General features: G+C 42.2%; 5 protein-coding genes and 1 long non-coding RNA gene across 11 annotated transcripts; 3 read left to right on the top strand and 3 right to left on the bottom strand.

Annotated features, from left to right (window-relative positions):
• The first annotated feature begins 113,125 nt into the window (after positions 1 to 113,125).
• On the top strand, positions 113,126 to 625,312 carry NKAIN3 (sodium/potassium transporting ATPase interacting 3). 3 transcript variants are annotated; one of them, XM_054021123.1, is made up of 7 exons: positions 113,126 to 113,417; positions 350,862 to 350,999; positions 363,162 to 363,242; positions 504,533 to 504,730; positions 585,576 to 585,636; positions 615,855 to 615,934; positions 621,255 to 625,312. In XM_054021123.1, exons 1-7 carry the CDS (start codon positions 113,364 to 113,366, stop codon positions 621,276 to 621,278), a joined length of 636 nt encoding a protein of 211 aa, XP_053877098.1. In that variant the 5' UTR covers positions 113,126 to 113,363; the 3' UTR covers positions 621,279 to 625,312. The 3 variants fall into 3 exon arrangements, with proteins under 3 accessions (XP_053877098.1, XP_053877099.1, XP_053877097.1); XM_054021124.1 differs by lacking the exon at positions 615,855 to 615,934; XM_054021122.1 differs by lacking the exon at positions 621,255 to 625,312 and having other exon boundaries at positions 615,855 to 616,009.
• A 21,233-nt stretch (positions 625,313 to 646,545) lies between these two features.
• On the bottom strand, positions 646,546 to 665,453 carry LOC128831453 (gamma-glutamyl hydrolase-like). Its single transcript, XM_054017858.1, has 9 exons — positions 665,266 to 665,453; positions 663,016 to 663,130; positions 660,115 to 660,165; positions 655,472 to 655,556; positions 653,451 to 653,589; positions 652,480 to 652,586; positions 652,299 to 652,389; positions 651,060 to 651,197; positions 646,546 to 649,404 (listed from the first exon to the last, which is right to left on the bottom strand). The coding sequence occupies exons 1-9, from the start codon at positions 665,393 to 665,395 to the stop codon at positions 649,283 to 649,285; spliced, it is 978 nt and encodes a 325-aa protein (XP_053873833.1). The 5' UTR covers positions 665,396 to 665,453; the 3' UTR covers positions 646,546 to 649,282.
• Positions 665,454 to 684,229: 18,776 nt separating this feature from the next.
• Positions 684,230 to 717,216, bottom strand: LOC128832755 (gamma-glutamyl hydrolase-like). Of its 4 annotated transcripts, none has more exons than XM_054020343.1 (10): positions 717,065 to 717,216; positions 707,110 to 707,293; positions 704,831 to 704,945; positions 700,609 to 700,659; positions 699,399 to 699,483; positions 694,984 to 695,122; positions 693,242 to 693,348; positions 693,059 to 693,149; positions 689,680 to 689,817; positions 684,230 to 684,481 (listed from the first exon to the last, which is right to left on the bottom strand). In XM_054020343.1, the coding sequence occupies exons 2-10, from the start codon at positions 707,234 to 707,236 to the stop codon at positions 684,363 to 684,365; spliced, it is 972 nt and encodes a 323-aa protein (XP_053876318.1). In that variant the 5' UTR covers positions 707,237 to 707,293; positions 717,065 to 717,216; the 3' UTR covers positions 684,230 to 684,362. The 4 variants fall into 4 exon arrangements, with proteins under 4 accessions (XP_053876318.1, XP_053876319.1, XP_053876320.1 ...); XM_054020344.1 differs by lacking the exon at positions 717,065 to 717,216 and adding an exon at positions 716,636 to 716,716; XM_054020345.1 differs by lacking the exon at positions 717,065 to 717,216 and adding an exon at positions 716,481 to 716,550.
• Positions 717,217 to 724,506: 7,290 nt separating this feature from the next.
• Positions 724,507 to 747,587, bottom strand: TTPA (alpha tocopherol transfer protein). Its single transcript, XM_054018893.1, has 5 exons — positions 747,305 to 747,587; positions 733,499 to 733,652; positions 731,730 to 731,923; positions 728,136 to 728,246; positions 724,507 to 726,275 (listed from the first exon to the last, which is right to left on the bottom strand). Exons 1-5 carry the CDS (start codon positions 747,503 to 747,505, stop codon positions 726,099 to 726,101), a joined length of 837 nt encoding a protein of 278 aa, XP_053874868.1. The 5' UTR covers positions 747,506 to 747,587; the 3' UTR covers positions 724,507 to 726,098.
• Positions 747,588 to 789,374: 41,787 nt separating this feature from the next.
• On the top strand, positions 789,375 to 790,445 carry LOC128831138 (uncharacterized). Its single transcript, XR_008443766.1, has 2 exons — positions 789,375 to 789,404; positions 790,025 to 790,445. It is a non-coding gene; the product is annotated as an uncharacterized LOC128831138 (long non-coding RNA).
• Positions 790,446 to 795,051: 4,606 nt separating this feature from the next.
• Positions 795,052 to 843,595, top strand: YTHDF3 (YTH N6-methyladenosine RNA binding protein F3). Its single transcript, XM_054018086.1, has 5 exons — positions 795,052 to 795,651; positions 797,723 to 797,747; positions 813,030 to 813,115; positions 816,149 to 817,744; positions 842,624 to 843,595. Exons 1-5 carry the CDS (start codon positions 795,628 to 795,630, stop codon positions 842,645 to 842,647), a joined length of 1,755 nt encoding a protein of 584 aa, XP_053874061.1. The 5' UTR covers positions 795,052 to 795,627; the 3' UTR covers positions 842,648 to 843,595.
• The last annotated feature ends 170,771 nt before the right edge of the window (positions 843,596 to 1,014,366 follow it).

Here is a 1,014,366-nt window from a genome sequence, read left to right as displayed (position 1 = left end):
AGAAGCGCGCGCTGTTAGCGAGGGGCACGTGGGCAAGGCTGCTTGGAGGGGCGGTGGGCTGCAGACCTGGCGTGGCCGCTTGTGGCTGTGCTCAGTGTAGGGTTGTTTAGCCAGGGCTTGCGGCGTTACCCTGATCTCAGCTGCATGCTCCCCTACTTGGGTTGCTGAGTGACCCCTGTGCCTCCGTTTCTCTACTTATAGGAAAGGGACAGTGCTTAGTTATCTGTGCAAAAAGTAGCTTGCAATCATGACATAAGAAGTATTAGAACTGGCTAATGCTGTCTGCTACTGTACACCCAGGTGTGGTGTACACTACAGAGTTAGGTCCATACAAAGTAGCTTACATTGAACTAACTAAGGAAGTAGCTACGCTTAAATTTTGCTCTTGCTGACGTAATTGCCCCATTACCCTGTCTTAATAACTCTACCTCCACGAGTGGCATGGAGTCAAGGTCGATGTAGTTAGATTGACACAGTGTCAGTGTAGACATTGTGTTGCTTAAGTCCAGGGCTGTAACCAGGGTGGGGTAAGTGGGGCAGTTACTCAAGGCGCAAAGCTGTGGGGGAGGAAAAGTGGGGCAGGAAAATGACAAAAAAAATGGTAGGGGGTGCAAATATGCTTGCTTACCCTGGGTGCTAAAATGCCTACTTGCTGTTACTGACTTTCACAAGCTGCCTCATGCTGATAGTGCAACTGACACAAATGCTCCTGGTGAGGATACTCACTGCTGACACAAGAAGCGAAGTGTAGATATGCACAAGCAGTGTAATTGCTGCTGCAGCTATATACCGACATAAGTTGACTTAAGTTTTTAGTGTCTCATAACCCCCTTCCCGCTGAGGATGTGCAAGTAGTAGGAGTTTGTGCTACTGGAGCAGGAGACTAAAATGCCATTCCTTGTGCCACTGGCTAGGCTATGCAGCATAGTGAAGATCTGGGCAACGGCCATAGATGTGTGACAATATTAGTTCTTACTTCACAGTGGGGACCTGGAGTATAGTGGGGAAAGAGGCTCCTTTTTCACAGATATACTCGGAAAGTAATTAGCTTTCCTTTGATCTGTCACTTTTTCAGTCAGTGAGGTACATTCAGAGAAGCTCACCAAAAAGTTGTCCCCCAGCCCACAGAATTATGCACCAAATCATTAATTTTCAGCTCTTCGGTGCAGGGATTTATGTTGTTTATCTGTACTGTGAGGCACCAAGCACATTTTTGGATTCCGTGAAATAAATATTAATAGAACATGTCGCACCGTTATCCAACATTATGTGCATAGAAAATAATGATTTTTTTTCTTTTTAAATTACAAGATTGTGCAGCATTATAAATGTCCTATGTAAGTATATAATAATAATAAATTATACAGACATTTTCTTCAGTAGATTCAAAGCCCTTTACAAAGGATATCAGTATCAATACCCCCATTTTACAGATAGGGATACTGAGGCATGGTGGTAACATGATGTGCCCAAGGTTACCCAGTAAGCCAGTAGCCGAGCTGTGAATAGAACTTCTGAGTTTCAGTTCAGTGCTCTCTCCCTTGGGGCCTCATTACTCTGGATATGAACCTAAACCCACCAAGTCAATGGAAATTTTATCATAGACTTCAGTGAGAACAAAAATAGACCTTTTATGCAAAAAAAGACAGCTAAATGCAGGCTATAAACACACATTCTTCAAGTGCTTAGGATTTTGTTTGAAGTGTTTTGTTATGTTTCTTAAACTGGTTTGTCCAATTTGCTATTAATTTACTCTCTTAGCTGGGGATATTGGAGTCCCCAAACTATGGGAGACAAGTAGTCCACAAGCAGTCCATCAAATAACACCCTTTGTGGCAATGTGAAGGAGCATTTTAAAGTATTGACCTATCCCCAAATTAACTCTGAAATAGTTTGTAAAAGTAATTCAAACAGCGGAGAAAACAATCCCTCCAGTAGCCAGTAATAAAATAAATCTGTATTTTTTTAATGGAAATTCCTTTATCTTAATGTGAGATTTTCTTTTTGGTCAGTTACTGATCTGGAGAAAAACATACTTGAATAACAGACTCATAGGCGCCAACTCCAGGGTTGGAGCACCCATGAAGAAAAATTAGCGGGTGCTCAGCACCCACCAGCAGCCAAGCTCCCCCTCTCTCCCCCACCCCCCAGCGCCTCTCCCCTGCCGGCGTCCCCGTTGATCACTCCTCCCCCTCCCTCCCACCGCCTCCCACCTGCCGCGAAACAGCTGTTTCATGGCGTGTCGGTCAGCTCCGGGAGGGAGGGGGAAGAGCACATGGAGAACGCAGCATGCTCAGGGGAGGGGACGGAAAGAGGCGGGGCATGGGCAGGGAGAAGCAGGGCAGGGTTTGAGGGAAGGGGTGGAGTGGGGGCAGGGTATAAACGGAGCAGGGGCAGGAAGAGGTGGGGTGGGGGCTTGAGGGAAGGAGTGGAGTGGGGGCGCGGACTGGGCGGAGGTGGGGGGGTCGAGTACCCACCAGGTAGAGGGGAAGTCGGCGCCTATGAACAGACTGGCATAAAAACAAATGAACTCACCCATCCAAAAAAAAAAAAAAAAAATCATATTTGGGCTAAGACCATGTGTGACCCGGTGTGCCTAGGGCAGCTCTCACTGGAAATGCCAAGGTCAGAGCAGGCTGCAAAAGGGAGAGCAGATACTCCCAAGACTGCTAGGTAACACTGTAGTTAAACTCCCCAACCAATCACAAACTGTGTTTCTGATCCCCCACGCTGGTTATCAAGAAGCAAAAAAAGAAATCAAACAGGCCCCTTTACTGCATTCGAGTTCTCTGGCTCCCAGTCAACACATAGGTCCAGTAAAGTGAGAAGTTATTCAAAAAACTCTGCTCACATATACAAAATGTTCTTCTGACCCCAAAGGGTCAGCCATGTTACCAGGTCAGTATAGGTTTGAATCTTACCCAAAATACCACGCTGCCACCCAATCCTTTAGTGACTAAAACTAAAGGTTTATTATAAAGAAAAAAGAAAGAACAAGTAGAGAGTTGTTAAATGGTAAAGCAATCACATACACCTCTACCCCGATATAACGCGACACGATATAACACGAATTTGGATATAACGCGGTAAAGCAGTGGGGAGCCACAGGCCTTTTAAAGCGCTGCCCAAGCTCCGCTGCTTTACCGCGTTATATCCAAATTTGGTTGGAACCACGGGCCGGAGCCTCTGGCCCTTTAAATCACTGCCCGAGCCCGGCTGCCGGAAATTTAAAGGGCCCGGGGCTCCAGCCGCTGCGGGGAGCCCCGGGCCCTTTAAATCACCGCCGGAGCTCCGGCAGTGGGGCTCGAGTGGGGATTTAAAGGGCCCGGGCTCCCTGCAGCACCTAGAGCCTCTGGCCCTTTAAATCACCGCCCGAGCCCGGCTGCCGGAAATTTAAAGGGCCCGGTGCTCCAGCCGCTGCGGGGAGCCCCAGGCCCATTAAATCACCGCCGGAGGTCCAGCAGTGGGGCTCAGGTGGGGATTTAAAGGGCCCGGTGCTCCCCGCAGCCCTTTAAATCACCGCCGGAGCTTAGGCAACGGGGCTTCGGCAGGGATTTAAAGGGCCTAGGCTCCCCGCAGTGGCTGGAGCACCAGGCCCTTTAAATCACCACCAGGGAAGCTGGTCCAGTCCGGCATATGCCATACCGGACCATACCCGGTATAATGCGGTCTCATCTATAAGGCGATGAGATTTTTTGGCTCCCGAGGACCGTGTTATATCGGGGTAGAGGTGTACATACAAAGACTTCAAAGTCCATATATCAGGTTCTTAGCAGTATTGGTGAGTTTGCTGGCTTGAAGAAAGTCCCTCTGGAACACATCCACAGCTTGGATGGGTCATTCAGTCTTTTGTTCAAAGCTTTGTTTGTAAAAAGGTTACTACAGAGATAAGAAGCAGGAATGAAGACAAGCAAGACTAAAGAGAAAATGGAGATGATACAGCTGCCCTTTATAGTCCTTTTGCCATGTGTCTGGTACTTCCTTTGTTTCAAACACAAACTTGTAGCACAGGCATTGAAAGACCTTAGAATTCTCTCCATAGGTATGAGCCAGGCACACCAGCCGCTGCAGAAGTCATAAAGGTTAAAAAAAATTACGGAATCTGTGACTTCCATGACAAACTCGCAGCCTTAGTCATAAGGTGTAGTCCCTGGCCCTTTCAACTTCATTGTAGAGTTGATGTCCCTTGATGGGCCCTCAAGCAGGCTTAGTGCTGAAGCCAATCTGTCTGGGGGTGTCACCCAGAAACACAGCACAAGTTTGGAAATACAGATATACCCTATGTATCTATAACTCATAATACAAAGGTGATACAAACATATGAACAAGATCATCATACTTGGCCAATTATAACATTTTCGCAGATACCTCACACAGCATATCTGTTGCAATTTATTAATTTTGGTATCAGCAATATCATAAAGTGTGTCCCATATTCCATACAGCATCACACCATGAATATGAAGTTTCAGTTCAAAAGAAATATTTGTAAATATTATGAACTATTGAAAAAGAAATCTAGAAAGGAGGAAACTCTTTTCAACGTTACCATACTACTTGCTACTGACCTAAATAACAGACTAAGGCCTGGTCAGAAAGAATTGTTTACTGATGAGCACTAAGAAGCAATTCTATAATGAGGTCCAGACTTTGAAACATAGTCAAGTAACAGACAGAAAGGCAGCATTGTTTTGTACTTTAACTGGCAAAAATTCTAAACGTGTAATTAATGTTTTGCAAAATGCTTAGTTTCCAGTCTTGTTAAAGAGATTTGTGAATGGTGAAATATGTTTCATAAACCTTAGCTCTAGCTGCAAATTTTTGCAGATAGTTTTTGAAGTGCCTCTGTAGCTAATTTCCATATGAAAAGTTGTTACAGCGTGAGAAAACGTCTTTTTGGGGCTGAGTGTGGTTTGCTGGAGTTACTATGTGAGAAGTAAGGGGAGGAGAGAAGAGATCTCTTCTAAAAGAGATAAGAGTTGATAAGAGAAGTAAGGGGAGGAGAGAAGAGATCTCTTCTAAAAGAGATAAGAGTTGATAAGTTACTGGGTAAAGCGTGACATTCAAAAGATAATGTTTAATGTTAATCAGGGCCGGTGTAACCACTAGGTGAACTAGGCGGCCGCCTAGGGCACCAAGATTTGGGGGCGCCAAAAAGCAGTGTCCGGCATCACAGGAGTCAGGTGAGTGGGACAGGGCAGGGAGTGAGGCCTCCATAACAAATCTGCCCCCACAGCGAGGGGCGCTGCGCAGGATGGTCAGTGGGAGTCTGCGGCAGAGCAAGGAGGAGACAGCCGGCTGGGCGTGGCAACCAGCGCGGCTGAGGGACGAAGCCGTTGGGGGAGGCAGGACGCGGTCCTGAGCTCAGGTGACGCACCTGGGGCCGGGCACAGCCGCCTCCTGGGGCAAGGGAAAGTGAAACTAAACCCTGCAGCGCAACGGAGGGGAAAGGGCTGGCGCAGGTGCAGCTTCCAAACACTGCCCCTCCCCCCGTGGCACTGTGCCAATGCGGGGAGCCAGCCCTGATCCCCAGGGAGATCCTCACCTGCTCCCTGGGAGAGCCCGGCTCTGCCCTCCTTGCCCCTGGGTCCCCCCAGAGGGCGAAGTACTCAGAGCCTGGGAACGTTTAGAGACCATGTGAGCTGGGGACATTCTCAGCCTCCTCCTTGCTCATAGGTTCCCCAGGGCCAGAAGGGACCATTGTGATCATCTCCTCTGACCCCCTTGTATTAATTCTAATGAACAATGCCACATTATGCAGTATTCATTGTTGAAAGTTTATAATAAGCGATGCTCCAGAGGAGAGGGAGGGGAGGAAGGGTACAAGGTGGAAGTTTCACCTAGGGTGCAAAATATCCTTGCACCGGCCCTGATGTTAATAATTTACTTTGAACTTGGGTGAGCACTAGGCTTGCACACAAACTGTGTGATGCTCTTAGGCCCTGTCTGCATTTACACATGCCTTCCAACTGTCTTATTTGGTCAAGCCTGGTTCTAGTTCTGTCCTATGAAAGGACAGTTCTGGTCACCAGCCAGATTCTTTGTCACAGCAATACTGAAATTTGTTTATAAATAATTATACTATCCCATGATTATTTCATTTGCAAAGAGTGACGCTTGAATGCAGATTAAGTTGAACAAGTGGAACTTTATTAAACCCAGTGAACTGCTCTGTCCATGTGACTGAGCTGCCTCCAACCTAACCCACATTCCCTGTTTTCGTACTGTCCCATCATTAGCAGTCCCTCCAGGGAACATGGGCCCTCCGATTCCAATCCCACTGATCATTAGTTATCTTCCCTTTTTTACAAACATTCTAATATAAACATTAAAAACAAATAATTAATGCCCAGAGTCCCACCTGTGTCCCTTCAACCTAAGGTTGCTAGTTGTGGCAGGTGGGGCTGCTCTGTAGCACCACCCTATAAGGCCAAGGATGATACTGCAGGCACTCCCTGCCTTTATCCACTGGTTGTGACCCTAAGACTAGCATTGGTCTATTACCAGCTCAATAACGAGAATGATAACAAACTCAAACTTTGGCACTCTATGTCATGACTAGGGCTTGGGTGATCATGCCTAGTGGTCAGGGCAGTGGCGATCAGAAGGTGAGGAACTGCTCCAAAGGTCAAAGCCAGATCCAGGAACCAGGAGTTAAAGCCAAGGTCAGGAGTCCAAGAGCAAGCCAAAAGGCAGATGCATCACTATAACTGGCAGGGGCTTTATAACCTTGTTGCATGGATACTTCCTGGAACTCCTTCTCAGTTTAAGATGGTACTTCCTGTGGTGTTTATCTCCACAGGGTTTATATGATAATACACACAGCCTTATCAGCTTCATTGTTGAAACTGGGAGAGAGTGCAGTGTATTAATGGATTCAGTGTCCTGATCCTCTTCCCCCAGCTCTCTGATGCTGGGGAAATATGCCTTGCTCAGGGTGTCAACTCACATCACTAGTCATTCTGGAAAATATCTGATCTCTACCTGGTAGCACTGCTTTGCTGTCAACATGCATTGCTGTCTCTTTGGAGCATTAAGAAGAGGTTTTGTCATGATCGTCTCTGAGGATTAGTGATCTGATTGCACTATTGCTGGGTGGCCATGGGCATACTCCACTCCAAATATCACAGCCAAAAAAATTCTTTTTCTGTTTGGGTGTACCCCTGTTCAGTCTCTGACAGGGCTCTGTTGTCAACTGGCTATTCCTGCAAAAGAGCTATACCCAGTCCTCTCTAGTGCATCATACTGGAGTGTCAGTGGCTCTCCTGGCTGTAATATTTCAGGACCGGGGTTTCAGTTATCATTTGATTCAGAATGTCAAATGCTTGCTGTTGGGAACCTACCCAGTCCCACTCAATATCCTGCCTGTGAGCCTATGTATGGGTTCCAGTACTGCAGTCAGGTATGGACCGAACTTGGACTGAGAATTATCATTCCTATGCAGCACTGTACTCCTTTCACATCCACTGGAGCTGGCATGTCTCTGACTGCCTTGATCTTGTTGGGATCTGCTTTCAGTCCCTCTGCTGTGAGCATATGTCTAATGTATGTCTCCTCCTGCTGTCTGAGTCACATTTTTTCTGGCTTGAGTTTTATGTTCTTGTCCCTGCATCACTGTAGAAAAGCTTGTAGTTTTCTGTCATGGTCTCATTCAGCTTCTGTATCATCACTCTCTTCACCTACAATACAATTATTTTCACCCCAGGCAGTCCTTCCAATGCTTGGGTGAATCTTCTTTGGTGCTGGCCTTATGCCCATCAGCATTCACAGCCATCTGTAGCAAACAAACGGTGTTGCAAAGGTTGTCAACGTGTTTGATTTTTATCCAGGGTTTGTGCCAAAACCTGTTCCTCACAGACTGTAAAGATTCTAGCGCTGAAAATTTCTGACAAGATTGTGGGCAGTGGATGGTGGCATCTTTTCAGTGCCCAGTTCAGTGGCTTTGAGCATAGGCAGATATGTAATTTGCCTGATAGATTTTTTTTTTAACCACAATTCTGCTTACACAGGTTGTACTGGCTTCTACAGGTGCTATGATACCTTTGTTCTTCAGACTTTTGAGCTCCTTGCATACTGGATTATGTGTTGCCACTGGAATTTTCCTTCATGTAAGCACACAGGTTCCTCTTTGAGTTCTTCCAGTCACAGGTTTTCATCGAGTCGTCCATTGCCTTTGAAAACATCCCATATCTTTTTAAATTGTCTCCATTGGCCATGGGACTCCCTCTTATTTCTTTCACTGTAGCTATGAAATTCTGATGCTGCACCCTGACCAGATCCATAGTTTGTACGGATGTAATCCACAAGTGGTGCTTACCACCCCCACTCCACACACACACACACACACACACACACACACACTTTGGTTTGTACCCTCTGTTATTTTTGGAGTTAATTACCGTGAGGTCACATTTTCTTATGGTCTGCTTTATACCCTCATTGTACATTGTGCCTGCTGCTTGTAATGGTTGTCTTCAAGTCCAATTCATCTCAATGTATGACATTGTAGGCCTCACTATCCAGCTGAACTGACAAAGGGCATTTCCCCGTTAACACTATTGCATGCACGAATTTGCTATTGTCCCTTGTTGCTTTCCTGTTCGGACAGCCCGAACCTGATATGCTCTCAGACTCAAGGAAAGAGTCATGATGTCATCACTACTGTTTGATGTGCCATCCCTGTCTTGTACAAGTCTGACTGAATCTTTTTGAGTGCTTTCTCTATTCTTGAACACACTATTAAAATATTTTAATTTGCTACATTCCTGGCAATGCTGTCCAAGTGTGGGGGCACTTCTCCTTTACCTGCTCACTCTGTCTCCTACAGTAAATGTATCCTGTCATGCTGACTGGAGTGGCTCACAAATGAGAATATCAACCTCAAAGCAGACTGTTAAGAAGCAGGGCACAAACCTCAAATTGGTTGTGAGTTCTATAACTAAATTTCACCAACCAAGTAACAAGTGTATAATTCTCAGGCACAAAGAAGCAGGGCACAAACCTCAAATTGGTTGTGAGTTCTATAACTAGATTTCACCAACCAAGTAACAAGTGTATAATTCTCAGGCACTATTCAGCCTTAACATGGAGCTGCAAACAGTCCCATTGACCATTCTGGTCTATCTTGACACCCAGGTAAGCTTGACTCTATGATAGAAGGTCACATTACACCAAAGATCACAAAATATTCAGGTTACTTCTGGTCCCATAAGACTAGTCACTTACCCCAGGTCAATTTGCACCTCAGATCTCACACCAAAGACAATGCTTGTAGCAAATAGACTAACTAAAGGTTTATTAACTAGGAAAAAGAAATAAGAGTTATTTACAAGGTTAAAACAAACACACACAAATAGCATGCAGTCTTAGGTTTCAGATGGTGATAGAGCTGCTAGGGACCTCTTGCTTATGTTCAGGAATCTTTGCCCCTTAGAGACCAAGCAGCATAAAAAGACCTTAATTCCTTTTAATCGGAGATTTTTATCCCCCCATCCCTAGAGTCCAAGATGATGGGATGAGTGCTTCTGCATATAACCACTTCATAGGTGAGTAGAGCAACTGGCAAAGTCTTTGTTCCACAATGGCCCATTTGGATTCAGTAGTCCTTCCTGATTGGCAGGATATTACACCTTCTGTAGGAATCCAGCATTTTCCATTAGATGATTTTTTTTCCTGTTTGATGAGTTACAGATTTTCAGAACTAACATTTTACAGTTATAGAGCAAACACTTAAATGTTCCTTATTGCGTGGGATACAGATATTATAAGCAGGATTAATACATGCAACATCCTACAAGCATTCCACAAAGTCTAAACATTAAACACATTCTTATAACACTAATATCTATTTTAACTATACTAACCCACAGGCAAGCCAGACTGGTTTCCAGCTATGCATTTGTCAGTGCTCAGTGAGGCTGGGAATTTGCATGAGCTGGTGTAAGGCTGACAGACCCCGGTTGTCAGGATCAAACCAGGGACTTCAGGAGCTTAGTGCATGAGCCTCTACCACATGAGCTAAAAACCAACTGGCTGTTAGCTAAGGCTGTAGAGCAGACTCATTTTATCTCTCTCTCTAAGTGGTCTCTGTGCCACTAGATGGGACAGAACACCATACCCAGAAGGTGTGTTCTACTCCATGGTGGAGTGTTACCATAGCTCCTCAGGAACTAAAACAGTGTTTGGTCATTATGGTAACTCATTCTCCTTGTAAACACCTCCAGAGAGGGACCAGGTTCACATATACTGGTTCAAACTGGATTTCCAGAGACTAGGAAAACAAAGAAAGCACTTTTGGCTTAAAAAGACTGTATTTAAACTGACTCAGAGCCTACTTTCTGATCCAGCAAATGGACAGGACATTTTTCCAAGGGCCCAGCCCTTGCAGAAGGGTTGGAAAGACTTAGGCCTGCAAGGACCCCATAAATCTGTTGGGTGACCTCTAGTAAGCTTTTAGCATGCATATGGGAACGTTTATATTTTTGTATATATTTTCTCTGTAATGGTTTTGCCCTAAGAATAAATGCAGTTTGCTGAGTGAAAGCTGGTTGGCAACTGGTATTCATTGTTATAGCCTGGAGAAAGAGTTAGCCACAGGTGCTACCTGGATCCTGGTCAGACGTGCTGAAAATTGTAGTGAGGTGCAGAGGGACTACAGGCCTAAACACCCAGTGTAACTGGGATCCCAAGAGAGCCACACTGAGGTTACTCAGTTAGGGTGAACTGCAAAGAATGGGGCAGACAATCGCCAAAGCTGGTGGATATTCCAATACTTAGATTTATCAAACAAGCACAAAACAGCTTTTATTATATCTTACTGGTCATCCAGAAGCCAATAACCCAGTTCCCTTAAAACAACCCAGCCCTAGGCCTCCACCCAGACACCCAAGTCAAATATGATGAGGATTACTGAAAATCTTATTCATCATATAAAAAAGTTCTACCAATCCCAAAGGATCGGACACATTACCTCCCAGGTTAATGAATGTTCCAGATCTTACCCAAATACATGCTTACAGCCAATGCTTATTAACTAAACTAAAATTTATTAAAAAACAAAAGAGAGAGAATTGGGTAAAAGAGCAGTATACATACAGACATGAATACAATTCTGAGATCAGATTCATAGTAGAGATGGTGAGCTTTATAGTTGCAAAGAATTATTTCAGAATTAGTCCATAGGTTATAGTCCAATATTCATTATCAGTGTGATCCAGATTGGAGTTGGAGACCTCAGTTTTGCGATTCAAACTTCCCTTGCTGACGCTTAAGCAGATCTGAGATAAAAAGGATCAGGAGCCCAGGGGTTTTTATTCAGTTCCAAGCCTTCTCTTGACAGCTCGGAGTCCTTAGGTGAACAATAGGCAATCATGGGGACTTTGAAGTAGACCTATTTCTTAAGCATCACTGGTAATTAGCTACGCAGATTAACATAAGGCAATTGCCTATTTTCTACCACTAGTAGATGATTGCTATGCATTTCAAAGAGAGATGAATTCAGTGATATCACTATGTTTACAGTTCATTTAAATGTTAATATTTCCTATTGATCTTTGAATTAACAGAATACAGCATAGACAGGGACTGTTTGATTACATTGTTAACCTCTAACAATATATATGTAAACACAAAAAACCACAACCATTATCTACCAAAATGTCTCTAAGGGTTGAATTTGGGTCATTTATCCTGCAGATGCTTAACCCTTTCTGACCATGCGTCACACCCAGTCTGCAGGGAGAGAGACATGAGTCTCCACCCCAAGAGTGGTGATATCTGGAAAGCCTGAAATCTTAAGTAGCTGCAATCAAGGAAGAGGAATCAAAGGTGCAGTTAAGCCTAAAACTGTGTCAACTGGCTAGGAACTCTCCAAGTCAGAAACACCTGTTTCTAGTGTGTAATTTGTCATATATTATATAAAATATGATATAATTATTGTTAATATTACATAAGGTTGGCTACTTATTGGGACAAGATTTAAGAAGAATGTGACTATCTGGAGTTTAAAGGAAATTAAGCAGTCTTAGCTTGGCAAAACTCCAACTAAAGCCAAGTTAGACTTAAAATTGGCAGTTAAAAAACAGGCTACATGTAAACAAGGCAAAGGCAAAATCCTGCTCCTCTTGCTTCATTGACTTACATTGACTTACACCAGCAGTTTTCAAACTTCATTGCACTGCGACACCCTTCTGACAACAAAAATTACTACACGACCCCAGCAGGAGGGGACTGAAGCCTGAGCCCACTCGAGCCCTGCCATCCCAAGTGGGAGGACCAAAGCCAAAGCCCCACCATCCCAGGCAGGGCAGGGGGCAAAGTCTAAGCCGAAGGACTTCAGCCCCTGGCAGGGGGCCTGTAACCTGAGCCCTGCCAACCAAGATTGAAGCCCTTGGGCTTCAGCGTAGCTAGTGGAGTGCATTTTGGAGCACATAATGGAGCACATTTTCCAAAAGTGGAGCCCACACTCCGCTCTGAAGCTTGGTCTGCCCGGTGGCGCTGGGCTCCTGCAGGCAAGGGAGGGCAGCACGCCTGGAGGAGCCATGGGGAGGGGGCGGTACGGCCAGATGAGTGAGGGGGGCACAGCATGGCAGCCTGCAACTCCCGCCCCCCCCCCCCCCCCCGCAGACAACTTTGATGCACTGACCGGGTCCCGGGGTGCCCCCAGGGTAGGGAGGGTCTCCCTCGCCTCCTCGCGGCAGCCACACCAGGCGGACCCGCGGCCGGTCACTCCCAGAAGGAGCCTCGGCGCCGCCCTCGGCTCACCAGAATAAAGCTCCCCCGAGGAGAGGAGAGCGCTTCCCCCCTCCCGCCACGGACTATCAGCGCGACCCACCCACAGCCAGGCTCCGCCAGCAGCCCCAGGCAGGGCAGCGCCCCTGGGCCGAGCGGGCGAGCCGGGCTGCAGCTTGCTCGGACCACGCCTGGCGGGGCTCGCTGCCTTCTGCCCTCACCCCCAAAGGGGTAGCACCAGCGCTGAGCCTGGGCTGGTGCTGCTCGCGGTGAGCCCCTCTGAGGCAGTGACAGCGGGGTTTGCTGCTCTCTGCTGCTGGCTGGGCCGGGCCTAGTGGCCGGGCCCCAGAAAGAAGCAGTGGAAGGGCAGGCAGCGGACTCCCAGGCTCTCCCGGTCCCAGGGGCAGCTCCAGCCTCCTCTGCACAGAGAGCCCTGGGGACCCCAGCCCATGGCACTCCCATCCCCGGTAACCCCTCCCCAAGCTCCATACCCGTGTACCCCTCCCATGTAGCCCGTGCCCCTGCCTTTCCCTCCCCTTCACCTCCTCTCGTACCCTCGTCCTCTGCCACCCTCCCTACATCCTCCCCTCTACTTCCCCTCAAGTTGAACCCCCTGTCCCCCTCCCTCCACATCCTCCCCTTACCTCCCCTCAAACCCTCTGTCCCCTGCCACGCTCCCTCTACATCCCTCCCCTCCACCTCCCCTCAACCCCTCTTTCCTCTGCCAGCCTTCCTCTACAGCCATGGGGGGGGGGGGGGGCAGCGTGGCCAGAGGAGCGAGCGGGGGGGCGCAGCATGGCCGCAGTGTGGCCGGAGTAGGGTTACCATTCGTCCGGATTTACCCGGACACGTTCTCCTTTTTGTGCTAAAAATAGCGTCCGGGGGGAATTGGTAAATCACTCAAAATGTCCGGGATTTCCCCCCTCCCCGGCAGAGCAGAGCGAGCGGCTGGGAGGGCTGCAGGAAAGTCACGGGCTGGACTCCGGAGCAGCTGTAGAGGAGCTCCTCCTCCCCCGCCCCCTCCCTGCATTCTGAGCCGGCAGCTCCTCCTCCCCTGCAGCCCAGCGTCCCGGTCCGGCAACACTGTGCAGGGCCAGGGACCGGGTTGTGTGTTGCGCTGGGGAGCGCAGCCACGTGTCCGGATCGCACAGAGCCCAACACCCTATTCTGAGCAGCAGGGTAAGGGGGCCAGGGGGCAGGAGAAGGGGCAGGGAGGTTCTGGAGGGGGCAGTCAAGAAACGGGGGGGTCGGGAGTTCAGGGGGGGGCTTTTTGGGGGGAGTGGAAAGTTTTGGGCAGTCAGGTACAGGTAGGGGGTAGGGTCCTGGGGGGCAGTTGGGGGGGGCTCTTAGGAGGGGGCAGTTAGGGGACAAGGAACAGGGAGTCTTAGGTAGGGGGTGGGGTTCTGGAGGGCAGTTAGGAGCAGGGGTCCCAGGAGGGGGCAGTCAGGGGACAAGGAGCGGGGGGGTGGGGGGCTGGGAGTTCTGGGGGGGAGCTGTCAGGGGGCAGGAGTGGGGAGAGGGATCGGAGCAGTCAGGGGGCAGGGAGCAGAGGGGTTTAGATGGGTTGGGAGTTCTGGAGCGGGGCTGTCAGGGGGTGGGGAGTGGTTGGATGGGGCATGGGAGTCCCAGGGGTCTGTCTGGGGGTGGGGGTGTGGATAAGGGTTGGGGCAGTCAGGGGACAAGAGGCAGGGAGGCTTAGATAGGGGGTGGAGTCCTGGGGGGCAGTTAGGGGCAGGGGTCCCAGGAGGGGGCAGTCAGGGGACAAGGAACGGGGGGAGGGTTGGGGGTTCTGGGGGGGCGGGAAGTGGGAGGGGCAGGGGCGGGGCTAGGGCGGGACTCCTCCCGTCCTCTTTTTTGCTTGCTGAAATATGGTAACCCTAGGCCGGAGGAGCCAGCCAAGGGGGGAGGGGGGCCACGGCGTGGCCGGAGGAGCCGGGGGCATGGCCAGAGGAGGAGCCGGGGAGGCGCCTTTTTTATGTTTGCTCCCCCTGCTCTTAGAACCTGGCTGCGCCACTGCCTGGCAGTGGGGCTTGGGCTTCAGCCCCAGATGGTGGGGTGTGGGGTTTGGGCTTTGGCTTCAGCCCCAGCTCCAAGCCCCAGCAAGTCTAATACCAGCCCTTGCAACCCCATTAAAACAGGGTGGCGACGCACTTTGGAGTCCCGACCCACAGTTTGAGAACTGCTGACTTCCACTGACTTCTCAGATGAGTAAGGCAACCAGAATTTGACTTTTGGATTAGTAGGATGGCTAAATACTTTGGAAGTTTATGCAGCATTTCTTGGCTTCTGGATATTTTGTACTGATTTTTTCTGGACATGATTCAGCTAGATCCCTGTGAATGCAATTACAGCTGGCAATATAACAATAATAGTAAGGGTCACTTCTTGCATTATACACTTCTTGGGACAAGATTTTGCAGCTGGTGAGGAAATCATATTGTTTTTTGATTGATTGGATTTAGCATAAAATTTGAAGATTAACTGAACTGGGCAATATCAAGCCCCTTATAGCTGCCCTAATCCTGGGTAAAAGGTATCTTTCCATACCTGTCTCATTTTTTTCTCCATACTTTGTAATGAGATGAGTATGTTGTCATTACAATTAACACATGGAACATAAGCACAAATGAAGGGTTTGATTGTGCCATATAGGCACAGCTATGCAGAATTGCATCACCCGTGTGGAAGCAGCATACCAATACTTTCCAGAGCTTCTTGGAGAACAGAGGTGCACATGTGCTGTGCCTCCCATTGGGGTACATATACACAGCCCCTTATATTATATAATTCTCAGTGCACCTAAAAATAGCAGTGTGGCAGCTTGAGCTAGCCATGTGAGTATCTACCCCAGGGGGCAGGTGGAACTGGACTTGGGCAGCTAGCCGGAGCTTCCGCCCATACCCCGTGGCCACACTGCTATTTTTAGGTGCTAGCTTGAGCAGAGCTAGTGTGTGTATATCTACCCATGCTGGGAATTACACCTCCCAGCGGCCATGTAGACATGGTCTATGTGAATTCCCTTCCACAACCAGACAGTTCTGTTGCTAGCATGGAGGCTAGGTGCCTTGGAATGGTGCCATGACTCCACCTCATCCCAGCCTCCTTTGCTGCAGTTTGTGCCCCAAAAAGCACAATAAAGAAGACAACTCTGTCCTCGGGAGAGCACAGGGATTTGTGGCAGGCTTTGCACAGCACAGGGGACAAAAAAGTAACAGGGAGAAGGCTTCTTCTGCAGTTATACTCTCCCCAGCTCTGCACACCCATGCAGGGTCAGCCCGGATCTAGCCATAAATTTATTTTCTTCAAGGCCCTGTTTACACCAGATGTAATACCCTTTATGGACAACGGGAGTCAGCAATAGGGACAACGATGAACCAGTGATGAGCACAGGTGAGCTACCAATGTAGATGAGGACAAACTGGGTTCAGCGCCATTTCAGCTAAGGCCAAACTCTGGCCAGGAGGGCAGTTGGGGAATGAGGTTCTGGCAGCAATACCCAGCCCTCACTTGACACCAGTTCTGAGCGTCAGATCCAGTAATGAAATCTGTAAGAAGAACAAGTGGGAGAGGATACTGTATTGACCCATACCCTGAGCTGAAGTTTTAAATTGTTCGGAATGGGTGAAAAGTGGCAGAGCTGCCCTTTTAACCTATAAATATGTTATGTCAAATTGTTGTTGTAAGAAAGCCTAGGAAAGAGATAAATACATTATTTAAAATGAGTTTCTTGAAAGTAAAAGAATGGTTGATCAGGGGTTTTAGTCTCCTAAGTGAGGTTAAAAATGTTTTAGTAATAGATCAAAATGCTCTCAAGATTAGAGGGTAGGTGTTCAAGTATAAACCAGTGGAAATTTGTGTAGATTGTTCTAGTCTCATGGGTCAAGGGTGCCAGAATATTTCTGTTCCAGGAAGGACTTAGTGGCTTATTCAAAATGTGACAGAGAGAGATCAGGGCATCATTATCATCATCACATCAGTCAGCATCATCTCAACCACCACCACAACAGGCTAGGATTAAGAGCTTTCCCATCACATTGTTGATCCTTTTCTTCCTGATCCTGAAATATGTTCCAAACAAACCAGATAAGGGGAGAGAATCAGACAATTCTCCATCTCTGTAGCTGTGTCAGTTTCAGAGGTCCTTCCTTGTGTGTCAGTCTTTACCCCTACTTTATTCCTCCTATCTCCTTTCCAACTGTTTTTGTCTTCTGTCTAGTAAGAATCCAATTGAGGAAACTAAGACAAACCAACCCTTGCAACACTTTGTTGCGGTCAGATTGGAAGCGATAGATGATTCTCCAGCAGCCCAGTTTCTGTAAAAGTATGCAGGGATTCAAAATGATTAAGGTAATGAAATGAATAATCAAGGTGTGCAAGATAAATTTATATCCTGTTATGTTTCACAACAGAGAAATTAGAATACAAACATGAAATATTCCTGCTGGAAGATTGCACCATAACACTACTTTATTTCTTAGAATTTAGAACACACAAGAGCCACAACATAGAAACAAAGCAGTCTTCTCCCTAAAACACAGAAGCACCACTCACTGCGCCTTACTCTAGGCTGGCTGTATACAAGCTGACTCTGATAGCATGCTTTCCTACAGAGCCTTTTAGTCTGCAAGCAGGACCAGGAACCCCCTTCCATAGGTGCCAACCTTTCCCGGCACCGGTGGGTGTTCACCCCCCCTGCCCCCGACCCCACCCTGACTCCACCCCTGCCCCGCCCCCATTCCAAAGTCCCCGCCACACCTGACTTCACCCCTGCCACACCCCTTCCCCAAAGTCTCCGCCACAACTCCACCCCCCCACCTTGCCCCATTGGACCCCTTCCCCAAATCCCGGCCCCAGCCCCGCCTCTTCCCCGAGAGTGCCATGTTCTCCCTCCTCCCCCGTCCCTCTCAGTGCTTGTCGCCATGAAACAACTGTTTCGCGGCGACAAGCGCTGAGACTAGGGGGAGAAGCGGAGCCACGGCATGCTCAGGGGAGGAGGCGAAGGTGAGCTGGGGTGGGGGGGCAGGGCAGGGAGCTGCCGGTGGGTGCAGAGCACCCACCAATTTTTCCCCATGGGTGCTCCAGCCCCAGAGCACCCACGGAGTTGGCCCCTATGCCCCCTTCCACTTAAAGTGATAGCTTGCAGTTCCAAACACAGTCCTCAATACACCACATATGCTATGTTCAGTTCTAGGAATCTCAGAACCAGAAAGATACCAACAAGATGGAGGGTGTGGTGGGGCAGATCCCCAACTGAGCCATGAAGGGCTTAAAGAGCTCCTCTGGGCACAGTCAGTCCCAAGCTGGTGAACCTATGAGGAAGTATTTCTTCACATAACGCACAGCCAACCTGTGGAACTCCTTGCCAGATGATGTTGTGAAGGTCATGACAGTAACAGGGTTCAAAAAAGAACTAGATACATTCATGGAAGCTAAGTCCATCAATGGCTATTAGCTAGGATGGGCAGGGATGGTGTCCCTAGCCTCTGTTTGCCAGAAGCTGGGAATGGGTGACAGGGGATGGATCACTTAATGATTACCTGTTCTATTCATTCCCTCTGGGGCACCTGGCATTGGCCACTGTCAGAAGACAGAATACTGGGCTAGATGGACCTCTGATCTGACCCAGTAGGGCCGTTCTTATGTTCTTGTCAAGCCTGGAGAAAGGCAGGTCCCTGCTCAGTTTGGGGTGGCACTCTGCAGGATCAGGGCTGTAACTCGGAGCTCCTTAGCCCCAGGAAGCAGGGGTTTGGTGACTGGCATAACCACTTGAGAGGCTTAGCCACCCAGGGCCTGTCAGAAAGGAGAGGTACCAGTTCTTTTCTCTTTTTTCCCTTTGCTTTCCAAAGGCCCTAGAATCTGCCTTTTGTGGACTGCAGAAGCAACCTGACTTTTTCATTTGGACTACTTTACCTACCCCGCTGTACGCTATACAACTTGAAGGTTGTGCTCTGGACTCTGGGATAACCCTATAGCAATGCTATGGTCCAGCGAGGGATCTCTGAGACAGAAATGGTTCCAATCATTTCCCCAATGGGGTGCCAGAGAAGTATAACTTACTACAGAGGGAATTCAGGGAAGAACAGCACAAATCGTGAAGTAGTTTGAGGGAGTGGCTCTGAGGAAAGAGTAAAAGAACTCTGTATGTTTTGCTTGTCCAGATAAAGACTCCTGTTGGAAAATAGGTTGATGTGGGTGTGTCAGTCTATACCCTATGTTCACCCCTTTTACAAGACTATGATAAATTTCATACAAAATATGTTTTGTGAGGTATCATTTGAAAACTCATAATTTGCTGACCATTATTGTCCCGGTAAAATATGTGTGGCAACATTGTATATAAAGCTATAAGATTTTACTGTACGATATTACTAAGAAATGTTCCAAGTGTGGGGAGCATTCACAAACCAGTGTCCGAGAGACAAAAGGCTAGCCAACACCTCAGCCAAATGTGAACAAAATCAAATGGACCATCACCTATGCCCATTCTTTGGCGGGAAAGAGGGTGTGGGTGGAACATCTACATCTTGACAAAGAAACAACTTGGTGTTCCCATCCACACAGACTTTCTTTCTCCTGAACCTCACCTGGAGATGATTCTCAAAGAGGAGAAAAAACTATAAGACGGGCGAGCAGATGCCCCAAATTCTCTCTTTCCTTCTCTCTACCCATGGCATCGACAACACTTGAAGAACAAAGGAAGCAGCATTGGCTTGGGGGAGGGATCCTGACTGAAAGAAATTCAGCCGGTAAAACTGCTGAAACATGTGGTGAGAGAGACATTTGCTTTGAATTCACTTAGCATTTTAAGTTGGGCATTAGTTGTGTTTTATTTTTATTTTCTTTAACCAGTTCTGACTTTTATGACTCATTACGTGTGATCACTTAAAATCTATCCTTCTGTAATTATTAAACTTGTTTTATTGTTTTATTTAAACCAGTGTGTTTGGATTAAAGTGTTTGGGAAACTCCATTTGGGATAACAGGATTTCTGCATATAATTTCTTATTAATAAAAGGAGAGACTTTATATGACCTTGTATTGTCCAGGAAATAACTGGGCAGTATAAGAAGTACATTTCTGGGGACTGAGAATTTGTTGGCATTACTCCGCAGTGTAATTCAAGAGTGGCTGGCTATAGTACTCACATTCTATAACTGGAAGTAACTTACATGCTGGAGGCTGTGTGTGAGCAGATCAGGAATGGTAGCTGTCACAGCAAAGCAGTGTAAAAGATACCCCAGGTTGGAGAACTGAGGGGACACATTCATCAGTCCACATTGTAACCTGGGTAATGTCACAGTGGGGTATTGAGTACTGCTCTAGGGTACCACAAAAAGCCTTTGGGTTTACTTCTACACCATTATTCCATTTCTCTAGCTCAATCAGAATTTATGGGCTTAATGCAGGAATTCTGGGTGAAATACTATAACCTGTGTTCTGCAGCAGGTCAGTCTAAATCATAATAGTCTTTTTGGCCTTAAAATCTATGAATCACCATTTACATCAAATAATAGAATATACTAGATAAACACGTAAACTCAGTGGCTTTCTCCAGTTCTGGTACTGTAGTGGGTGTGAAAGTTCAGTGATTGTGATCTTTTGTTAGTATCCTGAGTCTTGGTCCTGAAAAGTGCTCAGCTCTCGCCGACTTCAGTGGGAGTTGAGGGTGCTCATCATCCCGCAGGATAAAGAGATTGGTAAACATTGGCCTTCTGGTGAACAAACCATTCTGAAGAAGTTTACATTTTAATTTTATCAATGGCAACAAATATAATAGGGAGGAAAGAGTTTATTTTATGGCATGATTCATGCTTATTTGCAAAGCAACTGTACACTGCACATCTGGACTTTAAAAGTATTTCAGTACATGTATACTATCTTTTAAAATTCATGAAGGCTTTTCTCCTTCTGCTGTGTTTAATTGCAAATCAGATGTTGGTGTCAAAATATGGTTGGTTCCACATTGTACCAATTTTCATAATATTTTAAATATATTAGAGAAACAATGTGGGTAATATAATATCTGTTATTGGACCAACTTCTGTTGGTAAAAGAGACATGTTTTCGAGCTTACACAGCACTCTTCTTCAGGTCTGGGAAATACGCAGTGTCACAGCTAAATACCAGATGAAAGAGAAGAACAGGAGTACTTGTGGCACCTTAGAGACTAACAAATTTAGATGAAAGAGATAATTTAGCATAAGCGTTAACACATATTTCAAGGGAGCATTTAAGGTGAAGTGGCCAGGTTTTTTTTCCCTTTCCCCCTATGACTGGAAAGGTGTTAACTGGTGTTACATTTCCCAGACCTTAAGAAGAGCTTGGTGTAACTCGAAAGCTTGTCTCTCTCTCATCAAGAGAAGTGATCCAATAACAGATATTATCTCATCCACCTTGTCTTTCTAATATCCTGGGACCAACACAGCTACAACAGCACTGCATCTTTCCGATATATGGCACTATAAGTTACAGCCCTTTTTAAAATTAAAATTAATGAGCTATAAGCTTTGCAGCTTGTCCCCTAAGAGTTGGTGGAGTCATTTATCTACATTTCCGAGATGCACTGGAGGTTGGTTGCCTCCTCTGAGACCAGATTGTGGATAGTGATGATTTTATATAGCTTTGTGCCATCTTCAGTCTGGCTGGTGCTTTAAAATGTGCACCACATTGTACCAAATAATACAACATTTGCATTCCCTTTATTTAACTCAGAGGGTTTAAAATGTTCTGAAAAGTGCACTTTCCACAAGCTGTATATTTTAATTAGCTATTCTTCAGTCACTGACAGGTAACAGTATGTCTTCCCCTCTGACTAGAGCAGAATTATTTCTAAGACTTGTTGATTTTAGTGCTTGATTAAATGACCATACACTCTTTTTTATTTTTGTTTTACTCTCTTCCATTTTATTTCCCCAGAAATTTCAGTGAAAAAGAAAATAATGAAACTAAGCTAAAGAAAAGAAACAGACAACCCCACAAGATCCACACCTGGCTGCATTTATTTACACCAAATTAGTCAAGAAGTTCAACTTGATTTCTGACCAACCTTAATATTTTCAGCATGAAGACAGCAATTATAGATGAAGTAGGCAGGCAGGCTAGTACACTCTTGTCCAAAAGGAGCCAAAAGTGACTTTCGTAAACATTTGATTGCATTACTCTTTCACTGCAGTATGTATTGTGCATCATTACATTGCCTCCTCAGAAACTGCAATTATTTGATAATCAAAAGATCTAAGTCCATGAAATACAAGGGTGTTATTTCTCTTCCTGATTTTATTTTTCATGCACATTATATGGTTTTGCTTGTTTATTGCCATCAAAAGGAAATTACTTTAGACACCATACTTCCTGACTCAAAATAGTTGTTCATGGTGACACCATCATTGCCAGTATAAAGGTCTCCATTGTATCAGTTGTGAAGGCGGTCATAGAAGATGTGTTGTACTGAAGGTTCCTTATTCATTATTAACCATGCATGTGATTATCAGTACTGCTTCTTTTTCTTTCGTCATAATGGAATCACAGGGTTAGAAGGGACTGCAAGGGTCATCTAGTATAAGTCAGATGTGTCAATCTTAAGCTTGGACCCAGCAAGACTGATAGATTTGAAGTGGCTGTTTTTATAACACTGTGAGTCAAAGTCTGCCAACCTTACTCATGTTGAGTAATGAGTAATTTCTTTTTTGAGTGGAGTAGGGTCCAACTCAACATGAGTAAGGGTGGCTGATTCTGGCCTGTTTTATTAATTAGTTTTTCTCTTTATAACATTTAGCGATGTCAGTCTTATAAAAAAGAAGAACAGGAGTACTTGTGGCACCTTAGAGACTAACAAATTTATTAGAGCATAAGCTTTCGTGGACTACAGCCCACTTTTCGGAAGATGATGTCTGTCTGTATCTGTATGAGTTTTTTCATGAGGTTGATGGATTTCCATTCCATACAGCTAAATGCAGTGCCTTGCATAATGACAGGTTTCAGAGTAGCAGCCGTGTTAGTCTGTATCCGCAAAAAGAAGAACAGGAGTACTTGTGGCACCTTAGAGACTAACAAATTTATTAGAGCATAAGCTTTCGTGGCTGTAGTCCACGAAAGCTTATGCTCTAATAAATTTGTTAGTCTCTAAGGTGCCACAAGTACTCCTGTTCTTCTTTTTTGCGGATACAGACTAACACGGCTGCTACTCTGAAATCAGTCTTATAGTGACTCTGAGACATGGGCACTCTTTTGTTGAGTCCAAGAGAGCTATTACTTCTATTTTAAAGCTACACTTGAGGCAATTGTTTTCAGTATTTTAGTCACAGACATTATATAGTTTGTGTGTTTAATTAATTTATAAGGACACAATAAATTGAGCTGCTAAACAAAAATGTGTCCTATTGTGTGCTGGGGCAGGGAATCTCCCATTGAAAAATGAAATATTGCTACTAAATTTTAAAATCTAAATGCAAATTTTTTTAAAGTTATTTTTCTGCCCTTGCTGATAAAAAATGATTATAATACTGTTAAAAATAAGGGCCCAATCCTGGTTTAATTGAAGTAAATGGAAGCAAAACTTCCATTGACTTCAGTTTGCATAGTCAGGCCCTACACTTGGGCATTCATGGGCTATGACCTTCTTGTGATAAGACATTCTGCTGAATCCATCATAGTGGTTTATTGATAAATGGAAAGTGATGTTCCAAGCCCCAGTTATATTACACTATAAGTGAGATAGTTAAATACAAATGTATAAGAAGATGGTAATCTAAAACTACAACACTTGTCAGCATGCATTAACCAAATTAGTCATGTGTTAAGTATGATGTTGAAAAGAAGTGTCTTATTTCAAGAATGTATTCGCTTTATTCCTGATTAGATAAAACATGACATGAATGATTAAAAAAACAACACACTCTGTGAACCAGGAATACACGATGGCAAAATCTGAAATTATTTTGTTAATAAAATAGTATTTGTGGTGGAACAAGGAGCGGGGAGAGTAAAACCAAGAGCAGAATTTACGAACATTAGGCAAAATAGGTTTTTTTATTTTATGTACTTATTTGGGTGAATATGCCCCAACAAAAAAAATGAACAAAAACAAAACAAGCTCAAACTAATTTTACTATTTATTATTAGTAATATTAATCATGTTTGTTCGAGTACGTAGGGGCCAAGAAGAACATGGTCCCATTGTGCTAGGCACTGTATAAATGTACAAATCTAAACAGATAGCATGGACAAAGGATAGTAGAAAGAACTGTTACACACAAGCAGAGTGAACAATGTGATGGTGGCAAATATGCCACTAGTTCCACAATTTTGGGGGAGAAGGTTAGTTGGGAGGGGATATGCTGAATGGAAATACAAGAGCGGGGATCGGTGATATTGACGGGATGGGGCAGTAAAGGAAGGAGGAAGCTATGAAAGGCAGGTGTCACGTGGGGCTGAGGTGAAGAGGCTGAGAGAAGGTGCAGGAGGCAATAGGTTTGATAGCAATTTCTCTAGTTAGGTTCAAACAGTATTAACAAGTAGTAATGTCCCACTAAACAAGTAGCTTCCATTCCTCCCCTCTCCCAGAGATCAGTGTAATCAGTGTTGCTGGGGCAATGATTTCATGACTGGGGTGTCCCTGTGTCCATAACTGATCCTTGGGACTGATGACATTCGTCACAAATTAAAGCAGCATGAAGGTGCCGGGCGACTCAATGGAGAGTGGCCCAGCCATCTTTGAAGACCTCTACGTATATAGCTCCTATCAGTGTAGTATCTAAGTACTGAATAGCATTAGTGTCACTGTCATTGCTGCTCTTCTCCTTCACAATGAATTGCCATTTAAATTCTGATAATTCCATCTCTAGCTAAGAATAGAACAAGACCAGAAAATAGCATGACACTAATACGGGCCCGGAATGAGTTAGCATTATTTCCGGTGCTATTACAGCTTTAAGATTATAATCTTATACTATTCCTCACCTGGCCTACTGCTTTTATACTTACATAGGTTACAAGAGCCTGCTCTGCTGATTGTCACAGCCAAACAGTGTTAGCTAATGAATTATTCCAAGTGAATTAACAGACTGAAGGGGTCCTCTACCTGTCTAATGCTTACAGAGCAATATGTGAAAACAAATACATTAATTGAAGTAGACTGTATTTGAAGTGCCCCCATCTCTGAGTGCCACTGCGGGCCTCTCAGTGTGTTTGTTAATTGGGTGACTGGTCAAGTGATCACAGTTATTCGTAACCAGGTGCTTCAGCATGAAGCGCCTGACCCAGATCACTTGAAGCCAATGGGAATCTTTCCATTGGCTTCACTGGGCTTTAGGTCTAGTGCCAATTGTCTCAGAGACAGAGGCTCCTTTGAAATGTAACGAGCAGTATGAAGACTCTTCTGTGAGGTGAAAATGTTTGTTTTTTGGTTAGCCAGAAAATTCCCAAACTACTGAACTCTGGGGTCATGTGTGAACTTTACCACCAACACCAGCCCTCCACTTCAGAGTATATCTACATGGGAAAACTTGTGTTTTTCTGCACTAGTGCAGCTTCCCCATGCTACCAATCATAAAGCTGTATGGCAGAAAGGGTGCAGGCAATTTTATTACTGTGTCGCTTAACTCTGCAATACAGCTGTATAAATGCCTGCGACATCTATGCTATAGCTGTCATTGGTAGCACTGCTGGAATTCCACTGCTGCAATGTAAGCAATACCAGTCAGACTCTGAAATCACTCCCAGTTAAGTGAGGCAACAGAGATGTGCCACCCAAATAGTTCAATTCTCAACACATTGGAGACCCCGACATATAACTGTAGCATGCAGCTGTAATTTGCTCCTGTATTTTATGGAAGGATTCCACTATATCCCTTCTAGTTGCAGAATATGTTGAGCTCTTTTAATGTGGTTTTATTTTTCACATCAAACACTATGTTAGTTTGTCCAGCACTCAGGAGCAAGCTTACAACAAACCATCATGCATGGAAAAAGAGGTGGAAATTTTTATTTGGATATAGAGTTCAGCTATGAGCTTCCAACGTGTTGCTAAGATATTCACTTCCAAGTTATGCATCTCCCTTACAATCATATAACACATGAACATTTGGTGTGAGAATACTACCAACCTCACATACTTTGAGAGCTTCATGACACTCTGAAGCTGATCCTGGGGTGGTTTAAAAAAAATAATTTACTGGGATGCTGCTGCCCTCATTGACTCTGGGAGAGCAGGGTGCATGGTTTCACCTTGCATTATTGAAGGTAGCTAAGCCTTGGAGGTATTTACCACTAGGAAGCGCAAATGGTGTTTGCGCCACTTCACCCTTTGTGGTAAAGTAGACTATGCTGATATCTTCTGACACTACAAACCCATTGTGACAGGGGCAGTCTTCTCCTTTAATACTCCAGAGGCCCAGGGAGCAGCCAGCTCTGTTCAGGAGAGGCAGGTATTGGGAATCATCCATCCTACCTGGACAGCATTCAGTGATAGGGTCTGATGATTCTCATGTAGGGGATATAAATGAGGACCCCAGACCCATGAGATGGTGACACTGTGCCTCAGTGGGTCACAGCTGAGGATGCCAAATTCCGGACAAACTGCTGAGAAATATGGCAGACTCACCCCAGACTGGTGGTTATTCTGCCTTTAGATATACCAAGCCAGCAACAAAATAAACTTCTGTCTCACCACACTGGTTAACAAGAAGTTAAGAATGCAGTCTCCTTAAGCATTCCTGCACTCATTTCACCACCCAGACACTAGACTTTATGATGAGTGGTTATTGAAAACCAATTTAATCAAACAAAGGGTCCTTCTAACCCAAGAGATCAGCCACACAGCAAGGTCAATATATAACTCAGATCTTACCCAATAATCATGCTGTTGCCAGTCCTTTAGTATCTAATATCTAAAGGTTTATTTATAGAGAAAAGGAAGAGGAGAGAGTTAAAATGGTCAAAGGAATCAAATACATACAACCATTGCAAAGTTCTTGAATCAGGTTTGTAGCAGTGATGTTATAAACCGCTGGCTTGTCAAGTCTCTGGTAACTTCCAAAAAATTGGAAGGTCCTCAGTCCATTGATTGAAATGCTCCTTTTAGTGTAAGTGCATAGGTCAGAGATCAGAGCAGGGAAGAGGCAAAATGGAGATGGACCTTTGTATCTTCTCCCATGTAAAGGGACTGCTCTCAGACTAATTTGTGGAAAATTATAGGCACAAGATGGAGTCCAGGTCACATGAGAAAGTCACATGCCCTTGCATGCTTTGATGACTCATAGGAGCAGCCAGTACCTATATTATGGCTAAAGCATCCACAGGAAAGCTCACTGGACAGGGACAAGCTTGGCCCACTGTATTCTTTAATAGGCCATCAACTTGAATGGTCCATTCACAATGTGCTGGCTAGACCAGATGTAAACTACCTTGTGGATGTTGCCCCAGAAGCAAACACATTTGAAATACTGGTACATAGTCAATATTCATAACTTTAGATACAAAGATGATACCGTGACACCCTGACACTCCCTTATTCATCACTGTCATGTAGTTAGGATATGTTTTGCACAAAGTATGCCTTGTGAGGTATCATTCTAAAAGTCTTGATCTGCTAGACATTAATATCTCATTGGATTGTATGTGCTATCATCGTATGTTAAGTTATGAAGTTTGGCTATGTATGTGTTACTGAAACATGTTGTGAAGGTTGAAAACACCCACATACAGCCTTTCAGCTACAACAGTAAAAAGGCCAAACAATGTTAACGGCTTATTGAGGCGATGCACAAAAGCACAAAGATTACCCCAGGAACTGTATACAATAGAAACCTCTCAGAGACCGCACTACCCAATGGGAACTGTTTGACCCAGATCACAGCAAAAGAGCTTTCCAGCAAGTGGGAAGAAGATATAAAAGGGGGACAATGACATCATGATGGTACAACACACCTGGAAATACCTGAGGAACAAAGACTGAACTGGAAGAAATGAGGGTCCCAGCCTAAAGGGATTTTGAGCCTATGTATGAAAACTTGGGAAACCCAAGCTGCAAAGCAAAGGCAGCTTGTACCTTAAGAATCTGCCAGGCTGTTTATCACTCAGGGTGAGAATTTGCTAGTTTATATCCTACCTATCTAGAATGTTAAACTCAATTTGCAGTTTTGTTTATTTACTAGGTAATCTGCTTTCATCTCTTTGTTATCCTTAATCACTTAAAATCTATCCTTTTGCAATTAACAAACTTATTTTATGTTTTAATCCGAACCAGTGTGCATTTGACTAAGGTGTCTGGGGAAAAATCTCATCTTGGTTATGACAAGTGTACCTGGCCCTCTTCACATTGAGAGAGAGGCAGACTGGGTATTAAACCCATATACTGGCCAGATTTGACCAGGGCAGGACAATACTGCTCTGGGGTCCTAGGCTGGGAGACTGGTGGTTAGAGAGCCTGCATGTAACTGCAGCTGGGTGTGTCCCTACCTGTGTAAATGCTGGTGAAAGTGCAGGTTTGGAGGGCTTTGCAATTTGTCACAGCAGCACAGTGTGAGAGGGAGTCCAGGCCGGTGGTTCCAGGTGGCATCCCTGGGGGAACTTGTCAGAGATACATGCATACAAACAGGATAATCATATTTGTTAGATTGTAACTTTTCCATTGATACCTTACATGACATACTTTGTACAATATTTGTTGCAATTGTCTAACAGTGGCAATATTAATGATATAAATGGTCATAGTTCTACCATACTGCATCACAGAGGGTTAGAAAGATATTCCCGTAACTGCAGCAGAAGAAGATTACAAGAGGGCTAGAAGGCCTTGGAGCCTCCCTGGGCTGGGAAAGGCCCTGACCATTAAGCTGTCGGAGGCCAGAGCCCCCATGAACTAGGCTGGGAACAAGACTGTTATTTTATATTATTGTTCTATGTTTCCTTTCCCCTCCACCCCCTGCATTGTACAATAAACAGGGCCCTGAGGTAAAGGCAACAAACTCAACTGGGCGTGGCCAGTTGTTGTTCCCAGGCTGGTGGATGGAGGAGGATCCTGTGTATGTGGCGATAAACTGCTTTTGCAGGTGATTAATATTTTGTTACAAAAGGACTCAACAATCTCTGATGCCAAGAACATTATTCCTGCTTTCATGAAAAGAAGATTCAACAAATTGCAATATTAAAAAAGAAAGCAGTGATTTTTGTAACTTGGTCTACGACTTGCTGCTCTTTATTGTGATGCAACTATATGTGGCTTTTCAGTAATTGCATTTGCAAATGTCCAGTTGCACATACAACTTCTCATTTGCATAAGCAATGATTATGATTATGCATGCAGTCAAGATAACTGTGTGGAAGGTCATGTTCATTTTTACACAAATACTTAGAAAAATGACTGCTAATATAATTAAAGACTTCACTATCATTTCTGAGTTAACATTTGTTTTATCTAAGCTATATTCTTCCTAAGTCACGAAAAGAGATGCTTTTTAAAAGTAATAATTATGAACTTACATTCATTGTTAAATTAAACTTCATATACTTCATATAACACAAGTATGTCAAATATCCTAAAGAATATAAGGACCATAAAAATGTAGAAACTGTCATGATAGATGAGAATAATAATACATCTAGTCTGGTATTCTGCCTCTCACAGTGATCTATACCAGATGCTTTAGGGGAAAAACAAAACAAAACAAAAATCACATAGACCAGGTGAGTGCACTTGAATAACTGGTCAATAGCCAGGGTAAATTTCTTCCTAACTTGAGTTTATATCCTGAAGCATGAAGATTAATAGAGCCTGTAAATGTTATCCTAACTAATGTAATAGTAGAAGGTATTTATTTTCATGTGAGTCTAGCCTTATTTTATACCTTACTCATATGTTTGCCTCAATAATATCCTACTAGAACTCTTTATTGAGTTTAATCTGAATGAGGAATAAAAGGTCACAGCACACAGTAGTGGTTTATTACATCTAATAAGTTGTGATGATAGTTAACAATTCTTCAGCATGGAGAATCATCCAACCAGGTGGACCTTTTCCTAAGTATGGACAGCTGTGAGATTGGACCCATTTATTTCAGATGTGGAGCTTATCATGCATGCCTTTGCACTTTAAGATTAGACTACTGGAGCGTGCTCTATAGGGCACTGCTTGACTCTATTGAGAAACTGCAACTGGTGCAGAAATTGACGGCCTGCTTTTTAAGTAGTGTTCCTTTTGTGGAGCATATTAAACCTGTACTGGCTATCTATTGATTTCCAGATTGTTTTTAGGATCTTAGTTTGACTTACTGAACCTTAAATGGCCTGAGGCCTATATAAGAAACTGCATCTGTCCCTGTGACATACTGCTAGAGATGCAGCTAACTGAGGAGTTTGAGCTGATGCCTCATTGGAATAAGAGTGGGTAGCTGGTAGAGCATTCTCCATTAGAACCTTTGGAACTTGCTTCCTCCCCAGGTCTGTAAAAAAAACCAACAACACACACACACACAAATCCCACTCCCCCCGCAAAAAAACCAGCTCTCCAGGTGCCCTGCAAGGCTCATATTTTCTCCCATGCTCATGAGGGGATGGGAGTTGGGTAGGGCTGGGTAGTGGTGGTGTTGGACTTGGGTTGTGGACATGGGTGGATTTGATTGATTTCTGTTTAATTTATCCTGTCCTTGGCTCTTTGATCTGATCTGGGGGGACTGACAGGTTTGTTTATCTTGTCAAAAATTGTCTGTGCCTCCCAGAGCACTGGACAGTGGCTCTGTCAAATCCAATGAAATTACATAAACAAATGTGTACACAAATTATAATTGAAATGGTTCACCATGCTTTTATTAGGATAATTTTCTGATGCTAAGGGGGTTTTAGATTTCTTGCATGAGTGTAATGCTATACATTTCTCTCTTACTTGTGTAACGTATTCATTTACCGGCTGTGTGTTGGACCATGCAAATAATGTAATGTAAATGTAATGACTTTGGAGTGTGTGTGTGTGTGTGTGTGTGTGTGTGTGTAAATTGAGAAGGAAAGCATGAATAGTAGCAGGTTCAGTTTGCATGATTACAAGGGAAGCGCATGGCAGTCAAAATGTGGGGGCATAGGATTTGGTATACAGAATCAGATCATTAAACTACTTAGTCCAGCATCCTGCTTCAGGCAAGTGCTAACACCCTGTACTTCAGAGGAAGGATTAAAAAACAAAACAAAACCCCAGACTCACAATGCACCAAGCCAAATCTGCTAAGATACATGTTTGAACAAAATTCCTTCCCGATGTCTGTGGGTGATCAATTCATGCCTTGAAGCATGAAATTTGATAGCTCTTATTATCTTAACTTGCTTAGCTACAAATGGTCTTTAATGCTCATAAAATCATCCAATCCTTTAAAAAATTCAGAAATTATATCTGATTTAATGACTTCCTGTTATAATGAATGTAATTTTACTTCTATACCGTTTGGGCCGGCTCTAGGCACCAGCAAAGCAAGCAGTTGCTTGGGGCGGCAGATTTGCAAAGGGCGCAATAATCCAGCATGGGAGCTGTAGTTCCTTGGTTAGCTCCCTGGCTATAGAGCCAGCCCTGGAGCAGGGAAAGAACTACATTTCCCAGCAGTCCCTTGGCCACTAGCAACAGGAAGGGGTGTGGGAAAGGAGTATGGAACTGAAATCTGCAGCTTGCTGTGAATGGTAGGAACAGAGCCAGCTCTAGGTTTTTTTGCCACCACCCCCCGCCCTGGGTTCCCCTTCCCCCCGCCCACACCCCCTGCTGCCCCAGCTCTGACCCCCACCTGCACTCCCCTGCTGCCCCAGCCCTGGGCTCTCCTCCCACCCGCAACTCCTGCCCCGCCCAGCCCTGGGCTCTCCCCCCCCCCGCACACCTTGCCACCCCAGCTCTGGCCCCCACCTGCACCCTCCTGCTGCCCCAGCCCTGGGCTCTTCCACGCCCACACCCCCACCTGCACTCCCCTGCTGCCCCAGCCCTGGGCTCTCCCCCCATCCGCACCTCCAGCTGCCCCAGTCCTGGGCTCTTCCCCCACCCCCTCACCCCCTGCTGCCCCAGCTCTGGCCCACACCTGCACCCCCTGCCGCCCCAGCCCTGGGCTCTTCCCCCCCCCACCCACACCTCCTGCCGTCCCAGCCCTAGGCTCTCCCCCAAAGAAGGAATTGGGGGGACTAAATGGACGGTGCACCTCTCTATCTGAAGCCTAGCAAGGGAAGTATGTGGATCCCACTAGAATTTAAAATGAAAAGTAAGGGAGGGGAGGCTCTGGACCTGGGCAGCTTTAGATACAGTACCAGGCACTTAGGAGGATTTCCATTTCTGAGCCATGGAAGCAGAAATTGACTTTTCCTTTCCAAAAATAGCTAATATTCAGAAAGGGAATCTAGCACCTGCCTTCCAGATTTGAACACCCTCAAAATTCAGGAGTGCTCAAGCTCAATTTGGGCAGCTGTTACTTCATTTCCCCCAAATCAAATATACTGATCCACTGTAACTTGCTGTAGAAAAAGTAGAATAAATTGAGCAAGAAATGCTTCCCAGTGGTTATTAGGACTGGAATTGCTATTTTCAACAGCCATTGTTTTTTTTTTTTTTCCCTAAGTTTTAGTTTTATTTGTTTAAAAGGAAGACCGTGATAGTGCATTTCCCCATAGAAACAAAGAATGGAACAAAAGAATAATAAAGGCACCTCAACTTTTCCTCATTTATGTAGGACAGTCTTATAATATGCATCCAGATATCCTCCAGTCACACAAGCTGAAAATTGTTCCACTTTACTGCAGTTCTGTAACCATATGGGAACCGATCCTGTCTGTGTTCTGTGCACATCCAAAATTCCTGCTGAATGACCCGCCCTGGGAGCGAGTTATCGGTGACCCAGGGCTGGGGTGGCAGGAGGGTGCAGTTGGGGGCAAGAGGCGGGGGAGAGCCCAGAGCTGGGGTGGGGGGCAGCCAAAAATTTTTTTGCTTGGGGCAGCAAAAAACCTAGAGCCGGCCCTGTATACTGTAAAAAGCAATACTCTTACTTTGTACTAAATATACTAATTTTAATTTCAAAGGTGGCCCCTTGTGTTTGTATTACACTGCTCTACAGCCAAAATGCTTCTGAAATAAATGTAGTCAAACTTTACTAATTCTGGGTCACTGAGAACAAAAATGATGCTTAAAATTGTTGATTGGCTCTAGTTTTCAAGATATGCTATTGGGTCAGTATATACGACCCTTGACTTGGGAATGGCGGAGGATAAGTTAGTTATAAAAGGAAGGGATCTTAATTTAAACCAGAAATGACTAAAATACATCTTTGACTGGATCTATGAATAAATCTCTGACTGAGTTTGGACAGTACTTGCTTTTTAGGCAAAACAATGAATGATGCAATCTGAAGCTGGCATTGCGTCATACATGATATGAATTGCATCATGTTATTCCTAGAAGTCATGGATGATGCAATCATAACGAAGCTTACATCACTCTGCTGAACAAATTGCCCTATATCAGCTCTAGAAATCATACAGTGTCATGCTCTCTTATTTGTCAGTGTTTGATTTTGCAAAGGGACACATTTCTGTTTAGCCAAAGTGAGCAGAGATGCCTCGTACTTGTGTGAACAGTGCAGATAACTTCTGCTGTGTTTGTGGTGAAGTGAATATTGCATCACAAAAGCGCAGTATAACCACTATGGTTAAGAAAGCCTATCACCTTTATTTTGGCTGCAAAATTGGAAATCAGGACAAGAGGTGGGCCCCACACATATGCTACAACACTTGTGTAACAAATCTTCGCCAGTGGTTGACCAGGAAAAGGAAATCTATGCCTTTTGCAGTGCCAATGATTTGGAGAGAGCCAACAGATCATACCAGCAATTGTTACTTCTGCATGGTGCCTCCAGTTGGGAAAGGTGTGTCAAAGAAGAAAAAGTGGACTGTGCATTATCCAAACATTTCATCAGCTATACGCCCAGTACCCCACGGAGAAGGACTGCCGGTTCCTGATGCACCAGAATCATTCTCACTTGAGTCAGACGAGGAAGAGGAAGAGGATGAAACTTCTGGTCCTGAACCATCAATGTCACAGGATCCACATTTTCTCCCATCCTCCTCCTCTGAACCATACCTCATAACACAAGGTGAACTGAATGACCTTGTCAGGGATTTGGAACTACCCAAGAGTAAGGCAGAGCTGTTGGGCTCCAGACTACAGCAGTGGAATCTCCTGGCAGGTGATGTTAGGGTTTCCATGTTCCGTGACTGTCAAAAGGATCTTGTCCCATTCTTCTTCATGGAAGGTGATCTTGTAGCCTGCAACAACATCGATGGTGTGATGGCAGCCCTCAACATCGTTCACGATCCAGATGAGTGGAGACTGTTCATTGATTCATCGAAGACGAGTCTTAAAGCTGTTTTGCATGATGGCAATGTTTTGCCATCAATTCCAGTTGGTCATGCAGTCCATATGAAGGAAACCTATGACAACATGAAACAAATTTTGAGGTGCATAAACTATGACCAACATCAGTGGCAGCTTTGTGGCGATTTGAAGGTTGTTGCTCTCTTGCTTGGTCTGCTGACTGCATACACAAAGTATTGCTGTTTTCTCTGCGAATGGGATAGTTGTGCAAGAGATTCCCACTACATCAAGAAAGATTGGCCACTCCAACAGTCATTGGAGCCTGGGAGGAAAAGTGTTCAGCATCCACCACTTGTTGAATCAAGGAAGATTTTGTTACCACTCTTACACATCAAGCTGGGTCTGATGAAGAACTTTGTCAAGGCCATTGACAAAACACAAGCAGCTTTCAAATACCTCTGTGGAAAATTTCCAAGGTTAAGTGAAGCTAAGATAAAGGAAGGTGTCTTTGTTGGTCCTCAGATTCGTGAACTTCTTCGAGATGATGCATTTGACCATGCACTGCGTGGCAAGGAAAAGACGGCATGGAAAGCCTTCCAGTTAGTGGCAATAAATTTTCTCGGAAACAACAAGGCAGACAACTACAGGTTGTTGGTGGAAAACCTCCTCAAGGCATACAAAAGCCTTGGTTGCAATATGTCACTAAAGATACATTTTTTGCACTCTCATCTAGATTTTTTTCCACTGAACTGCGGAGCAGTGAGCGACGAGCACGGCGAGCGATTTCACCAGGACATTGCAACAATGGAGAAACGCTATCAGGGCAAATGGAGCCCATCAATGCTTGCAGACTATTGCTGGACAGTGACAAAAGATGCTCCATTTAACGAATACAAGAGACAAGCCAAGAAGTGCCGAGTAGACACTGAATAGGACTAAACTATGTACATAATAGTTTTTTGCCTTTTGTTTCATAATAAATTTTATTTATATAACCCTTTTGCTGATTTTTAAAGTGTTACATAAACAGGACAGGTGAAATATTATCATGTAATTTGTTAGTCTCTAAGGTGCCACAAGTACTCCTGTTCTTCTTATTATCATGTAAAGCAACCATAAACACATGAAAAGACCTAGGTTTACAATTTATGATTAAAACTCTACTATCTACACAATATATATAGACATAAAATGTAAAAACTTAAATATCTTAGAAACAGTAGCCAATCAGTTGTTTTAATTGTCATATTTGAATTCAGCACATCAAAATACATAATAAATAGCACATTTTATGTCTGAAGCAGACGACTTCTCAAAAATTGTAGACCAGTGTAACTAGTAGTTTCAGGATTGTTTTGTTAAGGAAACAGTATAAAAGAGTTACCAATCAGTTTTTATCATAAATTTCATAATTTTGAATACTTAAAAGATATTACCTCACCCATCTCATTCCTAAATTTATTAGACCAACAAAAAGATAATATCTTTTATTGAAAATATCATTTTGTTGGTCTAATAAAAGATATTACCTCACCCATCTTGTTTCTTTAATATTCTGGGACTGACTTGGGAACATATAGTTTATTTCCCAACTAAACAATTATAGTGTATTTAATCTCTTATTATAGGGAAGTCTTGCTATACCTCAAGCCATCTTTGCTTCCCTTCTTTGTCCCTTTCCAATATCTGCTTTTATTTTAAAGTGAGGCAACCAAAATAAAAAACTATTTTAACTGAGCTCATACTGTTATATAATAAAGTGATTTGATTGCTTCCTTCCCGAAAGTTAGGAGGCTTAGAGGGATGAAATTCTGCTTCTTCTTCAAGGGAAAAGCCAGCTCTGTCCAGCCTTATTTATGTCCATTATAATGTTGCTTACCCATAGTTCCACATACTGTGTTTTGTTGAATTAGTTGGAATTTGTCTGTGTTCTGAGTGTGTAAATGATAATAGATTGTTCCTGGGGCTGAACTAATGAAAAAGTAAAGGAATAGTGCTCAATATGCCCTGGAGTAAGTAGATCACCCTGAGTGTACAGGCAGAGGACTTTGATTTGGGAATCAGATTCAAGTTCAAAAAGAAAGGGGAACGAATTTTATCCTAGAAACTAGGAGCTCTGCCTGAAAAGGAATGAACTTCCAAGGGTCCTATTTTGTTCTAGGCTCTCTGTTTGGAGATTTTGAATCCTGGGGGGAGGGATTCCGTGGCAGGGGATGTAACTAGACTGGACTAGGCTGAATTAGTGTGCAGTGACTTAACAGGATCCTGACAGGTAGCAGCAGCTCAGAGCTGAACTTCATAGGCCCAAAAAGACCACCTGAGGCAGAGCTGATGTTCGGTAGTGTGGACCTCTCTGGACTGAAGCAAACAGTCTGAGGAGAGCAAACCCCTCACACCTTCAGATGATCAATGAGTCTAATTCAACCTGTGAGTAGGCATTCGGGTGGGTGGTATTTGGTAACTACATTCTGGACCTCAATAAGCCAGATAATACATACTTTGAACTGTGCTGTGGCCATGCTCCTGATACACTGACTGGGGTTTCAACTTTTTGTGTGTATGTGTGTGTATATTATATAGAGGGTTATTGTTTCTCTTCTTTCCCCCCACTCCTTTTTGGTTCCATGTTCCCTGGGAATCCTGAGTGCTTATGATTAGGGAAGAACCACCTGCAGAGATGAGCAGAGAGGTTATATTTAAATTTCTAAGAGCTAAGGCAGGAATACAGCTCTGGATGGGGGCTCAAGCCATCATTCTATTTACGCTAGAAAAGGATCCCACACAGATTGCACCCAGCCTTTATTGCTGCCATTGGCATCTGGCAGGAGGGTTATGCTATTTATTTTGTATCTCTCTTTTAACCCACCCATGTATCCTGATTGCTTCTATAACTGCTGCTGTGTTACTGGACTTGATGAAGTAATTACCGTGGGAAGTTCTATAGCCAGTGTTATGTAGAGATTAGATTATTATAATTGTCTATAAAATCTATGGCCAGACATCTTAATTGAGCTATATATGGTTACTCTTCTATTTCTTCCTCATGCAAATGCAGAGCATATCAGCATATGATAGACAATGGTGCACCAGTGTATGGGGTCACAAAAGCCCCGCAACGAATCGGGAGAATTCACCCATTTTAGGCACTGTGTAGGGCTACCGCCTCCTTACAAGCCCAGAGCTGGGGCCAGGAAGTGAGTTGGTGTAGCAAATGGCACTACAGGAATTCTGGAATGCTCAGAGCTATGGAGCAGCCCTTGGGTAACCCTCAGGAAGCTGCCATAAATTGGAACAGTTCCAGACTGACTCACAAGAGCCCTCTGCTGTCTGTGGAAACTAGGTATTGAATAAAGACCTACAGCATTGTGCCATTATAAAATGGGTTATGAGTGAGATCTGAATCAGGCTGTCTACAATATCAATCATATACATTACTTTAAAAAGCAACAGAGGGTCCTGTGGCACCTTTAAGACTACAGATGTATTGGAGCATAAGCTTTTGTGGGTGAATGCCCACTTCGTCAGACGCGTCTGACGAAGTGGGCATTCACCCACAAAAGCTTATGCTCCAATACATATGTTAGTCTTAAAAGTGCCTCAGAAGCCTCTGTTGCTTTTTACAAATCCAGACTAACATGGCTACCCTTCTGATACATTACTTTAAAAGTCTACCTAGGAGAACTATGAAAGCAGGCAGAACACAATGAAAATATACTTCGCACAAAGTTATAGATATATGCATAAAGTGGTCACACTCAAGATGTTTGTTCGTTTGTGCAAGATGTTGCCAGCTCTAGGTATATTCCCCATTGCATTTATAAGAAATATATCTCAAACTGGTAAACTTCAATATTTGTAGAACCATTTTAAATGTGGGATGTGTGTGAGAGAGAATAAGAGGTCAAATTCTGTTCTCAGTGTATGTATGTGGCTCCAAATAGCATATAGTCCTAAGAGCCTGCTTGAAGCCCTACTGAAGTCAATGGGAATCTCTCTATTGACTTCAGTGGGCTTTGGATCAGGCCCTAAATTAGATGCCATTGTTCTTTGTCTTTAGAACTCTTAAATGTCACTGGCAGACAATTACAGTGGTCTTCAGGTTTGTGACCTTTGTGACCTTACCTGCATTAGGGTTTAGTAATGCATATCGCTTTGTTCTTTTGCACTGAAGAGTTTTAGGATCCTGAAACAATACTGATAAAGTTAGCTTTAAAAACAAAAGTCTTACCATTGTATCATCAGATTTATGAGTCTGGCATTTCAGCAAGATATTATTTTACACATGCTCCACTTCACTGCTTTGGAGGGCTATGTGACTAATGTGCATTTGCAATCCAACCTGTTTTTTATGGGTACCTTCTTTTTCAGGCAGGCATATCATTAGAAGTAAAATTTAATGAGGATAATCAAATTCTTAAAATCAATGTTTATGTAATTTATCTGTCAAAATTATCCTTAGCTATACTACCACACACTATTTGGGGGAGAAAGTAAAATAATTGGGTGAATAAATTATTCTATTTATTTAAGCTGTGCCTCCATATTAAATATAATACACTACAGCTTAAATCAAAGAGCTGGGCTCTCCAGCTGAGCGTTGTTATAGATCCATTGAACATAGAGTGGGACATAAAACATGCTCTCCCCTGGCTGACATGCTTTCCCTCTAGAGAGGGAGCTCGTCTCAAGCATCTGAGGATCATAGCAGTTTGAATCCCAGAGAAGCCCCTGCTTATGTGATGGCTGCCATCTTGGTTGTCACCAGACACTACACCAGCAACTTCCAAAGCTAAAGGCATGAGTTGCTACAGTTTGAGCTAAAGATCTAGCCTCTATAACTAAGCTACAACAGACTCACACTTTCTCTGTGGAACAGGCATAGTGGGGAGACATGTAAATCATACACTAATACGTGGGTTCCACTTGCATTTTTTAAAAATATGCTCCCTGTTGTGTTTTGAAGAGTCACAAAGCACCCACATGGATTTCGTTAACAAAATGGTTAACTTTGATTTAACACAGAAAGAAAAACTCAAGAATTAGAGAGCAATGTAGCAGAGTAACCAGTGTAAAAGACAGCATACTACTTTAGTATTTCTCAGGGAGGTCACACACAGTTCTGGATCCAGAATAATTAAATGTAGGTACAGACTAGAACATTAGTTTCAACAAGATCCAAGATTTCTAGCAGCTCACTTGGCCTCTAGCATTTCAGCTGCATCTTATCAGGGTTGGCCCTTGACAAATGACACCCCAGGCAGACGAGGAATGTCTTCCACGCCCCCCCCTTTATTTGTTAAATTTTTGAATATTTTATTTCTTATTGCACTTTTAGCCCATTTCATGACTTTGGTGCACGATTTGCATGCATGATTTATCCCTGTCATATAAGAAGATAAATTTGCATGCTAGACTCTGGCACCCCCCAAGCCTGGCACCTCAGGTAGTCGCCTGGGTTGCCTGCCTCTAAATCCAGCCCGGGTCTTATCCAATGCCCATTGAAGTTAGCCTATTAACTTTAATGGCCATTGGATCAGTATAATTGATCCTAGCTTACTCTATGTATGCTTACATTTCAGAACCTGTTAAAAGGACATGGTCCATTAAGGGTAGGTCCCAATCTTTAAAAATTTTTTTTTTTTATAAAAACAAAGAATCATAGAAGTGCTTCCCCTATTAACTTAAATTCCAGTGGAATCATTTAACATAAACATTCACCTTTACTGCTGACAAACATGCCACTTTGTGCTAATATCCCAAAAAAGTCGCTGAATAGAAAGTTTCTAGAAACAAAAGTGAAACCGAGTAATCTGTTTTCATTGTCTAAACGGAGAGAGAAATAAATAATGTCACCATTCATATTCCAAGGTGTTATTTATAGTATAGGTAAAGACTTTGTTGTTTTAAAAAATATTTTAAACCTGACAATATCCCTTTATCAGTCTAGTTAGTAGATTACATTATTGGTTCAGCACATATCTAAAGCTTCTGGTTAGTTACTGTACAATCTGAGCCAATTACTTGGTCTTGGATGGACAGTATGTTTTAAACTAATTATATCAAAAATCTCCAATAAATGTGCCCCTTGTCTTTACAGAGGAAAAAAAATGAATGTAAAGAACCCTAAACATTTAAATCATACAGTTTTATAGAACCATATCATTCTCTTCCCAAGCTTTTCCCACGAGGGTGACAGGAAACTTCATGAGTTTCTCCTTGCAGACATTTCTGTGTAATATTCCAGCTGGGGTAGAGGAGGAAGAGGGATCTGCCGCTTGGAGCCATAACAACAGAAGCTGGCTGCAAGTTCAGGAGCCACAAAAGGAGGGTTTTAGAATGCAGAAATGTGCCCAAGTTAATGCCAAACTTCTATGAGAATGTTTGTAAACTGGTGGGCTCTGTCACCAGCCCAGAAAGGGAAGCAAACACTAATCCCAAATTGTATTTTGCCTCAGAGCAGAATTTAGTGTTTTAATACAGAAGACATAAGTAATGCAAACTAAAGCGACTCCAATGACCATCACTAGCTGAAGTCTCTGAGGGATTCTCCTTGCCTCTAGACAGGGAAAAATAGGACACACCTTTCCCCTCTGCCCTATGGCCTCAGCTTTCTCCTTTTGATGTATCCCACCCAGCCATGATAGGTAGGGACCCTTTGCCCTTTTCCAGGCTGCTGTTTCTTGTTGACATAGTGTTGTGGGGCAAGTTGTCTCCTCCTCCACAGGTGCCTTTCCTCCCTCAATCCATGGACAGACCTTCAAATCCTTTTACGACTTGTCTACACAGGAAAGTTATTCCAGAATAAGATAAGGTTTAAATTGCAAGTGCAATAGCTATTCTGGAATAATTACCCACGTTGACACTATTATTCCAGAGCAGAAGTGTCTTTTTCTGGTTTAGCTTACTTCTGTTCTAAAATGGATTTAGGTAAATCAGAAAAAGGCTCTCTATTCTAGAATAAGTTTGTACACAATGGAAGCTATTCTGGTCAATTTCCCCATGTAAACAAGCCACAAGAGAATTGTGGCAGAGGCAGTGCTCCTACTCTCAGTCCTTCCAGACAGGTAGCTCTTTGCCTTGCATTGTTACCTGTTATTTTCCTCTGAAGAAAATAAAACTGAAGCTTTATTAGAGATTGTCATTTACTCTTGTTGATTTAACCCCCCCCCCCAACTTCCATTTTTAATATCCTTTGAGGCCCTAAAGAATAGATTTCTCTTCCCACTGATTTTGTCCCTTTTCCATTTGGCAAATATTTGTTTTGTTCCTTGCATTTTGGACTGCTGCTGAAACTAATAAGGCTTTTTACTTTGTGTTATGTGCACCATAATAATCAGGCATGAAGAGAGCAGTCTGGAAATATTATTTAATTGGTAGATTTTGTGTACTGTAAAGCACTGTAATAATTTTAAGGTATATTATATTCCACAGAGCTCAGTGATGGATAATGGAATGATGAGTCTTTTGCTTTAAATAACTGATTGAATCCAGCCCAGGTCTGAATGTAGTCAGTGGAGTTCTTCTGACTGGTAAAAAGCCCTATGTGAAATGAGCTTGAATTCTGTAGAGATGCCCCCACGATGACCCATAGTGTCAGTCCTAGTAGAGAGTCCAAGGATCAAATGGGCATGGAGAATGCTCTACCTTTTCTCACCTTGAAGAGGCGTGATGATGGTAGCACTGTTGTTGCCCATGCTGTACTGTTTGTGTGGAAAAACATAAAAATCTAATTAGGCTGACAAAAGTCCTCCCTCATTAATATCTAGATTGGTCAGTCTGGAACTTTTCACAAGGATTACCATATATTTTAAAAATCATATCTAATTCTGGGTCTAAAGTGCTTAAGTAGAATTAGGATTAGAGGGATAAAATATGAACACAATCCACATTCAGATTTAATGTAAACCAGAACATTAAAAAGCTACAAAATGATGATTTAAAGTGCTCAGCCTCAGACAATTTCTTAAATATTGTTTGTTAATGGAAGACATGCTCTTGCTACAGAATATGATATGCCTCATGCTCCTCATTAGTTAAATGCCTAACCAGTTATACACATACCAAGAGATCTCTGCTGTACTATTTTAATAATGTTCTATTTTTACAATACAAACTAGGGCCCTACTTCTAAGAGAGACTTACACAAGTCTTTAATTTTAGTGACAGGAGGTCTAAGAGGTGAAAGCACTCTGCATGCAGAACTCTCATTGACTCTAATGGCAGTGCCCCATGCCCAGTGTTTGCACGACTGGGCCATCAGATACTAATGTTTAGAATTTTAACTCAGTTTCACAACTACATTCCTTATCATTCTCTGATAGTCATGCCATACATTCTAATGAAAACCAGCTCCTTCAGAAGGTTATAGAACCCAGCTCTTGATTAAAAGCAATCCAAGGACATGATTCTACAGCTCTTACTCATGCAAGCATTCCCACTGACAGTCAAGAGGATAACTCATAGGAGGAAGAATTGCAGTATCAGCCCATTTCTCCCCCTGCTATAAATGGGCAATGAGGCAAAGGAATTTATTCAGTCAATATTCTTATTGCTCAGCAGAGGTCAGTAGAGAAGCATAGCAGAGAAAAACTGAACATTCTTTTAAGAACTCATAGTTCCATACATCAATGGAAAAGTCTGGAAAATTGTGATTTCCGGAAGTGGAATTTAAATAACCTTCTTTTAAGCAAAACTTTAAAGGAAAAATGCAGTGGAATATAAAATCATTTCTAATAATTTGATCTGATATAAAATGTGGTTATCTCACCAGTAATCATTTAATACTAGAGATATAACTATACATGTATTTGGATGTAAGACAACTCATTCCTAAACTGTAGGTGCTGTAAAAAAATTAAAACAAAGCCCACAACAATTAGATTACAAATAAAAAGGTTTATTAATAATCTTAATATGCCCATGAATAGAAAATTATTAAGCAGGAAGCCATATTGTCAGTCTGATGATATGTACCTATTAAGGAAGATCAGTTCTACAGCAAGAGGGATGGGGAGTAGCAGATTTTTCTTTTAGAGTTTTATGTTTTCTGGTTTTTGTTTTATGTGGATATTCAAATGTACAAAGTAGAGGGAAAGGGGGAAAGAGATGTAGAAATCTCTTGCTGTCATCAGTAGCTCGGGCTGCACCTCTGATCACCCTGTCTTAATACATGTCATCAAGCTGTATTTGCTTTTGGAAATATAATGGCCCTGATCCAAGGCTCATTGGAGTCAGTGGGACTCCATTGTCTTTTGTAGACTTTGGATCAGTACTGTAGTATATAGGAGCCCAAAGGATGAACATTCATGTCAGTGCAGATTTTGAAACAGTTTAACATACATTTTAAAATACTACTTTTTAATGTTCTTACCTAACCTAATTAAATTATTTTGTCTATAGTTATCTAAGGCCATAGAGAAGAATCACTGCACTTTTCCTTTCCATATTATTTCCTTTTCTTTAGGGACAGAATTATTAAAGTAGTAAATCAAGTAAATTATCATGCAAAACTGGGTTACTGATCAACATATATAGATTTTTTTTAGGTTTTAATAATGTAAAATCAATAGGAACATTTAACACATTTTGGTACTTTCTGAATCTGATTTGAAACGTAGCTTCTCAGAACACTGTCTGTGTTGTAAACCATAATGTATTGCCAAAAGGTTGCTTTCTGAACAGGAAATGTATTTCCAGTGCTTGCACAGTTTAGCAGGCCTCCTTACCTTTGTGCTGTTACTGAGGTTCTAATTGAATGGATTTAAGGATTCTCTCTCCTCTCTGAAACAACAATTCAATGACACATTAATTTAGCACAATCATCTGTCTTTCTCTTGAGGAGGCTCAGAACTCAACTTTAGGTTAAAAAGATTTTAATTTAGAGTGAAACAAAGAAACTGTGCAGCCCATAACAATCCAAAAATCCACCCCATACCTGTTCCATCCCATTCCCTCTGCTGTGCTAGGGTCTGATCCAACTCCCATTAAAATCAATGAGTGTTTTTCTGCTGACTTCATTGGAAGGTGGAATGGGTCTTAGATATGGAGCACTTTGAATTCTGACACATATTATGGGCCTGATTCAAAGTCCATTGAAGTCAGTTAAAAGAGTCCCAATAATTAATTCAGTTGGCTTTCGATCACACACCAAATGAACAGGTATGGATTATATATAGGCATGGGGAAGTGCTATAAAGCTGCTTCTAGTAAGGCTGTGTGTTCACTGTGGAAAAAGACGTGTTCTTAATTCAAAAACAACAAGGAGTCTGGTGGCACCAGATGCATCCGAAGAAGTGAGGTTTTTACTCACGAAAGCTTATGCCCAAATAAATCTGTTAGTCTTTAAGGTGCCACCAGACTCCTTGTTGTTTTTGTAGATACAGACTAACACGGCTACCCCCTGATTCTTAATTCAAGTTAGCTGTCTTTTTCCAATATAGCTTATACCAGGTCCCTGTCCCAGCCAACCCTTTCCCCCTCCCCTTCCAAAACCCCCATACCTATATCAGCATAACTGCATCTACGCTGGGACTTTCTTTGGTTAGGAATATGATTTTTATTGCACACTCCTAACTGACACAGCTATGCTGGCAAAACTTTTAAGTGTAGGCCAGTGTTTAGTGACAATGAGTAATCTCTTTCTGTCCTTCCTTAATTAACATTTCAAAAACTACAACTTTTCCCTCCACAAAAAAAAAAAAAAGACTAAGTATGCCCAAGAATTCCTGTGTTATGCTTTTGCAGTCAGCACTTGGACAAATGACACATCCATATTCTGCACTGAGCCACAGGCTCCTCTCACATCAACATTATACCCTCATAAGTCCATTGAATTCAGACGAGTTACTCCTGGTTTACACCAGAACCAATCCCACTGTCTCTAGCAGTGCACCGATACTAAGCATGGGCAGCTTTGATTTGCTGTGTGCAGTTACATCAATGCAACAAATAAATAAAATGGCTTATCTGGAAAAGTAATTGCTAATAAATGCCCCAATCAGGAGATAAATACGACCCTTTTATCCTTTATCATCAAAGTACCTAGTCTTCAAGCATTAAAATGTTTGGCTAGTAGAAAGAATTAAAGATCTAGAAACCTTCCTGGTGATGCTAAACTGCAGTTACTAAATATTGGTCCAAAAGTTTTGAACTTTAAAGATGGTGTATGGCAGATCCTAAGTTAAAAGAAGTGCTTGGAGCATGATCTACATGCTGGAGAATTGCAAATAGAGTGCGGAAGGAAGAATACATAATGAGGTTAGTGTTGAGGGTCTATTCTGCGAGCGGTCCGAGATCAATGGGGTTGTGCATGCAGAATGGATTGGAACTTTGGGACAGTGAAAATATGAGCTTGGCTTGATCTACACTAAATGTTTTATAGCCACATCAGTCAACATAGCTATACCAAGAGTAGACATATTTAGATTTAGACATATACAGTGGGATGATGTGGTAGCAGCAGCAGTTCCTCCAGCTGATTCAGCGGCAGCAGCAGAAGTAGAATGACGACCGGGAAGAAGAGAAGGGCACTGAACAACTGATACTAGAGGAGTCATTTCTGGAGCAGCTTCACATCATGCTGGGCCATTTCTGGACTTGGGACTTGGGAAATCAGCATGGATTGGTGGGAAAGGATTGCTCTGCAGACCTGGGATGAGTAGCAGTGGCAAGAAAATTTCAGGATGGCATAAGCAATCTTTTTTGTGATATGTGTTGAACTAATCCCAGAGCTACAGTGGTAGCATACTAATAGGTGGTATCTCGTACCTGTGGAGAAGTGGGTTGGGAACCACTGCCAACTGGAAGCTGAGGGGAGGGCGGGTTGGGAATTATGTTCCCTGTTTGGATTTGCATTTTTGCTTATAAAGTGTCGGAGGGACTAATGGGGGGCGGGATTCTGAGAGTGACCTGCATAGTAATCCCCTCTACATCCCCATTAGGTTGTCCTGACTTTTGATGACATTACTCCAAATTAAGCGAATAGGAGGCAGAGAACGACCTTATTCAAAAAGGCCAAGGATAGACCAGTGAGATATGTTGTGAAGTTATTCACCAAGATAGTACCCCCAGAAGTGCTGCAAGAGTGGAAGGGAGTTGCGAGCTATATGGATGGGGGGGTGGGGGAGGGCAGGGAAGACATGCAGTTATCCTCCATAATGTCTGGATCAAACTAGTGTTTCTTAGTGTTAGATTCTGCTTTATCACCCCTGCAGACATGGTGAAAGTGCAAAGAAAAATAGAGTTCTGCAATGATTGTCTGAAGCATTGTGTTCTCAGAGTTTCTCCATGTGAGCCTGTGAGAAGCCATTAAGAGCTTTGCTAGCCATAAAGTAAAGCTCTTTTCCTGTAAGAAAGTGTGTTACAAAGCATTTATACCTCTGAAGGGAGCTGTAATATTTGTACCTTTAGGAGCATGCAGTGTCATGTCTACCTCATGTAAACAGAGAATAGCGACCAAACTTCTTTTCCTGTAACCACTCTCTCCATAAACTGTTGAATTTTTGCACAAATGAATGTTTTCACCATTCAAATTTGCTGAGGGAGGGTGGGGTGCAGCTTCCACTTGCCCCATGATGCCAGCTGCCATTTTGAGGCTGCCATGTTGAACCAGGTTTGAGGCACGAGAGATTGACCTGGCAGGACAGGTGTGGGGCAAGGAGGCAGGAAAGAAGTAGATAGACATGTACCCTCTATAGTGTGGTCTCAAAAATGGTCAATAGTTGGGGCCTTAGCATGAGATGGAGACCAATTGCCCAGCTGGAGCAGCTGCTATTTTGAAAATGTGTACAGGGGGTCCATTAAGTTTGCTTTGCCGCACTACACTAGTGCAAAGCAGACTTAAATTGATCTTAATTGGCCATTGGAAGATGCCCATTGTCTAGGGCTACTATAGGAGTGTGGCCAGGAAAAAGGTGGTATGGCGAAGGTGCTTCCACACCCTGATCATCCATGCCTGTCAGAATAGCTAGGCTGGCCTGGTGACACATGGAATAAGACAGAGCTGCCTTTAAACTGCTCAGTTTTGTGCAGGTCACTGCATTGGCACCAATTGGCCCCAGGAAGATGCCAAACAGGTCTAATGCCATTTTACTCTCCAAACTATTATTAGCACTATTTGCAGCTCAGCCAATTCAGAGGCTCTGGGCCTTAATTTGGAAATCATAGACAATAAACGTGGAATCCCACAGTCCCATTCAGAGTGTAACACATTCTAAGTGACTAGAGAGGTCATTCCTAACAACAGCAATGAGGCAGCCTCTCCTTTCCGAGGCTGAGTGTACTGACTTGAGTTGTGCCCAGATGAAAACACCTGGAACAACACCAAGGTTTGGAAAGCTCAAAGCAGGATCTAAACTTTGTGTTTGAGCCTATTTCTAATCCTTGGCAGTAAAAACCCCGTGCTGGGATATGAATATATTCCACACATGCCCTCATTTTCCCACAGGTTCTGAGGGAACATTGTGGATCTAAAGCACAGAATCACTAATTTCTTGCACTGTCTTGATTTTAGGCATATTCATTACATTGCTTTAAGACAGTGCTGGCAAGACCCCATTTTCACATGTATTGCTTCCCATGACCCCAGGCAGCATTGATGATGTCATTTAAAAATGGCATTTTCCATGTAGCATGACCTTGCATGCACTGTATTTTTTTTTTTTTTTTACAAAATGGCATCCTCTGCATAGCATGACCTCACACACGAACGATGCATGTGTGGTCAAGCTGCATGGAGAGTGCCATTTTGCAGAGCATGTTGTGTGACCTTGTACATATGGTGTGTGTGAGGTCATGTGTGTGGGGTGCCATTTTTCAAAATGGTGTCATCTGCACACTTGAGATTGCTACAACCCCATCTGCTGATGGAGAGACCCCACTTAAGATCACGATCCACAGTTTGGGAACTGCTGCTTTAGGGGCATTATACTATTAGTCTTACACTGCTTGTTCTCTTACTCTGTAAATAAAAGGGAACCGTATCTTTTTCTATAAAGCTGTCTTGCCTGGAGGTTTGTGAGAGCATTTTTCTGTAAGAATTTTCACTCATCAGTATCAACATTGTGTCATTTGGACTTTCTTGCTCTTATTTCCTCATTCAGCAAAACTGTGGTGAAAAGATGCCAGGGTGACAGGGGACTTCACTGCATACCAGTTACTTTAGGTTACACTAGAAATCACTCTGGATTTCACATCTGGTCTGTGACAAGCTCAGTGTACATATGCTGTTGTTCTCTTAAGAAATGCTCCTGAGTGATGGTATTAGGGAGTAGGAGTGTAACGGGCTTAATTCTCCCCTGCCTTGTGCCTCATGTAGTTATTTACACATCTGCAAAGTGGGTTTAAAACATGTCAGTGAGTTGAGAATTCTGATTTTACACCCACACCGGGTTCACTTTTCATGGATGACTATGCAAGCTGCAAGCCAGTGGAGAATCAAGCCCAATGCACAACATGAATGGAAGGAGCCCAGAAAGTCCACTTAGGTACATCCTTGTTTGTAAAACTGTTAAATCCCCTTTTAGTACCATCATTTCATACACAGCATGAATAAAAAACCATAACACTCTAGCTTGGTTTCTTTTACTTCTCTAAGTTCTTGCATGAGTATTTTTCGAAGAGGCAGGGCCAAGTCCTCACAGGAGTGTTGTGAGCCTGAAAAGTTTCATTTTTGTTAGGTGCCTTGGGATCCATGGATGGAAGATGCTATTGAATTGTGAAGTACTGATAATTACTAGAAATAACAATAATAATTGTTTTCCAAATTTCAGGGTGTTTAGATTCTACCCATTATAGAGATTAGTTTAGAGCTATGAATTCTGATCTGGAGTTTTGATTTAGGCTCATCTCTAATATCAGAAATCAACCAAGAGGCAAGATTCAGCTGCAGAGTTAGACAACAGGATTCCAGTACTGACTCTGCAATTCTTCCAATGGGCAGTACTTACTTATATGGAGAGAGTCATTGACCCACAGAGTGACTGGCCCCTTTATAGGGAAATGACACCAGCTCCACCTGTGCCATAATTAGCTGCCTCTTATCCTGAGCAAATGAGCTCAATGGGGCCTGGTGATAACCTGATGAACACCTGGGCCTCATAAAAAGGGCTAAGAGAACTCAGGTATGGAGTTAAGGACCTATAGAAAGTAGATTAGGCTCCTATGGGAGGCTCTGAGGTAGGATCTGCATCAAGGTCCCAGGAGAAGCTGCTAGAGTCCCCAGAGAGGTGAGGAGCAGGAACCTGATAGAAAAAAGGAATCCCCAGAAAGAAAGCCCTGGGAGGCTGTGCTGAGTTAAAAGAGCAAGGGGAAGCTCTACAGGATGTAGGAGGAAGAGCTGAAGAGCTGGGATATACAGGGAATAGGAGAGAGACTGCATGGAAAGCAGCCTGGGATTCCCCATTCTATAACAAAGCTGCGAAAGACTTAAAGGTAGCCCAGAATGGGGCTGAGAATTGAGCAGCCCAAGGGCTGAAATTCAAGAGTAACCCAAGGGGGGCAGAAGAACAATTTGTTTGACTTTTAGTTGCCCTTTTGTTAGCACAGAAGGGGCCGGAACTTGAAAAGTGACCAGGCCAGACAGGTCGGCCATGGAAGCTGCCCCACTGCAGAACAAGAATAGCAGATACCACTGGATATTAAAGAACTCCTGCAACACTCACAGCCGGGGGTACTCTGGCAGTGAGTTCCCCCTATTACAGACTCACTCATATTGAGTAGCACTTATTCATGGAACAAATTTCACTAAAGTCAATGGAACTCTTCTGTGATTAAGGATTGCAGAATTGAGTCCTTATTAAGGATGAAGTACCATGAATCTAGTATGAGGCATAAGGAATCTGAAATTAATACCACCTATCAAACTGATAGCTGGTGTGAAGATGACGTATATCTATGAGTGTCCTGCTAGGGACACGATACTGATCACTTCCCCATAGTTTCAGCATATTTACAATTACTGATACGTGTCCATGTCCATGTCATTCATTTATTGTGTAATGCAACAACAATTAACTACAAAAACATTAAGAAAGTGAATCTCCTACATCTGACTGACTTGTGTAGTGCTGAAGCAGCTGGAGCCCCTTCACCAAACAATTCATCAAAAGGTCCCATTACCATTAGTCACACTAATGTTCAATCACACCATTAGCTTAGGTGAGCTCTTGAGCAGCATCCGTTTCATTTTTCTTTCATGAGTGACTGTTTCAGCACGCCCCTACCCCACCATAAGTCGCAGGGGATGTCCCCCTCTCTTCCCCCAATTCATATTTGCATTATATTGTTAAGACGCACATTCTGTATATTCAAGTTACACAATATCAGGGGAAATCAATATCCACAAGAAAAAGGTGAAGATTCTAAATATTCAATAAAAAGAGAGGGGTCAGATTGTGATCAGTCCTTGTGCAGTCAAGTACAGTTACAAGGGATAGTTAACATAGCCTTGTGTCATTGAGAGGGTATGAAGCATTGGTAAATTCTTCCTCTTGCCCCCTCCAACGTATGGCATATCCTCTCCTTAGCCATACTGTTCTTCAGAGTATCTTTGGAGAAACTTTGGCTGGCTTGGGGAAGGGAGGGGGAAGGAAAGTCATTTCACAATGGCAAAATTGCCTTCTGCATGGAGACAAGTTCTGCTGGATCCTTCATTCCTGGATGGGATGATATGACCCATTACCATTAATAAGATTTAATATAACCTATCAATATATCATCTCATTATGTATTGTATCCATACTCCTCTATCTTACCAATATGTTTTACAGAAATGTATGACCATGAATATATAAAAAAATATTTGCAAACTTCAGCTAGCAAAGAATGTGGCAACCACTAATCTGAGTAAAAAGCACGTTGTACCTTTGATCTGGGATCTGTGTTGGTTATTGATTGAGTTCTGTGAGAATTTTAAGGTGTCAGTTCTGACCTTTAAAGTCCTAAATGATGGCTTCAGTCTGGCTAGCTTAGACCTTTCCTCCCTCCTTGTGTGCTATAACAGCTGAGGAATTTATCTGGCACACTTGAACAAGCAGTCCTCTGTGTTCTTATAAGTGGGAGGAGTTGGTGGCAGAGCATTCTTAGTAAGATATCCTCAGTTTTGGAACTCACCTTGCTAGTTGGTCTGCCAGAGCCCGGATTTGGTTAAACTGTCCATTACAGGTATTGTGTTCACAGCATACACACAGGAAAGTTAGATAAAAATATTAAATACTTTTTTCTGGAAGATTGCTGTGTAACACAACTTTGTTTCTTAGAATTCAAAACCCTAAGACATGAGAACCTAAAACGCAGAAAGAGAAAGCAGGCTTCTCCTTGAGGCAGAGAGGTACAACTCACCCCACCTTACTCTAGGCTGGTTCTTTGCAGATTGACTACACAAATCCCAGATCGCATGCTTCCTTACAGAGCACCCCAGTCTGAAAGCAGGACTAGGAAATATTTAAATCACTATATTTAAAGTGATAGCTTGTAATTTTAACAATACATCACAACAAATAATATCCATTACAAGTGTAGTTCCCTTTTTGGTTATCAAATCAACCAGGATATGCTACAAAATCCATTTTTTCCCAAACTCTTTTTAGAGTAGAGGGACTTGATTGCATGGCTAAGCAGAATCATTCTGAAAAACAGTTAAATCAGACTTATGTAATGTAGACTATTTTGGCACGTACACCCATCTTCTGACAAATTTACTCAGGCTCCAATTCAGAACAATATTTAAGCATGAGCTGTAGTCCTGTTGAAGGCAATGGGCTTCTACTATATGCTTAAACTTCATATGTACTTTAAAGCTCTGATCCTGCACCACTAAAGTCATTGGAGCTTTGCCATAATATCAATTGGTGTAAGGACTTTGTCCTGCTTCACTTGATGGGTTGGGAGGGAAGGGGGAAATGCTGGGCTTTCAGTTAAAACAAGTATAGTCACTCTTTAAAACAAATCACTAGACAGGTAAGATAGATGGAAAACGTGCAAGTTAGAATTAATTTACCTTTCATAACCTTCACAACAAAGTTACAGAAAAAATATACCAACCCTTTTACAGTCTTGTTTTTCTGCTGTATGATTTCATTGCTAGCAATAAAACCCTTTCAAATTCAAGAAGGCAACAGCTGACTGATTGCTCAATGATGCAGCAGAATAAATCTGTCTCAACCATAATTAAAGAGCGAATAAGTTCCACACTGCCCAGGCAATGAACATCAAATGTGTTACATACAGGAAGCAGACATCTTATTGATTACTTACAGTACCCTAATAAATTGAGGTAATTAATTTCTGCTGAGAAGCTCTCAGATGAACATAGCTTAAACTTTGTAAAAGTGCTTTTTGTATTCAGGAGAAATGGTTTTGTATTTAGCTTTCCCAGTGTTTTAAGTATTTAGATATGGAGGTCTGATTAAGCCCATATCTTAGTTAGAGTACCTTCCATTTAAAACAAGGTTGCAAATTCTACTCACCCATTCATCTGAGCAAGTTGTTTTTTGAGACCCGAATAAAATGTTTTGGGCCAGATCCCATTCTCCTGAAGTAAGACCTATTAGAGGTTGACAGACCCCACACTAAACTAGGGCAAGGCATAGAGCAGTACTGGGGTAGGGAGACCATGCCCATGGGCCAAGGACCCTGGTAGGTCAAGGAAAGGAGTTACAGGCTACACCAGGAAATGAGGCAGTGGCTGCAGCATTCTTAAGGCTATTCTGGAAGCAGTGATCTAGATTCCCCACCCCATTTTAGGAGCTGGAAACTGACAAGAGACAGTGAAGAATGGGCCATTGTCCCACTGACAGATAAGTGGCTATCCATGAGTCTGTGATCACACCCCAGACAGAGGAGCCATACAGTAGGAAGTGACCTGGGGGGAGGATAATTTGGGGTGGATCTATGAGTGGCCCGACTCTTTAATGCCCTTCTAGGGCCCTGGGTTGAACCTGCTGGAGTGGGTGGGCCTAGGTCCCCCTACCTTGCTTCCCCATGCCTCTGCTGTGACAGAACCCTAAGGGGAGTAGGAGAGACACTCAGGAGGGACTGATCTCTGCCGCATATGGCCTGTCCGGGACCCCCTCTGGAATGATCAAGCCAGAAAGAATAGTGGAGCCACTGCCTGACTGCTAGGATAGCTGCTACAGTGCCCACATGGAAGAAAACTCGATGTAATTATCCTTTACAGAGGTTCCTGGTATTTTATTATTCAGGGGCTGACATTTCACAGGAGGAACAAAGGTTCCAGCATTCAAGCCTCCAGGTCCTCTGACAGCTAGGAATCTTGGGGAATCCACCAGAGGCCATGATGATCTGTGCAACAGTTTCAGAGCATCCTGTGGCTCTCCACACCTTGGAAACATGATGGTCAGAGCCATGCTGCCAGAGCTGTCTCTGCTGCTGGAGCTTCTAGGAAGGGAAAGTTCAACTGCACATTGAGGAATAACGAAAAGGTGGTGCATCCTGAGGCTGTATTATCCTTTTGGTGGGGTTCATGCTGGCCACCACTAGTGGCTGGTGTGAGTATTGTTGGCCCTGCCCCAGTCTCGTTCCTCCCAACACCTGATCACAGGCAGCCCCATAGAGGGTCAGGGGTAAGTGGCTGATCCCTGCTGGCCCTCAATGCGGGCGGGATGAGTTCAACACACAGTTCTGGGGAAATGACTTCATGCCGCCTTTTTCGTTGACATATCATGGTGTAGGGGTAAGCTGGCAGTTAGATTTTATGCCCTCCTAAGCCTTTTGGGTTTGTTCATTTTAATGTCAGATTTGCCCCCTGTACATGTAATGCCCTCAAACTGATCTGTAAGGTCACACTCCTCCTCCTCCTTTAGCTCTCTTCTGAAGACCCATTTATGCCATAATGCCTATAAGAAACTAGCTAGCTAATAATAGCCTGGCCAAGGACAGTTTGGGATAATATATATTTTTAGAAGCCTATAATGAATACACTATACATATTTTGATAGCATGTTTTATCCCTCTCCTCCTCTCCTCATATACTTGTAGCCTCGTCTTGGGACTTGTTTACACACAGTTTGTACTAATTTAACTATCTCAGGTTAGAAACGGAGATAGTTAAAGCAGTACAGCTCCCTACTACGAATGCATTTATACCAGTGTAAATGTGTTTATAGTTGTAGAGTTTATTCCCATAAATGAGTTGGAGTGAGCTGTATGTGTATAGCAGGGGTTCTCAAACTTCATTGTGCCCCGACCCCCTTCTGGCAACAAAAATTACTACACAACTCCAGGAAGGGGGGGCCGAAGCCTGAGCCCGCCCAAGCCCCACAACCCTAGGCGGGGTGAGGGGCAAAACCAAAGCCTGAGCCCCACCGCTCCAGACGGGGGGACCAAAGCTGAAGCCTAACAGCTTCAGCGGGGGGCCTATAACCTGAGCCCCGCCACCCAGAGCTGAAGCCCTCGGGCTTTGGTTTCAGCCCCGGGCGGGGGGGCTTAGGCTTCGATTTCAGACCCTAGTGGTGGCCCCGGGTAGTGGGGCTTGGGCTGGGGCTTCGTCCCCAGGCCCCAGCAAGTCTAACACCAGCCCTGGTGACCCCATTAAAACAGGGTTATGACCCAGTTTGAGAACCGCTGGTGTATAGAAACTTTCCATAATGTTACATAGCTGTACAGCTGATATACTCAAAGTTGTATACAGCCCTTACATTGAAACTCTTGGGGCAGAGCTATGTCTTCCTATGTGTTTGGACTGCCCTGGCACATCCAGGGCACTGCAAGACTACAAACACTAACAATAATGAAGACTGCTTTAAGCCAGTTTTTGATCTTCAAGTATGAATATCAGTTAAGTAGGAGAACTGAAAGCCCAAGCAGAGTGAGTGAGTGAGATAAAGCTGAGAGCTGTCAGCTTAATGATGGTAACAAATCATATATACAGAAAATGTGACACCACAAGTACCAAACTTTCATTAGGCATCAATTGAAATTACTGTTTAGAATGAATTGCTTTTTAAAATGGCTGACCAGAAAAAATGGTTCAGAGGTATTTTTTTCCCTTGGGATACTAATATTAGTTGTGCACAGAATCTGAGAACACTACATTCTGATGTATTCTCTCTTCTTCTACTATCTACCTCAATATCCTTATTTGAGTAAGTTACATGAAGGAGATCTAAACTTAAAGACAGTAAGGAACTAGAACTGGATACATAATAATCACAAGTAACACTTATTACATTAATTATTTCAACTGTACAGTTCAATTTTTGATGCCACAATGTGTTATTTATGAAGGTATTTGTTTAACATTAATATTGCAGCCTCAACCAATTTTGGACCCTTTTATTAATTATATTATTATTAATTTATTTATTTATATTTTGGTAGCACCTAAGAACCCTACTCATGGACCAGGACCCCATTGTGCTAGGCACTGTACAGACACAGAACAAAAAGATGATCTCTGGCCCAAAGAGCTTACAGTCTATGCATAAGACAACAGATAGATACTGGCAGATGGGGGAATACAAAGAAACAGTGAGAATATTGGTCAGTACGATAGGCCGCATTCTCAGCACACCAGTGGCCTAGCTGTTCTGCTAGATGCTGCCCAGACATAAATAAATTAGTCCTTGCCCCTAACAGCTTACAGCCGAAAAGATAAGGTGTAATAGATGGATGAGACAAACAATGAGGCCTAGATATGGTGGGGGAAAAGATGGTGACAAATAAATGCCTGAAAAGTTGTATTTTTGTAGAACTATTTCACTTTTCCCCATTTCTGTATTTTTGATTGTATTTGATATCTAGTATGCTTTGTTGCCCTACAGTTTGGCTATTAAATGGCTTTACCATGTACTGTGTATAACAATTAAATAGCTGCTATTGTGTTTGACGTGTTTCAAGTATTTGTAGCCTACACTAGATGTCACACTAAGCATGTTTCTATTTCCTTCCTATCTGAAGAGACTGCAATTTACAGACAGAGGGAGGAGTGGATACTACATTAGACTTTTTAAAATCTAATTTTAACCATTAATTATTTGAATGAGTAATTTAGTCTTTCATCACATACCAAACCATATTGATGAAAATAGGAACTTTATTCAAAAGAGTTCTGGAAGATTTTTTAAAGCATTTTTTACAGCATTTGCTCTTTCAGCCTGCTATGCTGAGAAAAAGATTTAAATCCGAACTACTTGTAATTCTCCAGCAACACACGATAGACTCAAGAAAGCACTATAAAACTTGTTTACGAGAGCTCAGAGTGAAAAATTGTTGAGTTTTAAATGGCGCAGGAGAAGTGGGAGCTTAGGGCCTGATTCTCCTCTGCCTTGCAGCTTGTGTAGTTATTGACATGTGTAAATCACTGCCAAGTCAGAATGGTTTATGCTCACTGGGCACATGTGTCAGTGACAACACAAGCTGCCGGGCAATGGAAAATGCTTTGTCCTGAGCGCTCACACACTTCTTCCTAGATTTTGCAATCTTTATATATCATAATGAAGATAAATGGGTGTGTGTCTACACTAGCTCTTTTCCCATTGCTGGTTTAGCACCAATGAAGCTCAGAGGTGGTACCAGCAGAGGGAATAGGTTAGATCAGGCAAAGGCATTTTTACCATCATGTCATCTACCCCTGCTCTTCGCGGGGGGGGGGGGGGGGGGGGAGCGGGTGAATGCAGACTCCATGACTCCCCGAAGAGCCTTGATGGTGATTTGTTCACTTCTAGACATCTTTGATAGGGAGGGAATCTCTATAATTATCTTGCACAAACTCTCCATTGTTAACAAGCTCAACAGGAGACATGAACAGCGGGGTGGATGACCTCTGGGAGCCATTTGTAGTTGCTGATTTGTGTAAGAAATGAAAAAGTTGTTGGTGAAAGGAGCTTAACTACATGTTGAACTTTGTGTGTGAGGGAAGTTAATGCAGGTTTACCACATACAGCAGATGGAGCCAAAATGTTTTTGAACAGCTTTCTAAAACTATTCTCCAGCCTACAAACGAACCAGTTGGCCCTGTTTGAAAACTGTTTAGGTGGGACTTTGTTTAAACTGAGCTCACAGTTTAGATTTACAAGCTTGAGATATAAAGGACCAAATTAATCCCTGGTATAACTGGACAATAGGGTTGGCCTAACTCAGGGGTCGGCAACGTTCGGCATGTGGCTCACCAAGGTAAGCACCCTGGCAGGCCGGGCCAGCTTTATTTACCTGCTGACGTGGCAGGTTCGGCCAATCGTGGCCCCCACTGGCCGCGGTTCGCCGTCCCGGGCCAATGGGGTTGGCGAGAAGCCGCGACCAGCACATCGCTCGCCCGCACCGCTTCTCGCCGCCCCCATTGGCCCTGGACGGCGAACCGCGGCCAGTGAAGGCCGCAACCGGCCGAACCTGCCGCGTCAGCAGGTAAATAAAACTGGCCTGGCCTGCCAGGGTGCTTATCCTGGCGAGCTGCGTGCCAAACGTTGCCGACCCCTGGCCTAACTCTTCTCCCATTGACGTCAATGGTAAAACTCCCATTGACGTCAATGGAAGAAGAGTTAGGCCATTGACTGCTTCTGAAAATCCCACCCTAAATTCCTTGAAGTCTCTTAAGCCCTAGTATATATGGGCATAAATATGGCCTATGAATCATGTTGATGCTGGCACAGAGAGTGAGAGAGCACAAAGGTAGTAGCAAACAAAGCACAGATAGGCCACCCAGCCCCTTGGAGTGATCTAAGATTATAGTATGTGGTCAGGCAGTTTAAGCCAATTTTTACACAGACACAATCTACAAAAACAGATACAAAATGTTAATTCAAAGGTGTTCATGCTATTCAAAACAAAATGTCTGTAAAATGTTTTACTTAGCTATAAACACTGTTTTTCAGTGTTTACACCTCCTCCATTGCAGCATGGTTCTAGAGCATGAGAACCAGAATCACTGTAAGCAAAACAAAAACAAAAACCTAACCAAAACCAAAAAAGAAACAGCAAAACCAATAGGTACCAAGTTTTGTGCTGCTTTATGTGTGATATTTAATGAAAATTATTTAGTGAGGGAATTTGTAAATGTACATAGATCCATAAACTGCATTTGATGGTTAATACACCCTGCCTCAAGCAATGGAGGGAGTAGGGCATGGAGCTGCACAAAACTTGGCAGTTGTGAATGGAAGGGAGGGGGACTACTGGAGGATGTGGGGTGGGTGTTAAGAGTGAGCAAGGCCAGAACTGGGGCCCACACTTCGGTTTCTGCTGCCACTTGCTGCTGCTGGTGTCACCATCTGCTCCTCCTGGCTATTCCTTTCCAGCCTAGATCTAGCAGCGGCAAGATGAGAGGCAGAGAAGACACCTGGCAACAGATGACCCAGAGGCACTGGGCACAGATCAACAGTTGACCAGAGGCACCTAGGCGCAGATCTTCAAAGGTTTCAATGGAGAGTTAGATGCCTAAATACCTTTGAGAATCTAGGCCTGGCTAACCAGGAGCAGCAATTGCAAGCCATTCCTATAGCCCACTTGGATGTGTGGGATCTCAGCTGTGCTGCGGGAAGGTGTGATAGTGCTGTCAAATGCAGGAGTGTCACCTCAGAGGTGTGACTCTTGGAAGCCATGGAAACTTACTACTCTATGTTCATGACCCTTTCTGAATGAGACAGAAGAAGAAAGGACACGGAATACATGAAATTAGATTTTTAAAATTGCGTCCATTTAAATACTCAGTCTTTACAGTAATTCATTTATAGTGATACAGAGAATGGGACATTTTAAATCCGTGGTTGATCTGATTCTCCACTCCGTTATATCACCTGCACGCAGGTGTGATTCCACTAACTTCATTGGAGTTACCCTTTATTTCCCTTCATGTACATCAGAGGAGACTCCCACCCCAGTCTCTAGGCCTGTTGACTCCAGTGGAGTCACCCCCATGCACAGCTGGTGTAATGGAGTGGAGAATCTGCTCTATTATTTATAACATTACAGTTCCCTTTAATGAAGGAAAAGCTGTTGTGCTTTATGTGTATTCAGGGTCTTTTTTCCTTGTCCAGACTGTGCTTGCACACATGAAAGGGAATGTGTAGCTGAGTGGGAAGCTTTACAAGACACAGAGCAGACTGCTTCCTTCTAAGCAGTTGTCTGGAGGCAAATGCTTCTTAAACCACTGGGCCTGAACCAAACCTTGGAACAGTTTGGATCCAAAATGTTTAGCTTGGATCCATCTTTATGTTTCACTCTAGTGTCTTACCTCTTCAATAGTAGAGAATTATTTGTAATCCTTTCTTTATGCTGCTTTTACTGACTCATATCACTTAATTGAACTGTCACATCAGTGCATAATTACCACAACTATTTAGTATTTAGGAGTGAGAGCCACAAGCAGGGCTGGTAAATGCAGTCAGCCTCTACATGCCTGATCTACCTCTACTGCTTCTAAACTGCATTCTGAAGTGTTACATTTTCCTTATCCCTCAAAGTGTAATCTGAAGAGTGCTGCCCAAGAACAGTTCTGAGAACAATGTTTACCAATAGCTTAGAGCAGAGGGTGATAAAAAGCTAAACACAGCAAGCTTGCTTGGGGTCTCGTTCTGACCCAGAGCTGGGTTTATCTGTTTATTTTTTAATTTACTCACACAAGTCCAGCACCAATTATTTTGCTGGGGGCTGCTGCTGCAGAAGTTTATTGCTAGCTCCTCTTTGCACTTTTCAGAACTCTAAATATTGTAAAGCCATTAAGACGCATGAATGAGACCATCTCCATGGACTCCTTAGGAGGAATGCAGACAGTTCATGACATCTTGTGTAATAGAATTCTGTCTACCAGACTTCTTATCTTCCATCAGGTTTCTAGGTTATTTCCTTATATTTTAAGGAAAGGATGTAATCTGATAGTAAGTTCAGTTCTTTTATGTTTGTTTCCTTGGGTGGGTGAACAGGACAAGTCTATAAATCTTACCTTACATGGTTTCTGACCCTTCCATTCAAACTGTGTTGCATTGCCAACTTCAGGAGTTTTTGGCAAATGTTAACAGATCAACATTATTCAGTCTGCTTCAAGTTCTCTAGGTCTTTTGGCAAGCCTTATACAACTTGTGGTGGTTTGCATAGTCACACAGATACTATGATGACAAATCTGATGGAAGGACCTATAAGGAAGTGGGATACTGGATAGTAGTTTAGGCCCACTATTTATTAGAAAAAATTAGGGGAGGGTGAGAAAGGAGGAGGATTTACAAAACATATTAAATACTCAATTCAATCTTAGTTCTGGAGCCATATCTAGTGCCTTTTGTATAAAATTCACATTAGTACAGAGCATAGTTGCCAATGTGAAAAATTTACCAGAAACAGTTTTTCATATAAGTAAGGGTTCGATGGCCATCAGGTTCCCAGCCACTCAACTGATATATGAGTATATGTTTGTTAGTTAATTTGGGGTTATTTTCTGGTTAGAGTGCAAGGGGGAAAAAGCAGAGGAAATTGATTAATCATTTTTTTAGACGGCACCTAATTCCATCTCCTGGCTCCTCCCAATTTCCCAGACTATTTCAAAGTCTTCCCTTGAAACAATTTTGTCTTCCCCTGCCTTTCTCTGTTCCCATGGTTCTTTTTCCTACCCATGACTCTTCTCTCTCTCCCCATGATTCTACTTCTGCCTCTCATGCCCACCATGATTTCCCCACATGATACCATGTCCTCAGAAGGTTCTGCTCCATGCTCTGTAGAGATTCCCCTTTCTGCCCCACATCTAGCTGTTAAGCGCTATGTAGCCCGTTATTTACCAATATAGTTTGGTAAATCTATTTGTGGGCCCTGACTTGATTCTTAGCAGTTTCTAGACAGTACCTTGGAAATGTGGTTACCCTGAATCTTTAACTTCACCTGTGATATAAAATTCAATGTTGATAAATGCAAAGTAATGCATATTGGAAAACATAATCCCAACTATACATATAAAATGATGGGGTCTAAATTAGCTGTTATCACTCAAGAAAAAGATCTTGGGGTCATTGTAGATAGTTCTCTGAAAACATCCACTCAATGTGCAGCAGCAGTCAAAAAAGCTCTATTGGGAATCATTAAGAAAGAGATAGATAAGAAGACAGAAAATATCATATTGCCTCTATACAAATCCAGGGTGAACCCACGTTTTTAATATTGTGTGCAGATCTGGTTGTCCCATCTCAAAAAAGATATGTTGGAATTGGAAAAGGTACAGAAAAGGGCAACAAAAATGATTAGGGATATATGGAACAGCTTCCATATGAAGAGAGATTTATAAGGCTGGGACTAAGGGGGGATATGATAGAGGTCTATACAATCATGATGGGTGTGGAGAAAGTAAATAACACTTTCGTATTTACTCCTTCTCATAACACAATAACTAAAGGTCGTCAAATGAAATAAATAGGCTGCAGGTTTAAAACAAACAAAAGGAAGTATTTCTTCACACAACACATAGTCAACCGGTGGAACTCTTTGCCAGAGAATGTTGTGAAGGCCAAGACTATAACAGCGTTCAAAAAAGAACTAGATAAGTTCATATAGGATAGGCCAATCAATGGCTATTAGCCAGGATGGCCAGGGATGCAAAACTATGATCTGAAGTGTCCTTAGCCTCTGATTGCCAGAAACTGGGAATGGGCGACAAGGGATGGATCACTTGATGATTTCTTGTTCTCTTCATTCCCGTTGAAACACCTGGCATTGGCCGCTGTCAGGAGACAGGATACTGGGCTAGATGGACCTTTGATCTGACCCAGTATGGCCATTCTTATGACGTGTATTAATATTCTCTCTTGACTTGGAGATTGGATTTATATGTGTAAATCTATTAATTATTATAGAAGCCAACATACCAATTGGAGGCTACAGAGATCTATTTTGCCATCAGCTTTCTTCTGTGAATTGTCAGGGTTGTCATTGCTGAATCAGGAGTGTGGGAACAAGATGGCCTATTGTATCTCACTTTAGAATCCCATGTTTATGGCCTACAGAAAACACTTGCAGTCTTTTTTTATTTATCCTCCTCCTAGACATTCCTAATAAGAATGTTCCCAGTGTGGTCTTCTCCACAATCCTTTTAAAATTAAAAAGCTAAGTGCCCATAAAACTAAAACTCCAAATCACAGAGCATATGTACCCTGACTTCTGAATAACAAGCTGCCACCTCCCAGCCCCACTCCCCGCCCCCCCACTGACTGATCTTGGCACTTCCTTGGCTTGACTTAATTCTTACTCACCCCACAGGCAACAGCTGTATTTTATTTATGTTTTTGCAGGGTAAGTTTTCTCTGAGTACTATAATTCTTCAACAGGAGCTTCATTAGACTCTGTTTACTATCTGTGTCATATCAGCGTTTGGTGCCTTTTATTTATTGGTTGGCATAATGCAGTTCTGTTTCTTCACTGGTGATGCATACAATCTGTAGCTGTTCCATATCTTTGACCTTGAAGCTTGGCATTTCGGATCCTCACTTACGCTGCTGTGTGATAAATAGAAAACTATGAATGTCTCAACTGTTTCCAGTTCAATTCTACTAACACAAAATTTATGGAACCTGATTCCATTGCACAGGTTCAGCGACACAGGGATTTAAAAGAAAAAATATTATTCTGGATTAGGTGAGGTTCCAGTCCCTTTCTAAGCTATTGCTAAAAGTTTGAGGTGAGGGGTGGTGAAAGTTGCATCAATCCAGAGCTCTTCTGTCAAAACCCACACTTGTAATATCACCACTGTGCCTTAAAAGGGAGATTCACACTGGGAAAAAGCATGTAACAGACTTATTTCAGTTTTATTAGCTTCTGGAAATAGGCCATTGAGCCACAAAGTTCAGAAATAGATTCAAGCTTCCCCAAAGTTTAGGGATTGTCAGAGCCAGGGTGTTGGTTCGGTCTGATTTCTTGTTTCCTTATATTCCTGCCACACTTGCTACCTATTGAAGATATTTTGTACCTGATTCTCCACTACCTTGTACCTTGCATAGACATTTACATCCATGAAATGATAGAATTTGACACCCATGTTGCACAGGAGTAATATGACTAGACAAAGTGCAAGGCAGTAAAGAATCAGGTCTTTAAGCAGTCATGTGTTCTTTCCTAGCCTATCTTCTCCTGCTATTTGACCCTGCAGTGAAATCATAAAGCTGAGTTTGTGACATCATAAACTTTTAGGGTGAAATTCTGGCCCCAATAAAGAGAACGAGAGTTTTGCCATTGACTTAATAGGACCAGGATTTCATCACCTTGTTTAAATCAATTGTGATATTGCAAACATAGAATTATGACTTCATGGCAGGTTATAATAGGAAGACAGAGGGAGAAGGCTCTTATTCAAACCAGCCCCCTCAGATAACTAAAAACTGAATGGAAAAAATACCGAATACATTATTTTCTATGGCTTTTTCCCCCCACTGCTAGTCTGGCCCTCTGTTGAAGACCTTCTTTAAATCCTTTGTACTATGTTGATTGTGAGTACTTTGTACACTTGCATTTTCAAAGACCAACTGACACACTTTGTTTATTATTGTTTTCTGGATTCTTGTTTTGTAGCAGAGTGAGCATTTGGCATACATTTTTGCTTACTAAAAATAGCAATGTATTGAAACTAGTTTTGCACCTTTGCACTTATAATGGGTTGCCCCCCCTTCCGGGGTGCCACCTGATGTACTGGGGTACCATTAAGCCCACCTGTTCCACCAGCCTGGGCTCCCTCACCCTATCCTGCTAAGCCAGGCCCTCAAGGCTCCTCTAACACACAGGCAAGCAGGGACACACCCAGCTGCAGAAAGACACAAACACTGAAATCAGCTCTGCATGGGAAGGCTTTCAGCTAAGGAATTGCCCAGCACTCAAGTGCACTCCCCCTCTGGAGAGTAAACCCAAAATTGTATTGTCTTGCGCTGCACCAAGAACTGTACAGCATAAGCTAATTGAAATTCGCCCTCTCCCTCAGTGTGGACAGAGATATGCACAGGTTTTCCCCCCACCCCTCCCAGTTATGAATTACACAAACTGGTTTTAAAACAAAACAAGTTTATTAAGTACAAGAGGTAGATTAAATAAACAAAAACCACAAACTGAGTTTTACACACTAAATAGGTAGGACATAAATTAGCAAATTCTCACCCTGAGGGATAAACAGGCTGGTAGACTCTTAAGGAACAAGTTGCTTTGGCTTTATCAGGTTTTCATACACAGGCTAAAGATCCTTCTAGCCTGAGACCATCACTTCTCACAGTTCAGTCATTGCTCCTCAGGTGTTTCGAGGTGTGTTGTTGCAGGGAGAGTGAGGTCCTCCCATGATATCATTGTCCCCCTTTTATATCTTCTTCTCACTTGCTGGAATGCTATTTTGCTGTGACCTGGGTCAAATAGTTCCCATTGGGTAGTGCTGTCTCTGAGAGTTTTCTATTGTACACAGTTCTTGGGTAATCCTTGTGCTTGTGTGCATCTCCTCAATAAGCCATTAACATTGTTTGGCCTTTTTACTGTTGTACCTGAAAGGCTGTTTGTGGGCACTTTCAGCCTCACAACATGTTTCAATAACACATACATAGCCACACTTCATAACTTCCCATACAACAATAGCACATACAATCCAACTAGATATTACTGTCTAGCAGATGAAGACTTTTAGAATGATACCTCACAAGGCATGCTTTGTGCAAAGCATATCCTAATTATATGACAGTGGTGAATATTGGGGTGTCGGTGTCACAGCACTGGCATACAGTTTTAAGAGACTCTTCAGTTTATACTGATTTTGATTATAGATAATGTATATTCTTTTGGGGAGTTTAGTTCTTGACAGATACAGCCTTGGAGTCTGAAGTCCTGTATTTATCCAGAGAAGAGATATAGCATGAGCAGAAGTGTATGTTTACTAATGCCTGAAATGTTCCACGGCTGTAGGAGCCATTTCTTAACTTGAAAGGCTGGCATCTCTGCATAGTCTATTAACAGAGCACAATAAAACCAGCAATAGTGACCACACCCAGTAGTCACCCCTCTGTCTTCCTCAGGGGGAGGGGTAGCTCAGTGGTTTGAGCATTGGCCTGCTAAACCCAGGGTTGTGAGTTCAATCCTTGAGGGGGCCACTTGGGGATCTGGGGCAAAATCAGTACTTGGTCCTGCTAGTGAAGGCAGGGGGCTGGACTTGATGACCTTCAAGGTCCCTTCCAGTTCTAGGAGATGGGATATCTCCATTAATTTAAAGTTTTCCCAAGGTTTCCAGTACAATTTTGCTTGACCTTTTCTAGGCAAGTACTCTGGGCTGTTCCTTTAGGTGGTCACTAATGATAGTGTGTGTGTGTGTGTGTGTGTGTGCACATGCACATATATAACATACATGCAGTATACAGTCTCTCTATCAGGTTTTTCTCATGGGAGGATATAACTTTTTTAACAGTTTAAGCCTTGAATGAAAGCATTTCCTGTCACTAGGCATCTAAACTGTGGCACTCTTTCAAATGCTATTAGCGCACCCTTCGTTAAATATGTTCCAAATCTCCAGAGATTTTAGCTTCAGTTAATCGTGTTGATTCTTGCTTTCAAGGCTGACAATATTTACACGGATGCAAAACCCCATAGGATGTGATTTGAAAATTAAGCAACAGTATAATCTTAATAAACCAACCTTAATGAGGATTTTAACAAGCAGATTCATGTACTGTATTTCTACATGCATGAATGAGCATAGAGTTCAGCTTATTTAAATATGGCTTGGACAAACTGCAAATCTGTGTTTTTCTTTTGCAGCATATATCGGCTTATAAATCTGTAGTAAATTATATTCAGATCATTGAATGTCCAGGATTTCAGGACCATTTTGATCCAGGGTTTTAGCTAAGGTCCATCTCTAACCAAACATATTGAGTTTTGTATTTTTACAACTATAATTTATACTTCTGAACATTTAGTAGGTATGTTGCCTTGTAGTTCTGTAGAATGTTGATTCATTCTTGTCTGATTCAGCAAGACCCTTAAACGGGTGCCTAATTTTAATCACACGGGTAGTCTTTTTCATTTCAATAGGGCTGCTCATGTTGTTAAAGTTAGGCACCTGCTTAAGTGCCTTCCTGAACTGGAGCCTCTATAGTAACAGTACTTGTATCCCATATTAACTTTGGGATGTCTGTCTTAGAATATTAAAGAAAACTATGGAAACCGTCTTTGACATTTGCTCTTCTCCCAATCTAATGGAGGCTGAGACAAATAACAAAGATACTAGCATATTTGGCAATGATTCTAGATGAAGCTGCTAGATGGAGGCTCCATTTTGTCTCTTTGTACAAGTCACGGTTTTAAGAATACAGCAGTTTGGCACTCACCTTTAGGCAGAATCGTTCTTGATCAATCTGGGGCCTTGTCAAAGAGGAAATAATCTGGATTTATAATTATTAATTTATTATTTCAACACCCTTACAGTCTACAAATCTTATAAACTGTTGTCCTGCTCCTTATGCATAAATCTTACTCATATGAGTTTTCCACTGGAATCGGTGAGTAATTTTGCACGTTGTGGACCATTTGGCTAATACCTAATCCTCTGTAAAACATGCTTGACATTCAGAATCTCGACAGGATTTAAGGGAAAGGGGAAAAAACACCCACCCACCCCCCAAAAAACGGACAATTTAGCCTCAGTAGATTAATATTATTGCCCATCTGCCAAGCAGTAGCAGATGTCCAGGGCCTTGCAGGTTGGCTTCCCAGTGGAGGAGGAATCAGTGGTGCAGAGTCTGGATATATCTTATCTTATTCACACAGGTTGCGCAGTCCTGGAACAGAGGTGGTCAAACAACATGTAAGACAATCCCTTCTTTCAGGAATCTCAGCTTAGCCCTTATACTTGGTTCCCAGGGAGCAGCTCTGCCTCAGAAATTTGGAATTGTATTTATTATGTATTTAACACAATAGAGTCCTTGTCTCTGACTAAGGTCTCTAGGCACTATTTCTATACAAATTATAAAGAAATTGATTCCAATCAGAAACCAAGGCAGAGAGCAAACTCCCTGCTGTTTTCATAGCTTCCTCCACCCAGAATCTTGCATAACTAAAACTAACACCAGTTTTTTAAAAAAATTGGGCATGTTTAGTCTTGAGAAAATAAGCCCAATGGCGGGAGGGGGACCTGAGAAACATGTTAAGGGCTATTATAAAAGAGGATGGTGAGCAATTGTTCTCCATGTCCATTGAAGGAGGGACAAGAAATAATCAGCTTAATCTGCAGCAAGGGAGATTTAAGTTAAATATTAGGAAAAACATTTTAACTATATGGGTAGTTAAGCACTGGAATAGACTTTCAAGGGAGACTTGTGGAATCCTCACCCCTGGAGGTTTTTAAGAATAGGCTGGACAATCACTTGTCAGGGATGGTCTACATTTACTTGGTCCTGCCTCAGCACAGAGGACTGGACTTGATTTCTTGAGGTTCCTTCCAGCCTTACAATCACAGAATCATAAAAATGAATCTTCCCATGACTGATCATTTGCTCAAATGCAAAGGAAAAAGCTTGGAAGACTGTGACAGTGCCACTTGGTGACAACTGCTGAAACAATATGATCACAGTGCCACTGGTCATGCCCCCTCTCTTCCTGATCATCTGTGCTCTACTCTTGCAGTTCATCTTGAAAGGTAACCCGATAATGTATTGAAAATTCTCCTAGCCCTCCAAAATGAGAGTGGCAACATTGTTAAAATCCTAGTTCCTCAGCTGCATGATACCAACAACAAACCCAGAGGCTGACTTTATTGCAGTCACTGACATTCGTGTAATATAAATGCATGCCAACATAAATCCTCTCTTTCTATTTTTGCACTTGTTTTTTTATTTTTTTGTCAGGCAGCAGGGGACAGTAGCAGACAATCCTCTTTGGTGTGAGAATAAACTTCTTGTCAATGGTAGGCGCCATTATTTAAGTACTAGCCCTTCTATACCTGACCCATTTTTCTAAATGGGAAGATTTTTTTTCCCTCGTACATTTTCAAAGTCATCACATACTAGGATTCGGCCATCAAACATGGAACAGTAACTATCAGATAGCTACTCTAGTTTGTCATGATTATCATTGCTCCCATAATCTTCAAGCGTTTGCTTCCTGCTCAAGAGAAAATGTCTAGGCATTATTCAAGAGCAACACGAATAGGAATAGAACAAATAAATAGCAGGTGTTTAGGGAAGATGTTGCAAAAACAAAGGGGGGGTAGAATGTACTAAAATTTTTATTTGAGAATAGTGTAGACATTAAGGCTCAGGCTGGAGCCCAGGCTCTGAGACACAACCTCTGTTGCTAATCATAAGACTCTAGCTTCAAACAATTAAGCGGCTGCTTGGTCTCCAGATTAGTGGTCTGGGGACAAACAATTATAACCAATACTTTCATAGGGAGGTTTGTCAGGGGAAAGCTCTGTAGACAGTGGCAGTCCTAGGATTGCCATGGGATGCTAATGAAAATTAATATTTGCTAATAGAAGCAAATTAATTGAAGCATGTCAAAAAGAGATTGTCTCGAGCACAGATCAAAGGAAGAACTGTTGGACAAACGTGTCAGGGATGGTCTAGATCAGAGGTTCTCAAACTGTGGTCCGTGGACCACCTGTGGTCCAGGAGCTCCATTCAGGTGGTCTGCGGACAGGTCCCTCTAAGGTGCACGCCTGGATGGCTGCACACAAGAGAATGAAGGGCTAACCACCTAATTAGTGGAGCCGTGCAGGTGTGGCTCCACTAATTAGGTGCCTGGACCCTGGAGAAGATGCACATGTAAGGTGAGGTGGTGGCCTTGGGGGGAATAGGGAGTAGGTGGGAGGGGACAGTGGGGTGAGAAGAGGGGGTGGGAGGAATTTGGAATGGACAGGGCTGCGGCGGCTAGAGAAAGAGGCGACTTTCCCCAGCTCCAGGGCTGTGGCTGCCGGGGAGAGATGGCCCTCCTTCCCAGCCTCAGCTCTGTGGCGGAGGAGAGACCCCCTCCCTCCTTCCCAGCCCCAGCTCGGGGGCTGCTGCGGTGGGAGAGAGAGGGAGAGAGAGGGAGAGACCCCCCACCCCCTTCCCAGCTCCAGCTCGGGGGCTGCCGCAGCAGGGGACAGAGGGCAAATCCATCACATTTGAAAGGTAAGACTACTGATATTAAAATGAGTTGTGTGCTTTTATTTGTAGAAAAAAAAAGTTAATTATTATTAAGGGTTTTTTTATATAGCACTTTTATCCACAGTACTTTACAATAGTTAGCTAATAGTACAAACAACATTTGGAAAGTTCATTAAGTGGTCCGCCAAGACTCTCAGCAATTTTCAAGTGGTCCGTGAAAAAAAAAGTTTGAGAACCACTGGTCTAGATGCCTCAGCGCAGGGGCCTGGACTAGATGACCTATTGAGGTCCCTTCCAGTCCTATATTTCTATGATTCTATTTTAAAATCCTTGTTTCCGACTCCAATACTTCATTTTCATTTTTTATAAATTGTAAATTTCAGCATGTTAGCAATGTGTTATTGAAGTATAATTAAAAAATACACCAAATCTAAAAGGAGAAAATTTACAAAAACTTTAAAGATTTGAAAGTGTAAAAAGATTTAGGGGCTGGGAAACAGTAGATTTTTGTGAATTTGCTGAAAATCTTTTTTTTTTTTTTAAGTAAGCAAGGGAGTTCAAATGCAAGATAAAAATATACCTAGCTCTGAAACTTTTTTCCTTTACAGCTGTGAAAATCAAAGGAAAGGGGAGAGAGAGTAGTGAAATAATTGGACACTTGTATTCTTTAAGCTAGAAAGCGAACACCGAGGTTATCATCTCAATATAGGCATTCAGCAGAACTAGGTTGGGTGCATGAAATCCATTGTTTCCTTCTGTGGCTTGGATGTTCTGCCTTACCATTCAGTATAGTGTGATGCTAGCGATGTGATAGTTATGGTTAAGAATTTGCTTCCATTATCCAGGTATGTGGGCAGAGGAGAAAAAGTAGATGGGCAGCTTCAGAGCTGTTTTAATTTGTGGAGATCTGTAAAAAGCCCAGACATCCTGGTTTCACTGGAAACTCCCAGTTTTTCATATAATATTAGTCTTCTGAGAACTTCTTTTGGGGCACATGAAAGATGATGGTTTTTCAATTCTTCAGTATGCACTGGAACTGAAAGAGTTAAGGAGCAACTCTGGGCCCAGGCAACCCACCCAGTCACACCTGCAGAGCATGCTCCAGCTGGAGGTAGAGCTTAAAAGGGAGCCAAACAGCTCAGGAAATGTCTGACAAGGCAGGGGAAAAGACCTACCCTGAGAGCCCCTGGAGAAGGGCGCTAAAGAAACTACCTTCCACAGAGAAAGAGCCTGCCTGCTGAGCCCAGAGGGGCTGAGGTTGAATTATAATATTTTATTTTACTACTTTGAGAGGCAAACTGTAAGACTTTGGCAAGAGAGAGGTGGTAGGAAGTGGCCCAGGGAGGCAGCCATAAGGTACTCCTGGGTGCTAGACACTGATACCTTTTACAGGGCCCTTGGGCAGAGCCTGGTGGAGTGGGAGGGCCTGGGCTTCCCTACTAATGCCACTTGTTAAGGAGGACACAAAAATCCTAATTTCTAGACTCTCTCTGAGGGCAGGAAGGAAAAGATAAAGACCTTTGGAAATCCCCAGGTGGGACTGGACATCCAAAGGGGTCAATAGATGGACCCCATATTTTCCTTGGAATCCCGTCACACTGGTGAGAGAGATGAGTGATTGCTGACCTGACCAGAGGGTTGGGTCAACTCCCATAAAAAACAGACTGCCACGGGACATGACAGTGGCCCAGGGGGAAAGATTAGAGTCATGGAAAGCAGAAGCCTAAACCCCTAACTACTTGGTGATGCTACTAGCAAACACTGCCCATTACAATCATTTAAAAGGTTTAGGTTTTTAATAATGCCAAAATATATGGTAAGATCTGTTTCACTGATCAACTAGCAACTGTATGTTTTGCATCAGCCATTGTTCAAGCCTGAAGTAAACACATTGTTATTTATATCTGAATACAAGTGTCATAGCAGAACTTTCTAAAGCCGTCATGATCCATCACTGACTTTGAGCACTCAGCAGCTGGCCTTCCAGTGATCTGCTGCACACCATCCATCTCCTCACTGGTCATGCCCTACTACAATGACCCTCCACCATTTCTTCCATAGTAACTGTGACACTGACACACCAGCCAACCTGTGTATGACCCATCATAACTTAAGAGGAGGCATTACAACTGCAATCAAGGCAATACACTTGTATGTGAATTTCAAAGAGATGTACTAGACTAGCAATCAAACTCATTCGTTTGTAGTAACAGAAATCAAGGGTAGATGCAAAGTGTGTTTATTTGTGTTTACCTGTATCTTATTAGAAGTGTAACAATGTAACCAGATTAGTTTATAGATGCTAGCTCCCTTTCATGTCTTAATTGCGTTAATTATGTATGTGACTATGTCCGGTTAACCTTAAGATCAAAGATGTAAGATACTTCAGGAAACTAATAATATTATCTACATTGTCTTCAGCTTAACTATCTCTATTATAATGAAGGACCAGATAATTGCATAGGCGCTGACTCTGTGAGTTCTCCACTTAGCACTCACTGGCAGCCAGCTCCCCCCCTTCCACCCCAGTGCCTCCCATCCGCTGGCAGCCCCGCTGATCATCTCTTCCCCCTCCTTCCCAGTACCTACCACCCGCTGCAATCAGCTGTTTCATGGTGTGCAGGAGGCCTTGGGAGGAAGGGGAGGAGCAGGAACGGTGCACGCTCAGGGAGGGGGCAGAACTGGACCGGAAGAGATGGGGAAGATGGGGGGTGGGGACTTGGAGGAAAGAGTGGGGGCAGGGCCTGGGGCAGAGTGGGGGTGGGAAGAGGTAGGATGGAGGTAGAGGCTTAGGGGAAGGGGTCGGGTGGGAGCAGGCCCTCGGGCAGAGTGGGGGATTGAGCACCCTCCAAGCCTAGAGGAAGCTGACGCCTATGGTTAATCACCTTACACGAATGAGTGTAACTAGTTTATCTGTGTCTGCATAGGAAATTGAAGATTAATTTACAAGCAAAGGTCCAAATTACCTATTCTTTTTCCAGGGCAGGCCCTGCTGTGACGATTGCTGTGTGGAGGCTTGTCAGCCTGCTAAAGAGCTATAAAAGTGAAACCTTAGACCTGATCCTGCCATCTCTAATCTACTTAAACTTTGAACAGGGAAAGTATAAGCAGTGGAGAATTAGCCACTGGGCCAACGGGGCCTGTGCCCAGGGGCCCTGGCTAATTGGGGGCCCTTGGAAAAATGGGCACCCCCACACCCTGACCTGCTCTGCCTGTGGGCTATAGCCAGGGAGCTCTAGTCAGGGAATGAGGTTGGGGCGCAGGAGCTTGCCCCGCTCCGCCTGCCCAGCGCGGGGGGCCCCCCGGCAGGCAGATGGAGTGGGAAGGTGCCCCCACTTTCTCAGGCCCAGATTCCCCACAAAACCCTAATGCACCCCTGAGTATAAGTCATAAGATGGAGATCTTTCAAATTATTATTTGGAATAACCTGGAAAATGCACAAAAGACTATAACAAACTTTACATCTAAGCTGCCTTTGTATTGTGACCTGTTGAGATGACTCCAGAGAGACTTTTGCATGCTAGCAGTTGATTCCATCACTGCTGTGATCCTGAACTATGACACTGGATCCAGAGTGACACTGGAAGTCACTCATACGTATGTTGATCTTTAACTATAACTCTCTTCTTTCTTTTTCCTTTTATTATGAAGCTTTTAGTTTTAGTTGCTAAAGGATTGACATCAATGTGATTATAGGGTAAGATCTGAGACTCATACTGACCTAGGGATAAGTGATTGGTCCTTTGGAATTGGTAAACCTCACATATGGTGAATCAGGTTTTCAGTACCCCCTCACTGTATTAGACTTGGCTGTCTAGTGGGAGTTGTGACGTTATTGACACATTGTTACAGGAGTGAAGGGCTGGAATGCTTTAAGAGGACTGCGTTTGGCTTCTTGTTAATGAGTGTGGTTTTACAGAAGCTGTTTTGTTACTGGCTTGGTGAATCTAATTATAGAATAAACCATCAGTTTGGGGCAATTTGTCTGCCCTATTTCTTGCTGTCTTCCCTGAGTGTGGCATTCTCAGCGTGGCCCATCCAGGCACGCCTGTCATAGTAACTTTCTCACTGTTATTTCCATATCTATGCAGAATGTGAACAAAGTACATAAGATTGCATCTGTTGATTTCTGACACCAAGGTCTGCTTTTTTTTCTAATAATATTTCTAATACAGGCGTTTGTCTTTTTTTCTGTCCAGCAGATACACAAGAGTCTTCACCAGCACCATATTTCAAAAGCTTCAATTTTCTTCTTGTCAGCAGCATTAACTTTCCCCACTTCATATCCATAAATTGCTAAGGAGAAAGTTAGGCTTTTCACCAGTCACATCTCTACATTTTCAGATGTTTTTCTACACTTTAAGGGAGGCCACAGCTGAGCAAGCAATCCCTACTCATCTTCCAATTTCATTTGGAACAGCTCCTTGATTGGATTTATATGAGCCCAGATAATTAAATTCATCTGCCTGATGGTATGACAAAGAACCATATTGACTTTGTAATGATACAGCAACATTGGAGATCAAGTGTCCAATGGACAAAGACTTTCCTGAGTGTCTGACCCACAATCTGCAATCAGCTGTTCACCTCAAACATCAAATTAAAATGTAAAAAGATATGAAGTTCGACAGATCCACTACATTTGGACTTCAGAATCAACAAAAGTTATATAATTTTTGTCCAGAATGGGGTTGAGCATTGACACAGGTGAAAGAAGAGAATAACCCCAACAAACTTTAGAGTAAAATGAAAACTATAATGCTTGACGCTGCCAAAGCACACATTCCAAAAAGTCAGTGTCAGATTGCATCATGGTTTACTGAGAAGGTGTTTGAGCTGACAGAAAAATGAGGTGGAGTGATGGAGAATGACTTGGAGACAGAAGAATATAGGAGAGAATATATGGAACTGAGCAGACAGATTCAAGGGCAGATGAGACAAGATGAGCAAATATGTAAGGGCAAAATGCATGGAACTTGAGAACTATAAAGAGTAATAATACAAAAGGTTTGTTCACAGTTGTGAGACTTCTCAACAAAAGGCTTGCCCTATAATCAAACGTGAGCATAAGGGCAGAGCCCTCATTGAGGGTCATGATATTAAACACAAGTGGAAAGATTACTGTGCCAGTCTGCCAGCCCCAGAGCCACGCATAATACAAGAAAATGGAAAAGAGATCTGGAGCCAAAGCCATCAATCATGTAAAAAGATGTGGCTCTTGCTATCATGACAATGAGGCCTGGGCAAGCACCAAGGATAGATAACTTGCCTACAGATCAGTTAAAGGCGACTGGTGAATGTGGTCCTTATATTATGTGGGAAATTTGTAATGATATATGAATGACTAGAAATTGGCCAGCTGACTGGCCAAAGGGAATTTTTCTGTCCTTCCCAAAAAAGGGAGACATAACACAGTGAAGTAACTATCAAACCATCTCCCTGATATCACTCAGGAGCAAAGCTCTGATCAACGTATTTAGGATTGCATGAAACTAAAGACAGAAGCAGAACTAGCACCACAACAAGCCAGTTTCAGAGGGGACTGAGGCACACATTACCAAATCATGAATATCCGTCACATCATTAAAAAATGCAGAGAGTCCAGTCACCCACTGATCATGTGCTTCATTAACTATTAAAAAAGCATTTGATTCTGTCCAGCACAATCATCTTTGGAGGATACTGGCTGATGTGGGGATTCCAGAGCATCTCATTAAACTCGTCACAAGTCTTTACCATACCAACAGACCACAATATCAACAGCAGTAGGTAACAGTGAATGGTTTTCCACTGGGAAGGGTGTGAAACAAGGGTGTATTTTGCCCCAAGGTTTTTAAAATGTATACACAGAATTTATTATGGGACAAGCCTTGGAAGGTTCTGACAAACTGGAAAGCACTGGGATTTCCTTTGGTAGACACTTCTTAACTGACCTCCAATAGACTGATGACACACTACTCTTTGCTACAATTACCAGTGCAATGCAACAAATGTTGGAGTTTCTAAGAACGGTTAGAAAGGAATATGGACTTTTCCTGAATGCAACACAAACAAAATGCTTGTACATTGACACAACTAACAAAAACAGGAAGCAAGTGGACATCGAGATGAACAGACAAACTGTAAAGGCAGTAGCTGACTTTACATATTAAGCCTACAACTTGTCATAATCTGTCAAATCACAGCATTCCAATGAGTTAACGCAGTCTAGTCACTACAGCACTCTGCTCTGACCCCTTTCCCAGATCCTTGTTGTTGTCATCGTCATCTTCTTCCAGTCGGAGCTTCATACAGTTTATAGTACAGCTCACTACTTTTAAATTAATCTCCCATTTCTTGTCTGCATAGTGACCATTTTCCTCCTTCAAACCTACTTCTTCCAGGAATTTTTCTTTTCTTGTTCTCAATTGTAATCTCTTTTCTCCCACCCACACACACTCTGTTTTATATCTCATCTTTGACTGTAAAATTCATGGCAGAAAGGTGTCACTCTGTTTTATGTAGCTCCTCAAACACTTTCACCACTATATAAATGAATGTCATTATTGACCACTTACTGCACCTAAGATATACAATAAACTGGTGAAGGAGATGACCCCTATCTCCCTTCCATCTACAATTTATATTAATAAGCCCTAAAAATACACTGCTTTAGTCTTATTGCTTAATTTCACATTTTAGTGACTAGTATATGTGGTATGTTCCATCTGGGTTATTTTAGAATGCAAGGGAATGGCTAAACAACTTTCTACGTTTAATTCACTTTTTTTCTTTTTCTGGCTGGAACACAATAAAGCAAATTAAAATCAGTGATTGATTGTCTTTGGGAGCATTATCATCAAGGCTGAATACATAAACAGTGTACCAGATGAAGAACTATTTAATCACATTCTTTCCTTTGTGTCTCTCAGTTTTCAGTCAGTATATCATGAGCCAAGTAAATGACATTTACTTTTATTCAAAATAGGAAAAGTTCATTTATTCAGTTTGAACGTTCCTCCCATGTCAAAGACATGTTTTTCTTTTACTTGAAATCTCTATGTTTAGGAGAACATAACAGTATTTGAATTGAAGTCATTTGGCATTATATATACGTGTATATACCTTTTTAGAAATGTCTCACAGAGGGGTTCTGTCATCATACTACAACATAGCATTCCACGTTCACTAGGGCTTTGTCTATTTCCATCAATATACACCTGTGTACAATTAATAGATGTTCAATACTATTTCACATTCTTCTTAGCTGGTGTTTCTTTGAATCATTCTCATGTATTGAACTACATTGTCTTTCTTTTCTTTTTTTTTTTCTTTTTTTTTTTTAGTGTTATGTTTCAGTTCTATTCTATTAGTTGTCTCATGGCCTCTGGTGATGGGTGTCCTATAGATAATATTGAATGCTACTCTTCTGCACCCTGCCCTCATTGTGCATGACTACAGATGGTGCAAGGCAGTGGAGAATCAGGATCACTTGTCTTTTTTTATTAATGTAAAACACCACTACTCTATGCATTTCTGACTTCTTTTATGAAATATTGGCAGACTTTTTTGTGCATTTCTTATAAATCAAACAATACATGGCTACATTACTGAAATGTACAGAAGATACATTTGTAATATAGTGATCTGAAAACAAAGAAATAATTTTAATAAATGTAATCATGTTGATCTTTAACTGTTTATTGAGGAAAAAAGTATTTTTCTCCAAATTGGCACCTATCAATTTATGGACCAATATTTTGTGCATTTCTCTTCTGCAGGATCTGTTGCTGAATCCTTTAGTAACTATGACTACGCCCCAAGATCCTTTTTATTTCTCCTCATCACTAGGCACAGAGGGGCACTTTTATGCCAATCCTGTTTGGCATGGCAAGGAGGCCCTCAAAGAGCCTAACTGGGGTTCATGTATAAGCCTGGCAGAATCTGGCCCTTAATTTTCATGTTTTCTCAGAGCGCATACAAGTGGGATTTGAATCTCATAATTTTATTTCCCCAAAATTCTTAGGGAAAGGAGGGAGGATTTTTTTTTGTAGCTTCCCCAGCAGGAAGTCAATGACATTTACATGCTGAATTTCAAAAAATACTGACAAATTAAGCCTTTTTATTCCAGCTGCAATCACATTACCTTTTGTGTGTGAGGGGTGGAGGGAAAGCTGGTTAAAATCTGTAAACACTACTTTTATCCCTTTCAGATCTGCTTTAAGGGTCACCTCCCCCATGATGCCAACAGAACACTGCCATCTGATAACAGCTAAGCAGGTGATGAGCAGAGATGACTGATATTGATCCGCTTATTACACTGATGTATTGTGCACACAGTTGGTCTAAGCAAAACATACATGATTTACTCTTGCCCTGTCCTATCCTCCCATTCAACCCTCCACCCATTTGTCTTGTGTTTTGCCTTTAAGGTTCTGTGTTCTTTGAGGTAGGGATTATCTTTTGCTATATATCTGTGCAGCACCTAGCACAATGTGCCACCAACCTGGCTGGGGGCACTGCTTAAATACGGACAAACAATGACAACAGTAATTAATAATAAACTGACCCACTGACCTCTCTTAAACAGTACAAGGATTGTCTGGACAGTCCAGTTAAGGTGTCTGTCCATTTTAAACTGACAATCTATACAGAAACCTGTTTTATATAAAGAGACCTTAATTCATTTTAATCCCACTATCCACCATTTTCACCAGTATTCATCTTACCATGACCCACCCTAGTGGTTCTTCTCCATCCCCACATCCTCGCGGAATATCACCCTCCATGAAATCCACAGATCTGTGTAGGGAGACCATATGCCGGGACAGTCCCTTTTTTAAACTCTGTCCCAGACATCCTGACTCCCCCCCTCCCCACCCCACTCCAAAGGAGGCATTTGTTCTGCTTGCTCTTGCTGACTTGATCAGTTGGCAAGAGCAAACAAGACAAATGCCAATTTTGTCCAAAAAGTGGGGTGCAGTGTGGAGGAACGTGTGTGGGGGTGAGCAGAGGTACCAGCCCGCCCACAGTGAGGAGGCAGAGCTGGGGAGAGGAGGCAATGTTCCAGCATGGCGGGGGTGGGGGCGGCAGGGTTCCAGAGACTGAAAAGTCAGTACATAGGAGAGATCAGCTATAAACAAATCTCTGGCCTAAAAAAGCAGGAAGTGTCTGTGACTTTGATCAAAGCATTTGGGTTTTTGCATAGTTAACTGTCTTTTGTTTTTTTACAAATAAATACTGCTGCTCTTTTGGTACTAAAATGAACATGCTCTACACTGGTTTCTGTTGAAGGCTCTGGCACTGCACTTGCTGTACCTTTTAAGAATTTTCTCTACTGAAGCTGGGAGACTTTGATTTCTTTCTTTTGGGACATAGAGCAGCAAGTGTGTGTTCACTAGAGTGCACAAGACTTCACAGTTGGAGGGTGAAGCATAACCATTTAAGGGACAAAAGGAGGTTGGTTTCAATGAGAGAACTTGTACGTAAAGGAGATGAGGCTGAAGTAGAGGGGAAGTAGGCATAATGGAGGCGTGCAGGTATTTCATCTCTCAGTGCCTCCTGTAAAGTGAGGCTTAGTGACATGTCACACATCTCAAAGGAAGTCAGCATAACAGTGGGACCAGAAATTAGAGGCCAGATCCTTGCTAAAGTCTCTTTGTGCCACTTGAGACATTACAACCCAATGTAAATTACAGCAGCTCTAGACTGCTTTAACTTGTGGTATGGAAAGATTTAGGGAGTGAGTGAGTCAGGAAAGTGGTTTAGAGGCACTTTTCTTTTGTCTTAGCTATGCTGGGCTCTGCTCCATCACAGCTGAAGATTCAGTCCTAAATGTATAGTGGATAAAAGGGATTTCAAAACATCCGTAATTATGCACTTTAGAAAATATTGTTTCCAGAGGGTAATATGGTCAGTTATTTCAAGTAATGGAACACCCAACAGTCTAGTTCTTTGTTTTTGAAAGCAAGAGCAGGAATGTTGAAGGAACAAATATATGTATGAAGAACCTATACACCTATCAGTATGGATTAAACACTGAATGTTTTGGCAGAAGTGCAGATCTGGAGGCTTCCAGTAGTCTCACCTGTAAATAGAGATCTGTGGAAATTAAGAGGTAAGGCTTTTGAAAACATTCCAAACCTCTGTGATGCAGTAAGATTTGACTAAACTTGTCTTGGGCACATTTTTCTTCCTGAGAGCAGAATTTGGTTTTAAGGCTGGTACAATAGATGAACAGCAGTTTTCCAGACCCTTGCAACCCTGCAGCAATGCTGATTGCAGTGACATAGACACAAACCACCTTTACTTTTCATGTTTTAGCATCAGTAGGCTTAACTGGGGGGAGGGATAGCTCAGCAGTTTGAGCATTGGCCTGCTAAACCCAGGGTTGTGAGTTCACTCCTTGAGAGGGCCACTTAGGAACCTGGAGCAAAATCCAAAATCAGTACTTAGCCCTGCTAGTGAAGGCAGGGGGTTGGACTCAATGACCTTTCAAGGTCCCTTCCAGTTCTAGGAGAGAGGATATCTCCATATATATTTAAAAAAAAATGTGTAGCACATCCCTTCCTTATCAGTTACTTTTTAAAATGAACAAATTGACAAGAACATTAGAAAATATAAAGGCTATTAACAAAACTAAAACAAAAAATATTCTTCTCAGGTGTATGGACCATTGATACATTCCATCCTTATGATCTACAAATTAGAGAGCTTGTATGCTTCCAGGTATAAGAAGGAGTCTTCTCTTAACACTTGGAATCTAGTAAATATAAGTAATTACAACAAATCAGAGGCCATTGTGTAGCTGGTATTTTTTATTGCATTTTATTTATAAAGCATAAGCAAGGTACTTTACAAATCACTACCAAACACAATCCAAAAATACAATACTAACAATCACAGAATTGAATGTATTACTTTTTGGTTAGAGAAATAAATGCTCCAGGAAATGAAGAATGGGACCTGATGAAGTCACAGTAGACCTGGTGAAAGACTTGGACAAGAAAGGCATAAAATGGATGATCAGAGTGGTTAAAGCCATATGGCTAGACAGACTTGCATCTGTCCTTCAGGATTCTCCTAGCTTGGTTCCAATACATAAGAAAGGAAGCATCCATGAATGTGGAAACTATCAAGGGATAAAGCTATTGTTGCATAGGATGATGATACTGGAATGAATCCTGGATGCTAGGATAAGGAGAATGATGGAACCCCCTCCTCAAACAAGACCAGTTCAGCTTTAGGAAAGGATGAGGAACCATAGATACCATGTTTATAATTTGGCAAGGAATAGAGAAGCAGCTGGAACACCAGCAGGATCGGTTAGAGGCTTTTAGAGACCTGGAAAAGGGATACAATAAAGTGGACCAAAGGATGTTCACACCAATGCTGAGGAAGTATGAAAGATTTAATAATTATGGGAATGCCCTATTTAGATCACCTACAACAGTGCTCTATCTGAATGTGGTTTTTGGAACAACAAGTCTCTTTGAAGTAAAAGCTGGATCACACCAGGGGACAGCCCTAATTCTGCTGCTGTTTATCATATCAACAGACTGTATCAGCAGGAGGATCCCACTGGGAAATGGTGAGAAGCTGTTATCTGCAGCTGACATAGCAATAAAAGGGCATTCTCAAAAGGACACCTAGAAATAGTAAACCAGTGGTATGACCAGCTAAACTGGCATGGGATGAAAATGAGCATGACTACGATTGAGGTCATGTGGGTCAGAAGAGGTGCCACAGGGAAACTGGACATAGAGATTAATGAAGTGAAACTAAACCAGCCTGACCAGTTCAAGTACGTTGGCAGATGGGTTTTGGAAGACTGCAAGATTGAAGATGAGATACAGTTCAGATTGGGGAATGCTGGAAGAGTGTGGAATTACATCTCAGGGGTTGTGTAAATCAAGCCAATGCCACTGAGTCTTAAAAGCCCATCTGTATAAAACAGTGGTGTGCAGTACAATGCTAGTTGTTGCAGAAGCATGGGAGCTAAGGAGACAACAGGTTCAATGCCTACAGGTGCTTGAGATGAGATATCTTTGTGCCATTAGAGGGGTTCTTTCATTTCAAAATCTGTCTTTGTATTAGGATGGAGGTCAAAGTTCATGGTGTGGCTGACAAAATCCCTGGCTCAAACTACCTTTACTTTTCCTTGGGGCTAACAAAAATCTCTATCTGTATAAAGAATGAACCACAAGTGGGTCAAATTCATATCCAGAAGTTCACTGTAGTTTCACTGATATTGCAAAGCACTTGTTCCTTACTGAAAAGATGACATTTGCTATTGAATGCTGACATTTAAAAATACAAAACTAGCATATTACATTTTTTTCTGAAATATTTGATATTTTAGCAAACAAATGACAGGCAAGGCTTTTTTAGTTTCATTAACTTTTGAGGAAACATTACACAAGTTATTTGTTCTGGAGTCTCAATCCTTCTCCACTGCAGTGGCAAATGGATGAAAAGCTAACCTTGAGTTGTTTAAGGCAAATTGCAATGTTATTTTATTTATCATGGTAGCATCCACAGACTTCAGTCCAGATTGGGATCCCTTTGGGGTAAGGTAGCAAATGCAACATAAAAGATGGTCTCTGCTTTAAAGTTTTTGATAACTATATCAAGACAAATTAGAAAACATCTTAAAAGGGAAGAGTTTACTCCTTTTATATCAGAAATGCAAGAGCTAACGTGGTTCTTATTGTGGATTATGGAAAGTGTTAAATCAGCCCAATATTAAAATTAAAAAGTATAGGACCTAGATAGGTGCCACACAAAACAAAGTTGTGCCCTAGCATCAGTATCATGCACTATTGGAAGCTTTACTTACTGCAACCAATGGCGCTGCACCACTGTAAAACCAATAGAGAATCTAGCTCAGTAAGCGTCATGGTTGTTTGATTCATTTAATGTTAGCAGGACGGCTTTTTTTCTTAACTATACACAGATGTGCAAACTGTTGGAATAATGATTATTAAGGGGCTGATCCAAAGCCCATTGAAGTCAATAGAATGGACTTTGGATTAGTTCCTATTTACATCTCCTATGATACTGTGCAATATTGAAGGACTGTCCAAATATTCTTTTCATTTTGCAATGGACATAATTCAGATTTTGAATTCCTTTGTAACTTATAAGATCAAAAATCATCCATAATCACAGCCTCATTCTGTCCAGTCGGAGAAAGCTCTCACCATTAGAGCTGGGAAAACTATTTGCAGCAGACAATTTATTTGTAGCCTTTTCGTTTGAGAATGATCTGCAAAGAGATTGAATAATAAACCAATAAAATTCAAGTTATTCAATTAGTTGTTTAGGCAACTGTCTTTGAGCCTATGGACTACTTTTGAACTATTCACTCTGGCTATCTTTTGTGCTGGGTAATCAGTCAAATAAGTCAGGTAGTATTGTTTCTGCTCCCTGAATGGATGACTCCCGAAGCCCTGGAGGGCTGTCTACATTATGGCAGCCTGTCACTGATTACTGATGGGTGGCAGTGCTGCCTAGACTTTTTGTAGCTCTATGCACCATAGTTCCACCTGTTCCTATCCCTGACAGGTCCCTCTTACTCTAGCCAGGGTCCCCTGTGATAAGGTGTGTACCCCACACAAGCCCTAAATAGGTTAATGTGGACCTGCACAGCCAGGTATGCTATCTGGCTGCATCTTGAGAATGGGCCAGACTTAAATGAACACTAGTCCCAGCTGCCAAAGGATCTGGTTGGTTACTATAAACAGGAAATTCAGAGCAGAAAGGGGTTGGGTGCTGGGCTCGAGGGAGGTGGGGAATTTTCTTACCCCATATGAAGTCACCCTGGAAACTGAAAAAGAGTCTGTTAGAGAGGGACAATGGGGAAAAAAAGCACAGCTGAGGATGCTCTATGCTGACAGGAGAGAGCTCTGCCATTGGCATAGTTAATCCACCTCCGTTACAGGTAGTAGCTATGTTAGTGGGAGAAGCTTTCCTGCTGACAGTGCTGTCTACACAGAAGTTTAGGTCAGTATAACTATGTTGTTTGGAGGTGTGTGTGGATTTTTCACACTCCTGAGCGATGTTGTTATACCAAAGTAATTCTGTAGGATAGACCTGCTGTAAGGGTTCAGCTATTCAGAATCAAGCCATATAGCCCCCCTTCCTTAAGGGGTTATTAGTGCCAATGATATGGGCACGTGGCAACTGTTTGTAAAGGGAAAATGAAATGCAGTAAATGTGAGGGAGAGCATTCATATGAAAATTATATAGAAGGGACAGAGGTCAAATGTGGTAACTGTGGTGGTAATCACAGTCCAGCATATAGAAGGTGTATTGGAGCAAGACAAGCTAAAGAGACACAAAAGACAAAAAAATTGTTAATAACATATCTTTTGCACAAGCTGAAAGGAGCCTCTCAAAGCATCAAGTGGAAATGGAAGAGAAAATCAGCAAAAGAAAAGGGGAACAGCAGACACAGCCTTATTCTGTAAAGAATATGATAAACACAGCAAAAGGAATAGGGAATGATATACTATTAGTGACAAAATAAGGGTTTATTGCTTTTATGATAGAAGTGATAAATTGTACATCACAAACGGGAAAAATCAGAAAAAATGAAAATTATAGCAAGAGCAACAGAAAAATACTTGTATATTAGCAATTTGTCAATGGAAGGTATTCATGCAATTTTGAATGAGATGAATGGAGAAATATGACCAGTGGGGATCACAATCTTTTGTTGGACTGTGCACAGTTTGATAGCATATGGTCAAGAATGAAGAAACAAAATATACTGGAAATGAAAACTAAACCAGATATATGTATACAGGAAACATGGCTGGCTAAAAAGCTTGCTTTTAAAATTCCAGGGTATATTGACTTTAGGTAAAACCAAAAACCAGGACTGGAGCACCCATGGGAAAAAAATAGTGGGTGCTCAGCACCCACTGGAAGCTCCACTAATCAGCTCCCCGCCCCCCAGCACCTCCTGTCCGCCGGCAGCCCTGCTGATCAGCGCCTCCCCCTCCCTCCCAGCACCTCCCACTTGCCACAGATCAGCTGTTCAGCAGCATGCAGGAGGCACTGTGGGGGAGGGGGAGGGAGGGCAGGATGCACTCGGGGAGGTAAGAGGTGGGGTGAGGGCAGGGTGGGAAAGGGCAGGGTAGGGATGGAGTGGAGGCAGGGTCTGGGGCGGAGCTGGGGTCGAGCACCCTCCAGTAATGCAGGAACTCGATGCCTGTGGAGGGAAATTAGAAAACTCAGAGCTACAAGAAGTAGTGGAGAATGCTAAATCATATATTATATAGGGTGACCTAAATACTCATAACAAATTGTGGGGGAAGTAAAATAACTGATAAAAATGGTGCATGTTTAGAAAAGTTCATTGATTAAAACAATTCAGTAGTTTTAAATGATGGCCCCACCACTAGAATTAATGCAGCAACTGGTAACGTTTTCTGTTTAGAACTGTTAAATATAACCGCAAATATGGCAAGTAAATGCAACTGGGAAATATATAAAGAAGAACGAATGGGGTGTGATCATTTCCATATACTTATTACTTTTCAAGGGCAAGATGAGTTTGAAGGTAATGGAAAATTATCCACTTGGAATTTTAAGAAAGCTAACTAGGAAATATTTACATGTAAATATACTGAATTTGGGAATAATCTTTGTGTGAGTGATGACATAGGCAACTGCAATGATAATGTAATAAAGGAATTAATAGCAGAGGTGTGGCAAGGCACCTCTGCATGCTGCTTCTGCCTGCAGGTACCGTCCGTGGCCAATGGGAGCTGCGGAGCCAGCACTTGGGGTGGAGGCAGCATGCAGAGTTGCCTGGCCAAGCGTCCACCTAGGAACTGAGGGAGGGGGATGTCGCCGCTTCCAGGGAGGTGTGGAACCAGGTAGGGAGCCTGCCAGCCCTGCCAACTGCCCCACCCCAGCACCTGGGGCCCTCCCGGGCCACCCTCGCCCCAAATTATAGTCAGGGGTATATAGTACAAGTCATGGACAGGTCATGGGATGTGAATTTTTGTTTACTGCCCGTGAACTGTCCATGACTTTTACTAAAAATACCCATGAGTAAAATGTAGCCTTAGTTATTGACTATGGCTGACCCAAAAGCTGGGCAGCCATAATCAAAATTAGAACTTAAAAAATTAGATTTAATACAAGCCCAGGCACTGCATATTGCATGCGGTGCATTTTATTACAACACTTATATGTGTGCTACACAGTTTCTAGTGAAATGCCAGTTACTCTACACCTTAAACTACTGAACATAACTTTCTGGGCCAAGTTAATGGGAACTGCAGTGATGAAAATACCAAACAAATATAAAGATTGTTTGACATTTTATAGGCGAACCATAGCACACAATGTTAGAACTCCAAATACCATCTGAGTTCAAGTGTAGATGCAGAAGCTGAAAGACAAGGTAAAGCTGAACAAAGTCAGAACTTTTAGTCCTGGGAAGATCACTTATAGGTGGAACGCTGCATGTTTAAACATGGATTTATAATCTTTTTATAAACTTAAGGGGAAAAAAAGAGATAAGTAGGTATTAAAAATGAAGTGTACCATTGTGTAGATGAAAAGTGGAATTAGTTTTGTCAGATATATACAGATGGGTCCACAAAAGAAAAAACAGAGTGGAGACAGCATATTGTATACCAAAACTGGGAATTAGTACATCTAAAAGAATATCCAATTATATAGCTGTCATGACAGCTGAACTAGTACCAATAATGCTAGCATTAAATTGGATCTGGGATGTATGCCCAGCAGCGGTGGTCATTTTTTTGGATTCAGTTTCAGGCCTTATGGTGAATAAAAAGGGTGTCAATTATATTTCTAATAACAGATAAGGATACATGTAGCATTAGCTTGAATCCAAGTGCATATTGGGATAACGGAATGAAGCAGCTAAAAACACTGTAAAAGAATGGAAGGATTGAGACATAAATAGCCTTGAGTAAACAGGAATTAAAAAGCCTAGTACAGAAAATTTTAAAAGAGGAATGGCAAACAAATTGGATTAATGGAAAAAGAAGTGGAAGATTATTTTTTTGAATTGTGCCCTAGAGTTGAGGGTAACAATATACTTCAAGGCCTTGATAGGACTAAGGAAGTGCTTTTGTTTAGGGTACTAACTGGCCATTGTGGCTTAAACAAAAACCTATTTTTTTAATAAGTAGACACAAAGATGGACTATGCATGCTCTGTAAGGTGGAAGAAACAATTGATCGTCTCGTATAGGTATGTAAAGATTTTGATAAAAGGGAAAAGCTCTCTAAGGAATTCAAATGACTTGAGGTAACAAATTAAAAACATTGGGGAACTGGGTTATTATTAAAAAGGCATTGTTATATTATCTGAAAAAGACAAGGCAGAGTGAGAGAATCTAAACTGTTAAATATTGAGGAATTATAGTTAGTGGTAGCCATAGATTATTCAATCAAGTCTGCTTTGGTATGAAAAAAAGAAAGGGGCTGCAGATAGGAAGAAACTCTGCTGTCATGCTCTGAGAAGAGCCCCTGGATTGTGGGGTGGGTTGAAGCACAGGGCAGCGTAAAGCAGTGGAGGCATGGTGGTGACAAAATGGCAGCCAGGTGAGCCCAGCCAGGCAGAAGGTTTGGTTTTTGTATTGCTACTCTAGGACTTTGGTAAAGGTCTCTAGCTCGGGAAGAGGCTGGATTGTAAACTGGAGTAGGCCAAAGGACAGTGCAGGAACCTGAGACAAAGTTGCTGCAGCACTGTATCCAGACAGGAGGGGTCATGTTGGGCTAGTAACTTTGCCACATACCCACTTTATACTAAGTCTTGTGAGGGTGTCCTCAGAGGACAGCCTGGAGTGGTCTTCCTCCATTCCTATGCCAGGAGAGTTCTCAGTTTTAAAGTCCCCTTACACTATTCCAGACCCTTTATCTAATGTCCACAGGCCAGACTGGGGACGAGAATTTCTCCCAACGTATCTAAATCTAAGGGTATGTCTACACTGCAAACCTAAGTTGACTTACAGCCACCACAGTAATTACTGCAGTGGTGCATGCCTACACTACCCTCCTCGGGTTGGTGGTGTGCGTCCTTACCAGGAACACTTCCAGTGACCTAAAAAGGGCAGTGTGGGGAGCTGAGAGCCAGTCTCAGCTCCTCTAGCAGCTCCCTGCAGGGTGCCCAGCTGCCACGCAGGCTCCTGGGCTCCTGATAGCTGCCCCCCCCACAACTCCCTGTTCCCCGCCGGGAGCTGGAGCAAGCTGCTTGGGGCTTCTCACGCCAGATCCCAGCCATCAGTGGGGTCCAGGCCACCTAGCTCTCCAGGGGTTTGGGGGCAGGGGAACAGCCAAAAGCCGATGTAAGGAACACAGTGTCTACACAAACACTGCGTTGCTGTAACTACACCAACACAAGCCTTATGCCTCTCATGGAGGTGGAGTTATTATGTCAGTGTAGTAGGGCTCTTACATCAATGCGAGGAAGGCTGTAGTGTAGACACTGAGGATACGTCTACACTTCAAAATTTGGTCAATTTTATTTAAGTCAACATTGAGCATCTAAGATTAAACAAGTCGATTTTGCATGTCCCCACTATGCTTATTGTGTTGGCGGAGCGCATTCTAACTAGCAGGGCTTGCATCGACTCACAGAGCGCTAAAACATTTGCACGGGTGGTTATGGGAATATGGCATTGGTCTCCCATGATGCACTTACTTCACTCCCTCCCTGAAATCAATGGCAAACAAACCAAGCCTTTTTTGCGCCTTTTTTCCTAAGTCTGGGTTACCCGTGCAGACGCCATAGCACGGACCCCACTCAGCTGTACACTGTTAATGTGAGTATTACAAACCCCTTCTCCTGCAGTATTTGCTCAGCCGAAGCAGGAATTGCTGTGCAGAACAATGTGATGCCACGCAAGCAGCCCTGCTTGAAGCTATGGAGCAGAGCAATTTGCAGATGCTGGCGACAGTTGTGCATCACCTTGACAGGGTGGAGCGCTGCTTCTGGGCCCAGGAAACACACACTGACTGGTGGGACTGCATAGTTATTCGGCTATGGGATGATGAGCAGTGGTAGCAGAACTTTCAAATGTGTAAGGCCATTTTCATGGACCTGTGTGAAGAGCTTTCCCCAGCACTGAAGCGCAGCAATACTAAAATGAGAACTGCTCTGACAGTTGAGAAGAGAGTGGCGATAGCTCTTTGGAAGCTTGCAATGCCAGACTGCTACCAGTCAGTGGAGAATCAATTCAGACTAGGTAAATCTTCCATGGGGTCTGTTGTGATCCAAGTTGCCAGGGCAATCAATAGACTTCTGGTAAGAAGGGTAGTGACTCTGGGAAACATGCAGGACATAGTGGATGGTTTTGCTGTGATAGGGTTCCCTAACTGCGGTGGGACGATAGACAGAAGGCATATCCCTATCTTGGCACCAGACCACCAGACCAAAGAGTACATAAACTAAAAGGGACACTTCTCAATGGTGTTGCAAGTGCTGGTGGATCACAGGGGCTGTTTCAAAGATATCAACATGGGATGGTCGGGAAAGGTGCATGATCCGTGCATCTTTAGGAACTCTGGTCTGTTCAGAAAGCGGCAATCAGGAACTTTCTTTCCAGACTGCAAAATAACTGTTGGTGATGTTGAAATGCTAATCGTGAGCCTGGGAGACGCAGCATACCCCTTGCTCCCGTGGCTCATGAAACGGTACACAGGCAGCCTGGACAGCAGCAAGGAGTGGTTCAACCATAGGCTGAGCAAGTGCAGAATGGTGGTGGAATGTGCCTTTAGATGTTTAAAAGCCCACTGGCGTAGTTTACTAGGTTAGATCTCAGTGAAACCAATATCCCCATTGTTGTTGCTGTGTGCTCCATAATATCTGTGAAACAAAGGGAGAAAAGTTTCCGGCAGGGTAAGGGGTTGAGTCAGATCGCCTGGCAGCCAGTTTTGAGCAGCCAGACACCAGGGCAATAAGAAGAGCACATCGAGGGGCTCTGTGTCTCCAGAAGGCTTTGAAAACTAGTTTAATCAATGACCCACAGTAACGTGACACTTATGAGTGTTGTTCCTTACCTCTTCCTTGCATATACTCCCCTGTAAACTAAACTCCCTGTAACCACAGTGTGCTGAATGAATAAAGAGCCTTTTCTCCTCAATCCATTAAGTTTTATTATGCTCACAAACACTGAGAGACAGCAAAGAAAAGTAAGATAACCGGGGCTGATAACACTGGGGGGAGAGGAGGAGAAACCAGGACAGCTTGCTTACAATTGCAATGAAATAACAAACAAAGGTGTGGGAATGGGAGCCCCTTATCCTTGTACCCTCCCCTGGAGTTGAGTGTAAGGGATACTGGACCCTCTCCCCACATCCTAGGACGTTTGGGGGAGTACTGGGCAATGATGGCAGCAGGTTCAGCATAGGCTGCAGTGAGACTCTAGCATCCAGCTGCCTTTCTTGAACCTCAACCAGATGCCTCAACATGTCTGTTTGCTCCTTCATAATCCGCAGCATCTCATCCTGCATGTCACACTTATGTTCCCTGCATGTTCTCCTGTCCTTGTGGTCCTCGTGCATGCTGTTGCAGTGTAATCCTCCATGCGCTGAGCTCCATCTTGTCACTCTTGGAGGCACGTATTATCTCATTGAACAGGTCCTCCCGAGTCTTCTTTTTCCACCTTTTAATCTGGGAAAGTCTCTGTCCCAGTGTGGAGGATGTGCTGACAGATAAGGTTTCCGCTGCAAAGAATACAAAGCACAAGGGTAGCATTGACAGTGCATACATTGTTTCTGGTGCAAGATTAAATCTTTTTATAAAAGAAACACCCTCAATGCAGTTCCCCACAAGCCACAATGTAATCAGAACCACTGGCTACTGCAAGAGTCGGTTTGCTGCTCCAGCCATGGTGAGTAAGGCCACGAGGCAGAGGCAAGAGGTCTTGTGCTGCAGCTTTTGTTAAGACATCCTTGGGATCACAGGTTGGAACTTGAGAAAAGCCGCCTTTCTCCTAGCAACCTGGATGGTGCTTGAGGACAGGCACCGGCGTAAAGCACCGCAAATAGTTTGTTTGTTACAAAAGCGGCACTGAGTTGGGGTGGAAAGGAGACAAACAGGAAGCGTCACCTCCCCCGTCCCCTTTTCAAACGCTGGTTGCAATACATGGTGATCCCTTCCAACCACAACCAGGGCACGCTCGGGAAAGTGTGGTTGTGTGACCCAGAATTCACCAAATAGGGGCGGATTATTTGTTGAATTGTTTGCGGTTTAAGGGCTAGCATTGAAAACTTCCCCCGTTTCCTCTAGTTGACCCTATGCAATATCACTCTGAGGGTAACAGGCGGCCAGGGAGCAGATCTGGGTACAGACCTGGTCCTTATGCTGCAATGCTGTGTGCTGCAATGATGCCAGCAGAGTTAATACTGGAGCGGTGCGGGAAAGTGTCCTACCGTGGTGGACACAGTAAGGTAGCCCTTCCCTGAACCCTTCTGCAAAGGATTGCAGAGTACCTCCTTGAAAACTTCTGAGAGATCTCAAGGGAGGACTCCAGGGCCATCCCTGTGTACATAAACAGTCTTTTTTGGAGAGCACCTTCTGAGTAGCTGGAGTGGTCACCGATAATTATCTCAATTTTTAAATTCAGATTCAACATTAAAAATAATAGCATGTAACCCCTCCAGTTTCATTGAAAATGTGTACTCACCAGAGATGCCTTCCCTGGCATCACGCTCTGCCGACAATTTATCCTGTGAGGGGATGGGCTCCAGAGTTAAAAAAAAGTTCTTGGCTGTCGGGGAGAATGGATGCTCCACTTGCCTGCCTTGCATTCTCTTCCTCCTCTTCCTCCTCTTCCTCCTCCTCCTCCTCCTCAACAATGTCCTTCTCGTTGTTTCCCAAGGTCACCCGGGGCTCCTGGGAGGTATCCAAGAAACGTTTTGGGGTAGCAGTGGGGTCACTGTGAAGAATCGCATGCAGCTCCTCATAGAAGCAGCACATCTGTGTCTCAGAACCAGAGCGACTGTTCGCCTCCTTTGTCTTCTGGTATGCTTACCAAAGTTCCTTTATTTTCATGAGGCACTGCTGTGTGTCCCTGGTGTAGCCCTTCTCCCCCATGTCCTGCATGATTTTGGCATAGATGTTAGCATTTCTTCTGCTGCATCGGAGCTCTGCCTGCACAGACTCTTCTCCCCACACAGCAATAATACCCACTATCTCCTGTGTGTAAAGCTGGAGTACATTTGTGGCTTTGAGCACCCATGATCAGACGAGCTCTCCACGCCAATCAAACAGGAAATGAAAATTCAGAAGTTCCTGGGGCTTTAAGAAGGGGGCGGCTGTTTCCTGTGTACCTGGCTGAAGTGCAGTGGAGTTGAAAGTGCTCTCCAGAGAGGTCATAGCAGAGCACTGTGGGACACCTCCTGGAGGCCAATTCATTCGAATTACACAATGCAGTGTCTATGCTATCCCCATGTCGATGCATGGATGTCAACTCAAACGCTACACCTCTCACGGTGGTAGAGTTCAGAAGTCGACTTTACAAGCCCTTTGGGTCAATGGAAGGGACTTGGTAGTGTAGACACATACATTATTAACTCGACCTAACACAGCATATGTCGACCTAACTTTGTAGTGTAGATCAGGCCTAACATAATTAGGCTGAAGTAAACTGCCTTATGGTGACCTCACTGTGTAGTATAGACCAGCCCTCAGCTTCCAGAGAGCAATCCTTTTTGATGCTATCAGGGTTTGCCCTCCATGTAGGTATTCTACTAAGTAAGTCTAACAAAAGTGCCTCTCTGTAAAAGTCAGATATAACTGTGTATAGTAGAAAAAGTAGAATAGTGCTTTTTTAGTAATTCAGATACACAGGCTAAATTAGGTTTCAGTGAACTCAGTTATGGAAATTGAAAACTGAAAAATGTATTTATTTCAGAGTGACACATAATTATGTGGTTCTAGTTTGCCCTGTCTGTTTTAAATTATTTTATGCAAATCTCATTTTCAAGGATTATGTATAGAGTATAAAATTAGGTAAACCCTTAAACAGCTAATATAATTGTGGAATTACTGTGTGCATGAGGGAGAGGGGTGTGTATACACACACTCATACATAAATGCCACTCTGTATAAGATCCAAATAATAATTTGTAAATCTGGTTGGTTTAACTAGCAGAAATTGGTTTTGTTTTAGGAAAATTGGGAAGTCTAACTTTTCCCAGCAACTTAATGTTTGTATTGTGAGCTCATTGAGGAGAAAGAAAAAATGATACGGAGCAAAAGAATTGTGTGTGTGAAGATACATGTAACAGGGTGGCTTGCTTGTGGGCTACATAGCCTGGGAGTAAGCCAGCCTTGATTACAAGATGAGCCCTACCTGAGGGGAATCAGGTAATTCAAATGTAAAAGGTAGCACGAAGCTGTAGGGGGCAGCCAGACAGATCAAGGAATCCTGAGATAGAAGGCTAGGTTTCTGCTGTGCAGCATAAGAGCTTTGTGGATGACAGGAGCATTGGTGATGGGTATGAACTACAGTATAGGGTTACTATTCCTTGATCTTGTGTTTGGGACACTGAGGATTATTTTGAATTACTTTGGGCAACTAACAGTTTCAATGATAATCTCTCTTAGAGCTAGACATAGCTTCCAACAGCCGCTGAAGAGAGTAGGCGGAGGGAAGGCTCTATGGTAACACCTTTGGTACCCAGGAGGCACTTGGCAAATAGTGAACCTCCTACAATACACAAATGGGAAACAGATACTGCCCACCTAATCTGCCTGGCCTGGCAGGTTCTAATGGAAGAAGCTTCCTGCTCCTGCATGGTTGGTTAAGTGCCAGGCAGTTTTGCAGGGCCAGATCCTCAACTTGTGTAAATTGTCATAGCTCAGTTGAAGCTGATGGAGCTATGTCACTTTACGCTAGCCAAGGATCTGGCCCATAGCTTTTGCTCTCAGGGGAGCTAACTGGCTTTATGTGGAGGAAGCCACACTCCACAAAGAAATGAAGTAGTAAGCACATTCCCTCTGCATCTGGGAGGCAGTGTCCTGGACAATGAGGGAAGACAGAAAAAAAAAATGCAAAAAATGGTTTAATAAGGCTGCAACTTTATTAACTTAATTCAGCTGGGAACTATCCAGCAATAAGTTGTATAGTGCAGGTCATCCTTCCTTAATCATTTCCAGCTGGCAGAGGGCTGCCATCAGCTCCCCAACCCATTGCTGGGACTCCACTGTCCTCCCCTTCAATGAGGGTTAAGGGCTGGGGAAAGGGGGTTGTCTCCTTGCTGTACCAAATACTGGGGGGGGGCCCAACCCCATTCCTAAGCTTTTCTAGGAGATATCTTCCTCTAAGTCCACTTCCAATTCTGGTTTACCTGGGAACTGCAATCCTTATAGAATGAGTACCTGCATGGGACATCAGTCAAAGGAGGTGCCAGCAATTAGCTTAGCTGCTTATCCCGCCCACCACCCTGCTGCCCTAAGCTGACTCTACAAGAGTTAATAATTCCTTCCCTAGCTGCAAAAAAAACCCAACCCCTATATGTTCTCTAGTCAAAGAGGGGTACCCCATAGTCCCTGAATTACTCTGTAGCTCATATGATATATTTGATGGGCAATTACCCATCCTTCCCATTACCAATTCACACATCTTTGGGCCTTGTCAACCCATGGAGACCTGCTGCAGAATTTTAGGCCAGTTTACAGTCACCCCAGGAAAAATTCCTGGATCTGCCCTAAATCTCTCTTCAAACCCCTTATGAAATTATTATTGGGGTTGGAAAAGTGACTTAGGATTGTGTGTGTCTACTTTCTGTCTGCCAAAGAGTTTAAGAGGCGCATCAGCTAGTCCCGGTGCATGCCCCTCTTGCCTAGGCCCAGCTGTGAGCCCCCTGGGATGCCTGCCTGTGTGTGCAATATGCAACAGTGTGTGCATAGATACAAACACCAGCTCTGATAGCCCATTCCCTAGTTCCTGAAAATAGGATAAACAGCACTGGACTTTGATTCTCACCTGGGGACCTCACATACATCCTGTGAATATCTGCCACAGACTGATCATCTGTATCCTATGAGCCTTATGAAATGTTATGATGGGCAATCACAAATCTTTCCCACTCACACAGTTTAGCCACTAACTGATTTATCTATCTAAAGGCCTTGTCCACTTACAAAGGCCTTCAGCTTCTTTGGAGTCCTGACTCCACCTCAGTTGCTTTGGGTATTTTTTTTTACTGAATTCCCCAAATTATTTCCCTCAGGCTGCATACTGATCTACTCATATAGCCACTCCCTGGCCATGAATGGAAGAGGGGCATCCACTGACTCCACAGCGTGCTGCTCTGTCCATTCCAAATCAAAGCAGCCTCAAGACAGAGGCCCAATGGTTAACTTTCTGGATCAAATACACAATACTGTACCTGCACATCCACTCACCAATCCCTGTGACCTATTTACTAGATGCTGGAGGAACGGCTAAAGAATGAATTATACTTCCCAGTAGGGGCCTCCATACCTTTGTATGTATTTGGATGACATCACTGACAGGCATAGCCCACTGGGCTCCGATACCAAGCTGTGCTATGGATGTGATCCAGTAGTGTGCAAATGGGATCCCACTTCAGCAGCATCTTCTGGTGGAATGGTTGGAAGTTGAAGCTCAACAAATTTAGATGGGACATAAGAAGCAAAGTTTTAATAGTGAGGGTAATTAACCCTAGGAACAACTTACCCAGGATTGTGAAGGATTCTCTGTCACTGGTGATTTTAAAATTGATTGGATATTTTAGAAAAACATCTGCTCTAGTTTAAACAAGAATTAATTGAGAGAAGTCCAGTGGCCTGTGTTATTGTGGAGGCCAGATTAGATTATCACAATGGTCCCATCTAATCCTATCTACAGGTATGCCTGTGCTGCAGCAGGAGGTGTAATAGGCAGATTGAGTAGACATACTCTCGCTAGCTCTGATCAAACTAGCATGCTAAATATAGAAGTGTAGCCATAGCAGTGGGAGTGGCAGGACTGGCTGGCTTCCCCAGATATGATGCTGCAGGGGATCCTAGGCATGTACTCAGGGAGGCTAGCCCACACTGATGTTCATGCTGCTGTAGCTGCACTTTTATTTTTAGCATGCTAGCTTGATCACACGTCCAGTTGTAGTGTAGACAGACCCTAGGAGTTAGGGTAGCATCAATGACACATGATCTTTGATATTGCCATGAACTGAAAGTCTCTTTGCAAGGTTAACTCCCTTCCCGGTGAAGAGAGCATGGACTGGCCTCAGCAGCCTCAACACTAGGCAAGTCTGTATTGCTCTGACTGGGGAAATCCAAGCCTCCAGACCATGATGGCGGATGAACATGGCCTTGGGGGGAAGCTAGTCCCTGGCCCCTCCCCCTCTGCCTGAGGCCCCAACTCTTCTGCCCCTCTCCCCGCTAAAGTACAGAGCACCCCCCCACACACGCATGGTCACTGCACCTCCCCATGCTCCTCCAGCCTCAGGCAGGTGGTGTGGCTGGAGCGCCCCAAGCCCCAGGGGTCTTGTTCACCCCACGGCCCCCAGCCTGCCTGCCCCAGCCTCAGGGACACAGAAGGGAACAGCAGACAGGAGGGGGTCTGGGGTTGGAGCATAGGCGGCACCACCCCAGGCTGTGTGGGGAAGCACAACTTTCCCCTCTGTATGATACCTGCCACCCATGCTCCCCACACTCTTATAATATTATGGCTAACCTTGCCATATGTTAACTGTAGGGTGGGAGGGTGTTGTCACACTCTCTGGAGTGGCTCACAAGTGTGAGTGCCTACCTCAGGGCAGATTACCAGAAAACAAGGGCAGATATCCCAAACTGGTGGTATGTTCTATAATTAAATTTCACCAAGCCAGTAACAAATGTGAACTCCTGGATCACTATCCCAGTCTTACCACGGAGTCACAGACAATTCCCTTAGACTGGAGAGGCTAACTTTGGCATAAAAAGTTATATAAAGCACAAGTCACACCACCTCAGATTTCTCCCAGTCCCAAAGGATCAGTCACTTACCCTCAGATCAATTGGTACTCTGGATCTCACACCAAAGACAATGCTGGCAGCCAATTCTATAGTAAACTAAGTATAGGTTTATTAGTTAAGAAAAAACAACAACATTACTGAGAAGTTAAAGCAGGTAAAATGTAATAACAGATGAGTCAAAATTTGTAAATCCAAAATGGTAGAGATGTAGTAATCTGCCAGTTTCCCAAGAGTCTTTTCAGGGCTACCCAGAGTAACTCTTGGGATCTGTCTTTTTGTTCATTTATTCTATCCTGTTAGAATCCAAACAGTCCAGAGATAAAGGATCTTCCTTTGAATCAGTACTTATACCTTCTTCAGACATCAGTAAGTGTTTTTACTCACAGAATGGTCTCTTGCTCTGAAATTAGCATTTCACAAGATTTCTTGGAATAAATTAGTTATGGGCTACACATAAATGCAAATGTTTGTAATAGCAAACAATCAGGGATTTCATTAGTTTTCATGAACACCTGAATACATTTTCATACTAACACACACTTTACTTCAGGGTTACCTAGTTACAGGGCTATTGTAACGGGGTGGCATTCACTTCTCACCAGCACTTCCGGTACGAGTGCATGTGCCTGAACTTTCTCTCTGGCTTGCAGTGGAGTCTTCAGTGACTCAGTCCTCTGCAGAGCCAAGTCATACGCAGTCTGTATGTGAAATAAAAATCAAACCCTTCCCCAGGTACAAGTACAAAAGGGAGCCTATACCAATGCCCTCTGTAACATCTCTTTATCTGGCCCTATCTCTGGACTCGATCCTCAGTCCAACAGGGCCTATCACAGGACCCTGGTATGAACTGTGTCTCAGCCCCTTCTAGGCTTTCTCAAATTGTCCCTGCTCTGATATGGAGCAATACCCCAGGACTCCCTCCCTGGAGGCATGTTTTCACCCCCTCTGGGTCTTTCTGGCCACAGGTCTCCTGCTGGGCCACTAAAAGAGTTAAATTCCCCTTCTGGGGTACATCCAAGATAGCAGCCATCCACCATGTCCCTTAAAACCACATCACTGCTGCGATTCCCTAGGCCACTTCCTCATGACCCCAGCTCATTCTTTGCCCTTATCTCAGGGCTTTGTCCTGGTTGAGTCATCCCAGAGCTCCTTCATGTTTCCCCCAGTCTTTGCCAGCACTGCTCTGTCTGAGGTCCTGTAGTTCCCTCAGCCAGACAGGCACACCACCAAGCAAGGAACTGATGTCTGCAGTGCATGACAGCAACTTTTATATGGACCTGCTGGGCCCAGATTGGCTGCTCCCTGCCACCCCTTTCTGATTGGCTGTGTCCCATGACGCCGCTTTGGGCTACTTGGAGGACTCTCTCTGTGATGGGTTGGATCACATAAACCCCCTTGGGACTGCCACCTGATGTGCTTTGACTACCTCTGAGTCTCTTTTCCCTGTCAGTTTAGGACTTCAGTGCCCTGCCTGGTTTGAGCCAGACACGTTTGCCTGCTGCAAACACAGCCCCAGGTCTGAACCATGTCCCCCAACAGCTGCAGGCTTAACTCAAAACAGCTTAAGAAGTGTTCCTGTCTAACACTCAGATGCCCAGCTCCCAATAGGGTCTAAACCCAAATAAATCCGTTTACCCTGTATAAAGCTTATACAGGATAAACTCATAAATTGTTCACCCTCTATAACACTGATAGAGAGATATGCACAGCTGTTTGTCCCCCCTCCCCCCAGGTATTAATACATACTTTCGGTTAATTAATAAGTAAAAAGTTATTTTATTAAATACAAAAGTAGGATTTAAGTGGTTCCAAGTAATAACCGACAGAACAAAGTGAATTACAAGCTAAATAAAATAAAACACGCAATTCTACGCCTAATATAGTAAGAAGCTGAAAACAGATAAAATCTCACCCTCAGAGATGTTCAAATAAGCCTCTATCACAGACTGGACACCTTCCTAGTCTGGGCACAATCCTTTCCCCTGGTACAGCCCTTGTTCAGCTCAGTTGGTAGCTAGGGGATTTCTCATGATTGCAGCCCCCTTTGTTCTAATCCACCCCCTTATATAGCTTTGGCACAAGGCGGGAATCTTTTGTTCCTCTCTGGGTTCCCGCCACTCCTTCTAAATGGAAAAGCACCAGGTTAAAGATGGATTCCAGTACCAGGTGACATGGCCACATGTCACTGTAAGACTCCAAGCCCTTATTCCTCCCAGCCTGACTCACAGGAAGGCCTGCAAGCAAATAGCAATCCAAAGTCAATTGTCCTGGTTGATGGGAGCCATCAAGATTCCAAACCACCATTAATGGCCCACACTTTGCATAATTACAATAGGACCTCAGAGTTATATTTCATATTTCTAGTTTCAGATACCAGAGTGATACATTTATGCAAATAGGATGACCACACTTAGTAGATTATTATTTGTAATGATACCTTACATGAGACCTTTTGCATGAAGCATATCCTAGTTACATTATATTCACACTCATTGGCATATTTTCATAAAATCATATAGAGTGCAATGTCACACTCTCCACTGCCCTTTTCTTGGGTGGGGTGTGGCAGGACCATAAGGCCCCCAGCAGGGGCCCCAGGGCCTACTCCACTGCGTAACAGGTATACATAATGTAAATGTCATTACAGGGCTATATGTAATGTAATAGTAGATAACTGGTTATAGATAAGTGAATACAATAACATTAGCATCTTTTTCTGATCTCTATTAGCATACAAGTGAATTAGTTTGAATACATATTAATATACTTAACATTTCTGTGATATTCACCCTCAAGTAAATTGGCCTATGGCTCTGGCCTGAGTTAGTGTGTCAGCGTCACGGGTCTGTTTTTTTTTTTTTGGTACTTTGAGCATCAGCATGTCAATCTCCTCCCCTGCCCCTTGCAGATCCCTACATTCCAGAGTCCTATCTAAATCCATTCTTGACTAGCCCCTTATTAGCCCTGATAGACATGACCCGTCCAATAGCCTTAATACACAGGTTTTAATGTCAAATTCTGAGACAGTTTACCCTGCCCTCAAGTGGAGTTGAGTAAATTCCTCCACATCCCCCATAAATACTTTGAACATTCTGGCATTAAGTGTTTTGCACAAAGACAAAATTTGTCAAAACCAAAGTTGCAGAGGTTTAGCTGTACCTGAATGGGCTCCTTGCTGGCCCCCTGCACCAATTCTCAAATTCTACACACTTCTTATTCTGAGTGACTTGCAAGAAAGGGGGTTCAGCTTGGAGGGAAAGGGTTTATATACCCTCCCCGGGTACACAGGACTGATGATTTACCAGTTTAGCTGCCACCTACCAGTTTAGCTGATGCATCCCCTCCCTCCCTCTCAGATCCCTTCCCAGTCCCCTAAGGTTGGGGGGGAGCCACTCTCCTTTTTTCCACAAACCCAGTTAAAACATCCCCACATCTTGAGATTTCAGGGGTTGCATTCTGCTTTGTGAGCCAGAATGCTTCCCCTTGTATTGGTGTAGCTCCTCACAACCTCATACTATGGGCTGTGCCTAGATAGCACAATCTAGCCTTGTATGTTGCAGAAAACAGATACCTTAGATAAAGTGTTTAATACTACAGACATGTTTTTAAAAACAAATATAATAGCTATAATTTAGGTGGATTATGTTGTTTGGCATTAAGTAGACAAGTCATCTTTGCCTTTCTTGCCATTACATATTGGTACACAATTACAGGAAAGGAAGCGTGAATCGCCCTGAAAAAACACTAAGTCTTCTTGATTAACAGTAAGCCCCATGGCCATTTATAGAATGGTTTTGACACCCGCTGTGTCCTGTATTAGTATTTGTTATTAAAAATTAATTAATATTAGAGTAGAACCAAGCAGAAGAGAAATTATAAAGAACACCTCAGAAATTTCCTACATTTTGGATAATCTAAATTCACCTTCATGTATGCAGGGATTTCCCTCCAAAATATTGTCAGAAGTTTCCAGTGTTCCAAATGCTTTTAAAGAATGAGTAGAACAGACTATTTGTTATCACCCTTCTGCAACTAGAAGATATTTTAAATTTTGTCATTTATTCACTACTGGAAAACATGCATTTTTAAAATGCATGCTTTTTTCTAAACTAGAATATTTCTGTATCTCATAATCCAGGAAATACAAAGGTACCGGTATACTGATTTCTAAAAATGTTCATGCAATTTCCTAATGATGCTAGGTAACACTTTCAAAAACAGCTACATTTAGGCTCCTGAGTCACTAAGGCCTTGGCTACACTGGCAATTCACAGCGCTGCACTTGCTGCGCTCAGGGGTGTGAAAAAACACCCCCCCTGAGCACAGCGAGTGCAGCGTTGTAAAGCGCCAGTGTAATCAGCGCCTGCAGTGCTGCACGCTCGCTCGCAGCGCTGCAAGCTATTCCCCTCCGAGAGGTGGAGTACTTGCAGCGCTGCGAGAGAGCTCTCGCAGCGCTGGTGGCGCGACTACACTTGCGCTTCATCCGCGAGTGTAGCCAAGGCCTTAGGCACATTTGACAATGTTACCCATTTTCACAAGTCTTTGCTAAAATCAGGATACTGTTCATTACTATTGTTTTAGTGAATACAATAGGGTGGAACAAACACACCCTAGTGTATTGTGTCAATGATTTTTGCTTTGTGTACGTGGTAGTGTTTCCATTAATTTTTGTTGGTTTGCAGTCAGGCTTTAGTACTGCACTTGTATTCAATTGTTTATTCTTGAAAGAAAGATAAATAAATAAGGACAGCAGCACTGTATTTGTTCACAGTGAAGGTTTTCAAATGAAACATTTATTGCCTAGCAAACAAAAAAAAGTGTCTGAGTACTTGTCATCTTAAGTGTTTCTATGGTTAACATAAACAAGAGAGTTACAAAGTGAAGATCTCTAGTGGTGTCCTAGTTTGACTAGGGGTGATTGTGCCATTGTAGCAAGCACTATGTATAAACAGGAGTGGTAAAGAAAAAGATAGAAAACAGAGGGAATATAGCTTGGCTGTACAAAATATTTTGTCAACGTGCCAAGAAATGTTATATTTATACTCCAAAGACAGGCTGAGGTTTGCAACCTGGGTTTCATATGTCATCTTGGGTTATAAGTACAAATTAGCTTCTGGTCTCATTTTACTCTGTCACCATCCCTAGTCAATCTCTGAACAAGGGAACCAAGGACTGGAAAGCCAGGGCGTTACAAATCAAAGTTAAGGTATATGGGCAGATCTTCAAGAGGAAAGTAGTACAAAGCTGCTCATGCTATTCCTTGCTCAGATATGTGTCATTGATTCACCCACAATATTATTTAAAACAGTATCTTTTAAATAAAAACTTCTTTCACTGATCACACAGGACTTAGTAAACTTTTCCATTCCATAAAGTCTTTACATTTTAAAGAGGAATACCATTTCCTAGCAGGAGGTGTTAAAATTGGAATGAAAAATTAGTTCATTATACTGCAGTTCTGCCTTCTGAAGGATAAATTGAAATTGGGATTTACTAACACCAATACTATCTTGAAATACTCATTTTTCTTTAAAAGTATATTAAATTCTATCTAGTTTCTAGGTTGTTTGCATTGCAGTACTTTAAGATGCTTGTGGAAAATATAGTAGAATATGTTTTCCTAAGCTATTACAATTCTGTATCTGACTAAAACTCAGCCTATTGTTAACTATAAGGAGAAGCAGTATGAATTCTGTAACTATAGAACACAAATATTTAAAAAATATAACACAGACTTTGACCGTCTTCCATTATTTCTCCACCATAAGCAGAAGAATCAAAAACCTAAGAACCATGGGAAATTATTTTAAGAAATTATTTTAAGATCCAATCCTGAAACTCTTAGATGAGTAGGCTATACTACATTTAGGACCACTCAGAGTAAATAAAGGTAGGCAGGGGTGTAAGTCTTTGCAGAATCAGGGCCTAAACTGTAAGAGCCAGAGAATTAAATAAACATGTTACTAGCTTCTGTGAGTAACATGATCAATTAAAAAAGTTACAAGGAAATTTGGGGAGGGCAAGATCAGTTGAATATCATGAATTCTACTTACTTTTTGTTTGTTGACTTGAGCCTTTTAACCTGGTTGAAGTGATTCATAGAGTCCAAAGTATAGTATTTGCATATCTGTGATCGCCAAGGATGTAACCTATTAATTCCTGTACATATAGGATATAAACAGTCTCTCCTGCCTGATGCCAGAAGTACATATTGACCCAAATTGGAACTGCAAATTTGAATCACTCAAATTTTGGGAAAGTTTGGTGCAGACAGATCAAAACTTCATAGCTTGTACCTAATTCTATAATTGATTTAGCATATTAAACAATAATGTATTTAATATAATATATATAATCGTGCTGACCAATAGTCTCTACACACATTTTCAAGTTTAGTTTGAAAAACACTTCAGAACTGGATTAAAGTATAGGGCATTATAGGCCCGTATCTACAGCCCCAGCTCTTCAAATCATGCCATTATATCGGAATATCAGCTTTAAAAAAAAAAAAACTTTCTAGCCCTATGTATTTCCAAAGAAAAGCTTGAAAATGTGAACTGACAGTAAGCAAAGCAGCACTATCTACCTCAGGCTGCAGCCAGCTTGAAACAATAGCTACGAGAGGTGTGGACTGCCCCATGCATCTCAACTGAGTATTTATTCCAAGAATCCAGCCAATGCCACCCAAGCAGAAGATTATGTGCGTAGCACATTGAGAAGAGTGCAGTGGGCCCAGCCCATCTACCCAGTTTTGCCAGGTACCCAGAAACTGGGATAAGAACTGGATGGGTCCTTGCTGCCATCCCTGCCTCTCTCGTGGTGGGGAGGGGAAGAGGTAGCTCTTACTGCTCCCAAGATGAGTACTACTAGTATGGGTGGGGGACATATTAAGGGAGCCTCAGGCTACAGACCCTGCCTCTTGACGTGCAGGTAGGGTTATGGTGCAAGGGTGAGGCCACAAGGGTGGAACCCCATGGGCAATGGAAGACCTGTGTCATGGTGGGCCTTGGGCACCAGATTGTCATAACTCCCCCTGAAAACAAAAGTTAAACTACAAGCATTTACAAAATGACATTGTTGTCAGAGCCTTTTCTTGGTACTGTGATGTTGCACTCCATATGATTGTATGAAAATATGCTAATGAGTGTGAATATAATGTAACTGGAATATGCTTCATGCAAAAGGTCTCTTGTAAAGTATCATTACAAAGCTTACAATCTACTGAGTGTGGTCATCCTAATGGTATAAATTTATCATTCTTGTATCTGAAACTAGAAATATGAAATATAACTCTGAGGTCCTATTGTAATTATGCAAAGTGTGGGCCCTTAATGGTGGTTTGGAATCTTGATGGTTCCCATCAACTAGGATAATTGGTTGTAAATGGTTCTGTTTACTTGCAAGCCTTCCTGTGAGTCAGGCCTGGAAGAATGAAGGCTTGGGTCTTACCGGACATGTGGCCATGTCACCTGGTACTGGAATCCATCTTAAACCTGGTGCTTTTCCATTTAGAAGGAGGGTTGGGAACCCAAAGACACAAAAGATTCCCGCCTTGTGCCAAAGCTATATAAGGGGGTGGAACAGAACAAAGGAGGTTCCAGTCATGAGAAATTCCCTAGTTACCACCAGCTGGAGCTAACAAGAACTGTACCAGGGAAAGGATTGGGCCCAGACTAGGAAGGAGTCCAGTCTGGGGAAGAAGCTTATTGGAACATCTCTGAGAGTAAGATTTTTATCTGTAATCAGTTTCTTAATGAATTAGGCTTAGACTTGTGTGTTTTGTTTTATTTTGCTTGGTAACTTACTTTGTGTGGTTGCTTAGGGGGGAGGGATAGCTCAGTGGTTTGAGCATTGGCTTGCTAAACCCAGGGTTGTGAGCTCAGTCCTTGAGGGGGCCTTCTAAGGATATGGGGCAAAATCAGTACTTGGTCCTGCTAGTGAAGGTAGGAGGCTGGACTCAATGACCTTTTGAGGTCCCTTCCAGTTCTATGAGATAGATATATCTCCATTTATTACTTGGAACCACTTAAATCCTACTTTTTATACTTAATAAAATCACTTTTGCTTATTAATCGACCCAGAGTAAGTAATTAATACCTGGGGGAGCAAACAGCTGTGCATATCTCTCTATCAGTGTTATAGAGGGCAGGGTAAAACAGATTTATTTGGGGGTATGGATCCCATTGGGAGCTGGGTGTCTGGGTTCTAGAGACAGGAACACTTGCTAAGCTGTTTTCAGTTAAGTCTGCAGTTCTGGGGCACGTAGTTCAGACCCTGGGTCTGTGTTGGAGCAGACTGGCGTGTCTGGCTTGACAAGGCAGGGTTCTGGAGGCCCAAACTGGCAGAGAAAACAGGCTCAGAGGTAGTCTCAGCACATCAGGTGACAGTCCCAAGGGGGTTTCTGTGACCCAACCCGTCACAGGTACTATCAGTGTCATAGACCCACTCTCTCCAAGAAAAGCCCAGGAGAGTAGATGGGCCTTGCCCACATACCCTGAGGACTCTGCTGGATTGAGTGTAAAAGTAAAATCCAAAATTGTTGACCCTTCACTGAGAATGCCCTGCCAGCTGCTTGCTCTTGTCTTAAATAGAAGGTTCCTAGCTTGAATGCCTCAGTTGATTTTTTACTGTAATGGAATCACACTAGGAGACAGGTGGTATCTGAGGTACCAAAGTCATTCAAAGATTTATGGTTGAAATACCAAGCAATACCTTAAACTTCATCTGGAAATCAGTCAGTATGTAGGCTAGTCCAGATCATGGAAGGCAGGTGTAATATACTCACAATATGACACACTGCTTAAAATGTGAACACCACATGTGAGCACTGCAATTTCTAAATCGTTTTAAGATTACAGTGATTCAATCTGGATGTGATGAAGATATGAATGACTGTAACAGAATCTGCATCTGAAAAAAGGACTGCAACTTTCTTCTTATGTTGCAAATAAGAACACTCTTGGTAACTGCTGCTACCTGAGCATCCAACAGCAATTGGGAATCCAGAAAGACCGCGAACTCAGGCATATCTCCTCAGAGAAGGAAATACTGATATCTCTTATTCCTTACAACTGCTTCTACTAACCTATGTGTATCACCTCACTCTTATCTGGGTTGAAACCTCAGCCAACTAGCCCCTTTATCCATACCTCAGTCTCTGTTAGACATTGAGTTAGTTGCTCAACTCCAAAGGGTTGGAAAAGAAGTAAATATAAAGACTTGGCCCTGGTCTACACTATGAGTTTAGGTCGAATTTAGCAGCATTAGGTCGATTTAACTCTGCACCCGTCCACACGAACAAGCCTGTTTTGTTGACTTAAAGGGCTCTTAATTGATTTCTGTACTCCTCCCCAGTGAGGGGTTTAGCGCTAAAATTGACCTCGCTGGGTCGACTTTGGGGAGTGTGGATGCAATTCGACAGTATTGGCCTCCGGGAGCTATCCCAGAGTGCTCCATTGTGACCACTCTGGACAGCACTCTCAACTCAGATGCACTGGCCAGGTAGACAGGAAAAGCCCCAAGAACTTTTGAATTTCATTTCCTGTTTGGCCAGCATGGCGAGCTGATCAGCACAGGTGACCATGGAGTCCCAGAATTGTAAAAGAGCTCCAGCATGGATCGAACGGGAGGTACTGGATCTGATCACTGTATGGGGAGAAGAATCCATGCAGGCAGAATTCCATTCCAAAAGACGAAATGCCAATATATTTGCCAAAATCTCCAAGGGCATGATGGACAGAGGCTACAACAGGGACACACACCAGTGCCACATGAAAGGTAAGGAACTGAGGCAAGCCTACCAAAAAACAAAGGATGCAAACGGTCACTCCAGGTCAGAGCCCCAGTCATGCCGGTTCTATGATGAGCTGCATGCAATTCTAGGGGTGGCCCTTACCACTACCCCACCACTGTCTGTGGACACCTGCAATGGGGGAGTCTCACTCAACAGGGATGAGGAGTTTGAAGATGAGGAAGATGAGGAGGAGGAGGAGGTTGAGGATAGCGCACAGCAGGCAAGCGGAGAATCCCTTCTCCCAGGCAGCCAAGAACTATTCATCACCCTGGAGCCAATACCCTTCCAATCCTCCCAAAGCGGGCTCCTGGACCATGAAGCCGGAGAAAGCACCTCTGCTGAGTGTACCTTTATAAATATAATACAGGGTTTAAAAGCAAGCATGTTTAATGATTAATTTGCCAAGCCAGTAATAAGTAGTCTGGAATCATTGCAGAACAAAACCTTGCAGCGAATGGCCTGGGCTTTGGTGGCATTCAAGCAACATCCGTTCTTTATCTCTCTGTGTTAGCCTTAGAAGAGTGATATCATTCATAATCACCTGGTTGAAATACGGGAAATTTGTTTAAGGGGACATTCAGCCCGTTCCTGCTGGGCTGTTTGCCTTTGGCTGAAAATAAATCATCCCCACTGTTAGCCATGTGGTGGGGGGAGGCCCGTTCATGCTGAGCTGTTCGTGTATGGCTAACAGGGATCTTCCCTGATACTAGCCACGCAGTGGGTGGGTGGGAGGGTGGGTGAAGCGATCATCCCAGAAAATTGGGTGGTGGGGGGGGTTTGGATTGTGCTACACATTCACCCTAAAACGGCAGCCCCTTCTTTTAAATGGCCAACCCAACAGGCTTTGCTTGGTATGGGAAATGAGAGCGCTGCTGTTTGAAACTGTTCCCACATGTTATGAAGGTTGAAGAAGCCGAAACCTTTTGCCTTACCATGGCTGCCTGGAAGCCGAATTCTGTTGCCCAGCCGAGCATGTGTGATGTCTCACACCAAACCGGCAGGCACTCAATATAAGAGGCAAAATGCAACTTTGTACCAAAAGCACATGTGCTATGTAATGTGAATCGCTTGATTCAGTGTGAAATAGTCTTCCCTTTGTTCTCTAACATGGATCTTTTTAAATACTACTCTCCCTTTTTTTCCTCCCGCAGCTGCAAATGTTTCTACGCTCCCCCTATCATCTCCGTCCCAGAGGCTAGCGCAAATTAGAAGGCAAAAAAACGCACTCATGACGAGATGTTCTCAGAACTCATGCAGTCCTCCCGCACTGAAAGAGCTCAGCAGAATGCATGGAGGCAAACAATGGCAGAGTCCAGGAAAGCGTTAAATGAACGCGATGAGAAGAGGGAGGAGCACGCTGAGAGGAGGCAGGATTCAATGCTGAGGCTAATGGGGAAGCAAACTGACATGCTCAGGTGTCTGGTGGAGCTGCAGGAAAGGCATCAGGAGCACAGATTGCCACTGCAGCCCCTGTATAACCACCTGCCCTCCTCCCCAAGTTCCATATCCTCCTCACCTAGACGCCCAAGAATGCGGGGGGAGGGGGAAGGCTACGGGCACCAAGCCACTCCACCCCAGAGGATTGTCCAAGCAACAGAAGGCTGGCATTCAATAAGTTTTGAACTGTAGTGTGGCCTTGTCTTTCCCTCCTCCCCTCAACCACCACCCCATCTGGTGCTTCCCTCCTCACCCACCCCTCCCGGCTACCTTGTGAGTTTTCACCCTATTTGTGTGATGAATTAATAAAGAATGTGTGATTTGGAAACAATAATGACTTTATAGCCCCTGAAACTGGTGATCAAAGGGGGGAGGTCGGTTGACTTATACGGAAGTAGAGTCAACCAAGGGGGTGGGTTTTCATCAAGGAGAAACAAAGAGAACTGTCACACCGTAGCATGGCCAGTCATGAAACTGGTTTTCAAAGCTTCTCTGATGTGCAGAGCACCCAGCTGTGCTCTTCTAATTGCCCTGGTGTCTAGCTGCGTGTAATCGGCCACCAGGCGATTTGCCTTAACCTCCCATCCCACCATAAATGTCTCCCCCTTACTCTCACAGCTATTGTGGAGCATACAGCAAGCAGCAATAACAATGGGAGTATTGGTTTCGCTGAGGTCTAACCTAGTCATGAAACTGTGCGAGCGAGCTTTTAAACGTCCAAATGCACATTTTACCACCATTCTGCACTTGCTCAGCTTACAGTTGAACTGCTCCTTACTACTGTCCAGAGTGCCTGTGTACGGCTTCATGAGCCATGGCATTAAGGGGTAGGCTGGGTCCCCAAGGATAACTATAGGCATTTCAACATCTCCAACGGTAATTTTCTGGTCTGGGAAGTAAGTTCCTTCCTGCAGCTGTTCAAACAGACCAGAGTTCCTGAAGATGCGAGCATTATGCACCTTTCCCAGCCATTCACATTGATGTTGGTGAAATGTCCCTTGTGATCCACCAGTGCTTGCAGCACCATTGAAAAGTATCCCTTGCGGTTTACATACTGGCTGCAAAGGTGGTCCGATCCCAGATAGGGATATACATTCCTTCTATCACCCCACCACAGGGAACCCCATTGCAGCAAAGCCATCCATTATGACCTGCACATTTTCCAGAGTCACTACCCTTGATAGCAGCAGCTCAGTGATTGCGTTGGCTACTTGGATCACAGCAGCCCCCACAGTAGATTTACCCACTCCAAACTGATTCCCGACTGACCTGGTAGCTGTCTGGCGTTGCAAGCTTCCAGAGGGCTTTCACCACTCGCTTCTCAACTGTGAGGGCTGCTCTCATCTTGGTATTCTGGCGTGTCAGGGCAGGGGAAAGCAAGACACAAAGTTCCATGAAAGTGCCCTTACGCATGTGAAAGTTTCGCAGCCACTAGGAATCATCCCAGACCTGCAACACTATGTGGTCCCACCAGTCTATGCTTTTTTCCCAGGCCCAGAATCGGCATTCCACGGCATGAACCTGCCCCATTACCACCATGAGGTCCAAATTGCCAGGGTCCGTGCTTTGAGAGAATTCTGTATTCATGTCCTCATCACTGTTGTGATTGCGCTGTCGTTGCCTCCTCGCCTACTTTTGCAGGTTCTGCACATACTGCAGGATACTGTACGAGGTGTTTACAATGCTCACAACAGCAGCGGTGAGCTCCATGCTTGCCGTGGTATGGCGTCTGAAGGAGAGCAGGAAAGCAGAGTTGCAGTGGAAGTGGTGGATGACAACTGATGCCACGAGAATAGATATTTATACAGAATGACGAGAGGACCTGTGAGGTGGATTCATGACACCAGGAGAGCAGAGCTGCAGCGAAAGAGGTGGAGGACAACGGGTAGCACCGCGCACATTTCCTGAGGAGGAACATACATACCTGGGAGCCCATGACAGACAACATGGAGAAATTCACTATTGAGGCAAGAGCAGGATAGCAGAATTGCAGCGGAAGCAGTGGAGGATGATGGGTAGCACCGCACACATTTCCCGAGGAAGAACACATGTACCTGGGAGCCCATGACAGACAATATGGAGAAATTCGCTATCGAGGCAATAGCAGCAGAGTAGGGTTGCAGCAGAAGCGATGTATGATGATGGTTAGCAGTCCTACTGCACCGTCTGCTGACAGCAGCACCCAGGACACAACAGCGGCAGTGTCGGTGAGCTGAGCTGAGAGTGCTGTGCGCTTGCCGTGGTATGGCGTCTGCATGGAAAAAAGGCGCAAAACCATGTCTGCCGCTTTCACGGAAGGAGGGGATACTGACGACATGTACCCAAAACCATCCGCAACAATGTTTTTGCCCCATCAGGCATTGGGAGCTTAACCCAGAATTCCAATGGGTGGTGGAGACTGCGGGAACTGTGGGATAGCTACCCACAGTGCACTGCTCCATAAGTCGATGCTAGCCACAGTAGTGAGGACGCACTCTGCCAACTCAATGTGCTTAGTGTGAACATATGCAATTGACTGTATAAAATCAATTTCTAAAAATCGACTTCTATAAAATCGACCTAATTTTGTAGTGTAGACATACCCTTGGTGTCACCCCTACATTGAAAGGAGAACCAGGTGCTTATACTCCACCTATCACTATGGTATTTGAGCACTTTTCCTAAATACCGGGATCAAGATGGAACCTTTATTCTACGTACCCCTAAACTTTGGGAAAGTTCAGAGCCTGGTTTTAGTTTGTGTCTAAGACACTTGTGTAGTCAATATAAACCACTGACACTTTTATTCAGTATGTGCCTTGAGGATGTTGCACAATGGGGTTAAATTTTGCTTTCCTTAATCAAATGACCAATTGATTACTTATTTGAGTAACGTGAGCATTACATGGCTCTCACTTTTTTCTTTATTTTGTTCCTTCATTAATATAAAACTATCCTTAGCACTTTATTTAAAAAAACACACACACAATTTTAATAAATTTAAAGCAGCATTTCAAACCATGGTAAACATGTCGCAGTCCCATAATTAATTTTCTGGTAATCTTAATTATTTTATGATTATTATAAACATTTAATCCATCAATAAAGTAATAATTCAGATGTTGGTAACAAATCTTAAATAAGTCACTATTATCTCTTTGAGGAATTAAAAGCCTGTCTGTAAAATGTATTTTAATTCTTGGGTATACAAAAGGACTATATATTTCAACAGGGAGTATTAATCAGGTATTTTTCCAACCTCACAGAAATGTAGGTTTCTCCCGAAGCAAGGCTCAACAATCATTGGTAATAGTTAGTAGACAACAATGGCAACAGTAGACCAAAGGATGTTGGTGATTAGTGACTGGAACATGCCACATCTGCTATAACGATCAGGGAAGAGATCTTGGAGTCATCATGGATAGTTCTCTGAAGACGTCCACGCAGTCTGCAGCAGCAGTCAAAAAAGCAAACAGGATGTTAGGAATCATTCAAAAAGGGATGGAGAATAAGATGGAGAATATCTTATTGCCCTTATATAAATCCATGGTATGCCCACATCTTGAATACTGCATACAGATGTGGTCTCCTCATCTCAAAAAAGACATACTGGCATTAGAAAATGTTCAGAGAAGGGCAACTAAAATGATTAGGGTTTGGAACGGGTCCCATATGAGGAGTGATTAAAGAAGCTAGGACTTTTCAGCTTGGAAAAGAGGAGACTAAGGGGGGATATGATAGAGGTATATAAAATCAGGAGTGGTGTGGGGAAAGTGAATAAGGAAAAGTTATTTACTTGTTCCCATAATATAAGAACTAGGGTCACCAAATGAAATTAATGGGCATCAGGCTTAAAACAAATAAAAGGAAGTTCTTCACACAGCGTACAGTCAAGCTGTTGAACTCCTTGCCTGAGGAGGCTGTGAAGGCTAGGACTATAACAGGATTTAAAAGAGAACTAGACAAATTCATGGAGATTAAGTCCATTAATAGCTATTAGCCAGGACGGGTAAGGAATGGTGTCCCTAGCCTCTGTTTGTCAGAGGGTGGAGATGGATGGCAGGAGAGAGATCACTTGATCATTACCTGTAAAAAGCAAGAGAGAGTCCTGTGGCACCTTTAAGACTAACAGATGTATTGGAGCATAAGTTTTCTTGGGTGACGCATGCGTCTGACGAAGTGGGTATTCACCCACAAAAGCTTATGCTCCAATACGTCTGTTAGTCTTAAAGGTGCCACAGGACTCTCTCTTGCTTTTTACAGATCCAGACTAACACGGCTACCCCTCTGATACTTGATCATTACCTGTTAGGTTCACTCCCTCTGGGGCACCTGGCATTGGCCTCTGTCGGTAGACAGGATACTGGGCTGGATGGACCTTTGGTCTGACCAGTATGGCTGTTCTTATGTTCTTATGTAGATCTTTCAGCGTGGTGCAGAAGTATGGACTTTTACTCCTGTAGGGAACCCATTCATCCTGCAACCCTTACATCCCCATAGCAAGACTTTCCCAGAGGAATGGTTATTCATCCTTGTCGTTTCATGGAGGCATCTCCTTCTTTGCAGCACTCTGATTCCCTTTACCAAGTGAAACTATTCATGTGGCCAAGCCTTTTTCCTAGGGGTCTTTCCCAGCTCCTACAGGGGAACCTGTGACTGTATAATCCGCCTGGCTGGAGCGGCACCTCCGCTATCCCTGGCTGCACTTTAGTGCTGGGGGGGGAGGTGAGGAGAGTTGGAATCGCTGATGTTCCTGCAATCCCCAGCATAACTCCATAGGGATATGACCACCTTCAACTAACCCTGTTCACCCAACCTTTGAGGGAGTCCTGCAGGAACAAGACTCTGGACCAAATTCTGCCCTCAATTACACCCAGGCAGCAACCCAGGGTGTTCGTTGGAAAGGAGGTTATTTAGACCAATATCCGAGCTCAGTTACACCTCTGCAGGTTTCCCCCCCAATCCGACGAGGTATGAGGCTCAAGTTAAACTTCCCTTCCTTAGTGAGAATGGCGGTGGGATGCATTTCAGAGCAGGGTTTTACTAACCCGGGCTGCTGAGATGCTTGCACGCTCCTTCTTTTCCGAGGGATAGAAACAGCTGCGAGATGATTGTGCTCTTTAAAATCCGAAGCAGCCAGAGGCACCCGCCGAACCGTGTGATCGATGCCTGAGTGCCAGCCCACGGCAGCCCGATCAAGTCCTGCTAGCCCCTTCTGGTATCCACGCATTCTGCCCACGCGTCTCCCTTTGCCCTCCACAGCCACACCAATGCACTCCCAGCACACGTGCTTTCGGGCAGCATTGGCGCCCTTCCCCACTGCCCCCGGGGTCTCCCAGTGCTAGTACGGACCAGTGAACAATGGAGCCAGGCTCCCCCCAGCCTATCCTTTCTCTCCCCGGCCCCAGCTGTGAAAACTGGGGAAGAGGTGTGGGTGTGGTCGAGTGCAAGCCCCACCCAGCAGCAAAGCGTCATCGCCTCCCCCCCCCCACACTTCTCTCCAGCCAGCCCCCCTCGCCGAGCCACCCGAGTCCCTTGAACTTTCCCTGGGAGACTCGCACCAAGCACTAGCGCCCGGAAAGCGGCACCCCGGAGCCTGCTCAGCAGCAGCCTCCCGCCCACGCTCCCTCAGCCATTCACCCCCCACGGCCTCTCTCCAGTCACACAGCCCACGGCGTCCCGCCATCTCACTACAGCCCCCCCACCCCGGAGCCGCCCCCTCAGCCCTCCTCTCCCCGCCCGCCTCCCCCCCCACCATTATCCCAGCCCCCAAACACCCCCCCGCCCGCTTCCCCCAGCGCAAACTCCCTCTGCCCGCCCCCAGCCACACCGCTCCCCTCCGCACACGCCGTCCCCGACCCGCGACCACCGAGAGCCGCAGCAGCTTGGGGCTGGCCAGAGCCCGCCCGCCGCCGGATGCTCCGCTTGCCCGGCTGGCGCTGAGCTCTGCCGGCTCCTGCCCGCCACAAAGGAGGGAAGAATCCCGAGGAAGCGACGCGACTCCCGCGGGGAAGGAGCCGGGCAGCGGGTCTGTCCGGATGCGGTGAGCGCCGCGTCGCCTCCTGTGCTGCCTTAGCGGAAGGAAGGAGAGAGAGAGAAGCAGGGATCGGGCACCATGGGCTGCTGCACCGGGCGCTGCACGCTGATCTTCCTCTGCGCGCTGCAGCTGGTGAGTGACTGACCCGCGCTCCGCACCCTGGGGCACTGCCAGCGTGGGGCTGACGGTCCCGTGCACGCTGCAACTGGCGGGATTCCCCTCCCCAGCACTCCCAGGGCACTGCCAGCTCCTCCGCTGGGGCTGATGGTCCCGTGCACGCTGCAGCTGGCGGGATGACCAAGCCGTTCCTCTCTCGGGCTCCCTGCATGCAGGTCTCACCCATCCGGCACGGCCAGCTGCTCTAGGCTGTTGCGGTGCAGGGGCTCATTGCGCTCGTCTCTGCACGGCTCTGGTGAGTGCTGACTAACCGGGCACCTCTCAGTGAGTGACCCATCCCCACCTGATCACCCGCTCTCACCCGGGGAGCACAGCTAACTCTTGCGCCCTGGGGTTAAGTTTTGTATTTTTCTGTTAAAACAAATTCGTTTGGTTCGAAATCTGTTCGTTTTGGAGGGATTTGCTCCCATCCCAGGACCAGGCTCTGTTTAACGTTGCCCAGTTTCTCTTTCGGGTCTCTAGGGGGTTGCTACAGCTTTTCTATGCCTGCCAAGTCTCATGTGTTTGAAGGGATTCTCAATCCATTTCCAGTCTCTCTCTTCCTCAACACCCCGTTTCCCAACCTCCCCAACCAATCTGTTTGAACTAGATTTTAAAATTCTCACTCAGATTTCTTTGGAAATCACACCCATGCACATTGTCTCAGATTGACAGCCTTGTGTTAAAATCACTTCATGATCAGTATAAGATCAGGGTGTTCAGGTGGCATTGGGGTTCGCTGATGCCAATATGTGTGTGCGATATGAGGTCAAAGCGACTGAGAGACTAAGTTGTATATGATAGCCTAGCACAAGAATGACACTTTTAGGACATGTTTGTTGGGACCTGTCATTCGGCTCTGCTATTTATTTTCTAAGTCACTTCCTTGAGGTCAGGAGCCACCAATCTTCTTTTGTGTCAGATCTATTGTGGAATGTGCAAAAATCTCTTTCTGCTTAAAAAGGCAAAATCTGCACATCCTTCTGGGTATTTGCTCTGAAGTGTTTTATTTCAATTACATACACCTGGATATATAATTGATACAATTGAAAATGTATCTTGTTTTCTTTGTGTATTAAAGTTGGCATATTTGTTTCAAAGAAGTGTTGTCAGAACAGAACTATACTGAGCAATAACAATTTCTTGTATGGCTCATTAGCTGAGTGATAAAATAATGCTCTTCCTTTAACAGTCAGTCTCTAATCCCATGAGAATTTAAAAAGATTTTTTTTCTTTTCTACTGATTCAGAGTAATCTTTTTTGCCACATGAGCTTTCTTTTGATGAGCGTGGGTTCTTCAGTCAGTGGATGTGCAAGTGTATGTGTAAAGTAAAACTATCCGGTGATTACAGAATATGATCATTTGGCAGTCTTCCTCGCTTCCTGCTAAAACCTCTAGAAAAGGCTTCTGTTTCATGAGAAATATTAATGTACTGTTAAACACAACATATTCAATACTTCACTTTAAGAACATCATTCATTTTCAAAGTATTAGTCAAATCCTCAGCTGGTGCAAATTGGTTCATTAGTACTGTCTCCTATTCAGATATTCTTAAATACCATGGGGAGGGTGCAGTGTTAAAACCTGAATAAAATAGACTAACAAAAGAGGAAAGGATTTAATGTATTCATAATCTGTACTTTTAATATTAACAAATCTTTGTTTATAAAGCTGTGGTCTTGATCCCCTGCACTTGTTTTACACTGCTGTAACCTATTGACTACGATGGAGTTATTTTTGATTTACACTGATGTATGTGAGAGGAGAATCGGGTGCTTCATCTTTAAAAATATAACACTAACACAGTTATGAAGGTTATAGTAACAGTATTTACTATTCTGTAAGATTACTTGGAGGCTATAAAAACTGAAGAAGTAAAGTATGAATAGCCATCATAATATGTAGAGTACTGCAGATAAAATCTTTCAGAAAAGGTATCATGTTTTATAACACACCCATCAAATGATCTAACAACTTTCAAACTGTAGACTTTTAATATGTAGATTTTTCTACTGTACTTGCCTGTTTTATAAAAATGCATACATTAGATACAGTCTAGTATAACATCCATAGGTTTTAGTGACTGATCAATCCATGTCTAGCCAAATGCTTTTAGTGTAATTTATTTTCATTAAAAACAAAAAAATAAAAACTGCAGTATAAATATGTGTTAGACCTAAGATTTAATCTAGTAGACATAAACTCGAGCCAAGGTACTCACAATGATCTCAGTGGTGGTGGTGTTGAATTTATGCTTGTAGGAATTGTCACCACAGGGGATTTTAGATCTGTTTCTAACATCACAGAGGTCATGAGTATAAAGCATGCCCAACAAAACTGCATCCCCAGACATTACTATCATTAAGAGAGATTTATTTTACCTTGAATCCATTTATGGAGAGGTGAAAGACATATTACTGACTGTGGACTATGTTTAGATTAAGTGCTACAGAAGCCAAAGTACTTGTTTTGCTAATTTGTAGCAATCCAAAAACAAATGATTTCTACCAGTTGAGAAAACTTTAGAAAAATAGAAAGATGGCAATGCTTTAAAAAATAAAGTGGTGAATTTCCACACAAGAAACAGTTCACCCTCTCAATAACAGTCTTGTCAGACCACACCAAAGGAAACAAAAATAGATCAATAGAAAGGGATTATGTGAACAATTCAAGCCTTTATTTGATTAAGAACTGTATAGACACCACCTGAAAAGTCAGTCAAAAATCTTCATGAAAATACTTAACTTGCAATTCTCTTTGTTTGTTTGTGATGTGGATTGTGCCACTCACATCTCCTTGGTGATTGCCAATAAAACTCATATTTCAGAAATATTACCCAACACAGCAGTGGTTCTCAACCAGGGGTCCAGGACTCCCTGGGGGCCCACAAGCAGGTTTCAGGGTGTCCGTCAAACAGGGCTAGAATTAGACTTATTTGGGTCTAAGCTGAAGCCCCACCACATGGGGCTGAAGCCTGGTGACCCAAGCCCCGCCCCCCCGGGGCTGAAGTCAAAGCCTGAGCAACTTAGCTTCACAGGGCCCATTGTGGCATGGGGCCCTGGGCAACTCCTGCTTGCTATCCCCTAATGCTGGCCCTGGCTCTTATATGCAGAAAAACAGTAGTTGTGGGCCAGGGAGTTTTTATTGCATGTTGGGGTTGCCTCAGAAAGAAAAAGGTTGAGAAACCTTGCAACACAGGACATTTCTATTATTGTGTAGATGTACTGATGTTTGGAATTGGAAGTCTTTCTATACAAATGATATTATCATTATCCCTAAGTGGAATGTCCATCACACTCTCACAATCCTTGGCCATGGAGGGTCTCATATTTGATTTTAGTTAGTTGCTCAAAATTAGACCTTTGGACTAGAGCCTGATTTTCCACTCTGTTACACAAATTTGATACCAGGGGGATTTCATTAAAGTAAATGGAGTCACGCCAGTGTAAAACTGGTGTAAGATAGTGGAGGATCAGGCCCACAATCTCTTTTAGGATTCCATTCTAACTGCCTCTAAAAGTGCTGGCCACATTTGTGATGTGTGCTGGCTTCTCAGCAGTTTTACTGGTTCCCTCACAACTTTTCCCCTTCATATCTATTTGACCCTTTTACTTTTGCTCATTATGCTTGTCTATAGAAAAATGCTCTTGGGAAGAGAACCACAGTCATTGAATGACTGTGGTGGTGGTGAAGGGTCTATATGCCATCCTTTCTCTAATGGTAAAATACTATAATTGAATCACAGAATATCAGGGTTAGAAGGGACCCCCTGCTCAAAGCAGGACCAATCCCCAACTAAATCATCCCAGCCAGGGCTTTGTCAAGTTTGAGCTTAAAAACCTCTAAGGAAGGAAATTCCGCCACCTCCCTAGGTAACCCATTCCACTGCTTCACCACCCTCCTAGTAAAAAAGATTTTCCTAATATCCAACCTAAATCTCCCCCACTGCAACTTGAGACCATTACTCCTTGTTCTGTCACCTTGTGCCACTGAGAACAGTCTCTAGATCCATCCTCTTTGGAACCCCCTTTCAGGTGGTTGAAAGCAGCTATCAAATCCTCCCTCATTCTTCTCTTCTGCAGACTAAATAATCCCAGTTCCCTCAGCCTCTTCTCATAAGTCATGTGCTCCAGCCCCCTAATCATTTTTATTGCCCTCTGCTGGACTTTTTCCAATTTTTCCACATCCTTCTTGTAGTGTGGGGCCCAAAACTGGACACAGTACTCTAGATCAGGCCTCACCAATGCCGAATAGAGGCAATGCTCCTACTTATACAGTCCAAAATGCCATTAGGCTTCTTGGCAACAACGGCACACTGTTGACTCATATCCAGCTTCTCGTCCACTGTAACCCCCAGGTCCTTTTCTGCAGAACTGCTGCCTAGCCACTTGGTCCCTAGTCTGTAACAGTGTATAGGATTCTTCCATCCTAAGTGCAGGACTCTGCACTTGTCCTTGTTGAACCTCATCAGATTTATTTTGGCCCAATCCTATCATTTGTCTAGGTCCCTCTGTATCCTGTCCCTACCCTCCAGCATATCTACCACTCCTCCCAGTTTAGTGTCATCTGCAAACTTGCTGAGGGTGCAATCCACACCATCCTCCAGATCATTAATGAAGATATTGATCAAAACCGGCCCCAGGACCGACCCTTGGTTCACTCTGCTTGATACTGGCTGCCAACTAGACATGAAGCCATTGATCACTACCCATTGAGCCCGATGATCTAGCCAGCTTTCTATTCACTTTATAGTCCATTCATCCAGCCCATACTTCTTTAACTTGCTGGCAAGAATACTGCGGGAGACTGTATCAAAAGCATTGCTAAAGTCAATGAATAACATGTCCACTGCTTTCCCCTCATCCACAGAGCCAGTTATCTCGGCATAGAAGGAAATTAGGTTAGTCAGGCATGACTTACCCTTGGTGAATCCATGCTGACTGTTCCTGATCACTTTCCTCTCCTCTAAGTGTATCAGAATTGATTCCTTGAGGACCTGCTCCATGATTTTTCCAGGGACTTAGGTGAGGCTGACTGGCCTGTAGTTCCCCAGATCCTCCTCCTTCAGTTTTTTAAAGATGGGCACTACATTAGCCTTTTTCCAGTCATCTGGAACCTCCCCCGATTGCCATGAGTTTTCAAAGATAATGGCCAATGGCTCTGCAATCACATCCACCAACTCCTTTAGCTTGTCCAGCTTTTCTAAATAGTCCTGAATCACTTTTTTCTCCTCAAAGGACTAGTCACCAACTCCCCATGCTGTGCTGCCCAGTGCAGTAGTCAGGGAACTGACCTTGTTCGTGAAGACAGAGGCAAAAAAAGCATTGAGTACATTAGCTTTTTCCACATCCTCTGTCACTAGGTTGCCTCCCTCATTCAGTAAGGGGCCCACACTTTCCTTGACCACCTTCTTGTTGCTAACCTACCCGAAGAAACCCTTCTTGTTACTCTTAACATCCCTTGCTAGCTGCAACTCCAAGTCTCATTTGGCCTTCCTGATTTCACTTCTGCATGCCTGAGCAATATTTTTATACTCCTTCCTGGTCATGTGTCAATCTTCCACTTCTTGTAAGTTTCTTTTTTGTGTTTAAGATCAGCAAGGATTTCACTGTTAAGTCAAGCTGGTCACCTGCCATATTTACTATTCTTTCTACACATCAGGATGGTTTGTTCCTGCAACCTCAATAATGATTCTTTAAAATACAGCCAGCTCTCCTGGACTCCTTTCCCCTTCACGTTATTTTCTCAGGGGATCCTGCCCATCGGTTCCTTGAGGGAGTCCAAGTCTGCTTTTCTAAAGTCCAGGGTCCGTATTCTGCTGCTCTCCTTTCTTCCTTGTGTCAGGATCCTGAACTTGACCATCTCATGGTCACTGCCTCCCAGGTTCCCATCCACTTTTGCTTCCCCTACTAATTCTTCCCGGTTTTTGAGCAGCAGGTCAAGAAGAGCTCTGCCCCTAGTTGGTTCCTCCAGCACTTGCATCAGGAAATTGTCCCCTGCACTTTCCAAAAACTTCCTTGATTGTCTGTGCATTGCTGTATTGCTCTCCCAGCAGATATCGGGGTGATTGAAGTCCTCCATGAGAGCCAAGGCCTGTGATCTAGTAACTTCTATTAGTTGCCAGAAGAAAGCCTCGTCTACCTCATCCCCCTGGTCTGGTGGTCTATAGCAGACTCCCACCATGACATCACCCTTGTTGCTCACACTTCTAAACTTAATCCAGAGACTATGGCTTACTATCTTCAAGAAGAATTGTTTGAAACATGGAGTGGTGTGTGTATGTGAGATTTCAGTAGAAAATATTTTTAAAATGTCATATTATTTTCATTTCTACATTTTGATCTACAAAAATGTATATGCCAAACTGCCCACATAACCTTACAGATTTGGTACTGAATATAGTTTAGTCTTAAGTACAATAGACTCTCAATACAATGCACACTAGTGAACACTCCAAAGGCATTTCATGTCTTATGGTTTCATATAAATGTACATTTCTTAAAATGTAAATCTGCATAAATATGTATAATACAAGGTGTCACAGGGCAAGTGCACCCCGTCTCTTCTTGAGACAAAGTGCGGGTAATGATGGCCCCGCGGCTGAGTCTGTACAACCATCCCTTGTCTTGGGATAGCTTGGTCTGGGGTTAAAAGTCAATATGGCTGCCCTCTCTCAGGGCTGTGTGACCTAGCGGTCAGTCAATAGGGCTGCCTGGTTCAGCAGGGCTGCATGGCCCAATGGCCAGAGTCAGTCCAACTGCCCTCTCTCAGGGCTGCAAGGCCCAAGGCCAGAGTCAACATAATGCCCCTCTTCAGTAGGGTTGTTTGGTCTGGTGGCCAGTCAGGGGAGTGGGCTGCCACCTTGGGTGGGGGTGTGTGGCAACTGGGTAGGGAGACCCGGGTCCTCCAGGTCCCAGCTCAGGGCCCTGACAGTGGCAAGTATGTTCGCCACTGGGTCAGCAGGGAATCCTCCTGAAACACGCTGACACCAATGCCTAGTCCTCCTGAGCTACTTCCTACCCTTTCTCTTGTGTAGTGGTCCTGGTGTCTCAGAAGTCCATAGTCTCCTTGGCCTCTGCAACTCTGACACTCCTTGGGCATCTGCAGGAGCTGGGGCATTCGCCTGGGTCTCAGCATCTCTGGCTACGCTACCGCCATCTGTTGCTTCAGCAGCTCCCGGGCTGGAGCTTGCAGCGTGCGTCCTCCCTCTTCAGTGGTCAGCCCTGAATGAGCTGAGCTGCACCCTTCTATACCCCAGCTGGAGCATGCCCATCAGGGCCAAGGGGACATGGACAATGTGGAGCAAGTGTCCCCCATCGCACAAGGGTTCTGGAAATAACCTCAAATTAAATAGGGCATTATTAGGCCCTGATTCAGGAAGGCACTTAAGCACAAGCTTTCCTGAATTGGGTCATCTTACAGTCTTGGAGGCTGCCCCAGTATTTGCTCAAGCAAAACTCTCTTTGAAGAACCCGGAGTAAGGAGAGCAATTTTGAGGACTTGACTTTACACTGTGATCTTAATAAGTCTAGCATTGTAATATGTCATTTCAGAAGATGTCATACCGGGAGCTCTAAGATGTATATATCCTCCTAATGTGTGCATAGCAGGAGTTATGTACATGTATCAAGAGAATATATCATAATGATATATATTAATCTTTGAGTATGTGCTGTAACTCTCATTAGCATCATCAGGAATCACATATGTTGACCTTTTCTATACAAGATAAGTCAATAGCCTTATTATAGAAACTGCCAGCAATGTTGTAAATGCTAGTGTAGCCACCAGGTTATGAAACACTGCAAAATAAAAATGTTCAGAAAATAAAGCAAATAAAAAAATACTAATAAATTCTGGAAGGGGTAAATTGGCAAAGAATTAGATAGAGTTAGCTGTGTGAATCCAATTGTAGTTAATGTGTCACAGCTAAAGCCCTATGCGGCCTTGAAAATGTATCTCTAAGAAATTTACATTTAATTTTGTTTTAAACATTACATTAGGTGTGTGTGCCGGTCGGGCAAGGATGTTGGTAGGCAAGAATTATATAGCTATGTAAACACAACAAAAGTGTTAATAATAAGTCATGGCTCAGATTTTCAAACAATGCAGAGAAGATTAATGGAAGGTGTATGGCTGACACCCCATCACAGTTTTGAAAATCTCAGCCTATGATTTAATCTATAGGTGTTGGTGCTCTGTGTTCATTTAAAGCCCTTGATTTAAAAGTACAACATTATATGGTGCAGCTGGTATAAAATAGTTATTTTCTACTTGCCATATTACTCTCAAATCAATTTCAGTGTTAGTTTAGCACAAGTTTAGATAATTGTAATGAAAATGTGACTATGTATTAATATTTGCCAACTAAGTGATTATTTGGTAAGTGCATTTGGTCATCTTAAAATAATTCTTCTCTTGATATGCAGGAGATTTATGCTTGTAAGTCCCATTAATGCTAATTGGAGTAACGTGTGTAAATCCTTGCACTTTGAGATGAGACTGTATCCATTAGACTAAAAGATAATACTTCACCATTGATTAGTATGCATAATACCATTTCGATAGCGGTGCTGGCAAATGAAACATAACACATGGTGTAATAATTTACATTTTTTCATCTCATTTGAGTATACTTTACAAAGCAGGAAATTATAACTACTGTTAAAACACACTTTTTGTAACCTTCTGATTTTGGCTCTATGCACTCTTATGTTAGAACAGATGTATAACATTTATATACCAGCATAAGGACTTGAGTGATGTGATGAATTAAAGAAAGTAAACCCTTTGAACTGTTAAATTGCTGCACCATTTGATGCTGGTAAAAGAATCACCAGTCCATTGATCTGGAGATGAAGCATCTGTCCATGGGTAAAGCAGGAGGTTGAGAATGTATATTTTATATTAGTGGGGCAGGGAAGGGCGTGGTTCCTAGCACTGACAAATGTACTGACTGCAAGAACCAGAAAGTATGTTGTTTTTAGTAATGGAAGAAGGTGTAAGGTAACATTGGTAAATTTGCTCTCGCATCTCATATGGGTTCTACAAAATGAAGTCCTACTCTTTTGGCTGTTCCTGACAGACTGACTCCTTTTTAAGGCCCTGATCCTGTAAAGATTTATATACATGCTTAAAAGAGCTGGGTGGGAACTGGTTTTTTGTTTAGCAGGAAAAGCTGTGATTTCAATTTATTTTTAAATTCCAAAACAGAATAAAACCAACATTTTTTGAAATTTCCTGTGAAATTAAATTCTGAAAAAAAAAAAATATTGTTTCAGGTTGATTGAAATGTTTCGTTTAGATAAAATCAAAATGTTTTTCTCTGAGTTTGACTTATTAAAAATGTATATTATGTAACATTAAAACAAATTAAAATTAAAAGTAATTTCAAAATGGAAAATCAAAGCTTTAAGTTCTGAAGAGTTGTTTTGACCTTATCAAAGTGCTTTTTTCCCAATTTTTCCTTTAAATGAAATTTTGTCAATCAACACGTTTCTACAAAACATTTAGCTTTCAAGAAATTAAAATCTTCCAATGGAAAAATATTCTGTCAAATTTCTGACTAGATCTTATGCTTAACTTCAAGCATGTGAGCAATCCTATTTAGTTCAGAGAGGTACTCATGCTCAAAGTTATGTGTACATATAAATCTTTAGAGGTGGGGGCCCAAATCATCAGTTAGAATCATGCTTCTGTAACTTGCCAGTCATCAGGGACATAAATATTCCTCCCTCCTAAAAATAATGCGTAAAATTTGCATTTTGAGTGTATTGTACATACATTCAATAATCACAACATCCCTGTGAGATATTAATATACATATTTCCAAATGTCCTACTATGTTAGTTTCTGAGCACACTGCAAAATAATAATAATAAATTAACCTCCAGAATGAAAAGTACTTTTATTTAAATCTAATTTATTTTAGATACTAGTGGTTGGTGGTTGATTTTCAGGAGATTTGTGTTGAGTATCATATAATGTAGTTGTTTGGGGAAACATGAGCCGAAAGAGCTGTAACATCCTCTGGAGCAGGATGGTTTTAGTGTCAGGCTGACATTGGGTGAAAGTGAGTTCCATAAACAAATGCCTTTTTACAGATGACAAAAATGAGGCAGCATACCAGGAACTAAGCCTTAGAGTAGCTACAGCTAGCAAGGTGGTAAGAACTGTGGGATATGGCCCCAGAAACCACAGCACCAGACGCATATCAACACAAAGCCAAGATGGATGCACCTGCCTGTATATGGGATAGAAATGAAGTGTGCACACCAAAGTTGTGTGTATGCTTACAGTTGAGCTTGAAAAGAGCAAGCTCACATGTAAGTACATGGACCCAGATACAAATTCAGCATACACATACCCTTAGAGTGGGTAGGGACTAAATTTTCAAATATGCTCATGTTTGGGGGGATGCCTTCTCAAACTGAGAGAGAGCTCTCTTACAAAACTGCCTCTATGTGACTTTCCAAAAGTCACACAGCAAGTCAGGGTACATAGTGACAAAGCAGGAAAGGCCAAGCTCCCAGTCTCAGGTTCAGTCCACCATAGCACGCTACTCCTTTCCTTTTCATTATAGGTTCATGATGCACAGAGGCTGCTGTGTAGAATCATGATTATTTTTACATCTATGAGATGAAAGAGTTAAGATTTAAACATCTAGTCTAGATTGTGGGTGGAAGCAGAAGTTAATTAATTGAAAGTGAGTTATGTAGGTATCTCTAATGGCCATATGATCTAGCATTTTCTGGGAATATAACAATAGGATACCAGTACCTGCTGCACATCTGCTGCTGTCCCAAACAACAGATTCTTGAGATTGAGATACTGTGGTTTACAGAGGTTCCCCCTCATAAAAATCATTGAAATTCAAAACAGGAATTATGTTGTTACATCTAAATTAGAGTCTGGCTCAGGATGCAGAACTTGGATGTGGATATGTATATTAGGATCAGGACAGGCTTTGTGTTCTCCACTCTGATCAGGGCCGGGATTGACTAGATGATGTCCAGTTGCTGATTTTGTGAGGTAATGGTACAAAATAGAAAAAACCCCAACCTTTGAGATTAGGTGTCAGAAATCTTTAAATATCATCCTGCAAAGAGATTTCAGCCACATCTGCACCAGAACCAGCTCATAGGTTCCTTTTTACTTTTGGGTCTGACCTGGTACCAAACTGTAATGGCAGGTTCAGATATGAGATTTGAAATCAGAAGTCTACTACCTTTATATTTTTAATCTGCACTTTGGGTTTTGGCTCATCTCTAATCTACATATTACTTCCTTACATAAATAAGTTAAACTTTAATTGATTACATATGTAAATAAGGAATAGAACAGGTCACAAAGTTCTTATAACCTGATCTCGCACTGTAGAAGACCATATCACTTTTGCAACTGACTTTAATAGGAGCAGGATCAAGCATTGGTGCAGATATTGATAGGCATCTTGCTCAGGTGCAATATAAACAGCCATGGATTCTTCATTAAGAGGTGTGACTGGGTCTGCCAGATCTTCTCTGCTTGCTGAGGAGGCATCAGCACACTGACATTCCCTGCCTAAGGAAAATCCACTCAGGCTAGGTGAGCATCAAGAAAGTCTGCCAGAGGCCTAGAAGGGTCAGGAGGAAATACTGAACCAGCAGGCCAGTTAGGAAGGCTTGCCTGCTTTTGCTTAGGGGCAGGGCCAGGTGAGACTGGGACAGGGGAGGTGTTTCTCAGTGCTAAGCACTTGCATTTGAAGGGTTTTTCCTCTTTGTTTAAAGTAGTGGCTCTCAAACTTTTGTATTGGTGACCCTTTTCACACAGCAAGCTTCTGCGTGTGCCCCCCCTTATAAACTAAAAACATACTTTTTATATTTAACACGATTATAAATGCTGGAGGCGAAGTGGGGTTTAGGGGTGGACGCTGACAGCTTGCGACCTCCACGTAATAATCTCGTGACCCCCTGAGGGGGCACAATCCCCAGTTTGAAAACCCCTGCTTTAAAAGCACAGACAGCTGAATACTGAATTGCTATTTTATTACGTGATTGTTTAGAGCAGTGGTCTCCAAACTTTTTATGTTGCACACCCCCCTTACCTGTAACATAATCTATCTGTGCCTCCCCTGGGAGCGGGGCTGGGAGCCAGGAGCAGAGCAAGGGCTGGGGCCAGGAGTGGAGTCATGGCCGGGAGCAGGGCTGCAAGCCAGGTCACATTTGGGGACTGAGGCTGAGGCTGGGCTGCGGTCGGGGCTGGGAGCCAAAGCCGGGGCCTAGGCTGAGGGCTGGGGCCGGAGCCAGAGCAGAGTTGGGGGCAGAGTGGAACTCGATGGCGTTCCTTCCCTGCCCCTTGTGAGGGCTGGCCTGGGCCCTACTGCAGTCCCTACACCCGAACATTCCTCCCCACAGTTTGGGGACCACTGGTTTAGAGACTGATGCCAATATTATGGCACAGACTGCCCTCCCCCAAGCAGATATCCAAACCTTACAAACTAAGGTGGGGAGGACCATGTGTGGCCCTAAAGAGGGTGATATTGGGCAGCCCCGCCTCCCACAGGAGGACATTTAAAGAATTCAGTAATTTAGATTACATTGAGGGTGTAAGAAGTCCTTAGAATCTTTTAAAAACTGCTAGTTTCATGCTGTGGAAATGAATCTGAAATGGGAATGGTAATTTTCGGCCTTCAGACATCTCTCTCTCTATCAAATTTCACTGCTAAATTTACAAAAGAATAGCAATTATCTGGGGGTAATTTTGCCTTCTTGTTTTTATTCCGCGAACACTATGTTAAATCTTGTATAGGTGCATTTGTATTAAAACCAGCTAAAGTTAATTCACTCAATTTTACACTGATTTACTAAACTAGACTGCAACCACTTTGGGGCAGGGAATCTTTCTTTATCTGTACTGCAAAATGTGATGCACATCTATGGCTATAGATAAGTAATATATAGTAATAACAATAAGGGACTTCATGGTTCAGGAGACTAGTAATAGGATGAAGAGTCTTTCATCTTTAGGTCACTAATTGAAATTCAGTGCAGGTTATTTGCTGCTGAAAGTCATTTTGGCCTCTCTGTAATGAGTGTTTCAATACAATGTCCATATTAAAAAAAAAAACAGTTTCATATTAGCACTAATTGGCAGCCTGGCTGATGTGGTAGTACTAGTCTCAGCAAAAGGCTATGGTGTCATGAAGACCAAAGCACTCTTTTATCCTAGTGGTTCCCACAGGCCATTGTTCAGGAATATCAACAGGGTGCTGTGATGAAGTTTGCATTACTTTTGCCTGTGTTGTACCTGGTTTGTAATACAGAACTTTATTTTCTAGGGCTCTCAATCTGGCACCTTTCATAAGCAATGCATTAAGTTTAACACCCACCTACCCCAAAACAAACAAGCAAGCAAACAAACCAAACACACACACAAAATAAACGGCATGGATTATTACCTAGATTTCAGTTTTGTTAAGCAAGAGCCCCTTCCCTTCCTTACCCTTGTCCCCCACTTTTTATTTGAAAGACTTTGACTTGGAAACCAAATTCAGGCAACAGGAAATATTCAGCACTTGGGAAATACTTACTTTAGAATCTTGAAAGTTTTTCTGAATCACATCACATAAAACTGTCTCCCTTCATCTATCAAGTGAGACTAACGCATACCTTTCCAAAGGTTTAGGTTTATGTGATGTTACTTTCAGTGTGGACTGCACTTCCCTGACAAATCAGTACCAGTGGCACTATCACAATCTTTAGTGTGATTATGGTCTTTTTTTCCTTTGTGTGATCAATGAAATCTTTGTGATTGCACTATAAATCTGTGCCTTTTGGCAGGTTTGTAGGCAGTAGTAAGCTGCGATAAATCTTTGATCTCTGGAACGTACAGAGTGCTTAAGACCATGGTAACAAAAAGGTAGTAAAAGATTTTATTTTGATTTTTCATTTTTTATTATATTCCCCTATTGTCTTCTTCCTGCACATGGATCCATGCCTTGTGCATTACCTTTCCTTGGCTCAATGGGCTGGTAGACTGGTATTTTCAATGGTGTATCTGGTGATTTTGGACCAGATTTTATGAGTTGCTGAATGCTCTACACTCCCACTGAAGTCCCAGAAAATCATTCTTATGGGTCTAGCGCTTTTACAATGATAGGCCCAAGGAAAAAGAACAATAAAACCTTTCTAAACAGTAAAGGCACACAAACATAATATTCAGAAAAGTTGGTTTTCTGCTTGGATTTGAAACAAACAGTGACTACCAGACAAATGTCCCTGATAGAAAGTTCCAATAAAAAAAAAGTTAAATGTGAAAAATTGTGAAATGCAAAAGAATGAGGAAAGGAGACCAACTAGTTGTGCTTAAGGGTAATATTCTTTTTAAAAAGATCATACTAGAGGATTCACATGAAGGAAGTTGAGACAAAGGCACAACTTTATTTGATCAAGAGAATCAGAAATTGTGAACATAGAGGAGTTCTTATAGGCATGGAAATATATGTACAATTAAGTGTCATCATTGTAGAAGGTAGCTGATAGTAATCAGGAAGGAAGACTAGATAGAAAAGAACATATACCTGAGAACTGGAACTTATGAAACTTTTCAGTGGAGAGTTTTGACACACAGAGGAGAAGCCACCACTACAGATGCCAGCCACAACCAGGCCCATATTTTTAAATGGATTTTTATTCAGAATGAAGCCGTGGAATATATCGGCTTTTATATTATGCCTCATTTTCTAAAAATGGGATTCTGTTAACATTTAGTGTAAATATCACACTTTTGCACCTTCCCAGGAAGGCATGCATAGAAAATTAAAGTTAAAAAATGCAATTTTTGCTGCTCCAAGAAAACCCCTAAAGCCGAGCAATAACATAAATTATACTACAGAAATAATATCACAGAAATGTACAGACTTTATCAAGGCTTGGTAGAATTAAATGTGTATTTTTTAAAAATAAGTTGAATGGATAGTATCAACATTTATTTTTAAACACAGATATTTTTATGTATTTACATTTTTATAGTAGTGGAAAACTGTGTGTGTGGGGAGTTCAGACAATTATTTAATAGCAATGGATACTCAGATTCAAAAAGTTAGTTTTATAAATGTTAAAGCACAAATTGTCAACATCGCATGTCAAAATATACAGAATAGATATCCTTCAGGCAATAAATCACACCTGTTTTTATTATTCATTTGTTAGTCCATTTGTAACAAGCTTACTACAAAAGTCTAAATCACTGGATTTTGATTCTAATAAGTTCTCAGGCATCATTTTTTCTTATTTTGCCTATCTCCAAATTTCAATTATCATCAATGGAAATATTTTGTCATGGGTTTGTGTGTATGCAGTGACATTGACATTTACTGATATTTATTGATGACAATGTAATCCATCCAAGCCTAGCTTTATCCTACCCACCCTCTCAATGCAACCTAAATAGCCTTTTTTTGTGGGGGAGGAGGGCTATTTATTCTTACTGCTAAAAGCTTCCTGTACCTTTTTCCTGCACAGTGAACTGAAAAGTTTTATTATTTAATATTTATTATTTTTCCTGAATTAGGTAGACACTGTCAAGGTAGGAGTGTTTAGAGGATTTTAACTGTGTCAGAAGCCTTGCTACTCCCACAGACTATCTGAATTATTTACATCATGGAAATCTCCAAAGTGTTCTAACCCAGACTAACCCACTTTACTCTCAGAACACTGAGGAGCAGAGTCCTCATTCAAGTCCACTGAACTACTGAAGACTAATTGACTTCTCTGTGACCATCTATTCATTTTTAGGGTGCCCTTCACTATAATATGCACATCCAATAACAAGTGCATAGATTCTTCCCCATTCCCCATAAATGGCCCAAATCTCACAGTCTAGCCTAGAACCCTTCTGCTTCTCTTTTCCCTGAGACTAGTGCTTGGCTCTGAATGCTCCTCCCACCTACCCCTTGTCAAGTTCCAGGCCCTGTTCTCTTTCCCTCCCTTTGGCTTCAGACCCTTTCCACAGCTCTCAAGACAAGATTATTGGTTGCTATTAACAGCTGCTAATCACCCAGCTGATCGGCGGCTCTCTGCATTCCCCCTGCTATTCCTGCTCACAGTTCCCTTATTCCAGCTGAAGAGCTGTCCCATCATCACACTGTTTTCTTCTGCAAGTGTCTCCTACTTGAAAATTATGTAGCATACTAAGAGTTAATGTAGGGCTTGGTGATAATGATAAAGGAATTGGTAGGTACATGCAATAGAACAATGAATACCGTGTATAGCTTTAACATACCTTTTAAATTTTAATCACAAATGAAGATTAAAATTCCTGTGGCTTTAAAAAAAACCCCAAAATCCAACAATCCAAAAACTGAGAATGGAGCACTACATCCTGGTTGAGAACCAGGATAGGTTTTCAGAATGTCAGGCCTAGGATTCCACTTGTGAATTTCCCTATCTTCTCTTCTATAAAGTAAAGCACAGGTACATAGGAAACCCCTTTAATAATGCTGCAATACACATCAAATAATGTTTCTTGGTCTCTGGGTAAAAAAAGAGGGTGTGTAGCGCTGGGTTGCAATTTGCTATGGTTTACATCTGCTATAATCCCACGGAAGTTAGTGGTATTGTGCGCAGTCTAATTTAAGGACAATATATGAATTTGGCTCCTCATATATTGTAGGCACCAGCACACTGAAAAGGGGGAGTGATTTTGTTTCAGAAAAACTAGAACATAAATATGATAGATAATGACTAATGCTGGATGAACGAACTAATAATGTAACTTTCTATAATGCCATTCTCACAGTGGCTCTTTCAACAGAGTAGTGAAATGGAATTGAAAGAGTTTCTCCGTCAAAAACTGCATTTGTGATGAGACTTTGTAAATAAAAATGAAAGTATTCTAAATTTAAATGTCATCATCACAAATGACTTGAAGTGTATTGAAGTATTTTAAATTTAGTCATGGATGTCTTGAATGGCTTTAAGTTGTATTATTAATGTATAATTTAATCATAGTGATTTGATGAAAGCTGGAGCTGATTCTGTTGTGTTAGAAGTAACCACAAAGTGCCAAACTCAGTTTAAATTGGATTAATATGATCAAACCCTTAGACATCAAGGCATCCAACAACTCCAGTTATTTCATAACATAGCTCTGCACATCTCTGGATCAAAGTCTGATTCTGTGTTTCCCTAGCCTACTGAGCTTGGATGACCTGCATCATGGACATGAGAGTTCCATGGCACAAGAGTTCTAGTGACCGTAACTTTTCTTGGTTGCTTAAGTGAATTAAAGATCAAATGGAAGAATCAGGGGAAAGCTGAGGTGAAATAATTTCATCTCATTTTTGTATCACTGAAAGTTTCTACGAACAGGATACAGTTTTTTTTATGCACAGGCTGTATATGATGTTCACTTACATTAAAAGTTGAAGACCGGTTTTCTGCAGGCTTTGGGAACTCTAAAACTGTCAAGGTTAATCTCAGATTTGATTTAAAACCAAAGTTTCTAGGCCTTTTCTCTGTGTAGATAACCATGCAAATGAAAATTGATCCGTATGGTTGAAAGCTTGTCACTGATCTTATCTATAGATTCACAGTTCCTCTAAGTTTCATAAAGTTCCTGTGTGACCAGTGAAACCCAGTGCCACCAGTCCCTCAGTTTTTGAGAGAATTAAAGACCAAGTTGAAAAAGCTGAAGGACGTGCCACACATACACTGTGAGGGCCACCACAGGTTTCCTCCAAGATGATTCATTTGCTGCGCAGCCAGTGTAACTTCTGATCACAAGAGAGTGTTGTTTACTTTTTAAAAATCATTTGCATTATAGTACAACTAAGAGAGCTTTTGTGCTAGGCTCTGTACATACACATGGTAAGAGACAGACTCTGCCCCAAAGAGCTTACAGTCTAACACAGGACACACAAGGTGGGTCAGAGGAAGCACAGAGACATTAAGTAACTTGCTTGAGTTCACATGCAAAGTCTGGGAGCTGAACTCAAGTCTCTCTAGTACAAGCAAAAAGAAGAATAGGAGTACTTGTGGCACCTTAGAGACTAACAAATTTATTAGAGAATAAGCTTTCGTGGACTACAGCCCACTTCTTCGGATGCATATAGAAGAAGTGGGCTGTAGTCCACGAAAGCTTATGCTCTAATAAATTTGTTAGTCTCTAAGGTGCCACAAGTACTCCTGTTCTTCTTTTTGCGGATACAGACTAACACGGCTGTTACTCTGAATCTAGTACAAGCAGTTAGCCTCAGAGCCATTTTATTTCTCTGTGTGCTTATATTTGTGTGTTCAACTACCGTAAATTGGGGGTCTGACCCACATGTGAGTATAGGGCAAACAGTTAATTTTTGTGTGTGTACTCATGGTACTTGGGAGTGCAAATGTGCATATGCAAAAATATGCATGGGTTTTTAATTACTTAATGTTTGTAAGGTGATATATACATACACACACAGACACACGCGTCTGTTAATATTTCACTGCAATATGTAACAAAGCCCTAGCATGAGGTCAATTTTAGTGGCCTCCACACACCCAATGTATTTGGAAAATTACCCTCTTATAAACTTTTCCACATGTTGACAGATCTGAGTAGATCCCAGCACAAGTTGCTGTACTCCACTTCTCCTGCAGCAGGAGGCTGGTGCTGACCAAAACATCCTCCTCACCCCCTTGCTAAAGAATGATTTTGTCTGAGGATGCCCATGCCACAAAGAATCTTCATGCCAGACGTGTTCATGGGGGAGAGTCCTCACAGAAGACAGGAGTCGGTTATTTTTTGTGGGTCATGATGTGTGGATGAATGAAAAGTTTTCACTGCAAAAATGCTAAAGTTAACTCTCCACAATGTAGAGTGGGGACCATTTAAAGAGAATGAAGAATTGCTCCTCCTCCCCCACAAAGGATGGATTTGTATAATCCATCTTTGACTGTATAAAAAGAACTTGGATCTTCATGGTACAGTTTGGTATATTACCTCCTTCAGCCTATCTGATTGCTTTAGTTTTTGATAACTGGAATTAAGATGTTACAGAACTCTTATTGCAATAACCGAAAGAAATTCTACCCTCTTAGCAGATGGGCCTTTGATTTTTGCACATGCTCTTTTTCCAAGTGACAAAAGCACATCTGAAAGTGAATCCGAGACTGGTAATATCCAAGGCAGACCATTCATAAGCAATAGTTTTCCCTCTCAGAGACAAAGCCATACATTATTTTTATTGTCTAAGGGGATAGTCTCCCTTGGCCTTAGAGTGTATGAAATATCAGTGGCCTAAATGCCTGATTCTGTAAGGTGCTAAGCACCTCCTTAAAAGTACTGAGTAGCCTCAGTTCCCATTGAGAACAGCGGGAATTAAGGGTACATATTACCTACCAGGAGGCCCTCAATACCTTGTTAGATCGCGCTGTAACTGCTGTAGCTGTGCCTTTGAATGGGCTTTGTAAGTGCTAGCACTATTAGAGGGGATCATTAGATGAAGTCATTGAACCATTAGGAAGCCTTCAAAAAATTAGTACTCTTTTTCTGATCTAAAAAAGTGTTGTGGTTGAGAATATGCACATAGAGCCATCCTCAAGGGAAGATTTCTTTTACACATACTGACTCCATCAATGCTACCATCTAGCAGTTCACGAATATGAGACTTACGCTTTGTAACGTTTCACAGATTCCTACATCATGCTGAGTAGAGCTGGTCATCTATTATTAACATGCTGGCATTTTTGTTAGACTAAAAGTGTCTTCATATTATCCATATTCTTATTAACCCTTCCTTGATAAAAGACATTTGCAAGCCCTATTCTGTGGTTACTTTATCACTTTGGAACAAAGGCATTTCAAATCTCAAAAAGTATACATGCTCCCTTTAGAGCATACAGAAAAAGATACATATTGATTTTCTTAGAAATACCTCAGATGTTTAAACACTATGTCTGTAAAATACTTTTTCTTTTTTTAAACTGTATTTCAGTGCATGTCTCTGAACATTATTATAGTGTTGCATTAGAAATACTAGGATGATGGTTGAGACAGCATGTTTTGCACTTATACAGAGACTTACATCTACAGCAAATGTTAAGGAATTACTGCCCTTAAGAGGTAAGGAAGTATTTTAATTCCAGTTTTGCAGATGAGGATACTGAAGAGGCCTTGCCCAAAGTCACAAAGGAAGTCTGTGCCTGAGCCAGGAATAGATCCTCACTCTTGTGACTCTGAATCTCACATCTAAACCACAAGACCATCACTCCTCTTTTATGAGCCTTTCCTGTTTAGTGCTTTCAAGTTTTCAGAAAAATTAGCCTTTGTGCTAGGAAAAAGCATGAAAACTGCATCACAAAGATGGATTTTCTTGTGGAAGGTTTGGTAATGTTGCACTTGGTGGTTTGAGCTGACTGAGCATGCAATAACTGGACAGTTAAGAGCTTTATCAAATGCTTTTTCTGTGCCTGGATAACTCAGACCTCATTTTGGGCTCACTCCCCAGCTGATGCAAATAGATTGACTTCAATGGAGCTGACTTACACCAGCCGAGGATTTGGCCTGTTATTTTAAAAACTTCAGATTTGGATCTGTCCCTCAGTGATCAGCGTCATTCACATTTTTTGAAGAAACTTGGTTTAGAAATGAATGTAGGTGTCCAAAAATCACATCTTGTAAGCTTGCCACCGAATTTTTAATCGAATACTAGATGGTGTGGCAGGAGTATAGTGGGGCCACTGTGGATTGAAACAAATAAAGTTGCATTGATTTCAATGATTACTCATTCAAACACATTCATGTAGGGACTAATCTCTCTTCCCTTTCTACCTCCTCTCATCTGTTTGCACTCCTGGGAATGCAGAGGCCCAAGATGCAACAGAATTGCCATGGTTCTGTTTCTGTAGTCATGGCTTTCTGCAAAAAGGCCACGTAGAGTAACCAAGCAATGCCTGCATCCCGTAAAGCAGTTCTCCATGGCAGCTCTCTATACAGCACAGAGGGATGATGGTAAAGGAATGGGAGGCATTGCCAGTGGAATCACAGATACATTCATCAAATCCGTGTGTGTGGGTGTATTTTTTGAGCAATAGCCAAGGCCACTGTTTCAGCCCACAGGCAATCGTATCGGCAGCAGATCAGGTGAGCATTCATTTCCCACATCTCTTGTAGAGATGTCCAGTGTGAGGCCGATTTACTCAGGTGTTACATAGAGGTCCACAATTTAACCTGGTGTGCAAAGTGTATTTATTGGATTGTGTGATCATTCATTTTCAAATTTGTAGTTTTTACACAGATTTTATTCTTGAAATAAAAGAGGAATTACGGGCAATGTTACCGTTACTATTTAAAACATGCCTGACACATTTCCTGGGTCCCAGTCCAAAGCTTTAACTACAGGAACCATCCTTTCTCTTCCCATCTTATTCTCTATACATCTTCCAACTTCCACAGTGAATAAAGCAGGGGTCCTTAAGACAACAGCCTCATTCATTTCACAACTTTATTCATTCCCAGAGCATGGCATCCTGTGCACTCAGGATACTTAGCAAAAATAACGAGGAGTACTTGTGGCACCTTAGAGACAAATTTATTTGGCCATAAGCTTTTGTGGGGTAAAACCCACTTCATCAGATGCAGGGAGTGGAAAATACAGTAGGAAGATATATATACATGAAAAGATGGGAGTTGCCTTACCAAGTGGGGGGTCAGTTCTAATGAGACAATTCTGTATTTTCCACTCCATGCATCTGATGAAGTGGCTTTTACCCCACGAAAGCTTATGCCCAAATAAATTTGTTAGTCTCTAAGGTGCCACAAGTACTCGTTTTTGCTGATACAGACTAACACGGCTACTACCCTGAAACCTGTTAGCAAAAATAGTATATGATCATGTGATTAAAGATTGCATCATAATACTATACACAATGGTGGGCAAATTCTAGGATTACCAAATGTGTCAGTGCTTCACTTTGAAACAATACCAGTGTTCTTTCAGGGTCCCATCCAAAACCCATTGAAGTGAAAAGACTCCCATTAACTTCAGTAGGTTTTAGATCTTAATGTAGGGTTTTGGTTTTTTAATGTATAAATGGACTGTGTTAAAGTTGCTGCGAGAGACATATTTTGCATTCCCTAATGCTAGCCTGTTTAAAATCTCAACTATAACTCTGTATTAACATAATTCTTTGCATTTAACACTCTTATACAGAAGGCTAGAAACCTGCAGGCATATGGAATCATTATCTGAAGACCTTTCCAGAAGTGTCAGGAGAAATATTATATATGCATTCTTAACCTTTCAGCAGGAAGCAAGAGCACTGGAAGCCAAATCTGCAATTCAGAGTTGGAAACAATAAATCCTACAGCGATAGGATAAAACAGAAGAAATTGCAAAGAGGCACTGTAGCGGGTTTTGTACCTCGTCAACCCCTTGAGTCGGGAGGGCAAGTGGTAATCCCGCCTCTCTATGCCTACATCTGCTCTTACCACCCCTTTCTCCCCTCAGTAGTCAGCACAGTGTGGCCCAGTGGCCAGGGTTCGTATACTGCCTCTCCCCAAGTGGGATAGCGCGGCCTAGCATCCTGAGTCCATGCAATATGCCCAATGGCCGGAGTCCGCCTAATTCTCCCTCCCTTAGTGGGATAGCATGACCTAACGGCCAAAGTCCATGCAATATGCCTCTAGAGCAATGCAGCCCAATGGCCAGAGTCTGTCTAATTTCCCCTCCCCTAGTGGGATAGCACAGCCTAGCAGCTGGAGTCCATATTGCTCCCTTTGGTGGCAAAAGAGGGATCAGGTAACTGGGGCCATTGCAAGGGGCAGTGACCCGTTGTAGGGGGGCTGGGCCCACCTGACTCCACCAGGCCACAACCCAGGGCCCTGCCAGTGGCGGAGCGGTCCGCTACGGGGTCAGCAGGGAATCCTACCGAAACATGCTGACCTCATAATGGTGGGACCCTTCCCTGGGTCACTTCCTACCAGTACTCTGGCAGCCATAGTCCATATGTTATTGGAGTCTCCAGGTTCCCCAGCACCAGACACTCCCTGGTGTTCCTATAGCTGCAAGCCTCTGGTCCAGGTTTCTGGCTTTTCAGCTCCGGGATCTCCAGGCTCCTCGGCACCCGATACCCCCTTGGCTTCTGATAGCGTCAGGCCCCTGGTCCAAGTTTCTGGGCTCTTCAGCTCTCGTAGGTAAGGGCTGTAGCGGCTCCTAGGCTGGAGCCTCTGCCGATCATCCTTCCTCCTCGGCAGCCAGCCCTGACTGAGCAGCTCTGTTGGCTTTTATACCTGACTTCCAGTTAGAGCATGCCCAGCAGAGCCTCAGGGGCTTCCTTTGCGAGGCGGGAAGGGTTAACCCTCTCGGTACCAGTGCGGGGCCGATCTGCCCCATCACAGACACCTTAATTCCCTGCCTCCCACATTCTTGTTGACTGCGGGAGTATCAGCAAATAAAATAAAACTCACTCATTTTATTGGTGTTTTCAAATGCAAATGACATAAATGCAAATTTTTTATATAAATGAGGAAAAATGCATTTTTACTTTGGGTCTTAGTGAAGTCAATCGGAAAACTCCCATCAACTTCAGTGGAAGCAGGATTAAGCAATCAATGTGGACAGTATGCATTACAGAGATGCCAGACTTGTGTAGCCTTGTTGAGGAATTCATGGTTTCTTGAGTCTTTTTCTACGTGCAAGTTATAAACTATGTGGGCCAAATTGGGAGAAGAATTTCGTCTGCTGGGTGTTTTTGCGGCTTTCACAAAAATAATTCTCTGCTTGAATAGCATGAAAGATTCTTTACAGAAGTGCTTTGATCAGCAGTGTGTACATATATATACACACCTAGTAAAAATTTTCAGACACAAGATGTGCATAGCTTGAAAAACTAATCACACTCTGTGTGGTTTCTTTGTAGGTGTCTCTTCCTGTTCTTTACCCTGTGAAAGGTGGACTTGATTATTGAATCGTTCACTTACTTGTATTTGTAGATGGCTCTACATTATTTCCCATGCTCCATCAGATATTGATCAATGTGTAAATTAGTCTGATGGAACATGGAGAAAAATAAATCATCCATCTGGGAATCCAGTTGTGAATTTCCACAAAGATATTAAGGATCAAATGCTTCCTTCAGACACATATGGACAAATCCCATGGACTCTAAGAGTTGCTTACACAAAACTGCTGATGGCAGAATTTGGCTCCAAGTACATCACTAAAGAGTCTTGTACCAGTACATCATGAAAAACAGACCAGAAATAAAAGGCTCTGTTAGTGGGAAAGGAAGTGTTGTCCAGTGACTAGAGCACTACTCTGGGACTTAAAAGACCTGGATTAAGCTTTCTGCTCTACCATAGACTTACATGTGACCTTGGACAAGTCACCCTCACACTGTGCCCCATCTGTTAAAATGTTAATAATAAAATACTTCTTTACGTCATTGCGGTGTTGGGAAGATAGATACATTAACAATTGTGAGATGCTCAGATATTAAATACCTTAGATTCCTAGATAGGCTGTGTTCCATATTCATTGCTACTTCTCCCAGCATATGAATGAGCAAAAGCTACCCTTTAAAACAGATCTGTAATACTCCCTTTTAATCATGAGGGGCATGCTTTTCTACTGTTTTCCACCAGTTATACAGCAAACCCTATTTTATTTTAAATGAAATTGTATTATGTTTTGAAGAATGTAAGCCTAATGAAATGCAGGCAGGAAGTAAGTGCAAACCGTGCAAACATTAACTATTGGATAGGTCTAAAATTAATTATTGCTTTGGGAAGTAATTATGAAATGCTTGAATGAAAACAGAAAATTAACACATTAAAGACAGGAAAGAAAGAAGAAAGGGCAGAATATAGAAAGATAAGAGGAAAGATGAGATGATGTGTTTAGACGTGTAAGGCTCTCTTACTTAAATATTTTGTGCCAGATTCTGTTAGTCTTACTCAATTTGAGTAATACCTTACTTCTCAGGGAGTCCCAATGATTCCAGTGTGACTCCTTGCACCACAGGGTAATAGTTACTGTGAATAAGGGTAGCAGGATCAGAACCTTTAAAACTTTTTGGTTATTTTAGTTAGGATAAATTCAGTATTTTCTCTCCAGCATGATAAAAAGCTTATTTTTGCTGGATGTCTGACAATGACTTGAGCCCTTCATCCCCATCATCTTCTATCTCTCTCCGACTCACTCTGCTCTGTTCTTCCTCATCACACTCCTTAGTCCATCCTTCTCGATACTCTTCTGTGCTCCAACATCTCAGTTTGGTCTGTTAAGGCAAAAAATATAATTAGGAGCCTAATCTAGCTTCCTACAGTCAGGGTCCATTTCACTGTACCACCATGAATTCCAAATACAGTCCACAGTGGACTGCTGAGTGATGAGTGCAGGGGAAAGCAGCAGTTTTTGTTTTAAGTACTACTGCAGCAGGAGAAATTGTCACCCACTGGAGACATGCAGTAAGAAACTAATAATGTACACCTTTATTGCTTTATGGGCAGCTGCTGCAAGCTAACTGAACTTGCAGTACCTCTACATGCAAAACTATATGCAGTACCTGCACTGATTTCACAGAAGGATTCCAGAGTCCAGCCCAGGGATTATAGATAAGCACTCTAATGAGTGATCCCATGTGCAAGTGGCACATCTGGAGCTGTTAAAGACGACAGGGGTAGGTGAAACAATTCAGATTAATGGAGGAAATAGCAGAATTTCATGGTCCTGAGCCTTTAAACACTTCCTCATGTGAGTAGTGCCACCAAGGTGCCACTGGATAATTCACATGAGTAAAAACTATTTTCACAAATAAGAATAGCAAGGTTTTGAGCCAATATTTTTGCTTGCTTTTACAAAAAGAGAAAAATATGTCGTTTTCACCCATATTTTTGGTTATGGTGAAGGGCAGTTTATTACAAATAAATATTTAAGAATGTTTAAATATTTAATGTTTTAATATTTAAGGGGGCAGTTCTGAACAGCTGTGCCACACCCACCCACATTCCACAGAAAATCCAGCACATGAGGAGGCTAAAGGGTATTTCCACTCAGCAGGAAAGGAGTTAATACACACATTGCCAGCGGAAGAATCACTATATGTGTTAGAAAATTATTAATGTCAGAATTTAGACTTTAATATCTCCAGTGTCATTCATTTCTTTCCTTTGTATTCAATAATAGGCTGGTTAACTAAACATTTTTGAAACCACAGGATTAATAATGAATGTTTTTATATTGGTGGTAATTGGAAAGTCTGTTAAGGAAACCCTCAAAGAGCTATTTTCTAAAATAATTTTGAGATGATAGTTTCCCTTGAATGGCACTTAGCCAGAATCAGTGGCTGTGATACAACTTCTTAGTAAGGGGAACATTTGATAAAACTTGTCTACACTATTCTGGGCATGTAGGGTGAAACCTTGGCCTCACTGAAGTCAATAAGACTTTTTACATTGATTTCCCTCCCACTTTCTTTCCTCCTTTCTCATTTATGAGAATTTGGCCATTACTGTACATTCATTTGAAAGATATGGCCTGCTTGACCAGAAAAGAAAAGCTCATCGCATGTGGCAAACGATATATCACATCAGCAGAAGAAAAAGTCATACAAGCAACTGAAGGCTGAAGCCCAAAGGAAAACCTGTGATATCAAAAATAAGTGGTGGCAAGAAAAGGCCAAGGAGATTGAACTTTATGTTGATAAAGATGACATGAAGAGTTTCTTTCAGGCAATAAGGGCCATTTACGGCCCATGCTCCCATGGACCCACACCACTCTGAGCCCAAGACGGGTCAACATATTTTAAGGAGAGTGAAGCTATCAAAGCCAGATGGAAGGAACATTTTGAGATACTCTTGAACTGTGAGTTAATTGTCTCTGATGCCACTATTGAGTCTATACCTCAATGACATGAAAGAGAATCTCTTGCTCACCCCCACACCCTTGAAGAAGTAACACAAGCCATTATGCAAACTAAGAACAACAAGGCAGCAGGGCCAGATGCCATACCAGCTGAAGTCTACAAGTTTGGAGGTGAAGCACTGGTAGGGAAGCTCCACAAACTTTTTCTTCATATCTGGTATAATGAGAAGCTTCCAGAAGACTTGAGAAATGCTAACATTGTTACAATCTTTAAGAAAGGAGATAAGTCAGAGTGTGGAAATTATCGAAGCATTGCCTTGCTATCTACAGCAGGGAAAATTCTGGCCAGTATCCTCTTAAACAGATTATTTCTCCTTGCTGAGGAAATATTGCCGAAATCTCAGTGTGGTTTTAGACCATCCCACGGGACAACCAACATGATCTTCGTTGCCTGCCAAATCCAGGAAATCAGGGAGCAAAATCAGGACCTGTACATGGCTTTCATCGATTTGACAAAGGCCTTTGACTCTGTCAACCGCAAAGCCCTGTGGAAGGTGCTGGCCAGATATGGCTGCCCTCCAAAATTTATTAAGGTCCTAGGGCTTCTCCATGATCAGATGACTGCCACGGTTCTCTGTAATGGCCTTGAGACGGAATCTTTCATCATCAAAACTGGGGTTAAGCAAGGATGCGTTGTTGCCCCAACCCTGTTTTCCATCTATTTAGCAGTCATTTTGGTCCTTGTTAAAGATAATCTCCCCCAATGGAGTTGACATTCAATATAGAATGGATGGGTGGCTATTTAATCTTCGACGTCTCCGCTCAAAATCTAAAGTCTTCAGGTCATCCATTACTAATCTTCAGTATGCTGATGATTGTGTCATCCTTGCCCACACTGAGAACGACCTTCAGTCCATACTGGATTTTCTTGCACAAGCTTACCAAAGCCTAGGACTCTCACTCAATATTGAGAAAACTAAAGTGCTCTATCAACCTGCTTAAGGCCTTGCACATGACCCACCACAAATCACCATTGAGGGTCAGATTTTGGAGACAGTTGAGCACTTTTGCTACCTCGGTAGCCAACTTTCTCAAAAAATCGACAGTGAGATCCAGCACAGGATCCAGTGCACAAGTGCTTTCTTTGGGAAATTGCTCCGACGCGGACCGTGACCTACAGCAGGACACCAAGATCCAGGCATATAAGACAACTGTGGTTCCAACACTCCTCTATGAATGTGAAACCTGGGTGACCTATCAACAGCACCTCGAGTTTGGAGAGGTATAACCAACGATGCCTCCAGAAGACCTTTTGCATCAAGTGGCAAGATCGCCACACTAACACCAGCATCCTCGCCAAAGCCAATGTCACCAGCATTGAAGCAATGTCTGTACCTACTGCGGGTGGATTTGCGATTCTAGGATCGGACTCCTGAGTCATCTCAGGACCCATATGTAAATCCATGGTAGAGATCATCCTTGAATCGAGGGATCGCCCATCAATCAATTATGGCACAGCTATGGCATAGCAATCTTCAGGGGATTTGTAGGGTCCATCTTTTGTATGTTGTGCATGCTGTTTTGGATTCCCTCCTATTGCCCCAGTCGTTATAAAGCTTTAAAACGCTCAGTTTAGATTCTATATGCCAATTTTAGCTTCAGCACAAGTGGTAACAGCTTATTATTACTTGCCATCATTATTATTTTGTTTCCAGAATGTTCTGGGCACTTTACAAACAGGTATAAAGACTAGGGGTGAAATCCTGGCCCCATAGCAGTAAATGGGCGTCTTGACAAAGATGTCAACAGGGCCAGGATTTCATCCAATTTCCTTACCCTCAGGAGTTTACAATCCAGATGGTATTGTTATCTAAAAACACAAAGCTAAACAAACTCAGGATTCTGGTTCACTGGGATCAGAGGTGCTTAAATGATCCTGGGCCTGCACTGGCTCACAAGAACAGAACCAACAAGGGAGAGGACTGGAGGGACGGAGTAATATGCAGGTTGCTGTTGATGATCCCAACAAAATAATTATTTGGATTACTCAGCTCAGTCACTGGAATTCTGAGAGCAAAAGCCCCTGTTTTGGAAGACTGACAGTTTATTACTTAGATTTTAAGCTCCTTGGAGCAAGGATCATCTTTCTGTTATATATTTGTACAGTACCTAGCACAATGGGACTGGAGCCTCTAAATGCAATCCAACTAAATAATAATTCCAGTGTTAACAAATGTAAAGCATAATGATCAAACTTGGGGCCTGTTAACTTGGACAGTGTCTCCATTAACATATTTGTTTGAGTGACAATAAAACCAGTAGTACACCATGGGAGATGTAGTCCAGATAAGGAGCTCTCCCAAATTATAGGGGAGAAGGGTGCAGGAGGCAGCTGAGCTAAAACTCCCACGAGGCACCATAGCAGCATTTTCCAAATCTTTTTGTTGTTGTTTTTGACCAGAATTTTATATTTTCAGGCAAAAATTTCTGCCGAAAGCAGACATTTTTTGTGGAAAAAATATTGAGTCAAAAACCGAATTTTCCACCAAGAAATAATTTTGATGGGAAATTTTTGACCAGCCCTATAAAACATGTAAGTGTTATATACATAGTATAGGAATATAGCCATTAGAACTGTCAGGAAAGTGGAATTTCTTTCCTGCAGAAAATTTCAACAGTTTGGAAAATCCCAAAAAAGGACTAAAAAAGGAAGCAAAAATGCAGGAGGGAAAATTATGAAAATTTCATTTTGGGAGAACCAAACAGTATTTTTTTGGTTTGCTTGTGGACGTCTGACTGCCCTGGCAGCTTCCTCTATGTTGCCTTACTCCCCATCAAGTGGTCAGCCTAGGAAGATCGCTCTCCTTGGAGCTGGGGGGACCTAGGATGGCAGGAAACCAGGCAGACAGGCTGTTTTTGAAGGAATAGATATATTCCCACGGAGCGTTTCAATCCCACTGAATCAGTATTTTGCAATGGAAAAGTGTTCCGTTGGAAAATTTTCAACCAGCTCTAATAACCATATGCAAAGATTAATGTAAATTGCTTTACACAGGCCCCAATCCATGGAACCCTTATGTACATACTTAACTTTAAGCTTTAAGTAGTCCTGTCGACTTCAATGGATACAAAATTCCAATTTGAGCATCAGCTGCTGTTGCATAGGCTTATCAATGCCAAAATGTGCTAGGCACTTGAGCAGCAAGTATAAGGACAAGATTCCTGTCCTGAGGAGTTTACAATCCAGATAGTTTTCTTTCCAATAATGTCACAAACATCAAACTGAATAAACTCATTGAAATCAATGGGATTACTCATATGCTTAAAGTTAAATGCATGCATAAGTATTTCCAAGATTGGGTCTTCAATTGTGAGTGAATTGTGCCTTAACAGTTCTATCTAGTTTGTTCTTAGCATAATAATCTTTTCTGTCAAATGCAGTGATAAGCCAATTGCAGATGTAAAATAAGGAATAGTGAAACCACTTCATATTTAATGTATCAGTCTGATCATAAATTGTCTGGAGGCTCCAGTGTCTGGAGAAAAGTTACAGCAGGCACCAAAAAAGAAAGCAGGCTATTACATTTTCAGATTTATAGCCGGAAATACAAAAAAGAGCTAATTTTTAGAAAATGTTGTGTAACTAGTCTTCCTTCTCTTTGTACAGATGTATTAATTTATTCATATATGAAAAAGACCATTTTTGTCTGTTTGAGCCCACTAAATAATATTTCATACACTATTATTTCTCAGAATTCCCTATAGAAGTTCCAAATACATATTTTAAAGAAGTTCCCTAGATTTTTCGTTGTCCTTTGCAGCTCTTATATATAATATACACTCTGTCGTTTCGGTTAGAAGTAATGCAAAAGGTCAAAGTCTCAGGTTATAGAAATCTAAGTGGACCAGTTTCATTTATTGCATATAGTTTCTATTCGATGTGAATGTAATTTACTTTGTTTCTGATATTCCATAAAATAGCTCATGACAGCTAAATGCCAAAACAAATAGCTTTTTTCTTTCTGTAAACCTTTGACTTGTCTGTTCTTTCTACAGACTTTAAATACAAAGTTTGTGCCAGCTCTAGCAGAATGGACATTTTGAAAGAAAGTTTTAAACAGATCAGAGGCTAATGAAATGTGTTCAGGAATGGGTTGGCTCTATTTAGACTTCTTGTAGAGAAAGATGTAGTAGATAAATCTGAGGCTTTGTTCCCTCTGGAAGCATAACCATGTTAGCAACAACTACATTTCAAATATCATTGTAGCTATCTGAAATCTAGCATGATTCCCCTGATCTTATGGTCAGTGACTTTCTCCCCCTTGAAAATCATGGTGTAGCAACAACTGACTTTAAATATAACTGTACCTAGCTCCGAAGCTGTAGCTTCAAGTGTAGGCAGAGGCTGAGAAATGTGATTTTTTTATGAGGACACTGTCCAAGGACAGAGAGAAAAGTAATAACAAAGGACAGAGATGAGCTGAGTATAATTCTGGAACTGGAAATACTCAGAGGACCATGGGTAGGCTGGACTTCTTTATCTATCCAGTTCGCTCCTGACACAATATACTGCCAACTTGAATTGTCATGTCAGGAAGTAAGGCCTGTAAAATCAGTAGTTTGGGGAATACAGTTACGATAACTGCTTTTTAGTGGGAGAGAATTTCAGTGAATAGTACGCAGCCCAGTCAAGTATAAGGTTAAGTTGCAGAATATGAATTTTCACTTCAAATTCCCCAAACTTCCATGTAGGTGCTCTAGTCTATAATAATGCCACAAAGGAAACCCATTAGCTGCATAGATATGTCAAGACTGATTTTCCTGATATGTGGGAAGGACACCAAAAAGTAGCATTTGAGACTTTTGCAGGTGACATTTATGGCAGAGATACAAACACAAAGATTTCCTGAGAAAACTACAATGCATTGGTGACCTCCCAGAAAACACCATCCTAGCCACCATGGATGTAGAGGCTCTCTACACAAACATCCCACACACAGATGGAATACAAGCTATCAGGAACACTATCCCTGATGATGACACAGCACAACTTGTTGCTGACCTCTGTGACTTTATCCTCACGCACAATTATTTCAAATTTTGGTGACAATATATACCTCCAGACCAGTGGCACCGCTATGGGCACCCGCATGGCCCCACAATATGCCAACATTTTTTGGCTGACCTGGAACAACGCTTCCTCAGCTCTCGTCCACTCACGCCCCTTCTCTACCTACGCTACATTGATGACATCATCATCTGGACCCATGGGAAGGAGACCCTGGAAGAATTCCACCATGATTTCAACAGCTTCCACCCCACCATCAACCTCAGCCTGGACCAATCTACACGGGAGGTCCACTTCCTTGACACCACAGTACAAATAAGCGATGGCCACATTAACACCACCCTATACCGAAAACCCACCGACCGCTATGCCTACCTTCATGCCTCCAGCTTCCACCCCGGACACACCACACGATCCATCGTCTACAGCCAAGCGCTGAGGTACAACCGCATCTGCTCCAACCCCTCAGACAGAGACCAACACTTACAAGATCTTCACCAAGCATTCTCAAAACTACGATACCCACACAAGGAATTAAAGAAACAAATCAACAGAGCCAGATGTATACCCAGAAACCTCCTGCTACAAGACAGGCCCAAAAAAGAAACCAACAGAACTCCACTGGCCATCACCTACAGTCCTCAGCTTAAACCTCTCCAACGCATCATCAGTGATCTACAACCCATCCTGGACAATGATCCCTCACTTTCACAGACTTTGGGAGGCAGTCCAGTCCTCGCCCACAGACAACCTGCCAACCTTAAGCATATTCTCACTAGCAACCACACACTGCACCATAACAACTCTAACTCAGGAACCAACCCATGCAACAAACCTCGATGCCGACTCTGCCCACATATCTACACCAGCAACACCATCACAGGACCTAACTAGATCAGCTACAACATCACCGGCTCATTCACCTGCATGTCCACCAATGTTATATATGCCATCATGTGCCAGCAATGCCCCTCTGCTATGTACATTGGCCAAACTGGACAGTCACTACCCAAGAGGATAAATAGACACAAGTCAGATATCAGGAATGGCAATATACAAAAAGCTGTAGGAGAACACTTCAACCATACAATAGCAGATGTAAAGGTAGCCATCTTACAGCAAAAAAACTTCAGGACCAGACTCCAAAGAGAAACTGCTGAGCTCCAGTTCATTTGCAAATTTGACACCATCAGATCAGGATTAAACAAAGACTGTGAATGGCTATCCAACTACAGAAGCAGTTTCTCCTCCCTTGGTGTTCACACCTCAACTGCTAGCAGAGCACCTCACCCTCCTTGATTGAACTAACCTCGTTATCTCCATACTGATTTATACCTGCCTCTGGAAATTTCCATTACTTGCATCTGAAGAAGTGAGGTTCTTACCCACGAAAGCTTATGCTCCCAATACTTCTGTTAATCTTAAAGGTGCCACAGGACCCTCTGTTGCTTTTTACAGATTCAGACTAACATCTCTACCCCTCTGATAAAGGCATTCCAGTCACTGTGTTTTCACAGATAGATAGGGCAGAGTATCCATGAATAGATAGGAATTTTGGATATTCCAGTTCTTTCTTCTGTAGTGAAGATAGATGAGAGCTATTTTTGCAATAACACAGTGAAAAGCAAGTCTTACGTTGTAGTTTGCTAAGCAACTTCACTTTGTAGTGATGCCAGAGGAATCCAGAAATACAGTAAGACCTAATAGCTGTAGCTTTATTGTAATGACTGAAGAGCTTATAAAAGTTGAAGGAGTTAGGGCTGGATTCTAATCATATAAAGGTTTTACTTTGTGTAACTCCACTGACTTCAGTAGAGTTACACTTCATTTACATAGTAAGAATGGCGAGATAGAATCAGTTCTATGTGCATTAAGCTGTGACTGTGAAATATAATGGGGCAAATTTTGCTCACACCTGCACACTTGCATTTAAACAAATGGTCTTGCATGGTGAAAAGTGAGAGCAGAAATTGGCACTTATTTTTGCCCCACTACTTTCCAGTTTAGTTGCATATACATTTTTGCACAGTAATCAGCAAATCAATCCATTTGTTCAGTGCAGCTTCTACAGAATAACATCTTAAAACTTAGGCATGTAGTGCAAAAAGTGATATAGAAAAGGTTAAATGATTTTTTCCCCCCTCATGAAAAATTTTACAACTTTTTTTGTCTTCGATGAAACTTTTCTTAGACATTTTTGGGGGTTTTGTTGGAAAACTGAAAATAGTTTTCCCCCCAGTTTTTGACAATCTCTGATTTAAAATGGAACCACTTATGGTTTACTATCACTGTGATGTTGCACTGGAGTTTTATTCTGCAAGTAGAAGTACAACATTTTGGTGAAAATGGGAATGTAGAATGTGAATAGTTCTGTAGTCTTCTCCAAACTAAGTACAATTTTATGCATATTTCTTACCAAAGGTACTCGAATTTTACTCAAATGAAGAAAACAATATTAGATGTATTTTTGCTTTTTAAATTGCTGGGCATTTAGTTTATTCCGTTTTTTCCCAAATCATTTTCTTCTGCCAGAAAAAGAAATAATTAACTTGTTTCCCTTTCAATAACATCACCATTCAATTTTGTTGGCACCTACAGAATCTCTATCACTTTGTTCTAAAAGGATGACTACATTCAATATCCTGTTCACGTCATCACTGTGTTCCCAGGGTTCAGAACTTCTCATCAAATATCTTCTCTGGCTTTCAGAACTAAAAGACCTGTCCATAAGGGATCTATAAATGGACACTAATGGATGTAGTCAAGTTTTGGAAGGCCTTTGGAAGGACGGTGCTTTCCTTTCATAAATAAGGATTATTGTCTTCTTCCAGGGTGAAATGTACATGCATTGCCTCCTGGACGCAGGAAATGCATCCTGTCTTTCACAAAGCCCGTATGGGCTTTGTGAAAGACAGGATTTGGGCATGGACAGTGCAGCTTTTTAACAGCCTCTATTCCAAATTACTTGCTGAAGTAGTGGCTATTGTCCCTCAATGTCCATTGTGTTTGGAGTTTGTACTATTTTATCCAAGTAAATGTGGATCCAGAGGTTCCTTCCTGATCCACCTCCAAATTCTCCTTCTGTCTATTTGGGATTAACACGGAGCTTATTTTCCAGTGCTCACAAGTGATACAGATGCTCCATTGCATGGCTACTTTGTTTGTGCTCCTCCAAAACTTTTCTCTGGGGTTTCCATGGCACAGAAGGCCTTGTGTAGGCGCTCCACTAGGGAGTGAATTTCACCCTCAATGCACTTACTAAACTCCCTCCTATTTTAGTGGGTCAGGATTTCATCCAAGGTGTCTTAGCGTGGTTATAATAGTGGGAGTGGAATGTACACTTTAAGGACCATATCTTTCACAGGTGTAAATTGATGTAGCTCCTTTTGAAGTAAATGGACATACATCAATGTATGCCAACTGAGGACCTACCCCTCAGGGTGAAATCCATCCCAGGCAGAGAGGCAGCACAAGGCATATATCTACTTAGTTTAAATGAAATGTATCAAAGTTCAGCTTAAATGGGATTTAAGAGGTATCTAGGCCTTGTACTTGCCCTTTGCACAGGGACAAAATTCACCCTGGGTAAAGGATAGATCTCAACCTCTTTTTCAGGCCTTTCTATGGTCTTGTTTCCTGATCTCAAGGTGTACTTAGATTAGATATCTTATTTTATAAAACCAGGACACACATGATGAAAATAGCCTTTGCTGTTGGCTTGGAAGCATTTATATAGGAGTTTCTTTAGTACCCATCACCTGAGTATCTAGGCACTTTAGACAATTGAAATTAGATGAATTCTTATATTTATGAGCTGCTTACCTGCACAAAACAATGAGCCATTACCACCACAATGAATTGGCTGCCTTTCTGTGCTTAAAAGTAACCCTTCTTACAGCTTCTTGATTGCCTGTTAAATATTTAGCTACAACTTTATTAACATGATGTTAAAAAAAAAAAAGTAAACGGTACAGAGTTTAAGCATAGAAGTTTCTGGTTATCAGGGAATAACATACAGATTATTGAGGGTGCAAAGTTTGGTTTAAGATCGGGTGGCATAAGGAATACATAATCTGCAATATCCCTGATTGGGGGTAAAAGGTTGATGGGTCAAAGTACAGGCATTGAGATATGAGGGTATGAAGTTCATAAAGTGGCTATGTTCAGGTGTGGAGTATAATGAGTGGATATGATGATGAGGATGGATTGACCCTCATTTGGTGAGATTTAATGTTTAGGGAGTTTATGGTTCCAGTTCATATGATCCAATGGAGAAAGTCTCTTTGTCCCTTTCTCGTAGTCGAATAATGATGTCACTCTGGCTCACGCCTCCTGGTACTGTTGGTGGCCAGTGATGTGCTCGATGTAGATGTCCCTGGACCATCAGATGGTGTCTGAGACCATGAGGCGCCGCATGAGCCATGCATAGCGTTGACCGATCCCGCAGGTCCGCAGCACACGCTCGTTGCAGGGGTCCCAGGCGCCCAGGGCTCTGACGATCAGGGCGTCCATCTGCAACTCGTAGCCCTTCGCTCTCAGGGTGTCGGCCAGAGGGCCATACTTTTCCAGCTTACGAGTTCGGGCTTCGCGAAATGCCGGGGTCCTGTTCTCAAAGGAGACCGTGATCTTTTTCTGGGCCTTGTCGGTGACGACGACATCAGGTCGTAGCTGGCTGTCGGATGTGCTCTTCTCCTTGAGGACATCAGCAATTTATGGGAGAATACCTATGATCAGAGTAAGGTAGATTTCATAGCCAGTTTCTGTGTTCTCTGCCAAAAGTTGACCTACCTGGGATCTACACCTTTCTGATGAATTTATATGGTTTGGAATGCCACTAATATTTGTAGTTTGATCAAGTTCCTCGTGTCAAATCCTGCATTTTATAGCCAAGCACAGTGCTTACTGCCATGAGTGGTACTGCTAATGGGACTATTGACAATAGTAAGTGCCACAATAAGTATTTCCATTATCAGGTGGATTGTGAACTTCTTGAGTCTGGAGGTGCACACCTTTGAACCTCCAGTTCTGAGATTCCATACTGTAACTATATAGCCTCAAAGAGCCACGATTGCTAATGGAAAAGAAATGCAAATCAAGCAGTTTTATTCATTTTCATGGCTGTCAGTGCCAGGTGACATTGCTCTCAGTCTTTAGACATGGCACATTTTTCCATATTGCAATAATGGATCTGGAAGATTTTAGATGATTATACAGCTAGACAGATATTCTAAAATAATTATAATCACAGGCTTTTTACACTCTTTAATTTTCATGCATTATCATCCCTAATGTTTTTTTTTTTACACATGCCAAGTATTGACAGGTTATACTTAGTCAAGAATTTTGACGCCAAAGCTCCCTTCCATTACACTGATGAGCACTCATTTCTGTGTTCTGGATGTAAATAGTAACAAAAGCCGAATCCTTCCACCCAGATTTGTACATGGATGGGACTCAAAGCAATCTCCTTTTGCTTTTGTAAATGGGAGAATTAGCTACTTCTGTTGTATTGATCCCTTTCCTAAGACCCCATGGAAGGCTCTTGGTGAAATACAAGATCTGCATATGGGGAGGTGACAAAGTGTGTGGGGCACATGTCATCTCCACACCAACCCCCTAGGACATACTTAGGAATACGAGAGCAGTCTGGGAATCTGTAGAACCCTCTCTTGCTGGTTGACCGTCAATTTTTTTTTGCCAAATGGACTCCTGCCACCACAAGATCATATCTATGAATGTCCTTTAGTTTGATGCAGGAGTTGCTGATATACAATACAAAGACGCATAGACACTAAAAAAAAAAAACAGTTCGACACAATGGACTAGACCTCCAGCTGATGTAAATCTGCATAGCTCTATTTACATCAATGGAGCTACCCTCAGACATGCCATCTACAGATCTGGCCTTGCTTGTCTTGTCACACTTTTACTTTCCCCCAATGAAAATCCAAGTTCACAATAAAAGCTTTAGTTTGTAAAAGTTCAAGTGAAAAAGGAAACTATTGTATTTGTAAACTTTGGAGAGCCACAAAACATCCAGTATTTACTTTTAACTTTTGTACAATTGTATACTATAAAAAAATCAAAATCATGCTAAATAATAACAGATCCTCCATTTTCTTGTATTTCCCATGCTGTCTTGGAGAGAATATATGTTGCTGTGTTATAATGACTTGTAAACATAGTTTTAAATAGAAATTGTGATATTAACTAAACCAGTTCTCACAGGTGCCTTTATAATCTATTGTCTATTGTTTAAAATTCTCCATTGATATTAACAGAGGTTAAGATCCCTTATCAAAGCCTACAGTAGAAAGTCTTCTACTGAAATAACCGAGAAAGCACAAAGGAAGAGGGCATTAACCAATGTGTCATTTTTGGGGATAGATGAAGAGCTCTATTTTTTAGCACTGACTGTCTTTTGATCTCAGGAATTGAAACGCATGCAAAGTAAATCTGAATACCACAGCAAGAACAAACCTAGTTGCAAAATGTGCTTATTCCCACTCTCCTGGGATATAGCAATTATTTTAGCAAAAGTCAGATTGATTTTCATAGTTTACCAGTAGTTTATTTCTTCCCGTTACAAACATGGATTGATTGTTTGGAATCCAACATGTGACAAGTCTGTGAAGAACAAGGATTTAACTTTTCCCACTTTCTTGTCTCACTGCTTCTTTGCAAATATTAATGAGCTCTGTTTTTTTGGTTTGTGTTTTTAAAGAAAGTTTAACAAGCATTTAATGAACATTATCTTTTAATAGAATCTTTGTCTTAAATTTATATTAAATGGTTCATGTCAGGTTTCAAACTATCTGAAGAGAATTAGCACTTCATACTGAAAGAATATTTTCTCTGAATAAAGTGTCTGTGTGATCTCTGGGAAAGAGTCCACTTCAATTACCTAAAGTACAAAGAAGCTATATTTTTGTTCACTGTTGCAAGTACTAGAGGTGTAAATCAGAATTTAAAGGTAAAAGATATGCAGAGAGGTATTTGTTTAAGTATTACTTTTTCATATATGCATCACCACTGCAGTCAAGAGAGCATGAGTTTTTATGGAGGGAAAGCTGACATAACTGAATGCACAAGATTTATACAATACATAGAATGCTTGTTTCAGGGTTATGAGGAGGTCCTTTGCATTTCATAATATTCAGTAAAGGAAAAGAGAAGAAAAAACACCAAAAGTAATACATTCCTGTTATCTTTTTATCTCACAGGTTTTAATTAAAGTAGTATAGAACATTGTAATGTGGCTGCCCTCCATTGTACATTTTAAGTATAATTGCAAATGATCTTCTGGAAGTGTGATTGTCAGAGCTGGTCAGCAAAATTCTAATGAAACATTTTTTCTTTGGAATTGGCTCACATTTTGCCAAATCAGCTGTCAAGGCTGTTTCCCCACTTTGAACTTTAGGGTACAAATGTGGGGGCCTGCATGAAGACTTCTAAGCTTAACTACCAGCTTAGATCTGGTCCGCTGCCACCATTCCCAAATGGATTCCCTTCCCTGGGAAGCCTTGAGAAACTCTTCACCAATTCCCTGGTGAATACAGATCCAAACCCCTTGGATCTTAAAGCAGGGAGAAATGAACCATTCTCCCTCCTTCTCCCACCAACTCCTGGTGAATACAGTTCCAACCCCCCTGGGATCTTAAAACAAGGAGAAATTAACCATCCCCGCTCCTTCCTTTCACCAATTCCTGGTGAATACAGATCCAACCCCCCTGGGATCTTAAAACAATGAGAAATTAACCACCCCCCCTCCTTCCTTTCACCAACTCCTGGTGAATACAGATCCAACCCCCTTGGATCTAAAAACAAGGAAAAATCAATCAGGTTTTTAAAAAGAAGGCTTTTAATTAAAGGAAAAGGTAAAAATCATCTCTGTAAAATCAGTATGGAAAATAACTTTACAGGGTAATCAAACTTAAAGAGCTCAGAGGACCTCCCTCTAGCCTCAGGTTCAAAGTATAGCAAACAAAGATAAACACTCTAGTAAAAGGTACATTTACAAGTTGAGAAAACAAAGGAAAACTAACACGCCTTGCCTGGCTATTTACTTACAAGTTTGAAATAGGAGAGACTTGTTTAGAAAGATGTGGAGAACCTGGATTGATTTCTGATCCCTCTCAGTCCCAAGAGCGAACGACTCTCAAACAAAGAGCACAAACAAAAGCCCCCCCTCCCCCAAGATTTGAAAGTATCTTGTCCCCTTATTGGTCCTTTGGGTCAGATGCCAGCCAGGTTACCTGAGCTTCTTAACCCTTTACAGGGAAAAGGATTTTGAAGTCTCTGGCCAGGAGGGATTTTATAGTACTGTACACAGGACAGCTGTTACCCTTCACTTTATAGTTATGACATCAGCAGTTTCATAGAGATGGTTAGATTTCTCCAAAGTTCTGATGGAACCCAAGCAGGGTTCTGATGGAATCCTGTCTTCTAGGTAGATTTCAAAATCTGCTTGGTTTCCTGCCAACTTGTCCCCTGGCGTCTCACTATCTGTTGTCTCTTGTTGTATACTTAGTCTCCACCCCAAAGAGTTCACAATCTATCATTTGTTTTCTGTTTTAGAGCACTTAGCACAATGGGGTCCTGGTTCATGACGAGGGTTTATAAATTGTATGGAATACAAATAATAAATCATAAGCAAGAGAAAGGATCCACACCAGTTTGTGTTGGAGAGTCAAGGCCTACATGTTTTCCTATTTAAACCACTAGATATAGCCATATATTGCTTTTGCACAGTGTACAGTAGAAGCTATTTAATCTCTAATCATAATTATACACATACTTTATTAGAGTTAGGACTTGCTTTTCAAGCAATGTAATTGTGAGTGTTTTCGTTTTGCAAACAAAAGTGTTTGAAATAGCTGTGGGTAAACTGTTGGTGGGAAGTCCCTGTGCAAGTTGCCTATATTTTCACCTTCTCTGAAGCACTTTAAAATTCTTTATTTAGAATAAACAAGAGTACTCTTTGTTAGAGAAAAACATTTCCATTTTCTCCAAGCCATCACTTTAATTGCCTCAATATTTCTGTCAAGGAGAGATTTTTAGTGTGATGAGGTGCTCAAGTTGACGAGCTGTCAAACATTTTCTTTTACAGTAAATGGATTCATGATGGATTAGTTCATTGTTCTGTACTGGAGTAAGACAGACCCAGATGACATGAATAGAGGTGATCCACCACTAGTCAAACAGTTCTGGGTCCTAATGAGACTGAGTGTAATATCATCCCCATACAATGCTCTTCAAGGCTTGAATTCAGAATTGAAAGCCTAATTCCTTGGAGAATATTTTCTTCTATAGTACCTGTCATCACAAATGAACTTTATTTTATCATCACTGCTTACGGATAAAGATGAGTTGGCCTCAAGACTTTCTTCTCCCTTTACATACAAAGATTAGTGCTTAGGTGAACTTGCTTACTGCTGGAAAATCAAAGAAGCAAACCTTTGCTGTCATTTTGCTGTCTGTCTTCTTATGTGTCTGCATCTTTATTCAAAGTAACTGTTTGATATGGCTAATTTGTGGTACATTAACTGTGGGCTCTTTTATTGTAATGATACTCAGAAGAACAATAGCCTGACAACATTTTACAGGAAGCCAGTGCTGTGTGTTGAAGTGGTTTAATTGTAAGGTTTATGTTTTTTGCATGTAATTTTGGCTTCAACTTTATTTCAATATGTATAAATGGTACTGTAGTTTGCAAGTGATAACATCTAGTAATCCAGCAACAAAGCCAAATTATTTTTCTGATGTATGGGGGGGAAGGGGATGTTCATACAGTAACTCCTCTCTTAAAGTCGTCCCGGTTATCGTTGTTTCGTTGTTACGTTGCTGATCAATTAGGGAACATGCTCGTTTAAAGTTGTGTAATACTCCCTTCTAACGTTGGCAGCCGCCTCCTTTGTCTACTGAGCAGCTAGCTGGTGCAGCCTGTTGCAGCTAGCTGGTGGAGGCTTGGAACCAGGGTGGACCGGCAGCCCCCTATCAGCTCCCCTCTCCCCTAAGTTCCCTGTGCAGCAGCTGCCCAGCAGGCTATCAATTGCAGCTCTCCCTCCCTCCACTGCCATGTGCTGCTCCTGCCCTCTGCCTTGGACCTTGGAGCTGCTCCCCGAGACTCCTACTTGCTGTGCGGGGGGGGGAGGGAAGGAAAAGGGGGGCTAATGTCAGGGTGTCCCCCTCCCCCCTGCTCCTGCACCCCGCTTACCCCATCTTCCATAGAGCAGGGGGGACAGACCAGGACTCAGGACGGACAAAGCTTGCAGCAGCTGCATCTCAGCAAGCTGATCCAATTAACAAGGGAGTGCACTTAAGGGAAATGCACATATCTCCCTCCATTCCTGCTGCCTTGTGTAGAGAGAGCGTTAACCCCTGAGGGCTCAGCCAATTGCTAGTTCATCATTTAGCAGTAAGGGAAATATCCCACCTTCTGACTCCTGCACCTCAACCAAGCTTCACAATCATCATCACTGTGTACCAGTATTAGATTGTTTGTTTAAAACTTATACTGTGTGTGTGTGTGTGTGTGTGTGTGTGTGTGTGTGTATATATATATATATATATGTATATATATATATATATATATATATATATATATATATATATATATACATAAAAATAGTCTTTTGTCTGGTGAAAATTTTTTCCCTGGAACCTAACCCCCTCATTTACATTAATTATTATGGGGAAATTGGATTCGCTTAACATCGTTTCGCTTAAAGTCGCATTTTTCAGGAACATAACTACAATGTTAAGTGAGGAGTTACTGTATTACCCTGACATTAAGCAAGGGTGAGCAAATGTTAATGACTGAGAGCTTGATATCAGAGCACCGTTAGCCTTACCTTCACTCTTCTCTGATTCCCCCACTCTGTGATAATCACACTGAATCAGCTATGTTGCCAAACATATTGGCAACATATTGGATAATGGTCTGGAAAAAGATGTGACAAGTGAGGTGTCACTCACTTTGCCAACAAAGATGTTTGCAGACATCAAATTATTTAGGTTGTCAAGACTAGAGAAGACTTCTGGGAACTTCAGAGGTACCTGAAAAAGGTAGGTGACGTGGTAGCATGAAGACAAAAGAAATTTGGTGTCAACAAATGCAAGGTAATGCACATTGAAAAGAACAATTTAAACTATTCATAGACCTTACTAGGTTCTTAATTAGCTGTAGCCACACCATTAGATACTTCTAACAGTCTTTTTTTTCTTTCTGTTTCTTAATTCAAGAATACTAGGGAAATGTGGTCTAGATGAAATTACTATAAGGTGGGTGGAAGACTGAGTGAAAGACCATACTTAGAGTAGTTGTCAATGGTTTGCTGTCAAACTGGAAGGACTTATCTAATAGGGCCTGCAGAGGCCTGTCCTGGGTCCTGTATTGTTCAATATTTTCATTAATGACTTGGATAATGGAGTGGAGAGTATGCTTATAAAATCTGTGGATGATATCATGCTCAGAAGGATTGCAAGCCCTTTGGAGGACAAAGTTAGAATTCAAAATGGCCTTGACAAACTGGAGAATTGGTCTGAAATGAACAAGATGAAATTCAATAAAGACAAGTGCAAAGTACTACACGTAGCAAGGAAAAATCAAATGCACATTTACAAAATGGGGAATAACTAGCTAGCTGGTAGTACTGCTGAAAAGGTTCTGGGGGTTATAGTGGATCACAAATTGAATATGGAACAACAGTGTGATGCAGTTGTGAAAAAGACTAATATCATTCTGGGGTAGATGTGCCATATGGTAAGACACGAGAGGTAACTGTCCCTCTCTGCTTAGCACTTGTGAGGCCTCAACTGGAGTGCTGTGTCCAGTTTTGGGTGCCACTCTTTAAAAAAGATGTAGAAAAATTGAAGAGATTCCAGAGGAGTGTAACAAATGCGATAAAACATTTAGAAAACCTGACCTACGAGGAAAGGTTAGAAAAAGGGAATGTTTAGTCTTGAGAAAAAACGGTTGGAGGGGGGATCTGATTAGTCTTCAAATACATTAAAGGCTGTTACAAAGAGTATGATGATCAATTGTTCACCATGTCCTCTGAAGGTAGAACTCGAAATAATTGGCTTAAGCTGCAGCAAGGGGGATTTAGGTTAGATATTAGGAAAATCTTTCTAACTTTTAGAATAGTTAAGCTCTGGAATAGGCTTCCAAGGGAGGTTATGGAATCCCAAGCCTTGAAGATTTTAAAGAACAGGTTGGATAAACACCTGTCAAGGATGGTCTAGCTATACTCGATCCTGCCTCAGTGCAGTGGTCTAGACTTGTTGACCTCTCAAGGTCCCTGCATTTCTATGATTCTATAATATACTTTATCACATTTTACAACCAATGTTGCATGCGTGCTCGCTCTCGCTCACTGTTGCTTACACTGTTTTTCAAACTTGGGCCTGATAACCAGGATGCTCCCCATAGAGCAAGGGTCGGCAACCCTTGGCATGCGGCTTGCCAGGGTAAGCACCTTGGCGGGCTGGGCCAGTTTGTTTACCTGCTGCGTCTGCAGGTTCGGCAGATAGCGGCTCCCCACTGGTTTACCGCTCCGGGCCAATGGGGGCGGCGGGGAGCGGCGCGGGCCGAGGGATGTGCTGGCCGCCACTTCCCGCCGCCCCTATTGGCCTGGGATGACGAACCGCAGCCAGGGGAGACGCAATCAACCGAACCTGCGGTCGTGGCAGGTAAACAAACTGGCCCGGTCCGCCAGGGTGCTTATCCTGGTGAGCCGCGTGCCAAAGGTTGCCGATCTCTGCCATAGAGGTTAGCAGTAGACCACTTGTTCTATCTGTTTCTCTCAAAGAAGACCTACATACTTTAAGGGACAGCTAGGGATATTTCAGGGACTCTTGTGGAAGGGGCAATGCCCTCTAAGCATTTGTAATCCATACATCCTACGTACATACAAAATACCATTAGTCACCTACCCCCACTCCTTCTCCTTAACAATTATCTCCAGTTAAATTGTAATCTTAACCCAAATCCTGAGAGGTGCTGATCTCTTGCTGAACATGCCTAACTCCCAGTGACTTGGCTCATTATCTTTTAAGTTAGACCTTCACTGCCATTTTGCATTGTATAAATGAAGGAATTACATCAGTCAAACAGGCCAGGGGGTGGCAATTCCTCACCTTTCATCGGAATTAAAAAGAAGAATTTAATGGTGAGATATTATTCTAGCAAGCAGAGGACTCCAGAGAAAGAATAAATGGACAAAGGCTGAAAGCAATATGTGCCAAGGAGCAGGGCCGGCTCCAGGGTTTTGGCCGCCCCAAGCAGCCCAAAAAAAAAAAAAAAAAGCCGCGATCGCGATCTGTGGCTGCAATTCGGCGGGAGGTCCTTCGCTCCGAGCCAGAGTGAGGGACCATCCGCTGAATTGCCGCCGAATAGCTGGACGTGCCGCTCCTCTCCGGAGTGGCCGCCCCAAGCACCTGCTTGACAAGCTGGTGCCTGGAGCCGGCCCTGCCAAGGAGTTATACTTGGTATTCAGGTGGTCAGGAGGTGGTCTGACTTTTTTAATTAGTCCTCTGAGACAGGAGAAACATGTGGCCAGCCACTCATTGCTAATTTTGGACAAACAGATAATACTGTCTGCCCAGTGGTGCATTTGAGGCTGTAATTATGGGTTACTATTTTTCATGCTGCTGTTTACTTTGTCACTAATCAGCAGGGCTTTGTGTTTTTGATCTAGGCATTTCCCTTTTATCTGGCTGTTATTAAGGTTTCTGGTTTTTAGTTTAAACAATAATAAATACCTATTAAAACCAGGAAAAACAGTCCACAGAGGTCTTGTATTCTTTACATCCATCCATCAGCTTTGTGCTGCCCCTTGGCAATTTAAAACTGGAGAGTAGTGCAGGACTGACAGCCCAGGGCATGCACTTAGGATCAGTAGAAAACCTGCAGATGGACTAGGGGTTTTATAGCCCCAAATGCATTTGACAACCAAAACACCCTTACCCCTTTTAAAATAATCAAACGAATCTCAAGAACGATAAATTTAGACATAATTGAGTTTACAAGCTTTGTTTTCAGAGTTCTCTTCCACAACTAAACAGATTTATCACTCATTCCTGCACCTCCTACCCAAAGGCATCATATTTTAAATTGGAATGAATTCTCCCAAGCTATCTTCATGACCAACAGGAGATGAAATGTTACATGGTATCTTAAGCTATGAAGTATTAAGGGGAAATCATTGTTTCACTTAATATTATGCCAGCCGGACATAGTTTTTCTCACAATAACTTCATGGATGGTGGAGGAACAAATAACATTTATCATTGATATAACAGTTTATACGATGAAGAAATGATAAACAGTGAAACCTGGAGGAACCTGTTACTGGTCCCTTATAGATTTTGTTTCATGAGCTCATGCATTTCTTTTGAAGCCCAGAACTGCCACTCTATCTTGGTATTTGTAATGGATGTAATATGTAGGGGAGTGCTTCCATCTTTATTGGCCTACCTCTGAAGTCAATGGGACAGAGTTAGGCAAAGATTGAGTGCTTTTGAAAATCCTGTCCCTAATTAATAATAAAATGGGCACTTCCTAATGTGTCATGTTTGAGATGTAATATTGTCTAGTTCAAGGCCAGATTGTGACTGACCCTTATGCAGGTGCACTGGGAGCTGAGTACTTTGGGCCTCCCTTGTGTGTGCACTGCACACAAGGGCTACCCTGAATGGCAAGAGGCATGGCCATGACCCCGACACTCTTCCGCACTGTCAGAAACTGGGGTGGAGATGGTCAGGCCTAGAAGTCAGAGCTGGAGCAGTCAGGACTAGGGGTCAGAATCAGGAGCTGGAATCAGGAGTCGAGGGCAGGATTGGAGAGAGGACTGGGGGCAGGGCAGTGGCAAGAGCAGGGCTGGAGTAGGATTAGGAGCAGGGCTGGAGCAAGGCTGGAGCTGGCTATGGTCTGGGGAATTTGTTGCCACTGTCAGGCAGGAGAGAGTTCCAAGCCCTGGAGTGATAATGAGCAGTCTGAGCTATTGGTCCTCTTGTCACTCCCAGACCACATATATAAATAAGCCTCACATTACCAGTTCCTGGCATGTGGATTGGCTGGAGCCTAGCACAGGAATGACTTATCACCTTACAAACACAAATGTTAATGTGGTTTTACTTGGGTGAATCAGAACTTCTGAGTGCAAGGGTGGCAGACCTGGGCCCCTAATTTGTGAGGTGACGTAAAGTAGTTATGTGCTTTGGGTCGGGACCAAGAGAGAAGACTGTCCTGGGGAAGAGAACGTTGACTTCCTACAGATCCCTTTTGTTTCTATTGTTTGCTATGCACACCATGCCTCTGACATGTATTTTAATTTAAAAAAATACGACCACCTTAGCAGTGAAAGGCAATTTCATACACAAACTAACAATGATATTTCTCTGAATTTTTTTTTGTGTTTAGGTATTATATGACAGTTCAATTGAATTTTTTCCTTCCAGACTGTGACAGAAGCAGCTGGACTTTCCTAACTGACAAGGGATAAATGTCTTTTCCTCCATATTGAGACCATCAAATGTGTTCAAAGCAGCCGAGAAGTTTCCTGTTAGGAACTTCATATGCTCTTGAAAGGGAACGAATATGCTTTTCTCTACCTTTCTGCAGCAGAATAGATAAATGCTACTGCTGAATGTGCTTCTCTCTGGGACTCTTTTCACAAGTGCTTTGTCAGAAACAAGGGAGAAAGGAATGATAATGCTTCCTTTAAAAATTATCAAGGAAAGCAGGGTCAATTGACAAACTTTAACTGGAGCCTCTTCCATCTGAAATGCATGCATGTCCCATTATATATTTATTTCCTCTCTTTGCTTAAGCCCAATTTGTTTGATTTTCACTACTTTGTTCCTACCTATACACACTAATAGTGGAGAGGTTGCAATTATGCCACAAGCTTCTCTACCACAGAACTAGTTCCAGCCGTTGATCTCACAGTGTCTGCCAATGTAACTGCACAAGGTCACTTAACACTGTGCAGCAATGACATTTCTGTCATCTCCCCTTCCCTGTTCCACTGGGAAACACTCAAGTACAATAGTTAGGGCCCTACCAAATTCACCGGCCATTTTGGTCAATTTAAAACGGTCAGAGGATTTTAAAAATCATAAATTTCATTATTTCAGCTATTTAAATTTGAAGTGTCACAGTTTTGTAATTGTAGGGGTTGTGGGAGGGAGGTGTCTCAAGGTTATTGCAGGGGGGGTTGCAGTACTGCTACCCTTACTTCTGATCTGCTGCTGGCAGTGGTGTTGGCTCTAGAGCTGGGCAGCTGGAAAGCAGCAGCTGCTGGCCAGGAGCCCAGCTCTGAAGGCAGAGCCACCACCAGCAGCAGTACAGAAGTAAGGATGGCATGGTGTGGTATTGCCATTCTTACTTCTGCACTGCTGCCTGCAGAGCTGGGCCCTCAGTCAGCAGCTGCCACTCTCTGGCTGCCCAGTTCTGAAGGCAGCAGCGCAGAAGCAAAGGTGTCATGATATGGTGTTGCCACCCTTACTTCTGTGCTGCTGCTGGTGGGGCGCTGCCTTCAGAGCTGGCTGCCTGGCCAACAGCTGCTACTCTCTGGCCACCCAGACCTGAAGGCAGCATAGAAGAAATGGTGGCAATACCGCAATCCCTCTAAAATAGCCTTCCTACCCCCCTGCAACTCCCTTTTTGGTCAGGACTCCCCAAGTTTGAGAAATGCTGATTTCCCCCATGAAATCTGTGTAGTATAGGGCAAAAGCAAACAAAAGACCAGATTTCACAGGCGGGAGACCAGATTTCATGATCTGTGATATTTTTTCATGGCCGTGAATTTGGTAGGGCCCTAACAGTAGTGGATATTCTCAAGCTGGCAGTATTAGCATGTGTATGTGCATGTGTGTGCATGCCTCTGTGTGTACAGGAACAAATCGTGATGCAGATTTAGTGGATATTTCATATGTTTTGCTCTTCCTACTTTTGTGTCATTCGGTGAAGAAGGAAACAAGAATTGATCTTACAGACTGAGTTAACATGTATACATGACCAGGGTCATGAATTCTGTGTCCTTGATGCTGAGAGGAGATGTACTCTGTGCCTGACAGGATTGAGACCTATATAACCATAAAGTAAAACTATGATGCGTTCATATCTCTAGTCCATTTTCTTGCCAAACTCTTGGTTCTTCATTTGTATTCATAATGCATAGCACACTTCATTATTATTGTGGTTTCCACTGTGGTACCATATAATTCTTCTCTTTTAAGAACACATCACATTCTGTCAAGCTCATGTTGTATCTGGCTCTCAGAGAGAGCTCTAAGAACAATAAACTATGAAGTCAGAGTGTAGTTGGAAATTTATTGTAAAACTTCTGTTCTTGTTACAGCCCTAGCTGAGTTCCCCATTGTGAATGCTCACCAGGCTGCTGTGCTGAACCCAAACCTTAGGATACCACAGGATTTTAAGCTTACAGAATCTAAGCAGCATTCAGATGCTGGTTTTGTGTCTGACTTTTCAAGGCCTACTCTTGGGGAATAGACTCTAAGTCTGGTACCCTTCTCAGAATGTGGGACCCAAGGCCCAGCTGCCTTAGGGCCCAGGATCAGTGCTGGCTCCAAGTCTCCCCAGTAGCTTTTGAATGCTCTCTCCAGATCTCCATCCTCATGGGTTCCGTGGATTAGTGTTTCATCATTTGGGAAGAAGGGACAGTTATAGCAAGTATCACATAGATTAATGACACAGAGGCTTTCAAAGGCACTTCTACCTGCTGCTTGCCTCCCTCCACCCCACACTTTACTCATAGACAAAGCACCAGAGATATACAAATCTATGGAAAGATAAGAAATACCTATATACAAGACCCTGACTCAGTTTCCTCACCACTCCTGAGAGCCTTTTGGGCCTCAGTCAATATCTTCCAGAGCATCCAGAATTCTTTTATACCCCCTCTCCTTTTGCCAAGTCTTGTCTCCTGGCTCTGGTCTGCTGCCCCTTGCTAGAGAAAATCTTTTTTTCAACAGCAGATTTAAACACCTTGATTCATCTTGTCCTTCCCCTGGGTTTTTCCATTCTTCAGTGACTGCCACCTCTGACTCTCTATTTTCACAAAAGCAGATAAGAGTCAGTAGCAAATCAGTAGCCCTTGGCTGGTAGTCTCCATTGACCTGTTGGGGCAAGATTATTCCATTGTTGATGGTCCTAGCACTGGCCCATTCAGGGAGGATCCTCCAGGTGCTAGCCCCCCTCCCCTTAAAACAACAAGAATGATGTCAGGAGGCAGTGTAAGACATCAGTAAGGATATAAGCATTCAGAGAAGTCATGAAATCCAATTGGAATTCATGAGCTATCATACGCAGATTCCCAAACTGTCACATGTATGATAAAATTTAGGATAACAAGCTTCCTTTGTTGAAAACCAAAACATTAGAATAAAAGTGAATTGGTATATGTTGGGCAAATGTATTTAAATATATGTTATCCAGAGGCTGATTTAATGTTTCTTTGAAAGTCAGTAATCTTTGGTGACTAATTCTAAGACAATTTAAAATGAAATGTGTGAAATTGCTGAATCATCTCTGTATCAGCACGATAAAACTGGACACCCTTGCAAATGTGAGTGGATCTTTTCATTTTGATTTGCTAAGGTTATCACAAGACTCTTGACATATAGCCTATTTGTGGAGGTTTAATTTCTAACCTGATTGACCCCTACTTCATGTATTTTTAATGTGGTTCAAATAAAAAATAAATTGTGTTTGGAAGGACCAAACTATATTTCAAAATGCTCAAGTGAGCAGGCATCATGTTATTTTATTGCAGATGAGGTTGCCTTGAAATTGTGGCTGTTTTCAGAATTTGTAGGTTAATGTGGTGAGAGGGTTTGAGTTTACAATTTAATAAAATGAAACAAGAATGTTGGCTAGAGATAACTAGTCTTGTACTTTGCATGTGCTACTGGTTCTCTCCAAGTTTGGATGGAACCTCGGTAAGTGCAACAACAGCTTGCTTTTTTTGTGTATTTTAAATAGAAAAAAGAAATGATTTTAAATTTACAAAAAATGTATAGGATTGCACTACCTTGTGACCGATGCTGACCAGTATTATCCATTATTCCCTTATGTATCCAACCTCTTCAATCTGTTTGCTATATCCCCCTGTTACCTATTGTTTCATATTTAGAAAGTAAGACCTTAGGGGTGGGGACTGCCTCATTATTATGTTGTGTAGGCGATCCCTGGTCTCTAGGTCCTACCACATTACAAATTAATAATATGGTAATAATAATAATAACCTCTCGTTTTAAGAAGGATCAAGCCAAAGAACACAGTTGCTTTCATTTATGGCTTCTGATTTTAAGATTATGGTTTTTAAAAAATCATAAAATATAAGATGAAAAACTGATGTGCAGGTTTCCAATCAGAGGTCAGGTTGATTATTTTATCAAGGCTCAGATAATGGAATAGTAGAAGAAGGATATAATAAAACCACAAACCAAAGGTTGCTGTTTACTTTGATGCCGCTAGGGCTATTCGTGTAAGGAACTAGGAGATTTCCGTATAAATAAAATGCAAAGAGGAAAGAAAAACAATATGATATAGACTTTTCCTCTTCAGTATCAGAGAGCCAGGACTGTTTTCTAAGCCTGATACTATCACGTATCCTTGGCAACTGCATCATTTCATGTGGTACTCGATAGGTTCAATATTGGTAAAAGCAACAAGACTTCATATTGATGTTTCAAAGTGATATTTGAAAACTGTGGGGCTGACCAGATGAAAACAATCATATCTGGTGAAGGAAAGAAATTGTTTATGGCCAAACTATCCCCTACAAAATCAACTAAGTTAATGCAGTTGCATGAGTGTCATTGACCATGGCCTGTCACCAGTGCTGTCTCATTATTTCCTTGTACTTCCTCATCTGTCTGTATCCTTCTGCTGTCTCTTGTCTTACGCTTATATCGGAAGCTCCTGGGGACTGGGACAGTCTTTTTCTTCTGTGCTTGTACAGTGCCTAGCACCATGGGGTCCTGGTCCATGACTAGGGCGTCTAGGTGCTACTGTAATACAATATGGTAATAACAAATAGTAATAATAAATAATAATAATATAATTTGGCCCGGGCGAAGCCTCCTGTATTGCCCAGGGCCTACTGTGAATTAAGGGAAGTTATCAAGACATTTTTATTGTTAGCTTTGCTTTATAATGATGCAGGGTTAGTACTGGAAATAGTTTTAGGATTCACACACTAACTAAAATCTGAGGCCCTATCCTGCAATGAGCTCTGAACGGATAGAGTCTCACTGATTTCAGTGGGGCTGGGTATGAGCCCCGGGAGTCACCTGAACAGTGCTCGCTGCAAATTTGTGGCCTAAGAGTTCAATATCCCACATCATGCCAAATATTTGCCATTGTCAGTCCAGTGAAACCCTTGCTCATTAGAGAATAGTGCCAATATTATTTTTTTAAAGATACTTTATTAAAAGAAATGTTTTCAATTTTTAATAAATAAAATGCTGATCTATTTTAACAACGCTTATTCAAGCAATGTTCTGAATAACTGAGGAAGCCTTCCTTTTGGCAAACAAAGGCTTATCTGCAGGAGCTATGTCGTAATCCACAACAGGAGATGAGATTATCGTATGCTTGGGGTAGTGTAGATCCCAGGAATAATATCTGCATTACTTTACAAAGACAAATTGCAAATTCAACAAAGAACTACTTGTACTGTTTGAAAACTAAAGTGAATACAGCAAAATTTGATGAATATCCTGATCTCCTTGATATAACGCATATGCTGTAGTGAACATGGCCATTGAGTCTGCTGTACTGACATATAATGCATCGTGAAATATTGTCCCTTATCATTTATTTTGTGCCTATTTTAACTTAATGTTAAGCAGTTTAATACTCTGAGCATTATTTATATCAAATTGGAGGATAGATTAGATTTCTCTGCCTTCATATATGTATGAAGCAGGAAAATACCAGCACAGCTTTAAAGTCACTTTGGAGAAGACTTTACAGTTCACAGTTGAGAGACATCAAGCACTGTGAAAAGAAACATTAAAAAATATTCAACATTAGATAACAAATGGAATGGGACAAGGCCACAGTCTTACGTGTAGCTTGTCGTTTATGCTTCTGTATTAATTGAAGTACCTTAAGTTTATATTCTGCCTTAGTTACACATTTGTATTATAAAATCCAGTACAGCAGTTTTGTGGGAGATGATTTTGATTAAATGAATTTTTGGTCAGTAAGCAAAGTGGTTTAATGATACACGTCTGCTTAATAACTTGGGACTGTAACTTGCTTTGCAGCTCCTGCAAATAGAACAGAATATAATTTATTTAATGTAGGATCTTTCGTACCAAGTATCACACAATGATTTACAGTGCAAGTGAATTATAAGCAACAGAGGAAAGCAAACTTTTAAGATGAGATTTAAGGAGAAAAATTGACTCAGTGCCTCATAAGGGAGGAGAGGATTGAATTCCAGATAAATGAGGCAACAAAAGTGAAAGAGTGACCTTCCCAGTTTGGGAAGATTGCAAGACTGCCAAGACTGGAGGAGTGGAATGAGCAGAGGACAGGGGAGTAGGTGAATATAAGATTACAGAGGTAGGGTGGAAAAGGTCAGTGGGAGGTTTTATGAGGTAGGAACATAATTCTGAAAATAAGGAACACGTTATTTACATTTATTTCAGAGATGGACTGGAGATGATGGAGAATGATAGCGATGTCTTCTCACTTTTTGGAGCAAGACATTAGTTTGCTTGAAGCATTCTTGGCCTCTTGAAGTTGTGTATAGGGATTTAGGAGGGAATAAAAGAAAAAATTACAGTAGAACCTTAGAGCTATGAACATCTTGGGAGTGGAGGTTGTTTGTAAGTCTGAAATGTTTGTAACTCTGAACAAAACTTTATGGTTGTTCTTTCAAAAGTTTACAACTGAACATTGACTAAATACAGCTTTGAAACTTTACTATGCAGAAGAAATATGCTGCTTTCCCTTTTTTTAATAGTTTATGTTTAACACAGTACTGTACTGTGGTTTTTTGTTTTGTTTTGTTCTTTAGCTCTGCTGCTGCCTGATTGTGTACTTCCGGTTCCAAATGAGGTCAGTTTGTAACTCTGGTGTTTGTAACTCTGAAGGTCTACTGTACATTGGTGAAGCTGGAATGTGGTTAAGGGCTAATCCTATAAAAATTGCAACTTTACCATACTGAGTGGTGTTTTTCATCTTTGACAAGTCTGAATAAATAGTTTCCCTTTAAATCTGAGTGAAGCAAAAGATATAATACATGTCTGCTTTTTGGCCACATGTCACAAAATATCACTGTTTCTACTTCATTTCTTTTGGAAAAAAAGTGCATCCTTTTGGTGAGAGCAAACATAACTTGAAGAATAATTCTCCAAAGAATGTACATGACCAATGCCATGGTGCTTGTGAGAAATATTTTCTATGATAATTCATTGTAGAACAATCTTTGAGATAATCTGTTGTCACCCTGATCTTCCACCAAAACCAAATGTGTCTCGAATTTTTGTAAAAGATTTATGGAGCCAGCTCGACCCTGGCAGCCAGAATAAGGTGGATTTATAGACCATGCACGTCACTGGAAGCTAGTTCTAGATATGGGAGAGCTATTAGATAAACATTTTCCATAGCTGAAATGTGTGGATCTGGAAACTTCTCCCATAGGTAGATCTGCAAGATTTAGATACATTTTCATGGCAACTACCCTGCTCATGAACAAAAGTCCACATCTCCTTGGGAGATCTATCAGTGCATCTGTGCATATAATAATGCAGAATTTGTACTGTATATTTTGCTTGTTCTTTATCCATCAATATCATTTTTCAGTGTATAGTAGGTTTGATTGCATACTGTAGGAACTGAGATTTTAACAGGTTGCAGCCTCGCTTAGGAGGAACAGTAGTTTTATCATTATCAGGCTGATTTTGAAATAACATGTTTAAAGGTGGGAAATGTTGTGTCTGTCCATCTTGAATTGTCTTTAAAGATGTTTATGCTGATAAATCCATTACCTCTGAAAAACTATCTAGGTCATTGTCATCTTGAGTTATCTGCTCTAAGCAAGTTACAGCTGGTTTTTAATGAATGAATATGCTGTGCTTCTTTGTGCCCTCTTATATAACACTCTTTCATATCAGACTCCAGTAATGAAGACTCGAGCACATTAGTATGTCCTTCTCCACTTGACGGATGTCTTGATGAGTGATGAGAAATATATGTTGATGAATCCCTGTTATTATGTTAATTACACATAATTGAAAAGTGCTGACTTAGGAGCTAGTTATTAAAGTGCTTTATAAAGGAGTACATTGTCACTATCCCCATTTTTATAGATGGGAGAAGTGAGGCACAGAAAGGTGTAATGTCTTGCCCAAGGTCTCCCAACAGGTCAGTGGCAGATAAAGGAACTGCACCCAGGTCTCCTGAGTCCCAGTGCTCTGTCCACTATGCCACTCTGCCTCCCCAGTTCTTTTACACAAGAAAAGAACATAAAATATCCCCAAAGGCTGGAGCTGGGACACTAGATGGGGAGGGTTCTGAGTTACTACAGAGAATTCTTTTCCAGATGTCTGGCAGGTGAGTCTTGCTGACATACTCAGGGTTCAACTGAACATTGTATTTGGAGTCAAGAAGGAATTTCTCCCTAGGTCAGATAGCCAGAGACCATTGGGGTTTTTTGCCTTCTTCTGTAGCATGGAGCATGGGTCACTTGCAGGTTTAAAATAGACTAAATGGTGGACTCTCTGTAACTTGAAGTCTTTAAATTATGATTTGAGGACTTCAGACAGGTTATGGGTCTATTACAGGAGTGGGTGGGTGAGGTTCTGTGACCTGCCATATGCAGGAGGTCAGTCTAGATGATCACGATGGTCCCTTCTCGCCTTAAAGTCTATGAGAACATCCTGCCATTTTCAGATGGCAATCACGCTTTCACAGAGAATAAGCTATTTCTGTGTCCCCCCGACCATCTTCCGCTCTGTGTATTAGGCCTCAGATTCATCTTTAGGAGGTATTTATGTGACTATCTATTGCACGAGGGTTTCTGAGTTGGTTTCTTTACATTGTCTAACATTATTGATCCAGCAAAAATTGATAATATTAACTGGTGTTGTGTGACCAAATATTGCAACGAGTTGTAAATACCAACTGGATTAGTTTACTATAAAATCTATGATCTGCTAGACCTTTACTACAAGGATAAAGAGATATCAGCAGGGCCCATCCATATCTGTACTGGCTGCAAATGTGGTTTGTTCTTATTAGAATAAGTCATTAGTGAATTGTAGGTTCGGTGATTTCTCTTTCAGAACTCAGAGCTGAAGTTTGGGTGAACAATAAAGTAAATCCAGTTTCTTTACGTCACTTTATTGAAATAAAATGGAAGATTTTGAAACACAAAATCACTACAAAGTTTTATTTAATATTGAGTTTTACATGCCTTCTGTTGAAATATAATTTGTAGTTCAGTCCTGCAGGTGTTGAAACTCAATTGGTACTTAAGCACTTTTGTAATGGAGATAAGAGTTTCTACTTAGAAAAGTGTGTGCCCAAGATTCTGGATGTCAGCAATTTCATAAGAACTAATAATTATTAGCAGCTGAAGGGTAAAATAGTAGAAATTACTAATGGGAATTATATTCAGAAAAAGCTGTATTATTAAAAAAAGCTGTATGCATTTTTATTTACATATTTGCCTATAAAAATCACCAACTGCTGACAGTTACTATACAATGGTATCTAAAATGCAAGTTTTCCCCTATTACGTATAGTAACTTCTCACTTAACGTTGTAGTTATGTTCCTGAAAAATGCGATGTTAAGCGAATCCAATTTCCCCATAAGAATTAATGTAAATAGTGGGAGGGAAATTTTTTTCACCAGACAAAAAACTAGGTATTATATAGATATTGTGACAGACCCAGACTAGTGGGGTACAGGAGTCTGGTAGAGGGCAAATATACTGGTCACTGGATGAGTAGTTTTCTGTTCCCTGAGTGACCAGAGCAGCATCTGCACTAGAGTAATCAGGAACCTGCTAGAACCAGTTAAGGCAGGCAGGCTAATTAGGACACCTGGAGCTAATTAAGAAGAAGCTGCTAGAATCAATTAAGGCAGGCTAATCAGGGCACCTGGGTTTTAAAAGGCGCTCACTTCAGTTTGTGGTGCGAGTGTGTGGAGCTGGGAGCAAAAGGCGCAAGGAGCTGAGAGGGTGTGCTGCTGGAGGACTGAGGAGCACAAGCATTATCAGACACCAGGAGGAAGGTCGTGTGGTGAGAATAAGGAAGGAGTTTGGAGGAGGCCATGGGGAAGTAACCCAGGGAGTTGTAGCTGTCATGCAGCTGTTACAGGAGGCACTATAGACAGCTGCAGTCCACAGGGCCCTGGGCTGGAACCTGGAGTAGAGGGCAGGCCCGGGTTCCCCCCAAACCTCCCAACTTGACCTGGACTGTGGGTTCTTCCAGAGGGGAAGGTCTCTGAGCTGTTCCCCAACCCTAGGGTTACCATATTTAGTGCCTCCGAAAGGAGGACACTTTAAAGGGGCCCCAGCCCCGCCCCCAGCCCCGCCCCCGCGCCCGCCCTAACCCCGCCCCCTCCCCAAAGTCTCCGCCCCCTCCCCAGCTTCCCGCGAACATTTGAGTCGCGGGAAGCCTGAAGCAGGTAAGGGGGGGGGGGTGGGGGGGGAGGAGGCGCGGCCCACCCCCGGCACCGCAGGTCCCCAGCCCATCCCCCGAGCCGGCACTCGAGTCCCCGGCCGGGCCCGGCACCCGGCCACCCCGAGCACCGCCGGCACCCGGCCCGGCACCCGAGCCCCCGGCCCGGCACTGCCGGCCAGGCCCCCCGAGCCCCCGGCCCGGCCCCGGGCCCCCCCGAGCACCGCCGGCCGAGCCCCCGGCCCGGCACTGCCGGCCAGGCCCCCCGGGCTCCCCCGAGCACCGCCGGCCGAGCCCTCGGCCCGGCACCCGGCCCCCCCGAGCACCGCCGGCCGAGCCCCCGGCCCGGCACCCGAGCCCCCGGCCCGGCATCCGGCCCCCCCGAGCACCCCCGGCCGAGCCCCCGGCCCAGCACCCGGCCCGGCACCCGAGCCGCCGGCCGAGCCCCCCGGCCCGGCCCCGGGCCCCCCCCGAACACCGCCGGCCGAGCCCCCGGCCCGGCACTGCCGGCCAGGCCCCCCGAGCCCCCGGCCCGGCACCGGGCCCCCCCGAGCACCGCCGGCTGAGCCCCCGAGCCCCCGGCCTGGCACCCGAGCCGCCGACCGCATGTCCGATTTTCCCGGACATGTCCGGCTTTTTGGGATTTCCCCCCGGACGGGGATTTGGAGCCCAAAAAGCCGGACATGTCCGGGAAAATCCGGACGTATGGTAACCCTACCCAACCCACATGGTGAATCTCTGAGGCAAGAAAATCTGCCAATAAGCGCAGGACCCACCAAGATAGAGGAGGAACTTTGTCACACTGGTGTCAAAGGTGGGATCTTGGGGTGCACAGCACGGCGGAAGAAGGAGGGTGATTTAAAAAAAAACACAAGCAAACAAAAAAAGGGAGAGGGTTTATTTTTTTTCACCAAAATGGATGACGTAGTGCGGGCACTGATACAAACTATGGCGGCCCAGCAGGAGGCTACCCGTGTCCAGGCAGCCGCCCAACAGGAGGCAGTGCAGCTGCAGCAAGAGACTAATCGCCTGCTGATGGACCAGGCTGCTCAAGACCGAGCTATGTTGCGGAAACTGGTAAACCAGGTAAAGTCCCTTACAGAGCTGAATCGCGGCCATGATGGGATGCGGCTCATACGGGCCAGCCATTGGCTGCAGAAAATGACACGGGAGGATGATGTAGAGGCATACCTTCTGGCCTTTGAGAGGACAGCCCTACGGGAGGCCTGGCCTCGAGATCAGTGGTCTGGCATCCTTGCCCCATTCCTGTGTGGGGAGGCCCAGAAGGCCTACCATGATCTGCCTGAAAAGGCTGCAGCAGACTACCCCCAGCTGAAAGCAGAGATCCTGGCCAGATCTGGGGTAACGACAGCAGTGTGGGCCCAGCAGTATCACGGTTGGAGGTACCAGGAAGACAAAATCCCACGGTCCCAATTGTATGACCTCATCCATCTCGCAGAAAGTGGTTGCAAACAGAGTCTCGGAGTCCGGCAGAGATACTAGCGGTTCTGGTCATTGACCGATACATGAGGGGACTACCACCAAACCTTCGTGCCTGGGTAAGCCAGAATGAACCCTCCACCAATGATGAGGTTGTCGCCCTGGTAGAGAGGCGAAGGACAGCGAGGGAACTGACACGACCAATTAAGGAAGAGGCACCCCAGGTTAAACTAGCAGCACCAAGCCCTAAAGTTCGGGTGACTGGGCCACCAGGAGGGCCCAGGTGGAAAAAGAGAGAGGCTGAAGGCCCATCAGAGGCCACAAAGAGTTGGAGTACTGAGGGAGAAGAGGATCGTGATGTTAGGCTGCCCAAACCAAGAGACCGGGGAACGCCTAGGGCTCCATACAGAAGTTATGCCTGCGGGGAGTGGGGACACATAGCTGCACAGTGTCCCAATGCTGAGGAGCCTATGCATTGTAACCTGGGGAACTGGGCAGATCCATGGTCCGTAATCCACCTTGTGGGGGTCTCACTAACCCCACATATGTATACCAGACCAGTGAAACTAAATGGGGTAGGGACCATAGCACTGGTTGATTCGGGGAGTGCTATCACGCTTATCTCAGGGAAGCTTGTGAAGCATAGTCAGCTGCTGCAGGCTAAACATACAGGGATAACATGTGTCCATGGGACAGTTAGTTACTACCCCACCATCCCAGTAAAAATCGAGATCCAAGGGAACACTACTGAGGTAGCAGCAGGTGTAGTTCCTAAACTCCCATACCCGGTGCTCATAGGGAGGGACTTCCCAGGGTTTGGAAACTTACTCCCAGTAAGGGGATTGGAGAAAGATGGGGACCCTAAAATTGGTGAGGCATCCACAGCAGACTGTCAACCTCCAATCTTCTCTGAAATATCCCCAGATTTGTTCTCCACTCCCAGACAGGGTAGAAAGACAAAAAGGGAAAGAAGGGCAGCTAAGGCCTTGGGAACCCGAATACTGACCCCAAACCAGAGGGTCGCTCTTGTAGGTAGGTGGACCTGCGCAGCTGAAAAGGAGGCCACGCAGGAGGGAGAAGCACCTGAGTCTGACCCCCACCCTAATGCTTCTGAACCAGTAGAGGCAACAGAGACTGGGCCCCTAGATCTTGGCCAGATTAGCCCCGGGAGAGGAAATTTTGGACGTGACCAGGCAGAAGACCTAAGGTATGACATTAGGAAGGAGGTGACTGAAATAGATGGGGTCCCCGTGGAAGGGAAAACCCAGGGACCAGGACCCTACTTCATAATGAAGAAGGATCTCTTATACCGGATTGCACCAGTACAGGGGCAGAAGGTACAGCAGATCCGAGTACCTCAAAAACACCAGAATGCTGTATTAAGTCTTGCTCATAGTCATCTTTTTGGGGGGCATTTGGGGGTAGAGAAGACCCTGGCATGAATCCTACGATGGTTCTTCTGGCCCGGAGTACATGAAGAAGTGCGGAGGTACTGTGCCTCCTGCCCGGAGTGTCAGCTGCACGGTCCCCGTCCCCACTTGAGGGCACCTTTAGTATCCCTTCCCATCATAGAAGTCCCCTTCGAGCGAATAGCCATGGACCTAGTGGGACCCCTGGAGAAGATGGCTCGGGGCCACCAATATATACTTGTTGTTTTGGACTATGCTACTCGCTACCCAGAAGCTGTCCCCCTGCGGAACACGGCCTCTAAAACTATAGCCAAAGAGCTGGTGGGGATCTTTGCCCAAATGGGGCTACCGAAGGAGATATTAACTGACCAAGGAACCCCATTTATGTCAAAGCTAATGAAGGACCTCTGGACGCTGCTCCATATACATACCCTGAGAACTTTGGTCTACCATCCGCAGACTGATGGGTTGGTAGAAAGGTTTAACCGAACCCTCATGGCTATGATAAGGAAGGTGGTAAGTCGGGACGGGAAGGATTGGGACACCCTACTACCCTACCTTATGTTCGCTATCCGGGAGGTATTCAGGCCTGAACTGGGTTTTCCCCCTTCGAGTTATTATACGGGCGTCACCCCCGTGGCATACTAGATATCGCCAAAGAGATCTGGGAAGAGGAACCCAATGAGGGGAGAAATATAATAGAGCATGTAATGCAGATGTGAAACCGGATAGCCCGGGTTACCCCTATTGTACGGGAACATTTGGAGAAGGCACAGGAGGCCCAGCGAACCCATTACAATTGCCAGGCAAAAGTGCGACAGTTCCAACCAGGGATCGGGTTATGGTGTTGGGACCCACGGCAGAAAGCAAGCTTCTGGCCCAATGGCAGGGGCCCTATGAGGTGGTTGAACCCTTGGGGGAAGTAACCTACAAGGTGCGGCAGCCAGGACACAGAAAACAAGAACAGATTTATCACGTTAACCTTCTGAAATCCTGGCATGCACAAGAGGCATGCACAACGGTCCAAAAAGACCTAACCCAGGAAAACAAGCCTTCCAAACAGGTGAGAGTGTCTCCCGATTTAACACCAGACCAGAAGAATGAGGGGTCTGAGATGATCTTCCGGAACCAAGATGTGTTCTCGACAAAATTGGGTCGAGCAACCAAGACATATCACCACATCGTCACGAACCCTGAGGCCAGAGTAACAATGAGGCCCCATCGGGTGCCAGCGGCAAAAAGGGAGGAAATAAAAGCAGAAGTAAAAAAAATGCTGGAGTTGGGGATCATTGAAGAATCCCACAGTCAGTGGTCCAGCCCAATCGTGCTGGTGCCCAAACCTGATGGCACCACAATATTTTGCAACGACGGTGGAGGCAGTCCTCGATACCTTCAGGCGAGCTGGCCTTACAGCAAACCCTGCCAAGTGCACTGTAGGGTTTACAGAGGCCAAATATCTTGGCTACATTGTGGGAAAAGGTCTGGTGAAACCCCAAGTGAACAAGTTAGAGGCCATCCAAAATTGGCCCCGACCAAGTCGCAAGAAACAAGTCCAGGTGTTCCTAGGTGTGGTGACAAGTTTCAGAGTAACAGCCGTGTGATACCAATGTGATATATGCCATCATGTGCCAGCAATGCCCCTCTGCCATGTACATTGGCCAAACTGGACAGTCTCTACGCAAAAGAATTAATGGACACAAATCTGACATCAGGAATCAAAATACTCAAAAACCAGTGGGAGAACACTTTAACCTGTCTGGTCATTCAGTGACAGACCTGCGGGTGGCTATATTACAACAGAAAAACTTCAAAAACAGACTCCAAAGAGAGACTGCAGAGCTAGAATTGATATGCAAACTAGACACAATCAACTCCGGTTTGAATAAGGACTGGGAATGGCTGAGCCATTACAAACGTTGACTATCTCCCCTTGTAAGTACTCTCACACTTCTTATCACACTGTCTGTACTCGGCTAGCTTGATTATCACTTCAAAAGGTTTTTTTTTTTTTTTTTCTTAATTAATTGGCCTCTCAGAGTTGGTAAGACAACTCCCACCTGTTTATGCTCTCTGTATGTGTGTATATATATCTCCTCATTATATGTTCCATTCTATATGCATCCGAAGAAGTGGGCTGTAGTCCACGAAAGCTTATGCTCTAATAAATTTGTTAGTCTCTAAGGTGCCACAAGTACTCCTGTTCTTCTTTTTGTAGGTGTGGTGAGGTATTACTGACGATTTATCCCCCACCTTGCCACAAGGGCAAGCCCTCTGACAAACCTAGTGAAAGCCCATGGACCTGATCTGGTGAGATGGTCTGACGCAGCAGAGGAAGCATTCACAGACCTACGGACTGCCCTCTGCAGTATCCCCATACTGATAGCCCCTAATTTCACCAAGGAGTTTATCCTGCAGACGGATGCATCGGAAGTAGGGTTGGGGGCCGTTCTATCACAGATGGTCGGGGAGGAGGAACACCCAATTCTATACCTCAGTCGGAAACTCCTTCCAAGGAAACAAAAATATGCAGTGGTGGAGAGAGAATGCCTCGCTGTAAAATGGGCCATGGAAACATTGCGCTATTACCTGCTCGGGCACAGATTTGTCCTCATGACCGACCATGCCCCTCTTCAATGGATGCAGCAGAACAAGGAGGAGAACACAAGGGTGACCAGATGGTTCTTATCCCTCCAACCTTTCCAGTTCCGTGTGCAACACAGAGCAGGGAGCCGTCATGGCAATGCCGATGGCTTGTCACGTGTGCACTGTGTGGCATCCCAAGCTGCCCAACCCCTTGGTGTTTAGCAGGGGGGAGGGATATGTGACAGACCCAGACCAGTGGGGTACAGGAGTCTGGTAGAGGGCAAATATACTGGTCACTGGATGAGTAGTTTTCTGTTCCCTGAGTGACCAGAGCAGCGCCTGCACTAGAGTAATCAGGAACCTGCTAGAACCAGTTAAGGCAGGCAGGCTAATTAGGACACCTGGAGCCAATTAAGAAGAAGCTGCTAGAATCAATTAAGGCAGGCTAATCAGGGCACCTGGGTTTTAAAAGGAGCTCACTTCAGTTTGTGGTGTGAGTGTGAGGAGTTGGGAGCAAGGGGCGCCAGGAGCTGAGAGTGAGAGGATGTGCTGCTGGAGGACTGAGGAGCACAAGCATTATCAGACACCAGGAGGAAGGTCCAATGGTGAGAATAAGGAAGGTGTTTGGAGGAGGCCATGGGGAAGTAACCCAGGGTGTTGTAGCTGTCATGCAGCTGTTACAGGAGGCACTATAGACAGCTGCAGTCCACAGGGCCCTGGGCTGGAACCTGGAGTAGAGGGCGGGCCCGGGTTTCCCCCAAACCTTCCAACTTGACCTGGACAGTGGGTTCTTCCAGAGGGGAAGGTCTCTGGGCTATTCCCCAACCCACATGGTGAATCTCTGAGGCAAGAAAATCCACCAATACGCGCAGGACCCACCAAGATAGAGGAACTTTGTCACAATATACACACAGTATATGTTTTAAACAAACAATTTAATACTGTTCACAGCTATGATGATTGTGAAGCTTGGTTCAGGTGGTGAAGTTAGAGGGTGGAAGAGGGTGGGATATTTCCCAGGGAATACCTTGCTGATAAACGATGAACTAGCACTCGGCTGAGCCCTCAAGAGTTAACACATTGTTGTTAATGTAGCCTCTCACACAAGGCAGCACCAGCACGAACACGAGGGGAGGGAGACAGCATAGCAGATAGAGACAGACACACACGTTGTGTGTGGGAGAGAGAGAGAGGCGCACTGCCTCTTTAAGTAAGCTGATCCACTCTTAAGTGCATTGTCTTTTTAAGTGGATCAGGAAGTTGAGACAGCAGCTGCTGCCCCAAGCTCTCCGTCTCTCTCCGTCAGTGTTTCCTCCAGGGCCGGCACAACCCATTAGGCAACCTAGGCAGTTGCCTAGGGTGCTACAATTTTGGGGGCGGCAACCGTGGCGGTATTTCGGTGGCAGGACCTTGCGCCTCCTCTGTGGGGGACGGCATTTCGTGACGAGATCTTTTGCCGCCTAGGGTGGCAGAAAAGCTGGTGGTGCTCCTGGTCCCCTCCATGCTCTATATGGAGAAGGGGTAAGGGGGGGCAGGGGGAAGGGGTCACCCTGACATTAGCCCCCCCCCTTCCCCTCCTGCACAGCAAGCAGGAGTCTCTGGGAGCAGCTCCAAGGCAGAGGGCAGGAGCAGCACACGGCAGTGGGGGGAGGGACAGCTGAACTGCTGATTGATAGCTTGCTGGGCGGCTGCAGCACAGGGAACTTAAGGGAGCGGGGAGCTGATAGTAGGGTTACCATTTGTCCGGATTCTCCCAGACATACCCGGCTTTTTAGGTTGAAAATAGCGTTCAGGAGGGAATTTGTAAATATCTTAAAATGTCCAGCATTCCCCCCCCCTGTATAGCACAGTGCGGGTGATAGGGTGGCTGGCTGGATTGAGCCACTCATTGCTTCATACACAAGTCTTGTGGAAAAGCCACATTTAAGCCGTTTATATAGTGCTTATACAGTGTAATTTGTTATTGTCCTCTTATGGGTCTGATCTCACTTTCTGCTGTACTACTGTCCTGCCTCTGAAAAGTAAGGCTTCAATAATGGACTGTGTTCTCTGCATGTCCATATGTATTTCTCTTCTGCCGTGCACCTTTATACAGTGTTTTTTTGTGTGAAGAAAACATTTTTAAAAGTAAAGCCACTCTAGTGAATAGTCATTTTTCTTGTTCTGAAGAGGGCAGCTGAATAGTTTACCAGTATTTCTGTCAACCTTTCTTTCTAAGGTTTAATTGAGAACATAGCCAACATGCAAAAGATCATAGGCAGTGCTCTTGTTGACAGGGAAGGCTGTAAGGAAGTACTAAATCCCAGACTAGACACCAGTGTAGCAAAGCAGATTTAAAACCCACCTGAAGTGCTGTTCACTGATCAGCAGCAGGAGTTTTGAAGATTATCAGTGTGATAAGTGGCAGTACACCACTGGTAAGAATATAGTGTAGCACCATTATCTTGCTGACCATGCAGAGTGGCAAGCGAACTCTGTTGGTTACACTTTTGGTCCTATTTGTTCTGCATTTGTGCATATAACTTATCTAGGAACAAGAAAACTGAAATAAACTTTTCTTTCAACTGCTTTAGTTATTTTTAAAAGCAAATTAGACTGTGGCTTTGTTTCATGAAAACCAATTCACTTGGAAATATGTAGTTGATGTAACTGAGTTGTGAAAACATCAATCTCTTGAAAAACCTTCCTACCATAACCAAAAATTATGATACATAAAATTATTAATGTGCTCGGGTCTTTCACATGAACTAGTGACGACAAGGAGAACAATGAATTTATCTTTAAAATACAGCAGTAACAATCTTGTTACAAGTTTATATCTGTCACAGGCACACCTTCATTTGTGTTTGCAATTTTTTCCCCATTTGCATTTGCAATTTTTTTTTCCATTTGCAAAGTAAACCCCAGTAGTTATTCTTTTGAAATTTAACAGGGGACGTATGTAGCAGCACACAGTAAATTAACTATTAATCCGAAGAATCATTTTCTAAACGTTATAATTTCAAAACAATTAAGTTAATAATGATTTTTCATATTGGTTCTATCCTCAGCACATTAACTGCTCATGATATCCTTGCATTGTGTATTGATCCATCTATTATGCCAGTTCATTCCATTCTTGTGCAGAGAGAGCTTATCAATTGCACCCATGAGTCTGAATTTATTGGAACAGTTAAATGACATTTAATGCACTGTAGCTGGGAAACAGTGCCAGCAGACAAACCTATTATTATACTAATGGAGTTTTTGAATTACATCTCACTAAGCTCAGCATTATCTTCTATGGTATTCTCAAACCCAGTGACAGGTAGGATAGTTTAATATCTTCTGAATTGTGTACAGTTCTGATTTGTTTGCTTAATGGACCCACAGTTTCAGACATTGTTTTCCTTTATTTCTAACTGAGCTTAAATGTTTTAAAATAATTGTAAACAAACCAATCATGTAGTAAATGTAAACTAGAATTTTTGAGGTGGCATTCATCTTTCACCAGTTGTCTTTTTCTTTCAGAGGTCTGAGACAACAGTACAGTTGCAACATTTCACACTCAGAATGAAATTAGTTGGTAAAATAATTCCAGAAAAATGAAAGAAAGATGGGAAACTAGATCCTCAGCTGATCCAAATCGTGACTTCAATGGAACTATGCTGATTTACACCAGCTGAGTATCTGACTCAAATGTTTTACTAGTCCTGAAATATTAACTTGGAGCCTGATATTTTCAGAAAGGCTAACCACCCACAAGTCCAATATAACTGGGTGGCACTGCCCCCTTATGGGCTAGAGGCCAGGAGCTGGCCAGCCCTGTCCAATTAGGCCTGCTTGCCACACCTGGATGGAGCATGGGGGTTAATTAGTAGAACCAGGTGAATACAAAGGAACTAATTCCCCTCTAAAGAGCATCAAGAAGTGAGTGAGGGAGAGAGTCAGATAACCAGAGGGAAGCTGGAGTGAGATTTCAGCAGAGGCTTGCCAAGGTCGGGAATGGCTGCTAGGAGTGAGTAGGCTCTAGCGTGGAATGCTTGGTCTTCAGGGAAAAAGCTCAAGACAGGGAAGGCCTGGGAAACTCCTAGCAAGAAAGATGGGGAGTACAGACTTGATAGAGATTTGAGAACTTGATTTTGGGATTGATGATGTTGCTTTAATAAAGCCAGCCGTGAGGTGATATTTACCTGTACCAGTGAAGGGCTTGTTTTGGTAGTTTGAGAGACCTTGGAAAATTAGGAAAGTGAGCTGCTCCAGGGTCACCACAGACCATGAGGGGGTGCTTGGGAGGCAGCTAGCCTGTGCATAAGCAGTAATAATCCACTGAAGATTCTCATATGAATCCTTCATTGTATGAAAAGTTCAAGAAACCTATAGTATGCATACCAAAAATATATAAAATAGCATGTTCTGGTTGATTTTAAACTTAGCAGGCCAGACCTACAACGGGTGTAAATCAGTGGCACTCTGCTGAGTTACACTAGTTGAGGAGCTGGGGTAGGGTCATTAGTCTTACAATTTGTCTCTCAAATGACACAGGCAAAATGTCAAAGAAAATAAGAACTACACTATGGCATAGTGGTATCATAGTTAAGGTTGGCGATAGTTTCTTTTTATAGGGAAAGTGGTAGCAACCCCCATATAGAGTTTGCCTATATAATCTCCTGTTTTTAATTGTTCATGACTTTAACACACTTCAGCCATTCATGTTGTGTGCTGTGGTGTAAACAAATGAAATCCTGATAGGGTGTGGGAAACACGGGCTTCCTCACATGGAGGTTTGGAACCACAAGCCTCCCAAATGCTCCACAGGTGTGCGTGAGTGGGATTGTGGTGGTTTTAGTGTGGTTTTTATTTGTTGAAGGCCAGATCCCCGGCCCTCAATATGTCTCCTTTGTACCACAGAGCAACAAAAAGGAATCATAAAGATGTCCTAAAGTGGGAGCTGGAGATTTCCCTTGCATAGAGGAATCCTCACTGACATAGGGCCAATATTAGGGTTACCATACGTCCGGATTTTCCCGGACATGTCCGGCTTTTTGGGCTCCAAATCCCCGTCCGGGGGGAAATCCCAAAAAGCCGGACATGTCCGGGAAAATCGGACATGCGGTCGGCGGCTCGGGTGCAGGGCCGGGGGCTCGGGGACTCGGCCGGCGGTGCTCGGGGGGGCCCGGTGCCGGGCCGGGGGCTCGGGGGGCCTGGCCGGCAGTGCCGGGCCGGGGGCTCGGCCAGCGGTGCTCGGGGGGGCCCGGGGCGGGGGTTCGGGGGGCCTGGCCGGCAGTGCCGGGCCGGGGGCTCGGCCGGCGGTGCTCGGGGGGGCCCGGGGCCGGGCCGGGCCGCTCGGCCGGCGGCTCGGGTGCCGGGCCGGGTGCTGGGCCGGGGGCTCGGCCGGCGGTGCTCGGGGGGGCCGGGTGCTGGACCGGGGGCTCGGGTGCCGGGCCGGGCCGGGGGCTCGGGTGCCGGGCCGGGCCGGGGGCTCGGCCGGCGGTGCTCAGGGGGGCCCGGTGCGGGGGTTCGGGGGGCCTGGCCGGCAGTGCCGGGCCGGGGGCTCGGCCGGCGGTGCTCGGGGGGGCCCGGGGCCGGGCCGGGCCGCTCGGCCGGCGGCTCGGGTGCCGGGCCGGGTGCTGGGCCGGGGGCTCGGCCGGCGGTGCTCGGGGGGGCCGGGTGCCGGGCCGGGGGCTCGGGTGCCGGTGCCGGGCCGGGCCGGGGGCTTGGCCGGCGGTGCTCAGGGGGGCCCGGTGCGGGGCCGGGGGCTCGGGGGGCCTGGCTGGCAGTGCCGGGCTGGGGGCTCGGCCGGCGGTGCTCGGGGGGGCCCGGGGCCGGGCCGGGGGCTCGGGGGGGCCCGGGGCCGGGCCGGGGGCTCGGGGGGCCTGGCCGGCAGTGCCGGGCCGGGGGCTCGGCCGGCGGTGCTCGGGGGGGCCCGGGGCCGGGCCGGGGGGCTCGGCCAGCGGCTCGGGTGCCGGGCCGGGTGCTGGGCCGGGGGCTCGGCCGGCGGTGCTCGGGGGGGGCCGGGTGCCGGGCCGGGGGCTCGGGTGCCGGGCCGGACCGGGGGGCTCGGCCGGCGGGTCGGGTGCCGGGTCGGGTGCCGGCGGTGCTCGGGGTGGCCGGGTGCCGGGCCGGGTGCCGGGCCGGGGGCTCGGGTGCCGGGCCGGACCGGGGGGCTCGGCCGGCGGGTCGGGTGCCGGGTCGGGTGCCGGCGGTGCTTGGGGGGGCCCGGTGCCGGGCCCGGCCGGGGACTGGGTGCCGGGTCGGGGGCTCGGCCGGCGGTGCCGGGCCGGGGGCTCGGGGGACGGGCTGGGGACCTGCGGTGCCGGGGGTGGGCCGCGCCTCCTCCCCCCCCCCCACACCCCCCCTTACCTGCTTCAGGCTTCCCGCGACTCAAATGTTCGCGGGAAGCAGGGGAGGGGGCGGAGACTTTGGGGAGGGGGCGGGGTTGGGGCGGGCGCGGGTGCGGGGCTGGGGCCCCTTTAAAGTGTCCTCCTTTCGGAGGCACTAAATATGGTAACCCTAGCCAATATAGCCTTGTGTGAAGAGGGTGTGTTGGGTCAGCTGCAGGCTATCATAAATTAAATGATCTCTGAGGCCAAATTAGCCGCTGACAGCCCTGTGGATCAGGACAACACAAAGATGCTAGGGTTCTCTGCTGCGTATAGATTGGCTGGACCTGAGAATGTTTACAGCATGAAAGAATCAGAACTGAAGTTTGGGAGAAACCCTCTACTTTAGGGTATATTCATGTACAGACGTGAATATAAACAACAGCTCTCTTAATTATGTAAATGTACGTTTTCATGTACCAAAGCTGATTTTGGGCTACTTTATACTCTCATAGATGTAACGGGAATTTTAGAAGGAACACGTGAAATCATAAATTTCTCAGAAATGAGAGCGAGCCCACTAGTCAATGAAATATTAACCTATTTCCAGCTATAGTGTAGGTTGTCAGACCACAGTAAGGTGGACAGTTAAAAAGATCTGTGTTTGACCTATGTAATTGTGTGGTACACAATACACTACAAGGGATTTAATAAACCTTTGGCTTCATGGCTGCAGTTCACAACATTAACATTTTATTTATTTTATCTTCAAAGGATATAAAATACGATTAAGGAAAGTTAAACTGACATTTATTATTTATATTTATTACTCTGTTAAGAGGATGATGGGGGAGGTTAAGAGGAAAATGACTCCTGAATTTTTTATGACTTCTGAATTCCTAGAAATTTCATTATTTTCTTTGACTATATACTAAAGCAGGGGCAAAATGGAGATAGCCTGCTTCCCTGAGGATAACTTGTCAAGCAGGCTTACTATCCAGGGACACTAGTAATTGGCATGCATTGCTACCTTTCTGCTTTATTTGTTACAGTGTGGTTTGCAGAGTGGCTTAAATACCTCTGGGATTGACTGCATATCATAATCCATTCATTCCTGCCTGATGAGGTGATAACATTCCTGGAAGTATCAGTTCCAGAGTGGGGATGGATGCAGGAAGTGAGGTTGAAAGGAGAGGAAAATCCATTATGGCCATACCGATTGGAGGCTAATGGGTTAGGCAAATACTTCATAGAATCGTAGGACTGGAAGGGACCTCAAAAGGTCATCTAGTCCAGTCCCCTGTACTCATGGCAGGACTTGATCAACTGTGTGTACATGAGCTCTCTGAACTGTTGTAAAAATAGCAGGTTCTGCTTTATTTATCCCTTTGGCATATATTAATGAGGGAACTAGGAGTTCTTTAGCACTTCAGGGCCAATTTTTAGGTCAGGCAAAAGGAAATTCAAAGCAAATGTTAATAAATTCCATGTTGCTGATAATATGCCCCAAGTGTGACACCCACAGAATATACCTTTTGCCTGTCTGTTTCCAAGAGCACTGCATTTTCATAATTCAGCAGTCATTAAATCCTAACTGACCATGGAATTTATATAATCTTTTAGTGCACTTGCATGTATAGTGTGAGTGTATAGGTAAATGGGCCATCTGCCGTGTGTCATGAGTCATAAAACAGCACGAAGCTACATTTTTAAAAATGATAGTTTAGCTCAGAATGCTCTATGCTTGCTAATTCTTCCAATTGCTTCCCACAGATGTATAAAAAACCTTAAAAAATATCTGTCAATACAGTTTCACAAAATAAAATTGATATTTTATATGAAGGCATTTGAGTCTCTATCCATTGTCAATGGGACTAATCAATACATCAATCTAGGAAGTATAGGTAATGCATTCACTTTCACAAACATTCATATCCCAATTCTTTCAGATAATTTTAAAATGGATTAATATATAGAAAATCCAGTTCTTGGATACCATTTTCATGTAAAAGTGTATCCCTGTATACTTTGGTGATAGGAGAGCTTTAAAACAGCATGTTATTGATAGCATTTTAAACTTCAAGGGCTATGTTTTCAAACAGGCGTCAAGGTGGCCACAAATTTTTGTGTGTACTGTTTTGCATTCACAATGGTATAAATAAACAAATTCTAGCATTTGAGTACACAAATTACAGTGCACATAGAACTATGTATGAAAAATTCCAGCTTATATTTTAAAAAATTTGTCTTTAAGCATCAGTGATTTAATAGGTTTCAGAGCAGCAGCCGTGTTAGTCTGTATCCGCAAAAAGAACAGGAGTACTTGTGGCACCTTAGAGACTAACAAATTTATTTGAGCATAAGCTTTTGTGGGCTACATCCCACTTCTTCGGAGTGATTTAATAGTATTGCCAATTCTAAAAAGCATTAAAAAATCATGAATCAGGCCCAAAAATCATGAGAATGAATTAAAAAGCATATTGGTTATTTTTAATCGTAAGTTCTGGATTTTTTTTTTTTTTTTTGGCCCTTTGGTTTCTGAGTCTCAGGGTGCACTCAGGTCACATTTTCAAGTTTTTTCCACAAGAATGAAGGCTAGAAACATTTTTTTTTTATAGAAGCTGAGATTCTTTCCTAATCATAGGATTCCAGGAGCTAGGGCTTGAAAGAAAATACCTAATATCACAAGACTCGCAATAAAAACTGAGCACTGGCAGCACTGTGATATAACAGCCCCAATATTCCTTTATTAAGTTTGATGTAAGAGAGGTGTTCATTGAAAAGCAAATTTGCAGTTCCATAGCCATTTATATGCCTAAGCAATGATAGGATACTATATATTATGATGTCAATCAAATTGTGAAACTTTGGTCCTGGTTTAAAAATACAAAACTCTTCAGGGACAAAGCATTCTACTTACTTCTAAATTAACATGGAGGATATTCTTTAAACTGACAAATATCACTCATGTCCTTTCTTTAAAGCCTATATTTGGACTATTTCATATTCCAGTAAAATTGGAATTCATTTCTGGTGATATGTAAAAGAACAACTACTAGTACTTTGCAAGTTTGTCTCCCCTATGTATCATATGACAAATGCCTCTGCATTTTTCTTCCAGTATAGGGTATATTGTAACAAAAGGGATATATTGGGGGAAAAATGATTTCATCCTAGCACACAGCAGAGCAATACCGTATAGGGCAGATACAATAACTGAATATCTTTGCTGTGCTGTTGCAAAATTTTCCACCTGCCATGACACTTTAATTTATAATTATGTGTGTTAAAATTATTAGGTCCTAATCTGCTCTGATTTATACCCATGTATATTAGGAATAACTCTGTTGACGTCAGTGGAGTGACTGTGAAAGAAGAATCAGGGTGCTTTGCATTTATATCTACTCAAATTGCCAGTGTCTGTACCAGAGCCAGCAAAATAATCTTCACATTCTTGTCAGATGCAGCACAGTTTGTTTCTTATGTTCAGACTCCCAGTGTATACAGGCAGCTTACATTTCTTGTTAACCATTAATCTAAGTCTTTTGCTTATAAAGTACAACAAAAGGAATGTCAATTCCTATACTGGGCAGGCCCTTTTATTTTAATCCAATAAGGATTAGAGTAGAGTTCTTATTTTGCTGTCAAATTCTGATGAAACAAATAGGATCTAAATAGAGTATGTAGCCATTCTCTTAAATTAATCAGGCTTTATATGCTGCAGGTAGAAGCATAGTGTGTCATGTCCCACCCAGTCATGTATTAGAGTTACTGTATGTAGAGTGAAAGTTTCATGTCCTTAGGATAGGAAAAAGATAATCATTCTGGAAAGCTTCATAGCAGCTTTGCTGGTGAACACTGAAGAATAACTTAATTAACATAAGACCGGCCATACTGGGTCAGATCAAAGGTCCATCTAGCCCAGTATCCTGTTTTCCGACAGTGGATAGTGCCAGGTGCCCCAGAGGGAATGAACAGAACAGGTAATCACCAAGTGATCCTTTCCCTGTCTCTCATTCCCAGCTTCTGGCAAACAGAGGCTAGGGACACCATGCCTGGCCATCCTGGCTAATAGCCATTGATGGACCTATCCTCCATGAATTTATCTAGTTCTTTATTGAACCCTGTTATAGTCTTGGCCTTCACAACATCCTCTGGCAAACAGTTCCAGAGGCTGACTGTGCATTGGGTGAAGAAATACTTCCTTTTGTTTGTTTAGAATTAGAGATACTGATTAGAGATGTACTTACTGTGTGGATGCAATGATTCAAAAGAGAAGTGGCTTCAAAAGAGAATCTAGTATAACAGAACAGTGTGAAGTATCAGAGGGGTAGCCGTGTTAGTCTGAATCTGTAAAAAGCAACAGAGGGTCCTGTGGCACCTTTAAGATTAACAGAAGTATTGGGAGCATAAGCTTTCGTGGGTAAGAACCTCACTTCTGTTAGTCTTAAAGGTAGAACAGTGTGGACACTCTACTTTAGGAATAGAGAAATGTAATCCAAAGTAACTTTCAAGTGTAGATGAGCCCTACCATATATTGCAGTACTAGTTTCACTCTGACCCCAAAAGTTCATAAAGCATATAGTTGAAACTAATTAATAATGTGTTCCTATTTTTTTAATACTTAAAGACCTGAAGTTAGTAGTTTGATAATTAGACTGTTCTTCATATTTAGACTGAAAATGGGGATGATTAGGAATGAGGAAACTCTGTGCAGGTCAAATGTGCATCATTATTAGAATCATTTAATGCATTTTAATGGTAGTTGATAAGGTTCAAAGTGCTGTGTAAGTTCAGGCCCATATCCAGTTAGGATCTCCTAGCGCCTTGGAGAACAGTTTAGGTTTAAACAAACTTCCATCCACTGAATCTTCTTTTTCTGCCTGGGGTAAATGGTAGTTTTTAATTAATCTCTCCCCCTGCCCCTTTTTATGGGGTTGGGTTGGTGTTCGTTTCCAAAAACTCCTTGCCACATGAACTTCCTGCTTGATACCTTAAGGGTGCAATGCACAAGTCATTCCACAAACATACAGATGCAGAATGGCCAGCAGTGCTTTCTCCTGTAAACAGACAAGAAAGAGCAGCCCTGCTAAGTAAGCAGCTAATCCCTGGAAGGTGGGAAGCATGATCCCGTTGTGTGACATGCTCCTTTTCTTAAATGAGTACATGGTCCCTAGACACTATGGTGATGGGTGCATTAGAAATGTGGAACCATAGTAGTGTTTGTATTTTAGTTACAGGTATAGGAGATGGACTTTTACTTTCATGCCCTTATTATTCTAGGTAGTATTAGTAAGGAAACAAATCAAAGTGCTTCTAGGAGATTCTTTAGGTATTTTCCTGTAAGTGTAGCATGTGCTTGCTCCTGGTGGTGATTGGTTAAAGTTAGTGAGTCAGTGTGTTTCTCAGTCCAGTAGTAACAGTGCTTCTCTCAGGGAAGTCCAGTGCAGAAGTGACAAACCCTCTCTTGAATGAGGTATCCGGACAATTCCCATAAAGCTCTTCCATTGTAACAAAACTGTTTATTCTCTTGCTCGCTGCATTCATTAAAGCTAGTTGAATCTCTCTGTCACATATGGCTAGGCAAACTGCTGTCTCAGCAATGTTAGAATAGAGAGACTTCTGGACAAAAGAGCTCCCAGATCTTTTGATTTTTCATGATCTAGTGGCACAGAGTTACTAGGCTCCTCTTTTATTGATGAGCTGAATGAAAGAAGGGTTATCACAATAGCCATAGCTAACGTGGCGTCGCCTGCCCATTTTCTTTGTGATATTTCCTGAAAAGAATATATTATAGGAGTCAACAGTTGTCTTAGGTTGTCAATCGGTCATATAACAGTTTGTTTTGAGAGAACAAAGTCTTGGGACAGAATCACTTTTTTCCAGATTGTATTCATGAGGAATATTCTACATACTGTGTCAGGAGGAGCGTCAAGAAATGTTAGAGAGATTAAAAGAGACTTTCCATTAAGATTCAGTTAACAATGAGCTTTGATTAGGGCTCTTTAAAGAAATGAGTAAAAATTCACTCCATAGAAAGAGTATCTCTGGAAGGCTGGAGTTGGGTATGTTGACTTTCCAAAAATTGTTTTTACTATTCTACATTGTTACTTACGTCTAATTGTTTTCTTTCATATCATCTACATTATAATGAATAATTAAAGTCAGTGCTGAATTTCATAATAAATTCAAGAAATCCTTAATATTTTATCTTTGAGCAGATTTTTATGAATTTCATCTTACAAAGTTTAGAAATGTCCATTCAAAAGAGAGGCTTTACAATATCTTTGTTACAGATATGCAGAAAGCCACTCTTTCCATAGACCCACCATGGAGTAGAATTATTGACAGCCTAGGAGGTATTAGTAATATGTTTCCTTTTCCAAATTCCAATATGCTAATTCTTTTAGAAAATGTCAAGCTACTTTAAAATAATGGAGGTCAAGAAAATTGCAAAGAGCTATAGATCATCTGATAAGTTTTGGTTTGGGCTTTTCAGACTCATTCCCTGCTTGTCATTAGTTCACATCACATCACATCACATCAAATGAGAATGTAATAACAAGCGTCTCTTCCAGAGCCTTTCAAGCAGCACATACTTGAACATTATCAATTGATTTAGATAGAATCATCTGGGGATGGCCATAATTTTTAGGTGAATAACAAAGCCCCAGCTCAGATTTCTAGATGTCTATGATTGGAACTCTTCTCACTAGAATGACAGTCCGTTTACTGGAATTACAATGTAGTCCAGTATTTGAAGATGTCCACTATCAGAAGATTTATCAAGTGAGAACATTAAATTGCTCTCTCAGCCTAGTAAATTGTTCACTGAACTGTCATAGCATATAAGTGACAGGGTAAACTTAGTAGGGTTGAAAACCCTCCCGCCTCCCCCGTCAAGATGTTTCACTTTCTACCTGAAATTTTGTTGCTGTTCATTCTTTGTTGGCAGGAGTAAGGAATTGGATGGTAGTCTCTAATTTTTTTCAAACTTTAATTTCTATAAGATGAATGTCACTGGAAACTGTAGTGGGTAAAAAACAAAAGCAGGATTACTTATTTGTCACATTCAAGGTGATATTTTTAAAGAAAGATCTCACAACTTAATTTTTAGTATTCTTTAAAAAACAGTTTTCCACAGCAAGGTTTTTCAGAAGGTTGGCCTAAGTTACTCTGGTGCAACTCCCCTGACAGAAGTACAAAAAGCTGTGATACACTGAGAGCTGGCTGTTCACAGCAAATAATTCAGTGTATCAGTTGAATTTGTCCTCCACATGAATTGTCTACCAACACATCAGAATACAGATATATCTATTGTTCAAACCTATCTGATGAATACTCTGTGCCATCCTGCTTCGGTATATGGACTTTGTGAAAACTATTTTCTAATGATGATATATTTTTGTATTTGTTATTTGTAATTTGCTGTGGCATTGGTCATCTAAAGCACATGATATTGTTTCATTCCCTGGGTTTGGATGACTCTAACTTTTATAAACAGGAGAAGTTCCTGAGAAATCATTGTGGCTTGGATTCTCTCAGGCAGCAGGTGGCATGACTTGAGAGAGAACTAAATTGCAGGAGATAAGCAGATTGAAGGGATTTAAGGACATCCACTGTAACAGATGTGCATGCACCCCCATTTTGAATTAACTATTCTGCTTCTGGTGGTCCTTCAATTGCAGTTCCACACTGCACAACAGATTCAACTGTCTGATTTCCTGTGTGCCCTGTACTCTGGGCTTATTGAGATATACCTATCTCATAGAGCTGGAAGGGACCTCGAAAGGTCATCGAGTCCAGCCTCCTGTTTTCACTAGCAGGCCCAAGTACTGATTTTTGCCCCAGATCCCTAAGTGGTCCCCTCAAGGATTGAGCTCTCAACCCTGGGTTTAGCAGGCCAATGCTCAAACCATTGAGCTATCCTTCCCCCCTTATCTTGATGGGATGTCACATTCCTATTTAAATACCGGTGTGCAGCCATGTGCACTTCTTTGTGATTCTAGTTAGTGGCAAGTTCACACACCTAGAGTCACATCCTGTTTATACAGCAGACATGCCACATATTTCCACGTGGTCCCATGCTGAGGTCCATCCAGAATTTGCTTGGCCTGTGGGTAGAGGAGCAGATCATGGGCAGCGCGTGGCTCCAGCATTTGGGGAGGCTGGCCCGAGCACCAGATTCTCCCCTGGTGCCCAGACTGTGGCCCCACCCCCTGCTCCTCCCAAGACTCCTGCTCTGCCCCAGGCTCCACTCATGCTAGGCCCCCTCCCCCAAGGCCCCCCGCCCACTGTTCTCCAAGTTGCTCCTCTCCTCTCCTCCCCCACCAAGACGCTTGCCGGGTCCTTTGCCCCCCCTTCCGATACTGACACCCCAAAACACTGAAAACAATGTCCCACCTGCACACAAGTTTTGACTTCATTGCCACAAATATGTTCACTCGGCAATTTTGGCTTTTAGTTTGCATTGGTTTTAATTTGCACTGCTATGTTCAATAAAGGTGTTATTATTTACAACTCAGTTTTATTATTTATGTACAACTTGGTTGGAAACTTTTATAAAATCCTTGCACAAAGAAAAATACATACTTCACCACTACAATCTAGCCTCAGAGTTATATCTCTGACCTTGTGCCCTTGACAAGTTGCAACCTTTAGCAGAGGCTGCCTTTCTGGCTGTTCATAACGTTCAGAAAAATCTTTCCATCTCATCTTTTTGAGCCTCTCTTCCTTGCTCTGAGATGTTGTGCAAAATGTAGCAAGTAGTTATCTTATGAGGCAGATATTACCCAACAGCCTCCAGTCTTGTCATGGTTCACCTCCGCCTTCCCTTCGGTCTTGCAAATACACACTCTGTCATTATGCAACTACTCAGGGTATAGTTGAACAGCTCCACTTCCCTGTTCAAGTGTCCAATAAAAAGCTTCCAGAAGCCTGGTAAGCAGAGAGTAAGCTCGGTCTCCCAGAAGGATTGGAGGACTCTCAAAACCATTTATGTCAATGGTAGTCCAGTTCGTATTAATGATAGCCAGAATTGCAGTGCACAGCCATGTTTCCTCCATGCTGCCTGATAGTAGTTGGAAAATAGTGCTGTCTCGTAAAAGCATGATAGGACGGAAGGAGAGGAATCATATGCATTTGTTAGTTTGACTCCAAGTCCCAGAATTCCAGTGTCTTCTAGCAGATATCCTAGAATGTGTCATGAGAAAAATCCCAGAATGCACAGAACCTAGTGATGGAACATTGCATCCTGGGATGTCTGCCCTGACTTCTGTGTGCTTACTTCCAAAAAGCACAACACTGTGTGGATGCAATGATTCAAAAGGGAAGTGGATTCAAAAGGGAATCCAGCATAACAGAACTATCTGGACAGATTGCTTTAGGAATAGATATTCCTGGTTAACTGGAGTGGAAAATGTAATCCAAAATAACTTTCAAGTGTAGACAATCCCTAACATATTCTGCAGTAATGTGTTTCTATTTTTTAGTGCCCAAATACCTGAAGATAGTAGTTTGATCATTAGACTGTTCTTCATATTTAGACAGAAAATGGAGATGATTAGGAATGAGGAAACACTGTGCAGGTCAATTGTGCATGGTTATTAGAGCCATTTAATGCATTTTAATGGTAGTTGATAAGGTCCAAAGTGCTATGTAAGCTACAAAGTGGATGCTTTATTCCATTATACATTAAATATACAGGCATAAATAGACTCACATTTGCATTTTTCTACTTTATGTTCAGAAAACTGAAACTCGTTCTCACATGATGCTAGAATATGTAATTGTGTGACATGCCTGTTGGTGATGCCAGTGAGTTAATGTTTAGGTATCCTAGGCTTTTCAGGGGTAAATTGACATACAGTATTGCGCTCATATATAATGAAGTCAACAGGAAAGGTGATTTTAATGCCTCATTTATCTACAGAGCTTATGTTAAAGTTAGAGCCTCTGGGCCCAATTCTGTAAGCCTTATTCTCCTTGAATAGTACTGACTTGAATTATCCCAATAAGTTAATGATTGCTCTGGATTCTGCTGAGGGTTATGCTCAGGCCACATTGTGTCACTCCACAAAATAGCTTTTAACCCAACAGATACAGCTGCTAGAAGGTCTTCCTTTCAAAGTTGCCAAGAGCCACCATGCTGGCTGTTATATCACTCCATCCCAGCACCTGCTATGGTGGGAATGGCTGGGTAAAATAGTGTGGTTAGGGCTTCAACATACCCAAGCTATCCCTGGTCCTTTATTGGTGTAATATAGCCTCTGCCAAGAGTAGGAAACACATTTTTGACCAATATGGCTTGCCTTGATTCCCTCCAGCTCTGGCTAAGGAGAATTTGTTGGAAGTAAATCTTGTAGTTGGCCTACTGTTAGGTGTGAGTCTCTGAAATAACCTAGCTTCATTGACAGATACTGTGCTGGCTATGGAAATAGTTCTGACCATTCCTAGTATGTCACTCCATCACATCCCCAGCTAGTAGTACACACAAGCTAATGATGATTCCCCTGCCTAAACAGAAAGAAACAGATTAATTGCTCATCTTTCATGCCCAGTATACTCAGTCAGGTGTTTAATCAGGTTCTCTCTGTCTTGCTTTTTTCAGCATGACTGAAGAAGCAAAATATACACACTGATGTACATAACAATGCAGAATTGATGCCTATTGCATTGGTATCATCTCTCCCTTTATTTTTTTCATTGTGACAGTTTATTTGTATGTTACTTCTCTTTCTCCATCTCTGTCTCTCTCTGTCCCTCCCTCCGTGTCTCTCTCTCTCACACATACCCACATGCCCTACCTAAATCCATCAGAATGTAAGTTTGTATATTTATTGCATATGTAAATGAGCAAACACATTCCTATATGTTCTGCATTTTATTCCCATTAAGTGAGAGCATTAGAACAAATTAGAGCATTACTTAATGTGGTGTAAAACAATTAGCATATGAGAAGTCAATTAACAAGATAAAATTTGCAGTAATGCCTTAAAGGTGAAGTGCAAAAGCTTTTACTTAAAAAATGGAAAAAGAAAAAACCTCTCAAGATTCAAAACCCTTAGCAGAATATATTGGCAAGTGTAAAAATGACACAAATATTTTATTACAGAATATTTAAAGATAATTTCCTTCTTCACTTTCCTGTTTTAATTTGGGGGCTTTGAATCATCCCTGTTAGAGCAGATGACATATAATCACAAGAGAGTACAAGGAATGCAATTCTTGGTGCTTTCCATTCTATCAACCCTAAACTCAGACCCTGTCCCCAAACATGGGTGGTGACCACCTCCTCCTCCATCTTGTGCTGAGATGAGAAACAACTCAGTTTTCAAAGTGAATAGCAAGGGCGCAATGCAGAGTGTAATAAACTGTAACCCCTCTTTTGGGAGCTGTGAAAATCCCCTGCAATGCTTTGAGCTACCACTTGGCTGAGACTGAAGTGTAAAGTTTGCTACCACTGGAGTACTAATGGGCTAATATTTCCAGTATTATATTCATAGTCATGAGAGCAATACTGCTATCCTTATCTTTAAAACTTCGTAGTGAACACAAATCATAATTCGGTAAACAGGATACTTTTAAAGGATGGCTAGCTGCAAAATACTTGATTTCAATGAAATCAAAACATAATACAATCATATGATCTAGTTCTGTTTTCTGGAATATCAGAATTTATTTAATGTTTTCTAAATTATGATCTTCATAGCTTTCACTTTTATTCTCCTAACTGTATGCTTCCTAAAGTGTGTGCATGAGGAGAAGGTTGTTGCTTTTGGAAGAGTTAGGGTGGGATGGTCACAAGGGCCTAGCATTGCCCGGCCCTACAGAGATCAGTGTTTATTATGTGGATAATTGTCTGAATGCATTTGCAAAGCTGGACTTAGGCACAAGGTAGGCTCCCAGCTAAAATAAGGCTAGACTCCCACAGCTGGCACTCTGAGGAGCTCTTACATGAGATATGATAGATAGAATTTACCAGAAGACTAGTTCAGAAGGCAGCATGCATAGGAGTGGTGAGGGAGCCCTTATGCACCCGTATTTGTCTTATCACAACTGTCCTACAGCTACAGGTCTTAATCAGGTGCAGATGTTGCTTACAGAAGGATGTTCACTGAACATTTGGTTAGGGTTGTGGAGGCACTTATCTGCACAGCTTTCTGACTCCTGAAAGTAATGTGAGCTCAGTAGAATTTGATCTTTACTAAAATGATATTTTGCAGTATGTTTTCGATACACTTGACTTCCCCCTCACCCCAAAGATTCATAGATTATAAGTCCAGAAAGGAGCACAGTGATCCTCTAGTCTGACCTCCTGCCAGGGCCGGCTCCAGGCACCAGCTTAACAAGCAGGAGCTTGAGGCGGCCAAGGGAGAGGGGTGGCACCTGCGGCAATTCGGGGGCGGCAGGTCCCTCACTCCCTCTAGGAACGAAGGACCTGCCGCTGAACTGCCGCCGTCGATCGCGGCTTTTTTTTTTTTTTTGCTTGGGGTGGCAGAAACGCTGGAGCCGACCCTGCCTCCTGCATAACAAAGGCCATAGGACTTCCCTAAAATATTTCTTGCTTCAAATCCAATAGTTGTGGTTGAAATGAAATAAAACATATATTAGAAGAACAGTTGAGGTGCCTCAGCAAAGATGCTCAGGTACCCTGGGCATGGGTGTACAATAGATCCTTACTTCAGTATTCTTGTCCTTCTAATGCAGAGCTTTAAACTTCTGTGAAGATTGTTCCTTAGGAATGATCTTTTTGTTTTAAATTCCAATACATTATAATGGGGACATTTTGTCCAATTACAGTAACTTCTTTAACTGCAATAAATCATATTTTTACCAAGTATTGGGTAATATTTTATTGGGTAATGGAAGAACAGAGAAACATACCAACTGCTGACTTTCCTAAATATTCTGTGTCTCAAGCATTATTAACATTACTCCCAAAATGTCCTAGGAGCTGTACAAATTTATAAAGAGAGCAGGTAAACTCTTTCAGGCATAGACTTTAACAGACAAACAAAAGATGAGAGGATGCAACCAAAAACAAAGTGATTGAGCAACAAAGTTTAGCTTGTTAGTTAGATTTGAAAACAAACAAAGACTTTCTAATATTGATTTTTGTCAACACTTCATTTCAGGGAAGGAGCCAGGGTTTAATGTCTTTTTGCAAGAAGTGTGTTTTAAAGAATGACTTTGTCCAGAGAATATGCTATAATGCTAGGGTAGATTATTTTTTTTACATTGACAAGAACTCTTTTTTAATGGCTGGCATGTTGCCTTCACTTAGCAAATAATGCCTGCAAATTAAAAATGTATTATCTGAATTGCCAACCAAAGTGCTTCCTGGTCGTAAGAGCCTCAAGCTTCAATGTCTGGCTGCTGTGCTGTTTCAACCTGTGCTGGAAATCAGCATAATCTACCCTACTAGTAAAAGGGTACTCCCTACAAGGGCATAGGTATGTGTACATTTATTTAATACTGAATTTTTAATATCTTCCCCATTGTGGCTGCATCAGGCTCCAGCATTGCGTGCTTGTAAACGTATTAATGGAAATAATCACTGCAGAGTATACGTGGAGTGCACAACGTGATATATTGTACTTTGTGGTATCACATCTTTTCCCAGACGTCTTTGTTTGAAAGGTTTGATTGAATGAATTGTCATATCAGGAAACTCAGTAAGTCAATTTGTTATACTGATATTCCTGTAAAACACATGAGGAGTAAGCCAAGGAGCTGCTGTGTTCCACGAGTCATTTCAACAGTCCTGACTGATAAATCAGATTGAATCACATTCAGTAAATGCTGTGGCTTAAATTTCCTTCCACCTTGACTTCAGCTAAACTACAGAGGCTGAGATACAAAATCCAATCACCAACAGCTAGGCCTGAACTGTAAGGAAGAGACAATATGAGAAAATGGAAAGAAAAAGAGATAGAGGAAGAAGTGGATTTATCTGACAGTTCTTCATGCATGAAGCCTTCAGCCCAGAATAATCCACACAGAATGTATATGATCAGAATCTTAAGAAAACAGGTCAGTGAATTCTGGAGAGGTTCAGATAGGTTGATGTATTATATTACAAATGTTACAAAATACAAAATTAAAGGGGCTGCGTTAAGCTCTGCAGGATAACCTACAGACCCGTTTCGTGGTTCTGCTTCTTTCCACCACAATGAATTTAGTATCTGATTTGACCACAAACATCTGATTAAAACAAAGTGGTTTGCTATATTATGTCAGGTTAAATCCCAAAGATCACATCACATCAGGTTGTACTGCATCACATAACAAAACTGATTTTTATACATTGTGACATTATTGACATGTCGCCATGGAATGGAATGCAAAACACTGCAATAAAAATCCAGGAAGTCCACATACCTATTCTCTCCTTCCGATTTTTGGACAAGATACCCACTATTTAGTCAGGATCTTAGGGCTTGAATTTGTCCATAGGCATAGCTCTCAGTAATGGGCAGTTTGCAAAGTTCACTCCCTAGGAGGAGCCCAAAGAGGTGCCATACTCTTGGTCCAGCGGTGGGCAGAGAAAGGTGCAGCTTGTTTCTGTGCATCTGGCCAGCTAAGATGGTCAGTGCGTAAGGAGCTGAAGCCAGGGCTCCAACCACTCTCTGCTGCTCTCTTCTCCATCTCTCTCACCTGCATCCTGACAAATGTATCTGGGCTGCAGCCATGGGCAGCGGGTATCAAAGGCAGGCGAAGGCTCAGCCTACCCAAACTGCCTGTATGGCCCTGCCGACACTCCACCCTCAGGCCCCCTCCTGCTTCCCGTCCGCTCTGCTGCTGGGGCCCTGGGCCAGTGGCACCAGAATCAAGGGTGTCAGGGGGCCATAGCCCTCCCACTTTTTGAAAGTGGATGAGCCTGACCCATCCACTTTTTCCTGGGGCGCACCCCACCCCCTTCCCCTCCCCTTCCTCCTGAAAGGCACCACCCCCCGGCCAGGCCAGCATGGAGTCTGGCCAGGGAACCCAGGCAGCTGTGGGGTAGGGTTACCATCCGTCCGGGTTTCCCATTTTCAGCCTTAAATGGCCGTCCGGGGGGGGATTTCTAATGAAGTAGAAATGTCCAGGATTTCCCCTCCTGCGGAGTGCGGCGCAGCTGATTGGACGCCTGGCCTGATTGAAAGCCGCTCGCAGCCACTAGGGCCTCTAGCAGCCAGAGTCCCTCCCCCGCTCCCTCCTCCCCACAGAGCAGTGTGGAAGTGTTTGAGTCCACGTGGAGCCTGCATTTCTCCCTCTGCCGGGTGAGTGGGGAGAGCAGGGCAGGCGGCGGCGGTGTGTGTAGAGGCTGCAGGGCGGGGGGGTGCAGAGGCTGCAGGGCAAGTGGGGAGCAGGGGGCACAGAGGCTGCAGGGGCAGGGGGTGCAGAGCCTGCAGGGCGAGTGGGGAGCAGGGGGCACTGAGGCTGCAGGGGCGGGGGGGGGGTGCAGAGGCTGCAGGGCGAGTGGGGAGCAGGGGGCACCGAGGCTGCAGGGGCGGGGGGGGGGTGCAGAGGCTGCAGGGCGAGTGGGGAGCAGGGGGCACAGAGGCTGCAGGGGCGGGGGGGTGCAGAGGCTGCAGGGTGAGGAGGAGCAGGGCAGGCAAGGGCATAGAGGCTGCAGGGCGAGTGGGGAGCAGGGAAGCACTTAGCAACCCCCAACCAAGCTCAGAGCGGGAGGGAGGAGGGGGAATGCGGGGTGCTCAGAGGTGGGGGCAGAGTTGGGGCAGGGACTTTGGGGAAGGGGTTGGAATGGGGGCGGAGAAGGGGTGGGGTTGGGGCGGGACCGGGGGCGGGGAAGGGCGGAGTTGGGGCAGGGCTGGGGGCGTGACCGGGGCCCCATGGAGTGTCCTCTTTTTTAAATGTTTGAATATGGTAACCCTACTGTGGGGAGCCACGGCAGACCCTCCACTTGCCTGGGGTATGGAGTATGAGGGGGCTGAGAGTAGCCCCCCGCCTGTGTCCCCACCCCTCAGGGGGCAGGAGGTGGGTCCGCAACTCCATGCTGGCTCCCCACAGCTGCCCGTGTGGCTCTCCCCAACCCGGTCTCCGTTGGGGGGGGGGGACACAGGCTGGGGGCTGCTGGAGCCCCCTGCACGGCTGGCAGGTGGAGGGTCCACTGCGGCTCCCACAGCTGCCCACCCGGCTCTTATCATGGCTAGGCTGCAGCTCAGAGGCCCCTCCCCCACTCCCCGGCCAGAGACAGGCAGGGGAGAGCTGTGTGGGCAGCTATGAGGAGCCTGGGTCCCTCCACCTGCCCTAGGTGAGGGCTGGGACACGGACAGGGGCCTGCTTTTGCCTCCACCTCAGGCGGGGGTAGCCTCCATGTGGCCTTTGTGCATGTTACGTCTGTTACTGTTCTGTTAGAGCTAGTCACAGCTCATCCTGTGTTACATATATTGTAGGTAATTTGAATAATGAGTTTCTTAAAATCTCTGGATGGTTCACTAGCAGCACATTTTCTAACAGTATTAACCATTTTAGTCCTTGGGTCTAAAATCTCATTAGTCCTGAGGTAGAGTTCTCACTATAGATAAAATCTTAGTAATTAATCAGGCCAAATTCTCATTCAGTGATTTAAGTTTGCCCTGATTTGAGGCTTCAGGATTTGGCCATGGTTTCTTAACATGGGGATCTAATGTGGGAGCCTGGTAGGATGATATATACACGTTGTACTAAACTTCTCACTCTGTTTTTTGCTATCTCTTTTCACTGAGCTCCCAATCCTATTTGCCTTACTCAAGGGAGTAATCCCATGGACATCACATGAGTAATACGAGCAGGTCTTGGCCCATTGAATTGGCCTCTCCTCCTGCATTATTTCTGAATTTCTTCAATGAGTAATGATTTTTATTTTTGAAATATTCATAAGTACATAGAACAGATGGTATAAAATGGAATGCATCTTACGATGGGGGCTATGTAAACAAACGTTTAAAAATATGATGCTGATGATATGTAGAAAACATGCTTGGCCAAATCTTTAGATCGTCTAAACTGGCAAAGCTCTATTTATTTCAGTGGACCTAAAGCCAATTTACAGTAGCTGAGCTCCTGGCCTGCTGAGTGTCCGAAAAATGATCACCAGGTTTTATGTGTAAATATTTTTTCTTTATTGTATTTAATGCTCATGGAAGATGCTAGATGTACAGTAATGAAGCCTGATGTCCTCTTCTGTAATCTCAAAACATCTCCTATATGGGCAGTGGGAGCCCAAGCTTCCTTACACTGTGCACGAGCCTTCTCAAGAGTGACTGCAGAGGGATCATCTTTACAAGGGAGAGTGAGTTTGATCTTCAGCATCCATTTACTCCTTGTACTCTCTGCTGAGATTTCTAAGAGGGGTATGTCAATTGTGATAGGGTTTTTTTTTCATTAGGAAAAACAAAGCTAAGATCACCAAATGATGTCAGGCCATCAAACAGCTAATAGATGGTAACACCTTTTGGCCATTACCATCTGGACCAGTTTCAAGCCCATGACCTAGAGGTGAAATGCTTTGTGTCCTGTTACCAAGTCATCCAGTTTTTCCTGTTTGCTTTCCAATTATAATGAATAAAATGCATGAACTGCATCTCAAGCTAATCTCATAGGCTCCACATAAATCCCCTTTGTGCTGCTATGGTGTTGCAAATGCAAATGGCACTTCAAGCTGCTTTCAGGCAGCATCCAAGGAGTCTCCTGTCATAAGGGAATTCTCTGAGCATGTCAGCAGAGTATTGTGTTTGAGATCCTGGCTAGTCTCTCTTTCATTGGGAGCTGCAGACATAGGTTAGAGCATTCCTGAGGATGCCACCTATAAAGCCATCTATGCCTGCCCTTTCCCCGAGAATGCTGAATTACATTTTTAGAAACTATGGGGTTGTAGTTTTTAATGGAGAAAAAGGATGTGTGAAGAAATTCACACTTTGGAGTGGTTGTCAGCAGAGCAGACATGGGGAGGGGAGAGAGGAGGAGTCATAAATATGTCTTTGTCACCTGTCCTTGATGCGGTCATTCAGGGGGTTTCTACTGCCTCTTGACTAGCTCTCTTTGGCTAGCCCCTGGTCAGGATAGTTCTTGGCCCCTGGCTGCTAATTAGGCCTAGCAGTCTGTTTCAGTCCCTTTAGGCTGTTTCTAGAGGCAGGCACCCTCAGCTGCAACCAATAGGGGAAACAAGGCTTGGTATAAAAAAAGAGAGCTTAGAGAAGGAAGGGAGGCAGAAAGTCCTTCCTTCTCTAAGCTCTCTTTTTTTATACCAAGCCTTGTTTCCCCTCTTGGTTGCAGCTGAGGGTGCCTGCCTCCAGAAACACAAAGGATTGGCAGTTGTGGCAGCTGCATAGGGGTGTGGTCAGGCTACTTGCCTAGAGAGGCTTCCCTCCCCTTTCTGTCTCTGCTCAGTATGGGATTTGTTGACCCCATTACAGCCTCCTGTAGAGAGGAAGGGACAATGGAATTCTTTATTAAAACTCCTTTGTGGAATGGCTAATGCAAAATCACTTTAGAATGCAGTTTAAGGAAGGGAAGCAGGCCCAGCTGGAACCCTACCTCCAATTTCTGCAGACAGTTTAGCATCTGGAGGAGATCAGAGAGAAATGTGACTTCGTATGCTATTGGTCTTCCATGGCAGCTCTCACCATCCAAGAGTGAATATATTGCTGTCCTACAACAGTTGATCCTTTGTATAAACCTTTACTGTTTCCCTTCTCTTTCATACTGTACCTTTCTTCATTTTCTGTCTAGATCAGTGTTTTCCAAATTTGGGACGCCGCTTGTGTAGGGAAAGCCGATGGCGGGCCGGGCCGGTTTGTTTACCTGCCCTGTCCGCAGCTCCGGCTGATCGCGGCTCCCACTGGCTGCGGTTCACTGCTCTAGGCCAATGGGAGCTGCTGGAAGCGGCGCGGGCCAAGGGTAGTACTGGCCGCCGCTTCCAGCAGCTCCCATTGGCCTGGAGCAGCAAACCGCGGCCAGTGGGAGCTGCGATTGGCCAGACCTGCGGAGGGGGCAGGTAAACAAACCGGCTCGGCCCGCCATGGGCTTTCCCTACACAAGTGGCGTCCCAAGTTTGGGAAACACTGGTCTAGATAAATAGACAGTGCTTCTAAGGACAGTCAGATACCCACTGAAATAGTATCAGAGGAGTAGCCGTGTTTGTTTGGATCTGTAAAAAGCGACAAAGAGTCCTGTGGCACCTTAAAAACTAACAGACATATTGGAACATAAGCTTTCATGGGTGAATATCCACTTCGTCAGACACAAGACTGTTAGTCTTTAAGGTGTCACAGGACTCTTTGTCGCTTTTCACTGAAATAGTGTGAATGAAAATGTTTTATTATTGGTCATTCCATTATTTACTATAGGTTTTGGAAGGAAGATTTGTCTCACTAGATCAATAAGATCTCTTACAATCCTGTCCCTCCCTCCAATATCCACCCCCATCCTTTCCCTACATCACCCCTGCCTCTCTGGACTCGCCCTCTCAAATAATCTCCAGTCCATCTCAAATATCACCACCATGACCTCTAGTGACAGGGGAGGTCTGCCTATTTATGAAACAGTCTGGGGCTTTGTTTGGTTGTTTTCCCTTTGTATTCAGTTAACTTTCCTGTTCTATGTTTTCTTGGTTGCGTGATATGAGTGAATGTGCTAGGAGCAAAGGATGAAGAAAGGATGTAAATTCTTTTTTTTCCCTTTCCTTTTTGTTAATCACAGCAGTTTTTTCTTTCTGACTTTCATTGAAAACAAGGAAAATAAATAAAAGCTAATAGTGATTTGCTGGGGTACTAATGGCTGGAGGAGCAAGATTAGCTAAGCCCTAGTTGTGGTAAGTTAGCAAAAGAGAAATCTCAGGAGAAAGGGAACTGTCTGGGGAAGCTCTGATCAGAGCCCATTATTAGTGGTAGTCTTTGTGGTGTGTGCATTTTTTTTTGTCCCTTTCCCCATGATGCTGAGGACTAATCATTTTTTTTAAACCTTGATTGGGCTGTAGTACCCTCCGCCTCCCCCCTGACAATCCAGCCTAGCCATTTGGTCTCAGTCATCTTTTCATTTCACAATTCCTCCATCTCCATGCTCCCCCATCATTCTGAGGCTTCCTCTGCAGCCATTCTCTCTTACAGTGGTTTCTTCCTTTCCACCCTTTTGACATCCCCAAAGGAACGTCATGGTGATATTGGGTTTCTCCTCTATGTTCTTGCTGCATCCGGCACTTTTCCTTCCCACTCCTGTGTCCCTATACCAGGGAACTTAGCTGATCAATGATATGGCACAAACAGTGAATCGTTAAAGCAACCACTTTGTGCACAAACAATAAGATAGAATGTCTTCATATGGGCTGCTCATCAAACAACCGAGTTTAATGAATAAATCTCTTAATAATCACAACCTGTTCACAGATAATCCAGAGAGAGAAAAGAAAACGCTACATTTGTCAAATAAATTATTCCTAACAAAAAATTCAGTCAGCTCCATGTGTCATATAACAGGAAACGAAACATCTGCCTTTATTTAAGCCATGATATGATGACTTTTATTACAAAGTGGTAACAACACTTTCTAAATGGCAGTGACCGCAGTCTTGCAAAATATACAGATGCATCCATGACGCAAAGGGCCAAATGCTGGCTTAAATGAAGTCAATGTAAGTTTTGGCATTGACTTCAGTGGGGCCAGGAGTTCACCCACTTAGCACATTTTCAGTGCAATTTTCAGGCATGCATTGCCAATAGGAATTGCACAGCTGGGTCCCTGCATATCATTTTGAAAATGTACCCTTAATTTGACAATATTTAAAAAGTGCCATCATTAGATGGAGAATCCTTTTAGTTAAGTGTTATCTATGAAAATCACCCATAATACATTTTCAGATATGAGGTGATATCCTTCCAGAAAGAACAAAATCAATTAGCTCCATGACTGCTGAAGTGAAAGGGATGCCCATCCTCCATGGTGTTAATGCATATTCTACACTTTAGGAGGTGCCCCCAAAGCAAAGAATTATGGCTTAGCAGGCAAAAGAAACATTGGGGAGAGAGGTTGCTTTCTGAGGGCCCTGATTTCAGTTTGACCCATGAAATGAGGGATACTGTTAAGCTGTAGAGATGAAGACCTATACGTTCTGTCACAGTTTTATATTATTGCTACACATATGCAGCTAATAAGCAAAGTTGTGGAGAATAGGACACTGCTGAGACCAATACCCTAGTCACTGGCTTCTGAAGAAAGTGCCGTGCTTATCAGCTGAAATGAGCTGCTCCTTTCTACCCACTGTCAACTTCATTGCAGTACACTGTCTACTGAGGAATTTCAGTGTAGCCTGCATGGGGGACCTTTCACCTGCTATGTGCCAGGGTTGAGACTTGGAACTTCTGCTAACAGCAAATTGCAGTAGAAAATTCTTGCTGAGCCAGGCTGAAAAATTACCCTCTATGTGAGAAATGAAGCAGAAGGCATAGTGTTTCAAATCTAGAGTAGGAGAACAGTGTCAAAATGCACTGCATGAAGTTACATGGAAAATGTTTTTCATATGATTTAGGAGAGGATCTCTTTAGACTGTCTGGGAACTTTCCTTAAGCTTCTTAAAGCATTTGCATGAGGAAGGATGTGACCTTCCCTGAAAATCCAAGAGAAATGGCTAAAAGTGAACTTCTCTTAGCCCGTACTTTGAAAATTACTTCACTGAGCAGTTAGATAAGTTAGGGTTAAGACAGGAATTTCATCTGAATTCATCAGACTTAACCTGTTTTAAAACCCAATATAAAAGATGCACAGAGACTATAATAGATGTTCCTCTGTAGTTTCATAATCAGGTTGATGTTTCAATGTAAGGAAAATTTGATTAAAAGAGGCTCTTGAGGACTTTGCATAGCTCTTCTTTTGATAAGGCTATGTATGCCTGATATGACAGAATGGTGTCATGTGTTAACTACTAATGACGTCCAAACAACATGCTACAACATTCACCGGTGCTAGTTACTGTGGCAGACTGTGCAACAGAACCATGTCAATTTCAAAGGCTCTTGCTCTTCACACAGAATTAAGTGAGCGCAGAAAAAGAAAAGCGCTTTGAAGAGAAAATGGGACATAGACAATAGCTCAAGCTAGGTGCAAATGGTCCCTCAAAGTGCTAGGGAGTAGCAGATGGAGAATAGCTGAGGCTAAAGCAGTCTGAAGAATTAATTATAATGAATATTTAAAGACTCTCTGCCCACACCCCCCCTTCACTACCAGTAGAAGCACGTGCATGCGCACACACACTCACTCCAAAGAAGCAAAGGATAGACACACACATTTTCACAGCGTATATAGTATCAGTGGTCTTATCCATCTCTGCAAGTCCTGGGGAACTGGAGAAGACAAAGTTCCAGTTTTAGACCAGCTTTGGTTATCAAAACCTCTTACTTCATTTTAAAGGACCCTCCTCTGTACTTCTTGAATGGTTACGAATAGGAAGCAGGAAAAGACAGGAGGAAAAATTAACTGAAAAATTCTTGGGTGGTGTAGTGATCTGATTAGGGAAGAAGCTGTCTAATTCTAAGGTGAGCATCTGCTGGGAGATAAGTATATGACTCTAGTGTCCTCTTTATCATTTAGATTAGAACCCTCCAGATATCATCACATAAGTGTTTATAATTAGGGATAAAAGAACTCTTAAAGAATCTCAGCCCTCAAGCACTCTAGACCTTTTAATAAAGGTTTCAGGTCCAGTCATACTGTCCTTTGCTTGGCGTGGTATGACGGTGATCAGTATAGGATAAACCATGAACAGCGAAAAGGTTGTAGATATACAGGAAATATCATGCTGTCATTTCCCCTGAGCACAGGCAGTCATTTACCCTGATTTGTGCAAGGCAGAATGTCAGCGCTGGGCTCAGTCAGGGAACTTCAAAGGAAAAGAGGGATTGGTCTAGTGAAAAGTGAGCACGGTCAGGTCTAAATCCAGTGTACTAAACGACTCCCACGCAGAACACACAGCACCACGAGGGAAGGGAAGTCTAACTCGATGCACTAAGCTATGCCTCAAGACCCAAAACTGGTGTTCTTAATAAGATTTTACTCTCTTTATTCAGGCAAAGTTTTTTGGAATCAGTGGGTCACTGTTCTAGGAACTGAGCACTTGACTTCCATTGACTTCAGTGATAGTTTAGAGGTCTGAATGAGATCACAGCCCCAGTGTACGAGGTGCTTGCTGTACAAACACATAGCAAGAGAGAATACCTGCCCTGAAGAGTTTATAATGTGAATTAAACCCTTGTCTACCTGCAGCAGCTTTACCAGTTTAATTTAAATTCATTTTTTAAATGATTTAAATGTGTGCAAAAGCAGCATAGATACCTTCATTTTGATAAAGTGACTTGTGTCACTTTAGTGTAAATCTGTTCCTAAACTAAATTATAGTAAGTCTGATTTTTATCCATGTACGAGTGTCCACACACGGCCTTTTACACTGATTTAAGTAAACATTTTAAATTGTACCTTTAGTGAAAGCAGTGCAACTTCATGTATAAACAAGCCCTAAGACCCCATACAACAAGTGAGGGTGACCAACAAAAGGGGTTACGGGGGGAGAGGGGAGGAGGAGAAGGAGGGAAACAGTGCCAGGAACATGTAGTTGGTATGTACACTAACTATCTACCCAAATTACTGCTTCCAAATAAATTGGCTGTTTAGATATAAATAAATAAGTGATATTAACAATGGCAGTAATCTGTGCTGGCTGCCTGCTTAGACAATCTGCCCCTGTCTCCTTGAGCGCTTTTGGATGGTATGGTTATGTGTAACTTGCATTCAATGATTTGTGGGTAATTTGGGGCACAGCTCATCTCCTTCACTATTCTTTGCACCACAGGGGTTGATGTGGTTCCTTTTGTTTAGCAAAACAAAACTAAGTTATAATGAGAAAATTAATGTATTGGAAAATTACTCTGAATGGGATAATATCACATTTTGCCAACAAATTACATTATTTTTCATCCTCTAATGTAAGAAAATGCTGATCCCAAAGTCATGCATCTCTCTTTCTCTGCTTCTGCGAACTTTAAAGGTTCCATTATTGTTCATTCTCTCTCTATCAGGTCCTCAGTCCCAAAGGCCCCTCTTTCGACTACAGATATACTTTCTCTGCTTCAAAAAGTCCTGTGTTCCTTTTTTTCTGTTTCCTGGTTTCCTTGTTTGTTCCAACAATCCTTGTTATCCTTTGGTGCATCCTTTGCTTGGTCTCTTATGATATTTCCTTCCTCCACTAGATTATTAGACAATCTTTCTCTTTCTGCCTTTCTCTTTAGTTCATACACTCTGTTTCCTTCGAACATGTGGGTTTCTGATTGGGTCCTGAGAATTCTTCCATTTTTCTCTGCTTTATAATAATCCCTACCTTGCTCTTCAAGCTGTGGTGGTCAGTGATCGCTCAGACCCAAGGAGCCTGACAGAAGTCTGCTTCATTCAGTGTCTGAGTTCCAGGTGATCCGCACTGCATAGCATGAGCCTCTGCATCACATAACAATTTGTTCCAAATGGCTCTTGCCAGAGCTTCTTAAAGGTGCAGTTCCCCACATGACTACCAATCTTTTGGATCAGGAATATGGGACAGGACTCCATTAAACGATTCTCAGCCTTGCTGCATCGTTTGTCAGGAGGGTTACTCTTGATCTGTGTGAGGTACTCCTTGCTCAGGAGATGAACAGCACTACTTTGGCAGTGCTCCTACCCTTGCCTAGAAAGCAAGTGACTAAGATAGAGATGGAAACCTAGACTTTCCTCATTGCACTGCAGAATAGTTATGAACAAAGCTAAAAAGATTCAGCACTTTGCTTCAGATTAACATCCCAAAGTTCAGATCCCTTTCTGAAGCTTATCTTGACTATTAAGCTAGAAATTTATTTGGGAATCTTGCAAGCCTGTAGGCTTTTCTATAAGATTTTCAGAGCTCCAGCCTTGTTAGAAGTACCTCTAAGAGATTTTTCTCATGGTATTTCATCTTCTGTTGCCATGCAAATTCAGGCAGTTCAGAGATGGATTTGTTTAAAAAAAAAAATCCCATTCAACACCAGTTTACCATACCTTTACCTTAAAGGAGATTCAGTTCAGTTGGAGTTCGGGCATGGATTCAGGCTACTTGCAATTTTACCATAGACTGTTAGTTAATACAGATACGAGTGCCGTTCACCACTTCCTTCTGCAGAGAATTATCGCTAGACCCAATATTTTCATAAAGGGGTGCCTAAAGTTAGGCTCTTAAACACACATTTAGGCACTTAAATAAATAGCCTGATTTTTCAAAAATGCTGATCCCTGAATAGCAACAGTTGCCATAGTGGGAGCTGTCGGGAGCTCTGCACCTTTGAAAACAAGGTCATTTATTTGGGTGCCTAATATGGATTTAAAACCTAAATTTAGACACCCTCTTATAAAATATTGGCCTCAACAACTCAGCACACCGGAGCATAACTCACTTTACAGTAACTGAAGCTTGAAAAGATGTGGAACACACAATAGAGCAGTTTTACTTCTTATATATTTTTTTTATCATTAGAGTACTTTAATGCTGTTTTTTGTATTTGTTTTATTTTACTAGCCAAGAAATTAGTCCAAATCCTTAAAATACTTATAAGACTGAAATGTGCACAATGGAAACTTTTGGCAAAAAACCCAATAGGCCTGCCGTGTGGCCAATGTCTCTGGCATTTTGCATTTTCCCAGATTTCCCACTTTGCAAGCTTTGGGCGTAATAACATCTTAAATTTTTAGATTGCCGCCAGGATCTATTTTATAATTTATAAAGTGGGATATGATAGAGGTCTATAAAATCATGAGTGGTATGGAGAAAGTAAATAAGGAAGTGTTATTTACTCCTTCTAATAATACAAGAACAAGGGGCCACCAAATGACATTAATAGGTAGCAGGTTTAAAACAAACACAAGAAAGTATTTTTTCCTGCAACGTACTGTCAACCTCTGGAATTCCTTGTCAGAGGGTGTTGTGAAGGCCAATACTATAATGGGGTTCAAAAGGGAGCTAGATAGATTCATGGAAGATAGGGTCATCAATGGTTATTAGCCAGGATGGGCAGGAATGGTGTCCCTAGCCTCTGTTTGCCAGAAGCTGGGATTGCGTGACAGGGCTGGATCACTTGATGATAACCTGGCTGTTCATTCCCTTTGGGGCACCTGCCATTGGCCACTGTCAGAGGACAGGATACTGGGCTTGATGGACCTTTGGTCTGACCAAGTGTGGGTTCTTATAATTCCAGCTCCAGTAAGTATCTAACAGTTTCCAAAACTCAGTTGTACAAAGAATAAAATTACAGTTATAGAAAAGAATAGAGTACTCTCTTAAAAAAAGGTAGGAAAAAAAGAGAAACAAATATAATCTTCAATTTTAACAACTTCCAGTCATTATAAAAAATGCAAGGACTTAAAGAAAATCTCAACACATATTTTTGGTCACAACTCACCATGTAAAATAGGAACTCTGTTGTACTCAATACTAAAGACACACTACACCAATAAAGTGCAAAGTGTGAACTGATATTTTTGTGTGTCGAGCAGTGTTCCAGCAGAAACTGAAACGTATAATTTACTTCTTAAACTGCAGGTTGAGAGTGCTCATTGTGCTAGGGTTTTGAGAGCATTTTATCATTTTTAAAACATTATCAACCACTATTGCTTGGAACTGGAGCCATATTGCTTGTTTTTAACAAGAGATTAAGTAATCTCCCTGTTTCAGTTCTAATAATGTTTCCTGCACTATAAAAAGGTGTGGAACTCAGTCTTGAATGATTTTATTCTTCAAGGAGTTGAGTGCCCTTATGAATTTCACACTATATGTAGTTCTATTTTTGTAATGACTCAGCTTGCTTTTATACCTCTATGTTGACTGCTGTATATATTTTACTTTTGGAGTGGAGGTTGCCTGAATTCCCTTATAGTCCTGCTGATTTTCTTCTTTACCATTTTTGGCCTCTATTGCTGCTATGTATAAAAGCCGCACATCGGTACTGCCTATTGAGGAGGACTGGGCATGGTTCATTCTATGGCTTGTCCCCATTGCTCCTGAGCAGGCCAGAAGAGGTGCTTCAGAGCAATGTGCAGCATTCTTTCACCTCTCCCTGAGTTTTAAGCCACCTTCATGACCCAGCCATGCTCCTGAACTATCCAGGGCTGTTTGACCTCCCCCCCCACCCCCATTCCCAATCTAAGTTTCCAGGTGATCACCTCCTGTTAATATTATTGTTACAGTTGTCTGCGATATGATATAAATGACTGTTTACCTGACCCCGGTGCTATTCAATTCCTGAGGTGGTCAGATTTTGAGACCATTTTAATGAGAAAGAAGTGAAGACTTGATCTGAAAGGAGCAGTGCTTAATTTGTGCCAGCGCTGAGCCCCGGCACCTTTGGACCTGCGGTGCTAGTTATGAAAGTAAAAAAATTGCTTGAGCCCAAGTGCCTCTCTCATTACAAATTAAGCACTGAAAAGGAGGGAGGTAAAATCAACTGTATAAAATTATAGCTATGCCTGGGTTGTGAGATGTTGCTTTACTTACTGGTCTTGCTATACAGGGGCGGCTCCAGGCACCAGCGCAGCAAGTGCGTGCCTGGGGCGGTAAGCCGCGGGGGGCGGCGTGCCGGTCGTTGTGAGGGTAGCAGTCAAGCAGCCTTCGGCAGCGTGCCTGCGGGAGGTCTGCCGGTCCTGTGGTTTCGGCGGCAATTCGGCAGCGGGTACGCCGAAGCCGCTGGACCGGCAGACCACCCGCAGAAACGCCGCCGAATCCACGTGACCGCAGACCGCCCACAGGCATGCCATCAAAGGTCGCCTGACTGCCATGCTTGGGGTGACAAAAAAAATAGAGCCGCCCCTGTTGGTATATATATAATATATATAATAATATATAATATTCTCTGTTTGGAAAGAATCATAACTCACTGTTAGAATTTGCATTGGGTTGAACAAGTGGCTGAAATCAATTTAACATTTAAACCATTTTTAATTTTAAAATATGAAAAAAAAAAAAAAATCCCCCTCCACTCCCTTATATGTCTATTGCCATTCTAGGTATTTGCTTTAGTCATGCTTCTAGGTTTTAGAAATGAATTTCCACACTTCTTTCACTAGTTTTTATTTTATTATGTGACTGAGACCAGTAAAAAATTCAAGTTCTTTGAGACTAAAGTGTAATCTAAAAGAAGAAACCAAAAGACATATTTTGGCCTTAAGCACCTCCCAGACCCTACATGCCATACATTCAGAGGACTATATAACTTCAAGTAAACTCATGTTAACATGGCTGATAGTTGCTGTTGTTTCTATGTGTAATGTCACTGGGGATCTATTCAACAAAAGAATACCTCCCAATGAACAGCTCTGCGATTGCTGACCTATTAACACCATTCTGACCAAGGTTTTCTTTCCTGCTAGGTAGAGGAGGTGGTTTTTTCTTTCAAAGAGTTAAAGCAGTGGATCTGTCATAACAACAGTGATATCAAGTTTGGTTTCCCCCCCCCACATTCATTATTGGTACCTACCTTTTCTTCAGGGCTGGAAAATTTGAGAGGAAGATATATTTGTCATTTTAAAACAGATTTCAACATTTCTAGACACTTGCTTAAATTTTATTATCATTTATTATTTGGTTTTCTGCAGCATTTTGCTAGGCAATGAAGGAGCAGACCCAAAGAGTTTGCACTCTAAGGCCCTTATCCTGGAGTGAACTCTGTGCATGTGGATCCCTACACCTGCACAGAGCCCTATGGAAGTCAGAGTATGCTCATATGAAGCTCAGGGTTAGACTGAGGTGCAAAGAAGACACAAGGCAGTGGAAGGGTGTACTACAGGCAGTTGGAGCTGGGAAAATAATGGATTTTTCAATTTGCTGGCAATTTTGAAACAATAAAAGTCATTTTGGGTCAAACAGAAAATGGCATTTTCCAAAACTTTTCAGTGAATCAAAATTTGCAATAGGAGCCAATCAAGACATTCTGAAACAAAAAAAATTGTCTTGAAATTTATTGGTAATGTCAAAATCTCTCTCACCAACAGAAGCTAGTTCATTAAAAGATATTACCTCCCCCACCTTGCCTCTCTAATTTTGAATGTAAGGCATTTTGACAACAGCAAGCAAACAAATGGAGGTGATTCTTCTGTCACACGTTCCTCCCTTATAAGCTTCAGCCCAGTGGTTATGATACTCAGCTGGGATAAGGGAGCTCTAAGGTCAATTCCCCCTTTTCCTGATGTGGAAAAAGAATTTGAACTTGGGTCTCCCCCAATTCAGAAGAGTGCCCTTGGCTATGGGATAGTCTGGCATGAAGCTGATCCTTTTTTATCAATAATTTAAATAATCATTGGAGCAAGGTCAAACTTGCGTTCCCCACATCCAAAAACATTTTGACTTTTTCAGTTTGGTCAAAAGTATCTGGTGAACTCGATATGAATTTGTGAATAGTTTTGGTCAACCTGAAACTAGGGTTACCATATCTCATAAATAAAAAAAGAGGACCCTCCACGGCCCCTGGCCCCGCCCATTTCCCCACCCTTAGCCCCGCCCCAACTCCGCCCCTTCCCCACCCTAACTCCGCCCCTCCTCCCTCCCACTCCCAGCCAGGGGGAAAGGGCTGCCCCAGTTATACCGGCTTCAGGGTTTCCCGGGGAGCCCCCAGACCCTGTGCCCCCAGCCGGCGCTTCCCCAGCGCAGCTGGAGCCCGGGAGGGGAAGCGCCAGCCGGGGGCGTAGGGTCTGGAGGCTGTCCAGCAAACCGTGAAGCCGGTAGCGCTCGGGCTTTGGGCAGCCCCTATGCCTCCGGACCCTGCACCCCCAGCCGGGCACTTCCCCTCCTGGGCTCCGGCAGCTCTGCGTAACTTACACGGTATAAGTTACACAGAGCCGAAGAGGAGCAGAGCCCCCGCAGCTGGAGGCTCTGCTCCTCTTAGGCTCTGTTTAAGAGCTGGGCTGCCCCAGCGCTACCGGCTTCGGGCAGCCCCCGTGCCTCCGGACCCTGCACCGCCGGAGCCTGGGAGGGGAAGTGCCCGGCTGGGGGCGTAGGGTCCGGAGGCAAGGGGGCTGCCCGAAGCCAGTAGCTCTCGGACAGCCCGGCTCTTAAACAGAGCCTCCAGCGGCTGTGGCTCTGTGTAACTGACACTGTGTCAGTTACACAGAGCCCCGGGGGCTGGAGGCTTTGCTCCTCTTTGGCTCTGTGTAACTGACACTGTGTCAGTTACACAGAGCCCCGGCGGCTGGAGGCTCCAGCCGCCGCGGCTCTGCTCCTCCCCGACTCTTTGGCTTTGTTTAAGAGCCGGGCTGCCTGAGCGCTACCGGCTTCGGGCAGCCCCCATGCCTCCAGACCCTGCGCCCCCACCCGGGCACTTCCCCTCCCGGGCTCCGGCGGCGCAGGGTCTGGAGGCAAGGGGCTGCCCGAAGCCGGTAGCGTTCGGGCAGCCCGGCTCTTAAACAGAGCCAAAGAGTCGGGGAGGAGCAGAGCCGCCATTTTCCCGGACATGTTCGGCTTTTTGGCAATTCCCCCCGGACGGGGGTTTGACTGCCGAAAAGCCGTACATGTCCGGGAAAAAGAGGACGTATGGTAACCCTACTGAAACTGCATTTTGCAGTGAATAAACTACTAATCTGAAAAATGTCACCCAGCTCTATATACAAATAAAGTAGTCCAAGCAATGGCTGTTCATATCTTAATAAAACAATTTTCATTAGATACATAGACTGTAGTCAGTCTTGCTATTATTAGTTGGCTAATTACTAGCTGGCATCAGTGTGGGAGGGCAGTGGCCTACAAGTCCCACTCAGGAAGGGTAATCCATGTGTCTGGACTAGTTGATGCCAAAGACCTTTTGCATTTAAAGAGTGAACCATGAGTTGCTTCAAATCAATCTTAATACACAAGCACTAAGTGGCATTTAGTAACAGTGCAGTAGTATCAATCTTTTTTATGAGTTTGGCATTTACTATTGGTACTTTACCATTCCCCAGGAAACACTGGATAGCTTCCTAGTCACACTGGTTTTCTTGATGTTTCTGAAGCTTCACAGCCTCTGTGAGGAACACATAGAGATTAAATAAAAATGGGCCAGTCCTTTTCCAGTCAAACTCCAACTGAAGCCAATAATATCTAGCATTTTGTGATGGGATGTGTACCCCACACAGGCCCTGAAAGAATTAATGTGGGACTGAGGCCAATTAACACATGTCTCAGCACTAGGGAGAGACAGCATGCATGAAAGCCAGGCTTAATTGATGATGAAGCCCATCTGGGAAGGGACTGGGTGGTGATCATAAAGTTAGAAAGTCTGTAGCAGAAAGAAGCTACAAGGAAAGAATCCACAGTCACTTTCTGGGGGATAGAAGAGGTAGAAAGCAGTCCAGGCAGGCAGCAAGGAGTCTGAGGGAGTAGACCTTGGCTGTCAGCTACCAGGTCCCTGCATTGGAACCCAGAGTAGAGGGTGGGCCTAGGTTCCCTTACCAGTGCCAAGGAAGGTGGGCTGAAACCCGCCTGAGGTAAATGGTGTAAGGACTGTGGAGCCCAGAGACGGTTGGAAGACCTGTTTGTAAGGTCATAGACTATAACTGGGTTGGACACTGTTACTCTGTAAGGGATGGACTAAGGTGTAACCTGGCTGGAGGGCCGAGTTGTGGGAAGAGAGGCCACCACAGTGACAGAGTGATTGTTGGTAGGAGGTGCCATTTGGGGAGACAGCTGCTACATCACACCTGGCCACAAGGTGGTGCACCCCATTTTACAGCTCAAGAAGTGAGGCATGCTTGTTCAAAGCAATGAAAGAACATTAACAAATCAATCCTCAAAACGTTCTTGTGAAGGAGATATTATCTCTTCTTTATATATGGGGAAACTGGGGCTGCTGTAAACTGTTTTAGGGTCTGGGATGGGGGTACCCTTGGCACAGTTCAGAATGAGGGAGGTACAAAAGTGGTTTAAAGATCGTCCAGTCGTGTCCCATTGTTCTTTCTCTTTCCAGCCACAGCAGGCTCCTCTTAGTTGTGATTATTTGCTCAGCAACTATTCTTCTCAGTCAGTCATCTAAAGGCCAGTGCTTGGTCTTTCTGGCAGGGTTTTGATGTTAAATTTTATTTCTTTTCATTTTACCCCTTCCCATATGTTAAAGAGAAAACAAAAATTATTACTGCACTTTTAAGTTTTTGAACTTTTTTATTGCTTCCATCTGAGGGACAATGCAGATGAACAGTAATTTTTTTAGGAGAAAATTAATATAATCTACCTGAAAACAGAGTAGTCCATAAAATGTAATTTTTTTTAAAAAAAGAGATGCATTATGAATTACAAGGCAACAAAATTGATTGGCTGGGGAAAATGACTTGTTTTCTCTTCAGTGGAAATTTTCAGGGCACAGGGAATGTGGGGTTGAACCCGCAAAGTGTTGCAGCATTAACGATAGTCTAAAATTATCAGACTTCAACACTCATAACCTGATCCCACAAGAGGCTAAGCACCTCTGGAAAAGAGACAGTGTGAGGTGAGGATGTAAATAGGAGTACAGACCATTCTCACCATCTCCCAGGAAATGCTTGGCGTCTCACAGCATTAGGCCCCTTAGTCTTATTAAGAATATGCATCTTTAATAGTGAATGTGACTTCAGATAAGACATAATAGGGAAAAAGGAATGTATTCATAGGTCTGCTGGAAAGCATATAACTGCTTTAAAGAGGAATTTAGATAAGACTTTAATAGTAATAAAGAAAAAGTTGAAATGCTCATAACATGTTCAGAAGCCTTTTAGTATATTAAGTTTAAAAAGTTATTTTGCTTACTGAACCACTTGATTATGCAAAGAAAAGCACCAACGTATTCTATTCATTGAACCCTTAAATGGGAGTCCAGCAAGCCATTAAAATTAGTAGATCAGCCTGGAACTTGTGTGGATGTAGAAGAAAAAACCCAAGGTGATTAAATGTCAAAACGTTGCATCTATTTGTCAAGATGAATGGTGTAGTCCAAATTTTGTATAATAGTCTTTCTATTTTAGCATTATAATTCACGTGCATGTCACCTTTAAAAGTTGCAGATTAGAATTAAATGGAAATGATATACCCATCCTGCATCAAAACTAGAAAAAATTATATGATCTAAGCTTGTGGAAATTGATTTCATATTCAGTGCTACTGGTCTCTTGAACTACAGCGTAGTAGGTAAGATCAGTTACATACATAACTGCTTTAAAAACTTGTGCAGATATCTTTTGTAAGGTTGCTGACATGAAACTATGAAATATCTTTACAAGGTAGAACAAAATGAAATGTGCAATATATGAAACAGATAGCTGAATGCATGCTAGACTCAGCGGAAATGAGCAAAATGGAAATAGCATGTTGATCCAAATTTCTAGTACTATTTAAATAGAATTGGTGCCATGGCAATTAAGAATAATGTAACAGGCAGCAGGATGCAGCTGACCAGGTTATTTCTTTGGCTGGAAAGAGTAGTGGGAGTCTATGAATAGAATGTTGTTTTGACTCCTTGACTGCTGCTGGACATGCTGGTATGCCTGGCAGAATGCACCTTGCTGTGCTTAGGAATCCAAGTGATCCATTGACTTCGGTGGAACATAAATGCAGCATCTGCAACACAGCAGGTACAATGGAGAGCCTGCAGTGAAAGGACTAATAAGGATTATGACCTACAGCAATGACTATTTAGTTAGTAATTCTGAAGTGCAGGACACTTCCCTTTCCCATTTACTACTGCAGGCAGCTTTCCATTGCCCATTAATGCCTTCACTGTGGTTGCATGTGTGTTGTCAATAATTCTCTTATATAATACTATGCATCTGAAAGCAACTGTAGGATGTTTCAAGTGGATTGGGTCACATTACAGGGGGATATTTTCTGTGTCTTGTATGGTGAAAGATGTATAGATTTAAAATGTGAATTCAAACTGAAGAATGCTAGATACATATTGAATGTTTTTAGACTGTCCTAGTCCAGCAAACCAGAACTCTGAAGTCAGCATTAAACAATAAAGGTTGAATTTACTTTTAATCCTCTAGAAATCATAAAATGAAACATTTTTAAGAATTTCAGTCACAGCATTGAATGAATAATACAGACCTGGGTGTAGATGCTGTCAGTTACGCAGGTGTAAATCTGAAGTAACATCAGATGAGTTAATCTGGATTTACACCAGCAAAACTAAGGGCAGAATATTAGCCCTTAATTTTAAGATTAATTCTATTCAAGTCCCTCTCTAAATTAGACATTATATGGTATATCTGATCCTATTGAAACATGATGTGCACTTTCTGTAGTTTTGACAGCTCACGTTGAATCCATGCTCATATAATGTGATTCCACTAGTTTAAGGTGATAGAACTGCTTTAATCCTCCATCAGGAACAGTATTGCACAAATGCAGTCACCACAAATGCAGTAGTGCCCACTCATCAGAGCTTGCAGTGCATCTCACAGGGATGTTGGTTCCTTGAAACTGAATAAATTCCATAAATTATACTTTGAATCACCATGAACCACTACAGAATTTCCTTCTAATAGTGCAGACACTTGCTTCCATTTAAATTATGCAAATTGTCTTCCATAGCAAACCACAAGACATTAGTGTTAGTGCTGATTCATTGATTATTGGTTTGCCCTAATTATCTCACGGATTTTAAAGAACGATCCATGGTAGGAAATAGCTCACAAGTTGGTCTTTATTAAGGAAACTCATCCGATCCAGATCATATAAATATGTAACTTCTTCCAGCTTTATATTCTGTTCTGGGATTAAATTCCTCACTAAAAAAATGCCAGGTATAGAAATACATCCACATAAAATTACATGTGTGTATATACATGCAATTACATACTGTACAAAGAAGGAGGTGTGCATGCTAACAAGAAAATTCAAATGTTTTCTCTGTGGCTTTAAAGATTTCCCCTCTACACACAATTAAGTGAAGGGGCTGGTTGCAGTATATCTGGAACAATTAGTTTCTGCCACTCCACAATATTGGTCATGATCTTCATATACAACCAACATTCCTTGCATGTCGTTGCTTTTTAGTCAGGACACGTGCGTTCATTTTTGACATACCTGACTACCCATTGAACTGCAGGTAGGAGATAGGTGACCAGCTGCTTAGGGAAATAATCCTGCACACTCCTCTTTGGCCTTGAAGGACTGCCTGACAGCAGAAATGGCTGAGTTCCACTGTGCACTGGGCCATCGACACTGAATGGCACAGTGCACCGGTCAATGGAGGCTCTTTGCACAACAACATGCAGAGGCAGGAAGGATAGGACAGGCATAGGCCCAGAGGATCCAGCACACTGTTGATCCTCTAGTGCTCATTCCTGCACAGGAGGAGGGGCTGTATGGGACTGTGGACCTATTTTAGATGAAGTAGTCCTGGCAAAGTCCTGGCTCAACAAATGTTTTCCAGCTGGGGCTGACGATTTGTTGCCCTAGGCATCTGCTCAGCACCTAGTCCAAACACTTGGGTTGGGCTGCATTGTGTAAGGATTTGGCCCTTAATGTAGACCTAAACTATGGGCTGAATGTTGACAAAAAGCAGCTTAATATTCTAAAAATTAAGGTCAGATGTGTGAAAGATGATAGTCATTCTAACCCACAAACATATAATGTAGAGATCTTTGCGAACCCAGGCACAAAGGCAATCAGGGAAATTGTGTCAATTGGCCTTGTTTGGGCTGATTCCACTGCATTACCATTTTAATACAACTAACATCAGAAGTTCAATATATGGGGCACCAAATTGAGCCTTTCCTGTACGTATCTCACCTAAGTAGGCTTAATGAAGCAGAGGAAAGATGTGTAAGAGAGAAACTTTCTGACTAACAAGGGAAGTTTCATAGCTTTCATGCTCTCATTTTACATATTCAAAGGAGCTAAGGGAAAAACTGGCTTTTGAAATGCAATAATGCATCATGGGGGACATTATATTTCTCACACACAATAATAAATACATGGATTTCACTCATGAATAAGCTGGGCTATATTAAGACTAAAAAAAAGAATAGTGTTCTGGATAGTGCTTTTCTGGTCTGGATTGGAAAACATTTTCATTGCCTATTTTACAGAATGTGAAACAGAGGGACAAAGAGGTTAAAGACCTGAATTTGAGAGATGCAGGGAACCCACAATGCCATTTGAAGTCAACACCAGGGTGACTGGTCTGAAGTGTCACAATGAGCCAGAAGTAGAGCTGGAATTAGAATTCAGATCTTCCTAACTCTGAGCCATGTGCTTAATCCACCAAATCATATGTAATAATAAATTTTAAAAATCCTATACAGTTCTTAGATATAGTTCTCTTTTTATATGAATTATATAGAATTATGGGAAGGTGCCAAGTTTCTTGGGAGGGCCTGGGTTCTCTTGGGGGTGTCTCCATGACAACACTGACAGATGCAGACTTTCCAAGCAATGGAATTGTGAAGGAAAGGAAAAGAAGGCTCTCATGAATTATGCAGGTTGTCAATATCTAATCAAATGTGGACAATACAACTGGAATCCTTCTTAATAAAGTTGTTGTTACTATGTTGCATCAGCATAGTAACGATGCACTAAAATCTGTATTGATTAGTAATTGAAAGCTAAAAGTAAGCCTAAAAGAAGTAATATATAATCATCTCCCCATCTTCTAATTTTCTTTATAATTGCCATTCTCTGTCCTGTCTTGTACTGTCACTAGACTCTGCTTGCAATTAGAGAAGAGACATGGAAACTAGATAACTGTTCTACTATCGTCATTTGCATTTTAAACATATCATATGTTGCCAAGCCTGGAGTGGGATGGCTCTGCTTTCCTTCGGTGAGAGTTAGATTGTAATCCTACAGTCTATCCAGGGCTATGGGCAGCAGGTAACTATGCTGCCCCAGGAGCAAGGCAACTCTGAGTCACATTCAATCCCTCTTTCCCGCATGGTGACATAAGCTGGGCCAGCTCTTTTATTCCTTTCTTTATTGCAGCTTACTTCCCTCTCTGCCCTATGCCATGGGGTATCAGATCCTGAGGGGCACAGGTGCCCTTACCAATATGATTAGGGAGATGTGTCTGGCTAGCAAAACCAGAGGGCAATTGTGATATATGGGAAGTAGGAGGTATTTGATCTGCCTTATTTTCACTCCAGGAGTAGCAGTTAGTCACCTTTATTAGTATTTTTTCTAAGATGTACCTATGAGCAGTCTTTGGGGTCACAAGAAATAAAAATAAAGCTTTCATGTACATTAGTGTTCAAAAAGGGGGGCAATATAAGTCTTCAAAGTGGGTCTGATATCACAATGAAGAACAGCTATGAGAAGAGGAGAGAAACCAGAAAAGCTGAAGTAGGAAAAGAGAGGGATGGAGCATTTTTTGGGATCTTCCCACTCTGTAGCCAAGTGCACTGCCAGCAAGCAAGGTGGTGCACCAAGTGAACAGTTTGCATTGTGTTTGCAAAGTATGTGTTGAGCATTCTGTTTGCATGATGTATTCATCCAAGGCCACACTTGTTCATCTGTAATATGGGTGCTTAGTTTTGTTACTTTAGATCTCAGGGCTGGACTGACTGAAAGATTCAAGTCCCTAAAGTTTGCTTAAAGGATGCATCCCACTGTGAAACAAACTGTTCTTAAATTATTCCACTGTTTTCAACCTACTCAGAGAAAAAAAAGTGTTTTTAATGCTATGTTACATTTTTAATTTGTTGCTTTGTTTTTTTTGCCTTATATTTCAGCGCTTTTATAATATATTTATACTGGGCCCTGAGGATACCTCTCTCTTTATTGGTGGCTGTCTTTTTTTCACAGTTTATCTAAGACACAACCACTCAGCTTTTCTTTATATTTCTATAGCCCAGTCAAGAATTGTTTGAGAATACCCCCGATTATAAATATAAGAACCCTTACTCCACCATGTAAAGGTGAATTATTTTTATAAATAAGGGAGATTAAAGGGGTTGATATGCCCTGAAGGAGGTATACAAATGGATCCTTAGATCCTTTAAAAATAATCTCTCTCTCCTCCATATTCATATATTGGAGCTTTGAAAGTTTTAGCTGCCAAAGCACTCCCTGATAGTCATTGACCAAGCTGACCCTCCTTTCAGTCCCATTATGCTGATAGATAAGAGTGCCTTATAGGAAACACTTGCCAAGGCTAAGGGTTTTCTCCTTTCTTTATTGTTTCTCATCTTTTTCTGTTTCTCTTTACTCCCATGTACAAAGCTACCACCCATTTATCTACCTTTCTTCCTGCTGTATGTTCTCTAAAAGCCAACTGACAGAGTGCCAATGGCTACAGGCTTTCTCTCAATAAAGCCTTGCAATAATCACACATAATTGATTGTGCTAATCCATGACATAATGTATAGCATCCTGCATTCAAAACCCAGAAGCTCACTGGTCAGTGATGCTGCTGCTGTTAGTCTAACATGCTTTGTTGGAAAGTGAACCACTGACCTTAGAAATAGCAGCTGTAGATATTAGGATTATGAAAAGAACCTCAGATTACTTTAGTGTGAAATATATTGGTCGCAGCAAAAGGTAAAGATTTTTTTCAGGGGCTAAATCCCATTCACATTACTCAAGTGAGTAGTCCCTCTGAAGGCATTGGGACTAATTCAAAGAGGATTTGGCTTCCAATATGTGCTATCATTTTATGTCATTTTATGTTAAAAATATGTGAGGGAGTTTTAATATATTTTTCTATCTGATTTTAATTTAATATGATGTCACATCTACGTAGAGATAAGTATGCTGCTTACTTCAAAGATTACAAATTTGCTAAGTCAGTATTTTGTGAGCAAGGTTTACAGTAGTCATAGTAACACCAAAAAAATCTAGCAAAGTAGAATATGCTACTATAATCCTTAGAGAACCCTATTAACATTTCTGCATTGCTAATTTTGACAATAGAAACATACTTCAGCTTGATAAGGATTTCATTAATGCTATACAGACTTCTGTCCTAGTTTTACTTTTCTTTAATATTAATGTCAGTATGCCAGAGACTAGACTACATTTAAATGTCAGTAAAATTGGTAGGTGGACCACGAAGTAAATAAATTATTCACATACAAACAAGTGCATTAATGATTTTTGTAAGACTTTTAACTTTTGGAAGTGGCATTTGTATAGGAGACAAGAAGCACTAAATTCTGTCTGCAATGAGGAAACTGCAGTACAGCTGAATTTGTAAGGACTGGCATCATTAACAGATGTCAATTTAGCTTTCTTGTGTAAAGGAGTAATCTGGATCTAACCTCAGAGTGAAAATATTGAAGACATTTGAAACAAAACAGGTATCTTTATATAATTCTAATAAGGGTCGATGATAAATATTACATTAGTCAATTAATTTAAATTATACAAACTAAATATAATCCTGTTGCTTTTTTCTTTCACATAGTTAAGGTATAAAATTGAATGACCCTATTGTGCTTTAACAATAAAGTAGTATTTGCATTAATTTTTACCAAAATTCAGTGCTGTTTATATAAAGTACATTGAAATTAATAAAGAGGGGGTTATTTCATTCTTGGATCTACTCTGTCTTGAAAACTAAGGATGAATTTGGCCCTGAGATAAATTTGGCCCATTTTGGAATCTGTTCAAAGTGCACATTGGTCAAATGATGAATGATATGCAAAGAGAAAAGAGAGCGGATGTCACAAAGATTTTCCACACTTGGTAATCTAACAAATAAAAAATGAGATGCTGAAGACATGTGAATAAAAGACATGGCATGCTCTTCTCTCTTTCAGTATGAGTGGGTAAGTTATTAGGTGTTCCCTGAGGTTCCTTCATGGGACTGACATGCCATATACATCAGACTCCAGGAACGTGAAACAAACCTTTACCGATTAGCCTCTGCAAAGACTGTAGTAGGGTCCACTTTTCATTCTTTGTTTTTTCTATTTTGGAGAGGATGTTAAGAATCTGTATCTGAGTGTCTCACATGGTTCATAGATTCATAGATTCTAGGGCTGGAAGGGACCTCGAGAGGTCATTGAGTTCTTTTTAATTAACCTTCTTTTTCCATGAAAGGGACGAATTTGAATATTGGGGATTTGAGAGTGACCAGAACTAGAATTTAGGTACTTCCTAACACTGCCCAAGTGAGGCTGCAATGGGATGATGCTAGGAGACATCAAAGCCATATTAAAAAGAAGCAGATTGCAGTCATCTTCTTTTGTAAGACATTAAATATCATACATATTTTCCCATGTATTGTACAGCTGGTGTTGTGATGTTAAGACCTGATCCAAAACCAAATAAAATTAGTGGAAATCTTTCCATTGACTTTAGATCTGGTCCTTAGTGAGTGCTCTCCCCGTCATGTAGGAAATTTGGGGCTCACTCCATGGATTAGCAGGGCTGGAGTTACAGTGGGTGCATTGCGCTTATTCTTCTGAAAGAGGAACAGCTTTCCATTACTCAGTAATGAGTACTCTGGCCAGTTTAGGAGTCGAGTTGATGGCTCTGAAGAAAATTCCATTCAGTCCTGCCAAAAGGATAACTGTGTGCTTTTAGGGACTTTGTCAAGCCCCATAGCTCCATGGGAAACAACAAAGTTTGCACAAAAGAGAAAAATTATTTCATGGGCACTGGGTTTGACATGGGTCCTATCTTTACAGTATTTCATTATAATTGAATTTTGTATTGTATGTGCATGTACAGCCTAGGGCTAGATTCATCCCAGAGTTCATACTGGCTAATTCCACCACACATCCTGATGCAGCGGAGGAGGTTGTTGGGCTCCGGATAAATCGCCGGCCCCAGGACAGCTGCTCCATTTTCCCCCCCCGCCCATTGGCAGCTGAGGGGGAGCAAAAGGGGCAGGGATGTTAAAGCGCTGCAGAGCCACTGACGGGGGGTGGGGGAGCGGGCGCAGCAATGTTAAAGCGCTGTCACGGCAAAGGACCCTCCTTAAAGCGTTGCCACAGCAGTGCTTTAATATCACTTCCCCTTTTACCTCCCCTGTTGGTGGCCCTGCCGGTACGGACCCTACCAGCAGGGCCGCCGACGGGGGTAAGGGGCAGCAATGTTAAAGCGCTACCACAGCAGTGCTTTAGGGACGGTCCTTTGCCGCGGCAGTGCTTTGAGGATCCTTAAAGCGCTGCTGCAGCAAAGGACAGTCCTTAAAGCGCTGCCACAGCAGTGCTTTAACGTTGCTGTGCCTTCCCCGCCCCCATCAGCGGCCCTGTTGGTAGAGACCCTACCAGCAGGGCCGCCAATGGGGGAGGCAAAAGGGGCAAGGACATTAAAGCGCTGCCGCGGCAGCACCTTAATGTGGGCTGGGTACTGGCCGGTGCGGGTTCTTACCAGTACCCGTACCGGCTCACTTTCACCCCTGAGTAGAGCGGAAGAATTACTTCTCATGTCTTGCTTACAACATTCATGCTAATACATCCCAGAATGATGTTTGCTTTTTTTGCAACAGTGTTACACTGTTGACTCATATTTAGCTTGTGATCCACTATGACCCCTAGATCCCTTTCTGCAGTACTCTTCCCTAGGTAGTCATTTCCCATTTTGTATGTGTGCAACTGATTGTTCCTTTCTAAATGGGGTGCTTTGCATTTGTTCTTATTGAATTTCATCCTATTTACTTCAGACCATTTCTCCAGCTCATTTTGAATTTTAATCCTATCCTCCAAAGCACTTGCAACCCTCCCAGTTTGGTATCTAAATCATTGATGAAGATATTGAACAGAATCGGACCCAGAACTGATTCCTGGGGGACCTCACTCGTTATGCCCTTCCAGCATGACTGTGAACCACTGATAACTACTCTCTGGGAATGGTTTTCCAACCAGTTTTGTACCCACCTTATAGTAGCTCCATCTAGGTTGCATTTCCCTAGTTTGTTAATGAGAAGATGATGCGAGACAGTATCAAAAGCTTTACTAAAGTCAAGATATACCACCTCTACCGCTTCCCCCCCACTCCCCAACCACAAGGCTTGTTACCCTATCAAAGAAAGCTATACGGTTATTTATTTTAACAGATATACACTCTGGGCCAGATTTATAAAGGCACCTAAACAATCAGATAGGTATCTAATAGGGGCATAATCTGCTTAATCCAGCTAAATCATAACTTTTTTATAAATCTGTCCCCAAGGTCCCAGTTTAGACAATTGAAGTCTGTGGAAAGTTTCCCCTTGGCTTTAGTCATTCTAATCCTCTGACTCTACCACACACACACTCTACTCTGCTCACACACACACTGACTTTCAGTTAGAAGTTGCTAAATTTTGTAGTAAGATGCAGCTGTAGAAAAGTGGATAGCAGATTCAATAAGGAGACCTATTTTTGTTTCTGAACTCTGGACTGCAAATATGTTTTTTCCCCAATGGCTTTTCTTGATGGCTTCAAAAAGGTTCTTAAAGAATGCAACCAATTGTTGTGTTCTCTTCTCCCTCAATATGAGCATGTATTTCTGATTAGTTTTGTGCACATCAGGGGTGCAGTGGAGTTCTTACGTGTGGCCGTGTATGATGTTTGTGACACTAAAGTAAAAGAATTCAATTTGTGAGGACAGCCACAATTTCTGTAGTAACTTGCCAGGAGTATGTTGATTATACCATCTTTCCTAACCAGAAAAAGGTGGGAATTTTTTCCCCAGGAGAAACAAGTGAATACTGCAAACAAAAGACAAAAAAACCCACCCCTCAATGTGAATTTTTTAAATCACTTTGCTTTAGCCATGTACAGACCCAAATACTGGCAAACAGCATTATGCTTTTATTCCATAACTAGAAAGTGAAAATGACTTGCTCCAGCTCATGAAGTGCAAAAAGTGAAAGAATAGTTTGTGGTGAAAAGTAAATTAGACTTTGAGTTACTAAAGCGGAATAATTTTAAAATGATATTAACATGGGGAAGAAGTCGTAAATATGATTGTTATCTAGACAGTGTAGATTATTTAATTATGAATTGACTTGCTTTGGGATTCTGAGCTAGGGTCAAATAATGAATTAGTTGTAACTCTACCAGCTTCGTTCAAGAACAAAACAGAAGGGCTTTGATTATATACATGGGAGCTGGAAATGTGCTCAGCTGTGATCCCCAGAATTATTTTTATGAAATGTTGAGTACAGTTGTTTTTAAAGGAAACAATTGAAAAGGTCTCAAGTGTTAGCCTACTGCCCCAGTGATTTTGAACTATACATAACTCAGTTATTTTCTGGAGATTGAGCTAGATGACCTATCAAGGTCCCTTCCAGCCCTATATTTCTATGATTCTATATGTGGATGTTCTCAATAGGGTCCGCTCTTATAGCCGGTTTTATTTACATGGTTATTGATACAGTGACAGGTGCGCTAAGAACTCAGTTGCATATCTTAAGCCTAACAGTGAACTGGCATGTACACAAGGATTTTTGTTTTTAAATGTATGTTTAAATGTATTGTTTGTCCTTCATCCAGAAAAATCAGAGAAAATTGAAACTGTTAATTTATTTGGCTAGGAGTCTATGTATAAGACTAATTACTCTAGACTGAAAGCTTGCCCTGTGGGTAATCATGATATACAAATTATGTTCCTCTTTCCCTTTACATTGTTTTACTGGCTTTATTTAAATAGGGTTAAAAGTCTCAGCTTCCAGGAAAGATATATATTTTTAAGTTAAATGTTCTATCATTGCAGTACTTGTGGCACCTTAGAGACTAACAAATTTATTAGAGCATAAGCTTTCGTGGACTACAGCCCACTTCTTCGGATGCATATAGAATGGAACATATATTGAGGAGATATATATACACACATACAGAGAGCATAAACAGGTGGGAGTTGTCTTACCAACTCTGAGAGGCCAATTAATTAAGAGAAAAAAAACTTTTGAAGTGATAATCAAACTAGCCCAGTACAGACAGTTTGATAATAAGTGTGAGAATACTTACAAGGGGAGATAGAGTCAATGTTTGTAATGGCTCAGCCATTCCCAGTCCTTATTCAAATCGGAGTTGATTGTGTCTAGTTTGCATATCAATTCTAGCTCAGCAGTCTCTCTTTGGACTCTGTTTTTGAAGTTTTTCTGTTGTAATATAGCCACCCGCAGGTCTGTCACTTGAATAGATATGTGGACAAACCCCGATGCCAACTCTGTCCACATATCTATTCAAGTGACATCATCATAGGACCTAATCACATCAGCCATACCATCAGGGGCTCGTTCACCTGCACATCTACCAATGTGATATATGCCATCATGTGCCAGCAATGCCCCTCTGCCATGTACATTGGCCAAACCGGACAGTCTCTACGCAAAAGAATTAATGGACACAAATCTGACATCAGGAATCAAAATACTCAAAAACCAGTGGGAGAACACTTTAACCTGTCTGGTCATTCAGTGACAGACCTGCGGGTGGCTATATTACAACAGAAAAACTTCAAAAACAGACTCCAAAGAGAGACTGATGAGCTAGAATTGATATGCAAACTAGACACAATCAACTCCGATTTGAATAAGGACTGGGAATGGCTGAGCCATTACAAACATTGACTCTATCTCCCCTTGTAAGTATTCTCACACTTATTATCAAACTGTCTGTACTGGGCTAGTTTGATTATCACTTCAAAAGTTTTTTTCTCTTAATTAATTGGCCTCTCAGAGTTGGTAAGACAACTCCCACCTGCTTATGCTCTCTGTATGTGTGTATATATATCTCCTCAATATATGTTCCATTCTATATGCATCCGAAGAAGTGGGCTGTAGTCCATGAAAGCTTATGCTCTAATAAATTTGTTAGTCTCTAAGGTGCCACAAGTACTCCTGTTCTTCTTTTTGCGGATACAGACTAACACGGCTGTTACTCTGAAACCTATCATTGCAGTGGAAAACTTAAGCAGGTAATTATTGATAACTTGACTCTGATACATGAACCAATTGAATGTAACTTCAAAGACAGGCTTCTTTGAAGAAGGAATACTGATAATTTAGGGTCTGGAAATTATGATCAGGGCTTGGCTCTCTCATAACAGAGCAACAATAGTGTCAGGAGCCGCCACAGAATTATCATGAGATTCCCCCCCCCCCACACTCCTTCTGAATATGACTCTATACTTCAGGGTGGGAAACTGGCTTCATGGGTCATTCACATACCCTGGATTCTTACTCTTAGAAGCCTGTGATTTAAAGCTGCAGATAAATAGGAAGTTCCTACACTTGGGCCAAATTCTGTATTGACTTATATCCCATGCAATTTGACTTCAAAGTTTGAGTCATTGTCAAAGCTGGTATCTTTCAATCAAGGATAAATCTTGGGGTTGAAAACAAAAGGATTTGAGAACTCTTGGATGATCCTTCCCTTAAAAACAATGGTAAATCTAAATAACATCACCCCAGCACTCTTTGATTAGACCAGAGGTTTCAGCCAAATGCCTCAGTGTTCATTAAAGAAGGTGTTGAACCATTGGGAGGGATCAAAGTTGGAAGATACAACTCATAACAAACGTAGATTGCTTTAAGATAATGAAATGTACCACTTATATTTTTTGATATACCTAAGAGTTTTACAAGGATTCACTATTTTAAAATGTCACCTTGAAATAGAAAAATAAGGAATGTTTGAGATTTTCCATATAATGGAAATAACAAGTAGCAGAACAGACTATCAATTTTGAAACTGTAGTTTAACTCAGCCAATAAATGTAAAATTAAATTAAAGCTCAAACTCTTACAGTTTCATTCCCTTAAAATATCTCAAACAGTCCATGAGACAAGAAGGGTGAGGTAATATTTTTTATGGGACCAAAGACTCAGAAAGTAATAGCAAAAAAAAATTTTAAGTACACCAGAAGCAGGAAGCCTGCTAAACAACCAGTGAGGCCACTGAATTAACAAGATACTGAAGAAGCACTCACGGATGATAAGGCCATTGTGGAGAAACTAAATGAATTTTTTGCATCAGTCTTTATGGCTGAGGATGTGAGGGAGATTCCCAAATCTGAGCTATTCTTTTTAAGTCACAAATCTGAAGAACTGTCCCAGATTGAAGTGTCATTAGAGGAGGTTTGGGAATAAATTGATAAACTAAACAGTAATAAGTCACCAGGACCAGATGGTATTCACCCAAGAGTCCTGAAGGAACTCAAATGTGAAATTGCAGAACTACTAACTGTAGTCTGTAACCTATCATTTAAATCAGCTTCTGTACCAAATGACTGGTGGATAGCTAATGTAACGCCAATTTTTAAAAAGGGCTCCAGAGGTGATCCCGGCAATTACAGGCCTGTAATCCTGACTTCAGTACTGGGCAAACTGGTTGAAACTATAATAAAGAACAATATTGTCAGACATATAGATAAACATACTTTGTTGAGGAAGAGTCCACATAGGTTTAGTAAAGGGAAATCATGCCTCACCAATCTGCGAGAATTCTTTGAGGGGGGGTCAACAAGCATGTGCATAAGGGGAATCCAGTGGATATAGTGTATTTGGTTTTCAGAAAGCCTTTGACCAGGTCCCTCACTAAAGGCTCTGAAGCAAAGTAAGTTGTCATAGGATAAGATGAAAGGTCTTCTCATGGATTGGTAACTGGTTAAAAGATAGGAAACAAAGGGTAGGAATAAATGGTTGGTTTTCAGAATGGAGAGACGTAAATAGTGGTGGTCCACTGGTGTGGAGAAAGCAAATAAGGAAGTGTTATTTACTCCTTCTCATAAAACAGGAACTAGGGGTCACCAAAAGAAATTAATAGGCAACAGGTTTAAGCCAAACAAAAGGAAGTATTTCTTCATACAACGCACAGTCAACCTGTGGAACTCCTTGCCAGAGGATGTTGTGAAGCAGGGCCAGCTCTAGGATTTTTGCCGCCCAAAGCAAAAACAATTTTGGCCGCCCCCCCCCCTTATTTAATTACCCCATCCCCGGCCCTGCCTCAACTCCGCCCCTTCCCCAAATCCCCAGCCCTGCCTCCTCCCCTCAGGCTCTCAAGCCTAGGCGGGAGGGAGGGAGGAAGGGGGAGAAGTGGCGCGGCGCTGCGGCCACTCGGAGTCTCCCCCTCCCTCCCAGGTTTGAGAGCCTGGGAGGGAGGGGGAGACTCCGAGTGGCCGCAGCGCGGGCGCCGCTTCTCCCCCTCCCTCCCAGGCGCCCAAGCCAGGAGGGAGGGGGAGCAGCAGCGCACGAAACGGCCGCTCGGGATCTCCCCCTCCCTCCCAGGTTTGAGAGCCTGGGAGGGAGGGGGAGACCCCGAGCCGCCGCGGCGCGCAAAACAGCTGATTCGCGCGCCGCTGCTCCCCCTCCCTCCCAGGTTTGAGAGCCTGGGAGGGAGGGCGAGTAGGGGCGCGTGAATCAGCTGTTTCGCGCGCCATGGCAGCAGCAGCGGAGGTGAGCTAGGGCGGCCGGGGCACATTTTTAGGGGCGGCATTCTGGCGCTGGCCATGCCGCCCCTAAAAATGTGCCGCCCCAAGCACCAGCTTGTTTTGTTGGTGCCTAGAGCCGGCCCTGTTGTGAAGGCCAAGACTATAACAGGATTCAAAAAAGAACTAGATAAATTCATGGAGGATTGGTCCATCAATGGCTATTAGCCAGGATGGGCAGGGATGGTGTCCGTAGCCTCTGTTTGCCAGAAGCTGGGAATGAATGACAGTGAATGGATCACTTGATGATTATCTGTTCATTCCCTCTGGGCCACTGTTGGAAGACATGATACTGGTCTAGATGAACCTTTGCTCTGACCCAGTATGGCCATTCTTATGACCAACTTCTGTTGGTGAGAGAGACAATCTTTTGAGGTTACACAGCTCTTCGAGTCTCGGAAGAGTTCTCTGTAAGCTTTCCAGACTTGAAGAAGAGCTCTGTGTAGCTTGAAAGCTTGTCTGTCTTCTCACCAACAGAATTCGGTCCCGTAAAAGGTAGTTTCTCACCTACCTTGAGTCTCTCATACCCTGAGACTAATATGGCTAGAATCAGTGGCAGAGACTAAGGAACTCCTTGTCTACCTGAGAAAGCTGCACCAATTTAACTGAAGGTGTGATATTTTTTTAAAAAACCGATTTAGATAAACTAGTGCAAACTTCCATGTGGACACTTATTTTGCGGTAAGAGTGGCTTGTTTTAGTTTCTATGTCAATTAGAAATCTGTCCAAGCTAAGCTGCTAGAAGCCAATCTTAAACAGAAATAAGTGTCCACACTAGGGTGGGCACTGACTTAACTAAATCATTTTAAACACAATTCAACTTAAACTTGTTTGACTTTCTCATGTCTTGTGAAAGTCTCTTTTATGGACTCTTGTGAAAATAAAATGATCAGATTGCTTGAAAGGTAGGAAAGCAGATGATTGTTAGATAGGGTTGCCAACTTTCTACTCACACAAAACCTGAACGCCCTTGCCCCACCCCCTGCCCCATCCCTCCTTTGAGGCTCCTCCCCTTCCCCTTCTAGAAGCCCCGCACCCAGCTCACTCCATCCTCCCTCTCTCTGTCGCTCGCTTTCCCCACCCTGACTCACTCGCTCATTTTCACCGGGCTGGCTCAGGGGGTTGAGGTGCGGGAGGGGGTGAGGGCTCCAGCTCGAGGTTTGGGCTCCGGGCTGGGGCCAGAAATGAAGAGCTCAGAGTGCAGGAGGGGGCTCTGGGCTGAGGTAGTCGGTTGGGTTGTGGGAGGAGGTGAGGGCTCCGTCTGGGGGTGCAGGCTCTGGGGTGGGGCCAGGGATGAGGAGTTTGAGGTACAAGAGGGGGCTCTGGGCTGGGGGGGGTGGAGCTGAGGGGTTCGGAGTATGGGAGGGGGCTCTGGCCTGAGGCAGGGGGTTGGGAAGGGGTATGGCCCATGGGAGCAGCGGAACCGGCACTTGGGGCAGGGGCAGCGCGTGGAGCACCCTGGTTGCCTCTATGCCTAGGATCCAGAGGGGGGACATGCCGCTGCTTTCGGGAGCCGTGCGGAGCCACGACAGGCAGGAAGCCTGTCTTAGCCCTGCTGCACCACCAACTGGATTTTTAATAGTCCGGTGAGCAGTGCTGACCAGAGCTGCCAGGGTTCCTTTTCGACCGGGGGTTCCAGTTGTAAACCGGACACCTGACCACCCTATTGTTAGAAATCCTTTTGAGTAAAATGAACTCTGTAGTTTGAGTTCACTGGGCAGAATCCTCCTCACAGAACCATCTTTCATTGGCGTGACTTAATGTCATAGACAGAAGATTAGCAGGTACAGAAGCTCTAAACACCACTGGTTTAAGTACAAAAATGATCATCAATATCATGTCCCTAATCTAGTACTTCAGACCCAAGGTCTTATTTCTCAGCAATTTCCATGTATTAGAACATTATAGGAGTTGATGAAATAGTTGTTAATAAGTGACCATCTTTTTGGTCAAATTTTAACTCCATAAACTTGACTCCAGTGTGGATATGTATAACTGAGTGAAGAATTTGACAGTGTGTGATGTGGTTTGGTCATTTCTCTTTGCCAAGTAGAAATCAGTGATTCTACCTGTTTACTTCCCACAGCAGGATTCTCCGCAATGAAGAAGAAAACAGAAGCAAAAATAAACATGGGAAATTAAGGGAATATTTAAAAAATATATCAAAATTTATATTTTATATGGGGAAGAAAATACCTGAAAAATGTGACCAAGACAATGCCTTAAAGACAGTGTGTGAAAACTAAAAGGCCTTAAACTTTGATCAGCTGAACCATACTCTATTATCATCATCATTGGTATTGTGATAGTGCCTTCTCTGGGCACTAAGAATCTGGCTTGGTAATTCAAAGACAGTATCATTTGATAGCAAATGGAGTTTTGTTTGAATAAGGTTTATCTCACAGCTTGTGTCTTATCTTCCACTAGACTTGTTATTGTCAATCTCTTATTAGGGGCCAGCATTCCTTAGAAGCATATTTGCTATGGTGGGCTGTGGAAAGGTGAAGCAAACTCTGAGATCGAGTGCAAGCCATTTAGGGCTTTGTAGGTCATGACTAGGGTTAGTCCCTGTTGATGATGAGATCTGGTCCCCTCTGTCCTTGGTTTGAGAACTGAGTTCTTACCTCATGCTATGAAGAAAGTTGAAGAGCAATAACCAGACAGTGATTTACACAGCAATTCTTGTTTTACACTTCCTATCATTCTGCCCTTCCAAAGGCTGTGGGAAGGGGTCTGCTGCCTCTCTTATGGGAGGGACCTTTGAAAGCCTTCTTGCCTAGAGACTATTTAACAATGCAGACATCAGAAAACAGATAGAATGGCTAAATTAAAAATGAGGGCCTACAAATCCTTAATCACATGAGTAGAATTCAGTTAAGACTTCAGTTGGGCTGCTAGTGTGAGTAAGAATTTGAGGGCCAGGCCCTTGTTTACAAAAGTAGCAGTTGGTATTTTTATTTGTTTTAATTACAATGTTTTATATAAGGCAAGGTTAAGGCACACTTAAAAAAAAAAAAAGAAAAGGCCTGGCTAAACAGAAGATATATTTAGCTTGCACCATGAATAAACTAATTAACTTCCCCATCCTCCCCTGCATTGTTTCTACTGATGGAAGACTAGGCATTTTCTTTGTAGAATTTGGTCAAAATTGCCATGCTAGTTTTTAAATTCTGTCCATGATTGTATCCCCTAGGGTTGCAATATTTAGAACTTTGCTATGATTGCATGTCACTGTTTTGAAATCCATTTAGCTCATGTTTTGACCTTCAAGAAGTTTGTACTTTTTCCTTTTATGAAGAAAACCATCCTAAAATGAACTGAGATGATGTTTGAGTTACATGTCTTTTCTGCACAGAATGTAACTATTAGACATCTTGGTATGTGGCATCTAAACATTGTGTATCACCTGAACAATGCAATCTTCCCAAGCTATACTTCCCTTATCTTCCTATTTTGAACTCTGCTGTGCCAGAATTCCAGAAACCATCATGATGATGGTATCAGAGGCCAATCAAGTACCTTCATTATATGAAACAATAATAAGCAAGTTTAGAATTTAGCTAAACCATTAACAAATATATTTCTTGTGGGCTTTTATGACTGTTTTCCTGATGTTGCACTCCATACACTGACAAAATTCCCATTGACTTCAATAGGAGCTTTGCTTGAGAGAGGACCATGCCCTATGTTTATTTGAAAACCTCTTACATTCTTCTAAGTTTACTGTAAGAAGAAGGAATTGGGTACAGATGAGACGAGATTAAATTAAATATGTTTTAGTCAGCACTAAGGCTATTTTGGGAAGAGATTCAGAACTTTGACATTTAACTTCTCATTTGATTGTTTTAATTCATTGCCATTCTCCCTTTCCAAATTAACATGCAAGGGATAAAGACAAGAGCAGGTGAAACCACCTGCAGTGAGAGCAATAGTGACTAAATTCTCTTTTATACCAGCCTTTGCTTTTGTGAGAGGAGGAAGAATAATAATAAGAAATCAAGTCATGGGAATTTGTAAAGAAGGACCCACGGTCTGTGACACAAAATGAAATGACAACACAAAAATCAATACAAAGAGGATAAAATGGGGTTGTTTTATTTGGCTGATATTAATTTGGTCTAAATATAAACTTCCCTGCTGGTGGCAGGAATTGATGTGGGGCGATGCGATAAGAGCATGCAGACCAGTTATGGGAAATGAGCAGCAGCAGCGCTAGTATCCATGGTGACTGAATGGCTGACAGACCAGTCATCTGCAAGTGAGAACAATACTTATTGTTGCTTTTAAAAAAGAAATGGCTCTGTGACAGTCCAGCACTTTTGAATGTCCATTTACCTTTGGAAATCAGGGGTTGTGGAATAGCAGTGCTACTAATTCTTTTCTTTTCTTTTTTCTTTTAAATTGGTGCCTCAACAACTGGCAGCAGCCTGCTAGATGCCCTAGTCAAGAGCAGTGAAGGGCCTCAGTAAAGAGGCTTGAAATGATTTTTAATTTGTGGAGGGAATTCTCTGGGAAAATATGTAGGTTGTAATACCTTGAAAGAAACCTTTGTCAAATTTTCAAACTTGGCAGCCTAAAATTAAACACTTAAATCCATATTTAGGCATTTTAAACATCAATGATTGAAAATATTTGTTCTAGAACCTGGGATAGGCCTCTCTCTCCATCTGCTGAGGAAACTGTCCCAGAGATTAAGTGTGAAGTGAACAGTCTGGGTGCATATCTGTTTATAGACATTGTAGGACAATGGTGCCCCATGCTTTCTAGTTTAGGGCCAAACATACTATTTAAAAAAATCAAGGAGCCACAGATAATTCCTTATGGCAGATTCTTTGTCCTATTCTGCTTTCTTAGCACCAGTTAGCATTGGGGATCCCCCAATGGCCTTAGTCATCTTGTACACATCCTTCCCTGCAGCCCCTCGTGCAGAGAGTGGGATGAGGGAGTGGCTGGAACATGCTGGTCACCAGAGCCGGCTCCAGCTTTTTTGCCATCCCAAGCGGTGAAGGGTGTGGGGGGGGGGGAGATAAAGCCGATCTGCGGCACTTCGGTGGCAGCTCAATCGCACCGCTTCATTCTTCGGTGGCAATTTAGCGGCGAGTCATTCGCTCCCTCTCTTCCTCTTCGGTGGCACTTCGGCGGCAGCTCAAAGAGGAAGAGAGGGACTGAGGGATCCGCCTCCGAATTGCCGCCGAAGACTCGGACGTGCTGCCCCTTTCCGTTGGCCGTCACAAGCACCTGCTTCCTTTGCTGGTGCCTGGAGCTGGCCCTGCTGGTCACTATGGGGACTACTTAAATTGTAAGCTCTTTGGGTCACAGACCATCTTTCTTATGTTTGTACAGCACCTAGTCTATGAGTGGAGCCTCCTACATGCTACTGCATACAAATAATAATAGGGGACCATAGTTAGGTTGCTTCCCCCCCCCCCCCGACTTTTAGTGCTTCTCTTCTCTTTTTTCCTCTCTTGTGTTGCTCAGAGGTGGATATGTTGAGGACAGGAACATTCTTTCACTAGGCACTCTCCTAATCTCACTCAGGGCTAGTGAAGCTCCTGTCCTAATCTTCCTGAGGATGCCATAGCACATAGACAGACAATGAAGCAGTCAAAAGGATTTACTTTCTTCCCTCCTGCATGATGCACTAAGTGGCCTGTGAAGTAATAGTTGCAGTAGAGAAGTGCTAGCAGGTATATGGAGCATTCCTGGCCTATGCAAAGTGAAGAGGTGGGAAGTGGGACCTTCTAAGTTTCCTCCCTTTACTGATTCAAACACTTCCATTTAACAGCTGCAAGGTGCAATTATTTCAATTAATAGTAAGGTACAAACTTCTCAATGCAGTCACCTTCAAAGGCCACTGGTTGGACACCGCTGCTGTAGAATACCTCATTAGTAATGTACAACATACATTAGTATAGAATAATATCCCTACTTGCAATGTAGCCTCAAGCCCATGGATACTGACCCTTGCTATGTGACAAGGCATTTCTGTTTGTAACCTGGACCTATGTCATATGACTAGGGACAGAAAGGAAGATATCAACACTTTGGTGTATCACACTCCTATTGCACTACTGTGATACTATCACTATTATTATATTATAATAAATGGCACTGCCAAATAGTTCATCCTTCACAACCCATTTTACCTTTAAATTGTTAAAATCCGGTGGGAAATATCTGGTTTATTAAGGCCATATTTTCAGACAGTGACCTAATTTTGCAAGCAGAAATCACCGTGAGTACACTATTTACACCTGCAATTATTTATGCAGTCACTTAGACCCTCAAATCAGAGGCTGGGTTGTCTAATTAGGGCTTAGAGGTGCACAATGGCCTAATTAGCTGGCACAATTAATTATCAGCATAAAATTATGCTCACGTATTTGCATCTGTGATTGTGTTCCGGCAGAAATAGAGGTCTAGTCAAGGTCTCAAATTTGGACCTAAATGTCCATTTTTGTTCAACTACACTACATGGCAAATAATTTAAAAAAATAAAAAGTCAGTGTTTAGGTGAGACCCTACAATATACTGCAGTTGCTTTGCTGCTTTACAGCCAGCTGGCAGAGAAGGCTAAGATTAATGAATGAGCCCTAACCTTCAGAGCTGTGCAGACACCACTGGTGATAGTGGTGCCAAAACAAGGAAGCAAATGAAACAGAATGATGATAGCCTGTGCTGTTTAAAAACATAAGAATAAAACAATCAATATCTGGCAAATGGAAAAAGGACAGAGACCCTTATGTGTGATCTGTGATTAGCTCCTTTGTATTCAATAGGCTTTCTCACATATGTAAAATTGTTCATATGAGTAAGTGTTTGCAGGATCAGGTCTCTGGTTAGGAAGAGAGATGGCAAAGACAACATTACAAAAAATGGGGGGTAAAAGTGTTTTACAGTGTGAATGTCTTTTTTTTTTTTTTTACCACAATGTTTATCTATGAGTTTGAAGCTACTTGTGGTACACCTCATATAATCTGCCAGACAAGTTTATTTACAAGTGACCGTCTGTGAAATGACTGTCTCTTCTTCAAACCCAGTGATGACCCTTGACTCAAATGAAATGCTGATCTGTTAGGACAGTTTATTTTCCTTATTTTAAACAGACTCAGTCTCCTTGAGCTTCAACAGCATTTTTGAGATACCTAGGAAAAAAACTTAATGTAGCCTGTGCCAAGATCCGATGTATGCCTCTACTGCCTTGTATACTTACCTTTTTATTTAAAGGTCTAGTCATGTCAGGGGCTAACCACAGAGTAGAAAAGAATGGCAGAATTCCCATTGGCTTCAATAGCAGCTGAATCAAGCTTCCTGTTTAGCATGATAGTCAAATATATTTTAATAACATCATTTCTTCTCTGCCCATTGCATCCTATTAATGTCTGGCATTCATGTAGAGCAGATTTCTGTACAATTGACTGAGAGATCTGACCAGTGATAAATCAGTATTGCATTCATGATCATGAGTTTTGGTTAGAGAGGGAAGGGCTGTAAATCCAGCAGTCTCATTTCAAGTACATAGTCCTCTGTCAGATATTTTCTAGAACTATAAAAGAAACATGATGACATCCTCTGTTTGTCCTCACCCTAGGTTTGTCTCCAAATATATTTGTTTACACTGTGGCAATCGATTTTTCTTGTACTCTCCAACAACAACAACAATTTTTAATGTATTCAGGTAACCTGAAAAAAAAATGATTTATTTTCTGTTAAGTGTTGTTGGTAATCCGTGAGAAGAATGACAGTAACAGTGCATTAAAGGTTTAATTATCTTTTTTTTTTGAGATCCTTAAGAACAACTGAATTAGTTCAATTACTAGTGAAAATAAGTTAATTAGCTTGTCCTGCAAAATGTCCTTTCCAATTAAACGATAACCAAAATATATGTTTGGAAATTCGAACATTTTGTGAGATTGTTTCAGCTGGAGAGACAGGAAACAGATGAATTTAATATCACAGAAGTACAGGTAGATTCAAACACAACAAACAACACATGATGATAGGTTTATAGCAGCTCTTTAACTGCATCGCCATATGACAGGCCATTCATCAAAATTGTCACCTGGAATACAGTACTGTTCAGAAGGAAGGCTTAATCATCCAAAATAGGCCACAGATATTGTTCAGATGATAAATCTGTGCTGTGGTAGCTTTATATCCTTCAGAAACCCACAGAAGAATTGAAACACCATTGTCAGCAGATGGTATCATCAATAACTTGTGCTCACACCCGCAGAATCAAGTTCAATTGAGAATTTTCATTTAGTTTAATTTCCCAGCCTGATGATTCTTCTTACTAGCAGAGTTGGTCTCAGTATGAGTCTCCACCTAAGTCAGCAGAACTTGAACAAGAAATAGTCAAAGCATCTGTTCTGACCAAGATTACTTTCCAATAGCTGTAAAAATAATTTTAATGAACTTCTTCTGTGTCAAAAGAGAACACTGCCATGCCTTTTAATTTAGTGACCCAGAAAACTATCTCTGATGTTGATGTGACCCAAGGGCATGTGCATTAAAATTAATCAGTGACAGACACTGCATATTAACATGATATTTAATGCCCTGTCATATTAGGTTTACATATTTTTTTTCTTGCTGTCTTTAATCCTTCCTGGAGGGCAGAGTTCAGTGCTGGGAATGGCCACCCTGGAAGAAAAGCAAATGTGTGCAGCATGCATGCTACAAACAGACAAAATGCTATTCTGTGCCTTTTATTTCTGTAAAAGTGCACGCTTTCCATTGCAGCAGTAAGAACATGACTGAGGCTTGCCTATACAGCCCCGCAGTTCAGACTATGGGGGTGTGAATTGTAGTTCTAGCATGCTGCCCTGTAGCTGCCCCATTTAGACCTGTGGGCATGAACTAAAAGTTCAGGGTCTACACAAGGCAGTTACAGCACAGCACGCTAGTGCATGCTGCAGTTTACATCCCTTAGGCTAGGTCTACACTACCCGCCTAAATCGGCGGGTAGAAATTGACCTCTCGGGGATCGATTTATCGCATCCCATCGGGACACGACACTCGATCCCCGAATCGACGCTCTTACTCCACCAGTGGAGGTGGGAGTAAGCGCCGTCGACAGGAAGCTGCAGAGGTCGATTTTGCCACCGTCCCTACAGCGGGGTAAGTCGGCTGCGATACGTCGAATTCAGCTACGCTATTCACGTAGCTGAATTTGCGTATCTTAAATCGACCCCCCCCCCCCCGTAGTGTAGATGTAGCCTTAGTCTGAACTGTGGTCTGTGAAGACATACCCTGAGTTCTAATGATGGCTTGAGTAGCTCCGCAAAAAATACAATGGCTCAGGGGAGTGTGCAGTAGAAAACACAATAGCATCTTAACTGCGTGTTTGTGTGCAGAAAAGGGTGATTGTACAATATACTAGAAACAGCATTGCTGTATTTATTACTAATGTTGCACAGTCATTCTGATGTGAACTGTAATCTATGTGTAGGAATGGAACACATGGAACATGAGGTCTGAGTGTCTGCTTTGTGTATGAAGCTCCAGTATGGATTGGAACTAAGAGCCCAGGTCATAAACAAACTTTTATACTTATTTCCATAAAGAAAATTATAAGGAGAATTATCATATAGATTGTTACCAGGGTTTCAATTTTACAGGGGCCAGATTGTGCCTATCTCTTCCATGCTCACTATGTGCTCCCATCCCACAAGGATCCTTCACCTTTGTGCATCCTGCACAAAAACATAGGACAGTCAGAGTCCCTCTGCTTGGCAGAGAACACGGATTGTTCTTTCTGTGCACCCCTTGGTGACCAAATCCCTCAAAAGGGGACAAAGGAAGAAACTCTTTATGCTGGCCTGCTGCGTCAGCTGGATATAGAGAAGGGCCAGGCTATACCATCTAAAAGGATATTGCAAATGCTGTGCCCACCCTGTGCACTGTGGATGTGTGGGATGGATTGCACAAACCTTCCTGGAGCTTCCTCTGGAACAGTGCAATGCCTTTAACAATGGGGTGTACCTTATGCACACACTGTGCTAAAGGTAGTACAATGAAAGGAGCAGCCTGTTTTATAGCCCATTGTGTCTAGCCAAGGATTCCAAATTCTTTTGATTATTTCTCAACATGCTTGTGTATCCTTTAGAGCTTTTCGGATGTCCATTGCTGCCTGATCCATACAATTGTACAAGGAAAAAGAATATGCAGAAAATTATTTGGGGTGACAAGTAGAATAATCTTCAGGAGGGGGGCACAAGAAACCCCCCAAATTTGGAATCATGTGCATTTGAACAAAAGGACAGATGTCTCAATTCAAATTGAGTCTCCACACTGCATCCATAACCCACTGTCAACATGGTCTCAAGACAGAGGGGAGCATGTCACCATGACTTGGGGGAATCACTACAAGGTACAGTCAACATTCAAAGTGTTAACTTTTGCTGGGAACCTATGCAGAGTGCAGAGAGTGGGATGAGTCAGTGGAAAGTTGTTGTTCCTCCAATGCTAAACCTTCCCCAATATAGAGTGTACCCATGGAAATAGGCTTAGGGGAGAATGGTGCAGAGCTAGCACTCCCCATTCTAAAGGTTTCTGAAGGTTTTGTTTCTAGAGGGGAGAATCTGGCTCTCCACTCCTTGGCCTTGTCTGCATTATCATTCCAATGCAGTGGAGATCACACATTGCCCAATATTTCATGTTCACTTGTTTCCTTTTTATTAAGGTGAGATACATCTTAATAATTTATCTTTACTGAAGTTTTCATAATCTATAACTATTGTGAACTGTAAATTCTTAATACAGAAATCTGGCATTGGTTTCTGAATGAGAGGAGCAGCTTCCTTTTGGAACTGAGCAACTAATAATTTAGAGAAGTATGTGAACAGATCAAGCTGGGACTACAGGAAAGCTAGGATGACAACATCAAACCACATAATGAACAGAGCAATCATTCTAAAACAACAGAAAAACAGATAAGACTGGAGCTTATCATTGTCCTCAGGGAAACATTATGAAATACAGTATAGCTTCTCCTGTGTTATTTCCTGATCTTTTTTAAAGAGCTTTAACCTGAATAGTTAAGGAAAAGCAAACTAATTTTGGGTTTTGGATTGTATTTCCCCAAGCCAAGAAAATATGTAACAGATACTGGAGTAATAAGCTGTTTCATTTATACACAGTCTTAATTTTCTCTTGTTAAAATGCTGAGACTGGAATACTGAATCTTGATCAGCTGATGCGGTTCCTGTTCATGTCACCTCCAGAAATAAAGCTGGTACTCTGGAGATGAAAGACAGAAGAGTGACACTAGGAATGTGTGAAGTGTGCTCAGTGGAAACCAAATATGCCTGTTTTTTGTGTTCCATTCCAAACCCCTGCAAGACAAACCATCTGCTTTCAGACAGCTGTGCATGATGGTACCGTCTGTCTGGGTACAACCAGCCTAAGGTCAAGTAGCACAGTGGCACCTGTGGGAAGTTGGATAAGTCAGGTATCTCAATAGGCAGCCCTGTCTAAACATCCTAATTAAATCAGTATTAATTAGCCTCTATAGGTTCCTGAAAGTGCTCCTCTGGTTATGTTCCAATATTCATAATTCCAGAGAGTAGTTTTCTTTAAGTTGTATTTGATCTAATTCCATTTTATTATGAATGATTATCAATACAGAGTCAGTTTATAAAGGAAGACATTGTCCCTGCCTCAAGAGTCTTATGGGACGGATGCAGCTTCCATATGAGGAAGTGCAAAGGCTCCTGTTCACCCTAATGGAAGTTGGATAAGGCTTTAAATGGGAAACAGTGCAAGATGCACTGAGAAACCAAGAAGTTCTGATAGAGAAGGGGTGTTATCTATCTTCCTTTCAACCCCCACTCCTCACTGACATGGGCTTAGAAGAAGACATAAGTCATCAGGAAATATTAGAATTGTATTGTGTTAGGATTGTAAAGGATGTAAAGGATTGTAGGATTGTAATGGTTACACAGTGATCCTCAGGGACAGGTGGAGGGCATGCCAGGCATATGAGATTGTATGTAAGAGACAACAGGATGGGAGTGGCTGAAAGGAGCAAAGGAGTAGTGAGGTGCGATTCATGAAGGGGATGAGGGAGAAACATGTTCAATTATACTTTTTCTTCCTCAAGTTCCTAAACTTGTCCAGTCTAATACTTTACACTGTGTCAAAACAATGAGAGACCTCCATGTTATGCTTGTGAATTGTTCACATGGTTAGCCTACGAGAAAGTCATGCTTATACTGTGGTGACTACATCCTCCTTCCTGGATTCCCATTTCTTCATTTCACCTACCTGTTGCCTCTTGTCTTTAGCTAGGATTGTAAACTCTTTAATGCAGGGATGGTCTTTTAGTGTACATTTGCACAGTGCTTTCTAGAATGGGGCTGTAAGTTGGCTGTGGCCTAAAGATGCTATTGTATTGCAAAATAATAAAAATATTGGTTCGCTTCACATCATGCCTTTTCCTAGTGACAACTGTCAATGCTGCCAAAAGAGCTCCACCCCCATAAACTCCTGCAGATACAACTGATGAAATTAATTCAGTGGAGTTCATAACCCCTTCTTATTTGATGTTTGTGAATGTTTGGATGGATGATGTTTTGTTAACTCACAAATTATGAGGTACCTGTTATAAATGCAGATGAACTTGTTCACATGTGAATATTAGTTTGCATAACTATTGCATAATAGTTGGGTCTTCATGCTGGAAACTATAAAAGTTAGTCATCCAATCAGGTAACCAAACAATATCGTGATACTTTTTTTACCAATCAGAAAGCGTGAATAACAAACGGTGCAAAAAAATCACAATGAACAGTTCATAAGCTAGTAAAAAGGTGGACATATGTTCTCATAAAGCATTCATTGAACAATTTCACCTAACGAACTGATTTGTAAAAACCATATGGACAATTTGCAAACCAAATAAAAGAGCTAAATTCATTTAATAAGTTGTTAGCTGCTATTAGTTTGATTTGTTCTAATAAGTTTTATTCAGTATCAAGTAATGAATGCAAAATATATTAACATTAACTTCAGCCAAATGGATCCACATCCAGAACAAATTTAGACCTTCAAAAAGACACTTTCCTTTCCCAATTTTCTCACTATGTTTGCTTTAAAAATCATGGCCATTGAAATTCATGTGTAATCACAAAACAATTAATGTGATGCCTAGTAGGATTCACCACATGTAGTATGTGTTTGGAATAAATGTTTTTAATTATTATTATTCCTGTTTGAACTGCAAGGCTAAAATATAGTTATTTCCTACACATCTTAGGCTCCATTTGCTATAGTCTTTATTGTAGGAAGAAAAGGTTTTCATTTTCACAGCCCTTTGTGTTCCTATGTCCATGTAAATACAAGGATTTTTTGCTAGCTTTATCCAGTTCTCAGCTGGAAGCTTTTTATTTTGATCTTTTATATTGTGTGCGGCTCATTATACCTTGAATTAGGTCTCTGAGGGGACCTGATGCCCTTTCCTGAAAGGTGCGTTACATCTTTAAGCACTTCCAAGGTCAGGTTCTTCTTGAACTGGGAAAACATAATTATCTTTTTATTGATCTATTGGAGTACTTTTATTTACCTTCTTACTGAACGCCAAAAGGGATCAGGAAATACACCAGAACAATCATAAAGTTTCTTTTTTTAGTTATGATTTGCACTATGTGGTTAACAAATAATCAGTTCATCATTTTCAAAAACTGAGTTTTATACTGACAGCCTCTGAACAAAAAATAATGACCTGATTTACAGAAGTAATGAGCGGACTTAGCTCCTGTTGTTGTGGATGGGAGTTGAGGTTCCTCAGCATGTCTAAAAGTTGGGCTGCAGATACACTTTAGGTTAATGACGTGAGCGAGTGCCTCCTTGGGGAGCCAAAGGCCATGTCATCATCCTGTCATGAATATGTTTAACAATTAACCTCAAAATATGCAGTTTCTTATAGCTAGAAAGTATACGTTAATATCTGGAAAGCAAAAAAACCATGTGAGAGAGAGAGAGAGAGGGGAGAGGCAGGCATGTGGCAGTGGGTGCCAATGTAATTGGCATCAGCTCTGGAGAATGTAATATACCTGCAAAACAGACAGAGTGGAGGGGTGGATGTCTCCCCAGGCAAACGGGGGGACAGTTACACTCCTGCACAGCTAGCCACTAGCTTGGATAACACCCTTCAGCTACAACATATACTATTTCTACCATTTTCGTAGGGTTCCTGAAACTGTTATCCTTAATTTCCTGCTTCAAATCTTTCTTTAAAATCTGCCTCCGCTGTGCTGCCTACTAAGTGCTTGATAGTGGTTTGGCAGCTGATGGGAAGTGTCTACTGCTTATTATTCTAATTGTAATAATCTCACTTTTACCTTGTGGTCCTTACCTGTATGTATGTTGTATATACCTGTTGTCTCTTTGGGGCAGTAACTACCTTTTCACAATGTTTGTACAGTGCCTAGCATGATGGGGCTTAGTCCTTGACTGGGGTCTTTAGCTGCTACTGCAATACAAATAATAAATTATAATAAAATAGTTAGTTTCTCTAGCATCCACTGTGGTATTGGGAGAGAGTCCTTGTTACATTGCTGCTTTTGTGATTGTGGGTGGTTGTACTGAGTTTCCGGCCATGCCCTTCCACTCCGACAGGTTCATTTTGGAATGTAGAACATGGCTAGCTGAACTTCAAGTTATTCTTCTGCTCCTCCTTCCTTCCTCCCTGAAGCCACTTTTTCTTCCCTGTCCCCTCAGTCCTGATCTTTCATCTCCTGTCTTCTTGTTGTTGTAGTAGTAGTAGTAGTAGCACCTAAATGCCCAAATGAGATGGGGGCCATGTTGTACTAGGCACCTTACTGTGTATTTGTAAGAGACAGATCTTCAAGGCAGAGACTAACATTCTGGCTAGATCAGACAAAGGTTGAGAGGGGAGACAAAGGCACAGAGGAGATGTGACTTGCACAAGTTCACACAGCAGGCCAGTGACAGGGCCAGGAACAGAAACCAAGGCTAACTCCCAGTCCAGTGTCCTCTAGATATTTCTCCTCTCCACTTCTTTACCTTATCCACCTGTTCCTGATGGATCATTCTCTCCCTCCCTCCCTGCCCACCTAATATTTCTATACCCCCAGCTCATCTTAGCCGATCTTTCTTCTTTCCTCTCTCACTTGTATCCCTCTATCAGTTTTATCACACCCGAAACCCTTGTATCACAGTTCCCTCCAATTTGACAATATATTTCTGGTTATGAGATTCCCAGAACCGAAAGGCTATATTCTAGTGACATACAGTGTCTATGATGTCCCAAATTGCATTGTTCTATTTTGCTGCTATAACATATTTCAAACTCAGACTAGTTTGCTGTTCACTATCATCCCTGACTCTTTATCAGTATTACTGTTCCCAGGCTCATTCCTTCTATTTTGCTTCCTACCCTGCCAGTCTATAACTCTGAGCATTCTTGTTTGGTTGTCTATTCCATTGTTCACTGCCATATTATGATATATATCCCTCTGCTAAGAAGTAGCTGATGTCAGAGCCTTTCAGGTTGGTTTGAAGGAGAAATCAGTGATATAGTATCTGGGTATTTTCTTAGTATAATTTTTTTTTAAATAAACCAAACCCTGAACAAAAGCAGTCACAAAAGGCATGCAGATACTTCAGCCTCAACACCAGTGTCCTGTTGGAAGGAAGCAACTCAGTCCCAAGAATTTAGTCTAATTAGATTAGGGCAGAGAGCAAACTCTCTTGCTATTTGCTACTGCTTCCCCAAAAGAACCTATCTAAAAAAAATTATAATATAGTGTTTCTTCAACTACTATGCAATGCTCAGACACTAAGAAAAATAACTTGTAAGACTGTAAAAAGAACAGGAGTATTTGTGGCACCTTAGAGACTAACAAATTTATTTGAGCATAAGCTTTTGTGGGCTACAGCCCACTTCATAGGATGCATATTATTAATTAGCCTCTTAGAGTTGGTAGGACAACTCCCACGTTTTCATGTTCTCTGTATGTGTTTATATATCTCCTTACTATATGTTCCATTATATGCATCTGATGAAGTGGGCTGTAGCCCATGAAAGCTTATGCTCAAATAATTTTGTTAGTCTCTAAGGTGCCACAAGTACTCCTGTTCTTTTTGTGGATACAGACTAACACGGCTGCCCTCTGAAACTTGTAAGACTGTATACACCATCCACACCATAACAATAATGACCTTAAACCTCTGAGTAAAAAAACTTACTAATTTCTTATGTCTTCCATTCTTCTTTTTCAGAGAAGCTAAATATGCAATTGTGTTATGTCCATCTATCAGTGTTTCATGAAATAGTCACTTGTAACTATAGCTGACTAAACATCAGAATTTCTCTCCTGTGGGAATTTCAATATAACACTTGGCTTTCCTCCCAAGTTGACACTAAAAGTCACTATCTAAATTTTTCATGGAACAAAAAGTTCTGAAAATTTCAGTTCAGAAATGTCAGTGAAACACTTCAACATTCTCAAATTGAAACATTTTGATTTGGTTGGGTGAATCATATCACAACATCTCATTTCAGCTTGGTTTGATGCTGATCGGTTTCCTCTGAACTGCTGGAGTGCTTCTTGATCGGTTTTGTTCAAGTGCCTCATGACCTCATTCTTCTCTATAGGCTGGGCTCCCCAGCAGGACTGCATTTCTATGGTGCATTGCGATCACATGACTCCCATGATGCATCACATCTGTTCAACAAGGGGGAGATCATGCTGCTTTACGGGAGATGTAGTTAGGCCAGGGAACTGGGCCCAGTTCTAATTGTAGTGCTCTGTGAAGGGCCTTTCAGCTTCTCTCTCAAAATGTATTGTTTTGGGATCCCCAGAGAATTTGCTCTCAAATATAGATTCCTAAGTGGTTTTCCAGAAATCACTTTAATAATAAAATTAACAATTTGTGCACAAAGTCATATCCATCTATATACGTGGTCCAGTGGAATGTCCAGTGAAAGTAGGGTGGCATGTTGTCATATTGTCCCATGTTAGTTGTAATGTATGTGTATTATATGTGAGCTGAGGGATGAAAACATTATCTACTATATGTGAAAATAGGAGGGAGGAAGAAAGGACTGTTAAGAAACTGGGATGCAAACTGTTGCCTAGAAAAGTATGCTTTGCTATGTTGCTGAACACTATTGTGAATTCATAACATTATGTAATCTAGAATTTGTTAGGACAATAGGGTCAGATCTTCAACTGGCATCAATCAGCATAATTCAGTGGAGCTACACTGACATGAGCTGTGGATATGGTGCAATAAAGAGTTTGATTGTTTTACTTGTAATGTACAAAATCCTGCAGCATGTTTTTGTAGTCTGTGGTGAGAGTTTAATCCCTTTTTTTGACCCCTTCATCTCTGCTGTTTTTTGGTAATGGCTTTCTATAGAACATTAATTTAAATGATGGGAATATCACATGGTAGCAAGCACCTTTTATTGAACTGGGAGAATGCATTTACCGTTTGCACCAGACGCATGCTGTAACTCATTCAGCAAGAGCTGACACACACTACTCATAATCACGACTGTGGAGCCAAGCTCATTTGTTATGTGCATCACAGGTCAGGGCAACTGCACCTGTATTCCCCCCTCATGGGCCACCCAGGGTACCCACTGCAGGCTCCCAGCTCTGCATTCTTCTCCCACTAGACAATTCCCAGGTAAACCATTTGACACTGTTTGTCCCTAAAGTTCATTCCTGTCTGGCACATTCAGTATAGTCCCATCTTCTCCCTAGAAAGGTTACATACAATCCCGGACCACAATAATACATAACCTTTGCATTTAAGACAATGGATTCCAAAGATTCTTAAACTTAATTCAATAGGGTTTTTCAAGGATATTACAGGAAATTGTCATATCTGGCACAATGTGGTTTATTTCATTTGTTATTATAAATAATACATGGAAACTTGGTGCAGTTTGATGTTTTGAATTTTCTTTGTACATGATAAAGGAGAACTAGTTTTTAATATAATTTGCACCATAATATGAAGTCACACAAAAAGCATAGACCAAATAACTGCCCTATGAAACTAAATTTTATTTTGTCAAATTATGATCTAATTTCACATATTAATAAAAATTTCAGAGGAGGCAAAAAGCTAGTGTGACCATAACAAATCTCTTATACACAAGGGTTGCTCCTAACAGTCAGACAATTGGAAAAATGCCCAGACCTTCTTTTTTTAGAAACATATTTGTATAAAGAAATGCAGCCTGAGCAGAAAGGTACAACCTACTTATTCAAAATCAATACAAATTAATTTTTGCCTCGTAGAGAACATATCTTGGGCTAAGCAAATAAACATACATGACCCAGACCACAGCTACTAGAACCAATGCTGCATTTGGGTGTAGGCATCATGCCTACATTGACTGGAGACATTCTGCCTGGGGAGAACACATGCACGCAGTGTCTCTAGAGGTAATAAGGGAACACTCTTTTACTCTCACATGCACACATACATACAGAGTAGTGGCAATCAAATGCTCTCTCTGACTTCCACACCAAACTACTGGCCAGTTCGCAATGGGGTGAAGAGTCACAGTTCTGCCCCTTTAGGGCATCCGAGTCTGATGTGCCAAGACCTGCCCCTTTTCTGTCCCCCTCCCTTTGCAGTCTGGGAGAATAAATGGGAATTCTGAGTACAACGTGTGCATATGTTGCTTATGAGAAAAGCAATCCTGTGGCCTGTCTCCATCCACACTGAGGCAGTCCATTGACATTCTTCATGGATCATAAGGTAGTGACAACTGATCAGTCTCCCCATTAGCCATATTCACCTCCTCTAAGTTCAACAAAGGTGTCCTATCAGGGTTGGAGCCCACTGGCCTTCCCAGGATATGCCTCAACTCTACAACATCTTAGGGCATTTCTGGCTGTAGTCAGAGAAATTATACCAACTTGAGAACAGGACTTTGGGTTTCCACTGTTGCAAAGTGGAGTAGGGGTGGGGAGAGACTCTAGACCTTGCAGATGACCCATATTCTGTTTGGAGTAACATAGGCCACAGATGTTGTGAACCAGATGATTAGTTGAGCCAACTAGGCTAATGCACATAGCTGATGTGTTAGTGGTTATTTGGTTATCCTTATAAACGTGTGGAGGAGAAGAGACAAGTGTATCTCAGGTGGGAGCATAGGAGGGTATGTAGGCCACTGGTCAGCCCCTCCGCAGATGATGTCAATATTAAGGGAGATCTCAATGCATGTAATTGGTAAGAAGGAGCTTGTTGCATTTTTGTGGGTTCATTAATTGTACCCTTCTTTGAAATTTTGGTTCCAAATATCAACAGAAAAAATTATACATAATCTTTCACATCCCCATGAAACAGTGATTAGAACTTGCTTAGCTCCAGTATTATCCAGATAAGGAAATATGTTTAAGAGCCTGCAGTACTAACCATTGTGAGTGAAATGGGCAGTGTAGAAATTCTCCAAGCAGGAATGTATCATTGCTCTGACAAATTCAGATGGAGCATATTAACGGAAATCTTAACTGGGATTCATGAGGACTATGTGCAAACTGAGAAATTTAAAACATTGAAATTGAAACAACAAAGACATAAAGGAATAACTTGTACAAGCTGTCCATCAACAAAGCTACCCATTTTACACATTTCTCCTTTTGTCACAACTCAAAGGAAAGAGGAAACATTAAAGCACATTTGGGGAACAAGGTTTATTTTAAAGGCAAGAAAAATATGTTCTGAATCAGGAGCTGGAAGTGGGAAACAGCCTTTCATCTCAAGCTTTAAGCCCAGGTTATTATAGTCACTATCATCTAAGGGCCGCCAGTTCATAGTAAACAGGGGTCCTGATATCTAAAACCACCATCAGAATTGGGATCTTATATGGCAGTTAAAGCATGGAGACTAAACTGTCTTCTTCTGTTCTAAGTGTACTGAGACTCTTCTGTACTGTAGTGGTGTTCTCTCAGACATTTATTCTCTTTTCTCCATCTAAATATCTATCTAGGTTCCTTTTGCACCACACTCATCACCCTGAAATATGAGCATCTATTCAAGGGCCTTATATGGTCCCATAAATGTACATGTATGACACTGCATGTATAACTGCACTCAATCTGTACTGTATAATCTGTACATGCTACAGATCATTTAATGCTGGATACCTTCCTTATGGCACAAGGTTGTCTGCTTTTGGCAGGTGTGATTTTTTTTTTTTTTTAAAAAAAGGTCATGATGAGCAGACATAATGTTTCATTTTCCCCTCACTGACACATGGATGCATGTGCTTTACACTTCCGGGAAGCCCAAGTTAATGGAAGTAACAAAGCATCCAGAAGTTCTACTAACTTTATCCACACTAAAATTTGCAATCTGCTAAGGACATGCCTGGCAACATAAGCCACCGTTCCAGTCAGCTTGTTGTATTCCAAGTTCTTTCCATGTTTGACTGGAAGCAATAACAAATGGTGAAGGTATAAAATATTTAATGCCTGTGAGACACTGCAAACTGTCAAAATGATCTATTCCACATGTGTGGCATTATATTGAGCCTTTTAGAGCAGCTTTTGCAGTTTGTTAGCTCTAGCTAGAATTGCTATTTTCTTATACTTCACTGAACTACATCATAAAACAAACAATAAACTTTGGAATATACGTTTAAATCGCCAAGCCCCTTTTTTTTTGTTCATTTGCCTTCAGCTAGTGCACATCAGACTTAGAGAGAGTGGTGTGGCGAGGCGAGGCGGGGGGGGGGCGTGGATTTTACTTTGTTCTAATGAATGATTTAACAGTTTTGGAATCGGAAGTAAATTTTGGAAAAACTTTTTCATTTGGATCTTGCTGCTTCCACATCTTGCTGAGTTGCTACAATGAACAGATTTCCCCCCCCCCAAATTTAGAAGGGAATAAGTCATGTTAAGATTACCAAGCTTCCATTTGGTCCTGAAGGAAACTCAATAATGTCCACTGCATATGATCCTTTAATGCTAGGGTCGCCACCTGTCATCCAGTGAGCCTAACAGCTTTGCTTGGAAATAATGTGTGGGAGAGGATATATATGACTTGCTAAATAAAAGAACATCATTATCACTGAGGGAGAAGCAAAGAACATTTGAATCAAATGACAATACCCTGCATTTAAGTTTTTTTTTCAATTAAAGTACACTTTTACTTTTTTCGCCAGTTGCTTGCAGTTCAGAAAGCAGAAAGTAGTGACTAAAAGTGTACAGAAACCTAATGATGAAAAATGAAGATGGGTTAAAAAGGATTTCCAAAACCCCACTAAATCCAGGAAATTCCTCCTTAATAAATCAGAAGAGCAAGGTAATAAATGAATCAACTTAGGTGTCCTGTGACATTACTAATATCACTCTGCTCGAAGAAAGGCTCCTTGTAATGGAAAGGTTTGTTAATAAAGAAGGCTCTTCACAGCAGTTGGGATTTTTTTGTTAATAAACATGGTGTCAGTTGGCAATGGCATTTCTAGGTAATGTTCTACATTTGTAATGAAGTAATATATTGAAGCGGCTGCAAGGGCATACACACTTAGTTTTTTTGGTTTTTTTCAATTATCCTCCTTGATATAGAGGTCAAAAGATAAATATTTGACTTGATAAGAATTTCCAGTGAGGCTACAATTTGTTTCTGAGCAGAAATTGGTCAAGGAAGATTCTTAGCACAAATGTAGTCACCACCAGATTGCAAAATCTGGGCCCATAGAATCATAGAAATGTAGGGCTGGAAGGGACCTCAAGAGGTCATGTAATCCACCCTCCTGCCCTGAAGCAAGACCAGTTATTCCTAGACCATCGCTGATTGGGAGGTGTTTGTTTGTCTAACTTAAAAACCTCCAGTCAAAGAAGGGAAAAAACCTTCAATGATGGGAATTCCACAACTTCCCTTGGAAGCCTATTCCAGTACTTACCTAGCCTTATATTTGGAAAGTTTTTCCTAACATCTAACCTAAATCTCCCTTGCTGCAGATTAAGCTGATTACATCTTGTCCTACATTCAGTGGACATGGAGAACAATTGATCACTATCCTCTTTATCATAGCCCCTAACCATATATGAAGATTCTTATCAGACCCCACCCTCTCAGTCCTCTTTTCCCAAGACTAAGCATACCTAGTTTTTTTAACCTTTCCTCATAGGTCAGGTTTGCTAAACCTTTTATCATTTTTATTGCTCTCTTCCGGACACTCTCCAATTTGTCCACATCATTTTTTTTAAAAAGTGGTGCCCAAAACTGGACATACTACTCCAGGTGAGGCCTCACTTCAACGAGTTATACACCCATCTCATAGGAATTTAATCTAGATCATATTTCCTTCGTTATCTTATGAAAATGTCACAAGGGACTGTGTCAAAAGCCTTACTAAAATCAAGATAGATCTTGTTTACTGTTTTCCCCCATCCACTAAGCCAGTAATGCTATCAAAGAAGGAAGTGAGGTTGGTTTTGGCATGATTTGTTCTTGGCACATTCATGCTGACTATTCCTTATAACCCTATTATTCTCCTGCAAACTGATTTATTTAATAATTTGTTCCTGTATCTTTCTGGGTATCAAAGTTAGGCTGACTGTAATTCCATGACCCCTCATTGTTCCCCTTTTTAAAGATAAGTGTTATATTTGCCCTTCTCCAGTCATCTGGCGTCTCACTCATCCTCCATAAGTTCTCAAAGATAGTTGCTAATGGTTCAGAGATTGCTTCAGTTAGTTCTTTAGGGACCTATGGTGAATTTCGTCAGGGTCTGCTGACTTGAATACATCTAACTTACCTAAATATTCTTTATCTTGTTTTTCCCTATTATGGCTTGCATTCCTTCCTCCTTTTTGTTACTATTAATTGTGTTAACAATCTAGTCACAATTAACCTTTTTTAGTGAACACTGAAGCAAAATAAGTATCAAAACCTCAACCTTCTTGAGTATTTGTTATTAAATCTCCATCCCCCTAAGGACTGGACCTATACTTTAATTCGTCTTTCTCTTGCTCCTAATGTACTTATAGAGCCTTTTCTTGTTGCCTTTGATGTCCCCTAACTCATTTTGTGCCTTTCTCTTGCTGTCCCTACATACTTTGTGCTCTACAGCCATGTTGTATTCATCCTTAGCAGATGGTCCATGTTTCCACTTTTTGTAGGATTCATTTTTGATTTTCAAGTCATTGAAGAGCTCCTTATGCAGCCATGTTGCCCTATGTCTATTCTTCCTATTTTCCCTTCACACTGGGATCGTATACTGTTGTGCCTTTAACATTGTCTTTGAGAAACTGCCAAATCTCCTGAATTCCTTTTTCCCTTAGATTTTCTTCCCATGGAACCTTACCTACCAGTTCTTTGAGTTTGCTGGTTGTTTTTTTAAAAGTCCATTGACCTTATTCTGTTGCTTCTCACTCCTTTCCTTTCCTTAGAATCATAAAGTCTATCATTTCATGATCACTTTCACACATATTGCCTTCTGCCTTCAGATTCAAAACCAATACCTCTGTTAGTCAGAATCAAGTATAAAATGACTGCCCCTCCCTCCCTTACCCCCTGCTTACTTTTCCACATTCTGAAATGAGAAGTTATCCCCAGTACAATCCAATAATTTACTGGAGATTTTGTGTTTTACACAGTACACTAAAAGTCATGTCAAGGCTACTTCTAATCAGGAGAACTGAAGAGAGAAGTCTGAGAGAGCATTTCCCCAATCTGCACTTCTCTAGGAGGGGGATCCTGTTTGCTTCCACAGAGTTCCCTGGGCTTAATCCTTATCTGATGTAAATCAGCATGGCTCTATTGATATTATTGGAGTGAAAATGATTTACACTAGCTCAGGATCCGCCCCCCCCCCACTGCAAATGTGAGGGCCGAAGCATAGTGCTGGGGTTGATTCACCCCATTAGCACCAGCTGGAAGTTATGAGACCTATTGGGGGCTACTCATACTGCAGCTTGTTACAGAGTGAAGAGGTTGCTGCCACTTTTTCTCCCCCATCCATCTGGAAGTATTCTGCTTTCATCTCTCCTCCACCAACACAATGCTTCCATCACTGTAATGCTAGAGTAACGCTGTGCATCTTCACTTACAGTTAGAGTTGCTATTAATTAAAACTGGTTGTCAATTTATCAAACTTGAAACATTTCTCAGAGACGGTTCTAATTTGACAAAATTCCAATTGAACCCAAGTCCAGTTCTGATGGAAACCTGCCAGGTTTCCTGCCAGCTTACCTGTCTGTCTCCAAGGCCATGAATAGTGCCTCTGAGTTAGGGACCCCAAGTCTTCCAGAATCCATGGCTCTAGGACAGCACACCAGGCCAGTTGCCCCAGAGCTGGGGCTCCATTCCCTTTTGTGGAGGATTTTTTTTTTTAAAATGGATTTTGTTCCAAATATCAAATTCCTCCATGAAACAGAATTACCTTTCTCCTCCCAGCTCTACTACTAGTGCCACAAACTAGCCCTAAAGATTAATTCCTCATCTTGGAGACCAACAATGTTATTGATACAATGAATGCCGTGGCTGGATTGGGCTGCACAGGAACTGACAATGCTATTTCCTGCCAACTACAGTACATATTGCAATCAAGGACAGAATTGAAAAGCATTTACTTATTGCAGAGGACTATTGTGCACTTTGTAAATTTTCTCCAAATAGGAGGTTGTTTTCCCTCCACTACTAAACGCTGGCCGAGGAAGTGAGGACTCATCAGATAGAGGATTCTGAAGGAGCAAGAGCTAGGGGCTGGCTGGCTAGCTGAGCGGCAGCACCAGGTGGGAGAAGAGGGGTCCCAGTCTCCTGCCAGCCTTTTCCACAGGAATGAGTCTCCCCACTAGCATCTCCTCTCCTCTAGGCAGAGAGGGGAAGAAGAGAAACCCCTGCAATGGAGAGGTAAGGGGATAGAAGAAAAGACACAGATGACCCAACATCAGCACATCTCCAACCTCTAGCAGTGTCAACACAGGATGTTACTACTGTACAGTAAGATATTGCACTGTAAATTCACGCACTGGCTTCCTGTACAATAATGTCCCATGTAAACCCGCCTACAGTCATATCCCAGTGGTTACAATCTGGCCTTGTCAGGCCCATCTCTTTTCCTGGCACCCCATAGGAAGGAGAGGGAAGGAGTGAATTTAGGAGAAGTAAGAGAGAAAATGGAGGGCAGATGGGATTGAGTAGGGAGAATGAAATGAGAAGAATACATGGGACAAAGGAAAAGAATGACAACATTCCTTCTCTGCTGTTCTCCTGAGTCAATGCAGTGACACACTAAACCACTATCTAATCTTGAACTAGAAGAGGATCCCTCCATTTTGTTCAGTTGATATTGTGTATTTGTTGTATGTAACCAAGTAAAATTCTACACTGACTCTCACCGTGTATGATCCCACTGACTGCATCATGGTTGCAGAGGGTGCATGTCAACACAGAATGTGTTCACCTTAAAACTGGTATTAACATCTATTGTACATCTGTCTGGATGAAAGCACTATTTCTTTGCTAATCCGCATTTTACCTTGTGAAGCATTACCTTCCCAATGTGTCCATGTAGTATGCAGTGGTGTTGTAGCCATGTAGATCCCAGGATATTAAAGAAACGAAGTGGGGGAGGTAATATCTTATATTGGACCACCTTCTGTTGATGAAAGAGACAAGCTTTTGCGACCAGGGGCTGCGAACAGGGAGTTTCGCAAGGGAGTTCTCCAGGTGAAGGAGGAGCAAATACAGGACCCTTGGGGTAAGTGACTGTCTGTAGTGTGTGTTTGTTTGTGTTTGGGGGTTACTTGCTGTGTGCTGAGCTTGTGTTTGTCAGTCTGTTTGTTTGTTTGGTTGTTTGAAGGACCATGTGCTGTGGCTGGCAGTTGGAAGCTGTGAGCTTCAAAGGAAGGTCTGAAGGCTAGAAGCCTCTGGTAATTGGCTAAGCCTTAATCAGTGGGCGGGGCATTCACCCAGGCCAGGGCTTTATAAAGCAGCGCACAAGTGACCAGGGAGCTTTTGTGACCAGGGGTTTCGCAAGGGAGTTTGGAAGGGGAGCAGGAAGGGAGCGCGGATCCCTTGCCAGTTCTATCTTATACCCTTTATTCCCCTTAAAACCTATAGCCCAAACTACATTCAAAACTTCTTGCTTTAAACAACCCCTTCATTAACTAGGAGAAAATGCAGGCAGAAGCCCAGCTGCAGAGTGGGGGCTATCCAGTTTATTGCACTGAATGTAGCATGTATGATTACCTGCCCCGTGGGCGGGTGGTGTATGTATGCATTCGGTGCAAGGAGCTCCTGGCCCTCAGAGACCACGTACGGACTCTGGAGGCAAGGATGGCGGAACTGGAGAAACTAAGGGAGGCAGAGAGGTATGTTGATGAGGCTTTCCGGGACACTGTAGAAATTGTCCCACCTCCGGTCAGACAGCCCCTGCGCTGTTGAGGAGGATGAAAGGCCCAGGGAAGCAGAGCAGTCAGTGGGAGCAGAGGGAAACGTTCCCATAGTTGGGACCCTCCTTCCAGATGGTTCTGGGGTTGCCTCTCGCACTGAGGTTACCTCTCCAGGGGAGGGAACTCCAGTTGCTAGGAAAAGGCAGGTATTAGCATTGGGAAATTCGATCATTAGAAACGTAGATAGCTGGGTTTGTGATGACCGGGAGAACCGTATGATGACTTGCCTGCCTGGTGCGAAGGTTGCGGATCTCTCGAGGCATCTAGACAGACTTATGTGTAGTGCTGGGGAGGAGTCGGTGGTCTTGGTGCATGTAGGTACCAATCACATAGGGAAGGGTAGGAGAGATGTCCTGGAGGCCAAATTTAGGCTGCTAGGGAAGAGACTGAAATCCAGGACCTCTATGGTGGCATTCTCAGAAATGCTCCCAGTTCCACGTGCAAGGCCAGGTAGGCAGGCAGAGCTTCAGAGTCTCAATGCGTGGATGAGAGGATGGTGTAGAAATGAGGGGTTTACATTCATTAGGAACTGGGGAAACTTCTGGAATGGGGGGAGCCTATACAGAAAGGATGGGCTCCACCTAAACCAAAGTGGAACCAGACTGCTGACACTAAACATTAAAAAGGTTGTAGAGTAGTTTTTAAACTAGGAGATGGGGGAAAGCCGACTGCGGCAGAGAAGCATGTGGCTCAGACAGAGACTTCTCTTAGGGGAGAGTCTAATGATAGAGAATCTCCAGGTTATAGTCAGGAGCAGAGGATGGAAGAGGATAAAGTAGAGGCCAGATCAGATGATAAACATTCACATAAAAAAGAATCTGATACATCAGAAAAGGGCAGACAAATAAACAGTGACAAGTTTTTAAAGTGCTTGTACACAAATGCTAGAAGTCTAAATAATATGGGTGAACTAGAGTGCCTTGTGATAAAGGAGGATATTGATATAATAGGCATCACAGAAACCTGGTGGACTGAGAGCAATCAATGGGACACAGTCATTCCGGGGTACAAAATATATCGGAAGGACAGAACGGGTTGTGCTGGGTGGGGGGGGAGTGGCACTATATGTAAAAGAAAATGTACAATCAAATGAAGTAAAAATCTTAAGCAAATCTGCATGTTCCATAGAATCTCTATGGATAGAAATTTCATGCTCTAATAAGAATATAACATTAGGGATCTGTTATCGACCACCTGACCAGGACGGTGATAGTGATGATGAAATGCTAAGGGAAATTAGAGAGGCTATCAAATTTAAGAATTCAATAATAGTGGGGGATTTCAATTATCCCCATATTGACTGGGAACATTTCACTTCAGGACAAAATGCAGAGATAAAATTTCTCAATATTTTAAATGACTGCTTTGTGGAGCAGCTGGTACGAGAACCCACAAGGGGAGAGGCAACTCTAGATTTAGTCCTGAGTGGAGCGCAGGAGCTGGTCCAAGAGGTAACTATAGCAGGACCGCTTGGAAATAGTGACCATAATACAATAGCATTCAACATCCCTGTGGTGGGAATACCATCTCAACAGCCCAACACTGTGGCATTTAATTTCAAGAGGGGGAACTATGCAAAAATGAGGGGGTTAGTTAAACAGAAGTTAAAAGGTACAGTGACTAAAGTGAAATCCCTGCAAGCTGCATGGGCGCTTTTTAAAGACACCATAATAGAGGCCCAACTTCAATGTATACCCCAAATTAAGAAACACAGTAAAAGAACTAAAAAAGAGCCCCCGTGGCTTAACAACCATGTAAAAGAAGCAGTGAGAGATAAAAAGACTTTCTTTAAAAAGTGGAAGTCAAATCCTAGTGAGGCAAATAGAAGCATAAATTCTGCCAAATTAAGTGCAAGAATGTAATAAGAAAAGCCAAAGAGGAGTTTGAAGAACGGCTAGCCAAAAACTCCAAAGGTAATAACACAATGTTTTTTAAGTACATCAGAAGCAGGAAGTCTGCTAAACAACCTGTGGGGCCCCTTGATGATCGAGATACAAAAGGAGCGCTTAAAAACGATAGTCATTGCGGAGAAACTAAATGGATTCTTTGCTTCAGTCTTCACGGCTGAGGATGTTAGGGAGATTCCCAAACCTGAGCTGGCTTTTGTAGGTGACAAATCTGAGGAATTGTCACGGATTGAAGTGTCACGAGAGGAGGTTTTGGAATTAATTGATAAACTTAACATTAACAAGTCACCAGGACCAGATGGCATTCACCCAAGAGTTCTGAAAGAACTCAAATGTGAAGTTGCAGAACTGTTAACTAAGGTTTGTAACCTGTCCTTTAAATTGGCTTTTGTACCCAATGACTGGAAGTTAGCTAATGTAACGCCAATATTTAAAAAGGGCTCTAGAGGTGATCCCGGCAATTACAGACCGGTAAGTCTAATGTCTGTACCGGGCAAATTAGTCGAAACAATAGTTAAGAATAAAATTGTCCGACACATAGAAAAACATAAACTGTTGAGCAATAGTCAACAATAGTTTCTGTAAAGGGAAATCGTGTCTTACTAATCTATTAGAATTCTTTGAAGGGGTCAACAAACATGTGGACAAAGGGGATCCAGTGGACATAGTGTACTTAGATTTCCAGAAAGCCTTTGACAAGGTCCCTCACCAAAGGCAAAGTTTGCAGATGATACTAAACTGCTAAAGATAGTTAAGTCCAAAGCAGACTGTGAAGAACTGCAAAAAGATCTCACAAAACTAAGTGATTGGGCAACAAAATGGCAAATGAAATTTAATGTGGATAAATGTAAAGTAATGCACATTGGAAAAAATAACCCCAACTATACATACAATATGATGGGGGCTAATTTAGCTACAACAAGTCAGGAAAAAGATCTTGGAGTCATCGTGGATAGTTCTCTGAAAATGTCCACGCAGTGTGCAGAGGCTGTCAAAAAAGCAAACAGGATGTTAGGAATCATTAAAAAGGGGATAGAAAATAAGACTGAGAATATATTATTGCCCTTATATAAATTGATGGTACGCCCTCATCTCGAATACTGCGTACATATGTGGTCTCCTCATCTCAAAAAAGATATACTGGCACTAGAAAAGGTTCAGAAAAGGGCAACTAAAATGATTAAGCGTTTGGAATGGGTCCCATATGAGGAGAGATTAAAGAGGCTAGGACTCTTCAGCTTGGAAAAGAGGAGACTAAGGGGGGATATGATAGAAGTATATAAAATCATGAGTGATGTGGAGAAAGTGGATAAGGAAAAGTTATTTACTTATTCCCATAATACAAGAACTGGGGTCATCAAATGAAATTAATAGGCAGCAGGTTTAAAACAAATAAAAGGAAGTTCTTCTTCACACAGCACACAGTCAACTTGTGGAACTCCTTACCTGAGAAGGTTTTGAAGGCTAGGACTATAACAGAGTTTAAAAGAGAACTGGATAAATTCATGGTGGTTAAGTCTATTAATGGCTGTTAGCCAGGACAGGTAAGGAATGGTGTCCCTAGCCTCTGTCTGTCAGAGGATGGAGATGGATGGCAGGAGAGAGATCACTTGATCATTGCCTGTTAGGTTCACTCCCTCTGGGGCACCTGGCATTGGCCACTGTCGGTAGACAGGATACGGGGCTAGATGGACCTTTGGTCTGACCCGGTACGGCCTTTCTTATGTTCTTATGTTCTTAATGTGGGTGCCTTCCATGTGAGAACTGTATGTTGAAATCTCTCACAGAAACATCTTACAACCCACACACCTCTGAATATATATTACACAGCCAAACAGGGTTGTCTAAAATCTCTTCTAATAAAGGATTCTGATTTTATTTTTATTTTCTGAGTAATTGTGTCTCCCACTCACAAAGGGATTTTCTGTTGAGCACCTTTCATATGGTGAAGTAAAGGAATGAACATGACAATTCTTGGCCAGATTTTTAGTCTTAAAAAAGAATGACTCTGTGGTTTTATAATATAATTGTTATTATCTTTCTATTTCTCAGAATATAGAGTACATATATACCCAGATCTTTGCCTGTCCTATTTTGATCAGGAGTTTACACTTACTTGCTTTTTGAGTGTACACTCAAGAATTCCTTCCATGGTAATTACTCATGACCATATTCTGCAACCTTTGTTCAACTTGAGTAGTATCTATCAGCAGCCTTATTCATTTCTTACAGAATGAGGAACTACTAATTGTGAGAAAGGGTGGTATGATGTAATCCAAACTAATTGTAGAGCAAATCAGTGTTTCAATTTTTAGGATGAGATCACATATATGAATATGCCAGACCCTTTGTCTGGTAGACATATTACTCACCACATTATGGCTTGCAATTTGTCCCTCTTGAAACATGCAAAAAGGCAAATGTGCTAATTTTAGGAAGTGTTTGGATCCTGTAGCATTTTTTGTAATCCAGGTTACATAATTTACCTGAATTTATTTACAGGATACTACTATAGTCATATTGCATCTATCTGGTTTAGAATTAACAATCATTTCCAAATATGGAGAACAAAACTTGTTTCATCTATGGCTTAGCAATTAGAATTGGGTGAATAACTGATTTTTTTTCAGTTGGGTGGCATTTCCAATAGTTCAGGCACTGAGAAGTGGGAGATTTATGTAATAGTCCTTGTTTCAGAGCGTGGATTCAAATGGGGGTAGGTGATAAAACCCCACAAGTAAATCAAAAATGTGGAGACCTGAGATAAGTGTCAGAATCTGGGGGGAACATTGGCCATTATAGAAGGAACAAGGGAGAGACAAGAGAGAACATTTGGGGGAAATCAAATCAGTATTGTAAATGTCTGTATACTAATGCGAAAGATATGGGGAATAAGCAGGAAGAACTTGAAATGCTAGTTAATAACCACAACTATGACATAGTTGGCATCACAAAGGCTTGGTGGGATAATAAGCATGACTGAAATATTGGTATAGAAGGGTGCAACTTGCTCAGGAAGGACAGGCAGGGAAAAAAAGGGGGAGGAGGTATTGCCTTTTATATTAAAAATGTATACACTTAGACTGAGATTGAGATGGAAAGAGGAGACAGGCTTGTTGAAAGTCTCTGGTTAAGGATAAAAGGGGTAATAAACAAGGGTGATGTCATGGTAGGGGTCTACTACAGACCACCTAATCAGGAAGAAGAGGTGGATGAGGCTTTTTTTAAACAACTAACAAAATCTACCAAAGCACAGGACTTGGTGGTGATGGGGGACTTCAACTACCCAGACATCTGTTGGGAAAATAATACAGTAGGTCACAGATTATCCAACGAGTCCTTGGAATGTATTGGAGACATTTTTTATTTTATTTTAGAAGGTGGAGATGACTACTTGCGGAGAGGCTGTTCTAGATTTGATTTTGACAAATAGAGAGGAACTGGTTGAGAATTTGAAGGTAGAAGGCAGTTTAGGTGAAAGTGATTATGAAATGATAGAGTTCATGATTCTAAGGAATAGTAGGAGGGAAAAACAGCATAATGGATTTCAAGAAGGTAGACTTTAGGAAACTCAGGGAGTTGGTAGGTAAGATCCCATGGGAAGCAAGTCTAAGGGGAAAAACAGTTCAAGAGAGTTGGCAGTTTTTCAAAGAGACATTATTAAGGGCACAAGAGCAAACTATCCCACTGTAGCGGAAAGATAGAAAGTATGGCAAGAGATCACCCTGGCTTAACCAGGTGATCTTCAATGATCTGAAACTCAAGAGAGTCCTACAAAAAAGTGGAAACTAGGTCAAATTACAAAGGACAAATATAAACAAATAACACAAGTATGTAGGGACAAAATTAGAAAGTCCAAGGCACAAAAGAATAAACTAGCTAGAGACATAAAGGGTAACAAAAAAAAATTCTACAAATACATTAGAAGCTAGAGGAAGAACAGGCCCATTGCTCAATGGGAACAATAACAGAAAACGTGGAAATGGCAGAAGTGCTAAATGATGTTTTTGTTTCAGTTTTCACCAAAAAGCTTAGTAGCGATTGGACATCTAGCATAGTGAATACTAATGAAAATGAGGTAGGATCATAAGAACATAAGAACGGCCGTATCAGGTCAGACCAAAGGTCCATCTAGCCCAATATCCTGTCTACCGCCAGTGGCCAATGCCAGGTGCCCCAGAGGGAGTGGACCAACAGGCAATGATCAAGTGATCTCTCTCCTGCCATCCATCTCTATCCTCTGACAAACAGAGGCTAGGGACACCATTCCTTACCCATCCTGGCTAATAGCCATTAATGGACTAACCACAATGAATTTATCCAGTTCTCTTTTAAACACTGTTATAGTCCTAGCCTTCACAACCTTCTCAGGTAAAGAATTCCACATGTTGACTGTGCGCTGCGTGAAGAAGAACTTCCTTGTATTTGTTTTAAACCTGCTGCTTATTAAAAAAGGATCAGAGGCCAAAATAGGGAAAGAACAAGTTAAAAATTACTTAGACAAGTTAGAAGTTTTCAAGTCACCAGAGACTGATGAAATACAACCTAGAATACTCAAGGAGCTGACTGAGGAGATATCTGAGCTATTAGCAATTATCTTCGAAAAGTCATGGAAAATGGGAGAGAATCCAGAGGACTGGAAAAGGGCAAATATAATGCCAATCTATAAAAAGGGAAATAAGGACAACCTGGGGAATTACAGACCAGTCAGCTTAACTTCAGCACCCTGAAAGATAATGGAGCAAATAATTAAGCAATCAGTTTGGGAACACCTCGAAATAATAAGGTGTTATATAAAAACAAGTAAAAGTCAACATGGATTTGTCAAGAACACATCATGTCAAACCAACCTAATAGCTTTCTTTGACAGGATAGGGGGGAATCGGTAGATGTGTTTAGTAAGGTTTTTGATACTGTCTTGCATGACCTTCTCATGAACAAACTAGGGAAATACAACCTAGATGGAGCTACTATAAGGTGGGTGCAGAACTGGTTGCAAAACCATTCCCAGAGAGTAATTCACAGTTGAGCTTGAAGGGCATAACGAGTGGGGTCTCACAGAGATCAGTTCTGGATCTGGTTCTGTTCAATATCTCATCAATGATTTATAAAGTTTGTGGATGACACCAAGCTGGGAGGGGTTGCAAGTGCTTTGGAGGATAGGATTAAAATTCAAAATGATCTGGACAAACTGGAGAAATGACTGTCTAGGAAGGAGTACTTCAGAAAGAGACCTGGGGTCATAGTGGATCACAAGCTAAATATGAGTCAACAGTGTAACACTGTTGCAAAAAAAGCAAACATCATTCTGGGATGTATTAGCACGAATGTTGTAAGCAAGACATGAGAAGTAATTTTGCTGCTCTACTTTGATTAGGCCTCAACTGCAGTATTGTGTCCAGTTCTGGGTGTCACATTGCAGGAAAGATGTGAGAAAGTCCCGAGAAGAGCAACAAGAATGATTAAAGGTCTAGAAAACATGACCTGTGAGTGAAAATTGAAAAAAAATGCATTTGTTTAGTCTGGAGAAGAGAAGACAGAGAGGGGACATGATAGCAGTTTTCAAGTACATAGAAGGTTGTTACAAGGAGGAGGGAGAACAATTATTTTCCTTACCCTCTGAGGATATGATAAGAAGCAATGTGTTTAAATTGCAGCCAGGGAGGTATAGGTTGGACATTAGGAAAAACTTCCTAACTGTCAGGATGGTTAAGCACTGGAATAAATTGCCTAGGGAGGCTGTGGAATCTCCATCAATGGAGATTTTTAAGAGCAGATTAGACTAACACCTGTCAGGAGTGGTCTAGATATACTTAATCCTGCCATGAGTGCAGGGAACTGGACTAGATGACCTCTCAAGGTCCTTTCCAGTCCTACGATTTGATAATTCTATGAAACCTGGGTCTCCCACATCCCAGGGGAGGACCCTAACCACTGGGTCACCTGCTCTTCCAGCCACTTTTTTTCTAGCTTAAAATAATTGGAGAATAATGTCAAATTCATGAATCATTTCAGGGCAACTGAACCTGCATTTTTCTGTGAATAAACTATTCATCCAAAAAAAATTGCCTAGCTCTGTTAGCCATATACTTAGAGAAGATACTTTATTGTTGCATATGAATCTCTTTCCCTGTATCTTAAGTGATTCACTGTTTTCCTTGCAGAGTGTAATTAATGAAGTAATGAAAAATTTATCACTAATTTTTATTTAAACCAAGGAATTGTGATATATTAATTTAGACAGATATAGATATATTAAAAAATATAGCAGCCTATCTTACACTGCTCTTCTTCACTATAATTGCTTTTTGCTCAATTAATTCTTATGTAGGTTGCATTTACTAATGTCTGTTGTTGTTGTATATTAGGCTTGTGTCCAAAATGACCTGAACAACTATAATAGTTTCACTATTGATCATGCAGTGATTTTCTGTCTCCTTTGTTTGGGCTGTATCTATAGAGGAGATTCAGAGATGAACAGCAACCTTATTAATCCACTTACATCCAATTGCCAAGGGCTCCAGGTTTAGACGAAACAAAAATATTGACAGTACAATAGGTAACAAGGGTCAGATAATTGTCTGCCTGTCTATCTGTTTGTCTGACTTTGTGATTAATCTCTACCCTTTTTTCTTGGAGGAGGGGTCCCCTCCCCCCCAGCAGTGGAATCTCATATTTCAGCCCTTTTTGCTTGGGTCCATATTTTGGTGCTGTTTCTATGTATCTGCATCTGAAGAAGTGAGGTTCTTACCCACGAAAGCTTATGCTCCCAATACTTCTGTTAGTCTTAAAGGTGCCACAGGACCCTCTGTTGCTTTCTATGTATGTCACTCACCATACCTACGGTCCAGAAATAAATATAAAAGGTTTCAAACACTTAGGAAAAAATAGATAAATAGGGTATTTAAGTAAATAAAGAATTGATCAATATCATCATTTATTAAATGTGACTGTGTGTGAAGATGTGGCTGATGACAGCTGCTGTACAGAAAGAGCTCTGTGTCTTCAGCTTTCCTGTAAGACAATAGTTGTTGATGTCTCATCACAGAACTTTTCATCAGCTATCACCTTGCAGGGTTGGACAAATAATCTTGATCTGTTGAAACAGCTGATGTAATAGGGGTTTGAGTGCATGTCTCTGAAACAATATAATAATTACATATTTCTTAAATAATGATGTGTTGTCATTTAAACAAGCTTCCTATAAAGGATGCTTATGCCTTTTAAAAAAAGCAACCACTGAAAATAATTCAGTATGCCTAAGACATGAATGAGTAATGCATTTTTCATGTTATTTTGTTGCCTTATCTAACCTTTCATCATAGCTTTGATTATAGACTCAAACATTATTCTGTGGATAGTTCAACACCAAGCAAACAGTGGGGCTCTTGGAAAATTATCTATGTCCTAATTACTGAGTGGACTAAACTCATAGTTTGTATGTATGACTATTGACAGAATGAGTGCAACATTCATTGCAAGAATGTTATCTCGTCAGATGTCTTTTGTATCATGACTTTTATTAACTTGCATAGTAATAGCCTAAACATGTTAGTGAATTGTTGCATTTTTATTAGTTAACAGAGATTTCTGAACAAGGCTTGAAAGTGTTCAAAATGTAGTTAATAGACATCAGTTGAATCTTTTTTGCATGTGTTGAAACAAGTGTTTTGGGAGTTTTCCACTTTAACCATGACTTACTGTAGCAGAAGTGATCTAGAGTGATTAAAATAGCTATTTATTTATTTTCTTCTCGAATGTTAGGTCATCCAAAAATGTTCCTATGTCTTCCAGATTGGGACACCTGAGGAATTAGTTTTGACACATACTAGTTTTAGATTTTGTGTTTACTTTTTAAGAATGTTTTTGTTTCAAACTTTGTTCACCAAGTTTGCTACCCTTCCTCATGTTAGACAGTACTTCTATCCTGCAAATAGTCCTATTAACGATTTGTGGTAGAAGGTACTCTACTTGATGTAAGGAAGAATGTCAGAAATGGGTCCTCCAAAAATTGAAGGTACTGGATGATTTAAGGAGATTTGTTGCCAGATTGAATTCATATGTTGCTGGTGACTGAAATTTGTTTCCATCAACTGAATGGTGAGTGGCCTATGAAAAATGACTTGACAGTCTTAATGCTGTTCCTAGTAGAGGTGTCCACATCACAATTGTCACTAATTAGCTTCCTTATTGTCACTCTCAGCAGGGCAATCAAGGCCTGGATGGACACTGGAAATTAACTATACTAAAATGGTGATGGGACAGTAGAGGGGAAACTTAACAGCTGCTGCCTGTACTGTACCTGTTCTGTTGATAAAGATTTGTAGCCTTCCATTTCAATCACACATCTTTCTTGACCATAATTTTTTTTTTAATATTTACACTTAAGAAATAAATCCAAGTATTATCATAGGAAGAAAAAATCTAGAAATACAGTGGGTCAGTACCATTTACTATTATTTAATATGGGACAGATGCCATAGGTTCTGGAGCTAAAGGTACTGGGGGTGCTGCTGCATTCCTTGGCTTGAAGTGGTTTCCATCATATACAGGGTTTACCATTTGGTTCAATGGCTCTTAGCACCTCCATTATGCAAATTGTTCCAGCACCACTGCAGATTTTGCCACTTTTGCTTACATCAAGTAGTGCATGGCTCTGAAAGAGACCTTCTTGATTTCACTGGGATTGTTTGTGGAGTCGGGTGCCACTCACAGTAAGTAAGTGTAGCGTAATATGGCCCTGTGTATTTAGCCCTCACGTATCTTCGCCCTGCACAAACATAGAACTAGTCCCCACCCCCAGGTGCATATAATTAAATTCAAACACAAACAAAACAACTCAGACGTTTATTGAAGGCACAAGCAAAAACAGTGTTTTAAGGAGGGATTAGAATTTGGTGTTTGGTCTGGGGCTTTATTAGTGTACAAGGACGGGGACAAGGACAAGCACGAGGAAAGAAGGTGTGAAAATGAGAAGGAAAGAAGAATACAAACGGGGCATTGAGAAGGGATGACTAGGAGAAGTGTAGATCGCGGAGAGGGAGTAGGAGGAAATGAGAGCAGAGACATCAGCAGGGACATTGTTGTACAGTACCTTAAAGGTGAGAACAAGTAGTTTAAACATGATGCGAAAGGAAGCCAGAGTGGAATGTCCTGAGGAGTGAAACCGAAATAAAATCAAACACTATAGAGAGTGGACCAATGCATGAATTGTAGAAGTGCCATTATTTATTATTATCATGATTTATAATTGTGGTAGCATCTAGAGGCCTCTGTTCACTGTACAAAAATAGAACAAAGAGACAGTCCCTGTCCCAAAGAGCTTGCAAGCTAAGTAAATAGTAATAATTAGTACATAATAGTGTTTTTTCTTTGTTCTTTGTTTTTGTGTTTCAGATATCACTCATATATCTCATATGAATATTTGTAACTCATATTTGAATGGAAAGTGAGCGATGAAGGGGTATATTTTTCATCAGGGTTGAGGCTGTCTCTTCTTGCAGAACCTAGGTCATTATTGCAGACAAATCTGAGTGTTGGCACCTGCCACTATTGGTGTACCTTCAGTTCAAATGTGGGCATAGAAACATGACCACACATTGGGCCCACAGAAAGGACACTACCCGTATGAAAATGTAGTTTTAAATATCTTTATTGGAAGTTCTACTTCTTCTTAGAAGTTATATCATAAATTGGAAAAAAATTCATGAGGCTTTTTCCAGATTATAAAATGTAGTTTGAGGTTTCTTTATCTTTTGCTATATGCTTCGTTGATCCTTTTCAGAATAGCCAATTGATATCTTGATATTTTCTTGTTGAACAATTAACTGTATGAATGACATAGGGAGCCAAATTCATTGTTGGTGTAACTCCATTGAAACCACTTGACTACTATGAAGTTATACCAGGGATGAATTTGGCCAATGGAATTTACATATTGTATCACAAGGACTTAATGTTTTTCAACCCATATAATTTAAAACCAAACAATTACTACTAGGTCAATAACTGTCTATTCCATGCAGTGCACACCATATTGTTAAAGAAATTATATGTGGCTTTTCATGTCATTGTACTGTGTTTTGTGAGATCTAAGCAAGACAATAGAATAGAAAAAAAACTCTTGATATATTCCTTATCTCTACAAATGCATTTTTGCCACATAGCAATTTAATATTAATATAATAAAAAAATTTTTTTTTGCTAGTTCAGAGACCTTATAAAAGTATTTCTTGCAAGGTTGGTTGCCACTGAGCCAATATTGTGGATCTCCTAGGGAAAAAAAGAATCTTGTAAGATGATATTCTTCAAATTTCCTGAATGTACACTTTCAATATTTCAAATCTTTGCACATCAGTAATCTCATCCCACTCCAGTCTGAGTGAAAAGCACAGGCAGGGGGACCAAATTTTCATGAGCCTTGAGAATTTTCCTGCTTTTCAATCTGTTCTTTCCAATATGGGCTAAAGTCACCCCGATTGCATAAATGGAATGCCTTAATTCTAAGGGAACTTCCCAAAGATCAATTAGTGTTTCCCTTCTGGAGATATATTAATGAAAAGCGAAGAACCAAGAAGGATGATGTTATAAACTAAAAGAGAAAGAATGAGGAAACAAACGTAAGGAAAAGCAGGCAGTGCTAGATCTGCATGTAATGCATATGATAGGTTTCTAGAGAAAGGTGAATAAAACTTTTAATATTAACAAAGAGGAGGGAAAGGTCTAATTAATTCCCATGTTCCCTTTTGTGTATTTTTTTTCAGGCACAGATTTCTAACTAGGGATGCAAAGCAGCAGATTGCACACAAGATTTGAAAACAGAAGCTGAAAGATCCCTGTGGAGTGCGATTTGTTTTCTGTTAGAGAAAAATCTCCATGTGAAAATTAACAAAACCAGCTCTTTACTTATTGTAATCTTTTTTCCCCATTACATTTTTTAACCCTGGCTCCACCTCTGACATTGAATTTTGTTCTACAGAGATTCACTAGTTCCCATTGACAAACATACCACAAGTTGGGAGTGATGGATAAAGCTTTGGTTGCAGAAGTCTCATGCTAAAATTGGATGGATTGTGAAGTAAAGAATCTTTGAAATCTTTTGCTGTGGTCATGCAGGAAAAGAGGAAACATTTTCCCACTTCACTATAACATAAAGTTAATATTTTTCTCAGGTGTTAAGGCCAGGGCTAAAGGATATGGTCTGGAGAAAAAAGGGTGCTTCATACATTGCAATTGTTGTTGTTGTTGTTTACTATTAAGTTTGCCCACAAATTCCTATTTATTCAGTTGCTTATAACTTTGCCAAACTTTAACTGTTTGGATTGAAATTTTACATGTTGGGTGTCTGCCTTGAATATTTTTGGAAAATTTCAGCCAAAAAGGGGGGTTCAGCTGTTTTTAACAATGAGGCTAGGGAAAATATGTTGTTTTGCCCATGTGAAAAATTTTGATGACCTTGTCTTTGAACAGTTCTTTCCCTCCATGCTTTGGAGCAGGCACTTGAAATTAGGTAAGTGGATGGCCTTTGTGTCAGGGATGTGCCTATTGCAATCTTCATGAAAATCCATCCAAATTTGGCCAAGTTCTAAGCCTTTTAAAAATGGCAGTTCTCAGAGGCTTCTTTGATTTTTAGCAAATAGACTCTCCAAAGTTTCCATCCTTACAGAGCCTGCTCAGTCCTCTCACAACTCCTAGTACAGACTAGAGTGCACACACCATCCCCACAGAGTGTTTGAGCATGCTCCTCCAACCTACGGCTACAGGGGAAAAGCTGGACTTTCCCTGTAATGGCTGCTTCCAGATACTCCAGGCTGGGGTGGGGGTGTGCACTGGAATCATTGGGGGTGAGGAGGGGAAGGAGTTTGGGACATTGAGTCTGATCAGACTAGAACTAGAGGAGGGAAAGAAAGTGGGACTGGGGCTGGCTGGTCAAGGAAAGTGGGACTGGTGGGAATTAGGGGGAAGGGGAAGCTTGGACTGGAAGATGCGGGGAGGGGAGGCTGGGACTGGCTGGGTGGGGAGGCTGGGATTTGGAGTTTGGTGGACTTGTAGCCAGCTGTCTGATGGTGCAAGAGAAACAATAGATTGGATGAGGAACTGGGGGAGACAGGGACTGTCTGGACAAGGAGACTGGGACTAAGTTGGGGGGAATGTATTGAGTGAGCGGGAAGACAGATCTGAGAAGGAGCTTTACTATGGGGGTAGAACTGGGACAATGAACCAAGTAGTGGGAAGCCTTGGGAAGGAACTGGAGTGAGAATGGAGGAGGAGCCTGGGGAGGGAGACTAGGATTGGGAGTGAGTTGAGGGGGATAGGAAAGATAGATTGGACAAGGAGCCAGGAAGGGAGAACTGGAACTGGCCAGGCAAGAAGAATAGGGACAAGGATTCAGGTGGGAGGGTGAATTGGGACTGGCTGGCAAAGGAGACAGATGTATGAGGGGAGAGACTGGGAATGTTGGTGGGTGGGTGAGTGCGGGGAAGGGGGGTGAGATTGCGACTCAGACAGTGAGCCCAGCAGAGTAGACTAGGACTGGTGGGGCAAGGATGCTAGGCCTGGCATGTGCTATCTTAAATCACTCCCTCACTGTGTGTGCAGTATTATGATGCAGTCTTTAATTATGTGATCACATACTACTTTTTCCACAAGAACTTAATTCTAGCTTTTTGTAACTTTTGAATGCTTGACTTTGCAACCTTAGTAATGTAATTTTTTGTGTGACACACAACTCTTTCAATAGTGTACTTACACTGGCTTCCTTTCATGCCATGTTTAAATTTCTCTCTCTCGAACTATAAGATGGTCTAGCTGTATTACTTTTGTGAAAGCCGCAAGTGAAATGGATAGGTGCTTTTCTGTAAATAAAATAAACATGTTACCTAGATCATACATGGTTTATATAGCTCCAAATGCCAGATATGTCAGAATTCATTCCTGAAGAGGTAAATTTTTCACTTGAAGCATGGAAGCCTAGAACCTTGAGATTGTCAGCATCCAAAAAGCAGGTTTTCCTACACCCTGCAACTACATAGGACACTGATTAGGAAATCACAGACTTCACAGGTGTCTCTCAACAAAGATGAGGAATTGCTTCTCAGAGTGTTCATGCCATGCAGGGTTCTGATTGAGAATATAGCAAAAGAGCTGTAAAATTAATTTGACTCCATTTACTCATCACAGATCCTGTTTGATAATCAAAGATAAGATTCTGTTGGAACAGCAGCTACTGTAACAGCTGCTGTTTGGTCCCTAAGTGTAGAATTTAAACAATATTTATTAGAATGTTTGAATATATAGGAACTGGAGTGAAAAGGTTTTGTCCTACAAGATCATACCATTGACCAGTCAAGTCTGGTACTATTCTGGTTCCAGCAGTAGCTAATACATGGTAATTCAAGGGAACACAAGTTCATCCCATCCCACTCACACAAGCACATACAACAATGCACTTAGCCAGTAGAGGAGTATTATATGTGTGTGGGAGGGGGAGGCGGTGTGGAGGAATCCTTTCTGCCCTCTGCAGTAAACAGCATATGTCCTGAAGCATGACACTTGATTACCTTTACTTTAGACTGATTCAGCAGGAGTGCAAGATGTATAAGATTGGTGGTGCCACTCTTGTTCAGGTTGTGTCAGTATTTCATTATGGATGCCTCTGTGTAGAGAGTTATAATTCAGCTGTACAAACCAGATTCTATCTGAAAAAGAGAGATTATGGCTCTCAGAGGAGGATTGTATTTTTTTTAAAGCAAAATTCCCCAAAAGTTGGTTCACCCTTATTATTAAATATTATTATAATAAAAAAGTAGCTGAATGTTATTTCCCATGGGTGCATTGAACCATATGCTTTTGGTATTTTCAAAGAAAAATATTTTGAAACACCTGGACTAATTGGTGAACTTTATAAACTCAGCAATTTTCTCCAAGTGCTCTTTTCCATGTTTCATTCGCATGATATTTACATCATTCCATGTAATAATTTTGTCACAATATAATATATGTAAGGTCACAACAGCATAGCATAACTATGCAAACATGTAACTATATGATTACAAATATTTAACTTCTATGTGGTAATTTAATGTAATTAAACTAGCTACATAGATGCATGATAATCAGTGAAAACTTAAACTGAACAAGGAAATTCTCCCATAGAAATCTATACAAAATTACCATTGGGCATGTATATGTAAAAAACACTCTTAGCTGAAAGGTATTACCTCAGTACCCAGCTTCAGCAGAGCAGTAATTTTACTCTTCTGTATTTTGTGGTTCCTAGATACTGGAACTTTAATTTTTGACTGTGATTTTTCTTATTTTTAAAGCTGGTCAGAAAAACATTGGCAGTATTCCAAAGGAAAATGATTTACCTAGTCTATTGAAACTGAAATGGTTCCCAAAAGCATGTCAATTTTGCAGAAATTTTGATTTGGAGAGAAAAATGACTGTTTCATTTTTAATGATATAATAGTATTTTAAAAAATCAAAATTGAAATTAAACATTTTGATTTTGTCAAAACGAAATATTTGGATTGCTCCCAAATAAACAAAAATTCATAGTTTTTCTTCTCAGAGGATTTCAAAAATTTTGGGTTTCGTTACGATTGAAGTGTCAAATTTTGAAATCTCTAAATCCTTTGCAAAATGGAATTTGTCTTCCACACAGATCTGCTTATTTTAAATATCCTTTCAATAGAAAAAAAATCTCTGTTAACATAGATCTTTTCCTGTTTCCGATAAAGTCAATGGCAAGGCTGTTACTGACTTCAATGGGAAAGAGGTCTGTGTCCTTATGGCAAACAGATGATATGTTGATGGTTGCGGAATAAAAACCAAAACAGATCAATTAGCACATCTGCCAAACTTATGCTGAACAACAAAAGTACTGATTTTTTCCACTATCATATCTGGTATATACCAAGAATGACAAAAATTGTTGTAACTGCATTGCGGTACCTAACACCTCAGCTAGTATACTCAGACATGTGAAAGGTTTTTCCATACAATATTCTACTGCAAAAGATGCTCCTTCTGCTAAATCATTCAATGTTTTACATATAAATGTCCTTATATTTTACTTAATCTGCGAGTAAATTCAAAACTTTTTCTTTATATGTGGCTGATAGCTGCCATAGATTGCAAGCTATTAGAATGTGTAAAACAGCCTTAAAAACAGCTCCAGCCAATTAATCCTAATTTTAAAACTCCAAACTGGAGTTTTTGAGGTACTGACATGCATTTTTATAAAAGCCTTTCAGATATATGCACTCTACCTGCCGATACCATTTGTTATGACTGCTACTTAATTCTTCTTTTATTCAAATTAAATACCTTCTAGTCATTCAGAAACTGTGAATTATGTTGCCACTTCTTGCAATTGTCACACTAGTTAATTAGCTCTTGGCATGCCTGATGTGTCTGGAGAGATTGGAAAAATGATTTGTAATTGTTCACTGAAGTATGAAGAGGCACTTGAAATAAATAAAGCTACACAAATGCGGAAGAATAGATGTGTATTTCTATCTAATTTAGGTGTAAGTTTTTATTTCATCAGCAGAAAATAGAAAGGCTCATTTGTTTTACGTACAAAATATAGGCTCACTATTGCTACCTTTACTGGAGTTTAGCAAGGTCATAAAACACTAGGAAAACTGTAAAAAGAAAAATGGGATTTTATAGAAACAAACTGACAAAATTTGTAAAGAGTTCCTCCTGTAAGACCTTTGGCATAAAATTGATTCTTATTACTAATGTTATATTGTGTTAGAATGGAGAAATTTAAACCACAGACCGGAGTGCATACTGACCAGAGTGGGAACTTGCACGCTTAAACTCATAGGGCTGGGTTGTGGGTCCTTTTCAGGCTGCTTTTTATGTCTCTTACAGCACAAAGTAGCCTTAAAGATGGCCTAAGTGGCCAGCAGAAGATTCACCTGTAGCTGGTTTGACATCACCATCGCTCCCGGTCCCTGGTAGAAGAGGTAGGTTTGTGAAGGAATGGCTGTCAGGAATCTCAAGAGGTCACTTAGTTCAGCCCCCTGTGCGGAGGCAGGACCAAGTATACCTACACCATAAGGTGGAAAGTACTGTGCTTCAATGATGTATGGTAGCCTCAACACCCTTTTGGGAGCTGTTGCAAGTGGTAATAAATTAGAGATGCCCTGAAGCTGCTTTTACTTTCACCAGAGGCTGAACTGGCCTCTGGCAGCCCTGGGCTTTGGGGGAGGACAGAGGTAGCAGGCAGTCACCTTCCCTCCCTGACTCCTGCATTGAGTGCAATTTATTTAGACCCAAGGATTGTAAGCCATGGAGTTTCAATGAGTTGTTTAGTCTCTCCTGCAGGAGAGGAGATGGTAGGGCCTACGTTAATACTTTAAGTGTTGCATTTTTGGTGGTTGTGGCTTCCTTTAGTGAAGGTGGCACTAAACCTTCCTGGCAGCAGCATTGTGGGTTTTCACTGATTCCCATCCTGTGGTTTTATGACCTCTGTGTTTAGAACAAATGTACTGTACATAAAGATGAGGAAAATAATTCACAATTACTATGTGGTGCTTTTTCATATTCAAGGCACCTTACAAACGTTGTTGTTTTAAAATTTGTATTGTAATTGTATCCAGAGACTCCTGCTCAGAGAGTGATGTTAAATCAACGGTATGTTTTAATCTGAGGAAGGGGCACAAGATTTTCTTACTTGTTTCTGACGGATTAGGAAAAAAATGATCCAGGATATCAGTGGGCTCAGTTTGGTGTTTTTTCATTTAAAGGGAACTCTCAAAACACTTCATTTTTAGAACTGTGGTTACCCCCGTTGCACCATCATATCAACAGGGAAAGCAGGCCATATACAATATGCACCTAAATCCCCTGAGCATGAATAGGAGATACCTGCATGCATTGATGCAGAGAACTTATTAGTTTAATAACTTCATAAACCCTGTTGTTCAGTGTTTTGTTTACCAAAAGCTTAATCTCCTAAAGAGTCATGTATCCATGAGCGAGGATGCCAAGTGCCTTGTTAATGCAGAATTTAACGTACTGTAACAGTGGTGTCCGATAATTAACTTGACAGCACAATAGATTTTCCAATAAAACTGATGGTATAAACCATTTATTTTTTTATTATTTATAGAAGACATTGTTGACTTTTGTTGAAATTAAAATCAATCTGAAAATAAAACCTCAAAATCTATAGCATGTTTGTAACTTTGGTCACCTTGGCTCAGAATTGTTTCTGGCTCACTTTCCTTCAGTGCTCCTCCTTCACCTTAATTCTGATGTGCTTTGAGAAAAGTAAGCTGCCAGGGGTTCATTAATACCCATAATTTGATCAAGAAAAGCAGTGTGGTATGGAGAGAGAATTTTCACAAATAGCCATTTCAAACAACTTTTAGAGTGTTTTATTGTTTGACTTCTCCAGTTGATTAACCTTCCTGGCAGCAGCATTGTGGGTTTTCACTGATTCCCATCCTGTGGTCTTATGACCTCTGTGTTTAGAACAAAGGTACTATACATAAAGATGAGGAAAATAATTCACAATTACTATGTAGTGCTTTTTCATATTCAAGGCACCTTACAAACGTTATTGTTTTAAAATTTGTATTGTAATTGTATCCAGAGACTCCAGTGAAGATTGAGGCTCCATTTTGCTAGTTGTTGTACAAACACACGTGAAGAAATGGTCCCTGAAAAGTTTACAGTCTAAGGCCTGGATCCTGCAATGAGATCTATATGTGGTCTGCCCACACTAAGCTCATTGCAGGATCAAACCATTAGAAGACAAGTGACATACAAAGGGTTGGGGGAGAAGGATACAATCAAATATATAAAACTTTTATTTACACAGACACACTTTGTCTTATATATAATTATATAGAGATAAAGTAGGTGCCAACAACCCCCATTTGCCCCTCAATATCTCTTTTGTTGTCTGATTTCTTAAGGGTGTCATTGCAGAAATGGATGATCACAGGAGATTTAAAGGAAAGTGCTGTGAGTTGCCTTCTCTAAATGAATTTTCATAACCAACCTGTAAAATCCTTTAAGGGTTATGTATTATCTTCATTACATAAGGGAAAACTGAAGCAGAGGGATTAATGAACAGTTCAAGATTACTGAGAAAGCTGGTGTCGGAGGCAGAAATAGAATTTAAGGCTTTCTTATTCTGAATCATGGGCTTGATCCTGTCAACAGGAGTTTTTCCGTTGACTTGACTAGAATCAGGATTAAGTCCTATGTGCCTTAAAACACAAGCCTGTGCCTCTTTCAAGTACTGGTGTAATGACTTAAGTAATTGATATGATAATGATCTGATAATTATCCCAAAGCGCTTAATGTTGTAATTTTTGTATAAAATTGTTGTGACGTGCCCAGAGTTTAGGATGTGCACTTAAATAATCAAAATAAATCACATAGCGTCTTTCACTCAGATCAATCTAAAATACAAACCGGTTTAACATTGTGTAGCAAACAGCTCTGGGCAACAATTTTGGACAGGGAGTACAGAATGTCATGTTCCGGTGAAAATGTAGTGCCTTCTGTAGAATCTCTATCAAACCATTGCAAAGAGGGAGACTGGGGGAGAGTGTGGGGCAATCCTTTTTTGCAAACCTGGCTTAAAAACAATAGCCTGCAGATATTTATAGGTTGGATTCTGTCTCCCGACACAGCTAAACCCGGCATTGCTTCTGTAGTTAAGGTGTTTTTGAAAGTGTGTCTATGCCCTGCAATAAGGGAATGATTCTCAATATCCTATCATCCTTGCACAGGGAAAGATTTTATTCAAGCCACAGCAGGAACTCTGCCTGAGTAAAAATTCCTTTCCCTCCCCCAACCATCTCTTCTCCTCCAAATCTCTTAATTTCTAGTTTTCCTATTCATTCCTTTTTCTTACCTTGCAATAATGTGCCTCTTCCCTGTTGCATTATAAAGAGGTCAAAGGCATTTTAAAATGGATTACCACACCAATACAGGAGGATATGAGAGACTAGGGAGTACACTATGACTAAAGGATAAAATGACACACAGTTTGGCTATCACTGCAGAGACAGCTTGGATTGAAGTGAAATATAGGAAATGCACAAGAGCAATCACAGGAAATTATTATAGTTCTCCAAGGGCAGAATGAAAAGGCAGACCAGGAAACATTTATGCAGATAGAGGAAGCGGCTTGTAAAAAGGTTAGAATGCTAATCATGGGGGATATATTCAGGACTCATCAGAGACTAAATTGTAGCAACCCTTATGAGATTTGCGGTGGGAGAGACTTTGGCAGGAATTTTCACATGCAATGTGAAAACTTTAAGATGTTACTTGAAAGAAATAAGTCAGCAGATGCACATTATTGTTCCATTAATAGGCAGAAATGTTATTAACATAACTGACATGCAAGGATAGGAAGCCAGAGGCTAAAAGCAAGGCAGTTGAAGGGGACACAAGTAAATAGTGAATTTGCTGTCAAATACAAATGAGCCCATGCCATGCTTGTACCATGAATGTCCCTTCTGCTTTGGTGTTCCATGTGGCTGATTCTTGGATGTCTCCCTAAGGCTAGGTCTGTGTATGTTAGTAACATAGGGCTTCATCCAACTCTAATTAAAGTCAGTGGGAAGCCTCCGATTGACTTGTATGGGAGTTAGGTTGGCCCCTTAGGAGCAGAAGCTCAGCTAGTATAAATTGTTCTAGCTCTTGACTCTAGAAGAATTAGTGAACAATTTCTTAAATCAGTATGAACACTGTAAGAGACAGCAGTTAAGGATTTTTGGAAGTACGTGAAGGAAGAAATTGCAATATATTACAGAATGTCTAAGGCTCCACCATGTTCAGAAAGAATATTTGCAATAGAAATAAAGAGGGATAAGAAATCAGCTCAATGAAACTTCTGCATATGTTTCCACTAATCCTAAACAAACTGTTATATTTGGCAGGGCACCATGAAAATCAGAGGGTATAATCTAATAGCTAGATATTAGGAACTATAAATTGCTTTAAATATGCAGGCAGGAATAAACATATGGGATAGATTACTTTGCAGGGCTGTTCAAAGGAATACTGTCAGGACAGCTTCCAGGCACGGGGTGAGAATAAGGAGGAAAATGGAAACCATCTTAATTCCCCACCTCCTGTAACATTTCCTGTAATCAAGCCATGTTAGATATTCCAAAGACATATCTTTAAGACGCTTCAAAAGCAAAGCTCCATAAAACAATGCCAGTCCAAACAGTTCTCAGTTTACATATCTAGCTACTTACATGCCTTCCAGCAACATAATATCCACCAAGCCAATACAATTGGAGAACTTTAAGTATCAGGACAGAGTCCTTGAGGTGGACTCTGTATTCATTGGGAGCCAGTGCAGGGAGCAGAGCACCAAAGTGATATGTTCACAGCAACCTGTATGGCTAAGCAGAAGGGCTTTGTATTTTGTACCAGCTGGAGCACTTCAGAGTGTGTAGAAGTTTGCAATAGGTATGTATAGGTCTGACTTGCAGTTGGACTGTAGGTCACGGAAAGTATGGATCACTGTGACCAATTCTGTGTCTGAAAGGGTGGGGTGCAATCTTCTGTCCAGCCACCGATAGAAGTGGACACTTTTTGCTACAGTGGCTATTTAGCAGTCAGAAGGAGTCCAAATTGACCCCAAAGCTTCAAACTGACAATATGAGACTAAAAGCTTGTGATAATGGGGGATGAGGCAAGTTTTTCAAAGTGATTCCTTCCTTCTGAGAGCTGTTCTTCATCCTGGTGCTGATTTCAGTAGCTAGGAGATGGTGTTGTTTAAGTTTTATGTAAAGAAGATGGAGAACTTGGGGATCTCTGAATACTGCTGGCACTTCAGCCTGTGTTGTCTCACCAGCTCCCACAATAGCTTCATACAGATGTTAAATAACATGGAGGAGATAAGGGAGCCCTGAGGGGATTTATAGGCAGGGATTTGGAGGTGGAGGAACAGTTACCCATAAAAAGAAGACCTCTGGGTTTAGTCTGAGAGGAAGGAGCTGAGCCATATCAAGAAAGGAACAAATTGCATTTATACTGTATTGAAAAGTCATTCCTCCAGGTTTATAAAAGATTTCCATTCACCTCCATGCTGCTCTTTGGAGATTAGAAAGAAGTATTTGGTAATCAGTAGCATCAAATGCTATAGGGAAGTGCGGCAAGGGATGGGTGTGGATTTACTCCTCTTACCTATGGACAGAAGGAGGGCATCCATCACAAGTCCTTTCTTAGTACCATGCCCTGGCCTGAAGCCTTGATGGAGCGGGATCCATGATCTTGGCAACTAACAGGTGCCATTGGAAAGTGTGGTTTGCTAGCTTCTTAATTAGCTAATTAGGAAAAGGAATTTAGATGCTGACTAAGTGATCGTATATAAAGTCTCCTAGCATTGAGAGACTGGTTAGACTACTCCATGTTTTGAGGTGGCTGATAGAGTTCCCTCATTGAAGTAGGTGCTGACAATCTTTGTAAGGAGAGGTCTCCACTTTCTCATCATTCAGGAAGGGTAAGGGTTATTGCCACTGTTAATGCTTCCATGGAAATCTTGTGCTGATCACTTTCGTATTTTAAATACACCAGACCAAATTCTGTCCTCATTACACCTATAAATCCCATTGAAGTCAAAGGCAGAATTTGTTCAGTTGTCATCATGGACCAAATCTTCAAAAACAGAGCTTAGATTTCATCCAGTAAATGTGCATTCAAACAAGTTCACTAACCAAGTTTGCACAGAGGGGAAATCCTAGCCTTATCTCTGTCTCCTATATATGAGCTTTAAACTCAAGTTTTGCTCTTTATAGCTTGATCCTATAAGAGCCCTCTGACCTCTGTCTAGCAAAGCACTTAAGCATAGCCCATTATGGGCTCAAAGTTAAGCATGTGTTTAAGTGTTTGGCTGGATCCAGGTTAGAATGCTCAGCAGCTTGCAGGATGAAGTCCTTACATCCATACAACACTTGTCATTTCACTGAAGTTACATTGGGTGAGGACTAGCCAGAATTACCATCTTCAGCTTATGTAACCTCAGTGTAGATGACAGGGTTCCATGGATATATTTGATAGCAGAAGATACAATATTTGTGCCAGGTTCATATTCCCTAGATTTCACATATTTTAACTTCCATTTCTTCCACAAAGATTATTAGTAAGCAAAATATACCAGATGAATGGGACTAAAATATGTATTTTAGTCTGATGAGTAAAAAAGACTAAGTGCATTTTGTTTAAGTTAGAGCAGCCACTTTTATTTGAATGTTGCAAGCCCCTCTATCCAAATCTCTTTATGGGAGAACCCTACCAGATCAAGAAGAAAAGTTGAGTTCTGGTACATCAAATCCAAATATGTCACAAAATTAACTCCACCGAAGGTATTGTTTATTTGTAAGGGACAGCATAAAAAAAGTATCAAATGGAAATCAGAAGTCTGATAGAGATTGTTAATGCACATACGGGACTAGATAGCAGTGGAGTCACTGCTTTCCGTCCTTATTTCAGATTTTTCAGATAAGCTATTTCTATTTGTATCACAGAAGCCAAGCAGATGAGATTTGTCCATTATTGGGAACAGCTCACTGGAGTAATATTAATCATTGCCTGACCTAGGCTTGCAGAGCTGGTTCTAGCTGTTCTGAATTGCTGGAACCAAAGACAGTATAAAAAAGCTTCATCATTACTAGGAGAATGAATGTGGTGTGATGGGCTAAAATAGTTAATTAAATTTTCCTAATTTTCTTGTATCTTTGTAATAGAAAAAAACCTATTAATTTGTACATTTTAATAAGTTGCCAGTTAGAGTGGGAATAGAAGAGTTAGACACACTGGTTGCAAAGTTTCCTAAAGCATGGGTCTAGCAATTTTGACAATTAACAGAGGAATAGTCTTAAAATCATTTTTACATTTCACAGGATTATTTGAAATACCTCAGATTTTCCCCTAGTGAGAGTTTACTGTTTTTAGACAAATAGATTGTTTTCTCATCTGTGTGGTTCAAAGAGTAACTGATCCTGCCTTTCCTTTCCCCTTGAGTATCATTCACAGGAGTTGAGCTAATGTTTAAAACAAAAAATCCTTTATACATTAAATGAATTGATTGGGACATAGATGGGGGGGAGGGGTGAATTCCTTGAGGGATTTGAACTGCATTTTTAAAAAATGTGCACCTGAAGGTTCCTTGCTTTATTTCTTGAACTATTCCTGTGATATATTGTCTTTGAGTGTGTGATTACTACTCAGATAGGATATCAGGTCAGATGATATGATTTTGTGTGCATGTATCTCTACCCTACTAACCTTACACATACACAGCCCAATCTTGCGAAGTGCTGAGCACTCTGACTCAATCTGGCAAAGCACATAAACGCATGAAGAGTCCTACGGAGTTCACTTGGACGCCTCACATTTTTAGAGTTAAGTACGTGGTTAAGTGCTAGATTTGCTAGATTAGGGCCCGAATCTTCAAGCACCTTTCAGCATTGAACACCCTCGCCCTGCCCCCACAATGTAGTTATACAATAGATACGATACACATATTTTTCAAAAGTAGAGGCCCAGATGCCCAGTTACGTGCATAGAAATAGGGTACATCAATATTATCACCACTGCAGGTGCAAATAGCCATTTAGATGCTGATCAAGACATATGCATTTGTAGTAATTGCTTATGAAGTGGGTTTCTACCATTTTAAATATTGCCCCTTTGTGTGAGTTTGAGAAGGAATGTATATATAATTATGAAATTACTATTGCTACCACTCTTGGACCATTTTTACTCAATCTTGTCACCCACTCCATTGTCTTTACATTCATCCTAACAGCTATGCCCAACAGGTGCCTCTAAGCACTGGATAGTGCTTGTTTACCAATTCCAGATTACATCTGGGGTAATAGGTAGGAAGGAAAACAATAAAATAGTAAATCAGTTGGGGCTTCAATGGTGTCAGAAATGTGAGAACTTCACAGTTGTGGTTGGATTACAAGGACAGATTCACAGAATGATTTGTTGTCCGGCTGTGCTGGAAGAAGGACCGGAGACACTGGATGTGTTTTAATTAGGCTTCAATGTTGTTATTCACTGTCTGGGAGTATCCAGAAGATAAAAATGCTTGGTGCAGGTAATTTCATGACCATTTCTATATATATACATATCCAGGGGGACTTCTGTCAGCCCTCCCCCTTTCCCATCCTGGTCCCCAGCTTACCTGCTGCTGGGACCTTACCAGCCCCACCTCAAATGATGGTTAAGGTGGGTATAAAGAGGGGGGTGGGGAGGCTGGCTTCCTGCCATGCCAGTCATAGGACCCCTAACCCCAATTCCCCCCTGCCATTTCTGCTCCTTTAACACATACATCCTTTATATCCTTTACCAATCTATTTTATCTAATCACTGTATCCCTTTCCTATGGCGTACCTGAACTGAACATCTGCCACAAGGAGGTGCCACTAATTAGCTTGGCTGCCTCCCCTCACTCCCTCCCCTCCCATATCTAGCCAAGTTCCCAGACATCTCCTAATACCCCTTTTAATATCGGCCAAAAATGTGTCAGTCACCAAGTCTGCAGGTGGGCTCCATCCTCCCTGAATAGTTCTGGTGCCTTCATATGCTATGTCCGGATGTGAAATTACTGACTCCCCTGTGACCCCCTCCCCATGAACTTGGCCATCTCCCTATTCATATACCTCCTAGCCTTGTCAACCTGGCCTTCACATCTCCCTGCCACACCCTTCCTGCATTGCAGCATGTCCGACCATACAATTTTTTCTCCTGGGAAAAGTTCCTCTTAGCTCTGAGCATTAACTCTGCTCCTTCACACCTTCCCAAATCATTGTCCCCAAGGTGAACCACAGTTATATCTGGTGTCCACTCACAGACCCCCACATTGTACAGCTGGGCATCAGCTGGTCCCATAACATGCCCCTCCTCCCGTGCCAGCTCAGGACTGCTTCCCTACTGAAGCCCAGCTGCGAACCTCTGGACAACCTGGACACCTGCCTATGCACCCAGTAAACAAATATTGTGCCTGCAGATCCACACCACCATCTGCCTGGCCCATTTACCCCCATCTGGAATGAAAACATAATGGAAAATTAACATTGATTCCTCACATAGGGTCTCATGTACGTACTGTATGCTTCAGAATGACAATGCCCAATTGCCTGAATTGCCCTCACCCCATACCTTGCTGGGCCGCTGTTGTTGCCATACCAATCCTGAATGAGTGTGAACCAAATTCATATGCTGGGAACATTGTTGGTTCCCTTCTCAGCACTGGAAGAGACTGGTATGTTCTGATAGGACCCCTGTCACCATGAATAAAGAAGGGCTAATCTCTCCCTAGTCTTATCACCATGTATGCCCTCACAGCCTCCACAGGGCAGATCTTCCCATAGAATAATGGATTCATTCTGACCCTCTTGATCCATCTTTGACTTCCTCAGGTTTAAGATATCTGTTCACTCCTCCCGGTGTATATCTCTCAGTTTCAAGGCCCTTCCACAAGAATCTCTACGTGACCCAGGTAATAGTTCGCTGATCCTAAAAGCTTAAAAAAAAAATGCTACCAGAAATGCAACCCTGACCAAGGCCGCCTCCTGTCGACAATGACATATGGGCTCCAGGATCCTCACCAGAGCTTGAAGTGTATTAACAGTGATGGGATGATGTGTATTCTCCCTGGGGACAGTGCTTTGCGACTACCCTGCTAGGAACATTCGAACTAACAAACTGCTGCAAGAATCTGGGTAACCATTCAATCTACTGACAAATATAAGGGCTGATAGGCAATTGGAGATAGCCGAGGATGCCAGCCATTGGCTTGCTAACAACACTATGTACTGCAGCACATGTTCCTATTGTGACAGACCCAGACCAGTGGAGTACAGGAGTCTGGTAGAGGGCAAATATACTGGTCACTGGATGAGTAGTTTTCTGTTCCCTGAGTGACCGGAGCAGAGGCTGCACTAGAGTAATCAGGAACCTGCTAGAACCAGGAAAGGCAGGTAGGCTAATTAGGACACCTGGAGCCAATTAAGAAGAAGCTTCTAGAATCAATTAAGGCAGGCTAATCAGGGCACCTGGGTTTTAAAAAGGAGCTCACTTCAGTTTGTGGGGGGAGTGTGTGGAGCTGGGAGCAAGAGGTGTGCAAGAAGCTGAGAGTGAGTAGGTGTACTGCTGGAGGACTGAGGAGCACCAGCGATATCAGACACCAGGAGGAAGGTCCTGTGTTGAGAATAAGGAAGGTGTTTGGAGGAGGCCATGGGGAAGTAGCCCAGGGAGTTGTAGCTGTCATGCAGCTGTTACAGGAGGCACTATAGACAGCTGCAGTCCACAGGGCCCTGGGCTGGAACCCGGAGTAGAGGGTGGGCCCGGGTTCCCCCCAAACCTCCCAATTGACCTGGACTGTGGGTTCTCCCAGAGGGGAACGTCTCTGGGCTGTTCCCCAACCCACATGGTGAATCTCTGAGGCAAGAAAATCCGCCAATAAGCGCAGGACCCACCAAGATAGAGGAGGAACTTTGTTACACTATGTAATAGGAACATATCAGTGACTGGTGTTCCGTATCCTGAAATTGCACAAAATCATTAAAACGTCTCTCATAGCTCCGCCATGTTTGTGGAGCCTCCAACCTCTGTGCTATCCTGACAACCATTATACGCGAAGGTTCCATAGTGCATCTGTTCAGGTTCCTTGCAGACTTCCAGTGCCAGCTCCTGAAATCTGTCCATCTGAAAAGAAGAGAATGCATCTTCTGTGCCATTATCAACCCTGGGCATATGCCTGGCAGAGAAATAGATGTCAAAATTTAAACATTGTAGTACAAATACCCTTACCAACCTCATAACCCTGCATGATCTGGAGGTGTGGCAACTGATAACATGTACTTCCGCCATGTTGTTGCACCAGAAACACACCCTTTTGTTAGCAAATTCCCTTTCCCCAAATGACCACTGCAACCAAAATGGGAAAAAACTCCAGAAATGTTATATAATGAAATATCCCTTTTTGCGTCCAGGTGGAGGGCTGTTTCTGGGTGCACCATCTGTCTTGGTAAAATGCGCCCAAACTCACAACTCCCAAAGTGTCCAACTAGATTTTTTAATCAGTCTCCAGTATCCATTCCTCCCTGCATAATGATGCTCCATTAAACTGGCTCAGAAACTGTTCCCATGCCCCCAAACCCTCATCTCTTGAGTAACTCTTATGAAATAGTGAGTTCTTGCTGTGCCACATTGGAGCTACCACCCAAAAGGCACAGTTAACGTGTCCAATAATAGACCTGCAGCTTATGGAGTGTAACTTTCTTGGCTCCTCTGCCTCTCCTAATCAAGCCCAATAGCTCCCGAAGCTTATCCTGATGGAGTTGCAATATACCAGCCTGTGTATCTAGCTCAATCCCCAAGTACGTCAGTGTAGTGGAAGGTCCCTCTGTTTTTCCTCCACTAGGAGTACCACCAATTTTTTAGCAAGAGCCTGAAAGGTGTCCAACAACTTAACGTGCTCATCTGAATTTGTTCTACCTGTGAACAAAAAATCATCCAGTAATGCACTATGTGCTGTAAACCAGCTTCCTGCATCACTGCCCAGTGTAGCATTGTACTAAATTTTTCAAATGCCGAACAGAGTATTGACAGTAAAATTGTCCCTGAACCCTCCCAAAAGGTTGAAGACCTGCTCCGCTTGGTCCAGGTAAAAGAGGCTTCTCCTACCCAGCATGTACTTATATAACCTCGTCTCTCTTCCGGACACCTGAGGGGACAGGTCAGCATCACCACATTGACCTGCTCTGCAGCTGCTGCAAAATCAGTCTGTTTCTCTCTACCCCTTAAAGTGGTACACACCTTCCTGCAGCAAGACAGACAATGCCCCCTCCCCCCACACCTTAATGTGCAGTGCAGTCATTGTCTATGTTAGACAATATTTTGTTATGATAAAAATTATTTTTATTTTATAAATGTAAGAAGTACATTTTTAAACTGAAAACAACTTTAAAAAGGTGTCCAAAATTAGTAGTGCTAGAATATGATTGTAGAACTTAAATAGTGACTGATAACAAACAGAATATAGTTTCTTTATTATGATATATGAGCATATTATAGAAGGGGATTTCTTCCCCCCACACACACAGTTTGCATAAAAACAAAATTATTCTTATTTGTTCCTAAATTAAACGTAACTATAAATTGGTATGGGGAGTGTCAAATATTGTCTGACTACATTTTTTTTTTTTTTAGAGAGACAAGGTAGGTAAGGTAATATCTTTTATTGGGCCAACTTCTGTTGGTGAGAGAGAGAAGCTTTCGAGCTACACAGACCTCTGTTATGAAGAGCTTTATTGGCTCGAAAGCTTGTATCTCTCACCAACAGAAGTTGGTCCAATAAAAGATATTCCCTCACTCACCTTGTCTCTTTAATATCCTGGGAACAACGTGGCTACAACTATACTGCATGCAATGTTTTGGTTTTTTTTTTAATTGCAATGATTTTAACAATACTACTAAATTTTAAAGCAGGAAAATATGCAAAAAAGTGTCTAGCCCAGAATTGTCAAAATGTTTAGATGGAAATGCTTTTGCTATGTTTATGACAGTTTTGCATTTGCCTTTTATGGAGATTCAACTGATCAAGTTTCACTAGCATAATAATCATAGAAAACAAATGTTAGTCATAAATGCCAATATAACAGCAAATAGATTTTACATTTGAACATACAAGTATTCACACCAGAAATGCTTGTGTGCTTATCCAATCAGATCATAGACATTATATCATGTGACCTGTCTGACCAACCCAACACAACTTGTGTAGCAAATAGTAAATATTAAGTAGTGATGGAGAACTGTTTCAATCTACATTTAAAAAAAAAATAAACACAAATTCATTGACTCTCATACGTTTGAGGAAATCATGATCTGCTTGTGTTTATATATAGTTCTAAAAAAAAAGTTAACTTTGTCTAAAACTAATCACTTTAAATTGTTTGCTCATTTTACTCATTTTACAGCTTCTGAATGAATTTTCTACTGCACAATATGTGTTCCATCTTTCTTTATGTACCATGGCAGTTAGATGGCTATCTTGGGAGAACTAAAAATTGGTATTTATATTCTGACTTCTAAACAGGCTGAAAGACACTATCTGAGACAAACCGGCTTTCCTGAAATGTAAACACAACTCTAGAAAACAGTGAATCAAGCTTTTATCATCAGAGCCTTAACAAACAGTTTTGTGTACAAAAGTTGCAATAAAAAGTGACACATTCGTAGAAAATTCCATGGAAGAGGAGGCAAAGAGAAACTGGGGGGAGGGATAGCTCAGTGGTTTGAGCATTGGCCTGCTAAACCCAGGGTTGTGAGCTCAATCCTTGAGGCGGCCACTTAGGGATCTTGGGCAAAATCAATACTTGGTCCTGCTAGTGAAGGCAGGGGGCTGGACTCCATGACCTTTCAAAGTCCCTTCCAGTTCTAGGAGGTGGGATATCTCCATTAATTTAAAAATTCTAGAGATCTAACTGTAGCAAAAAGTCAGTGGGAGTTTTACCATTGACTTGAATCGTGCTAGGATTTCACCCTTATTTCATAAACTGCAGAAGATGGGGATTGGCTCAATCCAGCTAGAAAAAGATGGTAGTAGATGATCTATATTGAGTCAGAGTATTTCAGCAGAAATTTAGACTTCCGTGCATGGCCAGAGAGCAATCACTATCTTACGTCAGAGTTTTTGTGGTACAAAAGCAGGCTAGCTAGGGAGTCTGAGAATCGAAAATGTACAGTAAGCATGTTATATAGCAGCAGGAAAGAAAGCAAAAAGTGGATAATTGCAGCAACAAGCCATGAGCATTCTCTTGAACCTTTCTGTGAGGAGTTCTGTGTTGTTCATCTCAGTTTGGTTTCAGAAGCCAAACAAATCTGTCTATTTCAAATGAATTTATTAATGATACGGGAGAAGAGAATGAGAAAGCAAATGCAACTTTTTAGAGTATTTGATGAGAGCAAGATCTGATCTTCACTGAAGTTTTAAACCAATGTACAGTTAAAGAAATAACCCACAGCTACTGTACACTGATAAAATTAAGCAGCAGCCCAAGCAGAAAATAAGCAGAAACTTGTCTTGATAGCAGAAAGCATACACAGAGGGCTGGGACAGCCAGATAAGCACCTACAGCGTGTAAAACATTTTCTCCCATCAAATTTTTAACCCATTACTGTTAACACATCACTGAAGTGGGAGCAACTTGGAGCTCAAAGGACTGTAGCAATCGACTGAGCTGCAGACCTTTATGTTCACAACTGACTGTCTTCTGTAGTACCATGGCAGCTGTTCCCCTGTTCCTCGTCTCCTTCCTTCCTAAAGCCCACCTCTTTATTTGTCTCCATCCCTGTGAGCGGGCACGCATCACTCCTCTGCTGTGTACAGCTGGCACATAGCAACAATACCTCCCCTAAGGTGGCTGGCACAGCTGCAGCTACTAAGTGTGAGCTGGCCAGCCAGCTGCTCCGAATGATTCCCCTGATAGCTCTCTTCCACTTACTGCTGCTGCTTTCCCATCTACCACCTGCTTGACTCTCCTTCCCCAAACACATCATCTGCTCCCATGCACACTATTCTGTACCCTCCTACTGCTGTCTACCCAGCTCCCTCTTCTACCTCAAGTCCAACAGCTACGACTGATTCTATCAATCATCATATATAAGAAATGACCATGCACTGCCCCACCCCTGGCTTCCTGCATCACTGTGTCCTCATCTCAGGTCTCATAGGCTGATAGGCCAATATTAGAAATGGGCCCAAACCAATATTTCAAATCGGAAATGCTGACATTTGGGATAGGTTGGAGGCTGATCCAAACGTTGGCCTCGTGCACCCATGTGGAGCCCTGATGATGTCATCACATCTGTGTGGCTCTCCTTGTGGGATCATTATCTTATGGATCCTATATGTTTCAGAGACTGAACCGAAACCCTGGAACCAAATTCCTCCAGGCTTTGGGAAAACTTGGAACCACAACCAAACTTTGCATCTGAAATCCATCCCTAATTACTATATCCCCGCAGACACTCTGTGTGTGTGTGTGTGTGTGTGTGTGTGTGTAATATAAATCTTGTATTTACTGATCCATCTAGATTGAATTTGACCAGAATTTATGTTAATCTAAGATGCATACAGTATCTTCTTTCCAAGACTGTAGCAGTCTAACATTGTATGCTTTTAAGGCCATTCTATGGCTGTAAAGTTAGAGCTCCCTGACTGCTGGTAGGATTGGTCAGTAGCTCATGAGCTGGTTCAGAGAATGAAGCAGGGCTATTGAAGGTTGGCAGAAAAACAGAATCCTGCCTCTTCCTGAGTGTGTGTCCCTGGATTAATTTTCCAGAACACAGTACATTAAGCCTCCCTTGATTGTATTGTTGTACAAAGAACTCTGCTAAAAGGCAGGACTTGGAACTCAGTGGCATATATGCAATTGACACACATGTAAGCTTACATGGTACCTGGTTCTGTGCTGTTATGAAGAATATCATGCTCTAGGCATGTGTTAAGATGCTATTTACAGTAGGTAAACATAGAAGTAAGGGGTAAAAAATTCATATTCCTTTATGGAATCAAGAAGTTGATTAAGCCAATCCATTAAAGAGTCTCCATTTTCCACTGGTATTACAGCCAATATAGTATAATCCCATTTATCTGAAACAGTATTATATGAACCTTCACATTATCCGAACCCTTCTTTGTCTCTGCCCCCAAAACAATTACCTGCATGCAACCCCCTGTCACCTGTGCCCAGCTGCCTGCATGCACATCTTTTCCCCCTGCCTCCCTCACCACCTCCCGGCACCTCCGCCATGGAGCTGCTCGTCACCTGGTCGGTGTAATAGCTGTGGTTCTGACTGATGCAGCACTGAGGGGCCCAGTTCCCACTTCAGCGTGGCCTCCACGCTGGTCCTCCCACAGCCTGTACTGGGGTATGCATGTGCCAAGCAGCTGCAGAAAGACCCCAGGTGGTAGGAAGTCTGCTGCCTGGTTGTTACTGCGCATGTTTAGGGAGAGCAGTGAAGTCTGTACCCTCTCGATTATCCAAATGCCCGATTATCCAAATGAAATCCATGCCCTTCCCCCCCCCACCGCTATTTGGATAAATGGGAGGATGCAGACACATAAAAAATGTTTTAATAGCTCTGACATGATCTCTTTTAATGCCACTAAATGTATCCAAGTTCAGTTTGAATGCATGTGGCAGGATGGGACATTGCCACAGAGCCCCATGTTCCCTAGCTCTGATCACAAGCCCACTGCTGTTAATGGAACGACTCTTCAAATGGGCTTGGGATCAGGCCCTAGCTAGGCAGGAATTGGGAGCATCGCAGAATGGCCCTACTGGGTCAGATCAAAGGTCCATCTAGCCCAGTATTCTGTATTCTGACAGAGGGAATGAACAGAACAAATAATTAGCAAGTGATCCATCCCCTGTCGCTCATTCCCAGCTTCTGGCAAACAGGCTAGAGACACCATTCCTGCCCATCCTGGCTAATAGCCATTGATGGACCTATCCTCCATGAATTTAGCTAGCTCTTTTTTGAACCCTTTTATGGTCTTGCCCTTCACAACATCTTCTGGCAAGGAGTTTCACAGTTTGACTGTGCATTGTGTGAAGAAATACTTCCTTTTATTTGTTTTAAACCTGTTGCCTGTTTAATTTCATTTGGTGACCCCCTAGTTCTTGTGTTATGAGAAGTACTAAAAAACACTTCCTTATCTACTTTCTCTACACCAGTCATGATTTTATAGACCTCAATCATATCTCCCCTTAGCTATCTCTTTTCCAAGCTGAAAAGTCTCAGTCTTATTAATCTCTCCACATACAGAAGCCGTTCCATATCCCTAATAATTTTTGTTGCTGTTTTCTGAACCTTTTCCAATTCCAATATATCTTTTTTGAGATTGCGTGACCACATCTGCACACAGTATTCAAGATGTGGGCATACCATGGATTTATATAGAGGCAACATGATATTTTCTGTCCTATTATCTATCCATTTTTTCATTATTCCCAGCGTTCTGTTCGCTTTTTTTGACTGTGGCAGCACATTGAGTGGATATTTTCAGAGAACTATCCACAATGACTCCGAGATCTGTTTCTTGAGTGGTAACAGCTAATTTAGATCCCATCATTTTATATGTATAGTTGGGATTATGCTTTCCAATGTGCATTGCTTTCCATTTATCAACATTAAATTCCATCTGCCATTTTGTTGCCCAGTCACCCAGTTTTGAGAGATCCGTTTGTAGCTCTTCACAGTCTTCTTGGGTCTTAACTATTTTTAGTAATTTTGTATCATCTGCAAATTTTGCCACCTCACTGTTTACCCCTTTTTCCAGATCATTTATGAATATGTTGAATAGGACTGGTCTCAGAACAGACCCCTGGGGGACACCACTATTTACCTCTCTCCATTCTGAAAACTGACCATTTATACCTACCCTTTGTTTCCTATCTTTTAACCAGTTACCAATCTATGAGAGCACCTTCCCTCTTATCCCATGGCAGCTTACTTTGCATAAGAGCCTTTGGTGAGGGACCTTGTCAAAGGCTTTCTGAAAATCTAAGTACACTATATCCACCGGATCCCCTTGGTCCACATGCTTGTTGACCCCCTCAAAGAATTCTAGTAGATTGGTGAGGCATGATTTCCCTTTACTAAACCCATGTTGACTCTTCCTCAACAAATTATCTTCATCTGTATGTCTGACAATATTGTTCTTTATCATAGTTTCAAGCAGTTTGCCTGGTACTGAAGTCCGGCTTATGGGCCTGTAATTTCCGGGATCACCTCTGGAGCTCCCTCACATCCTCAGCCGTGAAGACCGATGCAAAGAATTCATTTAGTTCCTCTGCAATAGCCTGATCGTCCTTGAGTGCTCCTTGAATACCTCGATCATCCACTGGCCCCACTGGTTGTTTAGCAGGCTTCCTGCTTCTGATGTACTTAAAAAAAACAATTTGCTCACATATCAAATTTGCTCAAATATCAAATATCTCTTGGATTACCCAGTCCTCTAATGCATCCAGCCACTCTTACAGCAACACTGATGAGCTCAAAGACTGCTTGCCTAGTCCTCTTTGGGCAGAAGGAAGATGCTGTGACAATAATACAGGTCCTGTGAAGATAGTGGTGGAAAGTACTGAGTGTATTGTGCACTGAAATAGCAGAGGCCCCTGTATGAGGTCCCCCCAGATAACCATAGCAGAAGACTCTGATGTGATGAAATGTGACTAAAATTAGAACAACTATTTCCTTCTTTTTGGCAATGAGTTTCATTGGCATTCCATCACTTTAGTGTCATTAGTTTCTTAGCAGGGAATGTTTCAGTTCTCTTTCCCTCATCCTCACCAATGTAATAATTCTTTACCATCTTAATAAGTACAATGAATATGCTCCATTAATGGACAAGGGCATTAAAGAGTGTCATTTCTGAAAAGACTTAACATATTTCACAATTAAGAAGGCATTAATTCAAGGTCTTTTTCAAAGAGTAAACAACCAAGATATTTTCCCGAATGATATTTTCTGCCCTGGAGACAGAGGTGTTTGTTGTTTTTTTCTGTTTGTGTTTGTGTGGTTTTTTTAAGTTTTCTTGCTGGAGTGTGCACTGATTTGGATAAACCAGCATTACCTAGTCACATAACCTGCCTGAAATATGCACCATTTACAAATAGTGACATTGCTTAAAATATATAATTTCACAAACATAACCATCTCTTTAAAATTGTGAGGTATTGCCCAAAAGATACAAAGCAAATAATGTAAATGTGTTTTTTTTTAAATATATGAAAATCAGAAAGGACAATTAATGGTTCCAAGAACCAATAGCACTGCACTTATGTTAAAAACATTGTGAAGAGCCCTCCTTTTAAGAGTTTTCTTCTGTTTTACCCAATGACCTGGCCTTGATGCCTGTGATTGCTCAACATTGCTCAGAATTCAGCTCTATGGTGCTGATTCAGCAAAAAGCATTTAAGCATAAATACCATTGACAGCAAAGAGCTTTGCTGAACTCGGGCTGTGAGTAGTTCCATTGAACTCAGTGCGGCTGTTTATGTGAATAAAGTTAAACAAAAAGAACAGGAGTACTTGTGGCACCTTAGAGACTAACAAATTTATTAGAGCATAAGCTTTCGTGGACTACAGCCCACTTCTTCGGATGCATATAGAGTGGAATAAATATTGAGGAGATATATATACACACATACAGAGAGCATAAACAATTGGCCTCTCAGAGTTGGTAAGACAACTCCCACCTGTTTATGCTCTCTGTATGTGTGTATATATATCTCCTCAATATTTATTCCACTTTATATGCATCCGAAGAAGTGGGCTGTAGTCCACGAAAGCTTATGCTCTAATAAATTTGTTAGTCTCTATGGTGCCACAAGTACTCCTGTTCTTTTTGCGGATACAGACTAACACGGCTGCTACTCTGAAAGTTAAACAAATATGACTTTTTTAAGGATTGGGACCTAAAAGTTTCAAATTTAAAATTTCAGGTTCCGTGCAGTTCAATATTTCACCATCCCCTTTTTCTGTTAGTGAAAATTACCTTTATATTTTGGTGACTGAGTTGGAAATGCATATGAGAGTGAATAAACTTTGTTCATTCCTTTTTCTAAAGGAACAGAAATGCTGTGATCCCTTTCTGGTCCCAAAGGATGCTGCATGCATGTGTCTCATCTTTGGACCAATCAATATGACCAGTTAGCCACCATTCCTGGCACTAATTTACATTCCTGCCTGCTACAGATTGTGGCTTTACATGCAGCCAACTGTGAGCCACTCTGGCAAATTGCCAGGAATCCAAGGTGGCTCCCAACTTGTATAAAATTGTAACAATCCTTCCCTTTCCTGTGGATGTGCAACATGCTGTGATCTGTAATCTCGGCAGGCCTTACTGCTACAAACTGCATTGTAGAAACTGATGGGTATCATTTTGGCAATAAAATATGGTTTATTGACAGCAGTCCCTGTAAATGAGAGCCTTCCCCTCTGTTTCACTGTCCTGTACAACATAAGATTTTTAAAGAGGTTACCATTTTAATTAATTTCTCATTATTTCTTGTCACGGTTGAGGCATCTTCAAAGGACTGATAATGTCAGGAAGATAGATAATTGCTGATTTATTTTGACGAGAGAGACCAGCATTTAATAACGTGGGGCATCACTGACAACACTGAACTGCTTTGCCTTGTGAATAGTAAGACAAAGACTAACCATCTGGAAGGTTCTTTAGCCAATTTCCCTCAAGCTCATTAGTAAGCCTGGGTCAGACCTGATGGTTTGCTCGACTCCCATCTGATTCTTTTTTCATGTTAGCAACATTTGAAGGATTAGGTATGTCATATCTGTCTGTTCTGGACTTGTTTTATTGTTGTGCAAAACGAGGGATGTCGATAAGGCAACAAGACAGTCCTTCCATTTAGCTTTCTTCTGCTTTTTTCCATGGTTGTTATGAATTAAATTATGTATCTAGCAAGAATCTGAGTGTGTTAAATTCATTACTCATTACACATGAAAAGTTGGGGTTTTCTGTGCTAGACTCTAATGAGAATAATTGTTTCAATTAGGCACGAGAGACCCACAGAAGATTTCAAGTTCTCAAGCGCTGTCCTGTCAAACAAGAGGGGGAAAAAAATTCTCTAAATGAAGGAATAAAATTTGCAAGACCAAGTAAACATTGAGTCTCAGATTCATATTTCTTTCCGGTCTGAATTAATCAGTGGTGCTATTTAGTTATGTACCTTTTTTGATTCCTTGGGCAACCCTAAACCAGGGTCCCAGTTCTCTGCCCACAGATCTATCTATGTAGGTTCTCAGATGGGCCCCATTCCCAGATTGTCTGCGAACCTCATAGATTTTAATATATTTATCCTTACAACACCCTTGTGAGGTACAGAAGTGCAGTTATATCCATTTTATTGATGCGGAATGGACGTACAGAGAGGCTAAGTGACTTGTCCAAGGTCACATGGGAAGTCTGTGGTGTAGCTGGAAACTGAACCAGGTTTTTAAAATAATAATACCCAGGCCTTATATAGCACTTTTCATCAGTAGGTCTCAAAGAACTTTACAAAGGAGGTTAGTATCATTATCTCCACAGTACATATGGGGAAACTGAGGCACAGAGCAGTGAAGTGACTTGCCCAAGGTCACCCAGCAGGTTAGTAACAGAGCCAGGAATAGAAACCAGGTCTCCTGAGTCCCAGTCCAGTCCTCTATCCAGTAGGCAATGCTGCCTTCTTCTTTCTCTCTTTACCTGTGTCTCCTCCAGCCCTTTTGGTTTCCTTCTCTCCTAGTTCCTATATATTATTTCAGTCCTTGTCACTCTTCTTTTAAATTCTGCTCATCATGTTTCTCCCTGGTACTTCCCATGTTCTCATGCCAATGTGGTTTGCTGTGAGGAGGGAAAAGAAGGACTTCCCAGCTCTTTCTGATGGCAAATAAGTTCTGGGGGGCAGGGACCATCTTTTTGTTCAGTGTTTATAGAGGGCTCAATTTACACAGTGTGCAAATTATTTCATTGTTTGCTGGAGAGTTAGGCAGGAATATTAATACAGCCAAAAATATTTGACTCAACTCCCACTTAGATTTAGCCCTGTGATCAAGCTTTGAGTTTCCCAGCCTTAGCCCATGCTTGTGAAAATTGTAAACAAAGAATGAAGTTGTACACTGCAAAATCTATGAACTCTTCCTCCCCCATTACTTCCCTTCCTTCCAGTCAAGTATCCTGACAGCCCTCCATTCCTTAGATATCTTTGGTGCGTGATAACAAATGCAGTGACCTCCTTCCCTTACTTAATTCTTCCTATATCATGGTTGTCTGCATTGCTTGGGTCTTTGTGTGCTACCGACACTGTCAGGACATCATCCCCCCACAATTTGCATACCAAGCCACCCACAGTTATCTACCCCAAGATCAGGAAGTAGTCACTTGTGCCTTCCCTCGCATCCCCAAGGGGCTAGTAAAATATTTATTTTTCTCAGTCAACCAATCCAAGGCACGCCTACCACCTGCCTTCATTTCCCACTTCTTCTGCAACCACAACCACTTTCACTGTCCTCCCATCGTCTCCCTGTGCCCTCCACACATATATCATTCTCTGCCTCAGGCTCCTCCTCACCTGATATAACAAAAATTTTGTATAGACCAGCTGTTGACTACTTTTCTGTGTTCACAGTAAAACTTCCGTAAAATAAAATTACTTGACATTATAATAGAGACAACATGTAGCAAGCAGTATGGATTATTAAATCTTAATTGCACAGGTGTACAAAGCTTTGGATTAGAAACATCAGTGATGGGACAATGGTGTCAGCATATTCCCTCAACCACTCCAGGCAAGCACAAGTGGCTGCAGAGAAACCCTCTCATGGTTGTTTCTCTGTTGGTGCATGTGCATTATAATCCTTCCAGACTACATATCTACACAAGTGAAGAAATGAACATGTTCTTAAATAGTATTCTCTGTTTGGGTTTCCCAAAGATTTAGTGGTGCCATACACTATCTTGGGCAAAACTCGACAGATTGAGACCATTTTTGATCCTCATCACATCAATTATTTTGTCTCTAGCTTTGTGGGGGAAAGAAAAGCCCACCAGAAGCTTTTTGAAAGATGGCTATTTTTTCAGAGCGTATATCTCCACAATTCCTAACTCAAATGAGTTTTGGCCACTCATCCTACCCTGCACTCTTCTGAGGTATATCAAATTTCAAAGGAATCTGACAAAGCATGTCTATTTTAGAGGATTTAGAAATGTTAACCTCTAACCAGAAGTCATGCAATCTTAACTATTGTGGTGCTGCAGCACCTCTATAATGTGTGGTATATCTCTCAGTCAGTCCTGTTTTTAATTGGTATTGCAGTTATGCAAAGGAGCATCTTCAAATGAGATAATATAATATCCTACGGTGAAATCCTGGGCACGTTGAAGTCAATTGGAACTTCCTGCTTTTTAAACTTTATCACCACAATACATATATTGACACAGTCAACCTGTGGACAAGGATAGGCCTGTTTGGCTGTGTTGATGACTGTTATTTGACCTCATGATCTGTGACCAATTAGACATAGAGTTGTTCAAAGTGGTCTCCTATTAATAGAGAATTATGTAATGTCCTAGTTCCTGTTTGTATTCTTTGCTGAAGTTGATGTTGGCTGTTGAAAGTCTTTGTTTTGTTACATTGAATCCATGGAATCAGTCCTTGTATTTGTGCTGTGTCTGAATGAACTGTCTTACATGGATATTTGCAGTGTTGTTGTAGCCATGTTGGTCCCAGGATATTAGAGAGATGAGGTGGATGAGGTATTGGACCAACTTCTGTTGGTGGAAGAGACAAGATTGGTGGTACAGAGAGCGGAAATAGAGCTCTGTGTAGCTCAAAAGCTTGTCTCTTTCATCAACAAAAGTTGGTCCAATAAAAGAGAGTACTTCACCCACCTTGCCTCTCTTAGGTCTGGTCTATACTACCCGCCTGAATCGGCGGGTAGAAATCGACCTCTCGGGGATCGATTTATCGCGTCCCGTCGGGACGCAACAATCGATCCCCAAATCGGCGCTCTAACTCCACCAGCGGAGGTGGTAGTAAGCGCCGCCGACAAAAAGCGGCAGAAGTCGATTTTGCCGCCGTCCTCACAACGGGGTAAGTCGGCTGCAATACGTCGAATTCAGCTACGCTATTCACGTAGCTGAATTTGCGTATCTTAAATCGACTCCCCGCTGTAGTGTAGATGTACCCTTACATAGATGTCTCACTATATTCATTGATTATAGTAAGTAAAAGTTACTTTACCCAACCGGGACCCACAAAGCTGAAATTGTTTTTATTCTTTAGTTCTGAGAGTGGGAGCTTGCAAAACAGATCAAGGAGACAGCACTGTGACTTCTTTGTCCTTTCTGGTGCTAAAGTGCTGCTGCTTTTCCCATACATTGTGCACATTTGTCAGCAGATTAAAAGCTTTTCCTTGGTGAGGTTTGTGAGAGCTATGACACCTTCCTTCAGACAACCCATTGCAAACGCCAACAAGGGAGCAACATGCTTGTAGAAAAGACACATAAAAAGGAGATGGATGATGAGATCGTATCAAATGACCTTTGGAGAGATTCTGGCTGTTCAAAAGTTGGTGACTGAAATTGCCAATATTTTAAATCCATGGCATAAATATTGCTGAAAAGATTGGTGTTTAATGTGTAAAACAAATGCTCTTAGATGACAGGCTTATCAGTCACAATGTTGGAGAATTGGTCTTACTAAAAGTGATGAATTGTCATGGCAAGAAAGCAATTCCTCATTCTCTTTCCTCCCTGGATGGTTGTTTAAAGATAGTTTTTGACTGATGATAAAACTGCTTGTATGAAAACTTTAGGAAACTTCAAGTGATATTCTGATGTAGAATCTCACTGCAAAGTGATATTTTCCCTGTCTCCATGATTGTTCTCCTCTGCCATTAGTTGCAGAATAAATGCCTTCTCTGCTCTCACCTTTCTGCCCCTGCTATTGTTGAGAACTTTACAAAAGATGTTCCTACGTTAGGCAAATTGCACATCTTCCTCCTTTTCCCAAATGGTGCTCCTCACTCTGATACTGAATCGGGTTTGGAGTCTTCTACTTGTCTTTAATTAAACATATTTCCTCATGTCTTCACTCCTGCCTGTCAGGAGGGTCCTGCTCTTCCTCTGGGCTCCTCTGAGCAGCATATTTAAGCTCTGTCTCCACAAGCACTTTGGCCTATCACCTGCTAGTTGGAACCTTGAGGCGGGGAGCAATTATACAGTTGTCACCTGCTCCCAGACAACCTGCTCTAGGCCTGATTGTCTGAGGAGCTGAGCAGGGATGGGAACGGAGGTTCTTCTTAGAATATGTGTCAGTGTCAATCCCATTGTTGGTGTGCTTGTGTCTCATGCACATGAAATTGGAGTTTTTTGAATCTCAGTGAACTTTGGGACCATGCATGTGCTCTCTGCTACCTTATGTTCCCATACAAGGGCAGAGTGACCAGGACCCTCCCACCATTCCTTCTTACAGCCCATGGCAGTGAGACAGAACCTGGGAAGTGTCCACCCTTCTACTGGTTTTCTAGCTTCAAACTTACCTGTTCAATAAAGAATCTCTTATCCATACTTCTGTTCTCAAATTGGTCATTCTCAAAATAAATGAATGAAGAAGAAAGGGGAAAGACAGAGACCTTGGTATAGTGGGCAAGGCATCTTGAACTGACTAACATAGTGAACTCCGAATCCTCTGTGTTTAAATCCTGCCCAGCTCGTGAAGGACTCAGCCCCATGCTCAATGAGCCTAGTCAATGCCTATTCTGTCTGGGGAAAGCCATATCCTAGATAGGTGTTGTGTGTGCAAATTCTTCACTTCTCAAAAACTTTTAAGTCTAGGGATGCATGGCTGATGCTTCATTGGCTCAAGCAGTCAGTGAGCATCAGTTCAGACCCAGAGGAGGTGAACACCTCCAAGGAATGACCAAAAGGTTCATCATCAGCTAGCATTCTTCTGAGCAGACACTGTATCCCAGGATTCAGCTGCAGAAGAAATGCAGGAAAAAAGACTCCATCAAAATTAGCACTAGTTATTTCTGATGCCATCTGCTTCATCTCCAGAGCCTTCAGCACCAGTCAGCTCTACACCAACACTAACACTCACAGACCTGCAAAAAGAACAGGAGTACTTGTGGCACCTTAGAGACTAACAAATTTATTAGAGCATAAGCTTTCGTGGACTACAGCCCATTTCTTCGGATGCATATAGAGTGGAATAAATATTGAGGAGATATATATACACACATACAGAGAGCATAAACATGTGGGAGTTGTCTTACCAACTCTGAGAGGCCAATTAAGTAAGAGAAAAAAAACTTTTGAAGTGATAATCAAGATAGCCCAGTACAGACAGTTTGATAAGAAGTGTGAGAATACTTACAAGGGGAGATAGATTTAATGTTTGTAATGGCTCAGCCATTCCCAGTCCTTATTCAATCCTGAGTTGATTGTGTCTAGTTTGCATATCAATTCCAGCTCAGCAGTCTCTCGTTGGAGTCTGTTTTTGAAGTTTTTCTGTTGTAATATAGCCACCCGCAGGTTTGTCATTGAATGACCAGACAGGTTAAAGTGTTCTCCCACTGGTTTTTGAGTATTATGATTCCTGATGTCAGATTTGTGTCCATTAATTCTTTTGCATAGAGACTGTCCGGTTTGGCCAATGTACATGGCAGAGGGGCATTGCTGGCACATGCGGCATATACTCACAGACCTGGTAGTGACACCAACAAAGTTGGTATCAGCCTTGGCATTGGTGCTCCTGACACCAATAGTGTCATCCTCAGAACCAACACAAGCGTGAAGCTGACAGGTGAGCAGAACCCAAGCATAGCCCCAAACACTGAGAGATGCCTTCCTGTAAAGAAGCATCACTCCTCCAAGGACAAGGCATCAAAGTGCTCCATTAATGCAGGAACAACACACAATATATCAGCATTGGCACCGGCACCGATAAGGACACTGGCAACTGTACAGATTATGAACTTGAGATGTGTCCACACAGAACCATTGAGATCATCATTACTGGAGCCATGCCCAGGACCAGGACCAAGGTATTATCCACAGCCATCATTTGAAGAGTATTTCTCTTCTTCACCATCACGAGGTTACGCCTTCTCCCTAGCATGGAGCAGGGTTGCCAAGGTTTCTCAAAGGGCTATTAGACATTTACTTTGCACCACCTCACTGTGAAGATGGTCAGGTTGGCCAGAAGAGTGAGTGAGCTGGCGTTGATTCCCCTATACAACATTCCGTAAGGAAAAAGTGATGCTGTGAAGTTCATTCCTAAGTGGTCTCAGAATTTCAGCTAAACCCATCAACTTGCCTGTCTTCTTCCTGAAGCCACAGTCAACACCAGGAGAAAAGAAGTTGCCCACAGTAAATGTACTCAGAACTTTGCTTTATTACATTGATAAGACCGAGCCATTCACTATTGCCCAGTACGTTCTAAGCCAGGGTTCTCAAACTTCATTGCACCTTGACCGCCTTCTGACAACAAAAATTACTACATGACCCCAGAGGGGGGACCAAAGCCTGAGCCCACACAAGCCCTGATACCCTGGGGGGGGGGTAGAGGGAAGAGGGAAAGCCAAAGCCTCACCTTCCCAAGCCAGGGTGCCAAATTGCAAGGGAACTGAGGGAGGGTCACATCTGCTCTGCCTTTATGCCCTTTCAAAGGAATGCAAGGAGGCACAGGGCATGTGCACAGCTCTGACAAACATGGCTATTTAAAAAAAAATCCAGTCTCATTCATGTGAGACACATGCATCCTTACAGAGGGATCCACACTGACTACAACATCTTGAAGAACCACAGTTATAGTGGAGTAAGAAACTGTTCTATTCTGCTGAGCTTACTTGGTTCCCTCCCTCTCCTTGAACCTGGAACTGCTTTGAGTAGGGAGCAGGGATAGGCTGTTGAGAACCTGTCTCCCCCACCATTCCTTTGAAAGTAAGACTACTCCAGTGCTCAACATGAACCTGCAAGGGTGGGGTTTGAGGCCTATGGAAAATATTTTTTTTGGGGGGGGGGGGGGCAACAAGAGGATGGATGGAAGCTGGGGACACAGGAGGAGAGGGTCAAGCAAATGGTATTGTTTTCACATTTTCGAAATGGAGACCAAAGGTTTGTGTGCAAAAATTAATGCTCAGTGTGCACCTGTATTTGGTTGTGCACCTACTGTGATCGTACAAGCACATATGGCAGCTATACACACAAATGGGTAATTAGATCCCTAGTTAAGCATTGTGCTTGCAATTGCACATTTTGCATACACAATAGCTGTTAAATATTTCACTGCTGACCATTTTGGCAGACACATCTCAATACTTAGGGATAGTGGTTAGAGCTTGAGTTGTGGACTCCATACATTAGTTAACTGGATTGATACATCCATCCAAAGAAATCAATGGCTCTCTCTGTGTGGGAGATTACTCTTCTTCAGATACTTCCTCTTAACAGTACTTTTAAGGGTTTTTTTGTTTTGTTTTTTACCACTTCCATTCCAACCTCAGAATGATAAACTCTGAAGTGGACTGTCTGTTTGGTGGTTAATTTACCTCTAAATAGAACATTTAACATGCTCCTGTATACTACAGCTCCCACTTGAGCTACCTTACTTATTATTTGTATCAAGTAGCACCCTTGAGGCATCAACAAAAATTGGGGATTGCTGGTGTTAGGTTCTTTACATACCAGATCAATGGTCCATCTAGTCCAGTATCCTGTCTCTGACAGTGGCCAGTGCCAAGTGCTTCAGAGGAAAAGATCAGAACAGGGTAGTTCTGCATTCCGTGAAGGGGTAAATAACATTTCCTTATCCACTTTTCCATACTATTCATGACTTTATAGACCTCTATCATATCATCATGTAATCATTTCTTTTTTCCTAAGATGAACAGTCAGAGTCTTTTTAATTTATTCTTGTATGGAAGGTGTTTCAACCCCTAATCAGTTTTGTTTCCCTTCTCTGATCTTTTTCCAATTCTAATATATCTTTTTTGAAATAAGGTGACCAGAACTTCATGCAGTGTTCAGGGTGTGGGCGTACCATGGATTTATATAGTGACATTATGATAATTTCTGTTTTATTATCTATCCCTTTCCTAATGGTTCCTAACATTCTGTTTGCTTTTTTGACTGCAGCTGCACAGAGTAGATGTTTTTAGAGAACTATCCATGATGACTCCCGGATCCCTTTCTTTTGTGGCAACAGTTAATTTAGACCCCATAACTTTGTATATACAGTTGGGATTATGTTTTCCAATGTGCATTATTTTGTAGTTATCAACACTGAATTTCAGTTGCCTCACCCAGTCACCCAGTTTAGTGAAATCCCTTTGTAACAGTTAAATCCAAAAGCTGTGTTAACTCTTCCCCAGCATATCGTGTTTATCTATCTGATTTAAGCAATAAGTTGCATCCCACAGTTTATAGTTTTGCAATTTCATATTTGAGTTCCTTCAGAACTCTTGGGTGAATACCATCTGGTCTTGGTGACTTATTTCTATTCAGTTTTATCTTTTTGTTCCAAAACACCCACTACTGACACTTCAATCTGAGACAATTCCTTAGATTTGTCACCTAAAAAGAATGGCTCAGGCATGAGGATCTCTTTTGTATCCTCTGCAGTGAAGACTAAGGCCTGGTCTACACTAGAGAGGGGAGATCGATCTAAGATACGCAACTTCAGCTACGAGAATAGGTAGCTGAAGCCGACCTATCTTAGATCGACTTAGAATTACTTACTTCGTGTCCTCACGGCACGGGATCGACGGCCGCGGCTCCTGCGTCGACTTTGCTTCCACCTCTCGGCGAACTGGAGTTCAGCAGTCGACGGGAGAGTGATCAGGGATCGATTTATCGCATCTACACTACACGCCGTAAATCGATCCCGAATAGATCGCTTGCTACCCTCCGATCCGGCAGGTAGTGTAGATGTACCCTGATGCAAAGAATTCATTTACCTTCTCCACAATGGCCTTGTCTTCCTTGAGTGCTTGTTTAGCAGCACCTCAATCATCCAAAGGCCCCACTGAGTGTTTGGCAGATTTCCTGCTTCTGATGTACTTTTAAAAAAGTACTTTATTTTTTATATCTTTAGCTAGTTGCTCTTCAAATTCTTTATTGGCCTACCTTAATATACATTTATAGTTGACTTGCCAGAGTTTGTACTCCTTTCTATTTTCCTCACTAGGATTTGACTTCCAATTTTGAAAGGATGCCTTTTTTGCCTCTAACTGCCTCTGTTACTCTGTTTAGCCATGGTGGAATTTGTTTGGTTTTCTTACTGTTTTTGTTTTTGATTTTTTTTTATTTGGGATGTATAATATGAGCCTCTATTAGAGTGTGAAATGCCTGCAAACAATCATGACTGTTCCTTTTAATTTCCATTTAACTACCTTTCTCGTTTTTGTGTAGCTCCCCTTTTTGAAGAGGTGGATTTCTTTGATATTTTCCCCCTTACAAGGATATTAAATTTAATTACATTATGGTCGCTATTACTGAGTGGTTCAGCTATATTCACCTCTTCGACCAGATCCTGTGCTCCACTTAGGACTAAATCAGGAATTGCGTCTCCTCTTGTGGGTTGCAGGACAAGCTGCTCCAGGAAGCAGTCATTTATGGTGTCTAGAAATTGTATGTGACATATACCCAGTTAACATGAGGATAGTTTAAATCAGGGGTCGGCAACGTTTGGCACGCGGCTCGCCAGGGTAAGCACCCTGGCGGCTCGCCAGGGTAAGCACCCTGGCGGGCCGGGCCAGTTTTATTTACCTGCTGACGCGGCAGGTTCGGCCGATCGCGGCCCCCACTGGCCGCGGTTCGCCGTCCCAGGCCAATGGGGGGGCGGGAAGCGGCGCGGGCAAGCGATGTGCTGGCTGTGACTTCTCGCCACCCCCATTGGCCCAGGACGGTGAACCACGGCCAGTGGGGGCCACGATCGGCCAAACCTGCCGCATCAGCAGGTAAATAAAACTGGCTCGGCCCGCCCGGGTGCTTACCCTGGCGAGCCGCATGCCAAACATTGCCGACTCCTGGTTTAAATCCTCCATTATTATTGTGTTTTCTGCCTTTGCCTCTCTAATCTCCCTGATCATTTCACAATCACCATCACCATCATGGACTAGCGATTGGCACTACTCTATTTTTACTGTTCAAGCATGGAATTTCGACCCATAGAGATTCTGTGTTACAGCTTGATTATTTAAGATCTTTACTTTATTTGACTCTATGCTTATTGTCATATATAGTGCCACTCCCCCATCAGCACAACCTGTTCTGTTATTCCTATATATTTTGTACCCTGGGTCCTGTGGTTCACCGCTCTCTGCTGATGGGGCACCTCCTCCTGGTCGCTTTGGGGATTAGCTCTTGAGGTTGATGCCCTCTTCCATGGTTTGCACACCATTGCTCTGTCTTTCCCTCTGGTCTGCAGCTTCTCTCTTGCTCCAGGAACCATAGTGTCCTCTTCATGACTCAGCCCCCTGGCCACGTCACTGTTTTCCCCCTTTCCAGGGTAGCAAAGTCCCTTCTCCCTAGCAGTCCCGGGCAGTGTTCCCTCTCACTGCCCCATGGTGCTACTCCCTCAGTGGCTGGTAGGGGAACCTGGGCCCACCCTCTATTCTGGGTTCCAGATTAGGGACCCTCAGCTCAGCTGTTCTGGGCTTTCCTTTCTCAGCCCTCACTATTCCTTCTCTGGACGGCTTCCTACCACACACCTGGTTCCCCTTTTCTCTCTCTCTCTCTGGGTATACCAGCTCCACAACCTTCCTCCCTCTTCCCAGGAAGTGACTGCTGTCTGCCTTCCTGCAGCCTTTCCTAGCAACCCCCATCTGTTCACACACACACACACACACACACACATCATTCCTGCTTCCAATTAGTTCCCTGCTCTCTGGCTCCTCCAGGTGCAGCCTGTGGAGTAATTGGCCTGCCTTCCACCTGTGTGGGGTGGTCAGCCCATCACACCCTTGTATTACTGCATCTCATTAATTATCCTCATTCCACCAAGTTTCTGTGATATCTATTATTATCAATATCCTCATTTACTGCCAGGCACTCTTGTTCACTCATCTTAGTATTTAGACTTCTAGCATTTGTAGATAAGAACTTGTATAGTTTGTCAATATTCAGTTGCTTGCCTTTAAGTGTTATATTTAAATGTTTGAGTGTTCCTCACAAGCTCCTGCCTACACTTTACCAACTTTTTTCCTATCCTCTTTACTAAGATATAGATTTTCCTCTTTAATAAACTTATCCCTAAGGGATGTCTCCACCCACACTGTGTGCTCCTCTGCACCTGCTTGTTTTCCCCCAACCCTTAGTTAAAAAAAAAATCCTCTACAACCTTTTTAAATTTACATGCCAGAAGCCTGGTTCCGTTTTGGTTTAGGTGGCCCTATCCTTCCTGTATAGGGTCTTCCTTTCCCAAAAGGTTCCCCAGCACCTAATAAACCCAAAACCCTCCTCCCTACATTATTGTCTCATCCACACATTGAGACACTGCAGTTCCATGTGTCTTTCTGGTCCTGCTCATGGAACTGGAAGAATCTGAGAAAATGCTACCATGGTAGTCCTGGACTTTAATCTCTTATGTAGCAGTCTAAATCTGACCTCCTGGTTGCTTGGGAGCTGGCTTTTTAAACCTCTGTTTAAAAACAATATACAGACGCTCCCCGAGTTATGTAAATCTGACTTATGCAAATCTGAGTTTACGGAAAAAGTTCCGTAAGCTAGAAATAGGAGGTTTCTTTTTTGTTTGTTTTTGTTTTGCATAATGGTTGGAGCTACATTTCCGACTTATGCAAAATTCGAGTTATGCAAGGTGTTCCGGAACGGAATGCTTGCGTAAGTCGAGGAACGTCTGTAGACAGACAAGAGGTGGGAAAAAGAGAGTGCTGTTTATCTCTATTTATCAGGTAGGGAACTGAGACACAGAGAGATTAAAATAGGTCTACAGTACATCGTAGGGGTATAAACAGCAGCGTAGTCATGTTAGCATGGGTAGCTGTACCCGAAGCATGGCTGACTGTGCCAAGTACATATCCACCAGTTTCAGGTGAGATTGTACTCGGTATGGCTCAGTCATGCTTCTGCTGCTGCTATCTGTGCTACCACAGCTTCACTGTTATTTATACTCAAGCTAGTTCAACGAGAACTAGCATGAGTATGTGTACCTGAGCAGGGGAATCACACCTCTAGCTTGTAATGTAGCCTAAGTGATTTTCCCAAGCTCACACAGGAAGCCTGTGGAAGAGACAGAAATTGAAACAAGATCTTCAAGTCACATTCCGGTGTCTGAGTAACCAGACCACTCATCCTCTATTTCATAAACTAGAAGCCTGTGTTTTTTAGAGCTGAAATTTTCTGTGTTTTTTCTTTATTGATCCCACATGCATCAGTTGATTGGGACTTTGATGCCTGTATTGTACGTGTACTTGGCTACAGTTTATAGTCAAGTAAACTGATATCAGACTTCCTACAATAGTTCTTTTGGTAGGAGAACCCTTATTCTACTGGTTTTTCTTTCCTTTCAAACAGACAATGTATTATCACCTAGATACATCCAGCATTTAAAAAGTTTCTGAAATATTTTGGCAGCAGGATGTGTTAAAAATATTTTTTGTTGAGTTTCTATCACAATCTTTGCTGTTCATCTTATAAAATATTAAATGACAAATGAAACTCGCTCTGACAGATGTGTTAACATTATTTCCATTTCTGTTTCAAGTCAATTTAGATGAAAAATAAGCAGTCTATTCTTATCAAAACTTCTATATCCCTTGAAGACAGTGATTCCACTTAGGATTTTGCAAGTAAATAAATATATGCTTCAAAACTACTATAAAGAAACACAAGAACATTGTATTTCCAATAAATGATATGCAAGGCAAAACTGTGAGAACTGTTGTTTTCATTTGGTGTCCTTCTGTATCTCACCTGGTACAAAAGGCATCATTGGAACAATGGGCTGAACATGGGAATAGCTTCTAAGAATAGGAAGTCTGGCTTTGTGGTTAAGGCCTTGGCCTAGGACTCTGGAAATCTGTGTTAAATTCCCAGACTACCTATGTGATGTAGGTCAAGTCACCTAGTTTCTCTGTTCCTGTTCTGTAAAATGGGGATTTTACTTCACAAGGATTTTGTGACAATAACTTCATTGATGACTATGAAGTGTGCAGATACTACAGTGATGGGGGCTTTATAAGGACCTAGATATAGAGAGAGACATAAGTTCTAATCCCAGCCACTCCACTGGCTCACATTTGTGATCTAACACAAGTCACTTCACTTCTTCTCCATTTCCCATCTGTAAATGCCACCTTACAGGGGCTTTGCAAATGTTAATAACAAATGGACTTTGTATAGTGGTTAGCAGTTACCATATTGGAAACACAGGGAAATACTATATCTCAGATGCCAATAGGTGATAACAGTTGAATATTTAATGCTGATTTCTGTGTATATGTAACAAATACTACAGGTAAATTATGCACAACTTTAATATACACCCCTTTCTCTCACCTTATAGGCCAAAATTCTGTCTTTTTAAGGCTTTTTGGAAAGTGTTATACAGTGTTAAACCTCAGAGCTACTGTATGTAAAACCCTGAATGCAGTTATTCATAACAGCTCCCAGTCAGCTTTAAGGAGCGAGTACTACACAATTCCTAGTAATAGACAAAAAAACAATATAAACAGTATTTGGAATATAGGTGGTATATCTACTGGTGTTCCTGATACACCACTTTGTTACTGTTACTCATATTTCAATGCAAGGTTTCATTATAACATGTATGCTTCTATACGTTAGTGCACATACATAAACATATTCCCCTCTGATCTTTTTCTCAGAGATGATTTCTTAGTCTTTACAGTGTAGCTGTAATATTTTTTGTGTTTCACCTGAATTCTTCAAAGTTTAAGAAGTCTGGCAGCAGCTCGGTTCTTTTACAAACCACTTCAAAGCCTTGTCAGCAAACAAAAGTCTGAGTATCCATGTAGCTAGCAGCAGTTCAGTCCATGGGTTAGTCTCATCAGTTTTGGATGAGCTGGGAAATCGGTAGCCTGGTGAAGGTATTGGAGTGAGCAGATAAAATACCCATCTGCTGTATTTCTATGAGGTTCTCACTCTATAGGGTGCTGTGTCCCCATTACTTTTTCCCCATAAGTCCAACTAAGTCAGCTAAGGTTCCACAAACCATCACCTCACTGAGATATACCCCTGTTCTCTCTAACTGAGACAGTCCCAATTTAAAGCAACCAGCTAGTAGTTCAATGGAATTTCCCAAAGGCTTTGTAGCTTCTAGAAGTGACAAATGCTCACAGCTCTCCCTCTGTAAAACATACAACAGTAGACCACACATTATGCTAATGGACAGCTTCCCTAGTAAATATAGATGGAATAACACTAACCTATGTCCAAAATGGTACAGGTACTGGGACCCAACCCTGACAGCAGACACATCTCTTGGTCCTGCTTCAATCAGTCACAGGACTGTCTTTTAACTCTTGTGCTTATTTTCTTTCCCAGCATCCAAACTCTGATTGGCTCAGCTCTAAGATGATCATTTGTGTGTGGCCCGCCAGATTGCTTACCCTTAATTGGAGTGCTTATATATAGCTTCAGATACAGCTACTGAGCATGCCTAGTAACCACATCATTCAGATATTTTTGGGCCCTTCTTGCCTTGTCCTTCCTCCCTGGACAGGTGCAGAGACACAGTGTGCAAACAAAAATCCATGTCCTCTCCACTGCTTCTCTCCCTTTCTTTGGACTTTAATATCAAATGCTGCAGTATAATCTTGAAGCATGTGAATTACAAATGCAAATATAAGTGCTAGCTATTATTAATTATACTTTACACATATTATGCCTTTTATCCAAGAATCACAATTCATTTTTATTAATAAAGTGCCTTCAACATGCTCTTAACTTATGGAAAATGATCCTTGATTGACCAAGACATCAATACACTTACATATATATTGTTATATCTTTGTATTTTTTCCAATGTATACTTTATTATATACTTCTGAGATACAGACTAAAATATATAATCTATGCATGAGACAGGTCTTGTGGGTAGCAAGGATGGAAAGGCAGATCTGCCCCATTAGAATGATTACTAGTCATGTTCTACTTTCTTAGTATGTTTGTATATTAGGTATGTTTGTGCAATTAGAATAGCAATAAGGTGCTTTTTTTTACAGCAGAGTACCCTATTCAAGTGTTAAGGCCAGTTTAAAAAATCACTTTACAATCAAACTCATAACTGTAAACCTATCTGCTGGATTTCTACTGGCATTTGTTTATTTTTGGGGGAGTATTACTTATTCAGGGTGAAAATAATTCAAACAGAGAAGACCTATAGCACTAAGTCTCACTTAAGCTATTAAAACAGAACTTAAGTATTACTTAGACCATTGCACAGATCTTCTGTATTGGGATTGATTTCAAACTCAGTTGAAACAGTAATGGATGTCTGCAATGCAGACTTTTAGACAGGTGTCTGGGAAGTTATCCTACTTCACATTTGGATCTATCTGATTATACTGGCAATTTTGACATCTGCAATTTTTTCAGCATGTAACTTGGAAAAGTATAATAATTTTTTTTTAGACTGCGCTATCATGGCTGTGAAAAATGCTTATTTCATAGGACACGTACAATATATGGTAACAATTTTGACATCAGGATAACATTTCTTTCTAATAATGACATAAAGGAATATGTGTCAATGTCAGAAAAATGGAAGGACTGGAGAAAACAAGCAAGCACGCTGCTATAGTCAGTTGGAATTATGGATTTTACAATACACTTTGATATTTTGTCTTGTGCTGTTAATGATTCAGTCTCTTTTTTCACTTGCTATTAAAAACCTGAATATAAGGAAAAATTGATCTAGAGTAGCGAAGTCTATTTCCTTCAGACTTTACTGATGGAAAAAAGTCTATTAGTTTTCTGTTTTGAATGGAAGCATTTCTTACAAGCTATCTCATAGTTTGTTAGCAGAATTGGTTATGTTGCAGGAGCATTGTACTAAAATATTATAAAATGCCAGAGTTTAGTGGGCATCATTATGGTTATGCTCTATCATGCATAAATATTGTAGGAAGATTTATTAAATTTAATAGGAAAGTGTATAGTCAAGTTCATTAAAGTTGTAAGGGCCTTAAAATTATTTCCTTAAACAGCATAACTTTCTCTTAATATCATATGTGAAAAATCAAATTCAAACCTTGACAGTCTTCTTCAGTTTTTGTCTGCCTGTCGATTGGTATCTACCTGAGTTTGTACTTTGACTGTGCTCTGTAGTGTAGACAGCAGGGTTTACAAAGATGTTTCAACTTAACTATCAAGCAAAGGTTGAAGATTCAGAGGGAGGCAAATGAATGTAAAATGTTTTAAGGTCACAGAGTAGCAATGACCTTTAGATTCCTTCAACAAATAACTATTATCCATTGTCCTTTACAGGTGCACCTGCCGATGTACAAAGCATGGCTAGTGTTTCTCAACAGATAGTTAGAGCAACAATACAGAGACAACTCAATCAGTGGCATAACAGTATATTAATGGCATGTTTTGCAGATAGATAATGTTTGTTCTTAAGTTGAGACAAACACATTAAGACTTTCCCTATCTTGGAACAATTATATAGTATTTACAGTTTATCCTTCTTAGGACCCAATCCAGACAGAATCTCTTCAACCCTGGGGTTTAGCATTCAGAAAGGTCTACAAGATAACAATGTTGAGAAACTGAAATGAGATTGAGTTCAGTTTGAATCTTAATTAACTCAGAAAACCAATTTCCATGTAATGCCATTGGAAGTTAAAGCAAATCAGACATGCTGATAATAAAATAAACAAAGGGGACAAAAAAAAACCTCCATAAAAATGTGGTTTAACACAGCTGTGGTTCATTCAACTTTCATTGCCAACATTAGAGGAGGGAAAGGATAATATTCTGAATGCCATAGTGCCTATGCTAGGCAATCTAATTTGACTTGTTAGGTTAAACTTTTGGGAGTAGCATTAATAATGATGGTTTATCTGTTTCCAAAGATTGAGGCTATGAGGTCACTTCTCAAATTGTCTTCTTGCAGAGGGAAGTAATTTTTAAAATACTCATGGACTCTGAACAGATGAAGAGTAGAGACTGAGCAGTGGGGAATAGGAAAAAGGACATTTAAGAAAATAAGATTTCTGATCACAGATACCTATAGGTTTTCCTTTTGAGCCTCTAATGCCCTAAATAAAACTGCACTATAATATCCCATGGTGGGAGAGGTTTTAGTAGGAGTTTGCCATAATAAAATGAATTGTATATGATATACTGTAATTTGAGAGAAAAGCCAGTATGAACGCGTGGGGGCGATCCTTAGCCATGTGAACTTCAATGGAGTGATAACAATTTACGCCAGCTGTCCCACAGGACCTAATTCTTCTCTCATTTACACTGGTTTTACACATGCATAACTACTTTTGGATTCAAAGGCATTATTCTTGATTTACCCCTGGGTATGTCAGAGCAAAATCAGGTCACCTTCTCCTTGCCATGTTGGAACCAAATTTATTCTTAACATCACTGTCCTATAAGCACAAGAAGTCTGAGGCTTAGAATTCTGCTTCCACAAGGTTAAAAAATATAGGCTCTGCTTAAGGTAAGAAGTGAGTAGTGAGTGACATTTTAGTGAGAGACAAATGAGCCAACAACAGCATACCTATACTTCTGGGCTCCATTCAGTTGTTCATTTTGAATGTCACTAAGGCTTGTTCTATGCAAATCCCAAATCATCTGCTCTGGTTTAGTTGCGGTTGTTTTTCTGTGACTCAGATTTTTGCTTTTAGATCTTTGTTTCTAAGGCTGTACCTCATGCTAGGTTATAAACTTAAGTAATTCACAGTACAAATTCTTAAATAATTTATACACAATCTTTTGGCACTCTTGTCTGTTTAAATTCAAGCTCATTCACATTTTATTATGTTTGCTTAAGGTCTGGACGTTATACCTTTCAGACTTTGGGGTACAAAGATTGTGTTATTTCTCAGGCATGAGGAAAGAATGTCATAGTTAGAAAAATCTAAGCACTTAAAAATATGAAAATGACCAGTTCTTCTTTGAGTGCTGTCCCTATGGGCACTCCACTTTAGCTGTTCATGCACCTCTGCACTCGTAATCAGAGATTTGTGCTAGCAGTGCCCGGTTGGGTTGCACATGCGTGGTCCCTGTCTCACACTATTTCAGGCGGTTAGCTGACACTGTGCAACCAACTCCCCCCAGTTCCTTCTCTACCACCTTTGGCTTCAAGTCGGAGCACTTAGCAGCATCTCGCTACTTAGTTCTTTCTAGCCTATTTACTACCATTATTTAGTTAGAATAGTTGGTTAGTTTTTCTTTGTTCCCGGCATCTTGTTTAAAAAAATATATTATTTTTATTAAAACAACAAGGAGTCTGGTGGCACCTTAAAGACTAACAGATTTATTTGGGCATAAGCTTTTGTGGGTAAAAACCTCACTTCTTCGGATGCATAGAGTGAAAGTTACAGATGCAGGCATTATATACTGACACATGGAGAACAGGGAGTTACTTCGCAAGTGGAGAACCAGTGTTGACAGGGCCAGTTCAATCAAGGTGGATGTAGTCCAGTCCCAATAATAGATGAGGAGATGTCAATTCCAGGAGAGGAAAAACTGCTTCTGTAATGAGCCAGCCACTCCCAGTCCCTATTCAAGCCCAGATTAATGGTGTTAGATTTGCAAATGAATTTTAGTTCTGCTGTTTCTCTTTGAAGTCTGTTTCTGAAGTTTTTTTGTTCAATGATAGTGACTTTTAAATCTGTAATAGAATGACCAGGGAGACTCTGGCGACACCATCAGAAGACCCAGCCACACCATCAAGGGCTCATTCACCTGCACATCCACTAATGTTATATATGCCATCATTTGCCAGCAATGCCCCTCTGCCATGTACATTGACCAATCCGGACAGTCCCTCCGCAAAAGAATAAATGGACACAAATCGGACATCAGGAATGGTAACATACATAAGCCAGTAAGTGAACACTTCAATTTCCCTGGTCATTCTGTCAGTATATAATGCCTGCATCTGTAACTTTCACTCTATGCATCCGAAGAAGTGAGGTTTTTACCCATGAAAGCTTATGCCCAAATAAATCTGTTAGTCTTTTAAGGTGCCACCAGACTCCTTGTTGTTTTTGTAGATACAGACTAACATGGCTACCCCCTGATACTTGACATTATTTTTATTGTTATTATTCTCCTCCTTAGAAGCTAGGTTTCAGTTCACCCTTTAGAATAGTCAGCCTCTCTAGGGGGCAAAAGCTTTTCCTGACGGGAATGCCCAGTTCCCTGGGCTTTAAACATTGACTCACCTGCAGGATCTCCATACCAGTTTTGGATGGACAAACTCAGTGTGTTCGCTGTCTAAGTGAAACACATATAACACAGAAGTGTCCTCATTGCCACAAGTTAACCGCCTGAACAAGAAAGGCTAGAGACTTACAACTAAAACTCCTTCTCATGGAGAAGTCTCTCAGACCGGCATCTAAGCCTGAAGCCCAGACCCCACCTGGACAAATCTCACCAACCATGGCTTCTGACAAGGGTTCCTCCTCCATGACCCAAACTTCTGATCACCCCGCTAAAATAAGTGTCCAAAAAGTGGGTAATCATGTCCCCAATGCAGGACTCTGCCCAAAAATGCCGTTCCATGAACGGGCAAACAAGCTCGGCACTAGTCGTTCCAGGTGCTGAGACAGCAGGACCATCCGGCACTGCCGGTACTGTGAGAGCTAAGGACTCTAAAAGAGCCAGCTCGGACCCAGGAACCAAGGGGAAATTGAAACCCCATTCCTCAGCACAGACGCAGCCGAAGCCGCGATCAGTGCACAGCAGCGTGGCATCCCTACAGAGTATGTCTCACTCTTCGACCTCCACTGCACGCTTAGTGCACACATCAGCACAGCCTACAGTGCCGACATATACGCCGCAGCCTCTGGTGCAGATCATGCAGACGCTGCAGCTGTTCCTACAGCACAAAGATCTCTGAGTTTGATCTACGCCTGACTCTCCCATTCTCTGCAGCGATGCGATGCTGGCGAATTCGGCACCAAGTCTCCTGTGACTCCATCGCACTCTGCTCTACCCTTTTTGAGCAATGAGGAGGAGGAGGAGGAAGGGCAAATAGATTTTTCTGCCCACCATGAGCTGCCCAAACCAGCATCCCCTCAGGGCACATATTATACTGATCCCAGACATCCACAGTGGCATGGCCAACCCTGGGGCCCAGCAGGGCCCTTTCCACCCCAGTGGGCATACTGGAATTCGTGGGCGACATACCCCACACAACAGGGACTGCCTACCACATCCAGACTAAGCACACACAGCAATTGCCTACACCTTCGGTACCTGGAACTTCAGAACCTACTGGGGAAGATGGTGAAGAGGAGGAAGAACCCTCAGACCAGGAAGGGGTACCACCTACCCTCCTTTCATCATCCTCCCCAGATGACAATGTCATGCCTCCTCCCCCTAAAATGGGGATGATTTCAAATAATTCCAAGTCCTATTTAAAAGGGTGGCGAGTTCTCTGGACATCTCTCTGGAAGAGGTCCAGGTGACACAGCACAAACTAGTGGACATTTTGAATACATGCTATTCTTCCAAAATCACTTTACCTATGAACAGTGCAATAATGGAACCTGTCAAGACCATTTGGCAGACCCCTGCAACTGCTCCTCCAACCTGCAAGACATCTGACAAAAAAAATATGATGTGCCAGCGAAGGGCACAGAGTTCCTCTTCTCCCATTCGGCACCCAATTCACTGGTAGTCGATGCAGTCCATGAACATGGCAGACAACAGCAACCCAAGAACACACCTTATGATAAGGACTGGGAAAGGCTCAACCTTTTCACCGCAAGGCTTACTCTTTGGCTACACTACATCTCCAGATAGCCAATTAGGAGGCCTTGTGGGCAAAGTATGATTACAACAACTACACAAAGTTTTCTGAATTCATTGACTTTATTTCTTAAGATAAAGAAACAAGTGCTGTAAATTGTTCTATCAGATGGACAACTCATATCTAGAACAGCCCTCCAAGCTCCACTGGACTTTACGGACTCAGCTGCAAGATCAGTGGCGACTGCAGTGGGGTAATGAGAAAGGCCTCATGGCTCCATCTCTCCGGCTTCCTTAGGGAAGTGCAATCCATGGTCGAAGACTTACCATTCAAGGGGCCCAAACTCTTTGCCGCAAAGCCGGATGACTGTCTCCCTATCCTCAAGGTTCACGAGCGACATTCCGATCTCTGGGGATTTATACACATAGATCCAAGAAAAGACAGAGGAGTTACTATGCCCCTCAACGCTACCACCATACTCTGTACTCACAACAACAGTGGCAGCACGAGTCACAGGATTGCAAACAGAGACCATCGAGGAGATGATGGCCTACTCTTACAGCAGCTGTGTCGCAACAAATTTGAAGCCTTGGTCGAGGGTCTGAGAACCCCATATCTTTCTGTGCTGAAGACATCTACTCTCTCCTGACCATTCGGAGATCACCTAGTTCCATTTTATCCAATCTGGAAAACCATCACATCCGACAGATGGATTCTAGAAATCGTACAAACAGGGACACACATCTTGAAGAACTTATGTTACTGACAAGATGAGTAACTTTCTCTTATAGGAAGATACCTATAGGTATTCTATCCTTTCTTATAGGAAGATAACTAATCAAATATTCTTACAGTCCATATAATCTCTTAAATGTTCTGTACAAGAATAAAATTTCACATTGCACTTTTCGAAAATCAGCCTCATTTTCGCCCCTATCCCATTTTATACTCAATCCTCATCTATCAGCATATACACCAGAAAAGCCTCTTATGCCAGACACCATTTTATATTGTACACATTTCAAATATAGGCTACAAACAGAAACAAGACTGAACACATATAGCCCACAGACCAAACCACAGACTATCTTCCAGTTCGCCTCCTGTTATTGACTTACCAGTATTTTGACTCTAACCAGAGCTGGTCAGAAATTTTCTAGTGGATCACTTTTTAGTGAGAGGATGACAATTCATCAAAACAAATATGTTCCATGGGAACATTGAATCTTAAAGTTCACCCACCTTTCAAAAGGACTCAAGTTCTACTGCTGCCAAGTGATATATACGTATATAGATATATATGTATACATACCTACACACATATAAAAATGTTTACATCCACTTTACATTATGCTGCTAGAATGGAATAGAGGAGTCTTAGGCCAGGTCTACACTAACCCCCTAATTCGAACTAAGGTACACAACTTCAGCTACGTGAATAACGTAGCTGAAGTTCGAAGTACATTAGTTCGAACTTACCTCGGTCCACACGCGGCAGGCAGGCTCCCCCGTTGACTCCGCGGTACTCCTCTCATCTAGCTGGAGTACCGCAGTCGACAGCGAGCACTTCTGGGTTCGACTTATCGCGTCCAGACAAGATGCGATAAGTCGAACCCAGAAGTTCGATCGCTCGCCACCGAACTACCGGGTAAGTGTAGACCTACTCTTAGTGTAAGTGAGAATCAGGCCAAATAGGTACAATGAAAATGTAGTAAAACTTTTCTATGTGAAAGGCACATATATGAAAGGGACTGAGCTCCATTATTTGTTATGTACTGATTTGGGAAGAGAGAACCTTATAAAGCTAAACCCATCATAGATAATGGCTTGTGTTGACTGTGAGCCCTAAAATTAGACCCTAGTCTATTTTATTATTGAATTATTTCAGACAGATCAAGAAATCACTTGATTTTAAATAAAAACAAATACATTGGATCAGTGATATTTTCCAAAATTTCCAGTGTCACTTGACAGGCAGTTCCTCTATGGAGCTATATGACCCCATTTGGTTCAATTTTGAGTTCTTATGGATTGATTTAAGGAATAACTCAGCCAAATGGCAGTGAATTGAAAAATGAACGTTCCCTGAAAGGGGTACGGTAACTCTGATTACTGATTCCTTCCCAGTATGGGGCCTAATGTGGGTCACTTAGGAAATGAGGCCAAAGTGAACAAATTATTAACCTTCAGGTTGAGCAGCTCTGTTGGTTTTATTTCCAAAGACATTAATTAACCCCTGTAGTGTTAGGCGATTGTAACAGTGTAAAACCACTCAAACTTATGACATTTCTGCAGCATGCCAAAATAGGTCTCCAGGACTTTCAGGTTGTTTTGCTTTCCTTTTTAAAGGCTTTCAGCACAACAACTGTGATATTTAAACTCTTTTATTCTAAAGAGCATTTCCTCCATTCTGTCTAAAACTTACCCTGCTCCATGCTTACTACCAAGCACATCTTGACATTTTGAAAATGAACACCGGTCCCTAGAGGACATGCGATGTACTCAGGTTTAACAGCTGCTCGAGTTAGTGATGTATACAGTCATATTAAAAATGTATTAATTGCACATCAGGATTAACACTGACTGAAGGTTTGCTGAAAACAAAGCCCACACAATAGCAATCCATTACTTTGCACCTCTGCCTTCACGGAGAACTACTGCAGGAAAAAGGTGAATGAACCCATATAAATTTCTTCAATCAGCACGGGCTTCATAATTCCACCTGCGAGCTGTCAAGGAGTCAGACCGAGCTTTAATGGAGAGCTGTGTACTGAGAATTCTGCCACAAAGCCTCCTAATGAGTGTTGATTACATTAAAAATTGCTTGCTAGGGATGGTATACTTAAGTGTGAATTATAGCCATTGTAAAGTTAAATTTCTGAAAGGAACAAATATTTAGTTAAAATGAACAAGGACTTGGATAGTGAGGATAGTCACAAAACGTGCATTTAAATCTGCCAAGAGATTATTTGCGGTGACTGCAGTTTTCCTGGTTTTTAGGTCCCCAAAAGCTCATTTCTCAATACCAGAAATACTGCCAAATAACACAAGGCCAGATTCTGCTTTCACTGACATCAATAACTCCACTCCTAGTTCATTTGGTCCAGTATCTCTGAAACAGAATGGTTTAGCTGTAGGGTTCAAACAAGTTGGACAACTCTTCTAAGCTCTCTGATTGGCTAAGCATATGAAAAAGAACTTGAATTAAAAAAAAAAATTCTGATTCGCCACTAGTAAAGGTAATGGGCCCAATCAAAACTTGCCTCAATTTATTTAATACATGTGGCAGTGTGTGAATAGACTTTTTCTTTTACTGGGTAAGCCTACAGACATATTACTTCCAAATGAGGTGTCCCTTCTTGTATAAGGATGAATTTGCCCCAGGGTTACTCACCTTATTCTTTGATTTAAAGGACTCTTTATATGGCAGTCTGAAGGGGTTGGACTGAAACAGAATCCTTTCAGTACATATGCTGTCTTGTTCCTAAATTACCAGATTTATTTGGGCATACGCTTCTTGGGTAAAAAACCCACTTCTTCAGATGCATCTGATTGCATTTGAAGAATTTGGTTTTTTGTCCATGAAAGCTTATGCCCAAATAAATCTGTTAGTCTTTAAGGTGCCACCGGACTCCTCATTGTTTTTGTGGATACAGATTAATATAGCTACCCCTCTGATACTTAACATAAGAACATAAGAAACACTAGAAAAGCTGGACGAGCACAAGTCCATAGGGCCGGATGCTCTGCAGCCGAGGGTGCTAAAGGAGCTGGTGGATGTGATTGCAGAGCCATTGGCCATTATCTTTGAAAACTCATGTCAATCAGGGAGGTCCCAGATGACTGGAAAAAGGCTAACGTAGTGCCCATCTTTAAAAAAGGGAAGAACGAGGATCCGGGAAACTACAGGCCACCTCAGTCCTTGGGAAAATCATGGAGCAGGTCCTCAAGGAATCAATTCTGAAGCACTTAGAGGAGAGGAATGTGATCAGGAACAGTCAGCATGGATTCACCAAGGGCAAGTCATGCCTGACTAATCTAATTGCCTTCTATGATGAGATAACTGGCTCTGTGGATGAGGGGAAAGCAGTGGATGTGTTATTCCTTGACTTTAGCAAAGCTTTTGATACGGTCTCCCACAGTATTCTTGCCAGCAAGTTAAAGAAGTATGGGCTGGATGAATGGACTATAAAGTGGATAGAAAGCTGGCTAGATCGTCGGGCTCAATGGGTAGTGAGCAATGGCTCCATGTCTAGTTGGCAGCCGGTATCAAGCGGAGTGCCCCAAGGGTCGGTCCTGGGGCCGGTTTTGTTCAATATCTTCATTAATGATCTGGAGGATGGTGTGGACTGCACTCTCAGCAAGTTTGCAGATGACACTAAACTGGGAGGAGTGGTAGATACGGTGGAGGGGAGGAAAAGGATACAGAGGGACCTAGACAAATGAGAGGATTGGGCCAAAAGAAATCTGATGAGGTTCAACAAGGACAAGTGCGTAGTCCTGCACTTAGGACGGAAGAATCTCATGCACTGCTACAGACTAGGGACCGAATGGCTAGGTAGCAGTGCTGCAGAAAAGGACCTGGGGGTTACAGTGGACGAGAAGCTGGATATGAGTCAACTGTGTGCCCTTGTTGCCAAGAAGGCTAACGGCATTTTGGGCTGTATAAGTAGGGGCATTGCCAGCAGATTGAGGGATGTGATCATTCCCCTCTATTCGACCTTGGTGAAGCCTCATCTGGAGTACTCTGTCCAGTTTTGGGCCCCACACTACAAGAAGGATGTGGAAAAATTGGGAAGAGTCCAGCGGAGGGCAACAAAAATGATTAGGGGGCTGGAGCACATGACTTATGAGGGGAGGCTGAGGGAACTGGGATTGTTTAATTTGCAGAAGAGAAGAATGAGGGGGGATTTGATAGCTGCTTTCAACTACCCGAAAGGGGGTTCCAAAGAGGATAGATCTGGACTGTTCTGAGTGGTAGCAGATGACAAAACAAGGAGCAATGGTCTCAAGTTGCAGTGGGGGAGATTTAGGTTGGATATTAGGAAAACCTTTTTCACTAGGAGGGTGGTGAAGCACTGGAATGTATTACTTAAGGAGGTAGTGGAATCTCCTTCCTTAGAGGTTTTTAAGGTCAGGCTTGAAAAAGTCCTGGCTGGGATGATTTAGTTGGGGATTAGTCCTGCTTTGATATTCTATGATTCTATCATAAGAATGGCCCTACTTTTTTGTCACCTAAAAAGAATGGCTTTGGTTTAGGAATCTCCCTCACATCCTTTGCTGTGAAGATCGATGCAAAGAATTCATTTAGTTTCTCTGCAATGCTTGAGTGCTCCTTTAGCACCTCGATCGTCCAGTGGCCCCTACTGGGTCACACCAAAGGTCCATCTAGCCCAGTATCCTGTCTTCCAACAGTGGCCAGTGCCAGGTGCCCCAGAGGGAATGAACAGAACAGGTAATTATCAAGTGATCCATCCCCTGTCGCTCATTCCCAGAATCTGGCAAACAAAGGTTAGGGAAACCATTGCTGCCCATCCTGGCTAATAGCCATTGATGGATCTATACTCCATGAATTTATCTAGTTCTTTTTTGAACCCTGTTATGGTCTTGCCCTTCACAACATCCTCTGGTAAGAAGTTCCACAGTTTGACTGTGCATTGTGTGAAGAAATACTTCCTTTTATTTATTTTAAACCTGCTGCCTATTAATTTCATTTGGTGACCCCTAGTTCTTGTGTTAAGGAAGTGTTTTTTAGTACTTCTCATATCTACTTTCTCTACACCAGTCATGATTTTATAGACTTCAATCATATCTCCCCTTATCCATCTCTTTTCCAAGCTGAAAAGTTCCAGTCTTATTAATCTCTCCTCATACAGAAGCCGTTCCATACCCCTAATAATTTTTGTTGCCCTTTTCTGAACCTTTTCCAATTCCAATATATCTTTTTTGAGATTGTGTGACCACATCTACACACAGTATTCAAGATGTGGGCGTACCATGGATTTATATAGAGGCAACATGATATTTTCTGTCCTAGATCTATCCCTTTCTTAATTATTCCCAGCATTCTGTTCGCTTTTTTGACTGCCACTGCACAGTGGATGATTTCAGAGAACTATCCACAATGACTCCAAGATCTGTTTCTTGAGTGGTAACAGTTAATTTAGACCCCATCATTGTATATGTATAGTTGGGATTATGCTTTCCAATGTGCATTACTTTGCATTTATCAACATTAAATTTCATCTGCCATTTTGTTGCCCGGTCACCCAGTTTTGAGAGTTCCTTTTGTAGCTCTTCGCAGTCTGCCTGAGTCTTAACTATTTTTAGTAATTTTGTATCATCTGCAAATTTTGCCACCTCACTCTTTACCCCTTTTTCAGATCATTTATGAATATGTTGAATAGGACTGGTCCCAGAACAGACCCCTGGGGGACACCACTATTTACCTCTCTCCGTTCTGAAAACTAACAATTTATATGTACCCTTTGTTTCCTATCTTTTAACCAGTTACCAATCCATGAGAGCACCTTCCTTTTATCCCATGGCAGCTTACTTTGCGTAAGAGCCTTTTGTCAAAGGCTTTCTGAAAATCTACGTACGCTATATCCACTGGATCCTCTTGGTCCATGTGCTTGTTGATCCCTTCAAAGAATTCTAGTAGATTGGTGAGGCATGATTTTCCTTTACTAAAACCATGTGGACTCTTCCTCAACAAATTATGTTTATCTATATGTCTGACAATATTGTTTTTTATTATAGTTTCAACCAGTTTGCCCAGTACTGAAGTCAGGATTACAGGCCTGTAATTGCCGGGATCACTTCTGGAGCCCTTTTTAAATATTGGCATCATATTAGCTATCCTCCAGTCATCTGGTACAGAAGCTGATTTAAATGATATGTTACAGACTACAGTTAGTTGTTCTGCAATTTCACATTTGAGTTCCTTCAGAACTCTTGGGTGAATAACATCTAGTCCTGGTGACTTATTGCTGTTTAATTTATCAATATGTTCCAAACCCTCCACTAATGATACCTCAATCTGGGACAGTTCCTCAGATCTGTCACCTAAAAAGAATGGCTTTGGTTTAGGAATCTCCCTCACATCCTTTGCTGTGAAGACCGATGCAAAGAATTCATTTAGTTTCTCTGCAATGCTTGAGTGCTCCTTTAGCACCTTGATCGTCCAGTGGCCCCACTGGTTGTTTAGCAGGCTCCTGCTTCTGTTGTACTTAAAAAAAAATTACTATTACTTTTGTCAATGATTATGCTTTGGTCTATTTTCCTCACTAGGATTTAACTTCCACTTTTTAAAAGATGCCTTTTGCCTCTCACTGCTTCTTTTACTTTGTTGTTTAGCCATGGTGGCTCTTTTTTGTGTCTCTTACTATGTTTTTTAATTTGGAGTATACATTTAAGTTGAGTCTCTATTGTGGTGTCTTTAAAAAATTTCCATGCAGCTTGCAGAGATTTCACTTTTGGCACTGTACCCTTTAATTTCTGTTTAATCTTCTCATTTTTGTGTAGTTCCCCTTTCGGAAATTAAATGCTACCGTGTTGGGCCACTGTGGTGTTTTTCCTGCCACATGGATATTAAATTTAATTATATTATGGTCACTATTACCAAGTCTTCCAGCTATATTCACCTCTTGGGCCAGATCCCTTGCTCCGCTTAGGACTAAATCAAGAATTGCCTCTCCTCTGGTGGGTTCCAGGACCATTTGCTCCAACAAGCAGTCATTTAAGGTGTCAAGAAACTTTATCTCTGCATCCCGTCCTGAGTTGACATGTACTCAGTCAATATGGGGATAATTGAAATCCCCCATTATTATTATTATTATTGAGTTTTTTATTTTAATAGCCTCTCTAATCTCCCTGAGCTTTTCACAGTCACCATCACCATCCTGGTCAGGTGGTCGGTAATATATCCCTACCGCCATATTCTTATTATTAGAGCATGGAATTTCTATCCATAGAGATTCTATGGTACAGTTTGATTCATTTACGATTTTTACTTCATTTTATTCTACGCTTTCTTTCACATAGATTGTGAGTCTTTGGATTTAGATACTTCCTTAGTAAATGCTTTTTGACATTTTACTGCATTTCAATGGAAATAACAGAGAAAAAGTAGTAGCAGTAGTAGTATAATTCAAAAATATGACTCTAAAGTCCACACAGTTGTACATCTCATACTGTTAAATATATTTATTTTAACAGCAGTTGTCTGGAAGTAGTTGTTTCTCTTGGACTGTGTCACGTGGATTAATAGAAATACAGGACAAGATTGTTGGGCAGATTCATCCACAAGTTCAATTAATATGGAAATAAAAAAAGCAACTAGGAAGGAAAATGGAAACAATAGCCATCTATAGTGAGAACTTTTTCACAATACATTTTTTCCTTTCTTGCTTAGCTCAAGTGATCTAATTGGCTAATAAGTGAAAAAAGATCAGAACATTGTATCTTTGTAAATGCTCTGCTTTATTGCTTCTGGGTCAAGTTTGTTAAATTCCATACTATGACACTTTCAAAAATCATCTCTGGGAGTATTTGTTATTTCCATAAAGATGTTAAAGAGCTAAGCTCATAGAGTAAATACACTGGACAAAACCAAGTGCCTAGGAATAATTTTTTTTTAAACTTAATATAACAACTTTTGTTTCCATGCATAGTATGATGAAAGGGAGTCTTATAAAGAGGGACCCATGTGACATCATTATAACACTTACTGTGATTTAGACTACATCCCAGTATATGTCCTATATTCAAATATGTCAGCTCTTGAAAGCAGGTGTGATTTGCTTAGGGATGAGGGGACAACAGAAAAAAGAACAGAGAAAAATGCAATGTGGTTATTTTTAAATTAACATCAAAAATTGAACATAAATATTTAACATGCAATGCTAGAATTTTTTTAAACACATTTAGAATTATGTAACTGAGAAAAGATAGATTAACCGTCAAATATTCTTACAGCTGCCATTGTCTTATATAAAGAAATGTAAGTAAAATATTATATTATCCATTTCAGAAACCACTTAAAAGTTTATTCCAGATGTCAGCCTTAACATATAGACCGGAAGCTCTCTTTTCCTCACCCAGCATTCATCATAAATATATATTTTAAATATGGATTACAAATAGAGCTGGGTGAATAAGTGATTGTTTTCAGTTTGCTGATAGTTCCAAAAGTTAAAAATAAAAAATTCAGTTCAGTTCAAACTGAATTGAAAAATTACAAACATTTGCATGAACTGAAAAAAAAATCAATTTTGGGCCAAATGAAACAGGTTTTCTTCAACTCGAAATGGATTTTTGTGCCATTTTGAAAGGGGCTAGATTCACAAACTAGCCGGACAGGGGAAGTTCCCTCCTTATAATACTTAGCCCCACGGTTAGGTTCAATTCTCTCCTCTGCCTGATGTGGAGAAGGGATTTGAGCAGGGGTCACCAATATTGTAGGAGAGTGTCCTAGCTATAGGATAGTTTTGTGTGGAACATTGTCAAGATCTCCTGTTGAAGTTATTCCACTTATTATAAATTGTCATCATTTAAGCAGGGATCTGAATCTGAGTCTTTTGCATCTTAAGTGAGTGCTCTATCTACCAGGCTATATGGTTCTTTTTGTTCTTGTTCTCTTTCTGGCCCAATGAATATTAACTGTCATTCATCTTAGCACTACATAGTCATTCACCATCATCACCTTCTTTACTTCTGGCTAATTCATGAATGGCACCTAAATCATGCAGGGTTGAGACCTCCTGAGGTCTCTTCCAACCCTAATCTTCTATGATTCTGTGATCTAAAAATACTTGGCCAAAAATATTTGTCAAATGTGTGTCAGAATCGTGAATAGTTTTGGTTTGGCAAAACTGCATTTTTCAACCAATAAACTATTTTCTGGAAAATTTTTGCCACCCAGCTCTAGTGACAAAGCCTGACAAATCCCCACTCACCATATATGGCCCACAGACCATATTCCCCTTCCCATTATAGCTAGAACAAAGACTACAATTCTATCTGAGTTATTGTGAAAAGCCATCCATAATGCACTATATTATCCTCATTCTTATCCTTTTATTAATCCTGGGGTATCTTGCTAGTAGCATTCTACGACAAAGTACCTTTGACTTTCTTAAAAATCACAGCACTTTGTGCAAGAAATTGGCACCAAGTGAGCTTTTATCTTTTACACTGAACCCACTGATGAGATGATTCAGAGAGAAACAGTAACAAGGCATCACAAAAGCAAAGCCTCTGATCAGTTTATTTTCACTAGATCACTGTGATGGGCTGCCAAAGAGAATCATTTACCTTCCGAGTCCAGAGAAAATGGTAACTGGCAGTGCTAGACTCTGTCACCAGTGAGTGACATATGATTAAAATTAATTTGAAGACAGGATCATTGAGATTCAATGCTTCTTTTAAAAAAAATAAAATCTTAAATAGTTATTTATAATTCTATAGTAATTACATCAGATATTTTTGTAATTTGAATCCGAGCCAGGACTTTGACATATCTAGTAAGAAAACAAGAAACTGTACTGCAGTAAATTTTAAAAGGGTAAATTGTGTGGGGGGAGAAAAAAGGACTTTAACGTTTTATGTCTGGCCTAGCATCCTTTTGGCCAAGATGAACTTTACTTTGTAACATGAGGTTAATTTTAGTGGCTTAGTCATTCAATAAAACATCTTTGGGGACAAGTTACAGGGCAGCTTATAACAATTGCCCTTTGTTCTCAGAATATTGTAGGGTCTGAAAAGTCAGAAGAACTTCACAGATAGGTCAATATTTCCTTAACAAAGTAAATAAATGGACCACATCTCATAGTCTTCTGTAATATTACCTGGCTTCTCTTTTGTACCCAGAGCAGTTAGTGCTGAATCCTACATTAATTACGCAAAACACAACCTTCTCCTTCTCAAGAGGGATACACATTATCATTATAGACTTCTACAAAATTCTTAAATTACATATATTGCTAATTCCAGGTTCTGGATTCACTGCTCCTTCAGTGGGAGTAAACCATCATACCAACCCAAAGGTGAGCCAGTGACTATCTTGTACAATCTGGTAATAATGAATTTGCATATGGAAGTTAAATAAAGTTAGCAGGTACCTAGGGAATTGTGTTTTTTAAAAAAGATGATTTCTAGGCATTAATGTAGACCCATTTATTATTGACTACTCTAATTTATAACTAGCAATTTTACACCCCCAGAAGTGTAAGATACGTAGACTGGGTTCAGTGATGCAACATTGATCTACAGGGATAGTGGACATCTAAGGGTGGATTTTCTGTTCCATAGACAATTTCTTGTGCCTGACTTCTCAAAAAGTTTTTTGCTGTTTGCTAACACTGGGAATTGGTGCTAGGGTACAGAAATTTTAATTCCTAAGTCAGTGGTTCAAATCCAGGTCAAGTGTTTAGTGCATTAAAATGTTGGCAATATGACATCTGTATGGTGACATTTATGAAATGAGACAGCCATTTTAATTCATTTCCCTGTGGCTAGATAGCCCTATCACAAAATCCATCATAATAATTAGTGCCTTTATTGGCAATTCTGGGACAAAGTCAAGTTAATGAATGATTTCAGCTAAGAAGTGTCTTCCTACTTCCTGACAGGTGTGCACTGCAGTTGGTTGTGCTGCTACCAGTTCTATTGGTAAACAGAGGACTTTTAACGTGTTAAGTCCCAACATTCAATGTATAATTAATTTCCAATGGAAAAAGGGGGAAAATGTTTGTACTACTATTTTCATTTGAGTAGATCTAATCTAATCTACCTAGATTTCATTAAAGCATTTGATCCAGTTCCACATGGGAAATTATTAGTTAAATTGGAGAAGATGGGGATTAATGCAAGAATTGAAAGGTGGGTATGGAACTGGTTAAAGGGGAGATTACAACAGGTCATGCTAAAAGGTGAACTGTCAGGCTGGAGGGTGGTTACTAGTGGAGTTCCTCAAGGATCAGTCTTAGGACCAATCTTATTTAACATTTTCATGAATTACCTTGGTACAAAAAGTGAGAGTGTGTTAATAAAATTTGCTGAGGACACAACATTAGGAGGTATTGCCAATATGGAGGAGGACCAGAATATCATACAAAAAGATTTTGATATCCTTGACTCCTGGAGTAATAGAAATGGAATGAAATAGTGAAAAGTGCAAGGTCATGCACTTAGGGACTAACAAGAACAGCTTTTTCCTATAAGCTGGGGACATATCAGTTGGAAGTGACAGAAGAATAGAAGACATAGATGCATTGGTCAATCTCAGGATGACTATAAGTTGCAATATCATGAAAAAAGGTGAGGTATTTCCAGAAAAGATAGGAGAATGTTATTACCATTGTACAAGGCACTGGTGAGACCTCATCTTGAATATTGTGTGCAGTTCTTGTCTCCCATGTTTAAGAAAAATCAATTCAACCTGGAACAGGTGCAGAGAAGGGTTAATAGGATGATCAAAGGAATGAAGAGCCAACCTTGTGAGAGAAGACTTAAGGAGCTTGGCTTGTTCAGCCCAACAGAACAAAGGATGAGGGGAGATATGATTGCTTTCTATAAATACATCAGAGGGATAAACACCAGGGAGGAAGAGATGTCATTTAAGGGACAAATGGATGTAAACTGCCCATCAATATGTTTAGGTTTGAAATTAGATGAAGGTTTCTATCATAGGAGTGAAGTTTGAATCAGCCTTCCAAGCAGAGTAGTGAGGGCAAAAGTTGTTACTTGTTGTAAAACTGATAAGTTTATGGAGGGGAGGATATGATGAGATTGTCTACAATGGCATATTGCCCATCTGTGTCTGCTATTAGCAAATATCTGCAATGGTTGGATGTGGTACACTGGAGGGGGGAGGACTCTGAGTTAGTACAGAGAATTCTTTCCCAGGTGTCTGGCTGGTGGGTCTCGCCCACATGCTCAGGATCTAATTAATTGCCATATTTGGTGTCGGGAAGGAATTTTCCCCCAGGTCGGACTTGCAGAGATCCTGGGTTTGTTTGTTTTTTGCCTTGCTCTGCAGCTTGGGGCACTTGAACTAGAGTAAATTGTGGATTCTCTGTAACTTGAAGTCTTCTCCTATTGTAGGTGTGGGTGGAAGAGATTCTGTGGCCTGCAATGTGCAGGAGGTCAGACTAGATGATCATGATGGTCATTTCTAGCCCTAAAGTATGTGAGCCTATGAGTAGGACTTAGAGGATAATCTGGAGTCAAGGCCCTCGTATGCTATGCACTTAAGACAAATGTAATAAAAAAAACAATCCCTGGCCCAAAGAACATGCAATAGTAATACAGTCGGTAATGTATAATTGAAGAAATTAAAGGCACAGAGTGAAAGCTGACAGAGCAGATGGCTGTTCTGTCCACTACTTTATGGACATTGAGATTGACATTGTTTCAAGATCACAGGTATCAATGAACATGATGATTTCCAATACCTAGTTTCTATATGAACTTTTACAATGTTTATTTTTGCAAGATTATTCTGTTGTTTTCAAGATAGACTAGAGCTAGAATTGCAAGGTTTATTTAGGCCAAGATAAATGTGAATCTGTCCTATATGATACAACAAATGTGGTCTCAGCCCAAGTTTCAAATTAAATATTTTAGGCTCCATTTTTATTCCAGTTATATTGATCTAAACCCAAAGGGATTCCAAGGTTCGCAGAAGTGTAACTAATTTCACAATTAAATACTTTATAATATGATCAGTGTTATTAATATTATTAAAGTCCTAATCAAGTGTGTAAAACTTTAGCAAAACAATCTATTCACTGGGAGAAGATAAGCAGAAATATTACATTTTTTCAAAAAAGGGGAAAACAAATGGCATAATAATTTTATGCATTTAACACTGAAGCAATTATTGATTTTACAGTGAGAATAAGCTCAATAGTGTTTCCTGGTCAGAATACAATTATATGAGAATTCAACTTTAAAATCATCAAAGAGTTATGTGTGGTGTTTGTATAACTTTTTTTGTTACCATCAAGATTTATACAGCTCTTCCCTGGATAATGTTGAATGAGAAATTGATGCTGTCTGCATTTTACCTGAACAATAAGAAACCAATGCAACAATACAAATCTCTGGCTTGAGATCCTTGATGACATACATTTCAAAGGGGCATTTATAAAGGCTATAGTTATTACCAATGATTTTCATGTTACCAATGAGTTTATTTACTTTTCTTGCTAACGGCAGTTATTAGGTTGCGTCAACCGCTAAGGAGCAGGAAGGTTCCTCTGAAACACCAGAAAGGGGGTTGTTTGAGAAAAAGTCTTTGGACTGGGTGTGGGGAGAGAATACTAAACACTGCAGCATGAGAGATGAAAGCCATGAGCATGAAGATGGGCCCACTGAAGCCAATGGAAGCTTTGCTATTGATTCCGATGGGCAGAGGATCACTCTCCATAGGAATAAGGCTTTCATCGCCGGTGACTCAGTTCTGTGCTGTGGATATGGAGTAGGACAGCCATGGTTTAAGAGTTGAGTGGTTTGGAATATTGCTTGTGCTGCTATTGCATGTAACACATCAGGCCAAATCCTCAGACGTCACTCATGCAAAACTTTCTGGTAGCCAGCAGTTTCCGCTGAGTAAGGACTTTCGGATTTTTCACTTTTTAACTTGCACTGCTTTCATTATAATGCTTTCATTATTAGGATTCCATTGTATTGATACCATTACAGAAATAGTATTACTAGGATTTCCATTGTTCAATAATTGGCCTCTTATGATTTATAATGGTTCAGTTAATACCTGCTTGAACAGAAAATATTCAAACCATTCCAATAATCTTGTATTTGAACACTGTCAGACTGAAAATTAGCTGAAGACTTAGGGTACGTCTATACTTACCTCTGGGTCCGGCGGTAAGCAATCGATCTTCTGGGTTCCATTTATCGTGTCTTGTCTAGACGCGATAAATCAATCCTGGATCGATCCCGGAAGTGCTCGCCGTCAACGCCGGTACTCCTGCTCCGCGAGAGGAGTACGCGGAGTCGACGGGGGAGCCTGCCTGCCGCGTCTGGACCCGCGGTAAGTTCGAACTAAGGTACTTCAACTTCAGCTACGTTATTCACATAGCTGAAGTTGTGTATCTTAGTTCGAAGTGGGGGGTTAGTGTGGACCAGGCCTTACTAACAAAAGGTAATGTTAAACAGCGGAGTATTGAGTTACAAGGAGCTGTCTAGTTTTGCTGCAGACTCTGCTATGTCTCCATTTAGTTAATATTTTCACTAATGGTCTAGGGAAAAAAGAGACCCAGCATACTAATGAAATTGACAGATAATTAGTTAAATTGGGAGGAACTGTAAACAACAATTAAGATAGAAAATTAACACAGAGGGAGCTAGAAATGTTATGAATATTGGTAATTGACAAAGTAAGATTCAGCTTAGAAAAATACAAAGCTATACACACTAGGATAGGGAAATTAATAGTTTTGATTCCAAATTGTCTGGGACAACATGTAATTCTATGAGCAAGTTAGTGATAGAAAGGTAAGGGAAGTGTCATTTGATTAGTAGTTATCTACAGACTCATAATTTCAATGATGCTACCCTCTGTATTGTGGCAGGAGGGGACTCACTGCCTTCCACCTCCATCTCCAAATCCTCCAGTCACTGGGAATATTGATAATGGGTTGCGTTGAGTATCATTCAAAAGCCCTTTCTCCCATGAACACAATGGTACCAAAACGTAACAAACCTAGAACAATTATGCAGATATGAATTCAAGGAAATATTCAAAAATCAACTTTTTAAATTATACTTTAAGAAAGGCATGTCAAACATATAACCCTCACAAAGTAGAATTGTGGCCCTTGACTGACAATACTGTATGATCAGTTAATGATCAGAACAAGATACCTGATTAATTTTTTTAATGTTACAGACTACTATAAATCAAGTTGATTTGCCATCATTGGCAAAAGAAAGAAGCAGTTCAATGGTATTGATAATCTGCTTTGTTTACTGTGCCAAAAGAGTTATGAGGCACTGGTTAAGATGCCAGCATCCAGCCAGAAATTGCTGGAATCCATCCACAAATGGTATGCATATAGTTACATAACATAATTAATTACAATCTCAAAGTAATTTATTACAAAAGCCTTGTTTTTACTTTGGTCTTGATCATTTTTAGGCATCAATGGGGAGACGAAAGCGTACCGACTAGTAGCTGAATCTTTGGAGGATACTCTGGAGGACTTGGTTAAACACAACGCTCTGAGTTATCTTACGTGCTATAAGAAGTGCACCCATAAACTGAATTTGGCAAGGTTGGAAATGAAGTACATTGAGCATTAGGAAGAAGTTGAATGGGCCAGGAAAAGTGCCAGCTGTGGGAGACTTGACTTGTACTGGGTGACTGGGTCCCATCGCATGCATTTTGAGAAGAACACCTGCTTCTTCTGTGGTAAGCTGGAAACCTGAAGGTATCCATTAAGCACAGTTTCAATACATGAAACTGGTGAGAAACTATGAAGCAGTCACTCTTATTAAGAACATTGCATGGAAAGTAAAGTGGGTACATTGACCCAAAAGACCCACAGGTATAGGCCATTGCATACCACATCGAGCCCCACTCCAAGAATGTGATGCATCAAAAGGTAAAAGCAACAGAAACAATTACTGATTTTACTATGCAAACTGTGCGACTCATTTGGAGTTCATAAATTGCCTCACAGAGGCTCTAATGGTTGGGAAAGTGGTAGTGATGGCTGATGCAGAGGATAAGTACAGGAAAATATGTGCTTTGAAAGGGATTGAAGAGGAACAAATGCTTAGCAGAAAGGCTCTTAAAACATTTATTGAAGATTAACTGTGGGATAGGGACATAATTTGTATCAGTCCTATCCACAGAAAGGAATCTCAGCACATATCCTTAAAAGATGCAAAAGACATGGTGCTATAAAAACCAGAAGAAAGTGCTGATATCAACAATAAATTGTAGACACTGTGTGCAGCTACTAAATTTTTATGGAAAAGGATTTTGTCCCAGAACACATGGGAGTTTCAGGCATACATAGCTAATGCCAAACCTGAAAAAATGACTCCATGTGATCTGTTCTACTTCTTTAAGAGGTGTATCTGTGGTCGCAGTGACTTCAGCAGCAGCAAATCTGACAGTAAACAAGTGGAACACCAGGCTGCCATTTTATCGCAAAGCCTCATGTACAAGTGCTTGAGTGAAAGGTAGGTTTTCATCACCTACACGACAACTGTGTGACATACGTGTGATCTATCACTACTATTGGCTGTTGGTTTAGCAATTCATTCCAAAATCCATAGCAAATTCCTCATGTAGCTTATGCACATCAGCCACTCCTCCACTGACTACAACAAAGTACTCCACTTGGAAACTGCAATTGCTAATGAGGTTCTTCATTGCATGGAACTGAAAGAAGAGTTTTATCTTCCCCAGACCTAATCAAAGGTAGGTTTATATTTTGTGCTCCCAATAACTTAAATTTCCTTGAAGACACAGCATGCTACGGTTATGGTCTACTATCAGAAGCATATTAATGAGGACCAGTCCCAGTCCCAGTCTCAAGTGCAAAGAACCAATCCTTGAAGGAGCTTTCTGACTCCCTTACTTTCCTACCAATGGCCAGAAATTCTGAAGCCAAGAAGTCCAGTTTTCCATGAAGTTCCAGTTAAAGTGACTATAGTAGAGCTTTCTACATTCACTAATCTTGACCTCACTTGGTTATGGTGGGATGCACTCCGGAGGCAAAAATCCATGAGTATGGCTTCAGATGAAGAACGAGAAGACATATCCTCAAGTGATCTGGACCCCCAGGACATACCATGTTTTCAGGGTAAATGTACATTCCAACATGGTCAGCCTTTAACTTGGCACTAAATGAAGTACCAGACTGAATGACCCGTGTATGCATACTGCCAGTCATACCTGCTAGCCCCACTGATAACTCAGTTCTCTCAGAAAAATTAATATCAATAACGGGTGTGTTTATCAAGACGGCAAATCATCGAGCAGTGGGATGGCTCTGTGAGTGCATCCAAAACTACCCTCCTCTACCAAGAATCAATGGATCTGGGAGGAAGGACTGCTCACACCAGTTATGTGTGAAATAGCATGCACTTCTGAATCAGTCCTTCAGATAAATGCTCGTGTGCAAATACCAGGAGCTCACCACCCTACAAATGTTTGGCCAGCAGCCTGCCTTGTTTGGAAATATGCAAGTGCAGAGCAAATGAGGATTAGTGTGACAATGTGTCTAGCAGTAGAACCCTAGATGGAGTTGACACTGATGATGACTTTGATGAATAAATGTTTTCAGTCCTACATGTCAAGGATAACTTTTCTAGGATTACCAAAGATAAATGTCTTTTATGTGAGCAATGCATCCCCAGGTTAACGTATAATTTTTAAAAATGTTGATTTTTATACATTTTCTCAAATATATATCAACATAATTGATTTAGGTGTGTCACATTTGGTACCATTGTGTTCATGGGAGAAAGAGCTTTCAAATGATACCCAACTTGGCCCATTTCCAACAGCACTATACTATCAAAATTTCCACCAATAGGAGGTCCTGGAGCTTGGAGTTGCAATGGTGGGGGCCATCGAGTTCCCCCTGCCATCCTGCAGAGGGTGACACCATTGAAATTATGATTCTGTAGATTTTTACAACTCAAATGACATCTCCCTTACTTTTCTGTCACTAACTTGCCCACAGAATGTGCTTTTAGTATATTGTGCTCCCAGACTATATATAATGTTTAGCACTAAACCCCGACAGCTTACCTGGTCTTAACATGGAGTTGTGGGTGCTCAGCATTTTTGAAAATCAAGCCTTAAATGTAGTCACAAAAATAATTCTGGGAGGCGTCAAATGCAGTTTGTGGTAAAAAGATACATGGACTCAAAAGTGGATGCATTCAAGAACTCTTTACTTGGGCACATACCTGATTTGCATTCACATCTGGTTATATATGTAGTTAAATTGAGCATGTGCAATTTTATGGGTGCAACTGAGTGGACCTATTTTAAATAGGCTCATTACTGTACAGCCCAAAGTAGCAGAGCCATAGTTTTATGGTTAAGGAATGGTCTTGTGGCTAAACTAGACAAGTAGGTGTCAGGAGAATTATATTCTATTCCTGGCCCTGACACAGACTTTTGGTATGGTCTAAGATAAAATGCTTATTCTGGTGAATGCTACTTGCCTACCTCCTAGAGATGTTGTAAGAATAAATTCATTAATGTTTGTTAAGTGCTCTGAGACCCTTGGATGGAAAGTGCATTTAAGAGCAAAGTATCAAATTCTAACCCACAGAAAACCAGAGGTTTATATTGAACATAGGCTGGAAAATGTGTTGAACTGAAATTTTTATTTTGTTTCTTGAAAAATGACATTTCAAAATTTTGAATTTTTGAGATCATAAATTTAATTCCACCCCCTTTTCCTTTTTTTCCACTGGAAGCAAAAAAATAATCATTGTCAAGATTTCCCTCTCAACACACACTTTCTTCTCTCTTTTTTCATTCTGTAACTTTTCAAAACCAAAAACCAAAATTCAACCAAAACAAAAATTCAATTCAAATTCAAATGAAATAAAATTTTCATTATATTTTGTTTTGAAATTTTCTGTTGAAAACTTAAAAATTCTAACAAAAAAAATTGTGAGTGAATATTTCTTATGGGGATAAAAGAGCTTTTTTGACCAGCTCTAAGTCGTAGCACAATGGGGCCATGATCCTGATTTGTGCCTATCAACACTGCCACAACACAAATCTTCTTCATATAGCTGATGTAAAGGTAGAGCAACAACTATAAGTTTACTTTTAGATGGTTAAGCCAGATAATTATGTCTGGAGTAGCAGAGTGTATTGCTGTGATGCCTCTTTGTTTTTGTGAATCGGGCATTGAATTGTTATATGTTCCCTGGTCTGTTCTGGGTTGCACACCAGAGAGTCTTTAATTTTCCATTTGTGCAGCAAGTATCTGCATCTGCCATGGTTTGTGTGGATGTGGTTTGGATTGCCCATGAGCTTCGTGGGAGATAAAAGCCAGGGATCTTCTGTGCCAGGTCTTTCATGGGGTGTCTATCTGTGGCTTCTTGTGAACTCCATTTGGCTTTCCAAGTTTCATCAGGGTTGAAGTTGCATTGTTGAAAGTTAAATACCTGGGTCCAAAAGGGCTTACACGACTTCAAGCAGTGGTGAGGGATGTTGTTAAGGTCCTGGTGGATGGGAAAATGTTCATGTTCCATCCATTCACCATGATGGTGCAACCCTTTGGGAATTCCGGAGGATCGTGGAAAATAAACATCTCCATATCCACCAAGACCTTAACAACACAAATAATAAATAATAAGTTGAGGTGAAAGCAGAATACTTCTTGGCCTGGTGCATTGGTACAAAGTAGCTGGGCAGCTATCCCTCTGCCATGGCTACTACCACAACCCATGTTCAGCACCTAACAGGATGGAACCCTATATGATCAAATCTTTGAAGCTACCAAATCAGTTCTGCAAGGATGCAAAAAAATGAGTGTGTGTGAGAAAATCAACTTGCCCACACACATCACAGGACTTGCTTATGCATTTTTTCACATGCCCATTTGAAACTGTAGGCCAGTTCTCAAGTGATAACTGTGTTTTGATCTTAGTTTTTTGCAAGCCTGTCTAATCTCTGGGAGTTTACTCTGTGTGGCAGCTTTTACAATCTTGGATGATATCTGAGGGGTATCTGTGTGGCACCTGTCACAAGCTGCAAACTGACTGTGTGGAACCTTTTTTACAGTGTGTCAGTTCTAGTACCATGTGATATCTGCAAATGGGCTGTGCCATATAGTATCTCAACTCTGACCTAGAGAAGATGCTGCACAGAACTCAGTTATTTTATAGCTATTTGAATATATAGTGGTGTACTTTGCAGTTCTATTTCACTTTTAGGTAGGCAACTCCATGCTCTAGCTGTCCCTGAGCCTCTGACTCTGAGATGTTGACACTGGAGAACAGGGGCTGGATCTCTCAATATTTACCATTCTGTTCATTTCCTCTAAAGCACCTGGAATTGGCCACAGTTGGAAGACAGGATACTGGGCTAAATGGACCATAGGGCTGACCCAGTAGGGCTGTTCTTATGTTCTTATCAGCTTGGCAGAACTTGATTTTTATTTTATAATTTTGACTGATAATGTTGATGTTTGGTCTTAAGCATTTTTTAAATGTTTATCAATTTAATTTTTCACAGTTGTGGAAAGTAATGGTGGTGGTGGGCTCAGACAATTATTTAATGAAAGTTGACACTGAGGTATAAAAAGGTAAAGCTTTATAAGCCATTAAAACACTAACTGTTAACATCACTAACAGGATCATCACTTGCCTCTTGCGAACCATCTGACCCCCACCCCCGGTCGAGTGTGATCCTGCTGTTTCTTAGTTTTTGGAACAAGGTGGTACCCACCTCTCATGAGCACCCTCCTACCCCAGCCAATGGTTTCTTAAGCAGGTCTTCAGTGACTCAGCCCTCCGGTTGAGTCACACATGCTGTCTCTAGATGGAACAGAATGAACGAACGCCTTCTGAGGTATACAGTCTTTACCTTGTGCCAAGGCTTCCTTCTTGGAGACACTGTCCTCTATAACAGTCCAACAGGGCCCATCGCAGTACCCTCCATTGGTGTATCCTTTTTGGCAACCTCCCCCCCAGGCTCAGTCTTTAACCAGACCGACAGGGCCCATCGCAGTACTCTCCCTTGTTCTGGCTAGGTTCTGGGTTCAGTCCCTGCTCGATCCCTGAAGATCTCCTAAGAGCTCCTTCTTTGTTCTCCCTCCTATCTTTAGTCTTCAGCAGCCCACCAGGGGCTCAGCCCTGCCTGCACTGAACTGTCCATGGTCCTGCTGCTCTTCCTCCCAGCAAGAAACCTGGTCCTCTCTCTTCCAGCTTCAGGTAGCAACTGACTACTCTGTCTCTGCTGCTTCTTTTTATATGGCCCTCCTCGCCCCTGATTCACCACTCCAGCAGTCTCTCTGATTGGCTGCTTCCCCTACAGCCACTCTAGGCCACCTGGAGGACTTCTCTGCTCTTTTCTGGAGCGGAGTCAGGTAGGGCCAGCAGGGAGCCTCCGATCCCAGTCCACCCTGTCACAATCACACATCAAAGTATGCAAAAGCCTGGCCTGGAGTGTCAGCTGCTGGATCTGGAGCCCAAACTGCACTTTGTTCAGCATTACGAACATTTCAGAGTTACGGACAACCTCCATTCCCGAGGTATCCGTAACTCTGAGGTTCTACTGTATGTGTACTTTGAGTTGGCAGCTGAACTTAGAAATTAACAAAAGAACTTCCGGAGAAGATCTGAGATGAATGGGGAGAACATTGCTGGATAAATGGAGAGTTCTACTGCATAACACCACCTATCTTTATATACTGCACGCTAAAAGGCAGCAACACAGCTAATTGGAGTGTGGCTGGAAATGTGAAGGTAAAGGCAGATAACAGCTAGATCCATGGATGGTAAGGAGAGGAATAGATAAAGTTTGTAGTAACACCGCAAGCACACTGCTAAATCGATAGAGGTTGCCACAGAGGTCACTATAGGGAGAGAAGCCAGATGGTGGATGGTTGTGCAGGGGGAGAAGTAGCAAAATAATTCATCATAACATAAATTATGTAAAAATTAAAATATGTGGGATAATGTTAACTCTTTATATACATTTGTGATTAAAATGTATAAAAGTGGCAGATATGTAGAGTATGATAATCGTATGTACTTCTTGATTTATCAAAGTGTCTTTATAAAGTGGCATTTCCTTATTCCTAAATATTTGGTTTTATGGGGCTGATTATGCATTAATTCATCATCTCTGATCAGATTTAGACTGCTAGCAAAAATACCCTGAGGCTTGACAGACACTATTTCATATCTCAAGCAATATCACACCATTTTCCAAATTAGGTCAACAGTGAAACAACAAAGGGATTGACTTCACTGTCCATCTTCCTCTCAAATCACAGCACCAGTTTTGTTAAAGAATGCTAATATACTTATCATTAGCTCAGTTCTGCAGGATGCTGAGCATAGAATGCCATTTGCTTCTATTGACAACTTTCTAGGAAGCACTCAGTACCTTGCAGAGCTGAATCCTCCATATACAGCTCAATAAATTCTTTATCATGCACTTTGGAAGTCAATGAGAGTTTTGTCATTGGTTTCAACAAGTGCAGGATCAGACCTTAATAACAGATGCAAAAGAGAAGGACTTAAGCTGGGGCATTGTTTTTCTACCTTGCTGAACCTCTTTCTCAAGCTATGTGCTTCTGTATTTGTCCAAGGATACCCTCTGCCTCAGAATTCCCATTATCTTTAACAGGTTACCAGGATGTTCGTATACATTCATATGAGATATACATGCCCTTTTAGCTTCTCTCTCTCTCCCTAAATCCCTCCCTCCCTCCCTCACATTCCCTATTTGGGAGAATGAGGAGCTGTTCATAGGTGATTAAGTTTACTTCTTTGCCCTATGAGTATACTGTGCTAGAATACAGAGTAGCACCTTTATAGCCAGATTTTGTAAAATCCTTCTTATTACAGTCAGTACAAGAATGCTCTTTACAACCCTTATATCTAAAGTTCCAAAGTAATAGGATTAAAATGTCAACACATTGACACTAATCTGTGTATTAACATGTTACCTTGCTCTTGCCAGTTATGTAATAAGCCTATAACACATATTTCTTGGAATTTAGTTCTCATTCCACCCTCCCCATGTTTTCCACAGAAAGTCTTCTGCAGAAAGCATTATAAAGTGTAGTTCTCAAGAGTAAATTATTCGTAAGATAAATACCGTTGGTGAATTACTTCTGATAACACTGAGTCAAAATAATTTGTTGAGCTGTTGTTCAATCTCATCCTTTTGTACTTGGCAAAAGAAAGAGGTTTAAAAAAGACCAGCTGCCCTACTTTTTGTTGATGGTGGCTGGCAGGACAGCTCATGGGTTGCTGTGTGTGTGTCAAAGCTGCAGGATTAGATATCTGATACAAAATTTTGGTACTTGAAAACAACAAATGAAAAAGATGTAGTGCAAAGAACATGCCACAGATAATCATTTGCAGCCTCCAAAGAGCTTGCCTATGTCCATAAAAATTAGGGGATACCTGCTGGTGGCAGTCGATCCAGATCCTCAGTTATGCTTATCAGAATTTATGGGGTAACAGCAGACAGCAGGCTAATGTGTTGGAAGCATTAGGCATTCTTTATTATGCTGAAGTGTGAACAAAGGAAGTTTTAAATTTTTTCCCCAATGATGATGCACTAAATTATGCTGCCTTAGGTTGCGTAGGTTCAGCTTATGTTCTTAACAATGGAAATTGATCAGTTCAATTATAACATAATGGACAACCTCACTTGTCTTGCTGCAGCAGATTGCTCTAGAGGGGATTCTCTCTTTCTTCCTGCTGGGAGGTGGGAGTGCCAACTGTTTCTCCCCTGCCCTCCTGAATTGCCTCAGAAGGGACAAGCCTGGCTGCCTATGGAGAGGGAGGAAGAGCTGCAGGGAGGCAGAGAGGGAGAACGGGAGATGAGGAAGGTTGAAGTTAGAAATGTACTACTCCCTAGCTGGTTTGTCCTTAAATCAAAGAGCTGCAGCAGTGCTGCCAGAGTGTTGTAGCAATGCTTTCATTTACACAGGGGAAGGAGGCCCAGAGGGCATCCGCTGACCTTTCTGCCCCTCATATCCTAAGCTAAATAAACCATGAGACTGAAAGCTGAGGGATGGTGTTACTTTACTGTAAACAGGAAGCACTTGGAAGTTGTTGGTTTTATGGAGAAATAGCTAGTGATTAAATGTCAGACAGGTTTCTCCTTTCAGCCAAATGGAATGAGAAGCTAGGTGGTCAGGTTTATTGTTGGGCTATGTCTGAGTTCTGATGGCAGCAGCACATGGGGGTGAACTGCAGTGCAGTTGGTGGGATCCCATTCTGCCCTACACAGGAAGAGAGGACGCTAGCTCTGTTACAGGCATGGGGAAGGTGAGGGGGTGCTCACATGCTTTCAGGGCCTTTCCCATCACATTTGTTTCCAGAAATATCCCTCCCCCCCCCCCCGGGTCCCTGCTCTGCTTTCCCCCCTGGGTTTGGGGAAACCAAGTGGCTCCCCTCCCTACTTTCCCCTGTTCCATGAAGCAGGATCTCTGCAGAATCCAGGTAGAGAGGTTTCTGTGGAATGTAAAAGAAGAGGAGAGGCAGATTCCCTACTGCTGTGGATGCTAATATGGAGGGTGACACAGTGTGCATCATTTTTATTATAAATGTTCAATGTTTCACTTTATACCTAGGAGAGAGCTTGTTGATCTAAGATTCAGGTTTAGCAAACCTCGACCCGCTGGAACCACAAGCTTACATCTCAGCTGGGTTGGTCTCCACCCTGCATCCTCCTCAGGCACTATGCCATTTACTTTAAGCCTTTCAGTGGATACATTAAAACCAAGCTTTTGAATAGACATTAAAAATTCCTTGGCATAGTTCATAAGGCTAGAAGTTTGGCCCATGTTCTTGGCCAAAACTGACCTGTTTCTATTCTCCACCCCCTATACTATGGTCTGATTCAGAGCGCGGTGAAATCAATAGATTCTCATTGTCTTCAGTAGGATTTTGATTAGGCCCCTATTGTGCAAAGAACTGTGCACTAGCTAGATGCCCTCCCTGCACTCAGTATGGGTGTTCGTTTTGGTGGCAAGTTATGTGTATACTCTAAAGCACAATTTCTTAGTGTTTTTAAAGCTCAATGACTTTATTGGGTCCTTATAACGTGCAAAATATGCTAATTAAAGAACAAAAATCATCTACTACTTAGGAGACTTTAGAATATAACTAAATGAATGGATACAATATAATGAACAGATATATACTGGATTTTGGATTAAGGCCATATAATCTGTAAATTATTATTACACAGCAAACATATTTTAACAGGTTTTCTCCTTTATCTTCATCTTTTTACATGAACACTATTGTACATAAAAATATAGGGAACTTTTAAGATCCTTTAACCCATAACCTATCTCTTATGTCTTCCTTTGCTGTGCATGTGCTGGCATTTAAATAAAACAACCAAGGGAGTCTTAAATGCCGTTATATGCACATTCATTCCAGTTATTTGTGGGACTGTATAGGTCAACCATCCAAGAGGCTCAATCTTAGTGTTTTGGGATCAGTTACGGCTTCATTGGAGGGTTGAAATTCAATCTTAAATCACTGCTCTGTGACGAATTGGCAATTTGGGTTTTTATTACAATAGTTGGCTTGTTCCTTGTCCGGGCTACTCATGGACTGTAACTGCATTTTTATAGTGTCTATTTGGTACAGCTGTAGTAGTCAGGCTTTGGTATATTATACTGGCACATGCAGTGTTCTAGGGTGCAAGATCGTTTGATGCAGCTCTCATGTCATTGAGATCAAGGGGCATTAGGAAACAAATAGTAACAGATTCTCTCTTCTGCACTGGTTGGTGTGATTCTAAAATAATTTACTATCAACTTTCTGGTCCTGGTCCTGAAGTCCTGATTTCAGTGGGAGTTTTGCCTGAGCTAAGAGTGAAAGATCAGGCCCAATATGTTGAATGTGCAGAATTTTTTCTTTATAAAAGTCATCATTATAAGGCTGCACTGACATCACCAAGGTAGCTGCAAACTTTTTGAAGTCCACGTAATTCAGAAAATGTCATGCTTCTAAGAACAGCCTTATAGAAAGATCAATATTTTAGAATATATGGCACTTTATTTTGTGTTTGCTTAATAGTATGTAAAGCAGTGCTATAAAAACAGTGAGTATTTATCAAAATATAATGAAAAATACATGTTAAGAATTAGGTCCCTTTCAGTCTCATATAATTATTCTTGCAAAGCCAAACTTTCAAAAGAGCTCAATTCCTGTTTAGACAGCCCAATAAGGCCAGATTGGCATCCAGAAGCTCCCATTATGACATATATGCTGGCTCCAATCGTGGGTGTTGAGGCCTTTGAAAATATGTCTCTTAAGGGTCTGTCATTGGTTTATATTTGCAGCAGGTTATGAATTAAGAGTGTTAAGAGTACACAAAAGCATGAAATGACTAGTCTCATAAGAGAAATGATTCACAAAGCATCCTGGTAGCCATAGAGAAAGAAAACGTAATGTATTTGCTGAAACTTGCACGGCTATAATATATGCAGAAATATCTCTCCTTTATAATATCTGTTTATTAAAAGAACATGGGTAATACCGTAAATAAGTGTCTGGTTAGATGTTGGCATGAATGTAATTTTCTCTAGACAAAGCTTGATACAGTGTTGTGGGGTATTTTTAATAACTGAATATTTAAGCTCTAAGTGCATATTACTTTCTAGCTTTGTACCTCTTTCTTAGGTTATTATGTTCTCAAATAATTGTTTCTGTGAATGAAATAACCTAAATAACAAACATTGTGCGGTAATGATGAGATGCGGTATGCTAATTTTCCAGGTCTTCCTAATGAGGTCCATATTTATTTCACCATAAGTACAATATTTGTAACATCTTTAGCACACATATAGTATATACTGTAACATTATGGCTGTACCTACTTCCTTCAACAATTATTTCAGAGAAGAGGTTGGAAGATGGACCATTGCCCAATTCCTGAGATTTCCCCTAAGAGAGCTTTGCTAGTTGAGCTCTGAGCAAAAAGCATTACATTAGAATCACAGAATCTCTTTTAAAAAAACTAATACATTTATTGTATTATATCTGCTTTTCTCTTTCACTGTTTCTGTGTTCTGGCCTCCACTAACCTTTGTCATTGCTCTTTGTACCAAGTTCTTTCAGCAAGAATGTCATGTATTTCTTTTGTATTCTATGTTACCCACAGTCCCTTACACCCACTCAAGTGACAGCCAATTACCCATTTGACCGGCAGTGCAAAGTCACTTTTGATATGATACTACCAGTTTCCTTTTCTTTAACAATAACTTGTCCGAAGACGAGTGATTTTTCTTGTGTCCAGTGCAGCTGAACTTACTGCAAACAATAGCGATTTAGTTAGAACCACATAATGCTCTCTGAATCTCAATAACCTTCATGCCACATTATTTAATGATTTTGTTTAGTTGGTTATTATAAGGGACAGACCTTTTCAAAATCACCCAGAAGTTAATACTTCACTTGGACAAGCTAGTTTAGCAGTCAGACCATTCAACTACCACTGAATATCCTATTGGAGTTTCTCATACTTTGGATCCAAATGTTCTTTGCTCCATCTATACTTCACATTGTCCTGTATACTGTGCGTCTCATCAAAGTCAAGCACACTAGTAACATTCTAAAGGTGAAGTAGGAGAATAGAATATGTACTCAAAACGTGTTTTGCACTTCCTTTGACGTTGCTCAGTCTCTGACTCAACTAATTTTTGTTGTATCTCTGGCTTTGGTTGTTTGCGCTGCATTTTAAGGATTCTGAATTTTAAATATTGGATAAGCCAAACATTTTTTACTCGGTTACAGCGGCTTTAAACAAGAAAAAGGTGGCTCTGGCACTGTAACCTAAACATTTAGCTTCACTAGTGCACTAGCACAGAGGGGGAAGCAGCAGAGCAAACACTGTTGTGAATGCTCTGTGGTTCTGAGAGGCAAAAGGCTAACATAGAAAGTAGATGGGATCTTCCATCAATGTCTGCAACCCAGCAATCACAGGAAATGAATAACATGGAGTACATATCATACATTTCCCCTTTGTTGATGGCCTTATTACCAGATTGGTCTGCCATGGTGGAACTCAGGTTTGAATTACAAGGAGGCCAGGTGAACTGCATGGGATTTTATTTTAGCTCTGATGGCTGCAGAATACAGTACTGCCTAAAAGCGGGTTGAGCATGAATCTTGTAAGACTCCCCTTTTCTAGTGAGCCATGTGTGATAACAAGTTGTGAGCATCCGCCCTTGTGGCAGGATCTGGTAGTTCTTAAATGACAGAGTAAATCTAGAGGGAGAAAGGGAAGCAGATAGTTTTGTTGCTGTTTCTGGAAAAACCTATTTTTTTACAACCACTGGCATTCAAGTACTACAAGGAGTAGTGCCTTAGAAAAACCCCTGTTACTAATAATTATTATTAATAATAATCATCATCATCATCCAATACTGATTCTCATTCTCTCCATTCTATTGTTTTAGACAAGTTCCAGAATTGTACCTGAAATTTAAACTCTCTGGCCTGTACTTTCATGGGGGAGGGCTGTTCATTTGTTTTTTATTTTGTTTTGTTATGTTTTGTTTTGTTTTAAGACTGGGGAACCATAAAACATAGTTGCGAAAGGTCATAGATTTTGAATATTTTAATGGAGTCTTACAACTATTTTTATTTCAAAAAAGCTTTTGACACCACATGTCGATGTAGTTGTAATTAATTAACTTTACTCTTTCTTGGTAGATTTTGAGTATGGTGCATAGATTGCTGCTGAAAGCAAGCATCCTAGAAATAAAATGTATACATTTTTAAATATTATGCATTGTTTCTACATAAACAGCTAAGTGGTTTTGTAATTTCAAATATAGAAAAGATAATACATTTCCAGTATTATAAACCCAATAATGTGCAATACATCAGGGCCACAGATGTTTTTAAATAGTGCCATTTTAGTTTGGTATTATGAAAGTAAACATTTTATTGTAAGGCTTTATGAAGTATCCTTCTTTAAATGCAAAATCTTTCAATTTGGCACTTTCCATTCTGAAGGGTGTAGAACTTGTAATAACTGGTCTCAAACTAGTGTGCCCTTTATAATAAGGGTCTTCTCTTTATAATGTAAAATTGAGTGTTATCCCTGAGATTGAGGACAGAAAAGGAAATTGAATTTTCACACTCATTTTGAAAAGTTGACTTCCTAAGTCTGCTGTGGTGGCTCATCACCCAGACAAGCTCCGATTTGTATTTGGAAAGTATAATAGGACTGAACAATTATTGGAGGACTGTGCTCCATAGGGGGTTAGCTGTTGGTGCTTACAGTCAGGCATGTGGTCTGATTACATTTTGTAGTTCTCATATATCCTTCCTTACTGCTGTCTGACCCCTTATTTTGCATCATCATAAGCAAGATATGTGGTTACTGAAAATTCCTCCCCACTAACATTGCAAGTGAAGTAAGGTTTCTCTGAGGTGGTTCATCTCATCAAACCAAGCAAGACTCTGAATTAATATAAACCCAATCTCTTTCTGGTTTTCAACACAGAAAATGGAATGGGTTTGGCAGAGGCCAGAGGAAAATGACTGAGCACTATTGAGCAATATTATTGCAGCACAGGTTTGCAGCCAATCAGTACCCTTTCAGTGCACTTTGTAGGAAGAAGGATACAGGAAAAGGTAAGACAGACTTAATGAAACATAGAAGAAAAAATCCAGTCAAAAATAGGACTCATTTTTATTAATAGATTTTGTATAATCCCACTATGGTGTTCTGCTGCTAGTCCCTCTGATATCTCCATTCACTGCAGTAGTGCCCTTTTCATCATAGGAGTGGACCTTCCATCCTTATAACTACTATAATGGAACACTGGTAACTAAAGAACACAAAGATTTGCATAAAGCAACAGAGGGTCCTGTGGCATCTTTAAGACTAACAGAAGTATTGGGAGCATAATCTTTCGTGGGTAAGAACCTCACTTCTTCAGATGCAAGATTTGCATAGTCATTCACAAACAGAGCAGGTGGGAAATGTAGTTTATCATCTGTGAATTTTTGAAGAAAGTAATTTTTAAGTTTTCATCAATATTTTTCACTAACTTTTTTTCTGGTTTTCATTACCTGAGAACTGAAAAATTTTGGTTTTCAAAAACTGAACACCACAAAGTTTTTCTTTTTGATTCCCAAAAACTGGGGAAAAAAATCAGGGTTTTGTAATTTCAGATTTTTGATGAAAGCAGAAATTTTCTTGTGAAAATTTCTATTTAGCAGAAGGGCATTTATCAGCAAAAATATTTTGGTGACTTGTCAACTAGCTTATAAGCATATGGCTCCAAATTCCTCCTTATAACTTTTCTTTACCTACCAGTCCTTACTACCCGGCATGGATTAGGTTGATGGTCACCTGTGACCACTAAAACTACTACTTATGCAAACCCACTTGTTCCTACTGTTACCATATCCTCGTACTTACTTCCCCCCCATTTGTCTGCTTATTCACATGTACCTTATTGTTTAAATTCAAGCTGTGAGCTTTCTGGAGCAGGGATTGTCTGGATGAGTTGCTTGTACTGTATTTAAAGGTTTAATCTCTGTTTGGGAATTACTTTAGGTGCTACCACAATAGAAATTATAATAGTAGCTACTGTATCTTTTTTAGTGCACTTGGTGCATTTGAACTAGAAATGCTGTCCTTCTGTTACCATTAGTGTTGTTATTGTTATTAGTTATTTGTTTTAGGTAATGCCCACAGTGTGCTATGGAGTTTCCAAATGCACAAAGAAGGTTTTATAACCTAGAAGAGGGTAGATTTTTGAAACAGCACAATAGTACTACCCATCCCTTTCCTCTCAAGCTTTCTGTAGATCTTCACCAGTAATGCATTCTATGGTTTTCAGGGATAGTAACAAATAATTTAATGAATAGGAGAAAACAGCCCAACAAATGATGGTCAGGTGAGTTGCTATGTTCAGGAATTTGGCCTTTACACGTCTATGGCTAATAGGAGGCAACTAAGTGTGGAAAATAGATACAGAGTTTAAAGCAGATAGAACCAGGAGGCATTCACACCCCAACAGCCAAGCAGAATAGGGAGTTATAGGAGTCAGTTGCTCCCCACATGCCAAGCTAAAGAGATGGGTGGGAGTTCTCCATCTGGCTTACTAGAGAAGGGAATTCTACATGCCCTTCCTGCTCCCTCTTCTTACCAATCTATTGTGAGTGTAATTGTCACCTATCCATATTGAGCCAGGTGCTCAGTGGATGTAAGTCCCATGTGGCTCTATTGACTTTAAAGGCACACAACAATCACACCAGCTGAGGATCCAACCTTTAATCATTTAATTATTTTAGATGTAACATATTAACCAAGCTGTATATAGAGGCCCAGATCCACAAAGGTGCGTAGGTAACTAAGTCCACGTTTTAGGCATCATTGCAATCCACAAACCTCTGCTCAGTTGCTGCCTAACCTGTAGGAGCCTAAAGTTACTTGGCACCTAAATTTTCACTGAAAAAGTTTTCTAGGCACCTAACTTTTCTGCCTATGAGCAAGTGCACTGCTGCCACACTTTAGGCATCTGGATGCCTATCTCCTGCCTAACTCCCAGTGCTTCCATGAACCAGGGAAAGATAGGGGGAGGAGCACCTATCTCATCCACAGGGCTCAATCCAATAGGTGTGTTCAGAGGCTGCCTGCTGGTTCAGGTCCTATTCAAAATCTGGCCAGAGAAGGAGTGGTGTTGCCACCCGTCTTATAGTGAATAACCCATGGGGTTGGAGCACTCATGTGGGATGTAGGAGACCAGCTTTCAATTCCCCCTTCTGCTTCCTGGTGAGAGAGGATTTGAATAGGGATCTCCTATACCTCTAAGGAGCATACTTTAACCAACGAACTATGAAATGTTCTGATGTTCGGGCTCCCTCAATCTCTTATAGGGTGACCAGACAGCAAATGTGAAAAATTGGGATGGGGGTGGGGTGTAATAGGAGGCTATATAAGAAAAAGACCCAAAAATCAGGAACTGTCCCTATAAAATTGGGGACATCTGTTCACCCTAATCTCTTACTGAAACTGTTCCACTTTGGAGAAATACTTAGTCATTGGAGCAGAGTGATTGGACTCTGGGTCTTCTAATCATCAGACTATAGAGTCATTATTTCTCCATTATTTCTCTGAAGTGAAACAGCTTCTACAGGTAAGAATGAGGAAGCCCCCACATCAGATTGTCCCATAGCTCAGTGGCTAGAGCACTCTCCTGAGAGCTGTGGGCGATGCCTATTCAGATTTTTCTCCCTCTGAGCCAGGGAGGTGGGGGGGAATTGAACCTGGATGTCTCATATCCTGGCTGAGTGCTCTGACCGGAGGGCTAAAAGTTAAAGTGGTCACCTCCTCTTCCAGCCATTTTGTGCAAAGTGAGACAGGCACCTAACTTTCTCACAAGAAATGGCTTATGCACCTAAGCTGCCTGACTCCAGGAGAAGAATTCCTGGTTGGGGATCTCTAGCAGAAATAGGGGCCTCTCTGCAACCTCCTGGACTTAGGAGCCTATCTCTATGATCTTCCAGTGGCTAGTTTAGACAGTTCCCAAACTAGTATGCTAGCTTTTGTGGATTGCATTCTTAGGCCCCTCTCTTTCCCCATTCATTACATAGGAAACTTAGGCACCTAACTGAGGCATTATGGATTACAGTATTGTTCCTGAGTATAACCTAAAAGTTATGCTCAGTGTGGCAGCACCTAAGTTCCTTTGTGGATCCAGGCCAGAAAGATGAGATCTTCCTAACAGGTACAACTGGCTGAATTTTAAAGAGAACGGGCCAGATTCACTCTCAGCTAAACATGTTCCAAGCCTATAAATGAATACGGTCCATTATGTGTAAAATAAAATGTTTTAACTAAATGATATACCCACATGTGATACTGATTTGGTTGGTATTCATAGGGCTGTACACCCTCCATCTGCCTAAGTATCAATATTTTAAGTGCATATTTTGGTAAATTTTAGGGTATGTAACAATATAAATAAAATCAAGTGTAACAAATTCTGGCATGCATAGAAATTCCGTCATGGGATTTTGTTTAAATGCTCAAAAATGTTTTGCTACATCTGGAAAAATATTGAACCAGATTTAACCCTCAACAAGTGCATTGCCAGAAAAGCTGATTTTAGTATCTTTACAGCAATTTTTGGACTGTCAAGAGTGAGTGCTGGAAAGTCAAAATACTAACATTGCTGCAAAGGTGTTTAAAAACTGTATTCGCAAAGGAGGGGGCGAGGGGGAGGTTTCTAGTCCAGACTTTTTGCTAGCAAAGATCATGGTTTTAAATGTATAGTAGCATCTGGATGGCCCAGTCTTGATATGGATGCCATTGGGTTCTACAAAAATATAGGGTGAAATTCTATACTGCTCCTGTAAGAGGCACAGCACAGAACTTGCAGCCTGTGAGGAGGGGAGGAGAGGAGGGGAGATAAGGTAGTATGCCGAAGTGATCTCTGGCATAACTTAGATAGCCCTGAAGGGCTAACAGTGTTACATCAATTTGTTCCCAGCTGCCTCTGGGCAACAGTGCTGCCCACAGCCTCCACAGCACTACATGCTGTGGCCCTGCCACTACCACAGCCTTCCTGTCCCGTATGCTAGGGCTTGAGACGAGGTCCTTGGAGCACAGCCAGCTTCCTCAGTTCCTATACCAGGGAAATTCTCCCCTAGCTGGATTTGGGGCTTTTAGAGCCAATCTGCGCTGCTCTGACCTTTTTACACAGTGTAAATAGGCCAAAGAGTGGGTAAGAATCTCACCCATAGCGAGAGACCAAGCATCTTACAATATAATTAAGACTAGATGCAACAAAATGAAGGAAATAGGGGAGGGAGGATGATGATAACCGTGAGGGAAACGCGATGACATTATCTATACTGATAGCTGTTTGAAACAATTTTTGTATTTAAATAAATAAATATCATCAAACGTTCTCCCAGCAGACCAGGACAAATTAATTCTGGATGAGAATTTACCAGTCTTTGTTTATCTGCTAAGCTGTGAGACAATACTGAAACCAGCCGGGGGGCAATGTAACTAGAAATATTTTTATGTGCCCCATCATTAAAATAATTGGTATATGAGTTAAGCAAAAATATTCAGTTATCAGTTCAGCACCCAGAATTGCAACCTCCACAGAACTCCAATCAAAGTCAATCTGGTAGAGTCTGATGCAATGACATAAAAATAACAAATATTCTGACTAACCCCAAATTAAACTGTTAATATCTTGTTATGTGTTTCCTTACAGCTGGCTGCATTAGAGAGGCAGATCTTTGACTTTCTTGGCTTCCAGTGGGCTCCTATTCTTGGCAATTTTCTACAAATAATAATTGTCATATTGGGTTTGTTTGGAACCATCCAATTTAGGCCTCGATACATAGTTGTGGTAAGTCTCTCTTATTGACTTTGTGTTCATAGTAGGCTTTAAAACAGGAGTCGGCAACGTTTCAGAAGTGGTGTGCCGAGTCTTCATTTATTCACTCTAATTTAAGGTTTCGTGTGCCCATAATACATTGCAACATTTTTAGAAGGTCTCTTTCTGTAAGTCTATAATATATAACTAAACTATTTTTATATGTAAAATAAACAAACATTTAAAAAAAAACTTAAGAAGCTTCATTTAAAATTAAATTAAAATGCAGAGGCCCCTGGACTGGTGGCCAGGACCCAGGCAGTGTGAGTGCCACTGAAAATCAGCTCGTGTGCTGCCTTTGGCACGCGTGCCATAGGTTGCCTACCCCTGCTTTAAAACCTCTTAAATTACAAAACATATATTTTATGCTTGAAAACATATGAATGATCCTTTCTGCATTATCTTTTAAGGTCTCCAGTTATCCATCATTTTGAAACTTATGGCCCAGTAAATGAGATCTTTTTGAGGTATAGAAAATTATCCAGGGCAGTAGGTTTCAGAGGGGTAGCCATGTTAGTCTGTATCAGCAAAAACAACGAAGAGTCCTTGTGGTACCTTAGAGACTAACAAATTTATGTGGGCATAAGCTTTCGTGGGCTAAAACCCATTTCACCTGATGAATGAATGAATGAATGAATGAAAAAAATGTCTACTGGGGAAAATCATTAGACAAATGCTTTAAAAGCTTCCGTTTTTTCTAATCAACTGTTGATTCCTGTAATTTTGTGGGGGTTTTTTGTTTTGTTGTTGTTGTTTTTTTTAAGAAGTAAGTGGTCTCCCCTGAGAAAAAACTGGTCTGAATGTAATATCTGATGAACTGGGTTTTAGCTCACTAATGCTTATGACAGTGGTTCCCAAACTTTAACAACCTGTGAACCCCTTTCACTAAAATGTCAAGTCTCGTGAACCCCCTCCTAAAAAATGAATATTTCCAGAGATTTTCTCCTTTACCTGAGTATAAATTATAAAAGCAGTGAACTTGGAAATATAAAATTTGTTTTTAGACAATCTTATTATACACTATTTATTATTAATTATTATTTATCATTACAGTATTTTTATTACATTATGAAAACGGCAACACTCTTCCAAGATCTCACTTTCGTAGCTTGTATCACTTTGAATAAGCCTGTTATAAGACAAGGCTCCTATGTTTCATCAAGGAGTATCAGATGTGAAACAACATGAAGGTATTTAAGAAGTCAACTCAAAGAGTTCCTCCTACACAAGCATTCAGTCCAGGCAAACAACGCATGTTACAACAAAGCTTAAACTTGTTCTTCATAATAATTTTAAAAACAATACTAGCTGCCTATTTAATTTTAAAAACAGCAAAAAATATCCACCACTCTTTCCATTTCTTATAAAGAGTCTTGAAGTTTAAATCTCCTTAGTGTGATAGATATGCTTGCTTTGATTTTCTTAGCTCTTGGAAGTCCAGAGGCTCCGTGCTGCTGGCCCCTTGTTGCCCGGGGTCCCTAGGGACAGCTCTCTCTGCCATTAGGGAATTTTTTCCCGAGAACCCCCTGTAACATTTCGTGAACCCCCAGGAGTTAAAAAAACCCAGTTTGGGAACGACTGGCTTATGTTAGTCTCTAAGGTGCCACAAGGATTCCTCATTGCTTTATCCAGGATAGTTAACCTGTAGAACTTACTGCCAAAAATATAATTAGGCTTGGCAGAATTCAATTCTTTTTTTTTTTATAATTTCAAAGGATAATATCTGTGTTTATTTTTAAGCATTTTGTTTTTTATTGATTAAAATGTTCACCGTTATGCAAAATATGGGGTTTAAGCATTTATTTAATTTTTTGCAATTACAGGAAATTATGCATGGGCAGACTATGGGGGAGTGAGACAACAATTATTTAATGACAGTAGACATTGAGATTAAAAAAGGTAAAGCATTATAGCCATTAAAACACAAATTGTCAACATCACATGTCAAAATATCCAAAGTAAATATCCTTAAATCAAACTCTAATAAGTTCTCAGGCAGCACTTTTCTTTCTTTGCCTACCTGTACATTTTGATTATTATTGATAGACGTATTTTTTCATCGGTCTGTGCGTTTATGGTGGAATTGACGTTTACCAACATTTACTAATCAATATCTAGTCCTTCCATGCCTAAACACAATTAAGGCCAACATCTTCATAGGATTCAAAAAAGGGATTAAACATTTATATGGATAATGAGAATATCCACAGTTAGACTAGACAGAAAAAAAAAACTGAGGGATATAAATTGTCATACTTTTAACCATAAGCCAACCTGTAACTGACAGGAATTGGGGGAAAAAATTATTTATGGGCTAGTTATTCCACAACTGTCCAATATATAGTTTCACCTTTCTGTTAAACAACTAGTACTGATGACTCTTGGATCCAAGATATTAGACTAGATGCACCTCTGGTCTGATGCAGTAGGCCAATTCCTGCATTCCTGTGATCATAGAGAACACTGACTCCTGCATCCGAAGAAGTGGGCTGTAGTCCATGAAAGCTTATGCTCTAATAAATTTGTTAGTCTCTAAGGTGCCACAAGTACTCCTGTTCTTCTTTTTACTGACTCCTGAGATGACTTTCTTCCAGTTGTCTCTAACTTTGCCAATAGCTGTTATATATTATGGGTCTGATCCTAAACTGGTATAAATTGTCACCAAGGACCTGCCTCTGATGTATGTAACTTGAAGTCAGATATATTACCTCTGAGAAACATACATTCTCAATCCAGCCAAGAATCAAAAATTCCAATGCCACTTAAAAAACTACTTCCCCTCAAATACTACTGCCCTCACCCCATTGGAAAGGTTGAATATTATCTTTTTTTTTACCTGGCAGCACTTGGAATCTCTCAGTACTGTTGTTAGCAAGGGATTTTGAGATGTAAAAATAGCTTTTCTCACAAAAGAATGAAAAAAATGTCTACTGGGAAAAACCATTAGTCAAATGCTTTAAAAGCTTCCATTTTTTCTAATCAATTGTTGATTCCTGTAATTTTGTGTTATTTCTTAAAAAAAAAAAAAAAAAAAGTGGCCTCCCCTGAGAAAAAAGTGGTCTGACTGTAACATTGAGGTTCTTTGTACTCACTTTCGTTAAACTTCATGAACATTTATAAAGAATTTAGAAGGGAGTGATAAAAGTATTAGTCTGCACTTTTATCTAACACCTTCTGTTGGAGGATGGAGCTTTACAGACGTGAATGCATTACTCTCCCATTATTTTGCCCATTTCAGATGTGAGAAAACTGAGGCACACAGAGAAGAAGGGTATGTCTACACTTGGAGCTGGTCGGGGGAGGGTGAGTCCCAGCTCGAGGAGACACTTACATTGGCTCAGTGAGAGCTAGAGCACTAAGAATAGTAGCATAGCCACAGTAGCACGGTCGGTGGCTCAGGCTAGCCATGCAAATTCATACCCATCGGCTCCAGACAGGTCTGTACTCAAGGCAGCTGAGCTAGCTCCTCTTGCCACTCGCCACTGCCGGTGCTACTGAGACTCACTATTTTTAGCGTGCTGGCTTGATGAAAGCTAGAGCGAGTATGTCTCCTCGAGCTGGGAATCACACCCCCAGCCCTAAGTGTAGACATACCTGTAGTGTCTTGCTCAAAGTTACACAACAAGTCTGGGGCAGAGGTAGAAATAATCTCAGATCTCCTGATCCTCCAGTCCCAGCACTAACCATGCATCTTCCCCTGTTAAAACTCTTTCATTTTGTTCAGCATAAAAGATGAAACACAGCGCATTAACCAACTGTTTCTTTATATTATTTTTAGTGTAAACATACATTTTAAAGGTAACATTTCTAAAAAAAGTTGTTTTATAATTAGAGATGCAAAACTCCATAAATAAAAAGGTTTGTGTCCTTGCTCTGTCTGATTCATATAAAGGACTGGAACCTGGGTCTCCAACAATCCAGGAGAGTGCTGGGCTACTGGCTAGTGGGGCTCTCTTACTCTCCCCTGTTGGAGCTGGTCCACTTGGTGCAATAATTAAATATTCAGTAGGCCAGCAAGAAACTGATTCTATAGCCTGATGGTAGGACATTTATCTGGGATGTGGATGATACAGGGTCAAGTCCCTGGCACACAGCAAGGTCTTGGATCAGTGTCTCCCATATGCTAGAGTGATTGGCTGTGCTGGGATGAGCTGTTCTCTGTCTCTTTGGATATGACCGGAAATTCCATTCTAAACCTGAAAAACATACCCAACAAAAGTGTAGTCAAAATGGATACATTTCAGTGAATATTTCCCGTTTTGATGAATCAGCATTTTTGACAAAAAGCTGTTTTGACAAAAAAATCCTGCCCTGCTCTACCCATAAAGCAGTTTGTTTGGACTGTCATTGTCTGTGTGCACTCTGGTATTACTTAATTTATTTACTCAGTCTTTTCTAAGACAAAACTCCCAATGAAGTAACAGGCTCAGATCCTCAAGTCCTACCTAGCCTCCCCCCTGTGCTTCCTGGGGCTTTGCCATTTGCAGCTGTCCCCAGATTCCTCAAAGGGATCCACAGTATGGAAGCATGCAGTCAGTTACTGCATGCTTCAGGCTTGTTCATATAGCTCCGGGCTGTATTAACTTGTGATATGTTCCATTGTGAGCTAGGCAAGGAGTCCAGCCCAAGGGATGATGAGGTTTGCCTGCCAGATTCTGAGATCTGATTATATCACAGTCCAAAGCCATAGGGGTAAAAATGAAGTTTGCTGACAAGCAGACTGATTATTGGCAACTCAAAATCTGTTTACTGCAAATATATAATAAGGGTCTGATTTTCGAAGATATCTAGGTGCTTAAAGATGTAGCTAAAGACCTAGTGGGATTTTCTAAAGGGAGTTAACCACCTAACTCACTTAGGCACTTCTGAAAATCCCACTAGGAATTCAACTGCATCTTTAGGCACTTTAATGCCTTTGAAAATCTGTCCCTAAGTCCCTTAGTGATAGGTATTACACATTAGAACAAGGACTCAACTCAACTGACTTAACAGAGGAAATATATTGAATCAGGCTTTCAGAGTCATCTTCTCTAATTGACTCAAATTCAGGAGCTGACTTAATCAGATCCAGTCTAACTGGAAAAGCAACCAACTATTTCAGGAAAAAAATGTGGTAATGTATATTGTGTTCCCTGGTGACTTTCATTGCCCTCTATGTCTACCTGATCCTACCTAAAGAAAGAATGTAAAATATTTAGCATTTCATATCAATTCCTAATAGATACCGATCCATAGTATGTATATATATATATGTGTGTGTGTGTGTGTAGATTTTCTTTATAATATTATGTCATACTATTTTCCAGACGCTTTGAAGGACCTGCTTTGGCCTCAGCATGAGACCTTTAATAGATCAGACCTTTGTGTGTAAGGGAGGTTTTGACAGTGTTTTTTCTGTGCCTAGAGCATTTACAGTGCAGTTCCCACCCTGCTCCCTCTGTAATGCTTTTCACACACAAATTTTATATTTACCGTATTGCGGAATTGTGAAAGAAATGAATACATGTGTTAAATGTTTGACTTAACAAAAGCAAGGTAAATCAGAGTTAAGGCTGACACTGCATCCTTTAAAACTCTCAAGTCTGAGTATGACTGCGCATAAATTGTTGTTGTTGTTATTACATGAGTAATTCTTCTCCTTCTCTCCTATCTCAGAAATGCCTCCCAAATAAGTTTATCATCAGAGAGTGCCAGATTAGCACTTAACTTAGTCAAGGAAAGGACCAAGCAGGGAAATGTGGCTTGCCTCATACTCTGAAGGTTGTAAAACTTGGGCTAAGACTGATCTCCAGCAAGAGCAAATTCCTGCTGAGAGCCTTCCTCTGAGAAAACCCTGGCCCTGTCTCTCAGACCTCCACCCTGCTGACTGACACTTGAAGCATCTCTGCTGATTGCAATTGTTCTACCAGGTCAGGGAGACAGCTATTATCTCAGGTGCTGTGGTATTTAATTTAGATGGAATAAATGGGCCCAAAATATCAGAGTTGTTAACATAACCCAGTCATGGTTCAAACTTAAACCGTTTCAAACAAGGTTCGGGGTTTGGTATACAGAGGCCTCAGCCTGCTTAGTACCATGGCAAACACAACATTAAAAATCCTTTTCAAATTTTTATTAAAGATACGGAAAAGAGGGGAAAACATCTAAAGTGTTTGAAATGTAAAGTATTAAATCAGGCTTTATTTTCACAGCCCTCTTTGTTCCCTTTCCCGTTAATTGGCGCACGTTTTTAGAAGGAGAAAAACCCTTGTTTGACAATCTTTTAGAGGGCATCAAAGATAACTGTCCTTTTTGAGAAAAAGAGAATAAGTCATTTGAGATGGGCTGGTGCTGTCCTTGTTTCTGCTGCTGTTAAAGTTTCCTAAAAGATGAACACACACAAAATGGGGGAGAGAAGAACAGCAAAGATAGAAAATGCAGCTCTGGTCCATGCTGCTGACTTTCACTGCAACCTCCCAGCTGGAAAAACACAGTCGCAACACATGGTCTCATCAGCCACTCTGAGATCTGGTAAACTTGTACCAGCATCAGGATGTTCAGGACTTGGGTTTTAGTTGGAACTTTCTGGTCACAAGCTTACAGTAATGCTGCAGAATATACAATCTTGGCCATCTAAGCCAGACTTTTATTAGACAGAAGGCAAAAGGAGAGGGATAGAAAGAGAAGAAATAAGGGGAGGGGGTGCGGAAAGGACACATGGATGTGGAGGGGAGAGACAAAGTATCAACATCCCAATTGGTATTCAGGATTTAGGTGGCGCTAGTAGAGGTGGTGATGTCATCTGGGTGCTTGGACTGTCTCAGTCTGATCAGGACATCTCTCAGGATCAAGATGACGAAGGCCTGGGGTCCCAGGAGATGTTAAGGTGGCAGCCAGGATGGTGAAATTCGCTCCAGTAGCCATTTTTTCTCTGCGAAGTTTCTGTCTTTAGAGACTGAAAAATGGGAGTGGTTGGCAAAATAGCCCATCCCCTCATTATTTGTCCACCAAGTTTACCCAGTTTCTGAAACACCAGTTTTGGTTATTGATTTTTCAGTTTCACACTTTTCTTGTTTACCAAGCTCGATCTTAACATAACCTTTGAGTTATTTTAGCAGGCCTTTTTGTTTTGATTAATTCAGTCTTTCTGTTTCACTTTTGCATCTTTTTCCATTAACACTTGTTGTTATAGGTTATTGTGTCGTCTTATGAACTTACACTCACTTTTCACAGCTGAGCTCACAATTATAGTAAATTTGTAGGCCCAGTTATTACAGCAGTATCCAGGCCACAGGTCTTTCAGGTTTTTGACCATGAGGATCAGTATACTGAAATCGACCTTGAATTCAACTGGCCCCCAATGTAGTGTTAAGTTTATTAATAATTGTGGCATGTTCTTGTTTCTTTGCCCCATTTGGCAAACAGGTTGCTACATGCTGCTTCTGGGTGCCCTTCACAATTGGGCCAGCTAACACATGTTATAGTAGATGCACTATTGTCTTTAAGGCAGCAGTTTTTGCAAAAGGGTACTAGGAGGGTCACGAGATGAGGGGAAGAAAGAAAATGCGAGAAAGCTTCTAAGCAAACAGTGCTAGGGGCACTAAGCAGCACTAACTGCACCTGAAACAACAGAGCACTCTCACAGCATCCATGGCAGCATGCCTTCTTGGGCCAGCACCAGGTCACTGGCTCCATGTGGAGGATGCAGGAGCCAACATGGTGAGATCGGAAAGTGGGGTGGCAGGCACATGAGGTGGCAGGCCAAATAAAATGATCTGGTGGGCTGGATGTGGTCCCCAGGCCACTAGTTCCCCGTTCCTTTTTTTCTTTGGTTTGGAGCCTCTCAAATGGGAGCCCTGTGCAAGTGCACTGAATGCACATTAGTTAATCTGGGCCTGGCTACCCACCCATAGTTTTCAAAGTAGACTATTAAAATAGAGTGTTTATTTGTGCAAAGCCAACCTGAATGCTAAGTATCGGGGGTTGCATTAACAGAGGTGAGTGTAAAGGGGGTCACTCCATGAGAAAGTTTGGGAAACACTGCCTTAACATGATGAAAGCAAGGATCACTGTGGCCAGGGCTGCACCTGCAAGAAAAGGCACAATCCCATGGGCTTCCAGGATGGAAGAAGTCATGTCCAGCCATCACTTCTGTGTAATGTCCTCCAAAAGTCTGAGACCTTTAGTGCAACCTAGCCAACCGATGGTGAAAGAAAGATGGAATGAAATGACAGCCTCAACTCTGAATATACTGCTTATCTTAAGTCAAACAGTTCCATTATTTTAACTCTTTTTTTCTCTTAACTTCTAATTTAAATACAGCTCAGAAAACAATCCACCATGTCATTTAGCAGATATAACATTTATGACACTTGAAAACTTTGTGGATGAGATTAATCTGACCAAAGTTCCCGGCCGGCATCAAAATGAAAAACTGGTTCATAATTTTCTTATATTAGCTCATCTGAAATGTATACAAATATTAATTTGCAAAGAACAAAGAAGAATTCAATTTGAATTCTAACCCACAATGTAATATACTAATCACACAGCTGTGAAGTTATACCATGGTCCATTTCTCTATACATTCTTTTCCTTTCTTGACAGAACTCCTATAGCTAGCAATATTTCTAATCTGTTTGGATCAATTAATAATGCTAACAGAATACTTGTTAAAGTTTTTTTTTCCTAGCACTGTGATGAAATTGAAAAACACTCAGAATGATGAGTCAAATGGTTAAGATGGTGCAAACCTGGCCTAGCTCAGCATAAATGTATTATTGTACAATGAGATGTGAAAATAAGACACTTTAACCTAAACTGAGTGTGGATCTAATTAGCTTAATTTACTCAATTAAATAATATGATATATGAGGTGCTGTTATAGCCTGGTGATGTGTGCAGTATAAACACCTAGAGTGAGTTCGATTTAAAACAGAAAGAAATTAGGACATATAGAAATGCCATATACATTGATCAAGGAAAAGTCATTCCACACAGAACCTTACAGCTTCAAAAACGTGTATAATATTTAGGTATTCAAAGCTGCTTTGTGATACTGTCTATAATACTTTGGTAAATCCTGCCCTGACAGTATTCATGTTCTATCATATTGCCTTGTTCTATGATTCCCGCTCATCTCTCATAAATTAAGTTGAGTTGGGCTCTGTCAATACTTGTGATACCTCCAGGGCACACCTAGATGTATGACTCAGTAGTTGCCTTTCTTCCCTTGAATTAGCACTGAGCCAATATACTGTTATAGAGTCAGGGACACTGTGTTACTGGAGGTACTGCATTTCAGATGAGAGATAAAACTGAATGGCTACTTATGACCATTTTTCATAAAAACTAAAGTATCAATCTCAGTATCCTAGTCAAATACAAACTCCGGAACGTCCTACCTTTCGGTTGCACACTTTTTGTCCTAAACTGCTTAGTGGCACTGGGCATTGTTAAACAGTTGCTGTGTTTTACTCCAAAAATGGCTGCAATGCACTGAGGGATTAAATGTAATTTCTGTATCAGTTTAAATATGCAAAATGCTTTAGACCCCTCAGAATGACAGGAGCTATATAAATGTTCCATTATTATTATATTAATTTGTACATATTTATAGATATAGCTTTATAGATATATTTATAAATATATATCAATTCTGACTCAGACCTATATATAAAAAAGCAGAATTTCAAAAGAGAAAAAGAAACAAATTTAAACAAGCAAGTCTCCCTCATGAAATATTTTACACAGAGCTAGTGGCCTATTATTAAGGTTGCCCGATGTTTCCCATTATATGATCCTATTTTCAGTTGCTTATAACTTTGCCAAATGTTAACTATTTGGGCTGAAATTGTTCATGATCAGTGTCCACCTTAGGCTGAATTTATTTTGGAAATTTCAATCTACACATTTCTGGAAATGAAGCTAGGAGGACCAGGATCAGGTCTTGCAGGATTTGTCCTGGTATGAAGGATGAAGCAGCTGTCCCATTACTACTAAATATCAGTTGACATGTTAATGTAGACCTATGCAGTTTGCTAATATGGTTTTAAAAAATGGATTTCCCCTGTCTATTTTGAAATCTGCTTTTATGAACCATTATGGCTAAACCTGAGTAAAATTCTGGCACATTGGTATTAGCTGCTCTGTGCACCGAAGATACACATCACATCATAACACAACTTGGTTACTGCATACATATAAATCAGTTATTGCCTTTGATATAGAGTCTGTAGTGAGTTAATGCAAAGTCTGTATGTGATGAAAATGACACTATGCCATTTAAGTAAATAATAATGATAAAAAGCCAAAACCTTTACTGCAGATAGACCACAGTAATTTTAACAATTTTATTGCTGTTTAAATAAAAGGTTAAAAGCAGGCTCAGGTAGTACACTGATCTTCTCTGTAACATACAGGAGATTGGCCAGGTCTGTTGCTCTTACTTTGTACAGTAATTCTTTACCATTGACGTAATACTTATCCTCAAGCCACATGGGTACTATACATTATAACAAATTAAATTTAACTAACTAACCTGTTTTGTGTATAGAAGCCACGGAAGTACAGGGGTCTATGAAAAAGATCAACCCCCTTCATATGAATCTTTCATTATAGACCTCAGGGAGGAGGAGGAAGAAGGAAACAATGAAAATTGTACAACAAAGTCAAACTAACAGTATCATTGGATTAGAAAAGGGATCGGGCATATTGGAGATTAGGGTACTTGGTTTTAGAGAGTATATTGAGGCAAAACAATAGCATGTTATCCTGAGCAGGTCACACCAAATTAGACCCTCAAAGCTGCTAAGCGCAATTCTCCATTGTAAAGCTGTAAATGTAAAGTGGCAATGCCATTGCAGCGTCTCATTACACAGTTTAGTTGGGTGTAGCTCCAGCATTGCTTCTTGTGCAATTAGCTCTTCATACATAAATGGTTCTGAACTAGAACATTTGGATAGCTAATTTTGCAAAGTTTCACAATACCATATAGGGAAATTGTGCATTCCCATTGTAAACAGCATCTGGATAGTAATAAAAATTGATTTTCCAGTCATGCAGTGTGCTCTGTGTGAACAGATCCCTGCACCAGCATGGAGTGCCAGGGTCCCCAGAAGAGATCCATGTTGCCTCAGGAGTCCATCTCCCTGGAGCTCATTGTATGGTCATGGCCTAAGTTTCTTGCTACTTTTAAATTCACAGGACAAAACTGAACTGTGGTATAAGTTGGTGCAGTGTCACTGATTTCAGAATTATACCCATTCATGCCAGTTCTGAATTTGTTCTGCTGTCTACTTCTTGGCAAATATGAGGAAAAAAACCAAAACCAACCAACAGAGTCAGTTGGAAAGATACCGTAACTTCTTGTTAAAATACCTTTTACTGGAAGAAAGTTCATGGAAACTAAGCTTAGCTTTAATTTCACCTGCCTGATGATTTCAAATGACATCCAAATATCAGAGAAACACAATAGATAAGGTCATATCTTTCATTGGAGCAACTTCTGTTGGTCGAAGGGACAAGCTTAGGAGTTTTACAGAACTCTTCTTCAGGTCTGGGGACTGGTAAGCTTGTCCCTTTCTCCAATATAAGTTGCTCCAATAAAAGATACTAACTCACCTGCCTTGTCTCTCTAATATCTTGGGACCAACATGGCTTCAAAAACACTGCAAATCCATGCACCAGACTAATGGGACTTCTTGTTTGTTTGTGGGTTTTTTCCTACTTGTTTCCTCTAAACATTTAGCAGGGTATAGCACACCTAAATTACTGTACTGTTCTGGGATTTCCAGCAACAGAGCAGAATAATGATATATACATGAGTCACAAATGCATAAAAAAAAGTGATCAAGTCAGCTTTTTGGAATTAACTGGTATCAAGAGGCTAGTCTAACATCATAAAAATAAATCTAATTTTTATTGGTATGTATTTAGAGCAGGAGAGAATATTGGATTTGTAATTTGCTATGGTTCTTAAGGGACTTGAGCCAGGAGAACTCTGTTTCTGGACTCTTCCTGTTTTTTGGTTCCTAGAAGAACTATATTTATTGATATATTTTCTAAAAAAAAGTATTGATCTGCTCAGTATAAAGCCTTTCCATCTTCACATTTTATTTTTCTTTCTTTTTTGCTGTCATCTGGCTTTTTGTCTAGTACACGGTGTGGACTGCTCTCTGGGTCACCTGGAATGTTTTCATTATCTGCTTCTATTTGGAAGTAGGCGGGCTTTCGAAGGTAGGTCCCTTATAATTCTTGAGGGTTGTGTGGAGCAAATGATTGTACTTCGATAGCAGCAATGCTAGAGTGTTCTAAATGACTAGATCCAGGAGAAAAGTTAGTGTGCTCTTTTTACATGTAATCAGAGCTTCAAAGGTTGTTTTTTTTCTAGCTAGAACTCCAGTATATCAACTTGTCTGTAATAGTAAATATTCATAGATTGGAAATAAGTAAATGTAATTAAACTGAACATCTGTGTCTCTCTAAAGTAAAGCTTGCTGCTGAATCCATTTTATCAGGTTGACGATTATTCTGTTGGTTAAAAAACATACAATATCTCTTTAGCAGATGCTTTGAATGAGTACATGAAATATGGTCCTGAATGTTCTGGGGCTGTTTTGAAAGCAACTAAAGAGATTGATTAATAAGGTTAATGCGACAACTTGTTGAACATATTGGTCTCAGTGTAAAAATGCTAATTCGGTAAAACAAAATTGCACAGGAAAAGATGACATTTTTGCACTTATGAGTCAAGCTTTCCTTTACTCAGTACTCAATACTTTCGTTTGCTGATTCCTTTTTCAAAGTCCTGATTAGAGCAGAAGTGTTTGCTGGAAGCATCAATGTACACTTATGTAGCACTTACGTTGATATAGTTTATAGTTAACCACATTGTATCCACAGTGACTTTTGTACAACATCCTCTGATTTTCATCCTAGCATAACAAACTCAACTAAATTAATTTATTTGCCATATTCATATGGACATGATATAGAACACTTTTTCATGCTGTACCCCATTAACACAAAGGAAAAACATTCTTAGAATTAGTATGGCTACTAACCTCAGACTTGGCAATATTAAGTACATGGCTGTGAATTCATACTATTATCTTATAAAAGTACAAATTTCAACTGTCTAACATGAGATCATTTGTGGTTTAGATCCTTTATTGTTAATCAGGAAAAGTCATCACAGTATTTGTTGAACAAAAGATCTGGTGAAGTCCATTTTATAACAAAGAAAATGTGATTTAGCCACGCAGTAAGAAATCCACTGAAAATTTGCTTCAGTATATGCAGAGATGGACTTCTCTTTGTTTGTTGATAAAACTTTTAAATTAGAAGCTGGAGCTATTTTTCTCCCATCTGGAAATATGCTTTCTTTCTAAAAGAAATGCTGCAGCTCAACCAGGGGTTTCCTGATTAATGCAGGAATTACTGGGCTGGTGCTATGCAAAAGGGCAGACTAGATGTTGATACTGATCCTTTAAAATCCATGAATCTATGAGATGAATATAGACATCACACATAATATCCCACAAGAATGACAGTCTGGTAATAAATCACCAATATAATTTTTCTTTACTACTTATACTTTAGCATTAAAGTGACCGCAAGTTAAGAAAAGTTTATTTTTATACCAGTTGTGTGATGACCTTTGCTGATACTTTTCACCAATTGCCTAGAAAACAAAAGAGTATTATGAAGAATTTTAATACTCTAAAGTCTGATCCTTAGCTTATCCAAATCAATATTAGTCTTTCCATTGACTTCAGTGACCTTTTGAAGGTCACAGTGATGGCTGTGTTAAAAACAGCATACATGAATTAAAAATGTTCACCATTCAGTTTCACTATTGTACTCCAATTTTGGGTGGTCTTACCAACAGTGTATGATAAATCACAATGTGGTGGAATAATATCACAATTTTACTACTCAAAGGATTTAAAATAATATTATTTTCATTCTTGCTACTTAGGCTAACTTTTTTATGTCTGTTAGAATTCTTACCTCATGGTCTAGAACAGGGATCAGCAACCTTTGGCACGCGGCCCATCAGGGAAATCTGCTGACGGGCCAGGACGGTTTGTTTACCTGCAGGGTCTGCAGGTTCGGCTGATCGTAGCTCCCACTGGCCAATGAGGGTTGTGGGAAGCGGCATGGGCTGAGGGATTTGCTGGCCGCCGCTTCCCGCAGTCCCCATTGGCCTGGAATGGCGAACTGCAGCCAGTGAGAGCTGCAGTCGGCCGTACCTGTGGATGCTGCAAGTAAACAGACTGTCTCGGCCCGCCAGGGGATTTCCCTGAAGGGCCGTGTGCCAAAGGTTGCTGATCCCTCGTCTAGAACTATTAGAATTTCAGAAGTTGTTTTAGAACAAAGAGATGTGGAAAATATTGTCCCCATTACAGTCAGTTGCGGTTTCACAGTGGACTTCAATGAGAGCAATATCTGGCCCCAAGTTTGCAATACAGTAAATTAATATAGCGAGGGAATTCATATTGTCCAGTGAGCTCAGCATTCATGTCACACTCCTCATCAGTACCTGCCCCGGGCTGGGGAAGCTACTGATCCAACCAGCAGACCAAATTTGGTGATGAATCCTGGTCACGTGCCACCTGATGTATGTTGCACATATGCTAAAAAGAATGAGCTCTAGAATTTGGAGTCCTTTTTAGACATCTCTAAAAATTATGCAGGTGACTACATGGACATCAGACATACCAACTAAGTAAGGCCTTTTGTATAGCAGAAGTGAAAGCCTAACCTTATAGAAATCAATGAAGTTTTGTCATTGACTTCAGTGGAGACAGAATATTACCATAGAGCATTTTAACTAAACATTTTCACCTTTACTATCAATGATTCAGCTTATGGTGGAAACACTAGTATAGGCAAGGCAGTAGCAATAGTAGTAGAGCAAGTAAAAAAATATCTGTCAAAGATTTTTGGACAGACAATGGCTATCTTATGGAAATGGACATTTCTGCAGGAAATATCCATTGTTGACAATATTTTTCAGGTTTCATCAAGCAAAAATTGTCAAAACAATTTAATTTTTGACTGCTAACCCCTCTCCCCCCCACCACCACCCAATAATGGTGGAACAATTTTGATGAAAATGAAAATGTTTTGTTTCTGTTGCTTTTTTGGGGGTGGGAGCAGCACAAATTTCCCACCCAGCAACTGCCTGTGTTTTAAGTGTCATATCACAAATACTTGATCTGAGCACAGTTTGAGCCAACAGCCACCTGGAACTCTGTGAATACTCAGGCACTTTCATCATCATTACTGTCACCAGAGGAAATGAATTTGTGGTAGCAAAAAATGGCAATTTTAGTAAAAATTTCTTAGGGCAGGTTTACACTAGAAGCACTGCACTGATGCAGCTGCGCTGCTGTAGCTTGTCTGGCGAAGATGCTCTATGCCAATGGGAGATTGCTGTCCCATCGGCATAATTACTCCACCTCCACAAGAAGCAGAAACCACCATTTTGAAGATCTACTAGAAATTCCTTAAAGGGCATAACCAGGGGAACTGGTACATATTATACACAGGCCCTTCAATACCACCAATTTATTATTTTGCAAACATTTTACTTTGTAAAAAGATTTCATTCAGTTAATATGCACAGTCAATATTCCCAGCTCTGTAGCTCATTCCAGAATTATGTGCCCATTTTGAAAATACATTTGTTGGTTGGTTAGCAGTGTACTGCTAGTGGATTTGTCTTTATTAAGGATGTTTTTACTTATGACAGCAGTTCACAATAATGGAAATATTTATTCTTTCCTATTATTGAGCTTTTCTACTTCAATATATAGTGGCAAACTTTCCCTGAGGGTTGATAATATCTCTGAGTCATATGCTATCCATACACATACTTTGATGGAGACTTTCCTTCCGCTGCAGTTAAGCTGAAAATGACTATTCATGGTGCCCACCTTCTCCCTGTAGAGTGCTTCAGCTTAGCACATTTTGATTTTCATATCTATTTTCTATATCTCAGCTAAGTGGCTATCCAAGGTTGATATATTCTTCTTTCTGTTCATGGATGTTTCTATCTAGTTTAATCAGTTTTTCTTCATCATGTCTAATTTAGTGTGATCTTTGTCTTGCTCAGGGTTCATTTTTAGGTTGGCTTTCAAGGTTAAGCTTTGTCAACTATGTCTGTCATATATGTCAGCTTTGAGCAAGTATTTGCATGGCAAATAATTGCTATTCTTCTAGGAATCTGTTTCTCTGATTACCTTAAATGACAATTTAGCCTCTGGTCCTCAATTGGATAAAGAACTCTAAGCTGTAGCTTTGATACTTTATATTTAGACTCTTCCCTCCTATTGAAGCCAGTATGAATTTTGCATAAATTACATAACCATAATTAATAAAACACTTTTTCACATATCTATCTTTTATGGTATTTGTTAAATAGATACAACAATCAAAGCTTTCCAAGTTTGCAGATAGTTCTGTGGCTAGGTGGAAGGTTAGAGACAAAGCTATAGATGCATTCATGGGCTAGATCCTCAGCTGGTGTATAAAGACATAGCTACATTGATTTCAATAGAACTATATTGTTTACACCAGCTGAGGATCTGACCTTTATAATAAATAGTACTCTGTGCCACCAGGGCTACAGACGCTATAGAAATTAAATTCCCAAAGGAGAACTAATTTAATACCTACTTCAAAAGCTATAAGGATGGGGCTTTAAAGTTATTTCCTAAGCAAAACAGTGTGAATTGGAATATGGACCGATCACAGCTAAACTACATCTGGAGCCCAGTTATTCCATCTGGAGCCTGACACACATTTTATAATGGTGCAAATTATATCTAATAATCTTCAAAAGGGAGCCGGTTTTACAAAAAGGTGCTATTTTACAATGAGAAATTATAATAAAGGCCTATTGTAGTACTAATGTCTTCTGTGCTTTGATAAAAAAAAAATCTGTGGTCAGAGTGAAATCCCAAGACATCATCCAAGAATAGTGAATTAAAATAAAACTTACCCACCCCCTAAAAAGGCAGCAGTTAGAGAGGTGGAATCCTGACCCTGTTGAGGTCAATAGCAAGACTCCCATTAACTTCAGTGGGGCCAGGATTTCACCTAAGGAGCTCACAGCAGCTTTAGCTTGCACCTTTGCTATGCACATGGGTCCATAGCAGACATTGGTGCCAATATGGGCTCCATGGTCGACATCTGTGGGATACGCTATTGATTAATGCAATATAAGACTCATTTGTAATATGGATTTCATATTGTTATAATTCAGGCAACAAACAGTGGATCAGGTATGCATGAAGATGAATGCCATTTGGTGTTCAGATGTATGCACCTAGGTGTGGGGCACTGTTGCTGTTACAGTTCAGTCCTGAATGGGTAATACATCGGGTCTGGATATGATTTGTTCTTTTTACTCTGATGCATTTTTAATTGAATATAATCATTCCAATTTACAACACGTCTACCAGTGAGAACATCATTTCAGAGATGATAGTGATAACAGGGTATGTGTTTGCTATTAGACATGGTACATACATTCATGACCAAGTCTGCTGAGTATTTCTTTCCATACACCTCTGATTCACATCAGTTGCTTTTGGTTAGGATCTCTCCTGGGATTTGGAACTGCATACCCATTATCTACTCATCTTCTACGTTTCCACTGTCTATCTGCTTCTGTTGATGCCATCACTTGTCAATATCTCCTGTGTTATACGCAACACGGATCTCACTCGTCTAAGCTGATTGGTTTGGTTTCTGTGAGTCATAAATTAATGTATGTTGCAGCATTAGGTAACATATTGGCTCTTCCTAATCTACCCCCATGAAACCACAATTTGCTTGAATTAGATGGGATAAAAGGAGTATTTTTCACTTTCTTGTTCTTCAGAACTTTAGAACCTTTTCCACCTTGCACTCTTTATTACTCCAGAAGTGATAAACGTGCTTCTGAATTGTTTGTTTTATTGCAAGTAATGGGCCTGAGTCTTCCCTTACTTGTATATCAGTAAAAAGAAGAACAGGAGTACTTGTGGCACCTTAGAGACTAACAAATTTATTAGAGCATAAGCTTTCGTGGACTACAGCCCACTTCTTCGGATGCAGTCCACGAAAGCTTATGCTCTAATAAATTTGTTAGTCTCTAAGGTGCCACAAGTACTCCTGTTCTTCTTTTTGCGGATACAGACTAACACGGCTGTTACTCTGAAACTTGTATATCAGTGTAAATAAATCAGGAGTAGCACCACTGAACTCAATGAAAATGAACTTAAATGAAGCTATACTAGCATAAATGAAATTAGAATCAAGCCCAGTCTTACTTTCATCTGTTGTCTGATGCAGTTCTTTCTCTCATTTCAGACATCTTTAGTAAGAAAAACAGTGAATGAAATTTAAAGGCAGTTTTCTATTTTTATTCCATATATTTAATAATAGTTGTACCGTTTCCTACAGCAGAGGTCTAACAGACAGTATTTTCCCCAGAAAATAAAGTTCTGGCATGCCCTTCTTTATGAATATTGTCCCCTTCTTCCCCTGCTGCTCCTACACAATAAAGGGAAATAATATGTTACGTGAATTGTATGTAGTATTTTTCCCTAATGTTCTGTTCAAACACCAACCTTTTGAATTTTTTAACTACTTTGGCAATAAACCTGGAACCCAATTTACTGCTAAGTTATGTTAGGAACGTCATGCAGAAATATTTTAGAGCTTCAAAATAATGACTCTGGCCTTGGGTGGCAGTAGGGACTGTTAATCAAAAATTCTGTGCAATGATGGTATGCCCTTCAATGGTAGTTAAACAGTAATTTCTAATGTTCAGTTAACATCATTAGTATATGCATCAACAGAAGCTGCATGCATTGCTTTATGATTACACTACAGTAACTGTTACTGCAAAAAATTAGACGTATGTTAGCAAAGGATCGTGGGTTTGTAATTGTGTAGCTGTGCAGAAGTATATTGTCTTTTTAATATGTAGTTTACATTATTCAATACAAAAAAGAGAATAAATACAATTCATGCTACTAACTTTAAAATGCACTGAAATCATTGTTACCTGTACAATACATTGGCAGGAAATACTTAACTCATGCTCTCTTAAAAATAACACTGCTCTACAGCCAAAATGCTTCTGAAATAAATGTAGTCAAACTTTACTAATTCTGGGTCACTGAGAACGAAAATGATGCTTAAAATTGTTGATTGGCTCTAGTTTTCAAGATATGCTATTGGGTCAGTATATACGACCCTTGACTTGGGAATGGCGGAGGATAAGTGAGTTAAAGGGAAGGGATCTCAATTTAAACCAGAAATGACTAAAATACATCTTTGACTGGATCTATGAATAAATCTCTGACTGGGTTTGGACAGTACTTGCTTTTTAGGCAAAACAATGAATGATGCAATCTGAAGCTGGTATTGCATCATACATTATAAGAATTGCATCATGTTATTCCTAGAAGTCATGGATGATGCAATCATAACGAAGCTTACATCACTTTGCTGAATAAATTGCCCTATATCAGCTTTAGAAATCATACAGTGTTGTGCTCTCTTATTTGTCAGTGTTTGATTTTGCAAAGGGACACATTTCTGTTTAGCCAAAGTGAGCAGAGATGCCTTGTACTTGTGTGAACAGTGCAGATAACTTCTGCTATGCTTGTGGTGAAGTCACTTTTGCATCACAAAAGCGCAGTATAACCACTATGGTTAAGAAAGCCTATCACCTTTATTTTGGCTGCAAAATTGGAGATCAAGACAAGAGGTGGGCCCCACACATATGCTGCAACACTTGTGCAACAAATCTTCGCCAGTGGTTGAACAGGAAAAGGAAATCTATGCCTTTTGCAGTGCCAATGATTTGGAGAGAGCCAACAGATCATACCAGAAATTGTTACTTCTGCATGGTGCCTCCAGTTGGGAAAGGTGTGTCAAAGAAGTTTGTGCATTATCCAAACAATCCATCAGCTATACGCCCAGTACCCCACGGAGAAGGACTGCCGGTTCCTGATGCACCAGAATCATTCTCACTTGAGTCAGACGAGGAAGAGGAAGAGGATGAAACTTCTGGTCCTGAACCATCAATGTCACAGGACCCACATTTTCTCCCATCCTCCTCCTCTGAACCACACCTCATAACACAAGGTGAACTGAATGACCTTGTCAGAGATTTGGAACTACCCAGGACTAAGGCAGAGCTGTTGGGCTCCAGACTACAGCAGTGGAATCTCCTGACAGGTGATGTTAGGGTTTCCATGTTCCGTGACCGTCAAAAGGATCTTGTCCCATTCTTCTTCATGGAAGGTGATCTTGTAGCCTGCAACAACATCGATGGTGTGATGGCAGCCCTCAACATCGTTCACGATCCAGATGAGTGGAGACTGTTCATTGATTCATCAAAGATGAGTCTTAAAGCTGTTTTACTGCATAATGGCAATGTTTTGCCGTCAATTCCAGTTGGTCATGCAGTCCATATGAAGGAAACCTATGACAACGTGAAACAACTTTTGAGGTGCATAAACTATGACCAACATCAGTGCCAGCTTTGTGGCGATTTGAAGGTTGTTGCTCTCTTGCTTGATCTGCAGACTGGATACACAAAGTACTGCTGTTTTCTCTGCGAATGGGATAGTCGTGCAGGAGATTCCCACTACATCAAGAAAGAGTGGCCACTCCGACAGTCATTGGAGCCTGGGAGGAAAAGTGTTCAGCATCCACCAAGGAAGATTTTGTTGCCGCCCTTACACATCAAGCTGGGTCTGATGAAGAACTTTGTCAAGGCCATTGACAAAACAGAAGCAGCTTTCAAGTACCTCTGTGGAAAATTTCCAAGGTTAAGTGAAGCTATGATAAAGGAAGGTGTCTTTGTTGGTCCTCAGATTCGTGAACTTCTTCGAGATGATGCATTTGACCATGCACTGCGTGGCAAGGAAAAGACGGCATGGAAAGCCTTCCAGTTAGTGGCAATAAATTTTCTCGGAAACAACAAAGCAGACAACTACAGGTTGTTGGTAGAAAACCTCCTCAAGGCATACAAAAGCCTTGGTTGCAACATGTCACTAAAGATACATTTTTTGCACTCTCTAGATTTTTTCCACCAAACTGCGGAGCAGTGAGCGACGAGCACGGCGAGCGATTTCACCAGGACATTGCAACAATGGAGAAACGCTATCAGAGCAAATGGTCAAACAATGCTTGCAGACTATTGCTGGACAGTGACAAGAGATGCTCCATTTAATGAATACAAGAGACAAGCCGAGAAGCGCCGAGTAGACACTGAATAGGACTAAACTATGTACATAATAGTTTTTTGCCCTTTGTTTCATAATACATTTTATTTATATAACCCTTTTGCTGATTTTTTAAAGTGTTACATAAACAGGACAGGTGAAATATTATCATATAAAGCAACCATAAACACATGGAAAGACCTAGGTTTACAATTTATGATTAAAACTGTACTATCTACACAATATACATAGACATAAAATGTAAAAACTTAAATATCTTAGAAACAGTAGCCAATCAGTTGTTTTAATTGTCATATTTGATTTCAGCACATCAAAATACATAATAAATAGCACATTTTATCTCTGAAGAAGATGACTTCTCAAAAATTGTAGACCAGTGTAACAGGTAATTAAATAATAGAAGAATTCTAACTTACTAGGAATATGGCTCTAGCTTTACACCAGTGTAACTGCATTGATGTTTATGGAATTACATCATTGTAAAATTCAAGTAGTACAATGCCCATACACTTTTATTCCAGAAAAAGCATCTGTCTTTTGGTTTTATTTTGGCATTTTAGATGTTAAGTAGCATAATCAGACAACTACTCAAATATACTTGCTGTCTGATCTGTGATGATCCACTTTGGAGAACGTCAGTAAAACTACAGTGCCATTTAAGTTATAATGAAATATTTGTTCAATCTTGGAAAGAGAGTTAATCATGCAACTAGCTGAACCTTTGGTGGTACAAGTTGAACATAAGGTCGTTCTGGAAAAACATCATAGGAAGAAACAGGACACCAGTAAATGCCACTCAGACTGCAGAAGATGTCATTCTGATGTTAATTAGTGTGTTTAGCGGATACAATTACATTGCTGAGGATCTTAATTAGGAATACATTCCAGATGGTGCAAAAAACAGAATTTCATATTTTTCAGCTGACATTTACAGTGATCATAGGATTACATGCAGTTAGAGACATTTGTGCAATATTGCTTTAAATAGAATTCATTTTCTTTTATAACACCTTGATTTTTAATTTTAAAACTGGTTTCAGAGTAGCAGCCGTGTTAGTCTGTATCCGCAAAAAGAACAGGAGTACTTGTGGCACCTTAGAGACTAACAAATTTATTAGAGCATAAGCTTTCATGTACTACAGCCCACTTCTTCTGTAGCTGTATGCATCCGAAGAAGTGGGCTGTAGTCCACGAAAGCTTATGCTCTAATAAATTTGTTAGTCTCTAAGGTGCCACAAGTACTCCTGTTAATTTTAAAACTGACATCCCATATGACCCATCTTCATTTGGCTAGCCAGATTCTCAGCTACCACTGTGACAGGTACAGTATAAAAAGCTGGCTAAATATTCGTTGGTATACATGACCATTACGGTCAGCTTTTGGCAGAAATTTTCAAGAATTTTATAGTAGCTGAATAATTTAAATTGTCCCAAAGAAAAAAAATCCCAAATTGTGTAGCAATTCAAAGGAAGGAGGTAGGACAGCCTCATCTTGTAGGACTCTGGAGACTCTTACTGAAACCACCCTCAGAATTCACTGTCACAAGGTATCATTGAGAGCAAGAGCTTAGCAGGATTCCGAAAGGGAGTGGACATTTATATGGACAAGAAGAACATCCAGAGTTATAGATTCATAGAATTTAGGGCTACTACAGGACCATTAGATCATCATGTCAGACCACTTGTGTATCACAGCCATTAAATTTCACCCATTTACCACTGTATTTAGCCCAATAACTTGTGTTTGGCTAAAGCATATCTGCAGAAAGGCATCCAATCTTGATCTGAAGAAATCAAGAGATGGAGAATTCACCACTTCCCTTTGTAATTTGTTCCAATGGCCCTCACTGTTAAAATTTGTGCCTTCTAATTTAAATTTCTCTGGCTTTAGCTTCTCAACATTGGTTTTTGTTACGACTTTTTCTGCTAGATTAAGGAGCCCTTTAGTATCTGATAGTATTTTCTCCCTGTGGAGGTACTTAAACTGTAATCAAGTCTCCTCAATCTTCTATTTGATAAATTAAACAGACTGAGCTTTTTAAGTGTCTCACTGTAAGGCATTTTCTCCAGACCGCAAATCATTTTTTGTGGATGCTTTCTGTACACTAATCTAGTTTTTCAACATCCTTTTAAAATGTGGTCACTACAACTGCACACAGTATTTCAGTATCAGTCTCACAAATGCTGTATGTACTGATGAAATCACCTCACTACTCCCTTGTTTGTAACTCCAAGGATTGCCATAGTATTGGATTGAGATCTCATGTTGAGTTGCTTGTCTGCTATGATACCTAAATCCTTTTCAAAGTCAGCTTTTAAGGATACAGTTCCTCCATCCCCTTTTTAGGTGTGGCCTGCATTCCGTGATTCCATATGTATAACTATGCATTTGGTTGTATTAAAACACATTTTGTTTAATTGGCCCCATTTTACTCTATGATCCGGATTGCTCTGCATGACCCCCTTGTCCTCACTATTATTTACCTCTTAGCCAATCTTTGAGTCATCCACAAAGTTTATCAGCAGTGATTCTATACATACTCTAGGTCCTTGATGAAAATATTGGACAGCATCGCGTTTAATATTGATCCTTGCAGAACTACACTAGAAACACTCATTTGATGATGATTCTTGATTGATTATTACTTTTTTAGATCTGTCAATTCACAATTCATTTAATGTATGATTTATTGATATTGTATAGTGCTAATTTTTTTAATCAAAATTCTGTGTGGGAATAAGCCTTACAAAAGTCTATTATATATACCCAGTTACCCTTATCAATCAAATTTTATAATCCCATCAAAAATGAAATCATTTTTTTAATCAGACCTATTTTCCATAAAACCATGTTGACTATCATTAATTATATTCCCGTCCTTTAGTTCTTTATCGGTTGAATCCTGAATCAGTTTTCCCATTATTTTGCGTTGGCTTGATGTCAGACTGGCCATCCCACTTGCCGTTTATGAATAGTTGCACCACATAGCACTCTTCCAATCCACTGGAATTTCCCCACTAGTCCAAAATGTATTAAAAATTAGTATCAGCAGATCAGGAATCTCCTCAGCCAACTCTTTTAGGACTCTTGGGTGCAAGTTATTCAGGCCCGAGGATTTAAAAATGTTAATCCCTAGCAAATGCTGTTTAACATTCTCCTTAGTTACTAAGGGACTGGAAAGTACAAGTACATCATCCTGTTTCTTTCCAAATACAGAACAGAAATATTTATTGAACACTTCTGTCTTTTCTGCATCATCATAAACAATTTCATCATCTCCATCTAGTAATTGGCCTTTACCATAGCTAAAATTTCTTTTGTGACAAATATAGTTTTAAAACGTCTTTGCTTTACCACTGAACCAGGAGGGGTTTTAGCCAAAATCATTCTCTTTCTTTATTGTTGAATCATGGCTTTTTGGCCTCTTCATAAAGAACTCCTAATTTCATTTACATTTTTCTTTCTAAATTTTCCCCCCAATTCAATTTTTCCTCATAATTTCCCACAATTTTGGGAAATTGGCCATTTTAAAGAACCAACTATATATATTATTGGTTAGGACTGTACTCTCTCTTTCTCATATTGAAAATAATCAGGTCATGATCACTGGTCTGTAGCTAACCACTAACTTCCAGTCCAGTGACTAATTCATCTTTATCTATCACAATGAGGTCCAAATAGAATTACCTCTTGTTGGGTGGAATACCTTTTGTGTTAGAAAATTATCTATAATTTTTAGAAATTCTAATGATATTTTACTATGGGCTGCAGGAGTCCTCCAACATATGTCTCCCAAACTAAGTCCCTCATAACACCACAATTTTTTGTTCCAGATATTATGGACAGGTGCTTAAAGAGTAACTTATCCTGTTTTCTGGTTTGATTCATTGATCTGTAACAGATTTATATTCCTAAGGATTACTAAACACACACACACACATATATATACACACATGAGTGAAATCCTGACCCTATTGAATACGCCACGGAAGATTTCACCCCAAGAGTTTTGGAAGAGATACAAACCCACATTCTTCAGGGCATAAACCAACCTCCAACTGGTGAGATTAGGAAGAGTCTTTCTCTGTGGGAAAGTTATTCCATTATTGCTGACACTGGCCATAGTCAAGGGCAGGATATTAGACTCAAAGGATCACTGATCTGATCCAACATGGCATTTTCTCTGTTCTTAATTTGCACCACCATTTTTCTAATGACTATTGTAGAAAAACATTGAGTGTTAGTTACATGCACCAAAGGGATGATAATTCTAACAACTCTTGAGAAGGGTCTAGCCACCAGGGTCAAAATCAAAATATATATACTAGACATACATTAACAGAATATGCCACAACAAGAGTGCAATATGAAAACATTGTTATACACTATTGTTAAATATGTTAAACAATCAGTGCCATAGTGATGAGATGTTTTAAGTTAATGAAAAAAACAATAAACCCTCTCCCCTCTTAAAAAGAAAGAAAGCCTTTGGAGAACTTTGTGGGCAATGTGTTTTCTGAGGCCTTTTATAATTTTCAGTGTAATGTTTTTGGATTGAAACTAAATGAAAATATATCTAACATTATCTGTTTTACTTAACTGTGTCTGTCCTACTACAGACTTCTTCTACATTTCTCTATAGCTGCACATCAGCAAGATACATGGCTAACTTTAAATGTGAGTAGTCCCATTAATCTAACTAGAACTACTCATGTGTTTACGGGGCTATTAACATGTTTAAAGTTAGATATGTTGTAAAAGGGGTTGACTCATGCAGCAGCACCTTTTCATTGCCAGGAGCGGTGTAGAGGCTCTCTTCCCATATGATACCCCCAGCTGATGGTCACTTAGTCACTGTGGTAGTCTCCATCCCTTCTGGGGAAACAGAATCTAGTCAAACTATACTCCAATGACCTTACAACATGTCTTCTGTCTCTCTTTGGGCTCTATGGTCCTTACACCGCTTTTTTTTTTCCCATAGATTCTAGGACTGGAAGGGACCTCGAGAGATCATCGAGTCCAGTCCCCTGCTCTCATGGCAGGACCAAATACTGTCTAGACCATCCCTGATAGACATTTATCTAACCTACTCTTAAATATCTCCAGAGATGGAGATTCCACAACCTCCCTAGGCAATTTATTCCAGTGTTTAACCACCCTGACTGTTAGGAACTTTTTCCTAATGTCCAACCTAAACCTCCCTTGCTGCAGTTTAAGCCCATTGCTTCTTGTTCTATCCTTAGAAACTAAGGTGAACAAGTTTTCTCCCTCCTCCTTATGACACCCTTTTAGATACCTGAAAACTGCTATCATGTCCCCTCCCAGTCTTCTCTTTTTCAAACTAAACAGTTCTTTCAGCCTTCCTTCATAGGTCATGTTCTCAAGACCTTTAATCATTCTTGTTGCTCTTCTCTGGACCCTCTCCAATTTCTCCACATCTTTCTTGAAATGCAGTGCCCAGAACTGGACACAATACTCCAGTTGAGGCCTAACCAGCGCAGAGTAGAGCGGAAGAATGACTTCTCGTGTCTTGCTCACAACACGCCTGTTAATATATCCCAGAATCACGTTTGCTTTTTTTGCAACAGCATCACACTGTTGACTCATATTTAGCTTGTGGCCACTATAACCCCTAGATCCCTTTCTGCTGTACTCCTTCCTAGACAGTCTCTTCCCATTCTGTATGTGTGAAACTGATTTTTCCTTCCTAAGTGGAGCACTTTTCATTTGTCTTTATTAAACTTCATCCTGTTTACCTCAGACCGTTTCTCCAATTTGTCCAGATCATTTTGAATTATGAGTCTGTCCTCCAAAGCAGTTGCAATCCCTCCCAGTTTGGTATCATCTGCAAACTTAATAAGCATACTTTCTATGCCAATATCTAAGTCATTAATGAAGATATTGAACAGAGCTGGTCCCAAAACAGATCCCTGTGGAACCCCACTTGTTATGCCTTTCCAGAAGGATTGGGAACCATTAATAACAACTCTCTGAGTATGGTTATTCAGCCAGTTATGCACCCACCTTATAGTAGCTTAATCTAAATTGTATTTGCTAGTTTATCGATAAGAATATCATGCGAGACTGTATCAAATGCCTTACTAAAGTCTAGGTATACCACATCCACAGCTTGTCCCTTATCCACAAGACTCGTTATCCTATCAAAGAAAGCTATCAGATTGGTTTGACATGGTTTGTTCTTTACAAATCCATGCTGGCTATTCCCTATCACCTTACCACCTTCCAAGTGTTTGCAGATGATTTCCTTAATTACTTGCGCCATTATCTTCCCTGGCACGGAAGTTAAACTAACTGGTCTGTAGATTCCTGGGTTGTTTTTATTTCCCTTTTTATAGATGGGCACTATATTTGCCCTTTTCCAGTCTTCTTGAATCTCTCCCGTCTCCCATGATTTTCCAAAGATAATAGCTAGAGACTCAGATACCTCCTCTATTAGCTCCTTGAGTATTCTAGGATGCATTTCATCAGGCCCTGGTGACTTGCAGGCATCTAACTTTTCTAAGTGATTTTTAACTTGTTCTTTTTAATTTTTATCTGCTAAACCTTCCCATTAGCATTCACTATGTTAGGCATTCCTTCAGACTTCTCAGTGAAGACCAAAACAAAGTAGTCATTAAGCATCTCTGCCATTTCCAAGTTTCCTGTTACTGTTTCTCCCTCTTCTCTGAGCAGTGGGCCTACCCTGTCTTTGGTCTTCCTCTTGCTTCTAATGTATTGATAAAAAGTCTTCTTGTTTCCCTTTATTCCCGTAGCTAGTTTGAGCTCATTTTGTGCCTTTACCTTTCTAATCTTGCTCCTGCATTCCTGTGTTGTTTGCCTATATTCATCATTTGTAATCTGTCCTACTTTCCATTTTTTATGAGTCCTTTTTATTGTTTAGATCATGCAAGATCTCGTGTTTAACCCAAGGTGGTCTTTTGCCACATTTTCTATCTTTCCTAACCAGCGGAATAGCTTGCTTTTGGGCCCTTAATAGTGTCCCTTTGAAAATCTGCCAACTCTCCTCAGTTGTTTTTCCCCTCAGTCTTGATTCCCATGGGACCTTACCTATCAGCTCTCTGAGTTTACCAAAATCCGCCTTCCTGAAATCCATTGTCTCTAATTTGCTGTACTCCCTTCTACCCTTCCTTAGAATTGCAAACTCTATGATTTCATGATCAATTTCACCCAAGCTGCCTTCTACTTTCAAATTCTCAATGAGTTCCTCCCTATTTGTTAAAATCAAGTCTAGAACAGCTTCCCCCCAGTAGCTTTTTCAACCTTCTGAAATAAAAAGTTGTCTGCAATGCAGTCCAAGAACTTACTGGATAGTCTGTGCCCCACTGTGTTATCTTATCTCAGGGGGTTTCACCCCACTTTCCTTGGTGGCTGGTAGGGGAACACAGATCCACCCTCTACTCTGGGTTCCAGCAGAGGTTCCCTGTAGTTGGCAGCCAAGACCTGCTGCCTCCCTGGACTGCTTCTTACTCCTTCTATTCCCTAGAGAGTAACTGCAGATTCTTTCCTTGTAACTTCTTTCTGCTACAAACTTTATGATCACCACACAGCCCATCTCCAGCTGGGCTTCATCATAATCATTTAAGCCTGTCTCTCTCTCTCTCTCTCTCTGCTTCACTCACTGCTAGATATGTTAATTAACCCCTTCAGGGCCTGTGTGGGGTACAAACCCTGTGATGGGTTCCCCCCCTTCAGGTTGCCACCTGGAACTGGGGTACCACTTGGGCTCCTTTTACACTGTACTGCTGTGACAGGCTCTCAAGCCCCCTCAAGTACACATACAGATAGGGACATACCCAGCTGCAGCTTCACACGGATGCTGAGATCAGCTCTACATGGGAAGGCTCATCTAAGGAACTGCACAGTTACTGTACTGCACACCTCCAAAATTATACGGTCTTGCGGTGCACAGGGAACTGTACAGTGTAAACTCATGAAATTTGTCCCCTCCCTCAATGTGGAGGAAGATATGCAACAGCTTTCTGCCCCCAGTTAGGATTTACACACACTGGTGTTTAGACAAAACAAAAACTAGTTTATTAACTACAAAAAATAGATTTTAAGTGATTATAAGGGATAGCAAACAGATCAAAGCAGATTAACTAGCAAATAAACAAAAACACAGTCTAAGCTTAATACTAGAGAAACTGAATATAAGTAGCAAATTCTCACTGTAATTGTTGGTTTAGGCAGTTAGCAGAGATTCTTGAGGGCAATCTGCACTTGCTTGCAACTTAAAACTCGAGGTATTCCTTTCACAGACTAGAAATCCCTCTAGCCTTGTTTCAACCTTTCTCCCCAAGTTCAGTCCTTGTTTCTCAGGTGTTTCCAAGTGGGCGGGGAGTCAGTGAAGAAGAACCACAATGTCGTCACTCCCCAGCCTTAAATAGCTTTTGCATATGGCGGGAACCCTTTGTTCCCACGCCTTTCAGTGGAAAAACACTAGTGTTCTGTAATGGAGTCCAGTACCAGGTGACTTGGTCATATGCCTCTGTAGTACCCTAGCAGCCATGAGTCAGAGGCTGTTTGTAACGTCCTCAGGAAGGCTCCCCAGCAAGGCTCCCCAGTGGGAGATTAGCATCTTCTAAGACCTATTGTTCTCCCCACTGGCCTTTCCCAGCCAGCCATCTAGACTGATTGCATTCTGCCTGCTGGGTGTTCCCCAGGTGTAAACACATTTGTAATAGATGCATAGACAATATTCTTAACTTCAGATACAAAAATGACATACAAATAGGATAATCATATCCAGTAAATCATAACCCTTTCAATGATACCTTATATGACCTATCTTGCGTAAAATACATCATAGTTATGACATAATGATACCATAATAATATTATATATGCTTATGTGCCCTGTTGCATTTGGATCAATGTTGGTGGAACCTTTGCAATGACAGAGAATCCTTAGTCCTCTCCTTTGCTCAGATGTTAAAGTTAAAAACCCCTGCAGTAAACTTTCATCATGTCTTGCAGTATCAAAAACTGAACTCCCAAGATCTGAATGCATTAGAAATTAATACTCTAAATTTGTCTATTTTTTTCCTACACTCAGTACAATGGTATCTAAGGACCTTTTGATCGAGCTTAAAGTAAGCTATATTGCTATTTACTTGTATTGATTCTGCATAGGTTATATGCAGCACATATATGTGATGGTGATTAGTGGCCTATAAATCCCACTGATAGCTAAAGTTATATTAGGTAAATTGAATTAGAATATGAAACTTGTTTTAATACTCATCTTTATTAATCAATCACCTGTTTTAACTTGCCATTCCCAGTTATCTCCTAAACATTCCATAGGATTAAATGTATTAGATAGCCATCAGTCCAATGCAAACAGAGGCCACTCAAAATTGATTCCAAATAGAGCCACTCCTAGGAGACCAATTCATAATGAATCTCTCTCTCTTTCATATGTATTATGCCACCAATCATAATGCCACTATATAAATCCATGGTATTTTCACACCTTCAATACAGCTTGCGATTCTGGTCACCTCATCTCAAAAAAGATGTATTGGAATTTGAAAAAGTACAGAGAAAGGCAACAAAAATTATTAGGGGTATGAAACAGCTTCCATATAAGGAGAGATTATAAAGACTGGGACTATTCATCTTGGAAAAGATATGCTTTGGGGGAGGGGACTACGTAGTGGAGAAAGTGAATAAGGAGGTATTATTTACCCCTTCACATAACACGAGAATCAGGTCACCCAATGAAATTAATAGTCAGGAGGTTTAAAACGAACATAAGGAAGTACTTTACACAATGCACAGTCAACCTGTGAAACTAATTGCAAGGGGAGGTTAGGAAGGCCAAATGTATAACTGTGTTAAAAAAAGAATTAGATAATTCATAGAAGATAAGTCCATCAATAGCGGTTAGCCATAGGGATACAGCCCCATGCTCTGGGTGTCCCTAAACCTCGGACTGCCACAAGCTGGGAGTGAACAAGAGAGGATGGATCACTCAATAATTTCCCTGTTCTGTTCATTCCTTCTGAAGCATCTGGCCCGGGCCACTGTCAGAAGACAGGATACTGGGATAGATGAATCCTTGGTCTGACCCAGGATGGCCATTCTTTTGTTCTTACCAGCTGAACCCTTTTGAATTTCACTACCTAAAAGGGCATTAAATTTGTGCTTTGACTATTTCTGTGTATTGTTTATTAAGTTTATATACTGGAAAGCCAAACAGTTAAATATAATAACTTTTGCACTTTTATTTCACCTGTGGCTAGTGAACAGATCAATATTTCAACTATAAATAATCTTTCTTACAAGTCTGTTTTTATCAGTTTTGCATTTTAAGTCTTTTATAAAAATGGAAGTAAGTGTTTTTGTATTTCAAGTGTTTTGCAAAGAGTAAAATGCCTTCTGATATCAAATAAGTAGTATTTAATATTTTATAGGATTCTCTTCAGCTTTTCAAGCAAAATTATCGGTCACTTTTATTGTAATAACGCCTTCCTTAACAGATCACTTTGTCAGTCCATTGAGTGGTTACTTAATTCAGGTTTCATGGTAGATAAAAAGATGAAACACAGAAGCCTCTGAGTTACTTCTATAATCAAGAGGAATGTCATACATGAGAACTATAAATAATACTCAAAACAAAATATAGTATTTAAGTAGCCACAGATCTTACTGCTGTTCAGATACGGGCAGTTGGTAAATGCCACTTTCATGAAGGGAAGATAGGCATTTATTTTGTGGAATTTAAACAGTCTCGATCCTCAGAAGTTGTAATTTGATATAGCTCCAGTGAAGTTAATGAAGCTCTGCTCATTCACATTTGCTGAGAATCTGGCCATGTAAGTTCAACATGTAGTTAGAAGCTTGAGTTCCAAATAAATGAACCTTCATTGGTTGAAAATTACGGGGTTCCATTCTGAGAAGTTTGAATGACAATTCACTCATCATCTGCTCACAGCCAGTCAGCCAGCTACATGTGTGGTGGTAGACAGAAGTTGGTCGGTGTCTTTAGTTATCTAAGAGAGTAAACAGAGACCCACTAATTTATAAAGATTTCCCTGTTCTGCCAGCTAGGGCATGGTGGATCCTACAAAGGCCAAAATGGCCTTCACAGCTGAAACACCTACAGAGAAGATTCACTGCCTGCCTAGGTCCACAGTCACAAAAATTGTTCCTTCTTCTGAGGGAGCAGAAGCCCTCAGTTGCAGTGATGTAAAGCCAATTTGAGACTTATGTTGCTGCCTAAGCCATTCTCAGGGATGACTAAAAGACTTCATCCAGAATTATCTTAAAGTGCCCTCATAGGCTGAAATGGAACTCTCCCATTAATGTCTCTAAAGGGGAGCTCAGCATGGCATAGGAACCAAAGGAAGAGGCAATTTTTCTGTAGAGTCTCACCCCACTCCTTGTCCCTCCCCCACCACTCCCAAAGGAAGCAGAAGATGGAGAAGGAAGAGAGAATCCTCTCATCATTCAGGAGACCTCTCCCACTCTATTCTTCCCCATACAGAACAATGAAATGGATGGGATCTCCAACCATTAGTGAAGGACGGACCCCACCATACAATCCCAATCAGTGAACAGGATGTGAGATGCTCCACCCTGTTGTCCTCAACATCTGGATATTTTGTCTTTTATGCACAAATCAATGCCCTTCAGCTGAACCAGGGCCTGTCCTCTTTCTACCTAAGCTTACTGTGTCTATATTTGTCTTATCTGCTCCTATTTTTGGCCTCTTGGGTCCTGATCCTTATTGAAGTCAATCAACGTTTTTCCATCAATTTCACTGTGTTTTAAATTCGGTCACTGGTGCTAAAGTGCCCTTGAAGACCAAGTATCCACTCTGTTGGATAGGGCGCTGAGTTATTATACCTGATGCCTAAAGTTTTCTGAAACTTCAAAATACCTTTCTTTTAAACAAAAGCCAACCTATGCTGTTGCTTGTAATTGCTAGTTCTGTAGTAAAATTGGCATCTTAAGAATGATGAGTGAATCCTTCAGTGTGTTATGGATCTTTGCTTACTGGATACAGTATCGTTCCTACATTTGAGAAGAAGAGAAAGTCAAGGAAAAGAGCTATTTTAGTCTAATATAAAAGTCAGACTACAGTTCCCTGAAACCAATGACTCCCAGAATTGCCTAAACATTGAGCAATATGCATGAATAATTTAAGACTGTTTCAGTAAATGTGCAAAATTCAACTTATCCTTGCAGTGAGACACATTGTCAATTGCAAGCAATTTATTGTGTTTTTGAAAACCACAGGCAGCAATTTACAGAAAAGATTAGACCTGTTACTAAACACTTGTGACATTTTCTTGATTTAAATTGTCATTCTGAAAAGCTGTTAACTGACAACTAGAGTTTGGAATGAGGTTATAAAGTTTAGTGAAGGACTCCTTTTAACTGAGTTAGAGCTAAATTTCTGCTCTGGGAGAGCACAGAATGTAGACCTCTTACTGGAACTAAAGTATGTATGCATTCAAATTAGCATTTTCAAGGGAAATTATACATGATCTTTGTAGACATTCATGTACTGCAGAGATATTGTGGTGATATTTTACATCTCATAAACATAGTAATATATTTCTGAAATATCTCAGAAGAATGAAGGTATGTCAGAAATTCTGATTATAAATGCTTCAGATGGCTGTTTCAATATGCATCAACTGCATCATTTCATCCAGTCCCTGTAGCTGATGCTTAGAACATAAAAACGGTCATACTAGGTCAAACCAATGGTCCATCTAGCCCAGTATGCTTCAAAGGGAATTATATATATAATTCTGCCTGCCTATATATGTGTGTATATGTGTATATATATATATGTTATATATATATATATACACATTTTTCCTTTCTCTGCTGGGGCATTGGGCTCAGTGGTCCTTTGGGGGTTTTTGCTCAACTTGATTTTTATTTTTTTTTAAAAAAAGGCTCAACCCGAGCTGATCTCTGCAAGCCTAACTCAGTTCTGATTAAAGCCCCAGTTCCAACAAAGAACTTAAGCACACACTTAGGTATTGTGTTGGACCAGGGCATTAGACCTCCTGAGGTCTCTTCCAACCCTAATCTTCTATGATTCTATGATTACATCAGTGCAACCCGCTGAGTTCAGTTCTGTTAGATACTTTTCATTTGATATCAGTGGAGTAGCTACAATATAAATGACAGCAGAATTCACTCCCTATGTATGTACTCTCTCTCTAGTGACCTTCATAAATGAAGATGGATTCAGGCCCGAAATTACTTGGATAGCCCATATCCTAATGCTCTCCAGAGCATATTTTCAGTATCTAATCGATTCAGATTCCCAGTTTAAAAAAAAAACAGCTGCATAATACTTTTAGATAATAGTTTAATTTGTTCAAGTGTCCAAAATATTCTCCTTCCTCTTGTGGATTAGGTGTCAGGCTAGATTTTCTTCTCAATGGTACAAACCAAATATTATTGGGTTTGAGCCTGAGTTCACTGAAGTAAAAAAAAAAAAAAAAAAGACAACTTAAGACAACTTTAAACTCCTCTTTATCAAATATCTGTCTCGTAGGGTCCACTGTTCTGCTTTTACTACAGATATCTCACTATTTTGCACTGACTGCTGCTGTCTGAACTCTCCCTGTTCAAAGGGGGGTACTGCAGTATGATTACGTACAGGAACTTAGAGAACTCTACTTTCAAGAAGTGCTTGATGAGAGAGAGTAAAGCCTGAATGTTGCACTGTCTTCTTGGCTCTCTCTCTTCGTATGCTTGAACGTTAAATACAGTTCCTTTAAGGTGGAGCAGACAAACAGAAACAGGGTGAGGAGCCTAGAAGCCAGTGGAATGTTTCATCACATTTAGGTTTTTTAAAAGTAGTCAAAATATAGAAAATATTCCACTTTAGATCAAATAGAATGGGAGGAGCTAAAGAGTCCCCCAGGAAATAAAGGCCCACTTTCAGCAAGGTACTTAAAACATGTGCCTAACTAGACTACTCACATGGTTCAATTTAGGCATGTACTTAAGTACCTTGGGACCTAAATTACTATTACTTAAGGGAGCCTTTCTTCCAAATCTTTCCTCATTTAACTGACAAGTTAGCCCTAAAATCCCTAACCCCTGATCTACGCAAGATAGAAATCTTTAGAAAGAAAAACTTGCCCTCACATTCTTTATTTTAATGTGCATCTTTGGTTTGTGAATGTCATCAAGATATCAGATCCAAATATCATATCCATCACAAAGATCTTTCAGACAGCTACACACAAAAGGCTACCATTTTGTCATGCTTTACTAGATGCTGTCACTTAAGTTTCTTTACACATGGATTTATTGTCAAACCAGTATTCTCTGACTACTGTACATTAGTGAAACAGCCTCCAGAAGATCACACAACAACTTGATGTGCCACACGCCATTATTTTAATTACAATGCACAAAATTCCTGTCATGAGATCTCGTGACTTGAATGAAACTAAATGGAGCCACCCGGCTGTGTGCTAATTTGAGTTATGCAATCTCCCAAGAATCCCAACGTGGCTGCAATATGTCTACATACATGTTGTTTTGTGGTTAAGCACTGAAATAAGCAAAGCAAGAGTAAACTTTGACCCAAAGCTGCTCCAGGATTGATTTTTCTTTCTTATGTTTAAACTCAGTCTGTTCCAGGCCAGTCTCTGCTTTCATTTTTTGATGGTTTGTTTTGATCTCCTTCGACCCCCATTTTTTCTCAAAAGGGAGAGGAATGGTGGCTTTTTCATAAATTACTATTTTTATCTTCCCTCTTAAGTTTCAGGGACTCAAATTGAAAATACTATAACTTCATCCCAGAAGTCAAAAACTGAAGAGGTCAGTGAATAGAGATTAATATTAGTCCATTAGTCTGGTATTACCTGGGTTATTTCATAAATAAGAAAGATCAATAATACACCAGCTAGTTCCAAATAGTCTGTGAAATCTTTTCTCTGCTTTTGATTTTTCAGAAGTGCCAAAGTCAGCTCTAAATTGAGCCAGCAATAATAATTATTTTACCAGGCAGACCAAAAGCATGAAAGATATTGGGCTGTACATTATTGACAAGCCCATATGCTTCTGACCTGATAACAAGAGCACTGCTATGAAATTTGAGGAGGCAATACAATGCCTTTCCTCTCGCTCGTATTCTCTTATTTATAAGGTTTCCTCTCATCGCTGATAAAAGGCTGCTAAATACAAGCCCCAAGCTCTTTTGATGAACTCTGTTAAAAACTTCGTGTGTCAAATCAAACAGACTTCAATGGCATTCACAGCGTGTAAATCAGCACAGCATTTGTCGCCTTAGATATAATTCTTTCTTTGCTATGATATGTACAACATCCTTGATCTATGAGAATATTCTGTGTAATGTCATGTTTCATTATCTATATGGCATTCCATAATCAAGAATTTTTGATGGCCATACTCTAAAGTGAAGGCATTTTCCAAGCCTCACATATGGGAGGTTTCATGTACTAATGTTTCCAAAGAGTCAGAAATCCTTGGATGAAAGGCACTATGTATATGCAAAGTAGTAGTAGCAGTAATAGCATAACAGCTCTATTTTCGAGGTTGAATCTGGAAAAGACAATTTATACCTCCGAATTCAAGTTTCAGATTTAGCATTAAACTCTTTATCCTCCCAACATATACAAACACTTAACAATTCTTCCATGTGGCCAACTGCAGTCATTAATGGTTTGTTTGCTGACATGCCATTGACCAAACACAAGGTGAATACCTCAGAGTTCTCATCTTGGCTGCCTGACATCTTACAAACAAAAGGCCTTGAAAGGGACACTGAGCACCCACATTGACAGGTTTCAGAGTAGCAGCTGTATTAGTTTGTATCCACAAAAAGAACAGGAGTACTTGTGGCACCTTAAATTTATTTGAGCATAAGCTTTCGTGAGCTACAGCCCACTTCTTCAGATGAATAGAATGGAACATATAGTAAGGAGATATATATACGTACAGAACATGAAAAGGTGGAAGTAACCATATCAACTCTAGAGGCTAATTAATTAAGATGAGCAATTATCAGCAATTATCAAAGCCACCACAACAAAAACAAAGAAACCACGTAAGCTCTGCTGCTGCCCACGCTCCCCCCTCCACACTGCCCACTCCCCACACTTTAGTTGTAAATATATTGTTTAAAACTTAGTGTGGACATTGATGGAAGCATCATGACAAAACATGCCTCAGTGATGCAACTGATGATTCATTTCAATTCATTCAGGTTATAAATATATGTTTTGTATTGTATTAGCTCTTGGGGAGAAATTATCACCTTCTGAATACATTTATCATCTTTCTCTAAAAACTTAACCCTCTCACCTCCACAAGTTAATCCATTAAAAAAAATAGTTTCCTGAAAAACAAGGTTATTTTGCTATTCAACTATTTCATCCAATTTTTAATTCAAATATTATAATAACCTGGAAATGAGAATCCAATAATAATTCATAATAACTAGTAGAGGACCATAATATGGTGCAGGGTAATCAATAAATCAGGTGTTACTTGTGGATGTTCTCTGTGTCAAGGCATATTTGTCATATTTAAAGTATTCAACTACAGATTATTTGTGTATTTTTGCCATTATACCTTTCTGTTTCCTTGGGGTCAATATATTTTTTTGGCTCCTAGTAAATGTGAGGAGAATAACATTTTGTGTGTTCCCATGAAAAGAGGTAATGGGACAAGAGATTCAACAGAAAACCCTGCTTTATAAACATCACTTTCTGCTATGTATGGATTTGTGTTTAGGTGTGTTGTCCAAAGCAAACAATCACCAGTTAACTGATTTGCAAAGCTAAAGTCACTTTTTACATCTACTGATTATGAGTTTTTGACAGGCATGGGTCATTGGGATTGGTTCAAAATGAAAACAAGTTTTTGATGAACGATAAAGATTTGATTATATAAATAAAGGCATATTCCTAATATCACAGGTTTGGAATTGACAATCTTTTATGGAAAATTGCTGAAGTCGAATCATAAATTGTCATGGGCTGGACAGGGCTGGGCTGGTGGTTTCATGTTAAGATGAGGATATTGTCTTTGAGAGTGGTAGGAGGACCTGTAGATTTTATTCAAAGTATGGGATAGAAGGTGGAGATTGTATGCTCTCAAGGGCTGGATAGCAGGTAGGGGTTGTATGTACTTGAAGATTGGATATGGTGGCTGTGTGCACTTCATTTGAGGATTGGGGAGGATGTAATGATTGGTTGTTTGCACTTGAGGATTGGATGTGATGCTGTGATTTTGACTTACTGTGTTAATCACCTTGATCAAAACTTTCCTGTGCCTTCAATATCCTTTGTACACTATGATATGAGAGAGTCCACAGAAAGAGGTAAATATTGTAATGCAGTACCATTACAAATACATCATATTCAAATATTCCAAAGACACAGTAGCAGAGTTCATGATGAATGCTTCTCTCGGTGGGGAAAGGCCTGTGGAGTCATAAAAGGGCTAAGACCAATGATTGCTGCACCCCATGGATCCCAGCAAAACAGCCAACCCCGTAAGGAGGCTGCCTCTTTGCACTGCTCTCTGGATCCCCCTTCCACCTCATAGCATGGCTTTTTACCATTAGTTACTCCAGCCATTCCTGCACTTTATTTTCCCTCCACAAGGAAAATAATATCACACTGTGAAAGAAATTAATCATTGCATTGTGCAAGAAAGCTAATTCAGTGTTTGGGGAGTTTACTAGAAAATACTGTGGAAGTTTTGTATTAAGGAATTTAATGCTCATAAAATAGTAAATTACTGTATGTCAAAATATTCAAATTTGGGTGCTGAAAGTTAGACATCTAATCCCATATTTAAGAAACTTTAAAAAAAATTGTGGCTTGATTTTGTAGGGTGTCCCCAGTCCCTACAGACATTGTGAGGAATTGCTGGTGCTCCAAACCTCGGAAAATTAGGCCTCTTTTATTTCAGTGCCAAACTTTAAACACCCGGGTTTAAAAATTTGCCCATAATCCACACCTGAAAACTATTTACCAAATAGAATGTGTTAAGTGTTATGTGGTCATAGATCTATCTATCTATCTATCTATCTATATATAAGATCTTGTTTTAAAGTTTGATCCAAAGCACATTGAAGTCAATGGGAATCTTTCCATAATTTCAGAGGAGCTTGCATAGAGCCCATAATGAATGTCACAACAGCAAAGAATGACAATGAGAATTTCCTGGCATTTGGCATACGAAAATAGACTATATGGATATAACTAGGTTTGTGTAAGCATCCAACAGTTGTTTTACTTATTTGAAGGTTACCTCCAAAGTATCTGAACCATTTTAGTCTAGAAATTTGGTTGGAAGTCTAAAAAAAAACAACTTCAGTTATTTTGATTCTTATTTCTTCTAATACTAGAAATGCAGCAAGGCATGAAAGGAAAACACTGAAAGCAAAAAGGTTTGAAATAGAGGTTTTCAAGCCTAAAAACATTTTGTTTAGTTTTAGTTCCAGTTTTGGGAGAATGCTTGAGTCAGTTCTTATTTTATTCTAATCCAAAGCTAAACTTCAATGTTATATTAATATAGTAACTGTTGCATTGGTCTCTTGCTTTTTATACCCTGATCCTACAATGATTTCTGCATGGAGGACCTCTGTGCCTGCATGCAGCTCATTGCAGGACTGGGCTTAAACTGGTGCTGTGATTTGCAGAGGCTTTCTTGCAAACCTTTCATTTTTGCGTCATTCAAAGATGTCTGGAAGTTTCTCATATAATGAAATGCATAGAATTCTCAGAGTACTTAAAATCACCCCTGTTGGTGAGGGAATATTTTCAATTGTAACATTCTAATTTCTGATTCTGATTCAAATTGGTGATTCTATTTTTTAAATAATAAAGCTTTAAATATTACTTTCATTATCCATGCATCTAAATTTAATCTATGGTTTTATTGCTGGCTGCATTCTTCAGACCTGTTATACCTGGTCTAATGGTCTATAGAACACCTAAAGTCCTTCCTAGGAACATATTGGGCATCAGCCATATTACTACTCAAGCAGGAAGAGATTGAAAAATATCATTTTAATTGTCTCCATTTGTATCTGAGAACTCATAAAGCTTGTTAATTTCCCAGCGTTCAAACCACTGACACCATTCAGTAATAAGGGAGGATGTTAATTGTCCTGTAATATATCAAACAATAGTCTTGGAAATTCTGAATTTTTTATACATTTTTGGTCAATGATTAAAGTAATGAAAGGTGCCAGTTAGTCATTCCAGAACCACAAAATACATTAAAACGTGAAAGGTCAGGTAAATTAAAGGAGAATGTAGGACTGGCACAGTGTACCACAAGGTTTGGCATTAATTCCAATTAGTTTCCTGGTATTGATTAAGAAGAGATTGCAAGTACTCATTTGTGGGCCAGAAAGCAGATAAGTCTCTTTGCAGGCCATTTACCTCTTCCTTCATATTCTTAATTAATAGTGCTGATTTGACGACTTGTGATAGCGGAACTAGCCTGTCAATTAAACTATTCAGTGGTAAGGTTCGAGATCAGATCTTTTTTTCTCCAATTCTGTTATCACAAGTACAGTTAAGACAATATCTGTTTTTCCTTTGCAAAGTCAATTAGCATTTAAATTGTTACACTTAAGTTAGAAATAAACATGTCCTCAACTCAGGAACCATTTATCATTTGACTTAAGGGAAAAACATCAATTTAAAATCACAATTTTGTCTGGATTTTTTTTTTAAACTACGATTGTTACAAATTACACTTACGATACTATAACTAGGGCCCTACCAAATTCACTGCCATGAAAAATACATCATGGGCTGTGAAATCTGGTCTTTTGTGTGCTTTTACCCTATACTATACCAATTTCACGGGGGAGACCAGAGTTTCACAAATTGGGGATCCTGACCCAAAAAAGGAGTTGAGTGTGTGTGTGTGTGGGGGGGTCACAAGGTTATTGTAGGGGGGATCATGGTATTGCCACCCTTATTTCTGCATTGCCTTCAGAGGTGGGTGGCCAGAGAGCAGCGACTGGTGGCCAGGTGCCCAGCTCTGAAGACGGCGCCCCGCCAGTAGCAGTACAGAAGTAAGGGTGGCAATACCATACCATGCCACCTGTACTTCTGCACTGCTGCCTTCAGAGCTGGGCGGCTGGAGAGTGGCGGCTGCTGACTGAGGGCCCAGCTCTGCAGGCAAGCAGCACAGAAATACAGGTGACAATACCATACCATGCCATCCTTCCTTCTGCGCTGCTGCTGGCAGCAGCTCTGGCTTCAGAGCTGAGCTCATGGCCAGCAGCTGTTGAACTCTGGCCACCCAGTTCTGAAGGCAGTGCAGAGAAGTAAGGGTAGCAGTACCGCAACCCCCCCTACAATAACCTTGTGACCCCTCCACACACAACTCCTTTTTTGGGTCAGGACCCCTACAATTATAATACTGTGAAATTTCAGATTTAAATAGCTGAAATCATGACATTTACTATTTTTAAAATCCTCTGACTGAATTGACCAAAATGGACCTTGAATTTGGTAGGGCACTAACTATAACTGAAGGAAATTAGGGAGGAATGTTTCCTTTAATATGAACATTAGACAGCAATGTGTGTGTAGTGAGGTTCAGCTTTCCTTTGTATAGTCACTTTCCTCTTTTGATTGTGTGGGTCTTCCCACAGCAGTGGTAGAGATTATTAATTATTATTATTATTCTACAAAATAAGAAAATGTGGAAAACCACAAAAATCAAAAGAAGGTCTCAGGGAAATGTGTTGCATATAAAACTACTTTTAACTTATTATTAATACTGATTAAGGGAACACAATCAACATGATATATAAATTTAGTCTAAATTATTTTTCCCCTTTTATTTTTGACTTTTGTTTCATTTTCTAATTGCTTGTGATTGCCTCATTCTGTTAATTAAACATGATGCACCAAAATCTGCATTATTGTCCACTCTGCATTTTCATGAGCTCGCTATGTTATCTTGCAAACTTTTTATCCTTTGATTGCCCAACTTAGCATTTTTTTACTTTATCAACATCTTTATCGTAGGAAGGTATTCTGAGGTCGATGAGGCAGTGGTGTGGTAATTTAAGTGTAGTTAGAGCATGTACATATACACAAAGCACCTTTAAAAATGAACATTTACCATGTAATGTAATAACTGCAGAGGGTAAATGTTAATGGATTCTAACCTCAGTTTACTCTACCTTTATATCTCCACCTGCCTAAACCAGACAGAACAAACACATCTAATAGAAAATCTTTCTTTCTATACCCATAAATTCAGAACTACCGAACCATTTACGCTCAAATGTGGCTTGTTCTTCCAATATCAAGCCAAGCTAAAATAAAACCAGTTCAGACATTATTGTATGTGAATGTAAATTCGGATTAGAACATTTACGATTTTTTTTATTTTATTTTAACACACACAACTCAAAAACAACTGATTTTGCTGGAACTTTCCCAAAAATTGCCTCATGGCGGAGACCAAGTATGGAAAATTTCATCCCCAAAGATTGATTTCTGGGTGGTATGGATAATTGAAAAATATGTATTATAATAGAAATTGAACATCATCTTTGAATATAGTGATCACTGTTGTTGTGTATGTGCTTTACAACTTTTTTATAGCTTGGAATCAAATAGTAGAACTAGAAGAATTTTACCTTCTTGTACTTGGCTGCCATAACAGCTTTGTTAATTGAAAGTTTCATCTCTGTGGCATTTCTCTTGGGATTTTTAATAAACCTTGACAACTTTCACAGTTACTTTCCTTGATTCACTGTTTTTCCCCATCGTGTTTTCCCAATTTCTTTTTCAAATTCACTGTATATTGATGAACAGGAGTACTTGTGGCACCTTAGAGACTAACAAATTTATTAGAGCATAAGCTTTCGTGCATCCGAAGAAGTGGGCTGTAGTCCACGAAAGCTTATGCTCTAATAAATTTGTTAGTCTCTAAGGTGCCACAAGTACTCCTGTTCTTCTTTTTGCGGATACAGACTAACACGGCTGCTACTGTGAAACCTGTATATTGATGGAGTTATTGCATAAACAAAACAGGTCAATCAACTGTGTCCACCCCCACACAAAGTAAAACTCACAAAACAAAAGAAATCCAGGAGCAACTAGTTTTCTAAGGCTACATTCCATTTCAAGGTAACTTCATTTTTTGGATTTACATGGCGAAATGTGGGTGAAAATTTCAACTTGGAATTGCTGCCGTGATGCTTCATGGAAATTGTAATTCAGACACATCATGTCCTCATTCTCCCTACGTCTCCCCTGATGAACCACAATCTCTATTCTTACTGAGCCACTGTGAAGAACACATTTGTGGAACAGTTTCAGTGCTGCCCTCAACCCTGGCTAGATTCACAAGGGGATTTAGGTGCCATTCACAAGATGCCCAGAGGCTATTTACCCAATAGCCCATTGATGAGAGCACTCATTAAGGATTTTGGAGACCCAGGTTCATGTCCTCATTCTGCCTGATTTGGATCAGGGACTTGAGCTTGAGTTACACACTTCCCAGGAGAGTGCCCTAACCATTGCACTGTAGGGTATTCTGGCATGGGTAGTACTTAATCTGTCCTGCTGAAGCTTTTCCACTTCATATAAATAATTAGATATTCATTGGAGCGGGGCTTTCTGCCAAGGTGCGTGTCCTACTCACCAGGCTATAGAGTCATTCTCTCTCTGTGTGAATATTTACATATTTATACAAAATGGAACAGCTTCAACCAGTCAGGCTGAGGGCGCCCTGCATCAGAATATCCCATAGCCCAGTGGTTAGAGCACTCACCTGAGAGGTGGGAGACTCAAGCTCCTCAGCTGAATCATACACATGGATGACTTACCTGGGTCTCTCACATGCTGAATGAGTGCTCTGATCCCTGGGATTCGGGGCAAAAGGGGGCCACCACTACTACTACTTTTGTGAATGTCATTTTCAAATTTCCTTTGCTTTTAATAAAAAAGTGGTTTAAAATGCCCCCAAAATGAAATGTTTTGTTTCTGGTCAAATGAAACATTTAATTTTACTTAAACATTTTGGTTCATTTTGAGTTAATTTGAAACCATTTCGTTTTTCAGTTTTTCATTTCGGCCAGATAACCAAGAATATTAATTATTCACCAAGTTCTAGTAGCATCATGGAACCTATGGGAGATTTAGTTTATCTGAAAAACCTGGTCCATGGAGCTTAGGAGGAGGCTGAACTACAAGTCTCATAAGGCAATGTGGTGCCATTTCCAAATCAAGATTGTTTGGTGAAAACTTTTCATTTTTGGCTGAAAAGTGGCATTTCAAGTATTTGGGTTTTTTGACAAAAACTCCAATTTTCCATAGAAAGCCGACACTTACAGAATATCATATAACAAAGCTAATTTTCCACCAAAAACAGCTTAATCAGAAATTTTTTTGACAAGTCCAACAGCTGGGTCTAGGCTATCCAACCTTGACATTTTGTTTATACTGTTACATAAACAGTTGAAATGGTTAACAGTCTGCCTAAGCTATATCAGTCAGCACCCTTTTCCTTATTAGCGGGCCTATTGAGGTAAAACTAAGTATAGAGCATCATCAACACTGGATGATGATAATAGCCCAGCCATTAAGAAGTCATTTTCACCTGTGGCCAAGAAGAATTGCATTTTAAAATTTCTTTCTTATAATGCAGTAGCTGGCTCTATTCCCATTGCTGACAGAAGAAAGATTTATTTAAACACACACACACACACACGGAGAGGGGAGGGAAGAGAGAGAGAGAGAGAGCCCAATACAACAAAAGTAGAAGCATTTTGCTTTATTATTATTATTATTATGAGGGGTAGAAGGAGGGTTAAGGGTTAATTAGTACTTAGTCCTGTGTAGATGCAAAATGCAGTGAGGAGTACAAAGACTCCTTCCCACCACCTGGTGCCACTGCACAGGGAACAAAAACCCTTTCCTGCCCTTCTGTTCCCATCATGCAAATCCTGAAGTGTGCTAAGTGGTATGAGATAGGCATTGCCCCCACCTTTACACTAGCTAGCTGAGCTGGGCCTGGCACAGAGAGGAGCCCATTTAATGGATCAAGGATTAGTCAGGCTCCTATTTAGTGGCTATTTTGAAAGTTTGATAATTATACCTTGACTTGGCAGGATAAGATTTTTATCAGAAAATGTCAGTAAACTTCGATTTCGCTGTACACACAAACCAACAAAAATATTTCCAGCAATAATCAAAATGTACAGCTAGGCAAAGTAAGAAAAATGATCCTTGAGGATTTATTGGATTCACCATCTTAATGTGTATCAAATGTATTGTAATGCTGGTGGTGTAATGCTGGAGTGAGGGTGTCATTGAGGTAGCTTTAACTTTTTAAATCTCAATATCTACGGTAACTAAGTAATTATTCTCTGTCCATATTTTCCCACAACTGTGAAAATTGATAAGAATTGAAAAAAAGGCTTTATATATATATATATATATATATATATGTATATATATATGTTGCCAAATGATTAAAAAAAATAATTGTGATTTATCGTGCTGTTAAACAATAATATAATACCATTTATAAAAAAATTTTTGGATGTTTTCCACATTTTCAAATGTATTGTTTTCAATTACAGCACAGAATATAAAGTGTACAGATGCTCCCTGGGTTACACAAACCTGACTTACACAAACCCGCACTTACAGAAAAAGTTCCGTAAGTTCGGTAAGCTTTTTTTTTTTTTTTTTGTATGTGTGTGTGTGTAATTGTGGGTATACGTCCCCAACTTAAGCAAAATTCGACTTATGCAAAGCGTTCCGGAATGGAACGCTTGCGTAAGTCGAGGAGCATCTGTACAGTGCTCACTTTATATTTATTTTTATTATACATATTTGCCATGTAAAAATAAAAGAATATTTTTCAATTCACCTAATACAAGTACTGTAATGCAATCTCTTTATCATGAAAATTGAATTTACAAATGTAGAATTATGTACAAAAAATTGCATTCAAAAATAAAACAATGTAAAACTTTAGAGCCTACAAGTCCACTCAGTCCTATTTCTTATTCCGCAAATCGCTCAGACAAACAAGTTTGTTTGCATTTGCAGGAGATAATGTTGCTCGCTTCTTGTTTACAATGTCACAGGCAAGTGAGAAAAGGCATTTGCATGGTATTGTTGTAGCTGGTGTTGCAAGAATTTACATGCCAGATGTGCTAAAGATTCATATGTCCCTTCATGCTTCAACCACCATTCCAGAGGGCATGTGTCCATGCTAATGATGGGTTCTTCTCGATAACAATCCAAAGCAGTGGAGACCAACGCATGTTCATTTTCATCATCTGAGTCAGATGTCACTAGCAGAAGGTTGATTTTCTTTTTTGGTGGTTCAGGTTCTGTAGTTTCTGCATCGGAGTGTTGCTCTTTTAAGACTTCTGAAAGTATGTTCTATATCCAGTCCCTCTCAGATTTTGGAAAGCACTTCAGATTCTTAAACCTTGGGCCGAGTGCTGTAGCTATCTTTAGAAATCTCACCTTGGTACCTTCTTTGCAGTTTGTGAAATCTGCAGTGAAAGTGCTCTTAAAATGAACAACATGTGCTGGGTCATCATCCAAGACTGCTATAACATGAAATATATGGCAGAATGCAGGTAAAACACAGAGCAGGAGACATACAATTCTTCCCCAAGGAGTTCATTCACAAATTCAATTAACGCATTATTTTTTTAATGAGTGTCATCAGCATGGAAGCATGCCCTCTGAAATGGTGGCCAAAGCATGAATGGTCTTACAAATGTTTAGAATATCTGGCATGTAAATACCTTGCAATGCTGGCTACAAAAAGTGCTATGCGAACATCTGTCCTCACTTTCAGATGACATTGTAAATAAGAAGCAGGAAGCTTTATCTCCCGTAAATGTAAACAAACTTGTTTTTCTTAGGAATTGGCTGCACAAGAAGTAGGACTTAGTAGACTTTTAGGCTCTAAAGTTTTACGTTGTTTTATTTTTGAATTCAGTAATGCAACAAAAGAAAATGTACATTTATAAGTTGCGTGTTCACAATAAAGAGATTGCACTATGGTACGTATATGAGGCGAATTGAAAAATACTATTTCCTTTATCGTTTTAACAGTGCAAATATGTGTAATAAAAATAATATAAAGTGAGCACTGTACACTTTGTATTCTGTGTTGTAATTGAAATCAATATATTTGAAAATGTAGGAAAATATCCAAACTATTTAATACATTTCAATTGGTATTCGATTGTTTAACAGTGCGATTAAAACGGCTATTAATCACTATTAATTTTTTTGAGTTAATTGCGTCAGTTAACTATGATTAATTGACATCCCTAACATACATATATATAAATATGTAAAAATAGATAAGAATTGAAAAAAGGCTTTATATATATATAATTGAATTCTGCTAAACCTAACTATATCTCTTTGGTTGTCTACACCATATTTCAGGAGGGAACACTCTTGAACCCCATGCTTCCGTGCCCACTACCTCTGGGAACATCCTCCAATCTGGGGAGTGATTTAAAGCCACAACATTTTGTTTATTATTAATTATTTGTCTAATGGCAGCATCTAGGAGTCTTGGTCATGGAACAGGTCCCATGGTGCTAGCTGCTGTACAAACATCGAACAAAAAGACAGTCCCTGTGCCGAACAGCTTACAATCTAAGTTTAGCCCTTTACATAGGACTTCAGTAGGATGTTATCCTGTCTCATCCTTTAGTCTGAGCTCTTCTGAAGATTAATTTTGTTGCATGAAATGAAAAGAAAATTGTTTTTGTATTTTTAATTTTATTTTATCTTAATGGAAGATTGTCAATCAAGACCCCATTTAAATACATAGCTTCTCATTTTCAAGAAAATGCTAATAAAACTCATCAGTATTTCCATATTTTAGCTGTTTATAGACATTTAATGGATATTGCAATTACACAGCTGTTATTAATGGAAACCTAATGGTATCTAGTAATCAGCCTTAAATCTACTCCAAACAGCTTCCCAGTATGTTTGGACACAAACATAGCTCTAAATTTTTATGTGATTTTTCTAGTAGATAGATGCTATACACAAGAACAGGTATTAGAATCAGAAAGTTGTTTGTGTTTGCTTGTTTTTAAATTAAGTAAATGTTGCCAGTATCATTTGTAGTCATACCATCTTTGGTTGTGATCCAGTCACTTTACTCAAACTAAACAGGCTTGAGGTTGATCAGTATTTGGGAGGGAAGCTACTGGCAGACACCCAAGTGAGGTGCATAAATCAATAAGGGCGTGTCTACACAGTGGGATAATGCACACTGTGACAGTATGCTTTCTAAAGCGCACTAACGTGTTGCATATTAATTGGTCTGTGTACACCCTGTGGTGCACACTAAGAGTTCAATAGTGTGATTTTAATTTAGCACTGTTTCAAACATCACTACATTAATATGCACTAGGGAACTTTTAGTTTGTGCCAGCAGCATCTATCTGGACCAGTTAGAGTGCAACACAGTTAGAGTGCTTTAGAAATCAACTCCCCATAGCACACATTATCCCATCATGTAGATAAGCCCCAACCTGCCCTTTTGCCTGGAAGTCAGGATTGATGCAATACTTCAGCATGATGTCAGGAGGCACTGTGTTGCTAAAGAAACCATCTTTCAGATAGGACCTAAATTTAGACCTCTGACCATTTATATTCATAAAAAATATCCTGGCATATTTTCTTTAAGTAGAAGTGATGCCCACAGTGCACTAGCTAAATTTCCAAATCCTCTACCCCAATGGTTCTCAAACTTTTGTATTGATGACCCCTTTCACACAGCAAGCCTCTGATTGCGACCCCCCCCCTTATAAATTAAAAATACTTTTTTTATATTTAGCAATATTATAAATGCTGGAGGCAAAGTGGGGTTTGGGGTGGAGGCTGGCAGCTCATGGCCCCCCATGTAGTAACTTCACGATCCCCTGAGGGTCACGATCCCCAGTTTGAGAACCCCTGCTCTAACCCATCCCCATAGTTTAAGTTAGATATTCTTAATTTGCTCTCCTAGACTTGCATAGACCTGCTGTATTCCACCCCACAGGTGGATGAAATGATATCTATAAATCAGTGGTTCCCTGACTTTATTGGTTCATGTACAACCTTCTTAAAAATTGCTGTTTGATGTACCACATACATATTTCCTCTTTTTGTGCCTATATATTGTAGGCTTTACTAGGCTTAACTTAAGAATTTACGGACTCCTAATAAAATATGTTTCAAATCTGGCTGGTAGGGATCTGCATGGGGAAAATTAGAAGAGAAAGGAGTTTAGCTTGAGAAGTCTCGGTGGGAGGGTTAGAGGACATGAGCTTTAGAGCTGTTGGGGAATTTTTCAATTAAAATTTTTGTTGGAAAATGCCAATTTGCCAAAATTTAAATTTTGTGGGAACCTACCAGTTTTCTTGAAACGTTCATTGGGAAAGGTTTCTCAGGTCTTGAATCTTGCCTATAATTCTCCTCTTCAGGCTATCTTCCAGCCTGGGAGTCCCCTAACACTTGGGTTTTATCATGATAAGGAGGTAGTTGATTAACAACTGGCCCCAATTCCCAGCTAATATGCTGTCCCCATGTTTCCTTAAAGGGTCCATTTCCTGAAACTGGTAACTGGCCCCAGGTGCACCTAGGCCCTTAAAAGGGACAGATCGCCCTGTTTATAGCAGACTGGTTCCAGCCAGCTTTGAGATCACAGATGTACAAGGCAGCAAAGAAATCCAAACTATTGTTATTACATTGGTTTATTACTTTTGAGAATTTACACCCACTCACAAAAAGAAAACTTTAACACTTTGATGTATGCAAATATTATGTAATAACCTTAAAATGAAGATCCCATCTTCCCAGAAGCAGGTAGAAATATGTATACAGCATCTCTGAACAAAAGAATCTATGCCTCACTAAATTATACACTTTACTATACTTTGAAATGGATATATTAAATGTCAGTCAGTTTGGACAATTGTGTGGTGTTGTATTTACAAGGAATACATGGGCCCAAACAGTCAAAGGTATTAACATGACCCTGTCACTGTCCAACATTAAACAGTTTGAAACGATGTTTGGGACTTGGTATACAGAGACCTGAGCCTGCTTAGTACCATGGCAAATATATTATTAAAAATCTTGTTAAGCTTTTATTAAATATACAGAAAAGAACGGGGTGCAAAACATTTAAAATGTAAAGTATTACGTACAGCTTTCATTTTAGCAACATCCCTTGTTCTCTTTTCCTTTAGCTGTAGAGACTTTTTAGAAGGTACATCTTCTCTTCTCCCATCTGACAATCTTTTAGATGGTATTAAATATGATAACAACTGTCCTTTTTGGGGAAAAGAGAGGAAGTTAGTTGAAATGAGCTGGAGCTCTTATTGCTGTTGTAGTTGAAGTCTGATCCTGTTTTCTGGAAGACAAAACAAGATGAACACACAAAAGAGGAGAGGAAAGAATAGCAAAGATAAAAAATACTTCTTCTGACTCTGGTGTTGACTCTCAGAGCCTCACTGTTGGAAAGCACCAGCACTAGGGTTATCATAAGTCCGGCTTTTTGGTCCTCAAATCCCTGTCCGTGAGGAAATTCCAAAAAGTCGGACATGTCTGGGAAAATAGGGAGGGGTCGTGGGGCTTGCGTCCAGGCTGGAGCCACTGGAGCCAGAGCCGCTGGGGCCGGTGCTGCTCGGCTGGGGCCGGGGCCGGGCCGGAGCCGCTCGGCTGGAACCGGAGCCCAAGCCGAGCTGGGCCGGAGCCACTGGGACCGGGGCTGGGGGTGCTCAGCCACCGGCTGGCACCGCTTGGCCACGGCTGGGGCCGGAGCCGCTCGGCCGGGGCTGGTGCCGGTGCCCCAGGGCCCGAGCTGAGCTGGAGTCGCTGAGCCATTTGCCCTCACACCCCCTGTATATTCGAACACCCCCCCCTAATTTCAATTCCTGGGAAAACACTGTTGTCACTCTTCCTGGGCAGATGCTTCCCTCCTGAGCTTAGTCCAGCAACTGCTTCCATATTTACCTGTTGTATTGCAATCTTTTATAGCAGCAAACCATATTCACTACATTTACTGCCTAATTTCTAAGGGAAGCAAATCAAAGAGAGAGGCAGAATGATTCTCCGCTTTATTCCTTATTTCCAGATAATGGGATGAATGAATAATAAAAGCAGAAAGCAATCAGTGTGTCAGCAGACAGAAGGAAGATTGCTGAACTTGGTACAATGCAGCTTTGTCTGTGGAAGCTCCATTTAGTTTGTCTGTAGAAGATGCACTGTTGACTAGAAAGACCCAGTCACAAAATAACCTTTTATCCTTTGACAGCTCCTCTGATTAGCAGCTTTCCCTTCCAGTAAATCAGAGTTCTACCAAATAATCAAACTAATAGCTCAGAATGTTTGAGAAAGGAGGGGAAAGTCAATCCAAGAAGGCCATGAACTTAAACACATCATCAACTTAAACCATGTCACTTGGTTTACACAGTTGTTAGTCAGGAGCTAAATTTTCATTCCAGTAAAGAAGGCTGAAATGCCCAGTTTGTGGGTTAAAGAAAAGCTAATGCTGGATGGCGATTTCACCAGTATTTAATTAAACAGATATGTCCTGAGAAGTTTCAACAACCTTGGGGAAAATGCTTAATCTCCACTTTGGCCCGAAGAGGGTGGCCTGGGTTGAAGAAACTGTGCTCACCACTTCTCCACCTCAGGGAAAATTAATTTTAGGTGTTCTCCTATTAGAAATCTGGGGGAGGGGTTAGTGGCTTGCAGTTTATTTTAAGTTATCCATCTAAGGTTCCAAGATTGAAAAACTTATTTGAACTCTCCCTCTTCTATTTTCTAATTAAACTAGGATGTTTCCGAAGAAGTGGGCTGTAGTCCACGAAAGCTTATGCTCTAATAAATTTGTTAGTCTCTAAGGTGCCACAAGTACTCCTGTTCTTCTTTTTGCGGATACAGACTAACACGGCTGTTACTCTGAAACTTGTAGGATGTTTTATGTGTCTAGTGTGCACATATATATATATACACAACACATAATATACACAAATGACCATACATATAAGCACTTTTCAGCCCTGTAATAGGGACTCACTTGTTAGTGCTACATTCTACCATATAGCATAGTTTGGAGCAGATCCTCAGCTGGTGTGAATTGTCATAACTCTGTGGATGGAGGTGTGGCAGTTTGCACCAGCTGAGGGTCTGGCTCCTTCACTTGAGAGTGACCCTGGTGCCCTCTACCTCAAGATAGAGGAAGATGGGATATTGTATAAGTGCTTGTAATATTAATGAAGGCTTGGCATCTTGCTACCACCCCCGCTTGTAGGGAACCACTTGTAGCTGCTGAATATGGTGTCTGCCATTGCTGGTTGTGTATCAAGACTCAGCAGCATCCAAGCTATTATTTGGCAGCCAAATAACAGTGTCTGGGATGTAGGAAGAGACAAAAAATATATTCTACAGGGAGAAAAGGGCAACCCTGATGGAGAGCAACGAGGTCCATAGTTTCTACCTAAACTACCATCTGTCTTGATTTGAGGACTCATGAAAGGGGCACAGGGCACTTGGAACACGTAACCCCCATCACAGGGCTAGATGAAATGTTGAGATGCCACAGTAATCAGTTATAAATTAAGATGCTATCAGCACAGTACAGCTTTGTTTTCTAAATCATCTTTCATACAAACTTTATCCCCAAATGCTTTGCAGTGTTAAATAATACACTTATGAAGTTAATCATGAATACTATCAGAGGGAGAAAAGAATTAAGAGGCTTAGGCAAGGGAGAATAGGTATGTTCTCAGATGAGATTTGAAGAGAAGCATAGCAAGATTTTTTTTTATTGTATATGCTTAAACATTTTCATAATAATAATAAACCCTGCATTGTTCAGCCAACTGGCCACTGGATGTGGGTGTGTAATGTAATCACTCAGGCAACTGGCCTCTGGGCTAGCATCTAAGGCCTACTCCACAGTGGAAAAAAATTGTCAAGCTATACAAAGATAGCTACGCCAGCAAACCCTCCTGATGTGGATGCAGCTTATACTGGCCAGGGAGTTATTTTGCTGGCATAGTTTATACCAGTTCCCCAATGGAATCAGATACACCAGTGAAGGCACCTTTTTGCCCCAACATAGCTGTGTCTACACTAAGGCTTTTCCCAGTTTAAAAATGGAAGACTCATACACCTTAATTAATGTATACTAGTCACTAAACTGGCACAAATTTTAAGTGTAGACCTGGCCTAAACTTCTCAGTGAAGTCCTCTAAACTTTTGCTAAACAGTTGCATTAGCTCTCAAGAAACGTTTCTCTGTGTTTAAGGACTCAGTCTCCTGACTGGACTATTAAATAACATGAAGCTTGAATATCAGTTACCCATTGAACCATTTACTACAATTCAACAAAGAAGCAAATGTGTTACTAGGCATTAGTGGATTTCTGATGGCTTTTTTGTTATTGTGATAGGTGGTTTACACCTAATCTCTTAGCTGCAAAGATATACTAAAGAGGATGAGTGTAATCTATATTCTCCAATACTGGGCTTACCAATCAGTTGTCATTAAAGAATCCTCTCTTCCTCAGTCCTTTCTTAGAATTTAGCTTTGCACTGTAGAAATCAAGCTTGTACAGAAAATAGAACAATAATAACCATTAAGGTCTTCAGAGAAAAAGAGGTGCTGCTTGAATTCCTGCTTCTGAAGTCTCTGGATGTGTCTACACTAGAGCTGAAGGTGTGGTTTCCAACCAAGGTGAATATACATGCCTGGCTTTGATTGAGCTAGTGCACTAAAAATGGCATTGTGGCCATGGCATGTGGGTGGCAGGATGGTCTAGCTGACCCAAGTAAGTATGTATTGTCCCTGGCAGGATAATACTCGGAGGGGCTAATCCATTCCAGCAGTTGCATCACCATGACTACACTTCTCCTTTTAGTGCACTAGCTCCATCAAAGCTAGCATGCATATATCTACCCTAAGCTGGAAACACCTCCAGCTTGAGTGTTAGAGGTATCATTTCTCTCAGTGGCTCTTCTAACACTAGTTGACAATTAAGGGGTTGTGAATGTCTTTGGAGAAAGGGGGGCTGGCAGACTTGCTCAGAGAATTCCTCCTCCTCCTCCTCCTCTTCAGATCCCTGCTGCCCAATTGCAATACTAGATCTTGTGAGAACAAGTCTTGGCCCTCCTGGATTCAGTCTGGAGTGTTCAAAAAATGGTGTAAACCCAAAAGATGTTAGTGGCCACAGTGGACTGAATCTGCCTCATGAGAAGAAAATTCATTTATATGAGCTCTTCTTGACTTTCTAGTCTGCTGTGAATTTCTCCATAGCTTGGCACTGTAATCACCTGTCTGGGTGTACTGGTGTATATTTTTATTAATTAGAGCTAGTCAATTTGCAATTTTAAAAAACCTGTTTTTATTTTAAAAATGTTAATTTCAAGATTTTGACTCACTTTTTCATCATTGAAAAAATTTGATCTTAAAAAAATCAAAATTTCAATTAAAAATTCATCAAAAACTCAACACAGAACATTTTGACCAGCTCTGTGATTTAATGAGCACCAGCAATATCTTTGCTGCTGTGCAACATGAAAGCCTCTGAATCACAGACAAAGGGGGGGAGGGGAGTAATGTAATAAAGAAGCAACTTGTGGGGACATAAAAAAATCTACATTTCTAGTGCTGACCCTCCATTATTTTGACATTTTGGTTTTCAGTTTAGATTCAAACGTTGGGCCCAATTTTGCTCAGTGTTGAGAACTTACTGGTAGGTGTTAAACATCTTCAGCTGCTCATAATGTTGCAAAATGAAAACCATTGCACATAGAAGTTAAGTAAAATGTCACACTAGCATCACTTATAATTAAGATTACCTGACACTTTTCATTATAAAACCCTGTTTTCAGTTGCTTATAACTTTGCAAAACTATAAGCATTAGGGCTGAAATTTTCCATGCTGGGTGTCTGCCAGGTGTCCGCCTCAGGCAGTATGTATGTATTTATTTAAAATGTTCACCAAGAATGGCTATTTCTCAAAATGAGGTTAGGGAAAAGTACATAATTGTACCATATTACCAAATTGCATAACCATTTCATTAAGAATCTCTATCATCTTGAAATTTGGTAGAGGGTAAGAGCCACCCTGCTGTTATGGATATATCTTTTTGAAATTCCTGTGAAAATTTGACCAATTTTGGCCAGGTTATGATCCTCCAAAAAAAATGTGACCTTCACTCAATATTTTGATTCTCCAACAAAGTCACTTAAACAAAATGTTCACAGTTGACCACTAATTGTGGGTTCCTGGTTTTCTGGGTACTGTGAGCAAACTGGAGCTAGATTTGCAGAAGTGTTCAATGCTTATAATTACATCTGAAGGCAATGGGAGCTGTGCTTTCAGCATATAAAATGTTATAATAATGCCAAATGCTCTGAAAAATCAGGCCCTAAGAGTCACAAATTTGGCACTAGATTAATGGACAATTTAAATAATTTTGGCCTTAATCTTTCTGCCACAGTTCCCTGTCTGTAAAATTAGGATGATAATCCCACTTAATCTCAGAGGAGTGTTGTGAAAATTAATTCATTAGTGTTTGTGAAGCACTTAGCAGAAACACCCATGAAGAAATAAATAATTCTGTATCCAGTGCAGAATTTGTAAGGTATGTATTAAATAAGGCCTGAGACCACATGTTGAATGAGGAAGACAGAAATATCAAATAATTAACTACCCATTCATGAATGAGGCAGGGGCCCTGTGGAAAAAATAATATGTGATCGCGTACTTAAGGACTGTATCATAATGCATACGCACATTAAGATTAATGGTAATGTAAATGTTCCAATTAATTTTAAGATTAATTGAAACATTTAAAATTTATTGGAATGTCTATACTCAGTAATAAGGTCCCATGTAGTTTAGACAATTTTCCCTTATCTGAAAAAATAGCATGGAAAATTTGTAAAGAGAGTAGTAGAACATGGGCATCATGTTTTGAAAGTTCCATTTGGTACACTAGCTAAGGGCTTGATTTGGACTGGAAGCATCTGTCACTGCCAAAGCAGTTATTAAAGAGAATCTACTGAAATTCTGTCAGGTAGGTATGATTTGCATATACACAAATACATGATTAATCTTCAAGCAGGAAGATTTAGCATGCAGGAAGAGATCTGTTTTCTTGGTATGGTATAGGGCTATGAATGATCAACTGCAACATTGCACAGTGATTTGTTTTTATACACTTTTTTGCCACAGTAAATTTAGTCTTCTAAGGGGAAAAGGAGGGGGAATTGCTCTCATCTCCCTCTTGAAAGTTTGTGAATAAACAGCAGAGGTGTTGCAGAAGGGGAGGACAGTGTTGTAATTTGCTGTATGAGTCTCACTGCAACTGTGTTTGCATGTTTGTGCATATGCGTGTCTCTTTGCCAGCTGGCCTGTTTCTGTAGCCTGCTGAAATTTTGAAAAATGGGACCCTTGCATCATTCTTTCTTGGATGCAGGGAACATTTGTCATGTGGTGATGATAAAGAATGACATTTTACAGACTGCCTTGTCACAGAGTGGGAAATGGCTGCTAGTGATAACATTAATTATTAATGGTATTGGAAACTCAGCCTTTCCAGCCACAGGCACCATCTTCAATCTATTTCTGGCACTGAAGAGAAAAACAGAAGTCATAACCATGCTCACTGTTGCATCACAAAACTGCATAGCTTTGGCTAGAATCCTGAAACCAAGTCATTTCTCTAGGCTCCTGATCTTACTATGGAATTGGTAAAGCAATGACGAGATCCTGTATGCAGGAGATGTGTAGATAGAGACTTCCAATAGGAACAGGAAAATTCATACAGCAATTGTTTGTTTTGGACATTTTCCCAAGCATTACACAGCTTACAGGATTTTAGTAAAAAGTGTCTGTGATGAGTTTACTTCTATTTAGGCTCTTGAGAAGCATTAGAATAAAGACACGTTGTTAGGTGCTGTCATTTGCATAACTTTGTTGAAATTAATTATTATCATACCAGTCAACAGCAGTGCCAGCAGGTATAGCACCAGCCATGCACCATTGTAGCACTGTGTATGCTATCTAGTCATAATTTTTGGTACTTGAATTTATTTGGAACTGCTTTTTAAAGCAGGAAAGCAGAAATATGGTACATTGGTATTTAGTGGCATTAAAATGGCCACAAAATATCATTATTTTCTGTGTGTTCTTTTGAGGGGATCAGGGCAGGGGAGTGCTTCATTGAGCAACTAAGGGTATGTCTACACTGGCAGTTACAGCGCCTCTCAGAGAGTAGTGAAGGGAAACCACTGTTGTATGTTCACAGTGTCAGCTGCCTGCACAATAGCGTGTTCACACTTGTGGCACTTGCAGCGGTATTCAGAGCGGTGCACTGTGGGCAGCTATCCCACAAAGCACCTCTTTCTCTTCTGCCGCTAAGACTTGTGGGAAGGTGGAGGGGGTCGCGGGGCATCCTGGGTTGTGTCCCAATGCCCCGTGATGCATTGCTTTGCATCCCAGCAATCCCTGTGCTTCCATCCGCATTTGGCACCATCTTTCAATGGTTTGTGTACTGTGCCTCTGCCTCTTCAGTCTGCAGGAATGGATCCCGCACTGTTGACCAATATGCTGCTTGTTCTGACCAACACGTCATGAGTGGCAGTGGAGTTATTCCTTAAACTACAAAGACAAGAGGAGTTCAACATTGATCTCACCACGCATAGTAGCTATGACATGAGATTGTTTGTGGCATTCATGGAGGTGCTGAGCACAGTGGAACGCCACTTTTGGGCTTGGGAAACAAGCACTGAGTGGTGGGATCACATTGTCATGCACGTCTGGAATGTTGAGCAGTGGCTGCAGAATTTTTGGATGAGGAAAGCCACATTCATGGGACTGTGTGATGAGCTCGCCCCAGCCCTGTAGCACAAGGACACAAGAGTGAGAGCTGCCCTGTTGTTGGAGAAGTGTGTGGTGATTGCGTTGTGGAAGCTGGCTACTCCAGACTGCTACCGATCGGTTGCTAACCAGTTCGCAGTGGGAAAGTTGACTGTTGGTCTTGTGTTGACAGAAGTGTGCAAGGCCATTAATTGCATCCTGTTCTGAAAGACTGCAACTCTGGGCAACGTGACTCTGTGCGTGACATTGTGGATGGCTTTGCACAAATGGTCTTCCCTAACTGCAGAGGGGTGATAGATGGCACGCATATTCCAATTCTGGCACCAGACCCCCTAGCCACCAAGTACATTAATCGCAGGGGGTATTTCTCTATGGTTCTCCAGGTGCTTTTGGATCACCATGGGCATTTCATGAACATTAACGCAGGCTGGTCTGGAAAGGTGCATGACTCACACATCTTTTGGAACACTGGCCTGTTCAGAAATCTGCAAGCAGGGACTTTCTTCCTGGACCCGGAAGATCACCGTAGGGGAAGTCAAAATGCCCATTGTGATCCTGGGTGACCCTGCCTACCCCTCAGCAAGGAGCGGTTCAACAACAGGCTGAGCAAGTGCAGAATGACTGTTGAGGGTGCTTTTAGCCATTTAGAGGCCCACTGGTGCTGCCTATGTGGGAGGCTGGACCTGGCCGATGACAATATTCCTATGTTTATAGCCGCGTGCTGTACACTCCATAATATTTGTGACAGGAAGGGTGACAGCTTCACTCAGGGCTGGACTGCTGAGGCTCAGTGCCTGAAGGCTGAATTTGAACAGCCAGAGACCAGGGCTATTAGAGGGGCACAGGGCAGGGCCATAAAGATCAGGGATACCTTGAGGCAGTAATTTGAAACTGAAAGCCATTAATATTTGTTGCTATGCTCGGGAGTGCAGTGCTTGTAATGCTAGGAGGTGATTGTGATTGGTGCAGACGATGCACTATGAATGTTTAAGAAAATTGCCTATTGCTTTGCAGTGCTCTGTTTGTTTTCAAGTAATAGAATAAAGATTGCTTTCAAACCAACACAACTCTTTTATTAAAAAACAACAACTGGAGGAGAGAGACAAACAAACAAAAAAATCAGCACTTTGGTGGATAGGGGAAAGGGGGGTCCCAGGAAGAGGTGGGGTCCCGGGATGGTTAAAGATTTGTGTATGTCCAGATATCATATGCAGCCTTGTCCTTTGGAGTACAGTGCAGCGGGTACAGTACTTTGGCAGGATTAAACTGCAGAAGGATGGGTATTGAGTGCAGTGGGTACTGGGAGTCCTCCTTGCTGGACTGTGAGGGGGGAGAAGTAGAATGCCGCAGGTACAGACTGGAGCCAGGAGGTTAATAAGAGTGTGTTGGCGGTGTCTGGGGGGCTGTAGCGGGGCGGTCACCCCGCTCTGACCCTGAAAGGGTTAAAGGCCAGCCCTTGGAGAGGGCTGGGGCTGAGAGCCAATAGGAAAAGGCTGGGAGGCAGCCAATCAGGGCCAGGCTGGGCCCTATAAAAGAGCTGCAGGACCAGAAGGCAGGGAGTCACATTCCAACCTTGGAGTGGGAAGGACCTAGGTGCCTGAAGGAGCACAGGGTACCTGAAGTAGAGCAGTGCTGGGGAGCTCTGACCTGGCAAGTCCTCAGGCTGAGGCCTTGCTGAAGGCCAAAGGAGGTACTGGGGCTGCAGGGAGACAGCTGGGCCAACAAAGGCAGCAAGTCCAACCCCCTTGCCAATGATGAGTGGCCATCACAAACTGCAGTTTGCCCCAGGGAAAGGGGGATAGATGACAACTGGCATTAGCCACTGAGGCAAGGTGGGCTTAGAGGGTTGGAGGTTTTCCTGGGAGGGGAGACCCAGAGTGTTGGGGTACAGCAATGGGTAGAAGCCCAAGGGAAAGAGGCACTGGGGTCCGGGAGGGACATGGGGCCTGAGGCAGGTGAGGCACTGGCCAACAGGGGGCGTTCTGAGGCTGGAATCGAGCTAATTCCCAGACAACCAGCAGGAGGCGCTGCGGTGATGAGTGATCAATCTGCTACAGGGGCACATGGGAAAGAGTTTTGTGACAGCGGCTGCACGGGAGGGTGGGCACAAAGCTGCTTGGTTTGCAGTGCTGGTAGTGCCTGGAGCATGTCCGCTTGGTGCTCCATAATGTTTAAGAGCCGCTCCATGGCTTCGTTCTGATGCACCACATTCTCCTTTTGGTCCCTCTTCTTGCTGTCACACACTCCTTCAATTCTTGTTTTTTTGGCCATGGAGTGCATCATCACGTCCCGCAGAAAATCCTCTTTAGTTCTTCGTGGTCACTTTCTAATTCTGTGCAGCCATTCAGCCAGCGATAACAAAGAGAGAGACTGGGCTCCGAAGGTCATCTCTGTGAAGCCAAAATGCAAAATTTTACAGAAGCCATATTGTTTGCAACACAGAGAACACTGATTCAGTGATTTACAACACAGCCACTATTCACATACTGGTCACTAACTGGCTGACCCCAGGCAAGCACACATCCAGGCAAGCACACATGAGCCACAAGACCCCAGAATGGTGAGTAACCGCAGGGGCAGGGGAAATCAATGTTCCAGGACCCTACTGTACACTGTGCACATGGCTCTTGGGGAGTGCCAGCACTGTAAAGGGGAGGGGGGCTTATAAACATTACTGTCCCTACATTTTCCACAGGCTGTGTTCATTATGGAAGATATCTTACTGCTGAGAACACTTCAATCTCTCTGGTCACTCAATAACAGACCTAAAAGTGGCAATTCTTCAACAACAAAACTTCAAAAACAGACTCCAATGTGAAGCTGCAGAATTGGAATTAATTTGCAAACTGGATACCATTGGATTCGGCCTGAATAAAGACTGGGAGTGGTTGGGTCATTACAAAACCTAAACTTAATTTCCCCAATACTAATTTCGCCTTACTGTTACTCACACCTTCTTGTCAACTGTCTGTAATGGGCCACTCTCTTACCACTTCAAACGTTATTTTTCCTCCCTTGGTATCCTGTTGTTAATTGATTTATCTTATTAGACTGACCTCACACTTGGTAAAGCAACCTCCATCCTTTCATGTATTTATACCTGCTCCTGTATTTTTCACTCCATGCATTTGATGAAGCGGGTTCTAGCCCACGAAAGCTTATGCCCAAATAAATTTGTTAGTCTGTAAGGTTCCACAAGGACTCCTCGTTGTTTTTGCTGATACAGACTAACATGGCTACCACTCTGAAACCCGTCACTGCTGAGGGAGAGCAGGGAATCAAGGGAGGGTCTTCTCCAAGACTGAGATTTCTGCCCTGGCCCTTATGCAGCTCACCTGTGTGCAGCAATGGTCCCTGTTGAGATGGTTCCAAATTGGTGTGGTAATACTAAATAAATGGTAAAAGAATAACTTGGCATGACTTAAATATGGCTAAATGGCTGCAGAGAATCCTGAAAGTAGGTTCTCTTTAACCAGAAGCAGAACTGGCAAAGTCTACGTGTATGATCAATATTAAACCCATTGGTCATCAAAGATGTGTAAAGTTCCAGCATGGAGCACAGGTCAACCTGGTTATAATGACCGTACAGCAGGAGTGTCATGCAAAAAGCCAGAGTAAATAATTAATGTAATGTAAGTAAATGTGGGGTAATCTTTGTTCAGTACCACCACCACCCAGCCCCTTCTAAAATACTAACCAGGTAAAAATTAGTAACCACATGCCCACTGGGCATGCTTTTAAAACATGTAATTCCTTTGAGGAAAAAGAGTATAAAAATCAAGCAAATTAAATTACTGTTAAAATTCCTTAATTAACACTTAAAAAAGCAACGCTGCTAGACAAAGTAGCCAAAACTCTGCTCTGTGGGCTTTAGTAGAACTGTGAACCAGAGGGGTCTCAAGGCAACCAAGGCCTTGCTTCAGGGAAATCCAGGACAGACTGAAGAGATTAAAAAAACAGACAAGAAAAAAAAAGCCATCTATAAAATTGATAACTGCCTTCTCTGTTTGCCAAGCAGAAACTGCATGAGGCTAGCGCAGGGCCTGTTTGTGTATGTTTATAAAAAAAAACTTGTTCAAAATGTATAGCTCTTAATGTCTAGCATAAAAGTTATGTGCTTAATATAACCCTTTACCACTTGTGTAATTCCTTCTCAATAAACTGCTGTGTATTAAAAATAATTACTGTAAACCTTTTTCACTGGTATAACAGTAATCTGCTCCACCGAAAGCCAGTAAAAAATCTATTTATGGGGTAGTAGCGCCCCCTGTTGTCAACAGTCCCTCCACCCCCAGTGACGGCAGAGTGCCGCGGGAAAGTTACCCTTAATTGGGCAAGAAACAAAGCCGCTCTGCCAAAGAACCTGCTGCAGCAGATTGCCCAGTATCTTCATGAGAGTTTCATGGAGATCTCTGAAGCAGATTCCCGTGAAGTGAGGGAGTCAGTCAACATCCTATTCTGCCGCTCAGATTAGACATGTGGCGGTACGCGCATCATACAAACACAAGCCTGCTTTCTGCTAAACCCTCCTGCCCCCAACAACTCACTTCAGCGATTCCCAAAATCAAAGCCACTTACCAGGGGCCTCCTCTCCTGTCTGCGCTTTGCCAAGCTCTGACGGCTGTGACTGGCTAGCCTCCTCTGGGGTAGAGAAGAACTCCTGGCTGCATGCATCTCTGACGCCGAATCGTCCTCTGCCTCTGGGTCCCCCTCTCCCTCCACATCCTCATCCAAGATTTCCTCCTCCTGGCTCAGTGCACTCTCGACTGGCACGCAAGCCACTGAAGTATCCAGTGGCCTTTGCAGTGGAGGTGGGGTAGCCACTGAGTATCGCGTCCAACTCTTTGTAGAACCAGCAGCTCGTGGGCGCAGCACCAGAGCGGTGGTTTGCCTCCTGCGCCTTGTGGTAGGTGTTCCGCAGCTCCTTCACTTTGACCCTGCACTGCAGTGTGTCCCAGTCATCACCCCTTTCTGTCATGCATCGTGAAATCTGTCCGTAGGTATAATTTCTACAGCTGGAGCGCAGCTGAGCCTGGACAGCCTCCTCTCCTCAAATGCGGATAAGTTCCAGAAGCTTGGCATTGCTCCAAGTGGGGGATTGCTTGGAGCGTGGAGCAGGCATGGTCACCTAGAAAGATGTGCTGAGACCACTGCATGCATCACCAAGCAAACAGGAAGAGGACGTTCAAAATTCCTAAGGAATTTAAGGGGTGGGGCTCACGGTTGGTCACCTGAGGGCAGGGCAATAGAGTTCAAACCGATGACTAGAGAGGTGAGAACAGGCATTGAGGGACACCTCCCAGAGGCCAATCGCAGCACTGTAATCGACCAGGATGTCTACATTGGCACCACGGTGCTGTAGCCCCAGCACAGAAAGCTGCATGTCTCTCATCGGGGTGTTTTTTTTACAGCGTTGCAACTTTGCAGTTTCTGCGCACTAAGCAGCTTGGCAGTGCTTATGCCTCGGGACTTACCACGCAGAAAGTTGCTTTACTGCACATAAACTTGCCAGTTTAGACAAGGCCTAAGATTGTTCTGGAGAGTTAATTTCACAGTTTAACAACGCACTGCAAGTTAAACTGTGCTTAGGGCCAGATTGTATGGATCTGCAATTCCTCTGGGGAATTTGTGGAGGGATTGTGCCCTTAGGATGTGGCAATGTTCTCCCTCCTCTATAGCCAGCCAGCTACTCGGGTCAATATGGAGGATGGGGAGTAACTGAGGTCATGGTCCACACTTCCACAATCCTTTTGGGGAAATTTACTGATGGTGCACAGAGGGAAGATTCTTTGGGCTCTCCCAAAGCCTGGCCTTTACACAAAGGGTGCAGGGTGGGCAAGTCTCTTTGTACCCTCTCTCATAGCCCTGTTCTTCTCGCCAAGAGCCAGAGAAAGTCTGTCTTTATTAGCAGCACCGCTTATTACATTTAAAATGTTTCTTTTTTCCTTGGCACTGAGAGACTAACCTTGTTTAAATGGTTCTGAAATAATGTGTTCATGCTTCAAGGAAACACTCACCAGAGGGGGTTGGTGGCTTTGTGCACAGTGACTAGACATGGTCATGTGCTGCTCCTCTATGGCAGTTCCCGTTGCTGGCAGCCAGTGGAGTCTGTGAGAGGAACAGCTGCCAAGTAGGTCAGTCTTCTCACTGATCTTGTCATTGTGTAATCTGGAAAGTTGGATCATAGCCACAGTAGCTGTAGACAATGGAGACTTTTTAGTCCTGCTTCAATCTCACATCTTGATTTTAAGAAACAATGAACAATAGAGCAAACTTGGATAACAAATATATGACAGTGATTGTTAGCTGTACTCTAACTCAGAGCATAGTATCCAGTGGTGGATCTAGGTCAAAATTTTTATTGTGGCACCGTGTCCTTCCTTAGCTGCACATGCACTGATCAATGAAAGACGCTTTCAGTCTTTTGCTGTGGTTGCTTGGTTGTTTACTGGAATGTGGGTGCAGTCCATGGGAAGCTGGTTGGAGGTGGAGGGTATGCTACACACTCTGGAACAATTGCCTTGATGTGGATCTTTCATTTGGACAATGGAAATGTCACTCCATGGGAGTGTGTAGGGCACATAGAACGGTGATGAAATTAATTTATTTTTACTTTATTTTCTCATTGTTCTGAATGCAAAAAATCATTTAAAAATCATTTTTCATTATTTACCTTTCACTTTCTGAGCCTTTAAGGTGCACTTGAGTCATATTTTCAAGATTTTCTCCACAACAACGAAGGCTAGAGTTTTTATAAATGAAAGCTGAGGTTCTCACATAACCATTTCCTGCAGGAGCTGGGGTGTTGAGTAAAAACATCAAACATCATAAAACTCGCAATAAAATCACAGGAGGTGGTAACATTCAGTTACAACCTAGGGAAATCAATGGAAGCTGGAACAAAAAAAAAACAGATACAGGTCATAGAGTTTAAAGAATTTAAGGTCAGAAGGGACCACCAGGTCATCTAGTCTGACAGGCTACCAACACGCAGTGGCAGCTCCAGGCACCAGTGCTTCAAGCGCGTGCCTGGGGCGGCAAGCCATGGCTGGTGGCCTGCCGGTCCCTGCGAGGGCAGCAGTCAGGCAGCCTTCGGCGGCTTGCCTGCGGGAGGTCCGCTGGTCCCGCGGATTTGGCGGCAATTCGGCGGCGGGTACGCTGAAGCTGTGGGACTGGTGAACCTTCCGCAGGCATGCTGCCGAATCCGTGGGATTGGGGACCTCCTGCAGGCATGCCGCCGAAGGCAGCCTGCCTGCTGTGCTTGGGGCAGCAAAAAAGCTAGAGCCGCCCCTGCCAACACCACCCAACACCTGCACACCAAACCCAACAACTGAAATTAGACCAAGGTATTACAACTTTCAGGAAACTAAACTGTTATGGCCACAAGCAATGACTAGGAGGGACTGAGGTGCACCAGTACCCCAGAACCCAGCAATGGCAGGAAATTGATTCAATGAGATATACCAGATGATCCTGGCAAGTTACCCACAACCCACTCTGCACAGGAAGTAAAAAACAAACAAACCCCAAGGTCTCTGTCAATTTGACCTGGGGAGAAATTTGCTCCTGACCCTACATATTGCAATCAGTTAGACCCTGAGCATGTGAGCAAGAACCAGCCATCTAAGCACCTGAGCAAGAAAATGATCATTGCTGCACAGAGCACTGGCCTACCCTGTCCAATGTCCCATCTTCAGCTGTGGCCATCTCTGATGCTTCAGAGGAAGGAGGGGGAAAAGAAGCTGAGGCTAATTATATTATGACCATGTTCAGTCCCAGGGTGGCTGAGACCATTTTTCATTTTTTTGGCTTGTCAGTGAAGATCTATCTACATCAGAGTCTTGACAGAGACAGATTGTCAGGAAATGTTACAGATCAAATATCATACATATTTAGCTCCACAGATAGCTCAAAGAAAATTACGAAGGCTTCAGTGATCTGTAGCACATCACTACATTTAACAATATGCAAACATTCATGTTATCCATGAATTCTGCATGGAACCATCCAACTGTAAAGAGCCTTCTTTGTCAGTGCCAAAATCTATTACAAAAACTGGCTGCCCAGCTATTGCAATTGAAAAGGTCTTCCCATGTTAACAGATGAGAAATGTCATCAGGTTGTCATAGCAATATTTATAAAGTTTGTCGTTTGTGGTAATGAGAAGAAAGGATCATTAACTTGTGCCATATGTACATTCAAATACTGGATTTTAGAAGTCACATTTTTTAATCCTTGTTAGTGTTAAATCTTGAGACTCCTGGTAAAGAATTGGGGGGTGGTTTGAGTTTTATCTGCTAGCAATTAAATAAAAGTCTAGTTTTTGACTCTGTTAGATCTTGGGTATCAACACAGTCAAAGATAACATAGTGAAGTCTTCAAAGATGAATTAATAGCAGGAGGAAATGACCCCCTTTCTTGGTCCTTTGTGAGGTTTGAAGATGGCCTCACAGAAATTTTGGGAGGATGGAGTTCCCCCCCAAAAAGCATTTTCCTACTTGTTTTCACATTAGAAATGTCTAGTTCTCACTTCCAAATCTTGCTAATTCACCTTTAAGTGGATTGAAATTGTAATAACTGCCCTCTTAAAACTTTCTTCTCTATTATTTTTTCCTTTTAGTTTTTGACCTTCTGTCACTCTCTCACTCTCTTCCCAGCCTTTAGGAGTAATAGTTTGATTACTTTATCAGTTTTTATTTGGGTATGTGTGTGAGTGGGGATGTTGTGTATCTCTGTGTTAAGAAATTATGTAAGTCAAAGAAATGAGTTTTGCACTGAGTTCTGAAAAGCCGTGAGATCCGTGATCACTTTTCCCTCTTGGACTCACAAACTCTATAGTCTCTTATCAGCTCCTGAGAAAGTTCTTCCTTCTGCTGTAAATAGCTTCCTGCTGTTGCCTGACAGCTTCATCACTACTGGCCACCCCAAGCAATCCAGAAGCATGAGCTAGGCCACAAAAACCAACCAATATCTTAAAATTCATGAGATTTTTAAACAATACAGTAATAAATGTTCGGTTCTTTTTATTTGCCGTTTGATTTTTGAGCCTTCTGGGATCTTGTTTTCAAGTTATTCTGGGCAGCTAGAAACATTTTTAAAAGGAAAGATTCTCCCATGATAACATGACTGTGTGAGCTGAAGCTTTAAGATAAACCCATATATCACAAGACTTGCAATAACATCATGGTTGTTGACGACACCAGTAAAACTGAGGCCAGGTCTGTGTTTGAAAGGATGGGGCACAATCTTCGGACCAGACAGCAGCAGACATTTTTGCTAGCATAGTTATTTGATAACTAATGAGAGCACTGATAGGGCCATACCTGCAGAACAACTTGACAATCTTTGAATAGATGCCCGTAGAAATGGAAAGGATTATAGAGGAGGCAAGCTTATCAAAGTGCTTCCCTTTTCCTACCAACATCACCGTAGTCCTACCTGGGTTCAGCTTTAGCCAGCTGCTCATTATACAAATGCAGATCTCAGATGAGTATTGTGGAAGCTGGAAGACGATGCTGTTCATGTTCTATGTAAAAGAGATGCAGAGCTGGGCATTGTATGTAACTGCTGGCACTTCATCCTGTGTTGTCTCACTAGTTCTCCCAATGGCTTATGTAGATGTTGAATAACATGTGGAGGTGAAGGCATTGAGGGTGTTGCCTGTAACCAACCCTGAGTTTTGTCTGAGACAAAGGACCTGAGCTATTTCGGAGCACTTCTGTCCACACTCCTAAAATCTGGGTGGTCGCCAAAGGAAGTGTAATCTTAAGGTCTCAGATACAGTCATGTTACCATTAAGGACTTTAAAATGAACAACAGAACAATCTTTTAGTCAGTTTGCCATTTTGTAGGCAGTAAGGGTCAATAAAGCAATGCTGGTGTAATATGATCACAGCTTCTCAGTTGCTTATTTGTCAGTGTGTGTTCCTTGTGTCCTTTTTAGCCATCTACCAGTATCTTGAGGCAAACCCAAATGGGAATGAGGATAGTGTTATTTACTATAAATGTGCTTCTCCCTTATCTCTAGTTTGTGCTCTGTAGGCCCCTAGAAAAACAGCAACCTACACACCCAAGGCCATGGAAATTTAAGGGCATAGTTATTTGTATAATGCTTCTTGTCCAAGGGTATCGATGCTTTACCTGTTATTCATGAGAGCTTTTAAAAATGAGAAATACTTCTTGCTGTATTTTGATTAAAAATCCTTTATTAAACAAATTAAGGACTCATTGCCTGCTTTGTCTCATTCAGCATTTGAAATAAAACAAGAACACAGACTGGTAGCAAGTCTGTTTTTTTTTATAGTCCTAAAACAGATTTCAAGTCATTTGTAAGTTTGGGCTAATACTTATATTAATGGCACCACATTCCTCACATTTTCTCTGACCATTTTGCTTTTTAGCAAGGCTTATAGGTGTACAATATATCACTTTGTCTGATCCTGGGTAGGTGATTTTTTGGGGAGGCATCTAGTTGAATAAATGCAGTTTATGAGTGTCTACACAGTTTGTTTCAGAGTAACAGCCGTGTTAGTCTGTATCCGCAAAAAGAAGAACAGGAGTACTTGTGGCACCTTAGAGACTAACAAATTTATTAGAGCATAAGCTTTCGTGGACTACAGCCCACTTCTTCGAAGAAGTGGGCTGTAGTCCACGAAAGCTTATGCTCTAATAAATTTGTTAGTCTCTAAGGTGCCACAAGTACTCCTGTTCTTCTTTTTACACAGTTTGTGTTCAATCATCCTGCTCTTTGGCATTCACTTGGGGATATGTATTCCACTGTTATGCATTTCCCTTCTACATTCTCTATGGTATTTGCACCTCCATCCTCTGAAATCAAATAAGATGTCTGTGATGTGAGACATTGTTAATGCTTTTGCGGTCTCTTGTTTCAAAAAACATTTATCTTTTCCTTCTTTTGTTTAACAGACTAGTTGTGAACCAAGTTGAAAAGGCTGTTGAGGAAATAGTTCAGAGACCATTTATCTCTATATTTACTACTAAGATGAACAATAGCTTGTGCTAACTAAGATAACAATAATCATGCTTCAGGGCCTAAACTGTAGGGGACAGGAGGGAATTTCCCACCCCCATCCCTCTTGTACAATACTGCACAATATTATTGGTGCATTTTGGGATTTCCCTCTCCCCCCTCCACCCCCTAAGGCAGCAAATATTGACCACCACTGAAGGCAAGATACTGGAACTGATCAACCAATACTCTGATCTACTCTGTCAAATCCTTTGTTCCTACTAGCCTTGAAGGGACTAAAGTGTTATTGCAGTAGAAGGGTAAAACATCCATGTTTGTTTCCTTTGGAGATGGTGTGAACTAATAAATGGGCTTTCCTTGAATTTTGCTGTCTGCTAACTTGCTTTACTAATTATCTAGTTCTTTTTTAAGCTCCCTTTTGAGGTTTGGGCAGAAACGAAATGTAATATCAATATGACAGACTGCAGCTGTAGTAGGTGTGAAGGTGCAGAAAATGCTCTGTGTGAGTTACTATAACCCTGGGTCAAGTGGTACTATATGGAATCATTAACGTTGAACACCTGCTAAGAGCAACTGGGATGCCCATAGTGGGCGTAGAGCCAAAGCTCTTGAAGCTAAAACTGAGTTGTGTTATTTATTTACTTATTTATTTTTGTAACTGGTTGATTTGTGGATGAGGGTAGGAGCTTATGCAACACACACCATGCATTCACCAGTGGATTACACTTCTGTTGTATCGCCATTGCTGTAGCACCTGCTTGTGCTATTGAATTGAGGATTTATCATCCTTTCCACTCTAACCACCTATTTTCAGGTATTTGCATTAATTTATTCATGCAAATTTGATTTTAATTCTTTTACTCTTTTTCATTTTTCAAACTAAATTTCTAAGCCATTTATTCACAAATTATGTAAAATACCTGACTTAGAGCATCATAAGAGAAATGCATCCCCTTTGGCTTGGGTAACATAGCTTATTTATTTATCTAGGTAAAGTCCTATTGTGTTTGCATTCCAAATATGGGGCTCCCATAGAAATCAGTAAGAGTCCCACAAAGAAGAGCTGTAATAGCTGGACTGTTGGTGATATTACATGCCATGTAGGCTGCATTGTGGTGGGTAAAGGACAAAGTTTGGCCATGTTTGTGTGGAAAGCCTTGTCTGGAATCGTGGTAATTATGCAAAACCAGGTGCACAAGTGAGCCTCTGTTTTAAAAACCAGATCATTAATGTCTTGTCTAATGTGAGCTGAAACTAAATCTTTATTACTATTGGTTTAAAATATTGAACTGTCACCGCAGTGTTAATAGTACATGTGTCACAGACTCACTGAACCTGGGCTCTCTCTCGGCTCCATACGGTCCCTGGGAGGAACCCCCTTCAGTGCGACAGCCCTTCTCGGGAGTCCGCTCTCTCTTGGGTGGTTAAGCCGTAGGCCCCTCCACTCCTGGAACTGCACCTCTCTTGAGCCTTCAGTACGCCTGTCTCTCACTGTGGGCCCCTCAGGGAGTCCACTTACTCTGGACCCATGAGGCCTCCCCTCCCAGAGGGAATAATGCAACCCTGTTCTCTAGACCAGAGTGACTCTCAGCCAGCATAAAACAGAAGGGTTTATTGAGCGTCTGAACCCAGCACAGGAAACTCTCCGGCCCTCAGACCCTAGCAACAGTACATCTAGGTCTCTCCTGCATCTGGGGGACTCTGGCTGCTCTCTCTCTCCAGTCCAGAAGCCCCCTCCTCCCAGCCGATCATCCTAGATCATCTCCCTGAACAGCTCCTCCCCTGTCCTTTGTCTTCGGTCCCAGGTAAACAGGTAGCCTGGGCCTCCTCAATTCTGTCCTTTGTTTCCATTGGCTGGAACCGGCTGGTCAGGTCCCCGTGGTCATCTCTCCCCAGCCCTTTGCCTTCCCATTGGCCAGAACTGGCTGACTGCCAGGCGGGAGTGGGCCTCCTGGTCACCAGGTCACTGGTCGCTAGGGTCCCCCATCTCCAGGCAGTTGTCCGGGATCCCGGCTGCTAGGTGAGGTCACACCTGGTCCTCTGTAACAACAAACCCTCTCCCCACCACCTTGTTACCCACACATCACACAGGAAAACCGAGACCCGCACAGTATTCATGCAGAACACTAAGAAAATCCCCCACTTCGTCACAACATGTACTGTACATTGTATGTTGAGTGTCAGAAAATAGATGTGCAAGAGAGTGCAAATATATGATTGTTATTTGTATAGATCCTGATTCAGCAAGGCACTTAAGTATATACTTGACTTTTAGTTGTCCCCTTTAAGTCAGGCAATTTCTTAAGTACCTTGCTGAACTGCAGCCTCAGCACCAAAGTGTGCTAGACATTTTACAAACAAATAATAATAAGATAAGGTACTTGACCTAAGGAATTTATATTCTAAAGACTTATCTACACTACAAAAATTACAGCTGCAACTAAGCCAATGCTGAATATGATTTTACTGAAAGAGTAAACAAGGACAAACAGTGTTACTAGGTTCTAAAAAAATCATAGAATATCAGGGTTGGAAGAGACCTCAGGAGATCATCTAGTCCAACCCCCTGCTCAAAGGAGGACCAATCCCCAGACAGATTTTTGCCCCAGATCCCTAAATGGCCCCCTCTTTCAAGGATTGAAATCACAACCCTGGGTTTAGTAGGCCAATGATCAAACCACTGAGCTATCCCTCCCTCAAGATGCTGAATCCACTTCATCCATGTCTACACTTGTAGGTAAATTGTGTTCATCATCAGGCCACCTATACCTGTTGCTGACACCTGTTGTCAGCTGTAGGCAATTTTTGTATTCTACATAAGGCTTTAGGGCTTAGTAATAAAAACATTCTTTCCTTCTAGCATACACAGGCTTATATATGAGAGTGCAGTCCGCGTGGTGTCAAGGTCACTGAATCTCATCAAGTAGATTGTTTCTCTTCCTCTGTTCTAATAGAAATGTTAATTATTACCTCCCATTGTTCCACCATTTTAAGAGGCTTCAGAGCCATGAAGGATACAGCTGAGCCCAGACAGTTTACATTAAAGCTAGACTTGAGCAATTAAGACCAATATAATTCTTCCTCCCTGGTTAAAAACCATTGTAGGGTGCTGCTGAAACACATTAAAAACAGATTGCCTCATAGCTACCCTGGGGAAAAGGCTATGTAGAGCTGTATCTTATCATTCACAGAGTCCAAACAATTCAAGTCTATTTAATTTACATATTAAAAAAATACAGGGCAATGATATGTCATACGTGTTTTAAATTTGGACCTACATACTACAATGATGGATGTTCTACACATGCTCTAGACATGTTCAGTAACTAGCCCACAATAATATATACTGCAGGGTTAGGGCTCAAGAGGTTAAGTGTAAGATATGTGCCTTTTTTGTGTTTGACAAGCACCTAGCACACTGTGAGTGCTAACAGGAACAAATAGTAAAAATAATAGTTAATCAGTTGCGGGTACCCTAGTTAAAGCATTTAACTCGAATGATTTGGAATCCATGAATCATATAACAAGGGAGGTAACCATAGACTTATAAAAAGCAACAAAGAGTCCTGTGGCACCTTGTAGACTAACAGATGTATTGGAGCATAAGCTTTCGTGGGTGAATACCCACTTCGTCAGACGCATACCTCAAAGGTAGCAAGGAAAAAAAGTGTGTATCCAATCTCACTCCAATCTTCCAGTATCATGCTAATCCATTTTCCAACAAATTCCAAGCAAGGCAGTTACTATGTGTTTGTTTCTCACAAATACTTGTGCTTATTTGCAACACACTTGCTCTACTTTGCAGCTTATTTATGCCATCATCATAGCATTTGGGTGATATACATGATAGCACCAAATTCCGATTGCTCTGTTTGCATTAGCATTAGCATGTGCCATAAAATGTATGGGCAGAATGAAAGCAAGAAGAGGAAAATGTCTGCTCCAGTTCCAGCTACCTTTAAAACCAAAGAATAGGCCAATCCTGAAGGCTATCCTTAAGAGAAGATTAGATACTACAGCGATGGGTACTGTAGAAAACTCATTAGATAGGAGTATGGTGACCAGACAGCAAGTGTGAAAAATCGGGACGGCGGTTGGGAGTAATAGGAGCCTATATAAGAAAAAGACCCAAAAATCGGGACTGTCCCTATAAAATCGGGACATCTGGTCACCCTCGAGAGGAGCTCTCGAGGGGCATTCTAGGGTTGGGAGTAGTATTTAAGAGGCATGGTCCACATATTTGTGGGTATATGTTAGTCATTCAGGTACTGCTCAGTATACACGTCCTTCAACGATTATTTCTACTGCTCTCAGAAATAATCAGTCAGGGGCTGTATTGTGGAGAGAAGGATAGTATTGTTATTGTGTCCCTTCAATTCTTCCTATTCCAAATCAGCCACAGCAAATTCAAGATCAGAGAATTTAAATCAGTTAAAAAATCATAAGCAGCTTTTAATAAACGATAAAACTGCAGACAGAATAACAAATGTGGCTGAATGGAAAGAAATCATAGTGTTCCCCAATTAATATCTTGTAGTGCCCACAAAAACAGCACATCAAGCAGATCTTAGAATGGCATAAACAAACAGTGACACTAATATAAAAACAATCTGCGGTAGGAAAAAACAGTCATAAAAACAAATGGTTTAAGTACAGCAACAGGCAGAACACAACAGTGTAATGAATGTAAATGAAACACAAGTAAAAATATAAATACATCATTCTTATAATTCATTCCCCAGGATAAATCACTTTAAGCATCCTATAACATGTGTGCTAGTCATATATTCAGTATTAAAGAAAAAGCGTACAGCACCTACTGAGCCCAATTCCCATTTACACTGTAAGTATGTCCGTACTGCATCTGGGAGCGAACCACCCAGTCCAGGCAGACAGGCTTGAGCTAGCATGCTAAAAATAAGAGTGTGGCTATTGTGACTCGTACTAAACTCCTGAGCTTAAGCCAAGGGAGTGGGGTGGGCTTGAGCGCGGCTGGCTAGCACAGGTCTCTGCCGGAGCCACAACGTTCACACTGCTATTTTTAGCACTAGCTTGAGCCCCACTGGTGTGCACCTGTCTCCCTGGGCTGGGAGATTCACTCTCAGCTGTAGTGTAGACTTACTCTCTTGGCCCTCTACACTGTTTTAGCAGTTTAAAAGGACTGTAAAGTCTATACATTGAGAGAAATTTATCTCAAGACCTCAACTGCAGTGGGTTTATGCTTCCAGAGTGATATAAAGTGGCCTTAGTGTAAATGAGAACCAGACCTGAGCTTTTAAACCTGCACTTGTTTAAATACAGTGGAGCAGATCCTCCTGCATACTAATCTGGCATAATCTAGCTATAAAGATAGAATAACTGACTCACCATGGATCATAAGCATGGCCACATTGGGTCAGACCAAAGGTCCATCTAGCTCAATATCTTGTCTTCCAACCATGGCCAATGCCAGATGCTTCAGAGGGAATGAACAGAACAGGTAATCCTCAAGTGATCCACCCCCTGTCACCTATTCCCAGCTTCTGGCAAACAGTATCACACCAGTGCAGAGTGATCTTTCAGAGAATTATAGCTAATGTAGGGCTCTTACACCACTCACTGTTCCTTCTGCTTGTGTTGGAGGAAAAAGTGTGCATAGCTGTTGAATAAGAGATGTGGTCAGGAAGTCCCTGTGCCACACTGATCGTAAATTGCATTTTTGACCCCATGTGGCAATTGCAGTGGCTTTGTATTAGAGTAACTTAATGGCTGTTCTAATAAGACCCAGGGAGCCTAGCGCTAGATAGCATAGGAGGAGGCTCAGAGGAGTGCAACAGTAAACATTAGGACAGGGATCGGCAACTTTTGGCACGCAGCCCATCAGGGAAATCTGGCAGGCCAGGATGGTTTGTTTACCTGCAGCGTCTGCAGGTTTGGCCAATCACAGCTCCTACTGGCCGCGGTTCACTGTTCCAGGCCAATGGGGGCTGCGGGAAGCGGCGTGGGCCGAGGGATGTGCTGGCCGCCGCTTCCCACAGCCCCCATTGGCCTGGAACGGCGAATCGTGGCCAGTGGGAGCTGCGATCGGCCGAACCTGCAGATGCTGCAGGTAAACAAACCATCCCATTAGATTTCCCTGACGGGCCGTGTGCCAAAGGTTGCCAATCCATTAGGCATTAGGACATGTTGACATACCACTCCCTTGAACTCTGGCCTTTTGGTCATACTGAAAGATCAGGTCCCTATGTACAGTGCAATAAAAGAAAAAACAAGGAAAACCTACAAATATACTAAAGCCCTCAGTGTCACCACCTGTGGTTCGGGTGTTACTTTCCTTAACCAACAACAACTGATATATTTTGTTAACATTCACTTTCTGTAAAGGTTTTAAAACACAATCACATAGGGTGTTTACAGAGTAGCTATTAAACAACTGTTTGCAGAGACAGAGGCAGAGACCAGGCACTTTTCTGAATTTCCTCATCCATGAGCTATCTCTGAACTGCTAGAATTCAGTGTGCTTCAGCAAAAACCAAAACCAACCAGTTACATCCCAGTCTCGTGCTAATGAGATTAATTCTTGTCCTTTGCATGTAGCAGCAGGTAATGAATACCATTCCTCTTTGCAATTTACCTTAACATTTATACTGATTCTGTCTTGGCTATTTAAACCAATCGATTCAGTAGCACTTATAAAATATAATTGGCATTTTCATAAGGCTTTATATTTCTGGGTGAGAATTATAGAATCATAGACTTTAAGGTCAGAAGGGACCATTATGATTGTCTAGTCTGACCTCCTGCACAACTCAGGACACAGAATCTCACCCACCCACTCCTGTATCAAACCCCTAACCTATGTCTGAGCAATTGAAGTCCTCAAATCATGGTTTAAAGACTTCAGGGTGCAGAGAATCCTCCAGCAAGTGACCCGTGCCCCACACTGCAGAGGAAGGTGAAAACCCCCCAGGGCCTCTGCCAATCTGCCCTGGAGGAAAATTCCTTCCTGACCCCAAATATGGCGATCAACTAAACCCTGAGCATGTGGGCAAGACTCACCAGCCACACACCAAGGAAAGAATTCTCTGTAGTAACTCAGATCCCACCCCGTCTAACATCTCATCACAAGCCATTGGGCATATTTACCGCTAATAGTGAAAAATCAATAAATTGCCAAAATTAGGCTATCCCATCATACCATCCCCTCTATAAACTTATCAAGCTTAGTCTTGAAGCCAGATATGTCTTTTGCCCCCACTGCTCTCCTTGAAAGGGTGTTACAGAACTTCACTCCTCTAATGGTTAGAAACCTTCGTCTAAGGGTATGTCTACACTACGAAATTAGGTCGATTTTATAGAAGTTGATTTTTAGGAATCGATTTTATACAGTCGACTGTGTATGTCCCCACTAAGCACATTAAGTCGGCGGAGTGCGTCCTCACCACTGTGGCTAGCATCGACTCACGGGGCAGTGCACTGTGGGAAGCTATCCCACAGTTCCCCCAGTCTCCACTACCCATTGGAATTCTAGGTTAAGCTCCCAATGCCTGATGAGGCAAAAACATTGTTGCGGGTGGTTTTAGGTACATCGTCACTCTCCCCTCCCTCTCTCCATGAAAGCAACTGCAGACAATCATTTCATGCCTTTTTGCCTGGGTTACCCGTGCAGACGCCATAGCACAGCAAGCATGGTGCCCACTCAGCTCACCGCCGCTGTTGCGAGCATTGTAAACACCTCGCGCATTATACTGCAGTATGTGCAGAACCTGGCTAAGAGATGGCAGCACGAGGATGATTGTGATGAGGACATGGACACAGACATTCCTGAAAGCATGGACTGTGACAATTGGGACATCATGGTGGCAGTGGAGCTGGATGATACAGTGGAATGCCAATTCTAGGCCTGGCAAACAAGCACAGACTGATGGGACCACATAGTGTTGCAGGTATGGGATGATTCCCAGTGGCTGCGAAACTTTTGCATGTGTAAGGCCACTTTCCTGGAACTCTGTGAGTTGCTTTCCCCCACACTCAAGTGCAGGAATACCAAGATGAGAGTTGCCCTGACTGTTGAGAAGTGAGTGGCGATAGCCCTATGGAAGCTTGCAACGCCTGACTGCTACCAGTGAGTCGGGAATCAATTTGGAGTGGGCAAATATACTGTGGGGACTGCTGTGATTCAAGTAGCCAATGCAATCACTGACATTCTACTATCAAGGGTAATGACTCTGGGAAATGTGCAGGTCATAGTGGATGACTTTCCTGCAATGGGGTTCCCTAACTGTGGTGGGGTGATAGATGGAATGCATATCCCTATCTTGGGACCGGACCACCTTGGCAGCCAGTATGTAAAGTGCAAGGGGTACTTCTCAATGATGCTGCAAGCACTGGTGGAACACAAGGGGCATTTCACCGACATCATCATAAGATGGCATCTTTAGGAACTCTGGGCTGTTTGAGCAGCTGCAAGAAGGGACTTACTTCCCAGACCAGAAAATTACTGTTGGGGTTGTTGAAATGCCAGTTGTTATCCTTGGAGACCCAGCCTGCCCCTGGCTCCCATGGCTCATGAAGCCATACACAGGCAGCCTGGACAGTAATAAGGAGCAGTTCAACTATAGGCTGAGCAAGTGCAGAATGGTGGTAGAATGTGCCTTTGGATGTTTAAAAGCTTGCTGGTGCTGTTTGCTGACAAGGTTAGACCTCAGCGCAACCAATATTCCCATCAGGGCCGCCCAGAGGATTCAGGGGGCCTGGGGTCTTCGGCGGCGGGGGGCCCCCACTGCCGAATTGCCGCCAAAGACCCGGCGCTTCGGCAGTGGGTCCTGGGGCGGAAGGACCCCCCGCCGCGGATCTTCAGGGCACTTCAGCGGCGGGTCCTGGGGTGGAAGGACCCTCTGCTGCCGAATTGCCGCCGAAGACCCGGAGCGGAAGAAGATCCGGGGGCCTGGGCCCCACAAGAGTTTTCCGGGGCCCCCAGAACGAGTGAAGGACCCCGCTCCAGGGGCCCCGAAAAGCTCTTGTGGGGCCCCTGTGGGGCCCGGGGCCTGGGGCAAATTGCCCCACTTCCCTCCCCCCACCCCCGGGCAGCCCTGATTCCCATTGTTATTACTGCTTGCTGTGTGCTCCATAATATCTGTGAGAGTAAGGGGGAGATGTTTATGGCAGGGTGGGAAGTTGAGGCATATTGTCTGGCAGCTAATTTTGAACAGCCAGACACCAGGGTGATTAGAAGAACACAGGTTGCCGCGCTGCACATCAGAGAGGCTTTGAAAACCAGTTTCATGACTGGCCAGGCTGCGGTGTGACAGTTGTGTGTGTTTCTCCTTGATGCAAACCCGCCCCCTTTTTTTATTTTAACTCCCTGTAAGCCAACCACCCTCCTGCCTTCAATCACAGCTGGCAAAGGAAATAAAGTCACTGTTGTTCTGAAACCATGCATTCTTTCTTTATTAATTAAAAAAAAAGGGAGATAACTGATAAGGTATCCCGGGTGGGGTAGGGTGGGATAGGGGAGGAGGGAAGAACAAGGCCACATTGCTTATTGTAGCCACACTACAAATCAAAACTGTTTGAATGACAGCCTTCTGTTGCTTGGGCCATCCTCTGGAGTGCAGTGACTGGGTGCCTGGAGCCTCCCCCCCGCATTCTTGGGTGTCTGGGTGAGGAGGATATAGAACTTGGGGAGGAGGGCAGATGGTTGTACAGTGAATGCAGGGGCAGTCTGTGCTCTTGTTGGCTTTCCTGCAGCTCCACCAGATGCCTGAGCAAGTCCGTTTGCTCACCCATTAGCCTCAGCATTGCATACTGCCTCTGCTCATTGCGCTCACTTAATGCTTTCCTGGACTCTGCCACTGAATGCCTCCATGCATTCAGCTGTGCCCTATCAGTGCAGGAGGACTGCATGAGCTCGGAAAACATATCATTGCGAGTGTGTTTTTTTCGCCTTCTAATCTGCGATAACCTCAGGGATGGAGATGATGGGGGAGCATAGAAACATTTGCACCTGCGGGGGGATAAAAAGGGAGAGTAAAATTTAAGATGATACATTTCTGAGAACAAAAGGGAAACTCTTTCACAGTGAATCAAGCAATTCACAGCAGACAGCACATGTGCTTTATGTACAAGGTCGCATTTTGCCTTTTATATTGAGCGCCTGCCGGTATGGTGACACATCACACACGGCTGGGCAACAGAATTCGGTTTCCAGGCAGCCATGGTAAGCCAAAGGGTACACAGGGTTGGCTTCTAATGCCTTGATAACATGTGGGAATGTTTTCAAACTACAGCACCCTCCTTTCTCATAGCAAGCAATGCCTGCTGGGTTTGCCATTTAAAAGGAGGGGCTGTGGTTTTCAGGTGGATATGCAGCACACACTTCCCCCCACCCCTCCACATGACTATTTGGGATGATCCCTTCACCCCTCCCCCCACCTCATGGCTATTCTCAGGGATGATCCGTTTTAGCCAAGTGCAAACAGCCCAGCATGAATGGGGTCCTTTCACTGTTCCATTACAAAAATTCCCCTATTCAACCAGGTGACCATGAATGATATCACTCTTCTGAGGCTAACACAGAAAGATATAGACCAAATGTTGCTTGAATGCGACCAAAACCCAGGACCATTCGCTGCCATGCTTTGTGCTGCAATGATTCCAGACTACTTGCTACTGGCGTCGCGTTGTAAAATGTCCGACTGTGGAGGACGAAATAAGGCAGCCCTTCTGCAAAGGCTTTCAGAGTATCCCCAGGAGACCTTCATGGAGATGTCCCTGGAGGATTCCCGTTCCATCCCCAGACATGTAAACAGACTTTTCCAGCAGCTGTACTGGCCGCGAATGCATCCCAAGTCTTCAGGGCAAATCAAACATTAAACATTATTGCTTTTAAACCCTGTACTGTAGTTACAAATGTGCACTCACGAGAGGGGCCTTCTCCGTCTTCAGGGTTGGGGATCCCACCTTGGGAGGGTATTGGATCCAGGGTGATGAAAAGTTCCTGGCTGCCGGGAAGAACGGATTCAACACTTGCCTGCTGCGCATTCTCCTCCTCCTCGTCCTCATCCACAAAATCCTCCTTCATGTTGCGTGAGACTCCCCCCTTGCAGGTGTCCACGGACAGTGGTGGGGTAGTGGTAGGGTCCTCCCCTTGAATGCCATGCAGCTGATCATAAAAGCGGCATGTATGGGGCTCTGACCCTGAGCGACCGTTTGCCTCCTTTGTCTTTTGATAGGCTTGCCTGAGTTCCTTGACTTTCACACAGCACTGCTGTGTGTCCCTGTTGTAGCCTCTGTCCATCATGCCCTATGCGATTTTGGCATATATATTAGCATTTCTTCTTTTTGATCAGAGTTCTGCCTGCACAGATTCTACTCCCCATACAGCAATCAGATCCACTGTCTCCCGGTCACTCCATGCTGGAGCTCGTTTGCGATTCTGGGGGGACTGCATGGCCACCTGTGCTGATGAGCTCGCCACGCTGACCAAACAGGAAGTGAAATTCAAAAGTTCCTGGGGCTTTTCCTGTGTACCTGGCTAGTGCATCGGAGTTGAAAGTGCTGTCCAGAGCGGTGACATTGGAGCAATCTGGGATAGCTCCCAGAGGCCAATAACATTGATTTGCGTCTGCACTATCCCAAATTCGACCCAGCAAGGTCAATTTTAGCGCTACTCCCCTTGCCAGGGAGGAGTCCAGAAGTCGATTTTAAGAGCCCTTTAGGTTGACGGAACAGGGTTGCTTGTGTAGATGCATTCATTATAAAATCGACCTAACCCTGTAGTGTAGATCAGGGCTAATTTCAAGTCTAAACTTCCTGATGGCCAGTTTATATCCATTTGTTCTTGTGTCCACATTGGTACTGAGCTTAAATAATTCCTCTCCTCCCCTGGTATTTATTCCTCTGATATATTTATAGAGAGTAATCATATCTCCCCTCAGCCTTCTTTTGGTTAGGCTAAACAAGCCACGCTCTTTGAATCTCCTTTCATAAGACAGGTTTTCCATTCCTCAGATCATCCTAGTAGCCCTTTTCTGTACCTGTTCCAGTTTGAATTCATCTTTCTTAAACATGGGAGACTCTGCACACAATATTCCAGATGAGGTCTCACCAGTGCCTTGTATAATGGTACTAACTCCTACTTATCTCTACTGGAAATACCTCTCCTGATGTATCCCAAGACTGCATTAGCTTTTTTCATGGCCATATCACATTGGCAGCTCATAGTCATCCTGTGATCAACCAAGGACTCTTAGGTCCTTCTCCTCCTCTGTTACTTCCAACTGATGCGTCCCCAGCTTATAACCACAATTCTTGGTATTAATCCCTAAATGCATGACCTTTCACTTTTCACTATTAAATTTCATTCTGTTACTATTACTCCAGTTTACAAGGTTATCCAGATCTTCCTGTATGATATCCCAGTCCTTCTCTGTATTGGCAATACCTCCCAGCTTTGTGTCATTCACAAACTTTATTAGCACATTCCCCTTTTTTGTGCCAAGGTCAGTAATAAAAAGATTAAATAAGATTAGTCCCGAAACCGATCCCTGAGGAACTCCACTAGTAACCTCCCTCCAGCCCAGGGCCACTCAGAGGATTCAGGAGGCCTGGGGCGAAGCAATTTCGGGGGCCCCTTCCATAAAAAAAAAGTTGCAATACTATAGTAACATGTATTTGGAAATGTAAAAAATAACCAGTGAAATACATTCAAAAATTATTTTTTAATAATTTGAAAATACACAAAATACATTATTTAAAAACATTAAATGCTTTAATGGTATGTATACATTTGCAATTACATAATGGGTGATGGTGATGGTTGGTGCCAATGGGCTGTCACTGGGGGTGGCGCTGCTGTTGCCCAGGGCTGGGTGGGGAGCTGGGCTCTGGGTCGGGGGGTGCCCGGCTCACAGGGGCTGGGGTCAGGGCTGTGGGGGGATGGGGTCAGGGGGTGTGTGACGGGTTGGATCACAGAAACCCCCTTGGGAGCTGCCACCCAATGTGCAAAGACTACCCCTGCTTCTGTTTTCCCTGCCAGCTCAGGACTCCAGCACCCTGTCTTGCTGAGCCAGACACTCCCGTCTGGCTCCAGACACAGACCCAGGGTCTGAATCACTTGTCCCAAAGCTGCAAGTTTACCTGAAAACAGCTCGCAGTAGCGTGCTTGTCTTTAGCACTCAGATGCCCAACTCCCAATGGGGTCTAAACCCAAATAAATCCGTTTTACCCTGCATAAAGCTTATGCAGGGCAAACTCATAAATTGTTCGCCCTCTATAACACTGATAGAGAGATATGTACAGTTGTTTGCTCCCCCAGGTATTAATACATACTCTGAGTGAATTACTAAATAGAAAGTGATTTTATTAAATACAAACAGTAGGATTTAAGTGGTTCAAAGTAGTAACAGACAGAACAAAGTAAGTCACAAGCAAAATAAAATAAAATGCGCAAATCTATGCCTAATCAAACTGAATACAGATAATCTCACCCTCAGAGATGCTTCAGTAAGTTTTTCTCAGACTGGACACCTTCCAGGCCTGGGCACAATTCTTTCCCCTGGTGCAGCTCTTGTTGCAGCTCAGGTGATAGCTAGGGGATTCTTCATGATGGCTCCTCTCCCTCTCTGTTCTCTTCCCCCCTTTATATATCTTTTGCATAAGGCGGGAACTCTTTGTCTCTCTGGGTTTCCACCCCCCCTCACTGGAAAAGCACCAGGTTAAAGATGGATTCCAGTTCAGGTGACATGATCACATGTCACTGCAAGACTTCATTACTCACTTGCCAGCACACACATATACAGGAAGACTCACAGGTAAATACAGCCATCTGCAGACAATGGGAGTCATCAAGATTCCAAACCATCATTAATGGTCCACACTTTACACAATTACAATAGGCCCTCAGAGTTACATTTTATATTTCTAGTTTTAGATACAAGAGTGGTACATTTGTACAAATCAGATGATCACACTCAGTAGATTATAAGCTTTGTAATGATACCTTACAAGAGACCTTTTGCATGAGGCATATCCCAGTTACTTACATTCACTTATTACCGTATTTTCTCTAAAACTATCTCAGTTACATTATATTGACTTATTATCAAGTTTTTATAAAACCATATAGACTGCACAACGTCACAGGGTGCTCGGCTCAGAGGGGCTGTGCTCAGAGGTGGGGGTCAGGGCTGTGGGCGGATGGGGTTGGGGGGTGCCCGGCTCAGAGGGGCTGGGCTCGGAGCTAGGGGTCAGGGCTGTGGGGGGATGGGGTCGGGGGGTGCTCGGCTCAGAGGGGCTGGGCTCGGAGGTGGGGGTCAGGGCTGTGGGGGGATGGGGTCGGGGGGTGTTCGGCTCAGAGGGGCTGGGCTTGGAGCGGGTCAGGGCTGTCGAGGGGGTGGGGTCGGGGGGGTGTCTGGCTCAGAGGGGCTTACCATGCTGCTTACTCCCACCTCCCCCCTCTCCCAGAGCCTCAGCACGCCGCGTCCAGGAGCGGCCCTGGATAGCGCTGCAGCGGCCTGGCTCCACGGGACCTGAGTTCCCGCCACTTGGCCCGGAGCTCAGAGGCCCGCCTCCTTACCACGCGGCTCTGAGCGGGAGGAGCTCAGGCCACGCAGCTGCAGTGCTGTCCAGGGCTGCTCCTGGATGTGGCGCGCTGAGGCGCCAGGGGATGGGGGAAGGCGGAGGCAGGGGGGAGCCTCTGACATTCTCGTGGTGGCCCCTGCGGGGCCCAGGGCCTGGGGCAAATTGCCCCACTTGCCCCCCCACCCCCCGTGGCCCTGCTCCAGCCTGACAGTTCACCTTTCAGTACGACCCATTGTAGTCTCCCCTCTAACCAGTTCCTTATCCACCTTTCAATTTTCATATTGATCCCCATCTTTTCCAATTTAGCTAATAATTCCCCATGTGGAACCATATCAAATGCCTTACTGAAATCGAGGTAAATTAGATCCACTGTGTTTCCTTTGTCTAAAAAATCTGTTACCTTCTCAAAGAAGGAGATCAGGTTGGTTTGGCACGATCTACCTTTTGTAAAACCATGTTGTATTTTATCCCAATTACCATTGCCCTCAATGTCTTTAACTACTTTCAGATTTAAGATTTTGCTGGTGGCTGTATGTTACAACACATAGGGTAATGAGCAAATACTCTTTGGCTAACAGTTCAAATTAAGGGTCTATATGGTATATTGAGCTAGAAATCTGTCATGCCTTTTTTTTTCCCTATATATTGCCTCTTTAATTCTCTAGGGATGCTCTTCCCTGGAGAGACAAGCAGCCTTTTTGTATTCAGCTGCAGCCTGATACAGAGGAAGGGGGGTATATTGAGCCTTATTTTCCTTTCATTTACTCCAGTGTAATTCAGCAATGACTATGTTTAAGTCAGGGAAGTTACATCTGTGTAAATAAGGAGCAATTCCACTGAAGCCAATGGCCCCAATTCTCATCTCATTTAGAACCCTTAATTGTTTCAGTTTTTATTCTTTATTTATGCAAGAGTAAATGACATCAGAATCAAGAGCAGTGGGCTTACACCAAAGTAAAAGTAGTGTGAAAGGAGAATCAAGCCTACTTTGTGCTCTCTAGCAGAGACTTTATTTTTATTCTTTCATATTTAGTGTTCTCTTGCTATAAAATTATGTTTTTATACCATGCTCACCACCTTGGTATCTGAGCAACAAACATTCTGAATGAAAGCATCTGTTTGTCATTGTGTATGGAGAAAAACAATCTAGTATCCGAAAGACTGATTTGTTCCAATAGTCACGAATGCCCGAAGTTGCTTTGTTCCGTGATTGCATTGATTTCACTTGTCCAGTGGCAGTGAATGAATGGGTTTGGGGTCCATTTTAAAAATATTTGGTGGCAGACTGAAACCTGGTTAGCAATTCTTTCTGGTGTCCATGTCATTAATGCAAGGGCGTTTGAAAATGAAGACTTTTGTGGCTCTGTTACAGGGATGGAATAGACTGTATTAGACCTTCCTTTGAAATTACATCCTCTGTGGGAGGAAAAGGCTTCTACTAAGAGAGCTGCCCCTTTGTCTTCTCTTGCTGTCTTAATTGAGCTTTTGAACTGCATTAAAAGCTCACAACACATATAGTATCCAATAAGATGTATATTTTAAAAATGAATCTACATTTGAATACCTTTTCTGATTTCCCAACAGCACCTGCAAAAAAAAAAAACCTATTTGAAAAGAAAAAAGAATATATTTGCAAGTTTAATTTCCCTGGGGAGAAGCAGCCTTTTCAGAGCAACTTTGATATGTTTTTCCTTTCTTCTTTGTGTAACCTGTGGTTTAATTTTTATTCAGATTTTTGCGTTCATATTTGCATGATAAAAGAGATGCCACATCTTTTAAAAAAGGGCCCCTCTTGAAAGTCTAAATTGTTCATAAAAAGCCCAAAGAGCAAAACAGGAATAAAATAAAATTTTAAAAACTCTCTCTTCTAAGCAATTTACATAATCCTCTAACATTCACCATCCTTTAGCTGATGGTGGCAACCTACTGATTTCCTTGGGAAAAGCGCACGGGGAATATTGCCTTGCTACTTTCATGGCAATGTTCTAATTTGATTCTATATTTTTTTAATGGAATCATCTCAGTGATGGAATTTTTGACCTTCAAAGCTAAAGATATCCTCAATTAATTTTCTCCAAACCCAAGCAAGCATTTAGACTGTGTAGCATCCTATTTGAAAACTTCTTTCACACTCTCCATCCTGCGGCTGAGATGATTGTGAAACTCTGAAGAAAAAAGCTCTGAAAGGAAATAGAAAGTCTCAAATAGTGGAGGACAACTCCTCATATCTACATTATTTTATTAAGGGGCTTATTTCCTTTCCAGTGGTTCTTTAATGAACAACATTATTATTTTTATTTATTATTGTAACATTTGTATTGAATATAATTACTAGCATGAAAGATAAATTTGAGGATGATAGTTTAATTTGTATCCTATCTATCGGTTTTGCTACTTATAGTATATAAGTCATTATGGTACCTGAGTGTCTCACAAAAATGACAATTTCCCTTTTTTCCTTCCCAGCCTGGAGGACAAATAGCTTGATTAGTTCACAAGTATTTTATTTGCTTCTGGTTAGTAGTTTTGGGTGAGTAGGTTTGTGTGAGGAAATTACTCAGGGAAAGTTTGAAAGAGGTTAGTTCCTTGATCGTGTTTACCACCCATGAGACTGAATTTCACAGTCTTGGTCCAGCTCCTGTTAAAGTTCTGTCTGCTGTGTAGGTAAGTCTTGCCCTGTGAAAATTTTCATTATTCCAAATTAACACAGTTGTCATGAGAAGTAGCAATCTGGTAGCTAAAGGCAAATCCCATGGAGGGCTTTAAAGATCAGAACAGAGACATTAATTTGGGGAGTGGGCGACATGGCAGAGAGCAAAGCACTGGAGCAGTGGGTTCATGATCACCTGAGTTGTTCAGGACATAAACTGTTGTATTTTCTATCAAAAGGAGCTTTTGCAGTTCATGTGGCTTCAGTTCTAAATATGATGAGCTGTAATAATAAAAAATGGAAGGATCTTGGTAGTCAGCTCTGTGTCTGATAGCCTGGGGTGCAATCTCTTCTCCAGTTTCAGAAGGAAGTGGTGTTTTTGTTTGTTTGTTTGTTTGTTTGCCATCATGGCTATTTGGATATGCAAAAGCACTGAGGAATCCAAAAGGACTGCAGTGCAGCACACCAACTGTGGATTTATACCCACTGTAGTGGGGGATGTTATAGAGGAGGCAAGTTCTTCAAATTCCAATGGCTTGATAGAGGTGTTGAATAATGTGAGGGAGAGGATGAGCCTTGTGGGACTCTGCAGATAAGCAACGAGGAGTCCGGTGGCACCTTAAAGACTAACAAATTTATTTGGGCATAAGCTTTCATGGGTAAAAAATCCCACTTCTTCTCTCCATGCATCTGAAGAAGTGGGTTTTTAACTCACAAAAGCTTATGCCCAAATAAATTTGTTAGTCTTAAAGGTGCCACCGGACTCCTCGTTGTTTTTGTGAATACAGACTAAAAACAGCTACCCCTCTGATACTCTGCAGATGAGGGCTTTTGAGGTGGAGAAACAGTTGTCCATTATGGGTTTGATCTGAAAGAAAGGACCTGAACATGCCAATGTGTTTCCATTTGCCTCAGCAGCTTTTTCAAGGTGGGACAGTCATATTTGGTGACCATCACTATCAGGTGTCACAGAGGAATTCCCTGAGGAAAGAATATGACTGTAGTTCCCTTGGCCACGAACTGGAGGACATCATCCAACAGAGCAGGGTTTGGCCTGAAACATGACTGAGAGGGATTAGGAATATGAGAATGTAACAGATGGTGATGTAAGCTACTTTTCCTAATGTCTTGATTAGCTTGTTTAGGAAAGGGAGAATGAACACTGTGTGGTAGTATATGACATCTCTAGCATCAACAACTGTTGTCAGTCTTTGTTAATGGTGTCCCAGGTTTTCTTTCCTCTTTATCACCATTCAAGAAGGCCAGGCATCGGAGTCACAAGTGGTGGTCCTGATTGCCATCAAATGCTACTACTTTTGTGAGTGGGCTGAATTTTTAGGAGAGTGTTGTGCTTCTACTCATGTCCTTTGCTTGTTTGTTCTTGATGGCCATCAGGCCATCCCAGCTGCTGTCTCTGTGTCACTGGGAGATTCCTCAATCCCTCCATTTGTGCCACTGAAACTGGTGCTAAAGGGGCTTAGCTTAGCCTCAGGATCTTGCCCTCTCTTTTCAATATGTTTCATATTTAAATAGCATGAAAATTGATCACTTTTGTAAGATTATAAAAATAGATTTTGCCATACAATAGACTGCACATCCATTATACAGAGAGCTTATTCTCTCACTTAAACCTCATACTTTGCAAATATATGTCATGTGTTTTTAAATTTAGATAATTACTTACCACCTACATTTTCTTCTCTGTGGCATGATTTACCTCTGGTAGAACTGGGTTTTTGCATTCGTTATTTTTCATAGAATATACTACTTTTTTTTTCTGAATGATTTTTATCCTGTCTGCATGTTAGATTCCTATTTTCCTGTTTGTTTTTCAATTTGAGCAGTGAAGTATTCTGTTCCTTCTGGCTGGTGGCTTATTATAATTCTTCTAACTTGTCTTCATTAGGTATATATTTTAAAGTGTTTGGATATTCTGCATATGTATATTGCTGTGTGTGTGTGTGTGTGTGTGTGTGTGTGTGTGTGTGTGTGTGTGTGTGTGTGTGTGTGTGTGTGTGTGTGTGTGTGTGTGTGTTTTTCAAATTCAGGGGCTGCCGAAGGAGACTACTAAATGATGGAAAGTTTGATCAGAGTGAGGAAAAAAGCTGATATGGGATAGAAACCCCAGCACATAACATTTTCCATCATGAATCTACCAATATCTTCTTTTTTGTTATTGTTAAATATTTGTTTGTTTGTTTTTAATCTTTATTTATTCAGGTACATTTAAAAATAGAACCAAAACTGTCCACAGATTGGATAAAAGAAGCACCAGGAACAAATCTTCTGATTAGAAACAATTAGTGTGTTGTAATTAATTAGGACTAAAATGCATCCCTGATATGTACCTACTTCCAGGTTATTGTTCTGTTTATTGTTTTTCTCCTCCTTCAGTAGAGCTATAAATCCAATCAAAAATATTTATTTTTTATTTTTGCCATTTTAAAACATACACTGTTTCACTGCCAGGAACACTGAAAGCTATATCAACTGAAACTGTTTTGTTTTCCTGGTGTCTGTCTGCAGCTTAGAAGTACTCTCCATGGCACCTTAAACAACAATGGAGAACTTTAAAAGGATAAAATATTTGATTAGGTTCAGATGAGCTCTACAGCCTCGATACATAGATGATTTAGTTCAAACTAACTGTAGGAAAGGAGTTCTTAACCTTATCCATATCTGGATCCCCCACCAGGACCTTCCTTCCATCTAGCTGAAATCTAGCCACGGCCTCCTTCCCATTAAATAGGAAATACTTTTTCCCATAATGCATAATTAGACTGTGTAACGCATTGCTACCAGATGTTTCTGAAACCTATAATTAGCCAGATTCAAAGAGAGATTGGACATCTATATGAATAACAGGAATAGCCAGAGTTAGAGTAGTGACTGCTAACAAGAAGTTTAGAAAGGAGATAAAAGCTTATTATTCAGGTATAACTATTAGGGATTAGGATGAGATCCTCATGGGGGCAGATTATCCCATATCTGCCTGCTGTGGGGTTTCTTGCATCTTCTTTTGAAGCATCTGGTGTAGGTCACTGTCAGAGACAGGATACTGGACTAGATGGACCTCATGTCTGATCCAGTATGGCAATTCCTATGTTGCTATGTTTGACATATGGGAACAGCAGGTTGGTCTCAGCCCCTGATATCCATTAGGATTGTGACTTGCAGGTTGAAAACCCATGGTCCAGGGCCTAAATAATACAGCTGGTCATGAGGGAAGTCAGTGCATCACGGGAACCACTGGTGGTGGTGCTTCAGAGGCAGTCTGGCTAGGGAGCCCCACCCATAGAGGAGAACGAGGACATAAGGCAACCATGCTACAATACCCATCACTTTTTGGGGTGGTTGGGTGTTCAACAAAAAATCAGAAATGTCCACAAAAAACAGACATTTTTTGCACACACGCACAAATCGTTCAGTTGAAAGCCCAATTTTCTGCTTAGAAACAGAACATTTTCAACCGTCCTTATTAAATATGTTGGAGCTTTAGAGACTCAGTACACTGCAGGGAGCAAAAGGAAATGAATGTTAATTGATGATATTAAGAAACTGCCAGCATCATGTAACCATCCCCTCTGATGTTAGGCATAGGCACTTGCTGAGGGCCAAGTTTTCCCTCATTTTGTTCACTTAACAGGTGACTGATTGGGTTAATTTGACTAAATGATGCTCTGTGGCACAGATTTCTTTAGTATCAGTCATATAAGCCTTCATGATATGAAAGCCATGTTTGAGCATGGTCCATCAGACAGAATGAAGAACAGTGCCCTTTGAATGTCACTATACATTATTTACTCAGTGGTTAGTATTTTCTGATCAAGATTTAACAATACATTTTATCATGTAGCAAGTAGAATTCTGTCTGGTTGAATAAGCTGTTGAAGTGAAGTTTTTTATGCTTAGGTCAATTTGAGCAAGAGTCTTTTGAACTTTCATAGAGTGATAAAAGTGAGCGCAAAAAGTCCTCCTTATCCGCATGCAACGTGATCTGGGAGATGTCTGTTTCATAAGTGAGGGCCTAACACAGAAGCTAGCATGGAGGTTTTTTAAAAGATCAAAAGTAGCAGTTGTATGGCAGCCTCAACATGTGTAATTGGTTCACAGATTTATAGCTTGATCCAGCAAGATACTGAGCATTCTGGCCAAAGACTTAAGCATGTGCTTAGCTTTAAGCACATGAGTAGTCCTGCTAAATGGAATCCAGCAGGCTTGTGTCCTTAATCTATTGTAAACAAAATGGGGGTGAGCACCAAGGTGGATATATATGTATAAAAAGAATGTGAGATCTGTGGATGTTCAAGTCTTCCTCAGGCTCCTGGTGGAGAGTTACATGTTTCATATTAAGGCTGCAGAAGGTTCCATTAATTCAGTATCATTCTGAAGATTCTGTTTTCATGGAAATTCAAGGTATGAATATGTTTTTACATATTGGCTTGTAGGAACTACATCTTGGTGCTGAAGTACCACAGTGCTGGGAAATCATAGAACACATACACAGCTGGAAGTGGTTTGGTCCATTCAGAATTACTCATCCAAATACTATGGCAGCCATCCTGGCAATTTTGTCTTGTAGAGACAAGTCAGGGAGGGATAGACCAAACAACCATTTATTATAGGCAAAGATGGTAGTACTTATAATTAAGGATACCATATCCTTCCTGTTATAAGACCTGGTTTTCAACAGCTTCAAACTTTGACAAAGTTTAACTGTTTGGGTTGCATTTTCCATGCCAGGAGTCTGCCTCAGGTTGAATTTATCTTTCTGTCTTTCTTTTTGTCTTTGTTTCTTTCTTTTGTAGAAAGTTTCAGCTAAAATGGTTCAGATGTTTCCGAGAATGAGGTTAGGAAAAATACATTGTTTTGTCCAAAAAATACATTGTTAAAAAAATCCACCTTACAACCAGTTAGTTGAGAAGTTCTAGCATCTCCATGCTTTGGAACAAGTGCTTGAAATTTGCCAGAGGGGTGGCCTTTGTGTCTTTTGCTGTCTCTGTGAAAATTTGTCCAAAATTTGTCCAAGTTATAAGCCTTTGAAAAATTGTAATGTGTACATGCTCAGCAGACACTTGTTAGAGTTTGGTAGCTAATTTTGCCAAAGATTTGGTCTGTATTGGACATGCTCCGTCCCAGGGCTGCATGGACTGAGCAGGATTTTATCTACTGTTGCTCCTCTCTTCTGGTACCAGGCAAAAAAACTGAGAGAGGGAGACTGTCTCTCCCTGTGCTTTCAATGCCTCCCTTGCTGGTGCTCAGGCAGCATGGAGGAGGAGGCTGTCTGAGGGGCTAAGGGATGGAGTGGTGAGGAGTGGAAAGGGTACATTGGAGCAAAGAGCCATGAGGGAAGACTGGAACTGAGGTGGAGTCCATGGGTAATACTGGGAATGGTTGGGCAAGGACACTAGGAGGAAGCCAGAGGAGGAAACTGGGATGGGATCCAGTGTTGGGTGTGTGTAAAAATAGATTGGACAAGGAACCTGGGAAAAGATAGAATGAGATTGGCTGGGCAAGGAAACCTCAGGGGAGTAGAAGAGACTGGGACTGGCTGGGAAAGGAGTCTGGTGGCAAGACTGGGAGTGGGAGCTGCCATGAGAGGAAGACTGGGATGTACAGTACAGAATCCCAGAGGGGGAGACTGGAACCTGCTAGGCAAGGAGATGAGGAATGGGATGAAGAGCTAAGGGGGTGAGGGAAGATTGAACTGAGAGCTCAAGGGAAAGAGACATTATTGGCACAGGGACAGGCTAGAGGGGATGTGGGCAGAAGGGATCAGGCTTAAGGGAAGCAAGTGCCAAAGGGTCTGTGCCCACTGGAGAACGCTCGCCTCCAAACCCTGCAATGGAACCCAAGATAAACTTTCTCTTCTTGCAATTCCCTTCCTCATTCATGGAGCTTGCAACCTTAATCTTCTTTTAACATAGTTTTTTTATGTATAATAATATGTTACACCCAGCATAGAGCACCAAGCTGTGGCACCATAGGTCAGTAGCTACAAGGAGGCAACAGCTGTCAAATCTTTCTGTTGAGATTTTCTGTGGGACATTTTAACCCACAAGAGATTGTTGCTTTAGGCCTGCTCTACTGAGTTTGACCAAGCACTTGACTGTAACTGATTGGAATTATTGTAAATTATTGGAATTTGGCCAGAATAACACTTCTACTTTTATTCAAAGGTCTATGAGATCACAAATGGTCAGAGACTCTGCATTAGGGCTTGTCTACACAGGGAAGTTGTTCTGGAATAAGATAGAATGTGAATTCAAAACACAATAGCTTACTCCACAATAAGGATTCTGGTCAATTTCCTTGTGTAAACAAATCCTTCCTATCACTTCATCATTGCTGCTCAAATTCGTTTTCTGGGAGAAATTTTCTATGGAATGTTAAGCTATTGTGTCTCGTCTCTGCATTTTTCAGCACCAAAATTGTTCAGACCATAAAAGTTATCTCGGATAAATGAGCTAAAACTTGGCCTTATTGAATTTTTCATAGTCTGCTTCTGTTATGAACTTTTCCTTCTTTAACAACATTTCAAAGAGTCAGAGCAATTCATCAGTTCTTCTAATAATTCCCATCGCATCTCTTTCTCTTCCAAAGAAACCTTTAAATAAACATGAGTTCATATTTCATTCAGGTTTACAAATCACCTATTTCCACCTTGGTTTGAAGTATAAGTTCCTGCTTTTCTTTTTTTTAGCAATGTTTAACTTAAGGGTGTAGGAAATGAGCAGACCCATAAGAATCTCTTGGGCTCAATCCCTCAATGAACCTCGCTTCTGCTTCTGCTGAGGATAGGGGAGTGAGGGAAAAGTGGCTCTAACCATCTTTACACTCTCTTGATCTAAATCTAGAGCCAGTTGGTGGCCATTTTCCCCTGGTATGGCTTACAGCAATCTAACTTATGTCAGCTCCAATGGTTCCTAAGGGGATCAGGTAAAACACTGCACTCTGCTCTGTTTCCAGCATACCCCACCCTGCCTCTCTCAACCCCAACATGCCATTTCTGCAGCACAAAGGTGTTGGACTAGAGACCACATCAAGGACCACATTTGCCCCTTTATATTGATCTTGTTTGCTATCACTCCTGTTTTACCCTATCAATCTTATTTTAATTTTAGTTTGCATGACAGAAAACCATAATTTGCCCAGAGACTTCTGCTTTACTATCTCTGCTTAAGAGAAAAATAAAGCTAAAAATAATAAGAATAAAGAATTGTTTGAGGAGAAGCAGAGAGAAAAAAAATGTAAGAAAGTCTGGAGATTTTACATTATGTTCTCACTGTCTCCTTCCATTTGCCTAGTTAGAACAACTGTCATTTTGTATCCATCCATCTGGTACAGTAGCATGGAGCGAGCTGTACTGTGATGGATGGAACTCTCTTGAATCCTACTGAGTATTTAGATATTGCACCAATGTATTACATTTACAAGCAGCTGCACTACAGGATGTCACGGTTGTTCTCCCCTCCTCTCCTCTGACATTTTTAAGCTTAGTGAGTATAGTAAAAAGGTCTGTACAAACCTATAAAGTATGTGATGGTCTATTATTTGCTGTTGTAGAGTCTAAATGGCAACAGACCCAAGATTTCTCAAAGGTCCTGTTCTCAGAGATTTCCACTACAAATGTGCAGTGCCCTTCTAACTTAGACACAGATCAAAGCTGTGTCCTAGACTGCAACACTTATTTAAAGGATAGAATCTTGAGATCTAGCCTCAAGATTATCCATACTTTAATAGAGTGGAAACATAATGTGTCATAAAAGTACAAACAAATAATATATTTTTTATTTTACAGGTTCTATTAATTCTTTCCCCTAAATCATTTCACCTTGACAATTCAAATTAAAATACTAGTGTTTTACCTTTACAGAACTTCTTTCTCTCATATCTTTTCTTGTTTCTGTATTCCGTGCAGACTTCACTTGCATATTCTCTATAGTCGTTGAATGAAACATTTGTATCTTCATTTGAAATGCCTTGAGATTTTTCTTTCATAGAGGAGCAGTGGGATTTTCTGTGGATGAATTTTTAGGAACCAGTTTCCTTGGAGAGGTTCACATCGGTTGCCTACTTGCTTCTGGGAGGCATCTGAACTTATATGACTGAAAAAGTGGATTAGCAGATACATTTTAACTAATTAGTAAACAATAGAAAATAATAACAATACCTTGCATTTCCTTAACACCTTCCTTCTGATAATCTTTGCAGACAGGAACACATTTAGCTTCACAAATCCCCAGTGAGGGTGGCAAGTATTATTATCTCTATTTTATTGATGGGGAAAATGTACACAGAGAGACTAAGATCAACATCTTAAACTTGGGTGTCCAAAGTGAGACACCTTAAATCAATATTTAGGTGCCTAAATAAGTAGTCTGATTTTCAGAGGTGCTGAGAACCCACTGTTTGCACTGATTTCAGTGAGCTTTATGTTGTTGATCAATTGTATAGTCAACTGCTTGACCACACATTGGTTTGCTATGAAATACATTCGAGAGACCAATTAACCAATATCAGTCAGGTTTACTACTAAAAGCCAAGAATAATATAGTGCAGGAAAAAGATTCAGTACAATACCAGTCTCTGGGAAGCTGTCTCATGCAGCATTGTTACCTACACCTTACACAGAAGGTGTGTTCCCAAAGATACACCCTAAAGCTATTTTTATAGTCAATGTGTTTACAAATAAAAAAGTATTGAAACTACATTTACCCAAGCTTTCTACCTTGATTTTCTGATACATGGTGTACCCCTTCTCTCTTTGTTCTGAACACATACATTCTAGGTACCAAAGGATGTGAAGGCACCTCTTAGGTTTGTACCAATGTACAACAATCATATATCTTGTCCTTTTCCTTTGGGACATCCCAGTACTGGTCTTTGAGACTAACTCCCTGCTTGTTGCTATCGTAAAACACCCATATATTCTTCGCCTGGCAGTTTTCCTATCTACTTATGTCAAAGCTTACTACAACTAATGCAAGGAGTTATGGGATACTTGACATGGGTGAACAGAATTGTGGGGAGAGTATAATACATTCAGTTAGCATAACTTCCCAAAACTTATAATAATATTACGCCTAACATATATGTATTGGCTAACACTATGCCTACTTTCATACCCCCAGTTTTGGTGTAAGTTACTTGTGCAAGGTCACACAGTAGTTTGTATCAAAACTGTGAATGGAACAGATTCCCAGATGTCTTAACCACAAGACTAATGTATATTTGATGTGCACCATTTTTTTTTTCAAATTTCTTTGAAATCACTGGAGTGCAATGGAACCATGTGGCCCCTACAGATATACTATATAAAATGCTCAAGAAAACAATGTGGTGACCTCATCTTATTGTAACTTTGGTTTCCACAGAATGTTACATCCTCTCAGCCTCTGTGTGGTGTCAGTTTGTAGCAACAAGCTAAAGACTGAACAATAATAAAGGCTTTATTTAGAACCCATCAAAATGAATGGAAGGAGTCCCATTGACTTTACTGGGCTTTGAATTAGACCCTAATTAGGCTAGGGAAACTCTCTATCTTGACCTGTCTTTCTTCTGTGGGGTCCATTGCAGTGAAGAGGAGAGGGCCAGATGAAGAAGATGATGTCACTTCCTGGCATGCACTTTGAATACTGTATGCTGTAAGACTGGCCTACGTGGATTTCGCTGAGGGCTATTGGTGGCAGAAATAATTGAGACTAAGAGTTCTCCAGCACTACCAGCACTCTCTTCTGCTCATTCATTGATGCTATCACACTCCATTGAAGTATTTCCTGTATCAACTGCCCCACAAGATTGTCTTAAACTACACTGCCTGGACAATGGAAACACCATTTCAGAAAGGATGAGCAGAAAACTCAAGAAACACCAAAAGCAAGTTAAATCTTCAGGGATTCTTTCTTTAAGCTTTTCCAGAGAAGAAAACTCTTATTTGTAGCTGAGAAGATTTATGTTAAATTCACTGTCTTCTTGTTTGGATTATAACTACCACGTGAATCAATCACCATAATCATTGAAAACATTGCCAACTACCTTGCACCTAATCAGCATCTACTTTACTCATCAAAGACGGATAGGATTTTGCTAAATGGAATCTGGCTGGAAACCAGTTTCCTGGATTCCCAGGGTAAAGATGATTTCATGAAGCCCTACCTCTCCTCTGAATAAATCTTGAAGGATGGGTATAATTAGACTTGGCAGAATCTGATTTTTTAAATAATTTTGACATAATATCAATGTTTATTTTTAAGCATTTTTAAATATTTTTATCTATTTACATTTTCACAAAAGCAAAATTATGTATTTCAATATTTGTTCCAACTTTTATCAATTAAAATTTTCACATTTATGAGAAACTATGGGCAGATCAAACAATAATTATTTAATCACAGTAAACACTGAAATTCAAAAAGCTAAGGCTTTATAATTGTTGAAACACAGATTGTTAACATCACATGTCAAAATATACAAAGTAAATATCCTTAAATCAAACTCTCACAAGTTCTCAAATGGCATTTTTCTTTCTTTCCCTATTTGTAAGTTTTGATTATTATTGATGGAAATATTTTTTGTCAGTTTGTGTATATACATTGACATTTATTGACATTTACCGATAAAAATCAATCCTTCCAAGCCTAGGTATATGTCATTCCAGATGTGAAGCATAGTTGTCTAAGTTTCAGCTATAAAATGTGCCCATATAAGTTCATACCTGTTCACACAAGTATGTTTTGCATACACAAGTAACTATTTGCTCACACAAGTATCAATGTTTGTGTGCAAATATGCAATTTGCATGTGGAAAATACCTATATGCAAGTGTAACGCTGACTGACCCTGGTTGTCGGGCGCAGGGCCGGCTCTGGCTTTTTTGCCGCCCCAGGCAAAAAAGCCTCTGGCCGCCCTCCCCCCACCCCCAGCGCGGCAGGGGAGGGCGGCCGGAGCCCCGGGGGGAGGGCGGCGAGTCCTGGTCGGGGCTCCGCTCTCCCCGGCGGCGAGTCCCGGTCGGGGCTCCGCTCTCCCCGGCGGCGAGTCCCGGTGGGGGCTCCACTCTCCCCGGTGGCCAGAGCGCCGGGGGGAGGGCGGAGAGCCCGCCGCGGCTCCACTGTCCCCGGCGGCCAGAGCGCCAAGGGGAGGGTGGCGAGCCCGCCACGGCGCCGCTGTCCCCGGCGGCCAGAGCACCGGGGGGAGGGCAGCGAGCCCGCCCGGGGCTCCGCTCTCCCCGGCGGCCGGAGCCGGAGCACCGCGTTGCCCCCCTCCAGGTGCCGCCCGAAGCACAAGCTTGGTGGCTGGTGCCTGGAGCTGGCCCTGGTCGGGCGGGATTGAATCGGGGACCTATGGAGCTTAGTTCATGAGCCTCTACCACATGAGCTAAAAGCCAACTGCCTCTTAGCTAAGGCTGCAGAGCAGATTCACTTATTCTCTCTCTCTCTCTCTAAGTGGTCTCGGGCCACTAGATGGGACAGAACACCACACCCACGAGGTGTGTGGGTTACACGAGTGCATATGAATATTTTATTTTAAAATGTGCCTATTTAAAAACACAACCATAAACGCTTAAGCTATTAATCACCTCCCTATGAAATAATGTATTATGTATATCCCTCAAAATCAAGAATGATACAAATTAAGCAGTGATAATAGTTTGTCTGAAGTTGTACTTGCAGAGTACTTGCTGGTACTCTGAAACTTAGTTTTAAAAGGGGATCTTATTTCCCTTGAAATCAACTCATCCTTGTACGCAAGTGTTGACTAATATTCATTGGCTAAACTGCCCTATATACACTCTCTCTCTATATATGGGTATGTATTAAGCACCAGTAACATTAAGTATAAATATTGTAACAGCTAAACTGGCCTATCATGTTCACTTATGCTAAGTATCTCATAACACCTTGCCTTTGCTGCAGTAAGCATTTGTCAGAAGCAGATAGGAAACTTGTCAAAATCAAGATACATTTGTTTTATATCTTAGTACAAGCTAGGGAAGTACCTTCACGGATCGGTACCTGGAATGCTAGTGTCTAAAACAAAGATAAGGAAGGAACAGAATAGCAAGTAAGGAAACTGGAAAAGACTGATGGGTTGTACTTTAGTGACCTATAAAGAAATATGTAACTTGTAAAATCATATAAATAATACCAGCTGAAATGTGTAACTTGGAGAGCACACCTTCTGCATAAGGTGAATGTAACATCACTGCACAGGACTGGTCTTCAAAGATATATCGTATAGAACCTTTGTCCTGTACCATATTAATAATCCTAACTGACATTGATTATTTGATCTCTTGAGTATATTTCATAACGAAATAACGAACCAAAGTGTGGTTGAGCAATTGACTATACAATTTATCAACACAGTGTGGGAAGCAAAAGTTGGGACTCTGAAACAATTGCAAGTGTGGCAGCAGCAAATTACACCATGGTGCTGCTAATTCCATGCAGAACACAGCTCCAGCTGTAGCCTTCTGTTCTTTTTACATTCTCTCATTTAGTCAGAACTGAGCCCTAAGAATAGAGCCACAATATTTTCCAATATGATTTCCAGCAGAATTATTATTAGTATTATTATTTCAATGGAGTTTATTTGGAGGCACAATGTTCCCAGAAGAAACTGAGAAAAAATTTCAAGCTATCAGGAGAGATCTGTTTTCTTTCATTCAGTTTTGATTTCTGTGGAATTTAAAGCAGCAATCTGTTGCTAACCAATCAATCTCCCCTATTCTCTCAGCTTTTATTCATCTGATTTAAACTCTTTGCTCCTTTGTCCATGACTGATGTGCCCTTCTGGTGTTTCTGTTCCATATGGAAGTAATACGGGATTCCTGTTCATGGAATTATGAAAAGTAAAAACTACTGAAATTTCACAGCTAACAGAGATTTCAAAAAGTCAGAGCCTCATTTGCAAAGGAGATTCAACCTCTCCATTTGGGCCCACAGATATTCATGCACCATTATTTACACATACACAAGCTCATTTTTGCAGGCAGATATAGTAGTTACATTTCTTCCTTCCAAATTTTAACATGCAAATGCAATTGCCAACTGCTTTTTCTTTACAGATTGTGCACCCAAAACAGCAGGAGCATGGAATCATGGAAATCATAGATGGAGGGGTGGAATTTATTAGCAGAGCTACTTTGATTCCCTTCCCATTGCAGTATTGTTCTCTATATTTACTAGTGCTTTGTACAACTTTGTATTAACTATTATAAGAGGTAGGGTTTCCAACACGTCTCTTGAGAATCTGTTCTGAAGTCTTATATGTCTCGCTAATGAGATTTTTTACTACTCAACCTGATTTTCCTTTATTTCATTCCATTACTTCTATTTATACTCCTCTGACTCACCCAAAATACTTTTCCTATATCCTCAGTGTTTAAGATCTTCAGCTATTTATAAATGATTACCATAAACCTCTTGTTTAGTATTTAACCAAGCTGTACACAGTGGTTCAGGCAGGTGAATGGAGGAGGAGGGACACATAGCTTGGCAAGACTGGGTTTTTGCTTCAAAGTTTATATAAAATAATAAATCTTATTCTGTCTCTCTCTTCTTTGTTCCTCCTTCTCTTTTTTCATTCCACACCCCCATCTTTACTCCCATTATATCCTGGCTTATCTTTTCCTCATTGTTTTCCAGGGTTTTTCTTACGGCAGTATTTTTTTCCCATGCTTAAAAATCCAGTATATTTTTCTCTAAGAACATTCTTCTTTTGTCTCCTTTCTCTTCAAGGAGCAATTCTTTTTTCTCATCTTGCCTCTCTCAACTTCTTAGATATTTCCCTATTGATTCTTCCCTTGAAGATTTTCTCTTTCCTATTTGGCACTATGTTTAGCTCTGTATTTCTTTTCTTTACTCTTTGTCAAATGTCTCCCTTTGATGTTAAGTCTTTGCCCACCTCTTTCCCATTCCTGTTTGTTTCCCTGGGCTTAGTCTCATATGCCTTCCTTCATATTTTCTCCATGCGTTCTCCTTCTCATTATTTCCCTCCCGACTCACACTTTCATTCCCTTTAATCTCTTTCCATCAATGCCTTCAGGGATGTTTGCACCAAAACTCTTCTCTCCCCTTGCACAAGGTTTTGCACAGCTGGAGAGATGCCAGAATATGTTCTCCATTCCTGCTCACACATGCAGAGCCTGGGGGAAAGATCCTACCATTAGGCTTCCATCAGAGTACAGTAAGACCATGGTGGCAATGGGGTGGGGGCGGGGGGAGAATGGTGCTTGCATTCCTGCTTGGTGATATGGGCTCCTCATATCACTCAGTGAAGGGGCTGCTGTCTGAAGTATGGAATCAATGGGAAATGGGAGACTTAGGGGTGCAGAGGCCTCAGTCGACAGGGAGGAAGAGCATAGGTGTACCCTGTCAGGCTGAACAGATAGGATGTGTGTGTGTGTGTGTGTGTGTGTACACCCACCCCCACACACTCACTGCTAAATTATGCCTGGCTCTGTGTGAAGCCAGTGTGAAGGATAAAAACAAGTACATTTCTTTTTAAAGTTATGAATAGATGTCTGTGTGGGGTTGGGGTGGTGGAAAAGATGGATGATTTGGTAGTGAGTCTATTAATTATTATTGCTATTTATTCATTATATTACATGATGGTGTGATATGGTATAATAGTTTTAACAGCCTGAGATTGGATTCTTGGCACTATTCATGAATGGCAAAGCAGCCCTGTATTTGAAAGACACTCTGCTGCAACCAGCATGTGTTAGGAAGAGCAAAGAGGCAGTGCTTCTAGGAAGTGTAGCTGGGTACCTGGTTCTCTCCTTGCCCCAGCTCTGGGCACAAGTCAGAACAGCCTGGGGGCTATTCTAAACTGTGCCAGCTGGCTCTGGTCCCTTGAGAACTATACGAGCTGATGTGCTCCAGCTACTCACCTTGCCCACTTCTACTCACTCCCTCTCCTCATGCCGGCTGCTGAAGGGAGGGAGGTACAGAATCCATTTCTGTCAGCACTATGCCACCTGGGGACATCCTCATTCCATAGATACTCCCAGCAAGGGACTTGAGGTAGTGAAATGTGGCCATAAATCTGACACTGTGTATGTGTGTGAGTGTGTGTAAAACAAGCATCCAAAAGTTACGAAATGCAGGTTGCAGATACACCCTTAATTTGCCCTCTTGTGTATATGCATTATCTTACAATCTTTAATTACATGATTACATACTGGATTTTTCCACTGCCTCATTCAATGTACACTGAATGAGCAACTATTCAATATTTTGTTTTCTTTTCATTGTTCAGTGCATGGCCTCAGACTTTATTTACTGCACACTATTTAAAGTCTGCTCTGCAGATAGAATTATTAAATTCCACATAGGCTTTTCTATGGAGCTCATCACTATAGTACCTGTGTGCTTCACAAACATTAATGAATTTATTTTCACAACACCTCTGTGAGATGGAGTATTATTATTCCCATTTTGCAGATGAGGAACTGATGCAAATATCCACTAATTTTTTGCTGGCTAATTTGAGATACCTAGTGTGTGATTATTCAGAGTACAGGTACTTAGCATTTTATATGTTTAAAGAACAGCTCCCGTTGATTTTAGTTGCCACTGAGAGTGCTTAGCACTTCTGCAACTCAGACCCCAGGATCTCAAGTTGGGTCTAAGAAAATGAAGAACACTCCAAGTCTGAAAAGTTTAGTTTAAGTGACTTGACTAGCATCACATACAAACTCTATGGCAGAGACAAGGATTGAATCCATTTCTCCAGAACAGCATTCAACTGCATTAACCGTGAGACCATCTTTTCTCTTCCTGAAACCGCCTTCCTCATACATTACACACCTTCTAGCTTCTACAACAAACGAGGCAGGGGTCCTACAGTCAACAGTCTCCTTCACTACACAACTCTGATTCATTTGCAGAGCAGGTCTATCCAGTACACGGAATGAGGCAGATATCCTGTGGAAAAATGGTATGTAATCACATCATTAAAGTGTATATCATAATGCATGTGAACAAGGGAGCTGAATTAAGATCACACCTCTATTTCCTAACTTTTTAAGCAGAGCTGTTTGAAAATTTTCTGACAACAGTTTTCCATCAGAAAATGTTGATTTGACAAAATCAAGATGTTTTGTGGAAATGTATCTATTTCTTTAAAGTTTTCAATGGGAAATTATCAAAATATTTCATTTCAATTTTATTATTTCAACTTTTAGGTTATATAATGTAACATAACATAAAAGTCAGAATGATAATGTCAGAAAGAAACTCTCAACTTAAAATCAAAATGAAGCATTTAAATAATGGTGCTTTGATTTTTTTGAAGTTTCATATTTCTGAAATTTTGTTTTTCTGTAAATTTCAGAATTTCAACTTTTTGTTCTGATTTGGGATGAAAGAAAATTTCAAAATGTTGGCATTTCCTGCAGGCAGAAATTTTGTTTTGTTTCCTGACCAACTCTACTTTTGAGTGCTTGACTTTGAATCTTAGTGTTCTTTAACATAGTTGTGTGTGTGTAATTTCCTAGTTTTTAGAAAAGCAAACTGAAAAAAAGAAATTGTCACATGTGGCATCATATTGACACTCGCATGATTTATTAGCAGGATTGGAACCTTTAGATCCACCACACGGACCTCTGCTCTTCTAGCTAACAGAATAACTGCCAGCAGTATCGGGGGTAGCCGTGTTAGTCTGTATCTACAAAAACAACAAGGAGTCTGGTGGCACCTTAAAGACTAACAGATTTATTTGAGCATAAGCTTTCGTGGGTAAAAAGCTCAGTTTTTACCCACGAAAGCTTATGCCCAAATAAATCTGTTAGTCTTTAAGCTGCCACCAGACTCCTTGTTGTTTTTGCCAGCATTAATAGGTTGTTGTCCACTAGGTGGATCAGCACTAGACTAGGAATGACATACTTTGCCTGTGAGTTTCACAGATATTTGGTGACCTCAGAGGAATGGTGAGACTCAGGAATCTTGATTTCCATTCAAGGCTCAGGAGGGGAGTGTGCTCTGGTGGGCACAGACCCTTCTGTCTATTCCCTCCAAATTTGATCCTTTCTGTCCTGTCCCCTCCTCTGCCCTCCCCTCCAACCTGCACCTGTCAGAGTCCTGTCTCTTCCCCATGCCTGGTTCTATGTCCCAAACCCATTCTCCTAGTCATACCCTTCCTTAAGAAGAAGGATGGCTCCTTGAGGCCCTGTGTTGATTGTCGGGCATTCCACAAGATGACTATTCAGAACCACTCTCTGCTCCCTCCCATCCATGAACTCTTTGATTGGCTGCACTTTGCTCAAATTTTCATGAAACTAGACTTAGAACATAGTATGTGTACGAGAGGCAGATGAGAGGAAGACTGCTTTCTACACCCCTTATGGTCACTTCGATTATCTGGTCTTGCCATTTGGTCTATGCAATGTCACAGCAACCTTCCAGTACCTTATTAATGACATCTTCCAGGACATGCTGGACCAATACATTATTGGTTCCCTGGATGACATTCTTATTTTTTCAGAGGAACAAGCACTTCACAGCCAGCAAGTATGTAGTGTCCTTGAAAGACTTCACCAGAACCACCTCTATGCCAAGCCGAAAAAATGTGAATTTGACCAAGATACAATGGAATTTCTTGGTTCTATCATCTCCCCTAAGGGACTGGCCATCACAGACTGAGTGCACAGAAGGCTGTCTGCAAGGTAGACAGCTTCTTGGGCTTCACCAATTTCTATAGGTAGTTTACTGAGGGATTCTCCAGTTTGGTCACTCCTATCACTGCCCTTCTGAGGAAGGGAGCCCCTTTTGTCTGGTCCCTGGAAATGCAGGCTGCCTTTGGTCATTGAAGACAGATTTGCTGTGGCCCCACAATTTGATCCATTCAGACCATTTACATTAGAAGCAGATGCCTCAAATTTTGCACTGGGAGCAGTCTCTCCCAGCCATCAGACTCTGATAGTCAGCTTCACTATCATGCTTTCTATTCATGCAAACTGACCCCACTGGAGCAGAATTATGACATCTTGGATAAAGAGCTGTTGCCCATCAAAGTGACCTTTGAAGAATAGCAGTGTCTCTTGGAGGAGGCTAGTCCCCAATCCAAGTTCTCACTGGCCATAAGAACCTGCAGAACATAAAGAAAGCCAGGAACCTGAACCAGCAACAAGCACATTGGTCCTTCCTTTTTACACAATTTGGTTTTGTGATCTGCCACCCAGGGACAACGAACAGGAGGGCGGATGCCTTTTCTAGAAAGGATGAGTACTGTGAACCTGGCAATGAGGCTCCAGCTACAATCCTCAAACTTTATTTTTGGCACTGCAGTACATAACCTGAACCCCTCCATCCATTCCCTGCTGCCCAATGATCCCTTTGCCATTCAAACCCATTGGACCTTAGTCAATACAAATGGTATGCTGACTGGCACCATTAGCTGAGCCCCAGCTTCACAGTAGGGGATAAGGTCTGGTTGCCTGCCCAAAACTTTAAATCATCTATCTGTGAAACTGGGCCACCAGTACTTGGGGCCCTTCCAAATGACAGAACAGATTAACCCTGCATACAGGTTGAAGTTACCAGAATCTCTTAAGGTCCACCCCATGTTTCATATCTTCTTTTTAAAACTGTATGTTGAAAATACTTTACCACATTGCACCATTCCTCCCCCATGCCCAATCCCTCCTTCCCCCACATTCCCGGCCAATAACCATTTGGGAGCAAGAGAAATACATGGTCTGGCAAATTCTGGACTCCTGTCATGTCTGGGGAAAACTACAATATTTCATAGATTGAGAAGGATACAGCTCAGACAAATGATCAAGGGAATCCTTGTAACCTGTCCATACACTGGACCTTTTGCACGCCTTTCTCTACATGTACCCTGAAAAACCCAGCCCTAGAGCTCCTGGAAGGTGCCCCTGAAAAGGGGGGTAGGTATTGCTAGGGGTCAGGCCAGCTAGGATCAGCTACTTGCCTGCTTCCCTGCTAACTTTGCTGCTAGGCAACTAATTGGTCCAGCTGCTGCACTGCCCTGGAACTGCCTGATTAATTACGGCATCTGATTGACTGCAGGGCCAGCAGCCTGGTTGATAAGCACAACAGCAACAGCAGAGCAACAGCTGCTCAGGGTGCTCCTTGCTTGCAGCTGCACTTTGTCCTGTTCCTGTTCCTGTTCCTGCTTCTCCTGCTCCCGACTGCACCTGTTCCTGTCCCAGCTGTGTCCTGGTTTTGGTCTCCTGGCTCTGACCCTTCGCTAAACCTCCTGACTGTGACTTCAGTTAACCCATCGGCTTTGGCTTTGGCTTTGACTTCTGACTCAGGCTCGCCCCTTCTGAATTGAGCTTTAACTGGTAGGCCAGACTCTTGTTCCAAACAATAGGCTAGCCCACTGATGATTTGGCTGTTACCATCTGTCCCAGTTCTCTCTCCGCGCCTTGGCTCATCAGATCTGTCTTTCTTTCCTCTCTCCCCACTCCAGTTCCCTTCCCACTCCTTCTCAGATAGTCCCAATGTCTCCCGCCCGCAGCCCTACAGGTCTGTCTCCTGTCCCCTCTGCATTCATATTGGATGGCTTCTTCCTCCTCCATGCTGCCTGGTGGGCCCAGCAGATCTGGGAGGGAAGGGTGGCACTGAAAGCACAGAAGAGACAGTGTCTCAATTCAGGTGCCTGGATCCAGACCCAGGCTGGCCTGCAGCAGTTGAGATCCACAATTGCAAGAGAAGACCTGCTCAGCTCCAGGCTGGAACCTGTCCAGTAAAGGTGACCAGACAGCAAGTGTGAAAAATCGGGACGGGGGTGGCGGGGTAATAGGAGCCTATATAAGAAAAAGACCCAAAAATCGGGACTGTCCCTATAAAATCGGGACATCTGGTCACCCTATAGTATAGACAGAATCTTCTGAGATTTTAGCTGTTACAGTCTAAGAAATCTCTACTAAGCATGTGCAAACTGCAATTTTTCACAGGTTTATAACTTGGTTAAATTTGGGGAGATTTTCATGGGAATGGCAAATGGCACATATACCTGAGATAAAGGCCACTCCTCATGCCAAATTTCAAATCTCTGATTCAAAGCCCAGGAACACTAGAGCTTTCAAAGTAAAAGTTGCCACCATTTTTTTTTTAACCTGGATAAAACAACGTATTTTTTTCCAAACATCATTTTTGGAAATGGCTACATTTTTGGGGCTGAAATTTTCCACAATTCAGCCTGAGACAGACTATTGAAATGGAAAATTTCGGCCCAAATGGTTAAAGTTTCGCAAAATAATAAGCAACAGAAAACAGGGTTATATAATGGGAACTGTAGGGCATACACATGCGCTCATGCACCCAGTATCTTTCAAGTAATTCATTCAGGAAGATTATGGAAAGCTGCTCAAAATACTTTGCCTGGGCTGCCTGAGTTTGCCACTCCAACCTTGCTCATTTTGTTAGTTCATGCTCCTGTCTTCAGGGTGCTGATCTGAGGAAGCACTTAAGCGCATGCTCAATTTTAACCATGTGCTTAATTTCCATTGACTTACAGTGAAACAGGTGCTTAAATTCTGTCCTGAAAAGGGACACTTTCTTGAATCAGAGGGCAACTCCCTTTATATGTTATCTAGTTCCTTCACTACTATTTGCGATCCTTTGAATTTAGTCTAATCTATTAAATGTATTGCGGTTAACTCCGTTTCCCACCTAATTTATGAATATAGTATAATAATAATAGACGGGTAGATTATATCAGACATGTATGACAGGAGAGATATTTTATGTGTTTTCTGGACTTTACTGCATGCTTTAGACCTTCAGAAAATAGAGAAAAATAAAGAAAAAAATTCAATAGAATTAATCATTAAATCATACATAAGGCTAAAACAAATAAGCTAATTTTGGAAGCCAAAGGTTGTATATGTCTGACAGTAACAAATACATCTCTATACCATTTCATAAAATAGTCTGCAGTGCAGCAACTTGAGGGAAAAGGACAGCGATATTCAGGCTCTTGCTTTAAAGAACAGAGGTGATAAAAAGTAATGTGCTGGACAATGAATTTTTAGTACCTTTTTGCTCATCCCTGAATTAAGTAATGAAATTTTGTAAAAAGCTGACCGTGTTACAAAGAATGCAGAGAAGGCTTCTTTGGCAAGATGTATAGATGCCAAGGTCTTCATAGCTTCATGTGTGACAGAAATGAGCATGGGAAGTGAGCAAACTTTTTGTGATTTGGCCTCTTTCCCTGTATCTATTTTTATCTTCAGTGTTCTCTATCCTCTTTTCACCTCTTTCTGTCCTAATCTGCCTCCCATCTCCTCTTTCTCCACTATTGTTTCTTTTTTATCCCCCTTTTTCTTCTCTTGCTCACACTATATTGGCTCTTTTTCCCTCCTCCCCCTCATTGTTCTCTTTCAGTCCTTTTCTCCCCCACTTGTGACGATTCTCCAGTCCTGTCTTCCTGTAGTATATGCTTTTCTCCTTGTTGCTTCCTCCCCACTGGGTTGTCAGCACAGAGCCAGAGAATGTGCAGGCAAAAGAGGGAGGTAGACATCACTGGTCTTCTACTCCCAGCTTTCTCCATCTCTTCTTTTCCACATTGTCATCCATTTAGTTGCACTGTTAGAACAGCTTTCTGTTCATTATCAATATTATAGCCCTGCTAATAATGCCAATATCCCTTTTCCTTATTGTTATTTATAAACTCCATTTCATAATAGCGATAAAATGCTGCAGGAGTGCAATCCTAAGGGATTAATGCTTTTCCTGGGTGATGAGATGATTCACTCTTTGGTCTTGTTCTTTACTTCACCACCTGAGGAGTGCTCTAATTGCATAGAGACTAACTGTATGTCAAGTCTGATTTCTTCAGTGTAATAATGTAACATCTTAGTAATTATATTGTAAAAACTGATGTCACAGTACCCTAGTAGTGGATAATTATCTCTTTTTTTACCTGTCTTCTAAAAGTTAGCATTGTGATGAGATCTAAAAACTGTAGGTTACATGGTAATTAATCATTGAAAAACTGGGTAACCTCAAGCGTAATTAACAAGTGTCTGTGGAAACAGTTAATGACCATGTATGTATATGGTATTTTGTCATATAATTACTAGAGACTTAGTTTTATGACTGAATTCCCAGAAAAATAAAAATGGTCAGAAGGTGCCTGCAAGTATATAAATTATTAGCCATAATCAGTCTGAGAATTCAGCCTGTTACTTTTTCTAACTGCTCATTTAAAAAACTCATATGATGTGAGTGACATTTTCACTTGGTTGTATCACACACATAATTGTTAACCAACAGATAAAGCTGTCTTCATGCTTGAACGTGGCATCCCCTGTCATGTCACATTTATGGATCTAGAAACATCAGATGTGCTGCCAAAATATTACGCATTATCTTGCAGACTTGCAAAGCTGTAAAATTTAAAAGACTACAGACCATTACTCCTAGATGGGTCAAGAAAATGACAGTAGAGATTTGATGTCTGACATTTTTCCCTTACATGGAGACTTCTGCTGCTGGGGCAGATGTACAAAAAGCGCTTGTTACAAGAGACATTCTCATTTTCTGATTAACAAGCCTCTTTCTGTTTCATTGATGAGGTAAAGAGATCTTGTTCATTCTGAATTATTCAAAAAGAATGAAATGCTGGGAAATGTCAGATATTTGTGGACAGTCTCCAGAACTTTTTGATGGAGTGGACCACATACAGAGACTGCCTCAAGGACCACCTCTCTTCCCAGTTACAATCATGCAGACTGACTCCCTTCCCATTCAGCATTCCATAACATCCCTGAAATAACTACATAATTGTGGATATGGAAAAAAAATATTAGGAACTTATAAATGTAAGATGGTTCTTTAATGCAATTTAGCAGCTGGAAAAAAAGGAAGAGGAGCCAGCACCGTGTGACCAACCAACTCTCTACTGGCCACTAGCAAATGTTCCAATGACCACTTCTGATCCTACCAAATCTTGTTAAAACTCTATCAGGTTCTCCCTCTCCTGTTTTTTTTTTTTTTTTTTTTATAGCCTGCTGCCAGTCAAGAAAGAGACAATGCATAAATAAACTTAAATCACAAAGGATTTAATTCTGTTTTCTTGGTTTAAAAATTTGTGAGAATTTTGTGATATGAAGGACTAATTAGCTGGATCTCTTCCCAAGCCTAATTTGAGGAGAACACCATGCATTCCTCCTCAAAGATCTGTCAATGTGCCATAATCCTGACCTGTTACATTTCTGCTACTGTAGTTCAGGGAATCTTTTTTGTGTGAAAAATATCTATTGTTCTAAACTGAGTGATGTTTTGATGTGTATAAATGAATGTTAGAAGGAGGCCATGAAACACAATTCCTTATGTGTCCTCAGGCAGGCCTGAAACTCCCACATTCAGTGTGGAAATCAAATGCAGTATTTGCCCCCACTACCAGTAAATTAACTTTGACAAGTTCATATCTGTTGTGTTGCTGTTTTCACTTTTTCCCTGCAAGTGTGTGTATGTGGGAGAGGTTGTGGAGCTGGAAGAGCAGCATTTCCACAGTATTCATGAGTAGGGCCCCACCAAATTCAGGGTCCATTTGGGTCAATTTCATGGTCATAGGATTTTAAAAAATTGTAAAGTTCATGATTTCAGCTATTTGAATCTGAAATTTCATATTGTTGTAACTGTAGGGGTTCTGACCTGAAAAGGCGTTGGGGAGGGTCGCAAGATTATTGTAGGGGGGTTGCGGTACTACTACCCTTACTTCTGCGCTGCTGCTGGTGGCGGCACTGCCTTCAGAGCTGGGCAGCTAGAGAGAGGTGGCTGCTAGCCAGGAGCTCAGCTCTGAAGGCAGCGCCATTGCCAGCAGCAGCGCAGAAGTAAGGATAGCACAAGGTCAACAGCTGCTGCTCTCCGGCCGCCCAGCTCTGAAGGCAGTGCAGAAGGTGAGGGTGGCAATATTGCAACGCTCCTAAAATAACCTTGTGACTCCCCTGCAACTCTCTTTTGGGACAGGACCCCAATTTGAGAAACGCTGGTCTGCCCAGTGAAATCTGCATAGTGTAGGTTAAAAGCACACAAAAGACCAGATTTCACGGGGGAAGACCAGATTTCATGGTTCGTGACATATTTTTCATCGCTGTGAATTTGGTAGGGTGCTATTCATGAGTATTCAATTTAGTTTGAGTGTAACATCTCCTCTCTCTCAAGGGACTGGAAACGGTTTTTGCTGGTACACACCTTAACTCAGTAATTTGGACTCCATTTGGATTAGAAGAAAGCTCTCTGCTGTGGCACTAAGAAGCTCCTTTTCTTCTCTACCTTCCCGTCCTCACTATTTGAGAAGGGCTCCCCCTACTACCATCTCTTTTTCCGCCTAGGCTGGAATCTTCCTCATCTATCTGCTATTCTTTTCTTCCCCCACGAGAGAATAAGGTCAGAAGGGAAAACTTATGCCAAGTCAGACTTACCCAGTATGATTGGGATAAAGTCCAAAATTGCTGTGCTTGATGTTTGAACTTTTAAATAAAGGTTCTAGAGAGCTGAACAGTTGAGTAAGCTCAAAAATTTGTCTCCGTCACCAACAGAAGTTGGTCCAATAGAAGATATTGCCTCACCCACCTTGTCTCTCTAGATTTGATGCTTCGCTGGTATAAATTGGTGTAGCTCTGTTATCTTCAATGGAGCTTCATGGATTTATACTGGCTGAGGATCTAGCCCTAAACACTTTGATATCCCTATATGTACAACTTTGAAATCCTTCAATGGAAAACTGTTTCTGTTGCTTGTCTAGCTTCATGCTTAGCTTGTGAAATATCATTTGGGGGCAAGGGATCTAGGTGGTTGTTTGCTTGCTCTTGGGTTTTTTTAAAAAAATCTGTTTTTTCATGTAATTTTAGTCACTTTCCAGAATCTGTCGGGCATGAACACATTGAAATGTGTTATTTAAAAACTGTATTTAAAACCATGTAAAAATGCTGTGATGTGGTCAGAGCTTGTCACTTTAATGTCCCCATTTCTGTAAAATCAGTATGCATTGAGTCCCATTCTGCTGAAGGCATTTTTGCTGGAGTATTGTCTAACCCTACTCCAAAAAGAGTTAGACGAGAGTGGTGAAAATGTTTAATCATCACGCTGCATCTTCCACTTTTGCCATCACTGGTGGACAATTATGGGTCTGAATTTTCCCAGGTTTTAAGCACTAGAAAAGTAGACTAGACAAAGCCATTTTCAATGCTGATTCAGAGAGTAGACTGACCTTGTCATTATGAGACTTTCCCCAAAAATGTTCCCATAACTGTTATGATTAATATATCACCCCTGGTAACAATGGCAGGGTCACTAAGGAAGAGAAGATTGCAATGTCTGCTGGTGTTTTAACCACAATGCCATATAGACAGGTTCTGAGGTTAGATAGTGCCATGATTCAAACACCAAGCAGCCAGTGAGCACTAGCACTCCCTCATTTGCTTCAGTTAGTGATGACAAACTACTGGAGTAACAGTGGGAAGTTTTAAGGAGTAAAGCCTAATGTAGATATCCCCATTGAGACTTTTTCCAAGGAAAATCCCAAAATGCACCCTTCAGGAACAGGTTTTGTCCAGTCAGTGCTTCCATATCAGTTTGGAGGACCCATTGCTGAGCAGTTGTCAGCAACAGTTCAGTTTTTTAACATTGACAGGAATAAACGGTCACAATGGTTTGTCCCTAATTAAGCCCACTAGGCAGCTTACCCATTGTGTAACACTGACAGACCCCAGTCGTTGGTGGGTGGGATTGAACCTGGGACCTCTAGAGCTAAATGCATGATCTAAAAGCCACTTGGCCCTTAGCTAAGGCTGTAGCAGACTCATTAATCTTTAAGTGGTCTCGGTGCCACTCGATGGGACAGAGCACCACACCCAGGAGGTGTGGGGGTTATACACTTTCCCTAGTGGAGGAAGTAAGTCTGAGCTTCAAAGACTTCCCAGTTGATATCCTGGATGAGCCCCCACTTGTAACACCAACAGACCCTGGTCCTCAGTGGGCAGGATCAAACCTGGGACCTCTGGAGCTAAATGCATGAGTCTCTACTGCAGGGGTCGGCAACGTTCGGCACGCGGCTCACCAAGGTAAGCACCCTAGCGGGCCGGGCCAGTTTATTTAGCTGCTGACGCAGCAGGTTCAGCCGATCGCGGCCCCCACTGGCCGCGGTTCGCCATCCCGGGCCAATGGGGGCGGCGGGAAGCGGCGCGGGCCGAGGGATGTGCTGGCCGTGGCTTCCCACCGCCCCCATTGGCCCGGGATGGCGAACTGCGGCCAGTGTGGGCAGCGATCGGCCGAACCTGCTGCGTCAGCAGGTAAATAAACTGGCCCGGCCCGCTAGGGTGCTTACCCTGGCAAGCCACGTGCCGAACGTTGCCGACCCCTGCTCTACTGCATGAGCTAAAAACCACATGGCCGTTAGCTAAGGCTGTAGAGCAGAGTCATTAACCTCTAAGTGGTCTCAGTGCCACTAGAGGGGACAGAGCACCACACCCAGGAGGTGTGTGGGTTACAATTGCTGACAACTTTGTCAGCAACAAGTGCAGCTGAACTGGTGCTGAAAGGGGTTTGAGTGTGGAAATATCAAAATAGAACTGAGGTGAATCATTAGTGAGCAAATTAATTGAATCATTGATTCAATTATGTTCATGATATTTTTAAAATGGAATATTCAAGAAATATTTTTTATTAGTTATCCAGCTGTTGCAGTGAATATTGTCACATTGAATTTCACTTTTGAGTTGGAGTGAATATTTGTGAATAATTTTTTTGTACTGGTCACCCAGCTCTACTCTGAAGTGTCAATTTTTTGTTTGTTCAGCTTATGGACCTCTAATTCAGTAGGACATATCTAGCATGTGGCATTTTTTCATTGGTCTTTTACCTAACCTGTCTCCTACGATGATTACATCTGAGATATAAAGTTTACTGTAGGATGCCCTTTGTTTTCTGTGCATTGCACCTTTCCACATGTTTCTAAGAGCTCTCACTGTGTTCAGCAGTCATTCTCAGGGAATCTGAACTATGACAAAGGAGAGACATACACAGTGTTCTGTGATGGAGACTTTAGCTTCGTTTATTCCTGTTGCTTTCCTTAGTCTAAAAAGAAACTGAAAATTAATGGTTGCTTTTTGTTAAGGGAAACATAACAAGAAGGAAGTGTGGGAAATAACTTTTAAAAGTTGGAAAGTAGCTTTTCAGCAGAAAACCTGAAAGCGATATGTTTGCAGATTTGGCTTGACCCTACATGGAACAGATCTGAATAATTTTACACAGAAGTGAAGGACAGGGTTAGACCTATTTCATTATAATTCGAGCAGCAGCAAGAGTTATAGACCCCAAAGGATCTTTTCAGTCTGATAAATGGAGTGTGAATTAATAGTTATAAGATGTTAAATCATTCCAAAACTATCTCCTTAAGCTCTTGACGGGTTTATGTGTGCAAATTATTTTTAATGCACCAATTGTACTGTTTTGAGCTACAGGATGGGCTTATTAACCAATTATCAAATAGCTATTGATAAATTAGGACAACACACAAGTAGTGATCAGTGTTTCTAAGCTTACATGTATACCAGTTTTGAAACCTTCATTCTTAAAAATGTTCATCCCCCAGCAGGTTTGTACAACCTTTTTGACATCTAAAGGATCCAACTAATTACATCACAAAACAGATTACTGGTATATATATTCATTCAAATTTATGGTCAAATCTACACTACATCTTCCACCACTGCTGCCCTGGTGGGAATTACAGGACCTATTTTTCCTAATGTAGCCAAGACTTTTCATCACTTAAACTAGTTTCTGTACTGGGATGACCCATGCTGAGGATCATTTCTTAGCAACTAATCAATTTCCTAGTACAGATAAGACATTTCATTGTGAGTTTTCATCTAATCAAGAGTCACACCTATATTGGAATTAGTTGGAAATGCTGCTATGAGTTCCCCATTCCACTTTGTTAAGCAAAAGGATATTAGAACTGGATATTAAATCATCTAGTCTGTCAATGCAGCATTGAAGAATATTTTTCCAGTGTTTTGTCCAGTCTAGGTGAAGTAATGAACTTGCTGGTTTATTATTGGGTACCATCCCCAGAATGAGCTGGAGGGAAAGTACTGGGCCAGGGACTTAGGTTCAGCATAGCCAATAGAGGGTTCTATGATGCCTGTTAGTGTTTTCCAAGAAAAGGAACAGGTAAGGGAGAGAACCACCTGTGTCTGAGGGTGGAAGAGCAGTGCGAGGCATTGTTTTGGGAGCAAAGGCAGCCTTTGGGACAAAGGATGTGGCTGGTAGAGGGCCGGCACCAGCAAGATAAGGTGGGAGCAACCTGCAAGCAGAAGTTGTGACGCTCATGTGCATCTCTACAGCAGGAGAACTATTCAACAATGCCACGTTCTATAGGACGGAGTTTTGCACAGTACTGCAGACAGGTACTTAATTGCCCTTTTTAGAGAAGGGTGGACTAAAAAGAGTGCCTCACAACTCCAGTACTCTCCTCTACTGGAGCTGAATTAAGAACATGGTTATCTGTATTGTAAGTGTTCAGGTCATTGTCTCTAGAGTATCTGCAGCCTTTATTTGCTGCCCGGTCCTAGTAAATAATCCTTCAGTTAGAGACATGATGTGTGAGTGCTTCCTGGAAACTCATAATACTCTAGAGTCCAGAGGCTATAGGACTTAGCAGCTGAAGTGTCTTCAGTGCTTGCCTTTGATTTGCACGATATAACACTGAGAAAGTTTGATATACCACAACACCCTAGTAATCCCATTAGGGGGAGAAAACTGCAGTATGTTTCCAGCACTTTGTCCAGTCTACTTCTAATTAACTTAAGCAAAGGGGTTTGTATTATTTCCTTGAGAAACTATTCCACAATTTTAACACGCCTCATTGTTCAGAAGTTGTTTCTTTCTCTCTTACCTTTTCCTTTCCTCAGTTTAATCTGCTACTCCTAGTTATTCTCCAGACAGTTTATTCTCTCACTGATGTTAACATCTTTCAACACACTTATAGATGGCTATAATATCTTCCCTTTAGTCATCGTCTGGCTGATGTAAAAATAATTAATTCTCTTAACCTTGCCTCATAAATCAGCCTTTCCAGTTCCTTAATCACTTTTGTTTCTCTCTTCTGTGTTACCTCCTATTTGTCAACATCTTTCAGTTACTGAAGTGCCCAGAATTTTCATGGTGAAAACTAAAGGACGGAGTCCTAAAATTGAGAATTTTGTTTCAGACAAAAGAGTTAGTACTATGTGTAGAATCTTACACTTAATAAGCACTGATAACTAGAGCTGGCTGAAACTCAGAATTTTTGTTTCATGAGAAATTTCAAGATTTTAAATTTTGATTTCATTCCCAATCAGACCAAAACTAAATTTTCAAAATTTCTTGCAAACTGGAAATCTCTTAAAAAACTCAGTTCAGAAATACTGACACATGGTGTTTCCAAAACAAAATATGCTCCTCATGACTGGCAGCTGCTGACTGAAATTTTCATCAGTTTTACTGTTGCAGCCACCACGTGTACCAGGATTTAAGCTCCAGAACAGCCCTGCCATGTGGACTGCCTTTGGGTGAGGACCTTAGGGCTTCAAGCATCCCTGGCCAGCTGTCTCCTTGGGCTGCCCAACTTTCAGGGCAGCTGGCTTATCAGGCTGGCTGCAGCAGTCAGGGAGCCAGCTGGCCTGGGAGTGTAGAAGCTTTCAGTCCCCATCCCAAGGTACTCTACATCACGGTGTTGGCCCAGAGCCACGGACCCTGAAAATCTGTCCCAGGATCTCCTGGCTTGCAACTCCCTGGCAGGGAACCTAGAAGACCTGTAGCCCTGGTTCAAGTTGGGATTCTCACAGCTTCCAGGTTCCCAGCTTCTGAGAACCTCCAGGGCTTCCAAACTCCTGCTTACATGGCAGGGAGCTGCATGTTAGGGCTGCCCTGGGAGATGCAGACCCTGGAAATCAAGGGTTCTGGGCAATCTGCATGGCAGGAGGCTGCTCCAGAGCCGTGGACCCTGGAAGCTCTGGGGTCCCCAAGTGAACTGGCAGGAACTGAGGCAGGTTTCCGATGGGCTCTCGTGCCTCTTTTTCAATGAAAGTTTGTGAAACCTGACTCACTTTTGTGAGACATTTTAGGTTTGATGAACCAGCATTTTTTGACAAAATAATAATTCACTGGGCAGTGATAATAAGAATATTGCTTACTTAATTTGCCATGCTTAGGTAAAAAAAAAGTCTGTGTTTGTTTTCTATTAGATTACCTTATTTTAATCTACCCGTGTGATATTTATAATCTTTTATATTTATTTATCATCTTCCATCCAAGGATTTCAGCCTTATAATCATGAGTGAATTTATCCTCACACAATCCCTATAACTTAGATCAGCACTTCTCTACCAGGGGTCCGGGGACCCCTCGGAGGCCGCAAGCAGGTTTCAGGGGGTCCACTAAGATAAACCAGAGAGCAGGGCCAGCGTTAGACTCACTGGGGCCCAGAGCAGAAAGCCGAATCCCGAGCCCTGCTGCTCCGGGCTGAAGCTGAAACCCGAGCAACTTAGCTTCATGGTCCCCCTATGGCATGATGCCCTGGGCAATTGCTCTGCTTGCTACCCTCTAATACTGGCCCCGGCTATTAATTTACTGGGGGGAAAAACTGTTGTTGTGGCAGAAGTGGGCCATGAAATTTTTATGGCATGTTGGGAGGGTTCAGACGGAAAAAAGGTTGAGAATCCCTGACTGAGATCATCAGTATTATTATTACCATTTCACAGATAAAGAAAATAATGCAATTCATTAAAAAATGTAACCGCACCGGGCTGTTGTTTGTGAAGCACGTTAAGTTTCCCAAACACTTTGAGAACCTCAAATAAGAGGTGCCTTATTTCTGCTGTGTAGTTGCATTAACTTTGCCCATGTTGTCTTGAAAGGAGTGTTTACATTCATAATCCGTGGGTTGCTGATCTTTCCTCTGTTGCCCAGAGACATTCCAACCTCAGTCCCACAGCAACAATGAACCTAGTTTTCTTTAGTTCTTGCTGGCTTTTAGCGTATTAGTCATTAGTATCACATGAGAGTATTAATAATTAATATCATCTTAAACCCCACAAGAGAATCACTGTTGTATGCCACTATACTTCATTTACATATTCAGCAGTTGACCACATGGTTCTATACATTAGATTCATTTAATGAGATGTATGAATCAGTAAAATTGAACATAAATCTTAAATAATTAACTGATAAACTGTGATAACTCTCCATTTTGTTACTGATACCAGAGATTCTCACTTTGTCTCTCTCTTAACTAATTGGCTCAGAGAGAAATTATCATGATCTGGATAAGCCCCCTTTCATGTTCCTTACTCTGAAAACAATTATCTGTTACTTTCAAAAGACCGTATTGAAAAACTCTATCTGTTCACCTTTTCCCACTTAAATATTAATTAGGCTCAGTGAAAAGTGGCTATTTGTTTGACATATGGTAATTGGAGAATCAGAGTTTCTATTGGATTGTTAAAAAGTAAAACCAGAAATCACTTGCCTGCTGTCAGTAAGTGTGATACTCTGGAGGGACCTTCCAGTTAAAGTAGGCTAACTTATTATACCAGCTGATTATTTTTGTGACAGGCTGCATTAGAAATAGCACAGTCCTTATTCCCAGGTCACTGACTTGAATAGCACCTTCTGTTTTATTCAGTTTCATTATCTTTCCAATCCTCACAACTAAGTGAAACAGATTTAATAAGCTGTAATTCTTTTCTACAGACCCACCACTATAATCCGATTTCTTTTGGCAGTTAATAAATAACAGTGATTCTTTCCCAACATAGATCACCAGGTCTTACATTTTCCTTTTAACACAGTGAGTTCAGGTACTTTTTTATTTCATAGCCTTTGAATTAATGGAAGCTTTTTTTCCCCCTAGCTGAAATGGATTTTATTTATATTTATGGTCACAGTGATGTTCAAATACCTTCTGAGGGGTTTTAATTAAAATGATAGTGGAATTTATGCAAAATATCAGAGCTGAGCCAACTTCTGGGGCCTACAAAATCCACAGCGGAAAAGGGTCCCAAACTTAATGAGGGAATGCGAACACTGCAGCACATTGTTTGGGCTCCATTAGTTGTACTTTATCTTTGGTACAAAAGGTGACTGGAAGAAGAGACTGAATGTATAGGGATGCTCCTTCATAACCTTGCTGAGAGCATCCAGATTCCTAAAGATGGCCCAGAGTTGTCAATTTGATACCAAAGTGCTTCAATAACAATGTAATAGGTGCCTTACACATACACTGCTGCACATCTGATCTTCCTTAAATGCAGGAACATGATTCCCGTTAGTGTGAATAGGACTAATGGTCAGGAGGTGAGAGAAGGGCCCTCACATTTTAATTTAAAAGCATCTTTAGCGGCTTATGGTTCTGAACCAATGATTCTGGGGCTTCTTCCTTTAGATTAGGACATTATTTATATAAGTGCAGAATGTGAGGTTGTCATAGTTGTGATGCGCATGGTAAAATTACTGAACTGCAAGCACTTGGAATGAGCTCTAATAGGATAGAATATGTAACAGAATGACTTGGGTGTGTTTTTATTGCCCTCCATTGCTCAGCCCACAGAGGATAACAGTCCTACTGGCTTCTAGATGTTACAGGGATGGACACCTAGAATTGCCTTACATTTTTGTATTATTTTTGGCTGAGTTTTACTGTAGTGAATGTTGGTAGATAATTGAATTGCCCTCGAAACCTAACTTCCCAAGCAATTTAAGAGTGTCTTAAATCTATATGTAGATAGTTCTTCCCATTTCAAACATGCCACCTGCAGGCCTGATACAAAGCCCATTGAAGTCAAGGGGACCCTTTCCAAACAAAAAATAGCATTACCAAGGAACATTAGTACATCAGACCTGGATCCTGCAAACAGATATGCATGTGAGTAATCCCTTTGAATTCAATGGGACTGCTTATGTGCATGAAGATACTCATATTGTAAGTGTTTGCTGGAACAGAACCTTGGACCTGACTACTAGCTTGTTGGATTTCCCTTCATAGAAAAACTTGTCATTGCCTATTTTACACTTATTCATTTCACCATTATTTTTAATATATCCAAAATCTGGTTATTAAAGTGCTCCAAACAGTCTAACAAGAGTGTAAATAAGTGTAGTACTCAAATGCATTTATCAAAATAGTCAAGCGCTGTGATTAATTTTTGACTAGATATAATAGAATATATTCCCATAGTACTTTACAGGTCATATTAAAAGTTGAGAAAAAGACAACAAAATTTGTGTCCTTTAGATTAAAATTACACAGTTTGGTGTTAATTATGATGCCTGGACATGTTTATTCATAGTTCCAAAATCTCCACACCCATTTTTACTATAATTTTCTTGCCCAATTAAGGTAAGCTAGTTTATGCATCACATGATATTCTGCATAATCATCTTCAAATCATAGAACTTTCTAATAAAATAGACTCATCACTTAACTCCTTAAACTTACTCTTTATTTTAATAGCAAATACAAGTTTCTCTTGAGCAAATATTCCACTTCCCCTCCCCCACCCCCTACCCCGAACTGGTTTTATTTTCTTGGAAACAGAAGTGAAGAATTGTGTTTGGAGAAGAACAGACTGGTGTATAGATGGGGCAATCTGGAAAGTATCTGATCTAGCAATGCTTTCCATTTCATCCCTATGCAATTTACTTTTAGAATGTGGCCAAATTACAGTTACTCATTCAATAGAATAGACATCACAAGTTTGTTGAGCTGCTGGGACAACATAGTAGATGAATCCCCGTTTTCTAGTTTCATCAACCTCTTCCAAACATGATGTGGTGTCCCTTTGTGATTGCTGGAAAGTCATATGTCCTGAGAATAAACACAATGGTTACAGAACATCTCATGAAGCTGTGTGACAAGATAATTCATGTAGCTACCATTTTTTACTTTCAACAAATATTTTTAAAATACTTTGCAACATCCATATACCATAGTAAAGATAGTGGTTATCCAAAAGTGAAATGGCTGAGTATACATAGAAGCTGTAGAAATACCCATGGGAAACTGACTCTAATGTCTGGTTTACAAAGAAAGAATCCAGATATATATTTGCTAGCACTAACCAGCCAGATTTTCCAAATGAAGAGTAACATGCAGTTCTATCTCAGAGAATGAGAGGGAAAGTCATCCACCTACTGTGAGTAATGTAGTTGTTTTCACTGTATCCCTGGCAAGACTTCTTTTCTGAAGTGTCAGCTACTATACTAGGGCAGATGTATAATCTGGGAAGTTTTCCAGAGCAATCATTAAAAAACATGAGGTTCTCAGCATCAGCCACTCTATGTACATTTTCTTTCCATTTCAAACTGCCACCAGCAACACTAAAGATGTATGCACTGGATGGTGGGGGAAGTCAGACAGAAAGCACAGCCAAAACACTGGTTTGCAATACACTAGTGGTCTTCCTTAACAGCTATAAGTAATTTTATTCTAGTAAAACTCTTCTGCTGATACAACAGCAGCTTGGGTTTGTGTGAACAGCCTCACTCTGGGATGGCAGATAAAGGGCCAAACATTGCCCTTTCGACCTAAAAAATGATGCAGAAGCAAGAATAGATTTTATAGCTGATGGTTGTAGTAGTGCCACTCTGCTTGTCTGTAACTGTCTCACCAATTTCTCTTCCACTGATGCCCCAAGGAAAAGTCATGACTAAACTGAGAAAGAGAAGATGTTCATGATGACATAGCCTCCAGCATTCACAACATCCTAGAAAAGATTCTTGTCAATACAAATAGCATCTGTTCTGTGCCTGGAACAACTGGCAAGCAATAGTTCCAACACACAGCCTTCCCTTTAAAGTAATTAGCTGATTCTGGAATATTAAGAAAATGTTTTTAATTTAAAATCATGTCTTCAGCTACTACAGATGAATAGGAAGAGCCAGTTCCTCAGCTCTCACTAAGTGCCCTTTGTGCCACTCCGGGAGCAGTCCGCAAAAGACCACTCCAGCAGCACAAAGTGCATTTAAAACCACCTTAATTAGGCAGCTGCAGATTTGCTCAGTGTAAGAGAACCCTGTATCCTGTAGTTAGATCACCAGCTCCCCCACTTCAGTGAGAGGGGGGAGAGTAGCAATGCTGAAGCACTTAGCACTGTGACTGATTCTCTGCTGATGGAGTGGTCTTTTGGGGACTGTTCTAGATGGTGCAATTTAGAGCGGTCCTTAGTCTGCTCTAAATTAGCATGAAGCCAGGGATTAGCCAAGGGATAAGGCCATTTTTGTCTTCCCACTAAAAGGCTCAGTGCAAGTAAGGATCTAGCCAAAGGGGCTTAAAGTAAACAAACCTAATATAATAACAGCTTAAATAGCCAAATGTACTGAATGGAACATAGTGCCAGTTTTTGGCATTTTGAGCTGTTTGTGAAGACGATTCTTTATGCAGCAAAATGTTTGTGGGGTTTTTTTGTTTTTGTTTTTTGATGTATTTGAAATTTTAAAAAAACAACAAGGAGTCTGGTGGCACCTTAAAGACTAACAGATTTATTTGGGCATAAGCTTTCGTGGGTAAAAACCTCACTTCTTCGGATGCAAGAAGTGAGGTTTTTACCCACGAAAGCTTACGCCCAAATAAATCTGTTAGTCTTTAAGGTGCCACCAGACTCCTTGTTGTTTTTGTAGATACAGACTAACACGGTTACCCCCTGAAACTTGAAATTTTAAAAACCTCAACCAATTTTATATGCAAATATTTAGTGAAAATGCTTTTTTTAAATTTGCTTCAAAATTTAAATCAAGAAAAAGTAGGCTCAGCTTAACAGACAAGATTCACTACTCTAAATGAGAGGTAAGAAATGTTAATAAGGTATTCCTTGCTCCAGTCCGTATGTTCTCAAGCAGATTAGTGCAGTGAATGGTGCTGTAAAACACAATACTATTTATTTCATTATGGTCCTAATGAGCAACAATAAACCTCAGTCACAGCAGGTTTTAAAACTTTTAATCATTACGCTACAGTTATAAATAATGATACTAATGCTTTCAAATACACATTTAGATTGCTGATGTTGCAGAAAGTCTAATTAGATAAATACAGCCTTAGTTATTCAGAAAAGCTGGTGGGGTCCATTGTTCTTTTCAAAACCTGCTTCTCCCACTGCTAGCTTTTGATGGTCCAGAGTTTTTTCTCCTGAAATGATGTACAGTACGACCATCTTAGGGCCAAATTTTCTGGTAGTGTAAATGGGCTCAGCTGCATTGACTTGCCCATTTACACCATCAGGGAATATGACTCTTGATTGGGAGGAAGCATTCTATAAAGAGGGCACTTCATTTTCCACCACCATTATGGCACTGGCTGCTGTCTGGCATCTGAATAATCTTGAAAAAAAAATTGTTTGTCCAATGTTATAAGCCACCTTCACTGGTCCCCAACACCTGCTTGTTCGTGGCATAGTACAACCTAAGTGTCACAGCCAAAAAGTATGGGTGTCATACTGCTTATTTCACCAGCATGTATGAAACATGCCACTGACACACAATGCTGCAACCTTGTTTTGAAGGCTGAGGTGGAGTTGCACAGAGCCTTGTAAGTTTGCTTGTCTTTGCCTTCTACAGTGGGAAAAGGGAAGCCAGTAGAGAAACTCAAAGAAGGAAGTGATATACTTGGATTACTATGGGTGAAAGTCTGGCTCCATTGAAAGCAATAGAAAAATTCCCATGACTTCACCCTATAGGTGACTAAGGTCCTTTCAGCAGCTCCATTATGGACTGGAACTGTCTACGTGGACTGACTTATGAAAAAAGAATAAATTATTTAAATTTGTCTGAGCACTAACTCTGATGGGACATAGGTCTACAAATATTTAGTGGTCTACAAGGCCTGAAGGATATATTTTGGATGGTACATGTTGGTTTAAGCAGAAGTAATGGTTAGAAATTAAGAGAGGGGAAACTGAAGCTGAATTCTGTACCACAAAATGTTCATGACAGCAAGACTGGGACCTATCTCGGTAGTGCAGTCTTGCATCTCTCATTGTCTTGCTTGCGGTCATCTCAAGATCAACATAGTCAGACTCAAGCTTTTTTTTTTTTTTCCTTTCTTCCAGACCAGCTCTTGTGGCCCATTTCTCTGTTCTGGATAACAATAACACCCTCCTTGTCATTAAGGCTTTTAGTCTGGGGAGGATGATCTGAGATTCAGCCCCATCCTTCTCCAACACCCGGGCTGTGACCAAATCCTGTTTTTTCTTCCTTACTTCATTTAAAAAATCCTTGCCTTCTTACATGCTACTACTGTAATGCTGACAGACCCTGGTTGTTGGCAGGCGGGATTGAACCTGAGACCTCTGGAACTTAGTGCATGAGCCTCTATTGCATGAGTCAAAAGCCAGCTTGCTATAGAACAAACTCATTAATCTCTCTAAGTGGTCTCAGTGTCACTAGATGGGACAGAACACCACACCCAGAAGGTGTGTGGTTTATATACTTCCCCTAGCTGAGGAAGCGCATTCTGAGCTTCAGAGACTTCCCAGTTGAAATCCTGGACAAGCCCCTACTTGTAATGCTGACAGACCCCGGTTGTCAGCAGGTGGGATTGAACCTGGGACCTCTGGAACTTAGTGCATGAGTGAGTCGGTCTCTTTCTCTCTCTCTCACATGCACTCTCTCTCTCTCTCTCTCTCTCTCTTTTCCGCCACTGCCACTGCATAGGACATAACACCACACCCAGAAGGTGTGTAGGTTACACTACCACTGTATATAAAATGCCATCTCCAAGTTCTGTATGCCAGGATATTTCCTTTACCTTGTTAAAATCTTCTCTGAAAACTCAGTTCTATTGTATTTCAAACAAGAAGTTGGGGGTAGAGAAAGAGAAGAGGAGATCTGTAAGATCTGATAAAAGTTACTCTTGTCCTGCCTCTCCCCAGTCTCCACTTTTTTGTCTCCTTATGAACCTCTCATTTTGTCATGTCAGGATCAGGTTATACACTCTTTGGGTTTGGGACCTTGTTTTTACTTGTTTTTGTAAAGGTAGGGTTACCATACGTCCGGATTTTCCCGGACATGTCCGGCTTTTGGGGGCTCAAATCCCCGTCCGGGGGGAAATCCCCAAAAGCCGGGCATGTCCGGGAAAATCGGGAGGCTCGGCCGGGGCCTCTTTGTGCGGGGCCGGGGGCATGGTGCCGGGCCGGGCCAGGAGCCGGGCCCGCGGGTCGGGGAGCCGGGCCGGGGTCGGGGAGCCGGGCCGGGCCCGCGGGTCGGGGAGCCGGGCCGGGGTCGGGGGCCTGGGGGCCGGGCCCGTGGGGCTGGGAGCCGGGCCGGGCCCGCGGGTTGGGGAGCCGGGCCGGGATCGGGGGGCCGGGCCCGCGGGTCGGGGAGCCGGGCTGGGGTCGGGGAGCCGGGCCGGGCCCGTGGGTCGGGGAGTCGGGCCGGGATCGGGGAGCCGGGCCGGGGTCGGGGGGCCGGGCCCGCGGGGCTGGGAGCCGGGCCGGGATCGGGGAGCCGGGGGCCGGGCCCGCGGGGCTGGGAGCCGGGGGGTGCGCCGGGCCACCGGGGGTGGTCGGCCGGGGCCGGCACCCCAAGGCCCGAGCCGACCCAGGCTGGAGCCGCCGGGGGAGCCAGCCTGGGCTGAGCTGGGCTGGGCCGCGCCTCCTCCCACCCCCCCCATCCCCCCTTACCTGCTTCAGGCTTCCCGCGAATTAAATGTTCGCGGGAAGCAGGGGAGGGGGCGGAGACTTTGGGAGGGGGCGGAGTTGGGGCGGGGGCGTGGGCGGGGCCCCCGGGAGTGTCCTCCATTAGGAGGGACAAAATATGGTAACCCTATGTAAAGGGCCTACCATATTTTGAAGAACTCAAAATAATTCATAGTGATGATGGTAGTTTATTAAGAGAAGCTGTTGAAGCCTTATTGCTGGGAACATTCAGAAACAGTGTTAACAAAACACTAGTAAATGTGCAATAGGGACTAAGCAGGCACTGGCAGCAGAATAAACTATATGACCTAACAGGTATTTTCTGTTTCTACAAGAATGTATATAAGAGCTGTACACAAGAATTGTCTTCAATGGGCTTTGGATCAGACCCATAACCTGGTGGGTAGAGTAGTCTAGAAGGGGTAAAAGGAGCTGTGGGTGGGTCCTTAATTTTGCATGTTTGTTACAAGGAGTGTGTGGTGGCAATCACCAAAAATGTGTTATGTGATTTATAGACAGCCCCTAACTAATTACAAAAGGGAAGGTAAAAAGTAGGAGGAGATGAGCATTCAGCACAAAATCAAGATGCTGAGAACAAAATTAATCAAGAAACTAAAGGACATGAAGAGAAGAGATTCCTGAATTGCCTATATATCAATGCTAAGAGCCTGGGTGACAAACAAGAAGAACTGGAATTGCTCATTTATGAGCATAAATTCAATCTAGTTGATATTACTGAAACCTAGTGGAATGATTTGCACGATTGGAATGTTAAAATCAATGGTTATAACCTATTTGGGAAGGATTGAGTGGGCAAAATAAGGGCATGGGACTCTGTCAAAAATGGCATTACCTGTTTATGAGTCACTGATACCTCAAAAAAAAAAAAAAAAGATCTTAATGCTTATGTCTCGTTGTTGTTGGAATCTCCCATCATAGTCAACATACAAAAGTCAGTTTGTTTCAGTGCATAATCTTGCGCAAATGTAAACTGATAAAGGATCAACAAATGTGTCTGCACGTCAGGCAGATGTGGCCACATATTTTTGCCACAGGCTGCTTTCTTTGATCATGCTTCTCTTTGGCTTTTTCTGTTCTGCTATTCTCGGCGGCTTTAGCCACAGACCAAGAGGTCTACCGCCATCCTGATCTGTTGGCAGCAGCAGCTTCCCATGTGTTTAGGTTAACTTGGCCCACTTTTAGGTGAGCTTTGAGAGTATCCTTTTATCGCTTTTGTTGGCTTCTGAGCATACATGCTCCCATTTTCAACTGTCCATGAAATAAGACTTTGGGAGTCATGTCATCTACATGTACGCGGTGACCAGCCCTGCGAAGTTGCGCCTGGATGATTAGGGATTCAATGCTAGTCATGCAGCACCCGTCCAGGACATCAATGTTTGGTATCCTGTCTGACCACTTGGTGTTACAGATGAGATACAGATAGTGCATGTGAAAATGCTCTAATTGCTTCAAGTGCTTGCTATAGAGTGTCCATGTTTCACAGACATAGAAAAGAGTGTTGACACAATTGCAGGATAAACAGTAAACTTGATGTGAAGTTAAATGCCTCTCACGTTCCACAGGCAGTATCAAAATTGACCATAGGCAGAACAGACTTAAGAAAAGTGCTGCATGATTTCTTTCTCGATCATGGCATTATTAGATGAAGTGCTGCCAAGATAATAAAATGTTTCTACTGCATTAAGCAGTTTGTCATCAACTGCAATTTCAAGTGCAGAATACATTTTTCATGGAGCAGGCTGGTACAGAACTTTGGTTAGCGCATTTTCCTAACAGATAAAGCACAAGACAGGGTATTAGGTAAACAGACCAAGAAATCACACTAAGGAACAGGATGACATCTTCTTATGCACCTATCTATAATGTGTAGGAAAAAACTGCAGGTTCATGTGGTACTTCAATTTCAGTGACATACTTTGGAGGTCTCATGCAGCCAGTACTAAAGTATCCTTGGAATTTCTAAACATAATAGATGACAATTTCCTACCTCAAAAGGTGTTTCAACCAATGCAGGGGAATTCTTTATTAGACCTCGTCCGAACAAATAAAGAGGAAATGATCACAGAACTAAAATGTAATGGTAACTTAGGTAAAAGTGATCATGTCTTGATCACGTTTATAATATGTAAACAGAATAAAGTCCAGACTAGTGATAGATAGATGGTCCAATTTCACAAAGCTGAAAACAATTATGAGCTAAATCAGCTTCGAGGAAGAATTTAATCAGAGAAATATGAATGATATTTGGAAATCATTTAAGAACACCTTAGTAGCGCCCCAAAAGCCACAATCCCACAATTAAGGAAGAAGGCTATGCTGGTTAAAAAATCCAACCTGGTTTAGCAAGGAAGTTAAGGCAGCTATACAAAATTAAAAATAAAACTATAACAAATGGAAGAAAGGGGAGTTGAGAGTAATGAATATAAATCAGAAGTTAGGAATTGTAGAAAATTGGTAAGGAAAGTCAAGAAACACAAGAAGAAATCTATGGCCCAAAGTTAAATGCAATAAGAAGGAGATTTCTTAAAATATATTAGGAACCAAAAGAATCCTGACAATGTTTTTGGCCCATTATTGGATGGAAATGGTAGAATTATTGGTAATAATGCAGAAAAAGCCAGAAGTGTTCAATAAATATATCTGTTCTGTATTTGAGGGGAAAAAATAGATGATATAATCTCATCATATGGTGATGATAATACTCTTTCCATTCCACTAGTGTCTCTTAAACAGTCAGACATTTTCAAGTTAGCAGATCTGGATAACTTGCATCCAGGAGTTTTACAAGAGGCGGTTGAGAAGCTCGCTGGACAATTAATGTTGATTTTCAATAAGTCTTGGAGCACTGGAGAAGTTCCAGAAGACTGGAACAAAGCTAATGTTGTGCCAATATTTAAAAAGGGTAAAGGGAATGATTCAGGTAATTATAGGCCTGACAGCCTGACATCGATCCCAGGCAAGATAATGGAGCAGCTGATATGGAACTTGATTAATAAAGAATTAAAGAAGGGTAATGTAATTAATGCAAATCAAAATGGTTTTATAGAAAATAGTTCCTGTCAAACTAATTTGATATTCTTTTTTTGGTGAGATTACAAATTTGGTTGATAATGTAATAGTGTTGATGTAATATATTTAGAGTGTTATTTGGTTCTGCGCAACATTTTTATTAAAAAACTAGAATGATATAAAATTAACATGGCACACCCTAAATGGATTAAGTGCTGACTGATAGGTCTCAACATGTAATTTTAAATGGGGAATCATCTTCAAGCAGGTGTGTTTCCAGTGGGGACCCACAGGGATCAATTCTTGGCCCTACACTATTTAACATTTTTATCAATGACCTGGAAGTAAACATAAAATCATCACTGATAAAGGTTGCAAATGACACATAAATAAGGAGAGTGGAAAAACATGAAGAAGACAGGCCACTGATTCATTGTGTTCCAGATCACTTGGTAAACTGGGCACAAGCAAAAAGTATGCATTTTTAATATGGCTAAATGTAAATGTATACATCTAGGAACAAAGAATGTAGACGATACTTAAAGAGTGGGGGCTCTATCCTGGGAAGGAGAGACACTGAAAACTATTTGGGCATTGTGGTGAATAATCAGCTGAATATGAGCTCCCAATGTGATACTGTGGTCAAAAGAGCTAATGAGATTTTGGGGTGCATAAACGGGAATCTCAAGAAGGAATAGAGAAGTTATTTAATTTTCTATTTGGCACTGATGTGACCACTGCTAGGATATGGTATCCAGTGCTACTGTCCACAATTCAAGAAGGATTGTGATAAATTGGAGAGAGTTCAGAGAAGAGCCACAGGAATGATGAAAGCAATAGAAAATATGGCTTACAGCGATAGACTCAAAGAGCACAGTATATTTAATTTAACAAAGAGAAGGTTAGGGGGTGACTTGATTACAATCTATGCGTACCTACAAGGGGAACAAATGTTTCATAATGGGCTGTTCAATCTAGCAGAGAAAGGCATAACACGACCCAATGGCTGGATGTTGAAGCTAGACAAACTCAGACTGGAAATAAAGCATACATTTCTGACAGTGAGGTTAATTAACCATTGAAACAATTTACTAAGGGTCATGGTAGATTCTCCATCACTGTCAATTTTTAAATCAAGATTAGCTGTTTTTTTTCTAAAAGATATGCATTAGAAATTTTGGGGGGAAATTCTATGGCCTATGTTATACAGGAGGTCAGACTAGATGATCACAATGGGTCCCTTCTGGCCTTGGAATTTATGAATTACCAGGGTCTGACTGACATTTTCACTAAGGCCTCTTTACAATACTCTAGCAGTGTAATTATTCTCACAATGGGTATGTCTACACAGCCCTCGGAAGTGATCCTCCTAGTCCGTGGTGACAGACTTGGGTTAGCAGGGCTCCTGCTAGCGCTCTAGAAATAGCTGTAGACAGTGCTTTGAAGTTGCAGCTCGGGCTCTTATGCTCTCCGACCTCTCTAGGCTTCATAGCCTGAGCTGCAACTTCAAAGCACTGTCTACGCTGCTATTTCTAGAGCACTATCACAAGCCCCACTAACCCAAGGCTCTGGGACCTTCGCTTCTGCAGGCTTGTAGACATACCATTTAAGGCTATTTGACCCAAATCTGCCAGAGTTGGGTAAAGGGGCTTAAGGCCTGGTCTACACACTGGTTTTGTTCTGACAGAACTATTTCAGTTAGGGGGTTGATTTTTTTTTTTAATAGAAATAGTTAAAGCAGTACTGTCCTTAATGTGGGCAGTTATACGTGTACTGGAATAAGCTATATTGCTATAAGCACCATGGGATACATATTGCTTTAACGATATCGGTGTAGTTAAAGTGATACAAATTGCATGTAGACAGGGCCTTAGTGAACATGACAATCTGTCCCATACTGATTTTCTTTAATTCACCAGAACCTCAAACAAGCAAATTATTCTCATTATGGTGATCAGTACTCTATAGTGTACTATGTTAAAGTGCACTAGGGAACCTTTAGTCTGCATGAGCAGGGTCTACATGGACCAATTAATGCTAAGCATTTTAGTACACCGGAAATCACATCCCAGTAGTCCACAATACACCACCATGTAGATAAGTCCTAAGCCTGTTTTATTGTTTTGAACTGTCTTACTCTTTATCTAGTAATATGAGCCATAAGAAGTCATGCTGTAAATGTGACTCAGGTGTGATTTTTTTTCAATAGGGGTGATTATTTATTTTTCTAAAATGAGAGACTTTTTTGGAGGCTGTTTTCTTTTTCTTCTCTTACTTTCTTTCCAGGTCTTTTCTGATATTCATAATTTTGAATTAAAGGCTTTGTGGGAGATGTGTGTATAAGGACTGATTAATATTTTTGATGTGCTGACTTTTTTGTAGATTTTAAATTCCAGAACTTCAGATGATGTAAAGCTGAAGTCAGTTTAGTGACACTGGTTTGCACTAGCTGATGGTCTGAGCCTTCATCATCATTTTCTGTTGATCATGACAAAAAATAAGAGCCTGACTTTGTAGTGCTAATGAACACATAAGGACCTGCTTTCCCCCTCTCTGACCCCTTTAACTGCATTGACTCCAGTGGAATTACTACTGGATTTATACCCATATCAATGAGAGCAGAATCAGGCCCATAACCAGGGCCGGCTCCAGGCACCAGCTTACCAAGCAAGTGCTTGGGGCGGCCACTGCGGAGAGGGGCGGCACATCCAGCTGTTCGGCGGCAATTCGTGGGACGGTCCCTCACTCCTGCTCAGAGCGAAGGACCTTCCGCCGAATTGCGGCCGCAGATCGTGATTGCGATCGCAGCTTTTTTTGTTTTGTTTTGTTTTTTGTTTTTTTTTTTCTGTTTGGCTGCTTGGGGCGGCCAAAACCCTGGAGCCAGCCCTGCCCATAACCACTGATGACATTAAAATAAGGTGGTTTCACTATGATCCCTTAAGGGTACACATGCATTTCTGCAAAGTACCATAGGCATCTCTAGATCTAGCTGCTAAAGTATCCAGTGACACAGACTGTGCTAATGACTTCATTTATGGAACGAGGTCAACTTTGTGATGATTTCCTTATTCTTTCGCCACAGTATCATTGATTCAGACCCACAGCTCAGGCTTATCAAAACTTCTGACACATACACACACTCGTATATATTCCACAAAACATACAAAAAGTGAACCTTAATGAAGCCATGCACTAACACAAGAATAAAAGCAGAGAGCTATATTGCCATTAATCATAATGTCAGAATTAATGATTGCCTCCATTTGCACCAATATTTCATGCCTTTCATTGCATAGGAGCATCAGAATGTGTTTCAATTTGGTAATATATTCCAGGAGAGCTCATTATGGGCTGGAAGGGGGGTATTGTTCCATGACAGCACTATTCAGTTTAATTGCCTCCTCTCTGCAAGCAATACATGTAGTCATTACTTAAAATTATTTAAAATATATCAGGGAAAAATCCATGTTAACAACATAACCTAATTATAACATCTAGACAGCATTTCCTATTTCTGTCTCCTCTCACTAGGTGTTCTTTGAAGCTGAATACAATTGTAGCCCTCCATCATTTTCTATATTTGCATTTTTAAAATAAACAAATCATTCATTCCAATAGTCACTAAGTTTCAATCTTTGCTGGGAATGTGATGTTTATAACTCAACTGTGCCTATGTCCCAAGCCCTCACTGAAAAGCAAGTACCAGTGCCACCCCAGGAGGAGCCTTTGGAAGGAAATTTTGATTTACATTTCCTTCCCTGGTTCCTCCTTGCTCTAGGGAGGAAGAAAGTTTCTGCAGCCCTTCACAGGGTATTACTTACTATATTACCCCTTGTGGCAGCCTTGTCCTTTCCATACCCTCTTTATCTCTATTCTGCCCACTTGCTTGCTTTGTGGATCCTCCTCTCTCCCCTTGTGCCCAGACTTACAATCTGGACAAGTCCTATGTGGCAGTGCAGAAAGATGAAGGGGCTCTTTCATTTCTGTTTATTTTTATTTGCTCCCCTTCACACTTCCCAGGGAAGGACATCATAAGGCCTTTCATGGTTTGGGAGTTCTAAAACCATGATAAACAACTTGACAGTCAAACTCAAGTGCTTCTTGGTTTGACTGTTGATGTTTGTACCAGTCTGTTAAATTGTAGTATGCAGATTCTCATGGTCTTCTTGATCATAACCCAATGGAAATACACCAACTGGCACATTCCAGGTATACTGAGGTCAAACAAATTCAAATGTTAAAATGCCGGCTTCACATTCTGGGCTGATTTTTGACCAATACATGAAACCAACAGAGTCTGCTACTGTCTCTTCCTCTTCCATTGGAATCTTCATCAAGGTGGTAACACTGGGCGAAATTTAACCCTGTGCAGAGAGCCAGAGCATGCCCTATATGTACCACTGAAATCCTACCAAAATCCTCAAAACAAGTCTTAAATGGGAATTAAATGAGGCATAGTTCTTGTGATTTCCCCCTCACATACACCCCCACTTCCTTCTTCCCCAAATACAGGAATGAATTTCATCCATTGTGAATGAAGTCTGTACTAGGGTTACCATACGTCCGGATTTTCCCGGACATGTCCGGCTTTTGGGGGCTCAAATCCCCGTCCGGGGGGAAATCCCCCAAAGCTGGGCATGTCTGGGAAAATCGGGAGGCTCGGCCGGGGCCTCTTTGTGCGGGGCCGGGGGCATGGTGCCCGGCCGGGAGCCGGGCCGGGGGCTAGGCCGGGCCAGGGTCGCAGTGCCGGGCCGGTCTGGGCCCGCGGGGCCGGGGAGCCGGGCTGGGCCCGCGGGGCTGGGAGCCGGGAGCCGGGCCCGCGGGGCTGGGAGCCGGGCCGGGGTCGGGGAGCCGGGCCGGGGTCGGGGAGCCGGGAGCCGGGCCCGCGGGGCCGGGAGCCGAGAGCCGGGCCCGGGGAGCTGGGAGCCGAGAGCCGGGCCCGGGGAGCCGGGAGCCGGGGCCGGGAGCCGGGCCTGCGGGGCCGGGAGCCGGGAGCTGGCCCGCGGGGCCGGGAGCCGGGAGCTGGCCCGCGGGGCCGGGAGCCGGGCCGGGCCCGCGGGGCCGGGAGCCGGGAGCCGGGCCCGCGGAGCCGGGAGCCGGGAGCCGGCCCGCGGGGCCGGGAGCCGGGAGCCGGCCCGCGGGGCCGGGAGCCGGGGGGTGCGCCGGGGGGTGCGCCGGGGGTGGTTGGCCAGGGCCCGAGCCGACCCAGGCTGGTGCCGCCGGGGGCCAGCCTGGGCCGCGCCTCCCCCCCCCCTTACCTGCTTCAGGCTTCAAGCAGGGGAGGGGGCGGAGACTTTGGGAGGGGGCGGAGTTGGGGCGGGGGCGGGGGCGGGGCTGGGGCGGGGCCGGGGCCCCCGGGAGTGTCCTCCATTAGGAGGCACAAAATATGGTAACCCTAGTCTGTAGGAATACTGGACCAGATACTCCATTTGAGTAAATGGTCATAGCTCCATGGAAATCAATGGAGCTATGACAGTTTACCCCAGTTGAGGAGCTGGCCTACTATGTCACTGTGGGAAGAGGAAAGCTGGACACCATGGCCCAGGGGTCAGAACAGTTTAGAGTTAAGGTTCCTTTTTCACACATCTCCCAAGTTTGGCAGCTTCTGTCTCCTCACTGGGACACACAACCTCTCCTCTAAGGGAGCATTCATTGGAAAGTGCGGGAGGAGAAGCTCATGATGTTTCTTAGACCTCTGTCCTTCTTCCACGGATTTTATTTAGTAGGGCACAATGTGGCTGAAGTGTGGCTGTGGTATTACAAGGTCCCACCCACCCCTCTGTGAATCATGTCAATAAAAGTAATTACAGCTGCTCTTTACTTCTGCTGCAAAGAGTTTCAGTGAGATTAATAAAGAGATGAGAGGTTGATTTTAAAGAGTTGGGAATCTACTGAAAACCAGGTTGCTTTTATTGATATTATTTTTTTTAAGGACTATAACTAAATCACCAATTTTCTGTAGGTTAGAGGGTTCAGTAAATTCTTATGGTGTTACATTTTTTGAAGGTTGCTGTCTTGGACATCTAATTTTGTGTTTGGAATGTGGATTTATGTGGGTTTATGATCCTGCAAACCAGATAAAGAAGTTGCCATAGTTCTATTTGTTCCCTTAAGAAACAGACTAGTGGCTGTGTGTTGGTTAAAAATTGAGATTGTATTGGATTTTCCATTAGAAATCCACATTTTTATGGGTTTACAACATGACCAACCTCTATGAATCTTTTATTACTACTTCTTTTTTCTTTTTTTCTTTCTTTTTTTTTTTTTTTTTGTGTGCTTTTAAAACTTGGGTATATTTTCAGTTGAAAATCTCCTCCTTTCTCTGTGCGTTTTAAAAAAGATATGACTTTTCTGAGTTAAAATGATGAAAAAATGAAGCAGAATATTAATATTGAGATCTTTTGGCCATTAATATACTTTAAAAATTAATTCATTTTAAATGAAAATGTTCAGGTCATGAGTCTTTAATGTGGACTATTCATTTTTCCTGTCTGAAAGAGAAAAATTCAAGAGAAGGGTTTTCCTTTTTTTTAAAGTTTCATGTGCTGCATGTGGATGGCATATTCTGATCATTCCAATGGTTTAGAACATTTTCTAACTTGCAGATTTAAGTGCTGCAGCCACATGATATTCTGCATGCTATGCAAAAGATACACCCAGCTTTTACTTACACACACACAATTTAATTACTCACACAACAAAAAATAGGATTCAATTATTCATATCTATCTATCTATCTATCTGAATGTCCTATTTGTTGTTAGCAACAAAGAGTCCTGTGGCACCTTATAGACTAACAAACGTATTGAAGCATAAGCTTTCATGGGTGAATAATCATAGTTTAAAGGAATAGCACTCAGATGTGCAAAACCTATTGCATACCAAAACAAGAGAGCAAAGTTCAGTGGACAATCCTGAAGGTGTAGTTATCTTTTTAAGTATGTAGATTAATATATCTATCTAAGTATCCAGGTCTTTATCCTATTATATTTTCAGTATGCCTGTCACTGTGGTATCTCAATTCAAAACAATGTGATTCAGATTCACATTGAGTCTGTTTTTCTGTCTGATGTTTAGTTTTAATAACAGAGGGGTAGCCGTGTTAGTCTGATTCTGTAAAAAGCAACAGAGGTCCTGTGGCACCTTTAAGATTAACAGAAGTATTGGGAGCATAAGCTTTCGTGGGTAAGAACCTCACTTCTTCAGATGCAAGTAATGGAAATCTCCAGAGGCAGGTATAAATCAGTATGGAGATAATGAGGTTAGTTCAATCAGGGAGGGTGAGGTGCTCTGCTAGCAGTTGAGGTGTGAACACCAAGGGAGGAGAAACTGCTTCTGTAGTTGGAAAGCCATTCACAGTCTTTGTTTAATCCTGATCTGATGATGTCAAATTTGCAAATGAACTGGAGCTCAGCAGTTTCTCTTTGGAGTCTGGTCCTGAAGTTTTTTTGCTGTAAAATGGCTACCTTTACATCTGCTATTGTGTGGCCAGGGAGGTTGAAGTGTTCTCCTACAGGTTTTTGTATATTGCCTTTCCTGATATCTGACTTGTGTCCATTTATCCTCTTGCGTAGTGACTGTCCAGTTTGGCCAATGTACATAGCAGAGGGGCATTGCTGGCATATGATGGCATATATAAAATTGGTGGACGTGCAGGTGAATGAGCCGGTGATGTTGTAGCTGATCTGGTTAGGTCCTGTGATGGTGACCAGCAACCACGCACCGCACCATAACAACTCTAACTCAGGACCCAACCCATGCAACAAACCTTGATGCCAACTCTGCCCACATATCTACACCAGCAACACCATCACAGGACCTAACCTGGGAGGGAGGGGGAGCAGCGGCACGCGAATCAGCTGTTTCGCGCGCCGTGGCCGCTCGGGATCTCCCCCTCCCTCCCAGGCTCTCAAACCTGCGGCCACTCGGAGTCTCCCCCTCCCTCCCTCCCTCCCTCCCTTCCTCCTAGGCTTGAGAGCCTGGGGGGAGGAGGCAGGGCTGGGGATTTGGGGAAGGGGCGGAGTTGAGGCGGGGCCGGGGGCGGGGTAATTAAAAAATGGGGAGGGGGGGCCAAAATTGTTTTTGCTTGGGGCGGCAAAAATCCTAGAGCCGGACCTGGCTACCGCCACTTGGGGAGGTGGATAAACTATGCCGATGGGAGATGCTCTCCTGTTGGCATAGTAGCGTCTTCACTAAAACGCTACAGTGGTGCAGCTATAGTGAAGACAAGCCCTTAGAAGGAGGAAAAGTTAAATAGGATGATTAAAAGAAAAAGAAGAGCCTGGCTGGATGAGCAGAAGATATATGGAAAATTTGTACAGATAGCCCAATACTCTATCTCTGTGAGGCTAGCCCTACAGAATCCAGTATTTCCTACTCTTTGCCATCTCTCTCTGCTACCAGTGGCCTACACATGCTCAGAAATACTCCAGTGGCTAGGTGTACTGCTGCCTTCAGGTGCTGGAGCAGTTCCAGCCAAGACAGCAGTCGGTACTGCACCCTTAAATACAATCAATTTACACTAAACAGCCATGATATTATTGATGGGGCATAGGTCCATGAATCCCTAATTACCAGCAGCCTAAGGTGAGAACAAACATACAAAAAGGCAGAAAGGAGAGAACTAGTGGGGTAAAAATGAAATGGGAAACAGGAGAGAGAATGAAATAAAGGAATGAAAAAGAAAACAGAGAGAAATTAAAAAAACACATTCCGGTAGTAAATGTTCTTTTTTTAATTAATTGTAGTCTATTCTAGAGGCAGCTGTTAGGATGTTTTATTATAATTAAAATTATATATAGCTATTGTAGACCTTTTTCGGTCTTGTAGGGGGGAGGCTTGACAAAAAGCATTCTTTGCATAGGATGCCCCATCCTTAGGGGTATCCCTTGACCCCTATTGTTTATTTAATGTATGTTGAGATTCTAGCCTTAAACTTAAATGCCAACATTAGAATGTAATATGTTTGTTTTATTTTGGTGTTTGAGCTGAGTGTTTAGTCTACTCTGATGTGTTTCATACTGCAAACCTTTATTTTGTCGTGTGTATAATATTGTAGTCAGTGGACTAATAATAATCCATATCTACTCTCTGCTCCCCCGCAAAAATGGTAAGGATATTCACCAACAACAGCTAAATGGACAGATTTTGAAAACAATAACAGACAACAATAGTAATCCCAGTTTAGGGCAATTAGAATATTTCCATAGACTTCATTGGGCTCTTAGAGCAAAATATGCTAACAACGGGATACAAAAGGATACCCTCTTTGCTATATGTCATTGTGCTAATGGATTGTGTACAGGACACACTGAAAAGAAATTCTTTCTTACCTTCAAGAAGGGTACATTATATTGTCCTCTTCCTCATCCTTCTATTCTTATACCCTTCTCAAGTTGTCATTGCTTCCTATTTCTTCTCATCTTAATGTAGGCCTCAATGAGCAAATTCTTATTCACATGCCTTACTTCAACAGGACTACACACAAATGTGTAATTAAGTGTATGGATAGCAGTTTGCAAATTTAGGGTGTTTAGGCTGTAAATTCTCCTACTCAGGGAGACCGTCTGTATTTCTGTATTTTAAAACCTCCAGCATGTTTTCTGTTACATGAGTATTAAATTTATTATTATTATTATTTTATTTATTATCTGTAATGTATAGCCTGATTAATATCCCCTAAGGGACCATGGGAGTTAAAGATACTCAGCACCCTGCAGGATCAGGCCCTACATCGTGAATTTCTTTCTTCTGAGACACAATCTTAATATTCTTTTTATATCTATTATGTTTCAACAGGAGGTTTATATATTGGGTTTTGTTTTCTGTTTTTAACAAATAGGAACAAAAGTAATTTTAATCCCACCTGTACTTTTTTTTTTAATTGTGCCATGCCTGTGCTTATAAAAAACAGATGATGCTGAACTACTGTTCTTTCCTTTTTTCTAGACACTGTCAGTATTATTTCAAGTTGGCAGCAAAACGATACCATAATTTAAAACATTCATATGTTTTTATTCCTCTGAAGTATTCCAGGTCCATTTCTATTTATTAGAGTGGGATAGATTACTACTTGGATGATAATGGATTAACGACAGGTATAAGAAGTTAGAAGCTACATGGATCATTAGGCTTCAGACGTTTATTCCTCTGTAAAAGTGACCAGCTGTATATAACTCATATTAGCAGGAATATTAAAAAAATGATCTAGACTTTAATGTTTCTTAATGGGCCATTATATCATTTTTATATTGGAATTTATTAAAAAAGACATTCCTTGGTAATGTGCAGAACACAATTGGTTAGAAGAGCTTTTAAAACCAGGGTTTAGGTCAGCTTAACTATGGCACTCAGGAGTCTGAATTTTTTCGCACCTTTGACTTAGCTAGGTTGGCCTAAATTTGAAGTGTAGAGCAGGCCTAAGTGTGCAGAAAGAAGAGACAGCAGACTGCCAGTCCTGCTTGGTGGCTTCCTAAAGACACTACATTTTTTAAGTCCTTAAAAAACTAGGTTCACTGGGGGGAAGGAGACCAAAGCCCCGAGGTAAGTAGGGGAGTGGGATACTGGGAGGAAGCACGAGCAGGAGAGCGCAAGGGGGAGGACTCCTGCCTCATACTGAGAAAACAAGACGATTGGCGAGTTATCTTAAGTGCCTATACACAAATGCAAGAAGCCTGGGAAACAGGCAGGGAGAACTGGAAGTCCTGGCACAGTCAAGGAACTATGATGTGATTGGAATAACAGAGACTTGGTGGGATAACTCACATGACTGGAGTACTATCATGGAGGGATATAAACTGTTCAGGAAGGACAGGCAGGGCAGAAAAGGTGGGGGACTTGCATTGTATGTAAGAGAGCAGTATGACTGCTCAGAGCTCCAGTATGAACCTGCAGAAAAATCTGAGAGTCACTGGATTAAGTTTAGAAGTGTGAGCAACAAGGGTGATGTCATGGTGGGAGTCTGCTATAGACCACCAGACCAGGGGGATGAGGTGGACGAGGTTTTCTTCCAGCAACTAACAGAAGTTACTACATCACAGGCCCTGGTTCTCATGGGGGACTTCAATCACGCTGATCTCTGCTAGTAGAGCAATACAGCAGTGCACAGACAATCCAGGAAGTTTTTGGAACATGTAGGGGACAATTTCCTGGTGCAAGTGCTGGAGGAAACAACTAGGAGCAGAGCTCTTCTTGACCTGATGCTCACAAACCAGGAAGAATTTGTAGGGAAAGCAAAAGTGGATGGGAACCTGGGAGGCAGTGACCATGAGATGGTTGAGTTCAGGATGCTGACACAAGGAAGAAAGGAGAGAAGCAGAATACGGACCCTGGACTTCAGAAAAGCAGACTTTGACTCCCTCAGGGAACAGATGGGCAGGATCCCCTGGGAGAATAACATGAAGGGGAAAGGAGTCCAAGAGAGCTGGCTGTATTTTAAAGAATCCTTATTGAGGTTGCAGGAACAAACCATCCCGACGTGTAGAAAGAATAGTAAATATGGCAGGCGACCAGCTTGGTTTAACAGTGAAATCCTTGCTGATCTTAAACACAAAAAAGAAGCTTACAAAAAATGGAAGATTGGACAAATGACCAGGGAGGAGGAGTACAAAAATATTGCTCAGGCATGCAGCAGTGAAATCAGGAAGGCCAAATCACACTTGGAGTTAGGCTAGCAAGAGATGTTAAGAGTAACAAGAAGGGTTTCTTCAGGTATGTAAGCAACAAGAAGAAAGTCAAGGAAAGTGTGGGCCCATTACTGAATGAGAGAGGCAACCTAGTGACAGAGGATGTGGAAAAAGCTAATGTACTCAATGTTTTTTTTTTTTTTTTTGCCTCTGTCTTCACGAACAAGGTCAGCTCCCAGACTACTGCACTGGGCAGCACAGCATGGAGAGGAGGTGACCAGTCCCCTATGGACAAAGAAGTGGTTCAGGACTATTTAGAAAAGCTAGACGAGCACAAGTCCATGGGACCAGATGCACTGCATCCGAGGCAGCTAAAGGAGTTGGCGGATGTGATTGCAGAGCCACTGGCTATTATCTTTGAAAACTCATGGCGATCGGGTGAGGTCCCAGATGACTGGAAAAAGGCTAATGTAGTGCCCATCTTTAAAAAAGGAAAGAAGGAGGATCTGGGGAACTACAGGCCAGTCAGCCTTACCTCAGTCCCTGAAAAAATCATGGAGCAGGTCCTCAAGGAATCAATTCTGAAGCACTTAGAGGAGAGGAAAGTGATCAGGAACAGTCAGCATGGATTCACCAAGGGCAAGTCATGCCTGACTAACCTAATTGCCTTCTATGACGAGAAAACTGGCTCTGTGGATGAGGGGAAAGCAGTGGACATGTTATTCCTTGACTTTAGCAAAATTTTTGATACGGTCTCCCACAGTATTCTTGCCAGCAAGTTAAAGAAGTATGGGCTGGATGAATGGACTATAAGGTGGATAGAAAGCTGGCTAGATCATCGGGCTCAATGGGTAGTGATCAATGGCTCCATGTCTAGTTGGCAGCCGGTATCAAGCAGAGTGCCCCAAGGGTTGGTCCGGGGGCCAGTTTTGTTCAGTATCTTCATTAATGATCTGGAGGATGGCGTGGACTGCACTCTCAGCAAGTTTGCAGATGACACTAAACTGGGAGGAGTGTAGATACAGTGGAGGGTAGGAAAAGGATACAGAGGGACCTAGACAAATTAGAGGACTGGGCCAAAAGAAATCTGATGAGGTTCGACAAGAACAAGTGCAGAGTCCAGCTACAGACTAGGGACTGAATGACTAGGCAGCAGTTCTGCAGAAAAGGACCTGGGGGTTACAGTGGATGAGAAGCTGGATATGAGTCAACAGTGTGCCCTTGTTGCCAAGAAGGCTAACGGCATTTTGGGCTGTATAAGTAGGGGCATTGCCAGCAGATCGAGGGACGTGATCATTCCCCTCTATTCGACATTGGTGAGGCCTCATCTGGAGTACTGTGTCCAGTTTTGGTCCCCACACTACAAGAAGGATGTGGAAAAATTGGAAAGAGTCCAGTGGAGGATAACAAAAATGATTAGGGGGCTGGAGCACATGACTTATGAGAAGAGGCTGAGGGAACTTGGATTGTTTAGTCTGCAGAAGAGAAGAATGAGGGGGGATTTGATAGCTGCTTTCAACTACCTGAAAGGGGGTTCCAAAAAGGATGTATCTAGACTGTTCTCAGTGGTAGCAGATGACAGAACAAGGAGTAATGGTCTCAAGTTGCAGTGAGGGAGGTTTAGGTTGGATATTAGGAAAAACTTTTTCACTAGGAGGGTGGTGAAGCACTAGAATGGGTTACCTAGGGAGGTGGTGGAATCTCCTTCCTTACAGGTTTTTAAGGTCAGGCTTGACAAAGTCCTGGCTGGGACGATTTAGTTGGGGATTGGTCCTGCTTTGAGCAGGGGGTTGGACCAGATGACCTCTTGAGGTCCCTTCCAACCCTGATATTCTATGATTCTATGAAATCTGAACATAAGCTTGCCTATTTTGCAAAACAGGAAACAGATTCCTGAGCAGGTGGCAAATTAAACAAAGCGAAACAGCTGTTTTTCCATTTAGGCAGCTAATTTGCCTGTTTTTCAAATAGACCCACAAATTTCATATGCTCACTTTAAAAAAAAAATCTGTCATACTATGTTGGTCAATAAACAAAATGAGCAGAATACAGTACTTGCCTTATTCGTCCACTTTCCTGGGCTTTTCATCAGTTTGACTGCATAGTTTAATTTTTTAACAACAAAGAATTAAAAAATAGCCAGTTTTATTGCCTACTGCAGTAAACAACCAGTACTTTCTACCAAGTCTGTGAATGGGTCCAAACACCTGTTCAATTTATGAAACTAGGAATAATTGGGCTGACTGCTGAAAAGCTATTTAGTATTTTACTTTAAATGTGTCTGCTCTTTTTGGAGAGATTCTTCAATATCCCCCATGTAAAATACAAGGCATACCTGCTAAGCATGTAGAATCTTTCAAAACAAAAGAAATTTTCTAAGTAGATATGTCTTTATTCCTGTCTGTATAGCTATGTATGAACTATAGATTAATAGACAGAAGTTCTGTAAATGAGGTACATTCAGACCAGCAGTTATGCTTCCAGGGGAGTCCTGACCTCACTTCCATAGTTGTGGAGCTGACTAGTGTCATGACTACAAAGCCAGCTATGCATCTGTCCCCTCATCGGGTCTCACTGAGTGCACCCACTCAGATGTCAGGCCTTGTGCCTTCACTTCTCCTAGGGTGGAATCTCACAATTCTTCTGTGTTAGACTGGGTCCTGGGCTACAGCACCCTGTGGATCAACTGTGCTTACCCAGCTGGTCCAACTGGACTCAGTAACTGTGGTTCTTGCCTGGGGGAGTCTGGGACCAACAGTAAATAGTGACACCAAACTGCCTTCTTAAAACAAAGTATTGTTTAAACTCATCAGTGGAACAAAGCAAAGTTGAAACCTGTCACATATCTGTCTTACCATCCCCCTCAAAAGCCTAGATCTCCAAGCAGGTGTCTGTGTTAGTCTGTTCCCCAGGGAACAGCTCATTGACAGTTGTATTTCTTCCCTCCAGAATCCCTCATTTTAACTATTTAAGTGCTCCCAACACTGGCAAAACAAGTCTTGTAACTTTGGCTGGCAACTAGAAGTAACATCTTCACAGCTTAATGTGAAGCTCCCTGATGTGTTTACTGAGAGGTTGCTCATTTGGAGCCATTGTGTTTCCCGCTTACTTGTTTCCTAACATCCTTGCTACTAAACTAAACCAATATGTGTACAATAAATATGCCAATACCCCAATATACCATTCTGTAGCTATCCCAATAATCAGGTCACATATAGCATTCTTAAATTATGATCAGCCCCACATTTTTCACAACTAGACATAGTGGATATGATAGATTTCCACTGCATGTAAGCAGGGGACCAGATGCTGGAGATATACATGCCACACAGCCCTTCTGAATGACAGTGTTGCCTCTTTTTGATCAAAGCAGCTAGCAAAAGTTTGGGACCTTGCAGGTTGTTCCAATTGGGAGTTGAAAGTGATGACTGAAAAGAAAATACTAGTCTCCATCTTGTTTAATTACAAGGAATGTACAAAGTCCAGCTTCTCTGAATTCAGAAGGAATGAAAACCAGGGAAAAGCTTCTTTGCTTACAGCCCGAGTCTCTTTAGCCAGCACCCCCAGCCTAGATGCTTTCTCTTGGCTTCTCCCAGGGTCACACATGCTTACAGGCTGCTGCTTGACTTTCTTGGCATCTGAGTCTCCCTCAGTTTCTTGGTTCCCCCCAACACACACACACACACACACACACACACACACACACACACACACATCACTAGACTTTTTTTTTACACCCACAGACACACCCGCCCACCTGGTCACAAAAAAACACCCAGTGAAACCCTCTGCCTGCCAGGGCTGGCTCTAGGTTTTTTGCCGCCTCAAGCAAAAAAAAATTTGGCTGCCCCCCTGTCCCAGCCCTGGGCTCCTCGCCGCACCCCCCTGCTGCCCCAGCCCTGGGCTCTCCCCCCACACACACACACACCCTGCCGCCCCAGCTCTGGGCTCTCCCCTTCCACCCCCACCATTGCCCCCCACACACACCTCCTGCCGCCCCAGCCCTGGGCTCTCCCCCCCCGCCACCTACACCCTCCTTCCGCCGCAGCCCTGGGTCACTGGTAACTCGCTCCCAGGGCAGGTCACTCAGCAGGAATTTTAGATGTGCACAGAACACAGATTGGTTCCCATATGGTTACAGAACTGCAATAAAGTGGAACAATTGTGTGATTAGAGGATATCTGGATGCATATTATAAGACTGTCCTACATAAATGAGGAAAAGTTGAGGTGCCTTTATTATTCTTTTGTTCCACTCTTTCTTTCTATGGGGAATTTGCCAATGCACTATCACTGTCTTCCTTTTAAACAAACAAACAAACAAAAAAGGCAATGGCTATTGAAAATAGCAATTCCAGTCCTAATAATCACTGCGAAGCATTTCTTGCTCAATTTTATCCTAATTTTTTTACAGCAAGTTACGATGGATCAGTATATTTGATTTGGGAGAAATGAAGTAACAGCTGCCCGAATTGAGCTTGAGCACTCCTGAATTTTGAGGTGTTCAAATCTGGAAGGCAGGTGCTGCGGGGGAGAGGGGGGGAGGCGCTGTGGCTCTGCAGGGGAGCACGGCAGCATGTATGCAGCAGCGTGTCTGGTGCTGCGCGGAGCCAGACATGCTGGTCTGAGTGGCACAGTAAGGGGGTTGGGGAGTTGGAGAAGGAGTAGGGAGTTCCAGGGGGGCAGTCAAGGGACAGGGAGCAGGGGGAGTTGGATGGGTCAGGGTTCGGGGGGGCAGTCAGGGGACAGGCAGCAGTTGGATAGGCATGGGAGTCCCAGGGGTTTGTCAGGGGACAGGTAGGGGGTGGGGTGCTAGGGGGGAAGTTGAGGGGGGTCTCAGGAGGGGGCAGTTGGGGACAAGGAGAAGGGAGACTTAGATAGGGAGTGGGGTCCCAAGGGGCAGTTAGGGGCAGGGGTCCTGGGAGGGGGCAATCATGGGACAAGGAGCAGCAACTCTTAGATGGGGGGTGGGCAGTTGGGGGGGGTCTCAAGAGGGGGCAATCAGGGGACAAGGACCAGTGGGGCTTAGATAGGGAGTGGGATCCTGGGGGGCAGTTAGGGGCAGGGGTCCCGGGAGGGGATGAATAGGGGACCGGGAGCAGGGGGGTTGGATGGGTTGGGGTTTCTGTGGGGGGCAGTTGGAGGGAGTGGATGGTGGCAGGGTGGGGCTACCTTCCCTCCCCGTGGAGTCTCCTATTTTTTGAATGTTAAAATATGGTATCCCTGCCCTTCCCAGTGCAGCTCTCCATTCACAGCAGGCTGCAGCATGAGGTCTCAGCTTCCTCACTCCCTCCCCCTCTTTCCTGTTGGTAGTGGCCAAGGGAATGCTGGGAAATGTAGTTCTTTCCCTGCTCCAGGGCTGGTTCTATAAGCAGGGAGCTAACCAAGGAACTACAGCTCCCAGGGCCCCCTCTTGGTTCTCAGCTCCCAGGCTGGATCCCTGCCGCCCCTGCAAATGGGCTGCCCCAAGCACCTGCTTGCTTTGCTGCTGCCTAGAGCCGCCCCTGCTGCCTGCACACTTCAATAAACTACTTATTAACAAACATTCCTAACACTCTGTCATAATACACTTCTTATCAAAAGGTACCCAAATTCCGAGTTCTCTTTCAGTGTCAGTTTGTTGACTCTTTTCTTCCCTCCTCCCATTCTGATTAGCAAAAACTGCAAGCATGCAACTAACATACGACCTTGCCTCCAGAAGCCCTGCTTATTCAGATTAACCCTTAACTCTGTGGTGTTCATTTTGACTCATGGTGGCTGAATGCACACAATATGGTTGCAATTAGATTGATCAATATCTGGGGTATACATACCCCTCAAATCTGGGGCAACATTGTACCCATTTAAAGAATGCCTCTGCAGTCAGGACAGAGCCTCCATTACAAGCTTGTGGACCCTCACTCCATGGTTGTATGATTTACTGCTTGCTGTGTTGCTATGAGGATGTATCCGAAACCACTCTCTTCATACTTTTTTTCCCAATTAAGCCAGAAATGTCTGTGCTATGTGGAAACCACCCATACTTGAGACTATTTTCTGAAATTCCTCCAGGTACGTCCACTGAATCTCTTTTGAACTTACAATATACAGCGTCATCAAATGTCAACACGTAATCTTGCCCAAGTATCCAAGACATCTTGCTGACATTCTTCTCTACAGTGAAAACTCTATTCCATTCAGTAGGTTATGCTGGCAGCATTGGACAGTATCCAACAGATGTTACTGTTGGTATGATGATGAAATCGTCACATTAAAAAGCTGTCCATCCTGGTACTTGCTGAGAATTCCCCTTTTCAAACTCAACGTCAAATAGCTTGTTTGGGCAGCATCTTAGAACTATCCATTGCAGATCAAGCTTGATGGCTTGTCAGCAAGCTTCCACATCAACATACTGATTACTTTTTACTTTTCTCACAAAATTAGATGTAAGGGTCTACCATGACAATTGTACTTCAGTATGTATTGGCACGTTGCAGAAGTTTCAAGTCATTGTGTTTGCAGTGCTGTTTCCTGTGTTTGAACCCGAGCACTATGCAAAAGCAGCCTTCCAGAACTGAGGGATTCTGACAGTGATAGACTACCATATCTAGCCGAAATGAAAACATCTTTTGTACATGTTTTATAGCTGTAATACATGAAATACACTTTTTTTTTCAGAAATCACACTGGGTAAGCGGATCATAAATTACACATATAGACAAAACAACAAGCAGAGAATATATTTAAAGTAAATTTTCCATAACAAAATCAATATAAAATGAAATCAATATATAATTGTACACGTGTTAAAAGAGAGACGTCACTTTGACTTTTTCAAGAAATATGGGACAGCAATATGACATGATTTACAAAAGCATCCATAATTCTAAAAGAATATGCATAATATCACATCCCATCCCCCAAAATCACTCTTTGGGGCTTAAGAGGTTTCAGAGTAGCAGCCGTGTTAGTCTGTATCCGCAAAAAGAACAGGAGTACTTGTGGCACCTTAGAGACTAACAAATTTATTAGAGCATAAGCTTTCGTGGACTACAGCCCACTTGCATCCGAAGAAGTGGGCTGTAGTCCACGAAAGCTTATGCTCTAATAAATTTGTTAGTCTCTAAGGTGCCACAAGTACTCCTTTTCTTTGGGGGTTAAGCGTTCCATAAAAATGTGTCAACCCTATTCTGTGGAGGCTGGGGGGATGCTACAAATTTAAACAGTTTTCCATTTGGGCCACCAGACTGCTACAGCAGTTCTGAGATTGCAGTTGTTGGCACAATTTGATTATTTAAAGTGCAACAAGTTAAGTCTCATCTTCAGTTTTACAGATGGCTTTTTCCTGAGTTGAGCTGAAGTCAAATATTTAGATTTAAGGCAAAAAAGGAGTAATTAATATTCAAACTATCAGAAGCCTGAACCATCATCATTGCTAATGCATATGACAGCTAGTGACAGAAGTGCCTGTTATCCACAATGCCACTTTCTTAGTGGAGTCTGCCCAGTGCTTCAAAATCAGTCGGTTCAGCTGTAATGAGGAGGGACAGAGAGTGAGTGGTCAGATGCAGCATTAACTGGGATCAGAACCTGTGGATTGAGGATGTAATGGAGTGGAAAACTAAGATTATTCTGCAAATTGTAGACCTTGGCTTGCAGCTGATGCTCCCTCTCCAGGGTAGCTATACAGTTAAAGCAGGCTTCATTAACACTGGAACACATCATTTGCATCTAATGGGGATTAATGACTCTTTGAAATTAAATATTATGGAATGTGCAGGCTTTTTGTTCAAGCCAACATCATCGCATCAAAACTGCAAACTTAATTGAGTGCATGGAATTAGGACAAAATATTCTTTGTTACAGTCCCTTTTTTCCTGGAATTATGTACATTATAATTATTTGCCAATAAATTCTTTGAATTAATGTCTTTCCTCTCCACTTGTGAAAATGGAAGACTTAGCTGGGGAAACTGATCATTCTTGTTCTTTTCAGAAAGTGGTATGGGACTATTTATTGCACTGGTGTTATTTGCTAATAAAGCATCAGATATCTGCTATGGGTGCACAAATAAGAGTGAAGATAAGATCCCTGCTGTTTATGCCAAATCTGCCAACTATAGGCTCTTTCACCTTCCTGGGAAGCTTCCAGTACTGGCCACTTTCTGAGACAAGATACTGGATGGACTCTGCATCTGATCCAGTATGGCAATTCCTATATTCCAGAAGAAATCACATTCTAAGCAGACACGATGAAGAAATGTGAATGAGTCAGACAAAAAACAGTGTGTCTGACCCACAATTCTTGTTGGTCTCCTCTGGGTATTCTTCCCCCATTAAGGTTGCACAAAGTCACCCAAAATGAGAGCCTTGATAGTTAAGGTTCCAACAGTTGCATTAACTTAGCCACATTGCACAAACCCCGGTGCCAACTCTGTCCACATATCTATTCTGTCCATGTACCATCATAGGACCTAACCACATGAGCCACACCATCTGGGGCTTGTTCACCTGCACATCTACTAATGTGATATATGCCAGCAATGCCCCTCTGCCAAACCGGACAGTCTCTACGCAAAAGAATAAATGGACACAAATCTGACATCAGGAATCATAACATTCAAAAACCAGTAGGAGAACACTTCAATCTCTCTGGTCACTCAATAACAGACCTCAAAGTGACAATTCTTCAACAAAAAAACTTCAAAAACAGACTCCAATGTGAAGCTGCAGAAATGGAATTAATTTGCAAACTAGATCCCATCGGATTAGGCCTGAATAAAGACTGGGAGTGGTTGGGTCATTACAAAACCTAAACTTAATTTCCCCAATACTAATTTCTCCCTACTGTTACTCACACCTTCTTGTCAACTGTCTGTAATGGGCCACTCTCTTACCACTTCAAAAGTTATTTTTCCTCCCTTGGTATCCTGCTGTTAATTGATTTATCTCATTAGACTGACCTCACACTTGGTAAATCACTCCCTCCTTCTGGATATTTATACCTGCTCCTGTATTTTTTACTTCATACATCTGATGAAGTGGGTTCTAGCCCACAAAAGCTTATTCCCAAATAAATTTGTTAGTCTCTAAGGTGGCACAAGGACTCCTCGTTTTTTGGCTTTTTTTTTCTGATACAGACTAACACGGCTACCACTGAAACCAATCCTAAAGCACTGTGCCTTTGCACTCTCTCTTTGGATTCAAGGTGTGCTGTTATATAGATGCATGGAGTCTGGTACACAATCAGTAGTAGTAAGCTTGAAAAACTGCATACTTTTGTAAAAAAAACAGCAATTTACATTACATTACCTTCTGGAAGACTGGAGTGTCTTGAAGCAGTTGCTTAATGGCTGTTTTTAACATGAGAAAACTGTGTGTTGTATATTGAAAAATTGCAAGCATCCTCTTGGACTTCCCTAACAAACATTTAACTTTCATATAATACGGAAAGGAGAAAGCAATCAGTGCTACAATCTAAGCACTTTCCAAAGTGGTAGTTTTGTGAGCAGTTCTGCAGAAACACCGAGACTAAATTACAACGGTATTTATAAGCTGTACATTGGGAGAAACAGTTTTTGGATTTTCCGGTTCCAAATTTAAGCAAAGCACTTTAAGCACGTTCTTTATTTTAAACATGAGTAATCCCATCCCTATTCAGCAAAGCACTTCAGCGTGTGCTTAAATCCCACTGACTTCAGTGGGATTTAGACACCTGCTGAATGTTTAGCTCACTAGGGATGGGATTATTGATGTGTTTAAGGTTAAACACATCTTTGCTGAAACGGGGATTTATCCCATGTGCATACACTTTATAGATCTGGATTAAAATGTAACACTGTGCGGTGCACTTATCTAAGGCAATGCAAGTGCTGAAACATTTGAACTGGTATTTAGATGCTTTATTGTTTAACAAATTTTCCACAATCTTGATGTGTGGCATCTGAAATGAGTTGTGTTGTTTCAGTATTGTATATGTTATGACATACACATGTGAATTATTTGTTCAAAATGATGTTCATATTGCCTCCTCGAAAACCACAACACTTTAATTGTACCTAAAATGCAGAGGTCATTACGGCTCTGTACATGAACACATTTTGCTTATTGTTAAAATCACCTAGTTTGGAAGCTTTTTCGAACAGGGATTATCATATTATAAGCAGGGCCGGCTCTGGCTTTTTGGCCGCCCCAAGCCAAAAAAAAAAAAAAAAAACCTGAGGTGTGGCCAGAGCGCGGGTGCAGGGGGACCGGCTGCGGGGGGGGAGGGAAGGGAGCGGGCAGGAGAGAGAGAGAAGGGGGCAGCCAGGGCTACAGCAGGGGTGCTGCCACACGGCCCCTCCCACTGCGCCGCCTCCTGCCGCCTGCCGCGAGGGCTCCGCTCCGGTCAGCGGGGAGGGAAGGAAGAGGACTGCCCTGCAGGGCTCTCTGGTTCTCCGCACTGCCGCCCCCAGCAGGGCGGCCGGAGTGGAACAACAGCAAAAAAAAAAAAAGCAGTAGTGCCGCCCTAGGATTGGGCAGAATGCCTCCTTGAACAATCTGCCGCCCCAAGCACCAGCTTGCTCAGCTGGTGCCTGGAGCCGGCCCTGATTATAAGTAGGCTTAGTAGAATTAAATTTTTTATACTTTTGAGGAATAATACCAATGTTTATTTTTAAGCATTTTTTCCTATTTTTATCTATTTACATTTTCACAGTTGTGGAAAATCATTGGGGAGCTCAGACAATATTTTAAGGATAGTAGAAGTTGAGATTCAAATCGTTAAAGCATTATAATTGTTAAAACACAATCTGCCAACATCAGATTTCAAAATAAACAAAGGTCCTTAAATCATACTCTAAGTTCTCAAGCAGCATTTTTCTCACTTTGACTTTCTTTATGGAAGATATTGTTGGAAATATTTTTGTCTGTGTGTGTGTGTGGTGAAACTGATGTTTAGTGACATTTACCAATAAAAATCAAATCCTTCTAAGTCTAATTATAAGTGTTTGTATAGTGTCTAGCTGCGCACAATGGGGTGGGTAGGCAGTGCTATCAAACAAATAATTATTAGTATTTTTTTTATAATTTATTAGCCATAAACAACATTTTGTATGGAAAAGTAAGAGACACAGAGTGGATCAATGTTCTTTATCTCATTTCATTTTTGTTTTTATTTGACTTTCTTTATTTCAGTATAAATAGTAAAACCACTAGTTGATTTTTTTAAAGGATGGCATATCTGACTCATTATATAGCTTAGGTGTTTCCTAGAGAGAAGATACACTTTGGCTACTGCAAATTATTCATTCTTTTTTCAGGCTTTCATTTATTGATCAGTAGCTTAACATTTATCAGCTGTAACATTGCCACTTTGTGGAGTGACATATTAGAGGTCAAACTAAAGCACCATGTGATTTTTTTGTTAGTTTACACTTATAAGACACTGATCTCTACTGGATAATTATTTACGTTTTGCATCTGCTTTGCATCTGCTTTGAAGAAGATGCTTTTGCATCTGCTTTGAAGAACCAGGGTACAGCACTCTGGCATTCACCCTTACCCACAGCTGCTGAACAAAAGTAATGATACAAAAAGTGCCATGATCACATCTTTTGTATATCAGAGCAGAGAATTTGATGGTGATATGGGAGTTTCCTTCTCTCATTGTACCATCAGTGGCTTGAAAGTCAGATAGATTTCACAAATGTCTCCTCTTCCATTACTGAATGAAGGATGATAATGGCTAATGACATCAATGGGCCTTCTTAAGCACATGCTAAAAATTAAGCATATTTGTAGGTGCTTTGCTGAATAAGAATAAGAGTAGAGCTGGATGACAAATTTTAAATTTAAAAACATAGTCAAAATTTGCAAAACAAATCTGGGAGAACTTTTCCAAATTTTCATCCATCTCTAGATGAGATTAAGGACGTATGTGTGTTTCCTTTATACGGTTTATTTTTAATGAAGTACTGTACATAAATGTATTGGCTCCCTCTTGTAAAAAAAAAAAACAATTGTCTCTAGTGGTAAAGTTCTTTTGCAGATCATATTTCTGGCTTGCAATGATACATAGCTTCAGAGTTAGTTTACAGGGTAATCCCTACTTAATGTTGTTCTTCCTGCACTATGCAGAAAAATAGGCTAACAACTATTATGAAACAATTAGGGTGAAATTCACCCCTTGCATGGAGGCCAGCTAGAAGGCCCATGCACCACTTAAGTTCCACTTAAGCCCTCAGGGACTCAAGGCAGAAAAATCCTTAATAAAGTTCCCACAACCAAATATGGAAGGGGAGACTTTTCCATGGCTTAGTAGCATAAAGAGAAAAGCCCATCAGTAATGTGTAATAAAATAACAGGGATTGTTGCACTGAGCAAAACATAAGAAACTGCCAGTTATTGGCTCTTGCTTTTATTTATAATTATATTTTACCTAAGCAGCATTGTCTGTCAAGTTTTATTTCAATTGAGTAAGATATCACCCTACCATGAGTGCAAAATTTTCTAAAATGGAATCAAAGAATGATGTTCAAAGGCAAAAGACAGATATCTCACCAAGTCTAAATAATGACTTGGCAACTATATAAGATGTTATATAATTGCAAAAATCCTGCTATCTTTGTTTGGTATGGACCTCTTCTTCCACAGAAAGCTACACTTGTAGGGCAGATTAATAAGGTTCAGTAAGTGAGCCTGTAAAAGTATACGTGCAGCAGCCCACATTTGTACCCACAACTAAGCATAGATATGCCTAGAAACTGTGATGCTTTTTTAGTACAGCCAGAAGACAAGCATTTTTGCAGGCACAACTGGAGCTGTCTTCAAAAATTTGTTAGAATTTTGCCACTTTTACTGCTGTGCTGAGCAATGAAGGTGAAAGTGAGTGGGTGAAAATGTGCATGTTATACTACACTAAACATGTTATACTGATTGATTTATACAAAATAACAGATATTTCCACTAGACCTGTTGCCTCAAATGCATTCTGTAGAGGTTTATTTTAGATCTTATCCTGTAGAAATAACATTGGGTCTAGGCTATGGTTTCTCAGCCCATGCATTGGGATCCAAAATTGGGTCACTTGAATGTTTCAAAGAGTCACATGGCAGCTTCTCTGGCTTCTGTCCCACAGGGTTGGCTGGGCTCGCCTCCCTGCTCCAGGCACAGCAACCTTAGAGGTCCCAGCACCATTCAGATTTGGCCAAGCCATCATGATGACAGGAGCCTGGATAGGCCAAATTTGAGTGAATGGCCCTGCAACTCCCTGAGCCAGGTCACAACTCATACAAATTTAATCTAGTCATGGGGGCAGGGCCAATCTGAGGGGCATGGCAACCCTGGAGGTTGCAACACCCAAAACAGAGAGCCAAGGCCAGGCAGCCCCACAGCACAGGAGTTGACACTGTAGGGTGAGTGTCGGGCAGGACTCAACCGAAACCACCCCAGAGCTTCCACCCTCAGGCTATTTACTGGGTCATAACAGGCCATAAACATTTATAAAGAGGTCCTGAGCCCAAAAAGGTTAAGAACCACTGTTGTAAGTGACTGTCACCTTTACCTACCAGAGGAATAAATGCATTCTGGAGACACTTTCTAGTAAAGTAATAATTAGGTTGTACTTTTAGACTCCAACTTTCTTTTGGACAGGGACTATTATTTGCTCTATGTTTCGTAGAGTGTCTAGCCGATCATGGCCCCAATAAGATTTTCCTCTCTCCTTTTCAATGGTCTGCCTTCATCTTAGACATTATTTATTTATTTATTTTGCTTAGTTTTGATTTTATAAGTGAAATTACATTATTTCCTGTTTTCATCTTTAATGCTGTGACAGACGAGGATTTCATTCCTTTTTCTCTCTTTGTCTCCTAGGAAACTGATCTCATGACCTTTAACATTTCAATGCACCGTTCCTGGTGGCGAGAGCATGGGCCAGGCTGCATACGGAGAGTGGTGCGCCCTTCAGCCCCTGGGATCCTAGACGATTACTCTTATGTCTCTGTGACGGGCTGCATCATTGACTTCCAGTATCTCGAGGTCATTCACAGCGCCATCCAAATATTACTGTCTGTAAGTTTCTATTTTCAGTTACCATCAGATTTTACCACTCCTATATTCTTCTTTATTATGCAGGTCACATGCTATTATTTCTGTTTACTGAGTGGATGACCAATAACAGTACAGATTTTAAATTGCATAGTTGAGTATAAAACTTGCCATTTGAAATGTACACTGATCTCATACGCTCATATTTCATAACAGCCCTACATTGGGAACATGAATGGTTCATAGCCCTAATGCTGGCCCTTTGTATGGAAGTGAATTTCATCCATAGCAATTAATGCTCACTCATTAGAACATGTGCAGAAAGGCAATACTTCATCCAGGTCTGAATATAAATCTATTTTAGATAGTAAATAACTTCCTAATGCAAACAAACAACCACTGAAAAAGGTTAGGGAAATTGTAGTAATTAGAGTATTATTATATCTTTTTTTTTATGACAGTCTGTATCCTTCTGTGAGAATGGAGGTATCCAAAAATTTTACCTTGGTGGGCCACATACTGCAGTTACTATATAATTACCGTACCAGCCTGAAACTGCACACCATTTAATATAATATTATTGTGCCATCAAGAGAAGCCTATTGTCTATTAGATACTGCAGATTGTTCTGCTACTGGACTCTGAACATTTGCACTACTGAAACTAAAAGGGCCATTGGGGGAACAGAGAGAACGGGACCTAATTTCTCAGGCGCAGTAGAATAGATTTTGTTTATTTAGTTGAAAATTGCCCGCAAAATATAATAATCATAGTTTTGTACAAGATCTTGGTATATGTGTGTGTAGGAGGGTGTTGAAGTGGACAGCAATAGGTTACAGCTACTGAGCAAAAAAGAGAGATGATCCTGTGAAATTGTTTATGGCAAAGTAGAATTAAAATGCCATATTAAAGAAAGAAAGAAAGAAAGAAAGAATTTTTTTTCTGGCAGCTAGTTCTACAAGTGCAATGTGCCTTTCTGGAGCTTGCAATATGGTTAAATTTCATAACAATTTTATGTAGCAATAGTAGTGCAACAAACCTTTTTATAATGTAACAAAAATTTTATTGGCATAACAAATCATTTCATCATGCTAACTCTGGTACAAATAAACGGGAAGGTAAACACTTTTATTTGATAGGGAGTTAGATTATCTGTAACATGAAATCCCTCAAGGGGTAAATACTGCATATCAGTCCAGGTAGATATTTCTGCTTTTCAAAGGTTCCTTTTACTTAAATATTTTAACTTGTATATAAAAAGGAACAGTTTTATATGCACAAGATAGTGCATCTATGACCATATTAGACCCTGCTTACCTCATTCCTTTACCTCTAGTGCAGTGCAATCACCTGTGATGCTTGCTGTATGCATTAGAGTAGTCATCATTGAAGAGTCATCTTCTGCAAACAGTTACTAGGCCAGAGTAATTTAAGGTCTGAACCTGATGCTGAACATTCATTGATATCAATGGGAATTGCAAGTACTCAGGATTAGGCTCTTTTTCCTATACTAACTAGAGAAATCCAATCATATTTTAGAGTAGTGTGGTAACTGCTGTAAAGGATGACTTTTAAAAGGGAACCTTGGTAGCATTACACAACAATACATTATTCTATGTACAGTGCATGGTAAATTTCCTATTGATGAACACATCCTTATACACAGTGCCTTTAATTTTTAAAAAGTGAGGCATGTTCTCTGTGCTGAGTGCTGGATTTTGCAGGGAACAAATGCTGGTTGCATAAGTGGCAGCAGCTTTAAGCATGTCTGTAGCCCATAAACTCTTTTTGGGGGGCTATTTGGAGATAGATGTTCTTACACAAAACTGGAAATGCTAAATGGGGAGTGGGAACTGGCTTTCATAAGACAATCTCTGAAGTCCATAGAGAGTCTTCCATTGACCTCAGTGGGCTCTGGATTAGACTCAGAATGAGCCATTTTATATGGACATTAGGAAAAACTTTAGGTCTAAGTTGGACATTAGGAAAAACTTCCTAACTGTCAGAGTGGTTAAGCACTGCAATAAATTGCCAAGGGAGGTTGTGGAATCTCCATCATTGGGGATTTTTAAGAACAGGTTGGACAAACACCTGTCAGGGATGGTCTAGATAATACTTAGCCCTGCCATTAGTTCAGGGGATGGACTAGATGACCTCTCAAGGTCCCTTCCAGTTCTATGATTCTATGATATATGTGTATACACCAATCTAATGTTTAAAAATGTTTCCTTATGGTTCTAATCTCCTCTCTTCTTGACATGAAGGAGAAGGCAATATTTTTACATGACACCCAGTGGTACCAGTGAAATTTTCTGACCACACAATGTCAAGTAATCAATGTTGGACTGACCTCATGGATTGTTATTCTTGTTAATATCACTTCTGGACGAGAGCTACCAGTAAAAAATGAAATTTGAGATAACAGTGCATATTAATTCACAAGTTTTCTATGTAGGTTCTTATATCGTGCTCATCACTATAGTATCTGAGCTTCTTCCAGCAATGCATTAAGTGATGTGACAAATACCTGATGCATAGTTTGTTCTCTCATTCTCCCCTCCCTGACGGGGAGGGTATTGTATATGCAGTAGAATGTTTTCCTTTTGCTACTGGTTCTTGTTGTCTTTTTGTTTTTGTTTTGTTTTTTTAATGTACACACTGCTTTGTCTTAATAATAGAGAAGACAAGGGCAAAGACATGTGCCTTACGTGTGGAGTGGAAGTTGATGACGTTTGTGAATGTCCTTAGATCCTGGGGAAGATCATTCCACAGTATCTAACCAATGCTCCAAGTTCTGTGGTCACCATACAGACAAGCTTTACCTTTATCGTAGTGGCATAGAGTTGTTGTGATGCTCAATGTGACGACGCCTAAGTTCCTTTATGAATCTAGGCCATAGCACTCATTCATATGAAAACTGCAGCGCCTGTGAATCATGTAGAATCTATACTCAAGGATGTTTCCAGCCCATATATTATTTTGTAAAAATATACATTTCAATAAACTTCTTGTTGCCCTCCTGATTATTAAAGTCACTTAATTTTTTAGTCCGATTTACACATTTAAACAAAGACAGACAATCTTAAAATAGAATTAAATCCTGAAACGTTAATTGTCTTGCTTTTAATCTCTTGCTGTAACTTGACAATCATGTTTGTTTTGATTAATTATTTACATGAATCTCGGATCCTCCATTATAATGGCTGTTGTGCAGAATATGGTTTCTAATTAAATTCCATTTCTCTGATGAAATAGTATTTAAATCCACCAAATGTCATAATTCACTGTAATATTAAATAATCAATGTTTGACAGATTCTCTGAAAGCAGCGAGACAGAAATAATTAATAAAGTAAGGCAATTGCACTGGGTTACCATGATGTACTGATGAGGGAGAAAAGCAACAGATTTCCAGAACTAATGTAATCAGATCATGTTGTTTATCATTTTCTTGTGGAAGTGACATTTTGTACATTCAGAAGAAAAATGGCCATGAGAGCAGATAGTTGTGTGATAAAACAAGAGGAAATGATTATCTTTCTGAGAGAGATGATTGCATGTTCATGGATGAACCAACAAAACATTGAAATATTCAGTTAAGTAGTTAATGAAAATTATTAGACTCTGCAGGTGCTTGGATGATATGTCTATGAACGGTAAAGGCAGGATTTTCCAAAGCATTCTGCACTGGGCTAACCCTGCTCCCATTGAAGTCAGTGGTATAACTCTCATTGATTTTAGGAGAGCAGAACTGTTTAATTCAGGGTGTGTCTACGCCGCAGTTGGGAGGTGTGATTGCAGCATATACCCAAGCTAGCATGGATCTAGCCAAGTCCAAGCTGACTTGAGTAATAGTAGCAGCGAAGCTGCAGCACGGGTGGCTACATGGGCTAGCCCCACCCACCCAGGACCTTGAGTTCATACTGCCCAGGCTGCTGAGGCTTCACTGCTATTGTTACTCGATCTAGCTTTGATCTAGTTTGGGTATGTCTACCTATACTGCAACCACACCTCCCCCAGTGCAGTGCAGACATACCTTGAGAGTTACACAGCAGCTGGGAGGTGTGATTCTCAGGCCAGGTAGACAGACACACATACAGTGCTCAAATTATGGGGAAAAAGTGTGGGGGGATGTCTGAATATCAAGTGCCTTACTTTAATTTAAGCAGTATTGAGAAGTAAGGGGGCCATAAAACAGATATGAGGTAGCCTCTAAAAGTGTAGTAAAGGGGCTTGGTCCCACCAACCCCACCTGGTAATTCAAGCACTGGACACTTGCTACCTCTAATCAAGCTAACACTTAAAAATAGCCGAGTGGCTGTGGCTGGGGCCGCACAGACAGCTGCTGAGGCTAGCCAGCTGAGTTCGTACCCAGGGGTTCAGATGGGACTGTATTCAGGTGACTGGTCAGAGCTGCTCCCTGTGCTGCTGCAGCGCCAACACAGGTACGTCCACTGTGCTGAGAATCACACCATCAGCTACTCTGTCGACATATTCTAAGAGTGCTTTTGAAGAACCCTGTGTTTAGATATAAGAGTGCCAAGAATAAATGATACTGGAAAAATAGTTGCTTAATGAAGTTCAGATTGTTGACATGGTCATCATCCTGAGCCATAGATTCAAATACATTTTAGGTTAATTTGAGTGGCTTTTCATGAGTGCCATGCATCAAGAATTCTCTTCTACACTCCATGTTAAAAGCTCCAGAATTTTTTTGTCAACAGGTTTATAAAGAAATCTTTTCTCCTTCTCTTTAGACAAGCTAGAGCTGCTGGAATGATTATTGCAACCCAGTTATCATTTAGATATAACAAAAGGGCTAATGAGATCAGTATATAGTGTGATTCCTCTGAGGAACTGCAGCAGTCCCTCTTATTCCCATTAGTTATAGCCCTGGTATTTTTATACTTGGTTTAGGAAAAGATGCTAGGCAGCACATCATTTATACTGTTCTCAAAAGAAAATCCCTTTAGGGAATGGCACCATTGTTCAACCTGGAGCTAAGGTCTCTTTCCATTTCCCAGAATGACTCATGGCTGATTAGGAAAGCCAATCAACATCAGTATGTGAGAGTAAAACATGAGCTAACTGGATGTGAAGACCTATGGAAAATGTACATGAATAAAATGTACTTCCCCTTTTGATATTACATCACTTTGTGAATTTCAGCTCATTACTTTTGTCATCTTTATTGTCTAGGTTGGAAACAGTTACTGTGTCACTTTTCCATAATGAACAATTGTACCGGGGCACAGAAAAGCAAGTTAACAATGCTGAATGCAGAGCCGACCTTCAACATTATACCAAAAGAGAGTATCAAAGAAAAGCATATGTGTAATAATAATAATGAAAAAGACATGACTAATAGCCATGTGAATAGCAGTTGGCCTATGGGCTTCTCAAAGATTCATTAACAGCTTTAGAGTGTTCAACAGCTGATAATTTTTTTTCCAGCCTGAGCAATTTTGCAGTAGAACTACAGAGCTCCACTAAGGAACTATGACTGCAAACAGAAGATTTTGTGAAAACTGTGACAGATACATCAATTTCCTGAAATATCTTTGGGGGATCTTACTGTAGTAAGTTTATGTATCATTGTGGGCCAGGGATTGCATATAATTCCATGTGGGAGGGTGACCCCAGCTCCTAGAAGTACTAAAAACAGTGTGTGATGATTAAGGCAAATCAGCCAAGTTGTAATCCCCCAGAGAGGCTCACACCTCCTGGAGAGGCTCACATATATAGAGAGATTCTCCAATGACCAACAGACAAAGAAAGGACTTTTGGATAAATAGCCTCACTTGGGGCCTTCTTTCTGATCCAGCTAACGGACAGGACCTTCTGTCCAATGGGGGCCCCAATCCTTCCTGTGAAAGGTTGAAAGGACTTTGGCTTACCAAGGCCCCATAAGACCGTTGACCCTAGGCTATGGCTCTTTGGCTTCTGACTCAGTGCTCAACCTTGGCTTCAGCTCCTGTTCCCTATCTGAATCAGGCTCTGACTTTCAGCTCTAACACTTGCCTCCTGACTTTGTACTTGCCCATTGGCCTCGAACACTATGCCGATGACCAAGCCAGACCACCCACGTCCCCATCGCTGGCCCCAGTCTTTCACAGACCCTGATGTAGTGGTGGTGCACACCGTCTTGTGCAAAATGACAGTTTGAGCAGCCTGGAGTGGTCCTTGACCCAGGTAACAGTGGCTTATAGCCAATCAACTTTAAAAAAAGGCAAAGTCCATAAACATAACATAAAAAAGCCCTTGGCCCTCAGAGTTTGTTTCCTTTTCTGTCCACCTCCCTTGTACTTCCAGGGGGTTCTAAGAGGCAGCCTTGGGCTAGCTCCTTTGATAGAGATTTGTTGCTCCCTTGAAGTCCCAAGCTTTCCTTTCCCTTCTGATCCAGTTCCTCCCTCTTTATACTTGGGCTTGCCCTCATTAGCTACAGCTGCTGGGAGCATGTCTCTCCATAATTGACATTTCTCACAGCTGAGCCAGGGCAAGGCTGGTTTTGCTGTCTGAAGACAGGGAGGGTTTTTGGTGGGGGGTATGTATACCCCCATCACAGAGACAAAAATCCACTCATCTCATCTGAATCAAACTAGTAAAATGGATTGTAGCTGTGAGAGAAAAGAAGTGAGAGTAGCTGAAGTCTTGGGAGCAGAGTAACATAGCATAGTTATGTGGTACAGGTAGGATCTGTCCAGATTGGCCATAGATTGAAATAATGTGAATGTTGGAGGGGGTGGTGGCAGAGGTTGAGAGAGAAAGAAAGAGGCTATGGGATGTAACTAGGTGAGGTCAACCCTATACCTGTATCCATTACTGAGCTTGCCTAGGTACATCACAGTAAAAATTACAGTGCCTGTCTCCACTAGGATTTTACAGTAAGATGGCTAATGCATGTTACTTTTAAAAACACACCCTATTCTGGCAATGAAGACAAGGCCAAAGAGCAGGAGTAAGTGCTGGCACTAAAGAGAGGTCAGCAGTAATTCAGCTGGCAGGAGACAATCAACTATAGCTCAAAATGTATCACTTTAGGGCTTGTCTACATGGGAAAATTATTCCAGAACAAGGTAGAGTGAGAATTGAAAGCACTATAACTATTTTAGAATGGGTTTCAGAGTGGTAGCTGTGTTAGTCTGTATCAGCAAAAACAACGAGGAGTCCTTGTGCCACCTTAGAGACTAACAAATTTGTTTAGGCATAAACTTTCATGGGCTAAAACCCACTTCATCAGATGCATGGAGTGAAAAATACAGTAAGCAGAATATATATTATAGCACATGAAAAGATGGGAGTTGCCTTACCAAGTGGGGGAATAGCTCCCCCTATGGATATTCTTAACCCAGAATAGGAGTGCCTTTTTCTGGTTTAGTTTAATCCACTTACAAAATGGATTAAACGGAATTGAAAAAAATTACTCCTATTCAGGAACAAGTGCCCACCCGGAGAGTTATTCTGGGATAGCTATAGCGGAAGAGTTATTCCAGAAGAGCTCTTCCAAACAATTACCTCATGTAAACAAACCTTTCAACAATGCAACGGTATTTCATTGAGCTGGAGTGAGAGAATTGAAATTATTCCTGAACCCAAGTCTCCACACTTAAATGTGAGTGAGCTCTATGGAGGCTAACCTAATACCATAGTTTGTTTGTTTGTTTTTAGCAATGGATTTGTGCTGCCCTAGTACTCATCAAAATTATCTCCTCTGTATATTATAGTTGTCAACCATGTAACCAGACTTTCATATACCGGGGAAAATATCCACTGATTAAAACCTGTCTCTGTGGGAGCCTGCACAGACAGGACATTTTTCTTTTAATCATGCACTGCATTGACAGCCTAACTCTTCCATTACAATTTGTAGACTGAATGTGACCTGAGTGCAGAAAGGATTTTTTCCTAGACTATGGTCCCAGGTGATTTGCAACATTCTATATGTTATCCTATTCGAACAGGAGACCATCGAGTTGGGATTGCACTGTGTGTGCATTTGCTGCATCTCCGACTTCTCAAACTTTGTTGTAGCTCTTTGGTTTTGGCTGAGAAAAAAGGTGAATGTCCATGTGACCCCTTTTCAGAGCAGCTCAGTAAAAGGCATATGCAAGATTGTCTAGGAGCCTTGATTGATGAAATTTACAATCCATAAAAAGGGTCATATTCTTTATCTGCCAGAAATAGCTTAAGAGGTTTTAGTGGCTTAACTCCTTCCCAAACCTATTCGTATGAAATACCTCGGCCTGTCCTGGCTGCAGTTTTTCCACTGCCATGTGCCCCAGAAAGTCTAAATTAAAAAAATAAAACTTGTTCTATGCCAGTTATAGAAGGTGTCTCACATACCTGATATATGAGTGAACTTGCAAGGAGGGGCTAATCTGGGATATGCAGTTCCACCAACAAAGCAGAAGATCTGTGTGTCGCCGAGAACAGCTCAGTGGGGATACCTAATGCGCTGGCACACAGAATCGGTTTGGAGTCAGGGCAGGGATGGGCTACAGGTGCAGCTACTGGATCCACTGCTACATATATTTACTGACCATTGCCTCATATGGGGGTTGATCCTGTAAGGCGCTGAGCACTCTTGCCCTGATCCTGCACCTACATTCATGCTTGGTTTTAAGCAAATGAGTACTCTTGTTGGGTGAAATCTCGGTCCTGTTGAAATCATTGACAAAACTTCCATTGACTTCCATGGAGCCAGCTTTCACCCATTACTTTCAATTAGCTTGATCACATGTTTAAAGTTAAACACACCCTACAGTGCTTTTCTGAGTTGGGGGCCAGAATACTTAGCTCTTTGCAGGTCTGGGCCCATGAAGCCCGTGTCAAGGAACCAAGGGAGATATTGTACAGAACTCAAAGCTGCTCTCCTGCTACACCATGGCCTAGTAGAGGAGATGGCTTTCCCCTGCTCCCCAAAAGTCCCCTTTTATTCCTCTTCCGCGCCTCGCTCACAGAACAGATATTTGGGTTGCATGGTGGGGAAAGAATTTGCCCCTCACAAAACACATGTACACAGGGAAAGCCCGTCAGAGATTGACTGACAGTGTAAGTACTTATTGGAGACTACACATGAACAGGCTGTATGTTAGTTCATGTCAGTCACAAATTAACCATTGCCCAAATGGTGATATTTTTCAATTGTATATTTGCAGGTTCCTGTTGAATTTGTCTTTGTTTTGATCTGGCTTTTTTTCTCAGTGTGCTTAGAATCTGGGAGAGACACCTTTTCTAACTTGCCTTTACAAATCTAAAGAAACCAAATAAATATATAAAATAAACCACATATTGTAAAAAAGAAATTTCCTAGGTCTGGATAAGCACAAACATGGAGGGCAGTGGCTGAGAATATGGCCATGTGTTCGGAATGGCTTGAGATTGAGTGATTGATGCCTGTGTCATTTCTTTGACATGATTTGACCACGATTGGAAAAAGGAAGATTATTATGCACACCAAAGATTTTTTGGCAGAGACTATCAGGTGGGAATTATTTTCACTTTGCAGATTTGTCATGTCTAAGGCTACGGTTATGTCTCGGAAGTCACGTGAATCCTTCACTTCCATTGACATTCATGACATTTTCTGCCCTGGGGCTGGAGCTCCCAGCCAGCCCTACCCTTGCAGCTCCCAGCCCCCAACCTGGTGGGGGGACCCTGCAGCTGCCCAACTGCAGCAGGCAGCTGGCGGACCCTGCAGCTGCCCGGCTGTGGCGGGGAGGCTGGCGGAACTGCAGCTGCCCAGCCATAGTGGGTGGGTGGGAGGACCCCGCACAGCTGCCCAGCCACGGGGCCATCGGACCCCTGCAGCTGCCCAGCTGCGGCGGGCGGCCGTCAGACCCCAAAAGCTACCTGTGGTCTGTGGTTGGGGGACCCTCCAGCTGCCCTGGGTTGAGGGGACCCCACAGCAGCCCAGCCCCAGGGGCAGAGGGACCCCAGAGCTCCCACACACCACATCAGTAGGGGACCAGGGAGCTTTAGCAGCAGTGGGTGCTGAACCCACCTACCCCTTTTGTCAGGGATATTTGTAGTGAAGGTCAGGGACAGGTCCCAGGGTGGCATGAATTTTTGTTTATTTTCCCGTGACCTGCCCATGATTTTTACTAAAAATACCCATGACAAAAACTTAGCCTTAGTCATGTGTCAATACCAATTTTAACTAAGAGTACAACAAAAAGAAGTCCGGATCCCGTTGCTACACAGGCCTGTAGAACAAATTTGTTTCCTCTAACATCTGAGGGGAGTGAAAAAGACCATAGGTGGAGCAAAACCTGACTTGAAAAGGAAGAAAGTTACAGAGAATGGTATTGCTCCTGAAAACTGCTCAAGCAATCGGACATGAGTCCAAACCAAAGAGAGAGCCTAATAAGTCAAGTGTTCTGAACAACAGTCCCAGCAGCTAGAACTCTGCCCAAGTCTACACAACATAAGAGTTTTAGAGAAATTATTCGGACTGATGTGGAACACCTTAGGGAAGAACTAGCTATTGATGTTCTTTGTATTTATACTTCTCATAAACTCCCAGATGCTGCTATGTAAATTCAGTGATAATCATTGTGAATGACAGCAGAAAGACTGATAATTAATCATCCATTTCAAGGAACATTACCATTTTCCATTTTTATCTGTGTTTATTGTCATTTGTTTTTATCATTCTTTGTATTCGTTTATAATGCACGTAGCATATTCTCATATACTGTAACACGTACATCCCAAACACACAGATGCTATCAAAGACATTTTTACAAATAGAGATAAATATACAAAAATATATATATATCCTGAAGACCTTACCCTTGAGTATTTACTCAAGCAAAACACATTCATTGTTGAATTTTTGTCAGACAGAGGACTTCTGAATATGGGGCCTCATCCAAAGCCCAGTGAAGTCAAAGTGAAGACTCCCATTGACCTCAGTAGCCTATGGATCAAGTAATTCTCCCACAGATTTTAATTTACACCAAGAAGTTGCTGATGAATGCAAATGTAGCAGAAAGTTTGCCTGATCAATGTTACATGAATTCAATTAGGAACATATGTGTGACAAGGTATGTAGGAGAAAGATGGTCCAGTGGTTAGAGTATTAGTCTGGACCTTGGGATTATGTGTACATGAGCAGGGGAATCACACCCTAGTGTAAATATATGTAGTGTAAATATAGCCTTAGTCTTTCTCTGCCTCAGTTCGCCATCTGTAAAATGGGCTAATAGTACTTCCCCACCCTTTCCAGGAATATTGTGAGGTTAAATGTATTTCAAGACTGTGAAGCACTCAGACACAACGGTAATGGGGCCATAGAAGCATCATTGATAGATGTTATTTATTTGTATCTCTACTTCAAAATTAACAGGACTAACAATGAGGTATTGCCATTGTCACAGTTCTGCTTTTGTATAATACTTTCTCAGTGGCAGTTTAAATGGATAACTAGTGGTATGAAATATCTAGGGTTTCTTCTTAATAGAGCTTAAACATCATGAAGGATATTAGATTGCACCCTTGTACAATTGCTGTTCAATGACAAAATAAATTGGAACAAGATGCAATTTACTGTGTGGGACTGAATACAATCATTAGAATGATTACTATCCTTAGGTTTAATTATGTTTTCAGTATGCCATCCCTACAGATGCCTAATGGGCTCGATAAACAAATGCATGCTATAATTAAAAAAATTTATATAGGAAAATCTAAAAAAAAATAAAAACCTAGATGAAAATTGGAACTTGTACAGCTGAAAAAAAAAATCTACAGGGAGTTTAAATTGCCCTAATTTGAATCTATATTATCTGACAAATGGCCTTGTATACTGTGCAAAGGTCTATACTCTTAAATTGTGCAAGGTAACAAAAGTCCAGTGCAGCGTGTTACGTAAGATTGTTTATAAAAGTCAGCAGATGTTGGAGACAGTCCCATTTTACCAGTCTATTTAAGTTAAAAGAATTTAGATAAGGTATCAACGAGACTCCTAGTAAAGTCTGATATGAGATGAAAGATTAAAGAAATCATAGGAAATGTTTATAGATGAAATCATCAAAATGTGTTTTGACCGATTGGTGGTAATGGGATGAGGCTGCCATCTCTTCTTGGACTTTGTTTATCTGAGGATCATAAAGGGTATGTCTGCACCGCAATTAAACACCTGTGAGAGGGAAGCGTCCTAGAGCCCAGACTCCAGCCTGAACCCAAACATCTACCAAACTATTTTTTAGCCCCACATCCTGAGCCCTGCATGCCCGACTCAGTCAATCTGGGCCAGTTGCGGCTGTGCTGCAGATCTTTTATTCCAGTGTAGAGGTACCCTAAGTGGGAATGAGTGGGACATCTGGACTGGAAGGAGCCAGGTTTACCATCATGGCTGCTTACCATCTCCTGGGGCCAGGATTCATCATGACACCATTGAGCCTTTATCGTCCTGATTCTGAAAGATGTTCTGACCAGACTGCACCAGAGAGAGGGAACTGATGACATCAGCACATCCACTGGCTTTGGCTAAACCCTGAAGAGCACCTGGAATGTGAAACTTGGGTTCCTGCTGTTCCTGCTTCCTCATGTGTCGGTTTCCTTCCCTTGCTTATTTCTTCTTTCCCACCTTTCTCCTTTGCCTCCTGTGTAATAAGAGTCTGGCTTAGCTGGCTAAGATTGCATCTTTTGCAACTCTGCTGTGAGCTTGTGACCAGTTAGTCAGCAAAAAGAAACACTCTGAAGAACCCGATGCTGGTACCAGTTTGTCAGAGCTGCTCTGAGACTGATCAGGCCATGTGCTCTGCCTGCATTTCTCCAGCAGTGAGATTGCAAGTAAGAGTCAGCACCAGAAACAGAAGCTGTATTTTTCATCTTTATTGTTCTTTTCTGTCCCCTTTGTGTGTATTTGTCTTCCGGGGAACAGGTCTGGATTTCAACAATGAACAGGTCTACACTGCAGGCTCGCTGCAAGTTGTATCACATGCCCAACCCCGCCTAATGTCCACACTCAAAGCCCTTAAACACGTATATAAGGGTGTGTTGGACCCAAGCTAGTGCGCTTGGCTGAGGGAATGGGGCAGAGTGCTTGTTGAGCTGTGACCCCCACACCTATCCACAATGCAGTGTGAAGACAGCAAAATTGTGTGTGCCCGGACTCATATTTAGTTATCCTCCAATGCCATTCCCACAATTCCATGCCAGTATCTTCCAACCTTTTTATCTACTCACTTACTACCAGAAGCTCCCTGCCAGTTTATAAATCTTTGCTCAGCATTTAATCTTTTATTTCGATCTGGGCAGTTCCAGTTTTTGCACAGCTCAGTCCAGCTCTGCCAAACAGCCTAGAAAATGCCCATCAGCCAAATCCCATCACCTAGCTGGCTAGATGACGAGCACACCAGGAGTACACCAATCCCCTAACATACCAGTGGCGTGCCAGGTGTATCACGACTTGTATGCAAGCACTGTAGGTCCTTCAGCAGCTAGGCCTTGTAGGCACCAGCCCTGGTGGGTCCCAATAATGGCACAGACACATGGTTAAGAGAAAGGCTATTTTACTAGGGCTGAAAGGAAAGGAGAAAGGTTGCACATACCCTAGATACAGAGGCTTAAACAGTTACAGTTCAAAGTGAGCAATAGCCGTAAATGTTTGGAACCCTGGGACCTAGTGCCTGGAGTGCCCTCTCCAGTCCAGTTTCTATTCAAGCAAATAGGAGCTTGCAGTTTGCCAGGGCAGGTTCAGTTAATGTCTTTCATTGGAGTCCCTCTGCACTGGCTTCCTGCCCAACTGCTGCTGCTCCCCCACAAGTCTCATATAGACTTGCACCCAGTTGTAATGACCAGCAGTCACTGCCTGTTCTACACGCCGCTCCCCGTGCAGCTCCTGGGGGTTCCTCTCTGCATTCAACTTCTCTGTAGTTCATGCCATGCCATGCAGCTGCTGCTTTCCAACAGAGCTCAGCCGCTTCCTGGTTCAGGACCTTTCCTCTTACATGGTCTGGGGAAAAGAAGTGCAGAGGGAAAGAGGCTGATGGGAGTTGTAGCCCCCAGTTTAGCAGCTACATACCATTTCTATAGGAGCACCAGAAATTGGTTTTGTTAATAACTTGGTTTGGTTGTACAGTACGTTGCTGTGTGAGAGCTTGCGAAAGGAGGAAGAGTCAGGAAGCTATGTCTGAAGCTTTTAATAAAATATCAAAATCTCATAGTCACATAAAATCTATACCAAACTGACAATCAGGCTGTATTGCTGATATGTACAACAGTACAAAACCTTACTACATTACAATCCCTCGTCACAGACCGCCATCATAGCATCACATCTCATCTGCACCAACCTGCATGACCAGGAAGTGGGCACACAAGACGTCCCTTATTTCCCTTGGCTCCCAGTCCCAGAGCCAGTAATAAATGCACTTTCTGATTGTCTGTACCAGGCCTGCAAACCACTGGTGTCTTGAGAGCACTCCATGCAGAAATGTTCTTTGTTAGCCTCTCAGATGTTGTGTAGATCACAGCATGCCAGAATAACATGGTGGCACACTGGCATCCAAACAATTATGTTGGCATCTTGCCCCCTTTGGCATGCCAAATGCGCACTCTCCCACCATCCTGCAACTGCTAAGCGTGCAATTAAACCTTCTTCTGCCAGGTCCTCTGAGATCGGGGTATGGTTTCATTAGCCATGGCTGGAGAGGGGATGTAGTAGTCCCCAAAATAACAATGGCACTCATACCCTGTTGATAACCATGTCATTTTGAGGGAATAAGATCCCTGCTTCTCCAGACAGGAAAACACCAGATCTCTTCAGCATCCTGGCATCAAGCTCCTTTTCCATACATCTCACTGGTGTTCATGAACCTGATTCTGTGATCAACCAAGAATTGGAGAACAATGGATTAGTACCTTTGTGGTTGACATATTCACATGCTCTTTTTCCTCTCATCTGCCATAGATGGCACCAGAGCAGTCTGGGAACTCCATTCTCTGGAAGCCAGCTACGATTGCATGCACATTTTTATGCCCACCACGAATGTTAATCATCTCACAAATCTCCACCACCACATCAATGACAGTTGACTTGTGTGACAAAGTTCCTCCTCTATCTTGGTGGGTCCTGTGCTTATTGGCGGATTTTCTTGCCTCAGAGATACACCATGTGGGTTGGGGAACAGCCCAGAGACCTTCCCCTCTGGAAGAACCCACAGTCCAGGTCAATTGGGAGGTTTGGGGGGAATCCAGGCCCACCCTCTACTCCAGGTTCCAGCCCAGGGCCCTGTGGACTGCAGCTGTCTATAGTGCCTCCTGTAATAGCTGCATGACAGCTACAACTCCCTGGGCTACTTTTCCATGGCCTCCTCCAAACACCTTCCTTATTCTCACCACAGGACCTTCCTCCTGGTGTCTGGTAACACTTGTGCTCCTCAGTCCTCCAGCAGCATATCCTCTCACTCTCAGCTCCTTGCGCCTCTTGCTCCCAGCTCCTCACACACTCCCCCCCACAAACTGAAGTGAGATCCTTTTTAAAACCCAGGTGCCCTGATTAGCCTGCCTTAATTGATTCTAGAAGCTTCCTCTTAATTGGCTCCAGGTGTCCTAATTAGCCTGCCTGTCTTATCTGGTTCTAGCAGGTTCCTGATTACTCTAGTGCAGCCCCTGCTCTGGTCACTCAGGGAACAGAAAACTGCTCATCCAGTGACCGGTATATTTGCCCTCTACCAGACTCCTGTACTCCATTGGTCTGGGTCTGTCACACTTGCCAACACCAAACTGGGTCATAGAAATATAGAATCATACAAATGTGGGGCTGGAAGGAATCTTGAGAATTCATTTAGTCTATCCCCCATGGTGTGGCAGCATCACGTTTACCTAGACCATTCCTCACAAGGTATTTGTCCAGCCTTTTCTTAAAAAACCTCCAATGACTGGGATTCCCCAACCTCCCTTGGTAACCTATTCCAGTACTTAACTATCCTTATAATTAGAAAGTTTTTCATAATATCTAACCTAAATATCCTTTGCTCCAGATTAAGCAAATTATTTCTTGTCCTATCTTCAGCGGACACAGAAAACAGTTGATCACCATGCTCTTTATAACAGCCCTTATGATATTTGACAACTGTGATCAACCCCACCTCCATCTTCTTCACATACCCAGTTATTTAAACATACCCAGTTATTTTCAACCTTTCCTCATAGGTCAGGTTTTCTGATATTTTTATCATTTTTGTTGCTGTCCTCTGGGATCTCTCCAATTTTTCCATCTGTTTCATAAAGTGTGGTACCCAGAATTGGACAAAATACTCCAGATGAGGCCTCACCAGTGCCAAGTAAAGCAGGACAGTTACCTCCATGCCTTGCATATGAAAATCCTGTTAATACACCCAAGAATGATATTCGTCTTGTTTGCAACTGCATCATATTGTTTGCCCATATTCAGTTTGTGATCCACTAACCTCCAGATCTTTGGCTGCAATACTACTTCCTGGCCAGTTATTCCCCATTTTGTATTTGTGCATCTGAGTTTTTGTTCCTAAATGTAGTACTTTGCACTTGTCTTTATTAATTTTCATCTTGTTGTTTTCAGACCAATTCTTCATTTTATCAAGGTTGTTTTGAATTTTAATCCTGTCCTCCAAAGTGCTTGTAGCCCCTCCCAGTTTTCTGTCATCTGCAGATTTTATAAGCATACTTTCCACTCCATTGTCCATGTCATTAATGAAAATGTTGATTAGTACCAGATCAGGACACAACCCTATCGGACCATTGTAGATATAGCCTCCCAGTTTGACAGTGAACCATTGATAACTACTCTTTGAGTATGTTTTTTTCAACCAATTGTGTGCCTACCTTATAGTAATTTCATCTAGACCACATTTCCCTAGTTTGCTTATGAGAATATCATGAGGGACTATGTCAGAAACCTTACTAAAATCAAGATATAGTACATCTACTGCTTCCTCCCATCCAGTAGGCCAGGAACACTATCAAAGAAGGAAAGTATTCCCGATAACCCCATTATCCTCTAGGTGGTTACAAATTGATTGTTTAATAGTTTTTCCATTATCTTTCCAGGTATCAAAGTTAGGCTGACTGGTCTATAATTCCCTGGATCCTCTTTGTTCTCCTTTTAAAAGATGTATTTGCCCTTCTCCAGTCCTCTGTGTCCTCACCCATCCTCCATGAGTTCTTGAAGATTGTTACTAATGGTTCTGAGATTGCTTCAGCTGTTCCTTAGGCCTGGTCTACAATATAAGGTTAAGTTGACCCTACTACATCTCTCAGGGATGTGAAAAATCATACGCCTGAGTGATGTAGTTAAGCCGACCTAACCCCTGCTATAGAAAGCACTAGGTCAATGGGAGAGTTCTTCTGTTGACCTAGCTACCATATTGTTGTACGGATTAACTATGCCGACAGGAGAATCCTTCCCATTGGTGTAGGCAGCGTTTACGCTGAAGTGCCCCAGCAGCACAAGTGCAGCACTGTAGCTGTGCCTCAGAGCATTTCAAGTATAGATGAGCCCTTGCGTACCCTATGGTGAATTTCATCAGGCCTTGCCAACTTGACTATATCTAACTTATCTAAATATTCTTTAACCTGTTCTCTCACTATTCCAGCTTGTGTTTCTTCCCCTTTGTTGATAACATTAATTGCTTCAAGCATCGGTCACAATTAACCTTTTAATTTAAGACTGAAGCAAAATGGGCATCAAACACCTCAGCCTTCTTGTTTTTGTTCATATTAGCTCCTTTTCCCCATTAAGTAGTTACCCTACAATTTCCTATGTCTTTCTATTAAGAACATAAGAATTGGGTCAGACCAATGATCCATTTAGCCAAGTATTCTGTCTTCCAATAGTATCCAGTGCTAGATGCTTCAGAGGGAATGAACAGAACAGGACGATGTATAGAGTGATCCATCCCCTGTTGTCTAGTCCCAGCTTCTGGCAGTCAAAGGTCCTGAAGCATGTGCTAATAGCTATTGATGATCCTATCCTCCATGAACTTATCTAATTCTTTTTTGAACACAGCTGTAATTTTGGCCTTCACAACATCACCTGACACCAAGTTCCACGGTTGACTGTGTGTTGTGTGAAGTACTTCCTTATGTTTGTTTTAAACCTGCTGCCTATTAATTTCATTGGGTGACCCCTAGTTGGTGTGTTATGTGAAGGGGTAAATAACACTTCCCTATTCACTTTCTCCACAACATTCATGATTTTATAGCCCTCTATCATATCTCCCCTTAGTCATCTCATTTCTAAACTGAACAGTTCCAGTATTTTTAATCTCTCTTCGTATGGAAGTTGTTCCATAACCCTAATAATTCTTGTTGCCCTTCTCTGTACCTTTCCCAATTCTAATATATCTTTTTTGAGATGGGGTTACAGATCTACATGCAGTATTCAAGATGTGGGTGTACCATGAATTTATATATTGGCATTATAATATTTTCTGTCTTATCTATCCCTTTCCTAATGGCTTTTAACATTCTGTTAACTTATTTGACTGCCACTGCACATTGAGCAGATGTTTTCGAAGAACTATTCCTGATGACTCCAAGTTCTCTTTCTTGAGTGGTAACAGCTAATTTGTATAGATAGTTGGGATTATGTTTTCCAATGTGCATTACTATTGCATTTTTCAACATTATCTGCATATGAATTTTATCTGCCATTTTGTAACCTAGTCACCCAGTTTTGTGCTATCCCTTTGTAATTCATAGTTATCAGCTTTGCACTTAACTATCTTAAGTAATTCCGTATCATCTATAAACTTTGCCACCTCACTGTTCACCGCCTTTTCCAGATCATTTATGAATATGTTGAACAGCACTGGCCTAAGTATAGATCCTTGGGGAACCCTACTATTTACCTTTCTCCACTGTGTAAACTTACCATTTATTCCTACCCTTTGTTTCCTATCTTTTAACCAGTTACTGATCCATGAGAGGACCTTCCCTCTTAACCCATGGCTGCTTACTTTGTTTAATGTCCTTTGGTGTGGGGCCTTGTCAAAGGCTTTCTGAAAGTCTTGTTCCTAATGTAGTTACAGAAGCTCTTCTTAATGCTATTTATGTCTCTTGTTAGGTGTAACTCATTTTGTTCCTTAGCCTTTCTGATTTTGTCCCTACATGTTTGTGCTGTTCTTTTGTACTCCTCCTTAGCAATTTGTCCATGTTTCTACTTTTTGTAGGATTCCTTTTTGATTCTCAGGTGATTAAAGAGCTCCTGATGGAGCCATATTGGCTTCTTTAGTATTTTTCCTATCTGCCCTTCCCAGGAGTATATTTTGCTGTTGTGTCTTTAATATTGACTGTTTGAGAAACTGCCAGCTCTCCTGAACTCCTTTTTCTGTTAGTTTTTTTTTCCCCCATGGGACCTTACCTGCCATTTCTCTGAGTCTGTTAAAAATCTGCTTTTCTGAAATCAATTGTCTTTATTCTGCTGTTCTCTTTGAGCAGCTGTCTACCCAGAGGACTCCCACAAAAGTTACACAAGAAGCACAGAGGGCATCAGTGAACATTTCAGCTTCTGTTTGATACACAGGTGGATGGGAGCTGTTTATTCTGTTGTAATATCTGGTTGAATAATCATACATTTGCATTTATTTACGAGCCTTTCAAAATTCCTTTCTGCTTTTCTGACTGGTGGAGTTGTTTAACAGATGTTGGGGAAGGGGTTCTTAAGGACTCAAGATTTACCTTCCTCAAGCTTTTGTAAACAGAAAGTACAAATAATACAGAGATTTCCCATGTGCTCCAGTGTTTTTTCATTATATTGTGTTGACAAAGTCTCACATTTATAACCTCACCTGCAGGTTAAATATGTTTTACATGCATTGGCCCTTGCTGCTAGTGTTTGCTTGCCTCGGTTCATAGGAGCCACCTGAAAATGTTAAATTAGCGAGCTCTCTTTATTAGTGGAGTTTCATCCATTCACTTTTGCAAAGACATTCCCCACTCACACCAATGTAAATCAGGATTAATTCAATTGAAGTAAATGGTGTGAGTGGCGAATTAGGCCCTGGCTGCTCATTAGTAAAGATGGAGAATGTATATAGAGAGTGAGGAATAATAGAGAGGGTTGCACAGATACTCTGGCTCCTAGGACTTTCATTAATTCCGTGCCAGTAATGTTTATTAAATGAGGGATTGTAATAATAACAAGTGGCACATTTCTCATCCCTTTGTAAGCTTGTTATTGAGTAGGAAAGCTGACCTATTGTGGGAAAAAGCATGATCACAGATTGCGGCCCTGCCCCGCTACTGAATACTGGGTAGCACTGTGAACTTTGGACGCAGAAAGGATGGAACCACAAGAGTGTACCACTCGAGTATAACTTCTCCAATTAACAGCCATTGTCTGAGAATGAGGAGATCTATAAAGAGACAATCATTTTAATGCTCTGTTTATTTGCTTTTGCATTTGATATACTTTGGCTGTGAGTTACATGAGTTACCTTAAGAGCAAGAGCTCTCAACCTTTTGGGGTTGTAGGCTTCCTTTGAGATAGCTCTGCGCCAGGGGTCCTCACGTCTGTGTCCATTGGTGCTTCTGTGCTTCCTCTGAACTCCTGTGGGAACCCTGTCGATAGAGAGCTGCTCACAGAGAACAAGAAATGAAGACATATATACTGCATAAAAGGAGACACCAGCCATTCTCTGCTCCTTGGCTTCACCCCACAAAAAGGGCATTTTTGCAGTGGAAGCAGAAATTTCACCATTGCTACCTCTCTTTTCTTTCATTTCTGCTGGTCTATCCAGTTGTTACACCCACTTCCATCCTCCAGTTTCATGGGGACATTCAGAGACCAGAGCAGAGAAAAGGCCTATTTAAGAGTCTCCCCTTGCTTTTTTTCACCACCCCCATGCTGCAGGCTAAGTGGTACTGGCTAGGGTTACCATATTTTGTGCCTCCAAATGGAGGACACTCCCCGGGGCCCCGCCCCCGCCCCCAGCCCCGCCCATGCCCCCGCCCCAACTCCGCCCCCTCCCAAAGTCTCCACCCCCTCCCCTGCTTCCCGCGAACATTTAATTCGCGGGAAGCCTGAAGCAGGTAAGGGGCGGGGTCGGTGGGGGGAGGAGGAGGCGCGGCCCAGGCTGGCCCCCGGTGGCTCCAGCCTGGGTTGGCTCGGGCCCTGGGGTGCCGGCCCCGGCCGACCACCCCCGGCGGCCCGGCGCACCCCCCGGCTCTCGGCCCCGCAACCCCGGCCCGGCTCCCCGACCCCGGCTCCGTGGGCCCGGCCCGGCCCGGCTCCCCGACCCCGGCTCCGCGGGCCCGGCCCGGCCCGGCTCCCCGACCCCGGCTCCGCGGGCCCGGCCCGGCGGGCCCGGCTCCGCGGGCCCGGCTCTCGGCCCGGCTCCCCGACTCCACGGGCCCGGCTCCGCGGGCCCGGCTCTCGGTCCGGCTCCCCGACCCCGGCCCGGCTCCCGGCCCCGCAACCCTGGCCCCGCTCCCGGCCCCGGCCCCAGACAAAGAGGCCCCGGCCGAGCCTCCCGATTTTCCCGGACATGCCCGGCTTTTGGGGATTTCCCCCCGGACGGGGATTTGAGCTCCCAAAAGCCGGACATGTCCGGGAAAATCCAGACGTATGGTAACCCTAGTAGTACTGGCACATGCATTCAAAACAACTGCACCCCCTAGTGAGGCCTCATACCCCAGTGTAGGGATCTGTCTCACAGATTAGAAACACTGATCAACAGAGAAAGAATTTCTGTAGACTGTAGATTGGTGATTTTCCTCCAATGAGCTACTGAAGCACTTAAGCATATAGAAGAAGCAATAAAGCATCTGCAAGCCCCAGAAAATGAGTGAGGAGGTTGGGCTGGTGGATACACGCTGGGCCTTTACATCAGGCTGTACTGCAGTTGGGGTTTTCAAAGAATAAATTGTGAGCTTTGATTCTGATTTTAGTCTAATAAAATTAAAAATCCAAACAAAGCAAGTGGATGGAGAATTCCACTTCAATTTGCTCTGCAGCTTTGAAGCAGCAGTTGCAGTGTCTCCATTCCTATGAGCAAACATTTTTTTTTTAAAAAGTGAATAAAAGTAGTGCTTTAAATGGAACATCATCTGCGTCGTTAGCATATGCAAAGAATCTCCCTTGCAAATTTGTGCATATTTCCATGCCAAATTAAATCTTTTTAGTGGGAATTCCTTTCATATGAGGAAGCAGAGACTCTTGAGAATGAAAGTACATCTGCACAGGCTGCCTTTCTCCCTCCCTTTCATCTCCTATTTTTCAGCTTCCCATTTGTAGCTGAAATCAGCATTTCGATCTATTGCTGAGATGATGATTTTCTGATAAAAGGGGAGTCTTCCTATAGCAATTGCATAGTGGGGGGAAGGGGGAACTGACTATAATACATTGAGATGGGATCCATTTAAAGCACAGCCAGAATGTTTACACCCTCCGAAATAATGGACCTTGCCAATTGGTGCAATCATAGCTCTGTTAAATCAAGCTCCAAAAATCTCACCTGTCCTGTATCTGGCCCCTCTATTTTCCTTTACTCTTAATAATATAATGAAAGTCTCTAAAAAGCAAATGCAGAATTTCTTTTTTGAATCCCAGTAAAATTGTCTTTGCAGTGGTTTTACGTTGTGGTGGTATTTCTTACTAGGGGAAAAAATTATATCAACATATGTGAATATAACTAGCCAGATATCAATTTTGTCCTTATATAACAAATGTATGTGACTATAAAAAAAGTTTTGTATTAGAGAGTACATGTATTTCTAATCTATAAGTTGCCAAGTCCCTGGATACTTGCAGCACAATACTCCGGAGTCAAAGTCGTAGGTGCTCCAAAGAGCAATAGCCGAAAGTTTAAAAAGAAAACCTGACTTGTAATTGCATTCTGTCAAATAGGTTACATAAATATGGTAGTTGGGCTGTTTTACATCCAAATGCACTTGATTATTCAATATACAATGGGCTGAGTAATCCTATAAATATTTATGAGTGAACTACAAAGCCTGGCATAGGCTTTTCTCTGTCTTCCAGCACACGGAGGTTTTACAATGTGCCCCATGTTAGTACAATATAAAACTTAATGCTTTGGTTACTACTTAATAAATTTAACTGCATGGCTCTGCACCATATACGCATATCCTCTAGACAGTTTGTCATAGACAATTTTCTTTAGGGCAATTAATGAGAAACCAACCTATGATCACCTAATTCCCAAAGCTGCTATTGGCAGCATATGTCTGGGGTGGGGTGAGATATAAAACAAGCTGCTCTGCACCTTGACCTGAGGCAGGATGATTTGGAATTCACAGATTGGTAGATTTTAAGTGAATGGCTCAGAATGCGCAGCAATCCTCGGTGGAAGAGAAAGGAGCTGAAGAACAAAAACAGACCAGAGAATTACATAAAAGATCATCAGTGTGACTTGTACAGGTGCAGTGGCTTTAAGGATGCTGCTGCCACTTACTCAGTGAGTGTTAAATTCTGTAGTAACTGGTATTTTCACCCTAATTAGTACCGTAACACCTCTGCCCCATGACCTAATTCAGACATAAATCTAAACACTATATATGTTTAATGTGTATCTTACTGGCATCGCTTGGCTAACCTTTGACCACTAATTGCCATTCTCACCCTATCTGCCACTGCTCTGATTCATCATACTATAAAAGCAGATATGAAATGCATGAAGAAATAGCATTCTGGTTTCTTTGTAAAGCAGCTATCTTCCAAAAGCTATACTCCCTTCCCATGGCCTACTGTTGTCTATTCTCCCCTTTCATATTCTTCCCCCTGCCTCCCACAAGCCAGGGCTCTCTTTAGTTGTCAAGTTATCTGTTTAATCTAGGGCCCAATACTGTGAGATACTGAGTGCCTTCATGGGAGTGGGAGGCTACTTGCTCTTAACTGCAACTGATTTCAGCAGCTGAGGGAACTCAGCATCCCAGGAGATACCCAGCATTTGGACTCTTAGACTGAGAGCTCCTTTTCGTTTTGCAGTATTGTAGGCGGCACAGGTAGTTATACTTATAGTTAAGGTTGCCTGACACTTCCCATTATATAAGACCCTGTTTTTAGTTGCTTATAACTTTGCCAAATTTAAACTGTCTGAAATTTCCCATACTGGATGTCTGCCTCAGGCTGAATTTCATTTATTTATTTATTTATTTATTTATTTGGAAAATTTTAGCTTAACTGGTTCAGACTTTTCCAATAATGGAGTTAGGGAAAATATATTGTTTTGCTCCTGTTAAAAAAAAATCTTACATTTATATCATTGAGAAGTTCTAGCACCTTCATGCTTTGGATCGAGGACTTGAAATTTGTCAAGGGCATTGCTGTAGTGTCAAGGATGTGCGTTCTGTCATCCTTGTGAAAATCTGCCTAAATCTGGCAGGTTATAAGCCTCCAAAAAATATCTAAGTTTGCACCTATCCAGTAGAGACTTGTTAATGTTTGGCAGCTAACTTCTCTGTAGATTCTGTCTACACTGAGCATGTGTTATCCCCTCACAGTTCACTTGTGTGACCAGACTCTGCATGCACCATCCCCACATACAGATTGACCATGTTTCCCCCAGAGCTGCAGGGACCAGGGCTGGCTCCAGGCACCAGCCCAGCAAGCAGGTGCTTGGGGCCAGGGCCGGCTCTGGCTTCTTTGCCACCCCAGGCAAAAAAGCCTCCCGCCACCCCCCACCCCCCCAGCAGGGAGTGCGGCAGGGGAGGGCGCCGAGCCCGGCTGTGGCCCCGCTCTTCCCGGCCGACCGGAGCGCCGGGGGAGGGCTGCGAGCCTGCCGCGGCTCCGCTCTCCCCGGTGGCCAGAGCAGTGGGGGAAGGGCGGCGAGCCCGGCCGGGGCCCCGCTCTCCCCAACCAGCCGGAGCGCCGGGAGGAGGGCAGAGAGCCCGGCCGCGGCCCCGCTCTCCCCGGCCAGCCAGAGCGCCGGAAGGAGGGCGGAGAGCCCGGCCGCGGCCCCGCTCTCCCCGGCCGGCCGGAGTGCCAGGAGGAGGGCAGAGAGCCCGGCCGCGTCCCGCTCTCCCCGGCCAGCCGGAGCGCCGGGAGGAGGGCGGAGAGCCCGGCCACAGCCCCACTCTCTCCAGCTGGCCGGAGTGCCGGGAGGAGGGCGGCGAGCCCGCCGCGGCTCCGCTCTCCCTGGCGGCAAGCCCGGCTGTGGCCCCGCTCTCCCCGGCCGGCCGGAGCACCGGGGGGAGGGCGGCGAGCCCGCCGCAGCTCCGCTCTCCCCGGGTGAGCGCTGCCCCCCTCCAGGTGCCGCCCCAAGCACATGCTTGGAGGGCTGGTGCCTGGAGCCGGCCCTGCTTGGGGCGGCCAAGGGGAAGGGGCGGCACGTCGGGCTCTTCCGTGGTAATTCGGTGGCAGGTCCCTCCGTCCCTCTCAGAGGGAAGGACCTGCTGCCAAATTGCCACCAAAGAAGAAAGTTGCGCAGTGGAACTGCCGCCGATCGCAATCACGGCTTTTTTTTTTCTTTTCTTTTCTTCGCCGCTTGGGGGGGCAAAAACCCTGTAGCCGGCCCTGGCAGGGACGGAGGAGAACTTTCCCTACAATTGCTCCTCTTGGCTCTCTCTTCTACAATTTCAGTGCTCACCTAATGTTGCCCATGCATCTTGCAGGGAAAGGAGTAAACAGCTTGACTAGGAATAAAGAATGTGTGGGGACGAGATAGAGATGCAGGGGAGACAGGGGCAGGCACTCAGGAGAGGGAGAATAACAACTTGGGAGGCTAGGGCGGTGGATGGAGGCAGGAGGTGGGAAGAGATGCAGAAGGGCAAGAACCAGGGATGGGAGAAGAATAGGACCTGAGGAGGGGACTGGACAGGAGACTGGGTGTGGAAGTATGAGAGAGAGGAGCAGTGGGTGGTATGGACAAGAAGTGGGGGAGATAGCAACAGAGTGGAGGGGCAGGGTCAGAGTCAGGAGCTATGGATGGGGACAGAAGTGGACAGAGAGAGGCCTGGGGACAGGGGCAGAAATGTTTATAACTTCTAGAATATTTATAAGCACTATTTCCCTACTGAGCATGGAATAAAATCCTGAATGAGACAGGAGGCCTGTGGGGAAAAATATTGTATGTGATCATATAATTAAAGACTATCATAATGCATATGCACAAAGGGGCCAGATTAAAGTTGCACAGGAAACCTTCATTCTGGCATTTCCTAACTTCTGAGTGCTTGACTTCACAATCTTAAAGCTCTTTTGATTTAGTCTTGGGGATGAATTAATGTATATAATTACCATCTACACCAAAGCTGCTAAACAGATAATATTCTGATCTATTTCTTTCTTTCATTGTATGTAAAAATGCTTCCTGCCCCTAAGTGCAGGAACAATTTCTATAACAAACACAAGTTTTTAAATGCTGACAAACTTCACCATATTGAATTAATTCAGACACATTGTGGTTGCTTAGAAAGGCAGCAAGCTCTTTGCCAGAGATTTCAGGTCTTAAAAACAAGCTCTTCTAGGTTATCTGTGAAAATCCATGCTAAGGTCAGTTGTCCTTGTATCTGGCCTATCAAGATTTAGGCTCAAAAGGAAAATACATAATGTTATGGCTTCCCTGTAAGGCTCCTTTATGATAATGGTTTCCACATAATGGTTTGTGTATGAGAACAGCTGCCTCACTGGACTTAGCGCTCCTTCCTCTGGAAGGGACGGGGCCTGGGGTAAATCAGCCCCACTCTGGAATGTGTCTGTCTTCCCTCTTCGGGGTTTGTTTCTCAGAGCCTTCCGGATAAGCCTTAGGGCAGGCTTGAGGAGTGGTCCTCGGCCAAACAAAGAGGAAAAGTCTATAACGCACCATAACAAAAGGGGAATCCTTTTCCCTGGCCCCCTCACTGAGGCAGGTGTTGTCCTATCACTGGCCCCGGAGTGTCAGTCCTTCCCCTAAACAGGCACTGTGTTTGGCTGTCTCCCCTATAGGGAGAAGCTCGGTCTGTCACACTGGAGAAGCCTATTTTCCTGCTACTCACAGCCTTGCAGCAGTTTGTCTCCTCCCTCACCAGGAGAGAGATTTTAACAGGTTTCAGGCAGCCGTTAATTGGACTCAAGTGTCCCTAATTGACCTGAAGTAACCCCTTCACAGGTTGTAGGAAAAAGGGCCTTTAGCATTCTAGGGCTAACATACCTGTTTTCCCAGACCCTCCTGCAGATGTCTGGCCTGACTTTGTCACATCACATTCAAACAAAATTTTTGTCTCCTTTTTAGGGAAAAAAAAGGGTGAAAAGCTTCTGTAGAATCGTCAGCTGCTAGTGGGATGATGTGTGCTACAGAGGCGACTTGAATTTCACTTCTGTCTTGATTGTTCTTTTTTTCCCTTTCTTATTTTTTCTATATTCAATAGCTCCGCTGTGTCTGAAGGCCTGATTCTGAGAGGTACTGGAGGTGCTCAGCATGTCACAGCATCAGGCCCTTGCTTTGCATGTCTTAGAGCAATGACTGGTTTTGTATTTGTGTTCTGTGCAGGGCTGCGCACATTTTCAGTGCTTATCAAATAGAACATAACCATCTGCAAACAGGTAAAGATATTCCCAGCCAGAAAGCAGAGTGTACTGCATTGCAGTAATTGGTCTCCTAATGAGGCAATCTGTGTGATGCTGCCAGGTTGCCATTCTAAACACCCTCTCTTTCATACTTCTTCGTGGCATGTAACTTGCTAGAAATATGCATTCAGATTTTATCTAGGGACATGCATCTGAGACAAGTAGATTGTTTAAGAGATTTGAGACGTCGCATACATACAGTATGCTCGTCTGACCCGAGGCTACTGTCATGAAGGTGCAAGAAGTTTGCCTCAGTCACATTCAAAGAATTTTCAGTGCTGTTTTAAGATGAATCTGTAATGATACAAAAGATCTTTAAACCCCAATTTCATGGAGAAGCTGAATCAGCTGGGATACAAAACGATCTATAACTGTGCCCAGATGTCATTTGCATTAAACTGTCATTTACTAATGGTGTTCTGAGAGTCTCAACAAATATCCCTTCACTCCAGCATTAATTGTGACTTGTCTGCAATATATGACTTACAGACAAGCACTGGAAGACACATGGGACTAGGCAGACAAAACACTGCACACCTGTCACACTGCTGAAAGCAGCATTTAGGCATGTACTACTTTTCAGCTCCCGGGCAAAGATTTAAATGAGGCATCTGAGCAGTCAGTAGAAAGCAACTACTTTAGTACCTCATAAAAATAGTTTCAGATTGAGCAGCACTCAATGAATGAAATATGCAAATTTTGAGTGTATAAGAATAGAACGCTGTGCCAAGGGACAGTTACTTTAGCGCGCGCACACATACACACACACACACACACACAGCCTCTTGTTAGCAAGTACATCCTGGGGACAGAGAGTAACAATACTCTTAAGAACTTATTGAGCATATGGTTCTGTGCTCCCTGAAGCTGGTTCTGGAACTGTGTGTGTGTTTTCTGAGATCATAGCTCATTCTCCAGTCACTTGAGAGTTCACTGTAGGACACAATACAATAATGTCAGTGAGACAGAGAAGAAAATCTTATGGATCTTTTCTGTCTTTTAACAGTTTTGATTCTCCAACCTGAGATAGTAAATCTGGGTGGAATCTGGAGCTGGGCAAACTATTCACAGCAAACTATTTAATCAATTTCTTCCCTCATTTTTTCATAATTTGTTTCAGAATAGATGTTAAGTTTTGTAAATTTGTTACTCAAAATTATTCAATCAAACAAATTTTAGTCTTATCATTGCTTGTAAATTGTGTTTGCTGAGTGTATTAATTACAAGCAACTCTCACTATGTGAGGATCACATGAGTTATGTGCTTTAGGTTCTATTTCCTAACTGCATGAGTGTGATTGCATTAAAGAGGGAGATAGTGTCATCAAAGTGTAGGTCCATTGATTCTTTCAGGGAGAGGATGCGAGCCGTTTTTTATGGGGTGAAGGAGTGTTCAGCTGCCTGGAGTAGGGAAAACTTAGGAAGTTTTAAAGGTTTCTCTTCCTAGGCCACTTGAGGCCACACTGAGGCATCATTGCTAGAAAAAGTAGCCTACTGGAACATTTTTGCATCTCATTTAGTTTAATTATTTTTGTGCCAGGGCTCTGGCCCTGGGTTCCGTCAATAAATTTTTTGCAGGTCTTTGCTGGTATTAAGCACTTTGTCCCAGTTTGTTAAGCAGTAGCAAGTTCATGCTTTGACTTTACTGATCTCTAATTTTACAGTCATCTATTACTATTTACCACAGACATTGTTACAAATAAATTAGTAATTGGGGTAGAAGTATACATGTCCAATCTTGGTTTGGTCAAATCCATGTAATAACCTACTTGAGGGCTCTGTCCTGGGGTCAGGGCAACATTCCATTCCAATAAGTCTGTCCCTTCTTTATGTTATTAAAGCAGAATATCCATCAACTTCTACACACTGGCTGAGAAAAGGAGTCAATCTTCTGTGGGACCCTTGTGAGTATAGTATTTGTCACAGACTGTTGTTGTCCAATCACAGGAGGATGCAGATGAGGTGTGTGTATCTGAGGAGGAATGCTCATCTGTTGATGATGCAAGTACTAATGCTTTTCCTTCTGAGAGAAAAGATGGAGCTAGCGCAGGCCCAAGATGTTTTCAGGCAGAATTCCTTGGAGTATAGGGAGGTGTCAAAAGAAGAGGAGGAAAATACATGATGGGAGATGATGGCTTTCATTTCATTTTATTTCATTTCTCTCATCCAAGTAAGAAAGGTCATCCCCCTTCTTGAGGGCTGTGGGCAAAGGAGCAGTCTTGGAGGCCTTTAGTGAAGGACTACAGAGCAAATCTATATAGATATGAGGTGGCAGGGTATCTCCATAATAGCTGGCTTATCCTCTCAATTGTTAGCATCTCAGAATGTGGTAAATGAACCTTTACATAAATATGAAATGCAGACATTTTTTTCAAACTTATTGTACCAGCAAGAATTCTAATTTTGTCATTTATGTTAAATGCACCAGCTAAAAAGAGGTTAATTTTAAGGCTATACCCTTAGAAAATGCCATTTTTATGTACTTTATATATTTGCATGTGGCAGAATTGTTTTGCAGCTAACAAAGTATGCAAAAGCAGCCGATCCTCTTAAAGAGAGAACCATGCAAATAATAATAATGCAAAGCCATTAGCAGACATCTCACTTTATTACACTATTTATTTCATAGAAAATATTTGTGCACCATTTATTTTACTAAAAGTCTAATCTAGCCTGAAATCATGTTTATTAGTAGAAGCAGGGATGTTTCTACTGAATGCTGATTGCAGTTTTCATGGCACCACCTTCAAAATACAAACCACTAATATTTCATGGAAGGACAGATTATGTCACCTTTACTCATACTGTATAGCACCTTACTCCACCATTAAGCCCATTAAAACCAATGGAGTTACACTACAGGCAAGGTGTTATAAATGTAAGGTGTAGTAGGAAGAGGGCCTGAAACATAAGCCCTTGTATTAGAGGCCTGGTATGAGGCCTGAGGCCTAAACTAAAGTAGTGGTCAAAACTTGCTAATATAAAGCAAAGATAGGTTGTGAGCAAGAGGCAGGCCCTGCTCACAGAATCTGGCAAGAATGGGACTAATAATGCAGAAACACACATTCCTAAGTAGTGCTAGGCATAAGAATATATACACAAACATATTACAGAAAGGTATTAGAACACCTCAATACCAAACGCATTCCCCAAAGATAACAGGAACACGCTGACCCATCCTAAAGATAAGATCAGGATCACAGCATGCTGGATAGAGATGTTTTAATCAAACCAACATGTACAAGGTAATGGGTGGCACACAAATACTTCAGAGAGTGGCACCTGGATACATCAGAGGGGCAATACATAACTTGTTTGTATCAGTGTATAAAGAGGTATCTTAGAAGAAGTGTCTTTGGCTGGCCTAGGGGATAATGGAAAGTTCTGCCATTAATTGAACTAGTCCACTGCAATGGGCACACATGTGTTAGTGTACCTGTAACTGTTAAGCCAGGACATTAGGGCTGTGCTTCGTTGACAATAAACCTGACCAACTGCCTTCGCTACAAACCGAGTCTGTGGATTTATTGGGCAGTTTGATTGGAGCCTGCTCTATGGGCTATCTGGCCAGAGTCAGTAGAGCATGGAGAAAGAACACACACACGAACCAAACACCTGGACCACCTGACAAAAGGTGCTCAATCTGGACCAGAGTCACACTTTAAAATGATTCTCTACTTTTTGCAAGATGTTAAAAAGTTATTGCCCTAATTTGTTTTGTGGGCTAGATTGTGCAGCCTTTACTCCTACTGGTGAGCAATGATTTCTATGATTTCCTGATATTTCGTTCCATTACATGTTGGAGTATGTTTGTCAGAGAACAGGTCGGGCTACCCCATACCAATATAGCTCCTACCAACATCCAGAGGTCAGTCTATCCTCGTGTTCTATAATTAATTAATTTAGGTAGAAATGGGGAGAAAAGAACAAAAATAACCATTGGATCAATTAACATACCTAATACATGAGGGAAAGTGCATCTCATGGGCTTCCTCACATACTAGCTATCAGAACATCACTTGAAAGGCTGATGTTCCATTTGCACAGTGGTGGATTAGCCATAGGGCCAATGGGGCCCTTGCTCAGGGGCCCCGTGGAAAAATGGGTGTCCCCATGCCCCGACCTGCTCCGCCTGCCCAGTCCTCCTGCTGTGGAGCAAGTTCGGGGTGTGGGGGCTTCCCCCTCTCCTTTTCAGGAGTGCCGGGCGGGCAGGGCAGGGAAAGGCAAGCACCTGCACCCCAATCCTGCTCCCCAGCAGGAGCACCAGGCAGATGGGGGAAGCCCCTGCCCTCCGACTCAGCTTCCCCGGCAGGAGCGCCAGGTGGGGAGAGGCGGAAGTGACAGCAGTGGAAGGGGTAAGGAGGGGCCCTCACTTGCTCTGGCCCAGGGCCCCACAAACTCCTAATCCGCCTCTGCATTTGCACATCAGTGCTTAAGAGAAACATGTATCAATAAAGGAGTTCAGGACAATTATGAAACATTTAGAGGAGAGGAAAGTGATCAGGAACAGTCAGCATGGATTCACGAAGGGGAAGTCGTGCCTGACTAACCTAATTGCCTTCTATGATGAGATAACTGGCTCTGTGGATGAGGGGAAAGCAGTGGATGTGTTGTTCCTTGACTTTAGCAAAGCTTTTGATACGGTCTCCCACAGTATTCTTGCCGCCAAGTTAAAGAAATATGGGCTGGATGAATGGACTGTAAGGTGGATAGAAAGCTGGCTAGATCGTCGAGCTCAACGGGTAGTGATCAATGGCTCCATGTCTAGTTGGCAGCCGGTTTCAAGCGGAGTGCCCCAAGGGTCGGTCCTGGGGCCGGTTTTGTTTAATATCTTTATTAATGATCTGGAGGATGGTGTGGACTGCACTCTCAGCAAGTTTGCAGATGACACTAAACTAGGAGGCGTGGTAGATACACTATAGGGTAGGGATCGGATACAGAGGGACCTAGACAAATTAGAGGTTTGGGCCGAAAAAAACCTGATGAGGTTCAACAAGGACAAGTGCAGAGTCCTGCACTTAGGACGGAAGAATCCCATGCACTGCTACAGACTAGGGACCAAATGGCTAGGTAGCAGTTCTGCAGAAAAGGACCTAGGGGTCACAGTGGACGAGAAGCTGGATATGAGTCAACAGTGTGCTCTTGTTGCCAAGAAGGCTAACGGCATTTTGGGCTGTATAAGTAGGGGCATTGCCAGCAGATCAAGGAACGTGATCGTTCCCCTTTATTCGACATTGGTGAGGCCTCATCTGGAATACTGTGTCCAGTTTTGGGCCCCACACTACAAGAAGGATATGGAAAAATTGGAAAGAGTCCAGCGGAGGGCAACAAAAATGATTAGGGGTCTGGAGCACATGACTTATGAGGAGAGGCTGAGGGAACTGGGATTGTTTAGTCTCCAGAAGAGAAGAATGAGGGGGGATTTGATAGCAGCCTTCAACTACCTGAAGGGGGGTTCCAAAGAGGATGGAGCTTGGCTGTTCTCAGTGGTGGCAGATGACAGAACAAGGAGCAATGGTCTCAAGTTGCAGTGGGGGAGGTCCAGGTTGGATATCAGGAAAAACTATTTCACTAGGAGGGTGGTGAAACACTGGAATGCGTTACCTAGTGAAGTGGTGGAGTCTCCTTCCTTGGAGGTTTTTAAGGCCCGGCTTGACAAAGCCCTGGCTGGGATGATTTAGCTGGGAATTGGTCCTGCTTTGAGCAGGGGGTTGGACTAGATGACCTCTTCCCCTTGAGGTCCCTTCCAACTCTGATATTCTATGATTCTATGATTCTATGACATTAAGACTTCTCACAAGCTTGCAATCTGATAAAGCAACTTCTTGTATGCTGTGTTGCTGTAGCCAGGATAATAGAGCAGGGATCAGCAACCTTTGGCACGCAACCCATCAGGGAAATCCACTGGCGGGCCGGGACAGTTTGTTTACCTGCAGCGTCTGCAGGTTTGGCAGATCACAGCTCCCACTGGCCGCGGTTTGCCATTCCAGGCCAATGGGAGCTGCGGGAAGCGGCGGCCAGCACATCCCTCAGCCCATGCCACTTCCTGCAGCCCCATTGGCCTGGAACGGTGAATCGCAGCCTGTGGGAGCTGCGATCGGCCAAACCTGTGGATGTTGCAGGTAAACAAACCGTCCCAGCCCGCCAGCGGATTTCCCTGATAGGCCGTGTGTCAAAGGTTGCCGATCCCTATAATAGAGAGACAAGGTGAGTGAGGTAATATCTTTTATTGGACCAACTTTTGTTGTATTTAGCAGTGACACTCTGAGTTAATTTCCAAGACCTGAAGAAGAGCTCTGTGTGAGCTCAAAAGCTCCTCTCTCTCACCAGCAAAAGTTGGTCCAATAAAAGATATTACCTCACCCACCTTGTCTCTCTAAAGCAACTTCTTGTCTATAGTTAATGACAAGTTAAGAAATTAAACCTGGGCTAACCAACAGGGACTGTCTTTTTGTTCTGTGTTTATATAGCACCAGCAATGGGGTCCTGATCAATGAGTGGGGCTGTACAAATAATAATAAATAATATTTCTGTTATCCAACCTAAATGTAGTATGAAGATGTACAAGGATTACTGGTCAATCAGGAGTGCTGCTTCTATGCTGATCTTAGCTCTAGACTTTGGATTTAAACAGGGTTCTGCCACATCTCAGATGAGTTTTCTGATTACTGGAATAAAGAGAATACTGGAAACTAGGAATGGGTGACAGGGGATGGATCACTTGAGGATTACCTGTTCTGTTCATTCCCTCTGAAGCACCTGGCATTGGCCACTGTCAGAAGACAGGATACTGGGCTGATGGACCTTTTGTCTGACCCAGTAGGGTTGTTCTTATGACTATCAAATAGTCTGATGTGGATCTTCCTCAGACTCTCCTATTGAAGTTGTTCCACTTTAATTCAGTATTAACTGAGCTAGGAAAAGGGTGAGAATGACTTTATAGCCTATTGGTTTAAGGCACTCAACTGAGAGGGGGCAGATCCCTGTTCAAATCCCTTCTCCTCATCAAGCAGAGGAGGGATTTGAACCAGTGGTCCCAGGTGTGTGATCTAACCATTGGCTTAGAAGGGAGTGCCTCCTTGCTATTTTGTGTAAATTTAGATGACCTCTAAATATACCTATCAGATCAAGACTCCAGCACAAGAGCTAGGTGGAGGAGTACCTATCTTCTCCCATTTGTGGATCACTCTGGGTCTTAGGCAAGAAATAGGCTCCCAAATACATAGAATGAAGCAGCAGTACAGATGCCCAAAGATAGTAACATAGGTGGCAGCTGAGTGAGCATTTTGTGGATCACCATGGTGCCTAAGATAAGGACTTAGGCTCCTAAATCTTGGTGTTAGGCACATAGGGGCAAGATTTTTTTAAAGGTATTTAGACACCAACCAGGATTTTCAAAAGCACCTAGGCATTTAATTTCCATTGATTTCAATGGATTTTAGGCACCTAGATGCTTTTGAAAATCCCACTAAGTGCCTAACCACCTTTAAATATCTGGCCCGAAGTACCTTCATGGATCTGAGCCTTTGATATTATCTGCTGTAACAAGAGCAACCAGGCGATGGGCAAGGTGCTAGGCAATTAAAATCAGTCCCATTCAGAAAACACTGAAGAGCTGCTCTGCTTTGGCAATCAAGCTTACTCATCATTATAACACTGCACTAATGAATGCCTTGAAGGCTTAAGCGTAGATTACCTTGTGCCATTTAATAGGCATCATAAACAATGTCTAATTGAACACCTATATTCCTCAAATGAATCCACGGGGGCTAGCGTCCAAGGAAGACCTTCACATTGGAAAGAGAATGGGAAATGATCCCAGTTTGAACTAACCTAATTATAGTGCTGTAATCTTATAGCTTTGTTCACATGCATAGCAGAGACACTTATCTCACATATGTATATTCTGTGCCTTGTTATCTAACTTTAAGGTGCTTGCTCAGGCAGAAGGAATCGGATGGATATTGCACCTTACTGACCTGTATCATTTTAGTTTCATTATGGTCAGAAAACACATCAGGATTGTATAGTCTGCATGTGAATATACTGTAATAGGAACATGCAAGTTGGTGTTTATCATCAGTAATGAGGAAAAGAATATAAATAAATGAGGCTGAAATATGAAGGAATTCATTACATTGGAGTTTCATTTTCACAAAAGTAAAATTTCATTAGAGAAGCAGGCTCTTGCAGGAAAGTTGCTGGTTGTACTATGCAACACTTGCTATCATTTTTGGTCCCATTGTTTAATCTGAATGTGCATCATGGGCCAACTTCTGCTCCAATTAAAGTCAATGGCAAAACTCACATTGACCTCAATGGGACCAAAGTTTGAACCTCCATCAAATCACTGGAAACATTTTCCAATAATATATGCATGCTTTCAGTAACTAAACGGTTATTCCATTATTCCCTGATGTCTGCTGCACTGGCTTCTTTTGAATGGAACAGATATACAGGGATGAGCTTTTAGAAACACAGATCAGAATGTGTTTATGGGAAATAAAATGTATTATTTTCCAGCAATTGCAAGGCTGTAATGAAATATTAGAGAAAGGGACCATCACCTTCCTAAAATCTGCTCTTAACTGTGTTTTGCAGCAGCAGCGAATAATCACTTTTTAATTTGTTTTACTACAAAGCCTAGTCTGGTTTTATTGACACATTAAACTATGGTTTACCTTTCTCAGTAAATTAACTGCTTTTGAACAGTCTGATTATGACCCTGTAGCTTGTGCATTGAGAGAGTTGGTTGCAAAATGAAAAAAAAAATCAAAATCATTTTAATTTTTTGAAAGATATTGGTTGCAATTTTTAATAATTTTAAAGTCAACTTTTATCATTTTCTGCTTTTGAAATAAGAAATACCTTTAAATGGATTTTTTGTGAGTTTAGTCACATGGGTGGGATTTTTAAAATCATATTTATAAAACATTATTTTTTGAAAATGTTTTCTTTGAAAAGCAAAAATGATAAATGATTAAAAATTGATACATTTCATAGTTTGTAGAAAACAATTTTTATGACAATGTTTGATGTAAAAAAGGTCGTTTCACTCAAAAGAAATGTCATTTGAAAAATGTCACCCAGCTCTAGTAACAACTTAAGCTTTATTGTCCTCTTCAGATCAGTTGTACCTTATATCAAATTTGCTACACAGTCTACTCTGGTTTAGCTGGAAAATTAAACTGTTACTTCTACTTTGACCAAGATAATTAACAACCCTTTAAATTACCTTACTGTAGCCAAAACGCCCAGACCCAAACTCTCTAGTCATAAGAACATAAGAATGACCATACTGGGTCCATCTAGCTCAGTATCCTGTCTTCCGGCAGTGGCCAATACAACATGCCCCAGAGGGAATGAACAGAACAGGTAATCATCAAGTGATCCAACCCCTGTTGCCCATTCCCAGCTTCTGGCAAACAGAGGCTAGAGACACCATCCCTGCCCATCCTGGCTAATAGGCATTGATGGACCTATCCTCCATGAATTTATCTAGTTCTTTTTTGAACCCCTCTGGCAAGGAGTTCCACAGGTTGACTATGTGTTGTGTGAAAAAATACTTCCTTTTGTTTGTTTTAAACCTGCTGCCTATTAATTTCATTTGGTGGCCCCTAGTTCTTGTGTTATGAGAAGGAGTAAATAACACTTCCTTATTTACTTTCTCCACACCAGTCATGATTTTATAGACCTCTATCATATCCCCCCTGAGTCATCTCTTTTCCAAGCTGAAGAGTCCTAGCCTCTTTAATCTCTCCTCATATGGGACCCATTCCAAACCCCTAATCATTTTAGTTGCCCTTTTCTGAACCTTTTCTAGTGCCAGTATATCTTTTTTTAGATGAGGAGACATCTGTACGCAGTATTCGAGATGTGGGCGTACCATTGATTTATATAAGGGCAATAATATATTCTCAGACTTATTCTCTATCCCCTTTTTAATGATCCCTAACATCCTGTTTGCTTTTTTGACTGCCTCTGCACACTGCGTGAACATCTTCAGAGAACTATCCACGATGACTCCAAGATCTTTTTCCTGACTTCTTGTAGCTAAATTAGCCCCCAAACATAGAACATAAATTCAGTCTTCATCCCAGTTTCAGCTGGGTACATCCCACCTTCCTGTGGGACTGTCTTTCTGTTTCCTTGCACCTCCTGCCTGGAGTCCTTCTCCACAAACCTTTCCAACTGGCCCTTTTCAGTCTCACCCATGCTTGCCTCCCTGCCTGGACAGATTTCCATACTCTTTCTTGCTTTATGAGCTTTTCCCCATGCTGACTCAGGACTCTACATCAGCCTTCTTGCTGTCTGCAGTGTCTATAGACATAGCTACAGTTTCCTGAACTCTCCCTCTCCCCTTCACAACATCCTCTTGGTTTTTTGTTTTTTTTTTTACTGGAATCACCTGATTCTTCTCAGGTGAGGCTCATCCTGTAATCAGGGTTGATTTAGTCCCAGGTGTTCCAGCCCATGAGGAAAGCTACTCTGTTACAATATTCACTCAGGGAAAAAGGATCAAGAAATTGGACTGTGAAGTAGAGGAAGCAATATTTGATCTGTGGCTCAGACAGAAAGACCTCTTGATAGTCAATTCTTACATTAGGGCCAGATTCTGATATCCAACATGAGTGGCTATCTTATTCCACAAATAATCACACTGACTTCAGTGGGACTATTTGTGGAGTAAAGTACTACATGAGCCAGGGTATCTAAATCTGGCTTTTGGATTTTAAGCGTTGCTGCCTGCCTTGTGTGATTTTTAGTAATATCACTTTAAGGACTTTATGTGCTTAGGAATCTTTTGTCTTGGTTTTTTTTTTTTTTTTTGTAACTTCATAGAATTGCCAATAATATATTATTTTTATTTAAGAGAAACAAAATTGAGTATACAAACTGTTAACTTAAAGCAGTCATGGATGGATACTTCAAAACAAGAAACTGAGTTTGTGCTTCAGTGGAAGCAGAGCAGGGAGTAATTAATAATTGGTGTAAAAAGAAGAACAGGAGTACTTGTGGCACCTTAGAGACTAACAAATTTATTAGAGCATAAGCTTTCGTGGACTACAGCCCACTTCTTCGGATGCATATAGAATGGAACATATAATGAGGAGATATATATACACACATACAGAGAGCATAAACAGGTGGGAGTTGTCTTACCAACTCTGAGAGGCCAATTAATTAAGAGAAAAAAAACTTTTGAAGTGATAATCAAGCTAGCCAGTACAGACAGTGTGATAAGAAGTGTGAGAGTACTTACAAGGGGAGATAGAGTCAACGTTTGTAATGGCTCAGCCATTCCCAGTCCTTATTCAAACCGGAGTTGATTGTGTCTAGTTTGCATGGTGTGTAAAGCCTAAAGAACATAGAAGATTCTAGATCGCCCTTCCCAAATTACTACACACAGGCCATCATAGATGTGGGATGAGCAATAATTTCAGATTAAGGAATTGTATTTTTAAAGTATGGACAACCTGATAAAACATTGTTTAATCATTATTTTTACACCTGGTTATGCCTCTTTGGGCCACACTGTTAATTTCCCTTTCTTTTTTAAATATTTGTAGAGAATAGCCCTATCCTGGTAACCATCAGTGTATACTGTCAAGTTTTCAAAAAAGATAGCCTATAGTTAAGCTCCTAAATTTATATTTGGCTTCCTAAATAAGTGGCCTGATTTTCAAAAGTGCTGAGTAGGAATTCCCATTGCCATGATTGAGAGTTGTTAAGTGCTCAGCACTTTTGAAAATTAGGCCACTAATTTAGGCTGCCATTTTTTAAATTTTGCCTATGTGTTTTTTTTTTTTTTTCTCCATTTTCCCATGTATGTGAATCCCATTCATCCCATAGGGATATTTATTTCTTTTCTCAACATTTCTTTCAGTTTGCTGAGATCTTTCTGGTATTTAGATGCAAGAGTCTAGGCATGACCTTATCGGTTCTGCGTAGAAAGAAACTACCATTCTATTCTGTGATATATTGCTTATGCATATTCAGCTCAAAATCACACTGGCTTTTTTGTTTCCAGTACAAGCTAATATCTAATTTGATACCCAATATCTCCCCTAGGTTCCTTCCAGCATTATTACTTTCCAAATATTTCCATGAGAATATTTACATTTCAGATTATTATTCCCCAGATTGTTCTCCTACATTTTTCCAAATTGAATCTCATTTTGTTATTTCCTGTCCATCCTTCTACTGTCTTAATTCTGGTATCAATCCTCTGTTCACAGCACTCCCTAATTTAGCATGATCCACATATGGTTTTGCATTCAGCTGTTTTTCCACATCATTAATAAAGTTGTTTAAACTGGCCCAACCCAAGTCTCTGGTAAAATGTTAACAACCATGTTAAATTCAATTAGAGGTATCTGTTAGGACCCCTCACAAAGAATACCCTGCTATGCTATGGAACTTGCCCCTAGCAATCAGATCAGCAGAGAACAAGGTTGAAATTCCAGTTCCATTGAAATCAATGGGAGTTTTCTTACTGACTTCAATAGGGTCATAACTTTCCACCAGATTAGTTAACCTTCTAAGCACCTTCCAAAGACCATCTTTTTTTCCCCTTTCTCTAAGGCTGTGCAGGAGGGGCTGAGCCAAACTGAATATATTTATAAAGAGTTTTGTTCATTCTATGATTTTTAATTTATGGGATAGCATCCGGAGAGCTGGATGGGTGCTTGTAGTGATATTTTTAAATGTGAATGAATGAGTAAATAAATTCATATTTTTATATAGTATACAATTTACATGTTCTCAAATAGGAAAGATTTGTATAGAAGGTTCCATTTTAGAAAAATATGGAAAATGTGTTGTAATCTAGAAAGAACTGTAAGAAAATATTCCAGGCACTTAAACTATGCTGTTCAAATAATAATGAATTTTAATTTGATTTGTAACTTTGGTCAATTAATCTTAAACCAGATAATGATAACATGACAGTCTTGCTTACAATGATAAAATCTGCATGGACACTGTCAACAGAAAAAATAAAGAGAAGAAGGGCACATTTCATTTGTTTAATTGAGGCACTGATGTATGTTCCCTCTGGGGAGAAGAGAATAAAAGGTGTAATTTTCTGCCAATGAAAGGCATTTCCCCCCCACAAATAGCCAAGGGAACTTTTTTTCCATTGCAACAAGACTTGGTTGATATTTGATTTCTAAGGAAATGCTGGCTAATAGTATAAGGCTTATTAAGTATTAGCTCCTTGTAAGCAACCTTGCTTGTAATGAATTAACATGCATTTTTAATGAGCATACTCTTGTTTCATTCTCATGCAAGCCCTGTGACAGCTTGTTCATCTGAGCTTCTCTCAGTGTGCTTTGCACAGATAGTCCAGATTTTCAGGCACTAGCTTCCATTTTTGCAGATGCAAATAGTTATGGGCACAAATTTTAAGAGTAAGAAAGTCTGGAAGAAAAGAAGGCAGAAGAAGAGGAGCACTGGGTCGTCAAGTAAGACAGAAAAGAGAAAACCATGTCATGATCCAAGCTTTTGACAGTGGAGGGATAGAGAGGAAGGTAGGAATTTCGAACTGTCATAGAAGTTACACAATTTGTTGAAAACCTAGAAAGGGAGAGAATAGGAGAGAGAATAGTCAAAGATAACCTTATTGTTGCAAAATCTGAGTAACAGAGAAGATAGGGGATTATCAACAGTGATTGAGAAAGAGGAGATAAGGAAGAGGGTGTAGAAGGAGAGATGGAAGGTTGTGCCATATCTAGCTTTAGAAGGCTTCAGGATGTTCCTGAGAAGATACTGGAAGAGATGTGAGCTTGGAATTAAATCACAAGTGGAAAGGCATGTTTGGTGCTCATCAGCATGGAGGTGATAAAAGAGACAATAGGAGCAAATAAGATCCCATATACGAGTGCTGAAATGGAAAAATATGGGAGGGAAAAAAAAACAGACTCTTGGGAACACAGAGGAGGAAAGAGGAGGTAAAAGACTCAAAGATAATACACTGAAGGAATGGTCAAGGAGATAGGTGAAAGACCGGAAAAGGAAAGAGCCACACAAAGCAAGAGAGTATCTCAAAAAGAAGTGGGTAATAGGGGATGTTAAAGGCATGAGTCAGAACATGGAGAATTGTATCCCAAAGCTCCTAATAGAGTTAAATAATACATGGTACAAATTAGAAAAAGAAATGGTGAAAAGCATACTCTACCTCAGTAGCTGGGGGACCTGCATTGGTATACAAGCTTTCTTTGAATATGCTTAGTGGTGCCCTTGAAAAGACCAGCTGAACACAGAAGGTGAGATCAATTTGGAAGTATATGGGGACACAAATCCAGAAAGATTTACTCATGTGAGTAATTGTTACTCACCCTAGTAGTAACATTGTCTTGAAAGTTCAGGCCCCTGGTTATTAGTGAAGTGCTCATAGGTCTAGAAACAAAATGCTGTTTATAAACACAAAGCTTCAGCCTGTAGCTAGACGTCTGAACCAATTGATATTTCTAGAGAGATTTGACTTAACAGATGTTCCTGAAATTGATTGGCAGTGCCTTGGGGTCTTAGCTGCATTACCTGCTTACATTTCTCCATTGGGCTATTAAATAGAAAATCTATCATTAACTACAAGTATAACGACAGATTTATCTGGGATTATTGAAAGGCATACCGAATGGCAAACTACAGAACAAGTAGAGTTGTAATAATTTCACTGGAAATTGCCAGTGTAGATTTCTAAGGGGAATATTGTACTTAGCCAGACACAATGATAATGGCAATCCATATCCAGTGACACAAGTTATTAGGATTTTATGAAAGTCCTTGATAAAAACTGTATTGTTAGACTCCTCCATAAACTATAAGGTGGAGATTCCAGAGTTAGATATGAAATAGGTGCAAAAGTAGTTAAAACATCAAAAATATGGGGTGAGGATGTGGAGATAAAGAAAACTGTTGCCTAATGAGAAGATTTGGTTGCTTCCATCAGATGTTATTAAATTGCTTCCTTATCCCTTGTTACTGGACAGTCACAGTTGCTGTACCTAGTCCGGCCCTTTCAATTCAATATATTTTTGACATGATTTTGAAAACATATCAATGCAGTTTTGTGCCCGTAGTTTATCAAGGGTGCATTTTACACAATTTCCCCTGCAGAATTAGAGGCAGAGTTGATTTTCTTTTCAAAATAGGCTTTAGGGATTAGTGGGTGGGTTGGTTGGTTAGTTTTTTAACGTTAATGCTGGTAAATCAATGTAAAATATAGCAAAAGAAAAGACAAAGAGCAAAGAAAAAGACAGCCACAGACTTAAAAGGTATGCATTCGGTGGGCCACCTAACTGACTAAGGAGAAATCCTTACAAACTGTGGTTCTGTAAACATTCTCTATCATTACAATATTCATTTCAAACTATATCATAGTACTAAAGAAGAATATTACATCACAGTACATTCATAGAAGAAATTTGAAAGAAAACAAATCTGGAACAGACATTTGAATATTGAAAATCCTTTTCCCTCTAAGGGTACGTCTACACTACCTGCCGGACCGGATCGGCAGGTAGTGATCGATCTATCGGGGATCGATTTATCGCGTCTAGTGTAGACGCAGATAACTCGATCCCCGATCGCTCTGCCATCGACTCCGGAACTCCACCACGGTGAGAGGCGGAAGCGGAGTCAACGGGGGAGCGGTTGCAGTCGATCCTGCACCGCGAGGACGTGAAGTAAGTGATTTTAAGTTGATCTAAGATACATTGACTTCAGCTACACTATTCTCATAGCTGAAGTTGCGTATCTTAGATCGATCCTCCTCTCCCCCCAGTGTAGACCAGGCCTAAGGCCCATGACAGTGAGAATTAGCTCAGTAGTCAAGGTTGAAGGAATGAGAAGGTAGGAGTCATTTAAACAAGAATGCAGTGGCATGATGGGAGAGTAATGTACAGTGCCAGCAGAGAAAAAACTGCTGCCTGATATTAATTGTTTCTGCTCAGTATTCCTCCCTTCATATCTCACATTAATTCCACTATAAATCATTTGATTAAAGGAAAATAATTTAGATGGAATTTTTAGTTTGAATTTAATACTTTAAAACTCAGTTGCTATAAAATAAAATTTGATTTCTGTTTACAGTATGTATTGCACTAAACTAAGACACTGTGCCTCCCCTTGATTTCAGTGGGCTTTGCATCAGGCCCCTAGTTTAAGGGTATGTCTGCACTATAGCCACTACAGCAGCACAGTTATGGTACTGCAGCTGTGCTGCTGTAGTGTAGACACTTACTACAGTAATGGAAAGGGTTTGTCCATCACTGAAATAAACCTATCCTCACAAGAGGCAGAAGCTAGGTGGATGGAAGAATCCTTTTATCAACCTAGCTGCATCTACTGCGGGAGTTAGGTTGACCTAACTGCATCACACAGGATGTGAAATTGTTCATAATTGTTCATATCCCTGAGCAATGTAGGTATGTTGACCTAAATTTTAAGTGTAGACTAGGACTAAGACAGCACTGTAGCCTCAATTGATTGTATGTGTGTGAGACTGTCACATAGCAATTGGTTTCAGTTTTCATCTGAAGATTACAGGCGGAGGTCATCATGACTCCTAACACCTCAGCAATGTGTAGCAAAGTTAATATGAGATCACTCTAGTTGATGTGATGCTCCTGTATGCCCAGTTAGGACATTATCCCAAAGAACAAGGACAATAAATAGGAAAGTGCTACCACTTGTAATCCTGTTAATATTTGCATCTCAGAACAAGTTGTCACAATTTAATTACTAACAAGAAATAACTCAGAAATACTAATTCAGTGTGGAGTGGTTCAGCAAGAGGTATTGTGCACAGTTTTCATTTTTTAAATAAGAAGGTAGAAATGACTCTTATTTGGTCTGAATATTAACAAATAACTCTCATACTAATTACTGAATTTTGATATTTTTTAAGTAGCCTATATGAAGATATAGAAAAGCATAAGTGAGTGCCTCAACTTTTCATGACTATGAATTGTTGTTCTAGCCATGTTGTTCCCAGGATATTCATGGGACAATGTGGATGAGGTAATTACTTTTATGGACCAACTTCTGTTGGTGAGAGACAAGCTTTCAAGCTTACATAGAGCTGAAGAAGAGCTCTGTGTAGTTCAAAAGCTTCTCTAACTCACCAACAGAAGTTGGTTCAATAAAAGATATTACCTCACCCACCTTGTCTCTAATGACTAGGAATGGCACCTTTGTTGCAATTAGAAAAAAGGATATATTATTCTGTTCTTGTTTTGATAAATATAGTCCCCATCACTACCTCCTTTTGCCAGGAAACAGTGTTTGAGAAAATATAACCTTCCCATTACAAACACCTGTGTTTCATATTAAATTCTAGTGTCCATGCTATCTCTCATGAAAAATATATAGGTTTCTGAATCCTTATGCAGCCACTTACTATTTATTTACTTATGGCATGTGGACATTCTCACTGCCCATTCTCTCCAGGTTTCTCCATTGGGAATATTTCCTGAACACTAAATTCATATTTTTAAAGGAATAAACCCTGAAAACAAAAGTTAATATGAAGTAGAAAGCCTGTAAAACGTGGTTTTATTATATTTGCTAAGGTTGTCAGGCTGCCAAAGATACAACTATCCATGTTTTTTGGAATTGTCCCAGCTTGCTGGCTTTCAGAGGGGATGTAACTAACTCTATAAGCGGGACGGTTAATGAAAATATAGCAATTATCCTTTACTTGGTCTTTTGGGAGAAGATAGTAAACAAATCTCTACTCTAAAGTGGCATTCTAAATTAATATTAGTACTTTTAGTGTGTGTGCCAAGAAATACATTACATAACCCTGGTAAGATACCCTGTCCCTGGCCTTGAGAGAACACATCATAGTGGTATAGCTTGGTAGAGAAAACACTTACCAGAAGGTAAGATTCTGGGTTTGATTCTGAACTCACAACTATTTACAGTGATTGTAACTCCATTGGCTTCAGTGGAGCAGTGCCAGATTTACAGTGGTTTGAGCAAGATAAGAATCAGGTTCTCCATCTTGAACACTTTTAAAGACATGAAAAACTATGGAACCAAATTATCTACATCTGGAAACATTTGCCGTGATCAATTAACAAGCCCAATTGTACTCTTGTGCTCCAATGTAATTCTTTTTCTGTGTAACCAAATATTGTTTAATTTTCTCTCATTTTCTCATGATGTTCTTTGTTTCCTCAGAAAATGAAAATAATCAACATTTTAAAACCAAAAAGGATTATCTTAATCATAGAAATGGAAGATGCAAATCACTTATTCTGCTACCTAGTCTATATCACTAGTGCAATCATGCTAAATATTTTACTGCATTGTCTAGTTTTAGATACTCTTTTTCCACATATGCTGTATACTTTATCATGTCTAATTTAGGTTGAGGTGTACTAGGCACATTTGCTATTTTTGGACTATTTTGATATATTTATGATCTTGTGAAGAACAAGTCTCCCTTTGTATAGGCTTCAGGCAATTTTGAGCTCTCTTAACATTTGGTATTAAGAAAGTGAAAAAATGTAAATTAATAAAGGAGTAGAGTGGGCTGGTTTGTAGAGATGTGATATAAATAAATTGACATAAAAGCTCTTTTATCTAGTGTAATGCAACACTTGTGAAACAAATTGAGCTTGTTAGTCACCATATGGCACTTTTAGTGCTCCATTTGTTGTCCTTATATTCTAAACCCGAGCTCTTACCAACCAAATTTCACCTTTCATAATGCCTTATTTACTTCATTATGTTAACTTCACAGTTTCATTTGACCACAGACACTGATTGGAAGAAAAAACAATTTATCTGAATAAGAACAAATGTGAATGGCAACCACAATAAAATTAAGCATCTGTTCCCTTGCATTTTTCAGTGATACTAAACACATTCCTGACCTGTTTTTATCCTACAGATAAAACCAAATAATAGTCCCATACTGTATCCTGCAGAGATCCAATATTCACTCTGAGTATACCCAGCTGGAGTTAGTAAAGAACGAGAACAAACGTAAAGCTACTGCACTAAATCTAATCATAGTGGGTATGATGATGTGACTATGTTATAGATCACATAATTAGTGAGTTGAGAAAGAAGGAGAGCAGATGGTGCCATTGGACTTCAGTGGGCTTTCAATCGGATCCATGGCGGTATCACTTATGGAAGCATGTTAATGTATTTTCAGGGTTATTCCAAATCATGGACAAAGAAACACAGAAGAATGTAATCATGAAGCGGATATTAATTAGAAAGGGGGGGGGGAAATTTGAAGGTGGAAGAAAATTTGGGATCTTAAGACATCATAATTACATAAAGAAAATCCTGTTAAGATAAAGAGTTAGCAGTGCAAAATGGCTGGCTTTTCCATAAGCCAATCTTGTGAGGTTTTGTCTCTCTTGTGAGATGTTGATACTGAAGTAAATCTATCTAGATTTCTATATCCCATGGTAACTGGGAGCCAAACATACTCCTCCGTTTGGAGGCTTAGACCCCAAGCCAAAAACATCAAAGCAAAGTAATAATGAACATCTGAAGAAAGGAGACTAGAAAATGACTGTATAAATACGTTCAGGAAAAGACAAAAAAATAGAAACAAACAGACATGTCCTGCAGCCCTTACTTGGCAAAACAACCTTGACTTCAATGGAAATTTTGCCTTTACAAGAACTGCAAGATAGGGTCCTGAAAAGGGAAAATATATAGTGAGCATAAAGGTGAGGAATCCAGAATGACTGCTCTGCTACAGCCTAAACTTGCACTGCTGAAGTAAATGAGTTTTAACATGATCATTGAGAGGAAAATTGTGTCCTTACTGTTTAGGAGTCTGAACTTGCCAGGTCTTCAATTTCCATTAATTTGAGGGTTGGATCCCATGGGAAAAAATTATACTGTCAATGGTTTTGTTTTTCTCAAATATAAATTAATAGCAAAATAACCAAAATCTTAAATAGCTGCTTTTCTCTGTCAGTAAGAGATAGAACAGTAATAAGGAAATGGAGGAAGTTAGTTAACAAAGCAAGAAAATTTAGACATTGTTGGTCAGGCCAAGAGCAAATTGTCATCAAGGCAGTGAGCAAGTATCTGGCAAGATAAAGATTATAGATGAAATTCTGGCCCTATTGAAGTCAATGGCAAAACTCCCCACTGACTTCAATAGGGGCAGTATTTTACCTTATATAAATTTCACCTTACACATAAAAAATGTTTCCCCAGAATACTTAGAAACAAAAATGCCATGATATCCAGCTGCTACATCCTTAGAAATACCTAGGATTGGATTAGATAACAATGGCAAATGAAGAAAAGGACAGATCATAGCAGCCTTACACATCACAAAATGCCTTCCTGCTTGAGAAGGTTGACTCAAGAGAGTCAGATTTAACATAGCTAAGTATTAGACTTATTGCATCTTATAGAAATACCAAAACTGCAGGTACATTTACTTACAAAGATAATAATATAATTAGGACTCTGCTCTAAACATTTCTTTCCCGCACCATCTGCAATGGTTATCACAGACAAAGAATATTTCCTGTTTCTACTAGCTCCCAAACTAGTTTTCTCTGTCTCACATGCGTTTCTCTGTCCCATTCCCACAGCCTGAACTTCAAAAAGCTGCATTCACCATTTGCAACTGTGATCGAGAGCGGAATACTCAAAGCTAGCCACACATTAGGAAAACTGTCCTTCAGCTCTGCATCATGAATGAATTGGAGAACTTGGAGTGGAGAGTGATTCCCATGTGGCAAAATGGGACAGATGTTGTCCAATTCAACATAGAGGTCTTTATCATTGATGTCCGAACATTCCCCATGTTTTCAGCATCTAGTGAAGATCCGTACAATTGTTCAAGAGTGTTCTCTTGTCCACCGACAGCATACTAAGGTCATACAAAAGAACCCAGATCTTTTTTGTGGTGCTTCATTTGTCCAAACCTTTATTCGATGGGCACTCAAGCAGTGTCAACGAGCAAAAAAACTTCTTGAATTTTAGTTCCGAGCTTCTCATCACCTCATCTCTGCCCTCGTAACCAAACTCTCTTCTTCCAATGAATAAGTTTTCTGCCATTTCTTTGGCAGCAGTGATGGCATTTTCAAATCTGTTGTCCCTGTGAGCCACAATGTAATCAAGGCAGCTTCTCATCAAAGTAGTAGCAGTCACGATGTCCATGTTAATGCTTTGCTTACTATGTTTACTTGGAACAGGATATCATTCCACACTACAATTGAGACCAGAAATTTGAAGTCAGTGATGTGGGTTTGCCAGGTGCACCTCATTTTGGATTTCGGCCTTGGCTTTACCCAAATGCACCAATTCCATCAGGGCATCATAAACCTCGGTCACTTGCTACCTCACTGGTCTTAAGCTGTCAATGCGGCTCTCCCAGCAAATGTCACTTAGTAGCTTCACGGTCAGATTTGTAACATTGTCCATGAGGATCTTCCCCCTATAGTTGATGCTGAAAATAGGATATATGTCCTTTGAAGTACTCCAAAGAGATATGATGACACTGCATCTTTCACAACTAGGTTGAGGCAATGGCAGCCTCAAGGCATGAAGAAAGCTCTTGGATTCAGCGCAAGGATCCTTGCCTGAATGCCAGTTTCTTCCCTTCATGTTCATGCAGTAGCCGTAGCCATAGGCTTGGCCACAGCAGTCCTGAAGCTTTATTTTATTCTCATTCAAAATGTTCATAACAGTTCTGTTAGGCTTTTTCCACCAGAGTTGTCCACAGACCAGAAATGGATAAAGTATTCCTTTACTTGGAGACACCATCCTCATTGTCAACAAATCTGACTGTAAATGACATCTTTTTACTGTGGCTAATGTCGGGAGTGCAGTCCATTACTACAACATAGTACTTCACTTTGCCAAGTCTCATCAATATGTTATCAAGCACCTACCTTGCCATAAGGTCAATCAATTCATTTTGAATTATTTTGCTGCAGTAATGGTCCATAGCTTCTTTACGAACTACTCAATCTAGGTGCTTATGCATGGTGTCATTTCCCAAGGAGCTCTATGAAATCGAGGAAATTACTGTTATGTTCAGTGAATAACTTATCTGATGACCCCCGGAAAGCCAAATTATTCTTTGTAAGGAAGAGGGCAATTGAGATCAGAGGCTCACACACATTCCTCAAGTGCTGGGTTTCTACACCAATAATGCACTGGGTTTCTGCATTATGCATTTATTCAGCTTGAGCTGAATGGCCAGGTGATTTTTTCATGTTGCACAAGCTCATCAGCTAACTTATGCCAGTAATTGTACCCGGAAAGCACAAGCAATGATTTGGCATTCTTGTCAAATATTTTGCAACAAATACAGAATAATTTGTCAGTTGATTTAAAGTAAAGTAGCCAGTGCCAATTCAGTTTCTCACCATTCTCAGGCATGCTTTCATAATGTGACTTTAAAAAGTGTCACTTCTGCTCATTTACTGGAAACTTCATAGCCTCGATTTTGCCCAGCCTGTTCAAAATTGTACAATGAATATCAGCAGAGTTTAGATCACCGCCCATAAAGCAGGATCTGATGTATCAATTTGTGGTGTGCAATTTTTCTCACTGTTTCTGTCATCATGCAAGGCTAATTCCTCTTTATTGTATCTCTCCTTCTCATGTACAGGAGATTTTTCTTTGTCATCCTTTTCATGTGAGCCACATTCTTCTTTATCATCACTCCCCTTTATACCACCTGGAAAACTGGACAATTCTCCATCACTTTCCTTACATTTCCATTCCTTATCTTTAGGTAAATCTGCTAATTCCCTAGTAATAGGGCTTCCATCATTTACGCTGCACTCCTCAATTTCTTCGGCACGGGGACAATCACTACTTCCTAAAGCCCAGGTTATGTTGTTCTGTTTCAGATATTTTCCCATCAGATTTGCCCCTTGCTGCAAACTAGCTTGCAATTGAGCTTTTTGCTTCCTATACTGAGCTCCTGAAGACTTCTTCGTGGGCATCTTTTATTTTCTAGTGGGGAAAACAGACAGTGTTAGGGAGAGCAAAAGTCTATATTCCACAGTCTTACAAAGTCAAACATTTTGTGTTAATCCTGGCAAAAGTAGTAACAGTATCTCTTTTATATTGCTGCATAGATAGGGATTAGATAGATACCTTTGGTGTCCCATTAAATATGTCCTTTATTAGCCACTAACAGGATTGGGACTCACCACCGCAGCGCCTCCTCCTGGTCACTCTGGGAATTAGCTCTGTCCAGAGGAGCACCCCCTCCTGGTGGTGTCCCATCTGTTATCTTGCCCTCAGTTGGCTTCTGAGCCCACGTCGCTCACCAACTCACGGCGTCCTCTTCGGGACCACTGCCCTCCGGCAGTGCCCCTCAGTACTTCCACGCCCCCTTCCGGGGGCAGGAGGGGGTCAATCAGCAGTCTCTGCATTCCAGCCACTGTGGCCAACCGCACACCCCAAAGTCTAATCCCTCCCGTCAGGGATCTAGCGTGGTCTGTAATAGCCGCTCCCTACGGCCAATGACTGGTTGTACTGCATGCGGGGTAGGGGGGGGATCCAGGCCCACCCTCTACTCTGGGTCCCAACCCAGGGACCCTCTGGCGGCAGCCTCACTGTCCTCCTTCTCTCCCCTCGTCTGTCCACTTCCCTGGGCCGCTTCCCCTACAGCCCCTTGCACCCGCTAGGCCCTTCCACGCAGGGCCTGCAGCCTGGCAGACACCGGGCCGGAGTTTCCCTTTACTCCCCTGGGCCTGGGCCTGGGCCTGCCCTATCCGTGGTGCTAGCCTCCCAGCTTGGCAATAGACCTTCCCCTCTCAAAGGCCTGGGCCAGACTGACTGCTCGCTCTATGAGCAGCCTTTTATAGGGCTGAGCCTGGTCCTGATTGGCTGTCTCCAACCTGGGCCCTTATTGGCTCCCAGTAAGCCCGTCTATTGGCTGTGCGTCTGCGCAGGCCTCCTGGCCTGCCGCAGCCCATAATCTCAGGGAGTGGGGCAGCCGCCCCACTACAGTCACTACTTACACTTTTCAAGTCTTAAAACACAAGTACACTTTCACAATTACACAATAAAACAAGGTTCACAATATCGCAGCTGGGCTCTCATTTCATTCTTATATCTCACTGACTCACTGGTGACACTCAGCCCCTCATATACCCGTGAGGGCATGACTGACAACATTCTAGGAAGTTCGAGGAAAATTTAGTTCTCTGAAATCCAGAAGGTTCCATGAGATTCTACAAAGGTCCAGAACATTCTAGAAAGTTAGTGAAAAATGAACCCACATTCAGTATAACTGATACATTTTATTTCAAGCATTCTATTTTCCCTTTTGTTGCTAACAACAAAAACAGAACCCCAAGCCTGGCGTCCAACAAGCCTGGCACCCCATGTGGTCGGCTGCCCCTAAATCCAACCCTGTGTACGCGGGCAGCTAGCCTGAGACACCGCCTGTGCTATCCCATCTACACTATTTTTAGTGCCCTAGCTTGAGCAGAGCTAGTGTAGATACATCTAAGTGAGCTGGGAATCACACCTTCCAGCTCAAATGTAGATGTAGCCTCATTTTCAATAATGAATGCCTAAAGTTAGGTTCCTAACGCCATAGATAAGCATCTAACTCTCCTCTCTCACACACCTTCAATTCAATCAATTAAATTACACTGGTGTAAACCTACTGCGAGAGATTTAGAATTTTTGGAAAGAAAATACAATTATCTTGGGGAAGCTCTAACCTGTTAGCAGGGATCCAGTGAAACATACTTTCAACCTTAAATCTTTTTTATTAAGTTTTCTATTTGGAAATGTGCCTTTAAAATAAAGACATACAAAAGTACAATGTACCACTGTGCCAGGAACAAAGACTTGAAGCTACTATTTTAAGTACACTTTTTAAACACTATCCAATGTATTTTATAGAGAATCAGTCACTGCAGTGTCTTGGTAGGAGTATCTTTCTGTGAAAATTAGATATTATATATTAAATATGGATAAGGAGTTGATACATATCCATAGGCAATCAACAACCTGTCTGTATACTCTGGCCTTTGTGCAGTAATTTAGGTTTACATCTTAGATTAGGTTTACAAATGGAGTATCAATTTATTTTGTTAGGAAGAACATAGCATACTAGCATACTCCTTAATGAATTGTCACTGTGTGAACAGAGCTTTTGCTCTTTTCTTTCTGACCCCTTAGAGAAGGTTTTAGCACTTAAAATGGCTTCCCTGGTCATTGAAGTAATTACAGTATAGTGCTGCGGTTCTCTTAACCTTTAGGTTGACCTTTTAAAATGTACTCTAATAACTTTCTCTCCAATAAAGTTAATTAAGAATTTAATGTTTCCACCTGTTAAAATGCAGTAAAGTGTAGTTACTTTTGCTGCAGCATGTTAATGATGTCACTAATTGAGATAATAATTGTCACAACACGGGCTCCTTCATTTTGGTCTGAATTAGTGGGATGAGTTTTACCTTTGGGAGAAATAGATCATGACCCAACATGGGAAATGCAAACTGTACTAATAAGAGAATTTGTTATTAATCAACCAGTAATGCAGAGAAGACCTGCAGGAAAAACAATTAGTTTGAGGCAATCATGTTACTTTCATTTGTGGTATTGTTAGTAGGGACATAGAAACAATTAGCCAGATCATATGGCCAGTATTACTGGTGTGGAGGGTCCCTTCTGTGCAACTCACCCCTTATCCTGTCTCCACTTACCCTCCATGGCACCATCCCTGCTCCTACCGCATGCCCCATGGATTTCTGTTTGCCAAGATCCTTGGCTAAGAAGAAGGCAGGAGTAGGAAGGCAGAGTGGAATGACCTCACATCTGCCCCCAAAGCTTTACAGGAATGCTATAGGAGAGTTATTGCATCCTAGGGTTGTATTAGCTTTTCTGCAAGTCCCTACATCCTGAAAACCTCCCTTAAAAAGACCCCCTACGGACAGTAAAGCTTTGAATGGAGTTTCACTGCTACTGGAGCTGTGGAGAGACGCTTGAGGCCTTTTTTGATCCTTATGTCATTAAACCTCACTCCCCTAAGAGGTAGACAAATAATATTATCCTCCTTTTGCAGATGAGGTTGCTGAAGCTCAGAAGGGTCGACTCTCTTACCCCAAAGTCACACAGGGAGATTTTAACCTGGGAGAAGAAGCCAGCTCTCTGTTGTGAGAGACCCATTTCTTATTCACTGAAACACAGTGCCTCTCAGAAATACTGCTTCAAATCTAAATATTTATCAGTTATGGGGTCTGATTCTCCTCTGCCTTGCACCTTGTGTAGGCATATAAACGTGTGCAAAGGGAAAGCCCAGTGGGTGTAAAACAACCCCAAATCAGAATGAGATCTGCATATGGAAAAGGTCTGTGTAAGTACAAAATATTGGTATCAGGCCATTTTACAGTTAAGAAAATGGAGAGCTGGGTGGGTTAAAAGTCTGAAGGTCAAGTTTTTTCATTGATCTCAGTGATAGCAGGGTCACGGTTTAAGGCTCAGATCCTCAAAGATATGTAGACACCTAACTCCCGAGCATTTATCAAGGGAGAACAACCCGCTGGTGCTGTGGGGGGAGGCTCCTGGGTGCCCACTGGTGCTCAGGGTTGGGGGGGCATCCTGGAACTACTGCCACCGCTGCTGCTCCTGGCAGGAGATGGCCCCACCAGCCCAGGATCGCCGCAGCTGATGCTAGCAGGGGGCTGGCCTGGGACCATCTCCGCCACCACTGCTGGCGAGGGGCGGCCCAGGACCGCCACTGCTGTTGCTGGTGCACTGTAGCTGGCGGGGGGGAAGCACGGGACCACTACGGCTGCTGGGGGGGATAGTGTGGCTGGCCCCAGGGCCACCCAAACAGCTTGGGCGACCCTAGAGTCAGTCGCACCTGCCGGCTGCAGAAGTCATGGAGGTCCCAGAAAGTCACAGAATCTGACTTCTGTGACCTCCGTGACAGACTCGCAGCTTTACCCATTGTTAATGCACCCATGTCTCTTCTTTGTATTTATAATTGCTGCTGCCTAGTAGCCAGACATTTTCATCAATCCTCTTCATGATTACTCCTAAGAATTTTTTCTTCAGAGGATCCAACTTATTCAAAGCCCATCAGTGTGTGAAACGTCTAATTAGTTTTTCAGCGTATCTGACAGGCCTAGCTGTGGGAATTCCAGATGAACCATCTGGAATCAGTTGATCTTGAACCGAATTAAAATAATATTTCAATAAACCCATGTTTGAATGCTGCTATGTTTGTAAAATACCAGTCTCACAATCAGCCTTTTTTCAGTGAAGAAATGAGTTCTCCCTATACAGCCTCACAATGTAATAAGTGGTGTTTTTTCTTTTAAGTGTTTGTTTATTTATTTAGCCTGTTTAGATACATACAATATAATCTAATATACTGTACTTTTCTGCCTCTTCTGCCTCTTTGAAATCCAAAAAAAGTGCAGGCCAGCTTTGGTTCACAGGAGGTAGTCCATAGCCTCCTTGCTAAACATTGGAGAGGAAGGGTTTATCCAAGCCCAGATCAACAAAAGCTTCCACTGCTGTCCCCATTTTGCTAGGGAGGCCAACAATTAAGGAAATGTGACTGGGCTCAGATGGAATGAATTACCCTCTCCCGAAGGACTATAAGTGAGCTCAGGAAGCTCTCTCCTAAGGTTTGTCAGACTGATCTATGGTAGAGGCTAGACTGTGCTTGGTTGTGAGAAGCACTTTTTGTTTTTCTCTAGAGAAACAGCTTTCAGGAAGCACTTTTGATTCAATTTAGTTGCGCTCTAGCTATATAGGAAGGAAAGTTCCTTTAGATCTATACTCTAATACCTGGGTTGGCTGTTCTTTTCCTGTCCTTGACTCACTGGACCTAGCACAGCCCTTCTTTAAAAACAAAGAAATGAAAAGTTTTGTTCTAAATACATGTCAGTCATGGAAACTAGAGAAAGAAAAGCTCTATTAAGCCATCACCATGTGGGGGTCTCCTCAATCCTTCAGCTGGATGTAGATAATTGTAAAGTCCAGAAAATACGTCATTTACACATAACACAGATAAACACTTACCTAATAGCTCCTCCTTCTCCAAAGGATTAAGTGGATAAATTAATTTGTGAGAGGTATAAAAAAGGACACAAGTAGCCTTTTATGCTATGTTCCTACTGTTTAAATACTGGTTTAGATCATACATTGCCACTCTTCACATCTTTGATTAAGCCAGTTAGCTAAACTGCAATCAAGCAGTGATGAAACATAACCCCTACATATCAAGACTTTTCCTAGTTCAGTCAAGCCTCTGTTTGCCCAAACTAAAAATCTACTATAGTGTTAAGGCCCCTTGTTCTTTCCCCTCAGCTCTAGTCCCTGTCATCTTGTACTTCATAAGTAAATAATACAAATTAAAAAGCATGATAAAGTGCTCACACTGTTCTCTCCTTAATTAGAATGCTAATTGCTAATCCTTGCCATACAGTTTAATACTATGCCTGTTAAATTAACTTCATTGTCAGAACTTTTTAACATAGCATAAAAAAAAAATAAAAAAAAAATGAATCAAAGTTTACATAGGGGAAGTCTCCATGACTGTAATGTCTGCTGAAGACCTTTACTCTTCACTACTCCATCACTTCGGAAAGAGTTTATTTTACTTAAACAAATGGAATTGGACTACAGTCATAGAGACTAATTTTTGTTAAACACAAAGCCCTTTATCTGGACAAAAATGTATTCTATATGCAAGTCTTATTCTCTTAGAGCCTTCTTTGTACTGATTTTCAACACATGGAAGGTACACGGTTGTGGATTTGTTTATTTTTCTGCTTCAGAAATCATACTGAAGCAATCAATAGCATCTTTTCATGACATATTCTTCTTCATTCAGTGTGTAAGTTGTTTCCTTCTAAAAATTTTGTTATTAACATACAAGAAGCCTTCCTTTGAACAAATTATCTTCCATAAGCAAGTCTTGTACTACAGTGAGAAGCATTTTCTCTGTTCTCTGGATAACTCTAGCCAATCACTTTCCTATATAGAGTGGACCTTTTTAAAGAATATATGTTGATAATATTATTGTTTATTATTTTTATTATGGTAGTGCCTAGGAACCCCAGTCAAGAGGTCTAATTGCGCTGGGCACTGTCCAGACAAATAGCAAAGTAGATAGTCTCTGCCCCAGAGAGCTCAAAATCTACATGATAGGCTGTGACAAATGAGAAATGGACAAAAGAAAAAGAGTGGGGGTGTAACAAAGTGAACAGAGTTTAGCAGAAAAGAAGTGCAGCCACCACTGCTGTTGACAGCAACAATTTCTGCATCTTCTGTGACATATAAAGACAATACCGACAATACCAACAATACATTGCAGAGGATTTTTCTGCAGATGTGCCCTTTTCACCTATTATAACAATCTTGAATGTGACATGTCTTTCAGTAGCCTTTTTTTATTCAATCTATAAAACACTTCCTACTCTGTATCTTGCTGCTAATTATTTTATTATACCAATGAGCCACTTTCATATAGTGCTTTTCACCCAAACATGTCAAACTGCTATATAGCTTCAGTACTATAAGTTTCTATTATGGAGACCATTCCATCCAGCACTAGTAATTAGCCTGTCATGCATGGAGGACAGAACTGTTTAATGCAGGATGTGAATTTCTGCAACTGAAAATTGTTGAAACCCCAGATAGAATTGAAGGAACCAGCTGGAACTAGGTCAAGAAATTGGGCTTAAACCCTTTACTCTTTAACGAACCTTAGTGTTCAGGACCTTCCTTTCACGTGCCTTCTGAAAGACAGCACAGTGCTCCCAATATACTAAGATATTGGTTTACTCTTGGTGCTAGTCACCAGAGCCAGCGCAACCCATTAGGCGACCTAGGCCTTCGCCTAGGGTGCTAACATTTTGGGGGCGGCGACCGCGGCAGCCGGATCTTTGGCCGCCCCGGTCGTCATCGATATTTCGGGGGCGGGACCTTCCACTGCCTCTGTTGGGGGCAGGACCTTCCGCCGTGTAGGGTGGCAAAAAAGCTGGCGGCGCTCCTGCTAGTCACTAAGTAGGTATTGTAAATAATCTACACACTACTTCCTGTTCCACCATGAGTTTCCTTGGAGCTTCTCCTGTCCAAGTACTGACCAAGCCTCCTTAGCTTGCAAGATCTCACAAAATCACTGCCAGAAATGCTTATAACTTCAGTATAAGACACAGAGTCAGGATTTGGTTGAATTAAATGGTGTTAAAATAGCACCTTCCTAAAATCCTCTCTCTGTGTCTCAAACTGGCCTCTTTCTTATTGTGTGTCTCCTCTTCTACTATCCCATAACCAATCAGAATAGAGAATGACACATTTTTACTTCCTAGGAAGCAAAATAACTTAAAGGCTATGTCAGGTACAAATTTGTCAGGCACTACTGATTCCCCTGGTCTTCTTATATACCTCCTTGTGTTGAAAGGCTGGGTCCAGCTGCTCTGCCTCATGTTCCCCTCTTCCTGGGTGACTGAGAAATAAAGCATGTGTCAGAGAATTAAAAGAAGAGATTTAAAAATGAGTCTTATTCCACAGCTTTTTAGGCCAGCTTCAAGGAAGAAACTTCCTTGAGAGCCATTCTGTCTCTTTCCCACACTCCCTGCAATGGGGCATAAAGAAAACAGAACATCTATCCTGCCTCCTATCAAAATGTCCTGTCTTCAAGTGTAAAGTGCAGCTATTTTCCTCTGATCCATAGGATGGGAGGCCTAGATTATCCATCTCTCACTAGTTACACCTCTCTGTGGGTGCAGCCATTCTTGTGCCATCTCCGCAGCATAGAGAAACTTCAGCTATTCACTATTTCTGCCTCATCCCTGTCATTTCAACAACAACCACCCGTACAGTGTTAGAATAGGCAGCGTTTCTACTGCCCGCTTTTCAGTAAAATGTCTTTTTCCAGGGTTCAGAGTTCCATCCACTATAGACTGTGGGAGATTTTTATTACATCATCTTATCACCTTCACCCCCTTCTACTCAGTTTTCTTCCATGGTCCTTAGGTGTTTCTTGTGCATCTGTCTGACCGCAACCCTAACAGAAACACAGTTAGTGGGAGATGGGTGGCAACCTTAGTGGTGGCCCTGTCTTTCAAGTTGCAGGGCCTGGTACAGCTGTAATTTGTGATTTGTTTGACCTTGAAGGTGAGGTTACCACCTCAGGCTGAAGGTTACATCGGCATTTCAGCAACATCATATTTGATCTGGAGGGAATGGAATACTCTCTGATTTGTGCAAGGATGTCATGAATTCACAGGGTCTGGTCTATGCCCCAGCCTGTAATCAGTCCCTTGGGAGTGACCCCTGTAGTGGGGTGGACTCCAAGGATCCACAGAGGTCTACAGAGGCAGGCCCTCAGCTTCCATGATTCTGAAACTGGGCCTTCAGCCACCAGCAATCCCTGTCTCTCTCCACAGTTCCTTGCAGTGAATTGAGCCAAACCAGACTCCTGTGGGAGCTTTGTCCCTACCCCTACAGGATGCAATACTCTCAGCAAGTATTTGCAGCAACACCAGGCATCTTTTTCAAAACAAGGTAATAATTTATTAGTCACCTGGCCTACAGCATCTGAAAGTCCTTAGGTTAGCATAGAGAAGCAAAGCTTAAGACAGAGTTCAGAGTGGCCAATGCCATGCTACAATAGAATACATCTTGGCCCTTTTACCTTTGTCTTAAGTCCTGGGTCAGACCCTGCAGCTGGCCTGAGTCAGCCGACTCAGGGCTTGGGCTGTGGTGCTGTAAAATTGCTATTTAGACATTTGGGCTCAGGCTGGACCCCAAGCGCTGGGTCCACAACTCGGGCTCCAGCCTGAGCCTGAAACTCTACAGCCCCACAGCACAAGCCCTGAGAGCCTGAGTCAGCTGACCTGTAGTTGTGAGGATGGTCATTTATTCCAGTGTACACGTACCCTGTGAGCTCAGCTCTTAACATGGCCACTTGACACCTTTCCCCTTTGTTCTCCAGGCCTTTTCTCTGCTTCCCTGCTGGTCATAGGTGCGAATGTCCCAAGCATTGGGGTGTCCATTTTCTCCGTTTACATGTGTAAACTTTAATCAGTTTATTAACGACTCTGGTCTCCACCCAGGTAACTGTGTGAGTCAAATGCCTCATAACTGAGTAGCGCATAAGAATGATAAAAATATTACCAAAATTCCCACATTCATCACATCATGGTTTTGGTTGTTTATTTCTCCTAATATTCCTGCTACTCTCAATTTAGCTTTGGAAGGATTTCCCAACTTCCATACTCAAATCTTAACAGTTCAAAGACCACTTTGATCTTGCCTGCACCTTACCCAGCCTAAGGAACCAAAGTAATGGAATCCTGGTTTGCATATCACTCCCTCCTGGCTAGATGCTTGAGACAAAATTAAGCTCCATCTGCCTTCATAGCAACCTTATTTACCATTTTTGTCCTGTTAAGACGATAGTTTTATTTCTCTTAATTCCCTTTTACAACAGGCACTCCACAAGAAGTATGAATTATTATTGACAGATACAAAATAATCTGTCACATAGCTCTAAAATACTAATGAGAAAACTCTTGTCTTTTGACATTAGTAGTCATTTCGTGTTGTAATTGAATCTGAAAAACCCTGTTAAGATCTATAACCTCTTACAGCAACTTACATTTCTTTTGCTAGAAATGTTTTATAATTAGTTTAGATGGCAACAGTCTGAAAGAGCTTTTTTCATTTACATTTAATATGAATGTTGTGAACACATTGTATGTCCTACTATGTGAATAGATGGATTTCCCATTAGCAACTTACATGAAAAGGGATTGTGGTCACACTAGATTTTCTAATGGACTTGTCTCTACATCCAAAATACACTACAATTACAGGCATTCTCAGTGGAGAGGCCAAGGAATGAGTATGAATATGGAAGGGCCAATGTAAGAACATGAATATGAATGCCTAGAGTTGTCCCTGCAGATTAGGGATGAGGTTTTGGTGGGTCATTGTGGGGAACTTCACACAGCTTTGGTCTATGCTTCGGTAGATAGAGCATGTCAGTCTCCAGGTTTCTCATCTGAGCACCTGACACAAACACTAAATTAACTTTATTAATAAAAATCAAAATTTGTATTGACTTTCCCTAACACAGTACAATACCATGAAGTCTTGATGTTCACTTTCCACCACTCTTATGTTACAATAGACCATTAACCTGCTGATGCCCAATATGTACACATGGTGTGACAAAGAATAAAAAAATAAAAAAGGATACAGGGATACTAATAGTGCAAGGGGTTTAAACAATGTCAGAATCTGTTCTGTAGCATAAATAAACACCGGGTTCAATAATCCTCTGCATCCACACTCCAGTTGATGCAGGGGAGACAGGGTATCTTTAGGGAACCAATTCTGGGTCACTGAACTTGAGCCAGCCCAGTCCTAGTGTCAGTTAGAGAAGCCTAGAGGCTGGGTACAATGAAACCTGGGCTCATTCTGATGTCTTGCAGTAAGGCACTACATATAAGTTGGGACCATCTATTGAAAACACTCTGCCTCCAGTTCCTGAGAATTTCACGGTAGATCACCTTCAACTTTAGATTGCTTAAAACTCCTCAGAATTTCATGTTTAAATAAAACTGTGCAAATATTAAGGAAATCCAAGCGGATCTTCCTTGTCTTTTAATACGAAAAGCTGTATTGGATTTTTGCTTGAATTTGTATAACCTCCATGGTCAGTTCTCACCCTTATAAACTTTCCAGTTGTTACCTATATGTAAGAAATACCACAAATATTTATCACTTTATTAAAGCTGAAACTGGCAAGTTTTTAGAGCAACCAGGTAGATCAATAAAGAGATTATTGTCTTTAAAATAAATGCCAAGTTGTAGCTGAGACTATTAAGGGTTCATAAAAAAATATGACCACTGGTAAAATTTCATTTTAAATATCTAAAATTGATTTGAATTAAATAAAATATTTCACAAACCAAATACCAACATTTTATAACATTCTTTTTGTATTCAGAGTGGTGGTGGCCTATTCCCTTAAAACCAATCACGAATCGGTAGACAAGAGTTGGATATTATAATATCTCTGATTATTTATACTGTTTGTAATGTCCCATTTTCAACCTGTAAAAAATAGTCAGCCACAAATATCTCCAACTGGAAGAAATATAGACCACTTATCTTAAATTTTCATTATGTAATGTATGTATAATCTAGAAACAGCTGTGATATGTGAGTGCTTCTCACCCTGAATAAATATACTGTAAGTTTGAAAAATTAAACACTGGGGCATAAGTATTTTTAAATTTTCTCTAGTGGAGGTGCACTGCACACAAACTGTGCATGTTGCTAAAAAGAAAAACTCAAAATGACTGATTTTCAGATTAAATATTTGGCATTTTATTATATTAAGCTCAATACACGATCAATGCATTCCGAAGTTCATTACAATGATGGTTATCAGAAAATCCTTGATTATGATTTGCTAAAAGTACTCATGATGACCCAGCCTCAAACTCAGAAAAGCTGCACTGGTCGTTTAATCTGATATAAATAATAATATTACATGAACCATTGGATTTAATTGTCAAAACAAGAACACAATCAAACAATATGATATAAAACTGGGCAGAACTGCACTGAAGAGATGTTGTAATATGTAAATCAAGCCTACTAGAGCTAGTTTTTTCCTTTTTTTCCCATATGGGGAAGTAGAGAGTTCCATGCCTCTAAGCCTTTTATCTCACTAATGTAAAAAAAACCCTAAAAATAGTAATAAATTGGCACGTGTTAATTCTGCAGACATAGAGCTGATCATCTTCTGGAGAGAAACTATCAAGAAGGGGGAAAGTTGCTAGGCAGGCTCATAGTGGCTCACCATACACAGTTTCAGAGTTGTCATTCTGTTGAGGGGCGATGGGGGATTTGTGTGGTTTAGGGACTGAGCAAGGAGTGTCATCTCTGAATTGCCCTGATAATATGGCTTCACATGGAAATGTCACTGACCCCACAGTTCTTGGTGCATTTGCACTTTTCCTGGTATTCCTTTGACCAGTCAGAAGCCACGATTCCACTAGCTGGCCACCTGCATAATAGCCCTCTTCTAAGGGGTGTAGATGGCCCTTAACAAGCATTCATGCTCTAATGGGCAGTATCAGCTCCTGTTAGATTTTGCCCATGAAGTTCTACAGGGCTGTCAGGATCAAGAGATATTCTGCATTTCATGGGGCAATGCTTCAGCTGCATTCCCACTCCAGCCTGACTTGCAAAACAATGGCATCTCAACCATGCAGTGTTTGGATAGAGATGCTGCTGTGGACTCATGCAGTGGGAGGGATAATACCAGTGGATCCACTTCCCACTCGCCAAAAATGTATGTGGTTTTAATATAGGATTTCAGCTCCTTTCCTTCCTCTCACTGCCATACAGTAAAAATTGTGGCATGACCCATAGTGTCCAGTGAACAAGAAAAACAGAAAAGATGTTGTTTTCACCCTTCCTTAATCTTCATCATTAGCGATGGCCCAAGAACAATGTATTATTTCTACTTTCTGGTTCTTCCCCAGCAACTCTGCTATGAACTCCAGTGGGAAACTCATAGGGACTTTAATACCATAGGTATAGGGTTTGAAAGTATTTTTGAGAGCCATTGTGATGCAATGAAATTGGGGGGAAATGGATTTTGCTTTGATTCCACTGGAGTGTCTACCCCTTTGAATAGCTAGTGAAATGGTCCAAAGTAAGAAGAGGAAGTCCAGAAAATACACAATTAAAAGAAGACTTCTTCTTTTCAGAAGCCTAACTTTCTTACATCATAAGGATATGGAAAGAGATAGAGAAGGAATCATCTACATGCAGGTAGTGAGAGTTCCTTTGCATTCCATGAATTGAGAGTGACTGTATAACTCATGAGTAGGCTTGGAAGGATTAGATTTTTAATGGTAAATGTTGATTTAACCATATGCACACAAACCAACAAAAATATTTCCATTAATAATTATCAAATTTTACGGATAGCCAAAATAAGAAAATGCTGCTTGAGAACTTCTTGGAGTTTGATTTGAGGATATTTCCTTTGTATGTTTTGACATGTGATGTTCACAATTCATATTTTAATGGCTATACAGCTTTACCTTTTTGAATCTCAGTGTCTACAATCATTACATAATTATTTTCTGACCCTTCATCCTCTTGTCTGACCCATCCCTAGTAAATTGAGAAAAATTAAATTGATGAAAATTGAAAAAATGCTTAAAACCCATAATGTTGCCCAACTGTGAAAATGTAAATAGAAAAAAATGCTTAAAAACAAACACTGATATTATCCATTGAAATTATTTAAAAAAGCTGCCAACCATACTTGTGAGCAACAGAAAGTGTGCACATAGCAGAAGACCCTATTGATTCTCTTGATTCTCTGCAATACTAATCTCCCTTAAAGGGCTGGTTCCACATTGTGGTTGGACTGTGAAGTAAAGTCTTCATTGGAATTATGGAACCAAGGATGCACTACAGTGAGGTCCAGCTCCAGGTATGAGGCATTACTGGCAGTCAGAAGGAAACTGGACATGAAGCCATTTGTGAGTTACTATGAACTTAGCATAAGGCAATGATGTTCTGTAAGCTTATAAATTGTGCTGTTGAAAAGTGGTGTAAGAAATCACGCTGGGTTATATAGGACCTAGAGGCAGCCTCTGAAACTCATTAGGCAGTGCAGCCTGACAGAAAGCACTGCTTCATTGCAACTCTTGATAGCTTTTCTTCCCAGTGGGAACCAAGCACAAAGTCTTTCAGTACACAGTTTAACAGGGAATACCTGGGCAAACAGATAACATTGCTATTTTTAAGGAAGCCTTGTTTTTCACATCTCATGTCAGGGCACTTCACAAAGCATGCGTATATTTTTCCGTCTGTGTGGGCAGATGCTGTGTCGGGGATGTTGAAAAGAATTATGCCATATTATCCAATGTGAGAGAAAATACAGTGGACATTAGAAATGGATAATAATGCAAACTATTCTATGAAAACTTTTCAAAATTAACTTACAATACGTATATAGGATATATTTTATTATGCATAAGTTTTAGGGTGTTACAGTAGCATGAAGAGGTTGCCAAGCCACCCATCAAATATACAAATAACTCCACATTTTGGGTGATAATATTTGTTTCTGTCAGAGGGCAAGATTGAGTCCTATTTTGGCTCAAAATTGGACTATTCGTTCCTCATTTTTAGTATGCCAGATTTACATATATATATATATGTGATTGTATATAATTCATAAAGAGAACAGGAGTACTTGTGGCATCTTAGAGACTAACAAATTTGTACTCCTGTTCTTTTTGCGGATATAGACTAACACGGCTGCTACTCTGAAACCTATATAATTCATGTGATAAATTGTAGTGGGTTATCAGATTAATATTCTGGCGGGTGTAAGGAGGTTTGGGGATGGGGCAAAATAATCTAGCTGGAGTTTCCTCTCTCTGTCTAGCTGAGGTTTTAATATAGCAGCATACCACTGTAATATCTGTGCACCTTTCCTATAAAATCAATAGCAAAGTTCCTAGTGTACTTCATAGAGTCTCTGACACGTCTCCCTCTCTGAGGTCAAAATTCTCTTAGAGTAGGGTTTTTGGGTTGTTTTTGCTTGTTTTGGGGGGGGGTTATTGTTTTGGGGAGGTGTGAATAAGAGCTTAGCAGTAGAAGGGGGTGTCATTGTTAAGAATGTCATTCTTGTAATGGAAAGCCTTTTATTATATATTATGATTCTATAAGAAAGTGCACATGTAAAAAAAGTTGGCTAAAATTATCTTAACATGTCCCTAAAAGGAGTGCATCTTAACAGTGCTTTGTAAGTTTTTGTTGTTGTCAAGATTTAATATTATTATTTTTAAAAGGAAATTGAACTACACAAATCTTTTTAAAATAATATGTAGTTGTTACAGACCCACAAAAACAAGGAACCTCAGAGTTAGACTGAAACTACTTCTCAGTGTTGAGTAAATGTGGCAGGTTTTCAAACAATTTGTGATCATTCATGCTGCCTTACATGAATTTTCATACTCTTGTGAACTTAAATCAGCTATTTAGTATTATTGGAACATATTTTTGTGTGTGATTTAATTACTACTGGAACTAAGCTGGTGCGTGTCTTTCAGGTTATGGAGCTTCTTTTTGAAGTACATTTTTGTGCCCACATTTCCTGAAAATCCTATTTGAGTGTTTCACTAGGGGGCTAATAAGAGTTGCCTGGGTAAATGCAGAGATAAATCTTACTTCACAGTTCATTAGATCATAGAACATTTTCTAACATAAGTTAATACGCTGCCTTGCACTTTCTTTTCTTTTTTTCTCTGAGATGTACTCTGAGGTTAGCATACTCATTGATAGTGTTAGCTTTGCATTTGCTTTCCACAGTTTTCAGGCCATGCTTCTAATAGTATCACCTAGAATAACACTGTACTCTCGTGACCCAAGAACCTCTGGATGCCAACTGGCAGAGAACCCTCAGACATACAGGGGTACAGGGATCCTCTGGGTTCACCAAAAGAAGGACACACAAGGTCTCTAATGAAAGCATATGTCACATTGGTCCTCATAACCATTGCAAGATGTATGTATGGAGAATAGGTGAAGAGTTGCGTATAAATACTAAAAAATAGGTTCTCTGGGTGTGTAGTTAAAAACAGTCACTCAAAGGTACTGTGTCTTGAGACAAATTCCTCCAGGTGGCAGGGAGGGGGTGTAAGGGAGGGGGGAGAGGATACCATTGTGTATTGTATGTCATACAATAGGAGTCTATTAGCATTTTAAGTCAAATGCTAATAAAGAGCTAGGAGAAACTTGAAAAAGAAACTAACAGGGAGAGGTAAACAGCGGAGAGGGAAAACCCTATCTTGAGGTGAACATCAAAGGTCTGTTCTGGTATATTTAAGAATGCAAAGAGACACTCTGGCGTCCTTCACCTAGGAAGTAAAAAGACAGTGAGTTTGCGTCACAAAAAAGGGATCTCCATAGGGTGACCAGATGTCCTTATTTTATAGGGACAATCCCAATATTTGGGGCTTTTTCTTATATAAGCTCCTATTACCACCCCCGCCCCCATCCTGATTTTTCACACTTGCTATCTTGTCACCCTAGATCTCAACCAGGCGTGGATGAAAATGCTGGAGAGAACTTTGTGTGAGATAGACTTCTTTAGACAGGAGGATAAACTTGTTAGTTATGTTTAGGCTTTAGAATACATGTTATGATGTTGTTGTCTAGGTAACAATTTGTTCTCATCACTCACACTTGTTTTTATTTGAATCTCCATTCTTTCCTCAATTTCCTTTTATTTTATAATTGAACTCAGCGCTGTGCAGCATACAGGAGCGGTGCTCAAAGGTGAAAATAGTAAACCATGGTAAACTGTTCCTTTTGGAATAGAGGATCTGGCATTTCTGTGTATATCCAGTGATTAGGGACTGGATATCACAGGGGGACACTTTGAAGGGATACTGGGAATGGGGTGCATCTGTTGTCAACCTGCAAGGTAGCCCAGAAGAGAGTGTTTGTGTGGCTGACAGGCTGGTTGTGTTAGGGAGCTAACATTCAGCTAATACAGACAAGACTCCCTTACACTGTGTCACAGAGTCAGCGCAGGCTGTCCCACTTTTGTGCCTGCATCCTGTGTTTAGGCTGGTATAATAAAGAGCCTTCTTTTGCTGGATCATCCAAGTGTCTTTATTTACAGTGCTTGTGCAGTTCCCAGATCCCCCAACAGTTAGTGCCCCCACAGACCTGCCTCAGGGTCTCCTGGCCCTTGAGGCTTCCTTGCTGGTAAGGAGACAGTGATGCTGCCCTCCTGTCTCCTCCCAGGCTAGCCTCCCCACTGAGGCTTGCCCAGGGCCTTTACAGCCCTCTCCTGCCCCAGCCCAGCTGTCACTACTTAGCTCAGCATGTTCCTCTGAGCCAGCCCTCAGGGCTTGCAGCTGGGCCCCCTGCTGAGTACCTGTATCTCTACACCTGGCCTCCTGGCCAGAGAGCTCGCTGCAGCCAGCATTTTGGCAGGGCTTTAAAGGGGTTTTTACCCCTGCCCTGCCACACACTGGAAGAAAGTGGTAACAAAGTAACTCACAGCCATGGGTTCCCCCAGACAAATTACAACTCTCTCAGCTATTAATAGCTGATTTATTTAAAAAGTACTATGAGGGAGTATAGGCTAGTGGTTAAGGAAGGGGAACTAGAAGTCAGGAGTCAGGTAAACTGTGTGGAAGTTAAGTCAGCGTGAGTTGGTGGCAGAGGTAAAAATACACTCTCTTTCTGTAAAATGCGTATTAGTAGCTGCCTCACAGAGATGTAGTAAGTTTAGTTGGGTAGTGTTTACATGGTGCATTAAGCTTGATAAAAGTGTCAATAAAAAGAAATTATTATTGACTGAAGTGAATCTTTAGAAATGAAACTTAGTCTGCCTATCTCCATAAATAAATGGAAATGATACCATTATAGCATTCATCCTTTTTGATGTACCATGGATGGAGAAGTTTTTATACTGAAGAATAAATATCTACATATTGAACTGTTGGCATCATATCATCAAATGGCAGTGCTCTGGATAATTCCACTGTGAGCTGTGGAATATGTTACTTCCAACAAAATGGAATGATAATCAAAATTACTCAAGGTGGGATCAGCAATGTGTGATGCTGGGTTTGTGGGAAGCAGCATCATGAGCTCAATACAGGAGTAACTGGATGAAGTTCTCTGGCCTGTGTTACATAGGAGTTCAGATTAGCGGATTTAATGATCCCATCTGGCCTTAAAATCTCTTATCAGACTCTTATCCAAGGAAAAGCAGGATTTTTTTTTTTTAAATAGCCCTCTGGCATAGCAAAGTGGGAAGAAATAAGTAGTAACTAGTAATTATACTTCAGCAAGAGACTGAATCTTTCTCACAGCTATTCCTGTGAGAGAATCCTCAATCCTAACCAAGCTACAACAAACCTTGGCAGCATTCTCATACACAGACATGGCAACATTTGATTGTTTAAATATCATTTTGACAGATGTTATTGATATGTTTATTTTAAAACTCTTTTTCAATGTTTATCAATTTAACTTTGAGGGACATGATGAGGGGGCAGACAATGATTTAATGACAGGAGATGTGGAGATCCAAAAATTAAAGCTTTATAACTGTTAAAACACAAATTGTCAACATCACATGTCAAAATATAAAAAGTAAATAGCCTCAAATCCAACTCTACTAAGTTCTCAAGCAGCATTTTTCTTACTTTGCCTATCTGCACATTTCAGTTATTGTCGACGGAAATATTTTTTCATCCATTTGCATGTGTACAGTGAAATCAACGTTTACTGACATTTACCAATAAAAATTTAATCTGCCCAAGCCCCACTCATAGGCTTCTGCGTCCTGCCCTTTTCACTAGTAGGAAACAGCAGCTGCCACAGGGGAAAAGGCCATTTGGTTAATTGGGGCAATAAACCAACCGCAGATGGCAGTTTATATGCTCACACAGTTAAAGAAAGTAATTTCTTAGCTCACATGCTGGTGGCCATGGTTATGATCTGGGTGTGGAGAAATTGGACCATCAATACAATTCTTCATTTACTGGGGAAACAAAAAGAGTATAGGAGTTAATAACAACATGCACAGGACCAGCACTTAAAAATGCACAGCAATTGATATGCATGGTATTTTCTGCAAGCAGTCCTCAACTCCCAGCACTACAGAGAGAATACCTAAGTGGAATTAACTACCCGCTGACAGGTATATATATATATATATATATATATATATATATATATATATATATATATATATATATATACCTTATATATATTTTTTATATTTATATATAAAAATAAAAACACCTACCATCTTTGCTCTTTCTCTCCTCCAGCTATAATAAATGATCTTACCTACCTTAATTTCCTGTCACCCCTACTTCTTAGATCTGTTGCAAAGCCCATCTGAACACAGCTTCATTGTAGCCTACAGGAAGCTCTTTATCACAACTGTACATGGCAAAGCTAGACCAAGATGACTGGGGATGGGGGGTCTGGTCACACTATTGAAACAGGGAGACAGTGCCCCTAAAGCCTGAATTTAACTCATGTCAAATTCAGAAGATGTAAGGAAGGAAATAGCAGAAGTAAAGCTTTAGACAGGATAATGTTCTTTAGGGGTATAATTCACAAGATTCTATTTCCATACTCCACTCTGTTTTCTGTCCTGCGTTTGTTCGGTTTGTTTTCTTTTATGCCTTTAGACTCATAAGGGCTTCTGAGTAAGGCCCAGTAATCTGCATGGTACTTTCCACTGCTGTGAAGTGCCATACATATAAGCAGTGCTATGTAAATGAATTTTAAGGGGATACGTTCAATTGTTCATAGCTCAAGATATTTAAAAATATACACAAAGTTTCATCATGGCTATGGCAAGATTGTCATGAATGACAAGTTTTGAGAGGAGATCTTGAATCTCTCATGGGATAATTAACAATAGTCATGAAGTAAAAGTAGCATAAAATCAAGGCTCCAACCCCAAATCTCTTTAGAGTTAATATAAAGTTTGCTGTTATGTGTAAATGTGTTTCAGATGCACTTCATCACTCAGTTTTAGCATACAGGTACACACCTTTGAGAATGAATCTTCTTTCCTTTTTTATTTAAAATTATTTTATTTAAAATTTTGAAGTGGCTTAATCCTGGCCCTTTTCTTCAGTTAACTTTCCTGGTCACTTGTTCTGGCTGTTTGGCAGTAGGTGAAATTATAACCCCTGCCATTCTCAGTGGGTCCAGTCCACAGTCCTTATATGTCCTTATATTCATCGTTGGACACACATATACATTCATTGATGGACACACATGTGCACATGCACTCTCTCACACACACACACATCCTGAGTACATTCCCTGCCTTCTACATGTCTACATATTTTTTTAAATTACAAAATGGATTTTTTTCCTATTAAAAAATATATTTTACATTTGGTTTTCAAGTCAACAACAGTAGAGCAACACACAGTGTGACAGCACTTGTCATGAATCATAGAATATCAGGGTTGGAAGGGACCACAGGAGGTCATCTAATCCAACCCCCTGCTCAAAGCAGGACCAATCCCCAGACAGATTTTTGACCCAGATCCCTAAATGGCCCCCTCAAGGATTGAGCTCATAACGCTGGGTTTAACAGGCCAATGCGCAAATCACTGAGCTATCCCTCTACAGAGACTAGAGTTCATATGAGTCTGAATCTATTTCACAGTGGATTTTGGGGGGCGGGATTTCAAGATCTTAAATAAATAAAAAGGCTTTACTGCTCTCTTTGGAGCTCATTACAAAACATTAATGGCAAAATAAGTTGATTGGTAGGATGACACATGAAAACTGGCCATTTCTGCTCTTTATGCAGAGTTTGTTAGATCCCAGTAGTAAAGATTTAGAAAATATCTTATTTCTGCCAATATTAATCAAGATAAAATCCAGACTAGTGTGATATAATACAGTTTTGACTGCTTACTGCAATATGTTTCTCTTCAAGGTTTCTCACTTTACTATTTCCATTTTGGAAGCTGCTTGTACAGAGAGACCATCAGGCTGTGACACCTTTTAAAAAAAAAAAATGTTTGTCACAAAATATAAAAACAAATGTAACTTAAAAAAATCTATCCTCCTGGCTTTTGTTTCCGGAGATTGTGAGCTCCTAGGAGCAAAGGCTTTTTTACAGATTAGTACAGTGCCCAAAACAATGAGGTTCTATTCCAGACTGGTGTCTCTAAGCGCTATTGTAATATATGTAATAAATAGTCCTGACTAGGAGAGTCCCATTCTGTGTATTTGTATCAGGGCTGATTTAAACATAAGTGTGTTCACTTTGAGCTAGGTTGTGTCTAACCTTGGGAACAGATGAACAAAATCCCCCAAACTTTTACACTTACGACCAAGGCCCAGGCACTGCCTCAGTCCTTGTGCTTGCAGCATAGAAGAACTGGTTTAATGCCAGTGGGGTCCTAGAAAACTTATTAGGGGAGCAGAGGAGCAAGGCTAAGGCCATAGCTCCATCTGCCTTCTGCACTGGCCAGGAAGCAGAGCACGCATTGCACTTGGTTAAAAAGCATAGTGACACCACTGCTGTGAGAATACCCGCCAGTGCTTCTGGAGGAATCAAGCTTGCATCTTTGCTACTTCCCCACATCTTACATGTGTGCACAACACACACACACACACACACAGTGGTTTAAAACTATACTCTGGCTTTTTGCTGTTAAGTGATGATGCCAAACAAAAGCAGAATCTTTCACGTTATGTTTGTTACCATGCCAAAATGGAGACATGTGATGGGTTCCCCCCGGGCTGCCACCTGGAACTAGGGTACTACTGAGCCTCCCTGACCCACCAGCCTGGGCTCCTTTTTACACTGTACTCCTGTGACAAGCTGCCAAGCTCTCTCCAGGCTTCAGTCTGCACTTTCACCAGCACACATACAGGTAGGGACACACCCAGCTGCAGTTACATGCAGATGCTCTGACCGGCTACTGCATGGGAAGGCTCCAGCTAGGGCACCTCCCAGTTCCTAAGGCACGCACCCTCTCTGGAGTATAAACTCAAAATTTTACCATCTTACACTGCACGAGGGACTGTACAGCGTAAGCTCATGAAATTCGCCCCATCCCTCAACATGGAGAGAAATAGGTTGTATGAGTCCCACACACTGGTTTTAGATAACTCAAAAACAAGTTTATTAACTACAAAAGATACATTTTAAGTGATTATAAGGTATAGCAAACAGATCAAGCAGATTACCGAGCAATAAACAAAAATGCAATCTAAGCTTAATACACTCCATAGATTGGATATGAATATCAAATTCTCACCCTAAATGATGATATAAGCAGGATGCAGATTCTTAAGGGGAAGCTGCACTTGCTTACAGCTTGGAATCCCTAGGTGTTCCATTCACAGGCTAAAAATCCCTTTAGTCTGAGTCCAGCACTTCCCCCAATTCCATCTTTGTTCCTCAGGTGTTTCCAGGAGTCTCCTTGGGTGTGGGAGAGTCAGTGAAGAATCAAGATGATGTCACTCCTCTACCTTATCTGGCGGGAACCCTTTGTCTCAAAGCTTGATTCCCACACCAGTCAGTGGAAAAATACTAACATCCCAAAATGGAGTCCAGCACCAGGTGACCTGGTCACATATCCCTGTGGTGTCACAGCAGCCATAAGTTGGAGGCTGTCTGTAGCGTCATCAGGAAAGCTCACTGGGTGGGAGATAACTTCTTCTAAGACCTCTTGTTCTCTCTAATGGCCCTTCCCCAACCACTATCTAGACTGAGAGCATCTTGTCTACTGGGCATTCCTCAGGTGTAAACACATTTGAGATACAGATACATAGTCAATGTTCCTAACTTCAGATACAAAAATGATACATGCACACAAATAGGATAATCATAATCAACAAATCATAAACTTTTAAATGATATCTCACATATCTTGCAGAGAATGCATCATAACTATGTCATATTCACATCATAATAATATCATTATGAAGAATATGGGGTGCAGTGTCACAAGACTATTGCTGAGCAACAGAGTTTGAATTTGAATAGTTAAGACATAACTAGATTATTTTTAATAGTGTAATGAAGGTCAAATCTGGGCCTACAATGGCTGCTGGTGTCCTTGAAAGACACATGCTTCTTCATTAAACTCATCAAATACAGACACAGACAATCCAAGTCAGATGATTCTTGACTAATGGTTTTTAGAGCTGAAGCAAACCATTCTCCAAAGGACTGAACCTTGCCTTGTAAACTCCAGAAAACTCTCTTTAGGTTAAGAGGATAGTGAATGAATATTTATTCACCTGGAAGGAAAAACGGGGCAGATTGAAGAGAGTAGCACGATAAGCAGAGATGTGAGCAGAACTGAGATATGGGAAGAGAGATCATTCTAGGGAATGGGGTTTAGCATTAAAGAGGGAAACAGAGAAACAGCTCCCAGTAAGTGAAGATTCTGTTTGCCAGGTACACACTCCAAAGGGTCAGAGGTACCATAGATAGATGGAGGTATATGGATGATGCCAACTGAGGCCCATTCATTTCATAAAGAGCAGTCAAGAAAACCCATCTCCAATGAGATTAGGAACTGGGAGGATTAGAAATGTGCAAAAAAAGTTTGCCCAAAGAACAATAAAGCACAAATTTGGCTTTTTCATTTTCATACAGTTCTTATTTGAGGTATCTTAAAAGTCTGACTTGATTATAGTGACTCTACCTTTGGCTTAATTAAATTTGGCTTAACCCAGTTACTTGGGATTAGATTTTGGGAAACCTGCATGTAGTGGCTAAACTGGGTTAAACATATTAATCCTTGAGCTTAATCCAGTAATTTAGCTGCTATTTAAAATATCCAGTATATAGTGACATATTTACTTTGATCCAATGGAATTGCAGTATGCAAAATATGTCAAGAAATAATCACATATTACGTGTATGGACTAGAAGTTTCCAAGTTGCTGGTGACAAAGCAGGGTGGGATTGATTTAAATTGAAGTGATTTAAATCACTGGTTGTCTGGCTATACTGAAAGAAAGACAGGAGACATTTGATATAGATTTAATCAGGTTGCAACTTTATTATTAGATGTCTGGGACTACCCGTAGATAAAAGTGTACAGTGCAGGTAACCCCATGCTTATTCCATAATTACCTTGGGGGGTTCTGCCATATCCGCGTCTTTTTCTATCCAGGTACCCCCAGCCAATTCATTGCTGGGTCATTACCATTCACCCCCCTTCGTAAAAGGGTTAAGGTAGGCTATAAGAAAGGGGGGCTGTCTCCCTGCTGTACCCAACCACCACCCCCATTCCATTCCTTTAATGAACACCTTTGTAAATCCATTTCTAATCCATTTATCTGGTCACTGCATACCTTCTAACTATCTTGATTAACCCAACTGCTGTTTAATTAATAATGTTATGGTCATGCAAGCCCATCTAGCTGTCATGTTAATCACCAATTTGCATTGGGCTGATTGGTTTGCACCGCTTGGTTTCTCAATATCTTAACTGAAATAGTCCCTGTTGGCATTTTCCTGGCACCAAATGACAGAGCGAAACCTGTGTTCCCCGATAACAAAAGATAAATAATAATAATAATAATAAATAAATAATAAATAAATAAATAAATAATAAATTTGAAATTCTGACAGTCTAATTTTAGTTAGAAAGCATACCTAGCGGCGTGGGCCGAGGGACGTACTGGCCGCCGCTTCCAGCAGCTCCCATTGGCCTAGAGCAGCAAACCACGGCCAGTGGGAGCCGTGATCGGCCAAACCTGTGGACGTGGCAGGTAAACAAAACGGCCCGCCCCACCAGGGGCTTTCCCTTAACAAGTGGCATCCCAAGTTTGGGAAACACTGTAGTAGATGATTCATTTTTTTTACTCATGAGTTGTCAAGCTGCATTTGAATGGAAATTGGAATTCAATTAAAATACATAAACTCAGCATTTAAAATGCCTTGTATTAGGTAAATATAACTACCTTAAATGTGCTGGGTGTATGAGAAACAAAAGGTACGCTTATCAAAACTTGTTTTGCATTTAAAAGTAATGGATTATTAAACTAATGAAATATTATCTATATTGATTGAATTAAACTGATTGTTTCTGGCCACCATATACTTCAAGTTTTTAGAACTAGTAGATCTCATCCTCTCACTTCTAGTTGTTATTCATAGATTAGAAGAGGAAAACAAGCTTTCCTGCTTTTTCAGATATCAATTGGTTACTCAGTTCTGAATGAACTAGTCATTGACCTCTGAACTAGTTGAATAAATTGAAATGAAGACAATATTTTCTCTGCACCTGCTGGCAAAATCTGGTGTCGCACTTTATCAAACTCTGGTTCCAGGTTCTTAAACAGTGACTTCCATCAGTTCAGTGGTTTGACTCTCATTAAAACCTTGACAGTAAACATGTATTGTTTGAATTTTATTGTTTTGTATTTAGTTTAAATTATTGTAATAGATTATAGTAGGTTCAGGGCTTAACATAAATTTGAAATTCTGACAGTCTAATTTTAGTTAGAAAATATATATAATTTTATTTAAATTTTAAAAAGCCAATTTAAATAAAAAATCCAATGTTTTAATTTTTAAAATAATCATAAATTTTTAGCCTATGTGAAGCAAAGCAATATTTTGATTAAATGATTAGCAAAGGACCTAGAAGTGACTATTCATAAAAGAGTGTGCTACAAACCAACAATACTTTAGTAGAACTATAAGTATTTATCTTACTTTAGAATCCAATCAAGATCATGGCCCTATTGTGCTAGGTGGTATTGAAACACTTAGAAAGAAATGGTTCCTGCTCCAGAGAGCTAAGTCTAAAGACCTGGTCCAGTGCCCATTGGTGTCAATGGAAAGAATTGCATTAACTGCATAGGGTGATGAATTAGGCTCTATGATTCTGATCCTGAGCCATCAGCAACACGGATAGAAATACCTTTAAAAATTTGGCCCCTCCAATCTCACTACTTCAATAACCACCATAACATTTTATTGAAATTCAAGATAAGAATAATCCTTTAGGTAATTTGCATTGGCTTTTCTTTTGTTATCGGGGAACACAGGTTTCGCTCTGTCATTTGGTGCCAGGAAAATAGCCAACAGGGACTATTTCAGTTAAGATATTGAGAAACCAAGCGGTGCAAACCAATCAGCCCAATGCAAATTGGTGATTAACATGACAGCTAGATGGGCTTGCATGACCATAACATTATTAATTAAACAGCAGTTGGGTTAATCAAGATAGCAAAAGTAATTTGTTGGAATAAATATTTTATTAGTGTGCCCATCAATAAAGAGAAAATTCATTTGTAATAATATTCAGATTGTGTCTGGTATAATCTGTTTAAGGATCTGGATCTAATGGCTGCATAATGGTATGTTTCCACCTTATCACTTCCTGTTAATTGTACTGTAAATTTCAGTTACCTGATTGTAATTACTGGCATATCATTTATCAACTGAACTTTAATGTCCACTGGTGACCAACTGAGCCTTATAGTAGAATGTTAAGAAGTTCTTTAGTTGTATGTGGCTTTATTTTTAAACAATGTGCATTCTTTCATTCAATCAACAGGAAGATGTTCATTAAAGGGAGGGGAGTTATGATGTATGCCACCAGATCTTCCCTGTCCCCCCCAAATTATGCTTGTACTACATACTTTGGTAAGATATAAATAAAGAGATTGCTTACTCCCACTCATGATAAAGAATCAGACATTTAGTGCACTGTGAAGAAGTTGTATATTTTAAACATAGTCCCTAAAGAACACATAACGTGTAATTGGGATTTCTATCAGGGTGAGGGAAGTTTAAAAGCTAGAGCATAGATTTATACAAAAAGCACAGGTTGTCACAGTTCAGGGCAACTGCACCTGTATTCCCCCTCTGTGTCAACCAAGGACACATACTTTAGGCTTCTGGCTCCCAGCAGTTCCCTCTCCCAAGTGAAGACCTTCTTTTCTCCCTGCTGGCTGGGGATTTTAAAATTGTACTGCTCCTTGTCTTTCACTATGATATCTCCAGCAAGTCAGGTTGTCTAAAAAGGCTACTGTCTGCCCTTTGCTTCCTCTCCAAGGGCTATGACCCGTGTTTTCCTCCCCCCGCCTCCCCAGTTATAAGTTACCACACAGCTCCTTCTAAATAAGCACATTTGTTCTTAATTTTTAGTTTTATGTTTGAGGCCTACAGCTGAGTTGAGTCTGTACTCGGGAAAGTCTTTACCATTGGGAACTTGATCTCCAGCATTGCTGCATCATTACATAGTCAATTTGGTTCTTTGTCATATTGTCAGGTGACCTCCACATTTATAAATGTCTAGGATGTTGGGTGAAGATGATGTTTGTAATGACTCAGGATTCCCACCAAGACCTATTCCACTTGTTTATCTAGAACACCTCATCCAGTTCCGGGAGAACATTTCATCCAGTTCTCTGGGATCCAAAAACTCAGTTAGACTCCAACATGTCGTTGAGATTACTTTATTAAGAACATAAGAACAGCCATACTGGGTCAGACGAAAGGCTCTAAAATTTGCAACAAAGTCTCCAAATAGAAGGGTGATATCTTTGGTGTTTCAGTGAGTGTTTCTTTAGGTCATTCATAAAACTCATCAATCATACCATTGTAAACTGCTGTTGTAGGGGCATATACCTGTATGAGTGACACATCGATTGGCTTCACCCGAAGGCCAATTTTAATGATTCTATCATTGGATTATATCCAGACACATACTCTGATGTCTCTTTGGATAAGATAAATGTAATCCCACTGTCTCTCCTGGGGGAAGTATAGTGCCTGATGATAGCACCAAGAACAAGAATGACCTGAGCCTTCATAAATGAATCATCAAAATAGGAACATGAAATATGAGGAGCATGTATGAAGGGAAGCTTGCCATTGCAACCAAAGAATTAGAGAGGTGTAATATAGAACTTTGTGGAATCTCAGAGCTGTGTTGGAAGGATAGGGATCATTTCATGACAATGGATGGATACATAATGTGCTATTCTCTCTTATAACTAAGTCCCAAATCATCTAAAAATGTTTAGGTCCAAGCCTATGCCTTGAATTGCACCTGAAAAATATTGGCAGCAGTGCAGATCAAGGCAAAAGAATAACATGTTTCCTATGAAAAGTTCTTCTAAGCAAGTAACAAACGACCTTCTGCAGGAACTGAAATTTCCAAGTGACATGATATTACTGTTCTGATGCTTATAGCCAATGACAGTTTTTCTGAGTTTGACGATGAACACTAGTCAGTCAGGACCTGTGGTCTTCAAGAGTCACCCCCACATACATAGCACTGTAGTAATCCAATCAGCAGATGACAATGGCATGGATAACAAGTAGAAGAGTTTTCATTAAAACTGATTGTATAATACAAAAATGCTTTGTTATTTGTATCAGAGGGGTAGCCATGTTAGTCTGAATCTGTAAAAAGCAACAGAGGGTCCTGTGGCACCTTTAAGACTAACAGAAGTATTGGTAGCATAAGCTTTCATGGGTAAGAACCTCACTTCTTCAGATGCAAGTCTTTTGTTATTTGTAGTGTCATATTATTCACTGTTCTGACAACTAGACATCACAGCTTATTTATGGAAATGTCTGCAAATCACACAAGTTTCACAATTTTTTCCACAAAAGATTATTCTACTGGAAGTGTGTACAGGAAATGCATGCTATTGAGCATCCTTTGGTCATTATTCTCGTATTCAAACAATTTTAGGGTGCAGAAATAAAACCAAATGACTTAGGTGACCACATCACACAACACAAATAATGAATAGCCAACAGTCAAAGGGAAGTTGATGAGCACACCATAAATGAAATTTGTATAACACAACCAGAGGTTTCCAGACATGGAGGAAATTGTAGTGTAGGCTCCGCTGCACACCCATGATCATCACCTGCACCTTCTGAATTCACCATCGCTAGTTAATTTCCCAAAGAACTGTAAATGTGTAGTTGTTTCTTTTTCTTGTAGAATAACTTATTATAAAAGGCAAAACAAAATAGCTAGACTCTCCAGCAGTCCAGTACCCTTCCCCACCATGCAGAAACCGTGGTTCATTACTGACTCACCGGAATGCAGTGTGTGAGATGTGGAGTTTGACTTAGACATGGTCTGATATGGAGTTTAAGAAATATGGGAGGACCAGTGATTGTGGGCATGGTGAGTGAAAAATCTCGGAATCAATGGGTATGCTGCCATGACAGACTGCACTTCCCTGAGACCACTTCTAGCCGTGCAGGACTAGCAATACCATGATACTGCTCTTAAGGTTCTTCTGGCAATCGAAAGTTTTTCTGAGACTGTCCTAGAACACTACTTGCCCTGTGTGCAAGGGAAAAAACAAACAAACAATTAAATAAAGGGTTTTGGGGAGGCTTTTAGGCTAAAGTAATTATCCAGTAGCACAAAATACATAACTTTGATGAACCCTCACCTATGACGGTAGCAAAGTGACTTAGTACACTAAGTGCTTAATGTTTTTGTGCATTGACCTTCTGTTTTCTGAAGTTGAAGACAACTACCAGGTTTGGATCTGAGCTCAAAATGTGTATCACTGTATGTTTGCTTGGGGAAATGGGATGGGGGGAAATAGAGAGAGGAGCAAGAGAGAGACAATTTCAGGGAATTCCTGTGTCTTTTACATGGTGCAAACTGAAGAGACAATGTTTATTAGTAGTACTGTGGCTGTGTACAAAACTTGACTTCTTATATTCCTGCTTTTGCTAAGCAGGTGTCAGTATAAGGTATACACTCTATACCCTTTATAAGGCAGTTTGAATGTGCCAGTAATGGTTTGGTATCATGAACTCTTATATAATTGGGAACCAGCCAGGCTTACTGTCACTTGAACATAACATCATACCCAAGAGCTTTCCTATAGATAATAGCATATTTTAGGCATAAATACCCATCCTTAACATTGCAAAAAAAATTAATATAGCAAATTAGGTCACAAGTACCTTACCCTGATTTTACCAGTCATGTAGTGTACAATGTGTGTTCTATCATTGGGCCAACTGGAGCGCTAGATATGAGAGATGATGGCAGAGAAACAAGCTGTTTTTCTGGATTAAATGTTGTTTGAAGATTGAAATTGCTTTAATGAAAAATCATCCACAAGTAGTGCCTACAAAAGTATTAATTCTATAAATGAAATGCTAAGGGTCAGATTTAATGACCCATGTGAAGGCTTACAACAGGCTGCAGTAACAGCTCAAGGAGTTCCCTACAGGGTTGGTGAAGAGATAAAAGTAGACCCCATGCCTCTCTTGTATGTATCATGAGCCGTACAATCATAGAATCATAGGACTGGAAGGGACCTTGAGAGGTCATCTAGTCCAGTACCCTGCATGAGCCCTCTGGAGGCTTCAAGGAGAAGGATGGTGATGTAGAAATGACTGATGTTCTCTTTTCTGTACAGGCAGGGGGAGTTCCTCACACAATGTCTATCACCCAGCTTATTCTGGGTCCTCATAAATGTGTGTGAAGAGCAATTTTATATTTGAAATGGACTAGATGGCAATTATCTTTTAAAAAAATCCCAGAGGAGGGTAACCCCCAACATTTCTACAAGGCTTTCATATTAAACAGGTTGAACACTTGATTATATTATCTATATACTCAGTATATTTTCTCAAGAATAGAGAATATAGATTTCTAGGGCAGTGAAGTTTAATGGGTAAGGTTTGTACAATGTGTGTTTGTATGATCACGTGTTGAAATCTGCTTTTAAATTAAGAAAATGAAAGAAAAACTTTTTTGAAATACAATCTTGGCAGCTGTATTTATTGAGTATTTTTTACGCATTTTCTAACTAACAATTTTCCTCTTATTTTCATGCAGTTGATTGGTTTTGTGTATGCCTGTTACGTGATCAGTGTTTTCATGGAAGAAGAGGACAGCTGTAAGTACTGATACACATCTACTCATCTCTGGAGCTACAATGTCTGGGGTGAGACTTAGTCTTGCAATAGACAACTATAGAGACAAAGAACCAAATTCGCAAAATTTAGCCTTCATTTGCACACAGACAATTTTGTTTCTGCAAACACTTTCATGATAGAATATTTGTGTGCAAAACCCACCTAGATGGATTTTGTGAACTACCACAGCCACATTAAAGCCATATTGCTCAAAAATATGTGAGCAAGAGTGTGTATAGCCAAGGTTTGGTGTATGTAAATACAGCTTGGATTGAGGCCCCTTTGAAAATGTGTCCTGAAGCTATTTAACCTTGGGTTTAAAAATAACCAGAGTGTCAACAGTAAAGTTAATGGTAGGCTACTGGACAAGTCACACTGGCAATGAACAATACAGCTATCATTACACTGCAGTGGACGCACACACAGTACTGTTACAGCCAATTAGACACTTGAAATGCAGCTGTCACATTTTAAATTTGCCTTTAACAAGAAAAATAAAACTAAGTAGTTTGCAAAGTTAGGAAGGAAGGAAGACCCTATAAAATAAGTATTGATCAAAAGCCAGTAAGTGAACTCTTCAAAAACCTGAATATGAACAAAACAGTCAGTCCAGCTGATGTGTGTGGCTCTCAGAGTTCCCAGGACTGTGAGTCAGCTTCTTACCTCCTGCATCTAGTTGAAGCTGGGTGTCAGCACCCTAGCACCATCAGCGTTTCAGCCACTCAAGCACTCTCCTCTGGGCTCATGCCAGCCCTTCTATTGCCTTGCAGGTTAACAATTGGTGCACCCTAATCCCTGAGTCCCGTTGAATTGTTCCCCTGTGATATTTAACCGCTGACGCTGGATACTCACAGAAATTCCAGATCCTCTACACCAGGTATCGGCAACCTTTGGCACGCAGCCCATCAGGGAAATCCGCTGGTGGGCCGGGACAGTTTGTTTACCTGCAGTATCCGCAGATTTGGCCGATCACAGCTCCCACTGGCCGCGGTTCTCCATTCCAGGGCAATGGGGGCTGCGGGACGTGGCGGCCAGTACATCCCTTGGCCCACGCTGCTTCCCACAGCCCCCATTAGCCTGGAACAGCAAACCGCAACCAGTGGAAGCTGCGATTGGCCGAACCTGTGGATGCTGCAGGTAAACAAACCATACCGGCCTGCCAGTGGATTTCCTTGATGGGCTGCATGCAAAAGGTTGCCGATCCCTGCTGTACACCCAGAGATGTGCCGGGCACCCCAGTTTCCCCTTCAACCAATGCTCCTGTAAACCACACAGGACTTTTGAGCACTTAGGATAAAGCAAACGTAGGTTTATTTAAGAAAGAATAAAGATTTAACTAGAAACAAGAGAGTGGTGGAAACAATGGTTATGATAGAAAATAAAATATAAAATGTGAACCTAGGTTTACAATTATCAATAGTTGCCTTTCTTATCTAACATAGTAGATTTCATCCCAATGTTCAGTCTAAGACATAGTTGTCTGGTTTCTCAATAACCAAACCAAATAATCCAAATGTTCATGAAAGCACCCCCCTCTGCCAGGGGTTTTCCTCTGTGAATGGATTGAGAGTGCCTTTCATAACACTCTTTTATACTGAAAACAGTCTTTTGTTTCTAGTTGCAGGCAGGGTGAATCCCTGCTTTGTTCCAGAGTTTCTTTTTACCGTTATGTGGCTTTAATTGTCTCTCATTGATCTATGGTTTTTCATTCACTGTTCTGGAATGTGGCAAGGGTGGACAATAAAATCTTGCCTTTACCTCACCAGCTGACTAGGGAGAGGTGACAACTCCCTCTTGCTTGAATGGGTCATCATCAAAACACATTACCACCTGGTGACTAATTTCTACTTCAAGTCCATAAGGCATACTTTCCACATAAATATATTATTCCATAAATGTTACCCAGAAAATACATCTCACAATCGTTATGAGTCTTGACAAATTACAAGCTTTCTGTAGATATCTTACATGTTTCTCTTTATGGATACATATCCTATAATACATGTTTTGTGTAGTGAGTTTATCAAGTCTGAGGTGAGAGCTGTTTGCAAAGAACAGGGGACCCTTTGCCAAGGAGTCTCTGAGTCTCAGCATTTCTAAGGATATAGGAATTAGCTAACAAACTTTCTGTACACCACACAATTGTCTTCATTATTTTTAAAACCCCTGGAGAACCACAATGATACTGGAAGAGTGAATAAAAGCAAATGTGGTACCAGCCTTTAAAAAAAGAAAGGACGAGTGGTCCTGGCACTTACTTTCTCATACACAAATACTTACATTGCCTATCTTCACCCTTTAGGAAAATAATGTAATAAATGTCAAGAGAAAAATCACTAGACAGCTAGAGTGTAAGTAATAAGCAACAAATACGTTAGAAAGACTAAATCTTGACAAACTTGGTTGCTTTCTTCAAAGAACTACATGAAATTTATTTGGATTTTAGGAATGTATGTGATAATGTCTCACAAAATCGTATTGAAAATTGTCATTCAAATTGACTGATGGAAACTGCCATATTTTGCTTGAAAACTGTGTGAAGGACCATAAACGAATTGTTATTACGTAGTATAAATAGTAATATATTTCACTGAAAGGAATTCTCTAGTGTGGTACAACATGCATGAGGATAAGGCCAAGTCTACTCAATATCTTCTTTTAGGTCTGGAATGGAGAGGAAATAGCAATACTAAGTTGGGAAGAGATGCAAATATCAGAGAGACTATTAGATATAATATAGAGAGGCCCAAAAAAAATTACAAATATGGACAGAAACTAACATAGTGAGTTAGAAAGATGAAAGTTGGGGGTAATAACCTGAAACACATGTTTTGAATTTTAAGGAGAACCCCAGCTAGCACTAATTCTGAAAGACATTTAGGGATGGTAATGGCCAGAAAATTAGTAATGAGTGTGCAGTGCAGTGTGACTGCAAAAAAAGCCATTGTGTTTTGAGGTGCATAAACAGAGTTCTTGTTTAATGGATCATTGGGGGATGGGAGTGGGGAGATAATAATTGTCCTTATATATATGGCTCTGGTAGGACTGCACCTGGAACATTACATTCGGATCTGGGTATTTCATTACCAGAAACATAGCAACAAATGTCATAGACTAGAAACATCAAATGATTAGGGATGGTGGATGCACTGATTAGAAAGGAAGTGCCATCAACTGTTTTATTTATAAGATGCTTCACACACTCGGACCTTTGAAGACTGGCTCTTTACTTTTTGAGTAAGTAGTTTTCTGTTCTCAATGTTGCTCAATCCTAAATAATAGTGTGCTTCATATGGCAAATGTTTTAGTGATGATGTACGTAAAGAAATACACAGTTGTCTCTCACCAGAAAATAGAAAATACTATTGGAAAATGTAATCGCCATGCTATACCATTTTTATTCAGCACCTGACAGCAGGTTTATAGTCAAGTGCATTAGCCTTGATCCTATTTCACAAAACTCATTGACTTCAGCAAAATTAGGATTTAACTCTGGGCTGCTCTTGCAAGCTGCTGAGTATTCCATGGTGTGTTACATCAATTCCCTTTCAGGTAATGGAAAGTTGAGGGTGTGTCAGTTTCAGGGTAACTGTGCCTGTATTCCTTCTTTGTGGTCCCTCAAGGACACATGCTTAAAGGTTTCCAGCTCCCTGCTATCACCTCACTTGAGTGGAGACCCACATCTCTCTCTCCCTTCTGAGACCAGGGTTTCTTAAGGCTGCACAGTTCCCTACCTATACTGTGGTATTCCCTGCAAGCCAGACTGCCTAAAAAGGCCAGCATCTGTGCTTTGCTTTCTCTCTGAAGACTATGAACAGTGTAGTTGCCAATAATTGCAAGTCACCACACTGCTCTTTCTAAGCAAGGATATTTATTCTTAAGATGAAAGCATTACAGAGAAAACATCAAAACACTAAAAGAACTCGCATGCGTGCTAAAAAGCTTACCAGAAGTCACCCCAACTCTAACCTCAGGATCTGGTAGGTGTCAGTCCTTCAAAACCCACAACTGGGTTTTTCCTATGGCTATAGGTTCACAACTGTTTCATATTCAGAGCCGGAACACAAGCTGGGCAGTTCAGCCATTTTTTATACAGCTTGGACATCTGATCGCCAGTTTCCAGGAACAGGTAATCAGTAGACAATCACCCTCTTCTCAGGATGTGAGTTCAAAAGGCTGGATTGTTGCATAATCAGAGGTAGGAAATTTGCATTAACCTCTCCCTAGGTGTCCCTCATTAAATCCTCTTACCACTTATCGTGCCCAAAAATTCTAGTCTTGTCTGGCGCATTTTCAGTATAGTCATTTGAACTCCCAGGTCTCACATCTGTCATATTCCCCACCCCCACCCCCACACACCCAAAAGAGGTTACATACAGTCCCAGCCCACAATAATACATAAACCATTCATTTAATATAATAGACCCCAATGATATTTAATTTAATAAGGTCTCCCAAGGATATGGCAGGAGGCTGCCATATCTATCATGGAGGCCACTCAATACTTCACAGGCTCAGGTCCCTAACACATTTAATTGGGGTGCAAATACAGCATGTGATACAGAACACAAAAGCAGCCTGGGTGCATGTTTTTTAGAACTTTAGAGAGATCATGTACCTGAAGTCAGTTTTTACTTGTCTTCACTATATACCAATGACAAACAATGTTTTGTTGTTGGATGCAAATGGCAATTTAACATATCCAGTGAAAGTTTATTTTAATTTAGCTCTCCATCCTTCATTGGGATTGGTATGCTTTGGCTGTTTCACTTCAGTTATAAATTTTCCAAATTCTCTTGGATATAGGCTAAAATTTTACTAGATTTTCTCAGTCTCCAGAAAATTTTAGTCGCCCAAAAGTCTGGACAATGTGTTAGTGTGGCTGAATATGTGTTTATTATTATTATGATTATTATTTTTGCCAAGTCTGTGGAAAAAGTCTTTCAGACATTTAAGAATAACAGAAACAAAATGAAAACTTGTATATTTACTTATTAAAATGCATTTTAATGCTTCTCATTCAAATGATTGATAAGATGAGCCGGTCCTGTTGTAGATGAGAATGAGACCTTTTCCATTGTTTTATAATATATTTTTAAGAGGATAATCCCAAGAAACAAGATTTAAAAAAATCATTTTTCACTTTAAACCATCAAGGATCTTGCAATTATGAGGGTGATATTTTTCTATTAAAAGAACAGGAGTACTTGTGGCACCTTAGAGACAAACACATTTATTTGAGCATGAGCTTTTGTGGACTACAGTCCACTTCATCTGATGCATAGAATAGAACATATAGTAAGGAGATATATATACACTATTAGAATTTGAAAATCTCAGAATCCAGCAGAAGGCTAAAAGCTGTTGATGGGTATCCAAAAATCTTGATATCCAGTTGAGATAAGATCCCCAACATTTGGATACATATCCACACTTTTTTTTTATAAACCATTCAGATCTGCAAAACTGAGCCACAAATCTCAGAGAACAGGCACTGTTGCATCATAGACGTGGATTTGACACAACAGCCTTTTCATGACACTTTGTTGCTTTTGCTCTTGGCTGGAACCAAGTTACTACTTTGAACTGAAAAATAATTTTAAACAACGTGAATTAAATGTGCTTTGTGACTTTTTAATTTAGAGTAAAGGTTTGGATTGGTTCCTATTTTTGTTGAATCAGTTCCCTCATCACTAGTAATTTTACTGTTTAGGACATTGATACTCTCATTTACTTCCTGTCAACATTTGTTTACTGTAGAAGTAGTCCCCGAGACTGAGCCTTCATTGGAACTTAGAATATCAGGTCTTTTTCCAGCAGCTCTCATTGGATTGTGGAAACAATTTTACTTTAAGAAGTGTCACTGTTTTGCCAAAGATGTCTTTCGAATTTCAAAATCTTCCTATAATCATCCCTGATTAAACTCTAGCAGGAATATAGAGAATTTTAGAATTTCTTCTTCACCTTTGCCTTATCTTGTCAATCGGAGTCTATGGCACTTGTTCTTCATCTGCAAGTGTTCTTATCAAGTGAATCTTCCAAGCTGATACCAGCCTTCTTCATATCCTCCTTCAATGTAGCAAACTGCCATTTTGGGGTCTTCCTCATGGGCTCTGTCTCATAACTTCTAGATCTTGTACTCTCTCGCCCACATATATCTTACATGACCCAGTCAATACTCCCTAGGCTTTTCTATGATGGAGGGGCTACCTGCATCATGACTCACACCATTTCATTACGTAGCTTATCAGCTCTCGTCTTGCCCAGTATCCACCTGAGCATTCTCATTTTGACAGCATGAAGTAGTTCTTCTCTCTTCCTCATTGGCCAGCATTACAACCCACACATCATAGCTAGTCTAATCATAGAATCATAGAACTGGAAGGGACCTCAGGAGCTCATCTAGTCCAGTCCCCTGCACACAAGGCAGGACTAAGTATTATCTAGACCATCCCTGACAGGTGTTTGTCCAACCTGCTCTTAAAAATCCCCAATGATGAAGATTTCACACCCTCCCTAGGCAATTTATTTGAGTGCTTAACCACTCTGACAGTTAGGAAGGTTTTCCTAATGTCCAACCTAAACCGCCTTTGCTGCAATTTAAGCCCATGCTTCTTGTCCTATCCTCAGAGGTTAAGAAGAACAATTTTTCTCCCTCCTCCTTGTAACAACTTTTTTTATGTACTTAAAAACTGTTATCGTGTCCCCTCTCAGTCTTCTCTTCTCCAGACTAAACAAACCCAATTTTTTCAATCTTCCCTCATAGGTCATGTTTTCTAGGCCTTTAATCGTTGTTGCTCTTCTCTGGACTTTCTCCAATTTGTCCACATCTTTCCTGAAATGTGGCACCCAGAAGTGGACACAATACTTCAGTTGAAGCCTAATCAGTGCGGAGCAGAGCAGAAGAATTACTTCTTGTGTCTTGCATACAATGCGCCTGCTAATACATCCCAGAATGATGTTTGCTTTTTTTGCAACAGCGTTACACTGACTCATATTTAGCTTGTGGTCCATTATGACCCCCGGATCCCTTTCTGCAGTACTCCTTCCTAGGCAGTCATTTCCCATATTGTATGTGTGGAAGTGATTGTTCCTTCCTAAGTGGAGTACTTTGCATTTGTCCTTATTGAATTTCATCCTATTTACTTCAGACCATTTCTCCAGCTTGTCCAGAACTTTTTGAATTTTAATCCTATCCTCCAAAGCACTTGCAACCCGTCCCAGCTTGGTATCGTCCGCAAACTTTATAAGTGTACTCTCTATGCCATTATCTAAATCATTAATGAAGATATTGAACAGAACCAGACCCAGAACTGATCCCTGCAGGACCCCACTTGTTATACCCTTCCAGCATGCCGTGAACCACTGGTAACTACTCTCTGGGAATGATTTTCCAACCAGTTATGCACCCACCTTATAGTTGCTCCATCTAAGTTGTATTTCCTTTGTTTATGAGAAGGTCATGCAAGACAGTATCAAAAGCCATACTAAAGTCAAGATATACCACATCTACTGCTTTCCCACCCATCCACAAGGCTTGTTACCCTGTCAAAGAAAACTATCAGGTTGGTTTGACACGATTTGTCCTTGACAAATCCATGCTGACTGTTATTTATCACTTTATTATCTTCTAGGTGTTTGCAAATTGATTGCTTAATTATTTGCTCCATTATCTTTTCAGGTACAGAAGTTAAACTGACTGGTCTGTAATTCCCTGGGTTGTCCTTATTTCCCTTTTTATAGCTGGGCACTATATTTGCCCTTTTCCAGTCTTCTGGAATGTCTTCCGTCTTCCATGACTTTTCAAAGATAATTGCTAATGGCTCAGATATCTCCTCAGTCAGCATCTTGAGTATTCTAGGATGCATTTCATCAGGCCCTGGTGATTTGAAGATATCTAACTTGTCATGGTCTTATACTCTTTGTTCTTTAGTTTACTTGGCATGTTCTTTTATCACAGAGAATTTCCATCAACTCCCTCCGTTTGTGTCAAGTGTTCTTTTTACAACTCATAACATGCTCATCAACATTCCCATCATGGCTCAACGCTGACCTGAAATATTTGAATTGTTCCACAGACTTTAACTCAATCTCATCTAGCTTTACTAGCTTCTCCTTGTCCCTCTCAATGAAGCAGAGCATGTGTTTCATCTTTTGTCAACTGATTCATCAATCATTTTCTTCTAAAGCAGCCCTCCATCATTCTAGGTCCTTGTGAGGCAGTGTATCAGTAGAACAGCACCCCCTCTGTCCAAGCATGGTGTAGCCCCTGAACTCACATAGCCTAGCAGAGCAATCAGTCTATTCCCAGGGCCCAGGAGACTGAAAACGCTTTGTTTACTCACAAGTCCGACCGTCAGGGGGTTACTAAGGAAAACTAGGCCCACCCACTCCAGTGAGTTCCAGTTCAGGGCCGTCGAGCTAGATAAGCAGGATCAGGGTTCTTCAGTGGCCTGAGATCCTTCCTACCTTTCCCTGGATCTCTGCAGGCTCTCCAGCTTGTGGGACAGTAAACCTCCTTCTGGGCTGTTGTCTGTGGATGGTTCTTTAGTAGTTTGCTGACAGGAGCTCCTTTCTCCAGCCTCCTCACTCCTTTGGTAGCCACCCTGCCCTTCTGCTTCCCAGCCCTTTTATCCTCTCAGCTGCTGTGAGGCTGCCAATCAGCAGTGGCCAGCAGTGCCTGTATTAACCCTTTGGTTGCTGAGCTAGCATGGGGTATGGACACCCCGTAACAGTCCCTTTCCAGTTTGTATTTATCATCATGGCACAACATAATGTAATAGTGAAAAGCATGCTGCATGTAGCCTCTCCTCTGATCTCCTTGGCAAGGTGTCCATTACAATCATAAATAGGAATGGGCGTAAGGCTGATTTTTTTGACACAGGAGTACAATCACAGTGAATTATTCACTGTAGCCACAGCAGCTTCTCACTACTCTTGTGCTGCCCTCATACATATCCATAATAATCTGAATATATGTCTATGGCAAACTGAGTGACTGCAGGCATCACCATGTCAATTCACTAGGAACTCTGTCATAAGCCTACTCTAGGTCCACAAACACTAAATGTAATTGCTTTCATTTCTCCCTATACTTCTGCAATATTCAGGCTGCAAAAACTGCATCCATTGATGACTTTCCTGGCATAAACCCAGATTGGTTGTTACTTACTTGCTGCTCCATTTCCTTACAGTCTTTTCTCAATAATTCCTTCCAGCCATTTCATTGTGTGACTCATTAACCCTCCCTGATGTTCATGAATCTCAATCCTTTCCACTTTGTCTCTTGCATTCTCCTTCTATTCAGTATCTCAGCTACTTCGCTTGATATCCCAGTCATGTTCCTGCATTCAGGGAAGCCAGACCTAGTTCTTGGACTCATTTCTTTAGCCTTTGCCCACTTTCCACAGCTTTCAGGTGAAGCAGTTGCACTTTGCTTCCAAGGGATACCCTAGCACTGTACTGACATACTCCCGTGGATGAGTATCAGAGGGGTAGCCGTGTTAGTCTGAATCTGTAAAAAGCAACAGAGGGTCCTGTGGCACCTTTAAGACTAACAGAAGTATGAAGACCCATAGAGCATATGTGATTGGCACAACATTTACAAGCTGGCTGGCCATGCCTGACATTCTTGAGATCAGAGTTCCTTCTCCTAGGTGGATGGCCTGCCCTGGCTAACAAGGCCCACCTGCCCGGAGAATATTGTTAAAATGTATATGGCATAAAAAGGACCAAGATAAGTGCAGCTTCTTTGTGTAGTCCACCCTAGCTATTCCAAATATCATACAATAGTATCAAGCAGCCAGCTCAAAGCAATAGCGGATTGGGCATGCTTTAATCTATCCAAACACTGGGTCTTTGTTGAATAAGAAAACTGATGCAGTGTAAATATTGCTAGGTTACCATGGATTAATAAAAAATCATGCCCTCCAGAAATGTGTACACAGCCTCTGGCAAAGACTGTTCTATGGGTTTGTGTGAAAGGGAACACTCAACACCAGTGCTGCCTAGCAGACAGGCAGGTCTGCGGCAGGTTGTCTCCCTCCCTGAATTCCCCCTTTTCCATTACAGTTCTGTCTTGTGAGTCTGTCCCTTCTTTTGTGACTCAGCCCTCCAGCCAGGTCACAAATTCCTGTACACCCCTTCCGCAGTACACAAAAGAGAGTCCAATACCAGGGAAGTCTTTCGGTGCCTGCAAGGATTTCAGGGCTTTCTCCTTAGTTCAGGGACTTGGGATCTGGACTCTTGAGCATTCAGGGCCTTCCCCAGCTGGATTCCCTGCCAAAAGAATGGCTTCTATTGTTGTCCCGTCTTTTGGAGTTGTAAGGGGAGCCAAGGGCCCACCCTCTGCACTAGGTTCCAATCCACAGTCCAAGATCTCTTCTGACCTAAAGTCCCCTTTCCCCTGGTGGAATAAATTAAAGAATGAAATAAAGTTCCTGACCTTCATAAACAGTCACCAGTCTCTCTTTTGCAGGCTTTGTCAAGTCTGTATTGTCAGGTCTCAAGCAACAAGATCTCTCTCTGAGCTGCTCTGCCTCCAGCTTGTGCAGGCTTTTCCTTCACCAATTACATCCATTTCAAATAAACCAGATTTTCACACAAATCACAAATGAGAGAGTTTTAAAGATTGGAAAAGCCATTGGAAAAACATAAGGTTGGCCAGCTCTTTGCCAAAGAAGTTTTTCTAACTTATTTAGAAATCAAAACCAACCCACCCTCCCATGGTATAAGTATTGTCAAGATAGGCATTTTGTTTCTCAACTTTCTAGAAAATTTGTATTATATACAGAAATCTATCTTTTATAGAATCAGTGGCTTCTGGTCAATTAGGAAACAAACAACAACAACAAACTATAACTAAGTTATATCCGCTTTAGCAGACAACTTTCCTAACAAAGAAATGATTTGACACGGTGGGGAAAGGATTTGGATAGACCAATTACCCCAGAAGAATGGGCTTTAAGGTGGAGAAGAGGCCCTGCAATCTCAATCTTTTGCATGATAAAAAAATGTCTAAGATACTCTGTCAATGGTATCTTACACCATTCTGATTAAAATATAAATATATTGATGTAGATTGAATGGGATAAATTTTGGAAACATTGCAGTGAAAGAGGCGATTTTAATATATGTGTGCAGCATCTCTCCTCTCTTTGGAAGCTTTGGTTAATGTAAAATATTGCAGCATTTGGGCAGACAATAAATCCTGAACTATTTGAGATTCAGACTCTCCCTAATTAAATATTCTCTGAATTATTCTGTGCACAAAGTTAAGCTTAGTTCTTGGACTGAAACCTGTCAGGCAGGCTTAAACATTAATAACAGATTCCTATTTGGTTGCTAAGCATTGCTTAAATGGATTTTGGGGCTAACACTTCAGCTGATGGACACTTTCTGAAGGGTAATAAATGCTTGAGGAAACATTTATTTCCAGCTATTGCTCTTCTTACTTGTGTTTCAGACTGTAGTTAACTTTTACTCAGAAGGAAGATGATTGCAGGTCAAAGAGAATGAAAAGGAAGACATGTAAAAGGTGTATTGCTGTAGTGGGGTTAATACCTTCCATCATTCATCCTAATGAAAAAGTCTATTTATATCTCTTCCTTTCATTTTTTTCATTTCTTCCTTTGTAGATCTATCAATCTACATGAGCCTTTTGGAGAGACTAAAAGATGTGAAATCTGTAATCATAAAAACCTGTCACTATCCTGTGTGTAAATCATTTTCTCTTAAAAAATGAACTGAGAAGCTTCTTACCAGCTTGTCAGAGTTACTGAATGTTTTTTAAAAAGTGGAGTCTGGAGGCAAAGCAAAATAATTTTTTTAAAACATGATTAACCTTTATAAATATTTTCTAGACTTTCTTAGTGGAACAACCAATAACATTTTATTACCACTAAATGCTAGGTTGTAAATATAACATCTGCATATGTCTAAAAGGGATAGCTCTGAACTGTATGTGCCTCTCATGAGATGGCAGTGGGAGTTCAGTTGCATTTAAATGAAATGAGTCAGGAAAAGGATGTGAAGTAGAAGGAACAGATTTGCCCCAAAACCTTCAGTTGTGATTCAACATTTGTTATACAGGCAACACTGAGAACCAAATGGTTAACCAAAGGAAGTTCAAATCTCTCCTGTATCTGAGCAGAACTACAGGAAGCTTCCATTGTCCAAGAGGCAAAAGCATTATCCAGACAGCAACACCACAAAACCAAAATGAATAACTGAATAGTAGAATATTTTATGCCTATCCCCTCTATATCAAGGCTGTTGTCAGAGCTAACATATTTTGAGAGCTGAATCTGCCTTTTTTTTTTTCTCTCATGAGGCTCTTTTTTAATGGAAAAGTTTCATTATATTGTAATATCTAGTAAAGAAACAGCCAGGTGGCATTGCTAGACAAGTATATTAATTAACACATAATATATTATTACCCACACTAAAAAAACTATAACATTGTACTCTATGAAATATAACATTTCATTTATGCACACCATTGAACATCTGTTGTGAACAGTCAAATGAGCAAGAGGTTTATTTCCTGACATTGTTTAATATTTACATAGTTATACAGTAGGTGATAAACTCCCTATGAATCCACTTTCTTTTGGGGGAGGCAATAAAGATGTGGCAATGAATTCCCAAGGACTTGGCAACATTTAGCAGTAGACATAATTCTATTAACATAGTGCTGTCGTACAGGGGCCACCCCATGAATTTTTCAAAAGGTACACACAATTGAACCCTTTCATGTCCAGCCCCCACCCCGCCTAGGGCTTTCTGCCACCCTTCCCCTGGCTAGTTTCCCCATGTGGGCACACAATGCAGCTCCCAGGTCTTGAGGCTGTTGCTGAGAAGTCCTGCAAGCAAAGCAGAAGAGACATGGGGCATCTGGAAGAGAGACAAAGCTGGGTAGGCCCCCAGGACAAGCCCTGGTATAGGAGCCAGCCCTATGGCAGGGAAGAGGAGCAGCAGCATAGGTCACCCCACTGCCCACTCAGGTTTGGCCCCACAGCCCCTCCATCATGATGGGGGTGGGATGGCAAGACCAAAATTTAGTGAGTAGGGTTGCACCCTTGTGCAAGGGGGTCACAGCACTGCTCAGGAGGGGCTGCAGGGCCAAACCCTGAGTGGCATTGCAACTTGCATGTACCAGGTTGCAATGCCACTCACTCAATTTTGGCCCCACCCTGATGGAAGGGCCACGGGGCCAAACCTTAGTGGGCAGTAAGGTGGCCAGTGCTGCTTCTGCTTGTTGCTGCCATGACACCATCTCCTGCACAAGTGCTATCCCAGGGGGCCTGCCTGGCCTCGTCCTGCTCCTAACAGCCTGAGCACTGAGCACCTCCGCCAAAGTGCGAACGATGTGTAATGTATGTATGGCTGCGGGCATTGTTGAATAGAAATTCACCACTCAGCTTGTTATGCTCATACAAAGCACACAGGATCTTTATATAGGAAGGTAAATACACAGCATTTATTGAGAATACCACAATAGTTAGCATATGCTTTTTAGACACATACACACACATTCCTGCAGTGATGTTTATAGTTACCAGTCCAGAGTCTGGATCAATCTAGTGGCCAGCCAGATTGGTCGCAGAGGGGAGCGGGGCTCTATCGGTTGCGATCCGATGCTTCTGGAGTGTGGCAAGACGAACCCAAAATCCCATGGCCAAGCACCCTGTTCTTATAGGTTTTTTTCTCTGTTGAAGCCTATGGATTTTGCTGTGTCAGTTTGTGACCGGTTACTTCTTAACTGATATAAACATTCCAATACACCTCCGAGAGGGTCATCTTATCCTTTGTTCCGATTTAATCAATTGTCCTTAGGGGTGCCAGGCTTCACCTCAAGGTTGTCAATTTGCCCTTCATTATGGATGCGCATTGATGACTCTTTGATGTCCTTTAAGACTCTTCACTCCTTCTTCCTTGACTCTGACTATAACAATGGCCTTCCCACCTTATCTTTTCCTGATGCATACATTCCTCATTCACACAAACAGATTGAGAATACAAACAGTAGTATTTTATATCGAGCAAAAAGGCATTGCAAATTAAACCTTGATAAGTTTTACAATCAATAACCAAGACAATTCACATTGAGACCCAGGCCTTCAACGTTCCTCTAATCTACTTAACATAGACACAATAGAGAATCCTGTCTCTTACTTACTAAAACCTTAAAACAAAGAAATGTATATTTAACTAGAGTGCCTAATTTGTAATACATATAGGAAACCATAGTAGACATTATAACTTATCCTAAAACAAAAGGGTGACCATAATCAGTCATAAGGATTGTTCTGGTCTGTCATTCCTTTCTGCTATTCAAAAAGGGTGGCTGACAGGATGAAATCAAATCATACATTAATTCTCATAGTACATTATAAAATCCAGCTCCTACAAGCTGATGAGACAAACAAATCTTTATCAGTAAGGCAAATCTCCCAGAAGTAGTGATCAATTACAAGTGGGAAGGACATTGGGATCCCGATCCTTTGTTACACTCACTGTATATTACTTTCTGTTATCTTTCCTTATATATTTGTATTAACCTCTAATTTGCCTATTAACTCACCTCCTCTGTCAGTACGGGTTTTGTGCTTGCTCAAATCAGTCTTTTCTGGTTGTGTGGTTACTTTTCTCTTCAGCATGCCTTGCAAACATGATTACCTTGCCATTTCTTACACCTGTGCAATTCTACTTATGCTAAGTAAACATAAGCAGGCTCCGTCAGGCCTGAGCTTGTTTTCACTCTTAACTCTCCCCACCATGAAGCTATAGAATCCTTTCTAAGGCTTCATCCAGGCCTGTATTTCATATACATCTCTGCTTCTCCTCAACTGCTTAATCAAGATCCAAACCTGCCAAATCAAAACACTTGACACAAATATTAATATGACTTGCACAATTACAAAGTCCATTGATATCATGCATATCCATAGATGTTCCCCGATATTGTACGCTAACTTCCACCACAGAGCATTTCCCCGGTGTGTCTATATTGCTTTGAATACTTCAATTGTCCAGTTTCCAAATCAACAAATATTCTGTGCGCCTACTCATTAAGGCTTGCACATTTAAATACAATGATGGTATGACCTGGTTTAACTGTACCACAATGTTTAGGGATACATTAATCAGAGGGACATCAGCTGATACATTGTGGATCTGATGTTGGGGAACTGGATAAATTATCTTGTCCTCTATTCAGGTGACCTGCCTGGGGCTAAGTAGAACATCGCCAATCATAATAACATGTTTGAGTCCCATATTGAAGTGTCCGGCCCACAAAGTTACACAATATTTGCCTCTCCAGCCTTTGCAACCTTTGCTTGACCTTACCCCCATTGCCTCAGCCATACTGTGCCATTTTGGATTTCATCATCCAAGGTGAACCCACATGCCAGCAATGCACTTTGCTGTACATCACAATGACATAATCAGGTACCTCTTGGAACAACATAAGGTATCTGTGGCTTTCTAGAACCCCCTGTCCACCCCACCCCCACACACAAACACCTGTTCTTACCAGCATCTGAAGACGGGTGACAAATTATTTTAAGATGCAACTCACCAGGGTTGGTTCCAATGTCCCTATGAAATGGGCACTATATATGCTTAATGCCTGACTTAACCCTGAGACCACGAGCATCACTGGCACCATATGATGGATCCACGTCTCATTGACTTCACATCTTTTCTCACTATAATAAACATTTGAGTAGCACTGGACCCTGTACCAATCTATCTGTCATGAACTGTGCAGTTATTTGGAATCCACTATTATATCATCACACCAACTGGAAGACTTCATATGGTTGAATCCTTTTGAAATGCAGTCCTCTAGACTTATGTTTTATTAGAAGAGGCCTTTCACCATAAATCAAAATGGTTACTATATTGGCATTGTTCAGGGATGACCAGGAAGAAGGCTGACTGCATTTCAGCTGCGTTATGTATGACACAAACCATAAGTATTATAAGACACTAAACATCCTAATTAAACTTATTGAAAGCAGGAGACTTCTGAAACTTTCAGAACAGTGGCCAGCAGTTCCTAACTTAAACTATCATTAGGAATCTGTGAGATGCTGTTAGTATTATAATGACAGGCAATGAGGAGAAACACAATGTGTCGTTAATGGCTAGTACTTGAATATGCTTGACTGACCATCACAATAGAATGATAATAGGCTTTACTAGCTGGCACTGAAACAAGGTTGTTGCTGCCAGATTTAAAGCATTCCCCTGGGTTTGGAGTGTTTTTATAAGACAGCAGTGACTAGCTGTATTTTAGGAGGCTTATATGGATACTTGTGTCTTTCTGAGCTGTCTGCTCCAGAAACCTCCAAAGATTAACAATTGGGTCAGCCAAGAGCATGATGTACTGTTGAAGATGGAGGCAGGATGAAGTCACAGCCCCGGTATGTCCCCCAGGAGTGCCTTGAGCTGTGACCAAGAGTGGGTGGACTTCTCTGATAAAATGCTTTTTTGTTCCATGGGTTATACAGTTATTGTCTGTCTGGAGATGAAGTGTCTAACCTGGCAGTTCTCAGATATGGTCTCAGGAGCTCCAGGGGCCCACGGAGCATCTGCTGGTGCTCTGTGAAGAATCGGCTGGTAACATGGTGCTGGCTGCTCCCCCTTGTTTCCAAGTGTTAAATCACATTAAAGACAGTTGAAAATATATAACTATTTTGGTAATATCACTTTTCCATTTAAGCAGTTGCTGTAGTTGCAGGTGTTATATGATCGTGAATGTCAGGGGAGATGAAACATGAGATCATGAATGCAGAGGTGTCCGTGAGACACACTATGTTTTGAGACATGGGTCATGAGATGAAAATTTTTGCGACACCCTGGTCTAATCAATGACAACTTTTCTGGAGCTAGTTTTCAAGCCACAGCTCTGGTAGATTGTTTTTCATAGCAATCTGGCACCACTGATGAGGCATTGTGTGTTCAACTGGAAGCTGACTGTTTAGATTCATACCCTACATATTTCCTGTGCCACTTTTGCCCTCCTTTATCAGCCCCATCTTGCTAATACAAAGGATGAATCTTCTATGATGATCTTGAAATCCCTTTGATGCCCTCCTGCCCCTAGTACATGATGCTTATGCATCACAAGATTAACTTGAAATCCAAAATTGCTCCTAGACTAAGCTAACACAATGCATTCTGAAGTAAATAATGAAGACAAACACAGCCAGGGTCATTCCACTCCTTAAATTATCCCTACATGTTACTTTATTATTTACACTGAAGAAGTATGCAGTAGTCTCAACTAGCATCAGGATCCAGTTTGATAAGTGTTGTGGAAACACATGGATAGATAAGTTCCCAGCATCAAGTAGCAAAATCTCTGGGAGCTACACAAAATAAAAACCTGTTTAACACTATCAGCACTAAAGACACTGGGTGAAATCCTGGCCCTGCTGAAGTCAGTGGTAAAACTCACATTGATTTCAATGGAGACAGTACTTGACTCTCTTATTCTACTGCAGAATAAGGGACTTGCACTGTGACTCACCCCTTCAAAAATATTGTAAGTCAAAAACTAAGGAAAGAACTCTATTTTAGCTTCTGCCCTGCAGGTCAAAGGGGAGATTGGATAGGGTATTCTTCATCTCCGGTTCTAAACTGTCATGCAGTATTGCTATGCACTATTAAACAATTGCTGGGTTCTGTCCCAGTAGTGACAAGGAGGTGGTACCCAGACATGCTATAAAAGTAAGCCCTGTATAAAAGTGTGGTGGGGCAGATCCTCACCCCAGCCAGGAAGGAGTTAAAGAGCTCCCTTGTGCACAATCAGAGCAGCCGGGAGTTGTCGAGCCTCGAGATGGGCAGGTCCTTAGAATAGGGAATCTCTGCTTAATGAAGGGCAGCACTCTGAAGGAGCAGAGCTGCAACTCAGAGCTCCCTGGCTTCTAGAAACAGGGGTTTCTGACCAGGGAAATGGCTTGAAAGCCTAGGTCTCCCTGGCCCTCTCAGAGAGTAGATGGGCTGACATTTTTCTCTTTTTTTCATCTCTTTGGCTCCTTGAAGACCTAGCACTCTGCTTTTTGTGGGCTGTGGGAGCATAGTGAGTTTTTGTTTGGACTTCTTTAACTTCTTCCCACAAGGGGGAGACACCATGGACATCGAGAGGGCTGTGCCCCAGGGGGTGCTAAAGAGGTATTGCCTGCTACAATGAGGCTACAGTGTGTCTTTAATAGCCACATGCACAACAAGGAGCAGTGCAGGGTCAGATATAGGCTATAGCACAGTGCCATATTTCAGAGGGGAGCCTTGACTCTGGGATGTGTTTCATGGCAAGAAGGAGTCATTCAGTTAGAAGAAACACACAAGCTGGTAGCCCTTTCCAGATCATTATGTGTACATAGATAAATAATGGTCAATGACAGGGAGAATGGCAACATCTAAAAGACCCCCACACACGTTCTACAAGCTCATCAAGAAAACACATGCTATCGGAAAAAGTGAATCAAAAGACTTGGGAAAATCTGCCTGGCTTATTCTTGCCAATACCATTCTTGCCTGTGGTAAATTATTTATGTACGTCTTCACTGCAGACTTAACTCAGGCCTTTACTCAGGTGTTGGCCCTAAGACCCCTCCCATCCATACTGGTTTAAAATGATTCTTTAAATCATTGACCCAGCTGTGGGATGGGTTAGAGCTCAGGTGCCACTTTCAGTAGGGCTAGTAACCCACCCACTTTACAGTGAGGATGCACACCGAATCACTGGAGTGCTTGTAGTTGTCCAGTGCCTTCCCACAATTCCCTCTGCATGCCCAGAAGGACACACAAGCTCTCCCTCAATTCACTGGGAAATAATCATAAAGCAGCTCAACTTACTACAGCACAAAGAATCATTAGTCATGCTCCCAGAAGTCCTAGCAACACACAGGGGTGAGTACACACCAGGGAGGACACAGTAATATGGGTAGAGCTGTGTGTTGTGGCTGCTCACACCCAGGCTAGGCTAACCTAGGTATTCAGTTGTGTGTGCCAATCACCTAAGTTACCTCTGCAGATATACCCTTTGTATTCAGAGTAATTCTCATTCTTTCATGTGCAACATTAGGACAGTTAAAAAATATGTTGTGATGCATAATTTAGCATTTTTTTAATATTTTCTTGCTCCTATAAGGGTTCAGTGTCACAATGAATTATAGTTTAAACCATCAGAATACCTAGTGATACAGAAATACAGATACTAGCCTCTAGTCACCATTCTGGATGCTGAAAATACACATACACATGCCGACACACACACTTCCCTTAGGATTAAATTAGTTTACCGACTTAAAAATAAAAATGTGAGTCTTTTCAGTTAAACTGCTACCTCATACGATGCAAATTGAATTCCTGTTCATTGTTTTTGCTACTGATAAATATATCTCTCTCTCTTCCCTTCAAATATGAATGTAATCTCCTTGGCCAGGGATTGTGCCTTCCTTTAAGTGTCCAGGAGACACTAATATAATAAATAATATTCCTATTAAGGTTAAACAATGCCTATAGTTAGTGTTCATGTATAGTTTATTAAATATGCCTCCTCATTTCCCATCTCCACTCATTCCTTCCCCATCCCCAAATACTCTATTCAGCAACTTTAACATACTGATTTGATTCCAGCTTCCACTTAGCTAATTTAATATTGATCTTGTTCTAGTCTCCACCTTCCACCTCCTTGTCCTTTCTGTTTAAATTAAATCTACGCTTAAATGGATGTTATCCCAAACCTCAGCTCCCAGCACCTTAGCTTTTCTGTTTAAATTGTATCTATTGTTAAATCAATCTTACTCCAGCTTCCATCTCCTAAACTTTTCACTTGACATCACATCTAGGCCTAAGTGATGCCAGTTCACGTCCTGAGCTTCCACTTGCCTTTCTGTTAAAGTTGAATCTCTTTTTAAATCTGTATTTCCACGTCCAGTCCTGATCTTTGTACTTTTTCACTTCTAAGTGGCAGCTACCTTGAGTCTGTTTTTCTTTGTGGAATTTGTTCAGCAATTTATCAGAATCCCACACATCAGTGCAAATCCCATCTCCTCAAAATCTTAATTTTTCTTCATTTTAGGCAGACGGGTTCTTCCAACTTCCAATCTTCGTTTTAAATCACATCTATTTCAGCGTTACTGTTCTTCAAGTGACAGTTTTTGCTATCTGGCATTGGGCTTAAGAACTCTAATTTAATAATAGCTTTCATGACTGCTTTTAATATGGGATGTGTGGGTCTGGATTGAAAGGTAATTGCATGTTATGAGGACGTGTGGAGAGCTGAATAGATTATAGAGTTAATTAATCAGGTCTTACACCTAAATTATCCTGATTACATACTGGTAAAGGATTTTGGGATTCAGTAATTTGAATGGCTTCAGTTTAGATGCATATTCCCATTGCTTCCTTTTATGAATAGCTCTGCATGTTTGACTCATTTAAAAAACTCATGCATGAATTAGCAATTTAGAATTCTGAGCCTGCAGCTGTAGGCCCCCTGCCCTGTTAAGGAGACCAAGAAATGTAGAGGACAATCTAGCTTAGTTTTAATAAAAAGGAAGTTTCTAGTCTTTTTCCTTGCTAAGATAACCTTGAAAGTGTAAATCAATCCATACAGATCCCTGGGCTGAGAGCACAGTCATTCAATTTTCCTAAAGATCACAGATTATTCACAACTCTCTTGCAGCCCCCCAGGACTGTGCTTTGGAGTACAGAAAAAACCATACCCAGGAATCCCTAGTTTCATGGAAAGATGCAGGCTCAAGATCACAATAGGTCCTAATGCACCAACCTATATCAAGTTCCCTCTCGGCCAGCTTCTCTGCAGAGCAGCTTGTATGGCCACCGGTCCCAAAGAGAAGTAGCTCAATAGCATGAGAGGTAGCATGGTGTATTGGCCCAAGGGACTGAGGGGACGGGAGATCAGGTGAGTAAGGGTCAGGTGCTGGGCTTTTGGGGGGGGATAATGATTTTTTGGGTGGGGCAATAAGTGCTGGTGGCAAAACTGGCAAAAGCTTTAACTGGACTTGGACATCTGAATCCCATAGGCAGCTTTGAAAATCTCAGTGCTAAATGCCACAAATGAGAAAAGAAACCAATACATACCTTCAAGAAAATTGGCAAGTTGCTCTAGAAAAGGAATACCTAGATTTTTATACTAAAATTATTTTATTAATATTAATATTAAAACAATCAAATTAAAACAAAGGAAATATTTATAGAAAACAGATTTTTTCTGTTTTTTTAGGGTGGCTACAATGACAGGACAAGAGAAAGGAGAAGACAAATACATTTAAAATAAGTGAGGTTTTAGCAAATTTCTTAGATACAAGTTAACACATCACCTGCCTTGAAAGTTACTCCTGTTATAGTAAATGCTTGTTTATGAGTGGTTTCTGTTAGAAGGTTCCCGTAAAAGAACTTTCTTCCTCTGAATGACTTCTCCATTTGTGATCTGGGTTTTCTTCTGCAGGTGATCTTAAAGGGGTGAGCTATGTCCAGTATTCTAGACATCCAAAATATTTGGTAAAGCATTACTTCATCATTCATGTATTTAATGTTGAAAATATATTGCTCTAGGAAATTCAGCTGTACTGTTACTTAATGTTTATTGGAACTTGATCATAAGAGAAGAATTAACTTCAGAAAATTACCTGACATAGCAATTCGGACTGCGGTAAAACAAGACAATAGCACTTGAGACAAGGAAGGTAGAGAAGTATAATCAGTACAACAATGAAAATTCAGATCACACTGACAAATAACTGAAGCAAGAAGATGATACAAGTACTAATATCAAAAGGTGAGAAACAGCCTTCTGGGTCTCTCACAGCATAAAAAACAAGCTTAGAGGAGCAAAATACCTAACTTACAAATTGGCATTGACCTGTAAATGGGATAGATCAGTTCCAGTCAATCTTAGCATCTGTACTAAACATTTTAAAAGGGCACCAGGCTTTATGGCCTCAAAACCAGCGGAGAGATAAAGGTGCACTAATACAGAACACATATCCCTGAATCAGCCTGCAGCAAAAGATCAAAGCGCATCTTCAAAAAGCAGACGGCTAGCTTTGTCTCCCCTGAAGCCAGCCTGGAATTTATCATTAAGATCCTGCTTTCTGAGGTGTGACTGAAGCTGTACTGCAACAACCTTTATATATAACAGTCTCCTTTACTGTTTGAACTAGTGGTGCCGTCTTTTTAACAGACCAGTGCGACATCTGTGTTGTTAGAGCTGCAGGGCATCATTTCTGTTCTCAGTACCGTATGAATACGGTTGGTGGATGACTGGGGGGGTCTATGTTTTTGTATCCACATCCATGCATGGACTTTTTTCCCTCAATTTAACATGTACATTTGCACTGTAGCAATCTCATTATGAGGAAGTGCAGAAATCCCAGTGCATTATAAGTAAAGCAGTTAGATCAGGAAGGAAGCAAAAAGGACAAATTCAGTAGTTAGCCAAAACAAGTTCCATCAAGTATTCTTCTTTCCAAGTACCTTACCAGTTAAAATTAGCTAGTAGAAGTTAAAATAGCTGGCAGATATAACTCACACTTCAGTCACAGGCACCACTGTACAGTTAGCCTGCCTCATGACCTATTTTGAACTAATCCTGTCTCGCCACTAACACCATTATTTTCAAAGGCAAACATTGCACACAACTTTCATTGTTTGAAACTGTTTTAAATAGAATTGTCAGCTTTTTACATAAATAAATGACAATCAATGCATTCATCAGTTTATTTCAGTCTTCAGAGATGAATTTTTTTTAATTATTTTTATGATAATACTTTAGAAAAAGAAAAATCAGGAATTCCAACTATAATCAAGAAAAATATATAACTTGTAATATTTTCTTAGGAAAGTACTTGTGCAAAGCAGTGCTGCTATGTGGCATAATCTATAGCCAAATATGCAGAAAAGCATCTGACTCCAATGCCCATGTTGAGCTGCCCTGGTAAAATGAATATGAATCAAAATTCTAATTATAGGGAGAGAGAACTGTGGTAATGAAAACCAAAATGGAAACTAGAGAGGGCAAAATAACCTTGGTAAATCCAAGATCTCAGCGTGGCATTCATAGATGGCAGAGTATGGTCTGATAGGATTGGTAAATAAAAGTAATTAAGCAATTACTTTGCATTCATCTTTACAAATAATAAAATGTAGCTATTTACTTAAATCTAAAGAAAAATTGTCATGTGCATGTCAAGTTAGAGGATAGGAGGGACAACAGACACAGCCCCTTCAAAAGACCATATCTTCCTGAACTCAAATTAAATATAAGAGGTTCTTAAAATTTACAGGTGCCTTGGTTACAGACTTCGTACATAATGGACACATCAAGAGAGAGATAATATAGAAAGGGTAATACTCTTTCAAGAGATTTTTACATGTCATCTCAGTTGAAGAGAGATCCTTAAAGACTAGAAAGCAATCAACATAAAAGCTTAATTTAAGAAAAGACTCTTAAAAATACTTTGTGAAATTGCACAGCATGTGGTTTAATTTCAATAATGGAGTGAAGCGTTAAGTAGCTTTCTAAAATATGGCTAGAGAACATTTTGCAAAGCACAGTTTTATGAGATTAAAGAGGGCCAAAGTGGTCCAGTGAAGGAAAGTTTGAGCCTCACTAACGTGGTAACTTCTTTGATGCTCCTTATATCTTATTCTTGTACCCTGTCCCTGGCAGAGAATATGAATCTCAGAATATGTAATGTTATGTTATGTTAATGTCTTGGTTGTCAAAACATTGAAGAAGTGGAAAGGCCCTTTAGTAGTGAAGATCATAGTTAAAATGGCTCCAGTCTTAGTGTCCTCCAAGTGTACTCATGACAGAACATTTCTTAGATTTAGTCATTCAAGAAACACCATCAGAATAGTACTCAAGTGTCAAAATATGAACACCCAAAATTAGGGAGCAAAGTTTAAAATATGGGTCTATCTGTCCTGCCCAACGCTACAGAGGGAGTCCAATATCAGAGCAAGAAATATGACTCTGGAAAGCCCTTTAAACCCTGAAATCTCTCCCTCCAATCCCAAGTAATTACAACCATTTTAAAAAGTTGTTTTCTAATAATTTTCTGTCCCCTGTTCTTTCTTTGCCCCTTTTGTCTCACCTGGTACTTTTTGGAGACAGCGACACAATCACATAATCATATCTTTCTATTGATGTTGCCTCTGGTCTTCCTTCTTTACCCCTCTCTACTGAACTGTTTCCCCTTGTAATAGGGAGGCAGTTTCTAGGCTCCTGCAGAGAAGTGCAGGGTTTTTCTGTGGAACCCCCTCAACTCAGGTGCTAGAGCTGTGTATAAAGATGCAAAATAATTACTGTTGGCCCATGCTGGTAAGTGGATCTGGTTAGCTCGACCCAGGATATCAGAGTGGAGTGTCTCTTGAGAGCAGAGGGAACTGCGGGGGAGGGAGGAGTTGCTCAAGGGAAATCCTGCTTGCAAAGACAGCTTAGGCTGAGCGTGTATACTTAGTCGGTGTCTGAATTACAAATAATTCAAACCTGAGGATGGAGGTAAATTTGAACTTTATACATTGAGTCTGTCACACCAATTTTATATTCATACAACTGTATTGGCTTCCTCTTCCTAACAGAGCCTCTTGAGGTCCCTTATTGAATTTGGGTTCTTTTCTTACCTGTGCACTCAAGGCGACCAACTTTCTACTAACTATATCTTGCACAATTCATATGCCCTTTCCTGAATTATCACTGTTGCATTAACACACACATTCATCAAATCATAATTCAAACAAATTTCAAATAATGCGACAAAACACACTACACAGAACTATGGATAAGCAAAATTATACTTTATGTAAATGACACGTGCCAGTAACTTCTCTAAAGGGGCATCAAACTTTGGGGCTTGCACAAGTATAAAGGATTTTCTTGATCTTACCTTCTCCAAAGTCATTTCAGGCTGAACTACTCAACATGGTGTTAATGTGGCGATCCTGCAAGAGCACAGTGTGTATTTTGCATACGGATGTTCTGCTTACACCTCCATGTTCAGCCACATCTAAAACTTGTAAAAAGCAACAGAGGGTCCTGTGGCACCTTTAAGACTAACAGATGTATTGGAACATAAGCTTTCGTGGGTGAATACCCATTTTGTCAGACGAAAGCTTATGCTCCAATACTTCTGTTAGTCTTAAAGGTGCCACAGAACTCTCTGCTGCTTTTTACAGATCCAGACTAACATGGCTACCCCTCTGATATCTAAAACTTGGTCACTTTGAAAGGAAATATTGGTAATATAACAATGGCCTGACAAGCTATGGCAGCTATATAGAATCATAGAGGTGTAGGACTGGAAGGGACCTCAAAAGGTCTTTTAGTAATGTCCTCTGCACTCATCCTGCAGAGATCCTGTAAACAGCAGATTACTGTTATGAGCTATGGCCAAAGCTATTTATTGTGGGATAAATAATCTTTTCAAACCCCTTTTCTTATCCTTCTATGCTTTCCGCCCAAACCTGAAAAGAAATTTTAGCATCAGCACATGGGAGAAAGCACTGGATTAATAGTAATAAAACATATTTGGATGTCAGCTATCCAGCAAAGAATAGATCTTAACATTTTTAATGATAACAGGAGCACCTCATTGGGCCAGCAGTGTTTTACACTCTTCTCACTGAGGGAGATTGACAGCCATTCCCCCCCAATACCACCCCCAAGTAAGTGAACATCATTTTAATAGACTGCCCATAGTAGCAGTCAAGGCAGTTTTGCAGCTTCCAAGATCAGCACGTAGTGAAGTCTTAAAGAACTTTTCACACTGGCCATTAAGCATCCGGCACAGCCACAAAACTGAAGCAACACAAGAAGAGAGCAATTCCCTGGAAATATGGATCATGTTTTGCAGCCAGCTGCAGATAAAATAACTAGTTTCCTCTATAACCAGCAATTATCTGCAGGGTGCTGAAAATTCTCTCCCTAGTTTTCTAAGTGTATCTCTGCAAGAAAGTAGTTAATGACTGGACTCCATGCAGTGTTCTTTTCTAGTGACTGAATATCACTATTGCTAAACTGTTTTTTTTTTAATGCATAGGGTATATAACTGCATAGAAAATCAAATGATATTTCCATAGAACTTTATTCACAATGTATGTGGCTCTCTGGATTAATAGCTTATTATAATAGTCTTGTGGATCCATAGCAGGGATTGCCTATAATTCATTAACCAAGCAAGAGATAAATAAATCAGTTATTCAGTGCCACCTAGCCTAGGTTTTTTTTTCTCAGGGGGTCTACATAAATGTTAATGCTTTTTATTCTGTCTCCATTTTAACAAAGGGAAACATGCATCTTAAAAGCTCACTGAAGCAGAAGCAAAGAGTTTTGTTTGATAGACATTTGACTCCTATAGTCAAACTTAAGTTGTCTCTTATAGCTGGCTGGTACACAGAAATATTTCCTTTCTCGGGCTGAGAATAGCAGCTCAGATATCTCCATAGTTAATGGCTACCTTTTCTTTGCTGTTTCCATCCTGGGGATCACCTGAGACATAAGTGAAAAAAGCAGGTCAAATGAGATCATATTTCTAAAAATGTATTATATGAAAAATAATTTATAATTAAAATAACTGAAAATTAATCTTTTATAGAGAAACTACATAAAGAAGAATTCTAATTTGAAAAACTGTCAGCCAGATTTACATAAAACACAGCTTATAAGGAAAAAATGACATTTTCCTTTGTTGTCTCATGAGATAGACCTATTTCTTGTTTTGAGAGCTATCTTAATATGGATTCGAAGTCAAGTATCTGATAGCTCCAAATTTGCATGCCGTGATAAATTATTTCTTATGTCAGGCAAAGATGCATTAGTGTTGGCAATCAGTAATATTCATTAGCCTCGTTTTCTACACAAAAGTATATTAGGGAAAGATTAGCTGGTTTAAGTTCTCCTTTTGCTTATGGATGCAGATTGTTTGTGATTAGTGAGAGAAGGATTGTGTTTAATTCTGAAGTGGTGAATTATCCAAAAGAAATGTATTTCCTAAGTTTAAGTTTCCTTCCTAGGAAGCTGTAGTTTTTGATAATGAAAAGTATTTTGTTTAGCAAGATATGCTTAGAGAGCTATGGCACCTCACTTATCACATGACCTCACTAAGTAATAATCCTTCTCAGGGGTTTGAGAAGGCCAGGCTGGAAGACCACAAGGAGATTGTTACTGTGAACATAATTTCTTGTGAGACGTGAATTGGTAGTTGTGTCTACTATGTTTGACTCCTACACAAGAAATAGCTGAAAATGTCTACAGACAAAAGGCTTTTTAAAAGATACATCCCATTGCTGCTGTCTTTCACTCTGGATGTTTGTATTGTATTTTGTTATAAGAGTCTGAATGAATGTTGAAAAGTAAAACAAATACCGTACAATGGAAAAGTGGCAGACACACTTTGGCTGGCACACTGACTGTGCTAGCTTTTCTCAATATGATGTGATGTTAAATTAGCTGTGAGACAATGGCCTTGTGGCTAAGGCATTAGACTGCAACTCAGGATATCTGGGGGGTTGCAAAGTTATTGTGTGTGGAGGGGGGAAGGGTTGCGGTACCGCTACCCTTACTTCTGCGCTGCTGCAGGCGGTGGTGCCGCCTTCAGAGCTGGGCACCTGGAGAGCAGTGGCAGCTGGCTGGGAGCCCAGCTCTGAAGGCTGAGTCACCACCAGCAGCAGCACAGAAGTAAGGATGACATGGTATCAGGGCCGGCTCTACCATTTTTGCCGCCCCAACCAAACAAAGCTGCTAGGACTGCCAAAGCAAAAAACAAACAAACAAACAAAAAAAACGCTTGGACTGTGCCGCCCCAAGAATGGACGGGATGCCACCCCTTAGCACATGCTGCCCCAGACACATGCTTCCTCCGCTGGTGCCTGGAGCTGGCCCTTCATGGTACGGTATTGTCACCCTTACTTCTGCACTGCTGCCTACAGAATTGGGCCCTCAGTTAGCAGCTACCATTCTCCAGCTGCCCAGCTCTGAAGGCAGCAGCCCAGAAGTAGGGGTGGCATGGTATGGTATTGCCACCCTTACTTCTGCTCCGCTGGTGGTTGAGTGCTGGTGGTTAGGTGCACCCAGCCAACAGCCTCTGCTCTCCAGCCACCCAGCTCTGAAAGCAGCACAGAAAGAAGGGTGGCAATACCGCAACCCCCCTAAAATAACCTTGTAACGCCCCTGCAATTCCCTTTTGGGTCAGGATCCCCAATCTGAGAAACGTTGGTCTCCACTGTGAAATCTGTACAGCATAGGGTAAAAGCACACAAAAGACCAGATTGCACAGAGGGGTGGAGGGAGCAGATTTCACAGTCCGTGATGCGTTTTTCATGGCCGTGAATTTGGTAGGGCCCTACAGATAAGCTAACAAGGCCCAGATTTTTTAAGTCTTTAGGTGTTGTGCACTCAGCATGGCAACTCCTAACTGATTTAGAACCCTAAATCTCATTTACAAAAGGAATGTAGGCACTTAGGTGCCTCAGTCCCATTGAGTGCCCAACGCTCTTTTGAAAATGAGATGTAGGCACCTAAATCAGTTAGGCATTGCAATGCTGAGTGCCTGAATGCCTAAATACCTTTAAAATCTGGGCCCAGCTTCCTACCATCAATGGGAAAGCCCACTGAAGGCAAAGGGAGTCTTCCCATAGATTTCAGTGGGCTTTAGATCAGGCCCTTAATCTCAGTTCCTCGTCTATAAAACAGGGATAACAGTGCCTTCTCTGTCTCTTAGGCCTGGTGTACACTACAAAGTTATGTCAATGCAAGGCAGCTTACGTGGACCTAACTCCTAAGCATCTACACTAAAATGTAACTCCCATGGATGTAACTACATTGACTTAACAACTCCACTTCCAGACAGGCATAGCACTTAGGCTGATGTAGTTAAGGTGACACAGTGTCCGTGTAGACACTATGTTACTCACATCGCATGTTGGTTGTCAGTCCCATGTGGGGCTCACAGCTGGAGCCCCGTTGCCGGGGGCTGACAGCTGGAGCCCTGCCTTGCTATGTGTCTGTACAGTGCTTAGCACAAGGGGTTCTGATTTTATTAAGATCTATAGATGCTACAACAATACAAATAATAGCATCTGATAGTGATGGATTGAAGGATCTTCATGTGCTGTGAATTGAGCACATCAGCACTGGGGATTGAAAAGGCAATTCCATACAAGAACACACTCTTACTATCACGCACAAATTCAGAGCAAACAAATGTTTTCCCTGAAGCAGTTGAGCTGCACCTTTCTCAGTGTTTTCCTGCTACTGGATGCCCAGAGTAGTCTTGATATAGTTGAATCTCCACCCTCTGAACTCAGTGATGAGAAATATGAAAAAATGTGGTTTGGTGTAGGTGTTGGAACTGAAGAACCTTGTTAAGAATGAAGAGCTAGAAGACACAAACATAATTACTTGAATGAGAACTCCTCTGTGACCACAAGTGGAATTAGTGACCTCTCAAATGCAGATATTCTTCCATTATTTCTGATGTAGAAATCTTGAAAGAAAAGGTGAGATGCTTTCTCAGAAGATCACCTGCCCGAAGAGGTTTGTTCAGAGACGCCTCTGCCTCCTTTCGATCTTCATTCATCATTTTAAAGTCACAAATAAAGGGACAAACTGCTGTCTGTCTCACATATGTAACTTCCATTGATTTGTATATGTTTCACTGCAACCAGAATTTGGCTCACCAGGTCCAAAACCTTCACTTCTTTGCCAAACTAATCCCCGCCCCGCCCCGCCCCCCACCCACCCACACACACACACACACACACACACACTTCCATAGGGCTTTGATTTGAGCAAGAACTGCTTGATCAGATCCCCTGGCAATAAAAGGCCACATTACCACAACGTGGCCTTCACATGCACACCGCAAACACTACCATCCCCTTTTGGAAGCATGCAGACACTAGAGTGCACAGCCTTTGGGTCGGGTGATAGACTAATGTCTCCCTGCACAGAATTAAACAGGCACAAAAGAGGCTGGGTTGAGGCCCCTCTGCAAATGAGTCTCACAATATTTTTTCATTTACGTGTATGTTTCTTGTCTGTGTGTATGTTCTTTATTACTATTATTATTTATTATTCAGATCATTTTTCCATTTTTAATTCTGTTTGTGTGCTTTTGTTTCCATTTATTCATTTCTGGAACTGTTGTATTTTCAGTTGATTTCATAGGTGGACTTGACACATACTGCTATCGGCAACCCCCCCTGGAACATGTTGAGTTAAAGCCTGTAAAGCCTGTAAGTAAGGTTTTAGTCATACGGACAATATTAATCCTTCTAACTGGACTGAAAACTACTCTGCTGCTCAAATAGTTTTGACATGAGATTACTAATGATTTCATTATAATTTACCACTAAACATGCTAAAACACTCTACACTTTATGGCTCACATCCGCCAAAACAATGATGAGTGGATATTTTTCATTTTATTATGACTAATTTTTTTTTACACTATGAAGCGTTGGGGTTGGCATCAGTGGGTTCAGAAACACTGAAGGGAAGAAATTCTTCTCTGCCAGCTGTGAAACTGGAATAGTGTAGGTATATTGTTGCTACTGTCTCACTGTCTAGGCCTTAATGCAATAACCCCTTAAAGGAGAGACAGAAACTCTTATGTTTGGCCAGATAGTCTAAGCTGTAGAAAATGACTTCCTGAACCAATGCAAGTTCACCAAGATCAATCCATGGAGCATCACTAAAACTCAATTATCTCTTCACCACAAGTGACTTGCATCCACAATTAAAATGCCATTGTTTCCATTGTTTATTCAAATAAAATATTCTCTAGTACATAAAAGCCACACTTCCAAAATGTTCCTTTTTGGTTTGTTTTTGTATTTGGGGTAAATCTATGCACTAGCAGATGTTAGCAATGCATCACTTTGGCAGAAGTTCAGATACCTTCAGATGTGGGACACTTCAAAGTATATTTGCAAAATAGATCACTTGAAAATTCTTGTCAGGTGTTTATAAATTGCTGTCTTGATCCTGTGTCATGAAATTCACATCAGAATCTTTCATGCATAGTAAGATGAAGCCAAAGTGCAGCTGACTAACTGAACTTGATGTGACACAATTTACTGTTTTTTAGCTAGCCGATAAGAGAATTAAAGGTTACATTTTTAAAACGATTTATTTAGAATGTTTTCACATGTTTACAAATCCTTGCCATGTAAATATCTGAAACAAAACAATCATTATAACTGTTAGTTTTTGTTTAAAGAGGTATTATACAGGAATATAGTCACCAGACCTTTCTATTTAACAGGATGTCACCACATTATAGAGTCAAGTATCAGAGGGGTAGCCGTGTTAGTCTGGATCTGTAAAAAGCAACAGAGAGTCCTGTGGCACCTTTAAGACTAACAGATGTATTGGAGCATAAGCTTTCATGGGTGAATGCATCTGACGAAGTGGGCATTCACCCATGAAAGCTTATGCTCCAATACGTCTGTTAGTCTTAAAGGTGCCACAGGACTCTCTGTTGCTGCTTACCACATTATAGAGCGAGCACCATTATAACACTTACGTTGTTTCTAGTGATTTTATTAAATTGAGTAAAATCACTATATACACATATTTAACAGACCAGGTATGTCTATCAAATATTAATATTCAAAAAATGGACAGGTGTGCTGTCTTTTTTTCAGGTGAATGTACTTTGTCTGAGTACTGAATAGAAGGTAACCAAATATCTAAATATTTCTCTGTCCTCTGTCTTTTTAAGATTGTTTTTGTTTTCCTGGTGTATGTGTTGTGGGACTGGAAGAGATCTGGGGGGGACTGTTAATTTAAAGAGAACTGTTACTTACACTGTGTTTGGGCTGGACATTTGCTCCCTGAAATCTGAATTGGGTTTTCATTACTCTTAGAATGTTGTCAAATATAAATTTTCACTCATGTGCACCAGCATTTGGTTGTAGAAATGTACATGATGAAGAATGTTTCAATCTTTTTTACCATTACAGAGAGACTATATAGTGTGGAATTATGAAAGCCCCAAAAGAATAAGAAACAATTGCAATGTAATAGTATGGGAGTGGAAGAAGTATCAAATTAAGACAACTAATAAGGCAAAGTACTGATCAGTTTATGATCATATTGCTAGGATCTGCATTTACAAAAGTATTCCATGAAGAGTTTGTCTACACATGGAATCATTCTGGAATAACTATTCAGGATTAGCTACTCTGGAATAACTATTCCTGACTAACTCCAAGGGTACGTCTACACTTATCGGAGGGTCCGGCGACAGGCAATCGATGTTCTGGGATCGATCCCGGAAGTGCTCGCCATCGACGCCGGTACTCCTGCTCGGCGAGAGGAGTACGCGGCATCGACGGGGGAGCCTCCCTGCCGCGTCTGGACCCGCGGTAAGTTCGGACTAAGGTACTTCGAATTCAGCTACATTATTAACGTAGCTGAATTTGCGTACCTTAGTCCGAAGTGGGGGCATAGTGGAGACCAGGCCCAAGTGTGGACTCTTTTTTCTGAACTAAGAGTGCCTTGTTCTGGTATAGCTTAATCTATTTTTGATTAATCTAAACCAAAACAAGGTATTCTTACTCTTGAATAAGAGTGTCCATGCTTGAGTTAGTCAGGAATAGCTTTTGTGCTTTAAATTCACACTCTACCTTGAATTAACTTTCAAGTGCAGATTAGCCGTAAAATAATGCTTTTGTTGCACTGTGACGTGGGAGGAATGGCAGGGGCCTGGGTTTATTACGTACACTGAGGCTTGCTTTGCACTTAAAAGTTAGGTCAGCAGAGCTAGGTAGCTCTGAGATGTGCAGACCAGCATAGCTATGCCAACCTAACCTCAAATGTATATGCAGTTATGTCGACAGAAGGCTTCTGTTGACATAGCTACCATCGTTCAGGAAGGTGGTGTTCCTACACTAATGGAAAAATCCCTTCCATCATTGTAGGCTGTCTCTACACTACACAGTTATGTTGGCACATAGCTTTGTTGGTATATTCTCCATAGTGTAGACATACCTCATTGAGATATTGGAGACCAAGGACATGGACTGGGTATCCACTGGGAAGAAGGTCATAGCTGCTACATTTACATTTCTGATTTAAATGTTCTTCACCTTTATAGTCTATGGAGTTGCTTCAATGTTGATTTTAAAAACCACTACTAATTTTCCTGAAGGGTTAGAGGAAGAATTGTGATGTCCAATATTTTATTAACCAGTGTACTATTATTGAAAAAAAGGAAATGAAGGGGTAGATTTTTCAGAAAAGGTGATTTCCTTTTTGATACTTCTACAAAATTTGCAACTACAATTGAATTAGGGGCACAAATTTTAGAATGTTCATATCCAATTACCTGTTTCCAAGCTCAGATCAGGTAGAGACACTTGAATGAAGCTTTGCACTCAGAATTCACTTTGTTGGTGGGCAAATTTTGTGAACATAAATTGCATCTGGGAGACCCCATTCTTTCCAGGTCCTGCTTGGGTTAACTTGTGAGACCTAACAAGATCATGGCTGGAAGCCCTGCAGTCGGGGAGTATAAAACAATAATAAATGTCTTCAGTGATATTGTGGTTTTATGTAATGGCAAGTACAAGTAGGATCTTTGCTTAAGCAAGGGGGAAGAAGAATTTCAATAATCAAGGTAAATTTGAATTAAAAGCCAAGCTGCAGGAGACAATTTGAATAGTCAGTGAACTGTGCTATCTACTGGTTTGCAAATGTTTATCTGTGTGCAGTGCAGCAACCTGCCTGCTTGTTGTCTTTCAGTAAGACAAGTGCTATCTATATCAATTTTAGATGGTCCAGGAATACCACAATCCCCATGAGGAATGGGCCTTTCAGTATCCAAACTGTGAAAAACTCCATTCCTTTTCACTTGGAAGTTGGAGATGAACAAGAAACATACTTGTTAACCTTTATTAAGGCTCTTAATTCATTTTATATGTCTTTTACTGTCTTCATCACTTTACTCCTGGGGAAAAGTAAAAATGTGACTCTTTTTTTATAGATTATAGCCAGGTTGGGCATTTGGTTCTCTCCCTCCTTATCATATCAGTGTGGTTTATTTTGCAGGCATTTGGTTAAGAAATAGGTGTAGAATTACCCCGTCTTCCTAAAATACCAGGGCATAGGCAGGTTCCTAAACTTTTATGAATCCATTTGATTAACTCCCACTGAACAGCAAATCATAACCTCTTCTCTATTTGTGAAGTGTCTTGCTCAGTACTTGGGAGCCACATTATAAGACTTCCATGGATTCTCATCGATTAACAAAGCATAGCACTTCAAACATGCAAAGTTATATGGCCTTATCAAAACTGTGAAAGAGAGCTTTTTAGTCAGCTGTGGATAATTCATTTTCTTATATATGCAGAGGCCATATTATAGTATCTGTCTAGGGCTACCACATAATTATTAATGATTAGCAAGTCTAAGAATAGTTGTCCTTTTCACCCCTGAAGAGATACAAAAGTTAAATGCCTTCTCCTAGGAAGCATTTCTTTGTGCACACATAAATGAGCATAGCTTGTCAGTTTGTTGTTTGTTTACCTGGCACTCTACAGTATAGGTAAAGACACATTGTTTGCCCTGAGGTGGTTACAGTCTAGATGAAGATGTGCAGAAGTAAAGGAGGAGACAACACAGAGATGAAATAAGGAAAGAAATGGATGAGGGAGGGAGAGGAAAATCTGAATGTGTTCTCTTTGGAGGCAAAGGTAGACAGGTTATAAAGGGGATCATCAGGCTGAAGGAACAATACATTTTCACACAGTTCTAGGGCAGCATTAAGCTCTATGTTAAGTTAGTTGAGTGAGGATATAGAAAGTTTTAGTACAGGGCTAGGGAAGGTAGTATATTTAAAAGAACAAAACCCAACACTTTGCCTCCCCCCCATAATGATAACTCTCTATTTTGTGTAGATAAGACCCCTGACTATGCTCATGTAACCAGGTTAGCTGGCCTTCCTCCTTCACAGCTCTATGTGTGACAGGACTATCATACCTGCCTCTGACCCTACACTGCATGCACATCCTCCAGGCACTGTGAATCAATATGAAATAACCACACAGATGGTCCCGAATGCAGTGATTAAAAACATGGTCAGAGGGATGGTATGTGCGGATGCACAAACTCAGCTGACATATGGCTGTGAACCAAAGTTGCATGTGGATTCAGTTCAAATGTGTTTGCCATAACCAGGTCAGATGAGAGTGTCATGAGCCAGCATACAAAAATATGATTCATTTAATATGAATGAAGTGGAGGGAAATCCATCATTCTGACAGCTTCTGATACTTTACCAGCTGCAGCACCTTCTCCAGCTTCTGTCACCATCATGGCACACATCCCCTTTAACCAAAGGAGAGAACGGGGCGAGGGGGGAGGGGAGTCTCCTTCAAAACTGCCACAAATGCTTCCCAAGCGTGCGGCCATGCAGTCAGCATTTTCTCTGTTCCTAGGAGCCTATTCAATCGTGACCTTATACTTGGTCACCACCAACACAGGAAACGAACACCCAGAGGTCTATTATCATCTTATTGATAGATTAGTAACTCATATATCTCTTCACAGGTCGAACTAAGTAATGAACATTGACTCAGCACTGCTGCTGTTGCTGAAGAAGCAGCCTTCAGAAGAAAAGACCAACGTTGTGAACCATTGTCACAGAAGTGACACGTCCTATATTTCTCACCGAATGTGTGGATTGCTCTTCCCACATGGGACTGAATCCTTCAGTCGCAGCCTCAGTATCATTATCATTATCGCCATTAGATGGATACTTGTAGATGATCTTGGATTTTTTAAATTATTTACTTATATGGACACTTGTAAATTGTAAATTGTTTTCTTTTTTTAATTTTGTTTTTTACAATACCTAGTGTTAAGGCATGAAAACAAATCAACCTGTGAAAATTATGAGAGACGAATGTGTGTTTCTCAAGAAACTCAGTAGTTCTGGACTGATACAGTCATACTGTGCCTGGCAAAGATAGTGTTGGAAAATGATAATATGACTCCAGAATACATGTCAGGGATCAGACACCTATAGTGTAATATGGACTGGCTTCAATAATGTATCAGACATTCACAAAGGCTGCACCTAATGTTGGTTAAGCTACTGTATGTTGTAGAAACTGATAAATAATTCTTCTTTTCCAGATGTCCTAATTACCAACGTGCTTGTCTAAATATTCTAATTCATATATGGTTTCTTCTCCCTCTTTTTGTCTCCTCCCCTGCACCCACAAACAGTAGTTGTCTGTGAGTTGAAGAGAAGTGAAATGGATGTTCTCTGTTGCTGTCAGTCTCCAAGAACCCTTAAACGCAGGGCTCTTTTAGATGTCTGTAATTTGCACATTTTTTTTTACTCTTTTCTCCTCTTCCCAGGAAGAAGCCAAGCATGAATGTACAATATAGGCACCATCTACAGCCTTAGGAGTCTCTGGGGTGAATTTTGTTCTTAATTTAAAAGTAAACAAGAAGATCTGGATATGAAAAGGTGTATAAAAGTTTGTAAAGTTTTCTGTAAATACTTATAGAAAAAGGACATGTATGTAACTGTGCGGCATTTTGTTTTATATTCAGTCACCACCAGTATAAAAAGAAAAGTCATCCACAAAAGCTATTTTCTGTGGGGAGTTCGCAGTCTTTCTAGCAAGACTTTTTTCATAATTTCTTTTTTATGAATTACTATTTAAAATATTGCACATGATACAAGCCCAAGAGAATGAAGTCTTCTGTCTCTTCATGGAACCAGTACTCCCTTGGCAGCAGCATCACAAGCTTCCTCAGAAAGGTCTGCCAATCAGCCTCAAGTTTTGGAAGAAAAACCTGTAGGGCTGTGAGAGTGCTTCCATCTTTGTGCTTACTAAGTTTGTTACTTCTTTGATGAAACTGTCAGAAGAGATGGTATTTGTGATGTGCACACCTGCACGTGTCCATTAGGAACTGGACTGAGGCCACCAGGTTCTTTCATATAAGCCACAAAGAGTCTTTATATGCTAATGACTTCTGGTCCATCATCAATGGGCTGAGGCATACAGCACATCAACTAATTGTCTTCTGTGAAGCTTACTTCACTTGCATTTTCTGTTATTGACAGATTACAACTAGACTAAGGCTTGCCTTGGTTCTTTACATTGGAAATTATATTTGTGCTATTTACCAACAAGAACCTAATCAAAAAGTCAGCAAACACAATGCTGTCCATCGTTTTTAGATTGTTGAGAACAGAGGGTCTTGTGGTGCTTGCCCCTTTTTCACATTCAGCTCAACCAAAGACCACACCGTCTTTTGTGAAGAAATAGATCTTGCCGTAATTTCACGTAGGCCACTTTTTCCAGGAAACTATGTATGAAACAACTGCCAAGCCAATAACAAGCAAGTATGACAATGCAATAAAATCACTTGTCAGTATTTTCTATGACTAGGTAGTACAGGACAATATGCACCGCTAGAAGTCAAACAGTGCCAAAAAAGGGGATACTTTGTGCAAAAGATAATACCACACTTCTCTGAGTCTCTGTGTTCCTCTGTTGTTCCCTGCTGCACCCTGATGCCAGATATTTGGTCTGCCCTGTCTTGAAGTCCTAGTCTTCTGAGAATGTCAAAAATGGGTATTTTGTCAAAAAACTAATATGAGAACAATCATTTTTGAGATACCACAGCTAGACCTCAGAAGATCAAACTGCAGAACAGTTAATATTTGTAAATCACTTATATTTGAAAAAAAAAATGCCCCTCTGTAGGTTTTATTTTTTTAGTGTGTAGTCGTGCACATGATTTAGTTTCTTATACATACAGCCTTACATAACAACCTATAAGAATATGATACAGCTAACAGATGCCTACAGCTTTCTCTTATCTATGTCAGTGCATTTCAGAGTCGAGGGTTTTTTTTTTTTTTTGAAAAGTTTTGTTAAAACTTGTTTATGTGCCTGAATACTCCACTTTTCCCTGCTCCACATATATAGGGGTGTTCAGCACATATTCCTGCAGTTCCTCCCTGCTGCCGGAGCCTTTGCCCATGTCAGGGAGCAGTGGGAACTGCTTTTCACTGCGGTGTTTAGCTACACATATCCAACATGCCACCAGCAGTGTAGTCAAGGCCACACCTTTGACTGCAGTGTAGACATATCCTCCAATCGCTACATTTATCTCCTACCTTAAGTGAAGGGAAAAGCTGGTCATCTCAAATACCAACAGTAGCAAACTCTGACTTTTTAATGGCAAGCACTGTGTGCTTCTCTGAGCCAGGCTGTTTAATTTCCTTTCACTTTAGATTTATCTGATTTAAAAAAACCAACCCAGCAATCTATCAAGGTCCCATAACAGTGTTTGACAGTGGCAAACAAAAATTGACATCCCAAACTAATTGGCTTGCCTCCTTCTAGAATCAGTCTCATTTAGTTTAATTATAATAAATTACAAGCTGGGAGCTGTTTTGTGCAGTGAATAAGTTTTCTTCCAACACAGTAAAACACTCTATTTATATACCCCGTTTCTACATACCTTCTTTGAGAAACCACTTTAGCTCTTATCCAGCATATAAAACCTTTGGCCAGAAACCACTTGTTTAAAAGTCTTCACTCCAGATGGTTTGCAGTGTTTTTATAATTGTCATAGTCCCAAAATATTAGAAAGGCAAGGTGGACAAGGTAATATCTTTTATTGGCCCAACTTTTGTTGGTGAAGAAGAGCTCTGTGTAGCTCAAAAGCTTGTTTCTTTCACCAAGAGAAGTTGGTCCAGTGGAAGATACTACCTCATCCACATTGTCTCCAGACCCTCATTCATCATTTACATATTTGGGGTGAGACCCTGCAAAGTTCTCAGCACTCTCAAATCTCAGTGAAGTCATTGGAAGTTAATGGCAGTCAGCCATTCATGTCTTCCTTGTGCATGTCTTTGCCATAATTTACCACCTGGTGGCAAACCTTTTTATCTACCTTAATAATACTAATTAGTACTTATTTGCAGATAAACTCCAATTATCAATAACTTAAAAATTTTGAAAGACCTAAAATTCAGAAATATCTCCTGGAATCAGAATTTTGTTTTTCCAAAATTCTGATCTTCTGATATATCCCCCCATAGTATATTAATCATTGTAGTGCTTCACATGTCCAAATTGTTAAACAAATTAGTCTCCTCACCAGCCTTGTGAGACAGGTTTGTAAGAAGTAGTAGTAGCCTCATTTTACAGATGGGAAAGTTCGGTGTATGTTTCAAATGCATTTATCTGTGAAAAAGACACTTTTCCAGATGAAATGGCATTTAAATATATTTCCACCACATTTGCTTTTTCAGTTCTTTCTTCCATCAATATTCAGAACTTCTCTGATATATCTAAATTACTATATAATCTATATCTGTATTGTGACATTTATCTGGAGGCGGGTGCCAATAACGCTGTTATGACGCTGAGAAATATAGCCATGTAAAACGATTCCATTGCATAGTACTCATTCTGAAGACTATTTGCAATGAAACCAAAGGCAGCGTGCAGAGCAGACAAACTGGACAGCCTGCCTCCTGTTTTCTTCCCACATTTCAGAGGCCTTGGCTACACTGGTGCTGTACAGCGCTGCAACTTGCTGCGCTCAGGGGTGTGAAAATGTCCCCCCCCCCCCCCCCCCGAGCGCAGCGAGTGCACTGCTGTAAAGCACCAGTGTAATCAGAGCCTGCAGAGCTGCACGCTTGCTCGCAGCACTGCACGCTACTCCCCTCGGAGAGGAGGAGTACATACAGCGCAGCGAAAGCTCTCTCGCAGCGCTGGCGGCGCAACTACACTCGCGCTTCACAGTGCTGCCGCGGCAGCGCTATGAATTCCCAAGTGTAGCCAAGGCCAGAGTGAGACAGATAGGGCAGTAACAGAAAGCAAAGCATCTGGGCTGGAAAAAACAGTAATAAAGGATCAAATTAATCTCAGGTGTAACTCCAGTGAAGTCACAGGGGTTATAAAGGGATGAATTTGGCCCCGGGCATCCTGTGCGCCTTCTAACTGCATAGATATTTGTATTGATTGTTATTTGACAGCCTTTTCTAAGGTGTGCTCTTTACCTCACTGTTTGGCTGACTGTTTACATTTGTACTTCTCACTGTAATTTCTGTTTCTTGCATGTCCATTATGTGTAACGTTTATGTTTATGGGGCTTTTTATTTTTAAACAAATGAAACATCTGGATCTAATCCATACTCCCCAACTTTCACTTGCATCTGCTCATCAGTTCCGCTTAGCATGACAGGAGAGCATGTGAAGTGCTTCCTTGTTGTAGGCCTTCAGGGAATAATTGCCATTGCATGTCTGTTGCCATTCAAGACTAGCACCATAATTGGGAGCTAGTACCTCTAAATAACAGCGATGGCCCAAACACTGCTGAGAAGCCACTGATGTTCTCACTGTATTGCTGGCGCCACAAAGAATTATTGAACAGTGTAACTGACGTCACAATGCATGAGCTGTTTTTCCACAGTTCCCTAGTTACTTAATTCCAATTGTACAAAGGCATGTTTTTGGACACATGTAGCCCAGGCTAAACCCACTGAAGTTGTTAGAGTTACACCTGAGATTAATTTGGCCCAAAGACACTACCATTAACCTATTCCCAGTTGTTACAGGGAAATAGTGTACCCAATCAATTCATGTGGTATCATGTTGATGGAGGGGTGACAGCATTTGCTAGCATGTGACATGTTTGAAGTGAAAAGCATGTTATATTGTTAAGCCAATCGCTTCATATGGGGAATAAATCAGTGGAAATGTTGGCTCATCATTAAGTTAAAAAAGGATATATTTTGCTTACTGCTACAGAGTGATTACATGAAATCACCTGTGCTGCAGTATCTGTAGCCAAAACCAATGCACTGCAGTGAAGAATTCAGTCCTGTGTGCTGGGGCGAATTCAGCCAACAAATCATTTAAGCAACCACATTATGATATTAGTAACTCATGCTAAAAACTTAGGTGCATTTATACCATCTGTACACTCCCCTGATCCTCCGGTCTACCAGAGCCCCCAGCATAAATCAAGCAGACTCAGTTGCCCTAAGAGTTTAGACCTGAAAGAGATGAGAGATGAAATCTGTGGAGTGTAGATGGGCCCTATGTCAGTGGGCACAGGAGGCTGGCTCAGGATTCTTCTGCACAGAGGGAATCCTCAGCTGATGCTTTGAGGGAGCTTTAATTTCCCCTTGCACCACTCTGGTATGGTATGCTCCAGCAGTGCAAAGGGGACTTAAAAAGGGATGAGGACCTGGCCCAATGTACCGGTGACCAGTAAAATGACACGCATGGCTTAGTGTAGTCCATTGGTTTCTAGATCTAGCATCCATCACCAGTGAGTAACCTACACTTACAGGATATCCTTGAATGCTGAATTTTATGTTTGGCGTCTCTGAGATCCAGGCCTTGTTTATTCCAGCTAGCCAAAGGCGTAAGCTGCTCTCAGGAAATGAGTTTCTGACACATGATGGTAAAATATAAATTTGATGTTCCAGCTCAAGTTGTCCCTGTTCTGGTTAAACCCCACTTCAATCCCATTTTTAATCTCACCAGGTAGGAGCCTGCTGCATAAGATTGTTTGCTGCAGTTAAAGAAATTCACACACAAAACTGAATCTTTCAAATTGTTGTTAATTATGGTGTGTGTTTGTGTGTGTGTTTTTAACACGGCCTTGGTCCAAGAATTTCAGTGGTGAAGTAATGACTATAAATTATAATATGGAAAGGTGTATGAGCGACAGAACAACGGTTTGCTTGCTGTTACACTGTACTAACTGTGCCATCTCATGGCTAATACCAGAAGTACCTACAGCACTGTGTATGTATATAATGCAGACAGGGTTCTGTCAGCTCATAACACACGGTGGAAGCTTTTGTTCTTGCACTGCCTGCTTAAGGCAGAAATACAACAAAATGTGTATTGCTCATTTTGACAATGGAACTTGTTGAGTTTTATAGTAAATATATTGTCAATGTGATGTTTTATTCCAGTCTGAATTTATACTGTCCCATAAAAATATTCACTGTGGAGTACATTCACTATGTGTTATCTTGCTTTATAGGAAATTTGGAGCTACTAGGTCTCCATTAATTGGAAGCATATGAGCTTATTAATTCCAAGCGCTATCAGGCACTGCTTCTTCCATTTCAGTAATGGGAAATACTCTGGATTTACAGTGGTGTAACTTCAAATGGATTCCAGACATGTATGTGTATAATGTAGACACATATGTTATACTCACATTTTAATGTGATCTGAAAGTTTTATGGCTAGAAATACTTAGAACATATTTTTACTTCTCTAAGCAACCCTTGAGTCTAGGTACAGGTCACAGTACATGAGCAGTAGCTGGATTATTCTTTTCCATTATGAATAAATTGTAGACTGAACTAGAAAGTGGTTACCAGCTGAACTGATGAGCTGTGTGTGGTGCAGTATGTTTACTAATACTTAGTTTCTCAGAGCTAAATGAAAAACCCTGTGGCAAAAATGTTTGTTAAGAACACCTAGGAGGTGTGAAACGGACACACAAACACCTTAGAAGTCAGTGGTTTTTCCTTTACTGTCTTGTGGTAAAGTATGTTCAGATTCAAGCTGCTTATAAAATATAGGTTTAAGGTCCTCCTAACTGTGCAGGATCCTTTCCTATTACATCCTGGTCATGTGGCCATTGTGGGTTTATTTCATTTTGTGTTTTAGTGTAGGGCTCATGAGTGACATTTTTAAAATGAGAAACAGTCCCCACTTGTTTACACCAATTTTAAATTAGGTCAAAGGTGGGGTTTAAATTATTTGATACCGTCCCTTTAGAGAGGGCTGGGGCTATTTTTCTAAAACAATCTATTTGTTTTTGTACTTCGAAAGTAGAACAGAACTCTTTCCCCTTTATCTCTGAGTAGTAATCTGCAGTACAAAGCCATTGGTGTGTTTGGAGCATCTCTTCCTCATTTCTCTGAGTTGTCAGAAACATCAAATTCCCAAAGGATGATTTACCAGCCACTACGTTAATTGCAAAGAGAGACAGAAATTTCTTCTTCTTTCATGTTAAGAATTGATTATTTATTAGAGTGAAACACAATATATTCATTGGGCTGAAGGCAAATGTGCCATTTTTAAACACATAATGCAGAAATGTGTAATCACTACAAATGCTGTTTATCTGCAAAAATGTGCAATCTCTATGAATGCTGCTTCTTTAGATTTGTTTAATAACCAGCTCAGGCGGGGAGCAAGGATAATAAAACTTTTTGAGTCAGAATCTTCGGGGGGGGGGGGAGAGGAGGACAAAAAGATATACCCATGTATTCTTTTCCCATTTCCAGTTTCAGAGCAGACATTACATTTGCCTAGATAGAAATGCAGTTGAATAATGTACTGCAAGACCAGTTTTCATACCTTTTGAGATTCATTCTATTCATACAGCGGATCCATTATATACCTCTCATTCTGCTCTGTGTGACACATAATTATGCATAACATTACTCAGGATATTGGAAATGGAGGCTCCATAATAAATACAATTTCTGCTTCCAAATTAAATGGAGCTGACTTCTTGGAGTCAGCTGGTATATGGCTGTCAAAATCTATTCTCTGAAGAAGCTTGTGTCAGTTATAATGATGTTTAAAAAGGCTCTGATGAAGACCTGAGTGGGTCAAAACATTAGCAGTTAATGGTGCCTAGATCTGTCTTTGTCATTCTGGGGATGAATAAATAAAAGGAGACTGGACTTGGTGAATGGGGACCTCTTACAGTACTTCAATAGAGCAATTACTTTACTTTACAAAGTGTCATTAGGAATAGAGTAGAAAATTCAGCCCTCTTGGGTTTAGAGATAGCATTAGGTACTGTATTCGTTGTATTAGTTAGGCATTGTATTAGTTGCAGAAATATTAAGGACAAAAACAGTGTGTTGTATTTATGAAACAGCAGCACTGTCTAATGGTTAGAGCACAATCTAGGGACCTCGAATCTAATCATGCCTCTGAGACTGACTCACTGTATGACCTTAAGTAGTTTAACCTTTCTGTACCTCATTCCTCCTCTGCAAAATGAGACTAATACCATCTACACAGCACTTGCCTTGCAAAGCTGGGTACTCATAATAAGCAGCTTATCCACACACTCTACATATATAACAGAGCATACTTATTAGCCTATTAAATGTAGGCTATGCATTACTATTATATATTTGTATAGCACCGTATTTTGCATGTTACTTTCCAGGATTTTTTTAAAATGGTCTGTAGCCCAAAGAGTTTACAGTCTAAAAACCTGATTGTGAAATTCCATGAGATCTGAATAAGAAGCAGCATATAGCTGCATTGCCATTGGAAAGGCCAGACCAAATTGTGCCCCCGTGACTCACTATTCAGTCCCTTTCTCCCTTGCTCCAGGAGGGAGGTAATCTGTGCTACTACTGTACCTGGCACAGCTCATTTCCCCCTCTATACCAGCTCAGCTGTGCTGCCTGGGATGTGTGTGTGTGTGGGGGGGAAACAAGCCAAGGTTACGCCCACTCCCCCACCCATCTGAACTGGAAGAGGAGTAATGGCTGCTATCCCCTAGCTCAAGGACTGGACATGCAGGTAGCCCACACAAAGGAGTAAAGGAGCTCCTGCCACAGGAACATTTACAAAGAAAGGGAGTAATAGCTATTAGAATTCTTTGAGGGGTCAACAAGCATGTGGACAAAGGTGACTTAGTGGCTAGTGTACTTGGACTTTCAGAAAGGCTTTGACAAAGGCTGCTAAGCAGAGTAAGCAGTCACGGGATAAGAGGGAAGGGCCTCTCATGGATCAATGACTGGTTAAAAGATAGGAAAACAAAGGACAGGAATACATGGTCAGTTTTCACAATGGGGAGAAGTAAATAGCAGGGCCCCACAAAGAGCTGTATCGGGACCTTTGCTGTTAACGTATTCATAAGTGATCTGGAGAAGGAGGTAAACAGTGAGGTGGCAAAGTTTGCAGGTAACACAAAATTACTTAAGATAGTTACGTTCAAAGCTGACAACGATGAGTTACAAAGGGTGACTGGGCAACAAAATGGCACATGAAATACAGTGTTGATAAATGCAAAGTAATGCATATTAGAAAACATAATCCCAGCTAAACATGCAAAATTATGGGGTCTAAAGTAGTTATGAACACAGCTGTGAAATCTGACATGATCTTCTCCGGCCTCCACTTTCACTTTGCCAGATCATCTCTGAAAAACTGATTAAAAGTGCACCACACTGAGCAACAATGGATGATATACTAGCTGCTAATGCTGCATGCACTGCCAGTGCCTTCAGCAAAGCTCTGGACTCCATTTGTTTACTATATTTTCTTTCCTTTCGTTTATGATTAAAAAAAGGAGGGGATTAAAGATTTTGCTGATACAGATCTAAAACAACACACTCTCATAGAGAAAGAGAAACAATAAATAAACACACCGTACTAAGGCAATTGGACTGATCCTGTGCCCTTTGAAGTAAATGACAAAACCACCCATGGTAATAGGGATCAGTAATAATACCACCGAAAGGGCTGATACAATGCCCAGTGAAGTCAGCAATGCCCATGTGAGTTCAATGGGTGCAGTGGCCTCAATTCAGCAGTCCATGCCTATTGACTTTAAATGGGACTTATGCATTAAATGCTTTGCTGAACTGGGCCTGTGTCAAGGCCAGAAATATAGTTAATGAAACGCTTAAATGTTCCTCTCTCTACATCCCAGCCGAAAATTCTATATGTAGCTTTCCAGTGCCCCTTGGTGTAATATCCAGAGGACCACAGTGAATTAAACTCTTGTCTTTTTCCTGTTTTACTCTGCTGCTAGGAGATTAAGGGGTCACTAATGGCAAGTACTTAAAATAAAATGAAATAATTCTTCACACTGGTTCAAATCTTTATCCTATTGAACCTATGGCACAATTCTTATTGACTTTAATGGGATCAGGATTTGGCCTGCAGCTGTACATAATCAGTTCACAGAGTCAAATACTGTTGCTGGAATTCCAAAGGGAGTTGATAATTGTGCACCCTATAACAGTATTTGTCACTTGTTAATGCTACTACACTCAGCCCACGGTCTATGACAGGAAGAGGAATAAAGACAGATGGCCAGAGGGAGAAGAGAGAGATAAATACAAGTAAACTAAAATACCTAAGTAGCCCGTACCTAAAGTGCCCCAAGAGCAAAGTAGAGACTGAACTGAGTCTCAGAGAGTCATGATTCCATCTCTGATTCCCACTTTGCTCCAAGGAGAGATGTAATCGATGTCAGCCCTTTACCTTATGCCCCCTCCCTCCCCTGCCCAGGTGTATCTGGAAAGCCATGATCTTTCCCTAAATAAATAAATAAGACATGATGATAACACTTGCTACAGTAAAATAGAATTAACCAAACCTCACACTTCAGAGTGTCATTTGACCTTCCCAGAGGATGAGAAGGAATTTGCCAGGACCAGCATTGCATGATTGTCATAGGGCAGCATTGCAATAAAGGGTATTTTGCTTTGTGTTTTACTTTCTTCTGTAGCTTCATCTCTAGGTCACTGGAGGAGGCGGCTTACCAGAGATGAGGGACTCTTGGTCCAGTCTGATACTTTATCATTGACCAATGCTATGTTCCTATTTAATACCGGAATTTAATTCCTGTCCTGATTCATAAAGCTAAAAGGAAATCAGTAATTAGGTCTTAACATGCATTCATTCTCTAACTTTTAGGCACCACACATAGTGTAGGGTCAAAGGACTGAAACCACTTTGAACAAAAATGAGATGAATGAACAAAAATAAGAGCCAGCTAGTTAGCCACATGCCTAAAGTCACTCACTGCATTAAGCAGCTAAAGGTAAAAATGGTTTTGTAGTTGGCTGCTCACTTTAAAACTTGTGTTCTCTACAGAGATGTTAGCTTCTCTTATGGCATTTATGTATTTCTTCTTATGACTATGTTATTTCTATTACATCAGCTGACCTGGCCCAACCCAACATGCTACTTACTGTACAAACATACTGAGAGCTTACCATCAGACAGACAAAGGGTCTGAGGGGAAACAGAGCGAAAATCATGGGATTGCCCAAAATCATGAAGTGAGTCACTAAAGCAGCCAGAACTAAACCCCAGGTCTCCTGACTCCCAGTGCAGTCGGTGATGCTGCTTCCCCAATTAAATTCAATGCACACAGTTGCCTCTCATACCCCTCTGGATCTTGGCAACGTGAGCTCAGCGGATGACATTGTCACAGTTAAGGACATCTGTACCTGCGGTTCCTATCTATGGTCCAGCAAGGGCACTCACTGTAGGCCAGTGGCTCTCAAACTTTTGTACTGGTGACCCCCTGTCACACAGCAGGCCTCTGAGTGCGACCCTGCTTATAAATTAAAAACACTTTTAAATATATTTAACACCATTATAAATACTGGAGGCAAAGCGGGGTTTGAGGTGGAGGTTGACAGCTTGTGACCCCCCCCCATGTAATAACCTCGCGACCCCCTGAGGGGTCCCGATCCCCAGTTTGAGAACCCCTGATCTAGGCGCCTCAGCCATCACCTCTCAGCTCTCTCCCTCCTGACCGTGGTATTGCCAGGCTGCACAGCTTCCTGCCTACACCGTGATACTGCCAGCAAAAGACAGACAGCCTAAGCAAGGCTGCTTCATTTCTCCCCTTTGAGACTGTACACAGTGTCATTACCACAAGTAAGTTACCACCCGGCTCTTTCTGCGCAAGCACATTTATTCTTAAGTTTAAAGCACTTCAGCAAAAAACAATAAAGGAACCTACACACATGTCAATAAGCTTTTGAACAATCACCCCCTTACTCCTGCCAGGGCTCTGGTCGGTGATCAGTCCTTCAAATCCCACACCAGGTTTTTAACTGTGGCACAAAAAGTGGGAGTGGGCTAATATAATTTTTAGATGCCACAAAGTTGGGAGGAATTGCCAATACAAAGATGGACTGGAATATCGTACAAAAAGATTTGGATGACCTTGAAAACTGGAATAATAGAAATGGGATGAAAATTAATAATACAAAGTGCAAGGTCATGCATTTAGGGACTAAGAGTTTTTGCTAGAAGCTGTCACTTTACCAGCTGGAAGAGACAGAGGAGGAGAAAGGCCCAAGTCTACAGCTCAATCACAGGATGACTAGTAGCCACTGATGTGACGTGGTCATGAAAAAGACTAATGTCATCCCAGAAAGTATTAGGCGCAGTATTTCCAGTGGAGATAGAGAACTGTTATCCCCATCATACAAGGCAGTGGGGAGCCCTAATTTGGAATACTGTGTGCAAGTCTAGAATTCCATGTTGAAAAAAAGCTGAATTCAAACTGGAAAAGGTGCAGCAAAGGTCTGTTAGGCTGATCAGCGGAATGGAGAACCTACCTTTTGCGAGGAGACTTAAAGAGCCTGGCTGATTTAGCCTAACAAAACGAAGGCGGTGGCGGGGGGGGGAGGAGAATATGATTGCTCTCTTTAAATACATAAGAGGGCTAAACACCAGGGAGGAAGAAGAATTGTTAAGGGCCAATGCTGGCACAAGAATAAATGGATATAAACTGGCCATCTACAAGTTTAGGGTTCAATTAGATTAAAGTTGCTAACCATCAGAGGAGTGCTGGTCTGGAGCAGCTTTCCAAGGGGAGCAGTGGGAGCAAAAATTGTAACTTGTTCCAAGACTCAGCTTGATACGTTTATGGAGGGGATGGTTTGATGAGATTGCAAATAATGGCATGTGGCCCATCTGTGACTGTTATTAGTAAATATCTCCAACAGCCAAAGATGGGACACTAGATGCGGAGGACTCTGAGTTGCTACAGAGAATTCTTTCCCAGATGTTTGTATGGTGAGTCTGGCTCACATTCTCATGGTCTACTTGATAACCATATTGGGGTCAGGAAGGAATTTTTTCCCAGGTCAGATTGGCAGAGACTCTAGGGAGTTTTCACCTTCCTCTGAAGCATGGGGCTCAGGTCACTTGCTAGTTTGTACCAAAATAAATGGTGGATTCTCTGGAACTTGACATCTTTAAAGTATGATTTGAGGACTTCGGTAACTCAGCCAAAGGATATGCACCTACTACAGGAGTGGGTGGGTGAGGTTCTGTGGCCTGCAGTGTGCAGGAGATCAGAGTAGATAATCATGATGGTCCCTTCTGGCCTTAAAGTCTATGAGTCTATGAGGCAAAGTTCAACACAGCTTCGGCTCAAAAAAGCCCCCAAATGTTATGGGGCCTCAGTGGGCCAAACATCTTCTAGACCTTCCCTAAATATTGAGCCCCCCTCTTGGACCACAAGTCCTGTCCATTTGTTGGCTCAGAAAGAAAGTTTTAACTCGGGCTTTTAAAACAAAAAGCCTTTCTTTGTCTGCTGCTCCCTGGAGAATCCAGTTTGAACTAATATATGTAAGCCTCTCTCCTGGTGGTGGTAGCTCTCTGGAGATATTACAGACTGAGTGAATTTGCGCAACCACCCGCCACTGTTCTTAGTTCCTGGAGGGCTGTGGTCCCCCTCCCATATGGAAATACATACAATCCCTCCATAGTACATAAACATTTGCATTTTTAATACACTGAACGCCTAAAATACACAAACATCATTCAGTACGGTTTGACCAGGATAGTGCAGACTGTCATAGCTGTCACAGACATTTCTTCAGTCCCAAGGCTGCTCTGAAGTCTGCCAGTTGACCAATGGCCATATCACTAGCTAGGGCCTGCCCAAGCGCAGTAGTAAGCTCAGTGCAAAGAGGCCAAACTGGAGAGAAGCTGGCCTGGAGCATGCTGTGTATGACTCAAAAACTGAGGCTTAGCTACAGTGGTGACATTATAACGACACTGGCTAAAACTGAAAGAAAAAAGAATATTGGTCCTTAATCAGAAATTTCTAGAAAGGACCCAGATTTTCCTACCGGTATTTTCATGAGCAAATTTCCATATTTGATGGCATCAAGGAAAAATGCTTTACAGATGCATAATACAGCAGGGCTCAGTGAGTCTGTGAGAACAGCAGATGGCTTATATACATCTGAGGAGCTTTTTAATATTAAACAAATAAATGAAGATTGGAGAGGAGTGTCTCTCATGCAGCTTGTTGGGTGGTTAATCAGGCAGATGAGACATCCCAAATTTTAATTGCCTTAGTTTTTTTAGCACTCCTATCTAATTTAAAATTGCCTAAATGAAGCACTTTAGTTTTTTCTTGTCTACTTTAGAAGCCTCAGTATCTAGATTATAATTTAGCAATCAATTCTACAGTAACTACAGAATGAGGCAACACTGGTAGCAGTTACGCTATGGGATGGTGTTTATTTTTAATTACTTTTCAAATAATTAATCATCCATCTGTTTGAGTCATATTCTTCAATATGCCTTGTATTACAGCCATGAGTAAAAAGTATTCCTTGAATACATGGCAAGCTCATTAAAAGAATAAACTGTGATACAACAGTAAAGGTGAAACTAATGATGTCTGCTAGTAATCTGAAGATTACAGTACAACTAATATAAGCATACATGAAAAATGCAGGGTCACCCTTTCAGTTCCTCTGTGCTGAACAAAGTCACCAACTCCAAATTTTAAGATAGTTTTTCCCCAAATAGCTTTTCTCAGTGCAAGCCCCAGGCCTGAAGGAATTGAGAAGGCACTCGCTAATTCGTCAACCTGATGATTAATCCCAGCAAGGCTCAGCCTAGTGCCATGAACAGCACTAAGTAGACTGATATTTGTGACTTTAGAATGTACACTCCAGATCTGTCAGCAAAGAAGCTTCTTGGGTGAACAGTCAGTTCTAATGAAATGCATGGAAGACTTGTCTTGTTACCAGGGCCGACGAGAGGGGGGTGGAAGCCGGTACAAATTACCGGGGCCTGGCGGTCCGGAAGGGGGCCCGGGGCCCAGCTTCCCCCGCCCCCCATCGGCCCTGTTTAGCCAGTCCGCCCTTGCTGGGGGCGGGGGGGGGGGGGGGGGGGGGCGAAAAAAATTTTCATCGGGGCCCGAACCCGCTTTCGGTGGCCCTGCTTGTTACTGTCATGCTTTTATGGACAGAAGCCATCTATAACCGGGTTGGCTGTCCAAATAGAAAAGGACAGTTCAGGGGTCACATTGTAGAAATCTGACAATTCAGAGTCTTTACAATTTGGCTGAGACTGAAGAGAGCGAAAAGGGGGTTAAAAGCTATGAAGGAGGAAGGTGCTGAAGGTCAGCAATGCTGACAAACACCAAGTAGTGGGAGAGGAAGAAAACAACATTAATTTTGGCTGCAAAGTGTAATTTCTAATTAAAACCACAGCCCGATGTACACTTCACTCTGGCTATGAGGGCAGGGGAAGAATTAGTTGTGTCTGATTCATTGTTGCTAGGCAGATGCACAATTAGCATACAGCTCAGAAGTTTCTGGAATTGGGTGTGGTAGTTCTGGGTATGCTCAGTAGGTTCTAGGGTGACCAGACATCCCGATTTTATCGGGACAGTACCGATATTTCCTTCTTTGTCCCGCATCCCGACCGATGTTCGGTCGGGACACTGGACAAAAAAGCAATTTTGCCCTCTGCTCCGGCGCTCACGCCCCCCCCACCCCAACTCCGCCTCCTCCTTCCCCCATTGGATCTCTCCATGGAGGGAGGAGGTTATGAGGAGGGAGGAGGGTCGGGCAACTACCAGGAGCGTGGGAGGGGAAGGGAAAGTTGCCGCGGCTGCCGGGGGCTAGCTGGGCATGGCCCAGGTGGGCAGCGTCGGCCGCCGGAGACACGCGGCAAAGAGGGGCTGCGGGGGCAAGACTTGTCCCAGGCAGGGAGGCTGGCGGACAGGGGCGAGCAGCCAGCCGGGGTCCCCATAAACTTCCCCGCCGCTGCCAGGGAGCCCCACGCCTCTCTTGCTCGGCTGCGCTCCAGCGGCTCGCCCCGCCGGGAAGGAGCCGCTGGAGCGCAGCCGAGCGGGAGAGGCACGGGGCTCCCTGCCGGCAGCGGGACGCGCCGCATGTGCCCACGGCAGGCTGGGAAAAGCCCTGGCTCCTGCCCGTTGCCCAGCCTGGAGCCCCGGGGAGCCCCTCAGGAGACTGGCCGCTGCTTTGGCTCGGCTGTGCCAGCCCTCGCCCCCTGCACGCCCGCGCCGCGCTGCCCCCGGGGTCCCCGGCTCACATGCACTGCCGCTGCCCTGCGGCCAGCCCCGGACTTTGCTTCACAGAGCTTCTTATCGGTGTCCCCCCCCCATGCCCTCTTTATCCCCAGCCCCTTCTGCATCGGGGCCAGCTTTTGCCCTGGGGTGGGCAGCACGTGAGCTAATGCCTGCTAATGCCCCCCGCCCCTGCGAAACTGCTTTTTTTTTTTTTGCTCCGCCGCCATTTTTTTTTGCTCCGCCCCCCCCTCCGCCCCTCCCCGCGTCCCGATATTTCATCCCTGTGATCTAGTCACCCTAGTAGGTTCCCAGTAGCTGCACTCAGATTTCATGAGGGCAATTAGGCAAGCAGTTACTTTACAAAAGGCCATGTGCACTGTGTGTGGGTTGGGAGAAGTTGAGCCCCCACCCAGAAAACAGGCTATTTCCCCCTTAACTCTGAAGCATTTTGCAAATGTTAGTGATATTGTTAACCCTTCAATAGGGAAGTCCTGGCCATGTTAATTATAGAAAAGGGAAATTGGGAGGGAAAATTAAGTTTGCTTATTTTAATTGCGTACTTTGCATGTTTGATTTCAGCCAAGCTGTCTTAATTAAATTGTCTCAACTAGTATGATTCACCAACTTGTCTCTTATTTAAATGTAATGATAGGGAACGAGTCACTTATAGTTTGCGATTCTCAGTTTATATTTGTTTTGTAACAGGGTTTTTTATCTATAAACTTAAACTGAGTGGTTGGTTACTTAATTAGTTAAAAGTGATTTCAGCAGAGGAGGAGAAAGAGTCTGCATGGATTCCAGCTGGAGATTTCTACAAGCACATGGAGGGAAGACGTTGTTGCAGTGCTTCTGACTCAGCACACTGTAACTGAGACTCAGGTGAACTCAACTGTAAGCTTTTGGGGTCTCTGAGTTACTTCTCATTGTGTTTTTTGAGGGGACTGACATGTTTAGATTTAATTTGTTTTCTTTGTTTATATGTATGTACAACTGTGAAGATAATGTGGATTATAAAGTAGCCATGTTATGCTGCAGAAAGTAAGTTGTTATTATTATTGTTGTTTTTTTTATCTTTATAAAGTTGGTACTTAAGAATTAAGTTCATTCCTTTTGTTCTTTTTGGACTTGAATGTGGGGAGGTTGACCCTGTGCAATCCTTGCTGAAAATCCTCACTGACTGATTTCTGGGTCTCTGGTGCTTTTCTATGAGAGTTGAGTTATTTTAGACACTGCAGAAGGGCAGAGAAGTAAACTCTGGCCCACCCAAGATATACACAGGTATACATTTCAAGATATATTTAAATAGACAGAAAAAAAGACCATTTTAGTCATTGCCTATTTGAGCATCACCATAATTCCTCCATATATGACATAGAAAGCTATAGCTAGATTGCTATGTATACACACATGTACACATATATAATATTATACATTGAACAGTCCATTTAGATTTAAGTTTACTCTGTACACTTTGTAGGGAAAAAATAGAATTTAACAATACATTCAGAACTGAACCAGGGTGACTGGAATTGGTGTCTACACTCTGGGCAGTGTAGAGAATTACACCCACTTTATGGTCCCTTTACAAAGCCGGAGTGTTGTAAAGGATCTTTAGTGTAAATGGGAATGAGGTCCATTGTTTCCAGAGCTATGGGAGCTAGTTACATTGCTTAAGCCTGGCTAACACTTAGGTAGACCTAGCTATGTTGCTCAAGGCTGTGAAAAATTTTGCACCCAGAGTACCATAGGCAAGTCAACTAAACCGCTGGTGTAGATGAGGGAAGGATTTTTCCGTCAACCTAGCTGCCGCCTCTTGGAAAGATGCATTACTTCCCTCGATGGAAAAACCCCTCAGAGTGTCTATACTATGGTGCTAGAGTAATTATTAATTCTCAGTTGATTGAAGAGATTTTCTCAGTTCATTTCAGAAATGAGATGCCATTCTCCTGCCTCAGGGTATGAGTAAATCCGATTAGTATCAAAAGGAGTTTCTCATAAACTGTGGTGGAATGCTAGAACCCATGGATGTGTGCCATTCCAACATTTGTAGTACTATGGGCAATGAATACTTTAATGAAACATAGAACCATGACACATAGAAAGGGTCCACATAGAGGACCAGAAAGAAGTTCTTAAATAATTGAGTGCTATTCTTCCCTCTATGTGTGCACGTGTGTGCAGTGTCTTCTTTAGCCTTAGTGAGAGTTAAGCATCCACATCAAAAGTGAAAGAAGCCCTATCTATTTACTGCAATGATTTTTTGCCTTTTCTGTAGCACTCTTCCGTTCTTTGAAGAAATAATTCAGTTACTAGTGTAACCCACTGGAGCCAGTGCTGTAACATCCCTTTGACCTCCTCCTGAAAGCTGAGCCATTCCACTTCAATTCAGCAATTTCAAAAGGAAACAACCAGTAAAAGGGGGGCGGGGGGGAATTTCTTGTTCCATCAGGATTTCCTTTCCTGACAAGACTCTGGTCAGTTTCATACTGCTCTGTCTGTGTATAGAGGGGAGAAGAGACTTCAGACAATAAAATCCAAGCAATTCTGAAATGGCCAACGGAGAGAACTTGTTTTTTCTCTTACATCTGCCAGTTTGTTCAACCGCAAAGGAGGAAATCAAGAAAAGAATAATTTAGGCTGAACAGCTGGCAACATTTCTTAAGTGTGTGGATTATAAATTGTGAAATGGTCTCACGAAGGCCGTGATGGAAGCCACATTGCTCAAGTAATTTAAACCTAAATTGAGCACTTGTGTATATTGTGTTATGAGAGTGCCCTACATATATAAATAGTTGATAAATGTGGTGCCACTAGATGGTGCTCAAGAATGCACAGCATAGTTCCTTGGTTTTGCAGAATCAATACAACTTTTTGTGTGTGTAATCCTGTTTTTGTTGTTGTTTGTCTCCTTTTAGTTCCTTCTGAACAGAGCAGGCTAAGGGAGCAGACTGTTTTGATGGTTTAGAAACACCAACAAACACTGAGGGAAAGGTGGAGGGGACTGATTAGACTGACCAAAGCTAGGAAGGCTCATTAACTGGTCTCCAGACACTTTTAAAACTGTTCAAATGAGAACTGTGTAAAGCTAGAAGCTCAGTCAGGAGTAGTTATTGCCTGGACTGGTGTTCCCTGAATTTATATAAGATTTAATCCATTTTAAGTGAAATTGCAATTAAAATATATTATATTTTTCATATACACTAGAATGTTTCTCCCCTTAAAGTGGGTTTAAAAAAAATAGTTCTCATGCTACAGATGTAGTGTAACAATCTCACTTCTCTTTCAATCAAGCCACTGTTCAAAATGAGTCCAGTTTCACTGTTTACTTGACTCAGCTCTCTTAGTGTAAAAATCAAATTGAGCTGATCATGCAGAGGAGGGAGATGGCCTATTCAAAAATCTCAGTCCCTCACTTCTTCCTTAGGGGATTCCCCCCTGCACACCCCCAAAAAGATACGATTGTTGATAGTTAATATGAGACACAAATAAGGGCACTAAATCATTGGTGCCCACGGCTGAAAGCCCCCAAGCAACTTAGCTTTGCAGGGCCCCTTGTGTGTGAAGCCCCGGGCAATTTTCCTTCTTGCTACCCCCTAACGCCAGCCCTGGCTTTTAATTTACTAGATATGCAGAAAAACAGTTGGTGTGGCACTAGGGTGACCAGACAGGAAGTGTGAAAAATAGGGATGGGGGTTGGGGGGGGGAACCTATATAAGAAAAAGACCCAAAAATCGAGACAATCCCTATAAAATCGAGATATCTGGTCACCCTAGGTGGCACATGTGGACCATGGAATTTTTATAGCATGTTGGGGGGGGGGGGGGGGAGGCGGCAGGCTCAGAAAGAAGAAGATTAAGACCCCCTGGTCTAGGCTGTATCACCTTTACAGTGGAGTTCTTGCTAGGATCTGATGAGTGCCCCTCCCCATTCCCAAAGACTCTCCTCAGCCCTATGCACAGAGCCCAAATCCATAGAGGCTGCTCCATGGGGTCTAGTGTAATGTGGATAGTTTTATGAGGAGAGCTGATACCACATTCTCCCACTGGCAGAAATGAAAAAAGGCCCTGATCAACAGAAATAATAATTATGTTTTACTTAGCTTGACTATTTTAAACGATTTGGTAAGGCAGCTCTCTTTATGGATAACTAGGCCATATTCAGCCCTGTGAGTTTGCCTTTACACTAGTATTTGTACTGGGGCCCTGTGATGGGGAGGTAGTCCCCATCCATAGGCTAATGGAAAGAGTTCGTCCTTTTGGCCTAGGAAGGGCCACAGGTGGGTGCAATCAGTGCAGATACTCAAGAGGAAGCTTGTGACTGTGGAACATGTGACTGCCTGTGAGGACTGTATAAAGCTAAGCTCTAGGCTACCCTGAGAGAGATTAGGGCCTGGAATGACCTTGGCCTTTTGGTTTCCATGGAGACTGGCAGGAGGACAGCTTTCTCGGAATAGAGTCGTGGCCAAGGGCCTGGGCTGAGCTTGGGGAGAGCTTAATGGGCTGGGACAGGAGTGCAGGAGTGCAGCTAGTGAGCAACCTGTCTAGTGAGATGGCGGAAAGCCTAATGCAAGAGTGACTGTGAACCTCTGGGAAAGTGAAATTGCACTGGAAAAAGCAAGTGAACAGGAGCAAGGTTAAAAAGGACTTGAGGAAATTGGTTACAAGCATGAGGGATGGAGTACACTTTTGTTCCATAACAGTAGAAAGGAAACATTGTGAAATTCAACATTGTGTTTTCAGCTTCATGGAGTTGGTCCTTGAAAAGGGGAAATTGAGGTATGGCACTTAGAGATCCCAGCTGAGATGGATGAGTGTTATACTATGTCCTACACATAGGGCTTGTCACTAGCAGGGAGATCAATGTTGCTGCAATTGATGCAGCGGGTGTTGATTTAGCAAGTCTAATGAAAACCTGCTAAATCGATGGCAGAGCACTCTCTGGTAACTCTGGTACTCCAGCTCCCTGAGAAGAGTAAGGTAAGTTGACTGGAGTGCGTCTCCCGTCAATGCAGCACAGTCAAGACACCATGGTAAGTCAACCCCAGCTACGTTATTCAGGAGCATAATTTAGATCGATTGTCTCCAGTAGTAGAGACAAGCCCATAATCAGAGAAAGCTGCTGTCCCAAATATCTTGCAGTCTAAACTCATAAGAGAGACAGAGGGGGAGAATGGGGATAACACTTTCTTAATACAGATGAGAAACAGAGATTAAGTGATTTGCCTAAGGTCACACACGAATTTTGTGGCAGAGCTGGGAGTTGCACTCAGGAGATCTGAGTTGCAGCCCAGTGCCTTACCTCTAACCTCATCCTTTCTCACTTTATAGCTCAATTTGTGTGTTTTTTCTAACTTTTTGCTTCAGACACACTGTGTTGTTACAATTTATTTTTGCTTTACAAAACTGGTATAAAATTGTATATGAAATCCAGTTTGTTACATAAAACACAGTGAAATACAGTGAAACGTCATATACTCCATACAATCTTAAAAATGGGCAGCTTCTGTTGCCCCCAGAAATGCATATTCTCATGCTAATTTTACTCAATCCAATTGCATTTAATGATCTAATGCTATGATTACTCTTGCTTCGTAATTACTGTGTTACATCCTTTTGTATTGGCTTTCTTTTTTCATGTAGAGAACGCTTTGGGTGTGAATAAAAAATGATTTTATTATTCTTCCAACAACTACAATGGAAAAGGAAATTGACTTTTTAAATTAAGTTTGGCGCAAACTATGGAGCACTTTCAAATTTTGATGGATATTTTCATGCAGTTTAAAACTTTCTGGATGAAACAATTTTACAGTTTTAGCTGCATAGGGATATGTAAGGAAAACTAGTTGCAGAAATGTATTTTGTATTGTAGAACAGAACTGAACTGTGTGAGGGAATGTGGAAAGCCAGAGCAAAATCCACCCTCTATTAAAGTCCCCTGTGCCATAGGCACCAACTTTTCCCGGCGCCGATGGGTGCTCGTGCCCCCCGCCCCGACTCCACCCATGCCCCACCCCTTCCCCAAATCCCCACTCCGGCCCTGCTTCTTCCCCTAGTGCGCTGCTTTCCCCCTCCCTCCCAGCGCTTGCTGCCGTGAAACAGCTGTTTCGCGGTGGGAAGCACTGGGAGCTAGGGGGAGAAGCGGCGTGCTCAGGGGAGGAGGCGGAGCAGAGGCGGAGGTGAGCTGGGGTGGGGAGGTGCCGGTGGGTGAAGAGCATCCACCAATTTTTCCCTGTGGGTGCTCCTGACCCAGCGTCCCACAGAGTCAGCGCCTATGCCGTGCAAGCTACTATCCACCATTGAACAAGCAAACCAACTGGAATAGAAAACAAACGGTCCTTAAGATTTGAGACCAAAAAACGTAAGTCTGTAGAAGCAGGATGAGGACTGTATTTAAGACCATGGCTACGGAGCCACCCCCACTGTCTACCCTTGCTGCACCTTTTTTTTCATGCTCTGCACACTTGAGAGAGAAGATAGACATAGGATTGGAGACATCCTCTCAGTGCAGAAGAACATGTCATGCAGAACTGTACTAGCTCTCAGGAATGGCCTCCACTCACACTTAGGAGGAAGCACAACAGCTTTGTGCAACTTGTACCTCAGCATTCCTTGCCTGAGGGAAAACGTCACTATGGAGAACAGTCAACCCATCTGCACCTGGCCTATTACTTTCTGTCCCATGCAGTCATGACCATGTGGGTCTCACAGTATAGCTGCTATAGTCCCTGAGACCAGGGTGGGAGAATGTGCTGGAAACGCAGCTCCTTCCTGGTATATCTGTGCCCTTTTCCTTCCCAATCGCTTTCCTGTTGCTCTGTGCAGAAGATGGGAACATGTCACCCTATATGTTTAATAATGTGTTAAATTCTCAACTAGACATGCCAAATGCCTAATATATACTGAATCCACCACCTTATTCATCCCCCTTGTACTTAAATAACACACCATAGTACTATAACTATCCTATTCAAACACTAATCTTTGGTGTGAACCAGAATGTTCTTCTCAAATTTCAAAATGATCCAATACAAACACACTACACAAGTTAAAACCATTTATAAAATCTTGCTTTCAAAAGCATTGAAATAATGTATAATAGACAAAATTGCAGTGGTGATGGTAAGATCAATTTTCAAAATAGTGGGCCAGATTCTGTTCTCCATCACTCATCTCCTCCAGACAGCTGCATCTGGCTCTATGTCTCTACCCTCTCTCCAGCCCTCACACATATTCTGAAATGTTTTAACTATATTTCAATAATGCAAATAGTGAGATCTTTAAAATTGATCTATTCAAACATGCACTAAATAATTAAGAACCTACACTACAGATTGGAAGTTTTATATTAAAAAACATTTGTGTGTGGGGAGGGTGCTAGCTACTTCTGAAGTCTTGTGGGTTGTTTCTGTTTAGGAGGAGAAATTGATGGAATCCTGTTTATTTACAAATGTACACAAAGTCGTCTTTCCCTGAAAACAATGGGCATCAAATATGAGGAGACAATTTCTTTGCTAACAGTTCCTAGCCTCTTTCCAGCGAGCACTCTGTCCAAAAAAGCTCTCTTTGGCATTCTCTCTCAGCCACGTTACCAGTGCTCCTCTTGTTCTCGCCAGATCAGTATCAATCTGCCCATGTCCCTGCATAAATTCTGAAACACACTTTAACTGTACTTTAATAATGCAATTAGTGAGGTATTTAAAACTGAGCTAGTAGTTTTATTACATTCACTAAGTAATTAAGAACCAACCCTATAGATTGGAAGATGTATATTTTTAAAAATTACTTCTTTTCCTGAGCAGTTAGCCATTTCAAGGTCTTGCATTGTTTCCATTAGGAGGAGAACTTGATGATAGAATCTGGGATTTCTTGGATGAAATCCTGTTTATTTACAAAGAATGTGCACAAAGTCTTGTTTCCGTGAACACAAGGAATCAAATAACAGGAGACAGTTGCTTTGCTCACAGTTCTAGTCTCTTTCCAGTTAGCACTCTCTTGGCTTTCTCTCAGGGTCATCTTACCAGTGCTGCTCTTCTTGTCTTCTGGTTTTCTGCTGCCTCTGGCTGCTTCTGCCTCACAGACACACACAGCTCCACCAAACAATACACAGGCCCTGTGCCTGCAATCCCCAGCCAAAAGCCCCCAGACCTCAAGAAAAAGTACTCCATCCTTGCCATGCTGATCTGTGATTTGGGTAGTCGCTTTTATTGTTTCAACTATCACTAAACAAAGGAGCATTTAATTCCTCCTTCATTTAGCCTGAATGACAGGCCGCTATCATGCTTACCAGCTTCAATGAGGTTTGTGACTGCCCATAAAGACACACTCTCTGGGAACCACACAAACTAGACCATAACTATATTACTTTTTCAGTGCTGTGATTGTTTATTAGAAATGAATTCTCTGCCCTGCTCTGGCAGAGAGCTGCAAAGGGAGCAGAAACTGATCGAAGACCCCAACTCGAATTACCACAGGTGTGGGACAGTCCCCATCGGAAGGGCAGCCAGAATAGCAGAACCACCCTCTTCTGCCCCTGTCATGGGTGAGCAAAAAGGAGTGGCTGGAAAGCGATGCATTCTGGCAATCCTCAGCTGTCAGATGGTGCTGGGGACCACAGCCAACTGGTGCAGGTTAGACCAGCCTCCGGACTTCTCTGTTTTGTGATTGCATCAAGATTGGGCAGGGAGTCAAGCAGCCAGGACTTTATTTAAAAAAAAAAAAATTATGTCTGTGGACACCTCTTAAGGAAGATGCAAAACTGCTTGTGTAAACTTTATTTCAAGTATTAAAGGAAATCATTAATACAATCAGTTCAATGAAGTGCTGCTTTATAAAGCAGAACAAAACAGCAAGGAAATAAACTTCCAAACTCATGAATAAATACACTGATCTCACTCATATTACACACACCCCTACCCTTTGCATTTGCACACTTTGGCCCTGGTCACAACCAGTAAAGTTAACAGAAATTCCACTTGCAGGATTGGTCTCCACTATATTAGGGCTAAATCATGCATTCCTTACATAGGCAAACTCTTCAGGTATGTCTACACTACAAACGCTACAGTGGCACAGCTACACCGCTGTAGGAGAGACACTTACTACAGCAACGGAAGGGGCTTTTCTGTCACTGTAGTAAAATCAACCCCCTCGAGAGGCGGTAGCTAGGTCCATGGAAGAATTCTTTCATGAACCTAGCTGAGTCTACAGTGCGGATAAGGTCAACTTAAATAGATCGCATGGCACATGAAATTTTTCACAGGCCTGAGCAATGAAGCTAGGTCAACGCAAGCTTTAGGTGTAGAAAAGCCCTACTAGGCAAAATTTCTGGGGATGTTTGAGTAAGAATTGCAGGATTCGGTCATTAGTGTGTAAGCAGTTTAGCTGCTGTGCCTGTATGTAGATACAGAGCCTAACTGTCTTCTCGGACTGGTGTAAGTAAAGAATCAGGAGTAACTCTGTTGAAAACACAGCTGTGCTAATGTCATTTCTCACACTGGTAAGCCACTCAGGAGTCACTATTGAAATCAAGACTATACTAATGCAAAACTGGGATAAGAAGAGACTCAGGCTCATAGTATTCTATATAAGAGTCCAGGATTGTCACTCGGTCTGTATGTCACTCTGAAGTCTAGAATGTCTGTTGACTCAATGTGAAGTGATGGAAACAGCTACACATGGGGCTGAAAGCGATTTTTGTTTAGAATATCATCAGGTTGAATCATCACTGGGATTAGTGTTCCATTACCATCCAATTTTTAAGTTCTCAGCCACACGTCTTTACAAATTACACCTGTGTGACAGCATGGACTTTCAGCTACTAGTAGATACATAATACAACACAAAATTGTATTGTGCTGAATTGGGGTAGTCAAGCACTTACAGAAGTAATCTAAAATGTCCCAGGTTAATTAAGCTTTGCTCAGTTTGACTGTAATCGTACCTAGAAATAGTGAAATACAAATGCTGAATTTTACAGCCAACATGCACCATACTTATGAGTGCACTGGGCTGGATTCTTGACAGTAGTTACAGATCACAATTTTTGCAACATTAATGAATGCATTTCCAGTCCTTTCTGTTAAGGGCTAAACTGTAGCAGGCTTATCTGGTCATGAATAGAGAGTAAGGAGTCTGCCACCCTCTTGAATGCTCTGATACATTCTGCACCTGAACTGCAGATGTGGTGCTGGAACTGCTGTGTGTTACTAACTTTCAATTCTGGAGACCTGAGGTTAAAATGCTATTCTCACTGATTTCAGTGGGAGGTTTGGGCCTGTGGAAGAAAAGGGAAATGAAACTAATTACCTCATCTTCCTCCCATTTTGATACATCACAAAACTACTGAACAAACTTTTCAGTAATTGAGAAGAGCTACTTAAATTCAAGTAAATGTGTTGCAAGGCAAAGCAAAAGGAAAAAAAAAAACCACAGTAAATGCAGCTGCCTAATAATTACAATCATTACATTGTATCAGCAGTAAAAGTCTTTGCTGACTGGATCCCTATTAGTAACATTTCTGAAAGGCATTACATCAAAATGTTTTTTAAAAGGGGATGAAAAGCCTGTCCCAACTAAAGTCAATGGCAAAACACTCCTTAATTTCAATAGGGCCAGGATTTCACAGATTTCACCAAAAATCAAATTATACATTATATTATCATTAAAAACTCTAGGTGGTCCTATTCTTTCACAAAGCAAACTAATTCAGGGCCTATCCAAAATCTTTCCACTGACTTCAGTGTGCTTTGGAACAGAGTCTTAAGGAATCAGTGAAACTGAAGAAGGAAGCAGGAGGTGAATCAATGTTTTAACTGTGCGCTCCAAACAGACTTACTTTAACTGATGTGTGCAATGCCTAAATAATACTGCACCTTCACTATGTAAATCCTACAAGGTACAGATGGTACTGCATACACTTCTTTATGTCCGTTTGCAATAATGTTTCCCTATTATTTTGTCGTGTTTCTAAAAGACATAATTTTCTCTGCCAAGAGTTTGGTTACATAAGCACACATCTGTCAAGCTCAAGATCAAAAGATTATTTCATCCTTTAATTGTATTGTAATCTGACCAAGAGAACAGAATTATGATAAGTCAAATCTTTTAACTACCCAGCTGTTATCACAGAGGCGACAATGTTTTGTAGAAGTAAACTCATTTCTTTCAAATATATGGCCAAAAGTATTGCTCAATTTTTTTAAATTAACCTGATTTGTTTCAAATTTATAAGTGCAATCAAGTTGCCGTCTCTGGAGGTAAAATGTATTTCTCTGTAGCAGGTATTAAAATGAGATCCAGGCCCATTATAATGTAATTGAATGGAAATCTGTCAGATTAATGGGCCAATTCTACAGAGGTAACATAGGATAAATCACTGTAAGGTAAGCTAAGCATTTTGGCTTTCTGCCACTTGCAATGCACAACATGAGTTTAATTATGAAACTTGCAACAAATAATTCTACAGATCGCTATCCTGTACTATGGGATGGATGTTCAATCAAAAAAATAGACTTGCTCAAATGGAGAAAATATACCAGTAAAAACAGGGGTATAATTGTAAATCAATGCTTTGGTCTCTTCACCCTTATTAGGAAAATGGTGCAGGCTCTTCCGGGCTGTAAAACATTTTAAAAGAACAGATTACTTCACTGTCATCATCCACGATAGCATCTTTCTTGGTGAAATCACTTATTCTATATAGGATTATAGTAAGCAGTACTGTAATAATTTAAATTTGTGAGGGATATTATGGAGCTAGCTTTTCCAAAGATACTGGGAACAGGGATACTTTATTATCATGGAAGAATGTTAGTTTTTAAGAGCAATCGCTGCTGCCAAAAACTTGATTCTTGCAGTACTGGAGACCCATGCAACACCAGAACTAATAATATTGCAATATTAGCCTATTAGATATGAAAATGTTGGGAAAGATTGTATTTGCAAGGAAAACAAAATCCTACCAATTCCGTTTTTTGCATCTGGGACTAGGCATATGTTAAAATTAACATGAAGTCATAAGAAATATCATTGATGAAAAGTAAATTCTGTTTCAGCAGACTGGACTGGCTGTTAAATACTCATAGATGCTGAGTATAAGTCTCCATTGGTCAGCAAATATTTTGTTTCTTTCCCTGCATTTTATTTTTATGGTCAGGAGAAAATAGGCATGATGGATTCTGATCTATGTAAAAAATGGTCAGGAGGCAGTGTTGGCCTATATAGCATTGTTGTCAATCTGGTCTGAGGATCCTTCCCGGGCTGCAGAAATTTTATTTTAGCCAGGTGGAGTAATAGCTATAGAGATATACCGTGAGGATTAACTACTGTACCTTAAGTATCAGGGGGTAGCCATGTTAGTCAGTAGCCAGAAAAAAACAACCAGGAGTCCGATGACACCTTAAAGACTAACAGATTTATTTGGACATAAGTTTTCGTGGGTAAAAAACCCACTTCTTCAGATGCATGGAGTGAAAATTACAGATGCAGGCATTATAATAAGTATATTATTATAATGCCTGCATCTGTAATTTTCACTCCATGCATCTGAAGAAGTGGGTTTTTTACCCACGAAAACTTATGTCCAAGTAAATGTTAGTCTTTAAGGTGCCACCGGACTCCTTGTTGTTACTGTACTTTAAGGGAGTAACACAGAAGAGTTTGTGGTATGGCACAAGAAGCAGAGTGACACGGCTAGGCTGGACTGCCTGTTGCACTGCAAGAGGAAAGTGTATTGATCTTTCTCTGAGCCTGGAGACAGTTTCCTACTTACTTTTGTCAATTGCTCTATTATAATTACCCCGAATAAAACAAAACTCAGAAAGCTTCTGGAAATAAAATCTTCCATTCATTATCTCATTCTACCTACTTTGCCCACAGCCGAGTGAGACTGGGATGTGAATAAGAGTTTTGAGTTCACCTAGAGTGCAGCCTTAACAATTCTAAAGTTTCACTGGTTTTTGGTGTCTGCTCAAACGTTTATATCAAATTAAAAATAGACACTCTTCTCCTGACAAACTACTCTCTACTGAAAGGAGTTTGTATACTTCCATCAGAGTGCTTGGCTTTTGTTGTTTATTTTGCTTAACCATTCTATTTAAAATGTCCTTCCTTTAAATAAGTCTTTAAAGCTTGCATAGTATGTGCTCAAAGATCATAGGTATAGTATTTTGACACTTTGAAAGGGGGGCTTTTTTCCTCTCAAAGAATGTTCCACTGTTTTCTCTCTCTGAAACTGAATTTTATGAATATAGATGAAAAAAGAACTATTTACCTTCATTCACTAAGAAATCAGCTACGTAATATGCAACTTTCATAGCTGATGCAGAATGTGGTATGCCTGATGAGTTCTTCCATTCAAAAGGATTTTTCTCTGGATGCCACTGGACACCATAAATTGGGTATTTATATGCTGTGTAAACAAATTTTCCATCAATGCATGTAACATTTAAGCCTTCACTTAAATGGTGGCATGCACAATTTTATTACAATGAACACATTACTAGAGATCTCACTATATCTCACATATAATTTGTGACTTCTATAATGGGACAAAAAGCCTTAAGCAACTTGTAAAATGTATTCCTACCTAAAACTTCACATACAAGATTTCAGCCCAAGAACAATAATGTTTACATTTAAAAAATAGTTTGGTCAATTATACATTATAAGAAATTAAAAGTTATAGTGAGATGTGCTAAATGAAAAAGGGTTTAATTCTATGCAAACAAATTTCTGCAGGTCACTGTTCCACCATTGTAATCTGATTGCTTTAGCTGCAATATTTACAAAAAATGAAAAATGGTTTCATTATAAAAAATAAGAGAGTGCTAGAAGTGTTGTGCTAGCCAGTGGATTACCCTGATGGGCAGCATGCAGCCCCCGGGCCGCAGGTTGCCTACTACTGCTCTAATGAATCAAAACAGATGTTTCTGGAGTTCAATATGACAGGTAAAGGCACAGGCAATGCAGGAGTCTTTTGGAAGACAGTAATTACCAGAACTGTGGCCAAAAGGAATGGGGGATACTGCTGGCACCTCACTAGCATGAATGGCTCTCCCTGTACTACAACCACGGATAAGAGAGCAACATGGAGAGGCAGTATCTGTAGAGAGCCAGCAGTAGAAGTGCAGACTAGACCTGTTGCACTGAGGAGGGGTTTAAGCTACAGAAACTGGAGTGGTGTTTCCACATCTTGTCCCACAGATCTGAAAATATTTCATTTGGTAAAGTGTGTTAACATATCTAGGTGTGGAGCAGTGGGGTGAAAGAGAGAATAGTCATACTCTGAAACGTGCACATCTAAAGTAAAGTGCAAAGGTGTAAGTTATCTTCAGACAGAACATATTCTAATCAACCACAAGGCAGGCAGTGCTGACATTTAACTCCTTATTCTAACATTAAAATTAGTAACGCCACCGCCACGCTCACTATCTTCCACACAAAAAACAAACAAACCCTCCCCCAACCCCACAAAACCCTATCACAGTTTACATGTTACACCGATCACTACCTTCCATTGTCGATATAAACTCCACGTCTGCATGGGTGTTAGTTGTCAGAACCTTATAGAAATTGTGTAGCTTCACATTCTGTGTGAAATTCTGCATTAAAAAATGACAGAAATAAATGTTTTATTTCTAGATTTAACAGAGTAAACTCATTTTGGTTCATTCAATCAAATAATCAAATACCTGCATGGAGAGGCTCCAGTGATGAAAGTGTGCTGTCAAAGACTCAGTGGCAAGTTTTTGCAACAAGTCATCTGGAAAATTCTTGAACATCCTGCTGTCTTTTGCAGCTTGTACAAAAAAGACAAAGGAATATTCTCACTACCAGGCTGCCAAAGGAACATCATTATTAGGATGGGGATAAATGTGATGAAGTACTAGCTCAATTCATTTTAATTCCTTTTGATTCTGTTCTTTCACTGAATTTTATTAATCAATAACACAATACAAACATACCCCAGGAATAAATCTAGGGCAGAGTGCAGTCTAGCAATTCTCACTAGACCATATGCGGCAGCCCTGACCCCCAGAGGGCCCAATTCTGCCTCCTTTGCTCACACTCATTAGACCCATGTTCTACCCTTAATTTCAATGGTGTGGTGAGGTACTACTCTGTGTAGTTAGGAATGGCAGAATTTTTGTAAATAAGGCAACAGGATTTAGTCCATTGATTAATTACTGCAATCAATGGAAGAAATCCTGCTTATTGCTGCTAGAGGAAAAAAACATAAAAAGCATCATTCAGAGCCAGCTTCTGCCACCCTTATGCTGAGTTGCATCTCATTTTGCAAGTAGTCCCACTGATTTCAATACTATATATTATAGTATATAAGGATCCAGATTTTTCATTCAGCTCATTACAGAGTTAGGGGGCTGGATCAAAATTATGGATCTAGGACCAAACTTTCCCAAAGTTCATAGCTTTCCAGATCCATAATTTTGGTCAGGCTCATGACACGCAAATAGTTTGCTCTCAAATCTCTAATTTTTCAGTCATAGAATTTTATTGGCTTTCTTATAGAAGAAACAACATCAATATTATAAAAACATTAGAGTCACCTATTTCAAATCTTCAACCGTAAATATTGGTTTATTACAAGAAAAAAGATTCTTGTGAATCCAAATGACATTAGCAGTGTAACAGGATTGTTCACCTGTAGTAAAGTTCAGTGGGAATGCAAAATCCTCAGTATTAGTCCAAGTCAGTAAAATCTCCCCACTGGTGAGGTATGTAAGCTCTTCATATCCCAGACATGTTCCCCATACAGGAAAATAGTCTCCTTTATCATTAGCCTTTAAAATAAGAAATAAAAGATGAAGAAATGGTCAACACATACAGTAATTTATGTAAAAGTTAACAAATTGTAAATCCCTTTTACTTCTATAGGATTTTTTCTGCAACATCTAGCGCTTTTATGTTCCTGGAGGAGAAATTTGGACATCAAACGACATAAAATAGAAAGTGGCAGTGTTATCTTAAAAACAATGAAACTGATGTGAAACCTGAGCTAAGGGCAAAACTAGGGGAAGGAAAGAAGGAGAGACGAGCTAAGCAAAAGCAGAATGAAACCCTCAACTTAAAGAAGCACATAAAGCTCCAAATAGAGAAGATCCAGACAGCAGGCAGGTGGCATTTCTACACCGTAAGCATGGTTTAAAAGCTCTGTTACCCCAGAACATTATTTTTTTTTGTGATGGCTGAGTGCATTTCCTTAATTTCTTTCTAAAACAAATTCATTTCCGGGTTGTGACCAACTTAAGAAGTTATTACTCAAAAGCTATTTTTCTGGAAAGATCTAAGCAACTGAAACTCTGGGCTTAGAAAGAAAGTGCCACCACCACCTTAACTATATTCCTGATACTGCGACTGTAAAAACTCATATAGATCTTTACTCTTATAGTAAACTTCTGACATATAAAATATTTTTACAAAAGCTCCAAAAGCATTACAGTATCTTTCTAGCCATCTGCCATGTAAGTGCTAGATAAGCAAGGCTTGCTACTCCTCTCACTTACTCTGATGCAAATGAGGAGTAACTAATGTCAAAGAGTTACATCAGTTTAAGTGAAATTATAATCAAGCCCTTAACATATATTCCCCTTACTTTTGCTCTGCCTAAAAATGCAGCCTACAGGCTAACCACGTATTTAACAGCATTAAAGGCTGTAATTTATTTTTTTTTACTAATTTATAAGCTGAGGAAAAAAATCTTCAATGAAATCCTTGCCTCATGTAAGTCAATGGCAAAACTCGCATTGACTTCAATGGGTCTAGGACCGGCATGGGCAAAATATCTGGGTATAGAAATTGTATGGCGGGCCATGAATGCTCACGAAATTGGGGGTTGGGGTGCGGGAGGGGCTGAGGGCTCTGGCTGGGGGAGCAGGCTCTGGAGTGGGGCCAGAAATGAGGAATTCAGGATGTGGGAGAGGGCTCTGGGCTGGGGCTGGGGGGTGGAGTGCGGGGGAAATGTTTGTGCAATTTCATCATACTGTTTACTGTAATGGTGCCCCCACCAGACATTATGGCCCCAATCCTCCACACTTACTTACATGCTTAACTTAATGCATTGTGCATAGTTTCATTGAGGTAAATGGGACTACTTATACTGCATAAAGGTAAGCAAGTCTTTGCAATATCAGAGTCTATGATAACCAGATGGCAATGCCCATGAACAAAGATGGGTGCTCAACTTGAAACACTTTAATGGGGCCTGATTTTCAGAAAGGGCTAAGCAGTCACCCCGACCCCTGAAAATCTTGGCCTCAGTTAGTATTGAGCACAACATAGGAGCACCACTTCTGCTTCATAAAAAAATACACTGGATACCAAGAAAGGTTGTGTAAGTGTTGACAATAAGGGTTACTGACAGCTAAGTTTTACAAGTAATGTTGTACAAATAAAGATATTAACAGTTGACTTCACTTAAACTATTTGGCGATAAGCCTCAAACCTTAAAGTTCAGATTATAATTTTCTGAAGTTTGGAGGTGTTCAGTTCAGACCTGCATCTAAAGCTATTAGATGATTTGTTACACACACATACCAACAGTCAGCTGCTTATTAACAGGCTAACAGGAATATATTGCACTCCAGTTGGAGACTGTTCAAGTATAAGCCTCCCATGATTTTGGTCCCTGAACACTGACAATAACTAGAACAGTTTTTCCGTTACCTTTAGTGCCTTGTTGTAAAATATCCTAGCAGTCCTAGAATATTCTGAGGTCTTAAGATCAACACCACCTCCTGGGAAAAGTACCCTGAAAAACAAAAAAGTATTATTACATGTAAATAATTATAGGTCTTAGTCATAATATAATGTGTAAATATGGACAGGGCTAATAAGAACCCTGAGGCATAAATTCACTGAAGGCAAACATCAGACCATATGATCACAATGTCTATGTGCTACAGTAAATTTCAACACTTAAAAAAAAAAGGGGGGGGGGGGAGAGGGTGGCTGCTGATAATTAAAGATAATATTTTCAGAGTGAGAAGAACCTGAAGCTAAAACATACAGGCTTTACAAGATAAAAGGCCATATATAGCATTCTGATCCAAGGCTTCCATATTATGATTCAATGGATGCAGTTACTTTTTTTTACTGATTTTATTTATTATTTATATAGAGTCAGATTTTCACAGCCCTTACTTAACAGAACAGGGCAGCAAGACAGGGTATGACTGACCCTTACTCATTTGTGCAGCCCTCCTAAGATTGCGACTCTGATCACAGATGAGTGGGGATGAAAGGTAAGCAGCAGCTACTTGACCGTTATTCCCGTTTGCAAGTATCTGGGTGGCGAGGGGATAAAGAGTGGGAAAAGACTTGATTCTTCCCTCTCCGATAGCCAGCCAGATATGCCAATATACACAGGGCAGAAAATGAAGTTACAGTAGAACCTCAGAGTTATGAACACCAGAATTACGAACTGATAGGTCAACCACACACCTCATTTGGAACTGGAAATACAATCAGATAGCAGCAAAGAAAAACAACAACAATAAAAAAGCAAATATGGTACAGTACTGTGTTAAACGTAAACTACTAAAAGTATAAAAGGAAAGCTTAAAAAAAGAGATTTGACAAGGTAAAGAAACTGTTTCTGTGCTTGTTGCATTTAAATTAAGATGGTTAAAGCAGCATTTTTCTTCTACATATTAAGTCAGTGTTCAGTTGTAAACTTTTGAAAGAACAACCATAGCATTTTGTTCAGTTACAAACTCCATTCCTGAGGCGTTTTTAACTCTAAGATTCTACTGCACCATCTAGCTCAAAATGCAAGTGTGTTTGGCATTCTACAGAACATAAAGACATTGTCCTTGTCACAAACAATCTGCAATCTAAAGACCTAGCCACCTTTACTCACGTTGAGTCACATCGTACTCCACCAGAAATCCCATGGAAACTATTCATGGAGTAAAAAATCATTCAACCTGAGTAAGGGTGGCAGAATCAGGCCCTCAGTGGACACAATATCATAAGGGATGAGTTGTGTGGAGCAAGGAACATGGGAGAAAAAGTTTCAAGGAGGAAGTGTGTGTGGGTGGGTGGGGGAGACAGGAAGAAGAGTAGAGGAACCCTGGAGAGGGTTGGAAGAGGAGACAGGAGTAAGGAGGGGAACAGTGAGTAGGCAAGCTGCAAGGACTGTGAAATAGCTTTGGCAAAATGAAGGCCATCACTGAAAGGGGATACAAACAACTTGAGAACAGTGAAAGTAGGCTGCTGGCTTCCATTCAAATGCTGCTCCTATCAGCCTGCACATAGGCAGAAAGGGGTGCCAAAATAAGTAGGGCTGTCAAGCAATTAAAAAAGTTAATCACGATTAATCACGTGATTGCTCACGCTGTTAGACAATAATAAAATACCATTTATTTAAATATTTTAGGATGTTTTCTACATTTTCAAATATATTAATTTCAATTATAACACAGAATATAAAGTATACAGTGCTCACTTTATATTTATTTTTATTACAAATATTTGCATTTTAAAAAACAACAAAAAATATTTTTCAATTCACCTCATACAAGTACTGTAGTGCAATCTCTTTATCATGGCAGTTGAACTTACAAATGTAAAATTATGTACAAAAAAACTGCATTGAAAAATAAAGCAATGTTAAACTTTTGAGCCTACAAGTCCAATCAGTCCCTACTTCTTGTTCAGCCAATCACTCAGAATTTGCAGACTATAACACTGCCCACTTCTTGTTAATGTCACTTGAAAGTGAGAACAGGCGTTCGCATGGCACTGTTGTAGCCAGCGTCACAAGATATTTACGTGCCAGATGCGCTAAAGCTTCATATGATACTCCTGAGGGCATTCTGCACCAAAAAATTAAAAATTCTGCACATTATTTTAAAATTCTGCAAGTTTTATTTGTCAATAAATAAATGCAGAGGCTCCAGCATGGCAACGGGGATCACAGGCTACTGGCTGTATGAAGGTGGGGATCACCCTGCAGCTTCCTCAGCTCATGGACTCAGTGGTGGGGCTGCACCCAACGCTGACACAGCACAAGGCCTGGGGCCCTGCACCAGGTTTGGAGCAGGCAGGCTCAACCAGGCAGGATCCAAGTGTTGAGGGGCTCAGTGTGGGGGGACCCAGGTGTGGGGTGAGAGGATTCTGTGTGAGACTATCTAGGGGCAGGCAGCTCAGTGGGGGGGTCTAAGTGTGGGGGATCTGGATGCACAGAGGCTCACTGAGGGGGTTCTAGGTGCAAGGGCAATGGGACTCTGCAGGAACTTCCAAGTGAGAGTGATTGGGGCTCAGCGGAGAGGTCTTGGTGTGGGGATCTCAGCAGGGGTGTCTGGTGCTGGGGGAGTGGGCTTGGTGGGGTAGGGTTCTGGGTGCAGCTAGTTGGGAGTCAGTGGCATGGGGATCTGAATGTGGAGGCTCAGGGGAGTTCAGGGGGGTGGGGCTCATCAGGGTGGGGGTTTAAGTGCAGGGAGCTCAGTGGAGAGTGGTCTGGATGCAGGGAGGCTCCAGATGCAGGGGTTGAAGTTCAATGGAGTGGGGTTCAGGTATGGAGGGCTAGGGTGGTTATGGTTGTCTGGGGTGAGGCTTGGTGTGGGTGTTGGGTATGGGAGGTCCAGCTGCATGGGGGTTGGGCGGATGGGGGAGCAGCTCCCCATACAGTGACCCCTCGCTCCGCAGCTGAGGAGTGATGGGGGCAGGAAGCAGGGGAGGATGCTGCAGCTGGGGAAGGTTTCTGGGGGTAGGTCAGACACAGCCCCAGCCACTCCTTGCAGGGGAAGGGGAAATCCTGTCCTCTCCTGCCTCCAGCCCAGCCAGGATTAACAGCTGATGCCGGCTCAGGATAGGAGCCACTGGCTTGGATGTCCCCACCCCTGCAGCGATTTATCTCTCTTACGGCTGCCTGAAAGGATGAACCTGCACAGCTAGGGACTGGTGTGTGACTGCTCCTGCAGATTCCCTTTGCTTCCCTGTCAGAAAGTCATTTTTCTGGGGAAGCAAAGAAATCTGCAGGGAACATGAATTCTGTGCACGCGCAGTGGCGCAGACTTCCCCTAGGAGTAATATGTCCCTTTATCTTCAACCACCATTCTAGAGGATGTACGTCCATGCTGATGACAGGTTCTGCTTGATAACAATCCAAATCAATGCAGACCGACACATGTTCATTTTCATAATTTCAGTCAGATGCCACCAACAGAAGGTTGATTTTCTTCTTTGTTGGTTTGGGTTCTATAGTTTCCCTCATCAGAGTGTTGCTCTTTTAAGACTTCTGAAAGCATGCTCCACAGCTCATCCCTCTCAGGTTTTGGAAGGCACTTGAGATTCTTAAACCTTAGGTGGAGTGCCGTAGCTATCTTTAGAAATATCACATTGGTACCTTCTTTGCATTTTGTCAGATTTGCAGTGAAAGTGTTCTTTAACTGAACAACATCATCCGAGACTGCTATAACATGAAACATATGGCAGAATGCGAGTAAAACACAGAGCAGGAGACATACAATTCTCTCCCAAGGAGTCCAGTCACAAATTTAATTAATGCGTTATTTTTTTTTAACAAGCATCATCAGCATGGAAGCATGTCCTCAGAAACAGCTGCCGAAGCATGAAGGGACATATGAATCTTTAGCGCATCTGGCACATAAATATCTTGTGACACCGCCTACAACAGTGCCATGTGAATGCCTGTTCTTTCAGGTGACACTGTAATTAAGAAGTGGGCAGCATGATCTCCTGTAAATGTAAACAAACTAGTTTCTCTTAGTGATTGGCTGAACAAGAAGTAGGACTGAGTGGACTTGTAGACTAAAATTTTACATTGTTTTGATTGCAGTTATGAAACAAACAAATCTACATTTGTAAGTTGCACTCTCATGATAAAGAGATTGCACTACAGTACTTGTATGAGATAAACAGAAGAAATAGTATTTTTCAGTTAATCAGTTTTACAGTGCAAGTATTTGTAATAAAAATAATATAAGGTGATCACTGTACACTTTGTATTCTGTGTTGTCATTGAAATCAATATTTTTGAAAATGTAGAAAAACATCCAAAATATATAACACATTTCAACTGGTATTCTATTGTTTAACAGTGCAATTAAAACTGTGATTAATCACGATTAATTTTTTTAATCACGATTAATGCACACACCTGCAAGAAAGAAGAAGATTACACTCACATTCCCTACTTAGAAAAATGAAGTATCTGAGTCTGGAATCGCCAAAGGCAAAACCAAGAACTTAACAGTAAAACAACAGTGGCTTTGATAACATCTGTTTTAGAGAGACTTTGCGTTAATGGACATTTCAACAGTAAACTGATGCTCAAAGCTTACCCATTAATAGACTGGAAAATCTTATCATACTCTTCTTCTGAACGATTTAGTCTGAAATCCCAACAAAGATAGTTACAGGTATGTCTGAAACGTCATCACATTTTACTATTAAAATACCAAAGATACTTAATACAAACCATCTTCAATGGGCATGGAAAGTGTATAAAAAACATGTATGAAAACTAAAGAAGAAGTTTGTTTACCTGCCATGTTGGCAGGTTCAGCTGATCGCAGCTCCCACTGGCCGCGGTTCACCGTCCCAGGCCAATGGGGGCTGCGGGAAGTGGTGCGGGTGAGGGATGTTCTGGCCGCAGCTTCCAGCCGCCACCATTGGCCTGGGACGGCGAACTGCAGCCAGTGAGAGCTGCGATCGGCCGAACTTGCCGATGCGGCAGGTAAACAAACTGGCCTGGCCCGCCAGGGTGCTTACCCTGGCGAGCCGCGTGCCAGAGGTTGCCGACCCCTGATCTACAGCAAGCTTTAGGTTAGATATTAGGAAAAACTTTCTAACTATAAGGATAGTTAAATGCTGAAATAGGCTTCCAATGGAGGTTGTGGAATCCCCGTAATTGCAGGTTTTTAAGAACAGGTTGCATAAACACCTGTCAGGAATGGTCTAGGTTTACCTAGTCCTGCCTCCTTGGGGGGGGGAGAGGGGGCCTAGACTAAATGACCTCTTGAGGTCCCTTCCAGCCTTAAACGTCTATGATTTTATGAATGGAAACTTACTCTTCAGGGAGTCAGACTGGGCCAGTTCATACTCCCTAGAACAGGGCTGGGGAACCCCCAGCCCATGGGCCGGATTCAGCTCGCTGCTTCATTTAATCCACCCCACAGCAAGTCTCCACGCTGTGGGCTGGAAGCCCTGAGCCTCGGAGGCCCCCCACGAGACTGGAGCCACGAGCGCCAGCTCGCCCTGCTGCGGGGGGAGGGTTGCCAGGCTATTAAATGTCCAGTCACCTCCGTGCAGCTCCCAGAAGCGACCAACATTGTGGCCCCTAGGAGCAGGGGCGATCAGGGAAACTCTGCACACTGCCCTTGCCCCCAGCACCGGTTCCGCAGCTCCCATTGGCTGGGAACTGCGGCCAATGGAAACTGAGGGGGTGGGGCCTGCAGGCGCAGGCAGCGCGTACCGCGCAGAGCCCCCGGGCCCCTCCGCCTAGGGACCAGACATGGTGGCTGCTTCTGGAAGCATCGCAGAGCCAGGGCAGGCAGGGAGCCTACCTTAGCCACCCTGCACCACCAACTGGGAGACGCCTAAGGTAAGCGCTGCCTGGCAGGAGTGTGCACCCCAAACCCTCTGCCCCAGGTCGGAATCCCCTCCTGCACTCTAACTCCCTCCCAGAACCCGCACTCCCTCCCGCACCCCAACCCCCTGCCCCAGCCCTGAGCCCACTCCCGCACTCCAAACCCCTTGGCCCTGGTCTAGAACCCTCTCCTGCACCCCAAGCCCCTCATCCCCAGCCCCACCCCAGAGTCTGCACCCCGAGTTGGAGCCCTCACACCCCTGTCCCAGCCCAGAGCCTGCTCCCGCCCCCTGAATCCCTCATTTCTGGCCCCACCCCAGAAGCATGGGGAAGTCCTGAGCCTTGCCCCCCTCCCACCACACACACACGCACACACTCCCGCAGGGCTGTGTGTGGCCTGTGACTGATTTTTTCTGTGGATCAGTGGCCCCTGATAGAAAAAAGGTTCCCCACCCCTGCCCTACAGCCATGCATGGATGTGACCATCTGCATGCAAACCTCACCCTTTTCACACAAAAGTGGGGGCTCCACCAACTTCTTAATCCTGTCTCCACACCTGTCAGCCTCAAAGAATTTAGAAAAGCCAATACAGTCTGCATGGCCCCTCACACCAATTCATTAGGCTTTGGGAACAACCCCTGTTGGTGTGTCTCCTTTGGAACCATGGTGCCAGAGTGGTGCAGAGGCATAGGGCAGCCATGTGAGTATATGATTAACAGTGATTTATAAACATGAGATCTTATTCCGTTCTCACACGGGTTTTACGGTTCACTAACTTCAGAGTAGTTACTCCTGATTTACACCTGTATCAGCAAGGTCAGAATTGCCCCACTTGTTAAACACACACTCTGACTATCACCTGCCACATTCACAGTCCTAGCTTTCTCAATTTGCCCCATCCACCTTTTTAGCTTAGAGCCAGTCTCCGTGGACAAGGAGCACATTTTGCCTCAGGTTCTCAGATCAAAGTTCCAGGGAGATTCAGAAAGCTGGGGAAGACCAATGGGATCCTCAAAACATTGGCTATGAAGAGTGATTTCATGCAGGTTTGACACTTGGTTGTGATCTTGTTTTGTATCAGCATCTAACTACTATTTTAATTCCTACTAACATTGTATTTGCTGTTATAGTTTTACATTTTACTGTTGGCCACAAAGTTCTCTTTTTGGCATCAGCCTATTGCCTGCACAAGCCAGAATGTTCCTCTGATCCAGAACCTGGAATAGTTGTAAAACATAGACCTCTTTGTAGTAGTAGTTAGTGAGCCAGAGTATGAGAGGAATCAGATCTGGACACTTCAAGCACTAGTGGCAGTCTCCCTCCATTCCCTGAGTCCTAGCATTATTTATGTACACATGGCAATATATGGCCCTGAAGGCAATAGCGTGTATTTGGAAACTTCACAGACCACAGCTAGCAACTGGTACATATGTTAAGTCTGAAGATGAAGAAACACTTTTAATATATTGCATTGGCAGGCACCAGCTTGCTGTGAGTCTAGCCTCCATTCCTAGAGATCTTGCAAAGTTCTGTGCACCTTCTTTAGTCTGTAAGGAATTGAAAGTACAAAGTGAGTCAGCTCTTACACATTAAGCACCTCTCAAGGGTAGGTACTTATGCAGTACAAAAAGCCTGGAACTACCAGACAGCCTACCTTATTGGCACAACTCGTGCACCAGCAGATTCTAGGAATTTCACATATGAAGCAGCAATGTAGGAACTTCCAAATCTATGGAAACTTGTAAAGTCACACTCCTGTGCCAATATCCCTACAGTGTCCAGAAAACAGAAAGGATTACTGTAATTTGTATAGCAGCAGTTGTAGTCCAGAAGAAGGCAAATTAAATAAAAACTCTCATTTCTTTCACTAACTGAATTGATTCATACACTACAGCGAGTAGTATTATACTTAATGATTTACCACGAACTATGAGAAAATTGAAATAATAAGCAAACAAGCTTGCTTAGTAATGGGGTATCAAATAAAACCATTTTAACAGTTTGACTTTAAATTCCCTGCCTTATTTGATTAGTTCCACAACTTCTTATAAACATATTTTATTTATCAGGGCACTTTAAAGACAAGGTCCCAGCTCCAAAGAGTTTAAAAACAAATCCACTGGCCACACACAGAGTCCCATAGAATCAACAGGATTCCATAAGAGTTCAGTCTCATCCACACAGATTGGATTGCAATAGTGGGACCATAGTTATATGTATCAGAGTTGAAATGAAAGGCAACACAGGCTATTTACTGTACATCTAATGAATCTGTTGCAGGCTATTTTGTGGTGGCATGCAGTGTTTTAGAATTTTCCATTTTCACCTTTTTATGGATTATTTCTATTTTCAAAAACACCTGAGATACTAAAAACCATATCTTAAACATTAGCCATACAAAAACCTACAATAAGGTCCATTTGTAATTCTAGAACTAATACCATTTTAGGCCCTAATCCTTCAAAAACACTTACTCTTGTACTGTACTTTAAGCATGTGAGCAGTCCCATTAAAATCACGATTTATGTGCTTCAAGTTAAGCACTTGTATGTCTGCAGGATTGGGCCTTGCCTTAGACAATACCTTTTCATGAGGATTTACACAAAGATACTTGGACATTTTCTAAATATCCATTATGCAGCACACAGTCAGACCTGAACACTGCATTAGAACATTTTCTAGACTGTTGTGCAACTGTGCCACATGACTGACTGTATCTCAGCTTCTGGAAACAGCAAAAGTGAAAAAAACTATTTTGCTGACTAATTGCTCACCATTTACTCACACATGGAAAGCAAAGCCAGCTGAGCTATTGATAGCAAGACCTGGTAATAAACAAACCAACTCTGGAAAAGTAAACTTTAAAAAAAAAATCCACACCTGTTCTTACTTCAAACAGGAGCAGAGGGGCTTTTCTGAAAAAGTTGTGGGGGGAGGGGAATCCTGAGTGTCTCTGTGCCTCAGTTCCCCATCTGTAAGACGGAGATAACTGTACTTCCTTAGCTCTTGGATGTTCTGAAGATGAATACTCTAGTAGGGCTAGTCTACACTAGAAGTGCTACATCAGCGCAGCTGCACATCTGGTGAAGATGCTCTATGCCGAACAGAGAGTTCTCTCTCGTCAGCATAATTACTCCACCTCTGTGCGAGGCGGAAGGTATGTTGTCAGGCGAGCCTCTCCTACTGACATACCACCAGCATGGACAGTGCTGAGGTCGCTGTAACTTACGCCGCTCAGGGAGTTGGCTTTTTCACATCCCTGAGTGAGGTAAGTTATATTGACTTAAGTGATAGTGTAGACCTACCCTAAAATAGTGTTTTTAAATGACAGATCTGGCGCTGGTGCCTGAGATCTCCCTGATAGTTTAGGAAGGCAGCAAGCCAACCCTTGGTATCAAAAAGGTTGAGAAACACTGCTCTAAAGATGATGAAGTGCTCAGATCCTACAGCAGTGGGAGTAGCAGAGTGCACTGGATAGATACAGTACAATAGTCTTACACCTGATGGGTCAGTGCAGGCTATACTGTTATTGCTGAGGCTGACACCATCCTAACAGGTGAGACGGGCAGGCAGTGACAGATGGCCCCTTCTTGACACAGTGAAGCTTTGTACTCAGGATGTCAACACCGCCCTCCCCACAGAGGTGTCAGAGCGGGGAGGGGGGAGTTTTGGAGGAAGGAGAAGGTGTTTTTACCTTATTTTATGCATTGCCTCAACTGACCCTCTCGTGTTAACATCTGCCCTAACCACCCTCTGCGCCCTCCTCTGTCCTACTGGCTACAAAGGTGCGTGTTGCTCTCCCTCCCTGTCCCTGCGTACACAGGGGCACACCCCTCCCGCACGCAGCAGCAGGGGCTCTCACGGTGCCCGCCGCGCCCTCGCTCCCTGCCCCTGCGCTTCTTACCAATGATGGGTTTCTCGTTGCTGCCCCCCCGGCGGCTCCGCGACACCACGGAGGCCAGAGCATTGGCGCAGAGGAGGAGCAGCAGGAGGCAGACGCCCGGCGGGGAGCGTGGCCCGGAGTAACGCAGCATGACTCCCGCGCCGCCGCCCGGCCCCGCACTGGCTCTGCGGCTGTACGGTGCAGCAGTGCCCCGAGCGCACCGCCCTTCCTGCGGGGCGGGCACCGCCTTCCCCGGGCTGCACCCTGGGAAACGTAGTTCCGCTGCGGGGCTCCGCCAAAGGAACGGGCTCTGCGGGAAAGGGCAACATGGCCTCCCCCTCGTGCCCGAAACCCCGGGGCCAGGCAGTCAGAGCCCCTGGGCAAGCTGGGCAGCCCCAGCGGATGGGGAGATGAGCTGGAGACAGGGGAAGAGCAGGTGTAAACACGAGAGCAGAGAGCCTGAGCTGTACCACCCCCTCTGGGCCCCTCCACCCCCTTCCTGCTGGCTGGCTCCTCCCAGGTATGCATCCAAAGAAGTGGGCTGTAGTGCACGAAAGTTTATGCTCTAATAAATTTGTTAGTCTCTAAGGTGCCACAAGTACTCCTGTTCTTTTTCCCAGGTGTGTGTGCTGCGACCGACGGACTGTCCTGGGGCAGTGGCATCGCTGGATTGCTCTGTTACCCTGGGAGGAAAAGCGGGCAAGCAATAGTCATTATGTCAAAGGCTCCCTCACTTCCTGCACACAACTCTATGGACCACTTTTGTACTGTATTGTTTTCTGGCTCTTTCTTAGTGTATTGTTGTAGATCTGTTTGCAAGGGGTTTGCACTATCCGGAATTCTGTCATCGGGGAATACAGCTCTTCTAAGGCGTCTCAGTGCTTTCTCAACTGGATGAGCTATTTAAAACTTAGCTCCAGTTCAAGGACTAAAAATAGCAGGCTCTTCTTTAAAGGATTGTGGTTTCTCTCTGTCTCTTTCCTCCCCTCAAAGTGAGTGCACTCGGGTAAACTCCAAATGCACAAATGCAAACATATTGTTCTTTGGTTGTAGTTGAAAGTGCGGTTGTTGTCTTTGGGTACGTCTATACCCAGCCGCTAGTTCGGCGGCTGGCAATCAAACTTCTGGGTTCGACTTATCGCGTCTTGTCTGGACGCGATAAGTCGAACCCGGAAGTGCTCGCCGTCGACTGCGGTACTCCAGCTCAGCGAGAGGAGTACCGCGGAGTCCGAGGTAAGTTCGAACTAAGGTACTTCGAACTTCAGCTACGTTATTCACGTAGCTGAAGTTGCGTACCTTAGTTCGATTTGGGGGTTTAGTGTAGACCAAGCCTAAGTTGCCAACAAACCCTGAATGCAGCCTAAGGACACAGCTGTGAAATCTGACATGATGTTCACAGGCCGCCACTTTCACTTTGCCAGATCATCTCTGAAAAACCGATTAAAAGTGCACCACACTGAGTAACAGTGCATAATATACTAACTGCTAATGCAGCATGCACTGCCAGTGTCTCCAGCAAAGCTCTGGGCAACATTTGTTTACTGTTTTTTTCCCTTCCTTTTGTGTTTTTTTTTAAAAGATTTTGCTAATACAGATATAAAACAATACTCACACAGGGAAAGAGAAACAATAAATAAACACACACAGTACTAAGGCAATTGGACTGATCCTGTGCCCTTTGAAGTAAATAAAACCACCCATGGTAACAGGGATCAGTAATATTAGCACACTGAAGGGTTGATACAATCCCCAGTGAAGTCAGCAATGCCCATGTGAGTTTAATGGGTGTTGTTAGATGTTCGGCTGTATGTGTGTGTTCTCCTTGTGTGCTGTCCCAGCTCTGCGCTGACAGCTGGCACGGCAGACCTCAAGCAAACTGCCCAATGACCACAAAATCCGGTAAGGTGCAAAGGTGCTTGGTCCAGTTTATTGTCAATGAAGCACAGTCCTAGCTCCCCAGATCAATGTCTACAGTTACAGTAGCACATGGATGCCTGTGACAATGGACACAGCTCAGTGAATGGCGGGACTTTCCATTCCCCCCTTGGCTGGCCAAAGACACTCCCTCTGAGATACCTCTTTATACACAGATACAAACAAGTTACGTATTACTCCTGACATATCTAGGTGCCACCCTCTGACGTATTTGGATGCCACCCATTACCGTGTACATTTTGGTTCAATCAAAACATCTCTATCCATCACGCTGTCAGCCTGACCTTATCTTTAGGATGGATCAGTGTGTTTCTGTTATCTTTGGGGAATGTGCTGGTATCGAGGTGTTCTAGTACCACTTTTCTGGAATGTGTTTGCATATATATTCTTATGCCTAGCTCTACAGTAACTCCTCACTTAACGCTATCCCGGTTAACATTGTTACGTTGCTGATCTATTAGGGAACAAGCTCGTTTAAAGTTGCACAATGCTTCGTTATAGCGTTGTTTGGCAGCTGCCTGCTTTGTCCACTGCTTGCAGGATTCTCTGGAAGAGCAGCCCCTCCTTGTGGGGATTAGAACTGGGGGGGGCAGCAGCAGCCCCCCCCATCAGCTCCCCTAAATTCCCTGTAAGGTATGTGGCTCGGCAGCTGCCCAGAAGGAGTTCAGCTGTTCCTCCCCCCACTGCGGTGCTGCTCCTGCCCTGCCCTCTGCCTTGGAGCTGCTCCCTGGAGCTTCCTGCTTGCTGGGGGAGGGGGAGAAAGAGGTGCTGATATCAGGATGTCCCTCTGCTCCTGCCCCCCTTCCCTTCTCCGTACCCACCTCCACAAAACAGAGGATGGGGACAGGTCTCAGGGACAGAAAGGAGGGAGCTTGCTGGAAGCTGTTGCTTCCTGTCTGAACTGGCAGATCTGCTTAAAAGGACAATGTACTTGAAGTGGGGTCAATCTACTTAAAGGGGCAATGCACATCTTTCTCTTTCACTCATGCACGCACCCCCAGCACTTTGGGAAGTCAGCACCTGTGAGCCATGTGCTATCAGGAGGAGGGAGTGGGCCAGTTGGATAGCATGGGCTCATCATCATGTTCAGCTTTTACAGATAAGTTTTTGCAGCTACTGCCCTGCATCTATTGTGTTTCCTCCCTCCTGCCTCAGTCCATGCTACCTTGTAGAGTGTGAGGCTACATTAACAACAGCGTATTAACCCTTGAGGGCTCAGCCGAGTGCTAGTTCATCATTTAGCAGCAAGGCATTCCCTGGGAAACATTCTGTCCTCTTACTCCACCACCTCAACCAAGCTTCACAATCATTCATTGCTGTATACATTATTAAACTGTTTGTTTAAAATTGTTTAAAACTTATCCTGTATATGTATATAATGTGTTTTGTCTGGCAAAAAAATTCCCTGGAACCTAACCCCCGCTATTTATATTAATTCTTATGGGGAATTGGATTCGCTTAACATCGTTTCATATAAAGTCGCATTTTTCAGGAACATTACAATGTTAAGTGAGGAGTTACTGTACTTAGGAATGCGTGTTTCTGCAATATTAGCCCTGTTCTTGCTAGATTCTGTGAGCAGGGCCAGCCTCTTGCACACAACTTAACTTTGTTTTATATCAGCAAAGTATTGACTACTTTGGCCCAGGCCTCAGGCCTCATACCAGGCCTCTAATACAAGGGCTTATGTTTCAGGCCCTCTTCCTACTACAGGTACAATGGCCGCAATTCAGCAGTCCATGCCTATTGACTTTAAATGGGACTTATGAATATGTTAAAAATGCTTTGCTGAATTGGGGCTGTGTCAAGGCCAGAAATATAGTTCATGAAACTCTCAAATGTTCCTCTCTCTACATCTGAGCTGAAAATTCTATATGTAATTTTCCAGTGCCCCTTGGTGTAATATCCAGAGGACCACAGTGAATTAAACTCTTGTCTTTTTCCTGTTTTACTCTGCTGCTAGGAGATTAAGGGGTCACTAATGGCAAGTACTTAAAATAAAATGAAATAATTCTTTGCAGTGGTCCAAATCTTTATCTTATTGAAGCCTATGGCACAATTTTCATTGACTTTAGTGGGATCAGGATTTGACCTGCAGCAGTGCGTAATCAGTTCACAGAGTCAAATACTGTAGCTGGAATGCTGAAGGGGGTGGATAATTATGTGCCCCATACCAGCATTTGTCGCTTGTTAACGCTATTACACTCAGCCCAAGGTCTATGATATGGAAGGAAAAAGCAGAAGGAAGGGTTGTACCAGAGACAGACGGCAAAAGGGAGAAGAGAGAGATAAATATAAATACACTCAAGTACCTATGTAGCCAAAAAGGCATGGCCATCGTCACCCTAGCCACATGGTATGTTGTATTTCCTTTCCCCACCTTTCATCTGTCATTTTAAATCTCTTTAGGTTGTAATAGTTTGGGGACAGGGCATTGATGATTTCTTGGCCAAAAAATCCCAGAATTTTTTGGGGGGGGGGGTGTGTGTGTGTGTGTGTGTGTGTGTGTGTGTGTTAGACAAAAGTACTGTTAAACCCCAATGTTAAAGAGTGTTTTGTTTTGGACTAATGAATGTCTGTAATCATAGTAGGCTTGTGCTCAATTATTAGTTCTGTTTTTACTCTGAACTTTAGCTGACCCTAGTGAGTTATCAATAAGCTGAATTTTAGCTGCATCTTAGTGTATTGTAAAATAATGGATTGTGTGTTCTTTTACTCTATCTCAACTCTTAGGAAAATGTATCCAGGTGGCCAGAAAGGAACCATTTGTAATTAATGAATGCAGGTGTTTTCTGTGATTAATGAGATCATGATCTATCGAGAGATGCTTTTAGTTTATCAAAAACTACTCTCACAGATGCTTGCTGTCATAAATGCGCTGTAACTGATAAAATATTAGTAATTAACAAAATGGACAGGAAACATTTGGTATAGCAGATATGTTCTATAATCGATATAACAGCAAATCATGTATTGATTAATGTCTAAGAATTAAGAGTTTATTGTGGTTACAGATGGTCCCAGTAGTAATAAAATAGCTACAGATGTCATTGGCTTATTTGATTAGGTGAATTTAGAATTTTCAAAGTAAGATCAAAGCATGAGAGAGAACGATTTTAAAGGGTGTTCCTTGTCCTACACCAGTATATAAGTTGTAATTCTGTGAGCTAGTTAGAACAGTGCCATGCTGCAAAGCCTCTCCCCAGCCTGGTTTGTTATGTATATATTTCCTTTCTGTACTGTGCTATGTTAATCTTTGACTAATAACCTCTGATTAAATAATTCCAATTGAGCCAATTATCTTACATCTTGCATTGTTACTATTGTTATTACATTCAAAACACACAACAGAGCTTACCATCTAAGTAGATAAGATAGACAAAAGGTGGGAGAAGCAATGGAGCTACAGAAAGGGGAAGTAATGGTGCCCAAATTCATGAAGCAGGTCAGTGGAACAGCCAGAAATAAACCCCAGGTCTCCTGACTTCAAGTCCAATTAATGATGCTGCCTCCCCAGTTAAATTCAGCACATTCTCTTTCCTGCCATACCCACCTGGATCTTGGCAATGTGAACTCAGCTGCAGACATCACACATTCCTTCAGTTCCAAGGCTCCTCTGAAGTCAGCCAGCTGACCAAGGGCCCCATCACTAGCTAGGGTCTGCCCGAGTGCAGTAGTAAGCTCAGTGCAAAGAAGCACAACAAATTGGAGAGAAACTGGCTTGGAAACTGTTATTGTGACTGTGTCTATGCTGTATATGACTCAAAAGCTGAATCATGGCCTAAGACTTAGGTACAGTGGTGACATTATAACAACATTGGCTAAAACTAAAAATAAAAAGAAGATTGGCCCTTAATCAGAAATTTCTAGAAAGGACCCAGATTTTATTGCTGATATTTTTAATGAGCATATTTCTATTCTGGATGGCATCAAGTAAAAATGCTTTGCACATACATAATACAGCAGGGCTCAGTGAGTCTGTGAGAACAGCAGATGGCTTATATACATCTGAGGAGTTTTTAAATATTAAATAAATGAAGGTTGGAGAGGAGTGTCATGCACACATCTTGTTGGGTGGTTAAATCAGGCAGAAGAGACATCCCAAATTTTAATTGCCTCTATTTAATTTAAAATTGCCTAAATGAAACACTTTAGTTTTTTTCTTGTCTACTTTCAAAGCCTCTGTATACTATAATCTAGATATCAAAAAGTTCAACCATAAGTACAGAATGAAGAAACTATCAAAAACATTGGTGATAGTTGAACTATGAGATGGTATTTATTTTTAATTTATTTTCATACAGTTAATCAGCCATCTGTCTGGATCGTAATCCTCAATGTACCTTATATTGCAGCCATGAGTAAAAAATATGCCTTGAATTCATGGCAAGCTGTGTATAAGCTGTGACACAACAGTAAAGGTGTAGCTAATAATGTTTGCTAGTGATTTGAAGTTTGCAGTGCAGTCCATGTAGGCTTAACTGAAAAATGCAGACTTACCCGTTCAGTTAATGCCCACTAGGCACCTGTCCATATTGCTGTGTTCCTCTGTGCTGAACAAAGCCATCAACTCCTATCTTAAAGTAGTTTTTCCCAAATAGCTATTTCTCAGTGTAAGCCTGAGGCCTGAAGGAATTGAGCAGGCACTCTTCAACCTGATGATGATTGATCCCAGTAAGGCTCAGCCTAATGCCAGGCACAGCACTACTAGGTAGGCTGATATTTGTGACTTCAGAATGCATGCTCCAGATTTGTCAGCAAAGAAGCCTCTCGGCTGAATATTCAGTTCTAATGAAGTGCATGGAAGACTTGTCCTTGCTACTGCCATGCTTTTATGGACAACAGTGGTGGCAACATCCAAACAGAAAAACACAGTTAAGAGGTCACATGACAGAAATCTGATAGTTCAACTGCTTTACAGGTTGGTGGGGCTGAAGATAGTGAAATGAAGATGGGGGTTAACATCTGTGAAGGAGGGAGGTGCTGAAGTTTCAAACCTTGACAAACCTCAAGCAGTGAGAGAATAATACATTATTCTTGGCTGCAAAGTGTAATTTTAAATTAAAACCACAGCTTGATATACTCTCCCCTATTGCTGCAAAGGTTTAAACTTCAGCTTCTATTTAAATAGATAGGAGACCATTATAATCATTGCCTGTTTGAGCAGCATAATAATTCCTTCATACTTGAAATAGAAAACTATATTGTATGCAGTATTGTTGTAGCTGTGTTGGTCCCAGATATTAGAGAGACAAGGTGGCAGGGCGGTGCTAGGGGGCCTATGGAGGCTATAGCCACCCCAAAATTTACGTTAGCACACCCATAGCCACACCTTCCAATGCAAAGGTGAAAAGGGCTGAAGCCAAGCTGGGGCTCAGCAGCTGAGCCCCCACCCAGCAGGGGCTCAGCAGCTGAGCCCCGCTGTGGCGTGAAGTGTGTCCCTGGCAGCTGCTTGTACAGCTACAGCCCCACCAGTTCCGTCTGCCGCAGAAGTGCAGGGATGGGATGAATAAACCACATGGGAAAGAGAAGGTGCCAGCATCCAGGATCAGTGAGTTGGGGTGGTAGGGGGTTGGGAGTCTGCTCATGGCAGGCAGGTTAGGGAAGGGGGGGTTAGGGGAGGGGAGCTGGGTGGGGGCAATCGGGGGGGTCAGGGGAGCTGGGGGGGGGTTGGGAGGGTGAAGGAGGGGAGCTGGGGGGGATTCCCAGGCTCCAGCCCCAGCTGAAGCTGCAGGTCGGGGTGCACAGCCTCAGCTCCAGCCGCAGCCATGGGGGCAGGGAGGGCGGTGCACAGCCCCAGCTCCGGCTGCAGCTGTGAGGGAGAAGCACAGCCCTGGCTCTGGCTGAAGCCACGGACCGGGGAGTCACAGCCCCAGCTCTGCCCCTGCCACTAACAGCTGATGTCACGGAGGTCCAGTAAAGTCACAGAATCTGTGACTTCCGTGACCTCTGTATCTAAATTGTATCCTTATAAATAAGCTACAAAAGGCTTGAAAGTTTTGAATATGTTTATGTATACATATACAAGATATGAATAGCTTAATATATTCATGTATATTACCTAGCCCCCCTACAATAATTTTATTTGACAAAACCAAAGTTAATACTTTTTGTAACTCAAAACAAATTCAAAACTTCAAACAGTTCTCTGAAAGTGTTTTAATGCTAATATTTCAGCTATTTGACATTTTATCTATGTACTTTCTCCAAGTCTCAGATGTAATTATTACATCTTTCTTGGAGGCTATTTTTAGGTTATAAACTGGTTGGATTTTATTTTTCATTTAATACACTAAAAATATAAGTCAATGGTTCCCAAACTTGTTCTGCCGCTTGTGCAGGGAAAGCCCTTGGCAGGCCGGGCCGGTTTGTTTACCTGCTGCGTCCACAAGTTCGAACGATCAGGGCTCCCACTGGCCGCGGTTTGCTGCTCCAGGCCAATGGGAGCTGCTGGAAGCAACGTGGGCCAAGGGACGTACTGGCCGCCGCTTCCAGCGGCTCCCATTGGCCTGGAGCAGCCGAACCTGTGGACGCGGCAGGTAAACAAACCGGCCCGGCCCGCCAGGGGCTTTCCCTGCACAAGTGGCGGAACAAGTTTGGGAACCACTGATATAAGCAATAGGCCCCAGATGTATAGGGTTACCATATGTCCGGATTTTCCCGGACATGTCCGGCTTTTGGGGCTCCAAATCCCCATCCGGGGGGAAATCCCAAAAAGCCGGACATGTCCGGAAAAATCGGGACATGCGGTGCTGGGCCGGGGGCTCGGGGGATGGGCCGGCGGTGCCGGGGGACGGGCTGCGCCGGGGGCTCGGGGGACGGGACGGCGGTGCTGGGGACCGGGACAGCGGTGCGGTGCTGAGGGCCGGGCTGGGGACCGGCGGTGCGGTGCCGGGGGTGCTCGGCCGGGGGCCCAGGCCGGGGACCAGCAGTGCTGGGCGGGCCGGGGGTGCTCGGCCGGGCCCGGGGCCGGCACCCCAGGGCCCGAGCCGACCCAGGCTGGAAACGCCGGGGGGGTCAGCCTGGGCCGCGCCTCCCCCCACACCCCCCCTTACCTGCTTCAGGCTTCCCGCGAATCAAATGTTCGCGGGAAGCAGGGGAGGGGGCAGAGACTTTGGGGAGGGGGCGGAGTTGGGGAGGGGGCGGGGCTGGGGGCGGGGCCGGGGCCCCGTGGAGTGTCCTCCTTTCGGAGGCACTAAATATGGTAACCCTACAGATGTATTACTAATGCCCAGCATTGTATGTGTTTGTTGAACAAGGATACCTGTGGTATGAAAGATGTTTTTCTGAAGTCTGAACCTTGACTATACCTTGACCAAGAAATTGACCTTGACAAAAAAATAATTGACTAGCCCTGATCTCCTCCCTTCTCCTTTGTTTCCACATCAATTTATGTTTGCTTTCAAGTCTGATAATTACATATAACTAACTTCATTGGAAGAAGATACTTTAACAAACTAGCAGTATGTTTTGTTCTTTTTCAGTATTACATTGCTATTGCTATCAACATCTAGAAAGTATCAGAGGGGTAGCCGTGTTAGTCTGGATCTGTAAAAAGCAACAGAGAGTCCTGTGGCATCTTTAAGACTAACAGATGTATTGGAGCATAAGCTTTCGTGGGTGAAAGAAGTGGGTATTCATGCATCTGACGAAGTGGCTATTCACCCACGAAAGCTTATGCTCCAATACATCTGTTAGTCTTAAAGGTGCCACAGGACTCTCTGTTGCTTTTAACATCTAGAAAGAAAATGCACAGTTTAAAATCAACATTCACCATTCTTAACTTCTCCCCACTCTTACACTGGCCCTATTATCCTTAACTATTGCAGCACATACATAATGCATTGTCATGCCCTGATCTGAGACCTCTGCAAAACCAAGAGTTAAGGATTATTGTGAGTTTTAAGATGTCAAATATTTATTATTTTCTCTTAAATTTTTTGTAGGGGATGTCATAAACATACAGCTAAGGGTAGCATAAAATCCCTCCTGTACCTGTAAGGGGCTAAGAAGCTCAAATAACCTGGTTGGCACCTGACCAAAAGGACCAATAAGGAAAGAAGATACTTGCAAATCGGTGGGGGGGGAGGGGTTGTTTGTGCTTTCTTTGTTGTGCTCTCTCGGGACAGAGAGAGGGACCAGGCAGAAAAAAACCCCTCTCTTAAAACCCTACCTGAAATAAGCATCTAAGATTACAAAAATTGTAAGTAAAGCAAGGAAATGCGTTAGATTATCTTTTGTTTTAGCTTGTGAATTTTCCCTATGCTAAAAGGGAGGTTTATTCCTGCTTTTTGTAACTTTGAAGTTGAGCCTAGAGGGAAATCCTCTGTGTTTTAAATCTTATTACCCTGTAAAATTACCTTCCATCCTGATTTTACAGAGGTGCGTCTTTTACTTTTTTCTTTATAATAAAGTTCTTCTTTTAAGAACCTGATTGATTCTTAGTGTCCTAAAAACCCAAGGGTCTGGTCTGTGCTCATTTGGTTAACTTATTGGTTGGTATATTGTTCTCAAGCCTCCCCAGGAAAGGGTGTGAGGGATTTGGGGGGATATTTGGGGGAAATAGGAACTCCAAGTGGTCCTTTTCCTGAATCTTTGTCTAAATCACTTGGTGGTGGCAGCAATGCCATCCAAGGACAAGGAAACGATTTGTGCCTTGGGGAAGTTTTTAACCGAAGCTGGTAGAAATAAGCGTAGGGGATCTTTCATGTGGGTTTGCCTTTACACTATTATTTGTATTGGGGCCCTGTGATGGGGAGGTAGACCCCATCGCTAGGTTAGTGGAAAGAGTTCATCCTTTTGGCCTAGGCAGGGCCACAGGTGGGTGCAATCAGTGCAGATACTCAGGAGGGAGCATGTGACTGTGGAACATGTGACTGCCTGGGAGGACTGTATAAAGCCACACTCTAGGCTACCCTGAGACAAGATAGGGTCTGGAATGACCTTGGGGTTTTGGTTACCATGGAGACTGGCAGGAGGACAGGTGTCTTGGGAAAGAGCGGTGGCTAAGGGTCTGGGGTGAGCTTAGTAGACTGTAGTGAGCTGGGGCAGGAGTGAAGGAGGTGGGTAACAAGATAGGGGAAAACCTGATACAAGGGAGACTATGATCCCCTGGAGAAAGGCTAGAAAGAGCTATTGAGCCTAGAGCAGGACAAAAGGGACTTGAGGAATCTGGAGCCAAGCATAAGGAGTTGAGTACACTTCTGTTTCATAACAGTGGAGGGGAAACTTTGTTATGAAATGCAACATTGTGTTTCAGCTTCATGGAGCTCGGCTGAGAAAAAAGAGAAACTGAGGCATGGCACCAAACCTGGAGGGGGAATTATGGCGATCTACTTACAGGCCCCAAGTGAAGTGGTGAGGGAGCACTGTGCAGTGTCCTTCATGAACACTTAGTAAGAGAAATCTCCTGCCCCAAAGAGCTTACAATCTAAACACACAAGAGAGACAAAAGGGGAGGAAGAGGATAACACTTCCTTTTTACAGATAAGGAACTGACATGGAGAGAGATTGAAGGCTTCCCTACATGAACAATTAGACTGCAGCAAGCTGGGGCATGAATCTATTCCACGCTAACTGTTCATGTGCAACCTGTTGATGCATGTTAACGTTTTGTTAATGTGCTTTCATCTAGTACCCTTTCAGAGAGGACTAGATCATGGCATTTGAACAAATTGTTAATATGCATCAGCATGGTGTACATGGACAGGTTAGACCATGGCAGGCTAGTGGAGAGCAGATTCACACCAGCTTGACATTGTACAATTGCTCATGTAAACAAGACTGAGGTGACTTGCCCAAGGTGGCACAGAAATTTTGTAGCAGAGCTGGGAGTTCGACTCAGGAGATCCGAGTTCCGTCCCTGTGCCTTCCTCCCAGGCCCATCCTTCCCTCTTTATAGCTCACTTCTTGATTTTTTCTTTTTTCAAACACACAATGTATACTTATTTGGGATGTGTACAATTTTTTTTTGGCTTTAGAAAAATGGTAAGAAATGAATCATATCTAATCTATGACATCCAGTTCTCTGATATCATACCACGCTGCATAAAACACAATGAAATACAGTGAGACTTCATATACTATGTAGAATCAAAAAAGGAAAGCCTCTTTTCTTCCCAGACGTGCATATTCCCATGCTAATTTAACTCAATCCAATTGTTTTAAATTATGGAATACTACAATTACTCCTATTTAGAAATTTCTGTGTACATATATTTGCTTTAGTTTTTCACTTTTAGGTGGGAATGAAAAGGGTTTGTTTGTTTGTTTTGTTTTATTGCTTTTCCAAAGACTGAAAAAGAAAAGGGAAATTGTCTTTTTTTTTTTTTTTTAACTCTAAGTTTGGAGCAAACTCTTGGTTTAAGGAGCATTGTTAAATTTTGAAGGATGTTTCATGGAGTTTGAAACTTCTTGGATGAAAGTGTTTTTGCAGTTTTTAACATAGGGATTTGCAAAGAAAAATAGCTCCAGACATGTATTTTGTGTTGTGGAACAGAACTGAACTGGGTGATAGAATACAGAAAACCAGAGCAAAATCCACCCCTCAAGAAGGTGCTATGTGTAAGGCACTCTAGCCACAACTTAGCAAGCAGATAACTGCTGGAGTAGAAAACAAGATCTGAGACCAAAAACATAAAGATCTTTATTAATCAAAATGAACATCTAGAATTGTACCTGGAACTGAATTGGAAGCCAATGCGACTTGTGAAGCACAGATGTAAAGGATCTAGGTTAGGGTTTGCTGTAGCACGCTCTCATCATAGAGTCTAAGCATTTATATTCTATTTAAGAAACATTCAAATCAGAGATCACTTTGGCTGGAATTTTCAAAATCTCCCTTATGAATCCCACACCAAGTTACTCCTAACTAGTATCAAGGAGGAAAACAAGGAGAACATATAGCTAAACAATTTAGAGGCAGGATGAGGATTGTATTTAAGACTATGTCTACTGTGACACACCCACTGTCTATCTTCACCCCACCCCGTTTTCACTCTGTATGCTTGAGAACAAGGGGGAAGATATATTTGGGACTGGAGACATCCCCTCAGTGCAAAGGACATTGTGTCATGCTGAACTTTACTAGCACTCAGAAATGGCCTCCACTCACACACTGTGCACCCTGCTGCATCAGTATTTCCCACATAAGGACATGTTATCTTCAGTCCCCTAGAGTTATGATCATGGGGTTTTCACACAGTGTGGCTTCTGTAGTCCCTGAGGACAAGGGTGGAAAATGTTGGGGGAACACTGCTCCTCCTATGGTATGTCCAAGCCCTTTCCTCTCCATTCTCCTTCCTGTTGCTGTGTGCCGGGGATGGGAGCATGTCGCTCTGTATAGTTAATAAATATAATTTAAGTCTCAACTAGAAAGGCCAAAAGTCTAATATGCATCTAATTATTACTTCCTATTTCATTCAGTCCCCCTCATACTTAAATAACATACCACAGTACTATAACTATCCTATTCAAACACTTTACATTTTTGGTGTTAACCAGAAAGCTATGTTCAAACTTCAAAACGAACTGATGATACAAACTATACAACTGCTTAAGAAATTGCAAGCTAAATTAACTGGTCCTCTTAGGCCATCTAGTGTTAACATTGTAGTAGCACAAAATTAAAATCATTTGTAAAATCTTGCTTACAAAGGTGTTGAAATATATGTAATAGACAGAATTACAGAGTTGATGGAAAGAAAATAGCCCACTATTTTGAAAATCTACTTTCTGATCTCAGTTACAGCTGTCTGAATGAGATCAGTATCTGCCCAGCCCCTGCATCAATTCTGAAACACATTTTAACTGAACTTCAATAATGCAAATGGTGAGGTCTTTAAAACAGAACTAGTATATACATGTGCTAAGTAATTAAGAACTAGCATTATAGATTGGAAGATTTATATATTTTAAAATTACCTTTTTTATTTTCCCCTGAGCCATAAGCCATTTCGAGGTCCTGTAGATTGTTTCCATTAGGAGGAGAAATTGATGATAGAGTCTGGGATTTCTTTGATAAAATCCTATCTATTTACAAAGATTGTGCACAAAGTCTTGTTTCCCTGAACACTAGGAATCAAATAACTGGAGACAGTTTCTCTGCTCAAGTTCCTAGCCTTTTTCCAGCTAGCACTCTGGCCAATAAAAAGCTCTCTCTTGGCTTTCTCTCAGAGGCCATTTTACCAGTGTTTCTCTTCTTATCTCCTGGCTCTATGCTGCCTCTGACTTACACAGGCACTCAGCTCCACTAAACAATACCCAGCCCCTGTGCTTGCAATCAATCAGCAGTCCAAACTCCTCAGACCTCAAGGATCAGTCCCTGTTCCAGCCTTGCCATACTGATCTGTGATTTGGGTAGTGGCTTCAGCTATCACTAAACAAAGATGCATGTAACTGCTCCTTCATTTAGCCTGAACAATAGGCAGCTATCAAATCCATCAGCTTGAATGAGGTTTGGGACTGCCCATAGATTAAAGGGACAGTCCCTGGGAGCCACTCAGCCTCCAGCATAACAATATTAATTTTTCAGAGCTGAGATTAGTTATTAGCAAGAAGGGACATTCTCTGCTCTGCTCTCCTCCGTTACACTGCTAGAGGTGTGCAAAGGGAGCAGAGACTGATGGCAACCCCCCTCCCCACTGGAATTATCACAAGTGTGGGACCTTCCACTGCAGGAGGGAAACCAGCACAGTCATTGAACAAAAGGAGCATCTGGAGAGCAATGCATTCTGGCAATCCACAGATGGTCTCCAGGGACCATTGCCAGGTGGTACAGTTCAGAGCAGCCTCCAGACTGCTGTGCTCTGTGATTGCATCAAGACAGATCAGAGAATCAAGCAGCTTTAACCTTTTTTCCTGAGTCTGTGTACATGTTGCCAGGAAGATACAAAACTGCTTGTGTAGATTTTATTTCAAAACTGCTTGTGTAGATTTTATTTTATTTCATCATTAATATAATCAGTTCAATGAAGTATTGCTTTATAAAGCAGAACAAAACAACAAGAATTATTTCCTTGCTCATGAATAAACACACACATACACACACACACACACACACACGTGGTACTTTGGGCTGGATTATTATGATTAAAGTTAATAGGAATTCCACTTGCAGGATGGATCCTTGCTATTTTAGGCCAAAACCTGCATTCCTTACACGAGCAAACTTTTAGGGTAGAGTCTGGACTATGGTATGAGTGAATTGTAGAGCACAGTAATGTGTTGCACTCTACCTGCCCTGTATAGATCCTGCTAGCATGAACCAAAAAGGTACCTAGTTTGCTTTGATGTAGTCCTGTTTATTAACTATGTTAATGCAAACTAGGTACCTTTTTATTTGCACCAGCAGGATCTACATGGGACAGCTAGAGTGCAACATATTAGCCTGCGCTACAGCTCACACCCCCTTAGTCTGGACTGCGCTGCCATGTCAACAAGCCCTAAGAGACATTGCTAGGAGTATTGCCTGAGTAAGAACTGTAGGATTTTGTCCTTAGTGTGTAAATAGTTTAGCTATAGTGCTTGTATGAAGATATAGGACTTGATGCTCTTCTCCCACGGGTGAGAGTCAGGACTCCGGAGTAATTTTATTGAAATCAGGATTATACTACAGTAATGTAAAACTGGGGTAAGAATAGAATCAGGCTCACAGTATCCTATATAAGAGTCCAGGATTGTCACTCTGTGCATCACTCCGAAGCTTAGAGTGTCTGGGGAGTCAATGTGAAGCAATGAAAACAGCTACAAGCATGGCTGAGAGCTCTTTTTGTTTAGAATATCACCAGGCTGAATCATCACTGGCATTCATGGTCTGTTACCATCCAATTTTTAAGTTCTCAGCCACATGATTTTATGAATTACACCCATGTGATAGCATGGGCTTTTGGCTACTAGTAGATATATAATACAGCACAGAATTGCATTGTGCTAAATCAATGGTTCTCAAAATTTTTGTACTGGTGACCCCTTTCACTTAGCAAGCCTCTGAGTGCAACCACCGCCCTCCTTATAAATTAAAAACACTATATTAAATGCTGAAGGCAAAGCAGTTTGAGAACCCCTGTGCTAAACTGAAGTAGTCAAGCACTTGCAGAAGTAATCTACAGTGTCCCCTGTCAACTAAGCTTTCCTGAGTTTAAGTGTAATAGTACCCAGAAATAGTGAAATGCAAACACTGAATTTGACTTCACCAGCCCATCCACACCCATGCTTCTGAGAGCACTGGGCTGGATTCTTGACAGTAGTAAGAGATGCAATTTTTGCTATAGAATGTTAATGAATGCATCTCCAGTCGTTTTTGTTAAGGGCTAAATTGTAGCCAGCCAATGTGGCTGTGAGGTCATGAGTCTTCCACCCTCTTGAATGACCTGAGAAATGCAGCAGTTGTGCTACAGACGTGTTGCCCGGAAGTATAGTGTGTTACTAACTTTCAATTCTGGAGACCTTAGGTTCAAAACCTGAATTCCTCACTCACATAAACTGGCTTCAGTGGAACATTGTACCCACAAGGAAGACGGCTGCCTAGTCCCGGACCTACTCTAATATTTACTTTCCTAGAGAGTTTAAATTAATCCCCTGGATAATCTTCAAATTATTGACTATGGATTCCCCAATGAAAAAATGAGAGGCAACAAAAGACCTAAGCTGGAATCACTTAAGCAGCTGAAGGAGGAGCCTGCAAAGCCACAGCAGAATCTAGCTCAGGATAGGGCGCTCTGAAAGAAGTCCTAATGGATTCAATCTCAAAAAGCATTCGTGGCCTCTCTCAGGATGTATGTGATATAAACGCCCAGATGGCTCATTTAGAAAATGAGCTACACAAAACTGCCAATGAAAGCATGAAAATTAAAAGAGAAACTGCCTCCTATATATTTGTCCCTGATGCTCATAGGTTATGTTCTCACTTATTTAGCTGCATGACCAGTCTATGGGTCCAGGTTTTTTGTGTGTTTGCTTTTGGTTTGTTTTTTCCAGGTTTTGCAAATAGTTAACATTGAATTTTGTTATTTATAGGGTATTTCCACCTTGCCCACATATTTATATATGTTTTGTTTCATTATGTGTTTAGATTTTATATATAATCAATAAAGTTTCAAAAACATAACAAAATTACTTCAATGGGAGGTTTGGGCCTGCGAAGGAAAAGGAAATTGATTGCCCCATCACAAAACTACTGAACAAACTTTTCAGGAATCGAGAAGACCCATTTAAATTCAAGTAATGTGTTGCAAGGCAAAGCAAAAGGAAACAGTACAGTAAATGCAGCTGCCTAACAATTACAAGCATTACATCGTATCAGCATTAAAAGACTGGTCTTTGACATTCATCGCCACAGTATGGATCCCAGCTAGTAACTTTTCTGAAAGGCATCACATCAAAATGTTTAAAAACAAGGGGTGAAATCCTGGTGAAGTCAATGGCAAAACTCCCCTTAATTTCGGAAGGATCAGGATTTCACCCAACAGCTACAAAAAAAGCCTAATTATACATAATAGCATCATTGAGAACACTAGGCAGTCATTCTTTTTAAATTCAGGGCCTGAGCCAAAATCTGACTGACTGACTTCAGTCTCACATCTTTCTTAAGCATCTGATCCAAAGCTCACTGAACTCGAAGGAAGGAGCAGTAGGTGAATCAGTGTTTTAACTCTCCCCTCCAAATGGATTTACATTAACTGACGTGTGTAGTCCCTAAATTATACTGCACCTTCACTATTATGTAAATTCTAGAAGGGATAGGCTCCCCAGACACAGTTGCCTAATGTATAGCAGATACTATTTCACAAATGGCATTGCATGCACTTTTTTATGCCAGTTGGCAATAATGTTTCCCTATTATTTGGTGTGTGTTTCTAAAGGACAAATCATTTTCTCAGCCACAAGCTTGGTTACACTAGCACACATCTGTCAAGCTCAAAATCAAAATAGTGTTTCATTCTGTTGATACCAATGAGTTCAATTCTTTTATTGATAAGACATTACCCAGGCTCAATCAGTTTATTAATCAAAAATAGCTAAATCAGCACAATACAGAAAGTTAATACATCACTGGTCTGGAGAGCCGTCTTGCAGCATTCAGTTTGTCCCAAAGTATTAGCTCCCTTTGACTTATATTTATGCCCCACTTGTTTACAAGAAAATCCTCAAATCCACTGTATTAACAAAGCCTTATATCTCTTTCCTCATCTGGTCTTATACCTATTTTGCAAGACAAAGACATCTGTACCAACCAGATCCAGTTCAAATAATTATCTGTACCTAGGAGATGGTGCTTATTTCACAAGCCTCAACAGAACGTACATCTCATTTTCTGACAGACTCTAAGGATACAAAGAACAGAACTACATGTACAAAACCAGGGATTGCAACAGTTTAACTGCTAGTAGATTGCTACCATAAGCTGAACATGAGTACAGTTCATAGTTCTAAACTTAGCACAAGTATAAAACATTCCAAAAATATATGCTATACCTTCCTTGTTTCTTGTTAGTAACTTTCTTATTTTAGTTACACAACACACCTTATCTAATTACCCATATAATTACAGTAATAAAGCAATATATATATATATATTTGGGTTAACATGTCTGTGAGAATTAATTTCAGAGTCCTTAATACAAACCCATTCTTTATTTGGTGTAACTACCAATGCAACATGAGCACGATAGCTTCTCAGACAATAGTTTTCTGCTTCACCTTTGGTCAAGCCATAGAGCATTGTGGGGCTCTGGTTCCGTTCAGTTATCAGTTCTTGATATTTTCCCAAGAGAACAGAATTATGCTAAAAGATCTGACTAAACAAGACATATGCTATCACAGAGCCCACAACGTTCTGAAGAAGTAAACTTATTTCTTTCAAATATATGATAAGAGTATTATTCATTTTTTTTAATAAACCTGATTCTTTTCTAATTTATAAGCACAATCAAGATGCCATCCCTGGAGGTAAAATTTATTTCCCTGTAAGCGGTATTAAAAATGTGATCTAGGGCAATTATTATGTCATTGAATGAAAATTTGTCAGATTAATGAACCAATTCTTCAGAGGATAAATCACTGTAAAGTAAGTTAAGCATTCTGGAGTTCTGCCACTTGCAATGCACAACATGAGTTTAATTATAAAACTTGCAACAAATAACTATTTACAGATAGCTATCCGACACCAGGGAATGGATGTTCAATCAAAAAAAATAGATTTGCTGAAATATAGAAAATGCACTACTAAAAACAGGGACATAATTATAAATCAATGCTTCAGTCTCTTCATCCTTACTGGGAAAATGGTGCAGGCTCTTCCGGGCTGTAAGACATTTTAAAAGTACAAATTACTTCACTGTCATCGTCTATGATAGTATCTTGCTTGGTGGAAGTCAGTTATTCTATATACAATTATAGCAAACCGTGGTATAATAATTTATTAACAAATAACAATAACAATAACAACATAATAATTTAAATTGGTGGTGGCAAGTGTGGAGCTACCTTTTCCAAAGGATACTGGTAATAAAGATACTTTATTATCATGGAAGACTATGCTCATTTTTAAAAGCAATGACTGCTACTAAAAATTTGATTCTTGCAGCACTGGAGACATCTGCAAAACCAGAATTAATACACTGCAATTCTATCCTATCAGAAATCGCAAAGTTGGGAGTCACATGGTACCCATGACGAAGGTACCTAGTCTCAGACCTCTTCACTCCCTACATATCAATTCATCTCTAATAATTACTTTCTTGGCAAACTGGCAATACATTTCTGACATCAAAGTTGAAATTAATCCCCTAAATAAACTTTGAACTGTTGACTTTGGATTCCAATGAAAAGGCAACAAAAGATCTGAGCCTGAATCATCTAAGCAGCTGAAAGCGGAGACCGCAAGGCCACAGCAGAACCTAGGATATCATGGCACCAAAGGAATTCCTCACAACTGGATTGAATGTCAAAAAGACATTTGTGACCTCTCTAAGGATGTATGTGATATAAAAATCTCAAATGGCTGACATGGAAAATTAGCTACAAAAGGAAATTAAAGAAGAAACTTAGACTAGACAAAGTGGAAGAAAACAGGATGACTTAGAAAACAGATCTCCAAGAAACAACTTTTGCCTCTTGGGCATTGCTGAGAGTTTAGAGGGGAAGAAAGGGCTCATCAAATGCCTGGTACTAGAAGCCAGGAGTCTGGCAAGCCCAGACTCATAGTCTTCAAGCAATGTTAAAGTAACGTTAATGAAAGCTGCCAGAAAACCTGAAATCTTTATGTACAAAGACCACAAATTTTCTCTTTTTCCTGCCTTCTCAGCTGAGCTTAACAAAAAAAGGGTTGCATTCAATGCACAGGTGCTGACTTTCATTTTCCTGGCTGGGTGGTCCACCCCGAGGCCCTGCCCCCACTCCACTGCTCCCTCCAGCACTTCTCCTCTGCCACCGAACAGCTGATCGGTGGGTGGCTAGTGGGTGCTGAGCATCCACTATTTTTTTCCATGGGTGCTTCAGCCCCAGAGCACGCACAGACTCAGCACCTATAATTCAATGGCATAAAGCAAATCCTGAGAGGGACCAACCTCAGATACAGCATCAATTACCCATCCACTTTCACTATAGATTTAGAAGGTTCCACAGTATTTTGCATAACCCCCGCTGAAGCTTCACAGACACTTCGAAGACTGAGACCAGCTTTGACCAAAAATAGCAGAATGTTTGTTTCATCCTGAAAAGTATACCTCAAGAAGTTTAAAAATTAGTTTTTCTATGCATCCTTGTGTGTGTGTGTGTGTGTATATATATATAGTAATATTCACTTATATCATTTTCCAGCTCCTAGCAGATAACCAGCTAGACTGAACTCTTTTGTTGATCTGAACTGAGCAATAAGAACAACTGAATAATGCTGTAGTGCATAGACGAACTGTTTAACACTAAGCTGAGGTTTATAGCACCATCTGCTGACTGAAGTATTATCTGCACTAATCACCACAACTTGCACCACTAGACAGAATCTCTTCACTAGCTCTGCCGCTCATGGATTGTGTTACGGTGACCACAAGTCCTTTAGAATAGGCAACACTCCTGACATGTAAAGTACACTATAACCTTAAATAACATTAGTTATTCAATTTGTGCAGAGCATTGGACATACTGTGAATATCATTTTATCTTGCATTTTTCATTTTTAGATTTCATACTAATTTATATTTGATTTACCAGATCAATTGTAAATGTAGATGTGATGAGTCTGTATATGTATATGCATATAGTGGAGCCTCAGAGTTATGAATGCGTATGGAATGGAGGTTGTTTATAACTCTGAAATGTTCGTAACTCTGAACAAAATGCTATGTTGTTCTTTCAAAAGTTTATAGCGGATCATTGATTTAATACAGCTTTTAAACTTTATTATGCAGAAGAAAAATGCTGCTTTTCCTTTATATTTTTAGTAGTTTACGTTTAACACAGTACTGTTCTGTATTTTATTTTATTTTTTTGTTTAGGTGTCTGCTGCTGTCGGATTGTGCACTTCCATTTCCAAATGAGGCATGTGGTTGATTGCTCAGTTCGTAAATCTGGTGTTTGAAACTCTGAGGTTCTAATATACATAGTAGAGAGGCTGAGGGAACTGGGCTTGTTTAGTCTGAAGAAGAGAAGAGTGAGGGGGGGGAATTTGATAGCAGCCTTCAACTATCTGAAGGGGGGGTTCCAAAAACGATGGAGATCGGCTGTTCTCAGTGGTGGCAGATGATGGAACAAGGAGCAATGGTCTCAAGTTGTAGTGGGGGAGGTCTAGGTTGGATATTAGGAAACACTATTTCACTAGGAAGGTGGTGAAGCACTGGAATGGGTTACCTAGGGAGGTGGTGGAATCTCCATCCTTAGAGGTTTTTAAGGCCCGGCTTGACAAAGCCCTGGCTGGGATGATTTAGTTGGTGTTGGTCCTGCTTTGAACAGGGGTTGGACTAGATGACCTCCTGAGGTCTCTGCCAACCCTAATCTTCTCTGATTCTATATGTATACATAAAATCTGTAGGTATGAATATATTCTACATATTCTAGAATGCCCAATAGTATATACAGGGTTATATTTGACTTAAAATATATTTGTATTTAGAAATGTTCAGACTATTAGATAATATAGGGAGGGGAGGAGAGGATGGAACTGAAGCCATCAGAGGTCTGAACGTGCCCACACTGGCTTGTTTTAAGTCTGGGAGGTTGGTTTGTTTGTTTTGGGTTCGTTTTCCCCCAGGTTTTACCATTTTTGTTGAAATATTGTATTTCCATCTTGTGCGTGTTTTTATATATGTTGTGTTTATATTTTAGATAAAAATACAAATATAGGGTTTTTTTTTTAAAGAAATTGCAAAGTTGGGAAAGGTTGTGTTTGCAAGGAAAACAAAATACTTCTGAGAGAGACAAGGTGGGTGAAATTAATATCTTTTATTGGACCTACTTCTGTTGGTGAACGGGGCAAACTTTCAAACTACACAGAACTCTTCTTCAGATGTCTAAATATATGTAGGAGGATGGATAGCTCAATGGTTTGAGCATTGGCCTGCTAAACCCAGGGTTGTGAGTTCAATCCTTGAGGAGGCCATTTGGGGATTTAGTTGGGGATTGGTCCTGCTTTGAGCAGGGGGTTGGACTAGATGACCTCCTGAGGTCTCTTCCAACCCTGCTATTCTATTATCAGAATTCTTCCCTAAAGTCCAAATAAATATATACCCGTGCCACTCTGAGTATCTTTCCCAGACCAGAAAAAGAGCTCTGTATAGCTCAAAAGCTTGTCTTGCTCCCCAACAGACCTAAATCCAATAAAAGACATTACCTCACCCAGTTTGTCTCTCTAATATCCTGGGGCCAACATAGCTGAAACAACACTGCAAATGAAGTCCTATCAGTTCAGTTTTTCCCTTCTGGGACCATGCTCAAGTTAAAATTAACATAACATTATAAGAAATACCACTGAACAAAAGTAAATTATGTTTCATCAGAATGGACTGGCTGTTAAGTGCTCACAGATGCTGTGTCTCCATCAATCATAAGAAGCTATACTGGGTTAGACCAATTGTTCATCTACCCGAGTGTGCTCTCTCCACAGGGACCAGTACCAGAGATTTGGGGTGGGAGGAGTACAGAAAAGAGCAGTTGGAATGATCCATCCCTGTCTTCTCCACTTGGTTTCTGGGAGTCAGAGGTTTAGGGTTACCTCAAGCATGAGGTTGCATCCCTGACCATCTTGTATAATAGCCATTCATGGACCTATCCTCCCTGAATGCATCTAGTGCTTTTTTGAACCCAGTTTACTTTTAGTGATCACAGATTCCCATGGCAATGAGTTCCACAGGGTAGTTTTGTGTTATGAGAAAGTACTTTCTCTTGTTTGTATTAAACCGGTTCTCTATTAAGCAAATATTTTGTGTTTCTCATTCTACATTTTATTTTTATGGTAAGGAAGAAATAGGCAGGAGGGATTCTGATCTAGGCAAACTACGTAAAGAGTGTTCAGGAGGCAATGTTGGCCAATACCATTGTAGTCAATCTTGTCTGAAGATCCCTTCCTGGGCTGTGGAAGCTTTTTCAGCCAAATGGAGTAAGGGCTGTAGAGAGAGGCTGTGAGGATTAAGTTCTGTACCTTAAGAGACTAACACAGAAGAGTTTGTGATGTGGCTAGGCTGGACTGCCTTGTTGCACTGCAAGAGGAAAATGCATTGGTCTTTCTCTGAGCCTGGAGACAGTTTCCTACTTATTTTTGTCCATCCCTCTGCTGGATCTGCTGTAATTACCCCAAATAAAACAAAACTGAGGACGTTTCTGGAAATAAAGAATAGGAGATTTTATCTCATTCTATCTACTTTGCCCAAGGCAGAGTGAGACTGGGATGTGAATAAGAGCTTTCAGTTCTCCCAAAGTGCAGCCTTAACAATTCTAAAGTTTCATTGGTTGTTGGCAGGGCCGGCTCCAGCATTTCTGCCGCCCCAAGCAAAAAAAAAAAAAAAAAAGTCACGATCGCGATCGGCAGCGGCAATTGGAAAAAAAAAAAGCAGCGATTGGCGGCGGCAGTTCAGCAGCAGGTCCTTCGCTCCTAGAGGGAGTGAGGGACCTGCCGCCCCCAAATTGCCGCAAGTGCCGCCCCTCTCCCTTGGCTGCCCCAAGCACCTGCTTGTTAAGCTGGTGCCTCGAGCCGGCCCTGGTTGTTGGTGTTTGCTCAAGAATTTATGTCAAGTTAAAAATCAAACACTCTCCTTCTGGCAAATTACTCTCTACTGAAAGGAATTTGTCTGCTTCCATCAGAATGCTTAGCTTTTGTTATTTCACTTAACCATTCTATTTAGTGTCCCTCTTTTTAATAAGCCTTGAAAGCTTGCATAGTATGTGCTCACAGATCAAAGGTACAGTATTTTGACACTTGAAAGGGGGACCTTTCCCCCGCAGAGAACATTCTACTACTTTATCTTTTTTAAAATGAGTTTTCTAGATATAAAAATGAAAAAAAAACCTTACCTTCATTAACTAAGAAGTCTGCTATGTAATATGTTACTTTCACAGCTGATGGGGAATGTGGTATGCCTGAGACGTTCTTCCATTCAAAAGGACTTTTTTCTGGATGCCACTGAACACCATAAATAGGGTATTTATATGCTGCCATAAACAAATTTTCCATCAGTGCACATACTAGATCTTCACTTAAGTCATTGCATGCACAATTTTATTACAATGAATACATTACTACAGATCTCACTAATAATTAGTGGCTTCTCTAACAGGAATACAAAGTCTTAAGCAGCAAGTTGGATCTCTGTTGTAAAAATTTATTCCTACCCAAAACTTCATATACAAGGTTTCAGTCCAAGAACAATATTTATTTAAGTTTAAAAAAATAATTTGGCCAGTTCTATAGTATGAGAACTTAAAGTTACAATTAAAATTATATATATTGTTAAACGAAAAAGGGTTTCATTCTATATAAACAAGTTTCTGCAGATTATTGTTCCCCCTTTGTAATCTGATTTTTAATACTGCAACTAAAACCTAAAAACTAAAAACTGAAAAAAAAATTGTTTAATTTAAAAAAAAAAAAATGAGCGAGTGCTAGGAGTTTTGTTAACTGCACAGCAGTTACTATCCAGCTCCAGTACTAGTCTATAATGTACATACAACATATATTTCGCCTAATGCATAGCTTCTAGTAGAACAATGACCAAATCCTCTCTCTAGCATTCTCTAGTGAATCAAGACATATGCTTCTGGAGTTAAACATCCAGATAAAGGCACTGGTAATGCAGGAGTCTCTTGGAAGACAGCAATGACCAGCTTTCCCTGTGCTGCAGGCACAGATAAACAGAGCAACATGGAGAGTAGGGTTACCATATTTCAACAAGCAAAAAAGAGGACGGGAGGAGCCCCGCCCTAGCCCCGCCCCTGCCCCTCCCACTTCCCGCCCCCCAGAACCCCCAACCCTCCCCCCGTTCCTTGTCCCCTGACTGCCCCCTCCTGGGACCCCTGCCCCTAACTGCCCCCCGGGACTCCACTCCCTATCTAAGCCTCCTTGCCTCTTGTCCCCTGACTGCCCCAACCCTTATCCACACCCCCACCCCCAGACAGACCCCTGGGACTCCCACGCCCCATCCAACCACTCCCCACCCCCTGACAGCCCCCCCCAGAACTCCCAACCCATCTAAACCCCTCTGCTCCCTGTCCCCTGACTGCTCCGATCCCTCTCCGCACTCCTGCCCCCTGACAGCCCCCCCCAGAACTCCCAACCCATCTAAACCTCTCTGCTCCCTGTCCCCTGACTGCTCCAATCCCTCTCCCCACTCCTGCCCCCTGACAGCCCCCCCCAGAACTCCCAACCCATCTAAACCTCTCTGCTCCCTGTCCCCTGACTGCTCCGATCCCTCTCCCCACTCCTGCCCCCTGACAGCTCCCCCCCAGAACTCCCAACCCATCTAAACCCCTCTGCTCCCTGTCCCCTGACTGCTCCGATCCCTCTCCGCACTCCTGCCCCCTGACAGCCCCCCCCAGAACTCCCAACCCATCTAAACCCCTCTGCTCCCTGTCCCCTGACTGCTCCGATCCCTCTCCCCACTCCTGCCCCCTGACAGCCCCCCCCAGAACTCCCAACCCATCTAAACCCCTCTGCTCCCTGTCCCCTGACTGCTCCGATCCCTCTCCCCACTCCTGCCCCCTGACAGCCCCCCCCAGAACTCCCGACCCATCTAAACCCCTCTGCTCCCTGTCCCCTGACTGCTCCGATCCCTCTCCGCACTCCTGCCCCCTGACAGCCCCCCCCAGAACTCCCAACCCATCTAAACCTCTCTGCTCCCTGTCCCCTGACTGCTCCGATCCCTCTCCGCACTCCTGCCCCCTGACAGCCCCCCCCAGAACTCCCAACCCATCTAAACCCCTCTGCTCCCTGTCCCCTGACTGCTCCAATCCCTCTCCCCACTCCTGCCCCCTGACAGCCCCCCCCAGAACTCCCAACCCATCTAAACCCCTCTGCTCCCTGTCCCCTGACTGCTCCGATCCCTCTCCCCACTCCTGCCCCCTGACAGCCCCCCCCAGAACTCCCGACCCATCTAAACCCCTCTGCTCCCTGTCCCCTGACTGCTCCGATCCCTCTCCGCACTCCTGCCCCCTGACAGCCCCCCCCAGAACTCCCAACCCATCTAAACCTCTCTGCTCCCTGTCCCCTGACTGCTCCGATCCCTCTCCCCACTCCTGCCCCCTGACAGCTCCCCCCCAGAACTCCCAACCCATCTAAACCTCTCTGCTCCCTGTCCCCTGACTGCTCCGATCCCTCTCCCCACTCCTGCCCCCTGACAGCCCCCCCGAGAACTCCCAGCTCCCCACCCCCCTGCTCCTTGTCCCCTGACTGCCCCTTCCTGGGACCCCTGCTCCTAACTGCCCTCCAGAACCCCACCCCTAAGCCTCCCTGTTCCTTGTCCCCTAACTGCCCCCTCCTAAGACCCCCCCCAACTGCCCCCCAGGACCCTACCCCCTACCTGTACCCTGACTGCCCAAAACTTTCTCCACCCCCCCCCCAAAAGCCCCCCCCCGTTTCTTGACTGCCCCCTCCAGAACCTCCCTGCCCCCGGTCCCCCTTACCCTGCTGCTCAGAACAGGGTGTTGGGCTCTGTGCAGCCGAGCCGGACACGTGGCTGAGCTCCCCAGCACAACAAAACCCGGTCCCTGGCCCTGCACAACAAAACCCGGTCCCTGGCCCTGCACAGTGCTGCCGGACCGGGTTGCAGGAGAGGCCAACTCAGAATGCAGGGCGGCTCCGGCTCCTCTACAGCTGCTCCGGAGTCCAGCCCGGGATTTTTCTGCAGCCCTCCCAGCCGCTCGCTCTGCCGGGGGAGGGGGGAAATCCCGGACATTGTGAGTGCTTTACAAATTCCCCCCGGACGCTATTTTTAGCGCGAAAAGGAGGACATGTCCGGGTAAATCCGGACGAATGGTAACCCTAATGGAGAGGCAACATCAGTATCAGTAGACAGCCAGCAGCAGAATTCCAGAGTAGACACATTGCATTGAGGAGGCGTTTAAACTAAAAAAATGGAAGTGGTGTCTTGTCCCTCAGCACTGAAAATATTCTATTGATAAAAGTGTGCTGACATATCTGGTGTGGAGCAGTAGGGTGAGAGAGGGAACACGTATACTCAGAGACATGCACATCGAAAGCAAAGTGCGAAGACGTAGGTTATCTCAAGAGTCCAGACAGAACACATTCCAATCAATTGAAAGGCAGGCAGTGCTGACACTTCACTGATTATCCTAACATTAAATTTGTATTATGAACTAGTAACACCACTACCATGCTCACTGAGATCTTCCACAATAATAACAACAATCACACTTTCCATTAGAAACTGATCGCTACCTTCCATTGAGGATGCAAACTCTATCTTTCCATCTGTGTTAGTTGTCAGAACCTTATAGAAGTTGTGTAGTTTCTCATTCTTTCTGAAATTCTGCAGCAAGCAAATGACAGAAAAAATGTGTTATATTTCTAGATTTAGAAGAATAAACTCATTTGGATTCACTAAATCATGTAATCAAATACCTTCATGGAGAGACTCCACTTGTGAAAGTGTGCCGTCAAAGGCTCAGTGGCAAGTTTTTGCAACAAGTCATCTGGAAAATTCTGGAACATCCTGCTGTCTTTTGCAGCTTATACAAAAAAAGACAAAGGAATATTCTCACTATTGTATTGTTAATGGAACATCATTAATAGGATGGGGATACATGTGATAAAGTACTGTCTGAATTCATTTCAAATCCTTTTGATTCTGTTCTTTCATTAGATTTTATTAAATCAAGAAAATTCCATGTTTGTAATATAGCTCCAGCAGACTTCAGCCTAGCAATTCTCACCAGGCCATATGCTGAAGCCCTGATCTCTTGAGGTCCTGATTCTGCCACCTTTGCTCACACTGATTAGAATCTTATTCTACCATTAATTTCAGTGGGACTACCCACAAGATAAGGTATTTGTAGCGGGGCAGTCACCCCGCTTTGGCCCTGAAAGGGTTAAAAGCCAGCCCTTGCAGAGGGCTGGGGCTGAGAGCCAAAAAGGCTAGGCTGATTGGGGAAGCAGCCACAGCTGGGACCACGCCCCAATCAGGCCACAGCTGGCCCTATAAAAGGGCTGTGAAGCAGGGGCTGAGTCAGTCTCTCTCTAGCTCTTGAGAGAGGACCTGACTGCCTGGGAGAGAAGAGTACTTGGGACAGAGCAGTGCTGGGGAGCTCCAGCCTGGCAACTCCCCAGGCTGCAGGCCTTGGTGAAGGCCTAAAGCAGGTACTAGGGTTGCAAAGGTGCAGCCCAGGATTAGGAGAGGCAGCAGGTCCAAATCCCCTCTTGCCAATGGTGAGTGGCCATGACAGACTGCAGTCTGCCCCAGTGAGCGGGGGTTGGATGATGACTGGCAGTAGCCATTGAGGCAAGGTGGGAATAGAGGGTTGGGGGTTCCCCTGGGAGGGGAGACCCAGAGTGTGGGAACTGCCAGGGGTAGAACCCCAGGGTAGGAGGCACCGGGGTCCAGGAGAGACACGGGGGTTGAGCGGCAGATGAAACACTAGCCAGTAGGGGTGCTCTGAAGCTGGTGAAGAGCTAATTCCCAGGATGACCAACAAGAGGTGTTGCATCGCTACAATATTACTCTATGTAATTAAGAGAGGCAGAATTTGTCTAAATAAGGCAACGCAACAGCATTTAGTCCATTAATTATTGGCAATGAGTTGGAGCAATCCTGCTCATTGCTGCAAGAGGAAAAAGCATCATTCAGAGTCAGATTCTGCTACCCATATGCTGACTTGCATCTCATTCTGCAGGTAGACCAATTGCTTTCAATGCTATGTCTTATACCACCAAGAAGAACAGTGCTGCCATTTATGATTAGAAGTGAGCCAATCTGCAAAGTTCTAATGCAAATGTCTCCAATGCTTGGAGGTGTTTGGATCCAAACATTTTAGTCAGCTCATTAGAGTTGGGGGACTAGACCTAAATTTTGGATCTAGGATGAAACTTCCCCAAAGTTCATGGCTGTACCGAGCCACAATTTTGATTTTTGGCTTCTCTGTATATACCTGTGGCCTGCAAATAGTTTGCTCTCAGACCTCTTATTTTACATTCATAGAAGTCTATTGGTGTTCTTCCTGAAGCAACAATAGCAATGTAATAACATTAGTCACCTGTTCCAAATCTTCAACCTTAAATGTTGGCTTATTAGAGATTCTCTTTCCCCTTTTAATATTTTTTCTTGTAATTTGATTCCTGTGAAACCAAATAATATTTGTAATGTTCACCTGTGGTAAACGTCAGTGGGAGTGAAATATTCTCGGTTTTTGTTTTAACCAGTAAGTTCTTCTCACTGGTGAGGTATGTAAGCTCTTGATGTCCCAGACATGTTCCCCAGACAGGAAAATAGTCTCCTTTATCATTAGCCTTAAAAATAAGAAACAATAGTCAAGAACTGTGTCAGAGTAATTTAAGTACATGTTAATATGCACTGGACCTTTCTAGGGTACTGGCAGATAATCTTGTGAGTGGCCTGGACATGAGAACCATGAAATGAGGACATTCCTACCATGAGGCAAGCACAGCACTATGAATTAACAAATAGTACATCCTTTTATCCCTATGCGGGACAGGGAGTGCTGCAACATCTAGCCCCTTTATGTGCTTGACGCTTGCATAGCCAGCAGTTTTGTGCCTTAGGTTCCTGGAGAAGAAATTCTGACTTTAAACAACATAAAACAGAAGTGGCACTGTTACCTTAAAAACAATGAAACTGATGTGAAGTCTGAGTTAAGGGCAAAACTGGGGGAAGAGAAGAAAGAAAGAATAGCTAATAAAAAGCAGAGTGAAACTAATTTTTGTCTCAAAGAAGCACATGGCTCTGAATATTCTCAGAGAGATCTGGACAGTAAGAAGGTGGCATTTTTACACAGTTTTTCTGACGGCACGTGGGTTTTGAAAGCTCTGTTGTCTCCAGAACGTTACGGTGCTACCTCTACCTTAACTATATCACTGACACTGACCCTAAAAGCTCACAGAGATCCTTACTCCTATAGTAAAATGTTGAAATATTTAATATCTATGCAAAGAAGCTCCAACAATATCACAGTATATTTAGAGCTAGGCTTGGAAGGATTAGATATTAGATACATATTAGTAAAAGTCAATTTCATCATACATACACAAACCCATGAAAAAATATTTCCATCGGTGATAACTGAAATTTACAGATAAGCAAAGTAAGGAAAATGCTGCTTCAGGACACACTAGCATTTCATTAAGAGTACTTACTTTTGTATATTTTGACATGTGGTGATAATTTGTATTTAAACGGTATAAAGCTTTAAACATGTTGAATTTCAGCATCTACTGTCATTCAATAACAATTTGACCCACCCTATTTTCTCACCCTCCCCATAATTTCCTGCAAATGTGAAAATTTAAATTGATAAAAATCTAAAAAATGCTTTAAAATAAACAATCTTATCTGTAAAATATTTAAACTCTTTTGATACCATTCATTCCTCACGTGCACCAGAGTAAGGGAAAGGAGCAGCAAGCTTTGCACATCTAGTATTTACGTGGCAGATGACTATAAATAGGCTTCCCATAGTTTGTTTTAAGTTTAAGTGAAATCATAATCAAGCCCTTAACATGTACTCCCCTTAGAGTTGCTGTGCCTAAAAATGAGCCTAGATGCTAACCACATATTTAACATCACTAAAGACTGAATTTTTTTTTCTAATGTAGCTGAGAAAAGTGTAAGGCAAAACTCCCATTGGCTTCAAATGGACTAGGATTCACCCCTTGCAGATACATGTGATTTTAAAAACACAGTCACACCAAATAATCTTTTATTTTGAATTTGACAAGGCAGAGTGGGAAGAGACATGGACATGAATTTAAAAGAACAGTAGAAATTCCAGTCGTCATATGTGCAAACATGCTCTTGACTGTTATAGTTCACTTTGCACTTATAAAATGTATTAGTATTTTATAGTGCTAATTAAGTCTCAAAAGATGCAGTTCACAGCACACAAGTATCAGGAGTAAAATAGAGAACAGAATGCCAGAAGGGTTATGTATAAAGAACTGGAAATTACTTTCTAAATTTTCAATTATCTTGATTGCATAGACCAGGAATCGGCAACCTTTGGCACATGGCCTGTCAGGGTAAGGCCCTGGCAGGCCGGGACAGTTTGTTTACCTGCAGGGTCTGCAGGTTTGGCCGATGGCAGCTCCCACGGTTCACCGTTCCAGGCCAACGGGGGCAGTGGGAAGCAGCGGCCAGCACATCCCTCAGCTTGTCACTTGCCGCAGCCCCCGTTGGCCTGGAACAGTGAACTGCGGCCAGTGGGAGCCGCAATCGGCTAAACCTGCAGATGCTGCAGGTAAACAAACCATCCCAGCCCACCGGGACTTACCCTGACAGACTGCGTGCCAAAGGTTGCTGATCCCTGGCATAGACCAGGTCTAAAAAGATTTTTCTCTCAAACTCTCTGTATGAAAGTACTGACACGCAAGCAATTATTGAGTTGTTGTGAAATGTTCATTTTCATGATCACTACTGTTTCCTGTATGGTCCCCCCACCAGACACTATGGCCCTTGCATGCTTACTCACATGTTTAACTTAATACATTGTGCATAGTTTTAGTGAGGTAAATGAGACTACTCACACTACAAAAAGGTAAGCAAGCCTTTGCAATCTCAGGGTCTATAATAACCAGATGGCAATGCCCAAGAAAAAAGATGGCGGGGAGGAAATAAACTGCTAGAAAAGTGACTCGTACCCTCCAAAACGTGTATACATCAGACCAAACACACGTTGTACTGTCCCCCAGTTATTTCACAGTGGCCTCCTGTGCAATGAGAAAGACCTGGAGTACAGACAATCAGACACAACACTATCCAGGGCAAAGCACCCACCATTTTGAAATAATCTCTATCAACCAATACCAGCGAGAAAATATCACTGTTTTCCTAGGCTGCTGTATGCTATATTCTTCACAGCAGGGTATGTAGGAATGCTGATTGCAAGCTAATGTTCCCTGATGCTGCATCATCTTATGCATCGTACATATTATGCTTTAGGGTTGGTCAATTTTTTTTTTAAATTAGACTTTGCTACAGTGGTTTTCATTGAAATTTTGAATTTGGATGAAAAAAATCCATAAAAATCACTTTTTTTGACTAGCTCCACTATAAAGGTTCCCACCAAAAGAGAGAGAGAGACTGACCTCTCTAGAGGTAAAAGATTCATAAAATGGAGAGATTCACTGCCACCAGGACCTTGGAAGAGCAGACTTCTACTTCAAGATAGGCCAAGTCGGACACAACTAACCTTTGAAAAAACTGACTCTTAGAAAATGAGAATTAATTATTTATCTTCAGTGATGAGTCAGAGTATCACTGGCATATTCCAAAAGAAACAGCCTCATGATAAATTATCCATATAAATCTAGATAATTCTCTGTAAAGAACTTTTTCCTACCTGGCTGCATTACTGTGTGATGAATCAAGCTCACTTCTAAGGTATTGTGTACTGATTTGCAGTTACTGGAGGTCAAATTCAAAGGAAATTCATAAAATGAGTGACTCGCATTAACTTACACTCTCCTCTCCCAGACATGCACACTCAGACACACTTAGATCTATTGAAATCTATTTGCCCAGGTGAAGAATAAGGGAATTGTAGTGGGTGGGTGCCAAAAGAAGTTGTAAATAACATCACTTTAGCGTCTCTTTAGACTCCCGTTAACACTATATAATGGTATGACTTGAGCAAACTGTATATGTACAGAATTAATGTATTTAACATTTAAATATTCTCTGGTTTTGGATGGTATCATTATTTACTTTTTTTATTGCACCAGTGCCTAGAGGCCCCAGTCAAGAATAAAGGCTTCAGTGTTCTAGGCTCTGTATACACATGTAAACAGACTTTCCCAACTCCCAGAGATCAGAGTACAATGATGAAATCTAAGAGGTGGAGGAAACAGATAGGAAAAAGGATACTTATTAGGCTATTTCCTTCACCATAGCTCATATCTGCCTTCATTATGCATAGTAGATGAGAGAGTAAAATATCTGTATTGCTAGGATAGATTTGTACAGTTAAATATATTGGGGTAAGTATGTTAACCACAGTTAGCAAATAGGGTATCCAAGATTTTCAGAAGTGACCCATTATTTTGAGGTCCTGACTTTTTGGGTGCTCAACCTGAAACACTTTAAAGGGCCTGATTTTCAGAAAGTGCTGAGTACTCACCCAAACCCCTGAAAATCTTGGCCTGATTTAGTGTTGAGCAGAACATCTGAGCACTTCTAATTTGCAAAAAATACACTGGATACTAAGAAAGGCTGTGTAAGTGTTGTCAATAAGGGTGACTATTTGTACAACATTATTTGTAAAATTTAGCGAAAAGACACTAACAATTGACTTCACTTAAATTATTTAGTGATGGGCCTCAAACCTTAAAGTTCAGATTATAATTTTCTGAAGTTTGGAGGTGTTCAGTTCAGACCTGCATCTAAAGCTATTAGATGATTTGTTACACACACATACCAACAGTCAGCTGCTTATTAACAGGCTAACAGGAATATATTGCACTCCAGTTGGAGACTGTCCAAATATAAGCCTCCCATGATTTTGGTCCCTGAACACTGACAATAACCAGAACAGTTTTTCCTTTAAGTGGTTACCTTTAGTGCCTTCTTGTAAAATATCCTAGCAACCCTAGCATATTCTGAAGTCTTAAGACTAACACCACCTCCTGGGAAAAGTACCCTGAAAAACAATAAAGTATTATTACATGTAAATAACTACAGGTCTAGGCATAATATAATGGGTAAACATGGACAAGACTGATAACCCTGAGACCTAAACTCACTGGAGGCAAACACAAACCATATGATCACAATGTCTATGTGCTATAGTAAATTCCAACACTTCAAAAAAGGGGTGGGGGCTGCTGATAATTAAAAGATAATGTTTTCAGAGTGAGAAGAACCTGAAGCTAAACATACAAGCTTTACAAGATAAAAGGCCATATATAGCATTCTGAGCTGAAGCTTCCATCTATGATTCAATGGATGCAGATACTTTCTTTTACAGAGTCAGATTCTCACAGCCCTTACTTAACAGAGCACGGAAGCAAGATGGGGTATGGCCCTCCCTTATTCATTTGTGCAGCCCTCCTCAGTTTGCAACTCTGATCACAGATGAGTGGGGAAGAAAGGTAATCAGCAGCTACTTGATCACTACTCCCCTTTGCAAGTAGGTGGGTGGTGAGGGGATAAGGAGTGGGAATAGACTTGGCTCTGCCCCCTCCAATAGCCAGGTTGACAGCAGAGTTTTCACAAAAAGGAGTAAAATAAGTTACTCCTTCCCCAGGGAAGGAATTGTCACTCTGAGTTACAGTTCATTCTCTGGCTTCCTCCTGCTGCTGGGTAGCTATGTGCCACCTCTCACTCAAGGTGTGTCACAAACAGTCTGCAAACTAAGGACCTAGCGCTGCCACCTTTACTCACATTGAATCACAGCTTATTCCATGAGTAACCCCAATGAAACTATTCATGGAGTAAGATAGCATGAGTAAAGGTGGCAGAATCAGGCCCTCAGTTGACACAATATCATGCAACTATCTGACAGATTCACATTGCTAAGGAATGGACACAAATATTCCCTCTTTTAGCAGGGGTGTGTGCATGTGCAGTACTTAGCACACACTTGCAAGAAAGAGGAAGATTAGACTCGCATTCCCTACTTAGGAAAACAAAGTATCTGAGTCTGGAATCACCAACAGTAAAACCAAGAACTTAACAGTAAAACAACAGTGGCTCTGATAACATGAAGCCTTTCTAAAATATATGTTAATGAACATTTCAACAGAGACTGATGCACAAAACTTACCCATTAGTAGCCTGGAAAATTTTGTCATACTCTTTTTCTGAACGATATAGTCTGAAATCCCAACAAAGATAGTTACAGGATCTATCTGAAATTTCACCACATTTTACCATTAAAATACCAAAGATATTTCATACAAGCCATCTGCAATGAGCATGGAAAGTGTATAAGAAGTATGTATGAAAAGTAAAGAAGAGAGGACTTCTAGGTCATTAAAGGCCAAAATCTGCCACCCTCACTGTTATGAATGGTACCCTACTTTTCAGATAGTCTATGAAGGGTGCACAACTACAAAATGTGAAATACTGGCTAGGCAGTGGGACTGCTAAAAAGGATCTGGGGGTTACAAGGGACCACAAAATGAATATGAGTCAACAATGGGATGCAGGGGCAAAAAAAAACCCCTATACATTCTTGGGTGTATTAAGTGGAATGTCATATGTAAGACACAGGAGGTAATTGTCCCATTCTACTTGGCACTGGGTTGAGGCCTCAGCAGGATTACTATGTCTAGTTCTGGGCACCACGCTTTACAGGGCTGGCTCCAGGCACCAGCTTTGCAAGCAGGTGCTTGGGGCGGCCACTGCGGAGAGGGGCGGCAGGTCCAGCTATTCGGCGGATGGTCCCTCACTCCCGCTCGGAGCGGAGGACCTCCCGCCGAACTGCCGCCGCAGATCGCGATCACGGCTTTTTTTTTTTTTTTGGCTGCTTGGGGCGGCCAAAACCCTGGAGCTGGCCCTGATGCTTTAGGAGAGATATGGACAAATTGGAGAGAGTCCAAAGAAGAGCAACAAAAATGATAAAAGGTTTAGAAAAAGCTGTACAATCAGGATAGATTAAAAAAAATCTGGGGATGTCTAGTCCTGAGAAAATAAGACTGAGGAGAGACCTACCAACAATCTTCAAAAATGCTAAAGGCAGTTATAAGGAGGATGGTGATCAATTGCTCTCCATGGCTGCTAAAGGTAGGACAAGAAGTAATGGGCTTAATCTGAAGTAAGTGAGATTTTGATTAGATATTAGGGTAAACTTTCTAACTATAAGGATAGTTAAGCTCTGGAATAGGCTTCCATGGGGAAGTTGTGGAATCCCCATAATTGAAGGTTTTTAAGAATAGGTTGGATAAACACCTGTCAGTGATGATCTAGGTTTACCTAATCCTGCTTCAGCACAGAGGGCTGAACTAGATGACCTCTTGAGGTCCCTTCCAGCCTTAAATTTCTATGATTCCATGAATGGTACCTTACTCTTTAGGGAGTTTCACTGGGTCACTTCATGCCCCCTGGAGCCATACATGGACAGGACTGTCTGCATACAGCGCTCACCCTTTTCACACAGAAATGGGGGCTGCGCCAACTTCTTGATCCTGTCTCCACACCAATAAGCCTCAAAGGATTTAGTCAGAAAAGACAATATAGCCTCCCTGGCCCCTCCCTCCAACCCATGAGGCTTTGGGAACAATCCCTGGTAGTGTGTCTCCACTGGAGTCATGGTGTCAGAGGTAATGCAGAAGCATAGGGCACTCATGTGGATGACTCTGTCCTCCCCTGGATCCACTAGGACAGTGGCTCTCAAACTTTTTTACTGGTGACCCCTTTCACATAGCTAGCCTCTGAGTGCGACACCCCCCCCCCTTATAAATTAAAAACACTTCTTATATATTTAACACCATTATAAATGCTGAAGGCAAAGCGGGATTTGGGGTGGAGGTTGACAACTCATAACCCCCCATGTAGTAACCTTGTGACCCCCTGAGGGGTCCTGATCCCCAGTTTGAGAACCCCTGCCCTAGGATCTTCCAGATCTTTGGGGATTCATCAGAGTTGAGGGAGGGTCCTACAACAAGAGTGTGGGATGCAGTGGCAGATTTAGAATTAGTGGGGCCCCATGTGCAGCTTCATTTTCGTGTCCCCCCCCCCTCCTTCGGGATCCAGCCAAGAAAAAGAACATTCTCTCATCTCCGCCCCATTTTTCATTCCTTTTTTCTTCATCCTCCTCCTATATTATAAGTAATAGGAAGTAAATGAAAATAAAGTGAGGTACCTTGATTGGGGCAAGGGGTTGGGGTGCAGGAGGGGGTGTGCGAATCAGGCTCTGGGAGGAAATTTGGGTGTGGGCTCTGGGCTGGGGCAGGGGTGTGGGAGGGGGTGAGGGGTGCAGGCTCTGGGAGGAAGTTTGGGTGCGGGGTGCAGGGTCTGGGCTGGGGCAGTGGGTTGGAGTGTGGGAGAGGTCAGGGGAGCACATTTACCTTGGGTGGCACGGCTCCCAAAATGACTGGCACACCCCTCTGACAGTGGCTCCTTGGTGGGTGGGGGTGTCTGCACCCCGCTGCCCACAGGCGCCCGTCCCCACAGCTCCCATTGGCTGCAGTTCCCAACCAATGGGAGCTGTGGAATCAGCGCTCGGGGCAGGGGCAATGTGCGGAGACACCCCGCCCCCCTCCAGGGGCCACAGGGATATGCCAGCTGCTTCCGGGAGTGGTGCGGAGGGAGGCAGCGTGGGCAGGGAGCCGCCTTAGCCCTGCTGCAAGCACGTCTCTGTGCACCCCTTGGGAGGAGGGGGGCAGTGGATCTCCATGTGCGGCCTGGGGCGGGAACAGCACACGAAGCTGCCTCCCCCCACCCTGCCAGGGGCACGCAGAGATGTGCCAGCAGCCAGCCGCTTCCGGGAGCAGCATGGGGCCACCAGCCACATAATGCAGAGAGCCTGCCTGCCTGAGCCCTGCTGTGCTACTGTCCAAGACTCAGGGGCCGGTTGTCAGATGAGATTTGTCCTGCATTTTGGGGGCCCCGTCATTGGGGTCCCATGCCACAGCACTGTTTGTTTCATGGTAAATCTGCCTCTGGTGGGATGACCTCTTCAAGGAGATCCTTGTAGTGATTTCATCCCCCAGGAAACTTCCCATGGACTTATTTGTACAAGAGGATGACCTTGGCCATTGATTTTAAAGAGACCACGTACAGAGTAAGTTGCTACCCAACATGAGTAAGAATGACAACTGAGCCCTTCAACATGCAATTCCAACATACATTTGCCTTCTTCCCTACTGGAATCCTGTCGTGTATTAGCCTGCAGCACAATATATTATTAACAGTGCTTTAGATACATGAGATCTTATTCCTTTCTCACACTGGTTTTACACTTCACTGACTTCAGTAGAGTTACTCTTAATTTACACCTGTGTCAGCAAGGTCAGAATTGCCCCACTTGCTTGCTACACACACGCTCAGGCTACCCTCTGCCACATTCACAGTCCTAGCTTTCTCAATTTGCCCCAGCCACCTTTTTAGTTAAGAGCCAGGCTCTATGGACAAGGAGCATGTTTTGCCTTAGGTTCTCAGATCAAAGTCCCAGGGAGATTCAGAAAGCTGGGGAAGACCAATGGGATCCTCAAAACATCAGCTATGAAGAGAGATTTCGTGCATGGTTGAAACTTTTGTGATTTTTGTTTTGTAGCGACATCTAGGTACTATTTTAATTCCTACTAACATTGTATTTGCGGTTATCGTTTTATATTTTACTCTTGGCCAAGAAGTGCTCTTCTGGCATCAGCCTATTGCCTGTATAAGCCAGAATGTTACTTTGATCCTGTACCTGGAATAGTTGCAAGATATAGAGCTCTTTGTGCTAGTAGTTAGTGAGCCAGAGTATGAGAGGAATCAGATCTGGACACTTCAAGCACTAGTGACAGTCTCCCTCCATTCCCTGAATCCTAGCATTATTTATGTACACATGGCAATACCCCTCTACCTCGATATAACGCTGTCCTCGGGAGCCAAAAAATCTTACCGCGTTATAGGTGAAACTGCATTATATCGAACTTGCTTTGATCCACCGGAATGCACAGCCCCTCTCCCCCCTCCCCCCCCCCGGAGCACTGCTTTACCGCGTTATATCCGAATTTGTGTTATATCGGGGTAGAGGTGTATATGGCCCTGAAATAGCATGTATTTGGAAACTTCACAGACCACAGCTAGCAACTGGTACATATGTTAAGTCTGAAGATGAAGAAACACTTTTAATACATTGCATTGGCAGACACCAGCTTGCTGTGAGTCTAGCCTCCATTCCTAGAGATCTTGCAAAATGCTGTGCTCCTTCTATAGTCTGTGGGGAGTTGAAAGTACAGAGTGACTCAGCACTTTTGCATCCAGAACCTTTCTCGGTTAGGCCCTTATGCAGTACAAATCCAGGAATTACCACCCACTTCTATAAGGGAGCCTACCTTATTGGCACAACTCGTGCACCAGCAGATTCTATAAACTTCACATATGAAGCAGCAATGTAGGATTTTCCATACTTACGAAATGTTTTAGAGAGACTTTCCTGTGCCAATATCCCTAAAGGGACCAGAAAAGAGAGTCGATTGGTGCTATACAAATTGCAATAAATATAGTCCAGAACGCGGCAAATTAAATCAAAATCTCCCATTACCTTCGCTAACTGATTTGAGACATAAATCACATTAAGTAGTGTTATATCTAATCATGTACAATGAACTATGAGAAAATTGGAAAAATAAGTAAACGAGCTTGCCTAGCAATATGGTGTCAAATAAAAGCATTTCAACAGTGTGAACTTTAAATTCCCTGCTTTATTATTCTGATTAGTGCCACAACTTTCTTTAAATATATTTTCTATATTTAAATTTATTTAGAGCTTAAATAAAGTGTCTCTAATATACCATTATTTGTTTAACATTATTGGCCAGCAGAGCACTTTAATGCAAGATGCCATTTCCAAAGATTTTAAAATCAAATGCCCTGGGCCCACAGCCTAAACCCTGTAGTTGGACCCTGGTCTCACACAGTCACAAAGAATTAACAGAATCCCGTATTAGTTCAGGAGTCTGCCCACTCAGATTGGATTGCAAGATTGGGACCACAGTTATATGTATCAGAGGTGAGGTGACAGACCATATATATTACTTACTGCATGCCCAATGAATCTGTTGCAAGTTATTTTGGCAGGCAATATTTTAGAATTTTCCATTTTTACCTTTTTGTGGACGGTTTCTATTTTCAAAATTCAAAAATACCTAACTGAGATATTAAAACCGTATCTTAAATATTAGCCATATGAAAACCTACAATAATGTCTATTTGAATTCTAGAACTAATACTGTCTTAGGCCCTAATCCTTCAAACAGTTACGCATGAATTTAACTTTAAATATGTGAGTAGTGAATGAAATGAATGAAACCAGGACTACTTATGTGATTTAAATTAAGCACATGTATGTTTGCATGATTTGGGCCTTAGACAATATCTTGTTATGAAAATTTACACAATGATAGTTGGATATTTTCTAAATTCTTCATTAGAACTTTTTCTAGACTGTTGTGTAACTGTGCCACATGACTCACTGTATTACAGCTTGTGAAAACCTGTGAACCCCACACTGTGTTATCCAAAACACCAGGCCAGATCCTCAGGTTGTGTAAACTGATCTACTAGCTCCATTAACTTTTATATGGACGTCTGACTCCAGCCTGTCTTTTGCTCACTATTTACTTTAGATATTGAAAGCAAAACTCACTGAGATATTGACAAGAACTCATAACAAACAAACCAGCTCTGAAAAAAATTGATTCTTTTTAAAAAAAATCAATACCTGTTCTTATTTCAAAAGGCACAGATGAGCTTTTCTGAAAAGATGTGAAACAGATCTAGAATCTTGAATGACTCTGTGCCTCAATTCCCCATCTGTAAAATGGAGATAATTGTACGTCCTTACCTAAGGGGGGGGGCAATCTGGGAGAGAGCATTAGGGCTTGACTACACTTACGGGGGGGGGGGATCAACGAACAGCGATTGATTTAGTGGGTCTAGTGAAGACCCAATAAATCGACTGCAGATCGCTCTCCTATTGACTCCTGTACTCCACTGGATCGAGAAGAGTAGGGGGAGTTGACGGGAGAGGGTCTCAGTTGACATCGCGTAGTGTGGACCCCGCGGTAAATAGATCTAACCTACGTTGATTTGAGTTACGCTATTCACGTAACTCAAATTGTGTAACATAGATCGAATTTCCCCTGTAGTGTAGACAAGGCCTTAGATAGAGAAAATAAAAACTTATCCCTGATGGATAAGTGCAAGCTTTACCGTTATTACAGAGGCAGACATCATCATAACAGGTGAGTAGTTCAAACAGTGAGAAGATGGCTCTTTATTGACACAATGAAGCTTTATACTCAGGATGTCAACACCCCACAGAGGTGTTGGAGGTATGGAGCGGGAGGGGTTTTGGAGGAAGGAGAAGGTATTTTTACCTTATTTTAATGCATTCCTCCAACTGACCCTCCTGTGTCAACATCTGCCCTAACCACCCTCTGCTCCCTTTCTCCCTCCTGGTTACAAGGGTGTGCATTGCTCAACCTGCCTCTGTACACCAGTGCATACACACAATCACACCTCTGTCACACTCAGTAGCAGGGGTGTCAAGATGCCTCCGTGCCCTCCCTCTGCCTGCATTCTCCTCCACCCTTGTCGCTCCTCTTCTTACCAATGATGGGTCTCTCATTGCTGTTCCTCAGATTGTTCTGCAGCACAACCAAGGCCAGAGCATCGCAGCAGAGCAGGAGTAGAAGGAAGGTGCCCAGTGAGGACTGTAGCCATGGGTAACTCAGCATGGTCCCTCACTCACAGCCCAGTTCTTGTCCTCTGTGAGCTCTACAGGTGTGTGTGTCCTGAGCACACAGCACAGGGTTAGCGGGTTTGTATAATTTTGGGTGGTGCCCAGAACGGATCCAAGTCCCGCCCCCCCCCCACCACACACACACACACACCCCTGCCTATGGCTCTAGGAGGGAGTTTGGGTGTGGAGGGGTTTTGGGGTGCAGGCTCTGGGATGGAGTTTGGGTGCTAGGTGGGGCTCTGGGATGGGACAGAGGGTTGGGGTGTGGGAGGGGGTGTGAGGCCTGGGGCTGGGCCGGGGATGAGGCGTTTGGGGTGCAGCAGGCAGGCTGCCCTGGGGCAGGAAGCCCGAGAGGAGGACTCCCCCCCCCCCCCCCAGTCCTCTCCCTGCTGGCAGCAGCGAACTCCGGAGGTGGGGGTCTCCCCCCCCGACTCCCCCCCCCAGCACAATACTCACCCAAGCCCCCCCCCAGCTGCTGCTCAGGAGGTCCAGCCAGGATAAGCCCCCCCGCACCCTTTGGAGTTGACTCGAAGTCACCTGCCAGGGGGAGGCTGCCATGCGCCTCCTCCCTCCACCCCCCTGCCGGCGCAACAGCCACCAGGGCCAGCCTTAAGGAAAATGGTGCCCTGGGCGAACTTGTATTTTGGTGCCCTTTGAGTTTAAATACATAGTACTTTCACTATAAGGGGGTGGGGGGCTGCAGTGAAAACTTTAGTTTTTTTTGCGGATAACTTAGAAATTAGCTATTGATTGCTCTGTACACACACAAATCCACAAATATTTCCATCAGTAATAATTAAATTATTTACATATAGGGAAAGCAAGAAAAAAAATGCTGCTTGAGAACTTGTTAGAGTCAAAATTCAGTGATATAAATTTCTTAATTTAGCTTGTTACAAATGGACTAGTGAATTGATAGTTAAATCAACAAATCCTTTCTGGTTTTAGGATATTTAGTTTTTATATCTTGACGTGTGATATTGACACTTAGTGGTTTTTGCTGTTTTGTTGTAATCATGTTGGTACCTGGATATGAGAGCCACAGTGTGGGTGAGTTAATATCTTTAATTGGACCGACTTTGATGAAAAAGACAAGCTTTCAAACCCTGCAGAGCTCATCTCCAGGTCTGTGAAGCTCAAAAGAACTTATTTCTTTCACTAACCAAAGTTAGTCCAAACAAAGATATTACCTCACACACCTGGTCTCTCTGTTTGTGTTTTAATAGCTTTAAAGCTTGAACTCTTTGAATTCAACTTTTGCTGTCATTAAAAAATTATCTGACCTCCCACCCATAATTTCCCACAACTGTGAAAATAAAAAATTATAAAAAGACAAAAAAGCTTAAAAATAAACCATTTATATTACACATCGAAGTTATAAAAAAAAAAAATAAAAAGTGCATTCTACCAAGCCTATTTATAAACCAGAGCAGCAAAATTGAAGTGTGTGGGGAGTAGGGGCAGATGGGGCAGAGCCTATAATCCCAATAGAGTTATTTCTCAGTTTAAGGGCCTGATTGAAATGTAGATCACAACAATCACACATTATCCTCAGTTCCATCCTCACACTAACAGCAGGAACCTGAGTGACTTCCAGAGGAGGAATGACATTTTCAGGATATGGGATTAAGATGGGAGTAAAGAAAGGAGTTTCCTTATTCTTAATCTTGATGCAATATAGAAATGTACACCACACTGTGCCCAACAGTTTAGACAAGGCCCTGCCCCAAGGAATTTCTGTATACTGTTAAGTACGTGTAGTAGGTCCTAGCCGGGGCTCGACCCTTCCGGACAGGAGGGGAGCCACACCGACTCACTACTGTGGGAACAAGTAGTCAGTTAGTCCCGAAACTCCGGCTCTTTAGTGCAGAGTCGGAGCAACCACAGTTAAAGCTCAGGCCCTTGACTGCAGGGGCTGAGCGAGCGAATAGTTCAGAGCCCAGGCCCTGGATCAGGGCGGGGCAAACACAGTTAAAGCTCAGGCCCTTGTTTGCAGGGGCTGAGCGAGCAAATAGTTCAGAGCCCAGGCCCTGGATCAGGGCGGGGCAAACACAGTTAGGCTCAGGCCCTTGTTTGCAGGGGCTGAGCGAGCAAATAGTTCAGAGCCCAGGCCCTGGATCAGGGCGGGGCAAACACAGTTAGGCTCAGGCCCTTGTTGCAGGGGCTGAGCGAGCAAATAGTTCAAAGCCCAGGCCCTGGATCAGGGCGGGGCAAACACAGTAAGGCTCAGGCCCTTGTTGCAGGGGCTGAGCGAGCAAATAGTTCAAAGCCCAGGCCCTGGATCAGGGCGGGGCAAACACAGTAAGGCTCAGGCCCTTGTTGCAGGGGCTGAGCGAGCAAGTAGTTTAAAGGTACGCCTAGGCTTGCTGTAGCCGAGCGTTGGGTGAGGGGGAAGCCTGCCACCCGTGCAGGGGGTGGCAGGGGGGAACGCAGGCCCACCCACTCCACTGCGTTCCAGCCCGGGGCCCTAACAGCGGTTGCTGCCGCTGCTGGTCAGTGGGGTATCCAGACCGCAACACACTGACATAGGCTCACACTCAGTTGCAGCCGGACCGGGGTCGGCTATCCCCGGGCCACTTCCGTGATCCCCCTCAGATCCTACCTCGCTCGTCGCGCCGGGCTCAGGCCAATCCACCTGCATGGGCTCCTCTGGGCCGGGGCTCGGTGGCAGGTCCGGTAGCTCTGCCGGGAAGTCAGGCCAACGGTCCCCAGGCGGCTCCTCTGGGTAGCAGCAGGGGCGGAGGGGTTCGGGTCCAGTCTCACCCTCAGGGTTAGTGGGGTCCGGTTCCCAGGGGTTCTCCCAGTGGCGGGCGTGAGCGGGCTCCGGCGGCTCCTCTTCGTAGCGGGCCCGGGGTAGCTCAGGCCAGCCAGGGTCCAAGCCCCGGTCTTCAACGGTCTCCTGGGCAGGAGCTCCCGGCCGCACGTCTGCTCCCTGCGGTGGCTGGGCTCCAACTGAGCTCTGGCGGCCGGCCTTTATACTTCCTGTCCCGCCCCTTGACTTCCGGGGGGCGGGGACAGGCGGTGGTGGTCCCACCCACTCTGGTGCCGGCACGTGGGCTCCCTCTTCTGGACAGGAGGGGAGCCACACCGACTCACTACACACCCCCCCCCTTAAGACTGGCTCCCGCCTGTCGGGGCCAGGTCCTCCCATCTCCCCTATGCGGGATAGGAAGTCCGCATTCGTATGGTCCTTACCAGCTCGATGCTGGACCGTAAATGCGTAGGGTTGTAAAGCGAGGTACCACCGCATAATGCGGGCATTATTATCTTTCATCCGCATTAGCCACCGGAGGGGGGCGTGGTCTGTGACGAGGGTGAACGGGGCCCCGAGGAGGTAGAAGCGCAGGGCATCGCAGGCCCACTTCACCGCGAGGGCCTCTTTTTCCACCACGGCGTAATTCCTCTCACGGGGGAACAGCTTCCGGCTGAGATATACTACGGGGTGGTCCTTTCCCTCCACTTCTTGGGACAGGACTGCCCCTAATCCTACGCCAGAGGCGTCCGTCTGCAGGATGAATGGGCGTTTAAAGTCTGGGCTATAGAGAACCGGTTCCTGGCAGAGGCACTTCTGCAGTGTCCGGAAGGCCGCTTCACACTCGGGGGACCATCGTACCTGCCGGGGGCTGTCCTTCGTCAGAAGCCCAGTTAAGGGTGCTGCGATGGTCGCGAACTGGGGGATGAACCGTCTGTAATACCCGACGAGGCCCAGGAACTGCCGAACGTGCCGTTTGGTCGATGGGGTGGGACAGTCCAGGAGGGCCTGGACTTTCCCGACAAGGGGCTTGACCCGTCCGCCCCCGACGGTATAGCCGAGATAGTTGGTCTCTTGCCAGGCAATCCGGCACTTTTTGGGGTTGGCGGTCAGGCCCGCCTGTCTTAGGGACCTTAGGACCGCCGCAACCCGGGGCAGATGATCCTCCCAGCCGCGGCTATAGATGACCACGTCGTCTATGTACGCCGCCGCATAGTCCTGATGGGGCTGCAGAAGTTTGTCCATCAGCCGCTGGAAGGTGGCTGGGGCTCCATGGAGACCGAATGGCATCCGTGTGAATTGGTACAGCCCCGTTGGAGTGGCAAAGGCGGTCTTCTCTTTTGAGGTCTCCTCGAGGGGGATCTGCCAGTAGCCTTTGCTAAGATCCAAAGTGGTGATATACTGGGCCTCCCCCAGGCGGCCCAGTAACTCGTCTACACGGGGCATCGGGTAGGCGTCGAAGCGCGAGATGGCGTTTACCCTCCGAAAGTCAATGCAGAAGCGGCGGGTACCGTCCGGTTTGGGCACCAGGACCACCGGACTACGCCACTCGCTCTGCGACGGTTCGATGACGCCCAGAGCCAGCATGGCTTTTACTTCCTCCTCGACCGCACCCCGCATCCGATAGGGCAGGGGCCGGGTCGTTTCTCGAACCACCTTTCCCGGCTCGGTCTGGATGGAGTGTTTGACCAGGGACGTATGGCCCGGTACGGCCGTGAAGGTTCGCTTGAAGGTTTTCAGCAGGCAGTTAGTCTGTTTACATTGCTCTTCCGTGAGCGATTGTCCCAATTGGGGTGCCGGGGGGTCATCCGTCGAGGGTACCTGGGGTCCCAATTCCGGCTCGGGCGGGCATGGGTTGATTAAGAGGCCCTCCCTGTCCTGCCACCGTTTCAGCAAGTTGACGTGGTACCGCTGGGTTTCCTTCCGCTTGTCCGGTTGCCGCACCTCGTAGGTGACGGGACCGACCTTACGCACAACTTCGTAAGGTCCCTGCCACCGGGCTAACAATTTTGACTCACTAGACGGGAGGAGGAGTAGGACACGGTCTCCTGGTTGGAACTCCCGGACTTGGGCTCCCTGATCGTAGGTCCGTTTCTGCCGTTCCTGCGCTGTCTTTAAATTTTCGCGGGCCAGGGCTCCGGCCTGGGCAAGGTACTCCTGTAACTGGATGACATATTTCAGGAGGCCCTGGGCTGGGGACGCTGACTGTTCCCAGGTCTCCCTCATCAGGTCTAGGAGGCCCCGCGGTCTGCGTCCATACAGCAGCTCGAAAGGGGAGAATTTTGTTGAGGTCTGCGGGACTTCTCGGATGGCTAGCAATAAGGGTGGAAGGAATTGGTCCCAGTGGCGGAGGTCCTCTGCGGGGAATTTCCGCAACATGCTTTTCAAAGTGCGGTTAAACCGCTCCACCAACCCGTCCGTCTGCGGGTGGTACACGGACGTCCGGAGTTGTTTGATGCCTAAGAGGGCACATACCTGTCGCAACAATTGGGACGTGAAGTTCGTTCCTTGGTCGGTCAGTATTTCTCTAGGCAGTCCTACTCGGGCGAAGATTTTCAGCAATTCCCCCGCGATAGACCGGGCGGTAATGCTTCGTAGGGGGATAGCTTCGGGGAACCGAGAGGCATAGTCCACCAAGACCAGGATGTATTGAAACCCCGCGGCACTCTTTGGGAGGGGGCCCACGAGGTCCATGGCGACCCGTTCAAAGGGTGTCTCCATCACTGGCATGGGGACCAGGGGCGCCTTGGGGATCCCGGGCGGGGCGACCCTCTGACACTCTGGGCAGGAGGCGCAATATTCTTTCACCTCCTGAGAGATTCCTGGCCAAAAGAAGCGCGCCAGGATTCGAGCGAGGGTCTTCTCTCGCCCCAGGTGCCCGGCGGCTGGCACATCGTGGGCCAACTTCATTACCGCCCGCCGGTGACACAGGGGCACTAACAGTTGGGTTTGCGGCTCCTGGGTGCGGGGGTCACGGTCCAGGCGGTAGAGCCGGTCCCGGCGTAGCTCAAAATGGGGCCACAGGGTGGCCCGCTGGGGGTCCACAACACTCCCATCTACTGCCGCGAGCTGCTCGTAGAAGCGGCTAAGGGTGGGATCCTCTCGCTGGTCCCGACAGAAATCGGTATCGAAGCGGGGCTGAGGGGCCGGCTCTGGTGGCGGTCCCGCTGCGTCCGTGTCGTCTATCTCGGTCGCCGGACCCTGCTCGGGGTCCTCTGAGGAGGGCCCCAACCGATCAGCCCCCAGGACCGGCGTGGACCGTAGGACTTCCTCAAAGGCCGGCCAGTCCCGACCGAGGATCACAGGATATGCAAGATGGGGAGCTACCCCAACCACCAGGTGTCGGGTGATCCCCGCGATGGTTAGGGGGACCCGGGCGCTGGGGTATGGTCGGACATCCCCATGGATACATTGTAGATGAATAGATCCTAGGCGGGTCTCACCCGGCGGTACCAGGTCCTTACGGACCAACGTCTGACCACACCCTGAGTCGATCAAGGCCCGCGTCGTCCGTCCTCCGACGGCCGCCGGGATGGTCAGCTTGGGGTTCATGGCCGGCCTGGCTCGAGTGTGGCCCGCCCACACTTGCCCATAGCTGCAGTCCATCTCCGGACAGTCTCGCCGGAGGTGCCCCATCTTCCCACAACTGAAGCAGGGTCCGAGTTCCGGTCGTCTGCTCCGGGGGCCTTCTCGGCTTGGGCTCCGGGGGGGGCTTCGCCGAGCCCTTGGGGGCCCCTGGCCCGGGGCCACTGGTCCGGTCCGAGGCGCCGGGTCTGCGTGCCGGGTCCGGATCTCGCGGCGGGGGTCGGGCCTCGGTGCGGGGTGTCGTGGTCCGCTCGGGGTTTCCCCTTTCTTTTCGCCGCGGACTGGTTCGGGCCCGGGCCGGCGGAAGGTGGGCCCTACTGCATCTTCGGCGGCTAGGAAGTCCTCCATTAGTGACACTGCCTGGGCCAGCGTCGTCGGCCGGTGGCAAAGCACCCAGGCGCGCCCTCGGGAGGGTAGGGTGTGCACGAACTGTTCTATCACCACCTGCTCGGTTACCTCCTCCGCCGTCCGGGTGCCGGGCTGTAGCCACCGTCGGCAAGCTTCTTTCAGGGTTTGGGCCACCACCCGCGGTCGGGCCCCGGTGGGGTGAGTCTGGCCCCGAAACCTTTGTCGGAAAGTCTCGGGACTGACGTCGAGGGCGTCCAATATCGCGGCCTTCACCAGGTCGTAGTCCCGTGCTTCCTCAGCCGCCAATCCACGATAGGCCACCTGGGCCGCCCCCGTCAGGTAGGGGCTAAGAGGGTAGCCCACTGGTCCCTGGGCCACCCGGCGACGAGGGCTACCCGCTCGAACGTGACCAGGAATGCCTCCGGGTCGTCGTCTGGGCTCATCTTTGTCAAGCGAAGGGGGGCAGCTAACCGTGGCATCTCCGCAGCCTCCCCCGCCGGCCCCGCCGCGGGGCGAGGGAGCGTGACCAGCAGCTGCTGCAGCTGGACTCCCAACTGCCGCACCAGCTGTTGCTGCTGCTCGAGCTGGGCTGTGTGCTGCTCCTGCTGCAACTGGAGTTGGGCGGCATCTCGCTGTTGTTGCTGTGCGAGCTGAGCGGCCTGCTGTTGCTGTTGCTGCTGCAGCTGGGCCGTCTGCTGCCGCTCCTGGCTCTCCGTGAGCAGCTGAAACAGCCGCTCCATATCCATTCCTTAGAACGGGGGGGGCAACTGCCACTCCCCCTCTAGCCCCTTCTCACAGGGGCAGGGGCTCGTGCCCCACGTTGGGCGCCAAATGTAGTAGGTCCTAGCCGGGGCTCGACCCTTCTGGACAGGAGGGGAGCCACACCGACTCACTACTGTGGGAACAAGTAGTCAGTTAGTCCCGAAACTCCGGCTCTTTAGTGCAGAGTCGGAGCAACCACAGTTAAAGCTCAGGCCCTTGACTGCAGGGGCTGAGCGAGCGAATAGTTCAGAGCCCAGGCCCTGGATCAGGGCGGGGCAAACACAGTTAGGCTCAGGCCCTTGTTTGCAGGGGCTGAGCGAGCAAATAGTTCAGAGCCCAGGCCCTGGATCAGGGCGGGGCAAACACAGTTAGGCTCAGGCCCTTGTTTGCAGGGGCTGAGCGAGCAAATAGTTCAAAGCCCAGGCCCTGGATCAGGGCGGGGCAAACACAGTAAGGCTCAGGCCCTTGTTGCAGGGGCTGAGCGAGCAAGTAGTTTAAAGGTACGCCTAGGCTTGCTGTAGCCGAGCGTTGGGTGAGGGGGAAGCCTGCCACCCGTGCAGGGGGTGGCAGGGGGGAACGCAGGCCCACCCACTCCACTGCGTTCCAGCCCGGGGCCCTAACAGCGGTTGCTGCCGCTGCTGGTCAGTGGGGTATCCAGACCGCAACACACTGACATAGGCTCACACTCAGTTGCAGCCGGACCGGGGTCGGCTATCCCCGGGCCACTTCCGTGATCCCCCTCAGATCCTACCTCGCTCGTCGCGCCGGGCTCAGGCCAATCCACCTGCATGGGCTCCTCTGGGCCGGGGCTCGGTGGCAGGTCCGGTAGCTCTGCCGGGAAGTCAGGCCAACGGTCCCCAGGCGGCTCCTCTGGGTAGCAGCAGGGGCGGAGGGGTTCGGGTCCAGTCTCACCCTCAGGGTTAGTGGGGTCCGGTTCCCAGGGGTTCTCCCAGTGGCGGGCGTGAGCGGGCTCCGGCGGCTCCTCTTCGTAGCGGGCCCGGGGTAGCTCAGGCCAGCCAGGGTCCAAGCCCCGGTCTTCAACGGTCTCCTGGGCAGGAGCTCCCGGCCGCACGTCTGCTCCCTGCGGTGGCTGGGCTCCAACTGAACTCTGGCGGCCGGCCTTTATACTTCCTGTCCCGCCCCTTGACTTCCGGGGGGCGGGGACAGGCGGTGGTGGTCCCACCCACTCTGGTGCCGGCACGTGGGCTCCCTCTTCTGGACAGGAGGGGAGCCACACCGACTCACTACAGTACGACTTGTAGTGGAAACGGAAACCGTTCAAAAAAGAGAGCCTGCGGGTGTGGGTAAGCAATCAGGGACTGAAGGAAAGAATGGGTTTCAGGGTCACATCAGACAGGCAGACACGACCCACTGTGACTCCCATTCCCACTCCTGTTCAGATGGGGGTGGGAGGGGAGGAGGCACATGGGGGAGCTGATCTCAGTCACACTCATTTATCTCCTATGCACCCGCCTGCCTGACTCTGGGGAGGCAGCAGCAGCCCCCCGGGACTAAGCGAGTCCCTTCTGAGCCAGGGGAGTGGGGAGGACAGGACCTTCAGCTGCTGATGGGGTGGGGGCACAATTTAAAGGTTCCCCCCCAACAGCTTGAGTGTCATACCCCCCTCCCCAGACAGCCCAGCCCTACCCTTTGCCCTCAGTTCCCCTATGGGAAAGCAGCTGTTCCTTCCTTCCTCCCCTACCTATCCTCTCCCTGCAGACCGGAAGCAGCAGCCCTTCCTCTCTACTGCTCTCAGGCTCCCAGCTGTTTGGTGTCCCTGCTGCTTGTTTACCTTTCCCCTCCTGGTCCCAGGCTGCCTCCAGCAAGGGGGGGCGCGGGAGGAGGAGAGCTCAGCAGGCAAGGGAAAACCCTGGCAGAAAATTGGGGAGGGATAATGTGACCCAGTGCATGCTTCCCCTCTCCCTCCCCCCCCCCCCCATGTGTCACCTCTCTGCAGGGAAGGGATGGGAGGGGAGCAGGCAGGCTGCAGCAGCGCTCCTGGTTAGCGTGGTGCTCACAATGTTCGCTCCACTCCTGCTGGCAGTACCAGGGGAAAGACAAGTGGGGCTCGTAGTGGGGAAGGGGAAGAGGAAGAGAAGGAGGGGGGTGGGGGGACCTAGACCTGCTCTACACTAACACACAACCAGAGAGCGGGGCTGCGCCTCCAAGCCCCCTATCAGCCGGAACACACAGACACAAGCTGCACGCACACTCCTCCTTCAACCCCCCTCCCTGCACCAACCTCAGCCGCGCATGCGCATCCCAGACATCAGGTTGGGACACAGCACAGCCTGCCCCACCCAATCCCCGTGTGCCGGGAAAGTGGGGAGCCCCCCGGGCACCCACCTTTGCTGCTACTCCCACCAGAGGAGTTACCTGAGAGTGAGCTGCAGCTTGGGTGTGTGGTTTTTTTTCTCTCCCTCCCTGACCGTGGCTGGGCTGGCAGGAGTGCTTCCCCTCCTTAAACCCAGCTGGCTGGTCGCAGGTAAGGGTCACGTGGGACATATCAAACGCGGCCCCATCAGTACATCGCACTGGGCAACTGCTCTTATCACCCTGGTCAAAGGCCGGCCCTGCCCCTGGCGCGCGCCGCTCCCTTGTAGCCGGCAGTGGCCACCGAGGGAGCGCAGAGCGGAGCTGCAGGGGGCAGCCATCCACTGCCCAGGGCAGGCAGGCAGGGACGCTCCGGGGAGGAGATGCTTGGTGGAGGAGGCATGTGGGAGCGGCAGCCAGGGGCAGGAGGACGCTCTAGGGGAGGCGCCGGGGCAGGAGGCAGGACCAGGGGAGAGACCCGGCCCCGAACATTGGTAGAACTGGGCCCTGGCCCCTGAATTTGCTGGAGCCCGGGCCCCGTGGGCCCATACAACTCACCACCCCTGAGCGCAGAACTGCCATATTAACAAATCAGTAAAGTCTTCTGTAAGATTAGATGATCAATGGTACTGCTCAGGCTGCTTCAGCAGCAGCAAGAGCACTCTTAAAAGGTAGTTGTGGTGGTGTCAATGCCAATGAACAGAATCATTTTAAAACTACAAAGCCAACATGGAAATAAGAATCTCTGTTTCCTCACCCCCAGTGCACAATTTTTCTTGTTCTCCTGGACACCTTTGATCTATAGTCGATAAGTTTTAAAACATCTTAACCTTCAAATTGTGATCAAAAGAATTTGTCATTATACTTTCTTGTCAGAGATTCAGCTTGCGGTCTGATACCACAATAGCCTCAGGGAAAGGAACTTTGAAAAGATATTTCTTCTTGTTTATAGGCAAACAGAAGAATTACCACACTTGGCAACTTGTACAGTGCACAGCTACACTAAGCTACACAGCTCAAATTCTAAACTGCTGGGAAAAGTTTTTCTAATGAGAATTGGAAGCTGATGCTCTTTAGTATATTGCTTGAATTTTAGATCTTTGGAAAGAAACTCCATCAAGAAATTGTTTGAATTAACTGAAAATGTAGCACTTTCCTATGAAAACAAAACTTTGTACTGTAGCTATTTTACCTGGCAGAAACAAAATCTATTCTCAATTATAAATATTCAGCCCCACTTACTTCATTTGGGTCGCATGCCTGTGAATGAAAGTAAAATTTGGCTTTAAGAGGTGCTGGGCTTTAGTTTTGTTTAACACTAGAGTGCTGAACTAAAATTGTAACCATTCAGTTAAAAAAAACACCCCAAACTCATGTTAAATGGTATTGCGAATGCATTGCAGGTATTGGCACCTCTACTGTAGTGCGGGTGTGATTTACTTTTCTCATGGGACTCTTATTTGGTTTTTAATGGTTACGCCTATTTTATCACAACAGAGTGAACTGTACTTAGGAGTAATTTGATTTGGGTCTTACCTCACCAGTGAGTTTTGTAAGATGGGTGGAAGGGCTATTATTTTACACCCACAGAAGGAAGAGGAGGAACTTTGAATTGCCAAGTACACATATCTTCTTCCACTGTGATTGAAGCAGGAGTGCCTCTTTAAAATACTAGCTTTCTATAAAATGCTGATGCAAATATAATTTGCTACTGACTGTCAGCACACTGTAATGTAAATCCTTTTTATAATTTTGTACATCTTATAATACTTTTGTATTAAAAAAAGTAGTAAACTTAATATAACATTCTAGGTGGATCGTGCAGTCTTGTTTGTCTGTCTGTCTTAACTTTTTATTAAGAAAAATTTACAATTAAAGATTAACATACTATGTCAAACATTGCTTATTATTTAATCAGGATCAGGTTAATATTCAAAGAACCTGGCTAAAGATTCTGGCTAAAGGCTGGAGAGCCATCCTCCTCCTCTGAGTATGCGAAAATGGGTGACCAAATTTCTGAATCCTCTTTTTGATGCTTCTCTTATGTACATACTTCATGTGAAAGGTTTTGCATTACGAAGACAGGGGAAGATTGTCTAATATAATTTTAGGGCCTTCAGTCGTGTACACCTCTCCACTTCCCACGTGGGAAATTCCAACTGTTCAGCTGTACTCTTTCAGATCACTTCATTCCTAAAGCACCTTATCCATTGGGTTGGACAATCTCACCTAAACCCACAGCTAGCAAGCATAGAAGAGCTACTGTAGTCTGACTCTGCAGCCCTGTGCGAAAACCTTACCTTCCAGATATTCAGATACCAATGCCAAGCTGTCCACTGGGTATCCAGAACAGGTTGTTCTGGTTGGCTTTGGCACAGCAAGAGGAGGTGCCTACAGTTCTGCCTTTAAACTCCTGCCAGTCTCCTTCTACTGAAGCTTCATGCCAAGAAGCGCATAGCAACAGGTGTAGTGGGGATCCATATCTTGGATTTACTCCATACTCCAAATTTAGAGGAGCTTGTGTACAATTCTTTATGAACAGGTAAGTAACCCACCTCCAAAAGATTGACTTCAAACATGGAAAAAGAGATGGAATATTAATATTCCCTGTCTAGGGAAAGATCACTGACATTGTGGTAGATGAAAATCATTAAAAGAAGTCCAGCAAGAAACACAGACAGTCTTTTATCTGGAAAGTGCTGAGAAATGTTCATCCTAATGGCACAACTGGTTCATTGCTTTCTTAACGGTATTAAGGTTCTATTTAGATTATTGATTAATGAAACATCAGATAACTCTGCACAACTGCTGTTTATAAGATAGATCAGCACTGTATAGAATGGGCTAATACTTTACCCAGTTCGGAGGACAGATATTCAGCTTACATTCTGATTCAAGTTGATTACAATTCTGTGGGTTTTTATATACTGCTTCTTTACTTCTGTTGCAATCGTGGTTACTCAGACCACACGTCTTAACCAAGTATTTCATTTTACCCTTTGCAGTTGGGACATGCAATACAGATGCTATGATATAGCTATAACTTTAGCATGGAGGTCACGGTGTTCATGGTCTAGTGAATTCAAGTCCATGACAAACCCACCCCACACTCCCCTCACAGCAGTGGCTCCTGTCCTGAGGGGCTGGGCCCAACTCTCCACTCTGGACATTGCAACCTGGTGCATACGGTTACAGCATCACTCAAGTTTGACACGTGCTTCCCTCTGTAGATGGAAACAGAGGAGTGGGGAGCCAAATTTGATTGGCACACTTTGCACATGGGGTCACAGCGCCACTCAGGTGGGGTGTCTCTGTCCCTCTGTCTCTACCTACAGGAACCTGAGAGAAGACAAGATTTCAAGCAGGAGTGTATGATCAAGGGTACCAAAAGCAACTGAGGTCATAGAGGAAGAGGATGGAGTAGAGACAGGGCAGTGGTGAAAGGCAAGCTGAAATGTGAATTTTCTACACTTAGGAAAGAGTGAAATTTTGCTTGCATGTAGCAGTCAAGGCAGAGGACGTAAAGCAGTGACACTCAATTAGATCTACCTAGGGGCTGATTTGTCATAAAATTCTTAAAAGGTGAGCCATTTGTGCAGACGGCTGACAAAACAAACAAACTTCAGTTGCCAGTTAATAAAGACCTTGACTGCAACATAAGTATTATTGTTTCTATCTTTTAACAGAGTATAAAAATCAACATTACTACCTGTGTTTGTGATAATCTGTAATGGGAGAGGTGACAGTGATGATCTCTGGCAAGCTTTATGAAGAGAGTTTTGTAGGCGGTCAGGGCAAGGCACATGTACCGGTGAAGATGCTCATCTATCAGACAATTGTGCTGTTTTTTTTATAATGCTCATGGTAGAAAACCCAGATTCACAGAGGTACGTTGATCCAAAGATCTTTAAAAGATAGAGGGCTAGATTCTGACTCTTCTGAAACTGGGCAGCATATTGAGTTTAGAAATCACCAAGTCCCACTCTTCTGAATATTGCCTCCAAGACATCTGAGCTCTGGAGCCTTAATTGTTTAAAGAACAGGAGTACTTGTGGCACCTTAGAGACTAACAAATTCATTAGAGCATCAGCTTTCGTGGACTACAGCCCACTTCTTCGGATGCATACAGAGTGGAATAAATATTGAGGAGATATATATTCCACTCTGTATGCATCCGAAGAAGTGGGCTGTAGTCCACGAAAGCTGATGCTCTAATGAATTTGTTAGTCTCTAAGGTGCCACAAACAAGCACTCCTGTTCTTTTTGCGGATACAGACTAACACGGCTGCTACTCTGAAACCTTAATTGTTTAGGAATTCTTGCCTCATTTTCATCTCTACCAACAATCCGTAACATGGAGAAGTGCAATATCTTGCATGTTAAGACTGTCTGAAAGGCACACATTTTTTCAAACAGATCCCCGACACTGCTTGTACGGCCTTGGAACTGCAAGTTGAGGGAATTCAAGTGACCAGTAATATCAAACAGAAAAGCTATCTGTGACATAAAGAGAAAATCATTCATAAATTCCAGGACCTTGCAAGCTTTGTTCATCTTGTCGTTTGAAAGAAATTCTATTATTTCTTTTTGAAGCACACAAAACCTCTTTAAGACATGCTCCCTACTTAACCAGTGAACGTCACTGTGCTGCAACAGGTCACTGTATTTGGCTGAAACATCTTGTTAAAAGAGCTTTAAAGAAACGGTGTTGCAAGCTAGAATTTGAGCATGTGTAGTTCATTAATTTCATCACAATACCCATTGTTTTTTCAAGTCCCCAGACAACTTGCCACATAGGAGAGTCTAGTGAATGATGCAGTGAAGTATATTTTATGAAGGGTGTATCACTGCCAAACATGAAGCAAAGCCCTTTTCTTTTCTTGTCGTGGAAGGACCTCTGTCTGTAACAAGCAAATTTATTTTCTGCAGATCTAAGCCCTCTTTTTTTTCCTCCTTCAAAAAAGCTTTTTACCTTTTCAAAAATGACCTCTCCTGTGGTGTAGATTTCTAATGGTATTAAGCACAAAAATTCTTCCTTGAAAATTTCACCATCATAAAATCTAAAACAGTGATCGCTGGGCAGTGTCACTTAAATCATTTTATATGTCCACTGCAAGAAACATATATTTGGCGTTTTTTAATCAGAAAACAGTGCTGACAAACAATTCCTCTATGACCTCTAATGAAGGCAGACTCCTGGTCTGAGAAACAGTCAGGTGGGGAGTCCAGAAACAATATTAAGTAGTTTGCAGATGGAGTCAACAGGGCCTGGTCTGCCACAGGTTATGGTAAGTGAAGAAGGGACTTAGAGTGTCTGTATATCAGAGCACCTTGTTTTAAATACAAAACAATGAAAGGCAAACCTTATTTCTAAGGGACCTGAATGACTTCACTTGGGGTGCAGAAGTTATCTCTGTTTTCTTGATGCCATTTGAAGGGGCAGTTGAATGGACCATAACTGAAAAGACAACTTTATTCCTCAGTTAATATAGTACAGTAGTTGGAGGGGACTTTTCAGTTTTCCATATGCATTTTGCTAGAACCTGTATTGACAACCTACTTTTGTTGTTAACATTGCAAGCAATAGCTAGAAAGAGAATCTACTTGTGAAAGGAATGCGTACACTATTCCATAATAATTCCTGAGCATTTAAAAACAGACAAATAAGTGGAGGGATTGTGGGAAAAGGGGAATATACTTGCACATGTGGTAGTTGTGCCCAGGTAGATGATTTTGGGAGAAGATTATTAAAGAGATTCATCTTATCGCAAAATGCCAGCTTCCCAGAGCTTACCTGCTTCCTTAATGCTCCAGGAGAGGCTCTACATTTCAAACAGAGCAACAAATTCATTTCCTTTTTTACTGTTAGCAACAAGACTTCGTATTGAATGTTACTGGAAAAGTGTGACTTCTCCTCTGGAAATGCAAAAGCTTTCACACGAAGTATGTACATAAGAGAAGCATCAAAAAGAGGATTCAGAAATTTGGTCACCCATTTTCACATAGAGGAGGAGGATAGCTCTCCAGCCAGCAAGCCAGAATCTTTAGCCAGGTTCTTTGAATATTAACCCAATCCTGATTAAATAATAAGCAATGTTTGACATAGTATGTTAATCTTTAATTGTAAATTTTTCTTAATAAAAAGTTAAGACAGACAGACAAACAAGACTGAATGATCCATCTAGAATGTTATATTAAGTTTACTTCTTTTTTAATACAAAGGTATTATAAGATGTACAAAATTATAAAAAGAATTTACTTTACAGTGTGCTGACAGTCAGTAGCAAATTATATCAGCATTTTATAGAAAGCTAGTATTTTAAAGAGGCACTCCTGCTTCAATCACAGTGGAAGAAGATGTGTGTACTTGGCAATTCAAAGTTCCTCCTCTTCCTTCTGTGGGTGTAAAATAATAGCCCTTCCACCCATCTTACAAAACTCACTGGTGAGGTAAGACCCAAATCAAATTACTCCTAAGTACAGTTCACTCTGTTGTGATAAAATAGGCGTAACCATTAAAAACCAAATAAGAGTCCCATGAGAAAAGTAAATCACACCCGCACCACAGTAGAGGTGCCAATACCTGAAATGCATTCGCAATACCATTTAACATGAGTTTGGGGTGTTTTTTTTAACTGAATGGTTACAATTTTAGTTCAGCACTCTAGTGTTAAACAAAACCAAAGCCCAGCACCTCTCAAAGCCAAATTTTACTTTCATTTCCAGGCATGTGACCCAAATGAAGTAAGCAGGGCTGAATATTTATAACTGAGAATAGATTTTGTTTCTGCCAGGTAAAATAGCTACAATACAAAGTTTTGTTTTCATAGGAAAGTGCTACATTTTCAGTTAATTCAAACAATTTCTTGATGGAGTTTCTTTCCAAAGATCTAAAATTCAAGCAATATACTAAAGAGCATCAGCTTCCAATTCTCATTAGAAAAACTTTTCCCAGCAGTTTAGAATTTGAGCTGTGTAGCTTAGTGTAGCTGTGCACTGTACAAGTTGCCAAGTGTGGTAATTCTTCTGTTTGCCTATAAACAAGAAGAAATATCTTTCCAAAGTTCCTTTCCCTGAGGCTATTATCATATCAGGCCGCAAGCTGAACCTCTGACAAGAAAGTATAATGACAAATTCTTTTGATCACAATTTGAAGGTTAAGATGTTTTAAAACTTATCGACTATAGATCAAAGGTGTCCAGGAGAACAAGAAAAATTGTGCACTGGGGTTGAGGAAACAGATTCTTATTTCCATGTTGGCTTTGTAGTTTTAAAATGATTCTGTTCATTGGCATTGACACCACCACAACTACCTTTTAAGAGTGCTCTTGCTGCTGCTGAAGCAGCCTGAGCAGTACCATTGATCATCTAATCTTACAGAAGACTTTAATAATCTGTTAATATGGTACTCTTAGTTTCTCCCTTCCTCTTCATTTTAAATAGCAAGTTCGTATAAAATATCAAATCTACTGATGATTCCAGGAGAAGGAAAATAAACATTTGAGTCAACTTTACAAAAGACATTGTTCTTATAAATGCTTTAACATTAGGGTCCATAAGGAATCATTAAGAGCTGTTTAATACAATGTTTAATGTCAAACAATTCCTGCCTTGTCAAAAACCATAAGAAATAAGAGCTAGGAAGTTAGTCTGCTAAAAAAAAAAAAAAAAAAAAAAAAAAACCCAAACAAAATCAAAGTACATTCATTGTTTAAATCCTTTCAGTTTAAATAATCTATATTATTGCTGTATAACACAGGTAAGAACAATATATCATTTTGTTAAAAGGTATAATTTGTATCTGGTTGTGTCCCTTTAAGAACTCCTTTTAGTAAAGACATCGGGAAAGTTTTCAATTGCCTGTAATGGCTAAAGAGAAATCGGGGTCAACATCAAATACTTTTAAGTCAAAAAATTTCTGCCAGCGCCTAGCAAAATGACCAGGCAAAGGAGATGTTAAATACCTTTAGCATCTCTTGGAATAAAAAGGAAGGTGCTTGGCATCTCGCAGCAGCAGTATTCAGTGAGAATACTGAAACCACATGACAAGTTTATTTCCCTGTTCAAGTCCATGAAGCCAGACCTACTTTCTTCCCCTCAAACAAAGAGCCCAGTCCTGGGCGTTGCTAAGCACCCTTTACTTCTACAGGACTTCAGTAGGAGTTAAGGGTGTTTGGCACCTCACAGGAGCTGCCTTGAAATTTATCTAAACAGAACATCTGTTGCCAGGGGAAGAAAAATCATTTTTCAAAGTTAAGTTAATCCATTTACCCCTCTCCTCTTTGTGATTCACATTATCTTTTAATAGTTTCCAAGTTGAATGTCCCTTTACAATGTGAGCAGCTTACGATCTTAAATGCCCACATGGATATGTGCTGCTCATAGCAGCATCTAGCACATCAAGGTTCCACCATTGCTGACCAGTTTTCATCCAAAGTGCAAGCTCAGCTTCACGAATTGACTGGAAATCCATTTCCCTGAGAATCAATCCAAAGACCAGCCCCATTCCCTGCTAACATTAAGCCTAAGAAAATCACTACTTTGTACAAACATGCTTCCAAGCCAAACGACTGTAACTCCACATCAGACTTGCCCTGCAGCTCTCAAAATCATTTGGCTCTTTATGTCAGCACATCAACTTGAGCAGCTACAATGCAAGAGCTGAGCATATAGTTTGTATTGAGTCCTCACAGATTGGAGCTCCATGAGAACATATCTAGTGGAATATTGTTCTCTGCAGTATCATACATGCAGTACTATCCAGCCTTTGGGCACATATATAATCTGTTACAAACAGTATTGCATATTATCCCTCTAAATATCAAACTCATGATTCTCTCCGTTAGTTCTGAGATGCAACTACTACTTGATCTCCTCTTCAAGCAAATATAAAAATGCAGCAAATGGGGCATTTCTTCCCTCAACAATGATCTACCAGAAGTTTTACACTGGTCCATTTAAAGTAATGTCAAAACTAAATGACAAATTTTAGATTGAAGTTCATTCTGCTTGCAGTCATAATACCAGGAATTAACCGCAGCTCTCTGTTTTAATGAATTGCCTCGATACTGAGATGTTACTTTTTAATGTGGTTGCTTCACTGGAAAACCAGAGAAATACTCTGAAGGTAATCTGTAGATTCCATTATGAAGTCAGTCCACTCTTGGGAAAGGTCTTCAATGGAGACATCCTCGCCACCATATTCCTGTGGGAGAATGCTGGCTGGGAAGTGTTGCGTCAGACTCTGTATGTAATTACTCCCATGCATATACACCTGAAACAAGAAAAGCTGTTTCAAAATGGCTTTCCAGTTTTCAGAATACACACATACATTTACTTCCATCTGAATCCCAGAGTGGTTTGTGAAGACATTGGAAAGGCAAGAACCTCAGGTGTGGGAACTGAATCACAAGCTAGATTTCACTAACACATGGTATCTTCACTACTTTTAATGTACGTTCACTATAAGCTTCACTATACTCTCCTAAAGCTCCCAAATTCACTGCTATTTGCTGCTTAGTTCAGGATGAAATGCAACTTGTGTTTCATGCTGCTGCAAACATAGAAACCAAAGCCTAGTTTACATGATTTAACTATTTCAGTTAGGGGTGTGCATTGTATACCCCATTTACGCTGTGCTTAGACCAGTCCTAAGGGTCTGATCATGCAAGTACTGCACCCTCTCACTTCCCATTCAATATGTTTAAGGGCTGTTATAAAAAGGACAGCGAATTGTTCTCCATGTCCACTGAAGATAGGACAAAAAGTAATGGGCTTAATCTGCAGCAAGGGAGATTTAGGTTAGATGTTAGAGAAAACTTTAGCTATAAGGGTACTTGCACTCTGGAATAGGTTTCCAAGGGAAGTTGAGGATTATTTGAAGTTTTTTAATAACAGGTTGGGCAAACACCTGTCAGAGGTTGTCTAGGTTTACTTAGTCCTGTGTCAACACAGGGGGCTGGACCTGATGACATTTCTAAAGGGGGTAATTATCTCAAGCATCTCAAAGGCTTTTTCTGTGGTTAGAAACATCAGATGCAGAGCCTGTACTTTTAAGACTATTAGTAGAACAGCTTTGTTTTTGTTTCTCCAGTGCCTTATTACAGCTGTTTTGAAGTCTCATGCACTACTTCCCACCAAATGCCTGTTTAATTTCCTTGCAGATTTTATTCTAATGGACTATCCGAACTGTAAGAGTTCTTAACATTTAAACAGGCTTTTCTGCAAATGTGTATGACACAAAGATTTACTGTATCAAAGCACAATAAAATGAACATGTGATTAAGTGCCTTTGTGCTCAGGGCTTCTTGAGCAATGCCTCCTCTTGAAGTTAATGGGAAGCCAGTCCAGCTAGTCACTTCCCACAATCCCTGGCCTGGCCGTAACTATTGACCCCTAGCTGCTTTTGTTCCACCCCATCAGCTTTGACCTTTTCTCTATTCTCTCATTCACTCTTTTCTCCCCTTCTTCAGCCTAGTCCCTCCATTAATCAGAGTCACTCCTACCTACTTTGCCTGGAATCATTCCCACACAGCTGCTTGCCATGCAAGAGCAATCCTGCTGGAATTCTTCATGTGCCGCTACATCCAAATAACAGGGATTTTAAGTTAAACAAACAACAACTATGAATTCACTTAAAATCACTCAAAAGCTATTTTAAAAAACAACTTTGCATCAGTTGAAATTTGAACCTTTGGCCTGACCCATAAGTCTGTATTCGGGTTACAGCGTAGGCTCTTTGGAGCAAGACTAGTGTCTTCCATTATGTTTGGAGAAGCGCAGTGTCAGTTCCCACTGAGTAATAATTATCATTTGAAGCAAAGTCAAGAGACCTGGGTTTTATGCTCAGCTCTATGCAGACTTGGTGTCTGACACTGGGCAAGTGATTTAGCCTCTTGGTACTCCAGTTTTCCTGATCTGTAAAAATGGTGGTAAAACCAACCTCACCAGTGTGTTGTAATTCTGAAATCATTAACATTTGTACAGTGCTTAAAGAGTCCCCTAGTGAAAGTTCTACAGAAATGGAAAGTATAAAACTCATTTATCCTACTTAATGCTCAGGCACTGCAGGACCCAGGTCCAAATGGAAGTTGTTATTGTAGAAGAAAAGAAATATGTATTTATGTTCACTCACCCGTTCCTTTATTTTGTCAGTGAGAAAGGGCTTAATTAGAGCAAAGACCGGGTGGAAGAATAAAGGCTCATTAATCAAGTGGATGCCACGAACTTTTAGTGGAAAGGAATCCTGCAAACATATAAAAAAACATCATAGGCATGATTGTATTCATGTGGGGAAGTCTGAGAAGTCTTTTGAACACAGGTTAAGGCAGTCCTCTTGCCCTTGCTTTCTAGACAGTGAAGACATTCCTGCACTTTGGAGTATTTACTGTTTACACTTCATTGACACTAAACATAAGAAAATACATCTACATATGTTCCTCTCTTTGCATTAGGAAGAGTCATTTCTTTACCAAGGAGCACAAAACCTATGCACAGAGGTAATGCCCAGGAAGCATTTGTTTTAGGATTAGATTCTGTCTTGCTGCAGATCTCTAGTTCTGTGCAACAGGCATTGAGCTACAAAGTTACACAACAGCCAGTCAGGAAGGATTTTCAATTGGCAATTCAAGTGGTAGATTCTCAAAGAGGGTACTGAAAGCTAATCTGTTGGTGGTGAGGGGAAGATCAGCCAGACTTGAGCTTGCAAAAGAGTTTATTTTTAAAATAGTCCAAACTTATGCTGTAAGTACATTTTTTTTTATAATATTTTGAACAAAATCCTTTCTATAAAAAAAACATTGTAAAAAGAGGAAAACAAGTCTTAAAAATCAAATATAAGTCATTACTTACAGAAAACTAAATGCATAAGGTTTGTAATTTAGGGCCAAAACCTGGAGTCAGTGGGAATTTTGCCCGAATTGGGAATATAGGGTCAGCCTTATGATGAAACTTTTTTTTTTACTCTTGGGGAACTGAAAAAAAAAATTACAACTGCTATAGATTATTAAATGTTACTTGGATTGAAAATTTATTAGACAAGTGCCATAGCTTCAGAGGCTAAAAGGAAACATGTCCAGCATTCAGAAACATAACTATATGCACTAGAGGGAGAAGAGCCTCCATCCATGCCCCGTTTCATTGCTACAGCTCTGCTGACTACAATTTTTCTACTTCTTCCAGAGGTGAACTGGAGATACTGATCATAAATGTTTTTTCCATGAATATCACACTAGCCTTTATATTCTTATCATGTTGGGTAGGGCCAGACTGATGGACTCTTATCTGAATTAAAAAATAGCTTGTTAAATGTAACTGTTTTTAGGAACTTTTTGAAACAGTGGGATCAAAACTTTAAGCATCAGATTCTAATCTTGTAAAATTGTGCAATCTCACCAAAAAAAATCTGCTTTTGCCCATATCTGTGGTAACAGATTTTTCAAGATCCACAGCTCTGGGCACTGCACAGTTCAGATTAGGCTGTAGTCCATAACAATGAAATGCTCTTCAGAACTCTTTGCTTTTGGGGCTCGATCCTGCCAGGTGCTGAGCACTCTGACCTGATCCAACAAAGCATTAAGCATGTGCTCAACTTTATGCATTGGAGTAATCCCACTGGCTTCAACAGAACTACACTCTTGCTTAAAGTTAAGCGCAAGCATAGGTGCTTTGCTGGATTAGGTCAGAGTTCTCAGTATCTGGCATGATTAAACCCATAATTACTGTTGTTATGCGCTGGAATAAACCTTGTATGAGTTGGTTAAATTCTCCAACATGCTGATGCGTGAACACATCGTTCACTTGAAGTGTTTCTTACAGCTATTTTAAGAGGCCACACCTAAAACCAGGCCTAACAGAATCTGCCCAGAAACTAGCACCACAAGTATTGTAACCAGGTGGGTGAGATAATACACATAAAATGAGAACAGATAAGAACAGAGAGAGAGCCTGACGCAAAAGACTAAGGCTAGGTCTACACTACAGACCTTGAAGCAGCACAGCTGCACTGTGTAGCCCCATGCAGTCGCTCTATGCCGGCGGGACAGAGCTCTCCTACATAATTAAACCACCTCTAACGAGTAGCGGTAGCTATGTCAGCAGGAGAGCATCTCCCAAAGACATAGCGCTGTCCACATTGGTATTTTTGTCAGTCAGGGGTGTTTTTGATTCCCCCCCCCCCCCCACACACACACACACACACACTCCTGACTGACAAAAGTTTTACTGACAAAAGTGCTAGTGTAGACAAAGCCTAAGAACGCCAAGCAGTAGCCTGGGAGCAGTGTTTACCCTGGGAAAGCTAGAGAGAGCTTTTGGGTCTGCTAGCTAATGAGGCTTGGGACTGGAAGCTAAGAAACCGCTTCTCTTTTTCTTAGTTCTTTCTGTGTCCAGAGAAGCAGGACTTTGTACATTCCTTGTAAATAAACAAGACTGCAACAAAAAGAGAATACCAGACTATCAATTTTTGCTTCCAACTAGAACATCCCCAGCACGCTGAAATTGGACTAACTGCTTGGGTCAAAAAGAGGCAACACTATTATTTTGATGCTATTTTCCCCTTTCTACATTTCAATTAACCTCTCTCTCTCTGCGTCCTCATATTTGTTCATGCAGTGCAAGATCATATTTTTACAAGAGAAAAAAAAATGAATTCTGTATAGCAGTAAAGTTTAAAAAAAATAGGAGCTGAAAGTTAGGCTCCTAAATCTAAACGTTCCTAAATATGGATTTAGGAAATTAACTTTTTAAAATCTTGGCCAACAACATGTTACTTTAAAATGTCACAGTGACAAAAAGGGGCCTGAACTGCCAAGCAAGAGCAGAAGAAACCTCTGTGTGAAAAATGTCAAACCAACTTAGAAAATGATGAGAGGAATAGATAGAGAATTGCAATAAATAAGCTTAAAATTTATAAAAAGTACAACTCACAATTTATAGTTTTGATTTATTTTCTCCACTGCCTTATTTGTAGTACTTTTAAATGTTTGAAAAACAAAGGGTAAATCCGAAAGCAGACACCTCACATCCAAAGAATTTCTGGCATGGGGGGGTACTAGATCCAAATCCCTAGATTTAACCAGGCACCCTCTTTCCCCACCCCCAAAACAAGTTACCAGGGACCTGTTTACTGGTTCAGATGCAGCTGAAATATCTCACAAGAACAGCAATTTGAGTGTGATTTTGCCCAAGATGGCAGAATCATCATAAGAGTAACCAACCATGTGAGAATTCCCCTATTTAAGATGGCAGACGCTCTGTGATGCTTGGTTTCATGAAATTCTCAGTTAGAAATATTATCAGAAAAGCTGAGATTGCTGCACCAAAAGATCAATGACATAACTCTGATTCAGCCTCAAACTCAAACCCAAACCCTCGCTAGTCCAAAGCCAGACATTATCTAGTTGGCTCATCTCTATGTAATATTAGCTATTGGTTTTATTATTATTATTATTATTATTGAGTTCTTATGGGAGTTTACTGACTTTTTAAATATGTAACTAGAATCTGGAGCATATTCACTACTTGATTATAACAAATTGAAGGCAAATCAAATAAAGTTTAGGTTTAAATCGCTGTGTCTCACTTCTAATAGCTCTAAATAGCACTGTTTTGTTCTTTCAAGTTCTGTTACCATGACAAGGCCCTACACAAAAGGAAAGGGTGCCATAATTTAGAGTAGAAACATTTTGGCTATTACAGTAAAGAAACTAAAATTAAGCATCAAACCTACTGTGAGCACGGCAGCAATCCTCTTGGCCACTGTTGGACTGATTTGAAATGCATGAGCAAATCGCCACCCTTGAAGATCAAAAATAGCCTTGACTCCATTCCGTTGTGTCTCTCTCTCTTTTACAATAAGCTCTGATGTGATAAGACTTACACGAAACACATCATATGCTGTAAACATCTTTGGATCCCATTGTCCTGAAGAACAAAGACTGTAGTGCATTACCACACAGATACTCTGTAAACATATACTCCCACTGTTTTGGGATGCACTCCTCAAATACAAAATGAATAAACAGCAATATGGAGTGTGAAGTCATCTCCTTTTCCTCCTTCAAGCCCTCTCCTGTTCTGTAATAAGTAATTTTGTCAGTGCAGAAGCTACTTACTCTACAGCCCTCTGGCTCTTCTTCTACCCTGTATGATCATTCCACTCTCTGCAATTCATTTCTACTATCAGTAGGGAACCTGGCGAGAAGTTTTCAGAAAAGAATCTTGCAATGTTTGCTTCAAGAATCCTCTAGGTTTGGCAGTGACAGTAGTAATTAAATTGGAAAATCACTGGCCGAAGCTCCACAGTACAATAGCTAGGATTTACCTCAATCAATATGTGTTAAAATGAGAAATTGCCTTGTCTACACTAAGATTTGAACATATTTTAGCTAACACATTAAAATACACCTTTTTTCCTAGTGAAGACAAGGTTTGTGTTACTTGACTCTAGCACCTAGCACAGTCTGGAGCTGATCTTTGTCAGGGTATTCTAGGAACCACTGTAACAGAAATAATTAATAATGCTGGGGTGCTAAATACAATAATTAATTTGGCAGACAGCTATTTCTCTGTCTCTCACACACACCAGCAAATGAACACCGCTTTATCCAATTATGTTAAATGTGATCAATATTCATAGGTAAATAGTGAAAAATTAATGAGGTTTATGGCTATCACTAGAGTTTTCATTTAATCAAGTGCTTCAGGAGTTCAATTTCCCATCTGAGTACCTCTCTGCAATATACACTAATCTGGACAGCCCTCAAAAAATCCTGTTTTTTCCCTCTGTATAGCTCTCAAAGGGTATGTGAGGGTTCTTAATCTGTATGTTATTTTAACGGTGCACAAAGTAGTCAACGAGGGTCTGCTGTTGGAGCACATTAACTTGCATGTCCTGGCTTAGCTATGTCACTGAATAACTTTAGAGCACCTTCTGAAAGTACAATTTGGAAACCCACACACCAGACCACATGGCCTCAGATGGTTCTTCATACAGAGCATTCAGGCAACTTGGGTGTGGCCAAACAGTCTTGAAAATCCTTTGGGTGTCTGTCAATTGGACTCTTAAATAGGTATCCAAATACCCACATGCATATACCCAACATTACAAAAACGTTGGACTTAATGCTGAACCTTAACATGTCTCTAACTCTTGCCACAGAAGTTGGCACTTAATTCAGACGAACATTGTTTTCACATCCAGCCAGTATGAATAAGCACTGGTCTACACACAAATATTGTACTAATCTAACCTGGAATAGTTAAAACAATATAACCTCCCCTCTCCCCTTCTGGTGTAGGCACATTATATAGTATGAAGGTGGTGCTTTACTAGCTCACCTATATCCACAGGGGAGGGAAATAAGATATGCCATCTTAAGGGATTGTACTGTTTAATTATTTTGATAGAAAAATCACACCCCTACCCAAGAGAGTTATACCAATACACAAAACAATGTATAGGCAAGGCCTAGGCCATAGAGAAGAGTTGTTACTTACCAATTCTATAAATAAGAACTTTGCTGCCACCTGGGTCCCTTGACCTCAGTACTCCATGGTAACCAGCATGCAGGAGATTGAGAATAGAGGAAGGCTGTAAATTTGCACTTAATTCTGGGCACTCAGCTCTCCACTTGTGATAGTTCTTCAATAACTGGGGACAAGAGAAGCATTCTTGTCAAATGAATATCAGTAGAAATGGGAAGCAAAATCCAGTCAAAAGGCAAAAAAGGCATCTTGGATAGATGGGTCCAAGTCACAGAATCGACATGTTAGAACTTCCTTTATTCCAATGCTTCCTTATTTTATTTTTACTTTCAACAAATGAATTTTAGGAGCAGGGAGACTGCCAGACTGGATCACACCATAGAACAGAATTCTTTCTGACAGTGGCTGGCCAGTACCAGATGTTTCAAAGGAAGAAGCAACAAAGCCTAAAATAGTTGCCTAACTGCCCATTAGTTAGATGAAATATCAGGCAATCAACACCTTTTTTTGGAAGGAGGGAGAGAGGGACCTCTGCCAATGTAACTTGAACAGAAGCTTCCATTGAGTGATCCACAATGATGCCTAGGTCGCTCTCTGCCCTGAGTTATTACAGTGAATTTAGAACCGAATCAATTTGTTAATGGAATGTAATCACCATTCAGTGCCCGGTGGTAGACAGAAAATACTGGCAATCGGATAATTTACTACACAAAATAAATAGAAATGGGCTTCTAAACTGAATCTTCCTTAGTATTATTTAACTTGATACTGTGTCAGGCTCATACAGGTGCATGTTGAACTAAGGAAAGACTTACACATCTCGTAAGAGGAATTCCCAAACAAAAGGTATGAAGCCATCTTAATGAACACAAACTTTTATTAATACTTCCACTGTACTGATCATTGTACCATCGCAAGAGATGTCACTATTGGCACATCCACAGCACATTTTCAAAGACATAAAGGTTTCTCCAGGTAAGATAGTGGGGAGGAGGTTGATTAGATTATTGATCAATGAGACATCAGATAATTCAGCCCAATCATTTTTTATTAAGTGAAGATAGATCAACACAAAAAAAGTCAAACGTTAACAGAACTCACCCTTCTGGGGACAGCGTCTGTTCCAAACTGATTACAACTCTGTTTTATATCCCATTTCTTTACAATATTTTATTTGCCTATTACATTTTGCAGTTGTTTCCATACTTACCTTATCTAATCACATATTAACCACAAATGTGACGTTAACATTTCCTGTACACCTGCAAGACGATTCCTGGCTCCAGTACATTTCCATTCTATATGCAATATAATGCTCATCTGAAAGTAATTTTCCATTATTTCTCTATGTGAAGATTTACAGAAGTCTGCTTCAGGTTTGGTACCTAACTCAGTTCCCCAGTTATGCTTGTTTACAACAGGTCTACTAACTCATTCCTTTCCTGTTGTCTCAGTTACAATTTCACTACTTGTTCAAGCAACAGAACCAATTCCATTTTATCTAACAAGCACATATCTTATTTGTCACAGTTGCTAGCACATATGGAGTTAAAAGTACCCTATGGAGCTACAAAAAAAGATATAAGATCTGAAAATGGGTGACACCCTAAATACATTACCATTCCTTTTAGGGCATGTCCTACACAAGTTCAATATGCTCAAAGCCATGTGTAACTTGTAGTTGCCCTTGACATAACCATGAGAAATGATGGAAGCTCAATGCCTACATGGCAACACAGAGCATCAAATAATGATGCAATGGATGTCTCTCTCTTTCTGATTGCCTGTAAGAGACATGCTTTTTGAGAGTGGCAATAATGGCGGTCTGTCATTGCCAAAACATTAGAGATCATGTCTGTTGTAAGGAACATAAATACTGTTGTTCAGATGGAGGCAAAACAGATTTGGGCAGCATTATACACTGGAACTGTTGAAGGATGCAAAAGAGCTATGTGGAGAAGTGATATTCTGTAGTTCTGAAGAAGAGTTACTTAGCTAAAAAGTGCTGCCTTTTGAGGTTAGATCCTGCTGGAGAAAATGGAATTATCCCTAATTTCATGATTTCCTTCAGAGAATTAAACTGATGGTGCAGTAGTTCTGATTTCCAAATCTGATCAGATATTTTCCCTTAGAATAAAAGAATGCATTACAATAAAATTCACTTGCTTGAAAATCTGAACTTTACTTGCCACTAAGAGAATAGCTCTGCTATGCAGAGGAGCCGTTGGTTTTACCGAGTACCACCACTTCCCTCACTTTATTTCTGATATTGTGAAGAGGTGAGCAAGAAAAGAAAACAGGCTTCTGGAGAGCAGAAGAAAAGCTTCCTTTGAATAAGACAACCAGTATCTGCTTCTGGTTACTCCGGGAATTGAGAGTTCTATCTCTGGCTGTGTCATTAATTTGATTGGTGATCTTAACCAAGTAACTTAAACCTTTGGTTAAGATTTTCAAAAAAAAATAAAACCCCAGAAGTTAGGATCCTTTGAAAATCTCAGTTTAGAAGCCTAAGGGAGTCAGGGGGCTAATTTCACAAATAACTGAAGAAAAACGAAGCTAGCCAGCTTTAAATCCTAATGGTAGCAAGGATAGGGCCTTACATAATTACTACTATTTTTTTTTATTTTGTTATTAGTGCTCTCAGACCAGCAAGACAAATCTAATCATCAGCACATTTTCAAAGACAGCAAACATTTTCTCCATAGCAAAGTAACATACGACTGGATCTCTCTAGTTACCCCATTTTTCAAGAGACCAAGTAACATAGCTACAAATAGTTACCACTTCTAATAACTAATAAAATAGAACAAAGTATCAGCTTTCCAAATTCTCACTTCCATGCAAGGCTATTTCTGTTCTAACCAGTTTTTCCAGGGTCTTGAATTGCAGACTATGAAAGAGTCAAAGTGAAATCTAATCCTCTTCTTCTGTTATCATGTGGCAAGCTAAGGATGGATATTTACTGTGACTACTGACCTCTTACCCATTCCTCTACTTTCAAGTTGCTCTTGTCTTTTTAAACAAACAGTGTATTTTTGCAGCATATTTTCCCCACTCTCCTTGCATAAAGTTGTAGGCTTATTTGAAGGCTGTCTTAAATAAACTGTCTAGAAGGAAACTGGTTGAAGAGACCCAACATGTGTCAGCTCTACTTGTAAAACAGATAGGAAGAGATGGAGAGATATACTGAGATTACCAGTCATGTACATCTCCACTCTTAACATACCCTATAATGATTTATTTAGGAGTGGCTTAAGACTTCAACCAGTCTTTCTTGAACACTGTATAAAAGGTGGTAAATGATCATTCCTTAACCAAACAATTCACAATCAACCCAGTTTTACCTGTTAAGAGTTTTAATTAAGTATATAAATTAGCTCTTAGTCTAGGCCAATAATATTTAGAAAGTTTTCTGAGGGGTGTTCTTTAATGTTCTTGGTATGCAAGAACAGAAACTATTGGTAATTGATAGAGTAATGTGATTAGAAGTTCACTGTGCTGATAAACAGCAGTCCAGAACTTGATATTATTTTACTTCACGTTTGCCCCCTTACAAACAACACTGACTGGCACAAAGTGTTCAGAATTGCGTAACCAGACAGCATGAACTGGCAACACTATGTATTTTTTCTGTTGTCCTTCATACATAGAAGCTGAATCAGCAGCAAAACATTTATCTTAAAAAAAAACAAAAAACAAAAAACAAAAAAAAACCCAAAATCTAGTTTTCATTTCTGCCCTTTCCCTCTATTAGGAGTTGCACACACATTTTCAATAATTAAGGATTCTATTAAAAGAAAACCACTGTACATAGCTAGTGGGTTCTGCTCATGAGAGAAGCAAACTGGGAAAAGCAGGGTGCTGCTGGTTAGGGTTGCCAACTTTTAAATCGCACAAAGCTGAACACACCTGCCCCTCCAACTGCCCTGCAGCCTTGTCCCTTCTCCGAGGCCGTCTCCACTCACTCCATTCCCCCTTCCTCCATTGCTCGCTCCCCCCACCCTCACTCACTTTCACCGGGCTGGGGCCAAGGGGTTTGGAGTGCAGGGGAGGGGGTGCAGCCTCGGGCTGAGGGTGTGGGCTCTGGGGTGGGGCCAGGGATGAGGGGTTTGGGGTGGAGGAGGGGGCTGAGGCAGGTGGTTGAGATGTTGGGAGGTGCAGTCTCTGGGAAGGAGTTTGGGTGTTGGAGGGGACTCTGGGCTGGAGCAGGGGATTGGGGTGTGGGAAAGGGTTCACAGTGTGGGGTCCATGCAACCCCTAGACACATGGGCGGCCAGGGAAGGGCCACATGCTGCCCTCACGCCTAAAGGTGCCACCCCCGCAGCTCCCATTGGTCGCGGTTCCCATGCATTCAGCGGCTACAGGGACCTGGCGGCCACTTCCAGGATCCACGCGGAGCTAGGGCAGGCAGGGATCCTGCCTTGGCCCCAGGACCCCACCGACCAGATTTTTAATGGCCTGGTCAGCAGTCCCTTTTCAATCGGGCGCTCTAGTGGAAAACCCGATGCCTGGCAACTCTACTGCTGGTAGGAACCAAGTTGTGGGCCAAAACAATTCTGTCCATCACCTCGTCAATCCCCCTACCAGTGCAAAACCGTTCCCGCCAGTGCATACTTTTAGCCATAGCAGCCAGCAGCTGTGATTTAAAATCAGCAATATTTGTACCTGCTATGTTAATGGCACATAAGGGAGGTCAAATGACACCTGGCCTGTCCATTTGCCTATAAATCACTAAAGATAGTGTAAAAAAAAAAAAAAAAAAAAAAAAAAAGAGAGAGAGAGATTAATTATATCATCTCGAGATACAGCCTACCATGAAATGGCTTCAGATGCAATTTTCATCTATTTCTACCAAAGGTAACAACTCATAGCTAAAAATTACCAAGCACTCAGTTCTATTACCTTTACTCACAATGACTATCATCTTATTCTGTAAGCAGTCCCACTGATTTTAATGAGACTACTTGTGGAGTATGAACTACTCACTGTGAGAAAGGGGTGCAAAACTGAACCTAAATGCCTGAAATATTTATTTCCTGTTCTAAAACTGAAGTGTAAGCTTAGCTTTAAAGGACTTTCTGGGTTATCTCCAGCAGGCATTTAAGGCTCAGTCCTGCAAACGTTGCTCAAGCAAATTAATCCTTATTCTACTGAGTAGTTCCACTGAAGTTGCATAGGACTGCTTGCATGTTTAAAGATTACTCATGTGAATAAGGCCTGCAAAATCAGACTCTTCTTGTTGAACGAGCTCTGAAGAACAGCTCTCTGTTATATTTAAAATAAATCTCTAGTTTAACATGGTATAAATTGGCTCAGGGTCTCATGTACAAGAATTACTTGCTGGTAGTTTTGAAGGAAATATATCTGTTCTTCTAAGGGAGTCAAGGGAAGGTGCACTGAGTCTATATATTGGCTATAAAGAGCTGTAAGTGTCAATGTGGGTATAAGAGGGCTAAGCAACCTGAAAATACCAGGTTCCCATCTGGTTTGTAGGAAAAACAGATGGGATGTTCATGATAGATGTAATGGTTTCTAATCATTCAGGATTGTGGAACAGTTACTGTATGGGGAAAAACAATTCAATACATAATGATATTGGTTTATTAATTAAATAAGCTACTGTATGTCTGTTTGGCAACTGATCATGGATGTAAATTAACTTGGTAAATGGAATCAGTTTAATCAGAAACATAATCCAATGTTTGTGTAACCAACCATTTCATCATGAGTGTCTTCATGAGGTCTGCCAGGGATACAGTCCAGGATTTCTGAATGTCAAAGAGTGAGGAAGTTATGGATTAATCACAGAGAGTGTGAATTCAGTGTCTGACCTAGAACTGATTTAAAGAAAACAATGTATTTATAAATGAAAAATGACTGAATTCAACTTTCCCTGATCAACCCTGATCAATTATGAAAGCATATTGGTAAAAGCACCAATCAAAACTAGGCCTCCATTTTGGTAGAAACTATGCAACCACATGCCGTAAGAAGAAACGGTCCCTCCCTAGAAGAATTTACAATCTAAAAATAATAATAAAAGATCCAGAAGAGAAAATAAGAAGGAAATGGTATTTCTCTAATTTCTTCAGATCAGATCACACATACTGGGCTTATTTCTTTGCCACATAGTTATTACTCGAAACCAACAGTATCCTCAGCCCTGGGCAAAACAGAGGAAGTCTCTGTCCCTGCCCCCAGGAGCACACATTCTAAAATAGACAATACAGGCCCACACTAATGTACTGGTGAATCTGAAGATGGTGGTCTCTCAAAATTGCTTTTATAAAGGTAACACTTATTTCACGGGTGGATTGGTGCCAGGCTACAGAGAGTATGTCTTGAGGAGGGAGTTGAATGAGGAAATGGTGGTCAGTTGACATACCTGGAGAACGACAGAGTTTTAGAAGCAAGGACTGGCCTGGAAGAAGGTGTAAAAAGAGGAGTGGATTAAGGAAACTTTAGCCCTGACTACAGCAGGAAATGGACCCATTGCCAGCCTTTCTGAACTGACATGGAGATTAGTTTCGCTATTCGTGTTGTCCTAACATAACTGTTTTCAACATCTTTATGGAAAGTGTTATACAGATGCTTCTGTAAGGCAATAGAAAAATTGTGTCCCAGCTATTGCGCACTAGCAGTTGACCACTACTTAGGGCTGCCAATCCTGGTGCTCAGAGCACCAGGACTGGCAGTCGTAAGTACACATTCCTACGGGGAGCAATTTAATACACTACACCGGCCCTCCATACAGTTTCGGAACCCCGATGTGGTCTCAGGCCAAAAAGTTTGCCCACCCCTGGTATAGGGAGCCTAGACACCTAATTCAGGCTTTGTGGATCGCACTGTTGTTTCTGTGACTTTTCTAGGCACCTAAAATTTGGTGCTGTGACTCTCAGTGTTGCAACACCTGAGTCCCTTCATGGATCCCCTAGACAAGGTGCACCATTTGAACACTAAAATATATCCAGGTAGGAGTTTATGAGTCTACCCATGCCTCAATTTCCCCATCTGTAAATTGGGGACAGTGATACTGACCTCTTCTGTAAAGCAGTATGAGACATACTGATGAAAACCACTGTAAGAGCTAAGTAGTGGTATTATTATTGCAGTATTAACATCTGATCCCTGCCTCCATTTCCCTCAGGGTGGAGGGAGATATACTGCACAGGTGTCAACAAAGTCAATGACAGTACAACTCCCTTGCTTGCCAATGTTATTCCCCAGTAGGTTACCATCCTGCCAGCATGTCTTTCTGAAGTTGCACAGGAGAAGAAACTTCCTTGTTTGTGTATTCAAGCCATATCGCATATTCAGTGCCCTGACTGTGCTTAATCTTTTCTGTGTCAAAGGACTTCTCTCTTCAGCCCAAGGAAGACAAATCTCTACCAATATTCCATTTAGACTGAGTTAACCCTTTCCTACTCGTGCATGTTTATCCTTGCAATCCTTTACCGAAAGCGATTCAGTTACCTTCTCTTCTACTTTTGGAATCTGTGTTTGAGTGGTCAGGACATACAGTTCCACCAGCATTTCAAGATTAAGGTTTTGGGAGTCAGCCGGGTTACTTAATTGAATTTGTTTCAGTGTTTTGTAATAGTAAAAGTAAAAATGTAAAAAAGTGTATGCTGTGTGTGTTTGTTCTTACAGAGATGGAAGAAAAGAAGATACAGGTAGCAAAAAATAATATACTGTGAAGAATGGCAGGCAAGCAGAATGTAGGCAGAGTGTGTATGATGCTGTATGGAATATGTGGGACAATTTAGGATATTGTTGAAACCGATATTATAAAATTTTCAGGACTCTGACCAGATATGCCGTGTGAGGTAGCTGCAAAAATGTTACAATTTGCCAAGTATGATAATTTTGTTTATATGTTTGTATCACCTATGAGTTATAGATATGTAGGGTATATCTGTATTTCCAAACTTGTGCTGTGTTTCTGGATGACACCCTTAAACAGATTGACATCAACACTGCTTCGCCTGCTTGATGACCCATTAAGGGACATCAACTGAACAATGAACCCATTCATGGGCAGCCGGTAGGGAAGTCTGGGGGAGGCAGTGCCTCCCCAAACAGCCAGGCGTAGCCCCACACACACTCTGCCCCCCAGGATCCTGCTTCAGTAGTGCCGCCCTGGGCTCCAGGGGGCTGGGACCACGCCACTCTCCCTCCCAGCACTGGGGAGGCTGCAGCGGCACCGCTGCGTGCTCTCCCACCTGGTGCTCCGGGACTGGGAGGAGGGGGGGGGAGAGAAGGCTGCGGGTACTAGCCAGCCTGGGGCGGTGGCAGGTGGCTGTAGTGGGGGTTCTGGGGCACAAGGAAGGGGTGAGGCCTCAGGTGGAAGGGGTGGGGCTGGGGGCTATCCTCCCCCAGCCAGCAGTTCACACGCCGCCTATGAACCCATTGAAAGGAACCAGGAGGAATACCTTCTGAGTCAGCAGCAAAGCATGTGGTATGCCTGTGGACCGAGAACTTTAAAGCTTCCATGCCATGTGCTGGGCAGCTTGTGTTTGGAACAAAGGAAATACAGGCTGCATGGCAAAAAGACTATAAAAGGCAGCTGCATCTTTTGTCTTCAGTCCTGCTTCTTACCTCTGTAACTTCCCTACAAACTGAAGCTTTGAACAAAGGAGTGAATGACCCATACAAGCTGTGGATGTGTTCCAGAGAGACTGTGAAGTCAGCAAACTCACCATTACTGCTAAGAACCTGATATATGGACTTTGAAGTCTTTGTACGTATCTGATTGCTTTGACCATTTAAAATTCTCTTCTTGGTCTTTTTTATTTATAATAAACCTTTAGTTTTAGATGCTAAAGGACTGGCTGGCAGCATGGTATTTTGGGTAAGATAGAAACTCATATTGACCTGGTAACATGGCTGGCCCTTTGGGGTCAGAAGAACATTTTGTATATGTGAGCAGAGTTTTAAAATAACCTCAGCTTACTGCACCTAGGTGCTGAATGGGAGCCAGAGTACTGGAATGCAATAAAGGGGACTGTGTGATTTCTTTTTTTTGCTTCTTGATAACCAGCGTGGGGGATCAGAAGCACAGTTTGTGACCGGTTGAAGAGTTTAACTTTAGTGTTAATCACCAGTTTTGGGAGTGTCCGCCCTCCCTTTTGCAGCCTGCCCTGACCTTGGCATTTCCAGTGAGGGCTACACCAGGCACCCTGTATCACAGTGTGTATGGAAGAAATTAGGGGGAAGATAAACTCGGAGCTCTCAGTGATAGATAGGCTGGATAGTACACACTTGAGGTGGGCTGGATATGGGAGAAGAGTGACCAGCAAGGAAAGCACAGGAGGAAGAGATACCAAGACAGGACGTGGAAGACTGAGGATATGATGGAAAGACGCCATCAAGAGAAATTTGGAGAGAGAAAGAACTGAACTACAAGACATGTGATGAGCCCATGCTATGGACCACAAGGAGTGGAGAAGAATCATGTGCACCTCTGACCCAATGTACACGGAAAAGGAGTTGAGAAAGAAAGAAAAGAAAGTTTTGTAATAACTCCGCAGGACCACATATGAAATAACTGGTGTCAGGCTTAATGGGATGCACCTCTGGATTTTTTTAACATCTCTAATCCTGGATATGGGTTTTTCTACCAAAAATTAAATGCTTCAAGCCTGGGTTTTCTCTAATTAAAAAAATAGCAGCAGCCCAGCACTCCTGAGCAACCCTACAATAGCCAGTGAGCACAGAGTATGGAAGAATAATTGGTATAAAATTTTTGTTCCAAGTTTCCAATGAGTATATTATAACGTGTCTTCCTGCCATGGTGTTCCCAAAGGGGTTAAACTAGATGCCAGAGTGTCCATAGCCATGGGGGAATTCTGCAGAACATGTTGTGACCCAGGGGCCCCTTGATGTGGCAGAGGGTACAGGGGATTTTACAGAGATCCCCATATTTTAAAAATATACTACCTTGCCAATGTCTAACTGATCTTCCTTTAGTAATATTTCCATAATGCGTTAGGCCCAAATTTTCAGACATGCCCAGTGTGACAGAGTGGGATACGTCTGAATTGAATTATGACTCCCATTTTGTGTGTTGATTATCATTTTGTATTGTGTTGGAAAAACAGCCTAACCTTAACAAGCCGTTATGCTGCATTCTAGACAGGTGTCAGCCCCTGGCACCACCTAACTGAATGTCTATGGCCAGGTCTACAGTATAAACTTACATCAGTATAACTACATCCCTCAGGGGTGTGAAAAATCCACACCACTGAGCAAGGCAGTTATACTGACCTAACAGCCAGTGCAGACAGCACTACATCAATGGGAAGACTTCTCCTGTCGACATAGCTACCGCCTCTCACAGAGGTGGATTAACTAGGCGTGTCTTCACTGAAGCGCTACAGCTGCACCACTGCAGTGTTTTAAGTGTAGACCTGCCCTATGACTGAGAAGCCATCACAGAACAATCTAGGGCCATCACGTTTGGATGGTCTCTCGACTGCTGTCTCAACACCACGGAGCAATGAACTCACTACACAGAAGTCTGTCTGGGGGAAGGAGCTGGAGTTACTCAGCCTAGGACATGGACAAAGGGGACAGAGACTGTATTTAAGAAGGACTGCTTCACCAACACTAGGACTCTGCCTAGCCTGAAATGCTGGTAAGACCTCAGACTCACATGGGGAGTGAGATCAGGCTGTGGGGGAGCACTCTCTACTGCTTCTTATGAGTAAAAGGGACTGTGGTTAAGAAATTCCTTTGCTAAGTCTGTGTTCCTTGTCTTCCTGCCATGTTGTTCCCAAAGGGGTTAAACTAGATTCCAGAGTGTCCATAGCCATGGGGGAATTCTGTGGAACATGTTGTGACCTAGGGGCCCCTTGATGTGGCAGAGGGTACAGGGGATTTTACAGAGATCCCCATAGTCAGATATATACATAACAGTTCACCAAGGGGTGTCATGTGAAGTCTCTACTCAGAGCCCCAAGCTCTCTGGTTGTCAATCATTGAGAAATGTATGTATAGATAATATTTAAAGAGTTATGTATCTATATTAAACATTATGTTCTTAAGGTCTTGGAGTTAAAGCAGGTCACTAGAGGGGAAATGTTCTTTTCTGGAAGAAGGTAACAGACACCTCTCTCTCTGTCTGGTTATTTTTGTACTGTATCCCTCACAATGTATGCACATTTGCATACTGAGCCACAGTCAAAATAAGAGATAATGAAATCTACAAGAGAGGAAATCTGTAAAATGAAACAAAAGCAGGAGTGTGTCCTATTTATGAATAAAGACAAATGATTGTTCTGGTATATCTTGGTGTGCAAGGAAACACACAGGGTTCTTCACCGAAGAGGCAAGCTAACAGTGTGCTTGATCATGAAAAGCGGGTCCCAGCCAACCTGGCTGTAAAGCGTTGCAAGGATTTGGGGTGAGCATTAATCTACAAGACATAGGAATATCTAGTTAATTAAGTCTAGGCCCTAGGATAAATGTTATGATTTTATTTTATATGTAACCATGTTTCCAATACATCTACATTCCAATATGTAACCATGGTTTCCAATACATTACTTGAATCTCTGTGTCCTGTTAAATAAACTCCTACTTGATTTCACTATAAACATATCTAAGTGCTGTGAGTTAAGCGGAGCAGTGATCTGAGTGGAACTGGTAAGCTGAGGTATACTGTTTCTTTGGAAGCAGCAAATCCATGAATACTGAGAGTGTCCAGGAGACCAGGGGCTGGACACTCTAAGGCAGTGGTCACTAACCAGTAGATCCCGATTGACTGGTCAATTGTGGAGCCTCTGACAGTTGATCTCCAGTAGAAGCTCCATGATCGACCACTTGATCACGATAGGATTTTCAACCCTCCTGGAGCCAAACCTGGGAGATCGGCCACTAACAGTCCAGCAGCACAGTGTGGCTCAGGCAGGTTCCCTGCCTGCTCTGGCCCACACTGCTCCCAGAAGCGGTTGGCATGTCCGGCAGCGGCTCCTGCGGGGGGTGGGGGAGGGAATCTCCATACGCTGCCCTCACCTGCAGGCACCACCCCCGCAGCTCCATTGGCCAGGAATGGGGAACTGTGGCCAATGGGAGCTGCGGGGGCAGTGCCTGCAGGCGAGGGCAGCACACAGAGCCACCTTCCCTCCTCCTCCCCATGAGCCACTGCTGGACATGCTGGCCACTTCCGGGAGCAGTGCAGGGCCAGTGCAGGCGCGGGCCTGACCACCGCTTCCTGCAGCTCCCATTGGCAGGGAATGGTGAACTGCGGCCACTGGGAGCTGTGGGCGGCCGTGCAAATGTAAACAAACGGTCTGTTGGCTGACCAGCAGCTTGCCCTGATGGGCTGCGTGCGGCTCGTGGGCTGCCCACCACTGCTCCAAAGGTTCAAAACCCAGAAGACAAATAGAATGCAAAATATAAAAGATTTTAGCAGACTTGTCTCATGACTTTTGAGCATGCAGAGTTGGCCATACTGATTCTCTGATATCTTAATAAGTGAAAAATCATAGCCTAAGGCAATGTTACATCTGGGAAATATAAATATAAGGCTTGCTGGGCAATACTAACTCATGCACATCAATTTCAATTAAAATACAACACATATACAATGCAGGTATGTTAACGTGGCTCTGAGAAACTTTAAAGGGCCACTAATGACTTGAACTTATTACCAATTTAAAAAAAAAAAAAAAACTTTAAAGTAATTACCACATAAACAACCAGGAAAATGGTGAAACTCACTATATACTGAATGAACTCAAATGCACTGAATGAACAAACTCACAAAGAGAGGACAATATTTTTTCCTAATCTCTGTGTTATAGTAACTCCATGTGTTACCTGTAAGACAAGAATGTGATTTTTAATGTTAATGGCATCTCTTTAAGTGTTTCACTTTCTGATGTTAGGGTATTTAAATCTGTATTGAATGCTACATAAGTAAGATTACAGAATGTTAATAATCATACTGTGCACTTCTCTGGCATCATGCTGGAGGTGTGCATCCAGCTCCTGCTTTGTGGAGTTAGAATGTGGGTTAGCAACCAAAACAGCTGCTCCAGTCCAATCCCTACTAAATGCTACAACTATTTCCTTTACTCCTACTTTACTCAGTTATTACACCACCAAGACGAGACCCTGCTCCTGCACTGGGAGTAGTCCCCTTAACTTCACCACAGTTCCCTGTGGCCACAAGAGTCTAACCAGCCCACAGAGAGCTCTTGGCAGGAGCAGGACCTAAACCTTAGTTTGGGTAAAGAAGTACTTGTGGTACCTTAGAGACTAACAAATTTATTTGAGCATAAGCTTTCGTGGGCTATAGTCCACTTCATCAGATGCATGTAGCCCACAAAAGCTTATGCTCAAATAAATCTGTTAGTCTCTAAGGTGCCACAAGTACTCCTGTTCTTTTTGTGGATAAAGACTAACACCGCTGCTACTCTGAAACCTTAGTTTGGGTGTTGTCTTTATTTTTCCTGGAATGCAGTGGCCCCAATTTCTCCCATAAAACGCAGGTGTGGGGTTTCATGAACTGTCTCACCCTTTCCCCACTAGGGATTAGTGTCTGTATTATCATTATTGTGCATTACTTATCGGGTGCCTACACAAGCTATTAGGCACTTGACAGACAGACCAGCAGCTTAGACCAGAAGGGCTCACGCTGCAGACAAGCAAGCATTGCCGGGCGTCTAGCACTGCTCTCCCCACACCTGGGAGCGATCACACACAGCAGCTGGGGCATACACCTTCCGGCTCCCTGCAGGGGACAGAGGGAAAGGGCGCTACAGCCCCAGGGAGACCAGCTGGCCTCGGGCCCCGTGCCCAGCCCGTCCTTACCTTCCAAGCCAGGGCCAGGTCGAAGTCTCGGGCTCGCAGGAACCTGAGCAGGAAGGAGTCGGTGAGAGCGAGCGGCCAGTGCTGGCTGCGGTCAGCCTCGGCTCGGCGCCGCAGCTCGGTCACGGCGGCTCCCACCAGCGGGGACTGGTCGGGCAGCTCGTTAAGGTTCCCCGGCGGGGCGGGCGGCCACTCCTGAGACATGCGGGCTGTAGGGCTAGGGACCCGCAGCGGAGGCGAGCGGCGGCCAAATGCCCCCCGCACCGCGTGGGACTGACATGCCGCTTCCCATTGCAAAACAGGCAGAGCGAATCAGGGACGCAGGAACGCCCGCTCCACCCCGCCCCCGAGAGCCCAGCCAGCGTGGGCTTAACTCTTGCAGGGCCTGCTGACGCCAGGAGAGGGATCTCATGGGAGTGGGGGCTAGTACCTGGATGCCACGGAGGGTCCTGTGGCACCTTTAAGACTAACAGAAGTATTGGAGCAAGTCTTGCATCTGATGAAGTGGGCATTCACCCACGAAAGCTTATGCTCCAATACATCTGTTAGTCTTAAAGGTGCCACAGGACCCTCTGTTGCTTTTCACAGATTCAGAAAACATGGCTACCCCTCTGATACTAGATACCTGGACGCCAGTGACGCATTAGTATTTGGCCAATGGGCCCGTGCCCAGGTGCCCCCGCCAACTGGGTGTGTTGAATGAACTACATTATTTTGGTGGCACCTTAAAGACTAACAGATTTATTTGGGCATAAGCTTTCGTGGGTAAAAACCTCACTTCTTCAGATGCATAGAGTGAAAGTTACAGATGCAGGCATTATATACTGACACATGGAGAACAGGGAGTTACTTCGCAAGTGGAGAACCAGTGTTGACAGGGCCAATTCAATCAAGGTGGATGTAGTCCACTCCCAATAATAGATGAGGAGGTGTCAATTCCAGGAGAGGAAAAGCTGCTTCTGTAATGAGCCAGCCACTACCAGTCCCTATTCAAGCCCAGATTAATGGTGTTAAATTTGCAAATGAATTTTAGTTCTGCTGTTTCTCTTTGAAGTCTGTTTCTGAAGTTTTTTTGTTCAATGATGGTGACTTTTAAATCTGTAATAGAATGACCAGGGAGATTGAAGTGTTCACTTACTGGCTTTTGTATGTTACCATTCCTGATGTCCGATTTGTGTCCATTTATTCTTTTGCGAAGGGACTGTCCAGTTTGGCCAACGTACATGGCAGAGGGGCATTGCTGGCACATGATGGCATATATAACATTAGTAGATGTGCAGGAAATGAGCCCTCGATGGTGTGGCTGATGTGGTCGGGTCCTCTGATGGTGTTGCCAGAGTAGAGTGCACTGTTCGGTGGTGCGTTGTCAGGAACAGTATCTCTGATGAGGCCACAGCACACCTGGTGGCTGAGCTTTGTGACTTTGTCCTCACCCACAACCACTTCAGATTTGGGGACAACTTATACCTTCAAGTCAGAAGGTATAAGTTCAGAAACAGACTTCAAAGAGAAACCGCAGAACTAAAATTCATTTGCAAATTTAACACCATTAATCTGGGCTTGAATAGGGACTGGGAGTGGCTGGCTCATTACAGAAGCAGCTTTTCCTCTCCTGGAATTGACACCTCTTCATCTATTATTGGGAGTGGACTACATCCACCCTGATTGAATTGGCCCTGTCAACATTGGTTCTCCACTTGCGAAGTAATCCCTGCTCTCCATGTGTCAGTATATAATGCCTGCATCTGTAACTTTCACTCTATGCATCTGAAGAAGTGAGGTTTTTACCCACGAAAGCTTATGCCCAAATAAATCTGTTAGTCTTTAAGATGCCACCAGACTCCTTGTTGTTTTTGTAGATACAGAGTAACATGGCTACCCCCTGATACTTGATACATTATTTTGAAAATTACTGGATGTGAGATGCTGTCATAGGATAAATGTTAAGTGAAATGACATAGCGAGGCACATTATGGGACGAAGACCAAAAAGAACACATACCACTGGGTGGATGGAGATATAGAGTATGTCTACACTGCAGCTGGGAGTGAGCTTCCCTGCCCAGGTCCACAGTCTTGTGCTGGTGGGGCTTGCGCTAGCGGGCTAAAAAAAGCTGTGTAGACATTGCGATTTAAACTGGAGCTCAAGCTGTCAAATCCATCCCCACCCAAGCTTGAGAGCCTGAGTGCCAGTCTGAGTCGCAATGTCTACACAGCTATTTTTAGCATGCAAACTGGGTAGCATATAGATATACCCATAGAGACTTGGACTTCTGGATGAAGCTCCACTCAGACTCCTCACTTGGAAATTTGGGAGGTTGAATTTGAAGGAGAGGAAGCTCTGCTGGGCTCTTATAATCTTAGGCTGTCCCTGCTAGAGTAAGAAGTAGGACGGTCACTAGATACTGTTACTGTTACTGTTTTGCTTGTGTTATGTTTACTCCGTTAGATAAAAGTTTCATGTTGGTCAAACCCAGGAGTCAGAGAGGCATAGTCAGTCGGTGGGTTTTGAAAAGATCTGAAGGGCCCTCAAAATATGGCAAAGAAAAGCAGCCAGGAGCACCTGACATTCACAGGCAGCTGTCCTGAGAAGAAAATTAGAGAGGTAAAAAGGCTTCACTTGTCAGTTGTAGCCACTGACACTGGTGTTGAATATGGTGTGATGCCCTGTAAGGGGGAGGTTGTGATAACAGGTATCACAGCAAGACTAAGAACCATAGCTGATTGAACTAGTCATAACAAATATTTGAAAACTGGTAAAAATACTGAACAATATGTGATGTGTTTAGCCATCTTTCCTGTTCTTAAATTGTCTAAGAAGAGAGTTTCTGTAGATCTTCTTTATTCACAATTTTTTATCTAATAATGTCTGAGAAAATATTGCAGCTGGATTTGCAACAAATTAATGAAGTATTGGATTTGGTTGGTTTTTGTGTGTTTACCCAGAAAGACTAGGCAAAGTGGAAGTACTGGTCTAATATTTGGCAGGGTTAAGCCCAGAAAGGAAGCAGTGGTATATTCCTGTCTTAGTGTAACAGACACAAAGATATGTCACTTGCAATGACCCAATCAATATTTTGTCATTTATGTATGTTGAACTCCCCCTGCCCCTGTTGCTTATTTAAGAACAATTTGAAAAAGGAAAGGGTGGGAGAGTATGACATATGCGAGTGATTTGTACAGAAATAAATCTTTAGGTCAAGTAGTAGCACATCCTAGACTTTTCATAATGGTTTAATGCTTGCATAAATGTGTCACATGGGGTGACATGACTTATTTTGTTATTTATATCAGGTCAGCCCCAGTTGCTTATTCATGAGCCATTCCCAAAAACATAAGTGGGGAGGAGATGGAAGAAACTAAGCTTTGGATCGGGGAGTGGCATATCCAGGTCTCTTCAGCACAGTCTAAATTTGGCAGTGTGACGTTATTGATATAATCTGGGACCATATAGATCATTGTTGCAACCGAGGTCCTGTAGTGGCACGCAAATCTTGTATAAAGGGGGTCAAATGGGGTGTCTAAGACAAGATTATGGTTTACTGGTTATGATTATGCTGTCTATATGTGTGTATTACTTTTGTAGTTGAAGTTATGAATATTGGCTCTATACTGTCTGTATTTCAAACTTATGCTATGCTGCTGGGTGACATCCCAGACAAACTGGTGTTAGCTCTGCCGAGCCTGCTTGATGGCCCATTAAGGACCATCAGCTATACAATGGACCCATTGAGAGAAGGCAAATATGCCTTGAGACTCAGCAAGGTATGCAGGAACTTGCCCATGTAACTCCAGACTCCATTTTGCTGTAATTTTCCACAGTAAGAACAAAGAGGTGTTCTTACACCTGGAAAAGACTATATAAGGCTGATGCCTGATCTCCATCTTGTCTTCAATCCTGCTTCATACCTCTGGAGGAACTTTGCTACAAGCTGAAGCTTTGAACAAAGGACTGAGGACCCATCCCAGCGGGGGATGTATTCCAGAGACTTGATTTGAACCTGCAGTTTATTCCATCGCTGCTGCAAGCCTGAACCAAGAACTTTGCCATTACTGTATGTAATTGATTCCATTTAACCAATTCTAACTCTCATCTCTATCTTTTTCCTTTTATGAATAAACCTTTAGATTTTAGATTCTGAAGGATTGGCAACAGCGTGATTTGTGGGTAAGATCTGATTTGTATATTGACCTGGGTCTGGGGCTTGGTCCTTTGGGATCAGGAGAACCTTTTTCTTTTACTGGGGTATTGGTTTTCATAACCATTTGTCCCCATAACGAGTGACACTGGTGGTAATACTGGGAAACTGGAGTGTCTAAGGAGATTGCTTGTGAGACTTGCGGTTAGCCAGTGGGGTGAGACCGAAGTCCTCTTAGTCTGGCTGGTTTGGTTTGCCTTAGAGGTGGAAAAAACCCCAGCCTTGGGCTGTAACTGCCCTATTTGAGCAATTTGTCCTGAGTTGGCACTCTCAGTTGGGTTCCGCCAGAACCGCATTGTCACAGGCAGGGATGTGTCGGTTGGGGTGACTGAGAAGTGTCTTGTTATTTATGTCGTTTGAAACCACAGTTCCTTATTGAAGATCACTTGCCAAATGCGGGGAGAGTGGTGGGGCAGGTTGGGGTTGTGTGACACAGGGCCAGCATTTTGCACAGAAATGAAGCTACAGGTCAGGGAGTGACATATTCTCTGGTGTCTTCATAATGGTCAAATAGTTGCACAGATGTTTCATTTGAGGTGTGATCCAAAAGGTATTTTTGTCATTTACACATCATCAAGAGGCAATACCATCATGTGAGACTGGGGTCTTGCTTGCATCTCAGAAAAGTGTATCCTTAAAAGCATTACTATATAGTGTTTTAAAGCTCAATCTAGGGTTTGGTTTGAGATTTCTAAAAAATTAAATTTATACATATTAATTATTTTTATTATTATTTTGGCCTTTGAATAAGAAACCAACCAATAAGGATCCTAGCCTCATGGGATCTTGGACTTACTGAAGTCAACTGAAGGGATTTCACTCTCTGTGTTTGCACAGTACCTAGTGTAGTTGGATCCTATTAAGAACTATTAAGCATTACTTCAATACAAATCACAAATAGAAACCAGAATAATGAGGTACAGGGAGGTTAGCAAGAAGAAGAGGTGAAAATTAGAGGTATGGCCAAAGCAAAGCCTTTAAACCAAGAAAGTGAGAAGAGCAAAAAACTCCATGAAGTCCAATGGGGACTTCTCCATGTTACATGGGAAGTACTGACTGCTGGGCATGGTATAAAACCTAAGATAGAATTAGCAGATGTTAATTGAGCCTCAGACACTTATGTACATGCTGAACGACACACATGTAAGTGTCTACAAGATCAGGCTTCAGAGTTTAATTTTCAAAGGTGCTGAGCACCCACGACTTCAGCTGCAGTCAGTAGGAGTGGCAGGTGTTCAGTCAGTGTCTTTGAAAATCAACACTAACTGCCTTACCTAACCTGTCACAGAGATTCAGTGCTAGAGCCAGCAAAGAATGTTTCACTCATAAGTCCTGGAGTTTTGCCCAGCAGCTTACCTTTGACTAAAATCAGTGTTGAGATAGGAGAGCAAAGGGGAATGAAGGGGGGTTACTGTGGGGGGAGGGATGATGCAGAGAGTCTTTTTTGTATGGCTTGCTTTGAGGGGGGTATTCATGTTTCAAGAAAACGTATATGTTGTTGGCTTGTTTTTGTTATTGATCACAGCACTAAAAAGATGCTGAACTTTCAAACCTCCTGCTTCAAATGTAGTATGTTCTCAAATATGGATAAATTGCTTGGAAAAATATTTACCAGTTTACATATAAAAGGTGTAAAGCTAAGTGCTAGTAAAATGGTACATCTCACTGAAGGTTTTTCCATTCTTACTGTAGCCCTTTGTCAATTGGCAGCGGGGTTTGCTCCAGAGAGTTATCAGTGCAGCAATGAGCTCGGTATAAGAAGACTCCTGCACCCACACACAGCCTCTACTGAAGTGAAGAGCTTGCAGTCAAATTATGGGGGCTCCTATAGGGTGCAGTATCTGCCCATGCAAAGCTCTTTGCAGGATCACAGCCTTACTCAGGAAGAAAAAATACATTGTCTATCATCAGCTCGTAAAAGCTAAGCAAGACTGAGTTGCGAGTTGGTTCCAGTACTGCCAAGGAATATTTAGTGCTGCAGGAAGAAAATGTAAATAGGTGTAATTCTTCCCCTGAATCAGTACCATACTAATGCTTCAGTATGGTGTTAGGGGTGTTGTGCTGCTAGAAGTGCCATCTTTCAGCTGACACCTAAACCTCAAGTTCAAGTAATCTCTGGTCATTAAAGGGTGAGGGGGCGGTGCAAGCCTCTTCCCAGTGGGGGGCTAGGCATAAAATCCCACCACAGGGCCCAGCTCCTCTCTGTGGCCCCACCCCATCTGGCCCTCCCTCCTCCTCCTCTCCCCTCCCCTCCAAGGCACTGCCCCGTGGCCAGGACCGATGCCAGAAGCTGGAACCAGGCAGGGCAGGGTGGCTGCTGTGCTGGCTGGTGCCATGATGCAGGCAGCTACAGCGCTCACCCATCAAATTCTCCTGCTGCTCCTGGGGCTGCAGCTGCTCCTCAGCTCCCTGCTGCCCTTCGACTGTTCCCAGCTGGTAACGGCTCCCTGGTTGGGGGGACCCAGCTCTGGGGCCGACAGAACCCTCGGGAAGCTGTGACTTTGGGGGGTAGGGCCCAGGAGCCCAGGCCGGAACAGGTCAGTCCAGGCCGCTGTGGGGAGCCTTGGACCCTCCACCTGCCCTGGACGGCGTACCCCAGTGGGTGGAGACATGGACCAAGGGCTGCTCTCGGGCTCCCCACCCAGGCTTACTCCAGCCCTGCAGCTGGCAGCAACACTGCCTTCAGAGCTGGGCCCAGCCAGCAGCCACTGCTCTCTCCACTCTGCCTTCAGAGCTGGGCGGCTGCTATGGAGGAAGCGGGGGAGCTAAGGCAAATTTGGGGTGGCTATAGCCCCCACAAGCCCCTCCTAGTGCTGCCCTTATTAAAGGGGTTTCTACTCTTCCCCCCCCCTCCAAAATTTCCAAGTGTTTTACTCCCTGTGTAACTCCACCAGTGGTAGACTGGTCACTGGCACATTTTAATGACCATACAGTGATGCTGTATGACCACAATTTTTATAGTGGGAGCACTGAAGGTGGAAACCATGTATATGGATTGTTATTACTACTTCAAGCCAGGGAGTGCAGCAGCACCCCTAGTTCCAGCACCTATGCGACCATATCGTCTAACCTTGCTGTGTTCTTTCCATCCTTCCACCCACAGGCCATTGGCTTTAAACCTTCAACAAATTTTACCATTTCACTGGGCCTTGAAGCTTAACATACTTTCTGGAGGAGAAAATGAATGACTCAACAGATTGATAAAAGACTCTAAAAATCTTTCACTGTGTGATGCAGTTAAGTGAGGTCAACTGCAGGTAGGGTATAGTGTTGACCTTATCTAGCTACATTGTGGTAAAAACTACAGAGCCTCTTTTCCCTTAGAATTTTATAGCAAGATAGCTAATGCATCCTATGTGAGAGGCTGGGCAAGGTCTTTTTTGACAAATAGTAAAGTCACCCAAAAATGCAGTTCTGTGGAGATCAGAACTATTTGCAAATTCAGATCAAATTCAGCAAGGAGTTTCAGCCCAATCAAAAATGAGGAAAATGTTTTCAAAAAAGTTGAAATAGTTTTTGATATTGTTGAAACAAACCATTTTGTTTCGAAATGTGGTTTTTGATTCAAATGGATATTTTAATCTGGTTAGTTGCTTATTTATTTTTCTTTGTTTTTTGTTTTTTTTCACTTCAGACAGAAAAATCAAAAAGCTGGGTTTTAGTTTGAAATGAATGACTTTTTTTGGTTCAGCCATCAAACTGGAAAAAAAAACAGTTATTTGCTCAAATGTGCAAAAAGCACACCTCCCCACTTCTCCCTTCCCAGTGAAGACATACTCTAAGTCTCTGATTAAGATCAAGTCTAGATCAGTTGCCGTGGCCTTTATGTAAAATGAATTGGTGGTTTCAGTCCAGTTCCTAGTGGATGGGTGAACCTATTACAGTAACCATTAGTTGACAGTCTCAGTGAAGGACTGAATCAGAAGAGAAACTAATGTCCTGACCCTACTGTTTATTGAAAGAAGGTGCAGTAATCCAATCACCTCTAGTCTTATTTCTCAGTTCTACAGGCAGTCCTTCCAGCTGAGGGCTGAGACAAGCTGGTGAAGCAATGTAGAGAAACTTGCAAAGCGGCTATGTGTTCTGTAAAAGACATCAGGCTCCAATTTCATAGGCACCGACTCTGTGGGTGCTCCAGGGCTGAAAAATATTTGTGGGTGCTTAGCACCCACTGGCAGCCAGCTCCTCCCCACCCCCAGTGTCTCCTGGTGGCCCTGCCAATCAACTCCTCCCCTTCCCGCCCAGGGCCTCCTGCCTGCCACGAACAGCTGTATCGCAGGGGGCAGCCAACACTAGGACGGAGGAGGAGGAGCGGGAACGGGGTGAAACTGGGTGGGAAGAGGTGGGTGGGGGTGGGGGCTTGGGAAAAGGGGTGGGATGGGACAGGCCCTGGGGCAGAGCGGGGGCGGAAAGAGATGGGGCGAAGGTGGTATCTTAGGGGAAGGGCTTGGGTGGGGGCGGGGCTTTGACGCAGTGGGGGTGAGAAGAAGCAGGGTGGGGATGGAGTGAGGGTGGGGGCTTGGGAGAAGGGGTGGGGTGGGGTGGGACGGGGCCTGGGGCAGAGTGGGGGCAGGAAGAGGTGGGGCGGAGGTGGGATCTTAGGGGAAGGGGTTGGGTGGGGGCAGGGTTTGGGGCAGAGCGGGGGTTTGAGCACCCCCGGGGTCCGGAGGAAGCCAGCACCTAATTTAGTACCTTCATACCAGAACCGGCTCCAGGGCTTTTGCCGCCCCAAGCAGCGGGGGGCGGGGGAGGGGGGCAAAAACCCTGGTGCCGGTTCTGGTATGAAGGTACTAAATTAGTACCTTCACTTTCTTCTTCAGAGGGAATTCGGTGGCAGGTACTTCCCTCTGAGAGGGACCTGCTGCGGAACAGCCTGACGTGTCGCCCCTTCCCCTTGGCTGCCCCAAGCACCTGCAAACAAACCAATTCCTTTGGTGGCTATCCTGCACTCAGTTCTTTTGATTAGTTTTTATCTAATTAATATGATAGGGTTTTCATTCAAGAGCTGCTGTTTTCCAGAAAACATGGGTAGTGATGGAAAGTAAGACAGATCAAGCAACAACCTCTCAGCAAGTTTCTCATTCTCCTTTGCATTTGTGCATTGCACAACTCATGTTTACGACTGTGTGCTCAATATGGCTCTCTTTAGTTTACACCCGTGAGGCCCCATGCTCAGAACTCTCTGCTGCTTTTGCAGCTAATTAAGATTTTTCACTGTGCAAGCACACAAACAATAAAGATGCTAACTCAAGTTTTCTGGGGCTGACAACAACTGAAAAACCAAGAGCAAAATAAACAAACAAGCAGAATCAGCTGGCTGAATTTGTGTATTTATAGACATTCATTTGCTTTGCGTTCAATCATGTAGTCCTTACCTTTTGGTATTATTGCTTCTGCTGCTGTGGGGCAAGACTTGCATTTGCAAATTCTAATAATATTTGATTTTAAAATCAACAGCTGATAAAGCATGCAATTTCTGTGAGGCTCAAGGCATGGTTTTTCACTGCTTTGCCCCTGATTTGGTAGCATTTTACACCCATCCATTCAGTTATAAATGAAGACTGAAAGTGGAAGGCAATGGAGAATCAGGCCCTAACAAAGTGTGGATTAGCCATTTTTTAAATGTGCAATGTTTCCTGTCCTTTTCAGCAATTATTTATCCATCATTACCTTAACAAGTGGATCACATGGTTGTAAACTAATGCAACATATTAATTTGCTCCTGTTTGCTATCTGGAATATAGTCTGCAAGAGAATAAAATTCAAGATCCCTGTTGTACCCATCCCTGCTTCCCAATTTTCATACATTTGATGGAGGAGATTGCATTATATTTCCTCATGTTATGTTTTACACGATAAAAACAACTTCAGTTTAGCATGCTGAACAACCACTGTTGAACCTTGATAAGCCAATGGTACAGCTAGTCTAAATCCAAAACTACTTTAAGTACATTTGTTGCAATGTGTTTTTTGAAAGAGTAAACTTCAGAGAACCTACAGTTATGTGTCGCAAAAGCATTGTATGTTTCATATGTATCTGTGATGGCACACAGGTTACAGAAGTGCACCCCATTTTAGTAGCTAGAAGCCCAGGTTAGCCCAGCTTCACTTCCTTTCACCCAGCTTATAAACAAGTCCAGACAGACCCTTTTCATCAAAGAACATCCATTTTCCAAGGGTCTCATTTATTAACTAGAGCCATAAATTGGAGCTTACTCAGCTACACCCAGGGACCTTCATTAACTCTGGCTTAATCCAACATGCAGTCTCTAGCTCCTTCCTTTCAGAGACTCTTCTCTCCTGTGCCTATAAACAGTCTCTATTTCTGGAACCTTCTCAGTTCCTTCTATGGGTTATGCCTTTCAGTCCTTCTTTACAGGGCCGGCTCCAGGCACCAGCTTGTCAAGCAGGTGCTTGGGGCGGCCATTCCGGAGAGGGGCAGCAGGTCCACTATTCGGAGGCAATTCAGGGGACGGTCCCTCACTCCCGCTCGGAGCGAAGGACCTCCCGCCGAATTGCCACAGCAGATCGCGATCGCGGCCTTTTTTTTTTTTTTTTTTTTTGCGCCACTTGGGGCGGCAAAATCCTGGAGCCGGCCCTGCTTCTTTAGGCAGGAATCGCCAGCTCTCCTGTCTGGAACTGGGATGTAATATTAGTTAGTCCCCTCACTGTCTCCTTAAACAGGAGTCTCTTCAGCTCTCTGCTCTGGTGCTGGTTATCAGATTTCATGGCCCTCCTTAGAGAGCCATCACCTCTCCTCTCTGGAGCTAAGTTGTGTTTTAGCCAGCAGTAAGGCCTTTGCCAGGTTCTCCCTCAGTTGGCCCCTTTTCCTTTATCAGATTTCAGGCTGCCTAGCAGGTTAGCCTTTCCCTGCTGGTGTCTACTCTGCTCTGAGAGAGGAGACAGCCTTTATGCCTTCCCAGTTCATCCCTAATGGGTTAGCTGCGAGGGGACCCTTGCACTGCCCTCTCTGCCCGGCTCCAGGCAGAAAGAAACCATGACAGAATTTCCTCCCAAACACATTCCGGGATCACCTCCTCTCTCCCAGGTCCTTATATATATAAAATCAGACCTTTCAACCTCTTAAAGGGCCATCCCACATACCAGGGTGGGTTGACCATTAGGCACCACTACCCTTAAGGGACAGACTACCCCATCACAATATCAGAATAAGTAAACACTGAATTACTGCACTCAGACATAATTTTGCAATGATAGGACTTAATCCTATTCCCATTTAAATCAGTGAGAGTGGGAATAGGCCTATTGTTTGGAAAAGCAGTGCTTTTATTATCATCAGCTTGTTTTTATTTCTCAAACTGGGGGTCATGGCCACCTTGCTCTTATATTGTTACATGAAAGGGGGCCTGAGCTAGAACCTAGCTACGAGGGAAGGGAGTTTTGGGGGCTCCTGAAGTGGAAAAACTTGGGAACCACTGCCCTAATGATATCACGATTTATATAATCAAATCCACATTGCTGCTGGTCAGCTGACTGATTCCAGCAAAAGGAATTTCAGGGTTCATGTTTAAGTTCTCCATCCCCAGCTCAAATTGATTTTATATATGTTTGTATTTCCATCCAGTGATCAATGAATACTATTGATTGCCAATGCTTTGGAAACAAACATAGTGCATGATGGGATCAATTATATTTTAAATAACATGATTGATTCTTCTTGTGATCCAGATGATCCACAGTAAAAATAATAACATTTAAATGTCAAACAAAATATTTACATGGCAAATAATGGGTTGCGAAGATTAGTGCAGATGTTTTCAGAGAACTGTCTATGAGTATAGTATCAAGTGAACTTTGTTCACATGAGGCCTGATGCTGTGAGGTTCTGAGCACCTTCAACTCCCGCTGAAGTCACTGGGGTTTGAGGGCTCTAAACATAGAGCAATGATGTATGGGGGATAGTGAGGTCCGCAGGCCTATCGATGTAATTCCCATTTGTCTACCTCTGATTCTGCACTGATGTGACCTTGGGAAAGTCACGTAGATACTGAAATCTGTATGTTAAAACTGCACACCCCCAAAGGTAACTGCATATGCATTTTGCATACTAACCTCTGGTTTCCATATCAGAAAATTTGGTTCCTCTATTCTTCTAGCTGCACGTCTATAAAATTGGCATAGCAACATGTGCTGTAGAAAAGGGTTTGTATGGTTTACTTCAATTTCTTATTTGTAGTATTCTCATGCTTCAAATGAGTCATCTTATGGTGAACGTCTACAGCGGTCAAGTAGAGACAGTCTGAATGGGGGAGAATTCAGTGAGTCAGATTGTAAATGATTTATTGAAACACACAACCTGATCCTTCTTCATCAGTCAGGGGATACTTTAAAAACTGTCTTACAGTAAATACCGATTAATGACAAGGAGATTGATGTGCAATGTGGGATGTTCTCAGCGAGACACATGAGTTTGCTTGCTCATTTCTTTGCCTCCTTATCCTAGGAACACAGAAGATCGTGGTCCAGATCCTCAGCTGTAGCCAAGAAGAGCATAGGGCCAATAGTTTGTTAATAACTATAACATAGGTGAAATACTTGGAGGCTGATCCTGAAAACAGATATTATTCACACTGGTGTCCTACTGACTTCCTAGGAGTTTCATGCAGTAGTTAGAGTCCTCGTATGCAGATCTGGTTCGTAGAATAAAGCTCTTTGTTTTTATTTTATACCATTTGTGAAATTTCAAGTATTCCTTTTACAACACTTGGAGCTGAGGCAATTTTTTTTGAACAAATATATTTTTAAGGTTATTTTACCCTGTGAAATAACCTGAAAAGTAAAAATTGTGTTAAGTGATTCAGTGAATACCAATGCAAGAGATCTGTAAAACACGCTTGAGTGTTTATATTGTATAATTAAAGTTCCCAGTGTACTAAGCAAACAGACTACAATGTTCAACACCAAGAAAAGGCTCCATATTTCTTTTCCACAGAACAGGTTTATTTTTTCCTACATTTTATATCCCTAGGTTCAGCTTTAGAATTTATGGTGTCCCAAGTGGCACTAAATTATAGTCTCTATTTTGGGGTGAGATGTGAGGAGAGTTTTCAACGGGGATTTTCAGGGACAGAATGAACCCTTTAGGACTTAATTTCAAAGAAAAGATGCCAGTGGGATGCATTATTAAGAGGAAAGCATATGGAGCCAGAGGACAGAACTTTGCTTCTGAAATGCATCATATAATTACATTTCAGGGGAACCCAGAGCCTGCTATTACTGAAAAGCCTACATAAAGTGACATCATACATTTTCTTGGATGTGGCCAGGTAGGAGCTCAAATTGTATATTTGATGGGATTTAGGCAGGGCCGGCGCATCCACTAGGCGACCCTAGGCAGTCGCCTAGGGCGGCAGGATTTGGGGGGCGGCATTTTGCCATCCTCGGCGGAAATTCGGCAGCGGGGGGTCCTTCCGCTCCGGGTCTTCGGCAGAAATTCGGCGGCGGGTCCTTCACTTGCTCCGGGACCAGCCGCCAAAGTGCCCCGAAGATGCGGAGCAGAAGGACCCCCACCACCGAATGCTCAGAGGAGGAGTGCTGCCGCCTAGAGCGGCAAAAACCCTGGCGCCGCTCCTGAATTTAGGTGCCCAGATTGCAAGAGTAAAATATCAGGACACATGGGGATGGGGGCAGCCACAGGTACACCGCCCCGACCACAGCCATTGGAAAGCGGGGTGCACAGCCCTAGGAAGCTGCGAGGGGGGCATATGGCCCCTGCTACAGCCCCTGTCACAAGCCACTGGGCCGGGGCTCATGGCCCCGGCTCCAGCCCCTGGCGGAAGCCATGGAGCAGGGCGCAGGACCCCGGCTCCAGCTCCTAGCTGAAGCTGCAGGGCAGGGGCGCATGATCCCAGGTCCATCCCCGCCTGTGCTGCTGGTTCAGCCCAGCTGACAGTCACCTTACCTCCCAGCAGGGCCAGCGATTGTAGCCAGGGGAGGGTGCAGGGCATGAGGGAGTGAGTGTCTGGGAGGTCTGTGAGTGGGTGCTGGGTTGTGAGGGGTGGAGGGTGCTGGGCAGTGGGGGAGGTTTGTATGTTTTGGGGTGCTAGACAGTGGGGGGGCCTGTTTGGGGGTTGCTGGGAAGTAGAGGAGATCTCTGTGTGTCAGGACGCTGGGCAGTTGAGGTCTGTGGGGGGCACTGTGTAGTTGTGGTGGGTCTGTGGGGAAGGGCAATGGGTAGTGGGGGAGGGGGAAATCTGTGTGTGTTGGGGAACTAGGGAGTAGGGGGTTCTGTGGGGGGCAGTTGTGGTGGGGCTGTGGGTGGGGAGACGCTGGGCAGGGGTGGTGGTGTGCAGGGCACTGTGCATTTGTGGTAGGGGATGTAACTGTGTCTTCGTGGGTCACAACTGAGAATACTAAATTCAGGACAAACTGCTGAGAAATAGGGCAGACACACCCCAAAACTAGTGGTTATTCTCTCAGGAGATATACCAAACCAGAAACAAAAGTAAACTTCAGTCTCACCACACTGGCTAACAAGAAGTATTAAAAGCAATTTCCTTAGGTATTCCAGTCCTTCTATCACCACCAAAAACACTAGACTTAAAGATGAGTGGTTCTTTAAAATCAATTTCATCAAACAAAAAAGGTTCTTCTGATCCCAAAGGATCAGCCACAGCCCAAGGTCGATATACAACTCAGCTCCTACCCAATAACCACGCTGTTGCCAATCCTTTAGTATCTAAAATCTAAAGGTTTATTGAAAGAAAGAAAGAAAGAAAGAAAGAAAGTTAAAATTGGTTAAAGGAATCAAATACATACAATAATTGCAAAGTTTTTGGTTCAGGCTTGTAGCAGTGATGGAATAAACTGCTGCCTTAAGTCAAGTCTCTGGTTGCTTCCAAATCATTGGAAGGTCCTCAGAGCCTGGGTTAGAAGGCTCCCATTAGTGTAAATTCGTAGTCCAGAAGTTTGAGAAGGCAAGAGACTTGAACAGGAAAGAGGCAAAATGGAGATGTTTCCAGCGCCTTTTATAGCTTCTACCATGAGGGAAATCTGTTGTTTCAAACAAAGCCCTCAGCACAACTAGTAAAAATGTACAGGTAGCAAGATGGTGTTTGGAGTCACATGGGCAAGTCACATGTCCATGCATGATTTCGCTTAGTCACAGCAGGAAAGTCCATTAAGTGTAGATAGGTGTCTCCCCCGGTCCACTGTGAGTTAAGTGTTCCGTGATGAGCTACTTAATTTGAATAGTCCCTCAAGATGTGCAGGCTAAAAACCTTGTGGGCATTACTGCAGCAAACATTTTTGAAATACAGGTATAGAGCCAATACTCACAACTTCAAAATAATACATGCATACAAATAGCATAATCATATTCAGCAAATCAGAACTTTTCCATAGACACCTTACTTGACATAATTTGTACAAGTGTTGTTGCAATTATATAACAGTGGTAGCAACAATAATCTACATGGTCATATTTAATCAAATAATGTCACAGGGAGGTTGTGGGGGGCATTGGGCATAGTGGGTCCGGGGGATGTTTGCACGGGAGCTGTGTGGCATGGCATGGGCCCGCTCCCAACAGGAAGGGGCACGCTTGCAGCACAGGGCCAGGTGAACCAATGTACGTCTGGACATGTCATGCATGCCCCATTGCCCCTGGCCAACCCCCCCCCGCTTGCCACTCGCCTCCTCACCTGAGGGCTGGGGCAGGGGGAGGATGTGTGGGGGTGGGGTCTGGGTGGCTCTTACTTGGGGCAGCTCCCGGGAAGCAGCCGGCAGGTTCCTCTGGCTCCTAGGGTCAGGGGCGGCCAGTGGGGTCTGCGCGTGCTGTACCCACCACGAGCGCCGGCTTCACAGCTCCCATTGGCCGGGAACCGTGGCCAATGGGAGCTGCGGGGATGGGACCTGCGGGCATGAGCAACGCACAGAGCCCCCTGGCTGCCCTTGACCCTAGGAGTCAGAGGGACCTGCTGTGGGCAGGGTCCAGGCGGCACTTACCTTTGGCTGGCAGTTCCCTCTAGCTCTTAGGGTCAGGGTGGCCATGGGGCTCTGCTCATGCCTGCAAGCCCCGCCCCCACACTTCCCACTGGCTGCAGTTCCCAGCCAATGGGAGCTGCGGAGCCGGCATTCCTCGCAGGTGCAGCACGCAAAGACCCCCTTGGCCGACCTTCTGCTTAGGAGCCACAGAGTCCTGCCGGCCGCTTCCCTTGAGCTGCGCGGAGCCAGGTAGGGAGCCTGCCGATGTAGGTCGGGTGATCAGTCCAGCCCCGCGCCAAATATCGGGACAAATGGCATCCTGACCATACATTGGTCGGGATGTGGGACAAACAGCTAAATATCAGGACAGTCCGGATTTTATCAGAACATCTGGCCATCCTAATGAACTGCAGAGACAAAGGCCTGCCAGTGAGAATGCCCTTCACCAGGCTCTGTCAAACTTTCTAGCATAGTAATGGAGGCAGGGGGGAGGCAGAGAGGGAGGCAGTTTTTGAGATAGCTAGAGTGCAAGTCATTTAGATGTCACTGTGACACACTGTACCTCAAAATAGCACCCCAAAACCCACATATTCACCACTGCTATATGATTAAGATATGTTTTGTACAAAGTATGCCTTGTGAGGTATAATTTGGAAAGTTATAATCATTTATATGTTGAGCATCATTTTCTGTCAAAATCTATGTATCGTCATTGTCTATGAAGTTATGAGATTTTGCTATGATTGTTATTGAAACGGTGCGACTCCGAGAAATGCCCACAGACTAGCTCTTCAGTAGTCAAGTGTTAAGCGACCACCACCAGCCATTCACCAGCAGGCGAGTTGTAAACAAGAGATTTACAATTCACATGAAAGACAGTTGCTGGAGCACTTACAGCATGGGGCTGCCAACCCTCATGACATAGCAAGGATCTTTCCAGCACCTGGAGGAGAGTATAAAATAAGGGACAGTGACATCACCACTTCACCTCTCCTCCCCCAACTACACTGAAGGCAACAAGATTGTTTGGAAGACGAAGAAACATTTGAACTGAGGGGAGTGGTCCTAACTGGAAAAGCTTTCTAGTTCCCCAAAAAACCTACAGCAGTCTAGGCTAAGAGAAATGTTATTGCTTCAAATTGGAGTTAGCCTGATAAAGTTTAGGAAGTAGCTTGCGGTTCTTATCTTTTATTTCCTTTTGTAACCAATTCTGAACTTCTCTGCTTATACCACTCATAATCACTTAAAATCTATCTTTCTGTAGTTAATAAACCTATTTTAATCTTTTATCTAAGCCACTGTGGTTTTGATTGAAGTTTGGGGAATTTACTCAGGTTCCAAAGGCTGGGGCATATTCATATCCTATGATGAACTAATTAATGAGCTTACTCTGATCAAGCAGGCCTTGAGCAGTGTAAGATGCACATTTCTGGAGTGACAGGCTGGGACTAAGGATATGTGGGTGTTGCCCTATATGTTGGCCAAGAATGGCTGGGCACAGCACTCTGGTATTTGTCTGGAAGTGACTTGCATGCTAGAGGTTGGGGTGAGTGGGCAGAGTGGCAGTTCACACAGCAAAGCAGGGAACAGTGCACACCAGATTGGAGAATTAAGAGGGCACAATGATCCAACAGTCCAGATTGTACCCTGGGGGATGTCACAGTCACCAAATCTCGACACTAGGGCGGGGCGAGAGGGGCAACTGCTCAGGGCGCAAAGCCAACAAGGGTGCAGGATCAGGCCCAGCAGCATCGGCCAGAGGTCAGGGTGCTCAGCGCCTCTCCCCCCATCAGTGCAGAATTGCAGGCCCAGTGACCCCAGCCGGAGCAGGCTTTGCTGGGCACTAGGAACGCAGCAGCAGTGGCGGCAGGCGGGCAGGGCTCTGAATGCCATCTTAGCAGGAATGCAGAAGTGGGATGAAAGGCTGCGAAGCTGTTTCCTAAGCTGGAGGTAGGAAACCAGCTGCACCGAGTGCCGGGGGGGCGCTGTGCAGAGAGGGGGCGTGGGGTGAAGCTGCAGCCCTTGCTTGGGGTTAAAATCTGCTGCCTGCTGATCAGAGGTGCAAAGGGGGGGGGCAAATCGGAGTGGGGGATGGGCAGTGTCTGAGCAGGGGGTGGCAACTGATTGGCAGGGGGGTCAAACAGCTGGGGGTAGGGGCTAAGGAGCAAAATGGGACAGGCGGGGTTAGGAGTCGGGGTTAAGCCCTGGGACAGAGGCATGCACAGGAATAAAAATTTGACGGCTTTTGGAGGGGCATGTTCTGTGCTCCCGTCGCAGCCCAGAAGATCTCACTCGAGGGGCTGGAGGAGTTCTGTGCCCCCCTGCCGATTATTGCAGGGGCTATACCTCTGCTTGTTCCCTCTTGTGCATGCCCCTGCCCAGGGGTGAGGCGCTGCCAGACGGTGGCAGAGGGGGTAACAGTTACCTGATGGGATGAGTCACCTGTCGTGTTTTCAAAAATGAGGTGTGGGGCAGAGGGGCTCTTTTATTTCCCCTCTCACAGAGCAGTAGGTCACAGCACATGATTCCCTGGGCTGTGTTCTCAAAGGCACAGGGCATCCCAAGACCTAGACGTGGCAGCTCCTCTCTATTTGATATAACATACTGAGTTGGTGCAGGAGACTTGATTCAGTGAACTATTTTACATACACCCCCAAAAACTGTCTCACCCTTTTTGAGTGTTTAAGAGTCCCTGATCAGTTTGTATGTCTGTATGAAGTCTCATAGCAGTTCTCAGATGTATCGTACCTGCTGCTGATTCCCTGATTTGCACTCCTTTTCTTGTCATCCATTTTAAATATAGTTTTGCTCTTCAAATTGTTTACTTTTTAAAATGTTATTTTTATTACTCCTGTTACTCTTAGCACTTCATAATTTACCTTTGTCAACATTGTGCAGATAGATGTCAATGTGCTATTTAATTTATATTTTAATAGCAAATAATCATTAAAAATATTTATAAGTAAATAGTTGCTGGTAGTTTTAGCAATGACATCTGTTTCTAGTATAGCACTTCCTAGATTTTTACTGTGATTTTTCATTTGGAATTTTTCTTTTATAGCACAAATTTATTCTGTTAGATCATGTGTTCTGCAGTCTGACTAATTTTCTGGTCTGCTGTCAAAACTTCTTCATTTACATTTGATCCACCAATAGGGATTGCCTTTCTCAACTGTTATTTTGCCTCTCAATCCAGCCCTTGGTGCTTTTTCACATGTCATAGCTTGTGTGTAGAACTTGGATCCCAAATATTCACTAAGGGCAGTATACTATCTCCTATTAAATACTTCTAAAAGAAAAACATCTACTGTAATTTTTACTGAACATAAGAGTGGCCATACTGAGTCAGACCAATGATCCATCTAGTCCAGTATCTTGTCTTCCGACAGTGGCCAGTGCCAGGTGCTTCAGAAGGAATGAACAGAACAGGCAATCATTGAGTGATACATCCCCTCTCGTCCACTCCCAGCTTCTGGTGGTCAGAGGCTAGGGACACGGACACCCAGAACATGGGGTTGCATCTATTGATGGACCTATCCTCCAGGAACTTACCTAATTTTTTTAACCCAGTTATAGTTTTGGCCTTCACAACATAATAAACACACATCTACAACCCCAAGGTTGCTTGGCAACCACGAGAATTCAAAAATCATGAATTATACACCCCCAAGACATGAAATTTAAAAAAAGAAATAAATGATATTGGGTTCTTTTATGTGCCTTTTTGTTCCTGAGCCTTTAGGGTGCAGAAGGCCCAGTCCACAAAAGTAGGAGTTAACCCCCTGAGTGAATCTTGGCCTAGCCTCATACTTTTGCAGTTACCTCTCCCAAATAATTCATATACCTAAGGCCATATCTATGCTACAAACTTACGTTAACTCAAGTTACATCAGCATACAATCACCGCAGTTAGAATGTCACTTTTGCACGTGCAGACTTGGCTCCTTGTGTTGATGGTGAGTGCATTCACCAGGAGCGCTGTGTAGACTTAGGCCTTGTCTACACTGGCAAGTTTCTGCGCAGTAAAGCCACTTTCTGCACTGTAACTCCCGAGGTGTATACACTGCCAAGCCACTTAGTGCACAGAAAATGTGCAGTTGTAGTGCTCTAAAAAAACCACCCCAACGAGAGGCATACAGCTTTCTGCACTGGGGCTACAGCGCTGCAGTGCCAGTGTAGACACCGTGGTGATTACAACACTGCGATTGGCCTCTGGGAGGTGTCTCACAATGCCTGTTCTCACCTCTGGTCATCAGTTTGAACTCTACTGCCCTGTCTTCAGGTGACCAACCGTCATCCCCACCCGGTACATTCCTTTGCAAATTTGAAAGTCCCCTTCCTGTTTGCTTGGTGTTGCCTGCAGTGGTCTCAGCGCATCTTTCCAGGTGGCCATGCCTGCTCCATGCACCGGGTGATCCCCCACTTGGAGCAATGCCAAGCTGCTGGACCTCGTCAGTATTATAGAAAGGGGCCATGACCGGGACACATTGCAGTGTAGAGTAAAAGTGAAGGAGCTGTGGAACGCCTACCACAAGGCGTGGGGGGCACGCCGCCGCTCTGGTGCTGTGCCCACAAGCTGCCGGTTCTACAAAGAGCTGGACACGATACTCGGTGGTGACTCCACCTCTACTGCAAAAGCCCCCGTGGATACTTCATTGGCTCGCGTGCCAGTCGAGAGTGGATCGAGCCAGGAGGAGGAAATCTTGGACGAAGAAGGGGAGGGGGATCCAGAGGCAGAGGAAGACTTGGAGGCCAGAGATGCATGCAGCCAGGAGCTCTTTTCTACCCTGGAAGAGCCTAGCCAGAATGTGGTGAACCATGGGTATGGATCAAGCATCTGTCACAATTTGCTACCTCTCACCTTTGTCATCATCTGGTCTAGGGTTAGAAAATTGTGACGGACGGCTGAAGCCCAGTCACAATTTACTACCACAGGGCCAATGAGAAAGGAGAGCAGTAGCACAGTGTGATAGGGCAGCAAAAGAGAACGTCCATAGATGTCAGTGACTGCTATTGATAGCAAAATCTGTCAATGGCGGGTTTTGACATTACACCCCCTGGCTCCTGGCAGCAGGAGATGGTTTTCAAACTGTGGGGCGCGCACCGGTAGAGAGTTGCACCCCACAGTTTGTGTTGAATGTGTTGAATGGAAGGCAGAAACTGGGGGGGCACATGACCCTGCATGACACCACGTATCGCCTCTAGGGGGTGTAAATATACTTGCTCGCCCAGGCACTAAAATGCTTAGATACAGCTCTGTTCAACACAGTTTGATTTGATGGATGTTCTGCTCTCGAGAGGCTCTGGATTGGGATAGCAGAAATGCCATGACCAAGATCCACCAACCACAGTAAAGTTATGTGTGGAATTTTGTACCACACCTATTTCATTATGCTTGGACCAAGCCAGTGGCATTAACTGCTCACTTTCCTAAGAATTTTCACTTTAAAGAATGACAATGTAGCACCTTTCCCCACTCTCAGATTTACTGCTATAATTGCCCTGAACACTTTTGTGATGGGGATAGGAAGATATCGCACAGTGTTACGGCCTTTGAAAAAGCAAAATAAAAATTAATTTCCATCACATAATATTTATCTTGTAATGATCTGGGCATTGTACATAGGGAACCAGGCATTAGCACCTGGTGTCAAGGAAAAGTCTCATTCAATGCCATTAAGTGTAGCACTGTTCACTGTGCTCTATAATCATTCTCTTAATAGCTAATCAAGCTGTTCCTCTAACACACCTTTGCTTCTGGAATGGAAAATGCTAAATTAAAAACCTGGTCTGTGCTGCCTCCTTTTTGTACTTTCTATATATGAAGTCACCAGTTTTTTCAGATGAGCACTTAGCAGTTGGTTTTAATCCTGTTGAGTCCCCTGATTCTCTGCTTCTAGCTGAAAGATCATCTGCATCTAATAGGCTTTATAATGAATGTGTTGACATGCATGCATTATCACTGCCTTCTGCCTTCATGACACAGCTTGGACACAGAAGACACTGAGCTGCCTTTTTGGGATACCAAGTTAGAGCTAGGGTCATGGATATGAATTCCATTGCTTCCTGTTGATACCATATATGTCCTGCTGGCTGATGACTGATAACCACAGATTGATAAATATACTAACCTTGGAGGCAGAGAAATGTTATTCAATGCAAACTAAGAATAGGATGCAACGCATCTCATCTTGGGTGGCACGTCATAGAACAGATTTAACATGGGGAATTTTGTACATAGTAGTTGTGAAGTAAACCCGTCTTTTTCAGCTGCTGCAATATTTTCACCATTCAGAGTGGCAAACAGGAGAGATCCAAAGAACAGATACAGAACTTGCTAATACTGAAGAAATTATTATGTGGAGGCAATATGAGGAAACTCATCTCTCATGATGAGGAAACTCATCTCTCATGATTTAAAATAGATTTATTTATCAGAAGCCTGCTTATAAACTACTATTCCCTGTTGACCAGTTGGAAGTTAGTAAGTGATGAGTATAGTACTGATGCATACTCAGAAAGCTAAGACATTGTATAATGAATTATGATTTTTTTCCAGAACATTTGGTAAGCAATTCATTTCCTCTCTCTTCTCATCTATCTGGAAAGTAATTTTGTATGTGGTATAGTCCTCATTGGACATAAGAAGAATAAAAAAATCATGTGACAGACCAAGACTCAAAGGTTAATGGTGGGGTTTTCAAAAGGCGCTAAGTCACTTTCAATGGGACTTGTGTTCCTAAATCACTTAGGCCCAGATCCCCAAAGGTGTTTAGGCACCTAACTCCCAAATTAGTGCCTAAACACTTTAAGGATCTGGACCTTAAGCATTTTTTAAAATCCCACCCAGGGCATTTAAAATTATAAGTGTTGGAGATTGCCGTAAGGACTTAAGCTTTTCAAAAGCACCTAAGGGATTTAGGAGCTCAGTCCCTCTGAAGAAGTGAATAACCTACAAGGCCTTTCCTATTCCTGAATCAGGTCCTGTCATTTCAAACCACTTTAAAATAACAAAGGGCAATGGTGTTGTCAGCAATGCTTTTACACTGTGATTTATGCAAAGAGATTATATTATGATGTGTTGATCCACTGGGATGAAGAATGCATATAGAGAGTGCAATGCTGGCCCCATTGAAGATACTGTGAAGTTTTCCATTGACTTCAGTGGTCCCAGCATTTCACCCAGTCTTTCCAAATTGCCAGTTAAGTTGTTTTTAAGAACAAGATGAAATAGGTCTGGAATTTTTTTAATTAAGGCCAAAGTTTTTAAAAATGGGTGTCTTAAGATAGGATCTTGAATGCATCCACAGTTAGATGCCTAAATAAATGGTCTGATTTTCAAAAGTGATCATATTCACCAGCTGCCAGGCCACTGACTTTTTAAAATCAGGCCATTTGCTTAGGAGCCTAGGCACCCATTTGTAGGTTTGTTTGTTTGTTTTGTTTTTGTAAAACTTGGCTTAAAGTTTTCTTTTAGTCTACTTTTAAATTCATTTAGAATAAACAGCAACATTATGTTGAAGAAGAGAGAGTGATTTCAGTGCAGAGCAAGCATTTACCGGCTGGCAGCATTTGATGTGATCTCTTGGACTGCATCAGTCTCCAGCAGTGATTATTTTTTCATATTTTCTCAGTAAAAGCAAGAGGAAGCCAAACAATCACCCTGGCAATCATTTCTGGTTAATACCACTGACCGGAGACGTAAGAGATTTGCTCATCTCTCAACACAGCAAAACCAAAGCTAATAAATAACCCTGATTGCATCACCCTGACTTGCAACCTTTAGGGACACCTTGTTTACTTGTACCTTTAGTCCACCATCTAAAAAAGGGGTGGGCAAACTACGGCCCGGGGGCTGCATCTGGCCCTCCAGACATTTTAATCTGGTCCTCAAGCTCCTGCCAGGGAACAGGGACTGGGGCTTGCCCTGCTCCAACCGGGTGTCGGGGGCTTGCCCCATTCTGTATGGGTCCCAGAAGTAACAGCATGTCCCCTCTCCTGCTCCTACGCATATGGGCAGCCGGGGGCGCCGAACGCTGCCCCCCACCTCAAGTGCTGCCCCCGCAGCTCTCATTGGCCTGCAACCATGGCCAATGGGAGCTGCAGGGGTGGCGCCTGTGGATAAGGCAGAGTGCAGAGCCGCCTGGCTGTTCCTCCACTTAGGAGCCGGAGGGGGAACATGCCGCTGCTTCTGGGAGCTGCTTGAGGTAAACGCCCTCCAGATCCTGCACCCCTGATCTCCTCCCATGCCCCATCCCCCTGCACCACCCCTGATCCCCCTCCCACCCTCCGAACCCCTTGGTCCCAGCCCCTCAGTCCCCTCCTGCACCCCCAACCCCTTATCCTCAGCCCCACCCCAGAGCCCACACCCCAGCTGGAGCCCTCACCCCCTAACCCTTGCACCCCAACCCCCTGCCCCAGCCTGGAGCCCCCTCCCACATCCTGAACTCCTCATTTCTGACCCCACCCCAGAGCCCACAACACCAGCCAGAGCCCTCACCCTCTCCCACACCCCAGCCCCCAATTTTGTGATGATTCATAGCCCGCCATACAATTTCCATACCCAGATGTGTGCCAAAAAGTTTTCCCACCCTTGATCTAGAATATGAAACAGTATTTGGGTCCATGAATGTGGTACCAACTTGTCACCAAGATTTATACTAGTTGGGATTTTTAACGGCTTACTCACCTGATTTCATTAAAAGTGAATTACTCAGCTGTTTCAGTTGGTTATTGATTTTTTTTAAGATTCCTTAATTGAGTTCAACTTACAAAAATTAATGAAGGTGCCTTAAGTACTTACTTTCTGATTCTTAGAGCTCTGATTCCCATCTTTGCAGCCTATAGTATGGCAATAGTCAAGGAGATGTACTAGATGGCCTAATGTTTCCCTCTGTGACTTCTATAAACATTATACTTCCTTTTAGATTGTGAAGCTAACGAGCCGCCCCACACTGGTCACGCATGTCAATCTGTTCCCTGACACATCCTCTTTGCCACCAGAGCACTGGAACTGGGTGTGATGGCAAGGAAATAAGAAAACAAAAAGAGAATAGCAGGAGCCTCATGGAAGGAAAGGGAGAAGTTGAATTAAAGAAATTGGCCCAACACAGAAGGATTTCTTGTACTTCCTCTAAGGTTAGCACTAGCTGACAGTCCAGTATAATTAGAATACATGTTCCTATTGTAATGTCTTTAAGCATTTCTCAGTTGAATATATCTTGTGAAGTAATACCATGTTTTCCCAATGGGAGCTAGACCTGAAATAGTTTTGGCTTCTAACAGATGTCTTCCCATTTCATATACACTTATTTTTAGAATACATAAATAATTATTTTTGCTAAAATAAGAAAAAATATGGTCTTAATACAGACCCATGGGTTGCCCATTATTAACCGCTCTCCTGTTGGAGAAGCAGCCATTCACTCCAGCTTTTCATTTTCCATCCCATATTCACTGTTTAAGTCATGCAAAAACCAGTGGTTATTTATTTTCCTTGATAATCTTTTACAAAGCTTGTCAGAAAACGGAATAAATTATGCTCACTGGGTCATCTTTATCTTCTACTTCATTAACTTTGTCAAAAGTCATCTAGAAAAGCACAATTTTTCTCTTACAGAATCTGTGTTGGTCTGGCCAACTACCAAGTTATACTTATTCAGTTCTATCCTTTATATAGACTCTCCATCAGATTCCTCAGTATCTGTGTGACGTTGTGCAGTCTATATGGTTTTATAAAAACTTGATAATAAGTCAATATAATGTAACTGAGATAGTTTTAGAGAAAATACGGTAATAAGTGAACGTAAGTAACTGGGATATGCCTCATGCAAAAGGTCTCTTGTAAGGTATCATTACAAAGCTTATAATCTACGGAGTATGATCATCTGATTTGTATAAATGTACCACTCTTGTATCTAAAACTAGAAATATAAAATGTAACTCTGAGGGCCTATTGTAATTGTGTAAAGTGTGGACCATTAATGATGGTGTGGAATCTTGATGACTCCCATTGTCTGCAGATGGCTGTATTTACCTGTGAGTCTTCCTGTATATGTGTGTGCTGGCAAGTGAGTAATGAAGTCTTGCAGTGACATGTAATCATGTCACCTGAACTGAAATCCATCTTTAACCTGGTGCTTTTCCAGTGAGGGGGGGTGGAAACCCAGAGAAACAAAGAGTTCCCGCCTTATGCAAAAGATATATAAAGGGGGGAAGAGAACAGAGAGGGAGGAGCCATCATGAAGAATCCCCTAGCTATCACCTGAGCTGCAACAAGAGCTGCACCAGGGGAAAGAATTGTGCCCAGGCCTGGAAGGTGTCCAGTCTGAGAAAAACTTACTGAAGCATCTCTGAGGGTGAGATTATCTGTATTCAGTTTGATTAGGCATAGATTTGCGCATTTTATTTTATTTTGCTTGTGACTTACTTTGTTCTGTCTGTTACTACTTTGAACCACTTAAATCCTACTGTCTGTATTTAATAAAATCACTTTTTGTTTAGTAATTTACTCAGAGTATGTATTAATACCTGGGGGAGCAAACAACTGTGCATATCTCTCTATCAGTGTTATAGAGGGCGAACAATTTATGAGTTTGCCCTGCATAAGCTTTATGCAGGGTAAAACGGATTTATCTGGGTTTAGACCCCATTGGGAGTTGGGCATCTGAGTGCTAAAGACAAGCGCGCTACTGCGAGCTGTTTTCAGGTAAACTTGCAGCTTTGGGACAAGTGATTCAGACCCTGGGTCTGTGTCTGGAGCCAGACGGGAGTGTCTGGCTCAGCAAGACAGGGTGCTGGAGTCCTGAGCTGGCAGGGAAAACAGAAGCAGGGGTAGTCTTTGCACATTGGGTGGCAGCTCCCAGGGGGGTTTCTGTGATCCAACCCGTCACAATCTGTACTTCTTTTTTACAATGCCATTCAAAGAAGTCGTTTCACTACCGCCTAATATCTGTGATACATGGTGGAAAACCTATTGGAGCTGCACCAGGAATGAATATGATGCATTTAATAACTAACAGCAACTCCTGTACATAGGGATGGGAAAACTTATTGCTTACTGTGACTAACCAGGAAGAAAATGGAAACATATTTAGTCTCTCTCCTCCTCCCCCAAATCTTGTTTCTTTTCAACACTCAGAAAGTTACTCCTTGGGGGATTATGCATCCCTACGGGGGCGCAGAATTCATATGACCTGCATTTTTCTGTGCACCCAGGCAGAAAAAATAAAAATAAAAAAATCTTCCAGGGGACACGCACCTCTTTTCTGACAGCCCAGGCAGTGTGTCTGTTCCAGCTTGCCTGGAACAGCTTCAGAGATTGGGGAGGAGGGCTGGGTGTGCATGCCCTGCGTGGTTCAGCACCGTTTGGGGGGCGGGGCGGGGCAGGGCTGGACGTACGTGCTAGGAGCATCTTTTGTGACTGCAGCTTGCTGGCTTGGAAGGATAGGGCTTTTTATTATGCATGAGGCAGGCTAGCGGCAAAAATGTAGCAGCCTGCCTGAGTTAATTGATCTCATTCTCTGAGGCAGAAATGTAGCAGCCTGTTAACATTGTTTATCTTCCTATAGTTAGTTAACTGTTCCCATTCTCAGGGTATGTCTACACTACGAGAGTAGTTCGATTTTACTTAAATCGAATTTTTTGAATCGATATTGCAAATTCGAACGTGTGTGTCCACACTAAGGACAGTAATTCGACTTTGTGAGTCCACACTAACGGGGAAAGCGTCGACATTGGAAGCGGTGCACTGTGGGCAGCTATCCCACAGTTCCCGCAGTCCCCGCTGCCCATTGGAATTGTGGGTGGAGCCGCCAATGCCTTCTGGGTAAAAAAATGTGTTGAGGGTGCTTTTGGGTAACTGTCGTCATCCGTCCATCACTCCCACCCTCCCGCCCTCCCTCCCTGAAAGCGCCGGCGGGAAATCAGTTCGCGCACTTTTCTAGTCAGTGACAGCGCGGACGCTACAGCACTGCGAGCATGGAGCACGCTGCGACCATCGCTGCAGTTGTGGCCGTTCTCAATGCCTCGCAGCTTATCATACACCTTTCCCAGAGGCAGATGCAGATAAGTCAGGCGAGGAGGCTACGGCACCGCGGTGAGGGCCTGAAGTCTGAGAGTAGCACAGACCTGTCAGAAAGCACGGGACCCAGCGCCGAGGACATCACGGTGGCAATGGGTCATGTGGATGTTGTGGAACGGCGATTCTGGGCCCGGGAAACAAGCACTGACTGGTGGGACCGCATAGTGCTGCAGGTCTGGGATGAATCCCAGTGGCTGCGAAACTTTCGCATGCGGAAGGGAACTCTCCTTGAACTTTGTGAGTTGCTGTCCCCTGCCCTGAAGCGCAATGACACCCGGATGCGAGCAGCCCTGACTGTCCAGAAGCGAGTGGCCATAGCCCTCTGGAAGCTTGCAACGCCAGACAGTTACCGGTCAGTCGCGAACCACTTTGGCGTGGGCAAATCTACCGTGGGGGTTGTTGTGATGCAAGTAGGCAAGGCAATCGTTGATGTACTGCTGTCAAAGGTAGTGACCCTGGGAAACGTGGAGGTGATCATAGATGGCTTTGCAGCGATGGGATTCCCAGACTGCGGTGGGGCCATAGATGGAACTCACATCCCTATCCTGGCACCGGACCACCAGGCCAGCCAGTACATTAACAGAAAGGGCTACTTTTCCATGGTGCTGCAAGCACTGGTGGACCACAGGGGACGTTTTACGAACATCTATGTCGGATGGCCGGGCAAGGTTCATGACGCTCGTGTTTTCAGGAACTCTGGTCTGTTTAGACGGCTGCAGGAAGGTACTTACTTCCCGGACCACAAAATAACTGTTGGGGATGTGGAGATGCCTATAGTCATCCTCGGGGACCCAGCCTACCCGCTAATGCCCTGGCTCATGAAGCCCTATACTGGCGCCCTGGACAGTGAAAAAGAACTCTTCAACTACCGGCTGAGCAAGTGCAGAATGGTGGTGGAGTGTGCTTTTGGCCGTCTCAAGGGGAGATGGAGAAGCTTACTGACTCGCTGTGATCTCAGCAAAACCAATATCCCCATTGTTATAGCAGCTTGCTGTGTGCTCCACAATCTCTGTGAGAGCAAGGGGGAGACCTTTATGGCGGGGTGGGAGGTTGAGGCAAATAGCCTGGCTTCTGATTACGCCCAGCCAGACAGCTGGGTGATTAGAAGAGCCCAGCAGGACGCGCTGTGCATCCGGGAGGCTTTGAAAGCTAGGTTCCTGAGTGAGCAGGGTAACCTGTGACTTTTAAGTTTGTGTACAGAGAAGCTGAACCTGCCCCCGTTTCTTTACCCAGTTAATGTTGACTATCCTCTCCAGTTACATACCCCCTTCACCCCCTTCCAACACACGTTTAGAAATAAAATCACTTCTACTTTGTTAATGAACACCGTTTTCTTTATTACTGTTTTCGCGGGAATGTTTTAAACCTGGGACGCAGACTGTGGTGGGGAGCGGGTGTAGTATAGTGACGCAAATGACGCTTCTAAACTCCAGGATTGACAGGCTCCGCTGTGGTGGACTGGTTGTTTCAACGGAGCCTGTCACCCCTCCTGATCGGGACTGTGTGTATGGGGGGGGTTATATGACTTTGTGGCGGAGGGAGGACGGTTACAGATCCCCTGCTGCGTGGCTCTGTGATCCAGGATAAGGACCGCCGCATAAGATCTGTAACTGCCCTCCCCCGCCACAAAGTCACAGAGCAACCCACCCCCCACCACAGAACATGAAAACCACCTCCCAGACTGACCAGGGTAACTAGTGACTGCACTGTGTATGTGCCCTGCTGCTGGACCTGCCCCCGCCTATGTACCCTGCTAAAGGTGACTGTCCTGTCCAATTACCAACCCCCTTCCCCCCCCTCCTCCAAAAGAACATGATGGAAACAGTAATTAACAGAAACGTATTTTTTATTAGCAACTACACATGAAACTGGGAGGTGAAACGTGGACGGGGGCTTGTGTGAGGCGGGAAGGAAAGAACTTGTCAAATTTTGGGGAATGAGAGCCTTCTACTACTAGAGCTGTCTGCAGGGGTGGAGTGAGAGTTTGCACGGACTCTGCCGCCCCTCCTTCTTTGCACTTTGGGTGAGGGGGGTATGGGACTTGGTGGCGGGGGAGGGCGGTTACAGATAGACTGCAGCGGGGCTCTGTCCTCCTGCCTCCGGTCCTGCAGAACATCCACAAGGCGCCGGAGCGTGTCCGTTTGCTCCCTCATTAGTCCAAGCAGCATTTGAGTCGCCTGCTGGTCTTCCTGCCGCCACCTCTCCTCCCGTTCCATGTGTGCTTGGTGCATTTGGGACAAGTTCTCCCGCCACTGGGTCTGCTGTGCTGCCTGGGCTCGGGAGCAGCCCATAAGTTCCGAGAACATGTCCTCCCGTGTCCTCTTCTTCCTATGCCTAATCTGCGCTAGCCTCTGGGAGTGTGATGCCAGGCTAGGTTGTGAGACAGTCACAGATGTGGCTGTGGGAATGGGAAAAAGGGAGTGAATTCCTCAGAAAGATAAATGTAGTTGTGAACAAAGAACATAGTCTTTCTCTGTGAACAAGACAATGCACAGCACCTATCATATGCGCACTCAGGACAAGTTCGAATTCTCGGCCTTCGCATTCAGTGCCTGGGGTCTTGAACTGCAGATCTGAGAAGCGGGGCAGGACACCGGAATTTGTGTAGCAGGCAGACATGGTAAGCCATAGACTTGTGGCAGCTTAAAACTTTAATAGTACCACTGGCTTCCTTTCACATTGAAAGCAATGCCAGTCCCTGCTGCCAGCAATCCGGCAAGCAGGAACTCTGCCCCTGTCCCACCCCCTCGCGGCTGTCCCCGGGAAAGATCCCTGTATGCTGCCCCTCTCCCGCCTCCACCGCGTGGCTGCAAACCAGCGGTTACAGTTCTGTAAAGGAACGGGCAAGCAGTCCCAACACTAACATTCCCCTACCTAATTCAAAGCAGGTCACCATGAGCGACATCACCCTGATGAGGATCTCAGACAGTGAGAAAGAAAGAATGCTTCGGGAAAGCCTCCAAAGACCAGGGCCGTATGCCGCCCTGCTCTGCAGGGCAATGATCCCTGAGTACTTGATTGTCTCGTGGCACGGAAACGTGTCATACTACGGAGGACCCAATAAGGCCGCTCTCCCCAGGAACCTGATGCAACGGCTTTCCAATTACCTCCAGGAGAGCTTCCTCGAGATGTCCCAGGAGGATTTCTGCTCTATCCCCGGACATATAGACCGCATTTTACTGTAGCTGCACTGGCAGGGACTAAACAGTAGAGCGGCTTGGGCAGAACAATCATGCTAAACTGGACATTGTTAGATTTTTTTTCAATAGTTGCACTGCCCAGGACTGAAACGTTAAGCGCCTAAGGCAAACTAATCATGAGAAACCCATTGTTGTTATTCTTAATATTCCTGTTCTGTTAAAAATAAATGTTTAGATGTTTAAAACACTTACTGCCTGATCCTTCCCCAGATTCTGTGTCCAGGTTAACGGCTGGGGACGGTTGGTAGGGGATCTCTGTAAGGGTGATGAAGAGATCCTGGCTGTCGGGGAAATCAGCGTTGTAAGTGCTGTCAACTGCCTCGTCCTCCTCATCTCCTTCCTCATCTTCCCCGTCCGCTAACATGTCCGAGGAACCGGCCGTGGACAATATCCCATCCTCAGAGTCCATGGTCAGTTGTGGGGTAGTGGTGGCGGCCGCACCTAGGATGGAATGCAGTGCCTCATAGAAACGGGAGGTCTGGGGATGGGATCCGGAGCGTCCGTTTGCCTCTTTGGTCTTCTGGTAGCCTTGTCTCAGCTCCTTGATTTTCACACGGCACTGCGTTGCATCCCGGCTGTATCCTCTCTCTGACATGTCTTTAGAGATCTTCTCGTAGATCTTTGCATTCCGTCTTTTGGATCGCAGCTCGGAAAGCACGGACTCATCGCCCCACACAGCGATCAGATCCAAGACTTCCCGATCAGTCCATGCTGGGGCCCTCTTTCTGTTCTGAGATTGCACCGCCATCACTGCTGGAGAGCTCTGCATCGTTGCCAGTGCTGCTGAGCTCGCCACGATGTCCAGACAGGAAATGAGATTCAAACTGCCCAGACAGGAAAAGGAATTCAAATTTTCCCGGGGCTTTTCCTGTGTGGCTGGTCAGAGCATCCGAGCTCGGACTGCTGTCCAGAGCGTCAACAGAGTGGTGCACTCTGGGATAGCTCCCGGAGCTATTAGCGTCGATTTCCATCCACACATAGCCTAATTCGACATGGCCATGTCGAATTTAGCGCTACTCCCCTCGTCGGGGAGGAGTACAGAAGTCGAATTTAAGAGACCTCTATGTCGAACTAAATAGCTTCGCGGTGTGGACGGGTGCAAGGTTAATTCGATGTAACGGCGCTAACTTTGACATAAACGCCTAGTGTAGACCAGGCCTCAGTCAATTCCCCCAGGAGCATAAAACCTGTGAAAGTTTTAAGGCCCCTACATTGCCAGAGTGATGTAAAGGAGTCTTATTATAAATGACAATAAGGGAATCTTCAGCTAGGAAGATCTATGTGCTTTCTCACTTTTTTCCTGTGCCAAAGTGGCACAGTGGGGTTAGATTACAGCTCAGGATTTATTTTACTTACCCATTTTAACAAAAAGACTTTGGGGGCAAATAAAATATTTTCCAAACAGTCAATAAAATGTCAGGACAATCAGAACCAAGCATGTCCCAAAGTACCCAGCCAGGTCCAGGACAATTATTAGCAAATCTGTATGCCCCTCGTGTGTGAAACTCTGAGCAATTTAAAATGACATTCTACTTTTTTTTTCTGTTTGGTGTTCTGTAATGTAATATAAATGAAAATCCAGGACTATAACGGAATGCAGGGTATTAGTTACCAAGTGTTTGTAAATTAACTTTCATGTGTTTAGGAAACGCTGAATAGTTATTGTGACTTTTTTCTGTATTGTAGTTTAAATAAATTACCAAAACAATTGAAACTGGTGTGATTATATTGCATTATTTTGACAAATAACATATAGAGAATTTTGCATTTTTTGGTGCAGAATCCCCCGAGGAGTAGAAAATAGTAAGACAGCAAGGTTTCCTTCTATAGTCTAGGGACTTACTCACTGCTGTATTAGTTATTTTATTTCTTTTAGCAACAAACTAAGAGTGTAAGCTGGCTTACACCAATGAATGCTTGTGTTCACTTCTGTGAGTGAAATATAAATGCAGCTTCTCTGTGATACTCAGTTGGGACTCTGTGGGAACTATAGCAATCAATCTCTGAATTTCTAAAGGACTGCCACAGAAATTAAATGTAAGGCAAGTAAATTTTGCTAGCCCCCTTTCTGTCCCCTGGCTAACACAAACTTGAATTATATAGAATTCTCACTAGTCAAAGTAAATTGCAGCTGATGACAATAAGTGTGATTCTGGGGGGCACAGGCAGGAGAAATAGCCTAGTCCCAGAGTGTTCCTTCTGAATTAGCAATGCAGATTTAGAGAAGTGGTGTCTAGTGGCCTGGTACAACCAACAGCTCCCTCCTCCTTGTAATGGCTCACAAATCTGAGACCGGAGGTTCCTCTCTTCAGCTCCCCAAATACTCTGTCCCCCATAAATTCTGCTTCCAATGTTAGAGGGACATAAATGCCTCCTCCCACAAGGTAGAGACAGACGTATTGCTGAGGCTAGGACCCTACCTGGGTGCTGCTCTGATACTTTTGCTACAGATGTCACCGCAGCAGTACTCCTGGAAACTGAAGTGATACTAGAAAAGAGCAAACTAGATCTTGAAATAATTAATAAACCCATCAAACCCAGTTGACATTTTTGGTTACACAGATTTCAATTTTATTAAAGTGAAGTGTATGGAAAAGCATCAGGACACTCACACTTTAATGTTCCATTTTTTATTATATTGTTGCAACAGCAACATAAAACAAAGAAAGAAAACAGTTGTATACATATCACAGAAAGCTTTTGATCTGACTCAAAATGATAGAGAAAGCGAGAGGGTAGATGGAAGATATTGAACCATCACTTCATATTGACTGAGATGAAGCCTTTATATAGTCTAAGCCTGCATATCAACATTGTTCCAAAAATGTATTACAGAGATAATCAAATGTGTCCACTCTTTCTTGTAGCCTCTAAATCCCCTTTTCATGTGATGCCATCTGAGTTAATGATTCATTTCTTCTCTATAGATGGTTATCTTTCCAAAGCCCTAAATAAACTTTTTAAAAATCAAGATCAATATTCTCAGGCAATTTTTTCAAAGGCAATGTCGTAAACATAAAAATGGGAACCTGAATGTTCCAGGAATTCTAAGCAGCATCAGAGTAACCTCTCATATATGCATAATCTTAACTCAGAATTTACATACCTTACTCTGTTTCCAGATTTATATGTGGAAAAGAGTCTATGTGCTTCCGAGACCTCCAACACAAGCTCTTAATCCTAAATGACACATTTTATATGGTGTCAGTACATGTGTTTACAACTCTGAGTATAGATTTGCATGCTCTCCGGACTTTTATAACTCTCTATCTGCAGTCTGCCCCACTGCCAGCTTGTACACCTTTTTTCCTGCATACCCTGCCCCAACATTCGTTCTAAAAGAGGAGGAGAAGCAGGACGGATATGCTTGTGTGAAGATGCTTTTGCCAACCTCTTTACATACGGCAGTGTGAAGTCTGCTGCTACTCATTACTGCTATACAGGGAGGAAAGGGTGCTGGTGAAGGTTCTACTGGTGCTTGCTTCACCAACACAGAGTGCAGAAGACTACACCATCACATGCCTTGTGAAAGGGGGTTTGAAGCTTCCACTGCTGCTGTAAAAGAACAGCATTCAGTTGCTGAGGGAACCCCAGTGAGACTACCCTGCTGATTCAAGAAGGATGGGATCTGATGCCTCTGACCTGGGAGCATGGAGCTAGGGGACAAATATTCTTTCTCCCTCTTCCACACCTAAATTTTAGATTGGAGAGGCACATTTCCTTGAGTCTTCTCAGCACTGGGAAATGCATTTTAAGAGTCAACTTCATAGCTATGTGTGTATTTGTGGGCTTAGGGTAAAATACTGGCCCCACTGAAGTCAATGTGAGTTTTTTTCCATTGTCTTTAATGGGACCAGGATGTCACCCTTAAAGTAAAATCAGAAATGGAGCAGTAGGACATATGGATCTTTAAAGGCTTAATTTTATTATTATTATTTATTATTCAGCATCAAAAATCAATTCACTGTTAATTATAAGTTTCTGAGTTAGGCCTGGCAATTCAAAACAAGCACAGCTAGAGTAGCTTAGTTCAAGCACCACCTAGTGGATCTATTTAAGAACATAAAGAATTGATATAAAAAATCTTGTTAGTTTACAAAGCCAGTCATAGCAGCTACCAGTTTCTTATCTCTAAATATTATTATAATTAATTTATTGCTATCCTCAGCTAGTGATTGGTCCTGTACAAAACATCAAGCCAGTCCTTGCAAATACTAGTAAAAGACCAATAATATGATTATTTTAGATGTTCAAAGCACCAAATATATGCAATATTTCATACTGGACCTCAAAATAAAATGTCCCCATTCCCACTCAGTGTCCCAAACATTAAAAATTATATGAAATGTAATGAGAAGTTTTGAATTAATCTAAAATTGTTCAGTTAATGCAAACATCTATATGTAGGAAGCTAGCAAAAAAATGTTATTTTAAAACTAGAGACAGCAAGAGATACTGAGAGCTCTGGATTTTATTAATGAAAAGAATATAATACTCCTGGGGGAATTCTGTGCCACTGTGCATGCTCAGGATTCATGTCCCCTGCAGTTTTCTTTGCTTTCCTGCAGAAAAATGACTTTCTGATGTGGAAGCAAAGACAAGCCACAAGAGCGGTCAGGCGCCCCTCCCGAGCAGTGTGGGCACGTTGTTTCTTGTGCCTGGAGCAGCCGGCAGAGAGGTAAATCATTGTGGGGGGATAAGGTGGGGATGGGGATGCCCTGGCTGTTGGCTCCTACCCAGCACCAAGCTCAACTTCTCTTCCCCAGCAAGTAGTGACCAGGACCAGGTCAGACCCACCCCCAGAAATCTCCTGGGCTGAAGGAAGCTCCACATTCCCACACCCTCGCTTCCTGCCCCCCATTGCTCCTCAGCTGTGGAGGGAGGGATCACAATATGGGGAGCTGTTCCCCCATCCACCCAATCCCTGTGCATCCAGACCCCCCGCACTCAGAACCGGACCCCCTGCACCCATCGAGTCCCCTGCATGTGAACCCCTACCCCGCTGAGCCTCACCCCCTGAATGGGGAGTCCCCCTGCATCCAGATGCACCCCAACGAACTCCACCCTCTGCATCCGGACCCCTACCTCTGCACCCCACCCCGCTGAGCCTGTCTCTTTGGCTCTGTTTAAGAGCCGGGCTGCCCGAGCGCTACCGGCTTCGGGCAGCCCCCATGCCTCCGGACCCTGCGCCGCCGGAGCCCAGGAGGGGAAGTGCCCGGCTGGTGGCGCAGGGTCCGGAGGCAAGGGGGCTGCCCAAAGCCCAAGCGCTACCGGCTTCATGGTTTGCCGGGCAGCCTCCAGACCCTGCGCCCTGGGCTAGGCGCTTCCCCTCCCGGGCTCCAGCTACGCTGGGGAAGCGCTGGCCGGGGGCGCAGGGTCTGGGGGCTGCCCGGCAAACCGTGAAGCCGGTAGCGCTCGGGCAGCCCTTTCCGCGTGGCTGGGAGTGGGAGGGAGGAGGGGGCGGAGTTAGGGCGGGGTTGGGGTGGGGAAGGGGCGGAGTTGGGGCAGAGCTGGGGTGGGGAAATGGGCGGGGCCAGGGCCCCATGGAGGATTCTCTTTTTTTATTTGTTAAATATGGTAACCCTAGTCAGCACCCAAAACTAAATGTTTTACCAGCAAACTGTCTTGTCCCTCCTGACTCAATGGACTTGGACCAAGTCACAAATACTTCAGTAGACATGTCTTGGGTAATTAAGGGGTAGGCAATATTCCTTATAATCAAGATCTAGAGAAATGAAAGTGTTCTCAGGCTTTTAAAAATAAAAAAATGGTGGAGTGATGTTTAAATTAAATTAAAATTAATGGAGATATCCTATCTCCTCGAACTGGAAGGGACCTTAAAAGGTCATTGAGTCCAGCCCCCTGCCTTCAGTAGCAGGACCAAGTACCAATTTTGCCCCAGATCCCTAGGTGGCCCCCTCAAGGATTGAACTCACAATCACAACCCTGCATTTAGCAGGCTAATACTCAAACCACTGAGCTATCCCTCCCCCCAATAAGCCCAATATGTGGAAAGTACTGTAATGTCAGAGTCAGTGTAGCCACTTGTAAGATACAACCAGCAAAGTCTGGTGGATCAAAATAGTGGCAATCAAAAACTAATGAATGAATTGAGAGGAGAAACCAAGAGTGGTACAAGATCTTCAGATTGTGAAAACTGTACAGAGTGGACCAAAATTATTGGTATTAAGGCAGTTGACCAGAACCTCAGTGAAATAGACTAATGAAAGGGTTCAGAGAGTATTACCAGCACCAATTTAACACTAAAGAGAGAAGTAAGGATCCTAGAAGAGACTGTATATGTCCCTTAGACAAGTATGTAGAAATGGGTTTTGGATAAAAATGTGTTGTGTACTAACCAATAATACTAGTGGGTTCATATGGCATATAACTTAATATAGCATTTATTTAAAAAATTCATATATTTAGAAGGCAATCCATTCTTTTAGTTGCTTTTATTTGCTTTTTAAAGTACTATTCACATACTTCTAGCAGAGGAATATATTTTTATTACAGTTTTATAATACATAATTGAAGGTAAATCAGATCTCCTTTGTCAGTAAGGTGTAGCTACACATAGTAGTAATCCTAAATCATAGTCTGTCCAACAGAAAACAGGTAGGTATTTTTATTTGGTTGAGCAGCAATGACTAAATGATATGCCTATTAAGTGCCTGGTTACTTTTAAATTTTAATCACTAGTTTTCCCTCTTTATTTTGATTATTAATATAGGAGATATTTGTGTCTGGGTGTGTGCATTAAAATACATTATCACTTTAAAACAGAATTTGAGTTGTACTCTATTATCCTTATCAAAATGGAAAAATCATATTTTTATATCCATTTGCTCATGATATTGTCTTGTAAGTATGTAAATGCCAAAATCCCACCCAAAAAGGTCTCTCTTTATTTAGTGGCTAAAAATGTTATTTTAATGATCATCTTGTGGGAAGCTCTGAATCTGTGTCACCAAATAGATAAAGGTCATAGGATTTACAGCTAACAAGCTAAGCCCCTTCCCTAGGTTTGTACTTATGTGCTATAGTCAAGTGACTCAAATAAAAATATCAAAAATCCTGAGTCATGAGCTATAGCCTCCCACACAGACAGGTCCAGAGAAACAGTTTCATAGAGAAACTAACTCAGCCTTGCAAAATTCTATGTACCCAGTGTGATTAATTTTTTCCCCATCATCATAATGATGAAAGGGTGGGTGGATAGCTTTTGTGCATGGGCTGGCATATTTTGATGAGAGCTTTGATACATTTAGCCCATATTAAAATGATAAAACTCCCTACTCTATCTCCCATGCTTTGAGGGCCAAATTCAGTCACAGTGTCAGTGGTCACATCTCCATTAATTTTGTGCTGACATCAGGGCATTCCTCTTTGCCCTCTTCTGAAAGAAGACTAGCCTCTTTAAAGTTATATTGTACTGTTATGAGCTGGGTGAAACTGATGTGTGAATGCACCCTTCACTTGGGAGAGTTGTAAGAACATTTAAGGGACCATACCTAAAACAAAGCCTAATAGAATATGCCCAGAAACTAGCATGATGTCAGTGGAGGGTTCCCCTGGTTATTATGACTAAGTGTGCCAAGGGGAGGCAGAACAAAAACTGGGAGAGACAGACAAATAGCTGGAAGGAGCAGCTGAACGCGTCATTTCTGACCCTGGAAGAAACCTGGGGAGAGGTTTTTCGATCAGTGTGCAGTCTGAAATGAGTTCTTGGTGTTATAAGCAAAAGATGTCCCCTGCTATGTGAGTTCTTCTGTGCTTAGAGACACAGGACTTCATACGTTCCTTGTAAACAAATAAGATTGCATCAAAAAAGAAATACCTGACTATCACCAATTTCTCCTCCTAATAGGAACATCACCAGAACACTGACTTTTGATCTCGGGTCAAAAAAGGGGAAACAGTCCCTTAAAGGTCTTGTGTTGTACAATGAGACCTCCCAGTCCATATCAAACTACAGAGGGACAAACACCTGCCCATCTGCTCTGCAAGAATTGTGCTCCCAAGGACTCAGAAACCCTGGTTAGAATCCATATCAGGATCTATTAGCAAAGCTTCACTTCCCTGGGAGTAGTAGTTGTCAGGAGAATGTGTACTTTCCAGCATGTTCTCCAATACAAGATTTGCTATAGTGCACTGCAGATAAATTGGGTGGTAATGGGTCTGAGAGTGTTTCCCTGTTGAGCCAGAAGGGCTTGTACACTACATCACATACATTTTATCTTTTTATATATATATATATATATATATACACACACATATATATATATATAATACGTGTATGCTTAAGTACCTGATAAGTGGAGTATAAATGCCTAGAGAATGGTGGATAATATGAATATTTTCACATACACACTCAAATAGGAAACATTGTTCTTGACCTATTTTTATCTGTTTTGTCACTTGAATGATCAATATTTCTAAGATCTCCTTCTTTCCCCTCTCAAAAAAGCAACCACGACTGGAAAAAAATTGCTTCTGGACTGGGATTTATCTGATTTTTAGGCTGGAGTGAATTTTTATAGAGGTCTTACTGATATTACATAATTATATAAATAAGGTATTATAAACCCCTAAAAGGAATTATGAGGTAATTGGGATGCAGCTTTAACAACAAGGTTCTAAACACTAGCCCTATAATTACAAAAAAGATTTGACTTATTCAGAACTTTAATAGAACGCCCATCTGAAGTCAGAGCACCCGCACAGATAAGTGTCTATAAATAGGGATAAAGTGTGGGATGAGAAATTATTTTTACTTTTCAAGTATTAGTCACAGCAAGCTAATTTGGAGCTTGCTTTAGAACTGATGCCCTTCCAGTTACCTGATAGGTTATTTTATATAGCACATCTAGTACAACATATTACCCCTGAATCTGACCACTAACAAACTAAAGTACCTAGCAAAGAAAGCCCTAAGAAAAAGAGACTCATCAGGGACAGCAGCTTTTTAACAAGTTTTACAAGGTTATAAAACTGATCAAACTTTTCCAAATTTAGAAATCAGCTTAATGTAACATGAGGTGGAATAGATGCTGGGAACTGAGCCAAAAACATTATTCTTCCAAGGACTGTCATTGTCGGACTCAAGGACAACAATGGACAAAGGAGGCACCAATGGAAAAAAATGGTAACCTCTTGCACACTGCAAATAATCAGTAATTATTTTTGGGGGGGAAAATGTCCCACAAGTCAGTTCCGTGACATGGCAACTGCCACAAAATAAAAGAGGGTTTTTTGGTCCAGATGTCAATATGAACCAAACGAAGGCAGAAACAGAGACGCTATTACATTTAAGTCAACACTTAGGAAATATTTTATGGCTATTGGTAGTCTGCCTGATTGTGCATGATGAGGAACTCCCCTTCTATTAAGGGTAGAAACATTTATCTGCTCACTAATTTTTAAACTTTTTTTCTGAAATAAGCACCACAGTAAGTTTATAGATTAAATAGCTAAATGGGACTGTTGTCTAGTTTGATCTAGCAAATATGGGTTTAACTATGAGAATATCCTTGATTCAGAGGTCAGGGAGAGAGAGAGTTCAGACAGCTCTTCTTTGAGCTGATCATGAAATTTGACATCTGACATTGTTCATGAGTAACAAAGGAAGTAATGAATTCAGGTCATGCTTCTCTGTGAGCTGGAACTGTCATCTCTAAGCTTTTTCTCAGGAAAACACATTACCACCTAAGGCTGGGATTTTCAAAGGAGCCTAAGGAGTTAGGTGACCAAATGAAACCATAGAATTACCCATAGTTCCTCAAAACAAAATGTTACTGAAACAGGAATTGAAAGCCTGGGCTGCTGTGCAGGAGTGCTAAATGTCACAGGCCAAACAGTACTAAAGAAGCTTTTGTGACTAAAGGCTACAATAAGTAGGCAAATAAGGTAGTACGTTACTCACCTAAAATAAGCTATCCACATTCAATTCTGCATCGTTTTCTCCAATCTAGGTTTCAAGGTGACCTGCAGCACAAAGTATGGGTGGAAATGGGCTTTTGCCTTCTTTTGTTTCTTTATAAAGACAGCCTGAAAATTGTGTGTGCCTTTTAAAAAAATAAATAAATTTCTGCCTTTTTTGCAAAAAAAATCAGGTTTTGTCTTTCCTGGAGTACTGAGTGGCTGGCTGAAGAACAGGTAGGATTATGGCATCATAACTACCAAGGATGTAAAACCTGAGTACTTAAGAGGGGACTTAAAGTCTGGGGCCAAGATTTGAAGAAGTGCCTAAAGTTAGGTTCCTAAACCCATTACGTATTGCTGGATAATCAGTACTTTTGAAAATCAGGTCACTTATTTAGGAGCATAAATTCAGGCATTCTTTTTTTAATTAATCTCCTTTCTTGATGTTAATATCTATTTAACTAAAATATTTTGGAGAGAAGTTATGAGAAGCTCAACAATGCATCCCCTTCATTTAACAACAGAGAAAGCACTCTGTGATGGGGTGCCTACCATGCCCTGCCCCGGAAGAAGCGATGGAGGTGAGTCCTCTGAGAAGTTGCGTGAAGCATGGCCAATCAGGGAGGAGTTGCAGGGAGCAACCAATCCAGGCCCAGCAGGCTCAGATAAAAGGGAGCTGCAGGGCAGAGTAGAATCAGATGCTGCTGGGAGCCCAGGGAGTAAGGACTGTGTTCCTGGAGGGCTGAGAGACCTGTAAGTACCTTGTACAGAGCAGCTGCTGGCAGGGACCTAGGGAATAAGATGGAGCTATTGGCTGGCTGCTGGAACTGAGCAATTGAGGGCCCTGAGATGAGGGCAAAGAAGGTGCTGGGGGCATGGGGAAGCGGCTCAGGGAAATATAGCAGTATCTAGAGAAGTTAAAGAGATGCTGTTGCAGGGGGACTCCGTCTCCTATCATTCCTATGTGTAGTTTCTCCTCTATGCGAGGATTTAGAGGGTGTAATTTAGCTCCGGACCATTCAAGTTAAACCCATGGAAAGATGTAACACATTATTAAATATGACCTATTTTAATGAGTTTATTATTTTCCTGTCTTGTTTACAGTGTTAAAGGCTTCTGTTTGCTTTTTCTAAGATTACTAAGGGAAGAAACATAGGAACACAAGATCATATTCAGTTACAAATGTATCATGGCGAAAGTCTAAATGCTGAGGATACACTTCAGCATATTTTGATGTAATTTAACTTAGTTGTTTATAGAGTACTATTTATTATCTCCTTAATAATTACTCTGTTCTGTGCACTTGGGAAGTACTCTCACGTCCCTTGTATTGAATACATGAATAAAAAGCAATACATGTATTTCTTTTCAAGAGAGCTAATTGTGTCTGACACCATCAGGTGGTCCAGAGACATCTACACAGAACACATCGTGGGACACCGTCAGTACTAGGATGAGTAAACGAGACTGGCGGTCAGGGAAATAAACCACTTCCTTCTCTGACGAACCCAGGGATGCACCCCATCCATGTAACTATTCACTACACCAATACTGACTTGGACTACATACATACATTCTATGGGTGGCATACCCGAGATCACTTATTCACTGACGCTTTAAAAACTCTCGCACCCCAATCTGGGTCTATGCTGGTTATGTAATATATGTATGTATCTTGTGAACTTTGTAATCTCTCATAACTCAAGCCTGACCTCTGATGTACAGTACCTTCCTTCTTAAACTTGTGTAAACTTGATTTTAAACATTAGCTTTAATAAAACTTTTACATCCTTTATTATCTCCTTAATAATTACTCTGTTCTGTGCACTTGGGAAGTACTGTTGTGTCCCTTGTATTGAGTACATTTATTGCCTTTATTCATGTATTTCTTTTTAAAAAGAAATTATCTAAAACCATCTGGTTACTGATAGTAATGTTTGTTTACTGTATGTGTATGTATAGTAGCTTTGGAAAGAGGGATTCTCTAAGGATAGGACAGTGATTTTTATGACAAACTTTTATTCCTATACAATATAGGTGTTGTATCTTCTGTTAAAAATACTGACATTTGTCTGTAGCCTTGATAATTTTCACCAATATATTTAAGTCAACACATTCTTAGGTCACTTTGGTCTTTAAAGACTTAGGAAATTCTGCAACTTTGATATTCAGATCATGATCTGGTTACAAAAAATGTCACTTCAATATGTACAATAAATGCCAAATGGTAAAAATCTCAGTGAAGAGCTGCTGAGTTGTCAGTTGTAGTTCAAATATGACTTATTCAAAACTAAACAAAGTAAATGAGCTGCACCTGAAACTACACTAAAAAAGATGGGTTAAGGGAACTGTAGAATCACTCACTACTGCATTAAGAAGTTCATAATTGAAATTTCTCAAATACCAAAGGTTAATTTAAGGAAGAATAAGAAAAGAACAATTCTCCCTAAAATAAGACTGTATTAAATAACAGTAAAGGTAATTAACCATTGGAAGAATTCACCTAGAGAGGTGATGGATTCTCCATTACTTGAAGTCTTTAAATCAAGATTGGATGCCTTTCTAAAAGATATGCTATACGTCAAATAGACGTTATGAGCTTGATGCAGCAATTACCAGGTGACGTTCTCTAGTCTGTATCATGCAGGGGGACACAGTAGATAATCCTAATGGTTCCTCCTGGCTTTAAAATCTGTGAAACTATGAATCTAGTAATTAATTTAAAATAATTACAAGTATCTCTCAAGTTTTAATTATTTTTTTTAAATCTAACCACTAATTAAACTTACTTTAATAGTGTCGTAGTATAGAGTTAAATAGATAGTTATGTTTAGTGGAAAAATTAAATATATTTATTTCTTAATTACATACAGTTGCAATTTTTAAAAAATCCCGATCATTTCAGTCCTTTTTATACAGTCTTTTTCTATGAACTTTCACAGTCGCAGGACTAGATGTCCTCGTTCCTAACAAATGTACCAAGAAGAATACCTCACTTCCGAGCATATTCTTCCCCTTGCTTCTGTAGTGCATTGACTTCCAATTTTAATATAGTCAATATACTCTCTGGCATGCATCTTTCAACATTCTCTGAGAGAGAATCTATTGATCTAAACATTTATACCTCACATCATCATGTTCTTTGAAAACCTAACAACTATGTTCTAAAACCTAGTTGTTTTTAAAATACATCACATATTTTTTTTTCTCTTGCAGTCTGTCTATTAGCACTGAAGGAAAAAATGTTTCTTGAGGCTAACTTAGACACCTTTTTTACTCTGTAAGTTAAATCAGCCATTAAATTGGCACTGACAGTAGTGTTCAGAAAAATCCAAAAGGTTTCTAGAGGCCAAAGGAAAGATTTTGATAACAAGCTAATGATTTTCATGACTAAATAAAGGGAACTGTTCTTTTCTTCAGCTTCCTGATCGTCTAGTGGGTTCCCCAAGACTACATTTGCACTGTGTGTATGTTATGGACATCTATAATGCAAATCTTATGCTCTATAGTATAATACTGGTAGATGCTGGAATCAAAATATAATGGTTCCCATCCCATGTAAAGTAATTTTATTGATGTAACAATTATAAGGGTATAGAAAAATGAGTTTACACATAGGCCTAATGCACTTCAGAAAATGAACCATACCTATCTGCAAAAATCTCTAGAGCTACCTAATGCTCCAGCTTGACCTATTATATTACAAACTAATTGCCACAGAGCATTCCGGTGAGTCCTCAGAGCCTTATAATATTCCCATCAAAAAGGTTCATTTGAGCCTAAGAATCTGTGAGGCTTGCAGTATAGATTGGAATCCTGCTGAACTTGCATTCTTCTACAGGATAATTTTCACTCTACCACATTCTTAGTGATATAGATAAGATGAAGGGGCGCAGAGTTCCTTCCCAGCACAGCCTCCAACGCACCAAAATATTACAACCTGGGGCACGTGATTAGTCTCACAGAAGCCAAATTAATTTTAAGTTTAAAAAAAAAAAAATCTAAGGCTCCTACCATTTTCTCTTATCCTCCCACGGCTGCATTGTATTGAACAGGTACCACTGAACAGTGCTTCATTTGGATAACAGTGTAGTAGAAAGAGAGAGCCTGAAACATGAGGCTGGGTATGAGGCCTCAGCCCTGAGCTAAAGTAGTGGTCAGGCCCTATTGATACAAAGCAAAATGCACAGTTAGCAAATCTGGGCTCTGAGCAGAAGTCAAGCCCTGTTATAAAACATGCCTGCTTGCAAGTTCACAGAACCTGGCAAGAACAGGGATGGTATTGCAAAGACGCACACATTCCTGAGAAGTACTAGGCACAGGACACACACAAACACATTCCAGAAGGGTTTACCAGAACCCCTGCTACCAAGTATTGTACAAACTCTCTCCCCAAAGCTGATACAAGGAGAGAGTGAACCCTCTTAAAGATAAGGTTAGGATGACAGGGTGACGAATAGAGATATTTTGATTGAACCAACATGTACAAGGTAAAGGGTGGTAGCTAACCACATCAGAGGGACAATACATAACTTGTTAGTATCAGGGTATAAAAGAAGGGTCACAGAGGGGTCTCTGTCCAGCCGAGGGGGGAATGAAAGTCCTGCCATTCACTGAGCTGGTCCATTGTTATGGGCATACATGTGCTAGTGTAGACAGTGATCCAGGGAGTGAGGATTGTGCTTCGTCTACAATAAATCTGGCCGGGTGTCTTCGCTACAAACCAAGTCTTGTGGTCTTTGTGAGTAGTTCGATCGACACAGAAAGAACACATACACGCAGGCAACTACTAACTACAAACAGTAGCAATATTTACAGCAACCAGTTTTCAAAAATGATCAGTCAGCTCCCCCCAAATCACTAAATTGACCTAAAAATAATGAAATCTTAAAAAACAGTAAGTGTGAGATTCTCTTGTTTGCCATCTAGTTCTTGAGACTTTACCCTGTTTCCCCGAAAATAAGACATCCTCCGAAAATAAGGCCTACTTACAGTTTTGCCTCTCGTTGTAATATAAGGCATCCCCCCGATAATAAGACCTCCCCGATAATAAGGCATCCACCGATAATAAGGCATTTTTCATTTCTGAAAAATAAGACATCCCCTGAAAATAAGACCTAGCGCATCTTTGGGAGCAAAAATTAATATAAGACACTGTCTTATTTTCGGGGAAACAGGGTAGTTTCCTTTTTTTTTGAGCCTTTGTCCACAACCATGAGGGTTAATAATGTGGGTTTTTTAAAAATAAAAGTTGATATTTTCATGTAATAACATGATTCCAGGAGGTGGGTCTTTTTAAGAAAAAGACCAAATATTGTAATACTCATGATAAAAATCACGAGTTGGCACGATTAACCAAGGAGGACATTTTGATCCTGATGGTGCATTGCAGTTTAAAACCTGTAGTCTCTTCGAGCAGTGTAGCTCAATTAAACAGCCAAGGTGGGTGAGATAATATCTTTTATTGGACCAACTTCTGAAGTTGGTCCAATAAAAGATATTATCTCACCCACCTTGGCTCTCTAATATCCTGAGACCAACACAGCTACAACACTGCATAACTCAATTAGAAGCATGACTGCCTGTGGTCCACATTATAAAGGTCAGGATGGAAACCCACTACTACCAAATGCATAATGAGGCTCCTATTTTCAAAACTTTTGGACCTAAATTGCAGCCACAATATATGAACGTACACAGGAACTGCAAGCACTATGTTATCATATGGGGTTTGTGCACATTACTTGGGTGAATGTATCTTTGTAAGAATTGTGTGTTCAGTTCTCATACATATGCACATATGATTACTTGGATGCAGATGTATGGGTACTGAACACAATTACACAGACACATGCACAAAGAGATTTCACACACAATTACCCAGGTGCAGAGTGATAACGTGTAGGATTAGTGAAGTGCACAGAAAGGACTGTATGTAGCTACAGGGAATTACACACATTACTGGGATACACAAACTCAACATTCATGCACCGGGGTGCAAATTTGCTCACTGGGGTTACACACATGATTATGTTGGAGCACACCGGTATCTAGGTGCACAGAGGGATTGCATCAACATTGGCTATGTGCACACAGAGGGAGACGGCTCAAGTAGTTACTGGGGCGCAGGCACACATGCTCAGATCATGTCCCTGATCCACGGGGCACAATTTGTATATAAACACAATGGTAGGTTCAACAAGTTTTAATAAATTGTCCCCTTTATCTCTCTCCATTTCCTCTTTGGGAGCCTCTAGAGCTGCACGGGAAATAATTCAGATCTGTAGCAAACCGCCCCAGCATTGTAAAATGCCCCCAGTCTGTCGGTGCGTCTGCCACCACGGATAGCTGGCCGACTGCCCCACTAGTGACAGAAATCAGCTGGCCCAAACCCCTTGAGGAGACGCTGCCCATATGCGCATGTGCAGTCTGTGGGCTCCCGGAGGCTGTCCCTCAAAGCTCACAGTGAGCATGCGCATTGGAAAAAATTGAGATAGCTCCAGCTCCCCTCTTGAGCGTTCTCTGGCTTCTCCACCGGCCTCCTTTCTGTTGCGCGTGCGCGTCTTGGAGCGCTGGGGCGCGCAGTCGCTATCGGCGCCACTTTTTCCCTCCCCCAGCTCCTTGAGTCCCTAGTATGGTGCGCGCGCGGGTCCGTTTCCACCCTCACGTGACATGGAGGCGGAGAGAGGAAGGGAAAGGTCAGTGGCGACGTCAGCGGAGCGGAAGGTCAGGGCGGGAGCGGAAGTGGGAGCCGGAGCCTGTCCGCCATTGTGGGGAAGCGGCGCCTAGAGCGGGGGGGAAGCAGCGCTGCGTCCGGCCGGCCGGCTCCTTCCAGCGGGAACCAGATCAGCGGCGGCGAGCCCGGGCAGCGGCGGCGGCGACAATCAAGCGGCAGCGGGGAGAGCGGCGCGGTCGGTGTGTGCGGGAGTCACTCGAGGCCCAGGCGGAGCGAGGGGATCGCGGCTCCCCGTGAAGAATGTCAGCCACTAGCGTCGATCAGGTACGGGCCGCCAGACGGGAGGAGGAGGAAGCGGCCCGGCGGGTCGGAATCCGGCCGGGCCCTTTCCGCCGTCGGGCGGCTAGCGCGGCTTCCCGGGCCTCATCCCCGCGGCCGGCAGCGCGGCTTAGCGCCGCCTGCGCTCAGTATCGTGGGCTCCTCACCTCCCCCCCCCCCCCGCGGGGAGGATCCAGGCAGCCGCAGACCCCTATTTATAGCCACATCTGAGTCGCGCCAGATTCCCTCCCCCGCTCCGAGTCTTCTTGCACCCCTCATCCCAAGGCTTCTGCCTCCTGCTCCTCAATATCTTGTCTTTTGATGCGTCCTCCTTCATTTCTTCTCCTCTGGACGGCTGATTCCCCTTTATCCCTCTCTCTGGCTCACGTCCTCTTTAGGTCTCTGTTTTCCCTGACTATGCCCAACAATTCCCTTATCTTTGGATCTGGGTCTTTGCTACCTTCTTCGCCACCCACGCTTTGGGTAACGGTTGAAACTTCTCTTCCCCCGTACACCCCAAACTCCCTTCGGGTCTGTGATGCTGCCTCCTTTCCCTCTTCCTGTCCTTAGTCCTCTTTTTTTTTTTTTTCTCCTTTTCTCTGGGCCTCTGACTTCTCCCCTTCCTCAAAGCTCGTGACCTTCTCATCCCCCAGACATTCACCTCCCTGGGTTTGTGCTTCCTTGTCTTCCACACTTCCCTGCCCTGGGCCTCAGTTGTCCCCTTCTCTACCTATTCTTCACTAGGCCTCTGTTGCCTCCTTATCTCTTGCCCCCTACCCTCTCTAGGCTTTTGCCTCCTTCTTGGGCCTCTGCCACGCCCCAAAATGTTCTGCCCCTGCATCCGCCTCTCCCCTCTCAAATCCTGTCTGTGCCTCTTTGCATCTGTACTGTATACTGTACATGCTCCATAATTCCTATCCCTGTGTGGGCTGCCATATTGCTTCCTAGCCCTGTGTTTTTCTGTTCTTCATTCCTATTTGCGAGTACCTTCTCTTTCTTTCATCCCATTCTTTTTGTGGGCCACTAGCCCACAACTCCACCATCTCTTGGGGTGGGCTCTGCGTCCCTGTGTCTGGTATGTGCTTGGATATGAAGGATTTTTTTTAGAGATAAGGGTTTTTTCCATTTTGTCTGGATTAAGAGAAAGAGACTGACTAACAAATGAGCAAGTCATTAAAGGGTGATGGAGCCAAGGGAGACCCACTGCGGCTTAGTGAAATGTATGTGCCAGAGGAAAGATGGTGGGTGCATTAGAACTTTGAGTTAGCAGTTTTGTTTTTTCCAAACAGACTTTTATGTTATACAAGATGTTAAGATATTATAACCTTCTCTGTTATAATAATGTTTATTGCCTGACAGATTAAAAGTGCTTTATAATTGCTAATCCTCACAACAACTCTGTGATATTATCTCTGTTTCCTCTGTGGAAATGAGCATGATTATACAGGACTGGGCATACATAACTGATTGTCTTAGGCCCCGCCCAATGCTCAGGCCACTAGATGTCTTGCTGTATTACTGTACATTCCTTTGAGTATCTGAAAAGCATATAAAAAGTGTGCCTCACTGAGCTACCTGTTGTAAATTTTGGTCCATTCTTCAGTAACAGTAGTGCCCATCTGTCAGTTTAAAAGATCACATGCTGTAAACAAGTTTCTGTATTTGCAATAGCCTTAGCCTACTAAAATGGAAGATGTTCTTAACATTTTATTTTACTTTTATTTTGTTCAGTGCTTTTCTCTCACCTTGAACAATAAAAAAACAAAGCCAATTTACCTTGCAGATTCAGTGTTGCAGCTTTTAGGCTTCAGATACTGCAGAGGAATGTTTTTGATTGAAAACCACAGTTATTTTTACTAGACCGTCTTAGACATGGAGACATTTCTATTTGTCTTGGATTTTATTAAAATGTATTTTTACCATATTTTAAGTTTTGGGTGTAATTTACGTTGACTGTTCCTTTAAATGATAAAATCAGCAAACGTAAACCATCATGAATGGAAAATTCAAGGATTTTAGTTTTTGCTAATTTCCCTATTAATATTTTTCCTTTTATTTTTTACCTTTTTATATACAGAGACCTAAAGGACAGGGAAATAAAGGTAAGATGATTCCTTATTATTTATAATATCTGAGGCCCTGCTTCTGCAATATATGGAAAAAGATGTCCTCAACCAATTACATAAAGTGAATGTAACTACAAGATATTCTAAAACCCCATCTTATCCAAGGTTGGCAATTTCCTTGGAATAACTAATTTAGGATAGGATGTTGGTAAATACCAGCTTAACCCTGGGTTAGACCAGGAAACTGGGAAAAACAATTGCTTCAGTGGCCAGCAAGTTCAGCAAGCGTAGAATGAGTTCTTTCAAACATCCATTCAAAGCTGTGGGATAGGTTTGCTCTGTCCACTACATCAAAGTTGGTCCTCTGTTACAGAATGTTGCATGGCCAAATGGAGCTGGACTGCTAGTCTGAAACTCTGCATGCTTCATGCTTCACATTGCATTATTGTTGTTTTCATATAATAAAATGTTTTGGACTTTTGTTTATGTAATATTGAAAACTGAAATGTGAGTAATGACTTATAACTTGCTTGAGAAAATACCAAATCAAAATGTATACAGACGTTCTAATGTTCACTATTATACTGACATATATTAGTGTTATGCTCACTGCAGTTTTATTTTAATTTAGAGTTGTACAAATAAAATCTCCAAATCTATTGCTTTATGTAATCACAGTTTGAATATGTAACTAAAACTAAGTATATTGTGGTGTCTATTAAAGAAGCAGTTTTTAAAATAGATAATACTGTATCTGTAATGACTTTCCTGGGACACCAAAAAACATGATTTTACCTGGTTAAAAACCACTGTTGGTAAATGCCATGTCACGCTGATTTTATCACACCAGCATAACTAGAAGTGGTGTGCTAAGAGTATTTTTCCAATATTTTTAACATGATATATCACTGTAAAAATGCTTTCATATGCTTATCAAAGTAATCATTGTCATGAGTAATCAAGGGATAAGATGTAGCTGTTTCCATTTAGCTATCTTTCAGTGAAAATGTTGGCGTGATGTCCTTGAGTATACCGTAGGCATTTACACCAACCCTATTCATTGTTACTTATTAATGTCTAATGAGGGTCATTTGATCTAAAGAACAATGATCATATATGTTCATTTAGTTTCTTACTCATACCCATGAACAGAACACATCACCACTCCTATTCTGAGAAATCTTCACTGGTGTCTTGTTCATTTCAGAATCCAGTACAGAGTATTCTTTCTAGCAGTTACCCAGCTTCTCTGTTTTCACTTCTTCCCCCTATCTGTTAGCACCTTACTAATGTTCTTTAAATTCCATACTCTTTTAGCTTATCCTCCCCCACAAAAACTGTACTCACTTTCCTTAACACTCCTCCCCCTAAAAGTACCTGGAAAAGCCTCTGCCTAAATTACTGTGACTTTTCGGATCATATTTTATGACCAACACTTCTCGCGGTCCTGCAGTTTATCATCTTTTGTTTAATACAGTCATCAGATTTTATTCTGTGACCCACATCTCCTCCCCAGTTTTCTCATGTTTGTTTGTTTTTCCTGGGAGATCAGCAGTTGTATTACGTTAATAACACACATACAGAATGCAATCTGTGTGATAGCTATAATCTGCATTCTCACTGATATCTTCATGCATAGTTTAAGAAACATCTGTGGATGGATGGATACTTAAAAAAATAATTTTTATTGCAGTAAAACATTGTCATTAAACTATGAACATTATATTCTTTGTAAAGGGTTTGAAAACGATACCATCATATTCATAATTTTTAAAAGTGCCATATTTATTACTAAAAATCATCCAACAGAGAGAAGGTTTCACCATTTATATCATTTGTGTACTACTTGAATTTCTTATTCACTGCATTTAATTCATCAAGTAGTAAACTTGTCACTGTTTTAGGATTTTGTTCTCAGTCTCGTCTTACATATAGGCTCTGTCCCTGGGCAGTATTAACCTTATCCATATTTTCATCAACACAGCTCCTTAAAGGTGCCTCCCAAATCTACTGTCCCAACTTTGACCTATCAAAATGTTCCATCGTAATTTCAGCCTTTGTGGTGAACCACTGAATGAACTTTACCTCCTAAATCCTCTCTCCTTGGCTGTCAAATCCCTGCACAACTCCATTCCTTCCTTTTCTGTTCTTCCATGTCTTGTTCTTTTGCCACTCATTACACTCTTTTCAAGCTTTTAACCACCTGCTTTTTTTCCTTTTCTGCTCTTGTCTTCTTCAATGTTACCTTTGTGCATGGCACTACCTCTAGTTCTTTTATGCCAAGAGGTCTCTACCTTCAACTTTCTTCTTAAACTACACTATTTCTAAGCTATTTAAAGGTGATCTGATGGAGATTGGCACCAATTTGAGTTTCATCCGGTGCTTTGCTTGATCTGTATTGTCTGTACTTGAATTAAACCTTTTGATGCATGGATTGCCAGTAATTATTTAATAAAGAACATAGACTAGTGAATTTTACTTTTATTTACGTGCACTAGCATAACTTTGTGATAGGTGCATTATGAATACTGCATAGGTTTTACTGAAGAGCTCTATTTGGATTCTAACACTTTTTCCAAAACCTAAATGTTGGGCCTAAACTACTGGATCTAGACTATTTTAGATTGCATCCTGTTAAATACTTTATATTAATTGCGTATAACTATATGCTAGTGAAAATGGTTTATTTGTATTACCGACAGATGTCCCAATCACATACAGCACTAGGCACTATGCAAACATATAGTAAAAGGCAATCACTCTCCTAAATAGCTCAGTCTTATAAGATATGACAGATGATAAAGGGAATGGGGAAGGAGGATGAAGGTAACAGTGATAGGAGTGCTTGGTTACATAGACTAGTTAATATACACAATTAGATGGTTTTGAGTCATTCAGAGTTTTTATTTATTTCATGAGTATAAATAAAGTAGATATTGGTAGTCCCTACTTGGCTATACATTAACAGTTGGTAATCTCCTGCAGGGATCATGATAGGGTTCCTGTTTGAAGTGGTCTTTGAAGCAGGATAGAGTAGTGAGCTGACAGACTAGTTTGGGGAATATATATATTTCGATACATGGAAGAAAATGGAAAAAAGGGTAGTTGTGGGTGGCATCTTTGGCAGACGGGAAGGAAGTAGTGCAGTAAGGTATAAGAGGATAAGTAGGAATAGTAGTAAGATATTGTATGAGAGCAGTTAACATTTAAATTGTAAAATTCGTTAGGACAATATAGTGAAAGTAACTAAATTATGTGGTCTTGTGAGACTTTTTCTGACATTTTATTGACAATTAATTATACATTGAGGGAAAACATACACTATGTATGTAGAGATCCAGGAAGATCTATATGTAGCAGAGTAGTAATATATAATTCAGGTTTGTGTGAAAGAGGCAAGAATTTGTGTTGCTGCAAGAACTGAATGAGTAAAATATGTTTCTCTGAAGGTATTGTCTGTTTCAGCTATCAACTCTTGGACAATTACTGAGAGAGCTTGTTGGTTGGAATAGGCTTCAACCTATAAAAAGGTGCCTTTTCTTATGAAAGTGTTTGATTATTGCTCTTTCCAAAACACTTTCGTCTCAATTTGCATGTTCTAATGTATTAAAACTACAAGACATGCAGATGTCAGTACTTTCCTATCATCTTCCACTGTATTATATGATGTTTTCTTACCTAAAATAAAACTGTTAAATTTAACTGTGAGGTCTCAAACTAGAACGAAGCATAGGAATGAAAACTTAGTAGGCATTTTTATTGAGTATTTTGCGTACTAGTTAAGAAAAATCAGCTTCACTCTTTTAATGCTGTGACTGGAGGCGAGCTGAAGTCACTCAATTAGGGTGAACTGCAAAGAATGGGGCAGACAGTCCCCATAAAGCTGGTGGATATTCCAATACTTAAATTTACCAAGCCAGCATAAAACAGCTTCTTCATTACCTTACTGGTTACTCAGAAGTCGAAACAACACAGTTCCTTTAAAGTGATCTAGCCTCAGGCCTCGATCCAGGTACCTAAATCAGATATGATTTCTGAAAGTCTTATTTCATCATATAAAAGAAAAGGTTCTACCAATCCCAAAGGGTCGGACACGTTACCTCCCAGATTAATAAATGTTTCAGCTCTTACCCAAATACACGCTACAGCCAGTTCTTGTTAACTAAACTAAAATTTATTAAAAAACAAGAGAGAGAGAATGGTTAAAAGATCAATGTATATACAGACATGAATTCAATTCATTGAGGTTTAGATTCATAGTAGAGATGGGTTTCAGAGTGGTAGCTGTGTTAGTCTGTATCACAAAAAGAACGAGGACTACTTGTGGCGCCTTAGAGACTAACACATTTATTCGGGTATAAGTTTTCGTGGGCTAAAGCCCACTTCATCAGATGCATGCAGTTTAAAATACAGTAGGAAAATATAAATAAATACATACACACACACACACACACACACACACACCCCATAACATGAAAAAATGGGTGTTGCCATACCAACTCTAACTAGACCAATTAAGGTGGGCTATTATCAGCAGGAGAAAACAAATTTTGTAGTGATAATCAGGATGGCCCATTTCAAACAGTTGACAAGAAGATGTGAGTAACAACAGGGGAAAAAATAGCATGGGGGAATAGTTTTTACTTTGTGTAATGACCCATCCACTCCTAGTCTTTATTCAAGCCTAATTAAATGGTGTCCAGTTTGCAAATTAATTCTAATTCTGCAGTTTCTCATTGGAGTCTGTCATGTTCAACCCCCAACTAAAACCTCTCCAGCACATCATCAAGGATCTACAACCTACCCCTGAAGGACAATCCCTCACTCTCACAGATCTTGGGAGACAGGCCAGTCCTCGCTTACAGACAGGCCCCCAACCTGAAGCAAATACTCACCAACAACCACACAACAAAAACACTAACCCAAGAACCTATTCTTGCAACAAATCCCATTGCCAACTCTGTCCACATATCTGTTCAGGGGACACCATCATAGGACCCAATCACATCAGCCATACCATCAGAGACTTGTTCACCTGCACATCTACCAATGTGATATATGCCATCATGTACCAGCAATGCCCCTCTGCCATGTACATTGGCCAAACTGGAAAGTCTCAACGCAAAAGAATAAATGGACACAAATCAGACGTCAAGAATTATAACATTCAAAAACCAGTCGGAAAACACTTCAACCTCCCTGGTCACTCAATTACAGACATAAAAGTCACAATTCTTCTACAAAAAAACTTCAAAAACAGACTGCAACGAGAAACTGCAGAAATTGAATTAATTTGCAAACTAGACACCATTAAATTAGGCTTGAATAAAGAGTGGGAGTGGATGGATCATTACACAAAGTAAAAACTATTTAAATAAATATATAAATTAATGGAGATATCCTATCTCCTAGAACTGGAAGGGACCTTGAAAGGTCATCGAGTCCAGCCCCCTGCCTTCACTAGCAGGACCAAGTACTGATTTTGCCCCAGATCCCTAAGTGGCCCCCTCAAGGATTGAACTCACAACCCTGGGTTTAGCAGGCCAATGCTCAAACCACTGAACTATCCCTCCCCCCCCTTTATTATTTCCCCTAATAAATTTGTTAGTCTCTAAGGTTTCAGAGTAACAGCCGTGTTAGTCTGTATCCGCAAAAAGAACAGGAGTCCTTGTGGCACCTTAGAGACTAACAAATTTATTAGAGCATAAGCTTTCGTGGACTACACTTCTTCGGATGCATATAGAATGGAACATATATTGAGGAGATATATATACACACATACAGAGAGCATAAACAGGTGGGAGTTGTCTTACCAACTCTGAGAGGCCAATTAATTAAGAGAAAAAAAACTTTTGAAGTGATAATCAAGCTAGCCCAGTACAGACAGTTTGATAATAAGTGTGAGGGTATGTCTACACTACGAAATTAGTTCGAATTTATAGAAGCAGGTTTTATTGAAATCGGTTGTATACAGCCGATTGTGTATGTCCACACAATAAATGCTCTAGGTGCTCTAGTCGGCAGACCGCGTCCACAGTACGAGGCTAGCGTCGACTTCCGGAGCATTGCACTATGGGTAGCTATCCCACAGCTATCCCACAGTTCCCGCAGTCTCCGCCGCCCCTTGGAATTCTGGGTTGAGATCCCAATGCCCGGATGATGCAAAACAGTGTCGCGGGCGGTTCTGGGTACATGTCGTCAGGCCCCTCCCTCCCCCGTCACAGCAACGGCAGACAATAGATTCGCGCCTTTTTATCTGGGTTACCTGGGTTACCTGTGCAGACAACATGGAGCCCGCTCAGCACAGCTGAGCTCACCGTCACCATATGTCCTCTTGGTGCCGGCAGACGTGGGACTGCATTGCTACACAGCAGCAGCTGCTAACTGCCTTTTGGCGGTAGACGGTGCAGTAGACTGGTAGCCTTCATCGGCGATCTGGGTGCTGGCAGCCGTGGGGCTTGCCTTTTGGCAGTAAATGGTGTATTATGACTGTTAGCCGGCCTATTACAAGTCGGGTCATCGCACATTAGCAGAGTCTTCCCTGAGCAGCAGCTCGTGCAATAGGCCTGAAGACCATCGTCATACACCGCCCCGTATTTGCTGCCAAGCACCCAGAAAGATGCCGAGGGCTATCAGTCACGCTGCACCGTCTTCTTAAGATGTAAAAAAATAGATTTTCTCTGTATTCATTTGCTTCCCCCTCCCTCGGTCAAATCAACGGCCTGCTAAACCCAGGGTTTTCAGTTTAATCTTTGGGGGGGACCAGTCTGTGACAGTTGTTTGTGTCTCTCCCTGATGCACAGCCACCGTTCTTTATTTTAATTCCCTGTGCCTGTACGCCATGTCGTCACTCGGCCCCCCTCCCTCCTTCCCCTAGGCCGTCAGATACTACGTTTGCGCCACAGCTCGAGCCGAGAAGCGGTTCGCGCCTTTTCTTTGAATTCTGGGTTGAGATCCCAATGCCCGGATGATGCAAAACAGTGTCGCGGGCGGTTCTGGGTACATGTCGTCAGGCCCCTCCCCCCTCGTCACAGCAACGGCAGACAATAGATTCGCGCCTTTTTACCTGGGTTACCTGTGCAGACAACATACCACGGCAAGCATGGAGCCCGCTCAGCTCAGCTGAGCTCACCGTCACCATATGTCCTCTGGGTGCCGGCAGACGTGGGACTGCATTGCTACACAGCAGCAGCTGCTAACTGCCTTTTGGCGGTAGACGGTGTAGCATGAGTGATAGCCGTGGGGCTGGCAGCCGTAGTGCTGCATTGCACCAGCCCCTTCCAGGCGATGGTATATTATGACTGGTACCCGTCGTCGTCATACTGGTATGGCTGTCAATCATGGCCACCTGGGCAGACATGCTACTGTTTTGATGATGACGGTTACCAGTCATAATATACTATTTTCTGCCAATTGCCCAATATTGTCTGCTAAGCACCCAGAAGAGGCCGAGGGCGATGCTGGGTGCTGGCGGACGTGGGGCTGGCAGACGTGGGGCTGCATTGCTACACAGCAGCAGCCCCTTGCCTTTTGGCAGATGATGGTATATTATGATTGGTACCCATCATCATCATACTGGTATGGCTGTCACTCATGCTGCAGCGTCGGCTGCCACCTTAAGATGTAAAAAATAGATTTGTTCTGTGTTCATTTGCTTCCCCTTCCTCCGTGAAATCAACGGCCTGCTAAGCCCAGGGTTTCCAGTTTAATCTTTGGGGGGGCCATTCTGTGTGACAGTTGTTTGTGTTTCTCCCTGTTCCTGTACCTGTACGCCATGTCGTCACTCGGCCCTCCCTCCCTCCCTCCCTCCCTCCCGCCCTCCTTCTCCTGGTCCATCAGATACTACTTTCGCGCCTTTTTTCTGACCAGGCGCCATAGCTAGCACTGGGATCATGGAGCCCGCTCAGATCACCGCGGCAATTATGAGCACTATGAACACCACGCGCATTGTCCTGGAGTATATGCAGAGCCAGAACATGCCAAGGCGAAACCCGGACCAGGCGAGGAGGCGATTGCAGCACGGCGACGAGAGTGATGAGGAAATTGACATGGCCATAGACCTCTCACAAGGCACAGGCCCCAGCAATGTGGAAATCATGGTGTCACTGGGGCAGGTTGATACCGTGGAACGCCGATTCTGGGCCCGGGAAACAAGCACAGACTGGTGGGACCGCATCGTGCTGCAGGTATGGGACGATTCCCAGTGGCTGCGAAACTTTCGCATGCGTAAGGGCACTTTCATGGAACTTTGTGACTTGCTTTCCCCTGCCCTGAAACGCCAGGATACCAAGATGAGAGCAGCCCTCACAGTTGAGAAGCGAGTGGCGATAGCCCTGTGGAAGCTTGCAACGCCAGACAACTACCGGTCAGTCGGGAATCAATTTGGAGTGGGCAAATCTACTGTGGGGGCTGCTGTGATCCAATTTGCCAGGGCAATGAAAGACCTGGTGATAGCAAGGGTAGTGACTCTGGGCAACGTGCAGTCAATAGTGGATGGTTTTGCTGAAATGGGATTCCCAAACTGTGGCGGGGCGATAGACGGAACCCATATCCCTATCTTGTCACCAGAGCACCAAGCCACCGACTACGTAAACCGCAAGGGGTACTTTTCAATGCTGCTGCAAGCCCTGGTGGATCACAAGGGACGTTTCACCAACATCAACGTGGGATGGCCGGGAAAGGTACATGATGCTCGCGTCTTCAGGAACTCTGCTCTGTTTCGAAAGCTGGAGGAAGGGACTTTCTTCCCGGACCAGAAAGTGACCATTGGGGATGTTGAAATGCCTATCGTGATCCTTGGGGACCCAGCCTACCCCTTAATGCCATGGCTCATGAAGCCGTACACAGGCAGCCTGGACAGGAGTCAGGACCTGTTCAACTACAGGCTGAGCAAGTGCCGAATGGTGGTGGAATGTGCATTTGGACGTTTAAAAGCGCGCTGGCGCAGCTTACTGACTCGCTCAGACCTCAGCGAAAAGAATATCCCCATTGTTATTGCTGCTTGCTGTGCGCTCCACAATATCTGTGAGAGTAAGGGGGAGACCTTTATGGCGGGGTGGGAGGTTGAGGCAACTCGCCTGGCCGCTGATTACGCGCAGCCAGACACCAGGGCGGTTAGAGGAGCACAGCAGGGCGCGGTGCGCATCAGAGAAGCTTTGAAAACGAGTTTTGTGACTGGCCAGGCTACTGTGTGAAACTTCTGTTTGTTTCTCCTTGATGAACCCTCCAACCCCCCCCCCCCGACCCGGTTCACTCTACTTCCCTGTAAACCAACCAACCACCCCACCCCACCCTCCCCTCCCCCTTGCAGAGGCAATAAAGTCATTGTTTTTTCACATTCATGCATTCTTTATTAGTTCCTTACAGAGGTAGGGGGATAATTGCCAAGGTAGCTGGGATGGGTGGGGGAGGAGGGATGGAAAAGGACACACTGCATTTTAAAACTTTAACTCTTATTGAAGCCCAGCCTTCTGATGCTTGGGCGATCATCTGGGGTGGAGTGACTGGGTGGACGGAGGCCCCCCCCACCGTGTTCTTGGGCGTCTGGGTGAGGAGGCTATGGAACTTGGGGAGGAGGGCTGTTGGTTACACAGGGGCTGTAGCGGCGGTCTCTGCTCCTGCTGCCTTTCCTGCAACTCAACCATACGCTCGAGCATATCAGTTTGATGCTCCAGCAGACGGAGCATTGCCTCTTGCCGTCTGTCTGCAAGCTGACGCCACCTATCGTCTTCAGCCCGCCACCTCTCCTCTCGTTCATGTTGGGCTTTTCTCATCTCCGACATTGACTGCCTCCACGCATTCTGCTGTGCTCTATCAGCCTGGGCGGACATCTGCAGCTCCGTGAACATCTCGTCCCTCGTCTTACGTTTTCTCTTTCTAATGTTCACAAGCCTCTGCGAAGGAGAAACATTTGCAGCTGGTGGAGGAGAAGGGAGAGGTGGTTAAAAAAGACACATTTTAGGGAACAATGGGTACAGTCTTTCATTACAAGGTCGCATATTTCGGCTTGCAGGCAGCCATCGTAGGCCACAGTGTTTTGGCTTTTTTAACCTTCTTAACATGCGGGAAAGATTGCAAACAGCAGCGCATTTCCCATATCAAGGATGAATTGGGTTGTCCATTTAAAATGGGGTTTCAATGTAAAAGGAGGGGGCTGCGGTTTCCCGGTTAACATGCGGCACAAACACAAGTAAACCACCCCCCCACACACGATTCTCTGGGATGATCACTTCACCCCTCCCCCCCACCGCGTGGTTAACAGCGGGGAACATTTCTGGTCAGAATAGCAGGAACGGGCGCCTCTGAATGTCCCCCTTAATAAAATCACCCCATTTCAACCAGGAGAGCTTTCTGGAGATGTCCCTGGAGGATTTCCGCTCCATCCCCATACACGTTAACAGACTTTTCCAGTAGATGTACTGGCCGCGATTGCCAGGGCAAATTAATCATTAAACACGCTTGCTTTTTTTTTGTAATGTTTACAAATAGTTACAAAGTTACACTCACCAGAGGTCTCCTGTGTGCCCTGAGGGTCTTGGGTGAGTTCGGGGGTTACTGGTTCCAGGTCCAGGGTCACAAACATATCCTGGCTGTTGGGGAAACCGGTTTCTCCGCTTCCTTGCTGCTGTGAGCTACCTACAGTACCTCCATCGTCATCTTCCTCGTTCCCCGAACCGTCTTCCCTGTGTGTTTCTCCAGTGAGAGAGTCATAGCACACGGTTGGGGTAGTGGTGGCTGCACCCCCTAGGATCGCATGCAGCTCCGCGTAGTAGCGGCAAGTTTGCGGCTCTGCCCCGGACCTTCCGTTTGCTTCTCTGGCTTTGTGGTAGGCTTGCCGTAGCTCCTTAATTTTCACGCGGCACTGCTGTGTGTCCCTGTTATGGCCTCGGTCCTTCATGGCCTTGGAGATCTTTTCTAATACTTTTCCATTTCTTTTACTGCTACGGAGTTCAGCTATCACTGCTTCATCTCCCCATATGGCGAGCAGATCTCGTACCTCCCGTTCGGTCCATGCTGGAGCTCTTTTGCGATCCTGGGAGGACTCCATGACGGTTACCTGTGCTGATGAGCTCTGCGTGGTCACCTGTGCTCTCCACGCTGGGCAAACAGGAAATGAAATTCAAACCTTCGCGGGTCTTTTCCTGTCTACCTGGTCAGTGCATCTGAGTTGAGAGCGCTGTCCAGAGCGGTCACAATGAAGCACTGTGGGATAGCTCCCGGAGGCCAATAACATCGAATTCCGTCCACACTACCCCAATTCCGACCCGCAAAGGCCGGTTTTATCGCTAATCCCCTCGTCGGAGGTGGTGTAAAGAAACCGGTTTAAAGGGCCCTTTAAGTCGAAAGAAAGGGCCTCGTTGTGTGGACGTGTCCAGGCTTAATTCGGTTTAACGCTGCTAAAGTCGACCTAAACCCGTAGTGTAGACCAGGCCTGAGAGTACTTACAAGGGGAGATAGAGTCAATGTTTGTAATGGCTCAGCCATTCCCAGTCCTTTTTCTCTTAATTAATTGGCCTCTCAGAGTTGGTAAGACAACTCCCACCTGTTTATGCTCTCTGTATGTGTGTATATATATCTCCTCAATATATGTTCCATTCTATATGCATCCGAAGAAGTGGGCTGTAGTCCACGAAAGCTTATGCTCTAATAAATTTGTTAGTCTCTAAGGTGCCACAAGGACTCCTGTTCTTCTTTTAGTCTCTAAGGTGCCACAAGTACTCCTGTTCTATTTCCCCATGTTAATTTTCCCCCTGCTGTTACTCACACCTTGTCAACTGTTTGAAGTGGGCCATCCTGATTATCACTACAAAAGTTTTTTTTTTTTTCCCCTCCTGCTGATGATAACCCATCTTAATTGATTGGTCTCCTTAGAGTTGGTATGGCAACACCCATTTTTTCATGTTCTCTGTATATAGATATCTTCCTACTATATTTTCCACTGCATGCAGATGAAGTGGGCTTTAGCCCACGAAAGCTTATGCCCAAATAAATTTGTGAGTCTCTAAGATGCCACAAGTACTCCTCGTTCTTATAGCAGAGATGTAAGCTTTGTAGATGCAAAGAGTTCCTTTAGAATTCAGTTCATACGTTATAGTCCAGTGTCCAAATATCATATTCAGGGCATACCAGCATAACTAGGACCTCAGTCTTGCGACTCAAACTTCCTCTGGTGAAGCTTAAGCAGATCTGAGATGATAGAATCAGGGCCCAAGGATTTTTTATACAATTTCATGTCCTCTTTGACAAGTTGGGATTTCCTCCGGGATCAAAAGGTAATTAGGATGACTTTGAATGAAGTCCATCACTGGTACTTAGCTATAGAATTAACATAAGGCAATTTGCTTGTTCCTCCACCATTCACAGGTTATTTGCTATACATTTCAAAGAGAGATGAATACTGAGATATTATCCTGTGTTTACAATTCATTTAAATGCTAAGAGAAGAGCAGGAGTCCTTGTGGCACCTTAGAGACTAACAAATTTATTAGAGCATAAGCTTTCGTGGACTACAGCCCACTTCTTCGGATGCATCCGAAGAAGTGGGCTGTAGTCCACGAAAGCTTATGCTCTAATAAATTTGTTAGTCTCTAAGGTGCCACAAGGACTCCTGTTCTTCTTTTTGCGGATACAGACTAACACGGCTGCTACTCTGAAACCTGTTTAAATGCTAAGATGTCCTTTTGATCTCTGAATTATCAGAATGCAGCATAAGACAGCGACTGTTGATTACATTGTCAACCGTACTCATAATATGTAAACACATAAAAACACAAACATTATCTCCCCACATGTGTTTAGAGGGTTGTTTATTTTGCAGGATGTTTAACCCTTTCTAGCATGTGTCACAAATGCAAATTTCATTCTTACATTTTTGTGTCCATCACTTGTGAAAAAGGACACAGGTGAATATTTTGCCATAAATTTTCATTCAATGCAAAACGATAGTAAAAAGAACATACTGTAAACTTGATTAGTCAGTAGATTGCTGACTATTTATGGAAGTAGACAACAGAATTTTATTTTGAGGGTAGCATTAAGGGAACTGTTGGTTAATTACCAGTTAATATTTTAAGCAAGGTGAAAGTGAAGTTGGAACATTGGTGAGCTTTTAGCATAGATCATGTATCTTAACTTATTTGAAAAGTACTGACTAAATGTGTGGTGCTGTCTATGTTGTTTTTTAATAATAAGCCAGTTCAAGTTAAAGTGAAGAGCCAAAATAAAACATTTTCAGGGCTGGAATTCTTCATCACTAGGAAATCGACAGTATGGCAATCCAGAACTATTTGGTCTCATTGTGGCACCCACACAGCTTTGAGACTGACTGTTATCTGTTGTACTATTGTCCTGCTTGTCCAATTTATGTCCATATTCTGTTTGCATGGAGCTCAGCCAAAGCTGTGTCAAGACCATTTGAATCTGCTTGGAAAGTGGTATTGGTATCGTGAAGAGGGATACCTGCTCCAATTCCCATCCACTGGAGAGTGACTGTGTTAGATGTTAGGTAGCTGCAGTGCCCTATCTGGGGAAAGAGATGTAACTCTAGACTTGGGTATAACATTGGAGAAGTGCTTAAGTATCGTGCTTTGGTGTTGTGAAGCAGGCAGATATGCTATATAATGCAGTGGTGGGGTGCCATGGAAGGTGTGCCCACCTTTCATGTGGAAATCCCAAGTGATATGCTTGAAGAAATAGCAAAGAAAGTATTAGGTTCTAGACTTGTCTCCCATTGGAAGTGGTGGAAACTTCATAATATTGTTTCTAAACAAAATACTAAAAAAGCGAGAACAATCTGGCATTTGTGAGGGAGAGATTGAGTGATATGAAGGTCTTGTGTTTCCACCTTCTGATTCTAGGGTATCCCAGAGGAAAGGGGAGAAAGATATCCCAGTTGGTAGCAGGAAGCGTGTTGGGAGGGAGGGTAACATCATTTCAGGGACAGCTCCTGCTTCTTTCTCCTCTCTCATTGCAAGTGTTACTACAAGGTTGCAGAGGATAGCAGAGTGGAAGCCTGAGGGGGTGGGTAAGAAGCTTATTTGCATAATCTCACTTTGCACTGGTTCCAAGCTGTCCATTGCGGGAAGGAACTGGGAAATGTATTCATTCCTCCCAAGTAGTCATGTTTTTCCCCAGAGGATTTTGCCCTTAGATTGTGGACTTCCTGAGGTAATGGAACTTGCTTTCCTATGTCTTTGTATAATATATAGCATAATGAGTACGTAGTTTTAAAAAGTGTGTTTACTATTATACAAACTTGTTATGGCAAATTTCCTCTTGCAGTGAAAGTAACATAGATATATTAATAAACTCAGATTCCCCCCCCCCCCCCCCCAAAAAAAAAAAAAAGTGGAAATAGCACTATGACCATAGTAGTATAAATGTGAAGCTCTGAGAAACAGGGCACTTCAACACTTAAGCAGTTTAGTAGGGTTATAGACTGAGCTGTGACATGACAGTTTGGTTTGTTCTTCATTGTACAGGTTTTCTGCAGACAATACGGGAGGTCAGACTAGATGATCATACTGGTCCCTTCTGACCTTAAAGTCTATGAATCTATGAGTCTCTCCCTTTAATAATGCTGAATTCATTTGTTTGGTTTTTTTCCCCTTATGACTGCAGGAAAAATGGTTTGCTCTGACACACTCCTGCACTGTGAAATTATGCCAAGTGAGTGTGTCTGCAGGTGTTTTATCACAGAAAAAAAGTGAATTGTAAACCATCAGACCTCTGTCATTCATGAAACATAAGTTTTCCTTTACTAATAAGTATTTGTAAATCTTGAGCTGAGCTATAAGACACAGTTGTTTCTTCATTGGATTACTTTCTAACAACTGTCATCTAAGCACTCATTAAAATTGATGCAAAAGTGCAGTGTATGATTAAACAGAAGAGAACCTGTCTACCTGATTATTTGTAACAAGTACTTTATAACATATAGTTGTTTAATGAAATTATCTTGAAATTAAATCTGACAAGCAAAACTTATTTGCAGTGCTTTTGTGAATACTGTATGTACATATCTGTCATCAAAATTTGTTACCTCATTTGATTCAATAGCCTAGGCTTTAGATGGTTTTCTCTCAAAGAGAGAAATATCATGTACTGGCTTTTAAACACTTGTGAGATCTAAAATGTAACACAGTCCTGGTAATTGAATCAATACAAGATGTTCTGTTTCTCAGAAAAAAACAGGAGACCAGGCAGTTGACCATACAGATGACAATTTAGTAGAAATTAAGACTGAACTGTGTTTTGTTTTGAATTAAAGTTACAACACCACAATTCTAAAAGAGTGCCTAATACAAGCTCGCTTTTCAGTTTCAGTACAAAACGGTTCGATTCATCAAAAGGATGCAGTAAATGATGATGACTTTGAGCCATATCTAAGTAGCCAGACAAATCAGGTGAGCATTCATTGCTATTTTGAAGTATATTCAGAGTTTAATTGTGTAGCTAAGCTTTCCTCATCTTACACCGAATTAAAGTTTACTATGTATATGTTTGAAATACAACTTAATGCTTAGCATGTAATAGGTCTAAAACATGTCGTCTTTTTAATAGTAATGTTCTTGTGAAGCTTCAAGTAAAGGATGGGATTAAGTTTAATCAGTTCTGTGTGTCTAACATAGATATGCATATGTATGCATTCTAGAATCAGAAGTATCCTTTTTTTTTTGCCTTCTAACTTTAAGTGAGTTCAGTATACCCCTGCTATATTGTTGAGACAATAGTTCCTTTTTCTGCCAGTAAATGGATGACTTCACTTTCTGGAGCTGTTGATCCTCCATCTTTTGTAATACTAAATTCATTTTTTATTAAAACATTTAATTCAACAATTAAGATAAACCTGAAAGTTCCAGGATACTCTTTTTGGGATGGAGGAGGGAATGAAGATGTTTGATACGGATTTTGGGGTTTTTCTTTCCTGCCTATCTGCTTTGATGTTACAACACTGGGCTGTTTTCTGTGGAGGAAGATGGGAAGTGGCATCTTTGCAAACCAATCAATGCCACTTGAGTCATCTGAAGGGTCTCTTTAAAGTGACTTGAGCTATACCTTTCAAAGGTCTGAATGCTTTGCTTCCTCAGCACCTTTATTCCATGAGCCCTGGGATCTGGGAGTGAACTCAGCATGCAAATTTTGCATTACTTCTCTAGACCATTGAATTGAATCATACGTTTGATGTTATCCACTCTTAAATATTGTGGGACTTTTTTTATGGGATGCATGAGTACTTTTTATTATCTCTTATCCAGAACCGAATAGATACCCGGGTGTCCTCCCACGAAGCACTGAAAATCTTTTCATTTTAATAGTAATGAGAACCTCAGCAAGAAACAAATATAAGAAAACTGCATAAATATAAGAAAACTATAGTCATATTTACAAATTATGTTGTCTTATTTTTAATTGGTTGAGCTACTTTTTATTTTAAAAATACCTTAGTTTAGTTCCTTTGCTGTTAAGAATGAATTTGATTTGGTAGTATAATTTTGCATGCCCAGGTTTGAACTTTTAAATTTAGATGGCATACATAATGTAGATGTTTACTGATGAATATCCTTATGTTTCTTTTAGTTATAGCTAGCATGATTCTAATTCTAAGGATTGGATAAGGCCCTTGTTTGAAACTTATTTTCTAAAACACAGTAAACTTAAAATAATTGTAAGCTTTTCTAATTTTTTTAAGTGCAAGTAACACATCACTAGGCCTTGGAGTGTCCAATATTTGGATTAATGTTGGAATTCACACCTTGTCGTGGTTTATTGCTTGTTTTTAAATGTGTTACTTAAAGTGTTAGTTGGTAAAACACTGAATATTATGAGACCTCTTTTGCTACCAGTTGGATTTCAGGAAAAAGATTACATGGTTTCGCATATGTCTAAGTAATATAAAATATTATAAGGCCTATTGAGACTGGGTTTGTATATGAAGAAAGAGCTGCTTATAACAAATACAACTAATGTAACAAGATGTGAGTTTTGCAGATTGTATGTACCTGTGTTATAATAGTCTCTCAGCACTTGCATGAAGCATTTCCATCTCTACTGAAGATCTACTTCAAGATAGTTGACTAGATTCTTCTTCACACATGGGTATCTTTAATCTTGCTTAATATATTAAGCACTAAATTTCTCAAGTTCTTTATCAGTCTATAACTAGGTGTGGCAGAATTCAGTTTTGTTTTTTTAAATTGACAGATATCAATGTTTATTTTTAAGCATTTTTTTTTAGATATGGGATATTATTGGGAGTGTCAGACCCTGGTAGAATCAGACTACTTAATGACACTATATGTTGAGATTCAAAAAGTTAAAGCTTTATAACCATTAAAAAGCACATTGTCAACATCACATGTCAAAATATACAAATATCCTTAAATCAAACCGTTAAGTTCTCAAGCAGCGTTTTTCTTACTTTGCCTGTTTGTAAATTTCTGTTGTTAAAGGAATTTTTTTGTTGGATTGTATGTAGGCAGTGAAATCAGCGCTTACTGATATTTACCAATAAAATCTCATCCTTCTGTGCCTATCTATAATCGAAGGTTAACATCACCATACCCACAGTAGTCTTTAGGATGACAGTTAATACTCTGGTTGATATTACATACAGTAGAACCTCAGAGTTGCGAACATTAGTTATGAATTGACCGGTCACCCCCCTCATTTGGAAACGGAAGTATGCAATCTGGCAGCAGCAGAGACAGGGGGGGAAAAAAAAAAGGAAATACAGTACAATACTGGGTTAAACGTAAAGTACTAAAAAAATTGAAAGTTTAAAAAAAAAAAAAGATTGGACAGGGTACGGAAACTGCTTTTTTCATTTAAAGTAAGATTAAAAGCAGCATTTTTCTTCTGCATATTAAAGCTTCAAAGCTATATTAAGTCAATGTTCAGTTGTAAACGTTTGTAAGAATAATTGTAACGTTTTGTTCAGAGTTACAAACTGTTCAGAGTTATGAACAGTCTCCATTTCCGAGGTGTTCATAACTCTGAGGTTTTACTGTATGTAATTTTTTACTAGAGAAAAAGGTAGATTTACACTAAAGTCATCTTTGAAAAAAGAAACTTGATGCATGTGAAGCTCAAAGGGATAGCTCAGTGGTTTGAGCATTGGCCTGCTAAACCCAGGGTTGTGAGTTCAATCCTTGAGGGGGCCACTTAGGGATCTGGGGCAAAATCAGTACTTGGTCCTGCTAGTGAAGGCAGGGGGCTGGACTCAATCACCTTTCGGGGTCCTTTCCAGTTCTATGAGATAGGTATATCTCCATATATTCTCAGATAAAAATCTGTTTGAAATTTCTGTAGCCCTACAGGAAAAGGGAATACTGTAAATAGAGCATCAACATTATTTGTTGTCTGATGCCTGCCATTTTCCCTTGAATTATGTTGATAATGGAAAGTTCCACTGCTGATTTTACTTTATTTTCTTGCAGAGTAACAGCTATCCACCAATGTCAGACCCATACATGCCTAGTTATTATGCACCATCCATTGGATTTCCATATTCTCTAAGTGAAGCAGCATGGTCCACTGCAGGGGACCCTCCAATGCCATACTTAACAGCCTATGGACAGATGAGCAATGGTGAACATCACTATATACCTGATGGTGTGTTTAGTCAACCTGGGGCTTTAGGAAATACCCCTCCATTCCTTGGTCAACATGGATTTAATTTTTTTCCTGGGAATGCAGATTTCTCTACATGGGGGACAAGTGGATCTCAGGGACAATCAACACAAAGCTCTGCTTATAGCAGCAGCTATGGCTATCCACCTAGCTCTCTTGGTAGAGCCATAGCAGATGGACAGGCTGGATTTGGCAATGATACTTTGAGCAAGGTGCCTGGGATTAGCAGCATTGAACAAGGCATGACTGGACTGAAAATTGGTGGGGATATGACAGCTGCTGTAACAAAAACTGTAGGTTCAGCTCTGAGCAGTACAGGTATGACCAGCATTGCAGCAAATAGTGTGCCCCCAGTTAGCAGTTCAGCACCTAAACCAACCTCCTGGGCTGCCATCGCTAGGAAGCCTGCTAAACCTCAGCCGAAACTCAAGCCTAAGGGTAATGTGGGAATTGGGGGCCCCGCTGTACCACCACCTCCTATAAAACACAACATGAACATTGGAACTTGGGATGAGAAAGGATCAGTGGTCAAAGCACCCCCTTCCCAGCCAATACTGCCTCCTCAGACTATCATACAGCAGCCTCAGCCATTAATTCAACCACCACCATTGGTGCAAAGCCAACTGCCTCAACAGCAGCCTCAGCCACCACAACCACCACAGCAACAAGGACCTCAGCAGCAGGCCCAGCCTCACCAGTTGCAGCAGCAACAGCAGCTGCAAAACCGCTGGGTAGCTCCTCGTAACAGGGGCGTGGGCTTCAGCCAGAACAATGGAGGAGCTGGCAGCGAAAACTTTGGCTTAGGTGTTGTACCTGTCAGCTCTTCCCCTGGTGTAGAGGTGCACCCAGTACTGGAGAAACTAAAGGCCATAAACAACTATAATCCCAAAGACTTTGATTGGAATCTGAAGAATGGACGGGTGTTTATAATCAAAAGCTATTCGGAGGACGATATACACCGCTCCATTAAATACTCTATCTGGTGTAGTACTGAACATGGTAATAAACGCTTGGATGCTGCTTACCGTTCCCTGAATGGGAAAGGTCCACTCTATTTACTCTTCAGTGTGAATGGCAGTGGACATTTTTGTGGAGTGGCTGAGATGAAGTCTGTTGTGGACTACAATGCATATGCCGGAGTCTGGTCTCAGGATAAGTGGAAGGGGAAGTTTGATGTTAAGTGGATCTTTGTCAAAGACGTTCCCAATAACCAGCTGCGGCACATTCGTTTGGAAAACAATGACAACAAACCGGTTACCAATTCGAGGGACACTCAAGAGGTACCCCTAGAAAAAGCCAAGCAAGTGCTTAAAATAATTGCTACTTTCAAGCATACCACCTCAATCTTTGATGACTTTGCACACTATGAAAAGCGTCAAGAGGAGGAGGAAGCCATGCGTAGGGTAAGAATCCAATTTCATTATAGCAATTTTTCTGTAGTGTCTTTGGTTTTTTTTTTTAATCTAGTTATTTCTTGCAACTCAATTTGCAGTATACATTGAAGCAGAAAGTAATACTACTTTGTCCCAAGCTGGTTATAATGCTTTGGTAGTTGATGTAAGAGCCAGTTACTGATTAGATTAAGTTTTAATTCTTGTGGTTAAACCTAAATTATTTGTTGAGTAACATGAACAGAACAATCCGAACGCAAGTTTATGTGTAAGAAGACGTTTAAAATGTTTTACTTATTGTTACAAAGTGAAAAAAACTGTCAGTGGAATATAACATTCCTAATGGAGTCTCGTTTTTAGTGCAATATTAACAATTCTGTGACAATTTTTAGTGCCATATTGAAATTAGGTGTGACGGCACTGAATTACAAGGGAAATAAAGGTATTTAATGTTGCAACAGATAATTCTCAAGTAAAATACGATTTTTTTAAAATCAAGATTCTAACAGAATGACTAATCTGAAAATTTGTGCTTAGGTCAGTTTGTGTTGTCTGTCTTAGCTTTTAAAGTTTTAAAATGTGTAAGTAGCCCAGTGAGCACCTTTACAGTGTTAGAAATATTTTTAAAAAGCAACAGAGGGTCCTGTGGCACCTTTGAGACTTAACAGAAGTATTGGGAGCATAAGCTTTCGTGGGTAAGAACCTCACTTCTTCTTCAGATGCAAGTCATCTTGCATCTGAAGAAGAAGTGACTTGCATCTGAAGAAGAAGTGAGGTTCTTACCCACGAAAGCTTATGCTTCCAATACTTCTGTTAGTCTCAAAGGTGCCACAGGACCTTCTGTTGCATTTTACAGATTCAGACTAACACGGCTACCCCTCTGATACTTGAAATATTTTTAGTGGCTCTTCAATAGTGTTGTCTGTAGAGGAAATATGTGCCTACAGCAATATAATTTTTTGGGGAAAAATTCTAAAAATTGTGCTTTTTTTTTTTTTTTTTTTTTTTTTTGTGGTGTCAGAATTTCAGAAAATTTACTTGAAAAATATTAAATATAACTTTTCCTCTTAAAGTTGCTTTATGGTGTTCACCTGTTCTGTCTTTCCTGTCTCTTCCCCCCCCCCTTCCCTTCCCTTCCCTTCAGAAATTTAGGTATTTCTGTTTTTGCATTTTTAGGGAAGATTCTTTCCTCTCCATTGATTTTTTTTTTTTTTTTTTTTTACTGCTGGTCCTCACAGTCCAGTTGTTTTTTTATTTCCTTTGAGTTGAGTTCCTTGAGTTGTTTTTTTATTTCCTAGAATTATTTCCTTTGAAGATATAAGTCTCTGTCAAAGCTGAGTAGTAATTAGATTTATGGAAGGTTCATCTGATGTCTTGAAAAATTTATAATAATAATAATAATTAATGGAGATATCCTATCTCCTAGAACTGGAAAGGGCCTTGAAAGGTGATTGAGTCCAGGGCCCTGCCTTCACTAGCAGGACCAAGTACTGATTTTGCCCCAGATCCCTAAGTGGCCGCCTCAAGGATTGAACTCACCACCCTGGGTTTAGCAGGCCAATGCTCAAACCACTGAGCTATCTCTCCCCCCAGATCTACTAGTCCGAATACTACTATAAACCTGTTAGCTCGTGTGCTCAGATAGTGCAGGGATGGATGTAAGAATCTGGAAAGACTGTGAAGAGCCTGCATCAGTGAAGTCTGGGGACTTTGTTCTAGTTTGAACTGTAACTCTCTGCCACCACATGCTGCTGGGCAAAAGGAGGGTCCTGGAATTTATACCAAGGTTTTCTCTGGACCTTGCTCAGGGGGCTCAGTCTTTTGTATCTGTCCCTGGCTACTAGGAGTTTTTGACGCATCACTTCATACTGGCTGCCTAGTACTCATATCTTTTTGTCCACTTCAAGGGCTTCCTGGCAGCTGTGAAGGAGGATTTCCTTTTAAATGTCAAATGAATACCTTTCCCCTCTTCAGTGGCCTCCAAGCTGCTGTCAGAAGGAGGCCTGTACTACAGTACTTCCCACCTAACCTCAGTTATGTCTTCCTCTCTGGTGAATAGTACAACTGTTGGTTTCTTTTGCTGCTTGTAGCTTTATCAATTAATGCCATCTTGAAATTGGCATGATTCTTGACAGTTCCACTGCTATCCGTATGTTTCCGAAATAGTGGTAGTGAAGACGGGTAAGGAAGACATACCCTTAGTGTCTTTGCCTAAACTGATCATTTGAGAGTTACTACTTTGTGGGAGAATTTATCAAAGGAGCTAGTAATTCAAACACAAATGCTTTAAGAACTGAGGAAATTAAAAAGGTGAAGAGGGCCAGGAGTTACTTCAGGAATTCTTTCACAGGTGTGTGGCTGGTGGGTCTTGCCCACATGTTCAGGGTCTAACTGATCACCATATTTGGGGTCAGGAAGGAATTTTCCCCCAGGTCAGATTGGCAGAGACCCTGGGGGGTTTTCGTCTTCCTCTACGGCATGTGGCACAGGTCACTTGCAGGTTTAAGCTAGTGTAAATGGTGGATTCTCTGTAACTTGAAGTCTTTAAACCATGATTTGAGAACTTCAGTAACTCAGTCAGAGGTTAGGGGCCTGTTACAGGCATGGGTGGGTGAGGGTCTGTGATCTGCAATGTGCAGGAGGTCAGACTAGATCGGCGTAGTCAGTTATTTTTTGTCAGGGTCCAGACTCCAGAGAAAATAATAAAAATAACAATACTGATAGGTAAATACAAAGATTTAGGGGTCCGTTCAAAAGCATCTGGCGGTCTGGATTTAGCATACCCCTGGACTAGATGATCATGGTGTAGTCCCTTCTGACCTTGGTCCATGGGTCTTGTTTATGGTGGTGGTTTTCACTAATTACAGAAAGAAAACCATAAAATGTAATGGAAAAATCTTGGATTGTTCGTACAGTGACATTATGTACTCTCTCAACTTAAAATCCGAACCACTAAGTTCTACAGTTTAATATAGACTTGATTCAGTTGTGTGATTATGCATACATTTCATGTAATGAAAATTTTCCAAGTTGTTGGCTTTAATCTCTTTAAGGAAATAAATATATAGTATCCATATGGCTCAAATACTGGCATCTGTAATTCTAGTGTGGTAAATAATTTAGTTGTATTTTCTCAATGGTATTTCTGTGACAGGTTAACTGAGAGAAAACTAACCAAGAGCTAAATATTTGTCATGATGCTTTTATAAAAAAGTGTGTGTAATATTTTGCATTCATTTTCAGTCCTCTCAAAAGTGTTTTAGAGAGAGCTGACTATTTAGAAACAAGTTTAGAACTGCATAACTATCCCACTAATTCGTCATTGTACATGCATTTGAAGTATCGCTAAAATTGATTTAATGTATATTTAAAACATAATAGGAAGTCTAATGAAAATATAACACTGGCTACCAAAAGATCCAAACTCTTGATCATTAACTTAACTGGGAAAATAGAATTTTGCCTTAATATTGGTAGATAACTTTTATTTTTTGTTTTCATCTTTAAATTATAAATATATGCTACAGTCCATTTCTTTTTAATTGGAGAACCGTTTCAGAAATGCAGTAATTTGAATCTCTGAAGCTGTGTGCAGTTCATAGATAATTGGATAATCCTTTTCTTTCTAGTACCAGGCTAGATTTTTATTTTCATCATACCTAAATTGGTGTATTCGGTAATGCTGGTAGAACTACACATTCTGGGTGTTATATGGGTTAAGTATGTGCCTGTTTTCTATAGCAGCTGTGATAATTGCTTTGTTTCTTTTTAATGGTGTGTGTACTTTTCATAAAAAAGCTGTTTTTTCGTGTTAATAAATTATTAAATACATTAAATAGTCGGTTGCACATTTCTTGAAGTTAAATTAGGATTTTATTGTGCATATGTAATAACAAATTTCCTTAGTCAGTTATCTAAACAGAGCAAATTATTTATGGATTTAATTACCTTTATAACTGTGACTGTTCCAACTAACTTATTTTAGAATAATTGGTTTTAAAAATTTAATCTAACAATTTGGGATGATCAATAATTAATTTCAAATAGGACTTGACTTTGTTCTATTAAAATATGGTAGTAGCCCTATTAAAGTGCGCGCAGTTTTATCTGACCAGGATGAAAGTAATCTTTTGAAATACCTATGTTTAATTAATTTTTAAGTGATTATTTACTATCTCTAAACATTTGAATAAATCCCCTTTTGTTGTATACCACTTTAGCATTATTTGACATAAAGGGTGGAAACAGATTTTGCTTTTAAATTTTACGTATGTACAATAATCATGCATTTTTTTGTTTCTTGGATTTTACTTTCCCATTTTAAACATGGGGCCGTGGCCGGGGGGTGGAAATCTAATCTTTAATCAAAGAGCAAAGTAATTGTAATCTTGTTTCATATGTGATCTGTCAGCAGAATGTGAACTCATCTGAGGCCTTGTTAATTATTAGTTTGTACTGTTCAACATTGTATAAAAACCTGTGTATTTATACAAACAATTCAGAAAATAGAACACCTGGGGCCAGTCTTCCAGCTGAAAGTGGTAAAGATGTCTCTGAAACTGGCAATTTTTGAGACAAAGACAAATTTCAAAAAATTTAATTGCACCATTTGAGAAGTCATTATGTATTTTCTGTAGTGGCCATGTAAATACTCATCAACAAATACATAGATAGTAAAATAGAAATGATCTTTGCTTATATAGGCACAACTGTTAAAATGAATATATTTTCTGAGCAATGAGCTTCTAAGAACTCTTAAGATCATATTTCAGAGTAGCAGCCGTGTTAGTCTGTATCCGCAAAAAGAACAGGAGTACTTGTGGCACTTTAGAGACTAACAAATTTATTAGAGCATAAGCTTTCGTGGGCATCCGAAGAAGTGGGCTGTAGCCCACAAAAGCTTATGCTCTAATAAATTTGTTCTTCTTAAAATCATGTTTCTCAAGTTTTGTCTTCCTAATCCTAAATTGGATAGTCCATTATGTGTCCTTTGTTTAATAACATCTGGTAGTGGCTTTTACCGTGTAATCTTTTCTTGCTCTTCTTTGCTACACCGTGTAAAACCTGAGCTTTTTTTAGTACTTTTTGGGCGAATACTAATTTTATTATCAGTGTGCAGTAGAAAACATTGATATTGGATCTGAGTGATTATTGAATGTTAGCAAAACAGGGTGGTAGTAAAGTGAAATTGTTTCAGTGCTGCAAGTCAGAAAATATTGCATAAACACCCAATTTGGTTGAGACTATGGAGGAGAAAGGGGCTTTTTAGTTCCCAACTAATGGACTCCACTTCCAGTGTTCCATTCAAGGGGTCTGCTCCGTTCAATAAAAGGAATTTCTTGGGGGATCGCTTGCCTGCAGTTTCTCCAAAGGATATGGTCTTGCTGCCGTTTTCCCTTTTCCAGCTATTAAAGTAAGTGGCCACCCGCTCTATCAGGAATTCCTAGAATTGGCATTTTCCTTTACAGCCTGGACTGCCTTTCTGTAGGAGAAGCAACAGCTGAGCAGTTGCTTGAGGAGTCCTCTAAGTGAAGCTAAATTTTTTTCTTGTGTTTCACTGGGAATGTTATAAAAGTTTGCAGGAAGTTGGAACCCTAATAGAGAAGCCAGGAACACAGCTGGTTACTTATATTAATGTAGTGCCCAGAGGTGCAGTCATTGTTGGGACACAATAATTGTAGGTGCTTGTGACTGGGGTCCTATTGGGGAGCCAGCTGTGGTCACTCAGTTAGGGTGAACTGCAAAGAATGGGGCAGACAATCCCCATAAAGCTGGTAGATATTCCAATACTTAGATTCACCAAGCCCTCATAAAACAGCTTCTTTATTACCTTACTGGTTACTCAGAAGTCCAAACAACACAGTTCCCTTAAAGTGATCCAGCCTCAGGCCTCCATCCGGGTACCCACGTCAAATATGATGAAAATTTCTCTAAATTTTATTTCATCACATAAAAGAACAGGTTCTGCCAATCCCAAAGGATCCAACACATTACCTCCCAGGCTAATGAATGTTCCAGATCTTACCCCAATGCATGCAACAGCCATTTCTTAACTATACTAAGATTTATTAAACAAAAGAGAGTACATTAAAAGATCATTATACATACAGACATGAGCTCAATTCATTGAGGTTCAGATTCATAGCAGAGATGTGAGCTTTGTAGTTGCAAAGAGTTCCTTTAGAATTCAGTTCATAAGTCATAGTCCAATGTCCAAATCTCATATTTAGGACGTACCAGCATAACTGGGACTTCAGTCTTGCGACTCAAACTTCCCCTGATGAAGTCTAAGCAGATCTGAGATAACAGAATCAGGGCCCAAGGATCTTTTATACAATTTCATGTCTTCTTTGACAAGTTGAGTTTTCCTGAGGGCAGGAGAGGGGGAACAAAAGGCAATTACGTTTCAGAGTGGTAGCCGTGTAGTCTGTATCAGCAAAAACAATATGGAGTCCTTGTGACAGTTTAGAAACTAACAAATTTATTTGTGCATAAGCTTTCGTGGGCTAGAACCCACTTCATCAGATGCGTGAAGTGGAAAATACAGGAGCAGGTATAAATACATGAAAGGATGGGAGTTGCCTTCCCAAGTGTGAGGTCAGTCTAACGAGTCAATTCACTTGACAGCAGGATACCAAGGGAGAAAAGATAACTTTTGAAGTGGTAATGAGTGGTCCATTTCAGACAGTTGACAAGAAGGTGTGAGTAACAGTAGGGGGAAATTAGTATTGGGGGGGAAAATAGGTTTAGGTTTTGTAATTAGGATGACTTTGAAGGAGGTCCATCACCGTACTTAGCTATAGGAATTAACATAAGACCATTTGTTTGTTCCTCCACCATTCACTGTACATTTCAAAGAGAGATGAATACCAAGATATCCCATGTTTACAATTCAGAATACAGAATAGACAGGGACTGTTGATTACATTGTTGACCCTATTCGTACATATGTAAATACACAAACACAAACATTATCTCCCCACATGTCTTTTGAGGGTTATTATTTTGCAGGATGCTTAACCCTTTCTAGCCATGCGTCACAGTGCTATATGTAGACAGGTCCATATATACCACTGAATCTGAAAATTCCCAGATGCAGGATATTTGACCTGAAATGTACCATATCAGAATTCTACATTTCTAGCCCAGATACTTAAATCTGAAAAAGAGAGAGTCAAATTTTCTCTGTGTGAAAAGTGTAATTAGATGTTACAACATGTAGTTATGGTCAGAAAATGATTGCACTTTAAGTAAAGAAGGGTTAAATAAAAAGTGACTTACTGGAGAAAAACACAGGTACAGAACTTAACCTCAATCATATGAACAACTCTCTTAAAAACACGCACATGCACATACAGCATGCTACTGTTTTTCCTTTGACATTTTCTGCTCCCTGCTGCATCCTCTTTTTCTCATAGTGCCATCTGTATTTAGAGCAGATGCTGGGTGAAACGTAAGTAGTTGTCTAGCTTTTGTCACTTGCAATAAATGAGTGGAACAAAAGTTTTACACAGAGCGGTATAGCCGTAGGTGTCATTGTCCTCAACCAGAAATTTTCTCACAGGAACTCGACACTCCAGGAAAGGTAGCTTGCAGACATTCTTCAAACCTTCTTAGAATATAAAGGCTTCTGGTTCCTTCCAACAAAACACTACCAGCAAAAGGGGTTTGTAAACTCAAAGAAGTTGCTAATCTCTCCCACAAGACCACAAATCCAAATACTATATTCAGGCTTTGCAACTCCAAATAGATGAGAAGGTCCAGCTGAACATAACCTAATCTTATCTAGCTGTATTTAGTTCCCCTGTCTTCACTATGGCATTTGAGCACCTCAGATAGTGAAACAGAGGAATTATCTACTTTCCCACCCTAGCTTCAGGTTCACATGCAGTGCAAAGAGACCATAAATCACATTTCTATGTATCCACCAGATTATATCATCTTCACATATGTGGAAAACTGCTATACACAGTGGGAGATAAACATGGGACAAAACCAGTATTTTAGTTTTTTACTTTAAAATAAAACTCTACACTGAAGCAAAGCATCAGAAATTTTGGTCTTCAAGAAGGTGCTTTAGAAAGTTTTTAGTGGGTCAGGAAAAAAACCTCTCTAGGAAAAGCATTTCAGCTATGGGGTCACTTATATGAGACTACATTCTGGCACAGTTTGGACTTGTGTAGTGGTAGGAATAAAAGCTTCATACACACAACTCCTAAAATAACTGATTTTACTATGACTATGTATTGTTTCAGTAAATGTAAGTTACTCTTGGGGTAGTTGAATATTTTACAGGTAAGCATGTAGTAAGTGGTTCTCTTCCCTCCCTCCCCCCCCCCCCACTGCTGACTCTTCCAAGAAAGTTTCTCATAGCGAGTCATCTGCACTAACTTGCCTATGCATGCAAAGAATATATAATCATCTACATTTACATAGCAGTGTACAGTAGGAAAATATGCAGAACAAAGAGTTTGTGATCTAAACACTTGCATGCGTAGTACAGAACAAATATAAATTGGCATGTGGTCTTTATAATTGGAAAAGTATAAGAAAGTAGCCCCTTAACTTTTACAACTACAAATGTTTCAACTTTCCAGTATTCTAATTCAAGGAATACATTAGTGTAAAATTAAGCTTGGAGCATCTGTTCTGATTACTAATTGTGAATGTAAAAAAAAAAAAAAAAAGAATTTCCAGCTGCTTCTGTGAAAAGACAGACATGATGGAAAGTCTTTTTTTTTTTCTTAGAGATAACCTATATCTGTAATGAGTTAGATTTGAAGTATAAAGGTGAAAGTGTTCATAAGTAACTGGAAATGGTAAACCTTATCTATGTATATACTTATACAGCCTCCACTGTAGTATCTGAGCGAACCCATAACAATTATGGAGGCATCATAGCTAAGGCTGTACCTGAAATATAACTAAAATATGGGATTTTGGAAAATTAGGTGGATTTCAATTTTGAAAAATCCTTTGGTTTTAAGCAAGCCATATCTCAAAAATGGCTTTTTACAAATTTAGAATTTTATTCAGTGGTGCTTGACAAGATGTGTACAGCAGAGGATTGCTTTTGATTACAGAATGTACAGTGCTTTGATTGAGTTCACAATGGATTTTTAGAGCTGAATTCCCAGAGATCAGTTGTATGTGTTTAAACTTTGGTGCAGTGGCTGCGCTGAATCTTGTGTCTATCAGCCAAACTTCAGTTACAAGCTTTGCTTAAATTAAAGCTTTTGGTAACATTGTCATCTTGAATACAATATGCTTATTGCACATCTGCAGTTACATCAGTTATAGTCTCGATCAGAAAAAATATTAATAATGTAAATTTTCATGTTGATTTGTCTAATTGTATTCTAAATGACAATGAAGTATGTGCTATTTGTATGAGAAATTCTTTCTGGACACTGTTTTGGGAGGTCCTTCCTATTAAACACCATTGGCTGTGGCTGCTGCTTATTGTTTTCCCCAGTGGAAGATGCATACAATAGTTTATTTTTATTTTACTGCTGTCCAGAGAGTTCTGATTTAGTATCAGTGAAGCTGGCCGGGGTCTTATTAATTTTTCTCAGTTTCTACGTGGCGAAGATTTGAGCAACAGCAGATGCACGTACACTAGCTGTTTGCAGACATAGTAAAGCAACGCTGCATCCATTAGCATTTGGATCACATTTGGAAAGTTATCTGTAGCTGTGTTTTAAAAATAAAATAAAAAGTGGAGTGTCTAGGCCGTAAATGAAAGATAAAATGTGCTGAAATTGATAGCTTAGGTCCCCTTACTAGAGAACGCTTCGAGCTTGTTACTGTTGCTTTGAATGTTTGGATATTTGCTTATAACCCAGGCTGTCTTAAACTTATTCTCAGACAGAAAAAAAATTTAGATTTCATACACTATATTAATGCTCTAGAATGTGGTTCACCTTTTCACTAAAATTAGTAGACTAAACTTGATGAGTTTTTTTTATATACTACTTCAAAGGCAATAGAAAACATTATATAGAGTGGACAGCTGCAGTGCAAATTTTCCTGCATTAATATTAATCTTCCTGACCTGGGAATGTCATGCACTTGGATATCAAGAATTTATAGCTTCGCAGTTCAAGCTGGTGCTGTTTATTACTGTAGCTGAATAGTTCAGTTTATTTATTTTAATACATCTTTCATGTAGTGCAAGGTATCTCATTACTTCAAAATGAGAGAAACCAGAATACAGATAATTTAAGTAGCAAATAAGCATGTGTGCACGTTTATAAAAAGAATGAGAGAAAGGAAGGAGGCAACTGACAGTTTCTAAATAGGCTAGGTGCTAAGGTGAGAAGGAAGGTTTTAAGGTAAAAATAGAAGATATTCAGATACAGATGGTGTATCTGATTGTGACAACATAGATGACATTGTCTCCTGCTCTTCTCCACTTCTAACAGAAGCCTATAGAATTGAAGAGAAGAGGAAATGATGAAGTAATCAGAGTCCAGATAGAGGAATAGACTGCAGGAGGGAGGTGGAAGTGATGAGGGATGTGGAAGTGACACAGTTTTTAATTGGATTCAGAAATTGATAGGGAGCCAATTCAGGTAACAGAAAGGACACCATTATAAATTGATACTGCTATGCCAGAGCTACAACCAACATGTCCAACAATCAACATGTGCCAATTTTAGTTTTTTGGATTTTAATGTCAGATTTCGTGAATGCGCAAGTGTGAAATTAATCCTTTTTGCTTTGTGGCTTTACCTCGTAAACTTGAGAGTTGACGCTACTGACTAACCCACTATCTAGGTGGTGTGAGACACTATTGAGGCTCTGATTAGTGAAGAATCTCAGGGGTATTATTCCCCAGCTGTTTTAAACATCTGCTTTAGCAATTGAAGGTTATTACAACTTTTGTTTCCTTTTGTTCTTGTGATAAGTTAAAAGCAGGAACTTGTTTTGTTAATGATTCGACAAACCAATTTTAAGAGCCTGTTAGCTAAGTTGGAAAAAAAACAACAACAAAAAACACTTTAATGCACAACAAGCTGTTCTCTTAAATGTGGCTCTTAAACAGTCGTATAAACCAGTAGGAGTGGTTGGAACTAAATTGTGACGTGTTTAAATGTTAGTCACAAGAAATGTCATTATTTTGTGGCAATACCTATCTATAGCATGGCTATTACCAGTTTAGCTCTGGGTGTATGCACGTGTTAGCTATTGCTGAAGGAATTTACATACACAGTCTCCTCCTCCTCTGTACCTCACTTACATAGGCAAACTTAATCTTTGTCTACACTGGCAAGTGAAAGACAAAATGTTTGTTGTTCAGAGGTATTAAAAAACACCCCCACCCACCCACCCCCCGAAAGACAAAAGTTTTGCCCACGACAAGCGCCGGTGTGAACAGCGCTTTGTCGGCAGGAGAGCGCTCTCCTGCTGACAAACAGCGGCTACACTTCACACCTTTTAGCGGCACGGCGTAGCAGCACAGCCGTGTCGCTAAAAGAAGTGTAGTGTAAACATAGCCGTAGCTAGTTGCATTTTGTCTCTTACTGGAACTGCAACAGAGCATCTTGGGATGTGATGCCACTGTTCTCCATTTGGCTTGGTATGTTCTCTAGATCAAGCCTAAGAAGAGCAACAGGAGAAATCTTCAAGGCGAAAGTTAAGTGCCCTGATTGTGGCTCTTCCCTCAGCTGTGAGCATAGTACATTAGATTTAGCCTTCCTTGAATCAGGTTCCAGCAACAAGGTCAAGCCAGTTGATTGTGTCATGCTTGAAGTACTAACTATGCCTCCAGATATGCTAGAGAAGAAAAATGACATGGATTTTCCATATCTCCTAGTGGGCTTGGGGGGAATTACATGTATTCTTGCTTTCCTTCAGGGAAGATACAAAGTTCTAGATGCTCAGACAATCTGATGGAGCAACGGGTTTTATGCAGTGTCTTTTCTCTTCTCCCACTTACTCCTGGCCTCCACTGAGAGACTTAATCTCTCATCCTAAGTGAGTATCCAGGTCTTTTAGGTGCTCATAGGCATGCATTCTGTTCCCGTCTCCTTTATGTGAAAAGGGAATTTGGCTCAGATTCAGATGAGTTTCCCTTTCCTAGTGCTGCAACTGTTGCTTATGTTGCCCTTCCCAAAAACACCAATAAAAACCTACAGATTAAATTTAAACTTCATGGATGCTTGAATTCTCAGCCTAGAGTATGGCAGTCTGATCTTCTCTTGGATGCTAATATCTTCTTCTATCGCCTCTTGGACAGGAAGATCAAAGGGACAGTCAGGAAGACCTTTATAGGTGGAGTGGAAATTGCCATAGTCATTTGTGCATCTTGTATGTTCAGGCTGTTGTTCGGTGGCTTACAGACATTCAGATACTGACTAAGGAGTCTAGATCTGTCCTCCTTTTTGAGCATGCTCTCAAGTGTCTAGATATAGTCTCTCCCATCTTGTATCTGGTTTGCATGCTCCTTTGATGGCTTCCCTTCCCTATAAAATTTTTTGCAGTTGCTGCCTTCTGGACCAAAAGTCTGTGAACAAATTCTGCAGGTGCTTTGCCATACACTATCTGCAGCATGTGACCAAATTGTGATGAGACATTCAATCAGAGTGTGCTGAGAGTAGTCCTCCTTCAGCAGCTCTAGGGCTGTCTGGGAGAAGGGGGCAGTTCATAGTTTCTTTGGGCATGTTCTGTCTTCTTTCTTCTCTATCACTGTAGCCTAAGTCTTTTAGTCTGTTTTTATGCAAAAAAATCTTTACTAACAAAAAAGAAAATGGAGAATGGGGTAGTGGTTCAAGAAATATTCAGGAAAGAAGCATGGTCTTCCCATTTATAAAGTTTTTTGTGGTTGGTCTTTAAGCAAAACTATCCATCAATTTTTATTTATCTTAATTCTTTGCAAGATGCCAAACTCTTGTACCAGATTACTAAAAGTCCTTGAAAGAAGGACAGCAAGCTTAAATCTGTCGATGCTGTATTTTGTTATGTGGTATTTGCAATAATACACACTTAGTGTATGTTCTCCCCTCTCTGGGAACTGTTCTGTTTGTTGTAATTCTAATACTAATCCAGCAAATAGAATACCTCTGTTGTTTGCCGAGCATATTGCAGGGGATGAGAAATTACAGGACCTATAAATCTGCTCAGTTGAATCTTTTTACCAAAATGTAGTACATTTTCATTAAAGAAAACTGTCTACATATTCAGTCTTTAATGTTGTATATTTGAACGTGGTTATGGAATAAACTTTGGCCAATATCCAGTTTTTAAACTATCCACAGAATACTGATCTGAAATCTAGTTGAACTTCTAATGATTTAGACTTGTGAAAGAAACTTGGAAATTTCACAGTCATAAGTATAGGAAAATAAGTAAGAATTCTGTTATTTTTAACTTTAGTAGTTTCACGTGCTTAGATAGGGAATGAGTACTCACATTCATAAATTGTAAAAAAAAAATGCATGAGATGTTGTGCACAGGAAGTTGAGATCTATGTGTTGATGGAAAGTACAATGCACCAGAGATAGGTATCCCAGTGTGCCATGGTCCATCATCTGGCATGATGTCTTGTGGGAACTTTTCACAATGTATTGTAGGTAGAAATAAGTTTCCCAAAGATCTTTGGAGGTAGGGATCAAGTTCCCAGCATGCAACTTTCTCCATCCCTTAAGCCATCTGTATCTCATAATTTTTGTGCTTTAAAAAAAAAAACAAAAAAAAAATCCCACAAACCTGCACAGCACTTTTTGGTGCCCTCCATCTCAGACAGAACTCTGGAGTCTGCAAAGCTCTTCACTATTTTCATTAACGTTGCAAATATAGAGCGCCTGAGTCTCTTGAATTTGCAGACCCACAATAAGTACTGCAGCAATGGGGGACATGTTGATTTCTTTGAGGACAGATTAAAGGACACAGCAAAAAACAATTCAAGGTTGTTGGTGTTTACAAAGCAGCTGTGGCTGGTAGAGCACCTTTTCTGAACCCAGTAAATGAGCACTGACTCATGGGGTTACATCATAATGCAAGTTTGGGATGACAAGCAGAACTTGTGGCTGTAGTTCCTGGATCCATGCGCCTGGCTCACCCCAGCCCTCCAGAGCAGGGGCACCAGAATGAGAGCTATAGTAGAGAAGCAAGTGGCAATAACACTCTGGAAGCTTGAAACGCTTTATTGCTGTCTGTGGGAGACAATTTTGGAGTTGGAAAATCCACAGTGAGGACTATTGTTATGCAAGTGTGTAGGATCATTTAATCATCTCCTGCTATGCAGGACTGTGACTCTCAGCAATGTTCCGAAATGTAATGGATGGATTTACAGCAATGGGTTCCTGGACCTCGTGGGAGGGGTGGTGGTGGGAGGGGGGAAATAAACATCAAGCACATCCCTATTTTGGCACTAGCTCACTTTGCCACAGAGTGCATCAATAGAAAGGGCTGCTTTTCTATGATAATGCAAGCACTAGTGGATCACCAGGGGTGCTTCATTGATATTAATGTGGAGCTGGTCAGGGAAGGTGCATAACGCGCACATATTTAAGAACACAGGAATGTTCAGGAAGTTGCAAGCAGCGGACTATCTTTCCTGACCAGCAGGTTACTATTAGCAATGCCAGTAGTGATTCTGATGGACCCAGCCTATGCCTGGCTCCCCTAGCTTGTGAAGCAGTACACTGGCCACCTCGACAGCATCAAGGAAAGATTCAGCTACTGGTTCAGCAGGTGCAGAATAACAATTGAATGTGCTTTTGGTAGGTTGAAGGGATGCTTGCAGTGTTTACTCACAACATTGGGATATTTTTTTCACTGAGATGTAATGTTGTAGCTGCCTGTTTGTTGTGCAAAGAGGGAGAAGCTGATGCTAGAATGGAGGGAAGTGGAGCATCTGTGTGCTGATTTTGAATAGCCAGATGCAAGGGTCATTCTAAGAGCTCAGTATGGAGCTATGCGTTTGAGGGAGCCTTTGAAAGAGCACTTTAATGGTCAGTCACAGGAGTGTTCTGTGCTGGACTGTCATCTGGACCTGGAGCATTGGGTGTTGCTATGAATTACTCTGTGCTGGCTTTATAATTATAAATATGACTGGGTGTCTTCCTAAATCTGAGTTATGTGGCACTTGCTATACATGTATACACTTGTATACAGAGGTTCAGGGCAGGGTGGTCAGGGGACAGGGAATTGGCTGGGGGGAGGGTTGGATAGGCGTGGGAGTCCCAGGGGGGGTGTCTGCCAGGGGGTAGGGGTATGGATACGGGTTGGGGCAGTCAGGGGACAGGGAACGGGGGGGTTGGATCAGGGTGGGGTCCTGGGCGGGTGGTTAGGGTCGGGGGGGGTCTCAGGAGGGGGCGGTCAGGAGACAAGGAGCGGGGTAGGGGGGTTGGATGGGTCAGGGGTTGTGAGGGGGGCAGTCGGGGCGGAAAGGGGCGGGGGCCAGGCTGTTTGGGGAGGCACAGCCTTCCCTCCCTGACCCTCCATACAGTTTTGCAACCCCGATATGGCCCTTGGGACAAAAAGTTTGCCCGCCCCTGTTCTAGGTGTTTGCAAATTGATTGCTTGATTATTTCGCCTGTTATCTTTCTGGGTACTAAAGTTAAGCTGACTGGTCTGTAATTCCCCAGGTTGTCCTTATTCCCCTTTTTATAGATTGGCACTATATTAGCCCTTTTCCAGTCCTCTGGAATCTCTCCAGTCTTCCATGACTTTTTGAAGATAATCGGTAATGGCTCAAATATCTCCTCAGGTCCTTGAGTATTCTAGATTGTATTTCATCAGGCCCTGGTGACTTTAAGATATCTATCTTATCTAAGTAATTTTTAACTTGTTGTTTCCCTATTTTAGTCTCAGATCCTATCTCATTTTCATTGATGTTCACTGTTAGATGTCCAATCGCTACTTGCCTTTTTGGTGAAAACTGAAACGAAAAAGTCATTTAGCACTTCTGCCATTTCCACATTTTCTGTTATTGATCCACCCTCCAACAACGGGCCTAGCCTGTTGTTGGTCTTTGTTATGTTCTCTCTAGTCCTCCTCTTTCTCCTCCTCATGAGGGTCGTTGTGGAGGGGGCATCCCTCAAGACTGCAACTGCAGCAGCTGCTGATAGACAGACACATGTATCACTGGATTTACAGTCACAATGGAAAGGAAAAGATAATCAAAACTCCCTTCCCTTATTCCCGTAAAAACATTTAAGACATGCTTATTGACAAGGTTAGCTTTGCAGCGCTTCTGGGCAGCACCACTCTTGTGCCATACTCACCAGGGCTGTGGCTGATATGGGGGGCACGGAAAGGAATTTCAGTTACCGAAATGTTATTGTTTCATGTCCCTATTCCATGGTATAAGTATAGGGCTATGGCACTGAATATTGACAGTTTTCCCCAGGCAGTGGTAGTTTCAGTTGATATCCCACTCCTGAGGTAACAAAGGCACAGGGAGCACAGGTGCTGCTGGAATCCTGAAACTACGCAGGCCTGCATGCTGCTAGCCTGTTTGCTGCAGTGGTGCTAGCCAAACCTACAATGTGGTGGTGTGGGGAAGTATCCTACCATGGAGGAAGAAATAAGACTGTTATCCCTAGAAACCTTTGAGAGGACTGAAGTGTGTCTCCAGGAAAATTTCATTGAGATCTCAGGAGGATACAAGGGATATAAGAATGACCATACTGGGTGAGACCAATTGTCCTTCTAGCCCAGTATCCTTTCTCTGACAGTGGCCAGTGCCAGATGTTTCAAAAGGAGTGAACAGAACAGGGCAGCTTATTGAGTGATCCAACCCCTGTGGTCCAATCACAGCTTCTGACAGTTGGCGGTTTAGGGACACCCGGAGCATGGGGTTAAGTCCTTAACCATCTTGCCTAATAGTCATTGAAGGACTTGAAATTATCTTAGTCGTTTTTCAACCCAGTTCTATTTTTGGCCTTCGCAACATCCCCTGGTAACGAGTTCAACAAGTTGGCTGTGCATTAAGTAAAGAAGAACTTCCTTATGTTTGTTTTAAACTTGCGGTCTAATAATTTCATTGTGTATCCTCTATTTCTTGTGTTTTATGTGAAGGGGTAAATAACACTTACTTTCTTGACACTATTTGTCACGGAGTATTGGGGGACTCAGGGCCCTGCACCCCCGGCTTCCTGCGATTCACCATGACTCTCAGCCAGCCAGTAAAGCAGAAGGTTTATTTGGATGACAGGAATACAGTCCAAGACAGGTCTTGCAGGCACAGACAACAGGGCCCCCCTCAGTTAGGTCCAGCTTGGGGTCCCAGGGCATGCCAGCCCACCCCCCTTTGGGGGGGTCAGAGCCATCTCTGCCTCCCAGACATCTCTCCAGCCTCCCTCCAGCCTGCTTCCAGCCCTCTGCTTTCAGCGACCCCTCCCACAGCCTTTCTTCAGTTTCCCGGGCTAAGGAGTCGCCTCGCCTTCAACCCCTTCCTGGGTTCTCATGTTACACACTCAGGTATGCGCCCTCGGGCAGATCCCATCCTACAATGCAGACTATCCCAGCACACTCCCCTGTCAGCATTCACAGACCACAGTGAGAACAGGCCCAGTTCGTCACACTATTCATGATTTTATAGACATTATCATATCTTCCCTTAGTTGTCTCTTTTCAAAGATGAACTGTCCCAGTGTTTTTAATCTCTCTGCATATGGAAGCTGTTCCACACCCCTAATCATTCTGTTACTCTTCTCTGCACCTTTTCCAATTCTAATATCTCTTATGAGGTGAGGCAAGAAGAACTGCATGCAGTATTCAAGGTGTGGGCATACCATGGATTTTTATAGTGTCGTTATAATTTGTTTTGTCTGTCCCTTTCCTAATGGTTCCTAACGTTCTGTTAGCTTATTTGACTGATGCTGTACATTGAGCAGATGTTTTCAGGGAACTATCCATGATAATTTCAAGATCTTAAAGTGGGTGATACAAAATTGGGGTCTAAATTAGCTGTGTATAGCTGGGATTGTTTTCCGCTGTACATTATTTACACTTAGCAACATTGAATTTTATCTGCCATTTTGTTGTTCACGTCACTCAGTTTCATGAAATTCCTTTTGTAACTCTTTGCAATCAGCTTTGGACTTAACTACTTTGAGTAACTGCATTGTCTGCAAATTTTGCCACCTCACTGTCCACCGCTTTCTTCAGATCATTTATCAATGTGTTGAACAGCACAGGTCCTAATATAGATCCAAGGGGAATCCACTATTTGCCTCTCCATTGTGAAAACTCTCCATTTATTCACACCCTTTGTTTCCTATCTTTTAACTAGTTACTGATCAAGGAGAGGACCTTACCTCTTATCCCATGACTTTTTGCTTTGCTCAAGAGCCTTTGGTGAAGGCCCTTGTTAAAGGCTTTTTGAAAGTTCACATACAATATAGATTGGATCACCCGTATCCACATTAAAAAAATTAAGCACGAGATTTAAAAAAATAATTACAATTATCGCAGTTTTAATTGCTCTGTTAAACAATAATAGAACACTATTTATTCAGATATTTTTGGATGTTTCCCCACATTTTCAAATACATTGATCTCAATTACAACACAGAATACAAAATGTACAGTGCCCACTTTATATTATTTTTGATTACAAATATTTGCACTGGAAAAAAGAAATAGCATTTTTCAATTCATATTATGCTAGTACAGTAGTTGCAATCTCTTTTTCATGAAAATGCAACTTACAAATGTAGAATTATTTTTTTACATAACTGCACTCAAAAACAAAACAATGTAAAACTTTAGAGCCTATAGATTGACTCAGTCCTACTTCTTTGTTTACATTTACTGGAGATAATGCTACCCACTTTTTATTTACAAAAGTGCTCTGTGAATGCCTGTTCTCACTTTCAGGTGACACTGTAAATAATGATGGTCTGTTATGATTTGCATTTTGTTCATTAGTCAGGTCAGTTTCACTTCCTTGCTCTCTATACTGAGGCCAGGCCTACACTACAAACTTTTGATTGCATGACTATGTTGCCTATGGGTGTGATAAAGGGTGATATGACTGAAATAGCTGTCAGCAAAAGCCCCTGGTATAGATGCTGTTGCACCACTTTGTAGGTTTAGTATACTAGTAGAGCTATACTAGCAAAGTCTTTTATGTGTAGATCTGTTGTGACTGCTTGCATTTCCAGCACACTGTGCGGTAAATGTAGAATCCTGCACAGATACAAAATTTGTATCCACATCCGATCCACAATCCGCAAACAGTCCGTGAATACCAGCAGATTTGCAGGGCTCTATAAATACATTTTAACAATTTCCATGAATAGATTTTATACATCGCCCATCCTCTTGAACTTTTACAGCTCTTTTTCGGCTTGAACTAATAAAATGTTCTGTTTATATTGCTATTGCTTTTTGTCAGACTGCTGCCTTAAATTTTTCATCAAAAATTACCCTTTGACTTTTTCCTCCCCCTTCCATTTAAAAAGTGCATTAAAAGTTACATTGCCCATTTCTTTCATTGGTTATTTTGATCTCAAAATGGGAAACAGTTTCAAGTTAAGCCAGCTACTCATTTTCATGACTTTGGGTTTTGGAAAAATAGGGGGAAAACTAAAATAACATCTTGGTACATCATTGAATTCATAATTCAGAGGATAATTTCCTGCAGAGTTTTTCATCTGGTGATTCTTCAGTTGGTACCTGAATTTAGAAAGAACTGAACTTGCATGAAATATAAGGCAATATGGAAGAGCTGAACGTAAGTTGCTATATTATCAGTTCCACATGTTTGTATATTCTGGATTGATGCATGCATTTCCAAAGCCTGAGTGTTTTCCAGGTTCATCCCCTAATTTTATTAGTTAGTATATGTAGCAAAATCTGCTCACCATGTGGTTTATAGCTAGCAGTTATCATTAACCAGCTGTTGCAGTCTCATGTAGCTTTAATTCAAATGCTAATTACTCTCCATGTGCTGTCGATAAACTCCACCCAAAGCCCAGTAACATCACTGCTTGCAATAAATTCTAAAGTGAAACAGACTGCATTGTCGTCCCTTGGCAAAGAACTTGAATTAATTGAAGGAGCTTTCAATCCGGGAGTGTCAAGGAGAGATTTGGGAAAGATTCTGATAGTCAGAATTTGAGAAGTAAAGAAAAGAATGTAGATGAATGGGAACTCGGGGAGAGTTCAGACTGTACACTGGAAAATGTTCCCAAGCAAAGATGCTCTGTTCTAATCATGGAAAGCCTGGGATAAAGGTGTTCTATTGTTTGGTCTGTCTTCACTTTTTGAGAGCCAAAACACTGTCCTGGGAGCTGGATATCCATTTTGATTCCCCCACCTGCCTGGTTGTCAAGATGGGAGAAGGGAATTGATATTAAATGGACTTTTACTTTAAGTAGTTTTTTTTTGGGGGGGGGGGAGGGGGAGGAAAGCAATATAGTGTACAAATGTATTTCTGTTCTTTCATCTTGTCGTACTAAAGACCATTTCAAATGCATTTGAGACACATTCTTCTATGCACTCTATAATGAGATTTCAAAATTTTAAATCTACGAGGCAGCAAAAATGTAAAGTTTGTTTCTCTCTGTGTGCGCACATGTGTGCATACATTCAGGAATTGAAAATATGCAGGTAGTATGGGCTTGGAGAAGGAGGGTTTTTAAAGACTACATCCTTTTTTGTTTTCTGATGGAATTGAAGACAAAGGCCTTGGCTACACTTGCAAGTTACAGCGCTGTAAAGCCTCCCCCAGTGCTGTAACTCACTCCCCGTCCACACTGGCAGGGCACTTACAGAGCTGTATCTCCCTGGGTACACCGCTGCAGATACTCCACATCTCCGAGAGGAATAACCGCTGCAGCGGAGTGGCTACGACTCACGGGTGTGAGTGTAAACGCTTGCAGCACTATACTAATCACCTTGTCAAGTGGCCAATCCTCTCCATTGTTGTGACCGGCCGCAGGAATGCGGAAGTGCTGGTTTCAAAGCTCTTACCACAGAGAAAAGCAAACAGTTTGCAGCTTGCTTTGAGTGAGTAAATGAATGAGCAGGGGGCCGGGAGTTCAGAACTTACAAAATAGAGAGCTGACATGCTCCAAAAAGCACTCTCTCTCCCCCCACACTCCCTGTTATAATCCACCCCCTCCCCTCTTCTCCCCCCCCCCCCAGTTTTGGAAAAGCACGTTGCAGCCACATGAATGCTGGGATAGCTGCCCATAATGCACCGCTCCCAACACAGCTGCAAATGTTGCAAGTGTGGCCACACCACTGTGCTATCAGCTGTCAGTGTGGACAGACTGCAGCGCTTTTCCCTGCTCAGCTGTACGAAGACAGGTTTAATTTACAGCGCTGTACAGCTGCAAGTGTAGCCACGGCCTGATTTTCTTGAGACTTACAAATTTGTAAGATGCCTAACTTCAGTCTCTTAAATCAGCAGATATCTTCGGGGTGGGATTACTTTTTAGGTTATTCGTTAGAAAAATGTTCTTGGACGTGAAGGACAGCGTTTGATTTAAGTGTGTTAATCCAGAAGCTATGTATAAAAATGCAAATAAGCATCAGGATGGTCTCTATGGTTAATATGTGGGGGGTTGGTTGGGAATGGGAGACACTTTTTAGCAAATATATACTTGAGGTTACTTCCATGAGTTAACTCTTTCTTCACAACATTTGCAAGTATAATATAAGTATTTCAGAAGTGCAATATTGTTTGAAAACAAAACCTTTCCTAAATCGAAATCATTCGGTCTTGTGCACTTTTTCACTGCTTCACATTACAATATTGCATCTTTAAGTGGAGGTCTGCTAATGATACAGCAATAAGCTGTGACAGAATGTGCATTGTAGGCTATTTTTGCATGCCTTTACACAGTGAGAAATGAGGTCAAAGGTCTCATGTCTTCAGCCACCTGAGAAATGCACCAATGACATGCTAATACACATGAATGGTTCATTAATTTCCCATTTTAAAAAATCCTTTCCTTTGCAGGCTTTAATGCAGGGGTCGGCAACCTTTCAGAAGTGGTGTGCCGCGTCTTCATTTATTCACTCTAATTTAAGGTTTTGTGTGCCGGTAATACATTTTAACGTTTTTAGAAGGTCTCTTTCTATAAGTCTATATTATATAACTAAACTATTGTATGTAAAGTAAACAAGGTTTTCAAAATGTTTAAGAAGCGTCATTTAAAATTAAATTAAAATGCTGATCTTACGCCACCAGCCTGGGGTTCTGTTCACCTAGGCTGGCAGCGGGCTGATCAGGGCCTGCGGGGGGTGGGGGAGTGTTTCAGGGGTAAGGGCAGAGGGCTGGGGTGTGTGTAGGGGGTTCAGAGATCAGGGCAGAGGGCTGGGGCTGTAGGGGTGCAGGGCAGAGGGATGGGTGTGTGTTGGGGTGGGGGGGTTCATGGCAGAGGGGTGAGGGGTGCAGGCAGAAGGTTGAGGGTATGGGGGGGTTCAGGGCAGAGGGATCGGGATGGGGGGGTGCAGGGTAGAAGGCTGGGGGTGTGTTGGGGGGGTTCAGGGCAGAGGGCTGAGGTGCTCGGCTCGTGGGGGTGCTCCCAGCCCCCTGCCCTGAGCAGTCATGGCAGGGGGCTGGAAGGGATATGCCCTGTTCATCCCCTTCCCCTCGGCTCTGTCCCTACCCCTCTCTGCGTCCTCTATGGAGCTGTGTGTACGCTGCCGCGCTTCCCCCTTCCCCTCGCTAGGGCCATCAGCTGATTGGCGCAGGGAAGGAGAGGAGGAAGGGCAGGAAAGCACCATGCTGGGGGAAGAAGCGGGGGAGAAGGGTAGCTTGGTTGCCACAGGACCAAGCTTCTGCCTCCTGCCCCCGCAGGGGAGAGCGGTGGGTGGGGGGGGTCGAGTGGGGCTGGGGGCCGGGACTGTGGCAGGGAGCTGCGTGCCACTCAGAATCAGCCCGTGTGCTGTGTTTGGCATGTGTGCCTTAGGTTGCTGACCCCTGCTTTAATGCAATGTACTCTTTGACTATAAAAAGTCAGTCCTAGTAAAATGATGAAAAAATGGGAAACAGAGAATACCTTTACTAATATTTAAAATAGGTTTGTTTAGATTCTAAGCTCTTTGGGGTGGGTTTTGTGTGTGTAGCATCCAGCACAGTGGGATCCTGATTGAGGACTCCAGGAACTATTGTAATACAAATAATTTGCACTGTCAAAGCAGTGTGAAGCAGGCAATTTGGAGGACAGAATCTGGCCCAATGTGTGTAATGGTTGTATTTTGAGTGGTGAGGGTCTAACCGTGCACCATTGTGAGCTGCTGCAAAGGTGTTGCATCAAAGTACCAAACCTCTTTGTACAGTTCATGGCCTCAGCCATACTCTGAACTTTTTAATAAGAACAGCTTCAGTCATATATGGCTACTGTGTACCTTCTTTCTTGTAGTCTGTCTTCCTGGAAGCATTCATTCAGGATTATCTGTTCTTTCCTGCCTAATATGAACAGTGAGGAACACTATGTAGCTTCAGCATGTTACGTGACAGTCATTCTTCAGATTTAAGAGGTTCTTTATCTCATCCTAGCATCGTGCTACTTTTTTGTTGAATCCCAGAAACGTAGTAAAGTTAGTAAAAAAATAGAAATTTAATCTAGTCTCTTCCTTTTAATTGTAATGAAAATTACCTGTGAGTACAGCAGAAGCCTTTCTGTTTGTGAACTTTTCCAGAAGAGTGTTTAAAATATTGAAAATATCACTATGTATCACTAACTTACTCTACTACATAATGCACTTATAAAACATAGGTGTATATGCAAACACTAAAATGCACAATCACTTCTCTCCCAATCACTTTTTTCCTGTTAATAGCAAAAACAATTTCTAAAAAAAATGGAGAGGTTTTGTCCCAACATTCTCTACTGTTGATTCCTTCTTACCTACATTTATTGGTGCATGTGGACCTTAATTATGACAGCTATTTTTTTCATAGAGTGATACAGTATGTGCAGCAGTAGTGGCACAGAATTCATCCAAAGCACAGTGAAGTTAATAGATTCACATTGACTTTGAGTTTTGGATGAAACCTCTAGTGACTGAAAGAACAGGAGTACTTGTGACACCTTAGAGACTAACAAATTTATTTGAGCATAAGCTTTCGTGGGTGACAGCCCACTTTATCGGATGCATAGAATGGAACACACAGAAGATATTTATACATACAGAGAACATGAAAAGGTGAAAGTAACCATGCCAACTGTAAGAGGCCAATCAATTTCCACCTTTTCATGTTCTTTGTATGTATAAATATCATCTTTCTGTGTGTTCCATTCCATGCATCTGATGAAGTGGGCTGTCGCCCACAAAAGCTTATGCTCAAATAAATTTGTTAGTCTCTAAGGTGCCACAAGCACTCCTGTTCTTTTTGCGGATACAGACTAACACGGCTGCAACTCTGAAACCTGTCTAGTGACTGAGTATCACCTCAATAGCACTTCTAGATTCCAGAACTGTAGGGAATAAAAAGCTTCAAGGAAACTTAAAACTCTACTAATTAAACATATAGTCCATTTTGCTGACAACTTAGGCAGCAAATTTAAGGTATTTTTTTTTTCTTGCTTGAATGCTGAATAGCGCCTCTCCCCCCCCATCCCCCCTTTGACTATTAATTTCATTCAGTGGAATGTCTTTTTAACGGAAGCAAATATTTCTCCAGTATGGTGCCTAAAAGTAACAGTGGGATGTGTTCCTTTCAACAGCTCATTGTCATTTAAACAGATTTGCCTTTTAATTTCCACTGTACTTTAAAAAAGTTATCCTGAACTAAGCATTCCACTTTGCCTGAATACATACAGAACATTGATTTCATTTCCTATAAAACATGCTGCATTCTTTAAGGAAGTTGACATGCTTAACAAGTGACATTATTACTGCTCTAATGAGGGGGGAATATCAGAATTTAATGTGGAAATGCCTGTTTTAACTTTATTTCCCTTTTTTTTTTTGCAGGAGAGAAATAGAAACAAACAATAACTATATGGAGATGTCCTGCTAGAATTACAACACTAATGATGTAGACTCTGGAAATGCCTAATATGTCTAAGAAGACGTTATTAAAGCTTTTTTTCTGCTTAAGGTGACATCTTTGAACACTTTAACACGAAATTGACTCTTCTTGTAATGGTTCTCATCAGTGCATCTGCCCTTATACTCTCTCACCAAACACACTTGAGAACTGTAACTTCGTCAAGCACTTTCTGTCATGAAGCTTTTACCAGTATCTGCTGTCTTTTGTATTTATGCATCCTAGCTAAGGCACAGGAGACGGAACGAATGCAAGGATTCATTAACTCTTTGAATTTGTTAAATACTAACAATTAACCATTAGAAGTGATTCAATGATGTGAGATTCACATTGCTTCAACTTACTTTTTCTTTGTTGTAGTTTTTTTTTTTAATTGTCAGTTTTTAGCTATTCAACAGATTAAAAGCAAAATCATGCCATATTTAGTCCTGGAGTAAAACTCAAGTCTAAATGTTCATGTGAAAATTATTGTAGTAAACTTTTAATATGGCAAGGCAACTTTAAGATGCAGTTTAGCCAAATGAAACGTAACATGAAATTATATTAGAATGACATTTCCCTTGTTTCAAACTGTTTGGTGTAAGAGAATATTAATATGCAGCTTGGTGGACAGCACCGGTTAATGCACACTTCTTTATTTTTTCTGTAATATGTATACTGAAAAAAGTGCATTTGTCTGAGGAACTGTTTATTTGCTACCACTCAATGAATCTCAGTTTTGAGTAAATGTACCTCAGTCTAAATCAGACTTTTTATGACCTTTATAACTACATTTAAAACCTTTAATTCCTATTTCTGGGTGTTTGCAAGCCTGACAGATTGCTATCATGGAAGTGAAAATTTACTCCTCTAGGTGATTCACTAGCTAAATAAACATAATTCTTGTTTAGCAAGCATATACTGTTTCTCAACTTTTTTCCTCCTATTATCACAGTATTCAGGCATTCTCTCTATTCAAAATACTTTTGGAAAAAGACTGATCAGTGGATCAAGTCGGTGTTCACATCCATGTGTACCTGTTACTGGCTAAAGCTATCTAACAAAGTGTTTAAGATACTGTATTAATCTGAATACTTCTATGCTAAATTTTTAATTTACCGTTTGAAAATTATTTTTTACAATAACCTGTTTCTTAGTAACATGAATTTTACCTGATGGAAGAATTTGTATGATCAAAAATGTCAAGCGGCTGTATGAACTGCATAAAATACTGAACAGTCTGTTCAAATTCCAGAGAGAGTTTCCTTTTTTAGAACAGCAGTGTAGAAGACAGATATGTTAAAGCTTAAAATAGCAATACTGCAGATTTGAATGCCTTTGGTGTGTCTTATTATCCAACGCGTTTACATTGTGTTTGGAATCTCTCTTGCATTTACAACAGCTTCTAGTCAGCTGAGTACTGACATTTAGGGACAAGCACAGCTTTTTTAAATATAGGCTATTTTACTATTTATGCACTACTTTTTTCTCTTCCCCAACACACACACAATGAATATACAGTGTTCTTTATCCATTGATTTAAAACATTTTACAGTCCCTCAGTGAAGATTTAATTCAATATGTTGGAACATGGGATATAAAGTGTTACGAATACAAATGTTAGCTTGTCCCAGTATTCTGAAAGTTCAAAAGATAATTGCACCCGGCAGTGTAGAGAAGGAAGCAGTTTGACTCAAATGTTGAGGGGGGGGCCAGGAACAAAGAGGGTGGACAGAAAGGGGCAAGCTATGTGTGAGGCATGGAATGACATGCTAGGGGACTGTGGCAGAAGGGTCTATAATCAATGAGCACAATTCCCTTCAGGACCTAGATTTGGAATCCTGAGTCCTGGACTCCCAGCATTCCTTTATTGTATAGCAAATAGCTGTAAAATAGTGGCAGAATGTTTCATCTCTCTCTACTGGCTAGTCTACAGCCTTCCACTCCTATCAGCTGGTCTGTTAGCTTAAGTGGCAGATATTGATGCTGTGAGACTAAAGGGTGTAATCCTGCTGGTGACCCATGTGGGCATCAACATATTTCCACACCATGGAATTTGTGTTTTTCCTTTTGCTTTTAAAAACAATGTAGGATAATACAGGGGGGCATACAGTGAAAGAATGTTAAGTTTGCAAGTCAATCATTTGAATATTAGTAAATGCCAGAATCAAGTTTGTTTGTGTACTCTTAATTCAGATTCTGTGTATGTATACATTGTTAGTCTTTAATTATATGATCACTATATGCTATTTTTTCCCACAAGAACCCGGCCTAATTCAGTGCACAGAATGAAGCAGGTTGTGTGCAATGAAGGAGGCTATGCCTCATTTGTTCCAGAAGTTAGAAGATGTGAAGAAAATGACTTGGGATTGCAGGATGAGACAGAATGATCTTCTGGCTAAGGTAGTTGCTATAGAGTTCCTGTATGATCCTAGGGAAGTCACTTAAGACAAAAACTTTTCCGAGGAGACCACTAACTCTGTGTTTTAACTTTCGGGGTGCCCAAATTGAGACATGGTCTGATTTGCAGAAGTGCTGAGCATTCATACCTAAAATTGAAATCAATATACTTTGAATATAGAAAATGCTGTAAAATACTAAATACTCTATAAAATCAGATCCTGAGTGGTATTGGGCACACAAAATTCGTGAGTACTTGACATTTTTGGCCTTTAACTTCTGTGCATCATTTCATCTATACAAAGGTAGGATTTGTCATCCCCTATCTCACGGGAGTATTGTTAAAATAAGTTTTCAGATGCAATAGTGATGAGTGCCATAGAAAAGCCCATGAAGAAAATACTAAATCTGTAGTCAGTGCAGGGTTTGGATGGTGTGCAGTAGGTAAGGCACAAGGTCACACACAAAATGAGAATGAAATAGTTACCCAGTCAGTGTGCATTATCCCTTCTGTGCACTGAGCATTTATCCATTCTGTGCAAAGGAGCCTGGTAGAAAATATAGTAAGTGATCATGTAACTAAAGGCTAAGAGAGGTGAAAACATTACATACATACATACAAGAGGGACACATTAAGTTTGCATGGGTAGCCATAATTCTGCCAATCTTTAGCTTTTGAGTGCTGCTTGACTGTAATTTCAGCATTTTTTAATGAGAAATGCATCTTGTCACTTGAATTCTCAAGCTGATGGCCTAACAAAATATGGGTACTATTTTTCTTTGAGGGACTTCTGTACTGGGACAGACTCTCACCTAGTATCACTTAGGCAAATTTCAGCTCTTTAGGTTTCTGCATATCCTTTGGTAACTTATTACATTTTTGCATTTAAATGAGTTTGCACCTTTTAGAGCTAATCTCTTCCTGCTTGATCCTGTAGCACTGACGTCATACTGAATTCATGCTGCAATTTTTCCAAAGTTCACTGGAAAAAGAATCAATCTCAAAGCCCAGGTCTGTGGCACCAAACAAAAAATTGAGTTGAGGGGAGAGCTTGGTCTAATGCAGATAACTGAAATAAGGAAGATGAGACATTTTCACCAAGTCTTATCTATAAAGTCCCTTCATGAGGTTACTTTTTTTATAATTGGGAATTTATTTCTAATGTTAAAAATAAATGTACCATGTTTCTCTATGTATGGATGCTGTGGTTGATATTTCCCAGCAGAAATTTAGTTAAATATTTACTGCCTTGTAAATTCCAATGCAGTGCTAGCTGCCTTATTTTGGGCCTGTCTAGGCTAGGCTTTCAAAGTAATTAGTATTTCTGCAGCAAGATGTTTAAATGGTTCTCCAGATGTTGCTAACGGTTTAAAAATCTAATGCAGAACTGGTGTGTGTATGTGGTTTGGTTTTTTGAAGCATTAACTTTTTTAAATGCATACTTGATATTGAAGAGGCATTCAGATACCTAACATTGTTCATGGGAGAATGGTTATTAAATTTTTTTTAGAAAAATAATCAATATAAGCAGTTCCATCATTTCAACTCATTTTGCTGCCATTTTCATTTTAAGGAAATGAGAGGCACCTGTTTTCAGTAACATCTGTGTATTCTTTTGCCATGGAAAGATCCTTCATCTATTTTTCTGGTAAAATTAAGGAAAATAAGGGAGAATGGTTCATTTAACTTCATTCATAGCAGAACATGGGTGTTTGAATTTTGTTTGTTCCTTCATGTGAATTAGACTGCAGTTAATTAGGTGAGAACTTCTGTTTGGCATGAAAACTCACCATTTGGTCCTTTTTAATCCTTGTGAGGATTTCAATAAAGAGAACCTGTTCATGTGGCTGACTATTTCAATTTTCTCAGATTTATAGAAGTACAATGTGCTCCCTGATATCAACATTTGCTTTTAGTCTGACATTGTTATCAAATTTCAAAAAAGGAAAATTGTCTGAGTAATAAGGAACTTTAGGTAAATGTTTTTGGCTTCTTTTAAAATTCCTATCTTGCTATACAGACTATACATTTTTATAGTTAACCAAAAATGAGTTTTTATGGCATGAATAAGGTGAGAACTTTGTCTACAATGTCAAATCTGTATCAGATTTCAGCCCTTGACAATAGTTTTTTTTTTTTTTGTCCAGATTATGTAAACGCTGAAACAGATTTATATTGGTGACATGCTCCAGTGCCTAACATAAGGGGGCCCTAATCCACTGAAACATTGGGACAGTAATACATTTTATTAATAACTCCAAGGGTTCATATTTCCAGGATTTGAATTATCCTCCTCCCAGCCATTAATCGCTACTCTAAAGTCCAACAAGAAACTATTTGGATTTCTCCTTCATCCGATTCCCCCTGTCCTGATCAGAAGCCACTCATGCCACAACCGTATCAGAAGTACCCAGGCTGGGGCTTCAAGCATTTAATTCCAAGAGGATCCTCTCTTCCAGATAATATGTGCAAGAGGGAGACTGCAAGAGCCTTCTCATTCTCCCCCTCGCCCCACTTTCAAATAATGGAGACTCCTGAGCAGGAGGGCTCCTCTTCATATCCCTGTCTGCTGCCTCGTTTAGGATCTGATGAGAGAAGCACAACTCTGGCTACCGTCTGCTATATTCATGATGTGTGGTAAGATTACCAGCTCCTCTTTGCATATTCCTTTTGTGGAGGGATCCTGGCAGAATCTACTTCTTTCCAGATCCATAGCAGCACAGAAGCACCTCCTTTTTTCCCCATGACTTGTTTCCTCATAGGTGGGTAGAGAAGCATTCCTGTCATAACTTGTGAGTATGAACTCAAGCTCATGTGTAAATTACTATACAGTGTCCATCTATTTCAACAGGTGCCACAATGTTTTGATATGGAAGGTGGGAAGGGATATAATTTAATTGGCATTTTTTAAAAAAGGAAGATGGTGGCTTTTACTATGAGGTTTGGGGACACAATTTTTTCCGAAACCCAAATTGGGTGTAATTCTGGTTGTCCCTTTTAATATAGATGATGTGAGTAAATAAACGCTAGAATTAGAACTTTTAATGTTTACATACCCTCCTTTGTGTATATCTGCAATTGCAGTCTTTGGCCTGGTGTACACTTAAAAATTAGCTAGACCTAGGTATGTTGCTCAGGGTTGTGAAAAATTTCATGCCTTAAGTGCTATAGTTAGGTCAACCAAGACCCCATTACAGATGCAGCTGAGTTGATGGAAGAATTCTTCTGTTGATCTAGCTACTGCATCTTGAAGAGATGGTTTAATTACATCAACAGAAAAAAAAGCCCTTCTATTGCATTAGGAAGTTTCTACACTAGGATGCTATAGTGGCACAGCTGTAGATGTAGACATAGCCTTAATGTTGTATTAGCAGCTTATTTTGTATCCTTTCAGCAACATAAACAAAGAGTAGGAGGAGGGAAGACCTGAGTTGCAGCACTGTGGAACTCTGCAACTTGGTTGGTTTTAAATTCACCCATTTGGTAGACACACTGGCATATTTAGGAAATGTTAACACTTGCATAACTTTCTGTGCAATTCTATAGCTCTGTAGGCAATTATGCAACGGGAAACAGTTATTTCACATTGAACTAATTTAATTGTTTAACTTGGAACTTAAGCGTTTTTCAGATTCACAGCAGCTCTTCCTCATTGAGGGACAAACTGCCTGTGAAGTCTTATACACCTCTACCTCTATATAATGCTGTCTTTGGGAGCCAAAAAAATCACCACGTTATAGGTGAAACCGTGTTATATCGAACTTGCTTTGATCCACCGGAGTGCGCAGCCCCGCCCCCCCAGAGCACTGCTTTACCACGTTGTATCCGAATTCGTGTTATATCGGGTCGCGTTATATCAGAGTAGAGGTGTATTTTAATATTGAATTGTCAGTACGTAAGTCTTTTTCCTTGTTTGTTTTGAAAATAGCTGCAGGGAATTTCTTTAACTGCTTTTTTTTAATCACCTTTTACGAAGTTTCAACCTAAATAGTTCTGAACAAACAAAAATGGGGTTTGTAGGCTTTGAGTCAGTTTACAAACCTTAGCGATTAGCATTTCAGCAAAAGGGCAGGAGGAGGAGTATAAAACATCTGCTTTGCAAACATCATTTGTATATGCTGTTGCTGTTCAATAACATCTGAGTATTGCAGCTGTTCTGAGAAGCAGCAACATAGTGATGTTTAGTGTTTTTTAGATATGGAAGAAAAAAGGTTGGAATCTCCTAACCACTACAGAATTGTTAAATAAGTTGGTTATAATTCAGATGTTTGTTGTGTTGCATGACTGGAATATGTGTTAAATCAATCCTACTCCTTTAGAAGGCTGTTGCTATTACATTCTTACTGTGATTTTTCTGATTTCAGGTTGCCGTGCCCATTTATTTTCCACAGACTGAACTGGTTCACACTTCTTTCTCATGACAAACTCATTGGGTCTCGTGATTGTGCTGTTTCTTCTGGAAATGTGTAAAATTGTGCATTTAATTTCTTCAAGTTAAAATTTGCTATTAACTTGAATTGTATTCCATTCAAATTCAGATTTTATGGTAATGCAAGATCTTTAAGTTGTATTAATTTTCCTTCAGTGTTTAATATGAAGAAGTTAATGTGATCATGCTGAATGGCTAGCAGAATGATGCAGAGAAACTTTTAAGTTCTTGAAATCTATGCTTATTTTAAATATTAATAAATACCTACGGTATCTGACCTTGTAGGTTACTGGTGAGTATTGATAGCTTCTTGGAAAACTGAGTTACAAAATCAAAGGTTGTGTCAGGAAAAGGAGGAGATGCTGGGATAACAGAAAACCAAAAACTATATAGTACAAAGGAGGGTAATGGTAGCGGAGTGGTATCCTGTGAGACACTCTTTAATGGTTCAATAATTCACTTATGGATGCTGGGAATTCCTTCTGAGTAAAGAACTGGTATGGATGATGAGCAGGTATGCAGGTACTTAGTACCTGTACTCTAAATTCCTAATTTGGTCACTTTTACACTTCAGTTTTACAAAGATTTCATTCACTTTTAATAAGATATTGTCCCTTTTCTTCTGGGCTTGAATCAGCATGCAATTCAGGTTACTTAAAGTGCCTCTTATATTTTCAAATTAACCTTATTTGTACAAAAGCCATGAAGATTCTTTGCATCCATTATTTGGCCCTTAATGAGTCTTTAATTTGTATTTGTAGATATTATCACAGTTCACTAAATTCCTTCATTAAGTCTTAAGGTCAATTATCATTCTAGTATCCCAGGATTACATTGGTGATACACCTCTACCCCAATATAATGCGACCCGATATAACGCGGTAAAGCAGTGCTCCCGAGAGGGGGCTGCGCACTCTGGCGGATCAAAGCAAGTTCAATATAATGCGGTTTCACCTATAACATGGTAAGATTTTTTTTTTGGCTCCCAAGGACAGGGTAGAGGTGTATTACTAGGCATTTATCTGATAAATCAGCTTAGGTACTGAGGATTGATACTCACCTTAATAGTTGACCAATATGCTTTCTTGTTTCATATAGTTCACCAAGACACAATTCTGTCATCGGCTGTGCCTTGTTTAATACTAAATCAATTAAAAATAAGATCTTGATGTACATTTGGGCAACTTCTGTTGTATTACTGGTATTTAAAAAAAAAAAATTGTAAGCTTCGTTGCTAAACTGTAGTTTGAACACACCTTGACTGCATGACAGTGGTGTAAGAATTGCAGGTTTTGGTTAGCTTTCATTATGCTACATTTCTGGGTCTGTCCCTTTGTTTAAAAAAAAAAATTGCTCATTGTTCTTTTCCCTTTAGTTAAACAGTTATCACCCTCCTGCATTGTTTATATTAGAGACTCCCTGGTGGAACTTCTTCTGGATGTTGGTAGCTTTCCGTAGAGGTAACATTTTAAAATTGGCACTAATGTTGAATGATAATTTCTGATAACATGTACACCCAGTAAATTTCTTTCTATATGCATCTGATCTCCCTCATCTGAAAGGGCACTTGTTATTTTTTTAACCTTTTTTTGTTTCTCGGCTTATAATTTTTCTCCTCTTCCTTGCAGTTGCATTGATCACACTTTTGCCAAGTAAAAATCAACAATTAGCTGTCGGATTATCAGATTGGAGCAGGTTGTGGTCCAACAGGAAACAATTCAAGAAGGAAGAAAAACTGATGGAATTTTGTCATCAGTGCACCTGCAAGAAATGGAAAAGTAACCATCCAAGCCCAGGATAAAAAATAAGAAAATTCTCTCCATATGTACTGTGTGCAATGTTTTACTATGCATTTTGTGGACACCGTTACTTCAGTATGGAGCCAAGTTGCTTATAATTCAAGCAAGTAATAGCTGAACTGAAATCTACAAAAATAGAGAAGCAGAAAACTAGAATGAATGCTCAGATTGGAAGAAGAAAGATCAGGGTTCTAAGTTTTTTTTCCCCATTTTTTTGTGGTGTAAACTTCTCTTCCCCTCCCCTCCCTCTCAAAGTCCCCCAGAGACAGAAACATAAGGCAGGCAGGAGGAAGAGCAAAAATGAAGTGGCCATTATAAAAGATGTAATTCATGCTACTGCTGTGTGTATTTTCTGTCTAAGCTTGCTTTGTGCTGTTGGCAAAGCCATTCTTTATTGAGGGTCTCCTCATGTTAGAATTTTTTCAAAATGATAACTTTAAATAAGCTTTTGATATGACACTGCCAATGACTTACTACTGTCCATTAGGATTAGTTTGTAACTGGTTACTGTGTAACGGACCTTTTTGGGAAATGACCTAAGGCTTGGATTATCTCTAATGCTAGGAAAATGAAATACTAGCTCTTGGGAAACAACTACCAGTGTCCAGCTATTGTACAGCCTATGTGGAAAGAACTGACAAAATAATCAGAGAATCCAACCAAGATGCATGCAAAAAAATGGAATCAAGTTTCTCTCCCCCCCCCCCCCCCCTTTCGGTCTTTTAAGGGTCTAACACAGTGCACAAGATTGCTGAGAATTAGGGGACACGTGCAACTAAGCCTTTTTATCACAAATCCCATGTAACTGGTACATATCTTTTGGGGATTAAAAAGGCCTGTGTGTAAGCACGCGTCCGTCCCTGTCCTAATATGTAGTTTGGTGAGATAAATCCTTAAAACTTTTTCAGAATTTCTCGATCAGCCCTCAGATGTTAGCATATAATGTTTTAAGTCCTAACAATTTTTTTTTTTTTAACATTTCCTTTTCTTTTCCTCTTGAAGCTTGCCTTTTGGACATGTATCCTTTTGCACTCAGTCACTTATGTACCTTGGTTTTCTGTGAGGTGACCTCACAAACTCCATGGACGCTTAATCACTGGCTATAATCTGAGTTGTTTGTCCATTTTTCTTCTCCCCCACACACTGCTGGGAGACACCTTTAATGAAGACCATGTAGCAATGTATAAGTAGAAGAAAGTGTAATAGGGATGCTATTTGTATTTGCTTGGTCTACTTATAACAGTACTGAGGGATAGCTCAGTGGTTTGAGCATTGGCCTGCTAAACCCAGGGTTGTGAGTTCAATCCCTGAGGGGTCATTTAGGGATCTGGGGTAAAAATCTGTCTGGGGATTGGTCCTGCTTTGAGCAGGGGGTTGGACTAGATGACCTCCTGAGGTCCCTTCCAACCCTGATATTCTATGATTCTATGTCAGTGGGGTAGGAGCTTAATTATCCCTTGAGTTTTTTCCGTGAAGGACCACTATTAATAGTTTCAAAAAATCAAGGGAAACAGGATGTTTGAGAATAACAAAAATGGGTGTTATGATAGTTTGTCATGTCCCTGGTTGCCTAAAATGAGGCAGTATCTGCTTGGGAAATGTGAAATTTTGACCTAAGATGGTTCTCTTCAAAAGAGCAGGAGGAGGACAGCTGCATCTGAGTCAATGATGGAACATACATGGAGCAATTGCCTTCAGTTCCTAGGGCTGGGGAGGTAACCGAGCTAGCTCTTCAAGCAATGCAATTTGTTTATGGACTTGAAATGAGTATGTAGCTTTTAATTTAGACGAGACAGAGTGGGAGTAGAGTATTATCCTTGTTCTACAGACAAACCCAGAAACTGAACCCAGGTCTTCTGTGTTTCAGTTTGGGGTCTTATTCACATTATCCTTTCTCTCTGCAAAAGAGGCCTCTTAATTACTGAAGAGAGGGGTTAATTTTGCTTCAAAAAAACAAAACTCTGTTCTGAGGGAAGGAGTCCCAGGGAGCTGATGACAGCACAATATTATGCACGTTCTCTTCAGCTACCCATAATTCTCAGCTCAATGAAAAGAACAAAGTAATAGAGACCTTTTTCTATGAAGCAAAAGCGGGGGAGTGAGGACTTAATCTGTTTGATTAAAAGGAAGTGGTAATTGAGAGATCAGATTCTGAATGAGTATATTTTCATCTGATCCAGCACATTACACAGTTTTTAGCTTGCATTTCTGGGGGGCATGTGTAAAGATACAGTATTTACAAATCCAAAACTTTGGACCAAATTTGACCAGTGTCCAAGAAGAGCACTGGAATAATAAGGTGTTGTCACTGAAATGGTCAGAACAGAAACAGAACAGGGATTACATTTGTGCTTATTGTACTATATACCGTACTGTCAAATCATTCAGTGTGAACTGTATCTTAATGCAGCAATGAGAAAATAGTGGAAAACTGCCCCAATAGTCATTTTAAAGGCAATGTAGACTCAAGAATGTTAAAGGGCATTTGTTCCTGCAAACATTTGAATGGCCAAACTTTACTCATTTGAATATCACAAAATGCATATCATTCACTTGAAGGCACAAATGTTTGTGACTTCCAAGTAGTAGTGTAAATTTTCTAAATTAATTTCCATAATTAGCCAACAGTGCAAACAATTAATATTGCAATCTGTGCTCTCATTTTTGCAACTCGGAGCAGTCAGACCTCATAAAGCCAATTGCAGGATTGGTGCCTGTATAGCTGTGATATTTGTAATTAATAGAATCTACAGAACAAGAGAAATGTGTAAATCATAAATTAATAGATTTGAGAATTTTCTGATGGTTTTTATGAGCAGTTGAATAGAAAAAAAGCAAAATGAATCAAATTATTGTGTTCATTTAATTGATAAGTAACACCACAAATGTTCATAAATATATAATAAAGACTTAGTTTAATCTCATCACAGTATGTATCCTGTATAATCAGTTCTATAGTTGTTTAGAGCAATAATGTCTGGTGAAATGTGCTCCAAAATTTATGCTATGCACAAATAAGTTTCTACAAAATCCAGAAAAATTGACATGTTGGCATTGTTCTAAAATTTAAATTGCAGTCAAACTAATGTTTCCAACAGTTTTGTTAGGGTTGTGTTAATGCATGAGATCCTGAAAATTAAATTGGAACTATAAATAAAAAGGAAACTGACTAGTCTCAGTTGCCTAAGCTGAGAAACCGGGAAGTGGGGATGAGGAAGAATGTGAAAAGATACTTCACAATGTTTACTTCTAAGGTGTAACCCAGAAACATTTTTTTAATTAACCTGACAGAACCCTTTTAAATATATTGAATCTCACAATGATTAAACTACAGAAAATTCTTACAAAATATACATGTAATGTTGCTATTTACCAGCTTGAGAGCCTTTCCATAAAGAAGTTTTACTCATTATTTAGTTGAATATTAATTTCTCTGAATATTAACCCCTTGTCCTCATTACTTCTGAATGTGCACTTTGTGCACTAATTTAACTGATTACATTAGTCAACTGCTAAACATATCTTGGATTGTAAACTCTTCAGGGCAGGGACCATCTTTATGTTCCTACAATGCCTAGCCCAGCTGAGCCCTGACCCATGATTGATGCTGCTATGAACTACTGCCATTCAAATAATACATGTTGTTTTGTTTGTTTTTTTTAAAAGCACAGCAAGAATAGTGATGGACATTTCTTCTGACCATAAACCTGCATCTTGCAGCCCCTTACACATGTGCATAATCTTACTTGGGCAGGAGTTTGCAATAATTTCTCACTACCAATGGGTATAAACTTGGCTTCTCTCCCTTTTTCTAGTTTACCACTAAGCTTTTTTCCTCTTTCCAATACAATTCCTCATGTTCCCCTGCTGGTGTTATTAACCCTTAGAATAATTGCATAAGAAATAGATCATGAAATACAGTAACTCCTCACTTAAAGTCATCCCGGTTAACGTTGTTTCGTTGTTACGTTGCTGATCAATTAGGGAACATGCTCACTTAAAGTTGTGTAATGCTCCCTTCTAACCTCATTTGGCAGTCGCCTGCTTTATCTATTGCTTGCAGGAAGAGCAGCCCGTTGCAGCTAGCTGGGGGGGCTTGAAACCAGGGTGGACTGGCAGCTCCCATATCAGCTCCGCGCTCCCCTAAGTTCCCTGTGCAGCAGCTGTCTGCAGTTCAGCTGTGTCCCTCCCCGCACTGCCATGTGCTGCTTCTGCCTTGGAACTGCTCCCCGAGACTCCTGTGTGCTGTGCAGGGGGGAGGGAAGGAAAAGGGGGGCTAACGTCAGGGTGTCCCCCTGCTCCTGCACCCGCTTACCTCATCTTCCATAGAGCAGGGGGACACACCAGGGCTCAGGACGGAGGAGGCTTGCAGCAGCTGCGGTCTCAGCAAGCTGATCTAATTAACAAGGCAGTGTACTTAAAGAGGAATGCGCATATCTCCCTCCATTCCTGCTGTAAAGTGAGAGAGTTAACCCTTGAGGGCTCAGCCAATTGCTAGTTCATCATTTAGCAGTAAAGGAAATATCCCACCCTCTGACTCTTCCATCTCAACCAAGCTTCACAATCATCATCACTGTGTACCAGTATTAAATTGTTTGTTTAAAACTTATACTGTGTGTGTGTGTGTGTGTGTATATATATATATATATATATATATATATACACACACACACACACACACACACACACACACACACACCCTCTCATTTACATTAATTCTTATGGGAAAATTGGATTCGCTTAACATCGTTTCGCTTAGTAGCATTTTTCGGGAACATAACTACAACATTGAGGAGTTACTGTAGTTTATACAAGGATGAGATAACTGGGTATAAAAGGCATTTATTGGTAGTGAGGCTCCTCAACAGTGCATGTGTGACAACCTTATTTATCTTTGTGCTGCTTACAACAGTACTTGTTAACTGCATTTTTAATCTAAATGAAGTAAAACTGAGGTAATAAAATGAAGAGCAAGTGATGCATATAGTTACAAGAAATTTGAATAGCCTCCACAACTCACTTAAAAGGGAGAAAATTCTATGACACAACTGTATGCCTTATTGATTATCTCAGTGTCTACAGATAGACCAGTTAACTCAGTTGGAAGCTACAATTGCATGAGGATACGGGGAACATTCCGAAAAGAAGTTATTTGCTGAGTTTTATTTCTCCAAGAAACTAACCAAACCAGGTGAGCACTTCAGTAAATGATGCATGTTCTACCTAAGAAAATACAGTCTCCACCTGTAGGAGGTTTCAACGAGGCCTTTTTGTATAAACAGGAATATATTAAGGGAAATATATGCTCCAAACCCAGGTTCCTCAGACTTCCCACACAGTCTTTCCAGCCCTGACACAATTCTAGAGCTGCAGGCATCAGTTACCATTGGAAAGAATGTGAGTCAAACTTTTAGTCTTTAAATATAACATTTGGCATCTTTCTCCAGAGAAAGCAAACTGAAACTACCTACAGTACCTTTAAATATAGTAGCTATATGGAGGCAGATACTCCCACTGGATCAACTATTTTTCTCTGCACAGGGACATAATGTGCTTGAGTTTGGCTTAATTATTGATTACAGATTTATCAAATTACTGTTTTACCTTTCTCAGGAATTATTGATCTCTTGGACTGTTTCCTGTCACTGTGGATAGAAATTAACATAAAGGACTATTCCCATATGACAGTTGAATACTTTACTTTTAGCTGAACAATTGCTATTTAAGTATTAGAGAAAATATGTTCTACAATACAAATACTGGAGTACAGCAGCCATATTTTCCAGGAAGCAAAAATTGATTATTGGAGAGGATGGGACAGATGCTATCTTTCTATAGTCAGACTTGTCTGCCCCTTGGTATTAGGCTTTGTCTACATGCTAAAGTGTTTTTTTTTTTATTGATAGAACTATGTTTAAATTCACACCTTATTTTACTGGGAGACCATATCTCTTCCCCTGCTCCCTGACTCTCACTAGAAGGAAAGTGGCTTTTTTGGTCTAGCTTATATCTCAGAAAAGATTAAAGTTAAACTGAAAAGGCCATTTTTACATCAGAGTTGCTGAGGAGTCACTGGGGCTCAGTGGACTTATTTTGGGTATTTTATTTATATTATTTTTTCTGATATAAAAATGTATATCTTTATCCTATATAACTTTATCCGTATCTTCACACCTATATAACTTGTAAACTCTGCCATGTAGCCTTAGCTGAACACTGAATAAATATCCTAATGAACAGGGGCGGCTCTAGCTTTTTTGCCGTCCCAAGCATGGAAGGCAGGCTGCCTTTGGTGGCATGCCTGTGGGAGGTCCCCGATCCCACAGATTTGACGGCATGCCACCAGACCCGCAGCTTCAGTGTCTCTGCCGCCAAATTGCCGCCGAATCTGCGGGACCGGCGGACCTTCTGCAGGCATGCCGCCAAAGGCAGCTTGACTGCCGCCTTCACAGGGACCAGCAGGCCGCCCCCCCCGCGCGGCTTGTCGCCCAGGCATGCGCTTGGAGTGCTAATGAAAGATGGAGGTGTTAGGTGCATTGTCAGATCCTCTTGGTTGGGGGATAAACTGGATAACCCACTCCTTCCGTTGGCAGCGCAGGGCTCAGTAGACCTTAGCCTGTCCTGCTGCTGCTGCTTCACTCTCACTTCTTTGTGCTCTGGAGTTTCCCTAGTATTTATGCCAGAGTATGCATCAAGCTTCTGACATTGCATAGCTGAAGACTGGAATATAAATATCAGGAGAGAGTGACTGGATCTGCACTTGAGAGCCCCTGGCTCTTGCTGCCAGTGTGAAGGATTCAGCATCCCCGCCCTGCTTTGAAGATGTACATTTGGATTATACTTTAGTAAACAGATGTATAGATACCAGAGATCGGGCACCAACAGTTCATCCTTGATTTAAAAGCTTTTAACACTGGCCTAGTTGCAGCTCTCTGGTCCTGTACTACTCAGTGTTGGCATAAATCAGAGTTGCTGAGGAGTCACTGGGGCTCAGTGGACTTATTTTGGGTAGTGGATAGCTTGATTACACAGTTTTGTTTTGGTTTTGTTCTGCAAAGGGTACCTGCCTCATTCAGTGCATATGTAGGACAGTGCATAAGTCATGGTAGTGGTGTAGCGAATCGATTTGGTGTCCAAAGTATCCTGCATCAGTCACTGCAGAAGATGCCAGTTTCTGCTGGAAGAGGAAGAATAATCTTGTGGCCAGGGCTGGCCCACAACATTTTGGCACCTGAGGCGGGGAGCTCAAATGACGCTCCCCTGTCCCCTCGCTTGGGCCAAAACTTTGAAAGGTCTCAATTCTGCCTTCTTCCTGTTCTACTCCTCTCATGGTGCTGCTCTGCTACCTACCCCAATAAAGGAGAACTAACAACTTAAAATGCCTTGTTCAAAAATTTTAAGTAACACATTTGCTGTTCAGGCATTTGAAAGTTAACTTTTCTTATCTGTTGGAATAATCAAAGTGGTGCTTTCCATGCCTTCTTGGTTGCAAAGATTTGAACTGCTTCCTGCTGAAGGTCCACAGTCTGGGCCAGCTCATGCTCCATTGAGATGGCTGCAAGGCCAACCAGCCTCTCTTGTGTCGTTTTGGAGCATAGATGTGTTTTTATGAACTTCAGCTTGGAGAAGCTGCGTTCTCCACCGACAACTGTTGCAGGAAGTGTTACAAGTATGCACAGAGCAACAAAAGCATTTGGAAAGAGGGTGGTCATCTTAGTTGTGCACATATATTCCAGAACAACCTTTAGAGTTGATCCTACTGAAATGTATCTTGAAAGAGCTTTCAGTTCATCACCTAAATCACTTGCATCAAAATCGCAAATGTCATCATGTGTCACTTTCTCTAGTGCCCTGCATTGCTGGTGTAGGCCTTCTTCAGGTATAGTGAGGAGTTTTGGAATATCATACAACATCCCAAATATACTGCTGTGTTCCTTGATCTGCATGAAACGTTCTTCAACTGGCTGTATTGCACAATCTAGCACCTGGTTAAAGAATTCAACTTTGAATTGTTGTTGGGGTCTCTTATGGGATTATCCCATGCCTCATAATCAAAATGTCGTCTTCTTCGGTGACTTTTGTATTCTTGAATGGGTGGGAAAATAGCTTCAATGTGAAGTTCCTCTGCCAACTTCTGTGCACTCTTCAGAATGTTTTGAAATCCCTCATCTGGCTGGTAAGACTGTAGGTATGACTTTGCTTTGTCCATTTGTTCCATTGCTCCAGATATATCAAGGTCAACACCTTGGAGTCTCTTGCTTAGAACATTTATTTCAAACAGTATGTCATGCCACAACACTAAGCCACACAGAAATTTGAAGTTCTGTAGGTTTCTGGTGATTCCATTTCCCTCTGCCACTGTTCTCCCACGAACAGTTTCTGTCATAGCGTTATCCTCCATAAGGGCAACTATGACATCATCTATCTTCCCAATTTGGTGTTTGATAGGCTTTATCGCCTCCACTCGACTTTCCCATCATGTGGCACTTAGTGGTTCCAGTGTCAAAGAGGATGTTCCCAGATGTTGCTTCAAAATTTACCATCGATGAGTTGATGCAGAGAAAAATACATAGATGCTTTGAATTACATTAAAAAATCCAGCAGCCTCACTAGCAGCTGATGCTGCATCACTGACCACCAAGTTCAATGAATGAGAATTGCATGGGACAAAAAAAGCTTGAGGGTTTACCTCTCGGATCTGTGGCTGCACTCCTCTGTTCTTTACTTTCACGTTGGCACCATTATCGTAGCCCTGACTTTCCATGTCAGCTATCGCAATTCCCATATCTTCCAGCTTTTTAAGAAGCACATTTGTCATACCAGCTCCTGTAGTATCATCAATGTCAATACATTCTAGAAAATGCTCTGACAGTCACCATTGCAGGGACATTTTCACTAGGTTCTGTTGTTGTTACAAAATGCATCATTAAAGTCATTTGTTCTGTATGGCTGATGTCAGGTGTGCAGTCCAGAATAAGAGTGATATCTTGCTGACTTCAGATCTGCCACAATCTTCTGTTTGACTTTTGTTGCCAGTAACTGTATGATCTCATTTTGAATTGATTTTCCAAGGTAGTTGTGTATGTACATTTCTTGGGTGGTGACTCTTCTTAAATGCTCCTGGAGTACAGCATCAAACTCAGCCATCAGCTCCACAATTTTAAGGAAGTTTCCATTGTTTGGCACATACAGGTGATCTGAAGTGCCACGCAGTGCTATGTTTTGGGTAGCAAGCATTCTCACAATGGCAATGATCCTTTTCAGAACTTTTTGCCAGTAAAGAGACTCTGATGCAATCTTCTCTTGATGCCGATCATCTATGGTGGCCTTTTAACCTTAGTCTCCTCTCAAGCTCTTTCCACCTATGGAATGCTCTGGTGATTTGCTGCCTTCTCATGGCATGCCAGATTTTTTTAGTCCTTTGTTCCTGTAGAACCCAATCTGGCTGGAACATTAGACTGGAGGAGTGTGCAACAAAAACAGTATGCAGCATTCTGGGTTTTTGAGCACATAAGCCATGGCCTCTCCATTGGGGATTTCACGTCAGTAATGTGTTGGATGAAAACTTCTATTTTCATTGTCTTTGGGGAACATGAAGTTTTTCACTTGCTGTGGCCCATGCAGTACAAGGAAGTCCCTCAAGCTACTGCTCAAGTGGGTCCACAGTCCTGGATCATCTAGACTTAAGGAACTAAACTCAGCAGCAGCTGTTTTTGCACCTCCACCACACTCTTCTCTGATCTACACTTTTCTTCAGGAATGTGCATGATTACATCCATTTGAGATGGAGATATGGATGCTGTAGTAGCTGCCAGGTCACCTGCACTCTGACTAACTGGAAGATCAGGCATCTCCTCACCACTCACATCCTCACTGGGGCCGGAAGGCTGACCATGAACATTTGTGTCTATGTATCTCAGGAGAGCTCCTTCCTGCTTAGATAGAAAAGCTTCCTTTGCTTTTGCTTTTTCTGAATGCTGCCCCAGAGGGGCATTGTCTTCACTCATGATTGCTGTTCTGTGCCAGCTATAGTGGCTCTCACTCAATTGAAGGGGACAAATAAACAGGCTGGTGGTAGGGCCTGCATGAAGGAAGATATCAGCGCCTTAAGGGCCTAACTGGCTCCTACTACTTCAGTTGACTGCCTGTTCTTCTCAAGTGGGTTAAGGGAAGCAGCAGGAAACAGGAAGCTCCCTGAGAAGCTGGTGTTAATCAGCCCAGGCTCCTGGGGGTGCTAGAGAGGTACATAAGAGGCTGCTCCTCCTCTCTCTCCCTGCAGCTCCTGCTGCTTTCTGTTATTCCCTCTCACCTTTTCGCCTGCCTACCTGTTATGTCTCTTGTGCCCTCCTTCCTCCAGCACAGCACTCTACCATCTCTGTGCATCTAGAACAGAGAGAATACATATGCACCAACAACAGAGACAATTTTCTATGCTCTGGGACCCAGTGGTGTGCCGCCCCCTCCCACCCCCCCCAGTCAGGCAACTGCCTCAGGTGCCGCAGGGTACGGCCAGCCATGCTCGTGGCTATGCCCTGGACTGGAGCTCAGGAGATGCAGGTCCTATTCCTGCCTCTGCCACACCCTTCCTGTATGACTGAGCAAATTAGCCAATCTCTGTGCTTCAGTTGTTTAAGAGAAATTCATCAAGGTTTGCAAGGCACTTAGATACTATGGTTGTGAAAGCCCTCAGGAAGTTCACTGTCCAGGTCTTTCTGACATACAATCCTGCATCATTAGTTACAACTATAACAGCTAGATGATCCTGAGTCAGTGATCTTCTTGCAGTCTCAAGCCAAGGAAAGAGCCTGGAAACAGATGCCACAGCAGCATTTAAAGTTTGCTTTCCTCTGCTCATCTGAATAACCAAGGATGTACTTGCTAGCTGCTTGATCTAACTAATCACAATTCTTTTCCTGTCCTACCCTCTGTCTCAGGTATTGATATATGTAGTGGAGAGGCTGGATCTCAATCACCTCCACATTCTCTGCAAACCAGGAATAGCATTCTCAGATGAGTGCATTGGGAGCAGAATGGGAATGAAGATGGAAGTGTTACAAACATTAGTATTTTTGGCACAGACACATTCTGAAAGGTAATACCAGGCCCTGGGCTTTTATTTAAATATACAGCTTTGATTTTTCTGAACAGCACGGGAGCAAGATCACTTAGTGACCCTTGTTTTGACTTGTGTTAAAAAAAATTGTTATAATTTACATATTTTAAAATAAATGCCTTTATCGGGTGCTTAAGTCTGCAGTACAGCCATTTGTAGCTGCAGCCCGGGTGAAGCAGACTGAAGCAAAACCCCTCACATATAGGATTTTATAGCAAAGGAACCACCACTCTAAATTGAAGGGATATGGGGGATTAGTGGAACTAGAATTCTGTCCATGTACTTATCCGGATTTTTTTCTGGTATAATTCAGTCCATACACATGAACCAGTAAGACTACAAAGAAAAGCCATTTCATATGAAAAATATTTCCTAGTAGAGGAGAATGCCCTCAGTTTGCAATCTTTCGGTGAGGTGTTTTGTTTTTTTAAAGAAAATGTAGTTTGGTGAAAATAAACTGGAGAGGGGATGAAATAAACTGGGTGTGACTGGCTATATGTAAATTCATTTGTCTATTGAGAAATGATTTCTCACTGTACCAAAGATGAATGGAGGGAACAAAAGGAAGAACTCAGATCTTTAAAGGGATAAAGAAAAACCCAAAGTATTTTGCTAAGCCAAGGATGTGATAAGGGTGGAAACATGTTTGATGTTGACTTCTTGAGGAAGGTGTCCAGGAAAGAGAGTCATTAGGCAAAATCAAACCTAGTGTAAGGGGTGTCACACTATGGGCTCTAATGGAGCTAAACCCTCATCAGATTTGAGTCCATGCAAAATGATAAAGCTCATGCCTGTGGAATATCACTACAATAGGGGTATGTGTGGAGTAGTCAATACTTCACAATTTCCTCATCAGATTATTGAGATGTTGGCCTGTTCAAATGTATATAGCTGTGTATTATTTGCAAAGAATGCTACACTGGCCAAGAAAACGAACAGTAACACAGAAGGAAGATGCTTGTCTTTCGGATGTGACAGAAGCTGCTTTATTTAGAAGCATGAGAACATGAGAAACATTACAATATTCATGGAGTAAATATAGTCTCCAGCTCGGTGGTGTCAGGTGATGAGCAAAAGGCAGGCAGAGGTAACTGATGAGACAGACTGGTATGGAAATATTCACTACACTTACTCCATTAACCTCAGGAACCAAATATACTTTGAGGAAGTATTAGTAGAATGTGTCAATAAGCAAAGGATTTTCCTTCAGCATTGTAATGGTCAGGGGAGCATTGCTCATGTAGGAAGTGCTACATTCACTAAATGAGGACCCTCTCAAATGTCACTGAACTTATGAAATATGCTTGGATAAAAAGAACAGGAGTACTTGTGGCACCTTAGAGACTAACAAATTTATTAGAGCATAAGCTTTCGTGGACTACAGCCCACTTCTTTGGATGCATATAGAATGGAACATATATTGAGGATATATATATATATATATATATATATATATATATATATATATACACACATACAGAGAGCATAAACAGGTGGGAGTTGTCTTACCAACTCTGAGAGGCCAATTAATTAAGAGGAAAAAAAACGTTTGAAGTGATAATCAAGATAGCCCAGTACAGACAGTTTGATAAGAAGTGTGAGCATACTTACAAGGGGAGATAGATTCAATGTTTGTAATGGCTCAGCCATTCCCAGTCCTTATTCAAACCAGAGTTGATTGTGTCTAGTTTGCATATCAATTCCAGCTCAGCAGTCTCTCGTTGGAGTCTGTTTTTGAAGTTTTTCTGTTGTAATATAGCCACCCGCAGGTCTGTCACTGAATGACCAGACAGGTTAAAGTGTTCTCCCACTGGTTTTTGAGTATTTTTGATTCCTGATGTCAGATTTGTGTCCATTAATTCTTTTGCGTAGAGACTGTCCGGTTTGGCCAATGTACATGGCAGAGGGGCATTGCTGGCACATGATGGCATAGATCACATTGGTAGATGTGCAGGTGAACGAGCCCCTGATGGTATGGCTGATGTGATTAGGTCCTATGATGATGTCACTTGAATAGATATGTGGACAGAGTTGGCATCGGGGTTTGTTACAAGGATAGGTTCCTGGGTTAGTGGTTTTGTTCAGTGATGTGTGGTTGCTGGTGAGTATTTGCTTTAGGTTGGGGGGTTGTTTGTAAGCGAGGACAGGTCTGTCTCCCAAGATCTGTGAGAGTAGAGGATCATTTTTCAGGATAGGGTGTAGATCTCTGATGATGCGCTGGAGAGGTTTTAGTTGGGGGCTGAAGGTGACAGCTAGTGGTGTTCTGTTATTTTCTTTGTTGGGCCTGTCTTGTAGGAGATGACTTCTGGGTACTCGTCTGGCTCTGTCAATCTGTTTTTTCACTTCAGCAGGTGGGTATTGTAGTTTTAAGAATGCTTGATAGAGATCTTGTAGGTGCTAGTCTCTATCCGAGGGATTGGAGCAAATGCGGTTATATCTTAGAGCTTGGCTGTAGACAATGGATCGTGTGGTGTGTCCTGGATGGAAGTTGGAGGCATGTAGGTAAGTGTAGCTGTCAGTAGGTTTCCAGTATAGGGTGGTATTTATGTGACCATCGCTTATTAGCACAGTAGTGTCCAGGAAATGGACCGCTTGTGTGGATTGATCTAGGCTGAGGTTGATGGTGGGATGGAAATTATTGAAATCATGGTGAAATTCCTTTTCAGCAATCCAGGGATGCGACCCTTAGACTATCCTTGGTTCTCAGACAACTTTTATAGCCCATGAGGGAGTAGTAATGGTAAGAAAACTGTACTTATGGGGGGTGGATAGTTCCTTACATGGGTTATGTTATCAATTTACAATTCCTTCTTTAAAGACAGGCCAACTTCTGGAGAACATAGTGGTTTTCAAGGTACCAGGATGGAAAAGGGAAGTGGCTTTCCAGTCCTGTGGAGGAGATCTGGCAATCTATGCCTGAGAAATGTTTCTGCTAATTGTTATCCATCTACATATTGCTGAATGAAGGGGTTGGGTCAGCTCTGAAGGTAGATCAAGCAAATTTGCACTGTCATTGAATCTCTTAAGGCCCAGCTGGAATTTCTGCTGCACCAGAAATTTGCTGAAATACGCTTATAAGACTGGGAGACAATTTGCCTGGAAAATGACTATATCCTCAGCTAACATTAAATATGTTCCTTTCAAAGGAAGATGTGAACCACAAACACCGCTACCCTGGCATCGTTAGAAAATCCTGCCCTTGTGCCTTAACTGAGAAATGGACTGAGAAAGAAAGACAAAACAACTTTATTTGATTCCCTGAAGTTTCAGATCAGCAACACAAGCCCCCCACTTCTCCACTGCAAAGGGACACTACGTTGTGTTTATCCGACCACCAAGCCAGATTCTTCTACCCCTATTTTTTTCCAGCTTGTGCAGCACAGCTCAGTGAGGAGAGGGGTCAGGGACGGAAAAAATTGTGTAAAGTTCCAAGGGCAAAAAGAATGCCGACTGACTTTTTTTCCCCTCAGACAACCAACATCTCCTATCACAGTTCTCTTCCCTGCTTCTTCCCAGACCTAACCCCACCCCCAATCCATCCTCCTCACCATCACTGTTCTGCACAGCTTCCATTTGGGAGTGCAGGTGGGAGAAGCACTGAAACTAATCTTCCCAGGGACAAAAGACAGCTGTTACCAACTTGGTAGAAAAAACTTCAGAATTGGTTATCTAATTGTCCCATCCCTAACCAGTACTTTTTAAACTCGCTCTCTCCCTTCTCCTAGACCCCGCAGCCCTGGGACCAGCCTGATTCCTCCCAAGAAATGCACAGATACAGGGGCAGGATCATTTTCCTTAATGTGTTAAGAACTCTAGCGTTAGCTAAATGCATAATAGTGATTCATCCAAAATCATTGATTTATAAGTGTCTTGCCTGGGGACCATTTTGGGGTGGAGTGGAGAGGGGGCTGGAGGGAGGGCATAGGGCTGGTAAGGGGATGGGGCATGATAATGTCGTGGCTTCAGCACTGCAGTTCAGGCTCAGAGATACAGCAGGAATGTAGCAACAGAGCAAGAGGGGATAGCGGTGAGCAGGGCGGGAATCCATTGTAACTTAGTAGCCTGGGATTCTGGTTCCTGCCCTAGCTTGGGGTTTGCCTCGCCTTTGTCACAGGGGCTTCCTCAACCTGTTTCTCTGGGCTGAGATGCAGAATCACATGCTCCTTGTCCTCCAAGACAGCCTCTACATCCCTGTGGTCTCCTCACCCAGGCCCTTATCAGTGTCCTGTTGGTGAAGGAGGCTGGCAGGTTTCAGGAGAATGGCATGAGCCATTTCCAGCTCGGTATTGAGAGCCCTTGTTGAGCTCCTCACAGAATGGGCATGTACAACATGAACCCTGGGAACGACTGAGTCTTTGGCCTTCTTGTGCAGAAGTCTCAAGTGCTTGATGTGTCCCTGGCATTCAATGCCCGCCTGCTCCAGCATGTGTGAAATTTCCTGGTAGAGGTGAGTGTTCCTGCCACTCCAGGAGAACTCATGGAGGGTGGTGTATTTAGCCCATACATTGATCAGCACCTGCGTGTGGTCAGCAGACAAGACAACTGTTCTTAGACAACTGTCCTGATCAGAAGAGTGCAGCAGAAAGCTGTTCTGATGTGGTCAGCACAGCTCACCACTACCGGTGACAATGTGGCAGATGGACCTTTATACATTGGGTTACGGGTCAGGAAGAAAAGGGTTCAGTGCCTTGTGGGAATTGGGGTGGAGGACTAGTGAAACTCCAGACCTGGTATGTGCCCCTTACCCCTAGCCACACTGCAAACTGGAATGGGTTTGGGCTGTGCCACAGCCTAAGGCATGTACTTGCACACACCTCGGAGGTGTGCTAGCTTCCTCCCCCTGTACTCCTCTTCAGACATACTTCTGGTGCACAGTAGGGGGGTTATGGCACAACTATACACATGGACACATGTGCAGGTGCTAGTGAAAATGTACTAAAAATGTCATTACAGGCTGCTTGGCCAGACTCCTTGATGCTGTTTCATACAGGTGAGTGCTAAAGAGTGAGATACAGCTTGGAGCTCTTGCACCTCTGTTGCCCTGGCTTGACACGGCATGGGACAAGGTGTTTGCAATGCTTGGGTCTCCAGCTCACTTCTTAGTTTTTTGTTTTCTGATTTATTTTTTAGATGTATAAAAGGTGCCATAGTCATGGCCCTTCACTCGTTTTTAAGATTTATTATTTAAGACTTGTTTGGATACGCTGTCTGTTGTTGGTTTCAAATGATGAAGTAGGTTACAGCTCATTCTCCCAGAACAGTCTTGCCTTTGCACGTGGTGAAAATGTATTTTTATCAGCAAATAAATGTGACTTGTTCCACAAAGTGCTGAGATGGGGAATAAGAAAGTGCTAGTTTTGCACAGGTATTAAATGTAGCATTTGTTGTTTTATGGTAGCACCCACGTTGTGCTAAGCACTGAACAAATCTAAAAGAAGGCTTAACCCTGGCAAACTGCTATTTAACTGACCACAATTGCACTACAGGGTTTCTTGTGGCTCACGTGTTTGACTATCCACTCTCCAAAGTTTGTGTGCTTTATGATGTGTGATAATGTCAAATGCTGATGAAAAAGTTTAAATTATAATGAAACTGCTAAGAATGTAACAGCAGAGGGAGCCATTGAGACTTGATTTATATTTTCCCCTCTTGGCAGTTGGTTTCTACATAGAAATAGTCTTGCAATCTTGCAGGGCTCACGTTTTTCTTCATGTGGGCGTGAGACAGAAAAATACTATAGTTCAGACTTATAACAAGCTAATTCCATTTGATAGCTAAATGCTTCAGGTACCAGAGTCTAGAAGCAATCTGTACAGCATTCTATATCGGAACTATCGCAGCAAGTTTGAGGGGCAATCAAGGATAGATTATATTTAATTAAAAAAAAAAAAAAACTTGGCTGTCTTGTATGATCAAGACAGCCAATCATCACTTTGATTAGATTCGTAGTATGTTATGCTACTTTCCCCAACCCTTTGACTGTTTGTCTTTTTACCATCGAAAACCAGCTGGAGCAGGCTCTATATATTCCTTGGTTTGTACAGTGCCTAATACTGGGTGAGCACTGCCAGAAAGAAACTAATAACTTACACACACACACACCCCTGTGACATCTCAGAGCAAGAATACTAATAACATCTTTCTGTCCTTATTTTCTGAAACCTGTCCCATACAACACAGAATTTTGGGTGAGATGGAAAATAAACAGCAAATGATTTTTTGAAGGAGCAATGGGACATTCCAGTTCTAGTTATTGATGTGTATTACAGTTGGAACTGGAAATCCCAGCCAAGATTGGAGGCCCATTTTGCTCAGTATTGTAAAAACACAGTAAGACATTTCCTGCCCTACAGAGTTTACTCTAAATAGACAAGACAAAGTGTAGAAGGGGAAACAAGCAGAGAGATGGAGTGAGCTATTCTAGGTCAGACAGCAGGGAGTTGGGAATGATCCCCTGAGTCATATATACTAGATCACACAGCCTCTCCTTGAAATGCCATACAGTAAACATTGTCTCATGTAGGCTTTTAAAATATATTTTTGGTTGTATCACAACAGAAACATAACATACCGTATATACTCGTTCATTAGCCCGTTAGTTTATAAACTGACACCTTGCTCCCCCAAGATGGTTAGGTAAAAATAGCAAAAACTGTATGACCCTTTCATAAGCCACCCCTATATTTCAGGGGTTGGCAAACTTTGGCTCCTGGCCCATTAGGGTAAGCCTCCAGCGGGCCTGGACGTTTTGTTTACCTGGAGCATCTGCCGGCATGGAGCCCCTCAGCTCCCTTTGGCCACAGTTTGCTACTCCCATTGGCCGGGAACGATGAACCACAGCCACAGGGAGCTGAGGGGCTCCACGCCTGCAGACGCTCCAGGTAAACAAAACGACAATGCATTAGATATTCAATTCAATGATCCCATAGAGTTTAAAATCATCAGATTTTGCTGTAGACCCATTTATAAGCCGACCCCCGCTCTTTGATGCGTCACTTTTTTACCAAAAATATTCGGCTTATGAACGAGTATATACGGTAACTATTCTCTAAATAAAATAGTAATAAGTATTCTGTAGAAGACCCTCCATGTATTTAATAATTCAGTCTAGGATATAATATTTTTCAAAGGCATAGAATGAAACTGGCAATTTTTATGGGGTTAGTTCCTTATTGTGTGCTTTGCTCCCAAATTTGATATGGCACATTTGTGAGAACCATCTAAAAATACAGTATGTTGTATTCTAGGCTTGTATTTCCTTTCATAGTCCCTCATTGCCATTTTAAAAATTTTTTCCCTGCTACCCCTGACCCCCTTTTGTGGTTTCTCTCCTCCTTCTAGATTCCGAGTAAGATGATGATTTCTCATGGAATCCTCAGTTCTGTTCAGTCAGTCAATGAACACACAGGCACAGTTCTCTAAGGCAGAATTTCCTGAAGCTTCGGAAGCTGAGCTTCCCCTCAGCCCCACCATGTATTGTTACAGACCTCCCAAGACATAAGATTCTTATCACTGATTTGGACAGAAAGTGCTTCATGAAGCAATCATTTTCTCCAACCCATCCTTGACTACTTATACCTCCTCCCCCATGCACATGCTTCTCTTCTGGTGGAAGGTACTGCAGCATGTGTCCCATATAAAATAACTTGTGTTCATAGGACACATCTCATTCCATTGTAGGTAAGATAAAATGGACAGGAAGTTATGTTCCCTTCCACTGCAGAATCTGAACACCTCTCAACTGTAAATAAAACGATCACAACATGCTAGGAAGTAGAGAAATATTATCTACATTTTACTGCTGGAGAGCAGAGAACTTAAGTAACTTGCAGAAGGTCACACAGGAAAAGCAGCCATCCTTCCAGGAGCTGTGCTGGGAAGGCTACATATAAAGAAGGATTTTGAACACTGACAGGGTTGGGACTCACCACCGCGGCACCTCCTACTGGTTACTCCGGGAATTAGCTCAGTCCAGTGGAGCGCCCTCTCTCGGTGGTGTCCCGCCCGTTGTCTTGCCCTTGGTTGGCTTCAGAGCCCACGTCGCTCACCAACTCATGGCGTCCTCTTCAGGACCACTGCTCTCCGGCAGTGCCCCTTAGTCCTTCCACACCCCCTTCCGGGGGTGTGTGTCAATCAGCAGTCTCTATGTCCAGCCATCGTGGTCAACCACACACCCCAAAGTCTAATCCCTCCTGTCAGGGATCTGGAGTGGTCTATAGTGGCCGCTCCCTACGGCCAATGGCTGGGTGTACTGCAAGAGGGGAAGGGGGAGACCCAGGCCCACCCTCTACTCTGGATCCCGGCCCAGGGACCCTCTGGCGGCAGCCTCATTGTCCTCCTCTCCTCTTGTCTGTCCGCTTCCCTGGGCCGCTTCCCCTACGGCCCCTTGCACCCACTAGGCCCTTCCCTTCAGGTCTGTAGTCTGGCAGGCTACAGGCTAGAGTGCCCTTTTGCTCCCTGAGCCTGGCCAGCACTACGCTGTCCGCAGTGCTAATCTCCCTGCTCTGGAGACAGACCTTCCCCTGTCAAAGGCCTGGGACAGACTGACTGCTCCCTTCTTGGGCAGCCTTCTTATAGGGCTGAGCCTGGCCCTGAATGGCACTCTCCAACCTGGGCCCTGATTTGGCTCTCAATAAGCTCTTCTCCCATTGGCTGTGCATCTGTGCAGGCCCACTGGCCTGCCGCAACCCATACTCTCAGGGAGTGGGGCAGTCCACCCCACTACAAACACCTGTGGTGGAAGTGCACCAATGTAAAGTTCTTTGGAGAGAGAAACCAAATGAACATTCAGAAAATAGTAAAAACCCTACCCAACTATCAGTAACACAGGCCCTTCTGGGTGTATCTAATGAAATACCACTGAGCCACCCAAGGCACCAATAAATAAATTCCTCTGGCTCACAATTAGAGTTCACCAGAGTAGCCTCAGGATACTTCTGAAATGGAAAAAAATTACTTGTCAGGAAAACAATAAAAGAATGGGCTAGTTCTTTACTTGGTCCCCTTCTATCACTTATACTCAAATTAACAGGCAACCAATTCCCAATAGTTAATCTTTTGTACACTGAACTTCACTGTTTCTAGCCAACTTGATTATCTTGGAAGTATGCAAGTGTGTGGTGTAGGTATTATCATTATTCTAATTTGTATCAGTAAACTATTAATATAGCATGTTGCTACACTTCTAGGTTATATATTTTGTATAGCTAGTTTCTAGTCTGTTAGCCTTCGTGGGGGGGAAATGTGATTATTATTATTATTATTTTTTTTGTAACGAAAAGTTCTAGTTCCTAGATCCTTTGGCTGTCCTCATCTCACTTCTTTCCAGCTTTGCTTGTTTGGCTTCTGGAGATGCCATAAGTCTGTTTACTACATTTCCCGTCAGGCATTGAGGCAGGATTCAATGTAAACAAACATTATTTAAAAGTACGTGTGTTTATGTGGCCTGGATGTAAGCAGGCCTATTTTGCCCCTAAGGTAGTTCAGAGATTCAGGATGCTTGTAGAAACAGGGAGTGGCACCATCAAGTTTCCCCAAAGAAGACATTCAAATTAATTTTGATGTAGGATGACAACTTACTTGTCTGTAATATCTGAGACCAGCCTTAAGCCTAGTACAGGGTGTAGGTGTGTTTAAAAATAACTAGTTCATTATTTATGAAAGTGTAACGAGGCAGAGAAAAATACATTCAGAGCCAGCACTGATGTCTGAGCTTGGAGAGTCAATGTTCATTTATTAAAATCTGAAAATTGGTCCTCACAATTCAAAACAAATACAAATGTAAGACATCATGCTCATCTTTAAAGCTGTAAGCACAGCTAGATTGTGATATTACAATGCTTTCTACCCTAGACAACTTGCTTCTGCCACTGTAAAGTTATAATGGCTGCATGGATTGCAAGGGAGGGACAAATCTGCTAATCAGATTACTTCTGTGCTGTAGTCTACTCCTTGTATGTCAACTGCATGACTTTAAGATGCTGAGTGCTAGATACATAAAACCCTTCTGACAGCCTTTTTTCCTATATGAACATGGAGTACATCCATATAATAACCAAATCTGCACTCTGCAATCTTCAGATCTGTGAAAGCACAGGACACTGTGGGTGAGATTCTGTGCTTGCCTCTGAGTGCTACAGTACAGAATTTACAGCCCAGGGGATGGCAGAGGCTGAGGTGGTTTTAAATCCTCTTTCTGGCCTCCAGTTCCTGTGCTGCTCCGTGGTCCCTGGCATAATTCAGACAGCTCTTGGGGCCTGTCTTAAATTGTCAGTCTTTCCCTTGCTGCTTATGGACCATAGTACTGCCCAAAAACTTCTGATGTATTGAGAAGTTGAGAAATGCTTCATTTGGGGTCGAATTAAACATTTTGTTCAACCTGAAATTAAACATTTCCTTTCAATTTTGAGTGTTTTAAAATGTTTTCTAAATCATTTTAAAATAAAATTCAAGGACATTTCTGAATGGGAACTAATTTTGAATACAAATTTTACAAAATGACAAAACAAAACATTTGGATTACTTTTGGATTACTGAAACAATTTCATGAATTCAACATGAAGTAAACCCAAATCGGCATTTTTTTGTCAAAAAAAAGTTTGTCCAAAAATTTCACCCAGTCCACTTTCAGCTTCCAGATATTGGATCATGTTATACCTTTCTCTGCTCAATTGAACAGCCCTTTATTGAATTATTGTTTCCCATATAGGTGTTTATAGACTGATCAAGTCACCCCTTAACCTTCTCTTTGTTAAGCTAAATAAATCGAGCTCCTTGAGTCTATTGTTATCAGGCAGGTTTTCTAATCCTTCAGGTTTAGGTACAATTCTCCTGAGTCCTCTCCAATTTATCAATTTTTTTGAATTGGGACACCATAACTGGACACAGTATTCCAGCAGCAGATGTAGCAGTGCTAAATACAGAGGTAAAATATCCTCTCCACTCCTACTTGAGATTCCCCTGTTTATGCAGCCAAGGAAGGATCTCATTAGCCCTTTCGGCCACAGTGTCACACTGGGAGTTCATGTTCAGCTGATTATCCACCAGGACTACCAAATCTTTTTCAGATTCACAGCTTCCCAGGATAGAGGCCTGATCATGTGAGTATGGCCTACATTCTTTGCTCCTAGATTTATACAATACATCTACATTTAGCTATATTAAAACGTATTTAGTTTTCACCCAGCTTACCAAGAGATCCAGATCGCTCTGAATCAGTGATCTGTCCTATTCATTATTTACCACTCCCCTGATTTGTGTGTCATTTGCAAACTGTATCAGAGATGATTTTATATTTTCTTCCAGATCATTGACAAAAATGATAAATAGCACAGAGCCAACAACTAATCCTGGAGGAATCCCGCTAGAAACACCCCCTCTCAATAATAATTCCCCATTTACAGTTACATTTTGAGACCTATCCGTTTGCCAGTTTTTAATCCAGTTAGTGTGTACCAGGTTATATTTTTAATAAAAATATGTGGTGCCAAGTCAAACACCTAACAGAAGTATATTACATCTAGCCTATTACCTTTATCAACCTCTGTGCATTAAAAACAAAAAATCAAGTTTGTAGTTATATAAGTTAAGACAATGCTAATCAAATCTCTGGAAGTAAAGTCCACAATTGCCCTGGTCAGGAAGGGGATTTTACAGTTGTTTAAAGTGCAGTATGCTATTTCTTTACCTTGCTGTAGTGCATGAAGTAGGATACTGGACTAGAAGGACAAGTTCCCTGATCAGGTTTGGAAATGATTTGCTCTTTTTGCTTACTATAAATAAGTCTAGACCAATCTTTATTGCAAAGACTATAAATCAGAGCTCTAAAAATGTCTCTTGTTGATACTAACAGTCATCCATATAACTTTTCATTGGTTTGAAAAAAAAATATTGAAACAGGTTGGGGATCTATGCTCAGTCATATTCATTTTAAATATGGGATCCCTGATCTTTTAGTACAAAACAAAACAAACAGCCCCCCGCAGCTTCTTCAGAAAGAGAGCAGTCTCTATGTCCAGCCACCCTGGTCAACCACACACCCCAAAGAGAGAAAAGGGCATTGTCGTGTACCAAACGTTCATGCCAGTGCTCCACAGCTATCACGACAGGTGGTGTGGCCCAAAGAATAGGGCACTAGTGAAGGAAGGCTGAAAGAATTGGGTTTGTTTAGTTTGGAAAAGAGAAGACTGAGAGGGGACATGATAGCAGTTTTCAGGTATCTAAAAGGGTGTCATAAGGAGGAGGGAGAAAACTTGTTCACCTTAGCCTCTAAGGATAGAACAATAAGCAATGGGCTTAAACTGCAGCAAGGGAGGTCTAGGGTTGGACATTAGGAAAAAGTTCCTAACTGTCAGGGTGGTTAAACACTGGAATAAATTACCTAGGGAGGTTGTGGAATCTCAATCTCGAGATATTTAAGAGTAGGTTAGATAAACGTCTATCAGGGATGGTCTAGACAGTATTTGGTCCTGCCATGCGGGCAGGGGACTGGACTTGATGACCTCTCGAGGTCCCTTCGAGTCCTAGAATCTATGAATCTATGAAAAAAACCATAAGAATGGCCATACCAGGTCAGATCAATGGTCCATCTTCTCCAGTGTCCTGTCTTCCAACAGTGGCCAGTACCAGGACTTCAGGATTAGTGTACAGAATAGAACTATTTTGGAGAGATCCACTCCTGTCTTTTTCTCCCAGCTTCTGTCAGTCGGATGTTTATGTTCCACTATATTCTTTCTGAGTTGGGGTGACCAGAAATGAATGCAGTAATCAAAATGTGGTTGCATCATAGATTTATATAGTGGCATTGTGATATTTTGTCTTGTTTTCTATCTGTTTCCTAATAGGCTAACAGAATTTTGGGAACTTTCTGACTGTTGCTGTGCATTAAGCTAAAGTTTTCAGAGAATATTCATGATGACTCCAAGATCTCTTTCTTGAATGGTAACAGGTAATTTAGAGCCCATCATTATATATGTGTGGTTGGGATTATTTTTCCCCAATGTGCATTAGTTTGCACTTACCAGTGTTGAACTTCATCTGCCATTTTGTTGCCCAGTCACCCAATTTTGTGAGAGGTAGGACAACTCCCACCTTTTCATGTTCCCTGTATATGTGTGTGTGTGTGTGTGTATGTGTATATATATATACACACGTTGAATACTGCATGCAGTTCTGGTCACCTCATCTAAGGGTGTATTAGAATTGGAAAGTTGCAGAGAAGGGCAACAAAAATGATTAGTGGTATGGAACAGCTTCTGTATGAGAAGAGATTAAAAAGACTGGGACTTTTCACCTTAGAAAAGAGGTGACCAATGGGGGGGGGGGAGGGGGATGTCTCTAAAATCATGAATCATATAGAGATAGTGAATAGGGAAGTGTTATTTACCACTTCTCATCACACAAGAACTAGAGGTCACTTGATAAAATTAATAGGCAGCAGGTTTAAAACAAACATAAGGAAGCATTTCTTCACACAATGCACAGTCGACCTGTGGAACTCCTTGCCATGCAATGTTGTGTCTCTCCCCCGCCCCGCCCCCAAACAACTCCTCTCACTCGGGTTCAAAGAAGAATTAGATAAGTTGATGTAGGATAGGACCTGCAATGGCTATTAGCCAAGATGTCAAGGACTTCACCTCATGCTCCAGGTGTCCCTAACCTCCAGCTACCAGAAGCTGGGACTGGACAACTAGAGATGGATCTCTCAAAACTGCCCTGTTCTGTTCATTCCCTAGGAAGCTTCTGGCACAGGGCACTGTCTGAAGCCAGCTCGCTGCCAGAGGCTTTCACTGTGGTGGGGAAAGGCTCTGGAAGCAAGACACTACACTACTAAAACTAGCAGTACTGACATGGGAGGCACTGCTTGGGCTTGTAGGGTATACACCCTGGGGTTCAGGCATGTAGGACACTCTACTCATCTTAGCCATCTCTCACCATCTATGTTGCTATTTATACCCGTGCTAGATTGCATGCAGTGCTTGTACTCTACACTCTGCCGCAAACACAGACCTACCCTAAAAGTCCCAGTGAAGAAGAGAAACTATTATTCTTTAACAACTCCTCCCCACAAAGTCTGATCTTTTGTCGCCGTGCCAAATCCAATTCCCTTAGTAGTCTATTGGAGTTTGTCACTGATTTTAGTGAAGCAGTGTTTTGGGCCTTAATAGACATTTCTATGGTACTCTGCAGCAGAAAAACGTTGTATCTACAGTCTGCCAGCAGATGGCAATAGTGTAGGAGTTTGCAAATAGCTAGGTTAAGAAGAGCACCTTTGCCACCAATTGTTTGTGTTCTTAGTGCACAGAATCCTGCTCTTAAATCTGACAAAGAATTGTGAATGCAATATTTTTCCTGTAAGAAAGTTTATCATCTCATAGCAACTTTCTGATCTACTAGTAAATTTTTAAAGTGTTTTCTTAACACTCATTTTTCCCAAGTATGTGAAAATGTTAACTCTGTTATTATGTGAGTGAGAATAGAAACTAATAAAATTACAGTAAATAGCAGATTGCTTACACAGCACAATGCTGTTTACATAGCATTTCCCCAGGTCCCCAAAAGGCATTTGTCCATCATGTATTATTGTTTAGTAAAGTCCTTTAGTAAACAGGCAGGCAGGTCTCTTCAAGATTCTTCCAGTTACAAATTATAATCTCTGGAAAAAAAGCAATGACAATTTGCCTGGTGATACCAAGTGGGCTTCCACCATAGCTGCGATCTCATGAAAACTCTCCTCTCCTGACTTCTGTTTTTTTTCCTTTTCCCTTCTAGTAATACAGTATTTAGCACTTATATGGGACTCCCCTGCTCTACATCTCAAAGTGGTTTTCAAGGGTGGGTTAGCACCATCTCCATTTTCACAGATCGGGATACTGAGGCAAAGAGATTTAATGACCTGTCTGATTTCACAAAGGAAGTCAGTGGCAGAACCAGGGTTAGAAGCCAGGTCTCCTGATTCTCAGTCTGGTGTACTGTTCATTGGATCATGCAGCCTCCTATTTACACTTCAGCCCCCCTGGAACCCTAAGAAAGAACTTCCTTCCTACTTCCTAATCTATGGACTAACCAGACCCATACTCCAAGGGGTGGGATTATTAAAAATGCCCAATTAGGTGCCTAGCTCCCATGTGTATGTAAGCCAGTTGTTCTTTCTATCTTACAGTAATGATGTCAGTGTTCCAGCCTTGTAACCAAAGCAGAGGCGATGTGTGTGTGTTTGGGGGAGGGGCATGCAGAGTCACATGTCCCCCCCCCAGATTTCTGCCTTCCATTTGGCACAGAGGTTTTTAAACTGTTGCCTCCTGCCAGGAGCTGGTGGATTGGAAGCTGGTAGGAGCCACCCGGCCCACTTGGGCCCCTGGCTTTCCACGCTGTGGGAGCTGGGGCATCTCTGCACACCTGGGCGCTCCCCAGGCAGGGCAGGCAGCACAGCTCCGAGCTGCACCCTGAGGTGCACTTGCCTCTATTCCAAAGGAGCCCAGTGCCAGCTGGCGACACTTCCTGGAGCTGGCCCCTGACCACGGAGGTGGAGCCCGGCTGCCATGAGATGCTCCCAAGGGGCTCACTCACTGCTGCCCTGGTGCTCCTGACTCTGCTGCTGCTCCTCCAGAAGCAATGTGTGGCCTCATCAGATGCCCCCTCCTTCTCCAGAACACTTAAATTGTGCCTTTCTCCCCCACTATCCAGAGTTACGCATAATTTCTGAACCATAGGATACAGCTTCCTTATTGCATTATATTAAAACAGCCTAGATTACACCTTGTCGACCAGCTTAGCAGCAGCACAATGTGCTCCCATGTGGGGAATCAGCGTTTGAGAGCCTAACCCAGGGATCGGCAACCTTTGGCACGCAGCTCATCCGGGAAATCTGCTGGCGGGATGGTTTGTTTACTTGCAGCGTCCGCAGGTTCGGCTGATTGCAGCTGTCACTGGCCATGGTTTGCTGTCCAGGCCAATGGGGGCTGCGGGAAGTGGCGCGGGCCAAGGGTTATGCTGGCAGCAACCCCAGCTAAATACTCCGAGGCATTTCCCCATAGAAGTTGCTTCAAAGATAATCGGTGCTTCATGGACTTTGAAAAAGAAAAAGCCCAGTTTTCTTTCAAATATTATTGGTGTTTGTATTCCGGCAGTACCCATAATGCTCTAGGGGCTTTCCTCTGACACTTGAAGATACAGTCTCTGCCTCTAAGAGCTCACAGTCTTAGAAAATAAGCAACATGCAAAGGATGGGGCAGAGAGATCAAACATATAATCAAAATATAACCAACATGTAATAAACATCAGCTACACTGAAATGGCCCCAGCCAACGTTCATTAGCCAACTGCTTGGTGGTATCTTGGCAGAGGTGGGCTTGAAGAGGGATTTGAAGGAGGAAGAATAGTAGCCTTATTGAATAATTTTGGGGAGGGGGTGTTGCAAGTAAGGAGCATCATAGAAGAAGGTGGGAAGACAGTTGAGAGAAGTGGACATAGGGGAGAGTCAGTACTGCGCAACCCCAAATATTCAAAAATCATGAGTCAGGCTCACCAACAATCATGAGAGAGGCTTGAAAATAATGAGATTATGTTCAAACAATAGATTTGGTGGTTTTTATTTGACTTCTGCTTTTTGAACCTTTAGGGTGAACTGGGGTCACATTTGGAAGCTTTCTCCACAGCCATGAGAGGTAGAAACTTACTTTCTCTTTAAGAATGAAGGCTGAAATCACCACATATCACTTGACGCTAGGAGCTTTTAGGAAAGCAACTATTATCATGAGACTCGTGACAAAATCGTGGGAGTTGGCAACACTGTGGGAGCAGTGGGTGGGTTGCCAACCCTCCTGCTTTCGCCGGTACTCTCTACTTCAGCCAAACCGGGAGATTTTGGGCGCTAACGGTCCTGCATGGCAACGGAGCTAAGGCAGGCTCCCTTACATTCCTTGGCTCTGTGCCGCTACCGGAAGCACCCAGCACCGTTCCTGCAGCCCTGGGGAGGAGGGGGTCTCCGCGCGCTGCTCCTGCCCTGAGCGCCAACTCTGCAATTTCCTATTGGCCGGATACTGCGGCCAATGGGAACTGTGGGGGCGGGGCCTGCGGGCAACAGTGCATGGAGACCCCCTGGCCCTCCCGCCTTAGGAGCTGCTGCCAGAGAGATGTGCCGGTTGCTTTCAGGAGACTCCCGAGGTAAGGCCAATCGAGCCCCTGATCCCCCTCCTGCATCCAAATCCCCTGCGCACCCCACATCCCACACCTCCTCCTGCACGCCAGCCCCCACCCCCCACCGAAACTCCCTCCCAGAGCCTGCATCCCCTCCCTCACCACAACCCCCTGCCCCAGCCTGGTGAAAGTGAATGAGGGTGGGGGGATGGAGTGAGTGTAGGGTGGGGCCTTGGAGAAGGGGCGGGACAGGGGCATGGCTTTGGAAGGGGCAGGGCAGGGCAAGGGTCTTTGGGTTTGCGTGATTAGACAGTTGGCAACCCTATGGGCAGCAAAATAACAGAAAAGAGTAGATTGAGTGGGGGAGGCAAAGCTGTGAGGGGGCTTGGAGGGGAGGAAAAGAAGCTTGAACTTGCTGCAGTGGCAGTGGTTGAGTCAGTGGAGTGAAATGGTGAGGGGGCTGAAATTAGTGCAGGAGCATGATCTTGGGAGCTGCATTATGTCTGGGCTGGAGGGCGTGGGGGATGATGTGATCTGTTTGTTATGGAAGCCAGGGAGGAGAAGGCTGCAGTAATCAAGACTTTTCTCTTTTGCTGTAATAAATGATGTGGGTGTTGAATCCTCCCCTCCCACAACCAGAAATGTCCTGACTTCTGGCTTGCTAACAAACACATGTCTATGTATTCATAGGCTTTCATGCCACACACTTGCCGAATCTACCTTGCCGAATCTGCCTCATGCTTGTTGGCTAACATGAAGTAAGTGAACTTGGGTGCAGGGGAGGGAGTACTTTAGAGATTCCACATCTAACGTGAAGAGCATATTTTTACTCCTTTTTTCTGTCGTCTTTAGGTCTGTTGCCCATACCCATTGTACAGTTGCAGTGTTAAATGCTGATGAGATCAGGCTTACTGCAACACGCGATTGTAACATATAAGGTAACAAATCACTGGCATTACCTAATCACCTCTGGTTGGTTTTCTTGTAGTTTTTACATTTCTATCGCATGCAGAAAGATAATGCTAAGTACCAGCTGCTGCAAGAATGTGTTTCAGCCTTAAATCCAATATCATGTCTGTGGGACGGACTCTTGGGTAATGAATTTTTTTGTTTGCATTTTCCTTACAACAGGGGAACTGCACCAGAGTATTCCATTGCCAAGTGTCAATTGTCTGCTAGTGCCAAACTCATCGTTGTCTGGGTGGCATGAAACACAGGTGTTTGCTCCACTGACTCCCTTTCCAAAATATAAAGAAATAGATCTCATTGATGCAATATCTTGCATATACAGAGCTGTGTACAAGAGTTCTGACCACAGTCTGGCAATATGTTAGTTTAGTGCATTAAAATAACTGGAAGTGTTCAGTAAAATAGACAGTTCTCAAAGATGTAATGTGTTTGCAAGAGTCTCTCTGTACTCAAGTCCAGATCATCTTTACTTTCTGCTCATACAGCGCCTAGCACTATGTGGTCCCAGTCGGTGACTAGGGCTTCTTGACCCTATTTCAGTACAAATAATAAAATGTTCAGTCTTCAATGAGTGTTTTAACCTAAGTAATAATACCTTGCTCTTTATCTAGTTCTTTTCATCAGCTCTCAAACCACTTCACAAAGGAGGTCAGTATCATTAGCCCCATTTTACAGTTAGAATAATAGAATCATAGAATATCAGGGTTGGAAGAGATCTCAGGAGTTCATCTAGTCCAACCTCCTGCTCAAAGCAGGACCAATTCCCAACTAAATCATCCCAGCCAGGGCTTTGTCAAGCCTGACCTTAAAAACCTCTAAGGAAGGAGATTCCACTCCCTCCCTAGGTAACCCATTGCAGTGCTTCACCACCCTCCTAGTGAAAAAGGTTTTCCTAATATCCAACCTAAACCTCCCCCACTGCAACTTAAGACCATTACTCCTTGTTCTGTCATCAGGTATCACTGAGAACAGTTTAGATCCATCCTCTTTGGAACCCCCTTTCAGGTAGTTGGAAGCAGCTATCAAATTCCCCCTCATTCTTCTCTTCTGCAGACTAAACAATCCCAGTTCCCTCAGCCTCTCCTCATAACTCATGTGTTCCAGCCCCCTAATCATTTTTGTTGCCCTCCGCTGGACTCTTTCCAATTTTTCCACATCCTTCTTGTAGTGTGGGGCCCAAAACTGGACAGAGTACTCCAGATGAGGCCTCACCAATGTCGAATAGAGGGGAATGATCACATCCCTTGATCTGCTGGCAATGCCCCTACTTATACAGCCCCAAATGCTGTTACCCTTCTTGGCAACAAGAGCACACTGTCGACTCATATCCAGCTTCTCGTCTACTGTAACCCCTAGGTCCTTTTCTGCAGAACTGCTGCCTAGCCATTCGGTCCCTAGTCTGTAGCAGTGCATGGGATTCTTCTGTCCTAAGTGCAGGACTACGCACTTGTCCTTGTTGAACCTCATCAGATTTCTTTTGGCCCAATCCTCTAATTTATCTAGGTCCCTCTGTATGCTATCCCTACCCTCCAGCGTATCTACCACTCCTCCCAGTTTAGTGTCATCTGCAAACTTGCTGAGGGTGCAGTCCATGCCATCCTCTAGATAATTAATGAAGATATTGAACAAAATCGGCCCCAGGACCGACCCTTGGGGCACTCCGCTTGATACCGGCTGCCAACCAGACACGGAGCCATTGGTCACTACCCGTTGAGCCTGACGATCTAGCCAACTTTCTATCCACCTTATCGTCCATTCATCCAGCTCATTCTTCTTTAACTTGCCGGCAAGAATACTGTGGGAGACCGTATCAAAAGCTTTGCTAAAGTCAAGGAATAACACATTCACTGCTTTCCCCTCATCCACAGGCAATTAGGTTAGTCAGGCATGACTTGCCCTTGGTGAATCCATGCTGACTGTTCCTGATCACTTTCCTCTAAGTGTTTCAGAATTGATTCCTTGAGGACCTGCTCAATGATTTTTCTAGGGACTGAGGTGAGGCTGACTGGCCTGTAGTTCCCCGGAAACTCTTCCTTCCCTTTTTTAAAGACAGGCACTACATTAGACTTTTTTCAGTCACCCGGGACCTTCCCCAATCACCATGAGTTTTCAAAGATAATGGCCAATGGCTCTGCAATCACATCCGCCAACTCCTTTAGCACCCTCGGATGCAGTGCATCCGGCCCCATGGACTTGTGCTTCTCCAGGTTTTCTAAATAGTCCTGAACCACTTCTTTCTCCACAGAGGGCTGGTAACCTCCTCCCCATGCTGTGCTGCCTAGTGCAGTAGTCTGGGAGCTGACCTTGTTCGTGAAGATAGAGGCAAAAAAAAGCATTGAGTACATTAGCTTTTTCCACATCCTCTGTCACTAGGTTGCCTCCCTCATTCAGAAAGGGGCCCACATTTTCCTTGACTTTCTTCTTGTTGCTAACATACCCGAAGAAACCCTTCTTGTTACTCTTAACATCCCTTGCTAGCTGCAACTCCAAGTGTGATTTGGCCTTTCTGATTTCACTCCTGCATGCCTGAGCAATATTTTTATACTCCTCCATTTGTCCAATCTTCCACTTCTTGTAAGCTTCTTTTTTGTTTTTAAGATCAGCAAGGATTTCACTGTTAAGCCAAGCTGATTGCCTGCCATATTTACTATTCTTTCTACACATCGGGATGGTTCGTTTCTGCAACCTCAGTAAGGATTCTTTAAAATACAGCCAGTTCTCCTGGACTCCTTTCCCCCTCATGTTATTCTCCCAGGGGATCCTGCCCATCAGTTCCCTGAGGGAGTCAGAGTCTGCTTTTCTGAAGTCCAGGGTTCGTATTCTGCTGCTCTCCTTTCTTCCTTGTGTCAGTATCCTGAACTTGACCATCTCATGGTCACTGCCTCCCAGGTTCCCGTCCACTTTTGCTTTCCCTTCTAATTCTTCCCAGTTTGTAAGCATCAGGTCAAGAAGAGCTGTGCCCCTAGTTGATTCCTCCAGCACTTGCACCAGGAAATTGTCCCCTACGCTTTCCAAAAACTTCCTGGATTGTCTGTGTACCACTGTATTGCTCTCCCACCAGATATCAGGGTGATTGAAGAACCAGGGCCTGTGATCTAGTAACTTCTGTTAGTTGCTGGAAGAAAGCCTCGTCCACTTCATCCCCTGGTCTGGTGGTCTATAGCAGACTCCCACCATGACATCACCCTTGTTGCTCACACTTCTAAACTTAATCCAGAGACTCTCAGGTTTTTCTGCAGGTTCATACCAGAGCTCTGAGCAGTCATACTGCTCTCTTAGGCCTGGTCTACACTATGACTTTAATTCGGATTTAGCAGCGTTAAATCAAATTAAACCTGCACCCGTCCACACAACGAAGCCATTTATTTCGAAATAAAGGGCTCTTAAAATCGATTTTTGTACTCCACCCCGATGAGTGGAGTAGCGCCAAAATCAATATTGTCATTTCGAATTAGGGTTAGTGGGGCCGCAATTCGATGCCTCCAGGAGCTATCCCACAGTGCACCATTGTGACCGCTCTGGCCAGCAATCTGAACTTTGATGCACTGGCCAGGTAGACAGGAAAAGCCCCACGAACATTTGAATTTGATTTCCTGTTTGCCCAGCATGGAGAGCACAGGTGATAGCTCATCAGCACAGGTAACCATGCAGGCCGATAATCGAAAAAAAGCACCAGCATGGACCGTACGGGAGGTACTGGATCTGATCGCTATATGGGGAGAGGATTCAGTGCTAGCAGAACTTCATTCGAAAAGACGAAATGCCAAAACTTTTGAAAAAATCTCCAAGGGCATGATGGAGAGAGGCCACAATAGGGACTCAGATCAGTGCCACATGAAAGTCAAGGAGCTCAGACAAGCTTATCAAAAAACAAAGGAGGCAAACGGTCACTCCGGGTCAGAGCCGCGGACATGCCGCTTCTACGGCGAGCTGCATGCAGTTCTGGGGGGGGCTGCCACCACTACCCCACCTCTGACCATGGATTCCGAGGCAGGGGTAATCTCATCAGCTACACCTGAGGATTCTGCGGACGGGGAAGAGGAGGAGGAGGATGAGCTTGTGGAGAGCACCCAGCACTCCGTTCTCCCCAACAGCCAGGATCTTTTTCTCAGCCTGACTGAAGTACCCTCCCAACCCTTCCAAGCCAGTATCCAAGACCATGACCTAGTGGAAGGGACCTCAGGTGAGTTTACCTTTTAAAATATAAAACTTGTTTTAAAAGCAAGCGTTTTTTAATGATTACTTTGCCCTGAGGACTTGGGATTCATTTGCGGCCAATACAGCTACTGGAAAAGTCTGTTAACCTGTCTGGGGATGGAGCAAAAATCCTCCAGGGACATCTCCATGAAGCTCTCCTGGAGGTATTCCAAAAGCCTTGCCACAAGGTTTCTGGGCAGTGCAGCCTTATTCCGTCCTCCATGGTAGGACACTTGACCACGCCATGCTAGTAGCAAGTAATCTGGTATCATTGCATGACAAAGCCTGGCAGCGTATGGTCCCCGTGTTTGCTGGCATTCAAGCAACATCCGTTCTTTATCTCACTGTGTAATCCTCAGGAGAGTGATATCACTCATGGTAACCTAGTTGAAATACGGGAATTTAATTAAGGGGACAGAGGTGGCCGTTCCTACTGGGCTGTTTGCCTGTGGCTGAAAAGAAATCCTTCCCGGCAGTTAGCCAAGTGTGTGTGGGGGGCGGGGCGAATTGGCCCTGAGCTTTTTGCGTTTGGCTAGCAGGGATCTTCCCTGATACCAGCCAAGCGGTCGGGGGAGGGATAAAGCGATCATCCAGAGAATTGGATGGGGGGGGGTTAGTTTGTTTTCTGCTACTGAAAGGTTAACAGGAAAACCACAGCACTCAACGGGCTTTGCTTGGTATGTGGGAAAGGAGGACGCAGAAGCCGAAAGACAATGGCTTACCATGGCCGCATGCAAGCCGAATTCTGTTGCCCGGACCTGCGTCTGTGATCTCTAGCAGCAAAGCCACAGGCACTCAATATTAAGAGGCAAAATGCAACTTTGCACAGAAATCACATGCACTATGTAATGTGAATAGTGTTGGTCACCGTGAAAGAGTATAAGCATTGTTCTGTAAAATGTATCTTTTAAAAAAATTCTCTTTTATTCCCTCCCTCCAGCAGCTGCAAATTTTTCAAGCCTCCCTCCTCCGTCACGAAGGCTATCTCAGATAAGGCATCGGAAAAAGAAGACGCGAGACGAGATGTTCGTGGAAATCATTGAATCCACCCGCAGTGAAAGAGCTCATCTGAATGAGTGGAAGGACACGGTTTCAAAGTATAGGAAAGATGCCAGTGAACGTGACGACAGGAGGGACCAACGTGACGACAGGAGGGACCAATGTGAGGAGAGGAGAGACACTCGAGATGAGAGGTGGCGGCAGGAAGATCAGAGGAGGCAGGATGCAATGCTGGGGCTGCTGCCTGAGCAAACAGACATGCTCCGGCGTCTGGAGCTTCAGGAACGGCAGCAGGATAACAGAGTGCCACTACAGCCTCTGTATAACCCACCTCCCCACTCACCATGTTCCATAGCCTCCTCGCCCAGTTGTGTAAGAACACGGGGGGGGGGGGAGGGGAGGCTCCGTACACCCTCCCATTCCACCCCAGTAGACAGCCCAAGCAAAAGGCTGTCATTTTTTTGACCTTTTTTAGTGGCCTTTTCCTTCCTGCCGATCCTCCTCCCAACCCCCACCCGGGTTCTCTCCCTCTTTTTATAATCAATTAATAAAGAATAAATGATTTTTAAACTATAGTGACTTTATTTCCTTTCAGAGTAACAGCCGTGTTAGTCTGTATCCGCAAAAAGAAGAACAGGAGTACTTGTGGCACCTTAGAGACTAACAAATTTATTAGAGCATAAGCTTTCGTGGACTACAGCCCACTTCTTCGGATGCATATAGCTATATGCATATCCGAAGAAGTGGGCTGTAGTCCACGAAAGCTTATGCTCTAATAAACTTGTTAGTCTCTAAGGTGCCACAAGTACTCCTGTTCTTCTTTTATTTCCTTTGAAAGCAAGCTGTGATCGAAGAGGGAGGATGGATTCCTTACAGAGAATGAGTCAATAAAGAGGGCGGGTTTTCATGAAGGAGAAACAAACAGAAATTTCACACTGTAGCCTGGCCAGTCATGAAACTGGTTTTCAAAGCTTCTCTGATGCGCAGCGCTTCCTGGTGTGCTCTTCTAATCGCCCTGGTGTCTGGCTGCGCGTAATCAGCAGCCAGGCGATTTGCCTCAGCCTCCCACCCGGCCATAAAGGTCTCCCCCTTACTTTCACAGAGATTGTGGAGCACACAGCAAGCAGCAATAACAATGGGGATATTGGTTTGGCTGAGGTCTGAGCGAGTCAGTAACGATCGCCAGTGACCTTTTAAACGTCCAAATGCACATTTTACCACCATTCTGCACTTGCTCAGCCTGTAGTTGAACAGCTCCTGACTCCTGTCCAGGCTGCCTGTGTATGGCTTCATGAGCCATGGCATTAAGGGGTAGGCTGGGTCCCCAAGAATAACTATTGGCATTTCAACATCCCCAATGATTATTTTCTGGTCCGGGAAGTAAGTCCCTTGCTGCAGCTTTAGTGTTCCTGAAGACACGAGCATCATGAACCCTTCCTGGCCAGCCCACGTTGATGTTGGTGAAACGTCCCTTGTGATCCACCATTGCTTGCAGCACCATTGAAAAGTACCCCTTGCAGTTTATGTACTGGGTACCCTGGTGCTCCGGTGCCAAGATAGGGATATGGGTTCCATCTATCGCCCCACCACAGTTAGGGAATCCCATTGCAGCAAAGTAATCCACTATGACCTGCACATTTCCCACCTTTCGTAGCAGCAGCTCAGTGATTGCTTTGGCTACTTGCATCACAGCAGCCCGCACGGTAGATTTGCCCACTCCAAATTGATTCCCGACTGACCGGTAGCTGTCTGGCGTTGCAAGCTTCCACAGGGCTATCGCCACTTGCTTCTCAACTGTGAGGGCGGCTCTCATCTTGGTATTCTGGCGCTTCAGGGCAGGGGACAACAAGTCACAAAGTTCCATGAAAGTGCCCTTACGCATGGGAAAGTTTCGCAGCCACTGGGAATCGTCCCACACCTGCAACACTATGTGGTCCCACCAGTCTGTGGTTGTTTCCCGGGCCCAGAATCGGCATTCCACGGATAGAACCTGCCCCATTAACAACATGATCTCCAAAGCACTGGGGCCCGTGGTTTGAAAGAATTCTGTGTCTGTGTCCATGTCCTCATCACTCTTGTCGCTGCGCTGCCGTCGCCGCCTCCTCCTCTCCTCGTTTTTCTGGTCCTGGTTCAGCATAAACTGCACGAGAATGCGCGAGGTGTTTACCATGTTCATGACTGCTGTCTTGAGCTGAACGGACTCCATGCTTACCATGGTATGGAGTCTGCAGTGTTCACCCAGGAAAAAAGGCGCGAAATGGTTGTCTGCCGTTGCTTTCATGGAGGGAGGGGTGAGGCTGTACCCAGAACCACCTGCGACAATGTTTTTTGCCCCATCAGGCACTGGGATCTCAACCCAGAATTCCAATGGGTGGAGGAGACTGCGGGAACTATGGGATAACTACCCACAGTGCAACGCTCCGGAAATCGACGCTAGCCCCGGTACATGGACGCACACCGCCGAATTAATGTGCTTAGTGTGGCCGCATACATTCCACTTTATACAATCTGTTTCCAAAATTCGAATTCTGTAAATTCAGATTAATCCGGTAGTGTAGACATACCCTCACATACAATGCAACTCCCCCACCTTTTCTGCCCTGCCTGTCGTTCCTGAACAGTTTTTATCTATCCATGACAGTACTCCAGTCATGTGAGTTATCCTACCAAAACTCTGTTATTCCAATCACATCATAGTTCCCTGACTGTGCCAGGACTTCCAGTTCTCCCTGCTTGTTAAGGAAACTGAGACACAGAGCAATGATGTAATTTGCCCAAAGTCATAGTGCTCATGGGCAGGTGACTGTATCAGTTTACACTTCATGGGTACATGCTGAAAACTGATGATTTTGTGTGTGTTGTTGTGATCTGTTTTGTGATGTTGCTATGACTTTGTTTCCACTGTCCTGCACCCTTAAATTATAAAGGAGCTGCCATTTTCTGAGGTAGAGTTAATGCAGCATGTTACAAAGGGGAGGCACTTTCTTTTATGGTTTCTGATTTTGTTTCTCTTAATCTAAAATAAGTCATGCAATGTGAAAATATGGATGTGCACTATATGCAAGAGGGGGAAAAGCAATAGTGATATAGTCAAGGACATAATTTTTACTCATTCTCTGTTTTTGCTTATTGCTATAGGTTTTAATGATGATTCTTTTTTAAATGTGATGTTTAGGGTTTGTGGTGTGCTCAGAAACTTCCCTTCTACAGGGGAACGTAAGGAATTGAGCCTCAATGCCCCACCCGTGAGGTAGGGAAGAATTATCCATATTTTACAGATGAGGCACAGGAAGAGTAAATAGCTTGCCTAAGGCCACACAGAAAGTCTGTAGCATAGATGGAATTGAATTCAGATCTCCTGATTCCCAGTCCAGTGCCTTCAACACAAAAATATCCTTCTTCTGAATTTTTGCCTTTGAGTCTTGCTGGCTAAAATTATACATAAGATCCAGATTTGGTAGGCTCAGACCTAATGAAAATAGGGAATGGGAAAATAACAAAACATCTCCAAGGTGAAACGTATCTTCCCCAGGCTGGTCATCCACTTCTCTTGGATCCTTTCAGAACTCAGGAAGCATCACTGCCACTGTGAAGAGGCTTGTGAGATAGGAGATAGCCAGTGTTAGATGAGTAGAGGCAGGGAGGTAGAAAGAGCAGTCGTAGAAAGAAAAGGTCTGTGAGGTAAGTAGAAGGATTAGCAGCCAGTCTGTCCAGTATTTTGTATAAGGAAATGAGTGATACTCCAAACTGAAAGCAGCTGTGTTCACTATAATATGCAACCATCACAGCTGCTTTCATTTTGGAGTGCAAAATGAAGTAACAGAAGCATTTCTGTCACCGAATTCTTCAGTGGCAATATAGAACATAGGGTGACACATATGGCAATTTTGTGCAATATTTTTGGGAGAACTTACTGTATTAAGTTTTGTATCATTGTGGACCAGGGATTGTAGGTAATTCTGGGGGGTGGGGGACCACAGCCCTCCAGGAACTAAGAACAGTGAGGGTTCACTAGGCAAATTCACTCAGATTGTAACATGTCCAGAAGAGGTACCACCTCCTGGAGATGCGTGCCTATTTTCAAACTCCATTCTCCAGAGGCCAACAGACAAAGAAAGGACTTTTGGATAAATAGCCTGAGTTTAAACCAACTCAGAGCCTTCTTTCTGATCCAGCAAATGGACAGGACTTTCTGTTCCAGGGAGACCCCAGTCCTCCTTTGCATGGAGGTTCTTGTTCTGAGGGAAAGTGTTATGAACTTGTCACCATAGAAAAATTCCTTGGTGGTGTTGAAAGGACTGTTCACCAGCCAGAGTCCTTGCTGCAGTTGGGGTGATCTCTGGTAAGCATGTAGTCTTTAATTGTTTTTAATATGTTTTCTCTGTAATGCTTTCACCTTAAAAATAAATGTGCGTATTTAGAAAGAACAGTGTGGCAACTTATAACTGTGGGTATTTACACTGTTTACAGTCTCTCATGAGAAGGCAAAGCAGGTCTGCTGAGGCAGTCTGACTAGCTGGGGATATCAGAGTGTAGGCAGATAACTGTGCAGACTGCAAATACCCCAGTCAGGAAGGAAACAGACCCGGGTCTCTATCCAAGAGAGGTAACAGCTGGGGAGTCAGAAGCCTAAGTGTGGGTGCCCCTGCTGGGCCATGAGAGGGAAATACAGGTGAGGTTGCCCTGATCTGTGACACATAGAGTGGAGACGTGTGGAATATATGACAGTGTGAATTACCATAAGTGACAACAATATTGAAAGCAAGCATTATAGCAGGAATTAGGAACTATTGAAGAAATAGCAGCTGTTGAGCTTCTGTGAGCAGCAAGATTTGTCCACTGCTGATCTGAAGAAATCTGAGGAGGCAACCCATGCTGTGCTCAGATGATCTGAGGCAGGATGGGGTACACCTTAAGACAGGGGCCCCCTTTTCCTCATATAGGGCAGGCAGGAGACTGAGGAGACAGTGCCACAGACAGCAGAAGTAGCCGTGATTGTCAGAGGTCCAGACACTTGAAAGCTGTAGTGGAAAAGGCTATTCATGCAGGAGAGATGGAAGGAGCTGGAGAGAGACAAATGCCACTAGTTCAAATGGTCAAGTCATGCCCATGGGGCTCAGGAGGAAGGACATGAAGGTGTACCAATTCAGGGGCTGGCAGGCAAACAGATGTAGGTGTGATGAACCCTAGCTTTCTGCCTGTGGACTGAATTAATATTAAGGTTACTGGACTCTTGACTATGAAAATACAGGTGTCGTTGCTCTGAATTGTGACAGGGTCCACTAAAAAGAGAATCCTTTTTCAAGTTAGAGGTCTCTTCTGATCTCACTTTTCCTTGACACCAGGTCTGCAGACAGGAATGTTAAGACTAGCTGATAGTATTTGGTTTATAGCTTGATTACTTTAATCATCTGCTTGTGTGCCATCCTTCCACAATGTGGTGAGTTGAATGAAATATAAATAATGTTGCTAGATGCTTTACCTTTGTATCCTGTTTAGTTTATTGATGAGGGCTAGTCTTGTTTGATGTTTTAGAATGTAGGAAACTCTAGTAGTACATGGATTTTAGCCTTACTGTAAATGTCATAACTTTTCAAGATACTGGGACCAGAGTAGATTTATGATATTGAAAAATCTTTGAGGAGAACAGATGTGAACACTGAAACCAAATAAAAGCATGTATTTTTCACATCTGTCCCTTTTAATTCTCTACATCTTTTTAACTCTGTCTGGAACCTTGGAATGCTGTAGCTATCTTATGCCAACAGATGGCAACATTATAAGTTCATTTTTAAAGATGATTAGAAATAATTAAGCTCCCAGCTGCTCCAAAATTGGTCAGAAAGAATGTGGGGAAAATAGTTCTTGGATATTTCCTTAGGTAAGTGCTTGGGATTTAAAACTTTTGTAGTATGCCAGTAAAACATACAAACATCATAGATACAATTGTGTTGTGGGTCCCTCCAGCCATTTAATTAATTAATTGTTCTGTCACTCATTGTTTTTCTTTATACACAATTTGCTTTACAGTGAATTTAAAATTCAGTATTATTTGACATGGTTTTATTATGCTATCTTCTTACCAATGCATGGGCAACAGTCTCATAAAATTAGTAAGTACAGTATCAACAGTTTCCTCAGCACTTAGCGAACCCATAAGTAATATAGCTTTGATTTAAATAGACATCCAAAGTTTGGTTTCTACAGGTTTCCCTAATTTGGCGGCTTAAAATTTGTACAGAGTCATGTCAGATTCTGCCAGGCAGCTTTGTCCTTCTGCAATGTAAGAATAACAATATGAAATTTTTCAGAGTAGCAGCCGTGTTAGTCTGTATTCGCAAAAAGAACAGGAGTACTTGTGGCACCTTAGAGACTAACAAATTTATTAGAGCATAAGCTTTCGTGGGCTACTGCCCACTTCTTCGGATGCATATAGAGTGGAACATATATTGAGGAGCTATATATACACACATACAGAGAGCATGAACAGGTGGGAGTTGTCTTACCAACTCTGAGAGGCCAATTAAGTAAGAGAAAAACATTTTTTTGAAGTGTACTGGGCTAGCTTGATTATCACTTCAAAAATTTTTTTTTCTCTTACTTAATTGGCCTCTCAGAGTTGGTAAGACAACTCCCACCTGTTCATGCTCTCTGTATGTGTGTATATATAGCTCCTCAATATATGTTCCACTCTATATGCATCCGAAGAAGTGGGCAGTAGCCCACGAAAGCTTATGCTCTAATAAATTTGTTAGTCTCTAAGGTGCCACAAGTACTCCTGTTCTTAATATGAAATTTGTTGTTCTGTACTATGCAGAAGATCAGACTAGGTGATCAGAATGGCTTTAAAACTGATATATTATGACTGTAGCTTAGGGTGGCCAGGTGCCTGGTTTTTGAATGGAAAGTCCAGTCAAAAAGGGGATCTGACAGTGTCCAGTTGTTGTGGGCGGGGGAGTCAGGGAGACACCATGTCATCACCCACGTCAGCCCCTACTCAGCCAGGGCCACCCTGCTACCTGCATTGGGCGGTTGCAGCTCCCAGCCCCGGCTCCACAGGTGAGTCCCTCAGGTGAAGTGAAAAGCAGCAAGTGATAGGGGTAGGGGGGAAGAGGGATGGAAGGTGCGGGGCCTCAGGTGAAGAGGCAGGGCAAGAGTGGGGCCTCAGGGGAGGAGGTGGGGCAGGGGAGTTTCCGGCACTCCTGTTGGAGTGTCTGGTTTTTAAATATTACCAACTTGGTAACCCTACTGTAGCCGAATTCAGATTAAATGTCAGTGTTAGATAAATGAACGATGCATACATAAACGACCCAGGTATCTGCATTTTGTAAAGCATATGTAATAAGAGTCTGTCCATCACTGAAAAGTTTTATATAGGAACTAGCTTAGGGCCCAGTCTGCAAGTCCATGGAGAGTGGAACTTGCATTGACCTCCACGGGCATTCCTTTTGACTTTAAAAGGAGTTATGCATGAAAAAGGCTTGTAGCATTGAGTCCAAATTTTATAAAGTGATCTGAGATCCTTTGGGACTAAAAGTTCTTTATACATGTGAGAAGAATTATTGTTGTTGTGCCTAATATTAATGACAGATTTCAGAGTAGCAGCCATGTTAGTCTGTATCTGCAAAAAGAACAGGAGTCCTTGTGGCACCTTAGAGACTAACATTTATTTGAGCATAAGCTTTCGTGGGCTACAGCCCACTTCTTCGGATGCATAGAATGGAACGTATATTGAGGAGATATATATACACATACAGAGAGCATGAACAGGTGGGAGTTGTCTTACCAACTCTGAGAGGCAGGGCCGGCTCCAGCATTTCTGCCACCACAAGCAAAAAACAAAAAAAAACCCCTGCGATCGGTGGCGGCAGTTCAGCGGCAGGTCCTTCACTCCTAGAGGGAGTGAGGGACCTGCCGCCCCCGAATTGCCGCAGGTGCCGCCCCTCTCCCTTGGCCGCCCCAAGCACCTGCTTGTTAAGCTGGTGCCTGGAGCCGGCCCTGCTGAGAGGCCAATTAAGTAAGAGAGAAAAACTTTTGAAGTGATAATCAAGATAGCCCAGTACAGACAGTTTGATAAGAGGTGTGAGAATACTTACAAGGGGAGATAGATTCAGTGTTTGTAATGGCTCAGCCATTCCCAGTCTCTATTCAAGCCTAAGTTGATTGTATCTGTGCAAACTAGATCTTGATTACCACTTCAAAAGTTTTTTTCTCTTACTTAATTGGCCTCTCAGAGTTGGTAAGACAACTCCCACCTTTTTATGCTCTCTGTATATGTGTACATATATATCCTCAATATATGTTCCATTCTATGCATCCGAAGAAGTGGGCTGTAGCCCACGAAAGCTTGTGCTCAAATAAATTTGTTAGTCTCTAAGGTGCCACAAGTACTCCTGTTCTTTTTCCTAATATTAATGTGAGCGTAAATATTTTGTACCTACTTGGAATCCAAGTACAGTATAATTGAATTGAGAGTTCAAAGAATATAATACATGATTTTGTTACAAAGCAAAGCCTAATGACACCATTACAGTTTGGCTTTAGGCCAAAACCAGATGCCTCTCATAATTAATTGGCTTGATAGCTAATTAGGAGGAAAGCATATGACTTGTATTAAATGGTGTCAAGTCAGTCTTAACAGTGGTCAGTGCAGATTTACCTCTAGGCAGAGCTGCCCCTTGGGTACGGCGAATCGGGGCGACTGCCCCAGGCCCTGCGCTTTGCGGGGTCCTGCAGGAAGCTGGTGAGCAAGTGGGGTGAGGACATGAACGGGGAGGCGAGTGGCGGGTGGGTGGGGGGGGCAAGGAGGAGCCCATCTACCAGATCCGCCCCCTAACCCCAGTGCCTCCTGCCTGCTGGCGGGCCCATCCGATCAGTGCCTCCCCATTCCTCTCCCTCTGGGTGCCTACCGCTTGTGGCAGAGATGTTTCGCGGGGAGGTGCTGCGGGGCGTGGGGTGGAAGGGAGAGGAGCAAGGGCACACTGCGCTTGGGGGAGGAGGCAGAACTGGGCGGGGAAGTGGCGGGGCGGGAAAGGGCGGGGGTGGGGCCTTGGGGGAAGGGGTAGAGTGGGGATAGGGCCTGGGCAGAGCTGTGGGGGGGGGAGGGAGCACCAGGGTCTGTTGGTGTTACAACCACTTCACTGTGTTACTGAAATATCGGGTCCACCTAGCTGAGAGCCGATAACAGCCAGACAGGGATAAGGAAGAGTTGCTTTATTCTGCAGAAGAAAGGAGAGCTTTGCACCTTGGTAGAAAAACTCTATCTTACACACATTTTACAGATTCTTTATACACATTCAGACCCAGGTCCTTGTAGTGTTAACACTTGATTGGTGGTTGTCAGACTCGTGCTTTTGCTATCTGGTCAGTGAAAACCGGCTTGGGACCAGCTCCAACTACTTTAAGGCCTTGAAGGGAAAACAGTTGAAAAGTTCAGGCTACTGTGTCCTTAAGGTGTCTGCTTCCCCCTAATGGCCACTGGCTAACATAACGACTGCTCTATTAAGGGGGGTCACTAGTAACTTTCACAACTGGTTGGGTTTGCTTTGCATTGTATTAGGGGATATGCTCCTCTTCACCAAAACAATAACTTATTTCATTGCGTGTTTGGTGATCTGTGCTTTTCACTTATAAACATGAAGATTTAGCGATAGGTTCTGTGCTGTCTCCAGAGGCTGTGACGGTTCGGTCACAGAGACCACCTTGGAACTGTTACCTGATGTGCTGAGACTACCTCTGAGTCCATTTTCTCTGCCAGTTTGGGCTCCAGAACTTGACTTGTTGAACTAGACACACAAACCTGCTGCAACACAGACCCAGGGTCTGAACTACACCCCCAAAGCTGCAGAGTAACTGAAATCAGTTTAAGATGTGCTCCTGTCTCCAGCATCCAGACACCCAGCTCCCAATGAGATCCAAATCCCAAATAAATTCATTTTACACTGCATAAGGCTTATACAGGGTAAACTCATAAATTATCCGCCCTCTATAACACCGATAGAGAGATATGCAAGCTGTTTGCTCCCCCAGGTATTAATCACTTACTCTGGGTTTAATAATAAAGAAAAGTGATTTTATTTAAAAAAAAATAGTAGGATTTAAGTGGTTCCAGACAGAACAAGGCAAGTTACTAAGTAAAATAAATCAAAATACACAAGGCTAACTTAATACCCTAAGAATCTAGTTACAAATACTAACTTCTCACCCTAGATGTTATCTCAGGTACAATCCTTTTCAGACCAACGTTGTAGTTTATGGCCTAGGTCCAGCAATCACTCACACCCCCATAGTTACAGTCCTTTGTTCCAGTTTCTTTCAGGCATCTCTTTGGGGTGGAGAGGCCATCTCTTGAACCAGTTGAAGATAAAATGGAGGGGATTTCAGGGCCTTTTGTATTCTCTCTCTTGTGGGCGGAAACCCCTTTGTTCTTCTATGCAAAATCACAGCAACAAGATAGAGTTTGTAGCCACCTGGGCAAGTCACATGTCCATGAATGATTCAGCTTTTTGCAGGCCGATGCCATTGTTTACATGTTAGTTTGATCATTCCCAGGCAGAGCCGGCTCTAGCGTTTTTGCCATCCCAAGTGCACACGCTCGCGCACACACACACACACACACACACACAAAGCCGCGATCTCAATCGGCGGCAATTCGGCGGCAGGTCCTTCGCTCTGAGAGGGAGTGACGGCCCCGCTGCCGAATGGCCAGATGTGCCACCCCCTGTTCACTGGCTGCCCCAGGCACCTGCTTGCTACACTGGTGCCTGGAGCCAGCCCTGTTCCCAGGAAAGCTCAAATGTGGTTTGGCATCTCCCAAAGTCCGTTGTTAGTTAAGTACTCCCAATTACTTGAATAGTTCCTTCACAATATGTTGGCCAAACCTTCCTTATGTGTTTCCTACACCAAACACAAGCAGAGAGCCAATGCTCATAACTTCAGATATAAAAATGATATATGCATACAAATGAGATGAATATATTCAGTAGATCATAACCTTTGCAAAGATATGTTACATGGCATATCTAGCGTAAAGCATATTCCAGTTATGTTATATTTACACTTATAAGCATATTTTCATAAACATATAGAGTGCAACGTCATGCTCCTCTTCACCCAAACAATAACTTATTTCATTGTGTATTTGGTGATCTGTGCTTTTTACTTATGAACATGAAGACTTAGCAATAGATTCTGTGCTGTCTCCAGAGGCTTTATGCCACATTTATTCCTCCAGATTCTGCCTGTACTGGGAAGCTAGTGTGGTCACTGGCATAAATTAGCGCAACTGGGGAGGCAACCAGACTCAGGCTACATACGGACTGCAGAGCTTTATATGTTCCCCTCACACATCGAACCCCACTCCTGGCTCACCCACTGCAAGGAGGGCAGGAGAGTGCTATCTTCACCAGCCCTAAGTGTGCTGCTTCTGCCCCAGCTAAATTCTCCTTTTGGCCTGTTGTCTCTTTCCCTCTCCATATGAAGGCACCTTTATAAGTTGCCTTACTATACTGATGAGCTGAAGCAGATGTAGGGTTGAGGTTAGTGTTAGTGGTGGAAATCAACTCTGAGTCTAATTCATTATGGTATGGCGATATTTTTAAGTTTTCTGTGTTAAGAGCTCCTTGTAAAGAGCTAAGCAGAGGAAATCATTTGCAGGGAGCACAAATTGTTTTGATCCTATAAAACCTAGGAACTATGTTATAAATTCTTGAGCTGCATCTACTGGCACTCCAATATTAACTATTTATATACATAGACAGCTATCGATTAAAGAGCACTCCTGTAACACTGTGCTTCAGCTGTGGTGGAGAATGGCAAGTCTCATTTTTCCCCTCCACCATTAGGCCCATGAAGTCTCACCCAGCAAAATTGCTCTCGAAAGTAGACAACTTAGTAAATTCTGGTTCCCCCCATCAGAAAGAGTGTGATTTAATGCTATGAGTAACTTTCTATATTCTCTTGGGCCTGGACTGTGTCACAAGAGTTCATGCTTTGTTATTTCTAGCCTGGATTAATGCACCTCCATGGGGGCTTCCCTTGGCGACCACTTGGTGCACAATGCAGCTGCTCACCTGTTTGGTGGTGTCAGCCTCATGGAAATTATTATGCCATTTCTCAAGACGACTGCACTGGCTTCCTAGCTGCTGCCATGTGCAAGTTAAGATGTTGACTTTGGTCTAAAAAATCCTATATTGGGTCGAGTCCTGGCTGTTTTAGAGACTACCTCTATTGACTACCACATCAGACAAGATGAGGCCACTGAGCTAATAGTTTGGGGACTGGTGGCAGGTAGTATTTTCTTGGGGAAGGGCCTTTGATTCTGGAATTCATTGCCCCTGCTGTACAGACCGAGCCAGAGTCTGTTAATCTTTAGGGGATAGTGCAAGGGAGGCTTTTGCTTGAAATGAGTGGCTTGAGGGGTGAGTGGCGGGCTTTGTAGCAGGTTTGTGGAGAGAATGTTGTCTTTTTTCCACTTTTAGATAAAAAGTACCATAATTAAAACTGCATATAATTAAACGTAGCATAGACACCGCGGGACCTGGTAACTCTGTGCACGTTATACATTAAAGGATGGTTCTGTAGTAATGGTGTGGTAATTATCAGGGCTTTTGTCATTTGTATCTGAGCTATTTCATGTTGTGAATGTGGAACAGCACAAATGAATCTGCTATCCTGCAGTCCAAGGCCCTTCCTTACCCCCCACTATCCCACTTAAACCTCCCACTCAAAAAAAGGTGTCTTCTCTCACCAGGCTATCCTGGTAAATAAAGGAAAGAAAGAAAGCCCACCTAGTCACACTGAAAAAGACCTGTAATTCATTATAGCAATGTCACCAAAATCTAGTGTGGAGGGGGGAGGTAAGTGTTACAAACTGCAGATTTTTGCAAGTATTTAATAGTGGCTTGCCAAGAGAGTCGGTACTCTTTTCAGAAGGAATCTTTCTTTGTGTCTTTTGATATTTAAAGAGCTGTAATTACAATGGCAAAGCTTTGAATTCTTTTTTTTTCTGTCCTCTTATACACATTAATTTATGGACCAATCCAACATTACAGACAACCTAATGAAAGAATCACACACTCCCTTTATACTTTTTTTTTTTCCTTTTTACGGTTTCACTTGTATGGATGAATGCAAAGTAGTTGATGCTATAAATAAGTTTAATGATGTATCTCGCCCCTCAATTGCTGGTTGTTGATGCTGCAGTCCTGCATAATAGGAGAAGAAAGGAACTGAATTTAAATCTTTATCTGTCTCTCTTTCTCTCTCACTCATGATCCAAAAAGCTCCTCCAAATGCTAAAATTGAGTGTTCCTCTTTTGTTTTTTTTTCTTGATATGTAAAGCTCTCAACATGATTCCCCCCCCCCTTTTCTTAGCATTGTGAAAAAGATAAAAATGATATAAGTGAATCAAAATATGAATACCCTCTTTAAAATAATGCTGTCTTTTTCTTAGCTAGCCAGAGTTGGTGGAGAGCAGCAGCAGGAAAGGGTGGAAGGAAACTCCTGCTGTGAGATTTGTGCTACTGTCAGTGAAGTATTCCCAGGCTGAAGTATCAGACAATGACAATTTTGGATGAAGTGCACTGTGACGGGGTGTACCAACCCTGCATTGGGCCATTGGGGCGTGACCAATCACTGTGGGCCCAGGAAACCACCTCCCCCCCCCCCCCCCCCGCACCTCTGCTGGGCATGCTTAGTGTGGAAGGGACAAATAAAAGGAGGCAGCCCAGCTCAGTCTGGGCTGGCTGAGGAGGGGGAAGGACATGTGCTGAAGGATCCTGCAGAGGTGCCTGTGACTCTCCAAGTGGTGGGAACCATGGACCCGGACAACCAGCCGACCGCAGAGACTGACTGGGACACTGAGCTGCTGCCAGCCAAAGAGATGCCTGAGATGAGTCTCATGGTAGGAAGTGACCCAGGGAATGTATTAGAAGCTGATGCTTGGACTCTTAACTGGGAAACTCCAGGCTTCATAGGACCCTGGGTCTCAACCCAGTGGAGTAGGGTGGGCCCGGGTTCCCCACCCCCCCATCCCCTAGCATTTACCACTAGATGTGGCTACTGGGGGCTTCAGCTACTGTTTGCCCTGCCCCACCCAGGGGCTGCAAACTGTTTGCCCTGTTCTGCCCAGAGAGTCATAGCCCCCTAACTGCTATTGTTTGCTCTAGCTAGGAGATTTAGGACATTTGAGACTGAGCATTGGCTCTGCCCCACCCGAGGGGCTGCTGGCTGTTTGCTTTGCCCCACCCAGGGACTGCAGACTATTTGCTGTCTTTACCCTGCCCAGAAGGTCAAAGCCCAGCTGTGATTGCTTGCCTCAGCCAGGATGCTCCAGAGGCATAGACGGAGAGTTCACTCGGCCCTACCAGGAGCCCTAAGTCCTTCTAATTGAAATTGCCTGATCTAACAGGGAGTCTCAATGACTGTGTGACAGGGTGTATCAATCTCCTTGTTGAGCCAAAGGGGGTGGGCCTGCTCAACACGCAGGGCCCCCCACGACACACACCTGGTCAGAAAGTATTGCTTATCATTAGAGACCTTTGAACTTGCACCATCCCCAAGGTTAATGGGGAAATGGTCCCCCACAGAGAGATCCCAAATAACAATGTCTCTGCTACAGCCAGATTGCAGAGCCAGCTAACGATCTGATTGACCCCTCCCTTGGTTTCCAAGTTGTAGTGGAGACAAGGCCTTAATGAAACCAACAGGTTCCAAAACACAGTTAAAGCTCAGTCAATGCTATAAATTGGAACCATGTTTACAGATCAGTTAGGGAGAGCTAGGTTGCCTGAAAAAGACCGTAGCTGTGAAGTGGGCATGGCTGTAACTTCTGTATGAGGGGTTATAAACAGTGTGAGGGACCTAGCTGTGCCCTCTACCCTAGAATATGTTTTTGACTCCTGGATATTGGTTACAGAAATGAGCCATTTAAAAAAAAATCAACTTGCTTATTATTCGGATTGTTAAGGGGTAGAGGTTAGCCATGGCAATGTTTCTCAGGTCACCCAGGGCTGCAAATTACCTTGTTGTCACCTTCCTCTAGTGTGAGGGAGTCTTGCTTGTGCCAGCTGGGAATTAACTCTCTAATGCACCCAGCCTATCACACACTCCCGCACTCTCCTCTGGGCTACACCAGCCCTGCAGGTTGACAGCAGCTGCACCCCAGCCCCCAAGTCCCTTCAAAGTGTCCCTTTGTGGTATCCAGTCCCTGATCACTGGGTACCCACAGAAATCCCAGGTCCTCCATCCCCAGGTGTATGTCTACACTGCAAAGAAAAACCCATGGCTCCAAGTCCCAGAGCCTGGGTCAGCTGCTTAGAGCTTGCAGGGCTTGGGCTGTGAGGCTAATAATAGCAGTGTTGAATGTTCCTGCTTAGTCCGGTGTGCAGGCTCTGAAACTCAGTGAAGGGGGTGGTCTCGGAGCCAAGGCTCCAGCCTGTGTGTGACCATCTATGCTGCTATTTTTGCCCCGTAGCATGAGCCCTGCGAGCCCAAGTCAATTGACCCAAGTCTGAGATTCGGTGCCACAGATTTTTCTTTGCAACAGTATACCCAAGTTCACCAGTTTTACCTTAGTTCACCACTCCTCTGTCACACACACCACTTGAATTTGATTATAGTAAAACAAAAGGAAATTTATTTGAGAGAATAGAGATTCAAATAGAAACAAGACTGAGTCATGGAAACAAATAGTTATTTGCAACACAAAATCAGAAAACTGGGACCTATACTTATTAATAATTAGCTTTCCTATCTAATCAAATAGATTCTCACTCCAAGGAGCCAAGAGCTAGTCTTTCATGAAGCACTGCCACTCATTAAGGTACCTCTTCGGTGAATAGATGCAGAGCGTCTTTCTCCACCCTGTGATATACTGAATCAGTCTATTGTCTTTTTTTACATACACGACAGTCCCCTCGCTGTCTTATCATTCCTCTTCACTTCCAGGTGATTTCATTGTTTATACTTTATCTTTGATGGTTTTCCATTGGCTTTTCTGGTTTGGTGCAATGGTGGACAATTGAGCAATGCAGTACATAATTTGCTAACTAAGGAGGGGTGACCCCCCCCCCACTTTGAATGGCCCATCACTGAGACATGATTCCCTGGTGACTCATGGGTTTCGCTCAAAGACCAGAAGTACATAATTTTCAATGTAGTTCTATTAGTTCTTAAATATTACCCATACACGCATCTCAGAATGATTGAGTATCGATAAATTACAAGATTTCAGTAGAGACCTTGCATGCTGATTAGGGATAAATACCATGAAAGTGGTGTACTAGGTGTAGTGAGTTTGTCAGGTGTGAGACAGGAGTTTCTTGTAATTAACAAAATTACATCTTGCATCTGAAGAAGTGAGGTTCTTACCCACGAAAGCTTATGCTCCCAATACTTCTGTTAGTCTTAAAGGTGCCACAGGACCCTCTGTTGCTTTTTCAGATTCAGACTAACATGGCTACCCCTCTGATTCTTGTAATTAACAGTGAACTGTTTTCTAATTGGGACCAATGCACCTCTGGGTCACATCTGTGCACTTTGCCATCCTGGCCTGATGCAGCTGTGTGACAACCTCTATACTGATGGGGTTGGTGAAGAATCTAAGTACTGAAATGCCAAGGTTGCTTTGGAACCAGAGGTTGGACTTATGGCAAGTATGACTCATCTCTTAATCTTTCTCTATTACAATTAGCTTCATGCACCTTGGGCCTGATCCAAATGGTCTTTCCACTTACTGAAATGGGCTTCAGATCAGGTTCTTTGGGATAGGGTTGAGAGCTTCTTGACAGATTCTTTTTTGCTTTGGATGGACATTAAAAGGTCCCATGACAATTTTGTTAGAACGGGGCTTTGCTTCAGTGTTCTCTTGGTAGCCTTCCTTCTCACTCTTACTGTTACTGTGTAGCCATGATGTGTGCTGGCCACCACCTACCACCACTGAGGTGGCTGCATTACAGTGATGCTGGATGTATACAATTCCCAGACGGTATCAGATACAGATCAATCGTATTTAAGGTGATCTAAATGGTCCTATATCTGAGGCAATTACTGGGGTATTAATATAACTCAACTGTCACTTATTATAGGGACAATCCCTCATTTCAGTCCCAAATTTACTTTCATTCGGGTGCTCTCTCATCTTGCATTGCATATTTAATTTAGGAAAAGATGAATAATTGATCCCCAGATCATTTTAAACATTCCTATTCTTTTTCTATAATTTTTGTCTCTGTTGTCGATTGTAGCCCATTGTTTGGTATGAAGTCTGGAACACTCTAATGATACAGGTTGCCAAATTTAAGACCTAGGCCTTTTCTGTTATCTTTGGCTCCAGGCTTCGTGATCTTGGGCCAAGCTTTTGCTGAAGTTTGAGTATTGTTTCATAATGGATTACAAGCAGGTGAGCATGGAATGAGTGACTCTCAGTGATCTATGAACAAAACACATTTGTGGCTTGAAATTGAGCACTTTTAATATTATTTCAAGACTTGAAAGAATAAAAATGTTAGTTACTCCTGTAATTTGCTTCCTCCCTCCCCGTCAAGGAAAAAAAAAAAAAGAGAAGAAAAAGGAGAGAAAGAAAGAAGCAAGCTGCCATGGGGCTTGGTCCAGAGCCCATTGCATTCAGTGAGCTGCATTAAAACAGACACTTTTTAACATATATTAACAAGCACTTTAAAAAGCTAGTCTGTGAACAGTTTTTTCAGTAAAGTTTGCATTGCATTGTACAATATTTTTTTCAATGAACTCCAGAAATTACTCACTCTCATTTAGCTTTTCTTGGCACACATGTTGACTGTGAAAATACGGATAGTACATTGTTGTGCTCTTGACAATGGGGAAAAAGTGACTCAGCCTGAACAGCCCTGCAAAATCCTTAAACATGAGTGTGACATTGTGCAGTCTATATGGTTTTATAACTCTGAGGGCCTATTGTAATTATGCAAAATGTGGGCCATTAATGGTGGTTTGGAATCTTGATGACTCCCATTAACAAGGACCATTGTTTGCAGATGGCTGTGTTTTACCTGTGAGTCTTCCTGTTATATGTGTGTGCTGGCAAGTGGGTAATGAAGTCTTGCAGTGACATGTGATCACGTCACCTGAACTGGAATCCATCTTTAACCTGGTGCTTTTCCAGTGAGGGGGGGAACCCAGAGGGACAAAGCGTTCCCGCCTTATGCAAAAGATATATAAAGGGGTGGAACAGAACAAAGAGGAATGAGAGGAGCCATCATGAAGAATCCCCTAGTTACCACCTGAGCTGGAACAAGAGCTGTACCAGGGGAAAGAATTGTGCCCAGGCCTGGAAGATGTCCAGTCTGAGAAAAAACTTACTGAAGCATCTCTGAGGATGAGATTATCTGTATTCAGTTTGATTAGACATAGATTTGCGTATTTTACTTTATTTTGCTTGGTGATTTACTTTGTTCTGTCTGTTGCTACTTGAAACCACTTAAATCCTACTTTCTGTATTTAATAAAATCACTTTTTCCTTATTAATTAACTCAGAGTATGTATTAATACCTGGGGAGCAAACTACTGTGCATATAGACTCATAAACTCATAGACATTAAGGTCAGAAGGGACCATTCTGATCATCTGGTCTGACCCCCTGCATGCTGCAGGCCGCAAGACCCTTCCCTGGACTCTACCGTTGAAGTCCCCAATCCTGTGTTTTAGTGACTTCAATCGGCTGAGACCCTCCTGCTAGTGATCCCTGCCCCATGCTGCGGAGGAAGGCGAAAAACCTCCAGAGGCTCAGCCAATCTACCCTGGAGGAAAATTCCTTCCCGACCCCAAATATGGCGATCAGTAATACCCCGAGCATATAGGCAAGAGTCTCTAGCCTGACCCTTGTTGGCCATTATGCTGTTCATGTACCATTGCTTGGTTTTCCTTGGCTACTATGTTTTATCATTAAACCATTCCCTCCATAAACTTATCCAACTTAATCTTAAAACCAGACATGTCCGTCGCCCCCACCGTTTCCCTCAGAAGGCCGTTCCAATATTTCACCCCTCTGATGGTCAGAAACCTTCGTCTAATTTCAAGCCTAAACTTCCCCCCGGCCAGTTTGTATCCATTCGTTCTCGTGTCCACATTAGTACTAAACTGGAATAATTCCTCTCCCTCCCTTGTATTAACCCCTCTGATATATTTAAAGATAGCAATCATATCCCCCCTCAGCCTTCGCTTTGTCAGACTAAACAACCCAAGCTCCTCTAATCTCTTTTCATACGACAGGTTTTCCATTCCTCTGATCATCTTAGTCGCCCTTCTCTGCACCCGTTCCAGTTTGAGTTCATCTTTTTTAAACATTGGAGACCAGAACTGCACACAGTACTCCAAATGAGGTCTCACCAGCGCCTTATACAACGGAAGCAGGACCTCCCTATCTCTACTAGATATACCTCGCCTAATACATCCCAAGACCGCATTGGCTTTTTTCACCGCCACGTCACATTGCCGACTCATAGTCATCCTGCGGTCCACAAGGACCCCTAGGTCCTTCTCCTCTTCCGTTACTTCTAACCAATGCGTCCCCATCTTGTAACTAAAATTGTTATTATTCGTCCCCAAGTGCATCACCTTACACTTTTTACTATTAAATTTCATCCTATTTCTGATACTCCAATTCACAAGCTCATTCAAGTCTCCCTGCAGAGTATCCCTATCCTCCTCCGAGTTTGCAACTCCTCCCACCTTCGTATCATCCGCAAACTTTATCAGCCCACTCTTGCAATCGGTCCCGAGGTCAGTTATAAATAGATTAAATAAGATGGGTCCCAAAACCGAACCTTGAGGCACTCCACTAGTAACCTCCCTCCAACCCGACAATTCACCCTTTAATACGACCCGCTGCATTCTCCCCTTTAACCAATTCCCTATCCACCTCTGGATTTTCATATCGATCCCCATGTTTTTCATTTTAACCAATAGTTCCTCATGGGGTACTGTATCAAACGCTTTACTGAAATCCAGGTATATTAGGTCCACCGCATTTCCCTTATCTAATAAGTCCGTTACTTTCTCAAAGAAGGAGATCAGATTCGTTTGGCACGATCTGCCCTTCGTAAAACCATGCTGTAATTTATCGCATTTGCCATTAACTTCAAGGTCCTCAACTAGTTTCTCTTTCAGAATCTTCTCCAGCACCTTGCACACTACTGATGTTAAACTAACAGGCCTATAGTTACCCGGGTCACTTTTTTTCCCTTTCTTGAAAATAGGAACCACATTGGCTATTCTCCAGTCTAACGGGACTACCCCCGAGTTTACAGATTCATTAAATATAGTCGCTAATGGGCCTGCTATTTCCCGCGCCAATTCCTTCAATATTCTCGGATGAAGATCGTCCGGTCCACCCGACTTAGTCCCATTAAGGCGTTCTAGTTTTGTTTCTACCTCGGATGCGGTAATCCCCCATCCCGTATGCCCCTCTGTAACGGTGCTAGTATCCCTAATACCTTCATTGGCCTCATTAAACACCGATGCAAAATATTCATTGAGATATTGCGCCATGCCTAGATTATCTTTAATCTCCTCTCCGGCTATAGTCTTCAGCGGTCCCACTTCTTCTTTCTTTGCTTTCTTCCTATTTATATGGCTGTAAAACCTCTTACTATTACTTTTAATTCCCCTCGCTAAGTCCAACTCTTCCCAGCCTTTGGCCTTTCTCACTCTATCTCTACATTCTCTGACTTCACTAAGGTAAGTTTCCTTACTGATCCCTCCCCTCTTCCACTCTTTGTACGCTTTCTGTTTTTTCCTAATCGCCCCTTTCAGCCGGTCGCTCATCCAGCTCGGTCTAAGTCTCTTGCTTAGTAATCTTTTTCCCTCTATCAGTGTCATAGAGGGCAAACAATTTATGAGTTTACCCTGCATAAGCTTTATATAAGGATAAAACACATTTATTTGGGTTTAGACCCCATTGGGAGTTGGGCATCTGAGAGCTAAAGACAAGCACACTTCTGTGAGCTGTTTTCAGGTAAACTTGCAGCTTTGGGGCAAGTAATTCAGACCCTGGGTCTGTGTTGGAGCGGATGGGAGTGTCTGGCTCAGCAAGACAGGGTGTTGGAGTCCTGAGCTGGCAGGGAAAATAGGAACAGGGGTAGTCTTGGCACATCGGTTGGCAGCTCCGAAGGGGGTTCCTGTGATCCAACCCGTCACAATGAGTAGAGTTAAAATGAGAATTAAAAATAAACAAATAACCTCCCAGAAAAAATATGTTGCTTGGGTCCTGATCCAAAGCCTACTGAAATCTATTCAAGTCCATAGGCATCAGTGGCATTGGATCAATCCCCAAACTTTACATGTCTTAGATCATGAAAGCACATAACTGTTCTTGAGTTCCATTGAATTTGATGAGAGTTAAGCACGTGCATAAGCACTTTCTTGAGTTGGGACTTCAATATAGAAAGTCTCTTCCTTTTATTGCAAAAGTAATGTGTATTCAAATCAATCCTCTGAGAGCTTTAGTTTTCTTCATAGAATTTCTTCATATATTTAGTTCTCCCAATTTCCGATTGATTACTACATTTGTGACACTCAGTTATCCTTATAATACAAAAACTCTTTGCATTTAATGAACATATTTAAACAACCCTTTTTGGTAAAGAAGCAAATTATGGTTACTCTGTCTGAGGTTTTGCATACAAATTATAAACTAGAGAACAAGTTTTATTTGATCTCCATAGCTCTTATGTTAGACCGTATAAAATGTATAAAAAATGTTCCATGTAGTGTTCACTATACTTCTATTGCATTCAGGGAACAATAGGAGAGCCCTCTTGTAGGTAATTAAACACCTGCAAATTTTCATAGATCTTAATGGGAAAGTGTGTAGGTTAGCAGATAATGTGTCCTTTAAATTGCATAAGTAGAACATTTGAAATACTGTTAAAGCTGCACTTATTGACACTTTTTGAGCACTTTTCCCATCAATGCTATTACATATTAATTATTACCAATTTTCTAAAGTGACAAAATCTGAAGTAGCTCATATGTAGGAGGAGGAAAGTTTGGAAATATCTACCATGCTGGAAAGTACATTAAAGTAATTTTTCTATTCTTTAGCCATAAAAAAGATAAGAAAAAAAATTGTCTTAGGACAATTAACCAAAGTAAATTTTTGGCATACTGGTTGAAATTTTTCTATCAAAATGTAGTTTTGATAGAAAATGCCTTTTGGACAAAACAAACATTTTAATGAAAAAAATAGTTTTCATTTAAAAAAAAATTGAGATTCTCATTGCCCAAATTTTTAGGTTTTAAATTTTCCAATTAAAACCTGAATAGCTTAAAAAAAAAAAAAAAAAAAAAAAGGTTGAAACTTTTTATGGGGATTTCTTCCTGCCTCCCCTCCGGATTAGCCTCAATCATTTCAAGATTGGAATTTTCAAGGAGTCTAATGGAATTAAAGTGCCCAAATCTCATTGAAATATTGAAAGGAGTCTTAAAGAATTTGGTCAGTTAAAATTGTACCATAATTGTTAAGTTAAACTGAGTTTGCCATGGATATAAATGACTTCAAGATCTGGCCCCTAGTGAAAAAGGTCTTATTGGAAGAAATATTGAGGTTGTATGTGGAAGAAGGCTGGGAATAGGATCATGGAAATTTGTCCAATTAACCCAGAATCCTCTCTTCAACTGTGGTCAGCATTAGATGCTTCAGAGCAAGATGTAAAACCCTCATAATGGATAGTTTGCCAATACTTCTTAACTTCTTCCTAACTTCAGGGAGTTAGTCCTTGGCATATTTCCTGAATCACAAGGGTTAAGACCCCTATTAAATTTTTGTCCTAATTAGGAGAATTCCATCTCCTGTTTCTCCCTTATCAATAACCAGTTATAATGGTTCCTTGGTGTCTCTTGAGAGAGGAGGTGCTGTATTTTCAGATAAGGTTTGGGGATGTGATATATTTTAGTGGGAGGGCCTAAGACTTGGTCTTCGTTTGCTTTTTGGTCAGTGTGAAAGTGACAAACCTAGATGTAGGCCACTAGTTCAAATCTGGTCTAGGTCAGGTATGAAGGAAGGGTGTTAGAATCTGTTGGTTGTTTGATGTGGAATGAGCTGCCACTCTCAGTCAAGTTACTAATGGACAGAGGGGATTCAGATAAATAAGTACTGTGTGATGGGATGAACAAACCCCATACTAGGCAACAAGGGGTTAGGGAATTACTTTGGGTCCAGCCAACTCTGCCCTGCCACCCCTGCAGCAAATGCTGCATCTAGTGGAGGAATTAAAAGACAGGAAACAGCTCATTTGATGGCAGACCTGGAAGAGAGCAGACCTGCAACCTGCGGCTCCAGAAGCACAGAGCAGAGGAAAGGCCAAAATCTTTGGGATAACTGCTCCAAAGGGCCATCCCTTAGGGTAGGGAGGCACCCACCCCAGAAACAGAGAGGGACGCATTCCCCCTCCACTGCATATGGACCCTGCACACTGGTAATCCCTTTTTACTTGCTTGGTGTCGACTACCCCAGCAGGGGAAAGCCTTGGACTGAGCTGGCCCGGGGGGTGGGACAGGGCAGGGCAGAGGGATAGGAAGTGACCCAGGGAGGGCAGCTGTAAGTAGCCTGGGTTGGAGACTGGTGGAGTGGCAGGGCCTGGGCTCCCCGACCAACACTTTCCTGCTGATCACGGGTTGTGGCCCTGACCACTAGGTCACATTTCCTGACTGTGATCTGAGTGAGGATGGTTCCATACTTCCAAAACCCTCAGACTGAACCCAAACCAGAGACCAAAACTTTGAGGTTCATGAATGCTTAGAATAACTTTTTTCCCTATTATTTTTGTGCCCCCCTGCGCTTCCTTTGGGGAAGTTTGAATCATCTGGATGTGGTTTTGGATTCAAACTTTGTGACTTAGGCCCATCTCTGTTACTAACACCACTGGCCCCTAATTTTTGCCATTGCTGGCAGTCTCTGCAGGAAGCCAAAGTCTTAGTAGGCATGGAGAATGAAGTGCTCTCTCACCTCTAGAAGTGACCACTCCAGGTCAGGGTGGGCGGACACTCACACTGCTGCTGTCTGGGCTGTTATTTGTACTGTGGGTATGCAGAAAACTTCACAAATCCAGATGTTTGATCTGCCCAAGCAGTAAAATCACTTTAAAAAACACCATAATCAAAGCCGAATGCACTGTTTACAAACACACAAGCCCAGAATTAGTAAAGGGATTTGATCAAAACAAAACAAAACAAAAATCTCAACTAAATAGGTGACAGAAGCAGGGAAGAGAGAGAGATGATATTTAATGTGCCACTCCATTGCTGTTTTTCCTTTCCCGCTCTTGCTTTAAGCCACTAGAGTCTGAACAATGCTTGAAAGAGCAGGATTGACTCACAAAACTGATGTCAGATGTTGGCTTCACCTGACACTGGAATCCAACAGCCACTCTTCCATTTAAAACCGCTAGTTCTGCGTTGTATGCATATGACGCTATAACTCTTCTATTCTCCTGTGGAACTGCCTCTCTTTTCCCTGCAAACATGCAGTGCTGGAGAGGTTAATGAGATTGCCCCTCTTTTGTTGTTGCTTTACCTATTTTTGTGCATTGGATAGCTGTTTTTATGAATGTGTCATTATCTAAGTACCCAGAAAGCATTAAATAAATTGGGCAGTGCTTCTGTGACCATGGAATTATGACAAGCCCTGACTCTGGAATTCAGCTGCCAACAGGGGATTCTGTGGGTGTGAGGCTGCAGATGGCTATGCGTTATTACAGCCGCAGAACTGAAGAACATTTGCTGCAGAATTCTCCTGCCCTTGCTATAGAAATTGACCTTGGAATCCTGCAGAATTCCAGGTCCTACTTCAGAATACAAGTAGCAAAAGCATGATTATGCTGGAAATGTTTGTTTATGCTGTACAGTAGCAGAGTAGATTACTTAAATGGACTGCTCTTGATTGATTTGAGCACACTTTGTATTTCTTAGTTGTCTAAAGAATACATGCCATTCTGTGGTTTCTTTGTCAGTAATGACACATCACATGATCTTTTTCCTGTGCCTATGTCCCTTCTCAGTCTTCTCAACTTCTGCCTCATGACCCTTTTTTAAAAAGCAAAAAAATAGAGGACGTGAAAGAGAGAGAGAGAGGGTATGATTGTTGTTAACTGCTGAAATCATCCCTCCTTCATACCAGCATTTCCCTGCTAGTAGTCATTACTGTGAAAATGGTGGTTGTAGACAGTGAACTTAGTTTTAAAACTGCACAAAAATATGTAAGTTTATAGTGAAAATGAGGAACTTTTCATGTTTGCAAACCAGGAAACGAAGGGGTTGTTTTTTTTCATATGTTGGTGGGCAATGGAGGAATCTCCTTAAAATTATAAATTGCTTTTTCATTAATTTTTTGTTATCCTTTTGTACCATTTGGAACATTGTGCAAGCTCCTGGTCAGGGATGAATTAAAGGTGGATCTAACAGGTCTCTGCTGAGCTGGATTTTGCATTCTGATGCCCCTTATTCCTTTTCTAGCCTGAATTGCAGCAGAACATCCATCGTCCTTCCTTCTCCCCATGTTCTTTCCCCAATTTCAGAATAGGTTTGGGATTCCACATTTCCCTGTCTATCTGGATGATGTTTATCCTTATTCCAGTGTTGCTAGCTCTCGTGATTTTATTGCGATTCTCATGATCTTCAGTGTATTTCTTAAAGCCCTAGCTCCTGGAGTCAAGTGAATTTGAGAGAATCTCAGCTTTTTTTTTTAAAAAAAACCAACAACAATATTTCTAGCCATCTGTGGTTATGGAGAAAAACTTGAAAATATTACCTGAGTGCCACCCATATGATTAAAAAAACAAAGTAAATAAAAATAATCTAACATTTATTTATTTTGGCTTAAAATAAGGAGATCTTTATAAATCTCATTTTGAGGTGCCTGTCTCATGATTTGTGAGTGTTTGGGGTTGTTCTGTCCCATATCTATCTGATCATTTGCTGCTATGATTATTTGACATGGAGGGTTTCAAGAATTATAACTCTCACTGGCTGTCATATCTGGTAGCATATTTATAGACTTCATAAAGCTTCACCTATAAAAGCAACTCACTCTCCTACCACTATTTCCAGTCAGAGTGTTTATACTGCAGACAAATCAACAAATTCATCTGATCCATTACAAGGAAACTCTCTTTTGGTCTGAGGTCCCTTTTTCATTCCTGTGGCACACTGAAAGGTCACCTAAAGTTGAATAATGCAGATGGCTGCTTGATGAATTAAATGAAAAATTGCCCTTCTCAATGATTTTGTAAGAAAGTAGGGTCAGTTTCCTCTTCTGATGGCATAGGAAGAATAGATGCCAGAATTTGTCATCTTAAAAAAAAAATTGTCAATTGTGAATGAAAGATGAATACACAAAACAAAGCAGCACAAGTAATCCTGGCAAGGCATTTTAATAAAAATCTTCAAGAATTATTGAATCAATACCTCTGTATGATTTATGATGAATTCCAGCATACACAAACAAGAACATTCTTTAAATATAAAAAAGAGAAGTTTCAGACTATGTAGATTTTTCCATTTTATACAGGAACTTCATTTTGAATTTTTTTTTTTTAAATTTTAGATTGAAAGAACAAAAGTAATATCTGTCCCTTGGGCAGCATGGTGTGGGTGTGTCATCTGTAATAGACTGTATCTGAACTGAACACAAAATGCCAGCTACTTCTAGCAAATCACAGATGCCTACTATGACACTGCACCCATGTTCTTCACAATGATATTACTAGGATATGATTATGGCATAATTATGATGCATTTTATTCAAGACAGGCCGTGTAAGGTGTCATTGAAAAGGTTATGATTTGCTGAACGTGATTATCCTATTTGTATCCACGTATCAATTTTGTATCTGAAGTTATAAATACTGACTATGTATTTGTACTTCAAATGTAGTTACACCTGGGTAACACCCACTAGATAAGATACTTTGTCTAGATAGTGGGTGGGGAAGGGCCTATTCAGGGTAATGGGCCATTAGAAAAAACAATAGGCCTTAGGAGAAGTTTATCCACCAACTGGTGGGCTGTCCTGAGAACGCTAGACACAGCCTGTGAGCGATAGCTGCTATGACTCTACAAGGACATGTGACCCTGCCTCCTGACTTTGGGCTCCACCTTGGTATGTCAGTGTTTTTTTCCACAAACCAGTCTGGGAATAAGTTTTGAAGTAAAAGGTTCCTGACATATGCAAAAGCTATATAAGGCAGGGAATTAAATCATTTGGGGTTCTTCACTCCCCACATAGACTCCTGGAAACACCTGAGGAACAAAGACTGAACTGGGGGAAGTGCTGGACCCAGGTTAAATGGATTTCTAGCCTGTGTATGAATGACCTGGGGATTTCAAGCTGTAAAGCAAGTGCAGCTTGCCCCTTAAGAATCTGACACACCAGGAATGTATCATTTTTCAGGGTGAGAATCTGCTAATTCATATCCAATCTATTTAGTATATTAAGCTTGCGTTTTTTGTTTATTTGCTAGGTAATCTGCTTTGGTCTGTTTGCTATCACTTATAATAACTTAAAATCTATCTTTTGTAGTTAATAAACTTGTTTTTGTTTTAATCTAAACTGATGAGCTTTGACTGGAGTGCTTGAGGGAAATCTCTGCTTTGTTACCACAAGTTTATATTGTTCTCTTCACATTGAGAGAGAGGCGTACCGGGTATTAAACACATATACTGGCCAGTTTTGACCAGGGCAGGATGGTACTGCTCTGGGGTCCTAGACTGGGAAGCTGCTGGTTAGAGAGCCTGTGTGTAACTGCAGCTGGGTGTGTTCCTACCTGTGTGAATGCTGGTGAAAGTGCAGGCTGGAGGGCTTTGCAGCTTGGCACAGAAGTACAGTGTGCGAGGGAACTCAGGCTAGTGGGTCAGAGGGCTCAGTGGTACTCCAGTTCCAGGTGGGAACCCGGGGGAACCCATCACACCTACAAATCTAAAAGTGTAGTACACAGAAACAAGCCTGAAGTCACCTAGCTACCTACCCCCACACAACCATGCACTAAACCTTTACAACGATCGTCACAAAGGCCATCACAGACCTTGGGGAATCTGGGAGCAGCCTCCTGACTCTGCTACTTCCCACTCCCAGCACAGGCAGCGTAGCTGGCTTGTCATTGTGCTATCACAGCACCATCCCCTCAACCACCTGCACCCACATGCCACTCCCCCACCACCACCCTTGAGAAGATTCAGAGACTGGGCAAGTTAAGTTGATGCTGCCGCATTAGCATGAATGTATGCTGCTTTTAGGGGTAGACTTATGCTGATCTTAGAAGGGAGCATGCTGTGTAGATCAGCTACTTCCCACCTCTGCAGGTTAAGTTGTTTATAACCCTGTTTTCACACTCTGCACTGACACAATTTCCATGTGATTTTTTTTCTTTTGCAACAGCAGAGCAGAACAAAAGGGGCCCACCATCCCTCTGTCTTTGAACTCCTATACAACTTGCACTCATCCCAAGAATGAAGGCTTTAGTGCTAAGAGATTCTCAGAAGCAGGCCTTCATTTCTAATCTGCAATTTACTATCACCAGAAATTTGCATAAACCTGCCCACATTCAGATGATACTGTGTGATTTCTTTATTTTACCAGAATTTTTCATAAGGGCTGGCTCAGTTCCCCCTGTTTGCTGTTATCAAATATCCTCCTCATCTCTGACCTCTTAACCTTGAGTGCTGATTCTGCCAGGTATGTAAGCATGAACATCACACTAAGTATGTGGGTAGCTCCAGTGACATTAAACTTTTTGCAGAATCAGGGCTTTGGTGCTCATGGGGGATGTAGGTTGTTACTACTTCTCTATAAGATGTGATTTGGAATTTCCACCCTCCCCCATTCTAAGTTACATGTGACCAGGTACTAAACTGATGGTCTCTGTACAAATACCCGTAATGTATTATTATATGCTGTGGTAAGTACTTTTTCCCCCCCTCAGGATGAAATAGGGCTGAACCCCACTTGTCCCCCCCCCAGGAATTTTGGTGATGCTTTTGAGTATGTTGGGGCCATATCTGACACACCAGGAATGTTTTGGATTTGTGATTGTCATAGAAAAACTTAGGGTTTACTACTGTTATTGTGGTGCTACCTTTAAATCATTTGTTGGAGAATGAACATATTAACTGGGCTCTCATTTACAGCCGTTCATTACAGATGTAAGATTTTGTAAAGTCATTAATGATTAGATGTTCCTTTGCCTTTTAGTTATTACTAATAGATAATTTCTTTTAAAAGTCCATCACTTTTAATTGAATAGGAAATACTTGAGTATTTGAACTAGGGAGGTGGAGTACAGACATTGACAGGAGAGCCTCTGCATCATGCACCTTTCCGGACCAGCCTGTGTTAATGTAAATGAAATGCCCATGGTGATCCACAAGCTCCAGGAGAACCATAGAGAAATACCCCTTCCGATTAACATATTCAGAAGCTAGGTGGGCTGGTGCCAGAATTGGAATATGTGTCCCATCTATTGCCCCTCCGCAGGTAGGGAAACCCATTTGGGTAAAGCCAGCCACAATGTCATGCACGTTACCCAGAGTCACTGTTCTTCTGAGCAGGATGCAATTAATGGCCCTGCAAACTTGCATCAACACGATTCCAACGGTCAACTTTCCCACTCCAAACTGGTTAGTGACTGATCGGTAGCTGTCTGGAGTTGCCAGCTTCCAGATTACAATAGCCACCCACTTCTCCACCGGCAGGGCAGCTCTCAATCTCATGTCCTTGTGCCGCTGGGTGGGGGTGAGCTCAGCACACGGTCCCATGAAAGTGGCTTTTCTTATCTGAAAGTTCTGCAGCCACTGCTTGTCATTCCCAGACTTGCATGACGATGTGATCCCACCACTCACTGCTTGTTTCCCGAGCCCAAAAGCTGCATTCCACTGTGGTGAGCATGTCTGTGAATGCCACAAGAAATCTCGTGTCATATGCGTTATGCAAGTCGACATCATTCTCGGATTCCTCACTGTCAGTTTGTAGCTTAAGGAGTAACTCAACTGCCATTCGTGACGTGCTGGCGAGACCCATCAGCATATTCCTCAGCACTTCAGGGATCCATTCCCACAGACCGAAAGGGAATACAGCGCGCGCAGTACAAAAAACATTGAAAGATGGCACCAAATGTGGACAGAAGCACAGGGATTGCTGGGATGCGAAGCTATGCATCACGGGGCATCGGGACAGGACCCAGAATGCCCCACACCTCCCAGACCTCTTCCCACAAGTCACAAGTCAGAATGGGAAGAGGTGCTCTGTGGGATAGCTGCCCATAATGCATCGCTCCCAATGCCAGTGTGCTTGCAGCTGACAGTGCGAACACACTGCAGCGCTTTCCCTACTGCGCTCTCCGAGGGCTGGTTTAACTCACAGCCACTCTACATCTGCAAGTGTTGCCATGCCCTCAGAGACTGAAGAAAACAATTCTCTCTTTCTCATGGCTTTTCAGTTTATTTGATGTGTTTGACCTTATTTTGTATATAGCCAGTTCCATGACACTTCCCCATATGGTTGGTTAGGCTTTGAACCTGCAAATACTTACATGTATGCAGAATTTTGCTCACATGAGCAGTCCTGTTGAAACAATGGGAACTTCTGGCACTTTTGAAAATCAGAATACTAAATTAAGGGCCTAAATATGGATTAAGGAGCATAATTTTAGGCACCCACTTCTGAAAATCTTAGTATTGATTCAGTGGGAGAATGTCCTGTCTGTAATAAGCAGACTTGGTTGGATGAGGTTGCATTCTAGGTTGGATAGTTTTTTTTCTTCAGCACTTTGGAGGAAGCAAACTTTTTAACCTTGGCTAAGTGATCTAAATTACTAGCAAATGGAAACTCAAACTTCAAGGATTCTGAAGCTCAGCAACTGGTTGCTGAATATGCTATTTTCTCTTATTCATTCTTGTGTGGAATGAAACAGTAGCATGACATCCTTTTTATATTTGAATTTTTTCTTTGCAAAATTGCATTTTATTCAGAGCACAGAAGAAATTTTTTTTTCAATTTAATATCCTTGATTGTTACTTAAATTGTTGTGTGTCTGAGAATTCGATAATACTCCTCTCTTTTGGTGGAGCTGATTTTAGACGGTTATGTGATGTTTGGCCATGGGGCAACTTACTTAAGACTAGCTGTGCTTGGTGGGACTCTCCCTAGACACCACCTTAGGTTGTAGGTCTCTGGTGAGACTTTTGTGCCTGAGAGGAGACATATGGTTAATCTGGCTATAGCTTGGCCTGGGCTTTTGCACCCACTGGAGACCTGCCAGAGCTAAACATTTACATGCCTACATTGCTGAAATGGTAAGAATTTTTTAATCCTATCTATGCAATATACCCCCACTCCTGAGCTGTTCATGCACAGCCTCTGGCATGTAAGCTGCTCCCAGCTACTTGCAACTGAATGACACTAGCCAATATCTCTGGTCCCAGACACAACCTTGCAGTGTCCAGTTATGCCCGCTGGATGCTACAAGCTTATATGAGTTTGTCAATTTAACAAATAAATTGATATGTACCAGGCTTGTTATCCTAAGTGGAGCCTCTGACACGCTTCAAACCAAATGCACTGCTTCAGGTAGAATAAACACATTTATTAACTATAAAGATAGATTCTAAGTGATTATAAGTCAAAGCACAAGAAGTCAGATTTGGTTAAATGAAATAAAAGCAAAACACATTCTAAGCTGATCTTAACACTTTCAATGTCCTTACAAACTTAGATGCTTCTCACTACAGGCTGGCTGGTTACTCTTTAGCCAGGCTCTCCCCTTTGATCAGTGCTTCAGTCGCTTGGTGTGGTATCTGTAAATGTAGGTAGAAGAGAGAGAGCATGGCAAATGACTCTCCCTTTTATGATGTCCTTTCTTCCCTCTTGGCTTTGCATCCTCCCACCCCTTTCAGAGTCCGGTGAGCATTACCACATCGCAGTTCCAAACTAACCAAAGAAAGGGGGATGACTCCCTCCTGAGTCTAACAGATTCTTTAGTTGCTGCCTAGGCCAGCATCCTTTGTTCCTTTGAGGCTGGGCTAGGTTTGTCCCATCCATGCCCTGATGAGGTGTGAACTGCCCCTCTGCTTCTGGAGAGTTTTTGTCTGGGCTTGCTTTAAGCCATGAGGATACATTTTCAGCCTCATAACTATACACATGAAATTATAACCTATAACATCACTATAACAACAATGCTCAGTACATCCTGAGCCTTCCGAAGACACTGACATGACAAACTTTGCATTGGATACCACACAATCATTTTACCAGGATGAACATGGGGGTGCTGGGTGTTCCCCTGAGGTACAGAGAGTCACAACCTCCCACCCGGGGAAGAAGACACCTGACCTGCTCCTCCATCTGACCACTTGCTCTGGCTGGCCACTTCGCTGCTGCCGACTGCTCACCACTTTCACTGGCCACCTGTCAGTCATCTCATGCTGCCACCTGCCTCTCTGTTGTGACCTCTGTAGGCAGTCTCTTAGTGATTTTTAGCTCTTAGCAGGCTGGGCAGAAATACTTCCCCCCCACAAGTGATTTCAGCTCTCATTAAGTACTTAATATAAGAAAAGGTTCCTAATGAAGCCTATTTAGTTCTGTCTTTGAACAGTGAGGAGGAACAGGTTAAAACAGACCAGGGACTCTCCATAAGAGTCTACACATCCTAGTGCCACCCCTCTTACTTTCACAGGTCTGGGCATTCGAGCCCCTGACTTTACGAGGTCTTTTCAGCTGAGGGTGACCCCCTCATTTGGGACAGGTTAAGCACAGTTATGCTCCCCTTTATTCATACAATAAAGACAACAACATTGATAACAACATTTCACTACCCCTGCATTCAGTACTAAAGTGATTTGTAACCTAACACCAGCCAAAGTTGATCACTTTGAGCAACACTGCTCTATCTGCTGGATATCTAAGCAGAGTAGGTGTGTTTATGTAAATACAGTTTGTTCCTGAAGTCTCTCCCCCTCCCAGCTAGCTCTCAGGGGAGAGTTCATTCATACCCTGCTTACACCTGCAAAATGTGAGACTTCCATATATAGGGTCACCAGATGTCCTGTTTTTATAGGGACAATCCCGTTTTTGGAGACCTTTTCTTATATAGGCGCCTATTACCCCTCACCCCCTGTCCCATTTTTTCACAGTTGATATCTGGTCACCCTACCCATATGGAGTGTGTGTGTGTGTTTGTTTTTGAGATGTCATGATTTTGGCTAAAGGTGAGTTTTTGCCTTTTCTGATACTTTACCTTTGCTACCATGAAAAACTGGGTTAAGTTAGACCTTGAAACGTATAGCAAACTGGGCCATGTAAAAAAAAAAATCACAATTTAATTGCAGCATCAATTCTTGGTTTGTGAAAACTGCTTCCAATACCTGGAAAACTGTGAAAAATTTGCGAAGAAACAGAGCTGACAGAAATGTGATTTTTCTTTTTCTGGATGACAGTGTGAATTTTTCCATAAAGTTTTGTCAGCTATTTTACATGGTACCATCAGACCTCTTAACACTCTCACTTCACTTGTGAGACTAAACGTTTGACTGGAAGGCACAGTATTTTCTGTATTCTTGCAAGTAAGAACCAAACCATTCTCATTAATTTTAATGAGCATTTAATGAACCTCAAGTGTGTTATTTTTACATTTCAAGATTATGATGGTTAGAACTTGAGAAATATGGATTTTTAAAATGTTTTGTCCTGCAATATGGTATTCCTCTGCTCCTTTGCATGTGGCAGAGAAGAAAAGCACAAGGTGTGTCTTTATTTCAAGTGTAGAATTAAATGTTTAGCCCCTATGTGCCCTAATAAAAATTAAAGTTAAACAAATATACACAGAACATCAGGGGATCTGAAGGCTTTTAATGTATTGTTCTCTTTTGACTTAACTGAGCTTCTGATGTTCATGGCAAGACAAGGAAACCTGAGTCATCAGAATAATATCATCGTCCTGTCAAAGCATCCGATTCCATTGACATTGTCTTTCCATTATGCAATATTTGCCCGTGTTTAGTTGTTATTATTTATTTATATTTCAGAAAGATGGGCATCTTTCTCTTTTATCTCATGTCAGACTTTTATTGGCAATGTCAGTCTTCTCACAGCAGTTGACTACTTAATCAGAGAAAGCTACATCCTTAAATTATGCAGCTGGAGTCAGAACCTATATATTAGATTATATCAACTTGATTAAATTTGCTTTTGTGTATCTCCATTGGCAATGCTTTCTGTGAGTAAAATAAAGACCTTTTGAATTTGCCTACTGTTTGAGCAGGACATGCTGTCCCCCCCCCCCACACACCCATTTTTTTTAATCAGGGTATAGTTCTGCTAATTAAAAATCAGAGCAACCTCAGCCAAAATCCAAATTAAATCAGCAGCACAGATATTTAAGGTAGTGACTAATATCTATACGGGGGAAAAAAAGACCTTCCTTCATTACCATTTACAATTTAGGGTTGAAGCGGAGTAATTACCACTGCAGGGTAATTTAATGCTCTTTTATTAACACTGACTTACATCTCAGAGAGGAGTTCTGGGATCCATGAGGATGTCCATTTTCTGTGAAATACTGTTCCATTTAAGGAAATTAAACTGTAATGTACAGTTTTATTAAAATTACATAAAAGAATAAAAATGGAATGGAATTTGTTCATGCAATAAAATGTAAGAACCCATTAACCTGCATCTTTGTTGGTTTTTGTACTGTGTGCTAATTAGGATATGTAATATTTTGGTGATCTCATGCCTTGCTTTTCTTGAATTCCTGCTCTGCCTATATAATCTTTAAACACCCCAGGTCAGCTGGATGGGCAGAAGCTGAAGTTTTCACAAAAGCTTTGTCCACATTGAGATCTTACCCACTGGTGTGGCTAATTAGTGAAAACCCTTCTGGTAGGCATGTTTTACATGTTACAGTGCAACTTGTAACCCTGGTTTCCAACTGGGGTAAGGTTTACTTATGCAAATCATGTTGCAGTGGTGTACATTGTATCTGTGCTAGAGGTTTGCACTCATGTAGCTATATTGGTGGCTAAAATCCCTTTGTAGACCAGCCAAAAAGCATGGATATAAAATAGTTCCAGTCAATAAAAGTTGTTGTTTAAATGTGAGGATAACACTTCTTGCAAATGCCATTGGCTTTTCAAATTACACTTTATTTTCCACTAATGACAATACAGGATGTAACTAAATGTGGTTTCAGGATCTGTGTATTTTCCAGTTACTACACATAGCAACTCTTTATAGCGTGTAGGATTCAAGAATTGTTCATAATAAATTATGATGTGCATTATACCAAAGTGCTTAGCTAGCATTACAAAATTGTATGACATGATTTATTTTCGCACTAATGAGCCTTTTGGAAATGTCTGTCTATGATATAATTATTGGTTGGAGAAACTGAAGGCCAGAGGTGAATTCAAGGGTTTTTTAAAATTTAAAACTAGGGGTCTGTTTTGATGGCATTAGCCCTTTTTACATTTTTTCTATGAACATTGTGATGAGCAATTTATTTTTGTTATCAAGACTGTTCCTGTCCAGTGCCAGTCTTCTGAAAACTTGAGCCAACAAGTGTTTGTTTATACAGCTATCTTGGAAACTGATTCAACAAGTGACTTATTCAAATCAGCTTCCCGTTTACACAGGTTTTAGTGGCACAGAAGCAAAACCACACATGATGGTAGGAAAAAAGAATTCTCAATATACTTAAAGGAATAATCACTGGAATAGATTATGAGCAATCATTTGGCTGAATTACAGTTGTGTAAAATATCTGTGGAATAGTTTTAAATAACAAACATATTTGTGAAAATCAAGACCTGTTCAGAAGGGGCTAAATCTGTTGAGGAAATTTTATGATGAATAGTTCATCTAGCTCTAATCTTGTCTAATTGGTAAAGACCATGAACCACGTCATTAGTGTTGTATACAACATGTCAAAAAGTTGGTGTCATCCCCCCCAACACACAGATGGCTGTGGGTTTTTTGTGGTGAGTACAGGGATTCCAGTAGCTGCACACGTATAGGTCACCTGAGTAGTGTTGTGGAAGGAGACTTATTATCCATGTAGCAGTGTCAAGAGGCAATATTTCTTTAAAAGGCATAATGCCTCCACGAGTGCTGAGGAGAACATTGGGCTGCAGGACTTGGAAAAGATGTGCTCACCCAGTGCAGATCTGCTGCCACACAGTAGAGCCCAGATGTGCTTCTACCACATCCCCTTAGGGCTGCTCCCCCTACCCTGCACTCAAGAACTAGCTGAACCATGAATACCTCATGTATGGGTGTCTGATGGGAGGGGCAGAGAGTAGGGAAAGAAAGAAGGGTTCTCTATACCTTCTCTCTCCAGCATAGATCCAGCCATAATTTGGCCCATACTGTAAGTTTGTAAGGTGCTTTGGGATCTTTTGGGACGAAAAGTGCCCTATGGCTCTAAACTACGATTATGCAGTGGCAGATCTTTTCATTTTTAGTTAGAAATTAAAGGGTTTCAGAAAAGCCCACATGCAGAATATCCTCATAGACTTTGTAAAAATGGAGTAATTAGCTTTCATTACATCACAGATCAGCTATGGCAAAATATAGGGAGTTTGTCATGTCCGAGCATAGGAGGATTTGACTAGTTAATAACTAGTCTATTCTTGTTTAACATTTGTATTATGGTAGCAGCTAGAGGCCCCAGGCTGGACATTGTAAGCACACAGAATGAAGACAGTCTATGTCCCTAAGAGCTCACAACCAACTAATTTATTTTTAATACTCCGAGTCTTTACATACGAGTTAACAATCATTTTTCAGCCAGTCAGAGCACAGGATTCGTAGGAGTGAGATGATTCAAGTAATGACCCATCATCATGAGTTCTTCTTACCCATTAAACTGACAAGACAGAAAGATGAAAGGAAGAGGGTAAAGGTCATTTGCACTACTGGAAATTGTGAGGTTTGTAGCTCTGTAACTATGATGGTTTTGTTGTCTCTGTACCATACCTTTAAGGATACTGCCTGTCTGCAGAAGCAGCTGTCATTCTGTGAGGCAGAGCCAATGTAGAATGTTACATACTATGATCTTTCATGGAGATTTAATTGTTTGCTCTTTTGTTTTGTTGTTTTTCTTAGTCAAAAGTAAGGGTTTTTTTTTTTTCTTCAGGCTCAGGATAAAATTCTGGCCCCATTGAAGTTAATGAGAGTTTACCCTTTGACTTCATTGTAGCGAAGATTTTGCCCAGAAAGTAGTGTCACTTTTGGAAAACAGGGCAAAAATATTGTTTGAAACTTCTTATGCTAACATGTGAATTTGGTGATTATACAAATGACAGACATGATATTAGAATCCGCATTAGTGCCAGAAAGGCACTGTGATAGTTTCCCTCACAGAGCTCTGTCAATGGCTTTCAATCTTGATCTGCTACATCCGCCTAATTCTGTTATATCAACTTGACTGCTACTTTTTTTCTGGAACTTTCCTTGAGCAGAGTCTGATGATTATGCTGACTTGCTTGGTGGTTTAATGATGTGGACCATCTCCACTGGGGACTAGTGTGAGACACCAACCTCATTTACACTTTAAATAGGTTCTGAAGCCAGAAGTGAAAGATTAGCATACTATTCCAATGCACCCATCGGCCTCTCTAAACTAGAGATGGTCTGAGCTGCAAAACTTGGACCAAGATCAGGGGTTTTGGAATCACCTCCTAGCTTTCTCCGTTGCTGGCTAGAAAATACCAGATAATGGCAGAATAATATGGGCTCGAGGAAAGAAAGACGACAGTTTCTAATAACGCAGTGTGGCCTTTGGCCATGGAAAGAGATGTTCACCAGATTCTGGAGATAGGGTGCGGCCACTATGACCTTCTAATTAAATGCATAGAGGATGAGAAGAGGCAGAGTCATGAGCATTCTTGGGACTCATGTTAAAACAAATGGGAGAAAGTCATTTAAAAAATGTTGCATTTCTTGAAGTTTTTCACTGTTCTGAGGTGACTGCCCTTATCATTCCTGCTTAGGGAGATTGTTTTTCAGTATTCGGGTCTCTTTTATGAGTCTGCTTTTTCAACCAGGCAGCTCGGTTCTAAATAGCAGAGTATTAAAAGGTGTCTAATTATTAATAGCAGGCAGTCCCATAAAAACAATAGGAACATGAATTGTAAGAAGACATGAAGTAATTTAGTTAAGCATAATATCCTTAGGATGCTTGAGCACAAAAGTACTGTTGGACATGCAGTGATACATCTGCCTACCATAACAGCTACCCTTCAAATAGAACGTAAACACTGTCTACAAAAGTCTTTTCATGATAGTATTGAAACTGTAATACAGCTGCAAAGTTCCAGAGGAAAATACTGCATTGCAGCTCTCCTTCTGCTTTGTAGCAAATCTCTGTTGGCATGTAACATACAGAGGAGGAGCTACAACACAAGCAGGCTGTTTTCAGCTTCATTATGCAGATCTACCATCTCTATCATCCACATGAGAAAAACATCTTTGACTTCCTGTTGGGGGGGAGGGAGGGAAGGAGGTCAGATGGCTTACGCACTGATTTCCCCTGGCACTATTGTTCCAATAGCTCCCAAAGGGTAATCTTTTGCCTTCATACAAGATGCAAGAGATTTTGACATCCATGTTGCTTAATTTGAACAATTGCTCATCACTGGAATTTAGTGTTAGACTCCTTGGCTGGGACTTTGTGGGAGTCTGAAAGGAATGCTCAGTGCTGTCGTAGCCAACGGGCAGCACTTTCCTGTGGGCTGAGTGGACATTGTGATTCATGGTCACTCGCTGATGTGAGAAAGGGAGGGAGACCTTTCAAATAACCTTGAGACTAGGCTGCCAGCAGCCTCTCACATGTTTAAATGAAAGAGGGATTAGTAGCACTGCATTTGGAAAATGGCATAGCTGGTAGCCTCCCTCCCTGGGAAAATTACATATCCTCTCTGGGCACCTCAGAGGCAATACTTCCCCACTCCAAGCACAGAGTCTGAGTGTAGAAAAGAAACTTTTAATGAAAGGAGGGAAGTCACCTGACATTAATTAGGGGAAATGCCACAAACAGGATTCATTATCATAAAACTGTGAGCAGGATGTCCACCCCAGAGTGCATCAGTCAGTGTCTTCTGCCTTATGTTCTTGAGTTCTTCAACTGAAAGTTCCTTTACCATGCCCCTCTCTGTTCCCACAGCACACCCCACTCACTGTGGTTGTCCTTGGTCAGTGAGGATCCAGGGTTCAGAGCACTTAACAAAATAAGAGACTCCTAATGGAGCCTTAGCTCTGTGGAAGCAGAGAAAGAAAGCCATTTAAGTGTCAGAGACAGAGCAACTGTTCTGTCAAGTCTTAGCCTAATATCGCGAGACTGGTAGAAGCAGGGCTCATGTCAGAAGTGATTGGAAAACAGCAGAATAGTCAGTGTGACTGATGCTTGAGAAGAGAAAGTGAGAAAATACTGGAATAGATAGCAAATAGCCTAAATCAAATGCAGATGTTTTTAATTAATGCACATCACAAAGAGGTATAAATGCTTGTGTGATTTTGCTTGTACTTTGGAGAAACTGAGGCAGAGATGCTCTCTGTCAGCTGTGTTCTTCCCTTACAATTGCATGTTCTGAATAAAGCTGTCTCTGATTTTGTTGCTTCCAACCTGAGAGTGGAGTTAATTTCTTCCACAGCTCTATCTTTGAATAGTGGACAGGAACAGCTAAATCAGCCCAGGGACCCTTAGGTAGAGTCCACACCCTCTCTTACTTTCACAGTGGTCTACATCCAAGCCCCCAGCTTACTGAGTTCTTTTCAGTTGAGGGTGACCCCCCCTCAATGAGGACAGGCTAAGCACAGTTCTGCTCCCCTTTACTCGTACAATAAAGATAACAACACTGATAACATTTCACTACCCAACACCAGCCAAAGTTGATCACTTTGGGTAACACAGATCTGTCTGCTGGATATCTAGGCAGAGTAGGTGTGTTCATGTAAATACAGTCTGCTCCTGAAGTCTTTTCCCCGCTCCAGTTAGCTGTCAGGGGAGAGCTCATTCAGACCCTGCTTGCATATGCATTCTCTTGTCCTGCCTTATTCATCAATTAATGTTGCCAATACCCACGCCGAAACCCTGAATGTATTGTGTCCCTGCTGTGAGTTGTACCCTCAGAGTGATCACTTTGGCCAACAGCTTCTACCTGAAGTATCAAAATGTGTCATTTTAAATTTCATTCAGAAATAAATTCCTCATGTTTCCTCTGAGTGAGAGGCACACATGGTAAATTGTTACTTACATTGCTAAATCTTTTCTAAATACAACCTGGCTCTCCAGGGGTAGGGTGTGGGGAATCATGTTTCACATTTAAACAAAATAGGAATCCACATATATTCCTAAAAAAAAAAAATGGTTTTCTTGGAAATGTATGTTTGCAGCAGACAGCAGTTTATAAAAGGAGAATGCCCAGTCAGTTTTTGTTCTTTTCTATTGAGCAGCATAGGCCCATGTGAGTTCCACTTTTGCATTTGAAGTGTAATGCAGAATCCGTTAAGAGACTGGTGAGTCTGCAGTGAATTCTCGCCATTCCTCGGAGGATGCTCACAGCTCAGTTAACAAGGCTGAAGTTGCATGGCCCCAGGCTACATCTTCTATATTTTGGGGGAACGCAGTACAAAGGTTGAAATCACATTTTTTTTTCTCTCTTAATTTTCATTAGGAACGAATCATTTTTGCTACATGTTAAAATATTTGCAGAATAGTTAGATTCAACCAAAATTCTTCAATTAATTAAATACCTGTCTTATTTTCCCATGTATCTGTTGTTGTTTCAGTGTAGCTGAAATTGAAGGAGTAACTCAGAGAAAGAGCAGCGTACAATATGGTGTATTTGCACAACATTGTGGTTAACTGACATAAGCAAGGGTTCTCACATTTGGCTATATATGATATCCATTGCATAGACACTGAATGAATACTCAAGTATTTCTAAACCAGTATGAAAGTTACAAAAAATGCCTTTTCATAGTGGAAAACTTTCAGTCTGCCAGGTTAACTGTATCAGAGGGGTAGCCGTGTTAGTCTGAATCTGTAAAAAGCAACAGAGGGTCCTGTGGCACCTTTGAGACTAACAGAAGTATTGGGAGCATAAGCTTTCGTGGGTAAGAACCTCACTTCTTCAGATGCAAGTAATGGAAATTTCCATTACTTGCATCTGAAGAAGTGAGGTTCTTACCCACGAAAGCTTATGCTCCCAATACTTCTGTTAGTCTCAAAGGTGCCACAGGACCCTCTGTTGCTTTTTACAGATTAACTGTGAGTGCTGGCAAAGGGATGTAGGTATCAGAGAGCTACATATTCAACCTCCTTGCTAGTATCTGGGCATTGTGAGAATGGCTAATGGTTTGGTAAGAAAGAAATGTATTGTTCCTCAGTCAGTAGCACCTGCTCTCTGCCATGTCATCAAGCTGAAGAAGTGGCTTTGTATTTTCAACCTCCACACTTCACTTTGAAATGTTCATAGGTCACTTATTGCTTGAGATTGCAGAGTTTTCATATAAAAATAATCATATTCCGGAATTGTCAAAGGTAAGAACAAAGTCATTTATTGTCTCATTAATTTTAATGGGGATTTTAAACATCTGAAAGTGTAATAAATAAATAAATCTGCTCAAGACATTTTTAACTACTTAAAGCTGAGAAGGGTTAACTCTTGCCTAAAGAACATCTTTCAAATATATTTCAGAGAGACAGAGAAGTCCAGTTCCTGACAGTTAATTTCATAACATTGAAAGTGTACTGTCATATGCTCCTTGCACATAGAGGGTAACAGGGCTGCTACTGGCAGATCAGACTCCTGTACTAGGTATGGACTGGCTACAGTGCTTCCATGATAAAGAGAGATACAAGAGATGTGTTCTCCGAAGCTTTGTCTATACTGGAATCTGAACAACAAAACTTTTTTGTTATTCAGAGATGTGAAAAAAACACACACACACCTGAACGACAAAAGTTTTGCTGACAAAAAATGCCCATGTGAGTAGCACTTTGTCGGCAGGAGAGCTCTTCTGCCAACAAAAATACCGCCATTTGTTGGGGGTGGAAGTTTTAGACTGGTGGGAGAGCTCTCTCCTGACAACAAACAGCGTCTACACTGCACGTCTTTTAGTGGCATGGCTGTAGCGGCACAGCTGTGTCACTAAAAGGTGCGTAGTGTAGACGTGGCCTGAGTTACTTTAATGCACTATTGGCTATAACGGTTACCAGCTAAGGTAAGATATGTTTCACATGTTGCTCCCTAGTGGCTGACCGTTATAATAGTTTCAGCATTCCATTAGCCTTGACTGACAGATAAATAAATAAAAGCTGAGATCCAGTGCTCTTGTGTCAGCCTTTCTGAAGCCATTGGGGTACCTGACTATGCCACCTATCTTTCAAACTGAGGCAATGTGCCATTTTGAATAACATAGGTCCAGCGGGTGCTACCTGAATGTGGTGCCACTGGAAATAACATCACAGCATTAGACAAAGCTGACTGACCAAGATGGGGCTGTGTGCCCTGAGGTACTATTTTCTGGGGTAGTGGGTATCCTAGAGTGACACACTTTAAAACACTGCCTTTATAACCCAGCACATATTGGAAGATGAAGATGGAAGGAAAACAGTCAGTCTGTGTTGAATACTGAACCATCTTTGAGAAGACGATGCCTTTTTTTATTTACTGGAGGTAGGAATCAAACATTTAATTTAAGAAATATAATGTTTATATTGAATGTACATTGTGAGTTACCATGCAAAAATGTGTGACCTTCCTGACATTGTCTGCATAAGTTTTCATTGACACAATTTTATTTTGCTTAGTGTGGAGGTAATGTATAAATACTGCTATTATTCACATACACTTTTGGAGCTCTTGAACTGAAATATGTCCTACCGTATTAAGACTGCTCTGTGGGGAAAAACTCTTGACTGACTACCTGTCTACTCTCATCAGAGGAAGGTTAACAAAACCAAGTCTGCTCACTAATAGGTAGCAGTGTACTTCACAATGTTTTTTTCTCATTTAATTTTCTCATTTTTCTCTCATTTAAATATGTCCTTAAATACTTTGTAGAACTACATAGTTATTTGTGTTTATTATTTGTCATAGAGTTTAAGGCCAGAAGGGACCCACCAGATCATCTAGCCTGATTTGTATATCATAGGCCACCGACACCACCCAGCTCCTGCACACTGAACCCAACAACCCAAATTAGCTCAAGTTGTATTGCTCTTTTTTCTGCCTTCAATCTCTTCCACACAGCAACTCTTCTTTGTGACCGATCATCAGCATGGAAATGTCTGCGAATGGGCCCAGTCTGCAGTCATTGCTATGGCCCTGATCCTGCAACTGGCTCTCTGGTGGCCCAGGGGTCAGTATAGATCCAGTCGCAAGATGGGGTTCATAGACCAAGAGTGGGATTTTCAAAAGTCCTCATCATTGGCCTGACTCTGCTCCAATGGGAGTTCAGTGGGAGCAAAGTTAGGCCAATGCCTACCACTTTTGAAACCCTCACCCTAATTTCCATTGAAGTCCAGTCCCAGAGTAAGCCCTAAAAATGAAGGTACAGAATGGAAATGGAAATAGTTCAGCTATAGTACAGGATTCCCTTTTCCAGCACTCAGTCCAAAAGCACAAATACTGAAGAGTCAATCGGTTTAGGCTTCAAACTTCAATTCCTTTGTAAAAGACTGATTGATTTAGGGCTACTAGCATGGAATTAACAAAAGATATTTTAAAAAATGTAAACATACCTTTATGATGATGGAAAACCAGCATTACCCTCATGCAGCAGACCCCCTGAATGAAACTAACCAATCTTCAAACCAAACAAAATACAAAAGGCAAACAAATGATAACAAATTAAAATAGATGTTAAAAATTCTCCCAGTTTAATAAAAAAGGTCATTAAAATTTCAAAAGAGATATTTCTGATGGCATTCCTTAAAAAGCACATATTGTGGTTATCCAATTTATCCATTTTGGAACTCACTCCTTTAAATCCTAATTAGAGCAATTTCTACATCAGTTATATTCTTTGTGAGCACAGTTTTTTCAGTATCCTTCTGTTAGACAAATAAATAAGCATGTCTCAAATGCTGGCCAAGAGTTTGAGTATACTGTGGCGGTATTTTCCTTAGTGTAGCTAGCTCTATGATGGTCACTGTGGAATATTAAAGATTGGAAATCAATAGCACAGTTGGATTTTTTTATAGCATGCTTTAAGAATAATTACTAATACCATAGTCCTCAGCATGTCAATATTTACATCAGCAAAAACTGGCCTTGACAAATTAATAATATGAACAGTTGACTTACTTAAAACTGTTGGACTGGAAAGCTAAATGCCAGGCAAGTAATTTATTGCATAATAAGTAAGGTTCTGTGGAAAGTTCGCATGGGTCATTATAAAGCTTTGAAACATATGCCACTACTCAGGGAAACAGGCACATTAACATTCTACCCCCCTTTCCCTTTTGCTTTTTCCAAAAGCAAATATAATATGCTGTGAAAGGAAAACCAAAAGTGGCCATAATCGACCTTTAGATCTAATCTTGTATGGCTCCTGTCACCATGGTATCTGAGCACCTCAGACATGAATGAATTCCTCCTCCTAGGGAAGTATTATTTTTCCCAGGGAACTGAAGCATGTAAGGCTCTGATCCTGCAGCAGGGTCTGCTGGACTGGACTCCTGCAGACCCTCACTGACTTCACTCTGCCTCCTCACTGGCGTAGGGTACATGCTAGCAGATCCTGATGCAGAACTAGGGGTCTAATCTTGGCTAAAAGCATGTAGAAAGTCTGTGTCTGAGACAGGAATTGAGTTCAAAGCTCCTGAGTCCCCGTCCAGTGTCTTAACTGCAAGTCATAATTTCCCCCTTTAATAATATTGCCCAGGCTGATAAGCTAGGGCAGAGTTTGGTTCTCAGTCCCTACCAAAGAGTTTTCATATGAACCTTTGTAAAACTCCGGCATCTCAAAATTCTGAGACTTTGGGACACCCAATTACAACAAATATTGTGGATGTGCAAAAAATTACTTTTCCTTCACTTTCTTTGTTAACCAACTAAATGGTCCTTCCAATGATAGATATTTTGATGTGTGTTAGTACTTCTGGCTGTTTTTCAGGTTCCTGCTTGTATTTTTACTAAATTATAAAGTGCACTCGCTCTGTTTGGGGTGACACTAAAGAACCATTCATGTGTCGTTTGTGGTGTTGGGAAGGGAAGCAGGGCCCTTTTATATGGTAATTTATCTTCTCTTTAATAGTTCAGTGTCTCAGAACATAACGTATTCAAATGGCTTTGTGTAGGAAAAAAGACTATGGGTTCCAATGTCGTATTTCCACTGACTCCTGCTTTGTAGCTGAAAGAGAATCTGGTTTGCAAGCTAACACAGCACCCATATATGCTGGAGAAGAGATGGTGATATCAGTGGGGTTAAATTACAGCTTGGAGGACCATACAAACAGGAAAAAGAGTGATGCCACAGCATATTAATACATTTACTGTGTGATTTAAAAGAGTTTCCTGAAGTAATAATAAAGAAGAAAGAGAGAAGCAGGTAATACCATGTTGAGGAGAGTACACATCTAGAGATGAGCTGGTGCAGAAATACCCAACACACACAGATATCTCCAAACCTCCTTTGTCTGTGGCTTTGTCTTCGTGTTTCTATGCAGCTCAAACACAATGTATTATTTTTAAGGGAAATTTAAATATTTTAACTCCTATGATGGATTGTTGTAAGAGGGAACCCATTCAATATTTTACAAAGCACTGTGGAGTACGCTAAGGCAAAGCAAAAGCTCCTGGAACTCATCCCTTCCTGAGAAAGCACTGCAGTCTTTTAGACAAAAGATCAGAGCAAAATACAAAGTTTAATTGCATTACCCCCCACAGCCACAAGAGGGGGTTTGAAGAACACAATCTGTTTTGGAACTGCATCAGGAGCCCCTGCTTTAGTGCATTATACAACTCTACAGAGTCCTCATATATTGTCTCCAGTAACATGTATACTGCTTAGGAAGACACACACTATGGAAATGTTTTTCACACCTTTGTGTTGTATGCCCTACCTATTGGGAGAAAGGGGAGGGAAGGGAAGGAGCTGCATGTTTTAAACCCATTAAGACATTTTATGCCACAGCAAGCTAAAATAGTTCTCTAATGATACGATGAAACATATCCTAAATTGGAATACAATATACAGCCTCCTATGCAGGATATAATTAGCTGTAACTTTCCTTTCTGCAAGGTGCCATCTGACATAACTACAGTGGCATGGCTTTTGAATAGAAGAAATCACCCAAGTTTGAGAGGTTTTCCCACAGTAATTCTATGCTTTCTGAGAGGCTAGCTTTGATGCACATAGAACCCTTCAAAGATGTATAAATAACAATACTTTCTTCTTCACCTTCTATTTCCCATGCCACCTTCTTCCTGTTTTCTTGAAGCATCTCATCAGATCAGGCGTGTCTCCTGTTATAACCCCGGTAGGTTCCCACTTCCCATTAATGTTCTGATTCCGTTCCATTTTTCTTTCTCCTGTGCATTTTGCTCAGTTCTTTTGGTGTTGTATGAAATAACAATTCTGTAACTAAGAATACAATATACTTGCATACCCATTTAATTTGCTTTTATTCTTCCTTTTAGAGGACTTAATTACTGCCTTTTAAACTTCCAGGTTAGACCAGCAGGGCACAGAAGTGCTGTTCATCAAAACCAGTGTACTGATGCTGATGCATAAACTGCCTGGCATGGGATACAACAGAATGCCACAGGTTCATTATTGTTTTTGACACATGATTTTGGAGAATGGGAATGTTAAATCCATGATCACTTGAGACTTTATTCTGTCATTTGATATACACAGGCACCTTCCTTCACTTTTTTTCTTTTTTTTCCCCCCCAAACAGTAAATTTTCTGTCCCTCAGGGAAAAACACAGGCTGCGAGTTATTTTAAGTTATTCCCCCCCCCCCCCAAAGATATTACCAAGCAATGGTATGTTACTGAAATGTGATGAGTCAATAGAGTCAGGGTAAACTTTTCAAAAGTGCCTACATGATTTAGGTGCCTAAGTCTCATTTTCAAAAGTCAGGGCCAAGACTTTTAAAAATAACTAGTGATTTTTGGGTAACCTAGTTTTTGGGTGTCTGACTTGGGGCACCTTAAAGGGGCCTGATTTTCAGAAAATGCAGAGTGCGTCCATGCTGAAAATCAGGCCACTTTAAGGTGCCTTATGTTGGACGCCAAAAATGGAGGCACCCGGAATCATAGTCTCTGTTGAAAATCTGGGTCTTAGGCACTTAGGAATGATAAGTTTCATTGAAAGTTAATGGGACCTAGGGTATATATACATAGCAAGGCAGGTCATAGCATTCCTTCCTTAGCAGATAGACAAAAAGAACACATAAAACTGACTGATATAGGAGCTACAGAGCAGTATGTTGTGTTGCTTCTCCTGAGCCTATCCAAATGCAGCTACTGAAATGGAAAGAGGCAAATGCGTTGCTCTTCACTTCTCAAAGAAACCTGGGCTCCCCTAATTTGGAAATAGTGAAGAAGTGGAAGTGGTGGTTCTGTATCTTACAGACTTCACATCAGCACTCTCCTGGGAGTCATATATGAGACTTTTTTTCAGATTGAGCTAAATCTATTGTCATATGAAGAATCAAACCAGTTAATTTTGGTATAATTTGGTCTATCTTGGGCCTTTCTCTTTCTACAGATCTTTGGTGTCTTCAATGTTGCTTCTGTGCTGTGTCCATCTTTGGAAAGCACTTTTAATTTCATCCTAACATACAGTCACAAAGGACCTGAAGAAAAGCACATGCCAGAATGGGATTGAATTTGAAAGGCTGGTGGCCAAGAATAAAGTAATTATTTTTGACTGCTTTTTAGAACTCAAGCAACCTAGACATCTGATACACGACCTTGCAATATAGCACAAAATGGAGCAGAGCACAGGCAACAATGCAGGTGAGATTGATTTAATTCTGAATTTTAATTTTTGAAAGGCGCGTAGGAGATTAGTGAACATTCCATTCATCTATTTAATGAGGCACTTTGGACCTTGGACAAATTTTGTTTAGTGAGTGCAGCTCATATTTAAAGCATATTAATACACACTTCAATTTTCAGAACCATGATGCTTAATGCAAAATGTGTTTTTTAGCTACATGCCTTAGCAGGCAGAGTCAGGCTGCAAGCATCATTGATGTACATATTGGTGGACTACATTGAAAGCCGGATATGATGAGCTCCCTCATTACCTAGTGGGGAATTGAGAGAGCTCAGCATCTTACAGGATTGGGCCCTTCGCCATAATTTCCAGTGCCATTTATTTTCAGTGAGTTTTTAACCCCGTCCTTAAAGCAATGGAAGTGAATGTGACATGCCTGGTTTGAATTAATTATTTGTATTACAGCAGCGACCAAAGGACCTTGTCAGGATCAGGGCTCCATTGTTATAGTCACAGTAGGAACACATCCAAAGGCCTGGATTCTGCCTTGAAGAGCTTACAATGAGAGATGATCAGAAAATGTTGGGGATTTTTCTGTGGAAAATTCTGATTTTACATCAAAAAACTGCTTTTGGGCTAGCTAGATTTCAGCTTTTCAATAAAACGTTGAACTTTTTGGAAGAAAGCAGAAACTTTTTGCAAAAAATTGTTTAGTCAAAACCCCCAAGTTTCTGTCAAACAGTTTTGATCAGACAAAGAACTCTTTATTCTGTGTTTCCCAAGGTGGCAAGATCCCCTTTCAAGTTTTTTTCCTTCTTTCAGTGATTATACCTATATATAGTGCACATCAGGATCGTGCATGTGCATGTGCCCAGGACTGGAGATTTTTCCCTAGCAGTATATGTGAGGTCTGCACATGTGCCCCCTCCCCACCCCTGTCCTCTTCACCGAGGGACTAAAGGGAACTGCTGGACTGCCACCATCTTAGTTCCTTCTACTGCTCGTGGTATAGGGCAGAGCTTCAGTGTTCTTGGTGACATCAGCTTTTTCCTGTAAAAAGTTTTAAAACTCTCAGATAAGTTTGTAGTATACTTAGTGAACAAATACCATCAAGTTTGTTTCTCTTCCTCACTCCTCCTCAACATGCCTTTTTGGTTTTGTTTTTTTGATTTTTAACTTTGAGGTGGGGAAGCTAACTTAAATAGGTGAGTTCACCTGCTGTTATTTTGAGGCTGGTGAGATCTCTTGTCTCTTTGCTGTGTTCTGGGAGCCAGACCCTGAGTCATGGTCCTACTGTAAGAAAGCTCTATATACCCTGAGCACCTTGTGATTTGAGCTGTGGAAGGCAGCTGCCATGGTGGAGTAGAGGGATTTCTCAGGTAACCTGGGCCTGGTCCATGGAGTATGGTGACTATTAGGACAAAACCCTTGACTTTTGATTCTGTATTCCATGGGAAGCCAATGTAGAGAGTGGAGCACTGGCATGTACTCAGTGACCCGAGTTGCTGAGCAGGCAGGCTGCTGCATTCTGAACTAGGTGGACCTTTTTTCAGCATCAGCAGCTTCATACCTAGGTATAATGACATGAAATAGTCCAGCCTTAGAGACAGTGAATCCATGGATCATAGTGGCCAAATCAGAGTCTCCCAGCAAGCCATCAGAGGGTGGTTTTTAGCAGCCATAGTTATGTGGATGTCTAGAATTATTAATGCAGAATCCAGAAGGACTGTCCTGATAATTGGAAGACAGAATCCCTTGATGAAGAGTGATATTATAGACAATGATGAGTTCTCTTTCTTTCCTGGCATAACTTACATCTTGCCCAATCGAGACACCCAGTTTATGTACCCTTATCTTGTGACCAATTCATTACCGTACCATAAGCAATTCCATACATTAGACATGGCCTGCAAGTGTCCTGATTCACCTTTGACACAGCGTGGCATAGCTTCAGTGAGCACCACCAGTGAAGATTTAGAAGGAACCTAATAGAAATTTGTTAGAACATTCCTATGCTCACCATGCTGTCCTAGGTTGGGCATTCTGTTTGCCTATGATGGTCCCTGCCAGTCTCCAAACCTTCTGGCCAGACCAGGGACTCAACTCATGAGTCCTCCTAATATTGTGAAAATAGGACAAGCTGTCTCACCAACAGCCAGGTGAGAGGGGCTCTGTGACATAGGGGAAGTGTCCACTCTCTGGTTAAGAGATCTCTTCCTCTGCTCCAGCATTGGTCTGAGGTCTATGATGGGGAGATTGATTTATCTGCACTCTGTCCATGAATATCCTTAGACCAAACCCTGCACAGTATTATGAAATAACATCATTAGGTACACTCTTGGTATATTGTTCAGCCTCTGACTGTAAAGAAGGCAACTTTAAGGACCTAACTTAAGGAGAACTGTGTTACTTTACACTGGGCTGTAGTCCACGAAAGCTTATGCTCTAATAAATTTGTTAGGCTCTAAGGTGCCACAAGTACTCCTGTTTTTTTTTTTTGCGGATACAGACTAACATGGCTGCTACTCTGAAACTTTACACTGTGACACTGATATTGTAGTTTTATGAACAGGAGACTATGTTCTGTATTGCGTGCGCTAAGCACACAGGCTTCATCTAAATATCATCTCAGGTTGAACAGAATATTTAAGCCCTTTGGGGCACGAACTGTCTTTTTGTTCTGTGTTCATACAATGCCCAACACAATGGGGTCTTAGTGCATGATTAGAGCTCTTAGGTGCTATGATAAAACAAATAATAAATTTAATAGTGACTGCAGAGGGATTGTCCCATATGTTGTCTACATGTTAGGGGTCGATTTTCTTTTCCCCTGTCCTCACTGGTATTCCACACCGAGCCCATTTACAAAGCCCACAAAACTACTCTGTGTGTGTGTGAATTTCACTCTCCGTGCTGGGCTTTGTTTGGTCAGGTAGGTTTCACTTCTGCCTTTTGCCTTCTCTGATGTTTAGAGTTTTCCCTGAGGAGGATAATTCAGTTTCTTTCTTCACACAGAAAGTTAATACAGACACTAGATACCTTGCACAGACTTCAAAAGAGAGCTCTGAAAAATACTTTGCAGCCCTTAAGAAAAGAAACTTTGCAGTGAAGATAATACATTTAGGGAAGGGGGAAGGCTAGGTGGGGACCCTACTGTTTCTGAAATGTAATACTTCTCCATTGCTGATCATGCCAGGTGTCGTCAGCTGCTTGGTTGATTTCAGTGGTGTGTGTGAAGAACAGCATGCCCTGGAAACATTCCTGATCAACCCACAAATCAAAACAGAAATGGAAGCCACTGGGGGATTGTCTACATTTAAAATGCTGCAGCGGTTCAGCTGCACTGTTATAGTGCTTTAGTGAAGACACTACCTATGCAGGTAGGAGGGGCTCTCCCATCAGCGTAGGTCATCCACCGCCCTGAGAGGTGGTAGCTAATTCAATGGGGAATCCTCCCATCAATGTAGTTCTGTCTACACCAGGGGTTAGGTCAGTTTAACTGCGTCGCTCAGGGGTGTGGATTTTTCACATCTCTGAGTGACGTATACCGACCTAATTTCCTAGTGTAGACCTGACCTGATTGAGAATTGGAGCCTGGAAACAGCATCCCTCCTCTTGGGCATGCAAATGTAAATGTGGTAAAGGGGCTTGACCCTGTATGGGGATATATGTGTTAGGGTGTGATCAGGGTGAATGCATGGTCAGTTTTCTATGGAGAGGAGACAGCCCCTACCTCTGAGGAAGTGAATGGAGGTGGCCCCTCCCCTGGGAGAGAGGGGAAGAGACAGTTGGAGGAGAATTGAGGGTGGTTGAGGGCCAGAGGCAGGAAGTGGGGAGCCTAACAGAGAGAAACAAACAGAGTCTGGGAGTAAACAGAAGGAGAGGCAGGTGGAAGGGAACAAGGGCAGCCAGATGGACAGAGGAGGACATAAGGCAGCTAGAGGAACAAAGGGAAACTGGAGCTGAGAGAAACTAAGAGTAAGTGACAGGTTTCAGAGTAACAGCCGTGTTAGTCTGTATCCGCAAAAAGAAGAACAGGAGTACTTGTGGCACCTTAGAGACTAACAAATTTATTAGAGCATAAGCTTTCGTGGACTACAGCCCACTTCTTCGGATGCATATAGAATGGAACATATAATGAGGAGATATATATACACACATACAGAGAGCATAAACAGGTGGGAGTTGTCTTACCAACTCTGAGAGGCCAATTAATTAAGAGAAAAAAAAAAAAAAAAAAAAAACTTTTGAAGTGATAATCAAGCTAGCCGAGTACAGACAGTGTGATAAGAAGTGTGAGAGTACTTACAAGGGGAGATAGTCAACGTTTGTAATGGCTCAGCCATTCCCAGTCCTTATTCAAACCGGAGTTGATTGTGTCTAGTTTGCATATCAATTCTAGCTCTGCAGTCTCTCTTTGGAGTCTGTTTTTGAAGTTTTTCTGTTGTAATATAGCCACCCGGACAGTCTCTACGCAAAAGAATTAATGGACACAAATCTGACATCAGGAATCAAAATACTCAAAAACCAGTGGGAGAACACTTTAACCTGTCTGGTCATTCAGTGACAGACCTGCGGGTGGCTATATTACAACAGAAAAACTTCAAAAACAGACTCCAAAGAGAGACTGCAGAGCTAGAATTGATATGCAAACTAGACACAATCAACTCCGGTTTGAATAAGGACTGGGAATGGCTGAGCCATTACAAACGTTGACTATCTCCCCTTGTAAGTACTCTCACACTTCTTATCACACTGTCTGTACTCGGCTAGCTTGATTATCACTTCAAAAGTTTTTTTTTTTTTTTTTTTTTTCTCTTAATTAATTGGCCTCTCAGAGTTGGTAAGACAACTCCCACCTGTTTATGCTCTCTGTATGTGTGTATATATATCTCCTCATTATATGTTCCATTCTATATGCATCCGAAGAAGTGGGCTGTAGTCCACGAAAGCTTATGCTCTAATAAATTTGTTAGTCTCTAAGGTGCCACAAGTACTCCTGTTCTTCTTTTTAAGAGTAAGTGGAGAGACTGAGATTGAGCAGCACAGACAGACATGCAGAAGATGATCTCTTTAGTTTAAGGCCGGCTAGTCAAGTCAGTCTGGTGTGTTTCTGAGTGTCCATTCCTGATCATTGGTTCTGGTCATCTCCTACCATTGATTCACGTAGTCCTGGAGATCTGGAACAGGAGAACCAAAGGTCCTTTCAGATCCTGTCGGTCCAGTCTAATGTGCACCCCCGCAAGCAAGCACCACTGGAGTTGAGTCCATCTTCAGGAAGTCATGGGAGGTGCCTGAGGCTCAAAGATTGATTTGGGCATTAAAGAGTAGCCTGAGAGAAACTTGGGGAAAGGGAACCTTGAACTAGGAAAATAAAAAACCTTATAAGATAATAGCCTGTGCATACAAATACAGGTATAGATATGTTTCTTTATTTAGAGGGTTATATTTAGTTAACTACACTTAGTAGTTAGTGTATGTGTGTGTGTGTAGACATATTTGAACTGTTATACATTTTATTATTATAGATATCCTTCATCCATTTAATGTTGTTGTAGATAGGAGGAATCCAGTTCCATTTATTCTGGTTTAAATTAAACCACTGTTATGTTTTTTGACAACCAGTTGCATTATTTTAGCTACCACTAAATAACTTTTTATCATGGTGTAACACTCTCCCTCCCAAGCTCTCTCCTGCTTGGGTAAATTATACCACCACTGTCCTGGACCATTACTACATTAATCAGTGATTTTGGGATCAGGTGACCCTTGTGTTATAATTTGAAATACATCCAATAATTCTCCTCTGAGACGTCTATTTACACAAGGCTTCAAATGCAGCAGAAATTCCCTATATCCACAACAAGGGGGACCCCACGCTTCCCTTTATGGCACAGTGCAGCTCTTGGCTGCAATCTGGAGGAGGTATTGTGGAGGGGTTGGGGTTACCCATTGTCTGCATTGTGCGGAACTCCTGGGGTGATGTCCTGAGTATGGATAGTGGTGCGGGTCATAAGCCCCACTCCTTCCCCCAAAGTGGAGTATCAGCTGTGCAGACAGCTGATGGAGGATTCCATCCCTCACCCCATTACCTGTTCATGCAGAGCCCAGCCCTCTTACAAAGCCTGTGCTCCATGGCGCAGGAAAAGGCTCTATATGCTAAATGCTATTTCTCTGAACCTTGAACAACGTGATGTGTTGTTTATTTGTGACAAAGAAAAGAACAGTCCATAAAGGCTAAGGGGCTTTGTTCTGGATAACAAGAGAGGCTTGGGGAGATTACTTGCAGCTACTGCTCCGACATGTGGGCTGAAATAATCACCACTTCTGGTTCACGACCATCATGTGTGGATTTTGGGCCCAGCTGTAGATCCTACATAATATCCCCTGGACTGAATTTTCCCCTGTACCCCTCAGCGCAGCTGATCCCAAGTCCACAGGGCTCATGAGGGCTAGCTGTAGGGTTGCCAGGTGTCCAGTTTTTGATCAGAGTGCCCAGAAACCCCTACTGTACCCTGAACCCCTCATTTCTGGCCCCACCCAGAGCCCTCTCCCCTCCTGCATCCCTGCCCCAGCCCGGTGAAAGTGAGTGAGGGTGGGGGAGAGCAAGTGCCAGAAGGGGAATGGAGTGAGTGGGAGTGTGGCCTGGGAGAAGGGGCAGTGCAGGAGGTGGAGCAAAAGTGTTCACTTTTGTGCAATTAGAAAGTTGGCCACCCTTTACCCTAGCTAGCTGGCCTTGTGCCAGACCGCCATTCCATGCTGGCCTCATTCTAATCACCGACTCATGTTCCATTGACTTCAATGAGAGCAGGATTGGCTCTCACATCTCAAAGCTGAGGGCCTAGGGCACCACTTTGATATTGTGTTAGCTGAAATAGTTTATTACTTTTCCCTTTAAAATAACATATTATTGTATTTATTGTTTGAATTGTGATAAGATGCCCTAGTTGCAGCCAGGACCCCATTGTGCTAGGCACTGTACAAACACAGAACAAAAAGATGGCCCCTCCCCCCCCCAAGAATGTACAAAGACAACAGATGAGGTGCAGACAGATCACAAGCAAAGAGTGCTGATCAGCGTGACTACAAATGTCTTCACTCATAGCAAGGAAAAGCCTACCTCCTTATTGCATGTTGACTTGAATCCGAGGCAGCAAATCACAGTAAACTAAAATAAAGCTCTCAAGGGGAAAGATCCTAATCCTTGCTCAGGCCCCTCTATTCTGGATTGGCAAAAGGGGTTGTAAAAGCCCTGGTTCCAGCTGGAGGGAGAATCCTGCCAGCACAGGCACTCGGAAGCAGCCAGCCATAAGGCTGCCTTTCGAGGAACCCCTTGCAATCCCTGCCCTGGGGGAAGTGTTCCGGGAGCCAGACTTGGGGTAGGAGGTTGTATGAGGAGGTGTGCAGAGATTCTAGGCACCATTGTGCGCTGTGGTTCATAGGGAAGCCCCAAGGAGGCTGCCGTAACTTAAACAGGCCCTCAGGGCTGTCTCAAATATGTCAGGGCCCCAGAGCAGCTGAGGATCAGTAAGGCACAAAGGAAGCTTAAAGCCACTATAGTCCCCTATTCCCCCTTGACTGCAAGTTCTGCACAGCGCCTCCTAATTAGGAGCTTTATTTGCATCACGTGTGCTTTTTCTATGAGAAGATAAATTGTGACAAATTTGCAATTTTTAAAATCTCTGCTATTAAAAATCTGTTATTCCACTTTGCCAGGATTTTGATGTATCAAATGGTGTGGTTTCAAACAGATCTAATAATTATATCGTTTGTTAGAATCCTGTCTCTTTTTTATTATTATTTAGGCAGTTTAAACTAGCCTAAATTAGTGTTTACTTCTTTTCTCCTCTTCTCTCCTGACAGGTAGAGGGGAGTCGACAACAAGAGGTTGTGTTTCAGGATCTTCGTACCAGAGCTCTCAAGTATCTGTCATGTTTTTCTCTTCTCTCATGGCAAAGCAGGTAATGTGAAGAAATGCAGTTGATCCATTCCCTGTGGTTTTTAATAGAAAAGCCCATTCAGTCCTTGATGGTGGGACATTTTACATGAGGAGCTGTTCAGTCAAGTGTTTGTTTGTTATTGAGTTGAAGCTGCACAGGATTTTCTCAAGAGCTGCAGTCACTTTTTGATCCGAGCAGCCCTTGCGAATGCATCCTGTTGACCTGGCATTCAGCAAGTATTTTACTTTTGTGCCCCTATGCTCCATGATGAGCCCTATTGAGATAGTTACTGTCAGGCACTGGGTGATCTGGCCGGGTGGCTAGAGCCATAGTCAAGAACAGGTACTAAAGGTCAAAGTAGCTGTAGAATCAGGAACTGACTCACGGTAGTGCTGAAACCAGGGTTTGTGGGCAGGCCGTGAGTCATAACTGGGGTCAGAGTCCATAGACAAGCCAAATCAGGATTGTAGTCAGAGTCTGGATACAGGTCAAAGCTGTAAAAAGCAACAGAGAGTCCTGTGGCACCTTTAAGACTAACAGATGTATTGGAGCATAAGCTTTCGTGGGTGAATACCCACTTTGTCAGATGCAAGGGACATGACATGCGTCTGATGAAGTGGGCATTCACCCACGAAAGCTTATGCTCCAATACATCTGTTAGTCTTAAAGGTGCCACAAGACTCTCTGTTGCTTTTTACAGATCCAGTCTAACATGGTTACCCCTCTGATACTTGAGGCCAAAGCTGGTTGGAGTCAGTCTGGGGGTCAGGTAGTGGGTGCAGTAACAGAGTTGGAGAATAGGGCACGGACCAGGCTGAAGTGAGTTGAAACAAGGCTCGGGCAAGGCTGGGGCGGGAACAGGAACCGGATCAAGAGCCGACTGGAAGCCTAGGGAGTCTGTAACACTGAGGCAGCAGGAGGGTTCCTGGCTCAGTAGCACGGTTGCACAGGCTAACCTCAGGTTCTGGTGGGGTAAGTGAAATACCTGTGCCTGTGGTTCATCTGACCTGGGCCCCACTCAAGGATAGGCTGCTGCAGCATGCCTGCGGGTTGAGTCTTTGTGGGAGGGGTGAATTGTGGCAGCTGAGTCAACAGCCCTGGTGTGGCTACAGATTTGCTTCACAGTTACTGTAGCTGCCAAGCTCTGCTCCTGGGGATTCTTATTCACTTAAGGTCTTGGTTTTCTGATGGGCTTCACAGCTCACAATAACTAAATGGATGAAGAAATTAGTAACTGACCCACCACTGCTATGACAAATAGATTTTCCTTGATGCCACATTTGTTCTTACTAGGGTGGATGAACTCGTTTTGCCTAACTTCACACCCAAGTTTGATTCCAGTGTGTTTGGGTTTGTGTTCTTCGTGGGAGCAGGGGGAGGAGGGATCAAAGTGGAAAATGTAGCCCAGAGTGAAATACAAATAAAGAGATTATTCCACATTGGAACGTGGAAGGGGAAATATGTCCCAGCCCACATCATGCATAACTAGGCCATGTACTGGTTTCCCTGTCAGGCTTGACAAAAGTCCTGGCTAGGATGATTTAGTTAGGATTAAGTCCTGCTTTGAGCAGGGGGTTGGACTAGATGACCTCCTGAGGTCCCTTCCAACCCTGATATTCTATGATTCTATGATTCTATGATAGGGTGTGATAGGATTGCATCCCCTCCCGCAGGATTTGGAGAAGATCTGGAACCACCTCGTGGCCTCAGTTACAGCCTCAGGCATGCAGTAAATCCATGACTTCTGCACCCCGGCTCTGTTGGGAGGAGGATGATCAGTCAAATAATCACCATTTATTTATTTAGTCATTGTGATAGTGCCTAGGGGGGCTCAGTCATGGACCACAGCCTCACTGTGTGAGGTGCTGTACAAACACAGAACAAAAAGACAGCCTCAAAGAATCTGTCATAAAACCCATTTTCACTCCTTGACTGATCCACCCCCATCCCTCCCTGCACAAGGGATGCAGAGAGCCCACATGGAGCACAGCTCTTCAGCTCACAACTGGGGCTGAGTTGCTGTGTTAGGTGCTTAGTGCTTTTCACAATAATGCTAAAGACATTGGTGAGCTTGAAAAGAGACTATACTGGCTGGGAAATACATGGTAATTTTTAGACCTACTGAAAAATCCCTTTCAAAATGCTGGTATCACTAACATAATATCGTCTGATTGGATAGAGAAACAAGAGGGGTGTGTGTGTGTGTGTGTGTGGGGTTAATACTATATAACAGGTAAGATATATAACTAGTCACAGTACATGAAAGCTTTTACTGCAGGGATCTCAAACTCAAATGATCATGAGGGCCACATGAGAACTAGTAGATTGGCCCGAGGGTTGCATGACTGACACGCCTAGGGTGACCAGATGTCCCGATTTTATAGGGACAGTCCCGATTTTTGGGTCTTTTTCTTATATAGGCTCCTATTACCCCTCACCCCCATCCCCATTTTTCACACTTGCTGTCTGGTCACCCTAGACACGCCCCCCACTGCCCCCTGCCCCGCCCCCACTCCACCCCTTCCATGAGGCCCGTCTCTTCCCACCCCTTCTCCGCCCCCATTCCAACCCCTTCCCAAAGTCTCTATTCCAACCCCTTTCCCAAATCCCCAGCCCTGCCCTGCCTCTTCTCCACCTCCTCTCCTGAGTGCACATCTCCCCGCTCTCCCCGCCCCATGGAAAGTGCTAAGCGCTGCCAAACAGTTGTTTGACAGTGGGAAGAGCCTGGAGGTAGGCAGAGGAGCAGGGATGCAGCGTGCTGGTGGGAGGGGAGGCAGCGGGTGAGGGGAGCTTGGCGGCTGCAGGAAATAACTCAGGTTGGGGGGGAGCTTGGCGGCCGCAGCAAATAACTTTGCAGGCCGCGGCCACGTGTTTGAGACCCCTGCTCTACTGAGTACCTACAGCAGGTAGATTGCTCCTCTGGTATTACGACACCTTCAGTAGAAGAACTAAAGGAGAGAAATTTATGAATCAAGTTTTTCTCCTCTCTTGGATGAGGAAAATAGCCCCATTTACTGGTAGGAAAAAATAGCTGATGGCAGTCTACAAGTTGAGGAAGATTATCGAACATCTTGCTGCAGTGCTTTTATAGATGGAGAATCTGCTAAATTAATTAGAGAAGATATTTTATGATTAAATCAGGGATCAATACTTGTTACATTCTCTCTCTCACTCCCAACACCTTACTCGTCCCTGAAGACATCAATTCATTTTTGATCCAAAATTGAAGAGCTTTTTTTGTGTAAGAAACTTAAAAACAAATATCAACATCTCTCTTTTTTAGGTGGTATAATTAATCTTTTGACTGAGATTCTGCTGTGACATGGGATAAGGATTAATGTGCATTTTGTAGTTTGTGTTTATTTTTGTGCTCGGAATAAAGGGAGATTGAATAGTTGTATATCAAACATGTGCTGGAATACAGTAATACATGTAGTTCTCTCTTATGTAAAACTTTCAATCTTTAATTCTAATTAAATTCACAGATTTTAAATAGAAGGGAACAAGGACTTAGCATTATATATCTAAGGTGACTCCCATTACCATAATATCTGAGCATCTCCCAGTCTTTATGTATTTATCTTTACAATATCCCTGTAAGGTAGGTAGTTATCCCCACTTTACAGATGAGGAACTGAGGCACAAAGAGACTAAGCATATGGGCATGAGCATCTCCCCAGTGACAGAGTCTGTGACTATCTCAATTAGAGAGAAGCACAGCAAGTGCTCAGTATGTTCCTGATTGGTCCAGAGTGGTGGTCAGGTCCTCTAACTTGTCAGTCAACCAGGACAACTGAATGGTTGATTGAAGAGGATAAATCATATTGCCATTTTCAGAATGGAACTCTTAGACTGAGAGATGAAAGTGCCCAAGGGGGATGAAGATCCCACCACATGGAGCCTGAGGCGGAAGAAGGATAAAATCACCCTCTCCATCCTTCCACCCATAAAGGTACAACTTTTAATACATGTGTTGGGAATCCGTGCTGGTGCACTTCTCCCCCACATTGCTGCTCTGTCAGGGGTAATGCAGCCCCTGAGCTGCAACAGCTTCTGCCGATCCAGTTTGTGTTTGGGGAATTGGGCCACTAAGCTTGGGGGGGGGGAAGGGAAGGTGGAGGAGGGGGGAATGTCCCTCTGACATGGGATGGATGTGTAGCTCCTCCGCCTCCTTTTCTGCACTTGGCCCAACTGTCCTCAGAATCAGCCAGGCTGATGTAGTCACATTGTGTGGGTCTAACACTTATTTCCTCACTCCTGCACTGTGCTCTTTCTGTGGCTTATTTTCAGATGTAAATAACTTGGCAATACTGTTGCTTTTATTATTAGTGTTAATTGTTACTTTATTCCAAAATAGGCTAAATCAACTCTTTATTAAAACGAAACGTGAAACAAATCTTATCTGATATTTCTTATAAAAAGCAACTTGTGAGTTTTAAAAAATTTAATGTGTCTTGCATCATTACATTACTTTCCCCTTTTGCACAGCTAGCTCTCTAGCTCTTGATGCCTTATTACTGTAGTATTTGAGGGCCTACATTATGTAACTTACTTGGTGTAATGGTAGAAAACTTTAAACATAAGATGGAGCAGAAGTCTGAAAAGCATGTAGCTTTTTTGTTACAGAATCTCAATATCAAAGGAAAACAAATCGAGGTAGCTATTTCAAATACGCCAGCCTCTAGTTTTGAGAAAATCCAGGATGTTTTCCATCCAGAACTGTGACCATTGCAGACACACTTCTAGGAGCTATTTTCTCTCTCAGTGCTTAGAACTGTTGAACTTTCCTGTATAGATTTATCCTCTTATAAGAATCTTTCCTAGCATGCTTTTCTGGTAGCTGTCCCTTTACATTTGGGGAAGATAAACAACCGCAACGTCACTGTGGCGATTTTGCCTCAGACACCACCTTTGCTAGTAGTTGCTAAGCATTCTTGGCTCCTAATGTGTTTTCCCTTTCTCTTATGCCTAGGAAGATGGTGAATCCTCACACCCTAAAACTGATTGAATATGATTTTTGAAGGTGTGTACAGAACAGTGCAGTTCACCTGAATGGAATGGTGGACATTTATAAGATAAAGGGGAGGATGTGAAGCAAAGAGAAGAGAAATTCAAAGAGACAAAAGTGACCTGCTTTCAGGCTCAGATCTTGACTGCCAAGTTTCAGACCAGATCAACCCTTGTTGTAATTTTGTGAAGAACATTACTGTAATTAGAAAAGGAAAATGTAAATAGTGAGCTAAAGAGGGTAGGGGAAAACTTTGTAAATAAAGCAGGAAAAATAAAACCAATATTGTAATTGGACTTAGCATGTAGAACTCTGGAGCCTCCGGAGAAAATTGGTGGCCTTTGATAAAATAGAGGAGATTTATCGTAATTTGATTAGACCAATGAATGTTATGAACAGGCTGGTCTGCATCATTGAACGGGGAAAAAAAATCCTACACAGAACCTATTTTGATTTGAGGCATTTTTGGAGGGCTATTTTAATTTAATTAATGAAAAATCGCAGGTTAATTGCCTCCTGCTTTAATGTGAGGGTATTATGCATGCAGGCATATTTTATTTATATCTTGACTGTTTGATGTACACAATCAATTCAAAAAGGGATAATGAAGAAGTGTTCCACCCTGTGTGGAATAGTAATTAGGGACTCTAGTGCAGCCTTTTTTTTATTAATTGTACAGTTCTGTAAACATGTTTGACATAATGCTGAGAAAAGCAATTGTCAAATTTTGCCCTTCTCCTCTTTTTTTCTTCTACTTATTAAAATCCCATTGTATCATATTAACCCTCTGTGCCTCAGAAGCACCCTAACGTTGTATGACAGATAGACAGTAGTCAACAAGACACCAAGCAAAAGCGCCTTCAGAAAGTGCCATGACATGGGAAGTACATATGCCCAGAATATAAATGTTATGGTTTGTGGGCTTGAGATAAGTCCATGAAAACATGCTGAGCTGTAATGAGGTTGCAGATCTTGGATCAACAACATGTTACGTATTGAACAGAGAGGTCAATGTGGCAATGAAAGCAATAGTTCTTATACACAAGTCCAGGCCACATTCTGCCACAAGGGCAGGCGAGATCATGCTAATGAAATCTCCTTGCTCTGCTCAGCTTTCTATTTCATCAGTCATTTTACAGCGTGGTCTGCAACAACACAGTCTATTTTCAGCACAGGAAAATATCACATTGCAAACTGGAGTATCTCCCCATGCCTGACTACCCCCCAAATCTAAATTACAGCCAAACCTTTCAAAAAGAAAAAGATATCTAACTTTCAGGGAATTGATCTGACTGTGTGTTGCAGAGCTGCTTTCTACCCTCTTGCCAGTTCCTCGCTCTCATTCCTCTTTGAGTCTGGTATGTCATTTTGAATGTCCAATGGTAGTCTCATTTTAGAGATCACTCAAGAAGAGCATGTCCCCACTGATACAAAGTGAATACATAAGAATGATCAAATTACTCTGCCTATCTTGCCACCTCTGTGGCATCCACTCAATAACAGCTGAGTATCTCATAAAAAATGTGTTCATTTGTACATACACAAGCGCGCGCACGCACACACACATACTCTCTCTCACTTTCTCTCTCTCTCTCTGAATTTTATCCCCATTGCACGGATGGGGATCTGAGGCAGAGAAAAATTAAGCAACTAGGCCAGGGTCTATGACAGAGCTGGGAGTTACCCCAGGTCTCCTAAATCCCAGGCTCCGGCCTTAACCTCAAGGCCATCCCTCCTTGCTCCCGGATTGCACTGGTGGTAGCTGATTTGCTTATCTGACTATCATGACTAGTGAGCAGCAATCCTCAACTGTCTGGGAGCTTTGGGGACTCATGAAAGCTTTGCCATTGACTTCAATGAGTGCAAGGTTGGGTCTTTTGTTTGGATAATGTACGAGAAACCTAGAAGGCTTCTTTGTGTGATTGAAGTCATCTTCCTCCTCCAACCATCCTTTTCCTTTCGTCCAGCTGTTCTAAAGCCTTATTCCTGGTCTAACACCCCCAACAGACCCTTCTTTCCTCTAACTTCAACTGCTTTAACATGATTCTCCATTGGATCTGTGTGAATAACCGATTCTTCAGTTTGCTGGTGCTCCTGAAAAATCAAAACAAAAATTGGTTCAGGTTGAATCGAAACCAACCTTTTTTGGGATTGTCAGCGATCGAAAGAGTTGGGAAAACTTGTTTCAGGTGGAATTAAATATTTCATTCGATCTAACACTAAACATTTAATTTCAGGAACTTTAAATCTTTAAAATAAAAACAAAGGAAACAAAGGACTAGATTCCCATCCTATTGGTGCGGCTGCTCCCCTCCCCCCCCCCCCAGGCCTCAATTAGCCCCGTGGTTAGGGCACTCATCTGACATCTTAAATTCCTGCCCCCCATTGCGGGAGGGACTTGTCCCAGATCTTCCCCTCTCCGAGGTCAGTGCCTAACCACAGGACTATAACCACCTGACTGCAGCGTATTCTGTAGTCTCAGCCTCTTCTGTTGAAGCTGTTCCATTTTGTATGAAATACTTGAATCACCATTGGGACAGAGAGAGAATGACTCTGTAAGCTGGTGGTTTGGGCACTCAGCCGTGAGGGGGGAGACCTGGCACAGGTCTCTGCTGCAGGGCAGGGTACAAACCTGGGTCTCCCACATCCCAGCTGAGTGCTCTAACCATTGGGCTATTGGGTGGAAGAAGAGTGGCAGTGGTGGCACCTCCTGCTCTTTGGTTTTGTGGATGGTGCCTAAATCCTTTTGTGAATCTAGCCTGAAAAATGGAATCCTTTCGTTTTGATAGTGTTTTGACAGTTCAGAATTTTTGTCTTGTTTTCATTTTGATTGAAACAACTTGCCAAAATCGACAATGTTTCCATTGACCCAAATCTGCAGTTTTGGGGCAAAAAAGTTTGTGTAACCCTCCTTTCTTTTTCCATGGTAGACTTTCCCAACCTTTCCTCCCAATCCTTCCCATTCCTCTCCAAATCTTTTTCTTTTTCCTGATACCCAGCTTCTGCTTTCATCCTGTCTTGGGGTCTCAGCAGGTAAGCAGTTCAATCTTAAAATCTCACGCAATGCAATGTTGGGAGACAAAACAAGGAAAAGAAAAAAATCTGTTCATAGGAATCATTCCCCCTCAATCCATGTGAGGAAGAAGGCAGTTGACCACCCAATGGCATTGTTTGCCCTTTTTACCTCCTGTCTCAGAACTGACAGAGCATCCTCTGAGTTCATCACTTCCAGGGCATGTGGGGGGCAGATTGAATGGACACACACCTGCACGTGCATACACACAACTTTCTGTCAGCAGGCACCCAGCAGAAACTCTAATAGAAAAGAAATAGTGTCAGGCTGTATTGAGTTTGTTACAGCCTCATCTTCCTCTGGACAACAGATCCCTTCTTCTGGGGCATATGGTGGAGGAAGAAGCCCAGGCAACATGGCTCTAGTGTACCCATGTGGGTAGGGAGTGGAATAGAGCCAATGTGGATTGCCTTCATGGGGATGGCCCTGGTCTTCTCTGGATCCCCGTTGTCCTCAAGGTTTGGTGACTGAATTCACGGCTACTTCTTCTGGGGAAGGGGGCAGGGTAACCATGGGAGGGCTCTAGCTGACTCTACAGAAACAATGCATTGCTATTACATGATGTGCATGGGAGATGTGGCCCCCAGATCAAGAACAAATTGCCTAAGCTCCTGCTTTGCCCAGGAGAAAAACATACCTTATTTGACTTCTGCATTTTGTTTCATCAAAGTGTAATAAATAAATACATTCCACATAAATGTTAAGCACCTTTTAAATGCCCAAATCCCAGTGGAGATTTTTGGGATTCATTTGGCTTTTCTTGGAAGAATCCCAGTCCCCATAATAAGATAATACAATCTTGTTAATTCAGACTTAGTAGGCCACAGTATCTGAAAGATTTTGGATGTCATAAATAAAGGCTTATGTTAGATTTCTGGCTTATTTTTATAAGGAAATTTCTAAAGCTTTTTACAAACAGAGCTGAGGCTTCAGAGTCAGCCAAAATAGTGTTGTTCAAAGGTAAGTCCACTGCTTTGTCCTGTGGATAAACAAAATACGGTGTGTTAAATAAACATTAATAGTGAGGAAACCTAGGAATCTGCCAAAGTTAAATTACCGGCAATGGTTACTTTGAGTTTTTTAGGTGCAATATAGTCATCTGCCATTTTTCAAGTTCAGTTTAATGATTTCTCCTGGGCAGGGAGAGCTGCCAGAGCCTTTTCCTTATGCTGGAACCTTTCACTATGGGATGTAGCTACATGTGTAGTGCCTGTACTCTACTCACTGCTGTTAGTGTAGACAAAGCCTCATTGTAAGTCAAGTTTTCCGGACCCTGAATCATTCTTGTATTTCTTTTTTTTAACCCTTTCCATTTTGCCAACATTCATTTTTAAGTGTGGAAACAAGAACTGGACACCACATTCCATTAAGAGTAGTAATAAAACTTACTTCTATTCAATTTTCCCCTGCTTATACTGTCGAGGATCACATTTGCTCTTTTAATCTTCCAGTGCAATGTGGTGGTTATGTTCAGCTAGTTATACGCCATGACTCCTAAGTCCTTTTCTGAGTTTCTACTTTCCAAAATAGTTTCCCCTCCTACAAGTGTGACCTACGTTCTGAGTTCCGAAGTTAAACCACATTTAAAATGCATGTTGTTCAAATGAACCCAACTGACCATGTGATCCAGATTTGCTCTGTGAACTGACCTGTCTTTATCATTAATTACTACTCCTTCAATTTTTGTGTCATCTGAAAACTTTGCCAGCAATGATTTTGTTTTCTTCCAGATTGTTGATAAAGATATTGAATACCATTGGGCCAAGAACAGGTCCCTGCATAGAAATGTCCCCATGGAAATTACTTTTTGAGATCTATCAGTTAGCCAGTTTTTAATCTATTTAATATGCATTGATTTTGATTTATGAAGAGCTTGCAATCTGAATTTCTGAGAATCAGCTGGTCATCTGAGAATCAAAATCAGCACCAATATTTTTATCAGAATGTCATACAGGACTAAGTCAAATTCTTATAGATATCTAACTATATTTATCATTATAATTACCCTTGTCAGCCAAATTTGCAGTCTCATCAAGTAATGCCATCGCTATTTTCCAGGAACACTATGATGAGTGGAATTATTTGTGCTTCAATCCTTTATTTCTTTACTAATTGCATCCTATATTAGCCTTTTCATATTTTCCCAGGATTAGTGTTAAACTAACAGGCTTATAGCTATCAGGGCATTCCCATTTATTCCTTTTCAAAAATGGTACTACATTAACTTTTTGTTTGTTTATAGTTCTCTGGAACTTCCTTGGTATTCTAAGATTTGTTAAATGTCAAAATTATTGGTCAGAGAACTCCTCAGACAATTCTTTTAAAACTCTTAGGTGCAAGTTATCCTGTCCTGCCAATTTAAAAATGTTTACTTGTAGCAGTTGCTGTTTAACATCCTGCCTCATTACTGTTGGAATAGAAAGTATTTAATTATCACTGTAAGCTGTGAATACATATTCCTGCCTTTTTCCATATACAGAACAATGTATTGACAACTTCTGCTTTTTCTGTATCACCACTGCTGACAATTTTACCATACCTTTCTAGTTTTGAACCTATACCATATAGACTCTGATCCCAGTGACATGCACAGTCATTCAGGATCATTGTGTTTCATCTTTTGTGGAAAGTAGGAGAAAGAGGGACAAAGATAAAAGGCCACCTGGGACCAAATTGTGAGTTGCCACTAATTAAATATGAAGAACTGTGCTTAATGGCTGAGATGGGAGCAGAGAGAATGGGGAATAGAGAGTAAAAAATGAAAGCTTCCCCCCCAAAAGGTTTATTGCTGATGCAGAGGAAAAGAATGACATCCAGAACAAAACTGTGCAGCTTTCGGGTCTACAGTCCAGCAAAAGGAGAACAGGGAAAGCTTGGAGCTCACAGGCTTTTCTTTGGAGAGCTGGGGAGTGAGGAGGGAGAGCTCAGTCATCGAGTAGATATGTGTTGCAAGCTCTCCCAGCTTCAGTAATTAGATAGGCTCGTCAGTCTTTATGAGTGGCTCACGTTTACTGATTAATGTTCCACTTGTGCACAGAGGTGATTTAGCTTTCTGCTGAATAAACATAACACGGGGATGGAAAGGTGATAACTATCATGCTCAGCAAAAAGAAGGAGCCTATAAATATGCCAGTGGGTCAATAGAAGTGATTTCATTCTTCCTTCACAGGACTGCTGATGAAGTCTGACAGGGCAGCTCTACTTCATTAATGCATCACAATGGTGAAGAAAGCCTGAAGGGCAAAAAGAACCGCCTGCAGCAGATTGGAGCCTGGGCTGCAGCTGTCAGAGAACAGCCAGGGAGAAATGAAAAGGGCTGCAACAATGAAATAAGGAAAGCTGCTATAGTGCTGTTTTCTCCCCTCCCTGAAATGGCAGCTAGGGGAGCTGCAAAGAGCAGAGGAGAGATTGTGGAAGGGAAACTCTAATCTGAATTAGAAACAATTCTGGAAGGAAGGGCTGAGTGTATGAAGAGCTTTTGGTTACCATATTAAACTGAACAACACTAATTCCAGGGATGGACACAAAGAGAAACTTAACATTTCATAAAATAAACCAGGAGGTGTCTATTCAAGGAAAATTACTCCGAATGCAATTAGGAACTACTGTATTGTACATAGGGGCAGTCAGACTCTGATCTCAGCCATACCTGCATACAGCTAGAGTATCTTTGAACTCACTGGATTGATGTTGGTCTAAATGAGATCATACTCCTACCCATATTAATTATATAAGTAAGGATATGTCTACATTGTACACTCCTTATGGTGGCTTATAGAGTACATACATGCATACCCGCCCAGCACAGGTATAAATAACAGTGTAGTGGATGGGGCAATGCTCAGCTGAGTAAAGACATGCCTGAACCCTAGGGTATATACTCCACATGGCTCTTTACATGCCCAAGCAGTGCCTCCCATGTCTAAACTGACAAGTAGTGGGGAAAGGCTCTGGCAGAGGGGATCTGCCAGAGCTTTCCCTGACTGCCTCCCTGCTGCCAGAGCCTTTCACTGACATATGTCGCTACATACCTCAGTGCTTGCTTTTCACGGAAGTGTGTAGCTACATACATCCCACATGCCAGCACCAGTGGTGGGCAGTGTAGACATAGACTTAATAGGATAGTGTATGTTTGAGGGATGAAAAGCAAATTTTATACCCACCACTGCCCTCATCTCAGTGGTTTCCATTCTTTCTCTCGACCCCTCTTTCTTTCCAGGGTTTCATTGCTGCTGCTTTCTACTTTGAGCCCCATTTACTCATCTCCTATTCTTTGCTGCAAGGCAATTTCTCTTTCACTGGCTCCTGGATCTGGCCCTCTGCAAGTCTCGAGAGACTCATCTCTGCTTCGGGCTTCTGTCTCTGCTTCAGGCCCTATTAATTTTCTGCTTTGACCATCTTTATTTTAATTAATTCCCCATTATGCTACCATTCTATTTTTGCATTGCTTGAAGAGGGGATGTAAGGCAGGTTGCCTGCTGATCCCTTCAAACACTACTCTGGCAGTCCTGTGATTTCTAGTTCTTCCTTTACTCTTCTGGGCTCTTTCCTCTTTAAAATCTCCCCCCCCCATAAATATTACATAAGTCCCTAAGTAATTTACTTTAACTCACAATAAACACCATGTGTTTGGATATAAAGGAACCAAGCTAGAGGTTAAAGGTTGAGCTATCACTTGCTGTAGTTGCAGTCCCCCAAACAAGCTCCTCTTCAGTTAAATTAAACTAGATTTTTAACTGAGTTAAATGGGGCACAGGGGTTCTGCCACAAAACGGATTTATTGAGATAAAAGTATCAGAATTGTATGCTGTAGATGGAAGGCATTGATTTAATCTGCTTTTATCAGTTTTAGGGGACTGGAATTTGGGGCACATGGAGCAAGGCTCACAAGGTAGAGATGACTGAGGTGGAAATATTACATTACAGGAGCCATAAGGATTCAACTGTCAGAGGTCAATGAGTCTTACATAGCCCTAAAGCTCTCCCTGCTGCCGGTCTTCTCTCCGCTAGTCAGCAAGTTATTGACCTGATGGACTATATTACATTTGGACAAGTTGCAAACACCAGTGAGGACAGCAAAACCATATACAAAGGGATCTAAAGAGGTTAGAAACATGGGTCCAGATCAAGCCTCCATGCCTGGATCTCCCTCCTCCTGTGTGGAAGGGAAGGGTCAACTGCCTTTGCAGCAGCATTCCTCCCTGACATCCTGTGGAGGTCTCTCTGTGAAGTTGGGATCTGCAAGGAGGGGGAAGGGGTTGGGGACTACCAGGTTGGGAGTGGGCAGCTCTGCACTGGGTGTACACAGAAATTCCCCAGAAAAAGTGCAAGTGGTATTTTCCCATGGAAGCCCCTTTTCAGTGGGGAAACTCCCTTTTAAAGGAAGTCCCAGGGCAGTAGTGGCCAGAGGGGGTTCCTGGTATCACAGGTCTAGTCCACTCCCTGGCAACTTAGTCAAAACTCACACTGATACTAAAGTGCAGAGGAAGGGCATCAACATTTGGTCCCATGCACTGTCATCTTCATCCCCCACCAAAGTAAATCTTTCCTATGTTTTGTAACCATTAGCTTGAAAAAGTAACAAACAAAATTCAGTCAGGGAGGCCTTCACTGGTTAAGTAATGTTAGAATCCTGACATGTGACTTAAACCTATACCAGCCAAGAAACTGACCGATTAGGCTAAAAATCTGGCCTAATCATCTGTCCTCAACATGCATCTTGAGCAGTAGACCAAATCCTGGGCCTCAGCAGCAATCACAGTGGCCAAGCTGTGATGGGGCTAACACTAACCACACAAAGAGGTGGAGGAAGGAACACTTCCCTCCCCTGACATGGCAATCACAGCAGTGCTGCTGCTACCATGACCCCTAGGTTAAAGTAGCCTCCATGACACTGGCTTGCATGCTCCATAGATGGATGGTGTGTGTCAATGGCCCATGGATCTGCCCAGCAATTGTTTGATGTACTGCATGCTGGGGGATAATAACAGTTTTAGAAACATTCCATGTTTCTAAAACTAAATTGGCCCTTTATTGAGAAAACTATTTATAGAGCTGCTGCAACTGCAGCCAGCATTCCAGCCATGTGTACACAGACTGGTTTCCTGGTGCCTCCTCCAAATTCTTCCCTCCTGTAAGCCTTCCCCCTGTACTCCTCCTCCAAGTTCCATGGCGGTAGCTCTGACAGCTTGTCCCTGGTTCAGACTCCCTGCAGGGATCTCCCTAGAGTTGAGCTCCCAGTGTGCTGGTGGTGCATACCCCATGTCTGGGTTCCAGAAATCTGTTGGAGGTGATTGTGGAATCTCTGCTGTAATTATATTTCTGACTTGCCATTTGTGAACCTGTCATGTGCCTTCTCAGTCAAGTCTGAGGAGCTCTGCTGGCTGGTCTGGTAAAGCTGGGAATGTAAGAAGTGTGCATTACATCCCAGGAACTGATTTCCTTAGACACAATCTGCTCCCATTGAAGTCAATGGAAATTTTGACAGTCAGAGCACTCATGAGATGAGAAACCCCAAGGCCTGGTTCTGAAAGCTCAGCACAGTGTATCTACATTCCCAGCTGGGACCTGAGATCATGAATCCCCAAAGCAGAAGGTCAATAAACTAAAGTGGATGCATTAGAGTTAAGTGCCATGCCGGCTGCTGTCGTAAAGCCTCATATAAATATTACACCTCGCTCTATAAGACGCTCACTGTTTGGTTTCTGAACCTATTAATATATAATGAAGATATGGTGTAATTAATATAGTTTGTTTTGATTTTCCTATAAATCTACTTTAGTAATAAGAATGGAAAGTAATTATTCCAAAAAGCCCTTTCAACAAATGGCAGTTTTCACTGATTAAAAATCAAGCCAGTGCTTTATTTAAGTGATTACCAGTTTGCTTTAAGCTGAAATGAATAATTATCAGGTTATTGAACTACAGGATACCTGCAAAGAAATGCCTTTCTTTTTCATTTGACTTGAGCACATATCAGAGCATATCAGAGGCTGCATCAGGCAGTTTTAGACATGTGGCAAGTCCTTGATTTTACCAACATCTTTTAAAGTCAGTTTTGCTGAGATCATCTTTGTGGGGGAAAATTAATGCACTGAGTTTTTTACAAAAAATATAATGTTGCAATTAGTCCTTTTAGTTCATGATGCTGCGTGCCTCTCTAATGTGGATTCTATGGTAAGCAGAAATTTTATTGGAAGAGTATTAGCAGTCAGCCAATAAAGGATCAAAGTGAGTGTGATTGAAGAAGGTCATACTATAGGCCAGGGGTAGGCAACCTATGGCACGCGTGCCGAAGGTGGCACGCAAGCTGATTTTCAGTGGCACTCGCACTGCCCGGGTCCTGGCCACCGGTCCGGGGTACTCTGCATTTTAATTTAATTTTAAATGAAGCTTCTTAAACATTTTTAAAACCTTATTTGCTTTACATACAACAATAGTTTAGTTATATATTATAGACTTATAGAAAGAGACCTTCTAAAAACATTAAAATGTATTACCGGCACGCGAAACCTTAAATTAGAGCAAATAAATGAAGACTCGGCACACCACTTCTGACAGGTTGCTGACCTCTGCTATAGGCCATGGCCAAAATCTGCTCTGTTATACCCATGTAACCCCACTGAGAGCAGATTTAGGCCCTTTTTAAAATATCCTAATCTTAGTCTTCACAAACCTCTATTTATAAATTGCTGTATAACAAAACTGCACCTGCTTCTGACACATCCTGTGTGCATGTGTTAAAAATCGGAGGACTGTTGTATTTATAGAGAATCACAGATCAGTATCTATAGCTGCTTTTTTTGAAACCGCTTAATTAGGACTGTTTCAGGTCCTTTACCTGAAGGGGGAAATGGGACGAGCACTTTAACATTCAATCACTTTTCTTTGTTTAAAGTGTCCCTCTGTCGCAAGTGTTGTGAATTCTGGATCAGTGGGAAAAACTGGCCAAGAAGTGGAATAAAAAGGAGTCCTACCTTGCCTACACTCACCCAGCAGTGTGTCACAGAGTAAGGTGTTACTTCCTTGGAGTGCATTTTACACAACATTGGTGGGTATGGAAAAAAGGGGAATATTGGAATATTTTCTACCTTTTTTATGACGCATACTCCCTACAGCCACGTCACAGTTTGTGATGGCCAGGTATCTTAGTCTGCTAGCTCTTCATTTTAACACTGCACGCAAGCCCAATGTTCAGGGCCTTTGGTGTAAGACATGAGATCAAGGACAATCTCATTGCATATATGAAATGATCTCTTGGTCCATGAAGTGAATTGGGAAGGTAGCACATCTTCTGTTGGGAAAATTCTTTGTTCTGTTTCAGTTGCATTGGTTTATTGTTCTCAGTTTAGGGAAGTCTAACAAAGTCTCATAAACTATGGTAGTGAGTAGTGCCACACATCAATTTGTGCTTTCAGTATGTTTTAGTGGGAAGGCAACACTTCGTGGCACAGAACTTTTAAAGTGGAGAAAAGGCTATAAATGTCAAACTGAAGTGTGGCTTAGTGTGTGTGATCATCACACTCTCTTGTGCTGGTCTAGCTTAATCCAGGTACTTACGCTGAAATAAAGGTATTCCTTCTTTAGTTCAAAAGGTAGGGCTTGTGCTTCTGGTAGTGAAGGTACCAGTTTCAATGCCCACTGATGAGTGTGATGTATCAACGTTTGTGACCATAGTTTTTCTTACAAATTCTTCACATTCTTTGACTCTAGGGCTATGCAGCAATTTCCTCTCTCTAGATTAAACAACTGTTTTAGAGGTCTGAGGCAAAATTAGGTAGAGCTTACTTACTTATCTTTTATCTCAGAGAATGGTCAATAATACATGACCGCGGCTTCAGTTATAGAGTGGTTGCTCATTTACAGTATGCCAGTTTCCTGTTAAGTCTCTAAGCAACCCCATATCAAATACTAAATGATCTAAAAGTTTACAATTGGGTAGGATGAAAATCCTGGGAATGTGAAGACCCTCAGTAATTCCATGGCATCAGCAAATTAAATTTCTGCAGTAACGAATTGCGATATAATGAGGTCACATTACAGGAATAAGAGGCCCAGATGTCTCAATGATTTAATCTGTCTTTTCCTGTAGGCCTGCACCTAATTTTAATGAGTATTTTGATAGATAACTTATTTGGTTCAAAATAGGTCTTTGAAGACATTTGTGAGAGTATTACATTTTAAAGATGCTGTGATAGAAATTCATTTCATTAACTAGCTGATAAGAAAAAATGATTCTACAAACGTACTGGTATCAGACATACTATTATGACCCATCTGCTCTTATTGAGTAAAGTGACAGTAATATATCTTTATTGGTCTGTTCCTTGAATGCTGTAGAGGCTCATTTTCCTTGTCTAATGAAAAGCAAAGTGACACTAATGAAACAGGTACAGAATATGCCTTAACTTCAGGAAAGAAACAGAACACCAAGTAAAAATGGTCCTAACAGAGAACTACTGGGGGAATGGTCATATGTGGAATCCACACAAATGGGAAAAAAAAATAACATTGCTTTATACAGTCACATATATTGAATACTCTCTCTGTACAGCGATAAGGACAATATGAATGACTAACACAAATACATGTCACCTATCCCCACTTACTTATGCTCGTGACTGATGAGGTGTTTTGCTCTGGCTTCCAAATGAGAACAATCTAATTACAAGCTTTTTTACATTTAAGTAAAATTTAATTCTTGGGTCCGGTCTCTAGCCGCTATCTTACTCCACAGAGGCTAAGCACTGCACTACTGCAGCTAAATGGTCAAATGTATAAACTATTCTGGGATGCCCTATTTGGAAAGCCTTAGGTGTGATTTTTCAGAGTATATAGCATTCTACAGGACTTCACATGTTCAGAGCAGAACTCGCATTGACCTCTGTTGCAGTTGTGAGTGCTCAGCATTCTGCAAATCAGACCCCAGGGTCTCAAGTCAGGCACCTCAAGAATAAGAGACATACAATGGCCATGTGTGAACCTTTTCATATAAATGACTTGCCAGTTATCAGACAGGAACTTGGTGGTAGAGAAAGGGATAGATCCAGTTCTTCAGGACAACAGTCAATTGCCTTAACCATAAAACCATTCGTTCTCTTCCTGTGATGCCCTGCCTCATTGTCCACACACCTTCAGCTACTGCAGTAGATGAGGCAGGGGGCCTATAGACAACAGCCTCCTTCACACACAGCCCTGATTCCTCCCCAAAGCAGATCCAGTCTGTGGAGGTCCTGTTGAAAACATATTATGTGATCCTGTAATTAAGATTGTCTTAATGCATATGCATAAGGGACACTGAATTAAAGCTGCCCAGATAAACTTAGTTCTGGCATTTCCTAACCTGTGAGTGCATGACTTTGCAACCTTAATGTTCTTAACTGAGTTTTTTTTTTAAATATGTAATTTCTTAAGTGTTTAAAAAGTTTAAGAATTGAAAAATAAAAAGTCCATCATTGGATCACCAGCAGGATTTGGATTTTTAGATCCATCATACAGTTCTCTACAACTTAAATTAACAAAGTAATTGAAAACCATAGAAGGCTGTTATTTTCTATGTGGACCTGTTACCAGTGGGGGATGAGATCTGTGGATTGCACAGCTGTTTGCTCTAGTAAATGGATGTTGAGCCTCAGAATAGTGGGTTAAATTCCAAATTCTGGAGGGGCGTGCGCTCTAGTTGTTACATCCTTCTGCTCCTGTCACGGCATCCCCAGCTCCTGCCACTGTCCACTTGGCTCCTACCCATCCCCCATCTGTTGCTATCCCCTCTGGCTCATGCCTTTGTTCCTTGCCCTGGAGAAAATGCACATTCCTGATGTGAGGAGAACCCTCCTATCAAACTTCAAGTCCCTGCTCCAAAGCCCAGAGGTGCTAGAATTTCTCACTAAAAGATGGATTTTTTTAATGTGGTCAAAGCAATATTTATTTCTCTGACCTGTTTCTGAGGAATGGCTGAACTGGTTTAACTGAAACTTTCATTTTTTTTTTTAAAAAGAAAAGAGTATGCAGGGGGTGGGGCGGAGAGAAAATTCAGCCTGAGGCAGACACCCAGCACGGCAAATTTCAGCCCAAACTGTTTAATTTGGCAGAGTAATAAGCAACTGAAAACAGGATAAACCTTAACTATAGGTGTCTCTACCTGCACTGCCTATAACAAGAACGAAGAGGAAAATAAGGAGCATGGAAATTATTTTCTCTCTCTCTAGTCAGATTTTGTCTGTTACATTGCTCTGTTTAGGAAACATGTGTAAGCCAGTGATTTGAACGAGCTCTTTCCTGCCAGCTATTGATGAACTGGGGGAAAAGACCTCAGGAGCAGACTGTATTTGCATAGACACACCTACTTTGCTTAGGTGATTAGCAGACATACCTGTTTTGTCAAAATGATCAGTTTTGGCTGTTCTGGGTTAAAACACACTTCTTGGATATAGGGGTAATTAAATGCTTTTATCCTAACTGTATGACTAAAGGGCAGCAGAAGTGTACTTAATATGCACTAATTGAGGGGGGTCACCCTAAATGTAACTTCACTCACTGAACATGGGCTAGTGCCAAACCCAAGTGAAAGACAAAGAGTGGGGGAGGAGGATTACAGTGTTTTTTTTTTTAAATCATCAGGAAGGTGATGACAATGGCTTCTCTGTTTAAAGGGTTCGAGAGGCTATTTGATAGAGCTGACTTAAAGAGAGCTGACTAGACTTGATTGTCGGAGAAAAAGAGTCCTTGTTTTCTTCTCCGTGATCACTAGTGATGAAATCACCAATAGGCTGGTCTAGGGATCTGAGCCTTAGACCTGGAGTGGGGACAGTGTTGTAGTGAAAAACAGTGCAAGGAAGCAAGAGCAGTGAAGTTCCCCACTGCCTGGTGAAATCATTAAGGCCTGGGTTAGGTGGTGGAAACTCAGAACACAGCATCACAGCTAAAAGCAGAAGTGACAGCAATGCTGGTGAGCAGTAGCAAAGGCCGCAGCAGCAGTGGTGAGCAGCAACGAGTGGCAGCAGCAACAGAGGCACTGTCATCACTTAACCACTCCCCCAGCTTCCCAGGAATGGGAGCTTGATGACCCCAGCTGAACACACCCCTGGACCCTAGAACTTCGCTGACCTCATACAACAAATTGTGAGTGGGGTGCAGCAGAGAAAAAAGGGGAGTGGTATGTTAAAGGGACATTGGTCCATTCACTGCATGTTGGGAAACTGAGGCAAAGCACTATTGTCCACAATACTGTAAGGCAGGTGTTTACTTATTGTTTGCATGCTTTTGAGTCATGGTGTTTCCCCTAATTAATGCTGCTTTCCCTCTCTTCTTAATAAAAGTTTTGTTTGTGTTATACTCAGGCTCAGTGCTTGTGAGTGGGGAAGTATTGCCTCCTAGAAGTGCTCAGGGATGGTGTTTAGTTTTTTCCAGTTTCCTAGGTGGGGGCTACAGCTGGTGTTGATGGGGCAGCTGGTAGAGGCAGGCATATTTATAGTTGAGTGGCATTGCCACTCATCATGAGAACTTTCAGAATACTGTGCTGAGAAAAATGGGTGCAGCTTTCTCTAGAGGTGCTCTTCCATTTTCTCTCCAGTATGTTGTTGATTCTAGTGTATATGTACATGATAGTCCAAACGCTGTTCTAATAGACATCATTATTGATAGCAATCCTTCCTTCATATTTCATTGTACTGCATATCATAAACCTGATTTACTTGGAGCATAGCTGCTGTAAGGCTTGTGAGACTTGTCATTCATATGTTAATGCCCGTAAGATCAAGTTGACAGAAGAATTGCACACATGCTTGAATATTTGTTTGGGAATGATGTTTGTTTGCCCAAATGGCATATTCTTATTGAGTTAGAGAATTTGCCTTATCTTGCTAGCTGTTTAGTCTAGGTTCCTTGCCCTCAAGACGCTATGAAGGGAAATGCTACGTATGTTGCTGTACAGGCCATGTTATATGCTCTGTTTTTGAGCTCTCTTACATTTTGGAGGTCCCAACACTTCTTGAGTTTATCATACCTCTGTGCTCCTTCTCGTACAGTAAATGTTGTAGGGGTTCTACTCAAAATTCTGTCAGCATTCTGGTGTGTATACACTTCCATTCCCATAAATGCATTACTTTCTGTTGATGTATCATATATCCCTTTAAATAAATACTGAAACCAGACTTCCTCTCTTTTAACTGGAAGAGTCATCCTATAGTCTGACCTCTGAGCATTAGTCTGCTTGCTGCATTGTTCAAATAACGTTCTCAGAACAGGAAGAGGCAGCAGTAATACAAACACCAATAACTCCAACATCAAGCCAGTAATGTGAAGGTTCTCATCTGTGATCTCAAGCTGCACTGTAGGAATGGATGCTTACATTTGTGAATATATTTCAGAGCGCATTTTGCATAGAAACTGCACAAAAACATTTTGTGTGGAAACAGCATTCCCAATGCACATATTTGCAACTCATTATATCTAGTAGTGCAGCCACATGTCCCGATAAAGCTGCAACTGGTACAAAAGGCAACAGCTTGTCTGCTTAGCAACACTGATTGCTGTATGTGAGTCAGTCTGGTGCTCTACTCTCTGCACTGGGTTCCTCCATGAACAGAGAGTCTAGTTCAAGGTCACTGTCCAGATACTCAAAGCGCTCTATGGGATTAATCCTCGATACCTGAAGAATAACTTCTCTCTATATACAACCAGGACTTCTTATGAGAGTTATGTGCCACTGGAAAATACGATTGCTCACCAATAAAAGAAGGCTCATGAGTGTGGAAGACAGAACTTACATAGTATGGGTCAAGCTCCTGTGAAGATCATTCCCACAGGATGTAAGAATGACCACGGACCTCACAACCCCTCCACATCAACATTCACTTCTCCAATTTAGCTTTACCTTAGTAACTTTTTCACACACCCACAAACTCTCACAACCCCCAGCTACCCCCGTCCCCCCTTCCACACACCAGAAAGAAAACCTAATCAAGCTATTTCTCCTACGGGCTGACTGGGGGAAAATGAGAATGTTGTTTGTTTTTAAGTATTTGAGAGGCTTTCAGATAATATGATAATGGGGAACATGTTAATACCTAGGTAACTGGTTAGATTTGCTTTATTCCTATGCAATCTGTGTACTACTTTAGTGTCACCTCTTTTTAAGTAGTGATGTGAATAACAGAATGGATCAGTCATTCTTTATGAAAAATATGTGATTTTTATTCATGTAAATGCAGGGCACTTTATTCAAATGCTGAATGGAAGGCTGTTTTGATTAACCTAATTTAAAATACAGTATTTAAGAATGCAGCTTTCAAAATATTTGCCCCTATCATGAAGCCATATAAAAACTGTCAGAACATGAGTTCGAGTTAAATATTTTTAGACATTGTACTGATTTTTCAGGGGGCACAAACGTAAGTATTTATTTTGAAGGGGATATAATACAGAAGGCTCAGGGACATAATTTCCTTCTTCTTTACAAATCTCCTTCCACATTCTTAAGTCTCACACAAAGCAGATGTCACTTTGAAAATGCAAAATTGCAAAACAGTAAAAATCAGCATTCTTCAAGAATACTGCTGTACTTTAGCCCCATTTGCTGATAGAAAATGTGTGTCCTGAATACCAATTATTCCTCTAACATAGTACTTTTTTAGGAAAACAAAAGGACTTCATGATACAGATACAGCAGAAACCCAAAATGGTATCGTGGAATAACCACCTTGGAGCCAGGTACCAGTCCGATTTTGTCATATTTTTTTATTGCTGCTGCTTCTGCTGCTGTTTAACCCTCAAAGGTTTAAATGGTTTTGTTTATATGACTAATATCCCCTTAGGATTAAGGTTCAACACGGCAAAGAAATTTGTGAATGTTAGTATTACCAGTATAAATGAGAGTATAGCCAATCAGACTGTTGAGAATTTGGACTTCTGAATCTCAACATGGCCAGTGCAAATCCAGTACCCTTGCCAAGGTAGGTGATGAGATCCCTCCCACAAGGTTTGATTCAGAGCCCTCTGAAATTAATGTGAGTCTTTCCATTGACTCCAGTGGACTTTGGTTCAGATCCTGGGAAAGTAGGAAGTGAACTTCGCTCTTTTTCTCCCCCTTTCTCCATCCTTGAGTCAGCCTACACCTACATCCAACCTGAGTCACATTGTTTTAAACATCTCTGCTCTGAATAGGGAGGCAATTCTTCCCAAAATCCTTCACCAATACCACGAAAGCTCAGACTTGACGTTCTTAATATTTCTTTTTTCCAAAAGCAAGCAGAACTCCTTTCTTTTTTCACCCCAGGCCTTCTTCATACATCACTAAAGCAGCAAGAAAGGGAATAAAACAAACAAATAAAATGTTCTAAAATCCTTCACATGCCCCCTTTTCAGTTGTAGCTATAGATGTAGCTATAACTAAGGGTAATAGGATGAAATTAAGAGAGGGAAAATGAGAGGCTTATAGCAGGAAAAACATCCTGCCAGTGATAAAATTATAAACTGGAGAAGAGTCTCCCAAAAGAGTGGTGGGAGTTCATCACTTGGAGTCTTAAAACTAGAATAGACAGACCATTGGGAAATGTAGGGTACAATCCTGCATTGACAGCAATGCTTAAAGTGTGTGTGGGGGGCAAGCAATAAGGGGTCACAGATCCACTCCAAAAAACAATTGAGCTAGGTCACCAAGGGGAGCACTTTAGGCATCATCTCACCAAACCCTCTGCTCCTGGATTATGATTGACGTGCCCACACTTTTTCAGATCCCTTTAAGCACTGATTGTCAGAGCGAGAGGCTGGATGATCAAATAGGTATACCCCTGTAAGTTGTGTGGAAATTGTTGCTGGCTTATTCTAATTACTGGAATTTAGAATGTGGTATAAGTAGTTATAGTGCTGGCTAAAGTGGTGCTGGTCTAAGTACCATAAAGAGAACCTGGCTGTATTCCTACATTTGTTCTCTTACTCTTTGGGTCAGTCAACAGCAATAGCTCTGTGCAACTGATGGACAATAGTAATTGGTTGTGAAGAGAGCCTCAGGAAGCTCTTTCTAGCTAGAGGGGTGACAACTGTGGTGTGGGACAGTTCTGGTGTGCACTCCCATCCAAAAGCCCATTGGTGGGGCTAATTAAAGATGTTGGGTGGATTTTTTTTTTTTACATGTGCAATTTCTGAATAACAAAAGCAACATTTTGAAACAGTTTTTTCTTACATGTCTCCAGTGCAAAATGTTAGTAGGAATAACTGTGCATGTTTTATATGGGGATACTTTTAAGGACACCGTGGCAACTCACATGGCTTAAAGTTGGCTTTTTTTTTATATTATAAATCATGTAAAAGGCATCCTAAAACACATTTAATTACCGGTGACAGAAAAGCTTCATGTGCTAATGCTTTTCTGGTTGACCCATCATAGATTCCTGCTCAAAAATTTATAAGCCTTGGAGTCAATTCCCCAGAGGGTCCCTGGAGCATTTCCTGGATTATAATGATGCAGTAGTTTCCTAGCCTATTGATAGGTGTCCCAGAGCACCTCAGAACAAATGCTCCTATTCCCTGAAAGCTGCTCAAGTACCAGGATGCTGCTATAAATGGCTGAAATGTGATGCAGTTTCCCCTTCAACTTCCTCTAACTCAGCCTAATGGGGATTAAGAGCCATTAAGCGCTCTTTGCTGCATGTGCAGTTGTTATTGATCAGACTGACTCAGTTGTTTTAGCCAATGATCTGATTACAAGTGTTGTCTCTTTCCAGTGCTTTACTGGCAGAGGGAAACCTACAAATGTACAAGAATAGGCAAGGAATACATGAACTGGACTTTTCTATGTGTATTCAAATTTTGCTTAAGAAGAAGGCTAAAACAAAAGACTTCCATTCTCGTTGTCCGTTAATAATTGTTTACACCCACCTACCAGTCCAAAGGTGTGTTTGAAAGAACACCAGAAATATAACAGGGTTCTTAAAACTTTTCTTACTGGAATGTGGGATGTACAATTTACTTCAATTCTAAACTTAGCTAATTAAAAAAAAAAAGTCCTAAAACAGAGAGCGCAACTCCAAAAACTGCAGAAATTTTTCACTACTAAAACCTCATACCCATTCTATCAATTTTGGGATATTCTGTCCACATTTTGGACACACCCCACACTCTGGACACACTCTAGACCAGATCTTTGGCATGCAGGTGGACACGGGAATGGGGAGCCATCAGAACTATAGGCACTATCATTTCCAAGATGAAGTCAGATCTCACCCTACTTTCCAGCAAAGAGAAGGCCTTATATTTATAGTCTGCCAGAATCAAGGAAGCTCTCGCGTTCGGCTGCATTTCCAAACATCCTACTGGAATCTCCCAGCTGAGAAGTCAAAGTGTGGAAGAGTCAGAGTAAGCACATGCTGTCCATGGCCGTCAACACACTGGCCCTGAGGCATCCAGACCCATTGCCATCACAGACCACCACAATTCTCTGACAACCTGGAGAAGCATGAAGGAAGGAGATTGAAGTGATAAAGGAAGAAAACATAAATAGTTGGCAGGCTATGGCAAAAGAAATTCCAATAAGCCTTCACCATAGGCACAGAAGAGGCCAGTGTGGCCTCTAGATTCTATTGTATACTGGGTCCCGTTCTATTCCGATTTTTACAGCCCTCATCACCATTGTGTCTGAGCATCACGTGCATTAAGCGATGCGTCTAGTGTCTGTTATGTGAGTCTTTCACTCTCTTTTCCTCTTCCCCACTTGGAAATTGCATAAGGACTTTTTATTTCTGTGTTATACGATTTTTATTTAATACATTATATTTCCCTTGTGTTTACATTAATAAAAGCAAGGTTGAAGCAATGTGTCTTGAAGTTGGAGTGGAAAGTGGTGGTGAGGTTTGTGGTGGTTCTTAATTCCTTTAGGAGTTCATTCCACAATCTTGGATGGGTTTCCAAGAAAGATCTCAAGCCTAATTTGTTTTATTATCATAGCCTGTTATGGCATGATATAGACAGGAGATGGGTTTTTATAGTTAAAACAATAACATTTTCAGTGATCATAAGAACAGCCATACTGGGTCAGACCAAAAGTCCATCTAGCCCAGTATCCTGTCTTCCGACAGTGGCCAATGCCGGGTGCCCCAGAGGGAATGAACAAAACAGGTAATCATCAAGTGATCCATCCCATGTCGCCCATTCCCAGCTTCTGACATACAGAGCAAATGATGGACAATAGTAATAGGCTGTGAAGAGACTGCCATCCTGGTACTTGAGCAGCTTTCAGGGATTGGGAGCATTTGTTCTGAGGTGCTCTGGGACATCTATCAATAGGCTAGGAAACTACTGCATCATTATAATCTAGGAAATGCTCCAGGAACCCTCTGGGGAATTGACTCTAAGGCCTTGTCTACACTAAAGGGAAAAGTCGGTCTAAGCTATGCAATTCGAGTTACGCGAATATTGATGTAGCTTAGTGTGGACCCCGCGGTAAGTAGATCTATGTGACGTAGATGGGAGCTGCTCTCCCGTCGACTCCCCTGACTCTTTTCGATCTGGTGGAGTACAGGAGTCGACGGGAGAGCAATCCTCGGTCGATCTTCACTAGACCTGCTAAATCGACCATCAATGTGTTGATCGCCGCAGTGTTGATCCTCTGGTAAGTGTAGACAAGCCCTAAGGCTTATATTGATGCTACTGCAGCACAAAATTCTTCAATCTTCCTTAATAGGTTCTGATATTAAGAAGAATGAGCTGGCAAGTAATGGTTGTATAGCTCTCCACTAGGGGTTGGCAGAGAAGCCACTAGCTTTCTCTCTCTGGCTAGAGAAATATCAGGCCCTCTGATGGCACTGTGGAACTAGGTTCTATTGGGCCTTGAGCCCCCTGCCAATCAGTGGGATGTTTCATCTGCTACTGCTTGGATAAGCCTTAGGGGGCTGCCAAGTCTTGATACCTCTGAGGAGATTGCCCTGAGTGCAGGGATTTGCATGCTAGCAGGTGTGGGCCAGTAGAACTCCCTCCAGCACAGTACAGATGGATGTCCTATGGGGAGATGGAAGCTCAGACTGGCAGAAAGAGGAAGGATCTCCAAGGGTAGGACTGGAGCTAAGAAAAGAACTGGGATGGAGTCGCCTTCCTCTTTAAACTGTGAAGCCATGCTGTAAGATGCTGCAGCCACAGTTTCTGTAAGGTCACTGTGTGCATGGGAAGGGAAGCATGCCACTTATGGAATATCTATATACCACCTGGTGTGTGGGAAATGGAGTATGCCAACATGGGCCATCAAGTTAGCAGAGGGATGAGAAGTTGGTGAGGTAACTAGTGTGGCATAGGTAGGGCAGGGGCTGAGTGAGAAACTTGCCGCTGTGGATAAGTGAAGTCACCTAGGGGGTTTCTTATTTTGATTACACTCCCTACCCATAGGACCTATTTGCCTATGCATGGCTCTCTTTCTCTCCAGCAATACAGACTGGGAGCACAGGAACTGCAGTCAACTGCTACTTGCCACAAAAGGGCAATAGTCCTTTATAGCCCATGAGAGGAACTACAGCACCTTTGCTGAGATTTGAGGATGCTTACAGTGTGAGTGGCATGTAAACAGTACCCCAAAGTTGTGAAACTCACACAAAGGTGTCAATGTTTTTGATAGTGCAAGTCTTGGTTTTTTAGGTGCTCTTTTTGAAAAAAAAACACACTTTAGGATCTTCTGATGTCCAGCAGCATTCTTGCAGTGCTGTCACCCTTGTCTCATTTTACCTTTACTCAAAATGGCTTCCATTTTACATTACTTTCAGTGAAATTGAATCCACAAGCCACTCTCAGTTAACATGGCTATCAATTACTTACAGACTCATAGGTAGCACTAGTAAAGATAGCCACCTACTCCCATTATTTCCTGGTTTGTAAACTGGTCAGTAAAACAGTAAGGACATAGAGGAAAACAGGCTGGGTAGAAGGGCAGTACAGGGAAATGTGGAGGGGGAAAATAGAGATTGAAGAGGGTGCATGGGAATGGGGAAGGAAGGGAATAAGATTTCAGCTCTTTATTTAAATTGATAACTAATCAGATGATAAGTATTGGCTAGTGGGAAACTGAAACTATCCACTGGCTGTATACAAATTGCTATGGTGGTTCCATTTTTTTTGTTTGTTTGATTTTTGCATCAGACATCTATACTTTTTAACTAATATCATGGGAATTTAGTTTTAATTCTGACCATTGAAAGACTGATGCTGTACAAGATGATGAAAAGATGTGTGATTTTTCAGATGTACACATTTTTGCATCTTGGTTGTTGTTTATTTATAGTTTAACTTCATGCAAAACATTCCTAGTTTGAAACGTCTCATACTTACAAAAGTATTGAAATTGAAGTTGTTAATTCTTCTAACTTTTAAAAAGTTGGCTGAAGATACAAACACTGTAGTTTGCCTTAGGTGAAGCATCTGGGGCAGTTATGTATCATCTAATACATAATGGTCCAGCAGCTTGGTAGGCCCATTCATAATTCATCCAGCATCTGATAAAATATAGTTTTAGCTGACTTGTTTGATAGTGTTTGAAGCTAAATTAAAGGAAGAACACTTTACTTTTCCAAGTTGCCAAGATTCGATAATCACATAAAATGAATCCTTTCCTTTTGATCAAATGCATTACTTACTATTCCTTTTTAATATATCAGTGTATAGCTAACATTTTCTGTTTGCATTGATAAATTGTTTCCTATATTTTGTTTCTCTTTTTCATGTATTTTATTCTGAGACTGGCAAGACAGATTTCTATGGTAAATTTGTGTCCGTTGCACTTGTAGTCGTAACACTAAAACTTTAATAATTTCAAGACAGATTCAATTAGGTTCATTTGAACATCTGATAAATAACAATTCTGTGCTCTTATATGTCTTGCAAAATAGAAAAGGATTAAATTTTATTAATATTTCTCTTTTGGCTTTTAAGTATGTGAACTTACTGATATACCCTATTCTGCTTGTTTTATACCAACCTGATTGTAGCTTTTTAAAATTCATTAACTGGTTGGACTACTATACAGTGTTATATTTTGGGCAGAATTTATATGATGATGCTATTAAATTGATGTGCATAAATAATAAGCACATGAACATTCATACTTACTGTACATCTTTGCAAAGTCATTGAAAACTGAGTTGCTGATGGGAAATTGGAGAAAAGCAAATATAATATGCATACTCAAAAAAGATGAGTCATTCTGCCCATTACCATCACCATAATACAAAGTGAAAATGAAATAAACCCATATAACCTCTAGAGGATAATGTTGCCATAAATAATTAAAAGCATGACCTTATAAAGAAGGTAAACCTGAGGTTGTGTTGATAAAAAATTAAAAATTAGGAGTGGAGGAAACACAACAGATGTTAGTAAGGAGACATTAGACATGGCTCCATGGTTAATGCCAAGTTTTGTACTTAAAGCAGGAATTCAACCTTTTTATTTTATCTTAAGACTGACAAAGATTCTTCCCAAAAATACTCTACTTCCTCTTTGAGTACAGAAAGATATATCTGAGAATTCAGAAGTAGATCCATGAACTAGAGCTAAAGTCAATTTTAAAATGGGTCCTTTAAGAAAAAACAGAGCCTTGTTTCAACGTTTTTTTTTTTTTTTTTTTGGTCCAGAAGTATTTAATAATAGAATAACACAGACATTTCACACTTTCTTTTTCTTTTTCCTTTGGCCATTTATCTTCACAACTAAAAGTTTCTTCTTCTGCATGCCTGGCATGTAAAATATTCTGCAGAGAAACTCACAAAAGGCTTGTCTTCACTACCGGGGTGAGTCGACCTAAGTTATGATATTTCAGCTACATGAATAACATAGCTGGAGTCGACGTAGCTTAGGTCAACTTACCGCAGTGTCTACACTGCACTGCATTGATGCAAGATGCTCTCCAGTGGACTTACCTTACTCTTTTCGGGGAGCTGGAGTACCGGAGTCGGTGGGAGAGCACTGTGCCATCGAAACACCCGCTGCGTCGATTGCAGCGGCGTCGATCTCCCGGTAGTGAAGACAAGTCCAAAGAATTGCTCTCTTTCAAAATGGTGTCCCTCTCCTGTTGTTCTCAATGGGTGTGAAGCCAGAGTCTGTCCTTAACAAAGATGACCATCTCCTCCATTCACATGCACCTCCCTCCCTTCTGAGAATATAGGGAACCACCATCTTCCCTGAGGGAAGCTTGGCTTCACTTCCATTGCAGATAATGGAAAACTGTAGCCATCTTTGCTAAGGACAGTCTCCACTGCATCTCAAAACCTGATATTTTGCAACCATTGCAGGAGATCATCCTCGTCCAGTGTAACAGACAGTCTCTCGTATGAGAAATTTAGACTTTTCCATCTCCTCCATTATATCTGGCTTGATCTATAGTCAGATATCTTTCAGACTATACATTGGGAAACCCAAAAAGGGTGTGGAGGAGAGCGAGCAAGCTCAGTATAATCCTTATATTGATGGTACTGTGCACAAAATTCTTCCTTAATAGCTTCACATGCACATTTTCCAGGAGGGCTTAATGAATGGAGTCCTGTGATACCCCACATGAAAGATCCTTTGAGGAGGATTAGCAGTTGGCCAGCACAATCTTTTGATTCAGAGATAAGGCAGCTGGATTATATGCTTGTACTACCCATGGGACACTGGTAATTGTAGCAGAAAGAACATGAGGGACTAGAGCTGGGCAAATGGTAGGAAATTATTCATGGATGTTCTGGAGATTTCTAAACAGAATTTTGTTTCAAATGTGTTTGCATCCTGTTTTTTTAGCTTGTTCTGAATATTCTCACATATTTATATTTTTCATGTGACTGTTTGTGGAAAGTGAATTTGAGACCCTTAGTTGAAAATTGTTTGGTTTATCTAACAAAATCTATTTAACAAGCAACAAAATTCCATTTGGGTGGAAGTTCCCTGATGAAGAACAAAAGCTATACCATGGACATAGGTGGCCAGTCTCACAGCTCTGTCAACTACTCCAAGGAACAAGCATAATGAACATCTGCAAGCATTACATAGTCTGAAACTTGTTTGCACAAAATATTAATTAATTTCTAATAGAGATTAATTTGTAAAAATCACAGACTCTTTACTGCCAATTTGCCACTGGGGACAAAGGGCAATTAATATAATCCTGCTTTGATTCATTCTTGCCCTTTTCTTCTCATACTGTATGTATCTTAATTCTGATTTCTGACTTCCACTCCCTGTATTTTTTTTAATCTTTCAGTAAGCTTGACTCTCACTTCCAACCCACCAGGCAATGCTTCTGTGATGGTAATGTTGTGCTGCTGCACACCGTTCTTTGTGTAGAAAGAAATCATTTCGTTTTTTGTATGCTATTTATACAGAGCTTTTCCACAGTGATGTCATCCCCTCCCCCAAATGGCTCCAAGCATCCTCATGCTGCAGCTAACCGCCACCTGATGTCCTATTTTCTGATTGGCCCTAGCTGTTCCTGAACCTTGTGACACTTGTGAGCTCACATCCAGATGTACTGTCTATGAATCGCCTGTGGTGAGACATAATCTTCACTTTCACTTCTATCACATGTCCCTAATACACTGAAACCACCAAGCAAGTATTGCATTCATATACACAACTCCCTGTCCTCAGTTTAGCCTGGAGGGGACTTTGGAAATAAGCATATTGTTTTTGTGTTCAGATTTAGTAAGCAGTAAGGCATATCCCTGGCAAAACTGCAATCCCTTACTGTTAAACAGAGGTACAGGAATTTTATACTCAGATGGTTCTTCTCCTGAAATTGCACATACAGTTTTATCCTACAGCTATTGTTTAACTAAAAGTCAGGCAAGCGATTAACTTTCTCTATGCGATTTCCCTGTGATTATCGAGACAGGGAATTATGGCAAGGTGACTAGCAAAAACAGTCTTGTGACTTTCAGCCTGGCAGGAAATGCAGATGAGAGAAATGTCACACTTAGGCAATGGTAATCTTAAGTATCAGAGACTGAGCTCAGATATATTATTTCAGACCATCAGAGGGGTTCGTGAAATATGTCTGTTCGTTCCTCTTTCTGTTCTTACATCTCAGTGTGTTATGATAAATAATGCATTGGCTTCCCAAAAGCACTGATAAAATGGCTTCCTTACCCATATGAGCGATACATTTCAAAAAGAGAACAAGCAGAGCACTGAAATGGAAATTAACCCCAGGACCGCCAGCCTCCATTAGCAATAATGGTGTCTGACAATTTCAGGGTTAAATGAGAAGTAGGTGCCTTTTCACTGAGTTCTGCTCTTTGTTCTTGCTTTAGTGTGTGTCATTGTAGCAACTGTCATGTAAGGTTAATGACAGCCTCTCATTACCCTTGTCAAATATGTAATAATGTGGCCCAACAACAGGGTTGAATGGCTCCTGCTTGTCAGACCCCAATGTTTTGCCTAGCAGATGGTCACTGTGTTTGGAGAGGCCCTCAGATCCATCAGTGCTATCCTGAACACGTGTGTGAGGGAAGCATTTTTCCCTGATGGGACAACTCATGGATGGAATACTAATTGGGCACAGCAAGACAACCAAGGTTTTTTTTTTAAATCCCTGTTAGTATTATGCTGTGCTCCAGGGAAGGGAGGCAATCCTTTTTTGGCTGGCTCCTTAAACTGGCAAAATGTCCTTACGTTCTTTCGGGCATTGTAAATCAGGATTCTTCAGCAACAATGTTCATGGGCACTGGAATTCATTGTTTGGACAATTTGTGACTGTAAGTTTTTAAAATCTGGATTCTCTTCTGCAGTGTCTAAAAAAAGGAAAGTAAAGATATTGCTCATATCAGACAGGCTTCGGAAAACAGCATCTTGACATGCCCCATGGCAGTAAGCCATGATTAATTAATATTATTAAACATTCATACTGTAGTAGCTCTTTGAGGCCTCATTCTGCTAGGTATTGTAAAAAAGTCCAAGTCCTTTCCCTAAAGAGCGGAAATGCTTTCAACATTAGGATGGTGACCTAGAAGGCAAGGTTCCGTATTGTTGGATACATATAGTGACCTGCCTTAAAGTCTCTTAATCTCCTGAGTAGGTAGCATTCTTGGGTCTGTCTACACTGGAGCTGGAGGAATAATTTTAAACTTGGATAGACATGCCCATGCTAGCTCTGATCATGCTAGCCCACTGAAAATAGCAGTAGCCACAACTGCACAGGCAGCAGGATGGACAAGCTGCCCTGAATACAATCCCATCTGAAACCCTAGTGACATACTCAGGGAGGCTAGCCCCTCCTACTGCCCTGGCAGCCATGGCTGCACTGCTATGTTTAGTGCACTAGCTCAACTAGAGCTAGCACAGGCATGTCTCCTTGTGTTGGAAATTACACCTCCAGCTCCAGTGTGAATCATAGAATATCAGGGTTGGAAGAGACCTTAGGAGGTCATCTAGTCCAATCCCCTGCTCAAAGCAGGACCAACCCCAAATAAATCATCCCAGCCAGGGCTTTGTCAAGCCGGGCCTAAAAAACCTCTAAGGATGGAGATTCCACCACTTCCCTAGATAACCCATTCCAGTGCTTCACCACCCTCCTAGTGAAACAGTTTTTCCTAATATCCAACCTAGACCTCCCCAACTGCAACTTGAGACCCTTGCTCCTTGTCCTGTCATCTGACACTACTAAGAACAGCCGAACTCCATCCTCTTTGGAACCCCCCTTCAGGTAGTTGAAGGCTGCTATTAAATCCCCTCACTCTTCTCTTCTGCAGACTAAATAAGCCCAGTTCCCTCAGCCGCTCCTCATAACTCATGTGCCCCAGCCCCCTAATAATTTTCGTTGCCCTCCGCTGGACTCTCTCCAATTTGTCCATATTCTTTCTGTAGGGGGGGCCCCCAAACTGGACCCAATACTCCAGATATGGCCTCACCAGTATTGAATAGAGGGGAATAATCACTTCCCACAATCTGCTGGCAATGCTCCTACTAATGGCAGCCCAATATGCCGTTAGCCATCTTGGCAACGAGGGCACACTGTTGACTCGTATTCAGCTTCTCTTCCACCATAATCTCCAGGTCCTTTTCTTCAGAACTGCCGCTTAGCCAGACAGTTCCCAGATTGTAGCAGTGGATGGGATTCTTTCATCCTAAGTGCAAGACTCTACACTTATCCTTGTTGAACCTCATCAGATTTCTTTTGTCCCAATCCTCCAATTTGTCTAGGTCACTCTGGACCCTATCCCTACCCTCCAGCATAGCTACCTCCCCCAGTTTAGTGTCATCGATGAACTTGCTGTAGGTGCAATTCATCCCATCATCCAGATCATTAATGAAGATGTTGAACAAAACCGGCCCCAGGACCAACCCCTGGGGCACTCCGCTTGATACCGGCTGCTAACTAGACATTGAGCTGTTGATCACTACCCGTTGAGCCTGACGATCTAGCCAGCTTTCTATCCACCTTACAGTCCATTCAACCAATCCATACTTCTTTAACTTGCTGGAAAGACTGCTGTGGCGACCAGATCAAAAGTTTTGCTAAAGTCAAGGTATATAATGTCCACCACTTTCCCCATATTCACAGAGCCAGTTATCTCATTATAGAAGGCAATCAGGTTGGTCAAGCATGACTTGCCCTTGATGAATCTATGTTGACTGTTCCTGATCACCTTCCTCTCCTCCAAGTGCTTCAAAATGGATTCCTTGAGGACCTGCTCCATGAGTTTTCCGGGGACTGAGGTGAGGGAATAGATTTTCAGTTTCTGTCAGAGACTTGTGGCCTTTAAACAAAGAACCCTTTGCCTAGGGTCCTGTGTATTCAGTGGTCATGGAATATGCTGCAGAATCCACCTTTTATTACAGAATTATGTTCCAGAATCTGAGCTTCCTTTCTTTGTTTTTTCTTTTAAACTTGTGTTTAGCTCCTTATGATTCCAACAAAAATCTTGAAAATATATGAGTGTAAAATGATGCTGTGTTGTCTTTCTACATTAAAAAATGTTGCATCCATGTCATTACATCAGTTTTTGGTGCAACCCCCTAATATGAACAGACTGCACTAGCACAAAATGGTGCTTAGAATGAGTACAGCCTCTCTACATTAGGGGTTTGTATCAATGTAACTAAAATTGCTGTAGTTATACTGGTGCAACTAGTCTTAATGTAGAGAAAGTGTGAGTCTGCAGATAGCATGAAACAATAGCTCTAAAAGGTATAAACTGCTCCATTCATTTCAGTGGGGTGTTAACTCTAGAATCTATAGACAACAATTTAAAAGTCAAAACTGTTAATTATTTCACCTCTGATCATTTTAGTAGAAATATACAGCAAATGTGCATATCCCAGTCACAAGTAGACTCCCATAGTTCTGTAGGAATTGGGCTGGGAAAATTTAATATAAAAATAAATAACACAGGGGCTATAGTACTGATTAAAATTTAATTAAGAACCTCCATTTTTAATTTGAATGAAGCTGCAGCAAAATTTCCAGTCTCCTACATCGGAATGATGCAGAATCTAGGGAACTTGCTGCAGAAGTTAGGTCCAGCTTGTAACAGACTTCCTGGGACCATGCCTATGACAAACTAAGGGGCAGCATTGACTGGCTCTGAGAAAAAGTGTCGTCTAGTCTTCCTTAGCCAAAAAGAGATGAAAAGAAATTTGGAGGAAAATCCTCTTCACTCCAACAGGGTTAAAATCCCACCCATATATAAGAGATGTTCCCAAGAATAGTTTTTCTCAAGAAATCATTTAGCAGGTTTAATAATCCCACAGCCCTCAGTAATCTTTTGGATTTTTTTTATTCAGTTGATTGATTATTTTGTCAGTCTTGATCTGATTCTGATGAGGCACAGAAAATTCCATTCAAGGGCCAAAATTGGCAGCCAACATTGTGCAAACACACATCAGATGTGTGAGAAAATATTTTATTTGTGGTCAATCTAACACTGGTCTTTTGAAAATTTAGTCCTAAATCCTTTGTTTGTAAGGAAGATTCCTTGCCAAATTTATTTTTAAAAGTTTGCGGTGAATTTTTGTTCAGTTGGCATCATTTTTTTTTCTTCAGCCTTATTGAAACCACAAGGAAACTAGAACAGTTGTGGAAAAATCTAATTCAGTCTATCTGTTCCCTCCCACTCCACCCCCAATACTGGTGTCTCCACCCCCAATACTGGTGTGTCCCCTGTCCAAAGGAGTCATAAAAATAGCAGGCAGGAAACCATGGGCAGTTACTGGAGCTTTCTGAGGGAAAACAATTGAGAAATAAAAGAGAATGCATAAGTAGAGTCAGCTGTCCCACTGTGCCCACGTATATTTGGACGTAATACATCCTAGGAGAATGAGGCATTGGAAAATTAATTGTTCCCACTTAGTGCATCCACTTTATACAGAAGAAGACAAGTGAACCACACTAGCGTGGACATTGCTACTGCTATTAATAAAAGCTAAAGAAACAGAGCAGTGTAAGTAAAGGAAGGAATTAAAACTAGGCCCCCACCTTAGCAAATATGTTGGGACAAATCTTGGTGTCACTATGCTGAAGTCAACAGCCATCTCTGGTGGGTGCCTCAGGTAGCACTTTCTGAAATTTCCCAAAGCAATCTCAGTGCCCTGGCTAATGTCTGCTCTTATAAACAGGCTTTAATGTACCAGTCTGTGGCTGATTTATTCTCAAACTCGTAACGGGTGCTCCTTTTGCCTGTATAATCACTTCACTACCACAATGTAGCTCATGATTTTGTAATTATTTTGAGATGCACGAAGCTCTCAAGCAGCTCATCTTTGAAAACTGAAGCCCCCTGACTTACAAGAAGCTCTCCAAACCTGGAAACTCGGGATCTTTTTGGCTGACATAATGCAGGAGTGGATCAAATAGTAAGTTATCAGGAAGGCAGCAAAAATTGTCTGACCTTCTTCCTTCAATTAGGAGCTGTTCATGCAGATTGAAGTGCAAAGAAATTCAGTTCTAGAAGGCTGTACGTGTTATGAGGATAGTGGTGAGAGGGCGGAGGTACCCAGCTGATGTATGGGGCTGTTACTAGGCTTCAGAAAGAGTAGGAGAAAGCACAGCTGAGCCCTTAGGCTCAGATTCTCACAGGTATTAGAAATCAATAGGAGTAGATGCCTAAATATCTTTGAGGATCTGGGCATTAGCTCCCATGTTGAAAGGCCATTTGAAGACCAGGACAGAGACAATGTAGAGGGTATTCACTCCCTCAAAGAGAAACAAAAGGTCCAAAACACACAATCTCTTACTGTCCCCAGAAATGGAGGTGCAAGGAAGCCTGTTCCGAGCTAATGGCATCAAGACAATTAAAATGAATGGACTGGTTACTTGTTTGTTTTAAGGTTGCATGTGGGAATTTGGGCATTAATTTCACAGTTAAGGATTGTTTTGGCTCTGAATGTGGAAGGTGCCGGTGGGGGTATCATTTGACCAATGGAATACGTTGGCATACCTTACTATTTCAAGAGTATTGATGGGCTGGAGCAGCGATATGAAATCCAGAGCTACTTTGTTTTACTTCCCTAACTGCATGTGTACTGATCACGTTGAGCGAGACAGGCACCAAATAGTTTGTGTTCCAATAACAAGACTCCACTTTTAGGGGGAAACCAAAATGGGATCGGGGGATGTTAGCTCTTTAACCCCTACAATGCCCTAGTCTGGCAGCATTTACCATACTTAATAATTCATCTACCACAGATTGTGATGTAAACATATAATAAACCCCTTTCTGTTTTTGTGTATAGGTGTCATGGGATGGGTTGTGGTGCAGTGTGCTAACACACCAGTTCTTTGCCTCTGGAAACCTAGGCTCCAAGCTACATATTTAAAATAAGTTGGAGGGTGATCCCAACCTAACACACAATGGACATGTGTCTATATATATATATATATATATATATAGGGCATCATTTATCACAGTGACCTCTCCTTACTTAGGACGGGCCTAGGAGTAGAATATCAGTTCAGGACTGAGGGCATTGGTCATATGGGAAAGTTACCCTTTGCTATCATTCTGGTCTATCTTCATAAGCATCTAACCTAACTTAATACTTTCAGATCCTGCATCTCAGGAATTATCAGCACAGGAATGAGAACATGTGAGTATAATAGTAATAATAATTTGGGTTAGTAGCACTTTTCATCCATACATTTCAAACAAGTATGATTTTGGCAAGCATTAAAATGGGTCAATAAATAAATAAAACCATCACCAAAATTTCAAAGTTCAGGGTTGAAATAGACACATCTGTAATTAAAATGTTAATCAAAATGGTTACAGATATATGGTTGTTAACATTTTAATTTAGAAAACACAAAAATTTCAATAATGTTGATTAAAATGTCACAAACTTTTGCAAAATCCAAAACATTTTGAAAAAGTCAACAGTTTTTTGGTGAAATTTTTCACTTTTGAAAAATGGCCATTTAAAAAAACCCAAACCTTTGTGTTTGAAAAATGTTGACCAGCTCTAGAAGTATTACAGTCCTTATTTCACAGCTGGGAAAATTGGGGCACAGAAGGGTTAGGCCTAGGTAACATACTGAGTCATGACAAAGTTGGGGAAATATACCCTGGTCTCTTGACTCTCACCCCCATTTTCAATCCACTGAATGACAGCTACTTTCGGGGTGTGTGTGTGTGTGTGTGTGTGTGTGTGTGTGTGTGTGTGTGTGTGTGTGTTGAGCAATAATCTAGCTAGAGATTTTCAACAGTGCTCAACACTGGTCTAATTCTACTCCCACTGAAGCTAATGGGGATTTTATCATTGACATCAACAGATGCAGAGTTAGATCAATGTTGAGCACTGTTGAAAAATCCCATCCGCATATAATAACTATAGTTAAATGTGTATGGCACTTTAATTTTCTATTCTTATTTGCAATCACTAATAGCTTTCTGGGGGAAAACCCTACCCTTTGAGCTGAAATTTCTCAGGGTGGTTCTTATTCCAGAAATAATGTAACTGTGGAAACTTAAACTGAATTTCCTGACTTTTGGGGTGTAATATTTATATATCTGGTATACACGCTCTGTGGCTCTGTAAACATTTCAGCTATGCTGTAGTACACTTGAAACAATCAACATTATGTACCATCTCATTTGTGCTACTGTCATACTCTGTAAGGGTTTTTTGCATCACTGTTTTCTTCTAACAAAACTTTTGAGAAAAGACAGGCAAACATGCAGAGAAATATAACTATTTCAAATACAACTACCCAACTGGAAACTTGCAAGACCATCACACAGATTTTATTCCGGTACATTATTTTTGTGATCTCTGCTATTCATCTTTTGTTTTTTAAACAGCATCCCTGTCACAGATGAACTCAAAATGAACCTTTGCTTATTCTGTATATATTATTTATGTGATACTGGGGCATTATTGGTTCCCAAGAGCAACGCAGTCCACTTATTCCTCCCTTCTCAGTGGTTCTATGCCTGAGCTTGGGAACAACTGGGTTCTTTGTGAAGCTTCTCTCCTTTTCTTCAAGAGCAACAGAGGGACTGTATCTCCTATTTCTGGAAGCTACCTCCCTCCAGCCAGTCTCTTTCCTTGAGCTGTCTGGGCTTGGTTCAGATATCTGGCTGGTCCCAGCCTTGTGCCAACTCTCCAAGGCCTGATGTTGGCTGTCCTGGCATGTCAGTCAGCTTCCTTGTCTGGCCCCCACATACTGTTCATGTCTCAGAAATCTGACCAGGCAAACCTTTGGGGTTTTTCTTCTCTCTGGAGCCTTGCAAGATAGCAAGGGGCTTTATCTATGTTAGTTTAATGCACCGGATGTGCTAGAATAGGGTTTCTAAGCATATAAATGCAGTGTTGCCAACTCTTACGAGTAATGGGATTTTGGTGTCTGCTGGTGGCAGTCTCACAATTATGGGAGAAGCTCCAGCCTTCATGTGCCTTTTCAGCCTAGCTCAGGGAAAACCCACCTCTAACCGGCTCAGGCTGCCGTCTCCTCTTTCCTGCCTCCTGGGGAACAACAGCCAGTCACAGTGCTGCAGGAGGTTGGGAGAGTTCTCCCTTTCCCCTCAGGAGCTAGATGAGTTTCTGGATAGAGGAGAGTGAACAGCTGACACCCTTCTCATAACAGCAGAGGAGGAGGAGGGAGCAGAAAGCCCAGCAGCTCAGGGTCCATCTGCTCCCTCCTGCGAACAATGGGTCAGTCTGCTGTCTGGTCCTCTCCCCTACAGCCCTTTGGGCAGTCTCATGATTTAGAACTTGTGCGATTGACAGTACTAAAAACGAAGATGCAGGCACTGCCTTGAAGATCTCACAAGTGCGTTTGTACAAAAATAGCATTTTGAGTATGAGCCCTTAGTGTGGAATTCTTACGATCAGTTTTCGGTTGAGTTATGAGTGGTTCAGCTGAGCTTATTGGTTTTCAAGTGGCAGGTTTTGAATAATCTTTCAATATATGCATCATGGACGGGATCCAAATCTCATGGTCTTCAAGGGGTATGACCACTGCATGGTAAACCTGGTCTGTGGAACCTGCATCTGCAGACCTGTTCTTACCAAGCTCACGCTTGCAGCACAAGCCTCATCCCTGTGTCAATGCGGCCATACTGCGTTACGCAGACGCAAGTCAGATGCTGTGTCTTCAGGGGTTGAATCTCCTTTGCTAGCTGTAGTTGCTCTGGGGCTTGGTTCACAGTGTATTGTGGAAGAACTAGTCTGTCCATCTTGCAAGACTTGAGAAGAAGCGTTGTTAGGTCACCAATGTATGCAGTGGAATTATTTTTGGGTCTGCATGTTGCCTGCAACTGGAGACTGTAACCTGGATCCAGAACCAGTGGAAGAACTGCTTGGCTTTTGCTTGCTTTCTTTGCTATTTCAGCTTTGGATCCATAACAATATGGATCAGTCCCTTAAATATCAACTTTCTTCCCCTTGATCAAGCAACAATGGGCCACAAATTTGAATAGCCTGATTTAGGAATCTGTGACCATGGGAAGGGAAGTTAGTTTTGGTTCCCTACCCCTCTCTTACATGCCCAGGATGGTTCCTGACCTCTTGTGGAAATGTTGAGCAACATCAAGTGTTAGAGCCAGAGATAGTTATTACTGAAGCTGTTTTCCAGAATCTAGGTTAAAAACTCCTAGGTTTGGAATAAGAACAGGAGTACTTGTGGCACCTTAGAGACTAACAAATTTATTAGAGCATAAGCTTTCGTGGACTACAGCCCACTTCTTCGGATGCATATAGAGTGGAATAAATATTGAGGAGATATATATACACACACATACAGAGAGCATAAACAGGTGGGAGTTGTCTTACTAACTCTGAGAGGCCAATTAAGTAAGAGGAAAAAAAACTTTTGAAGTGATAATCAAGATAGCCCAGTACAGACAGTTTGATAAGAAGTGTGAGAACACTTGCAAGGGGAGATAGATTCAATGTTTGTAATGGCTCAGCCATTCCCAGTCCTTATTCAATCCTGAGTTGATTGTATCTAGTTTGCATATCAATTCCAGCTCAGCAGTCTCTCGTTGGAGTCTGTTTTTGAAGTTTTTCTGTTGTAAAATAGCCACCCGCAGGTCTGTCATTGAATGACCAGACAGGTTAAAGTGTTCTCCCACTGGTTTTGGAATGTTCACATGGACAGATATATATGTCTAGTTTTAATTATTTTGATTTGGTCTTTAGTTCTCTAAATCCTTGACAAAGACCTTTCCTGGTAAATACTTTTAAAAAAAAGTTCCCTTCATTTCCTAATTTTCTTTTAATTTTAACCTTGCAAAGCAAAATGATTGAAAAAGGTACTATACTTACTATGGGATGAAGAGACAAATCTAGGCCTCTCTGGGGTAACAAAGGGGAAAAAGCAAAACTGACCTTTCTTCTATATTTGGAACAGGTAGAGTAATTGATAATTATTTATAAGGTTCTCATTTAATTGGCTCCTACTTAATTTATAAGAAAATTCATTAAGTTCTTTAGATTGTAGCTCTTTGAAGCGGGAATTTGTTTCTTTAAAAACAATGCTTATGTAACCCCCTTCCCCGCCTTGGACTGAAATAGTTTGAATTTGTTGATCTTAAGAGCATGCTGCAAAACATGATTTCTCAGTCTTTTGGGGTAAAGCTGAGATATCTGAGTGGACAGACAGAGGTTTGAGAAGTTCACTAAATAAAAGAACCACATCTGTTTAGTGTTGGCTGAAGGCATGCACACAGCTCACCTCCTGCTGCTGGTGTTAATGATGTGTACAGAAAGACAGGAGAAACGGAAACAATCCTGTCTTTCTCTTAGAATTACTTCCTGAGTCAGGGCTCCTTCTTCTGCTATGGGAGGAGCTGCAACCTGGGTGTATGCCCATAAACACTCATTCACTCAGCTAGCACAGCGACTGTGTTGCAGTATAATTGTGTAAAGAGAGTACTGGATTTTTTTTTTTTAAGATACACCCGTCTGATTTTTCAAAATCCAGAGTATAAGAAGAGAAGTGGGACCTATTGTAAGATTTTTCATGGAAAAGAGGGGTAAGTAGGATATAAATCTGCTCAGAGATTTTTTTTCTCTAATTCCTCAGATAGTAATAAATTTGAGTAGGAAAAAAAGAAAAGTGCTAAACAAATATTTTAAAAATCTTCCAGTTGATTAAATCACACTTTTGCCATATCCACGTGGCTTGTGAAGTTGACTGGGACATCATTTAAAATCATACAGTTTAGATTATGGGCCTCTAAAATGACAGGAAAAAACTGGATCTAAGCGATTACTCGCATTTTTACATCATAATAGTTCAGCCTCCTTCTCCTTCTCTAATCCAGCATGTAAATCATCCCAGAAATGTGTGTTTGTATTTTGAATTGTCACTGGTTTACATTACAAAAGAAAAGAAGTGTCCACAACCGCAGTTCAAATTGTGAACTGCATTGTGACCAGGAATGGCTGCACTCAATCTCCTTAACAGACTCAAACACTGTCTACTTTAATGTGGCGTTATGAAGGGAAGAGTAGGTCAGGGAGTAGCTTTTGTGTTTTGCTCCAAAGGTGCCAAGGTCTGTAGCTATCCTGATCTCTGCTGGGTCTGAGTGGCTGTTGCTTGGGCTGGTTGTAGAGAAAGCTTCTTTCCTTTACAAAGAAGCTTCATTTCTGAGGGTGGCACATTCTTGTTAGAGTGGAATGTAGCTGGTAAGGGAGGTCATGAGGGTGCAGAGTGAGATAGAACCACTCAGGCCAGTCCCATTCAGAACTCTGAAGAGGAGCACTCAATTCTTGAATTTGACTTGATATTCTTTGGGAAACCAGTGATGGGGACAGAGCTCTGGGGTGATGTGCTGTCAATAGTCGGTGTTGCTGAGCAGTCAGGCTTCTGTGTTCCGAACAAATTGTAGGGCTCTTAAGGTCTGTGCTTTTATATGTAGGAACAGAAAACATCAATAATTGAGCCTGGAGATCACAGTGCATGGATTACCATGGCTAAGTCTGAATCTGACAGAGTCTTCTTGGACAAAGGACAGGGAGTTTTTCATAGCCATGGTTCACCAAAAGAAGGGAGGATTCCCAGTAACGATTGTGCAGCTGCAGACTGCCCTAGTAATCTTAGCACAGAGAACCGCAGCAAGAACTTGTGGTCTTGGTGTTTGTCTCCACCTGTTATCAACTTAAGTCTTAAGCCTAGACCATGATTGTGTCTGATTAGTCAAAGGTGTGTAGTGGCAGTTTGAACTCAAATGTTATTGATGGAGCTGGGCAAATAATAAGCTGTGAATAATATTTGTGGAAAATTTTGGCATTTTTTCCAGCAAATGTATATTTCCATTGTTTTGACCAGCCCTAGCTATTGGTCCCAATTAGAAGAAATTGGGGGAACAAAGGTGGGGATGAAAAATGGAGCGGATGGAGGATAGGATGAAAAACTCACAGGGAGAAAGAAAGACTGTGTAAAGGGACCAGAAAGTAGAGGGGAAAAATTCTAAGGAAAACATAAATACCACATGTTTACTAGCTACAGGGCACCCAATTTGCCTGTCAGAGTCATTTTTTCTAGCACTAATATAGTTAGCATTGGTTTCCCTTTGAGCTAGTAAAAATAGAGTCCTATTAGCTCATCCAATAAGGAAGCCTCGCCTTGTAGAACTTCAGGAACACTGAGCCCAGGTTTAAGTGTGACTGCAGTGCTCAGACAGCAAGTCCTATGCCTTACATTGGTTAAATCTGCCCTAGTTTTTGGCCACCACTTGGCAGATGCTATAATTGACAAGGATGGAGTCAGTTCTTTCTAGGGAAGGGAAGGGAGAAATAACGGAACATATGCAAAAACAGAATGCTAGGTGAAACCAGCCTCTCATAGCTCCTATGAGCTTGTCCAAAGAGAGCCTCCATTTTGGTTCACCTGTTAGAGCTGCTATCTAGGACACATGGGTTTGAGTTTCAGCTGGTGTAGGGTGCACTAGTAGAGATGGCTGGTTATGGTCATTGTAGTGTCTGCCAAAAATATTTGGAAGACCCATGTGTGACTAGTGTCTGATATATTCCATCCAGTAGAGGGCAATGGTACACGTATACATTAAAACCTGGCATGCTGCAGTTTGCTGGCTCCTTTTTTGATATCTGGCAGGGGGTACAATTGAAATTGACAAGATTCATGTCTTCTGAAATGCTTGTACAGCAGGATTCTGTCCATGCCATTCCCCTGCCAACGGAACTGGCAGGGAGAGTGGAGTGCAGATGGAATGGCACAATTTACCTGTGTGCTTGCGTCTCTTGCATCTGCAGTCCCACTGAATGCGGTACTCCAGGGTATTTTTCTGGTAGTCTCCTCAGCCTAGGAGCTGGGATTTTAACTGTTGCATTCCTCACTTTTTTGCTTATTAGTGGTAATTTTTACATCATAAAATGTAGCTGAGAGTGGGGTGGGGGGAAATGTGATTGATCACTTTTGCCAGTATCACTTTAAATCAGTGGTTCTCAACCTTTCCAGACTACTGCACCCCTTTCAGGAGTCTGATTTGTCTTGCATACCCCGAAGTTTCACCTCACTTAAAAACTACTTGGTTACAAAATCAGACATAAAAATACTGAAGTGTCACAGCACACTATTACTGAAAAATTGCTTATGTTCTCATTTTTTACCATATAATTATAAAACAAATCAAGTGGAATATAAATATTGTACTTACATTTCAGTGTATAGTATATAGAACAGTATAAACAAGTCAATATCTGTATGAAATTTTAGTTTGTACTGATTTCGCTAGTGCTTTTTATGTAGCCTGTTGTAAAACTAGGCAAATACCTAAATGAGTTGATGTACCCCCTGGAAGACCTCTGCGTACCCCCAGGGGTACACTACACCTGGTTGAGTGTATGGTTTAAAGTATGTAAGCAATGAGGATGTACATATTTAAAGTAAGATTTGTCATTATTCTGTTTCTGCAAAAATTATCTCAGCCTCTTCTGTCCAGAAACTAATCTATAAATCTCACAAGATTACACTATTTTATAAGAATTCTGGTATTTCCTCTGGACCCACTTTCTCATGGTATTTTAGTGCTTCCATTTCTGGATCTGTTTGAAACCATAAAGTTTAAAACACTCATGTGGAAGAGACAAAGGCAGAGATGGGGTTAGAGAAGATGAGGAAATTAGCAGTGAATGATTTAGGGCATTGGTAATGCAATATTATAGGGCCTTTTGGAATCTAATCTGTGTGTAGCTAATGGGGGAGTGACTGGTGTAGGTGCTGCATTCACAGTGAGCATGGCTGTAGAGTGGTGGCTTGGCTGAGGGAAAGAGAGGGATTAGGAGGAAAAGGGTGAGCTTGCTTGGGAAGTAAAGATGATAGGAAAAGAAGAAGGGGCGGGGAAGGAGTGAGATGCTAAAAACAAAGCCCAGAAGAAGAAAGAGAGAGCCTGTCACAGGGACAGGCAGAGTGGTGCGGGGAGAAGGAAAGAGGAAGCAGTCAGAGGAAATAATGCACCAAAATATTTTATATGAAAAATTGAGGAGAGGTAAAAAGGAATTTAAAAATAAAGATGACATAGGAAGGTATATTTTTAAGAGAAAGATGAATGAGGGACCAATTTCTCTGCCTTCAGTGGAATTTATTTCCCTTCTCCAGATACTGCTGAGCTACAGTATTTCTCCAAATAATATTTTATCCCTTCTTGCTCCTGACTAACAATTGCACACATCCCCTCTGTTTTGTTACCCCATCTCCTGTAACTCCATTTGTCTCATCCACCTTTTATGTTTTGTCTTGTATGGACAACCTACAGGGCAGTGACAATCATTTTCAATATGTTTGTACAGCACCAAGCACAACGGGTCCCCAACCTAGCTGAGGCCTCTTGGCACTGCTACAATATAAATGTAAAATAATAACCACTGGCTCATTCTTTTATCTTGGAATGCAAGTTACACAGATGGTAGAGACGTGCATCAAAATTTGCTGGGCATAATGCCTTTGGGCTCTTTGAGAGATATTGCCCCTGGTTGTTTGCACCTGCCAATCTGGCTCTGCCTGTGTAGTATGGATTTGGTGATCTCTGCCCAATCTCCAATGAACAAGTGTCCACACACTGGCATGGATTGAGACTCTTACTGACAGTCTCAGCAGAGAGAGCAGAGGCTGAACTACTCTCACCGGTAGGCACATTAGTGGAACCATCTGGGGAAGTTTGAACCTTCTGTGTGGATAAATAGAAGATTTCAGTCTCTAGCACCATCCAGCTGGCAACTTTCAGAAGTCATAAATTCACACACATAGTAAACAGTTTTCTTTTAAAAGAGGATGCAGTTACTGAACTCTTTCAAAACTTAAAGATAAGTTTGATTTGTATTTGGTTCAAGCTTTGGTGAAGATTTGGGTCTGTATTTTATCAATCTGTTTCATTCGTCTGTAACCTAAATAATTTTGTTGATAATACGAATTTTAGACTTACTAACACGCCTACCATAGACCTGACTGATACTGAACTGATTCAGACGCTATAATCATCAATATTGTGATGTATTTTAACGTTTTAGAGTCTTGGACCTTCCAAAGGTTAAAGCAGAAAACGAAGACATTGTTTTGGGCTGTATATTGATCCTGAGTATGTAATAACTTCCCTGGCATTGCTGCTTACACTTCAAACCACAGTTTGCTTTTAGCCTTACCCACTGAGGCTATTAAGTTGGCAGGTGAATGGTTCCCTGCCTTTCTCCTCATCTCCCCTCTGCAGTATATTAACCATGCAAAATGTGTTAAAGTATGTTGTTTACAGAGTAAACCAGGAAAGGCAAGAGGAAAAAAAACCTGTCTACCTCATTATAATCTTACCTTGGCTGACTGGAAGGGTCTCTGATCAATGGGGAAATTGTAAATGAATATTGTGTAGTCTGAAACTAAAAATAAAGCATCCTTACAGTAAGTGATGCTCCAAGAAGCTAGAATCACATCCACCTGCCTTTCTGAGCCAGAGCCTGGGCAAAATAAAAAGCATGCAGTTGAGCATGAGTGTGCATTGAAATTTTAAGGAGAATGTGCATTGACCTTTAAGGAACATGCACACTGTTTAAGGACTTACCCATCTATAGGCAATTATAAAAATGCCTGAGGTCTGCTGGGAGTTCAGCTGTGGTTTCCTGCCTGCTACCCCTTCTCTCCTGAAAGCAGCCATATTCTGCAGCATGTCCCTGACAGAGAGAGCCTGGAGAGGAGAGGTTCTCAGAGCTGGGATTGACTCCATACTGCTGTGATTGCAGCTGTGTAATTATCACAAATGTGGAGTCTGCTGCGCTATCGCTGCCAGAGACTGGTACTTTCTGACTTTACTCAGTGAAGCAAATTTTCTCCAGTGCTACCCAGCTCTTTCTAATGTTGTCCAAGTGCTCTTGGCAACTACCTGGTGTTCACTGATGTTTTGACTCTTGCTGGCTCTTTTTGCCACTCTCTTGACTAGTCTCTATGAGCCTGGCTGTGCACGTGAGCAGGGGAGTAATGAGGTGCAAGGAGCAGGCTACCCACAACTCCAGATGCTGCACATGGAGGATAGCAGCTTCCAAAGGGTGCTACTCCCTTTCCCATGCAGGTGGGTGGGAAGGGGTGGGGGATGAGTGGACAATGGTCTGGGGAAACAAGATGATCCAGACCAGAGGGGTTAATCAAGGACTGAATAGTGACTCTCTGTTTTGACCCTCTCCTGCTCCTGGTGCTGCATAGCTGTTTACTGTCTCCATGCTCAGGATGGTTTGCAAAGTGCCAATCCAGACATATATATGAGTTTACCAGACTTGAAGCTGCCCCAGACAAACCATGGATATGCCATTCTGGGAAAGCCATAGCTACACCATAATATGTTTTAGCATAGACAGAATTCAGATTTGTGGTGTAATAAACTCTTACACTCAAATGTTTGCCAAAAGTGAATTTCAAATAGTATGGTCTTCTATTAAAGTTTAAAATTGCAATGTGCTGGCTAGCTACATAAGTCGTCTAGTCAGGAAATAGGAACAGTGCCCTGTGACTTATGGAACCAACCAACACAGCAGAAATTTTAAAGTGCAAACATCAGATATGCACATTGTAATCCAGCCTTCTTTCTGTCTGTCTTTTTTGTATTGTGGTAGGAGTCCCAGCCATGGATCATCGTGCCAGATGCTGTACAAACACAGAACATAAAAACAGTCCCTGCCCCAAACAGCATGGAGTCTGAGTAAACTAATTCCATACAATACAATTCAGTGCACTACAGTCTAAATAATCTAAGGGTATGTCTATACTTACCCACTGGTTCGGCAGCAAGCAATCGATCTTCTGGGATTGATTTATCGCGTCTTGTCTAGACGCGATAAATCGATCCCGGAAGTGCTCGCCGTTGATGCCGGTAATCCTGCTCCGCGAGAGGAGTAGGCGGAGTCGACAGGGGAGCCTGTCTGCTGCGTGTGGACCTGCGGTAAGTACCTTTAAGTTCGAACTAAGATACTTTGACTTCAGCTACGTTATTCACGTAGCTGAAGTTGCGTATCTTAGTTCGAACTGGGGGCTTAGTGTGGACCAGCCCTAAGTCAATTAAGCTGTATGGGAGCTCTATGCAGGTGGAAAATTATCATGAAAAATTTAGAAAAAAAATTCCAAATAGTGAATAAGGTATAAAATCCTGGTCAAACTCCCACTGACTGCAGTGGGGTCAGAATTTCACTAAAGATTTTTTTTTTTTTTTTTGGTAAACATTTCACAAAGTGGTGAAATTGAGTGACTGTTATTCATCAAGACTTGCTTGCTCAGATTGAGAAATAAAATATAAAAGGACCTCTTAGAATTTTTTTAGTGACGCCTTTCATTATGGCTTGTAAATATGACCATTTACAAACATTTAATAACTCTATTGATCCTCCCCTCCCCCTCCCCCCCATCCACCCAGGAAGGGAACCACAGGAGGGACTGTGGTAGAAGTCGTCCCCACGTGGTTACTCTCGATGTCTGTCTGAAATTGTTTCACTAGGGGTGGGGTTTGTCCCTACATGAAGAAGGCTGTGAGGCCCGCTTACAAATCTGTGGATCCCAAGATTCACATGAAGCCAGTGGGAGATCAGGACTATCCATGTGGAAGCTCATACTTCTACACCAGCTCTCAGTCTCTAGTGGTTTTCTGACTGCTCCTGAATAGAGCTATGCTGTTCAGGGCTTCCAAAGTCAGTGACCTGCCAGGAGCCCCCCCTAGAAGGGGGTTGCCAATCATGGAGGAGTGGGCTGCTAAAAAGTAGTACAGCCTCTGGTTGTAATACCTTTCTTGCTTGTAATACAGATGGTGGGGAGTAAGGAGGCATGTTCTCCAATCCCTCTGCTCCGTCTGGCCTGCTTATTTGTCTGCTGGCCCTGCCCCTTCCCCCACACCAATCCCTGGCTCCACAGGGTGGGTCTGCCAGGTCTGAGCCAATGGGGATGTTTCTGGAGTGGTGGCTGAGGCTCCCTTCCCCATGGAAGGGTGAGACCTGCACACACATTTTGGCTGCTTCCTCTCTGTTACAAATACACCTGTTTAAACCTGGCACTTTCTCTGTCAATGCAATTTCTAGGCCCTTTCTTGTGATTTTCCTTGGGATGGAGATGGCCTTTCAGTATTCACTTCTGTGTGTTCGCTCAGTCTCCTCTTTCCTTCTCCCCACCAATTACAAGGTAATGTTATCAGTCAAAGACGTATGTGAGTATTTTCTGAATCATATGTATCTCAGTCTGTCAAGCTTTCAGATTGTTTCCCTCAAGTCTTTTAAAAATAATTTTCCTGTGAGAGACAAGTCTCAGATTTACATGCGATGTACAAGTTAATTTATTTTTATCTGTTTTTTCCCCATAAGATTGTGGGTGTGAAATTGCATTCCTATTTCCCTTTAATAGTGTTTTTATGGCATTTCTTTAGCAGTCACACCCACATTGCGCACAACCAAATTTCTTACTTTTGTCACCCTGTGTAAACAAAGAGGGGAATAGATTTAACAAGTGCAGTTGTATTTTCCTAATGGGCTAGAAATCAACCGGTTGGAAACTGACTCTCAGCAGACCTTGATGAGGATGCCAGAATACTCCTCAGGTGAACATAGCAATTGCATCCCTCTCTAGCACTGTAGAGCCATGCTGCAGTTGAAGATGGAGGCTGCCAGCCTCTGCTATTTATAGCATCAGGGGCTTTAGGGTACAAGGCAAGTTGTTGGTACCACAATGGCATTTTCTTACATTTAGTCATAGAGTAGAATAGCTTTTAAAAAAAGTCATTATTTCAGTTTAAGAGAGTAAAATTTCCTGCTTGCGTAGTCAATCTTCTAAGAGACACGGCATTTGTGGAATGAAGAAATTCACTTGCCAAGCCTTTAAATGCTAGAAATCCTCTTCAAGCCAACTTTGATGTTGCTGGCAAATGTAGGGAACAAAATGGATAAACAGCATGTAAAAGAGAGAGAGGTTTTCACTGCAGAGAAAAAATGCAGTGAGGCATAAACACCTTTTATCTCTTTACCTTTCATACCTGCAGCCATTGTACTGCTGAATATGAGGATCGTATGTAGTGGGAAGTGAACAGAAGTCTGTTTAGACTGAAATGCTGCTTCTAAAACCTGATAAGAAAATGAGCTGACTGATTGCTGTAACGGTTTTAGATGAGCTTATAGTTCACCATGTCCCCTTTCATGTCTGCTTTTGCCTCTTATTTCTTCTGTATATAACACTTTCAGATATTTCCAGGTACAAAGTTATAGAAAGACATGTTTTTAAAATCCGTGTGTCCCGTCCTTCCATATCAGGATTTGAGTAACACCCATTGGGGCCCAGGGTTTTTATAGAAATGCCCACTACCAGGTCTGTAGAAGTTATTAGAGAATGAGGACAGAGAGCCTGCTGTGAAGGATTTTTTTTTTGGTGCTCCTACGTTAGCACATTTTCTAGTGAACCCCATGGGCTTCTCTTCACCTTCCACAGCCAGTTATCCGTGTGTCAAGTGAAGTGAATGGAAGTTACTCAGAATGTGACAACCCTAATTTAACGTGAAAGGAGACATTGTTATGGTGCACACATTAATATATTAAGCCCCCCCAGTTTTTTAAAAAATGTATGCTATTCAATAGGCCTCATAAATGTAAACAACAACAACAAAAGATGGCCCACATCTTTTGTAACAATGGAACACTTAGGCAATAGTTGTACATTTAGCAACATACATTCTTTTTAAACTTTTCTTTTCTCCCCCAGAAATAGCAGAGTAAAATCAATAGAACAGAGGAAACATGGGGAAGATATTATGAAAGCACCTTAAAAGCACAGCAAATATCTACATGGATACCATAAACATAATGAAAGATGAAGGAAAAATACAGGCAGCACGTACTTTTAAAGACGAACTGAGAAAGCTTTTGGTTTTGTTTGTGCTTAAGCTGACTTGTACTGGGTCAGTGTGGGTGCTTCTTTGCAAAGGCATGACTCAAGCCTAGGGTAGCCTATATATGTCGACGAACAATGTGATAAGATCCAAGGAAACTGATGGAACTGATAAAAAGATTTAGAAAGTCTTGGGAGTCAGTGAGAAGAAGGCTCATAGAGGATCTGGTGGGCCTACTCGTAGAGTTAGTGACCAGCTAGGTGGACTTGGACAGCTAAAATGTAGGAAGGGTGGCCTTGTGGAGGTGCCACTAGACTGGGACTGAAGACACCTGGGTTCAGTTTGTGAATCAGCTAAAGACATCATTTGTGACCTTGAGCAGGTCATTTAATCTATCCATCAAATAGGGATAATATTTTTCTGTCTCAGAGGGGTGTTGTGAGGTCAAAATTCCTTAACAATTGTGATATACTCAGATACTGCATTGATGAGGCTGTGTAAGTACCTTGGTGGCTAAGAGAGTATTTGGGTCTCACCACTTCAAAAGCATGAAAACAACAAGTAAATGCATTTTCTTTGATTTTGTTTTTAGAGAAACAATATAATTAAATGAAAAGAAATGTGATCCTATTACAATATAAAAGGGGAAAAAACAAATGTGGTCAGTTGTTTCACTTTATTTAAACATTTATTTTTGACAAGCTAAGGCCCTGATACTGCAAAGAAACCCCAACCCCCACGGGCTCCTGTACCTCTGTGAAGCCCCACTAAAAGCAATGAGGCTTTAATGGGTGGATGAGAGCCCTGCAACCCAACCCAACCCCAACGGGACCCGACTACAAGCGTTGGGTCCAAGTTGGGTGGGAAAACAAGGTTGGCTCTCCTCCTCCTGCCTATGGCTGGGGGTGGAGGGGATGGCAGTGGGCTGCGTGCCCTGCTCCTGATGGCTGCCATCACCTCACTGCATTGTACATGCTGTGAAATGAGCACGTTGAGGAGTCTGAGTGCCTCTCACCCTACAGTGCACACACACATGGCAGGGGGCGGCAGACAGCGGGAGCAGGGCAAGCATCCACCACCATACTAATCCCACAGACAGGAGGAGGAGAGCTGCTCCCATGAGAGGAAGTGGTGGCAGTGCTGACTCAGGTTTGGGGGGAGGGTTGGGGTTGGATTGGGCTCAGGTTCTCATGTTCAGGTCGGGTCAGATGAGCTTGAGTCCAGTTTGAGCATAAAAACTAGGCCAGAGCAGACCTCTAGGGTGGATCATTGTGTCCATGCACAGGTTATTTTTGCAGGATTGGAGCCTTAAAATATGTATATTGGGCCAAATTCTGAAGTGCTTACTAAATGCTTTTTCCTCTCTGTCCTTAATCAAGAAAACCTCCCACTGAAGTCATTGAGAGTTCTGCCTCAGTAAGGACTATTGTGTTTATAATAAAGCATTCTATGACTTATATCACTGCCACTGAATAAGTAATGCATTTTTTAGATGCAGAAGTGACTTGGCTTTAAGCCTTCTAATTACAATGTACCCAAGGTGTGAATTAATTTGTTGGACTGAACAGGGGATGCCTGTCCCAGATAGCTTCTGAAAGTACAATCTAAAGACTTTAATTTCTAATGGAGAAGCTGAAATGGTGCCAGATGCCATATATTTGCATCATTCCCAGAAGTGCCATTACATATATAGGTGTTTCTGGAGAGAACAATATACTGTTGAATGTATTGAGGCGGTTTATTTTATTTTTGTTACATTTCTTCTTAAGCTAGCTGTGCTGAGATGTCATCTCATAAAGTGGAATTTCACCCCTTGAGGTGTAATAAGAGTCAGGTGTCTAAATGGCATTTGCTACTCCTGATAAGTCCAAAGGAATTTTGCCATTGACTTCAGAGGGAGCAAGATCATGCCCTAAAACTGTAAATATTTGCAACAGTAGCATTATATCCTTACTACAAATAAAAAGGAGGCAGTGTAACAATCTGAAATTCGACCAACAGAGGGCTCTATTGGTTTGATTTAAGTCACAAAAAAGGGGTATTAGACTTTGTGGGGTAAGGTTGCTATAATAAATCTGAGAGCATCCATAAAAATGGAGTCAGCTGAACTGAATTGAAAGACATGTTTAAATGAAGAATTTGAGGGTTACTTAAAAAAATTATTGCTGTTAGGCGATCTGACATATTTATCATTGAATAGATGCTATTTAGAGTACACTGTGACTTCTTTCAGTGGCATGAAGATGTTAGTTGTATCCTGTGCTTAAATTCCCTATAATATTTAGAACTTGACTAAAGAGCAAATTATGCCTTTTAGAAATAGTGTGAACATTTCTATCCTTTACTAAATTCATTTTTGGATGTACACTTACATCTGTTATAATTATACACATGTATATTTTTGTACCAGAGTCAGTATATTTAGCTAGATGTACATCTACATGCAAAAAGAATCTATATGTATAAATATAAAAATGACGAGTCAACAGAAATATTTATTTTCCCAAGCTATCTGTGGCCTTCATTAGATCATGAACTGAAATTGTTAGTAGATACCAAGGAGGGAACAATTAAAAGAAAATGTAACATTGCTTCAGTTAGAACAGGCCATAATCTGAATTGAAGAAATAATATATTATAGTGTTTTGTTGGGTATGACTGCTAGTGTGTGTGTGTGTGTGTGTGTGTGTGTGTGTGTAGGGGTTTGCTGTCCAGACACTTCTCTCAGCTGCCACTCTGGCCTCCCTGTTCTTCTTTTTAATGTCTTATACCTTTCTCAACTACTGAATGGGTACTACTATGCTGAAGTTAGCTATAGGATGTGTGTTGTGTACAGTACACAGCAATGGAAATAAACAATATGTGGATTGTATCATATTTAAAAATACCGAATCAATATTAACAAATGTGTTTAGACATGTATATAATATAATTAATATAGTGTGTGTGTGTATACACAGATATATATTTGCTGACAAATATTTGCATATAAAATTGTCTTTAGTGGACTGTAATTTCTATCTGTGTTTCGTGCCTTTTTGAAATAGGAACCACACAGCAACATAGGCAGAAAACTCTCAACACAGACATATGTATACGTGTATAACAAAATATATAAATAATGTATAGCATGTGCATATATATGAAATATATATATTCAATAGTTGTAGCTAAGCACAGTGCATGTATGCATAAAGCAACATTGCAGTTCCTTTTATTTAGTAAATATAGTGCAAATTCCATTTCTATGCAATAGTGCAGTGACAGGTTTCCTATAAAATAAATATGGGCCACAAATGAAAATACTTTAGCTCCCTGCTCTTACATTGTTTTCCAGTAATGAATACTGACTTCAACTTGGGGAAATATAAAATGACCCCCCTTTTAATATAAATGTCCCTACAAAAATCAATTTCAATTTCATCTTTGTTTAGTAAAAAGAACAAAAAGATCAGGACTATAAATAATGGCTACCTGTGGTTTCCATAATAAATATCTCAGGAGCAGTGAAAGGCTGTAGAAATGCATGGATGGTTTATCTTCACTTCCCTCATGAATTTGATGTACTGCAGGAATTTATATAAATAGCTGTCCAGATATGGCGTGAATTCAGATTCAGCCATTTTTCCAAATTAAAACACACATTTTGTTGTTGGTTTTTGGAATGTATAAGCATGTTCGTAATAGGGAGACTTCAGCAATGTATTGCAAATATATAACCTTTTCTAAAACACCATAAATATGCATATACTGGTACAAAAACCTGTATACATTTATACCCTGTGCTAGAAATCATCCATCCTTTGTTTTCAGATAATCACTATAGGATCCTTTAGGGGAACATTTTCATCTTTCCTAGGCAGGATTAAGAAATATGCATATGGATGCCTAGCTGGATATTTGTACGCTGTGAAGGCCAGTCTATTGTTGCCCTATACAAAAATTATTTTTCTTCCTGGTATTTTCAGAAAGGGAAAGCCCTGTTCTGTTAATCTAGTTTTATAGTACAGAGAAATCACTGGCTTTACCCACACCCATCAGATTGTAACCTTAACCAGCACAAAGCTCTGTGTGTGTGTGTGTGTGTGTGTGATATAAAAATAGCCATGATGATAAGTATAATGTGAAAAGATTTTGGAGACTCTCTTGATTAAACGCCACAGTCAGAAGAAATACATGCAGATCTGTTTTTCTATAGCTGTGCTAACATTCTTCTTACAGGGTCAATGCTATATTTATGTAGGTAAAGATAAACACTTGAGCCATACCATTGTGTGCACCATTAAATTTACTAGAAGCTATATTATTGCATTAATTGTATCTCAAGCATGTATCATTATTAAAAAGAAAAAAACCCACCTAGAAACCATTATCTTAGCTGATGGTGCTTATATGGAGTGCCAGGTCTGGTTTCTAATAAAACCGCATTGGAAATTCTAGTCTACTACCATGTTTTATGCTTCTCCTTTCTTCAGGGCAGATTGGTTCAGCCTGCACTTTATTCCTGAACCTATATTCATACAAAATGGATTGCTAGATTTAAATGCACTATCCAGTGCTGCTGACTAATATAATGCTAGTCTCTCCCTCCCTCACCCTTCTGTAATCAATAAAGCATATATAACAGTGGAGTGCTTAGCTGTAATTTTTGTGGTGTTTTGCTGTGCTTGATTGGAAAGTATTTCTGAGGAGGATAAATAAGGTTGCCCCCAAACTGTCCCCTCTATTTCCTATGCTGATGTTGCAGAGAGTGGCTCACTGGAAGACGAGAAATGTCAGAAATGCAGTAGATTGGAATGCTTTCAGGGAATGAATTTGCAGCTCACTGGCTTCCTCTCCCTCCTGTAATATTAGCACCGTATAGATTTAATAATTCGGTGATTGAAGACATTTTGATGATGGAGCGGTTTCTATGATCTGCAAAAGAAAGCATCTGTGTTCTTCATGTACCAATTAATTATTTATGCAACAGAAAATACAGAATACTGTGTTCTCTGTCTTAAGGAAGGGAAGGGTTGGGTGTTTGTGTAATACCAAATTAGGCCTGGCCTGGAAATTATATCATTCTGATCTTGAAAGGTACTGGAAGATTTTTTTTTTCCATCAGTGAAAATAATAGCAAGGAAACAGTACTTTATTCTATTGTGTTCCCCTCCCACATGCCCCCAAACTGGGCCTGGCATCTAAAACATCACCTTTAGTTTTATTTTTTTATTTCCAGGTGTATTTTATTAGCACATTTTCTATTTTACAGTCCTACCCACCGATTCAGCACCAGCTTTCTTCCCAGCAAACAATACCATTTCGAGTGAGCGTTGTTCGATTTTGTGAGAAATGTGCAAAATCACCCAAGCAGTTTCTGTGACAGTTGAGCTTGGATTCGTTTTGGAAAGGTATATCTCCAAAGGCTAGGACTTCCTAAAGTTTACAAATGAAAGGAGAGCAGATCCTTGGATATCACAAATTGTATTGCTTTGTATTGTGACAATGGTGTTCGTATGCATTACATCCTCATAATAATATCAAGCGCTCTTTTTTTTAGCATTATGTACTTTATACATTTGTATAAATGTCACAGCTTGTAATCACTTCCTTTGTCATCGACGATTCATCTAAAAAAATCGAATAATTCACTGCCCCTTGCCATTTACATATCGTCTGCTACCATCTGTTCTTCTCAGCAGCAGTAAATGATGGGTAATTAACTCAGTGCCTTTGTCTTTCCCTTGCTGAATGTCTGACACATATAGATTTTCGTGTGTGTGTGTGTGTGTGTGTGTGTGTGTGTGTGTGTGTGTGTGTGAATGGAAAGGAAGCACAGAGGGAGAGAGAGAGGAATGATGCTGCAAACCTGACTCGAGAAAAAGTCAGTACAAATATGTTTGCAAAGAAGAAAGCAGAACAAAATTGCTGGGACTGAGAAGGGGACATATCACATGCCCGTTCACTTTCCTTAATATCAAAAGAAAGGGGGAATTGACTGTGGACAATGGCTGCCTTGCGCATGCAAGTAGCCTTTTCTAAAGCTCCGAGGTCAAGGTCAAGATGCAGCGCAGCAGCGAGAAAAAGCTTCATGAGCTCCTCTTGTCAGCCCGAGTGCAAAGAGGGAACGTGAACATGAGGCCAAACGCAGGGAACACAGAATGTCGTTTGGTTTCTGGGACTGGAAACTCTGCATGTTGTTTTCACGTGGGGTGGGAAGGTTTGCAAAATGACATATTTAAAATATATTAGATCTGTGTATTGTTTTCTTACAAGTCAACATGAGGAAATAGTCAATGTAAAAAAAACCCATAGAGCTTTTCGAAGGGTGGCTGTTATGCCACCAGCTTCAACTCCCGGCATGACAATATAATCCAACCCCCAACGTAACAATATAATATGTGTCTATGTAAACAGCACTGACAGAGCCCACTATAATAGAGCAAATGCTGGTATGATGGTGTGCCGGTTGCACTAAGAACAAGGAAGGTGAAGGGAATGAACCGCACAGCAGGATGTTTACAGTGCTGTCCTTACTGGAGTTTCTGCCGGTGAGGGTGGCTTTAAACTCCATCTGGAGCTCCATAGGAGCCTTGCCACTGGAGACTCCAGGGTATGTTTACATTGCAATGTAAGCCCAGGGTTAATGGGACTTGACCCTCACCCTGGGTTAGAGAACCTAGGGGTTGAGCGTCTATACTGATTGCTAGCCCTATGTTAAGAATTTTCGTACCTGGGCTCAAACCTAGGGCTCCGGCATCCACACTGACTTGAGTAAAACCAACCATAGCCCAGACTGCCTAGCAGCCTCATGTAATGTGGCCACTCTAATTCTTTGACCATGGTGCACTTTGGGAAAACTTGATTGCCCACTCTGCACATTACAGTAATTTGAACAGCTGGCCAAGCAGTCATTTTAGTTTGCGTGCTCCCAGCTACTGGAGCCAGCAGTGTGGAGGAGGTGCCTTTTGAAGAACTTCTCTTGTTTGTCTTTTCATTCCCGTGTCAAGAAGTAGGCAGAGCTTCTGTGAGATACTGGAGGATATTTCCACAGCACTTTCTGACACACCAAAGACACCTGACACAGCTTATGATGAAGCAGGAGGAGGAGAACCCATGTATGGCAGATTCGAACTAGCTGATGCTGATCATAATGCTTGGTATAGCTGCTGATGCCTCTTGCATAGACCGATGCCTCTGGAGTAGGGCCACAAGCACAGACTGGTGGGATCACATTGTCATGCAGACCTTGGATGACCAGCAGTGGATCCAGAACTTTTGCATGAAGAAAGCTACATTTCTGGAGCTTTGTGAGCAGCTTGCCCTCACTCTCCAGCGTAAAGATAGACTCGTGAGCCAACCCTTGCTGGTCCAGAAGCAAGTTGCTATTGCCATTTGGAGCTGGCTATCCCACACTGCTACAAGTCCTTTGTAAACCAGTTTGGTGTTGGAAAGTTGACTGTGGGTAAAGTGGTGGTGGAAGTTTCTGAGGCAATCAGGCATGTGGTTTACCTCAAGGGGCAGGCATAAAAGATATTCCTGGAGTAATTGCTGCCTTTGACAGAATGGAGCCTCCAAACTGTGCTGGGGCCATTGATGGACTCATGTGCCCATAGTTTGCCCTCCGCAAGGAGCACATGAGTACATAAACCGCAAAGGGTAGTACTCCGTTGTTATGCAGGCCCTCGTGGACGTCAGTGTGGATTGCACTGGGAAAGTTCATGATGCCAGGATTTTTCACCAATCAGGAGTCTACATTTATGGACAGGCTGGTAAACTGTTCCCACCAAATGACATTATCATAAGGGGAGTTATTGTCCCCAAAGTTACTCTGGGGGACCCTGCATGCCCTCTTGTGCCTTGGTTTATGAAACCATACCCTGATTTCAGAGACCCTGGCAAAAAAAAGGTTTAATTGTACTCTCAGCATGTGCAGAAAGGTTGTTGAATGTGTTTTTGGTAGGCTGAAATTCTGTTGGAGGTGTTTATAGACCCATTTGGATTCCAGTGTCATCAATGCTGTCTGCCTCACTGTGGTTTGCTGTGCTCTTCACAATCTCTCTCTGAAGCCAGAGTTGAGCCATTTCCCCCTGAATGGACCTATGACAGTAAGGGGCCGCTGAACCGGTACCCTTGGTGAGAAAGTGCACCTACCACAGCTGGAGCTGGATGTATCCGGGCAACAGAAGGCCAGGGATGCTTTGTGCTTCCATGTTATGGACTTGCATTGCCCAGTGGAAGAGTGGGGATAGTACCTTTATGAATGAACTTGTTGGGGAGGTTGTATGGGGGGGCTCATTGACTGTGGGGTGGGGTAGGGTACTTGGGGAGGGGTGTGGAATTTTAGTACCATGCAATGTACCTATGAATGAGATGACCACTTATGAAATGGAGGCAGGGGGTTATTGACAGTATGAATTGATGTAAGGAAGTGATTGAAGTATGAATTGGTATGGATAACTGGATTGAATGATAGTATTTGCATACTAACTTCCAGTTGTCCCTGATCGCTGTTATTGTTTTGAATACACATTGTATGATGTGAAGCAGTGATAGAAATAAACTTCCTTGATGAAATAAAAAATGTTATTTATAAACAGGTGTTAGAAAAGAACAACACTCACCCATTGCTAGGCAGACCCGCTGCCATTGTCACATCAACACACCAGTAACAACAGAACCTTACAGAAAAAACAACAACCAAGAAGAACAAAGTGCATGAACAAGTGCAAATAGTGAAACCATGTACAAGGCAGAAACCCCCTATCATGGCATGTCCCTGGCCACCAGTTCTTCTTTCCCCGTGTGGCACGCACTTGGCACCAGAGGAAGGAGGTGTAGGTATCCATAAGTGAGGAGATCAATATGGAGGGCTGCATGGAGCTAGGTTGCCCAGCCCAGCCGCTTATGGGGCCTGATTGCATGGGCCACCCAGCTATGGAGTCTTCCAACCTGCTTCTGGACTGCAGCACAGGTACCATGCAGGTGACTCAGGCTGTGGTGTGGATGATGCAGCCGAAGCTGCTGCTCTGGCGGTCATTAGTGACATGAGCCACTCAAACAATTATTTCTGCTGAGCTCTGTCCTCCTGCCTTAGCCACCGTTCCTGTTTCAGGAACCATGCTGAAACCCTGTCCTCAAGCTGTGCAGCCAGCCTGAGCCTTTCCTCTGGCATCTCACCATGTCTTTCCTCTAGTCACAAGTCCTTCTAGACCTGCTTGTGGGCCCTCTTCAGAACTTCAATAATAAATTCATAATGGAAACACATCTTCTCGGCCTGGCCCATGCAAGTTCATTGGCCCAGCCTTTTGCTGCAGTGTGTGCAAGCTGTGGAGGTACAGCCGACAGTAGAGGTCGATGGGCCTGGAAGAGGACAAGACACACAGAGTTATTGTCTCAAATAGCTCAGTGCAGGAACAGAGAAAAAATTCTTGTGGAATTTCAAGGACATAAAATGATGCTTTTACAACTGAACTTCAATATATTGTGAGAGGGATGGTTCAGACCACTGCAGATCCCTGGACACAGCCTGGTTAATTGCAGTGAAAGAATTGCAGGTACAATGGTAAATTAAAAATGCAAAGCTGCTTTTATGCTTGTAGAAAATTGTAAAACTATTTGGGGGTTGGGAGTAGGGGGAGAGGACTTGCCATCAGTGCTACAAAAGTTTTTTCTATCATTTCAGGCCTGCCACGTTTCGGAGGACATAACCATTCTTGTGGTGCCCAATTGGCAAAGAGAGGTATTATTCCAAGCTGTCAGTAGGAAACCTGCAGTTTATGCAACATACATATTCAAACATCTAGTGACTGAGCAGCACATTTCTGGAGTGGGCTGGTCAGCTACTGAGATTACCCTAGAAAATATGTCCTTCCCTACAATGTGACTACCTACCTGGATTTTCTGCTTCAGGAAAAGTTTGCAGCTATCAGCATCTGGGATTGGGTCAGAATCCATGAGGGAATCAACAGGATGCTGTGTTAGGTTCCATATGGCTTACCCTGTGCAATGTACCCCGTACTCAGGGGTGGCTTCTGTCCCAGCTGTGTCTGTGCAGGCTTGGCCACGGGCTGTTCCTCAGGCAGTGCATCAAACAGCTCCTCCAAATATGGGGCAAGAATGTGCTGCTACTCCTGTTCCAAAGTCTGCTCTAGGACCAGTTTCAGCAACAGGGTGGCATCATGCTCCTCACTTGAGTCCAAGCCCTGGATTAGCAAAATTTGTGTGTAGATGGACGAAGGGCTAGGCTTGAACCTGAATTGAGGGTTACGTTGCAGTGTAGATGTAAGCTAATGCGCCAAAGTTGCCCACTCACATTTTGCTTACGTTTGATGCAGTGAAGAAAGGATCCAGTGGAAGGATGCAAAAAGAGGAATGGGATTGTGAAAGTTATGAACTAGGGAAATTATCTTTGCAGCAACATCTTAAGTCGATATGAGCACGGCAGGATTGTATAAATATTAAAGATGAAACGAACTTACTTAGGATAGTACAAGGGAATAAAACTAGGAGTTATGGGATGAATATTAAGAAAGTGAAAATAGAGACTTACCATAAGGAAAACTTCAGAGTGACAACTGCTTGGTGGTGGAGGAACCTACTTAAGGAAGTAGTGGAAATCCATTGTGAGGGATATTTAAATGGTGAAAATATAATGTAGGGAACAATCCTTTAGTATGAGGCAGATTGACTAATGGTCGAATAGATCTTGTCCACCTCTAATATCCTTGATGCTGATGCAGTCTGCATACGCTGTACTGTGTGGCAGTATATTTGCACTGTGAAATGCCTGCGGAAATGCACACTGGTTTTGCATAAGATCTGGGAACACAGAGGGCCACTATTAACTGATATACAGGGGAATTTTCCAAGCCCAGGAAAATATACACAATGAATTCCAGAGCTCAGCATTTGAAAATACTTCAAATATTTTTCAGCCTTTTTTGTAAAATCAATATAGCACATTGAGGTAAATTTAAAAGCAACCAATTTTTAAATGATATGCTGTTAAAATGTAATACAGACACACAGCATAGGCCAGTACTGCAGTCTGAACTACTCAAAAATCGCACAGATTTCAAGAGAATTGTGTAATATAGAGATTGAAAGCTCAGATCCAAAGTTTGCATCAAGAAAAGAAAGCTTATGTTGTTTTATTTTTTTAAAAGAATGGCAAATAGAGTAAATGAGGACAACATTTATTCTTCGATTCACACTGCAGATCTCTCATCTGCAGTGCAGATTATTTCATAGCTAGTGCTTGTTCCACATGTGATAGACTTCTGCTGTTTAGCTTGGAAGAGAGAATTTTGTCTACAATCTCATGATTTAAGTTATACTTTGAGAATGTTCTTCTCTCCTGGTGTTCATATCATGTAAGTGCTTTACATGTGCATACAGAAAAGTGAATGGACATCTGAGTGGTGAGACCTGGACAAGCGTATATAATCTGTATCCTTTCTGAGCCATTCTAGGCAATGTGTGACTTCATTGAATATATTTCACAGAATTCATTATGGGATTTTGTTGTACTAAAATCGAACCCTGTTTTTAGTTAGGTCACTGAAACATTCTGCATCACAAAACTGGAGAGTCCCTCTATAGCAACCTTCTAAAATCTGTATTTTTTTTCATGACGTAACATTTGGTAAGTAAATATAAGGATATTCATACAAATGATGCTTTTAGTGGGGGGGAAAAAAACCAAGTGCATTGCACTGATGCAGCGCCCGCTGTTGGGAATGAGTTGCAGAAATAACAATTCCCTGGTAGAAAGCAATATATTGTATAATGCATTGAGTCAGTAGGAAGAATGTTTGATGACCTAGGAGCTTTTTACTAAAAGAAAGGGTGGATGACTAAGAAGATTAATGTACTTTAGAAATACAGTATAGCCAGAGATGCACTATAGCCCAGGTTTCTCTTAATTGCTCTATAAAATGGTACATTATGCAAAACCTGGACTGTAATATTAGCGAATAAAGGAAACAAGCTGATGTGGGTGGTGGTGGAAGAGGTCATTATTATGTTGAATCTTATGTGTGGGGTCGGTCTTTACTGATTTTTGAAATAATAAGAAATTTGAAAATCAATAGACTTGGGGAGTGTGCAGGGTAGAAATTATGGCAAGAAAAAGAGCTAAGCTGTTAGTGGGAAAGGGGACAGCAATATTTTTGATGTATTCTCCTCCCAGACCTCAGACCCTACAAAAGCCCCTGTCTGATGCTGATGGTCTGCAGCGTCAGCAGACAGAGACAGAGTATGCATGCAGCATGCCTCTTTGGGGTCCGGATGGATTTCTGATGCTAGTCAGATCGGCAATAATTCCCTTTCCATGCTGCAAATTATTCCTTCTCTTTCTCTCTCCACATAATACAGCCACGAGTAGGGAACACATTGTGGCACAGCACTGGCTGAAGCTCTACTCCGCGGAGACAGGAGCTGGGTGGCAGAGGTTCATTCCCCTGAGGGGTGTCCTTATATTTGCATTAATGTAAAGAGTACCAGACCCCTGTACGTTTTACATGGCAGGGCAAAACTCCCCCTTTGCCCCTCCCAATGAGACGAATGGGATGAAACTCAGTGTGTGAAAGTTTGTAGAATTCCCTCTCTGCAGCAAAACCGCCATAGGACTACATTGCGGCACATAGATGGCACATAAGTTATAGCAAGGAAGATGTATGGCTGGGGTTCGGATGTGTATTTCATAAATAGTCTTGATTTTTCAAATCCGCAGTGATGTACTAGTGAGTGGGCCTTTGCAGTTTGTGTCAATGTTCTATGGATGATAGCACCATGTCATCATGCCACATGTTTTCTATTCGTTTTTTGCTTAAGCTCCCCTTTGAAAACAAGAATCTACATATAAAAAAAATAAAGCAATGCTAATGGTCTGACACAAACTGTCAGAAGCAAAGCATTTTAATCAGTGCTTCCACTTATGTCATTAATTCACCCCATTTTGCCTCAATATTTCAATTAGCAATGTGTGAACCTCAAAAGCTTGAGGAACCTGGGTCAAATTGTCTTTTCTTGTATGCTGATCCAAACCCTTTTACTTCAATAATGCTGCTCATATATCATCAAGATGAAATTTTAGCTTTCTGTTTGAAAAAATACCCAAAGGCTTGGATCCTTATCCAAACTACATAACTACCTAGGTTGGCAAAATTGGCCCGTAACCCTTTCAAAAACAGCCTTTCTTGTGCATACGAAGCACAGAGATTAACAAAAATGAAATCTGATAGTGGCTGGATTAAATTAATCCAGGCCCTAATCACATGAACAATTTAGGACCCTCATTGATATAAATGACTGAAGCAGCCCATGTTCCTGGTGGTACCATCCCCTTGACCTCTCATGGATCTGTCATTGGTTAAAAGATAGGAAATGCAGGGTAGGAATAAACAGTCAATTTTTACAGTGGAGAGAGGTAAACAGCGGGATCCCCCAAGGATCTGTACTGGGACCAGTGCTGTTCAACATATTCATAAATGATCTGGAAAAAGGGGTAAACAGAGAGGTGGCAAAGTTTGCAGATGAGACAAAATTACTCAAAATAGTTAAGTCCAAAGCAGACTGTGAAGAATTACAAAGGGATCCCACAAAACCAGATAACTGGGCAACAAAATGGCACAGAAAATTCAATGTTGATAAATGCAAAGTAATGCACATTGAAAAAAACAATTCAAACTATACGGACAAAATGATGGGGTCTAAATTAGCTGTTACCACTTAAGAAAGAGATCTTGAAGTCATTGTGGATAGTTCTCTGAAAACATCAATGTGCAGTGGCAGTAAAAAAAACAAACAAAAAAACCCCCCCAAAAAACCATCTAACAATGTTAGGAACCATTTGGAAAGGGATAAATAATAGAACATATTATAATTCCACTATATAAATCCATGGTAAGCCCACACCTTAAATACTGGATTCAGTTCTCTTTGCCTCCATCTCAAAAAAGATACATTAGAATTGGAAAAAGTACAGAGAAGGGCAACAAAAATGAGTAGGGGTTTGGAAAGCTGCCATATGAGTTGAGTTTAAAAAGACTGGGATTGTTCTGCTTGGAAAAGAGACAACTGAGGAGGGGATATGATAGAGGTCTATAAAATCGTGAACGGTGTGGAGAAAGAGAACAAGGAAGCGTTATTTGCCCATTCATATAACACATGAACCAGGGGTCATACACCTTCACATAACGCACAATCAACCTGTGGAACTTGTTGCCACTGGATGTTGTGAAGGCCAAAAGCATAACTGGGTTCAAAAGAGAATTAGATAAGTTCATGGAGGTTAGGTCCATCAATGGCTATTAGCCAAGATGGTCAGGGATACAACTCCTGGCTCTGGGTGTCCCTAAACCTCTGAGTGCCAGAAGCTGGAGCTGGAAGACAGGATATATCACTCAGTTAATTTTCCTGTTCTGTGTACTCCCTCTGAAGCACAGGATACTGGGCTAGATGGAAGATTGGTCTGACCCAGTATGGTCATTCCTATGTTCTTGTGGCGCTGCCTACATTCACTGCTTGAGTGTGGAGTGAAGACCCCATAACCCCATTTGGATCATTGGAACTGCTGGGTGCTCAGTACATTTGAAAATAAGTCTACTTCTTCAGGAACTTAATTCAGGATTTAGGAACCCTTTATGTAGGCTCTTAATAAATCTTGGCTCCTGTAGGAAAGGAACATCAACCTTTAGCTATTCACTATTCCTGGAAGCCATTGGGAAGAATTTTGCCTAATTATATAGGAAATCCTTGCTGGTTACCAAAGATAGTGGATGAATGAATGACTTAATCTTGAAAGTGAAATATCTCATGCCTTATACAGTAGCATTATGTATATTTTTGTTTAGCTGAGTAACATTGTCATTTGTATTCCATTTAAAATTATGTTTAAACTTTAAAAAAGGGAAATATACAGAAGTAATTATATTATGGTGATGCCTAGAATCTGCAACCAAGATCAGAATCCCATTGTGTTACATACTAAACAAACACTTAGTAGGAGCTTAGTCCTTGTCCCAGAGAATTTAGTGTAAATGTATAAAATAGAAAAAGTGTGAGAAATGTAGTATACAGATGGGACTCTGAGGCGCTTGGGGATTAAGTGATTTACCCAAGATGATAAGCCTTTAAATGTCCTCCTCTTGGATTCTTGATCCAGTGCAATTTCTAGGAATGTCTCTGAGTTCTCTACAAGGCTTGGTCAGTATGCAATCAGAGGTAAGGAAAGAAATGGAGTAATTGTACTCCTAGCAAATGACAAAACTTTTGCAGAGAATCAGAATTAAAAAAAAGAAAAAAGAAAAATAAGTAAATGTGTCCCAATCAGTGCCAGATTGCAAAGTGTTAATGAATTAAGTCCTTGATCTGTAGTATTTGAGATTTAAACTAAAATGTCAGGGAGAATGCTCCTGTGTTGCCTGATTCTAGAAGCTTCTTATTAAAGACAGTCTGTCTCTTCAAGAATTTATTCCCCCCCCCCCTCTCTTTTTTTTATGCTTAACCAAAGGGATGTCTCTATCATATCTGACCTGGCCTACTAGCATGAATAACCCAGTGTCTATGTGAACGTAGGGAGTTTGAGCACTAGCTGGCTGTGCCTTAATCAGGACAAAACTGAGATAATGCTGGGTTGGGGAAAGCAGCTGGCAGAATTGGCTGAACTTACATTGGTGCTCCTGGCTAAAGAAGCGTGTCTGACATTTGTATCAAAGGTGTGCAACTTAGCTATGTTGTTAGATCCTGGGCTGTTCCTGGCCGCAAATGTTTTTCTTGATATGCACCTGGTGACAAGAATGAAATCTATTCTTCCTGGTCTGGACTTCATCCCAATTTGATTACATTTCTGTGTTTGTAGTATACATAGGACTACACCTTGAGATCGCTCAGAAACTGAAGCTGGGTCAAAATGAGATACTTAAGTGGAGTTACACATCAAGAGCACATTACACTAACACTCCAGGATCTACACTGGCTGCTAACAAGCTTCCAGATTCAATTCAAGGCATTTAAAGGTTTTCCCTTTTATCTCCCTCCTTCTGCCCCTACTTACTCCAACCCCTCTCAGACTTCTGGGGAAGGGATGAGATGAAGGCTGGAGGGATTTGGCTGTATTTTATTATTGTCATGGTGGCACTCATCCTACCCTTTTTTCCACATGGATAAACCCATTGAAGTGAATGCACATTCAAAATGGTCTGATGGAATGGATCGATATTTCCTGGTGGTATCAAGATAGGATGAGTGGTCCATGTATATAATATTCTTTGCACTGTGTATTTTAATGTGTATAGTCGGCACCCAGAGCATAGAACTGTCACCTAAACATGTTTTTATACGTATAATATCTTTTTGATTAGTACTGTATTATCTTTACTGTTGGTATTTATAAGTCACCCATCACTGTAATATCTGGACATACTTTACATACAGGTAGGTCAGATGCAGAAAACATTTTCATACAAACATCTGAAACTCTTGATTGGCATCCACAACTATCACTGATATCAATGTGAATTCTTGTATGAAAGTCAAAGATAGAATATGCCTTAACTTTTAGCTAAAACTGAGAAGCTGGATACCCTATCTGTCTGTAACCGACGATACCTTTTCTCTGAAGTAGATCAAGCTTCAATTTCTGGTTTTAAAAGATCCACGCATTTGTGTGTCGATGAGTCTAACTATGAATGACCTATGTCAAAATATTAAATAACAGGGAGATTTGGTAAATGGAGTTTGACTTACAGAAGAGTTCTTATCTGAGAAGGACACGGAGGAATTGTTAGGTACAAGACTGAATAAAACACTGACCATCCCTGTCACAGAGATTTATGAGATTAGTTTGTGAGGGGCATGGCCTTATGAGTTTGGGGCTGACTTACTTTGGTAGGGTGGGGAACGTAATATGGGAAAGTACCATCTATATTGTAGGGGTAGCAGCATTTCTCATTGTGTTGTAGAAGACTGCAAGATACAGTGTGTACCTACTCTTATTCTAACATCAACATCCATCTCTTATCTTTCCACCAAAACATTCAGTTTAAAAATGAAAAAAAAAAAATCTGTGTGTGACAGAATTTTATGTAAAGTATAGGATACTTTATGCTGCAGCCATGTCCTTAGTGTTGATCATATGTCCCACCAGGATATACTTGCCTACTGGGACAATTGATTCATTTGTAAGCATCACCTTTGGCAGCCCAGGAAGGGACATCCAAATAACTGACAGCAGCATAGCATTTAAGGGCATGAGTCTGGTGCAGAAATGAATATAGAAGAGAGAGAGATAGAATCACTGGTGATTGAGCAGCAGTGAAGGAAATGATTTGTGCTGCCTGCTGGTATATAAAAGAATATTATGCACAATAAGAGTTGTTTATTCCCCTGGCTCCTAGGTTTACAACACTACACTGTGTTAAAGGTATATAATACACTGGACAAGTTTGTATTTTCTTAGGTCTTAGAGGCAAGTATTTTGCATCGATTTTCTTAGAGTTTTGTCTTACATGTCAGCTTCTTGTTGGCAAACTTTGCAGCAGAATTCGTTCAAGTTGGTACAGAGGTGAGAGTGGTTGAATGAAATCAGCTTTTGACTCATGCTGTCCTTTCCCTTTACATAACTGAAACATCAGGAAAGAGATTACAACCCTCAGTTGGGGTTCTAATCTCTTGAACACGTGTCTAATTGGGGTTCTCTGACAAACCGCGCATTTTTTACATTCATATCTACTCTGTGCCTATTATAGTCATACAATGTACTGAATTGACTCCATATGCGGGGATTACCTTCTCACTTGCATTTTTAAGCAGTGACTGTGCACTGACCCAAAAATCAGTTGATCAGTTTTGCTGCAGTAACAAGCCACGCAAGCTATCATGAGTTAAAACAAAGGGCCTGATTATCCACCACTTTGAGCCTTGTGCAGACATTTGCAGTTGTAAGGCGTGGGTTTAAAACACCATCATGCTGACTGGGTAGCAGTTATACCCACTCTGCACACATGTGAATGAATACATGAAGTGCAAGGCTGTGGTGAATCTGACCCCAAGTTTACAGTTAGAGAGGTGTATTTGGTAAGAAACTAAATGCCTGCTTGTTCTTTTGTGTATGGTAGTTATAATTACAGCTGTTCACTGTTTATCTTCTGTCTAATTTGAACATATACAGAAACACCATTTATGAAATTATGAAAAAGAGAAACGACTTTGTTGAATTTGCTCAAGGAATGAAGAAAACCTAGCTCTCCCCCTTATTTTCCAATTACGCATTTGTCAGCATGCTTATCATGCAAGTGTAGAGGAAGTGTCATTCAAGTCAATCGAGGCTTTAACAAAAGTCTTTTTAAGAAATAAAAAATCCTCTGTAGGGCATTTTCTCTTCTCTTAGGGGTGTATTGTCCTCTTGGACTCAATTTTCAAACTGGTTTGACTAAAGTTAGGTACTTAAAACCGTTTTTTAGACACACAAGGCCATATTTAATGTAGTGCCTAAAGTGGGTGGAGATTGAGAGATCTGAATTTTAGGCACCCCGATTTGAAAATTGTTCCCTGTTTCTCCAAATACAGTAGCTCCATTACACTAATGGGACTATGCCCAGACCTATCAAGAGACTAGAACTGCCCCTTCTTATTATGCTCAAGTCTTTGCTTCTCAGGTAGATTCACAGGCAGTTGTAAATTTCAACTTGTTGTTTGAATGAATCTAATGAACAAAGTGATATGAACTGAACCCATGAGGGGCATTGCAGGCAGAGCTGAAATCTCTTTTGAGTCAATTGAAAATCTGACTAGACCACACAAAGGGTCACCTTCATAGTTAATTCTCTGTGTGTATTATACCAGACAGAGGCCTTGAGAACAGAACAGGGAAGAGAAGACCACATACTGGATCCATGCAGGTAGTCCCATTGACCTTAATGCTACTACTTGGGTGAATGAGAAATACCCACATGAGTACAGGTTGCAGGATTGACCCAATTTTTCCTTCCTGAGCAAAATCAGTGATAAAATAGCATCAACCACAGTATGGCAAGATGTGACATCTTAGAGCTTTTGCATTCAATCTTTGGACAGGTTCATGACACAGAGACAGCCCTAGTAGCACTAGGATGACCTCCCCTATGTTAACGAATAAAGGCTATATCTCAAAACTTATATTACTTGACCTGTCCCTGCAGCTTTTGATGCAGTTGGTCACAGGGTGCTACTGACAGGGCCAGCCCACGACATTTGGGACCTGAGGCAGGGAGCTCAAATGATGCCCCCATGTCCCCTCGCGTGAGCCAAAATTTTGAAAGGTCTCAATTCTGCCTTCCTGTTCTACTCCTCTCATGGTACTGCTCTGCTACCTGCCCCAATAAAGGAGAACTAACAACTTAAAATGCCTTGTTCAAAAATTTTAAGTAACACTTAACTTTCAAACGCTTGAACAGCAAATGTAACTTTTCTTGTCTGCATAGTAAACACTGGTATTTTTATCTGTTTGAATAATCAAAGTGGTGCTTTCCATGCCTTCTTGGTTGCAAAGATTTGAACTGTTTCCTACTGAAGGTCCACAGTCTGGGCCAGCTCATGCTCTATTGAGATGGTTGCAAGGCCGACCAGCCTCTCCTGTGTCATTGTGGAGTGTAGATGTGTTTTTATTAACTTCAGCTTGGAGAAGCTGCATTCTCCACTGGCAACTGTTACAGGAAGTTAGAAGTTTGCACAGAGCAACAAAAGCATTTGGAAACAGGGTGGTCATCTTAGTTGTGCACATATATTCCAGAACAGCCTTTAGAGTTGATCCTACTGAAATGTATCTTGAAAGGGCTTTCAGTCCATCACCTAAATCACTTGCATCAATATCACACATCATCATGTGTCAACACTGTCTCTAGTGCCCTGCATTGCTGGTGTAGGTCTTCTTCAGATATAGTGAGGAGTTTTGGAATATCATACAACATCCCAAATATACTGCTGTGTTCCTTGAGTTGCATGAAACGTTCTTCAACTGACTGTATTGCACAATCTAGCACCTGGTTAAAGAATTCAACTTTGAATTGTTGTTTGGGGTCTCTTATGGGATTATCCTGTGCCTCATAATCAAAATGTCGTCTTCTTCGGTGACTCTTGTATTCTTGAATGGGTGGGAAAATAGCTTCAGTGTGAAGTTCCTCCGCCAACTTCTGTGCACTCTTCAGAATGTTTTGAAATCCCTCATCTGACCTGTAAGACACTAGGTATGACGTTGCTTTGTCCAGTTGCTGCATTGCTCCAGATATATCAACATCAACACCTTGGAGTCTCTTGCTTACAATATTTATTTCAAACAGTATGTCATTCCACAACACTAAGCCACATAGAAATTTGAAGTTATGTATGTTTCTGGTGATTCCATTTCCCTCTGCCATTGTTCTCCCATGAACAGTTCCTGTCATAGCATTATACTCCATAATGGCAACTATGGCATCATCTATCTTCCCAATTTGGTGTTTGATAGGCTTTATTGCCTCCACTCAACTTTCCCATCATGTGGCACTCAGTGGTGTCAGTGTCATAGATGCTTTGAATTACATTAAAAAATTCAGCAGCCTCATTAGAAGCTGATGCTGCATCACTGACCACCAAGCTCAATGAATGAGAACTGCATGGAACAAAAAAAGCTCGAGGGTTTACCTCTCGGATCCGTGTCTGCACTCCTCTGTTCTTTCCTCTCATGTTGGCACCATTATCGTAGCCCTGACTTCTCATGTCAACTATTGCAATTCCCGTATCTTCCAGCTTTTTAAGAAGCACATTTGTCATACCAGCTCCTGTAGTATCATCAATGTCAATAAATTCTAGAAAATGTTCTCTGACAGTCACCATTGCAGGGACATTTTCACTAGGTTCTGTTGTTGTTACAAAATGCACCATTAAAGTCATTTGTTCTGTAT

This window comes from Malaclemys terrapin, chromosome 2 (genome assembly GCF_027887155.1).
Source record: "Malaclemys terrapin pileata isolate rMalTer1 chromosome 2, rMalTer1.hap1, whole genome shotgun sequence".
Taxonomy (NCBI): Eukaryota; Metazoa; Chordata; order Testudines; family Emydidae; genus Malaclemys; species Malaclemys terrapin.
The sequence above is the reverse complement of the archived record's forward strand: the minus strand, read 5'-3'. Positions and strand labels throughout refer to the sequence as shown.

Coding starts and splice junctions, on each gene's coding strand:
- NKAIN3 (XM_054021122.1), top strand. CDS start 113,364: ATGGGCTGCTGCACCGGGCGCTGCACGCTGATCTTCCTCTGCGCGCTG. Junction 113,418..350,861: donor TCCTCTGCGCGCTGCAGCTG/GTGAGTGACTGA, acceptor GTTTCCTTACAG/CTGGCTGCATTAGAGAGGCA. Junction 504,731..585,575: donor CCATCCAAATATTACTGTCT/GTAAGTTTCTAT, acceptor ATTTTCATGCAG/TTGATTGGTTTTGTGTATGC.
- LOC128831453 (XM_054017858.1), bottom strand. CDS start 665,395: ATGCTGCGTTACTCCGGGCCACGCTCCCCGCCGGGCGTCTGCCTCCTG. Junction 655,557..660,114: donor ATTTTCCAGTCTATTAATGG/GTAAGCTTTGAG, acceptor TTTGTTTTTCAG/GGTACTTTTCCCAGGAGGTG. Junction 653,590..655,471: donor TTTACAACAAGGCACTAAAG/GTAACGGAAAAA, acceptor CTTATTTTAAAG/GCTAATGATAAAGGAGACTA.
- LOC128832755 (XM_054020343.1), bottom strand. CDS start 707,236: ATGCTGAGTTACCCATGGCTACAGTCCTCACTGGGCACCTTCCTTCTA. Junction 704,946..707,109: donor CAATGAGAGACCCATCATTG/GTAAGAAGAGGA, acceptor TGGTCCCTTTAG/GGATATTGGCACAGGAAAGT. Junction 689,818..693,058: donor GTTTGCATCCTCAATGGAAG/GTAGCGATCAGT, acceptor TGTTTATGGCAG/CATATAAATACCCTATTTAT.
- TTPA (XM_054018893.1), bottom strand. CDS start 747,505: ATGTCTCAGGAGTGGCCGCCCGCCCCGCCGGGGAACCTTAACGAGCTG. Junction 731,924..733,498: donor AGTTCTTATTTATAGAATTG/GTAAGTAACAAC, acceptor TTTGTTCTTCAG/GACAATGGGATCCAAAGATG. Junction 728,247..731,729: donor GGATTGCTGCCGTGCTCACA/GTAGGTTTGATG, acceptor ATATGTTTGCAG/GATTCCTTTCCACTAAAAGT.
- YTHDF3 (XM_054018086.1), top strand. CDS start 795,628: ATGTCAGCCACTAGCGTCGATCAG. Junction 795,652..797,722: donor CAGCCACTAGCGTCGATCAG/GTACGGGCCGCC, acceptor TTTTATATACAG/AGACCTAAAGGACAGGGAAA. Junction 813,116..816,148: donor TAAGTAGCCAGACAAATCAG/GTGAGCATTCAT, acceptor ATTTTCTTGCAG/AGTAACAGCTATCCACCAAT.